The sequence below is a fragment of the Dendropsophus ebraccatus genome, chromosome 1 (genome assembly GCF_027789765.1).
Source record: "Dendropsophus ebraccatus isolate aDenEbr1 chromosome 1, aDenEbr1.pat, whole genome shotgun sequence".
Classification (NCBI taxonomy): Eukaryota; Metazoa; Chordata; class Amphibia; order Anura; family Hylidae; genus Dendropsophus; species Dendropsophus ebraccatus.
In genome coordinates, this window is record NC_091454.1 from 133,664,205 (window position 1) to 134,777,373 (window position 1,113,169).

Genomic DNA, 1,113,169 nt, shown 5'->3' on the forward strand with positions numbered 1-1,113,169 from the left:
GCCGGCTCAGAGATCCTGGTGGTGTGGTGCTTTTTTTTTTTTTTGAACACTGCCCAGTTCCTACTCTCTGCACCATCTTCTTCTTGCGCACAAGCCCGCACTATGCACTGGAGGTGGGCAAGGCGCTCCTATTGTAACGGGATATCATTACAATGGGGCCACTGGGGGGTCCTCCAGAGCAAAGAGTGAGTTGGTCCACAAGAAGAACTGAGCCAAGTATGGAACCCAGGCATGGTTTTGAAAAAAGGACCTGAAAAAAGTAGTGGGAAAAAAATTTTCACTACTCCCAATGGTTCATTTGCTTTAATCTGCACGGTGACCACAGAAAACGCAAAGTAAAAAAAAAAAAAAAAAAAGCTAAAAAGAAAATTGTATGGATAGCCGGCAAAATTTACCACTAACTTAAAGTACAATTTGTCACAGAATTGCTAGAAAAAGTATAGCTCTTGTTAGAACAAACTTTTCATACAGACATTTCATAGCCACATGTCCGAAGTTTGTATCAGTGGGGGTCCAGGTGCTGAGACCCTTAAAATGAAGGGGGCAGAGACGTTTAGCAAGGTATGCTCAGCCCCTTTATCCCCGCTCTCATTGCTAAAGTAGCAGTGGATGGAATTATAATGGACCTTATAAAATATTCGGCAATCACGTCTACTGGAAGGTCCACAGGCTCCATTTTAATTCCATCTTTTGCTACATTAGCAGTGAGAGCGCAGATGAAGGGGCAAGGCACACGTTCTTGCATTCAAGAGGGGTCTCATAACATGCATCGCCACTGATACAACCTTCTGACATGTGGCTGTTACATGTCAGAAGTTTGTTCTAATGGCAGGTACGCTTTAATGCCTCCCAGACCTATAACCACATAAAATGAGACTTGAAAAAAAATGTCCTTAAGGGTGAGTTAACACGTACAGGATCCACAACAGATTTGAATCTAATCTAATCAAATCTGCTGCAGATCCTGTACATGGGAACACAGCCTAAGGGATCTGCAGTAGATTTGATGACACAGATTTGAAGTTGCAGATTCAAAGCAAGACAAATCTGCGCCATAAAATCTGCTGTATATCTGCTGCAGATCCTGTACGTGTAAACACACCGTAAGGCTATTTTTGACCCAGTCCTGAAAGGGTTAAAGGGGATATTCAGATTAGAAAAACAATGTCTTTCCATCAAAAATAGTGTGCTACTGCAAGTTGCCTCAATTCAATAGAATTGGGCTCCAACACAAACATAGCACAACAGTTTACTCTATCTAGTACGTTCAGATTAGCCATAACATTAAAACCTTCTGCCTAGTATTGTGTAGATCAATTAAGTTATTGATCATAAACCTCTAAAAATGTCCTGTAATATCTGGCTAAGATATTACTAGCATATCTTTTAATTCCTGTGGGTTGTGAGGTGAAGCTTCGATGGATTGAACTTTATTTTACCAGCACATCCAACAGATGCTAAATCAGAATGATACCTGGAGAGTTTGAAGGTCAACAGCTTGAACTTGAACCTGTGCTCCCAGCATGCATCACTGAGCTTTGGGCAGCATGACTTGTTGCTAGCTCACCAATTGTCTTTCCTTGGACCACTTTCAGTAATTGCTAACCACAGCAAATTGGGACCACTTCACAAGAACTGATGTTTCGGAAATGCTCTGACCCAGTCTAGCTATCACAAGTTATCTCTTGTCACAATTGTTCAGATCCTCACATTCATTCTGCCCATGATGTGTGGATGACCACATAGAAAATAAACAGGTCCTTTTTCTGTAAGTGAATTAGGATCCTGATACACGGATAGAAAAAACTGAGGTGTGGATAAAGCCTTAAGGGTTTTAAATTTATGGCTAATTGGTACATATGTACACGGTGTGTATGTTAAAAAATATATTGCCCAATCATAAAAGAGAATCACAGACCATGTGCAACTTCAGTCGATTTAAACGCTGCAAAAGTGAATGTGGCAGATGCTTCTGCATTTCAGTTTTATGTGGCCACTGATGCAGTAGAAAGTGCAGATTTAATGCTGTACATAGAACTCACAGCAAATAACATTATATAGATAGAGAAAAAAAAACAGCTCAAAATATCATGTGGAAAATATATATTTTTATACTTTATTCGCAATCTGGACTTGAAAAAGAGGTGAGGACTTAAATGTTAATAGGTGCATGTCCACTACAACAAGTCATGATAACATAGCTGCAATTTATTAAATAAAGGAGGCAAGAGAAACACAATTTCAAGTTATAGGTGAATCAATATCAATTGAAGGATACATTTTATAAATGGCAACAGTAAAGGAAAAACTGCCTGGAACATTGGATGAGTATAGAAAACAAAGAAAGGCATAGTAGAGTCCCTTGGGCAGAGAATATCTACTGTTTTTAACAGTATAAAAGGATTTTTTTTTTTTTAAATAATAGCTGGTAGTTAGGACTCTTCTACTGTAGAGTTATTTCAAAATGGTCTTTCTCGGGATATTCAACACCGTTCTCATGCTCTTACAACACCAATTGCAGCTGGAGTAGTTTGACGTGTCGAAGCTCTACCCTCCTCTTCCAAGCATGCTCTGTGAAAGGGAAAAACTGAGTTAACAGAAGCAACCACATGTAGAACGTTTCTGAATCTTGTACAATTATCAGAATTATATCCAACCTGACATTCTACTAAAATTTTTACTGAATGTATTTTTATAAGGTAGGTTAAAGTAGCACTCCACTTTTTGAACTGTCATCAAATCCCTTATAACTGTGTCACAGAAGCTGTATTATCATGCATTATTATCATGACTCCATGCAGCTTGATCATATAGGAAGTTCTGACCCAACCGTAGAAAAGAATTCCAAGAAGAAAATAAAAAATAAAAATGATATATTATATATAAATATATACATATTTTTTCTTTAAACTCAATATTATTATTTATTTATTTATGGCAGACTAGTTGCATTGAGTAATAAAACAATTGTGGGAGTGCTTCTTTAAAAGGAGGTTTATGTTGACCCCAATTCCAGCATGGTGTCATTATATTTTGCAGTAGTTTTTCTACAAGCACAGTTTATTAACTGTGGCCTTAAAAGACCATAAATGCACAGTAGTCAGTGATATTCGTGTACTGCTCCAGCCAACAATTCACAGCTTTTTGCTTATACTAATACTTCAAAGTAATAGTTTTAATAGGTTTTTTCCTTTCTTTAAAGCAGATGTTACATTAAACAATGAATTTATACAGCTAGTATTCCGCTCAATGAAAGCTGCAAAGTCAATGTATGTACTCCTCCTAGTGGCAACATTTGCTGCAGAAATACATATACAGTATTTAACATGATTGTACACACACATGACATATCTCAAAGGAGAGAGACACCATTAAAAATATATAGTATTTCTATTTGTTCACATCAACCAAAGCATGTCTACCTCTGTTCTTTTACTTGATAGGTAATACTGTTCACACTTGTGTATAATAGATACTATTAAATTAAAATTAGGTCCATCGGATGTTCCTCATTTTTGCTAAAAAAAAAATAAAAAAAATGCACTGAATGCACTTCTAACAGTCTTTGATGACAGTTTAAAGGCCCTATTCCACTGAACGATTATAGGCCGGTACAGGCGATAATCATCCCGTGAAATAGAAGGCAACGATCAGCCGACATTGTTCATGTCAGCTGATCGTTGCGTCTTTTGTCTTTCAAACATGTTGAAAGACAAACGACTCATACAGCAACGATTAGCTGCGGTCGCTCCGTGGAATAGGAGCAGCAGCAGCAGACCGCTGCTGTATGCTATGGGCTGCCCGGACGATCTAGCGATCACCCGGGCAGCCCCCCTGCAGCCCCCCCCCCCGACTCACCCGCTAGCTGCTGCCGCGAGGAATAGAGGCAGCAGCAAGTGGGGAACGAGGAGCAAACGAGCGCTAATAGAGCTCGTTTGCTCCTCTCAGTCGGCCTGTGGAATAGGGGCTTAAGCTAAGGCCAACATACTTACCATTGGAGTCCATCCTAAGGCAGCAAACTAATAATGACTGCATAAACAAACAATCGGATCGAAAGACAAATGAGGGTTTTTCTGCTTATTGGCTGATCGCTGGACAATCATTGCTAATTCAGTTTAGTGAAATTAAAAATATACTTAAAAAAGTAAGAAACTTGATAGGGCAATTGTTTTTGGAGAATCATGCAATGTAGCTATATATGTGGTTAGTATATTCATCCTTGCAACAACACATCCAGGCAGCCCATCACGCTCACCTTAACGCTCACTTTCAGTACCATAACATCCATGCAACTTTCCCCTCCCTTGTAAAAACGCACATCCTATCATTACTACAGTGAGCTATCTAGCTGTACTGCAAAAAAATAAAAATACATAAAACAAAGCATCAACTGTGACTTTACAGTGTGATATGTATTGCCGCCTTTCTGAAAACATTATCACTTCAAACACATCAGTTAGGGGAAACACAGACACTGCTGTGTCACACAGAGCAAAACGGGATCCATGTCACTGCTGGTGCTGTGTACAGGGCATGAACTAGAAGCAGAACAGCAGGATAGCTTATTAATTGTATAATCTCTTCTTTGCCCATTTCTTTGACTGGCAATGAACAAAACAATGTACATGTTTATAATCTAGATCTGCGGTCAATAGGATTGCAGCCTATCTACTTTCTTAAAGGAATTCCTTAAGCAAGCATAAACAATATGTATATTAAGACATTAATCAGGAGAACAAACAAGTAAAACCAACAAACTAAACAGAGCTTTAAGACAGAAGTCCAAAAGATAAAAGAATATGAACAGGTCTAGTAGTGTATAACTTGATAAGCAAAAACAAACTTTTAAAGCACTCACTTTCAGCAGGTGAGTGCCAACACTGAAAAAAAATTATGTTTCACATACCAATAAAGACTTATCCTGTCTCACCTGTTTGGCGCTGTTGACGCACTGTAGATATTGGCCTGCCAGAACAGAGCAGCTTAACGTCTGTTGTGGGTTCTGCTGATAACATTGGAGAATTTGAGCCTGCAGGTCAGCACATACTGGATGTGACTCATATCTCCTGATGAAAGTAAAAACCAAATGTAGAGTTAATAAAGAGTTTTATATCACATTCCATTGACTGTAAACAATGTGACAAGTCAATGTCAACCATTAAAAGTAAGTTTGGGGACAAATGTATGTGCTGAGTGATTTCATAAAATATCTTTACAGGGGAGGTACTCATATGGTCAGTTCCTCATCACGCTGGAAAATGACACTTATTTTTGGGAATCTCTTTTTATTTTTTTAAGTGACTAACCACATTAAAAAAAAAATCCTATTTTGACGCTGGCCTCTAGATATAATAAGGTGAGCTTGTTAGGGTAGTATTACACGGTCCGATTGGGGCCCGATAATAACTGTAAACTTTGCATATCGTCAGCCACGCACCACTGTTACACATAGCGATGCGCAGTCGGCGCCTGACAATTATAGGTCCAAACCTATATCAATGATCATCCGATGATCGTTGTCATCCGCTGATCGTTGTGTTTATTATACCGAGCGATAATCAGCCAGATAGGGCCGATTCGGCAGATTATCGTTCCGTGTAATAGTACCCTTACTTGTTGACTCTGCCGTAAAGATTGGGACTAGAAATGAGCAAACCTAGAGTGTGCGGCTTTTGATTACGAGTGGTTGAAGAAGTTGGTTCACTTATCTCTAATTGGAAAATAATCATTAGATCATTAGAAGCATGGTAAGTCCACATTAAGTCTCCAGCAAATATTGGAGCTATATCTATTCCATCAAAGGAAGGATGCAACGTATCCTACATTATAAGCATACAATAGGATATGTCAGTAATAAGCTCCCCCCAAAAAGGTATACACAGCAGTATATGTTAATTTACTGTAGGGTTTTGTATAAAATACCCATTGAGGTGAGTGAAGTTTTATGAATATATGGCACATATGCCAAAAGTAGGCTCAAAACATGATGACAATATAGCCTTACTACTGTGGTCAAGATAAAACAGGACAGCACCACTATATATACAAATATGGCTTTGTGTGAGCTGTCACATATGTGATGATGATATCTCTTCCATTTGATTCATTTCTGCTACCATAAAGCATGCTCACATCCTGATGTACTGGCTATACAGTGTGTCACTTTCTTTTCCTATAGATGCTTATATCTAATTATATACATGGAATATCCCTAGGGCTGGGCGGTATACCGCAAAAATACCGATACAGTCACTGGCGTCGGTTAACCGACCTCAACCTAGCCAGGATGGTATCTAGTTTGGGTTGCTGCTCATTAAGTTACTGTACTTTTTTTAAACTTTATTGAAACAAACTATCCCCAGTTTGGCACGGCCAAGTGGGTGTGGCTTGTAAAAGGGTGTGACTTACAAAGGGGGCGTGTCATAGTTATCGTCCAATTATCGTTACCGCAGCTACATATGCGATAAACCGCGATATTAATTTAGGCCAATATCGCCCAGCCCTAAATATCCCCCTTAAATGAGGACACCCGTCAAAAAAACAAAAAAAACAAACAGACCCTGAAAAACAAAGTATACGTTATATGCAGTAACCACCTAGGTTCCCGCTAGTGGTTGTTGTAGCAAGACAGAAATATTCAATTTAATACAATACACAGCGGGGGGGGGGGGGGGGGGGGGGGGCGCTCTGTTTGACTATAGATCTATGTACATAGAAATATAAAAGTGGGCATTTATCCAAAGTGGAAAACAGTGTTGAATCCCATGCATAGAGATTGTGTAGTCACCCAGAAAAAGGGGGAAAAATTCACAGAGCGATTTACCACTATTGACTGGGACATCTCTACTGGGGTGGTAATCTGTTAAACTGACATGATGCAGAGGTAGCATCCCATAACAGAGCTACACTGAAGGTCAATGAGCTCTTCAGTACAAACCATTCTACTCACAGTATCTGTCTATGGAAATTACATGACTACTTAGTATTATACACCTTGAATAAACTGCTTAATTCTGCTCCATAAAGTGATACATGCAACACATCTAGCCCTACCTTATACAGCAGCTCATCAAATATTCTCATGTTTGTTCTAGATAGACAATTAACTCTGACACAGGCAAAATAGAAGTTATTATTTAATCCCTTGAGGTAACAAAGTTCTAGATGCCATGTAAGGCAAGGAGCAGAACAATATTATTATAAGAATGCCAGGGGTGATATTAGCCTAGATCCCAACGTATCAACACTCTTGACATGTAATAAATCAAATGAGCTTTCTCATTCCACAGTCAATACCCATTTCAGTCCCTTGACATTCTGTCTGCTTATGACTAGTGCTCATTGTATTTTCATATGCTCCATATCCATTTCCAATCTCTTTAGGCACTTGAATGTGATATTGATGAGCATCAACAAAAATGGCTCGAGCAACTTCAGTAGAGCCGAAGAATTTTCCGGAATTAGCATACAAGGGAAAGAGTGGTGGCCTTTTATTGATTCAAGGTATTTGTTATGCTGCTTAATGCACGGTTTACGCTTTTGGGAAAACCTTAAATGAGATTACTGTCAGACATCATACAGCCATAAAACATAGGGCAGGACACCACTCCATGCATACAGACATACTGCAAGCTTTCATAGCTCTGCGGATAAAGGGCTAGCTATTTACAGCTGTGATGCATAGTTTGCCTAGGAATTCCAATATCTTGAAGAAAATTTATTGGTGCTTACACAGACATCAGACTATAATATCTAAAAACAATAATAAAAAAAAAAAAAAAAAAAAAAACCAATGTAACTTTCTGTGTAGTGGGTTTGCCTTACTGTATGTACCAAAGGCAGCTTACAAATGTCTCTTAAGTTCACCTCTTCAATGAAGTGTGCACAGTTTCTTTTGAACCACTGGGCTAGAGAGCACAGGATTAAGACACAACAAATTTATTAAGGGGCACATCTTTCTTACTGTCCATTAGGGCTGGGCGATAATGGCCTAAATCAATATCGCGGTTTATCGTACATGTAGCCGCGGTAACGATAAATTGAACGATAATTATGACACGCCCCTTTTAAAAGCCACACCCCTTTTGAAAACCCCATTTTCCGATGGTAATACAAACGTGAATTTATTCCATATAACAATGTGCAGCAAACTTCATAAGTAATACACAACGTTTTGGCATCTCCTACGCCATTTCAAGTGCCAAACGTATATTACTTGTGAAGCTTGCTGCACATTGTTATAAGGAATAAATTCACGTTTTCACGTTTGTATTACCATCAGAGTATTTTTTACGTCTGCTGGCACCCACAGTTCGTTTAGTGTGCTGCCTATATTTTTTGCTCTATCTATATACAGCGTGTATATGTATATATACACACATATACAAACATATTTTATATATATATATATATATATATATATATATATATATATATACACACACACACACACACACACACACACACATACATACACACACACACAGACAGACAGATGATAGATAGATAAACAAAGACAAGACTGCAGCACTCTTGAACGATAAAGGCGGATGCCAGCTGTCACACCTCGGTCCACCGGAGTAAAATATATATTCAAAATAGAAATATGACTGCAGCACTCCGGAATAGTGAAGAAATGGTGATTTATTGGTTCATGGAAAACACAGCAACGTTTCAGATCCTTCAATAGGATCCTTTCTCAAGCACGTGCATTGAGATTTTGCATTCACGTGCTTGAGAAAGGATCCTATTGAAGGATCTGAAACGTTGCTGTGTTTTCCATGAACTAATAAATCACCATTTCTTCACTATTCCGGAGTGCTGCAGTCATATTGCTATTTTAGATAGATAGATAGATAGATAGATAGATAGATAGGAGACAGATAGATAGGAGATATAGATGTCTATCTATCTGTCTATCTCCTAACTATTATCTATCTATCTGCTATCTATCTATCTATCTATCTCCTAACTATTATCTATCTATCTATCTCCTATCTATCTATCTATCTATCATTATCTATCTGCTATCTATCTCCTATCTATCTATCTATCTATCATTATCTATCTGCTATCTATCTATCTATCTCCTATCTAATCTATCTATCATCTATCTATCTATCTATCATCTATCTCCTATCTGTCTGCCTATATCTATCTGATATGTATCCCCAGTCACTGTCACGTGCTGTTCTGACCCCCACCTCTCCCGCACATACTGTTGTTGCAGGGGTCAGGTATAGGTCGGCACCTCCATGCTCCACCGGGCACTGCTCTCTCTCTCTCCCCCGCACAGGAAGGAATCCTCTGCCCCCTGTCACTCAGATTTGTAGCACATATATCTGCCGGCAGCATCACTGGCAGATCGTCACATATGGCTGCTTCCAACACTGCCAAAAGATAACGGGACACCGAGGATTCCAGTGCGGGGACAGAGTGCGGTGCCTGGTGGGGGGAGGATGTGCCGACCCATACCTGACCCCAACTGTATGTGCGGGAGAGGTGGGGGCAGGGCACTGTGTAGCTTCCAGAGAAGCTAAGAGAAGTGAGTGAGCCGCCCGGCAGCAGCAGCGCTGAGCACACAGCACGCCTGTGCGCAGCCTGTCAGATCTCCAGCCTTCCTCCTCAGGAAGACTAAGGGGAGCAGAGCATGCGGACGCCGGTGAGGAGGAGGGGGGAAATACCGCAGATACCGTCTTGGCAGAGTTGAGGTCGGTTAACCGATGCCACAGACGGTATCGGTATTTTGACGGTATACCACCCAGCCCTACTGTCCATGCTCCAAAGTCTACACCAGCTATGACCAAAAGTGGATGTCTATCAATGATTATGTTAAATCAATTATCCTTAATCAATGAAATTTAGGAACACAGCTTTAAAGGGGGATCCTAACTGTATAATTGCTTAGCGCCCAATGACATCACTGTGGACGTCAGCAGTCTTTCAATCATAAAAGCTAAATTAGTCATGGCTCAGGGTGCAAGCTATTAAAGAAGGTGGGGGGAAGAAGGTGATGAACTGAGGACCAGAGATTAGAGGACCATTTTTCTTTCTCCACTGCCTCTGAGTCAAACTGCTTAAGGAATAAATTTTGCAAACACAGCAGTAGGATAAAATTCATTGTAGTCTCTGAAGGACCTTTCAGACAACCACAAATGAGCAGTTCATCAGCAGACAGGTGGAACAAACAGAAGTAATTCATGCTGAGAAGGCAAGATGGAGAGGAGGAGGGAATGCCTTGCAGTCCCTCTCGATCTCCAAGATTTGCACACGTGCATTGTAATTGCATACAAAGCAAGGGACAGGGCACTACTAGTTTAAATATATAAATTTAGTAATGGGGGTGCTCAACCCAATATGACATAAGGAAACCTAGAATATCACAATTGTGATTGTAACTGCACATGAGGACTCATAAACTCATGGATATTCTTATTTTGCACCTGAGTTAACCACTAACATGACACTTTCTAAACCAGATAGTGTATTTAATCATTTAATATGGAAAAAAAACAAAAACTTGAGTTTGAAGACAAAAGGACAATGGTTTCAACAAATGGCTTAAAATACAATTTACATTTCCCAAAGGGTAATATCTGACACCACTTACCAAGGTTTATAAAGCTCCATTACATGCTATGCCTGAAGAACTTTGACAAGATTACACGTTTGCATTGTTTATTTACTGCTGCACTATAAAGTTTCTTCTTGTGACTGGCAATAAGGAATAGGAACTGTTCCAACAATGCCATATTATTACAAGCTTCATTGGCAGGAAGCTCTAATTTCTCCTCCATTACAAGTCTGAACGTGGAATAAATGAGGTAACGCGGGATTAATGGTTTCTATGTTGTGACCCTGCATACAACTCATCCTACAAACTGTCAAACGAACCAACCACTAAAGCTATTAGCAACCATGGATAATTTCCAGGGCTGTCATATGAAGGATAATTATATTTGGAAGGTGGGAGAAGACTAGAAACTTAATTTATTGAGCTTAAAGAAGCTTAACACCAATTTCTTCATTAACAGAACATAAAACTTTAGGAATAAGGAATCTCTATATCATAAAAATGAAAGTCTGTCTTTCTGTCTGTCTGTCTGTCCTCTATAGACTTCCAAACGCCTGAACTGTTTGACCCCAAATTTGGCCCACAGATACATTGGGTGCCCGGGAGGTTAGAGCGAAGGTACCGTCCTTGCCAGATGTACAGGGGGAGAGGGGGAGGGGGAGGGGGAAGAGCGCCCCATAGAGATGAATGGCAGAATCTCCACACTGCACACACTGGTGATATTAGCTGCAGCTGCCCAGCAGAAACGGCAGTTGGAAGCCTTAACAACCAATAGGATTACTACTTTCATTTTCACAGGGAGCTGGAATCTGATTGGTTAATAGGGCCAGCTGCCTCACAACAAATCCACAGAAATAAATACAGTAACAGTGTATATACAGGCGGAGATTTATCAAACATAGTGTAAAGTGAAACTGACTCAGTTGCCCCTATCAACCAGATTCCACCTTTCATTCCTCACAGACTCTTTGGAAAATAAAAGGTGGAATCTGATTGGTTGCTGGGGGCAACTGAGCCAGTTTCACATTACACCATGGGTATACACCCATTTGTGTATACAGTAAGGGGTTTACCTGCCGGATGGTGATGTAGACAGTAAGGGGGTGTTAGGGAATGTATAGAGCATAGGGGCTACTTAAAGGGGGGAGTGTATACAGTATGGGGGCAACTTGCGAAGGTGAAGTGTACACAGTATGGGGGCTACCTGCGGGGGTGGAGTGTATACAGTATGGTGGCAACCTGCGGTTGAGACGTGTATACAGTATGGGGGCTGCCTGTGAGGGGGGGGGGGGAGTGTATACAGTATGAGGAAACCTGCGGGGGTGGGGGGGGGGGGGGGAGTTAATACAGTATGGGGAAACCTGCGGGGTTGAAGTATATACAGTATGGGGGTTACCTGCGGGGGTGGAGTGTATACAGTATGGGGGCTACCTGCAGGGGTGAAGTGTATAGAGTATGGGGGCTACCAGCAAGGAGGGGAGTGTATACAGTATGGGGAAACCTGCAGGGGTGAAGTGTATAGAGTATGGGGGCTATCTGCGGGGGTGGAGTGTATACAGTAAGGAAGCAACCTGCAGGGGTGAAGTGTATACAGTATGGGGGCTATCTGCAAGGGGGGGTGTATACAGTATTGGGAAACCTGCAGGGGTGAAGTGTATACAGTATGGGGGCTACCTGTGGGGGTGGAGTGTATACAGTATAGGGACTACCTGCAGGGGGGGTTTATAGAGTATGGGGGCTACCTGCAAGTGGAGGAAGTGTAGAGTATTGGGCTACCTGCAAGTAGGGGAAGTGTATAGAGTATGGGGGCTACCTGTGGGGTGGAGTGTATACAGTATGGGGCAACCTGCAAGAAGGGGGGGTGTATAGAGTATGGGGCTACCTGCGGGGGTGGAGTGTATGCAGTATAGGGACTACCTGCAAGGGGGGGGGGGTCTATAGAGTATGGGGGCTACCTGCAAGTGGGGTGAGTGTATAGAGTATGGGGGCTACCCGCAGGGGTGGGGGTGTATACAGTATGCTTAGGATGTTTAAAGTTTTTAATTTGTAATGTGCGTAAGCTACAATTTACATAAACAGTGCAGAACTGTGGTGGTATAAAGGGCTCCTGGCGATTTTCCCTTAAACAAAAAAAAAAAAACAACAAGGGCACGGATTGGCCTCTTGGGCGACCTTGGAACAAATCTAATTAACACACTTACACTTTATACCCGGGCAGCGCCGGCTGCATTTTCTAGTATAACATATAAAGTGGGAAAAATAGGTATTTGATACACTGCCAATTTTTTGCTATTTTTTTCACCTACAAAGAATAGATAGGTCTGTAATTTTTATCATAAGTACACTTCAACTTTGAGAGACATAATCTCTAAAAAAAAAAAATCCAGAAAATTGCTGTTTGATTTTTAAATAATTATTTAGCATCTTATTGCATGAAAAGAAGAAATATTTGGTACAGAAACCTTTCTTTACATGTGTCCTGTAGTTCTTGACCAAGGTTGTGACTCAGCAGGGCAGCAGGAATTTTGTCCTACTCCTCCTAACAGGGCTTCTCCAGATCTTTTAGGTTTCAGGGCTGTCACTGGGCAAGTTTCGGTTCATGTCTGAAGAGTGCATAGGCCACTCCAGGACCTTGAAATGCTTCTTACAAAGCCACCCCTTAGTTGCTCAGGCTGTGTGCTTTGGGTCATTGTCACTGAAAGACCCAGACACGACCATATCATAAATGGTCTTAGTGAGGAAAAGAGGTTGTTAGTCAAAATCCTGCGATACATGGCCCCATCCATCTGCCCTTTAATATGGTGCAATCATCCTGTTCCCTTTGCAATAAAACATGCCCAAATTATGATGTTTCCACAACAATGCTTCATGGTTATGATAGTGCTCTTAGGGTTGCACTCATCCTTCTTCCTCCAAACACAGGAAGTGGAGTTGACCAACTGACCACATGACCTTCTCCCATGCTTTCTCTGTATCATCCAGATGGTCACTGGCAACTTAAGACAGGCCTGGACATGTGCTAGCCTGAGCAGGAGGACCTGGTGTGCCTTGTAGGATTTTAATCCATGACAGCTTAGTGTGTTACTAACAATAATCTTTGAGACTGTGGTCCCAGCTTTCTTCAGGTCATTGACTAGGTCCTCCCATGTAGTTCTTGGTAATTTATGACCATACCGAGGAAGATGAAGGAATAATTGCGTATGCTTATGGTATTTTTATGACATGTGTGTAACCATTTAAGGGTAAAGAACATGTTTCAAACAGACACTGAATGAGTACAATTATGCAATTAAAAACTAGGACCCATTTACTCCATTCACTGCCAAAAGCAGGCTAGTCATTAAGGGGTTAATTTACTAGATGATGTTTGCATTGATAGGTAGTAAACGTGAAGTAACACTCCCTCACCAAAACACTTTCTCCAAAGGCAGAAACAGAACAGAAAACTCCTAGCAATGCCATTGATGTTTTAATGTAATGCTTTGAATGAAAGAAAGTGAAACGCAGGCTGTTTGATGCCATAAGAAGATGAGCGTGCTGATCACGGAAAATCCCTAAATGTAACAAATAATCCTCTCAAGTATGGGAATAACAAATATTAGCAATTTATGTGAGGTCAGCTTTTTCAATCCGGCACAACTACCATCACTAACAGTAAATATTTATGAAAGGGAACCATCAAGTATACAGAGATCTTTAAGACTTGTAATGAGAAGAAATGCGGTTTGCTATTCTTAAGGCTGTACACCATACAGCTAATGCCACCTTTGTCTACTGGATGTGATATCTTCTTTTATACTGCAACCTTTTCATAAATCAAAGGAAAAGCCAATACAAAGCAGTCTTCTGTTCCACCCTGTGTGACAACTAAAGTTAACGCTGAAGCCTGCCTACGATCAATCTTTCCAAATGTGTCCATGATATGGCATTCCTTCACCTCCATTACTGGGCTGGTAATGCATGCACATAAGAGCTCCCTTTCACAATGGCCTGAAGAAGGCGAAGCACATTAATTGCAGGAAGCCAGGAGACAATAAGTGCTTGGCCCTTTTATCATAAATAGAGTTCAATGAATATGGATCCTAAGACAAGGCTATATCATAAAATGACCTAGTTATAGAAAGTAACAGGCAGCTATTGAATACTGAAACTTAGATAATGTATGTGCCTTAGGCACGATATATGTATAAACAAGGATTTTAATACTTATTGAAGCGTGAGATACAAAAAGCATTACATTGTTTACTTCTGATTTAGGCAGTTTTATGCACATCTGATGTACAGAATGAGCAAATATACTGAAAACACAATGTCCATATAGGATAGGCAATCAATATTAGATTGGCAAGGGTCCAACAACTCCAGCAAAATCAGCTCCTTTATGGAGCCATGGTGTAAGGGCTAATGCACACATCTGCAGAAACACGTCTGCGCATGGATGGTGTCCTGCGGAGATCGGAGCTCCAGCCACTTCCTATGAATGTGGGACTCATCTCTTCTCATTTACATATTGAGCGCGCAGGTAATCAGGCGGTAGTTTAGTCGTGGTAGAAACTGATTTAGGAGCGGGTCCAGCAGGAGGGGGCAAGTTTTGGGGGCTTTACAAGGGATCGAGCGGACTCTACCCCGGTTGCCAGGTTACAGGTTGCCTGTAATTATGATCTCAGTGCTCCAATAGGGTTTGAAAATTTGCGCTACTGTACTGACACAGCCACGCAGCTTTGCAATACCCCTACTAAAAGTATAGGGATACAGGCACAAGCACTGGTAAACACTGAAGAGCCTTTCAAATTGAATATGGGCAGATGTACTAGGAATCAGACCCCTGACCATGTAATATTGATGGTCTGATGACTGCAGCTTTAACTGAGGTAATGGAAAACATTGATTGTTTTACATATTAGTCGATCAGCTTGGATAAAGTTGTCATACAGCAGGGACTGCACTGATAATGTAAGGTCTCTAGGTTCTGAGTTTGCAATGCAATGATGTCATGGTCACATGAGCTCATAGGTCCTTCCAGCAAGTGTGGAAACCTCTGGCAAGCGGCTGAGGAGCTACAGCAGAGGTTGGAGCGCCAGACACCCTCTCTATCTCCTACCACTAATATCTCCTGGGAGAGCTCCCGTCTCTCCTTATTTACTTCCAGCAGCTCCTGGGCTATGGGGTTAGTATACATCAATTTAAAAAATGTCCTCTTCCATGAGTACACAGCTGAGATTTGCCCTGCTGGGGCTTCTCATGCCTGTATAACAGATCTTAGGAGTAGGGAAAGTGGTGTGGGTGAGAGTACAGATGAGGAGGGGGTGAGGGGTGAAAACTGCCAGTTGGGTAAAGGGGAATAGCAACTAGACTGCTGCGCTATGGTGTTGGTTTGTAGCTGGTAGTGATGTACAGTGGTGTGAAAAAGTGTTTGCCCCCTTCCTCATTTCCTGTTTATAGGAAGAATGTTACACTGTAGTATTTGACACTGATTTCACTCTTTTAACCCTAAATTCTAAGATCAATGACAGCATTTAAAGGGGTTATCCAGCGCTACAAAAACATGGCCACTTTCCCCCTACTATTGTCTCCAATTTGGGTGGGGTTTTGAAACTCAGTTCCATTGAAGTAAATGGAGCTTAATTGCAAACCGCACCTGAACTGGAGACAACAGTAGGTGGGGAAAGTGGCCATGTTTTTGTAGCGCTGGATAACCCCTTTAAGTGCTTAAATGACAGGAGCTGCACCGGCAGCTTAATAACGTGACTGCAGCCTTCACTTGGTCTCCTTGCCTGCCAAAGCGACTCTGCTAACAGAATCTACTAGCAGAGCACCAAACTATGCAATGCCAAAGCATTGCATGGATCAGCACGAGCAATCTAACAATTGCCAATGAAGGATTCTGAGGGGTGTAAAAAATTAATACATACGTTTTTTAAAATCATAAAAACCCCTCCCCTAAGAATTAAAATCAGACCTTTTCTATTTTTCAAACAAAACAGCATAAATGAGAAAAAAAAGGCAAGTGTCAAAAAAGTCGATTATAGGACATCATGTATCATAAAATAATTAAAAACCACAACTACAAAACAGTGCACAAAATAAACCCTTTAACCGCTTCATACAATAGATGGAAAAGGTTTAGATTTTTAGCATTATATTTTTTATAAATTTTTTGAATTATATTTTTTTAAGAAAAAGTTCAAATAAAAAAAAATAGTAAAATGAAACAAAAGCGTTATAAATTGGGTATCACTGTAATTTTAACTGACCCATAGAATACAGACAACATGTCAGTTTTACCATAACTTATACGGTATAAAAAAAAATCCTGTGATTTTTTTTTTTTTTTAAATCTTAGGAAATTTAAGATTTTGGTCTAGGGAGACATTCCATTGTTTGCTGTGGTAAGGATTTTGGCAGAACATGTTATGAGACAGCTACAACAAAGAAAAATACTAAATGTCTGTGCATATGTTTTAGTATTCAGATGGGCAATTTAGTTACAATAAATAACATATTTATTGCAAATATAAGTAGTGAATCCAACAAAATCTATACCCAATACCAAATTTCTGAATGAATAGAACAGTAGCATTAAGAAAATTCTAGCAGGGGTTGTCATATGAAGACAAATATGTATGCAAAGGAATGTGACCAAGTAAAGAAAAAACAATATATGAAAAGGACACCAGGAAAGTAATGAGAATGCACTCATGAGCTGACATCCTGCTCTGATCACTTTGTGTTCCCGATTTCTGCAGAGAAAACGTGTTAGCTTTGCTGACCTTCCCTACTGCTGTTCACTAACAGCCTAATAAAGAATAGCAAAAAGGCAGAAACCAGCATCATCCTTTACACAGTTACTGACCGTAGCCTTCTTAGCCACAATACAGAGAACCAGATCAACATAAAATCTACAAAACTGATAAATGAGACTACGGTACTCTTGTTTCAATCATTCAACCTATAGAATTGTCATACATGTTAAAAATGACCCACACAAATGTAGTACCTATCTAGTTAAATATTTAATCCTACCTGCTGGTTAGCTATGACTCACAACTATTCTCCCATTTTGCCAGTATATGTAGATCATATACTGACCAACACTAGCCACTATGTGGTCCCCAAATATGTACTGCACAGGCTACATATAGAAATATATAACACTGCTATGCTCAGTAAGATGGAGCACTATCCAGCCTATAAACTGTCTGACAGCTGACATATTACAGACTGAAACACCAGCCCTCAGTAAAACTGGTATGCATTGCACAGCATAATACATCTTAGGACTAGATCTTATAGCAAATAAGCTACTAAAATCACGACATAATTCTCTAATGGTGTCATATAACACAGAAGCCAGTAGGTGGCCGTGGAGAGCTTTTTTCACATAATTAGAATACATAAACTTTTCATAATTGATTCAAAGTAAAATAAAATTGATTGATGATGATTAATGATAATTGATAGTAATTACAGCACCAGCACTGCAGTAACTGCCACTGAATTTAAACTACTGTTTGTCCTCCCATATTTCCCATACACCTACTTACCTTACATAATCTTAACACTACACAACATGCTTCTGGATGGTTACAACATCTTTTTATTAGCAAAACTATTACATTAAATCATCTGCCAAATACTGTCTAAGTCACCAAAACATTGTGGGTTGTACTGTACAAGACCTACTGACGTGTTCTATTGTATCTTGTATCTGCCAGAGTAAAAGACTATTAAAGTGCAAAGTGTGTCCTTTATCAAAGTCTGTTTCAGCACTTGCCACATTCAGCACTTGAAGAACACATCGAGAGAAGGCGGCCTTCTCATTACATAGACAGCCGCTAACACCAATCATAATCTTTACTAGCGGCCATGTATATTACAAGATGGCTGCCTTTCCCCACTATGTTTCTGAAGTAGGAACACAGCCTTAATAAGAATGTAATCTGGGCAATGTGGAGGACAAATTAACACTAATAACAGTATCACTCTTGTCTCCAGCTTGGGCGGGGTTTTGCTGCTCAGTTCCACTGAAGTGAATAGAGCTTAATTGCGAATCACACCTGAACTGGAGGCAAGAGTGGAGCTTGCTCTGGAAGAAAGTGGCCATATTTTTTTTACCACAGAATAACCTCTTTAATTCTAGAGCCTTCTCTATACACCTTGGCCAACACCAGGATGAGTATGTGCATCCTGTGCATGTGCCATCAACAGGTTAAAAGTACATATAGAGCACACAAAAGTCAATGCAATGCTTATTTACTTAAAATTCCCAAATAACTTCTTTGCATTTGAGCAATAATCGGCTCGTGTAAACACAGCTAACGATCAAGCGACGAGTGAGAAATCGCTCCTTTTGATCTTTCAATATATTCTCAAATTGGCGTTGGTTGTTCGCTAAAAATTCGCAGATCGCTTTGTGTAAACAGTCTTTCACAGATTCACCCTGTGTGTGAGATGGGCTTAAGCGATCTTAAAAAACGGTCGCAATAATGATTTATTCACTTCACCTGGTTTTTATGTTATGGTTGATCAGTGCAGATCAGCAATTGTCATTACTGAGAACTGCTGTAACTGATGGCAACATTAGGGTAAAAGCATGTTCTGCATTTACAGCAGTGTGATAGATCATCCCTTTAGAAATCAGACATATGGCACTGTCCTTTTAACCTAGCTAGAAATCTAGGCAGCCAAATCTGTCCTTATTACAAGTTTGCTATTATGCAGATTGCTAGCTCTGCAATGAAACCCAGCACGTTCATTTAACATTTACCACAAAGGTTTCTAGGTCATTAATGAAGCCAAGCTTGATATTTCTGTAAATTATTTCTAAAGTTACTATGATAATAACCATTTGAGAGATTTACAGATATGCAGATAACAAGCACAAAACTGGCGGCTCAACAAATATGGCAATACTAGATAATAGGAAGAAACCTGGAAGTTGGGAGAAGATGTCTTGCGACCTCTCACTAAGGCTTCTGAAAGCATGTCTAAAACATAAATCTCTTTGTTATGGATCTAGGCTTTAGAACATCACCAGTGGCTCTTCGATTGTGAAAGATGAATCTGCATTTATCTAGCTTAAATGCAGGCAATTAATATTTCATGCACCGTGTTTGTTACACTGAATTCTTAATGGGCTGTATTGATCAAAACACAACAGCTAAATGTCTGTACTGCTGTAGGGGAAATTGAAACTATTTTAGTTGGGAGAGAATTGTGTTGATATTGGCCTTTGCCTCTTGGGATTTTTTTTTCTTTTGCATATTTGAATAAAGCATAAACAAAACTGACAATTAAGCCCCTGGCGTCCAGAAGATGGATTTATTTCTTGGAGACTAGATTACAATGTGTTGTCTGTTCTCACATATGCACCACTGGAAACAATATCTACATACATTTAGCAGAACAAAGGAGATTTCCTTTTATAATTTACATGCATCTAAAACTCGGTCTCCAATTGAAACTGAGGCCATGGTGGCAGCACTGTATTCTTTCTGTACAAATGCATATGTATACCACAATCTCCTTAGTACATATAGAGGGCTCAAAAAATGCAGCAAAGTGGCACAGATATAGATGGAAGCATAAAGCAGGGTTGCACAACGCATCAATATTTCAATACAATACTGATACTGTGCGAGGGCAAAAGGTTCAGCACAAGGATTTCAATACTGTATGTTAATCTGTGCTGCCAAACAACTTTGCTGAAAGTCATGCTCACTAAAGAGAACATGGTGCGCAAAGTGCCCAGCACCTGCCATGCTCTTTACCTTCACTCTTCACTGCCACCTTCTTCTAACATCTCCTTTCCTCATTTATCCTTTATGGTATAACAAAGAAATACATGATAGTAGAAGAGTGGTACTAATATTTGGTGGTCGATAGTAGGGAATATAATAAATGCAATCACATAAATACAGCCAGCAAACATCTGAAGTGTTTCGGGCAGAATGGATTTTAAAAAACAAACAAACACTTTCTACACGCCAAAAAGTTTTGCTCAGTCTGGGCCTGATTGTTCAGATCCTTAACGATCAAAAGAAGTATGCGCTCAGTGCGGTCCTTTTCCGGATTTTGTGTCGCATGCTGAGTCAGACTCATAATGAATGTCTATAAGCCTGACTCTTCACTGACATGGCAAGGCAGCGCAGTCCTCTCCCCGCTCATTCTAAGGGTCTGAACAGAATATGAATAAGTAGTACAAGTTTTAAGAAGCTTTAGCAGGGCTGGATATTATTTCTACACTTGTTGAGCTGTTTGCATTGGCAACCTAAAAATATTTTACTTTCATTTGTGGAATACTCTGGAATGGCGAATAAAAAGGTAAACATGACATTATATATATAATCTCTTGTACACAGTGACTTTTAAGCAATAGGCATAGGAATAAAATGTAGACATGAAGGATCAGTTTATATATCATGTATGTATTCTAACCCACCAGCATTGTACAAGAAAATTAAGAACACTAGCTTTGACCCAAATTACACAGAAGTGTGGCGCCTTTACAAATACCAAAGCTTCTAATATCTTGTATTACAAATGGAGAACCACTGCAGTTCCATTAAATCAATTTAAAAATGAGCAAAACAATTTTACTAGAGAATTTACATTTTTATTAAAGCTAGACTAAATTCCTCACGTCCTGAAGACGCAGGCATTAAAGAGCTGAGATAGAAGATGTATTATTCATCAGGTAGAAGGCTTCATTGCTGTCACACGAAGGGACAAATATTTAAACATCTACAGGTGTTTGTCTTGGCAAGCGCTGAGCATATGGCACATTAGTTTAATCCGCAATCCAATACAGTTGCACATGAATTAAGAGCTCTTGAAATAGACTTGCCTCATTCTCTCTCACTCAAATTCTTTAACCATCATAATCAATAATAGGTTGAGCTTTGTCGTGGCTAAGAGGAGCAGATGAATGCATGTGCACAGCTGCCGGATAAGTCGCTCTGAAGGCTACATGAGAATTTCACTGCTGATATTTCAGCCAACACAGACACAAATGCACACATTTATACATTATATATTAGGTTGCCAAAAGGGAATGTGGAAAAGCTAAATCTTCCATTCCATCAAAAATAATAAGATTTCGTGAAAACGTAAAGAGAGGTTGGTCTAGGGCTGGGCGGTATACCGCAAAAATACCGATACCGTCACTGGCGTCGGTTAACCGACCTCAACTTAGCCAGGACGGTATCTGCGGTATTTTTGTACTTCCATCTTCCTTTCAGAGCGCCCTCTCCTGTCCCGTCAGAGTGCTCCCGCACACACTCGCGCTGCCCTGCATTAGCGCTGCACGTTATGTGCAGGGACGCCGGCATCAGAGCGGGAGGTGGGGGAGGAGGAGGAGGAGCAGCAGAAGCAGGGTCCAGGTGAGAATGCCCGCCCCCGGCACAAGTCCCGTCCGAGCGCCCGATCTCCCCACCCGTCTGGTCCCACCTCACCCGTCCGAGGCCCTCACCCCACTGGACCGGTCCCGTCCGAGGCCCTCACCCCACTGGACCGGTCCCGTCCGAGGCCTCCCCACCTTACCTCACCCGTCCGAGGCCCCCCACCGGTCCGGTCTCATCTGAGTGCCCCCCACATCCGGCCGGCAAGTGCTGCACATGTGTGTGTGCAGGGACGCCGGCATTTCAGAGCTGGAGCAGCAGCTGACCTGTAGTCCTCTCAGTAAACAGTACAAGGCTGTAAATTAGGAGGAATGGATGGGCTGCAGCAGGCAGGATGTCACACACAGCAATGTCTCCTACAGCTTATCCTGCCTGCTGCAGCCCATCCATTCCTCCTAATTTACAGCCTTGTCCGTTTACTGAGAGGACTACAGTCATACATACACGCCTATCCACCCCCTGTATAGTAGCACATCCCTGTCCCCCCGTACAGTCATAGACCCCTGTCCACCCTCCCCCTGTATAGTCATACACCCCTGTACAGTCATACACCCTGTCAGCCCTCCCTGTACAGTCATACACCCCTGCCGCCCCCCCCCCCCCCCCCCCCCTGTATAGTCATACACCCCTGTCGGCCCCCCCGTATAGTCATACACCCCTTTCCGCCCCCCCCTGTAAGTCATACACCCCTGTCCGCCCCCCCCTGTATAGTCATGCACATCCCTGTCCCCCCGTACAGTCATACACCCCTGCCGCCCCCCCCCTGTATAGTCATACACCCCTGTACAGTCATACACCCTGTCAGCCCTCCCCGTACAGTCATACACCCCTGTCGGCCCCCCCTGTGTAGTCATACACCCCCTAATAATGACAAATGATAATAATAATGATGATAATGATAGACTAACCACGGCTTGCTGCTCAGTGAGCTTTTTTACTTTTTTGATATCAAGTATGGCAAGTGGGTGTGGTTTGCATAGCAAGTGGGTGTGGTTTGCAAAAAGGGGAGTGTCATAATTATCGTTCAGTTATCGTTACCGCCGCTACATGTGCGATAAACCGCGATATTGATTTAGGCCCATATCGCCCAGCCCTAGGTTGGTCAAAGAAACATCAATTCTAATGTAAGTCAATGGTGGCCTTTAGAGGCATTCTTCAGTAATATATAAATGAGTCTAAAATGAATGAGTACTAGACGTGTTCAAAATGCTGACTCCTAGTGCTGATCTCAGGCTCCGTAGCTGCATTATGTGTTTATTAGCACCTGCACACTTCTCCTTCCATGCCCATACTTAAGAGGATAAACTCCCTCACTCTCAAGGAAGTTTACCTACTCACAATACAGTGCTCTGATGAACAGATCTATTATGCTGCCTATACTTCCTCCTGGGATCTGTCTTCCACAACATCATTCACCTCCTTCACCATATACTTTAGATTTGAATAAACTCACGGGCCACTAAAATTTGTTTCTCTCCAGTACAATTCTTGTTACATTTACAGTACTACCATACCATCACAGCTGCCCTAAAAAGTTACAGCAGCCGACGTCCCCTATTGTCACACCAAACACTGGTTGCCTCAAACATGCCTCTGCATGAGGCCATGTTCACACAATGTGTCAGATTAATCATGGCCGATTTGCATTCATTATTTCTTTTTTTTTAGTTAGCATAGAAAACATGGCACTTCCCAGGTCATCTGCGCTCACAGAGAAGGCAGTCATGTGACTGATGAACACATGGAGCCGTGACTCTCTGGACTGGCAGGGACTTCATGTGCTTAGTCTCTCTTTTTCAACTAGCACAAGTCAGAAAATCTGCCTTCAAAAGTTCAGCTTTGTTTCACAGTATGATAACAAAAAATAACAATGAAAGTAAATTGCAAACATGCTTTATATCACATCTACTGTTAATTTAGACTTTCAAAGTTACAATGACACTGACACTTTAATAGACCTGCTGCAAATATTTTGATGGCAGATACCACACACCTTTAGAGTTTTTATGGTGCACATGCACCATACATAATATTAGACAGAAGCTATATAATATTATGACTTATCAGCATATCTTATAAATGCAATTTCAAAAAAAAAAAGTCCACTGCATGTGTGTATGTGTTATACATTTCATCATGAATAGCACATGAATACCTAAATGTAAAACTACATATATGCATACTTGCTAAACATCTAATTTTAAAAACCATGTGCAGCAATATGACTCTCTTTACTGGGAAAGTTTAGCACAACCTTTTGGTACATGATTCTGGTGCATGATTCCATTCAGCCACAAGAGGGTGTATATTAGGATGGATAAAATGCTGACAGTATCACAGATTTCAATGGTGTTAAGCTGATGTTTTGTTTTTGTTTTTAACACAAACCTGGCTATTTTTGCATAGTTCTTACATGACAATTTTACTTCAATGCTTTAATAAAATGAAGCCAGTCTAAAAAAAATTCTACATTGCTATTTTGTCTATATTGCCTGAGCCACTGTGTGGAACATGGAGGCAAGGATGTATTACAGTTCTGCTCCACTCACATTAATATAACCGAACAGCAAAACCACACCCAAACTGAGGACAAGAGTGTTGCTGTTTCTGGAAGAGGCAGGCATTGTTTATCTACGCATGGAGAACCCCTTTAACCATGTGCAATCTGTTGCCAACTGGCTGCAAAAATCCTGAAGGAAGACTAACGGACTGGCTAAGTTTATCATCTGTATCTAGGAATAGCTAACTATCTAGGAATGTAACCTTTCCCCCCCACAAAGTAGTATGGAAAAAGCAAGTCTGTTCTTCCCCTCAGTATATATATTTCAAATGATTATGACTGACATCAGGACTTTTTGTGGATCTGCTAATTAAGAGCTGCATTAATTGTATTAACCCTTTCAAGCAAAAGTCAGTAAAATTTACTGACCTGCTTCAGATGCTCACTGTTTACACAAACAGAGACCAGGAGCTGCAACTAAACTTTCAGCTGATAGCTGACAGTTTAGTGTAACTGCCACTGGACCCTTAAAGGGGGTCCAGCATCGGCAATTGCCGGCATTGGTGGATCAGTAACGGTAAATGGTGTTGTAAAAAACACATAGGATTACATTGGAATCTGGAAAGAAAATGCTAATTTTAACTATTCACTCTTACTTTGCAGCTATTCCTGTGAAATACCCAAAGGGTTAAATAACTGAATTAATGTAAATTTAAATACTTGAAAGAGTGAATATTTCAAAATGGGTTGAATTGTGGGGGGGTTTTAGTATACAGGCCTCTAAAATATACTCCATTAGTATACAGGCCTCTAAAATATACTCCAAAACTGAACTGGTGCCGAAAGAATTTCTGACATTTTGAAAATTGCTACTAAACATTTACGGCCTCTAACATCCCAAATAAGTAAAAGCATGTTCACCAAATGCTTTTAAAATGAAGTAGACATGTTATAGATATGAATTAATAAATAATGAATGTAGTATTACTATTTTCCTTATTGGCAAAGACTTTCAAATGTAGAGAATGCGCTTTTTTTACATTTTTAACAACATTTTGGAGTTATTCACAAAAAAATTCTAAAGCTATCAACTCAAATTTACCACTAACATAAAGTAGAATATGTAACAAAAAAAACAATCTTGGCATCAGAAGGATTGGGAAAAGTATTCCTAAGTTATTGATGAAGTGACACAGGTCATATTCATAAAATTTGCCTTGGTCCTGAAAGGGTTAAGAATATTATCCCAGATATTTAAACATAACGACAAGCCTATCATTTCTATACAAGTAGAATTCCACTAAGCCAGTGTTTCACACATAAATTACTTCAATTTACTCCCAAGGCTACGATCATAAACTGTACTACGGTACGTGTGAAACTACCCTAAGGCTGGGTTCACACACAGTATATTTCAGGCAGTATTTGGTCCTCATTGCAACCAAAACCAGGAGTGAATTAAAAACACAGAAAGGATCTGTTCACACAATGTTGAAATTGAGTGGATGGCCGCCATATAACGGTAAATAACTGCCATTATTTCAATACAACAGCCGTTGTTTTAAAATAACAGCAAATATTTACTGTTACATGGCGGCCATCCACTCAATTACAAAATTATGTGAACAGATCCTTTCTGTGTTTTCAATCCATTTCTGGTTTTGGTTGCAATGAGGACCTGACATGAGGACCAAATACTGCCTGAAATATACTGTGTGTGAACCCAGCCTTAGGCTGCAGTATACTGCAGAACCAGACAGCCTATACTGCGGATAGGCTATTGATTTCTCCTGAATAACCTTTTTAAGCGGCACTAGGCCAGGTAGGAGATTAAGATTGCTATAATGGAGAACTATAAGAGTTCACCAACATAGTTTAGAAAAAACGTTGTCAAGACCCTGGATGGGGTCGAAAAATTGTATTTATGTAAGCTGATTTGCATAATATAGCATTGAAGATTTCCTGTGGATGTTGTTGGACGACTTCTACTCGACACTGCATATACTTACTGGAGGGATTGTGGGTTCACCAGGACGCATCCTGCATAAGAGGCACAACTGGGTCTATTGGTGCTGCTGTACCTACTTATCAGTACTTGATGTCATAGAGACATGTCAAAAGTTTTGATTGGTCTAGGTCTGAGTGTTCAGACCTGTACCGATCAGGAGAAAGAGCGGCGAGGGGTTTGCAGCTGCGGCACATCCTCTCCCCACTCTGTGTAAGAAAGAAAAAAAGAGCCGGGCTCCATTGACGGGACAGGTGCAGACCGCACTGCAGTGCATCCTGCGCATTCTCCCGATTGGTATGGGTCTGAACACTCAGACCTGGACCAAGCAAAACTTTTCATGTGTCTTTTACATGTCAAAAGTTCTCTCAAACAGTGACACTTTAAAGGTGTTGCTTGGTTAAAAAAGTTTTTTAAAAAAGCAAATATTTCACTGATCTATATTTTCTGGTCCCCATCTTGACACAAGGTAATGTCTGCTCAGCAAATTAAAGGCTGAGAGGTAAAGTTGTAGCTGGTGACAAGCTGAGCAGGTATTTCCTGTGTCTTGAAATGGGGACCAGGGTGCAGAGATCAACCTGGACCTAGGCATATTCAGAATGGCAGAGGACAATTATTTTTATTTTTTATACCCCACCATACAGATTGTTTAAACATACTCCTGTTTTAGGCTTTCTTCACAGCTTGGAGTTCAAATCAGATGTATAATTCAACAGACTGGCATGAAGACTGCCCCCTTTGTAATTCAATGGGAGCTAATACATAGATTTTTCCATCCAAAGTAAGTGACATGGCAAACATCTCTGCAGTGGATTTCTTTGTAGAAATGTTCAATTGCATGTTAATGGGGATCTAAAAATTCCATTGACATGCATTGGTCTGTCATATATGATGAGGAGTTTGTAACAAAATTTGCATCAAGTCTGATATTGCAAAAAGGTGAAAAAAAACTTTAAAGATCATGCCTGCTTCTCAATTACTGTGATTAAAGCAGAATAATAAAGCCGTTATACTTTGACTTAGATGGCCATGGGGAATACAATGTTACTGAGGCATCTGCTGTGTTTCCTGCTACCATCCCTTTAATTACAAAGGGGAGGAAAGCTAATACAAATGTAGAAATGTAATTACTTTGTAAAAGCCCAAATCCTAGCCCAAAGCCATGTTCTTCCTGTAATATCACATTCTTCTCTTCTTGTGTAAACTTTTCATTACAAAGAAGACATCTTCATAATCTAATAAAAATGGTTATAATGCAACTCCTGGAAATATTATTCTTGCATTAGAAACAGTAGCATGTTTTAGTAATGTTCTTTTAATACAATTTGTGCTGTGCAGGAGCCCATTGAACTTGATCATTTAGAATGTGATCAATGTGAATTAGTGCCTCACAGAGATAAAGCATTTGATCATTGGGAATTTGATCAATGTTTCTTGAGGCCAAGCACAGATAAGGCATTTATCAAGAGTGTGCATAATGGTAAGCTCATTTGCACTAAGAAAAAGAAGTAAAAGGCTTCTTTCAATGTGCTACGTGCACTCCATTCATTTATTGCATACTTAATGTCAGTCAGGTGGTTATCAATTCTTTCTTTTTTTTGTGTGTGGCACCACTGTTTTAACATCTTAATACCAATGACATACCATTCATACAGTTGTCATTAAGTGCATGTGACATTTTTACATACTATATTGGCATTTGGGCTACCTACGGACCAGTGCCTGGTGAACCCTGGAAAGTATGGGGGCCCCCTTAGCTCCAGAGCGCTGTTCTAATTGTGGCCCTCTGAGTGACAAGTCATTGGTTCCTCCCCTGACAATCTCTAGCTACAATATGGGAGCATAAAAAGGCCTAAAAATATATAGAGCACAGATGGATTCTTAAAACTGTGTGCCACAGTGGGGGCCTAGCTACCTCATGGAGCTACCTCATGGAGCTACCTCATGGGAGGCACAATTATTAAAGTCAGAACAGGTCAGTTTTAGAAATACTAATTAAAAGTACAGCGCTAGGGACCGTGAATATTAGTCAGCACAGCCCAATCGCTGCATTGGCCATTTAACCATGTAAATGCCTCTGTCAAAACTGAAAGCAGCATTTGAATGGCTTGTGGTAGGCCAAAATTACGCTGATCCTGGTTTGGCACTAAATTACTACGGGCTCCAGCAGCTTATAGTAATTGAGCACTGATCTGCATTTATCTCTATGAGAAATCCATGCAGTTATAAGTCCTGTAGTTACTGCAGGAAAAAAAATGTTTTGTAATAAATGAAAAATCCCATTCCATATAACCCCACATTTTTTTTATAAATAAAAATAAACAACTAAATAAACATATGTGCTATCTGTAATCCTTCGACCTATTAAATTATCCCTTATCCCTGATCTCGCACGGTAAACGGCACAAGCACAAAAATCTGCCAAAAGTGCCAATTTGCATATTTTTGATCACAGCAAATCTGAGAAAATTGTAATAAAAAGTGATAAAAAAAGGCATATACACAAACAAGCTACAGAAAATACAGATAATGGCACAAAAGTGATACCTCAAATAGCCCCTTAATCCAAAAAATAAAATAGTTATAAAGGATCAGAATAGAGCAATTTTAAACATTTTAAAGCAGTCAAACAAAATAAAAGTTATATAAGTTACCTATTGTTGTAATTGTATTGACTAAAAGAACGTCAATTTCCCCACAGAGTGAATGGCGTAAACAAACACAAAATGAAAATTGGCATGGTGAAAAAAGGGAAAGAAAAATACTAAGTAAGATGTGAAAAACATTAAATCAGTCATGTTCAGCCTAGTTTCCTTTAGATGCCTGTCTATAGTGAACTATAGAGGTAAAAAAAATCTACCTTAATCCAGAAACAATGGGCATAATGCCCCAATTCTGTCCATGTATATTATCACGTCCCAATGTAACACAGGTCTGTCAGCACACACATATAATGTTATTACACTACTGACAGATTCCAATGACTATTATGGATCATTTAAATGTGCATAAAGTTGGCATGGTACAGATAAAATTAGACAAATAAAATGACATGAAGAACTCTTTTGAAATGTCTCACTTTGTTTGAGACCGTGTCAATTTAATGAAATAATGCTCAGACCATGACACATCAGGAAAATGAACAAGGGGCCAAGCTTGGTGCATTTTCTCCTGACTCACGTGTCATGTGACCTGGACATACTCATAATAGAAGTTTATAGGGTCTAAATGATTGTAAAACTTTAGAGTAAAAATATAGCAAGTTAACACTATTAAATGCACATACAATTTTTTTTTAAATCACTTACACATAAAAATTTTTTAATTAAAAATAAATAAATAATAATTGTCCTTACTTGAATCTTGCTTCCACAGTGTTTGCAGCTGACTGGTATTGTTCAGTAGTAACTTTATAAAACTGAGCACTCTGAAAGCAAAAAAAACAGATAAAAGATTACTTCAAGTGTGATCATAGTCTAATAAGAAACACAAGCGGTTTTGTATTAGTATTTTCTGGAAGTTAGAAACATAGATGATTGTTAGCAGAAAAAGACCACCTGGTCCATCTAGTCTACCCTATTACTAGTTCCTTATTATAGATATATGCATTTCCCAGGCATGTCTAAATTCAGTCACTGTAGATTTACCAACCACAAATGCTAAGAGTTTCCAAGCATCTACTACTTTCAGTAAGGTAATAACTGTTTTACACTTATTTTTAGTCTTCCTAGGTAACATCTATGAGTAAAACCATTAACGCTCATAGAGATCAATGCAGTACATATGTACTGCATTGATCAATTTTATCTAGACTCGATTGCTAAAAGCTGCTGAAGGCAGCAATCCCTGAGCCAGGACAGCACTGGGACACAAAAGAGTATAACAGATCAGGCCCGATGACGTTTAGCAAGAGCTGCTCGGCCATTGTTAGTGATGTCTCTGCAGTCCTTACCCAAACAGTAAATACTTCACCTGCTCCCGGTCTTCTGCGTTCAGAATGCGTCACAGCACCGTGCAATGTGGCTTCAGAGCAGCCTCCCGAGCTGAAAGACTGCAGAGCGCAGGAGAAGACCAAGAGTGGGGACAGGTGAAGCATTTACTGTTTAGGTAATCATCAGCCGGTCGGCAGCCAATGATTTTAGGTCTGGGCCTAGAGAAACAATCAGCTGATGATCATTTCATTGGCTGATCGTTGTCTCTATTATATGAAGTGAGAATTGGCCGAATCTAGATCCATGTGATAGGGCCCTAAGCTGATACTTCTTGTTCTATCTGTAGTGATAAGAAAAGGCTGCTGTAAAGTGGTCGGTACAGCATTATAGCAACATGTAAAACCAGTAGATGAGACAACAGCTCAGGCAAGATGGCAGCTCCCATTTCAAAGTACAAAAAAATTAAAGAAAAAAAATTAGTCAGAAAAAAGAAAGTTGAATAAAAGACAATTTTTTAGTATTCGACTCGATTACGTAAAAGAAAATGTATGTGATATATTCCCTTTAAGGTCTCAGGCTGCCCCTGGAACCTACACTACCTCTAAGACATTTATGGTATATACTGTAGCTCTGACTTTATTCAAGACGAGAAGAATGTGGTTCACGCCAACAATATTTGTCAATTTATTGCTGTATACCAACAATAAAGTGATATTCTTACTAGATGCCAAAACATTTTCCAGTGTTTCCTGACATCCCCTATACTAAAAGGATGCTTGTGATAAAAGATATTTATAAGTGAGTAACTATTTAAAGGAAAAGAAAAGCTCATGAACACAAGAAAACCACGATATTGCAGATGGGAAGAAATGCTTCCATGTAATACTCTTGGCTGCAAATCATCTGGTCGCTTGTCAGGTGGAGATCTGACATCCTCAAATTGGCAGGAAATTTTCTAATCTCAGAAAGCAAAGACGGTAACCTCCTCATCAAAGTGTCAAGCTTAAAGAAGTGGAGAATCAAGCAAGGTATTTCTGTGTTTAGATATGTCGTCACACCGTAAACATTCTGGTGATGTCCACAGAGATACAATGGTTCACAATCAAGGTTACGATGACACAGCTAATACACATACTGGACATAATTCATCAACTACAAAAAAAAATTAATATGGTATTCATTTACTTAGACACTTTGCTGAGTGTGTTCTGGAAGAATGACAAATCCATGCACTACAACTTTGAATTACTCACAAGATTAAGTATCAAATAATGCAGGGTTCATAGTGTATCACACCAAATAATAATGACAATATATTATTTCTTCCTATAGCCAGAAAACTTGATTAGAGTAAACCAGTTTCTCATGCCAGTGTTCTCTTGGGACGTAAAGAGGCCTATTCTAGTACATTGTCAAGTACATGGGCAAATGACTGTGCACTGCTGCAACATGAACCTGCAACTTGCAGGCAAAAATGGAAAACTATATAAGGCTAGGTTCACATTAGCGTTTTTCTTATTTGCAAACAGATCCATCCATATTAATTGAACTGATGAGCCGACTGCAAACGGATTGCAAAATGTTTATTTCTGTAATGGTCCATTTAATTTTGGCTTTAAAAAACTGACTTTTGTACATCAGTTTGCTTCAGTCAGCATCCGTTTATTTTTCTTTTTTGGTTTCCCACATCTTCTGCGCATACTCAGTGAAAAAAAGTGATGAAAACGCAAACTTGCAAATGGATGTGAACGGAAATACCTTCTGTTTAGATCCGTCCTCATTGACTATAATGTAAAAAAAAATTTAAAAAAATGGAAGTGCACCTTCCATTTGTGTTCCATTCGGAATACATGCAAACAGAGCATAACTCAAAGAAACGGAGCACAATCGAGATACAAATGAATGGGGCATTGGACAGACACGTCAGAATCTATTTATGTAGTTTAAAAGTGGAACAGCAAAACTAAACTGTGGCGGAGAGAATGATGCCGGTGTGAACCTACGCTAATACAGCACCGTTTGGTATTTGCTGAAGGTGATGGAAAGTAGGAGTTCTCCCCTACTGCAACTATACTTTACTTTGTATAGATTTTACAGCCAAAAGTTGGCACTGATTTGTATTGCTAGTTGGATTATATGAATGTGAAACATATTTCAATATTTCATATTTTGAACTTCCCATGTGCCTTCACAACAGCTGACACAAATGTAGTGGATGATCAAGACCCCTGATGGGCCATAGTTAGGTACCAAAGAAGCATCGCCTTGATGAGATGAGAATTGCCTGGGACCTGCCTCTTTGGTACTTTATTTCAACATAAAATAATATGTTTAGCACTAGGGATGGTCCGAAACTGCCGAACGCTTGGCATCAGATTCCCGCTGTTTGCCCGCTCCGTGAGGCTATGGCTGTATCCCAGCTATGGCTATATCCCAGTTTTCCAGGCGGTCCTCCCGCTGTATCCACCCTCTCCACGGAACGGCCAGACAGCGGGAATCATTTCCGAGAATTCGGGTTCGTAAGAACCCGAACCGAACTAGGTTTGGACCATCCCTATTTAGCACTTTGCAGTCAGACAGCTCAAATAAAAAAAGGAACATGTGTATCATTTCTCCAAGAGCTATGTAAGACTGTCAGCACTTTAGTACTCAATTGCCAGATGACAGGTTCCGGTTAGTCAGGTTTTCCTAGCAAAAAATATTTCCTTTAGAAGTGTTGTGTGCTTGGTAGTTTAGCATGTTTATTCTGGAAAAAGTGCACTTTAGCTCTGCATATACAAGTCTGTTTCCAACTTCTCTTATTTTTCCTAAAAAACACATTATTGTAAACAAATTAAGCAACAAAAAAAAATTAAAAATTTTGCAAAAAAACCCACCAAACTATATATTTGATACATTTGGGACAAAAAAAATACCAAAATTGGTGGCAGGTGTGTAATAAATATGACTTGTGTCTGCTAGCTTTCTGGCTCCATAGCAACTGTCTGCTCACAGTCTGTATTAAAGAATCTCAAGTGCCAAAGGAGTTATCCTGGAGACACATGAGCTGCAGACACTAGTCCTGATACTATAATAAAGATTTCTTCACATTTATCATCGATAGTAAAAGGCTTTTTTATATAATATTTGCTGAATGCCCATACCTGTGTAACAGAGAAACATAAGACAACATTCCAGTTGTCTGGGCTGCACGATAGAAACACATGGCTAAATCTACATGTATTCTTCTATCCTTTCCAACCGAATAATAATCTGGATGACAAAGGGGTACTCCAGGGGGGAAAAAAAAAAAATCAAACCCACTGGTGTCAAAGTGCCAGAGATCTGTAATTTACATCTAATAAAAAATCTCCAGTCTTCCAGTACTTATAAGCTGCTGTATGTCCTACAAGAAGCAGTCTTTTCTTTCCAGTCTGACACAATGCTCTCTTGCTGCCACCTCTGTCCGTGACAGGAACTGTCAAGAGCAGTAGCAAATAATCATATAAAAACCTCACCTGCTCTCCGGACTGGAAAGAATACACCACTTCGCGCAGGACACACAGGAAGACAAGAAGTAGAAGTAAATTACAAATCTCTTTCACTTTCTGGTGATAATTGATTTGAAAGAATTTTATTTTTAATGGAGTACCCTTTCAAGCATAAACCCAAAACACAGTGAACCTTGCCTAGCGTGTGTGGTTGTTTGTGACTCTTTAAATGGAGATGATGGTGTGAGAATGATTGTGAATGGAGAAATCTTTCCAGATACAAGGTAGATGAATGCGTTTTGGTTACTCTTCTTATTATACCCACGCACCAAAATGAGTTCTTGTCCATAAAACTGAATTCTTTATTATATAGTCTGCTTTCTAGAGCCCACAGGCTATTACTGAAAAGCGCAGTGACACTTTGCTAAGCCCTGAATAGAGAGAAAGAAGAGATCATTACATTATCATTCTACTGCACAATTGCTACGAGTATATCCTACCAAACGGATTAGTGTGAAAGCAGAGTTACAGAATAAAGCTGCTGTGCTGTGGAGATGGACATTTAGTGTCTCATAAATTTCATTTTGCAGAAAATCCTGACACATCATAATGGTGAAATCCTATTTACTGCAGAAGGCAGGGCTGATAATACTATTTAATACCTGGTGTATGGGGTGGAATCGACTTCATATGTTTTGTTATTTTCATCTTAACACTTTCTTATAATTCCTGATAAGTTAGAGTAAATAAATGCCCTTTTCTTAAAGGGTTTTCTGGTTTATGCAAATAAACCTGTTCACAACATAATTAAATATTCTACAGCTTTCTAATATATGTTTGTGTTACCATTCACCAACATTTTCAAGATTGTGGTTTGCTGCCAGAGGATAGAAACATTAGCCTGCATTTATCAATGCACCGGTTTCTGGCATAAACTGCACCAAAACACCATTGTTAATTATCGTTTTGTGCCACAAATAACACAGAAAAATGGTTGTGGTCACATGAAGTAGCCACTTTCGCTATGTTTAATAAAGGGAATGTATCACCAAGATTAGATCCAGTTACTAAAACATGTTCTTTTTTTCTACTCTATTTCTGTTTATATTTTTTCAGTACATTAATATGGGGGCTGCCAGCTAACCTAACAGCATTTAAAGGGGTTGTCCGGCGATAAAAAATTATTCACAGAATAACACACATTACAAAGTTATACAACTTTGTAATGTATGTTATGTCTGTGAATGGCCCCCTTCCCCGTGTTTCCCCCCACCCACGCTAGACCCGGAAGTGTGGTGCATTATACTCACCGCATGTCGTGTCGTCCACGGTCTCCGATCGTCAGCAGTGACGTCTTCTTCGGGAGCTTGGCGGATCTTCCCGAGTGTCGGCCGCCCTCTGCAGCGTCATCCGAAGCTCAGCCGCGATTGGCTGAGCATAACTGTGCTCAGCCAATCGCGGCTGAGCGGCTGATGACACGGCCACGTCATCAGCTGCTCAGCCGCGATTGGCTGAGCACAGTTATGCTCAGCCAATCGCGGCTGAGCTTCGGATGACGCTGCAGAGGGCGGCCGGCACTCGGGAAGATCCGCCAAGCTCCCGAAGAAGACGTCACTGCTGACGATCGGAGACCGTGGTCGGCACGCGACAGGTAATGTATAGCGCACCACACTTCCGGGTACACGGGTGGGGGTGGTGGGACACGGGGAAGGGGGCCATTCACAGACATAACATACATTACAAAGTTGTATAACTTTGTAATGTGTGTTATTCTGTGAATAATTTTTTATCGCCGGACAACCCCTTTAATGACATGCGTTATGGCAAGCCTCATAGACATAAAAACAATTAAAGGTAAACTCCAGGGGAATTTAAAAATCACATGTCAGCAAGGGGTGGGGGAAACATAAGAAAGAAGCTATGCTTACCTGTTCTCGTGCAAGGACCCCCACTAGTCTCCTGCAGAACCCGGTCCTGCAATGTCATGTCCTGGCTCATGCCTGCCCAGCCCGTCAGTGATTGGGGAGTGACACAGCTGCAGTCACTGGCTGGCTGAGAGGGAATTTTACTGCCAGGACATGAAAATGCAGGAAGCCAGGAGAAATAGCTTCTATATTTTTTCCACCTGATCCCTTGCCCGCCAAGGATTTTTACATTTCTCTAATCACAGACAGAACAGAACGTCTCAACTTAGTTTTAAGCCTAGGCCAGAATGAATTCACTGGAATATTTAAGAATTATTTTTATAATATAGTCATGGCCCAAAGTTTTGAGAATGACACAAATATTATATTTTCACATGATTATATATATATATATATATATATATATATATATATATATACACATGAAATATAATTGCAAAAGCTTATATTGACAGAATGAGTTAATGCAGCAAGTCAATATTTGCAGTGTTGACCCTTCTTCTTCAGGAACTCTGCAATTCTGACATCACAGGAATAACGAGTCCAGCTCCCGGCCAGGTGAATGCAAATCGAGCTGTTTATTGACACCTTGACACCATGCACACACTGCGGCAACCCCCCCAAAAAGACGCCAACGCGTTTCAGTTGCCCACCGCAACCTTAATCATGGCCATGATTAAGGTTGCGGTGGGCAACTGAAACGCGTTGGTGTCTTTTTGGGGGGGTTGCCGCAGTGTGTGCACGGTGTCAAGGTGTCAATAAACAGCTCGATTTGCATTCACCTGGCCGGGAGCTGGACTCGTTTTTCCTGTGCTGTCTGTACCTACGTTGTTGGAGCGGGAGCCCGTGCTGGGAGGCCAAGGTTGAGGCAGTAAGCTGGCTTTTTTTCTTTTTTGCTCTGCAATTCTCCCTGGCATGCTCTCAATCAACTTCTGGACCAAATCCTGACTGATAGCAGTCCATTCTTGCACAATCAATGCTTGCATTTATTCAGAATTTGTTGGTTTTTGTTTTCCACCTGTCTCTTGATGATTGACCACAAGTTCTCAATGGGATTAAGATCTAGGGAGTTTCCAGGCCATGGACCCAAAATCTCTATATTTTGTTCCCTGAGCCATTTGTTATCACCTTTGCTTTATGGCAAGGTGCTCCATCATGCTGGAAAAGGCATTGTTGATCGCCAAACTGCTCTTGGACGGTTGGGAGAAGTTGCTCTTGGAGGACATTCTGGTACCATTCTTTATTCATGGCTGTGTTTTTAGGCAAGACTGTGAGAGAGCAGATTCTCTTGGCTGAGAAGCAACCCCACACATGAATGGTTTCAGGATGCTTTACAGTTGGCATGAGACAAGACTGGTGGTAGCGCTCACCTTGTCTTCTCCGAATAAGCCATTTTCCAGATATCCCAAACAATCGGAAAGGGGATTCATCAGAGAAAATCACTTTACCCCAGTCCTCAGCAGTCCACTCCCTGTACCTTTTGCAGAATATCAGTCTGTCCCTGATGTTTTTTCTGGAGAGAAGTGGCTTCTTTGCTGCCCTCCTTGAGACCAGGCCTTGCTCCAAGAGTCTCCGCCTCACAGTGCGTGCAGATGCACTCACACCTACCTGCTGCCATTCCTGAGCAAGCTCTACACTGCTGGTAGCCCGATCCCGCAGCTGGAACACTTTTAAGATACGGTCCTGGCACTTGCTGGTCTTTCTTGGGCGCCCTGGAGCCTTTTTGGCAACAATGGAACCTCTCTCCTTGAAGTTCTTGATGATGCGATAGATTGTTGACTGAGGCGCAATCTTTCTAACTGCAATACTATTCCCTGTTACGCCATTTTTGTGCAGTACAATGATGACTGCACCTGTTTCTTTTGAGATAACCATGGTTAACAGAAGAGAAACAATGATGCCAAGCACCAGCCTCCTTTTAAAGTGTCCAGTGGGGTCATTCTTACTTAATCATGACAGATTGATCTCCAGCGCTGTACTCATCAACACCCACACCTGTATTAATAGAGCAATCACTGAAACGATGTTAGCTGGTCCTTTTAAGGCAGGGCTGCAATGATGTTGAAATGTGTTTTGGGGAATAAAGTTCATTTTCTAGGCAAATATTGACTTTGCAAGTAATTGCTGTTAAGCTGATCACTCTTTATAACATTCTGGAGTATATTCAAATTGCCATTTTAAAAACTGAAGCAGTAGACTTTGTAAAATTAATATTTGTATCATTCTCAGAACTTTTGGCCATGACTGTAGATAGGTAAAATCATCACCAAAAATTCGTAAAATCATCACCAAAAATGTTTAAAAAATATTTTAACATAAAAACTTGATGTAAACAATGGGGAGGGAGAAAGTGGTATTAAACCACATTACAAAGTTATATAAGTTTGTAATTTGTGTTGAATAAGCAAAAAAAAAAATTTTGTGGGAGTTGTCCTTTAAAAGGGAACTATCAACAGGTTAGATGAATCTAACCTGCTGATAGCTCTTTACTCCTCACAGGGCATTGAGGATGAAGATATGTCTCTTTACCTTTAACCTCAACGCTGTTCTCATGCAGTTTTAAGCTATGTTCCCACACGGTATTTCTGTCTGTTTTTTTTTTACCTTCATCCTCAATGCCCCTTGCACATAGTGATATGTCAGACGTCTGTATAAGTGGGGATCCAAGAGCTGAGACCTCCACCGAACATTAGAACAAAGAGGTAGATCGGCTCACAGCACATGCTCTGCACCCTCATATCTGCTCTAAATAGCTACAGTGAGCAGTGTATAGTTATATTGGAGGTTTAAGGGACTTCGAATATGCAGAATTGCCAAAAGTTCCATAAACTTCCACTATAATTCCATTGACAATGGAGATTAAGGGGTAGAGCTTTGCCCCCGGACCCCGAACAATATAAACTTCTGACACATTGCTATGATAGTACAAAATTTTGTTAAAATGATTGTACACAGTCCTGTCAGAGAAAAAAAAACAGGTATTTTTCAGCAAAGCCAAGTAAAACAAAGAAACTGAAGTAGCAAAAATGTAAAACATTTATAATGTAACACAATCCACATTTAGAAATGGATTATCTGATTATTAACAGTCAATAAGAAGTGTGTCAAGGCCACTTATCCTTCAGTAAATGTCATGGAAATCTTCACATCATGAGCAAATTAAAAGGCACTTTCTAATACCTTGCCAACTATCTGGCAATGTGTTCCTGGTGATTGCATCACTAAGTGTCACAGCTCATCTATATGATTAATTGACTTTTTGATTACTTTGGTTTTTCCAATTAGATGCTTCCTATATTGTGCTAAGAGGAGAAAAAGCAGAAGCAATAATAATAAAGGGAGATGACAAGAGAACAGATTAGTGTCAGTTCAGCCAGCTCCTTATGAGGAGAAATTATTATACACGTTCACAGGCAGATGATGGCTGTCACATTTATAATATCAAGCAGTCTTCAGTGAAGGGATGTCAGCCTACCCTGGGAAGAAGAAACAAAAAAAAAAAAAAGAAAAGAAAAATAACGTAGGGGAGGGGTGAATAGCGGTCAAAGATCTGGAGGGGCTGTGATTACAAATTAAAACCGATCAGTTAGTGAGGTGAGGTTTACAGGGTACCATCCTGATTGCTAAAGAACTACCGACTGCATTAAGCAATAATAACGGTGTTTATGTGATCCAGAGGTGTCGTGTTCTGTTATTGTAAACCTAATTTATTTGGCATTAAAAGCTGTTCTTGTTGTTAAAGAAAATCTATCAGCAGGATAGCATCCTAACCAGCTAATCGATCCTTTTAGGGGACATAACCAAGAGGCACGTGGTGCTTTTAATGCCATTAATTACAGCACTTTGTTGATATGAAATAGTATTTTAGCCATATGTGAATAAGGCCATTTGGTGCATTCAGGGCTTTTTCATAAAAGCTTTAAAAATATTAAATGCCTTTTTGGACCCTCTGAATGTTTCTGATGCACTGCTCTCTCCTTTTATCTTGAAAGAGGAAGCTGTTGGCCTCTGTGTTGTTCACTAATTTAGGAGACGTCACAAAGAGTGCTTTGCATCAGCCACTCTTGCCTTTGGAGGTGGTGTTTGAGTGTGGGCCGGTGTGTGTTTAGTCAAAGCAGAACTGCCCTACACTGTGTGAATCATACAGTGACAAGCCCAAACTACTTGATTAACATTATTGATCCAGTGATTGTGCTTCTGCATGAACCACACAGGCCTAATTTCATCTTCATGGACAACAATGCTCCAGCTCATCAAGGTCGCACAATTAGGAAACGGCTGCTGGAAACTAAGGTACCTCAAATTTAGTGGCCTGCACTTTCTCCAGACCTGAATTCCATAGAAAACCTAATCCTATCAGCTAAGTCACTGTGTAGATGCTTGTAACTCCAAACCTCAATGACCTAAAGGGGCCACCCCCATGTCTCAGCAGACAATAAGTCGCCTTGTGAACAGCATGAGATATCAGTGTCTAGCTCTAATTAATGCTCAAGGGCACTTGAAAATTTATTGAGACACTCACATTTTTGTTGATATATTTTCCACTGTTGGCTTTTGTTTCAACAAATTGTTTGAGATAAGGTAATCACCATTGCACGTTTATACTTGCCCTACATTCATGATATAATATTACTTGAGTGTCAACTTTTTACACTTTCCATACATTGCACCCGCAAGTCAAATATCCCTAGCTTTTTGTGAGAAGTGCAGATCAGGGGTTCCTAACCTCCGGTGCCAGGTTTAGTGCCAATCTGCAGGGCCAGAGCATAATTTTTAGGGGCGCAAATGTAAAGTCAGTGGCAATGCCTAAAATGGATGCATCACCACTGTCTACCATACAGAAGCAAGAAGTCCGGAGATAAATGTATGATAGAGCGGCGCACGTCTTCTTCTGCAGGCCATGCATGCTGACATCATCTCATCTCGTCCCGCCTGTAGAAGAAGACCTATGCTGCTTTGGCACAGCACACCAGGACTAGGAAGAAGACCTGGACAGCGCTGTAGCAAGAAAAAGGTGAGTGACATGTTTATATTTTTTATTAGCGGCCAACTGTAATACCAAGGGCATCATGGGGGGTTTAACTACAATTTCAGGGGCTTTATGGATGGTTCACCACAATACTAAGGGTATTGGGGAATATGCACTTAACGCCAACCCCTCCATAACCCTACAGCTTAACGACAAAAGTTCTCAGCTTTGCAGCAACCTCTGCCAGCTGCACCCAGCCTAGACTTTTTCCCTTCCTTTAGTCATATTATTGGCAATTTACTAATTATTGTTTGCATTTTCTTTATGTTCACAGTGAACCTTGCAAATCCAATGCATTAATACCCCTCAACCTGCCATCTATAGTAGTATAATGTGTAAATTAATCACCTAGTACAAAGCGACAGGCCAGCGAAGGAAAGGAGGCCTAGGTGTGCATACTGCTGGCAAAGAGGCCAGCTTTGGTTTCACCCCCTGAAATGAAGGGGATAAAAAAGATCTGGAGGGAGCTCTAATCACTATCACCACTCTGAAGGGTTATGTGTAACAAAGTCATAAAGGATTTAAATGGGCAATGTCATGAAAATTTCATTAGACATGTCCAAAGTTATTGATTACAGCAGGTCTCACTGTTGACACCCACTTTCATCAAGAGATATAGCGGGGGAAAGATCATGGCAGTGTGATCCTATTCCATGCCAGGGGCTGAGAACGTGTAAAATTCCCACAGAATTCTATAGGGATGGCGCTGTTGGCCAGGGACTGAATCGTGCTGCCGATATCTTTGCCTGGCTATATCTTTTGATCAGAGTGGGTGTCAGGAAGACCCACTCTGATCAATAACTTTTTATATGTCTGATGACATGTCAAAAGTTAGTTTAAAAAAAAGAAAAGATCAATTTACATAGAAAACACTAAAACAAAAAAAAAAAAAAAAACACAGCCAACATGTTTGTAGAGATCTATACACCTTTATTCCTTTTCCTCACCCACACTTACTCTCTCTTCCAATCTGGCCAGCTGCTCCTTATAGTATTCATCCTGCCTTTTGAGCTCACGTTCCTTTTCTTCCAGCTTCTTAGCCTAGAATGAAAAGAGCAGGTAAATACAGAACTCCCAAAAAGAAAAAAAGGAACAAAAGAGACAGACAAGTCACAAATCAATCTATATAACAATAAAACAAACAAATAAATAAATGTACTTACTTGACCATTTAATTCCTTATACAGATGCATTAAAAAAGGAGGGGAAAAAAACTTGTCAAACTACATAGTGAGAACTTTACACTTTTTGTTTAATTTGTTTTAGTTTGACACCAAGGCTGTGTTTTTACATGTGTTCAGATTGCGTTCCAAACCATGCCCCCAGTTTTCTCATCAATAACCACACAATGTTACAAATAATCCCTGAAACATTGCATGGCTATTTAGTAGTGCTTTTGCACAGTTCAGTACTACATCTTTAACTAATGTTCTTCACCCATGCTAGGTTGAGCAACGACAATACTTTAACTCCTTCACATCTGCCATATGGCTATATACATTCCTACTTCTGAGGCTCCATGCAATAGGAATGTATATACTGTGTATATGTTCCTGCAACGAAAGGATTTTGACGTGTGCGGGGCTGCTTCAGTGAGTTAAAAGGTGCCAGGAGCCGGGAATAAGGACAGGCAGCGGTGACCATGGAATATATTGAGATTGCTACATCTAACAATGTGAGTGACAGGAGAAGTACCAGTCACTGACTGATCGGGACCCCCACAACATGAACCCAAGCAGTTTCCCTGACAGAGAGACCAAGAATACTTACAGGATTGTCAATCTTCCCATAGAGTCTGTCTCAGACAGACTCTATGAGAAGAGCACTGATAATGCTGATCAACATTTTGGAATAGCATAGCATTGATCAGTATAAGCAATCTTATGATTGCTTATATAAGTCTTAAAGGAGAAGTCCAGACAAAGCAATTTTTATAGGATATAAGATAAAAGAAATAACATGCTCTTACCTCCCCGCTCCAGCGCTGGTGACTGCGTACCGTCGCTTCCTCGTCAAAACCAGGACCCGCGTTGTGAGTTTTTAAAAATATTACAAAACCCCCTCCCCAATACTTGCTTGCTTTACTTTACATCCCCTGCTGATTTAGATTTTGAAAGTTATAACAGTGACACTTTAAAACTTAATGGAGACAGGCAATAGGCATACTGTAGCTCCTAAATGCAATGAAAAAGTGCCCCACTACATCCTGCTTTAGCAGGGCAAATTCAGCTCACCTGCTTCTAAGACCGCAGACTCGGCTTGAATCTACAAATTAATTGGCTCATCTCTAACTAGTATACTGTATAGGTAACGGTACAATTTTTTTTACCCTCAGACAACATGAGTACAAAAAAATAAAGCTACTTTGTGGAGTATGAGAAAAGGATTGCTGCTCACGGAAAAATGAAAAGATCTACCCCAAATATAAGCATTTAGCCCCTATTCCACGGGCCGACTCTGGGGAGCAAAGAGCGCTGTGAGTGCTTGTTTGCTCCTCGTTCCCTGCTCGCTGCTGCCGCTATTCCACGCAGCTTCAGCGGGTGGGTGAGTCCAGGGAGAGCTGTGGGGGGGCTGCCCAGGTGATCGCTGATCGTCCGTGCAGCCCATAGGCTACAGCGGCGATCTGCTGCCACCGCTCCTATTGCACGGGGCGGCGGCACCAGATCGCTGCTATATAAGTCGTTTGTCTTTCAACATGCTGAAAGAAAACGACTTCAATGATCAGCCGACAAGAACGATATCGGCTGATCGTTGCCTCCTATTCTACGGGACGATTATCAGCCGAATACGGCTGATAATCGTTCTGTGGAATAGGGCCTTTAGCACTTTCTTCAGAGAAAAAAAAAATATCTATCAATCTAGGTTAGTGGGATAGGGAAAAGTTACAACTTACGACTGGGCAATTTTTTATTTTAAAGGTGGTTGCTGATATAAAAATACTTGTCCCCTATCCACAGGATAGGGGACAAGTATGGGGACATGGGGGTCCAACTTTCGTCCCTCCCAGGGATCTCTCTATCGGCGACTTTCTCTTTAATCGAGGAATGTATATATACGTTGCTGGCATGAGCGGATTTTAATGTGTTCAGGGCTGCTTCAGTGTTCAACAAACTGAATGCGTCAAAAAGCTGTGCATCACAGGAAATGCTGCAAATCTCATTGCAGCAATTTCTAAGACCATTCTTGTCTTCTCTGATATGCTACATGACTACCAATCCTACATGACTACCAATCCCACTGGGAAAACCTGCCTTTGATCCAATATTGCAGCTTTCAAGTTGGCAGCTGTGTTCCGGACACAGCCTAAAAGATAGGCCACCTCACTCATTACTTGCTGGGGTTTTTAGATATTTGTCCTTTCAAATCTGAATTAAAATTAAGTTCTCAGACTTTTGACTGTGGCGTTGTAGAACTACAACCTTTAAAAGTGCCAGGCATTACGTAATAAGGGACAGAGCAAACAGCACACATGCTAGTTTTTACTATTTGTATAGGTTGCACTGTTTTCAAGTTTGTATTTCTATGCAGTCTATGCAACAGTAATAGATGTATTATTCTAAACGAATTCTTGCTCTTGCATATATATATTATATATGCACATACACATACACACACAGAATCTTTAGAATTGTGCCATTGCAATCCGGCTACTTGAAAAGAATGAAAAAGGTCACATAACATGAGAAACATATGAGTATTCTGACTGGTACACACAAAGGAAAAGGTCAAAAGCATGAAAGGTCAAAAGACGAACAGCTGCTACATTTCTGACCTTCAACATGAGTACTACAGAATACACTAATAAAGAAGGATACCCACAGGATAGCCAGTTAATACTAAAAACTATAAATCAAAATTAACAAGAAAATTAAATATGGTTGTTCACCATATTAAAAAAAATAAAATGGAATAGACTTCTCTGGCAGGGAACTGCGTATTACAAGGGCAGTTAGGAAAAGTATAGACTTCAAGTTCTACATACTGTATATAAAATTCAATTTAAATTCACAGTTGGCCAAGCAGGAGGTAAAAGAATATTTGATGGCCACAACCCACGGGATCATTTTGGCTGCTGTATCAAAGTTCAACAGGAGAGGTGCAATAGGTGGCGCTACATGCACAATTACATATTTTATACTTCAAATGCTTGGCTGTAAATGGGAGAGAGAGAAAAAAGGAAAAAAAACAAACCATCAGCCAATCAGTGATGCCTGATTGGCTGATAAGGAGCCGGGAGCGTCACACACAGCCGCGGCTCGGGGCCACAAAGTCGCAGCGTGAAATCCGCTGTGGATCCGGTACGAGTGAAGCTACCCTTATAGTTAGTGCCCCTCGGGTACTGTACTCTCCTCCAGCTGTGGATGCCAGCTCCTCCCCAATGCATCCTTCTCATCTCAAGAGTTTATTAGTGAACTCTGCTTGTCGACTAGATCTACAACCCCCTCCCTCATTGATTGCAGCCCCTCATGTACTGTCATCTGCCCCCAGTGATCAGAGTCTTCCATGTACTATTCCCCCCCCCCCCCCCCCCCCAATTCAAGACTGAATACACATTGCAGTTTTAGCCCAATTTTCTCACAAGTTTTCTAAAATCATGGGGAAATTTAGTGTTATTTTACCAAGGTTATGCAAATAGCTATAAAGATGCATAGTTTTACTGACATCTGCATAATCCTTGTAAAGTATCAGCATTTTTTGCTGCAATTTCGGAAAAACAATGGCAACAATGTGTGAAAGATGTACTAAGGCAAAAACACACCACAACTGCACAAAGCTGTCTGAAAGCGTTCAGATGGACCTACTGCTATCCTCCTGAAGACTATCAAAAAGAAAGCCTATGAAATCTTCCCTATTCAATGATCTTCCTCTAAAGTGCGTGCCCACTTGTGAGAGGAGGCAAACCCAGCCGTGCAGTTACAGACCAGTAGTAAGTGTGACAGAGGAGCTATAAGTGCTGGTCCCCTCTCACACTACAAAGTTCATCAATGTGCGCCTTGCTGAATCAAGATACATACACGCCATCCTGCTGAACACAATACATTAAAATAGTGCAAATACAAGTTTCAATTGTTTTTATTAACAATGCTGTAAACATTCCTAGTGTCTCCATTCATATTTAAACAGTGGTGGTCTTAAAAGACATTCGAGCTGCAGCAACACAATAAAGAGCATGTCGGCAAGAAGGCAACATTACACAGCAGATGGTAACATGTTACATTTTAGATCTGTAAATAAATGTAAACCCTCTAGCGACACTATTGCAGAGTGCAAAGAGCAGGTCCCCTGTAACTTTTCTGCTGCAATCTGATTTGCCACGTTCAGAGCCTTACATAAATCAGATTATAGCTTTTGATGTGGGAGGACTATCTATCAAGATGGCACTCATATAGACACAGAAAGAAATGTGTCGGCTTTAACATTTATCACATAAAAGGTGATGAAGTGATTTCTAAATTCAGAAACAGCAGCCCAGTTTTACTGAGGAAACGCTTTGAATTAACTATTAAATACCAAAATACCAAGGAGACACAAAACAAGGGAAGCAAAGATGTTTCTAAGTACACTAAAGACTGGGAAAATATAGGATACAAAAGGAAAATAGGCAAAAAAAATGTATACAATCATTTGATAAAGCGCAGCAAAGTAAATACTCCTCAGGGTAGCTTCACACGTACCAGATCCGTACAAAATCCGCTGCGAATCCTGGTACTATGATCTTCAACGGGGTTACATACCGGCAGCGGAATTTTCATTCTGCTGTGAGTATGTAACGCTGGCCCCACGGGCTGCAGCATATGTTACCTGCTTGGCGCTGCGGCTGCATCTGAGGCTCCTGGCTCCCATCAGTCCTGCTCAGCCAATCAGTGCAAGGCCCTGCCGCAGTCACTAATCGGCTGAGCGGGACCGTCTGGAGCCACTCAGCCCTCACCCTACACACACCTAACATTTGGCCTACTCTGCCGTCTTCTCTTCTTTCCCCACTCTGGCAGAGGGCACCACCCTAAAAGGGGTACCTGTGCCAACACATTTTAATGCAGTGGTGTCACCTCTAGTCTGCAAACTCCACCCAGTGCTGTTTCAGAGAAAGGTCTCATACGCACAAGACTTTTTTCAAAGTGTAAACTTCCTGGCCATGTTGCCTATTCCTTTATTTTCCTCTGTCCTCCAAAAAAGAAAATACCTTTGTTCAAGGGATTTAATATTTGGGAAGTAGATACAATAGGAAATTAGAGGTAGTAGGATACAAATATACAGAAGCATGCTGTCAATTTTTATTTTGGATATACATTACTTACTGACCAGCAGTATTCTAGCAATGCAATTTGTTATTTTCCGTTATTCTACATTTATACATTTGAAACTTTTTTTTATAATTGCAGCTGTATCCCTACCACTAAAGATCATGCACTGACAAGAGGTCTGTCTTCTGTGTGTGAAGCTGACAATAAACTACAGGATTAAATCAGCATCTATCAATTCCCTCCTGGTAGCTCTTAGGATGCCTTTACACAGATAGATTTATCTGACAGATTTTTGAAGCCAAAGCCAGGAATGGACTTAGAAAGAGGAGAAGTCTCAGTCTTTCCTTTATGACCTGTTCCCTGTTAATAGTCTGTTCCTGGCTTTGGCTTCAAAAATCCGTCAGATAAATCTCTCTGTGTAAAGGCACCCTTAGACACCTCCCCTCTTCAATAATCCGTTCCCTATTTGTTTCGCTATACACCCCCCTTCCCCTCAAACTGTACATAGATCAATGCTGAAGATACCAGTTCAATCTTAGACCAGGAGTGCTGTGATATAGCAGGTGTTTCTGTACAATAAGGAACTGGACAGCTATAAAGTCCCATCACTTACACTGTCTATAATATCTATATATGTAGTGTGCATAGCCTGGATGTATTCTATAAGGTGCAGCTTTACACTTATCTCCCCTGTCTCCTGCTTGCAAAAGCTGACATGGAGAAGCCTATCACAAGCAGATGGCCAGAGAGAAAGCTAAAGCTCATTCACATAAGAATACATTGAGACTTTACAGTGTGAGCTAGGGAACTGTGGTTCTGCGAGGTGAGATTCTGTCATTGATCTTCCCAATTGAGCAAGTGCAGTGTGATGGCCCTCTGTTCCCACTGGTCCCAGTAGGTCAAGGGTACCATGGGTAATGTTGGCTGCATTAGGGATAACCATATCAGAGAGGAAGTAGTAATTGAGATGGAAGACAACTCATAATTCTGTATCCACCAGAGCCCAACACAAATATATTATTCTCTAATAATAGCCCATTCTCCATTATAAAAGCCAAGACAGAATTACTAGAATGCTTCTGTAAACGGAGACTGGCATGAGCCTGAGACAGTTGGAAGTTATTAGTAGAAGTAAACAAGTGCAAAAAAAAGAGTAATGGTTAGGGTAAAGATTTGGGCAAATGTTACACAGCACTGGAAAAGGATCAGCTGCATTTCTTCACAAAAAAAAAAAAAAGTGCATCAGCTGTAGTGCAGATCACACCAATTTTCATAAAACAGGGCTGAGCTGCAATACCAAAAGCAACCCACAGACAGGAGCTGTCTGTTGCTGGAAAAGATCAGCCATATTTGTCTATTCCTGTAAAATCTGTTTATCAAATACTGTCTCTTTTTTCAACTAACCATAATCATTAAAGAAAGATTTGTTATTGTCAGAAACAGCCAGTAACAAGTAAAAGGGGGGAAAAAATCCCACAATGATGTGCTCGGTTTGTCGGAAAAATCCATGTTAAATGCACAAAATCATTACAGAAAAAGACAGTTAGCCTCTCCCACTGAGACTTAAAGGTCATGGGCCGAGTCCCTTCTGACCATTACTCTGATCTTACACAAATGGTTGGGGGCATGAAGTCAAACGTTCTAAATGGAGATCTATCATAACTAACAACATAAAGAAGCCAGATTTTCTCACAAGCAATTGCATCATCTCATCTGCGGGAGAAATGTGTACAAAAATGCTTATTAGACTATGGCATTGCATGCAAATGAACAAGCTGCATACAGTGTGATGCTAAGAACAGCTCGCCAAGAGCATGTTCAACTAGCAGCAAGTCACCAATAAATGACATTAATGTCCAAAAAAAAGCAGCTGGTAAATCTTATTACATGTGTGATGAAGAGGAAAGCACAGAGATGCATATGTACCATCCATATGTACAGACGTGTGAGATTAACAGCTATTTTACTATCTTAAAAAAAGGGTAAAAAAAAATTCATAATGAGGAGAACTTGTGGGTCCTAATAGTAAGAGATTTGTGTATTTATAAGAAAAAGGTGATTTTTTTTTTCCTTTGATTTGTTTCCTAAAAGCGAGTGTCTTTAATTTCAATATTGATACACCGTCTAGAGATGCCATCACTAGTTATGGCCACCATATCCGACTTATTCGCTGCATTACAATCTTAAGGGTGAATGAGTAGGATATTGTGGCCAGGCGGGAAGTAGACCATGAGATGAATAGTGATTTCCGCTGGTCTCAGGACTGAAGCCAAGTGCAATCTAAACTTTTGACATGTCTGGATAATATTCTTTTACTTTTTTGCTGTTGGCCATTTGGTAAAACTAATTTGTTATCTAAAATGCAGTACGGGAGCACAGCCTGAGGGGAAATGTGTGTGTGTCTGTGTGTATATATATATATCGGCACAAGTAGAAAGCATATAGTGGCACTCACCAGATCCTTAAAAATGATGCTTTATTACAGGGCAGATACAGAGCAACAAACAAGTGCATTCGACAGGAGAGGAGCGACGATCGTTTCGCGCTACTGCGCTTCGACTGGCTCACAATGATTAAGTCATCAGGCGCAGCCTATATAGCTCACTACAAGCTATGCGTAGTGAGCTATTTTCCATTCTATCATTTAGACCTGCCGGTCCCATGGCTCCCGTCCGTATAATCCAGGAGGTCTCGGTCCTGAGCAATGCCTTGTGCCGATCACCTCCGTTCTTATTGGGCGGTACCATTTCGAGACATATAAATTTAAGACAGGAGATGTCACCACCATGTAACTCTCTAATATGTGAAATTACTCTGGGGGAGCCGGAACCTGATCTTATGGAATGAACATGTTCCCTAAAACGTACATGTAGATTGCGAATGGTTTTGCCTATATAGAAGGCTCCACATGTACATAGAAGGGCATAAACCACATATTTGGATTTGCATGTCAGAAATTGTCTAATTTCCCATTCTACTCCTCCAACACGTACAAATTTAAGGCAAGCATTAGAGAAGCAGTGTGAACAGTGGCCACATTTAAAGTTACCAAAAAGGGGATTTCTATGGAGCCATGTCCTTTCCTTTTGTTGTCCACTATGTCGAAGTCTATCACCTATAGTGTGAGTTCGTCTGTAAGAGAAAAAAGAGGTAATCGTTTAGCTGTCTCTGCTAGGTCATGGTCATTTTTAATCAGGTGCCAATGGCGTCTGATTACTTGCTGTATAGTTTTATCCATTGGAGTATGGGTAAAGGTAAATACGAACCGGCTGGCGTTCTCTGTAGTCTCCTTGTTGCTAGTATATTGTGTCGTACTTTTTGCTCTCTCCCAGCCCTCTCTAACTATTGTTGGGGGATATTTCCTGGCTATAAAGCGTTTTGAAAGCTCCGCTGCCTGTTTCTCAAGACCATCCTCACTGCTATTCAGACGTCTTAGCCTTAAAAACTGGCTATATGGTATGGATCTCTTGATGTGAGGAAGATGGTAGCTATCATAATGAAGAAGAGCATTTGTAGCTGTGGCTTTACGGAAGCCTGAAGTAGTAATGCTACCATCTTTAATCTCTACCCTCACATCAAGAAAATCCAGATTATCACCCCCAAATACTTAGGTGAAGGCCATGTTCATTTTGTTTCCTGCATTTAAGTAATCTACAAATAAAAAGAACTGCTCTTTAGTACCGGACCAAATAATGAACACGTCGTCCATAAATCTAAGAAGTGTCACAATGTATTGGATGAAGGGGTTAGTCATAGAAAAAATGTAACGCTTTTCGAAAATTGCTAAGAATAAATTAGCTACTGAACAAGCCACTGGTGTCCCCATTGCCACCCCCGATATCTGTTTATACCATTTGTTGTTAAATTTGAAGGCATTATGACTCAGTACAAAATCCAATGATTCACTAATAAAGCTTATACAGGACTCCAGTTTCCCTAATCCTGCCAGGACCTCCTGGATCGCCTGTACACCCGAATCTTGAGGGATGCGGGTGTACAGGCTCTCCACATCAATGGAGGCCATGGCATAACCATCCTGCCATGTAACACTTCCTAGAGCCTTCAAGAAATCACCTGAGTCTTTCAAGTACGTGGGTATACTCAGTAAGGTGGGACGCAGAAGCCAATCCAAGTACTTGGACAAACTTTCTGTCACTGATCCTATCCCTGCCACAACGGGGCGTCCAGGAGGATGAGTGAGTGATTTATGGACTTTTGGGAGAAAGTACCAGGATGGCTCTTTTGGGAATTCAGGTAGCAATTTCTCTACAGTACGTTTAGAAATAACTCCTTTTTCTACCTGGGTACGTAGTAGTGTTTGCAGTTGACTGAGAAATTTTGTAGTTGGGGCTTCTTTGAGCTGCAAGTAGACAGAGGAGTCGCTAAGTAATCTATCGGCTTCATGGAGATAGTAGTCCATGTGCATAATAATGACATTGCCTTCTTTATCTGCCCTCTTGCAGATCAAATCAGTGCGGCTACGTAGCCAAGACAGTGCCTTAGATTCCCCCATAGTCAGGTTGGGATTATCTGTGGGATATATAAGAGATTTTACATCTTTAGACACCATAGTAGAAAATAAAACTAACGTACCCCCTGGTTGAATAGGAGGACAAAAGGTCGATTTCCGACCCCCTTTAAAATCGCTGTCAAGTTCTACTGGAGGCACGGCAATATCACCATCCACTAGGCTTGACAGCAAACATATCCCCTCTATAATATCAGCTGGTACGTCCATAAGAGAACTGAATCCCAACAGACCTACCTGGGCTGGTATTTCTCCAGGTAATTTAGGTATCGTGTTTGGAGGTTTATTAGCAAAGAATTTTTTAAGACTCATTTTGCGCACAGCTTTAAATAAATCTACCTCAAATTTAACCACATCAAATTTTTCCACCAAACAAAAATTCATATACCTGATTGATATATATATATATATATATCAATCAGGTATAATCAGGACGGCACTCTGAATGTCCAATGTTGGTAGGTGGGTGCCAGCAGCACACACAGGAGAACCACCTATGTACGGCTGTGTACAGAAGGTAAAACACTGCGGCACTCCGGATTTAATCCAAACAGTGATTTATTGATCCCACAAATGTGACGTTTCGCTCTGTCACTCAGAGCTTTTTCAAGCAGGGCCCTGCTTGAAAAAGCTCTGAGTGACAGAGCGAAACGTCGCATTTGTGGAATCACTATTTGGATTGAATCCGGAGTGCTGCGGTGTTTTACCTCTAGTATATTATATATATATAGCCTTATTTTCACATTCCGTGTTTCACGGACGACATGACGTGAAAGGCCTCTAGTGGATTCCCCCACCCCACATACACAGCAGTATCTTCAATATGATGCGGGAGGGGGGGTGGAATTTCACTACAGGCCTTCTCTGTCTGCATCATCTGTTAAACGCGGAACGTGGGAATAAGGCCTAAATTTTAATCTTGGGATAACACTTTAAAACCAGTTACGCTGAACTGCTAGAGGCCTCAAAAAGGGTGCTTTTACACAAAGATTTATCTGACAGATTTTTGAGCCCAAAGCCAGGAACAGAACAGGTGATAAAGGGAGGACTTAGATTTCTCCTCTTTTCAAATCCATTCCTGGCTTTGGCTTTAAAAATTTGTCAGATAAATCTCTCTGTGTAAAGGCAGACAAAGGCATGTGTGGTTCAACAATATAGAAAAAGAAGTTCCACTCACCCACAAGGTCTTCTTAAACTTTTATTTCTTCCCTTTAAAAAACAGACATAGTGCGGACATGAACTGAGCAGATGCTACGTCAACGGAGTGGTGACAGCCTGTTTCATGCTCTAAGGCACTTCTACGTATCTAAGGCATGTGTGAGGCCGCTCACAATGAAGTGGCTCTGCACACATTAGAACCTATTCACAGTCAGGAACATATATATATACATTCCTACTGCACGGGGCATCTGCAGTAGAAAAGTATATATACAGATTGTGGGCATGAAGGGGTTAAAATTGCATGTAAATCGCAAAAGAGTTCTGATGTGTCATGTGGACTAAGGAAGGAGGACAGTATAGCAGGTTGCTTTGAAATGGTTTTGCGCAATGATTCACAGGCTTTTCATTTATTTATTTTATTTCTCTGCTCAACTATTTCTCAATAGTGTTGCAGACACAATGTATTTAATAACTCATATTTCTTAGTACAGTTGTATTGCTATAACAGTCACATGAATTTTAGAAGTAATCAGCCTGTATAATAAATGTATTTATAATGCCATTTCTTCATTCTCACCATTGACAGAAATATGAGACTATACTGACAGCTGAAATATTGTGATTGAGGCTTGCAGAAAACCTGATGGTAATTAGATGCTTTGGTTAATGTAATCCAACATTTATAAATAGCAATCTAGCCAATATACAAAGCCGTTCCAGTAATTAATTTAACACTGTTATTGATTAAGCCTTAATATGGCGGATGACCGTGTTGAACTGTACTATACAATGAAAAGGAATGATCTTTAATTTGTCAAAGGACAATTCTTACATGGAGTACTTTCCTGACAACGCAGTTAGAATTTATTGTGGTATTAATATTCTAGAGTTATAGCAAGAAAAAAAAAAAATCACAAATTTAATATACCAATTGAATAGCTACTCAAGCATTCTCCCTGGAAAAGATGGTCTGTGTACCAGCTGCCTGTTTCTGCTATAGTAGCTAAAGAAGACTTTTTGTATAAGTATTGTATTGCTCCCCAAAAGTTATACAAATCCCCAATATACACTTATTACGGGAAATGCTTATAAATTGCGTTTTTCCCTACACTTACTACTGCATCAAGGCTTCACTTCCTGGATAAAATGGTGAAGTCACGACCCGACTCCCAGAGCTGAGCGGGCTGTGGCTGCTGGAGAGGATGATGGCAGGGGGACACTGAGGGACACAGGGCACTGGAGGGACACTGAGCGTCTCTCTGCCATCATCCTCTCCAGCATCCACAGTCCGCACAGCTCTGGGAGTCGGGCCGTGACATCACCATGTTATCCAGGAAGTGAAGCCTTGATGCAGTAGTAATTGCAGGAAAAAAGCACTTTATAAGCATTTCCCGTACTAAGTGTATATTGGTGACTTGTATAACTTTAGGGGGGCAATACAATACTTTAATGAAAAATTTCACCGGACTTCTCCTTTAAAGGGAACCTGTCACCCCCCGTGCCGGGGTGACAGGCTCCCGACCCCCCGTTAGAGCCCCCTATACTCACCTAATCCCGCCGGGTCCCTCTTCTGGAGGTGGTCAGGTGACGGAGATCTCAGCCGCTGCAGCCCGGCGCGCGTGCTGAGAGATGAGTCCAACACCCATAGAGAATGACAGGAGAGTCCAGCGCTCCGTCATTCTCTATGAGCGTTGGACTCATCTCTCAGCGCGCGCGCCGGGCTGGGACCTGGGACCCGGCGGGATCAGGTGAGTATAGGGGGCTGTAGCGGGGGGTCAGGAGCCTGTCACCCCGGCACGGGGGGGGTGACAGGTTCCCTTTAAATGGTGGTAAGAAAATAGTCTTTAGCATTTAAAGAAAAATTTTTTTTTATATATATGTAACCAGATGGGTTTATTAAAGAATATTAAAGTGTCTTATTGATGTGATAGAAAGCAATGTATCGTATATGTATAGATTAGCTGGCCTTGTATGGCTATGTGTGTGAAACTCATTATAGTTGTGTGTGTGGGAACCCATATGTATACTCATTCCCTTTTGTAATGGTCAATATGTTCGTGCCAATCAGCTGTAAACCTCCCCTGTAGTGTCAACATTGGTTGTCGTTGTTCAACTGTCAAAACCTTGTAGCTGTAGTTGTAAAACCATGTGCCCATTGTGCTTGATAAACATGTACAAGGCCTGGGAAACTTCCATTCATGGTCATCAGTGGTCTACATAGACATTTCTGGAAGCACATCACCCCCCACCCAAACTTGCTATTAAAGCTGGGGGTATGTAGCTTCTAGTCAGCCTCAGCTGGGACCATTGATGGAAGGTGCCCAGCACCCTGTCATCGAGCGAGGTGGGTGTATATTAGTCCATAATATACAATGGGGCTCCCCATTTCATTGTGGAAGGAACAACCTTGCATCTGTACCATCTGTAACTGCAGCCAGGGTGGATAAAAATCAATGATTTTTTTAAAAAAATCAAAAAAATCGGATTTTTTTTTTATTTAAATCGGATTTTTTTCAATAAACTGCTTTTTGAGGAAAATATTTTACCATCCAAAGGTTCTTCCATCATGAGATAAAGCTGAGTTGTTTAACTCAGTAGAATAAAGGCTGTATATGTTCTCAAATGTTACAACATGAACAGAGTTGAGAAAAAGACCTTAATCCTATTGTTCTACAAACCTATGAATACAGAATCATCCCCTTCAGTACCAAGTCCAAGAAGTTAGACAATATGTTTCTGATTGTTTGGAGTGGAATAGATCAGCACAACACAAGAAGAATGTGAATACAAGTGTGAGGAGGAGGAGGGGCAAGCAGACAAGAAAATGAGTGAAACTTTGAGCACAATACTGCAGCAGAGCTACAGACAGACAAGTCTGGATCTGTTTGTGTGTAAGATCTGAGGTTCTTTCCTTATAATGGCAGCAGGCCGTAAAAGAGACCCAGTTTGGGAATATTTTAATGAAGCTCCTTCGCCTATCGGTAAGGCAGGCATGCGTGCGTGCAAAATGCAAACGATGCAACAAAGAGATGCAAGGCCTGGTGGCGCGAATGAGGCAACATCATGAGAAGTGCGGTGATGAAGATGACCAAAGAAACACTTCTGAACAGGCAGGATCTTCAGGTTGGTAAACATTTTTATTGAATCCTATTTCTAAAGACTGAACTGTCATGTGTGAGAAAAATTATATTTCTTATTACTGCATGTTACTGTCATTTGGTACAGTTATGAAGAAAAACAAATATTCCTTTTGGGGCAGGGATGTGTTGTGTACAATAAGCAGAAATTGTATAAAAAATAAAATAACAGCATTGACTTTTTTTGTTTAGGGGAATTCATGGATTCTGGAAACTATCCACCTCCAAGATCACCATCATCCTGTTCTACAGTTTCAGAGTATTCCATCCAGGATAGTGCTTCATTAGCAGCAGCATCATCATCATCAGACACCCACAGCCACATATCATCATCACCCAAAAGGAAGAAAAAACCTTTAACTCCTGGAACCACCATAGATAGGTTTGTGATAAGAACTAGCAGATTAGAAAAAGAGTTGATTGATGAAAAAATTGCCCAGTTTATTTATGCAACAAACTCTTCTTTCCGTCTGACTGAGAACCCACATTTCATTAATATGGTTCAGTCACTGAGACCAGGATACAGTCCACCCAGCAGAGCTGATGTTGCAGGGAAACTGCTGGATCAAGTGTATGACAGAGAAATGGAGCAATGTGCAACAGCTCTGGAGGGTAAAATTGTTAACCTAAGTATTGATGGGTGGAGTAATGTCCACAATGATCCTATTGTATGTGCTTGTATAACAACAGAAGAAGGTAAAGTCTTCCTTGCACAGACAACTGATACGTCAGGAAATGCACACACAGCAGAATACTTAAAAGAAGTGGCAGTAAAAGCTATAACGACATGTGAACAAAAATTCAAATGTCTAGTACGCAGTTTGGTCACTGACAATGCTGCAAACGTATCCAAGATGAGAAGAGATTTAGAAGAGCAGGGAGGGAATACAAAGCTGATAATAACATATGGTTGCAGTGCTCATTTGCTGCACCTCTTAGCCAAAGACTTAAGTGTTCCAGAAATAAAAGCTAATGTTGTTGAAATTGCTAAATACTTCCTTCATAATCATTTTGCTGCAGCAGCTCTGAAAAGGATGGGTGGAACCAAGCTAACGCTCCCACAAGATGTTAGATGGAACTCTGTGGTGGACTGTTTGGCGCAGTAGATCAAAAACTGGCCTTTTCTGATGACACTTTGTGAAGAAAATAGAGATAAAATAGATGGCACTGTCACGGCCAAAATCCTCAACATTGGGCTTAAGAGAAATGTTGCACATATGCTGAGCTTCCTGAAACCAATCTCTCAAGCTTTAAACAAAATACAGAAAAATAGCTGTTTTATTGCGGATGCTGTCGAAATTTGGAAGGAACTGAGTGAACACTTAAAAACAGAACTACACATGGACAGAGTTCAATTACAAGCAGTAAACAAACGAATGGGACAAGCACTGACTCCAGCTCATTTTTTGGCAAACATTGTCAATATCCAATATCAGGGTCAAAACCTAAGTGCTGAGGAAGAGGAGTTAGCTATGACATGGGTATCCAGCAATCATCCATCTTTAATGCCAACTATAATAAACTTCAGAGCTAAGGGGGAACCATTCAAGAAATATATGTTTGCTGAAGATATTTTAAGGAAGGTCACACCAGTAAACTTGTGGAAGTCACTTAAGCGCTTGGATTTAGAGACTGTTCAAGTAATGATTTCACTTTTAACAGCAGTAGCTTCTTCTGCAGGCGTTGAAAGAATATTCTCTTCCTTTGGACTCATTCATTCTAAATTGAGAAATCAGTTGGGACCCAATAAAGCAGGAAAGCTTGTTTTTCTTTTCCAGATTATGAATAGGAACAAAGAAGAAGATGATGATGAAGATGACGACAAGTGAGCTACAGAGGACAGCAGGGACAGTAGTATTTAAGTTTTTCATGCGTTGGCTGGACTGACAGTTTCTTAAAGGGAACCAATCACGCCGAAATTGCCCCCATTGATAAGGAAGCGTGCTGGTACATCAGCCAGCACGCTTCCCAAACATCCCCCTGTCCCCTCTGTCCCCTCTTTTGTTAGCCCGTAATCTTACTTTTGCGATGTCCCGCGCCGTATGCTAATCAGCCCTAAGTAGTCCGGGTGGGCTGAACTAGTCAAGGTGGGCTGTACTAGTCACGGGCCTGGGCGCTGTAATCACGCCCAGAGGGGCGTGATTCAAAGACCTTCGCTCCACCGACGTCATCTCTGGCCCGCGTTCACGTCGGCGGCGCGCCGCGTCTTTCGCATGCCGCGCATGCGCAGTACGGCGGGAGAAGACGCTGACGTACTGCGCGTGCGCGGCGTGCGGAAGACGTTAGCGGCGCTTGCGTTCCAACGCCGACGTCTTCCGCACGCCGCGCACGCACAGTACGTCAGCGTCTTCTCCCGCCGTACTGCGCATGCGCGGCATGCGAAAGACGCGGCGCGCCGCCGACGTGAACGCGGGCCAGAGATGACGTCGGTGGAGCGAAGGTCTTTGAATCACGCCCCTCTGGGCGTGATTACAGCGCCCAGGCCCGTGACTAGTACAGCCCACCTTGACTAGTTCAGCCCACCCGGACTACTTAGGGCTGATTAGCATACGGCGCGGGACATCACAAAAGTAAGATTACGGGCTAACAAAAGAGGGGACGGAGGGGACAGGGGGATGTTTGGGAAGCGTGCTGGCTGATGTACCAGCACGCTTCCTTATCAATGGGGGCAATTTCGGCGTGATTGGTTCCCTTTAATATATATATATATATATATATATATATATATATATATATATATATATATAATATTTTTTTTTTTTTTTTGTTTTTTTTGTTTAGCCAAATTAGTTAACATGGATGTTTGTTTAAGCAAATAACTTATGCTGTAATGTTGTTATTGTTTCAGTTGAATAAATCCATTTAAATTGTTATTAAGTTCAGGATTATTTTTCTCCTTCCTAAGTACAACAGAACAGTGGTGTCCAAATATGAATGATTAACCCATTAAACTGGGGAGAAAAAAGTAATATAAAAAGTGATTCTAAAAATCTTCATCTACTTGCATGTTAAAGTAGCAAGAACTAGTTTAGGCAGAAACTTTGATTTAAATCACTGATTTAAATCAAGCCTTCCTGACTAGTGATTTAAATCGTGATTTAAATCGTGATTTAAATCAGTTTGATTTAAATCAAATCCACCCTGACTGCAGCTAAGTATTGTTTCCTGCAATAAATGTCTTCTTTTTTCTATAATTCTGTGTGGTTATAGCCTTCTCAGGCCCCCTTCACACGTCCGGAAAAACCGCCCGGATTTCCGATCAGGAAATCCGGACGGATTTCCGGACGCATAGACTTTCATTGGACACGGACACCCTTCCGGAATTTTCCGGAGGGCTGTCCGTTCCGGAAAATAGGACCGGATTTTTTAGAACCGGTCCTATTTTCGTCCGGAAATCCGGCCCGGACGCCCCCATAGGAGTCTATGGGAGCGCCCGGGCCCCGGACGCTTTCCTGATGCACATCAGGAAAGCGTCCGGAGTTCCACTCACCTTCCGCCTCTGCTGCCTCTTCATCCGCAGGTACCCCCGCACCCCCCCGCGGCCACCTGCGGCACCCCCCCCGCGGCCACTCGCGGCACCCCCGCACCCCCCCGCGGCCACTCGCAGCACCCCCGCACCCCCCCCGCACCCCCCCGCGGCCACTCGCGGCACCCCCGCACCCCCCCGCGGCCACCCCGCATCCCCCCGCGGCCACTCGCGGCACCCCCGCACCCCCCGGCGGCCAGGAGACCAGGACAGGTGAGATTAAAACTCCCATCATGCCCTGCTGACAGGCCATGATGGGAGTTGTACTTCTGCAGCCTGTGGCCATCCAGGTTGCAGAAGTACAACTCCCACCATGCCCCTGCTGACAGGCCATGATGGGAGTTGTAGTTCTGCAGCCTGTGGCCATCCAGGTTGCAGAAGTACAACTCCCACCATGCCCCTGCTGACAGGCCATGATGGGAGTTGTACTTCTGCAGCCTGTGGCCATCCAGGTGGCAGAAGTACAACTCCCACCATGCCCCTGCTGACAAGTCATGATGGGAGTTGTACTTCTGCAGCCTGTGGCCATCCAGGTTGCAGTACATGATGGGAGTTGTACTTCTGCAGCCTGTGGCCATCCAGGTTGCAGAAGTACAACTCCCACCATGCCCCTGCTGACAGGCCATGATGGGAGTTGTAGTTCTGCAGCCTGTGGCCATCCAGGTTGCAGAAGTACAACTCCCACCATGCCCCTGCTGGCAGGTCATGATGGGAGTTGTACTTCTGCAGCCTGTGGCCATCCAGGTAGCAGAAGTACAACTCCCACCATGCCTTGCTGACAGGTCATGATGGGAGTTGTACTTCTGCAACCTGGATGGCCACAGGCTGCAGAGGTACAACTCCCATCATGTACTGCAACCTGGGTGACCACAGACTGCAGAAGTACAACTTCCATCATGACCTGTCAGCCAAGCATGATGGGAGTTGTAATTCTGCAAGCTGTGACCATCCAGTTTGCAGAAATACATGTCCTATTTTTTTCTCATCAGGAAATCCTGAAGGTTTTTCCTGATGGTTTCCTGATGGTAAAAACGGATTACTGTCAGGAAATCCTGATACTATCCTGATGACATTTAAGGCCTCCTGATCAGGATTTCCTGACAGTAAAAACTGACACGGACGTGTGAATGGGGCCTTAGACTATTATCAAAAGCAACCGGTTACAATATATAATAAATATTGCTTCCTAGCCCATTTATTCCATCTCCAAGAACCTAGACTGCTCATGTTTTTGAAATTCTGCACTAAAGATTCCTTGCCTTACTGTTACTTCCTGGAATATGGCTAGCTTTTGGCCTTTCTATCCTCCAGAAATTTTTTTCAACCATGACACAGCAATAAAGATGGATTCCATGGTAAATACTCCGCCTACAAACCCCATCCTTTTTGTATTTAAAACTGGGTGCCACAACAGCAGATTCTTCAAACACTAAGGGCCCTATTACACGGGATGATTATCGTGCGAAAAATCGTTATATTTTTCGAATTTAAACGATAATCATTCTGTGTAACTGCAGGTAACGATCTAAAAATCGTTCGTATGTCGTTGATTAAGATCTGAACCTAAAATTATTGTTAATCGTTCGCTAATTGTTCGCTGTAATTCTGCATTTTTTCACTAATCGTTCAGTGTAATAGCACATTGCCCATTGTTTTCCTTAGATCAGAAGGAATAAACGATAGCATAGCGATAACGATTGCAATAACGATGGTCGTATCTAACGACCATCGTTCTGTGTAATATGGTGAACGATTTCAGGTTAACTGTAAACTATCTGTAAACAATCTCGTTTGCGATCATTTATCTTTAGTCGTTAAAAAATCACTCCATGTAATAGGACCCTAACATGATCAATAAATTGGCAGTTATATTTGATGATGAGAAAATTCTTACAGTATGGGCAAGTATACGCCGAGCAGTGCCAAGTGGGGGGGGGGGGGGGTGCAGTGTATTTCTGTTTTAATAAGTAACCTGCATTATACATTGTATTTGTCCTTGTTTACAACAGAATCTGTCCTGTTTATGGATATGCAATTTGCACTTATGTACCACTGTTGTATAAAACTTTAGTTTGAATAAAATATTCAATAAAAATATCTGAAAATAAACTAAGAAATAGTAATATATCATAACACTACTATTGTCGCTACTCCCTGTAAATAAATCAGGCACATTTCCTCCTACTTTTTTTTTATACCCCAGTGATAGCTGTTACCTTCCTCACATCCTCAATTGTTGACCCTATTAGTGTGTTGTTTACATGGTTCACACATGACGTTAATTTTGCATTATGACATGTTTTGGCCAGAATAGCGACAAAATTGTGCTATTTTACAAGGATTGTGCAATTTATTGCAAAATAGCATCAAAATTCTGGCAAACACGCATCCTTAACACAAAATAAATGCCATGTGTGAACACATCTTTAGGAGCTTCATAATTACACACCTCCAACATGGCTTAAACCCCTCAGCCTCCTAATCACGCTCTCCTGAGCAGAATATACACCCCCCTCTTTGCAATAAAATTCCCACCCAACTATTATGTGAAAGCTATGCAAACAGTCAATCAAACAAACAGTAAAACCCCTATATTTTTGGTACAGGGGACCAAAGACTATAAAATTGGCACATGACACCTAATGACGGGCTCTGGTTAAGATCAGCGGCCCCTTGGACTCCAGTCTTAGGAGCTATATTACAGCCGTGGCATGTCCTTCCAGACGCAGTTGTGCTCCCATACCTGGCCACACACCATCCTCTTCTTTTCCTACTGCCCCCAGTTCCCTGTCCTGAACAGTCCTGTCCCGTCTTTGACCTCCCCAGGCCAGTGTGCACGCTACAATCAAAAAAAGGCCAGTGCCCAGGTTATTGGTTCTTGCTTAATACTCCACACCAATATATTTCTGCCTCTTCCTGACCACGTTGGCAGATCTTTAGTACTCTTTGCCTACTGAGAAAACGTTCTTTGCCAGTCGTTTCTGTTACAGTGTACCAGCCCCTTGCTTTCGTCCTCAGAGTCCATTATTGCCTGCCTGTCCCCGACCACACCGGTCCCCACTAATAAAAAAGTTAATTACGACTTAGAATAGTTAAAGTAAGTATCTGCCTCATTTGCCATCCTCTACAAAAGTTGTCTTTGCTTATGCCTACACAGTCATCTCACACATCAATTTTCAATATATTTAGCCAGGAAGATTCAGCATCTGCAGTATCTGCCTGGGACAAAGTCTTAATTCAAAATGTAGAAGAAAAAAAACTTGCTTTACAGGTTGAAAAAATTGACACATTGCATACCATGGGAACTGTTCATACCTCTATTTTCTATGTGAGCAAATCAGCCTTTTTTAAAGGTTAAAAACAGTCCTAACTAGAGATGAGTGAATAGCGCGCATGCAAGTTAGTCCGGACCAGAGTGTTCATCATTTGATAAGTGGGGGCTGCTGAAGTTAGATAAAGCCCTAAGGCTATCTGAAAAACATGGATATAATCATAGGCTGTGTCCATGTTTTCCAGACAACCTTATGGCTTTATCTAAATTCAGCAGCCCCCGCTAATCAAATGCCAAACGCTCGGGTTCGGACTAATTCGAGCATGCTTGATATTCGCTCATCTCTAGTCCTAACCATACAGTGAATAGCAAGATTTTTAAAAAATACTGGGAGCTGTTTATGTGACAAACCTCCCATCATTACATTTACCACCTAATGAATCAAAATATAATGTAATTTCATCCTGCACAGTGATTATGATAACAGGAAAATAACACCAAGCCAGAATTGGTCAGATCGCATATTAGATTACAAAAAGTCCTATCTAACCAAAATTGGTAATGACAAAAACAAACAGATCATGGTGCAAAAAAAAAAAACTCTGTAGATTAACCCTTTGAGGACCAGGCCCAAAATGACCCAGTGGACCGCGCAAATTTTGATCATTGCGCTTTCGTTTTTTCCCTCCTCCCCTTCTAAGAGCTCCAGCACTTTCAGTTATCTATCTACAAGGCCATGTAATGGCTTGTTTTTTTACAGGAATAGTTGTCCTTTGTAATGGCGTCTTTCATTTTACCATAACATGTATGATGGAATTCCAAATATATTATTTATGAAGATATAAATAGGTGAAATCGTAAAAAAGAATGCAATATGGTAACGTTTGGGGGGTTCCTGTGTCTACGTAATGCACTATATGGTAAAAGCGACATGATACCATTATTCTATAGGTCAGTCCGAACACAACCATATGCAGGTTACACAGATTCTCTAATGTTATATATATATATATATATATATATATATATATTTTTTTTTTTTTTTTTTTTTTTTTTTTTTTTTTGGCAATTAGTTAATAATATAATGGCCCTATTGTGACGCTTATAACGGTTTTATTTTTTCACCTATGGGGCGTCATTTTTTCCGCCATGATCTCTAGTTTTTATTAATACCATATTTGTGAAGAACGGACGTTTTGATCACTTTTTATGAATTTTTTTATATATATAATGTAACATAAAATGGGTAATCGCCGCACTTTTTTCCCTCTTTTCGTCTACGCCGTTCACCGTTCGCAATGATGCTTGTTATACTTTAATAGATCGGACAATTACGCACGCTACGGTATATTATATGTTTATTTATTTATTTTTATATGTTTTATTTATATAATGGGAAAGGGGGGTGATTTCAACTTTTATTGGGGGAGGGGTTTTGGGGTAGTGTGTTGGTGATTTTAACTTTTTTTTTTTTTACACATTTGAAGTCCCTTTGGGGGACTTGTACATACACTAGTGTGATTTCTACACTGACCATTGCTATGCCATAGGCATAGCATTGATCAGTGTTATCGGCGATCTGCTCATTGAGCCTGCCTGTGCAGGCTCAGTGCAGCAGATCGCCGATCGGACCGCACGGAGGCAGGTGAGAGACCTCCGGCGGTCCGTTTTAATGATCGGGACCCCCGCAGTCACACTGTGGGGGTCCCGATCGGTAAGTGACAGGGGACTCCCCCTGTCACTCACACTTAAACGCCGCGGAACGATCGCGGCGTTTAAGGGGTTAATGACACGCGGCAGCGCGATCGCTGCAGCATGTCATTACCGGTGAGGTCCCGGCTGCTGATTGCAGCCGGCCCCCACCTGCTGTGAAGCGCGCTCCGCTCCGGAGCGCGCTTCATAGCGGGAGAAACACCCAGGAAGAAGAGTTCGTCCAGGGTCGTCTGGTGACAGACTTCCTTGACGTAACTCTACGTCCTGGGTCGTCTAGGGGTTAAACATTTAAATTTTAACTTTTTTTTTTTTCCTCAAGTTAAAACATAACAAAAATTATTCAAATTGGGTTGGATATCACTGTCACTGTTTTAGTACTGCAGAAGAAATATAACATCAGTTCTCTGCTGAATAGTGTAAAAACAAATACCTTCAAAAGTTACAGAACTGCAGGGTTTTTATTAGTTACAAAAAAAGAAAGGGTTAGAGAAAGAAAAACTACAATACAAAAGCAATTTAATCCCCTTGATCCCATGTTAAAGCTGACATGGACTTAGGGTCCTATTAGACAGGCCAATGACGGCCCAATTAATAATGTAAACGAGTGCCAATGTGGTAAATCTCGTGCTCGGTTACTGAGCCTATTAAACAGCTAAATGATCATTTAGCAAGAGCTGCACGGGCATCGTTACCGATGTCTGTGCAGCCCTTGCCCTAAACGGTTATACATTACCTCTCCACGCTCTCGGTCTTCTCCTCTCCTCTGCTTTCACTCCTGGCATTGCCACTGTAACTTTTAAGAGGTCTCTGAGCTGACATGCCGCCCAACCAATCACTGGCCAGGACCACCACAATACTGGGAGTGAAAGCAAAGGGCATGAGAAGACCAATCATTAGCTATCGGCCACGCATCACTATTGCACGTAGTGATGCACAGTCAGTGGCCAATGATTATGGTCATTGGCTGATCTTCGTCTCTATTACTCCTAAAGAAAGAGACAGCCTTCTAAATGGAGACTCCTTTAAATATCCTTATACATGTTATGATCATTTATAAAACTTCTAACATGTCAGAGAGACATGTCAAAAGTTTTGATTACTTTAGGTCTAAGTGTTCAGACCCTGATCGATTGTGAGAACCCCACTCTGTGTCACATGGTGAGTTGGATACTAAGTCTATGAGCCTGACTATTTTCACGAACACAGAGCGGGAAGCAGACTGCATGGTCCTCTCACTGCTCGTTCTCAAAATTGGTCAGGGTCTGAATACTCAGACCCGAACCAATCAAAACTTTTGACATGTCAATTTTTTTTTTTTTTTTAATAAGGACAGTGACACTGATCCAGGTCCTTCACATTAAATATAAAATTATATTTTTCTATTCATAAACTCAATGAGTGTCCAAAATTTAAAGGTCAAGCAAACAATCTTTGTTCATCAATAAGAGACATTGGAATAAAAAAATCTATTCCTTTGAAAATAATATGTTATGGACACCAGCATTCATCTATAGCCTTTCATTTATTTATTGATGTATTCCACATGTCATGGATGAAATTATTTTGAAAAGAAACGATTAAAGGTATGCTAATGACTATGAATTGCGACAGATGCCAAGGATACAGGCCTGTTGGCTCAGGCACAGCACATTAACTATCTATCATAAAATGCTCTGAACTTGCTCATTTATTATCACCATGTAGCCTACAGGGAAGGAACAGCAAGGGGTGTTCACTCTAAAGCAGTATCATATTGAACTCACTTATCCTAATGTTCAGATCCCCACTGTTTATCTGCATGATAATTATGAAAATGAAAATCACAGAAATATTGTTCCCGAACTGTGACTGAATCAAACAACATTTTTTAGAATATGTCATAATTAGAAAAAGCTTACATTCTATAAGTAATTGTTTTATGTGTAATAACTTGCATTTAAGGGGCTTTTCTTGCTTTATGCTAATACAAGGTTTAATGTACAACTGAAAAAGTTTTGCAACTTTCTAATATACTTTGTGTTCCTTTTCCAGAAGGATACACTAGGGTTCCCTTAATCCATCACGTACCTGTTTTGCCCTGAGATCATCTGGTTGGCCCACTGAAGCAGACCATCGCTGTCATCACTGAAGAGCAGACCATCGCTGTCATCACTGAAGAGCAGACCATCGCTGTCATGATCGGGTCATTTCAACATGTTGAAAGACTACTATCAGCCAACATTATGCATGTCGGCTGAGCTAGGTCTTTTAACCTGTTATTACACCAAACGATTATTGGATGGAAAGGCCGTTAAAGGGAACCATTCACCCCGTGGCCCCCGTTAGAAACAGACATACAGTAACATAAAGGTCAATATACTTACCACATCGCTCCCGGTCCCGTCCCGGATCCCGTTGTTGACACGGAGAAATCGCCGATTCTTCTTCTCCCGCCCATTATGGTAATGAGCTGAGATGAGTCCAACGTCCATAGGAAACGACGGACGAGTCCAACTTATTCATGAGGTCCTCTTCTCGTCGCCGCCCATCCACGCCTCCTGGAACTTGATTGACGTCTTCAGTCTTCAGTCTTCTGCCGAATTCCCGCGCAGGCGCCGTTGCGATGGTCTCGTCACCTCTTCTGCGCCTGCGCGGTAAACAGGATACGTGTTCGAGCCAATCGGCGCACGCGCAGTAAACAGTGAAGCTGCGGAGCGGCTTCAATTGTGAACTGCGCATGCGCCGAAAACGACTGTCACGGCGCCTGCGCGGGATCCGGCGAGAAGATAGAAGACGAGGAGGAAGAAGATCCGGCGTCAATCAAGTGTCGGAGGCGGGGAGAAGGCTGGACTTCGGGCCGGCGGCGCTCATTACCATAATGGGCGCGAGAAGAAGAATCGGCGATTTCTCCGTGTCAACAACGGGATCCGGGACGGGACCGGGAGCGATGTGGTAAGTATATTGACCTTTATGTTACTGTATGTCTGTTTCTAACGGGGGCCACGGGGTGAATGGTTCCCTTTAATCGGCCAAGTAGATAGTCATTTGGTGTAATAGGGCCTTCAGGAGGATCTCTCCAAATCCATTGCACAGAACAATGTAAGTGACACATCATTCTGTTCAGCTTCTCTGTCATTAGTTCATACTCCCCTTAGATAGGGCAACATAAACCTACTGATAGTCTCTTAAAGTTTGAAAGACATTAATGATAGACTTCAGAATACAGTATGCATATTCCCAGAGGATCTCATGCAGCCACAATAAGAGAACACCTATAAATTACTAAACCACAGCATGTAAACACATACTACAGTATACTTCTGGATAAACACAAGAAAAAAATGTTCAAATTTACCCACTCCTGCTGTGAAATACTAGAGGTCCCTTCTTGTGTTACATTAAGACGCTTGTCAAGGGAAACATCTTTGAAACCAGTGCATGCATCTGTCATATGTCATTTACAAGGACAAAACCTGACAACTTTGTGATTCCTCTTTTGTTGTTGCTTGTCATGCATGCTTTGCGTACTTCAAAAGACCAGAAGCAATCAAAAGAGGGAGTGAGTTGAATACAGTATACTTACCCGCTATTGAAAAGGAAAATTATTTCAAGCATTATTTCTAGTCTTTTATGGGCTTAAATATGAATACATTAACGCTATCTTATAAATTATTCAGACCACAGGGAAAGATTGTAAAAATAAGTGTATGACAAATCTGAACAGAATTTGTCAAATAATATAAAAAAATAAAATAAATAAAATAAAGAACATACATTTAGTGCTACCAAATAGATAGAATTTGAAGAAAAATATGCTTTAATTTGAAACATTGCGATATTAAATGCTGCGTACCAAAATACATACATAGTAATTTAAAAGGATACTCAGAGGAAAAAAAAAAAACTACTATTTAAAAAAAAAACCTAGTGGCATCAAAACTCACTTGTAAGCACCTTTTAAGCAAAATGTTATGTTTATTGTTCTCTCTACATTGTTAAAGGGGTAGTGAGACGTTTGGAAAATTATTCACTAAATAACACACATTACAAAGTTATACAACTTTGTAATGTGTGTTATGTAAGTGAATGGCCACCTTCCCAAGTGTCCCCCCAACCCCGGAAGTGTGGTGCAGTATACTCAACAGATTACTGTCGACCTGGGCCACCATCTTGGGTCGACCGACGTCATCTTCGGGAGGCCGGCCAGAACACTCCAGCTGTCGCTCATGCCTGCCCCCCTCTGACGCGTCATCAGCTGCTCAGCCGCGATTGGCTGAGCATAACTGTGCTCAGCCAATTGCGGCTGAGCAGCTGATGGCGGTCGACAGTAATCTGGTGAGTATACTGCACCACACTTCCGGGGGTGGGAAGACACGGGGAAGGGGGCCATTCAGTTAAATAACACACATTACAAAGTTGAATAACTTTGCAATGTGTGTTATTTAGTGAATAATTTTTAAAGGCTTGTCATTAGCTGAAATGTCACTTTGCTGTGTAAAATAAAAAACACTTATCGGTTGGAAGTGCTGTCTCTACTTGTATTTGGAACAGAAAATAATGGGTGACCTGAGGATAAAGGGAGGAGTTGGGGGCTACCGAGACAATACCACATTAAAAATTAAAGGACTAAAAAACTTTGTCAGGGATATTTCAATTAAAAACACTTTGAAGCCAGCACTATATTAGTAAGTTATACTGTATATCTTGGAGTGTTTATTATATTTAAATACAGTTTTCTGATAGTGGAACACCTCTTTAATAGGTGTATTTATGCTGACATGTAATATATGTTGCTCTGAAACACACAAACTCCATATGTTACCCAGCACCTGTATTTACAGCTTTGAAGGCTTGAGCACATAATGTTGTGTGATTATGGCACAACTCTCTCCAGGCTTCCCCGTTCTGATCACTAATCATCTTTTTGGTACTTATTAGTGCAGCAGGTTGGTAATTACATAATTGATAAATCATTTCAAACTGATAACCAGATTATAGAAATTTTCCCTCTGCAGATTTTCGGGAGAAAACTCTACAAAGTGCTGCTTGCACCTGCCACATTTCCCTGCCAGTTGGAACGGGCCCAGATATTTAAATTTCTACCTGGGAAATTGTTTCATAGCATTCAATCATGTTGATGTTTATCTAATAACATTTTAAATTGGGTTATTCACCTTTAACAACATGTGAAACATTAAATTGTGTAGAAAACAAATACAGTTTAATGCATCCACCAACCACCAAGAAAACCAAAGATAGTGGAGTGAGCCATTCTTAGGCTGCTGAAGGCCATCACCTACAAGGTAACTCTATAGAGCCATAAGGGAAACTGATCACCACTACATGCATAAATTATTTATATTGATAGAAAGGGTCGTCTTAAACCTGCCACACTGTAGACCAGACATTGTTCAATTTTTACATAAAATAATTCAATATGTTGGTGAAGGAACACCGTGTCAAACACAGGGTGGCAGCACTTCAATAAGTAAAGGGGAGGGAGAAGGATACTTTCCCACCCACATTTTTTAAGAAAAATAAGCTGTAGCCTGGTGAAAAAAAATACCAATTTCACCTATTGGTTGATCCCACAAAAGGTAAGAACATTTGCAACCTGCAATTATTATTATTATTTTTTTTTTTTTGCATCTCGCTGTTTATTCTGATATTTCTCTATAAAGTTTACTGTGGAACTAAAAAAGGGATGCCCGCACACACTACAGAAGACGCATTCCATTTAATGGACAGAAAGCAGTCATAGAGTGTCTACACTGGTTCCTTTTTTGACAATATAACTATGTACCCCACTAACAGTGTGACCCCAACCTAATTAGGTCTACATAACTAATTATGCAGATTCATTAAAGGGGAATTCCAGCAATCCCATAAAAAAATAAAATACACAAAAAGCATATAGGTGCACTCACCCACCCCCCATCGAACATTTGACAAATTTCCCACTGGTCTACGCTGCCCCTGGCCCCAGATTAAAACTTCTACAAATGTTACCAGTTTTACATCATGGCACCTGCCCAGGAAACTACATTTCCCAGCATGCATTGCACCTCAACTGCTGGATACCCGCCTCTGTACTGTAGTATCTGCCAACTGCTGACAACCAGCTTCTGCTTTGCACAGTAAACAATAATCTATCAATATAAATAGAGTAGAAAGAAAGAGAGAGATAAACAACTGTTTCCTTTTCATTATACTGCTCAGGATGCTGTCACTGTTCTGTTGTTTCACTGTCCACTGTGCTCACTGATTGGTGTGATGTCAGTGGTGGGCAGGGTTATGTCAGTGGTGGGCAGGGTTATGTCAGTGGTGGGCAGGGTTAAAGATGAAGTGTTACAGCTTGCCTGGACACAGAAGAGATAGAGATGGATCATATGACCTGAGTCTCAGAAGGGAGAGGGAGGACAGAGGAGTGGAGACAGAGTCAACCAGGAAGTGAGGATTTTCTGCAGCTTCAGGGTGTGAGTCAGGATGTGTTGCAGACAAATGGCCCAATACATGTAATGAAAATCTATTTCAAACAAGCTTAGAATATGGGTGGGGATTGACTAGGGTTAAATCTTCTTTAAGTGAAGTACCCCTTAAATAAGGTACTGGCACAACCCCTTAAATAAGGTACCAAGCACAACACTAATGCTGAATAACTTACAAAGGTTCTTGCTTTCAGCCGTTCCTCCTCAGTGGCAGTTTTCTCCCGCAGTACCGCCCTTGTAAGCTGTTCGGTAGAGGCGGTTCGTTCCCTCTCCAGAGCTTTTCCTATTTCATCTTGCATCAACAGTTTACTATGTTCTAATCTGAAAAAACATAAATTGCAAAGAGATTTTCAGGAATAATTTACATGTCCGAATGGTTTTCCTTAGCAAATAGTCTACATAAATAAAGTAGTTTAAAAAAAATAAATTAATAATAATAATAATAGCATTTATTCCAGCATATTAGTGGCATAGATGCCAAAAAATATCTACCACGGCTTGTGAGGATTACTTCACAAATATCCTTTGAAAACAATTTGGTGCACATTAAATGCCCTTTCAGGCTATGTTCCCACACAGTATTTTTGCTCAGTATTGTGCAATCAAAACCAGGAGTGGATTCAAAACACAGAAAGGCTATGCTTACACACTGTTGAAATTTATTGCAGTTATTTTAAAACAATGGCCATATGTATGTCTCTGCAAAAAAGGGGTCTGTGGAGCCTCAATTGTGAGTCTCAAAATATGGGAATAGCCAGATATCCCTCCAGGGAAGGAAAACCTGTTGCAGTCCCAGGTCCGCTGGGATCCCGCCTCCTTCACGTCTCGGGCCCGCGTCAGACACCCGGAAGCGGCCGGGAACCGGGCACCGGAGCGACGCAATGCGGGACCCGCCGCTGGAACCGGGGAGGTGAGTGGACATCTTTTCTTTCAGCCACCTCCTCCCCAGCCATATGAAAAAATAGCCCCCACGCTGGACAACCCCTTTAAGTCCCACTCAGTTGTGAGTATTGGAACATAAATAGGGAAACACCATGGTAGCCCCTTTTGCATCAAAGGCTAACTCAATTGTGAGTATTGCGACATGACAGGTTTTGAGACTCACAACTGAAGCTCCATGCACCCCTTTTTTGGCGCGATCGCCGCGTTTAAGTATAAGTGACAGGGACGGCCCCTGTCACTTACCAATTGGGGCGCCCACAGTCACATCAGGACCTCCGCAGTCCGACCTGCGCCCTGTTGCTTGAGTCTGCCACAGGCACAGAGCGCCTATTACACTGATCAACGCTATTGCATTGTACAGTGTATGCAATTTATTGATAGCATGTAAAAGTCCCCCAGGGAAACACAAAATGTGTAAAAAAAAAATTATAATTATATATATATATATATATATATATATATAATTTTTTTTTTTTTTATAAATGCCGCAAAGCCCCTCCCCCAATAAAAGTTAATATAAATATATAAGTAAAACATATAAAAATGTGTGAATAAATAAACATATAATATACCGTACTGTGCTTAATTGTCCAATCTATTTCTAAACGAAAAAGAGGGGGAAAGGTGCCAGGATTGGCGATTTTTTGTTACATTATATATATATTTTTTTTTTAATTAATAAATAAATAGTGATCAAAACGTCCAAGCTACACAAATATGGTATTAATAAAAACTAGAGATCATGGCGCAAAAAATTACACCCCATACAGCCCCATAGGTGAAAAATCAAAACAGTTATAAAAGAGTCACAATAGGGCCACTTTATTAATATTTAATTGCAAAAAAAAAAGGATTTCATTAAAAAATATATATATATATAATATTAGAGAATCTGTGTAAACCTGCATATGGTTGTGTTCGGGCTGACCTATAGAATTATTGTATCATATCGCTTTTACCATATAGTGCATTATGTAGACACAGGAACCCCCCAAAAGTTCCCATATTTTTTACAATTTCACCAATTTATATTTCATAAGTGATATTTTTGGGGTACTATCATACAGGTTATGGTAGAATGAAAGATGCCAGTACAAAGTACACCTATTCCTGAAAAAAACAAGCCCCCACAAAATGAAAGTGCTAGAGCTCTTAGAAGGGGAGGAGGAAAAAACGAAACCATAAAAATAAAAATTTGTGTGGTCCACTGGGTCATTTTGGGCTTGGTCTTTAAAGGGTTAAATTTTAAGGGGGCAATGTATCAATGGAGACTCTTGAGTGAGTACTTCATTGGATTTTTTTACTGATCTTCCTGAGCTCAGTGATTGCTGTGTTTTGTTGGTCTACTCTTCATTGCAAATGTACCAGCTTGATTAACATATTAAGCTTTTTATACGACCTTAATGGCACCACTGCGCGGATTACTCTGGTGTGGTTCTTTTTTTCAATAGGGCACCAGGTTCCCGATATCTTTGCAGTTTTATAAATATGTAAATTAGGTTGCTTAGTCCTTGGGCCAATGTCCCCAGTGCACAGATATCTACTCCCCTGACACGATTCTTTTCATGACCAGCGTGGCTCTTTACCTGTCTCACGCTCTGTCGTCTGGGTCTCATATCTTCCCATGGCACCACATATCGAGCAGCAGGGCTGCACAAACGATTCGTGTATTGTTTGTGCAACCATGGAAACTGACAGGAAAGATAAAAGACATCATCAGCCAAAGACCAGTCCTCAGCTGACTGCTGTCACTTTTACACAGGCCGCAGGAGTGTTTTTTGCAATGCTCCTGGCCAATAATCAGTCTGTGGGGCCTTTAACTTGCCGTTCAACCTCTTTTTCTCTGCATGGCCAGAGCCACTATAGGAAATGTAGGCTTCATTAGTGAACAATATCCTATGGGAAATAGGAATTAAGATAGCAGGCACTCCATGCATGTCACAGAAACTAAAGTATATACATTATTATTATTACTATTATTATTACTATTAATTATTATTATTATCACATTTTGCACTATATAGGCAAAAAAGAATTTCTCATTACTTAAAACAGGTGACATTCTGAAATGTCTATTTGTAAAGACTTTGAACAACCTAATATACTGCTTCCAGTATATTGACCCAAGAGCAAACTAAGACATCAGGGTGATATCTAAAAGGGGCCCCTTGTAGAATACTCAGCAACTACTAGTGTTAATTATGCTGTGCTGGGCAGAAGCATATACCAAGCCAGTGACTATCTGAAGCAGAAACCTTACGATAATAACATGAATAATTTAGCTACCCATCAGTTCAGCTTCATTATAGCGCCAGCTATTTACCTAAAGCAATCAGGCCGGGCACTAAGTGTAACTATATGAAAATGGCAATAATTGCAAAGAAGGTAAATCAGTCAATTTAGAAAAAAAAAAAGTGTAATGAAGCACGTTCCCACAGGATTCAATTACTTCTACAATCACAAAGAAAGTCAATATTGTAATTAAAAAGTTCAGTCTTCTTATTCTACACCACAGGAAATCAGGAAATTCACCAGCAGACATCAAGCTGACCATATGTACATGACTGCCATTACAGCTCCAGAGGCTGAAGATTAAGCATTGATTATACATACATTTTACAGTACATTTTCAGCATGGTTCAGTGCTTCTCTGCCCAGAGAACACAAAACAACAATAGCTTCTAGAAAACAAATTGTTTTTAATAATGATTCTAAAACAACCGAGGATTGGAGCTCAGTCACTGGAACAGAGGGGTGGGGGGCTAAAAATACAAAATTCTAAACGTCAGAGTCTAAACCTAGACTTTAAACCTGTTGGTCTGGTTTATGACAATAGAAAATCACCAAAGCCAAGGAAATATGTAGCCTACAGCTGAAAAGACTGATTAAAAAAGGGTTTTTGCAAACTTGTTAAAATCTCACGATTTTTATACATCAACAGCACAGCGTGCAATTTTTCATCATCAGTTACTCCATTCAGAGGAGGAGAGAGCAATATAATATAAAAGCATTTATTACAATAAAACAAAAAAACTCTGCATACTACTGTTTTGTTTTTTTTAAATTAAATGGGTCACGCAAAAATAGAAATAAAAGAAGGGTCCATGTTTTTTTTCCCCTTGTGTGTCAGATACATAATAATAATAATAATAATAATAATAATAATAATAATAAATCAATCAATCAATCATCTGTCAGTCACCAAGGGGTGTAAGGCAATGTTGTGTTGCAGGGGCACGGAGATGGGTAAGGCTAGGTTCCCATTGCATTTTTTATGCAAAGAAAAAGGATGCATTTGTGTGCATATGTTTTGAACCATTTTTCCATTGACTTTCAATATAAAAAAAAAAAAAAAAAACACGGATAAAAAAAACAAAAAACAAAATGCATCCTTTTTTAGCGGACACAAAATCAAGGTTGACCACATTCCTAATAATGAAGAAGGTGGAGAGAAGGGACGGAGAGCCGTTGCAGGCCTAGGGCACAGATACTCTAGGCCACACCAACTTGACACAGGGCTGCAAGTTTTAAAGTTAGTTTTATGACAATAATCGCATCACCTGCCGAACGAACCCCAGGACAGATCTTGGATTGAAAGCAGCTATCTGAAGGTACAAGCGGTTTGAGGGGGGGGGGGGTTCGATTGTGAGTACAGAGTAGCTTTAAATGCTAGGTAAAACTGCTATTTCCTTTAAAAAGGGGAATATTGGTACATTTTATTTTCAGCTTTAACCAAATACTATTAGCAGGTTAGACGAATTATAAGCCCTGTATTGCGCACGGATCGCTGAGGATAATCTTCATACTCGGTACGTTTTTTGTACAGTTTGTAGTTTAATCCTGCATCCTGCAGTCGGGCCAATCAGAGCATGTGGGTCGGATCTACCGCCCCTAGAGCACTGATCCACACCCAGCTGGCCAGCCTGCCCCTTCTAATGATGTGCTCTGGTGATGGTAGCCTGGTTCCCAGTGCTCTAAATCGCCTTTCTTGATGTTGATGATGAAGGTAAAAGAGAATTACCTTCATTCTCAGCCTCCTGTGTGCAACAGGGAGCTATCAGCAGGTTAGATTCATTTAACTTGATAGTTTCCCTTCAACCTTCTTCCTCTTTCTGTAGTTCTTCCCAATACTGTATATATGCCCTCTGCAGGTAGTCTCCATACTGTATGCCTCCCTCCCACCTCTGTAGTTGTCCCTTGTAACCCCATGGGTGGAGCATAACAAGTCTGGCACCGCTTGGCTGATGCGCAGCCACCTAGTGTCAAAGATCTGGTCAGCTTATTGTAACTAGGCTTTATTTTTGGAATAGGGCTTATATTTTAAGCTTACTCCAAAAGGGCCTGCAAAATTAAACTACCATATTTTTCTGCGTATAAGGCGACTGGGCGTATAAGACAACCCCTGACTTTTAAGCAGATTGTCAGGGGTTCGCCATATACGGCGGAAAATGTTAATTCCTGCCTGACTGCAGCCCTGCTGCGGTCAGGCAGGGGTTAACTGCAGCTAGATTTAAAAAAAAAAAAACATTTAAAGAAGTCCGTTGAAAATTTTTATTAAAGTATTGTACTGCCGCACAAACGTTATACAAATCCCCAATACACACTTATTGCGGGAAATGCTTATAAAGTGCTTTTTTTTCCCTGCACTTACTACTGCAGCAAGGCTTCACTTCCTGGATAACATGGTGATGTCACGACCCGACTCCCAGAGCTGTGCGGGCTGCGGCTTCTAGAGAGGATGATGGGAGGGAGGCTCAGTGTCCCTCCAGTGCCCTGTGTGCCTCAGTGTCCCCCTGCCATCATTCCTTTTCAACAGCCACAGCCGCACAGCTCTGGGAGTCAGGTCGTGACATCGCCATGTTATCCAGGAAGTGACATCACCATGTTATCCAGGAAGTGAAGCCTTGATGCAGTAGTAAGTGCAGGGAAAAAGCACTTTATAAGCATTTCCCGTAATAACTGTATATTAGTGATTTGTATAACTTTTGGGGGCAAATACAATACTTGGCCCCCAATACAGTACAATACATAAAAAATAAAAAAATAACTTCTCCTTTAACTCACCTAGGGCCCGTTCCCAGCCTCCGGTACCGTTCCCGGCGCAGGCAGTGTGACATACACTACCTGCGCCGGAGATCGCCGAACCTCTCCCTAGCAGCCGAGCGTCTCATCGGAGAGGCTCAGAGACACTCGGCTGCCGTGAGAGCTTTGGGAGAATGAGAGAGGCTTTGGCAACTTCCGGCGCCTCTCTCATTCTCCCGAAGCTCTTCCGGCTCTCCGACGAGACGCTCGGCTACTAGGGAGAGGTTCGTCGATCTCCGTCTCCGGTAGTGTACGTCACACTGTCTGCGCCGGGAACGGTACCGGAGGCGTGGGGAAGCCGGGAACGGGCCCTAGGTGAGTTAAATGTTTGTTTTTATTATAATGGTTGCCCCATACGGTGGGAATGGGGCCATTTTTGAGCCCCACCCCCCCAACATATGCGGCCACCATACTCTGCGTATAAGACGACCCCTGACTTTAACCCCGATTTTTTGGGGTTAAAAAGTCATCTTATACGCCGGAAAATACGGGTATGTCTTATTTTCAGAGAAGCACTATAGTTTATGCTGTCAGTTTTTACCTTGATTTTGCTGATCCAGTGGTCTGCTTAGTGCCTCATTGTGCAGCTCATGGTTCAGCATTTTACTCTGAGCCAGTAGGTGGACCTTGTTCAGCTCACTCAGCTGCAGTAGCACACAGGGGAGTGCATGGCTGCTGGACAGTCAGAATCCATCTTTACTGGGTCAGTCAGTGCAGCGCAGAGGCATAGCTAACATCACTTCTTGTAGTTAGTGTCCTTTTTTACTTTCTGTAGAATTTTCTGTATCCAATTACCAGAGCTGCCTCAGTGGCATTTAATAATAGCACTGTCTACTATGTTAGCAACCCCCCTTCAAACCCCTCTGGTCCATGTGTTGATTTAGGTGAACATAGTCTTTTTATCATTGGTGGACAGTGTCACGGTGGCAAAGCATATTAGCAGTGGTGCACTTTGTCCCTCCCCGGCCCATAAAATCAGGTATTATCAAGGAGAAAAGTGCTGGGCAGGATAAAAGAAATAACATGCTCTTACCTCCCCTGGTCCAGCGCTAGTAGCAGAGACTGCTGCTCCAATCTCCGGCCACTTCCTGGTCTAAGCAGGGACCCAGGTCATGTGAGGTCCGCTTAGCCAATCAGCCGTCATAATGGGGTCCCGCTTCGGCTGCTGACTGAGCGGACCTCACACGTCATGACTCTGATCAGGAACTACCCAATCAGCCTGTCAGTGACTGCAGCAGTGTCAAGTCTCAGTCACTGACTGGCTGAGCAGGCATTTCTGAGTGGAGCCATGACATCACAGAATCTTGAGCATTAGAAGCCCAGCTGGGGACCATGAGCGGTGACGCTGTGCTGTGGGGGCACGAGGATAGGTAATTATAGGTTCTTTATTACGCCCCCCTCCCCCTTGAATTTTTCAACTTTGCCCGGAGTACACCTTTAAGGCTATGTTCACACACATAAAAATAAAATACGACTTTAATGTAAAATAAAACTATGTATGAAAAAAAAAAAAAAAGACAGATGTATGGAAAAGCAGGTCATAAATAAAAAGCATGTTTATTATTCAGATGGCTGTTATTGTAATTAAAGTAACAGGGGTATGTAGACTTTTTATAACCATAGTAGGTAGGGCTGTGGAGTCGGAGCTAGTTTTGGCTGGAGTCGGAAAAAATGTACTGACTCCGACTCCAGCTTTAAAAAAAATCTTTAAAAAATGTAGAATTGAATTTTGAATTTTACAAGTTTTTCTCATGAATATATATTATGAGCAACATTCTAATAGGACACTGGCCCTATTAGATCAGGGTGGTCAGGGAAAAGTTGTTGGTCACTATTTGGCAGTTTGTTTCTGAGCTGGAAGAGTCCATTGTATGGGGGGAGATCTGTGCTGTTCTCTTCCTGGATGCTGGATGTCTGTATATGAGCAGCAGTGTAATATGGAGATATCCTGTGTAATATAGAGGAGAAGAAGACATAAGTAGTGTAGCAGTAACCACTGTCCTCAGTGTGGGGTTCTCTCTCTGGGAGAAGATTGTGTGTTTTTCTTCAGTGTTCTATGGCTGCAGCTGTGTGTGTGTATATGTGCTATGGCTGCAGCTGTGTGCGTGTGCGCGCTATAGCTGCAGTAGGTTGTGTGTGCGCGCTATGCCTGCAGCAGGCTGTGTGTATGTGTGCTATGGCTGCAGCAAGCTGTATGTGTGCTATGGCTGCAGCTAGCTGTGTGTGTGTGTGTGTGTGTGTGTGTGTGCGCGTGCTATGGCTGCAGCAGGCTGTGTGTATGTGTGCTATGGCCGCAGCAAGCAGAGTGTGTGCGTGTGTGTGTGGTGTGCACTATGGCTGCAGCAAGCTGTGTGTGTGTGCTATAGCTGCAGCAGGCTGTGTGGGTGTGTGTGTATGCCATGGCTGCAGCAGGCGGTGTGTGTGTGTGTGTGTGTGTGTGTGTGTGTGTGTGTGTGTGCGCTTGCTATTACGTGCCCCCACAGTGACTTTCTATATCACTGTGTGACCTCTATATCACTTTGTGTGACCCCCTGGAAATCACTATGGCTGACTTCTATATTACAGGTATCTGGCAGTGTTTCTGTGTGTATGCTGAATATTTAGTTAGAAACATAGAAGATAGTCAGCAGGAAAAGATCACCTGCTCCATCTAGTCTAGTGGTGAATAGTTCAGGACATAAAGGCTGGAGATGGCTGCATCCACTGCACACACAGGAGAATCTGCTTTATATACAGTATTCCTTTATTCACTCAGAAGTTGCCCCAGGACCATATAGGACATTAGGGAGAAGCTGCTGAGCCAGTGTCATAAATAACTCCCCTTGTATATGAGTGGCCATTTATGAAGGAAGCTGGGGGAGCTGAGGGAGCTGGGGCTTACCGACTCCACAGCCCTGATAGTAGGTAATAAAAGAGAAGAAAAAATAAAGAAAAAAGGGTCTGCAAAAAGTGAACATTAGTAATTGTCCATAATAACCTAAAGCATTAATTTAAAAGGGCCTGTAGCCAACCCAAAACAATAGAGGTTACTATTTTTAAATAGCTTAAGGTGCCTTTTTTAACAATTTGATACACCCTTCTGTTCCTAAGACATGTAGGTTTATAGTTTGTCTGAAAATTCATGTAATAGTCAGGTAGGGGAGTGACTAACGTGTGTGCTTATACAGTCAGGGGGTGTGAATGTATAAATAATACACTTTGGCATTGTTCCCAAGCTAACCCCTATGACCTCTGCAAAATATAAATAGTTCTTTTCTAAACAAATGGTACAAATTGGAAGCTATAAATAATAAAGAAAAGTTAATTTCTATAAGACTTTGCCGTCAATAACCACCCAACAGAGAGACAAACATAAACATGAGCTGCACCGGGAATACCATAGTCACACCCAGTCATTGTGATAATAAAGAATTTAATCTGCTGTGTTTACTCTCTCAAGGCCCAGCCAAGGAAACTAGAATAAACATGTTATTAAAACTGAGATCAATAAGGAAAAAAAGCCTTAGTGTGTACCAAACCACAAAAGGTTAGACCTCAAGTATTGATTTTAATATAACACTTTTCGCTCTGCTTCCCAAAGGGTTCTTTTCTGATATTACTCTTCGTTTTTCTTTCACTTTGTATCAAGACTGGGAAATGTGTTATTTTGTGTGGGAAATAGTAGACTACTGAAGAAAACCTGAAATACATTGATAAAGCTCAATGATATTATGGGAATGCACAGCCAGCTAAAGTCTAGGTTACTGCAAGCTACACAAAAAATCCTGTCCTAGAATGTGAACTGTAGACAAATAGTAATTATAAGAAATTATATTTGAAGAGCTATGCCCAAATTTTATGTGCGATAATTGTCTGATAGGTGCGAGTCCTAGGTGTAAGATATTGGGGGTGCCAATACAGACAGGAATGAATGGAGAAATGGATGCCTGTGAGTGCGATTTTCTAAAAACCTTACTTAAAAAAGGGAAGCATAAAAATGTTAAGGGTATGTTTACATGTTGTAGATTTTCCCAATTATTAAATATGGAAGTCGGATCCGCAGCAGATTTAATTTAAATAACTGAACACAGCATCAAATCTGCACCATCAAATATCCTGTAGGTGTGAATGCACCCTAACGGTGTAATAGGCTCTGTACATGAGTGCCCATCTAAGAGATTGGGGGTTCATTTACAATGTGGCTCAGGTTGTTCAATATGACCTTTAGGGTATGTTCATACATGACTAAAATGAACATGCAGCATGCTTGTGTGAACACACCATTAAGGTCCAGTTGCACATATCCCAGCAGATTTCAAGCAGGGTATGCTGCCTTATATACACTGCACATTTGCTACTCACTGTTTCAAATGGTTAGCAAAACTCGCAGGAAACCTGTGAGTTTTACATTTTATGAATGTAGTACAGAGCGTCTGTCCAACAAAGTTAAGTAGTGATGTAATAGCTTCACCACTTACCACTTCGGGCCTGTACTCCCGGACTCCCATCATAATGCCAGGAGTCCCTGCTCTGTAGGGGTTCTGAAGGATTTTGTCCCTCCAGAGGATCTTCAGCCAAGAGTAAGAGTAAGGACAGATTTAGTTCACTACTGAACTATTGTGCTAGTGCCCGGTGTTACTGGACGGAACACTGGACTAGCTGAAACTACTGAAAAGAACGGATATTAGCTAGGCTTTTTCTAGTATCTGCATTTAAGTGGTTGTAGACTGTTGGATACCTGCCACGATAATTACAAAATTAGACAGACATTGTCAGTACTACCTACTACTAGACTAGGCATAGTGCTGTGACAATAAGCATTAGTGTATTTGCATGCACAGCCTTCACCAATAGGCACATTTATAAGTGGAATATTATCTGAAGCTCTGGGTGTAGCACATATATATTTAGGTAATTGTGTACATACTTTACTTTGGTCTTAGTAAAGGATCTTACTGGTCTTAGTAAAGGATCTTACTGGCCTCAGTAAAGGATCTTACTGGTCTCAGTAAAGGATCTTACTGGTCTTAGTAAAGGATCTTACTGGCCTCAGTAAATTCCCCCTAAATTTCTATAATGGGAACAGAGAGATGAGAGAATGTGATACTTTAACTGGTGTTCTGCACTAGAAGCCTCACCTACAAAGATATTCATAAAACAAATAGCGACTCTAAAAGATGTGCTGCAGAAATGGTGGAATCAAGACAGTAGACAAATCATGTAAGCTACATCAACTAAACTAGGTATACACAAGAGTCTCTCCCTTATTCTTCAGACACAGCCTCTGCTTCAATATATAAACAAAACAAATCCCAGAGTGCTTCTTTAAAAAGGTGAGGAAGAGATTAAATGTAATCACATAGCTTTTATAGCATATTCCTTAACACCCCAAGTACTAAATCACATTACTGAAATCACTGAACACTTTTCTACACTCATTCACAATTACCTCATTACAGCATTTTTCTTACAAAAATAGGTTCTCATTCTATGGATGTGAACTTCATAGCTGGTTAATCTCTATTGCTGACACTTTCCAATGGGGTTAGAAGGATGTTGCACAGATTCTCGCGCAAAAGTTAATGGAGCAGCTGACCAGATGCACATTCCCATTCCAAAGGTTCATGATGCACAGCACCATCTGCCTCTGCCAAACCATTCAGTGCATCAACCTAGTCCATGTTGCCAATTCACATGCCTCTGAAGCCACTGAGTGTGAAACCTCTGGCACATCTGGACATCGCACAGCTGTACTATTCATAAAAATGATGGTTCTTTAAAGCTGTAACACCATTAAACCTGACATCTTATTAAACCTATTACATAGCCAAATCACAGAGGCAAAAGTAACCATTAGATTGATTTTAGATTTAAAAAAAAGGGTTGTGGCAGAAGGCCTATAAAGTTATATGGTGAAAACCGTTTAAAGGGGTATTCCCCCCCAAAATTATTTTTGCATTAATAGAATGCCCACCCCTAGCTTTCCATTTTTCCAATATAAAATTATTACTGATTCTGCACAGTTCTGCCGTTATCTAGATGCATCCACCCCCACGGAATGCATAGAATCATCAGCTCTCAGTCCAACCCGACACGCTCCCTGCTCCTGGCCCGCACCCTCCGAGACGTCATCACGTGTCCTCCATCTCTTCAGCAGCCCCCCCCCCCCAACCCCCCTGATCTAACCCCACTGTGTATCCCCCCTCACTCTGGCACTCAGCAGCAATGTGTATCCTCACCACCCGGCCAACCAGAGCATACCCACAGTCTTTGCCCTCTATCCCCCACCCCCCGCAGCTCACCCGATGGCCACCCGCGATGCTCCTTTCTTTCAGTGCAGACCGATCCCCCCCCCCCTTGCAGCTGACCCGGTGGCCGCCGCTTATAGTGCAGCATGTCTCCTGCCCCCCGCCACAGCTCACCCGGTGGGCGCCTGCGGCGCTCCTTTCAGTGCAGCATGTCTACCCCCCAACCCCCCGCAGCTCACCCAGTGGCCATTGCATTATACAGAGCAGGCCCGGAGCGGTGCTGCTGTCCTGGGAACCGCAGCGGTCCCGCAGCGGTCCCGCACCTTACTGCCCAGAGCCTGCAGCATCCTTCTCAGCCCGCAACTCCCGGCCGCCCCGTCTTATTCATATCAAGGTAGGGAACTGGATGAAGTGGCCGCTCCAGCAGACAGGTCCCTGACTCAGCCGCAGTGGAGTCAGTCAGGTCTAGCCTGCCCTCTCCGCCCGCAGCCCTCCCCTGTCACTTCCCGCTTATTTGTCCTCACCTGAAGCCGCTGGGGAGCGGAGTATGCGGCGCTGGTCGCGACCCGTGCTCACATGGTGTCCCCGACCAGTGCAGCCCGCAGCCCCAACTTTGTGCGCCCCAAACCCCCCCCCCCCCCCCCAAGTTGACCCGATGGCCGCCCGCAGCTCACGGCGCTCCTATGCGTGCGCCCCCCCCCGTCCCACCCCACCCCTGCGTACTCACCTGCGGCCCGCAAATACCGCCCCCCCCCCCCGCAGCCCCAACTCTGTGGGCCCCAACACCCCCCCCCCCCAAGTTCACCTGGTGGCCGCCCGCAGCTCACGGCACTCCTGTGCGTGCGCCCCCCCCCCCCCCAGCGAACTCACCTGCGCCCCCACCCAGCCCCTAGACGCCCACAGTGCAGCTCTGCTGTATACTCACCATCTCAGCTCTGCTGCATCTTCACCATCTCAGCTCTGCTGCATCTCAATCTCCATCTCAGCTCTACTACATCACCATCATCAATCATAAGCATTGCATGATGGGAAATGTAGTTTCCTATCTTGGATATAGACTATCTTTTAGAAAAACTTGTAACTCTGGAACGGCAGCAGCTAGAAAGATGGGAGACGGCTCAAAATACTCAGGGGGACTTGGTGAGTAATAACAGCTAGGTTTGGAGGCATATAATTTTTTTAGCTCTTGGGGGTGCAATACCCCTTTAAGCCTCATTCACAAAGTCACAAAATTTGTCCGCAATTGAGGTTCTGTAATTATGGACACATTTAGATCATATTGGTTTCTATGTTCCCAGTCACACATCCGCAAACAGGCTGTGATCTGTGTCGCTAAAAATATAACATTTTACACAGGAGATTATGCATTATATGCACAACAGCAATAAAATGAGTGAATTCTCTATTTTAGTTTGATGAGTTGTACTAATATTAAACAATAAGTGGGAAACACTGTAAAGAATAAGTATGCAGGCATGCATTGGGAAATAAATTCACTAAGGGTACAAACACACACACTGTATACAATGCGTATTTACTGCTGCGATACGCAGCAGATTAGATCTATATAACAGAACACAGCAACAAATCTGCTGCAGATCTGCTGCGTATACGGTGTGTGTGTTTGTACCCTAAAACTGCATAAAAAATAAAAGCCTACATGCATAAAAAAAAAAAAAAGTCTAATTTAAAGATAAACTATTAAAGGGCAAACTATCAGAACATCTTGTGCAGTAGCCCGGCGCCGTACATAGCCGTACATTACTGCGCATGCGTGAGATCTGGTGAGAACAGAGAGACATCACTACTTGACTATATGAATATGCAGAAGTAGGAGGCCGTACAAGCTGGTGGGTGGGCAAGACAGTGCACTGAGGTGCAGAGGAATGCCCCCAGTGCACCAAACAGGTTCATTTACATATTTTAAAAAAAATTACATACTGGAAAATGGCACGCAGGACAAAAATAAGAAGAGCAGGAATCACCAACTATTCAGCTACAGGTACCTATCAGCAGGTTTGAATGCAAGTTTCCCTTTAAACAACTAGAAGGTTTCATTTACATTACTACTAGAAGGCATGCCTCCTGTGAAGTATTTACAATATAGCTAGGTTCACACACACACACACACACACACAGTATGACAGCGGCCGTTCTGTGACACAGCCATGTCACAGAACGGACGCCGTCTGTGAAGTTCATCCCGGCCGGTACTGCATTCCTAGCCGGATGAACTTCGTTTTTAATTGGAATGCGGGCGCATTCAGGTGTGCCCGCATTCTAACTACCCATAGCAGACAATGTAAAATGCAGCCGGAGCAGCACTTTACATTGGCTGCACTGTCAGTTTTGTGCGGCTGCTATTCAATAAAATAGCAGCCACACAAAACTGACAGGTCAGTTTTTTGTACAGCCGTATGGAATCCCGGCCAGAGTGTATACAGTGTACATACACTCTGTCCGGAATTCCATAGCAATTAAAGAGATTGGTAAATTCATTAAATAATGGGCAAAACTGCAACTACGGCTGTTGTTTAATGAATTTATACGTTGTGTGAACTAAGCCTAAAACATTATAGCTGTTTTTTGTTTTAACTTGGATCTTTTTATTGTATTGCACAATAGGTCTCAAGGTGACAATACATCTTTAATAACTGTCAGAAGAACAGACGACATATCTTATCTCTTCTGTCCTCAACGAGCAGCGGATGCAGCTGACGTTGGTATAAAAAGTGTTTAGACATACAGGGGGAAAAAATGTCAACATTAACAGTTACAAAGTTCAGTCACACCTGACACAAGAATCGGAACATACATAAGTTTAAGCAAACCCAGGAAAAACCATCACAACCCAAACCCCTCTCCACCCTTTCACAGCTGACAGCAGGAATCCTCAACAAAGTAAGGCTATGTTCACACTTCACATGTTTGTACTTTATGCGCCTGTGAACACTGCCCTATCTGCTATGGGATCCCGGCCGGAGCATATACACATCGTATACGCCCCGGCCGGGATCCCATGCAGACCCGCAAATAACTGACATGTCAGTTTTCTGTGGCCGCAATTCAGTGAATTGCGGCCGCAGAAAGCTCTGTCAGTTCACACAATGAAGCGAGCGGCTCCGGACGCTTGCTTCATTGTGTGCTGTGGAGTTTCTGATGCAGGCGCGCGCTGATGCGCCCGCATCAGAACACTACAGCCATAAAGATCATCCGGCCGGTACTGCAGTACCGGCCGGGATGATCTGTGCAGAGCGGCCGGTCTCTTACAGAGTGTGAACATAGCCTAATAAAGGAAAAACACAGTATTAGGCTATGTTCCTACACAGTATTTTTGCTCAGTATTTTTCAACCAAATCAAGTGCGGGGCTTAGGACAGTTAGTATTTTGATATGCGTATAGTCTCTGTATAGTCTTTTTAATTTTGGCCCTCATGGGACACAGCCATATATTTCATATCTGACCTTAATTTATGTGGTAATAACTTTTTTTACACTTCGGGGTAGCTTCACACGTACCGGATTTGCAGCAAATTTCACGCTGCAAGTTTGCCTCGAAATCTGCTGCAAATCCTTGTACAGTGAAGTTCAATGGGGTTATATATCCGCAGCAGAATTTTCTTTTTTTTCCATTCATTTTTTGCCCATGCACTGATGAGGACCGACGGGTGCCTCACATGCATAAAGGGGCCGGGTTACATACTGGCAGCGGAATGGAAAGGTATGTAACCCCATTCAATTTCACACTACATGGATTCATAGCGGATTTAGCTGCGAATTCGGTACGTGTGAAGGTACCCTTAAAGTGTAACTGTCATTTAATTTATTTTCATAAGTACAGGAGATTTAAAAAAACTCTGTAGTAGGTTTTATTAGGCAAAAACGCCTCTTTCTGTACTCAAAAAGCTGTTTCCCAACCCCCCTGTTCATTATCAGGCAACGCCGTCTACACTAAAGAGAAGCCAAGTGAAGATAGGTTTGCTGAGTCCATTTTAACTTATGGAGGGGGAGAACAGAATATTGCAGAATGTTGTGCTGCACAGGGCTGCCTTTTCTCCTTTCCGTGCTTACTCACCCCCTTCCCCCTCAGCCTTACCCCTCTCTATAGAGCATAATGGACACAGAAATCCTGCTTCTTCTGAACTGCAAAAAAGCTTTTTGGAGGACAGAAGAAAACTATTTTGCTTAATAAAACCGATTACAAAAGTAATCGTTTGCCGGGCGTTTGAAGACACTTACATTACTTGCCCGTGTTCAGGACTGCTTCTCCAGCTCCCGGATCACCAGCACTCAGCAAATCAGTGTTCTGTGCCACCACAAGGCCCTGATTGGCTGACTGCTGTCAGCGACCCGGGAGCTGGAGAAGCAAACCAGAGCATGGGCAGGTACTGTGTAAGCTTCTTTAAACGCCTGGCATACAATAAGTTAATAAGGCAGTGGGGCTACATTCTTGCAGCAGATTGAAAATCCGCTGCGTGAATACAGAGGCCTAACTACCACATATTGCAGGTTTCGCTACGGAACTTACAGCATGAAATCTGCTGCCAATGTGGTACAAATGAACGCATCATAAAGGGGACTTGAGGCTGCAATCTCTGATAACTATTGCACTACCTCACAGACAGGCCCAGAGGTCATGATGTGACCTCTGGCTGCCATGGCAAGGCTCCTGCAGCATTGCCAATGTACTCATTAAAAATAGAATACTATAGAATAATATATTTGTATCACTTGGAGTTGATGGTACTTTTTGATTGTTTTTTATTCCATGTATTGTGGAATATGTTGTGACCAAAATCACAATTCTGATTTTTGTTTGTTTCATATATGGCATACATCATGTGTAATAAATTTCCACATTTAGCAGCAAAATTAGTTTTTTCTGTAGTTTACTATATTTTTTTTAACAATTATTCAATTATAAACTGATATCTGGATTAAAAATATGGCAAACCTTTGCCTTGAAACAAGAAGTCAAACTATTTCTCAGACACAGTAAGTTTGAGGATCCTACTTGAATAATGAATACTGATAAAGAGAGGATTGTAAGCTGGCAGTCGGCTAGAGGCATAAGTATATTAATATACTGTATAACTGATCAATTTGTGACATAGTGAAGTCTCATAGAGGGACAAACAAAGCCATTTTTAAAAATGGTTCACCTTGTTTTTAAATACGTTCCATTTTTTTAAGATTTAAAAGGGAACCAGCAATCAGCATGATTGCATTGATATTGTACCAGCTGCACAGTATAGATCTAATATGCAGCTCCCCGAGGTGACCAGTTGCTTCTGCAGCAGTAGCTTTACATCAAGGGAAAAAGCCTATTGCATACTACATTGAGTTGATCTGCCTGGCCCCTTGTGGCCTTCTGACCAGCCCAATTTCAGCCCCTACAGTATATCCTCATAGATTGTAAGCATTTGGCAAAAGGGCCTTCAACCTTCTTGTCTATGTCTGATTTTGTCTCTGAATGTGTGCTTAGAACTGTAAACTTTTGCCGAATACTACCACTCTATGAATAAATATTGTTATTATTATTATTTGTGAAGACCAACTCCCATCTAGCCCTTTTTTCCTCGAACTACAGTCTAAGGAAGCTGCCCCCTCTATAAGCAGACCGCCCATTTATCTGAAAAAGACCACTTTTTGAACAAGTTTTCCAGCTGGAACCCATCTGAAAAGACCACAAATTGGCATTAGATGCACTCTGAACCCTCCAGATTTAGACCCACAATGCTCTGCATAACTTAACTAGAGCAAGAGGCGAAGGATAATTGGAAGATACATCTATGGAGAGATGCTGTCAGCACTCCAGTGCCACAACAGTGGAGCTGGTAAAGAAGGAGGGACATTTCCAGCACCAGCACACATCACTAGAAAGGAGGCAGCAAGAGGGAGATTATCGGATATAGAGAATGCAGGCCACATCATTCTGCAAAGGGGATAGGAGCCACGCTGGGGGCCAGGAATGAGAAAGTGTGTCATGCCAGGGGTCTAAAACGAGAGAGATCCATGCTAAGGGTCAGGAATTAAATAGGGAGTAATGCTGGGAACTAGGAATGAAAGGTTAGCCATGTTGGGGACACAAAATAGGATGTGATGCCTTATATGAGACAGAAAGCCATGCGGGGGACCGTGAATAAACAAAATGTGCTGCCATCAATAATGGAAGTAAGTGACCACATTAAAGATCAAGTAATCATCCATACATCTGTTCACTCACAACAACTGGCTTGTAAAGACGTCTTTTAACTACTGACAATAGATTTGTATATAGTTAATCAGCACCATCAGGAAAAGATGGAAACATGAGCCAACAATCGCCAAAACACTATACAATAGCTTTAGCAAATGGGATATGGCCAAGGCTGCTGTTGTGTACGTGATTTGCAACATAGATCCTTATTGTTGTTGGTTGATGTCCACATCAGAATTAGGGTGGCTATAAGTGATGGAGATTTGACCATGAACTATTTTTGAGATGTTTTATAAGAGTCATAGAAATAAAAAGTTATGTTTTAGATTTAACCCTTTCAGAGACAGTGCTGTGACATACAAACCAAGTAACATTGAGTTCACTGATACAACTAAGTAGAGCCATTACTCAACAGGAAGCCAAACCTTTTCTGATTGTCAGCTTCTCTCCTTGCTTGTTCAAAAGCCAGTTCCTCTGCAATCTTTCTCCTGAGTTCTTCTTCATTAACTGATTAGGACAAGAGATTCCAGAATTAAACAAGAATTTCAATAGGAAATGCAAAATAAAACAATGTTAACAAATGTGGATAAAATACCTATCCATGTACGCATACAAACATGTACGCAACACAATATTAAAAAATTGATGTCCTACAGTTTTCTGAAGCTGACCATCCCTCTTGCTAATTCAAAATGTAATACATTACATTCATAATAGGAGCCTTACTCTAAAAGAGGGTCTAACGGTATAAACGTTAGTGTTGCATACTTCATATCTATATGTATTTTACTAGGATCAGTGTTGGAAATCTGAGGTCTACACTCATGTGTACATGTGCGGATTGCAATGCTGAAGGTTCACATAAAGGATAAAACACAGTTGGCAGCTCTAATCAGATGGAAAGAAGGCCACAAAGTGAACCAAGGATCACAGGTAGTACTAATACCGCAAAATTAGCTGAAAATACATTAGAGTGTCGAGTTAAATGCGTCATTGTGATCAGGTTAACCCTGGCTACATCTGTATAAGCAAATAACCACCACCAATACCTGCCATCTGCAGTAGGTTCACAAAGCTAAAAAAAAAAAACTTAATACAATAATAAAATGCAATACAACATTCATGCCCTGAAGGTTGATGGTATACAATCACAATAAAAGCTGCAGTAGCAATAGTGCTGGAAAAACTGGAGTCACTGGTCTCTCACAATATAAAAGTTTCATATCTATTCAGCCCAAAAAAACACGAAAACTAATATGTCTCTCCATATCACACGCCTCTCACCAGACTCCAAGCTTTCTAAGCAATGTTTCAGTAAGCAGTGTTATCTGACGGACAGTGGTATTTGAAGTGGAGATGGTCTCCTCAGTGTAGGCAAAAGATGGTTGTAAGCTTTCAGTGTGCTAATATAGCCAAACTTCTCACATGGTGAGAGAGGAACCTTCTCAAGCATTCAATGAGGAGACCATCTCCACTACATACAGCACTGACTGCCAGATAACACTGCTTGCTAGAACACTGATTAGAACTAGAGATGAGCGAACCTCGAGCAGGCTCGAGTCCATCCGAACCCGAACTTTCGGCATTTGATTAGCGGTGGCTGCTGAAGTTGGATAAAGCCCTAAGGCTATGTGGAAAACATGGATATAGTCATTGGCTGTATCCATGTTTTCCAGACAACCTTAGAGCTTTATCCAAGTTCAGCAGCCGCCACTAATCAAATGCCGAACGATCGGGTTCGGATGGACTCGAACCCGGTTCGCTCATCTCTAATTAGAACGCTTGGAGTCTGATGAGAGGCGTACGATATGCCAATACCACACATGTGAATGACTGCTATTGAAACTTTTTGGAGAGACATATTAGTTTATGAACTTAGCCCTGCAATGACTTTTTTTGGGCTGAACAGATATGAAACTTTATTACTATATCGCCTGAGACTAGTAATTTGGTCCAACTGAGTTTCTCCAGCCCAATTGCTAATGCAGCTTGGTGACTGCATACCATCAACCGCCAGGGCCCTGTGATATTGTATGGTAGAATCATTATGCATGAATGTTGTATTGCATTTTAATATTGTATTAAATTATTTTAGCTTTTTTTGTGAACCTAGAGGCCAGGTATTGGTGTTGTTTATTTGCCACATAAGGGGATAAGCCATATTTATAATCTTCCAGCTCTACCACACCACAATGCTTCTCATTCATGCTTCACGCAAAAGTTTTCCATGGCAAACTAACATCCTTGGGACTACATAGAAGCTGCACCAAAATTTGTGCAGAATATAATATGTAAATGAGGCCTAAATTGTTTTTATACAAATTACATAAAACAAATTAGGAGACATATAGATATAGGGTACTCTATTAAACCATGTAGAACAACTTTCTTGACACAATTTAGTTTATAAGATACTGCCATTAATATATATTTTATGAGTCAGCCTTGTATTTACTATGCTATTAAATAAAATGCATTTGCCTAATATACTATAGTTACTTGTAGTTCCCAGAGGGATTTCTATGAGGTCTACAAAACTGAATAATTTCAGGAGCTCCAGACCTTGGAGAAAATGATATGAAAAAAAGCTAAGCACATAATCCCATTAATTCTAGCTGCAGAAATGTAACGTTTTCTGTTTGCACAGTAAAATACGGGTAAGTTTAAAGGCATAAATCAAGAAAACTGATTTTTCTATCAGACATCCTACAAGTGGCCCACATGATAAAAGCACAAACACAAGATTGCATACTTTAAATAAACCGTGAAGGCCTAATAGAAAACCTTGAAAAAATATATATAGGGGTACACACCCCTACCAATCCATCAGATCCCTTCCCACCAACAGCTTACAAACACTTTAGATAGTAGCTATCATACTGACTACATATTAGGACAACTACTGCATATACTTACAGCAACGTCTAACTCCTGTTTTAATATATCTCTATCAAAATGGAGAGCAGAATTAATCCGAAAGGAAGGTAATACACTATTAGCTTTGAAGGTAAAAATAAAGGAAATGTGGTTGGGTGAGGGTCTACATACCGAATATCTAACACTTAGAAAAACACTGAACAAAACATACAAGAAGAAATTACAAAAAAGAAATACAAACTTTTTTTTTCTTTTTCAGCTCAAAAAGCCACAGGAAAATGTTTAATAAAAAAAATGCATAGAATAAAAGGGATATTCCGGTTAGGTAAAATATATGTTGAATCATTTCTCCTTCTGGAGACTAACAATTCGTTCCATACACGTCCTTATCTTTTCAGTCTCTTTCCCTCAGTTCTGCACTGCTGATTTCTGCTGAAGACATACAAAACTGTATGTGAGATGTTCCGTCCCACTCTGCCCTCAACCTCTTGCTCCCCCCCCCTCCCTTCAGATGTAAACAAGTCCCCATCTGCAACTTTGTAATCCCGGGAGGATTAATAATAGTGAGTTAATCAGCAACTTGAAACTAGATTAACCCTCCCAGCATTACAAAGAAGATACAATGTTGCAGATAAAACCTACCAGGGATTTGTTTACATCAGCCGTCTAGAAAGGGAGGGAGGAAGAGGAGACAGAGAAAAGCTCACACAAATTTTTTTGTGTCTTCAGCAGAAAGCAGCCGGCTCAGAACTGGGGGGAAAGAGACAAAAAAATCTAATGACATATATGGAAAGAACTGTTAGTCTCTGGGGAGGGGGGATAATTAAACATATACAAGTGGATTTAAATAAATAATATCAAAAGGTGTTTTTTTTTCCAGTAATTCGATTTAAAAAGTAAAACACCTATATTATATAGAGTCATTACAGACAGAGCAAAACATTTTTATTGTTTATTTCTGTTAATGTTGATGATTGTGGCTTACAGCCAAGGAAAATCCAAAATTTATTACCTCAGAATATTAGATTATAATATAAGACCAGCTAGAAAAAAAAATTAAAACACAGAAAGGTTTGCCAAATGAAATGTATGTACAGTAATTCACTCAATACCTTGTCGGGGCTCCATTCGCTTGAATGGCTGCATCAATGCAGCGTGACATGGAGGCGAACAGCCTGTGGCACTGCAGAGGTGCTATAGAAGCCCAGGTTGCTTTGATAGAAACCTTCAACTCGTCTAACATTGTTGGGTCTGGTGTCTTTCAACTTCCTCTTGACAATACCCCATAGATTCATAGGGAGTTAAGGTCAGGTGAGTTTGCTGGCCAATCAAGCACAGTGATACTGTGGTTATTAAACCAGGTTTTGGTACTTTTGGCAGTGTGGACAGGTGCCAAGTCCTGCTGGAAAATTAAAATCGCATTTCCAAAAAAGCTTGTTGGCAGAGGGAAAGCGTAATAAAGCATATTATTTCCTGGTAGATGGCTGCAGTGACTTTGACCTTGATAAAACCCCATGGACCTACCCCAGCAGATAACATTGCTCCCCAAACCACCACTAGTTGCGATGGTTTGGGAAGCCTTCAAATTAGACCTCAAGCAGCTTGGATTGTGTACCTCTCCACTCTTCCTCCAGACTCTAGGACTGTAAAAGGCTAAGGATCCGTTCACACTAGCATCATGTTTTTTCCATAAATGACGCCAACAAAACTCGATGGATCTTACTAATAATGCAGTGTCGGGTTTCCTTTAGCATCCTGCTAATTTCAAAACACAAATGTGAACAGATCTTAAAATATTCAGTGAATACTGAAATATACCAACCATTCACTTCAACTGGAAATGAACTCATATGTGACATCTGGATGTTGTTTTTATATGGGTAATGCACTAGACATTAGATTTTAATGCTAACCAAACAAAAAAAAATCTAATTATTTACAGCTCAAATTTTCTCTAAATTTACACATTCATGAACTCCCCAATAAGGGACAACAGTCCTAAAGCCTTTTTATGACAGCACCATCTGCTTGAATACAGTAGCTGGCAAGGATGCAACAGCTCCGCAGACATAAAAGTTAATGAAGATGTCAAAAAGAAAAAAAGTCTTAACAAAACACTCATAAATATTAAGTCAGAAACCAGAGAGTAACAAACAGTATGGTGACCTGCAGCATTACCAGCATCAAGGCGAGAGTTTATTATCTGCTTTTATTGCTCCTTCAGGATTAATCTGCTTCTTTACTTCATTCCAATTTGAAACACATAATATGCAAATAATCTTCATTTTATTGTTTGCCACCTAATAAGGACTGCAGGATGAGTCACGGTTGGATATTGCACGCCACATGAAGACAAAGCTCCTTTATGAATTTCACAATAGTGAAGAGAAATATATGAGCTTTAGGATCTTGATAAGAAATATCAATGACAGCTATGTCATCCGTCTATCGCAGGAAGACACAGCCAAAAGACATGGCAGAGAAATAAAAATAAAGTGTTTATTATTGAACTTTATTGCATTGCGCTAAACAATGGGATTTTTTGTTTTGTTTTTTGCTTTTAAAGAAGCATAATCCATTTTAACCTGAAGAAGTTGTCTGAAAAGTACCCTGCAGAGATGGCCTGAAATTCATGTGTTCAGCTGGATTTCACTCTCCAAAGCAAAGCTGCACACTTACAAGTATATAAAGGGTAGAGATAAAATGACATCTGCACTGTCTGTGTTTGCAGGCAGTATTTTGAGGGTTATTCTGAACTATAAAATGCAATATAATATTATGCATATATTAAATTACATTATTGGACATTAAGCCAGTTTCACAAGTACCACATTGTAGCAGTAGATTTCACGCTGCGAGTTTCACAGCAAAGCTCTGTAGTGTAATTTCATATGAACCTACATTCTCGCAGCGGATTTTGATTTTGCTGTAAGAATGTAGCCCCTACCCGCTTAACCCACTGGTAATACATTACCTGCCGCGCAGTCCTCACACAAGTCTGACGGACGGTATCTTTTTTAGTCCCGTAGTGTTTAAATAGAGTGACGGTGAACATACACGACTGCTGCATTAATCAAATCTGGGCATTCAGAACCACCATTTTTGTCATCAATGAAGTTCCAGCGGTCAGACCCATACTGGTCAACTATCCTGCATATGGGTTATAGGTTGTAGTCTTGGGATATTACCTTTAAGTGTTCTTATTGTGCAAAAATAGTCAAATAATACAAAGTACAAAATTATAGAAAACGATATAAACTTGGTATCTCCCCGATAAATTTCCAAAGGAGCGTACATTTATGGGGAATGGGGGCACATGCTGTGTGTATGTTGGCACAGCATTTGACACAATGAAACTGCATATTTATGGAAACATTTATATTTTCACTTTGCACCACGAAAGCCTGTAACCTACCGTTATGTTCCCATAGTGCACAGAATGCTGAGAACAAATGTAATTTTCTTACCTTCCTCTTCAGGCATGTTTTCAGTAAATCTTCACTTTATTCAATACTTATGTAAGTCAATTCGGTGCACAAGGGGTGGGACTAATACCCTGTGCACTGATCCGCAGTGCATTTTGCTTGTCATTCTGCCTATCCTATTGCTTCAATTGGATTTCTTGTGCGCCTCTGCTTAAAGCAAGAGAATCCACACTGAGGCAATAGGACAGGCAGAATGACAAGCAAAATCCGCTGCGCAGACTCCGCTCATAAATTCTGCCTCTTTTATTCAGTGTGCAAGAGCCCACAGAGAGTGCAGGAATGCCTTCAGGATTTCCTGATCAGAACTACAACTCCCATTATGTGATGTAGTCCTGCATATTACCACACAGACACCATAATAGGAGATGTAGTTCTACTGTGCCACTGCCTCCATCTCCTATGCTGTCATCTTTTAATCTGTTGCAGAACTACAACTCCCATTATGACATGATAGGAGTTGTAGCTCTGCAATCTGGATGGCCGCAGGTTGCAAAACTACTACTCCCATCGTGCCCTGATGAAAGTTCATGATTGGAGTTGTAGTTTTGCCACTTGCAGCTATCCAGGTGGAAGAACTAAAACTCCCATCATGCCTTGATGACAGTTCATGATGGGAGTAGTAGAAGAACTGTCATCAGGGCATGATGGGAGCAGTTCTTCCACCTGGAAGAACTAGGGGATAAGCTCACCTGTCCTGGTGGGCGGCGATTATGAGTTGTCGGCGTCGGGCTGAGGTTCGGGGGGACCGGGAATCAGGCGTCGGGCTGAGGTCTGGGGGAGGAATGAGGTATCTGGCGGCAGGGGGAGGGGAGGAATGGCACCGATGCCGAGGTCCTGAGGGGGAATTTAGGGGGGGCGTGCAGTCCAGGAGCACGCCGAGCCAGCGGGCAGATGATAGCCAATGGAAGTTTATCATATGCCTTACAAACATGGCGTTTTTTTGATGTGGCATTTTCCACTTCTTTCTGGTGTTTTTGAGGTTCTGTGGCAGTTTTTCCAAATTGCAGCATGCATTGAGTGTGCCTTTTTTTTTTTTTTTTGCAAACTGTGGTGTTTTTTGGGAATGTTGGGAACTTTAATAGGAATATTCTGATCATCTCAAAAAATGCCAGTGCTGTGTGTATGGCGTTTCTGTACCCTTTTGGCCCAGCAACTATGTCATGTGATGGCACAGGAAAAGGAAGTTTAGCCATCTTGGTGCACACAAAGACACCTAAACCACAAAAAAACTTTATTCACGCAAAGTCAAAAACGTCAGAAAACATAAATGCACAAAAAAAAAAAATCATACGCCATATTGGCTTTTTTTGAAGGCAAGAAAATCAGCATGAAAAGACTATGTGCAAGGGCACCCTATAGGGGTTATCGAGGTTTAGAAACACATGGCCATTTTGTTCCAGAAACAGCATTGCTCGTTTCCAGTTTGAGGTGAATGGCGCTAAACTGTGAATCCACACACAACCTGAGGACAGCTGTGGTGTTGTTTTTACAAAAAAAAATTAGCCATGCTTTTTCTAATCCTGAATAACCCCTTTAACCCACTGGTGACACATGCCATACAGATACAGCACGGCCACCTGGGCTTTAAAGTGGAACTCCAGGCAGAGGGGAGGGGGAATGAACCTACTGCAGAAGCAAATGGCATTCTCTACCTATCTATCCCAGTTTTGAAACTACCAAAAATCCATTTGTTTTGGGGAGTTTTGTTCTGTTTTGTGTTTCTGTATTTCCTGGTTGAGCAGTTGTACACAGTACTACAGGTTTCAGAATGCAACGCTTTCCCTCAGCTGTTCATCACAGTCCTCCACCCTGCCCATTCCCCACCCAAATCTGTTGCAGAACATCTAGGCTGTGTTCACACATTGTAGTTTCATTGTGTCACTGAATTATTTGCAGTACTTTATCATTTCATTATAGTCTCACCCACACAGCAAACAGTTACTACCTGTACAAGAGATTACAAACGTAGTAAAACTGAGTAAATTAATTATACTTCTGATACAAAATGAAGGGAAAAAAATTAAAAAAAGACCAAGAGAAAGCACGTCAAGAAGCCATAAACTTTGCCAAAACTGCAAAAGGTCACATTTTCATAAATGCTGTAAATAACGCTTTACAGAAGGAGATCAAACTAATTACACATTCAGCATGGAAAGTACAGATGCCTCTTGGATAATCTGAGTGGTTGCCTTCTGTGTGGTTACACAGAAGAACATATGGGGAATAAAAAGAAATAGAAAGCATTAAATTGTGTGCCTGATGTTTGAGATTGTAAAGAATGCAGCAGCTGCAGATACCAAATATTAAGGAAACACTTCTCTGTAACAATGAGTAGTTTGGCAAACAAGTCTTCACAAGAGCTCCCAGGTCCTCCAAATCCCAAGACTCTTCTCACTTATGGAGAGCGAGAGGCTTCTCTATTGCTCATGTGTATGGCATTTAATATACAAAGTAAGCTCTTCAGCAGCCTCTCAAATCAAAAAGCATTTCTTGTTTCATGGGCTCACTACTGACATTCACGCACATTTTACATATTCATGCAAACACTTTGTAGAACATGTGTAGATCAAACCTAACCAGGGCAGACATTAAACGGATGGTGCACTATTGAAAGGAAAACAGGAGCAGTTGTCTAAAACAATACACCATCACTGCATGTAGCTTCTTGGAAAAACTGAAGCTGCAATCTGATTCAGGCCACTTCTTCATTAACTCCACTTGCAGTATACCATATGTGGCTATCCTACATGTATACAGAAATACACCAGGCACTTTAGCCCTAGCACTCAAAACTTGCTCCAAGGGACCAAACATAGAAAATACTGTGAGAAAATATATACAGTCTTCTTACTGCATTAAACGGTTTCAGAAACTCTTGTGACCAGAAGTCACATGTCCTTATTTGCAGTAGAGAGGTGGTAACACATGCATGGTAACCATCCAGTATAGTAAACAGCTGAGACTGTGAATTCTTAGATGCACACAATAAAAAGGTCCTCAAACAGGATCTGCCATAACGTTGTTGGCTGACTACTGATTGCTCACTCACCAATCAAAATTTAAAGCAGTGTTTAGGGTAGAGCTTGCCAACCCTTTATACTATGCGAGCCACACTTAACTTTGAAGTAAACCTGTCATTTCAGGTAAGTATTCAGGATGAGCTGCAGCGTGTACATTTGGGCTATTTTATTTTGTATAGCTGTAATTTTGTACCAAATTTACCCTCTGAAGATCCCATCTGTAGTTTTTGGTCATTCCTGAACCAGTAGAGGACACCTAACCTCTATGACATCTGCTATACACTGCACACACACTAAACAGAGAATCCCTGCTCCCCTATGTCTCTGTAGCACAATCCCAGAAGCAGCAGCAGCATGGAGAATATTATACACCAGTACTGAGTAGTGCAAGCTCTGAATGAAGCAAAGGGGTAAGAGCTATTACTACATGCCTCTATCTGTTTCTCGCTCTATCCAGCTACACCTTCTCCTCTCCTTCTTAGGGCTCAATCACACTATCCGTGGCGCGATCCGGATGAGAATCACGGCACGGATCCCTTAGGCCAGTGATTTTCAACCAGTGTGCCGGTGTGCCGCGGGGAAAGTTCCCCAAACTATGGTGCCCCTGTGTTTTGTTCTCCGGCAATGCGCAGCGATCAGTGGCGGATTTTAATGTGGGCGGTTGCGTGGTGCGCTGTGGCGGGCCGTGATGCACGCATCCAATCAACGTGTGCGCTACGGCCTGCCGCAGCGCACCACTCTACCGATCTCCGCTGATTGGAGGAGCACGTCCGGGACCTGCGGGCGGCCAGTAGGTGAGGCGGACAGCAGCGGCGACCATCTCGAAGGAGGTGAGGAGGAAGGGGGGGGGGGAGAGAAACCTGGGGATGGGGGAGAGAAATAGCGGAGAAGTTTGGTGGAGAGAAGCAGGGGGGAGAGAAGTATGGTGGAGAGAAGCACAGGAGAGAAGCATGGGGGAGAGAAGCATAGGAAAGAAGCATGGGGGAGAGAAGCACAGGAGAGAAGCAGGGGGGAGAGAAGCACAGGAGAGAATCAGGGGGGAGAGAAGCACAGGAGAGAAGCAGGGGGGAGAGAAGCACAGGAGAGAAGCAGGGGGAGAAGTATGGTGGAGAGAAGCATGGGGGAGAGAAGCACAGGAGAGAAGCAGGGGGGAGAAGTATGGTGGAGAGAAGCATGGGGGAGAGAAGCACAGGAGAGAAGCAGGGGGGAGAGAAGCACAGGAGAGAAGCAGGGGGGAGAGAAGCACAGGAGAGAAGCAGGGGGGAGAAGTATGGCGGAGATAAGCACAGGAGAGAAGCATGGGGGAGATAAGCACAGGAGAGAAGCATGGGGGAGAGAAGCACAGGAGAGAAGCATGGGGGAGAGAAGCACAGGAGAGAAGCATGGGGGAGAGAAGCACAGGAGAGAAGTATGGTGGAGAGAAGCACAGGAGAGAAGTATGGTGGAGAGAAGCACAGGAGAGAAGCATGGTGGAGAGAAGCACAGGAGAGAAGCATGGGGGAGAGAAGCACAGGAGAGAAGCAAGGGGGAGAGAAGCAGGGGGGGAGAAGTATGGGGGAGAGAAGCACAGGAGAGAAGCATGGGGGAAAAGTATGGGGGAGAGAAGCACAGGAGAGAAGCATGGGGGAGAAGTATGGTGGAGAGAAGCACAGGGGGGAGAAGAAAACAGGCCCAGGTTTCACACTGAGTGAGTATAAATACATTTAGAATCTATATTATTAACTATATGTATAATATGTACTGTTTTAGTGTCATTTTGTGCCATTTTGGTTGGTGGTGTGCCCCGGGATTTTTTAAGTATAAAAAGTGTGCCGCGGCTCAAAAAAGGTTGAAAATCACTGCCCTAGGCAACCCCCCACACACACGGATCCCCCCTACCCAGTCACAGCGATGACAGGAGAGCATGATGTGCTCTCCTGTCATCTCATCTACTACTCACCTACTCCCCGCGCTGACCAGCTACATGTGCTCACTAGAAGTGGCCTGGAGTTTGCTGCCAGGAGAAGGTAGCGTAGTCCAGGCCACTTTGGTGAAGTTGAAGCTGGTCAGCGTGGGAAGTAGGTGAGTAATAGATGAGATAACAGGAGAGCACATCATGCTCTCCCATCATCTCTGCTGCCGGGCGGCACGCCGTGGGTGGGTGGGGGTGGTAGTGTTGTTTGGGTCCATGCCGCGATCCGCACTTGGAAATGTCCTATTTTTTTGCGGTACGGGTCGCAGCACGGATCATGTGAATGGACACATTCGCTTCAATGACCCAAAAATTGTCTGTGGTTGCGGTTCCGCGACCATGGACAATTTCACGGGACGTGTGGATAAGGCCTTACCCCTTACCCTTTTCAAACAAGGAGCTTAGGAGAGGGTCAGGAAATAAGCCTGATAAGGAAAGAAAATGTATTTTTCTCTGATAAGACATATTACAAAATTTCTTATATTTGCTTGTACTAGTGATTTATGCACATAGAATCGTCAATGAGCAATATTCTGGTGGAAACATGTTGGTTTAGAAAGCTGAGACTTTAGAGGAGAATTCTGGCCAAAAGCTGTTAGGAGCACTGCCTGACATAATTATCAATGGGGCAGGCCAGATTGGTGCTATGACCAGGATAGGATAACGCAAGTCTATGGAGCAGTCCTGCTCACGCAGAGTGGAAGGGGAGCGCATGGCAGTGTATTTCTCTCCCCGCAGATTCTCCTGATCAGTCATGGTCTGACACACAGACCCTCAACGATGAAAACCGTGACGTGTGAAGAGGTTTTTTTTATCTAATTATAGGAATGCTTTAATTTCCTTACTCAGAGCTCTCATGTTACACAACACAGTACAGAAATCCCAAGCCACATGTGGCTAAAATTAAAAAAAAAAAAATGTAAAATGGTCTAAAGGATTAAAAAGATTTAAGGGGCCTCCTGACTGTAAACCTCAGTACTAGAAGGAGTAGGCAAAGGCGCATTAAGGGCAAGTACACACTGAGTAAAAACGTTGGACGGCTCCACCGCAGAATCCCACCTGCCACCTGTGTCAATGGGAGGGCTCACGCGCCTTCGCTTCAGCCACTCTTCGCTCAAGTAATTGACATGTCAATTCTTTGAGCGGAGAGCCGCAGAGGCCCGTGAGCCCTCCCATTGACACAGACGGCAGGCGGGATTCCGCAGCAGAATTCTGACAATTTTACTCTGTGCGAACAGCCCCTTACAGAAACTAAATCATTTTATCATCAAGTTAAAAGAGCTGTATACATACCTGCATAACTACTGATGGGCTGTTCAGCAGGAAGCTTTGGCTGTGCAGGTGGTGGTTGTGGTCTAGGAGAAGGAGAAGTCGGTTCTCTCATACGGTTGATAACATTATCAGATAACTATTAACAAAAGAAGAAACAAAAATAAGTAAGAGCCCTTTTACACAGCATGACCTGAGGCCGCAAACGAGTGCTGATACCTTTACAAAACTCAATCACACAGCAAGGCCACGTGAATAACTGCTGGATGGTCCGTGCAGTTTATTCATTTAATCATAGTCAGCCAAATATTCCCGTTTACACAGAAGTTGTGTGGCCAAATAGCAATTATTTTATAGGCTGCACAAAAGATGTTATCCACCGACGAATTAGTGGCTTTCTGTTCACGGCTAATCTTTGTTTCTTTCACATGAGCCAATTATTGGCAATAAGTATTCCTACAAGCCTTAAAGGGGTTGTCCTGGATTTTCCAATAAACTAGCATTGCATTGACTAGTGTACATGTGTGGTGCGGTTTGTAGTCCTACAACAGCTTAAGGGTATATTCACACGAACGGGCTCGCAGCGAGATTCTCGCTGCGAGCCCGGCAGGTCCTGGCAGTTCCCACACACTACATACTTGCTGCGGTCTAAACGACCGCAGCGAGTATGTAATTCTGCCGCCCTTAACCCCTTCTGCTCCCGCCCGGCTCCCCCGCTGTAAGCATACTTTACCTGTCATTGCTGCACGGGGTCCCGGCGTCCTGCTCTCCCGTCCGGCCAATTAGTGTGTTGCCCAGCTGCAGCCACTGATTGGCCGGACGGGAGAGCAGGACGCCGGGACCCCGTGCAGCAAGGACAGGTAAAGTATGCTTACAGCGGGGGAGCCGGGCGGGAGCAGAAGGGGTTAAGGGCGGCAGAATTACATACTCGCTGCGGTCATTTAGACCGCAGCAAGTATGTAGTGTACGGGAACTGCCAGGACCTGCCGAGATTCTCGCTGCGAGCCCGTTCGTGTGAATATACCCTAAAGATCCAAAAACCCATTAAAATACAGTAGTCTATTTCAGTGATTTTCAACCTTTTTTGAGCCGCGGAACACTTTTTATACTTAAAAATTCCCGGGGCACACAACCAAGCAAAATGGTACAAAATGACACTAAAACAGTACATATTATACATATAGTTAATAATATAGATTCTAAATGTATTTATACTAACTCAGTGTGAAACCTGGGCCTGTTTTCTTCTCCCCCCTGTGCTTCTCTCCACCATACTTCTCCCCCCTGCTTCTCTCCTGTGCTTCTCTCCTGTGCTTCTCTCCTGTGCTTCTCTCCACCATACTTCTCCCCCTGCTTCTCTCCTGTGCTTCTTTCCACCAAACTTCTCTCTCCCCTGCTTCTCCCCCATCCCTAGGTTTCTCTCCCCCATTGTTTTCTCCTGTTTCACAGGGGCACCATAGTTTGGGGAACTTTCCCCGCGGCACACCCGACCATGCGTCGCGGCACACTAGTGTGCCACGGCACACTGGTTGAAAATCACTGGTCTATTTGATAATAGAAGTAATTGACAAGATACAGCAGTGGTTGCAGGTACCACCTGACGGAAAATGGTAGTCTCTCCAGCAGCCATAATTTGGCCCTGTCTACATGCATATGGCTTCTTCACCTACACAGTATTTTAGAGAGACAAAAATGCCAGCCCTAATTTTCATGAGTTTTGATCCCAGCACCTCAGTGCAGCAAGGTAATAGTGCTAACCACAACGCCACCATACTGATGAGATGCATTAGTACCAGCACAGGGTCCACTATAGTATTTGAAGTAAAAAAAAAAAAAAAAAAAAAAAACATCTATAGCTAGATTTGAAGAAAAAATCCCAGCATTGAAAAGGAACAGCAATAACAGACATTTCCCAGCCTATGGGTAGAGTGGGCGGGGCTAGATTTAGAAAGGAGGGGGTGGAGCTATAGGCGTGCAGAGCTGTGATGTCACTGCTGACCCCTGTGACCTGGAAGTTCTTTATGTAAATAAACACAAATCCAAAAAACAGCAACAGAAGAGGAGGATGAAACAGGGAGAGGGCCAGATTACAAATAATTCTCTATTCCTATAAAAGTCAGACAACCTCTTTAACACTGCAACACATCATGGCTGAGCACAGCTTCACATAGGATACTATGCGAATACCGCTTAACATCAGGCCCATAACAATAAAAGTCCATATGGAATGCAATGCAATGTTTCGCGGTGCACATCTTAACCTTGTGCGTAAATAATCCCACATCAATGGAAAGGAACAAGAGCACACCGATCAAGCAAAATGGATACTTTACCTGCAGCTCTGTCAGTAGCGTACCACAAAGATTTAAACAGTTTTGGAGCTACTGGCATCATAGAGATAAATGATGCCGTGATTTCTAATAATCCATTAAATTGCAAACCGCCCATATACAAGAACTATGCGTGGAACATAGGAATAAAGCACCACGTCTTGCTACCATGTGTTTACGCTCTTTAACTGAGGTTGAATTTGACTCTAAAAATATTTGTTTCAAAAAATAGGTCCAAAGAGGTTTTGGTTTTTTTTTACTCGAAAAAGGTTGTTTGCCGAAACGTGCGTCGGGGTAGGGGCAGCTGTCTGGCCAGCGTACTGTGTCCACTAGGGTAAAGTATAGCGTATTAAACATCTATTGATATTTCTATATTACTGCTGGTTTTGTGATAGAGTTCTTTAATCTATTTTGGTTTCCTCATGGTATTTCACCATTGATACGTGCATCTATTATATGTATTTATTTCTATCTTGCCTGACAGCAGCACCCCTCGCTTGTATGTTTTTTGTTGTTTTCTATATTTCTTTATTGTATGTTCCTTTTATGAAATAAAGATTTTTTGTATTTTCATACTTTAAGGAGGTTCAGTTGTTTCTGTATAGGTATATGGTCCATAACTAGAACCCATCTACATTGTTTGTATACAGCATCCTCCACTCATGGGATAGCAAATGATTGCTCCAGTGTGGGGCAGATCTGCTTAACTTGTTCTTTGTATACTTAAACCCTTGGCACACAGCTGAAATTATCAGAGAAAGTCAGCAAAGTGTCAACCATGCAATGGTAGGCACTCAGATAATTCTGCAACTCTCACTTCCAGCTCATGGGGGCATCTAAGCAGAGGTCCCCCTCTCTATGATATCCATATACCCTACTATAAAGACTTTTGAACTGGGGCTGCCCCTTTAAATGATAAATATCAGCAGGTTAGACAGATCTAACCTGCTGATGTCTCCCTACTGCACAGGAGATGCTGCGGAGGAAGGTGTGTCTCTTACCTTCCTCCTCCGCACGGTTGCGGTGCAGTTAATCGTGTACGCCATAGTCCGGTGAGATTGTTAGGAGCACAGTTTGCCCCTATCGCGCCAATCCACCCCGCCCTTTTCTAATGATAATGAATAGAGCAGGCCAGATTGGTGCTATAGGGGCAGGAGTGCTCCTAATGGGTGCCTGAGTGCTCCTAACGGTGTCACCGAACCATTGGGCACACGACTAACTACACTGTAGGAGCACAGAGGAGGAAGGTAAAACACATACCTTTCTCCTCTGTGAATCCTGTGCAATGGGGCCATATCCGCAGGTTTAATTCGTCTAACCTGCTGATAATTTCTCTTGAACTCCAGGCACAGCTATATTTTTGGCAGTCTATAGCTCATCTGTTGACTACTGTGTGGCATGGTGACACTTCACTGTCAGGCGCTGTGCTTGCTGTAACATGGAGCATTTTTTACAACTGACATATAGGGAACAGTGTCAGCAGAGGAAGATGTCCTGTGTTTCTCCCCTTAAAGGGGTAGTCCACCCAAAAAAAATTTCTTTCAAATCAACTGGTGCCATAAAGTGCCAGAGATTTGTAATTCACTTCTATTAAAAAATCTTAAGTCTTCCAGTACTTATTAGCTGCTGTATGTCCAGCAGGAAGTGGTGTTTTCTTTCCTGTCTGACCCAGTGCTCTCTGTTGCCTCCTCTGTCCATGTCAGGAACTGTCCAAAGCAGGAGCAAATCCCCATAGAAAACCCCTCCTGCTCTCCAGACTGGAAATAATACAACTTACTGTTGGGCATACAGCAGATGATAAGTACTGGAAGGCTTGAGATTTTTTAATAGAAGTAAATTACAAATCTCTGTCACTTCATGGCAGCAGTTGATTTGAAAGAAAACATTTTTGGGTGGACTACCCCTTTAAGTCCACACCAAAGTTACGCATTTTCAATCTTTTTTTTGCCGTTCCCAGTGAGGTCAAGATGCTATAAATATGACATCAAAATCGAGGTTTTGAAAATTTAAAACCAATACCTGTCAGGATTTCATGTGGATTTTACTTGTGTGAATAAGTACTTGTAAATATTACTCACTTTGCAGTTACAGTTAACGCAAAACTCAAAAATCACTGAGCTCAGAGAGCTCAGCACAAAAAAAACACAATGGAGTACTCATTTACCAGTTAGACACAATTTACACTGACGCAAAAGGGGCCACCCTGGTGTTTCCCTATTTGTGTACCAATACTGGCAGCAGAATGTGACCTAAGTGGTGAACTCACTGGGACCCCCTGTTTTGGGACTCACAGCTGATTCCCCTTTCTTGCATGTTACAAATATTCTATACAGGACATGCCTGATGTGTGCCCCTACCCATATGATAGATGTGTGATACAGGCAAATAGCTCAACATACCAACATAGTAAAACTACTTGCTGCCTGAAGACAACCTTGAGAAGGTCATCTGAGGGAAAGCAGAGAAGTTCCCTCACAGCTTTACCTTCCACCCCTGGACTGGAGATTTCCCTTAGAGCCTATTCTTTCCCTACCCGTGCACTTACACAGAGGGGCTCCCAGCACTGACACGCGCGCGCACAGACGGGCTCCCAGCACTGACACACACAGAGCAACAGGAAGTTTATTTAAATGACAGCTACACGTGCACCAAGGAGAAATACTGGGGCAGCCGTAAAGTGGCGTGCCGTCGCTCCAGTATGACACGGACACCCTGATGATAGCGGCGCGGAGGTAACTAAGGCCTCGGGTGACCAGGTCACAAATACAGTCTGCACAGCTCCATGACATGTGTGACGCCCTTGTCTAGTCCTCCGCCATCACTCACCCGGATTCCTTTCACCACCGTGATATTGTCGTTGTCGTCCGCCTCGAAGGAGACTCTCCTGGTGCTGCCGGTGCCTCCCATATCGCGCGGTTCGCCTGACAGCCGCTATCCAGGGACAGCAGCCGGGTCACACAGAGGAGGCCGAAACAAGGGGACACTAGCCGGCAGCCGCACATCAACTACAACGCTGCTGATTGGCAGATGGCAACGACGACACGCCCACAGGTGATCAAACTAGCTGTTTATTGGCGGCCGGATGACCGGACAACGTAGAAGCGGAAAGTTAGACTTGAAAGTTTAGTGTCATTTGTCCTTGTGTAACGGTAAGCGGTATACGCCTGAGTGTGCCGGCCCTGCCGCTCCTATCCGCCATCTGTCTATACAGAAGAGGGTCACTGACAGTGGCGGATTATAATACGGGCCCACGCCACGCCGCCCATATTATAATCCGCCACTGACTGTCTGATGCGCGGCTGCCGGGGGTGTCCCGTCCTGTCCCCGGCAGCGCGCGCATCAGAGAGCTCCCCGTGCGCCTGTGGCTGTGACTGCCGGCGCACGGGGAGCTCTCTGATGCGCGCGCTGCCGGGGTCAGGACGGGACACCCCCGGCAGCCGCACATCAGCCGGAGGCTGCAGAAGGAGAGAGGCTCAACGGGGGAACGGAGGGCAGGTGAGTTGTTTGTGTTTTTTGTTTTTTTTTGTGTGTGTGTTATCTGTACGGGGGGGCAGAGGGAAGAGGGGACCATCTATAAGGGGGGGGGGCAGAGGGAAGAGGGGGACCATCTATAGGGGGGGCAGAGGGAAGAGGGGGACCATCTATAGGGGGGGCAGAGGGGACCATCTATAGGGGAGGGAAGAGGGGGACCATCTATAGGGGGGGCAGAGGGGACCATCTATAAGGGAGGGAAGAGGGGGACCATCTATAAGGGGGGCAGAGGGAAGAGGGGGACAATTATAAGGGGGGGAAGAGGGGGACCATCTATAAGGGGGGGCAGAGGGATGAGGGGGACCATCTATAAGGGGGGGCACAGGGGGGCCATCTATGAGGGGGACCATGAATAAAGGGGGGCAGAGTGAAGAGGGGGACCATCTATAAGGGGGGCCAGAGGGAAGAGGGGGACCATCTATAAGGGGGGGGGCAGAGGGAAGAGGGGGACCATCTATAGGGGGGGGAAGAGGGGGACCATCTATAAGAGGGGGGCAGAGGGGGACCATCTATAAGGGGGGGGGGGTGGAGGGGGACCATCTATTCTCCTGACATCCTCTGTGCTGCTGGGACCCTGCAACCTCAGCCATAAGATCAGCGCCCTCCTCTCCTGACATCCTCTGTGCTGCTGTGACCTCCCCTATAAGATCAGCACCCTTCTCTCCTGACATCCTCTGTGCTGCTGTGACCTCCCCTATAGATCAGCAGCCTCCTGTCCTGACATCCTCTGTGTTGCTCGGACCTCTCCTATAGATCAGCACCCTCCTCTCCTGACATCCTCTGTGCTGCTGTGACCTCTCCTATAGATCAGCACCCTCCTCTCCTGGCATCCTCTGTGCTGCTGTGACCTCCCCTATAGATCAGCACCCTCCTCTCCTGACATCCTCTGTGCTGCTGTGACCTCCCCTATAGATCAGCACCCTCCTCTCCTGACATCCTCTGTGCTGCTGTGACCTCCCCTATAGATCAGCACCCTCCTCTCCTGACATTGTCTGTGCCGCTGGGACCGCTTCTATAGGATTAGCACCCTCCTCTCCTGACATCCTCTGTGCTGCTGTGACCTCCCCTATAGATCAGCACCCTCCTCTCCTGACATCGTCTGTGCCGCTGGGACCTCTCCTATAGGATTAGCACCCTCCTCTCCTGACATCCTCTGTGCTGCTGTGACCTCCCCTATAGATCAGCACCCTCCTCTCCTGACATCGTCTGTGCCGCTGGGACCTCTCCTATAGGATTAGCACCCTCCTCTCCTGGGGGGGGGCAACAGCAGGAAACCAAGTGGCAATATGTTTATTGGGGGCAGTGGAGGTGGGGTGGACAATGCTTACTGGGGGTCGCTGCATGGGACCAGCAGGGAGGGGAGGCAGGCAGTGTTTATTGGGGACAGTGTGGGGGGGGGGGGCAGTAGCGGATTATAATGTGGGCGGTTTGGGAGAATTGAGGGGGGGGGGGGGCAGGTTGGGTGGACAGAGGAGCGGTATACGCCTGCATGTGCTACCTGTCTATGGGTCACTGTACAGAGGAGCAGTATACGCTTGTGTGTGCTACCTGTCTATGGGCCACTGTATAAAGGAGCGGTATACGCCTGTGTGTGCTACCTGTCTATGGGTCACTGTACAGAGGAGCAGTATACGCCTGCGTGTGCTACCTGTCTATGGGTCACTGTACAGAGGAGCGGTATACGCCTGTGTGTGCTACCTGTCTATGGGTCACTGTACAGAGGAGCAGTATACGCCTGCGTGTGCTACCTGTCTATGGGTCACTGTACAGAGGAGCGGTATACGCCTGCGTGTGCTACCTGTCTATGGCTCACTGTACAAAGGAGCGGTATATGCCTGTGTGTGCTACCTGTCTATGTAGGAGAGGGTCACTGTACAGAGGAGCGGTATACGCCTGTGTGTGCTACCTGTCTATGGGTCACTGTACAGAGGATCGGTATACTCCCGCTTGTGCTACCTGTCTATGGAGGAGAGAGCCACTGTACAGAGGAGCGGTATACGCATGCGTATGCGAGTTCTACCTGTCTATGGATCACTGTACAGAGGAGCGGTATACGCCTGTGTGTGCTTCCTGTCTATGGGTCACTGTACAGAGGAGCGGTATACGCCTGTGTGTGCTACCTGTCTATGGGTCACTGTACAGAGGAGCAGTATACGCTTGTGTGTGCTACCTGTCTATGGGCCACTGTATAAAGGAGCGGTATATGCCTGTGTGTGCTACCTGTCTATGGGTCACTGTACAGAGGAGCAGTATACGCCTGCGTGTGCTACCTGTCTATGGGTCACTGTACAGAGGAGCAGTATACGCCTGCGTGTGCTACCTGTCTATGGGTCACTGTACAGAGGAGCGGTATACGCCTGCGTGTGCTACCTGTCTATGGCTCACTGTACAAAGGAGCGGTATATGCCTGTGTGTGCTACCTGTCTATGTAGGAGAGGGTCACTGTACAGAGGAGCGGTATACGCCTGTGTGTGCTACCTGTCTATGGGTCACTGTACAGAGGATCGGTATACTCCCGCTTGTGCTACCTGTCTATGGAGGAGAGAGCCACTGTACAGAGGAGCGGTATACGCATGCGTATGCGAGTTCTACCTGTCTATGGATCACTGTACAGAGGAGCGGTATACGCCTGTGTGTGCTTCCTGTCTATGGGTCACTGTACAGAGGAGCGGTATACGCCTGTGTGTGCTACCTGTCTATGGGTCACTGTACAGAGGAGCGGTATACGCCTGTGTGTGCTACCTGTCTATGGGTCACTGTACAGAGGAGCGGTATACGCCTGTGTGTGCTACCTGTCTATGGGTCACTGTACAGAGGAGCGGTATACGCCTGCGTGTGCTACCTGTCTATGGCTCACTGTACAAAGGAGCGGTATATGCCTGTGTGTGCTACCTGTCTATGGGTCACTGTACAGAGGAGCGGTATACGCCTGTGTGTGCTTCCTGTCTATGGGTCACTGTACAGAGGAGCGGTATACACCTGTGTGTGCTACCTGTCTATGGGTCACTGTACAGAGGAGCGGTATACGCCTGTGTGTGCTACCTGTCTATGGGCCACTGTATAAAGGAGCGGTATACGCCTGTGTGTGCTACCTGTCTATGGGTCACTGTACAGAGGAGCAGTATACGCCTGCGTGTGCTACCTGTCTATGGGTCACTGTACAGAGGAGCGGTATACGCCTGCGTGTGCTACCTGTCTATGGGTCACTGTACAGAGGAGCGGTATACGCCTGTGTGTGCTACCTGTCTATGTAGGAGAGGGTCACTTTACAGAGGAGCGGTATACGCCTGTGTGTGCTACCTGTCTATGGGTCACTGTACAGAGGATCGGTATACGCCCGCTTGTGCTACCTGTCTATGGGTCACTGTACAGAGGAGCGGTATACGCCTGTGTGTGCTACCTGTCTATGTAGGAGAGGGTCACTTTACAGAGGAGCGGTATACGCCTGTGTGTGCTACCTGTCTATGGGTCACTGTACAGAGGATCGGTATACGCCCGCTTGTGCTACCTGTCTATGGAGGAGAGAGCCACTGTACAGAGGAGCGGTATACGCATGCGTGTGCGAGTGCTACCTGTCTATGGGCCACTGTATAAAGGAGCGGTATACGCCTGTGTGTGCTACCTGTGTATGGGTCACTGTACAGAGGAGCGGTATACGCCTGTGTGTGCTTCCTGTCTATGGGTCACTTACAGAGGAGCGGTATACGCCTTTGTGTGCTACCTGTCTATGGGCCACTGTATAAAGGAGTGGTATACGCCTGTGTGTGCTACCTGTCTATGGGTCACTGTAAAGAGGAGCGGTATACGCCTGTGTGTGCTTCCTGTCTATGGGTCACTTACAGAGGAGCGGTATACGCCTTTGTGTGCTACCTGTCTATGGGCCACTGTATAAAGGAGCGGTATACGCCTGTGTGTGCTACCTGTCTATGGGTCACTGTACAGAGGAGCGGTATACGCCTGTGTGTGCTACCTGTCTATGGGCCACTGTATAAAGGAGTGGTATACGCCTGTGTGTGCTACCTGTCTATGGGTCACTGTAAAGAGGAGCGGTATACGCCTGCGTGTGCTACCTGTCTGTGGGTCACTGTACAGAGGAGCGGTATACGCCTGCGTGTGTTACCTGTCTATGGGTCACTGTACAGAGGAGCGGTATACGCCTGTGTGTGCTACCTGTCTATGGGTCACTGTACAGAGGAGCGGTATACGCCTGTGTTAGCTACCTGTCTATGGGTCACTGTACAGAGGAGCGGTATACGCCTGCGTGTGTTACCTGTCTATGGGTCACTGTACAGAGGAGCGGTATACGCCTGTGTGTGTTACCTGTCTATGGGTCACTGTACAGAGGAGTGGGGGCTGTTGTTGAATGAACCTGCACGGTTGTCTCCTCATCTGTTGTTAAAAAGGTCTGACTGGCTGCTCCACTGACAGGCACAATCTCCTCATATGTTGCATTTTTTAACAGGAGGAGATGGCCTAGTCTAGTTCCATAGTGGGACAATAAACTATAAGTAAAAAGAAATGTAAATAAAAAAGCGCAATCTGCCATTATAAACATTTAAAAAAAAATACAAAAACCTTTTTGGTATTGCTGCAATTGTAACAAACCAGGCGATTAAAACACCAATGCAAGAAGGGCAGCCTCTCTTCTCATCTATGAGAGAATTGATTAAAGGGGTACTCTGGACTGGGGGTGTCTTGTCATTTTCGCTGGGGAGGTGATGGACGTCCACCTGGCTCGAGCTTTGGTCTCCGCAGCTCACGCTTCAGATGGAATTTGAGACGTCACATTGACTGAGCAGCCGCTGAATGGCTGAGTGGGCCTGCCAATGTGAAGTCTCTGGTTTCCCCTGAGATGTAAGCAGCTGGGGACCGGAGTGGTGTCGCAAGCAGTGTATACTTAACATTCACCTGGAGGAGATGCAATTAACTTTTAGTCAGCTGACCAAGTCCATCCTCAACTGCAGGGCCCCTTTAGTAACTACTGCTACTACTAGGAAAACTTCTACCACTATGGTCCTTGACAGCTCAGACTTAAAGGGGAACTCTGGGTAGAAGTTAATAAAAATGTTACATCTTCATAGGCATATAGCATTACTTACCTATCAATCCCAGTTTTGAAACTACCAAAGGGGGGGCGTGGCTAGCCGCCGAGGAGAGAGGACGTGTTTGACCTGAGCTCCTGCTGCCTCGGCCTTCTAGCGACATTCAATCTACTTCTTGACCAACTATACTTATTGTCCGGGTAAGCCTGACTCCCGGTGTTGTCCCCGATGTCAAGACAGACATCAAGGAAGGCGTCCGCGGCCGCCCGGAGGCGGCAACAAGCTTCCCGACAAACTACGCCATCTATTCAACATGGCGCCGGCTCCCGCACGGACCCTTTCCTGGATTATTTACTGGCAGCTGCCGGGGATGGGTGGCAGACTCCTCCGGTAAGCAGTGATCCATCAGCGGGAGTCCGGGGGGGGACACCGGAGGTTCCTTCTCGGGGTCCGACACCTCAGCAGCCAGGAAGGGGAGATTTTAGAGGGGACGGCCCCACTCCTAGTCGGCACCGCACCAGACTATCCCCCACGGCCCCGGACTTTGTCCAGCGACAGGGACAACAGCTGCAGGCTCCACGATCTCCCGTGACGGCTGCAGCCCGAATCCCTGCACCATCTTCTCCGCTGCACCTTGCCAGGAACAACGTTGGTGACCCTGGAGGTACTAAGCAAACTTTATGTGCAGGCATGCCCAGTGGTGCTGATGCCCCTGACTTTGGCGACATAACTGGCCTGGATGATTTATTGGACTCCTCATCACCGTTAACCATCCCATCTCTGAAATCCATCTTGTTGAAAATGCAGCGTTTTATGCAGGATGGCTTTCAACACACCATTGCAGCCATTAAAGATTCTGTCTCTGTCATGGAAAAGAGAGTGCACAAGTTGGAAGGGGCAATGGCTGAATTTATCACCAATTACAATTCTCTGATTGAATCGCATTGGACTTTGCATGAGGAAGTGGATCATCTCCGTACTGCATTAGCAGCTGTTGATGATCGTTCTCGAGCACATAATGTGAAAATACGGGGCATCCCCGAAGCTATTCTAGCTCCAGATCTCTCACACTTTGTCCAAAGCCTCGTGGATGACTATACTCCGCATTATGCCTCCAAGGATTCCAGCATTGATTGGGTGCGACGGGTACCTCGGCCCAAAAATCTGCCTATTGAGGTTCCCCGGGATACCATTGTCCGCATTCAACATCTCCGCACAAAGATCGCTTTCCTTGCCGCGGCTAAACAGAGTAAGGAAATTATACATAGGAATGTGGCGATTTCTGTATACTCGGACCTCTCACCTACTACCCTGAACTTTCGCAGATCTCTAGTTCCGTTTACTTCTGAGCTGAGGAAACATGCTATTCTTTATAAGTGGAGCTCCCCGTCGACTCTGACTGTAATTAGAGGTGCTGAGACTTTCTTAGTTCAAGATTTGGACGAAGGGATGCAGCTTTTGAGAGACTGGAATACACCACCGGGCAATTGTGGAGCTACCCTCCCTCCTGATCCTGGAGGAGATGAGCCTGCTGCCTGAGAACTTTTTGCTCTGCTCCGTTGGTGTTTTGGCTTCGCAAGCCTAAGTTCTCAGCGTGCCATCCTGTCCTACTTAGCTCGGATATCCCTTCCGTAGCTTGGTCGATAGGCCCAGCAGTTATGGTTTAGAAAATTTGTTAGCCTACACGTCCTTCTTTCCTTGGCTGTTGCTGGACTCAGTGCCCCCCATACTCCCGTAGCTCTTTCCATCTTGAGCTACCTCACATAACCTAGTATGATCCTAGGTGACTGTGTACCTGTTTATTGTTTATTGGTTGTCGATGTCCCCTGTCTATCACTTGTAGATATTTTGACGCTTCTATACACATTTACATGCTCCCCATGTGTATCTACAACTTGTCACTGTATTATATTTGTTTGTTTGTCCTGTATGTCTTTCGTGCTGTCTCCCTTCTTCCCCCTTTTCCTTTCCCTTGGTTTGCGTTGCTTCCCCTGACTATATTCTTATCAGTGTTTTGTGTTGCATTTGATATACATTTCTGCTTTTCCACTCTTTATAATTTTCACTGATGATTTAAAGTGGTTATGCTTTTTCGAATATGCGCAGCAATAATCGCGACCTGAATACCCCTTTTTATAGCTGTTTTGCATATTATTGTTCAACATTACTACTGTTCAGCACTGTTCCTTTGCTTGTACTATTAACATGTGGGTTGTTCGCATTCCTTCCTTCCTTAAGCAACGTTACTTATGGTTTTTTCATTTACATTTCTTTGTTTCCCTTTCCTTCTCCCCCCCACCCTTAGCCCCCTGTTCCCGTCACATCCTTCCCCCCTCTCCCCCTTCCCCTCCCCCCTTCTGCATACCCTCCCTTGTCTCTGTGTTTTGCGTTCCTTTATGATTATAATTTTGCATTTCCACATGCTGTTTATTTTGCTCCGTATTTGCATTTACTATGCCTACTGTATTGCTTTGCGTTTGTTATGGCACCACTTTATTGCATTTCTGTTTTGTTTGAAAAAACTCTGAAAAATACCCTTCTTCAATAAAAATTTATTGAACCAGAAACTACCAAAAATCCATTTGTTTTGGGGGGTTTTGTTCTGTATTTTATTGTATTTCTGTACTTCCTGGTTGAGCAGTTCCCAGAATGCAGTACTTGTTCCAGAATGCAATGCTTTTCCTCAGCTGTCCATGACAGTCCTCCACCCTGCTTATTCCCCGCCCAAATCTATTGCAGAACATCTAGGCTGTGTTCACACATTGCAGTATCATTGTGTTAGGGTGGGTTCAGACTATAGAATTCTCGTGAATAAATTCTGCGAAATTCCGTCACCTCAATTTGTTACGTCAATTCTTTCGGCGGAATGCGGAATCAGTCTGCCCATAGAATGGTGTCTATGGAGCCGTCGGAAAGGCGCGTGGCCGTGGGCGAGTACAGGCGATGAAATTCCGCGGAATTTATCTGATAGAATTCCGTAGTCTGGACCCACTCTAACTGAATTTGCAGTACTTTCTCATTTTATTGTGGTCCCACCCACAAAGTTCTCTGTATTCTCTCCCTGTAACACCACACAGCACGCTGTATTCTCTACCTGTAACACCACACAGCACGCTGTATTCTCTACCTGTAACACCACACAGCACCCTGTATTCTCTACCTGTAACACCACACAGCACGCTGTATTCTCTACCTGTAACACCACACAGCACGCTGTATTCTCTACCTGTAACACCACACAGCATGCTGTATTCTCTACCTGTAGCACCACACAGCACGCTGTATTCTCTACCTGTAACACCACACAGCACGCTGTATTCTTTACCTGTAACACCACACAGCATGCTGTATTCTCTACCTGTAACACCACACAGCACGCTGTATTCTCTACCTGTATAAATGGGAAGAGGGACAGAAAGAAACTAGGGCAAAAAAAAAGGTCAAGTGCACACCAATGACATATGCAGTAGAAATAAACTTTATTGAACACTGGCAAAACAAAGAATGTTAAAAACATCTAATATCCCCAAAGGGGGAAAAAGAAGAGACTGCAGAACCTATGTTAAAGGTAAACTGCACTGCTACAATGTGACAGGTCGAATGGGCCCAAAAGAATGGGACTCAGAGAGGGATAAAAAAAAATAGAACACAGATAAAATAAATAAACATCTAATCCTATATATCATGTGTATCAAACCCACAAATAATGACACGTCCCCCTGTAGCAGAAGAAGTACCCCACGCGTATCGCCGCTACATTGCGGCTTCGTCAGGAGTCAAGTACAATGTGGCTATTTGCCGGTGTATATATACCTGCGATGAATCCTCATCCCTCATGGTTGACACGGCGCCAGAGTTGACGGCGGGCGGAAGTGGAATCTGCGGCTGCGCATACCGCATCACTAGAGAGACCAGTACGTGGCGTGATGACGCAATATACATATGGTCACATAGCCAAGTCAAGGGTAATCTCGTGTTGACATAAGTGCCGATCACATGAGCGGCTATACACACTGATACTGCTGAAACTGGCTCAAAGCAAATAGCGGACATAATACCAGTGATCAAAATCATATATCACTATGCTCCCAACATAAGAGCACCAGAAAAAATATGTAAGAGTAATTCGTATTCAATACTGCTCAGTCATGGTGGTCATGTGACCGCAACACTGTAGAATATAAAAATACACGTAAGAAAAAAAGGGAACGTGAACTGGGTGCATGTAAATGTGATATGATGTGCATGCGTGAGTATATTCTCTACCTGTAACACCACACAGTACGCTGTATTCTCTACCTGTAACACCACACAGTACGCTGTATTCTCTACCTGTAACACCACACAGCACGCTGTATTCTCTACCTGTAACACCACACAGTACGCTGTATTCTCTACCTGTAACACCACACAGCACGCTGTATTCTCTACCTGTAACACCACACAGCACGCTGTATTCTCTACCTGTAACACCACACAGCACACAGTTACTACCAGTAACACCACACAGCGCACTGTATTAGTGTATCTAGTTTTGAAACTACCAAAACTCCATTTGTTTTGGGGGGTTTTGTTCTGTATTGTGTTTGTGTACTTCCTGGTTGAGCAGTACTACAGTACACAATACTACAGGGTCCAGAATACAATGCTTTCCCTCAACTCTTCATCACAGTCCTCCCCCCTGCCCATTCCCCACCCAAATCTGTTGCAGAACATCTAGGCTGTGTTCACACATTGCAGTTTCACGGTGTTACTGGATTATTTGCAGAAATGTATCATTTAATTATAGTCTCACCCACACAGCAAACAGTTACTACCAGTGTCGGACTGGAGTACCTTGGGCCCACCAGGGAAACTGATTCTAGGGGCCAACCCTACATACAAAGACATAATCAGCACCAAACCTTTCACATTAGTACATCAACTTTACATAAAGCTGTGTATGTAACCATCGATGCTCGCACATTGCCAGTCACATATGCAATCGTTCTGTGGCACCATATGCAAACAGCATAGAAAGTTTAGAATGTTTTTTGTTTTTTAAAGGGGATCTCTCATTTGCAGATATTCAGTTCACTGCTGTGTGCTGGACGTTAGCAGGTGAGAATAACCCTTTAAGTGAAGCAGTAACTCATATCAACCTCACACACACAGTATAGTATGTTTGTGGTAATAGTTGTATGGCTGAGACAAAGTAAAGTATGTTGGGGGAAGTAGTAGTATGGCTGACACACAGTATAATATGTTGGGGGTAGTAGTATGGTTGACACATAGTATAGTATGTTGGGGTAGTAGTAGCATGGCTCACACACAGTATAGTATGTTGGGGGTACTAGTATGGCTGACACACAGTATAGTATATTGGGGATAGTAATAGTATGGCTGACACACAGTATAGTATGATGGGGGTAGTAGTATGGTTGACACACAGTATAGTATGTTGGGGGTAGTAGTAGTAGTATGGCTGACAGACAGTATAGTATATTGGGGGTAGCTGTAGTATGGCTGACACACAGTATAGTATGTTGGGGATAGTAGTTGTATAGCTGACACACAGTATAGTATGTTGGGGTAGTAGTAGTAGTATGGCTGACACACCGTATAGTATATTGGGGACAGTAGTTGCTGACACAGCACTAGTACAGTATATTGGGGATAGTAGTTGCTGACACAGCACTAGTACAGTATATTGGGGGATAGTAGTTGCTGACACATAGCACTAGTACAGTATATTGGGGGTAGTAGTTGCTGACACATAGCACTAGTACAGTATATTGGGGTAGTAGTTGCTGACACAGCACTAGTACAGTATATTGGGGGTAGTAGTTGCTGACACAGCACTAGTACAGTATATTTGGGGTAGTTGCTGACACATAGCACTAGTACAGTATATTTGGGCTAGTAGTTGCTGACAAATAGCACTAGTACAGTATATTGGGGGTAGTAGTTGCTGACACATAGCACTAGTACAGTATATTGGGGATAGTAGTTGCTGACACATAGCACTAGTACAGTATATTGGGGATAGTAGTTGCTGACACATAGCACTAGTACAGTATATTGGGGATAGTAGTTGCTGACACATAGCACTAGTACAGTATATTGGGGTAGTAGTTGCTGACACATAGCACTGGTACAGTATATTGGGGATAGTTGCTGACACAGCACTAGTACAGTATATTTGGGGTAGTAGTTGCTGACAAATAGCACTAGTACAGTATATTGGGGGTAGTAGTTGCTGACACAGCACTAGTACAGTATATTGGGGATAGTAGTTTCTGACACATAGCACTGGTACAGTATATTGGGGGTAGCAGTTGCTGACACATAGCACTGGTACAGTATATTGGGGGTAGTAGTTGCTGACACATAGCACTGGTACAGTATATTGGGGGTAGTAGTTGCTGACACATAGCATTAGTACAGTATATTGGGGATAGTAGTTGCTGACACATAGCACTGGTACAGTATATTGGGGGTAGCAGTTGCTGACACATAGCACTGGTACAGTATATTGGGGGTAGTAGTTGCTGACACATAGCACTGGTACAGTATATTGGGGGTAGTAGTTGCTGACACATAGCATTAGTACAGTGTATTGGGGGGTAGTAGTTGCTGACACAGCACTAGTACAGTATATTGGGGATAGTAGTTGCTGACACATAGCACTAGTACAGTATATTGGGGATAGTAGTTGCTGACACATAGCACTGGTACAGTATATTGGGGGTAGTGGTTGCTGACACATAGCACTGGTACAGTATATTGGGGGTAGTGGTTGCTGACACATAGCACTGGTACAGTATATTGGGGGTAGTAGTTGCTGACACAGCACTAGTACAGTATATTGGGGGTAGTAGTTGCTGATACACAGCACTAGTATATTATAGTATATTGGGGATAGTAATAGCTGTAGTGGAGCAGAACCTTCACCTCCCAGTTCAGCCCTTACACATATACATGTTCACATAACACACATATCTGCCCACTTACACTCATGACCACACTCACCCTTCATGAAGAGCAGGCTAGGTCTGTAGGAGATGTATGTGGCAGAGATCAGAGAGCTGCACAGGATCTGCAGACATTCCCTGCTGCCCTCCCCTTCTGTCCCGACCAGGAAGCTGGAGGCCTGTCTGCTCTGAGGGAGGGGAAGGAGATCTGAGGAAGGTCCACATACAGGCCGCAGACATCACACAAGCAGGAGGCCCTCTCAGGCCCCTGTCATAGCTGCTGAAGGGGGCCCTCTCCACTGAGTCCCGACTGAGCAGCCTGAGAGGAGGTGGTGGGGGAGGGGCCCGGAGAGGAGAGAGACACCGCGCTCCACATTACACTGCTGCCTGTCACCATGGTCACTCTCTGGCCCTATATACCTCTGTATAGAGAGACAGAGAGTGACCAAGTGACCGGACTGCATCGATTGTTCAGCCATGTACAGCATATGGAGCGTTGAGCAAGAAAACAGGAAGACTCCTTTTCAGGGGCCTACCAATGGGGATGAAGGGAGAGTTTCCCCGCCTCCCCGGTGGCCCAGTCCGACGCTAATTACTACCTTTAACACCACACAGCACGCTGTATTCTCTACCTGTAACACCACACAGCACGCTGTATTCTCTACCTGTAACACCACACAGCACACTGTATTCTCTACCTGTAACACCACACAGCACACTGTATTCTCTACCTGTAACACCACACAGCAAGCTGTATTCTCTACCTGTAACACCACACAGCACACTGTATTCTCTACCTGTAACACCACACAGCACACTGTATTCTCTACCTGTAACACCACACAGCACACTGTATTCTCTACCTGTAACACCACACAGCACACTGTATTCTCTACCTGTAACATCACACAACACGCTGTATTCTCTACCTGTAACACCACACAGCATGCTGTATTCTCTACCTGTAACACCACACAGCACACTGTATACTCTACCTGTAACACCACACAGCACGCTGTATTCTCTACCTGTAACACCACACAGCACACTGGATTCTCTACCTGTAATACCACACCGCACACTGGATTCTCTACCTGTAACACCACACAGCACGCTGTATTCTCTACCTGTAACACCACACAGCACGCTGTATTCTCTACCTGTAACACCACACAGCATGCTGTATTCTCTACCTGTAATACCACACAGCACGCTGTATTCTCTACCTGTAATACCACACAGCACGCTGTATTCTCTACCTGTAACACCACACAGCACGCTGTATTCTCTACCTGTAACACCACACAGCACGCTGTATTCTCTACCTGTAACACCAACACCACACAGCACGCTGTATTCTCTACCTGTAACACCACACAGCACGCTGTATTCTCTACCTGTAACACCACACAGCACACTGGATTCTCTACCTGTAATACCACACAGCACGCTGTATTCTCTACCTGTAATACCACACAGCACGCTGTATTCCCTACCTGTAACACCACACGCACATATTATGATCAAGCATCTTTTATCTTTAAAGTTGAGACCCACTATAAGGAGTTTATCCAATACTATCGTACATGGGATATACTGTTTATACATTGTTTTAGTCTCCAGTTGGGATTGGCAGTGCTGGCTCTGATCCTCTCTGCTGTTTAGCATCATTTACTTGTGTTACTGCATCATTTTTGTGAATACGCTGCAGTACTGCAATGAAACTCCAATATGTGTGAACATAGCCCTAATTTCACTGCACAATCAGTGCAACACCTGTTTCTGGCCGGTCAGAGATGGTGAATCACTCAGGGGATTGGGGATTCAGCCAAGCCTCCTGGGAGATCACGCCCTGCCCCCCTGTCTGCATCATCAGCCTGATCTCAGCAAACACACACAATGTGAGACCGAGGCATGGAAGATTTGTCTCCTAAGGGGGAGAGCAGAAGGAGCAGGAGACAATGTAGATTGGCACAGAGGCCATTTTTCTTCACTTCCTGGATTTCTATTAGCTACCAGTGTGGCAGAACCATACAGATACGGTAAAACATTATATAGACACATCTATATGTTTAATAGAAAACAAGTTTTCTTTATATGGAGTTCCCCTTTAAGGGCCTCTTACATGGGCCAATTATCGGCCAGGAGTGTCACTAGAAACGCTCCTGTGGCCGATAATAAGCTCATGTAAAAGTGACAGCGATGAGCTGAGAATGGGGAAAAACCTGATCCTTGGCTGATCATGTCTTTAGAGCATGCTTCAACATTTATCTTTGTCATTAATAGGCCATTAACAATAAAGGGAAATTGACAGCACAGATCTTTATATATCTGTGCTGTCAGTTTCCAAATCACAAGTAGTGCATACTTACCGTCCGCACTGCTTGTGATCTGGCATGTGTTAACCGTCCTCCAACCGCGGCTGTAACCTCAGGCCACCGCCTCCTCCAGAGTTATTGACAGCCAAAGAAGGCAGGGCCTAAAGATGAGCCCGGAGGACTGGAGAGCCTGATGCCGGATCACAAGCAGGGCAAATGGTAAGTATAGACTGCTAGTTATCTTGAAATTGACAGCATAGATACATAGGATGATTCATCCTCAAGGAATGATGGTGCTCGGAAGCCCCTTTTTGCAGCTAAGGGTACTGATGAATTTGCTAAAGCTGTGTTTACTCTGGATAGGGAAAATAATTTTCTATAAAAAAATACTGCATCAGAGGAATGGTACTACTGTAAAACCGTATTAGGACTGTCATGAGGGACTGTCATAGGTAAGAACTGTGCATTGTTTAAAAGTTTTTCATTTTGTTCAGTTTTTTTTTTTATAAACGAGGCTACCCATAGTTCCTCTTTAAGGTTGAGCATACTTAAAAGCCTAGATCCATGCAGGATGTACTTTTTTAGGGTGTGGAAAGTAGAAAAGGAGAGTGTTTCCTATTCATTATAAAAAATTTTCCCTTAGTAAGAAAGAATAGGAAAAAGCCAGATTAAAGAATATATGCCCCAAAAGTGTTAGGGTAGCTTCACACGTACCGGATCCGCAGCGCATTTCATGCTGCGAGTTTGCAGCGAAATCCGCTGCGGATCCTGTAGTGTGAAGCTGAATGCAGGCAGCGTATGGGACCCGGCCTCAAGCATACATTACCTGCTCAGCACCGCGGCTGAATGCGAGGCTCCCGGCTCCACTCGCTCCCCATCAGCCAATCAGTGCACGGCAGCACTGATTGGCTGATGGGGAGCGAGAGGAGGTGGGAGCCTCACACACAGCTGTGGCGCCGAGCAGGTAATGTATGCTCGGAGCTGCCGGTGGCGAGGAGGTTAAAGGGGACGGGGAGCGGAATGTATGGGACCCATTTAGCTTTACACTACAGGATCTGCAGCTGATTTCCCTGCAAACTCATAGCGTGAAATCCGCTGTGGATCCGGTACGTGTGAGGCTACCACTAGGTACATCATACATGAACAGAACGGTGCGGGGATGCCGTTGCCGTGGTCCTTTTTTTAGTCTGCCATCTGGCTCCCGTGCACGGCACCCATCTTTTCGAGAACACCAGGCCAGCATGAACCACTGGGAGCTGGCCCACCGGCCAACATACAATACTACAAACAGTCCAGATCTGTGACAAATGTGAACGGTTAGATGATCTGACCAATAGAAGTAGTGCCTCTCTAAAGTATAGTACAGTACAACATGTTCTTTACTGCTTTTTACTCTTGACAGGATGAGCTGCTTCTTTGAAGACCAGGTGAGGATGGCTCTATTTTATTTTTCTGGGACCTTGTGTGAATTATACAAGACCCCAGTCCTCTTCATAGAAAGCACTTTACAGCTTCTACTAGCCCTTTCTGACAGTTATATATAAAAACTCGCTTTATCTTTATTAGTTATCTTATTTTTATTTAATTTGTATTTTCTTTCTCAATTTGGAATGACAAATTGTTTTCTTCAGAAGCAATTACTAGCTTTCCATAGTGGTTGTGGTCTCAGAAAACAATTAATATTGTAACTTTACTGAATAGCATAACAAATATTGGAAGCATTTAGGAACCACAGCAGCTCAGCCACAAAGTGCAGACCACATAAGTTGGGGGTCTTCAAGTGCTGTGTCACATCACCACTAGCTGTCTCAGTAAATGGAGGAATCCAAACCTTATCTGCCATGGAAATCAACACAAAAACTGTGCCTGTGTTTAATGACATGAATGAATTTTCATGGCTGAGCAGCTGCATGCAAGTTTTCCATCTTCACGTACAATCCCAAGGGTCAGATGTAAAATGCTCCAATACAAGACTCTGGAGCAGCAGAAATGTGCTCTACAAAAGGGCAGGTCACTTTTCTTTTTTTACCTCTGATAGTCCGTTGGACAAATGTAAGTTTGTCATGTTTTAGGAAATGTAACCTATCTGACTGCATTGTGCCAATTATTAAAGTGATACTGTCACTTTAATAATACATGTCAAAAGTTTTGATTGATCCAGGTCTCAGTGTCCAGACCCATACTGATCGTGAGAACTGTCTGTGCCAGTGAAAGTTGTGCTCCATAGAATTACATTGAGCCTTATTTATCACATGACATAGAGCCAGGGGACAACTGTGCTGAGCGTGGACTTCTCCCGCCCATTCTCCCAATCGGTGCTGGTCTGAATGCCGATCAAAACTTTCAACATGTCTCTATGACATGTCAAAAGTTCTTTGAAACAACAGTGACACTTTAAGACATTGGGGGATATTTATCAAGCTGTCCTATATTAAGAGTCCCATTGTTGTTTATAGCAATCAGAGCTTTTATTTTAACAGAGCAATTAGAAAAATGAAAGATCAGCTGTGATTGGTTGCTATAGTCAACAAAATGAATCTTACTGTAAGGGTACAAACCCACACACCGTATACACAGCAGATACGCAGCAAAAACGCAGCAGATTTGATGCTGTGTTCAGTTATTTAGATCTAATCTGCTGCGTATTTGCTGCGTGTTTGCTGCGTATTTGCTGCGTATCGCAGCAGTAAATAAGCTGCGTATACGGTGTGTGGGTTTATACCCTAAAACAACTTGATAAATCTTCCCCATTGCATGCAACTGTATCCTTCCAACTTTGTGAAAAATAGTTTGAAATTGGACCTTCTTCTCGCATGACTCTTTCCCAGTGCAGAAAACAAGGCCCATAAAAGCATAGTTGGGCGAGTACTGCGTGGAAAAATTTCATTGGCCCACACAGAGCCCCGGCCTTAACCACATTAAACACCTTTGGGATGAAATACAATGGAACTAGGGAGGCAGGCCCAACATCAAGGTTTGACATCACAAATACTTTTCTACATGAATATGCAAAAATCCCCACAAACACACAGGATTGTCTTATACAAAAATTTCCCAGAGTAGAAGCAGCTGTTGTATTCCCCCAAGAGCTAAAAAATAAAATGGTCCAAAACCTAGCTGGTCTCTGTTCGGCCACTTAGACCCTTCGCCTCCCCCCTGCTCACAGCTCCAGGCTGCACAGTAAGCAGCGACAGTCAGGTGTCCTCAGTCACTTTAGTGGGCAGGGTTATAATCACTAATCCGGCCCATTGACGAGAGAAAGGACACATTATCCACCCAAAGAATTGACAGAAAGCAGATCAGTGGCAGAAAATTCTGCTGGGAAATTCTGCAGTGTGGACAACAGAGCAGAAATCCAATTGAACACAATGGGACATTACTCTGTACATATTTTATGGGAGGAATTTCAAGCCTAATTAAGAGCAAATTCCTCTTCAATTCCTCACCTATTCCTCAGTGTGAACCCAGCCTGAGTCTGCAGGTAAAGCACCAAAACCACTCAAAACACATAATCACTTGCTTTGACCAATATGTAAAGCTATGAGTGAGCTATTACATGGTGTGAAAAAGTTTTTTGGGGGAATATACCTTTAAAGACCTTTTAAGAAATACAAAGTTTAACATGCTTTTCAGCTTTGCAGAATGCCTTCATGGGTAATTTAGCTTTGTTTCCTCTAAGATTTTCTAATCACCCATACGAATGCAACACTGCATCATGACATTTACTGACAGACTGTCATGATGACCAATATACATAACAGTCACAATTTCCCATCATTGTCTTTCTGCCACTGATAACATTTAGTTTTTGATTGCTGTCAGCCAAGGGTTACACAGTGAGCATGTTATTAATGGCAAAAATGTCTGATGCACATCTAATAAGGAAAAGCAGTAAATCTTTGCTAAAGGGACATCACTGCCTAGAATATATCTATGTAACATTCAACACTATTAACAGTCACTTCATTGGAAGATTTTACCTGTGTGACTATATACCGTATTTTTCGGACTATAAGGCGCACTTAAAATACTATGATTTTCTAAGGAATTGTAAGTGCGCCTTATAGTCCAGTGCGCCTTATATATGGATCGGGACAGCTCCGGCCTCCATGGCGCAGATAGGCTGCTGAGCTCACATCTCCCCGCCACACAGCGCAGCGCTCCCTCACCTGGACTCCTGGCCCATGGCTCCGCAGGCCTGTCTCGCTCTCCCTGCTCTCCGCAGCCCGGATACAGGCTCAGGCATAGGCTTCAGGCATAGACTTTCATTCAATAGCGCCACCTAGTGGCCGGAGGTTATAGAGAAACACTGTACTGTACTGATGCTCCTAACTATGGTAGCCACAATGCTCCATGCAGAATTCTGCCAACGGGACTCGCTGGCAGAATTCTGCCTATCCTGCATGGTGCATTACGGCCACTATAGTTAGGAGCCTCAGTACTGTGACATAGTAAGGAGCTTCAGTAAATACAGTACTGTGATCAGCATGTGACATATCTTTCGTTCGTTCAAACTTATACACTATAATGCGGTGCGCCTTATAGTCTGGTGCGCCTTATATATGAACCTAGATGGCTTAGCAGGCTAAAATTGAAGGTGCGCCTTATAGTCCGAAAAATACGGTAGTGGTTTTTGACACTTATATTAGCAGAATATCATAATCTAAATGTGGAGAAAGTTAAAGGAGAAGTCTGGCAACATTTTTTATTAAAGTATTGTATTGCCCCCCCAAAAGTTATACAAATCCCCAATATACACTTATTACGGAAAATGCTTATAAAGTGCTTTTATTCCCTGCACTTACTACTGCATCAAGGCTTCACTTCCTGGATAACATGGTGATGTCACGACCGACTCCCAGAGTTGTGTGGGCTGTGGCTGCTGGAGAGGATAATGGCAGGGGGACACTGCATTCCTTCATTCTCCCAGTAGCCTAACATTCTAATAACGTGCGGCAGACCCACGCCAGGCCAGTATGTTGAGGGGGGCCCATGAATCCTAGTTAAAGCCCTGGCCGTTGGAGAAATATTTATTGCACTGTGGTGCTGGTTTGACGGAGAGTTGCAGCTGTTCACTAAGTAGGCCACTGACATGATACTCAGCAGTTGTCGTATAGTGGCCTTTAGTATGCTGACAGCGCCTAGGAGGGTATGTGTTGGGGGTGCAAGGTGCCAAACTGAACTTCTGACCCGCTGGAAGAAAAGGTAGCTACACCTCTGCCTGTCAACAACATCTAGTTTATCAGTGTAGGTTGGCTTTTATTGCATGAGAATATGGCCTAATACAAATCATATGTGGCAGGAAGTGGCAGGTAGGGAGCGAGACACAACAGTGAGCCCTGATGCTGAACCCACCAACTGTTCCTACCTACTTGCCTCAAATGGTCCTAGGTGGCCGTGGACAACCACAATGACGTTCCCTGCACAGAATATGTGCACACAGGATCTGGACCAAGAGCCCGATCCAGATCCTCATTGGACCGGCACTCTGATCCTCCAGGCTCCAGACAGGCAGAGAAACCAGTCAATCAAACAGACTACTGAGCTGTGAAAATCAAGTCCAGAAGCTTCTCAACTTAACTCCTGCATTGCCAGGAAGCTGAGAAGCAAGCGGGCTTGTCACACAAAAGCAAAATAGGCCCAGTTCACACCAGTCAGTATCCTCCTCCACTCCAAGGCGGGTAAAACAGGCGCAGGTCCAAGAGGTAATAGTATGTTTCCAGTTCACACCAGGTTACTGCACAATCCTGACAATATGTATGTTATTGTAATGGTTAAGTATGACACTGATGCAGCCATACCCAGTTTGGGTTTCAGTACTAGTTAAAAGCAAACACTTCTGCTATATATGTTCAGCCAAAGCCAGTTGCAATTTATAAACTGTTTAGTAATGAGACAAAAGTTTACAATAATTCTATCTGTAAGTTTTGTGGCCTTAGAAAACCTTTTCCCACTAAGTAGAAGCTTATATTCCAAAATAAAACAGCGGATTAACTGGCAGCTTGTCAACTGATCTATGGATTACATAGTGATATTTCAGAGTCAGCTTTATGTTTTACCTTCTGCTGTGTGCTGCTGACTTTATACTGTTGGCATGTTTAAAAAAAACGTTATACCCAGACTGGATTGCCTTATGATTCTATGTTTACATGTGTTATCATTGTTTAAAATGTCAATAGGGCAGTTGTGAAATGTGCTGCTTACTATAATGCCAGATGCACAATATCCAATCCGATGTTCTCACTGGGGTGCTCACACCGCCGCACTTTTGTTATGATGTTCATTACTTTTCATCTGCTCTATTTATAATATAATACATTGCTCCTGTACTGTTTTAGTAAGGTTTATGCACTGTGGCTTCTTTGCCATGGGAGTCCCTTAACATAATTAATTCTTATCCACAAGCATCCATAGCAATTTCCCCCTATACTTTTTATACATTGTGTACAGTTCTACTTGTACTGTCAGGGGGTTGAGTTCACCCCAAAAGAGACATAAAGCCTTCATTGACTATGATAAACACCACTGACATAATGGGCCTCATTTACTAACAATGTGCTAATTTTAAGCTGTCATGTCGTCATTGGTGTCTATTCTTTTTGTCAAATTCATGTGGCGCATGTCCTATGTAAATCAGGAAAGTTTTTCACAGGACAGAGCTAAAACCCAACCATCCCGACACACTAGAAGTGGCTGGTATTTAATATAGAAAACCCATAAAAAAAAATGACTGTTTGCTTATAAAATCTGTTGGTTGGTGATGAGTTTTAAAGGACACACCTACAACAGAGCCATTTGGTGGGTTCTCGGACAAAAATAACAGTTTTGTCAGGTTTTTGGAAAAATTGTGTTGCATACCTTTTTAGTAAATATGTAAAGGTGGACAAAAACTACCTATCAGTTTGCCAATAATCCAAATAAATGCTGGCGGCATATTTTCGCTCTAAATAAAACCCAACGCAATTTACTTAATAACTGGATCAAACGTATCTCATATGTCTAATGCCAACACTATCTTTGAGATGTTCTGTGATCACTACGCTTCCTATACTCTGAACCTACCCTACTAGATATAACATCCTTCCTACAGACCCTCCACTGTAGGATGAAGTGGCCATTTCACTGGGACGGGATATAACTAAAGAAGAGATAGCAGCCACTCTTCTTATACCCACCTCAAATTGGCTTATAACAACATATTGATCCACCTCCCTACCAAATATTTATTAAATTTTTTGACCTCCATCCTAGCCCGGATCCTTAATCTAATACTCCCCTTATTTAACACTTAAGCATCACAAAGGGTTTAGAGGCCTCTCAGTCCTCCACTTTGACAGGTATTATAAGACTGCCTGCATATCTCAGCTCTCAGTAATTTTAGCTCAACAAAATGCACTCTATTTAGTTCACCTTGAATCAGCCTTATTAGATCCCTACACCCTGAGCAGTTTACTGTGGTCCACCAGTCCCCTCCCTTTTGAAATGAATGGCACCCCCAGCCTTTCTCCCTCTGAATTTATTGGGTAGGTAGAAAATAGAGATGAGCGAACCGGGTTCGAGTCGATCCGAACCCGAACGTTCGGCATTTGATTAGCGGTGGCTGCTGAACTTGGATAAAGCTCTAAGGTTGTCTGGAAAACATGGATACAGCCAATGACTATATCCATGTTTTCCACATAGCCTTAGGGCTTTATCCAACTTCAGCAGCCACCGCTAATCAAATGCCGAAAGTTCGGGTTCGGATGGACTCGAGCATGCTCGATATTCGCTCATCTCTAATAGAAAACCTTCTGACCACTCTCAAAAAGTTCACACAATCCTCCACATTAATCCTTTTGGACAAGTTCTGTCAAGACCATCCTATACCTTATTCAGAAGTGTTAAGACTATGGGAAATTTACTATTTCCTCAAATCTCTCCCATGGCAGGGTAGCACTAGCATCTCCCTCTCATCATTTCAACAAGTCTGCTGTTTTGATCCAACTGAGAAATAATTTCAGGGCTTTACATTGCTCTATCGGCCACACATCCCTTTACAGCTGAGGGCCACAAAAACTAACTCGCAATTGTTTGTGTGGCCCTCCCAGCATGATTACCAAGCCATGTAATAAGCTCTTTAAATAAGCACCCATCTATAAGATCAGCACTTGTTTACACAGCAATTCCGGACATCTAAAAAGAGCACTTGGGTACTGTGTTCTGTAAAGCTCATGGACAAGCAAGGGTATGGACAATAGTGAGAACATGCACCTAGAAAAAGCATCTAACGCAAAACACGTGTCTGGGTTTGGCATGATTCGCACATGGACAGTATGGGTAAGCCATGATGTTTCTTACAATTGCTGCACATTTAGGTATTTGATTATTTTCGGACGTTCTCTTATCCAATGACTGCAGGGCTGACAATTGGCTTATGTCTGCTAAAATCATTGGGGAAGTGTTTGGTGTTTAATACCTATATAGGCAAGATGCAATAGTTGGTTATATTGGCAGATTAAATCCATATATCTATTAGATAGTGCTGTATCATTATAGGGGTTTGTCTTTGCACAGTTTTACCATCTTTGTAACTTTTTAAAGCATATGCAATAAAGTAATGTATTTTATGGAATTTCTGCCCATAGTTGCTTTCTTGATGTAATTGTATACAAAAGAAGTAAAGAAAGACGAGTTCCCTGTTTTATTGACACCTGAATTGACTGTAACAATATTTAATGGATTTAAAGGGAAACTATCAGCAGATTAGAAATATATAACCTGCTTATATCTCCCTATAGCCATATAGTACACAGATATCAGTAGGTTAGATTCTTCATTGCAATAGTTCCTATGGTGCTTCTACTGCAATGACAGAACTGGGTTCTATCATTACAGTAAGGGATTTGAAGAAGCAGCCAGCTCAGGGAAGCTTGTGACACTTTTAGGGGAGCGGGCAGCAAGAGCACGTCAGCTATGGGATCATTATGATCCCATGGACTGAAGTAAAAAATTTGACCATGGCATTGAGGCATCAATGACCCATGGTCATGAAAGGGTTAAATCTCCCTCCAGTATCAAGTCATGTGTAATATGTCTTGCTATGTATACATTAATTATATATGGACCATGCAAGAGTCAATACTACATATGAACACATAGCACAGCACAATGAATCATTTTAGCACTGCAAAAGTTTTCAAGTCACATGTTTCCACCTGTTGGTCAATGACAGAACTACAGCTCGGTTCCGAATTGTAGCTGATCTTCAAATTTGGTATTGCTTGCTGATTCATTTAATATCTGAAACATATATTTGTAAATGTTTTACAAATAATACTTATATATAATATTCATCTAACAGCATAGATCCAGTGTATAAATAAACTTAAGGTCCTGTCAGAACTGAATCTGAGGGTAACTAGGGCTGGACAGGAAATAAAATGAGCCCTGGCTGGTCTACACATTTATTTAACTATATGTATATACCAGCATGTACACGACTATACACCCACACATTTATAGTTTACATGTATACACAATCTACCTATGAGCACATATACATACTACATACTGTATAATTGACAATAGCAAATGTTATACATACAGTATATGGAAATGAAGTATTGTTTGTTTGGTTTTTAAATATATTTTTATTAGTTTTTTCATGAAACACACATGTAAACAACCCATAGCGTCAATACAGAGCATTGTAAAAAAGTGTGCAAAATGACACGACTATAGCTGTACCACCGTCCAGAAGATACAAGCAACTACTCAAAGATGTATAGCCAGCACAATACACAAAGGCGATATGAGTATCTTACAATCCCCCGATTCTCTCTCAGGTAAGTAGTACAGATAATCAATGCACTAAACCTATATAGTCTAATAAGAACAAATTTGAAAGAAAGTCCAGTCACCATTTCTAGTCCATGCTGCAAGGATAAGTGCTTGGTTCTACAAACTTCCTCTAATCCAAGGTTAGATAATCTTCTGTTCAAGAATTCCCTGGCATTTACTGTTCTCTTAGTGGTCCTCCAGTCGGAGACGGTGCTGATCAGCTTCCATATTGGTGATTGTGCTTCCGTATACATCCCTCTAGCTAACATGTGACATATCTGCAGAGTTCTTCAGTAAGTATCAATTGTATTCTGCAGCAGGACCTCAAGAAAACTCTTTACAATATTTGCTCCATAAATATATAACTTCTGAAGAGTCACTACATGATTTTTGATCTCCCAGTCAGGAAAAAAATAAGCCTTAGAACAAGCTGAGAGAGAATAATAAGGGAAATCATATAAGGGGTGCGTTCACACGTACAGGATCCACAGCAGATTTGATGCTGTGTTCAGTTATTTAGATCAAATCTGCTGCAGATCCGGACCATCAAATCCGCTGCGATACAGTACGTGTGAAGCTACCCAAGGGCAGATTAGATGGACAAGGTGGTCTTTTTCTGCTGACAATCTTCTATGCTTCTTCTATGCTTCTATGTTTTATCTATGGGTATCTGATGGCATTGTGGGACGGAGCCAATTTTCATTTTTGCATTTTCGTTTTTTCCTCCTTGTGTATAAAAGGCCATAGCACTTGCATTTTTCCACCTAGAGACCCGCATGAGCCCTTATTTTTTGCGTCACTAATTGTACTTTGCAATGACCGGCTGAGTTTTTGCATAAAGTACACTGGGAAACCAGGAAAAAATGGGGTGAAATAAAAAAAAAAACCACATTTTTTTTTATTTAGGGTTTTTTTGTTTTTACGCCATTTGCCCTGGTGTAAAACTGATTTGTTATGCATGTTCCTCAAGTCGTTACGATTACAACGATATATAACATGTATAACTTTTATTGGCCTGTAAAACAAATATATGTTCCTTAAAATCTCTCCATTCCCAGGCTTATAGTGCTTTTATCCTTTGGTCTATGGGGTGGTCTGAGGTGTCATTTTTTGCGCCATGATGTGTTCTTTCTATCGATACCTTGATTGTGCATATACGACTTTTTGATCGCTTTTTATTAAATTTTTTCTGGATTTGATGCAACCAAAAATGCGCAATTTTGCACTTTGGGATTTTTTTGCGCTTACGCCGTTTACCGTGCAAGATCAGGAATGTGATTAATTAATAGTTTGGGCGATTACGCATGTGGCAATACCAAACATGTTTGTTTGTTTATTTATTTACTTTTATTTAAAACATGGGAAAAGGGGGGTGATTCAGACTTTTATTAGCGGAGGGGGCTTTTTACTAATAACAACACTTTTTTTTTTTTTTTTTACACTTATACTAGAAGCCCCCCTGGGGGACTTCTAGTATAAGTATACAGATCTCTCATTGAGATCTTTGCTGTATACTTATACAGCAAAGATCAATGAGATCGGCCGGAGGAGCGATCCACCCCACTAGACACCAGGGAGATGCTGGATCCGGTAATCTGATGCAGCTGTCATCTTTGACAGCTGCATCTGATTACTGTATTAGCAGGCACAGCGATCAGACCGTGCCCGCTAATACCTGCGTTAGCGGCCTACAAGCGGCACCCAGAACTGCGGCGGTTCAGAGCGGGGTCGCCGCGCAGCCCCGCTCTGAACACCTCTTGGGGACAAAAGACGTACCGGTACGTCATATGTCCCTAAGAGGTTAAATCCAACAGCATGGTAACAGCATCTCACATAGGCGGTAGTATGGAAAAAAGGAAAAAAAATTTCCAGCATGGCACACATAGCGACATTTCAACCTTAATGTTGGACTTATATTACGTGGTCCCAATTGGACACTGGGATGGGTAACTATTGCATCTAATTTTTCTTTTTTGTATACTATCCTTAGACCAGAGGGTCTTTGTGGGGAAGTGCTATCGTTTTTTTTTTTTTTGTTTTTTTTACACATTGTGCAGGTTCTGTCACAGCCATCTGTCTCAAGCATCTGTTAAACATATTCAGCATAAGTAGTTAAATGTAAACAAAACACTTGATGTGAACAGGGCCTAACCATACAGACTGGGCAAATAAGATCGCTACCACTTTCTTCTGGCAGATTCAAAGTAGTTATCCAGCGTTAAATACGTATGGCCTTTTTTTTGTCCTGTTTCCAGGATTGACCTGATGAACACAGTAACGGTACAGCTTCCCATAATTTTCTACAATATGTCCTCTCGAAGATTAACCCTCTACTATACTCAATCACACATTTAGACTATATTCTCACACCACCTTTTTTTCATCCATTTTGTGGCTTCCTTTTAGGCTATGTTCACACGACTTATCAGACCGGCCGTTCCGTGACCCCGGCCGGGTCACGGAACGGTCGGTCTGTGCCCGGGTCATCGCGGCCGGTACTTAATTTTTAGGCCAAATACTGACCGTGATTTTACAGATAACGTCCATTATATACCATGAAAATTACAGCCATCCAAAAACATAGCTAGTGTGTGACTATACCAACCACATACCAAAATTAATTTAACAAAATATCAATCCTTTATTAGTATATGAATCCCAAACCTATCCCATAAAAACAACATATACACATAAGACACTTAAAAGACATGGTGCAGGGGATCATAAAAATCTATATCATTTTGAAATACACCAGCAATAAAGAAAAGGGACAAAAAAGGCTATGATAATTAAATAAATAATGGGATTTCAAATAGCTTAAATCAAGTATCTAAAGTGCTATGTGCAACCTATATCCATCACAGGCCGGTACTGAGCATAGACAAGGGAGTATATTAATACATCACATGGCTAACATTGCCATCCCTAGAGAAATAAGACCTCAGACCAGTGCCAAATAAAATGAATCCCAATCCCCTTCTGATGCGGCCCCTGCACCTCACCCTCCAACGCGTTTCGTAGACCTTTCTCAAGGAGTGGTGAAGTGTGCAACCTTGAGAAAGGTCTACGAAACGCGTTGGAGGGTGAGGTGCAGGGGCCGCATCAGAAGGGGATTGGGATTCATTTTATTTGGCACTGGTCTGAGGTCTTATTTCTCTAGGGATGGCAATGTTAGCCATGTGATGTATTAATATACTCCCTTGTCTATGCTCAGTACCGGCCTGTGATGGATATAGGTTGCACATAGCACTTTAGATACTTGATTTAAGCTATTTGAAATCCCATTATTTATTTAATTATCATAGCCTTTTTTGTCCCTTTTCTTTATTGCTGGTGTATTTCAAAATGATATAGATTTTTATGATCCCCTGCACCATGTCTTTTAAGTGTCTTATGTGTATATGTTGTTTTTATGGGATAGGTTTGGGATTCATATACTAATAAAGGATTGATATTTTGTTAAATTAATTTTGGTATGTGGTTGGTATTTATTTAGGGTTTTCCTTTGGTTTTGGATCTATAGAGTGAACCCTATTTTGCTTATTACTGGTCAGAGACCCTAATATAGGTTTTAGTGTGTGACTATAGCCTTAAAAGGGTAATCCTCCCCAAATCTTTTTGTACAGTGTATAATAGCCCACCCATAGCTCTATATATTGCTCAATGAAAGTAATTATCTGTCCTGAGCCATTTTGAAGTTATTACTGTTACAGTAATTACTACTGGAGTAATGAGGTAAATGCTGTCCACTCCGACATGCTCCTTCCTCCTAGCCCCCACCCTCGTAGTCAAGATCACATGTCCTCCCTTGACAGATAGATGAAAGCCCCCCCCCCCCCCCCCCCCCCCGCACAAACATCAGGTCGGACCTAGCTTAATGTGTGTGTGTGGGGGGATTGGGGGTCGAGGTGCACTGCAATCACCATAAGCACGGAAGGGAAACTGCTTACTGTGTGTGCCAGAGGGTCGGGTCAGGGGGTGAAATCAGCAGGGAATGCAGGGAGCATCAGCACAGAGGAGAGCTGGCTTACAGTGTGTGTGTGTGGGGGGGGGGGGTCTGGGGTGCTATCAGCAGGGAATGCAGGGGGCATCAGCAAATAAATGAGCTGGCTAACTGTGTGATGGAGCCGGCTCTGATGCATCATAAGAAGTGGGCTGGCTGCTGAGCACTGTGCTAGGAGTTGTAGTTCCTCAGCAGCATCAGTAATATGATGCAGAGAGAGCTTCTTATTACTGATAGCTGCTGAGGAACTACAACTCCCAGCATAGTGTTCATGTACTACACACCTCTGCTGCAGCTCCTTAGATCAGGGATTGCTGTTAGAGAACGACATCATCATCAGCTCTGCTACAACATAGACCAATCATGGAGAAGCAATGCATGATGGGTAATGTAGTTTCCTGGTGGACACCATCTTGGATATAGATCGGCTTTTAGAAAAACATGTATCTCAGGAACGGTGGCAGCTAGAAAGACGGGAGATGGGTCAAAATATTCAAGGAGACTTTGTGAGTAAGGCCAGCTAGGTTTGGGAGCACTTCATTTTTTAGCGCTTGGGGGAATACCCTTTTAAGCTAAATCAATTTATTTTATTAGCTGTGCAGATTTATATGACTTTTTTTAAAAAAAGGGAAAAAAAGGTTATCTGCACCTCCCCACAGTCATCTCTTAATACATCATTATATGCAGGAAGCTTATTGAAATAAGGGATGATACTATGCAATGATGTTACATTATTTGGGCTTCATTGGCGTCTTCTCATGTCCTGGCTATACAATATCATATGACTTTTCATCTAGAAATGCCATGTGTATTTAATGTATTTCACCATCTCATCTCAAGGAACTTCAATATTACTCTTGTAAATGATGCCTTCAATAAACTTGCTACGTTTGTTACTAAAAATTGATGGCCAATTCTATACTAAGCCCAACCTGGGAAAAGGATATGAGCTTTGAAAAATATTCTCCACAGGAAAAAAAAAACAAAGATGGCAAAAGGGACCTTTAAAAAACTGAAGGCAAGTGGCAGAATGGTAGAAACTCATATGTTATAAATAACTAGAAAACACCAAATATAGACAAAAAATGCAAATGTTTATGCACATAAAGGTTTAAAACAAAAATGAAAGAAAGGCATAAGGCATATATTAAATAAAATGTTCAGTAATAAACTGTGTACTTATGCACAATGTGAATGGAAATTCACTACTCTGTTGCACTGCGTATCTGTCTGCTGCCTCAATTTGGATGTAAAATTGCACAGCAGACAAATGTCACATATATCTCTATTCTAAACTGCTCCTAATGATTTTTTTTTATTATCTGTTATTTGTAAGACAGTTACCAGATGTCACACAGAAAAAAGTCTCAATATTTATCTCACATGATCTTTTGATTGGGCTTAGCTGGTAGAGAAATAGTTAAAGTGGCACTGTCACAACAATTAACTTCTAAATCAATCCAGTCCTGTATCCAGTATCTTTTCAATACAGATGTATTAAAAAAAAGTCTTAGTTTGCTACCTTAGTTACCTATAAAACTCAACACTAGGTGTCTAAATTTTAGTTGAGTCTCCTTTCTGCTTGAAAATGTGTCAAACTACGTGTGGGCGGTCTTAGTTATGTGGGTGGGCTTGCAAATATGGACAGAGGATGAAAAGTAAGGGTGGGATTTCCCTCAAGCAATGTATGAGAGTGTGTCATACCAGCAAAGGGAACGTCCATTTCATTTTTGAGAACTGCCAGAAGGGCTGCTCGGGAAAGGAGGCTATTATCGGGACACAAAAAAAGGTAGAACTTGAAAATAGGATGCAAATAGTAAGAACTACATGCCTGCATCTCCCCCCCCCCCCCCCATTACCTAGTGACAGGTACTGATGTCCCTGAACGTCATGCTGTCCCTGACCCCCCCCCCCCACTGTCCCTACACACCATCGGGTGGCAGGAAGAGGCTGCCGCACATTGCCTCCTCCTGCTGCCTTTGCCAGGAGAGGATCTGCGCTCCCCCCCGGCAGTTAACCCCATAGACGCTGCAGTTGGTGCAAAGCGTCTATGGGGAACCCCGAGGGAGATTCTCTCCTTCCGCCCCCCCCCCCCCCCGGAGGCGCAGGAGTGACCGCGTGGCTCTGAGGTTACCATAGCAACCCAGTCACTGTGTGCCTGGATTGCTGTGACTTCCCACGATCAGGCCCCTGCACTGAAGCAGGGGCTTGATCGTATGTAGTGTATGAGCTGTCAGTGTAACACTGACAACTCATACACTTCTGTATAATGCAATACAGCACAGATCGATCTGTGCTGTAATGTATTAGATATAATGTGAAAATGAGTAAAGAAAAACACATACACAATAAATAAATATAAATAAATATATACAGTACATTCCCCATTGTTAATGATCCCCTATAAATAAAATACACATATTTGGTATTGCCATGTCCATATTGACCCCATCTATCAAACTGTTACATTAATTACCCTGCCTGATGAACGGCGTAAAATAAATAAATAAAAGGCTAAAGAAAGTGACAATTTTTTGTTAGTTCCACCCCCTAAAAATACCCAAAAGGTGTACCACTAAAAACTCCATTGGCGAAAAATTTAAAGTGTTACAGATCTTACAATATGTTTTTTGTATGCATTAAGACCGTATATGTGGTAGCCTTATATAGGTGTGTAGATCTTACAATATGCAAGACACAAACAGTTTTTATAGTAGTAAACTATGACACAAGCTATATAAAAACGATATCACTGTAATTGCACCAACCTGACGAATAAAGATAGCATGTCATATGTAATGTATAGTAAACAGCGTACAAAAACTTATGAAAAACAGCTGCTTAATTGTGTTTTTTTTATTAGTACCACCTCATAAAAAACTAAATAAAAAACAATCAGGGTGTCACATGTCCCCCAGAATGGTACAGATGGAATCGTCAACTTGTCTTGTTAAAATATTGGCACCTCAAGCCCTCTCTGACTTAATATAATGGCTATAAAAAAAAAACCCGAAATAAAAAAAGGCCTCAAAATTCATCAGGCCTCTGTCATGTCTGAGTCATGTGACACACTGTGGCCACATATAAGATATTTCTGGAAACATTGGAATAAGCAGAATAAATAGTGAGTTGCATTTTTCAGTTAGTATTTGCTGTGTAAGGCTATGTTCACACAACATAAGTTGTTTATAAGTATTAATCACGGCCGTTGTTGCCGATTTGTAACACGGCCGTGATTAAAGCGACTCTGTACCCACAATCTGACCCCTTAAACCACTTGTACCTTCTGATAGCTGCTTTTAATCAAAGATCTGTCCTGGGGTCCATTCAGCAGGTGATGCAGTTATTGTCCTAAAAAAAGACATTTAAACTTAAAGCCCGTGCCAAACGGGAGTATCTGTGCCCTAACTTTGCACCACCCCTCCGTCCCTCCTCCCCACCCTCTTCATCATTAGGAAAGCCACTGAAACATTTTCTCCATGCTGAACATTGCACAGGTCCTTAACAATTCAGCCCATGTGCCAGGCTGCCACAGGTGGGGAATAGGAGACAATCTGCCTGGAGCATTCCTAATGATGAAGAGGGTGGGGAGGAGGGATGGAGGGGGGGTGCAAAGTTAGGGCACAGATTCTCCCGTTTGGCACAGGGCTTCAAGTTTCAAAGTATTTTTTTAGAACAATAACTGCATCACTTGCCGAATGGACCGCAGGACAGATCTTTGATTAAAAGCAGCTATCGGAAGGTACAAGTGGTTTGGGGGGGCAGTTCAGATTGTGGGTACAGAGTCGCTTTAATACTGTACACACATTGTGCTGCAGCTGAGGTAATCCCGGACGGAGTGTATACACATAGTATGTCAGTTTTCTGTGGCCGCTATTCATTGAATAGCGGCCACAGAGAACCTGTCAGTTCACACAATAGAGCGTGCGGCTCCGGCTGCACACTCCATTGTGTGCAGCAGCGAATTGGGATGCACACACTGATGCGCCCGCATCCCAATTCATCAGAAGTAAAGATCATCCGTCCGGTACTGCAGTACCGGCGGGGATGATCTTCTCTGACACCGGCCGTTCTGTGACCTGGCTGAGTCACAGAATGGGTGGTGTCTTACGCCATGTGAACATGGCCTAATAGAAAAAAATGGACTAAAATGGAATAGCTGCTAGAAAAAATTAAATTTGCTTTAATTTCTGCGAAACACCTAAAGGGTTAATAAACTCATGAAATGCTACTTTGAATACTTTGAGGGGTGCAGTTTTTACAGTGGAAGGATTTATGGGGGTAACTAACATATAGGCCCCATCGCAGATTAATGACTACATAAAGAGAGAGAGGTTAAATTTTAAAAGTAGGTACTGGGCTTTAAAGGACAACTCCGGCGAAAAAATTTTTGGGCTTATTTAACACACATTACAAAGTTATATAACTTTGTAATGTGGTTAAATACCCGGTCTGGCCCCGGTCTTTTTTTGGGGGGGGGTCCCGCCGGAGTTGTCCTTTAAGGCCAAAACAGGCTGTGGAGGCAAGGGGTTAATAAATTTATTCATTAAAGTGCTGTGTTTACAGTATGAAACATACTTGCCATCATATGATTGTTTGTCCTTTGCTATCAAATAAATAAGTTTATATATATATAGAACTATGTTTAGACATACTGAATGGCGCTTGGTGCGCAGAAGAACTACTTCCTCTTCATTACTGCTCAGAGGAAGGGGTAAAGGTCAACACTAATTAGAAGAACATAATTGTTTGCTCCTAATACCTTACACATCCTTAAATGAGGAGTTTGTTTCCACATAATGAAACTGGTAAATACTGTAATTATGCCTCAAGCTTGTTTATGACCAGACATATTTCTGCTTTAAGTGCATATGGTTTGGGAAGTTTTTTTTCTCAGTTTTTAAAAAAAATTTTTTTCTTCTTATATCTGTTTTACGGCCGGTCTCTGCAAAGATCATTCCGGCCCGTACTTAAGTACCATCCGGTTATCTTTTCGGCCGCAGAACTTATACACTGCATTTAAGGGGTTATTGCTGGGCTGCTACTTGCCTGCGGTGGCCCATCATTAATGGTGAGGGCCCGGCTGCTGATTGCAGGTAGTCCCCACCTGGTATGAAGCGAGCTCAGCTCCGGAGCTTGCTTCATAGCTAGGTATCCCGTCAGGGTGTACATGTACGCCCGTTTGCGCTAAGGCCCAACCTGCAGAGCGCCCGTAGTCGTTAAGGAGTTAAACGGCAGTTGTTTTGAAATACTGGCCGTTATTTGTCATCCACTCAATTTCAACATTGTGCGAACATAGGGGGACATTTATGAAGTCCGGCGTTTTTTACACCGGGCTTACAAATGTCCCCGCAGCTCCGAAGCTCCAAGGATTTGTGTAGAGGCGCATTGCCTCTACATAAATCCCGTACGCACTGAGCCAGTCTGTGCGAATAATCTAAAACCGACGCCAGCTCAGAGTATCGTTTTCCCCCCGGAAAAATAATAAATGCGGCGCATGCAGAGGCCACGCCCCATCTGCATGCTGCCGCACCCCCCGTAACCCTCCATCTCTCCGCCCCACTGGCAAAGGTGGTGCAGATCGCCCCAATGCGAAAAAGACCTTTTGCGCATATTTTTCCACCAATCGGGCCGATCTGCGCCGAAAAAAGGCATTTTCGCCTTTAACCCCTTAAGGACCGGGCCTAAAATGGCCTTAAAGACCGAAGCAAATTTTATTTATATGACCTGTGTCACTTTATTCATTAATAACTTGGGAATGCTTTTACCTATCCGGCTGATTCTGAGTTTGTTTTCTCGTGACATATGGTACTTTACATTTCTGGTAAATTGGAGTAGATACTTAAAATGAATCTTTATGAAAAAAAAAAAATAACATGAAAAACTTTGAAACTTTTCGTGCTTAAATGATGGAAAAGACATTTTCTGAGAGATACTGTCCTATAAAAATGTTAACATAACATCTTGTGTAAATAGTGACAATGGTTCTTTAAGTATCCTTAGTGATATATAGCTATACTGCTGAATACCTGGTAGTTTTGTGATGTGGTATAGTATCCTCGATTCTTCTGTATCTTTTCAGTAGTTGTAGGTGTTGAGGTGTCGGGTTGGGAGCGGGCCCCGGCCGGTGGCTCTACTACTACCAACTCTCGCCATGCGGTGAGTAATCCAAAGGTTTTCCACGGAGTAGCAGTGATGCCACTGTAGTAATTGCCGTAGTTTATGCAGGTCAAACATCTAACATGTTTTGGCGATCATCGGTCGCCCTCCTCAGAGATAATTTTGGCCAAAAGACAAAAAAAAAACACCCCTAAAAGGACACAATTTAGAAAACTCCACCCCTTAAGGAATGTAACAAAGAGTGAGGTGAGTATTTGGACCCCACAGGTGCTTCACAGATTTTCAGAACAATGTGGCGTGAAAAAAGAAAAATGTATTTTTTACACTAAAACGTTGTTCTAGCCTTCAATTTTTCATTTTCACAAAGGGATAAAAGGAATAACAATCCAAAAAACGTGTAGTGCAGTTTCTGCGGAGTCCGGAAATACCTCACATGTGGACATAAAAAGCCAAGGGGGTGCAGGACAAGCCTCCAAAGGGAAGGAGCGTCAATTGGCTTTTGGAAGCTGGATTTCACTGGAATGGATTTCAAGGGCCATGTCACATTTACAGAGCCCTCGTGCTTCCAAAACACTGGAAACCCCCACAAGGGACCCTATTCTGGAAACTACACCTCTTAAGGAATCTAACAAGGGGTGCAGTGAGCCACTGTAGTAGTTGCCGTAGTTCATGCAGGTCAAACATCTAACATGTTTCGGCGATCAGCGGTCGCCCTCCTCAGAGATAATTTTGGCCAAAAGACAAAAAAACACCCCTAAAAGGACACAATTTAGAAAACTCCACCCCTCAAGGAATGTAACAAGGGGTGCGGTGAGCATTTGGACCCCACAGGTGCTTCACAGATTTTCAGAACAACGTGGCGTGAAAAAAGAAAAATTAATTTTTTTACACTAAAGTGTTGTTCTAGCCTTCAATTTTTCATTTTCACAAAGGGATAAAAGGAATAACAACCTAAAAAACGTGTAGTGCAGTTTCTGCGGAGTACGGAAATACCTCACGTGGACATAAAAAGCCAAGGGGGTGCAGGACGAGCCTCCAAAGGGAAGGAGCGTCAATTGGCTTTTGGAAGCTGGATTTCACTGGAATGGATTTCAAGGGCCATGTCACATTTACAGAGCCCTCGTGCTTCCAAAACACTGGAAACCCCCACAAGGGACCCTATTCTGGAAACTACACCTCTTAAGGAATCTAACAAGGGGTGCAGTGAGCCACTGTAGTAGTTGCCGTAGTTCATGCAGGTCAAACATCTAACATGTTTCGGCGATCAGCGGTCGCCCTCCTCAGAGATAATTTTGGCCAAAAGACAAAAAAACACCCCTAAAAGGACACAATTTAGAAAACTCCACCCCTCAAGGAATGTAACAAGGGGTGCGGTGAGCATTTGGACCCCACAGGTGCTTCACAGATTTTCAGAACAACGTGGCGTGAAAAAAGAAAAATTAATTTTTTTACACTAAAGTGTTGTTCTAGCCTTCAATTTTTCATTTTCACAAAGGGATAAAAGGAATAACAACCTAAAAAACGTGTAGTGCAGTTTCTGCGGAGTACGGAAATACCTCACGTGGACATAAAAAGCCAAGGGGGTGCAGGACGAGCCTCCAAAGGGAAGGAGCGTCAATTGGCTTTTGGAAGCTGGATTTCACTGGAATGGATTTCAAGGGCCATGTCACATTTACAGAGCCCTCGTGCTTCCAAAACACTGGAAACCCCCACAAGGGACCCTATTCTGGAAACTACACCCCTCAAGGAATCTAACAAGGGGTGCAGTGAGCCAATGGACCCCACTGGTGACGGGCACAAATGTGAAACAATGTGACGTGAAAGGGAAATTTTTCATTTTTTCACCTTCATGGCACAAATGTGCCCGTCATCAAGGGGTCCATATCCTCACTGCACCCCTTGTTAGATTCCTTGAGGGGTGTAGTTTTCAGGATGGGGTCACTTGTGGGGGGTTTCCAGTGTTTAGGCAGCACAAGGGCTCTGTAAATGCGACATGGCGTTCATCAACCATTCTAGCCAAATCCAGCCTCCAAAATCCAAATGGCGCTCCTTCCCTTCGGAGGCTTGCCCTGCACCCACATGGCGCCTTATGTCCACATGTGGGGTATTTACGGACTCAGGGGGAATTTCTCTACACATTTTGTGTGTGTGTGTTTTTTTTTATCTTTTAACCCCTTGTGAAAATGAAAAAATCAAGGCTAGACCAACATTATAGTGTAAAAAATTGAATAATTAATTTTCACGCTACATTGTTCCACATTTGTGCCCATCACCAATGGTGTCACTTGTGGGGGGTTTCAACTGTCTTGGCAACACAGGGGCCTTTTAAATGCAACATGGCCCTCAAAATCCATTCCAGCCTCCAAAAGCCAAATGGCGCTCCTTCCCTTTGGAGGCTTACCCTGCACCCGCATGGCACTTTATGTCCACATTTCCATACTCAGGGGAAATTGCTCTACATGTTTTGTGTTTTTTTTATCATCTAACCCCTGGTTAAAATAAAAAAAATCAAGACAAGATCAATGATTTAGTGTAAAAATTTTAAAAAATTTTACACTAAATGTTGGTCTAGCCTTCATTTTTTCCATTTCCACAAGGGGTTAAAAAAGAAAATGAACACAAAACGTGTAGGGTAATTTCCCCTGAGTACGAAAATACCCCACATGTGGACATAATGTTCCATATGGGCACAGGGCAAGGCACCAAAGGGACAGAGCGCCATTTAGAGGCTGGAATGGAGGATGGAGGCCATGTCACATTTACAAAGCTCCTGTGCTGCCATGACAGTAGAAAGTGACCTCATTCTGGAAACTACACCCCTCAAAGAATCTAACAAGGGGTGCAGTGAGCATATGGACCCCGCTGGTGAATATGTAAAATATGTGGTGTGAAAATAAAAAATACAATTTTTTTCATTTTCACGGCCCAAATGTGCCCGTCACCAGGGGGCCACATCCCCGCTGCCCCCCTTGTTAGATTCCTTATGGGGTGTAGTTTCCAGAATGCGATCACTTGTGTGACTGTCCCGACCGCACAGAGGCTTTGTAATTGCATTATGGCAAGCTTGTAATGGGAACGGCGGCCATACCTATTTTGTTGGGGGAAAAGGGCAAATTTTAATTTATTTGGGGGCCAATTATTAGTTTATAAGGTTGAAAAGGACAGAAGTCCATCAAATTCAACCTGTGTTGATTCAGAGGAAGGCAAAAAAAACCTTGTGAGGCAGACGACAGTAGCCTTATCACAGGGAAAAAATTCCTTCCTGACTCCATAATGGCAATGAGAATAATCCCTGGATCAACGTGACCCCTGAAATAGGAATAAGGGACAGAATTTAGATAATGTAGATCTCCAATGACGTGTGGTATGCCTTGAAGCCATCCAGTATGCAGAGGCCAGGGTGATCAGGACAGGTGTCACACTGGAAAATGGCTTCCTTCCTGATCCCCCTGTTACACCACACTCTGCACTTCTTCTGGGGTCTCCTGTTTTCCAGTGTGCGGGATGTCACCTGGAAAATGTTGTCCTGGTGCGATACGGGGTCCTTCATATCCAGAAGCGCTGGGTCCGCTCCATGGCTGCTAAATATTAGGGCTTTATTACTGCTTCTGATATTTTCGGATTGTGCCACAAGCTACAGTAGCTCGGGCAGCGAGGGACCGGAAGAGGGGGTGCTGGTATAAAAGTTATCCCCGTACAGGTGGTAACCTTTATCCAGCAGTGGGAAAATCAGTTCCCGAACGATCTTCCCACTAACTCGGAGGATGGGGGGGGGGCATCTGGGGGCTGGATTCGGGTGTCCCTTCCTTCATACACTGTAGGGCTGGATTCACACGCTGTAACTGTGCGGCTGTATTTTTTATGCGGCTGTAAATGTGCGGGTGAAACTCCGGCCGTGGGAAAAAATAGACATGCGGCTCAAAACATACGGTCATTTACTTGGAAATCTGGTTCAACTAAAAATAACAAATAAAATGTTAAGAAAGTGATGCAAACACCTCTGGATGCATCTGGGAAAGCAGGGAACACAGTTTACATGAATCGCTATTACCGGGGTTTGCGATCCTCTGCACTATAGCCGATGTGTCTCATGGTTAATATATTGAATTAATAAAACACATTTTCTGTCTAATAAAGTCCCTTTTATTGTTCAATAATTAAATGTAAACGATTCCATCATTTTGCAATTAAATATACTGTTAAAATAAATATATATATAAATAAATGTATATTTATATATATATTTATTTTTTGACAGTATATTTAATTGCACAATGATGGATTCGTTAGAATTAAATTATTGACCAACGAAACTGAATTTATTTAAACGAAAATTTGTTTTCTTAATTAAATATTAATTAGTACAGGAAACTCCATAAGCCGGTAATTCATATGCCGGCAATAGAGCATTCTGTACTAATCATCACTTAACTTTAATGAAAACATCAAATGTTTCTTCTAATTATGTTATGACAATAGCATTATTAGAAGAAACATTTAGAATTATATGTGCGCTCAGCTGATTGGCTGTTCGGCTGAGCGCACATATAATGAGCCGGTCCGCAGTACAGTGACTTCATTGTGCTGCGGACCAGCGAAGAGGACACATCGGGGTGAGTATAGAGCTCTCCCCACCCCCTCCCCGGCACTGCACCCCTCCCAGCAAGGAAGGGGGGTCACTTAACCCCTTCCTTGCTGGGATGGGTGCAGTCTGACATCAGTCTGGCCCCCAGGGGGTTAAGGGGGATGCAATACATCCTCCCTTAACCCCTTGGGGGTCAGACTGTAAGCAGCGATCTGTAAAGATGCTGCATACTGTAAGGAGCACAACACCGCTCACAATGATGGGTGTTGTGCTCCTGTTTGTGTGTTTTTTGTGTGTTTCTCCCTTTTTGTTTTTCAGATATCGGTATCCTGGGGATAACGTCGGATTCCGTGGACTACGTCGATGACCAGCGTTTTTTTAATGTTTTTTTTAATAAAATGGTCAATGAGGGGTGTGGGGGTGTTTTTATTTGAATAAAAAAATTTGTAAACTTGTGTCTTCTCTTTATTTCTTTACTTTATAGACTTAGTAGTGGAAGCCGTCTAATAGACGGAATCCATTACTAAGTCGGGGCCTAGTGTTAGCCGGTATAAAATGGCTAACACTAACCCCCTATTATTACCCCAGTACCCAATGCCACCAGGGGTACTGGGAAGAGCCGGGTGCCAGTGGTCCCGGAGCGTCAAAATTGGCGCTCCTGGACCGGGCGGCAGCAGGCTGGTAAGATTTAGGCTGGGGAGGGCCTAAACCAATGGCTCTTCCCACCCTGGTGTTACCAGGCTGCTGTCGTTTGGTTTTTAACCCGGCTGGTTATAAAAATAGGGGGGACCCTATGCGTTTTTTTTTAATTATTTATTTATTTTAAAAAAACACATAGGGTCCCCCCTATTTTTAGAACCAGCCGGGTTAAAAACCAAACGACAGCAGCCTGGTAACACCAGGGTGGGAAGAGCCATTGGTTTAGGCCCTCCCCAGCCTAAATCTTACCAGCCTGCTGCCGCCCGGTCCAGGAGCGCCAATTTTGACGCTCCGGGACCACTGGCACCCGGCTCTTCCCAGTACCCCTGGTGGCATTGGGTACTGGGGTAATAATAGGGGGTTAGTGTTAGCCATTTTATACCGGCTAACACTAGGCCCCGACTTAGTAATGGATTCCGTCTATTAGACGGCTTCCACTACTAAGTCTATAAAGTAAAGAAATAAAGACAAGACACAAGTTTACAAATTTTTTTATTCAAATAAAACACCCCCACACCCCTCATTGACCATTTTATTAAAAAAAACATTAAAAAAACGCTGGTCATCGACGTAGTCCATGGAATCCAACGTAATCCCCAGGATACCGATATCTGAAAAACAAAAAGGGAGAAACACACAAAAACACACAAACAGGAGCACAACACCCATCATTGTGAGCGGTGTTGTGCTCCTTACAGTATGCAGCATCTTTACAGATCGCTGCTTACAGTCTGACCCCCAAGGGGTTAAGGGAGGATGTATTGCATCCCCCTTAACCCCCTGGGGGCCAGACTGATGTCAGACTGCACCCATCCCAGCAAGGAAGGGGTTAAGTGACCCCCCCTTCCTTGCTGGGAGGGGTGCAGTGCTGGGGAGGGGGTGGGGAGAGCTGTATACTCACCCCGATGTTGTCTCTTCGCTGGTCCGCAGCACAATGAAGTCACTGTACTGCGGACCGGCTCATTATATGTGCGCTCAGCCGAACAGCCAATCAGCTGAGCGCACATATAATTCTAAATGTTTCTTCTAATAATGCTATTGTCATAACATAATTAGAAGAAACATTTGATGTTTTAATTAAAGTAAAGTGATGATTAGTACAGAATGCTCTATTGCCGGCATATGAATTAACGGCTTATAGAGCTTCCTGTACTAATTAATATTTAATTAAAAAAACACATTTTCGTTGAAATAAATACAGTTTCGTTGGTCAATAATTTATTTCTAACGAATCCATCATTGTGCAATTCAATATACTGTCAAAAAATAAATATATAGATAAATATACATTTATTTATATATCTATTTTTTTTAACAGTATATTTAATTGCAAAATGATGGATTCATTAGAAAATAAATTATTGACCAACGAAAGTGTCTTGATTACAAAGAAAATGTGTTTGATTAATTTAATATATTAACTATTAGAGGCATCGGCATTCGGCATCATTGCCGGCTATTTTTGAAGTACTCCGTACGGACCGCCTATCAATCCACGGCCGCATATTCAGCCGCAAACAATGGTCTTGTTCATTTTTTACGGGTCCGTTTACGATAGGGCCGTAGATTCATACATAGTGTGCACTGTGCAGCCGTATATCCTATACTTCCAAGCATACACACGAACCACCAAAAATACCGCCGCACAATTACAGCCGCAAATACAGCCGCACTGTTACAACGTGTGAATCGAGCCCCCGGGTACGTGCACACTGCAGAATGGAGAAGGATAACCCTTTGTGCATTCCGCACCTGGCACCCACCGGCGGACTGATGCGGGCACACACATCTCCGCACATGTTATAGACTCCATTCTATGCACGGGCGGATTCCGCCCTCCGTCCAAAGAATGAACGTGTTCATTCTTTGGATGGACGATGAAATTCGCCTGACATACACCTACACATTCCAACCAGCTGAACTTTTAGGTCATCCCATTTTAAATCCATATTATTATGGATTATAGCGGGTGCTGGTGTATATCTGCAATCGATTGCATTAATATAGTGTAAATATTAGTGGGAGGGCCCCTTTTAAAACAACATGAGTAGGTCCTGACATGCATTTGTTTGGCATTATTTTTACGTTTTTTTGTTGTTTTTTTTTTAAATCAAACTATCATAGCAAATAAGTATTATACAGGTGATAATATAGATAAGTAGCTATAAGTAATGACAATTGGGGGAAATTTCAAACCATTTCCATATCCAGGGTAAGATGGTTGGCGCACACAATAAAACTTAGTGGCCATAAACCTTCAAAAACCGTTCGGCTGTCAGTTATGTCTCCCATCCACTGTCCTCATACACAGGAACATTCTGCATGGCCAAGCACTCCTGTGTTCTTTATAGGAAGGGAGAGCTCTCGCTGCGGCTTATCACTTTCTAAACTAAGGAGTCGCCTTGACTTTCCATTACGGCCAATCAGATTTTGTCAGGAGTCATTCTAGACAGCCCCATACACCTTAGATTGATGGCTGAACCCACCAACGGTAGTCTAAAGCAGGGTTTCTCAACCTGCGGTACGCATACCCCAAGGGTTTAGGGGGTACGCGGGAGGGGGAATTTGGGTGCCGGGACACTGCTAACACTGAGCAATGTCCCGGCACCTATCGCCGCCACTGCTCTAATCTCCCTCCCTCCAGCAGCAGCTCACCAGCGTGCTGCTAGGGGAAGGAAGGAGACAGCACAGGGTAGCAGCAGATCCCTCCTACCCCGGAACCTTCACCAACAGGGGGCACCGGCAGCTACCCCGGAACTCGCGCGGACCCCCATACTGTTAGCCACAGTCCCCTAACCCCCGGAACCCGCGCCAGCAGATACAACCCCTCCTCCCTCCCCCCAGCTCCCGGAACTCGCGTGGACCCGCAGCTCCCCCAGTTACAGCCCACCTCCCCCTCACCTGGCGAACCAGTGCTTACAGGGAGAGCCCGCAGCCACAGATGCACCCCTCCAGAACCCGTGCCAAAAATCCGCCACCCCGTCTCTCCCACTTAGACCTCACTGCAGGGCTGACTGGCTGAAGAAGACAGGTGAGTATAAAGTTGTTGTTTTTGTTTGTTTGTTTGGATTTGGCTTAGTCAGGGGGCATTACTAGAGGGGGGATTACTATGGGGGGCATTACTACGGGGGACATTACTAGAGGGGGCATTACTACAGGGCACATTACTAGAGGAGGAATTACTATAGGGGACATTACTACAGGGGACATTACTAGAGGAGGCATTACTACAGGGGGCATTACTAGAGGAAGCATTACTAGAGGGGACATTACTAGAGTAGGCATTACTAGACGGGATATTACTAGAGGGGACATTACTATGGGGACGTTACTTTGGGGGCACAGTAGGGACATTCTTAGTATATGGGGGCACAGCACAGGATCATACATACGGGACCCACATTTCTGCTCACTTTACTGCACTTGACACTAAGCAGCAGAATTCCTACTGTATAAGAGCCTGTAGGAGGGAATAAGGGAAGGATGATGCTGTAAAAGTGCAGAGCCTGAGATGTTTGTCTGGCAGGTTCTGAAGAGATGAATTTTAACTGGAAGAAATCATCCTGGTGGTCTGGGCCCAGTTGGAGAGGAAAAGGGAAAGTGACACCTCAGATCTAAGAAGACGTCACCAGTGAGTTACTGAATAATGTTTTTTTGTATTTTGTAGAAAGTTATTTGGTAGGGTGCCCTGCGGTAAATGGTAATAATGCTCCTGCTTTGCCCCCATATTAGGTATCTGACTACATAAGGGAGGTATGTGACTACATGGGGGAGGCATCTGGCTACATGGGGGAGGTATCTGACTATGATGGGGGAGCTATCTGACTACATCAGGGGAGGTATCTGGCTACATGGGGGAGGTATCTGACTACATGGGGGGTATCTGACTACATGGGGAGGTATCTGACTACATGGGGAGGTATCTGGCTATGATGGTATGATGGGGGCGGTATCTGACTACATGGGGAGGTATCTGGCTGCAGGGGGACATATCCAGCTCAATGGGACATACCTGGCTGCAAGAGACTAACCTAGCTAAAAGGGGTATATGTGGCTGCAAGTGGTGTATCTAGCTTCAATGGGCCAGAGGGGCATATCAGGTTACAGGAGGCATTGCATCAAGCTACAGGGTGGGCATTACTAGTGATCACAGGGGGCATTATTATATGACATTACTTGAGCATTATTACTGGGTCCTACAGGTCAGTCACATTGTTATGGGGGGATCTGATCTGTGAATCAATTGCTAACAGAGAATTTATCAAGAGCCTATGGCAGCAGTGTGATCTTCTCCTGATTAAGGGTAGATTCACATATACTGAGATCACAGCGAAATCCACTGCAATACTCTGTACTTATATGACCTGAGGCTCTACATTTTCACAGTGGATTTTGATTATGCTGCGAGAATAGGCAGTGGCTACATTCTCGCAAAGCAGAGCCTTAGGCCATAACAGTACAGAGTATGGCAGCGGATTTCGCTGTGAAACGTATGTGTGAATCTACCCTAAGGCAATGTTTATAACTAATAGCAACCTTGGGTGTACTCGGCTGGAGCATCATGTTGCGTGGGGGTACTTGGCTTGAAAAGGTTGAGAAACACTGGTCTAAAGTGTATAGGGCACTTTATGCCAACACAGTTGATTAGGTTAAAAACTGTCCAAAACTGATTTACAACATAGTGCAAAAATATACCCTAACTAAACATACACAGTGGCTCTTACTGTGAGACCCTGGACCAGAAATGCAGATAGTTACATAGCTGATAAGGTTAAAAAAGATAAAAGTACAGCCTATAACCATACTGTGTTGATCCAGAATAAGGCAAAAAAACTAAACAAAAAAAACCTTATGGGGCAAAGGCCAAATGTCCCATACCAAGGGGGGAATTCCTTCCAGACACTAAATAAGGCACTCAATAAATCGCTGGGTCAATGTCCTGTCACCAGAAATGCAGAAATGTAGTACCCATAGCTTGTATTATTATGGTTTGTTTTTTTTAAGAAAAGGATCCAGGCCTCCCTTTACACTCATGTAATGGGTCAGCTATTAGCTTTGGCTGTCCAGGCATACTGGGAATTGTAGTTTGGCAACAGGTGGAAGGCCGAAGGTTCCCCATCCCTGATCCAGCAGGATCTATTATGATACAGCAGTTCAAATAAGGCTTCAGCATGACCAATTTAGCATGACCAGATAATTTTCTATTCTAAATAAGTCATTGGCAAAACAGATTCACAAACTGTTACCATTTAAGTTCAGGGCAAAAAACATACAGAAAAACGTGAATGTGCCCCTGAGCACACTATTTATTAGTGCTAGTAACAGCTAAACAGAAGGGTCTGTGTCTGTCTCGAGACACCATGGGGAGTTATACTTCAAAAGATTTCACACTAGTTTTTAGAAATATTCTACTCTTTTCATTGTTTCTGTTCCACCCTCACTGAATAATGGTATTATATCAATATCTTAGTGTCACAATGATTTCTCCCTCAGGAGGTATTGGCTTTGTGAAGCAAGTTTGCTGGTAATTCAGAATGCAAGATATTCAACCAAAATGTTATTTTACCACTGGATAACTATTTGTGCTGAAAATGGAAAAATATAGCTTAGGATATTCTAGCAATGTCTCTATCATCAGCATAAATAAATACTAATGTGAACGTGTTTAAAGGGGATGTTCACAATTTTACATATAATATATAAAAATCTGCATTAAAAAGTAGAAAAATATTGCTTTACTTTCTATCAGCTTTTCAATGACCCTCCACGATTTCCTTTCTTGGGAGGTGGCACTGATTACCAGTACACAGCACCTGATTTACATTTTAAGCCCTTGTCACTTTAGACCATACCAAAAAATGCAAATAAACACGTACAATAGATAAGATGATGGGGTGTAGCTCACTATTTAAGAAAAAAAAAGTACAGGAACCAAGGTGACTTATATGCCCTACAGTTACTGATAAAAAAAAATGCTATTGAGGTCAACAAAAATAATTTCTCAAGGGTGTTGAGCAATAAATGATGTGATAGTATAGCCCCTATTCCACGGGCCGACTTGAGGAGCAAACAAGCACTCTAAGCGCTCATTTGCTCCTTGTTCCCTGCTCGCTGCCACCGCTATTCCATGCAGCAGCAGCGGGGGGGTGAGTCCAGGATGGGTCGGGGGAGCTGCACGGTGGGGGGCAGCCCAGGTGATCGCTAGATCGTCCAGGCAGCCCATAGCATACAGCAGCGTCTGCTGCCACCGCTCCTATTCCACAGAGCGACGGCAGCACTCGTTGCTGTATCAGTCTTTTGTTTTTCAACATGTTGAGAAACAAACGACTGCAATGATCAGCAGATATGAACAATGTCAGCTGATCGTTGCCTTCTATTTCACGGGATGATTATCGGCCGTAACGGGCTGTTAGATCTCCAAGATCCTAGTGTGCCTTGTGTCTGTTTTACACAGTGCACAGAAACAGGGACTTCTATAAGTAGTGGCTTGAACACCACAAAAGCAGCATTCAGGAGACCATACAGTGCATATGCCAATAGATCGAAGGGATAGGTGAGCAGCACTGAAGAGCCAACTGAATATAAACCTTATACTACAGATCCCTATACACTTTAGACTACTGACGGCCATCAATATACCATGTATTGGGCTTCAACCGGCCAACCACCAACATCATCTGCAACTTTTTGTTTTAGAAAATCATTGGCCAATGCCTTTGTTTTTGTTTCGGGAGAGATAAGCCGCAGTGGGTGGGGATTGTCAGTGGAGATAATTGATGGCCGCAATGAATGTTCAGCCAACAGTGATTGAAGGTGTATGGCCAGCTTAACTTTACTCTATCAGCAAGAGAGCTTTTTTATTTTAAGACAACAAAGCTAATTCATGAATTGAGCTCCAGCCAGTGGCTAAAATAGGCAGATAGAATATGATCATTTCACTATATGATCATAGGGTTATTGTGAAGAAAAGTATTTTCTTGGTATTGGTATTGGTATTATAGCTCAGTGCTGCTTCTAAAAATGTATGTGATCAGTATTTAGAAAGTCTTAATCTTTTACAAATGATTGTGTATAAACCAAATCACACATATGAGAGCATAGTTAAGATACAGGTAAGGGGTGTGATACATAGGATAAATGCTAGAAAGTGCTTTCAGCACGATGTAGAATTAAGTCTAATTATATCACATCATATTCATTTCGATTTGAATGTCTTCAAAAAGCCTCCAGTAATGACTATGCAGAAGTCTTCCTGCTAACAGTAAAGGCTTACACTGTGGCCAGATACAGAATTATGTGAGCAAAACAAGACATAACATTTAAATTCAGATTTGCCAGAAGGTTAATGTCATAGAAGATGGCAATATGACTATTTCTATAATGCATATGACTACATTCACGTTCCTGGGGCATAGAAAATTTCTCTGTTTCGTGTTTAACAAATCAATTTATAAATGAGTTAAATATTCATATTAGCCCATTAAGTAATTCATTAAGTCACACAGTGCTGTAAAGCTATTACCAGCATAAATGGTAAAATTATGTCTGCTAGTTTTCATGCATTATGTTTGGATATTAATTGTCAGACTGCAATCATCCAAGCATATATAGTATACATATGGGTAGACTAACTGGGGAAAGTGTAATCTGTAAAGTGCCAGAGAACTACAAGTACAGCATGTGTAAGCATCGAGTCATCTTTAAAGGGGTAGTCCGCCGCTAAACAATTATTCACTAAATAACACACATTACAAAGTTATACAACTTTGTAATGTATGTTATGTTAGTGAATGGCCCCCTTCCCTGTGTTTCCCCCCACCCACACCGGACACAAGTGTAGTGCTCTATACTCACCTGACGCGTGTCGACCCCTGTCCGCCATCTTCCGACAATGATGTAATCTTCAAGCGGCCGGCCGAACTGCTCCGACCGTCCCTCGTGCCAGCCACCCTCTGCCGCGTCATCAGCTGCTCAGCTGCGATTGGCTAAGCATAATTGTCTAGCATGGGTGGGGTGAAACACGGGGAAGGGGGCCATTCACTAACATAACATACATTACAAGGCTCGATTCACACGTAGTAATAGTGCGGCCGTATGTACGGATGTAATAGTGCGGCCGTATATTTGATGTTTCGTGTGTATGCTGGGAAGTATAGGATATGCGGCTGCACAGTGCACACTCCGTATGAGTTTCTGGCCTGATTGTATACGGGTCCGTAAAAAATGAGCAAGACCATTATTTCCGGCCCGAAATGGTCCAAGTCGACCGTAGGAAGTAACATTCGGGCCTGCCGGAACCTCTGATTACTGCCGGATCAATCTGGATTCTCATTAGAATAATTCATCAATGCGTAACGCCCCTTCAGTTTAAAAGGCCCAAGTGAATGGGCTTCAATAGGTGACCATCCTTTTAGGTGTCCCGATCTGGAGCGATGGCACGGCGAGCGGAGCATGGTGGTGCTGGTCGTGGGCGACGTGGTTCCTGGCAGCGGGACATTGATGTTCCACGCCTGATCGCAGAGGTAAGTTTGATCGAAGAATTACACTCATCTTTATAGAATGGTTTTACTTCGAAAATAGGATGTGTAGTCTCTTTCTGTGTATCTATTTATCCCTCTCTCTCTATCTATATATCTATGTAAATCTATGTCTAATAATATGTAATGTATGCGAACCCAAATACATATCTCTGTTTATATATTTATGTGATGTGTTAAAATGTTTTACTTGGACTTAGAAATGCACATGGTCGTCTCGGCCAACCAAAACGCACCTAAGCCACATGTAACACACATATGAATGTCAACACTGTTAGTGGTCTTAAATATAATCGTTTTAGTCATGCGACACGGGCGTGGGAATGTGGCCTGAAAAAAACCACAAAGTATCGTCATGTGTTTCCTTATCTGCTATAGTATTAATTTCTAGTGCAGTTCCCATATAAAACCACTACTTACATATGTCGAATTTAGTATCCCTATTGAGTGTAGGGTTGTTGTATTTCTTACATGTATCAATTGTATTTAATAACAGTGACATGTGTACAAATGTAGACAATTTTTCTGCACAAATCTGTATAGTGCGTTTTTGATGCGTTTTTTTGTGTGATATAGTGCATGTGAATCTGAGTAAGCGTGCGCACTACACAGTACACAGTATAGTCAAGTAATGTTTGTGGAATATTTTGCTAATCGAGTCGAGCAAGGTTGCGTTTTTGATGCGTTTTTTGTGTGATATAGTGCATGTGAATCTGAGTAAGCGTGCGCACTACACAGTACACAGTATAGTCAAGTAATGTTTGTGGAATATTTTGCTAATCGAGTCGAGCAAGGTTGCGTTTTTGATGCGTTTTTTGTGTGATATAGTGCATGTGAATCTGAGTAAGCGTGCGCACTACACAGTACACAGTATAGTCAAGTAATGTTTGTGGAATATTTTGCTAATCGAGTCGAGCAAGTTTGCGTTTTTGATGCGTTTTTTGTGTGATATAGTTTAATACATAAATGTTGACCATAGTTATTACAAAATGTCGAGATCTCTAACCATAGTCGTTGTGACATGTTTTATCCACACACTAAGATAACAAAACACCACACACACACCAGAACAAACACTGCAGCAGTGAAATAGTTAGCTTCACTCGTTTGCACATGTGTTCATGTATTTTCTAAACAATGTGGATTTTCTCTTTCATCAGGTGTGAATGCAAAGCTGGCATTGATCTGGTCTTGTGGCCTACTAATTAGTGCTAGTTAAGATACAAAGCCTTTCCTAAATTCAATCATTAGACACCAATCTTGGTATGTTTTCAGAAGTGTGTTCAAAGAGTTCTGGCATTCCTTGGTTTAGTGAGTCTTGGCTCAGTGGTTATTAGGTTGTGTTCCTTAGATTACACAGGTGGTCTGTTGGAATCCCAACACCACTCTATGTAATGTCATAATGGAAAACATGTTCTTATTCTAATCGATGTAGACACACAGAGAGGTGAAGTCAGATGGAGATGTCTAGTGATTTCTGTCTTTCTATATAATTTTTCAGGTGCGGTCCCGTCCCCATTTGTGGGACTTGACTGTGCGTGGCTACCACGACCGCGTCCTGCGTCGCGAGACGTGGGAGACGATAGCGGCTGTGGTAGTCCCACAGTGGGGCGATGTGACGGACAGCGAGCAGCTGCGGATGGGTATGTCGTGTTGTCAAATAATGTATGACATAAAATTGTGAGAACAATGTCCGATATTTCTACCAAGACCTCGAAATATATATCAATTATTAAAATCTATCTATTTATAATAAATCTTTGCTTTTGTCAGTCCGAGCAGTGGAGACACGCTGGTCTAGTGTCAGGGACCAGTACCAACGGGCGATACGCACGGAGGAGAGGGGTGGGGAGCCGATCTCCATGCGCTATGCGCCTTTGTTGGATTTTATCCCGAGCCGCAGTCAACGGCAGTAAGTATCTTTTTCTTATTCCATAATGTATATAGTATCATATAGTGTACAATATGTAATACATGAGATAAAATGTTATATGGGAGTAATGAATTTTAATTCTGCCTTTGGTTGTTCAGCAGAACCTGGTCCATACTCACTAGCAGATAATATCATACGATTTCACCAATCTTCCTCTTTATGTATATGTTTTATAGGAATGTGCAGACAATTATCTTTAATGTATCCCGATAATTTGACAACATACACTATTGCCATTCTTTATAAGGCCCTAGTTGTGTCATGTTTGTTAGCCTTCATGCTGGTGTATGTGACTGTCCAGAGAGGGTTAATGTATCCTGACCAATCACAATAGTCCCCTTTGCTCACACTCAAACAAATGCTTACACACCACTCTGACTCGTGCTTCAACATCCTGTCATTTCTCTAAAATATGTTATTTTCTGTCATGGCGCTAGACCAACATCTCGTGATTTTTGCAGATCACGGTCACTCCCTCAGTTGTTTAGCGTGTGCTGTATGTGGCAGAGCCAGTAAGCATGGTGAATGAAATGCCTGTTTCTATGCAGCGGATAATGTTTTTTGTGTCCTACAGTACTAAGCAGTCCGAGAGCTGTTCTCCGGCCCACACTATTCACTTCCTTTATACTCAATGCTGGGCGGCCTGCTGCTCTGTCACTGTCTCAGTGTGGCCTGCGGGGATCAATGACAGGTACACAGGCCTCTTACTGGACGCTTGTGTATCTGGTCACATGACTAACTCAGGCCCCTCTCCCTGCTGGGCCACATTAAAAAACACTTGTTGTTGTGTTGTCACCAGAATGGTTCCATGCCCACAACATGCCCTGAAGATGAGAGCATTGTTTCCACACTCAGAAAGGGGAACATTTTGGGCTAATGTTTTTTGGTTTAAGTTTATTAGAAAACACTAATGTGAATGAGTTAATATAGTTGTATGTCCTAACATAGGATGCTCATAGTACTACATAATGTCTTCGTGTTACCAAAACACACATTTCGACATACTGTATGTTATCAAAACTTAAACATTCGATATATGAAGTACCTTTATGAATGTGTCCATATTAGCTAACCTTTCTGTCTCTCCACAGAACCAGTGGCAATTTCTCAGACCCACCGGGAGGACAGGATGCTGCTGGTTCTGATGTTGCAGCATCACAGCAGGAGGGGGATAGTGCCACGCCACCGCCATCACAGGAGCCTGGCAGTCCTACTCTTTCTGAGGGCACGGAGCCGATGCCAGGACCTTCTGGCTCGACTTCCATGCACGAAGAGGAGGAGGCTGCAGCACCATCAACATCTGGTGCAGGTCCTAGTGGGGTGCCCCTGGCAGCTCGGCCACGTCAGCCACTCACGAGGCCCACTACTACCACCACCAGGAGGCGTCGGGATCAACAAGAAGCTCATTCAGCACTGAGTGAGTTGGATCAATCTGTCGTCAACTTTGTCAGGCGGTTTGATGGAGGAGATGATCAGAATGATTTCTTCTGCTACTATCTGGGAGTCCGTTTACGGAATCTCCCTACTAATCTGGCACGTAGTGCGCGGATGGTTACAGAAGTGCTGCTGTCGTGTCACGAGCAGATTGACCCCGATACTTTCCCCGACCCTTGCTATGTGGGCGTCCTCCTACAATCTGTGTATGGGTTACACTCACGGAGGCCACATATCCCGCCGGAGGGCTTTCTTTTCCCCGAGACCACTGCGCCCCCACCTGTGCCCCCACCTCTCTCCCCCCTTGTCCCCCCAGCATTGTCCCGAGAGCCACCTGGTGCCATGCCCCCTCCATCTGAGGGTACTAGGGCCGTTCCTAGGCGCCAGCCACGGCGTGGACGGCGCTCTCGGCCATCTCGTTCCTCACGACGTTTATGATTTCTACTATGTGATGTATGAGGCAATACATCATAATATAATTTTTGTTTTTTGTTTTAATTTTTCTATTTATATATTTTTTTTTTTTTTTTTTTATTTGGTTTATGGCAAGTGGTCTCCTTTTTCAGGCCCAGAGAGGTCATTTTGTGTTAGGGTAGAGTAGGGTCCATGTCCCTGAGGACACCTTACCGGGGTGACATGGTACACTCTGTTTGAAAAAACAGTTTGCTAAGATCCTCATTTAAAAGAATCTATAGAAAAAAGTAAAATCATAATGTCTTTCCTTTAGCTATCTCCAGGGCGAATGGTTCTTGTGTGTAGGGGCCCTTGTTAGCAGAACCAATATGTCACTACATTTAAACGTCAATAAGGAAAAAAAAGGACTGTCATACAAATAGATGAGTTCCTAAATGCAAGTGTCTGATGTGTCCTGTTTTTACATCCATTACTGACTTTTGTTGCCTATGTTTGACTCAGCATCTTGCACAGAAGGTTGATTTGTCAAATGTATCCTTTTTGTTAACCTTTATACACAATAATGTGTTTAATGTGATATTTCATACAGAACATGCTGAGTTTGCTGTAAAATTCTTTTCGATATAATATTTAATTCAACATTATAAGTATTTAATGATCAACAATAAAATCCAACTAGATTTGGACTGGAGAAAACAATGCTACATTGTGTGTGTGTAAGTCGAATAGTTGACATTCTTCCACACACATCTGCGTTGTTCTCTCTCGATTGGGAGGTGTAATGTAGTGATTTGGCTCAAGGTTACTAAAGTACCGCGCGCTTACACAATGTACTGTATCCTATAATAAACTCCACATTTTCACACATGGAGAGGCCTAAAGCCTTGCCAAGGATACATCAAGGATCTATTCACATGTTTTCAGTTTAAAAAGCTAAAAATTAACCATTATTATGTTTGTATTGGTTTGGCCTTTGCACATAGTGCAGTTAATGGATGTGTTCACGATATATATGTAACATTTCCCCCAAGTCTCAGGCTTTTATTAACATGTTGTGTCACTACGCTAATCATTGACTCAGTGTGTGCTGGATGAATATCTGATAGTCTGCTCCTAGACTGGCCCACGAGATCGGCCTTTGGGAGCCTGCAGCAGAATGCAATGATCTGTCTGCAGTAAGCTGCAGCTTCATGCGCCCTTCCCCCTCTGTCCTAATCTAACTTTGACTTTACTATTGTGACATCATATTGCTTGGCAAGTCTGACAATGTTTTTTAATACAATTCCTTGTGTATTTATATAATCTCTCATTTTTTCACCTCTCCCTGAAAAAGCTTAGCTGGTTGTGCACTTTGTTTCGCGTAATGATTTGCATTAATGCAACATGCCTATTTTAGCCATGTATACAGATGGCAACACTTTATCAGTCTGAATACAAAGCCTCTATTTCATATGGTAATTCACAATTTCTTAACCCTGTCAGTAACCAAAGTGAAAACTAACGTTGATTTCTAGTCAACAGTGGGCTTTGCCGCCAAGGGCTGGTTATTTGCATATGTAAATGAGTGTGTTCGCTCACATATGGACATAGTGGCTGGGCTGATCCAACGGTTCGGTAGCTTCAATATAGAACGGATCACAGAAATCGTGGGGCCCAAGCGGCAAGCAGCTACGACATGGTGCAAACAAAGGGGTGTAAGGAATGAATCTAGGAATAACAAACGTGTTTTTCTGTGGTCATTTCATGGATGCGCAACAGTTTTCTCCTTCTGGAGATTACACCTTAGTTTGCAGTTAACTGACGACCAGTGAGTGCCTGGCCTGAGGGCTGGGTATGAGGTATCGTTGGTACAGGTGTGCTCTCGGCCTTGTCAGAGAGTGGACATGTGTCCTGGCCCTTTGCAGGTGCCTTTTGGCCCGGAAGGGAAAGGAATGTTGTGTTTGTGGTCCATTTCTTGGAGAAGTGGGCAAATGTCAGATAGCATTGTTAATGCTGGTATCTGAGTGCCACCCTGCAATGTGGCTAGTTGCACCTGTGTGATGAGAGCAGGATTGCCATTTGGCCTTGACATAGGATGATAGAAGAAAGGAATTATTTATTTGAAGCTTAGCCATGAGAGAAATATTGTTTGCCACACATTTCTCACGGTCTTATTTTGTAATTGTCCTTGTATATTTTTAAATATAACTCAAAATACAGGGATGAATGTAACAACTGCTTGTGCCCAGGCTTCACCTAGGCCGTGTCCGTGACTGGATGGAGATAACAAATGTATCATTTTGAGTTCCTATGGGTAGAAGCCAAGGTTATTTAGGATGTGTCTGCATTGTAAGAATCGGCACTTTGAAAACCGTCGCTGGAAGAAGAAGTGATTTGGACAACAAAGCCGGAGTGATTCATGGAGCCCGAGATGTATCCTGATCGGTCTGTTATAGCCGTCGGCCAGCTGATCAGTGAAGTAAGTATTTTCTGGAGCTGTTGGGAGTGCTTTATACATAGATAAGATCATCGATAGACAGATTTCGATCGTCCTTTGGACTCGGAGAAGATAGTTGTGTGGCCGTGACTTAATGTATGACTGTCATTTGTTGTGTGAGTCACATTTACATACATGTAATTTACAAGTCTTGTCTTTTATATCGGTTTTTGTGATGTCCAAAAGTCACATCTGTTATTGCATCCTGTTTAAGTGATAAATAATTTTGTGAAAACAAATCGATTATGTAATGATCAATAGATGCTAGATAATATTTATTTTATGTGTACGATTGTCTATAGTCATTTAGTGGCACGATACATCGCTCCGAGTAGTTTATGTAAGTACGATTGTGTGTAATTCCTATGTGTTTGCCATCAGGGGGCGCTTGAAATCGAGCAATGACTGCATGAGTCTTTTCAGATGTGTGTGTCTCCTCCAAATCTGTGAATGTGTTAGCTCTTTCGGACCATGTAACGCACATCGTATTTTAGGCGAGATTTGTAAGTAATGGCTGGTCGAGGAATTGTCCTTGTAATAGCACATGTTGTTGGGCAAACAGGGCGTGACTTAGGATTGCTCTTAGCGAGATGGCCGTGCAGCGAACTCTCTCCCTTCTCCCTCCTCCCTCCTCCCTCCTCCCTCCTCCCTCCATGATGGTTGTTGGCGGCACATACATAGGAGAAATCCTCCCATATAATGTGCTGATAGTGTCATCATAAGGAGGTCGCTTAAATAGTACGCAAATCACGCACAAGATCCGGCGCAGGCTGATGATGCTATAGGCTAGCGACACAGCGTGGACACGCCCCCTCTCTGTAGTACATGCACGTCATCAGTGTGCGTAGCGGGGTTGTTGTTTAGCCGGAGTGTTTGGTGTGCTGTGCTAATTATGTTCACTGCTCGGCTAATGAGTATTTTGGCTTTTAGCGCTGCTCTGCTTTGTACTTTGTGAGGCGTTGTAACGTCGGAAGCACACACAATCCGCAGCAGCCACGTTCAAAGAGGCGTGGCCGACCATTATGGCACTTGTAGTGCAGCGGCTTACGACGTGACAATGCCGGACAGAAATGGGTAAGCTGAGCATCGTTACATGGTGTCACATAGCAATTCGCCGAGCACACGACACGCAATAGTTAACCCCCCCCCCACCCCCGCTACGCCCAGTGCTGAGGTGGCGAGACTACAGAGAGGAGGCGTGTCCCCCCCGTGTCGCTATCCGATCCCAGACCCCCGCGCCGGATTGTGGCCTTCCATTCCCTAGTAGTAAGCACATATATTTTGGGCAAATACTATGAGGACATGATGTGAGTAGTAGTGTACTGTGTATATGATATGTGGCGCCAGCAAACATCATGGAGGGAGGGAGTTGGCTGCAGGTGAAGCTGGAGACCCCACCCACATAAGTGACGTACTATTTACAATCAAACATGGCGTGTAGCATGTGAAATGGGTGTAGTAGCTATGACCTTATTGACTAATAATTTCTAAGACGTTACTGTAATTATTTTGGATTTTCAGGTCCATGCTCGGCCAGTGCTATGGGACGGCCCTGCGCCTGGGTACAGAAGCCGGCTAACACGGAGTGCCGCATGGAGGGAGGTTGCCCGGATTGTATACCCAGATTGGGACCAGCATACTAGATTACAGCAATGGATAATTGGTAAGTTGTTTAGCCACTGTGGCAAACCATTAACTCGAGTGTTATGGTCACCTGACGCTGATATATTCCTAATGTGTGGATGCTTTTGTTTTAAGCTAACTATGTGGAGACCAGGTGGTCCAGTGTGAGGGACCGATTCATCAGGCAGCGACGGCAGCTGATGAGGCGTGGGGCCTCCCAAGAAGAACTGGCCGCTTTGCGTTTTGCCCCAATGCTGCGTTTCATTTTGAATTCCCCCAGACGCCGCAGGTAAGTGTGTGTGTTAATTGCATGTGTCCATGGTAGGAGCAGATGATGACGGAAGTAGCTCAGTGTCTTATGTGTGCAGACATAGACATGTGTTAGATTTATATAGATTGTATACATCGAGGCTCCAGCAGGGGGAGCAGTATATTTAGTGAACACTTTAGAGTAATCTCGATTTCGGTAAGATGAGCCGCCCCCTGCTGGACACAAGATAACTAACAAATGCAGCCTGGCCTAACCGCTTTTCGAACAGCTTTTGCTCCCTCCAGGATCTAATCCAGAACATGAAATGCCATTTATGCCAATAGCGTGGACTGTCTTCATAATGTTTAAACAATGTACGCAATGTGTCCATAGAGTAAACTAATGTTCCACTCGGGTGGCCTTGTGAAGACCCACATTTTGGGTCAACAGTGTGTGAATATATTGTAAAAAGTTCTAGTGTGCCACCTCGTACATAGAAAATAGTGTGAAAGCAGGCAGAGTGTAATCCTGCATTGGATGCCTCCATTTTAGTTATCTGGCTAAATATGTCCTTAAACAAAAGTGCCATCTTAGATAGTGACCAGTGTTGTTTTCTCCTCAGACCACAAGTAGTTCAGCAACCAGCAGAGGCCTCATCGGATGAAGAGAATGAAGAACCTAATCTGGCAGAGGGGTTGGCCAGGACTCCACCACCAAGATGTCAAGGGGGTCCTGTGGAGCCTGGCGAGAGAGAGTGACATGTGCCTTGACCGTCCAACAACATTTGTGTTTGTTCCGCACTCCCTCTCCTCAGCTACACCAACACCACCCCTTGTCTGCTACACTGTAGGGCCTTAGTGCCAACCGCGCCTTACTAGCATTAATAATTTCCTAACATTTGTGCGCACCAGGACCACATCAATAACACACTGTTTACAAGGTCTGGCATCACATTAGCTAGGGATGACAATAACAGCTTGGGGGGATTGGGATGTCCCTTTTAGTTTTGTGGTGCCAGAATACAGTCAGGCTGGCTGTGGCCTTCACATATTGCCCACACTATTGCCTCTGCACACTATTCTAACTTCTGTCAACATGGTCCAAAGTAGTCTCCACACACCCTCGCCCACATCCACCCACACACACTATCATGTGAATTTTTTTTTTTTTTGACATGTAATAAATCCATTTCGACATATCTTGTTGTTTCCCGAATTCTTATTTTTGACTTGTTTATGTTTTAGTGTTTAAGGGTTAAAAAAACAAATGATTATTGACTGCCACTAAGGAACTACGAAATACGCTTAAAAATACTTAGTGGACTTTGTTTGCATAGAAAGCTGTATTGAATGTTGCTATTGTGTGTTATTAAATTTGGTTGTATGCTTTACGTTAGTATAAAATTAACACATGCTGGATGTCCTTCAGGAGGATATTTCTAATCATATGTGAGACATTGCTGTATGTGTTAAAATGAATGTGTCATGATAGGAAATATTAATGTAGTTAAGTATTTCATTTATCAGGCCAACACTCTCCTGCTGTGGCCACTTCCTGCCTTGGCCACAGATGGCAGCAGAGAGCACTGTCATACATGACAAACAAGGAATCGCAACATTCACTACATGTTCGTAGTAGGTTCACAATACGTGTATTTGAGTCAGTATATTTTGGTCAGTATTGTTAACAAAACCAGTAGTGGCTTAAAAACACAAAGGCTGTGTTCACACAATGTAGAAATAGAGTGGCTGTGCGCCATTTAAAGTTAAATATTCCTAAGTTTTTTTCAAAGAATGGATGTTATTTGGAAATGTCCTTATTTAGTGTTTTAATGGCGCACATCCACAACATTACAACATTGTGTCGAGATCCTTTGGGTGTTTAGAATCCACTGCTGTTTTTGTTAGCTATACTGAGTGAAATACACGTATTGTGAAGCCACTAGCGAAGATGTAGTGAATGCTGCGATTCCTTCTTTTTCAGGTCTGAGCCTGCTCTATGCTGACATCTGTGGGCAAGGCAGGAAGTGGCCAGAGCAGGAGAGGCTTGTGATGAGCACTAACAGATTTTGGGACATTAATGTTCTTATCATGACACTATCATTTCCACATAGAGCTCTATGTCCGATGGTAGTAGAAATCGCCTCCTGCAGGACATCCAGCATGTGGTCATTATGTACAAAGTGGAGGATATATAAACGTACACACAATAAACTACATAATGTAGCGTTTACACAGGCAGATTGATGTGATGGATTTTGGATAAGAAATCCAGGAGATGACTGTAGACAAGGAACAGGTGATCAAGTAAAGAGCGAGATTTCTCATCTTTTAATACACTCTTCTGTGTTTTACTTAAAAAAAATGGATGATAAAAGATTATTTTTGAACCGCAACCTAAGTAGACCACATCCAGCTGGCGCACCTGGGTGATGTGTGGAGGGATATATGTGGTGTGTTAATGGTGATTGTTAAGAAGTGAGATGGACTGTGGCACTAGAAGATATCAGATCCTGTTACATATCCCACACTAGAAAGTTAGACATATAGTGCGCACCCTGCTGGTCACTCCATCGGAAATGCACATGTTTTGATCACATCAATCTTTCAGCACACTAGGTTCAAAGGACTATACAATTAACATTAGCAGGATGTGACCATGCTCGATAATTACTGGCCAGTAGTATATCGAGTGAGGTTATGTGTATTTTCGAACACTACTATGTGGGAACACACAACATGTTTTACATACATTGAAAAGGCAGACACATTGTTTAGTCGAATAAGAAAATATATTTTTTGTTTTAGTAAAAAGAGAAGGAAAATTAAATATCAACCAATACATGGGGTTCAAACAACAAAAGAAAATAAAAAAACACACATCCCAGAGACAGGTGACATACATGCGGGAAAACATCAGTCCTGTGGCCGTGGCTCATAAGGGAGGCTGTGAAAGGGGCACGGGCACGGCGCCTTCAGGAGTCATGAAGTAGTCAGCAAAGAGGTTCCTGACCACTATCCCGCGGTTGAGTTGTCTCCCTTGGCCATAGTTGATAGGGGCACTAAAAGCTGGCAGTGTCTCCACGTTCACCTCCGGGGTGGGAGCATAGTCCCGAAGGTAGTTGTGGAGAACACAGGCAGCTTTAATGACCATGTCAACTGTGGCCAATTTCAACTGCAGGGCAGTGGTAAACACTCTCCACTGACTAGTCATGATCCCGAAGGCGCACTCCACGAAGTTACGTGCCCGGCTCAGCCTCCGGTTAAATACTCTCCCCCGTTCATCCAGCCCTCTCCGTGGGTAAGGGCGCAGCAGGTTGTTCAGTAAAGGGAAGGCTTGATCCCCTACCATGACGAATGGAGCGGGATGCGTGGTACCCGGAAGAGGAGTGGGAGGAGGTAGAGTCACGTGATCTAAGAGTATGCGCCGCCCAAACTCTGATCTCAGTAGCGCCCGGGAGTCCCCAGTACTGCCATAGGAGCCGACGTCGATGGCAAGGAAACGATACGTGGAATCAACAACCGCGATCAGGACCACAGAAAAAAATTTCTTATAATTGAAATACTGTGATCCTGATCGCGGTGGTTGCTTCACACGTATGTGCTTACCATCAACCGCCCCTATACAGTTGGGGAAATTGGCCACAGACTGAAAGCCTGCTGCTGACTGCAACCAAATCTCCCTGGTCGGACTGGCCATCACGATGGGCTGCAAATGCTCCCAGATCACGGCGCACGTGCACCTCACAATTCCAGAGATGGTGGACGTACCAACCCGGAATTGGAGGTGCAACGATACATAACTCTCCCCTGTCGCCAAGAATCTGTGAAAAAAAGAAAAAAACTATTTTATGAGTCTATTTCACATTCAGCTACATATTAAATTATTACATATTTTAACACTATATTAGATTTAACTACAATTACATGAACAAATAGTTCGCATTAAAATAAAGCATCTTCACCTTAACGTTATGAGCAGACGTCCCACAGGAGGGATGGATTTCCGCATGTAGGTGTCCTGTCTCTGGAGATGTGGGGTCAAAATGGAAAGTAAATTATCAAAGGCCTCCATAGGCAGGCGCACGAAGTCCTGGAACTTGTCAGGATGTCTGCAACAAATTAAGAAAAATATTGATCACTAATATTACACACAAACACACATCATAGGAAGATGTCATACGGTTTACAAATGTTGAAATTAACATCAAACGTTGTAAGGATAAACAAAAAACAAAAAAAAATTATGGACTTTGGGGTAAACATTTGGGGACAGTAACCTTTACATTTGCAATATTACATTCAAAGATTTGCCGACTTTGATGTATTCAAATCGACATACCGTCGCAAATCATCATACAGGCAACCAATGTGGCCCCGGGTCTCCCTCCGCACATTGATGGGGTGGACCCAATATCGCCGTCCCACCTCCTGCAGACGGCGCTGCTCTGCGTCTTTTTGCCTCTGAGAAGAATTTTTAAAAAATGACATTTATTATTTTTTAAGACATCTCAATTAGTCACAAAATTATTACACAGTTGCATTTAAGGACCTTTGGTCAACAGTACTTAAGGGAGCTTGCATAAACAATACATTTAAATCAATGTTTTACGGATTATAAGCCTAAACAGTTTGTAAGGCTAGTTTTAAATAAGTTACATAAAGCTTGGAAAAAAAAAAAAAAAAAAAAAAAAAATAATATAGACTTACACACAAACGCAGGTAATAATTACGCATCTTCCACAGGATCGAAAGCACCACGAGCTGGTGCTTGCGGCGCAGCCTCATACGCCGGGCTGGCCCATAGGGCGCATTATTAGCGCCATCAGACATCTTTTGTTTTTTTTTTTGGCATTCAAAACACTACAAGCATATGGGCGTACTTCGCGAGTGGGCGGAGATTTTATAGGGATGTGGGTGTGCTTATTTGGCCCGGGGGCAGATTCATGAATCAAATACATGCTTTTGAGCGGGGCCAAACAAGCCAAGACACATCATGACACTACGGCCGGACTCTTACGATAAGACCGTAAGTGCTTTTCAAATACAGCCGCCAGACCACCCGGAGATGTACGGGACAGAAATTTTAACGGCCGCACTGTTACTACGTGTGAAACCGGCCCAAAGTTGTATAACTTTGTAATGTGTGTTATTTAGTGAATAATTGTTTAGTGCCGTACTACCCCTTTAAAGTGACACTGTCACCTCCTTTTTGCATTCTGACATCTCTACACAGGTGTAAAGGGTAAATTTAGCGGTTTTCATACCTTATTTTATATCAAACGTCATGGTGCTTGGTCAAGTTGATCTTTTATCAACTGCAGATTGTGTTAAGCGGGCGGGGCCTTGCGGCATTAGTGCCACTTAACCCCACCCACAACACCACAGTTGGCCCCGCCCCATCACCGCCCATTGGAACAGGCTGGACGAAAAGGTCTAAACCCCAACCCTTAACATCGGCGAACCAATGGGCATCAAGGGGGCGGTGCCGACGGTGTGTGGGCGGGGCTAAGTGGCGCTAATGCCGCGAGGACACGCCCACTTAATACAATCTGCAGTTGATAAAAGGTCACTTTTTACTTAAACAAACACCATGACGTATGATATGAAATAAGGTATGAAAAACGCTAAATTTACCCTTTACACCTGTGTAGAGATGTCAGAATGCACAAAGGGGGTGACAGTGTCACTTTAAGCATATATCTCTTCTTTGAGGTCCGTATTTTCTTGTAACACACCAGAATACAGCTTCCAGCTCTGTTTGCTATAGCGTCCCACATATTATTGTATAATTGTATTATTATTATTATTTTTATTATTATTATAATAATACACAGAAGCAAAAGGTGCTGAGAGCTGTATTATGGGTGCACTAAATAAGTGCTAAAGTCTGCTCTTGTGAGTTCTTACTTGGCACCAGCTGCAGCGCCACTGAGTGCTTTCCCTTAAACCTCCATTTTGAATCCCCAAAATGTCATAATTTTCTGTCCTATTTAAGCACGCTATCCTAAAGTTATATACATACTATCTGTAATTGTAATGATCACTTCTTCTACAAGGTTCTAAAGAACCTTGATATATCTCCTGCTAAGTCAATGCCCTATGCCACTGAGAGACGGGTTAGCTGTTTTATAAATGTAATTATAAGAGCAGTTTGACGTCTGATGAATCTGGGATCAATAGAGTATAAGCAGCTTTGTAAGATGAATCTCTTGATTTTATCATTGTAATAAGTTACATACTTTATGAACTTGGGAATGATTACACTCAAAGTCAAAATGTTTAAAGTTCAGATCAGTGAACAAAATAGTACAACAATTGCAAAGTATAATATATATACAAAATGCTTTATCTTTCTGAAATGATTCGCCATTAACTTCATGAGAATTTGTTTAAAATGTGAGCACATTCGTTTTCATTTCATTTAACCCTAAGTAGAATTGTTGTTCCACATTTACCAATCCCATCTTACACAGCAGGATCCTCATAAATTAAGCCATACACTTGAAATAGTTTGGCTGACAGCTATAATATTTCCCTCTATTTCAACATAAACATGCGCGGTCAGCTTGCCCAAGTGTAAATGTTTACTTCAATGGGAAATTGGGAATAAGCTGCAGCCAAAACCCCTCTGGCAGCAGATTATCTCCCACACTTATAAAGAAACAGGTGTTGTAGAAGTTGATGGCTCTTTTTCGTGACATCTGCCATTCTGGTACGTTTGGGAGGCCCCCATACACATTACATTACTGGCTGAAATTTTACCAACTTTTATCTCATGAGTATGGATTGCTTTAGGGTGGCCATACATTTGATAATGTGACAGTTAAACAATCTAATGTGGATGTCGCATGTCTGTGTAGATTTCGACAAGCCCAGTGAACTATTGGAAGTGCTGGAAGCAAGACATGGAATAATAGAAACATCAAAGATTGTTGGCAAAGAGTACCTGGTCCATTTAGTCTGTTCTTATATTATTTCCTTTTTTATTATGTTATGATACATATATATTTATCCCAGGCATGTATAAATGTAGTTACTGTAAAAGTTGTGAGGAAGCAGTCCTTTTTTCTACAATTACACAGTCAACATTTGTGACCTGTTTGCTACTTCACCAATTACACAATGGATCTTAGGTGTGTGATGAGATAAACACAATTACTTATAAATACAAACAAGCGGATGGACGCTTAGCACTTAACATTCACAAATAATAATACTGCCGAAGCATATAGCATTGGCTACCCGTCTGCCCCAGTTTCCCAGTTGCTACCTGTCTGAAACCATTAAAAACCTACAGTATTTATTTTGTGTGTTTCTGGGTCTCTTCCTTTGTATGATACTCATTGTTCTTCTTTATTGAGCTGTTGCTCAGTGATAAAATTCACAGAATGTATTGCTTTTCCTCGGCGGTTTAACACAGCCCTTCCAGTCTGCTCACTCCCCAGTCGCAGTACTCATGACAGTTCTCTGCCCAGTTCTGCAGCAGAACATGCTACTCTGCACAGCAGACTATGGGGGAGATTTATCAAACATGGTGTAAAGTGAAACTGGCTCAGTTTCCCCTAGCAACCAATCAGATTCCACCTTTCATTCCTCACAGACTCTTTGGAAAATGAAAGGTGGAATCTGATTGGTTGCTAGGGGCAACTGAGCCAGTTTCTATTTTACACCATGTTTGATAAATCTCCCCCTATCTCTCTACACAGAAAGTATTCAAAAGATGCTGTTTTTCCTGTCTGCCTCTTTGCTTGTGGCATTTTTCAGCACAAGGCAACATAATATCAACACACATAATTCTTCACTAAATATCCCAATTAAGATTTATGTGTACCGTATTTTCCGGCGTATTAGACAACTTTTTGACCTGAAAAATCTTCTCAGAAGTCGGGTGTCGTCTTATACGTCTGGTATGGTCGCTGCATATGATGGGGGAGCTAAAAACGGCCGCATCCTCACCGTATGCGGCGACCACAATTAAAAAAAAAAAAAAATTCAACTCACCTGTGACCCATTCCCAGTAGCTGCACATCTGCGTCATGTTCCTGATACAGGCAGCGTGATGCAGAGACAGTGCCTGTGCCGGAGGTCCCCAAAGCTTTCTAGGCAGCCGAGCATCTCATCAGAGAAGCTCTGAAACACTCAGCTGCTGGGAGAGCTTTGGGAGAATGACAGAGGTGCCGGAAGTCCCCGAAGCCTCTTCCATTCTCCCCAAGCTCTCCTGGCAGCCGAGCACTTATAACATTATATTAGTATGTTATATATCTTGGGGTGATATATAACACACTAGGTGAATACCCTATATTTTCCTTGATGCCTTAACAGCATGACAAAATGACGAAAACTCAACTCATGTTAACAATATGGATGAAATATGGAGATCCAGTTTGCTGATCACAAAACGTGTAGGGTAGGCCTTTGAGCTTACCAGTGATCCTGCCAAATGAGAGAAGGCAGATGATTAGAGATGAGCAAACCGGGTTCAGGTTCGAGTCGATCTGAACCCGAACGTTCGGCATTTGATTAGCTGGGGCTGCTGAACTTGGATAAAGCTCTAAGGTTGTCTGGAAAACATGGATACAGCCAATGACTATATCCATGATTTCCACATAGCCTTAGGGCTTTATCCAAGTTCAGCAGCCACCGCTTATCAAATGCCGAAAGTTCGGGTTCGGATCGACTCAAGCATGCTCCAGGTTTGCTCATCTCTACAGATGATGCCTTTCTTCCACATTAGAATATGTGAGTTCTGTCTCCACAAATTTATCTCTTGCAGTAAAAGGATGGAAACATAAGTAGGACAAAAACTCTAACAGGCAAAGCCAGCCACCAGATGACGTGTCCATGTATGACTACACAATATACAGTACATTAAAGATGCTAGAGGAAGACATTGAAGCTGTTGTAGGAGATCGCCAGAATAAGAATACACTGCTGCGTCAGAATTGCTGATTTTTAGTCACTTCATATGAAACAAAAAAAATTCATATATGTTCCAAAAATTTAATTGGGTACTATAGTAATCATACTAACCCTCAGAATAATGTTAAAATATCAGTTTTAATGCATGATAAGCAGCATAAAAACACCCTACAAATACAGTCTTTTTATTTAGTAGTACATTGTTCAGAGTGATGGGTGCCCTTAAAAATCAAATTGGTTTCACACAAAAAAAGCCCTCATAGAACAACATTAATGGAAAAATAAGGTTATGGCTTTTAAAATAGGAAAAAACAACAATGCAACAAAAAAACTAAAAATTGACTGTGTCCTTAAGGAGTCAAAATGTGACATTTCTTGTTTTTAACAAACTTGACTCATCTATTTCATACAAAGGTGATGTTTCATATTTTCTCTATTTTGATTATCTTGCCACTGTCAGCGAGTATTGTATTTTCTCTTTTCATAACATTGTCAGTATGACCGCTTCTTTTCTTTTATAGATGTATACAAGTAGGCACTGTGGGCATAGTTTTTTAAGAATAGTACTATTTTATTAACATGATTAATCAATACACATGACAAAATACAATAAAACTGACTACAAGAATGTTAGAAAAATGACCACAAATAATAATCAAATCATAGCATCCGCGCACAAATGTAATAGTGTCAGACCAAACTCTAAAATAAAGTGCAATAAATACTGCCAGACAAAAATTAAATTACTCCGCTTTCCCCTTACTTGTTCAGCAATGTTTAACATGAAGGCCTTAAGCAGCAATTACATAGAGTTTTTCATCAAAGGATAAGCTTACCCATAATAGTGCATGGAGCCCACACGTCCCAATGCACGTTTCGCTCTAAACGCTTCCTTAGAGAACTCCTAAGGAAGCGTTTAGAGCAAAACGTACGTTATGACGTGTGGGCTCCGTGCACCCAATTTCCTACAAAAGAACTATAAGAACTAGAGATATACGTATATCTACAATAAGATTTCTGCTGCTAGTCAGATGTATTGATTTTAAAGTATATCAATTACTATTTTACAGTTTAAAAAAGTTGGAGGAAACTTCTTAACAAAACTGTTCAAATTAACATTTACATCAATATCAACATCCAGTTTGAATAGTTCTAGATATGTGTTCACATGACATATTACTGTATGAGCAGGTGTTATATACTTACTCCTACTTACTACGGTGAAAAGTAAAAATGAAATAAATTTGAAACACGTCCATTTACTCCCACCTCATCCACACTGGTTTCCGTTTAAATGAATGGGTTACATGCATTGATTCTCCCCAGGGCACGGATCAATAAGACTGCATAAGCAGTGAATATGGTAGATTGATTAAAGGTATGTGCTGCCTGGAAGTCAGACAGTAAAAGCAGCTTGTTTGAGCTTATGAGCTATTAGCTGAATACCAGCAAGATTAAAGGGTCCCAAAGCTTATATTATTATACATACTTGTGTCTCAAGGACATAATAGGGGACTTACAGAGAACACAAAGTCTTTGAACAAATTAGAGTTATTCTGTCTGCTACATGACCTTTCAATTTTTAAAGACCTGTTACTTGAATTGTAAATTATTCCCACTTCTTCCCTATCAAACAGTAACTGAATGGATATCTACCTTTCTTGAGATCTTCAGGGCGAGTCAAAAGTCTTGGGAGCCCTTATTATTTCAAAGACATGGAAAATGATATATTTAAATACACCAACAAGTAATGGGTGAGGTGACTTATGTTTTAGGTTATGTCTGAAACATGGCCATGACCTTGAAAGCTGAGATATTAGATCAAGGGCAAGTTTTTTCAATGGGAAGGTGGTCATGTTGCATATTAGAGAAGACCAGAATTGTCTCAGAAATCAATTGCTACAATCAGATTTGCGAAATCTCTTGTGCTTCAAAAGTGATCAACATAGAAAATTGCATAGAAATAGATAAAATAGAATAAAAACTTTGATTTGACTTTATTTTTTTCAGCATATATTTATTTCAGTTATTATTCTTTTTTCTGATTCAGAATTTCGGATTCTTGCATAGCCGTAGAATTAAGTGATACTGTTCCAAATACCTGCAATTACTTAGAGCTTAATGTATATGCATTGGGCCAGTTTCATTGTTTTAACTCATCCCTTGTGCCTTTTTACATTTTTTGTGAGCTTTTAAATGGTTGCTGTCATTTGAAACAACTTACCTCCATTTTATAACCTATATGAATTGTATTATTCAGTTTAACAAAAAACGACCCCTTACGCCAGAAAGCAAGCTCTAAATTCTTTGAACACCAGGTGCAACCATACTATGTCAGTAGATGTCATAACTATTTACGGGATCATTTTTCAAACAGTATGTAAATGTAAAACATTGTACATTTTTTAGGATCTATACTGTGAATATCATATTTATTAGGGGTACAACCCCTTTAACTCTATGGGCCACATGTATCATCCGGCGAACGGATGATTTTCGGCGGAAAGTGCCGATTTGCGTATTTTTTTATACACAAATGGTCGATCTGCGAATAAAATATTCGCAAATCGGCACTTTCCGCCGGGTACGCCAGGGGGGCGGAAAGGGGGCGTGTAGTGGGTGGAACGGAGGGTGCGGACTCAGAGTCCGCGCGATTTACCATCCGTTCCGCCCAAATGTACGCCGAAAACCTACTCCAGTCCTCAGCTGGCGTAGGTTTTCGGCGGTGCGCACCGGAGCGCACAGGATTTATGTAGAGGCAGTCCGCCTCTACATAAATCCCCGTAGCGCCGGAGCTGCGGGGGCATTTATAAGTCCGGCGTAAAAACGCCGGACTTAATAAATGCCCCCCTAAGTCTATGTTTTAAATTTGAAGCTCTGAGCTTCAACTGCTATAAAGATATGTTGAGAAATTAATCAACACAGACTGTCGAACCTACAAATGATATAAGGTAGAGATTCACTTTAATGTCAAAGAGAAAATAAATCTGTATAAAGAATTCTACACTTATTTTAATTATTAAACTAGTCATCTCTGTTACTGTGACACCTACAGTAAATCATCGGTGAAACAGCCGATTGGTTTCAGACGTCACATAATTAGAGACTACTAAACAATGTCATATGGCGCTGGTAATAATGAAGATGTATAACTTACAGAGTAACTCATTTGAACTTTCTATGAGTTAGTTGTTTAGTATATAAATCACTGAAGGTACTTTTACTCCAATGTATTTTAACCCCTTGAAGCACAGGACATTTTTTTTTATTGGTGTTCTATAATAACTAGAGAGGAGTGAATTTACAGTAATAATGGAGTGAAGTGCTTTGTTATCTCTGCAATCTGCTCACCAGCCGGCTGCCTTTTAACTGACTGCCGCTCTGTGCCGCTCTTCCTCGGGTGCTGAGAAAAGCTGGATCCAGTCCTGGGAAACTTCTCCCAGTTTCCGAGAAATGTATCCAGCATTTCCTAGCACCAGAGAGGAGCGGCAGGAAGCGGCAGTCAGTTAAATGGAAGCAGCCTGATAAGCCTTTCCTAATACACAGTTTCCATAACCCAAAATCCAAATGATTTCTAATTAAGCTAGGAGCAGAGCTAATTCGAGCCTTCTGTTGCATCTCCATGCCATAGGACCAGGGCCAGTTTTAGACTAAATGTGGCCCTGGGCAAAGTTGAAGGCGGGGCCCCAAATGCTGAAATATTGTAGCAAGAATTTAAGGTCCCCATACATTTTACACTTTTGTTGGTGGTACCTGCTGCTCGTGGTGGGTTTGGCCATCAGTGTAACGTTATGGGGCTCTCTGGACAGTCATGTGACAGATGATGTCAGTGGACATAGGGGGTCGGGCTTAATGGAAAATCAACACCCAACCTCTTTGTTCTCAGAGAGATAAGCCACCATAAGATCTGTCTGGCTATGGCTTACCCCTCCCATAGAGAACACAGGAACACTCAGCTGTTCCGAACATTTCTGTGTATTATTTCATGCACAGCTGAAGTTAGGAATGGGTTACTGTTACTGTTGTACCATGTGTTCTGTGCTAACCTATAGGAGGGGCTTTCTCCTCTTCTACCTGTCCCTGCTCTCCACACACACTAGACCCAGTAGGAGGAGTTAGTTAGCTCTGTGTGGGAGGAAGTTAGTTTAGTGAGTTGAGTCTAAGACATGAGTGTGTATGCTGATGCAGCTAGAGACAACCAGTTCTTCCAGTATTCCTACTATATCTACTATGCAGTGTTAAACACTAGAAAGGAAGAAGAGTCTAGTAACATTAACCCCCGCCGTGAACCAGTCTAAAAGATGCAGAGCAGTATCCTAAGTACAAGAGGAACCAGCTTGTACAGGCCAAAGCTACCAAAGGAAGGTCTATGTATCCTTTCTTGCAGTGCAGGTAACTGGGACACCCCCGGGGACTTAGCTTCACCCAGACTGGGGCTTGTGTCACCCTATTAGGACGGGTTACTCAACACTGTAGGGCACAAGGTGGTCTAAACAGGACAATAGGCTTAATATGAATATGTTTGAAGATGTAGGAGCAGCCTCAGACAGCATTGAGAGTGGGGTCCATAACTGCAGATGCAGGGCGGCTGGACAGAGGACATCATCTGCACCGTTCCTCTTCTGAAACTCACTGCCCTGGACTGCGCCTATTTAATCACAGAGCAGCAGCAAGTGCTTCCCTACTGCGCTGAGACATGCCCAATACACAGAAGGCCATTGTTGTGACATTCTGTGTAAGAGGCTGGACTTTTAAACTAGTAAACAAGTTGAGTACTAGGTCAGTGATGTTACTGCATCACATGACCGACCCGGAGAACCAAACCAAAAAACTCCACAGAATTTTCAATAGAAGCTAATTCGAGTTTAGAAGGGCTAGATAAAGCATGTGTAATACACAAATGAAAAATTATTTAGCCAACCCTTTTAAAGTCAATGTATCAGATTTTTGGTGGTGTGACAGAGCTACTTTGTATATCCTTTCTTACCTGTTATTTAAACATGCATGCCATGGTATATATTGGAATACCCTCTTGTATGTATTCTGACATTCCAGTGATGTGGATTAAAAGTAATGTAAATGGAATATAGACACACAATTTCTGCCTGTACTACATCTAAAATACTGTACATCCATAGCGGTAAAGGACTGTGGTTTCTGATATCTTTTGATACTATAGTATTTGATTCTGAACATTTTTTAAGTATTGTTTACAGTTTGCACACTGTCAATAGCTTTGTGACCCTTTAATTATTACTCACATCAGCAAATCCTTTGACAGCAAAATGCAGATTGACAATGCAGCCTACGACAATGAAATTAATCTGGTAAACACACAGGTCAGAGGCAGCAACAAAAGGGAATAACTAAACAAACAGCCAATCAATGTCTAACAGCAATTTCTAGGAAACAACACTGAGCACAAATCCCTATTCCATGTGGAGCATAGAAACACAATGCTGGCAATTTATCACTGAACACTGGACAGAATGTTCACATATCTATTACATTTCATAATATGCTATCAACCTGTCTGCCCTGTATGAAAGAATTGCAGAGCACAGGGTGGATGGAAGTTAACACAGTCCAAAATCAGTAACCAAAGCATTACCTGGTGATAATAAAGGTAAATGTTGGGCAGAAAGCACAGGAATGGCCCTTACATGTAATGTCTACATATACTGCGCCCCCTGCTGGACCCTGTAGGTATAGATGGGAGATTCGTGATATCACTTTTTTTAGATAAATTGAAGTCTGTCTGATCTAGCAAATTGAGGGAAATTTTAAAGAGGAAAATTTTAAGGACAGCAATTTATAAGGAAAAGATCTGAAAGCAAACATTGGAGAAGATAAAGCTACAGACTGGCAGAGGCCGCAAACAATTCTCTACTGACTGTGCTGATCACATCTAGTCTAAATCCCACTTAATAATGTAGGATGACATTGCAGCAAATCTGTGACCCCCTGATCTCTTACCAAGCTGGTGGCACCTCTGGATAGATGATTGTAAAAGCATTCAGAACATATTTTTGTTATTTGTATTTTTATTTTCAAAACTTTATTTTTTTAAGAGAAGTGTCCGTTAAGCGGAGCTTATTTACACTATGCTGTGATGTAAATATAAAGAGTACAAAAAAATGAAGGACTGTGCCTTGTGTGATATGGTAGATGCCAACATGTCCTGTAGAGATACTAGGAATTTCAACTTGCAGACCTTTGAGCTTTGTGCATATGATAATGTACCCAAATAAATGAGGTATAGTAGTCCAGAGAAGGCTGCCAGGTGTCAGGATCAGTGTCCGGGATGCTTTTACAGAATAACCCAGAGAAACAAATTGCTTAAAGGGTGGTTGCTTTTATTAAGAGAATTAAACAGAACAGGCTAAGTAAAATAGCTAACTCATTTCTGGAAACAAGTCCTCATATCCAGATTCATATACAATGATATCACAACTGCTATAAATATGAACACAAAAACTGAATTGGCAGCCATCCTACACCAAAAAGGACAACAAAGTAAAAAAAAGGGAGCAGAGTCAAAATATGTACTTTTGTTTTTTTTATAATGAAAATAAAAACACAGGCAACAAAGCTATATTGTGAATGCTTTCACTGATATGTATCGAGTGGTGCCCCCAACTCAGAAGGCAGTCAGGGGGTCACAGATTTGTTTTAAGTGACCTACAAAAATAATGGCAAGTGGGAGCTGGGTTGAAATACACAGCTAGGACGATTCAAAACTTTGGCGGATCCAGAAACTTTTTGAGTACAGAGAGAATCTTTTTTGCCTAATAATACCTATTACAGAGTTTCTTAAAATTGCTTGTATTATTGATTTCTGCAATTAAAATGTAACACTTTTAGTATGGCTTCACACGTATCGTATCCGCAGCGGAAATCCGGTGCGGATCCTGTACTGTGAAGCTGAATAGGTCGCATACACGCTGCGGATGCGCTGCGTTTATGGGACCCGGCTCCTTTAACCCCCCCGCCACCGCCCGCCCGCAGCCCCGATCATACATTACCTGCTCGGTGCCGCGGCTTTGTGTGACGCTCCCGGCTCCCCTCGTTCATCATTAGCCAATCAGTGCTATATATATGCTCGGGGCTGGGGCTGCAGGCTGGTGGCCGGCGACGGGGGGGTTTAAAGGGGCCGGGTCTCACACATGCAGCGGATCCACTGCGTGTTTGGGATCCATTCAGCTTCACAGTACAGGATCCGCAGCGGATTTCACTGCAAACTCGCAGAGTGAAATCCGCTGCGGATCGGGTACGTGTGAAGCTACCCTTGGTGTAGGCCTGCATTCTTCACCTCTCAGTCTATTCAATCTATCTAGTAGCTAAGCATGCACTACTAGAAGTGTTGTTTAAAGTACTGAGGTACCAGAGAAATAACTATGTGGACTCATACCACAGCTATACAGAATATCTGGATGTTACCCAAAACTGCATTGTGCATTCTTCTTTTAGTAATTTTTTCACGGTTAGTCATTTATTCACTAAAGAATGAGGTAGCCTCAACAGAAAATTAACCACTTTAATGTCAGATTTAAAAATGAGTGACTAATGGTTCATTTCTTGGCCTCTATGATCACACTGCAGCATGAGGTCACTGAAGGACCCACACTGTAGCTCCAATGCCCTTTAAATTATGATAATATTCCACTTATGCAATGCACATCTAAAAGAAAGTTTTCCAGCCCAAAAATAGAAATCTGTTATCCTGACTCTGCTTTATACTATCCGTATAGTACCTGTCATTACCAGTCGAAGCAGTTTCTGTAAAATGTGCTTTCAGCAGTTACTCCAGCCCTCACAAATCAAATTCATTAAAAACACATTTGTTTCCAGCAATGTGAGTTATTTACTGGCATGGCTTTCACTGCTGCCCTGCATTACCTGCTGGATGGCTGATTGATGAGCCCAATGCAGCCCGCTGCCTGCATTACTCTGCACGTGACAAGTGGCAATTACGTTCTTCTGGATAAACAACAAAAAGATACTGTACATAATTATTATGATAGCTGTAAAATCCACGGGGAAGCAGTGTAAGAGAAAATAGGAACTATCAAAAGGTATGTGATTAGTATGAACTTTTTAACTGTATTAATGTATGTTATTTCTGTAAGTATATATCATTTAAATTATTGATCTCATAGGCATAACACAACACATTGTACACAAGTTTAAATTTACAAATTGTAACATTCAAGGGACAATTTTGTCCCTGTTCTCAGTATTGGTGGGGGTCCTAACAATTAATGGAGTGCAAATCACATTCCAGGGATAATATTGCCCCCATTCCTTGGATCTGTTGGAGCCCCAGTGGTCAGGACCCCCCCCCCCACACACACACACACACGCACACAAGCACACCAATCAGCATGTTATCCTTTATCCTATGGATAGGGGATAACAAGATGAGATGAGAATATCCATTTACAAGGGCTTGTTTTTTTCATGAAATAATAGTTATGAAGCACCTTTTGTGTTGTACTATTCCTCTGTTATTCATTAACTTAGAAATAAACAGACAACTTAAAGCGAATGTACCGCCGGTACATTGCTTTTTTGTTTTTTACATAAATAGGCCAGTGCCGGAGCAGGGATGCCAGTGCTGCAGTCCTTTTTTTGAACTGGCACACGGTTTCCATGACGGTCTATTACAGAGCACCGTCCAGGCATGAAGCACTGGGGCTGGGGACGGGCCTGTTAGCATCCCTGCACCAGTGCTGGTCTATTCATGTAAAAAAAACAAAAAAAAACAAAAGCAATGTACTGGTGATACATTCGCTTTAAGGCTGTGTTTTCACATGCATACAATTGCATGCACTAGAAACTACACCTTCTTGCGTTCTACAATGGCCATGTAATGTCAGGACTTTGTGCATCATTGCGCAGCTACTGGTAACCACATGGGGGCGTTGTTTTGGCCACATGTGGGGAATGCAATGCAGAGATGCAGACTAAAGTTACCAGTTGTGATGTGTCCACAGTTTGACATTGTGCAATCACTGCTGACAATGGTTGACTGTGGAGTATTGCAACTATTTGGCAAAGAAATTGATAACACCCAATTGGGAGGAGACACAGCTGGCGATGGTGCAATTAAGTTGCCCACACTCCAGTTACCAAGAAAGACCCTCTCTCTCCCGTCCTCCTCATACATAAGTGGTGGCTTATCTTTCTAAGAGGGTCGAGCATTTTCCATCACACCCAACCACCTAACAGATGATTTTGATGGAGTGTTGGCAGAGCCTCATATGCCTTATACTGATGGCTGAAACTGCCCTGAGCAGTGGGTTTGGTCAACAGGAGTTAAAAATGTATAGGGACCTTTCGGGATCTAAATCTGTATAGTTTGGAGAAATGAAGGGGGGACATGTTTGAAACCTTTAAATATATAAAAGGCCTAAATAGAAGGTATTTTCAATAAGAAATTGACCACATGAACAAGGGAACATAATCTGAAGTTAGTTGGGGGGAAATTCAGAAGCAATGTGAGAAAATACTAATTTACTGAAGGAGTAGTCGATGCTTGGAAAAAACGTCTAGAAGATAAGGTTGGTTAATCTACAGTAACTGAATTTAAACATAGTGCAGCAGAGTGGCGCAGCGGAAGCGTGCTGGGCCCATAACCCAGAGGTCGATGGATCGATAGTTAGTTTGGTTGAAAAAAGATATATGTCCATCAAGTTCAACCAAGGAGGGGATGGATGCAGGGAAGGGGGATATACAAGGAGGGGATGGATTGAGGGAATGGGGAGGGATGATGGGTAGGTTCTGTACATATGCATTAATGTTATTTTGGTCTAAGAACTTGTCTTAGCCTGTTCTGAAGCACTCCCCTGTTTTTTCTGTGACCAGATCCTGGGTAGACTTTACCACAGATTGACTGTTTTCATGGTAAAGAAGGCTTGTCGCTTGATGTTTAATTAAATGAATTATGTCTCTTTTTAAGACTAAACAAATTTAATTAAAGTATTTTAATCTATCCTCACCACTAAGATGCTCTATTTCCCTTAGTTTAGTTGTCCGCCTTTGTACCATTTCCATCTCTAGAATATCCTTTCTATGAATCAGTGCCCAGAACTGGACAGCATACTCCAGATGAGGCCGCACCAAAGCTTTATAGAGCGGTAATATTATATCCCTGTCCCGAGAGTCCATGCCTGTTTTAATGCATGACAATATCCTGCTGGCTTTAGAAGCAGCTTACTGACATTATGTGCTGTTCTGTAGTCTATTATCTACAAGTACACCCAGATCGTTCTCCATCAGCGACTCTCCCAGAGTAACTCCCCCCAGGACATATGATGCATGCGGGTTATTAGTACCCAGATGCATAACTTTACATTTATCCACATTGAACCTCATTTGCAAAGTGGACACCCAAACATTCATTGTGTCTAAGGGTCCTATTCCACAGGCCGATGGGGGCCTGATCAATAATGTAAATGAACGCCGATCTACTGATTTCATCGATTATCGCTCAGTGGAATAGAGACAACGATCAACCGATGATCGTGTCATCAGCTGATCATTTATTTAGGTTCAAACCTAAAATCATCGGGCACCAACCGCACATCGCTGCATGGAATAGCGTTGCGAGACCGGAGCTAACAGACCACTCAGCCAATCAGTGGCCGCGGCGGTCTTGGCCAGTGATTGGCTGAGTGGTTTGTCAGCTAAGACAGGCAGCTCTGAAGCTGCTGCTGCTGAGCGCGGGACCGGAAAGAAGAAGGAGCGCAGGAGAAGCCATGCAACATGTTAGTTAAAGTACGGTGATTTTGAAATCATCGGGCACCGGTCGTGCAACGCTATTTCATGCAGCGATGCACGGTCGGTGCCCGATGATTTTAGGTTTGAACCTAAATAAACGATCAGCCGATGACACAATGACACAATCGGTTGTCTCTATTCCACGGAGCGATAATCGGCGGAATCAGGCCGATTCAGCGATTATCGCTCCGGGGAGTAGGCCCCTAAATTAGCCTGTAACATCTGCACATCTTCCATTGATAAACAAGTTAAACAGAAGGGGGGCCATTACTGACCCTTGGGGTATACCACTACTATACATGCCTGGGATAAACATATACCTGTACCTAAGATGATGATAAAGATGTAATAGGCAGCAGATAAGGACCAACTTTGCTACTGAACTGGCTTGGCTTTGGGCCACACCAGGGAGGGGAGTCTAAGTGTCCTCAAGGTCTTCCCACTTTATCGCACTCCAGAATGTAGAATCTGGACTTCTTCAGCTAGGGGACACCAGGAATCACCAGAAGTGCGGTCCCTGTGGGGTAGAAGTTGGCCCCAAGAACCAGACAGTGCTGGTGCTGGGCACCAGAAAACAGCCCAAAGGTGCATAGTCAGCAACAAGAGAATCAGCATGGAACCAGGGATGAGACAGCAGTGAAGTCAATCGGGCTGGTGGCTTTAGATGCAGCTCAGACAGTCTGGTTCGGTAACTTAAGAGGCAAACAGTACTGTAGGGGTAAGGCTGGCAAGTGTCATCCAAGAAGCAGGCACAGGTGAAAGAATAAATAAAATAGCAGACCCAGGAACACACTTCTGCTTGGAAACACATAGAAATAACAATGCTCAGGCAAGGAGGAATTGGCACAGAAAAACAAGCCCTTTAAATCTAATGGATAGTTCCCCCCCCCCCCCATCCCCACCCATCGGGCATACGTCAGGGGTGCAAGTTTAATAAATGTCTCCTCAAGTGCCCAAAATGCAACCTAAAACTCACTTATCTTTTGTAAAGTTCCAGCACAGCAATTTAACCTTAAGGGTATGTTGACACAAGTTTTTTTAGCTGTATTTTTGCTTTAAATTATGGCAGGCACTACTGTCATTATGTACGACCTTTCTCTTTAAAGGGCACCATCTGACGGAAGGACGCCATACTCCTTAAGTATAAGGTGTGTGGGCACTAGTGATAGTTAGATACAATATATTATAATTGTAATAATAACAATGACCATGTTCAAATTGGGTAATACTGGTCAATCTCACAACTAATGATTACTGATACAAATAATCAATACTGAATACATTGGTTAAATAACATACATTTTTATGAACAGTTAAGAACAGGGTTCTTACATGATGCCAATGATATTTAACTGATATTTAGCTGATAACACAGCAAGATTGTAGTCTGGGGAATGTGAAAACAAATGAAGTGTTTCTACAAAGATTATGCTGCTTATGGAGAGATCAGACCACACAACGTAATAAGCATGAAGATTCAGCCAGTGCCCTTTTGTTCTAGCAATTAAAAGGGCTTTGCTTAAAATGTAAATCACATCAACATCACAATTTTTCCGAGGCTTGTGTACAGGAAGTATGTAAAATGCCTTCATTTCATTTCCATTATTGTCTTTAGAAGATAAAACACTCCTTGTGCAACTTCTGCCTTAGGAAAAAGACCAAGTCTGATTGTTCTATAACAAAAGCGAGACAGATTATAAACAGAGCGGAATAAGAGGAAAACAAGATTATTACATTCAGAGAAGATGGCAGGGAAGATGCTGGCATTCTGTCACATATGGAGAAAAAAAAAACAATGATGCTGAGAATAAAGTGCTCAATGTAATGTGCAGGTTTTTTAGAGCATTGAGCTTATTTGTAATTTTTTCTTATTTACAGTCTACTGCATATGACTACCTAAAAAGAATATTTAATCAGGAAAATTACATTCCTTTTTTTTTCAACTCACAGGGCTGGTTTTAGTGCGACCTTGGGCAAAATTTACAGTGAGGCCCCAAATGCAGAAACATTGAATCAACTCTCAAGGCAGAAGACAGAACTGCAGCACAGGTCTTTACTGCCTCCAGAGGTGCTGCCAAGGACCGAAAATATAAGGGGCACAAACTCCAAGCATACACATAATATTTAAAATCATATATGGTAATGAAATAATACCAATAAACAAGGATTGCATATGTTAGGAACTTACCTTACCATGCACCTGGGCAGCTGTCACGACCTTGTCACGGCACCGGGAGTGGGGCAGGAGTTTCAGGCCCACCCAGTCTGTTGATGTCGTAAGTACGGGGGGGGGGGGGATGGATGGAGTTTGTCAGTGATACTGGGGCAGACTAGCCAATTTGTATGTCTGAAGTGACGGGCCAATCACACAGCCCTGTGCTTGAAGTTCTGTGGAACACTTGACATTTTGTTACTGCAGATGCCTGTAACAGTTCACCCCCAGGAGTGGCACTCAAAAAAACCCTCGGGAGAAGGCAAACACAAGTAGCAAATTTGTGCCAAGTAAACTAGAGGGGTTAATTGAAAAATTACCTTTTATTAAATCACTTAAAATATCCAAACACAAATCTTCACAGCCATCACCTTTGCACACTGTGCCACCAGATAACACATAGTCACGTTTCTCTCTTTTGGGCACTGTTCAGACTTACATGCGTTTTTGTTGTCTATACATGCGTTTTTTTTTAATTCTTTTATTGCATATTATCCATTTCAAGGACTTGCATAGTGTTTATAGTCCGTATTACATTTTTATTGCCTTATTCCTATATTGCACATATTATTTCTATATATTGCACATAGTTCTTTTTTAGGGGAATTACAGTCTCTTATATTAATGTAATACGGTTAAACTTTTTTTGTCCCAATATTCCACGATATGAAAAAATTATGCTTCTTTACTAAAGGCTTATTACTTCCCTTATTGTTATGAGTTTCCTCCAGACTTCTCCTATTCTTGGCCCAACGCGTTTCCGCAGCCTCTTATTAATGTTTCCAGCGCTGATGCACAGCTCACATAGCTGTACAAAAAAAATGCATGTACTGTATAGACAAAAAAAACGCAGTGAACAGTGCCTAAAGAGACTTAAGTGAAAAAAAGAGAGAAAAGTGATTATGTGTGTCACGGCCGCGGCGGCGTCCCGTGCTCCGGGCCGCCGCCGCAACCTCTCTCCGCCCCATGCAGCCGCCGGGGTCCATGTGCAGGGACCCGGCGCTGCTACCTGTTCGGCCCCGGGGGGCGCCTTACCTTGTCCCGCTCCTGTCTCCGTCTGTGCCGGCCCGGCGCGCACGTCCCCGCCTCCTAGGGCGCGCGCGTGCCGGCTGTCTCAGATTTAAAGGGCCAGTACGCCCCTAATTGGAAGTTGCACCAATCACTCCCTATAAATCCCAGAATGCCCTGTCCCTTGTGTTGGAGCCTCTACATGCTTCCCATAGCGTTTGGCCCAGCTCCCTGTTGTTCCTGACCTCAGTCCTTGTTCCTAGTCCCTGTCCGCTGCTTACCCATTGTTCCTGAGCACTGCCTGCCACCTGCGGTTACGCCTACAGACCTCTGCCTGCACTATCATCTGCCTACTGCTCCTGCCACGCCTCGCCTGCTGTCACTAGCAACCAAGCCAGGGGTAGCGACCTGGGGGTCACCTGCCGCAGCAAGTCCATCCCGCCTTGCGGTGGGCTCTGGTGAAAACCAGCGGCCCCTTACACTCCACTCCCTGGTGCGGTTACTACCACTGCTAGTGACGGTTCAGTGGATACAGGAAAATCTGCAGAGGTGAATTTTAAAATAAACAGGAGGTAAGCCCAAAGGCCATATTACACAGTCCAATATTTCACAGCAAGCTAGTTTTTCAGGTCAGCGCTCTCCTGCTCCTCGTTCTCTGCTCGTCGGTGCTATTACATGCAATGACATGAAGCGGGATGAAGCGAGGGGGGGCGAAGGGAGCAGCGGGAGGGGCTGTCCGGATGATCTTTAGATCTGGTGGCCCATAGATAAGAGAACGATGGATCTGCTGCAGCTGCTCCTATTGCACGGATCAACGGCCAGCAGACCATCGCTATCGTTATTGGGATTTTAGGTAATGCTATAAATCAACGATCAGCCAACATTGTGCATTTCGGATGAATGTTGTTTTAAAACATGACCTTTTACACAAAATGATTATCGGCCGGTAATAGTACCCTTAGACTAAAGGCTTTATTACGTGTCCCAACCCAAGAAGTCAGTGAGTGTTGATCTGCTAAATCAGTACTTGCTTTACAAGCCCATTACAAGGCTCGATAATCACATGGCCAGGGCTGCCACATTAGCCATGTTTGCAAAGCCTTTTTCTTTAATCAGCCGTCGGCCACACAATTCTTTAATTAGCTGCGGCCGGCTTATTTCTTTAAATGCTAAAAGACAACAATTAGCCATTGAGTCAGTGTTCATTTCTGTAACACCGGATATATCTGCTTGATTTGGCAGATAATCCCACTGTGTAATTGGTAGAGATGAGCGAACCGGCTGAGGTTCGGGTTCATATGAACCTGAACTATCGGCTTCTGATTTCCGCTGTCTGCCCGCTCCGTGGAGAGGGTGGATACAACCTTGAGGACGGCATGAAAAACTGGGATATAGCCATAGCCAAAGGCTGTATCCCAGTTTTCTAGGCATCCTCAGGCTGTATCCACCCTCTCCACGGAGCGGGCAGACAGCGGGAATCAGAAGCCGATAGTTCAGGTTCATTCGAACCCGAACCTCAGCCGGTTCGCTCATCTCTAGTGATTGGGCCTTTACTTTGACCCCATTTAGGCACTAACTTGCATATTTTTGAGCTCATGAATGGAGAGTTACTTTAGCTTTGGAGTCTATTTTGTTTTGTTAAAGACTATCTAGGGCTGTAATAATCTTTTGACATGCCAAGTGCTGAGAACCCCACTGATCATTAAAACAGACAGACAGCAGCACTGAGTGTGTGGACAGTCTACGGCACTATTCTATACATAAGTATATTGATTTTTCTGGCCTCCATCACATGAATGGGGCCCTATGGATCCAGGAGATTGCCCAGTGCACAGGGGCATGCAATGTGGACATACCCTAGGGCATGGAGATTTTGTAAAGTACATAGCAAGCAAATAGGAGGTGCTCTTCTGAATGTTCAGACATGACCCCTATTGTTCAAGAGATGAACTCTGACAAAGAAGAAATAAGACTGCCTGACACCAGCATCTGGATTATAGCAGTAAGATTTTGACAGGGAACCTCAGTGTCCAGATGAAGTACATGTTGACAGGCTGATAGAAAGATATCTTTTTGATTGAAGTGGTTCCTTAACCTCCCAGGGATGCTTGCTGCATTAAAGGCCCTGAAAAAAAACTGAATGTTCAAACAGTTTTATGCATTGAATGAAAAAAAAAGTTTCAACATTCAGGATTTCTAGAAAAAAGGTATATTTTTTAATATTGAAAGTGCATTTTTTTGGTCCTTTGTTTGTCAGAATGATCAGACTACTAGAGAGAAGAAGTGTAATTGTTATAGAGGTTTGACGAGGGAAAGAAAGTGAGTAATACCATGCCTGTCTGCACTGTAATTGAAAGAGCAAACAGCCTCATGTTCTTTAGTTCAAGAACAGATGCCTGTCCACAATGAAATCTTCATACACCTGTATTTATTCTGTTCCACTTGTCTCCAGCTGCCAGTCACTGCCAAGGGCCAATCAGAACTTGTCAGCTCAATGGCAGGATGAGAAAAAGAATCTCATCTTCAGAGAGAGAAAACTGACGTGCAATAATAATACTTGGTCACAAGGAAATTTAATTTAAACTTACTGTATACATTTTACCAAGTCATTTTCAGTCCAAAGTGCATGAATTGTGTTATTTCTAAAAGGCTGCTAATCATAAAAATGTATAATGAAAATTGTTATTGATGGTTAATTATAACATTTTACTGTAGCTTTATGCCATTGATTACACTTAATTCTGATAATTTACTTAACTCTGATAACCTATGTCCACATTCACTTTGGAAGCAATTTTTTTTTACAAACAAAACAATGAATACATTAGCTAATCCCCACAACCCTTTGTGCCAACAGAACAGTGCCGCTGTTACATGGGATGTATATAAAAGATAGTGAATTCATAATAATAATGACAGAATTTACTGCCGGTACATCATTTTTGGGATTTTTACATGGATAGACTGGCGCGGCCCATGTTCTATTACTGAGCACAGGTCAGGGGTGAAGCACTGGAGGCGGGCCTGCGGGCCCCCAGTGTGAAGAAACCCCCTCACAGAGGGGTAGGACGATTGTCACACTCGGGGGCAGCCAGCCCACCTCTAGTGCTTTACCCCTGGCCGATGCTCGGTAAAAGACTGGCATGTACATAGGAACTGGGCCGCAGGTCAAAAAAAGGACCACGGCACCAGCATTCCTGTGCTGGTCTATCCATGTACAAAACCACAAAAGCAATATACGGGTGGTGCATTCACTTTTACATTTGAATGAATATGCAATACTGCCTTGAATGCACAGATTTGCATACGTTTTTAGTGCACCATGTGATTTGCCATTGTTAAGGGAACAGAGTTCAGCTATTGAAATATAGCAGGTTATACCAGGTATAGATAAAGGGCTTTTCTGAGTTAGATCACAAATTTTTTTTAACGATAATTTTTAAACGATAATCGCTTTGTGTTAAAGGAGAAGGTATTGTATTGTCCCCCAAAAGTTATAAAAATCGCCAATATACACTTATTACGGGAAATGCTTATAAAGTGCTTTTTTTCCCTGCACTTACTACTGCATCAAGGCTTCACTTCCTGGATAACATGGTGATGTCACCACCCGACCCCCAGAGCTGTGCGGGCTGTGGCTGCTGGAGAGGATGATGGCAGGGGGATGCTCAGTGTCCCTCCAGTGCCCTTTGTCCCTCAGTGTCCCCCTGCCATCATCCTCTCCTGCAGCTACAGCCCACACAGCTCTGGGAGTCGGGTCGTGACATCACCATGTTATCCAGGAAGTGAAGCCTTGATGCAATAGTAAGTGCAGGGAAAAAAACACTTTATAAGCATTTCTCGTAATACATGTACAGTATATTGTATATTGGTGATTTGTATAACTTTTGGGGGACAATACAATACCTTCATAAAAACTTGTGTAAAAAAAAAGTGTCAAATTGTAGGGGGACTGATGCCACAATCTTGGGAACAGGGCCTGTAGTCTATGTTTTAAATGAAGCTGCAAATTGTGCATGCGAGCTGACACTCCATTCATTGTTTATGGAACTTCCAGAGAAAGTACAGTGCCTGACGGGGCCGCACGCGCATTACACTGGGTGATGTGGCCACGCACGTTCCGACATCCAGGTGAAGGCTGGGAGGGCCAAACAAGTAGGAGCGGCGGCCTGGAGAGATCATGTAGCCAAGGGGGCGGGGGTCAACGGTGGTGTAGTGGGCGGAGCGATGTGGCGCTTCAGAGGCTAAGCCCCGCCCAGTGGTGCAATAACGAGCTCATCAAAGTTCAGTTTTCTCATCAACCAGCACCATCATTAAACATGTGAAATAAGGTATGGATAGGTATATTCCCATGCTTATAGCACTTTTATCCTTTGGTCTATGGGGCTGATTGTGGTGTCATTTTTTGCGCCATTATGTGTTCTTTCTATCGGTACCTTGATTGCGTATATGCAACTTTTTGATTGCTTTTCATTACAATGTTTCTGGATTTGATGTGACCAAAAATGCACAATTTTTGCACTTTGGCAGGTCTTTGCGCTTGCGCCATTTACCGTGCGAGATCAGGAATGTGATAAATTAATAGTTCGCACGATACCAAACATGTTTGTTTAATTCTTTATTTCTTTATTTTTATTAATAAAATGGGAAAAGGGGGGTGATTCAAACTTTTATTAGGGGAGGTTTTTTTTTATTAATGGAAACACTTTTTTTCTTTCACTTTCACTTTAATTTGAAGTGCCTCTGGGGGACTTCTAATACAGCTACACTGATCTCTGATAGAGATCAGTGTAGCTGTAAGAAAAACAGCACCGATTCATGAGATCGGTGCTCTATTGCTTAGGCCTGCTGCAAGCCAATACAATAGAATACCGAGCCGGGATCAGCGTCATTACGTCGTGAGGCCCGGCCCGGTAAGATGAAGGGATCCCCCCTCCGCCATTGCATCGTGGGGCGGGGAATCCGCCACTAGACACCAGGGATGGACTGCATTTAACACTGTTAGATGCAGCTGTCATGTTTGACAGCTGCATCCAACGGTGTTAATTAGCGGAAACTGCGATTGGACCGCTCCCGCTAATAGCCGCGGTCCTGTGCTGCAGATAGCAGTCAGGATCACGGCAGTTCAGAGCGGGGTCGTGGCGTGGCTCCGCTCTGAACTCCTCTTGCGGGCATATGCCGTACGGGTCCGGCATATGTCCTTAAGAGGTTAAACCAGCATGTTGTGTATATCAGTAAGGGGACGCCATACGCGTGGTTGACACCATATGTGCAACCTGACCCTTCCGTTGTTCATATTAGTGGCACTGTAACATCTGCTAGAACCCTGATGATTCCCCTAACGGGAGATTAAATGCATTGGGACACAGCCACGTGTATTTAGTAGGGTTCAACTAGGGACCCTAGGAGTGAGAGTGGCTGAGTCGCCCTTTTTAGGGCGGGAGCTCTGTCTGGAGGGACAGAACGAATAGGGTGTAATAGGATAGTGTCAGGGACCAGCTGTCCTATCTCTCCTATACAGTGTACACCCTAGTGTGTCTTCTGCCTTCACACTCCACCAGAAGACCTCAACCGCCTACTGTGGAATCCATTTAGGATAAGGAATTACCCTCGGGTTTTGAATGGTCCACGAGGTGTTACAGCACTTCAGTATCAGTATAAAGGTGTCCTTTTTTTAAAGGGGTTATCCAGCACTACAAAAACATGGACACTTTCTTCCAGAGACAGCCCCACTCTTGTCCCCAGCTTTTTGCTGTTCAGTTCCATTTAAGTAAATGGAACTTAATTACAAATCGCACCTAAACTGGAGACAAGAGTCGTGTTGTCTTGGAAAGAAAGTGGCCATGTTTTTGTAGCACTGCATAACCCCTTTAAGGCATCATCATAAGCCACTTTGAGTGTATTATTGTCAGGACTGGCAGGCGTAGACAAAACAAGAGACAGTGGGCCCTAGATCTGAACCCACCCACTGTCACCTGCCTACTTGGCTCAGTCGACCCTAAACGGTCGTGGACAACCACGAAGTCGGTCCCTACACAGCGTAGGTGAATACACAAAACGTAGACAGACAAACAAAACACAATGGAGGATAGTCAACTAGCAGGGTCAAAACCAAACAGACAACGCAGTACAAAATCAGAAGGAGAGCGGATAGTCAAATGTAAAGCAAGAGGTCAGAACACGGGCAGAGCAATAGCAAGGTATAGGGACAGGGAACGCTGGGAAAGGAGCAGGGGAGCTGGGACTATTGTGAACTAATAGCCAGCGATTAGAGGCTGGCTCTGACTTACTATTATACTGGATCAGGAGCCCGGACCAAAGGCTGATTGGTCCAGCCTCCTGAGTCCAGACACAATTCAGCTGCAGCACTGTAGGCTGAGTGGCAGAGCGATCCGTCACTCAGCCTGCATTGAAGCTGCTCAGCTGAGTGCCGGCCGACAGTCACGTGACCACGGCATCCCTGGTTGTCATGAACGCCATCGGGTCTCCGTGACGTCACTCTGCTACGGCGGGCCGAGCAACGGCACGCTCCTGAGCTGGCCGCCGGAGCCGAGCTGGAGACAGACGTCGCTGGAGCCCGGAAAGGTAAGTTCCTGACAATTATACATATGGTGGCTAGTGAGTGGGCTTACTTCTCTGATAATGTACTGAGCCTTGATCTGCAGTTCTTCCTATTTAGAGTTTCTATTTGTAAAAAAGATGTCTTTTTTTTAAATCTCTGACCACCCTCCTACATTATGTGCCATCCTGAGAAGTTGTCACAATAGGATGAGCAAGCACTAAATTAACTTTTATTTTTAAACCTATAGGATGCATTTTTAGTATCATTACAGACCCATCTATAACATAACATAGGCATGTTTATTTTACCAACTATTTTCATTGCCAGCATGTTCTTCAATTAGATTGTTCAATTTGCTTGTTACTTTGGAGAAATACAATTCTTTGAAGGTGTTATTATTTATGTTGCTGTAGAACAATCTAACCCAAATACCAAGGCCATAACGGAAAAACAAGGGCAGCAAGTAACTGACCCAAAAAATTCTAAGATGATTTGTTGATCCCAAACTACATTGACTCAATACGAGTAATTACCAGAGTCAGTGGAGAACATAATTGACCCACACGTTTGAGCCTGTATTCATTGTCCATGGAAGCAGTTGTTAAAAAAGTCACAGTATTAAGAAAGAGATGAGGAAAAGAACAAGTGACCCAGATCAGATTGTGCAGCAAAGATGATGTGATGGATATTGGCTGAAGGCACTTTGTAATTAAATCCTCAGGACAGAAACAGGAAGCGATAGAATGAGCAACCCAAAGGATTTGAACTACAAAGAAAATAATAAAAACTGAAAAAACTTTCAATATACTTAGTCCCATACATGCTGAACTGAGAATGTTAAATCTATTAACATGACTCTCTTCTCTTTTCTTACAAAAGTAACATATATATATATTTATATATAAAAAAAGGGGTGTCAGGACAAAATTACCCTACGAGTAAAGTAGTCCAATTTGTAGATGCAATCATTATATATTATAATTAGAATATATTTTCATGTTAAATTATTTACAGAGCTGAAAATTACTTATTGAACTACAAAAATGAATCTCAATAGTTACAGCCTATAGGCAAAGCAAACCCTGTCATGTGTTAATTTTGGGAGGTTCACCATCCAAATCTAAGGGGCATATTACATTGGCGCTCGCTTATTGAGCCTATTACATGGCTCAAGAATCGTGTGGCATCATTAGCGATATCCATGCAGCCCTTGCTGTAATCATCCACTGTAGCTACACTAATACAACACTGTGCCGGTCAGCAACCGCCAACCCCGCCTAGCAAGCGCCAACAGGGAAGGGGGGCCACAGAATGGCCCTGCAACCCCACTGTTACAGGACCAAACCCCAAGGGCCCCTACACATCCCGCAGATGCCACCAGCAGAGAAGGCGGCTGCCAAGCAACACAAGAGTGTGAACAAGATGTTACTACTCACCAATGCACCAGCAGGTAGAATGGGAGAAAGAGGAGCTACTTACCATATGTACACAGGTACTTCCTGCTGATTGGGGTCTTACAAGGGAGGAGTGCTAGCTACTCAGAAAAGGGAGAACATTAAAATACAGACCTAGAGAAAGGAGTAGCTGCACCTCACGCCCATAGCTTGCATTAGTGCCAGAAGGTCTGCACACGGTACATGAGGCAATATGGTTTGATCAAATTGTATACCAACATTCTGGCGTTGGTTTTTAAATATAGCCGAGAGGCATTGGTGTCAGCCAGGGGTGTGAGGTGCAGCCGCTATGTTTTCTATTGGTTTGCATTTTACATGTTCTCTTTTCTCTATGTGGTTTGCACTCCTCTCTTGTAAGACCCATGTGACCCCAATTAGCAGGACGCACCTGTGCACATATGGTAAGTAACCCCTTTTTTCTCCCATTCTACCTGCTGGTGCATTGGTGAGTAGTTACACCTTGTTCATACTTGTGTTGCTTGGCGCTGGTGGCGTCTGCGGGTTGTGGGGGGGGGGCGTGAGGTTTGGTTCTGTGACAGTCGGGTTGCAGGGCCATTCTGTGGCCCCCCTCCCCTGTTGGCGTTTGCTTGGCGGGATTGCCGATTGCCGACCGACACAGTGTTGTTTTTAGTGTAGGGACTCATGTGGGCCAGAAGACCTGCACACGGTACATGAGGCAGTATGGTTTGAACAAATTATATACCAACATTCTGGCATTGGTTTTTAAATGTAGCCAGGATGCATTAGTGTCAGCCATAGGTGTGAGGTGCAGTCGCTTTTTTTCTCTTGGTTTGCGAATTAGCCGATTTGTTATTCAGTGAAGCTATTCTCATTTTTTTCCATGGAGAATCTGTGAAAATGACCCTTATTTCTGTGGTAAATTTTTTCTGCAGCCAAAGATCTATGTGGATTGTCATCTGATTTTATTTGGATGATTTTACACAGTACAAATTACACAGCACTGGGGCAGAATTGTAAACTGTCTTTGTTTATTTTCTATGAACAGAGCTGTATGAGGGCGCAATCAATTGTATTTTGTAAAGAGACCTTTCATTTCACCATAAACATATAGAGTGAAACAAAAATATTATTTGTTGGGTAAAACTGAAACAAATGCAATTCATTTTTGATCAGTGCACTTTACAGTAAATTTTTGCAAATAAAAAATGTTTAAAATTGTCCTATTCTAACCCCTATAACCTTTGTATTTTTCCATCCATAGGGTTGTTTGAGGGCTCTTTATATACGCTATGACCTGTAGTTTTAAATGGTATCTTTGGTGTAAATAGGACTTTTTGATAAATTTTTATAAATATTTTTCTAATACATGATGTGACAAAAAAAATCAGCATTTCAGGCATTGTTTTTAAATTATCCAGTTACTCCGTTCACCCTGCAGGATAAGTAATAGAGCGGATAATTGTGCATGCTGCAATACTGAATATGCTTACTTTTTTCTCTGACTTTTTTCTTTGTAAAAAAGGAAAAGGGAGGTGTTTTGAATTTTTATTAAGGGGTGAAAGGGTTTATACATTTTATTTAACTCTATTTTACACATTATAAGTCCCATTAGGGGACTATTACAAGCAATCATCAGATTGCCTATACTGCGCAATGCTATGGCAATGTATAGCATTGACCAGTGATAACAGAACTCTGCTACTAGAGCCTGTCTGAGACAAACTCTAGGAGCAGATCACTGATTGGACCACACAGTGTTAAGTATTTGACCCCTCGCTGTCAGGGAAAATGCTCAGAACCCCAACAGTGTTCTAATTCGTCAGTGACAGATGCTGCTCCTGTCACTGACATGCTGTGATCTAAAGCAGCGTTTAAGGGGTTAATGGTAGACAGCAGCAATGGGCTTGCTATATAGACCTGCTGCGCAATACAGCATACTAATATCTCATGATGCATTAATTTTAAGGCTGTCATGACATACCAGTTGGGAAGGGGTTAAACATATTTGCTGACATAATACATTAAGCAGGATAATGTTTTAAGGTCTAACCAAGGTTTCCATAAATGAGGGGGGGGGGGATTGTATGGGCTATGAACAAAGGCATAAAAACTCTCTCAACAGATACCTATCAGTTCCCCTGCCACCCATATAATATAAAACACATAGGTCCATGACTGTGACTAATGACCCTAATAGTGTTTGCTATGGCCCATTTATTGCATGCTTCTTGCTGAAGCATATAGGTTACATCTAGAGCTCAATTTTAGGAATGAAAGGGCATGGTATACATGTTTCTTAAATGAATAAAAAAAAGAAAAGAAGAAAAGAGTATGTGGTACAAAAGTACTTGTATTGTGAACCTCAAGGGACATAAAAGGGACATGCTGAACATGCTTTCCCTAATTATAAGAACATTGCTGTCTTTTTTGTTAAATCAAGGTTAGTCTGACTTTGTATTGTATTAGAAAGCTGAGCTTGAAGCTATTGAATGTTCCAGAGATACTTTTCTGTACAAAAGTTGGATTTTTTTTTGCTCTGTGATGATTGTCATATCCTGCCAAATGCATCTTTTTCTGTGTAGAACATTAGTACAACCCCCTCAATTATAAAACAATCATTTGAGAAATTACCAGGCAAGCAAAACATTATTTTGTTTTTTACATTGTAAAAGTGAATAAAACATTCAAAAGGAATAACCATCATGATTATAATTGTGCACTCAGATATACTCTGTGTCAAATACAAATCTGTCAATGTGAGCACACTTGCATTATAGTTATTAGACTATGTTCATAACTCATCAGAGCTTCTGTCAATAGCATCAGTAACGTGCAGATTCTGTCACACAGAAAAAAGACAATGCTGCGTGCTGAGACCCTGAGGGGAGGACTGGAACTACAATACTGGATGAGTTGGGGACCAAACTTATTTTTTTTGTAAGCTGGACAATTCCTTTACCAGCATAACAATCAGGCCTATTTTGGACTTAAAGGGGTAGTGCGCCAAAAAATTTTTTCTTTCAAATCAACTGCTGCCATGAAGTGTCAGAGATTTGTAATTTACTTCAATTAAAAAATCTCAAGCCTTCCAGTACTTATCAGCTGCTGTGTGTCCAGCAGGAAGTGGTGTTTTCTTTCCTGTCTGACACAGTGCTCTCTGTTGCCTCCTCTGTCCATGTCAGGGACTGTCCAGAGAAGGAGCAAATCCACATAGAAAACCTCTCCTGCTCTCCAGGCTGGAAATAATACCACTTCCTGCTGGGCATACAGCAGCTGATAAGTACTGGAAGGCTTGATATTTTTTAATAGAAGTAAATTACAATTCTCTGGCACTTCATGGCAGCAGTTGATTTGAAAGAATTTTTTTTGGGTGCACTACCCCTTTAAAGGTTTTGTCGGAGAGCGTTTTTTAATATCTTGCTTATATAGCCTTCTCCCACGCCACTGCCAGTTTCCCATCTCAAGGCTGCCTTCTTTATTTGTTCCAGTGATGTTTCATGAGACAAGAAATGCCCACTTACTGGCTGATATCATTCTCATCCGCTGTTCAACTAGACAGAACATCAGCGGAAACTAAAAGAACTGGCACTCGGAAACTTAGAGCGGCGGGGGAGCAGACTGGATACATATGTTTATTTCCTGCAGCTCCAGCAACATTTTAAAAATGCTCCTTGCTCACACAACCCCTTTAAAGGGGAACTCCAGGTATAGGTAAAAAAAAAATAAAACTGCTACAGAGGCATATAGCATCACTTACCTGTCTAAACCAGTTTTGAAACTACCAAAAATCCTTTTGCTTTGGGGGTTTTTGTTTTTTATTTTGTGGCTGTACTTCCTAGTTGAGTGGGTTCCAGAATGCAATGCTTTCCCTCAGCTATTCATAGTCCTCCACCCGGCCCATTCCCTGCCAAAAAGCTGTTAAAGAACATCTAGGCCAGGGGTGTCAAACTCAAATACACAGTGGGCCAAAATAAAAAAAAATTGGACAAAGTTACAGGCCAACCTTTTCTGTGGCCCCAGAGGCGCCCAGCGCAGGATGTGTGTGATGACATCACTGCGCTGCAGGCATTGGGACACCGCTCACATACTCCTCACCGCTCACATACATAATCTAATGCGATGGTGGGCCAGATGTAATTCAAACCCTGAATTGCGTGGCAGGCCAAAAATAATGGCACAATGGGCCAGATTTAGCCTTCCGGCCAGAGTTTGACATCACTGATCTAGGCTGTGTTCACACATTAATTGCAGTACTTTATCATTTTATTGTGGTCCCACTCACACAGCGCACTGTTACTACCTGTGACGCCAATATTGGGATAAAGTAAAGAACTTTTTTTTTTTTTTTTTTCTTTTCATCTCCACGCACGTATTATGATCAAGCATCTTTCATCTTTTACCCTGAGCCCCACAATAAGGCCTTTATCCGATATTATCTTACATGGGAGGTTATGCCTCTTTTTTTTGTCCAGGTGGGATTGGCAGTGCTGGCTCTGATCCTCTGTGCCGTTTAGCATCATGTAATTGTGTTTCTGAATCATTTTTGTAAAGACACTGCAGTACTGCAATGAAGCTCCAACATGTGTGAGCACAGCCCTAATTTAACTGCAGACTTTTGCACAACCAGTGAAGTTGCAGCAGCTGCTTCTGTCACTCTTTGCCTGCTCAGGAGTAGGCTAAAGGCTAAAGAGGATGGTCAGAGATGGTGAATCAGTCAGGGGATTGGGGGATCCAGCCAAGCCTCCTGTGACATCACGCCCTGCCCCATGTCTGCATCATCAGCCTGTGCTCAGCAAACACACACAATGTGAGACAGAGGCATGGAAGATTTGTCTCCTAAGGTGGGATAGCAGAAGGAGCAGGAGACAATGTGGATTGGCACAGAGGCCAGTTCTCTTTACTTTCTGGATGTCTATCAGCTACCAGTGTGGCAGAAGCACACATATATGGTAATACATTATATAGACACATCTATATAACTTTAAATGTACTTTTAATCGGAAAAAAAAAGTGATTTTTGGAAAATTTTTGCACATTAGAATTTAGCAGAATTACCAGAATAGATTTCTAAGCACCTATTCTCCCTGCTCCCCACAGCATCCAACTATACCTTACAAGATGGAGCTTTCACTGCATCTCCATAGCTCCTGTCTCCAGCACAAGTCACAGTGCCATAGACTTACATTACATTGAGTCTCACACTAGAGACTGGAGGTATGGAGGCACAGCGAGAAGCTCTGCCTGATAAAGGTATAGTTTGATGCGCTGGGGAGAACAGATACGCAGGAAACCTATTATGGTGCTGAATTCAAAACTGATGTAAATTAGAAAGATTATGATAACGCACAGTACTGCACAATAGTATTTTTTCACAAAACTGACCCCCACAGCTGGAGGTACACGTTTAGGACTAGCTGTATGAGTCCTTGTTTATTGTGGGATAAATTGTATTTTTCAAGAACATCATAAGGACACAACAAATGTTGCCATTATTTATTTTTGCATTTGACATTTTGCTTCATTTACTGTTCAGCAGAGATTAGCGAATTTACAATAGCAACGAAGTAAAGCGATTCATTACGCTCGGCAGTCAGCTTATAAGCCGGCCGCCTTCAAACTCTGTGCCCTTCCAGGTGCCTAGAAAAGCTGCATTCAGACCTAGGAAACTGGACTTCATTAAAGGGGTGGTCCAGCGAAAAAATTTTCCTTTCAAATCAACTGATGTCAGAAAGTTATAAAGATTTGTAATCTACTTCTATTTAAAAATCTCAGGTCCTCCCATACTTATAAGCTACTATATGTCCTGCAGGAAGTGTTGTTTTATTTACATTCAGAAACAGTGCTCTCTGCTGACATCTCTGTCCATGTCAGCAAATCCCCATAGAAAACCTCTCCTGCTCAGGACAGTTCCTATTCTCGGCCAGAGATGTCAGCAGAGAGCACTGTTTCTGAATGTAAATAAAACAACACTTCCTGCAGGACATATAGTAGCTTATAAGTATGGGAGGACCTGAGATTTTTAAATAGAAGTAAATTACAAATCTATATATTTTTCTGACACCAGTTGGTTTGAATTTTTTTTTCACTGTATTACCCCTTTAACCCTTTGAGGACCAAGCCCAAAATGACCCAGTGGACCGAGCCAATTTTCATTTTTGCGCTTTCCTTATTTTCCTCCGCTTCAAAGAGCTCTACCACTTTTATTTTTCTATAGGGCCATGTAGGGGCTTGTTTTTTTTCAGGAATAGGTGTACTTTGTAATGGCGTCTTTCATTCTACCATAACATGTATGATGGAACCCCAAAAATATTATTTATGAAAATATAAATTGGTAAAATTGGAAAAAAGAATGCAATATGGTAACTTTCCTGTGTATACTTTAATCACTATACCGTAAAAACAACATGATACCATTATTCTATAGGTCAGTCCGAACACAACCATATGCAGGTTTACACGGGATGGCGATTGTTACTTTTTAATAGATTGGACAATTACGCACGGTACGGTATAAAATATGTTTATTTAAAGTAGAAGTCTGGCAAATTTTTTTATTAAAGTATTGTATTGCCCCCCAAAAGCACATAAAGTGCTTTTTTCCCTGCACTTACTACTGCATCAAGGCTTCACTTCCTGGATAAAATGGTGATGTCACGACCCGACTCCCAGAGCTGTGCGGGCTGTGGCTGCTGGAGAGGATGATGGCAGAGGGATGCTCAGTGTCTCTCCAGTGCCCTGTGTCCCTCAGTGTCCCCCTGCCATCAACCTCTCCAGCAGCCACAGCACACACAGCTTTGGAAGTCGGGTCGTGACATCACCATTTTATCCAGGAAGTGAACCCTTTATGCAGTAGTAAGTGCAGGGAAAAAAAGCACTTTTGGGGGGCATTAAGATACTTTCATAAAATTTTTTGCTGGACTTCTCCTTTAATTATTTGTATATGTTTTATTTATATAATGGGAAAGGGGCGTGATTTTAATCTTTATTGGGGGAGGGGCTTTGGGGTATTTTTAAAAACCTTTTTCCTTTTTTTTTTTACACACTTTAAGTCCCCTTGGGGGACTGTTACATGCAATCTTTAGATTGCATACACTGATCATTGATCAGTGTAATTGGCGCTCTGCCCATTGAGCCTGCCTGTGGAAGACTCAATGAGCAGAGCGCCGATCGGACCGCACGGAGGAAGCTAAGAGACCTCCAGCGTTCCGTGAAAGTGATCAGCTCCGGAGTGCGCTTCATAGCCCCTTAGTGACCCATGACGTACAGTTAGGTCAAGGGTCGTCTGGTGATAGACATCCATGACGTAATTGTACGTCATGGGTCGTCTGGAGGTAAATACTGTAAATTCGCTCTTCTCTACTGTGCAGCATAAATAATGTACAATGTATAAAGGACAGCAACATCTAATTTGTAGAGGTATTATGGTTTTATTACTGTTGTACAGGAATAGATAAAAAAGGGTGTTGCATCTGTTTAGGAGGGGCTAGGAGTAATGTGAGTCACTGGGTGTAGCTACACCTATTCATGTTTTGTATACAGTAATAGTATTGCAGTATTATTCCGCAATTAGGGGGTGTTAAAGGAAATCTGTCAGCTCCTGGGCCCTACCTGAGGTGCTGACAGTGTCCTGTAGCTGGCAGCCCCCAGTGAGCATGGTGCCTTTTTGGTAATTTTCCGTGCAACGGATCACGTACAATCTTATGTCTCCTACTGTACTAAAGAGCCACGGAGCAATGGTTCGTGCCACACTCTGGCATCCTCCTCCCTCTTCATGAATAATCAATGCTGCCCGGCCTCCTGCTTGCTCAGCTGTCAGATTATGTCTGAAAGAACACTCAAGCATAATTGAATCTCTTCTCCCTAATGTGTTGGAGCTGTGGTCTAGGGGTACCGCACCTCTCTAGAGACCAGCCAGCAGATCATTCTCTGATTCAAATCCCCTGATGGAAATTAAATAGATGTCTTTTTTTTCTCTTTATTGTATCATTTTTAAGGCTATGGGCACACACAGTAATTTTGCTCAGTATTTTGCAACCAAAACCGGGAGTGGACTGAGAACACAGAAAGGCTATGTTCTCACACTGTTGAAATTGAGCCGTCATTTAATGGCAAATATTGGACGTTGTTTTAAAATAACATTAATTATTTGCTATTAAATGGCAGCCATCCACTCAATTTCAACAGTGTGTGAACATAGCCTTTCTGTGTTTTCAATCCACTTCTGGTTTTGGTTGTAAAATACTGTCCAAAATACTTGCACATAGCCTTAAAAATGATACAATAATGATAAAAAAGACATCTATTTAATTTCCATCAGGGAATTCAAACCAGAGAATGAACTGCTGGCAGGTCTCCAGACAGGTGAGTTACCCCTAGACCACAGCTCCAACACATTAGGGAGTCTTTCAGACATAAACTGACTACAGAGGACTCATCTGCAATCTGACAGATAAGCAAGCAGGAGGCTGGGATGCATTGATTATTGATGAACAGGGAGGAGGATGCATGCCAGAGTGTGGCACGAACAACTGCTCTGTGACTCTTTCGTACAGTAGGAGACATAAGATTGTACATAATCCGCTGCACGGAAAATTACTAAAAGTGCACCATGCTCGCTGGGTGCTGCCAGCTACAGCACACTGTCAGCACCTTAGTTAGTGCCCAGGAGCTGACAGATTGCCTTTAAAGGGATATTCCACTCAAAAGCTAAAAAATTAAATTCTTCCATACCTAGCTGGTCTTACCCTTCAAGTGCCACTGAGTTTTGTGAGCCATCAGTAGTGGATTATAATAGGTCCTTTTCAGGCAGTAGCCCGGGGCCCTGAGCTCCTGGGGGGGCCCATGGCCACCCAAAAAAAATTATACTTTTAGTAGTGTATTTTCCCTGCATACAGTTCTGCCATGATCTGCAATCGCTTTTTTACTGCAATTTTGCACAAATCAGGGCATCATGACAATAACTAACATGTACTATATACACCACGCTAGTGCTTTTTATTTTAGAACTACAATTTACTGCTTTTCAGAAAATGTTTAGAAGGTCTTGTCTGCATAAAAATAGGACATATACTTATATAGTCCATATATGCGAACCATATACTCCTTTTGGGCATGTGCACACTATGAATTTCGAGCGTAGATGTCATGATCCTGCCTGAAAAGGCATCAGTGCCGCCCTCTGCAGTGAGGATCCGACCTCTGCGCCAAAGACTGCGCTTTTGGCATTAATCCGTTCCTGGTTTTACTGTGTTCTCTGCTTATGTCATCTGTGTTCCGGTCCATGTTTTCTTAGTTCTCCCTGCACTTTCCTTGCTCTGGTCTGTTCACTGATTGTTGTCTGCTATGTTGTGATGGACAGGTCTCCTCACCTCTGGCTTTCTGTGTTTTCTTGTGTGTTTTTCCTGATCCACCTATCAGCTTGGAGTCCGGGACTTCTGATCCCTTATACATGTGCCTCTCCCTTCACTCAGGGCTCTTGATAGCGTTGTTCAGCTTGTCTGTCTGCTAGATCCTGCCTTTCTTCAGATTGTCTGTATTCCTGGTTTCCTGATCCCTTGCTTGTTTATTACCTTCTTTGTCTTTTGGTTCTGTGTTCTCCTTTAGTCCTCAGTGTGCTTTGCTTGTCCTCAGTGTTCCTTCCCTTGTCCTCTAGTTACCTGGTTATTGTCTCTGGTTTCTGTTTCACCGTGTACCTTGTTTACTGTCTGTTATTGCGTATAGTTCCTTGTACCTTTTCCTTGTATTCCGTGTGTATTAGTGTTTCTGACCTGGATTTCGTGACCTCGACTTTGCTTGTGGATTCTGACTCTGTACTACTGCTGCCCGTTTGTTGCCAACCTTGCCTGCCGACTATTCTTTATTGTTTTAGTTTGTCTCCTTTTCTTTTGTGTTTGCACTTACTGCAGCGTAGGGAATGCTGCCCAGTTGGGGCCGGTCATTTAGGACCTGCACTGCAAGTGGGTAGGGATAGTGTGGGGGGCTGTTAGCCATAGGGCTCATTTGTCCTGTGTCTTTATTCCCTGGAGCCCTGACAGTAGAACTTCAAGAGGATTGCACTGCGCGCCGCCACTTGAAGTTCCACCTGTTCAATAGGCTCAGTTCTGTGCTCAGGAAGATTCCCCCGTCCGCCCAAAGAATTGACATTTCAATTGTTTGGGCAGACAGCAGATTGTCAGTCCGTGGACTGACATAGTAAATTTTTGCATCAGTTGAAACTAACAGCACCGCCAGTCCTCCTGCCACTGAACAAACATTGTGGCAGTGGGCATACTGGTGGCAGTACAATCAGCACGGGGAGTAGCATCCCCAAAAAGGAATGTAATACAAAGACATCTTAGTGCAGTCATACAAACTAGTACAACTACTGTTAAGCACAAGCATGGTAACGTCAACCAAAGGGTCAATAAAGCAACTGAACAAATAGTAAGAATGTGTCTCTGGTTCACCTCCCTTTACTCAATAAAACTTTGCATATACCGTGCATAGAGATGCACATCCACTCTATCCACCAAATAGGTGTCAAGGCACTTAGTGCTGAAAGGAAGAAAAGGGCCTAGGTAGCCTCTAGCAGAAGAGGAAAAGATGAGCAATAACAGGAGGGGAAGAATAGGGGTATGGGAAGAAAGAGGGTAAGGGGAGAGGGATAGGATAGGAGGAACAGGGGACCATTCCAGAGTATGGCCTCAAAGCCAAGAGCCCATCAGGCCAACCATTGCGCAAACAGAGGGCCCACTTTAAAGGAAGTCCATGCGTGCCAAGCCCTCTCGACCTTTTCCACCTGTAAATGTTCCTCCACCGTCAGGGGCTTCATGTGATAAACAAAGTCCATTTCTCTAACCCCTTCAGCTATGGATGGGGGGGGGGGGGGGGGTCGGTAGATATTCAATGCCTGGGAATGGTGGTGCGAGCAGCAGTCAAAAATGATGCAGCAAGGTTTTCCTAGCAGCGGAGGGAGGGCCAGGAATCATGGACAGCAACGCCAGAGCCACGGTGGACGCTACAGTGTTACCAGTAATCTGGGTTTAAATGATAAAAATTGCCAGAAAGGATTCAGAACTGGGCAGCTCTACCAAACGTGGTGCATTGTGCCAACGTCTGTCCCGCAGCGCCAGCAGAGCTCTGTCACTGCAGGGTAGCATTGGTGAAGGAGCTGTGGGTAGCTGTTATTTGTATTCTGGTATTATTGGTAGTATCAGTCTCTGTATACTGAATTTGGTCAGTAACAGTTTGACGTAACATGGTATTGTGATATTTCCTTCTTGTATATTGGTGTTATTTGGTTAATGACTGTTATTTAGAAATAAACAGTATCATACATAAAAATAGGATCGATAGATAAGTAAATAAATAGGTAATAAGGAAGTAGATAAAGATATTCACTTTAAGGGTACAAACCCACTTGACGTATTTGCTGCGTGAATCAGTCTTAAAAATAAGCAGGCAAAACGCAGGTTGGCTTTATACGATTGTTCTGCGTTAAAATACGCAATTGCGTATTTTTGAAGTGTGAAGCTACATGCATTTTTCGCACAGGTTGTTAACAACTGATGCTTTGCTAACAACAAGCTTCACGCTTCAAAATACGCAATTGCGTATTTTAACGCAGAACAATCGTATAAAGCCAACCTGCGTTTTGCCTGCTTATTTTTAAGACCGATTCACGCAGCAAATACGTCAAGTGGGTTTGTACCCTAATGAAACTGAGCTGTAATAGCATACACATACTAAGGGCAGCTGTGAAGCCATTTATGAAATAAAGCAGCCATACTGTATATACACTACCGTTCAAAAGTTTGGGATCACCCAAACAATTTTGTGTTTTCCATGAAAAGTCTCACTTCTTCACCACCATACATTGTGAAATGAATAGAAATACAGTCAAGACATTGACAAGGTTAGAAATAATGATTTGTATTTGAAATAACATTGTTTTTACATCAAACTTTGCTTTCCTCAAAGAATCCTCCTTTTGCAGCAATTACAGCATTGCACACCTTTGTCATTCTAGCTATTAATCTGTTGAGGTAAGCTGGAGAAATTGCACCCCACGCTTCTAGAAGCAGCTCCCACAAGTTGGATTGGTTGGATGGGCACTTCTGGCGTACCATACGGTCAAGCTGCTCCCACAACAGCTCAATGGGGTTCAGATCTGGTGACTGCGCTGGCCACTCCATTACTGATAGAATACCAGCTGCCTGCTTCTGCTGTAAATAGTTCTTGCACAATTTGGAAGTGTGTTTAGGGTCATTGTCCTGTTGTAGGATGAAATTGGCTCCAATCAAGCGCTGTCCACTGGGTATGGCATGGCGTTGCAAAATTGAGTGATAGCCTTCCTTATTCAGAATCCCTTTTACCCTGTACAAATCTCCCACCTTACCAGCACCAAAGTAACCCCAGACCATCACATTACCTCCACCATGCTTAACAGATGGGGTCAGGCATTCTTCCAGCATCTTTTCATTTGTTCTGCGTCTCACAAACATTCTTCTTTGTGATCCAAACACCTCAAACTTGGATTCATCCGTCCACAACACTTTTTTCCAGTCTTCCTCTGTCCAATGTCTGTGTTCTTTTGCCCATCTTAATCTTTTTCTTTTATTGGCCAGTCCCAGATATGGCTTTTGATTTGCCACCCAAAATCCCGCAGCCACCTCTTCACTGTAGATGTTGACACTGGTGTTTTGCGGGTACTATTTAATGAAGATGCCCGTTGGGGACCTGTGAGGCGTCTGTTTCTCAAACTAGGGACTCTAATGTGCTTATCTTCTTGCTTAGTTGTGCAACGCGGCCTCCCACTTCTTTTTCTACTCTGGTTAGAGCCTGTTTGTGCTGTCCTCTGAAGGGAGGAGTACACACCGTTGTAGGAAATCTTCAATTTCTTAAAAATTTCTCACATGGAATAGCCTTCATTTCTAAGAACAAGAATAGACTGTCGAGTTTCAGATGAAAGTTATCTTTTTCTGGCCATTTTGAGCGTTTAATCGACCCCACAAATGTCATGCTCCAGAAACTCAATCTGCTCAAAGGAAGGTCAGTTTTGTAGCTTCTGTAACGAGCTAGACTGTTTTCAGATGTGTGAACATGATTGCACAAGGGTTTTCTAATCATCAATTAGCCTTCTGAGCCAATGAGCAAACACATTGTACCATTAGAACACTGGAGTGATAGTTGCTGGAAATGGGCCTCTATACACCTATGTAGATATTGCACCAAAAACCAGACATTTGCAGCTAGAATAGTCATTTACCACACTAGCAATGTATAGAGTGTATTTGTTTAAAGTTAGGACTAGTTTAAAGTTATCTTCATTGAAAAGTACAGTGCTTTTGTTAAGAACTCACCTGCCAGGGCTCCTGCGGCGTCATCTTCTCTCCCGGCTCCGTCGGTCGGCGCTAGGACTCAGCGCCGACGCGGCCGCGCCAGCCTGGTTACCAGGGACGCCGCGGCTCTGAGTCACTCGCGGCGGCCGCCCAGACGCTACAGCTGAACGGCATCATGCTCGGGCTGAGGGGCGGATCGCTTCCCCACTCAGTCCGTAGCATGACGGCTGCTGTGTGTTTGCGATCAGGGGGTCGGGCCAATGGTGTTCTGGTCCGGCCCCCTGACCCAGTATAAGTATGATTCACTTACCAGCTCACTTCGCTGGCTATTAGTTGTCTCTGATCCCAGCTCCCCAGTTCCCTGCATTCTGCCCTATCCTTTCTCTATTGTCTTGCCTGGATTCTGACCTTTTGCCTGTCCCCTGACTCTCCGTTTGGTTCTGATTTTGTACTGCGTTGCTCGTTCGGTTTCTGACTCGGCTAGTTTACTTCCCGCAATGTGTTTGTCTGTCTGTCTGCGTTTTATGTTGTGCACGTATACAATATAGGGATTGTCTTCGTGGTTGTCCGCGACCGCTTAGGGTCGACCGAGGCAAGTAGGCAGGTGACAGTGGGTGGGGTCAGATTCAAGGCCCACTGTCTAGTGTCTTGTCTTCACCTGCCATTCCTGACAGCTTTTCCTTCAAAAATAAGGACATTTCAATGTGACCCCAAACTTTTGAACGGTAGTGTATTTTTTTAAATTAATCCTGGATAACCCCTTTAAAGAATATCTGTCAGCTTCATAGCAGGTACAGAGCTGCAGATCCCATCAGACAGATGTTAGGGAGTCTCTTATATATTACCAGCACCTGTTTGCTGGGCTCTGCAGCTCTGTATCTGGTACGGTCCCCACAGATTCTCTCTAAGGGTGCGTTCACACGTACAGGATCTGCAGCAGATCTGCAGATTTGAGGCCCAAATTAGATTAAGGGTAGCTTCACACGTATCAGTTCTGGGTCCGGGTATAGTAAAGTTCTATGGGGTCCTATATCAGCAGCAGAATTTTCATTCCGCTGCAGATATGGAACCCGGCCCCTTTAACCCCCCGCCGCCTGCAGCCCCAGCCTGAAGCATACAGTGGTTTGCAATAAATTAGAATATCAACAAAAATTTTTTATTAAGCAATTCAATTCAAAAAGTGGCCTCATATATTTTTTAGAGTCATTACATACTGAGTGAACTTTTTCAAGCATTTATTTCAAGAAAAAAAGAATGTCAATATTTCATGCACTTTTGCATGAATGACGGCATCAATGTGGCGTGGCATGGAGGCGATCAGCTGATGGCACTACAGGTATTATTGAAGCCCATGTTGCTTTGATAGCGGCCTTCAGCAGGTCTGCATTGTTGGGTCTTGTGTCTTTCAGCTTTCTGTTGACAATACCCCATAAATTCTTTATGGGGTTTAGGTCTGGCGAGTTTGCTGGCCAATCAAGCACAGTGATGCTGTGGTTAGTAAACCAGGTATTGGTACTTTTGGCAGTGTGGACAGGTGCCAAATCCTGCCGGAGGATGAAAATTCCATCTCCAAAAATCTTTTCAGCACAGGGAAGCATGAAGTGCTCTAAAATTTCCTGGTAGACGGCAGCATTGTTTTTGGTGTTTTGCCCTCCGCCCGAAGAATGAACAGGTTGAATGGATGTTCCGCCCGTGTTCTGTAGTGTGCACATACCCTTAGATAGCCCTGCAGTTCTAAAGACAAACATTGCATTGCAGCAGAGAGACCGTGTTAGCAGCTGCTCGATGTAAGTGGCTATGTAAAGAAGAACCTATACAATTATTTTAATGAAGTTATACTACTAAGTAATTTAATCTTATTAAGGGTGCGTTCACACCTACAGGATCTGCAGCAGATCTGCAGCAGATTTGATGCTGTGTTCAGTTATTTAAATAAAATCTGCTGCAGAAAATCTGCTGCAGATCCTGTAGGTGTGAACACACCATAAAGCAACATATTAAGAAAACTATATACAGTGGTGCCTTGGATTACGAGTATAATCTGTTCCAGGACCGCGCTTGTAATCCAAAACACTCTTAAACCAAAGCAGATTTTCCCATAAGAAATCACTGATATACAGACACTTAGTTCCACACCCCAAAAATAATGATTTTTTTTTATTCTGAATAACACATAAAACAGATGTAACAAGCAATGAGAAACAGCTGAATATATGATATTATAGGTTACTGTACGGTATAGCAATCAGCATGTTGAGTATATCCCCATGATCTCCATAATGCAGTAGCGCAGTACAACAGGCTAGAATAGACAAGCAGGGTTGCTATCAGAGGTTTGTGTGGTCACATGACCGTAATGGAGAAGGGGTGTGTGTTCATCATGGACCAATCAGGACTAACAGAGACTCCAGGGAGAGAGGGGTAACAACTATGCAAAGATTACCTCCACAGTCTTGTCCCCTGATGCAAGCCCCAGCCTGAAGTGGATCTGCTATGATTTGGAAGGTGATGGAGACTTCCTGGGTCAGAGTACAGAGCTGTAGACCCCGCTATGCAGACCACGCCCCTCCTCCACTCACGCTCCCATCCAGTACAGGGAGCTCTTAAACCAAAGCAATGCTCTTAAACCAAGTCACAATTTTGAAAAACTGTGAGCTCTTAAACCAAAACGCTCTTAATCCAAGGTACCACTTGTGTGTGTATGTGTATATATATATATATATATATATATATATATAAATATATCATAAAAATGAAAGTCTGTCTGTCCTTCTGTCTGTCCCATATAGACTTCCAAACGCCTGAACCGTTTGAGCCCAAATTTGGCACACAGATACATTGGGTGCCCAGGAAGGTTTTAGCGAAGGTCCCGTCCCCCCAGATGTACAGGAGAGGAGGGGGAGGGGGAAGAGCTGCGCCCCATAGAGATGAATTGGAAAATCTCCACACTGCAAACACAGGTGATATAATTAGCTGCAGCTGCCCAGAGAAAACAGCAGTTGGAGCCTTAGCAACCAATAGGATTACTGCTCTCATTTTCACAGGGAGTTGTGGTTGCTAGGGCAGCTGCCTCACAACATCCACAGTAATAACTGGTAGACCCCCTACTCCATCTATACAGTACATGCATATACAGGACCCCCTACTCCATCTATACAGTACATGTATACAGGGCCCCCTACTCCATCTATACAGTACATGTATACAGGACCCCCTACTCCATCTATACAGTACATGTATACAGGACTCCCTACTCCATCTATACAGTACATGTATACAGGACCCCCTACTCCATCTATACAGTACATGTATACAGGACCCCCTACTCCATCTATACAGTACATGTATACAGGAGCCCCTACTCCATCTATAGAGTACATGTATACAGGACCCCCTACTCCATCTATAGAGTACATGTATACAGGACCCCCTACTCCATCTATACAGTACATGTATACAGGACCTCCTATTCCATCTATTCAGTACATGTATACAGGACCCCCTACTCCATCTATACAGTACATGTATACAGGACCCCCTACTCCATCTATACAGTACATGTATACAGGCCCCCCTACTCCATCTATACAGTACATGTATACAGGACCCCCTACTCCACCTATACAGTACATGTTTACAGGACCCCCTACTCCATCTATACAGTACATTTATACAGAACCCCCACTCCATCTATACAGTACATGTATACAGGACCCCCTACTCCATCTATACAGTACATGTATACAGGTCCCCCTACTCCAACTATACAGTACATGTATACAGGACCTCCTACTCCATCTATACAGGTATACAGGGCAGTATTACCAGCTGCTGCTGCCCTAAGCACTAAACCTGAAGGTGCCCCATCCTCACTCACCAATTAGCATCAGGACTGGTAGGTAATAGCTCCACACGTCACATTTAACACCGCCACACCAGACCTGACCAAAACCACCACACCAGACCTGACCAATACCGCCATACTGTGACTGGATAACAAGTCCATACCAGACCTGACCAATACCACCAAACTGTGACTGGATAACTGTGCCATACCAGACCTGACCAATACCGCCACACTGTGACTGGATAATACTGCCACAGCACCTCCACCAACTCTATACTACAGGTATACACAACCCCAAACTATACACTACAGGTATACAAGACCTCCACCAACTCTATACTACAGGTATACAGCACCTCTACCAACTCTATACTACAGGTATACAGGACCCTCTACACACGCTGACACTTTATACACGGGCAGCGCCGGGTACATTTTCTAGTATATATATATATATATGTATTCTGTGCCGCTGGAGAACCCCTTTGATGTATATTTTAGAAAATAGGCCAAACCTAGTCTCTAGCTGACTATATTATTCCAAAAAACTATGGGCCTGTCAGGAGTGCGCTGCGGTATATAGAGTGCAGCACTAGCTGTGTATAAAGCAGAGCTGTGTCTGTATGAAGCCTACAATGCAGCGGTACCGGTATATATACTCAGAGCACAGCTATGGGTATACACAGTGTACTATAGCCCTGTGTAGCGCAGGCAGCACAGCTCTACAGTCCCAGCACTACTAATCTCACACAACCAAGCCCGGCAGCTGAGGCTAGCTCCTCCCACACATGTGACTCCCCACATGATTATGACATCATCAAAGGTCCTTTACCACTAGGATGAAGCATCGCTGCTCTGATTACCGGGCTGTACAGAGAGATCTGATTGGCTGAGCTTGTTCCTGCGGCTGCGCAGTACTAAATTGCTTCTGTTTTGGTGAGAGGAGGAAGCGAGAACGTGAAGATGTCCGGATACAGGGGCCAAATGGGCAAAAGCAAAGACCCCTCGGGGTTACTGATCTCTGTCATTAGGTGGGTGAGGCGCGATGCCACTCGGGTACTGTGGGTTTGTCTGAGACAAGGTGTGCGCTACTCCTGGCGGCTGCTCCTATTGTCACCTTCGGGTCTGTGTGACAGGCTCCTTACTGGGTTACCCACGGTCACTGGTTCATATGTAGCACCAGTGCTGTGCCAGGTGGGCAGTGTGCAGGGCTCTCCCTGTGCCAGGTGGGCAGTGTGCGGGGCTCTCCCTGTGCCAGGTGGGCAGTGTGCAGGGCTCTCCCTGTGCCAGGTGGGCAGTGTGCAGGGCTCTCCCTGTGCCAGGTGGGCAGTGTGCAGGGCTCTCCCTGTGCCAGGTGGGCAGTGTGCAGGGCTCTTCCGATTCCAGGTGAGCAGTGTGCAGGCCTCTCCCTGTGCCAGGTGGGCAGTGTGCAGGGCTCTTCCGATTCCAGGTGAGCAATGTGCAGGTCTATTCCTGTGCCAGGTGGGCAGTGTGCAGGGCCTATTCCTGTGCCAGGTGGGCAGTGTGTGGGGCTCTCCCTGTGCCAGGTGGGCAGTGTGTGGGGCTCTCCCTGTGCCAGGTGGGCAGTGTGCAGGTCTCTCCCTGTGCCAGGTGGGCAGTGTGCAGGTCTCTCCCTGTGCCAGGTGGGCAGTGTGCAGGTCTCTCCCTGTGCCAGGTGGGCAGTGTGCAGGGCTCTCCCTGTGCCAGGTGGGCAGTGTGCAGGGCTCTCCCTGTGCCAGGTGGGCAGTGTGCAGGGCTCTCCCTGTGCCAGGTGGGCAGTGTGCAGGGCTCTCCCTGTGCCAGGTGGGCAGTGTGCAGGGCTCTCCCTGTGCCAGGTGGGCAGTGTGCAGGGCTCTCCCTGTGCCAGGTGGGCAGTGTGCAGGGCTCTCCCTGTGCCAGGTGGGCAGTGTGCAGGGCTCTCCCTGTGCCAGGTGGGCAGTGTGCAGGGCTCTCCCTGTGCCAGGTGGGCAGTGTGCAGGGCTCTCCCTGTGCCAGGTGGGCAGTGTGCAGGGCTCTCCCTGTGCCAGGTGGGCAGTGTGCAGGGCTCTCCCTGTGCCAGGTGGGCAGTGTGCAGGGCTCTCCCTGTGCCAGGTGGGCAGTGTGCAGGGCTCTCCCTGTGCCAGGTGGGCAGTGTGCAGGGCTCTCCCTGTGCCAGGTGGGCAGTGTGCAGGGCTCTCCCTGTGCCAGGTGGGCAGTGTGCAGGGCTCTCCCTGTGCCAGGTGGGCAGTGTGCAGGGCTCTCCCTGTGCCAGGTGGGCAGTGTGCAGGGCTCTCCCTGTGCCAGGTGGGCAGTGTGCAGGGCTCTCCCTGTGCCAGGTGGGCAGTGTGCAGGGCTCTCCCTGTGCCAGGTGGGCAGTGTGCAGGGCTCTCCCTGTGCCAGGTGGGCAGTGTGCAGGGCTCTCCCTGTGCCAGGTGGGCAGTGTGCAGGGCTCTCCCTGTGCCAGGTGGGCAGTGTGCAGGGCTCTCCCTGTGCCAGGTGGGCAGTGTGCAGGGCTCTCCCTGTGCCAGGTGGGCAGTGTGCAGGGCTCTCCCTGTGCCAGGTGGGCAGTGTGCAGGGCTCTCCCTGTGCCAGGTGGGCAGTGTGCAGGGCTCTCCCTGTGCCAGGTGGGCAGTGTGCAGGGCTCTCCCTGTGCCAGGTGGGCAGTGTGCAGGGCTCTCCCTGTGCCAGGTGGGCAGTGTGCAGGGCTCTCCCTGTGCCAGGTGGGCAGTGTGCAGGGCTCTCCCTGTGCCAGGTGGGCAGTGTGCAGGGCTCTCCCTGTGCCAGGTGGGCAGTGTGCAGGGCTCTTCCGATTCCAGGTGAGCAGTGTGCAGGGCTCTTCCGATTCCAGGTGAGCAGTGTGCAGGTCTATTCCTGTGCCAGGTGGGCAGTGTGCAGGGCCTATTCCTGTTCCAGGTGGGCAGTGTGCGGGGCTCTCCCTGTGCCAGGTGGGAAGTGTGCGGGGCTCTCCCTGTGCCAGGTGGGCAGTGTGCGGGGCTCTCCCTGTGCCAGGTGGGCAGTGTGCAGGGCTCTTCCGATTCCAGGTGAGCAGTGTGCAGGTCTATTCCTGTGCCAGGTGGGCAGTGTGCAGGGCCTATTCCTGTTCCAGGTGGGCAGTGTGCGGGGCTCTCCCTGTGCCAGGTGGGCAGTGTGCGGGGCTCTCCCTGTGCCAGGTGGGCAGTGTGCGGGGCTCTCCCTGTGCCAGGTGGGCAGTGTGCGGGGCTCTCCCTGTGCCAGGTGGGCAGTGTGCGGGGCTCTCCCTGTGCCAGGTGGGCAGTGTGCGGGGCTCTCCCTGTGCCAGGTGGGCAGTGTGCAGGGCTCTCCCTGTGCCAGGTGGGCAGTGTGCAGGGCTCTCCCTGTGCCAGGTGGGCAGTGTGCAGGGCTCTCCCTGTGCCAGGTGGGCAGTGTGCAGGGCTCTCCCTGTGCCAGGTGGGCAGTGTGCAGGGCTCTCCCTGTGCCAGGTGGGCAGTGTGCAGGGCTCTCCCTGTGCCAGGTGGCCAGTGTGCAGGGCTCTCCCTGTGCCAGGTGGGCAGCGCGCGGGGCTCTTCCTGTGCCAGTTTGGGCAGCGTGCGGGGCTCTTCCTGTGCCAGGTGGGCAGCGTGCGGGGCTCTTCCGGTGCCAGGTGGGCAGCGTGCAGAGCCTCCTGATGCTATGTGCTAGACTGGTCAGCTCTGCTGTGTATTGGGGCTGTGGACCTGTAAGATGACACAAAAAACTTTTTATCAAGTTGTGTAAATTTAATATCCCCAGGATGTCCTTGCAGCCCTTGCTAAACTGGTATACATTACCTATGCCGGGTCCAGTGCGCAAATGGCTCCAGCAGCCCATAGTAATCGAGCACTGATCTCAGAGGTAATACAGTACATATGTACTGCATTGATCTCTATGAGCAGTCCCCCCACAAGACTTCAACTTACAATGAAAAGCAAAAAAAAGTTATTTTATCTGACTGCTTTAAAAAGATAAGTTATATAAATTGCCTATCGTTGTAATTGTTCTGACTTGGGGATCATATATAATATGTCAGTTTTACCACAGGGTGAACAGAGTAAACATCAAACCCCTCAAAGTAAAAAAAGAAAATACCTTTTTTTAAATTTCACCCACAAACCTTTTTTTCCCGTTTTCACAGCATAGTTTATGGAAAAATTAGTTCTGTCATTGCAAAGTACAATTGGTGTTTCAAAAAATAAGGGATCATGTTGGTGAAAAGGTACAAGTGCAGCAACATAAATTAGCCTGGTCCTGAAGGGGTTAACAAATTCTAACCAGGATTATTGGCAACATTGCGCTGTATGTGGAAACACAGCCATAAATGTTAAGGGTGGGTTCATACATAATGTAATTGCAGCAGATTTCATGCTGGGAGTTTGCAGTGAAATCTGCTGCGATTCCCATACTGTCAGTTTGATTAGAATTACATACTTGCACTGAAATTTTCATCCTGCTTCAAGTATGTAAATGTGGCCCCCCCCCCCCCCCCTTAACCTGCCATGGCCCTGTAAATACAGTACTGGTCCACGCTCCGGCTTGTTCTGTGACTCCCGAGTCCCTGACGTCCCGCTCAGCCGATCAGTGGAAGCAGTGGGACAGCACAAAGATTGGCTGAGTGGGATGTCAGGGAGCCACAGAAGCAAGCTGGACAGGCCATGACAAGTCAAGGGGGGCAACATTTACATGCTTGCAGTGGGATGAAAATTCCGGAGCGAGTATACAAAACTTGTCTCCTTCTCCTGATATGCTTCTCTTTTCCCTCTACTTGTTGACAGCTCCGACTGGTAGAGACGCCTAGCTCTGTCTTTACAACGGTGTGATCATTCAAACAGTTTCCTGCTCCCGACTTCATATTAATACATCATGCTGTGTGTGGAAACTCTCCAGTACAGGGATTCCCAGTCTGTGCTTCATGGAGGGAACACAGGACGTGTGAATGTAGCCTTAGGCAACACCCAGATGTCAAACTGCGGCGCTTCAGCTGTTTCAGAACTACAATTCCCATCATGTCTGGACAGCTAAAACTTTGGCTGTCTGGGCATAATAGGAATTAAAGTTTTGCAACAGCTGGGAGGGCTGCAAGTTTGACACCCCTGTGCTGGAGCTACACTGGGATTTACAGTCACATGACCAAGCCACTGATGACCACCAGCTTCTGCTCCATCTCCATGCTGCCCGGTCAAGCAGGTCAGTGAGCCAGCGTGCCACAGCACATGTGTCACGGCCGGGGGTTAACCCCACACTACCCACTGCCCGACCCCTGTTCTGCAACCAGTGGGGGCCGTCCGGGTACGGCATGCCGTTGTCACTATGGAGCGGTATTTATACTGGGCTGTGCTCCGTTGTGACTCCTGACCCCCGCACACAGGCCGCAGTCTCCTCACTACGGGACAATCTCCAAAGCCATCAGCTGCGGCGTACGGAGCGGCTCGGATGCTACTGACACAGCAGCATCTACACAGTTACACCGGCTATTTAACTGTGTAGATGCCGCCGTGTCAGCAGCATTCGAGCCACTCCGTACACCGCAGCCGATTGCTTTGGAGATTGTCCCGTAGTGAGTAGGCTGCGGCCTGTGTGCGGGGGCCGGGAGTCACAGCGGAACGGGGAGGGGGGAGTGACGCCGGGACCGGGCAGCATGGAGCAGGAGGTGAAGGTTCTGCTCCACTACAACTTTTACTATCCCCAATGTACTGTACTAGTGCTGGGTCAGCGCTAGTATAGTATATTGGGGATAGTAGTTGTATGGCTAACACATAGCACTAGTATAGCATGTTGGGGGTAGTAGTTGTATAGCTGTGTGTCAGCCATACAACTACTATCCCCAATATACTATACTAATGTTATGTGTCAGCTATACTACTACTACCCCCAATATACTATACTTGTTTTATGTGTCAGCCATACTACTCACCCCAACCTACTATACTGTGCATCTGCCATACTACTACTCCCCCCAACCTACTATACTTTGCATCTGCCATACTACTACTACCAGTAACATACTATACTGTGAGTCAGCTATACTACTACTACCACCACTCCAACATACTATACTGTGAGTCAGCTATACTACTACAACCCCCAACATACTATACTATGAGTCAGCCATACAACTACTACCCCCAACATACTATACTGTGTCAGCCATACTACTACTACCCCAACATACTATACTGTGTCAGCCATACTACTACTACCAGTAACATACTATACTGTGAGTTAGCTATACTACTACTACCACCACTCCAACATACTATACTGTGAGTCAGCTATACTACTACTACCCCCAACATACTATACTGTGTCAGCCATATTACTACAACCCCCAACATACTATACTGTAAGTCAGCTATACTACTACTACCCCCAACATACTATACTGTGTGTCTGCCATACAACTACTAGCCCCAACATACTATACTGTGAGTCAGCTATACTACTGCTACCCCAACATACTATACTGTGTGTCTGCCATACTACTACTACTACCCCCAACATACTATACTGTGTGTCTGCCATACTACTACCCCCAACATACTATACTGTGTGTCAGCCATACTACCTTCCCAATCTCGCACAGCATACAGTGCTTGCACCAAAAAAAGTCATATATGCAAACACGGTACCAATCAAAGCTGCAAATCATTGCACACTAAAAAAAAGACTCTCAGACAGCCCTACCGGCTGAAAGATTTTAAAAGTTACGGGAATCAAAAAACAGCAATTTTAAGCGCATGTATTTAAAAAAAACAAACAAAAAAACACAAAAAACAAAATATGTAACTTTTGTACAGTGTAAGTTGTAAATTAAAATGAAAATATATTGTACCATTGTAATAGTAGTGACCTGAAGAATATAGATAACCTGTCACGTATATTACATTACATAGTGAACATTGGGGAGCGTTATATCTGCAGTTGGGGGGGGGGCATTATATTGAATCATTATCGGGGGGGGGGGGGGGGGGGTTATACGCCAAGTATCGAAATGGTATTGGGTATCGAAATAAAAAAGTTGGTATTGGTATTGAACTAAAAATTCTGGTATCGTGATATCCCTATACAGTACTGTACTGTATGTGAAGCATGACCAGTGCTAAACTCACCACGTACAACCCATGATCCACGCTCACAAAACATCCAAATACCGAGCAAAGTTCGAATACTGAATGTTACTTCTGGGTAAATTTTTGTTCAAATACCGAACAGTTCGAATTCAGAAGCATGAACTCCGGTATTACTGTACTTCAAGACTGGGTGCCGAAAAGTGTTTGAGAACTGAAGCAAACTTTCTTTGAAAATACAGTTTGAGAACTGAATTTGTCAGAGCAGTTTGGGACGGAGGTACCACTGTATTTGTAATACATAATGTATGTGTTGGGTCAGGAAGACGTCTGAATCCACAGGAAATGGTAGAAATGATCAGGAAGCTTAAAAATACCTTTTTTTCCCCAGTTTGTGCCAAGTCAGTCAGGAGAGGCACAGGAAGGAACTAGTATGTGTCTCCAATGTGTTTTCTCTGTGAGGGTACAAACCCACTTGACGTATTTGCTGCGTGAATCAGTCTTAAAAATAAGCAGGCAAAACGCAGGTTGGCTTTATACAATTGTTCTGCATTAAAATACGCAATTGCGTATTTTTGAAGCGTGAAGCTTGTTGTTAGCAAAGCATCAGCTGTTAACAACCTGTGCGAAAAACGCATGTAGCTTCACGCTTCAAAAATACGCGATTGCGTATTTTAACAACTGATGCTTTGCTAACAACAAGCTTCACGCTTCAAAAATACGCAATTGTGTATTTTAACGCAGAACAATTGTATAAAGCCAACCTGCGTTTTGCCTGCTTATTTTTAAGACTGAATCACGCAGCAAATACGTCAAGTGGGTTTGTACCCTAAGACTGATTCACGCAGCAAATACGTCAAGTGGGTTTGTACCCTTTCTGTGTTTTCAATCCACTCCTTGTTTTGCTCGCAAAATACTGAACAAATACTGACCAAAAATGAAACTGTTTCTGTGAATTTTTCAGTTTAACATTGGCGCTAGACACAGGAGGAGTAAAACTTCACTATGGGCATTTTACATGTATTCTAGTAGGCACATCATATACAGTGCATCAGTATAGAATCCTGGAATCCTGGTTGTCAGCCTGTACTTACACAGAAGCAAACCTTGCTTATACAGTGCTTACTCCCTTCTACTGCAAAAGATATTGAATGACGTTGCTGTAGATGTAAGACCTACACTGACCAGTGTGGCTGGTTACAACATAACATGCTGACTGTCTGCAGAAAGCACCCACACTCCCTCTGGTGGCAGCTGTACACTGTTATTCAGTGATATAACATCTATAACTGTATACAGCAAGCTCCTATACTCCATCTCTTGCTGGCTGCAGGTAGCTGGGACATAGAGGTAATTTTTTTCTGGTCAGTCCATAGTCTATTGTTAATGCTTTCTTTATTGCACATGATGACAGTGCTTGTGGAGTTTGAGGCGGTGCTTGGTAAAATTCAGGACTTGGGGTTGGAGCTGTGGCTTACTGACTCCACAGCTTCCCTCCATGCCTGTCTATACAGATCACTGGTAACAGTGATGTAAAGAGCTGTTACCAATAGATCACTGTTATCTGTATATGGAGTCAGTAGGAAACACATACAGAATATCTGTCCCTTGCTAACCTGTTACACCAAAAAATTGGCAAAATATTTACGGTAAAATAAAATGAAATGAATACATTTAGAGAAGTGGAAAAATGTAAAAAAAATTATAAGCCAATCTGAAGCAGGTTTATACCTCTTTAACCACACACACAGCACTTCAGACACCCTGCATGAGCTTACAATAGGTGTCAGGTCATTAACCCCTTCAGGACCAGGCTAATTTTCATTTTTGCACTTTAATTTTTTCCTCTTCATTTAAAAAGGCCATAGAGTTTGCGTTTCTTCACCTACACGCCCACATGAGCCCTTATTTTTTGCGACACCAATTGTACTTTCCAATGTTTTTTTCCATAAAGTATGCTGAAAGCGGGAAAATTTTTTTTTTCATTTTGGGGGGTTTTGTGTGTTGTCCTATAGTAAAACTTAAAATTGCTGTATTACCATCCTTATAACGCTTGGATCCTTTGGTCTATGAGGCTGTGTGAGGTGTCATTTTGTGCGGCAAGATCTGTCCTTTCTATCGGTACCTTGCTTGCCTGTATGCAATTTTTTTTATCACTTTTTATTACAATTTTGATGTGACAAAAAAATCTGTAATTTTGCATTTTGGCATTTTTTTGCGCTTACACTGTTTACCGTGCGAGATCAGGAATGGTATAATTTATTAGTTAAAGCGATTACGCACAAGACAGGGGTGATAATGATTCACATGTCACACCAGGTCTCTCTCCCGTCCTTGCACCGGAGCCGTCATAATCTGTATTGTATGGGCGGCCAATGGACCTAGATAGACAACTGGGGGGCTGCTCTAACCAGCTCTACTCTTTCATCAGACCCATCATTCTGTGCTCCGTCCCTGCTGCACCTGTAGCCAACCTGCCGCCCTGAGCTTCCATGTCGCTCTGCGCTTGGGGAGAGTCTTCAAATGAACCAGATTTATTCATGTGGTGTAGGCTGGTTGAGAAGTCTGTGGGCATCTGAAGGCTGTTTGCTGTAAAGTTTAGACTATTACTGTTCTTGAAATACATGATAAAATGGCACACAGTCGAGTGAATTAGGCCTGTGTGACACTTTTGCAGAATTTTGGTGCAGACAGATTAGTACAGTAGTACCTCTGTTCTCAAAGTGCTTGGAACTTAAACTGTATTTTCAAGGAAAGTTTGCTTTGGTTCTATAACTCTGCTCGGTTCTCAAACACTTTTGAAGTTTTGAAGTACTCTGTATATGAACGTTTTTGCGAGCATGGATGGTGGGTTGTACCTGGTGAGTTTAGCACTAGTGAGGCTTCACATACAGTACAGTACTGTATAAGATTGCTTGAGTGCATATACAGTACAGAAGTATTACAGTCAGTGCACCAGCATCTCTTATCCTGTACTGTATAAGATTGCTGGAGTGCATATACAGCACAGTAGTAGTACAGTCAGTGCACCACCATTTCCCATCCTGTATAAGATTGCTGGAGTGCATATACAGCACAGTAGTAGTAGTAGTACAGTCTGTGCACCACCATCTCCCATCCATTACAGTGCTGGGATATGGGGGGGGGGGTACTATACAGTAAAGGATGAGTGAGGAGTTATTGACTACTGTACTATAATTGCTGGTTTTGTTAAATGTTTTTATATAATGTACTATACAGTGTAGTGCTGTTCTGTACTATACAGATTAAACTGGGCACTGTACAATGTAATAAATGAGTACTGTAGGTAATTATTGGTGGGTGCTGGAACCAATTTAACACATTTACATTATTTCCTATGGGAAAACACTGCTTGGTTCTCAAACTGCCTTCCAGAACCAATTACGTTCGGGAACCGAGGTACCACTGTATATCTATACCATTGTTTGCTAAACTGCAAATACCAGAGACTACAGGGCCGCCTTTTAGGGGTGGTTACCCCTTTTGTGTATTTTGGGAAATGCATACAACATCATCTTTATATTTTGATGTAGAGTCACTGGGCAAGATTTCACCAAGTAGTCTCTTACTTATGATTATGTATTGAGCTCTGTCAATGATAACAATGTGATCACAATGTTGCAACAAGTAGTCACAGCGTAGTTAAGAGGTCATGGATAAATAAAGGGTAAATTTATTCCACTATCTACAGATACTATGTTTCAGTAGATATCACTGCCTTTATCAACCATGCTTGATAAAGGCGATGATATTCGCTGAAACGTGTTTTAGCAAATGGCTACTCTTGGCTACGCCGTGACTACTTGTGCTTCGGATTCATTTGTGGGGCGAGGTTCCCCACTTTTAATTTGTGAACAGAACAGGAGTGCCCAGTGCTGACTTCTCTTGAATCCTTATCTTGCCTCTTATTCAGAAGGTTTAAAGGGGTTGGCCACCTTTTATAGTTAAATAGTTAACTGTACAGTATTAGTAAGTGTCCTCACTGTATATACTGACAGCAGCTCCCTGTGTACCTCATAGAGCTAATATCAGACTCCCCTCCTCCAGGCTGTACTGCCCTGCCTTGTGGAGATTTCTCATTTTTTAATAATTCTATCTAATTTTACTAGGTAAACCCCTTCAACTCTTTAAGGACACATGACATACCAGTACGTCATGTGGTTCCTAACGTGATACAGAGGGAAGTCACGGTGCAACCCTGCTATGTACCGTGGCCCGGTTGCAGTGTTGGCTAACCATTTAGAACAGGATCCCCAGTAGCCTAGTGGTGGTATTAGACAATGCTATCTAATCTGTAGACATCATGTTGTAGAGCTGAAAGAACTTAGCAGATTGATATATCTTTCTGGGAAAAGATTCAGTATAACTTGTTGAATAAAATCCCTGGTTATTCTGTGTTAAAGGGAATCTGTCACTGGGTTTCTGCTTTTTTATGTTCAATAGTTTTTATTAGAGAGTTTTCATTTGGACAGATTGGTGTATTACTTACATCATTTTGTTCAGCCGTTCACCTAATATGCAGGAGAATAGAATTCTTGTCACACCCCTCCAGCTGCTGATTAACAGTTGACTGCCTATACACAGCATGGATAGATAACTGCCAATAAGCAGCTGGTGGGTGAAGTTTTCTTCTTCTCATGAATGTCCAGGACTACTGGGCTCATGCACATAACAAGGAGGACTACTTATTGTCTATGTTATTCAGGAGGATGTCTCTGAATCAGCTGCACAAAACAATGTAAGTGATTAGAGATGAGTGAACCTCGAGCATGCTCAAGTCCATCCGAACTCAATCGTTCGGCATTTGATTAGCGGGGGCTGCTGAAGTTGGATAAACCAACCTCTGAGGTTGTCTGGAAAACATGGATACAGCCAATGACTATATCCATGTTTTCCACATAGCCTTAGGGCTTCATCCAACTTCAGCAGCCGCCGCTAATCAAATGCCGAACGATCGGTTTCGGATGGACTTGAGCATGCTCCAGGTTCACTGTTCTCTATAAGTGATACATCATTCTGTTCAGCTTCTCTGTCACTAGTTTATGCTACCCTGGGATAGGACAGCATAATCCTTCTGACAGAGTCAGTACCAGCGGGAACCAACAACCTTTTGAGTACAGAAGGAAGCTCTTTTGCCTAATAAAACCTATTACAGAGTTTCTTAAAATGGCTTGTACTATTAATTTCTGCAAAGATGGTTGAAATGACGCTTACAGTTTAGGCCAGTTTCACACATAATGGGTCCGCAGCGGATTTCACGCTGCAAATTTGCAGCGAAATCCGCTGCGAATCCCTTGCCTGTCATTTTCAATCAGATTACTTACAGCACGATTGACATCCCACTGCGAATATGTAAGTAACAGCCACCTTAACCCTGCGCCGGCCGGAGCATACATTACCTGCTCCACAATCCGGCTTGTGGCGCCCGCAGGGGGGCTTTCCACTCGGAATTTATGCCTGTTGTGAATGGGCCATTTAAGTGGAAAAGGTTCAGAAAGTGTTGCCAGCTGTTCCCTAGCTATGCAATCATAATTGCAAAAACCCCCTCCAAAAACGTGCAGCATGTGGTACTCCGGAGAATTTATTTATTTATTTATTTTTTTAAATCAACTGGTGGAAGAAAGTTATACAGATAATTACTTATATTTAAAAGATCTCTAGACTTATCAACTTCTGTAAGCCCTACAGGAAGTGCTGATTTCTTTTAAGTCTGACAGTGCTCTCTGCTGCCACCTCTGTTTGTGACAGGAACTGTCCAGAGCAGTAGCAAGTCCCCATAGGAAACCTGTCCTGCTTTGGCCAGTTTTGTGCCATGGACAGACGTGGCAGCAGAGAGCACTGTATCAGACTTGACAGAAAATACCACCTCCTGCAGAACATACAGCAGCTCATAAGTACTGACAGAGTTGAGATTTTTATATAGAAGTAATTTATAAATCTGTATGTACTTCTGACACCTTTTGATTTGAAAATGACGAAATTGCAGAGTAGGCCTTTAAAGGACAAGTGCCATGAAAAACTTTTTTTCCCAGTAATTGAAGCACATTACAAAGTTATATAACTGTGTAATGTGCTTCAATCCCCTACCTGCCTCCCTTCCCTGTCTTTTCCCCCCTCCACCCCCCAGCAGGAAGTGTCCTGACTCACACAGACCTGATTACTGTCGTCACCGTCACTAGGCATCAGCAGGAGGGCTGCTCTAGGTCCTGTTACACCAGCCTCCCCCTCCCCCTCCTTGTCAGGTGACTCTGCTTGCTCAGCTTATCTTCTCTAGTGACATGACTCCTTTACTGAGTCCACCGCAGCAGGAGAGAGGGTATGAGGGGAGGGGGAGCTGCCTATGTGCCGGAGTCAGTCGGAGGGAAGATAAGCAAGTGAGATGTGACAAGTGATGGCTTGCAGTTGTTCAGCCAATGGGAGCTGAGCAAGCCTGTCACCTGACAAGGCAGGGGAGGGTGGAGGCTAGTGTAACAGGAGAAGGAGCTGAGAGAAGAGCTTGGTGAGGGTGACGACAGTAATCAGGTCTGTGTGAGTCAGGACACTTCCTGGTGGGGGGTGGAGGGGGGAAAAGACAGGGAAGGGAGGCAGATAGGTGATTGAAGCACATTACAGAGTTATATAACTTTGTAATGTGCTTCAATTACTGGGAAAAAGTTTTTCATGGCACTTGTCCTTTAAGTGCAGAGCAATTTGTTGGGAGCATTATGTTTGGCATAATATCCTCTGGTGTAAATGTTTTTCTTTATCCCCCGTGTGTTCTTAAAAATAAGTAGTTATGACCTAAAAAATCATCTGCATCTATTGCTTCTCTTGTAAACCGCAGCATAACTTTTGTTGTTGTTCCAGGACCCTCTCAACAAGTGATGATGTGGAGGACAGAGAGACTGAGAGAGGACGTTTGGAGGCAGCTTATGAGAGCTGTGATAAAGACCTGGATAAGAAGATTGAGCAACACTTTACAGAGCTTACTACTGCCATACGTACTTACCAAAACATAACCGAACGTATTACCAACTCCCGCAATAAGATCAAGCAGGTCAGTCACTACTGACATGTACATGCAGCTGTATTTCTTAAACTGTTGTGTCATCAAAAATTTGCAGCATGCCACAAGTTGTGCATAGATCATTTTTCACTCTGTGAATGGGGTTTTTAAAAACTTGCACATATGTATTACTATGTAATCTAAATTGTAACTGTAACATCAGAACATAGCCTAAGGGCAGGTGTCTTTCTTTTAATGGGTTTTCTTAATGAAAAGCAATGTTGACATTGTGGATCATGAAGCCTTGAGGCGGTTCCCATGTTTGTACATTCTGTTACCCTTGTGGTTCCCAAGAAAGCCTGCTACGTAACTGAAATGCTCACACATAGAAGCAAATATATTACTTTCACATTCAAAATCACAGTTTAGAACTGTACATGACCGTCCAGTTTGTTATTTAGAATCTATTACATAAGGACCTCGGAATCATATTGATATCTTATGTCAGAGACAGGAGAAATATATGAATGTTTTGGTTTTGTTTGATCTTCATTGGACTTTCCTTATTATTATAGACAGCAAGTCTATAAAAATAAGTGTCTGCCAGGTTCCAGCATTGTAACAGAGATTCAAACAATGTGCATGAGTTATACTGGTCATGTTTTAAAAGTCAGTAAGGTGTCTACAATAAAAGTCTTTGGGATATAACGTAAAAAGCTAAGATTGTCCATTTAAGCTATAAGGTAGATTAGTTGTGTTTCTGCTTACAGCAATTTTAATCTTTTCCTGGCAGGTTAAGGAGAACCTTTTGTCCTGTAAGATGCTTCTTCACTGCAAGCGTGATGAGCTGAGAAAACTGTGGATTGAGGGGATAGAACACAAACATGTTTTGAACCTGCTTGATGAAATTGAGAATATCAAGCAAGTGCCCCAGAAACTGGAGCAATGCATGGCTAGTAAACACTACCTGAATGCTACTGACATGCTGGTAAGAACCATGTTTCACTTATGCATTTTATCATGACATATTTTGAGGTTGTTCACTTAAAGCCATAATGACTCTGTATGTCTTTGGGAAATTGATAATGTAAACTTATGGGAGAGGAGAGAAATCATGAGGACTTATTCTTAAAGGGGTATTCCCCCCAAAATTATTTTTGCATTAATACGCTGCCCACCCGTAGCTTTCCATCTTTCCAATATAAAGTTATTACGGATTCTGCACAGTTTTGCTGTTATCCAGCTGCATTCACCTCCACGGATTGCAGAGAATCATCAGACCTCAGTCCACACCGACACGCTCCCTGCTCCTGGCCCCCAGCCTCTGTGTCGGCATTACGTGTCCTCAGTCCCAGCACAGTGAAGTGACTGAGAACACTGATGGGGCGGCTGCTGTTACAGAGGGAGACAGTGATCAGCACAGCTGTGACTGCATCCCTCTCTAACAGCAGCCACCCGGTCACCCCCAGCCCAGAGCTCACCCCCTGTGTCCAGCACTCACCCGCAGCACACAGCCCCCCGGCCCACAACCGACCGCCCCCCCCCATCACCCATGGCATCCCTCACTCACCCGCAGCATAGCCTCCGCACTCACCCGCGGCACCCACCCCCTGCGGCAAGCTCCGCCCCCGCGATCGCCCACGGCAAGCTCCGCCCCCCACAATCGCCCGCGAATAGCTCCGCCCCCGCAATCGCCCGCGATTAGCTCCACCCCCGCAAACGGCCGCGACTAGCTCCGCCCCCCGCAATCGCCCGTGACTAGCTCCGCCCCTGGCAATCGCCCGCGACTAGCTCCACCCCTGCGATAACCCGCGGCAAGCTCCGCCCCCGCGACAAGCTCCGCCCCTCACAATCGCCCGCATCATCGCCAACGCAGCTCTGCTACACCGGCGTCCCCGCCAACTCAGCTCTGCTACACCGGCGTCCCCGCCAACTCAGCTCTGCTACACCGGCGTCCCCGCCAACTCAGCTCTGCTACACCGGCGTCCCCGCCAACTCAGCTCTGCTACACCGGCGTCCCCGCCAACTCAGCTCTGCTACATCGGCGTCCCCGCCAACTCAGCTCTGCTACACTGGAATCCCCAACTCAGCTCTGCTACACCGGTGTCCCCGCCAACTCAGCTCTGCTACACCGTCACTTCCAACTCAGCTTTGCTACACCGACACAGCCATCTCGGCTCTGTTACACTGTCATCATCTCCTTCATTGTCTCAGCTCTGCTACTTCACCATCATCAGGCAGAAGCATTGCATGATGGGAAATGTAGTTTCCTATCTTGGATATAGACCATGTTTTAGAAAAAGTTGTAACTCAGGAACGGCAGCAGCTAGAAAGATGGGAGACGTCTCAAAATACTCAGGGGGACTTGGTGAGTAAGGCCAGCTAGGTTTGGGAGCATTTCATTTTTTTAGCTCTTGGGGGGAATACCCCTTTAACTTTAGTAATCCCTGGTAGGGTTAAGATGGGTGTTTCACAGAGATGAGCAAGCTAATAAACATGAAAAACTACTACTAGGGGACTATGGGGACATTACCTAGTGAGCATTCAGACACACACAGATAACTTTTATACATAAGACCTCTTTAAAGTGACACTGTCACCCCATTTTTGCATTATGGCTTTTCTAGAAAGGTGTATAGGGTAAATTTTGCAATTTTCATACCTTAATTTATATCATACATCATGATGCTTGTTCTTTTATCATCTGCATGCTGTCTTACCTGGGCGGGCCTTCATGGGTGCAGCACCACATCGCCACTGTAGGCCCCTCCGTGATGCCATTGCCGCATATGCCCCACCCCCTCAATGCCCATTGTAATGGGCCAGCCTATGCTGGTGATGTGGGCGGGGCTAGGTGGCACTGCGGCCATGAGGCCCTGCCCAGGTAGCACAACCCGCAGATGATAAAAGATTAGAGATGAGTGAATGTTCGAGTTTAGTGATTAGTGGCTGCTGAAGTTGGATAAAGCCTTTAGGTTGTCTAGAATACATGGATACAGCCAATGACTATATCCATGTTTTTCAGATAGCCTTAGGGCTTTATCTAACTTCAGCAGCCACCGCTAATCGAATGCCAAACGCTTGGGTTTGGACAAACTTGAGCATGCTCGATATTCGCTCATCTCTTCAAAAGATGACTTTTTACTTCAACAGGCACCATGAGGTATGATATAAAATAAGGTATAAAAACTGCTAAATTTACCCTCTACACCTGTGTAGAGAAATCATATTGCAAAAAGCGGTGATAGTGTCACTTTTAAGTCCTTTTTGCTTTTACTATGAGCACCCACTAGACAAGCCATAAATAATATTTATATCCTGTGACTGAACGTCTTGTTGTCAGAAAACAATATGCGCAGTGTCATCACAGTGGATGGCGGCACATGGTTGCACATATAGGTTAATGGTCAGTTTGTGCCGCAGATCTGACGTCTTATGATGTACACCTCTAGCAGCTGCCAGCACACTGTGGCTTAGCTACGGGTTCATTAATTGACACAACTCTAAAGTTTGCTGCATCACCTTTGGCGCAGTCATCTCTTTATATTCTGTTCACATTAATTGAAGTAATTTTGCCACTGAAGCGTGTTTCAGACCTCTGCATTTAAATTGAAATTTTAATTCCCTTATTGTCTGCGAGAGACGGCTGAAGATGGCTTGTTGCAGGTTTCATTATCACTCGGAACACTCCAGCTGCTGCTTCTAATGTACAATGACTGATTAATGCCAGGAAGAATTATTAAAGGAAGAATGGCAGCTTTTTCCCAGTAGGATGGGGTAAACATGAAGTAGTATTTTGACAGCTTTATGGAGCTGGTTTTACCCTCCGTCTGCTGTAGTTCAGGCGAATTATAGCAGACGTTCAGTTTTATGTGCAAACTATTACGAGAGACAGAAGCAAACAAAGCAAATGTTTTGTAATTCTGGCTATCGTGAGGATCTGCAAAAGATGGGAAATGCTGAGAAGTGATTTCAGAAAAGTTTAACACAATAGTTTACAACATTTTTTTTTATTGAAATATGTTGCATATCTGTGTAGATAATTGGTACGTTATCACAATTGTCTATAAGAAAAACTTTTAGCTGCTCATACTTTGTTTCTTGGAAAGTAAGATGGGTCTTATATAAAATAATATTCTTCAAAAAGAAAAAAAAAGGGCATATTTTCGAGGTAGGCCCCTACACTGTTTTCCCATTCTGTACAGTAGTTAGCTGCCATACTGTATATCTCACTGTTAGGCCTCCATACTGTATACCTCTCTCCCCCTCCGTAATTCTTCCAACATACTGTATATACCCCCTCCTGTAGTTCTTACCCCATTATGTATGTATCCCCTCCTGCAGTAAGACCTTCCATACTGTATACCTCCCTCCTCTGCAGTTAGGCCTCCTATATTGTATACCCCCCTCACCGCTCTGTAGTTGTTCCCCCATACTGTATATATCCCCCCCTCTGTAGCTGGCCCACATTCAATGTCCCCTACTGCACATTTTCTTACCACTCCTGCCTCCCCTGAAAGTTGTGCTAAGCAGGTGGGGGGAGAAGCATAACAAGTCTGTCTCTGATTGGCTGATGCTCTGTCACCCCTTGGCAGGGATCTGGTCAGCTGACTGTAACTAGTGCTTATTTTTGGAGTAGGGCTTAAATTTTAAGAAAATGTGTAAAACGAAATGTGGCCCCATATCCAAAGTGTGAGTTTGCAGGGGTAAGTCTGGGTCCCCTGGGCAGCTCTAAATCGGAGTCCCAGCTCCTTTTCTTTTTAACGGAGCTGTGGTTCGGAGAGGTCAGACCCCCTGCAATCTCATACTTTCCTTCTATCCTGCGAATAGGGGGACAAGTAATAAATGGGAAAAACCCTTAAAAAATAATTATTGGCCTCATATATTTCTGTGTAAACAGGGGATGTTTGGCAGTTAACAATGTGTGTTATAGGCTGCATGATTAATCATGCCATGTGAAGGCACTGCAGGCAAGTTTAATAGGAGTTCTTGGGACTATAATGAAACTAGAGCGTACAGGAGGCCTTCCAGCGGAGAATATTCCTGAAGAAAGAGGAGGAGGAAGGAGTGGTGAGGCGTGCCAGAGTGCGGCACGAGCGCCTCACCAAAACTTTTTGACACTTGATTATAGTATAAGATATGAAATGGTGCAGAATCCCCTCCCCCAGGAGCTAAGACAAAGGTACCCTTCTAACTAGCACACTGTGGGCATCTTGGATCGGCTCCAGGTGCTGACAGATTTCCTATAATGCTTTTTCATCTCATATGTTACTTTTTTATAAATGTTTCACTAAAGTGTTCCGATTGTTGACCCTTTGGACATAGGATGTGTAATGCTTGTGTCTTATATACTATATAAGGGTATGTGCACACTGAGGAATCCAGGTTGGTCACCTGCCCCAGATTCCGTAGCTCGTCCCTGCTCGCTGCTGCGCATCTATGTCTGTGCCGTAGACTCCATTCTATGCACAGGTAGATTCCTCCATCTGTCCGAAGAATGAACAGGTTAAAGAAGCAGTTCACTAAATTTTTTTTATTGGCCCCTTGCTAGGCGCTGGCACATGTACTCACCGTAGGTGATTGGTGTCGCGGCTCTGTTCCGGCCCTGGGTCGCCGTTCACGTCAGCCACTGCTGTGACTCCTCTTCTGTCTCCTGTGGTTGAATGACAGAAGTCACGCTCTTCAATGCATTCTCTGTGGAACAGGACACTGGGGGGGGGGCAATAAAACTTTTTTGTGGACTGCTTTTTTAATTCTTCGGGTGTATGGCGAAATCTGCCTGTGCTAATAAGACTTAATGACTAGTATGAATAGGAAGGGCTGCCATGGTATTGTTTGTTCTTCCTGAATCATTACATAGAAACTATTGGTGGGTTTCCTTTTCATGGCCTAATAAGTAATATGAAAACACTAGAAATGTCTCGGTTATTGCCATTATCTAATGCGGTCTATTTTTGCCATTATAGTCCTAAGTAATCATTTATGCATGAAATTCTAAAATCCCCTGAGAGAGAAACTTTGCTGAACTTGCTCCTAATTATGCATCTGAACGGGAGTTTAACACCATTGACAAAGTATTCTTGTCCCTATGTGTGTCTAATTCCAAGCCCCTACCCTATCTCTCTGTGTGCATCTTTCAGCTTCCATTATCATTACTGCTACCCATTACCACTATCTTCTCTTAGGTTGCCTTAATTTGCATTCATTCATTCTTGACCCCCAACTCATTCACCCTTTTGCTTAATTCAGCAACACGCACAGTGTTTCCCTAGAGCATGATCACCCAAGTGTTAGCTCATCTAATAAAGGATTTTTCATCTGAATGAATACAGATTAATTAAAAACGTGTAGTTTGCGATGTCTGATATCATGGTGGTTCTGGATGTCGTTTCTCTTATGACCCTTTCACCACCAGATGGGTTCTCTAGTAATTGTGGAAGGTTAATACGGTTTGATGCTGAAGTGGTGAGAGAGGAGATGCAGTTATTGCCTGGTTTAATGTGTGCTCTCCTGATTGCTCTCCAGTCCTTCTATGTAATTTAGGAGAGCGGGAGGTGATCACAAGTTTGACTTTCATGACTCATGCCGTAATCAGCAGGAACTTTCTGTCGAGTGCAAATTGCAGTTTTTCTGATTCACTTTTCTCTGTTTAGCTCAGTTCTGTTAACTTATCATATACAGCATTGTAAACACTGATCATGGGTAGGAAACCTAGATCATGTCATATAAAGGGTCTCAAAAATACACCCCCCCCCCCCTCTCATAGGTGAGGTCAGGGGTTACAAAACCCCCTTCACAAAAGAAACGCCCCTCTAACAATAAAATATAACTTTTAGTGGTATATTAAATAAAATCTAATTGGTGGATCCGATATTAAAAAATACAATTAATTAATTAGCTAAATTAATTAATTAGCTAAAGTGAGCGTTAGGGTGTGTGTATTTTTAATATCGGATCCACCACTTAGATATAACTTTTTAATGGTATGTTAAATAATATTTTATTGTTAGAGGGGGGGGGGGTTCTTTGTAAAGGGGGTTTTGTACCCCGGGCCTTGTGCCTGTGGGTTTGGTGTATAATACATATAAAGGGTCTGACACATACTCCTTATTGTAAAGAAGAAAAGAAAATCAGGAGCAGTACTGTTTTCAAGTTTTAAAGTTTTAAAGTGAACATATTTCAGACTAATACTGTTCCCTGAAAGCTTTGGTAGAAAAACTATTTTAAAGCTAAACCAACCTAACGAATAGAGAATAATGGTGCAAGTAAATGACCGTATCCAATAAATGCATCGACTGGAACATTTGTTTATAATTTTATGCCAAATGTTCTTTTTCCACTCTCTTTGTCCTGATTGCTTCACAACAATGCCAGAATGTTAATAAAAATAATTAGCCTTTTGTCTAAACAGTTTCCATATTGACTCAGAATATAAATTATCCTTTAACGCTTTTTTTTTTCTACTTTGAAGCAGAATATATTACTTGTCCATTCTGCTTTTCGATACTTATCTTTGTTGGTGTTAAAATGGCCATTAAAAATGGACACCGCTGTATTAACAGATATTCCTTGAAAATATATTTTTTTCCTGAGTTTATTTCCTCATCCATTACAGTAACATACAGTTAACCCTTTAAAGGCTCATTCCAGGCAGATCACAGTTTTGCCCACAGATTACCTTAGCATGCATTTCTCGCAGGTCAGACAATGTATTGAGCAGGGGGGACTGGGCGACATCTAACGGCTGGGGATTGGGGCGGGTGAGTATGCTTTGTTAGTCAAGTATGCACCTTGACTTATATACCTGCATCTGTAAACTTTTTGTTTAACAAATAAGAGGTTTAGCAGTTTGAGTAAACTTGTATAATATGTTTTTGTATCATATGTTTTTTTTTTTTTTAAGTGCGAATAGAATTTAAGCAAATGTCCGGTTACTTCTCAAGCTTGTTTTTAGTGGAAATCTTAAAAGATAAAAGGTGGAAGTGTTTTAAAGACTGTGGCTACATTGTCTATCAATTTGTTGTCATTGCCCCAATATATCATAGCTGAAAGAAGCTGCATTGCAGACGGGAGTAATGTTTTTTCCGTCCCTTTACAGATCTTTGTGTCTTAATGGCTACAAGACTACAGACAAACAATGTGCAGTTTGATTCTGCAGCCATACTCTCTTCCATCAGTTACCTTTTTTATATTTTTTTTCTGTACCTACTGAATGTATATAATAAAGAACTAGCACATGGATGGGAGTCTGCCTACATAGTTTGTTACAGTAGTGGCACATAGGGTTCTATACTTCCACAATGCTTCTCAAAAAATCTTTTGTTTCTGCAATAATGTGTCACTGTCATTAAAAATAACTTTTGATATGTCATCACGCATGTCAAAAGTTATTGATTATAGTGGAACAGATTGCTGAACTCAGGGAGACCAGCCAAACGACAACACTGCCAGCTGCTAGTGAAAGCGCTCAATGCAGTGAAGTCCTAGGAGCATTGCCCCCTGGGAAACATGAATATGCAAAAGTTACTTAGCCTTGGTTTATCCCTTGTCATTACATTGACTTATAGGGCCACTTAATATGGTGGATTTGGGGGTTTCCTAACAGGAGCTGCCCCTTGGCTGGGTCCTTCCCGGAGGGATATCTGGCTAGTCCTGTGTTTTGAGACTCTTCAGTGAGGCTCCACGGACTCCTCTTTTGCATATTCATGTTTCCCAGGGGGGCAATGCTCCTAGGACTTCACTGCATTGAGCGCTTTCACTAGCAGCTGGCAGTGTTGTCGTTTGGCTGGTCTCCCTGAGTTCAGCAATCTGTTTCTCTTATTGCTCTACTAGGCATTGCTCCCACCTAGCCAGAATCCTGCTCCACACTGATGAGGGGCAACACCCCGAAACAGCTGTATGTGGATGGTTACTTAGCCTTGGTTTATCCCTTGTCATTACATTGACTTATAGGGCCACTTAATATGGTGGATTTGGGGGTTTCCTAACAGGAGCTGCCCCTTGGCTGGGTCCTTCCCGGAGGAATATCTGGCTAGTCCTGTGTTTTGAGACTCTTCGGTGAGGCTCCACGGACTCCTCTTTTGCATATTGATTATAGTGGGTCTCGCTGCTGAGACCCGCTGAGATCAGGAGATATAGCTGGGAGGAGAGTGCGGCGGCTGGCCATCCACTCCCCGTCTGCCCACAAATTCTGTCTGTTTAGCCTCATCATTGTCTCTAAGGTTAAAGTGTCGGAAGGAGTGGATGGCACGGCTGCTGCCCTCTCTCCCCTCTTCTCGGCACCTCATCTGGTAACATGTCAAAAGTTCTTTTTAATGAGAGTGACTCTTTAAGTGATCCTGCCCGAAAGTGGGACCCAATTTCCACAATGTGCATGGAAAAACTTCAGGTTATATTATGACAAGATAAGATTATTATTATTATTATTATTGCATCTTGCACTGTTACCTAACTTGCAAATTTTTTTGTTTTGGTCTAGGTGTCTGCAGTGGGATCGCTGGATGGATCTTTACTCCAGGTGGAAGGTCTCAGTGACCTACGTCTTGAACTCCACAGTAAGAAGATGAACATGCACTCCGTTCTAATTGATGAACTACACCGTCATCTGTACATTAAATCCACCAGTCGTGTAGGCCACTGGAACCAGGAAAAGAATAGAAGCGGGTATGGTGCCATATTTCTATAATCTGTTCAAAGAGATAATTCCTTTTTTACCTGATGATTACTGCTGCATTGGATATTAGAGATGGGATGACATGATGTGCTTAAGAGGCTGATTTGCATCTTAGACTGTTTTTATCTCCCCAAATGTATTTAAAAATTTTATTTGCAGAATTTGCTATGAACCCACAATTTATTGGTGAAAATGCACCGTATACCCACCCTGCTTGAACCTTTAAGACCCTATTACACGGAAAGAATATCGTCCGTATTCGGCCGTTACGGCCGATAATCGTCCCGTGTAATTGAAGGCGAATGATGTCGGCTGATCGTTGCAATCGTTTGTCATTTGCTATATGCTATGGCACTGCTTCTCAACCTTTTCAACCTCGGGGCACCCCTTGGGAAAAAAAAATAGCTTGGGGCACCCCTACTAAATAATGTTCTACAAAATACGAAAACCGTCATACAGTAACTCACAGGTGACGTCTTCTTTGATTTGAGGTGTCACCTTCCCTTTTCCTCTCTATCTGGCCCAGGCCTCCATGATGATTTCTTCCAGCTATGTTTCATCTCTTCAGAACCTGCGAGACAAACATCTTAGGCTCCGCACATTTCTAGCAACTTCCTTTCCTTTCTCCCTTCTATAGGCTCCCATTCAGTGGTAACTATGCTGTTTGATGTTATATGTAGTAAAGCAAGTAGAAATGTGAGTTGCCCCCTGTATGTAGGATCCCCTGCTGTGCCCTCATATACTAATGAAGCCCCCTGATGTGCCCCCTTTTACTTATAATGCCTCCTGCTGTGTACCCTCATACAATAATAATGCCCCCGGCTGTGCCCCCACATAGTAGTTATGTCCCCTGCTGTGTACCTCCTTACAATAATATTGCCCCCTGCTTTGCCCTCATACAGTAATAATGCCCCCTGCAGTATACCCCCATACAATAATAATGCCCCCTGCAGTATACCCCCATACAATAATAATGCCCCCTGCAGTATACCCCCATACAATAATAATGCCTCCTGCAGTATACCCCCATACAATAATAATGCCCCCTGCAGTATACCCCCATACAATAATAATGCCCCCTGCAGTATACCCCCATACAATAATAATGCCCCCTGCAGTATACCCCCATACAATAATAATGCCCCCTGCAGTATACCCCCATACAATAATAATGCCCCCTGCAGTATGCCCCCATACAATAATAATGCCCCCTGCAGTATGCCCCCATCCAATAATAATGCCCCCCTGCTGTATACCAATATGCACCAATAACTTAAAAAACAAAACATCATACTCACCTAATCCGGGCTTTGTGGCTGCAGGGAGCAGCTCTCCTTTCTCTTCGGGCTCCATCTTGCAAGCCGCGGGGACAGAACCTCCAGCTGGCATGATGACGTCACATCATCACGCCTGAAGGAGAGGTCAAGTCCCAGAGTCCCATAGGCTGCTGGCATGAAGTGCCGACAGCCTGTGGGATTGAATGTAGGAGTAGGACGCTGACAGGTCCTGCTCCTACATTCTGTTTACTTTAATGTTCTGCCCGCTCACTGTGTGAACGGCCAGAACATCAAAGTGATCGGTATATCCCTAAAAGCTGCGCGGCCACAACTTCTAGGGATATTAAAGTGACTGTGGCACAATTCCCACCGGGATCCCGCGGCACCCCTGGCGGGTTCTCCCGGCGCCCGAGTGTGCCGCAGCACCCCAATTGGGTAACGCTGTGCTATGGGCTGCCCGGAAAATCTAGCAATCACTCGGGCAGCCCCCCTCTCAGCTCCCTGCGCCTCCCTACTCGCCGTCTTGTTGCCGCCACAAGTAGTAGCGGTGGCAGTGAGGGGGGGACGAGGAGCAAACGAGTGCGCTGACAGCGCTCGTTTGCTCCTCCAGTCGCCCCATGGAATTGGGGCTTTAATTTTGTTATTTCTGAGTTTTCAACCTTAGTAAACTGGACAGATGTTAAGATGATTATCCAACATTGGAAAGACACAACTTTAAAGGGGTCTTCCAGGCACAACTAAACACATCCATATTCCCTACTGGGGCACTTAAAGCAACTCTGCACACACAATCTAACCCCCCCAAACCACTTGTACCTTCGGATAGCTGCTTTTAATCCAAGATCTGTCCTGGGGTCCGTTTGGCAGGGGATGCAGTTATTGTGCTAAAAAACAACTTTTAAACTGGCAGCCCTGTGTCTTACAGGAGTATATGTGCCCTAACTTTGCACCACCCCTCCGTCCCTCCTCCCCACCCTCTTCATCATTAGGAATGCCACTGGAAGATTTTCTCCATGCTGAACATTGCACAGGTGTCTTAATGATCCAGCCCATGTGCCGTCCTCTCACAGCTGATGAATAGGAGACAATCTGCCTGGAGCATTCCTAATGATGAGGAGGGCGGGGAGGAGGGACAGAGAAGGTGTGCCAGCCTAATGTATACACAATGTAGGCCACTCCCCTAGGGCACGGGGCTGCCAGTTTAAAAGTTGTTTTTTAGCATAATAACTGGATCACCTGCCAAACGGAGCCCAGGACAGATCTTGGATTAAAAGCAGCTATCCAAAGGTACAAGCGGTTTGGGGGGTCAGATTGTGGGTACAGAATCGCTTTAAGAAATATTGGCATTCTCACCTCCCTGTGCTCCCCTGATATTGCAGTTCTCGAGTGGTGGTGTTCCCACTACACTTGTGTTGCTGCTTCTGATGTCACTTCGTTTGGGCAGGAACTGCCAGATATTGGTGGTACCTGTTTTCTTTTTGTGAAGTGATCTTTAGAGACTAGGCTGCGCCATTTGATAAATGCCCCCTTTGTGTTCACAACCTCTGTGCACAGACCTTTTTTACCCTATTGATTTCCACCTTGGTTACAGTTGTAGCATGACTTCTGTGTGTTTTTCTTAATATATTTATCCCATGATTATGAACTAAATACACAATAGTTGTGCTATTGTTTGAAGGGAGCATAGCTACATTGTAGTGTTTTCCTGTTGCTTTTTAATTTGCGGGCATTACCCTCAGGAGCTGTATTATCATACAGTATAAGGTCACCAGTCAGCACATATTGAAGCTGTAGAATCTCCTTCATTTTCCAAGGGAAATCAGTCAGCCAGGAAGTACAGAGAATGCTGATGTAGCCATTTCTTTAGTGTTTGCTGTACTGCAAATCTAATAGATGTTGGAGGACGCTTACTGAGTGCACAGGACGAATTACAAATGGATCCTTCGATTTGCAGATGGTTTGATATGAGGTTCACATCCGTATGTGTTAAGAAGATATAAAAATGAAATTTTGTGTCTGGTTCCCAACAGCGTGTGTGTTTATATTATAAGTGTATATTTTTACACAGATTTATAGTATTCTTTTAGTAATGACAGATTTGTACTGATATAAAATGCTAAAGAAAAATAAGAACTGGCTTGTATGAGAATTACATGACGTTGAAGGGTGAATATATAATATACTGTTTTCCCCGAAAATAAGACTTATATGTCTTATATTTTTTGCTCTCAAAAATTAGCTAGGTCTTGTTTTCAGGGGATGTCTTATTTTTCCCATGAAGAAGAGTTTGCATGCCACATGCACAGCAGAGACAGAGCGTACAGTATGGTGGCTTCCAGCCACCAGGGGGAGCTCACCACAGCACACTCGTACATGACAGCAGGGACAGAGTACGGTATGGCGGCAGGCAACGGGTTAACGGCAGCCTGTGCAGCTCTGCATCTGACGGTAGGGGTCAACGGGGATGGTGGCAGGCCTCTTGGTGCACCTTTACAAGTTAGAGCCGTGGAAGGAAACATTGTGGTTGACGGCAGGTAACAGTCTTCATGTCCTGCTTGTAACTGCTCTGCAATGGGTGGTGAAGGTAGGGGACAGCGGCGGTGGGCTGAAAAGAATCACAGCTACATGCCCTAGTGTTCTGTTCGTCAGGCATGCTTCCCAGCAAAAACTTCACTAGATTTTACTTTTGGGGAAGGCCTTATATTTAGCAAGTCAGCAAAACCTCTACTTGGTCTTATTTTCACGGGTATGTCTTATTTTTGGGGAAATAGGGTGTGTGTGTATACCAAGGTACACAGTGGTACCTTGGTTCAAGATTAACTTGGATTAAGAGCGTTTTGCAAGAAGAGCTCACACTTTTTCAAAATTGTAACTTGGTTTAAGAGCATTGCTTTGGTTTAAGAGCTCTCTATACTGGTGGGAGGGAAAGTTGGGGAGGGGCATGGTCTGCATTGTGTGGTCTAAAGCAATGTACTCCGACCCAGGAAGTCTCCCTCATCTTCCAAATCATAGCAGGTCCACTTCAGGCTGGGGCTTGTATCAGGGGACAGGACTGTGGAGGTAATCTCTTCATAGCTGTAACCCCTCTCTCCCCGGACAGAGATTTTAGATTTATGTGCCCACATATGCCCTGCTTATTCCTCCATGCTCCCTGCAGTCTCTTTCAGCTCTTGTGTTTCCCATCCTCTCCTTATCTGCTTTAATGTGCCTGCACTTAAACTCAGCTATACACACACACTGTTGCTATAATGTGCCTGCACTAACCCTCAGCCATTCACACTGCTGTATAGAAAAGTTTCTAAAGTCTCTATCCTCCTGCACAGCTCTGAGATTCTCACTTCCTGATTGGTCCATGCTGAACACACACCCCTTCCCCATTGTGATCATGTGACCACAAAGACCTTTGACAGCAGCCCTGCTTCTCTATTCTAGCCTATTGTACTATGTTCCTGAATTATGGAGATCTGCAGTTCCATCCTGTATCTACAAACTGCTGCTGTTTTATGCACTTACTTCACATTATACACCACATACTGCTTGACAATACTCTACAGTAACTGTACAGTTATTCATAATAACGTTATTTAGAGTAAAAAAATCAATATTTTTGAGGTGTGGAACCAATTGTCTGCATTCCAGTGATTCCTTATGGAAATATTTGCTATAATTTAAGAGTGATTTGGATTACAAGCACAGTCTTGGAGCGAATTATGCTCGTAATACAAGACACCACTGTGTGTGTGTGTGTGTGTGTGGGTATATATATATATATATATATATATATATATATATATATATATATATATATATATATAGCAGCATAAATCTAGAAGTACACAAAAACACAGAAAATGCAACAGCTCACCGCAATGGCAAGATACAGACCCACTACAGACATGAAAATAGTTAAAAGTGTCTCCCCCCCCCCCCCCCCCCAACTACTAACTGTGACCTCTTGACATTAGTCCTAGGCTGTCTACAGTGCTTTAATAGTAGTACATGATTGGCATATATGCTGTAAACTTCCTGACATTTTCTCCAAACATATCTGTAGTCCCCAATGCACCCAACAGGGAACAAAAAGGTATCCTTTTGTTCTTAGTCAGGCTAATTTTTATTTTGAAAGGCCTAGATATTATGTGAACAGGTCTGAATAGGCTTTAGTGCAAAACATTCTTTTCATGCAAAATAGCACCAATTCCCATTGTTAGTGCACTTAGTAGGCATGACGTTTTCACAATGGTAATAGCTGACCGCCAGCAGTTTGAGAAGCAGGGACAGTGACACCTTATGTACTATATAAATTACATAAAAAAAACTACATATATTGAAAGAAAAAGCTAATATTATCTTGTTATTAAGGGGTATTATTAGGCAGTGAATTGGCTATTCATTGATTGTATTTATCTTTTCTTATAATGCAGTTCTCTTGCAAAAGATTCTCCTCTTCCTCTCCTTGATGTCACAAATTTGTCTACCCCACGCAAGTTCCTTGATAATTCTCAGTTTGGCACCCCAGGCTGCTCCACTGGTATGTATCGTGGGATGTCTATAACTTTTTGTTATCTTGTATGTACTAGCTGTCTGTCATAATAAAAATGGGCAATTCCAATATATTTTCTATTGATTTCATTTATGTAGGAAGCCTCCAGATTGAGTTATGTCTCTGACTTTGTTTCCCTGCCAATTTTCTCCTTAAAGGGTGAACGTAGGCTGCTATCACTGTACTGAAATAACATTGCATGATCCTGTCAGGATAATTTGCACTTTTGTGTTTAGAAGGCCATAGTGCTTGAATTTCTTCACCTACATACCCACATGAGCGCAAATTTTTTGCAACATCATTTGTACTTTGAAATGACATACTTTATTCCCCCCCCCCAAAAAAAAATAATTATAATTATATATATATATATATATATATATATATATATATATATATATATATATATATATATATATATAATTTGTGCTGTGAAATTAAAAAAAGAAAAAAGCTATTTTTTTTTTCCATTAGCCCTGTGGTAAAGCTAACATATTGGGGGAGATTTATGAAAGGTTGTAAATTTACACCTGGTGTAAACTGCCCACAGCAACCAATTACAGCTCAGCTTTCAGCTCTGGTAAAATATAAGAGGAGCTGTGATTGGTTGCTGTGGGCAGTTTACACCAGGTGTATATTTACACCCTTTCATAAATCTCCCCCATTATGTTCTTCTGGACCATGACTAGTTGACATAGAGCCCTGACCTAAACCCTATTGAACTCTTTTGGGATTAACGGGAATGGACATCGCAAGCTGGGCGATTTTAAGAAACTTTGTAATTGGGTTTATTAGCCGAAAAATGAATTTTTATCATGAAAAAGCAGTTTGAAGCTCTCCCCCTGTCTTCATGGTTTTCCTATGGAGAGAGAAAGTAAAAGCAGCAAAACAGGACAACAAAGAGTTAATTTACATTCACATCACAGGCTCTCTCCTGTGACAGTCAGCCCCCACCTCTCTGACCACTAATTAGGGCTCTGAATACAGTAGCTTCCCTTACTGAGAAATCCTTTGTTCTTGGCTCTCAGCTCTTGCTCCTTCCCCTTTCCCCCCTCCCCTCTCCATAGACCAGACAGGATCCCACTGATGAAAGAGATGAAAAAACAGTTGAGATTTCCTGATTCTGAGGAGTGGACAGCAGAAAGGAGAGGAGGGGGGGGACCTGGGAAAAGGCTTTTTACATGCAGATAATGGCAGATTTGCCTAATAAACCCAATTACAAAGTTTCTTAAAATCGCCTGGACTATTGATTTCTGCAAAACAAATTAACGACAGTGACACTTTAAGATCCGCACTAGGGACCGATCAGTACAAAAAGTTACAGTTACTCATAAATCTTGATCATGTAACTAAGCACATAAATGTGTGTTTTCCTTTTATAAGACATCCCGTTGGAGTGTCATAGAAGCCATGCTGGTTCATAAAGCTTATCTTAGAAAAGTATGTGGTTAAGACTCTGCAATGTGCAATCTGTAATCTACTGCAGACAAAGTCATTATGGGAGTCTAGCTCACTCACAAGCCAAGCAGCTTCCTTCCAGCTACATAGTCCTCTTCTTTTCCTCACAGAATTGGAAGAGCAAGCAATCCATCACATGATGGGTTAGCAAAGCTCTGTTACTTATGAGTAATGGTGTTTTTCAGTAGTGTAGTGCCTCTGTGAGTATTTCTTCTAAAATTATAGACTTGCCCTAAATGTTCCCCTACTAAAAACTATGTGACCTACTAGCCTCTGCCAGTATTACGTGCTGCTTTCAGGTCTAGCAGCATGCGAACACGACAAATCATTTTAGGTTTTTATAGTATAAAACAAGGGCACATCCTGTTATGTGAAAAGCATTAGATCACATTTATGTGGGAACAGGTGAAATATAAAGTTTCTCCTAAACAATGTTGGACAGCCTGTGGGGCTGCAGGTGACTAACATATACTGGTACTCTTATAGCAATAACCTTTTACTGGCTTTGCTGGGGACAGATTAGCTGCATTCCTAAATGCATTATATTCTATCCTTTTTTAAGAAATAGACAGTGTACAGTTACTGTGTCTGCTTCATAGTTTCTCTTTACACCTACTTTAATCATTATTTTTACAGTAAAGGACCTTAGCCTTCAAGACATTAAAGAAGATCCTGATTCTGACCCTGAGGAGAACAGCATAGTATTTATGGGAGTTCTCATTAAAGGTCTAGCAAAGCTTAAGAAGATTCCTGAGACTGTGAAAGCAATAAAGGAGCGCCTAGAACTCGAGTTAAAACAGATTGTAAAACGTTCTACCACTCAGGTGGCAGACAACGGCTATCAGCGAGGGGAAACTGTGACCCAGGAAAATCAACCACGGTAAGATATGTATTGTTGTGGAACAAGCAGCTAAAGAGTGTTTTCATAGTGCTTTACACTATCTGCTCCTTGTTGATGGAAGGAAAAGATAATGGTAAAGATGTGTGAGAGTTAGGATTTTAGGGATCATTGACCAAAACCTCCTGTCTGTGTCACGTTTATAGTATTTTTGATGATCGTTATGCTCCTGGGTTGGAGAGTACCAGTCACTTCCAATGAGGCCATACATTTCAACAAGTGAAACAAGATGAGGAGCCTAAGGGAATCTGTCATTCAGGGACTATATAGTCTATCATAAAGTCACTGTGCACTTTAGCTGTTTGTTAGCAGTTACTTATTTATCGCTATTGACTGCTTTACGTTGCTGCACATCATATGAGTTCACTTTGAGCATGTTTTAACCCCTCAAGGACGGAGCCAATTTTCGTTTTTGCGTTTTAGTTTTTTCCTCCTTGTGTTTAAAAGGCCATACCACTTGCATTTTTCCACCTAGAGACCCACATGAGCCCTTATTTTTTGCGTCACTAATTGTACTTTGCAATGACAGCTGAAATTTTGCATAGAGTACTCTGCGAAACCAGGTAAAAATTCAATGTGTGGTGAAATTGAACAAAAAATGCATTTCTTTTATTTTGGAGGTATTTGTCATTACACCATTCGCCCTGGGGTAAAACTGACTTCATGTTCCTCAAGTCGTTACGATTAAAACGATATATAACATGTATAACTTTTCTTTTAGCTGATGGCCTGTAAAAAATTTAAACCATTGTTAACAAATATATGTTCCTTAAAATCGCTCCATTCCCAGGCTTATAACGCTTTTATCCTTTGGTCTATGGGGCTATGTGAGGTGTCCTTTTTTCCGCCATGATGTTTACTTTCTAACGGTACCTTGATTGCGCATATACGACTTTTTGATCGCTTTTTATTACATTTTTTCTGGATTTGATGCAACCAAAAATGCGCAATTTTGCACTTTGGGATTGTTTTTGGGCTTACGTAGTTTACCGTGCGAGATCAGGAATGTGATTAATTAATAGTTTGGGCAATTACGCACGCGGCGATACCAAACATGTTTATTTATTTATGTACTTTTATTAAAAACATGGGAAAAGGTTGGTGATTCTGACTTTTATTAGCGGAGGGGGCTTTTTACTAATAATAACACTTTTTTTTTTTTTAACACTTATACTAGAAGCCCCCCTGGGGGACTTGTAGTATAAGTATACTGATCTCTTATTGACATCTTTGCTGTATACTTATACAGCAAAGATCAATGAGATCAGCACTCGGATGCTTTCGGCTGCTGCAGCTGAAAGCATCAGAGTGCCGAGCCAGGATCAGCGCCATTTTGGAGAGGTCCCCGGCCGCCACCAGTCATGGAGATCGCTCCTCCGGGACAACGTCCCAGAGGAGCGATCTCTGCAACTAGACACCTGGGAAGTGCTGCGTCCGGTAATCGGATGCAGCTGTTATGTTTGACAGCTGCATCTGATTACTGTATGAGCGGGCACGGCAATCGGACTGTGCCCGCTAATACCCGCAGTCCCGGGCTACAAGCGGCACCCGGGGCCGCGGCGGTTCAGAGCGGGGTCGCCGCGCGGCCCCGCTCTGAACACCTCTTGTGGGCGCATGACGTACGAATACGTCATGCGTCCTTAAGAGGTTAAACAGTTAATTCTCCAAGGATAGGAGTATGTTTGTACCTTTCCTAAATGGTTTATTCATGTCCATGTGTTATAGTGACAGAAATATTGGGGGAGATTTATCAAGTACTCCTCCAAAGTTCACATACTTAGGTGTCACCACCTGACTTTTTAGTCTCATTATATGTAAGAATGAGCATAAGTATTAGTACACTTAGTGCTTTTCTTGTTCTTGTGTATTGGGATAATGTACATGCATTGGCTATTGCACTCGTGCGGCGGTGCCTGCTCAAATTCTAGTTGATTAACCAAAAGTATAATGCATGCAAAAAATAGGGTTTAGTTCATATTTATCCTCTGATTATATGATACAGTGAAGGATCCAGAAGACCCAGGGACCTCTTAACCCAGGAATATAGTGGGCGCAGGTAGAGTGAGGGGATCGTGTCAATGCAAGGCATTTACCGTGGGACAAATCCTACGGAGTAAAAATACATAATACAGTTTTATTGTTGCAATGCGTTATGGCCATCCAAATGAGAAGTGGTCTTTCTCAAACTGAAACGCATTGCAACAATAAAACTGTATTCTGTATTTTTGCTCTGTGGGATTTGTCCACATTTGTTTGTCCCACGGTAAATGCCTTGCATTGACACGATCCCCTCACTCTACCTGCGCCCGCTATATTCCTGGATTACGAGGTCCCTGGGTCTTCTGGATCCTTCACTGCATTACCTATACACCTCGCTTGATTCTTGGTGCTTTCCGGGAGGTGCTGCGGTAGAACTTTATTGGATGCATGATAAAGAGATGTGCTTATACGTTCGCACAACTCGATCAGGTGAGTTACTTCTTATTGCACTCACCCCATCTGAGCATCCATTTGTACATACTACACCAGGAGGCGCCCCATTCTCTTTCTTTTGGGCTGATTATATGATAACTTAGACAAGATCCTCATTAAAGGCCTTTTACATGTGCTTGCTCGTGCTTACAGGCACTGCAAAGGCACTGCAAACTAGCGTTGTAGTCTGTAGTCCCTGCACCCGTCAAATCTGTAGGTTTGAAAGGACTTTTACTGAGCCTCCTCCCTGTTTTTGAAATCAGTACAAACAAAAAAGGACAATTAAAATGACAATTAAAAACTACCAGTACAAACAAAACAGCACTATTAGAGGAAACCTGTTGCGCTGGGGACCAGGGCATAAAGTACCCTATACCGTAATTAGGCGTTTCATACTTACCCTTTTGGTCCTGGTAATGCTCTGGGGATGCTGGTGGTGTTGCTTAGAGACCCCCGCTACTTTTCCTCGCACTCGTTACACTAATGAGCAGAGATGCGTCCAACGCTCATAGGAAATTGCTCATCTATGATTTCCTATGGATGGCGGACTCATCTCTGCTCATTAGCATAATGAGTGTGAAGAAAAGTAGCGGGGGTCTCTCAGCAATGTCACTGAGACCGAGAGGGTAAGTAGGAAACCCTTTATTACATGGTAGGGTGCTTATTGTGACTGGTTCCCTTTCATTTTTGTTAAAATCCACCATTAAAAAAAGTATGACAATGTAAAGCATATAGAAAACACTAAAAGATACACCAATCCATCCAGATACCAACAGTATATAGGAATAGAATGCTGAACATACCTAAAAAGGGTAAGATTGTTTACAGGAACCTGAAAAGTGGCCTAATGCATTTCCCTAAAAACACCCCAACCTTCCAATGTGTTTTTGCCTCAATTAATGTGTTTATAAATATAAGATATGCACAACAGCCATACAGGCCACAGTCATTGTATATCAAAATCACTAAAAATATGAGTTTAGGCACATACACATTACACCTGATTATCATACAGTACTAATGGTAATAAAGTGATGTCTACATACAGAGAATATCTACAAAGGATTTATTTATTGTAGTGATCCTCCCGGGGGATGGTGTGTTTGGACACAGTTCACAGCAGACTTGGACTTATAAAACAACAGCTTGGCATTTATTTGCAGCATAAACAGTCCAGCAAATAGAAATACAGCAACACCGTGCTTTTAAGAATAAAACATACAAAACAGGTTTCTTCACCTATCTAACACTTGAAAACAGGACGTCTTTCACCTGGATACCGCAAGGTGTGTAATAGCTCAAGCAGAGGCTATGTTCACAGGTTGCTCCCAAACAGACACCCTGGCTGAGAGCAACCATCTTCACACTGTGTGAGCTTTTACCTTCTCAGGCTGATTAGGGTCAGAGCTCACCTGATCCCAACACCTGAACTGGATCGAGGGGAGGGAATGGCAAGTCCCACTACCAAACCTACCTGCCATTCCATGTAAATCCAGGCCCGGCAACAGTAAATAATAGCTCAGCAGCATAACACTGCTGAGCAACAGATCCCTCCTGGACTTACCATCTCACACTATGACGTAACCTAGGTGAGATGTACACCCCCTCGAACACTTCTCCCGTGACATGTCCACAATATATATATATATATATATATATATATATATATATATATATATATATATATAATGTCCTAGTGATATAAACTAAGTGCTACAGTATTTAATAGACAGTGACTAGTGATGCATAAATAGCAATCACTCTGTGGCTGTACGAATGCCTAGGGGTGCATAAGGTGCATGCATATAGTGGCATCTCTCTTGCAAATGGCAGGGTTGGCCTATTCCTCCATAAATTGTAGTAGTGCCCATTGGTAATCATTAAAGGAGAAGTCCGGCGAAAATTTCTGTTAAAGTATTGTATTGCCCCCCAAAAGTTATATAAATCACTAATATACACTTATTACGGGAAATGCTTATAAAGTGCTTTTTTTCCCCTGCACTTACTACTGCATCAAGGCTTCACTTCCTGGATAACATGGTGATGTCACGACCGACTCCCAGAGCTGTGCAGGCTGTGGCTGCTGGAGAGGATGATGGCAGGGGGACACTGTAACGCCTGAAGTCGTGGATCCACTGAACCGTCACTAGCGATGGCACAAACCTCACCAGGGAGCGGAGTGTAAGAGGCCACGTGTTTTCACCAGAGCCTGCCGCAAGGCGGGATGGGCTTGCTGCGGCAGGGGACCCCCAGGTCGTTACCCCTGGCTTGGTTGCTAGTGACGGCAGGCGAGGCGTGGCAGGAGCAGTAGTCAGGAGAATAGTTCTGGCAGAGGTCTGTAGGCGTAATCGCAGGTGGCAGACAGTACTCAGGAACAATAGGAAGGCAGCGGACAGGGACTAGGGACCGGGTAGCGAACAGGAACAAGGAACAAGGACTGAGGTCAGGAACAACAGGGAGCTGGGCCAAACGCTATGGGAAGCAAGAGGCTCCAACACGAGGGACAGGGCATGCTGGTATTTATAGGGAGTGATTGGTGCAAACCTCCAATTAGGGGCGGACTGGCCCTTTAAATCTGAGACAGCCGGCGCGTGTGCCCTAGGAGGCGGGGACGCACGCATCGGCCGGCACAGACGGAGACAGGAGTGGGGCGAGGTAAGGCGCCCCCCGAGGCCGAACTGATAGCAGCGCCGGGTCCCTGCACATGGACCCCGACAGCTGAATGGGGCATAGAGAGGTCGCGGTGGCGGCCCGGAGCACGGGACGCCGCCACAGCCGTGACAGACACTGAGGGACACTGAGCATCCCTCTGCCATCATCCTCTCCAGCAGCCACAGCCCGCACAGCTCTGGAAGTCGGGTCGTGACATCACCATTTTATCCAGGAAGTGAAGCCTTGATGCAGTAGTAAGTGCAGGGAAAAAAGCACTTTTTATAAGCATTTCCCGTAATAAGTGTATATTGGGGATTTGTATAACTTTTTGGGGGCAATACAATACTTTAATAAAAATTTTCGCCGGACTTCTCCTTTAACAGCTAGCCAAAGACTATTTGTAAATGCTGCTGTAGCATTAATATTAGTCTTCACTGGATATAAGTGGCTTTACCCAAACCATAAAAAACAGCCCTGTGCTATTATCCACCACATTTTAAAGTAGACATTGCGGTAGGTAGTGTTTAGTGTCTACAACCTATGTTCATCAGTCAGCCTTGAAGATAGTGGAAAGTGATTCATCATCACCTCAGAGTACAGGTTTCCTCTGCTTGAGGCAGCAAGTTGTACACCATTCCATCCAATTCTTTGCATTACACTTGGGGATCTTGGGCTTTTGTGTAGTTGCGTAGCCATGGAGGCCCATTTCACGAAGCTCCCAGTGTACAGTTTTTGTTATCTTCCTTTTTAGAAGCAGTTTGGCACTCTTTAGTGAATTTTGCAGCAGAAGTTAGGTGCCCAACAACTCTGTTCTGTTAGTTTGGGTGGGCTACTGCTTCATTGCATAGCTGTTGTCTGAACACACAGAGTAATTTGACCAGCTAAACCTACACCAACATGCTTGGCTCAGCGGAGTGTGCAGTTTATTTCAGTGAGAAAGTTAAAATAATAAACCACTGTCCAACACTTCTGTACTCTGCATATATTACAGGGGGCAAACCTTCTGACAAGCTGAAATGGTTTGACTCTTGCCGACACTTAAGGAAATAGGCCATTTATGGTAGTGTTTGTCTAAGACTGTTCACAGTAGAGAGATAGTAGATTTGGTTCTATAGTGCTTTCTGTTAACCTGTTGCATTTCTTTTCAGGCTTCTTCTTGAGCTTCTGGAGCTTCTGTTTGATAAGTTCAACGCAGTGGCTTCCGCTCATTCAGTAGTTCTGGGATACCTGCAGGACACAGTTGCTTCTCCTACAAGTCAAGATGGGGACATTAAACTTTATGACATGGCAGAAGTGTGGGTGAAGATTCAAAATGTTATCCAGGTAAGATTTCACATGTTAATCTAGTTTCAGGCTATTTTGGCAGCACTAGGTAACGGTGTTCATATCGCTTTTTTATAATGTAAACAGGTTATCATCTGTCTAGAAAAAGTAGGCAGGGCACGATGAAGTGAGGGTCATCCAACTGCTGGGATCCCTGCCAATCACAAGAGTGGAGCTTCCTTATTCCCTGAGTGAAGCAGCTGGGCCTCTAAAGATAGCTGAGTAAAGCACTTTTCTATCTTTAGAAGTCTGTACAGTCTGTCGCTCTAGTCACTCAGGGGGCAAAGGACCTCTGTTCTCATGATCATAGATGGTCTCCTCCTGTCAGCTAGTTATCACCTATCCTTTCTTAATATTTTAATTACCTGTTTAAAAATGTAAATAGCAGAATATGGATTAACTACTGAATATTCAGGTGCTATTTATACTTTGTTTTAAGGGGTTACTTTAACATCAAGTAAAACAGACATGCTGCAGTAGCATATAACATCCCTTCCCCCAGTTCTGAAACCACAAAAAAATCCATTTGTTATTTGGGTCTTCGTTCTCTATTTTCTGGTTAAGCAGTTTCTTAGTGCTACATTTCCCAGAATACATTGTTTTCCCTCAGTGATCCATCACAGTCCTCTCACCCTGCCTACTCCCCTCCTCAAGGACTCCTTCCTGATCCCTGCCCAAAGGTTTTGCAGAACATCTCATTTTACTGCAGATAATTGCACAGCACCTGCTGCATCACATCCCAATTTGCATCTGTTTTGGCAGCATGCTGTAAACACACCTCTTTCTCACTTAATGTTCCACCAAAGATATGTGTATATGACAGGGATGTAGACAGGAGGAGGTGGATAGAGATAGTGGCTCACTTAGGGGGGCAGGGATAGAGCTCGGACACAAAATCCAGCCAAGCCTCCTTTGACATCAGAGGATGATGTGTTGTCTACAGAGAGAGGGAGGAGTCAGGGAGGTGCACTGTAGACAATACATATTATGTAGTTCTTCTGTTTTGAACTTCCTGTCTGGGGTGAATCATGCAAAAGCACGCTGGTGCCAGTTCTACTTGTGACCACACTATATTAGTAAGTTATATATCTTGCGGTGATATTGTAATTTAAATACAATTTTCTGGTAGCAGAATACCCCTTTAGTAATTCAAATAATTACCTATACAGCCTTAGCCTTATTTTAAACATCTAGAAAATTTAACATAAAGGCAGAAGAAGAAAAATGATGTTTCTTATTCCAAATTGACATATATTCTGCTGCTTGTGCCAGCTAGTTGTCCGATTCCATTGATTTCAATAGAGCTGCATTTTTCAGTCATTTCGATCTGCTAGACTAAATTGCTCTGAGCAGCAATTGTGTTGTGTTATTAGCGTAAAATCACTTAGTGTAACACTTTGCTAAGTTGGAAAAATTATCTTCTAGCATGATTTCATTGGGAAACATGGTCAGTAATGTTAATGCGGCCTCAACTGCAGGAGAGTCCTTTTAATTTGGGCCAGGTTAATGCGTTACCCAGTTTTCTCACTAAGCGTGGCAGTAACTGTTTCTGTAAATGTTTTCCTTTTTTTTTTTTTAATTAAACCCTAATTTGCTTAGAACTGTGTTCCAATGTTCTTAATTAAAGTGATTACTTTTTTCCTCAAGTAATGCACAATGAATACAAATTGCAGGATGCTTTTCAGACAAGCCCAGGTTGTCATTTTTATTATATGCAGCCTCCTTATTCAATTTCTTTCTGAAGATAATTGGCTTTAATGTACTCACCACAGCACAAATCAAGCTTCCTGTGTTATTTATTGCTGCAGTATTGGAGCGTCTGCTTGCTTAGCTTCCATATTTAGAAAGAATGAGTATAAAAATATGCTGCGCCTTAGAAAAGTTATGATTCAAAACAGCAGGAACACCTAGGAAACAGATGTCAGATGCTCTTCATTCTCTTTAAATTCATCATTGTACTCATGTAATGAAATACAAGAGCCTTTCTACTTGTCTTTGGCTGGAATCTTCCCTTTTAAATTAATAGAAAAACCTGCTTTCATCTGGGCGCAGACATTTAACTGCTGTCAGAATGAAAGCTTTTTATCAACATGATGACTGATAATATTTAAATGTACCAAAAGGGCAAATGGCAAAATTATTCCTTCTAGTAGTTTTCAATCATGATTTATAATAAAGACAGATCTAAGTAAGTACACTAGTTGATGGCCATATGAGTATGCAAAGTAGCCCATAGACATCTGTTTTTGTTGGCAGATACTATAGTTCATGGAGAGTTTTGGCAAAAATCTATGAACACTTGGTGTACATGCGCCCAGACAAACACGATGGCTAACCTGTCTTGCCTCAGGAAGAATCTTTTTTGGACATATTTTACAGCTGTTATTTTCCATTTGTGACCTATATTTTGGGTTGTCTTTGGTCATGAAGGGTTTCCAAACCTTTTTTCAACTGACTAATAAATGAAATAAGATTTCTATATTTGGCTTCCTACTCTTGCTGGATCAGTGGTAAGACAGGACACTCTGCTTTTTGTTGCGTTTTTTTTTTTAACACTGGTGATCCTGACTGTGGAGTTTGGATGCTGTCTGTCTGTAATAAGCACTTGACAAGCACAGGAATTTGTAGATTATTTGTTCATGCTTCCAAGAGAAAAAGAGGTTTAAGGGGATGAAGTAGGTTATTGATCTCTATTATTAAGTTTTATATTTCATAGCTTTCGGCAACAGTTTGCACTTTAACACATTTCTGGTGGTTCCGCAAAGCAGTAACATTTAGACATAGAAGATTGTTGGCAGAAAAAGACTACCTGGTCCATCTAGTCTAGTATTTCCTTTCTTATTATCTAGATATAGATATTTGTTTATCCTAGGCATGTTTAAATTCTGTTGTTGTAGATTTACCAACCTTATCTGCTGGAAGTTCAAGTTCTTGTGTTCAGTTTTTTATTAAAAACCCTCCCTCTTGAGGCTTATTTCACCCTTTAACATATTTAAAGGTTACCTATCATTTAAACAAACTTCTGACATGTCATAGCCACCTGTCAGAGGTTTGTATCAGTCAGGGTCTGAGTGCTGAGACCCCCCCCCCCCCAAATCCTTAAAATGAAGGGGTAGACGTGCACAGCAATGCACACACTGTTTCTTTTTCTCTGTCTCAATGCTAAAACAGCAGTCAATGGAATTATAATTGAGCCCTATGGAAATTCTGGTAATCACTGTACCAGAAGTTCCATAGGGCTCCATTATAATCCCGTCCACAGCTACTTTACCAGTGAGACGCAAATACAGCGGCAGAGTATGCAACTCTTTCATTCTAATGATCGGCGGGGGTCTCAGCACCCGGACCCCAACTGATACCAACCTCTGACGTGTCACTATGTCATGTCAGAAGTTTGTTTAATTGATAGCTACCCTTTTGATCATGTCCTTTCTTTCCTCCAGACTAAGAAACTGGGGGAGGGGGGGTTTCCGGCCTCCGTCTACCCCCCCTCCCCCATCCCCCCCCCCCCCCCCCCCCCGCCGTTCTCTGTATTGTGCCCCCTTCGTCTTTTTTGAGTACAGCTACACTGATGCACAGCAACAAGTTATTTTTCCCTAAATATCAAGTCTTCCTTAATATTTTTTATGCTTTAGATGATGCACTATTTTTGTAGCCCAGCTCTGGACCCTTTCAATTTTATTGGATCCTTTTTTTTTTTTTTTTTTTTTCTTTTTTCTTTTCTTTTAAATAGGCAACAGATTCTGGTGGTCCGCATGTGCTCAGCAGTGTCCCGTGACTTTTTAAAAGATTTTAACCATCAAATTCAGCCACGGCAAATACAATTTTGACAATGGAAGTAGTCCAATTATTACTTAATAACACAAGAAAAAAACAGTACTAACTCTTTAGTTCTTTGTTATTTAGCCGCTACGTACTGAAATGTCCTTTTACTAGGGGATCCTGTTTGTAGAGATTAAATTCTGAAATTGCTTCAGTATCGTGATTTTTGCTGCAAGGTAGTGGACTTGCAAGCTGGCATTAACAGCAGAACACCTCCTGCCAGTTTCTTGCAGGCAGAGAGACACTTAATTGCTCAGTGCCTACAGTAACCCTCCTTCTGGATAAACATTGTGTTTCATATGTCTTACCTCCTCATCACTAAGGCTCTCTGTCATTTTGCTTGTGGCAGCCAGGCTGACAGATTGCAGGTCGGACATGCCCTCTTCTCTGCTTTACATGCATGGTGACAGAGCGTTTAATTGTTGCTTGGCTGCAATGAATATTCATGGTTCACAGACCAACACAATTAAGCGCTCAGTTGTCACAACAAAACTCACCGTGGCCTTTTGGTGAATGAGACCTGGTAGAACTATCAATGAGCCCGAGTAATTCAGTGCTTGGGATATATGGAAGGACATACTAGTAAAGCAGCTGGTGCTGGGAATTAAAATGAAAAATAAACTCCTATTAATAAAGTGTACACTGTATGCATAAAATTTGTGTCTGAACACGACATGGAGTCTTAGCTAGGCTGAAACTGTTTAATATAATTAATATAATAAACTTTTAGAACAATATAACATACGATTGATGTCAGAAGTTAGTATTCGTGAGGTTCTTGTTGCAAAAACTTGACCTTTCTTGGAATGTTGAGAGTGGCTACCTGTGTGTTCCTGTGCAGCTGACCTATTCTTTCCTCTATCTCACTGCTGAAGACAGCGAGTCCAGTCTTATCCAAAAACCCTTCAGTGGCACATTATTTCCCTTGGGAGAGACATGGGCAAGAATTTACTATTGTTTTGTATTTTCACACATGCAGATTATGTTGGCTTTTGTTTTTTTCCTTAGTAAATTTTTTAGAAAACATCTATTTCTAGCCTTGTCCCCTTTTTAGTGCCAAAAGCTACAGGCATGTACATATGTTAAGTGTTACCCAAGTAGTGTAGCATTTAGCGTATCTGTCGTTTGCCAAAAACGTACATTCATCTCTTTACAGATTAGCTGTCAACAGATCATAACCAAATAAAAAAAATGACTTCTTTTATATCTGTCATGTTTTCATGACTGTAATGACTGCATCCCATGCTTTCCCTCCCTTCTCTCTCCTCGTGATACTTTATATATGAATAACTATTTAAGTTTTAACCCCCTATTTTTTATTTGTGGACTTTTTCTTTTTTAACAGGTACATCAGCGATTTTTTTTTTTTTTTCTTTTAAATCAACTGGTCTCTGACTTGAGATTTTTTAAATAGAAGTAAATAACACACTTTCTGGCACCAGTTGTTTTGAACGTTTTTTTTTGTTGTTGTTCTTGTTGTTGTTGAAGTACCCCTTGAATGGGTTCATCAACTTTAACCAACAAAACACAACAATCATTGAGCTCAGGAAGGTCAGCAAAAAAAATCCAATGGAGTACTTTCCCCCCCTATAAAATTTGAATATGCAAGAAAGGGGTCAGTGGAGCCTTGGTTGCTCGTTTCAAAACATGGGAATAGTCAGATACCTCTTCAGGGAAGGAAACCTGTCACCAAGCGGTGCCTCCCAGTGGGGGGGACCATCACCCTGATACGTTTTGTTATATGCACTTTAGCAAGTATTGCTCAGGCATCCCTTAAAAACTTTGTTTTCAGCACCGTGCCATTCTACAAAAAAAATGGTGTCACACTAGAAACAAATGTATAAATGAATAAAGAAAAGCACACAGCTTAAGCATTTCAATGCCGTTTCAGTTCTGTAATTTAATTTACCAGTTTTACCCTATGACAGGCCACTTTTTTTACAATGGTTTTGTGAGGATCTGTAAGCCAATAGACAATATAATGTGCTATTATGTTGTTACTGCCTTCTAATATCCTAGATTGCTTTCATCATGTTCTTCAAAGGTATTAGTAAAAATCAGCTCGCTTGGGTCTCTGCTGTTTATTTCTTCAGAGAAACTGTTAGCACAGCTTGTAATGGCACACTGCCTGATCTCTCCTGTAAAGTATACGGCAGCTAGCCCGCCATTCTGGCATTAGACCACTTCAAGTATTGACACCTAACAAGATCCCTTTCAACCTCTAAAGGGGTCGTTCTCATCCCTTTTAGTATTATCTCCAGTGCTTTAGATACTCTTATGTTTGGTCACAGATATCCAGGTTTTGGTGCATAAAAGGCCCTATAATCGCATAAGCTGAGCAGCAGGCTCACCATGGGATTAAGCTTTGCTTCTAGACGCTGAAAAGTACATCTGATCTTTTCCTTGCAGACTTTAGTACAGCAAAGGATGAATATAATGTTTGATGCGCCTAGTGCAATCCCAGGTTACTTGCATCATCATTGTATTAGGTGTAAACGTTTTGGTGTTAAAAAGTCAATTAGTCATGGAGGTTTTGTGATTGATACAGTGGCCAGGCATATAGAAAGACATATATTTGCTTTAGCTGTTTACCATGCTACTTTATTGACGTGCCCTTTTATCTTTCAAGTTTTGGTATATTTATAAGAAAACTGCATTCTTTGTAATTGACTAGTACCATGCTGTCAGTGAGCTGGTACAATTTTTATATGGCTTTGCTCCTTGAACTTAAAACATTTTCTGGATTATTGATAATCAATATAGTGGAGCAAGGACATCCATACCATACAGCTGCTATAGAGCCATTGGGGTAAGGGCTTCAGATTTTCTTACATCTAGTAAAGTTTTATGTAACACGGAAAACAAACTGCTATTAATTTTGACTGCAGCTCAGATTTTACACAGGCTTGTCTATTTAGCCTAACCTCTATAGTATGGATAGGCCATTTAACAGAAATGTCCTGCGATTCCTTAAAGAGGAACTATTAGCAGGTTAGACGAATCTACCCTCCCTAGTGCGCACAGGGCACTGAGGATGAGGGTATGTTTGTTACCTTCATCCCCTGCACCTTTCCCATGCTGTTAGTTGTGAAATCCTCAGCTCAGAAAGCTGTTAAAAGCACTGGGGGTGGGCCTACTGCCTCCCCAAGCATCAATCTGGCTTACCAACTAACAGCACAGGAAAGAAAGGTGCAGGGGATGAAGGTAACAAACATACCCTCATCCTCAGTGCCCTGTGCGCACTAGGGAGCTATCAGCAGGTTAGATTCTTCTAAACTGTGGATAGTTCCTCCTTAGAGGTGCTGAAATGTTGGTCGCCCTGACAGGAAGACAAATAGTTGCTATGTAGCCTGTAGAAATTAAATGTAAAGGACTGCAAAATGAGAACTAAAAATATTTTATTTATAGTTGTCCCAAATATATATATTTTTTTAATTAAATAAATGTGTGTATTTTGTGAAGAGATTATAGCACAGGAGCCCAGTGTATAAATCTGTTCTTGGTAATTCTTAAGAAATGTGCTCAGCCAAATGTGTTTGAGAAGAAGATGTAATTCCTGAGCGTGGGAGGCTGTTCATGGAACATTTTACTTTTAGGTGCACAATGACTTTATGTTTGGACTTTGACCGTATCTTTCTTTAGACGTTTTTACACATGCTCTTATTAGGCTTCTGCTTTGGGGAATGGAATCATTAGGTTAAGGCAAACTTTTGCTCATTCCGTAAAAAAAATGCGTATTTGGGCAATTATAAATGGCTGGAAGCTGCTCTTATAGAGTGCCTGCAGCAGAACAGTCAGATATAATAGGTCCCTATATTTCTTATGACTTGAGGGAGGATCAGAGTGAAGCTAACTTCAGACTACACCAAAAGTGTAAGATACAGCATAGGTGAATGTGGGGAAGAATAAAGCTTTGCTTGTTATAGTGAAATCTGTCTGCCGCAGAAGCTCTCAAGGTCGTGTCTGCCAACAATGACCTTGGTTTTTTTTTCATCTTACAAAGTTGGGCATTTTTTTCCCCTCCTCCTTCTACCTCTTTGATGTACTGCTATTACAGTGAGCATAACTAGTCTGGAAGGACAGAGTGGGATTTTATTTTATTTTTAGTTTTAGGTTCTCTGCTTGGAGTAGAAACATAAGTGAGTTACATACTATCTTTCGTCATTTTGTATTATAACTTTATTGCCATCACCTTATTATAATACATGTATTCATGTCAATTTTCCATAAATGTGTATGCAATATCATAATTATTATATAATCATCACAATGATGAATAGTGCTGCATGTCAATGATTCGTCTGTAGAATGTTCCTTCTCCTTTACCGACCGTTGATTCATGTGTAGTTCTCCTTGTTTTTTAACCTTTTCATAACCAGCAGTATTTTGGACTTTAATTACAAGAGCATAACTTCACCTGTTTGGAATTCTGCATTCTGAAGTTGAGGGCAAATGTACACTGGGCGATTTATCTGTAACATGCATTCCTAGGAACACTTACCCAATAAACTGCCTGTGTAAAAGGGCCAGTCCTCAGCCGAGCAAGCAGACGTCTGCTCTTTGGCTGATTTTCATCTTTTGCAACCAGTAAAATTGTTGTCTTAACAGGAGATGTGCAGCTGATGACAATGAATTTAAATAGCCGCAAGATTAATAATGCTTTGTAAAGGCCCTGCAAGCGAGCATTGGTCAACTCGGCCAAATATTGGGTTATGTAAAAAGGCCCTTAGGGCACAGACATGTTCCGAATATACGGTCTGTAGGCAGCCTGTATGCCCAGACTATCGGCTGTGTCAGTATGGGAGCACTGAGCTTTTAACAGTTTCGAAGTTCCGACAGTCCAGTCCATGACAGTCTGCTTGTGGAATATATGTACGGAGCGTGTGAATCCAGGATAGAAGAGCTCCAATATAGCAACAGAATTGCAAATATAATAATACAGCTTATTCAGAGCTAGGAACCTCACAACGCAATCTATTTGCAGCATAGCCTGGCAACGGTGAAATGACCCTTAAGTACATCACCCATAATACCCATAGAATTCTATTCATGTTTCTGTGCCACAATTACGCTGATTATGAATCTGTAGATCTACTGACAGTGTGAACAGCCCGGGAGAAATTATTGTGCCCTAAATATGTCCATAATTGCATTTCTGAAATTATGGACCAATGGAATGTGTGAATGTAGCCGGAGGCTATGTTCACCTACTGTATAAACAACCACTACACCGCATGAACGGCCATTGTTTAACACTATGTACGGACAGAATGAATCATTATGATCTGTGTTTTTTGCCGTAGGTAGTGTTAAACAACGGCTGTTCACGCAGAACAAACGTTTACACAGCGTGTGAAAATAGCCTGAACTTGATACCTAACAGAAGCACTCCTCCAATTCAATGCTGACAAGGGTGATCAGAGTGCAGGTCACAAGAACAAAGTAGTTTTGCCATTTAAAGTGCAAAATTAATTTAAAACTAGAAAAATATATAGTAAAAACATGCTGTTGGGGCATTGTGTGTGTGTGTATATGTGTATGTATATATAATATATATATATATATTATATAGTCCTTGTGACCTGGTAGTAGTCTGTTTTGGATTCCCTGGAGGAATTGTACAGGAGGAGCTGTGGTTTGCTGTTGCTAAGTTGGGTACTCTTATGTGTTATGGAGTGTTGTGCTTCCTCTCATTGCACAATAGCGTGTTGTTAAGATTTGCCAAAATTTCCGCTACTTTGCTGCTCCTATTTGTGTGTTCTGGAACTACTCCTGATGATGGTTAAAAATACTGACCAAAAATTTTAAATAGCTGCACAAACGATAAAGAGTGCATCCTTGCTGCAAGATGAATTGTGCCTTCTACAGGCACTGCAAGCGAGCACCAATCTTGCTAGCCCCATATCCCCACGGGATGTGTAAAAAAAAACAAAAAAAACTTACTCCCCTCAGTCTGTTATCGCTTGGAACAGGTAAACAACTTTCTGGGCTCACTCTATCTTGTCCCGTATCAAGGTCTGAAGGAATGGCACTAGTGCAAAACTAGTTTCCATTCTTGTCCTTATTAAATTATGTTCAGAGTGCTTACTTTATACCAGTAGGCTCTCTTATTATTTTTTCTTTTTCTTTTTTTTTTTATACAGTTTTGTAAAGCGGCATATTTGTAATGTGCATTGTGCTTACTAATGTACCTGAAATCAAAGAAATAATTGTCTGTGTTTTGTTACCTCAGCCGAGTTTCTTATCATAACCTCTAGGCAAGAGTCAGAGCATTTCCTTTCTAGGGCAGCTCCGTGAAGCTAATGAGACAGGGTGCCAAAATAAGTCAATTTAACAAGCTCCCCTCAAGTAAATAAAGCGATAAACATTGGGATTTTTTTTCTATTTGCCTCTTTACTTCTGAAGCTAATGCAGCGGAATAACGTCCATTACACAAAACAAAGAAGATGCTCCATTAGAAGCAGTTTGTCAGCAGCACTTGTGACAGGAGCAATCTCCTACAAATAGTATCCTTACGAGTGTACATTCTTCTAATAAGACATAACTAGCAACATACAAACAGAAGGCAAGAACAGTAAAATGAATAATTTTTTCTAAAATAATTACAGCCAACAATAGCCTTAGCCTTGTTCATAGAGCAGAGATTCTGTTCTTCCTTTCACTCTTCCTGTTGAATTCAAGCCCGTATAGTACTGTCCAAATGTAAGGGTACTATTACACGTAGCAATTATTGTCTGTACTTGGCCTATTGCCAGTCATTTCAGACAATAATCTATTTGTGTATTAGTTCATGCTAAAAGGCAACGATTAGCAGACATGCACATTGTTGGCTGATCGCTGCCTTTCTGCATGAATCATTTAGCTGATAACGATAGCAATGATCTGCTGTCACACCGTGTAATAGAAGCGCCATCGCTGTCTTCTAAGGGCTACTTTAGATCATCCTGGCAGCCCCCTAGTAGCTCCCCGCAGCGTTTAATAGCGCCGACAGCAAGAGGGGAATTAGCGGGAAAGATCGTCAGTAAGGCTCTGTTCACATGGAGTAAAACTGGTGGAATCCCGCCAGCTTCAGTGTCATACTGGGATCCTGTGGGCCTCCTATAGCCTCCCATAGCCTCCTAGTATGAAACTGAAGCTGGCCGGATTCCACAGCGGATAATTCCGCCACAGAATTCTGCCAGTTTTACTCCAAACTGAGCCAATGTCTACAACCATATCCAGTGACAATTCCTTCATTATGGACATTTGACAAAAATTTATTTTGTATCTCTTTCTGTATTTGTAAGGCTGGGTTTACATGTGTCCGGTGTCCCGCTACCATCCTAGATGGGAATCGAGATGCCAGCCGCTCCTAGGCTAAAATGGGGGACAGCACCAGACCTATTGACCATCCAGCATATTCGTCCTCCATAGATTTGATGGGTCAAAAAATGTTGTAAGCAGAGTTTTTTAACAGACTCCTGCACACTGGATGGCAAATATACCAGATGATATGTGAACAAGGCTTTAAAGGGGTAGTGCGGCGGCTGCACAAAAACCAAACAGACACACGAAATAAATAAAATATACTTGCCATCCCACTGATGAGGATCACTGTTCAAATTTCCCGCCGTTCGCGCCCCCGCCATCTTTGGGCGCCGTCCTCGATTCCAGGTCTGGGTGCGAAAATGCACACCAGCAGCCTTTTCATTAGCTGGAGCGCATCACATGGCTTCCAGCAAGCTCAGCCAATGTGCACCAGCACATTCACTGCTGTGGAAGACAGCGGAAAAATGAAAACCCCGAACTACCCCTTTAATTTTATATATGTTTCCATGTACAAATCATGAATTCATGAATTCCCATTGTTGCTAATATATGAGAAAATATTTTGTTACTGAAAGAGTAGTAGATGCTTGGGGCAATCTTTTAGTGGCTTTTAGGTTGGTGAAAACTGCTCCCCTTCCCTATCTTTTCTGCCCTTAACCCCCCACCAGCAAGTGAAGTAAACTCATTCTTACCCAATGACTGTTGACTCCAGGCTGCTCTGTGGCAGCCATTTTATGACAATGACATCATCAAGAGGGACGCAGGTCTAAGCTCTGTTAAGCCAGCCTCTCTTTGTCAGACAACTCAGGTTGCTCAGCTCTGATTGGATGAGCAAGCTGGAAGCCATCTAACCGTTTTACAGAGTCAGTTAGACATCTTAGAAGACAAAGTGCAACATGGGAAAGCCTAAATCAGGAAGTGAAGAAAAAAATGAAGACACCAACTGGAGCTTCAGGGACCTGTTTTTTTTTTTTTTGTTTTTTTTTTTTTACAGCTCCGGGGTACCCCTTCAATTCAAACATGCATGGGATAAACCCATAGCTATTCTATATCTATCCTAACAGTTGCCTTTGCTTTTTTTATACAGTGCCACAATCAGTGTATAGTTTATTGTTTTGCTGCCTTCTGGTTTCCAGCAATTATTCCTAAGAGTGGACACCAGCACCAAATGAAAATGCAAATGAATGGCTAGCAAGCCATCGTGGCATGAATGCCAGTGATTCACTGCAAGTACGGTTAACTTGCAGCCAATCGCAGCTGAGCACAGTTATGACGCGGCAGAGGGGGGCCGGCATGAGGGATGGCAGGAGCGGGTCAGCCGGCCTCCCGAAGATTACATCACTGTCAGAAGAAATGCGGACGGGGGTCGACACGAATCGGGTACTGTATGTATAATGCACTACACTTCCGGGTCCACGGGCGGGGGTCGGGGAACACGGGGAAGGGGGCCATTCACATACATAACATACATTAAAAAGTTGTATAACTTTGTAATGTGTGTTATTTTGTGAATAATTTCTTAGTGCCGCACTACCCCTTTAAGGCTCTACTTTGTAGATGGTAGAAGTTAACTGCTGAAATGTTCTGGAATCCAGCAAGCACACAACCAAACAGCTGCTTATATGGTACCTGAACCTGCTGATATGGACCTTTTAGAGGAAGACAAGCAGATTCCAGCACAGCTCTTCTTACCTTAATCAGTGGTGCTGTTTTTGGTTATATGTTAATGAGCTGGTTTGGTGCCCTAGGAACATTCCCCAGCCCCTCAATGTACCGCCTCACCTGTCAGCGTGTCCTATGGCTCCTACTTATGCATATTTATATTTGTGTAAGTAGTGTTGTGTCCCTCTCCAGATCTTGTGCACTAACAGTGCCCGTACACTAGTGCTAGTGTTACTGCTCGAGCAAAAGATCTGGGCAAAGGAGGGAGACAATACCACGGATGAAGATAAGAAGAGCTGCGCTGGAATCTGCTTGTCTTCCTGTAAAGGTACATGCTTGTCTTCCTCTTAAAGTGTCACTGTCGTGAAATTTTTTTTTGCAGAAATCAATAGTCCAGGCGATTTTAAGAAACTTTGTAATTGGGTTTATTATCCGAAAAATGCATTTTTATCATGAAAAAGCAGTTTGAAGCTCTCCCCCCTGTCTTCATTGTTCTCCTATGGAGAGAGCTAAAGAAAAGACCAAAACAGGACAACAAAGAGTTAATCTACAAATATCTCACCCTTATCTTCTTGGACAGTCACCAGTGACCTGTCAGAGCTCGGATTACAGCTGTCACCCAGCTCCGTGCCTGTAATCCTCTGTTATCTGCTTTCTGCTGCCGGCTAACTCCCTCCTTCCTCCTCCCCCCTCCCCTCTCCCTAGAGCAGACAGGGGACGTCTCCTGCAACAAGTCACAATTTTCAGATTTTTTGGAGTGGATGAAAAAGAGGAAGGAGGGGGGGACCTGGGAAAAGGCTTTTTACATGCAGATAATGGCAGATTTGGCTAATAAACCCAATTACAAAGTTTCTTAAAATCGCCTGGACTATTGATTTCTGCAAAAAAAAAAATACGACAGTGACTCTTTAAGGTTAGTATATCCAAACCTGCTGATAGTTTACCTTTAAAAGTGTCAATGACTTGAAGGGGAAACTACCTGCAAAAGGTGGCATTAGAGTTCTGCTTTTCATATCTTAATCCAAAATTTCCAGGGGCTGTCTCTACACAGCTTAATGGCGCTTTCCTCAAGGAGAAACATTACCTGTTTTGTTCCATACCTGGCAGTTTTTACACAGACTACTACATTTACACATTAGCCGACCAACATTTACAGCTCAACAGAACAAAAACAGTTCAGCTCCAGTGACATCAGGCAGCTCTTAACATCACACTAAACTTTCTATACGAAAACAAGAAGAGGGTCATTGCTAACCCCAGCCGTGATCTCCAGTGTCCTTCCATTAACAACCCGTGCTTCTGAGCGTTTATTTTGTCCTCAATGTGCCTGGACTGAATTGTGTTGCTCAATGATACAGAATGAAATTTTGCTGAAAAATATTACTCTATCCCAGGTTCTTGTTAACACCAGAGGGCTTTTCCTTAATCTGAATTCCTTCACATGGGGTCTCACAGTTTTTCATTTTCCGCTTACTTTTTGGCAACTTTTTTTTGTTTAATTTTTTTTATACCACTCACTGAGCCAGATATAGTTTCATGTAGATTTTATGTTAGCTTGCTGATTACACACTGCGTATTTTACCTTCATACCAGCAGGCGTGAACACACGCCTCGTAAATACAATGGGGGCTGCATCATCAGCTTTTACCTTAAACTGTCAGAGGCCATTCTGACACATGATTTAATCATTGATCAGGTTGTCTTGGCGCAATGTCAGGACAACATGTAAAAAGTTATTACAGATTACATTAACACTTTTTTACACTTAAAGATTAATGTTGGCCAAACCTAATGCTTATCTTAACTTTTAGAAGTCTGGCAACCTTTTTTTATTAAAGTATTGTTTTGCCCCCTCCAAAAGTTATACAAATCACCAATATACAATTATTATGGGTAATGTACATAAAGTGCTTATTTTCCCTGCACTTCTGCATCAAGCCTTGACTTCCTGGATAAAATGGTGATGTCACGACCCGACTCCTAGAGCTGTGCGGGCTGTGGCTGCTGGAGAGGATGATGGCAGGGAGATGCTCTGTGTCCCTCAGTGTCCCCCTGCTATCATCCTCTCAAGCAGCCACAGCCCGCACAGCTCTAGGAGTCGGGTCGTGACATCACTATTTTATCCAGGAAGTGAAGCCTTGATGCAGTAGTTAGTGGCCAATGTGACACTGCAAGATGTCAGATAGGGATGTAGTAAATAAGGTAAATTAAAAAAAATTCTAAACATTGTGGATACAGGGTGTTTTCACCCTTGGTTTTACATGGGAAAAACATAATTTCTACCAAACTAATGGGAAATAAAGCCTAGCAAAATCTTCACACAGCTTATGTTTATTTCATGACTTCATTATTGTAGCGTCTCTAAACTTTTAAAAATTAGAATGCTGGACTATAGCTGTCACAACCAAATAACCATAACACAGAACGTGAAGCAATGAAGCAATGATGTGATTTAAAATGAATTTGTATATATGCCTCCTAAATTTCAGAATATCTAAATGGCTAGAAATTATGTCCGCATGCTAAATAAAATATAGCTCATCTACTCTTCTCCAATTTCTGTTAAATTGGAGACCGAAACGGCCAGATAAGATTAATTCACCTATGTCACTTGACATAACTGCATTACTTATTGACTGTATTGTCCTAGCAATATTTTATCTATTTGTGTTTTTCTTTAGTATGCTGAATGTTTACGCGTTTAGAATTTTACGTTTGTGAATAAAGAGCATAGCCATATTTTTGCATCAAAAATGTTGTGTGAACATAGCCCTAGAGTTTCTACATTACCCAAATTTTTTGTGCACTTTACATTGGTTTGTTAGGTGGCCTGTGTTTTTCGATAGTACAGTGCTTCATATTCACTGTAGTCAAGGTAGAATTCACGAGTGCCTGCACTGTCTGTGTAAGGGTTAATGATTGAAATAATCTTATTAAGTGAACATTGAAGACATCGCCTGAAGCATTTCAGTAGAGTTTATGGTGCTTAAGCAATTAAATGCCCTCTCCCAGAGTTTGCTAAAGTGCTTCTATCAAGCAAAAGGTTTTAATTTTTGTTTTCATTGAGTTAAGAAACATTAGCAAATCTACATTAATGGTGTTTCTAATTGTACAATTGGCATTGCTAATGGATTTAATTCTGCTGGCAGCTATTTCATTACCTAAATTACCCTTAAAGCTCTTCTGGTAATGTTTTGCCTTTTTTACAGTATCAAGGTAGCTTGTTTAGTTGTTAACTCTAATGTTGGGACTTTCACAGCTAAACTTTATTTCTTCTGCCCATCCATCTGTGATGAGCAGCCATTCAGTTTATAGCCAATCCTGATTTCTTGGATGTTTTCTGCTCAAATGGGGATACTTTAAGTGCAAGAAAAAATGTTCCAACAAGTCATAATATATCTGTGATATTCTATGGGATTTTGTAAAAGTGGATCATTAGTGATTGACTTAATCTATGGGTCAAGAGATTTCTACCTCCTATACCTTACAGGTTATTAGACCATTATGCTGTTACACTTTTGTCACCTCTAACCAGGGCTGTGGAGTCAGAACTCGTTTTGGACGGAGTTAATGTACCAACTCCGACTCCAGCTTTAAAAAAGAAAATCTTTCAGAATTTTTTAATAGAATTTTCATATGAATTTTTTAAATGTTCCTCAGCAATATATTTTATGTTATATCTATCTAAGGAGCTTATTTATGAAAAAACAAAAAAAAAAACACTTTCCTACATAAATTTAGTTAGAAATGGTAAAGCATTTCCCCATGTATCAGTAATAAAGCACTGGCCCTATTAGATGAAGGTGGTCGGGGAGGTGTTGTCGGTCACTATTTGGCAGTTTATTTCTGAGCTGGAAGAGTCCATTTTGTGTGTGTGTGTCCGGGGGGGGGGGGGGGGGGGGGCAGGGGGCGCTGTGCTGTTCTCTTCCTGGATGCTGAATGATGATGATGATATACATAAGCAGCAGTATAATATGAAGATATCCTGTGTAATATGGAGGAGGAGAAGCCATAAGTAGTGTAGCAGTAAACTCTGTCCTCAGTGCGGAAGAAGACTTTGTGTTTCTTTTAAGTGTGCTATGGCTGCAGCAGGCTGAGTGTTTGTTTGAGAGAGAGGCAGAAATTTAAAAAATTAAAGGGGTATTCTAAGAAACAGTGCATAGGGACAGGGAGTGGAGGGATCATAATAAAGAAGTCATGTTTACCTGCCTCTGTGTCCACGCAGTGCAGCGTCACCACTCATGGTCCTCCGGGGCTTCCAATCCTGTGATGTAACAACCCCATGTAGAAATGCCAACTCAGCCAATCAGTGAGTAATGCGGGACACAGCTGTAGTCACTGACTGGCTGAGCGGGTAGTTCCAGTGGAGCCGCAATGACTCAGGAGCGCAGAGGCTGACAGAGAGCTGATGAATCTGGGCCTATTGGCCCTATTCCACGGAACGATTATCGTTAGTTTTCGGACGATATCGACCGCTACGGACGATAATCGTTCCGTGGAATAGAGTGCAACGATCAGCCGACATCGTTCATGTCGGCTGATCGTTGCAGTCGCTTGTTTTTCAACATGTTGAAAAACAAGCGACTGATATAGCAGCGATCTGCTGCCTTCGCTCCGTTGAATAGGAGCATCGGCAGCAGACGCTGCTATATCCTATGGGCTGCCCGGACGATCAGCGATCCTCCGAGCAGCCCCCCCGCAGCTCCCCGCCGCCCCTCCCGCACTCACCCGCTCGCTGCAGCCGCGTTGAGTAGCGGCGGCAGCGAGCGGCGAACGAGGAGCAAACGAGCGCTAATAGCGCTCGTTTGCTCCTCTAAAACGACCCGTGGAATAGGGCCATAAGGCTGACCTGTATATCATTATGGCTGACCCCTGTATCACAGGTCTCTGGCACTGTTAGCAGTTTTTATTTGTGTATGGTGAATATTTAGTTTGAAACATAGAAGATTGTCAACAGAAAAAGACCATCTGCTCCATCTAGTCTAGTTCTAAGTTGTTCAGGACATGGAGGCTGAAGACCAGCTGCACCCACTGCACACACAGGACAATCTGCTTTATATATTTCAGGATCATGTAGGACATTACACAGAAGCTGTTGAGCCAGATCTTCTTTACACCAGTGTGATGCCCCCCCTTGTGTCTGATTTGCCATTTTATGCTGGAGTTGGAGTGTGAGTCGTGGCTTACCAACTCCACAGCCCCGCCTATACCATTCTCATGTTTTATCTCCACAAGTAACATTAAAGGGGTTTTCTTTGATTTTTATGTTAATAGCCTATTCTTACGGCATGCCATCAATATCAGTTCAGCTGGGTGCTGTAACACCAGGTACAGCCACTACCAAATGTATAGAGCCATGCCAGATTGCTAGCTCACTGCCAGTTGGAGGGGGTGTCAGGAGTTGGGTGCCAACTCACTGAAAAAAAAGAAACACTAAACATCTGAATTCTTAATTACTAAATAAATGTAAAATACCTCAAGTTCCATTACTTATTTATGTAGCAGTCTACTGGTAAAGGCAGCAGAAAAGTAAAGGAGAGACTTGTAACATATAGCTGTGCTCTTAAAAGATCACCAGCGCAAACCTTCGACCATAACATGGGCTTGATATCTGACTGTTAGTCCGAGCTTGGTACTCGTTTGAGTATTAGGGTACTCTATGGTACTCATTACTCGGACGAGCATCTCTCGATACTCGAGAAAATCTCATCATCCGTTTCCTGTAAGTTTGAGCGCTATTTCTCAGCCAATAAACATGCAGGAGACCCATACATGTCAATAGCAGCGATTGGTTGGCCAGATCAGATGACCCTGTATATAAAAATCGTGGCTGGAAGTGGTCGCTTCAGACGTATGCTGGAAGAGATTAGGGACAGAGCTGCTGCTGGTCAGGGAGAGTGTTAGGGAGGGAATTAGCATTCCAGTAGGCAGGGAATACTAGCAAAACAACCAAACAGCCCTTGTAAGGGCTTCAAATTGTTTTTAAATTGTATTACTCCAGACTGCTGGCTGGGACTTGCAGTGCAGCTACCACGATTTTAGCAGCACACTGTGGTGATCGGCTGCTGGCAGAAAGGGGACATTAGGTGTTGCACACAGAACCCTAATAAGTGCTCAGCACTATTTCATTGGGCCCTCTACTATATGTTCTGATTTGTAATAAAATATGTAATTTTATTAGTGTGTGGTTATTTTTAAAAAAATATATATATTTTTATGGAATATCTATTTTAAATCAAGTTGTGTAATGTATCATGATAAATAAAGATTTTGGTATTATTCAGACTCTATGCCCATAGGTGTTTTGTATCCATTCTGTTGGTGGGTTGTTCTGGTTGTATGGTGGAGTGACGCCCGGGGTTGCAGTACATTTCTGTGCCCTATATATTTATACAGGGTTATTGTGTTTTATCTACCAGTGAGCCTTTTTGTGTATATACAATGTTCTGATTTCTGTATTTCTTACGCAGGCCATATCTAAGTTCACTACTGCTTGCTCAGTGCAAAGGGGGTGTTACAGTGTGTATTGGTGTAGCCACCACCAGATTGTATCTCACAACCCCCCCCCAAAAAAAAACTGTTAGGACCACTAGTATATTTCCAGATTTCTGTCTTTCTTACTCAAGCCATATTTAAGTTCACTACTGCTTGGTTCTCTGTGTGCTCAATGCCATGCTGTGTCTGGCCTAATTTTTGGGAGGCTCACTTGCTTCCTTAATCACTTTTAATGGTTCTCTGTGTCCTGACTGCCATGCTCTGACGTCACTACGTCTGCGGAGGAGCGGGACTGGTTGCTGGGGGCCCGCCGATTGCGTCCCCGACAAACCAGCCAGCTGTGTTATCTTTTTTTTTTTTTTGTAGCCGTGGCCAGGGCCTCACCACCCCCGGTCAATCATCATCAGGTGTACCCTTGATGGTGACTGACAGCTGGCCTAGCCAGTTAGCTGTCAGCACCTAGGTTCGTGTCCACTATAAATCCCAGCCCCTGTCCTCACTCCAATTTTTTGGGAGGCTTTTAATGGTTCTCTGTGTGCTCACTGCCATGCTGTGTCTGGCCTAATTTTTGAAAGGCTCACTGACTACTGCTTCTACCTTGGTCACTCTGTCCTCACCCCCATGCTGTGTCAGGCTAAATTTTGGGGTGGTTTGTATGCTACCTCTGTTTTTAATGGTTCTCTGTGTATTCACAGCCATGCTGTGTCAGGAAAGGTTTTTGAGTGGTTCATCATATGCTACCTTTTGTTTTAAGGGTTCTCTGTGTTCTCATTGCCATGCTGTGGCCGGCTGAGTTTTTGGGTGGTCCATATGCTTATCTCTGTTTTATCCAGGCTGTTGCCCAGAATTTGGGATAATGGTGCGATAAGGCAGCCTCAGAGGCATGCATACATGCTGCCCCTGCTGTTTCCTGTGCCTTTCCGTTGTGTTTCCATCATTTTCTGAGGTTGACAGGTTTTCACATGACCTTCCCTCTACCGAATGGGGTTCGTTACTCGAAACGAGCACTCGTTACTTCTCAAATGGCCTTCTCAACCACCCTTGAAGCCTAATGTATCGCTGCTAGATATGCATCCCCCTGCTTCTGCACCTCTTCTTGTTACCAGATGCATGCATGAATTTTAGAAGTCCTGTTACAGTTTTGCTTTTGTAATGTTTCTTGTGTTATGGGTTACTGTGTAATTACTTGCACTTTTTTTTTCTTTTTTCTTTCTTTTTTTCAAATTAATTTTTTTTAACCCACAGTTGTCAGATTCTTGCTAAACTAGCACACTATTTTACTCTCTGTACTGCTGCTTGCTTCAGCATACCATACGTTTACTTTCAACATGTTAACCATGAAGCACTGCTATACCTAATAGGGTGGTTTTAGGAATGTTGTAATTTAATCTAAAACAGATTGATAGGTTTGATTTGTGTATTCCTTTATAGAGATTGCAATCCTTAGTTACTAGGACAGAGTTGGGGAAACATTAAATGTGTTATATTGATTCACGACAGCTAAAATCTATGAAAATAACTTGAATAAATGATTGTGTGTCTTTTTTTAGATGCTTTTAACAGAGTATCTGGATATGAAGAACACCAAGACTTCTTCTGAACCATCTGCCCAGCTAAGCTACGCTAGCAGTGGACGAGAATTTTCTGCTTTCTTTGCAAAGAAGAAGCCCCAAAGGCCTAAGCACTCTCTTTTTAAGTATGTAATAATGTTCTTATCAGCTTTGTTTTTGGTTGAAATATTGTAAAATGCATAAGAATTATTGTGTATTCAACATTTTGTATTCATCATTATTTAAAAGGGTTTACTCTGCTAGTGGTTACGAAGCAGGGAGAGGTGAAGAGGAGTCTTAGGGCACTGAGAATCTGATAAGTTGCTTGTAAAGTAGTCTATAAGGATAAAACTGAAATAAGTTCTGTTTAAGTAGCTCCATTGTGACAGGTGGATGTGCTTTGACTGATCAGCTTTTTAGCTTCCTCACACCCCCCAATCTCTCCCCTCCCAGCCCCTGCACTACTTCATAGCCTCTAGGTTAATAAGTAATAGCATGTATTATAGTATGAACCCTTCATATCATTCTCTAGTAAAAAAAATGTTGCACATATTATTGTAATGGTAAGATTATGGGTGGTTAAACATATTTGGATTTGACTGCTTTGAGAATTCTCAGCAATTGCTGAAAGTCCATTATTGCACCATGCAATAGCTGCTAAGACCCTAAATCGTGCCTTTGATGCTTTAATATTTACATTTACTGTATGTTAATGCTGCCTTGTTTAAGGACATTATTGACATTGTGTTATACAGCCATTCCTCTGATATTGAGGACACAGAGTGCAGTAAAGTAGTCCTTCACATTATGTGCACTCTCTGTAATTTTCTGCCTATATTGCATATAGGAAGACAGCTGCCGCCTAGCAGCTTAGCACTTGGTATTTTGGATATTAGAGCTGTTTTAGGGTATGTTCATATCGCGTTTTCGTCCACCCGTCGGGCTGCACGTCTGGAATCGGTGAGAAAAGGATGCTGCCATGCAGCCCGACGTGCAGCCGACGGCCACATTGACTTAAATGAGCAGGACTGAGTCATTATGTGACAACGTTCTGCTCATTTGCCGGACATACACGGTTTTTGTGCAGGACTCAAAGCGTAGTCGACTTCACTTTTGAGCCCTGCACAAAAGCCGTGTACATCCGGTAAATGAGCAGAACATTGTCACATAATGACTCCGTCCTGCTCATTTAAGTCAATGTGGCCCATGGCCACACGTCGGGCTGCACGTCTGGCTGCACGCAGCATCCTTTTCTCAGTGATTCCTGATGTGCAGCCCCACGTGTGGCCAAAAACGCGATATGAACATACACTTAGGGGGCAACTACACATGCCATAATTACGGTTTGTGCACAAAAGATGTTCTACTGTATAGTAAGTATACAGCCCAGGTGGCTATATTAGTACAGAAGCATGTACATTTAGGCTATGTTAACACTACGTATATTTGAGGCTGTATGTTTGAGGCTGTATAGCAACCAAAACAAGGAGTGGATTGAAAACACAGAAAGGCTCTGTTCACATAATGTTGTAATTGAGTGGATAGCCGTCATTTAATGGCAAATATTTGCTGTTATTTTAAAACAACGGCTGTTGTATTGAAATAATGGAAGTTATTTACCGTTATATGGCGGCCATCCACTCAATTACAACATTGTGTGAACAGAGCCTTTCTGTGTTTTCAATCCACTCCTGGTTTTGGTTGCTATGAGGACCTGACATGAGGACCAAATACAGCCTCAAATATACATAGTGTGAACCCAGCCTTAAACTGTTTCAATGCTCACAGCATCATAATGGTTCATGATGCTGGGAGTCCTGTTATTTTGATCCATAGAAGAACATCATCTGTGCACGGACTGTAATCACATAACGTGTGAATACCCCCTAACACTTATCCCCTTCGTGACCATTGATGCACAGATGTCCAAGTCGCATTGAAGCAATGCTCCTCCTCACCTTCTAAGAGCCATAACGCTTTTATTTTTCCACCTACATAGGTCTTTGTGGTGTAATTTTTTGTGCCATGATCAATAGTTATTGTTGTTATATCAAAAGATAGGGTACGATCTCACCCATACCTCAGATGATAGTTGTCTCTGTGTCTTCTCATGGGAGTCTCCTAAGAAAGGTGAGTATGATGATCCACGAGGTACTGGGATAAATACTCTCCCTAGAAACCCCTACCTGATGTGGACCTCTACCCCTACTCGCACAGTTCAGGGCACTTGCCCTAAAAAGATAGCATCGATGAGTAGCATCAATGAGTTTTATCGGTGATCTGCACTTAGAGTCTGCCAGAGGGCTGCCGGGGTCCCGATCAGTCATGTCCTTAAATGTGTCAGCGTAAGCCTAGTAACAAAATCCCTTTAGGCTTCAGCATGAATGGGCCCTTAAAGCGACTCTGTACCCACAATCTGACCCCTCCATACCACTTGTACCTTCGGATAGCTGCTTTTAATCCAAGATCTGTCCTGGGGTCCGTTTGGCAGGTGATGCAATTATTGTCCTAAAAAACAACTTTTAAACTTGCAGCCCCGTGCCCAACGGCCGGGGCTTAGAGTATCCATGCCCTAACTTTGCACCACCCCTCTGTCCCTTCTCCCCGCCCTCTTCATCACCTAGGAATGCCCCTAGAACATTTTCTCCTGTCTGAACATTGCACAGGTGCCTTAACGATCCACCCCATGTTCAGTATTCACACAGCTGCTGAATATAAAACGTGTTTTTTGTGGGTTTTTTTATGCTATTTTTTTTTTTGTTAATGGAGTGTTATAAACCCTGTTCCTTTTTAGTGTACTGTAAATTTCTGCATATTTGCAATAAGAAATCTGACTTGAAAATCTCAGTAGTTATGGAGGACTGGTTCAATGTGACTGCATATTAGCAATTTTTTTTTTTGTTTTGTTTAAGGTTTGAGTCCTCCTCACATGCCATAAGTATGAGTGCCTATTTACGAGAACAAAGAAGAGAACTGTACAGCAAAAGTGGGGAACTTCAAGGTAAGAACTCTGCAGTGTTATGTGTCACTATTTTGCATCTCCATGTTCAGCTGTACCTTGTCTTAGTTTTTGACATATAAAATTCACACTTCGCATTTCAGAAAGGTAGGCATCACTCTGTGATAGGCTATTGTTTTCTTAAAACAGTCTCTACATGAGGAGTTTCTTAAAAAATACTAGCAGAAATGGGGAAAATTTTATCTTGGAAGCATATGAAATGTTACCTGTCCAGATCTCCAAAATCAGCCCTAGGTTTATCCTCAAAACAATCCTGTCTGTTCACAGGATCTTGTCATCCAAATTATACCCTTTTTTAAGTAGTGGTGTTTAGGCCCTATTTACATGTCATTCAGCTTATAAGTTAAAGGAGAAGTCCGGCCAAAATTATTTTTTTTATATGTTATTACTTATGGAAAGTTATACAATTTTCTAATGTACATTAATTATGGGAAATGCTCATATACTGCTATTTCCCTTAATTTAGTGTATCAGGAAGTGTTAGAATTATCTAAGAAGCAGTGACGTCACGACGAAAGGTGTAATTCCTATGGAGTGTCCAGCAGGGGGCGCTCTCTATATAGAAGTCAATGAGTACCATTGACTTCTATATATAGTGCGCCCCTGCTGGACACTCCATAGGAATTACAGTGTATGTAATGTTATGCACTGTACTTTTGTGACTTCATGAATACATTTATGGAATACTTTGGGGAGCAAACACAGCTCACACAGTGGCTGCTTTTCATCCCCCCCGCCGCTCCCCCTCCTCCTCCCGGCTTCAAACTTACTATCGCGCCGCTGATTCCCCTCTGCCCGCGCCACTCCTCACTATCCGGCCGGCCGCTGACGCTCGCCCGTTCGCACGCCCCGTTCCTCACACTATCTGGCCGCCGCTCTCTGCTCTTGCATGCCGGCCGCGTCAGCCCGCCCCCACCCCGGCCGGGGACACCAAAAAAGGGCCGTGCTCCCGGCCGGGGTGGGGGCGGGCAGACGCGGCCAGCATGCAAGAGCAGAGAGCGGTGGCCAGATAGTGTGAGGAACGGGCGGGCGAACGAGCGGGCGGGCGGGAGTCAGCGGCCGGCCGGATAGTGAGGAGCGGCGCGGGCGGCGGGGAATCAGCGGCGCGATAGTAAGTTTGAAGCCGGGAGGAGGAGGGGGAGCGGCGGGGGGCATGAAAAGCAGCCCCTGTGTGAGCGGCGGCGGCGGAGCGGGCGGTGATAGGGATAGCAAAAGGTACTACTGTACTTTGTATATGTTCCCAGCACCGAGCAGGGAGGGGGGAGGTAGATGGCACCTCTCTCCCTCCCTGCTCGGTGCCCAGCAAATGTATTCATTGAATACATTTATGCGATACTTTGGGGAGCAAGGACACTTGCTCCCCAAAGTATTCCATAAATGTATTCATGAAGTCACAAAAGTACAGTGCATGACATTACATACACTGTAATTCCTATGGAGTGTCCAGCAGGGGCGCACTATATATAGAAGTCAATGGTACTCATTGACTTCTATATAGAGAGCACCCCCTGCTGGACACTCCATAGGAATTACACCCTTCGTTGTGACGTCACTGGTTCAGAGATAATTCACTTCCTGATACACTAAATTAAGGGAAATAGCAGTATATGAGCATTTCCCATAATTAATGTACATTAGAAAATTGTATAACTTTCCATAAGTAATAACATATAAAAAAAATAATTTTGGCCGGACTTCTCCTTTAACATATCGATAAAAACGTATGGCAAGATATACCACAGCATGCTCCTCGCGGGCCCATTATGTTTTTTGTTCGGGAACCTGTTCACAGGCAGAGAGCAGTGACTAGCTGCTGCCGTATCTCCGCCCTTATGCCTTTTTGAAGATAATAGGTATATGGCACATGGCTGGATAATACCGTGACGACTTGGAATTATGTTACTGGAATAGAAACACAGTAGATGGCAGAAAAAGACCTACTTGTCCACCCTTGTACCATTCCCCTTATTTTATTATTATAATGGATATATGCGTATTTCAGGCATGTTTAACCCCCTCCTGACTGCCCCACATTAAAGGGGTTTTCTCACCTGCAGAAATTCTGCTGAATCAGCTCTGCATCTCTCTTTATCTCTCTGTCTCCCACTGAGATCACAGACTGCTCCAGGGACAATACGCAGATCCTAGGGCTGTCTGTATTCTAAATTGGAGATGCAGGAGCTGTAGGTTATACTCACAGAGCAGAAAATGGTGGTCTGCGTAGTACACGTGACAGGTTCTTTTTAAGAGAGAAGCAGACTTCTTGGTCCTGAACATATACATTCCGGATAAAAATTGAATGTAGTAACTTAATAGACTCTGTTTGGCCCATTCAATGTAATTCTAGTGCTAGTGCAGAAAAATTGATATGAAGACAGTTTGGTATTTCATTCTAGCTCTTGGTCTTATAACAAGGCAATATCATTTTCTTTTGAGAAATTCATTAGGAAGTGCAACTTTTTTTTGCTTTTCTTTTTTTCAAAATCCTAATTTGTCTCTATCTGTCCTTCTCTAGAACAAAGTAGAGTCAGGATTGTGGCTTGCCTAGCTATTAATGCAATCACCTTCTCCAAGCTTTGTAAGGCCACTTCTTTCCTTTTCGTGTATTTTTTCCAGTGTGTTGGATTAGCGTCAGTCTCTCTACAAAGACCATCCAATCATGGAGGGGTTATTAGACGCGCAGAGCTTTATGACTGAGAATTAATTAGTAGTGTATTTTCATGCAAAACATCCAATTTTTTGATTAGCAACAGAGCAGGGCTGCAATTAACACTCTGGGAAGCTTAGATTTCCAGCTTTTTGATTCTCAGGAAATAAGATTATCAAACAGGGGTCAGGCACTTGACAGCAGAGGGTTTCAACATGTAAGAAAATAATTTGTTTCTTGATTTTGTTGGTTAGATTTCATTAAGACTACAGCCGGGGGGAGGGGGGCTGATTTAGATACAAACTGCTTTATAATCTGAAGAAGAACTGGTGATAAAAAATAAAGCCTGATGGATGATTGATGCTATCATTCCTTTTGCTTTCTGATACAGAGTATTATGAATAACTGACAATTCAGTTGTGATTTACTTTCTTATGAGAATATTTGTGTTTCATTGACAAGATTTTTTTCAGTGCCATTTTCACATTCATAAACATACCCTGTGCATACCTGGTTTGTATATTTTTGGAAAATCTTTTCAAAGGGTATTTGCTTATCCTTGAAGGATTTTTCTAAGACTTGATAACTGATAGCATATTCTTGAAGGGTTTTTTCTTACAGGCAAAATTCCTGACACCCAGTGCAGAAAGCAGATTGCTTCATACATTGTGCAGTGGCTGTCCTGGGTTACCTAAACTCATTGCTTAATTGCTTCATTGGGAGCTGAGCTGCAGTAACTCAGCTTAAAGGGGTTATCCAGTGCTACAAAAACATGGCCACAACATGAGACAACACGACTCTTGTCTCCAGTTTAGGTGCAGTTTGCAATTAAGCTCCATTAACTTCAATGGAACTGAGCAGCAAAACCCCACCCAAACTGGAAACAAGAGTGGGGCTGTCTCTGGAAGAAAGTGGCCATGTTTTTGTAGCGCTGGATAACCCCTTTAACCACTGCAGTGTATGGAGCTGTTTGGTTCCTGCTCTCTTTTACTCTGTATGCTCTCACCACAGCTCTGGCAAATAGCCTATTAGCTAGGTCCCAGGTTCTGGCATGCCACCAATCTGCTATTGTTTACCTAAGAAAAGGTCATCATACATCTTGCCTGGAAAAAAAACTTATAATAAGAGATGAGCGAATTTACAGTAATAACGAAGCGAAGCACTTTATTATCTGTGCAATCTCATCAGCCGGCTGCCTTTTAACTAACTGACTGACTGGGAAAAGCTGGATCCATTCCTGGTAAATCTCTCCCAGCATCCCTGCCGATCAGCTTTTTGTCCAAGCTGCGGTTTCAAATATACAGAGTATGCAGAGCCAATAGCCACAACTCCGTTTATTGTATAGTGTGTCATGCAAGTTATTACAGCTCAGCTCCCATTCTCTTCAATGAGAAATGAGCTGCAGAAACTGCACAGCCCCTGTCCCACGTATTGAGCCAGAGTTTGTATGCTGTATTCACTGTGTACATCTGGGTGCAAAGGGTGTGCTGTACAGCCACTCTGCTGGGGTGTCAGTCCATCAACCTCTAAGCCCTGGGAAACCTCTTTAAACTTTTATTGTAAATGCAGTAAATTAAGGAATGATAACACAATCCTATAAAGAAGCACAGGATCTTATTACATATTTATTATGTTTTTTCCCCCCTTCATCTTGATTTTGTACCTTGAACTGAAAATATTCAATATTTAGGACTTTCTAATTATATGTTCACATGTAAGACATATTTTCAGATTAATAGCTAGTTTTCTGTTAAGAAAAATGCATTCGTGATTATTTATTCTTCCTACTGATGCAAGCTGTCTCCTCTCTGAAGCTGTCAGTGGGGTAACCCCTTCCAGTAAGGTCCTGCCATAATACCAAATGTGTGCCAAGGTAGTAAAGTTAATTAGTTTACTTTGCTGTTAATTGTGATTTAACAATTCCTTCTGAGATCTAAAGGCTTTTCTCTGAATTCTACTACATAAGACTTTTCTATCAGTTACCTAATAAAATAATAACTTAGCTTCCCTGGTGGAGCTTCACCTTGTGGTTCCAGTCACAGACCTGCATAGTTTTTGCCTTAAAAAAATATCTGAAAAGTAAAACAATTACTTAAACATATGTATCCTCCTATAGAAGAACAATTGCGGTCGTGGTATTTTTTTGTTCTTGAGACAGTGTTCACCTTTCATATAGAATGAATCGAGTTAAGAAATATGTTTCTTTATTATGCTCTCATGTAATTTTTTTTTTTTTTTAGATTTGAGCTGTTTTTTTTAAAGAGATAGAATTATCCTTGTGAAAATGCTCTGTTTCAAATTCTTACATAACAGTTAAAGGCATTTGCTGTAACGGTATAAAGCAAGAAATGACTGTGTTACGATCATCATATGTTTTAACCACATGTTCGTTTTGGCAGTGCCACCTATCCAGAATGTTATTTCTGTCAAAGACACATGACATTTCCAGTGGGATCATTTTTGAGATGGATTGAGTGGCAAGCCCATATGTTACATACAATATAAAATGACCCATTTTTCTATAAAAAAAAATTAAGAAATGCTGAGCATCCAAGCCAAAAGTTTGCGTTTGTTTAAGCCACGTTTACACCATGCTGAAGGCTTTGTGTATGCTGGCATTGTTCACTCCTTTTTTTTTTTACACTGCCATCCGATTTAAAAGAAACTGTTGGTTAGAGTGTATTCTTCTATTACCTCCGCATTCTGCACACATTCTTTATGAAACATTTAGTAGTTTTTATTTTTAAAAAATATACAAAGACACTCCTAAGCTTTTTATTCTTATTTTTAGTTCTTAAATATCTTATATCACTAAAAGATCTTTGACCACTGTGCTTTATGCCAAGCTGTATTTTCCTTATTTTTGTTTGTAACAATCTAGCTTTGTTTGGTAAGGTTCTAAATGTGAAGCCAATCCAAATGGGATCCTGCTGCATAGAGTTGCAATTCTCATATACTTAAAACATTTAACAACCCAAAAATCGTGAGGAATCAACTACACTCCTCTTAGAACATCCTAAAATGTTAGGGAATGTATCAAACTAGACACATTTGGTTGGGGTTTGCATATGCCTGCCCATTATATTTGTTGTTATGATCACACACAGTCCTAGATGTGGCAAAAAATAAATATATATACCAGCCTGGGTGGCAAAAAATAAATATATATATCAGCATTCCAGGCTGGAAGTCAGGGTCTCCAATGCATCTCTAAGAGCGCTTACATAGAGATCCATTGGTTACACTTACTTCTGGCCTTCAATAACCCTAGAGACAGAAAAGAGTCAGAATAGCTGTGCATCACCGTCCTCAGGATTTGAATGGCCTGCTGCCGTGGAACAAATAGAAAAAATTAAAAAAGGTTGAATGCTTCTTTAAAGGGGTAGTGTGGCGGTAAAGAATTATTGACAGAATAACACACATTACAAAGTTATACAACTTTGTAATGTATGTTATGTCTGTGAATGGCCCCCTTCCCCGTGTCCCACCACCCCCACCCGTGTACCCGGAAGTGTGGTGCGCTATACATACCTGTCACGTGCCGCCTCGTCTCCGATCTTCAGTCTGCAATGCCGTCATCGGACGGCCCGGCCGAATCCCTCCGAGCGTCCTGTGTCCCGACCGCTCTCTTCAGCGTCATCGGCTGCTCAGCCGCGATTGGCTGGGCATAACTGTGCTCAGCCAATCGCGGCTGAGCATCTGATGACGCTAAAGAGGGCGGCCGGCACTCAGGACGCTCAGAGGGATTCGGCCGGGCCGCCCGAAGACGACATCGCAGACTGAAGATCGGAGACGAGTCGGCACGTGACAGGTATGTATAGCGCACCACACTTCCGGGTACACGGGTGGGGGGTGGGACACGGGGAAGGGGGCTATTCACAGACATAACATACATTACAAAGTTGTATAACTTTGTAATGTGTGTTATTCTGTCAATAATTCTTTACCGCAGCACTACCCCTTTAAAGGGAATCTGTCAGCACCCTGGCCCTACCTAAGGTGCTGACAGTGTGCTGTAGCTAGTGAGTATGGTACCATTTGGTAATTTTTTCATGTATTGAATTATGCACAATCTTACTGTAATGAAGTGTCAAAGTGTTGTTTTTGCCACAATCCAGCAAGCCTCACCACTCCTTCCTCCTCCCTCCTCTTCCTGATAATCAATGCTGCCCGGCCTCCTGCTTGCTCAGCTGTCAGCCAGTGTCTCTGATTGAAGATCAGTCTCTGCAGGCAGGTTATGTCTGAAAGAAACAACTAGATATAGTTGAATCTCTGACCCCAAATGTGTTGCAGCTGTGGTCTAGGAGTAACTTTTCTATCTAGAGACCTGCCAACAGATCATTCTTTGGTTCAAATCCCTGTTGAAATTTGTTAATGGCTACCACTTAATGGCAAATAATTGCCATTATTTTAAAACGGCCATGGTTTTGAAATAATGGCAGTTATTTGCCATAAAATGACGGCCATCGACAGTGTGTGAACATAGCCGTTTTGTGTTTTCCGTCCAATTCTGGTTTTGTTTGCAAAATACCCAACACATTTGGGTTCAGAGATTCAGCTATACCTGAAATGTTTCTTTCTGATATAACCTGCCTACAGAGGACTGATCTGCAATCAGAGACACTGACTGACTGACAGCTAAGCGAGCAGGAGGCTGGGCAGCATTGATTATTCATGAAGAGAAGGGAGGAGAAAGGAGTCATGAGGTGTGCCAGAGTGCGGCACAATAAAAAAGCAGAAAGACAGGGGCGTCTTCTGGTGTAGCATCTCTGAGACTAGGGGCCCTATTCCACAGTAACGATAATCGGCCGGATCGGCCCCATTTGGCCCGATTCGGCCGATTATCGTTCGGTGAAATACAGAGAACGATCAGCCGATGATCGTGTCATCGGCTGATCGTTCATTTAGGGCCAGACCTAAAATCATTGTTCCCCCACCGCACATCGCTATGGTTGAATAGCGGTGCGTGGTGGACGACCGACGATTTGAGAAGAAACAGCAGCAGCATCATACATTACCTGGCTGCAGGGCTTCTTCTCTGCGCTGTCTTCATCCCCGGGTCCCGCGCGCTCTATCGGCCGGTCAGCTGATGGGAGCGCTCAGCCAATCACAGGCCGGGACCACCGCGGCCTGTGATTGGCTGAGTGTGGCCTGTCAGCTGACCGGCCATTCAGAAGATAGAGCGCGGGGGACCCGGGGAGGAGACGGAGCGGAGGACAAGCCCTGCAGCCAGGTAATGTATGATGCTGCAAGGGCTGCAAGGACATCGGTAACGATGTCCTTGCAGCCCTCGCTCAACGATCATCGGGCCGTGGAATAGGCCCAGTAAACGAGCGGCGATCTAGCAGATCGCCGCTCGTTTACATCGTTGATCGGGCCCTCCTCGGCCCGTGGAATAGGACCCTAAGTCAGGGGAGGGTATGTGAATGTAACCACTCACCTGATTGTGTTGTGCGTATATATAGGCACAACTCTATATATAGTGCTCGTAGTACCAAAGACCACTGCAGCTCGTTCGGGGACACCACTCCAACGGCGTGGTGGGTAGACAGGATACCAGTGGAACCAAAATTTGGTTAGCCAGATAGTCTCCTTGTGTAATTTGGCACAGGTGGTTGCTGGTGTTTTCATGCGATGCATGTAACTGTTTGTGTCAGTAAATGCCACAGCACACCGCACAATAAAATAAATAGACCTTTATCTGGCTAACCAAATTTTGGTTCCTTGGGTATCCAGAGTGCAGCACAGACAACACTTTGACCCTTTATTACAGTAGGATTGTGCATAATCCACTGCACAGATAAATTACCAAAAGATAACATGCTCACTAGGGGCCTTCCATCTACAGCACAGTGTCAGCACCTTAGGTAGGGCCTGGGAGCTGACAGATTCCCTTTAAAGGGGTGCTCCAGCATGGGGGCACTTTCTGGGGGGTACCGGGGAGGAGGTGGCTGAAATAAGACGTCCACTCACCTCCCCGGTTCCAGCAGCGGGTCACTCATCGCAGCGCTCCGGTTCCCAGCCGCTTCCTGGTGTTTGACGCCGCCCGAGACGCTACGTCTCAGGTCCGCTCAGCCACTCAGTGAAGGAGGCGGGATCCGAGCAGACTTCCCCCCCCCCCCCAGAAAAAAAAAAGTGCCCCCACACTGGATAACCCTTTTAATGTCTATGGATTTAGAATGGGGTGTCCTAAAAGCTCCTGTTGGCGTAATGTGTAAGTACCCCAATATCTTTGTCTATAAGATATAAATGGCTGTATATTCTTATTTTGAAAGATATAAAGGGCACTTATAATATTTACCTCTATGTGAATTGAAGGAATATTTAAAATACATTTTTAAGTATTTTACAAATCGCTGCAGGGAGAATAGCAAAGAGATAGTTAAAATGATTTTTTTCCCCCTTACGGCTCAAGGAAGAGACACCATGCTGTGTCTGTTATTGATGTACTCATGCATCTTGTTAACTTGATGCAGCTACCGTTGAAGGGTTGAGATTTCAATTCATAGGGGAAATAGTAGGAAGAAACTCTCATATTAATCTTAAATTATTGGCCAGGGAGGGTTGTTAGAGGTTAGGAGAATGAATATGTAAATTCTTACTTCGAAATCTGCGTCTGAGTGTACAATACATACATTTACCACATACACTAAATAAATTGTAAATAGCCCTATCCTATCAACACCAATCTATTCAGAATATTAAAATTGACATTGCCCATAATCCTATAAATTATATTTTTGCTTAATTTCTTACAACTATACAACCACTTAAAGGGGTTATCCAGCGCTACAAAAACATGGCCACTTTCCCCCTATTGTTGTCTCCAGTTCAGGTGCGGTTTGCAATTAAGCTCCATTTACTTCAATGGAACGGAGTTTCAAAACCGCACCCAAACTGGAGACAACATTAGGGGGAAAGTGGCCGTGTTTTTGTAGCGCTGGATAAACCCTTTAATGGATATACTGTAGTTTCTATGATTTTTTTTTCTGCAGATCGTAGCAGCAAATCTTGCCCAGTTAGGTGTTTTTTGTTGTAAAATTGCAGTTTGTAAAAAAAATATAAATATTTACAAAAAAAATATTTCAGGGGATTTCTCTGCAGTGACAAGATTGTACATATTTTGATTACAGGGGTTGGCCATTTTATTGTAAACGTGTACTAGTGTACTGACAGCAGCTCCCTGTGTACCCCATAGAGCTAAATTCAGGCTCCCCTCCTCCAGACTGGGCTGTCCTGCTCTGTGGTGAGTCTGTCCATAAGATGGCCGAGCATGGAGGACCCTGTGACCATGCCCATCCAACGGTGTCCTCCATAGGCATACACAGGCTCATTGGAGGACACCTAGGGAGGGGTATGGTCACATGCTCCTCCATGCTTAGCCATCTTATGGACCGTATTGTCATTCATTATAGTGATCAGGATGGTACATCATGAAGAACTGAAAATAAAGACAAAAAGAGGCACAGGCGCCTCGTGTGATACCAGAGGCAAACGTGGAGAGTGTAGGGGTGGTATTGTGCTCACCTTAAAGCCACGCCGGGGTCTCTCGCTTCCTAGCTGGATTCACAGAACTGCAAAAGCTGGTGGTACCTCTGAACGGGATGCTCCCAGGGAGGGCCCGTGTGTAAACAAGAGTAAAAAGAAAAATAAAAAAAAATCCCCCCAAAAATGGTACCATTACCAGCGCTGTCACTGCCAGAAAATCCAATTCACCAGGCGGATGAAAAAAAACTTGTTTATTTAGTTGCACAACGTTAACATGTTTCGGGAGAGTATGCTCCCTTCCTCAGAACCAAAGTGCATCATGCTCAGGGGCTCTTTGAAGTGAGTTTAGGAGTAGGGATGGTCCGAACAGAGTTCGGGTTCGTACGAACCCGAACCCTCGGTAATGATTCATGGTGTCTGCCCGCTCCGTGGAGCGGGCGGATCCAGCGGGAGGACCGCCTGGAAAACTGGGATACAGCCATAGCCATAGGCTGTATCCCAGTTTTCCAGGCGTTACTCCCGCTGGATCCGCCCGCTCCACGGAGCGGGCAGACAGCATGAATCATTACCGAGGGTTCGGGTTCGTACGAACCCGAACCTCGGCAGGTTCGGACCATCCCTATTTAGGAGCTGAGCTCGCTTCACCATTAACCCCTTAACGTCTATGCGGTATTTAAATGTCATTGACAGATGCGGCTCCTGTTGGTTTTACCAAAAGTGCAGAAGTGAAGCATCAAGTCTGCCGATATGTCCTTATTGCCCATATGGCGCTATGGGTAAAGGAAAGTTTCTACTTTCATCCTCTGCTCTGTTTCTGGGGTATTAGCAGTTTATCTCTTATTCTAATTAGGTGTTTTGGTGCAGTGTGGGTGGGAATAGCAGAAGTTCCGCCCCAGTGCACCAAAACGGCTCTTTAGCATAGGAGATAAACTGCTGATATCACAGAAATGGTGCTGAGGATAAGGGTAAGAAACATACTTTCACCCTTAGCATCCTTTGTGCAATAGGGACATATTGGCAGGTTTGATGCTTCTAACCTTCTGATAGTTTCCCTTTAGGGTACAAACCCACTTGACGTATTTGCTGCGTGAATCAGTCTTAAAAATAAGCTGGCAAAACGCAGGTTGGCTTTATACAATTGTTCTGCGTTAAAATACGCAATTGCGTATTTTTGAAGCTTGTTGTTAGCAAAGCATCAGTTGTTAACAACCTGTGCGAAAAACGCATGTAGCTTCACGCTTCAAAAATACGCAATTGCGTATTTTAACGCAGAACAATTGTATAAAGCCAACCTGCGTTTTGCCTGCTTATTTTTAAGACTGATTCGCGCAGCAAATACGTCAAGTGGGTTTGTACCCTTAAAAGAAATCTGTCAGTTGCTATTCACATTCCAAACTGCTGAAACTGTAAGATAGCTGTTAGGTCAAGAAGACACAAGTTAACTTTCATACAGTCAACTGTGCTTCCAGAACATAGAAAATTGCTTATATTCTGAAGTAGGCTTTCCTGAGCTCCTGAAGTGCAGGAAGCTGGAATGCCTCCTTACCCCCCTCCCATACCTGATTCTGTTCGAGACTCAGCCTTCAGGTGTTAAGCAGGGAGGGGAGGTAGGAAGCATTTCATTTAGTCAGGAGCTTGTAAAAGCCTCCTTGACTCTTTGTACCGGAGAATAAAAATATTTTTCTACATCCTGGAAGCACAGCTGGATATATAAAAGGTACTATGCATTCCCTTGTCCTAACAGCTATCTAACAGTGTCTGCAATTTGGAACATGAATTGCAACTCACAGTTCACTGTGAATTTTCATAAAACACCTCCGTTGTGATTATCGGCCAAATAACTTTCTCTTCAAGGCAGTATTTCCTTAAATAATTCACTTTTAGGGTGCCTTCACACAGGATGGATTTGCAGCGAGATCCGCTGCAGATCCCTGCCCTGTAAAGTCTATGGGCAGACATACTCTCAGCGGGATGTACATCCCGCTGCGAGTATGTCAGGAGACCACCCCGTTAACCCCCAGCCAGCCAGAGCCTTTACATTACCTACTCTGCGATCCGGCTTGCTTCGAGGGTTCCAGGGGTGCACGTCCCGTTCAGCCAATCAGTGTGCTGCCCCAGCGCCATGCTGATTGGCTGAGCAAGCCGGATGGTGGAGCAGGTAATTTATAAGCTTCATCCGGCCGGGGGTTAATCGGGTAGTCTCCCGACATACTGGCAGCGGGGTGTCCATCCCGACTTTAAAAGGGCAGAGATCCGCAACAGATCTCGCTGCGAAGTCACAGCAAGAAATCTTAGGGTGCGTTCACACATACAGGATCTGCAGCAGATCCGCAGCAGATTTGATGGCCCAGAGCTACTTTGCATTGAATCTGCAACTTCAAATCTGCGCCATCAAATCTGCTGCAGATCCTGTATGTGTGAACGCACCCTTAGGGGGAGATTGATCAAAGGGTGTAACACATACACAGTTGTAAACTGTCCCTAACAACAAATCACAGCTCTAATATTCAGCTCTGGTAATATGAAAGAGGCTTGGGAATAGTTGCTGTGGGCAGTTTACAGTGTATATTTTACACTCTTTGCCAAGTCTGGGCCTTAGTGTCCATTCACACTGTATGAATGACTGATTTCTGGGGCATTGCAGGATATTTTAGGGAGAAAAGTAAAGGAACAAAAGTATCCTTTGTTCAAGAGAACAGTTTGTTAGGGGTTATCCAGGATTAGAAAAACAGAGCTGCTTTCTTCTAGAAACAGCACCACACCTGTCCTAAGTTTGTATGTGATTTTACATCTCTGGTCCATTGCCTTTAAAGGGGTACTCCAGGCCAGGGGTATTTTGGAGGATCGCCGGGGAGGGAGTGGAAATTGAAGCCAGAGGTCACTTACCTCCCCCGTTCCAGCATCGGTGCCCAGATTGCGCCGCCCGGTACTCCCGTCCCGCGGCTGCTTCTTGGTCAGAGCTGCCGCATGAGGCATGATATCTCAAGGCAGTTCTGCCAATCAGCGGCCGTAGCGGAGTCCCGCCTCGGCCGCTGAATGGCAGAGCTGGAAGCAGCCGTGGGATGGGAGTGCCAGGCGGCGCGATTCAGGCACTGGCTCTGGAGCAGGGGGAGGTAAGTGACCCTCTGCTTTAATTATTTTTGGGAATAATAAAGCAGCTGTGTTTTTCCAGTCCTCGGTAACCCTCAAGATCAAGTGAACCAGCATTTTCAGCCTCTCTATAATTTATACAAACAAACACTGGGTTTTAGTTTTTTTTTAAAAATATATATATGATTTTTATTATGTATACATTGGTACCAAATACAAAATATTTCTCATAAGAAAAAAGTTTAAAAATGACCACAATAAAAAAGTGCAATACCATAAAAAGCTGGTGTCAGCAGATATACATCATCGTGGAAGGTGCAGCTATGATAATCTCTTTTAATTCTAGTCCTCTGCCTCAATATGTCACACAGGGGTATATATGTATCTAGGGACTTAATGATCTCCTAGTCTCCCATATGCTTACATGCAATTGCAAGAGGTATACAATCAGCTATTATTCTCTTCTGATTCTATTGCACTCACCCATGCTGCCAGAACACCAAAGAGAGCCGTCCCTACGTACGTTTCGTTATCTTCCTCAGGGAACTCAATAGTATATAGTAAAGTAGTATAGTATAGTAAATAGCAAAGGTTGTTGATATCTGTCTTCTTTCTTTAGGACCTGGCACACACAGCGTTCCTTGTGCCAGGTGCCGCAGGACAGCAACGCAGCCAGTGATTGCCTGAGCGGGCTATCACTCTCCAAATAAGAGTGACAGCCTGCTCAGCCAATTTGCAGGCCACGATGCTGTCCCATCTAATGGGGCTTTTACACAGAAAGATTTATCTCACAGATTTTTGAAGCAAAAGCCAGGAATGGATTTGAAGAGGAGAAATCTCAATCTTTCCTTTATGATCTGTTCTCTGTTTATAGTCTGTTCCTGGCTTTGGCTTCTAAAATCTGTCAGTAAACACACCATAAGTCTGTCACTGATTGGCTGAGCAGCTGAACAATTGTTAAGCTGATTTAGTACAGTTCGTTAAGATTCAAACTTTTGATCGGATATTCAATCGAAAATGAATCAAATAGAGCAATACTTAGAATAGCTGCTCGATCGAGTAGTGCTCGCTCATCTCTAGCTACTGTGTACTTCTCTTGGCTCATAATCCTGATTTAGTGTTTTTTTTTTTTGTTTTTGTTTTTTGGTGCATTTAAACTTTCACTGTTGAATGGCAGTGGTCAGTAGAACATAAAACATTGTCAAACAATAGTGTATGCTCTCCATGCATCGTAAGAGCCTCTGTTATCCATTCAAAGCCTCTGTGAGTGGTTCTCATAGATTTGACAAGGAGAGGTACAGCATGATGCACTATTCTATTCATCAAAACAACAGGTAATACACAACAACTCAAGGTACCCCATTATAAGGCAAGGGGGTCAGTCAGGCACAGTTAGCGTCTATCGCTCAATGGGTCTCACACTGCTTTCATGGTCTTTTAACAGAAACCATGACAGTAATGTGATGAGAGCTTTAATTTATCCATTTTCTGTTTTGATTTCAGCACCTTACTATTATCTACAAGAATTGAAAGTTTACACTTAAAAGATTTTAATGAATTTTGATCTATTCAGGTGTATTTGTATTCTCTTCAGTAGCCACCATTATCATGTTTCACATCTTAGTCTAATAAAGCATTCATGGACCTATTGCAAAGTCTTGGTTGCTTTGAATGACACAAAAAAGACAGTTATTGTAATTGACAATGTTGTAATTGTTTGGTGTAATTATCCTTGCTTTGATGTGTCGGGAAGGCTACGTATGCCTCATAAATATTTCATACACCCAGGATCTCTCAGTGCCCCTCTACCTGTGGAAAAAAATCACTTAGAAACCATGTGGAGTTATTTATACATATAAAATTACATTGAAGCACTGTATTGTTTGCTTTAAAGTCCACTCATTTTCCAAGTTTTAAATAAATTATTTATGAATTCATTAATGAAAGAGTGGTGGAGGCTGGAGATTGCTTACGGTACATAGGCTAGGAGATTTCACTGCTAAATATTATTGTATGTATACTTGTAATTTGTTTCATTGGCAACTGCACTGCTTAGGCCACTCAGACCATAGAAATAGTATAGTACAGTATAATTTTTCAAAATCACATTTTTTTGCATTAAAAAAAAATGCGGACCCCCTTAGACTTCTATTGGTGTGTGGTCTGTACCGCAGTTATGGTCTGCACTAGGATATGTCCAATTTTTTGTGGATCTGCAAATACTGCAGCCCACCAAAATTTTCAGACGTTTAAACAGACACATGAAAAACAGTGAGATGTAAATTAGTTCTGCAGTTGTGGATCTGCAGTTACAGGCACATTTTGCAGCCGTGTGTATGAGGCCTAAGGAGATTTATCAAACCTTATGCAGAGGAACAGAGGAGAAGTTGCCCTTAGCTGCTAATCACATTGCTGTTTTCATTTTTTTAAAAAGGCCTCTGAAAAATGAAAGCTTGAATCTGAATTGTTGCTATAGGCAACTGCTCCAGGTTTGAAAAATCTCCACCAAAGTCCATATGTAAATTAATCAGTTTTTTAATAGCGAAGATACACCTCGGCACTCCCTTCGGTTAGCATTGAGACATAAGAGTGAATGGTACACTGCTAACAGTGGTGCTCTTCAAAAAATGCAAACACTGTCGTCCAATTGCACGATTCAAAGACTGATAGCAGAGGCACTCACCAAATGCGGCAAAATAGAGACACGCAAGTATTGGATGAGCCCTGAGGCTGTGAGAAAGCATGCTGTGACGTGCGAAATAGATGTAGCCTGTACCACATCTGCTACTCGTGTGTTGCCTGAAATGGAATAAGGTTACTCTATTTTGCCACATTTGGTGAGTGCCTCTGCTATCCTTATTTGAATTGTGCAGATTAGTTCCTTTAACCCACCATGACGTGCTGTTAAGCTATGGTGCCCTTAAAGTGCACTTATCATTTGATCGTGGTGGCAGGATAGGCTTTCAAAATCCTGCTGTCATGGTGCAGGCGCATGCTGGAGTTCTTCCAGAAGCGCCAATTACTGCATTGTATACAATGGCCCCTCCATCAGAATGCCATCTTTAAGGCTTTGTTCACACTATGTATTTTTTGACACTGCAAACAACGGCTGCTGTTTTACGCAGTGTAAACATAGCCTAAAGGTGTATGGAGTGTTTTTTTTTTTAGCTTTTTTTAAATAAAAGTATAAAGCTTTTCTTTCATGTTTATACTGGAGCGTTTTTGTGTGTTTTTTTTTACATTGAGTGGTGACACATTCTCTCTGCTGCCACCAAGTGATTTGATAAAGTAAGGCTACAGTCACACGTTCCATGCACAGTCCATATAAACGGACAATGTGCTACAGAAGGGACTTTTAACTGTTTAAATCTCTGTGTGCCTGTGTCAGAATGTGAATATTTAACTTTTTTCTGAGCTTACAACAACATAATGAATGAGTTCTGAAGTTCGTTTTGTAGCTTATCGTCCACAAATAAGGACATACATGAGTATGAGGCTTTGTAAGTGATCTTCATGCTATTGATCTCCTTAGAGCCCTGTAGATGATAATTGTTGTTTGCTTGTTGAATCCAATGTCCCTGACTAAATCTTGTGTATGTAGATGCCTAATTTCAAATAATAAAACATATTTGGTAATAACACTATTCTAAAATCGGTCAGGCTTGTGTATAAAAATGTTCCATACAAAACCTATGTGCATTCATTCCTGGCTGGTTCAGGTTTTAATGAATCATTATAACATTACTGTCACCTAGTGGTGATCTGACGTATCTGACCATTTTACACTGCTCCCTTTAGAGCTTTCCACAAAGTTGACCTTTCTCTCTTATGAGGCTCTCTGGTTTGCTGAAACATGATTCACATATTACATAACAATTCACAGAATTTTCAACCCTATAGGCTATCCTCTTATAACTTGACATCTCCCCTGAGATACTTTATAAATGTCACCTTTTATGTTTTTGCTAGCATTGACCACATCTGTTTTAGACTCTTGTCATTACAGGTCAATAAAAGTGTTAAAATAGACAAAAATAAATGAAATCTTTATCATGTCAGCTACAGGCAGTGCCTCATTTTGCCAACTGCCGTTCCCTTTTAATATGTTTTTAGGCTTTGCTGGATGTGCATTAATATCTATGACATAGAGACTACTACTTGTGCTGCTTCTTTCAAGATGGGAAACAAACAAACAAATCATATTAAATACTATTCAACAAAGTTTTATTTTAGAGTCTACGGCCCTGCACTCTCTTTTTACATTTGGTTATTGGCGATCTCATTCTTTTTTCCCCCCATTCTTTGTGTTGGTTAGGAAAATCTGTCTATAGGCTTTGTCAATACCTCCTTTTCTTTGTTTCCCAAGCAGCATAAGCCATGATCTCTACGTTTTCAGCGTTTGCTTTTGACGGCAGTTCTGAATCTTCGCTGCTGCACTTTGTTTTCCTCCCATTTTAGTGATATGATTAATGAACCTTGCAGCACAGATGTAAATGTTTATTAAACTTCAACACGGGAGTTCATTGTTGCCCACAGGCAGTATTAGCTGCTGTCCTCTGCCGGCTTTAGTTAATCCTTCCTTGTTGCGCATTTTAAAAACATTTCTTGTGAATGAATTAAGAACTGAATTATCCATGAAAATAGAAGGACATGTACATACATAACAGGCCATGACTTGAGTTTTGCAGCTGCCTTTTAATGGCTTCTGCTCCAGCAGTGAAGAGGTATATGCAATCTTGTCGCTCATAAGCTTTCTAGTAATTGCTCTTGTTTTCTTGGTATCATAGTCACCTCCGTTTTGCAGTGGATATTCAGTGCTCTCATTGGGCCACTAGTGACGATCTTCTCCCTGGTTTTAATCAGCCTGGAGCTGTCATTTCTCGACCGTCACCGCCGCATTAGCAGCTAATCGGCACTTGCTGATTAGTAAAGTGGATGGAAATCACCGCTCTGTGTGCGTCCAAATAAGATACTCATCAGCTGCATCTGTGATGGGCCCAGCTAGCTTGTGTAAACTTTAATCAAGGACAGGCGATGTCACCTCAAGAGGATTTGTTCCAAACTTTGTAGTCTTTGTTTTATATATAGTGCAGGGAATCAAAGCCTATTAATCAACATTGCAGCTGTTTGGTAGTAAGTTATTCAGTTTGTCACCCAGTGATGCGTCCATCATGGAACATCTTTCTTCTACTAAATGTACATTTTTTTTCCGCAATCCCCCCCCCCCCCCCCCCCACACTGTTAAATAGCTGTCAGGACAAGGTCTCTTTTATGTATTTAGCGGCGCTTCCATAATGTAGAAAAATACTGGTGAAAAGAGTCATAGGCTTTCCCAAGCTCCTGAGGTGCTGAGAGCCATAACACTAACTTGCTTCATTTCTGCTTGACTGACAGTCAGCTGCAAGTTGACTCCCCAACAGGGATAGAGCTGGTAAGAGGATTGAGGAAACAGTCTGCAGCACTTCAGGGGTTTGGGAAAGCCTCTTTGACACTTTGCACAGGAAAATAAATTCATTTTTCTATGTTATGGAGGCACAGACATATCCAACAGTGTCATCAATTTAGAATGTAAATTGCATCTGACTTATTCTCTTTAAAGTGACACTGTCACCCCCTTTGTGCATTCTGACATCTCTGCACAGGTGTAAAGGGTAAATTTAGCGTTTTTCATACCTTATTTCATATCATACGTCATGGTGCTTGTTCAAGTAAAAAGTGTCCTTTTATCAACTGCAGATTGTATTAAGTGGGCCTGGCACAGTTGACCCCACCCCTTTGACGCCCATTGGTTTGCCGACGTAAAGGGGGTGGGCTCTAGACCTTTCGGCCAGCCTGTTCCAATGGCCGGAGAGGGGGCGGCCCAACTGTGGTGTTGTGGGCGGGGCTAAGTGGCGCTAATGCTGCAAGGCCCCGCCCACTTAACACAATCTGCAGTTGATAAAAGATGACTTTTTACTTGAACAAGCACCATGACGTATGATATAAAATAAGGTATGAAAACCGCTAAATTTACCCTTTACACCTGTGTAGAGATGTCAGAATACACAAAGGGGTGACAGTGTCACTTTAAAGAGACTGTCAATAGGTGTAAACTGCAATATTTAAGGGTAGCATAAACTAGTGGCAGAGAGGCTTAACAGAATGATGTATGACTTTGTTTAGCTAGTTTGGAGATATCTTCATGAAAAGCATGTACAATAAGTAGTCCTCTCCATTATGTACACATGCTCAGTAGTCCAGGATATTCATGAGCTCCAGCAAACTTCACCTTTAGCTGTTCATTGGCAGTTATCTGTCAATAAGCATTTAATTGTCAGTCCACCACTGGAGGACATGGGGTGTGGTGCAGTGCGGAATGAATTCCATTGTTCTGCGTATTATGAGAATGACCAAACAGAATGATATAAGTAGCACATTGTTCTGTTCAGCATTTCTGTCACTAGTTTATGTTGCCCTCATTTAAAGCATACACCAAGTGACAGATTCCCTTTAACTTGATGGAATGCTTTCCTTTTTAAGTATAAATGCAGTCATAATCTGAATATCCCCACAATATGGAGGCACCATAAAGTGGCACTTTAAAGGGAACCTGTCTAAATTTAAACTGTCATCAGGAACAGTCAGTGGTGGCCAATGTGGCTATAGCCGTTAAATATTATACATTTAATTAAAATGTTTGTGTGCTTTGGCCCAGCAGTGTTTGTCTCCTTCTTATGCACATTCTGCCATCTGATTGCACCCTGAAGGCAATGCCTACTGTAGTTCTGTGTGGCTGCAGTCCTCAAGGGCTGAGAGTTATAGTCATGGTTCTCAGATTTACATAAGTAAAGTCCCAGTTGGTGTGGGGGAATTTACCCACTCAGCATAATACATTTTGTCATGTAACAGTGAGCTGTATTAAAAACACATTCTGGTTTTATAAAGGGCTCTCATAATTGAGCACTAAACAGTGTTGGGACAATTTGGGTACTAAAATTTAACTGTTTTATGTATATTTTCTCATGGACCAGATTTAGTAATACTGTCTTATACTTTAGGTAGTTTAAACTTTGACAATAAATTTAGTGCATTTTTGCGGTATGTTTACACAGGCAAGAACAGCTTGATGTGTGATGTGGAAACAATGACAATTTCTGTGTCAACATCCACAGAATGTCACTTTAAAGGAGAAATCTGGTGAAAATTTTTATTAAAATATTGTATTTTCCTCCAAAAGATATACGAATCACCAATATACACTTATTATGAGAAATGCCTATAAAGTGCTTTTTTTCCCTGCACTTACTACTGCATCAAGGCTTCATTTCCTGGATAAAATGGTGATGTCACAACCTGACTACCAGAGCTGTGCCAGCTGTGGCTGCTGGAGAGGATGATGGCAGAGGGATGCTCCGTGTCCCTCCAGTGCCCTGTGTCCCTCAGTGTCCCTCTGCCATCATCCTCTCCAGCAGCCACAGCCCGCACAGCTCTGGGCGTCGGGTCGTGACATCACCATTTTATCCAGGAAGTGAAGCCTTGATGCAATAGTAAGTGCAAGGAAAAAGCACTCTCCATTAATATCCCACATTAGTGACTTTAGTGGAAGATGGGGAAAAGTGCAAAAAAGACATAAGATTGTTATATAAATGGGAGCTTCAAGTGTCACTGTTGTTATAACTTTCAAAATCTAAATCAACAGAAGATGTGATATAAAGCAAGTTTGCAATATACATTCAATATTTTATTTTTAGTTATCATGGAAAACACGGCACTTCCTGTGTTCTGACCCTTTTTTTTTTTTTTTTTTTTTTCCTTCTTTTTTTTTCCTTCTCAAAGAGTCAGAAAACAGGAAGTCCTGTGTATCCCGGGCAATTTGAGTGCTCACAGAGAATGTAGTCATGTGATTGACAGACATATTGAGCCGTGACTCTTTGTAGTTGCCAGAATTCCTGTGTTTTTTTCATCCTGCACAAGTCTTAAAATCTGCCTTCAGGAGATTGGACAGCTTTGTTTTACAGCATGATAACAAAAAATAATGAATGTATATTGCAAAATTGCTTTATTTTACATCTTCTGTTGATTTAGACATTGATAGTTATAATGACAGTGACATTTTAAAGCGACTCTGTACCCACAATCTGACCCCCCAACCACTTGTACCTTCGGATAGCTGCTTTTAATCCAAGATCTGTCCTGCGGTCCGTTAGGCAGGTGATGCAGTTATTGTCCTAAAAAACAACTTATAAACTTGCAGCCCTTTGCCCAACGGCCGTGGCTTTGAGTTTCTGTGCCTTTGCACCACCCCTCCTCCCCGCCCTCTTCACCATTTTTCCTATTCCTCTGCAGTGAAAACTACACAGGTGCCTTAACGATCCAGCCCATGTTCTGTGCTGACACAGCTGATTAATAGGAGACAATCTGCCTGGAGCATTCCTAATGATGAGGAGGGCGGGGAGGAGGGACAGAGAGGTTGTGCCAGCCTAATGCATACACAATCTAGGCCACGGCTGTTGGGCACGGGGCTGCCAGTTTAAAAGTTTTTTTTAAGACAATAACTGCATCGCCTGCCGTACAGACCCCAGGACAGATCTTGGATTACAAGCGGCTATCTGAAGGTACAAGGGGTTTGGGGGGGGTCAAATTGTGGGTACAGAGTCACTTTAAGGGCTTGTTGAACATATGCATTTGGCAGAAGTTCCTTCTTTAGTTAAAACGGTGAATATCTTATAGAATGCCCATATTCTGTGGAAACACTATAATTTTTCTTGCATTATAAGTGTATTACAATTCAAGTCTATGATGTTTCCAGCAGTGCTATAGACCGTTCACTTTAGGAGTGGACTATGTACCCGTCATGCAAGCAGAATAATAGTAACTATTTAAATGTGTATTCGGCAACCAAGGCAGGATGATAGTTAGTATAAGTGAACGCCACTCGGCCATGCTCGAATTTGTTCAAAACATTAAAAAAAAAAAAAACATTTTTTTTTTTTTAATGGTTGCCTTAACACATTTTACTTATGTTCCTCTATCAAGTCGAATTGCAGAGCCTGCAGCCCGACAGCTTAATCATCATATTTTTAGAATTACATTGGCTCTTACTTTTATGAACTTGGGTGCCTCTAGAGTTGTGTTGCTGAAAAGACAGTTCTTCAGACATATGCACACTAATGCACAAGAATAAAATGAAAAGATTTTTTCATCTTTCAAACTGCACAGGGCACAATAGTTAAAATGTATGTTTCACCCATCACAAAAAATGCTGCATTGGTTGTCTGTCAGACTTATTCTACAAAACCTACAAGTTTAGTAATTAGACTTGAACGGTGTTCAACAACAAAAAAAACTTTTTTTCCCCCAATAGGATAATGTGGTTGATATGTGACATGGACAAGCTAGTGTTTAATATTGGGGATAAGTGATTTTACAGTAGAAATGAAGTGAAATGCATCTTTAGGATCGACCAGGAGGTTGTCAGGCTGCTAGTTTCGAAGTCATTGGCATTTATTTTTTTCTTTTTATAATACTGTTCACCATGTGGGAAGAATATAATTATATTTGAATAGTTTGAAAAGTTCTGCACGCACGATACCAAACATGTTTTGTTTTTTGTTTTTCCCTCCCCATATTTTTATTTGTAAAATGGGAAGGAGGGATGATTTCATTTTTTATTCGGGAGGGGTTTTGTAATATTATTTTAAGCATTTTATTAATTTTTGTTAACATTTTTAAGTCACCCTAGGAAACTTTTATAAACGATCATTAGACTGCTCATACTGGTCAATGCTGTGCTATTGCATATTGATCAGTGAGATCATTGCTCTGTCATTAGAGTCTGCAGACTTTAGGAGCAGATCGCTGGTTGGACAGGGTGGAGATAGGTAAGAGACCTCCGGCTGTCAGGGAAACTGAGAGACTCCAGAGACTCTTGTCTCAAGTTTTGGTGGGGTTTTGCAACTCTATTTCATTAAAGTAAATGGAGCCTAATTGCTAACTGGTCATATTGTCTCTGGAAGAAAGTGGCTATGTTTGTCTAACACTGGATAACCCATTTAAGGGATTAATGGTGGACAGCATCAATTTGGTATACACTAAACGTGGATACATCAGTATTTTGCAGACACAATAATATACATAAATACCAGATTTTGATTGTACTGTAGCTTATGTCTGCCATGCAGGTAGGCTCCAAATATCAGGAGATGCGTGGCACAAGCTGGCCAGGTTTAAAAAAGAAAGAATAAACAAATAAGCTGATTTTGCAGTACTGCCATCAGGAGATACTGATGCTATATGTGCCTTTATCCACCCTTCCAGTGGTTGGCATTTCTTGATAAAGAATTGACTTTGTATTCTGAGATATTTTGATCCCTAAGGATATTTGCAAAAGGGTAAGGGACGATACATCTGTATATGGGCTAAAAAGATTTTTTACAGATGAAAGCTGAAGTTAATATTTGATATAGTTGTTTAAGTTGATATACAATAATAGCAACATATACACTCACCGGCCACTTTATTAGGTACACCTGTCCAACTGCACGTTACCACTTAATTTCTAATCAGCCAATCACATGGCGGCAACTCAGTGCATTTAGGCATGTAGACATGGTCAAGACAATCTCCTGCAGTTCAAACCGAGCATCAGTATGGGGAAGAAAGGTGATTTGAGTGCCTTTGAACGTGGCATGGTTGTTGGTGCCAGAAGGGCTGGTCTGAGTATTTCAGAAACTGCTGATCTACTGGGATTTTCACCCACAACCATCTCTAGGGTTTACAGAGAATGGTCCAAAAAAGAAAAAACATCCAGTGAGCGGCAGTTCTGTGGGCGGAAATACCTTGTTGATGCCAGAGGTCAGAGGAGAATGGGCAGACTGGTTCGAGCTGATAGAAAGGCAACAATGACTCAAATAGCCAACCGTTACAACCAAGGTAGGCAGAAGAGCATCTCTGAACGCACAGTACGTCCAACTTTGAGGCAGATGGGCTACAGCAGCAGAAGACCACACTGGGTGCCACTCCTTTCAGCTAAGAACAGGAAACTGAGGCTACAATTTGCACAAGCTCATCGAAATTGGACAGTAGAAGATTGGAAAAACGTTGCCTGGTCTGATGAGTCTCGATTTCTGCTACGACCTTCGGATGGTAGGGTCAGAATTTGGCGTCAACAACATGAAAGCATGGATCCATCCTGCCTTGTATTAACGGTTCAGGCTGGTGGTGTGATGGTGTGGGGAATATTTTCTTGGCACTCTTTGGGCCCCTTGGAACCAATTGAGCATCGTTGCAACGCCACAGCCTACCTGAGTATTGTTGCTGACCATGTCCATCCCTTTATGACCACAATGTACCCAACATCTGATGGCTACTTTCAGCAGGATAATGCGCCATGTCATAAAGCTAGAATCATCTCAGACTGGTTTCTTGACAACAAGACAATGAGTTCACTGTACTCAAATGGCCTCCACAGTCACCAGATCTCAATCCAATAGAGCATCTTTGGGATGTGGTGGAACGGGAGATTCGCATCATGGATGTGCAGCCGACAAATCTGCGGCAACTGTGTGATGCCATCATGTCAATATGGACCAAAATCTCTGAGGAATGCTTCCAGCACCTTGTTGTATCTATGCCACGAAGAATTGAGGCAGTTCTGAAGGCAAAAGGGGGTCCAACCCGTTACTAGCATGGTGTACCTAATAAAGTGGCCGATGAGTGTATGGCTAGGTTCACACTGCGTTTTCAGCATCCGTTTAACGGATCCGTTTTTTTTAACGTCCAGAAAAATAGGGTCATCAACGTTTTTTTGTCCGTTTTGGTCCGTCAAAAAAAACGGATCCGTTTTTTTTTATAATGGAAGTCAATGGAAAAACGGATGCACACAAATGAATCCGTTTTTTGCAATCCGTTTTTCATGCGTTAAACGGATGCTGAAAACGCAGTGTGAACCTAGCCTATGTAGTCTTGTATAGACGCATAAATGTTTACAGGGTAGTGAGCTAGTGGATGGTACAGGCTGCATCTGAGGAAGCAGATAAATTGGCTACAATTAGGTTACTGTAATGTCACATTTAGGAAAATAAGATATAAATGTAACAATGCAACATTTCTGTTGTGTTTTATTGTATTATGTGTACATATAGTGGAACATTTTTATAGTACAGTATTTATTTTGCTCAATTCTTGTCAGAGCCTCAGTTCTGTCTTAAAAGGATGGCCATTATGTTGTTATATAAATTAAATCATGCTCTTTAGGTCCTGCTCACAAAAGTGTAAAATATTCAACCCTTCTGCTCAGATGAGATGTCAAATGGGTTTAAAGATTTTTAGTTTAAACCTAATTTTGTTTTTAAGCGTGTTATTCCATTTTATTCCCTTCCTTAAACTGAGCTTTTATTAAATTATCGAAGGCACTTAAATCATTGTCAGAAAAAATGGCCCCATCAGATGCACTTATTTTTGCTCACTGAGCTATAACATATAACAGTACTTTGGCGCTGTCTGTAAAGCAGGATTGTTTAATGCAGTTTGCTGTAAAATTTGACACTCTTAACTTAAAGGAGAAGTCCGGCCAAAATTAATTTTTGATATGTTGTTACTTATGAAAAGTTATACAAATTTCTAATGTACATTAATTATGGGAAATGCACATATACTGCTATTTCCCTTAATTTAGTAGATCAGGAAGTGTTAGAAATATCTCTGAAGAAGTGACGTCACGACCCAAGGTGTAATTCCTATGGAGTGTCCAGCAGGGGGCACTCTCTATATAGAAGTCTATGGGACTTTATTGTTTCTATGGGTTTCTATGTAATGTAATGTAATGTAATGTAGTGTACAGTGCTTTATTGAATGAATACATCTATGGAATACTTTGGGGAGCAAGTGTCCTTGCTCCCCAAAGTATTGCATAAATGTATTCATTCAATACATTCAATACACAGTAAGCCCGCCGATCCGCCGCATTTCCGCCGAATTTCCGCCGCATTCCCGCCGATCCGCCGCATTCCCGCCGATCCGGACCATATACATTGAACTACAGCTCCCATCATCTGCTTCTAGTATGAACAGGTGATGGGAGCTGTAGTTGGGTAATGGATATGACATGCCGCCGGGCGCAGGGGGGAGCCGCTCAGTACACAGAAGCTCTCCCCCTCCTCCTCCTCCTTCCGGGATAACTTCCGCCTATACCAATGCTGACTCCCTGCCTGGCCGCCGCTCTCCGCTCTCCCCCCCCATACATACCGGCTCCCGATGCATCCTGGTGTCCGCGCTGATGCCGGGAGCCGGTATATGTGAGCGGAGAGCGGCGGCCAGGCAGGGAGTCAGGATTGGTATAGGCGGAAGTTATCCCGGAAGGAGGAGGAGGAGGGGGGAGAGCTCCTGTGTACTGAGCGGCTCCCCCCTGCGCCCGGCGGCATGTCATATCCATTACCCAACTACAGCTCCCATCACCTGTTCATACTAGAAGCAGATGATGGGAGCTGTAGTTCAATGTATATGGTCCGGATCGGCGGGAATGCGGCGGATCAGCGTGTGGCGGATCGGCGGGAATGCGGCGGAAATTCGGCGGAAATGCGGCGGATCGGCGGGCTTACTGTGTATTGAATGAATACATTTATGCAATACTTTGGGGAGCAAGGACACTTGCTCCCCAAAGTATTCCATAGATGTATTCATTCAATAAAGCACTGTACACTACATTACATTACATTACATAGAAACCCATAGAAACAATAAAGTCCCATAGACTTCTATATAGAGAGCGCCCCCTGCTGGACACTCCATAGGAATTACACCCTGGGTCGTGACGTCACTTCTTCAGAGATATTTCTAACACTTCCTGATCTACTAAATTAAGGGAAATAGCTCTATATGTGCATTTCCCATAATTAATGTACATTAGAAATTTGTATAACTTTTCATAAGTAACAACATATCAAAAATTAATTTTGGCCGGACTTCTCCTTTAAAAAATGTTCAACACAACAGTAAAAGCGGCTGTTCTGTGCGGTTATAGGGACATCTTTCATGCTCCTTGTATGTTTCATTTTGGTTAGCTCCTAAACTGGAAACTGGAAATTTTATTAATGTAGAGATGTTTCTTTCTCACAAAGGTTTTTGTAAAAGTCACATTGTATTAAATATACAACAAAACATGAAGTAAATATTGTAATGTAAATGAGATAATGTATGGCTACTAGAGATGAGCGAACTGGGTTCAGGTTCGAGTCGATCTAAACCTGAACGTTCGGTATTTGATTAGTAGTGGTTGCTGAACTTGGATAAAGCTCTAAGGTTGTCTGGAAAACATGGATACAGCCAATGACTATATCCACATAGCCTTAGGGCTTTATCCAAGTTCAGCAGCCACCGCTAATCAAATGCCGAAAGTTCGGGTTCGGATCGACTCGAGCATGCTCGAGGTTCACTCCTCTCTATTGACTACTTTTCTCTTTTGTTATTTAGCACAAGTATGAATAAATCATATTAAATGCTATAAAATATTGGATAGATAAAGTAAATATTTTTTTATTTTGCACTGTAAAATAATTTACATTGGGTAATTGGTTAAAATGCCCATACACCAAGCAGAGAGACATATCAAAAGTTTTTATTGATGAAGTTCTGAGTGGTCAGGCCCTGACTTTTCAGTAGAAATAGCGGGGAGATGACCATGCGCATTAAATTTTCCCGACTCATTCTGATCAAATGTTGTCTGAACACTCAGACCCTGATCAATGAAAACTTTTGATATGTCTCTCTGACGTATCAAAAGTTTTTTAACGACCATTTAGTGCCCATTTAAATACATTTTTGTTATACCGGATAACTTTATCGCTGAAGGGTTATGTGATCATAGACATTAAAAAAAATAAAAAGTAAGCTAAACTGATTAATTGGATTGGTAATACCTTACTTCCCATGTTATGTTTACCCAATTCCTATGTTGTGTGGCACCTCCACATGTGGAATTGAAGCTGCTCCATATGGACTCCAATTCCTTTTTCAGCACACTGCTGATTTCTGCAATTACCAGCATGCCTTGCATCACTGGTCTGTACTACAGACACTCACTCTATTTCCCATCCACACAGCAGCGTCATGCCTGTGGCTGAAACATACACAGAGACATCGGGTACAGAATATAATATCGAATATATGTGGTTCTGTGGTACAGGGATTCTACCTGATGTGGGGATGGATATAATCTAGTGTAGAAATAATAAGGAAACTCTGAATGCACTGCTGGACTCCTGCACCCACAGGCCAATGGAGAAATATGTATGTAGAAAATAGCAGGTTCACAAGAGTTCTTTCTTGATGTAAATATGTATATATCTAATTAGAAACACAGATGACACTCTATAATTTGTAATCATTATATTGTATATTTTGTCTACAATCATAAACAAGAGAAAAATAGGACCATTAAACAACCCATAGAGCCGAAAAACTGTGTGTACAAGTCTGATGCCACGGGACAATTGCTAGAAGAGTAGTTGCTAAATTGCAGATGCAACCAGAGCTGCAGGGTCCTTGCACATTATGGTTATTGCAGGAAAAAAATAAATAAAGATAAAATAAAAATCTAATTGAATTGGTCTGCAAATGTATTTATATAAAATGAACCCTGCCACTTTCAGCTAATACTATTCTAACAATTGTCCTGTGGCATGAGACTTTTATACACAGTTTTCAGCTCTGTGGGTTGTTTTATTGTTTGTTTTTTTTTTGTTCTCGTTTTTAATTTTAAATCATTATAGTATATGTTTTTGTCCACAGTGTGTCATTTGTCTTTCTAATTACATCTTTAACTCCTTGAGACCCTACTATTTTCTACTTACAGAATATACTGTATCTGGACTGTTGGGCATTGTCAGATGCTTGAGGGGGTGATGTCAGTAGATAGACAGATCATTATGCCAGTGCTCAGCCAGACACAAGAAGATCACAAGGGGTCGGCTTATGCAAACAGGAAGGCTGGCTAAAATGGAACACCGCACAAGAGACTTCCCGCAGTCATGACGTGGCTCCCTGACATGATGTCACAAAATGACTGACTGAATACACTGAACGAGACATGACGTTAGCATTATTTAGGAACTACACAACTTTCAGGGACAATTACAGGGTCGGAGATGAATGTAAGAGTGCTGAATTCATTACTACACTATATTAGGAACTTGTATATTTATATCCAAACTGCATTCATCTACACCATACAATGTTTGCCTGGATTACCCCTTTAAGTACCTAAACACATTAGACTATCTAATATGTGTAGGGGCCCACTGATGGCAGATGTCGATAAAAAAGGAGGACTGAGAATGTTGAATCACACCATGCCCTATACTTCTGTTCTGTATGGTGCAGATGGGAAAATAGCAGTAGGCTAACACTGACTTCAGGTGTATGGCCACCCTTAGATCTGTCATTGATTTGTCCCTTGCCATGAGTGTGCGTCTTGGAATTATCTCTAATTTTTACATTCTAACATAGATAATACATGCACCTGAGAGCGGTTTACCGTTGAGGAGAACGGTGTGTATAATTAATGAGCAAGCCAGCTCTGCATTTGTTCCTTAGTGCTGAAAAGAAGGAGATGTCAATACATAGTGAAATCTGTATTCTGAAATTATTTAGCTAAGACACTTGGCTTTGCATAGTCAGTAATTGAATGTAAAATATTAATTTGCTTCCTTTTTCAGGGGGTGTGGTGGGTCTCCTAACACTCATTAGCAGCAGTTCTAGACCTGTCAGGTAGGAAAGTGATTGGGCTGGAATGAAAAATTGATTACGTATGTCTTGGATGTGTACAGGAAAAGAGCACAAGTCAAGAAGAAAGTTGACTCTTAACGCATGTTCAATCACCTTTTAATTGTGCCTTATACCCAATGGGTGCAATTAAAAGTATTAAAGCTTAATTACTTGTCAGTGTCAAAGGTTTGTCTTGACACCTACTTGCTCACTTCCCTGCATCTCTCTTCCCTTGTGGCTTTGCTATTATGCCTTTTAATATCATTTGCAGTGAATACTCGTTAATAAGATGCATATTTTTGTTTTTCAGCCTCATTCACATATTTAACTCCAATTTGTAAAGGAACATCTGGGAGAAATGTTATGCTGGAGAACGTTGATTGATCTGATGATGTTTTGTACCATGCAAACAAACAAGGGTTGGACTTTGTAAACTTGGTCAAAATGATCTGTTTTATCCTAGATCTGGAAAACGTCATTTTGTCCTGTTGATCAGTAGGGCTGCTTAGAGGGCTTTAACCGGTTTGATACTGGTCAGGACAAAAAGACTGTCTTGTTGAGACTATCATTAGACTTCTCTATGAAGACCCAAGTGTTGCTGGTATAATGTATATAAAATATGCCATATAGTCTGTTTAGATAAAAGTTTGGTTATATGAGCTACTGGACATCGGTGACATGTCATTACAGAAGGAAGGGAGAACAGTTCTTTGATAGTGGTAAGGCTGAGCAACTAAAGGCCCTTTTATGCGGACTGTGTATAAGGACCCTAATGCATGAAACTACACAGCTCTCGGCAGATAGTGTACTAAGATTTAGATGACCGTGAGTTAGTAAGTGCTTTCATTTTTTTTTAACCTAGGTCTATTAATGGATTTTTTTTTGGCCCTTTAACCAACTAAAATTCATATTTCAGTATGCCTCAAGTAAATCTAGTTGGTGCAAAACTCACATGTAGAATATGGGTATTCCCATTTGAAGGAATAATTTTCTATCCTGTGGATAGGGAATAAAAAGCTGATAGGTGGGGCCTGACAACTGGGAACCTTACTGATCCTAAAAACACTCCTTTCAATTTCTATGGTTTCTTGAACATTGCTGAGCGTCTAGCAGACATCTGATATTTGTTTCTATCAAATGATTGTACCAAAGCATAATTGTTGCTTGTCAGTGTTACACTACCAGCTAACACTTGGTATTACACTACTGAGTGTATTATCTGACGGGTTGTAATTTCTTTGCTTACTGTCATTCAATAAGAATTATCTTTTAATATTTTCATAAAAATCAGCATCTGGATGCGAGCTGTAAATTTTAATTTTTTAAGCCAGCCATAGATACACACAAGAATCTTAAATATCTAACTCTCCAAACCATTGTAGGTCCTAGATATTACAGAAGAGCTGCCTTTCATGCTTTATTACACAGTTGAAAACATATTTTATTCACAGCATGGAAAAATACACAATTTTACCGCCTGTGGCCATAAAAGAAATGTGGGAATGTCAAGGCTCCACTTGAGTATACATTACCAATAAATGGTTTGTGTGAAGAGTTAATTTAGGGAAAAGCATTGCAACCCTTAAATCTTAGCTGCCCTTTTACAAGTCTTGTATGGTCCAAAGCAGCATTTTAATGTTTCTTCGATAATATTTCTTTTATCCAAATATAAAAATGTTTTTCACCTCGTCACTGTTTGAATGTATTGTTTTAGGCAACACTACATCTCAGGATGCCATCAACTGCACTTAGTAGGAATTCATGAGACACCAGGTTAGCTCTTTATAGTCTGACCAATTTGGTCTCTCACCAGTGAAACCTAACCACAGCTAATTATTAAAGGGCATGTGTCATCAAAGATGATCTGATGTGTAAACAAGGTTTTGGGTTTAACGTTTTTTTTAAAGAATTTTACATTTTACTATCTAGATTATAAAATAATCCTGAAATTAAAACTAATCTGAGACTTCATGTTCTGTCTGTAATAGGTAGGGGGAGCTGGAAAGTCATCTGTACAGTACTACATAGAACACTGGAACAGCAGATGACAGTAGATAGCAAAGACATTAGATAATATTGACACCTCAGCCTCCCCATCTCTGCAGTATGACAGTATGCAGTATGTACAGGTCAGTGAGGTTACATACAGTAGCATGCTCACAAATGTGTCCCATACAAAGAATACGGTCTGGACATGCTCATTGCCCTTATAAAGTAAAAAAAACACAAAATAAACACTTTTTAGTGTCTTAATCTAAGTATTAAAAACAAGGCAATTTAGGCAAATATGTAGTTTAAAACATCCCCTTTTCTCTGCCGTCAGCCAATCTTGGCTTTATTTAATCATCGCAATGTCGAAATGTCATAATGTATTTTATTATTCAAAATATACTTTGTTACTTTGCCCACTAAAAACAATAAATGGCCATTGTTATCTGAAGTAACTTCCCTCCATTTTATAATCTTCCCTCCATTTAACTGCCTGTTGGGCTCAGTCTGTCCCTAGTAACAGACCAGGACAGAACACCAGAAGGCAGGGCTACTTGCCTAGTGATATGCACAGAAAAGAGAGGCAAGATTATGGGACTTTCTGCCTCCTTCAGAGGGTCAGTACTCTCCCAGAAACTGTCCTTATAACTTTCAAAATATAAATCAACAATAGATGTGATGTAAAGCATGTTTGCAATTTACATTTATTATTTTGTTTTTTGTTACCATGCTGTAAAACAAAGCTGTACTTGTATCCAGGTCCAGTCTCCTGAAGGCAGCTTTTTTGGGGGAGTAGTAGTCACTACAGAGCCGCAGAAATTCATACTGTTTCTGCGCTCCCAGAATGATATTGATACATCATGCCGGGCAGGGAAACATTCCATTATAGGGTTTTCTGATCCGTAGGGCCCATAATTTACAGGATGTAAGAATAAGCCCTTAGACCCCTATTACACAAGCCGATCAGCAGAAACAAATGAGCCAACCTGTCAGGCCAGCGCTCGCTTGCTTCTTGTTTCCTGCTCACTCTCAGTGCTATTACACGTGCTGACAGCAATTTGATAAGTGCAGGGAGCTGCGGAAGCTTATAGCAGATAGTGGAGGTCTGCTGCCAACATGTTGAAAGACATTGAAAGACAGCGAAAGACAGCGATCAGCTTACATAGCACCTTTTAAAGGCCCATGGATTTAATAGTAATGTAACTAATGTAAATCATATACCAGCACAGTGCCAGACTGTCTAAACCATGTTCACATTCACCAGTACTTTGTCATGATATATCAGAGAAAAGTAAGCACTGTCCTGTGATTGTACAGATTGTGTACCATGATATATAAACCCCCCCCCCCCAGCAATGTATGTATGCTGTCTGTTCATATTTTATTTTTTTAGCTCAAGTGGTTCCCTTAGTGCCCCATTGTGCTGCTTGTGCTTCTGCATTTCACTCTGAGCTGGTGAGAAGGTCTTTTTTATTTTTTTTTAAATAGATGACATTTGCCGTAGACCAGAAAAGCAGTTAGTTTACCCAGCTGCTGCAGTGCACAGGTGTGTGTACAGGGGCGTACATGTCTGCTGGCCAATCAGCATTCATTCTCACTGGGCCCGCCTGTGCAGAGCAGAGGGACAACTGACATCACTACCTGCATTAGGTCTCTTTTATTGCTGTTCCTAAGACCAAATCCAAATAGCTTTAAGTGCATTATTATTGTTCTTTTTGCATCATTTTTCTGGCATATTTTGCGGTTTTGCACAGGGTGTAAAATTTTATACATTATTTATGAAGCAGCTTGCGCTATTTGCAAGCAGTTTATGCCGACTGTGCCATTTTTTAAATTTTCCGTTTGAATGGAGGGTGGTTTAAGATTTATCGTGCAATTAAAAAAAAAATATATTTTTTTTTTTTGCAAAAAAAGTTGCACAGTAGTACTCTAGTCAGACCCTAACATAGCACACAAATTCATTGAGGCATGTGCGCCTAATGATACATTTTGAACAAGCATTTAAAAAGTGCGTAAGCGCAAAAATAAACGCGCAAATGATAAATAGGCTCCTTAATGTTGGAACATTAACTGCATTTTTACAGTAAGTGAGAAATCTGTGGCTGAATATACAACAGGCAAAATAGACAACAGGCAAAAAAAATGATTAAGTACCATATTCTTCACTTTAAAAGATGCACTTTTCCCCTCCAAGGCTGGGTTCACACTACGTGTATATTTCAGTCAGTATTGTGGTCCTCATATTGCAACCAAAACCAGGAGTGGATTAAAAACACAGAAAGGATCTGGTCACACACTGGTGAAATTGAGTGGATGGCCGCCATATAACAGTAAATAACGGCCATTGTTTTAATATAACAGCCATTGTTTTAAAATAACATTAAATATTTGCCATTAAATGGCAGCCATCCACTCAATTTCAACATTGTGTAAACAGAGCCTTTCTGTGTTTTTAATCCACTCCTGGTTTTGGTTGCAATACTGACTGAAATATACTGACTGAAATATACGTAGTGTGAACCCAGCCTTAAAGTGAATGTACCACCAGGCCCAGGCTGAAGCACTGGAGGCGGGCCGACCCACCCCCAGTGGGAAGAAACCCCAGCCCCTCCATGACGTGACTCCATTAGAATCAATGGAACCCTATCATGGAGGGGCGGGGGTTTCCTCCCACTAAGGGTGGGTCGGCCCGCCTCCAGTGCTTCAGCCTGGGCCTGGTGGTACAGTCACTTTAAGTGAGGGGTAAAAGTTAGTGCGTCTTACAAAGCGAAGATACAGAGATACTTGACACATCCAAAGCTGTGACCTTCTACCTGCGGGCTTCCAGCCCTGAGATCCACTCCACTTGTGATATTCCCGAGGCTGGCACGTGCGTGTTAGTGGTATAGTGCTGCCAAACCTCTTAGCCCTATAGCATCATAAAATGTAAAAGAACCTTTACCAAATAATGCTGACATTGGTTTAAAATATTTTTTCCCCTATTTTCTTTCTCTAAAACCTGGGTGCATCTTGTCATCAGGTGCATCTTGTAAAGCAAAGAATATGGTAAATTGCAAAGATGTAGTATCACCTTATTGTTAATGACAGTGCCCATTTAAAGGGGTTATCCAGTGCTACAAAAACATGGCCACTTTCTTCCAGAGAACGCACCACTCTTGTCTCAAGTTTAGGTGCAGTTTGCAATTAAGCTCTATTCACTTCAATTGAACCAAGTTGCAAAACCTACACCCAAACTGAAGAAAAGAGGGGTGCTGTCTATGAAAAAGTAGCCATGTTTTTGTAGCGCTTTATAACCCCTTTAAGGGAAAGGAAGTACTTTTGTGAGTACCTCTGGAAAGCTCTGGCCCCATCCCCAGATATGGAGAAAAAGAGAAATAGCTGTGTAGTATAGGGGGACTCAATAACAGCAGTGAAAGAAATAAAATTGCCTTGTCACCACTCTGAAGGATTAATTTAGCTACATTTTGCAGTTTTTTTTTTTAAAAATCTTTTGATACAATAGGTACAGTTTAAGTTGAAAAGGAGATAACCCATGTTCTTTTCTTGCCAGTTTTCTGTAAACCCAAGGAAAGTCCTGGAGCCTGTTTTTCTGTTTGCTTCTTTTACCGGTTTGGATGATATATTAGAATTTTATTTGATGGCGTTGTGATTTTACATGAAATCTCGGTCTACCAATTGTGTTTACTTATCTTTTATCAGTGCGACACAAGGCTGACCTTGCTGTGCTTGCAACCTTTGAATTTGCAGGTTATGTTGACCTCCACATAGGGTAATTTCTTTCTCAATTTCCTTATACACTAACAAGACCTCCAGTATGCAGCTGATGCCAGCATTTTAAAACTCTGCAAGGCAATGAAATAGATTTCAAGTGATTAGTGCATATAATGGGAAGTCCCTGATCAGATGAAATCATATAACACCCGTTTACTGTAGAGATTTTTTCAGTATTACCAGTAGTATTGTTGTGTTATTATCCATATTGCCCATAGATGCAAAGTGTTTTTTTTTTTGTGTGTATTTTTTTCCTTTCCCCAAAGAGGTATTTTTTAATCAGGTTCAGCATGATTTTGACATAGTGACTTTTGTGAAATTGGTTTTTATTAAAGCCTGCAGGATGCTCTCTCGCTGGCAACGACTTTGATTAAGCACTGTATTAGGGTCATCTCCTGGAATAACAGCAATTCCAAATCCCTGGCTGTGTTTGAAAAGAAATGTGATTAAAGTCTTGGCTGTTTTCCTGAAACTACTAATGTCTGTCGAGGGTTGAGTTACCATTTCAGTTGCAGGCATTTGTGTAGCTATCCTTCTCTTTTCCTCCATGCTGTCTTCATGGTAATATGATCAACGTTCCCATTTCGTGAGCAGTTACGTTTTAAAGGGGTTGTCCAACGAAAATCTTTTTCTTTCAAATCAACTGATATCAGAGAGTTATAAATATATGCAATTTACTTCTATTAAAAAATCTCAAGTCTTCCCATACTTATTAGCTGCTGTATGTCATGCAGGAAATGTTGTTTTATTTTCAATCTGACACAGTGCTCTCTGCTGACATCTCTGGCCGAGACAAGAACTCTGTCTTGGTTTTATATGAATCCCCATAGAAAGCCTCTTCTGCTCTGGACAGTTCCTGTCTCAGTTAGAGATGTCAGAAGAGAGCACTGTGTCTGACTGAAAATAAAACAACATCTCCTGCATGACATACAGCAGCTTATAAGTATGACTTGAGATTTTTTAATAAACGTAAATTACAAATCTAGTAAAAGTAAATCAAATCTTACTGACACCAGTTGATCAGAAAGAAAAAGATTTTCTCTGGACAACCCCTTTAATTATGCAAACTACTGCAAATTAGATTGTCGGCTCTTGTAAATAGCTATGGAGGTAGTTAATTTCCCTCTACTCTGTATAAAGTCTATTTTACTCAGACCGATTTTGAGTAACAAGCAATCTTAGAAATGCTCAGCAAACGCCCACTCGGTTGATTTGATCTTTTGTGTGGTGGTAAAATTTATCATTATTGACCGCACATCTCTGTGTAAACAGATGTGCAGCCAATAGCATTGAAAGTTAATGGCTGCACAAGCAATACAGTGATTGTTCGTGCAGGCCTGCCACATGATTTATCAAGACTTAAAAAGGTACTCCAGTGGAGTAACATAGTTAATAAGGTTGAAAAAAGACAAGAGTCCATGAATTTCAACCTGGAGAGTTCATAAACACACACAATAATTTACGCTCTTACCAAAATTGTTGCATATGGCGATACACATCTTTCTCCCCTGTGATAAAAGCTGATCACATAGGGTTTCTTTGTAAAGCTGGACTTGCAGCAATAAGTAGTTGTCTTTATAATACAAGCCCCTAAAGGATTACTGCTTAAAGCATGGGTCTCCAAACTGCGGCCCTCCAGCTGTTGCAAAACTACATTTCCCATCATGCCTGGACAGCCAAATCCAAAGCTTTAGCTGTCCAGGCATGATGGGAGTTGTAGTTTCACAACAGCTGGAGGGCCGCAGTTTGGAGACCCATGGTTTAAAGTATAAGGATGCATTAACACTACAATGGTGCCTCGCAAGGCACAGATGTACAACATATACATTCAAGAAAGGGCAAATCATAGTATGAACCCTCACTCACTCTAGCCTGTATTACAGTTTAAAGGGCACAGGCTGGAAAAACAAAAGCTTTACTCAACTGCCTGATCTGACTCTCTCATTTTGAGTATGACTGACTAGCTGTACCATAGGCAGTGTCTTTATCACCTATTCACTGCATAGATGTTAGGTTGGTAGAGGCCTGACTACTGGGTCCCAGCTAACTGCTAGAATTTTGCAGTGTTTTCTCCTTGCTGAAGCTAAGGGGCAGGAAACTGGGATAACTTAGTTTATTAATGGAACCCCAACTAATCTTAACATTTTCACCTATCTAGTTATCACTATCTTTTATGTTACAAGCCATTACAGTATTATCTTCTAAGTGTTGCAATGTTTAAAATTGTTTTCCACTAAGTTGATAAAGTTTTACTGAAGTTACACAACTTGCCCACACCTGTCCCCTACATCCACATCTCCTTCCCTGCCTTGGTTGATCTTAACGGGGTTCTCCAGCGAAAATCTTTTTCTTTCAAATCAACTGGTGTCAGAAAGTTATATAGATTTGTGGTTTACTTCTATTAAAAAATCTCAAGTCTTCCCATACTTATTAGCTGCTGTATGTCATGCAGGAAGTGTTGCTTTATTTTCAGTCTGACACAGTGCTCTCTGCTGTCATTTCTGGCCGAGACAGGAACTATCCAGAGCAGGAGAGGTTTTCTATGGAGATTCATCGAAAACCGAGACAGAGTTCTTGTCTCAGCCAAAGATGGCAGCAGAGAGCACTGTGTCAGACTGGAAATAAGATTTCCTGCAGGACATACAGCAGCTAATAAGTATGGGAAGACTTGAGATTTTTTAATAGAAGTAAATTACAAATCTATATAACTTTCTGATATCAGTTGTTTTGAAAGAAAAAGATTTTCGCTGGACAACGTCTTTAACCTCTTAGGGACATATGACGTACCCGTACGTCATATGTCCAGAAGAGGTGTTCAGAGCGGGGCCGCGCGGCGACCCCGCTCTGAACCGCCGCGATCCCAGGTGCCGCGTGTAGACCGTGCCCGCTAATTAGGTAATCGGAGGCAGCTGTCAAAGTTGACAGCTGCATCTGATTACCGTATGCAGCCGTTCCCTGGTGTCTAGTGGCGGAGATCGCTCCTCCGGGACGTTGACCTGGAGGAGCGATCTCCGTGTCTATTACCTGCCGGGGTCTCTGCCAAAATGGTGCTGACCCCGGCTCGGCACTTGGTTGTTTTCGGCTGCAGCAGCCGAAAGCAATCCACTGCCGATCTCATCGATCTATGCTGTATAACTATATACAGCATAGATCAATGAGAGATCAGAGTGCATATACTAGAAGTCCCCCATGTGTAAAAAAAAAGTGTTGTTGTTAATAAAAAGCCCCCTCCGCTAATAAAAGTTTGAATCACCCCCCCTTTCCCCATGTTATGAATAAAAATAAATAAACATGTTTGGTATCGCCGCGTGTGTAACCGCCCGAACTATTAATTAATCACATTACTGATCTCGCGCTGTAAACGGTGTAAGCGCCAAAAAATGCCAAAGTGAAAAATTGTGCATTTTTGGTTGCATCAAATCCAGAAAAAATGTAATAAAAAGCAATTAAAAAGTCGTATATGCGCAATCAAGGTACCGATAGAAAGAACACATCATGGCGCAAAAAATGACACCTGACACAGCCCCATAGACAAAGGGATAAAAGCGCTATAAGCCTGGGAATAGAGCGATTTTAAGGAACATATATTTGTTAACAATGGTTTGAATTTTTTACAGGCCATCATATACAATATAAGTTATACATGTTATATATCGTTGTAATCGTAACGACTTGAGGAACATGCTTAACAAGTCAGTTGTACCCCAGGGCGAATGGCATAATAACACATACCCCCCCAAATAAAAGAAATGCGTTTTTTTGTTCAATTTCACCACACATTGAATTTTTTCCTGGTTTCGCAGTATACTTTATGCAAAAATTCAGCATGTTATTGGAAAGTACAATTAGTAGCACAAAAAATAAAGGCTCATATGGGTCTCTAGGTGGAAAAATGCAAGTGCTATGGCCTTTTAAACACAAGGAGGAAAAACCAAAAACGCAAAAATGAAAATTGGCCCCGTCCTTAAGGGGTTAATGGGCAGCTGTCTTTTTAACTATATGTTAAAGGGTTAATTTTACCAGGGCAACTTTGTGAAGCAAAACCGGAGCTGTGATTGGTTGTAATGGACAAAGCAGATACATTTTTGCACAATTTTTCTGATAAAATGGCCCGCACCATAGACACCATTATTCTCACTAGGTTTCTGTTGATGTCTGCTATTTGACAAATCCAGCATTGCCATTATTTTTGTCTTTCTATGATGGAAATATGAAGACTGATGTGGACAGAGCCTGATAGCTACTTTGCCTCTTAGCTGAGAAGTGGATACAGTTGTATCGAGTGTATACGCTGTTCTGTGAGCCAAGCACATCGGTCACAGCTGCATGAGTCTCTCAGATAGTTTACTGCAGTATTTCATTCTCTGGTCCTGGCAGTTTAGCTCTGAGAACATTGCAGAGTCTGGATACACATATATCCACTTCTGAGCTGAGAGCAGAATTAGTATATAAGGTGTAAACAACAGGGTCCTCAGTCACTGTAAGCTATCCAATATCTTGGAATGGTGGGGAAACGATTCATGTTTATTAGAAGCTGTAGGCAGATAATGCGGTTAATGCGGGGGTAGTCACATGAAAACTAGGTCCATCCTTATAAATTATATAAGATGAAATGTACAAGCATTTCTTAAGATGTATTGTTTGAAAGATATAGAGTCACTAATCCACCCCCCCCCCCTCCCCCCAATGTGGTGTTTTGTTTTATCATCTGTTGCCCTCGGTTACGGCCCACAGGGCATCCATTTTCTTGTGTCGCACATGCTCAGTTCAATCGTCACATGATCTGTCCTATTAGTACTGGCAGCTAGTTTTCACTTCGCATGCAAGCAAGGGGGGTTTGTGGGAAAGTGTCTGCACTGTTGCATGGCAACCACAGGATCACAATTCATAGAGGAGACAAGGGAGTAGATACATGGGAAGGAAAACTGGCACAGTAAGGCTTGGTTCACACTACATTTTTGCAATCTGTTTTACTCATCCATTTTTGCAAAAAAAAAAACAAAAAACTTGATTAAAAACGGACAGAAAATTGTATGCATTTCTGTGCATCCATTTTTCGATTGACTTCCTTTGTTAAAAAAAAAAAAAAGGATCCATTTTGATCTGTTTTTTTAATAGAACAAAAATGAGGTTGACTTCGTTTTTGTGTACGTTAAAAGAACAGATCTGTTTTGACACACACACACATATATATATATATATATATATATATATATATATATATATATATAATGGAAGTCAATAAAAAAAGGATTTCAAATGGTTGCACACAAATGCATACTTTGTTCCATCGGTTGAAAAAAAAATAAAATGATTGCAGAATGTAGTGGGAACCCAGCCTAATGTAAGTTACTTTACTAAAAAGAGCACATTTGTTCTCCTGTGCATATATATATATATATATATATATATATATATATATATATATATGTATGTATGTATGTGTATATATATATATGTATGTGGTACACATCCAAATTTACCTTTGTTGCTTTGGGACACCACCAATTTAAGCATTGTTTATGTAAAACTAGAAAATAAAGTTGTTTTTTTAATTAAATATTAGGGCAAAGATGCTTTTAAATCAGGGTGTCAACATAATGCCTATCCTGATAACATTGATTTTTGTATGATGAGAAACAGAATCCATCTAGAGAATCATGTATATTGTACGTGTCCAGTGGCATCCTGTTTTTAAAGAAGCACTTCATTTTTTCCCAGTATAAAGTATACTCACCCCCAGTATTCCTTCAGTGCCATTTTTCCATCCCAGCTCATCTGCATCTGTACATTTTATTACTGTACCTGGATCATATCACTGCTTCTGTTTATCACGTTTTCTATGCTAACTATCCCTGCTAATAAATGAAATCCTATGCCCCCAAGGCTCACATCATATACTGTGTTGTACCATAAGGCAAAACTTGACAGTGCAAGTACCCTGTATACCTAGAGACAGTGAAAGTTGGATTTCAAAAGTACAACTCTCTAAATAATGCTGTCTACCGTTACTTTCTTTTTTTTTATATACAAATGTGAATGGGCTGAAAGATTTCTAGCTATTAATGTTTTATGACACATATAGTTAGATAAGATAAGTGTATTTATAAGATTACCAGTGGAAGGCGACATTTATCTCCTTAGCCAGATCTGTCTTCCGGATGAAGGAAGGGTCTACCCTTTACCTGCTGCAGAATATCAGGCAGTTAGATGATTGTGTTATTGTGACAAAGCTTGTTTGGAGACAGTCTGTTGTTAAATGTCAGTGTGAGGTAATGTAAGGTTAGCCAGTGCTGTTCTGCCCAGTCTTTTAGTTTTGATCTTTTGCACATGTCTGAGAGAACGCAGACTACTTTTTAAACTGAAGAGCATGCAGTTGTTCTCAGCAGCGCTGTATAGACACTCTAAAGCGCTTCATGCCTCAGTTCTCTGATCCTGAATTGTAATCAAAGCAGCAGCCATTATAAACCGTATTGCTTTGAGATGAAGATGATCTTCATGGAGGGTCATAGCACCAACCATGGTCGCATGTTCTGAGCCAGCTTCAAAGTAAAGCGACTTTGATGCTTCTGTGATAGCTTCTTGAGCTTGTACAAGTTTATCAACGTTCTTTCACAGAAAGTGATTTAATGAGGACATTTGTGTATTCCTCTGTAATTTCCCCTTGATGTATCCTGCATTGTCAGTGTTTCTGCAGGCTTTACAATCACATATTAGGCCTTCTCATACAGTATATCTCTATTTAAGGAGGCAGATAGCTTATGTTTGCTAAGTCATACCTGTATATCATGCTGTTGTGTCTCAAGGCATCACTGTACATGAAAGCCACCTTCAACAATAATTGGAATTATTCATTCTAAATTCTAAATCTGCAGTCTTTACTTTTTTATACTTAAATGCATACAGATACGTTGCATACATCTTTTTTCTATAATTGTGCAGCAAGGGCTGCACTGACATCGTTGACGATGTCCATGTAGCCCTTGCTTTAAAAGTGTGAAATAATAAAGTGGATGCACACCTGTTCACACTTTCAGTCTTCTCCTTGCTTCTTCCAGCTGCCTGCAACCGCCAATGGACTTCAGAGACCTGACACTCCGGTCAGCCAATCACGGACTATGGTGGTCCCGTCTCAGCCAGTGATTGGCTGAGTGGCTCGTCACTTCACAAAATTGCTCTGAAGTTACACTGGCAGCTGCAGACAGAAGCAAGGAGAAAACCAGAAAAGCATGGACAGGAAAGAAAATCTTTATTGTTGTTTTTACAGTCACTAGCCATTGGCTGTGCATCACTATTACATGTACATTTACTACACTATTACTAGTACATGTACATAGGTTGGAATAAATGACAACAATGAATGATTGTTTCATCGCCTGATCGTTGTCTTTATTACACATGTAATAGGCCCTTTACTTCGGCCCCATGTACAGTATAAAGCCATATGCTGCCCTGCTTCACAAAAAACTATGGAACCCTTACTGTACCACTGCATCCCCCAGTACAGCTGACAGCTCATTGCAGGTTCATCTGTGTCATCCACTGCTACTGCCCATACTAGGATAACCGCAGACAGGCAGAGTATACTAACTGCACTTTATGAATGGGTGGGGGCGCTGTTTCAACATGTATAATTACTCAGAAGGGACCAGATTATAGTAATATGATACGATATTGAAATCCTTGTATTTTCTGGCTACAAAAAATGTTAACCCTTCATGAGGTAGACAGTTTTTGTTTTTGCATTTAGTTTTATCCACTTCATATGGGTCTGTCCCACCTACAGACCCATATGAAGTCTTTTTATTTTATGATTCTTAACTTTTCCATAAAATATGCTGCAAAACAGAGAAAAAAAAGAAAATTTGTGAGGGGAAATTTGTTCAAATTTCAGGTGGGTTTCGTGTTTACGCTATTAACCATTTAAATGGTTAATCTATATTCCTCAACTTTTTTTTAGTTTATTCTACTACTAAAATTAAAGCATTATTTAAAAAAGTGTTTAAAAATGCTCTATTCTGAACCTTTATAGCATTTTTATTGAGGGCTATTATATTTTATTTGAGGGCTAATTGTTTGTGTCACGAGCTGTTGTTTTTTATCCTTACCACCCTTGCATATACAGTATGTGACTTTTTGATTCCCTTTTTATTCAAAAAAATTCTGTGATGTGATCAAAAATCAGCAATTCTTGGTCACAGGACCATTCCTGATATCAGTAATGGCATAATTTGATTCTGCATGTGGCAATACCCAATATGTTAATTTTTGTTTGTTTCCTATTTTTTTTATTTTGGAAAATAGGGAAAGTGGGGTAATTTAAAATTCAATAATGCCTCAAGACAAGGCAATGAGGCTAGGTAAGCAGTATGTGACCTCCACGTGCCTGTATGACCTCCCTACAATGCCTGGGCATGCTTCTAATGAGGTGGTGGATGTTCTCCTGAGAGATCTTCTCCTAGACCTGGATTAAAGAATCAGTCAACTCCTGGATAGTCTGTGATGCAGACTACCTTCATCCTCTGCCCCATTTCCGTGCAGTTTTTAGTTTAAGGCGCGCCTAGTAAGGCTATTTGGAGCACTTGAGGAGGGGCTGTTGCGGCGCCGAGGATGAAGTTAAGAGACTTGCCTTTATCCTTAGCACACTGTACACAAAAAAGGGAGCTATCAGCAGGTTAGATTTGTCTAACCTGCTATTAGTTTCCCTTTAAACAGTTAGAATAGTTGGTATTGGAGATCACTCTATCCCCAGCTACTGTGCACTTAAGTCATTTCTCTAATGCATATCTATTTTTAATTTAGCACCAGAATAGGCTTCCAAGCACCCGATCTCCTTGCTTCCTACAACTGTACCTTATGAGACAGTGTTTTCTGCTGCACCCACATCGCTTCTATCTTCAGCATGAGATCCAGCTTATATCACACTGGGTTTCTCACTGGAGATTGGCGCTACGAAGACGCAGCAAGAAGCTTCTTCTTATAACGTACAGCTGTATGTCACTGCACTCTTTACATGTCTCAGTCACTATCTGACCGCGGCATGTTAAGGGGTAATCTATCAGGAACTGAGAATCTCCATTCCTGGTAGATACAGCGGTGGCTCTGCTCTAATACTGGCAGCCGAGCTTCTGTGATTCCCACATGGGTGACCTTTAGTTCCTTATTCTATTCTAGGCTCGCCAAAGTTATTGAATACTGTGAAAAGGCGTAACAGTGGTCATTAAGATGTTAAGGGTCCTTTCACAGATACTGGATCTGCTTTTTTTGTTGCGGAGATCAATGTAAATAAATGATTACACTCAGCATATTATCTGCTTTCTTTTACAGGAAGTTGTAAGACCCCAAAGCGACACATGCCGGGATGTGCTGGGCAATGAATGTCAAATTTTTTGTCTAATTGTTTGTGCATTTTGTAACTGTAAATTCTTATTTCATCTCATTTGTTTCATGTAATTTTTATATAATACTGCCCTTATATAAAACATTATAAGCAAATTCTTTTTACATCCCTACACTCCCCTGGTGTTCTCTTGGCGTGTCTCCTGTCCCTTGCAGCCGATGCCACTTCTGAGGCAAACTTGTCTTGCCTGCTCAGCCAATCACTGACTGAGATGGTGCAGCACTTTGGGCTGTCACTGCCAAGACTAGTTCGTCTCGGAAGTGGCAGTGGTTGGCGGGGGGACCTGGAGACACGGCAGGAGGACACTGGGAGAGCATGGTGAGGTAAGAATAAGATGTTGTTTTATATAATAGCAGCAATGTATAAAAAGTTTTAATGTGCCAGAGTACCCCCTTTAAACCCCTCACTTGGATGTCAGAGCACAGAAAGTGTGCTGGGGGAGGGGGTTAATAAAATTGTATTACTGTGGTTTTCTGGATTGGAAAAGGAAAAAAACAGGTACATTTAAATCTTTCTTTAAATCTAGAGAATGGCATTTAGGGCTACTTAAACTACATTGTAATTGAAGAAACGGTATATTCTCAGCTATGTCCTTTATTATTGTTAAAAGCCTAGATCACAGTAGTAAAGGGATTTAGCGTGAAAATTAAGAGTTTCTAGGTACGATGCAATAAAAATAAGTTCTTGCTTTTAAATATGTACTTTATCTTTTTTTAAGAACACAACACCTCAGATATGTATGTTTCCAAAATATTAATTTTCCTTGATGCAGGAAGAAATATTGAAAATTGCCTTCACCTTGGGAGCAAAGTACAGATTTTGTTTGAGCATTTCACTTCTCATTTACATTTAAATTATCCAGTTGGAATGTGCGCAAAGTTTGAGAATTCCTAATAACTGTATGAGCCTTAGCAGCAATAATTACTTAGGGGCAATGGATTCCAGCAGACAAGCAGTCAATATACTAATATTTGGGCCGGAATCATTTTTTCTGTCTGTCGTATGCAATCAATTCTGTAAATTGTGTCTCATAACTTATCTCCTCTTGTTTCACTTGGGATTAGATAAAGTATGTGCCTAGCAGAGTTGATCATATAGAATGTTAGCTCCACAATAAGATCTTTACACGAGGCAAGCCTAAAAAAATAAAAACACAATGCTTTTAGATGATTTCTTTAGTTATTTTAGCAAATCAGTTGGCTTTGTAGGTATCTGTGTGATAGAAAGTTTATTTAAGTATCATATCTTAATAAACTATTCTTTCAATCCCTACTGTCTTTTTCCAAATCGAAATAGGTTTCATCACATCCTACACAAATAATTGAATTAAAGGGGCTGAAAGGCTGTGTTTCCCCTTTGTGTTTGCAATGCATTTTAAATGTGAATAAAACCACCCATTATTTCTTAGCTAGGACGAACGGCAATGTTGTAAACTAAGAAAGGTAATTTGTACTTATCTTATCAAGTCACCTGCCCGTCCATTTTTGACTCTTACTAGGTTTCCCTGGGTCTCTAAAGCCTGGTCCCTATTTATATGTTCATGTGATCATGGCAGCCAATTAAAGAAGTCCATTGAACATTTTTATTAATATTTTGTATTGCCCCCCCCCCAAAAGTAATACAAATTACCAATATACACTTATTATTGGAAATGCACATAAAGTGCTTTTTCCCTGCACTTATTACTACATCAAGGCTTCACTTCCTGGATAACATGGTGATGTCACAACCCGACTCCCAGAGCTGTGCGGGCTGTGGCTGCTGGAGAGGATGTTGGCAGAGGGATACTCAGTGTCCCTCCAGTGCCCTGTGTCCCAGTGCCCCTCTCCAGCAACCACCACACAACCAGCTCTGGGTGTTCCCGTGGGTCGTGACATCACCATTTTATCCAGGAGGTGTAGCTTAGATGCAGTAGTAAGTGCAGGGAAAAAACACTTTATAAACATTTCCCGTAATAAGTGCATATTGGTGATTTGTATAACTTTTGGAGGGCAATACAATACTTTATCTATCGCCGCATGTCTCCTCCTGCATTTGTCTTACAGCCACTGTGTTTGTAGCTGTAGGGGTTGACATGCTGGTCACTTGATGTGAGTGTCCCTGCCCTGCGAGTCCTTGAGGTGATTTACCCTGCTCTGTGTGCACTTGCTGATCATTTATGTTAATTAGAAAATGCTAATTGCCCAGCTTATAAGTAACGTTTAGCAAACCTATGTTAGGCACTGTGATATTTTTACACTATATGAAACCGTCCACCAGATTCCCTGTCACTCCAGATTTAGAGATGGAAAGAGGTAAAAAAAAAAAAAAAACATAGAGGAAAACTTCTCTAGTAATTTTTTTTAGTGGTGATTTACTGGTCTTTTTCTATAATTTTATCTTTTCCCCCTAAGCATAGTTTTTATCTTTGAGCCGGTCACCTTTTATAGCAGCTGAAACTTCAACATTTGTTTTAAAGTCACTTAACATCCACCTATGTGCAGTTACCTCACTGCATAGAAAGGATGTCTAGGATGATGGACGTTGTCTGCTTTATCTGTCTTTAGGGACTTTTGTTTTTTTCATCCAGCAGATTTTAACCCAGATTAAACATTCTCTGACAAATTTAACGAGATTGAAGAACTGTTTCCCTAGCAGCTGTCATGCAGATCTTTCAGGACAGGAACATGAGGAGTCTCTGATAACTTTTTGACTAAGTATAATTTGCTGAATAAATTATATACTGGTTCTTAAGCACTGACAATTATTAAAGGGGTATACTGGCAAAAATCTTTTTCTTTTAAATCAACTGGTGTCAGAAAGTTATATAGATTTGTAATTTTACTTCTGTTTAAAAATCTGCACTCTTCCAGTGCTTATCAGCTGCTGTATGTCCCACAGAAAGTGGTGTATTCTATCCAGTCTGACACAGTGCTCTCACTTCTTCATTACATACAGCATGTGAATGCATCTTTATCTAAGCTAATTACAGTAATGTCATATGCCCATTTGTATAAATCAATGTACATGAGAATCAAAACATTTTGGACGTACTATAAATTAAGTGATCTTTTTGTCCTGCTTGTTTGCAATTGTAGCAATTATAAATATGAAGAAATATACTGTACATTTTATTTACATTCTTCGAATGACAGTTAGTGGCATTAGGACTTCATTTTGGTGGAAAAAAGGTATTATTTTTACTATTATTTACTTTTTTACTATTTTTGTACATAGGTGGTCATGATGATCTTATTGGTGGAGGGTCAAGGTTCGTCTGCAAGCCTGGAGCCAGGAACATTACTATCATATTCCACCCTTTGCTCAAGTAAGCATGTTTTGAATTTAATTATTTGTTAGATTTTTATGTTTGTTGCTTAGAAAAGTAAAATAAATAAATAAGTGAAGAAGAATTTACGCGTTTATATTACACAAACTTCATTTTTTGTTTACGATTTTGTCATTCATAATTTGTCTCAAGGACTTTATTTGATACTTTGGTTGTTACATTACATTATTGTTTAGCTCATGTAAATGCCTTTTTATTGTCCGTGCTACACATTCAGCCACAAGAAAGAATCTGTTAGAATTTAAGGCCTTGACTCACAAAATAATAAACCACCACTATTCCAACACTATCAATGCAATGCAATGCTTTCTATAGCTCTTTGGCCCCTCTCACCTCCGTTCCAGGCAGTCCTTAGCAGGATCCTATCTCTGTATTACTACACAGTAGTTCCTTCTGCTGCATTGTTGGAGAATGACAGGGAACTCCCTCTGTAATTCTGTCTCTACATACCATGGCATGTAAAGTGTCAAACTGCTGGGAACAGACTGTCACTCTCTCTATACATAGACAGTGGCATATAAATGGTTAAACTGCCAGGAAATATGACTGCTTTTCCTTCCCGACACTTGCAGCAGGCTCCTGGCTGTGTGTCAGTTTTAGCTCCATATTTGCATCTGCCTTGTTGGGGACCCATTTATTACAGCATTTCTTATATTGATCTGAGCAACACATTTTCTGTGGACAATTTAGCTGAAGCGTGCAACTGGTGTTTTTGAGGTCAACACAGAGAGGGATAGAGAGACCAAAAGATATAGAGAAATGATTAAGCTTCTATTTTGATCTGATGGAGTTGGCTCACGGTCAGAGGTTGAGCTGGAAAGGTGAAATTAAATTTAATTTCTCCTGATTTTGAACAATGTGGCAGCCACAAAGTTGGCATGAGTTGTAGAAAGCTGCTGACAGTCAGGCATTACAAAGTTTAACGTTCCTGATAAGTATTGATGAACTCATCAAATTTGTTTTGACTTATTATACTTATTATTTGACTCATAAAAGTTTTGACTTATTATACAAATCAGAATTTATCTGTTAAATGAATTGTTTCTATCAGCGTGTAATTCAGTAGAGTAAATCACACACAGATGTTGTTGTCTAAAACTGTAATAGAAGTAGAATTAGTTTTACCTTTATATTGTCCTCTGAATTCCCATGTCTTGTATAACATTAATGGCTTTCAATCTAAAGAAAAGTGAAGTTTAAAAGGAACCTGACTCATGCCACGGGACCTACAAGCAGTGTCCAGATGCAGTATTAAAGCAAACAATACGATAGTTGGAACACAGTCCAATAAACTTGGCCAAGAAACTTTCCACTGCACTCCCTGTAGATAGTAAAAGGTGGTACTTACCAATAAATGTACTTTATTCCATCTAAACTGTTTTGGGATGGAGACTTAAAGGCAACGGCCTTCGTATGCACAAACACACACTTCCTCTCTGCCCGAGCTACCTAATGAAAGCTACCCAATGACAGGTACACTTTATAGAGGTATTCTCATCTCTAGTTGTTATACCCCTTTTCATGGGATAATGGATAACAAGTTCACCACTGATGGTCTGAGAGCTAAGAACAGAAACACAATTCTCCTGTATTTATTCATGCTCCATTCATTCCCTATGGGAACGCTGACCTCAAAAATGTTTGGCAGCCCCTTAGTGAATGAATGTAGGTTGTGGTGGCCATGCAGTCACATGGAGTGCTCATTTTAATCTGGAGATTATCCCCATTCTCAGTAAAGGTGAGAGGGGTCCTGGTAGTAGGACCTCCAAAGATCAGCTTATCGATAGGAGATACCAATATTCCTTCAAGTAAAGGGATTCCTCTCTGTGAACTTGATGTTCAAAATAATGATCAGATTTATCAATCTGTGTAAAAAAAACTGCATAATTTGCCTAAATCAATCAATCTGTGATGGGTTTCTGTGAGCAAGTGACACCAGTTTTTTTTCCCTTTAACTGATAAATCTGGGTCTTTTTGTGTAGTATTTGTGAATTGAATTTGGTTTATAGTGGTTGAAAAAACTGAAGTATCCTTTTATGATGATGTATTAAAGGGGAAGTGCGGCGCTAAACAATTATTTACTAAATAACACACATTACAAAGTTATACAACTTTGTAATGTATGTTATGTTAGTGAATGGCCCCCTTCCCCGTGTTTCCCCCCCACCCACACCACCCCTGGAAGTGTAGTGCTCTATACTCACCTGATCCGTGTCGACCCCCGTCCGCCATCTTGTGACAATGATGTAACAAACCGCTCCAACCGCCCCTCGTGCCGGCCGCCCTCGTGTTAGTTATGAGTTATGCTCAGCCGGCTGAGCAGCTGATGAGGCGGCAGAGGGCGGCTAGCACGAGGGACGGTCGGAGCGGTTCATTACATCATTGTCACAAGATGGCGGATGGGGGTTGATGCGGATCAGGGGATTATAGAGCACTACACTTCGGGGTCTAGCATGGGTGGGGGGAAACACGGGGAAGGGGGCCAGTCACATACATAACATACATTACAAAGTTGTATAACTTTGTAATGTGTGTTATTTAGTGAATAATTGTTTAGCGCCGCACTACCCCTTTAAGCTACATCTGTGTCACAAGTAAGAAACTAGGTGAAAATTTGTGTTTTTATGTTTTTACTAATTTTATGTACTGTTCTCCATATATTATCTTTATTTGGTTATATTGGTTATTTTCTCTCTGATAAACACCATCTATCTTGATATTTATTGGCTAGACCCAGTTATCCTAGGCCAGGGGTCCTCAACTGGCGGACCGCAGTCCGAACCCGGACCGCGGAGGCCAGCTGTCCGGACCCCTGGTCAGACCTCCTAACCGCCCCGGATCCGGTCCGTCCCGGGGCGGTTAGGAGGTCCCGCTCCCCACCGCACTGCCTCCCGCCCCATAGGCGTACTGTCCTTAGATGTCAGTACGCCTGTGGGGCTGGGGGCAGTGTCGGTCCGGCCCCCGGCTGATACGCGCTCTCTGGGGATGTCCCGGGGATTCCTCAGCAGAGCGCGCACCACAGACCTCAGCGTACGCTGCCGGCCTGTCCTTCCCGGAAGTGCAGGCCGGCGGCGTACGCTGAGGTCACTGATGCGTGCTCTGCTGGGGAATCCCCGGGACATCCCTACAGAGCGCGTATCAGCCGGGGGCCGGACCGACGGGAAGAGAAGAAGACAGCCGCAGCGGGGAACGAGGTGCTAGGTGAGTTGTTTTTGTTAATTTTTTTTCCTGTCTGGGGGGCAGCTACAAGGGGAGAGCGCACAGGTGGACTATATACTACAGGGGGGACCTCACAGGGGGCTATATACTACTGAGGGGGCTATATACTACTGGGGGGAGCGCACAGGGGGCTATATACTACAGGGGGGACCTCACAGGGGGCTATATACTACTGGGGGGAGCGCACAGGGGGTTATATACTACAGGGGGGACCTCACAGGGGCTATATACTACAGGGGGAAAGCACAAGGAGGGCTATACACTACTGGGGGGAGAGCACAGGGGCGCTATATACTACTGGGGGGAGCTCACAGGGGGCTATATACTACAGGGGGACAGCGCACGAGGGGCTATATACTACAGGGGGAGCTCACAGGGGGCTATATACTACAGGGGGGAGCTCACAGGGGGGCTATATACTACTTGGGGGGAGCTCACGGGGGCTATATACTACTGGGGGGAGCTCACAGGGGGCTATATACTACAGGGGGAGAGCACAGGGGGGCTATATACTACTGGGGGGAGCTCACAGGGGGGCGATATACTACTGGGGGACAGCGCACAGGGGGCTATATACTACAGGGGGAGAGCGCACAGGGGGGCTATATACTACTGGGGGGAGCTCACAGGGGGGCTATATACTACTGGGGGGAGCTCACAGGGGGCTATATTCTACAGGGGGAGAGCGCACGGGGAGGCTATATACTACTGGGGGGGAGCTCACAGGGGGCTATATACTACAGGGGGAGAGCGCACAGGGTGGCTATATACTACTGGGGGAGCAACAGGGGGCTATATACTACTGAAGGAGAGCACACAGGGGGGGCTATACACTACTGGGGGAGCAACAGGGGGGCTATATACTACCAGGGCAGTCACCCCCTTTGTACCTAATATCAAAGGCCTGGTGAGAGAGAAAAAAATGCCAGTTTTCCCGCTAATAAGCAGCAATTCTGTATATAAATAGTTGAACGTTTGTGACAAAGTAACAAAACACGTTTCCTACTGATGTTCAGCTCGGACCTTCACCTGACAATAGACCCCGGTAAGTGGACCTTCACTAAAAGTTGTTGAGTACCCTTGTCCTAGGCAATGGTCTCAAACATTCTACACTTTTAGTTCAAATATCTACCTGCATTTGTAATATTTTTGCCGTGCAGAAATTGCTGTCCTTCAGTACAAGTTCAGGTAATACTGGTATGACTTGCAGTTCTGTGTATTTTTACTATTCATGACCCAGAAGCATGTGGCTCTGGAGGCTGGTAATAATCAAACATATGTTTTCTAGAGTGTTCAGCTAGCGATGTCTGCAGGACTGCGCCAGGGGAGTGTTATGTGCCCGGCATTGGTTAAGACTGGCAGTTAGGCTAACAGTCTCTGAACACACACAGTTTAGCAATGGGAAGATGCCTGTACAAATACCAGCCACATCTTATTAGTATCAATTAATAATTAACAGAAAGAAAATGTAGCCTGAAGTATAAATAAGTTGTCTCTGGTAATCTAAAGTGATTGTACTGTTATAAGAATATGAACCGCCACCAGAAATGCCATTTGTAGGCGAAAGGGATATATATCTTTTTTTTTTTTTTTTTTTTTTTTTTACTATGACAATAGTAGGTACACTTTGTAATGTCTAACTGAAAATATTGCTGTCTCTTATGCGTTTTGGCATTGAGGGGACAGTGAATATACTGTTCTCACTTGATGTACATAGTTTAAATACACTGAACTATACATTGGCATTGCTTACATAGCACACTATTTTATGAACATAGACCCTTATATAACCAGTTCCAAAATAATAATAATAATACTTTTTTATTTATTATTATTATTATTATTATTATTATTATTATTATTATTAGTATTTTCCAGAGCACTATACAAGCAATAGGGTTAATAAACAGGGACATTACAAGATCCAAACACATTGAAGGCAAATGACTGACTGGTACATGGGGAAGAGGACCCTGCCTGCGAGAGCTTACAATCTACAGTACAGTACAAAAATAGAAAGTAAAAAAATACCCAAAATGGTAAATAAAACTATATATAAATCTAATTAAAGCTCAATAAAGTACTATTCCCAAAGCAATAATGCAAAGACCCAAATAATGTAATCAACACTACATTATTTACTAAGTGCATTATGCCAATGAAGACATGGCACTTTTAAAGAAAGGGTTCAGTATAACCATGGCGTGATAATGAGAAAAAAAAAGGGTTGTGGACAGATACAGAATAATCTTCCAGTCCAATCTTATCAAGTGCTGGATATTAGCAAAATCCCCACACATTCTGCCGATACCTCAGTTTCCTCCTGGGTCTGAGGTAAATTTGTGGTGTGAGTGACCTAAGTACCCCCTTGTGGTGCTTGTAAGAATTTTGCAGTTGTTCGAGGATGACCATTGTATATTGTAAATATTGTATCTTGAGACTATAGTGCAATAGAAAATGAGTAATTGGTTCTGAAGCCCCCAAAATAAAAAAAAGATGAAGATTTAAATAGAAATACAGTGGTGCCTTGGATTACGAGCATAATTCGTTTCGGAACCATGCTTGTAATCCAAATCCACTCTTAAACCAAAGCAAATTTTCCCATAGGAAATCATTGAAATGCAGACAATTGGTTCCACAACCCAAAAGTAATGATTTTATATTCTAAATAATATGTAAAACAAATGAAACAAACAACGAGAAACAGCTGAATATGTGATATTATAAGTTACTGTACAGTATAGCAATCAGCATGTGGTGTCTAATGTATAGTAAGGGCATAAACCTGAAAAAAACAGCCGCAGTTTGTAGATACAGGATGAAACTGCAGATCCCTATAATGCAGTAGCGTAGTACAATAGGCTAGAACAGAGAAGCAGGGCTGCTGTCAGAGGTCTGTGTGGTCACATGAAAGCAATGGGGAAGGGGTGTGTGTTCAGCATGTACCAATCAGGACTGACAGAGACTGCTGGGAGCATGAAGGAATGATCAGGACAGATGTGGGCACAGTATAGCAGCACTCTCTGTCCGTGAGAGAGGGGTTACAGCTATGGAGTGATTACACCCACAGTCCTGTCCCCTGATGCAAGCCCCAGCCTGAAGTGGATCTGCTATGATTTGGAAGGTGAAGGAGACTTCCTGGGTCAGAGAACAGTGCTGTAGACCCAGCTATGCAGGCCTTGCCCCTCTCCCACTCGCGCTCCCACCAAGTACAGGGAGCTCTTAAACCAAAGCAATGCTCTTAAACCAAGTCACAATTTTGAAAAAATGTGAGCTCTTAAACCAAAACGCTCTTAAACCAAGTTACTCTTAAACCAAGGTACCACTGTAATCAGAAAACTGATATTGATAAAGTAAGCCCTTACAAATAACAGTCAGAAGGAGATTCTGGAGACAGTAAATAACTTTCTGTGTAGAGGACCAGAACATTTTTAGGGTCCTGTACAGATCACACAGAGTTCCTGCAAAATAAAATGTTGCTCTAACCTGGTGCCCAAAGCAGCAGCTCATCCTGGCCCAGGTAAAGAGCAGCACAGGACATGTAGTATCGCTCTGTACTGTAGAGAAGAGATACTAGACACACCCAGCAGTACAGGACATGTAGTATCACACTGTACTGAATAGAGGAGATACTAGACACAGCAGTACAGGACATGTAGTATCACACCGTACTGTAAAGAGGAGATACCAGACACACAGCAGTACAGGACATGTAGTATCACACTGTACTGTTGAGAGGAGATACCAGACACACAGCAGTACAGGACATGTAGTATCACTCTGTACTGTTGATAGGAGATACTAGACACACACAGCAGTACAGGGAATGTAGTATCACACTGTACTGTAAAGAGGAGATACCAGACACACAGCAGTACAGGACATGTAGTATCACTCTGTAGAGAGGAGATACTAGACACACACACAGCAGTACAGGACAGGTAGTATCACACTGTACTGTATAGAGGAGATACTAGACACACAGCAGTACAGGACATGTATTATCACACTGTACTGTATAGAGGAGATACTAGACACACACAGCAGTACAGGACATGTAGTATCACACTGTACTGTTGAGAGGAGATACCAGACACACAGCAGTACAGGACATGTAGTATCACACTGTGTTGTATAGAGGAAATACTAGACACACACAGCAGTACAGGACATGTAGTATCACACTGTACTGTAGAGAGGCGATACTAGACACACACAGCAGTACAAGACATGTAGTATCACACTGTACTGTATAGAGAAGATACTAGAAACACACAGCAGTACAGGACAGGTAGTATCACACTGTACTGTATAGAGGAGATACTAGACACACAGCAGTACAGGACATGTATTATCACACTGTACTGTATAGAGGAGATACTAGACACACAGCAGTACAGGACATGTATTATCACACTGTACTGTATAGAGGAGATACTAGACACACACAGCAGTACAGGACATGTAGTATTACACTGTACTGTAGAGAAAGGACTCTTTCTGTTGAAAATACCTGAGGCCATTGTAAGGTGAGGTTTTTCCCTGTATGTCCTTTTCTTTATTAGATACTTGATAATTGTTTAGACCAAGTGTTTTTAGAATTTTGCTACATTAATGTTTTATTCAGAGTGACATTCCTGGACAATTGCAGTTTTACAAAGGCTGACAGCTTCTAAAAATGTTACGATAAGTCTGTTCATTCTTGATGACAGCACCTAAAATCTCTCTTCGTCCTTAAAAAGATGGGAACTAATATGCAATACATTAGTCTTAGACAGGATGTCAAAAAAGGTGCAACATTTGATTAGAGAAGATCAGGTTTGTAAATCGACTTTGTCCTTTTATGTCAAAAATCTGACAGCATGTTGAAATCAGCACAAAGCTATAGCAGTGCCCCAGGGAGCCAGCTGTGCCAACAGACCCTGGTACTAGAGCGATTTATGAGATAATACACTTAAGTGAAGCCGCCTGTGTCTTCTGTTACATTTGCAGTGATTTTCTGGATCCTGTGAAAAAAATGAAAAACACAGTCCAGTCTCCTTATCTTTTATTCCCAAAGTACAATCTCTTACAGGTCATTCTTTTGTGGACACTTCATTCAGCTATATTGTAGTTGAGGTATATTATTTTTGTCATGCAGAACTATCCAACAGGTGACTGTCTTTTAAGAGACAATTTCTTTTTTACATTTTTAAAACAAATCTTTTTATAACAGTAACATAATTTTTAGGCTAGATTCACATGTACTGTACCACAGCGGATCTCAAGCTGCAAGATTCGCAGATACTCTGTACCATTATAGCCTATGGCCCTTCATTCCCGCACTAGACTTTAATTATGCTTTGAGAATGTAGTGGCAGCCTTATTTAACTACTTGGCTAAAAATAATAAGCAACCCATGCTACCACTATATTCTCGTAATGGAATGAACATCCGCTGCAAGAATGGTGGGCCATAGGCTATAATGGTACTGAGTATCTCGGTGGATAACCCGTTGCAAACTCTGTAGATGTGAACGCACCCTAAAAGATTTTGGATTTTTAAGCCCCTATTACACAGGGCAACGTAAGGAGCAAAGGAGCAATGTCAGCTCTCGTTTGCTCCTCGTTTCCTACTCGCTGCTGCCGCTATTACACACGGCGGCAGCGAGCGGGTAGGTGCAGGAGGGGCCACGGGGGGGGGGGGGGGGGGTGGGTGGTTGGGCTGCCCGGGTGATCGCTAGATCGTCCGGGCAGCCCATAGAGGATAGCGGCGGTTTGCTGCCGCCACTCCTATTCCACAGAGCGACGGCAGCATATCGCTGCTATATGAGTCGTTTGTCTTTCAACATGTTGAAAGACGAACAACTGCAATGATCACCCGATTGTTCATGTCGGCTGATCGTTGCCTTCTGTTACACGGAATGATTATCAGCTGGAACGGCCGATAATTGTTCCTTGTAATAGGGCCTTTAGTTTTTATATTAAAGGGGTTATCCAGTGCTACAAAAACATGGCCACTTTTCCCCCTACTGTTGTCTCCAGTTCAGGTGCGGTTTGCAATTAAAGTGACTGTACCACCAGGCCCAGGCTGAAGCACTGGAGGCGGGCCGACCCACCCTTAGTGGGAGGAAACCCTAGCCACTCTATGATAGGGTTCCATTGATTCTAATGGAGTCACGTCATGGAGGGGGAAGACAACAGTAGGGGGAAAGTGGCCATGTTTTTGTAGCGCTGGATAACCCCTTTAAACATTTTCAAAGTTCCTCTCTTCCTCTTTGTGTGCAGTATTCAGCACAACAGAGAGTATTTTTGGTCTTTTGCCCTGAGTGGAGGAGGAGGCAAGGGCTCTCACAAAGCACAACTCCCCTCTTACTAACTTTTTTATACCTATGTCCTCCCAGCAGCATGACTGCTGGAGAGTGGGATGAATAAGCACCTTCAATTTCACTGAGGAGTTTTGGAGTGCTGCCCCTTCCTGCTTGAAGATGTTCCATTCTTCTATCCCATTGTTAGGTTCCTCATTAGCAAGCAATGTTTTCCTTTTCTGCTTGCTTCAGACACTCCATGGACAAATGATCATTGAATTAATCATGTGATTATATTCATTAAATCCATCCCAGTAATATCAAAGGGGACCATTATCCTTTATCTCCTTTCTCCTTTACCTCTGTAATTTCTATTACATTATCTACCTTATGTACTGTATGTATGTGTATGTGTGTGGCAGCAAGATGTTAGTAGCATCAGATCCTTTAAGTGCTGCAAGTGTTAAGTGTTAGAGTCTTCATAGATTGGATTTATAGGGTCAAATCAGTACCCTTGTCATATTCTTCAAACCACTACTAAGCAATTTTTACAGGTTGGCAGAGCATGTTTTCCTGCTGAAAGAGGCCCATTAGAGAATTAAGGTATGCACAGTGAGTGTTTTTACAAATATTGTAACTAAGTAAATGGGCAAAGTTTTTTTAATTTGAGCACCCTGTGCTTGCATCATGATGCTGTATGTACTGGAGTGGAGCGCGCTTTACAACAGGTGGGGGCCCAAACCGTTAATGACAGGCTGCACCGATCGCGCTGCAGCCTGTCATTAACCCCTTAAACACAGCCTTTAAGTGTAAGTGACGGGAGCAGCTCCTGTCACATACCGATCGGGACACCCGCAGTGTGACTGCAGGGGTCTCTGCTCATTAAGTCTGCCACATGTTTGTAAAAATACCCCAAAGCCCAATCCCTCAATAAAAGTTAAAATCACCCCCCATCCCATAATATTAATAGAACATGTAAAAATAATTAAATGAACATATTATATACCATAGCGTGCGTAATTGTCTATTAAAATATAACAATCGTCATCCTGTACGGCTAACAGTGTAAACGAAAAGAGGGGGAAAAGTGCCAGGATTACTGTTTGTTTATTTATTTATATATATATATATATATATATATATATATATATATATATATATATATATATAAATTTAAAAAGTGATCAAAATGTCCGAACTACACAAAGATAGTATTAATAAAACGTAGGGATCATGGCACAAAAAATGATGCCCCATACAGCCCCATAGGTGAAAAACTAAAACTGTTATAAGAGTCACAATAGGGCCAATTTATTAATAACTAATTGCAAAAAAAAAAGGTTTTAATAAAAAAAAAAAATAGAAAATCTGTGTAAACCTACATATGGTTGTGTTCAGACTGACCTATAGAATAATGGTATCATGTCACTTTTACCGTATAAGAGCACGATCCCCAAGAGGGGCCGGCCGCACGCTCTGGCAGGGCTCTGAGCCGAGCGCTATGGCTGGCTCCTGACACCTTTCTATAATCGGTAATTCTTTCAGTACTTTTGCTCTTCAGTAAGGTTGGATCAGGTAGGCATCCAAGATTCATTGCTACATGAGGACAGTGAAGGCTAGTCTATGATCCCATTACTGGTTGTTTCTTTCTCCTATTGCTAACCACTGTATTCTGGCTCTCTGTCATCTACCCTTCACAATTTGCACCTTGCCAGAGAAATTAAGCTCCTTAAAGGGAACCAATCTGCCCAATTGGGCTGAAATGGTTCCCAGGAGCGCTGTATAAATCTGTAGCAGCCGTGGCTTTATACCGGAGAAAAACGAGTTTTATTCCCTGAGTGTGTGACAGGCAGAGGTGGGGAGGTAGTCATCTGGTCGGCTCCCCGCCTGTCACTAGTCACCACTCTCTGCCTGTCAATTATCCCCTCCGAGCGCGCTGACAGGCAGAGAGTGGTGACTAGACATGGGCAGGGAACTGCCCAGATGACTACCTCCCCACCTTTGTCTGTCACACGCTCGGGAAAAAAAACTTGTTTTTCTCCCATATGAAGCTTCTGCAGCAGCCGCGGTCGATAGGTGCCGCGGCTGCTGGAGGAGCTTTATACAATGCTCCCAGGAACCATATCAGCCCAATTGGGCTGATTGGTTCCCTTTAAGTTTGCACAGTTTATTGACTTCAGGATCTGACTGTTGACTTTCTGTCAGATATTCAATTCCTTGACAGCAGCTATTTTAGAAAAATAATAATTTTATGTATGTTGCCTGGTTTTAATATTATGGCTGATTGATGTATGAAAAGCGTCTGTCCATTCCATAAACAGATTTATGTCTATAATGGAATGAAGCTCTTAGAGTTTCATTGTGATTAAATGATAATACAGTGCAATAAAGGTCACTTTCTCATAGTGGATGGCCAGATCAATAGAGAGTGGCTTGTGTTTGTCCATTTCTGAGACATTTACTAATCAGTCACGCTTTCCTATCACCTTTAAGGATTAAGTTATTAACCCTGGTAAAAGGAAACTTATTTGGCTGAGAAATATTATAGGTTTTCTAGTTACTCTTTACTAATCAGTCACCTGTGCCCTCTTTACAGTAAGGACATATATTGTCTTTGAAAATCTACTATTTATCATTCTAAAGGACATTTGGTACAGATTGGTTAATCTTTTTCTCATCATCATTTTTCTTCCTTAAAAATAAATTGTATTTTTGTCAACAAATCCATTTTCATTCCAATAATTACGCAGACTTGTATCACTCCTCCTATACTGAATTCTCACTTCTGTGGGACATCACCAGATGGAGTTGTAAGTAGACTCAGGAGCGGTTTATAAGGGTAAAGATTGGAATGAAAGTTTACAAGTATATTACATCATGAGTAAAATATTCCATAATATGGTGAAAACTGAGCAGACGCATATAGCAGTATGTCTGATGCAAAAGAAGAAGGTCTGATAAAAGCGTGTATAAATACATAATTATAAGGTATTTAACCCCTTAAGGTCAAAGCCAATTTTCGTTTTTGCGCTTTTGCTTATTCCATTTTAAGTTTAAAAGTCAACAGCGCTTGCATTTTTTCACCTAGAGACGTATATAAGAGCTTATTTTTTGCGAAACCAATTGTACTTTGCAATGACAGGCATTATTTTTCCATAACATATGCTGCGAAACCGTAAAAAAATCATTTGCGCTGTCAAATTGAAAAGAAAACTAATTTGTTTTGATTTCGGGGAGTTTTGCATTTACGCCGTTCGTCCTATGGTAAAACTGACTTGTTATGCATGTTCCTCAAGTCGTTACGATTACTATGATACAATAAAAGTTATACATGTTATATATCTGATGGCCTGTAAAAAATTCAAACCGTTGTTAACAAATATACGTTCCTTAAAATCGCTCCATTCTCAGGCTTATAGCGCTTTTATCCTTTGGTCTATGGGGCTGTGTGAGGTGTCATTTTTTGCGCCATGATGCGTTCTTTCTATCGGTACCTTGATTGCGCATATACGACTTTTTGATCGTTTTTTATTACATTTTTTCTGGATTTGATGCGACCAAAAATGCGCAATTTTGCACTTTGGAATTTTTTTGTGCGGACGCCGTTTACCGTGCGAGATCAAGAATGTGATTAATTAATAGTTCGGCCGATTACGCGAGCGGCGATACTAAATATGTTTATTTATTTATTAATTTATATTTATAAAATGGGAAAAGGGGGGTGATTTGGACTTTTATTAGGGGAGGGGATTTTTTATTAATAAAAACACTTTTTTACTTTTTTTTTTTACTTTAACTAGAAGCCCCCCTGGGGGACTTGTATATAAACAGCATTGATCTCTCACAGAGATCAATGCTGTGTATATACACAGCAAAGATCGATCAGATCGGTCATAGATTGCTATGGCCTGCTGCAGGCCATAGCAATCTATTGCCGAGCCGGGATCAGCGTCATTCCGACGCTGAGGCCCGGCATGGGCAGAAGAACGGATCTCCCCCCCCCCGCGATGCGATCGCGGGGGGAGATCCGTCCCACTAGACACCAGGAACACGGAGAGCACAGCATCTAAGTGCAGCTGTCAGGTTTGACAGCTGCACTTAGAGGCTTAATTAGCCGGCGCGGCAACGGGACCCGCGCCGGCTAATAGAGGCACTGCCCCGGCTGCACGTGTCAGCCGGGATCAGCGCCGTTCAGAGCGGGGTCCCGGCGGGACCCCTCTCTGAACACCCCGAGCGGCACCATGACGTATCAGATACGTCATGGGTCGCTAAGGGGTTAAAGTGTCACTGTTGTTATAACTTTTAAAATCTAAATCAACAGTAAATGTGATATAAAGCAAGTTTCCAATTTACATTAATGGTGCGTTCACACCTACAGGATCTGCAGCTGATTTTCTGCAGCAGATTTCATTTAAATAACTGAACACAGCATCAAATCTGCTGCAGATCTGCTGCAGATCCTGTAGGTGTGAACGCACCCTAACTATATATTTTTAGTTATCATGCTGTAAAACAAAGCTATTCTTAAAATCCAGGTGCCAGTCTCCTGAAGGTAGTGTTTTAGTCTTAGGGCCCTATTACACAGAATGGTTATCGTGTAGAAAATTGTTATATCGTCCAAATTTAAATGATAATCGTACTGTGTAATTGCAGGCAACGATCAAAAAACGTTTCTGATGTTGATCGTTGATTTAGATCTGACCCTAAAATCATTGTTAATTGTTTGCAGTAATTCTGCATTCGTTCACTAATCGTTCAGTGTAATTCCAAATCGTTCCTCCTTTTGCTGGGACCAGATGGAGTAAACGATCGTAGTAACTATTGTAACTAACGACTATCATTCTCTGTAATATGGTGGACAATTTCAGGTTAATGTGACCCGATTGTGTAATGAAACGGGACGTGGTCTACTTAAAGGGAACCTGTCACCCCCGTCCCGGGGCAGAACCCGGCCACCCCCCTGGTGGAGACCCTTATACTTACCCCGTGCACGAAGTCCCACTCCTGGACCCGCTCCCGTTGCTGAGATATCGCCGTCAGAAGCCCAGCGCACTCTCATCAGAGATGAGTCTGATGCTCATAAAGAATGACGGCTTCCCTCTATGAGCGTCAATTTCATCTCTGATGAGCGCATGTTGGGCTTCAGACTGCGATATCTCGGCAATAGGAGTGGGTCCAGGAGCAGGACTTCGTGTATGGGGTAAGTATAAGGGTCTCCACCGGGAGGTCGGCCGGGCTCTGACCCGGCACAGGGGGTGACAGGTTCCCTTTAAATTGGAGCGTGACATACATTAGTGCAGTCGGTAGGGATGAGGCTGAGGGTTCATTTACACTGAAAGATCTGACAGATTATCTGCCAAAGATTTGAAGCCAAAGCCAGAACCTGACTATAAAGAAAGTTCAAGTCATAAAGAAAAGCCTGAGATTTCTCCTCTTTTCAAATCCATTCCTGGCTTTGGCTTCAAATCTTTGGCAGATAATCTGTCAGATAATCTTTCTATGTAAATGGACCCTTACTGTAGTGATGACGGTATGGGTGGATCTTTAAAACCAGCACTTCAGAAAGTACAGACTTGAGAGAGACTGAGGTCACATTGTCATTGGACAAAGTGGATTGCCTCGGGGGATGTTTACTGCCCTTCCTGCTGGTAAGTGCATAGTGACAGTGAGGAATGTGTGCAGAATTGCTAATAATTGCTATAAATTTGCTATAATTTTTTGTAATATTTTTATGTAGTTTAGTATTTTTTTTCCTAGTGTTAATGGCCTGGAAATATAAGGATATAGAATGTATACATATTCTTTGGTCCTATTGTATGAACCCCATGCAGGGTTGGTCCCTGTCACAGCTCATCGATGATCTTCATTATAAAGCACAAAGGCAGCATTCAGCTCCTTTGTATGACCTGCTTGCTCTTTTCCTGGGGTGTGCTCTTATGTCCAAAGCACTGCTTGCTTCCCGAATTCTTTTTTCAAGTCTCCGAGCAGTCCCCCCCTACAGTGCTGAGAGGAGAAGCAAGATGTCAGATCACACTTGCCATGTCACTGTCATTTGTAACATCACTCAGAAGGATAGCGTTGTCTCTAACAGCCTTTAACAACCTTCCTAAAGCTTATCTTCTCAGAACTGCACAAACAGAATAGAATGTGACAGCTTGTGCTGGATCTCAGCAGAATGGGAATGTGGATGTAGGGTGTCCCAGGGCAAGCTTTTTTCCACAGCTGTGCTAGGCACCTTACTGGGTCATATATTGTATGACTGACAAGTCACCTGTAAAACTCATCACTGTTGTTTTCTATCTCTGCTTATATCACTGTGCACACGCAATTCGGATTTAGCAAATCCTCTTTGAAATGCAATTACAAAGGCTATTTTTAACCCATCAGTGCAATTGAAGGTTGGTTCTGCCAACCTTAATGAGAGATTCATAATCTCTGTTTCAGGCTGTTCAGTAATCCCTTGTTGATTGTCATTCAGGTCTATAGATATTACCTTGTAATCATAGATACCGTCTGAACTGTGCTCTGTTTACCACTGAGATTTTCATTATAGGAATGCTTTTTTTTTTTTTTTTTTTTTTTTTTTTTTTTTTTTTTTTCTTCCATGCATCTTTTCAATATATCTGCACACTTCTACCCTGAAACTGTGCTCTATATGTATGACTACGAAAATGTATTGATTCTTTTTATTATTAAAGTGGTTGTCTGTTTATTTTATTTGTTTTTAGAATAGACTCATCTATGTACTTTTCTACTGTTCATTTATTTAAAATCCAGCTTTCTTGCACTGCAGCGCTGGTGGAATGGGTGTATACTTGCACTCACTCTTCTTCCATTTCCTCTCAGTTTCAGGAAGTTGGGTATAAGGTGCTCTCTTGTTGGTACCACGTCCCCACTTGTAGTCATAAGATGTTCCCGAAGGCCTCGGCGATGTGCTGCACAAACTGTGGGGAAGAAGGCTTGCTCCTACATATCTTTTGGAGCTGCCTTAAATTAACACCATACTGGAGGGGGGTGAGGTGTATCGCTTCTACTTTCATAGACTTCCAGTTAACTTTTGCCCCTGCCGCCTTCCTTTTGCACATCTCCGATATCCACCTCAAAACATACCGCCGTTCTGTCCTGTGCCACTTGATCAACGCCACTAGAGCATGCATCCTGGCTTTGTGGAAAAACCCAAATCCTCCAAGTATATCTCTGTGGTTGAGGAAGACCTCATGGTGCAATTGTATGATCGCTCCTCATGCTTTTTCCAAACCTGGTTCTACTGCGACCAATTCACAAATACAGATGAGTATAAGACTCTTCTAACTCAGTGATGCGGTAGGCTGCTCCTATCTCCCTCCTTTTTTTATCTGATATTTTCTTTCCCACGGTTTCATGTTTCCTGCTGGTTCGGACGCTAGCCTGTTTTGTGATATTCCATCAGTACTCTGTGGATTTGTATGTTTTTGCTATATGTCACATGCTATCATTATTGTTTTGTGGTCCATGCCAATTAGGCACTTGTTATATACTTTCTTATTTGAAAAACCTAAATAAATTCAGTATTTTTATTTGAAAAACTTGAATAAATTTACAATTACTGGCCACACACTTCCTTAGTGGGGCCAGTAATTGTGGACCACGCTACAAATGTGCATCAGTAGTGCCCCTCAATTCAAGGACCACTACATAGAAGATGGTGATCTGTCCTGCAAATGCGGGTTCCCACTAGAACCTGTCCTTTTATTTTGTAGCATGGACAACGGCCCTATACACACTTGCAGATGTTTGAACGGCCTTTGAAATACATGGGTCCTATGTTCTGTCTGCAATTGCGGACAGACTACAGACATGTTAGGGCCTTAGTCTATCATCTGAATGTGCAAATGCCAGAGAAATTACCTTTATCTAAGTGCATGATACATGCTAATTAGCCCCAACTAGTCATTGAGGGGGCAAGAAGGCTTCACTAGAGGCATGCGTGACAAGCAACCAGGCTTCTGTGTCATGCTTTTTTGGCTCCTAATCTCGCACATACTGTGCGCACTGCCCTGGGCATGCTCAGTAAATCAAGTACTTATTGGGGGAGATTTATCAAAGGGTGTAAAATTTTGACTGGTGCAAACTGGCCACAGCAACCAATCACAGCTCAGCTTTCAGCTCTGGTGAAAGGAAAGAGGAGCTGTGATTGGTTGCTGTGACCAGTTTGCCCCAGTCTAAATTTTACACCCTTTGATAAATCTCCCCCATTGTCTTAGCCTACTTCACATGTGCTAAAGCATAACTTCAAAAAACTGAGAGAAGACTGAGAAAAGACAGAGGGGGGATTGTGCAAGATGTCTGTTGTTTGAGGCACTACATTTTCTGTGCATGCCCTGGTCACTTAGAGGCATGCACACAATTTCAGGCCAGGAAAGTATGATGTAAAAGCCTTGATAAAATCTTCAAGATGTGTATTTACAAGCAAGACACGACTAGTCGCTGCTCCCTTATCTCCATGATATAACACATGATTAATAGTGATGTAAACCATCTGTTCTAGCATTGAGCCCTTGTGTTCTGGTGCCCAAATGAAGGATCCAAAAAGCCTTTTTATCATTTATCATTTCTAGGTTTATTGACCTTCGCCAGAGGGGTTCATTTCAAAACAGAAACCGTGGCGGCACTACAAGTCGCATCCAGCATAAAGAAGGAAAATAGAGTTGCACTCACCAATTATGCTCATGTTTTTAAATAATGAAATAAAGACAAGGAACTTTTAATTGGTGAGTGCAACTCTATTTTCCTTCTTTATATGTTAGTGTTCTCCAGAGGGGTTACTTTTAGGCAATCCTTCCATCACAGGAATATAGCAGGGAAAGGCGGCCATATCATGATTATTATTAGCGGCCACCAATATTATGAGACTGACATCTTTCCCTACTTTCTTCCCGTAGTGGTAGTAATGGTAGCCTTAGAGTGTTAATCGAACCCCTGTGACATCTACTAAAATGATGTGATGTCTCTGAGATCTTGAAATTAAAAGTTTGAGTGTTCTGAGCTCCAGTAATATGCTCTCTCATCCTAAATTTCTTTATATTAATACTGCACCCTACGTTTTAAAGTTTGCAGGCAAGGCAGGAGGTGCAATAAATTTCTCTTACAATTCATGTATGACTTTGATAAAGATTTGTATATGTTGTGGGCTTTCTTCATCTTTATATCAGTTTTCCCACATCTAGTTTATTTTACATTGATTGTTTGCAGGTTTGGCGCAATTAATCATTTTTTGCTTAAAATGATCCATTGTTTCCACCTAAATGAGGAATTAAACACCCATCTTCTTAATGACACGTGACGTTGTAATTGTTCTCAATGTAGTGTCATTACGATTTAGGGCCTTAAACATATGAGTTTTGGAGGGATTCCTTTTTTAAACGTTGCCCTCAATGTACATGTTTGTGAACAGTGACTCAGCAGCGTCTTGCCTTGTATTTCAGAGCCCATTAGGCACATCTATTAAAAACAACAGGACAGCAGCCACAATAGTTTATTTTATTAGACTGCCCACAGCAGGGCTTCTGCTCGGAAGCAATAGGCGGTAGGATGCCTAATGTGCACAGTGGGCATAAAACAGACAGGGGTGATTCACAGACAGTATAGAAGTTCTTCATAATGTCAAACTGAGCTAACAGTGGGGGAAAGGGAAAGTACTTTCAGATTTGTAGTTTAAATGATTGTGTTTTTTCAGCTATTACAGTTATTACATGGAAATTAATAAAACAAAACAAGGTTCCTCTATGTAACAAAGATGCAGAGTATTCTTGAGATTCTTGCTTAGCGGAGTTCTAGAGTAACGGTGCAATTTAATATGCTGTAAATGTGTCTGCCATACCCTGGAATGGTAGCTACAGTATCATTTGGACTTCCACCTAATTCTGACATGTGTATCTTTGTTGGTATTAGTGTTATATGTTGATGTTTCTGGGCATCAATGCAAAATCTGTAACAGAGCTTCCCCCTTTTTATAAATAAATTCTAATAATGGTATGATTTTAGCCTGTAGCTACATTTTTGTTGTTTATTGGCAAGGTAAGTGGTTGCACAACCAATAATTGAATGAATGGCATAGCCTTCATGACTGCAGGAATCCATCTGGGTTGCAGTCACATTGTGGCCCCATTTACTTACTTACAACGTCAAAAATAAAGAAAAGGCGTCCGCTTTTGCAATTTAAAACAATGTCCGTCATTACCGAGATTTAACTAACTGCAATGCAATACATTGCATTCAATGGAAAGACTGACGTCCAATGCACACAATGTATCGAATAATAGACGTTTTTACAGTGGACATCAAAATAATAATCATGTTCATTATTTTCGGACATTTTTTATTATTAGTTCACACACAGTTGTTTTCTTTTCACCGTTCTTTCTAAGTTTTTACTATTAAATTCAATGGACTTTTCAATTAAGCCGCACCCAAAGTCCAATTAGTAACCCAAACTAGAAAAATGTACCAACAGCCGTCCCGGCACTAAGAGGAGGCCAGACAGCTAAATGACATCCGTTATTTTAGACTCAAAATGACGGACGTTATTTTAAATGAAGCTGAAAAAAAGTTTTGCAAACCTAGCCTTTAGCCGCATTGCAATACAGCACACACAGTATAATACTGTGATCATTGCATGCTCGATGGGGCCAAAATTGCAGTGTTGTCTCAATTTTATGTGGCAAACACATGCATTTCCAATACCTTTGCAGTCCACATACCTTTTCTCCTGTTTCGCATTAACATTGTGACTAGTGTAAGCGAGCACTGATCTGCGCCTATTACACTGAGCCTAATTTGCCTTAAAGTTGACCTGTCACCCCCCATGCCGGGTGACAGGCTCCTGACCCCCTGCTAGATCCACCTATACTCACCTAATTGCGCCTGGTCCCGCTTCCTGATGCGGTCGGGTCATGGAGATTTCAGCTCCTGAAGCCCAGCGCGCGCGCACACAGCAGAGTCAGACGCCCATGGAGAATGAATGGGGAGTCCGATGCTCCGTCATTCTCTATGGGCATCGGACTCTCCTGTGACCGCGCGCGCTGGGCTTCAGGAGCTGAAATCTCCGTGACCCGACCACATCAGGAAGCTGGACCCGGCGGGATTAGGTAAGTATAGGGCTCTTTAATGGGGGTCGGGAGCCTGTCACCCCGGCACGGGGGGTGACAGGTATCCTTTAACTGTAAAATAATATACTTTACCTTTCCACACTCCCCATGTCTTCTAGCCTTTGCCTGCTACCGGCACCCAACGCTAGCACTTCTGACCTGTTCTCTGAAGTGACAGTCTCAAGCGACATAATAAAGTTTATTATTTTCTTTTCACATTGGCTGGCATCGTTATTACAGGTTGGAGTCGGAGCTACTTTTGGCTGGAGTCGGAGTTGGAGTCGGAAAAAAAAGGAATCACTGACTGACTGACTGGCTGAGCTGGTAGTTTCTGTGGGGCTGAAATGATTCAGGAGCGGGGACACTGGCAGAGAGCTGATATGTCTGACCTCTGTATCATTGATATATGGCATTGTTAGCAGTGTTTCTTTGTGTATGGTGAATATTTATTGTCAGCAGGAAAAGACCATCTGGTCCATCTAGTCTAGTTCTGAGTTGTTCAGGGCATGGTGGCTAGAGACTAGCTGCATCCACTGCACACACTCAGTGGAGAATCTGCTTTGTATCTTTGCCTTATTCCCTTAGTCCCTAAGTCGCCCCAGGATCATGTAGGACGTTACACAGACACTGCTGAGCCAGATCTAATTTACACCAGTGTGATATATAACTCCCCTTGTGTCTGACTGGAGTTGGAGCTGCGGCCTACCGACTCCACAGCCTTGGTTGCTCATCACTAGTCAATGCTTTTAGTTTGCAGGCAGTATTTGAATCCAAATGCAATAATGGAATTAAAATTTCCATTGATCCACTGATGTCTCCATAATTTTTTTCTTTTTCCACATACAGGGCTGTTTAGGGGTGCTTTTTTTTTGCGCTATAGTTTTTATTGGTATCATATATTTGTGTAAATGCAAATTTTTGATCCCCTTTTACTTTTTGCTAATTGAAATCCTAGTGTTTTTTCCCCCCTCTTTTCATTTACACTGTGCAGGAATAATATTGTTGTTTTTCAATGGATCGGGCGATTCTGCACGCTACATTACCAAATATATTTATTTAAGTTTTTTTGCAAATTTTTATTGTAGAAGGGGGTGACGTAGTCTTTTATTGGGGGAGAGGTTTTGTAATATTTGTTACATCATTTTTTATTTTTTATTATTTTACACTCTATAAGCCCCTCTATGGGACTTATATAAGCAATCATTAGATTGTATATACTGGACTTGGGTAATTATTATACCTCTGTCAGTCAGGGAAATTGATCGGGCCCGTTGCAGTCACACTGCTGGTGTTTCAAGGGGTTATGGCAGACAGCAGCATGAACACTGTGGTTTGTCATTATGGGTGACTGCTGGCATATTAAAGGGGTTATCCAGCATCAGAAAAACATGGCCACTTTCTTCCAGAGACAGCAAGACTCTTGTCTCCACTCTCCAGTTAAGGTGTGGTTGGCAATTAAGCCCCTTTCCCTTCAATGGAACAGAGTTCGAAAACCGCACTGAAATTGAAGACAATAGTTCTGTGATTTATTTCTAACACTGGATAACCTCTTAAATGTGTGCCGGGGCTGTTCACACTTGAAGCAGCCCTAAAACCTCTTCACACCAGAAATGTTTATAGACGTTCCAACTGCATGGGGTTCCAACTGCATTGCTGACATGAAGGGGTTAATGTGCATTATCTATTATATATTTTATGGCCTTGGCCTAAAAAATAAAAAAAAAAAAAACCTGGACATGGAAACACCCTTATTAATTTTTCTGTCCTTTAGCCACCAATCTATGGTTTAGAGGCCTACAAAATGATGTAGTATATTTTGTGGAAATGCAAAAGTGGTTTCCAGCATATGACCTTAGTAGTTACCAGTGAAGACTTGGAATGGTAATGTTGTTCTCTTATGGGCATTCTGGATGGTAGAGGTTTTATACATTTTTCTCAATTGTTTTCACTGTTGTAACTCTAAACCTCTAATAACTTGTTACCTTCTTCCTATGTATTGCCTTAGGCTTAGAATAAATTGGCAAATGTAATGTTATAGTAAAGGTAAAACAAACAGTTTTTTTTTTTTGTTTTAATGTGTCTCTTGTGCTACCCAAGACCTCAATGGTAGCTCTCCGTAATAGACATTTCTTAAAGTACTAACCTGACCTTTTGTAGATTGTATTAACATTTACAAATTTGTTTTGGTCTGCAATGATAGAAGCATAGCTAGGTTTGCTACACTTCTGGCAGCCTCCACTTCCAAGTCCAAAATGTCTGTGTTAGATGTGTTCTATTTATTTCAAATCACTGTGTGAAAAAAGGTGATTTATATTGAAATGGCAATCTAAGTTTTTCGGTTCATCTTAGAAATTGAAATTGTGTTAAATGGCAAATCTTTTATTTACTCTATTGCGAAGGTTTTTTTTTTTTAAATGTCAGTTTGTATATGCTTTTAACAATTCTGAGCCATACCAAATACTATATGCATGTGCATGAGAAATAGCTCTAAGTCTATACAGTGGTGCCTTGGATTACGAGCATAATTCGTTCCAGGACCATGCTTGTAATCCAAATCCACTCAAAGCAATTCACCAAAGCAACATTTCCCATAAGAAGTCATTGAAATGCAGACAATTGGTTCCACACCACAAAAATAATGATTTTTTAAATTCTGAATAACATGTAAAACTAATGAAACAAACATTTAGAAACAGCTGAATGTGTCATATTATAGGTTACTGTGCAGTATAACAATCAGCATGTGGTGTGTAATGTATAGTAAGTGCATAAACCTGGGGGAAAAAACAGCAGCAGTTTGTATATACAGGATGGAACTGCAGATCCCCATAATACAGTAGCAAAGTACAACAGGCTAGAATAGAGAAGCAGGGCTGCTGTCAGAGGTCTGTGTGGTCACATGACAGTGGTGGGAAAGGGGCATGTTATCAGCATGGATCAATCGGGAAGTGAGAATCACAGAGCTGTGCAGAAGGACAGAGACAGAAACCTCTCTATACAGCAGTGTGAATGGCTGATTGTAAGTGCAGGCACATTATAGCAGGAATGGAAAGGGTAGCAAACACCAGGGCTGACAGAGACTGCAGGTACAGTGATTACAGTGAGTACAGTGATTTAGACCCCGCTAAGCAAACAATGCCCCTCCCCCACTCGCTCTCCCACCCAGTACAGGGAGCTCTTAAACCAAAGCAATGCTCTTAAACCAAGTCACAATTTGAAAAACTTTGAGCTCTTCTTGCAAAACCCTCTTAATCCAAATTACTCTTAAACCGAGGTACCACTGTACCATTTTTTTAGCAGAAGTTAAAGCTAATGTATTATCAGTACATTGCCTTTAAGTTTTGCACATGGCATACAGAAACCTGTAGTATGAACTAATTACTGGGAGGGTAGGTGTTCATAAAGTAGGAATCTACATTTGTATTTTCTGTTTGCCACCACCCTGCTGCAATTCTATACATAAAGGTAAAGAAAAAAGTCTGTGCCGTACAGAGTTCATGCCAGAAAATAAATTTGCTGTTATGTAGATACACATTGTTATTAACACTGTATTACCCAGTGGGGTGTTGAAACAGCAGCAGTACATAGTACTAACAAGTAATGCAGTCAGTCTATACTTCTAGGATTATTTACTTATTCTAGGCTTCTTTAGTAACATGTAATCCCTCATGGTTTTCCCAAACTCTCTTTCCATATTGTTTTTATATTTGATGGTCCGCAGTCAGGTGCCTAGAAACAGTTTTTTTTATTGTTAGTAAAATGTTAAGCTTGAACTGAATTTGATGTAGCAAATTTAAGAGTTATTGCAATCTCATTTTGCAAAATGAGGCTTTTCCTCTTGGGCTTGTGGTTGCATAAAAATAATTGGGCTGGGTTATGTCTCAGCAACTGCATCCGCCATAATCCTGTTCAACATGGACGAGCGTTCCAGTGTCCCCTATGGGGGGTTGGGGGGTAAGCTGCAGCCAGAGTGCTCAGGCATCAGCCCGACCCCTATGTTCACCTACATCATCTTTCTGGGTAGTGTACACAAAGAAGTATAAAGTGTATGAGGACCTTTATACTGGTTCTATTTATCTACTGGGATCACCTTTTACAGCAACCTCCTGCTTATCACCAGAAACAGAACACAAAGATACAGCTTATATTTAGACCAACTGGTGAGGATTTCAAGAGTATTTTATAATATGTATAGTGAAATGGAAAATAAGATAAAACATCACCAAAAATTCTTTAAAAATATGTTTAACCCCTTAGTGACCCATGACGTATCTAATACGTCATGGCGCCGCGGGGGGTGTTCAGAGCGGGGTCCCGCCGGGACCCCGCTCTGAACGGCGCTGATCCCGGCTGACACGTGCAGCCGGGCAGTGCCTCTGTTAGCCGGCGCGGGTCCCGTTGCCGCGCCGGCTAATTAAGCACTTCAATGCAGCTGTCAAACCTGACAGCTGCATTGAAGGGCTTCAGACATCACATCCCTGGTGTCTAGTGGGTCGGATCTCCCCCCCACGATGCAATCGCGGGGGGGAGATCCGTTCTTCTGGCCGTGCCGGGCCTCAGCGTCGGAATGACGCTGATCCCGGCTCGGCAATAGATTGCTATGGCCTGCAGCAGGCCATAGCAATCTATGACCGATCTCATGGATCTTTGCTGTGTATATACACAGCATTGATCTCTATGAGAGATCAGTGCTGTCTATATACAAGTCCCCCAGGGGGGCTTCTAGTCCATGTAAAAAAAAAAGTTAAAAAGTGTTTTTATTAATAAAAAATCCCCTCCCCTAATAAAAGTCCAAATCACCCCCCTTTTCCCATTTTATAAATATAAATTAATAAATAAATTAATAAATAAACATATTTAGTATCGCCGCGCGCGTAATCGCCCGAACTATTAATTAATCACATTCCTGATCTCGCACGGTAAACGGCGTAAGCGCAAAAAAATTCCAAAGTGCAAAATTGCGCATTTTTGGTCACATCAAATCCAGAAAAAATGTAATAAAAAGCGATCAAAAAGTCGTATATGCGCAATCAAGGTACCGGTAGAAAGAACGCATCATGGCGCAAAAACTGACACCTCACACAGCCCCATAGACCAAAGGATAAAAGCGCTATAAGCCTGGGAATGGAGCGATTTTAAGTGACATATTTGTTAACAATGGTTTGAATTTTTTACAGGCCATCCGATACAATATAAGTTATACATGTTATATATCATAGTAATCGTAACGACTTGAGGAACATGCATAACAAGTCAGTTTTACCATAGGGCGAACGGCGTAAATGCAAATCTCCCCGAAATCAAAACAGATTCGTTTTTTTTTCAATTTGACAGCGCAAATGATTTTTTTCCGGTTTCACAACATATTTTATGGAAAAATTATGCCTGTAATTGCAAAGTACAATTGGTTTTGCAAAAAATAAGCGCTCATATAAGTCTCTAGGTGAAAAAATGCAAGCGCTATGGACTTTTAAACATAAAATGGAAAAAGCAAAAGCGCAAAAACGAAAATTGGCTTGGACCTTAAGGGGTTAACATACAAACTTCTCTAAAACAGTAAGTCATTTTCTGAGCACACATTCCTCTTAAACAGAAAACATTTGGAAAAAAAACCCAGTACTCCTCCTAGAGCTTTGGTATATTTCACACCAAACTAACTAGTTGGGGAGGTGACCAGGAACTTAACTGGTACTCTGGAAAAACTCCCAGAGATACTTTAGGCAGATTGAAAAAACTTTCACAAGGTCGGCCATCACTACAAGCCCTTTTTCAGTTAAAGACACAATATCCCTCCTGGAGTTTGCAAAAAAGCACCTTAAAGACTTGCATACTGTAAGAAAAAAGAATCTCTGGTCTTGTGAAACTAAGATTAAACTTTATGGCCATTAATTCTAAGTGACATGTCTGGTGGAAATCAGATATTGATCTTCACCTGACTAGTACCATCTCTACAGTAAAGAATGGTAGTTGCAGCATCATCCAACAAAACAATTGTTTAGGGACACATTAGTAAATGTCTTTAAGTAGCCCTGACTTTAAAGGGAACCAATCACGCCGAAAATCCATCTTAAGATAAGGAAACGTGCTGGCACATCACCCAGCACGTTTCCTAAACATCCCCCTGTAACCTCCGTGCCCCCCTCCATCAGTCAGTAATCTTACTTTGAAGAAGTCCCGCGCTGTATGTAAATTTCTGGCTAGTAGTTACGGTGGGCGGATTTAGTCAAGGTGGGCAGAATCAGTCACAGGTCCTGGGCGTCTGTAATGGCTGTAATCACGCCCAGAGGGGCGTGCTTGAGGTCTGCCTTCCATCCACGTAACCTGGGGGCTTGCGTTTCACGTCGACGGCATGCTCACATCATCCGCACGCAGCGCCGTCATCTTCCGGAGTCCGCGCATGCGCAGTACGTCAGTGTCGTCTCCCGCCGTACTGCGCATGCGCGGACTACAAAAGACGTCTGCGATGCGTGCGGGTGATGTCAGCGCGCTGCCGACGTGAAACGCAAGCCGCCGGGTCACATGGATGGAAGGCAGACCTCAAGCACGCCCTTCTGGGCGTGATTACAGCCATTACAGACGCCCAGGACCTGTGACTGATCCTGCCCACCTTGACTACTACTACCAAATAAGCCACATAAAATAAATTACATGGGAGCAGAGACCCTGGTATAGACCCAACGCGTGTCGTCACATGTGTGACGACACGCGTTGGGTCTATACCAGGGTCTCTGCTCCCATGTAATTTATTTTATGTGGCTTATTTGGTTGGGCATTTTTTGTTATATCAGAGGTTCATATTGGTGTTTATAATAATCATGTAATTTAGTTACTCACTTACACTACAGCACTTTGGATCTTTTACATGGTATACTTAGTTGGATGTATATATATATTCATTTTCACTTCACATTGCCGGCCAGCTTTATGCACTTTATGAATTTCATATCTAACCATGTGGAGTATTACTAATATGTTTGTTTCCTTGGTAAAGTAAGAGAGTATATTGTCCTCTTGCTTAGTTTCTTCATATACCTTTGTGGTTTTTTAATTGATTTTATTGTTGCTTCTTGTGGTGTCTTTTTTGTGTTTGTTCCAATAAAAACTTTGTATATCTTTGGATCTAGTGGTGTGCGCTGTATCATAGTGTCCAGCTTTCTCTTCTTTTGTTTATTAGTGCATTATACATACCTGATCCGTGCCGACACGCATCCGCCATCTTGTGCCAAACGTCATCTTCGGCCGGCCGGCCCGAACACCCCCGATCTTCCCGAGTGCCGGCCGCATCATGAGCTGCTCAGCTGCGATTGACTGAGCATAACTGTGCTCGGCCAATCGCGGCCCAGCGGCTGATGACGCGGCAAATATTTGGGGTGGGGTGTGGTTTGTGTTTACACAGTTTGTCCAATGGTAAAACTGACATTTTATTTATGTTCCTCAAGTTGGTATGATTAAAATGATATGTAACTTGTATTACATGATCTGTACTTTTTATTGGTACTTTCATTGTGTATATGTGCCTTTTTGATCACTTTTTATTCCAATTTTCTGGATTTGATGTGTGCAGTTTTGTACTTAGTTTTCACTATTACGCACGCAGCAATACTAAATATGTTTATTTACTTATTTTTATTTATAAAATGGGAATTGTGATTTATTTATTTTTATTACGGGAGGGAATTTTTTATTAATTAACATTTATTCCATTAGATCAGTGCTGTATTACTCGGTCTGCTGCAGACCAGATCTGTTGATTACCGAGCCGGGATCAGCATCAATCCGCCTCTGAGGCCCGGCGGATCGCATAAAAGGGAGCGATCCCCCTTCTAGACCCTCACAGGTGGGTTCAGAACAGGGTCGCCGCGCGGCCCCTCTCTGAACTCCCCTACCCAACCCAGGGCATTCTGAGTCGTAAAGGGGTTAACATTAAATATGGAATTAATGGTTTTAATCATTGTGTAGACCTGATATGTGAGTGTTGTGTGTGTGTTTGTGTTTGTGATTGTGTGTGTGTGTTTGTGTCTCTCTCTCTCTCTCTCTCTCTAAAAAAAAAAAAAGCCCTCTCACCCGGAGTACCCCTTTAAGGATAACAGATGAATGGCACCACCCAGTACTATAAGGACAGATTTAGATCTGTTATTTAATTGGGAACTCTTGGTATTGAGCAAGAACTGGCAGGTCAAGAGAGGTCACAAGTCCTCTTTAAAAAGAAAAGCTGCCATTTTTCTATGCAGTTGCTCAATAATAGCACTTAATGTAGGTTCTGTAAACATAATTTTAGTTTGGCAAAGCTTATTACAGTGATTTGGATAGAAACTTAAGTAATGTCAGTAATCTCACTATGACTACACAGAAGTATCAGACATGTTTTTAGATGCTGGATTCATAAGATTTCTTTTGCAGCTAATGGAAAGTTGTGAATATGGTGTCCTTTCAATAGAAAATAACATGTATGCTCCTATGAAACAGTGGTTACACCTACGCTTTATAACCAAGTCTTTATTTTACTGAGAGACGTTCACAAGGAGTTGAAAGCCCTATTGTTGGATGGAAAAGGGATATAAATGCTAGTAGGTATTGTCTCTTACTGTGACACTGTGTAGTGACTGACACAAGATTAATGGCTAGGTCAAATGACATCACTTCTCAGAATGCTTCATGAATAATGGATTTAGAATGAAAAGATGTGCTTTGGAAGTTTTAATTTATACATTCATAAAATTAAGTTATAAAAAAAAATTTAAAAGCCATTTTCTTTTTTGCGAGTATTTTTATGTGAGGTGTATCCTTTATGATATGGTAGGTCATTTCTGTTGGTAAAAATGATATCTGATAAGTCTGCACAGTCCTGGCAATGTCAGTGTTGAGTACAAAGATATCATACACTATTCTGTAAGAACAACAGTTATGACTATTGTCTCCTCCATCTATTTCTATTACACACATAAACTATAATCCCTGGTAGCTTGAGATTTAGGGTGCCTTTACACAGGGAGATTTATCTGAAGATTTTTGAAGCCAAAACCAGGAATGGATTTGAAAAGAGGAGAAATCTTAATCTTTTCTTTGTGACCTGTTCCCCGTTAATAGTCTGTTCCTGACTTTGTCTTAAAATAATCTGTCAGATAAATATCTTTGTGTAAAGGCACCCTTAGTTATTGTGTAGACGGAACTTTGTGCCAGAGAACTGTCTGATACTTCTCTTATTATGTAAAAACAGATTAAGAGGGTAAATGTTCATTTGGAAAAGCCTGGGTCAGTCCAAATAAATAAAATTATCTTTAAAAAAAAAAAAAATCTATATTGCCTTGTAGCCTTGTGCTGTGATTCCAATTAAGTTTTTAGTTTCTTGCTATGCCCTCGATTTCCGTGATACAGGTATTTTAACATGATGTTGACTATCTGTTCTTTTCTGGTCTTAAAGCAACTCTCTACCCACAATCTGACCCCTCAAACCACTTTTACCTTCAGAAAGCTGCTTTTAATCCAAGATCTGTCCTGGGGTTCGTTCGACGGGTGACGCGGTTATTGTCCTAAAAAACTACTTTTAAACTTGCAGCCCCTTGCCCAACGGCCGGGGCTTAGAGTATCTGTGCCCTAACTTTGCACCAACCATCCATCCCTTCTCCCCACCCTCTTCATCATAAGAAATGCCACTGGAACATTTTCTCCTGTCTGAACATTGCACAGGTGCCTTAACGATCCAGCCAATGTTCAGTATTCACACAGCTCGCAGCTGATGAATAGGAGACAATCTGCCTGGAGCATTCCTAATGATGAGGAGTCAGTATCCTCCTCCACTCCAAAGCGGGTAAAACAGGTGCAGGTCCAAGAGGTAATAGTGATATAAAATATCATAAAATTTATTAAAAGAATTATGCCAGCGACACAACGCGTTTCGAGACCGGTCCAGTCTCTTTATCAAGTGTCTAATATTAGACACTATCAGCAGCTATCTGAAGGTACAAGCGGTTTGGGGGGGGGGGGGGGGTCAGATTGTGGTTACAGAGTTGCTTTAATGCTAGGCTCATGAGGTATGGGTTGAGGGTGGATGTCAGTTTGATGTTCCAGTTCAAACCCCCATGAACATAATTTTCACCCCCTTATGTAAAGAGCCCCCCTCCCAGCCTAGCATTAACTAACGTTTTTGAAAAAAGTTTCCAGCCATTTTTTCTTTTTAAATAAAATGTATCACCCCGATTTGTTTTTATGAATTAGTCAGATACTCGAACATGTTTTGTTTTTTCCCTAATCTATTTTCTGTTCCCCCCCCCCCCTCCATTTGTAGTACAGCCGTATTATGGGGATGCCATCTTGCCTAAGTTTTTTTTTTTTTTTTATACAGCTTTCAGGGACAAGCTTTATGGCAAGTCCCATAAACCCTATTCATTGTATAGGACACATTGGTGGCCATGTTTTGTGGGCCCTTTTCTCGAGCTTGCGCACTAACAGCAGTACTGGCACCATATAGGCACTGTTACTGTGTGATATCTGGTCTGAGGAGGGAGACATGACTACTTATGTATGATTATACTGTTTATGAATATGCATGTGTAGGAGACAGTGTACAAGCGACGGTTGGGGCAGTGCATTGAGGGTCCAGGACCCCCCCCCCCCTCCCCGTGCACCAAATGGCTCATTTACATATTTGCTTTGGGTAAAACTACTCACAGAACCACGGATGAAGGTAACTTTGCTTGTGTAATTGGCTTTCTGCCCAGATTTGGGGGCAGACCATTTACTGGCACTGTTTATGGGGCTGTTGGCTCGGTCTGTCTTAGGCCCCGTTCCCACTGAGGAAAGGTAGCGGAATTCCGCGACGGAATTGTCCGCCGCGGAATGCCGTTAGTCTCCCGCTCATAATGGGAGTCTATGGGAGGCGCGCGCTCCTGCCCTGTCCGCGCTGAAGAACATGTTCATTCTTCAGCGCGTACAGAGCAGGAGCGCGCGCCTCCCATAGACTCCCATTATGAGCGGGAGGCTAACGGCATTCCGCGGCGGACAATTCCGTCGCGGAATTCCGCTACCTTTCCTCAGTGGGAACAGGGCCTTAGGGAACACTCTTGGAGTTTTAAAAATGGGATGTGGTTTATATAGGGAATAAAATCTGTCTTGTGCTGTATTTCAAGTCTCCCTGAGGGTCTCTTAGTAGGCAAGTACTGTATGTTAATCCTACCTGATTAGCATAAGTCATGTCTCATCATGGAAACTTGCACTGAATTCTGTAGTGAAGATGGCCTCTGGTATCTAGTTGTCCTGTCAAGAATGATATGTTTTCTTCTGGTTTAAGAAATGGGTACAGGGCGGTACAGACTTATATCTCAAGGGGAATTTGGGGAATTGTAGTCTTTACACCAAACAATATAGTAAGAAAGACATCATAGGAGCTAAGCTGTTTGTTGACAAGACAGTTGATAGATTGTTGTAGTTACAAAAACTATGAATGCAGTGTACAGAAATTGTGTATTCAAATATCATTGACATTTTCATTTAGAGCTACAGTAGGTTAGGCATACCAGCAAAAAGGGATGATGACCATGACACAAACGTGGTGAACTCATTCATCTTAACGGACCAAACATAGTCTATTGTTTTCATTTTTTTTCTTTAACCCCCTCCCGCAGAAGGATGAACCAGCACGTCCTGCTGCCAGTGGGGAGAGTTCAGAAAGGGGTGGTGCCGCGACTCGCTGGGAACTGCCATGATCCCAGCTGTTTTCTGCAGCCTGGCACCGCGGCTATTAGGTGATTGTGATCGAAAAGGCGCATATACACAAGTAAGGTACCGATAGAAATTACAGATTATGGCGCTAAAAATGACACCTCACCTCACACAGCCCCATAGACCAAAAAATAAAAGCGTTATAATGATGGTAATAGAGCAGTTTTAGGGTGTGTTCACACGTACAGGATCTGCAGCACATTTAATGGCACACGTTTGAATCCGCAGAAGATTTGGTTTGCTTTGAATCTGCGCCATCAAATCTGCTGCAAATCCTGTACGTACAAATGCACCCTTAGGGTACAAACACACACGACTGATCCGAAGCAGATTTCTCTCTGCGAATTTTCAGCGAGGTCTGCTGCAGATCTCTGCTCTGTGTTGTCTATGGGCAGACATACTCGCAGCGGGATGAACAACAGTATGTTGGGTGACCATCCCGTTAACCCCCAGCCGGTCGGAGCCTATACATTACCTGCTATGTGATCCGGCTTGCTTCAGGGGTCCCATAGACAACACAGGGCAGAGATCCGCTGTGGATCATTCGTGTGTGTTTGTACCCTTTAGGGTATATTCACACGGGCGGGCTCGCAGCGAGAATCTCGCTGCGAGCCCGGCAGGTCCTGGCAGTTCCCATACACTACATACTTGCTGCGGTCTAAACGACCGCAGCGAGTATGTAATTATACCGCCCTTAACCCCTTCTGCTTCCCCGCTGTGTATATACTATACCTGTCCTCGCTGCACGGGTCCGGCGTCCTGCTCTCCTGTCCGGCCAATCAGTGTGTTGCCCAGCCCCAGCCACTGATTGGCCGGGCGGGAGAGCAGGACGCCGGACCCGTGCAGCGAGGACAGGTAAAGTATATACACAGCGGGGGAGCCGGCCGGGAGCAGAAGGGGTTAAGGGCGGTATAATTACATACTCGCTGCGGTCGTTTAGACCGCAGCAAGTATGTAGTGTATGGGAACTGACAGGACCTGCCGGGCTCGCAGCGAGAATCTCGCTGCGAGCCCGCCCGTGTGAATATACCCTTAAGGAGCATTTAGTTTTTTTTTTTTTTAAGTTTTAATTTTTTTATTTAAAGCCATCAAACAAAATAAAAGCTGCCTATCATTTTAATGGTACCAACTTGACGAACATAGATAAGTCTGTTTTACCATACGGTGAATGGCGTAAACACAAAACCACCCCAAATAAAAAAAATATTGTGTTTTATTTCATATTTCACTGCGCATATAAAAAATTTTCCGGTTTTGCAGCATATTTTATGCAAAAATTAAGTCTGTCATTTCAAAGTACAATTAGTGAGGCAAAAATAATGAAGTTATATCATTGTGAAGCTGGGATACATTGTATTTTCAAGCAGAAAATAATGGCTCATTTGGGTCTGTAGGTGAAAAAAATGCAAGTGCTATGGCCTTTTAAACACATGGAGGAAAAAACAAAAATGTAAAAACAAAATAAGCCCGGGTGGGCTTTAAATAGACATGCATGTGTTTTAAATATTAGAAGTGTAAAATAGATACAGGAATATTTGTAAACTCTTTCAGACCCGGCCTAAGATGTTCTTGCACAAAGCTTTATTTTATTTAGGGTAGTTGATCTAGCCCCACTTTGCATGGTAATTGTCACATGACTATCGTCTGCCAAATTGTACCGCAGTGCAGAAAATGGTGATAAAATATAAATGATAATAGGCACAATTCTTAATGTCCAACATCTGTTTCTGAAATCCTTGTAATTAAAGCAAGTATGACAGTAAGAATTTGCATGCAGATTCTTTTCATCAGAGCGCTTTAATAGTAGCCAGCTGAAGACTTTGTCACACACACACAAAAGATAAAACACACAATTGCAAGGTGCTCAGATAATGAACGCCTGGCTTTCATCACTTCCTCATTTTACTTGTCAGCTTTTGACAAAGCCTTTTGTCATTTCTTCGTGGTAATCATTCATTGCTAAGTTTTCATACTTTGACAAGGGACCGGTCTTTATCTTCCTATCCGTTCAAAGGATTTGATAATAAATTACACGCTGAAAGTGTCCCCAAGCTGTCCACCATTTTTCTTTACTTTTATTGAAAGACGTCTTCCAAAGAGGTCAGCACTTTAAATAGTGCTATAAAGCAGTTTTTCATTAGGATTCACTGCTGGGAATAGATTAAATTGTTCTTTAACCCAGAAAGCTTTTCTGACATGAGGAGTTTGTAAAATGCACATGAACCGAGTTATTTTAGAGATGAGCTAATTCCATGGAAATTACAAGACACTCTTGTCAATCATGGAAACATGCCAAGTACTCACTTGTTGGGTACCTGCTGTTCTCTAGGGACAGACATGGATGAGACGCTAAAGAACTATAGTTGTATGAAAGTTTAACAGAGGAGAGAGGATGGGGGATTATTTAGTAAGAAATTGGGAAGGTGCTGAAAGTTTTACATAGTGATGCCAGATGGTTAATGTGCAAGCTAAGGTGTATTGAAGAAAAGTATAAAACTCAACTCCGAGACTGTCTCCAGAGAGATCTGATCAGTGAGTCATACTCTGAATGTTCCATTACAAGTATGTCACTGCAGAGATCATTATTGGTCAAATTTCTTATAAATGATATGGGATAAGAAATTAGGAGATTAGGCAAAATTCTGAAATGTCGTACGGACGAGATGTTCAAAGGCCAATTTAGGGTCTATTTACACAGAAAGATTATATGACAGATTATCCGCCAAAGATTTAAAAAGAGGAGAAAGTTTAGGCTTTCCTTTATGACCTGATCTCTGTTTATAGTCTTTTTCTGGCTTTGGCTTCAAATTTTTGGCAGATAATCTGTCAGATAATCTTTCTGTGTAAATGGACCCCAAGACACTTATTTTGGGGAGGAAGGGGGCAAAGAACAGGCTGGTTCTCTGTGTATGGGAGCCATCCAACTTTGATACTACTATTCTGGATTCAACTGTGTTATAGTTCTATATTGTGGAAAGACTTGGATAAAAAATAAATAAAACACAGTTCCAGACATTTTGGTGGAATCTCAGTGGTCATGAAATTGACCCAAATTCAATGGGGTCTGTGGGGCATTGTTAGGGCCTCATTTAAATGTTCCAGCTGTGCCATTATTTTTTTTGTTCTACTCCTTTCAGAATGAATGACACAGGTGTGATCAGGGTTTACTGCTTTAGTATTTTGAAAGGGGAAACTTTTGAAATATTCCAAAGATGCTATAAAAACAAAAAATGGCCAGAACATTAATACCACTGTTCACACTATTTAGATGCATGCTGAACAGAAAAGTGCAACAGCAACCTGCAAGTGCTAGGACTCTATATATACTCCCCCTTTCGTACACACAATAAAAAACGGCTCTTAAGATTTTTAATACAAAATGAGGTTCTTAGTAAACCATTTAATCATATAGAGCAGCGCTTCACTGGTGAGGCCGGCGCGGGTCACAGGTTGGTGAGGCGCGGGACTGTAGCCAAACAGCAGGCTGTGAGCAGTGGGGCAGCGGCATACTTGCAAGCTCTGACTGATGCCCGCCCGACTCTGTCAGAGTCCGCATCACTGTTCCTCTGTGCATATTCATGTAAGCACACTCTCAGGCCGGTGGCTGCACTTCCTGACCCGCCTGAGTGTGCACACATGAATATGCACGGAGGAACGGAGGCTTGTCAGCTGGGAGCTTCCCGGAGCAGAGGGGAGGGGGGGATTTGTTAAGGTAGCCTGAACCTCGGCCAGCAGTAAAGGTTAATCTTCCTGGTGGCCGGGGTTCAGGCTGTCTGTTCCACCTTAAATAAGCCCTCAACAAATTCCTCCCTCCTCTCAGCTCTGACAAGCCTCAAGCTTCTCAAGTCCGGCGGTGAGAGCAGGGGATGTGTGCAGACACACACACCTCACACATCCCTGCCCCCTGCTGTCTGCTTCCACATCTCTGCCCTCTGCCCACATCTCTGCCCTCTGCCCACATCTCTGCCCTCTGCCCACATCTCTGCCCTCTGCTCCCTGCGCCCACATCTCTGCTCCCTGCCCCCACATCTGTGCCCTCTGCTCCCTGCCCCCACATCTCTGCCCTCTGCCCCCACATCTCTGCCCTCTGCTCCCTGCCTCCACATCTCTGCCCTCTGCTCCCTGCCCCCACATCTCTGCCCTCTGCTCCCTGCCCCCACATCTCTGCCCACTGCTCCCTGCCCCCACATCTCTGCCCTCTGCTCCCTGCCCTTATATCCCTGACCCTGATAATCTTTTAACTCTATTTCACTTCTGGCTTCGGCGTCCACCAATGGTGAGGCCCGAGCAACACTGTGGTTTGGTTGGTTAGGCCCGAACTGAAAAAGTTTGAGAAGCACTGATATAGAGTGTACCATCTTACCATGTTAACTTTTTTGATTTTGTCTGTATATTAGCCACAGCAGTGTGAACAGTGTTGTTGGAGTGCTGGCAATTTTTTATTGGGTTATATATGGGGGGGGGGGGGGGTTGGCTACCTCCTTCTGGTTTGCACTCCTGCCTTCTCCTGTGAGTATTTTAAACTGAAATTAGTTGAATCCTTTATGCCCAGTTTGTAGGCTTAAAGGGGTTATCCAGCACTACAAAAACATGGCCACTTTTACCAGAGACAGCACCACTCTTGTCTGTAGCTTGGCCGGGGTTTTGCTGCTCAATTCCATTGAAGTGAATAGAGCTTAATTTCAAACCACACCAGAACTGGTCGTGTTGTCTCTGAGAGAAAGTTGCCATGTTTTTGTAGCACTGGATAACCCCTTTAATGTGAGGCCAGTGTCAGTGTAGGTGCCTTCTCCCTGAGGTTCCCTTAATGTAGTGGGATGGGACACTTTATTTGTTTATGTCGGAGAGATTTGTCAAAAGTTTAAATCAGTCGAGGTGTGAGCGCGGAGACCCCCAATGATCACTAGATATGGGTGAATGAAACCCTCTGGTAGTTCACTCTTTGTCTCTCCACACAGTCCAGCTGAGTGCAATGTTCCTGAATGAATACAAATATGTTGGTAAATGTGAAGTATGTCAGGGCAAGTCACAGTAAACTTCAGCTCACAGCTTTGTACTTGCTGGACCTTTTAGAAAGCATGACAAATGATATAGCTTGCCTAAATTGCTTAGTAATTTTAGTGCCATGGTAACAGTCTTTGATATCAGTGCAAGCTACTCCTGGATCTACTGTCATGATATTGACAGCTGAAAAGAAAAGACCTAGTGATGAAAACAAGCACAGAACATTTATTAACAATATGTTAAATCACCCAACACTGTAATAATTGTAAAGGCAGCACAATAGGCATGCTTAAAGGAGTGTTTCTTAAGAAGCAGAATAATTACTTTGCAACATCTCGCCAGGGGAAACTGAACGTGTACCAGTAAATGAGTGGGAGAGACAGGGGAGGAGTAAACCATACGGCTTGTCTAAATTGCACACAAAACCGACAGAAAATGAACTGCATTATTGCTCACTGACTTGTTCTGCTGGTGATTGAGGCGTTAGGGAGAACAAGCAGAAAAATGATGGGTTGCTCTCACACTGCTAGAAGTTTAACAAATGCTCACCCATTCTCCCTCCATCATCCCTGTCATTGCTGAGAGGTTCACTGTATTATATTGATGCCTCGGTTCACACTTATTGCCGTATTCTTTTCAGATTCAATCTATCTGCAATGGACCACTAAACATTTCAATTTGCAACCTGTGGAGCTGGGTTAAGGCTTGCCAGTTGCAATGAGTGATACACTATGTTCTGTTTGTGTATTACTACATATAATTTTCTTTAAAAAGAAATGTATGTAAATCTTGAGATACAGTTTAATATTATTAAAAAGGAACTCTGAACGAGGCTCCTGTTCAAAACCTTCAACTTTTAGCCAGAGCCAAGTTTAGCTGCAAAGAGCAACTCTATATGAAGAGTTTCTATATGAAGACTGTACGTGTCCTAAATAGATGACACATTCATGTCAGTGGACACTGTAATGCTTAAAGCGACTCTATACCCACAATCTGACCCCCCCCCCCCCCCCCAAACCACTTGTACCTTCGGATAAGTGCTTTTAATCCAAGATCTGTCCTGGGGTCCGTTCGGCAGGTGATGCAGTTATTGTCCTAAAAAACAACTTTTAAACTTGCAGCCCATGCTAAACGGGGGTATCTGTGCCCTAACTTTGCACCACCCCTCCGTCCCTCCTCCCCATCCTCTTCATCATTAGGAATGCCACTGGAACATTTTCTCCATGCTGAATATTGCACAGGTCCTTAACGATCCAGCCCATGTGCCGGGCTGCCACAGGTGGGGAATAGGAGGCAGTCTGCCTGGAGCATTCCTAATGATGAAGAGGGTGGGGAGGAGGGACGGAGGGGCGGTGCAAAGTTAGGGCACAGATACTCCCGTTTGGCACGAGCTGTAAGTTTAAAAGTTGTTTTTATGACAATAACTGCATCACCTGCCAAAGGGACCCCAGGACAGATCTTTGATTAAAAGCAGCTATCCGAAGGTACAAGTGGTTTTGGGGGGTCAGATTGTGTGTACAGAGTCACTTTAAGGCCCTATTACACGGGCCGACAGTGAGGTCCTCATTCCCCACTCAATGCTGCTGCTACTCCACATGGCGGCAGCGAGCTGGTGAGTGCGGGAGGGGGGGGGGGTAATCTGCCCGGGTAATCGCTACATCGTCTGGGCAGCCCATAGAGGATAGCGGCTATCTGCTGATGCCGCTCTTATTCCACAGAGCAACGGCAGCAGATTGTTGCTATCCCAGTCGTTTGTTCTTCAACATGTTTGAAAGACAAACGACACAACGATCAGCCGACATGAACAATGTCGGCTGATCGTTACCTTTTATTCCACGGGTCGATTATCAGCCGATAATTGTTCCGTGGAATAGGGCCTTTAGTTTTCTCTGCAGTGTTGCTCCAAGGCAATTAAACATGTGATTCCACTGCAGATTAGGGAGTCCTATCTTTGCTACACCCATAATCTGGAGCTTATTGAAGGACCTAACAACCATTGTTATTCTTTAGGTTTCTTCCGTATTTGTCAACCACACATTGTACCTTTTTGAAATTTCACTCAAAGGCCTTTACATATGATTGTGTAATTACCATAGTTAGAAGTCTAAAGCCCCTATTACATAGGGTAACTAGAGGAGCAAACGAGCGCTGTCAGCTGCTGTTCCCCGCTCGCTGCTGCCGCTGTCGTACCTGACTGCAATGATCAGCTGACATCGTAGTTCATGTCGGCTGATCGTTGCCTTCTATTACATGGCACGATTATCGGCGTAACAGCCTTAATCGCTCCATGTAATAGGGCCTTAAGTGTGCTACTTGCCAGTCTGTCTAGCAAAGAATAATACATCAATTTCTGGGGAGTCTGGGCAGTCAAACTTCAAGGTAGACCTCAGACTTCCTACAATGTGATCCTGTTCCATCAGATGTCCAGAAAGTATAGGAAGCAGCAGGAGGGTTTATAGCAGCAGTGACAACAGCAAAACTTGTTGTTGTGCAGTGAGAACAAGCCCAGCAGCAATAAAACATTTGCCGCTGCATACATAGATTAGCAGATATTTTGTCCTGGAATATAACTGTCTGTGCCATTGTATAGATTGTATATTACCCTTACCAATCATCAGGGTGCGCTGACAGACAGAGAGCAGTGACTAGTTATGGCCCGACCTCCACCCAGATGACTAGTTACTGGCTCTCTCCCTGCCTTGAGCGCTGAAATAATAGGCTGATAACGTTAGTACAGAAGACAAGGTAGTGAAGGGTTTTAACACATATACTGGATGCTGCTGCTACCGTAAAAATAAGACCTAGCTTCATTTTGCAATCTCTAAGGTTATTTAAAAAAAAAAAAAAATGATATATATCTCCTTACCTATATGGCTTTTACCTCAACGCCCTATGACAGCACCCCTGGAGAGGACCTCCCACCGCAGGACAGGAAACCTGAGAATATAAAACCTTGACACGCCTCTCCAGCCTCAGTTCAGGTTTCCTGTCCGTGCGGATGGGAGGTCTGAGAAGACGCTCCCCCTCTGGGGGGCAAGAAAATGAAATTTTGACACCTGGCAGGCCGCAGACCCTCCATCTGCATTTGCAAGGGAGGTTACCTGCAGGCATAAGACTCTCGCTAGAGCAGCCTGGAAGTCTGGTGGGGGAGCTCGCCGGATGACCACCTCGCTCCGGGCCATGAGGACCGCACAAGCAATCCCCAGGGGTAGCGGGATCTCATGGTGGAACGCCGGCATCCGTGCGTGTCGGCTTCCGGTTTCCCTGGGCGTGACGTCAGGACGCAGGCGTGCGTGAGCACGCTGGCGTAGTGACGTCCGGCGCTCGTTGATGACGTTTTCCGGCCGGGACGCGTCACTTCCGGCGGAACGCCCAGGACGCAGTATTTGAGACCCGGGAGCGGGAGTTGGCGTCCGTAGCCTCGTGCGTCCAGTGGCTTGAGACCCCCATCAGCCGGCCCGTACTACAGCTACAGCTACAGACCTGTCTGGTACACCTCCTGCAGTGATGTCTGAACCTTCTGGAGGGGACAAAGGACGCCATGAAAAAAGAAAGACCTCTAGTCCGGTACCAATGGAGACCTGGGGTGGTGAGAGGTCATGTTTATTTTACTTATTTTTAATAAGGTGTTTCTTGCTGTTTATGTTGTAGAGGTCACCAGCAAGTGCTAAGTCCTCTAGTAAAGAGAGACATCGCCGCAAAGAATGTGGTGAATGCAGGAAGGAGCTTAAGGAAGATTATAATAGATCCGTTTGCCCTGCATGTATTGATAAACTAGTGGCTCAAGAATCCTCTGTACTGGCAAATAGCATTAAACAGATGGTGAGAGACGAGATAAAAGCTTCTTTGGGTCAGCTAAATTTGACCCCCCAGCAGGAGCAGCCGGGTCCCTCAGACTCTCAGGAGGCTACCCCTGTCCCTTCAGTCACCTGGGTGGATTTAGAGGAAGGGGAAATAGAACAACAGGCAGAAGAGGAGGAAGGTTCTTTGCCTAGTAATACCTTATGCCCTGCTGAAGATACAGATCAGCTTATTAAAGCAATAAGGCAGTCTATGAACATGGAGGAGGTCACACAGCCTAAGTCAGCAGAGGATGCCTTATATGAAGGTTTAGGACCTAAAAGGATCCGTACATTCTCTCTACATGCTAATATTAAGTCTCTAATAAAGAAGGAGTGGGAGAACCCTGATAGGAAGTTTTTCATTCCACGCTTCTTTAAGAGGAAATATCCTTTCGAAGAAGAGGATTGTAAAGCATGGGAGAAAGCTCCGGCAGTGGACGCCCCGGTGGCCAAAATAGCCAAGAAAAACAGCCTGCCCTTTGAGGACCTTGGGTCACTGCCAGACCCAATGGACCGCAAGGCGGACCATTACAACCGCAAAACATGGGAAGCCTCCACCAGTGCCCTGAGGACTAATGTGGCGGCTACATGTGTAGCCAGATCCTTAAGGTTATGGTTAGGAGATTTAAAAAGCCAGCTAATCAAAGAAAACGCTCCAGCTAGTATTTTGGAAGACTTACCAACTCTATCCAAGGCTGCAGATTTTCTAGCGGATGCGTCAGTGGATTCGCTAAAAATGACTGCTAGGGCGGCAGCCCTGTCAAATTCCGCTAGACGAGCAGTTTGGCTGAAGTCATGGAAAGGAGATATAGGGTCAAAAGGCAAATTATGTTCTATACCCTGTGACGGTGAATCACTATTTGGACCGGTGCTTGACTCCCTTCTAGAGAAAGCGTCAGAAAAGAAGAAACAGTTCCCAGGGCAACAAAGAGCCCAAGAGTCCACTCAGGGGAAAAAACCATTTAAAAGGCCCTTTCGTGCTAGACAAGACGCCAATAGGAAGTTTAGGGCCCCAGGGAAAGGGAAAGGTTTCCTTTTCTCAGGAAGGGACAAGCCCAAAGAGTCTCAATGATATTCATCAGGTGGGAGGTCGTCTGTCCCATTTTGTCCCAGCCTGGAAGGAGATTTCCTCCAGTCCCTGGGTACTAAACACCATAACTTGGGGTCTGTTGTTGGAATTCAACAACTTTCCCCCGGACAGATATCTTCCCACCAGATTAATTTCAGACCAAGAGAAGCAATCAGCTCTGGAAACAGAAGTCCTTTCTTTAATAAACAAAAATGTGATAATCCCAGTCCCTGTGAATCAACAGGGGAAGGGATTTTATTCCCCACTGTTCCTGGTGAAGAAACCGAACGGTACTTATCGAGTGATTATAAATTTAAAGGGACTCAATGCCCATCTGAAATACAAAAAATTTCGTATGGAAACTCTCAAATCAGCTATTCATCTTCTTTATCCAGGGTGTCTGATGGCGTCAATAGATTTAGAAGATGCGTACTATCACGTCCCTATCCATCCCTCACACCAAAAATATCTGAGGCTGGCAGTAAACATCAGGGGGCGGTGGTGCCACTTCCAATACAAAGCACTCCCGTTTGGGGTCTCTCAGGCCCCAAGAGTGTTCACGAAAGTAGTTGCGGATATGGCAGCCTTCATAAGGACCAAGAATATACTCCTTATTCCATACCTGGACGACTTCCTGCTGGTGGCAGACTCGTCACAGACCCTGACGCTCCAAATACATCAGGCTTCGGATATAATAAGACAGCTTGGCTGGAATATCAACCTGAAAAAGTCCAACTTGATTCCTTCTCCCAGTTGTGTTTTTCTAGGTTACCAGTTGGACTCAACATGTCAGATGACCTTTCTCCCGGAAGTCAAGCAGCAGGTAATCAGGAACAGAGTACAAACGCTGTTCTGGACATTCAGGCCATCCTTAAGAGAGGCAATGTCTGTCTTAGGACTTTTGACATCCTGTATACCGGCGGTAAAATGGGCTCAGTCCAGATCAAGAGATCTTCAACAGAACATCTTAACATCCTGGAAAGGAACCCAGGACACATTAGACCAGCCCCTTGTTCTATCCTCAAAAGCCAGACTATCTCTCCGCTGGTGGCTAAATCTGGACAATCTCTCCTCAGGGGTCCATTGGTCCCCTCATCCAATAGCAAGAATTACAACAGATGCCAGCCCATGGGGGTGGGGGGCTCACTTGGACAATCAGAACCACCAGGGGCGCTGGTCACCACAAACCAAGCACAGTTCTTCAAACTACAAGGAATTACTGGCAATACGGTTAGCCCTAGAGAGTTTCCAGACTCAAGTCAGACACAAACATGTGGTAGTCTACTCAGACAACACAACAGCAGTGTCTTACGTGAATCGACAAGGGGGCACCAGATCCCAGACACTTTTGAATCTGTCGTCTCAAATTTTTTCCTTTGCAGAAGTAAACTTGACTTCTCTCTCAGCAGTACACCTGAAAGGAAAGGAAAACAAGGTTGCGGATTTCCTCAGCAGGGTACAGATAAAACAGACAGAGTGGTCATTAAACGATCAAGTGTTCCAACTAATACTGAAGAGATTCGGCACACCTTCAATAGACCTGTTCTCAACAAGAGGAAACAAAAAACTAAACAGGTTTTGTTCCTTGAATCCCCTGGACAATCCAACGAAGGTGGACGCCTTCTCCCTCGACTGGGGAAGAGAAAGAGGTTATGCCTTCCCACCCTTTCGTCTGATCCCCAAAGTCATCAGGAAGATTCGGGAAGACAAAGCAATGACGTTGCTAGTAGCTCCATTCTGGCCCAGAAGGCCATGGATAACCTGCCTGAGGAAAATGTCAGTACAACAGCCATGGGTACTGCCAAACACCAAAGATCTGCTGTTGCAGGGCCCAGTACAGCACCCGGATACCCCGAATCTGCACTTGACGGTATGGATGCTGAGCGGGTCATCCTGAAAAGAAGAGGGTTCTCTGATGCAGTAGTTAATACACTGCTAGCAAGCAGGAAGGAGGTAACTACAAACATCTACTTTAGAGTCTGGCGTGCCTTTGTGAGGTTTTCCAAAGGGAAACAAGATCCGCTAGATCAGCCCAATATCCCTTTAGTGCTCAACTTCCTACAGGCTGGTATGGACATGAACTTAAGCCCAAATACCTTGAAGGTGCAGGTATCGGCCCTAAGCTCCTTTCTGAATGTTAAGCTGGCGGAAAATGCTCTAGTAAAAAGATTCTTAACTGCGGCTTCTCGTCTTAATCCCCCCAAGAAGACATTGGTACCTCAGTGGGACTTGAACCTAGTCCTGGAAGCCCTAACTGTGACTCCTTTTGAGCCCCTAGAAGATGTCTCAATCAGGCTACTCACATTAAAAATGGCATTTCTCCTGGCAATAACAACGGCCAGAAGGGTAGGTGAGATACAGGCTCTGTCGGCACACCCCCCTTACACCCAAATATTTGATGACAAGGTAGTTATGAAAACACTTCCTACCTTCCTCCCGAAGGTGGTATCTGAGTTTCATAAAAATCAAGAGATTATTTTACCATCTTTTTGTAACAACCCTAAAAACCAGAGAGAGGCGTCTTTCCATACTCTGGACGTTAGGAGATGCCTCCTTGAATATTTAGACAAGACAAAGGATTTTAGGTCAGCTGAGAACCTGTTAGTTCAGTTTTCAGGCCCTAATAAAGGGAAGGCAGCTTCAAAAGCTTCCGTGAGTAGATGGATTAAACAGTCAATCTCTCTAGCCTACTCTAGTAAAGGGAAAGATCCCCCTCTATTCTTCACAGCTCACTCCACAAGGTCAGTGGCAACATCCTGGGCAGAGAGGGCGGAAGCTACCTTGGATCAAATATGCAAAGCTGCCACCTGGGGCTCTGTTCACACCTTCTTTAGACACTACAGGGTACAGTTAAGACCAATCTCTGACCTAGCCTTTGGCAGAAAGGTTCTGTCGGCAGTAGTCCCCCCCTAATAATTTAGTTTCTATTCTAAATCTCCAGGGGTGCTGTCATAGGGCGTTGAGGTAAAAGCATGATTACTTACGGGTAATCTTGTTTTCAATAGCCCATGACAGCACCCCTCATGCATACCCTACCCTATATAGCGAATGTTGCTGGAATATTGTTTTAAAAATTATTGTGTGATGTTACCTATGTTGATTATTTCCTCCGCTGGAGTACTTTTGTTTGAACTGAGGCTGGAGAGGCGTGTCAAGGTTTTATATTCTCAGGTTTCCTGTCCTGCGGTGGGAGGTCCTCTCCAGGGGTGCTGTCATGGGCTATTGAAAACAAGATTACCCGTAAGTAATCATGCTTTTCTTTAAAGCTGCATAATACTGTACAAAGATGAATGAATTTGCATAGCACTGTACTGGTTTCTGTGGCATGTACTTTTGGCACTTCTTTGTGCCCTTGTTTCTTCCACCAGCTGAGATTCTGACTAACCGGTGAAAACGGTCTCAATTAACTTGATGAAACAGAGCAGCTTCTTGGTAATGTGTCACAAAATCTCCTGACAGCTATAATGAATTAGGTTAGTTATAGGAAATAGAATACAAGGAGAGAAACCAGATAATGAAACATGATGCTATTATCGTGGTATAACAGAGTGCATCCAGCCTTCATTCTTCTCATTGCTGATATTATACTATTAACTCATGGCTGCATATTCAGCTTCCCATCCACGTGGTTTATTTACAAGGGTGCACTGCAGAGATTTGGAAATGCTACCATCTACAGCCTGATAATGGCAGAGACCTAATGTGAGGCACAAGGTCTGTGCATATTGAGATGTTGGTTTGCTCTTTTATTAGTTTCTTTTTTTCTCTTCTTTTTAATTTGTGTTTTTACTGGGTATGCAACCATGCATGGACACATATTACTCTTTAAATTGTATGTGATTACAAAGTGAAACCCTGTGCCCATTGTGGTTCAGCTCCGCACAAAGCTGCAATATAGCACCCATACATGTAGCATAAAGGACAACTTTAGGCAAAATGTATTTTTTAATATGTTATTACATAAGGAAAGTTTGACAAATTCGTAATATTCACTAATTATGGGAAATGCACATAAAGTGATGTTTTCCTCAATTTAGTAGATCAGGCAGGCTTCAATTTCTCTAAAAAACTGTGATGTCACGAATCAGGGGTAATTCATATGAAGTGTCCAGCAGGGGGCGCAGTATTTGGAGAAATTCCATTGCAAGAATAACTAGGGATCACATGTGCCAGCAGACCCCAGACCAGTGAACCCCCCTAAAGACCCCCAAACTACCCCCATCAGAAGTGCCAGCAGCCCCATCCCTGTCCACTTGTAGTACAGCTGTGTTTGGGGGTGAGCTTTGGGGTCCTTGGGGGAGGGAGTTGGGTTCACTGGTCTGGGGTCTGCTGTCACAAGTGGGGGGCAGCCGCACCACAAGTGCCGCACTTGTGGTGCAGCTGACACCCCCCCCCCTGCGACAGCAGACCCCAGACCAGTGGAACCCCCCCCCCTAGACCCCCAAACTACCCCCATCAGAAGTGCCAGCAGCCCCGATCGTTGAAACGGACTGCCGGAGGTCTCTTACCTGCCTCCGTGCGGTCCGATCGGCGATCTGCTACACTGAGCCTGCACAGGCAGGCTCAATGAGCAGAGCGCCGATAACACTGATCAATGCTATGCCTATGGCATAGCATTCATTAGTGTATAAATCAAAGTACTGTATGTAGAAGTCCCCCAAAGGGACTTCAAATGTGTAAAAAAAAAAAAGTTCAAAACACTATTACACTACCCCAAAACCCCTCCCCCAATAAAAGTCTAAATCACCCCCCTTTCCCATTATATAAATAAAACATATAAAAATAAATAAATAGATAAACATATAATATACCGTAGCGTGCGTAATTGTCCGATCTATTAAAATATAACAAGCGTCATTGCGAACAGTGAACGGCGTACACGAAAAGAGGGGAAAAAGTGCGCAGATTACCGATTTTATGTTACATTATATATTAAAAAAATCAATAAAAAGTGATTAAAACGTCCGATCTTCACAAATATGGTATTAATAAAAACTAGAGATCATGGCGGAAAAAATGACACCCCATACAGCCCCGTAGGTAAAAAAATAAAACCGTTATAAGCGTCATAATAGGCCCATTTTATTAATATTTAATTGCCAAAAAAAAAGGATTTCATAAAAAAACACATATATAACATTAGAGAATCTGTGTAACCTGCATATGGTTGTGTTCGGGCTGACCTATAGAATAATAGTGTCATGTCGCTGTTACCATATAGTGCATTACGTAGACACAGGAACCCCCCAAACGTTACCATATTGCATTCTTATTTACGATTTCACCTATTTATATCTTCATAAATAATATATTTGGGATTCCATCATACATGTTATGGTAGAATGAAAGACGCCATTACAAAGTACAACTATTCCTGTAAAAAACAAGCACTTACATGGCCTGTAGATAGAAAACTGAGAGTGCTAGAGCTCTTAGAAGGGGAGGAGGGAAAAACGAAAACACTAAGATCAAAATTTGCGCGGTCCACTGGGTCATTTTGGGCCTGGTCCTCAAAGGGTTCAAGGGGTAGTGCGGCGGTAAACAATTATTCACAGAATAACACACATTACAAAGTTATACAATTTTGTAATGTATGTTATGTCTGTGAATCGCCCCCTTCCCGTGTCCCACCACCCCCGTACGTGTACCTGGAAGTGTGGTGCATTATACATACCTGATCCATGTCGTGTCCGTCCGCCATCTTGTGCCAAGACGTCATCTTCGGGAGGCCGGCCGAACCGCTCCGACCGTCCCTGATGCCAGCCCCCCTCAGCCGCGATTGGCTGAGCACAGTTATGCTCAGCCAATCGTGGCTGAGCATCTGATGACGCTGCAGAAGGCGGCCGGCACTAGGGACGGTCGGAGCGGTTCGGCCATCCGTCCGAAGATGACGTCTTGGCACAAGTTGGCGGACATGCGCGACACGGATCAGGTATGTATAATGCACCACACGTGGTGGTACACGGGAAGGGGGCGATTCACAGACATAACATACATTACAAAATTGTATAACTTTGTAATGTGTGTTGTTCTGTGAATAATTTCTTAGCGCCGCACTACCCCTTTAAAGCAAATGGTACCAAGCTTTGAGCAGAAAAGAGGCAAGGTATACTTGTACGTTATGCCTCAGCCTTGTGCAATTTCTTTCTTTATTATGAAAATTTTAAATAAATCTTAGCTATTAAAATTAATGTGAACTTTTCACTTTTTTTTTCAGGTTGTAGTACCCAATGTAGACATCTGATATTTCTTCTTTATGGTTGTTTACTTTAGTCTCTGTCCTTATAGTGCCCCCTTATAATCTGACATTCTTCTGTGTTGGCCATTGAACTGTGAATTATTTTTTCTTTTTTGCACATGTACATTAATTATGAAATAGGAATAAAGTGACCGTTGTGACAATTTGCTGATGAACAGTATTCACCAATATGCACACTGTATGACTCCCTGAGGATCCTAAAAGAGTTTGTAAGTACATGTATAGTGGCCAGGGAGAAGGTTAAGATTTGTTTAAATAATAAATGTTACAGTGAATATCTGACAGATCTGTAGTCAAATTCCCCTGATATTACACTGACATAGAAAGATATTTCACTCACAGAGCCAGGGTGAGGAAGGCTGTGTAGCTCTAGGCTATAGAAAACCTTCTTTCTGCTCTAGTGTGATGCATTTTGGCATTTTAGCTGAACGATTGAACAAATAAATTTATAATGCAAGCCACATTAAACCATGGATCTCATGAAGTGCTCATTTAGTCATCTTTTTAAAAAGATTTCTGCATTTTCCTATGTCACTGGAAGTTGCTGAGCAGCGTCCTAATGGCCCACAGCTTTTATTCTGTGCTACAAGGTAAAAGGACAGACAAAATCTCTAAACGTAGTGCAGCATTTGGTATCTCCTACACACTGCAGAAAATAAGTACCTCCAGATTTATTACCAATGCTATGAGACAAGGTCCAATCAGCAACCTAACATGGCCCCTCTGGGTAATAGATATCCAAAATATAGCATGCAAAGATGTACTAAATACACTCATATACAAGGAATTGTTGGAACTCTCCTTATTCAGGTCACTGTATATGATACAGTGCCCAGAGAAATGTGCTGTGAACTTAAATGCTCTCCAGCCAACATGAAAGTAGTGTTTATTACTGATCAGGTTGTATTAACTCTGGAAAGGCCTAAAATACTGTTCAAAGTATGTTAAAAGTTTAAGCATTTCCTCTTAACACATTCACAATTCCGTTTTTCGGTGTCATTGTTAGCAGAACCATGGAAAATACATTCATTGACAAACAATAATATTATGCTGACAGATATATAAATGTTTACAGGTGTGGTATGATAAGAGACTGGTTCTTGACCTGGTCTTCAGTCAATCACCGAAGAAAGTCAGGGATTTGTTAAAATTCCTGAACCGTTTAAAGAGGATCTCTAATATTGCAATATACATACCAATCTGTCAGTGCTGACATGTAGATTATGCTAGTGTGGAGCATTTTTCTTTTCCATGCCAGGTCACTGTTAATTTCCCTGCCAAACGGATATGCAAATGAGCCGGGGTGAAGCACAGGAGGCGAGCATGGCATGTGCTATTCCTCTTCCCCCCTACCCCCGCCTGTGATGCGCGCTGCTGACTCTCATCATCCACGCCTCAGTACCGCCTCTTATTTTTAGTGAATGACCTGCCGTATAAACATATCAGCATAACTACTGATTTCTTTAGTTAATTAGTTTTGAGTAAATAATTTGTGTTTCAATGACTTGTATTACCCAACAAAGTGGCCATTTTATCATTTCCTGCGATTTGATCAAATCCCTTATTTTATAATTTTCCTGCAACATAGGTATATATATAATATATAATATATAATATACCTATCGTGGCAGTCATGGAGGCATTAAGAAATCCCCTGGCTAGCGCAACAACCAATTGGCACCCAACAAATGTGTAGGAGACTAGTAAGCGTAATGTATCACAGAATATTAGGGAAAGTAGAAACACTGCTACTCTTGAGTTTTAATTCAATAACTCATGAAAATAAAGATTTTTCTTTTGTTCTTTAACACTAACTTTAAGAGAGATTACAGATTAAACTGTAATAACCTACTATTCTGTGCTGGGAAATGGTTAAATTTTTCTTGATATTGTTTTGATTGAAATTTCAACTGCCCCCCTTAGGCGACATGTTAATATTATATATATTTTTTAATAACATTGAGTTTTCGAGGTCTTTAGAACAATTATTACCGCAGGCTGACAGAACCAGCAGCTACTCCTTTATTAACAAACTTGGGAAGTTTATGAGATATCTTTCAGTGCACACAGAATGGTGGGGGTGGGGGGTTTAAAAAATATATATCGCCAGTTTCTCAAGACTCAATTTTAGTTGATGTGTTTCTTGTCCACATCTGTGAAAAGTAATTAAACTAGCTGGAGCACTGGGCTAGATGAGGAGTTCTGGGAAATTTAGTACAGGAGCTGGTGAGCGGTGGTCTGTTCTTGGCTACTGGCAGTTTGGAACAAGTTATTAGAACTTTCATCTAGCAAAATATCATAGCAAAATTATTTGCACTGGAGCGTGGGATTTGCCTCTGTGTATATGTATTTCATTTACTTCATTTAGCTTGTATAATTGAAAGACAAAGCCTATTTTGCCTTCCAGCCACACAGATATGTCCAAGATCATTGAAAAACTAGAAATTTATTGAGGGAGATTCACATTACACCAACTGTGGCAAGAAACAGTTTTATACGCCACAGAGAATTCTGTATTCTTTTTTTACTTTTGATCCCACCCCTTCTTCTACTTTTAGGATTAATATAATTTCTAAAATATACACTGATTCCTACACTAAAAATGTGGACATCTGACATTTGCACTGTTTGCTATTTTATAGACTAAGATCAGTATAGGACCAAACAGTATATATGCTCAGTATTTTTCAACCAAAACCAGGAGTGGATTGAAAACACAGAAAGACTATGTTCACATACTGTTGAAATTAAGTGGATGGCCACCATATAATGGCAAATACTGTGATTGCTGTTATTTTGAAATAAAGGCCATTGTTAACGGTCATTATTTGGCATTAAATGACAGCCATCCATTTAATGGCAAATAACGGCCATATTTTAAAACAACCATTGTTGTCTTGAAATAATGGCAATTATTTGCCATTAATTGACAGCCATCCACTCAAAGAATTGACATTTCAATTTTTTGAGTGGAGAGCAACGGAAGCGTAGGCGCTCGTTCCCTCCCATAGAAAAAGTGTCACGCTGAGGCAGGCTGGATTCCGCGGCGGAGAGTTCCACCGCGGTATTCCGCCAGTGTTGGCCCTACAATACTGGCAGCAGCACATTACACCCACTAAGACCTACTTGCACACTGGCTCAGATTTATCAAAGGGTAAAAAATAGACACTGGTGTAAACTGCTCACATCAACTAATAGCTCTGCTTTTAGTTGAAGTAAGATGTAATTGGTTCTTATTACATAGGTGTCTATTGTACAGCCTTTGATAAATTTAAGCCATTGAGTATATTGCATTACTTTTGTATTTACTATACAATTTACTTTCTTTTTGGTCAAATTTAGTGAGCACATCTCCTGCAAGAAGGCAATCTCTATTTTTAAACGCGTTCAAATTATGTATAATTACACGGCTATTTTAAGAGGGAACATGATTAGGCATGTTGTTGTCTATTGTAAGGATATGTTCACACTGAGGAATAGGCGAGGAACTAAAGAGGAAAGTTTTCTTAACATTTCCTCTTCTTCAGCTCTGGTGGAATAGGTGCAGAATTCGAGCAGAAAGCCGAAATTCAAAGCCCCAATAACTATGGGGTTTCTCTAGCGGAATCCGTCCAAAGAATTGATGTATCAATTCTTGGGCGGAAAGTGGATCTGTGGCAGAACATTCCACACATAAATTCTACCATGTGAACAACAGAGTGGAAATGCCATTGAACACAATGGGACATTGCTCTGTACATATTTTACAGGCAGAATTTTAAGTGTGGACATGCCCTAAGGCTATCCCTCCTTTACATTACATCATAGCCAAAACCAAATCTTTCCATAAACTGTTTAACAGTGTAGTTAAGTTACATAGTAATTTACATAGAAGTTTGGCATATTAACTTAACATAATAAAATAATACCAAAATACATCCGTAATTTTAATAGAAAATGCAGCTGTAATTTCGACGTAATAATGAACTCAAGTAAAGTCGATTGGATATTGTCCAATACTGCACACATTGGGCTCAACAGGGCTGCAGAGAAAGCTCCTTGTTAATAAATGATCTGATACACAACACTTTAAAAAAAAAATTGTGGCCATCCAAAGAATAAGACAATAGATATCATACAAGTAGCCAGACAACCTATGTCAGACATGAACTTCCCATCTCCTACTCTCCCACCTCCCTCTGTGGTCGCAAACACCTCCCCCCCCACCACCACCACCACCACCACCACCACCACCACCACCACCAAGATCCCTGTACTGCAACTGTGGCCGAAATAGTACAAAATCTGTTATTTTCAGTTTTCCTAACATTCCCATCATGTCCTTTTGAAGAGAATCCTTGAAAGGAGCATAAGTTGTCTAATCTCAGACTGGGAGAGAGAACAACAAATAAAGTTCTTCAATTTATAAAAAAAAAAAAAAAAAAACTTTAGTCAGATTCTCCTTTGTCCTTAGAACCTCCAACTGGTGAAACTGCATATAACACTTGACCTGGCTCACAACTTCATGGGTCGATGGCATAAGAGGGACTAGCCACTTAGAACAGATTTTTTCACCACCAATATAAATATGTGAACTAGCAGGGTAACCCAAGCCATGTACCAAGTCAGTGCCTCTACTATTGCAGTTTGGGCAGGCCTCAATATGCTTCGGCTTCTCGGAGGTCCATGGGAGCATAAAGTAATATGTAACCTGGTGTATTGTCCTGAATTTAGTTTCCCAATTTTCTCTAATTACTGCTTTACAAACTGTTAAGGCGTATTAAAATACTAAAATTAAAGTATTAAAATACACCTCCCAATTTTTAAAGAGTGAGAGTTTTAAGACCTGCCTCCTGAGTTCTTGGCCATTGCCATTGGATATGTTTATATTTCCTTGTTCCCTTACCATTCTTTTCTTATACTACTAAACGTTTGAAAACAATTCATCAACACGTTTTTCAATTAAAAAAAAAAAAAAGTGCAAGAAGTGCTAGAATATCAAAAGTGTCACTGCATCTCAATGTACAAACTAAAATGACATATTTATATCTGGCCTATAGAAAATGTTTCCAGATATCCCTGTGGTACATTTAGTTATACAGTGAAATTGTGCTGTAATTTCATTACAGGAAGCTCCTTGACGTAGGAAAAGGAAAAGCATCTATGCTTTAAAGGTATCCCCTGCAGCAGATGCATTGACGCAGAGTAAAATATAATTGGCAAATCTGATCTTATAACCTCCCCTGGAAGCTCTAATGTAATAATACTACAGATGCACTCTCTCCTCTCCATGAAAAGACGCCTGCACATCATGGTAGCCTGCTGGCTAATTATCCTAATGAGCATTGTTGAAGAAGCCATTAAATGTGACAATTAGCTGTAGTGAGAATGGCTCACGATTCTTTACTGGAAAGCACAAGACTATTCATAGCTTATGTGTATTATTAGAGAAACTTAGAGCCTATGTTTACAAAAAAATATAAAGATTTAAAGGGAAACTATCAGCAGGTTAAAAAAAAATCAAACCTGCTGATATTTCACATGGGGCACTGAGGACGTAGGCAAGTTCCCATAGCGGGTCAGCCTGGGGCAGGTCGGTGCATTGGGGGCAGTAGTCCCGCCCCCAGTGCACCAAAATGCCTAATTAGTAGAGGGATTAAAGTCCTAATAGCATGGAAATGGTGCAGAGGATGAAGACAAGAAATTTGGCTTCATTCTCGGCACCCCATGTGCTATAGATAGATATCAGCAGGTTACAGTATTTTTAGTTTAGTATTTTTTTTTTCTTTTTTAAAGAGAAGCTATCTGCTTTCTTGATGAATTCTTTTTCAAAAATTCACCCTAAGGGTAGCTTCACACGTACCGTATCGCTGCGTATTTAACGCTGCGTTTTTATCGCTGCGTTTTTATCGCTGCGTGTTTGGTGCGATTTTTACATGCAAGTTTTGATTTTTACATGATTTTCACATGATACGGTACGTGTGAAGCTACCCTAAAAAATATATTTTAAGGGTACAAACACACACACCGTATACGCAGCAGACCTGCAGCAGATTTGATGCTGTGTTCAGTTATATAGATCTAATCTGCTGCGTATCGCAGCAGTAAATACACAGCATATACGGTGTGTGTGTTTGTACCCTAAAGCATCTTTTTAGCTGCTTCTATATTCAACAGAGCTTCTGTCATGTCATGATGAGGCATATGTAGTGAAAAGTGAGCCTTGCTATAGGCTAAAACAGAGGATCTGCTTGGGGCTTCAGATTGCCAGATTAGTATTGACCACTATAGCTACGGCACTACCTTTGGGAATTCTGACAATGTTCCGAATTTCACTACTTTGAGGTTATGATCAGTATTTCTTTAGCTAGATCTTTGTGTAGACAGATAGCATGGAATCCTTGGAGAATTTGTACTGCGTACCAGTGCATGAGATTTAATTCAGTTTAGGTCTGCATTATGGACTTGTACTGCAATCTTTATGGCTCCTTATGTCTTGAGGAGAATATGCTCTAGCATGTGATGAAACCTATGATTATAGAGCTAGGGCTCATCGGATAATACGGCGGCTGATTCAAGATTTGTACAAAACCTATTGTATATTGTTTAGGCCAACATTATTGGTATAATGCATGTCAGTTACTGCAGCATAATCAGCCACTTTAATGAAGACTATATAGAAATAAATATTTCAATTTAACAAAAAATATAGTTGCCATTATGAAAAAAAAATACTGTAGGAATTCTGCAGGGAGCATATCCTGTTAATCTGTTCCTTATTTTTGGGTGATGATCAACTAAGGGGACGTAGTTTAGCAAATAAGGGCCATGGCTTACAATATTTATGTCCTACAGCAAACGATTGAGGTGGAGGCTCCGGCTTCAGCCAGTTTGTTTACAATCACAGGACAGTGTGAAGATGTTCTGTAACACAGAGAAGATTTCCTTATGTATTTCTCAGGGTTTTCTTTGTAATACAAAATCAAATAGGGGAGATTAAGGGTACCTCCAAATGTGGTATACAGACGACGGAAAATCTTTTTTTTTTTAATCTGCCTGTTTTGGGTAGTCACCCAAAAGTTTGCTTAATCCTGAATTAGCGCCCAATTTGTCATTTGGGATTTTCTAAAAAGTCGCACAAACTTGTGCAGACCTACATCTGGTCAGTACCAGGTGAATTTTTTTTTGCAACTTTTTTTTTCCGACTTTTTACTTAGATGCATTCACTATGGCTGTGCTAGATTTTAATAAAGCAGTAACAAGAAATTGGAATGAAATATAATAAATCCTCATTGGATTGGTGTATACGGTAAATCACCAACTACAGTCCTAGAATAGCAAAACATCAAGCACTTTCAAAAATACAGTTTTATATCTTACATTGTGTATCCAAATATTAATGTGCAATATACCTGTCAGATGTTTTTAGCACTGTTGACTTGTGTGGGGAGAATACAGCCATCTTTTAATTATATAAGGCAGAATAGTGAGATGTGTAGAAATAATGATGGTATTCACCTGTTCACCTAATATTTCACCTGTTCTATGTGAAAAAATATCTATCCTGGATTCTGCAGAAGAACAACAGTTATAATATCAGGCCTAGACTAAGGGCTCGTTTACACAGAGCAAAAGCAGCTGAATTTCTGCGCTGAATCAGCGCTGAAATTTCAGCCGTTAAAATAGGTGCATTTCCATTGTGTTGAATGGAAATTCTGCTCTGCAGTTCACACGGTGGAATTTCCGCACTGAACTAATCCGCTTTCCGCCAGAAGAATGAACATGTTCATTCTTCCGCTAGCGGAAGCCTATACAAACCAATGGGGCTCTGATTTTCTGTTTCAGCGCGGAATACAAGCGTATTCAGCGCGGAATACAAGCGGAATACAAGCGGAAATTACGCGCTGAATCAGCGTGGAAATGGGGAAAAAAGGGGGGGGGGAGGATTCTAGTATATATTCTGGTATAGTCTAGTTTACTTGCCAAATACTTGCTGAATTTCAGCGCTGAATGCATGCGGATTCAGCGCGGATTCCTCGAGTATTCCGCGCTGAATTTGTCAAGAGCTGATTACGAGCTGAACACTTTCCTAGCGGAATACGCAGGGATCCTGCTTACATTCTGCTTATATTCTGCTCGGAACTCAGCGTCAGTTGATTTCAGGCGGAAATATTTCCTCGCGTAATCCGCCCCTTTTGCTCTGTGTGAACGTAGCCTAATGCATGCAGTTGTTATGGTAGAAGAAATCCATTTATGTTTTTCTCCTTAATATAATATTTGAGATAAAGTGGGACCTCACATGTACAAATAAAATCATCACAATGTTTTGAAAGTGTGATCTGCTTCTTTGTGACTAGCAAACCCTCTTTAATTGCTTACATGTAGACATCTCCTGTCTTTTTCTATCAAACACAATAGCATTTATTAGCATTTCTATGCTTTGTTATTTCCAATTATGCCTCAGTTCTAAGTGCCCAAACCATATAATTAAATCTTTTCAGCTCGTAGTTCCAGTACAGCTGCATCAATTTAAAAGTCCAATGCTTATGCTTCTAATATACATTTGTTCACTGCATTGCTCTGCATCTTTATGTAGCAAATTGTTTCTAGAAAGGATGGATGAATTTAGCCGAGATATTTCTACAGTATGGAAATGTGACCCATTCCATGACTGCACAAATTTTCTAGATTTAAGGGGCATTAAAGGGACTCTAACCTGCTGTTATATTCGCATAAAGCATGGAAAGTCAGAATTAAAGTGCCAGTCATTATTTAAAAAAAACTTGCTTTGTCACAGAAACATGTCACATGTTTTGATTGGTCTTAAGGCCCTATTCCACGGAACGATTATCGTTCGTATTCGGCCGATATCGGCCGCTACGGACGATAATCGTCCGGTGGAATAGAGTGCAACGATCAGCCGACATCGTTCATGTCGGCTGATTGTTGCAGTCGCTTGTTTTTCAACATGTTGAAAAACAAGCAACTGATATAGCAGCGATCTGCTGCCGTCGCTCCGTTGAATAGGAGCATCGGCAGCAGACGCTGCTATATCCTATGGGCTGCCCGGACGATCAGCGATCCCCCGGGCAGCTCCCCGCCGCCCCCTCCCGCTCGATGCAGCCGCGTTGAATAGCGGCGGCAGCGAGCGGGGAACGAGGAGCAAACGAACGCTGAGAGCACTCGTTTGCTCCTCTAAACGACCTGTGGAATAGGGGTATTAGTGTTCAAACCACAACTAATAAGGAGAACAAGCCTGGAGAAGTTTGTGCTGCCATCCGTTCCTTTCCCTGCTCTGTGTCTGTCCAGCCTGGACAGCTCCATAGACTTGCATTATTGGGCTCACCCACCTGCCTGCCCCTCCTTTTAAATAGTCATCTGATGCTCTGCAAGGATCTGCACCCAGAGTGATGTGACTGCAGAGTGCCAAACACACTAAATCTCTCAGGTGGGTCAGGGAGGCAGAATGGTAGTACCGCCCTCGATGCACCAAACCACCTAATTTACACATTAATAAAACTAACAACAATGACACTGTCCCCAAGACAGCAGGTTAGAGTCACAAATATACTGTCCAAAAGCAGGTTGTGGGTTATACATCTAGTTAACCCTTTGAGGACCAAGCCCAAAATGACCCAGTGGATCGCGCAAAATTTAACTTTTGCGTTTTTGTTTTTTCCTCCTCCCCTTCTAAGAGCTTTAGCGCTTTTAATTTTTCTATCTACAGGGCCATGTACTTTGTAATGGCGTCTTTTATTCTACCATAACATAGATATAAGTGGGTGGTATGGTAAAAATAAAATGCAATGTGGTAACTTTTGGGGGGTTCCTGTTTCTACGTAAAGCACTATATGGTAAAAGTGACATGATACCATTATTCTATAAGTCAGCCCGAACACAACCATATGCAAGTTTACATAGATTCTCCAATGTTGTTGTTGTTTTTTTTTTAATTAAATCCTTTTTTTTTTTTTTTCCTTTTTTGCAATTAATTATTATTAAAATGGGACTATTGTGACGCTTATAACGGTTTTAGTTTTTCACATAAAGGGCTGTTTGGGGTGTCATTTTTTGCGCCATAATCGCTTGTTTTTATTAATACCATATTTGTGTAGCTCAGACGTTTTGATCACTTTTTATTAATTTTTTTTTATATATAATGTAACAAAAAATCGGTAATCCTGGCGCTTTTTCAACTCTTTACGTTTATGCTGTTCGAGAGGATGATTGTTATATTTTAATTGGACAATTACGCTCGCTACGGTATATATTATATGTTTATTTTTATATGTTTTATAATGGGAAAGGGGATGATTTTAAAGGACAACTCCCACGAAAATTTTTTTTAGCTTATTTAACACACATTACAAAGTTATATAACTTTGTTATGTGGTTAAATACCCAGTCTGCTAAAGTTAAAGAATGTATACATTACCTATTACTGTCGGCATGGTCCTCTTTTCCCGGGCGGTATCTGGTGACGACGACGTCAGAGACGTCAGGCGCGGTCCGGGTCTTCTTCTTCCTCGGTGTCTTCGTAGAAAGTGAATGGGATGGAAAAGGCTGCTGGTGCACATGCGCACCAGCAGCCTTTTCATTGGCTGGAGCGCATCACATGGCTTCCAGCTTGCTCAGCCCTCATTGGCTGAGCTTGCTGGAAGTCATGTGATGCGCTCCAGCCAATGAAAAGGCTGCCGGTGCGCAAGCGCACTGGCAGCCTTTTCCATCCCCAGGACCCGGAAGTCAGAGACATCGCTGGATGGCGGACGGCGGCGACGGAGAGGCGGGCGAATCGAGTGGGGATCGTCACCGGAGGGATGGTGAGTATGGTGTCTGTGTGTGTCTGTGTTTGTTTGTTTTTTTGGGGGGGGTCCCGCGGGAATTGTCCTTTAACTTTTATTGGGGGAGGGGCTTTGTGATATTTATAAAAACATTTTTACTTTTTTACTTGGGGGACTTTTACCTTCAATTATTAGATTGCATACACTGTACAATGCTATAGGCGCTCTGCTGAATGAGCCTACCTGTGGCAGACTGAATTCCGCAGAGCGTTGATTGGAGGAAGTTAAGAGACACACTGCGGCATTTAAGCGGTTAATGACACGCTACAGCACGATCGCTGCAGCCTGTCATTTACGATGAGGGCCCGGCTACTCACTGCAGCCGGCCCCCACCTGCTATGAAGCGTGCTCCGCTCCGGAGTGCGCTTCATAACACAGGACGTAGCGGACGTCTGGGGACAGGCAACCAAGGCGTACCGGTACATCCTATGTCGTCTAGGGGTTAAAGGAGTTATCCATCAAGGGAAAGTGTTTGTACTTGCAACAGTATACTGTATATTGAAAACAGTAAAGAAGCTATGCTTACCTCCCAACACTCTCCTGATGTCGTCCTACGGGTCTCCGGGTCTCTCGCTGAATGATCTCATCCCCACTTCTGAGACAGGCTCGCCTTGGCAGTGACAGCCCGCTGGACACTGCGCTGTTCTGTCTCAGTCAGTTATTGGCTGAGTGGGCTGTTACTGCTGAGACGAGCCTTTCTCAGAAGTAGTGGTGGGATCCTTCAGCTAGGAACCTTGAGACACAGAGGAGGACACCAGGGGGAGTGCTGAGAGGTTAGCATAGCTTCTTTATTGATTGCTATACACTTGCAACAGTATATATCCGACCCTTGGTGGATAACTCTTTCAAGTATAACAAAGAAGAATAGTAATACTGTGGACGATGTATTCTGTTTTATTAAAATGGAATATGTAAATTGGGCAGTTTTTCTCACTGAGGATGGGACTGTCACCCATAGTGCACTGATCCGCTTGCCCACTCCTCGACATGAATATTTACTGCAGAGCGCCACCTTAGTATTCATGAGGAGGCAGCCAACGGGCAGGTGCACGAAAACACCTAATTTATATACGGCAAAGAATCATGCCATAATTATGCCGTGTGTAATTATCTGCATTATATTTACATTACATATAGAGTCGTATTTTGTCACTATTAATTAATCTTTTTAATTACTTTGGAGCTAGAGCTATAGTTGTTGTGTTTATTCAATACATCCGTGTTGCTATGAAATTTTATGCTATTTTTCATTGCAGTGTTTTCTTTTATTTCTATTTTTGTTATCTGTTCTTTTAAACAGTGTTGAATTTCACATCAGTGAGTTTCATTTGACTATGTACTCTGGTTCTTTGCCAGGGGCAAAAAGTGTGTTTATTTAAACCTGTTGGCAATAAACCAGCTTCACACCCCTGATGAAGCGATCCACTGAAATGTGCGTTTGAGTGTGCAGGATGACTGGTGATGATCTAGTACTTCATTACATCTGTTATCATGTTGTGATCCACTGCTTTTGTGTGCTATTGTTATTGTACAATTTTATCCTGTTTTTGCACTATGCATTTTACCTTGAATTGCAAACAACCCCATGATGATGTAATGCATGGGCATTCTGAGTCCACCAAAGCAGAAGGTGTTCTTTGTGCTCTAGCCGAAAGATGAGCACGTTGTAGATACCATAGGACCTTTCCTGTTAGAAGGGTTGTCTAACAACTGGAAATGATACAGAATACAAAATATTAACTTGTTACATCCCCAAAGCTTTAGATCCAGTGGTCCCTGATGGTCTTTATTTTTTGTGAAGCAGTGACATACTATACTATCTACATGATTACTGTAACCTATCACTGGCCTTACTGGCGATGCTAGCATCTATGACACATGACCACTGAGGCTAGTGATTTATTGACTGCAGCAATAATGTAAATTTGCTTTATTTCATTGCTCCAGGAAAATATACAAAGGCTGCAGCTAGTTTAACTCTCAGACAAATCCTTTTACTAGGAATTAACTAACCTAGTATTAGTAAGTGGGTTTTCGAAATTGTATATCCTTTTTATACATCATGTGCATTTGTATATTGCTTAACCCTTTCCCACACGAGGACGTAACTGTAAATGCTAAATTCAGGTGTCAGAAGGGTCAGTGCTTATCTATGAACTTACTGAGAGAAGATTGCAGGGTGTTGTGCTGTGCAGGACTGCTCCGTGCTCAGTCACTCCTAACAGCCCCTCCCCTCTCCATAGCCACATAATGGACACAGAAATCCTGCTGTTTCTGCAGTGAGGGGGGAGGCTGGGAGATTGCTTTTTCAGTACAGAAGGAAACTCTTTTAGTACATAAAACCTATTACAGGGTTTCTTAAAATCGCTTGTACTGTTGATATTTAATGTTTTCAGAAAAATGACCCTGAAATGACAGTTACGCTTTAAGTCTTCAGATGCAGCTGTCAAAAATGACAGCTGCATCTAAAGACTTCAGAGCAGCTTTTCCCTGGTGTCTAGTGGGGAGATCGCTTCCCCGTGACGTTATCACGGAGGAGCGACCTCCGTGACTGGTGCCTGCCGGGGTCTGTGCCGTAATGGCGCTGATCCCGGCTCAGCATTCGGTTGCTTCCGGCTGCAGCAGCCGGAAGCAATCGAGTGCCTTTCTCATCGATCTATTCTGCATATCTATGCAGCATAGATCTGTATGAGAGATCAGAGTGCTTATACTAGAAGTCCCCCAGGGGGGCTTCTAGTATAAGTGTAAAAAAAAAAAAAAATAATTTGTTATTAATAAAAAGCCCCCTCCCCTAATAAAGGTCAGAAACACCCCCCTTTTCCCATGTTATAAATAAAAATAAATAAATAAACTTGTTTGGTATCGCCGCGTGCGTAATCACCCAAACTATAATTTTTATCACATTCCTGATCTTGCACAGTAAACTGCGTAAGCGCAAAAAAATCCCAAAGTGCAAAACTGCGCATTTTTGGTCGCATAAAATCCAGAAAAATTGTAATAAAAAGTGATCAAAAAGTCACATGCGCAATCAAGGTACCGATAGAAAGAACATATCATGGCGCAAAAAATGACACCTCACTCAGCCCCATAGACCAAAGGATAAAAGCGCTATAAGCCTGGGAATGGAGCGATTTTAAGGTACATATATTTGCTAACAATGGTTTGATTTTTTTTTTACAGGCCATCAGATACAATAAAAGTTATACATGTTACATATCGTTGTAATAGTAATGACTTGAGGAACATATGTAGTAAGTCAGTTTTTCCATAGGACACACTGCGTGAAAATGAAGCCCCCCCAAAGAAAAAGAATTGTGTTGTTTTTTGTTTTGTTTTTTCAATTTCACTGCGCATATAATTTTTTTTCTGGTTTTTCAGCATATTTTATGCAAAAATTCAGCCTTTCATTGCAAAGTACAATTAGTGACCAAAAAATAAGGGCTCATGTGGGTCTGTAGGTGTACAAATGCAACTGCTATGGCCTTTTAAAGAGAACCAATCACGGCCGATTGTTTTTTTTTGTTTTTTTTATTGCTCCATTTAATAAATGTACATTTTAAACTATTTTTGTAAATATAATAAATTTTTTGGCCGGGTCTTTAATATATTCACATTTTCTTTCACTGTCGATCCCGGCTCTTTTCAAAAGAGCCGGTGCGCGACAGGAAGCTCCCGGCATGCCGAGCGGACGGAAGGGCTCCCATGAGCCTTTGCCGCCGCTCTGTAAATACACAGTGATCTTGCGCTATACAGCGCGAGATCGCTGTGTATGTCTGTCCTAACTGGGCCTATTAGTTTATTTCTGAAGATACAGACTGCCTTTGCAGTCTGTATCTTATACTTTTACCTAATCCTGTATAGTGGAGCAGTAAGGTCGGGCTTGGCCATCTTGAGGACGTCACAGTGGTGCGTTCCAGCGCTGGAACGCAAGGGACAGAGGAGTGGGTAAAGTATAAGATACAGACTGCAAAAGCAGTCTGTATCTTCAGAAATAAACTTCTTTAAGACTTTAAGCACAAGAAGGAAAAAATGAAAACGCAAAAACGAAAATTAGCCTGGTCCCGAAGGGGTTAACAGTAGTTAATGTTCCAATTGGTTACGGTTATTAGCTTACCCAGAAAATTCCCTCCCTTTGAGTTTTGGGTCCATAGTGCATTATGGAATGGGTTTCATTGGGCCCAGAGAAAATGAATGTGAGGACCAAGACACTATTGATACAGCTCATGTGTAGGTCCACCTTTACTTTTATTGTTTGAGAGGCTACTGTATTTGTGGATTATTCTGTAGATCCTAGAGGCAAGTTGCCAGCTTTAAAGCCAGCACCAAATAAGGTTGTCTTTTGTTGGACCATTATTGTGTCTACATATTAAGGCCCTTAAGGCTGAATATTACCTATGAGCGTTCATGTGTAAAAGAGAAAGTGAATTTCCAACAAGGAGCAAATGCTAGCTTTTTGGCTGATTTGATCTTATGTCCGTCCAGTTAAATCTTTATTATTGGCTGAACATCTCTTTGTGTAAGCAATGTATTTAAATGGCCGCTCAAACGACACAGAAATCATCTGCACAGCCTGGTCACTTGATTAGTAGTGGTAGTGTTTGGGGGAAGGGGGCAGGTTCTGGATATTTGTCTTACACATTACACTGTACACAGCATAGGAAGTAGTTAGGTCAGTTTGTTCTGCACATATCCTATTGTTGTTTAACAGAGGTTCGGTAGTTTTTAATTAGTGTAAACTTTTCCATTATAGTTATACTTTAAAATCAACGTTTGCAAGAGTTATTGTGGCACATCTATTAAATGGCTTTAGAGAAAATGTGTTTGTTTTTATAACCTTCTGCAAATGTGTGCACCATTCCATAGTTTGTACACATCTAGCCGCAACTGCTGGATGCAAATCGACTAAAAACGCACTGCATCTGCTCCTCATAGTAGCTTTCCATTGACTATGATTTTCATTAGTATGCACAGTGTGTTTACTTGCTCTTTACGTATTGATGCTTAAAGTAGACTTGGTGTTAGAGTCTTCTAAGAATACAGTAGCATAAATGAATTGGAGCATTTTTCTCCCATTTCTTAACTTCCTGTTATCTCAGTTATGATATCTCCAGGAAGTGTTTTTAATAAGAAAAGGAAGACAAGAACAAGAGGGCACGATCTATATAAACAAAAAAAAAAAAAAAACAAAAAAAAAAACAATAATATAAGGGCAAACTAGATGGACCAGCTGCCACAAGAGATGTCTGGCAGCGTCTTTGAACATATACTGTATACATTTAGTCAAGTCTCTATTTGTATGGGATTATCAGAAAAGATTGCTGTTGCCTAAGCAAGCATTCAGCCAATAGCTATTTTAAAGGCCTTCTATTATCAGCAACGAGCATTATTAGAAACACTCATTCAGCCACTAATCGCCATGCAAAAGTCACTGTAATTAGGATGATTGCATCTTTTCTGTGGCACTAAGCATGAATTGCTATTGACCGAAAATCTCTGTGTAAACAGGATGTGTGGCCAAATGCAATATATTTAAAAGACATGGCTGTGCTATTAGGTGTCCATTGTAAAGGAAACTGCAAACGAGCGGCAATCTGTGGGACCTTAAGGTGTTAGAATTGAAGATTTTAAAGATAATGACCATTCTTTAGGTGACATTTAATGGTGAACAACTGTTTTATCCAACTACCATTCTTAAAAAATACACACTGTGTTGGAAATTTGGGCCCACCATTCAGAACGGTCCAATTTCGACTAAAACGTATAATGGCTTCCTTGGCAAAATGATCATTCACAATCATTTTTTTTTCCTGATAAGAAAACATACCATAGAAAAAAGTGTGATAAGACTTCTAAGTAGTAAAAAGTCTAACAGTGTTAATTGTAATGCTTTCAGGAGCTCTCTTCTGTTAGCCCATTCATGCATATCTACGATGGCAATTTCTCCAATCAAATTCTAATTTCCAGACATACATTACTTTCTAGGAATGGACATTTTATTTATTCTTTTATAAGAAAATGATGCAGTGTGGAAATGAGAAATGAGACCTGTTGTCAGTGTAAACCTGGTGTGTAATTGTAAAAAGAGAGGGGAGAGAATAAGAATGTATTCTGTCCATCATAGTACAAGATGTGTATGCAGCAAGTAGTCATTGCTTCAGACAGCATCTCATTAGAAAAAAAAAGTTGCTGCCCAGGCTGGCGTGGTGACTCCTCATTACAATCTGTATGCAGCACCATCAAACCCCCTTTTATTTTTCTCCTGTTCTTTTCTTCTTTTAGAATGGTAACCTTTGTTCTGTCAGTGCACAGTTTCTTTCCTTGGTATTTCATTTTGTTATGTTCCTATAATGTCTGTTATACTGTACAGTTATAGCATATTATAGCGTTTATGCATAATAAATTGTAGTAAGTTAATAATATGCAATTATCTGGATCGAGAAAACAGTATCTATATAGTTGTGTAAAAAATAAAGAAGCAATGCTTACCTCTCCCCGCTCTCCTGGTTTCCACCACTTCTGAGGTGTAGGTCTGGGTGGTGATGCTCTGCTTAGCCAATCACTGGCCACAGCGGGACAGCACTGTTCTACTGATTATGTTTATATGGCTATGAACTAACTTCATATTCTGCTGGGGCAGAGATCCTTAACTTTAATGTAAATTTTTATTTCTAACACACTGTTTGAGCTTTATCTACAGGGGTATATGCTTTGGTTGGATAGACAGTAATTTGGTATGGGGCACGTCAGTTGTTTTTTTTTTTTTTTATCAATGCATACTATTCGCAGCTGCTGTTGCTTCTCTATTTTGTGATTCAGTTTTGGGCTGCCCCCATTTTTGAAAGAGAAATTCTTGTGAAATAACATAGTGGTACTGCAGTTTAGGAAGAACTTATGGTTTACTTACTAAATGAAATATTCTCCTGAGTGTATAGTTGTTTGTGAATTCCGGTTAACATCTCCTCACTACTTCTTCAGGCTATAACATAATTGCACAGCGATAATTCCTTAACACAGTTCCTGATTAAGTCCTAATACTTTGACTGCTCTGTCAATTCCAAACGTAAATGAAAGGCTAAGGGTGTTCTGCTGCTCCTGTGGCCATTCCACTGTAAGCTGTTAATCACATTTCACGCATGACGCCTTATTTCATGTTTCTCTTTCCCCTCTTCTGATAAAATATGGTAACTTGTTAACTCTGGCATCCTTGTATCAGGAAAAGACCATTACTGTGTTAAGGAAAATGAAATGAACCGATTATCAAAGAAAAAGCAAATGAATCCTCCTATATAATTCCATTATACATCGTTTTCAAAACTAGGTGCTAGAAAAATCCATACGGTGTATGGTAAAACTACGTGATAAACAGAATGTGAGTCTTCACTTGGCAGCTGCAATGCACATTTATAAATGAATATCCTCTTTTATAAGGTTGAAATAGGCTGCTATAGAGTTGTGCTGTAGATGATAGATTGTTGCTGTACCTAAATTGTACAGTATCGTAAGGGTCAGTGTTTCAGTTCAATCCCTTAGGTAATAACGTGAAATGATGCCAGCATTGACTGATGGATATCTGCTGACGATAACATAATTATAAATTTATTGTGTTGGCCAAGTTATGTGTTTTTTCACATCACCCTTAACAGTATGTTCGCCTTTCTTCCCCAACGGTTACCAGTTTTGAATTCCCTATGTGTTTTGATCAATTGGAAAATACTGAATAAAAAGGACAGGATGACAAATATGCAAAAATTTCCTCTTAAATTGGGAAAGAAACTGGTGCATATGTCCTTCGGATAAGCTTTGATTCACCTTGGCCAAAGTTTTCCACACTAGCTTATATGAGCCATTGTACTATTAGTTGTTATCACCCAGCAGAGTGATGACATAATCACACATAAATAATTACGGGCTCATGTAAACCCACCAGTCTTGTTACTGTAAAATCGATTCTGCTGTTTCATGTTTTCCTGCTCATATTGGGTAATAACCACTTTGTCACAGTGTTATTCAAATACTCTGGATGGCATTTAAATTTAACCTTCAGCCTTCACCTTCCATAACATACCAGACTTGTTTTTTTATATTCTTATGAAAGCAATAGAACAAGCACAGGCTTTTGAGCCAGCTGTATTCATGTGCCCAGTGCTGCTCCATGAGTGACAGCCACCCCTATAAAAGCCATTGTAGAAAATGTGTATGGTTTATCTGGTCTGCCATTATCTAGCAAGGTGGGACAGGTTAAAAAAACAAACAAAATTTCAATCACCCGCCGCTCCCTTTCCAGTTCCGGATATGCCCATTCACCTATTCACTGGTAACATTAACCTGCCTTGGCTAATTGATGAGTATTTTTTTTTTTTTTTTTAAACATTCTCTACTTCATTTAAAACTTTAATCTGCTGACAACTCCATTACATTCATAGTCATTGTATTTCTTATTCTTCTCCTCACTATCGGACACAATTGCTTTGGCTCAAAATTGCATAAAGTTGCACCTCAGACTGCGTCAAAAGCTGCTGGTGTGTTTCCAGCCAAAATAATTAGGTGAAATGTGAACGAGTAAAAAGAAATGTAGTCCCATATAAGCTGAATACATTCATTTTAATTGGTGATTTAAGGTTGTTTGACTTGTACACACTGTAACCCTAATTGTGCAACTGCTAAATAAAGGGTCAGTCTTTCCTGAGATAGCTGTGATAGATTTTTGGGACACAGAGCGGAAGTGTTCTGTGGTGTGACCTGCTACATATTTCTGTACACAACGTGGTGTTTAGAGTATCTGTTATGGCTATGAACTTTTCTTTGTGATACAGTGTAACTATACTCTATAATATATAAATATGTGTACAATATCTACACATACACCAGCCAGACCACTACATTTAGAGCAGAGTAGTGTTCTGTAACCAAGGCACTGAACTGTCAACAATGGGAGGTATATATCTAAGATTACATGACATGTTCCAACACACTGGTTTCTTGAACATTTGCTTTCTACCAACCCCCTGAACTGTGTTGGTGCTCTTTTAATTCCATGACAAACCTTCCCCTAGTTTGAATGCTCACTGCTGATCACTTGGTTTTTCACCTGACTGACTCTAGTGGCTGCTATTGTTGATATGTTTTCATGTGTTTTTAGTTTTTTTTTTGTGACACGGAGATGCATCCACAAGGTCACCGGCTTTTTATACCATCTACTCAACAGCCTCCCCATGCTGTCCCATTTTAAATTATTCACCTTGGTAATTTAGAATTGTCCGCTTATTTTATATTTTCCATAGTATTTGTTTGACATTCTATGTAACTTATCCCTTTTCCTATGTATTTTTATCATAGCTTGCTATAATGTCCATCGCTTTTCACATACTCCCCCCCCCCCCCCCCCCAAAAAATGTTTGTTAGATAAATTTAATGGTAACAGGAGTGCTTTAGGATAAGTGCAAGTGAGGTGACACATTTTAAAGTATTGTATAATGCCACCCTATATAAATGATAATTGCCTATTTCTGTGCAATTATTTGAGTTCATAAAAGCTAAGATCAGCTATTGTTTCGTTTGAACAGGTGATGCCCAAAAACCTCATAATGGAAAACCTTATGTATATGAATTTGTAAATTCAGTGGCAAAAGGATATCAACATTGGCATCAATATCTTGATTTTTTATTTTTTTTTTCCAATTGTGAATGTTGAAGATTTGTTTTAGCAATCAGGCTTGTCGTTTAATTGTTGCTTGCGTCCCTGAATTACGCAGCAAAGACATTCTTTAATGATTAAATAATTTAAGATATATTTTCGATCACACATACAAATTTTAAGCCTTACAACCTCTGCAAAATGAAGAGGTTTAATGAGCATTGTTGTTTCCCCTGTGTCATTAGTTTTACTTCTTTGTTCCTTTTTTTTTTTTAACATTTTTTTTTTTATTTTTATTTTCTTTGCTGTACTAGGAGGTGGCAAACTTTGATTCCATTGATAAGCAGTCCCACCGTAGAAGCTAATTATACAATCGGTTGGTAATAATAAAGCCCGACATGTGTCTGTGGGTTTTAATAGAATGTCGGCACATACAAAGTAGGAAGTAATTGGATTGACAGACACAAAGCCAGTTATTATACCGTTATTATCTGATTGAAATAAGCCGGCAGAAGCGCAGGCAACTGTAGCATAACTAATCTGATAATAATGAAGTCCACGCTTCTAGAAGCGTGTGCTGCTTGCATGGGAATTGAAAACAGATAAGTAGCACTCGGCCCACCCAGATTTCGTGATCTACCAATGCAATGAACCGACATGTAGACCTCAACGTATAGACCTAAACTTCAGATAAATGTAATGTGCATCTACAGTATATATTTATTTCTGCTGCCTTAAATAACTACTGTAAGATTCATTGTGTTGGAAACAAACTGGTGTCTAGTAAATGTGGCAAAAAAGGTGAAAATACTTCTAAATAGTGTTGCATGAAGAGGCCAAACCATTCCGGTTCAGCATAGTTACCCAAGCACTCTGCATTAGATGTAGCCCTACTAACTAAGGCTGGGTTCACACTACGTATATTTCAGTCAGTATTGTGGTCCTCATATTGCAACCAAAACCAGGAGTGGATTGAATATACAGAAAGGTTCTGTTCACACAATGTTGAAATTGAGTGGATGGCCGTCATTTAATGGCAAATATTTGCTGGCATTTTAAAACAACGGCTGTTATATTGAAATAATGGCCATTATTTACTATTATATGGCGGCCATCCACTCAATTTCAACATTGTATGAACAGATCCTTTCTGTGTTTTCAATCCACTCCTGGTTTTTGTTGCATTATGAGGACCACAATACTGACTGAAATATACGTAGTGTGAACCCAGCCTAACAGTGAAATTGAGAGACGGCATCTCTTTGGTTGCATAAAGGGAATTTGTCAAAATGAAAATGCTGTCTAATCTATTATAGAACAGGATTTGCTTAGCAGATTGCTAAATGGCTTTGTGTGAAGAGGTTCAGTATAACTTTTTTGATTGAGGTTTCTGATCTTTCCATGCTGAATCCAGTGGGTGGTCCTATGATTAAAGTGTACCTGTTGTCACAGCTGCTGCCGGACGAGCGGGGAATTGCATTCTTCGTCTGGACTTTTAGGGATCCATGGCTACAAACGGCTGACGCTTAAAGGGGTTGTCCGGCGCTAAAAAATTATTCACAGAATAACACACATTACAAAGTTATACAACTTTGTAATGTGTGTTATGTCTGTGAATGGCCCCTTCCCCGTGTCCCACCACCCCCACCCGTGTACCCGGAAGTGTGGTGCGCTATACTCACATGTCACGTGCCGACCACGGTCTCCGATCCTCAGCAGTGACGTCTTCTTTGGGTGGACGGCGGATCTTCCCGAGTGCCGGCCGCCCTCTGCAGCGTCATCCGAAGCTCAGCCGCGATTGGCTGAGCATAACTGTGCTCAGCCAATCGCAGCTGATGACGTGGCCGCGTCATCAGCCGCTCAGCCGCAATTGGCTGAGCACAGTTATGCTCAGCCAATCGCGGCTGAGCTTCGGATGACGCTGCAGAGGGTGGTCGGCACGTGACAGGTATGTATAGCGCACCACACTTCCGGGTACACGGGTGGGGGTGGTGGGACACGGGGAAGGGGCCATTCACAGACATAACATACATTACAAAGTTGTATAACTTTGTAATGTGTGTTATTCTGTGAATAATTTTTTAGCGCCGGAAAACCCCTTTAAGTGCGTGACCCCCATTCTGATCCATTCTGCGTCATGCGCATTACAGCCTTGGCATGTTCGTAGCCATGGATACCTATACTTCCGAGTTAAGAACGAAATTCACTGCTCATCTTGCAGCTGCTGTGATGACAGGTACACATCTAAGTGGCACTGAACTGCCCAAGAATAGAACAAGAAGTTGAATTCAATCAAGAAGTTATAAGTTGTACAGAATCCTTTCCCTAAAAGATACATATCAATCTCCCTGCTCAATACCATTATGCCAATAGATCACATGGCATTTCAACAGGAATAGGTTCCCTGTAAGTAGATGCAAACCTAGTTATGTAATTTACTCGCACTGGTGTGTATTTACTTGTGCCTCTGGGTGGAGCTAAGATTAAAAAAAACAAAAACAAAACTCAGTGCTTCTCTGTGCTTTTCCCCCATCACTACCATCCCAGTGGGCACTATTCTTCTCTGCTTTTGCCAGCTTCTGATGATGCATCAACCCTGCAGGATCTGTATGTTAAGCCAGTCACTGCTCGAAGTGTTGACCCCCTTTACTAAGGATTGGCTAAGTGTACAGTTGCTACAGGGTCAACACATCATCAGAAGTGTTTGGCAGCACTCAGGTGCATTTAAATAAAATCCTTTCTTATGCTGGGTTTACACGGAGCGATAATTCGCCCAATCGTACGATTAATGATTTCTAAGTAACGATTTTTCTTTTATAACGATCAGCGTTTAGATGGAACGATATATTGTACAGAAAATTAGTTTTCCAATCGTTTTGCGATCGCTTAAGCCTATCTCGCACATAGGAAAAATCAGTGAACGACTGTTTACACGGAACGATCGGCAAATTTTTTGCGAATGACGAACGATGATTTAAGAACCTGTTAAAAGATCAAAATGAATGATTTCTCGCTCGTCGTTCGATCGTTCGCTGCATTTACACGTACTATTATTGTTCGAATTCGATCGTTATCGTGCAAATTTGCACGATAATCATTCTGTGTAAACCCAGTATTAGACATTCCCATTAATTATCTGGGGTTTTTAATCAATTTAGTTTATAAAAGCCATATGTAAGTAAAAGGGGTTGTACCAAGATTGTCAGGGTACGTTTACACAGAAAGATTATCTGCCAAAGATTTGAAGCCAAAGCCAGGAATGGATTTGAAAAGAGGAGAAATCTCAGCTTTTCTTTATGACTTGAACTTTGTTTATAGTCTGTTTCTGGCTTTGGCTTCAAATCTTTGGCAGATAATCTGTCAGATCTTTCAGTGTAAATGAACCCTCAGCCTCATCCCCACCGACTGCACTAATGTATGTGACGCTCCAATTTAAATGGAACCTGTCACCCCCTGTGCCGGGTCAGAGCCCGGCCGACCTCCCGGTGGAGACCCTTATACTTACCCCATACACGAAGTCCTGCTCCTGGACCCACTCCTATTGCCGAGATATCGCAGTCTGAAGCCCAGCATGCGCTCATCAGAGATTAAATTGATGCTCATAGAGTGGAGCTGTCATTCTTTATGAGCGTCAGACTCCTCTCTGATGAGAGTGCGCTGGGCTTCTGACGGCGATATCCTTTGTGACCTGATCTCTATTTAACGTCTGTTCCTGGCTTTGGCTTCAAATATTTGGCAGATAATCTTTCAGATAATCTTTCTGTGTAAATGGACCCTAATATATCATGTATCTAAAGAATCGGTGATAAGTATCATGAGAATGGGGGTCATCTGAATGATGCTCCATTCTTTCATTATGGAACTGCCAATGATAGCTGAGTACTGTGCACTGCTAGCTCCATAGTCAGTAAATAGAAAAGCGGCTCACATTCTTGACTACTACTTCATTCATTCAAGCTTTGCTTACTTAAATTCTTCTGTCAGACATACACTCCAGGGTGTTGCATATACCTGTATTTAACCAGTAAATATCTTTTCAAATTCCCTTCCACTTTTTTCCATTGTTTAGCAATCAGGTGGGAAATCTAAGGGCAGTAAAACCCACTTCATTTATTTCCTTTCCTTAAAAATACAGTTTTAACCACAACTGGCCTTTATCAATGCAATTCAAACCCCTGGCTAGATAAAGGGCAGTAGTGGCCAAAGCGTTGCTGCATTTTTAATGAAAAATAAAAGAAGTGGTTTTAATGGTTCTCTGGTGCCTTGGATTTCATATTTGATATCTGGTGGAAGTTTCAGCATGGAGAAATATAGGTGGTGTTAGGGAAGCCTTCACAAAGATCTTAGTTCACTCTGCCACAGGAATGACATGTTCATCATGACACATGTCTCTGCTAAGCAGCCACTGGCTACATTATTAATGTGCTGATCAGTGAACTCGTTCTCTTCTCCCCTTTATTTCTCTTGCGATCTCATATTTTGGTTTTATATTAACAAACTTTTGATAAAAATGTTTTTGAAAGCCAGTTAGGACATCTTTTAGTGGATTCTAGAACATCTTGTTACAAATTTTATCCTGTTCATGGTATGCAGTGTGCAAAACTTTCTCCTTTTAATGCAGGGAAAGACCGTAGGGAGATATAACTTGTAAATGAGGATAATAAAGGCAGCTGCTGAGAAGCAGAGCGCTGAGATAGCAAGACAAGAAGCTGTGTGTCTAGTGTAGAATTCTGCATTTATGCACAAACAGTGGGGATTTCACTCGAGCAGAGCTATTCCTTTCCCTAACCCAGCATGTGCCAACAAGCATTGAAATTGTAATTCATTCTAAATACCCTATACACCACCTCCCAGCTATCTTGCAACCGCTTGGAAATGAATACAATTGTCATGTGGCCATATAACCAAGCGTCACCTGTTTAACTGCTTTTATGCATTGCTGGTGATGATTTTCTAAATATTGGGGCTTAAATCCCCTGTTAATTTCAGACTATTTTTTATAGCTCACTGTACTGTTTTGCAATGACAGGTAGGGTTTTACACTGGATTTGAGGGTATGTTTTACTGAGCTACCTCTACTGTATCTGCGCTTTTTTTTTCACATGTTGTCTTGATTCATTGTGCAGGTCAGTGGTTATGGTGGCACTTGATTGGGAGGCCTTTATTATGCAATACTAGTTGTTTTTGTTTTCATCGCACAAAATTCTTGGCTACATAGGAAAACTAATACTCCTTATGATCCCTTGCAGTATACCAGGTTGTCATTAGTCATAATTATTATGAAAGCCACAACATACTGCAAGACTAAAACTTGTCATTTCCTCTAAGCTCATTTATGATGAGATCAACGGTAAACTATGAAGAACGTTCAGTAGAGGATGAATGGGGGCTGGAGACTGGGCTTCCAGACTGTTTCCTGGCAGACATCACTTTGAACTATATGTGAAAACATGCAGGCTTAGGTAGATAAAGCAACATTTCTAATGAAGACCTATGTTTTTTGTTTGTTTTTTTAACCATAATAAGTACAAAGCAAGAATTAAAGGTGTCCAGGTGTCAGTAGATTTAGGCTGTCCTATCTCAGGGTAGCATAAACTAGTGACAGAGAAGATGAACAGAATGATCACTTACACTGTTTTATGCAGCTGATACAGAGATAAAATAAGATAACATGGAAACTTAGTAGTCCTCTTCAGTATGTGCATGAGCCCAGTAGTCCTCAATATTAAAGGGGCACTCCAGAGTCTGTCTCCATTTGAATTCCCCACTGTTTGCAGGACCCTGAAGCTCCAGTTGGTGTATTGATTATTTTTTTCTTCACTTCCTGGTTTGAGCTTTCCCATGATGCACTTTGTCTCCTGTGATGTCTTACGGACTCTGTAAAACTGTTAGATAGCTTACATCTTGTTCAGCCAATCAGAGCTGAGCAACCTGAGACATCTGACAAAGGGAGGCTGGCTTTACAGGGCTTAGACCCGCCTCCCTCTTGATGATATCTTTGTCAGAAAATAGCTGCCACAGAGAAGCCTGGGGTCAACAGTCATTAGGTAAGAAGGATTTTACTTCACTTCCTGGTGGGGGTTAAGAGGAGGAAAGGGGGGGAGATAGGTGATTGAAGCATATTACAAGATTATATAACTTTTAATGTGTTTCAATTACTGGGAAAAAGCTTTTCGCTGGAGTACTGCTTTAGTGAAAAGCTTAAAACTCTGCCCACCAGCTGCTGATTTTACAGTTATCTATCCATGCTGTGTATAGGCAGTCACCTGTCAATCAGCAGCTGGGTGGAGGGGTGTGGCAAGAATCCTATTCTCCAGAGAATGGCTGAACACAGTGATGTAAGTAATACACCGATCTGCTCAGCATTTCTGTCACTAGTTTATGCGGCCCTCATTTAAAGGGGAAGTCCGGGCACAATAATTTTAAGATATGTTATTGTTCAACAAAAGTTATGAAAATTACTAATAGACACTTATTATGGGAGATGCACCTATACTGCATTTTTCCTGCACTTACTACAGCATGGTATGTTCAGGTCTCTGTAAAGTTGATTTCATGTCACATAAACTGCCGACACCTGCTGCAGCGGTGGGACAGACTGGAGCACCATATGTGTCTATTAGTAATAATAATAATGTCTATTAGTAATTTTCTTAACTTTTTTGGGGCAATAACATATCTTAAAATTATTTTGTCCAGACTTCCCCTTTAAAGCAGCATTAACCTAGTGACAGATTCCCTTTAACCCCTTGCCGCAAAATGACGTTTGGGAAACGTCATGTAAAGCAGGTAGTTCCCGCAACATGACGTTTCCCAAACGTCATGTGTTCCCTGCCTCCCCCCGCTGTCCCGAGGCGAGATCGGGCAGCGGGAGGAGGCTATGTCACATAGCCTCCTCCCGCTGCCTCTGCTCGGAGGGGAGCCGCGCTCCCCCCGGGCAGTTAACCCCATAGACGCCGCGGTCAATGCGACCGCAGCGTCTATGGGGATATGTTTGCATTGGGAGGCGATCGGGCGGCGGGAGGGGGCTGTTGCATGTTGCCTCCTCCCGCCGCCACTACAGATCCTCCCCCGGCAGTTCCCTGTCCCCTCCGGTACTGGCGGATCGCCGCTATTACCGTTATAGCGGCGGTCCGCCAGTACCGGCGCCGCCGCTGCATTTCATCTCCCCCCACCGTGAATCCACGGTGGGGGGAGATGAAATAAGTATTAATCAGACCTCAGATCAGCCCCCTTGTGGCCGATCACTACCCCCCCCCTCCCCGGGCGGCCATCAAATCCAAGATGGCCGCCCCCATCGCTGCGAATAAACGATGTTTGTTCGCAGCGATGGAAATAAAAAATGAATGAAAACCCCATGCTCTCCGCCACCGGAGGTAGCGGAGAGCATGGGGCAGTGATCGGGGACCCCCCTGTGGGGTCCCGGAACAGGCGATCGGCGGTATATACTATATACCGCCGATCGCCTGTTCCCAGTGCTGCCCGGCACTTTTTATCCCCTGTCACCATAAATCATTGGTGACAGGGGATAAAAAGTGTCACCGTGCCCCCCCCCAAGTCGCCCCCCACCCCCCCAGTCACCCCCGTCCCCCAGTCACCCCCCCTTCCCCACATACGTTACCGGATCCTGGAGCTCCGTCCTCCTCGACGTCCTGACTGCTTCTGATGTGCGCATGCGCGTCAGAAGCAGTTAGCTCTGAAAATTTAAAGTGACAGAGACCAATTTGGTCTCTGTCACTAAACTATGATTACTGTGATAGAAAATATCACAGTAATCATAGTAATACAGTGAAAATGAAAGTGAAAAAAGTACAAGTGAAAAAGTGTAAATGTGAAAAAGTGAAAAACATACAAACAAAATAAAACACACTTTTTATTATAGTAATAATTGCGTTTTACTCCCAGATTACCCGTAACCACCGCAGGTTGCCCATATCCGCCCCAGTTTGCCCGTAACCACCGCAGGTTGCCCGTATCCACCCCAGTTTGCCCGTAACCGCCGCAGGTTGCCCGTAAACACGCCAGATTACATGTAACCACCGCACTTTGCCCATAACCACCACATCTTGACCGTAACCACCCCAAATTGCCAGTGACCCCCTCCAGATTGCCCGTAACTATCGCACGCTGCCGCTGACCACCGCACGTTGCCTCTGACCACAGCACGTTGCCCCTGACCACCGCACGCTGCCTCTGACCACCGCACGTTGCCATTGACCACCGCACGCTGCCTCTGACCACCGCACGCTGCCGCTGACCACCGCACGTTGCCTCTGACCACAGCACGTTGCCCTTGACCACCGCACGCTGCCTCTGACCACCGCACGTTGCCATTGACCACCGCACGCTGCCTCTGACCACCGCACGTTGCCATTGACCACCGCACGCTGCCTCTGACCACCGCACGCTGCCTCTGACCACCACACGCTGCCTCTGACCACCGCACGTTGCCTCTAACCACCGCACGTTGCCTCTAACCACCGCACGTTGCCTCTAACCACCGCACGTTGCCTCTAACCACCGCACGTTGCCTCTGACCACCGCACGTTGCCTCTGACCACCGCACGTTGCCTCTGACCACCGCACGTTGCCTCTGACCACCGCACGTTGCCTCTGACCACCGCAGGTTGCCCCTGACCACCGCAGGTTGCCTCTAACCACCGCACGTTGCCTCTGACCACCGCACGTTGCCTCTAATCACCGCACGTTGCCTCTGACCACCGCACGTTGCCTCTGACCACCGCACGTTGCCTCTGACCACCGCACGTTGCCTCTGACCACCGCAGGTTGCCTCTAACCACCGCACGTTGCCTCTAACCACCGCACGTTGCCTCTAATCACCGCACGTTGCCCCTGACCACCGCAGGTTGCCCCTGACCACCGCACGTTGCCCCTGACCACCGCACGTTGCCCCTGACCACCGCACGTTGCCCCTGACCACCGCACGTTGCCTATAACCACCGCACGTTGCCTCTAACCACCCCAAATTGCCAGTGACCCTCTCCAGATTGCCCGTAACCACGCCAGATTACAGGTATCCATCCCAGATTACCTATAAGCACTTCAGTTTATCCGTAACCACCCCACGTTGCCCGTTACCACCCCACGTTGCCCGTAACCACCCCGCGTTGCCCGTAACCACCCCATGTTGCCCGTAACCACCCCAGATTCTCTGTAACCACCCCAGGTTGCCCGTGACCACCCCAGGTTGCCTGTGACCACCCCAGGTTGCCCGTAACCACCCCACATTACCTGTAATCTAATTTTTTATTGTATTTTAGTAACTGCGCTATTCTAATAACTATTACTAGCTGCGGTTTTGCTCCAGCAAATTGGCGCTCCCTTCCTTCTGAGCCCGGCTGTGTGCCCATACTGTGGTTTATGCCCACATATGGGGTACCGTTTTACTCAGAAGAAGCTGCGTTACAGATTTTGGGGTACGTTTTCTCTCCTGTTCCTCGTGAAATTAAGAAATTTTAAACTAAACGAACATATTATTGGAAAAATTCGAGTTTTTCATTTTTACTGTCTTATTTTGAATACTTTCCTCTAATACCTGTGGGGTCAAACCGCTCACTGCACCCCAAGATAAATTCTTTCAGGGGTGTACTTTCCTAAATTTGGTGACTTTTGCTGGGGTTCTATTCTTCTGACACTACAGGGGCTCTGCAAACGCACCTGGCACTCAGAAACTTCTTCGGAAAAATCTGCACTGAAAATGCTAATTGGCGCTCCTTCCCTTCTGAGCCCGGCTGTGTGCCCATACAGTGGTTTATGCCCACATATGGGGTACCGTTCTACTCAGGGGAACCTGCGTTACAGATTTGGGCATGCAGCCTCTCCCCTGTTCCTAGTGAAATTGAGAAATTTCAAACTAAACGAACATATTATTGGAAAAATTCTAGTTTTTCATTTTTACTGTCTTATTTTGAATACTTTCCTCTAATACCTGTGGGGTCAAACCGCTCACTGCACCCCAAGATGAATTCTTTCAGGGGTGTACTTTCCAAAATGGGGGGACTTTTGGGGGGGTTCTCTTCTGCGGACACTACAGGGGCGCTGCAAACGCACCTGGCGCTCAGAAATTTCTTCAGCAAAATCTGAACTGAAAATGCTAATTGGCGCTCCCTTCTTTCTGAGCCCTCCTGTGTGGCCATGCAGTGGTTTATGCCCACATATGGGGTACCGTTGTATTCAGGAGAACCTTCTTTACAAATTTGGGGGTACTTTTTTTCTCTTGTTCCTCGTGAAATTGAGAAATTTCAAACTAAACAAACATATTATAGGAAAAATTCAAGTTTTTCATTTTTACTATCTAATTTTAAATACTTTCCTCTAATACCTGTGGGGTCAAAATGGTCACCACACCCCAAGATGAATTCTTTGAGGGGTGTACTTTCCAAAATGGGGTGACTTTTGGGGGGTTTCTCTTCTGCGGACACTACAGGGGCGCTGCAAATGCACCTGGCGCTCAGAAACTTCTTCAGCAAAATCTGCATTGAAAAAGCTAATTGGCGCTCCTTTTCTTCTGAGCCCGGCTGTGTGCCCATAGAGTGGTTTACACCCACATATGGGGTACCGTTGTATTCAGGAGAACCTTCTTTACAAATTTTGGGGTACTTTTTTTCTCTTGTTCCTCGTGAAATTGAGAAATTTCAAACTAAACAAACATATTATTGGAAAAATTCGTGTTTTTCATTTTTACTGTCTAATTTTGAATACTTTCCTCTAATACCTGTGGGGTCAAAATGCTCATCCTACCCCAAGATGATTTCTTTGAGGGGTGTACTTTCGAAAATGGGGTGACTTTTGGGGGGATTCTATTCTGCGGACACTACAGGGGCTCTGCAAATGCACCTGGCGCTCAGAAACTTCTTCAGCAAAATCTGCATTAAAAAAGCTAATTGGCGCTCCTTTACTTCTGTGCCCGGCTGTGTGCCCATACAGTGGTTTACGCCCACATCTGGGGTACCGTTGTATTCAGGAGAACCTGCGTTACAAATTTTGGCATGCTTTTTTTCTCATGTTCCTTTTGAAAATGAGAAACTTTAATCTAAACGTATATATTATTTGAAAATTTAAATTTTCGATTTTTTTACGGCCTAATTGTAAATACTTTCCTCCAGCCCCTGTAGGGTTAAAATGCTCATTATACCCCTAGATTAATTCTTTAAGGTGTCTAGTTTCCAAAATGGGGTCACTTATGGGGGTTTTCAGTATACAAGCCTTCTAAATCCATTTAAAAAAAGAACTGGTCCCTAAAAAAAATCAGTTTTGGAAATTTTCACAAAATGTGATAATTTGCTCATAAATTTCTAAGCCCCGTAACACCCTAAAAAAGTAAAATATGTTTCCCAAATTATGCCAGAATAAAGAGGACACATTGGTAATGTGATTTAGTAACTAATTTATGTGCTATGACTTCCTTTTTTAGAAGCAGAGAATTTCAGAAGTTCATAAAATGCTAAATTTTAAAATTTTTCTTGATATTTTGATGTTTTTCACAAAAAATACACAAAGTAGTGACCAAATTTTGCTACTAATATAAAGTGCCATATGTGACGAAAAAACAATCTCAGAATCGCTAGCATACGTTAAAGCATCACTGAGCTATAAGCGCATAAAGTGAGACAGGTCAGATTTTGAAAAATGAGCCTGGTCATTAAGGCCAAAACAGGCTTTAGAGGCAAGGGGTTAAGCTTCTTTAAAGATTGCCCTTATTTAAATGTATTTGTTTAATAAATCTGTGAAAGGCACATTGAAACCACAGCTGCCAGCATCAGTTTCTGGGGACCCCAGGTACAGGTGCATTTATACATATGTAATGCCCTTGGGATATAAACACATCTATCACTGCTACATGAAGGCTGGAAATTATTATGCGATGGATGTAATGAATTTTAAGTGATTAGCATCAATTAATCCTAAATTATTTCCCATATGAACTGCAGAACGTATGGTTTGGATTTTAGTTTAAAGAATATACTGTTTAATCACTGCATAGGAACACCTACCCAATCCAGTAAACCAAGACTTATATTATTAATAATACCAAAATATAAGAAACAAATATTATCTCCACACTGTGGCCACCATTACCACTACGTAGTGACTAATTCCACTATGCCATTACTATTCTTACAAGGAATATATTGTTTTCCCATATTAGGCACCCCCCTGTTTGTTGCATCCCCCATGTAGTAGCCATCGTGACCCCCACCCGATAACATCTCCCATCACGGGCATCTTCTTCCCTGGTAGTTCACACTTCCCCCACCCTCTTTAAGTTAGTTTCCCACTCCTATGTAGGCATTCCTATACTTTTCCAGTCTTGATACACTTTTAATACCATGGTTTGGGAACCCCAACAAGTGCTCTGTTTCATCAATGTTGCCACCACACCTCCAGACAGATTTCTGTTGCTAAAGACAGTCAATTCAACACATTTACCCATTGCTGGCAAATTCGGTCTTCTGCTGTACAGAGAAGAGTGTATAGCCCCATTACACGGGCCGATAGCAGGCTAGTTCCGACCTATCAGATCAGCGCTTGTTTGCTCCTTGTTCCTAACTCGCTGACAGTGCTATTACTTGCACTGATTGTGGGAGGGTCAGAGTGAGGGCCACAGGAAGCTGCAGGAGGCCTCCTGTTACACGTTGCGGCGGCCAGCAGGTCACCATTATCATTCAAAAATCTTTTGTTGAAAGACAACGATCAGCTGACATAATGCATATTGGCTGATCATTGCCTTTTAAAGGGGTAGTGCGGCGTTTAACATTTATTCACTAAATAACACACATTACAAGGTTATACAACGTTGTAATGTGTGTTATTTAAGTGAATGACCCCCTTCCCCGTGTTCCCCTCACCCAGGAAGTGTGGTGCATTATACTTACTTTATTGCTGTTGACCCCGGCCGCCATCTGGGGTCGACGACGTCATCTTTGGGAGGCCGGCCAAACGTCGTCAACCCAAGATGGCGGCAGGGGTTGGTGAGTATAATGCACCACACTTCCGGGGGAACACTGAGAAGGGGGCCATTGACTTAAGTAACATACATTACAAAGTTGTATAACTTTGTAATGTGTGTTATTTAGTGAATAAATGTTAAACACCGCACTATCCCTTTTAATGCTAGCTATTACTTCAAGTGATTATCGTCCAAATACAGTTGATAATTGCTTGGTGTAATAGGGCCTTAACACATCACCTGAGGGGCAATCACGACGGGGCCACCATATGGTATTGTGTTTTTAGTCAAAAGATTCCAGACACCAGCTGATCCTAATGCAGTGATAATTCAGAGTGTATAAATTGTAAAGACCCTGATGGACATTTATTCAGTTCCTCTTTTTGGACTTTACATGTTAGTTCCATGAGTTTTCCAATAAAAGGCTGTGTTCACTCTTTCCATTTCGTTATGTTTAACAGCAAAAAAAACCCAAAAAGACAAAAAAAAACAAAAAGACAAAAAAAAAACCATGGGAAGCAGATTATTCTATCTGCTGTACAGCACAATGCATTTGTAACATCTGTTAACCTATAAGACTGGATTCACACTAGCTTTTTTTTTATTTGCTAATGGATCCATCCATTAAATGAACAGGTAAGCATAAACTAATGAGCCGACTGATGCAAACTGATTGCAAAATGTTGTTTTTTTATTTTAATGGTCCATTTGCATTTTGACTTTAATAAAACTGACTTTTGTACATCAATTTGCTTCAGTTAGCATCTGTTTGCATCAGTCATCATAAGTTTGCGTCAGTCAACATCCGTTTGCGTCAGTCGGCATCTGTTTGCACCAGTCGGCATCCTTTTGCATCAGTGAGCATCTGTTTATATATCAGTTTATTTTTCTTCTTTGGTTTCTCTCTTCTCAATGAAAATACTCAATGAAAATATTTTCATGTGGTCAATGAAAATACTGTGAAAACTGATAACTTGCAAATGGATGTTAACAGAAATACCTTTGTTTAGATCCGTCCTCATTGATTATAATGTAAAAAAAAAAAAAAAAAAAAAAAAAAAAAGGAAGTGCACTTTCCATTTATGCTCCGTTTTTTCGAATGGAGAAAATAAAGGTGCATGCAGGTTTTTTTATTTTTTTATTTTTGTTCAAAAAAACGGAACAGAATGCATGCAAATGGACCACAACTATGACAAATAGAACACAATAAAAATACATAGAAATGAATAGGGCGTTAGACAGATACGTCAGATTCCTTTTATATCTTTACAAACAGAAAAGCTGAATGGAACTGTGGTGGAGAGAATAATGCCAGTGTGAACCTAGCCTAACACGTATATGTTAAAAATATAAGCACAAATGCAGTGTAAACCTATCCTGAGATAACTAAAGAAACATCAGTGTGTACAAGATAGTATATTAGATGAGAAACATGACCTCTCTTTTTTCCCTTTTATCTTTTCAGGTTTATTCAAGAGATTGAGCATGCCATTGGGTTTGGACCAAACAAACAATGTCCCTTACGAGAGTTTCTTACTCTGTACATCAAGAACATTTTCTTGAATCAGGTGTTAGCAGAGATCAATAAAGAAATCGAAGGCGTCACTAAGGTGTCAGATCCTTTAAAGCTTCTGGCTAGTGCTGATACTATGAAAATTTTGGGTGTCCAGCGGCCACTGTTACAGGTGAGTGTAATGAGTAATTAGAATTGTCTTAGGGTTGTGCTAGGGTCCTATCAGACAAAGCTATTTTTAACAAGTAACATCGAAAGCTACCTGAAATTGTTCACCATATTACACAGAACGATAGTCATTATGGTCCTTTTACACGGAGCGATTATTGTAAAAATTTTCGCGATAATCGCATTTGAGCAATTTTCTGCTGGTGTAAACACAACGAACGATCAAGCGATGGTCGAGAAATCGTTCTTCTTGGTCTTTCAACATGTTGTCAAACCATCGTGGGTCGTTCGCTGAAAATTCGCAGATCGCTCCGTGTTAACAGGTTCACCCTATGTGTGAGGTGGGCTTAAGCAATGTTAAAACGATTGCAATAAAGATTTTTTTTCTAAGATTTATCTTTTTGTCTAAAGGTTGATCGTTGCAAAAACAAAATTATTGCCTCAAAATCGTTTAACTATTGATTGGGCGAATTATCACACGTGTAAAAGGACCATTAGTTGCAATCATTACTCCATCTAATCTCAGCAAATAAACATATTACACTGAACGATTAGCAAACGTATGTGGTATTACAGCGGGCCATTAGCGAAAAATTACAATTGATTTCAGGTTCCAATCAAAAGATGCAAACAATGACACATTCACAAAAAACTATTATTGTCTAAATTCGAATGATATAACTTTTTTCCCACTATAATCATCCCGTGTAATAGGGCTTTTTGTGTACATGTAAATAAGTTTTCTGTGCTTGCTGGCCAAATATTTTTGTATTCATCTTTGGTGAACCAGTTGTTTGTGCCCTATGTTATGCTTGGAGACATAGGAGAGATTAAAGTGAATGTACCATCAGGCCTGGGCTGAAGCACTGGAGGAGGGCTGACCCACCCATACTGGGAGGAAACCCCTGCCCCTATATGATACAGCTCAATTCACTCTAATGGAGCCATATCATAAAGGGGCAGGGGTTTCCTCCTTCTGGGGGTCAGTCGGCCCGCCTCCTGTGCTTCAGCCCAGGCCTGATGGTACATTCCCTTTAATACAAACACTCTATATAAATAAAAATTTATAGCAGTTACTAATGCTCTTTGAAAATCTGGTGCATCTAAACAGTCTAGTCTAAGGCCTTATTAAAGGGGTACTCCGGGCCGGGGGGTATTTTGGAGGATCGCCGGGGAGGGGTGGAAATTTGAAGCCGGAGGTCAGTTACCTCCCCTGTTCCGGTGCCCGGATCGAGCCGCCCCGTACTCCCGTCCCGCGGGCGCTTCCTGGTCAAAGCTGCCGCGTGAGACGTGACGTCTCAAGGCAGCTCTGCCAATCAGCGGCCGTAGCGGAGTCCCGCCTTGGCCACTTATTGCCCATTGACTTTTATTGTGCTAGTCACACATTACGCTTTTTTCAGTGAAAAAATAGGAGGTTTCCTAGTGCGGATTGTGATTGTGGTACAGATTAGCTAATAGAAGTCTAAAAAAAAGATAAGGAGAAACTGACAGCACAGATATGTATATATCCCTGCTGCAATTTTCCAGATCGCAAGCAGTAGTCTATACATACAAGCCACACTGCTTGTGATCCAACCGCATCTGGTTCTCCTTTCCTAACAGCACCTGCAATTGCTATAGCAGGGCAGAAAGATTGTCTGTTTTATTGGTTATTGATATGAAAGTGCCCACTGAACATCACTAAGCTTTTTGATATAATCAATTCTACTGGCTTTTATGTGCTTGATAGCTGCAGCATAAATGCTGTTAACAAGGTGTGTATCACTTATAACTAAACATGTCTTACTATGCGGTTGGCTGAACCTCTTCCTACCAAATGTGTCAGTGAAGGTAGCAGACATTAAAATCTTTTTAACACCTGACAGGCTTGATGCGGAACGCTACAAGGAAAAATATGCTAAGAAATTCTTGCACAAGAGGAGGACCTTTCTTCTCTTTCTTTTCTGCACAGCAGATCCATTCTTTTGTATGCCCATTCCAATATACAACATGGTATTCTATTTGAGATCTCAGTGGGTCTCTAGGAGGCCATACTTCTGCTCACTGCTCTCTTTTGCTGACTGTCGCTCTGTGCCGCTCCTCCCCAAGTGCTGGGAAAAGCTGGATCCAGTCCTGGGAAACAGGGAGTAGCAGTGAGTTAAAAGGTAGCAGGCTGATGAGTGGATTGCAAAGCTAATGAAGTGATTTGCTTTGTTATTACTGTGAATTCACTCATCTCCAATTATTGGTTTTAACATATCTCATTGTTGCTCCACTGGCCTGATCGTCCCCGCCCCTGTTATGTAGACTTATCTGCTTATACAGTGATTATTTATATTCCCCCAAAAGAACTAAAAAGTGTAAAATAAAAAAATGTTTAAAAATAAAATAAAAATATGCTTGTCTATCAGCTGTGACGCTATCGCGTACTGAAGCTACGCTGCGGGACACAGATCATCTTTGGTGAGTATACTTTACCGTTCAAAAGTTTGGGGTCACATTGAAATGTCCTTATTTTTGAAAGAAAAGCACTGTACTTTTCAATGAAGATAACTTTAAACTAGTCCTAACTTTAAACAAATACACTCCATACATTGCTTATGTGGTAAATGACTATTCTAGCTGCAAATGTCTAGTTTTTGGTGCAATATCTACATAGGTGTATAGAGGCCCATTTCCAGCAACTATCACTCCAGTGTTCTAATGGTACAATGTGTTTGCTCATTGGCTCAGAAGGCTAATTGATGATTAGAAAACCCTTGTGCAATCATGTTCACACATCTGAAAACAGTCTAGCTCGTTACAGAAGCTACAAAACTGACCTTCTTTGAGCAGATTGTGTTTCTGGAGCATCACATTTGTGGGGTCAATTACACGCTCAAAATAGCCAGAAAAAGAGAACTTTCATCTGAAACTCGACAGTGCGAGAAATTGAAGATTTCCTACAATGGTGTGTACTACTCCCTTCAGAGGACTGCACAAACAGGCTTTAATTAGAGTAGAAAAAGAAGTGTGAGGCCTTGTTGCACAACTAAGCAAGAAGATAAGCACATTAGAGTCTCTAGTTTGAGAAACAGATGCCTCACAGGTCCCTGGCATCTTCATTAAATAGTACCGGCAAAACACCAGTGTCAACATCTACAGTGAAGAGGCGACTGCGGGATTTTGGGCTTCAGGGCAGAGTGACAAAGAAAACGCCATATCTGAGACTTGCCAAGAAAAAGATTAAGATGGGCAAAAGAGCACAGACATTGGACAGAGGAAGACTGGAAAAAAGTGTTTGGACAGATGAATCCAAGTTTGAGGTGTTTGGATCACAAAGAAGAACGTTTGTGAGACGCAGAACAAATGAAAAGATGCTGGAAGAATGCCTGACGCCATCTGTTAAGCATTGTGGAGGTAATGTGATGGTCTGGGGTTGCTTTGGTGCTGGTAAGGTGGGAGATTTGTACAGGGAAAAAGGGATTCTGAATAAGGAAGGCTATCACTCAATTTTGCAATGCCATGCCATATCCAGTGGACAGCGCTTGATTGGAGCCAATTCCATCCTACAACAGGACAATTGTCCTCCAAATTGTGCAAGAACTATTTACAGCAGAAGCAGGCAGCTGGTATTCTATCGGTAATGGAGTGGCCAGCACAGTCACCAGATCTGAACCCCATTGAGCTCTTGTGGGAGCAGCTTGACCGTATGGTACGCCAGAAGTGCCCATCCAACCAATCCAACTTGTGGGAGCTGCTTCTAGAAGCGTGGGGTGCAATTTCTCCAGCTTACCTCAACAGATTAATAGCTTTACGAAAGCAAAGTTTGATGTAAAAACAATGTTATTTCAAATACAAATCGTTATTTCTAACCTTGTTAATGTCTTGACTCTATTTTCTTTTCATTTCACAACGTATGGTGGTTAATAAGTGTGACTTTTTGTGGAAAACACAAAATTGTTTGGGTGACCCCAAACTTCTGAATGGTAGTGTATGTGCTAGCATGGGATTTTAAAAGAAAATTGTGGAATGCTTATTTAAAGTATCACATTCTTAATTCTGTATGATCAGTGATGTAAATACCAAATACAAAACCCATAAAGCTTTTTTATTTGTTTTTTTGGTATATCAAAACAAAAATTATCAGAAGTTCATATAGTGAGAATTGTACTGACCCAGACAATAAATGCCTTACAAATGTATTTTTTCTGACTTTGTATCACGTTATATGGTAAAATAAAGGATTCCAGTAAAAGATGCAACTTGTCTTAGACAAAAAGGTCTTAGAAGGTAAGTAAGAAGAAAGGTACGCCATAATTTGAAATTCAGTCAGTCAGGAAAGGGCTAAAAGGGAACTCCGGATAGAGAAAATTATTAAATTATTTTCTGGTAAAAAAGTATAATAACAGATGTGTCTATATAATGTATTATTGTGTCTGCGCGGTTCTGCTCTACTGGTAGTTAATTGACATCCAGGAAATGAAGTAAACTGGTCTCGCGCTCATTCTGCGCCCCCCCCCCCCTCAGGAGACAGAGATCACGTGACCTCCTCACATTGTGTGTGTTTGCTGAGCACAAACTGATAACTAAGACATGAGAGGGGGCAGGGTGTGATGTCACAGGAGGCTTGGCTGATCTTGTCTCCCACCCCCCTGAGGGATTTACTATCCCTGACCCGCCCCTTTAGCACACATATGAGCAGACAAGGAGTAAAAGATTCAGGTTTTGCAACTTCACTTCAATAGCCTGCATTGAAATTAGGGCTGTGTTGACATACGTAGGAGTGTCATTGAATTGATGCAGTAATACAATGAAGTAATGCTAAATGGCACAGAGAATCAGAGCCTGCAGTGCCAATCCCACCTGCACAAAACAAAAAATTCTATGTTTTATTCCAATATTGGCATTACAGGTAGAGAATACAGTATGTTGTGTGGTATTACAGGAAGAGAATACAGTGTGGTGTGTGGTGTTACAGTTAGAGAATACAGCGTGCTGTGTTATGTTACAGGTAGAGAATACAGTGTGCTGTGTGGTGTTACAGGTAGAGAATACAGTATGTTGTGTGGTATTACAGGAAGAGAATACAGTGTGGTGTGTGGTGTTACAGTTAGAGAATACAGAGTGCTGTGTTATGTTACAGGTAGAGAATACAGTGTGCTGTTACAGGTAGAGAATACAGTGTGCTGTGTTACAGTTAGAGAATACAGTGCTGTGTTGTGTTACAGGTAGAGAATACAGTGTGCTGTGTGGTGTTACAGGTAGAGAATACAGTGTGCTGTGTGGTGTTATAGGTAGGGAATACAGTATGTTGTGTGGTATTACAGGAAGAGTATACACTGTGCTGTGTGGTGTTACAGGTAGAGAATACAGTGTGCTGTGTGGTGTTACAGGTAGAGAATACAGTGTGCTGTGTGGTGTTACAGGTAGAGAATACAGTGTGCTGTGTGGTGTTACAGGTAGACAATACACTGTGCTGTGTGGTGTTACAGGTAGAGAATACAGTGTGCTGTGTGGTGTTACAGGTAGAGAATACAGTATGTTGTGTGGTATTACAGGAAGAGAATACACTGTGCTGTGTGGTGTTACAGGTAGAGAATACAGCGTGCTGTGTGGTGTTACAGGTAGAGAATACAGTATTTTGTGTGGTATTACAGGAAGAGAATACAGTGTGGTGTTACAGTTAGAGAATACAGTGCTGTGTTGTGTTACAGGTAGAGAATACAGTGTGCTGTTATAGGTAGAGAATACAGTGTGCTGTGTTACAGGTAGAGAATACAGTCTGCAGTGTGGTGTTACAGGTAGAGAATACTGTGTGCTGTGTGGTGTTACAGGTAGAGAATACTGTGTGCTGTGTGGTGTTACAGGTAGAGAATACAGTGTGCTGTGTGGTGTTACAGGTGGAGAATACAGTGTGCGGTGTGGTGTTACAGGTAGAGTATACGGTGTGCTGTGTGGTAGTACAGGTAGAGAATGCAGTGTGCTGTGTGGTTTTACAGGAAGAGAATACAGTGTGCGGTGTGGTGTTACAGGTAGAGAATACAGCGTGCTGTGTGGTGTTACAGGTAGAGAATACAGTATGTTGTGTGGTATTACAGGAAGAGAATACAGTGTGGTGTTACAGTTAGAGAATACAGTGCTGTGTTGTGTTACAGGTAGAGAATACAGTGTGCTGTTACAGGTAGAGAATACAGTGTGCTGTGTTACAGGTAGAGAATACAGTCTGCAGTGTGGTGTTACAGGTAGAGAATACTGTGTGCTGTGTGGTGTTACAGGTAGAGAATACTGTGTGCTGGGTGGTGTTACAGGTAGAGAATACAGTGTGCTGTGTGGTGTTACAGGTGGAGAATACAGTGTGCGGTGTGGTGTTACAGGTAGAGTATACGGTGTGCTGTGTGGTAGTACAGGTAGAGAATGCAGTGTGCTGTGTGGTTTTACAGGAAGAGAATACAGTGTGCGGTGTGGTGTTACAGGTAGAGAATACAGCGTGCTGTGTGATGTTACAGGTAGAGAATACAGCGTGCTGTGCGGTGTTACAGGAAGAGAATACAGTGTGCTGTGTGGTGTTACAGGTAGAGAATACAGTGTGCTGTGTGGTGTTACAGGAAGAGAATACAGCTTGCTGTGTGGTTTTACAGGTAGAGAATACAGTCCAGCGACCGGCTGAAGAAGCAGGACTTCGGCAACGAGGTGAGTATAAGGGGCTTTAGCGGGGTGTCAGCCCAGCTTGGAGCCGGCACGGGGGGTGACAGGTCCTTTTTAAGACTGTGGCTTCTGTTAACCAAATATCATTTGTCGCACACTTTACTTGAATGGTTAACTGTACTGAATTTTTCATTTAATGCAGCCATATTGTGTTTGTTGTGATTGTTTTTTCCCAGTCAAGTGAAAAAGAAAGTGTTATCAAAGTTGTGCAGAGCTCAACAATACAAACGCAGAGTGATGTTCTGTTCTATATTTTGATGCCTTTTAAAGCATTGAATTACTACTTTATTTATTTTGTTACATATCCTCCCAGATTAATTTCAAACTCACTCTTTGTGAGGTTAAACGTATGCATGTACCCCTCTCCATTGTCCCATGAAGTGAGCAGCAGTCAGTGACAGCCTGGGCAGTACACTGAACATGGTGTTTCCACTGTAGAACATTTCCCTGGCAGTAACCCGTGTTCCCCTCTGATCGACAGATTATGCCCGCGTTTCTTCCTAGGCTGACACATCGATTTTCTTGTCTTGGTGTAGACCCGCATGAGTTCTCATTTCTGCACATTCAAGCACTAATGTTGGAGCAGATTGTCAGCTGGAGTAGTGATCAATAGTTCCCTTTTGAAAAGTTTAGGCTGTAAAAGATACTTGTTTTTAACCTTTGCTCCACTGATCTAATAGTGATATAAAAATGTATTTTTTCCTTCATACAATGTAGCTTACATAATTTATGAGACAAAGCTTTAAAAGGTTTTTGACACCTATTGTAGACCTGCACAAAGGATCTTTTACTTCATTTCAGCAGTAACAAAAATATTTAATATCTTCTCACATTCGCAGTTTCTTTTTGTTGTATTAAATGTAAGAAAATGTAAAAAAAGATAAAGATGTTTTTAATTGATAACCATTGCAGTGGGAAGCATTAATATTTTAGTTAGCAGCAATCATTTAAAGGGAAACTATCAGCAGGTTAGAAGAATCTAACCTGATGATGTGTCCCTATTGTGCATGGGGTGCTGAGGAGGAAGATAATTCTATTCATCATCAACGGCGTTCCCATGCAGATTGTAGTTTAAAAGTGATTACTACGAAAATTTAAGTTACCATTACCTACACATAGTATACACTCCTACCGGGATCTCTAGCGGCGCCGCAAACAACTGACATGTCAGTTTTCTGTGGCCGCTATTCATTGAAGAGCAGCCACAGAAAACCATTTCAGTGCACACTATGGAGCTAGCGGCTCTGGATGCACACTTCATAGTGTACAGTGGGGAAACCTGATGCGGGCGCGCACGGATACGCCCACATCAGAACTCAGCGGCGCTAAAGATCATGCAGTCCCGGCTGGGATGATCTTTAATGAGACCGGCCGTTCCGTGACCCGGCCGAGTAAAAGGCCAGTCTCTTACAACATGTGAACATAGCCCAATACTGTGTCTAGTAAGGCTACCGCCTCTAGAGCACTGATCCAGCCCGCTCCACTGATAATCATTATAAGGGGCGGGCTGGCCATGACGTATCAGCACTAACGTGGTGGTCTCTGGCTAAGAGGCTTAAGAAAGCCCACAGGACAAACATCTAGGACCTGCTGATCTACCGTGGCTTTAGACTTTATCACTGGTTTAGCTTATCACTTTCATCTATCAGATAAGTGCTATTCAGCATACGTGTTATCAATAGTAGCAATATGGTTCTTTTTTTTTTGTGATACCTCATGGCTGTGTTCACACATAGCATTTAATGTGCGTTTAACTAGAGTAATTAGCGCTATTTTGCTATGATATTTTTGCCGCAATTCCATTAAAGCCACGGCAATAATATCGCTATTTTACTGCAAAATTGCTAATTCTTGGTAAAAATGCACTAATTAATGCGCATCGAATGCAATGTGAGAACGTAGCCTATGTCTCACAGTATGTTCGTACACATTGGAGTTTTATTGCATTAACGCAATGTGGGACAGCTGGACAGCAATTAAATGATTAATTACTGCAATTAAATGATGCTTTCACATTGCATTTTCATTGTGTTACTGCATGTGAAAACTTAGCCTCATAGGGCTTTTTTGTAGTCTCCCGATCAACTGCAGTTCCTAAGTAGAAACCCATACAGACCTTTTGCCATATTTAACCTATTGAATCTTGGTTGTGTATTATGCGATTTCTGGTCACTTGTAAAGTTCCTGTTTTGGAACATTGTGCTATAGTTGCTTACACGTGGTGAATAATCATTTTGGCAGTCAGGGAAGGCTTTACTTATGGCTGTAATACACAGCATGATTATTTTGGGGGGAAGTTAGCACCAACATGTCAAGTTATTGCTTGCTCCCCATTCGCTGCTGGTTACACGCACAGACAGCGAGCAGGGAGGAGCAAGAGGGGCTGCGTGATCGATTTTTAGATCGACCAAGCTGCCCATCTGCTGCTGCCGCTCCTGTACTGCGATACAACAAGCAGCAGATCTTCGCTGGCATGATTGGCATCTTTCAGCCTATTGAAAGAACCCTATCAGCAGCATCGTGCATGTTGGCTGATCATTGCCTTTCAACTTGGGAGGGGTCGTGCGAGGGGCTGCCCGGGTGATCGCTAGATCATCCAGGCAGCCCATAGAGGATAGTGGCGGTCTGCTGACACCATTCCTATGCTATGGGGCGACGGTGGCAGATCGCTGCTATATTAGTCTTTTTTTTTTTTTCAAAATGGCTGAAAGACAAACAGCTGCAACGATCATTGATCGATTATTGTGCGAATTTGCACGATAACGATAGAATTCGAACGATAATCGTACGTGTAAACGCAGCAAACGATCAAGCAACGAGCGAGAAATCGTTCATTTTGATCTTTGAACATGTTCTCAAATCGTTGTTGCTGTCGTTGTTCGCAAAATATTCGCAGATCATTCCGTGTAAACAGTTGTTCACCAATTTACCCTTTGTGCAAGATAGTCTTAAGCCATCGCAAAACGATTTTTCCGTATGATATATCGTTCCGTCTAATCGCTGATCGTTATAACAAAAAAATTGTCGCTTTGAAACCGTTAATCGTACGATTGGGCGAATTATTGCTCCGTGTAAACGCAGCATATGATGTTTTGATCAGGTGGATTGGTGGTATTATTTAACCCTTTCACGTCAGTAACATGTATATATACGTTCCTATTGCACATACCCCGTGCAGTAGGAATGTATATATACGTTCCTGCTCTGACGGGGTTTTATGATGAGAACGGGATCGCTGCAGAGATAGCGATCTTGCTCTCATCTGACTGCAGCATCGGAGATAATGAGAATCAGCTGCGATCCCGCAGCTGACCCCCATTAACCCCTTAGTGACCGCCGCTGTATTTCATCTCCCCCCACCGTGAATCCACGGTGGGGGGCGATTAAAGGAGTAAAATCAGACACCAGATAAGCCCCCCTAGTGCCTCAGTCACTAACCCCCCCTCCCCGCGGCGGCCATCAGATCCAAGATGGCCACCGCCATAACTGTGAACAGACCTAAGTCTGTTCACAGTCTGTGAAAATGAATGTGCAAAGTACAAAAAGTGACAAAAATACAAAAAAATAAAACACACTTTTTATTATAGTAATAATTGCAGTTTACTCCCAAATTACCCCTAACCCCCCCAGATTACCCATAACCACCGCAGGTTGCCCGTAACCACCCCAGGTTGTCCGTAATCACGCCACATTGCACGTAACCCCCCAGATTACACGTAACCACCGCACGTTGACCACAACCACCGCACGTTGACCGCAACCACCGCACGTTGCCTCTAACCACCGCAAATTACATGTACCAACCCCAGATTACCTATAAGCACTTCAGTTTATCCGTAACAATCCTAGATTGTCTGTAACCCCCCCAGGTTACACGTAACCACCCCAGCTTGCCCGTAATCATGCCAGATTACATGTAACCCCCCAGATTGCACGCAACCACCGCAGGTTGCCTCTGACCACCGCACATCGCCTCTGACCACCGCACGTCGCCTCTGACCACCGCACGTCGCCTCTGACCACCGCACGTCGCCTCAACCACCGCACGTCGCCTAACCACCCCAAATTGCCAATGACCCCCTCCAGATTGCCCGTAACCACGCCAGATTACAGGTACCCACCGCAGATTACCTATAAGGACTTCAGTTTATTCGTAACCACCCCAGATTGTCCGTAACCACCCCAGATTGTCTGTAACCACAGCAGGTTGTCCGTATCCACCCCACGTTGCCCGTAACCAGCCCAGGTTGCCTCTAACCACCCCAGGTTGCCTGTAACTAACCCAAGTTTCTAGCAACCACCCCAGATTGTCCGTAACCACCCCAGATTGTCCGTAACCACCCCAGATTCTCCGTAACCACCCCACGTTGCCTGTAACCACCCCACGTTGCCTGTAACCACCCCACGTTGCCTGTAACCACCCCACGTTGCCTGTAACCACCCCACATTGCCTGTAACCACCCCATGTTTCCCGTAACCACAGCAGGTTGCCTGTAACCACCCTAAATTGTCTGTAACCACAGCAGGTTGTCCGTATCCACCCCACAATGCCCTTAACCAGCCCAGGTTGCCTCTAACCACCCCAGGTTGCCTGTAACTAACCCAAGTTTCTTGTAACCACCCCAGGTTGCCTGTAACCACCCCAGGTTGCCTGTAACCACCCCAGGTTGCCTGTAACTAACCCAAGTTTCTTGTAACCACCCCAGGTTGCCTCTAACCACCCCAGGTTGCCTCTAACCACCCCAGGTTGCCTGTAACTACCCCAGGTTGCCGTAACCACAGCAGGTTGCCCGTGACCACCCCATGTTGACCGTAACCACCTCCAGATTTCCCGTAACCACCCCACATTACCTGTAATCTCATTTTTTTAATTTTATTTTAGTAATTGCACTATTCTAATAACTATTACTAGCTGCTGAGGAGAGAACTTGCGTTACAAATTTTGGGGTACTTTTTTTCTCTTGTTCCTCGTGAAATTGAGAAATTTCAAACTAAACGAACATATTATTGGAAAAATTCAAGTTTTTCATTTTTACTGTCTAATTTTGAATACTTTCCTCTAACACCTGTGGGGTCAAAATGCACATCCTAACCCAAGATGAATTCTTTGAGGGGTGTACTTTCCAAAATGGAGTGACTTATGGTTTTTTTTCTCTCTGCTGACACTACAGGGGCTCTGCAAACGCACCTGGTGCTCGTAAACTTCTTCAGCAAAATCTGCAATGGAAAAGCTAATTGGCGCTCCCTTCCTTCTGAGCCCTGCTGTGTGCCCATACAGTGGTTTACGCCCACATATGGGGTACCGTAGTACTCAAGAGAACCTGCGTTACAAATTTTGGGGTGCTTTTTCTCTCATGTTCCTTTTGAAAATGAGAAACTTTAATCTAAACGTATATATTATTGGAAAAATTTAATTTTTCAATTTTTTACGGCCTTAGGCTATGTTCACACTATGTATGTGTGCGGCTGTACTTTTTATGTGGCTGGAAATGTGCGGCTGAAACTACGTCCGTGGGAAAAAATAGACATGCGGCTCAAAACATACGGTCATTTACTTGGAAATCTGGTTCAACTAAAAATAACAAATAAAATCTTAAGAAAGTGATGCAAACACCTCTGGATGCATCTGGGAAAGCAGGGAAACAGTTTGCATGAATTGCTATTACCGGGGTTTGCGATCCTCTGCAGTATGCCGATGCCTCTCATGGTTAATATATTGAATTAATAAAACACATTTTCGTTGTAATAAAGTCCCTTTCATTGTTCAATAATTAAATTTAAACGAATCCATCATTTTGCAATTAAATATACTGTTAAAATAAATATATATATATAAATAAATGTATATTTATATATATATTTATTTTTTGACAGTATATATAATTGCACAATAATGGATTCGTTTAAATTAAATTATTGAACAACGAAACTAATTTTATTACAACGAAAATGTGTTTTATTAATTAAATGTTAATTAGTACAGGAAGCTCCAGTAAGCCGTTAATTCATATTGCCGGCAATAGAGCATTCTGTACTAATCATCACTTTACTTTAATTAAAACATCAAATGTTTCTTTTAATTATGTTATCACAATAGCATTATTAGAAGAAACATTTAGAATTATATGTGCGCTCGGCTGATCGGCTGAGCGCACGTATAATTAGCGGGTCCGCAGCACAGTGACTTCATTGTGCTGCGGACCAGCAAAGAGACAACATCGGGGTGAGTATACAGCTCTCCCCAGCACTGCACCCCTCCCAGCAAGGAAGGGGGGTCACTTAACCCCTTCTTTGCTGGGATGGGTGCAGTCTGACATCCGTCTGGCCCCCAAGGGGTTAAGGGGGATACAATACATCCTCCCTTAACCCCTTGGGGGCCAGACTGTAAGCAGCGATCTGTAAAGATGCTGCATACTGTAAGGAGCACAACACCGCTCACAATGATGGGTGTTGTGCTCCTGTTTGTGTGTTTTTTGTGTGTTTCTCCCTTTTTGTTTTTCAGATATCGGTATCCTGGAGATTACGTCGGATTCCGTGGACTACGTCGATGACCAGCGGTTGTTTGTTGTTGTTTTTTATAAAATGGTCAATGAGGGGTGTGGGGGTGTTTTTATTTGAATAAAAAATTTTTTTTAAATTGTGTCTTGTCTTTATTTCTTTACTTTATAGACTTAGTAGTGGAAGCCGTCTAATAGATGGAATCCATTACTAAGTCGGGGCCTAGTGTTAGCCGGTATAAAATGGCTAACACTAACCCCCCATTATTACCCCAGTACCCAATGCCACCAGGGGTACTGGGAATAGCCGGGTGCCAGTGGTCCCGGAGCGTCAAAATTGGCGCTCCTGGACCGGGCGGCAGCAGGCTGGTAAGATTTAGGCTGGGGAGGGCCTAAACCAATGGCTCTTCCCACCCTGGTGTTACCAGGCTGCTGTCGTTTGGTTTTTAACCCAGCTGGTTATAAAAATAGGGGGCACCCTATGCGTTTTTTTAAAATTATTTATTTATTTAAAAAAAAACGCATAGGGTCCCCCCTATTTTTATAACCAGCCGGGTTAAAAAACAAGCGACAGCAGCCTGTTAATACCAGGGTGGGAAGAGACATTGTTTTAGGCCCTCCCCAACCTAAATCTTACCAGCCTGCTGCCGCTCGGTCCAGGAGCGCCAATTTTGACGCTCCGGGACCACTGGCACCCGGCTCTTCCCAGGACCCCTGGTAGCATTGGGTACTGGGGTAATAATGGGGGGTTAGTGTTAGCCATTTTATACCGGCTAACACTAGGCCCCGACTTAGTAATGGATTCCGTCTATTAGACTGCTTCCACTACTAAGTCTATAAAGTAAAGAAATAAAGAAAAGACACAAGTTAAAAAAAATTTTTATTCAAATAAAAACACCCTAACACCCCTCATTGACCATTTTATAAAAAAAACAACAACAAACAACCGCTGGTCATCGACGTAGTCCACGGAATCCGACGTAATCCACAGGATACCGATATCTGAAAAACAAAAAGGGAGAAACACACAAAAAACACACAAACAGGAGCACAACACCCATCATTGTGAGCGGTGTTGTGCACCTTACAGTATGCAGCATCTTTACAGATCGCTGCTTACAGTCTGGCCCCCAAGGGGTTAAGGGAGGATGTATTGCATCCCCCTTAACCCCTTGGGGGCCAGACTGATGTCAGACTGCACCCCTCCCAGCAAGGAAGGGGGGTCACTTAACCCCTTCCTTGCTGGGGTGGGTGCAGTCTAAGTGACCCCCCTTCCTTGCTGGGAGGGGTGCAGTGCTGGGGAGGGGGTGGGGAGAACTGTATACTCACCCCGATGTTGTCTCTTCGCTGGTCCGCAGCACAATGAAGTCACTGTGCTGCGGACCTGCTAATTATACGTGCGCTCAGTTGATCAGCCAATCAGCTGAGCGCACATATAATTCTAAATGTTTCTTCTAATAATGCTATTGTGATAACATAATTAGAAGAAACATTTGATGTTTTAATTAAAGTAAAGTGATGATTAGTACAGAAAGCTCTATTGCCGGCAATATGAATTAACGGCTTACTGGAGCTTCCTGTACTAATTAATATTTAATTAATAAAACACATTTTCGTTGAAATAAAATCAGTTTTGTTGTTCAATAATTTAATTTAAACGAATCCATCATTGTGCAATTAAATATACTGTCAAAAAATAAATATATATATATAAATATACATTTATTTATATATATATATTTATTTTAACAATATTTTTAATTGCACAATGATGGATTCGTTAGAATTAAATTATTGAACAACGAAAGGGACTTTATTACAAAGAAAAGGTGTTTTATTAATTTAATATATTAACTATTAGAGGCATCGGCATTCGGCATCATTGCCGGCTATTTTTGAAGTACTCCGTACGGACGGCCTGTCAATCCACGGCCGCATTTCCAGCCGCAAACAATGGTCTTGTTCATTTTTTACGGGTCCGTTTATGATAGGGCCGTAGATTCATACATAGTGTGCACTGTGCAGCCGTATATCCTATACTTTCTAGCGTACGCATGAACCGGAAAAATCCGGCCGATGATTTACCGCCCGCAATACAGCCGCACAGATACAGAGTGTGAACCTAGCCTAATGGTGAATACTTTCCTCCAGCCCCTTTAGGGTTAAAATGTTCATTATACCCCTAGATTAATTCTTTAAGGTGTGTAGTTTCCAAAATGGGGTCACTTATGGGGGTTTCCAGTATACAAACCTCCTAAATCAACTTAAAAAAAGAACTGGTCCCTAAAAAAATCAGTTTTGGAAACTTTCACGAAAATGTAGTAATTTGCTGATAAATTTCTATGTCCTGTAACACCCTAAAAAAGTAAAATATGTTTATGTAATGAAGCCAGAATAAAGAGGACATATTGGTAATGTGACTTAGTAACTAATTTATGTGATACGACTTTCTTTTTTTAGAAGCAGAGAATTTCAAAGTTCATAAAATGCTAATTTTTTTTTATTTTTCATGATATTTTGATGTTTTTCACAAAAAAACACACAAAGTAGTGACCAAATTTTGCCACTTATTTAAAGTGCCATATGTGACGAAAAAACAATCTCAGAATCGCTAGCATATGTTAAAGTATCACTGAGCTATAAGCGCATAAAGTGAGACAGGTCAGTTTTTGAAAAATTAGCCTGGTCTTTTAGGTGCAAATAGGCTTTGTCTTGAAGGGGTTAATTAATCTGTAGTAAAAAATTAAGTTTAGCTTGTTCTGTAGGCATACAGTTTAAAAAGAATTGCAGTGGACATATATCTGGTACTTTTTAAAACCTGATGGCAGTTTTGGCAAGATTTTAAATATTTTAAGGCACTTGATTGACAATTGTATACGTTGCTCAAGAGTGCCACACCGATTTAGGCTACAAATAGCTCCTTTAAAATGTCCCCTTTTCCCTTTGGTTAGATACATTTTCTAGGACCTTTGCACTCGTCTTCTGAGGGTGGGGTACCCTTCATATATTGATAACTGTTATTACAAGTGTATACTTCTTCTGGTGCCTGTCTTCCCCAAGTACTGTACCTGGTCAGTCAAAAATCAAGGGCTAGGAAAATTTGTGGACAGTAGCAGCCATATATCTGCACACATGACCAGTACTACTGTCTGTAAGCCTGCATACAGGATTGTAATAACTATGTAGGTGGGTGGACCTTGGGGACCAAGTGCTACAGCCCCACAGTTGTGTTTGGAAATTTTAAGTATATACCACTGTCCAGTTACCAATATTTTATTTTATATATTTTTTTGTTCTTGCTCCATCTTTTACAAAAAGCAAAGTGAAATTCCATAATCTTTAAGAACAAAGGAAGCGGCAATTGAATGATCAATGTTCATAAATACATACAATATGAAAATAAGTTAGTACCAGCTGTACCAAAACATAATCCAATATTTCTCAACAAACCTAACCCTCAGTTACCGCTCCCTACCCATTCCCCCCCCCCCCCCCCCCATACACACCCCTTCCAGAGAGAGAGAGCAAGAGACGGGGGAAAAAAAAAAAAAAAAGTTAAAGGAAAAACCGAATAAGTAGATAAATTTATAAAGATATATAAGGGATAAGGACGGGAGGAAACCCTCTCTCTCTCTCTCTCTCTCTCTCTCTCTCTCTCTATATATATATATATATATATATATAATCTGTAAGCAATTAGAAATCTTCAAGTCCACTTTCACCATCTCTTTTGGAATTTAAGTAAACCCTCTTTTTTTCCCCCAGAGTGCCAGGCTGCTTCATGAATTTTAACATGTTTAATCACATTCAACCACTCATATTTTGTTGGAGGTGTTGGGGAAAACCATTTGTTCAAGATCTTAAGCCTTGCATAAAAAAGAGCCTTTATTACTAAACTTTTATGATCTAACATCCCCATGGAGTCCCCAAGAACTGCAGCCAGGATATTTCTAGGGACTGTGCATTGGAGCTTATCATTGATTTCATCAAATACCTCCCCCCAAAAGTCCTGAATTTCTTTACATTATCACCATAGATGAATTGAATCTGCATTTTCTGTCCCACATCTGGGGCAACATGAGCTATCCCTGATACCAATTTTATGGAGCGGGGAGGGAGAATAATACGACAAATGAAAGATGCGGAATTGGGTAAGTTTATGACCCTCATTCAGTGAAACTTTATTTATATTAGACAATATGTTTTCCCTATGCAGTATCCCAATGGGTCCTATAAAACTCTCCCATCTGGACCAGCATGTATCTACCCTAGTTTTTGGTAAACTATCAGCCAGTCTTTTATATATAATGGAAATTCGTTTTTTCTTGATTGTTAAACCTAAAAGGGGCATAAGTAAAGAAGAGTCCGATACTTGAAACCTTATACTATTTGTGGATTTCTGCCATGCGTGCAAAACCTGACTATAAAGAAAAGAGTGATTAATAGGAAGATTGTATGTGTCACAGAGCTCCCGAAAGGGACAAATTCTACCATTCTCAAAAACCTGTGAGACTCTACTAATTCATTTTTTAACCCAAAGTGCACAATTACAAATTTTAATAAATTCTGGGAAGTGGTGATTATTCCATAAAGGCGTGCAAGATAAACTCCCCGTTACTCCACACCAAGACCTAACCGTAACCCATACTTTATCTATGTGGCTGGGTTCACACTACGTATATTTCAGTCAGTATTGTGGTCCTCATATTGCAACCAAAACCAGGGGTGGATTAAAAACACAGAAAGGATCTGTTCACACAATGTTGAAATTGAGTGGATGGCCGCCATATAACAGTAAATATCTGCCATTATTTCACTACAACAGCCGTTGTTTTAAAATACCAGCAAATATTTGCCATTAAATGGCGGCCATCCATTCAATTTCAACATTATGTAAACAGATCCTTTCTGTGTTTTTAATCCGCTCCTGGTTTTGGTTGCAATATGAGGACCACAATATTGACTGAAATATACGTAGTGTGAACCCAGACTTAAAGTGCATAGTGAAAGTGCTCTATTCCTTCCATATCTAAGATTTCCTGATTCCAAAAATTCATACCAAGTATTAAACTTGGATAAATTCATTAAGTGTTTATAGGTGATCAGCTCCTCAACTTTAATAATATTTGAAAAATGTGTTGCAAGAAAATATAAACATAAATTAGGGAGGGAGAAACACCCCCCCCCCCCCCCCTATTTTTTAGTGCAGAAAAAAAATAGTACTTTAATCCTACCCTTTTCCGTCCCCAAATTAAACCACCCAGCAGGGTTTCGATTTTCTTTAGCCATTTGTTACTGATCCAGATGGGAGAGGCGGCAAACAGAAAAAGAAGCTGTGGGAGAATAATCATTCTTACCACCAGGACTCTATCTGCCATTGAAATGGGAAGTGATTTCCATACTTTTATCCTGCTTCTAAGTTTATTAGTAAAGGGGGTCAGATTGGCACAAACAAACTGTTCGGGGTCTTTTGTTACTTTAACTCCCAAGTATTCCAGTTGATCAGAGGCGCTAAGGATTTTAAGTTTACCTATTGGCGATACCGTCTCTCCAATCGGGAGCAAACATGATTTTTCCCAGTTGATGGAGAGACCTGACATCGTACCAAACTGCTCCAAGGCTTCCATGATACCCGGGATTGCTTCCTCCGGGTGTCTAATAAACATTAGGATATCGTCCGCATGAAGCAGAATTTTAGACGACTCTCCATTTAACCCAAATCCGGCGAACCCCGGGTACCACCTCACCCAAGCTGCCAAAGGTTCCACATAGAGTGCGAATAGTAAGGGTGATAGGGGACAGCCTTGCCTGGTCCCCCTACTAAAAGCAAAAGATTCTGATGGATTCCCATTGATAATCAATCTCGCTACAGGGGAGTTGTAAAGGGTTTTGATCCATCATAAAAAATTGCCCCTCAGACCCATTTTCCTTAATGTAAACCATAAAAAGTCCCACTCCACCCTGTCAAACGCTTTAGAGGCGTCTAAAGACAGGATGGAGCGGGACTCAGGATCACTCAGCTGTATCCCGGCAAACAGTCTAGAGATGTTATCATAAAAAGTTTTACCGGGAATGAAACCACATTGCTCCTTTCCCACCAATTGGGTAACAACTTTCCCCAATCGTAATGCAAGGCTTCAGTTACCAATATTTAACTGAATTGCAGAGGATAATCGTGCTGGCTCCAAGGGAAATATTTTTCAAACGAAAGGGAGAATTCAGTGCTTATGTCCTTTTGTAGCAACAGCACCACCATATTGGTGTACTTTTTACAATTGACCTGGCGTTTTTTTGCCCCTGCTTAATATCAGAAAGGGCTCCCTGTTGCTTACTTCCTCTCTCTGCTCATCTCAGAGGTTTACTTTTCCAGACAAGATGGGGCCAGTTGTATGTTGCTAGCATCTTGTGCAGGGAAACCATGCCTGCACACTATATCCAATAGCTGCCTGATGTTGCATGCAGATGTGAGTACCCCCTCTGGTTATAATTGTGGCTTCCACCCCCCTGGGAAGGTATACTTCTTAAAGAAGCAGAGAGAGAAATTGCTACCAAACAATAGATATATGGTGGACAGAGACTAAGCACCATCAATGGTCTGCGCTATACACCCTATCTGTAGCTGGCACTCATCGCTAATGCCAGACATCAGTGATCACACTGATGTCAGTCATTTAACTATCATAAACAGCAAACACAGCATATAAATGCCTGTGATGGGACTGGTGGGCGTCCAGTGCCCAATCTACTAATATTTAAAAGTAGTAAAGAAAACAAAAGTTATATAAATTTTCTTTTTTTCTTTTATCTATTTTTTTCAGGTTCTGCTTTACATTTTATGGTAAAATAAAAAGTGTCACTACAAGGTATAATTGGCCCCCCAACTGAGTCTTAATATGGCTCTGTAGATGGAAAGAGTTATAGTTTTTATTGTGCGATGAGGAAACAACAAAACCTTAAAAAGTCTTTAAGGGGTTAACGCATGTTAACTTCTAAATGGGGTGACTTCTTAATTCATTCTGTCAGCCCCAATCCTTATAAAGCATTGAGAGATGGGCCTATAGGTCTTTCCTTTAAAGTGATGCCCTGAATGACAGCTAGGTCTCTACTAAACGTAACAGCAATAACAATATTGAGGTACATATACAGATCCTATAAATGACAAATTCATGAAAAACTTTTAAAAACATTTCAACTTTTCACATCTGCAGTACAGTTGCAAAAATCAAACCTGTATGTTCATGATACTTACTGGATCACTTTTTATTGGCCTTGAGAGCTTTAGTTTTTGAGGGGTCATTTTTGAGGGATCTTCCTGTTTAGACACACGAGTCTCTGCATACCAATTTATCTATCTACTTTATACATAATAACTATAGCACAATTTGTGGTATCAAACACTATAGAGTCATTCTCTGATGTAGGCACACATAGCAGATCTCTAAAATCTGACTTGGTTATTAAATACCAACAAGGTGGGATCACTAAAAACACAACTACTTTCTTTCTAAAACAGCGCTTCCCCTGTCCCCAGGTGTGTGGGGTATTTCAGGAGAGGTGCTGTTTCTGGAAGAAAGCATTCATGTTTTTCTAAGCCTGGAAAATCCCTTTAAGAGAAACCTGTCAGTAGAGTTTTGATCACTCATTTACCAGCAGTAGTGTTTGGAAATTCTTTTCTAGATGTGCCCCTGTTGAAATTGCTTGTTCTACTATTAGGGAAAAACCTCAGCTTGCCAAAGGTCATGTAGGAGCTGCTGCAGTAGTGAACAGTTATGGTGTCTTCGCTGATAGGATGCCCATTCTGCCTCAGTTCCCTTTAAGTAATTTTTTCTCAGTAATGAGGCACAAATGACAGGGGACCAAATGTTTTTGTCTATATTGAGCAGATTGGACTAAGGTAATTACATCTATATTACGGTATATGACCCATATTAATGTAATTATCAAGGTGCATAGCACAGTATTTTATACCCTTTCCTCCTTAGCACTCCTTAGAGTGTTGGTGGGCTAGTCATACGGAAAGGTCAACTCATTGACCTGCTGCCAGTCATTGCTCTGGGACTTGAGTTACTTTTGATCTTTCTTTATAATAAGATCTCTTGTGATAGAGATCCAGCTGTCATTCACATGCAGTGCAGATAGAGAGAGCACAGAATGTGTCGCTCACATCTTCCATCTTTATTCGCTCTCATCTTAGATATGCAGCTGAGAGAAAGGACTGTCTCCTTTAAATGAAGCCTGACATTGCAACTGACCAGAGTTGATGAAATGGGAAAGGAAAAAGGCAATCTAAGACCAGGAAAATTTGATTTATTTCACACCTGCATCCAGAGCAATATTTGTTGGAAAAAAATGAAGCTCATCTTGAACAATGTGTTGACCTAAGATGAGAAAATTGATTCGAGGAGTGTATGTAACTGTCTGTAGAGTGAGGCGGGTGCAAGTCATTCAGTGTTATTTTGGCCAATCAATCTTTTACCCATGGATATTAAATGCAAGCATGTACGTCCCATTATATGACATAAATGTGTGATGGGGCAGCCTATCTTTAATGTAAAATAGTTTACCAAAGACTAATACTAAATATATAATTTATTGCAGAGCTCCGTATCAGATATGAGATGCCCAATATAAGACATTCACCCTATTTTTGGTGTAAACTGGGACTATAAAGATGCAAATCATTGTTGATGTCATATTAGTGTAATTATCCCAAACATTTCTAGACACTATGACATCCTGACATTTTGAAGGGGTATTCCACTAACTTAGAGGATGTAGCTTGAAGCAAAGCTGGTAAAATCAGATGTGGACCCCATACCTGTATGTAAAGGAGTAGAATTGTAAAGTAACCTACATCCCTGTACTGTTACTTTTTTCTCTCTCCCATGCATCTTATCACTTCCTGGTTTCCTTTCTGAATCATGCCATGCAACAGTGCACATACTTTCTCTCGACCCCCCATGCTTGCAGACTTGGCGTCCATTTACACTGAATGATTATCTGATAGATTATCTGCCAAAGATTTGAAGCCAAAGCCAGGAATGGATTTGAACAGAGAGAAATTCTCAGGCTTTCCTTTGTGACCTGATCTCTGTTTATAGTCTGTTTCTGGCTTTGGTTTCAAATCTTCGGCAGATAATCTGTCAGATTAATCCTTCTGTGTTAATGGACCCTTAGTGGAGACCAAATGCCAGTACTTTCTGAGGATTGCAGTTAAACCTAGCATGCCTGGCCCATCTGAGTGGGTTGTAACCAAGGGCAGCATGTTATCAGAACAATGCAGTCACATGAGGGATTAATAAGTCTACATCTCTCAAAGTCGTTTTTCTGAAATATTTGTACATTTGAAATATGCTTAATTTCACATAATGCGTCCGTTTAGACCTAGTTTTTGTAATGGCACAGCCCCTTTAACTTACCAACCCTTTGTCCCCCGCAGCTGCTATTCTTTACCTGCCAGCCCCCCAGACTCCTCTCTTTGTACTTGATGAAAGCTTGGAGCAGGACCTCAGTTGGTCACTGGCTAGCATTGCTTTTTATTTTTTTACTTTTTCTTTTGTTCCACTGCCCAGCACTTAAAAAATAAAAAAAGACACAGGACTACTCCCTTTCACCCCCTAGATGCTACAGTCAGTATCGACCATAGCATCTATGGTATTTGACTGAGGGAGTTGGCCCCTTCTGTTAGGGCCCTATTCCACGGGACGATTATCGTTCAGATTATTGTTAAATCGTTTGAATCTAAACGATAGTCGTTCGTTTGAATAGCAGTTAACGATTAACGACCAAACGAGAAATCATTGATCGTTTAATACGACTTGGACCTATTTTTATCGTTGCTCGTTCGCAAATCGTTCGCATTGAATAAGACGTAGTTCGCAGTTGTGACGAACGCAATAGCGACGACAAGACGACCACAAGAACGATCATAAGTAACGATTATCGTTCGATGTAAATGGGTTAACAAATTCAGGTCTTTCGCAATAGCTGTCGTTTGGATCGCTATGGCAGCCTTTATTAGGCTCCTCTTTGTGTTATGTCTGTGTGCAAATCAAATTATGCTGTCCAGAGGCAAAGCCTAATGTGTAATGCTAATGTCAAAGATGCAAAAAGCTACCAGGCACTGCTTCTCCGTGCCGTAAATGCAATAATATGGCGTACGGTCTATATGGATCCTGTGTGAACCTTCTTTTGCAATATCAGTAATGTTCAGCTTTATAGCTATCCAAATGTAGAAACAAGAGTTAAGAGGGAGCAGCGGCAACTCACCGTTCAAGTGCATGGTTTATTCAACAGTACAGCAACATCAGTAGACAGGCAGATACAGCAAAGTGCCTCTCATTCACTTCAGTGGTAGCTGATCTGCAGTATGCAGAGCTGAGAAACAGACAGGTTCAAATGACTGCATTCACTGACCGCAAGCAGAAATAGAACTATAACTTTTCATATTACAGAAACCTAGGCTCTGGGACACATGTAAGTCTATGGAAGCAGAACAGGTGCATGGAGATGATGCAGATAATAGCTGTCTATTGACTTGGTAAGCTAACCCCCCAGGAGATAACCCTGCCCCCAGAGAGATCATCACATGTCCTCAGACCACAAAGAAAGGGGGGAAGAGGGCGCTGAGCCTGGTCAGAGTGGACAGAGAGTAGAGCATTTTACATTTCCACAGCAGATAAGAATGAGGGAAAAAAAACAGGAAAAGGGTGCAAAATAGAGGTTATATATGTATATTAGACATAGGTTAATATTTGGAAGGGGGATTATTTAGAGTATTGTTTTTGTTACCCGGATAACCCCTTTAACATTTGAATATGGTCTCTTTTACGAACATATACAGCTGAATTTTTTTAATGTGAAAACCCTGTTTAAAATGCCAGAGACTTGAAATTTACTTATATAAAAAAAATCTCAAGTCTTTCAGTTCTTATCAGCTGCTGTATGTCCTGCAGGAAGTGGTGTAATCGCTCCAGTCTGACACAGTGCTCTCTGCTGCCACCTATGTCCATGTCAGGAACTGTCCAGAGCAGTAGCAAATCCCCAATGAAAACCCCTCGTGCTCTCCAGACTGCAAAGAATACACTACACCATGCAGGACATACAGCAGCTGATAAGTACTGGAAAACTTGATATTTTTTAATAGAAGTAAATTGCAAATCTCTTGCACCAGTTGATTTAAAAGAGAAAAAAAACGGTGAACAACCCATTTAAACTAGTCTGGCATTTTTCTCGTTGTTCTTAATTATTCATCATTCTGATGTTTGATCTAACATCTTTACCAGTGTCCACATGTGGGTATACAGTGAGTTTCTAGCTCAATTTAGGCTGAAAATATTTGCATATAAAAGTAAGTTTACAAGTAGATTTCTGTATGTACAGTACATAGTTAAAACACCTTTCTTCTCTGAAGTATTCTTCCTGAAAATGCTCACTTTGCCATATAGCAACTTAGTGCCCTCTGTTGGTGAAATTGTGATTTGTATTTCAAGACGTTGATTCTTTAGAGCTGTGAAGTAACATTGGTAGCAAATCTTAGCAATAGCTTTTCTTTTTTATATAGAAAGATATGACTAGTGTTTTCATCAGAGAAATGTCTAATAGTATCTTAAGTGACATGAAAAGAGAATAGCTAGTGCAGAACAATGATATTTACTTGGAGAATCTCCTCGGACTCTTGGTCTCCTGGGGGCAGATAGAATGATTTCATTATTCAGTTCTAGCTACCTATAAAGTCAGAGATGTTGTATACTTTAATTAAATATGTAGAATCTGGAAGAAAATGTGCAGTGATTGATCTATTTGCTGGATGTGTTTGGTTTCAGACACAATAGTGGCTGACAGAGTCTAGAGTGTATTATTGAGCTGTGCAGAGAAGGCGTGAACAGCACCACTCTCTGCTGTCTGCCAGCCACACTGCAGAGATCTGCAGAGCCAACTACAACACTATCGCAATGCAGCTTTTTACAGCAGGCTCAGTAGCAGGGGGATGAGACACTATGAATGGCTGACTAGAACACGTTAATGATCAGCAAATCACCATTTAATGCAATTTGCCATAAATTATAACCTCAGCAATTGAAGTGAAGTGAGATTTCTGCAGTTTTCTACTAAAGGGTTAGGCTCCTCTACCAATACTGTTTTTTTTTTATCTTATGTAATATTCTTTTCTGCCATGTTGTCCATACTAAAATAAAGGGCTAATATACTGTGTAAGAAGATTTATCTCTGTTATGTTAATGCACAAAGCAAAGTTTTCTGCCATTAGTGATTGATTTGCATTTTATTAACTATTAAAATAGTAAGCTATAATATCTATCCAATTAATAGCATGTTTTGTTACATCTACATATTACAAATATCACAAAAGTACAATAGACACATTTGGTGATGCTCTGGAGAGAACAAACCCTCTGAAAGGGAAACTATTAGCAGGTTAGAAGCCCCTAACCTGCTTTTATGCCCCTATAGCGCATGGGTAGCTGAGGATGGAGGTAATTTTCCTACCTTGATCCTCAGCCTAATTTTTGGGATATTTGGAGGTTACCTCATATCCTAATGAGGCATTTCGGTGCGCTAAAGCAGGGCTACCGCCTTTAGTGCACCAATCTGCTGTTGCTGCCCCCCTCCCCCCCCCCCAAAAAAAAAAATGTTAGGGTCGCACTAAGCCCTGCTCTGCTAATATTTGTTTAGGATAGCGGGATGAGCAGAACTGCTCATTAGTATATAAAATACCTTACAAATATCCCAAAAACTCAATGTAAGAACCTGTGCACTATAGGGACATATTGGCAGGTTCGAAGCTTCGAACCTGCTCATACATTCCCTACAGGGGTAATCAAGTCTTAGAAAGACATGGCTACTTTCTTTCAGAGACAGCCCAACTCTGTTCTGGAGTTTGGGTGAAGGTTTTGCAACTCATTTATTTTCAAGTGAATAGAGCTTAAAAGGGTTGTCCAGCAAAAAAAATTTTCTTTCATATCAACTGGTGTCAGAAAGTTATAAAGATTTGTAATTTACTTTTATTAAAACATCTCAAGTCTTCTTATACTTATTAGCTGCTGTATGTTATGCAGGAAAGGTTTTATTTTCAGTCTGACACAGTGCTCTCTGCTGACATCTCTGTCCAAGACAGGAACTGTCCAGAGCAGGAGAGGTTTTCTATGGGGATTCCCATAGAAAGCATCTCCTACTCTCGACAGTTCCTGTCTCGGCCAGAGATGTCAGCAGAGAGCACTGTGTCAGACTGAAAATAAAACATTTCCTGCATAACATACAGCATGCTGAATTCTGATTCAGCATGATTCCTTACAAAACAGATCTTAACCATTCTGTCCTATCCTGACTCATGTAAAAACAGTAGCAATGACAGCAATGTGAATAATACCTTATAAATACATTCTTTCCACTAATTAAGCCTTTTCTAGCATAGTTTAAATTAATTGCTGGATAAACATAAAGTTTCTGTAAAAACGTTTTAATTTTGTTTTTAATTTCTTTTTGCACCCATCTAAATGGCATATGACATAGTCTTGATTTCTCTATTTTTATTCTGGTGTGCTCATGTCTTTTCAGTTATTGGAAAACGTCCCTGGCTAGTCAGATATAATAAGTCTCTAGCAATGTAGACTAGAAGTTATCAAGATTCTATCAGCTGAATCAGACATATCCCAGTGTGTGCTAGAGGGAGGACAGTGGGAGCTGAGTCAGCAAAAGGTGTCAGTGTATAATGGATGATTAGCTGCAGCCCTTCCCCAAAGACAGGTGAAGCTGCATGGAGCAGAACGTACCAGCTTTTCCAGGCTGCCACCAGCAGCAGGCTCTAGCAAAGCTGACATTTTGATTTATAGAAGAGCATCTCTTCCCTAATGAGAGCTGCCACCTCGGGTCACTGGAGCCCCCTGCCGAAGAGACCCCGTCAGTGACAACAGTGGGAATGAGTAATGTTCGAAAATTTCTCAGTGGGAATTTAAAGCTTCTCAGATACTATAAAGTAGCTATTTGCAACTAATGAATGAAAGAAGGATGAAACCAGTATCCTGAAAATAGTTTCTGGATGATTCACTTGTAATTGGATGCATGTTGTATGGTGACATCTTGCAGGTTGCATCATTCAGTTTTTTTTAGAATGACCTCTAATCCTGAACTTGTATTAAAGGGCTACTGCAGCGAAAAGCTTTTTCCCCTGTAATTGAAACACATTACAAAGTTATATAACATTGTAATATGCTTCAATCACCTATCTGTCCCCCTTTCCTATTTTTCCCCCCTCAATCCCCCACCAGGATGTGAAGTAAACTCATTCTTACCTAATGACTGTTGACTCCAGGCTGCTCTGTGGCAGACATTTTGTGACAATGACATCATCTGCATAGGAACAGCTTGCTTTTTTAGGGTTTCCCATGATGCACTTTGTCTCCTGTGATGTTTAACTGACTTTGTAAAACTGTTAGATGGCTTACATGTTGTTCAGCCAATCAGAGCTGAGCAACCTGTGTCATCTGACAAAGAGAGGCTGGCCTAACAGGGCTTAGACTCGCTACCCTCTTGATGATGTCATTGTCACAAAATGGCTGCCACAGAAAAGCCTGGGGTCAACAGTCATTAGGTACTAATGAGTTTACTTCACTTCCTGGTAGGGGATTGAAAGGGGGGCAGAAAGGTGATTGAAGCATATTACAAAGTTATATAACTTTGTAATGTGTTTCAATTACTGAGAAAAAGCTTTTAGCTGGAGTACCCCTTTAAACTTTTGTTGTAACGAATGTCCCCCGTATGCACTATGGCACAGGTTGTGTGGGATTCTAGTGTAATTATTGTGTGTGTGTTAATACTCTTAATACATTACTGATCTCTGAACTGATGCATGTGACAGGTGTCATTAATATGGTGAGTTTACTCAGATTTGGTTTAGAAATGTCTGCAATGTAAAATCATTCCATAAATAGAGTTTTTCCTGCCACATGTATATTTTTTTTTCTGTGAGAAAAATTTAGACAAAACCCAAAGGAAGAAAAAAAAAGACTGGATGTTGCATTCATCAGCTGGGATGCCTGACTAGACAATTGATAAACTTGGATATTTTTTTTGTTAAAGTATCCTTTGGCAAACGAAATATGCAGATTTACCAATAGCTTAGTCTGGGGTCCCTGGTGATAAGCACAACATCCAGTCATTTTATAATTTTCTCTTTTAATCTTGGCATCTCCCTTTTGGGGTTGCATCAGAAGATCCAAAAGCGATACCTTATACATTATTATGAAAGCTACTCTGGGTGTTGTGGCTCTCTTTCCACAACCCACATAGGTCAGCACTTTACCACCATATATTTTTACCATATATAGGGTTCTCAGTCATTGTGTTTGAGCATTTTTTCTAGTGCTGAGTCATGACTTCCAGAAAATAACATTTTAAAACAATTAATTTCCACCAGAAAATTAGGCTTAAAAAATTACACGGAGCGATAATAATCAGCTAAATGAGGCCAATTCGGCTAATTATCACTCTATTACACAGAGTCTGCAATCAGCTTATGACAATGATCATTGGCTGATTATGTCTTTTGGTCCTGGCCTAAAATAATCAGCCCCCAACCGCACATGACTGTGTAATAGTGATGCGTGACCGACAGCTGATGATTTTGTAAAAAATATATATATATACGTTATCTCTCCACATTACCTGGTGTTCTTCTGCCCTGTCCTCACTTGTCGGAGCCGTCACTGTAATTTCAGAGTGGGTTTCTTAATGGACAGGCCATTCAGCAAATCACTGGCAGCGGCGGTCCCGACCAGTGATTGGCTGAGAGGCCTGTCAGCTCAGAGACCCACTCCGGAGCTACAGCAGTGGCTCTGGTAAGCAAGCCGAGGGCAGAACAACAACGGGACCATGGACAGATAAAGAATGTTTACAGTTTAAGGGCAAGGACTGCACAGACATCGCCAACAATGTCTGTGTAGCCCTTGTGAACAGGAGCGGATTAACTTCACCATGGGTCCCGGGCTGTTCACCAAGCCTGCCCCCCAACCCACACTAGTGTGGTGTTCATAGTACAGGATAGATAATGTCATGATGCCCTGATTTGTGCAAAATTGAACTAAAAAAGCTGTGATTGTTTGCAAATCATTGTAGCCAGGAGACAATACACCACTGAAAGTTTAAGTCTGTTTGGGTGGCCTTGGGCCCCCCAGGAGCTCAGGGCCCCAGGCTACCGCCGGAAACTGACCTATTATAATCCGCTTGCAAGAAACAGTGGACCGGCACTAATCAGTTGCACCAATGGAGGTATTGGGCTATAGCTTTGGTTGATTGCCTAAATAGCGGGGTGCTCTCTCGTGGAAATGCAGTGACAGCAAAAGTATTAACATTCCAACAGTAGAGAAACAGGAGAAAGCACTCACCGTTAAAAAATCTTCTTTATTGTGAATTCCTTAAAACATCATGCAGAGTGTGTAGCAGTCGACGGGGGACGCCAAACAGAAGCTGACAGTGTAACAGCCGTTTCCCACGCGCATGCGCGCTTCCTCAGACATGCGCGTGCGAAATGGCTGTTACACTGTCAGCTTCTGTTTGGCGTCCCTCGCCGACTGCTACACACTCTGCATGATGTTTTAAAGAATTCACAATAAGGGTGCCTTCACACATACCGACTCGCAGCAAAAAACGCGCTGCGAATTTCTGCTACTGAAAGACCGCTGCGTGTATGTAATGCAGCCGCCCCCTTAACCCCTTCGGCTCCCGCACCGGTGTCTCCATACATTACCTGGCTCTGGCTGCACGGGGTCCCGCTCTGCCGCCCAGCCAATCAGTGGCTGCGGCTGGGCAACACACTGATTGGCTGGGCGGCAGAGCAAGACGCCGGGACCCCGTGCAGCCAGAGCCAGGTAATGTATGGAGACAGCGGTGCGGGACCTGTGCGGGAGCCGAAGGGGTTAAGGGGGCGGCTGCATTACATACACGCAGCGGTCTTTCAGACCACTGCTTGTATGTAGTGATAGGGGCCTTCCAGGACCTCGGCTCGTAGCAGAAACTCGCAGCGAGTTTTTTTGCTGCGAGTCGGTATGTGTGAAGGCACCCTTAAGAAGATTTTTAACGGTGAGTGCTTTCTCCTGTTTCTCTACTGTTGGAACTATTATAATCCGCTACTGCTTGTGAAACAAATATTGAGCCATGTAATAGAATAGCAGATCGACAGTCACTTACAGGACACATCAGGGTGTGTAATATGACCCTTGGTCTCATTATTTTTCCCTGTGATAAGCAGATACAATAGGGGGGATACATGGAGCGGGTGTGACTGTTTTGCGCAGGTCCTTCTTCTGGCACTGTAATACATTTTAAAACAAAAAAGCACAACAATCACTGAGCTTAGGGAGATCAGTGAAAAAAATCCAATGGAGTACTCATTTAAGAGTCTCCACTGATTGCCCTCTATAAAATTTCAATATGCAAAGTAAGGTTCTTTGGAGCAGGGTGGTTTGGTGTTCTACCCACTGGGAGGCACCCCTTGGCAACAGGCTTCCTTCTCTGGGGGGATATCTGGCAATTCCCCTGTTTTGAATCTCGCAACCAAGGTTCCACGGACCCTTTCTTTGCATATTGAAATTTTATAGGGGGCAATCAGTGGAGACCCTTAAATGAGTACTCTATTGGATTTTTTTCACTGATCTCCCTGAGCTCAGTTATTGTCCCTTGTCTTATGTTGCAGTACTCGCAACTGACTTAGACTTTGACTTAAAAGGGGCCACCCTGGTATTTCCCTATTTATGTCTCAATACTTGCAACAGAGTGGGATTTAAGGGGCTACCTATCAGGGTAGTTTGGTGTTTTTCCCCACTGGGAGGTACCCGTTAGCAACAGGCTTCCTTTTCTGGAGGAATGTCTGGCTATTCCCATGTTTTGAGACTCGCAACCAAGGCTCCATTGACCCTTTCTTTGCATGTTGACATGTTAAAAGAAGCATATTATTTTTGTAGTTTTATCTGAGACTGGACAAAAAATATAACTCTTGTTTCACATATGAAAAAAGCTAATGTACTGTATTGCTATTGTATTATCTTCCAGAGCACTGTCATTGTGGAGAAGAGTATTCAGGACCTGATGAATTTGATGCGTGACTTAAGTGCTTACTCAGATCAGTTTCTGAATATGGTGTGTGTGAAACTTCAGGAGTATAAGGACACTTGCAGTACAGCATTCAGGTAATATTTCTTGTTCATTTCTTGCCACTGATTTGCTAAAATTGGGGCATTTGGTAGACACAAAACTTCATAAAAATTGTGGGAGGCCTCCTCAGTGTAGCCTTCCGAAAATATAAAAAGCAATAAACTAAAATCACAATAAAGTGGATATTTTAAGGATGACGCTTAATGTCTTTGTCATTTTGGGGAAAAAATAATCTCTGATGAATAAAATTACATGTCTGGGTTAGCAAACTATGTAATGCCAGGTTAAAGGGGTTATCCAGTGCTACAAAAACATGGCCACTTTCATCTAAAGACAGCACCACTTTTGTCCCAGTTTGGGTGGGGTTATGCTACTTAGTTCCATTGAAGTGAATGAAACTTAATTGCAACCACACCTAATATATTCTAATATATTTCTAACCCCTGTAATATAAAGGAGAAAGAGGAAGAGTGTCTTCATTTCTGCTTATTTTAGCATGGTTGACATGCAGAGCTTAGCAGCTGTGTCCAGCAGAGACAGCAGTGAGCTAAGCTGTCACCAATGTCAGGTGAGATCACTAACTATTGAGGCATGGTCCATTTGGCATCTCTGCCTGCTGCACCTTATTAATCTTGTTTTTGAAATATTCCTCTGTTTTATAAGAACACAGGTTAGTTTTCTGTACAGTGAAATGTATATATTGTTTCATTTTTAAAACCTAATTTCCTCTTGTGCAGAATGTTTTTACAATCTGTGTAGACAGACGTATTCTGGTATATAATAGATGAATACATGGTCTTTAAAACTGTTTCTCCCGTAAGGGCTCGTTCACACTACCGAATCAGCGCGAACTTCCCACGGATTTCGACGCTCGCACCCGCTTGAATCTCCCGCCGTCCCATAGACTCCATTTTATGCTCAGGCACATTTTGCCATCTGCCCAAATAATTGACATGTCAATTCTTTGGGCGGGCGTCAGAATCCGCCTGAGCATAGAATGGAGTCTTTGAGACGGGCGGAGGCGAGCGGCGAAATTCACAGGAAGTTCTCCTTCCAGATTCTGTAGTGTGAACACACCCTAAAAAAAGTTAACAGACTTGTCTAGATTAGAAATGAAACAGATTGTCCCAGTCTTTTTTTTTAATTTTATTGTAACCCAGTATAGTTTTAGATTTAAAGCAAAATTTAAGATAAGTATTCGTCAGAGGGTTGCTGCAGTAACAGCTTTGATAGTCTCAGCTAACTTTGAGGCCGGAATTAATTTTCACTGATTTATCCTCAAAGATTTGCTCTAGGTTGTTCAGATTGGTTGGATGATATTTGTCAGCTGGCACTATTGCATAGTGCCACAGATCCTCAATTAGATAGAGAGCTGAAATATCCTTAAGGTCAATTTACACTGGTCAGCTATTATGATTTGCTTGTCTCTTGGCAATTATATTGGCATTGTATATGATGGAAAAGATCAATGACAAACAGTAACACTGCTGAGATTATGTCTTTCTTCAAATCAATATTGCCAGTAGTTCGATTTAGTAACCCCTTTCCAATTGCTGTATGTTATTTATCCGGCTAGGCAGGGGAAGGTGTGTATGGAGGGGCTTAGGAGCTATAGGATCCAGCTATATACTATGTTCACAAAACAATTTTCAATTGCTATTATTTGATACTATAAATAATGGTCCTTGCTTTGAGTATCAAAGAACAGTCGTTGTTTAACATATTTTGGCAGCCGTCATTACAGTGATGACTGCTGGTACATGATTTGAGTTTAAGTTTGACACCCTTTTGGGTATGTCTATTATAAAGTTCCATTCAATATTGTGTAAATTATGGTGAAAGGAGGGTGAAAAAAAATCTAAAAAAAGTTTTGTTGTCTTTATTATGAGGCATATAAAAAGTTACAAAAGATAAAAACGTAGGCCTACATGTTTCGGGGAAACACACCCCCTTGATCACGGCAGTACAGACTTTCACAGAATCACAGGTATATATGCCAAACATTTAGATGCAGTGGGGAAGGGAATGCCCCGTGGGTGGGTGTGGTTATGTATGTGATTAGACACAGTTGCTAAATGCTGGACATAACACATGACTACTAGTGTGCACAATGCATATCAGACAGATGAGAGAAACATGAAAAAAGGGGGTGTGTTTCCCCGAAACATGTAGGCCTACGTTTTTATCTTTTGTAACTTTTTATATGCCTCATAATAAAGACAACAAAACTTTTTTTGGACGCTGTGGATTTTCTCCTCCTTCTTACTATTATTACCGGGTGCGGCCCGCTACTACTCCACTTGCTCCTGCCTGAACGTCCACCATCACACAACAAACCACCTATGGTGAGCTGAGTTTTTTCTTTGTTCATGAAAAAAAATCTATATGTGAACAATGTAAAATAAAGTTTGCTGTTCACTAAATAACGCCCGCAAGCTAATGACACAAACGTTAATTTGACGGGGCTTCTAAAAGCACCCATTATTTTATACATTATGTGAACTAACGCCTGTTGTTTCCATAGACTTCAGTGGTAATCATTAACGACTGAAAACAACAGCTGTTATTTTACAAAAAAAAAGAGACAATGGGGGAGATTTATCAAAGGGTGTAAAATTTAGACTGGTGCAAACTGCCTCATACATACAGTGCAAAAACTAAAATTGATCAGCACCTTGAAGAGCAAGAACAGAAAGGGCAGTCTCATCAAATGGAACCCTAACATTATGGTAGCTTCACACGTAGTGGATCCACAGTGGATTTCATGCTGCGCGTTTGCAGCGAAATCCGTTGCGGATCCTGGTAGTGTGAAATGAATGGGTCGCATACCCGCAGCAAAATTTTCATTCTGCTGCCAGTAGAGCCAGTAGGACCCGGGCCCTTTAATTCCCTGCATCCCGCAGAGCCCGGCACGGAGCATACATTACCTGCTTGGTGCCGCGGCTGTGTTTGAGCAATCTGGCTCCCCTCACTATCTATCAAGCCAATCAGTGCACGGCAGCCTCACACAGCCACAGCACCGAGCAGGAAATGTATGCTCCGGGCCGGGGGCTGCAGGGGGGTTAAAGGGGCCGGCTTACATATTCTGCAGTGGAATGAAAATTCTGCTGCGGATATGTAACTCCATAGACCTTGACACTACATGGATCCGCAGCGGATTTTGCTGCAAACTCGCAGCGTGAAATCCGCTGCGGATCCAGTAAGTGTAAAGGCACCCTAATTGTACACATCTCTCGTAAATGGGTTTCATGAAGTATCGTTGATAAAAGCGGAAGTATACCATATACATAAATATAAAAAATATAAGTTCCCTCATTACTAGAGAAGAGCAAATCTCAGGCATGCTCGGCTCTGGTTGCTGCAGAAGTTTTGCAGGAGGTTTGCTCATCTACTCATCACTAATCGAAACACTCATATATATTGGTCTCTCCATTAGGGATAGTCCGAACCTGAACTCTCGGCAATGATTCCCGCGGTCTTCCACCTCTGTGGAATCATTGCCGAGAGTTCAGGTGCGTACGAACCCGACCATCCCTACTCTACATCCATTGTGGTGTACGAGCCCGGGGTTTAAATATAGCTTAAAGCAACTCTGTACTCACAATCTGACCCCCCCCCCCCCCCCCCAAACCACTTATACCTTCAGATAGCTGCTTTTAATCCAAGATCTGTCCTGGGGTCCGTTCGGCAGGTGATGCAGTTATTCTCCTAAAAAAAACTTTTAATCCTACAGCGCTATCGCTATGACTAGCGGCCGGGGCTTACATTTGTATATGCATTAGGCTGGCACCACCCTCCTCATCATTAGGAATGATCCAGGAACATTTAATGCTGTTTGAGCCTTGCACATGTGTATTAACGATCCAGCTCATGTTTATTATACACACAGGTGGGGAATAGGAAGCAATCTACCTGGAGCATTCCTAATGATGAGGAGGGTGGGGAGGAAGGACAGAGAGGTTGTGCCAGCCTAATGCATATACAAATGTAAGCCCCGGCCGTTAGACACAGCGCTGCAGGATTAAAAGTTAATTTTTAGCACAATGACTGCATCACCTGTCGAACGGACTTCAGGACAGATCTTGGATTAAAAGCAGCTACCTGAAGGTACATGTGGTTTGGGGGAGATCAGATTGTGGGTACAGAGTCGCTTTAATAACACATCAGTGACCATATTCCTAACGTCCTTGTTAAGGGCCAGCTTTTTATACCAGCCTCAATATAACTAAATCCAAAATCTTTAAACAGACTGTGTGTTTAGCGTGTCGCTGGGGAAGAAGAACTTAATTAGTTTTGCATGCTGGATACTAGGAGAAAGCAATTACACACATATGCCATGAACGATCTATACTTTATAGTCAATGTTTTAGATGAACACCAGTGTTGCTGTCCTGTAAAGTCAGGAAGGCTTTGTCTGTGATACCCTCTGGTTCTTCTAGGGCTCACAGTGAAATTGCATGTTAGTTACGTTAGTGCATTTGCAAATGGGAAATAAGAAATCAAATTATTGGTGATAGCTTTGATGATTGGATTAGCAGAGTACATTGCCAGGCACGGTGCTAATAGAAATCTAGAATGCTAACTTCCTGTAACACGACATGATGATCAGTCCACACGTGCTAATCCTCTCAAGTGGAAAATGGAATTGCTCAGTGTTATTATGACTGACATTGGTTAATACATGGTGCATGTCATGTGTTAATTTTTTACATTTTTCTACAAATCGACTAAATTTTGGGCATTTTTGTTATTTCTTTTTCCATTGCTTGTGAAGATAAATAAAAGAAAAGCATCAGAGGTGTAGCCAGTTGTTGTCTTGAGGCCGCATTTTCACATTTGTGTTTTTGTTAAAATCATTTAAAACCATAACACTCTGAGGAACCGATAACAATAAGAACATGTACCAGGACAAACCCGCATGCGAAGTGTGCAAGACCTACTCCTAGAAATGATGATGCTGTGTAAACCTCCCTGTATGTGTAAACACATACACCCACTAAGGGTATGTGCACACTGAGGAAAAGGCGAGGAATTCAGCTTGAAATTCAGCTTGAAATTCCTCCTGTAAAATATGTACAGAGCAAAGTCCCATTGTGTTCAATGGGTTTTCTGCTCTGTTGTTCACACTGCAGAATTTCCGAGCAGAATTTTCTGCTGGAGATCTGCTAGAGGAATCCTATAGAAGTCAATGGGGGGCTTAAATTCTGCTTAAATTCTGCCTGAAATCTTTCAGCTACAATTCCTCGAGAATTGCTCAGTGTGCAAGGGCCCTAAGGAAGTATCCATGTAAGACGGAACATGTGGGAATTAGTGGACCCTGACATTGACCTCTCCTAAGCTCAGGACTTTTGGTGATAAACTTCTTATTTATTGAATTTTGCTTTTGCCACGTATTTATTTGTTGCATATTCTGGTCTTGCACTATGTATAAGCACTTGCACATTAACATTGTTTACACATACCAGCAGGTTTGCACAACATCCTGATGTCTAGGACTAGAGGCCCTATTACACCAAACGATTATTAGCCATATTCTGCCGACTATCGGCCGTTTCGGCCGCTAATCGCTTGGTGTGATGGGTAGTGCTAAAAGGCAGCAATGCATTATGTCGGCTGATTGTTGTCTTTTAACATGTAATGATTAGAGATGAGCAAACCTGGAGCATGCTCGAGTCCATCTGAACCCGAACTTTCGGCATTTGATTAGTGGTGGCTGCTGAAGTTGGATAAAGCCCTAAGGGTATGTGGAAAACATGGATATAGTCATTGGCTGTATCCATGTTTTCCAGACAACCTTAGAGCTTTATCAAAGTTCAGCAGCCCCAGCTAATCAAATGCCGATCGTTCGGGTTCGGATGGACTCGAACCCGGTTCGCTCATCTCTAGTAACGATACAAAGATAGCGATTGTCAAGGCTGGCCGCCACTCTAAGAAGAGCGGTCGCAGTACACCACCGCTCTCTACTATGGGCAGCCTCCCTCCCACAGACCCCCAACAGCACCAACAGTGAGCGGGGAATGAAGAGCAAGCGCTGACCTTATAGGTCAGCACTTGCTTGCTCCTAAATTTTGGCCCATGCACACCTTGCATGTCAATTTGTCCTGGGACGTGTTCTTATTGTGTCACAGTCCCTCAGAGTGTTATGACACCTATAAAAATCATTTAAAACATATTACTTATTTCTTGGGAGATATACCCAATAAAGCATTTTTGTTGGTTACTATTTTTGGAGTGCTGGTTATTTATATTTTACATACTTTTTGCCTTTTTGGATGATGTTTACTTATATGTCAATGACTGTGCACCCTTGCCACTATAAGCAGTGGTACTTATGTTTGTCTTTAGTTGTTGGTTGCATTTTAATAAAGGACAATTATATATTTTTTGCAGCCTATTCATACTTGCTTGTTTTCTAGATCATTACATTGTATGTTTATGAGCATATGGTGCCCACCAGGTACTCTTTGGTGGACTGGGGGCGGGACTCCCAACCCCAGTGCACCAATCTGCCCCACAGCCAGTCTGCTCTGCTGATATTTATTAGAAGGGGTGGATCTGTGCATTGGGGTAGTTCCGCCCCCAGTGCACCAAATTGACCTATTAGCATACCGATTAAGCTCCTAATATCATGGAAATGGCACCGAAGAAACTTACCTTCATCCTTAGAGCCCTGTGTGCTTTAGGGAGATACTTCTAACATGCTGATAATTTCCCTTTAACCCCTAGACAACCCATGCCATACAGCTACAGCATGGGTGCCTGTGACCAAATGACCAATAAATAATATTTTTATGGTAGATTGACAGGCACTGTTACAAAGTACACGTCTTCCAGAAAAAAAAAAACAATCCCTTACATGGCTCTGTAGATGGAAAAATAAAAGCACTTTAGGTCTGAGAAGGTGAGAAGGAAAAAATGAAAATGCAAAAAAGGAAAATTAGCCTGGCATTTAGGCCTGTGTCATGAAGGGGTTAAGACAAATGTTTGAGAAATACTGCAACATTGAAACTGTAAAACATATGAAATAGTCCTGTAAACATTTTCCATTAATAATTTTTTTTTTTTTTTTAATAATCCCTGTTAAAACCTACACTAAATCCAAGTACAATTAATCAAAGTAGAAGATCTATGTGTGTAATTTATTTTTTATTCTATCCCACCATGCCATGCTTTCCTGTAAAAAGTTATGTATTTCCATTTCTTTTTTACCCCTCTTTGTGATTGTAATTCTCCTGTATGCTGCAGACCTCTGCAACATAAGAGGGGACAATAAAGGTGCCTTCATTACTGCTTATTGCAGCAAGGTTGACACTTGAGCTGTCCAGCAGAGACAGCATTGTGCTATGCTGTCACTGATGTCAGGTGAGATCAGGAACTTTGGGGATATCTGACATCTACTGACTCTCTATATGCCACACCTCATTAACTTTCTCTTCATGAATTTGCCTTTGTAGGAAAAGATGTTGTATTGTAAATGACATCACGTAAAACTTCTGTAGTTTTATTTACTCTGTAACAATATTACTAGATTGTATGGCATTAAAATATTTTTATTTTTTCATGTAGAAGAATAGTTAGTCCTCATTTTATTTCAAAGATCTAGTCACTGAAGTACCGTATCTCTAGTATTTCATTAGAGTTTGCTGTAACTCACACAGCTATGCTATAGCACTATGTAAATCCATAGGATATATACTGTGTGGGAACTGAATTACAGTAATGTCCAACCACTACCAGGAGATCCCTAGGTATGGAATCAGTGGTGGGTCATATTAACATATCTGCCATTTTCGTGGATCCATGAATAAACTTTGATCCATGCTGCAAGTTTGATCCAGAACCTGCAAATTGTGGGTCAGGGCACTGTCTTAAATGTATTGCTCCATGAATTTCGGACCACTGCAGAGGTATAAAGTGTCTCAAATGAGGCCTTTGGGGTGGTACTTGCCGATACAAGTTGTGTGAGTTATGCTTAAAGGGCAACTCCAGCAAAAAAAAATTCTTTCAAATCAACTGGTGTCGTGCTTCATCTCATGTCTTCCAGTACTTATCAACTGCTGTATGTCCTTCATATCTCTGTCTGTCTATGACATACAGCAACTGATAAGTACTAGGGGGGAGGGGGGCTGAACCAGGAGAGGGGGCAGTCTGTTTCCTTAGGCCGGGTTTACATTTGTCCAGCGATGCGGCGGCGTTTCCCTCCGGCGCATGAGAAAAGCGCCGGAGGGAAACGCATTATTGAACTGATCCCATTGTTTTCAATGGGATCGTTCAATATATGCGGCGTGTAAATAGTAACGCCGGACCGACCGCACGGGAGAACGCAGCATGCAGCGTTCTCCTGTGTGGCCCGCAAGGCTGTGCGGCGCCGCATCCACTAAAGTGAATGGAGCGCTGGATGCCTCGCCGGGTAGGACGCATGCCGTTCGGCTCTGGCATCCGGCGTTGAGGCAAATAGCAGCACAATGTAAAAAAATAAACATATATCTCCCCCTGTGTGCTCTCCCCCTCCCCTATAGCCCCCCGTTGCTCCCCCAGTAGTATATAGCCCTCCCTGTTGCTCTTCCAGTAGTATATAGCCCCCCTGTTGCCCCCCAGTAGTATTTAGCTTCCCTGTGCGCTCTCCCCCAGTAGTATATAGCCCCCCTGTTGCCCCCCCAGTAGTATTTAGCTTCCCTGTGCGCTCTCCCCCAGTAGTATATAGCCCCCCCTGTTGCCCACCCAGTAGTATTTAGCTTCCCTGTGCGCTCTCCCCCAGTAGTATATAGCCCCCCATGTGCGCTCTCCCCCTCCCAAATAGCCCCCCTGTGCGCTCTCCCCCTCCCATATAGCCCACTTGTGCGCTCTCCCCTTGTAGTATATAGCCCCCTGTGAGCTCCCCCAATTAGTATATAGCCCCCCTGTGCGCTCCCCCGCAAATCCCATTGAAAATTACAGGAAAACATACTGGGGAAAAGAAGGATAGAAAAACTGATGGCAACTGATGCATTTTTGGCATCAGTTGTGACATCATTTGTGGTCAGTTTTTAGACAAAAAACGCAACTGATGCAAACTTATATATGTAAACCCAGCCTTAGCCAAACCAAAAGGAGACTGACATACACAAAAGATAGCTCCCATAATATGAAAGTAGAATTATTGCACTGTCTTCCCAGAAAAGATGTATCATTAGATTGATAGCAGATTTGAAAGAGAGAGGATGCACTTATAGTGGGTTCATACTGAGGAATTCTCGCAGATAATTTCTGCGGAATTCCGTCGGCCGTCCGAAAGAGCCGGCAGAAAGGCGCGTGGCCATGTGCGCAGACAGCCAACAGAATTCCACGGAGTTTATCCGCGAGAATTCCGTAGTGTGAATCTACCCTAAAGGTGGTAGCTGGTCGGAGTTCATATGAAACAGAATAATCAAAGTTATAGATGCGGCATTGCTGGGATGAAACAGATGACATTGCAGGCTTAAGGCCCTATTCCACCAAAAGATCTGACGACAGATTATCTGCCAAAGATTTGAAGCTAAACCCAGGAACAGACTATAAACAGAGAACAGGTCATAAAGGAAAGACTGGATTTCTCCTCTTTTCAAATCCACTCCTGGGTTTGGCTTCAAATCTTTGGCAGATAATCTGTCGTCAGATCTGTTGGTGGAATAGGGCCTTTAGAGGTGTTGAGTGTTCTACATTATGTAGGCAAAAAAAATATATATGAGTGCTTCTTTAAAGTTTAGCCCTGGCATTCATATAGATCATTTGTATATTAACAATTTTGGTCATCACCATTGTGTGTGGACATTAAATCTTATTGGCTGTTAAGGTTTAAAGGGGTTATCCAGCGCTACAAAAAAATGGCCACTTTTCCCCCCTCTCTTGTCTCTCAGGTGTTGTTTGCAATTAAGCTCCATTTACTTCAATGGAACTGAGTTTTAAACCCCACCCAATCTGGAGACAAGAGAGGGGGAAAAGTGGCCATGTTTTCGTAGCGTAGGATAACCCCTTTAACCATTTGTTTTCTGTCTTGATAGTAACAGGTTACAGAAAGCTTTGTCTTTGTGGCAGAAATCTGTGAATTAATTAGCGGATAATAGCTTTTGGAGGAACAATTAACCTAATTATACTGGCTGAGCTCCATTCCACGAGCAGCTTTCGGTCAGATGGTCTGTGTAATTATATTGGATTTTAGTTATTATACAAGTTATAGAAGTAGATTTCCAAGTCTTTCTTGATGGCATTGCTTTTGTGAGAATCTTTGCATTTTATCATGCTTACTAGCATTCACCCGTTAATGATTATATATTAAGTCATAACTATATATTGCTGGTGTTGTTTACTGCTAATTGGACTATTCACTAACCTGTGAGGCCAAACACTGTTACTGATTGCTATTAGCTGTAGTTACTCTAATGATTGCAAATGGCCACTATACTCTCTTAGGTTGTTATGAACTTGTTTTTCACATGTGTCCAGTTACCAAACGTTTCTTAATTTAGACCATATATGCATTTGTTTCTGTGTCATTTTTTATTTCTTTTAATGGCTAAATGAGCTAGTGTATTGTCACCTTTTAGTACTATCTATATATTTTTATTTCTAGTGTCCCACAGACAGCAACAATTACACAATGGCTTACAAAAAAAAAAAAAAAAATTTCCTTCTTTTCAGTACTTTGTATTGTTGTATAAGTGTTATTACTAGAGATGAGGGCAACTCAAACATGCTCGAGTCCGATTGTTTGGCATTTGAATACTGTTCGCTAAAGAAGTTGGGTGGAGCCCTAATAGTGTGTTCACACATACTGATTTTTGGTTCATTTTGGTGAAAACAAAGGCAGGAATGAATATGAAAAGAGGAGAAATTTCAGTCTTTCTTTATGACTTTTTTTTTCTGTTTACCGTCTGTTCCTGGCTTTGGCTTCAATAATTGCAATGGCAAATCTGTCTGTGTAAACACACCCTCAGGCTATGTTCCCACACAGGATTTTTGGTCAGGAGTTTGCAACCAAAACCAGGCGTGGATTGAAAACACAAAAAGGCTATGTTAATACACTGTTGAAATGTAGTGGATGGCTATCATTTAATGGCAAAAAATTGTGGTTATTTCAAAGCAACAGCTATTGTTTTAAAATAACAGCAATTATTTGCCATTCGGTGACTGCCATCCACTAAGTTTCAACCATGTGTGAACATAGCCTTTCTGTGTTTTCAATACACTCCTGGTGTTGGTTGCCCAAAAATACTGTGTGGGAACATAGCCCCCTACTGTATCCACGGCATCCAAGAAGCCCCTCGTATTCAAATGTTAAATGATCAGACTCCAGCATGATTGAGTTGCAATCATCTCTAATTATTACCCTTATTCTTTTAATTTACAATACACTATAATTGGTATTAAAAAAAAAAATCTACAATTTTTCAAGCTCTGTTTGTTTTTGTTTTGTTTAAACAATGGTAATATTTTGCTTCATTTTTTTAAATTGTTTATAGTGTTTTTCATGTATAACAAAAGCAAAACATAAAATTTAACACATAAAATTGAGTAATCATATACCATGTTGGCCCCCACAACAGGAAAATTGTAAATAGTGAAAGCCAAACAAAGAAAAAACAAAGACAAATCAGTACAAAGAGAAACCTTAAATTGAAAAGCATTGGTATTGGTCTTAGTGGATAACCAGGAAATAGAATAGTATTGGGGTAGGAGATGGACAAGATAGTTCTCACAATAGCTTTGTGCACTGTCTGAGAACATGTTCTTTCAATGTTTTTGGTGCTGCTAGTGGTGCAGATGAAGGATGTTGGTTACTATAAGTGCCTTAACAAAACCATATTTTCAGTGGTTTATATTTCTTGCTAAAAACATACAAAAAGGAAACTGGAGAGACAGTTTGTGGCAACCAAGCTGACTGCTGTTTGTCAAAGTAGTCCAGTGAAGCTTATTATCATTGTTACCAGTATTGCCTATATAAAATGTGGCCCAGATGGATTATTTGTATTTATTCCATTTTTTTTCTCCTAGGAGTATTGTTCAGTCCGATGAAAAATTAGTGATCAGCGCTTCCTGGGCCAAGGATGATGACATTACACGGCTTTTAAAGTCACTTCCCAATTGGTTGAATATGACTCAGCCTAAGCAGTTAAGACCCAAAAGGGAAGATGATGAGGATTTTATACGGTAAGTTAAATGTTTCTTTTTGCACAGCACTTTTCTATACATTGACTTATTATAGTAGCAGAACATTAAAATTGTATCATAGTTGTGTAAAAAAAAAAAAAAAACTTTCATTTTTTTTTCTACAAGCAAAAGTTATACAGCAGTGATGGTGTTGAAATGTACATAAAAAAACATACAAATTATGTCTCGCAGAATGTGTTAATGAAAAACAAAAAAGGTTGGTAATTAGGCCTAAACGAAAACAGTCAATGGGGGAGATTTATCAAACTGGTGTAAAGTAGCATTGTCTTAGTGGCCCTAGCAACCAATTAGATTCCACTTTTAATTTCCCACAGATTCTTTAAAAATAAAAGGTGGAATCTGGTTGCTAGGGGCAACTATGACAATTCTACCTTACACCAGTTTGATAAATCTCCCACAATGTATTTCTGCAGTACTTTCAGTACTGTCCAGTGTGCTTTTACATTAGAAGAGCACCCTCTAAATTAGATGGATGCTCAGTGTGAAAAGGACTCTGTTGGATGAGACTTCAGTTCTCTTTTTGTAGTATGGTTCAATGAAGATAAGAGGAAATGTCACAATTACTATCCCTCCATTTCAAAGGAAGAAACATTTTTAGTCGTGTCTCTTGTGCCAGCGAACTAAATACTTCACCTGGTGTTTTGGCGACACATCATCTCAAATCATTTTCAGCCTTGTTTAGTTATTGAGAAGTGTGATTAAAGAAACAATGTGGCTTTCATCTTATAAATCAGCCATTCTTATGCAGGTCCCTGACTGTTTATAGGATTGTATATAGTTTGCTGATCTTGTGAGTATTTCTGCCTTCAAAAAATTCCAAGGATTTTTTTAAAGTATTTACATCTTTCTCATCAATGTTTTATTGTAAGAAAAATGTACAGACCTCATTGCAAATCTCTAGAACCCTATAAAGACAAATGTATTCTTATTTTATGAGCTTTATATATTGTTTTCTGAACTTAAGCCAGGAAATCCTGCTCTTTACTGACTTCTCCTGCAGTATATAGCACATTTTATGAACTAGTCCCTGAATTCGAGCAAACCATTAATCCTTTTGTGAATAATTCCTATTGCATATTGTTACATAATCATATACTGATTGCTTATTTTATGGTTTTATGATTGATCATGGCAACATGTATATTTAGGGATGATCATACTGGTCCCCCCCTCCTCAAATCTAGGTCAAAGCAAAATTTAGCGCAGCAATTTTTGTTTGATTGCAGACCTGTAGGTTTCTTGTAAATTGTAGTGTAAACAGAGAATAGTCCGCAGCTTTAATCTCTTGTGATAATCACCCTGGATTACAACACTTCACAATCAAGTTTTTACAAAAGTCGCAATCAAGCAACATGGCTACTGGAGAAACAATTCACCTTCTCCGCAAAATCTAATTGTATTCTGATTATAATGTGGAATCTTTGTTTTGGACCTTGTATGAAATTCTCCATTTATTAATATGTAACTCCTATATGCAGAACTATTTTTCAGTTCTATACATATTTATTGTAACAACCAATTGATGAAGTGTTTACTGTATCTTTTTTTTCTACTGGGAAATTGGGGAACATTTATATTTTAGGATTTGTGATTCCAAGCATGGAAAAATGGAGTTCTCCAAGCTTTTCTTAATAAGGACCACTGGACAGATTTAAACATCTAATAATTAAGTGAAGGGAAAAATCGAGAGTTGCAGTATCCTCAAAAAAGGATATGCGCTCTCATATCACCTCGAGAAGGTGGTTCACCCCAACAAGGAGACTTAGAACATTGCCCAGGGATATATGCAAAGCCAAATATCTCTCCAAAAGGTTAGACTACCCTTCTGCAGACAGCTGTACACGTATGGAGATGTGAAGACTATTCCAGGAAGAAATTCTTGGAAGAAAGGATCCTCAAATTACCTGAACCATATCCAAATTTTGCTGCCTTGAAGAGAGAGAGCCTCTTGAAGTAACTTAGTGACCTGTTTGTTCACCCCTCTTGTACTGTCCAAATCAGGTTAGCACTAGAGGTGGGTACTTTGTAGATATCTAAAGTAGACCTTCTGGTTAGGGATGACAAAGAAAGTGAGGACCAATCCAGTAAAGCCAGTATAGGAAGCTCAAAGGCAGAGAAGAACCAAGGCAGATCTGAGGGAGTGGAAGGTTGCTGACCTGCCCTCTTTACTTGCAGTATGCTGTAAGGGGAATCCCCATTCATATGGGATGTCTTTTTCCTTAAAGGGGTTATCCAATGCTACAAAAGCATGGCCACTTTCCTCCAGAGACAGCACCGCTCTTGTCTTGAGTTTGGGTTTGGTTTTTCAACTTAGTTCTATTGAAGTGAATGCAGCCTAATTGCAAACCACACCTGAACTGGAGAAGAGTCGTGTTGGCACTGGGCCTATCTGGCACTGCAGTAGTCCAGAGATTTCTGGCAATAAAGAGAAACCAGCCTGAACCAAGGGGATTTCTTTGGGGGAAAAGGGCCTCTTCAGAGCAGGAGCTCCTAAAGCAGGGGTAGGGAACCTCAGCTCTCCAGCTGTTGCAAAAACTACAACTCCCATCATTCCTGGGCAGCCAAAACTAAAGCTTTGGTTGTCCAGGCATGATGGAAAGCTAAAGCTTTGGCTGTCCAGGCATGATGGGAGTTGTAGTTTTTCAACAGCTGGAGAGCAAACGTTCCCTACTCCTGTCCAAAAGTGTGCCTCCTTCCTGCTCTGCTCTTAGAATAGATAAATGTTTATCCCAGGCACGCTTAACCCCTTAATGATGGCTGGCGTGCATGTTCTTCCCCGCCAAATGGGCCTTAACACTAATGCATATGGCTGCATTGCGAATGGCTGTATTCAGACTGACCTATAGAAAAAAGATAAACTGTCAGTTTTACTATAAAGTGCATGTAAACACGGACCCCCCCCCCCCCCCCCCCCCAAAAAAAAAAAAAAAATTCGTGAAATTGAATATTTTGTCCAAAATTTACCCCATTAATGATATTTTGGGGGCTCCGTCATTCATTTTATGGTAGATTGGATGGTGCCATTACAAAGTACACATCTCACATGGCCCTATAGATAGAAAAATAAGTTATAGCTCTTAGAAGACGAGGATGAAAAAAAAATGCAAAAATGAAAATTGGCGCGGTCCTTAAGGCCATTTTAGACTCTGTCCTTAAGGGGTTAAATTACGTTTCTGTGGATTTACCTACTACAATTGTGAAAGCTTGTTCTAAGCAACTACTACCCATTCAGTAAAATATTTCCTCACATTGCTTATTAGCATATATTGGCTAAAAAAAAAACACACAGAGTGCTTAGTTAACAATGTGAATTGTTTAGTTCTGGACCAGACTCATATCTCCACAATTTAGTTATAATAGTGGACAGCTTTAATAAAGAAAATGCTTGTTTTGAGCTGGTCATGTGCATTACCGTAAGACCTTGTACATTTTACTAAGCATTGCTGGCATGATTTCTAAGATGGAAAACAGAGAGAATGTACAGGAACTAATATCTTCACTGCAGTAAGCTATTGAGGTTAGTCTGTGTTACCTTTTAGGAATTTTATCCTTTTAACTGTTGGAGCCAACTAAAAAGAAAAAAAAAATCCATAACTTTTTTTGTAGTTCTCTTTCTGTAAGAAGTATTCCCTTTTATGTATTAAGTATCTCTTTAATTATTAATGTAGCATCTGTTGGGGTCAAAACAAAAATTAGTTGGAAAGAGTGTGAAATTGAAATCACCTGACCTGACCATTACCAACTAAGATCCACAGACCAGCATGGTACTTAAACTGAGAAAAATGTAATCCAAGGATCAGTATCTGCCTAATTTCTGTCTTTATTTTTAAGTCCATAAAAACCCCAGTTCTGGTAGCGGATTATCTCTTCGAGAACAAAGGGATTAGGCAGTGAAAATCTATCACACTCGACCACTATCTGCACCAACATCATCTGCCAGTGGAGACTCAGTAGGTCCCTATACACTTTAAACTGACAGCCAGCTGGAAGTTTGGCCAATTTTAGTATAACATGTACAGTATGTCATCCTTTAGTATGGTGGGAGTTTGTTTAGTAGCAGAAGTAGAATATGTGAAGTTGTTGTTGTTGTTGTTATTATATAAAGAAGATAAAGATACTCTTAATGGTAATAGGGCATCTTCATCAGAGTTCGGTTTCATTTGGTAATCTATAACTTTATATATATATATATTTTTTTTTTTTTTTTTTTTCTCATAGTTGGTATTGGTAGTCCTGTTTCTTTCTTCTCTGGTTGGGCAACATGATAAGCACATGTGTTTTTAGATTAGGATGCGTGTAGCTGCAGGAGATGTCAAAACTTGATGACAGAAACTGCTTTTTTACTTGCAAACAGATTGTAAAATAGCACCAGCCTAGGGATTAAAATTCTAGAATATAGTTAGCATGCAACTTTTTCTGCTTCATGGTCAGTATGTAAAATGATGGCATTGCTACCTAAGGCAAGGAATAATGCAGAACTGAATAAACTTGGCTTGTCCTCGATTCTAAGTGACAAGTAATACATTATTCAAAGCTGATTTAACTATGATTCTACCTAGAGATGAGCGAATTTACAGTAATAACGAAGAGAATTGCTCCATTATCACTGCAATCCGCTGGTCAGCCGGCTGCATTTTAACTCACTGCCTCTCCGTGCTGCTCCACCTTTGGTGCTAGGACAAGCTGGATCCAGTCCTGGGAAACTTCTCCCACTCTCCCAGGATTGGATCCAACTTTTCCCAGCACCTGGGGAGGAGCAGCACAGAGAGGCAGTGAGTTAAAAGGCAGCCGGCTGATGAGATTGCTGAGATAACCAAGCGATTTGCTTCGTTATTACTGTAAATTCGCTCATCTCTAATTCTACCATTAAGGTATTCGCTTACAGAGTGTCAAAACATGCACAAACATGGTATTATTGTCTAAAGAGGATGTGCCATCAGGCCCACGGATCAAACAACACCATCACGGGAAGCCGGTGCCGCGGTCCGTTTTTGGAACCGCGCCCCGGTTCCAGTGTATGGCGCCATTCTATCCACGGGTCCCGGGCCGGTGTCAAGCACAGCAGGCAGGACGGCCCGCCCTCAGTAGGAGGGAATTCCCTCCCCTCTATGACGCGGCTCCATTGATTCTAAAGGAGCTGCGTCATAGAGGGGAGGAAATTCCCTCCCAGTGGGGGCGGGCCGGCCCACCTCCTGTGCTTCACACCGGCCCGGGACCTGTGGTTAGAACGGTGCTGTACACGGGAACCGGGTCGCGGTTCTAAAAACGGACCGCGGCATCGGCTTCCCTGTGACGGCGCCATTCGATCCGTGGATCAGATTAAAGAGGATGTACCTGATGGTACATCCTCTTTAATAATAATTTTATAGGTGCTTTAAAAGATTAAAGACAGTATATTGGACAGTGCATTGGTGACAACTTTTAACTTAAAGGGAGGCTGTCATCATTTTCATGCTGCATAAACCATGAGTCATCAGAGCAGTTCCTGGTGGCTTCTGCCTGCCCCCACAGTCTTAATTGATACAGTTATGTATTAACTAGACACACCTGCCCACACTATAACACTACCACCACAGGCATCTATGCTGGACAAAGGACCAGTGGGTCTCAGTGCTGTTCACTGATGAGAGTCATTTCACACTGAGCAGAAAAGATAGCCACCAACAATGTTGGAGGTGTCAAGGAGAGCGCTATGCATCAGTCACTGTTGTCACCAGATGAGCCTTTGGTGGTGATGTTACAGTGTTAGCAGGTGTGTCTAATCAATACAAAACTGCCCTACACTTTGTGAAGGGTACATCACATCATTGCACATTGCATCATTGATCCAATCATGGTGCCACTGCATGAACAACACAGGCCTAATTTCATATTCATAGACGATAGTGCTCCATCTCATCGAGGTCACATCAAGTGGAGTGGCCTGCGTTTTTCTAGACCTGAATCCCATAGAAAACCTATGGAATCAGCTGAGTCGCCGTGTAGATACTTGTAACTCCGTACCCCAGAACCTCAATAACCTGAGGGCCTTCCCTTCAAGAAGAGTGGGGCACCATGTCTCAGCAGACAATAAGTCGACTTACAAACAGCATGAGACATCACTGTCAAGCTGTAATTGATGCTCACAGGCATGTGACACGTTAATACAGTAATATTTTTGTTGGGTTATACCCACCACAGTTGGTGGCTTTTCTTTCAAAAAGTTTTTTGAGACAAATCACCATAGCATGTTTCTGCTTAAATGCCCAACTTTCATGATATAATATCACTGTGGGGTGAACTATTAATGTTTTCCATAAATTTCATCTGCAAGCCAAATGTCCCTAACTTCACTAAGTAGTGTATATCCCTGACAAATAAAGTGCAACCCATCCATGTAGATTTTAGTGCAAAATCTTTAATCTAATCTGTGCAGTTTATAATATTAGCGTCTCCTTCTGGCTCATGAGTCTTTGAAGCCGCTCAGGAATAAGGGTATGGCTGCTATTGTTGCATCTTCCATGTGTACTTCCCTGGCACACTCTGGTCCTTGTGTTCTATGCATTAGCTGCAGTACTCTGCACCTAGCTGATCACTCCAGCATTGAAGAGTTTTGTGCTTGGAGTTTCTGGTTGCGGGATGCATGAGTCAACAGCCGTCACCCAGGCAAGGTAAGCAGTCACGGTTTCAGCATATTAAGCACATTCTGCTCACCAGGGCAAAGGAAGAAATAATGGACGGATTCTCCTTGTATAATTAGTTTTTAAAGCCCTGAGGACTGTTTGGCACTCGGTGTCCTTCAAGTCATATAAAGGTTACCTCTCATTTCATTAACAGAACAGAAATTTCAGCCCTAGAAGTACATTTATTATTAGCAGACTTGACTTTGATGTGCAAGAACAGAAGATGAGGAGACGTTGGAGGCATAACAAATCATTACAGCTGTCCCCTGCACAGCCATAGTCAAAAGGCATATTCAGACAGTCACCGCGCTATCAGTAAATGATGGCAAACTGGTTGTTATCTCTGCTAAAGCATGTTATGCCGATTAAACCCACCTACACCTAAATATTGCCTAGAATGGTAATGTAAATGGCAGAGCAAATATTGGCAGAGTAAAATGTGTTCCTAGAATTTATTCTATAGGATCCGATGCTGTTAACTGCTTAATCAGTACAGTCCAAACAGGGAGAATAATTGGCAGTGCTAAATGAGCTGCGCCTCCAAGGACAATCTGAATACTGCATATACCTTTATGCTGAACACAGTCCTTTTTCTTTTCTTCGATTTATTTGTAAATGCCCTATGCTTTTATTATATGCAGATAATCTATGGATAAAATAAAAAAAAATGTCTTTTAAATTGACCGTCAGTATGAGTGTGTGTAGTGGTGAAATATAGATGCAATTGTTCCTACAGACTCTCATGTTAAGATTTAATAATTTTAATAAAGATTTGGTTAGAGGCAGTCTTCCATTGCACTGCTAAATTCACTGCCTTAAGAGTACTTCCCATAGGATAACACATCACTATTCATCTGTAATACAATGATAGTGAACTTGGTCTTTAAAAAAAACAAAAAAACAAAAAAAAAACTGATCCAATAGCTATAGTAGGGTCTAATTTGGCAGCAGAGTATGAACCAGCCACAAGAGTGTGGTTTTTAACAAAGTGAGACAACTGATAAAGTCATTGATGTTGATCCTAATTATGGTATTCATACTAAGTACACTGGCAGATGACTTAAAAATAAGGATGCAGAGGTTGCCGATGCTCCATAGCTCCCTGTGGCCTTTCTGTCATGTAGGAAGATTTTAGTATTATAAGTCATACATGATAGGTCAGGGTACCATTTTCCACAACTTGCATTGGTTTCTGGAGCTTCATGCCCTTTATGCCCTTAAAGGCCTTTTACAAAGATCCTCGGGTGATCATGTCTTTAGAGCAGGCTTCAAAATTTATCATTATCGGCCGCACATCATCTGTGCAGGTGATAATGATAAAGGGAAACTAACAGCACATATCTGTAGATATTTGTGCTGTGAGTTTCCAGATCACAAGCAGTGCATTCTTACCTTCTGCACTGCTTGTGATTCGGCATCCAGATTTTTCGTCCAGCTAAGTCCGTTGCCTTTTCTAGAGTGATTGACAGCTGGAGGAGGTGTGGTGGGAAGGTACGGCTGATGGCTGAAGGGCTGGAGAGGTAATTGCTAAGTATACACTGTTTGTGATCTGGAAACTGACAGCACAGATATATTCATATCTGTGCTGTCAGTTTCCTTGGCTGCAAGAATGATACATGAATTGTTCACGCATCCCAGCCGCTCATTTTGTTGTGCCATGTAAAAGCACTGCAAACGAGCGATGAGCTTGCTTATCGACGCATGTTTGCGGCTCCCCGCGGACGACAAATCTGTTCATGTAAAAAGACAGAAACTGTTAGAAGCAAGTTATTCTAGGAAATGTAACCTAAAGGAGTTTCTCCACCAACAATACTTATGATCTGTCTATGCAATAGGAAATGATGACAGGTGTCTGATCAGTAAAGGTCACATTTCTGGGACACACATCAATTATAAAAACAGAAGTACCATGTAGCCCATTTAAGTAAAGCAGTGGTCATACATACAGTACAGAGATTGGCTATACCAGTGCTTCCCAACCTTTTCCACCTTGGGGCACCCCTTGGGAAAAGAAAATTTCCTCAGGGCACCCCAACCAAATAATGTTATACAATTTCTCAGTGTAATTTAGCTGCATATTTGTGTCCTTATTACAGCCACAAGCCCTGGTTCAGCCATGGGTTTAATGATCCAAACTTAAGAAACGTCCGTTCAGGTTATTAGAGATTTGTCGCCATTATACGTATTTGGAATGCGACCGTAATTTGCTCTGGGGACTTTATTAGCTTGTGTTTTTTTTCCTGGTGTCAGAAGAACCCTTTTGTAAGTTAACAGGCTGACTTATTATCTGGCATGTCAACCAATATACAATTTTAGGTGCTAAAGTTAAATGCAGATGTTTTCCGACAGATTACCACATTGCTCATTACCACCTAGGGTTTTTGAGCAACCTGATGATGGATGTTAGATGAGTGTGAGAAAACTCATTAATTTCTTCTACCATTTCATTTTTAGCTATTTAACCTGGGCCATAGTTGTTAAATTTATAGTTGAATAAAATATAGGCAGACCTAATGGATTGCCATTTAGTTTAAATCTAGTGATTTACATTGGTGCATTGGCCAAGCTCTGCTATAGGCAGGAGAAGTTTTTATGGTATATAGCATGGGTCTCCAAACTGTGGCCCTCCAGCTGTTGCAAAACCACAATTCCCATCAAGCCTGGACAGCTAAAGCTTTGGATTTGGCTGTCCAGGCATGATGGGAAATGTAGTGTTGCAACAGCTGGAGGGCCGCAGTTTGGAAACCCATGGTATATAGCCATAAAGCTATATATGATTTAAATGTGTTGCTCAGACTTATAAAAGATAATGGGATCAAAATTGCCTTATCATTTTTCACAATAACATACTGATATATTGTTTTTTTTTTCTTTAAATACTAGTTCTCAACAGAATGCAAATAAGACAGGGTTCACACAGGATGATGAAGGATTGCCAATACACACATTAGGGTGTCTTTGTAGGTATGAGGGCAAAAAAGACATAGCACTTGGAAGTATATTCGATTTCATGCATAAGGTTTTGTGATACACTGATTGAGTTTTTATATACTGCCTCTGTCCTGTCTGTACGTTTATGCACATAGCACTTTAGGTCCGTTTACAGCAGATCGGTGTGCAATATATGTACATTATGACTATTGTGAATTAACTCTATGTTGTCCCTGATCCTGGTTGTGGCTAAAAACACTGGCCAAAAAACTGTGTGTGAACCAAGCCTTACAATGTTATGTTATATGAAGGAGGTTGCAAAATACTGATTAACATCCACTTTCATGCCTGTCATGTGTGAAGGTGGAGATAGAATGCTGAGCGTATAACGCAAACTTGCCAACGTTTTGTAGTCGATTACATGGGCAACCATGGGTCCTCCAAAAAAGGTGAGCAGATGGGACAAACTGACAAGAGCCAAGAGGGATCAACAATGTACTGTAGTCGTAGAAATTGGACTGTCACCAAGTTAATATTGAGAGGTATACTTTTTATCAGTGTTGTTGGTAAAATAATACCTTTAAGATAAAGTTTTCAGAAAGACAAAAAAGGTCCTCTGAGAGTGTTCCTCAAGTATTGTTTTTGGAAATATCAGGAAACAAATGCAGACTGTTATTTTCATGATAGGGGTGCATAGTCATGACAAGTCTTGTACCAAAACACTTAGAAAACATGGATACAGGCTATGGCTATGGTCACACAACGTTTTTTGTATAAATCAAGACCATTGTTGCAATTTGCTTCTACAGCCGTGATTTATACAAAACATACGTTATATGTGAATGAATGAAATCCCGGCTGGAGCGTGTACACATAGTAGCTCCGGCGGGGATTTCATCCGGCTGCACAAAAAACTGACGTCAGTTTTTCTGAGGCCGCAATTCATTGAATAGCGGCCGCATAGGACGTCAGTTCACACAATGGAGCATGAAGCCCCGGCCGCACGCTCCATTGTGTGCAGTGGTGAATTCCCATGCGGGATGTGCCCCTCATCTGAATTAAGCAGAAATGAAGATCATCGGGACAGTATTTCAGTAACACCGGCCATCCTCTGGCTTTTTCCATGGAGCGGAGCATTGATGACAGGTGTACATTGAATTATTTATAATCCACATGTGTCCCTATGAAAAGTGTCAGAGGCTGAAACATGAGAAATGTTCACACATAGACCAGGACCACATGAATACCACAAAAGACAATCTCTGTGTTATGTTCACCCCTTTTTGTCGTAAAAATTGGCAGGTGCAAATAAGATATTTTATTTAGTTTGATGAATACATTTTTGCATCTAGCCATTTTGCGCTTTTTTCACAAGGGGCTCTAAAAAAAAATAAGCAAACATATGCCAGCTCTGAGCTGGTGTAGGTTTCCCTCTAGGCGCACACTGGTGCGCACAGGATTTATATAGAGGCAGTGCATTTCTACATAAATGTGCAAATCGTTAGCAATGCGGGGACATTTTTAAGTCCTGTGCAAAAAACGCTGGACTTAATAAATGTCCCTCTAATAGTCTATTTATTTTGTCTGAAATTTAAGGCTATTTCCCCAAACCGTTAACTTATATACAGTGGTTTGCAATAAATTAGAATATCAACAAAAAGTTATTTTTCTTTTCAGTAGAATGAAAATTCCATCTCCAAAAATCTTTTCAGCACAGGGAAGCATGAAGTGCTCTTAAATTTCGACGTTAACTTTGGTGTTGATGAAACGCAGTGAACCTACACCAGCAGATGACATGGCTCCCCAAACCATCACTGATTGTGGAAACTTCACACTAGACCTCAAGCAGCTTGGATTGTGTGCCTCTCCTCTCTTCCTCCAGACTCTGGGACCTTGATTTCCAAATGAAATGCAAAATTTACTTTCATCTGAAATCACCTTGGACCACTGATCAACAGTCCAGTTCTTCTTTTCCTTGGCCCAGATAAGACGCTTCTGGTGTTGTTTATTGGTCAGGAGTGGCTTGACACATGGAATGCAACACTTGTAGCCCATGTCCTGCAGACATCTGCATGTGGTGGCTTTTGAAGCAGTCCATTCTTTGTGAATCTCTCCCAAATTTTTGAATGGCATTTTTGTTACAATCCTGTTAAGACTGCGGTTATCCCGGTTGCTTGTGTACCTTTTTCTACCACACTTTTTCCTTCCACTCAACTTTCCATTAATATGCTTTGATACAGCACTCTGAGAACAGCCAGCTTCTTTAGCAATGAACTATTGTGGCCTACCCTCCTTATGGAGTGTGTGAATGCCTTCTGGACATCTGTCAAGTCAGCAGTCTTCCCTATGATTGTGTTGCATACTGAACCAGAATAAGGGACCTTTTATAACACGTAGGAAGCCACTGCAGGTGTTTTGGGTTAATTATTCAATTTTTTTTAAATACTGACTTTTGGGTTTTTCTTGGCTGTAATCCATAATCATCAACTTTAACGGAAATAAATGCTTGAAAAAGTTCACTCCGTATGTAATAACTCTATAGAATATATAAGGTCACTTTTTGAATTAAATTACTAAAAAAAAATACTTTATGTTGATATTCTAATTTATTGCAAACCACTGTAGCTATTTATGTTCACCTATGAAGAAAAAAAAAAAGACTTTTTGTTAATGTCATTTATTTTTTGTGTATTCTTATTATATTCCTTGGTTCATGTGGTGTCAGCATTCTCACAAACTCTCATATATGAAATTTTCTTGATTTGTACCTACAACAGTTTTGCTGATCACTCTCTTCTAAAAGCCTGCTGTCATTCTTTCTCAATTTTTAGGGCTGCATTTGCTAAAGAGTCTGAAGTCCTTATTGGAAACCTCGGAGATAAACTAATTCCACAGAATGAGATTATGACTGATGTCAGTGACTTGAAAGCCCTTGCCAATCTGCATGAGAGTCTGGAGTGGCTTGCAGGAAGACTGAAATTTGCCATTTCAAATCTTCCGAGTTCACAGAGTAAGTATTAAACAAAGTCCTTTTATGCAGTATTGCTTTATCACCTTTATAGCTTTTAAAGGGATACTCTAGTGAAAGGGGTAGTGCGGCGTTTCAAAGTTATTCACTAAATAACACACATTACAAAGTTATACAACAATACAATTTATGTTATGTTAGTGAATGGCCCCCTTCCCCGTGTTCCCCCCCACCCACGCTAGACCCGGAAGTGTGATGCACTATACTCACCTGATTCGTGTCGACCCCCGGACGCCATCTTGGGACAATGATGTCATCTTCGGGAGGCCTGCTGAACCGCTCCATCCCCCCTATGCCGCGTCATTAGCTGCTCAGCCGCGATTGGCTGAGCATAACTGTGCATGAGTAAAGTGCATCACGCTTCCGGGTCTAGCGTGAGTGGGGGTAAACACGGGGAAGGGGGCCATTCACTAACATAACATACATTACAAAGTTGTATAACTTTGTAATGTGTGTTATTTCGTGAATAATTTTGAAACGCCGCTCTACCCCTTGAATTTTCTTTTCTTTCAAATGAGTTGGTTTCAGAAAATTATATTAATTTGTATATGACTCCTATTTAAAAGTTTCAAGTCCAGTACTTATCAGCTGCTGTGTGTCCTGCAGGAAGTGGTGGATTATTTCCACTCTGACACAATGCTCTCTACTGCCACCTCTGTCTGAGACAGGAACTGTCCAGAGCAGTAGCAGATCCCCATAGAAAACCTTTCCTGCTCTGGACAGTTCTTTACATGGACAGAGATGGCAGCAGAGAGCATAGTGTCTGACCGGAAAGAATAAACCACTTCCTGCAGGGCATTTAGCAGATAAGTACTGGAAGATTTGAAATTTTTAAATAGAAGCCATATACAAATTAATACTTTCTAAAACCAATTGATAGGAATTTGAGATTTTTAAATAGAAGTAAATTACAAATCTGTATAACTTTCTGAAACCTATTGATTTGAATGAAAAAGATTTTTACCGTGGTTCCCCTTTAAAGCAAATGGATGTATTTATTGTAACAGTTTGGTGTCATTCCCATTGGGAGCACTACATCAGTAGTTTCATAGAATGCAGGAATTTACATTTAGAAAGTGATGTAAATTGCACCACTGTCACGCATGAAGTATTTGCCCTATGCTCCCTAATGCCTGCAGTGCATTTTCACTTACTGTACTTTTGTGCTAGCAAATATCTCTAACTTTAGTACTTTTGATCTCCAAAATGTAAAACATGCCTAAAGTATATACTCAATGGGGGAGATTTATCAAACATGATGTAAAGGGAAACTGGCTCAGTTGCCCCTAGCAACCAATCAGATTCCACCTTTCATTTTCCAAAGCATCTGTGAGGAATGAAAGGTGGAATCTGATTGGTTGCTAGGGAAACTGAGCCAGTTTCACTTTACACCATGTTTGATAAATCTCCCCCAATGTATTCCAAAGTTTGTAACAATCTGAAACATAGTGGTTAGTAAATCACCCCCACAATTTCTATAATAAAAGTTTTATGGAAAAAAATGTATTTCTTAAGATAAATGAAGCATCTGGAAACATACACCCTGTAGAAGGCCTCAGGGATGCTTGGCAACAATGACAGACAAGACATCCCTAACTGGTTTTTAATCTGCTCTTAAAGGAAATCTCATATCACTGTCATGCTGCCTGAACTACCAGTTATCAAGGCAGAGCTTCATACCCAAACAGGGAGAGCTCTTTCAGTCAAGCCTGGTGGGGCGGGAAGAAGTTGTCAGGGGCCACACTAATGATTTGTGATTCAGGCAGCATAAAAAAATGAAAGGTTCCCTTTAAAGATGTCTGTATTCAAGGAGTTATTTGCACTTTAAAAGCCATCTTCTTCGGTCTTATAACTACATGAATAATTTGTAAATGTTATTAAAAATCCTTTTTGTTATTAGATTCTTTAAATCACTTTTATCTGAATCTATATATTTTGAGGTTTGAGTATCAAAGTCTCTTAGTGTTATTTATTGTTAAGTCATTTATTCAAGAAATTATTCTAGTTTTATGCCATTGAAAAACTAACTTTGCTCAAGGGGTGTAGTTTTAGTCACATGCTTTCCTAGTTATTTTGGAACGCAACCTAAAAGTGCCTAGGGCAGCCTGAAGTCTAAATACGGACCTGCATTATTTATTTTGGCCTTCCTTTGCCATCATATCCTTATAACGATCAAGTCAAAAGAATATTTTACTTCACAACATTTTGACAAGGTAAAGTTTTTATTGCTTCCATGTTAGATTTCTTACAGGGGTTTTGGATGACAGATTTTTAGGGCAGTGGCTTGTTTTAACTTGTTCTATTACTGTACAGTTAAATTTTCTCCAGTCTTGTCACTGGGCACTGTGGCTCTAGTAGACTAATATGGCTTGCAGAAACTTCCTACACAGGTTGCTGCACCTGACACTGACTCTGCTGACCTCTAAGCTCTGCTGGAATTATTTACTTCTTTGTAGAAAGGAAAGGTTGTAATGCCTGAGCCCTGAGAAATATTTAAATCCTTAATCGCTCAATGAGGGTCAGGCAGTTGTAGATATAAATGGAATATGTGACGAGGTTCAATGTAGCATTGAAGACAGGGCCACATGCACACTGCAGCCCTATTCACCTGTGCAAGCGTAAGGAGATGAGAAAATTCTTACATGTCTTATTCCTATCACCGCAGAACTGTATCTAGACTTTCCCTTACCGGGGCAGAGATTAACTATTGTCCCCCATGCTACACACACAAGCTTTTTTTCCTAAGTGACTTTTGCAGTTAAAGGGAACCTGTCACCCCCCGTACCGGGGTGACAGGCTCCCGACCCCCATTAGAGACCCCTATACTTACCTCATCCCGCCGGGTCCCGCTTCTGGATTCGGTCGGGTCCCGGAGATCTCAGCCGCTGCAGCCCGGCGCGCGCGCTGAGAGATGAGTCCAACACCCATAGAGAATGACAGGAGAGTCCAGCGCTCCGTCATTCTCTATGAGCGTTGGACTCATCTGTCAGCGCGCGCGCCGAGCTGCAGCGGCTGAGATCTCCGGGACCCGACCGAATCCAGAAGCGGGACCCGGCGGGATGAGGTAAGTATAGGGGTCTCTAACGGGGGGTCGGGAGCCTGTCACCCCGGCACGGGGGGTGACAGGTTCCCTTTAATGCAGTATAACTACTACCACCCCACCCTTAGCATACCTATGTAGTTAGTAAACTTTATTTATTTTTTTTCTAGATTTTGATCAGTAAAAAAGTATTAAAATACAGTGGTACCTTGGTTTAAGAGTAACTTGGTTTAAGATCGTTTTGGTTTAAGAGCTCACAGTTTTTCAAAATTGTGACTTGGTTTAAGAGCATTGCTTTGGTTTAAGAGCTCCCTGTACTGGGTGGGAGGGGGAGATGGGGAGGGGCATGGTCTGCATAGCGGGGTCTACAGCCCTGTACTCTGACCCAGGAAGTCTTCCTCACCTTCCAAATCATAGCAGATCCACTTCAGGCTGGGGCTTACATCAGAGGACAGGACTGTGGAGGTAATACCTCTCTCACCGGACAGAGAATGCTGCATGTATGTGCCCACATCTGCCGTGCTCATTCCTTCATACTCCCTACATTCTCTGTCAGTCCCCACTGGTCCATGGTAACCCCCCCCCCCTTCTCCATTGCTGTCATGTGACCACACAGACCTCTGACAGCAACCCTGCTTCTCTATTCTAGCCTGTTGTACTACACTACTGCATTATGGAGATCTGCAGCTCCATCCTCTATCTACAAACTGCTGCTGTTTTTCAGCTTTATGCACATAGTATACATTATACTCCACATGGTGATTGTTATACTGTACAGTAACTTATAATATCAGATTAAGCTGTTTATAAATGTTTGTTTTATTTGTTTTACATGTTATTCACAATATAAAATCATTATTTTTGGGGTGTGGAACCAATTGTCTGCATTACTATCATTTCTTATGGGAAAATTTGCTTTGGTTTTAACCCCTTAAGGTCAAAGCCAATTTTCGTTTTTGCACTTTTGCTTTTTCCACTTTATGTTTAAAAGGCCATAGCACTTTCATTTTTTCACCTAGAGACCCATATGAGCCCTTATTTTTTGCGAAACTAATTGTACTTTGCAATGACAGGCATACTTTTTCCATAAAATATGCTGCGAAACCGGAAAAAAATAATTAGCTCTGTCAAATTGAAAAAAAAAATGAATTTGTTTTGCATTTACGCCGTTCGCCCTGGGGTAAAACTGACTTGTTATGCATGTTCCTCAAGTTGTTACGATTGCAACGATATGTAACATGTATAACTTTTATTGTATTTGATGGCCTGTAAAAAATTCTAACCATTGTTAAAAAATATATGTTCCTTTAAATCGCTCCATTCCCAGGCTTATAGCACTTTTATTCTTGGGTCTATGGGGTAGTGTGAGGTGTCATTTTTTGCGCCATGACATGTACTTTCTATCGGTACCTTGATTGCAGATATGCGACTTTTTGATCGCTTTTTATTACATTTTTTCTGGATTTGATGCGACCAAAAATACGCAATTTTGCACTTTGGTATTTTTTTGCGCTTACTCAGTTTATTGTGTGAGATCAGGAATGTGATTAATTAATAGTTCGGGTGATTACGCACGCGGCGATAGCAACCATGTTTATTTATTTACTTTTATTTAAAACCTGGGAAAAGGGGGGTGATTCAGACTTTTATTAGGAGAGGGGGCTTTTTACTAATACTTTTTTTTTTTTTAGCACTTATACTAGAAGCCCCCCTGGGGGACTTCTAGTATATACACTTTGATCTCTCATTGAGATCTTTGCTGTATACTTATACAGCAAAGATCAATGAGATCGGCACTCGTTTGTTTTCGGCTGCTGCAGCCGAAAACAAACGAGTGCCGAGCCGGGGTTGGCGCCATCTTGGAGAGGTCCCCGGCCGGCAGCAGTAACGGAGTTCGCCGCCACTAGACACCAGGGAAGTGCTGCAGCCGGTAATCGGATGCAGCTGTCATGTTTGACAGCTGCATCTGATTACTGTATTAGCGGGCACGGCGATTGGACCGTGCCAGCTAATACCCACGGTCCCGGGCTACAAGGGACAGTGACACTTTTAGGCTGGGTTCACACTACGTATATTTCAGTCAGTATTGTGGTCCTCATATTGCAACCAAAACCAGGAGTGGATTAAAAACACAGAAAGGATCTGGTCACACAATGGTGAAATTGAGTGGATGGCCGCCATATAACAGTAAATAACGGCCATTATTTCAATATAACAGCTGTTATATGTTTTAAAATACCAGCAAATATTTGCCATTAAATGGCGGCCATCCACTCAATTTCAACATTGTGTGAACAGATCCTTTCTGTGTATTCAATCCACTCCTGGTTTTGGTTGCAATATGAGGACCACAATACTGACTGAAATATACGTAGTGTGAACCCAGCCTAAGAGTGATTTGGATTACAAGCACAGTCCCAGAACGAATTCTGCTCAAAATCCAAGGCACCACTGTATTGTGTTTTGTGTGGTTTTGCTATTTAGTGACATGGGAAAAATGTTTCTGCAGCGATTTGTAGACCACCCAACTCTATGCAATTACTTAATTCTTTTCAAACTACTGTCACTGTTTGGTCATATAGTTTTCTAAAACACTATTTTCAGAGTAATCCTAGTTTTAAAAGCTGGCAGGAATGGAGGTAAATAGTGTTAACCCCACGGCATTGAGTGATAAGTGGTATCCCATTGCATAAAGTGAGTCAGGATGCATTAAAACTAAAAAAAAAAAAAAAACATACTCACCTGCCACTATTACCTCTTGTTGCCACTGATGTCAACTCTGCAGGAGATGCCTGCTTGACTTGTCACTTGTTGCAGAAGTGGATATATCCTGCAGGGCTGATATGCAAAAAAAAACAACAGGCAGTAGTGGAGACCAGGAGTGGCAGTGGATTGTGGCAGGTGATCTAAAGCACTTTGTAGAGCCCCCAGCATTCCTAATGGGAACCTAACAGCTGATTCTTGCTGCCCAAACCACAGTCAGTTTGAATCTGAGTTATGCCTCTTTCACACATCAGTGTTGTTATTTTTCTGTCTGGGTCCGCTGTCTAAAGTTTTTTGTCCACAATTCACATTGCATTTTTATTGTATACTTATTTTTTGGCTCCCCAAAAAGAGGGAAGTTTCCAGAAAGAGGGGAAAAGCAGCCAGAGTATCTGCAAATTGCAGATGCCTACGAACGTCATTCTGTAAGCAATACTGTCCACAATTAGGGGTCTGTATTTGTGGGCAGTGTTATAATGATTCTAGGTTCAGTCATACAGCAAACTGTGATTCTAAAAAACGTGTTCCCTTTAAATTTTACCTGAGACACTTCCTACAATATAGTGTCATTTAAATTGATTCTGAGTTTTAATTTTTTTTTTTTTTAAAGTATATTTTTTTAAAATTAAGGAAAGAATTCCTTTTAGTTTTCCTTGTTGATGTCTCAGTATTAACTGCCGTTGTCAGTTTTTAAAGATGAACAAAGCACATGACAAAAATACCAAGGAGGTAATGCAGTTTATGCTGTCACAGATTGCAGCATATGGCGCTCTAGGTTGCGCTGTTAATGTGTTAATTGGTGCAGTGTTTGTAGAACTGTTGCCAATAGTTGCAATAGGAAAGGACACACACTGTGTATAATGCTGTACACTGGGGAAAGCTCTGCCTCATGGTCAGCTTGTCAAGACGTCAGAAAAGAGATAAAAATTCAATCACCTTCCACTGCTATAGTGCCACAATTATCACTCATTTAAAACCAGCGCAGCTAATGGAGTGTTTTATCATGGCAGACAGTGGCAGCCCTGTTCATTACTTACTGTTTGCTGATGTGATGGCCCTTCCACTTCTTTCCTCTTATCTCCCCTCACTCACAATTGGATTTTGTATTACCGGAGCAGTCAGGTGCGACAAGTCATTTTCTTCCCTCTTGTGTTTTAGAGGAATACAAACTCACCTTCATTCTTTAACAGTTGCATTTAGGGATTATGGATATGGTCACACTGTTAAATTAGGAAATGTACTGTAACTGTTCCTGACACTGTTATATATTGTGAATGAACTAGAAGGGGAATTTGTTAGGCCACCTAAGAAGCCTTTTGCAAAACATGGGTTAAGGAATGTAAAAAAAAAAAAGGTAACCAGAAGTGTGTTATGCACACTGTAATTTATTGTAGCCTGTGGTCTTTCTAGAAATGAAAAGTACCATTTAATCAGGAAGTAATGAAACTCCATTTTTTTTTTAACATGGGAAAAAAAATTATACTTCCAACATTAAGGGTGCGTTCACACCTACAGGATCTGCAGCAGATTTGATGCTGTGTTCAGTTATTTAAATGAAATCTGCTGCGGATCCGCAGCATAAAATACGCTGCGGATCCGGTAAGTGTGACCGTACCCTAAGAGTATTCCAGTGCAGTTTTTTTTTTTTTAGTGAGTCAGGGTGCAGTCAGGGAGCTTCTGGTCCCTGCTACCCGCTTTCTCTCACATGCTGACTTTACAGGACTGCAGGAAACACCTGCTCTGTCACTCACTGGTTGCCTGCCATAGAATAAGTCTCCTTAATAGGTGAGGCCAACAAAATCAAACGTCCAGCAGAGAGGTGGAGGCAAATAGGAGGCTTGGCACTTAAACGGATTACCCCTACCCTGGTGGCACCTATATTTAAAGATTTATTTTGCTCTATTTTGCCCATGGTACATTCATACATTTTAACTGCACATATACATTGTAATAAACAATTAGGGCAGAGAAGAGAGAATAGGTGTACCTTACAAAAGATTGCCAGGGCTGAATATAAATGAAGAAAAAAATGTGGTCTTTTAACCTTCTTGATGTAAACGAGAAAACGCTGGATGGCTGGCTTGTTGATTCTGGATAAAGCCATTTAGTTATTCTTGGATATAGTATAACTATAGGTAGATAGCACATGGATTTATCTGTAAAGAAAAGAAATCAATTAGTATTTCCAAAATATAATGTAAGTTATTGCAAGGGTTAAATAAATGTAATGTGTAGTTTGACTGGAGATGATATGCTGCATACTAATTACTAAGATCCTCTATCCATAAACTGATCTGCTGTAAGTCACAGATCATTACACACTCAGTGCTATTATATTTCTTTGTTACAATTAACATTTGAAAACTACATAACACATTAATAATGGATGGACCATTGGTTACTTTTTTGCCTTTTTTTCAAAAGTTATTAACTTACATAGCACAAAAGAATACAGAGAAAGTCACATGAAATGTTTCATTCCATTTAATTAAGCTTGTGTAATAGATAGCATTTCTAAGATTTGGCCTTTTCCAGTTTGGTCAGCATATCACAAAAATTCTGCAGAGCTAGAATAAAAATTTTATTTTTAGGTTCTTTATCTCATCAATATTTTGATAACAGGTACTGTGTTTAAAAACTATCATGTTCCCTTAACCTCTTAAGGACCCATGACGTGCCGGTACGTCATGGATCACTGTCACTTAAGGACCCATGACGTACCGGTACGCGGGCCCTTTAAACGGGCGCCGCGCGAAATCGCGCGGCGCTCCGGTGAACATGACTGCTGATTCTATCAGCAGCCATGTTCCTGTGTCACGTAGGGGGCAGTTTCCCTGCCCCCCGTGACAAGGTTCGCTGTGATTGGCCGATGAAGTCTCATCGGCCAATCACAGCGATGTGCTGTGTTTGCGGGACCGGCCCCCCGGCATTGAGCACCAATCACAGCAGTGCAGGAGCATCACCTGCCCGTCGGTGCCGGCCCCCGATCGCCCGTGATTGGCTATATCTATGATCTATACCACTACTCCCATCATCACTTTCTCTGCTATCTGAGAATCAGCAGCAGGGAAGATGATGATGGGGGTGCTGAGTCCTGTGCCCGGCGCCCGGTGCCGTCCTGGAGTATGCCGGGCGCCGGGTGCCTCCTCCCCCCATGTGTCCTCCTTCTCCGGCCCCCCCTGGTGAGTCCTCCGTTGCAGGGAGGCAGCTAGCAGGTCCTTGCTGCTAGCTGCCTCCCTGTTCTGCAACCTCCTCCCCCCCAGTGCCGGATCGCGTTCTCTTCCTCCCCCTTCGGGTGCCGGTGTCGGGAGCCGCGTCCTCCGTCCTCCTCCCCACCCCCCATGTTGCGTCCTCCTCCCCACCCCCTCCTCTCCCTGGTGGTGCTGCTTCCTCCTCCTGCCTTCCTGCAGCCGCCGCCACCCGACCCCTGCCTCCTGCCTCTCACCCCCCTCTGTCCTGCCACCCATCCCCTGCCTCCTGCCTCTCACCCCCTCTGTCCTGCCACCCATCCCCTGCCTCCTGCCTCTCACCCCCTCGGTCCTGCCACCCATCCCCTGCCTCCTGCCTCTAACCCATTCTGTCCTGCCACCCATCCCCTGCGTCCTACCACTCACCCCCTCTGTCCTGCCACCCATCCCCTGCCTCCTGCCACTCACCCCATCTGTCCTGCCACCCATCCCCTGCGTCCTGCCACTCACCCCCCTCTGTCCTGCCACCCATCCTGCATCCTGCCACTCACCCCCTCTGTCCTGCCACTCACCCCCTCTGTCCTGCCACCCATCCCCTGCCTCCTGCCCCTCACCCCCTCTGTCCTGCCACCCATCCCCTGCGTCCTGCCACTCACCCCCTCTGTCCTGCCACCCATCCCCTGCCTCCTGCCACTCACCCCCTCTGTCCTGCCACCCATCCCCTGCGTCCTGCCTCTCACCCCCTCTGTCCTGCCACCCATCCCCTGCCTCCTGCCACTCACCCCCTCTGTCCTGCCACCCATCCCCTGCGTCCTGCCACTTACCCCCTCTGTCCTGCCACCCATCCCCTGCGTCCTGCCACTCACCCCCTCTGTCCTGCCACCCATCCTGCATCCTGCCACCCTCCCACCTCCCACCCCTCCTGCGTCCTGCCACCCTCTGTCCTGCCACTCACCTTCTCTGTCCTGCCACCCGACCCTCCTGTGTCCTGCCACCCATACCCTGCCTCCTGCCACTCACCCCCTCTGTCCTGCCACCCATCCTGCATCCTGCCACCCTTCCTCCGTCGTGCCACCCCTCCTGCGTCCTGCCACCCACCTCTCCTGCGTCCTGCCACCCTCTGTCCTGCCACTCACCTTCTCTGTCCTGCCACCCACCCCTCCTGCGTCCTGCCACCCTCTGTCCTGCCACTCACCTTCTCTGTCCTGCCACCCACCCCTCCTGCGTCCTGCCACCCTCTGTCCTGCCACTCACCTTCTCTGTCCTGCCACCCACCCTCCCTGCGTCCTGCCACCCACCCCTCCTGCGTCCTGCCACCCTCCCTCCATCCTGCCACCCACCGCTCCTGCGTCCTGCCACCCTCCCACCACCCATCCCTCCTGCGTCCTGCCACCCTCCCACCACCCACCCCTCCTGCGTCCTGCCACCCTCCCTCCGTCCTGCCACCCACGCCTCCTGCGTCCTTCCACCCGACCCTCCTGCGTCCTGCCACCCTCCCTCCTGCCACCCTCCCTCCGTCCTGCCACCCACCCCTCCTGCGTCCTGCCACCCTCCCTCCGTCCTGCCAGCCCACCCCCCTCCATCCTGCCAGCCCCTCTCTCCTCCCACCCTCTCCTCTTACCCTCTTCCCTCCCCTGCCACCCTCTCCTCTTACCCTCTCCCCTGCCACCCTCCCCTCTTAAAAAACACATGAATAAAATGTAAAGACAGTACATAAAACACTAACACTAACACTTACACGTGTAAAAGCATAACACTTACACACCCCTCTAAGGATGCCTTCACACACACCGCATCCGCAGGGGATTTCACGCTGCGGATTCGCAGCGAAATCCGCTGCGGATCCAGCGCCAGTGCATCCCTATGAGAATACATACACACAGCAGGAATGACATCCCGCTGCGTGTATGTAAGTTAACCCCCCCGAGGGCCGGAGCATATATCACCTCCTCCCCATTCTGGTTTGCTTCGGGGGTTCTCAGCAGGACATCCCGCTCAGCCAAATCAGTGGCTGCGGCGGGGCAGCTCACTGATTGGCTGCACGGGATGAGCAGACGCCGGAAGCCCCGAAGCAAGCCGGAGCGGGGAGGAGGCAAAGTATGCTCCGGCCAGCGGGCGTTAACTTATAGGCAGAGGGATGTCAATCATAGGGATGCACTGACGCTGGATTCCCAGTGTGCGGATCCGGTGTGTGTGAAGGCGCCCTAAAGAAAAAAAATAACAAAAAAATGGCCCATAGGTTGCTCTCGGCTGAAGAGGCATTTGCCTGGATTGCCTCCGATACTGAGACAACCAGTGAGGGAGAAGAGGAAGATCCCTCGTTCCCTCTTCCTTCCTCATCGTCATCACCATTTAGTGATGACAAGACCCCAAGGCGCTGCCCCAGGACTAGGCCCCAGGAAGCCCCCCAAGCCCCCCCAAGTGACCCCACCCCATACGAACCACAGATTCCTGAGTTCGTTGGGGTCACTTGTGGGGGGTTTCCTCTGTTTTGGCAGCACGGGGGCTCTGAGAGCCCTTCGTCCTCCATTCTGGCCAAATCCAGCTTCCAAAATCCAAACTGCGCTCCTTCCCTTTGGAGGCTTTCCGTGCAGTTACTTTGCACTTTGTGCCCCCATGTAAGGTACTCTTGTAATCGGGGGAAATTGCGTTAAGTAATTAGGCATTTATTTTTTCTTTTAACCCCTTGTGAACATGAAAAATTCAAAGTTACACCAATGTTTTAGTGTAAAAAAAATTATTTTTCATTTTCACAGCACATTGTTCCACATTTGTGCCTGTCACCAGTGGGGTCCATATGCTCACTACACCCCTTATTACATTCCTTGAGGGGTGTAGTTTCCATAATGGGGTCACTTGTGGGGGGTTTCCAATGTTTTGGCAGCATGGGCACTCTGCAAACCCGACATGGCCTTCGTCCTCCATTCCAGCCTCTAAATGGCGCTCCTTCCCTTTGGAGGCTTACCCTGCGCCCATATGGCACATTATGTCCACATGTGGGGTAACTTCGTACTCAGGGGAAATTACCCTACACGTTTTGTGTTTATTTTCTCTTTTAACCCCTTGTGGAAATGAAAAAATCAAGGCTAGACCAACATTTAGTGTAAGAAAAATAAAATTTTTTACACTAAATCATTGATCTAGTCTTTATATTTTCATTTTAACATGGGGTAAAAAAATAAAAAAAACACAAAATGTATAGAACAATTTCCCCTGAGTACAGAAATGTGGATATAAAGCGCCATGCGGGTGCAGGGTAAGCCTCCAAAGGGAAGGTGCGCCATTTGGCTAGAATGGATGATGAATGCCATATCGCATTTACAAAGGCCCTGTGTTGCCAAGACATTGAAAACCCCCCCAAAGTGACCCCATTCTGGAAACTACACCCCTCAAGGAATCTAATTAGGGGTGCAATGAGGATATGGACTCCTCGATGACGGGCACATTTGTGCTGTGAAAATGAAAAAACGAAATTTTTCACTTTCACGTCACATTGTTCCACATTTGTGCCTGTCACCAGTGGGGTCCATATCCTTACTGCACCCCTTGTTAGATTCCTTGAGGGGTCTAGTTTCCAGAATGGGGTCACTTGTGGGGGTTTACCACTGTCCTGGCAGCATAGGGTCTTTGTAAATGCGATATGGCCCTTGAAATCCATTCCAGCCAAATCCAGCCTCCAAAAGCCAAATGGCGCTCCTTCCCATTGGAGGCTCGTCTTGCGGCCGCATAGCGCTTTATGTGCACATGTGGGGTATTTCCGTACTCGGGACAAACTGCTCTACACATTTTATGTGTTTTTTTATCTTTTAACCCCTTGTGAATATGAAAAATTCACGGCTAGGCCAATGTTTAAGTGTAAAAAATGTAATTTTTACACAACATCATTGATCTAGTTTTGACGTTTCACATTTGCACAAGGGGTTAAAAGAGAAGAAACAAAACAAAACATGAAGAGAAATTTCCCCCGAGTACAGAAATACCCCACATGTGTACTTAAGAAGCTATGCAGCCGCAAGACGAGCCTCCAATGGGAAGGAGCGCCATTTAGATTTTTGGGGCTGGATTTGGGTAGAATGGATTTCGAGGGCCATGTTGTATTTAAAAACTTCCTGTGCTGCCAAGGCAGTAAAAGCCCCCACAAGTGACCCCATTCTGGAAACTACACCCCTCAGGGAGTGTAACAAGGGGTGTAGTGAGCATATGGACCCCACTGGTGATGGGCACAAATGTGGAACAATGTGGCGTGAAAATGAAATATTACATTTTTTACACTATAATGTTGGTTTAGCCTTGAATTTTTCATTTTCACAAGGGGTTAAAAGAAAAAAAACACACAAAATGTGTAGAGCTATTTCCCCTGAGTCCGTAAATACCCCACATGTGGACATAAAGCGCCATGTTGGCGCAGGGCAAGCCTCCGAAGGGAAGGAGCGCCAATTGGCTTTTGGAGGCTGGATTTGGCCAGAATGGATGATGAACGCCATGTCGCATTTACAGAGCCCTCGTGCTGCCAAAACACTGGAAACCCCCCACAAGTGACCCCATTCTGTAAACTACACCCCTCAAGGAATCTAACAAGGGGTGCAGTGAGGATATGGACCCCTTGATGACGGGCACATTTGTGCCTTGAAAGTGAAAAAATGAAATTTTTCACTTTCACGTCACATTGTTCCACATTTGTGCCAGTCACCAGTGGGGTCCATATGCTCACCGCACCCCTTGTTAGATTCCTTGAGGGGTGTAGTTTCCAGAATGGGGTCACTTGTGGGGGGTTTCCAGTGTTTTGGCAGCACAAGGGCTCTGTAAATGCGACATGGCCCTTGAAATCCATTCCAGTGAAATCCAGCTTCCAAAAGCCAATTGCCACTCCTTCCCTTTGGAGGCTCGTCCTGCGCCCGCTTGGCACTTTATGTCCACATGTGGGGTATTTCCATACTCGGGAGAAACTGCGCTACATGTTTTGTGTTTTTTTTTCCTTTTATCCCTTTGTGGAAATAAAAATTTGAAGGCTAGAACAACATTTCAGTATAAAAAATAAATTTTTATTTTTTTACGCCACATTGTTCTGAAAATCTGTGAAGCACCTGTGGGGTCCAAATGCTCACCGCACCCCTTGTTACATTCCTTGAGGGGTGTAGTTTTCAAAATGGTATCCCATTAGGGGTGTTTTTTATGTTTTGGCACCCCAGAGCCTCTGCCAACCTGAAGTGGTACAGTCAGAAATGACCAAATATAACGGAGGCGTTTAAATTCACTAGGCGCTCCCTTATATCTGAGGCTTGTGGTTGCGTCAAATAGCGCATTAGGGCCACATATGGGGTATTTCTATAAACTGCAGAAACGGAGCAATCAATATTGGGGTGCATCTCTCTGCTAATAGGTTTATCATTATGAAAGATATTGGATTACAAGAAAATCTCTGCACAGAAAATTAAAATTTTCAAATTTCTTACACACTTAGCTTTAAAGGGAACCATTCACCCCGTGGCCCCCGTTAGAAACAGACATACAGTGACATAAAGGTCAATATACTTACCATATCGCTCCCGGTCCCGTCCCGGATCCCGTTGTTGACACGGAGAAATCGCCGATTCTTCTTCTCGCGCCCATTATGGTAATGAGCGCCGCCGGCCCGAAGTCCTGCCTTCTCCCCGCCTCCGACACTTGATTGACGCCGGATCTTCTTCCTCCTCGTCTTCTATCTTCTCGCCGGATCCCGCGCAGGCGCCGTGACAGTCGTTTTCGGCGCATGCGCAGTTCACAATTGAAGCCGCTCCGCAGCTTCACTGTTTACTGCGCGTGCGCCGATTGGCTCGAACACGTATCCTGTTTACCGCGCAGGCGCAGAAGAGGTGACGAGACCATCGCAACGGCGCCTGCGCGGGAATTCGGCAGAAGACTGAAGACTGAAGACGTCAATCAAGTTCCAGGAGGCGTGGATGGGCGGCGACGAGAAGAGGACCTCATGAATAAGTTGGACTCGTCCGTCGTTTCCTATGGACGTTGGACTCATCTCAGCTCATTACCATAATGGGCGGGAGAAGAAGAATCGGCGATTTCTCCGTGTCAACAACGGGATCCGGGACGGGACCGGGAGCGATGTGGTAAGTATATTGACCTTTATGTCACTGTATGTCTGTTTCTAACGGGGGCCACGGGGTGAATGGTTCCCTTTAATTTCTGTGACTCTCCTAAAGGGTTAAAAAACTTTCTGGATGTGCTTTTGCAGAGTGTGGGGGGTGCAGTTTCTGAAATGGGGTGCTTTGTGGGGCTTTCTAACATACAGGCCCCTCAAATACACTTTAAACCTGAACAGGTCCCTAAAAATATCTGATTTTGAAATTTTACAGAAAATTTGGAAATTTGCTGCTAATGTTTTAAGCTTTCTATTGTCTAAAAAAAAATGAAAGGAAGTTTAATAAATGCCGCCAACATAAAGTAGACATGTTGCTAATGCTATTTAATATATAATTTATGTGTCATAACCACTTTCTGTATATGCAGAAAAGTTTCAAAGTTGGAAAAATGCATTTTTTCACAATTTTTCACGTTATTTTGGATTTTTTCATAAAGATTCGTTATGAGTATCGACTCCAATTTACCAGAAATGTGAAGTACAATATGTCACGAGAAAACAATCTCAGAATCAGCCGCATAGGTAAAAGCATCCCGAAGTTATTAATGAATAAAGTGACACAGGTCATATTCATAAAATTTGCCTCGGTCCTTAAGGCCATTTCAGGCCCGGTCCTTAAGGGGTTAAATATAACTTTTCACCATTTTTTTTATATATACTTCAGATACAAGTTATTTTTAAAGTTAAAGGAGAACTGGGACCCCCGCTGACCTCCGGGATCATCATCCCAGCCGATGTCATGACCCAGCTGAGTGACAGCCCAGTCACTGTCAAACTCCAGACACTGATTGGCTGAAAGGCCTATCCCTCAGATAGGTTGGGTATCACATCTCGTGATGTCTTCACATCTGGAGGGGAAAATGCCTTCTGGTGGGGGTTCCGGGGTCAGTCAGGTGGTGGACATGGGAGATGGCGATCTCAGAAAAAAGTAACCCCCAGTTTCCCACACACTGTATGTGGGACTATTGGATTTATGGAACATACAATATATGTGGTCGTTGTTTTATTGCAATGCAGTTTTGCTGCTGCTGTGACAATCAGTGGATTGCTGTCTGTATTAGCTTGCGCTTACTGAATATAAGCAAGAACTAAAGAACAAAGCTGATGTCTTTATGCACCAATAAACGTGGTTCTTGCTTCTAAAGCGACCTCCCATAGTTAGTGAGCACTGCCATTGTTATCAATGCTGGCTACAGTGTGCTGTGCAGAGTTTCAGCAATACCACAAATATCAAAGCAAAGAAGCAAATGATAGCAGAACAGAACAAAGGACAGGAGTAAAGAGACAGGATACAGTAGGACAGGAATATGTAGGAAGTATACAGGTGAACAGATGAATAGATGGAACATATAGGAATATTATCGATGTAGCTCTGGACTGCAGTAATGTTGTCTAGATAAACTCTATGTTTGCTGTATGTATATGTTTTATACATGCATAAAATGGATACACTTTAATTTTTAAGCCTTAACTTTTAAGAGTTTGTTCACAGTTTAGGGTGATACTTTGAGCCTCGGTTACAGAGCCCATCAGATTTAATCAGAAAAATAGCATTTTATCCAGCACTGTTACCTAATCACAACCATGCACAGTAAAACCCAATGAGACCACATAAATTTCCAGTAGGGTCCATTGGGCATTGGTGGTATCTGTTGGGGGATAATTCATGCAATAGTTGACGAATCCTAATGTAGCATGCTTTTAAACCCAAATGTCTTCACATTAGAGGTGATTAACTGTTATATGCTTTATTGCTGAAATTTTATGTTCCACAAACAAAAAAGTATAGAACTCCATCATGTTCCTAGTATTTAATGTCCTTTGTAGCCTATACGAGGTGTGGGCATTCGTCATCTAGAGCAGCTTGACATCTCCCTAGAACTTTGACATACAAAAGTGTTTATAATTTTGCAACCTATTCTATATCCAGAGAAATTGTAATCGAACTAGGCTAAAAACAAAATCTCTATGAAAAATTAAAGCAGAAACCTAATGGCCCTGATTTACAAAGATTTGGAAGTTTTCAACAACACTGCACAACAACTTTTTAGTTTCCCCCAACAGCAAGGTTTATCGGCGGATTTTCACATGACAAATGGCTGATTTCTAGAATGGAAAACTTATCAAAAAATTTGATTATGGTTGGTTTTAAATGGACATGCCCACTTTTTAGTTTTAAAGCACAAAATGGCGGGTGTGTTGGGTTTTATAGATTTTTTTGGGGGGGTTGAAGACTTTAGTAAATATGGTGAAACAAGAGACTGACTGGAAATATGTGGCAAAATCAGTGAATAAACCTTTGTTCATATATATTGAAACTGGTATCTGTTTTCACAATTTATATGTTACTATTATTAGATTTAGAGCTTGCATATTGTTAAATGTCAAAATACTTACCTTTAAATAATAAAAAAAAAAATTGTACAGTTTACGTCTACTGTGAGTAAGAAGCAAAAGAGAATGGACACTTTCTTAGGATAGGATTGATAAAGCCATATTGAAGCTGCACATTGTGCAAATGTACACCCAATAATGGCAAGCTTAGCTTCAGAAATCCCTCTGTTTGTTTTTTACTGATAATCTAGTTGTTTCCACAAATGTTGACGAACAAAACCCTTTTCCTGAGGAGTTATGTCCTCTTTACGATGCCTCATTTCTCGTCTGAATTTATGCCTTGGAGTACAGGCAGCCCAACAGCACCGCAGGCAGCTTTAACTAGACAATTCATTAAGCAGCCGCCGCACAAGGCCCGTAAAGAACATTAATTCAGCAAATGAAAAACTAATAGACTGTTTAGTGGACTCTTTATCATGGGTGACAGTGCGAACTCTCTCAATCATCACTGTTTACTGAAGTGATAGTGGGTGCTGCTTATCACAGCTCTTATTGAATAGGACTTCCCAGGCCACATTGCTTCCATATTTCTTCATGTTGTAGTCCTCCTGTAGCAGTATGTTAGTCATTAAAAAGTCCTTTAGTTATTACCAGGTGTTGTCTGGCTCTAGTCAATAACTTTAATTGTCTGCAATTAACTAGGTGTCCATTTTCTTTGTGTTGATCATTCTGGGACTGTTTAAGAGAGTAGGAACAAACTTCTATCCAAGTACAATGTCCATACCTGACCATGGGCATAGCAGCAATGACCAGTCTAGAATAAATGACCTTTTTCCCACCCACCAATTTCTGATTCAATCTATGCTTTCTGATACATGTACATGTTCTCTAAAAACTATATTACTACTGCCTTTTATGGTATACTTAACCTACACTGGTCCTTTAACAAATGCTCAGTGGTCACTTATTGTTGAGACACTAACGGTTCCTCAAACATGCTGAATGTATCATTTAAATATACATCATACATAGAGCTTTTTATTCATCAAACCATATTCATAAGCTCCAAGATACTACAGACTTGGGCCCTAACTGCTACTTTCCCCTAGGCACCACCTTCTACATACTATGGTCTTGTCCTGAAACACAAGGCTACCAGCAATAAGTTAACCCTTTAAGGACGGGGCCCATTTTCGTTTTTACGTTTTCGGTTTTTCCTCCTTGTGTTTAAAAGGTCATAGCACTTGCATTTTTCCACCTAGAAACCCACATGACCCCTTATTTTTTGCGTCACTAATTGTACTTTGCAATTACAGGCTGAATTTTTGCATAAAGTACACTGCGAAACCAGAGAAAAATTCAAAGTGTGGTGAAATTGAAAAAAAAAAAGCATTTCTTTTATTTGGGGGAAATGTGTTTTTATGCCATTCGCCCTGGGGTAAAACTGACTTGTTATGCATGTTCCTCAAGTTGTTACGATTAAAACGATATATAACATGTATAACTTATATTGTATCTGATGGCCTGTAAAAAATTCAAACCGTTGTTAACCAATATACGTTCCTTAAAATCGCTCCATTCCCAGGCTTATAGCGCTTTTATCCTTTGGTCTATGGGGCTGTGCGAGGTGTCATTTTTTTGCGCCATGATGTGATCTTTCTATCGGTACCTTGATTGCCCATATACGTCTTTTTGATCGCTTTTTATTAATTTTTTTCTGGATTTGATGCGACCAAAAATGCGTAATTTTGCACTTTGGGATTTTTTTGCGCTGACGCCGTTTACCGTACGAGATCAGGAATGTGATTAATTAATAGTTTGGGCGATTACGCACGCGGCGATAGCAAACATGTTTATTTATTTATTTATTTGTTTACTTTTATTTAAAACCTGGGAAAAGGGGGGTGATTCAGACTTTTATTAGGGGAGGGGGCTTTTTACTATAAACAACACTTTTTTTTTTTTTTTTTTACACATATACTAGAAGCCCCCCTGGGGGACTTCTAGTATATACACTGTGATCTCTCATTGAGATCTCTGCAGCATAGATATGCTGCAGAGATCCATGAGATCGGCACTCGTTTGCTTTCGGCTGCTGCAGCCGAAAACGAACGAGTGCCGAGCCGAGGACGGCGCCATCTTGGACGCGTCCCCGGCCGGCATCAGTAACTGAGATCGCTCCTCCGGGACAAGGTCCCGGAGGAGCGATCTCCCCCACTAGACCCCAGGGAAACGTTGCCTCCGGTAATCGGAGGCAGCTGTCAACTTTGACAGCTGCCTCAGATTAGCTAATTAGCGGGCACGGCGATCAGACCGTGCCCGCTAATAGCAGCGGTCCCGGGCTACTCGCGGCACCCGGGATCGCGGCACTTCAAAGTGGGGCCGCCGCGCGGCCCCGCTTTGAAGTGCAAGTGAGGACATATGACGTAGGGGTACGTCATATGTCCTTAAGAGGTTAAAGGACAAGTGCCATGAAAAACTTTTTACCAGTAATTGAAGCACATTACAAAGTTATATAACTGTGTAATATGCTTCAATCACCTATCTGCCCCCCTTCCCTGTCTTTTCCCCCCTCCACCCCCCACCAGGAAGTGTCCTGACTCACACAGACCTGATTACTGTCGTCACCATCACCAAGCTCTTCTCTCAGCTCCTTCTCCTGTTACACTAGCCTCCCCCCTCCCCTGTCTTGTCAGGTGACAGCTTGCTTAGCTCCCATTGGCTGAACAACTGCAAGCCACCACATGTCACATCTCACTTGCTTATCTTCCCTCAGACTGACTCCGGCACATAGGCAGCTCCCCCCTCCCCTCATCCCCTCTCTCCTGCTGCCCTGGACTCAGTGAAGGAGTCATGTCACTAGAGAAGATAAGCTGAGCAAGCAGAGTCACCTGACAAGGAGGGGAGGGGGAGGCTGGTGTAACAGGACCTAGAGCAGCCCCCCTGCTGATGACTCATCCTCACAAGAAGGAGCTGCCTGGTGACGGTGACGACAGTAATCAGGTCTGTGTGAGTCAGGACACTTCCTGGTGGGGGGTGGAGGGGGGAAAAAACAGGGAAGGGAGGCAGATAGGTGATTGAAGCACATTACAGAGTTATATAACTTTGTAATGTGCTTCAATTACTGGGAAAAAAAGTTTTTCATGGCACTTGTCCTTTAAATGCTTTATTAATAACAATGGCTGTCCTTTTGCAGATGACCTAAGATCCGTTTCTTGATCCAATAGAAGTTATAGCACGTAAATGTGTGGAAAGGTACTCGATATACCAGCTCTACGAGATTGGATTGCCTCAGTCAACACTAATCTAGTCTTTCATCATAGATAACTGCCCTGACAACTCATATGATCAACACATGCTATTGTGATTCGGTATATTATATATATTGTAGACATGTCACTGGAGAAGTGTTCGAGGGGAGGTACATCTCACCCAGGCTACTGCATATGGTGAGATGGTGAATCCAGGTGAGATCTGTCACTCAGCAGTGTTATGCTGCTGAGTGGTTCTTTCCATTTTCCGGGCCTGGATTTACTGGAATGGTGGGTAGGTTGGTAGTGGGACCTGCCATTCCCTTCCCCCCGATCCAGTTCGGGTGTTGCAGGCAGGTGTGCCCTGTTGAGCCTGCAACAGGGTAAAAGCTCCACAGAGCTGCAGGGGAACTAGCTCTCAGACAGGAGTAAACAGCCTGCGTGGTCGATTTGGTGAGAGCTGGGAAGACAGCCGCTGCTGGGGCCTGTTCACACCCCGCAATACTGCCGACTGAAGTGCCAGAGAGGTGTCCAGTGTATTAGTAAGCCCCCAGACGGGCAGGACTTTTTGTTTTGTTCTTAAAGCACAGTGTTGCTGTATTTATTTTGCTGGACTGTTTATGTTACAAATAAACACCAAAGCTGTTTTTTAAGTCCAAGTTTGCTGCCTGAACTGTGTCCAAACACACCATCCCCCGGGAAGATCCCTACAATATTCATTTATTATATGTGTGCAATTGCATAAACTGGAATTAAAAACCTCAAAAAGTAGACAATTCATGATAAGTACATGTCAATTCAATGCTTATTTGCCGCAGATTTTCAAGTCAGTCCAGTTTACATGTGGTTTTTAATTCCATGGTTGTTCCAATTTAAGGCCCTTATACCTTAGGTGCTAAATAGTGGATATATACTCTCAAATGGGCTGTCACCATTACACAGTTCTCAATGGAGAGAGCACCTAGGAGAGTGCACAATGGAGAGGTACTCTGCATTGGCTGATGACACAACAATAATTCATCTGATGTGAGATTTCTAATGTATGGCAAATCCTTTACACAGTAGATATGGATTTACATCAATTTTGCAATACAATATATAGATTATGTTTAGGAAAAAAATACTTTTCTTTTAAGAGTAATGTAACTTGAGTCCAATATCTTTTATTTTGTAATTTTATCCTTTTTGTCCTTTTGTCTATAATATGTGCAGCCCAAAAAAAAAAAAACCTCAAATCAAATAGTTGAGGTTGACTTTTCCAATCTAGAATTGTGAGAGCTGACACATGAAATGCCCGTGGCTTTTGTCTGTACTTGTTATTCATCTTTTCTAACAAACCTAATTATTATTAAAACATGATAAATGAATTATAAATCACATACCGCTGAAAATGGTTCTGGGTAAAGTTTGCCTCAAACACAGCTATAATTAAAAACAAACATTTGCTTCTTTCATGCATTTGACAATAGTTTACTCTTGATTCTTAGCCGAACTTTTTTCCTTTTTCTTTTCTGCAGTCTCATTTTGTTTCCCTACAATTTGTCTTTTCATGTACTACCAGCCAATTACAGAACACCTCTTCTGGTATAAATACTGATATCAGCCATCTTGTCAGGATTGATAGTCCACTCTAAACACCTCTATATTACTTTCTTCATTTGCCTCTGAAAAAAAACATATATGTCTTAAATTTGAGAGTGTTTTTGCCTTATTTTTATTATTTAAATAAAATCTAGCAGCAGGTTAAAGGCAACCACTCACCACAAAATTGGGCCAGAAACTAGTAACATCGCATAATACAGCCAGTAGCAGTGTCTTTCTGCCTTTGTACATAGCCTGTCATTTCCTCCCAATCTACAGCCTGTGCCTCCTCAATTTGTCCCTCCCATTCCATAGAAATTGCTTGTGACAGATGTTCCTAATCTTTCTTTAGCGGCAGCTAAATAGAAGGAAATTTTTAATGAGGAATATTTACAAAGTTTCTTAACTTCCATTTAGGAAACAAATAATTAATTAACCCCAAAAATGTTACATTTATGCTGTGGAAAGGTGACATATGTTAGATCAGTGGAGGCCCTACTGCTGGACCACCACCACTGACCTGTAGAATAGGGAACTCCAACTCCTGGTCCTCCCCTACCACAGCATGGAAGATTTTAAACAGCCAAATCGACAAAAGCAAAAACATGAAGTTTCTTCCACAGCATATGGATGAGATTTCTTCAACACCTGGCACACTGCTGCCATTGCAAACACTGCAGATGTTCCATGCAGGAAGCTGCAACATATCTGTAGCCTAAAGCTGGGTTCACACATCATATTTGGTCCACATATTGAAGCTCATTTTGGTGACTATTTTTAGCCAAAATTGTAAGTGCAACAAACACAGAGGAAAACTATAATAGATTTGCACATTTTTCTGTGTTTTGGGACCTGCTTTTTATTTGGGATAAAAATGCTGACTAAAATACTGTGTGTGAACCCAGTCTCGTTCTTTTAATAGTTGTTTTCAACAGTCTTATCCATTTAAAGAAGGAAAAGTAAAGCTGTAACATTATCCATCTATGTTTCTGTTTCTCTCTGCTCGATATTCCTGTGTTGATGAACCTAATATGCTTTAGAAGCTAATAAATTTTTCCATTTGTATTAGGCAACGGTATCCTATAATATCATTTAGTAGAGTTAGAACTAGATAATATGTTAATTTCACTTGAGGCACATACAAACTAATATGTTGTTTTTTTCTTTCCATTTTCTTACTTGTAGCAATGTCTCCTGGTTCCGACAGCCTCAGCAGTATGGACATTCCTGCTGTGTCCGAGATCATTTTGCAGACTCTCAGTGAGCTGGCTAATTCTTTCCAGGACATGTCAGACCGCTGTCTACTTGTTTTGCATTTGGAAGTCAGGTAGGATTCAGTCTTCAGTAGGTATTTAAAGGCCTCGAGTACATATGACACAAGTTTGTTTGCTGACATATTTAATAAGTTTTCAACAAGGGCATGGTGAAATAGGATTTTTTTTTTTTTTTTAAATATGGTTAAGCGTCAGTACAACATATAACCTGTGGACAGGCGTGGTGCCCTTTTTTTGAAGGAAAACTGACAAGTCTATATAATCCAATATAGCCCATTTAAGATTAATGGGTTACTATGATTTATCACTTACAAATGCATTCTTCGTAGTTGAAAGGCCTGTGTAAGTCACTCTCACATGCAGAGAGAGACATATTCATGCTCCTGCTGTTTATCTCCTAAATATGGGACGTGGCAATATTTTCTGCCTGCCTGAACTATGGGATGCCGCACATTCTGCCTACTTCTCTGCCTGCTATCTTTGCTTTTCCTTGGCGCTCCTCCTTCTCACGCCGGGGAGCTGTAAAGCAGACAACAGAATATTCAATATCTAAGGCTAGCCATGCAGATGAAAAGGCAGATATAGACCGTTTTTTGATAACCATTGATCTGTTTTCACCTTTATGTGACATGAACCATTGTGATGGATGCCAGCCAAAGGCAGATATCTCATGCAAAGGTTATCAACCGTGCTGGATTTTTTTTATTGTTGGACGGTATTGTTATAGAGTCATTAATGCCAAATAACAGATCTGCATCCCATAATGGAGGTACAGATCATGGTAGAGATCAATCGTTATTTTGTCTTTTAAACTTATCACTATGTTCAAAGCAACAGCCATCACATAACAGTGAGCATAAGTGTTTCATAAAACCACAGTCTCAATTCCTATTGAAAGGGCTAGTGTAAGCTGCAAAGCAATGTATCAGAAGCAGTACTGTCTATAAGGAGAGTATTTACAACACTTCATTACAACTTGTAAGAGGGAAGCTATAGATAGTCAGCAGATACGTTAAGATAAACAGCAGATACGTTCCTAAAATGGATTGAATATAGTCACAGACTGTTAAGCCCATTAAAGTCTGTAGGCAAGTAGAGTTCTGCCTATGCATCTCAGTTTGACAGGTTTCTGACGTTTATGTGACTTAAAGCGTAACTGTCATTTCAGGGTCATTTTTCTGAAAACATTAAATATCAGTAGTACAAGCGATTTTAAGAAACTTTGTAATAGGTTTTATAAACCAAAAGAGTTTCCTTCTGGACTGAAAAAGCAATCTCCCAGCCTCCCCCCTCCCTTCAAAAGAAGCAGGATTTCTGTCTCCATTATGTGGCTATGGAGAGGGGAGGGGCTGTTAGGAGTGACAGAGCACGGAGGATTTCTGCAGAGCACAACACCCTGCAATCTTCTCTCAGTAAGTTCATAGATAAGCACTGACCTTTCTGACACCTGAATTTAGCATTTTAGGTGCTCAGAGAGTCTACAAACAGCTGACCTTCATGTCACCTCTTCCTGCTCCCTCATCTACCTCAGCCCCTCCCCCCCCCCCTCATAGGCTTACAATGGAGGGAGCAGAACCCGTCTTCACTGGCTTCTCTGTAATGAAGACGTGTTTGCCTGATAATGCACAGATAAGAAGTCAGGGGGGGAGGCTGGGAGATTGCTTCTTGAGGACAGGGGGAGGGTTTTTTGGCTGATGAAACCTATTACAGAGTTTCTTAAAATCGCTTATACTACTGATTTCTGCAATAAAAAAAATACATGACAGTTACGCTTTAAGGTTCAGTGAAAGCCCAAAGACTTTGTCAGTGCAGCCCTACATTGCTGTAACTATAGTAATATCAGCATAAAATAGGATAGCAGCACAGATCTAATTGTTTTTTTTGCAATATACATACTATCTCACTCCATCACAGTGGACTGTCAGAACTTTTAAAACAGTAAGCTTCCCCTGCTTCTCACACCACTTTCCCTTTTTTAAAGTGTACCTGTCATTAGCAAAAACTTCTGACATGTCAAAAATTTTGGTCAGTCATGGTCTGAGTGTCCACACTACAAGCCGGGAGAAGTATGTGCTTTCCCTTTTCACTCATGGTTCTGTGTCATGTGACTTGGAAGGACTACCAATGGTCACCTAGCTCTCATAGACACAGAGCGGGAGAGGGGCGCATGGCAGTGCTGTTGTCTCCTTGCCCATTCTTTTATTCAGCCAGGATCTAAGTGTTCAGACCCTGGCTGTAAAAACATTTGACATGTCCCTAGGAAATGTCAAAAGTTTTTATTATTGACAGGCTTTAAAGGGTCTCTACTTATTTCTAAATTAAAGTCCGGCAAAATTTTTTATTAAAGTATTGTATTTGCCAAAAGTTATACAAATCACCAATATACACTTATTACGGGAAATGCTTATAAAGTGCTTATTTCCCTGCACTTACTGCTGCATCAAGGCTTCACTTCCTGGATAACATGGTGATGTCACGACCCGACTCCCAGAGCTGTGCGGGTTGTGACTGCTGGAGAGGATGATGGCAGGGGGACACTGAGGGACACAGGGCACTGGAGGGACACTGAGCATCCCTCTGCCATCATCCTCTCCAGCAGCCACAGCCAGCACAGCTCTGGGAGTCGGGTTGTGACATCACCATGTTATCCAGAAAGTGAAGCCTTGATACAGTAGTAAGTGCAGGGAAAAAAGCACTTTATAAGCATTTCCCATAATAAGTGTATTTTTGTGATTTGTATAACTTTTGGGAAATACAATACTTTAATAAAAAAAAATTTGCCAAACTTCTCCTTTAAATGCTTTACTTTTTCTAATTAAATATATTTGGGAAAGGTGTTTTTATGTTGTATTCTTTTGTTAATGGGATTTTCCAGGAGGCTATAGTTGCTTGCAGAAAGCCCCTTTTGGGTACACTTACAACTACAGGATCTAAAGCAGTTGTATGTAATGTGTTTAACTATTTAGTTACATTGATATCTGCAGCATCAAATCTTAACTAGTGAATGTACCCTTAAAGTTGCACAAGTCATCACAAAAACTTTTGGCATGTCAAAAATTTTTTATCGGTCAGGGTCTGAGTGTTCAGACCTTAAACCAGTGAATAGAATAAACGAAGAGAGGGCCACACTGCAGCGCGGTCCGCTCTCCACTTTGTGGGTGGGTTCAGACTATGGAATTCTCGCAGATAAATTCCGCGGAATTCCGTCGCCTGTACACGCACACTGCCGCGCCTTTCCACCGGCTCCATAGACACCATTCTATGGGCCGGCTGATTCCGCATTTCGCCAAAAGAATTGATTTGACAATTCTTTCGGCGGAATGCAGAATCAGCCGGCCTATAGAATGGTGTTTATGGAGCTGGCGGAAAGGCGCGTGTACAGGCGACGGAATTCCGTGGAATTTATCCACGAGAATTCCATAGTCTAAACCCACCCTGTGTCAGTGAAAGACGTGTCCCATTGACTTTTATTATGAGGCTATCTTATCACTTGACCAGGGCAGTGGAGTCGGTAAGCCGCAGCTCCGACTCCAACTCCGACTCCTGAATTTTATCAGGACCGACTCAGACTCCTGCTGCTTCATAAATGGCCGGTCATATACCAGGGGAGTTACTTATCACACTGGCTCAGCAGCTTCTCCCTAATGTCCTACATGATCCTGGGGCAACTTCTGAGTGAATAAAGAAATACTGTATATAAAGCAGATTCTCCTGTGTGTGCAGTGGATGCAGCCAGTCTTTAGCCTCCATGTCCTGAACTACTCACAACTAGACTAGATGGAGCAGGTAGTCTTTTTTAAATAGTCACCATACTTAAAGAAACACTGCTAACAATGCCAGATACCTGTAATATAGAGGTCAGCCATAGTGATATAGAGAGGGGTCACACACACTGATATAGAGAGGGGTCACACATAGTGATATAGAGAGAGGTCAAACAGTGATATAGAAGGCCACTGTGGGGGCACGCAATAGCACACACATACACACAGCCTGCTGCAGCCATAGCATAGCAAAACTTGTAAAATTCATATCAACATTCAATTCTACATTTTTTAAAGATTTTTTTAAAGTCGGAGTCGGTACATTTTTTTCCGACTCCAGCCAAAACTAGCTCCGACTCCAGCCAAAACTAGCTCCGACTCCACAGCCCTGCACTTAACACAGAGCCTGGAGAAGACCACGCTGAGCGTGGACTTCTCTTGCCTCAGTCTCATAATCTGTTAGGGTCTGAACACTCTGACATGTCAAAACTTTTTTTGTGATGACAGTGTTTCTTTAAGAGACGTTTGGTGTACAGAGCATACATTGGTTTCATACACTGTGGACAAGTATAGTTGTTTGTATTTAAAGGTCTATAGTTTTACATTTTTTGCAGTTATCCTTTAATCTAAACTGTTGTGGAATATATGGAAGCAGAACTCATTGTCTACAGCTTCATTTCAGCTTAAAGAGAACCTGTCGCCAAGACAATACTATCTAATCTGTTGCCATTATGTTATAGAGCAGGAAGAACTGAACAGATTGATATATATCTTTGTGGGGAAAATTTCAGTATAACTTGTAACATGTTGATTGAAATCCCTGCTCATTCTGTGTTAAAGAAGCAGTTCACAAAAAAATATTATTGGGCCCCCCCGTAGGCGCTGGAAGGTATACTCACCGCAGCTGATGGGTGACCCGCGGCGCAGCTTCGTTCCGGTCCTGCGGTGCCGTTCAAATCCGGCTCTTCTGTGACTCCTCTTCTCTGTCCTGTGATTATACGCCAGAACTCACGCGCTTCCATGCATTCTGTATGGAAGTGCATGACTTCCGGCATTCAATTACAAGGCAGAGAAGAGGAGTCACTGCAGAAGCTGAAGTGAGCGCGCGCCGGATTTCAGCGGCACTGCGGGACCGGAACGAAGCCGCACCACGGGACACCGATCAGCTGCCGTGAGTATACATTCCAGCGCCTAGTAGGGGAGCCAGTAATAATTTTTTGTGAACTTTAAGGAGTTCAGTGATCAGTGTCACTCAATGGACTGGACTCTTCAGCATGGAAACATCAGAGATTTCAGTCAATAAATTACAAGTTATACTGAATCTTTTCCTATAAAGATATATATATATATATATATATATATATATATATATATATATATATATATATATGAATCTGCATCTGCTCAGCTCCTGCTCTATCACATGATGCCAATAGCTTAGGTAGCATTTTTTATGGTGACGGGTTCCCTTTAATGTTTTAGTCCACATAGAAGAATTTTAGGTAAAGGTTGCAGTCAGAGTAAGTTAAGCTCCTATTTGCTGCAATCTTGCCCAAAACATTTTCGTTACAAGTTCTTTATTATAGGGAGGTCTCAGAAAAGTTCATGGAGGAAAGCATCTAGAAACCTACATGTAACGTGCCAGACTGAGAGGCGTTTGACATTTTATGTGCGACCCAGAGGGTCATCCTTTCATAAGAGAGTCTTAGTTCTCAGTGCTAGGAATTAACAAAGTGTACTATGAAGGCATCAATCACAAGCTCTATTTTCCAGGTGATATTTGAGAAACTCTATGCAGGTAAATTAAAATCTGTCGCAATGACATGGCTGAGGTTATAGAAAATGTGACCTGCGGCACAGTGTCCTTAAAAGCAGCAAGAAATGAAATTTCCCTTAAACTTGACAACATTATCTGACCCTAATACTTGGCTACAAAATGTGTTTTGGCGCTCATACAAGATATCTAACATTTATTCATAATGTTTTCCATGGAAAAAGAATGACATTTGACAGTAACTTAAGTTGAATATATAACATGTTACGAAACAAGTATATTTGTTTTTTGTTTTATTCTCAGAGTTCATTGCTTCCATTATCTTATCCCCTTGGCCAAGCAAGGAAACTATGCTATCGTAGCCAATGTGGAAAGCATGGATTACGACCCTCTTATTGTGCGACTGAACAAGGACATAAGTGGAATAGAAGAGGCGATGGGTGCCAGTCTCCAGCAGCACAAGTTCCAGTACATCTTTGAAGGTATACTAGTAGATATGTAGTGAAGTAGAATAAACCGCTGAGCACTCACCCAAAGCAGGTCTATGATAGGTCTTTAATTCAAATCTTCAAATCATTCTTTGGGCGGATGGCGGACATGCAGTGTGGGCATACCCTAACTTTGTGTCTTAACTTTATTATCACTCTAGGCATTTATACCAATTTTATGACTGTAGGAAGGTTACACAGTAAGTTAAACACCACTGTGGGCAAAAGAATAATCACAATACCTTTTCCTTGGACCTTTTACTGGCATTTAGGTTCAGAAGGTAGTTACTTCTCGTCCTTTTGGCTAAGATCAAGTGTAGTATCTGTTCTTATCAGTTTATTATCTGATACGTCCCCTATCTGGGGACCATATATTAAATGGATTTTTAGAACAGGGAGATAGAAAAAGAGGCATTGCAGGCATTGCAAAAGAGGAGCCCGAACAAAGAGTCTCAAAAAACAGGACTAGCCAGTTATCCCTCCAGGAAGGACCCAGCCAAGGGGTGGCTCCTGTAAGGAAACCACCAAAACCGCCATATTAAGTGGCCCTATAAGTCAATGTAATGACAAGGGAAAAACCAAGGTCAGGTATCCATCCACATACAGCTGTTTCGGGGTGTTGCCCCTCATCAGTGTGGAGCAGGATTTTGGCTAGGTGGGAGCAATACCTAGTAGAGCCATAAGAGAAACAGATTGCTGATCTCAGGGAGACCAGCCAAACGACAACACTGCCAGCTGCTAATGAAAGTGCTCAATGCAGCGCTCTCCAGGCATTGACCAGTTATTGCAGTGCTTTCAGGTTTAGGGCACAAAAAAGAAAAAAAAAAGAAGGTAGTTACCAGCCAGGCGTTGGCGAATTATCTCAACTGATGTACTGATCAGCTCCGTTCACTATTTAAATGTATAATAACAGGTGTCCTATATTGGCAGTATTCATTGAAAGGGATTATTCAGTTCTACAAAAACATGGCCACTTCCTTCCAGAGACATCACGACTCTTGTGCCCAGGTCAGGTCCTCCACTCCGGGTCCCCCGGCTGCTTCCTGGTCTGAGCAGAGACCTGGGACGTGACGTGTCAACCCCACGTATTCAGTCAGTAGCTCGAGCGGAGGACAGCCGACCCCTGAGCTGGAAATGGGGAGGTAAGAGCCTGTTCAGCCACCTCCTCCCTTTCGGTATTCAAAAGAAATGGTGCACCTGGACCTCCTTTTAGCTTTATTCTTTTCAATGGGACTAAGTTGCAAAGCACCACCTAAGCTGGAAACGAGAGTGGCGGTGTCTCTGGAAGAAATTTGCCATGTTAGATAACCCCTTTAATGTATGGTAATAGTGTTACATTTCTAAAGCTAAATAATCATCTTTGTTTTTCTACATGCATTGTCTTCATCAGGTCTAGGCCATTTAATTTCCTGCATCCTTATTAATGGCGCCCAATATTTCAAGCGAATTAGTGAATCAGGGATCAAGAAGATGTGCCGAAATATATTTGTTCTTCAGCAAAACCTTACCAATATCACTATGTCCCGTGAAGCCGATCTGGATTTTGCAAGGTAATGAAGCCTGGTTTCCTTTACCAAATACGAACTTCACCATTGTCAGACTATTGAGTGTACTACCCTGCTTCATTACTGCTGGTGCATTGTGCTCCAAATTTTTCTTAGTGTTGCATGACATTTATTAACTTTATTTCATGTATGATTGAATCTTTGTAGCAACCTAAAATACTTGGTGCTTATTCCCACGTTCCATAATCCTATGACGCGGACTCGCAGATTTCCAGGCGTCATATATCAATATGATGCGGGGAGAGCTGTAATTGTTTAAATCTTTGCAGAAATGTACAAATATAGCCACGTGGCTGTATCACTACATTCCCGCGAAGATTTAAATACTTAAAGCTCTCCCAGCATCATATTGATACATGACGCCTGGAGATCTGCGAGTCCACGTCAGAGGATTATGGAACGTGGTAATAAGCCCTTATACTCTTGAAGTTTTGTAGAAACAGACCTTTGCCACATTTCTCTAATCTACAGTTTATTTTCTGCTTCGCACTTCCCATAACATTTTCTAATATGCAAGGAGGTTATCTGTAGAATGTTGGAGGACTAGTCGAATAAATGACAGACGTTCTTTCGATGAAGCAGAAAGAACCTTTCTTTGAGAGGTTGCTGGTTCTTTGCTTCATACTTTTTGCTGACACTGCAGATAGACATAGCTTTGCTGACACTTTGTGAAAATGGGTTAACATTGCTCTGGAAGCTTGGATGTGATTATGTGTATACAGCAAAATTTGCAACAATAGCTTTCCCATGAATCAATGTTCAGAAGTTAAAGTGGTGGCCAGTTTCTTTTCACATTACAGCAAGGCATGGTTAACCCTTTGAGAGAAAAAGTTGCCTAGACTCCTACAGCACAGAGTTTATACATTCTTAAAGGGGTAGTGCAGCATTTAACATTTATTCACTAAATAACACACATTACAAAGTTATACAGCTTTGTAAAGTGTGTTATTTAAGTGAATAGCCCCCTTCCCTGTGTTTCCCCACCCCAGAAGTGTGGTGCATTTTACTTACTGAATTGCTGTCGACCCCGGCCGCCATCTTGGGTCGACGATGTCATCTTCGGGAGGCGCTCCAGCCGTCCCTCATGATGGCCCCCCTCTGCCGCGTCATCAGCTGCTCAGCCGCGATTGGCTGAGCACAGTTATGCTCAGCCAATTGCGGCTGAGCAACTGATGACGCAGCAGAGGGGGGCCGTCATGAGGGACAGCTGAAGCGGTTTGGCCGGCCTCCCAAAGATGACGTCGTCGACCCAAGAAGGCCGCCGGGGTCAGTGAGCATAATGCACCACACTTCCGGGGTGGAGGAAACACGGGGAAGGGGGCCATTCACTTAAATAACACACATTACAAAGTTCCTAGCTAGAAGTGAGTACCTGGAAATACTGTACTTTATTTCACACCCAAAGTAAGATTCCTGCTGGTTTATTTTCAGAATCTCTATGGTTAAACTGTCTTTTTTTTTTTTTTTTTTTTGTGGTGGGGACATAAGTATAATTCAAATACTTGAGCCTTATACTTGAATGTTATTGATGCCAAGTCCCCCCCCCCTTCTTTAAGTGCAGTTGTGCCATTTAACAGTCAGACAGTCAGGAGGCACTGCTATCACTTTCCATGATCTTGTCACTTAGCAATTTTTGGCCAGTTGTGTCAGTGCGGAATATGTGAAACCTGTCAGTGTGGTAGCGGTCATGCTCTTGCCCATGTACAGAATACATTAGGTTATTGTAAATTGGCTAGTGATGCACAGACATCTCTTTGTCAGGCATTTCATCTTTTGAAAAATGGAAATACAGTTGCTGTGCATTTTGTCATACAAGTCAAGCAGTAAAATTTTTCAATGAATATTCAAAGCTATGTGTGTTGCACTTGGATGCTTCTAACGTCTCTATTGTAATAACAGACAGTAGTCCCATGACCTTCTTATTTCATGTAGTGTGGTGGGAGCCAGAGCTGGGTGCAGCTGCCAAATCTTGTAAAGGGTGGGGGGGTGGGGGGAGACGCTAATTGCTGCAGTTTGTCTTGTTATCCGTCAGTGACAATGTGTCAGGAGTCATATGTACAACAGGAAATGAATTATCCATGGCACACAAGTCTCTGGAAGGGATCCCCTGCTGTTTGCGTTAATGAAAGTTGTCCCACACATGTTCTCTGCCTGTGTGTGTTCCAGCTTGCCTCATCCCGCTGAATGCCTCTGCCTTCCATCCATGAACTTCCCATCACATGTTAATGCTAAATAGCAGCTATAGATTGTCCTGAGAGTATAAATGTTATTGTGTACTTGATATGTGTAGACAGGAATGGCACATACCACTGAATAACATTATATTGGTTTAAAAAAATAACATCTGTATGAATTTTAAGTAAACTCCTGAGACTTTTGAAATGTGTCCCCTTAGATCCCTCTAATACACTGCTTCTGTGCGAACAGGAATCCTTGCACATTTTTATTTAGCATTCTATCTGCATGGAAAAGAAAACATAAAATAAAGAGTACCTTCCATTAAAAATAACACTTAACTAATCAGGCATGTCAAAGTTATAGATTGCAGCGGGTCTCACTGCTGAGACCCACTGTGATCACGAGATATGACGGATGACAGCAGCGCAATCCACTCCACAGCCGCTCGCTAATTCCAATAATGTAGCCTCATAGACTCACATTTTCAGAATTAGCCTTAATAGAGATGCTGCCACACCCTCTCACTGACTATATCTCCCGATCACAGCAGGTTTTAGGCCGTATTCATACGTCCCACAAAGTTGTCTGTGATTGTGGATCCGCAATCTCTTATCCATTTATTGCCCATTGATTTCTGTTGGGCTATTCACACAGTTTGTTCCTATTGTGGATCTGTAATCCGTACTGCAAAAAAGATGTGCTAGTGCGAATTGTGATTGTGGCATGGATTACCCATTGAACTCTATGGGATTACTTTTTTTTGTGGATCACATGGATGTCACATGCGCGACATTAATGAAAAACATGGATCAAATCTAAGCAAACTAGTTAAATTCTTTTTAGCAGTTCAACATTTTGCAGATACAGACACACTACAGGTGCAATTACAAATACCGGACCTGAAAAATCACTGAACGTGTGAATGAAGCCTTCGCAGTGAGACCCTCTACGATCAATATCTTTTGACACGCCTGATGACATGTCAGAAGTTATTTTTAATAACAGTGAAAGCAAAGTATGTTCAATTTTTCATCAAGATTTAAATGATAATGTTTTCTAAATATGCTGAGCCCAAGCATAGTTCTTCTTTAGGGTGCATTCACACGTACAGGATCTGCAGCAGATTTGGCGCAGATTTGAATCTTCAGCAGATCCACAGCAGATTTGATGGCCCAGATTAGATTCAAAGCAAATCTGCAACTTCAAATCTGCGCCATTAAATCTGCTGCAGATCCTGTACATGTGAACACACCTTTAGGCTGGGTTCACACTATGTATATTTTAGTCAGTATTGTGGTCCTCATATTGCAACCAAAACCAGGAGTGGATTAAAAACACAGAAAGGATCTGTTCACACAATGATGAAATTGAGTGGATGGCCGCCATATAACAGTAAATAACGGCCATTATTTCAATATAACAGCCGTTGTTTTAAAATAACAGCAAATATTTGCCATTAAATGGCGGTCATCCACTCAATTTCAACATTGTGTGAACAGAGCCTTTCTGTGTTTTCAATCCACTACTGGTTTTGGTTGCAATATGAGGACCACAATACTGACTGAAATATACGTAGTGTGAACCCAGCCTTAAACTGGAATGTATTATGATGTAGACTATTGACATATTCTGTCACGTCACTTTAAATGGCTCATCAATACACATTACAGGGTGTATGAATCTATGGCAACAATTAATTATAGTGCAACTTTTTCAGAGTAGCACACACACCATAATTGGCAGGTCCTGCTAGGCATGTTAGGTAATCACTAGCAGGGTCCAAGTGTCACCCAGTTTTTAATGATTTCATTAGGTTTTTTTTTTTCTTAGGCCAATGTTGTGTTGTTCTTTTGGAGAGACAATTCATTACTGATGACTATTCATAAGGTTCCTTTTAAAAACATCAATCTTTGGTTGTCAGTGGGCACAAACAAGCACTGATCAGTGAGATCGGTATTTGTTTTCTGTGCCTTTCCACAGTACAACTAATCGAGTTGCCGAGCTATTTAAATGTGTTGCTATTGGCCACACATCCCTTGTTTACACAGAAAGAGGGTACCAGGGGGTGCTGTTTGCAATCTTTTTTATGCACCGCTATACTGACTGAAATATCGACTCTTTCTTCATTAGAAAAAAAGAGTTGAGGCACAGGAAGTCCAGGCCCCATGCCTGCACCTGCACAAGGCAGATATTTGATTGAAAACCTTTCCTCAGTGTGCATCTGTTTCCCAGTCTGTAAACTGCAGGTGCCGGAGCAGATGCACAAACCAGAAGAAACAGGTTGGAGTGCGTGTGTGTTTGTGGGGGGGTTTACCAGCAGGTGGCAAGTTGCCCCGATGGGGGCGGGGCTTATTGTGGCCTTGGGGATGGGGGTGTACATTATTGAATCCCACACTGTATTGTCATCTTCGCTGCACTGAAAAAGCACCTGCACACAGAGGGGACGGCAATATAGGCTGGGATGCAACTCATTGGCCCTTGACATGTGTAGGGGCTAGTTAGAGATGCAGCCTGTTCAGCTTCTGCTGATGAGTACACCTCCCCCCTTTTTTTTTTAACATGAAACAACAGGTACACTTTAAGGGTAGCTTCACACTTACCGGATCCGCAGCGAGTTTGCAAGAAATCCTCTGCAGATCCTGGTAGTGTGAAACTGAATGGGACACATACATGCAGCAGAATTTTTATTCCGCTGCCTGTATGTGACCCGGGCCCCTTTAACCCCCCCGCATCCCGCAGCCCCGGCCCAAAGCATACATTACCTGCTTGGCACGGCGGCTGTGTGTGAGTCTCCCGTCTTCCCTCGCTTCCCATAAGCCAATCAGTGCACAGCAGCACTGATTGGCTGATGGCAAGTGAGGGGAGCCGGGAGCTTCACTGCAGCCACGGCGCCAAGCAGGTAATGTATGCGGCGGGGGGTTAAAGGGGCCTGCTTACATATTCGCAGTGGAATGAAATTCGCTGCAGAATCGCAGCGTGAAATCTCTGCGGATCCGGTACGTGTGAAGGCACCCTAAATCATCAGCCAACCATGTAGTATATGGATGGACTGGGTCTACATTGTAGTTGCTGGGTATAAGGCCCTTTTATGCAGGGAAAGTATTGGCCAAACTGGCTAGTTTATTGCTCCATGTATAAGACCCAACAAGACCCAGCAGCACAAATTCCCATGTAAACTGGATATGTGCTACCGACAATATTGATAGTGAACTGCTGCACGCACAATTTTGCCAAAATTTGTGCAGTCTGTCACTCCCATTAATGTCTCCACATAAAGAGTCACTTTACCGGGCCGCCATTCAACATATGTAGTCAATCCGTGCCTGTGTGGGGCTGTCATATGCTTGTGTTAAAGAAGCCTTAAGGACCTTTTACACGGGCCGATTACCATGCAATAAATCGTTAAAAAGTGATATTCTGATATTTGTGTAAATGCGGCAAAGATCAAATAACAAACAAAAACTACTTTGTATGTCATTGATCGCAATTTTTTGAGCTGACTTCAAAATCATTGTTGATCGGTAAGTCTTTTAGTATCAACACTCCATCGTTTGGTCATTTACAGTGATTAGTGATAATGATTATATAACTTTTCAGAGCGATTTATCTTTTTATCTAAATGCCTGTCATTTAAAAGAAAAACAATTATCGCTTGACTTTGCTAAACAAGTGCCTAGGCAATTTATCTGTATGTCTTCCTGCTCACAGAGGGCTGTCTTGGGGCCCTATTACACAGGGAGACTATTCACAGGGTGAACCGTCCAATAGCACCTTGTAATAAGACCCAAGATCAGCCAACGAACAAGCAAACAGGTCATTCAGGTTAAAAATCATCAGCCATCGGCTGCTCATTGCCTGTCAGTCATCTCCCCATATTGTAATATAGGATGAACAGCCAATGGCTCATGACAACTAACATTCACACAAACTATCCTGCAGTCATTCATGCAGTCCTCCAAGCCATCTTATAGGCTCTGCAAATAAGCTTAAGTTTAACTTGATCAGTGCTTTTGTATAATGGAGCTTGAGACAGCTAATACAGCCCTAAGCACAATCCTCATGGTGACATCTATTTGCCCCCTCAAAAAAAAAAAAAAAAAAAAGGAATAGTCCGCAGATTTACCGTTGCACTGCCACAGATCTATGATGTGCGTGATTCAAGTGCTTTTTTCCCCCCTTTAGTAATATTGCATTTATAGTGGTATTTCTGTATTTTTATAAAATGCTAATGATAATTGTTGAGGTTTGCCAGTCTGTATTGTGACACATTTTATTGCTTGAAGTCCTGCTTTGGAGCATTAAACTGTGTGCTGTGATATTGTCAAAATAATTTGGTCCAGCTCTGGTGTTGAATTCTTCTTTAGCCTAGAAAACAACAGATGGCTTCACAAACTGTAAAGTTATTTCTGTTTGTGCAAAGTTATTATAGATGGCCCATAACAGCTACAGGGCACTCTGCTTGTCCACTTCATGCTGAGGAGAATTCCTTGGGTAATAGTGCCATCTAGTGCCAGTTTCTGGTAACTGTAACGACAGCTGTGATTTTTTTTTTCATATCAATTATTGCACATAAAGATCTTTCTTTCTTTTCTTTTTCTTTTCCTTTCTTCTCTCTCATACCACTTATATTGATTTATTTTATTGTTTGATGTACAAAAATTGCAGACTTTTGACATTTGAAACAAAGATTAAAAAGTAAGGGTCCTTCTACACAACCCAATATGGGGCTGTGCAAAGGACGCAAGCGAGCACCAATCAATGGGATTGGCGCTTGATTACAGTGCCTTTTAAGAGGTACAACTAAGCGCACAGCCGGGCCACAAAAACTATCACTGTTTTGTTTATGTGGCCATTTAAACATTTGAAAGACAAACGACTTAGATAGCAGCGATATGCTGACGTTGCTCTGTAGAATAGGAGCGGTGGCAGCAGACCGCTGCTGTCTGCTATGGGCTGCCTGGACAATCTAGCGATCACCCGGGCAGCCCCCCCCCCCCCCCCCCGCAGTTTTCCTGCTCCCCCCTCTGCACTTACCTGCTCGCTGCCCCCATGTGTAATAGCAATGACAGCGAGCGGGGAATGAGGAGCTGACAGCGCTTGTTTGCTCCTCTCCATCACCCCGTGTAATAGGAGCTTTAGGCTGGGTTTAAGGTACCTTCACACACACCGTATCGCAGCAGATTTGTTCTAAATAACTGAACTGTGGATCTGTTGCGGATCGTGGAGATGTGAATGCACCCTTACACTACGTTTTTGCAATCCATTTTTCTCATCCATTTAAAAAAAAATGGGTGGAAAAACATTCAATTGGGTGCACCCCTTATGATCTGTTTTCCATTGACTTAGATTATTTAAAAAAAAGGATCAAAACTGACTTTTTTTTTTTAACATACACAAAAACGTAGGCGACCTCATTTTTGTTTCTGTGAAAAAAATGGATCTGTTTTGATCATTGTTTTTTATAATGGAAGTCAGTGGAAAAAAAACAGATAAAAACGGATTGCAAACATGTAGAGTGAACCCAGCCTAAAAAGGTGTCTGGACATTTCCAAAGACTGCGGGTTCTAAAAGGGGAACGTCCAACTGATGACACTTTCTCCTAATAAGATTTATTACATGTATTTGGTGGCCTAACTAGAGAGGAGAAAAGATTAGTCACATTTGGGCCATAAAAACAAAACTTGGCCATACACATAAATGTTGTCCAAACATGACAATTTCTGTGGGATAAGCTAACCATCTAATGTGTATGGGGTTCATCCAACTCCAACAGGCATGAGAAGGGTCAGGCATGCTTAAATCCAACAACAATACAACACTTTTGTTCTCTTGGAGATAAGCTGCTGCCCGAGGTGTCCCTACTTCAGAAAACATGCACTTTCAGCAAAGCATACATTTATCTGTGGGGATCGGGAGAGACTGCATTCATCCAACAGCTATCTAAGATGGATGGCCAGCTTATGAACCTCCAGTCTCAGTTATAAAGTTATACAGATGTTTATGCCCTTGTACTACGACACTACCTTGTGTAATAGCTTTCTCCTATGACCTTACAGTGTCGTCATTGTATTGTAGTGTAAGTATGATTACTGTACTGTGATATCACCCCTTTACTTCACTGTGTTTCTAGCCATGTAAAATGACCGCACTATCACTCATGGAACGGCCCTGCAACCCCCATGCCACAGGACCAGACCCAAAATTGCCACACCAAAACCCAGCGGGGTGGGAGGGGGTTTGGTGCTCGCTGACCGACACAGTGTGGACTTAGTGTAGGGACCCATGTGTATCAGATACCTGCACGCGGTACATGGGGCAGTGTGGCTTGATCAATTCACATACAGAATTCTGATGTTTTTTATGCAGCCGAGAGGTACTAGTATCAGCCATAGGTGTGAGGTGCAGCACTCTTTTACTTCCCTGAACCGTACTGTGGCTATTATTGCTGTGCTGTTTGTTCACTTTTGTCATTATGCACAAGCCAAAATGGCAGAAATGGCTGCACATCGCACCCATGGCTGACACGAAAGCTTATTCAGCTACATTTAAAACCAACATCAGAAGTTAGTATATAATTTGGCCAAACCATATTGCCTCATGTACCACGTGCAGGTCTTCTGATACACATGAGTCCCTAACCAAAAAACATCACCGTGCCGGTCAGCGACCACAATCCCTTCAAAACGTGTGCAAGCAGAGAGGGGGGGCACCGAATGGCCATGCAACCCCATTGTTACAGGACCAGACCCTAAAGGGCCCCCCCCGGACTCCGCAGGCGCCACCGGCGGAAAAAGTGGACGCCAAGCAACACAAGTGTGAACAAGCTCTTACCTCTCTCTCTATTCCTCTGCAGGTAGAATGGGAGAATACTAGGAGATCCTCCCCTTATGTACACAGGTGCTTCCTGCTAATTTGGATCACATGGGTCTTACAAAGCACGAGTGCTAGCCACAATGAAAAAAGGGACAGAATACATAAAATATGCACAAGCCAAAAAGACAGAAATGGCTGCACATCGCACCCATGGCTGACACGAAAGCTTATTCAGCTACATTTAAAACCGACATCAGAAGTTAGTATATAATTTTGCCAAACCATATTGCCTCATGTACCACGTGCAGGTCTTCTGATACACATGAGTCCCTAACCAAAAAACATCACTGTGCCGGTCAGCGACCACAATTACCTCAAAAGCGTGCGCAAGCAGAGAGGGGGGGGGCCACCGAATGGCCCTGCAACCCCATTGTCACAGGACCAGACCCTAAAGGGCCCCCCGGACTCCGCAGGCGCCACCGGCGGAAAAAATGGACGCCAAGAAACACAAGTGTGAACAAGCTCTTACCTCTCTCTCCATTCCTCTGCAGGTAGAATGGGAGAATACTAGGAGATCCTCCCCTTATGTACACAGGTGCTTCCTGCTAATTTGGATCACATGGGTCTTACAAAGCACGAGTGCTAGCCACAATGAAAAAAGGGACAGAATACATAAAATATGCACAAGCCAAAAAGACAGAAATGGCTGCACATCGCACCCATGGCTGACACGAAAGCTTATTCAGCTACATTTAAAACCAACATCAGCAGTTAGTATATAATTTGGCCAAACCATATTGCCTCATGTACCACGTGCAGGTCTTCTGATACACCTGAGTCCCTAAACAAAAAACATCACTGTGTCGGTCAGCGAACACAAACCCCTCAAAGCGTGCGCAAGCAGAGAGGGGGGGCACCGAATGGCCCTGCACGTGGTACATGAGGCAATGTGGTTTGGCCAAATTATATACTAACTTCTGATGTTGGTTTTAAAGAGTCACTGTCATATTTTTTTTTTTTTGCAGAAATCAATAGTCCAGGCGATTTTAAGAAACTTTGTAATTGGGTTTATTAGCCAAATCTGCCATTATCTGCATGTAAAAAGCCTTTTCCCAGGTCCCCCCCTCCTTCCTCTTTTTCATCCACTCTGAAAAATCTGAAAATTGTGACTTGTTGCAGGAGACGTACCCTGTCTGTTCTAGGGAGAGGGGAGGGGGGAGGAGGAAGGAGGGAGTTAGCCGGCAGCAGAAAGCAGATAACAGAGGATTACAGGCACGGAGCTGGGTGACAGCTGTAATCCGAGCTCAGACAGGTCACTGGTGACTGTCACAGGAGATATCCTGTGAGGGATTTGTAGATTAACTCTTTGTTGTCCTGTTTTGGTCTTTTCTTTAGCTCTCTCTATAGGAGAACAATGAAGACAGGGGGGAGAGCTTCAAACTGCTTTTTCATGATAAAAATGCATTTTTCGGATAATAAACCCAATTACAAAGTTTCTTAAAATCGCCTGGACTATTGATTTCTGCAAAAAAAAAAATTCACGACAGTGACACTTTAAATGTAGCTGAATAGGCTTTCGTGTCAGCCATGGGTGCGATGTGCAGCCATTTCTGTCTTTTTGGCTTGTCACTTTTGTCATTATGTCTGTGCTATGATATCACATATTTAAGCCCCTATTACACGGGGTGACTAGAGGAGCAAATGAGCACTTTCAGCGCTTGTTTGCTCCTCGTTCCCTACTCGCTGCCACCGCTATTACAGTACAGGGGGGTGCCACAGGGAGCTGCGGAGGGACCATAGAGCAGTGTTTCTCAACTCCAGTCCTCAAGGCCCATCAACAGGTCATGTTTTGCGGATATCCCATACAACAAACAGCTGTGGCAGTTACTGGTGCACTGACTATAATTTTATAGACTATATTCACCTATGAAATCCTCAAAACATGACCTGTTGGTGGGTCTCGAGGACTGGAGTTGAGAAACACTGCCATAGAGGAGAGCGGAGGTCTGCCGCCGCCGCTCCTATTCCATGGAGCGACGGCAGCAGATCGCTGCTATCACAGTCATTTGTCTTTCGAAGTGTTGAAAGACAAACGACTGCAAAGATCAGCCGACACCGTTCATGTCGGCTGATCGCTGCCTTCTATTACACGGGACAGAGTACAGAGTTTTATCACTTTTTACTATCTTTTGTTCTATTGTGATATTACTGCGCCAATGTTATCCCTGTTCTGAGATATCACTGCGCCTGTTATCCCTGTTCTGTGATATCACTGCGCCTCTTATCCCTGTTCTGTGATATCACTGCGCCTGTTATCCCTGTTCTGAGATATCACTGCGCCTGTTATCCCTGTTCTGTGATATCACTGCGCCTCTTATCCCTGTTCTGTGATATCACTGCGCCTGTTATTTCTGTTCTGTGATATCACTGCACCTATTATCCCTGTTCTGTGATATCACTGCGCCTGTTATCCCTGTTCTGTGATATCACTGCGCCTCTTATCCCTGTTCTGTGATATCACTGCGCCTCTTATCCCTGTTCTGTGATATCACTGCGCCTGTTATTCCTGTTCTGTGATATCACTGCGCCTGTTATCTTTGTTCTGTGATATCACTGCGCCTGTTATCTTTGTTCTGTGATATCACTGCGCCTCTTATCCCTGTTCTGTGATATCACTACGCCTGTTATCCCTGTTCTGTGATATCACTGCGCCTATTATCTTTGTTCTGTGATATCACTGCGCCTATTATCTTTGTTCTGTGATATCACTGCGCCTGTTATCCCTGTTCTGTGATATCACTGCGCCTGTTATCCCTGTTCTGTGATATCTCTGCGCCTGTTATCCCTGTTCTGTGATATCACTGCGCCTGTTATCCCTGTTCTGTGATATTACTGCACCTGTTATTTCTGTTCTGTGATATCACTGCACCTATTATCCCTGTTCTGTGATATCACTGCGCCTGTTACCTTTGCTCTGTGGTATCACTGCGCCTCTTATCCCTGTTCTGTGATATCACTGCGCCTGTTATCCCTGTTCTGTGATATCACTGCGCCTGTTATCTTTGTTCTGTGATATCACTGCACCTATTATCCCTGTTCTGTGATATCACTGCGCCTGTTACCTTTGTTCTGTGATATCACTGCGCCTCTTATCCCTGTTCTGTGATATCACTGCACCTATTATCCCTGTTCTGTGATATCACTGCGCCTGTTATTTCTGTTCTGTGATATCACTGCGCCTGTTATTTCTGTTCTGTGATATCACTACACCTATTATCCCTGTTCTGTGATATCACTGCGCCTGTTATCTTTGTTCTGTGGTATCACTGCGCCTCTTATCCCTGTTCTGTGACATCACTGCGCCTGTTATTTCTGTTCTGTGATATCACTGCACCTATTATCCCTGTTCTGTGATATCACTGTGCCTGTTACCTTTGTTCTGTGATATTACTGCGCCTGTTATCCCTGTTCTGTGATATCACTGCGCCTGTTATCCCTGTTCTGTGATATCACTGCGCCTATTATCCCTGTTCTGTGATATCACTGCGCCTGTTATTTCTGTTCTGTGATATCACTGCGCCTGTTATCCCTGTTCTGTGATATCACTGCGCCTTTTGTCCCTGTTCTGTGATATCACTGTGCCTGTTATCCCTGTTCTGTGATATCGCTGTGCCTATTATGCCTGTTCTGTGATATTACTATTTGTATGCATAGAAAATAGAATTTTTAATATCACAGGATCTTACTGCTGCATCTACAGTAATGGTGGGTACCTAATGCAACGCCCCTCTAACTAAATAAGATTAGGGAAATTGGAACACAAATAAAAATGCATTTTCATAGCTACATGATAGAAAATGTAATGGAAAGAAATATTTTAAACCTTTGGGGATATTTCATAACCTCTGTTGTCAACTTTATTGCCATAATCCTAAGGGGGACAACTAGTGAAGATGGTCACTTTTTTGGTAGTGCATATATAAAGTACGAAGACCACGCGTAAAACTGATTTTTTTTATACATATATAAAACAGACATGAAACTCTGCATACAACCCATCCTTCTTATAAAAAAACATATACTCCTCAAAAAACAGAAGGACAGGGGGTTTATATAACAATAGCAGCATTAATGCAGTGTATTCATACACCAGGTCTCATACTACCGGGCAACACCTATTCAATACAGCATAACATGCACATTTACCAGTTTTAAATTCTGTCCATATGTACCTGGTGTGGACATATTGAGACCTGACCCCAATGCATGTTTCAACACCTGGCAGAGGATCATTGACTTTTTTTGGAGTGGCTTACCTTACCATGTACAGTATGAGCATTCTCATCTCAGACACTTATTTTGTCAGCATGCTCACACTTCTTTCTACTTTTGCACTATTTTCTGTTACCACTCTATATCGCATTGTACAGTGCTACGGAAGAAGGCAGCACAGGAATAAGCCGAGCTACACTTCATTGGAATCTTTATGCTTTTATTACATTTATTACTAATGATCTCTTGTATCCATCTCAGCTCTTGGCAAGAATGTGGGTTAGTGTTAGTGTAGCTTTTTCAATGTGCAAGATAAACATGCCAAAATGAAAAAAAAGAATCGTTTTCAATTTAATTTTGTGATTTTTATTGACGTACACAAATCAGTTTTATGGGGCTAAATGATAAGTCTTTAAGCGAGTGTACTAGTTTAATCCACATATTAAGCTTTTTATATGACCTTATTGGAGCCGCCACACTGATTCTGCTTTTTCAAAAAGCTGCCTGGTTCATGTGATCCACGGTATTTTCTAAATATGCAAGGGAGCATGCGCTCTTGAAACGTCGTGATCTCTTTCATGGATATGTTGGATTCTTTCCCCCTGCCGTGAACAATGTCCGGATGGCTATAAGCTGAACTAGGACGCTTTGGAAAAAGACTTTGCCGCTACAATACACTGGGTGACTTATCCACAAAAACTGTATAATAAACATGTATATGTTTCTGTGCAAAAAAGAAAAAAGATAATGAAGTTTTGAGCAGTTTAAAAAGAAATTGGTGTGTGTGTTCCTTTCTTGAATGTGGACTAAATATGCAAAGCCAGGCCAGACTTGCACCAAGCAACCTCTTTTGCATATTTAGAAAACTGTACAGATCACAGGTGAGAGTAAAGGCGGAACTACCGCCGTAGCAGCCGCTACGGGGCCCGCTGCATCAGGGGGCCCGGGGGAGCCGGGCCCCCTGAGATCTCATCATTTGTAGCATCCGGCGGCCTCCCGGGCCTGCTGGGTGCTGCAAATGGTGTCCCGGACCTGTCACTTTAACTGTGTGCGCTCCAGGTGAACGCTCGCAGTTAAATGCCGGCTCGTGATTGACAAGGTCAGGAGTCATTGGCTCCTGACCCTGCCAATCACTCTTGTTTCCGGAGGCAGCATTCTGCCTCCGGTCACAAGAGGCCGCTCTTCCTCCCCAGCACTCCGGAGCCTGAGTGACGTCACTCATACTCTGAGAGCAGGACGAAGGAGACGCTGCTGCTGCAGTTAGGTGAGTAAACTTTTTTTTTTTTTTTTAACATGAGGATGCCGACATGGGGAAGGGGAGGAGGAATTGTCTACATGGGGGGGGGCGGGGGTGAAATTTACATGGGATTGCCTACATAGGAAGGGGGGGATTTACATGGGATTGCCTAAATAGGAAGGGGGGGGGGATTTACATGGGATTGCCTACATAGGAAGGGGGGATTTACATGGGATTGCCTACATAGGAAGGGGGGATTTACATGGGATTGTCTACATAAGAAGGGGGGGATTTACATGGGATTGCCTACATAGGAAGTGGGATTTACATGGGATTGTCTACATAGGAAGGGGGGATTTACATGGAATTGCTTACATGGAATTGCCTATATGGGAGGGGGGGGGGGTAATTTGGTAACTGACATGGGACTGCCTTCATTGGGGGGGGTAATTTACATGGAACTGCTTACATGGAGGAGGGGGGGTAATTTGGTAACTGAAATGGGACTGCCTACATGGGGGGGGGGGGGTAATTTACATGGAACTACCCAGATTGGGGGGGTAATTTACATGAGATTGCCTACATGGGGCGGGATTTACATGGGATTGCCTACATGGGGCGGTTAACTATCAGGATTGCCTACACGGGAGAGAGGGGGTTAACTTACATGGGATTGCTTGCATGGGGGGGTTAACTAACAGGATTGCCTACACAGGAGAGAGGGGGTTAACTTATATGGGATTGCTTGCATGGGGGGGGTTAACTAACGGGATTGCCTACACGGGAGAGAGGGGGTTAACTTACATGGGATTGCTTACATGGGTGGTTAACTAACAGGATTGCCTACATGGGAGAGCAGAGGTTAATTTACATGGGATTGCCTACATTGGAAGGGGGGGGGGGAATTAGCATGCATGGGTTTGCCCACATGGGGGGAGGGGGGTTACTTACACAGGATTGCTTACATTTGGGGGGGGGGGTTACTTACATGAAATTGCCCACATGAGGGGGTAACTTGCAGGTGGAAGCCTGTATGAGGGAACGGGTTAACCAAGTGAGATGACTACATGGGAAGGATGGAGCATAACTACCAGGGGAGATGCCTACAGGAGGGGGCTAACTATCCAAGATCCAAGGAAATGACTACATAGTGGGAGATTAACTTCCAGGGGGTTAAATTACAGGGGAATGCCTACCTACCAGTGGCACTAACGATGGAAGAAATAGCTACATGGGGATACTACCTACTAAGGGGGCTACCTGCACAGAGAGGCCTAACTACTATACAGATGCACAGCGGGGTATGACTACTATATAGGGGCACAGACGGGCCTAACTACTATATGGGGGGTAGAGAAGGGTCTAACTACTTAATGAGGGACACAGTGGTCTAACTACTATATGGATACAGAGAGGACTACTATATGAGGGAACAGATGGAGCAAATAAATGTGTAGGATGATGTTTGTCTGGCAGATCCTAAAGAGAGAAGGCCTCATGGTGGTCCAGGCTGGATGGAGAAGAAGGGAAAAAGTGAGCAACTCCAATTGGAGAAGACGACTCCTGTGATGCACTCAAAGAACACGTCCCCTGTGAGTTATTGGCTGTAACTGCACTGTAATCACTTATGTTGTGTAGAGCCTGTGTGGAACTAATACATGCCACTATATGGCCACTGGTGATATTGGACTGTGGATTTTATTCCATAGCAGTGGTAGCATTATTCAGTATGTAGTAATAATAGTGAGAGGTGGTTATATTTGTCCCATGTAAACTGGTACTGTTTGTATTATTCATCTTAAAGTGACTGTACCACCAGGCCCAGGCAGAAGCACTGGAGGCGGGCCGACCCACCCTTAGTGGGAGGAAACCCCCGCCCCTCCATGATAGGGTTCCATTGATTCTAATGGAGTCACGTCATGGAGGGGCTAGGGTTTCCTCCCACTAAGAGTGGGTCGGCCCGCCTCCAGTGCTTCAGCCTGGGCCTGGTGGTACAATCACTTTAACATACTGGATTTGGTTGGTAACAGTATAGTGGTAATGGCAGTGGTCATGGTGCTATAATGCTTTTCCTAATACTATATATACATATTGCTCTCTCTTCACGGCTTAGTGGTCAGTTGTTTGCTATGGGGCCCAGCCAGTTCTAGTTACGCCCCTGGGTGAGAGGATGGCTGCACATAAATATTTTGGGGTGATAGAAATCCTCAAAATTATGCTCAGGAGTCATTCACCCGTCCCTTCACTTTCCTGAATCTTTGGTCCACGTCTTTTGCCCAAATCCAGGACAAGGAAATTGGGGATATAAAACCAATAAGTGGGATCTCTAATTAACTTCTCTCTCCACATGAAATAAACATTCTGAAATACACATCTATCTCACACCAGGCGTGTAGGGATCACAGCTTAAATCACCTATACAAAACATGTCTGGCATTATATAACCAAGTAATATATGTTTTAATTCATATATTGGATGTTTATTCTCAGGGCATTTACAGGTACCAAAGCTAGAAACATCAAACAGCTCACAGCATGGGAACAGGGACCAATCCACTAAATCCAACCGTATTGCCATAATGCTCATTTTTAATATGTAAGTGTGTTGATTTTTGAGACTTATTAAATGAAGGAAGTAGGACGGTGCATAAAGAAAGACAGGTCAGATTTTAAAAAAAAATAGGCCCCGGGCATTAAGGCCAAAACAGGCTGCGGAGCCAGGGGGTTAATATTTCACAATCCAGTTTTCTGCATCTGCCATCAATATTTTTAGTATGTTCTGTCCATTTTCAGTCTAATACACTTTTTACACTTTTTGTTAGCAAATAATGGCAGGTCTTAAAAGGGTGTTTAAAGTGAATCTGTACCGGCATGTAGCCACTCCCAAACTGCCGGTACCAGGTTTGGGGTTTGGCCTTTCTCTCTGGGCCAGTATTTTGGAGTAAAAACCAGTTTTAATTCTGTGGTATGGGGAGTCAATGTGGCATAGCCTAAAGCATCCATGCTCTAGGTCTGCAACACCTATCAACGCCCCCCCCCCCAATCTCTCTTCATTTTCAGCATGCCTATGGGCTGGATGAAGGTGGAGAGAGAAGCGCTGCAGGCCTAGAGCATGGATGCTTTAGACCATGGCACATTAACTCTCTGCCTCACTGCATAGCAAAAATAAAACTTTTTTTTCTCCAAAATACTGGGAGAAGGGCCAACCCTTACACCAGACACTGCGTGAGGACCTGTACAACACGTTACCGGTGGTTTTGGGGTGGCTGCATGTACAAATTCACCTTAAAAGATTACTCCAGTATCAGAAGATTTTAAGTTTAACTATCAATGTTCTGCAGCAGCTTTGGTTGGAGAGCTGGCAGGAGTGCTTTGGAAGGAAAGTAGACACAGTGAGAGGGCTGTGATGGAGAGTTAAACGAAACAATTGCATTCTAGGAATTGTAATACTGACCAGCGGAAGAAAGAGGACCTGAGAAAAGAGGGTTAGAGACAGATAAAACATTGATTTCTGATGGTTTTAGAACTGAGGCAAACAGGTAAGAAATGCAGTATATTTCTGCAGCATTTACATTTTTTTTTACCTGATGTCGGATTACTACTTTAAAGGGAACCTGTCACCACTGGCAGCCCCCCGGAGCAGTGATTTCATTTCTGCTCATTTGCATTTTCAGCATGCAGATGAGTGTCCGGACCCACAAATTTAGGGGTAAAGTGGGGTTGGGGGGGTGAAGAGGCGTCCAGGGGTGATAGGTTCCCTTTAAGTGAAGATAGCTGTAAAATTCAAGAGAGAGCAGCACGGTGGCTCAGTGGTTAGCACTGTAGCCTCGCAGCGCTGGAGCCCTGGGTTCAAATATCACCAAGGGTAACATCTGCAAAGAGTTTGTATGTTCTCTCCGTGTTTGCGTGGGTTTCCTCCGGGTACTCCGGTTTCCTCCCACACCCAAAACATACAGATAGGTGGATTTAGATTGTGAGCCCTAATGGGGACAGGGAGCAATAATTGGCGAAACTATGTAAAGTGCTGCAGAATCTGTGTGTGCTATGCAAATAAAATCCTTAGCCTTATTAAATTGTATTTTTCTTGAGGTAGCATTTAATAGGCACTGTCAAGATTAAAAAAAAAAAAAAAAGTTTTCATATGTCATAAGTTCAAAAGTTCAGTAGACTTCAGAAATGAAGATCTAGCAGCATCCATAGGAGCATACATATAACATTTTGACCTCACAGGCTAGACAAAGACCCTATGTGGTCAAAACATGGGTATGCTCTTGGTTACCAAATAAAAAGTTGGAGTTTTACATCTATGGATGATGTCAAATCTTCATTTGATGTCATGAAGCTATGTCAAAAGTTTTTATTAACCTTGGTCTGAGTGTCGAGACTGTGACCAATGAGCAGAAGACGGCACTTGGTGCATACCCTCCCGGCGCTGTGTCAATAATGTAAGTCTATGAGGCCGTCTTACTCACACAGACACAGAGAAGGTACGCTTTAAGTTGTAGTTGTTTATGCTATTAGATGACTACTTAGGCTCAAAGTTTGTTGCTATCTTCTTTTCCAACTACAGCAGATTTTTGAAAGCTATAGCCCCCCTGAATAAGTTACATTGAAGAAAGTTTTGATTGTCATATGGGGGAGAGAGAAAGTGACAAGATCCGTGTTTGCATCAAGATTGCATATTCATGTGTAGCTGTAAAAATGTAACGTGTGACTCTGCCAGCCCCTTGGGATAATGTGATGGATTTATGCATGTGACAGAAACATCTCTAGACAGAAGCCTTTAAGCATTTACAAAAAGATGTTATAAGGATTAAATACCATTTTAGAGCAAACAGATATAAGTGAAAGAAATGGTGTGTTAGATCTGGTTTCATAGTATTGTCTAAAAGTTGAAGAAGAGTACATACCACTATATTTGTGGATATGTACAATAATATATGCTATAAAAGATCACTCAATTAAAAAGAAAAAAACTATATTTGTGGATATGTACAATAATATATGCTATAAGAGATCACTCAGTTAAAAAAAAAAAAAAAAACTTTTCACGAATATTAAAGACGTATGCATAGATTTAGAGCATCCTAAACATATATTGTATTGTAAACTTATAGAGGCTCCCTAGGTATGCTTGGTATAGGTATTTTAAGTATGGATGCATGGTTATATTGCATGTGTTGCAAATTCAGATTCTGTTAAAAATTATTGGTGCCATTTATCATATCACATTTTTGGGCACACCAGAATATGCCAAGTGTTATAAATAAAATTAGGACATCTCATTTTTAGGGTACTTTGCTTGCAGGGCATCCCATTTCAAACCCATAGGCATTAATATGGAGTTGCTTGCCCTCACCCTCAGTTTCCACTTTCCTGAGACACTGATGACACTGATATTGGATGGGGAGCCTGGCTCATTATTAGAGAATAAAGATTTTACAGTTAGTTCAGGTAAAAACATAACCGCTTTGCATTTGACTCCCAGTGGCTGGAGAAGATGGAGGCAGCCCTAGTTCTGCCTAGAGGACATGGATACAGCCTATGCCAGAAAGAACATCTAAACAAGCCTAATGCATTTTGGAAACAAGTCCTGTGGATTTATGAGGATGAAATAAAACTTTAGATATAAATATAGCAAATTCTTGAAGCAAACATAACACCAACTGTAAAAAGCTGAAGTTGGAAAAAGGGTGGCTTCTACAAATGGATAATGATCCTAAACACACCTCAAAATCCACAACAGACGACCACAAAAGGCGCAAGCTAAAGGTTTTACCACAGCCCTGACATTCCCTCTATCTGAACATCATTAAAAATCTGTGGATAGACCACAAAGGATGCAAGACAGCCCGGGAGTCAGTGGATTTTTGTTAGAAAGAATGGATGGAAATCCTTCAAACTGGAATTGAAAGACTCTTGGCTGGCTACAAAAAGTTCAATTACCGCAGGTACAAGATACAGGGTCTCCTGCCGACCAAAAATAGGGTAACCCTATAGTCAAAATAATCAAATTGTATACGGAGTGGTAATGACTATATAAGGTATAAAATATAACTTTTATTTACTCATTAAAATTGTAGCCCTAACAACAATCAAAAAGTAACTAATGTGACAAAAAACTGTGACAACTAAATCCCGTGATAGAAAGGTAGGTGATGGATTATGGGACCTGTAGCAATTTTATAAATTGGGGGAGGGAAAGGTGCACACTGCACTAGATAAAATTAATAAATAAATTCTCCCTGCCTTTTGGGGTGATCACCTCCTTAATAGGGTGGCCCCAACCACGATGACGGTCCCTACCCTCAAATAAGTGCACGGGAAAAAACAACAAAAACCTAGTGTCACCCTACGAATCCCAATCCAAACCAAGACAAATTATACCGTGTACACACTGTGAACTATATACATTACAGATTAACCAATGAATTAAAAAAAATGCACGTTCCTACGCGTTTCCCCCGTCTATTTATTACGGGTTCATCAGGGAACCAACGGACATTAATCATTTAAATATGGGATATAGATAAATATTTGTTTCTATTGCACCAAATATGGGATGTAAACAATTATTTATATTGCACCAAATATGGGATGTAAACAATTATCTATATTGCACTATATACGAATAGATAAGCTATAAAAGATAGATATACTACAATAAGGTGTCACTGTGTAAACACTCACAAATTATAAATGAAATTGCTGTGACTATGTTTCACATTGGCATGGAGGGTTTACAACAAAATTGTGTGCTTTGCAAAAAATCCGATAAAGACACCTAGGCCCCCCCGTTCTCTCACATTTAACAGTGTCCTAGATAGGGATACAAACAAACCTCTAGGATTAAAGATACATCCTAGGTATATCAATCACTAATACGCGGTATAGATATACTCATCTAGATGATGCTGTTCCACCTTCCATTCGCGGGGAGGTAACATGTCCGATATACATGGGGGTCTCGGCCGTGCATTCCAGAGGAGCACCCGAAATGGTGTACCGATAGGTCGGGTGTCGATGTGGCTACTGCCTCTCACTATAAGTCATACCTTAAGTAGTTTATTCCAGCAGTGGCGCTTCTCCACGTGTGTCCCAATGAGTAAACCTCCACTTCCGCTAGGTGGAACGCACGCGTGCGCTTCACCATGCCACTCCTCCCGGAAGTTCAGATTCTCAGTAGTTCCGCCCATTGGAACGCATTATGCGTCTCACAGAGCTGATCTCGCTAGTGTCACATGATCCGGTGACCACATTGGATTCTGCAGACCTCCGTCAGATCTATGTAATCTGACCAAGCTTAGCCCTACACAAGGACCATGTTAAACAGTACCGGCCTGCATAGTTTTGATGAAGTAATGAAAAAATATATTTAGAAATTATGGTAAAATGATAAAGAATCCGACGGAGTGAACATGTGAATAACCAGGATTGCGACACAGGGATCAGGATTGTAGATAATTAATGAAAGCACAGAATAAAAAATGGCCATCGGGTTATTCATGCAACAAACGAATATTCACATCCCTATACTGGTGCATATATTCTCACCTAGATATTGCCACAACTATGAGTATTATATCTGATAATTTTTGGTGACCAATAGACACCTATAGATGATGGCAGGTAGAAGGAGGTATGTACAACTATTTCTAGTTCATACTTACATCAGAGTTAGTATTTCTATTTTGTGTTATATAAATGAGGCAAACGATAATGCCTCGTTCAGGCCAGAGGGAGACACCGTTTTGAGACGGTATATCCATCTGGCCTCTTTTTGAAGCAAGACCCTGTCTGTATCTCCACCACACTGGGGGACTTTTACCACCTCAATGGCCTGGAATAAGATCGCGAAGGGTGTCAGAGGATGTTGTGAGCGCATATGGATGGCCACAGGCTTATCTCTGGAGTGAGTGATATCTCCAACGTGCTCCAAGATGCGCCGGCGAAACTCACGTTTGGTCTTCCCCACATAAGATAGGCCACACGGACATGTAGCCAAATAAATTACATGGGTACTACTACAATTTGCAAATTCCCTGTTACAGAAAACCCTATCGACATTTTTGGTCGAGAAGGTTTTTGAGACTTTTATGTGGTCACAGGCCTTACATCTGCCACATTTAAAGGTACCTGTAGGAACATTCTTGTTTAGCCATCCAGATGGTTGTGGGGGTGGTGTAAAATGTGAATGTACTAGACGATCCCCCAGATTTTTGCTCCTCCTATACGTGATACTAGGATTTTTATCTACCATTCTTGATACAATGGGATCAGAAGTAAGTATAGGCCAAAATCTGTTAATTACATCTCTAATCTCCTTATGGCATGAGTCAATAAAATTGCTACAGGTCCCATAATCCATCACCTACCTTTCTATCACGGGATTTAGTTGTCACAGTTTTTTGTCACATTAGTTACTTTTTGATTGTTGTTAGGGCTACAATTTTAATGAGTAAATAAAAGTTATATTGTATACCTTACATGGCTACAAAAAGTGTTTACAAGCTGTGATACTTGCCAAAGGGAGTGCTACTAGGTATTAACCATGTCCACACTATTACTTCAGGCACTTTTCCCTTTTTTTGCAAATGTAAAAGATAAAATAAAAAAAAAAGTTTAAACTACAAAGGGAGTGTATAATATTTAATGTTATTAATCTACTTATAATCTACTTATGTGAGTAGATTATTATTTTCACTGATCCTAAAAAAGACTACAAAAGCTAGTCACAGAAACATAATTCATCCATCTTCTTTCCCTGTGGGGCCATTGATTCTCTATCAACGCAAAGCACTTTAGCCCATCAGTTTTAGAGATGCCGCCTTTGACTGCCTTTTCATGGTTGTCCCGGAAAGAAGCCTATTACCAGTCATAATGAGTTATGTTATCTTATAATTAGCCTGTAGTAAAATTGTAATGGCGCACTAATTAATATGGAGATTTTATATGCAGTTTTTATTTAGGCTTTAATATAATTATCAAGACTGTGAGATGCCTGGAACAGACTATGACCATACGGGAGCAACGTAAAGAAAGGGCCACCTGGGAGCGTAATCACAGAGCAGCCATTTTGTGCACATTTTCATCATATTGCACTGTCTGACTCTGACTTTTCACTGGCTAAAGAGAATGGCAGGTTAATCTGAGCTCCCGTGGGATGGCTCAGACAATGTTTATATTATGCTGAGGAAAGCTACCTTTAAGAATGCCTTATGGCAAATTGCTGACTCCTCCTTAGTTTCTTCTACATACAACTACCCCCCTCCCTAATTTATGCAGAAGAAAAAGAAGGGCTGAGGAAATTGTAGCAAAGTGACATATGGTAGAGATAATTTCTGTTCTTTATGCAGTAAATATGCAAATGTCGCAGCTTATTTAGAAGGGGTGCCATTAATAACCCAGACTTGAGATGGACAGCTGGACCACTTAAAGCAGTCTTTTCAGGAAAGATTACCTGCTCAGTCTGTGATATCCATATTCCTAGCCTATTACCACACAACACGTAAATTGAATTAAAATTTAGTGATATAAAATTGCACTTATCAACCCAAACCGTTAAATTTATTATCAGGGCTAGGTTTTCCAGCTCAGTCGGTTATAATTTCCAGAGCTCTTTATCTATATAAATTTAATTAGCCTTGATATCATCACTATATTATAGAACTAATTAAAGATTTAGATAAGTGCTGAGAGAGCTTATTTAATACCCCATAAAGTTCAATGTGGAAAATTAAAAAGGCCGTACTTCAGACGGTTGTGAAGTTTATGAAACCCAGTGCCCGTATCAGTGGATTTAAAGAACAAAATCTGATTTAATTGCACTTAATTGGCTTCTTAATGTTTAAAATATCACTGAATTCTTGTTGCTGTTTCATCTTTTTGAACAGAAGCTTTTTGTAGTGAGTATATAATGAATGACAGAATGTTATGGAGTATGTTCAGTATGCCATATCTGTATATAACATCATAAATACATGACAATACAGTGAGCTGCGTATAATCATCTACAATCTAGTTGCCTGTATAATGTAATATAGAACATGACATGTCCTATAGTATTGGTAAAATCTATTTACGTTTGTTGTTGTTGATAGGTTGACTAAATTAGCAAAATGTTTTTTTTCTTAACCCTTTAAGGACAGAGGTCGAAATGACTTTAAAGGGGTTGGCCACTTTTTATAGTGAAATAGTGCAGTGTACAGTATTAGTAACTGTACTCACAGCACTTACTGACAGCAGCTCCCTGTGTACCTCATAGAGCTAAAATCAGACTCCTCTCCTCCAGGCTGTGCTGTCCTGTGGTGAGTCTGTCCATAACATGGCTGACATGGAGGAGCATGTCACCATGCCCCGTCCCCCAGTTTCAACCATAGGCATATACAGGCTCAGTGTTGGACACTTGGTGGCGGAGCATGGTCACATGCTCCTCCATGTTGGCGATCTTATGGACAGACTCACCACAGAGCAGGGCAGCCCGACCTGGAGGAAGGAGTCTGATTTTAGCTCTTTTAGGTACACAGGGAGCTGCTGTCAGTAAGTGCAGTGAGTACAGTTACTAATACTATACACTGAACTATTTAATTATAAAGTGGCCAACCCCTTTGAGGACCAGGCCAATTTTCAATTTTGTGCTCATGTTTTTTTTATCCTCTACTTCTAAGAGCTATAACGCTTTAATTTTTCTATCTACAGGGCCATGTAAGGGCTTGTATTTTTCATAAATAAGTGTACTTTGTAATAGGGCTTTTAATCTACCATAAAATTAATGATGAAACCCCCAAAATATTATTTATGGGGTGAAATGTGGAAAATAAAATTCAATTCCGCAAATTTTGGAGGGTTCCAAGTTTACGTAATGCACTTTATGGTAAAACTGACATGATATGTTTACTCTATAGGTCAGTCTGAATACAGCAATATTCATGTTTACATAGCTTTTCTAATAGTTTACTCTTTTTAACTTTTTAATGTAAATAAAATGGCCCTATTGTGACTCCTATAACACTTTTTTTTTTATTTTTTCACATATGGAGCTGTATGGCCACGATATCTAGTTTTTACTAGCACCTTATTTGTGTAAATTGGATGTATTGATCACTTTTTTTATGTATATAAAATATAATTAAAAACCATCAACCCTGGCGTTTTTTACAGCTTTTTGTTTACACCTTTCACCGTGCAGGAACAATATTGTTTTATTTTAACAGATCAGACAACTATGCACGCCACGGTATAGAATGTTTGTTTATTTTATTATTTTTATATGTTTTATTTATAGGCCGGAAAAAGGGTGTAATTTAAATTTTTATGGGGGGGCTATGTCATGTTTTCTAAAACTTTTTATAATTATTATTATTTTACACTTTTTAAGTCCCTGTAAGCATTGTTCAGTGTCATCTGTGATCATTGCATAGAGCCTTCCTGTTTCAGACTCTATGCATTGATTGCCCATCTGACTGCCGGGACGAAGGTAACAGACCTCCAGTAGTCAGTCAGAGCAATCGGACGATCGAATAGTGCACTGGCGGCACTGCTGGGGTTAATGGCTGATATCAGCCGGTCCCTACGTGCTATGAAGTGAGCTCAGCTCACCTTATAGCGTTGTCAGACTCACTGGCATACTGGTACGTCATGGGTCCTTAAGTGACAGGCTCCCATGACGTACCGTTCACTGGGTTAATTATATATTTATTTATTTGTTTATTTACTTAAATTATTTTTATGTGTAGAAACTTGTATCCCATGTCTGACACTGCAGCTGAGCTTTATTCAAGTGGTGCTTCTGGAAGCTTTGCAGACCATTTTTTTCTAATCCATACTTTCCATTTAAAGGGGCTGTCTGGGGAGCTGAAAACATCTCTTATTCTGCTTAAAGCTCATGGTGTTTTTACACAGAGAGATTTATCTGACAGATTTTTGAAGCCAAAGCCAGGAATGGATTTGAAAAGAGGAGAAATCTCAGTCTTTCCTTTATGACCTGTTCTGTCTATAGTATGTTCCTGTCTTTGGCTTCAAAAATCTGTCATATAAATCTCTCTGTCCAAATGCACCGTAACTTAAGATGCCTAGGAAGGTGTACTTCTGAGACTGGAGGGAACAGGTGTAAGCATTGTGGTCACAATGTGGGTGCGTGTGGTTTCCTGGTTTAGTATATCTCGGATATGTGAGATTTTCAGAATGGTATAGGGAAACGCTTAATACGTTCTTATAATTTCTCAAATCTTAAGATTAGTTTAATTGTATATCAGGCTACGTTTTTACAGTCCCTTTAACATATACGTTTTATGGGGAAAAAACAGATGCAATTGTGTGCCATCCGTTTCAATCTGTTTTTACATTTACTTTCATTATTTTGAAAAAAGAGGATCAAAACAGATGTGCTTTTTTTTAGCGTACGCAAAATGTGGTTGACCACATTTTTGTGTACATTAAAAGCATTTAAAATCGGATACATTAAAGGGACTGCAAAAATGCAGTATGAACCCAGCCTCAATAATAATTTTCTAATATTTTTTTTTGTTACTGCATATTAAATATCCAGATCTATTGGGGGTGTATTAAGGATGGATTACAATAAATAATAAATCCCTTTTACGTACACAATTCTTGCACTGCTTACATAGGTAATCCTAAGGCAATTGTAGTACAGATAACTTCCCCACCCCCCTTCCCCATCTCAGGTAAGTGTTTTATATTCAGATGTCATGTCTATATGTTTTAGAGCTTAAATGATTTAATTAAGTTTAGTGTTCTTTTTATTTTTATTCTGCTATGAATATTTTTTTGGGAAAAAAAAACAGGGCCCATGCACCGAAACTGTTAATATGCAATACAGATATTTACTGGTGCAATATTATTGTCCTAAGGAGGTTTCCTTACTTCTTTGTGTTTTTGTTGTGTATTTGTAAGACAGTACCCATGTGGAACGACTTTGGAAACTATGGTATATAGTACTCTTAGTACCAAATGCAGTCACCTGCATGGACTCTAAATTTACATGTATGCCTGGTATTGGAACACGCATTTGCCCAATAGGGGGTAGGTGCCTGGCATCAATATCAGGAAAACCATCACTCTACCATGTCTGCAATAGAGGGTTAATATCCACATTCAGTTATAATCTAATAACTAATAATTCTCCCAACTTGTAATTCATTCAGAGATTGTCAAGTGATACTTCAGATTTTAGAAGACTGACTCTTTGCATTGCGCCCACCAGTTGAATGGTAACCAGGGCCACCAACGTTTAATTCATTCTTGCAGCAGCAGAAGAAAATGATGTATCAGGACACGCCATAAATGCTCAGGTCATTCTGTAGAGCAGAGATTGAATATCTCTGAGAAATTAGGATTTCATTGTGAATTCTCTAGGTCTTTCTTAAAGGCTCTCCTCCCTCCGTGCTAGGTGAGAGGTGAGAATTAGCATTTAAATAGAGAGGTATTAATAGCACATGTGAGCTCCTGCAGCTCCGCAGATCATTCTACTACCTTTTCTATATCAGATGCATCTATTGTTTTTTTCTATTATGCATTTTCTCCAGTCTCCAGTCTCATTTTCTTACCTATTCACAGCTGTGATCTTTTAACAAAATACTCTATTTTCTTACTGTACTAAGCCTTGAAACAACATGCATATATTGGCAGAATTAAAAGGATATATTGACAGTTGAGGCTAAATAACTGTTAGGGTGCCTTCTCACTTACCGTATCGCAGTAGAAAATCCGCTGCAGATCCGCAGCAGATTTAACTAAATGAATGAACACAACATCAAATCCGCACTCACAAATCTGCTGCGGAGCCGCTGCGGATTTGACAGTGCGTATTTAATGCTGTGTTCATTCATTTAGTTAAATCTGCTGCGGATCTGCAGCGGATTTTCTACTGCGATACGGTAGGTGTGAAGGCACCCTTAGATGAATACGGTGACTAGACAATGGTAAACAATAAGCGTACCACCATCAATGTCCAATAATGTGGGTTTTTTTTTACACATATGGACATCATCATGTATGTATTATAATGTACTCAAAAAAACACAAAAATGCAGTAGCTCACCGCAGTGGCAAGATACAGACCCACTACAGACATGGAAAATAGTTACCCCCCCCCCCCCCCCCCCCCCCCCCAAAACTAGAAAAAAATTCCCACAAAAATTATCATTGTTTATCATGGTTATCATTTACAAAAAAGTGTAAACCACCCCACCAACTATAAGATGGCCTCATGCCAGAGTGGACCTGCACTGTACTCTGGCCTCTCCATGGCATGTAATACGCCTATGCTCTGGGCATGCATATGTATTATAATATCCTTAAATAGGTCCAATGACTTATCTATCAGTGCTGATTAATTTCGTTATATATTTTTATAAGGATGTGTGCCACATTTTCTGATACCGTTTTAAATACCCTAAAAAGAGACAGAATTCAATTCAGTTAAAATTTTGGCTACTTTCAAATACTACTAGTGAGCGCCCAGGATCTTATCATATACTGGTTATTAATTGAAAATCCTAGTAAATTAGTATGCTGTAAATGACCTGTATCGCTGACTGAAGGGGGTCTGACTTGTGGCGTTAAATGCAATGTCTGTTTTGAAAAGTTTTAACATTGTCTCAAGGCCTTATTACACAATACGATTATCGGCCATTGTCAACGTTGTTGTTGTCGGCTGATCGTTGCTGTTGTTTGTCTTAGGTATCAACGATCTGCTGCCGTCGCTCTGTAGAATAGGAGCGACGGCAGCAGACTGCTGCTATCTTCTATGGGCTACCCAGATGACCGCTCGTTTGCTCCTCTCCATCGCCCCGTGTAATAGGGGCTTCAGAAAAACAAAACTTTGACTATGATAAAAAAAAAAAAAAAACCCTCTTCGGTACACTCAATGTAAAATCTATACTGTTTTAAGAAAATACATATTTGGGTACATGAAGGTTGGGCCTTTAGGCCAATGTAACTCATACCATATAAAAAAATCGAAGATAAATATTAATTCATATGATGATTTCATAAGGCATGTATCAGAGTGGAGTCCCAATCTGTCCATCACATGACTAAGACAGAGTCTATCTTCTGAAAACAAAGTATCCCATTTAACGTCTACAATCTGATGTCTTGAAAACTGTGCAGGATTGATGCATAAGACATAGTAGAAAGTTACAAAATATTATTCTGTATCAATAAATGTATCAAAAATCTAGCTTTAAAGAGAACCTGTCATCTAAATTTAACTGTCCCTGTCATAAAAGTGTATCTCTCCCTAAGGCTTCACCTGATCCCCGCTCCGACTTGCTGACGTCACAGCAGCCGAAGGCAATAGAGCACATATCTTATGGATCTATGCAGTATATCTATACTTCATAGATCTCTATGAGAGATCAGTGTAGTATTACTAGAAGTCTACCGGGATGGGGGGGGGGGGGGGAGTCTGTTTATTAATACAAAATCCCCTCCCCTAATAAAAATCAGAATCCCCCCCCCCCTTTCCTCATTTTATAAATAAAAATTAATTATAAACATATTTGGTATGTAATCGTGTGTGTAATTGCCTGAACTATTAAATTATCACATTCTCGATCTCGCATGGTAAACTGCATAAGCGTAAAAAATTCCAAAGTGCAAAATTGCGCATTTTTGGTCGCATCAAATCTTGAAAAATTGTAATAAAAAGCTATCAAAAAGTCGCATATGTGCAATCAAGGTACCGATAGAAAGAACACATCATGGCACAAAAAAATGACACCTCACATAGCCCCATAGCCCAAAGGATAAAAGAGCTATAAGCATGGTCATAGAGCAATTTAAAGGAACAATTTTTTTTTTTTTAAACTGTTTTAATTTTTTAAAAGCCATCAAATAAAATAAAAGTTATACAGGTTACATATCGTTGTAATCATAACAACTTGAGGAACATTTATAATAAGTCAGTTTTACCCTAGGGCGAACGGCTTAAAAACAAAAGCCCCCCCAAATAAAAAGAATTGTGTTTTTTTTTTTTTCTCAATTTCATTACACATATAATTTTTTTCTGGTTTCACAGCATATTTTAGGCAAAAATTCAGCTTGTCATTGCAAAGTACAATTAGTGGCGCAAAAAAAATAAGGGCTCATCTGGGTCTCTAGGTGGAAAAATGCAAGTGCTATGGCCTTATATGCACAAGGAGGAAAAAATGAAATTGCAAAAATTAAAACTGGCTGTGTTCCTTAAGGGTTAACCTCTCCTTAGGTAACCTACATCCGGCATGTATGCAGAGGTAGTATTTTAAAACTTCCAGATGCAGGTTACCCCTACCTGCTAACAGTGCTCATGTTTGCAGTCTGCAAGTATATTGGCCATTTATACTTTTTAAGGTTTTACTATTATTTAAAAAACTTTTGACATATCAAAAGTATTAATAGGTGGGAATATTGGCACCTAAACACCAACAAATGAATAAAACGAGCTGAGAGAAGCGCTTGGCTCAGCTTTTCTCTTCTTGTGGTCTCCTTGCTGCAGACAACAAGCTCTGTATACTTTTTTTTTTATAGAATCCATCTTTTGCAGTCAGAAGACAGATGGGGAGATAAATGCTTAGCTGAACACTTCTCCCTACTCATGTCTGCATGTCCCAGCAGGTAGAGACATTTGACTTGTTTGCTTCATAGTCTATAATGTGTGTAAAGTGATCAAGTCGGAATTGATCGATAGCTGGGGAAAGAATTGTGCTTCTGCACACTCCCTAACTGTATCTCAGTACAATGAGTAACTTTGACATGTTGGCAAATTACACTTATGCTTTAAAGCATATACATACTACTTGTAGTAAATAAGTCATAAAATCAGGTATCGCTTAAAATTCTAAACTTACAACTTGATAAACTGAAACAATGGAAGACACAACTTAAATGTAGAGGAACAGGGATATGTCATAAAGTTGCTGATCTTGGACCCTCCCAGATCAGGAGAACAAGCAGGGAGCTGCACTCATCTCATTTAAAGAGGATGTACCACCAGGTACATCTTCTTTAACCTGAAGCCACGGATCGAACGGCGTCGGCACGGGGAAGCCGGTGCCGTGGTCCGTTTTCCGAACCGAGGCCCGGTTCCCGTGCACGGCGCCGTTCTATGTACCGGAACCGGCCGGTGCTCAAGCACTGGAGGTAGGCCGGGCCGCCCCCAGTGGGATGGAATTCCCTCCCCTCCATGATGCTGCTCCCTTAGAATGAATGAAGCCGCGTCATACAGGGGAGGGAATTCCCTCCCACTGGGGGTGGCCCGGCCTACCTCCAGTGCTTGAGCACCGGCGGTTTCGGTACATAGAACGGCGCCATGCACGTTCGATCCGTGGCTTCAGGTTAAGAGGATGTACCTAGTGGTACATCCTCTTTAAGAACTTTTTGTGAGCTGGTACAATCACAGATGATCACACATACTGTGATAATTGTTCCTAAATAGTACAGGAATTTACTAAGGGAATTGTCATTGACTTAAAAATAGTGTCTGTTTTATAGTAAAAAAAAAAAGGAGAAGTCCGGCTAAAATTTTTATTAAAGTAATTTCAGCCGGACTTCTCCTTTAAGGCTAGGTTTACACACAATAAAATAGTTTTAATAATGTGTTTAAGACAGTCTATGCTTGCATTGTAAAAATAAACTATCCTTTTTTTTTACAATTTGTAAAATAATCTGCTGATATATCACTATAGTGCATATTGTGCTAAGGATAAAGGTAAGTTTCTTACCTTCATCCTTGGTGCTGTTTTAAGGATATTAGCAGTTTATTCCTTATACATGACTGGCCAGGCTGCTCTGCTGACAATCATTAAAAGGGGCAGATCAGTGCACTTAGGACAGTAGTCCCACCCCCATTGTGCCAAAATCCTCAGCACCATGTGATCTATAGGGACATCTTAGCAGGCTAGATACTTCTAACCTACTGATAGTTTACCTTTAATGTAATACATTATTAGATAAGAAAAACAGCTGTATTTTATTTATTTTATTGTTTTACTTTCATTTTACTGTCTGTCAATCTAGCCTAAAGGGATATTCTCACTGCATAAAGCAATTGCAGCATATTGATAGCATATTCCATCAATTTATGAGTCGTGGGGATCCAACATCTGGGACCACAGGTCATGAGAATGAAGCAGTGATATTTTCCCTTTTCTGTTTTTGCCTTACCCTACACTGTTGCTGTAGTACCACTTACAGACTGGTAGTCAAGTGTAACACTTCAGGGGAAAGGGACACAGTGCCATAGCAGTGTTCTTTCTCCTTCTTTCTTGTGAAAGGATGGGTTGGGTGCAGGGGCGGTCTTGGCATTTCTGGGGCCCCAAGCAAAGTTATGTCTGCCCCCCCCCCCCTCGACACGCGTTCCAAAACAATAGACCGCTGTGTGTTGCCCCCAGTAGTACATACCCCTTGTGCACTACCGCCAGTAATATATACTTCTTGTGTGCTGCCCCCAATAGTATATACCCCTTGTGTCCTGCCCCCAGTAGTATATACCCCTTGTAGTAGTATATACCCCTCACTTGGATATAGACCTCCTGTGTGCTCTCCAAGTTGTTTATAGACCCCATTCTGCTGCCCCAGTAGTATATAGACCCCCCGTGTGCTGCCCCCAGTAGACTATAGACCCCTCTGTGAAGCCCCAGTAGTCTATAGCCCCCCCTGTGTGCTCCCCCCATTTATATAGACCCCTGATGTGCGCTCCCCCAGTTAAACAGACCCCTGTATGCTCCCCCTCCCATATAGTGTATAACACAATAAAACAAACACTTATACTCACCTGGGTCCGGGCGTCTCCTTTTCTCTTCACTCTTGTGGCCGCAGGAAGGGTTTTCCCTGCGATCACAAGAGGCTGCACTCCCCTTGTCCTGGCGCCGATGCTCCAGTGATGTCACTGGAGCGCCAGCACCACATGGACAAAGCTGCCACTTGTGACCGCAGGGAAAACCCTTCCTGCGGCCACAAGAGTGACTGACAGGAAGGGAGCCAATGTCTTCCGCCCTGTCAGTGCTGCTGCATGTAACTATGAGCGCTCGAGTGCTCATAGTTATAGTTCAAATGGCAGCAGCGAGTGGGGCAGCGGCCCTGTCCAGCAGTCTTGAGCACAAGAAAGGGGAGTGGGGGCCCCCCTGGATGTTGGGGGCCCCAAGCGATCGCTTGGGGTGCTTGGTGCCAAAGACCGCCACTGGTTGGGTGCCCTTTAGCGCGCCATAGTCATTTCTTCTTTAGTAAACTACATACATGGGTCTTATGTTTTGACCTGTTTTGTCTTTTCAATTTGCAGGCAGTACTATGAAATGATGTACAACACTGCTGATGAGCTGTTAAATTTAGTGGTGGATCAAGGAGTGAAATACACAGAACTGGAATACATCAATGCCCTCAGCCTCCTTCATCGCAGTCAGACAGGTGTAGGTGACCAGACTACCCAGAACATGAGACTTCAACGACTCAAGGAGATCATCTGTGAGCAGGCTGCAATCAAACAGGCCACCAAAGACAAGAAGATAACAACTGTGTAAACCTTAACAGAAGTAGCAAGGTTTTACCCGCATTCTATTATGTCACACAAGTCCATTTAATAGAAATTATTATAACTAGCCACAGCAAGGTATAATTGCCATTGTATTAACTATTGTTGTTTGCTTACGTTCCTGAATCTGCATGTTCTGTATTTTAATCTGATGATGTCTGCTTTTTAAATTCTTGGGTAACAGTGTACCGTGTTCCCATGTACAGAACCAATATACTCATTCTTTCACTATTACATACAGGTTGTCTGTTTATTTTTATGAGCATGATCTTCCCGATGTTTTCTTGAAGTGAGTTGTCAGTATTTATTCCAGTTCATTTATCAGAATGTCCCAAGTGGCACACATAAGTATGATGATGGTGTTGCTTAAATTTAATGGCGCTAAGTGTTCCTTTTAGGTAAGAAGATGAAGCGTTTATTTATCATCAAGGGAAAAAAAATTGCTTGTATGCATTTTTGGTTTGCATAAAATCTAGTAAGTAAAATTGCAGTGAAATAAATAAAGTTTATAATATTTTAATAAAGGAATAATACCCAAACATTGAAATTGGGTACATGGTTATGACATTTGCAGAAAATATGGGGAATGCCCTTTCATCTGGGAAAACAAAATGGATTTTTCCAAAAAGGTTTTTTTTTTCCAAAAAGGGTTTTTAGAAATCTGGCGCCATATAAAGTTTACATCTTGGTTTATGTTAGCAAAAACATAAGCTGGCATTATCAATGTCTTGTATTACTACACAACCCGTGATTAAAAAGTTAAAGGGGTAGTGCGGCGGTAAAAAATTATTCACAGAATAACACACATTACAAAGTTATACAACTTTGTAATGTATGTTATGTCTGTGAATGGCCCCCTTCCCCGTGTCCCCCCACCCGTGTACCCGGAAGTGTAGTGCATTATACATACCTGATCTGTGCCAACACGCGTCCGCCAAACGTCATCTTCGGCCGGCCGGCCCGAACACCTTCGATCTTCCCGAGTGCCGGCCGCGTTATCAGCTGCTCAGCCGCGATTGGCTGAGCATAACTGTGCTCGGCCAATCGCGGCTCAGCGGCTGATGACGTTTAGTTTTAAAACAATATCTGCTTAACTGCCTTGACTGAACCTCCCCATGATTTATCAGCAAAACCATATGAGGAGAGAGCAGCATAAAAACCTTTACCAAAAAGAAATAGTAAGGGAACACAAGCATAATGGAGATTTGAGAAGGAAGAAAGAGAGGGGAGGGGGAGCTAAATACCAGCCAATCAAACACATCTAGGAAGATGAGGGAGGGATATATATCAGTGTGTGTGTATATGTATATATATATATATATATATATATATCAGAAAAAAGGGAGGGATATATATCAGTGTGTGTATATATATATATATATATATATATATATATATATATATATCATATATAGTGTATATATAATATATATATCAGAAAAATAGGAAAATTGGCTGCACATCTATGACTGTTCACACTGCAGGTTGCACTGCTTGTGCCTAAAGTACAAACAAAAAAAAAAAAACAGAAGGGGCAACGGCACTCCTCCCAGAGTTCACACGGTAAACACCTGCTCTGTAGATATTAAAAAGTGAGGATCTTAGCAAACTATTTTTTTTTTTTTTAACAATTGTAATCTTTATTATTTTTCAAAAAAGAAAGACATAGAATTGTACAAACTGGGTGGAGCACATGTAAAGGCAGCAGAACATTGTTATAATGTATAACATAAATACCTTGACGGAGGTAACTTAACCCCTAAGCAGGAGCAGGTAGGAAGTCCAGAATAATAAACCGTAATAAAACAACAGTTACCAGGTCCCGGTCAGGGTTTGGAAAAAACAATGTCTGTTTGGGTAAGGTCCATAGACCATACTAAGCCAGTAACGAAACAACACAGAACAAGACACAGACGTAGGACGAGAAGGGAGCAGGGAATGATGAGGGGGGGGAGGGGGAGGGGGGAAGACAAGGACAGGGGAAGACAAAGACGGGAACAGACGGACAAGGACGGGAATCTAGGATGAACCAGAGGCAGGAGCCGCCGGGGAGGAATACAAGTCCCATGGAGCCCAAATAGAGTCAAAGGCCTCCAACCGGTTATTCAGGGATGCCGTAAGGCGCTCAAGAGAGCGTAACTCCCTGACTCTAGCCTTAAACTGCGGAATGGAAGGTGAAGTCGATTGCTTCCAGCATTTGGCAATTAGGGACTTGGCTGCAGTCAGAAGGACCAATAGCAATTTAGCTTGTTTTTTCCTGATAGTTTTGGGGAAAAGGTTGAGGAGGCAGAGGCCTGGGTCCCTATGGATTTTAACACCGAGGATAGCTGATGATATCTCGCACACCTCCCGCCAGAAGGGTCGGATAAGCCCACATTCCCAGAAGATATGGAACTGGGAGCCTAATACTCTAGCACATCTCCAACATAATGGGGATATTGAGGCATTGAACTTATGAAGTACCTCCGGCGTGCGGTACCAGAACATCAGGACTTTATAATGGGATTCCTTGTAGGTAGTGCATATGGAGGAGGTGGCAGCCCTGTCCCATATAGCGGCCCAGCACTCTGGAGGCAAAGTCCTCCCTAAAAGCGTTTCCCATTTAGTCATATAGGCGTGCTGTACCTGGGTACCCTCAACTGGGGAGCCCAGGATGCGATAGATGTCAGAGATAAGGCCCGAGGTTGAAGTCCCCATTCTGACTAGTTGCTCAAAAGCCGAAGGTTTAGAAACTGTGAGGGCTCCCAGACGCGACATCATAAAATGTCGGAGCTGGAGGTACATAAAGTGCGCTGAGGAAGGGAGAGCATATTTGTCAGCCAATTTATCATAAGGAAGGAGTGTACGAGATATGGGATCAACTATGTCGGCAAACTGAAAGAGTGTCTTCGATCCCCAGAGTTTGACAGTATGGGACTGAAGACCAGGAGGGAAATTTGGAAAGAGCAAGAAAGAGTTCAGGGGGGAAGCAGAAGAGGTGAGCCCAAACCTGGCAGAACATGAGGACCATATGTGGAGGGTAAAACGGATAGGTCCCAAGAGCGAGAGATGTGAGAAGCTAGGCGGTGAAGAGTGCCACAAGAAAGAGTTAGGATGGAAGGGAGCTAGCCATATTTTTTCAATTTCCGCCCATTTCTTGTACGCCAGATATTTGGACCATGCCGTGATTTGGCGTAGGTGTGCCGCCCAATAATAGTGGAGAAAGTTAGGGACCCCCAGCCCTCCTCGAGATCTGCTACTCATCATAACCGAATTGGGGATGCGGTGCCCCTTGGACGCCCAGATAAACTTGAATACTGCTCTTTGGACATAACGCAGCTCTGAGAGGGGGATACGGACCGGGAGCGTCTCAAAGTAGTATAGAAGTTTAGGTAAGATGGTCATTTTTACTGCCGCCACACGGCCTAGGAGCGAAATATAGTGGGGGGACCATTTAGTCAGGAGGTTCCGTATATCTCGGAAGAGGGCTGGGTAGTTAGCTGAGTATAGGGACGGGTAGGAGGGAGTAAGGCGGATACCTAAACTTAGCAAACTATTTTATCAAACAGAGTGTACCATGTCGCCAGTGGCCACAAAGAGGTATTGCTGCAGAGCGGTGTAGAGTTGTACAGTTGAAAGGAGTTCCGATATGCTTTTGTAGGGGGAGGGGGGTTGGCATAAGTAAAACAGGGATAATAAAGTTTCAGAATATAGCCCAGGGAAACCAAATCTTTGTGAATACCTGGTGGTGCCTTTGCTCTCAAGTTCTTCCATGCGACTCAGCTGGTTCACTTTTTGTTCTAGGGGTATGCATCTTGCTTCCATGAAGCTGTAAGATTCATGCTGTGGCCAAAAAGGGTTTTATAAGTGATTGAAATGTTTGGGGAAGAGTGGTAAATAGGACTTAGGTGCGCGTTAATATGTACGTGGGATCTTCTTTACCATTAGGGAAGGTGTATCTCCTAAAAAGCTATTTGTTTTGTTTTGTAATTGTATTCATGTAAGAGATCTTTTCCAAAAGTTTAATATTTCCCGACAGTGCCACCACATGTGCCTATAGGAGCCTGGTGATGCATTACATCTCTAGTAGACATCTGGGTGGTCTTGCTTCATTTTGTGGAATCTTAAAGAGGTCAGATACCACTTAGATAAGACCTTGTAGATATTTTCTTGCAGTCTGATACACCTAGAGGTAAGTTTGGGGCCTGACAAGGGATTAGATTTCTTGTCAAAGGTCCCTCTCCGAGGCTGAAATAAATGCAGACGTGGGTTTGGCCCTGGAGGACACTTCTTCTAGACGGTATTGATAGAAATGGAGAGGAGCTTCTTGGGTGGTTTTGTCTGTAAGAGTAATTTTTCAAACTAAGTGGTTGTGGAGTTGTTTTAAGATTGCGGCACAGGGGTTTCAAAGTCCTAAGGCCCTATTCCACGGAACGATTATCGTTCGTATTCGGCCGATATCGGCTGCTACGGACGATAATCGTCCCGTGGAATAGAGTGCAACGATCAGCCGACATCGTTCATGTCGGCTGATCGTTGCAGTCGCTTGTTTTTCAACATGTTGAAAAACAAGCGACTGATACAGCAACGATCTTCTGCCGTCGCTCCGTTGAATAGGAGCATCGGCAGCAGACACTGCTGTATCCTATGGGCTGCCTGGACGATCAGCGATCACCCGGGCAGCCCCCCCCCCCCCCCCGCAGCCCCTCCCGCACTCACCCACTCGCTGCAGCCGCGATCAATAGTGGCGGCAGCGAGCAGGGAACGAGGAGCAAACGAGCGCTAAGAGCGCTCGTTTGCTCCTCTAAGCGACCCGTGAAATAGGGCTTTTAATTAGCCTGTTGTGAGTAAGAATGTCTAGGTTTGGACAATTGGTAACTGACTCATTTCCTTATGTGTAGGCAAGGATTGGAAAGGATTAGACGTAGCGACAGGGGAAGAAGAGATTTGTGACCTGAATTGAGATGTTTTAGAGGTCTCTGATCGATAGTAAGGGTGTCAGCTGGTAGAAGTATTGGGAGGTCTGTTTAGTTTTGTGCCAGATAGAGATGAGCGAACCTCGAGCATGCTCGAGTCGATCCGAACTTTCGGCATTTGATTAGCGGTGGCTGCGGAAGTTGGATAAGCCCTAAGGCTATGTGGAAAACATGAATATAGTCATTGGCTGTATTCATGTTTTCCAGACAACCTTAGAGTTTTATCCAAGTTCTGCAGCCCCCGCTAATCAAATACCGAACGTTCGGGTTCGGATCGACTCAAACCCGAACTCGGTTCGCTCATCTCTAGTGCCAGATTTAAAAGATGACTTTGGTCAGTAGGGAGTGTAGGTAGTTATCCCATAGTATTAATTACCTTAGCGGGATTGGGTATAGGTAGTTCTTAACAATTTTAGGGGTGGCTTATGAAGCCACAACTACTCTATTGATGTTCCTGGAGCTGTGGGAGAGAGAGATCTTCCTAATTGACACTATTTCACAAAGTAATGTTGTGGTATCGATATATTGACAATATAATTTATATTTGGCAAGACTCAGAGGAGAACCTGCAGAAGTTCATCTGTCAGTTGAACAACGACCAGAATATCAAGTTGACACATCATCACAGTAAGGAGAACCTTGAGTTGTACAAATTAAAGGTCAACAAAATGGGGAAATTAGTACTAGTGTGTTTAGAAAATGTACAGAGGCAAATACGATGTTACTCACTAGATCCTCTCCCCCGAGACTTTTGATAAAAGAATTTGTACAATTGTACAAAATTTTGAATTTTGGAAAGGAGGTACAGCGAATGGATGGTAGATCAAACATACAGAAGGGCAAGGAGTAGTGATAAAAGGGTATAGTTGGAACTTAAAAAAAAAAAGGAATGACATTACCAGATTTCTACGTACCTATGATTCAAAGGCCCAAGATGTCTGCAGGATATAAAAAAAAATACTGGCTGATCTTATAAAAAAACAGTACAGACAGGCACCTAATTTGAGAGATGTTCTCGTCAAGGGCCACTATTCCGAGAAAAAAAAGCTTTGGACTAAAAGACCAAAATATGGGGCACATAAAAATGTGGTAGGTTTGTCACTTGCCCGAATATTAAAGTCACAGGCCTGGATTAAAGTATCAGTCAACTTCTGGACAGTCTAGGGTGCAATAAGTAGTAGGTAGTGTATTAAAATCTTAGTATATTTTATGTATCCTATGGTGTATAAATCGTGACATTAAAAAATACAACTTATGCCTAAAAAAAAAATCCCTGCCAAGCCATTAAACATAGTTATAATTTAAGGAATGCAAAAAAAAAAAAATATATAAAAGCTTCATCCTAAAGGCCGAAAATAGGCTGGTCCTAGGGAAGTTAAAAACCTTTTTGTAAATAAGAAATAATAAACACATAGAATTCCATATGGTTGTAGCTACTGTGAGCTTTGCAGAGGAACCAAGAGAAATATATGCATTCTGAAAGCCCGTTGGCAGTTTTCTGTTCCCATTTTCCTGTCCAATAGTCTGTGTTATAAGCTATCCGCTAATATACTGCATGTTAGCTGTAGTAATGGTTTAATGATCCCAGAAGGGACTGCAGCAGATAAACTTACTTTTGTTGAACACTATAAAACTCATATTCGCCATTCTGTATTGATGTCAGAAAAATAAACATTACATGCAAGAAGAAGAGCTAAGAAAATTGAGTTAACACATGTTGGATTTGCTGTAAATCTACAAGAATGTAAAAAATGGTAAGCAAATAAAATACTCAACTATTGCATCATTACTGTATATACATTTCACAGAATACAGGCACCTGTAAGGCTGGGTTCACACTACCTTTTTGCAATCCGTTTTGCACAAAAAAAAGGATGCCTTTGTGTGCATCTGTTTTGATCCGTTTTTCCATTGACTTCCATTATAAAAAAAAAAAACATCGGAGTCAACCTCATTTTTGTGTCCATTAAAAAAAACGGATACTTTTTTTTTTTTTATAATGGAAGTCGATAAATTTATTTAGTGCTTTGTAGGTTTTGGTGCAGAAATGTTTTTCACCTCATAGCCCAGCAGATTTGCTATATTTAATTTTTAAAAATTATAATTTTGACACGTTGTAGAGTCATGTCAAAGTTTTAATGGGTGGGGGTCTGAGTGCTGAAGATCTACTTCCATCAATGTACGCAGTGCTCAACTGAGTGCCTTCTCTCCATGCCATCTCTTTGTTGAAGGAGACAGGCTCTATACACTTTCTATATAATCAATCTCCTGCAGCAGATAGGTATTTTCCCTGTTTTCTAGAAATCTGGTGGTCTTAGCACCCAGATCCTGACTAACACTTATGACATGTTAAACAGTATGTAGTTTTATAGTTTATAACGGGGCAGATTATAATTTGGGCGGTAAGAGCAGTCACCCATGGCCCGAAGCTCCTGGGGGCTTATGGCCCTCCAAATTCTACGGTCAAGGCTAAAAAGGTAGCACCGCCATACAGGGGGCCATTTACTGTATGGGGGATGCACAGAAGGGGGCATTTGCTATATAGAAGCTTTACAGAGAGGCCACCTACTATATGGGAACCACACAAAGGGGGGCCATCCACTATATAGGCGATGCACACAGAGGGACCTTATACTACTATATTGAAGTTGCACAGAGAGGCCTGATATTATAAGGGAGTTGCACTAAGGGGCATACTATATGAGAGCTAGCGACATAAAGGGGCCTAATATGACATAGGGGCACATAGCTGGGCCTACCTAGTTTGTAAAGGGCCTAGTTTGTAGGGAGTCAAACCCATTTGGCAGATTCTGCATCGTTAATTCAAGGCTGGGAGAAGTCCTCCAGGCTGAGTGGTGAGATTTACTCAGAGAAGATGCTTGCAGTGAGTCACTGGATACAACTGCACTGCAATAACTTATATGGTGTGCAATAACTTATAAGGTAGCTGGGATCTACCTTTATGTGGTAACTGGATGAGGGTTCTTTTTAATACATAGGGATGAGTGCACCTTGAGCATGCTTGAGTCCATTTGTTGCCATTTGATTACCGTGGCTGAAGAAGTTGAGTGCAGCTCTAGGAAGTCTGGAAAACATGGATACAGAATATGGCCCTAAACATTCCTGAGATTTAGCTATTATACCCTGTGGCTCCAGATGCAGATGCATTAGATTGCCAACTGGGTAGTAACTAGAGAAGCCATTCGTTATCTCAGCAATCCGCTTATCAGCCTGCTGCCTTTTAACTCCCTGCCACTTTGTGCCGCTCCTCCCTAAGTGCTGGGAAAAGCTGGATCCAGTCCTGGGAAATTAGGAAGGCGGAACAAAACAGTATGCTTACCGGGCCCGCGCTCAGCCACATCACTGAGCTCTGGAACCCCACTGAATGTTGTTTCCCCCCCCCCCAGCTTCGGGGTACGTAACAACCTAGCTGGTACAGCCCCAGTCGCTGGCTGAGCGGAGCATCTGTCAGCCGGGTCGTGACTTAGCTGCAGGGGAGATCTGCAGACGGGCTCCAGGAGCTGGTTGCGGCGCTGCATGGCCACAGAGAGGGGTAAATTAAACTTCTTTATTATGTTCCCCTACCCCTAGATGAAAATGATTTTTTTTACTCCTGACTAACTTCTTTAATTAACACAGGCAGCAGTAAAAAGGGGGGAGGGGGTACTGTGGGTAACTTGTAAACACTGGGGAAACTGTAAGTATAGAGACACAGCACAGCACGCATCCTCCCCAAGCTTATCCGGCTCCTCCTGTCACTCCTCTGGTCAGGCGGCTCCTGACTCCTGGAACACCTAGGGAGAGCAGTAGATGACACGTGGGAAACACTGACCACGCACTGCTGAAGAAACACAAGTGATCCGGCTCCTCCTCCCTGCAGTCCGGTCCACCAAAGGCAGGCAAGGTCTTACAGATCACGCAGCTCCCTACTTGTAATCCAAAGAGTCAAGCGGGAGTGCGCGGGGGCAAGCGGAGGAATCCGTTGGATGTTATCTGCGCGGGTTCCGCAGTGTGCACATACCCTAAATGTATTACAATGCAGTCTACAGCAGTGCTATCAACCACCCACGTCAGAAGAGAACATCATACATACAGGAGTTTTTTGATTTTTCCTGTAGCGCCGGTAAAATGGTAGGTATGCTTTAACTATAAAACAATGTATGACACTGCTACGTACATATTATTATGCTACAGTCCTGGTGCTTCAGAGAATCTTGCAGTTGTTTAAGCACATCTTAATCACAAGGATGTTTTTCACTGCTATGAGAAAACAATGCAATATATACATGTTGAACAATGCCCTGATGTTATATAAACAATTCTCCTATTGTGCACAATAACTCTAAGATTGCTTCCTCAAAACTGAACCAGTTTACCATAGTCAGAAATTATGCTCAGTGCAAGTAAGCACATTTCAAAAAATAGCAAAGCTATTCCCAGAGGAAGCAAGAGCAGGACGTATCTAGCTGAACGCCTCGCTGTGCATGCACTGTGACTGAAATAGCCAATTAGTATTGCATAAACCTACATATATGTGCGGCTCTGCAGCCACCAGCATTAATCACTGTCAAGGAATTTCTGCACCCAAAATTCTAATTAATACCAGCATATCTTCACATTGATCCCGAACAGGAAAAACTTCTAATTAGCTGGGCCCAAACATAAATCAGGAGACAGCAACAAACGCAGAAATTATTTTTGGATTGATTTATGATAATCTAAGTGCATCATTTAGATGTAGATGGCTGCAATATCATTGCAGAATTAACCCATTTATTAATCCTGCTGGAAGGGTCAAAAGTCTGGCTGTATGACTGAGATCTGTAGACACATGTGGTTAGCCACATGTCATTGCTTATTTAGGTAATTGTGTTTAATTTTATAAGTATGAAATGTGATGGAAACCAAAGCAGAATACTATTATACTATCATATTGTTTTTTAAATCCTATTTATGTCCAATAAAGATATCCAGAGTTACATAGCAAAGTGCACTGGTTTGGGGCTTTTGTGGACAGATGTTATCTAAAAGGGGTACTCCAGAAAGAAAATAAATTGTTTTTATTTGTTAAATTACTTTGTAACATAAACTGAGATTTTTTTTTTTTTTTTTTTTTGGGGGGGGGGAGTTCCAGCTGTTCACATTTGAATAGTGGTGACTGAAGAAGTTAAAGGGGTACTCAGGCGGGGGGCTATTTTGGGATCTGGCCGGGGAGGAGGTGGCTGAGGGCAACGACGTCCACTCACCTCCCTGGTTCCAGCAGCGGGTCCTGTATCGCGGCGCTCTGGTCCGGCCGCTTCCTGGTGTCTGACACGGGCTCGAGACGTGACGTCTCAAGTCCGCTCAGCCTGTCAGTGTCACTGACTGGCTGAGCAGACTTGAGACGTCACGTCTTGAGCCCGTGTCAGACACCAGGAAGCAGCCAGGGACCGGAGTGCCGCGATACGAGACCCGCTGCTGGAACCTGGAAGGTGAGTGGACGTTGTTTCCCTCAGCCACCTCCTACCCAGCCAGATCCCAAAATAGCCCCCCCCCCCCGTCGGAGTACCCCTTTAAATGGAGCCCTAGGGAGTCCCACTGCAGGTAATGCAGCAGCTGATAAGTACTGGAAGGCTTGAGATTTTTAAAAAGAAATAATTTCCAAACCCGAATAACTTTTTGAGACCAGTTGAAAAAAAATTCTATTTTACATCCTTTTACAGGCGCTTTAAATAATGTGTTAAATAATATGTTCACACAACGTATAATTTCGTAAAAGTACGTCCGTTGTTGCCGTATATAACTTTTATATAACTTTACTAAAATAAATAATTTTTTCTTTATATAGCATCAGAAAGGGGTGACATGGGCCAGGCAGGATCCCACCGTCTCATCAGACAGCTGCGCCAAACAGTGTGGGTTTTCAAAATATCAAGACATCACCGTAGGCAAATAAACTAAGCCCAATAAGGAGTACTGGATCGGTGGCACTAGAAGTGTCGGGGGATTAACCTGATGAGTGTAGCCTCATTTGTCTTTATTTAATTACTTCAATGGTGCATTTACACAAACAGATTTATCTGACAGATTTGTGAAGCCAAAGCCAGGAACAGACTATAAACAGGGAACAGGTCATACAGGAATAATTGAGATTTCTCCTCTTTTCAAATTCATTCCTGGCTTTGGCTTCCAAAATCTGTTAGATCAATCTCTCTGTGTAAAGGCACCCCTAGTGTTGGGCACAATTTTTAGTAACTTGGAAAGCCCTTTATAATAGCTACAAGAAAAAAAAAACTGATCAGAATGAATTTAGTAAAAAAGTGAATACAAGTGACAGAAGTCATGAGATACAACCAACCCATTAATAATTTCTGCATATTAAGCTATTCAGTGCATTACAGGTTTAATATAAAAATTGACTGGTGTATAAATAATGAATGCGTCTGAGCAATCAGATTTGCAAGTCAATGCAGAAACGCATGTTGATTAACAATCTCACAGAAGCTATGAAGCACATTGCTTGTCTTAATCAGAGACCCAAAGTATTCCTGGGTACATTAAAAGTTTTTCTTTATCAGAGAATTTCACTAATAATAATGTTTAATATAATGATCTGACAAAATGACTAAATTAAACTGCAAAGTAGGTAATGCACGCCAACAGGATTAGACTGCCATATAAAGTGCCACAAAGTCATATAAAGTTTCCACAGGCTATTATCACATTACTTCCTCTCCCATTGGACAGAATTCTAATGTTATAATACAGTATGTACAGTCATTTCTAGTTATGCAGTCCTGTAATGTAATCAATAAAGGGGTACTCCGGAGAGGAAAAAAAATATGTTTTTAAATCAATTGGCATCAGACAGACAGTAAATCATTAATATTTAAAGAAAAATCTCAAGTCTTCATGTACTTCTCAGCTTCTATATGTCCTGCAGGAAGTGGTGTATTCTATCTGACAGTGCTCTCTGCTGCCACCTCTGTCCCTATAACAAACTGTCCAGAGCAGGAGAGGTTTTCTAGGATTTCAGCAAGGATTTGCTGCTGCTCTGGACAGTACCTGTCATGGAAAGAGGTGGCAGCAGTGAGCACTGTGTCAGACTGGAAAGAATACATCACTTCCTGCAGGACATACAGCAGCTCATAAGTAGTGGATTGTTAATCCAGAGTGCCACTTGAAATTTCCTGCACCAGGAAGTATAGTTGCACCATGGTGCTGGTAAGGGGGTATAGAGAGAAGTCACAACCAGGGGTCACTATACCAGGCAGCCCCTAGCTATCAGTAGCTTTGGTGGTGCCACCAATAGCCGCCATGGAGTGATCCTCTGTGACAGCTGCCTAACCATAATAATATAGACAAAAAAGAAAATGGAGACAGCGCTCCATGGCGAGGGTCAACCAGATAAAACGAAGAGGAGGAAAAAACAAGGTAACCCTCACCTGGTAAGGTAGTGCTAGCTAGGAGGTACAACACTCAGAAGCACATGTGAGACAGACCGCAGCCACTCCCGATATCCTCTAGGGATCAATAGAGCAACGATTCCTCCAACCACAAACACACGGGTGTGAGGGCGCAGGTCCAACAAAAAAATAATAAAATTAAAAAATATGTATAAAATATATGTATAAAATTTATTAAAAGACAACGCGTTTCGGAACCGCTCCGGTTCCTTTCTCAAGAGTCATGAGACTCTTGAGAAAGGAACCGGAGCGGTTCCGAAACGTGTTGAGTATTTTAATAAATGGTTCCCCTGCACCAGGTTAGATAAAGCCCCCCCCATGGACAAGGGCCATAAGGGCATTTATAAAACCATTCAAGGGCCATACAACAATATTGCAGCCCACATGGCACCCCTGTGGCATAGCCTAGGTTGGCAGCATCCAGTGCCCCCCTCTCAGATAACCCTCGTATTTTAGGTTTTTTTTTTTTTTTTTTTTTTTTTAATTCTGAATTTTATTAAAATTTTCACATTTTATGTAACAAAAAGCGCTACCAGCGTCTCGCAGGACGTAAAGGGACATATAGGAAACAATAAACAAAGAGCAACCAAACACGGCTCCCATAAAGTGTCAAAGTGATATACAACGAACCTCAATTGTGTGGTAGGGAGTGAGCTAGCGCTCAACCGAACAGCAAAGTGGGGGAAAGGGGGGAAAGAGAGAGGGTAAGGTAAGCGAGCAAGTAGACAGGACGGTCGGGAAGTGAACAGGGATGGCACGCGGTTCCTCACTGAGTCAGCAATGATCTGTATTCCGCGGACTCGGTAAACTGGTCCCAATAGTACCATGTTTTAAAGAACCGGGCATTTTTGTCGTGGATCTGCGCTGTCAGGTCTTCCATGTGTTTGATGTCCTCCACTTTCCGTATCCACATCGCCAGGCTAGGCGGGTCCTGTTGACGCCACAAGGCAGGTATACAAGCCCGGGCGGCGTTGACCAAGTGTCGAAGGACTGAGGAACGGTAACTCCTTTGAGGGATGTCGGACACATGTAAGAGGAAAAAGGCAGGAGAGAAAGGAAGAGGGTAATCCGTAAAGGTGGAGGCTATGCGTCACACCTCTCTCCAGAAATGCACTATTATGGGGCAGCTCCAGAATGTATGCAGAAGAGATCCCTCCTCTCCACAATTCCTCCAGCACAACGGGGACACTTCAGGGAAGATTCGATGAAGACGGGTGGGGACCCGGTACCAACGGGATAGGAGCTTATAGCCCGCCTCCTGGATGCGAGAGGAGATCGAGGAAGAGTGCGTACATGAGAGTATACGGTCCACCTGTGCGGCGGTGAGGGATGTGTCCAGATCCTCCTCCCACGCTGTGAGAAAGGGGGGTGGCGACTGGTCCGGGGGGGGAACCCAACATGGCGTACAAAAATGGAGAGAGAGTGTCGGTAAGGGCCGGATCCCAAGCAGAGGGATTCAAATTGGGTAAGTGAACGGGCAAAGCAGGAGGGCAGCGGGAGAGTAAGGAGGAAATGATGGAGTTGGAGAGCTCTCCAGAACCCAAGAGGAGAGGGGTCCGACAGGGCACTGAGGTCAGAGAGCGTGGGCCACGCCGAGCCCCTGAGAAAGAATTGGGCTCGAACGCATCCAGCCCGTGACCAGGTGCGGAAGCCAGCGTCTTCCATCTCGGGGCGGAAGGAGGGGTTACCCAGAATCGGAAACAGGGGCGAGGGGTGTGGGGCCAGGAAGCCAGAGGAGAGGTGTTTGTGACAGACTCGGAGCGTCGGGGCGATAGTGGGGTGAGTGCCTACCAGGCGTGCAGAATCTGGCCGCCAAGGCGCTGCAAGCAAGGATAGTGGGGCCATCGCCATTTCCAAGTCCACCCAAAGCTTGGAGGAGGAGTGGCGGTGCCAGTCTATTACTCTGGTCAGATGTGTGGCCACGTAATATTGGTAGAGATTAGGCAGCCCTAATCCCCCCCTTGATTTCGGGCGACACAGGACTGTCCTTGCTAGCCGCGGTGGCTTGTGCGCCCACACGAATTTGGTCAGGAGCGAGGTGAGTTGCCTGAAGTATGACAAGGGCACCGCGACCGGGAGGGCCTGGAATAGGTACAGGAGACGGGGTAGGACATTCATTTTGAAAATCGCGCATCGGCCGAACCAGGAGAAGGTGCCCCTGTGCCACCTCAGCAAGTCCCTCTCTATCGACTGAAGCATAGGCGGGAAGTTCGTCTTGTAGAGGTCGGATGGGGAGGGTGTGAGCTGGATCCCCAAATACTTAAGGGAGGAATGGGACCAACGGAAGGGGAAAGACGCCGCTAGGGAGGAGACCGCCGCCGCCGGAAGGGTAATATTGAGCGCCTCAGATTTCTGGAGGTTAATCTTGTAATTTGAGAGGGCTTGATAGCTAGATAACTCCGACAACAGGTTGGGGAGGGAGACATTGGGTTGGGAAAGGAAGAACAGGAGGTCGTCCGCGTAGGCGGCGACTCTGTGTTCCCTCGGCCCCACCTGCACCCCTGAAATATCCGGGTTACGCCTCACGTGTCTAAGGAAGGGCTCCAGAGTCAGGATAAAGATGAGCGGGGATAGGGGGCAGCCCTGCCTTGTTCCGTTGGAGATGGGGAAGGATGTGGATAGAAGGCCATTGACCGATACCTGAGCCGAGGGGTGTGAGTACAGGGAGCCTATCCACTCGAGCATGTGAGGGCCGAGGCCGATATGCCGGAGTGTGGCAAAGAGGAACGGCCAGCCTACGCGGTCAAAGGCCTTCTCCGCATCCGTGGACAAGAGCATGGCAGGGAGGGTAGAGGAGTGCATCCGGTGAATGATATTTATGGCCCTAATGGAGTTGTCGCGGGCCTCCCGCATGGGCATAAATCCCACCTGATCTGGGTGGATTATGGCTTGGAGGAGGGGAGTAAGGCGGGCCGCCAGGATCTTTGAAAAGAATTTAAGGTCCAGATTGAGGAGGGAGATGGGACGGTAATTTTGGCAGAGCGAGGGGTCTTTACCATCTTTCGGGATAACTGAAATGTGTGCGCAGAGGGCATCCAGGGGGAGGGGGGAGCCAGTGGACACGGAGTTAAAAGCGGACAGGAAGTGGTCCCGGAGGAGGGAGCCAAAGGTCTTATAGTAGGGCAAGGTAAAGCCGTCCGGCCCCGGGGCCTTACCCGACGGGGATGTCTTAAGGGCCCAATCCCATTCCGACACCGTGATGGGGGATTCGAGTGAGGTGGCATCCTCCTCAGTCAGCGTCGGTAACCCCGAGTCTGTCAAGTATGAGGCAATGGCCCCATGGAGAGACGGGGGGTCCGAGGGAGTCGTGGGGGTGGACAGGCCATATAGAGAGGTGTAGTATTCCCGGAAGGAGTCTGCTATTTGGGAGGACAGGGTTCGTTTCACGCCAGGGGGGGAAGTTACATGGGGAATGAAGGAGCGAGCTCGCTGTTGTCGCAGGGCCCGAGCTAATGTCTTGCCTGGCTTATTGCCGAACTCAAAATAGTGACGGCGACAATGCGCCAGAGAGGCCTTGGCATTCGCGAATGTGAGGTCTCTAAGCTTCCCTCGCAAGTCCGCTAGCTCCGAACCTGCGACAAGATCCAAGGTCGTTTTGTGTCGTTTATCTAGATCCGCGATTCGCGCGAGCAGTGACAGTATTTTGGCCGATCTTTCTTTTTTTAAGCGGGATGCAAGCTTAATAAACGTGCCCCTTATGAAGCATTTGTGAGCTTCCCACACTATCAGCGGGGAGGAATCCGGCGACGTATTGTTAGAGAAGTAAGAGGTGAGGTCAGCCTGGACCTCCGCCAAGACCCCCGAGTCCCTCAATAGGGTCTCATTCAGGCGCCACCGCCAGCTACGTGGTCGGGGGGGGGAGAAAGATAAAGAGAGAGTGATGAGCGCGTGATCCGAAAAGGAGATGGGATCTATGGAGGCTGCCGTCACACAGTCCAGACTGGCATGGGATACAAAGAGGTAGTCAATGCGGGAATACACGTTATGTGGGTGCGAGAAGAAGGTGTAGTCCTTGTCACGGGGGTGGAGCAGTCGCCAAGAGTCCATCAACTGGTGGGAGTGAAGAAGTTGCTTTGCCCGTCGTAAGGAAGAGAAAGAGAGGGCAGAGCGGCCCGAGGAACAATCTAGAAGAGGATCGAGAGCCATGTTGAGGTCCCCCCCGAAGACAATCATCCCCTCTAAAAAGTCCTCAACTTCAGAGAGGCATCGTTCCAGGAAGGCGGACTGACCTACATTCGGGAGATAAACTGTGCCAAAAGTGCACAGAACACCTGCCATTTTCCCCCTAACAAAGAGGGACCGACCCTCAGCATCCGACCTCTGGTCTATGAATTCCCATGGGGCCGAGCGAGCGAGCAAGATCGCCACGCCTTTCGTCTTGGAGTCCGGAGAGCAACTGTGATATACATCCGGAAAGTGGTGATCGGACAACCTCTGAATTTGATCCCCCCTGAAGTGGGTCTCCTGAATGAAGGCCACCGAGGCCTTCTTGGCCCAGAGAAGGCGTAGGAGAGAGGAACGCTTCTCTGAAATGTTCAGACCTTGAGCGTTGAGTGACAAACAGAGCACTGTTGACATGACTCAGTGAGGAGCAGACCTGCGTAGGCGAAGAGAGAGGGAGGGAGGGAGGGGCCCCCGAACCACGGGGGAGGAAGGGACAGGAATGAGAAGAGCAAAGCGGGAGGTGGGGGGGAAGGAGACGAAAGAGGGGGGGGGGGTTATGAGGCAAAAGCCTCTCAAGCAGTAGGGGGGCGGGGGTCTTAAGGACCGCCGTCCAGGAAACCTATGCAGAAAAAGGGGGGAACCACAGGGATACGCGGAAGAGCAGGCCAGGGGACCCAGTCCGGGCCCTCAGATCGGTAACAGTCTTTTGTGGGGCAATCCGTCACGGGAGACAGAGGTAAGTGGAGAGACGGAAGAGGAAGAAGAGAGATAGGCAAAGTTTGAGGTCGGTTGAACGCCATAGGCGGTAGCGCACGAGGGCTAGAGAGCACACCCGCCCACCTTCCTAGCGGAAAGACCCATACCCACCAGAGTCCCCAGAAAGAGACACAGGAGTACACATCGAAATGCAGACGTAGCCCTACAGGCTCAGGAACTAGAAAACATATACAAAAAATTAAGGAGGAGAGGGGGGGGGAAGGAGGGAGAGGGGAGGGGAGAGAAGGAGAGGGGGGGGGGAAGGAGGGGGGGAGGGGAAGGGAAGGGGGGGGAGGAGGGAGGAGGAGGGGGGGGAGAGGGGGGAGGGGGGAGGGGAGGAAAGAAGGGTGGGTGTATATCGGTGTAGGGGAAGAAAGAAAAGGGGAGGAGTGGGGGGGGGAATAAGGGGGGAGAGTAATCAGGGAGATGGGCATGGAGGCACTTGGTAAGGGAGGGGAGGCGAGGGAGGGAGGGAAGTGAGGGCAGATAGGGGGGGAGGGAGAGGGACTAGGAGTAGGCAGGGGCAGGCAAAGGTAACACAACAGTGGCAATAAAAATGACAGTAACGGTAACAATAACACTCACCCCCACAACCATTGGTGGAGTCCATTCTGTCCATCCAGCTAGGAAGTCTTATCCCTTCCCCAATCCCGAGGGATGGGTGGGTAGGTGAGGAAAGGGCGGAGGGCGGCGATAGGCTCCTTGAGGGGCTTCCAATCAGTGACTCCGTACCTCGGAGCTTCGGAGGGGAGGGGGGGGGGAGTGGGGACCTCTTGGGAGGGGAGAGGGAGGGGAGGGAGGAGAAGAAGGACTGGGAGGGACCGGGTAGGTCCTCGGCGGGGAGGGGGAGCGAACGCGGGGGGGGGGGGAGGGGCCGGGGGGGGAGAGGGGGTTGGCTCCACGGCCCATAGGGGAAACTACGTCATGACCGCGTAGGCCAAGAGTCACGAACAGTCCTACTTAGCTTGTGGAAGTATCAGGGTCCCCGAACTCCACCAATGCACTGCAACAGGCAGTGACCTCTTCCAACAGGGACACCGCGGCAGCGTCTCCAGACCCAGCCGGGGAGAAGGGCGCCTACGATGGCGGGATCGGGTCTCTGCGGGGGTCCAGTGGGCGGTCTGGCAGGAGGTGTTGATCCCGATGGCGAGGAGAGCGGGGGGGATCCCCGCGAAGAGGAGAGCGGGATCTGTGCGGACCAGGCCGCGGGGAGCGTGTGGCGACTCCAGCGGGTGGGGGTGGAAGTTCCGGGGCCGTCCAATCCGGCAGGTGCAATGAGGTCAGGCCAAGCAGCTCCAATGCGCCCGGCAGGTCTTTCGGTGTACGCAGTAGATAGGTGGTCCCGGCATGCCGTATGATTAGATGAAATGGGTACCCCCATCTATAGGAGGCCCCAGAGTCCTTGATGGCGTCCAGGAGGGGACGCAGCATACGGCGCATGGCTAAGGTGCGCCGGGAAAGATCCGGAAGGAGAGTGATCTCTGCCCCCTCAAATTCCATCGGGCCACGCTCCCATGCCCTCTGCATGATCGCCTCCTTCTGTTGGTAATAGTGCACCCGGCACAGCACATCACGGGGGCGGTTCCTATCAGGCGGACGCGACCCAGCTACTCTATGGGTACGGTCCAACTCAATGTGGGTATCTGTGGGGTCCCCTAGGTACCGGTTGAGGATAAATTTAACCGCTCGGGTAAGGCGGTCCGGTCCAATGTCCTCGGGCAGCCCGCGGATCTTCACGTTATTGCGGCGACCCCGATTCTCGAGGTCGTCCACGTGGGCAATCAGATCCCGCAACAGCAAATCATGAGAGTCTAGGCGGGGGGTTATGGAGGCCAGCGACTGGTCCGTGGCATCCTGCCTAGCTTCCAGCTCGGACACTGCCGCTGTGACCGAGGAGAGGGACGCCTTGAGCTCCGCCATATCACCGGCGCGGCGTTCCTCCATACGCGCCAGCTGCGAGGCAAGCTCATCTCTGGTGGGAAGGGCCTGAAGCAGGGACCTTACCTCAGCGAGCAGGGCAGCCGAGGCCGACGAGTCCAGCGGGTGGTGCTCGGTGGCTGCCGATGGTGATGGCGACATGTCGTCACTCTGCGGGGTGCGGAGGACAGCGGGCAGCGGCTGGCTTAACTCCGGGAACGCAGGAGGAGCAGTCTTCTGTGTGGCGCGGCGGGTGGCAGGCGCGGCGGCCATCTTGGAGTGCTGTGGAGAGGACGGGGACACGCTCGGTGCTGCCCGGACAAATCGGTCTATGGAGTGGCGGGGATTGACCGGCTTGGTAGCGGGTGTCTTCCTGCCCCCGGTGGGCATAACGCTGAGGCGATGGTGAGGGGTAAGTCCCGGTAATGTAGCGCGGGGCCCGGAGCTGCGGTCAGGCACGTCTTCACCCGGCCATGCTCAAGCCCCTCGTATTTTAGTTAACCCCATTATGCCCCCAGTATTGCGGTTAACCCCTCTCCCGGGTACTCCTTGTATAATATCCCCTCCTGGTGACATCACACTCAAGGGAGAGGATACACTCTAGCATCTACCATAATAGATGGCCCATCTCCCCCACAAACTACCCCTAATACTCGGAGTCCCTTCTGCCGTACGTACAATACGTACTACGCTACGGAATGTACGTACAGGAAAAGACGTGCGCCACTCCGTAGTACAGGAGCAAGGAGTCCTTGCTGCTGCCGTACGTACATTACGTACTACGCTACGGAATGTACGTACAGGAGAAGAGATTTTTCAGCGGACTCCCTGCACCTGTACACTAGTGAGTGGTGAAGCGTGCATTGTGCGCGTCACCCCACCGCGGGCTGCATTAGAACATCACGGGGCCGGCAGGACATTCCTCTTATCCCACAGGCATTCCTAATCCAAACCTCAATAATATAGACCCCCATCCGCTCCTCACTAGGGTGCCGAACAGAAAGCAAGAAGTGAGGGAAAGATACGTGACCGGAGGAGGCCAGCACCTATACTGTACTAGCCTGCACCCTGTGTATGCAGACACCACACGCTATCATTCCCATATTATCAGAGCGGAGCACTACATCCCGCACACACATAACACCAGCACTACAATTCCCACGGTGCATTGCGCGCAGACCCGCCCCAGCTTCTGGTCACCTAGTAACTAGTGTGTACACAACATGGCGGCCGATAGCGGCGCATCCCGTCTCCCAGCAGCAGCAGCACAGTGAAGAGCGAAGGAAAGGCTGTACCGGAGGGCCGGGGCTGCGGGCCAGTAACATGGCTGTGGTGGCGCTCAGTCCTCTGTTTCAGGAAGACTTCTCCCATCCCAGACCTCCAGATGTCGGGGCAGAGCAGCGAGCCTGGGGTGTCGGCAGCCGGGGGACTCCCAGTCCTGACTACTGTGCAGACCCCAGGGAGTCTGACAGTGACAGCAGTGAGCAGGAGGACAACATGGAGGTAAGAGGATATCTGTGCTGCCAGGCTGTGCCAGCTACTACCATCAGCCTGCCAGCGGCACGACAACTCCCAGCATGTGAGAATGCTGACCCTTGTAGTTTCCTAACAACTCCTCATTACTGTAGACTAGCAGACAGTAGGGGATCAGGAGACATACACGGGAAAGAATGTCACGCTCTGCAGGTATTCATAGGGTTACGTCTTCAGCACACCTGTGGCAAATCCGCACATGAAGGGCCAGATAGCTTATGGTACTTTTACACAGAGCGATAATTCACCCGATCACACGATTTAGAATGAACAATGTTTTTTTCATAACGATCAGCGTTTACACGGAACGATACATCGTACGGAAAAATCGTTTTGCGATCACTTAAGCCTATCTCATACATAGGTGAAATCGTTGAAAGACTGTTTACACGGAACGATCTGCAAATTTTTGGCGAACGATCAACGACGATTTGAGAAGTTGTTGAAAGATTTCGTGCTCGTCGCTTGATCGTTCGCTGCGTTTACACGTACGATTATCGTTCGAATTGGACCGTTATCGTGCAAATTCGAACGATAAATCGTTCCGTGTAAAACCACCATTAGACTGTCCAAGACACAAATCTGAGAATTCTCCCTGCCTTATAGATGCTGCAGTCTCACTAATCACAGCATCTATAGGGTTAACTGCTGCAATTTGGGCTTGACTGGGGCCTAAGTAGTCACAGCCGGTACCCAACTATCACTAACAGGTGTGACCTGCCGCGGATGGCACGTGTACAGCTTCTGCGCCTGCTTCATCCGAGGACGCAACTGTATGTCCATACATTAATGTGCTCAGGTCGTCAAGTATAGAATATGTGTACATAGGGGCTCATTTATTGCGGAGGGAGGGGGGGGGGTATCTTTTTTTTTTTTTTTTTTTGTGCAACTTTTTTTTTTTTTTTTCATAATTTGTGTCAAATTTGCTGAAACGGTAACCGTTAATGAGATAAAAAAAAAAAACAAGAGTCCATCAAGTTCAACCCATAACCCTACTGTGTTGATCCAGAGGAAGGCAAACACTTTAGATACCAATTTCCCCCATTACAGAGAGAAAAATTAGATGATGACTCCAATATAGAAACCAGCACAAATCCCTGGATAAACCTTCTATAACATGTAATCTAGAACCTATATCTTGTAATATTATATTTTTTTAAATGTGTCACAAAAATATGCCGCACACTCTGGAGTAATGTATAAGGGGAGATGGTTTTATTTGGCTGAGCCCTTAGTAAGCCCTTCCTCCTTCCAGAGTTGCAAACGTTTTTCTAATTTTTATAAATAACCAAGAACAATAATAAAGCACAAAACAGGTGCAAACGCTTAATAGTCGGCTGGACGATGGAAGTAGACCAAAAATAAAAATAATAAATAAAAAAAATGATACAATAAGATTGATAAATGGGACACAATGTGCCTGATCCTGAATGAGATTTCTCTCCCATTATGTTAAGGAACATTTTGATGGTGTGCTGACAGACCTAATGGTTTCTGAAGGACTCTCCATGTTCGGTCGTTCGGCACTTGGAAGTGAACAAGTTTATCTGCATTTGAACCTGTCAGTAAGTATCAGCAGTATTACTATCTGCCATAGGATATCTGATTGGGCTCCACTGACCTCTCCTCCCCCTCATTCTGCTGCATCCAGGAGGGAAACAATAGAGAACTATCAGCCTATGTCTATGCCTCTCCGTATTAAAGTCTTTGGGAGTTAGTGAATTGCCGAGGAAGTTTGGCCTGGTTGTTTCCAGAACTTCCATAGACTTGAATGTGGGGAACATCTTTATTGAAACTGGATGTAGCAGCGAGTCGCTTCTCACCCGATGGAGAAAGGGTCAGGGCAGCCCTGTTCTTTTAGTAGATGGGGCAGGGCTGTATCACCTAGATCCATCTAACCTGCTGCTAGATTCACATCATAAATGGTTTTGCGGATAGCACCTCCATGCAGCTGTCGGACAAAAGTAATAATATCACATCAGTTGCCAGATGAGGTTTATTTATTGAAACTATGATGTGGCATTCAGCATGCTGAGGTTACATTGTGCCCTGCCATAGTGTCCTCTGGTAACAGAAGTTCTGTTCAGTAGAGAAATGATGAACCTGATGAACATCCTCTAACCTACATTATTCTATGTAATATTTTATCAGCACTGTGAGAATACCTGTTGTTGTTGTTGTTTTTGCATTGACTGTTTTATTGCATTTTGAAAATGTAACCTGGTTTATAATGTAATCCAAAGAACACATACAGACCATGCCATTGTCTATGAATAGATGTATGGTAGAATTACTAAAGGATAATGTTCCAAGTTGTTTTATTTAATTTACATTTTTCTTTTTCAATATTTCATTCCTATTTCTTCAGGGTCGTAAATTAAGTAATATCCATATTCTCTGCGGTTACATTCACTTACAGAAGCTGGACGTGTCCTATAATGAAATCACTGGTATGTATCTAGGGCCACTTTAGGGGATAGAAACAGAGTTATAAACAGGGGTGTAGTAAAGTAAAAGTCATGGATATTACTGAATGATTGAAAGGGGAGACAGCAGGGAGGAGAGGGCATGGAAAGCTATTGTCCAACCTGACGCTTGGCACTTTGGAAACAAAATTGCATCCACTAATGGTCTGTTTACAGAGATTTATCTGACAGATCTTTAAAGCCAAAGCCAGGAACGGACTATAAACAGAGAACAGGTCATAAAGGAAAGACTGAGATTTCTCCTCTTTTCATATCCATTCCTGGCTTTGGCTTCAAAAATCTGCCAGATAAATCTCTCTGTGTAAATGCACCATTAGCGCCACTGAACTGGTTTCAATTGACTTTAATAACTTTTAACACCGGTAAAAGTTATACTAGTATCTTAGAAATATTCTCTATGAACCTCTCCTACTCTGTTCCTGTCTCGAACAGAGGTGGCAGCAGAGAGCATTGTGTAGGACTGAAAAAAAAACACCACTTCCTGCAGGACATACAGCAGCTGATAAGTATGGGAAGACTTGAGATTTTTAAATAACAGTAAATTACAAATCTATATAACTTTCTGAAAACAGTTGATTTGAAAGAAAGCGCGGCGACCCCGCTTTGAAGCGCCGCGGTCCCGGGTGCCGCGTATAGCCCGGGACCGCCGCTATTAGCGGGCACGGTCTGATCGCCGTGCCCGCTAATTACAGTGAGTCCAAGAAGTATTTGATCCCTTGCTGATTTTCTTTGTTTGCCCACTAATAAAGACACTATCCTTCAGCACTTTTAATGGTAGATATATTCTAACATGGAGAGACAGAATATCAAGAAAAAAATCCAGAATATAATTTTAAAGAATATATTTTAATTAATTTGTATTTCAATGAGGAAAATAAGTATTTGATCCCTCTTGCCAAACACACTCAATACTTAGTGGCAAAGCCTTTGTTTGCAAGCACAGTGGTGAGACGTTTGTTGTAGTTAACCACAAGTTTAGCGCACACACCAGGGGGAATTTTGGCCCACTCTTTGCAGATTCTCTCTAAATCATGAAGGTTGGTGGGCTGTCGCTTGGCAACTCTGACCTTCAGCTCCCTCCATAGATTTTCGATTGGATTGAGGTCTGGCGACTGGCTGGGCCACTCCATGACCTTAATGTGATTTTTCTTGAGCCATGTTTAGGGTCGTTATCATAGTAAATAAGGTTGAAAGAAGACAAGAGTCCATCAGGTCCAACCTAGGAAAATCCTACTGTGTTGATCCAGGAAGGCGAAAAACCCCTATGGGGCAGAAGACAAACGCCCCACCACAGGGAGAAACTCCCCCCCCCCCTCCCCCGACTGCAATGGCAACCAGAACAATCCCCGGATCAACGTATCACCAGAAATCTAATGCCCATAACTTGTAATATTATATTTTTCAAGAAAATCATCCAGGCCTCCCTTGAACTTATTTAATGAATCAGCCATGACAACATCATGTGGCAGAGAGTTCCACAGTCTTACCGCTCGTACAGTAAAGAACCCGCGTCGATGCTGATGATGAAATCTTCTTTCCTCTAGACGTAGAGGATGCCCCCTTGTCATTGTTACAGACCTAGGAGTAAAAAGACCACTACAAAAATCTCTGTACTGTCCATTCATATATTTGTACATTGTGATCAGATCGCCCCTAAGACGTCTTTTTTCTAGCGTAAATAACCCCAAGCGTGATAACCTGTCCTGGTACTGTAACCCACCCATTCCCTTAATGACCTTTGTTGCCCTCCTCTGCACCCGCTCTAGTTCAGCTGTGTCCTTCTTATATACCGGTGCCCAAAACTGTACACAGTATTCCATGTGTGGTCTGACCAGTGATTTATAAAGAGGCAAAACTATGTTCTCATCTTTAGCATCTATACCTCTTTTGATGCACCCCATTATTTTATTAGCCTTGGCAGCTGCTGCCTGGCACTGATCACTAAAGTTGAGTTTACTGTCCACCAATACCCCCAGGTCCTTTTCGGAAGTAGTTTTACCCAGTGTTTTATTATTTAGCACATAACTGTACTTATTATTTCTATGGCCCAAATGCATAACCTTACATTTATCCACATTAAACTTCATTTGCCATTTCTCCGCCCAAGCCTCTAGCTTCTCCAAATCCCTCTGTAATATGATATTATCCTCCTCTGTACTGATTACTTTACCCAGTTTAGTATCATCTGCAAAAATGGAGATTCTACTCTGTAGCCCCTCTACAAGATCATTAATAAAAATATTAAAAAGAAGTGGACCCAACACTGACCCCTGTGGTACCCCACTAGTAACTAAAACCCAATCTGAATATGTTCCATCAATGACCACCCTCTGTTTTCTATCACACAACCAGTTACTTACCCATTTGCATACGTTTTCCCCGAGTCCCAGTATCCTCATTTTGTAGACCAACCTTTCATGCGGCACAGTATCAAATGCCTTTGAAAAGTCCAGATACACAACATCCACAGCCTCCCCCAGGTCCAGTCTATAACTTACCTCTTCATAGAAGCCGATCAGATTAGTCTGACAGGACCGATCCCTCATAAATCCATGCTGGTGCTGCGTCATAAGATTATTTTCATTAAGATACTCCAGTATAGCATCTCTTACAATCCCCTCAAATACTTTACCTACTATAGATGTTAGACTTACAGGCCTGTAGTTTCCAGGATCACTCCTTGACCCCTTCTTGAATATTGGTACCACATTAGCTATGCGCCAGTCCTGTGGAAGAATCCCTGTCGTAATAGAATCTTTAAATAATAGGAATAACGGTCTGTCCAACACAGTATTTAATTCTTGCAAAACTCTAGGATGGATACCTTCTGGGCCCGGTGACTTATGGATTTTAATGTTTTTAAGGCGTGTTGGAAGACCCAACCACGGCCCATTTTCAGAACCCTGGCAGAGGGGAGGAGGTTGTCCCTCAGGATTGTGCGGTACATGGCTCCATCCATCTTCCCAGTGATGCGGTGAAGTAGCCCTGTACCCTTGGCAGAGAAACACCCCCAAAACATTATGCTTCCACCTCCATGCTTGACTGTGGGCACAGTGTTCTTGGGGCCATAGGCAGCATTTTTCTTCCTCCACACATGGCGGGTGGAGTTGAGGCCAAAAAGTTCAATTTTGGTCTCATCTGACCACAAAACCTTCTCCCAATAACTTGGTTCATCTTTCAAATGATCATTGGCATACTTGAGGCGCGCCTCCACATGTGCTCTCTTCAGCAGGGGTACCTTTCGGGCACTGCAGGATGTGAATCCATTGTTGCGCAAAGCCAATTGTTTCCTTGCAAACTGTGGTCCCAGCTGCCTTCAGGTCATTTGCTAACTCCTGCCAAGTGGTTGCAGGACGATTTCTGACTGTTCTTAGCATCATTGCCACCCCACGAGGCGAAATCTTCTTTGGAGCACCGGGCCGAGGTCTGTTGATTGTCATGTTATACTCTTTAAACTTTCTGATAATTGCACCAATAGTTGTTACTTTCACATCAAAAACCTTACTAATCTTTTTGTAGCCCATTCCAGCTTTGTGAAGGTCAACAATTCTGACTCTGAGGTCCTGTGACAGCTCATTGGTTTTACCCATGTTGGAGACTTGAAATATGTGTGATCTGTCTGATTCTATGGACAGTTGTTTTTCACACAAGTGATTAGTGAGAATAGGTGGCTTCAGGTCAGGTAACAAGTTGATTGGGAGTGTCTAACTGGTCTGTAAAAGCCAGAACTGCTAATGAATACTAAGGGATCAAATACTTATTTCACTCCATGAAATACAAATCAATTAATATATATTCCCTAGATTTATTTTCTGGATTTTCTTTTTAATATTCTGTCTCTCCATGTAAGAATACATCTACCATTAAAAGTATAGAATGATCATGTCTTTATTAGTGGGCAAACAAAGAAAATCAGCAAGGGATCAAATACTTCTTGGACTCACTGTAGCTAATCAGAGGCAGCTGTCAAAGTTGACAACTGCCTCCGATTACCGGAGGCAACCGTTCCCTGGTGTCTAGTGGGGGATAACTAAACAAACAAATAAATAAATAAACAAACATGTTTGGTATTGCCGCGTGCGTAATCGCCCGAACTATTAATTAATCACATTCCTGATCTTGCACGGTAAATGGCGTCAGCGCAAAAAAATCCCAAAGTGCAAAATTGCGCATTTTTGGTCGCATCAAATCCAGAAAAAATGTAATAAAAAGCGATCAAAAAGTCGTATATGCGCAATCAAGGTACCGATAGAAAGAACACATCATGGCGCAAAAAATGACACCTCCCACAGCCCCATAGACCAAAGGATAAAAGTGCTATAAGCCTGGGAATGGAGCGATTTTAAGGAACGTATATTTGTTAACAATGGTTTGAATTAGATACAATATAAGTTATACATGTTATATATCGTTTTAATCGTAACGACTTGAGGAACATGCATAACAAGTCAGTTTTACCCCAGGGTGAATGGCGTAAAAACACATACCCCCCAAATAAAAGAAATGCGTTTTTTTTTTTTTCAATTTCACCGCCTGTCATTGCAAAGTACAATTAGTGACGCAAAAAATAAGGGCTCATGTGGGTCTCTAGGTGGAAAAATGCAAGTGCTATGGCCTTTTAAACACAAGGAGGAAAAACCGAAAACGCAGAAACGAAAATGGGCCCTGTCTTTAAAGGGTTAATGCTGTGGGGTTTCATGGGTAAAAGGCTAAAGGAATGCCAGTTTTTGGCCCCTTCCAGCATAATAACAGTCAGCTACTACCACCACAGGCCTTAAGCATTATTTTAGGGCCTGGTTTGTTTGAAAAAATCCACACACAACACTGGTAAAGAAAAAAAAAGGTGGCACTCTGGAGGCTAAAAATGTATGTTTGATACACCTCTTTAATAAAGGGCGGGGGGCTGTCAGACACAATTGATGTGTCCTGCAGCCTCTGCAGGGGAATGGTCATTGATATCACTGCTCCTTCTGGCACTGTGCAGAGGCTACCAGACACAGCGATTGTATTGGGCAGTCTCCTCCCCAGGTATTGTATATAAGAATATGGGGGTGGGGGAGCCTTGCTCTTCACAGTGCTTCAGTACTTTGCAGCAGTGCTTGATCAGAGCAGGAAATTGGGAAATACCAGACCTAGATTGCTCTGCGTTTCCCAGCACAAATGTTGGTGGCAGCAAAGGGGGCTGTGTTGCCCCATGCTGGTACCAGTCAGCAGGGGAAGAAAAACATTTCTTCAGTCTCCGGAGTACCCCTTTAAGATGGTGTGCTGTGGCACTGACATTGATCACAGCTTCCACCAGCTTGCCTTCTATGCATAGTACTTCCTGGGTCATATTGTCTCTGAGTAAGTGATACCAGCTCACTCTGCTTTTTATTTTAAGACACATGATTCATCAAACCAGGCCACCTGCTTCATTGGCACCTTAGTTCACTTCTGATGCTCAATAGCCAATTATGGGTGCTTTCGGAAGGGGACAAGGGTCAGCAGGGGCTGTGTCTTCTGGCACTTTTATATCATAGCCAACATTAAAGAGACTCTGTCAGTAGAATTATGCTGTCCTATCTCAGGATAGCATAAACTAGTGACAGAGAAGCTGAACAGGATGATGTATCACTCACATTGTTCTCTGCTGCTGATTCAGAGAGATCCTCCTGAATAACATGGACAATAAGTAGTCCTCCTTGTTATGTGCATGAGCCCAGTAGTCCTGGATATCCATGAGAAGCATAAAACTTGTGCCCACTAGCTGCTTATTGGCGGTTATCTATCCATGCTGTGTATAGGCAGCAATAGCTGAACAGAATGATGTAAGTAATACAACGATCTGTTCAGCATTTCTGTCCCTAGTTTATGCTGCCCTCATTTAAGGTAGCATAAACCTAGTGATAGATTCCCTTTAACCCTTAGAGGACCGGGCCAATTTTAATTTTTGTGGGTTTTTTTTTTGTTTTTTCCTCCTTGTGTTTAAAAGGCCATAGCAGTTTAATTTTTTCATCGAGAAACCCACATGAGCCCTTATTTTTTGCGCCACTAATTGTACTTTGCAATGACAGGCAGAATTTTTTCATAAAGTACACTGCGAAACCAGAAAAAAATTCAATGTGTGGTGAAATTGAAAAAAAAAAAGCATTTCTTTTATTTGGAGGGTATTCTTTTTTACGCCGTTCGCCCTATGGTAAAACTGTCTTGTTATATATGTTCCTCAAGTCGTTACGATTACAACGATATGTAACATGTATAACTTTTCTTTTATCAAACCATTGTTAACAAATAAATGTTCCTTAAAACCACTCTATTCCCAGGCTTATAACGCTTTTATCCTTTTGGTCTATGGGGCTGTGTGAGGTGTCATTTTTTACGCCATGATGTGTTCTTTCTATCAATTTCTTGATTGCGCATATGTGACTTTTTAATCGCTTTTTATTACAATTTTTCTGGATTTGATGAGACCAAAAATGCGCAATTTGGCACTTTGGGATTTTTTTTACGCTTACACTGTTTACTGTAGGAGATTAGGAATGTCATAAATTAATAGTTCGGGCGATACCAAATATGTTTGTTTATTTATTTATAACATGGGGAAAAGGGGGGGTGGTTCAAACTTTTTTTTTTCTTTTTAATACTTATATTAGAAGCCCCCCTGGGGGACTTCTAGTATATGCACGCTGATCTCTCATTGCGATCTGTGCTGTATAGTTATACAGCATAGATCAATGAGATATTCACTCGATTGCTTCCGGCTGCTGCAGCTAGAAGCAGTCGAGTGCAGAGCCGGGATCAGCGCCATTACAGCGCAGACCCTGGCCCGAGCTGGACGTGTGGATCGCTCCTCTGGGACAGCATCCCGGGGGGGGGGGGGGGCGGGGGGCATCCACCCTACTAGACACCAGGGATGTGCTGCATAAGGTAATCGGATGCAGCTGTCAACTTTGACAGCTACATCCGATTACTTGATTAGCGGGCACGGCGATCGGATTTTTAGGGTAAATGCCTATCGTTTGCAAACAAAAATCGTCACTTGTCATTTGCTAAACGAGCGCCTAGGCAATTTATCTGTACCTGTAAAAGGACCCTTACATTGGTCCATTTTATCTGCTTCCAACGTATCAACTTCAAAAACTGAGTAATATATCTCACCTATTGATAGGTGCCAGTTTCATGAGATGATACATTTTACTCACTTTACCTGACAGTGGTTTTAATGTAATGGCTGATCAGTGTATACACAACTTTATATATCAGTCCATTTTTTATGCCTTAATTTTTTATGCTTTTCTCTAGATTTGTCTTGTATCAGTTACATGCCTTACTTGACCGAGCTTAATGCCTCAAAAAATAAGCTGGGCACATTCTTCGACTTCATTCCCCCTAAGAATCTGATGGTAAGCGTAATACTGTAATGAAATAATGGGTGGAGCCTGATGCAATATAAGTCTGCTATTACACCATATACAGCTCTGGTAAACTATCAGCAGGTTAGAAGAATGTAACTTGCTGATATTTAAGTTTCTTAAGTTTCTAATTAGGTGTTTGGTGCACTGGGGGCAGAGCCACTGCCGTTCTGCCCCGGCCAGCCGTTCTGCCCAGTCAAGCCATCCCTTCTAATGAATATCAGTGGGGCAGATTGGTGCACTAAAGGCGGTTGTCCTGCCCTCAGTGCACTAAAATGCCTTCTTAGCATTAAACTGCTAATATCACAAAAATGGCACAAAGGATGGAGGTAAGAAGGTTTGTTCATTCTTCGGATGGATGGCTGAATCTGGCAAAACATAGAATGAACCCAATGGGAGCAGCGGAGATGCGCGTGGCCTTCAGTGTCCACTAGCAGGAGCGAGCTGCAGAATCCGCGGTGGGTGATCCACCGGAATTCCATAGTGTGCACATATCCAAAAAGGTAGAAGTATAAGTGCAAAAATTAAAATTATCTCCGTCCTTAAAGGAGAAGTCCGGCAAGTTTTTTTTATTCAAGTATTGTATTGCGCGCGCCCCCCCCCCCCCCCCCCCCCCCCCCCAAAAAAGAAATTTTTTTTACAAATTACCAATATACACTTATAATGGGAAATGCTTATAAAGTGCTTTTTTCCCTGCACTTACTACTGCATCTTGGCTTCACTTCCTGGATAAAATGGTGATGTCACGACTCCCAGAGCTGTGTGGGCTGTGACTGCTGGAGAGGATGATGGCAGAAGGATGCTCAGTGTCCCTCCAGTGCCGTGTGTCTCTGTGTCTCCCTGCCATCATCCTTTCCAGCAACCACAGCCCGCACAACTGTGGGAGTCGGGTTGTGACATCACCATTTTATCCAGGAAGTGAAGCCTTGATGCAGTAGGAAGTGCAGGGAAAAAGCACTTTATAAGCATTTTTCGTAATAAATTTATATTTGTGATTTGTTTAACTTTTGGGGGGCAATACAATACTTTAATAAAATGTTTTGCTGGACTTCTCCTTTAAGGGGTTAAGGAATGGTCTCCTAATTTTTCCCAGAGCTGTATCTATGCCTGTTTACAGTTAGGCTTTTGAAGTAAATCTGATTTTTACTTTATATAGCTAAATGATGGATGAGGCTCTTTTCTGGTTTTATTTAGTGTGTACATTGTGTACACTATGATTATGTTTCCTTTCCCTTCTTTTCAGGTTGTGGATTTGTCATTCAATAGCATTACCAGTATGAAGGACTTATCTGCTCACAGAGCTCTGACAACACTCATATTAAATAGTATCCTTGTTGTAACTAATGTAAATCCAATAGGCTTTCTACAGATTAAGAAAATGAAATTAGGACCTTGATACTTTCTTTTCTCCATGTAATTTTTATTTGCAAATGTCATTTTACAAGTAATTTTATAGCATGATATTATAGTGTAATATTACCTAAATATAATTTTTCATATATTAAAATATAAAGTATTACTTCTCTACACCCAAATCTGATAAAATGCTGACCACTGTCCATTGGCATAAATAGCTATAGTGGGCACTTGAGAATCCATGGGCAGTGGATGTAGTTGTCTTGATCTAATGATTAGAATTTTCTTTAAATACTGTCGGTGTGTTATCTGGCAAAGATATGGCACAAGTCATTGCAATAGTTTGGGCAGTGTTCTGCTAGAAAATCTTGGGTCCTGGCATTAATGTGCATATTAGTTTTACATGTACCACCTACCTAAACCTACCTCTTCATTGATACAGTATTACCTAATGCCAGGGGCCTCTTTCCAAACCTGGAAGTGGGGACTGGAGCTGCATAATAATGATGGGGGTGGAACAAGGAAAGTAAGGGTATATGTTGTTTTTTTTTTTAAATCACTGCCTTCTGGGGCATACTGTAAATCTAAAAAGTGACTTGTCACACGTTTACGTGAACATGCAGTGGAATATTTTTGCGACAGATCATGGGAATTGTAACTGGATTTAAAGGATTTGGCCATTTTATAGTAAAATTGTTCAATGTACAGTATTAGTAAATGTACACACTGTAGTTACTGACAATAGCTTCCTGTGTGCATTGCAGCAATGATATTAGGCATCCCTCTTCCAGGCTGTGCCATTCTGGTCTGTATGCTGAATGGTAATACTGTCTATAAGATGGCTGAACACAGAGGGACATCTGACCATTCCCCTCCTTCTGTCCTCCATAGGCATATACAAGCTCAGAGGTGGTGGACACAGATGAAGAGGCACGGTCAAATGGTCCTCTATGCTTAGCCATCTTATGGACTGAATAGCCATTTAGCATACAGATCAGGTCAGCAAAGCCTGAAGAAGGGGTGATTGATATCAGCACTGTGAGGCATACAGGGAGCTATTGTGAGTAGGTGCAAGAAGTACATTTACTAAAGGGCACTTTACATGGGCTGATCATTGGCCAGGAGCATTGCAAGAAACTCCTTGCAGCTCTGTTTCTCTTGCAGTCTAAAGACACTGAGAATCGTTATATCATTCGAATTTGAACGATAATCGTTCTGTGTAATTGCAGTCAACGATCGAAAAATCATTTGTATGTCGTTGATCATTGATTTAGATCTGAACCTAAAATTATCATTAATCGTTCGCAGTAATTCCACGTTTGTTCGCTCAAGTTCCACATTTTTACTAATCGTTCAGTGTAATAGCACATTGCCCATTGTTTTCCTGAGATCAGAAGGAATAAACGATCGCAATAACAATCGTATCTAACGATTATCGTTCTGTGTAATATGGTCAACGATTTCAGTTTAACGATAAACAATCTCGTTTGCTATCGTTAGTCGTTAATCGTTAAGAATCACTCCGTGTAATAGGACCCTAATACTGAACTATTTTACTGCAAAGTGGCCAACCCTTTTAAGTGGAGATGAAAGCCTGTCTTCTTGCTGCTAAAGACAGATTTTCCTTAGTGATAAACAGATAAGAAGTAAGGGGGAACAGCCTTGTCAGTGCAGAAGAAAGTATATTTCTCTGATATCATATATTGCAGAGTTTCCTATATTTACAGTACTATTGTTTTATGCAACTTTGTTTGAAATAACAGTTTAAAAAAACTCTTAAAAAGTTTGGCCATTTTTTAGCTGTTTTTGCATGAAACAAATGACTTCTAAAGAAATCCCATAAGATACCATTTGCTATCTTTATTTTTAAGTGTTATTCCCTTAACATCTTCCCTTCTTTTAAGATAATAATATACAGGAAATAATAGGCCTGGAAAAATGTACCAGCTTGAAACACGTCAACTTGGCTCACAATAATATCCACACCATCAGTGGATTTGGCAACTTGCCCATCAGAACACTCAGCCTGGTAAGCTGTATACTGCTTATAGCTGATTTATAATAAACAGAGCCCCTGTGTTTTTAGTAAGCAGGATTACTAGGAAATTAGTTATAATAATTATCACTGAGTGTCTGAATCCTGTCAAAGAGTATTAGTAGTAGATTATGAATGTTAGAAATAGAGGCCAAAATGTAATTGGATTTATGGATGGAGAGAAAAAGTAGTAGGCATGTAAATTGTGTTGGACGCCATCGTGCACACTATTAGACAATAAATATGTGGGTTATCACCATAGAAGAATGAAAGGAAAGGAAATTTTTTGCCAGGCCAGACAATTCACTTAAAGTGGTTTAAGTGGTAAAGCCGATGCTGCCGCGCGGGACCGGGAGAAGAAGACCTGCGCCCGGACAGGTAATGTATGAAACAAGGGCTGCAAGGACATCGGTAACAATGTCCTTGCAGCTCTTGTTTCATGATCATCGGGGCCGTGGAATAGGCCCAGTAAACGAGCGACGATCTAGCAGATCGGCGCTCGTTTACATTGTTGCTCGGCCTGTGGAATAGGGCCCTAAGCTATACACAGTTTTACCACAGGTAACATTTCATTATAGTCTTGCTGTACTAATGATGGATCTGGAAGATATTTTGGGTAAATTTCTGTATCTTTAAAAAATGAGGAAGTAGTTCACAGAACATTGTACATACTATAAAATGAGAAATATATGTATATTTAAAAATAATATGAATTAAGATACTTTTCAGATCAATACAGGACTACAAGAAGCTATATGGATTGTTAACTAAATTTACTCTATATTTACTCTTAAAAGAAGGACTCAGGCCAGAGTAAATTCTTTGCATTGACATCCCATGAGCAAACTGTATTTGTCCAATAGGTGTTAGGTGAAGTGACAAGCCACAGAGCTGCAGGGGTGTCCATTCTAAATCTGTTACTTATGTCAAGATGACATAGGTACTCTATCTATTTCTATGGGTACCTTATGGTACACAGATGACAAAAATCAAATAGGATATGTTCTAGAAATCTCTTCAGCATCTATACCAGATCACACTCCAGCTGTATCACAATTTCTACTATTAGACACAGTGATGGGGTCCTGGTTTTCAATTCCACACCGATAGTCTCTGCTAACTACTATTGCCAGTTATATGCCACTCATGTGCAGACCACTGGGGAGTAAATTAAATTATTTTTTTGACTCCTTCACACTTCCCACATTGTCTGTGGATGATGTGAAATACTTACAGTTGTGCTCAGAAGTTTACTTACCCCGGCAGAATTTTTCCTTTCTTGTCCTTTTTTTCCCCAGAGAATATGAATGAGAGCACAAAAACACTTTTTTTTTACACTCATGGTTAGTGGTTGGGTGAAGCCATTTATTGTCAAACTATTGGTTTAAAAGTTAACATAGCCCAGTTCTTAATACCATGTATTTCCCTTCTAACATCAATGACAACTTGAAGTCTTTTGTGATAATTGTTTTTGGGGCTCTTTATTTATTTTTTTTAGATGGTAAAGCTGTCCATTCTTCTTGGCGAAAAGCGACCAGCTCCTGTAAATTCCTGGGCTGTCTTGCATGAACTGCATGCTTGAGATCTCCCCAGACTGGCTCCATGATATTGAGGTCAGGAGACTGAGATTGCCACTCCAGAACCTTCGCTTTGTTGATAATGTCAGCAGTGTTTTGTTGATAATGTCAGCAGTGTTTAAACTGTGATTGACAAATGGAAAATTAGGGGCTCTGTTAAAACCAATCCACAATCAGGTAGACCAACAGAAATTTTAGCCACTACTGCCGGGAAAATTGTTTGGGATGCAAAAGAAAAACCCACAAATAACATCAGCTGAAATACAAGACTCTCTGAAAACTAGGGGTGTGGCTGTTTCAAGATGCACAATAAGGGCTTGTTCACACTACAAAATCGGGGCTGAAATTCTGTGCGGAACCCCAGCTTGCGGACTCAGCACCAAATCCTGCCTGAATGGAAAGGCTTGTGCGCCTCTCCGCCCAATGATTAAAATGGGCCCTAAGGAGACACTTTAAGAAAAATGGGCTGCATGGTCACCAGTAGAAAGACATTACTGTACAAATGCCACATAGTATAGTATCTCGCCTACAATACACCAAACAGCACAGTGACAAGCCTCAAAACTTCTGGAACAAGGTTATTTGGAGTGATGAGACCAAAATCAAACTTCTTGGTCACAACAATAATCGTTACATTTGGGGAGATGTTAATAAGTCCTATGATGAAAGGAACACCATTCCTACTGTAAAGCACGGAGGTGGATCGCTGGTGTTTTAGCGATGTGTGAGCTACAAATGCTCAGGAAACCTGGTCAAAGTTGAAGGAAAGAGAAATGCAGCAGGTTATTGGCAAATACTGGAGGCAAATTTGCACTTATCATTCCGGAAGCTGTGCATGAGACGTACTTAGACGTTCCAAAATGACAATGTCCAAAACATAAGGCCAAGTTGACCTGTCATTGGCTACAGCAAAACAAAGTGAAGATTCTGGAGTGGCCATCTCAGTCTCCTGATCTCAATATCATTTTTTCTCAGAAAGAATGGCCAGCTTTACCATTGGAGAAAATAAAGAGCCTCATCCATATCAATCACAAAAGACTTCAAGCTGTCATTGATGTTACCCCAGTATTAAGAACTGGGGTATGTAATCTTTTGTTCAGGGTCATTTTTTGGTTGTCATTATCATTTAGAAAGAGAAAACACAGTAGTTTGACAATAAATGGCATCACCCAACCACTATCCATGAGTGGAAAATAAGTTTTTGTGTTATCATTCATATTCTCTGAAAAAGGCACAAGAAAGCAAAAATTCTGTGTATTTGAGAACAACTGTAAATGAACCGTTATAATGTTCGAAATCTGTATCAACAGAGGATGTGAAAAAAAGCATATTGGCAATTCAGACAGACATAGAGGCCTCTTTTCCTTTCAGTCACCATAACAGAGTGCACTGGCAGAGAGCCATGGATTGTCAGGGGCTGGCCTCCACTCTTATGCCTAGTTAGTATACCCCATGCGCTGGGAAAAAAGGCTGTTTTCCAGCACCTAATGTTGCTAAAGAGTCGATGAAGATATGGTAGGAAAGATTGTTGGCACAGCTATTGGCCACTGCAGGTGCCTTTATCTGTAATATTGGTTCTCTTTAAAGTGACTCTGTACCCACAATCTGTCCCCCCCAAACAACTTGTACCTTCGGTTAGCTGCTTTTAATCCAAGATTTGTCCTGGAGTCCGTTCGGCAGGTGATGCAGTAATTGTCATAAAAAACAACTTTTAAACTTGCAGCCCTGTGGCCTAGAGTATCTGTGTCCTAACTTTGCACCACCCCTCTGTCCCTCCTCTCCACCCTCCTCATCATTAGGAATGCCACTGGCAGGATTTTTCCTATTCCTCTGCAGTGAACATTGCACAGGTGCCTTAAAGAGGACCTGTCACCCCCCGTGTCGGGGTGACAGGCTCCCAACCCCCAGCTAGATCCCCTATACTCACCTCATCTGGCCGAGTCCCGCTCCGGGAGCCGGTCCCGGGACGGAGATATCCTGGTGAGAAGCTGTGGAGACAGGTCCGGCGTCCATAGAGAATGAATGGAGCCGTGCGCGCTGCAGAGACGAGTCCGGCTCCATTCATTCTCTATGGATGAAGGACCTATCTGCACAGTGCGCCGGCTTCTGACCAGGATATCTCCGTCCCGGGAGCGGGACTCTGCGAGATGAGGTTAGTAGGATCTAGCTGGAGGTTGGGAGCCTGTCACCCCGGCACGGGGGGTGACAGGTCTCCTTTAACGATCCAGCCCATGTGCCGTCCTCTCACAGCTGACGAATAGGAGAAAATCTGCCTTGGACATTCCTAATGATGAGGAGGGTGGGGAGGAGGGACAGAGAGGTTGTGCCAGCCTAATGCATACACAATCTAGGCCACGGCCGTTGGGCACTGACAATAACTGCATCGCCTGCCGAACGGACCCCAGGACAGATCTTGGATTAAAAGCAGCTATCCGAAGGTACAAGTGGTTTGGGGTGTTCAGATTGTGGGTACAGAGTTGCTTTAAGTTCCAAGAATAATATATTATAGAATTTTAGTTGTTTCCAGGCTAAATAAAATGTTTGACAATTATTACCATATGTAATGCAATGTTATTGGGACCTTTTATACAAATGACTAGGCATGCTCATTTATCCTTTATGCATGAGTATTTGTTATGAATCCTCTTGCTCGTCTGTCATTTGGTTGATATTGCCGGCGGCTGTGTTTTAGTCAGAATGCATTCAGTATCAGCAGGAGGGGAAGTCTCAGAACTGGATTATATAAATGTTTTCACTTTCGGCAAGCACACTTTATCCCCATGTCAGATGATTCTCTTCTGTCTGATTTTACATTATGCCAGTTTGTGGAACAATATATGAAATTGTATAAATGCTGGTAGAATCTCCAGCTGCCAAAGGCAAGAATGATCTAAAATAGCATCAGCAAGTAGTTTTGTTACAGGCCTCGTGTTTTAAATGCTTTCCTTTATAAGCTCAGCACCATCACTGACTTCATAGAGTAAACAGTATGCTTCTTTATGTAACATCGCTGCAACCATGTATCCAACTTTTATTAGTTTTCCTGTTTGTAGTGGGAAAAAGTTATGTAAACTTTAGTCTGCTTTGTGGTTTCAATTTAGTGCGGTCACAATGCATGCACATAACAACTAGCAAGGACAAAGTGGCCAGTACATGCTTAAGGGAAACCTGTCACTATTTCATGCTGCTCAAACCAAGGATTGCATGCATCACGGACAGGCTTGGCCTCCCTATCACAATGATCTATGGTTCACGCTGAATGACTTTGCCATTTTAAAGTAATCATAGTTTTAATTTTAGGTGATAATGGGGCCTCAAGTTATCAGGGCGGTCCTCTGGTCATAACTGACAGATTTCTTACTATACTCACATAGGGAGAGATCTGTCAATCAGGGCCTGATGACTTAGAGGCATGTTCATGGCCAAAATTATAACCATAATTCTTCTAAAACAACAGAACTGTTCACAATGGACACTTAAATGTGATAAGGGAGTCTATCAGTGTTAAATGCTGCCTGTACTTCAGGTATGAAACTAGTGGCTGGTTCCTTTTTAGGCTCACACAATGTAAATTTTCTATTAATCATGGCCATTGTTGCCGATTTGCAACAACGGCCTTGATTAGTAGAAAATTTATGTTGCACTGCAGTCTATGGGATCCTGGCCGGAGTGTATACATGTCCGGGACATGTCTGTTTTTTTGCGGCCGCAATTTATTGAATAGCGGGTGCACAACACTAACAGCTCACACAATGGAAAGTACGGCTTCGGTTGCGCTTTCCATTGTGTGCTATGGTGAATTGGGATGCGGACACACACAGATCCACCCGCATCCCAATTCAGCACAAATTAAGTTCATCTGGCCGATACTGCAGTGTCGGGTCACTGCAGTACCGGGTCACAGAACAGCCGGTGTCATACAGAATATGCACTTACTAGTCATTGCTCCCACTAGCCAGAAACCTACTCCACACTGATGAGGGGCAAAAACCCCGTAACAGCTGTCTGTGGATAGATACCTTGCTGAGGTGGTTTCCTTGACTGGAGAACGCCTTTGTCTTGGTTGTTCCTTCCCGGAGGGAAGGTCTGGCTAGTTCACTGAAGTCAAGACATGTGATGGTGTCTCTGCAGTGTTCTTTTTCATACAGAATGTGAACCTGGCCATAAAGTTATGCAGCCCCAGTCCATAGCATATTTATAACACCCCTCTATAAAGCAATGTGCTGATTATTTAAAAAAGGAATAATACTATGTTATTAAACTTTCCTTTTTATGTTATTGCCCAAAATTTATGTTCAAGGCTTCAAATCAGATTAAGAACATCACTGGCTTGGAAAATCTTAAATCTTTACAAACCCTGGACCTCTCTTCTAACCAGATTACTACACTCGAAGGCCTGGAGGATTCAGAATTTTTGCAGACTCTCAACCTTGAGGATAATGAGGTATTTAAAACTTCTGTTTGTGTTTTTATTTTTACATTTTTATTTAACATAAGTCCTATTCTGTGTGCCAGCACCATCTTGTGGTTTAACTCCTTAGTGATTGCCAGTACAGTTGATCACAAAGAGGCGTTAATTTCAAACCATTTAAGTTTTTATGGTGGGATCATAATAAGCCAACAGAAGCTGGAAACACTGGAGCTCCCACTCCATCTAGTAGAAGCAGAGAAGCCTTCACTCCTTGTTGTTTAACCCTTACACAATATAATCCTGTCCTCGACATCTAAGAAATCTCTGAAGCTCTGTTACCTTATTGGCAGCCTGGCGCTGATGGATTTCCATGGCAGCCAGGGGTCTTTTGAAGTAAAGGCCTCATGTCTGCCATGTATTTTGCCTTTATACAGCTGTGCCATAGGAATAGTTGTATAGATTGCCTGTCAGTTTTATGCCAAAAGGCATAATACTCTGCACTTTAACAATAATGCAGTGTACATTACAGTATATGACCAGATAAAAGTCCCCTAGTTAAAAAAACAAAACAAAACATATACATATATATTCTATTATAAATGAGAAGTCTGGCCTCACTCTTTTTTTTTTTTTTTTAATTGCAGGGGCACTGGGGGAAAATAACAAAGGGTCCTTACTCATCCCTCCCCAAACCTTTTCATGGCCCGATCGCTGCTCGAGGACCCCCTTCAGGCTCTGTGATCTCCAGAGCTGCCAACGTCCTGACCCAGTTGGTGGACTGGCTGTTCAGCCAGTCAGTGACTGGAAATAGTGAAGTCAGTGACTGGGGCAGAATGCTGCTCAAGTTACTGTTTGGCTGAGCGTGCTGTCCATTAGCTGGGACAGCATTTTCCCAAGTCGTGACATCATCACAACTTGGGGGGAAAATGCTTTCTGGCAGGGTCCTGGGGCCAGTCAGGCAGTGCATCGTAAGCACGGGAAGAGGAAGGAATGCTTCATTGTTACACTTTCCCCTGCTTCTGCCACCTGTCAAAAGTTATCTGAGGCCGGACTTCTCCTTTAAAACAATTCAATATAAAACATAAAAAAGCACAGATATTTTGTAGAGCCACTTCCATAACAATCTGAACTGTAAAATAGTTTCATTATTTATCCTGAATAGCAAATTATGTAAAAAAAAGTAATTAAAATGGTAACATCTGTATTACTGCATTTTAATCCACCTCTGGCAAAAAAATTGAAAAAATATCAAAAAGATATATGTACCTGAAAATAGTACTAATAAAAAAATAAAGAATTGATTATGGATCTTGGAATGTGGCAGCCAGTGTAATTTAATTACTTGTTTTTTTTCTTAAAGGGAACCTGTCACCCCCCGTGCCGGGGTGACAGGCTCCCGACCACCCGTTAGAGCCCCCTATACTCACCTGATCCCGCCGGGTCCCGCTTCTGGAGGTGGTCGGGTGATGAAGATCTCAGCCGCTGCAGCCCGGCGCGCGCGCTGAGAGATGAGTCCAACACCCATAGAGAATGACGGAGCGCTGGACTCTCCTGTCATTCTCTATGGGTGTTGGACTCATCTCTCAGCACGCGCGCCAGGCTGCAGCGGCTGAGATCTTCATCACCCGACCACCTCCAGAAGCGGGACCCGGCGGGATCAGGTGAGTATAGGGGGCTCTAACGGGTGGTCGGGAGCCTGTCACCCCGGCACGGGGGGGGGTGACAGGTTCCCTTTAAGAATAAGTGTGTTGATGAGAAAATAAAAACAGTTACAGCTCTTGGAAGGCAACAAAGGTGACACTAAAACAGCAGACTTGTGAGACAGTGCAGCCACTGACTGTAATGGACAGGTCAGGTGTGGGGTGCGGGAAGGGGGGGGGTTGTGCGAGATGGGGGAAGATGATAAATTCTGTTTTGTCCATGTTAAATTTTAGAAAGTGGGTGGAGAAGAAAGAAAATATAGCTGATAGACACTCTGGGATCTTGTACCAGAGAGGTAGATTTGAGTGTCGTTGGCATAGAAGTGCTACTAGTAGTCATAGTCATGGGATTCTATGGTTTTCCCCAGGCCAAACGTATAGATCAGGGGTAGGGAACCTTGGCTCTCCAGCTGTTGCAAAACTAAAAGCTAAAGCTTTGGCTGCCCAGGCATGATAGTATTTGTAGTTTTGCAACAGCTGGTGAGCCAGGATTCCCTACCCATGGTATAGATGGAGAAAAGAAGAGGCCCTAGGACAGAGCCTTGGGGGGGCACCAAGAGTGGGGGCGTGAGGTGAATGTGTGGTGTGAGAGGTATGGTCAACTGTGTTGAAAGCAGAAGGTAGGTCAATGATCACAAAGTATTGGTGTGAGGATTTGGCGCTTACCAGATCATCAGCCACTTAGGGCCTTTTCTGTGGAGTTGTGGGAGCAGCAGCCAGATTGCAGGTGGTTAATAAGTGAGTTGGATAAGAAGTGGGAGGACAGTGTAGACATGTTGTTCAAGGAGTTTCCAGGCAAAGGGGAGAGGTGAGATGGATAAAGAGGATAGATGAAGGGATAGCTTTTAAGGATGGTTGTGATGATTGCATGTTTATATGAAGAGGGAAATATTCCATTAGTTCATGATTGATTGAAGAGTTGAGTTAGAAGAGCTGGGGCAAACACTAAGGTCAGGTTGGGGATACGGTGGAATGGGATCGGGGCTATGTTTGGAGGTTTATGTCAGCAGATGTTACACAGGGTTTATCACTAAAATGTGGATTAAGCAACAGTAGTAGCAAAAGTTAAAAAAAATTGCAGAACTGGATCATGATAGAAATTATATATAAGGGCTGTCCTTCAATAAATCTGTGTTATCCTAGTGCACTCCCACAATATCCTCTCCCAATTTAAAGTGACACTATCACCACTTTGTGCATTCTGACATCTCTACACAGGTGTAAAGGGTAAATTTAGTGTTTTTCATACCTTATTTCATATCATACGTCCTGGTGCTTGTTCAAGTAAAAAGTGTCCTTTTATCAACTGCAGATTCTGTTGAGTGGGCGTGGCCTCGCGGTGCCGAGGCACCATTGGCCCCGCCCCCTTGACACCCATTGATTGGCTGACGTAAAGGGGGTGGGGTCTAGACCTTTCAGCCAGCCTGTTAACACAATCTGCAGTTGATAAAAGATGACTTTTTACTAGAACAAGCACCGTGACGTATGATATAAAATAAGGTATGAAAACCGCTAAATTTACCCTTTACACCTGTGTATAGATGTCAGAGTGCAAAAAGGAGGTGACAGTGTCACTTTAAAGATCAAATTCAGATCAGTTAGCTCTCGATTAAAGGCAGCCCTAGCCCACTCTCTTGTTATATGTGAATGCACTCTCTGTACAGTGCTATTAAAAGTAATTATGCCCTATCCACATTACCCACAGCATAGGGCATAACGCATAACTAAGAGAAGCAAGCCACTGAAGAGCCGATCCACAAGCTGCTGAAGAGAGCAGAAAGCTGCAATTGGCTGTCTTCAGTGGCTCCATTTAGCGGTGGGACCCTAGTGGTCAGATCTCTTAGTTATACCCTCTCTTGTGGATAGAGCATGACTACTCCAGATGGGAATACCCCATTAATGCTATGTAGGCATACTTTCAGATACATATAGTGAACACCGATTTGTTTGCTAGGTGGTGTCCCAGTGACTGTTTAAGACTTTTTCTCATTATAATCCAAACTAATAGGAGAAAATTGATTTGATCATTGAACTGATATATCAAGTATATGTTATGTTTGATGTGGGTATTAACATATGGTCAGTGGAAAAAATAAATTTATTCACTACGTGGAATATTTTTCAGTAGGTATTTGGTACGAATTATAGACTTTTGATCTAGTTTACATCTATTCTATTATTTTGAGAAAGAAAAAAGACTTTATCCTTATTAATCTTGGCTGTTGTCTTTCTAACAATGCTTTTATTTTAGATCTGTCAGATAAGTGAAATTGCTTTTATTGAAGAGTTACCATTGCTACATGTACTAAATCTCCTACAAAATCCAGTGCAAGTAAGTGGTGTTACATCTTTTTTTTTTTATTATTATTGTATATACATATTCGCAATTTTTCTAAAATGCTAATTATCATCTTAGACTAAATCTCTTTTAGGATACAATTATAAAAGGGCGGATCATGGAGCTGCACAGAACTATATTAATGCAGGTTTATGAAATGTATAAATAAATTTCTGTACTTATATTTGGTTTCCCTGCAGTACAATGATACCACCCTGTGTAACTGTACCTATACAGAAATGGCCACTTTATGGGGTCTACCTGTACACTTAAAGGGGGTGTCTGGCATTAGTTAACGTTAAATATATCTCAAAATAATATTGAGCCTATCCTTACCTCTCAGCGTTCCTCTGGTGTCCTGTAGCAGTGTTGCTGTTGTCCTCCAATGACTGCAGAGCCTCTACTTCAGAGATGAACTCGTCTTTGAAGTGACAGCTTGATTAGCCAATTACTGACCGTGGTGCTGTCCCTCCTCAGTGATTGGCTCAGAGGACTGTCACTCTTGAGACAAGTTTGTATTAGAAGTGAAGGCTCTGCAGTCAGCAGGGGACAACGGCGACACACATAAGGGCTCCAGGAGACAGGTGAGGATAAGCTCTTTATTGTTTATTATATACCAGCAGCAATATATTAAGTTACTTAACACCAGACAACCCCTCTAAGGGCCTCTTACACAGCAATTATCGTCCGAAGAGGCTGATTGTTGCCCCATGTAAAAGACCTGCTGATGAATGAGCAATTGCAAAAAAAACATTGTTGGTTGACCACACATCATCCTTTGTAAACAGGGGATGTGCAGCTGACAATAATGAAAGTAAAGGATCCAGTGATTGTTTATGGAGCCCTGGCCATACAGTCTTTGGGCCTTGTAAAAGGATCACTAATTGAGCTCCAATCTGATAAATTGGTGCATGGGCATGGGCATTCCTGTATAAAAAGCCACTTACTCATTTAGGGCTGAATCACGCTATTGTAGCTTTATATCATGGGTTTGGCCACAACATATCCCATGCAATGGGTGAAATCTGCAGCAAGTCAGTGGCAAATCTGCATCAATATCTACATATAACACTGGCAGATTTTGTGACATAATCACTGTAGCCAAATCTGTGATTGTGAATCCACCCAAATGTAAACTTTTTCTCAGCCAATCATGTGGTAGCAATTTAAAGAGTACCTGTCATTAAAAATAACTTTTGACAGGTACTGTGCAGCTGTGTGATTCACTCCCCACCATACCTATACTCAAAGTTTATCCTCATTACAGTTTATGAGGTTAAATTGTCGTAATTAGTGAGCAGCCAGGGAGTGGATCATGCAGTCAGGGCGCCCTATCCCCAGCTATATCTGGGGTCTCAGCAGCGATCAATAATTTTTGACACGTCTGATGACATGAAAAGTTATTTTTGAGGACAGGTACTCTTTTAAGCCTCGTTCACACTACAGAATCAGCTCAATTCTTTGAGCGGAGACGCGCTGAGAGCGGAGGTGCGCGCGCCCTCCCATTGTAAGTGATAGAAGGCAGGATTCTGTGCTAAGTCCACGCAGAGGAGTTCCACCCAGAGTTTCTGCGCCAATTCCGTTCAAGAAGCTCACTTGATATTAATTCATCTATATAGACAAACTGATTGTTGGACCCAATTATGTATACACCAATATATCATGCCATAAAGAAGATGTCATTTGTGAATGTAGTATATTCAAAAGACCTGCTCAGTTATCCAGTAACTATTAGAGAGTGCATTTAACATGAGCTTGTGTATTAAGATGACTTAGCTACAGTTGCATGATGCTGTCTTGTGCACATTGATCACAATACGTTATAATAAGTTGCAGCTCCTTGTTGACTTTGTACAAAAAAAAAAAAGTTTGACTAGAGGGCTTCTAAGCAGTATCAGCAAGTGCATGTGACCTAATCAGGGCTAATTCTTAGTTTTCTGCTGCTTAAGGCAAAACCTGAAATGGCATTATTCCCCATCACAGTACAGTAAGTAAGGGGCGCAGAAAGCCTGCAGCTTATAATAACAAGTGCATACACAATCCAGCTCTACCATATATCACCCTGTTCAAGCACTACCTTCTATCTGTGGTGAGGACAAGACAGAAAAGGTTTCAAAGTTTCCAATTCCACAAGTGTGTGAACAATTCTTCAATCTTTAATGCTTCTACAAGAATAAAAGCACCTGACATATGTACAAAAGTCAAAACATTCTGACTAGAGATGAGCGACTCGCAGATTTAAACGAAGGGAAGTGCTTCGTTTGATCTGTACTTCGCTCATCCAGTCGCTAGGCTGTCAACACAGCTCCTCTCCCTGCCACTCCACCCCGGGTGGCGGGGAAAAGCTGGATCCAATTCTGGGAAACTGGGAGAAGTTTCCCAGGATTGGATCCAGCTTTTCCCGGCATCCTGGGGGAGTGTCAGGGAGTAGAGCAGCGCTGACAGCTTGATGAGTGGAGCGCAGATCAAACTAAGCGCTCATCTGTGATTTGCTCATCTCTAATTGTGACTACTTATGGTGATCTTATTCCTGCTTATACTACTATTACACTTTGGGCTCTATTTACAGGGGTAGATACCACTTGTTGTAATACCAGAAGTGTATAATAATACCTGCAAAGTGTTTGCAGTCCCGACTTCCTTGCATTCTACATCTGTGTCCAGCTATTATCTGCAGGTCATGGGGTCAATGAAATCAGTGGTGTGTAACAGACAGTATAATTTATGGCCACTCCATGTAACATGCAGCCCCACGTGACTCTACAAATCTGCCCCCTGAGTAATAAACTCATTTGGCCTCATGGCAGCAACAGCCCTATACCTAATAGATATATTTTTAACATCCCAAATCCCAACTTGCGTTTTGAACCTTTTTCATTTATAGAACTTTATTATTATATATAGTATTATTATGGAACTACCTCTTCTGTAAAAACAGGTCTAATTTTTTTCTTTAAGATACATAATACCTAAGGTTGGGTTCATACTACGTAAAACACACGGCCCTATTTCATAACAATGGCCGTATGTGTGCAAACAATGGCTGTTGTTTGCACAAATACAGTCGTGTTTTTTACGTAGTGTGAACATAGCCTAATACATGATTCACTGCAGATACAAGGCTGTGCATCTGTTTGTTTTGTTCACATTCAGATGTTCATACACTGGCTGTACATTACACCCTCGTGTGTAAAACATTAACATAAGCAATCTCTGTTATTTCCTGGTAATTTAGAATGTGTTTCCTATGATGAATTATACTTGCATTGTACTGCTAAATATTTATGTGTATAATACAAAGTGTACTGTACATTGATTTTTTTCTTAGGTATGCCTTTTTTTTTTTCAGGAACAAGCAGAATATTGGCTGTCAGTGCTGTTTATGCTGCCGAGATTAACTGAACTGGATCAGAAGAAGATCAGAGTTGAAGAGAAGGTATTTATCTGCACACCTGCTTCCACCAATTAATAAACATCTTCCCCAAGCAATCAGTGTTGCCTAGTAATTACATTGGTGATGCAGGGAGGAAAATATAGTTCTTCCCAGAGGAATATCACGACCTGACAAAGACATCTCAGTACAGTGTGCATCTTCTCTATACGCATCCAGTCTGCCAAGTGTGCAGTGCTAACTACTTAAAGGGAGGGACTTTAGGTCTATTTTTAAAGCCCCTTCAGATGTAGTCATAGACACACCGATTTTAGCGGTCTGTCACTTATGTGTAACTATACAGTAGTTTTAGAGAATTTGCAGAAAAATAGTTGCAACATACTAACAGTGTGAGGCGAAGGTCTGATGTATCCACGAGACACAGTTGTTCCTGCAGTGAATGGAGTGCTCCCTGCGCCTGCACTCCATTTATACTCTATGGTGCCATTGAACATTTTTGATCACTGAACTCCAAAACATTTGGTGGCCCCGTAAAGAAAGAATGTTAACAAGTCACAGTGACCATACAGGTGTGATGAGTGTTCCATTCATTGCAAATAGGGGATAGTGGGCTGAACTGGGAATACCCAGGCCTAAAAATCACTCTAAGGGGCCTTTACGACATACAAAGCAGGTCCCAATAACTAGAGCCAATCTCGTTGATCTGTTTTCTTTAAGAAGCCTTTATGCAACTAGTTTACCTCAAATAGTTTATAATGTTTCATATAGGCTCTCATGGTCATCTACTGAGACTAATATCTCTGCTGTTTTACTTTCTGGACAATACTTAGGTGGCAGCAGTGAATAAGTATGCCCCTCCTCCAGAGGTAATTGCAGCCCGAGATCATATGGCCAATGTAATGTACAGCATGATCCAGCCACAGAAGATCTTTGACAGGTGATACCTACTTTTGATTACTATAGATGTTAATCTTGGATTTTTCAAAAAAACAGCAATCAGAAGATTAAGTGGCACTCTGTATTTTCACAAATTGCAATGTATGAATAAGAACATAATTACTTAATTACTCTTCCGATCTGATGCTACTGTAGTCTTCTGTGTCTGGTGGTAGAAGACACTCTCGGATTTTGCGAGCTGTTTTGAATAGTTGGTTCAGGGCCCTATCACCTAATAATTGGTTCAGTGCCCTGTCCTCTAATGGTTGGTTCAGGGCCCTATCACCTAATAGTTGGTTCAGTGCTCTGACCTCTAATGGTTGGTTTAGGGCCCTGTCCTCTAATGGTTGGTTTAGGGCCCGGTCCTCTAATGGTTGGTTTAGGGCCCGGTCCTCTAATGGTTGGTTTAGGGCCCGGTCCTCTAATAGTTGGTTCAGTGCCCTGCCCTCTAATAGTTGGTTTAGTGCCCTGTCCTTTAATGGTTGGTTCAGGGCCCTATCATCTAATAGTTGGTTCCGGGCCCTGTCCTCTAATAGTTGGTTCCGAAAGACACTTTTAGTGTTTACATCAGGAGATATCCCGACTTACACACTGAACATGTGACACACATGGTTGGTGATATGAAATAAGACCATCTAAGACGAAAAATAAAGCAAATGATACATTACTCTAGTCACTCAGTCTTATTGTTCAGTGTACATAAGCCTCAACAGTATTACTTACCATGTGGTTTCAGATAGCAGTAAATCCACAGCAGAAGGCATTGTCACAGTTTCATATGATAATGACAAAATAATACAATTCAGCTAAATTACACAAATAGAATCAAAATAGAGCCATAGCAAGTACTCAAATGGGAGTCAATGTAAAGTCCAAAAATAAAGCAGATTTTTTTTTTTATATCAGTTGCAGATGCATATTCTACAGGCTCTGTTCACATTACTTATGGGCTCTCAAAATGTGCCACAAAATATATTACCCAGATGCAGCTGTATCTTTTTACAGCTAATTCCACTATTGACTTGTACTGTAAAATAAAAGCTGTACAGTAATGCATAGCACTTGTGGTGATCAGCAACACCAGCTGTTTAGCATTCATCCCTTGTCTGTTATCTATATCCACATGATGCAACACACAAAAACCACCAGCTGATTCCAAGGAAAACTCAGGCCATACACAACACAAATAAAAGTTTTTACATCTGCTGTCAAAAAATCCATCCAAATATTATTTCATTCTCTTAAACATCAAAACCAACCTTTCAGATATATCATACATGCCATAAATAGGGATGCATGAGACATCCAAAACGTGTCAGTTTTGACTTTATAAAGAATGAAGTAAAGTTTGGGGAGATTTTACCTGTGGAGTTGGAAATGTTTTATTTGTGTTTATGCTTTGCAGTATATTAAAAGCTATGTACACAGACTGCCGTTGACATTCATCTGGCCTATTGAACTTTAAAAAGACATTAAATGCAGCCGTAATGACCCCTTTCGGATGTCCATCTTTCCTACGAGCGATGGTACAATACCTATTTTACCATATGTTGTGAATGGTCATACCTGGTAATGTCAGATTACATAAAATGACTGTCATGTTGATTTTTATTGTTTAGCACTTATTCTAATGCCCTGATTACACTGTTTGCCTGTTTCTTATAGAATTAAACGCAGACAAGTCTATTAGTTTATACATCTCTCCACAGAATGTCATCCTTCTTACCTCCATTTGTCAACATGCTTGGTTTGTGCTCATTTAAAGACCTATGACAGTCATTATTTACATGAATAAAACAAACATAGTCACATAGTTTGGTCTGTTGATATTCATTGTATATTTACTTTACAAAATCTGTCCCATCCATGTGATGGACACAAAACTATCTTGGTGCATTCCAGGTACCCATATGTTCATCACATGACAAATTTCAGATTGAGATATCATATACATTATTATTATTTATTATTATTATTATTATTATTATTATTATTATTATCAAAGGAATAACCTTTATTTGCCTTTGAAGAGCTGGTAAATGTTCATGCTGGCGCTAGAAGGGTTTGCTATGTGTTCCAATGTTTTCGAGTAACAATCCTACAAATTCCAAAATACGATTGTAACCAGTTTGCAGTTATATTATAGTTTCTTTAATGCTTATTTTAAAGAATCAAATAAAGCTTAGAATGCTCATCACGTTGAGGGCAAATCTTTTTTCCATGTAGTAATGTTTCATAAGACTCAGTACATAAGGTACAGTATGTAGTATGCTAGAAAAATGAGCACCAGATCTATACCAGATTGACACAGATCTACACCTCACAATGACAAGTTTTTCTTGTTTGTTACAGCACATTGCCCAATCTGGATACCCCCTACCCTATGCTAGTTCTGACAGGGCCCCAGTCTTGTGGGAAGCGGGAACTAGCTCACAGAATGTGCAGGGAGTTCAAGGAGTTCTTCCGCTATGGGTAAGACATTAATCTTTCAGTGTTCAATGTGCTTTAAATCAAAGAGGCTATATTTTAGAACTTAACTATCTAGTGTAAAATGAAGGAAGTCCTTGTGGTGGAGATGAAATGTTTCTTTGAAGTCATAATCCCAGATTTAAGGGTTGAGCCCATGCATCACTTACTGAATGTCTTACTTTTTCTACTTGGGCTACAATGCATAAGGAGATAAAAATGGTTTTCATCCTAGGTGAGAACATCCATTATTAAAAAATCAGAAGAATTTTTGTTATAAAAACCACATTTTCCTCAATTAAAAGTTGAAACAATAACATGTTATTCAAAGAAAACTATAAAACTATGGGCTTGCATAGTCCTTAGAAAGTAATGCAGCAAGTAGATAACTGTTATGGATTTGTAATGACAATTTTGTATTACTTAATCCGAGGAATAAGAATCCAAAGGGAACCTATAAGCCCTTTACTTTACAACAGCAGTGGGTAGAATAAGATGAATAATCATACCCTTATTTATGTGAACTGAGGTGTCTGTAAGGAGATACTAAACTTTTAGAAAATATGTAAGCAAGTACTCATTGAAGTGGCCTGAACATGCAAAGTGCCCACTCCCTTGTACACTGAGCCCATTCTAAGAAGGAGGTGTGGGGCTGGCACAGGGGCAGGGGGTTATGGGCACTTGCCAAGATTAGACCTGCCCATATTTTTTAAAAGTGGAGTATCTTTTTACGGTCCTCTTGCTTCATCAGTAAAGGTATGTTTTTCAACAAAAATCACTGAAGATGCCACCTGTATATTTGGTGGCCATGAATGTACTACATGTACAAGAAGACACACTATCACTAAAAACATGTAGATTAAAACTTAAACAATTTTATTAGATATGCATTAAAAATGTGGTCTAATAGATAATCTCAATGTAGGTCAATAAATAGATTAAGATACGGCACTATGCCAAAAGAAATTATAATGTGTTTCACCACTTGTGAAATGACACATAATACCCCTAGCAAAAACTTTATATATCTTGCATAATGTACGGTGGCACCTATCTGCCACCCCGGTCTCACCAACAGCAAGCAAGAAAAAAACGGGGTCACAAACTGCCACTAATCCAGAATGTCACTCAGGACAATGAAACATCAATAATGGAGAAGCACTGAAAAATTAATACTCAACCCGCTGGTGTCAAAACATACGCAGTTAAATCAGGTAAAGAGTGTCACAATGGACAAACAGTGCAATAATAAAACCGGGCTCAAACTGAGCCACTCACGATCCCCACGAACAGATGTCCGGTATCGTATAGTAGTGCTGAGGACCTACTATGCGATACCGGACATCTGCATATCTAATAAAATTGTTTAAGTTTTAATCTACATGTTTTCAGTAATAGTATGTTTTTCAACACGCTTATTAGTGATTAGAAAACATAGCTGATTGCTTCCAAAATCAGACAAGTCAGGAAGAGAACAAACTGTGTACAGGAGTGTTAGGTGCAGGTGGTGTCCAAAGGGTTTTTAGTCAGAGTAAGGCCACTTGTAGCCACTACAGTGTACCAGAAATTAGTTAGGTTTTTGCAATGTTTGTTTTTGGCCATGCCATATTCAGCAGGCAAAACAGCTTTGTTTTTGGCTGGGCTGGAGCCATACATAAGCTAAACTTTAGTCTTTACACATGGTCTTAGCTGTAGGATGTTAAGCAGGTAAATGCCACCTGAGGGTCTAGGACAGCTGCCTGAGAGACACTAAAGAAAAACTTAAAGTGATAATGTTTATATGATAAACCATCCGTGATAAAATAATCCTTATTCATCCATAACTTCTGCATTGTGAAAACTACTGTACATTGGAGACACATGCAAAAAAAACAGATGCTGAATAGCAGTATAATATGAAAACACATGAAGGTAGTTCTTGTAATAAAGCTGCACCCTCATAATTGGCCACTAGGTGTCACTTTAGTAATACAGTAAATCTAAACACATTTTGAAGGGAGGAAATAATTTTGCAAGGACCTGTAAGTATACAAATGTGTATACTTAAGTTTAGATAAGCTTTAAAGAAAGGTGCTGAATTAAAAAACGTGTCATAGCCTGTAATAATGTCTTTCTTGCATGGTGCTGTAAATAGTTGGGGAAAAAAAGCATGTTTGATGCTAACCCCAACATGTACATATTTCTTACAAAAATAACAGAACACCTAGCGTTATAGTCATTTTACAATTAACACAGAACACACATTCTGTGAATTCCACATATTTTAGATTGCTGGATTCACACATGTGTGACCATGCAGGATTCTGTAAAGAAATAATACTAAATCTTCATGCAAATCACTCTACATAATGAAGTCTAACATTGATTTAAGAGGAAAGGAGTATCTCTGCTAGGAGCTGGACTGTAACATGAACGTATGGAATGTACATTTATATAACAGATAGCATATGTTATTGATAAGTTTTGCCCATATATAATATTGAAGGGATATTCATTCCAGTTTCCTTTGATTCGCATTGAAAAATGACAGACTTCAACTCAATAAGTTTCTCATAAGGCAGGAAATTAATGCTGCAGAATCTATTGAGAAGAGAATTTATCAGGAGTAATTTTGCAATCATACGAAATGACAAAACGCTCATGTTTTTATACATGTCACTAAGGTTCACTGATGAACTTGTAGTCATTCATTCAATAGCCAAAGCTGATTCTGGGAATGGAACGTGCAGTATAGTGCCAGCTGTAGTGTTCCCCCTCCTGCTGGCCACACTGCAACCCTATTGGAAATACTTGCCCCAACAAGTTCCCTTTACACTGTGACCCTCCTCTTCTTACATTACATATGAGTAGCTGATCCTCTACTCTTTTCATGTAAACAATGGGATTGTGGTGTGTGTGTAACAAAGCTAATCTCTGCTTGTAAGAATCTTACATCAGGGTCACATACCGTACCCGCAGCTGTATTCATAAGCAGGGGGCGTGGGGTATGGAGATCAGACCCCCGCAATCTCTTTCTTGTTCCCTATCCTGTGTTGTTCTTGCCTTCTCACCAAGCTTCTTGCCTTATTGTCCTGTAGCCCATGCAATAAAGTGCTAATTCATTATTTAAAAATAATACCATGTGATTTTAGATTTCATACAATATAGATTTTGTCTCTCAAAGTTGAAGTGTACCTTTGGAAAAAAATACACACTTCTCCATTCATTGTATGTGGGAAAACTTGCAAAATAAGCAGTGTATGAAATACTTATTTTCCTCCCTGTATGCATAGTGTTACAGTACAGAACATTAAAGGGATTGTCCAGCGAAAATCTTTTTCTTTCAAATCAACTGGTGTCAGAAAGTTATATAGATTTGTAGTTTACTTCTATAAAAAAATCTCAAGTCTTCCCATACTTATTAGCTACTGTATGTCCTGCAGGAAACATTGTTTTATTTTCAGTCTGACACAGTGCTCTCTACTGACATCTCTGGCCGATACAGGAACTGTCCAGAGCAGGAGAGGTTTTCTATGGGGATTCATTGAAAACCGAGACAGAGTTCCTGTCTCGACCAGAGATGTCAGCAGAGAGCACTGTCTCAGACTGAAAATAAAACAACATTTCCTGCAGAACACACAGCAGCTAATAAGTATGGGAAGACTTGAGATTTTTTAATAGAAGTAAATTACAAATCTATATACCCCCAGTTGATTTGAAAGAAAAAGATTTTCGCTGGACAACCCCTTTAATGAGAGACACCTTGTTATTCAATGATGCTGGTAACAGAGCTATACATAGGCATCTTATATATGGTGGATCAAAATTCAAAATTGATACACAGATATGACAGGCATAAAGAGAAAAAGCTATCTGAGAGTCATGCACTTGGGTGGAGTAATTGAAAAGAAATTGTATTTTAGCCTAAGCAGTCAGTCTGCCATAACCACGCTTGCAGGTTGAAGACTGACCGATTTACCCTCCAAGTTATGAACAGTGTACGTAAGGATGTTTCATTGTTTAGATCACTAAAGAGCATGCTACTTTGATATAAGATGAGGTCCATATGTGGCACCTTGTTTTAATCTAGACCATAGTGTCACACTTTTGGCTAGAGCAATGTATAGCACATGGAGCTGAAACTACACCTGCTTACAATTATCACAGTTTTTATATGCTTGAAAGCAATTCATCAGTTTTTATTTAAAGCATACCTGTCGTTTCAAGATTAAAAAAAAAAAAGATCTGTCTGGTTTAGTTACATTAACTCTTCATAGTAGTGACTGGGTGATTTGAGTGCTCTCATTTATGTTACTGAGCCCCTAAGAACCCTCTCCATATTTCACAGCTATTTCTCATTCTCTTTAATTCAGTTAATGGGACCAGAGCTGAGCTTTTTATCAGTTGTACGCATGTAGTTACTCCCTCCCTTAGTGTCTAGCAAATGGCAGCACAATACTTAGTCCTTACTGCTATTCCATGACATATTGCTAGTGAAAGTGCACTGAACTGTGCACTGTGCTGGGGGATGATTTATACAGTTTACTATTATAGATGGCATATAGGGGAAGGAGGGGTTACTGATGCACTGGGTTTGCAACATGTGAGCTAAAATACAAGAAACAGCAGCAATGAAGTGGTTACACTGTGCGCTGTACTGAGGTGCTACTGATAAGCTTAGGGGAGATTACACTGCAGCACTGTAAACATACAGCAGAACAGACTTATGTTGTTCCAGACTTCTTCCATATAAGAATTATAGAGGCCATTGTGCTTTTCGGTTCTATCAGTGCAGCTGAACATTTTTGTCCCTATCTCCAGATCTGTTGCCTCCACACAATCCTGACTCAGCTATATGGGCATTCTTTCCTCTTCATGGTTTGTTTCCCCCCCCCCCTCTGATATGTGGTTATAAAATGGTCTACAGCAATCAATTACAGCTCAGCTTTCATTTTACCAGAGCTTAAAGCTGAGCGGTGATTGGTTGCTATGAACAGTTTACACTAGTTTGTATTTTATACACTTTGATAAATCTGGCCCATCTTTCCAACTCGTGTCCAATCAACTGAATTTACCATAGGTGGACGTCAATCTAGGTTCAGAAACATCTTAAGGCTATGTTCACACTGCGTATGTTTAAGGCCGTAGTGCGAACCACGAATATACGCGAATATACGATTGAAAGTATACGATATACGCCCGCACATTGCACACTACGTAGGAGCTTACGGACGGATCGTATACGGCGCCGTGAAAAATGAACAAGACCATTGTTTGAGGACGGAAATGTTGAAACTCACGGCCGTGGATTTCCATGCGGTCCCGTACGGAGTACTTATTTCAGCCAAATTGAACTTGCTTTTTCGATCCAAAAGGTTCTGTGTGGTTTACGGGGCTGGGCGAAGACTTCCAAGTAAATGACCTGCCTCAGATCGCTTCGAAACAAGTTAGGAAAGCATAACTCTACTACGGGCGTATGTTCGGGGTTCATACGCATCCGTCCGCATGTCTATTTTTTCCACGCCCGTAGTTTCAGCCGCACATGAAAATCTTCTCTAAAGTCAGGGGTTGTCTTATACGGAAGGTGTCGTCTTATGGGGCGGGTGCTGAAAAACTTCCCCACTGGCCGCATCCCCACCTTATGAGGTGACAGTATGGAGGGTAGAGCAAGCTGCAGTCATCCAGGGTATAGAAAAAAGAGATGCGGTAGAGTGGAGCTGTGCCCAGAAAAACACAACTCTTTCACCCATATGGCCTGGTCTTGTATTTTTATTTGGTGTGCGTTGGAAGAGGGGTAGTCTTATACGGCGAATATATTAGAAACTCTGTGTTTTAACTGAAAAACTTGGGGATCGTCTTATACGCCAGAAAATATGGTGTGTGTGTGTGTGTATGTATGTATGTATGTATATCATATATAATATATACAATATATATTTGCCAGAGATTCAGTGGAAACACTGAATACGCTTTTAGGGTCTGTTCACACGTACAGACTCGCTGCGTATTTATCGCTTTGAGTTTCTCGCACATAAATTCACAGCGATACTGATTGCTATCAAGTCAATGTATGTGTATTCTCTCTGTGTGTTTGGTGCGATTTTTACATGCGAGTTTTGATTTTCACATGATTTTCACAGGCAAGTTCAACACCACAAAAAACACAGCTACTTTCATGCGAGTTTTGTGCTAGTTTTACGCAGCGAGTCTGTACGTGTGAACAGACCCTTAAGGCCAGTTTTACACGTACGTTTCACAGCGAAATCCGCTGTGATACTCTGTACTGTTAGCATCTGCTGGGCTAATAAGTGATCGCATTACCGATCCTCGCTCAAGCTTGCTTCTCTGGCTCTCGGGTCACTGCCGTCCCGCTCAGCCAGTCAGTGGCTGTGGCAAGAAGCCAGGGAACCGGAGAAGCAAGCTGTAGTGTGGACTGGTAATTTATTAGCCCAGCAACAGTGGGTGAAGTGGTCAAGGACTACATTTTTAAAGCTGAATTCAAATCTGCAGCAAGAATGTATATTGTAGGAGATGACATGACAGAGCATGGCAGCAGATTTTGTTGCAGAACTTGCAGTGTGAAATCCACTGCAATGCGGTATGAGTGGAACTGGCCTAAAGGGGTATTCCACTCAAACTTTTCATATGTTGCTGCCCATGGTGAGACTAACAATTCATTCCATACTTTTTATGATCTATTCAGTCTCCTTCCCCCATTTCTGACCTGCTGCTTTCTGCTGAAGACACAAAAAACTGGGTGTGAGGCTTTCTCTCCATCTCTAACTCATCCCCCCCTCCTTTCTGAGACAGCTGATGTAAACAAGTCCCTGTCAAGTCCCTGCATTTTTGTAGCCTATTTGTAATGCTGGGAAGGTTAAAGAGAAAAGAGAGAAAAGCTCACACACAGATTTGTGTTTTTTTAGCAGAAAGCAACAGCTCAGAACTCGGAGAGGGAGACTGAATAGAAAGTAACAAGTATTGAAGGAATTGTTAGTTTCACCATGGGCAGCAACATATGAAAATATATATGGATTATGGAATATCCCTTTAAAGCTTTGTCATGTGTAGTAACTTTTGGAATTTCATTAGACAATGCATGAGACCCGTTACAATTCTGAGATAGGACCGGGGTGGGAGACACGCATTCAGCTGCACACTAGTCACCCACCTGCCCCTGTGGCGGGTTTTAGCAGTGAGACCCGGTACAAACAGTAGCTTTTGACATGTCTAATGACATGTCCAAAGGAACTACAAATGACAGTAATGATTTAACATTGTGTTATATATTAGAGCCTAGTGCAGATACTAGTTTATTTTACCCATGGGTAAGCTCTAGCCTTAACTCACACTGCTAAGTAGTATTTAAAAGATATATTCTATAGTGAAATTATCAGTCAGATTGACCATATTATTATCTTGTTTCAGGCCCTGTCATACAACTAGAAATCCATACTTCGGAGAGGAAAAGCGATTTGATTATCATTTTGTCACAACAGAGACGTTTGAGGAAATGACTTGCTCGGTAAGGAAAGGTTAAAATATTTATACTGGCTCTATAGCAGCTGCCATAGCTAGTAGAGAATATTATAAGATAGTTATCAGACTCTACTACAGGAGTCAGTTACTGTTGGTTATACTACTGTCATTTTACTAAGATAAAATATAGCAGGTATATAATACACAAAAAAAGACTTTGCCCATAGTCTGTGATCAGAAATACATTTTTTTTAAAATATGCAATTTACAGTATCTGCTATGTAAACTGATACAAAAGGTGCGCCACCTCCAACACCATTGACACAGTAGAAAACAATAAGAATAATACCAATGCAGGATCGCCCCTGGTATGTATGTGTATCAGTACAGTCCACCAGTACATTTTTTAATATAGCAAGTGATGCCAATGGATCTTCAAGGGAGCATGGATTTCTAATGTCACCCACTGGTTGTTGCTTCTGCTGCTAAACAAGGGCCCCGATTAGTAGTTTGTAGAATATATGTTGAATGTGAATGCTGAATGTGGCGTATGTTACTAGCCAACAGCCTAAGCATATTCAGTACATTACCTAACAACATCATGCGTATACATTTTTCCATTAGGGAGGATGACAGGCTCTCTTATAATAAACAATTGCACTAATTAAATGCCCCATAAATAGGAACAACCCACATAATTACTTATATATGCAAAAAAGAATTACAATAGTAAACTCCAGTTTTCATTCAATGACCTACTGTCAAAAAACAGCTATATATGCTATTAAAAAAGTGTAACATGACTGTTTGACAGACTGCAAGATTCTGATAATAGTGTTGTCATGCATTTGTCTAATTTAAGGGTCACTTTCTTCTAACTATGAGATATGGTGGTCACTACTATGGTCTGAGCAGAGAAGCTGTAGAATCTGTTGCAAGAGAAGGTCTTGCTTGCTGCACACATCTGGAAATAGAGGTATGTTTACAACAAAGTGCCTTTTTATTACACCGAACAGCCTGGCAATGATTCGTTATTCTCAGGGCTGTGGAGTCGGTAAGCCACAGCTCCAACTCAGACTCCTGAACTTTATCAGGGACGGACTCTGGCTTCTTCATAAATGGCCAGTCAGACACTAGGGGAGTTATTTATCAAACTAGTATAAAGTAGATCTGGCTCAGTAGCTTCTGTGTAATGCCCTACATGATCCTGGGGTGACTTCTGAGTGAATAAGGCACAGATATAAAGCAGATTCTCCTGTGTGAGTGTATGTAGCTCCAGCCATCATGTCCTGAAGAACTCAAAACTAGACTAGATGGAGCAGGTGATCTTTTCCTTCTGACAATCTTCTATGTTTCTAGCTAAATATTCACCATACACAAAGGAACACTGCTAACAATGCCAGATACCTGTAATATAGGGGTCAGACATAGGCCCAGATTTATCAGCTCTCTGTCAGCATCTGCGCTCCTGAATCATCGCAGCTCCATAAGAATCACCCGCTCAGCCAGTCAGTCACTGCAGCTGTATCCCGCCTCACTCACTGATTGGCTGAGCGGGCATTTCTGAGTGGGGCCATGACATCACAGGAGTCCGTTGGGGGACCATGAGCCATGACCCTGCACTGTAGTGACAGAGGGATGGGTAAATAGGACTTTTTTTTAATATAATCCCACCAGCACCTGCTCCCCTTAGATTTTTCACTGTTGCTCAGAATACCTAATTTCTACCTCTTTCTCATACTTACACACACATCCTGCTGCAGCCATAGCAAAACCACACACGCAGCCTGCTGCAGCTATAGTAAACACATATGCAGGCTTCTGCAGCCATAGCGTGCACACACACGCAACCTGCTGCAGCCATAGCATGCACACTCACACACACAGCTTGCTGCAGCCATAGCGCACACACACACACACACACACAGCTTGCTGCAGCCATAGCGCACACACACAGCCTGCTGCAGCCGTAGCGCGCGCACACACAGCCTGCTGCAGCCGTAGCACGCTGAAGAAAACACACACAATCTTCTCCCAGAGAGAAAACGCCACACTGAGGACAGAGGTTACTGCTACACTACTTATGTCTTCTCCTCCTCCTTCTCTATATTACACGGGGTGTTTTCATATTACACTGCTGCTTATATATCATCATCCAGCACTCAGACAGAGAACAGCACCAATCAACCCCCACACAATGGACTCTTCCAGCTCAGAAACAAACTACCAAATAGGGACCATCAACTTTTCCGACCTCCCTTATCTAATAGGGCCAGTGCTTTATTACTGATATATGGAGGAAATGCTTCACTCTGTGTAACTAACTGTATGTGAGAAAGCGTTTTTCTGTTTTTTTATAAATAAGGGCCTTAGATTCCTAGAACATAAAATATATTCATGATATAAAACTTTGAATTTTTTTTTTTTTTTTAAACCTAGTAAATGTTTTTCAAACTCCTGACTGCAGCCAAAAATAGTTCAGACTCCACAGACCTGGTTATTCTAAAAATTTTTTATATATATTTATTCCTTCTGTAGGGTGTAAGAAGCTTGAAGAATTCTTATTTTCAACCACGTTGCATATTGCTTTTGCCGATGAACAAGGAAAAGTATGAAGGGTGGCTGAGGAGAAAGGGCTTGTTCACTAGGCCGGAGATTGATATTGCAGTCTCCAGAGTGGACATGTACATGAAAATACATCAAGATCATCCTGGCTTCTTTGATGCCATTATTAACGTTGGTAATGAGTAATCTCACATTGTATTTATTTAAGGATCATGTGGCACTTTTTCACACTTTTTAGTTCTCCATTCTGTATTGTTTCTCTATATACAGTGGTATCACCGTTCTCAAACACCTCTGTGTTTGAACAATTCGGCATTTGAACCACAATGCCCCCAAAGTTTTGTTTGGTACTTGAAGTTTGCTCTGTATTCGAACAAACCTGGGTGAGATAACAGTTATTGAAAGCGTGGGCAATGGCTGTACTGTTGCTAAGCCGGGTCCTGCTCAGTTTGCCAGCTAGGCAGTGCTTAAGTGGGGGTGGTGGGCATAGCCTACACCCTTTCCTCCAGCGCACAGTGCGCTTAGGCCAGTGAGAAAAAGGTTAAATGGGGATGCACAACATTACTACTTACCGCCTGGCTGGCTGGCAAGCTGAGCAGGAGGCAGACAGAATATGACTCCGACTCAGCAGCAGTATTCACAGAAGCAGGGAATCCCCTTATAAAGAAGGGAATCCCTGCTCTAAATGGTGTTTCCAGCTCAAAAGCAGAAAGCTTCTGCTCCTAAGCAGGTCGTGTCTGTACTGATTCTAAGTCGGCTCCTGCTCAGGGGTTAAGTGGTGATGCGGTCAAAATGATGGGTATTCTGCTCCTCTTTGGAAAGATGTTGCTTACCACTCCCGGCTCCTGGCTGTGTATTCAAGTGTACTGCAAGCTCTAATGATGCTCATGTGAACGTCAAAGAGGCTGCAATATACATGAAGACAACTCCTGGTCATGTATTGAAGCCTCTAGTCACATTCTGTCTCTCATAGAACTGTACCTAAGGTAAAGATTACAGATCTCTCCATTCTTTGATGTGTGAAAACTTTCAAAATTAGCAGTGTATCAAATACTTATTTTCCCCACTGTATTTCTGATGTTCCTATTAGTTAAAGGGAACCAATCACTTAAAAAACACAATGGCAATGTGCTGTAGCAGAACCCAGCACACTTCCCAAACATGCTTCTACACCCCCTGTCCCTGGAATGTACAGCCCAAAAACTTACTTTAAAAACTTGGCGCCCTGTATGTAAATTGCCCCCAAGTAGTCACGGTGGGCGTTGAGCTGCGGCAAGTAGTCACGGTCTCCTGGGCGTTCCTGAGGGGTAATCACGCCCCTCTGGGCGTGATTAGCCTGCATAATTATGGCGACATCACCAAGAGGCGCGCTATCCCTAACGTCAGCACACCTACGTTCCTTCTGTGCCGCTCATGCACAGTACAGCGGGTCCGGTCCACGCCCTACTGCATAGGTGCAAAATAGCCGCAAACTCCTTGCCGGATCTCCAGCAATGAGTTTGAGGCTTTCTGCACCTGCGCAGTACGGCACAGACCGGACCCGCTGTACTGTGCATGAGCGGCACAGCAGGACATCGCGCCTCTCGGTGACGTCGCCACAATTATGCAGGCTAATCACGCCCAGAGGGGCGTGATTACCGCTCCGGAGCGCCCAGGGGACCGTGACTACTTTCCGCAGCTCACCGCCCACTGTGACTACTTGGGGGCAATTTACATACAGGGCGCCAAGTTTGTAAAGTAAGTTTTCAGGCTGTACATTCCAGGGACGGGGGGTGTAGAAGCATGTTTGGGAAGTGTGCTGGGTGCTGCTACAGCACATTCCTATAGTGTTACAGGTGTTTTTTAAGTGATTGGTTCCCTTTAAAATGTGCTCCAAAATTGAAAATTAAAAATCTCGACCTTGTTCGATGTATGCAATTCTTAAATATTCAGTGTCTGGATCTAAATGAGCAGCTTACAAAGTTGAGATTCATTGACAACTAGGAAAGGAATCTGCTGATCTTTGAACAAATGCTCACTGGAGCATAGGGTGGTAGTATAGAAGTTCAGGAAGGTGAGGCAGCCAGCTGGTTGACAAAAAACAACGTAGAGGGAACAGCCCCAGGGAAATTAGTCCTGATCTGCACACCCGAACATGTTTGCAAAGTAGGTGGATGTCAGTTTAGCGGTAGCATTGCTGCAGGAAGACACTGTCTCTGACAGCCAGGGGGTGTCTGCTCCACTGAGAAGGGGAGAAGAGGAGTCGAGGACACTATCTCACAATTTACATATATATATTGGCCCAGATTCATCAGTCAGTGTGAGGGCAGAAACATAGCAACCAATCAGAGCACAGGTTTCACTTTCCCAAACTCATTAAGATATGAAAGCTGAGCTGTGATTGGTTGCTGTTGGCTAATCAGGATTTATTTTTGTCCTCAGACACAATGATAATAATTCTAGGCCGGTAATGCTTTATTAAAAAGTTTTAAAAACTTCAATATGTTCTTTTACTTATCTTGCACTATGTTTGTAAGGGGGCTTCTCTCTTGAATGATACTGAACTGTGAAGTCGGAAACATTTTGTTCTCTTTGCGCAGATGATTTAGAGGAAGCCTACAGCAAGTTAAGAATGTTGGTTAAAGAATATCTTGGTCTAACAGAGCCGGCCCTGCCTAATGAGGGTTCTAGCAGAGCTAAATCTGGAACTGGTGAGTTTAGTGAAAGGTTGAAATAGACAAAACCTACTTCTAGAAGGGTTTCTTTACATTGAGCCAGTTATAAAATGTCCCCATGCTTATACCCCTAACAATCAGCCTTACCATCTCATAAAATAGCTGAGCTATGCCATCCCCTTATGTTGGGTGGGGTTTGACCTTTTTGACCTCCATTAATTGAGAAATAAGCAGTGGCTGTTACATCTTCACAAACATATTGATCCTGAACTAAGGACGTTCATTGTTACCTCTGAATTTCTTAATAGAATGTATAAAAATGGATTTTCTAAACTTGACAACTACTTTAAAATGTACCTGTCGTTTGTTAAAACATTTTACATGTCATAGAGACATGTCAAAAGTTTCGGTTGATCCAGGTCGGAGCGCCGTACCAATCGGGAGAATGCGATGCAGTGCGTCCTCTTCCAGCTCGTTCTCCCTCTCCCTCCCAGCTCGTTCTTGTTCTCTATGACATACAAAATTTTTTTACAAATGACAGTGACACTTTGAAGAGTATTTTCCATTAACCCTTTAACTCTAGTTTCTACATCATTCACCATGTAGTAAAACTGACATGTTATCTAGATTCCTCAGGTCAGTGCAATATACCGATATTCAACTTATGTAGTACCAAGGGAGACCAGAAATTGTTCAGCAAGGATCAAACCAATTGCATGGAGCAATACCAAATATGTTTTTTTTTTTTACATGAAATATGGCGAAAGGATATATGGGATATATTCGTTAAGAGTTAAAATATATACTATTTTTATACATGTTTGTAGTCCCCCTAGGAGATTTCTATGAATAACTTGATTGCTCATAGAAACAATACAGTACCCATGTACTGCATTGATCCATACTTGAAAGTAAGAAAGAGAATTTGGAACAAAAATGATTCACCATGAACCTCAGACAAAACCAAGTCACTAGCACATGAGTTAATCTGGGCCAGAGTCCCAACTTTAAATATTGTCTGTGTATTTATGATATATTGTTACATTCTTTTTTTGTAGACTATGGAAAGCAACCTACTGGACCATCACCAAATGGACCATATAAATCTTCACAAAACAATGAATTTCAGGATTCTGCTGCAAGAAACTATTCTGCTAAAGTCTTTGTAAAAGTATCATCACAGAAGACTCCTGCTGTAAGTATGCCTGTGCTTTTTTGTATTTACGAAAGTAGTGATATGTCTGGAAATGTTATGAAAACCATTTGTGATATTGGTATTCATGTTCCAAGCAGAACTGTCAAAGTGGGAGTCTTGACAAGATTCAATCTGCTCAGATTTTAGGGTGTGCTATTGAATGTTAAATCTGTTTTCTGGATTTGCTGTGGATTTTACTTATTGCAGTGTAAAATCTAATACATGCAAATTTGGGGCATCTCAGCAGCAGATTTTTTTTTCACCACTTGTGCACATTTAGGTAACACTTTATTTCCTATTATATAGTCTCTCCTGTTTTTGTAACTGTTCCTATCAGGAAGAGGCATCGGTACAAAGGCGTCAGCAAGCGGCACGACAGGCTTTGGCGGGAAAGACTTCAGGGACATACACGCAACTGTTTCAGAGGTGAGATTTAAAGGAGATGTGTAATCGGAAAATGCTTTATTGTTAAAATCAAGTTTTAAATTATGTTAAATATATTTTTGAGATTTGGTGCTTTGTTCAAATGTTTCCTTTTACTTTCTAAATGTTATAAAATAATCCTGAAATCCTGTTTTCATTCTGGCCACTTCCCTGTACTCTGGGGAAAAAAAGTTTTTAAATCAATTGGTGTCAGAGTTTAAAAAATTTGTAATTGACTTTATTTTAAAATCTCTAGTTTTCCATTACTTATCAGCTGCTGTATGTCCTGCAGGAAGTATGTATTCTTTTCAGTCTGACACAGTGCTCTCTGCTGCCACCTCTGTCTATGACAGGTACTGTCCAGAGCAGCAGACAATTCCTATAGAAAACTTCTGCTGTAGATAGTTCCCTCCCATTGCCTCTCCTCACGAAAACGTATAGTTCCGAAACAAGCACATGACAAAAGTGGAGTACCAGAATGCTCCCTGGACAGCCCCTTAAAAAAAGCTTGTTTTAGGGTGCCTTCACACCTACCGTCTCGCAGCGTTAATAACGCTGCAAGTTGGCTAGGTCCTGGCAGATCACTGTCAGTATATACACGCAGCGGTCTGAACGACCGCTGCGTGTATGTAAATCTGCCGGCCACTTAACCCCTTCTGATGCCGGCCGGCCGCCTCCCGCTCAGCTCTGTACATTACCTGTCCTCGCTCCACGGGGTCCCGGCGTCCTGCTCTCGCGCCTGGCCAATCAGTGTTTTGCCCTGCCGCAGCCACTGATTGGCCGGGCAGGAGAGCAGGACGCCGGGACCCCGTGGAGCGAGGAGGTAATGTATACAGAGCTGAGCGGGAGGCGGCCGGCCGGCATCAGAAGGGGTTAAGCAGCCGGCAGATTTACATACACGCAGCGGTCGTTTAGACCTCTGTGTGTATGTACTGACAGTGATCTGCCAGGACCTAGCCGACTTGCAGCGTTATTAACACTGCGAGTCGGCAGGTGTGAAGGCACCCTTATGCTGTTTTTTACAGTGATTTGGAGGACACCAATAGTGTTTGATTAAATGCAAAGATTTTGGGCACTTTTTTCAACACATAATTTTCCCCTGTAATTTCCAAAGCAGTTCATTTTACAAGAGAAAACAGCCCTTGCATTGTGACAGTTGAGTGTATTTGAACCCGTGATTAGAGCCGAGTGACCAGTCTTCCTCTCCTGATCACATGTGGTTTTCTGCTGCACTATTACCACTTTGAACGAACCTGAAAAAAAGTTAAAAGTATAAACTACTGGTGATGCCCCAAATTAGTGAGATACTGGCAGGATGTTGCCTCCACTATCCAGTGTACGCTCTCCAGTTAAAACAGTCTCCCTTGGCCTTGTTTTGGGCTACGTGGAGGATTTAGACCTGACTAGTTCAGAAAAGTTGGCAGTAGCCCGGATATTATATATGGCCAGGAAATTCATAGTGCAATCGTGGCTTGACCAGGATCCCCCAGTGATTTCCACTTTGATAGCTAAAGTTTATTGGCTTACAGCCAACGAAAAAATAAGAGGCTTTAAAGAAATATGAAAAGATTTGGCCCAATGGCCTGACACCTTTGTCTCTCACGAGAGGCAGGACCTCTTCCTCGCTAGCAACTTGAGCATTACAGTTGTGGGGAGCATGATAGGAGGTGAAGTTGAGTTGTTGGGTCAAAGTGTTTACGTAGATGTGTTATGACAGAAGACACCAAGACTTCTTTTTGAATGGACGGTTTATTGTAATTCCATTTATACATTTACATTGGACTTTTGCTGCAGAGTACGGGATGTTGCCAAAGTTTTATGTACTGCTTTTTGTTTTTCCTTTTTAGCAGGGATTGTATTTTCATGCAAATAAAAAAAAAAATCAATAAAAATTACTTTGATAAAATAAGTATAAAATACATTTGCATATTTAATATAAAATCTCTCCCGCTGGAGTCATGCTGAATCTTTTGCTGACTTTACAGAGGTCCTGTAACAGCTCCAGCGACCTTGGGGACCCACAGACGTCTTCTAGACCCTACATCATGTTCATCTATGCAGCCAAGTGGCAGTAATGTTACAGCAGAACGTAGTTTCCCACCAGCTAGTCCTGAAACCAGGTAAAAAAAAAAAAAAATTGGATGATGGGGTGTTCAGATCTATCATCCCTGCGCCTGACACACATCAGTAAAAAGTTACACAATTTTTGCCAGTTTAAGTCCTGATGGGTGGACAGGGGGCACAGCAAGGTGTGGAGGGGGCTTGGCCTACACCTGTGCCCACCTTACCATGATTTACCCCTGCTATCAGGTGTAAATCAAGGCAAAAATCTATCGCAGATTCCTAAAACTTATGCATGGCAGCCTTAGATTTCTGTCTGTATGTCATACATGGACATCATACAACCAGAACCGAGAATTGCTCCAGTTCTAACAGTCTCAAGCCATCCTTACAATACCATGACAGCAATTCTTCTGAATGCCTGTCTGGCCTCAGCTTCCCCAAAATCAGTTGTATGCTGGGAGCTGGATGTCAGCAATCAGCCTGTTTTCTGGGAAGCATTGGCTTTGATGACACGATACCTTTTATTGACTTGAATGAGACACCGTACTGGCACTGCTGCAATGGTCAGTCAAACATGCAAGGATATGCGAGACAGTCTCTATGTTTGGGTGCTTCCAAGAAAACATATGCACAAATTCCATAAGTGTATCCAAGAAAAGAGATAACTTGAGGCACTCACCATTCGTAGAAAATTTCTTCGATTCAGCATGCGAAAAAGCGGTCACGTGTTCTGTGAGGTGTATGACGTTCCTACCTGCGAGTGCATGCTAGTCCAAATAGATACTGCACAGAGTTTTATCCAATAAAGAAGTTTTCTACGAATGGTGAGTGCCTCCAAATATCTCTTTTCTTGAATACAATACCTGCTTATAAATGTCCATCTGATGTTTTTTTTTTTTTTTTTTTATACATTTTCTATTAAATTATACATTAAATGTGATCAATTTCAGTTCCAAAGATTCAAGGCCGAGTTCAGGGCTGTCCTTGCTGTCTTCAGCTGGTGCCTTCTCTACAAGAAGATCATCCTCTCAGTCAACTCCTGGCGTTCATATTCATTCACCTCCTGAAAACAACATAGAACCATTGGACTTGTCTGGTATTGGACGTGAACAAGATAGCTTGTCAGGTTGGTACAGTCTTAAGATTTAATGCAAGCGTACCTCACTCACATCCTGTTTACACAGGAAGATGTGCTGCTGGTAAACAATTATTAATTGGCCTGTTCAAAAGATGTGATCAGCCACAGGCGTGGTTTTCCTGCTTCTCAGCTGACAATTTTACATGGGCTGATTTTTGGCCGAATAAGCGCCTCTAGCAACGCTAGTTGCCGATAATCAGCCAGTGTAGGGGTCCATTTACACAGAGATTATCTGACAGATTATCTGGATTTGAAGCCAAAGCCAGGAATGGATTTGAAAAGAGAAGAAATCTCAGGCTTTCCTTTGACTAGAGATAAGCGAACCTTTGGCCGAACAGGCGCCTCTAGCAACGCTAGTTGCCGATAATTAGCCAGTGTAGGGGACCATTTACACAGAGATTATTTGACAATTATCTGCCAAAGATTTGAAGCCAAAGCCAGGAATGGATTTGAAAAGAGAAGAAATCTTAGGCTTTCCTTTATGACTAGAGATGAGCGAATCTCGAGCATGCTCGAGTTGATCCGAACCCGAACTTTCGGAATTTGATTAGCGGTGGCTGCTGAAGTTGAATAAAGCCCTAAGGCTATGTGGAAATCATGGATATAGTCATTGGCTGTATCCATGTTTTCCAGACAACCTTAGAGCTTTATCCAACTTCAGCAGCCGCAGCTAATCAAATACCGAACGTTCGGGTTCGGATTGACTCGAACCTGGTTCGCTCATCTCTATTTATGACCTGATCTCTGTTTATAGTCTGTTTCTGGCTTTGGCTTCAAATCTTTGGCAGATTATCTGTCAGATAATCTTTCTGTGTAAACGCACCATAAAGGGACCTTATTTGGATCCCCACTGGGAAGCTGTTTAATTACATAGAAAATGTCTGACCTGTTAATTGCAAATTATTTCTATATCTATTTCTCAGTTCATCTATTGTACAAAAAAGAGAGAGGAGGGCAGCAAACCTAACTTGTGTATCTTGCTTTTGTCCGTGAACTTGGCAGGTGACAAAAAATATGTGGGAAATACCCCAGAGACCCCACGGCTTCCATCTACAAATCGTTCGGATGTGAGTGCTTCCAAATCCAAATCCACATCATCTTCACCCCGAATCTATAGAAGACATTCGGGCTCCAATACCAAACCAATTCTACCACCTATTCCATCAGGACGCAAGAAGTCAACAACTTAGTTTTCGCTTTCAAACAACACTTAGTGGTTTACTGTTAATTTACACTGATCTGACCAGATTATTATTTATGATGATTTTATTTTGGATGTCTAGACTTGTTTGTAAGGAACATATTATTTTTATGCAGATCCATTTATAATATATTTACACTGTATATTGCATTTACTATATTTGTAGAACATTTTTAAAAATAGCTATTTTCCTCAACTTTTTCTGAAAAAAGATACAATTAAACAGGTTTCTCATTAGAATAAAACTCCACAGGTTCCTATTTTCTGACCAGGACAGGCATATGTATTATATATAGAGATGAGCGAACCTCGAGCATGCTCGAGTCGATCTGAACCCGAACTTTCTGCATTTGATTAGCGGTGGCCGCTGAACTTGGATAAAGCCCTAAGGCTATGTGGAAAACATGGATATAGTCATTGGCTGTATCCATGTTTTCCAGACAACCTTAGAGCTTTATCCAAGTTCAGCAGCGTCAGCTAATCAAATACCGAACGTTCGGGTTTGGATCGACTCGAACCCGGTTTGCTCATCTCTAATTATATCATGTCTTTACTAGAGATGATCGAGCCTTGTCGAACCTTCCCCATTTGATTCCCGATGCCTTCCCGGTCCGGACTGGGATATTCTCAGGTCGGGCACTCACCAGGTGAGCTGGATGAACTGTTGGCTGCTTTAGCCCCTTCCCCCAATATGACGTCCAGGGACGTCATGAAAAGCAGTGGCAGAACGCATCATGACGTCCCTGGACGTCATGCTTTCCCTGCCTCCCCACCTCTGTCCCTAGGTGAGATCGGGCAGCAGGAGGAGGCTGTGTCACACAGCATCCTCCTGCTGCCACTGCCCGGAGGAGAGCCGCGCTCCCCCCCCGGGCAGTTAACCCCATAAACGCCGTGGTCAATGCGACCGCAGCGTCTATGGCGAGATTCAGTGTCCCCCGCCGATCGGGCGGCGGGGGGAGGCTGCAGAACACTGCCTCCCCCCCACCGCCACTCAATATGTGTCCCCCGGCCCCCTCCCCTCGTCCCCCGATACCGGCGGATCGCCGCTACTACCGTTTTAGCGGCAATCCGCAGGTACCGGGCATTACCGGCGCCGCCGATAGCTTTCATCTCCCCCCACCGTGGATTCACGGTGGGGGGAGATGAAAAATGTCCCCTCAGATCCCAGATCAGCCCCCCGATCACCCTACCCGGGCGGCCATCAGATCCAAGATGGCCGCCCCCATCCCTGCGAACAAACGATGTTTGTTCGCAGGGATGGAAATGAATTCGTGATCAAAGCCCCATGCTCTCCGCCACCGGAGGTAGCGGAGAGCATGGTGCAGTGACCGGGGACCCCCCCCCGTGTGGTCCCGGAGCAGGTGATCGGCGGTATATACTATATACCGCAGATCGCCTGTTCCCAGTGCTGATCAGCACTTTTTATCCCCTGTCACCATAAATCATTGGTGACAGGGGATAAAAAGTGTCACCGTGCCCCCCCCCCCCCCCCAAGTCGCCCCCCCCCCCCCCCAGTCACCCCCCCTTCCCCACATACGTTACCTGATCCACGGAGCTCCGTCCTCCTCGACGTCCAGGCTGATTCTGAAGTGCGCATGCGCTCCAGAATCATTTATCTCAGAAAATTTAAAGTGACAGAGACCAATTTGGTCTCTGTCACTGAACTATGATTACTGTGATAGAAAATATCACAGTAATCATAGTAATACAGTGAAAATTAATGTATAAAGTACAAAAAGTGAAAAACATACAAAAAAAATAAAACACACACTTTTTATTATAGTAATAATTGCAGTTTACTCCCAGATTACCCCTAGCCCCCCCAAATTACCCGTAACCACCGCAGGTTGCCCATATCCGACCCAGATTGCCCGTAACCACCGCACGTTGCCCATAACCACCGCACGCTGCCCATAATCACCGCACGTTGTCACTAACCACCGCACGTTGCCCATAACCACCGCACGCTGCCCATAATCACCGCACGTTGTCACTAACCACCGCACGTTGCCCCCGACCACCGCACGTTGCCCCCGACCACCGCACGTTGCCCCCGACCACCGCACGTTGCCCCCGACCACCGCACGTTGCCCCCGACCACCGCACGTTGCCCCCGACCACCGCACGTTAAAGGTTCCCATCCCAGATTACCTATAAGCACTTCAGTTTATCCGTAACCACCCCACGTTGCCCGTAACCACCCCACGTTGCCCGTAACCACCCCACGTTGCCCATAACCACCCCACGTTGCCCGTAACCACCCCAGATTATCTGTAACCACCCCTCATTACCTGTAATCATTTTTTTATTGTATTTTAGTAACTGCGCTATTCTAATAACCATTACTAGCTGCGGTTTTGCTCCAGCAAATTGGCGCTCCTTCCCTTCTGAGCCCTGCTGTGTGCCCATACAGTGGTTTATGCCCACATATGGGGTACCGTTGTACTTAGGAGAACCTGCGTTACAGATTTTGGGGTACATTTTTTCTCCCATTCTTCGTGAAATTGAGAAATTTTAAACTAAACGAACATTTATTGGAAAAATTCGAGTTTTTCATTTTTACTGTCTTATTTTGAATACTTTCCTCTAATACCTGTGGGGTCAAACCGCTCACTGCACCCCAAGATGAATTCTTTGAATGGTGTACTTTCCTAAATGGGGTGACTTTTGGGGGGGTTCTCTTCTGCTGACACTACAGGGGCACTGCAAACGCACCTGGCGCTCAGAAACTTCTTCGGAAAAATCTGCACTGAAAATGCTAATTGGCGCTCCTTCCCTTCTGAGCCCGGCTGGGTGCCCATACAGTGGTTTATGCCCACATATGGGGTACCGTTCTACTCAGGGGAACCTGCGTTACAGATTTGGGCATGCAGCTTCTCTCCTGTTCCTCGTGAAATTGAGAAATTTCAAACTAAACAAACATATTATTGGAAAAATTCAAGTTTTTCAATTTTACTGTCTTATTTTGAATACTTTCCTCTAATACCTGTGGGGTCAAAATGGTCACCACACCCCAAGATGAATTCTTTGAGGGGTGCACTTTCCAAAATGGGGTGACTTTTGGGGGGGTTCTCTTCTGCGGACACTACAGGGGCGCTGCAAACACACCTGGGGCTCAGAAACTTCTTCAGCAAAATCTGAACTGAAAATGCTAATTGGCGCTCCCTTCCTTCTGAGCCCTCCTGTGTGCCCATACAGTGGTTTATGCCCCCATATCGGGTACTGTTGTACTTAGGAGAACCTGCGTTACAAATTTTGGGGTGCGGATTCTCTCATGTTCCTTGTGAAATTGAGAAATTTTAAACTAAACGAACATATTATTGGAAAAATTCGAGTTTTTCCTTTTTACTGTCTAATTTTAAATACTTTGCTCTAATACCTGTGGGGTCAAAATGGTCACCACACCCCAAGATGAATTCTTTGAGGGGTGTACTTTCCAAAATGGGGTGACTTTTGGGGGGGTTCTCTTCTACGGACACTACAGGGGCACTGCAAACGCACCTGGCGCTCAGAAACTTCTTCAGCAAAATCTGAACTGAAAATGCTAATTGGCGCTCCCTTCCTTCTGAGCCCCGCTGTGTGCCCATACAGTGGTTTATGCCCACATATGGGGTACCATTGTATTCAGGAGAACCTGCGTTACAATTTTTGGGGTACTTTTTTTTTTCTCTTTTTCCTTGTGAAATTGAGAAGTTTCAAACTAAACGAACATATTATTAGAAAAATTCGTGTTTTTCATTTTTACTGTCTAATTTTGAATACTTTCCTCTAATGCATGTGGGGTCAAAATGCTCATCCTACCCCAAGATGAATTCTTTGAGGGGTGTACTTTCGAAAATGGAGTGACTTTTGGGGGGATTCTATTCTGCTGACACTACAGGGGCACTGCAAACGCACCTGGCGCTCAAACTTTTTCAGAAAAATCTGCATTAAAAAAGCTAATTGGCGCTCCTTCCCTTCTGAGCCCGGCTGTGTGCCCATACAGTGGTTTACGCCCACATATGGGGTACCGTTGTACTCAAGAGAACCTGTGTTACAAATTTTGGGGTGCAGATTCTCTCATGTTCCTTTTGGAAAGGAGAAACTTTAATCTAAACATATATATTATTGGAAAATTAAAATTTTCTATTTTTTTAAGGCCTAATTGTAAATACTTTCCTCCAGCCCCTGTAGGGTTAAAATGCTCATTATACCCCTAGATTAATTCTTTAAGGTGTCTAGTTTCCAAAATGGGGTCACTTATGGGGGTTTCCAGTATACAAGCCTCCTAAATCAACTTAAAAAAAGAACTGGTCCCTAAAAAAAAATCAGTTTTGGAAACTTTCACAAAATGTGATAATTTGCTAATAAATTTCTAAGCCCTATAACAGCCTAAAAAAGTAAAATATGTTTCCCAAATTATGCCAGAATAAAGAGGACATATTGGTAATGTGATTTAGTAACTAATTTATGTGCTATGACTTCCTTTTTTAGAAGCAGAGAATTTCAGAAGTTCATAAAATGCAAAATTTTCAAATTTTTCATGATATTTTGATGTTTTTCACAAAAAACACACAAAGTAATGACCAAATTTTGCGACTAATATAAAGTGCCATATGTGACGAAAAAACAATCTCAGAATCGCTAGCATACGTTAAAGCATCACTGAGCTATAAGTGCATAAAGTGAGACAGGTCAGATTTTGAAAAATGAGCCTGGTCATTAAGGCCAAAACAGGCTGCGGAGGCAAGGGGTTAACTGTCGTGACACAGCCAAACAGCTCTGTCGCTACTGTACCCATTGAGATTCAGAGTTTTCCTGCTCCCAGCATGATATTAATACATCATGCTGGGCGGAGAAACAGTCTATTGCAGGCCTTCCCCGTCTGTAGGGCATGTAATTTACGGAACGCGTGGATAAGCCCTTAGTGTAACAGTGTTCCTTGTTATGCTGTTTCTTTCCATTCTGCTCACATACAGTAACATCATTCAGCTCTTGCATAGGTAACCCCTTCTCCACCACAAGCCATCTATAGTAGTGTACTGTAAATTCTCTTCCAACACAATGTAGCCTCTTCAGCCTGGCATAGCAGTGCTGTAATGAGATTGGCCTGAGAACTAAGAGAAAGTAACACTGTGTGTGTGTGTGTGTGTGTGTGTGTGTGTGTGTGTGTTTTCTAAGGGCAAACAGCCATTCGGAGAGAATGAGAAATAGTTGTGCATTATAGAGGGAACTCTTATGAGCTCAATTACAGCAGTCACAGTGCTAAAATCACATTGTTAACACTATGAAGGGTTAGTGTAAGAAAATTATGCATTTTTTAAAACTCACGGTACAGTTTAGGCACATGCAACGACTAGAAGATTCATGCTAGATCTTGGCATTTTATAAAATCATAAAAAGAAAACTCCCCCCCCCCCCCCCCCCAAGCATGGCCTTAAAGAGGATGTACCATCAGATACATCCTCTTTAATCTGATCCAGGGATAGAACAGCGCCGTCACGGGGAAGTCGGTGCCGCGGTCCGCTTTTTAAACCGCGGCCCGGGATCTTAGAGGGAGAGTTATGAAACTGGTGTAAAGTAGAATTGTCTTAGTTGCCACTAGCAACCAGATTTCACTTTTCACTCATAGAAACATAGAAGATTGTCGGCAGAAAAAGACCACTGGGTCCATCTAGTCTGCCCTTTTAGTATTTTCTTTCTTATTATCTTAGGATAGATATATGTCTATCCCAGGCGTGTTTAAATTCTGTTATTGTAGATTTACCAACCACCTCTGCTGGAAGTTTTTTCCAGGTATCTACTACTCTTTCAGTAAAATAATATTTTCTTACATTGCTTCTGATCTTTCCCCCAACTAACCTCTCACTGTGTCCTCTTGTTCTTGAGCTCAGTTTTTTACTAAAAACACTCCCCTCTTGAACCTTATTTAGTCCCTTAACATACTTAAAGGTTTCAATCATGTCCCCCCTTTCCTGTCTTTCCTCCAGACTATACAGATTCAAATCTTTAAGTCGTTCCTGATATGGTTTATGCCTCACACCCTCCACCATTTTTTTTGCCCGTCTTTGGACCCGTTCTATTTTATCAATGTCCTTTTGTAGGTGAGGTCTCCAGAACTGGACACAGTGTTCCAGAAGTGTTCTCACCAGAGCTCTATACAGCGGGATCACAATCTCCCTCTTCCTACTGGTTATACCTCTAGCTATACACCCCAGCATACGATTTGCTTTCCCCACCACCTGGTTGCACTGGTGACTCATTTTAAGGCTGTTAGATATCACTACCCCTAAATCCTTCTCTTCTGAAGTATTTTCCAACACAGTACAATAAAAAGAAGGAAGAAACTGAACTGCACTCACCGCTAAAAAATGTCTTTATCTTTATTTATCCATCTTTGTTAAAAAAACACACTGGACAGGGTGCTGGACAGAGTGCAGATAGTGCGGCGGCAGACGCCACAGAGGTAAGGTGACAGGCTGTTTCACGCCTCTTTTCCGGCGCTTCTACGGACCACCCTCCTTTCTACGTCATCACGTTATTTAAATATCATAGCTTACTGTGACGTCAGAATCATGTGATAGTGATTAGTGAAGACCAACAAATATACATAATATATATAATAAAACCAAGGATCCATTGTATATATTGCACATAGATACTAGAGGAGGTTCCGATCTACTCTTTCATTCAAGCCTCCAGGGCCTTCCGCCTCTGTACGTATAATCCACAGCAGTTCAGTTCTTAAGAGCATGCGTTGTCTATCTTGCCCTACCTTACCAGGGACTCTTTCTATACCAGCATATCTTAAGACTGAAAAATCATTATCATGGCTCTCTCTCATATGATTAATAAGTCTTGTAGCTCCTATACCCGTTTTTAGGGAGTAAATATGCTCCCTGAAGCGAGTACACATGGCTCTTCTAGTTTGGCCGATATAAGATCGGCCACACGGGCAGAGAGTACAATATACCACAAAGGTGGTTTTACAACAAATGAAATCTTTTATGGTAATATCAACCCCATTTAGGCAGAGGTGTTTGCCTTTTATCATAGCTGGACACCATTTACAGGAACCACACTTATAATTCCCTACTAGATCATTTCTTAACCATTTGTCCTTTTTAGAAACAAACTTACTGCGGACCAGGTTATCCTTTAAATTTGCACTTCTTCTAAAGGTGACATACGGTTTATTATTAACCCATTCTCCCAAAGTGGGATCCCCTTCCAACATACTCCAGTATTTGTTTATTACGCTGCGAATTTGGGGGGCCATGGGTGATAATTTGAAAGAGAACGCAAATCTGTCACTCTTCCCTTTCTTTTTTCTGTTAGTTGCTCCTTTTAGTAGTGTGAGTCTATTCTTCATTTTAGCTTTATTATAGGCTTCATCTAACAGCGATTTAGGATATCCTCTCTGGAGCAGGCGTAGAGTCAAATCGTCCGCCTGCCGCAAAAAGGACTCCATATCACTGTTGATGCGGCGCAATCTCAAGTACTGGCCGTAGGGGACTGCCTTCTTTGTAGACTCCGTATGATAGCTGTTATAGTGGAGTAGTGTATTAGAAGATGTGGGTTTTCGGTAGCCCTCTGTTTTTAGACCCTCGATATCTTTGACTCTACGCCTGCTCCAGAGAGGATATCCTAAATCGCTGTTAGATGAAGCCTATAATAAAGCTAAAATGAAGAATAGACTCACACTACTAAAAGGAGCAACTAACAGAAAAAAGAAAGGGAAGAGTGACAGATTTGCGTTCTCTTTCAAATTATCACCCATGGCCCCCCAAATTCGCAGCGTAATAAACAAATACTGGAGTATGTTGGAAGGGGATCCCACTTTGGGAGAATGGGTTAATAATAAACCGTATGTCACCTTTAGAAGAAGTGCAAATTTAAAGGATAACCTGGAGCTGGGGGCGGCGCGTCATGACGTAGGACGCACGCCGCTGGAGGCTCTGCTCTCCCTTCCCCTCCTCCTCCCCTCTCCTCCTCCGTTCAAGCGGCTCCAGCTAAGGCCCCCGAGATGAAGTGATGACGCCCCTGGGAAGTCCCTGGTATCCCGGACGGGCAGGTGGTCAAGGATATGCCAGGTGGAAATACTGACCGGAGGATGGACTGGGAGGCTGACTGCAGCCGGACTCTAACCACTTGGTGCAAGGAGAGGATGTTCCGGAGGTGGACAAAAGGTGTATTGCGTGGCGTGGAGTGGGGGGACGGGATATTTCCCCGAAGAGTTGCCGCAGGCGGCGGGTTGGAAGGCCCCGGTATGTCACGTGGGGCCGAGGACCAATAAGAATGCGCCCTGTCGGGGGCCTGATCTGTGAGGCGCTGCTTGGTCCTGGTTAGGCGGGCAGCCGGGGCGCAGATGAAGCATTGCCCTGACATCACCGTGGAAGTGTCTGCTGGTCCAGAGCATTGCAGGGGACTAAAAGCTGCTCTGTGGAAAGTGCTGATTTGCTTTTTCGGGACTGCAATTGGGGTCAAGGTACAGTGTAAAATATATGGATTCTGTTAGACGCCTTTCTGGATCTGACCCTGCAATATTAAGTATGTTCTATTATGATTTACATGAGTGAAGCTAATGCTGATGTCTCTTCTGTAGCTATTTCTGCCATTTGAGGGGGAGGAGTGGCCATTATGACCTCAAGAAACTCTAATAAGAAAGCTGGAACAGCGAAAGATAAGTCTGTCAAGCTTGATGAATATATGAAATCCCCTGTGAATTATGCTAAAGTAGTGGCTTCTCGCTCCCCTTCACCTATGGTGAATTCTGCTGGGTCTCGATATGCTGCGCTCCAGGAGGAGGGGGGGGAGACGGCCGCAGAGGAGGGCAATCTGGCGGCAGGTGGTAAACTGGATGCAATATTATCTGAAGTGAAAGGTTGCAGTAAATCTTTGGTGGACTTATCATTGCAAGTTGGCTCGCTCTCTACAGATGTCAATCTAATAAGGGATGATTTATCCAAAATCAGAGAAAGAGTCTTATCACTTGAGAAATCCGTACCAGGTTTGGAGGAGGAAATTGTGTGTTTAAAAAAGACTGTGTCTGATCATGGAAAACAGATTAAAACGTGTAATGATAAGATTACTGACCTAGAGGACCGCTCTCGTCGGTCTAATGTGAGGATTCTTGGACTTCCTGAGGGGTCGGAATCAGAGGATGTTGTCAAATTTTGTCATAAGTGGTTAATAGATCTTTTTGGAAGGGACTCTTTTTCGGAATTGTTTGGCATTGAAAGGGCTCATAGGATCCCAAGCAAACCCCTCCCGCCCGGCTCCTCTCCTAGAGCATTACTAATTAAAATGGTTTGTTCCAGCGATCGTGATGCTATACTGAAGCTGGCAAGGAAAAAGGACGATGTGCTGTTTAATGGGGGGAGAGTGGCATTCTTTCCGGACTTCTCCAAGGCTACTCAGGTCAAGAGAATATCGTTTAGAGATATAAAGAGGAGGTTACATCAAGCTGGCATATCTTTTTCATTACTTTTTCCGGCCAGATTACGAGTGACTTATAAGGATTCTGTCTGTTTTTTTTCTTCACCTGCAGATGCTTTGAAGTGGATGGAGGGGGCGGGAATAGATTAAAATGGATCGGGGAGGTTGGGGGGGGGGGGGGGGGTTGGGGGGGGTGGGGGAGCAGTGGCCAGCGGTGGTTGCCGGTTTTCGAAGAGGTGCCCTAGCATGAGTTGTCTGGGGTGCCAGTTGGGGGGGGGGGAGGGGGGAGGGGGGGGGGAGATATGGGGAGGGTATGGGGAGGAGGGAGGATTCCTGCGGGGGGTGGGGGATGTAGTAGAGGTAATTGATTTTGTTATATGCCGGGGTTTTTTTTTTTTTTTTTTTTATTTTTTTATTTTCCTCTTTCTCCCTTTTCTCTTTCTCTCTTTTCCCTCTCCTCTTCTAGATTATGAGCGGGAGTAAGTGTAAGTTTCTTTTTTGGAATGTAAGAGGCTTGGGAGATCGGGTTAAGAGATGTGCAATGTTTGACCGAATATCTAAATTTCTTCCCGCTATAGTCTGCTTGGCGGAGACACATTGTTCTTTAGATAACATCGGGAAGATTAAAAGAAGGTGGGCCTCGCATCAATTTCATACAGTGTATTCCAGCTTTTCGGCTGGGGTTTCTATATATGTACATAGGGGGGTCCCCTTTCAGGAGCTGGATTCGAGAATTGACTCCCTAGGTAGATATATTTTTTTACACTGTAGGATTTATGATGCTGTGGTTGTGTTGGCCGCAGTTTATGTTCCCCCTCCATATTCACATAAAGTGTTATTGAAATTGATCGAATTTCTGCAAGAGAAGGGGGATATCCCGTTGTTCGTGCTTGGTGATTTCAATTGCCCAATGGATAACCATAATGATAGAAGAGGTAGGATGAGGGAAGAACTCTCACGTCCTACCCCTTTAGCTAAGGTAGTAGAAGAACTAGATTGGTATGATGTATGGAGGAGCCTCTATGGTCTCACTCCGGTATTCTCGTGTTTTAGTGCCTCTCATGGTGCGGCCTCCCGTATAGACCTTGTATTCTGTAACAGTATCTCTATAAAGTGGGTGGGGTCACTTAGGTATGAGCCCAAATCACTCTCTGATCATTCTCTGTTGGTGCTGGGGATTGGGATTCCTGGATTTGCCGTAAGCCTTAGAAGGGAGTTTAGGTTTAACCCTTATTGGTTATCCCTATTGGATCAAAAACAGGTGATTAGGGAAGAAATTGAATTTTTTTGGAATACGAATAGAGATTCTACGCAGTTGCAGTTTGTCTGGGACGCACTTAAGACCTTCTTGAGGGGGGTACTTTATAGGGAAGTGAATCGTAAAAAAAGGCAATATCATAGTGAGGAGAGTTTGATTAGAACCAAGCTTAATACCGCAGAGGCGGAGTTCGTAGAGAATCCATCTCGGGAAAATGGGCAGGAACTAAAGCGGCTGCAAAATAACCTGAAAGAGTTTTTATTATTAAAGGCGCAACAAAAGATCTTTTTTCAGGGTCAGACCCGCTTCTTAGAGGGGGGAAAGGCGGGGAAGTTCCTTGCCAGACTGGTTCAGAATCAAGATCCGAAAAAATGCATTACTATGTTAGCAGATGAACAAGGGAGACAAATACGTGATCCTGATGCGATTCAGAATATTGTCTTGCGGCATTTCCAGGAAGTCTATAGTTCCTCTAGTTCAGTGGATGAGGGTGGGACGAACTCACTGTTGGGGGGTCTAGAGTTACCTGTTATGAATCCTGAACAAAAGATTATGCTGAATAGACCCATAACGGTGAAGGATCTTTTACAATCACTTAGTAGCTTTAGAGGTCAGTCCACACCAGGAACGGATGGGCTGCCCTTTGAAATTTATAAAGAATTCCAAGATATCCTTCTCCCTAAGCTGTTAGAGGTATTTAAGGAAAGCTGCAGGCTGGGATGTCTACCCCGGTCTATGCGGGAGGCTAGCATCGTGCTTATTGGAAAAAAAAATAAGGATCCGGTTAAAATAGACTCTTACCGTCCTATTTCGCTATTGAATACAGATTGTAAGATTCTGGCTAAAGTGCTCGCACAGAGATTAGCGGAAGTGGCTCCGGAGATGATAGGGGCAGAACAAACGGGGTTTGTACCCGGTAGATTTTTACAGGATAATATATCTAGAGTGTTTGCGAATTTGCAGATAGACTCCGGTGGTCCCCGCTCCATCCTGTCGATCGATGCTACTAAAGCTTTCGACAGGGTGGAGTGGGGATTTCTCTGGAAAGTTTTGGAGAGATTTGGAGTGGGAGGGAACTTTATTTTTTGGGTGAAGTTGCTTTACTCTCTCCCTATGGTTAGAGTTATGATTAATGGTAATCCCTCTGATTGGTTCTCTCCTTCACGTGGTACTAGACAGGGGTGTCCCCTTTCGCCTCTTCTTTTTGTTTTTTATATTGAACCCTTGGCTGCTCTAATAAGGTCCTCACAGCAGATATCGGGCTTTGGGTTAAGAGGTATAAATGAGAAGATTTTGTTATATGCTGACGATATTATATTATTTGTTAAGGGGGGAAGAGGAGATATTTTGACTGCTATGGACTTGGTAGACAGGTTTGGAGCTGTATCGGGTTTGGAAGTTAACTGGACAAAGTCGGCGTTGCTCCCTCTCGAACCAGATGAATCATTGAGAGATTTGAGGGTGTCGGTGGTACCGATTGGGGGGTCTATTGAATATCTGGGTGTCAGGATTTCGGGTAATGTTGGGGATTTCCTTGGTCTGAACCTTTCCCCTCTGCGGGGGAAGATTCAGAGTAAGCTGAATCTATGGGCCCAGTTAGTATCCGCTATGGCAGACAGACTAGCTTTAATCAAAATGGTTATTTTGCCCCAGGTATTGTTTTTCTTATATTCTGCCCCTATCTGGATCCCAAAATCATGGTTTGAAAAATTGTCTACAATGTTAAACTCCTTTATCTGGAAGGGCAGGCCCAGACTTAAGTATAAAAATTGGACTGGAAGATTGGATGAGGGGGGTCTTGGATTGCCGGATTTTTTTATTTATTACTTAGCAATTGGGGTGCAGGATTTACACAGGGGGGATTCTTTCTGTTATAAGTTATATTTTGGAAAATTCTAAGTGGGAATATGCAGATGCACTGGTGGGGGCTGATGCTGCCTTTGGTGGTGGCAGAAGTTTAACACAGGTTAAAAAATATTGTAACATTTGGAAACACTTGAAGAAAATATGTAAGTGCACTTTTTATTTTGATTTTTCGTCACTTTGGGGGAATGAGGAACTTGAGGAATTCCTTAAATTTCCAAATGCACGTTTCTGGGAAAATAGAGGGTTAAAACGTTTGAATCAGCTGATAGTGGATGGGAATTTTATTTCTTTTGAGGACTGTAAAAAACTTTTTATGTTGTCAGATTCGCACTATTTTTGGTATTTACAATTGTTGAACGTTTATAAAAGCTCTGTTAAAGAGGCTGGTTGGCACATAGAGTCACATCCGTTTTTTGAATATTTAAGGTCACTCCCGAAGGGGAAGAAAGTATTGTCGGGGGTTTATAAGTATCTGGTTCGTGAGAGGAGCAATCCATATCTGTCCAGGATGAGGGAAAAGTGGGCACTTAGAATAGGAAATGTTAGCGATTCCCAATGGGAGGTAATGAAGAAGAATTGTAGGATAAATTCGATTAGCGCCTCCCATCGCTTGATATCGGCTAAGATCTTATACAGAGTTTACCTCTCCCCGGAAAGGTTGCATATTATGCATTGTAGGACAGACTCTATCTGTCCGAAATGTCAGCAAGAACATGCAGATTTTTTTCACTTGGTGTGGGATTGTCCACTAGTTCAGACTTTCTGGGGTGAGGTAATAGGGTTTATGAAGAACTTAATGGGCATGGTGTTTGAGGAGGATACCTTTTCATTATTGATGGGGGCCTTCTCTTCTGAGGTGGGAGATGGTAGATGTATAAATAAACTTACTACTCTGGTGAAGGTGGTAATTTCCCGTTATTGGATGGGTCCTTCTTCTCCTCCTTTTGGGGAATGGGAGCAATTAGTGGAAAGAGTGTACAATTATGAAAAATCTCTGGTTAAAAAACAATCATGTAAAGCACTGACTAGGTTCTGTAAGATATGGGTGAAATGGGAAAATAGGAAAATGAATTGATGAGGTTTCCCCCCCTCCTTTTTTTTTTTTTTTTTTTTTTTTTCTCTCTCTCTTTCTCTTTCTTTTCTCTCTTATTTTCTACATCCTCTGTGGGCGGGTGGGTGGGTGGTGGGGAGGGGAAGGAAAAGGAAAAAAAGAAAGGGAAGGGAAGGGGAGGGGGAGGGGAGGGGAGGGAAGGAGAAAAAAAAAAAAAAAAGAAAAAAAGGGAAAAAGGTACTGTACACTGCATAAGGATGGTTAGAGCAAGAGTCGTGGGCCATTCTGGGTTGTTAAAACAGGCATGATTTCTTAGCGGCTTTTTTGTATTGGATGTTATTAGGCACAAAGAGGACTGGAATGGTGTTTTAATGTCTTTTATAATGTTTTATGCCACTGTGGAGAAATAAAAGTACTAAATGAAAAAAAAAAAAGGATAACCTGGTCCGCAGTAAGTTTGTTTCTAAAAAGGACAAATGGTTAAGAAATGATCTAGTAGGGAATTATAAGTGTGGTTCCTGTAAATGGTGTCCAGCTATGATAAAAGGCAAACACCTCTGCCTAAATGGGGTTGATATTACCATAAAAGATTTCATTTGTTGTAAAACCACCTTTGTGGTATATTGTACTCTCTGCCCGTGTGGCCGATTTTATATCGGCCAAACTAGAAGAGCCATGTGTACTCGCTTCAGGGAGCATATTTACTCCCTAAAAACGGGTATAGGAGCTACAAGACTTATTAATCATATGAGAGAGAGCCATGATAATGATTTTTCAGTCTTAAGATATGCTGGTATAGAAAGAGTCCCTGGTAAGGTAGGGCAAGATAGACAACGCATGCTCTTAAGAACTGAATTGCTGTGGATTATACGTACAGAGGCGGAAGGCCCTGGAGGCTTGAATGAAAGAGTAGATCGGAACCTCCTCTAGTATCTATGTGCAATATATACAATGGATCCTTGGTTTTATTATATATATTATGTATATTTGTTGGTCTTCACTAATCACTATCACATGATTCTGACGTCACAGTAAGCTATGATATTTAAATAACGTGATGACGTAGAAAGGAGGGTGGTCCGTAGAAGCGCCGGAAAAGAGGCGTGAAACAGCCTGTCACCTTACCTCCGTGGCGTCTGCCGCCGCACTATCTGCACTCTGTCCAGCACCCTGTCCAGTGTGTTTTTTAACAAAGATGGATAAATAAAGATAAAGACATTTTTTAGCGGTGAGTGCAGTTCAGTTTCTTCCTTTTTATTGTATTGTACTGCCTAACTTGTTTTGAACTGGCACCGCCGTGATTACTGCTGCTCCACACTTTGCAATTCTTGGGCTGGGATTAGTAGTGCCACCATGAACTTCTGTTTTACGATATGATTTTCCAACACAGTACTGCCAATGTGATACTCTGATAGAGGATTCCTCCTCCCCAAGTGCATTATTTTACATTTGGAAACGTTAAACTTCAATTTCCACTGTTTGGACCACTTATCTAGCAAAGCTAAATCATGTTCCATATTACTGACACCTCCAGGAATATCCACCCTATTGCACACTTTTGTGTCGTCAGCAAACAGACAAACTTTACCTACCAACCCTTCTCCTATGTCACTTACAAACATATTAAAAAGAATAGGACCCAGAACAGACCCTTGTGGCACACCACTTGTAACCAGTCTCTGCTCAGAATATACACCATTAACAACAACCCTCTGATCCTTCAGCCAACCACAAATCCACTGAACTATCCAGCGATTTAGTCCAATTTTCTCCAACTTCTCTATCAGCTCTTTATGGGGAACTGTATCAAAAGCTTTGCTGAAGTCCAGATAGGCGATATCCACAGCACCACCTTCATCCAGCACTTTTGTGGCATAATCAAAGAAATCAATGAGATTAGTCTGACATGATCGGCCCTCAGTAAAGCCATGCTGGTTTGGATTCATCAAATTGTTGATTTTTAGGTGATCCATTATCTTCTTTTTTAGAAGAGTTTCCATCATTTTCACTACTACAGATGTCAGGCTCACTGGCCTGTAGTTACTGGGCTCTTCTCTATTCCCCTTCTTGTGGATTGGTATAACATTGGCTGTTCTCCAATCATCGGGGACATCTCCTGTTAGCAGGGATTGGTTATACAGATCTGTCAGGGGGGCAGCAATCACAGATCTGAGTTCTTTAACCCTTAGACGACCCTGGACGTAGGGTTACGTCATGGAAGTCTGTCCCCAGACGACCCATGACGTAACCTTACGTCCTGGGTGTTTCTCCCGCTATGAAGCGTGCTCCGGAGCGGAGCGCGCTTCATAGCAGGTGGGGGCCGGCTGCAATCAGCAGCCGGGACCTCACCGGCAATGACACGCTGCAGCGATCGCGCTGCCGCGTGTCATTAACCCCTTAAACGCCGCGATCGTTTAAGTGTAAGTGACAGGGGGAGTCCCCTGTCACTTACCGATCGGGACCCCCGCAGTGTGACTGCGGGGGTCCTGATCGTTGAAACGGACTGCCGGAGGTCTCTCACCTGCCTCCGTGCGGTCCGATCGGCGATCTGCTACACTGAGCCTGCACAGGCAGGCTCAATGAGCAGATCGCCGATAACACTGATCAATGCTATGCCTATGGCATAGCATTCATCAGTGTAGAAATCTAAGTATTGTATGTACAAGTCCCCCAAAGGAACTTCAAAAGTGTAAAAAAAAAAAAAAAAAAAAAACACTAACACACTACCCCAAAGCCCCTCCCCCAATAAAAGTCTAAATCACCCCCCTTTCCCATTATATAAATAAAACATATAAAAATGAATAAATAGATAAACATATAATATACCGTAGCGTGCGGAATTGTCCGATCTATTAAAATATAACAAGCGTCATTGTGACCGGTAAACGGCGTACACGAAAAGAGGGGAAAAAGTGCGCAGATTACCGATTTTATGTTACATTATATATTAAAAAAAATCAATAAAAAGTGATCAAAACGTCCGATCTTCACAAATATGGTATTAATAAAAAAACTAGAGATCATGGCGGAAAAAATGACACCACATACAGCCCCGTAGGTGAAAAAATAAAACCGTTATAAGCGTCACAATAAGCCCATTTTATTAATATTTAATTGGCAAAAAAAAGGATTTCATAAAAAAAAATATATATAACATTAGAGAATCTGTGTAACCTGCATATGGTTGTGTTCGGACTGACCTATAGAATAATAGTATCATGTCGCTGTTACCATATAGTGCATTACGTAGACACAGGAACCCCCCAAACGTTACCATATTGCATTCTTTTTTACGATTTCACCTATTTATATCTTCATAAATAATATATTTGGAATTCCATCGTACATGTTATGGTAAAATGAATGACGCCATTACACAGTACAACTATTCCTGTAAAAAACAAGCACTTACATGGCTTGTAGATAGAAAACTGAGAGTGCTAGAGCTCTTAGAAGGGGAGGAGGGAAAAACGAAAACACTAAGATCAAAATTTGCGCGGTCCACTGGGTCATTTTGGGCCTGGTCCTCAAAGGGTTAAGAACCCTGGGATGGATCCCATCTGGACCCATCGCCTTATTCAGCTTTAAACGGGCAAGTTCCTCTGCAACTTCAGTCTCTGAAAATACTGGAGCCGAACCCATATAGCTGGAGGCAATGTTGTGTCCAACCATCCTGTGATTGTGAAGGCCGCCTTCTGAAAACACTGAACAGAAGTAACTATTCAAATAGTCAGCGACCGCCTTATCTCCATCAATAAACGTATTCTCCCCATTACTTATTTTAGTAATGCTGCAGCCATTCTTCTTCTACCAGAAGTCCCAGAATTACCAGAACTCCCCCCAGAAATTAAGAGAAGTGTTATCTTTAAAGACACCATTGCCACATGGAAGGCGATACGAAAATTATATGGTTTACCCTTTTGCCTATCGAAAAGATTTCCTCTGTGGCATTCACCACTTTACCCACCTGATCCAGACAAATTGGACTACTCGGAGTGGCAGAGAGCACATGTTGCTTCTGTTGGGGATCTGCTGGATACTAATTCCAACACTTTCTTATCGTGCGATATCGTCAGAACACGATTTAAATTGTCTTCATTTCATTTACCTCAATACGATTCTATAATTGAATTTCTTACTTCCAGAGTACGGGACATAGCAGAAGCAGAAAGTGATATGGAATTTGATAATCTATTCCCAACACCACCGGTTCATAATTCTTTATCACATACATATGGAGAACTTAGATCACGCTCTCAAAAGAATTTATCTAGACAAATTTTTTTTTTTAAAATGGTCCTCCGTAATTTTTTCAGAGGATCTGACCCAACAAATATTGAGAGGATCTCAACTAGTGCATTCTGCCACTCCTAATGTGGTTCTATGTGAAATACATTTCTGCTTTATACACAAGGCAATATATGCCTTTAATATTACTTTTTCCAACTCCCACACTTCTCACATAAACAGTTGCCCGAAATGTTCACTTCCTAAAGCAGACTTGTTTCATTGTGCCTGGGCCTGCACGCGAGTGCAGGAATTTTGGGACTCTGTGCGGCTCTTTTATCCACTTGGGGCCATGCCATACCACTTCTCCCTCTTAGTTATCTTTTTCATTTTATTGATATAGAGACTACTACTCCCTCTCCTAAATTACTTACTTCTAAAGGAATTCATTTAACTCTTAGTTTCCCTGAAATGTTTATTAAGACACTGGATACTGGATACTCTACCAGACATTTCTGAGGTAATCTCCGCTCTGAAGGAGATCTTTCATTGGGAACTTTTGGATGTATTGCGCACCAAAGAAAAATCAACAAAAACATTTATGTCCAAATGGACACAATTTCTAATTTATGATTTTACTATAGAAGAGAGAGACTCTGTCATTAATCAATTTAAGGACACTGATTGGTATTGCATGGCCACCCAAAAGGGAACTCTGGGAGCACTCTAAATTTCTTAAGCTTTTCCCTTTCTCTGTTAAGACGATTCTCTCCATTCTATTGGTAGCATATTTGAATATCTGACATCTATACCATGTTTTGAGGTGATATTATAAATTACTGTTTTTCTACTTATGTTTTTGGTAAGACTATGATGTATTGTATATGATAATATATCTTTTAAGGTTATTACAAAGGCTCATTGTATCTGTATGACATTAATCCTTTATCCTGTATCGGCTGCTGATCCCCCCGGCCCCCCCTCCCTGTGTCCCTGTCAGATCACTCACCCCCACCCCCGGAGCGTGCTGCTGGCCCCGATCTCTGCACTGGTCTGAAGCCCCTGTACTCAGCTGACAGGCGCTGTGTACAGAGCAAGAAATCTCCTGCCTCACTCACACAGCGCCTGTCAGCTGAGTACAGGTGCTTCAGACCAGTGCCGAGATCGGGGCCAGCAGCACGCTCCGGGGGTGGGGGTGAGCGATCTCTGACAGGGACACAGGGGGGGGGGGGATAAGTCCTGCAAAGTAATGTGTATCGGCTGCTGATCCCCCCCGGCCCCCCCTCCCTGTGTCCCTGTCAGAGATCGCTCACCCCCACCCCCGGAGCGTGCTGCTGGCCCCGATCTCGGCACTGGTCTGAAGCACCTGTACTCAGCTGACAGGCGCTGTGTGAGTGAGGCAGGAGAGATTTCTTGCTCTGTACACAGCGCCTGTCAGCTGAGTACAGGGGCTTCAGACCAGTGCAGAGATCGGGGCCAGCAGCACGCTCCGGGGGTGGGGGTGAGTGATCTGACAGGGACACAGGGAGGGGGGGCCAGGGGGATCAGCAGCCGATACACATTACTTCCCCACCGATGCCGACCCTGAGTCCCTGGGGGGAAGGGATGCGGCGGGCAGCCGGGTGTCTGGTAGCTATGAATGAAGTAATGCCGCCCGCCGCATCCCCTCCCGGGACTCGGTCGGCATCGCTGACAAGGTGGGGGGGGGGGGGGGTTGCGAAGTGATCACCTGCTGTAGTGCAGTGCCGGCCCATGTAACTGGTGACCGGCACTGAGCCCGACGACCCCTGATAACTTACTGCAGCCTCAGGGGACCCCCACTCTGAAGCGTGTGGGGATGCAGAGCACTGAACCCTGATTGGCTGCACGCTACCAAGCCAGTCAGGGTTCAGTGCTCTGCTGCTAATGAGACGGAGAGCGGCGCCGGCCGGGTGACGTCACCGAACCGGAAGGAGAAGAGGATCCGAGCCACAAGATCACGTGACCGGACCGGAGATCTCCTTGGGGGGCCAAAAAACAACAGGTAAGTATATTAGGAAAGTGTTAACCTTGGTTAACCCTTTCCTTTGCTAAATTATTGATTTTCCCTGGAATACCCCTTTAAGTTTAAGTATGGGTATTTCTCCCTCAAACTATTGTATCAAAGGAGCGTAAAGGGGGAACTTTGTATTGTTTTATAATTATAAAAGATCTCATAAACTAGTAAGCCTATTTCAATCCATTCTACTATATGAACTATAGATGAGTGAATTTACAGTAAGTAACAAAAGAAACTGCTTTGTTATCTCGGCAGTAAGCTTGTCAGCTGGCTCCTGTCTGGAAAAGCTAGATCCAGTCCTGGGAAACTTTCCAGCTTTCCCAGCACCCGGAGCAGAACGGAGTTAAAGTATTTTGATTGGTAATTACTTTAAATTTGCTCATCTCTAACAAACGTTAGGCTCCAGTCATTTGTACAATTTTTGTTCTGCAACATAAAATAAGTGACATTCAAGTAGTAAAACAAAGAAAAGGCTAGTGTATCAATCTGCAAATGGAGGCTGTGGCAATAATGTACATACTCATAAAAGTAATCATTTTAGTCAATATGCTTTTATGTCATTTCAGTAATTTTGATCCCATGATGGATGTTATGAGATTTCTGCAGCACCCAACATGTCAATTATAGCTTACAGATGTATACATGACCAAATATAACAAGAAACTGAATTTAACCATTTCTATTTATTACTATGTAATTATTTCCTTATTTACACAATGGAGTGCTATGGACATTATGTGAAAGGTAAGAAATATTAACAGGTTTCAGCTTGTCTTAAAGGAACTGTGGCTGAATATTACATTGCTGAGGTAATTTATAGTGTGCAAACAAATGTACACAGAATTTTACCTGTATGCACCCATCCTGACTTCCAACACAAGATGTATGCTTATACTCTCACCTCTCAAACTAGATAAATGACTGTATGCATAAATAAATAAATAGACAGAAGCATCAGAAAAAAGAGAAACTGTGCAATAGTGTGAATACTGCATAAAGCAAAATAAAGAGCACAACAGATGAGACAGAATTCTATTTCCTTCTACAGCTCCGCTGCCATGGTAGCAGCCTTAGGCCATGTTCACACACTGAGAGGAATAAAGACTGTCAAACAGCAAAACTATCTGTCTTTCCTATAGCAACCAATTACAGCTCTCATTTAGATATGAAATCAGAGCTCTGATTTGGTGTGGGAAAGCCAAACAGTTTTATAAAGACCCACCATATTTGTTTTAAAAGAAAAGTAAAAAATAAAAGATTTTTAAGGTTTTACCAATTTCTTTAATCATAAAAACACCATTTATGGCCTAACGGAATCTGTCAGCTGCAATTCCACTGCTTACACTGTTACCCTTCATATACTTATCTGTGCTTCTATACCATAACAAAATGATTTTATTCTATAACACAAATCTAAGAGGCTTCTCCTGGAGTGCAGCAGGCTGTAACACCTCCTTACTCCCCGTCCCCTTCCATGCCCCTTTATTGGAGGCCTCTTACTCAAAAGCCTCTTACTCTTTGTACAAGAATAGAAGCATGTCTATGTATCCTGGAAGCACAGCTCGATATATGAAAGGTAACACATGTCTCCTTGACATAGTTATACTGTAGCTATCTAAGTGTCAGCAGTTTCAGGCTATGTTAAACAGGATGGCCATATGTTAAGAAATAACGGTCGCAGATAATGTTCATGAACATTAGTTGTGGCAGTCATTATCAAAAAAGTCTGTTATTTTGCCTTAAATTTGTTGTGTGAACATAGCCTAAAGGGAATCTGTCAGCTGTAATTCATGTTTCAAAGGGCCAACAAATAATCTATTGTTTGTATGGCCCTGTCTGCACAACAACTGAGCCGTGTAAGGTACCTTAAATGAGCACTGAACTGTCAGATCAATGGACTAAAAGGGCCCATAGTCATAAAACATAGGGTGTTTTCAGATGTGTTAAAACTGTGCATATATTACCAGAAAATGCCACAATTATTGGCCACACAGCTATAGGCGACAATTCCCTTTACTTGTTGCAACTGTAGAAGCCATGCAGCCAAAAGCTGCCTCACAAAACAGCACCAACTTGTAGTAAAGTGTGCATGGTAGTTAGCTGCTGACCACAAAGTCATGTTGTTGAAGCACTTTTAAAGGGGTTGTCCAGCAAAAAGCCTTTTCTTTCAAATCAAATTGTTTCAGAAAGGTATATTGATTCCCATACTTATCAGCTTCTGTAGGTCCTGCAGGAAATGTTGTTTTCTTTTCAGTCTGACACAGTGATTTCTCCTAACATCTCTTTCCGAGACAGGAACTATCCAGAGTAGCAAATAATTCCCATATAAAACCTTTCCTGCTCTGAAAAGTTCCTGTCTTGGAGAGAGATGTCAGCAGAGAGCACATGTCTGACTAAAAAGAAAACATTTCCTGCAGGACGTACAGCAGCTGATAAGTCCTTGAAGTAAATTCCAAATCTATATAACTTTCTGACACCAGTTGATTTGAAAGAAAAAGATTTTCGCTGGACAATCCCTTTAGGCACTGTAGAAGCACATATTGTAATTCCACCCTAATATTTCTCCATTATTATACTTAACACCAGACAGCTTTTCATGTGTCCTACAAACTAATGTACTGTAAGTTAAAAAAACAAACATGAATTCTAAATGTGCACATATGGAAAACAAGGTCAAAGTCTGCAATGTTCCTAACCAGTTTTACACACCTTAAGCATGTCAATATTTAATGTAAATATTAAAGGGCAACTAAATGTAAAGTTTAAAGCTTCTGAGAAAATGTAGCTTATACACACACAACAGCAGATATGACAAGTGACATATATGCACTCAACCAGCCTTCCACAACAGATTGTACCACCATGTTAAAGAGACTCTGTACCCACAATCTGACCCCCCCCCCCCAAACCACTTGTACCTTCAGATAGCTGCTTTTAATCCAAAATCTGCCCTGCGGTCCGTTCGGCAGGTGATGCAGTTATTGTCCTAAAAAACAACTTTTAAACTGGCAGCCTTGTGCCCAATGGGTGTGGCCTAGATTGTGTATGCATTAGGGCCCTTTTACACAGAAAGATTATCTGACAGATTATCTGCCAAAGATTTGAAGTCAAAACCAGAAACAGACTATAAACAGAGATCAGGTCATAAAGGAAAGCCTGAGATTTCTCTTCTTTTCAAATCCACTCCTGGCTTTGGCTTCAGATCTTTGGCAGATAATCTGTCAGATAATCTTTCTGTGTAAAAGGGCCCTTAGGCTAGCACAACCTCTCCTTCCCTCCTCATCATTAGAAATGCTCCAGGCAGATTGCCTCCTATTCGTCAGCTGTGTGAATACTGAACATGGGGTGGATTGTTAAGCACCAGTGCAATGTTCAGCATGTAGAAAATGTTATAGTGGCATTCCTAATGATGAAGAGGGTGGGGAGGAGGGACGGAGGGGTGGTGCAAAGTAAGGGCACAGATACTCCTGTTTGGCACGGGCTGCAAGTTTAAAAGTTGTTTTTTAGGACAATAACTGCATTAAAAGCAGCTATCCGAAGGTACAAGTGGTTTGGGGGGGGGGGTCAGATTGTGGGTACAGAGTCGCTTTAACTCGCTAAAAAGGTGGACTGAAAATATGCATGTGATTAAAAAAATGCTGTTTCTCTTGTCAAGAGTTCTCTACCATTTATTCCGTGAGTTTAGAGGAATATTCCCATCTGGAAATGAAGGCTTCCCAACCAACTCCAGCAGCCAGAGTTTGGGACATTTAGGGCATAGTCTGCTGATTCGGTGGCATAAGTCTGGTGTGAGGTTAGCACTCCCTGTACTGGTGTTGAAGGTTTTTGAGTGCCAGTCTTTTGTAACATGCAGTAAATATAAGATAAAAACAGGATATAAATTGCAACACCAAGGCAGGAGGTAATTGCAAAAGTGAATTTTTATCGTAATAGGTTTTCACATTTTGTGTAAAATTTTACATCTATACAATGTTTTAGCCTGATGCCTTTCTGCAGAACAGAAAAATCATATGTGGGATGCAAGTCTATAGAGCACCAATCTGTGTTAGAACATAAAAAAAATACATAAAAGTAGGGAACAGACACGCAGTAATAGGGGGTGGTAAGGAATCAGTGCCAATATGTAGTTTCACTAAAGGACTGCAGTCACATGAACCCAGTTCTCAGCCCTGTTTTTATAAGCCTACATAACCACTTTAAGGGTAGCTTCACACGTACCGATTCGCAGCGTTAATAACCCTAAAAAGTACAGAATTATTTGACAGGAATCAGTATATATCTTCACATCTTCTGTTATACATCCATCTAAGATGGAATTACCCTTTTAACTCTTCATAACAAGTCCTTACCAAAATTTGTAATATACTAATATGTACACATTTACATACACACTTATTTGCTTAGGCTAGGTTCACACTTCGTTTTTAAAATCCGTTTTTATCATGTTTTTTGCAAAAAACAGATGAAAAAAAACGGATGCATTTGTGTACATCCGTTTTTCCATTGACTTCCATTGTAAAAAAAAAAAAAAAGGGGGATCAAAACTGATCAGTTTTTTTTTACGGACACAAAAACATAGCGGACACTAGTTTTGTGTCCGTCATAAAAACTGATCCGTTTTTTTTTACAATGGAAGTCAATGGAAAGATGGATCAACATGGATGCACACAAATGCATCTGTTTTTCATCCATTTTTTTGCAAAAAACTGATTGCAAGAACGCAGTGTGAACCTAGCCTTACTAAAATTAAGGACCAAAAGCAAAATATTGGCTAAACAAGACAAAACAACAGAGACCAAAAAGCCTTTGACTCATTTTTGGTCTGGTCATTTTCAGTCATTTCCTGGAGGTACAAAAAACTGCTATAGGCTGGTTTCACATGGCAGTACTTGGCTCAGTAAGCCAAAACTAGGAGTGCAACCTACAGATTTGTACCTCCTCAATAATGTGGACCCACTCCTGGTTTTGACTTACAAATACCGCCATGTTAAACCAGTCCAATGCTACAAATTTGTCGACGTCAAAATAAAACAATGTAGCAGAAATTGAAATAGACAAGAACGGACCGTGAACCCAGCATTCCTGTTATTACTTATAGGCAAATTGTGACCTAATAAGTATCCTACAGTTGAATGCCTGAATAAGGGTACAGCTTTGGGGTAAAGCATTTGAAACTGCCCCTCAAAGGCAAATTCAGGTGTATGGATTTAGAAAGTTAAGTTTGTAACTGCAAAGCGGTCTTAAAGGGGTACTCCGAAGAGGGGTTTTTTTTGTACATTACTATTAGTTATATAAATTTGTAATATATTTTCTTTAAAATAAATGTATACTTTTTGTATTTACACTTCATTTTACTTTGAGTGGCAGCAGTGGCTGCCACCAACATTCATGTCAGGAACTGTCCCCTGCTGTGATCCAGCACTGCAGCACAGTGGCTCTAGCAGAACAGGGACTAATAGTAATAACCGCTCACTGTGGGGCAAACAGCAATAGTGACAGGCACCCATACCCCCATACCTTTCATCTATATTCTCCCCTCCTTGATTGAGCTTGATAGATATGTCTTTTTTTTAACCCTACTATGTAGCTACAATAGTTTGGATTCTCTATTTATGTGATTTATATAAAAGTAATATAACAAACAAGGCACAAAGGGCTAGTGCCAGAATAAGGCAGTATACACTGTAGCTTCTGAGGTCTTATGCCTTGGTTAACTTCTGATGCTAGCTATCTAACCATACCATGTAAAAGGGCCACTAAACATAAAATTGATTATAGATCAACAGAACTGCATGTACAGTATATTACTTTCAAATGGCCCCTGTATCTGCAGTATGTATGTGTGTGTATATATATATATATATATATATATATATATATATATTATACACACACACACACACACACATATATTAGGTAGGATTGTGTTGTCTGTGTAAACGTGTTGTCTGAATGACAGTTTTACATTGTACATGTCCAGTATTATGTCATCTGTTCATATGTCATTCAATGGATTATTTGAGCTGTGTGCGTCAGCTGTGTGTCCTGCTGGCCGCCTGTCCTACTGACAGCATGGCTGAGCATTCCCTATGTGAAGAGGAGGGGTAAGCTTTTTTTCCCTATGTGAGTGTTCCCTATGTGAAGAGGAGGGGTAAGCTTTTTTTCTCCCTGAACAAAGGGGTTGGCTGTGATTTTCCATCAAACCCAGCCCCTAACACCACCAACATAGCCTGTTGGTTGTTCAGGATAGTCCCATACACCTCGGATGAGGTAGCAGGTACAGCCAACTAGAGGTGTATAGGAACCTTTAAAGGGGTACTTGCATCTCAACTAATATAGCTAAACTTTAAGGGCTCGTACAGTTAAATATTTTTGCAAATACATTCATTTAGCAAATCTGCCTCCTTCTGATACGCCTGCTCTTTCCTTCACATTGTTAACAGTTGGTTGTCTGGTTACAAGACTACCACTCTGCTCTAAAAGCAGTGGACTGGCTGGTATTTATATAGCTATTATGTAGATGTATAGAGATACAGTGTAAATAGATCTCTTTTTAGAGAAGAGGTTGTCTGTAACCTAGAAAATGAGCTGTCAACAATGTGAGGGAAAAAGTGGCGTATCAGAAGAAGTGAAGATTGCTAAATTAATGTATTTGCAAAAATATATAAAACGTGATGAGTCCTACAAGTATCAGTAACTATATTAGCTGAGATGGGAATACCCCTTTTAAGACAACTCTCTAAAACAATAGGGATCTGGGATCCCTGTATTGCATAACTTTATGGTAACTTATAAACTATGAAAACACAGAAAACCCCCTTACCATCTTTGCACAAGTCTGCAGGTAGTTTTGCAGCATTTTTCCTAATCCAGTACTCATGAATCATAAGTATAAACTACTCTAAAACAAGGCAGATGTGCCCTAAAACAATGTGGGGTCTATTAATCTAGTAAATACATAAACATAACAGGATTAATACTAAAAGTTTAAAGAAACTACACAATATTAAAATGAGGAATAAACATGAATCCATGTCTTACACCAAGCAGGACAGGAAGAACAGGTAGCAGTTTCCAGACTTCTGCTATTACTGACATATCTGAACTGCACAACGACTTCACCAGCTTATGTGTGCGCTACTGTAACAAATACAATACTGACTAGTGAAATGTGTCATAAAACATGAAAATGTCCAAGAAATACTGAGAACTGCTACTGAGTGCACGTTACCAGGTAAACATATAAAATTCTAATATACAAAGTAATATTTCATACAACTGACTCACTTGTCTCTTTTACTCACCCTTTCATTTCTTCACCTTATTTCTCACAATTTTGTTTGTGGCATCAAAGCGACTGGTTACATTATCTACTTACATTGTAAGTGTCATAAAACCCATCAATGACATTTACCGTTACCTACTGTCTTACCGCTCACATGGTATAAAATTGAAATAGGTCTAAAATTACAAAGTTCAATGGAAGGAATATAAATAAGGCTGCACCCTTCACTGAATTTAAGACAGCAACACGCTGCATAAAGACTACGCAGAACCTCTAGTCCTTCTTGGTTTCCTTTTTGTCCTTGCTAGGAGTGGTCTGGATGGTGTTCCACACTTCAGTATACAACAATGTACCCAGAAAAACTAGAAGGGTACCAAACCAGTGCCAGATTGTAAATGGATTTTTGAAGTACAGAATGGAGAAGATGAGACTTAAAAACTTTCGCAAAGTGACAACTAGGGTGACAGTAAGTGAAGGGCATTCTGTAGTGAGAACGAAGACTCCACGGATGCAGACATATCTTAATAAATAAGTTAAGGCAAACTCAGTAGCAAGTGGAGCAGTCATCATATACAGGACCTGCAGCACATTTGAAGCTATAGACATGATGCTTTGTTCAGTCATTTAGGGCCCTACTACATGGATGGATTATCTGCCGAATCAGGCTGATATTGCTCCTTGTAAAAAAGACAACACTTAGCTGACAAGCCGATCAACGTTGTTGATTATTGTCTTTCAACATGTCTAAAAGTCAGCGGCCGTGCACTGCTAAGTGTAGCAGTGATGCGCAGCAAACGGCTGATGACTGTGTAAAGTAAAATATTAAAGATTATACTTACCTGTCCACGCTCCCCAGTGTCCTCCTGGGTTTTTTTCCCACAGCTGGGGAAGCTTCTGAACCAGTCTCTGAAGAGACAGGGACCTCAGCCAATCACTGGCCACGGAGATGTCCTGTCACATTCAGTGATTGGCTCAGCGTCCCATCACTTCAGAAAAGGGTTCAGAAGCTGCAGTTAGCAGGAAACATGCCGGAAAACACTGCAAAGCCTAGATAGGTAAGGATATACTTCATTACTTTCTGTATACAGCAAGGGCTGCACGAAAATTGCTAACTATGCCTGCGCAGCCCTTGCTGCATGATCAACAAGCTGTTTGACAATCTACCAATTCGGACCATGTAATATGATACTTAGTTACACTGAAATCTGCAGCATCAAATGTGTCAAATCAAATCCACTGCAGATCCTGTGCGTGTGAATAGAACCTTAAGATAAGAACACCAGAACAGTGCAAAGCCAGGACAATCAATTTTGATTTTAGTTTTACACTGTGCTGCTGTGATGAAGACCCAGTGTCATACCTATTTAGGGATATATTCCACAGTAATATTTTGTAAGAGCGTTATTCAGCTGTACACCAGACCTTGTTCTTATCTCTGACATGAACTGCATAACAGCTGGAAACTCAATGCAAGGATACTGAGTGATCACATTCATGATAAGATAAAACCACATGATGGGCATCTGGATTCCCAGTAGAGGCAGCTGGAATGGTTCTGTAATACATTAACCATGGACAATGTCAATACATATATAGCCAAGTATTCTGTTGTGTAAAAAAAAAAAAAAAAAAAAAACTCAGATAATAAAGCAACATACTTGTTTTCTACAATATACTTAAAGTATCTTAGTTTGATTCAAACAAAAAAAAGTTGGAAATCTTTGCAAATGCTTTTCCTAACCTCACGTGACTCAATTTTAGACTAAACACTGCAAACCTTTTGTTTATCTTTACATTTCAAGAGCTACAATTTTTTTATTCTTTCAATAAGGTTTTTATTTGTTTTTCTTTTGCCGCATAAGTTGTACTTTTCAATGACACCCTTCTGGTTCACATATACAGTGGTCCCTCAACATACGATATTAATTGGTTTCAGGATGACCATTGTATGTTGAAAATATTGTAGGTTGAGACCAAAATTTTATAGAAAACTGGTAATTGGTTCTAAATCTCCTAGAATGTCATCCCAAAATGAGAGAAAAATAAGATTTAAAGGAATTGATAACTAATATGGATAAAGCAAGTCCTTACATACAACAGTCAGAAAAATATACTGGAGGCTGTAAGTGACTTTCCAAGTCGAAGATGGGAGTATCTTCAGGGTTTTGTACAGATCACGCAGGGTCCCAGAAAAATAAAATGAAGCCGCCCTCACCTGGTGCCCAATGGTGCAACTCATCCTGTCACAGGTAAAGAGCAGTACAGGACATGTAGTATCACACTGTACTCTAGAGAATCACTACTAGACAGCCAACCAAGTTACGATGGTCCAGAAAGGACCATTGTATTTTGAAAATATTGTATCTTGAGGCCATTGTAAGTTGAGGGATCACTGTATCTTCTTGATCGACCCCTTTAATTCTTTCTGAGGAGTGAGGGACCCGGAAACCGTAGGAGGACACTGGGCGAGTGTGGTGAGACACACATAGCTTTTATATTGTTTTCCGTCTACCTGCAACAATCTAAATATACGTATCCCTAAGCAGATAACCCTTTTAAGGAACTAGAGAAAACAAACCATGATAGGCTAAGCATACTCACCGCTCTGTGAGAACATCACTGCATGATTATATATGTTAGGGGCCAAAAGCAGGAACCCTGGCAAAGGTAATGCATGCTGAGGGGAAACACACAACAGGAAACAAGGTAATTAAACTCCAAGGATTGTAGCAATGTCACATGGGTTACAAACGTCACTATGACTTTTACACATCTCACACTTTTTTTTTCGTTTAGCTGTAAATGCAGATCTCACAAGCTTACATTTTTATGTAAATGTATCATGTAACCTATTGTATAATGCTGTGCAATTTAAAAATAAACATAATAATAATGATAAATATGTAGGCGCTATAATGGTACCATCATTTATAGGACATGAAAGGGTCCAGTTTAACCTCTTAAGGACAGAGCCAATTTTCGTTTTTGCGTTTTCATTTTTTCCTCCTTGTGCTTTTAAGCCATAGCACTTGCATTTTTCCACCTAGAAACCCACATGAGCCCTTATTTTTTGCGTCACTTATTGTACTTTATAATGACGGCTGAATTTTTTCATAGAGTACACTGCGAAACCAAAATTCAATGTGTGGTGAAATTGAACAAAAAAAAAAACAACCATTTATTTTATTTGGGGGGTATTTGTTTTTACGCCATTCGCCCTGGGGTAGAACGGACTTGTTAAGCATGTTCCTCAAGTCGTTACGATTACAACGATATATAATATGTATAACTTTTCTTTTATCTGATGGCCTGTAAAAAATTCAAACCATTGGTAAATATATGTTCCTTAAAATCGCTCTATTCCCAGGCTTATAACGCTTTTATCCTTTGGTCTATGGGGCTGTCTGAGGTGTCATTTTTTGTGCCATGATGTGTTCTTTCTATCGGTACCTTGTTTGCGCGTATGTGACTTTTTGATCGCTTTTTATTACGTTTTTTCTGGATTTGATGCGACCAAAAATGCGCAATTTTGCACTTTGGGATTTTTTTGCGCTTACGCCATTTACCGTGCGAGATCAGGAATGTGATAAATTAATAGTTTGGGCGATTAGGCATGTGGCGATACAAAACATGTTTATTTATTTATTTACTTTCATTTAAAACATGGGAAAAGGGGGGTGATTTAAACTTTTATTAGGGGAGGGGGCTTTTTATTGATAACACTTTTTTTTTTTTACACTTATACTAGAAGCTCCCCTGGGGGACTTCTAGTATATACTCACTGATCTCTCATTGAGATCTTTGCTGTATAGTTATACAGCAAAGATCAATGAGATCGGCACTCAGATGCTTTCGGCTGCTGCAGTCGAAAGCATCCGAGTTCCGAGCCGGGATCAGCGCCATTTTGGCGGAGACCCCGGATGGAGCTGGATGTGTGGATCGCTCTGTCCCGGAGGAGCGATCCACCCCACTAGACACCAGGGAAGTGCTGCATACAGTGATCGGATGCAGCTGTCATCTTTGACAGCTGCATCTGATTACTGTATTAGCGGGCACGGCGATCAAACCGTGCCTGCTAATAGCCGTGGTCTCGGGCTACACGGGTCACCCGGGATCGTGGCGGTTCAGAGCAGGGCCGTTGCGCGGCCCCGCTCTGAACACCTCTTGCGACGCATGACGTACTGGTACGTCATGCGTCCTTAAGAGGTTAATATGTTAAAAATAGGGACTGTTTAAGGCGAGTAGCTGTCAGCAAACAGGAAAATATACAGAGCTCAACTTTATATCATTATACAATTTTTTTTTTTTTTTTTTTAAGTACATAAAGAATAGAATTCTAGGATAATAGGCTGTACCCATGTTTCCCAGACTTCCTAGGGCTGGGGCCGGGGGGGTGAGAGCATGTTTTGTTCAGCCACCTCCTCCCCAGCTGTTTGGGGGGGTGAGTCTTTGCCCAGACTTCTCCTTTAACTTCTAATGATCCTTAAAGTTTTAAACTACTTAGATATGAGAATACACTTAAAACGCAAAACAAACTATCACAAAAGCCAGAGCCAATGAGATCTTTTCAATCTTTATGTCCAATCTTAGGGTCCCATTTACACGCAGTGTTTTTCAATGCTGCGTGTTTTGTCTTTTTTAACAAGTTTGAAGAACAAACACAAGCAGGAGTAATTGCAAAACATGCACGTGTGAATGTACCCTTAATAAGAGCCGGGGGAAGGGGGAATTCATGTAAAACCTGAAAATTTTCATTCGCAAACTTTGTTTTAAACATTAGCTCACATGTCACTAGCAAACAGTCTTACATTATAAAATAAGGCTTCTTTAGAATGTTTCCCATATTCCTTATAGAGTGTTTCTTGGAAAATTCCCATTCTGGCAGACAGTAAAAGAGCAAAGGTCAGAGCAGCAATACCTATGAAACACAGCAGATAGATATTCATTAGAAACACAACCCTAAGTCTCAAGTATGCCCCATTTCAGCCAAAGCTCACGTTATACACTGACATTCCTAATAAAATTCTGCTCTAAGAAACTTAACAGTGTGTTTAATGTGACACTGTAAACATCAATGGTTTTTTGCTTCAGCCCACTTTCCTCTCACTTTATTCTAATTTACACTGGCAATGAGACAATTCCAAGACACATGTAGCATGTTCTTAATGTAGAACATGTATGGCAATATAGTCACACTTCTGGGAATAGTGTAATGAAAACAGACCACAAAAGTATGCACTTAGCCAGAGGTTTAAGAGTCCCTGTCATTAAAAAGCTTTTAACATGTGAAGCTAGTCTTACACTTGTGTACTGTATGTTGGAAAACTGGCTGATCAGTATTCCAGTGACTACCACAGTGTACCCCTGCCAGCTTCATTGATTTCAGTGGATCAAACATATGCTAGAAGTGAATACATCTGGTACATTTAGGAGCACATACAGCATATCCTCCTAAATGTGCTGCTTTTCCAATGTATACTGCATGTGCAGGGTAGTGTTCTGACATGAAGATAGCCTAAAATTGGTAAACTTTTTAAAATATATGACTACGAAGAGCACACACCCAAAAGCCACCACAAAAAGGATGCAAGACCATCCTCCTCACTGGATGTAGAATGTGAAGCCTTAAAAAGAAAAGGAGAAACAAGGATTAATATCACACTGTATACTGTAGCTTATTAGTGAAAGCGTAGCTGTACTTTCAAGTAACTTTCCAGGATAAGATGTCATGCATGTACACTACATACAGGTTAGCACCATTTCTGGGCATTATATAACTTATATTGCATTTTTCATCAGAATTCTGTTTTTGAGAGCTTAATCTCTGTCAGTCTTCCCTGAACTAGTGGGTGAAGACTAATGTCTACCATACAATGTGCGAGCGCACACACAGAATGTGGGATTCTGCTCTACTGTGGCTCTGTAGCATGGAGGACCCAATACTCTAAGGGCCACATGTATCATCCGGCGGACGGATGATTTTTGGCGGAAAGTGCCGATTTGCGTATTATTTTATACGCAAATGGCCGATTTGCGAATAAAATAATCGCAAATCGGCACTTTCCGCCGAGTACGCCAGGGGGCGGAAAGGGGGCGGAAAGTAGGCGGGAAGTGGGCGGAACGGAGGGCGCGGACTCAGAGTCCGCGCGATTTATCATCCGTTCCGCCCAAATGTACGCCGAAAACCTACTCCAGTCCTCAGCTGGCGTAGGTTTTCGGCAGTGCGCACCGGCGCGCACAGGATTTATGTACAGGCAGTCCGCCTCTACATAAATCCCCGTACCGCTGGAGCTGCGGGGGCATTTTTAAGTCCGGCGTAAAAAACGCCGGACTTAATAAATGCCTCCCTAAGTCTATCCTAATACTATAAGCTCCTGCAGTCTCTCTATGCGTCTCTCTAGGCTACTCCCCTCTCCTCTCTTCAGAATATTACAAGCAACTATAATGTAATACCTTAGTGGTCTTAAGAAAGACTTTTCAGAATGAACAATAAGCTACAGGGCTGCAGGAAAGGAGCCTAATAAAAGCAGAAAGAAGCATTTTTCTCTTATAAAATATAGAAAATGCTGTAAAAAAGGTGTCAAGTTGATCTCTTCTACCATTGCCAGCTGCACTGCTATATACTTATACTATATCTATACAATGTGCGTTCAGCAATGAGGCGTTCAGTGTAAGGTTGCTCTAGCGGGGCTGCTCACAAAAGCTAGGGTCAATAAGCAGACAATAGTTTGGATATAAACAGATGGCATTTACCACTTGTTTTGCAGACATCAATGTGCAGATAAAGATTCCCATAGACACCAAAACGATGGACAAGTACTTGGAAGCACTGTAGCTGAAAAGTAACATTTGTAACATGATCAATATGGGAACAGAAACCTGACATGTACGTAGAGGGAAAAAAGGAGCACCTAGTGTGAGTGTTATGATCTACAGAAAAGACACCCCCCCAAAAAAAAAAAAAATAAAAAAAAAAAAATAAAATCATCTTATGGTCATTGCAGCAGGTGAGGCCACATATTCAGTCCACCAGTCGAGGCATTTTAAAGACCTGGTGTATGGTGAACCACTGCTATGTTTACATGCAAACAGGGACCTTCAGCAAGGCCCAACAACACAGAAAAGGAGAATTATATTTTTTTGACTGACAAATTCATGTGCCTTGTACTTCCTTAATATGCAGACATCAAGCGCTATGGGGGAGAGTTACCAAACTGGTATACAGTAGAATTGCCTTAGTTGCCCCTACCAACCAACCAGATTCCACCTCTTATTTTTTAAAGAATCTGTGAGAAATGAAAAATGGAATCTGATTGGTTGCTAGGGGCAACTGAGCCAATTCTACTTTGCACCATTTTGATAAATCTCCCCAATGTGTCTTCCCAGATTTTAATGAAAAATCTAATCTAGAAAAGCGTGACTTGCTTTGCTTAATACATGTAAGACTTAAGATTTTACCTCTTCTTCAGAATTATTATTCCTAAAATCATATTTGCGATTAACGATCCCTAGAAAAGAAACGGTATATTTTGTGAATAATACGTTATGATTCAATACATATGAAGATTCTAATACATAATAGTTTTATGATTTTATTTTGTAGAATCTACTAAACAATGTAACTGATGTAACAGATTGCAATGCACTCGGTTTACATATCTGGCTCTCAAGCACAGGTTTCTGATCCATTTACCAACTACAAGAACATATACTTCCTGTTCCCTCTCACAAGGATGATGTGACACAAGAGTGACCCACTGGAACCAGTGATTAAGTGAAGCCAGGGCAGCCACCAGGTCAATGAGTCTTAGGGCCCTATTCCACAAGACGATTATCGTTCGCATAAACGATAAACTATTTCAAACGACCGCTATTGCAAACGGCCTGAAATCGTTCACCCATTTACATGGAATGATAATCGATTATGATCTTTCTTGTGGTCGTCTTGTCGTCGCTATTGCTTTCGTTGCTACTGCGAACGACATCTTATTCAATGCAAACGAGCAACAATAAAAATAGGTCCAGGTCTTATTAAACGATCAACAATTTCTCATTCGTTGCTCATGGTGCGTTTACACAGGCAGATTTATCGGACCAATTTTGGAAGCCAAAGTCGGGAATGGACTTGAAAAGACAGGGAATCTCAGTCTTTCCTTTATGACCTGAACCCTGTTTATAGTCTGTTCCTGGCTTTGGCTTAAAAAATCTGTCAGATAAATCTCTTTGTGTAAACGCACCATTAATTGGTAACTGCTATTCAACCGAACGATTATCGTTTAGATCCGAACGATGTAACGATAATTTGAACGATAATCGTCCCGTGGAATAGGGCCCTTAGTGTCCCCTTTCAGTGCAACTCACGCTGGAGAAACTACTGACACCAAATAGAACACATTGTAAGGCAGCGGTTTACCCCATCTTATCGGCCGATGCTAGTAGCTTTAGAAGGAAATAGTGATTTGTTCCCTTTAAAATGGTTATCCGGCTTTAGAGAAACATGGCCACTTTTTTCCAAAAACACCACCGCTATTGCCTCCATTTTGGGTGGGGCTTTGCAGCTCAAGTCCATTGAAGTGAATGAAGCTCAACTGCAAACCACACCTGAACTGAGACAAGAGTGATGCTCCTGACAACTCTGACTACTTGACTACTCTGGTTGTCAATCTAGAGTATGATACATGATTCACTGCCTTTCTCCAAAACCATGTGCAGTGAATGAGGGGGTGGCCCCCGCCCCAGCTTGCTAATCATGATTCAATAGGTGGGATTACAGCTGTGGCTAGTTCACGGGAACTGCCTGTCCAGATGACTAGATACATAGAAACATAAAAGATTGTAGGCAGAAAAACACCACTGGGTTCATCTCATCCATCTTTCCTTTTTTATTATCTTAGGACAGATATATGTTTATCCCAGACATAGTTAAACCTACAGTAACTGAATTTGAACGTCACATTTGCAGGGAGTTTGTTCCAAGCATCTACTACTCTTTCAATAAAGTAATATTTTCTCATGTTATTCTGATCTTTCCCCTAACTAACCTCAGATTGCAGCCCCTTGTTCTTGAGTTCAACTCGTTTTATAATTAAAATGGGTCATTTGTATAACAGAGGGTTGTCTTACATAAAGAGGAACACATGCCATTTGTTTCATAGCATTCTAGACAATTATCATGTGCTGGTGTCATCGAACTACTCACCGATCTAAAGATCATGTGGAGTGGCATTGAGATATTGAGATTGAGTGCATAGTTATTCACCACGCTGACAGTAAAGAACATGATAACCATGACCACATAATACCTGAAAAACAGATATATTATATAGTAAATACATCTAACAAAAAGAAAGGAACATTCTACACATACTAAGCATAAGCAATGACAAGCGCAATGTACCTAAGAGGTATGATGGGTCGCTTCCTTCCAAAATTTGACTGGAAGATGAATCCTTCTATTGCTATGAACAAGAACTGAGCAAATGTCACTATGTTTCCACATCCTGGGAAATTTCTAAAAAGAAACAAATGTTATATTTAAAAGCAATGTTATAAAATAATATAAGCTAATAAACATAAGGTTTTCTCAACAAGGCAAGAAAAACTGCACCATGTGGATGAGATCTTAGACCATCTTAGCTCTCCATTCTTCTCTAAATCTGCCCACAGACAACTACATTATGGCAGCATCTCTGCTACTCTATTTGTTTAGTCGTTAGAGAAAAAGATGGGCCAAATATATAGTGACTTAGGTTTACTAAAACAGTCATTCTTGAATAGTGTAAATGTAGACTAGACAGTCTAAGAATGTGCCAGGTATTTTGTAGTGGCTCAGGTTGTTTAATCGATCTGTTGCATTCTGCTTTGTCTGATTTTAGACCAGCTAGGGTTTGATTAAAGTGGCATCCCGGTATCAGGAACATCTATTTAAATGAAATTATCACCCCAAGACATAGCTTTCTAATATTGTGTTATTATTAATAGGACTAACTTTAGCGTAGTTTTGTGTGCTTAACCTCTGAAAAGGTGCGTTCACACTGGGGATCATCTGCCGTGGATTCCGCATCTCTGGCCATGCCATAGACTCCCTTCTATGGCCGGGTGGATTCCACCGTCCAAAAATTTGACACGTCCATTCTTTGGACAGGCAGCGGAATCTGCCCGACCATAGAATGGGGTCTATGGCACGGGCGCAAGTAGCAGAATCTGTGGCGGGCTATCCACCCCGATTTCTCAGTGTGAACCCACTCAAACCGAAAAACTACACAAAGTGTATTGTCTACAGCTCCCGGCTCCTCCATCTCTCTGTAGACAACCATCATCTTCTGATGTCACAGGAGGGTTGGCTGGATCTGGTCTCTAAGCTCTAACCCCCCCCGAGTGATCTTACCATCTTTAATCAGCCCCTCCAGCCAACATCACCATCTCTCGGTTTCATACACAGATACATATATATTGGGACATTTATGTTGAATCTGATTTTATTAAGAATTTTGTGAAGAAACAGAATAAAGAAACAAATACAAAATACTGCGCAGTCACAACAAATGAAAGCATAATCTGTAATCCAATAGTATATCAGAACATAGAAAGACAACCAACCCCATGTCTCTGAATTTCTAGCTAAGTGCACCAACCTACATCTAGCTGTACATCAGGGGAAGCGACCACCTGCGTTGGAGTGTGAGAGCAGACAAGAAGACATAGGGAGAAGAAACACAAGGGAGACACTAAGGATGCAAAGACAACCATCATGCACCCACCAGTGTGGGCAATATATTGGGACATTTAAGTAGAAAGCGATGTAATTACAGAACGCTGCTTTGTGTGAAGGTAGAGAAACAGGAGTGAGTGCAGAAGGTGCTGCAACCTAACTTATAGTCTGCAGTGAAATTAGATGTTTTCCAACAGCTTGCTGGGGGAGGGGAGTGAGCAGGGTGGGAGAACTGTGATGAAAAACTGAGGGGAAGCAGTGCATTTTGGGAATAGTACTGAGCAACTGCTCAACCAGGAAGTTCAGAACTAAGACCCCAAAAACAAATGGATTTTGGTGTTTTCAGAAAACATATTTAGTGGTGGATTTTAATGTGGTGGTGCAGTTCAGGCAACTGCCTGGGACCCACAGCCTCCCAAACCACCCACATCTTCACATCACTCGTGAACCCCAGTGATTTTCAGCTGCAAGGCTGACTGCACTATTCAACTGTGCGTGCACTGAATGCTAACAGTCGCCCAGGACTTTGAGCGAAGGCAGAGTCTGTCACACACGCTGCCGGTGCCAGAAGAGGAAAACTAAGTTGGGACAGCAGCAGAAATGGGGGAATATGAGGGAAATTAGTGGTTTATTTATCTTTTATCATCATCATAGGGGCCATCTAATATAGGGAGACCTAGACGGGGGGCCATCTACTATAGGGAGACCTAGACGGGGGGCCATCTACTATAGGGAGACCTAGACGGGGGGCCATCTACTATAGGGAGACCTAGACGGGGGGGGGGGGCATCTACCATTAGGGGGATCTAAATGGGGGGCAATCTACTAAAGCATAAGGAGAAGGCTGATAAGTAAATGCAATGCGTTTTTTGTAAATGCCGCAGCCACCTTCCCCTGTGCCCTGGTTACAGCAGGCGCTCCATACACACTACACTACCAATGAATGAGCGGCAGCCTAGTCCTCACCTGGCCAAAAGTTCTAAAAACACCACATTACTGCAGCACCCAGAAAACACCAGACACACGGCAAGAGCAGGGTGCATGGTGACTAGTAACCGGAGCGACCGCCGCCGCCGCCGGTCTCCTCAGTGCTCACGGATCACCCGCTACCTTCTCCCGGCCGGCTTCCTGCAGAAAGCGTAAGAAGCAGCCACATCAGTGTTACACGTCTGCCAGCGGCGCGCTGCCTTGTGGGTGCTGTAGTTTATTTGTTACAAGAACGCCTTTCGGTAGTACACAAAGAGAAATACAAATCCCAACAAGCACTGCGCATGCGTCCCACCGTAGTTCGTTGGCCGCCTGAGCGGCTATTGGCTGTCGCTCAGTAAGACGGAAAGTGAAATTCAAAACCTCAGGGGTATGGCTTGTGGTCGTACGGGGGGCGGGGTCAGGCACAGCGAGTTCTCCTGCTTTATACAATGTGTGGAAGCCCAGTGTCAGCTTCAGTTACTAGAGAGCAGTACTCAGAGATGTGGATGGAGTCACGTGTAGGTGATGGCATCAGCAATAGTATGTGGTACTGACTGAGGCTGCCAGGTGCTAGTGATTATTGAATGTGGCACCTGGACTCTCAGATTTCTGGTCATGTGACTAAATATTGCCATGTAGCCTGGTGTGGCAGCTGGTATCTCAGTATATAAGATTGCCTTATATACAATGAGGGGCTCCTGCCCTTTCAGCATTGGAGCTTCTCTCTATAGAAATCAGAGCAACAAAGCATCATGGGAACAGATAATCTGTGTGACCAATTAGAGCTAGTTATATGGTGGGAGGCCTTCCTCTGTACGCTGCTCCCACAGGTTACTATGCAACCCTTTGGTGTCCTGGGCCTCAGCGCAGCTTCTTCAGGGTTGATCATGATCTTCATTCCCATGTTAGGCTGGGTTTACACTCTGTTTTTGCAATCCGTTTAACATATACGTTTTATGGACAAACAGATGCAATTGTGTGTCATCCTTTTGGATCCATTTTTCCATTGACTTCCATGACGCAGCACACATCATCAGCTGCTCAGCAGCGATTGGCTGAGCACAGTTATACTCAGCCAATTACAGCTGAGCAGCCGATGACGCGGCAGAGGGGGACCGGCATCAGGGACGACTGCAGCGATTCGGCTGGCCTCCCGAAGATTACGTCGTTGTCAGAAGATCGGGGACGGGGGACGACGCGCGTCAGGTATGTATACTGCACTACACTTTCGGGTCCACGTGCGGGGATGGGGGAACACGGGGAAGGGGGCCATTCACATACATTACAAAGTTGTATAACTTTGTAATGTGTGTTATTTAGTGAATAATTTCTTAGCGCCGCACTACCCCTTTAATAAAACAGATCGAAACGAATGCATTTTTTTTAACAGACGCAAAACTAGTGTTGACTATGTTATTCTGATATTAGGAAGAGCCCGGCACTCACCAAGTAGATTATGCTTCTTTATTGTAGTGTAGCAAACATATGGTACAAGGACGCGTTTCGGCCAAGCATGGCCTTCATCAGCTTAGGGGTGACTATGTTATTCTGTCCGTTAAAAGTAACCAATTAAAAACGGATACGTTGAATGGATTGCAAAAACGCAGTGTAATCCCATTGGATTAATGGTGCATAATTGTGACCAGGCATCTTGCAATGTATGTTATTCACGCCTACGGAGGGAAACATCTTGTAGTTTATTTTTGGATTGTGTTTTTTTCTTTTGTTACATTCTTTGTGAATATAAGGAGAATCATCACAAAATCAGGCCCAAACCTATTAGCATAGTGTAATATAGCCATTCATACTCTATGGAGCCACCAGAAAGAGCTGAGTGCTGTACTCAGCTCTATTCGGCAGCTCCATAAAGAATGAATGGAGCTGCGGGTCACGTTCTGTACCAGCGGCTGTATTCAAAACTAAGGAGCCAGGGTCGATCTGGCAATCGCTGGGGGGGACAGAGGTCGGAACTCCCACCCACCCCAATGGATAGGGGGCAAGTTAGTTTACAGTGGAAAACTTATTTAAAGGGAACCAATTAGCATGATTGTGCTAATATGGTTCCCATCTGCACAGTATACATCTATTGTGCAGCTCCCTGGGGTTACCAGCCGTCTCTGCAGCAGTAGCTTTACTTTAGGGAAGAAGTTTTATTCTGGTGCGAGTCAGGGAGAGGGGTGGCAACTAGTCACAGCTCTCTTCCTGTTAGTGTACTCTATGAGGATTATTGACAGGCAGAAAGACCCGTTAGTGCTCCTCTCCGCCTGTCAATCATACCCACAGAGCTCGCTGACAGGAAGAGAGCCGTGACTAGTCATAGATGGCTCCCTGCCCAGTTTTTAACTATATAATAACTAAGGGGATCACTACTACAGAGTTTACCATTGTTATCCTGATTCCCTTGACTTTTGGAACAAAGCTGGAACTGTTTTTCTACTGGTTCCGATACTCCCATGATACTTAGTGTGCAGAGGTTCCAGCAGAGAGGCTGGGGACTGGCCAGATCAGTGCTATGGGGGCAAGCAGTCCTCCTAATGGTCTCAGTAGACTTTGGAGCACACAACTAACTGCACCTGAACAACACCAAGGAGGAAGATAAGTGACATACATTCCTCCTCGGCGTCTCCTGTGCAATAGGGACATCAGCAGGTTAGATTTGTCTAACCTGCTGATCTTCCTCTTTAATAGGTGCATCTTGATGGAAAGATAAAAACATTACTACTAGAGATAAGTGAATCGCTGATCTACACAAAGCAAAGTGCTTCATTTGATCTGCGCTGCTCCGCTCCCTGCTGCTCCACCACCAGGTGCTGGGAAAAGCTGGATCCAATCCTGGGAAACTTCTACCAGTTTCCCAGAATTGGATCCAGCTTTTCCCGGCAGCCTGGTAGGAGTGGCAGGGAGCGGCGCTGAAAGGCTGGTGGCTTGATAAGCAGAGCGCAGATCAAATGAAGCACTTTGCTTTGTCTAGATCAGCGATTCACTCGTCTCTAATTACTACAGCTCTTGGGAGGCAAGAAATAAATATAGGGAAAAAACAAAACAAAATCACAGTGATGGGAGGGGTGAAAGCTTGAATAGAAGTAAATTAGTAGTATTAGTTCTACATATAGGAATGTCATTTATAACGTGTCATTATCAGCATGTTCTTATGTCAACAGCAACCATAATGAATAGATGGCCTGTATCAGCAGCTTGTGATGTGGACAGTTTCCAGAGGCAAGATCATTACCTTCTGAGCAAACAGGTCTCTTTCTTGCTGAGCACTTAAGCCTGTGAAGAAATGTAAGTCAACATTTAGCAGCTTAGTTATATCTTGCAGAACCCCTCCTTGTATTGCTTGTACCATGAAACCTAGCAACCCTACACTGTATAACTGTCCATTTATTGCAGCATTAAGGGCGCTCCACACTGAAGTAGTGGCACTACAGGTGAGTCAGGAGATCTGGGGGCTACAACATGAAAGTAAATAGAATTGCCTGGGTGGAAGGTTTTATTTCACTTTGTTCACCTGTTGCCAGCATATAGCATTTTTTGCCACAATTTTTGCAATGCTGCCTTACATTTTTATGGATTGTTGTTTATTGTAGTTTGTTAAATGTGATTTTTATTTTTGGTACACATTATTGTGTTAGTTATGACAGCAATAATTAGAGATGAGTGAACCTCCAGCATGCTCGAGTCCATCCGAACCCAAACTTTCGGCATTTGATTAGCGGCGGCTGCTGAAGTTGGATAAAGCCCTAAGGCTATGTGGTAATCATGGATATAGTCATTGGCTGTATCCATGTTTTCCAGACAACCTTACAGCTTTATCCAAGTTCAGCAGCCATCGCTAATCGAATGTCGAACGTTCGGGTTCGGAGGGACTCAAGCATGTTCGAGGTTCGCTTATCTCTATTCCCTTTATTTTTTGCGAGTAGTGTAGAATGTCATATTTTCTTTTGACAGTAAATGTTATTGTAGAAGAAGACTAAATTGCCTGTCTAGTAGGTTATAGGATGTTATTGCTTTTTCAGTAGTTATCTCCTATATAACTGTAAATGCATCTTATCAGCACTGGAACAAGCAACTTTCTTACATCTTTGAATGTAACTCGATTTTAAGGGACGACCTTTGAACTTTAACTGCATACCTGAGAATACTAGTTTGTGTGTTATTTTTAAAGCTTTTCTTTGCTTCAGATTTTTCAGGCATGACTATGTGTTATTGCCTCCCTGGCAGGGGTGTGTGGCTTCACTATAAAGGAGCATGGTTTGGATGAAAGGGGAATGGTTTGGGATGTGATATATCATGCACCATATTCTGCTACAAATGAGGAAAACTAATAGGTGGTGTAAAGCTGGACACAAATGTCCAAAGATTTACCAGATTTATTAAACTGCCTGAGCCACAGTGATAAATTTGGCACATTTTTAAACTGACTAACCTAACCTAACTAAGAATCAGACATTGTTAACACATTTGACCCAGTATTCTAACATGGTATATATCTCATCTTTTTTTATTATCTTTACATAGGGCCATTTCCATCCATGGATTGTGCAATTAAGCGTCAGTTTGTAGAGGACCGGGCCACCATATTAGAGGTGCTTCCTGTCACGTGGAGTGTAAAAACACCTGGTCCTTATTATTGTGTTACAATCAAAATGTCTCGGATAAAAGACCTAGTTTTCGATTTTGAGTTTGGATCCTCACCTTCTAGGTAGGTATGATTTTTTTATAACTTTAAATCATATAAATAAATTTAAAAATCATATTTATCATGGTATAAAATACCTTGCGGTGTACAGTACTTCCTCCAAAATTTTTGGGGTTTGCTGGCCACAACACCTCTTATTTGTGAATGCAGGTCCCCTTGTTTTCTCACTTGGCAGCACTGCTCTGCGACATAAGTAGCAATTGTAATTCTGGTGCTGAAGCCATGGCGTCTGTGCCGGCACTAACCATGTGTGCAGTGAATATAAAACTGTGCCAAGATGCTTGTGGTCCTGTCACTCAGCACACATGTTTAGTGTAGGCACTAAGCCCATGGCTTCAGAAGCTGCCTGTGCCGGAAGTTAACCTGCTGCTCATTTCATTGCAATGCATAAGCAATTAATAAAACAGGTTTTACTAATATGGATGCTGCAGTGCTACCAGTACAAAAATCAGGGGTGACAAACTTGTTACTCTTTAGTTAATCTCTTTTCGCATAAACACGATAATAGGGCCCCACTATTATACCCTTAGCAGAAGGTCGCTAACAAAGAGTGACCCAGTATGGTTATTAATTAGATGATCAACTATTTATTCTAATGACCGACATATAATACTACAATATATGGTTGTCTGCAGCTTCAGAAGGGGTTTAGAAGTTGGACCCACGGCAGTCAGCTGATGACTGGGCCTACTTCACTGTATAAGTTAGTTACATGAAAAGTTTTAATGAGGTAACCACTTTATCCTCTTGAGAATGTAGCCTAGTTTTGAATGGCCAAGTAATTTTTTCATCCATTTTTGCATTTCAGTATTTTGAAAGCCATTACTTTTTATTTTTATGTTCCTGTTTTACACAAGCACCAAGCCTTGTGCTTATAATTCTCACCCACATGCAGTATAATTGAAAATGAAAAGCAACCTTCCCATGTAGGCAATCCCCTTATAGGAACCTTTCTGTAGACAATCCCCCTGCATCATCCCTTTAGATAATGACCCCTGTAGGTAATCCTTCTATATGCAATTCCAGCCTCTGTAGAATATAAAAAACACTCTTATTCACCCAGATGCAGTGCAGTACACCAACGTCTTCTCTTCCTCCTCTCTGCAAGCGCTGAGGGAGAGAGCAGCCTCTTGTGACCACAGACATAATGCTGTCCTTTTCCACAACTGTTTAGCAGGATGGGAGCCAATGGTTCCCCTACTATTGTCTCTTCTATCTACTGGTGTCACATGTTGCTGCAATGCTGTAGAGATCACTTTACAGCAGCCTCCTCTTATCTCCACAGGCAGAAGTTTTAGCCTGGTGGGTGGTGAGAAAACTGTAAGATTTCAGGATTATTTTAAAATATAGATAGAAACAAAAATCCTTAAAAAGTATGTATGACATATTTAAACGATAGGTCATTCTCTGATGAAACATTCCCTTAAGCATTACAAAATCAACGATTCAGAATTCAGTGCCAGACCATGTAAATATTGTGTTTTTGTTTTTTTCAGAGATGAGTTTCCAGTTACAGGTTTTCCAGAGAGGTAAGCCCATTTTCTCTCTAAATTATACTGCAGCAAATTGGTTAAATTTGCTTATTACTCCCTTGTGTATTTAAAAATCGTATATATCTCCCCACTGGGCACCCCATGTTTCCATAATTTCCCTTAGGGTCTTTAGTGGCTGTTAATATTTCTGTAGGTAATTTGCTGCATAGTGTAGTTGCTGGCAGTAACAGACAGGCTTGTTATTGTGAAGCATACAGACAGTTTCCCTCTAGTGTGAATGGTCAGATGACCATATATACTACCTATATGTCACTTTGAGACCCTGCTAACAGAATGGCCAACAGCAGGGACAGAAAGACGTCACTATTTTTATACCTGTGTACTATGGTTTCTATTGGGTGTTCAAAAATTATTTTCCAGTGCCTCTTTTGACAAGCTTGTCATTCGTGCTTATGTATCTCTACTAAGTTCTTTTCTTGTACATGATTTATCCTTTCTGCAAAATTAATGAAAATAAGACTCTACATAAAATTATTTCCCTTCTGAAACTTAATAAACCCTTTAAATGGAAGTCTCTAACCTGTTATGTTGCATGGCGCTGAGAATGATTGATTGTAATTTTTTTATCCTCAGTGCAGTTTTTCATAAATCTTGACTTTATTCCGTATGCAAATGAGGCTTTCTTTGCTTAAAAAAATTGCATGTGTAAAAATGTGTTACTTTTCTGTTTAATTTTTTTGTAGCTTTTTTTTTCAAGTTATTTATTAAAAATACCTAAAAGAAGACCGTCAATTCCCAATACATTACCCATTCTAATGTATTTGGAATTGCCAGTCTTCTTTTATTGTATAGTTTTATCAATATGATCCACTTTTAATTATGATACATAATCAATTATGCTATAACCTATGATTTTTATTGAGGTTTTTTTTAATGCTTTTTTTTTATGAATGAATCGGTCCAATGAGAGTGTCTCCCGGGTATTTCAAACACTGAGTTCCTGGTCTTTTTACTGTATAAATATTCTGACTTTAGACTTTTAGATTGTTTTACTGATCTGACAAAGAGGCCACAGCCTTAAAGCGCGTAATCAATACTATAAAATTATAGATTATCACTATGACTCTCATCAGTTTAAGTAGTGTACATCCACTGTTGCTGTACAGCGCCAGAAAAAGTCCCGGACCCTAGGCACGGCTGTGCCTCCAGCCTGCATCATCTTCTTCTGAGACAGACATCTAAGACTTTCCTGACAAGATTTATGCTTTTAAAAGACTCTGTACCCACAATCTGACCCCCCCCCCCCCCCCCTCCCAAACAACTTGTACCTTCGGATAGCTGCTTTTAATCCAAGATTTGTCCTGTGGTCTGTTCGGCAGGTGATGCAGTTATTGTCATAAAAACAACTTTTAAACCGACAGCCCTGTGCCCTTTGCCCGTTGTATGCATTAGGCCAGGGCCGTTTCTAGGGGCGGGCGAGCCGGGCTACCGCACGGGGCGCCCACAGCTAGGGGGCGCCAGGCGGCGCCCGAGCCCCCGCATCATCAGGACTGGCCCGAGGATCTGGAATCTAAGTTCCAGATCCCCTGGCCAGAGAGACCTTTAGCTGTGCATACAGCACGCACAGCTAAAGGAAACAGTGCTGGGGCAGAGACAGAGAGGCTTCCTGTGCAGGCGGCTGTGTATGACAGGTGGCTGCCTGCACCGGAAGCCAGAAGAGGACGGGACTCACCAAGAAGAGGAGCTGGAGGCTGCAGGGTGACAGGTGAGTATATGGTGGGGGATCCTGTACAGAGGGAGCCCCGATATGTCCCGATAAGCCCGCCGCCCCCACCCCCCCTGCGATAAGCCCCGCCCCCGACGATAAGCCCGCCCACGGCGCCAGAGCTGACAAGTCACCCAGCTCTCCCCTAATCCTGAATGTCAGTGTAATGGAGGTCACCCAGCTCTCCCCTAATCCTGTATGTCAGTATAATGGAGGTCACCCAGCTCTCCCCTAATCCTGTATGTCAGTGTATAATGGAGGTCACCCAGCTCTCCCCTAATCCTGTATGTCAGTGTAACTGAGGTCACCCAGCTCTCCCCTAATCCTGTATATCAGTGTAATGGAGGTCACCCAGCTCTCCCCTAATCCTGAATGTCAGTATAATGGAGGTCACCCAGCTCTCCCTCTAATCCTGTATGTCAGTGTAATGGAGGTCACCCAGCTCTCCCCTAATCCTGTATGGCAGTATAATGGAGGTCACCCAGCTCTCCCCTAATCCTGTATGTCAGTATAATGGAGGTCACCCAGCTCTCCCCTAATCCTGTATGGCAGTGTATAATGGAGATCACCCAGCTCTCCCCTAATCCTGTATGTCAGTATAATGGAGGTCACCCAGCTCTCCCCTAATCCTGTATGGCAGTATAATGGAGGTCACCCAGCTCTCCCCTAATCCTGTATGTCAGTGTATAATGGAGGTCACCCAGCTCTCCCCTAATCCTGTATGGCAGTATAATGGAGGTCACCCAGCTCTCCCCTAATCCTGTATGTCAGTGTATAATGGAGGTCACCCAGCTCTCCCCTAATCCTGTTTGTCAGTATAATGGAGGTCACCCAGCTCTCCCCTAATCCTGAATGTCAGTGTAATGGAGGTCACCCAGCTCTCCCCTAATCCTGTATGGCAGTATAATGGAGGTCACCCAGCTGTCCCCTAATCCTGTATATCAGTGTAATGGAGGTCACCCAGCTCTCCCCTAATCCTGTATGGCAGTATAATGGAGGTCACCCAGCTGTCCCCTAATCCTGTATATCAGTGTAATGGAGGTCACCCAGCTCTCCCCTAATCCTGTATGTCAGTATAATGGAGGTCACCCAGCTCTCCCCTAATCCTGTATGTCAGTGTAATGGAGGTCACCCAGCTCTCCCCTAATCCTGAATGTCAGTGTAATGGAGGTCACCCAGCTCTCCCCTAATCCTGTATGGCAGTATAATGGAGGTCACCCAGCTGTCCCCTAATCCTGTATATCAGTGTAATGGAGGTCACCCAGCTCTCCCCTAATCCTGTATGTCAGTATAATGGAGGTCACCCAGCTCTCCCCTAATCCTGTATGTCAGTATAATGGAGGTCACCCAGCTCTCCCCTAATCCTGTATGTCAGTATAATGGAGGTCACCCAGCTCTCCCCTAATCCTGTATGTCAGTGTAATGGAGGTCACCCAGCTCTCCCCTAATCCTGTATGTCAGTATAATGGAGATCACCCAGCTCTCCCCTAATCCTGTATGTCAGTATAATGGAGGTCACCCAGCTCTCCCCTAATCCTGTATGTCAGTGTATAATGGAGGTCACCCAGCTCTCCCCTAATCCTGTATGTCAGTGTAATGGAGGTCACCCAGCTCTCCCCTAATCCTGTATGTCAGTATAATGGAGGTCACCCAGCTCTCCCCTAATCCTGTATGGCAGTATAATGGAGGTCACCCAGCTCTCCCCTAATCCTGTATGGCAGTGTATAATGGAGGTCACCCAGCTCTCCCCTAATCCTGTATGGCAGTATAATGGAGGTCACCCAGCTCTCCCCTAATCCTGTATGTCAGTGTAATAGAGGTCATCCAGCTCTCCCCTATTCTTGTATGTCACTATATCAGTGTATAATGGAGGTCACCCAGCTCTCCCAGCATCCTGTATGTCAGTGTAATGGAGGTCACCCAGCTTTCCCAGCATCCTGTATGTCAGTGTAATGGATGTCACCCAGCTCTCCCAGCATCCTGTATGTCAGTGTATAATGGAGGTCACCCAGCTTTCCCAGCATCCTGTATGTCAGTGTAATGGAGGTCATCCAGCTCTCCCAGCATACAGTTTGGGACCTTATAGGTGGGAAAGGGGAAGGAAGTTTCTGGAACTGCGGATGCGGAGATGTCTGTCTGGCAGGTACAGAAGAGATGAATTGTAGCTGCAAGAAACCGTCATGGTGGTCTGAGCCGGATGGAGAGAAAAAGTGAAAGTGACGCCTCAGATCAAAGAAGACGTCATCTGTGAGTCCCTGTATGATGAATTTGTATTAAGTAGAACATTATCTGTTAGGAGCGCTGCACTGCTCTATGCTGCAATACACACACTGCTTCTTCCTAGTATCCTGAATCTTGATAAAAGCCCCCCTTTCTTCCCCAGAGCGGAACTGAGTGAGGTGGGGGGGGGGGGCACTTTTATCAAAATTCGCCCTGTTGCCAAAATGACCTAGAAACTGCCCTGCATTAGGCTAGCGCAACCTCTCCATCCCTCCTCCCCACCCTCTTCACCATTTTTCCTATTCCTCTGCAGTGAAAACTACACAGGTGCCTTAACAATCCAGCCCATGTGTCGTGCTAAAACAGTTGATGAATAGTAGACAATCTGCCTGGAGCATTCCTAATGAAGAGCAGGGTGGGGAGGAGGGACAGAGAGGTTGTGCCAGCCTAATGCATACACAATGTAAGCCACAGCAGTTGGGCACAGGACTGCCAGTTTAAAAGTTGTTTTTTATGACATTAACTGTATCACCTTGGATTAAAAGCAGCTATCTGAAGGTACTAGCAGTTTGGGGGGGGGGGGGGTCAGATTGTGGGTACAGAGTCACTTTAACCCTTCTTTGTTTTATCATATGTATATCTTTTTGGAAGTGAGGTCACCAGACCTAAAGACACTATCCTACATTTAGTGCTATAAATGTGTAGAGAAGATTTTCCCCCTCTTGAGGAAGAGGCAAGATAGCTTTGAAGCAATTGCATATTGTATCATCATATTTGTTGGTCTATGGTTACTAATAGAGATGAGCGAACCTCGAGCATGCTCGAGTCGATCCGAACCCGAACTTTCGGCATTTGATTAGCGGTGGCTGCTGAAGTTGGATAAAGCCCTAAGGCTATGTGGAAATCATGGATATAGTCACTGGCTGTATCCATGTTTTCCAGACAACCTTAGAGCTTTATCCAAGTTCAGCAGCCACAGCTTATCAAATGCTGATCATTCGGGTTCGGATTGACTCGAACCTGAACCCGGTTCGCTCATCTCTAGTTACTAATAAATGTAATATTTTCCCCCATGTCTGCATAAGGTGAGTTGTCTACTCCTTTTGTTTGCGTAACGTGTGCTGCAGCACAGTGTTGTAGAAGAGTGTTTCGGATTCTTTTGTATCTCACACTGCAATTACCAAGCAACATCCATCAAGATTTGGAGAGTAAATAAGAGAGCAGTCACTACACCTGAAATTATATATTATTCACAATTCTTTTGCAATTCACATGCAACCTCCAGCCTAAACTCCAACCGGGTCTCTTGTGGCTTTTCTGGGGCCTCACAAGTGATTTGACCTATTAGTATAGATCTATTTTAGTAATAGAGAATATCTGATTATACAGCACCCAACAGGTTTCATTATTGTTAAGGGCATTTTAATGTGCAATTTTAGACATTTACCTCTTATATTTTTAGAATTCTCAAACTGGATTTATCTCTAAATGAATTAACCGAGTTCAAGTCTAAGAGCTTGCAAAACCTTCCCAACCTCCTGGAACTCAATGCCTCCTGTAATGTTCTCCACAGGTATGGCCTTGACCTGTACCTCAGTTGGGCTTAATGTTTCCTAAGGAACAGAGGATTAGTCAAAATTATTAGCATGGTAGGATGATAGACTGAGATGAGGGAGGAGTGGAGAGCCTTATGGGTGAGCTAGAGAAGTTCATATTGTGCTTTGTGCTGGAAGGGGAGCCAGTGTAGTGAATGGCACAAGGGGAGGCATCAGTGTAGCTGCTGGACAGGTAGATGAGCCTGGCTGCTATATTTAGGATGGACTGAAGAGAGGAGAGTAAAGAAGGGAAATCCCGATTAGTAAGAGATTACAATAGTAAAGAGGGAAATCATTATGTTAGAGGTGGCACACAGAAGGTCACTGGTAATTTGTAGGAGTGCAGTGGTGATCTCACAGGATGAGTAAATAGCTGAAGTCATCAGTATAGAGATGGTACTGAAAGCCAAAGAGGGCTAATTCCTGAGGAACCCAAATAGTGAGGGGAAGAGAAAAAGAGGTGAAATTATATTCTAAATGAGCAGTCAGAGAGGTGGGAGGAAAACCCGGAAAGGGCAGGATCCTTAAAGTGGAGCATATTGATGAGTGGCTGGGGGTTTAATGTGTCAGATACTGCAGAGAGATCCAAAATAATCAAAAGTGGTTGCCTTTAGATTTAGCAGTCAGGAGATCATTAAGAGATAAGGGTCAAGAAGAGAGATGGCGGATAAGGTGTGAATAGACTAGAACAGACCTTACTTTACTGTAGAACAGGAGTAAAATAGTAATGGTGAGGCTACAATATCACACTGTAATATTTGTTAGAGTCACTGTCGTTAAAATTTCTTTTGCACAAATCAATAGTCCAGGCGATTTTAAGAAACTTTGTAATTGGGTTTTTAGGCAAATATGCCATTATCTGCATTTAAAGCGACTCTGTACCCGTACCCACAATCTTTCCCCCCCAAACCACTTGTACCTTTGGATAGCTGCTTTTAATCCAATATCTGTCCTGCAGTCCGTTCGGCAGGGGATGCAGTTATTCTCCTAAAAACAACTTTTAATCCTGCAGCGCTGTGTCTAACGGCCGGGGCTTACATTTGTATATGTATTAGGCTGGCACCAGCCCTCCGTCCTTCCTCCCCACCCTCCTCATCATTAGGAATGATCCAAGAACATTTACTGCTGTTTGAGCTTTGCACAGGTGTATTAACGATCCATCCCATGTTCATTATGCACACAGCTGATGAATAGGAGGCAATCTGTCTGGAGCATTCCTAATGATGAGGAGGGTGGGGAGGAAGGACGGAGAGGTGGTGCCAGCCTAATGCATATACAAATGTAAGCCACGGCCGTTAGACACAGTGCTGCAGGATTAAAAGTTGTTTTTATGACAATAACTGCATCCCCTGCCGAACGGACCCCATGACAGAGCTTGGAAATAAAAGCAGCTATCCGAAGGTACAAGTGGTTTTGGGGGGGGGGGCGGGGGCAGATTGTGGGTACAGAGTCGCTTTAAAAAGACTTCCCAGGTCCCCCCCTCCTCTCCTTTCTGTCATCCACTGCTCAGAAACAGGAAATCTCAATCAGATGCATCCTGTCTGTGCTATGTAGAGGGGATGGGGTAGGAGAGACTGAGGATAAATGTGGGCAGCAGAGAGCAGAGAACAAAGTATTACACCCCGGGGGAGCTATTTAGAGTGCTATTCAGAGGTCAGATAGGTCAGTGGTGATATCAGAGCAGAGAGCCCGGTAATGTAGCTTTAAATTAACTTTTTGTTGTCCTGTTTTGGTGTCTCATTTCCCTCTCTCCATAGGAGAACAATGAAGACAGGGGGAGAGCTTCAAACTGCTTTTTCATGATAAAAATTCATTTTTCGGCTGATAAACCCAATTACAAAGTTTCTTAAAATTGCCTGTACTATTGATTTCTGCAAAAAGAATGTTAATGACAGGGACACTGTAAATATTTTACATTATTTAAAGTATATGTGTGTGTGTGTGTGTATTCCTATATAACTTAATTTTATTTCACCCCTTTGGCTCCAACAAAGAGTGATCTGATAATGAACTACAGAGCATATCTTACCAGTAGTCCTACCCAATAAATGTACCACAAAGTTGTGGCTTCCTTCTTGAATGGGTGCTAAAACAAACATATGTATGTTGTATGTATGTATGTATATATATGTGTGTATATGTGTACACTATGTAAAAATGATCGCTGTATTTCATTTTAACTGCTGCCATTGAGCAAATAATAAATTTGAAATAACGGCCGATATTTGCGCAATGACGGTCATCGTTTTTACATAGTGTGGCTTACATTGTGTGTTTGTATGTATGTGTATATATATACACTCACCGGCCACTTTATTAGGTACACCTGTCCAACTGCACGTTACCACTTAATTTGTAATCAGCCAATCACATGGCGGCAACTCAGTGCATTTAGGCATGTAGACATGGTCAAGACAATCTCCTGCAGTTCAAACCGAGCATCAGTATGGGGAAGAAAGGTGATTTGAGGGCCTTTGAACGTGGCATGGTTGTTGGTGCCAGAAGGGCTGGTCTGAGTATTCAGAAACTGCTGATCTACTGGGATTTTCACGCACAACCATCTCTAGGGTTTACAGAGAATGGTCCGAAAAAGAAAAAACATCCAGTGAGCTGCAGTTCTGTGGGCGGAAATGCCTTGTTGATGCCAGAGGTCAGAGGAGAATGGGCAGACTGGTTCGAGCTGATAGAAAGGCAACAGTGACTCAAATAGACAACCGTTACAACCAAGGTAGGCAGAAGAGCATCTCTGAACGAACAGTACGTCGAACTTTGAGGCAGATGGGCTACAGCAGCAGAAGACCACACTGGGTGCCACTCCTTTCAGCTAAGAACAGGAAACTGAGGCTACAATTTGCACAAGCTCATCGAAATTGGACAGTAGAAGATTGGAAAAACGTTGCCTGGTCTGATGAGTCTCGATTTCTGCTGCCACATTCGGATGGTAGGGTCAGAATTTGGCGTCAACAACATGAAAGCATGGATCCATCCTGCCTTGTATCAACGGTTCAGGCTGGTGATGGTGGTGTCATGGTTTGGGGAATATTTTCTTGGCACTCTTTGGGCCCCTTGGTACCTATTGAGCGTTGTTGCAACGCCACAGCCTACCTGAGTATTGTTGCTGACCATGTCCATCCCTTTATGACCACAATGTACCCAACATCTGATGGCTACTTTCAGCAGGATAATGCGCCATGTCATAAAGCTAGAATCATCTCAGACTGGTTTCTTGAACATGACAATGAGTTCACTGTACTCAAATGGCCTCCACAGTCACTAGATCTCAATCCAATAGAGCATCTTTGGGATGTGGTGGAACGGGAGATTTGCATCATGGATGTGCAGCCGACAAATCTGCGGCAACTGTGTGATGCCATCATGTCAATATGGACCAAAATCTCTGAGAAATGCTTCCAGCACCTTGTTGTATCTATGCCACGAGGAATTGAGGCAGTTCTGAAGGCAAAAGGGGGTCCAACCTGTTACTAGCATGGCGTACTTAATAAAGTGGTCAGTGAGTGTGTGTATATATATATATATATATTACAGTAAGCATTCATGGCTAAAATATAAAAATTTTTATTTTAACACTGGTCATTCACCATTCACATTACAATCTTACCATTACCTGTGTTGTTTCTTTTGTAGTCTTCCAGGACTTGCAGTGCTGCCTAACTTACTTGCTTTGGATCTAAGTTACAATGCAATTGCAGACATTCAGTCATTTAAAGATTGTACTTATCTTGTTTCTTTCAATATATCTCATAACAAAATTGGAAGTATTAAGGACCTGCCATCATTAGTAAACCTCACACGATTGCATTTGAACTCAAATAAGGTAAAAGTATTCATTATCAAAAAATTATATTAAGGGTAGCTTCACACGTACCGCATCGCAGCGGATTTTCTGCAGAGGGTCCCCAGCAGCCGCTTTTTACATTGTGTGCTATGGGCACGAATGCGCCTGCATCCCAATTCTAAAAAAGTAAAGGTCATGAAGTCAATGAATGTCCTGTGTGATACTGTGTGTGAACCCAGCTTCATTATGTACAAAAAGTTAAATAAAAGCATTTACTGTACAATCAGATAATAGAAACATTAGAAAAAACATGTTTCAGTATCTGTCTCCACTCAGTAAACAGCCATAGGCTGTATCCATGTTTTCCTGGCAGCCCTAAGGCGGCATTCAATTTCTCTATATATAGGAATTAAATGCTGAGTGTTTGAGTTCAGCCACATGGTCCAATCGGAACACTTTTCTGAAGTTCGCTCAACTTCAGATCTCTTCTATTTTTGTGACTTAGGGTGCCTTCACACCTACCGGATCCGCAGCTGATCTCACTTCTGCGGATTCGCAGCAAGATCAGCTGCGGATCCAGTATCATTCACCCCTATGATAGAACATATTCGCAGCGGGATTGACATCCCGCTGTGAATATGTGCTTTAACCCCCGCTGTCCGCAGCCTCGCCGCCGCGTCAGCCCGTCCCCTGCCGCTTCCAGCAGCCCGCATCCCCCATCCCTGGCCGCATCGTGCTGCCCGCCGCCGAGAGCATACAGTACCTGCTCAGCGGCGCGGCTGCAGTGAGGCTGGCGGCTCCGTTACCGCTCAGATCAGCTGAGCGGGACCGGAGCCGGGAGCCTCACTGCAGCCGCGCCGCCGAGCAGGTAATGCATGCTCTCGGCGGCAGGATGCAGGATGCAGCCAGGGATGGGGGGATGCGGGCTGCTGGATGTGGCCGGGGATGCGGGGGGCGGCAGGCTGCAGGATGTGGCCAGGGATGGGGTGATGCGGCCGGGGATGGGGGATGCGGCGGCGGGGCTGCGGACAGCGGGAGTTAAAGCACATATTTACAGCGGGATGTCAATCCCGCTGCAAGTATGAGCTATGGTACCGGATCTGCAGCGGTTCTCGCTACGAATCCGCAGAAGTGAGACCCGCTGCAGATCCGGTAGGTGTGAAGGCACCCTTAACCATTGGAAGTATGGACCAGATGTTAGCGTGGATAAATTCATAATAGTTTTGAAGCATGGAATTAAAAGAGATCAAAATGTCTGATCCCAAAATGATACTAATAAAACTACAGATCACAGCCCTCAGATAGTTCTGTAGATAAAAAAAATAAAAACATTAGGAGTCAGAATATGGCAATCAGTAAGTAACATTTTAAGGGGTTAAACACACGCAGACACGAGGCAACCCCTCAGTCTTATTTACTTCAAAATTACATTTGATAACAAATACACAAAAAGAAGATATGTACTTCTAGTTGTTCAGAAGTTAATACATATAGTTTGTGATATACAGTTCTAACACTGCTTTTAACATTGTGTGCACACATTTATATGATTGATGATGATATACTTGAAAAAGACCATTGCGGTTGAAATGTTGTATTGGTGCCATGCTGGAATAAACAACCACTTTTTTTACCTTATCCGCCTTGTGAGATGCTGTTACCTTTGCTGCACTTTGGAATACATGTGTGCACACATTTATATGATTGTTTATATTAGGTTTTTAATCTTAAGGCTGCGTTCACACTACATATATTTCAGTCAGTATATTTCAGTCAGTATTGCAACCAAAACCAGGAGTGGATTAAAAACACAGAAAGGATCTGTTCACGCAATGTTGAAATTGAGTGGATGGCCGCCATATAACAGTAAATAACTGCCATTATTTCAATATAACAGCCGTTGTTCTAAAATAACAGCAAATATTTGCCATTAAATGGCGGCCATCCACTCAATTTCAACATCCACTCCTGGTTTTGGTTGCAATACTGACTGAAATATACTGACTGAAATATACATATGCTGACTGAAATATAGGTAGTGTGAACGCAGCCGGGGGCTGCCTTCACACTACGTATATTTCAGTCAGTATATTTCAGTCAGTATTGCAACCAAAACAAGGAGTGGATTAAAAACACAGAAAGGATCTGTTCACACAATGTTGAAATTGAGTGGATGGCCGTCATATAACAGTAAATAACGGCCATTATTTCAATATAACAGCCGTTGTTCTAAAATAACAGCAAATATTTGCCATTATATGGCGGCCATCCACTCAATTACAACATTGTGTGAACAGATCCTTTCTGTGTTTTTAATCCACTCCTGGTTTTGGTTGCAATACTGACTGAAATATACTGACTGAAATATACATATACTGACTGAAATATACGTAGTGTGAACGCAGCCTAAATGTGTGTTCATTTTTATTAATGCTATTCTTATTACATGTAACATTTAACACCATAAATTATCCTGAGACGTTACTCTTTGGCAGACGTTAAATATCTTATTCTTATAAACCGATGTTAATGCACAAGACATGGAAATTTCACTCATATGAGGTAATGGCATTGGTATTTCCCAGATAGTTTTCCTTTCCCTATGGCTAGGAATTAGTTTAAACATGCATTTTGTTAACTGTATTAAAATAACATATTTTCAAGTATTGTCTACATACAATTTGCTGGCTGTGGTTTGTCTGGGACTTAAGAACTATACTTACAGGCCTTTCCTTACAGAGATTTCCCCATAATTACAATGTTTTTCTTTTAGATAAGTTTTTATTTATTCCTCACCTGCCCTTTGTATGCAGCTTATTCCCTGCCTGTGGATGGCAGAATCATTCATAGAATACTTAAGATGGAGAAAAAGCTCACTTAATAGTCTGAGTAAAGAGAAAAGTCAACCTAACCCAGTAATTTCAGCGAGACTGGTCAATAATCTAATTTGTACAGGGATGACCTGACCCCTGGATACTTTGCCAAGCTGAGTGTTCACATGTACATATGTAGTGAACCGGAGAGATAGCTGTCAGCCATCAGCTATTGAAGGTGCTAAAAGTGAGACCTTATGTCATCACACATCTAATAAAAAGTACACATGCCCCCAAGTGATATGCCAGCTAGGACAGGATAAGTAGGCATTGCATACCCCTGCACTTCTGTAAATCTCTTTAGGGTGTATATAGGAGTTTACAGGAAAAATGATGAGGATGGGAGAATATATTATTTGAGACTTTTCCCCCCTTACTGTTTGAGCTTGCACTTTCTCCTTTATGCTAGTTTTAATTCAGCAAAATGTATCATATTATTGTGAGATATGTGAAGAATTTGCACTTTTTTGGCATGTGGATTTTGCACCACCAAGTGAGTAGAGTTGGTTAAAAATGTTGTAGCTATTTAAAAATTTGTACATAAGAAATGTGTTTTAAAATCCACAATAATTTTTAGTCTAGAAAATGACAAGCAAAAGTCACCAAAAATGGCACAAATATTTCATAAATTGTCTAAAGAGTCAAAAATGGGGAAAAGTGGGCAAAATGTGTCCGAAAACCAAAATGTTAAGTATTCTTAGGTATAGGAAGGAAGTAGGGGACATAATTAATAAATTAGAAGAACATATATTACATTTGTTTTTATGGTATATACAGATGCGTCTTAATTTATATTTTTAACTACTGTGGTTAAATTGCAGTTTTTTTAAATAGCTGTTAAAAAAATTGTTTAACTAGGAGTTACGGGTGTTACGGAAAAAAAAAAAAAGACCTAGCATCCTGACAGGAGTAAGAAAAGCTCCAAACTCTGCTAACTGGACAATTATGCTTAGGTTTTTTTACTGGTTGAAATTAAGATCCCATACTATATTAGATGTTTATTTTTATTTAATAATTAAATTTCTTTTACAAAAAACATAACTAGACTGTTACGGGTGTTACATGAAATGTTACGGGCGTTACATAGTACAAATGTTTTTAGTCTCCCGTGATTTCTAAAAGTAATACTCTCAATTTTGAACACATTTAAGCCACTGATAGCCCTTTTATATGTTTTTAAAATATTTAGGAGTAGAAAAAAAAAAAAAAAATTTAACACATTTACTGAAAAAAAGTTTTTTTTTTTTTAAGTTTGTATCTTAGATGTTTATTATAACTTAAAATTGTTACTGTTAAGGCTATACAAATCCTATTTACTGGGCCAGAAGGATAAAAAAGTCATATTAGGATCTCTAAATTCTATGGGGCACTTATGACGCTTAACCCCTTAAGGACGGGGCCAATTTTCGTTTTTGCGTTTTCGTTTTTTCCTCCTTGTGTTTAAAAGGCCATAGCACTTGCATTTTTACACCTAGAAACCCACATGAGCCCTTATTTTTTGCGCCACTAATTGTACTTTGCAATGACAGGCTGAATTTTTGCATAAAGTACACTGCGAAACCAACACGATTAAAACGATATATAACACGTATAACTTTTCTTTTAGCTGATGGCCTGTAAAAAATTCAAACCATTGTTAACAAATGTTCCTTAAAATCGCTCCATTCCCAGGCTTATAACGCTTTTATCCTTTGGTCTATGGGGCTGTGTGAGCTGTCATTTTTTGCGCCGTGATGTTTACTTTCTATCGGTACCTTGATTGCGCATATATGACTTTTTGATCGCTTTTTATGAAATTTTTTCTGGATTTGATGCGACCAAAAATGCGCAATTTTGCACTTTGGGATTTTTTGGGCGCTTACGCCGTTTACAGTGCAAGATCAGGAATGTGATTAATAGTTTGGGCGATTACGCATGCGGCAATACCAAACATGTTTGTTTATTTATTTACATTTATTAAAAACATGGGAAAAGGGGGGTGATTCTGACTTTTATTAGGGGAGGGGGCTTTTTACTAATAATAACACTTTTTTTTTTTTTTTACACTTATACTAGAAGCTCCCATGGGGGGCACTTAGGGACCGCGGCGGTTCAGAGCGGGGTCGCCGCGCGGCCCTGCTATTAACACCTCTTGCGGGTACGTCATGCGTCCTTAAGAGGGTAATAACGAGAATAAACCATCTTACTGCAATAAATGGGAATTAGAATTACATCCCTCTTATACCGTCACTGAATGGGGAGAGGCATGTGGATGGACTAAACATTTGTCTAAAGGGATTAAACATTGGGAGATGTCTCAAACGATTGTTCTAAGATCCTATCTCACCCCTTCTCACATCTACTTACTGTCACATGTGGTGGTTCTGTTCAATAATACACTCCTTTTGGTTAGACATCTGACATTATATTAGCCATAGCCAAAAACAGTTTAGACCCTTACCTGGCTTTATCTGTGTGTTTGCTCAATCCCACAGGTATCCCGCGCCAGCAGGAAGAGTGGTCAGTCATATAATATTAGCAACTAGGTAACTACTGTATAGCGAAAACATGGAAACTTCCCTCCACTCCCAGAGTCTTAGATTAGTCAATGGGTTTTATCAAATGGAACTTTTTCATGTACGGAAAACTAAACGTTATCCCTCAGTTAAGTCTCACTGGGCACCGTGGTCTGAATATCTCACTCTTACTAATACCCAGTTCTCTTGGGTTGCTGTATGCAGGGTTATTCTTTATAAATTATATAACACAATATATGTAATACAGTTTTTCCACTTACTATTACATATGCTTAACAGCTCATCGAAATGTAAATAAACTGCTCTGACTGCTTCTGAAAATACCATTATATGATGTTTGTGGCTATATTACGTCATTAGGCAACTAGTTTGTTGTTTTTTTTTGTTTTTTTTTTACTTAGTAATAGCTCTTATGTATTTTTGTTTTCTCTTTTATAGTACATTTTTATTACTTTCATTTCTAACTATTTTATGGTCAATATAAAGTTTATTTACTGTTTATTACACTTTTAAAGGATTGTCCAGGGCTACAAAAACATGGCCACTTTCTTCCAGAGACAGCACCACTCTTGTCTCCAGCTTGGGTGGGGATTTGCTACTTACTTCTATTGAAGTGAATGGAGCTTTATTGCAAATCCCACCTGACCTGGAGACAAGAGTTGTGTTGTCTCTAGAATAAAATGGCCATGTTTTTGTAGTGCAGGATAACCCCTTTAAGGTCCTGTGTTACCTTATATTATTTGCATTTTGAAACCTAATCAAAACCAATTTAAAAAAAAAAAAAAGTTAAACTAGTTTTAAACAGTTAAGGTGCCAACTTCAGGGTGAAACCTAAAATTTAACCTTAGCATTTTAACAATTTTAACATATCGTTTTCCACAAGCGAAGCCTTCGGATTTTTTTTTTGTTTTGTTTTGCTAGGTTTGAATGAAAATGTTGTGGCACAAAGCCATCACATTTTGCTTTAAAAATTATAAATTACCACTGCTGAAAACAATGGTTATTGTGTTAAATAAAAATATCCAGCCAATAACTAGCCTAACAGTAGAAGAATGGCTTCAAACATATGCATGTATATGTTACGGGTGTTACGTGTGTGAATGGTAACACCTGTAACAGTAAGTGTGTAACACCTGTAACACTAAATTAAGGATTAAATAAATTTCAAAAACCTTAAACAATTTAACGTTAAAAATACCCCAAATTTCCCCTCCACCCCCCCCCCCGGCCTGGTCTGCCCCCCCCCCCCCCAAAAAAAAAAAAAGTTAAATATATATATATATATATATATATATATATATATATATATATATATAAAAAGCTCGCCTCGCCCCCTCCCCTCTAATTCCCTGCTCCCTCATACATTTCATAACCTCTTTCCCATTTTTCACAACTTGGGAGTCCCCGGAGACATCCATTGTTTAATTATAATAAATCTAGCATAGAAAAGCATTTTTTGTACAGTTTTCTTACTCCTTTTTCTCGCAATGATGTTAGTGGTGTCTCCCAACAAAGCAGTAACCGGGTTCAGCTCAAATTTCACCTTACTCTTCCCTTCAATTTTTCCGTGCACTCTCCCCGAATACTCTTGCAAGACGCTGCATGTCCAAAGCATATGTGCAAAATCCGCCTCCCCACAACCACATCTTGGACACTTTCCATCCTTTCGTTTCCCTATTCTACAAAGGAACATTGGGGTGTAATATAATTGATGTACTATATTAAATTGAATAATTCTATGATTACTCACACTTGAGACTTCCTTAATACTCTTCAGCACTTTCTCCCACCTACTCTCATCTAATTCCCCAATTACTCCCTCCCATTTTTCCTTGCTTTTTATCCCAATCTGTTTTTCCTTTATAAGGTGCGAGTATATTGTTGTAATCTCTTTCTTTTTGATTGTCCTGCCCCTTAGTTTTTCCACTAGTGGGCTGGGGCTACATACTTGCAGCTTACTATTATTCTGACTTACAACTAATGCTTTTCTACATCTAACATAAGAGAACCAATGTCTTTCCTCTATCCTATATTCTATTTTTAAAGTATCCCAACTTTTGATGTTATTTCCGTTTAACGTTATTAAATGGCATGTCCATAGCCTTACTTTCACCAAAGGGTTTTAAACAAAACAGTTCTGTTAGATCACAGCATAAACTTTTGTATCTTTTTTAATTTAGTAGAAGTATAATAATACAGAAAGTAATAAAATTTCCAGTTAGATAAAATATGTAGATGTTATATTAATGTTCAGTCTACTTCCCTTCTAAATTGCAGAACAATAAACTTAATTAGCTACAACAGTCAGCTGGAAATAACCCCAAAAAACATATGATTCATTATCACTGGAGTCATGCTCTTCAGACACCCTAAAAATAGGTTAATTTTTTTTTCTTCAGATAGCTGTCATTACCTATCAAAAATATGTAGATTTAACTTTTAATCAGTGAGGGTAAAGTTATAAAATAATAATTGTAAAAAATGGTGGTAAAGCTCAGTTTGGATGGAATAACCCATATGCAACTTCCTTCTTACAAAGAGGAGGGAAGGAAAAACCTCAATTCAAGCCTAACAGGCTAAAACTCTTTATTCTGTAAATCCACCTCCTTCCTCCTAGAGGAGTATACAATCTTGATCACCTTCCTTTATCAATAGGGCTGTGTGTGTGGCAGCACTGATCTCTCCTATATATCTACAGGACATCTATTAGGGTAACGTCACCACTGAAACCTCTAGAATTAATTTAGCCCTTTTTTTTATAAATAAATGTTTTTGAAACATTTTTATTTGGCTTTCATGTACTGTGCAATTGGAAACCTTTTTTTCCTCTTTTCAAATCCATTCCTGGTTTTGGCTTTAAGAATGTGTAAGATAAATCTTTGTGTATAATATGGACTTTAAGCTCTGTTTATTGTTTGTTATGGGATTACACACAGTAACATTACAATTCCCATTAAGATTTGGCTTTTCCATTTCCAAATATTGTCATTTTGGTTCTTGTACTCTTGGAGTGCAAGGGTTAATGAGATAAGTGCTTTGCTTAGTTCCTCTGTTTTATAGTTATTGTCTTTTATGCTTCTCCACAAAACAGACACTCCAGTCATCCGTTCCAGAAGTATGACAAATGTTTTAAAGCTCATATATTGAGCTGACAGGTTGGGGCAGTTCCTGAGATTATCGTTAATTTCCCTAAACCACATCACATTTACAATTGTAGTAAACCATTACTTATACCAAGAAAATAGTTTTTACTTTTTAATTTAACCTATGCAGTGATGTAAGATAAATGTATTGCACTTAAGCTTCTTATGATATATCTGTATGTCTTGCAGTATACGTGGGCTCCCTAAAGTCTTCAATTTTCCAGGAAAAGGGAGTAGGGAGCAACAGATCTAATATATTTATTATGTAATATTTGTCTCGTGACCTGGTGCATGATATACTTTATCAGCACACAGACATGCATACATATATATTTATCTCTATGTCATGTAGATATACCACTTTATGTATGAATGCATTTACTGTTGTTTTTGTTCTATTGCCAGTTAATTTCTCTTGATGGAATTCAAAATCTTCCTAAACTGCATGAACTATTTGTTCAACACAATAAGATCAATAGTCTTCTTCCTCTTGCATCTTCATTAACGCTCAATGTCCTTGATGCCTCCGATAACAATATCAGTTCCTTGCCGGAAACAGTGCATGTGTTGTGTGGACTCCAGTATCTCAGTGAAATAAAATTAAGAGTAAGTGTTCTTCAACCCTTTTCGTATCTACAAGCGCTGAACACCATAATACAATTTAATTTTTTTACTCTGTTGAAAATTCTGCTCCTATGTTTGGATTCCAGCCCCATAATATGTTATCCAAAATGACTTTAGGTCATGTGACCGTGGCAATAGTAGTTTGGTCACACCTGTGCCCACATATAAATAAAAAATAGAAATAAAAAAGACAGACATCTATACTAAGTGCTGGTTGCACTAAGCTAAGGTTGTCCATGACCATGTGATAAATCTTACAGGGATACTCCAGTGGAAAAAAAAATCAAATCAACTGGTGCACGAAAGTTATACAGATTTGTAAATGTATTTATTTAACAATCTCAGGCTTTCAATCACTTATCAGTTCCTGAATGTCCTGCAGGAAGTGATGTTTTCTTTCCAATCTGAGTACCCTTTTAAAGGTTAAAGGGGTATCCCCCCCCAAGAGCTAAAAAATGAAATGCTCCCAAACCTAGCTGGTCTTACTAACCAAGTCCCCCTGAGTATTTTGAGCCGTCTCCCGTCTTTCTAGCTGCTGCCATTCCATAGTTACTAGTTTTTTTAAAAAGCTGATCTATATCCAACATGGCAAAGGCCAGAAAACTACATCTCCCATCATGCAATGCTTATGCCTGATTGGTCCATGATGAAGCAGAGCTGAGTGAGTGACATAGCAGAATTGAATGACAGAGTTGAGTGAGCAAGATAGCGTAGCTGAGTGAGCGAGATAGCAGAGCTGAGCGACATAGCAGAGTTGAGTGAGCGAGATAGCAGAGCTGAGCGAGTGGTGGCCGCAAGTGATCTGCAGGGTGGCCGCGGGTGAGCGGGGCAGGGAGCCCAAAATTTCATCTACACGACCTACCCACAGCTCCCTCTTACACCCGATCATGAACAGGGGGTGGGGGAGGACGAGCGGGTGCCCCGCCGGTGAACAGGGGGCAGTGGATTAACTACAGTAGATAACAGCAAACTGTGCAGAATCCATAATAACTTTATATTGGAAAGATGGAAAGCTATGGGTGGGTAACATATTAATGCAAAAATAATTTTGGGGGGAAAAGTCCCCTGAAACTACAAAATCACAGACGGGGAGATGCGGTAGCATAATAAATCAAGTGTACTTACAGTATGCGTCCATGTGCTCCCATAGCACCTCCCTCACCTTTCTTTGGCAGCTGCGGTAAGTCATTTCAGAAGGCTTCTACGTACATCATGGCCCCAGCTCCTTCTGCTGCAATGTCACGGATCAGCTGGTGTACGTAGGCAAAAAAAAAAAAAGGATTGAATAAGAATGGACTGCAATAGTCAGAATAAAAAAAAACAACCAATTTTATTCACATAAATGCAAGGGACAAAAAAAAGTTAAAATTCAACAACTTCACTGGCCATAATACTGGCTAGTGAACCAAAGCCCACCAATACAATATCTCAAGTGTCCGTCATATCACATTGATAGTGACAAACACAAATAAAATAAATATACATAATAGTAGAGTAGTATCAAATGAATACAAAATGGATTGTGAAATACTAATCAATACGTCTATATCCCATTAATAAATACCATGTAACAGATACAAAGTCAAGTTAAAGTGCTAGTGCAAAGATTTTGTGCAAAAAGAATATAAGCTACAGACAATATGGCGATCACATGGTGGGCCAGGACAGAACCACCCACGCGTTCTGTCACTCAGACTTCATCAGGGATGAATGAATGGTCCCTTAATGCTCCTATATATAGAAAGATAATACATAATAAAAACCCGGTATGAGGCAGAGTAACAGTACTCACGTGGCATATGGAGGACACCGGATTCATGGACCGGCGTGAACTCTGTGCCATATTAGTGCGATCACGTGACCAAACCACATGACCATTAGGAGTAAGTACCGCGATATTAGACTGAGGTATGCAGATGAATGGGCAAAAGACCAACGCCATCTTGGTACACTCACATGATAGATTATCACGTGACCGTGACAAGTATCGCAAGAAAACTATAACAGTCTAATAGAGATACAGCTACCGGAACTACTACCACCATGCGGCTTGGATCCCGGACCAAATGTTAGGAGTATTACACTTGAATGGAGGATGCAGCAAAACAGTGGTGCTCACTGAAAACTTTAGTTACCTCTGCATTTATAAACAAGTATGATTTAACAATGGCACATGCATATGTATGGAAACAACTTCACATGTCCAAACCTATAGAATATCTAAAAAGCGGCGCATGCGTGACACCAAAACCTAAAGTAACATTACTATAATAGTCAATTATGGAAATGAATTATAGTTATAGTACAGGACCCTATATGTATATATGTTGCGCTTATTAAAACACAGACGCTCATGTTCAAATGCAAAATATTCATCCATGTATACAAATTCAAAATCGATGACATAAAGTATATATAATAGAGAATCCTTTATATATCATGCATGCACAGTTAGTAGTACGTGTCAAAAATAAAAACAATAATATAAAGTATGTGGTCAAAAAGCGCGCATGGCCGAGATATATACAAGGTTACTAATCAACAAACTAAACAAAGACAAACATGTCCACTAATATGAACATGTATGGAGGTGCAAGACCGGCAACATAATATACAATCAGCGACGCATATATCAAGAATCCCTATCCTATCCACATCACAGACGCCGAAATATATTTAGACATAGTCTAATATAAATATATGTAACTAAATAATAATAAATGAAATGAAGTCCATATCTGAAGGCGCGTGTATCAATAATACCAATAATGTCACCACGTCTAAGAATATATGAACATATGTATATCGCGCATATGCCATCACGGACGCTCATATCTGATATATACACTTATATGCAAAATGCAACATAAAATACATGATCAGCAATCTAGTGTATAATGAAAGATCCTGTGCGTGTATGTCAATTCGGGATACATCTGTCCCAAGCAACATATATATGTTTATTAGTTGTGCCATCACTGCACCTGAAAATGTCCAAAATATAACCAGTCAGATAAATAAAGATGCACAAGGCCATAATGGTTAAACTGTCACGAACCACACAAGATGGTGTCGAGTCACCAAGGGATTAATTCCCCACAGCAAAATATAATAATGAATAGAATAGGTTATGGGTATATTACCCACTCATGAGCACATAAAGGAGTATATCTACCTATAAACTTGGTTGGCTATTCACATATTTACAACAAGCAATAGAGATAACCCATTTAATTCTTTAACACAAGGTAAAGGGAAGGCGGGATGGACTTGCCCGCTCAGCTGCCGTGTCCTGCCCCAGTCACTGATTGGCTGAGCAGGCAGTCCATCAGCCAGCTACCTGACGTTACAGAAGCCACTGGAAGCTGGCGGCTGGCAAATATGGGAAATGCATCGCTGTAAGAATGGGAAGGCCACCAAGTACTTAGATAGTGGATGATCTAGCTGAAGTTAGCAGGTACAGCCAACACATATCTAATGGGTATGACGATCTTTACAATAGATAATTACGTTTATTTATATTACATATTAATAAATCTGTTTCTATGCAGATGGTCATGTGTAGTTATTTTCAGGAACACCTGGGCTTAAAGGGGTAGTGCGGCGCTACACAATTATTCACTAAATAACACACATTACAAAGTTATACAACTTTGTAATGTATGTTATGTTAGTGAATGGCCCCACTTACCCGTGTTTCCCCCCCACTCACGCCACCCCTGGAAGTGTAGTGCTCTATACTCACCTGATCCGTGTCGACCCCCGTCCGCCATCTTGCGACAATGATGTAATCTTCGGGCGGCTGGCCGAACCGCTCCGACCGCCCCTCGTGCCACGAATGACTGAGCACAGTTATGCTTAGCCAATCGCGGCTGAGCAGCTGATGACGCGGCAGAGGGCGGCCGGCACGAGGGACGGTCGGAGCGGTTCAACCGCCCGCCTGAAGATTACATCATTGTCACAAGATGGCGGACAGGGGTCCACACGGATCAGGAGAGTATAGAGCACTACACTTCTGGGTCTAGCGTGGGTGGGGGGGAAACACGGGTAAGGGGGCCATTCACATACATAACATACATTACAAAGTTGTATAACTTTGTAATGTGTGTTATTTAGTGAATAATTGTTTAGCGCCGCACTACCCCTTTTAATCTTGGATAATGTATGTAAAATAATGGTAAACAAGGAATAAGGTTAAAAACTACATTATTATGTTGGTGTGCCTGGGGCAAGAACTAAATGCAATTGACCTTTAACCCAAAGAAACAATAGCATATTTTTAAAATATTTTTACAATACACCTGGTCAATAAATGGTACTTGTATGGCCAAGAAATGCACTGTAAAGAAACAGTAAAATTTACTTCAGTTGTATTATTATGGGGTTGTAATTTTATTTCCACCAAGGCAAAACAGTGTACACAGTATTCATTCAACAATTTACTCTTTATCTGTTTTCTAACAGGGAAATCCTTTGGCTCTAAATAAAAGATATATCATGTCATTTAGACAACACACATCTGTACGCATCCTGGATGATTGTGTCTTGAAAGACCCCTCTGATATTGAACACTTACCAGCATACCGATCAATACTTACACAATCTCTTAATAGTCTCTATGGAGAAACTTACACAAGGGAAAGACTGAAGGATACAGTTCAGAAAACCCTACTGGAGAGACTGAAGAGGAAACAAGATACAGTAGAAAGTAGCATCCACCATTTCCACAGAAAGATAATGTGAGTATGCAATGCAGTTTTGAGTACTAACAATAGAGGGGAAGTACAAAAAAAGTTATTAACTAAATAACTCCCTAATAAATAATTGTTTTAGGAATCTTTCCAGCAATTTGGGTAGATACTCTGTCATGTATTACCAGCAACAGACACCGCTATGGTCCTGAAGCTTTGCTTTAAGAAAACATATGGGAGAAGACATGCAATGTGTCAACTACAACATTGTTAAATAGTTATTCCCACCATGAAAAGTGATAAACTGTATATGGTACATCACTAGGAAAAGCCATGACTTTCTGACTTGTGAAAGTTCATGGCTGTGACCCTAACCCACATTGAGGTTAAAAGGGCCTAGACACTGCAGTATTGCTGCTTCAGCTCCTGGCCACCTGCTATACTCTCAGCGGAGCACTTCTGCCTGTTTGATGGGAGTCCAGGTGCTTAGACAAGTCACTGTCATATGTTAGAAGCTGAATACTGGATACTTCTGCTATAAATGTTATTGCTGCTCCTTTAAAGCGACTCTCTCTAGGCAGATTTTCTACGATTCATCACCTGTGTCAGCACAGCACATGGGCTGGATCGTTAAGGCACCTGTGCAGTGTTCACTGCAGAGGAATAGGAAAAATCCTGCCAGTGGCATTCCTAATGATGAGGGGGGAAGGAGGGCTGGTGCAAAGTTAGGGCACAGATACTTTAGGCCATGCCAGTTTGGCAGAGGGCTGCAAGTTTAAAAGTAGTTTTTTAGGACAATAACTGCATCACCTGCCGATTGGACCCCAGGACAGATCTTGGATTAAAAGCAGCTATCCGAAGGTACAAGTGGTTTGGGGTGGGCAGATTGTGGGTACAGAGTCACTTTAAGAAGTATTATCTGATAATGTTGCACAACCCCAGCTTTTAAATGCTGTGTGCCTCAGAAATCTCATTTGTGACAAGCAAAGGATGAACTTAAGGTTCTGCAGTTCAGCCAAATCATTTACATTGCAGGGATCTACAAGAGGAGCTCATTGAATTTGAGGATACACTGAAAGCCGAGATGGAAAACTGTATCAGGTAAAATAAGCCAAAATAAATAGTGTCATAAAATGTGTAATGTCTTTTGTGTGAGAGAAACCATAATGGTAAGCTTGACTTCCAAAAAAAAATTGTGATCCAGTGTTATAAAATTAATATGCCCTCCTTTATTGGAGTTTCTTCATTAAAAACACCTTATTCAGAGTATGGGTTACAGATGGTTCAAACAATGTGACATGTTACCAACATATAACAATTCTAATTGTAGACGTAGACTCTACAGACCATGTTACAGGTGTCCGACTGCTTGGACCCTCTGTAACCCATAGTCTGAATAAGATGTTTTTAATTAAGAAATTTCAATAATGAATGTATATAGTTTATAACAACTGTTGCTAAAGCCCCAATTTCTGAAGTGGTCCGTGGTTTGATGTGTGTCTACTAGAGGAAGGTGAGCTCTGATATTTTTTCTATTTACCAATACTGACCTGATACCGGACACTCGGACACCAATTGGTCAAACATTTTTTTAATGACAGTACCAATTTAATTCTTTGTATAGAGGTTATTTCATGTTATTATCTGTAATTTAAGTGTAGGCCTTCTTTCCCTAATCCTACTTTTCATGTTTGCTAGTATGTTAGTTCCTTATTCACATAGGTGTGAGTATACGGAGACATTTATAAAGGTCTTCATCTATCACAGACCATTAAAAAGTCCTGATGTTTCCACAAAGGCCCACTTTGCACAAAGCTTTAGACACTTTTCACCAGTCTGCATCTCACTTGTCAATTGAGAAGGAAGGAGATGCGGCATTGCAAGATTTATTGCAATTTTCGCCTGGCCAGGATAGATTCCTGAGGCTGCCACATAGGCCTTTTAATAAATCCACTAGAGTTGCCCGGAGTGGGGGATGGGTGCTATTTACATATACAGTGGTGCCTTTGATTACCAGCATAATTCGTTCCGGGACCATGCTTGTTATACAAATCCACTCTTAAACCAAAGCAAATTGAGATCACTGATATACAGACAATTGGTTCCACACCCTAAAAATAATAATCTTTTATTCTGAATAACATGTAGAACAGATGAAACAGACAATGAGAAACAGCTGGATATGAGATATTATAAGTCACTGTACAGTATAACAATCAGCATGTGGAGTATAATGTATAGTAAGTGCATAAACCTGGATAAACAGGATGAAGCTGCAGATCCCCATAATGCAGTAGTGTAGTACAACAGGCTAGAATAGAGAAGCAGGGCTGCTTTCAGATGTTTGTGTGGTCACATGACAGATGTGTGTGTTCAGCATGGACCAATCAGGAAGTGAAAATCACAGCTGTGCAGGAGGACAAAGACAGAAACTTTATATACAGCAGTTGGAATGGCTGAGTGTAAGTGCAGGCACATTATAGCAGCAGTGTGTATAGCTGAGTGTAAGTGCGGCGCATTATAGCAGCATTGTTTATAGCTGAATATAAGTGCAGGCGCATTATAGCAGCAGTGTGCATAGCTGAGTGTAAGTGCAGGCACATTATTGCAGCAGTGTGTATAGCTGAGTGCGAGTGCAGGAACAGTATAGAAGCAGTGTATATAGCTGAGTGTGAGTGTAGGCCCATTATAGCAGCAATGTGTATAGCTGAGTGTGAGTGCAGGCACATTATAACAGGAATGAAGAGGATGGGAAACACAAGGGCTGACAGAGACTGCAGGAAGCATGAAGGAATGAGCAGGGCAGATGTGGGCACAGTACAGCAGCACTCTGTCCGGGGAGAGAGGGGTTACAGCTAAGTAGAGATTACCCCCACAGTCCTTTCCCCTAAAGTATGCCCCAGCCTGAAGTGGATCTGCTATGATTTGGATAGTGAGGGAGACTTCCTGGGTCAGAGTACAGTGCTGTAGACCACCCTGTGCAGGCCATGCCCCCCCCCCCACACACACACACACTCCTGCTCCCACCTAGTACAGGGAGCTCTTAAACCAAAGCGATGCTCTTAAACCAAGTTACAATTTTAAAAAACTGTGAGCTCTTCTTGCAAAACGCTCTTAATCCAAGTTACTCTTAAACCAAGGTACCACTGTACTTATATGAAGCTGGCCTTAGGATGAGTTTACACTGTTCAGACGTGGAATATATATATATTTCAAATAATAGTCTCACTGGACCTACTTTAGAGACCCTGTTCTGCAATTTTCTATAAATTGTATATATGAAGGATATTCGCTTCTTCAATTGTCTACAAGAATATGACCGTTATACATTTTCTTAAGGATCATACTTGCTCGTTCAAGAGTAAAATCAATTCTGTTTCCTTTCCATGTAGATATGTTGATGCCATTCCACAGGAAGATTTGCTCAATGTAGATCCGCACAAGCTGCAAAGGGCTACTGAGCAGCATTTATTTACCAAGTTCTGGAAGAGATGGGAAAATGGGAAGAGAAAACCTGTAAATACACCATATAAAGGCCTGACAAAACCTGAGGAGGTATGCATTTATAATGCCTATATCGCGGTTATTCTAAGATTGTTTTTTCATGACATATTCCACTTTGTTTGTGGAATACTTTGGTTGATAAACTCAGTAGTTTTTTGTAAAAAAAACAAAAACAAAACAACATTTGTGCAAAAATTTACATTTCTTTATATTCAAAATTCTCTTTTTCTGAGAAAATAGTCATGCCACATGAACTAATTGTTAATGAAACATCTACAACATGTCTGCTTTATGGTGACGTAATTTGGTGAAAGTCCTTTTACTTTTTAGCATGTAAGAGGGCTTCGAAATTTGGAAAGGAATTTTTCAAAGTTTCAGGAAAATTTGAAATTCAGATTTTTTTTTAATTTTTTTGTTAATTTTTTTCCTCTAACAAAGCAAATACTAAAATAAGAAATAGTAGGCTGTCAAGAAACTTCCTCTCTTGTATATAAAGAATGAATAATAAATAGGTATTAATCGATAAAAAATAAATACTTTTTTTTTTAGGTTTTTATAAATATAAAAACTTTTTAATAGATATATTATAGATTTTTATATTTATAGAAACCCAAAAAAAAATTATTTATTTTTTACCGATTAAAGAGGACCTGTCACCCCCGTGCCGGGGTGACAGGCTCCCGACCCCCAGCTAAATCCCCTTATACTAACCTTATCTGGCCGAGTCCTGCTCCCGGAGCCGGTCCTGGGACAGAGATATCCTGGTCAGAAGCCGGCGTGCTGCAGAGATGAGTCCGGCTCCATTCATTCTCTATGGACGCCGGACCTATCTCCACAGTGTGCGCGTCGGCTTCTGACCAGGATATCTCTGTCCCGGGACCTACTCTGGGAGCGGGACTTGGCGAGATGAGGTTAGTATAAGGGGATCTAGCTGGGGGTCGGGAGCCTGTCACCCCGGCACGGGGGGGTGACAGGTCTCCTTTATTACCTAATTATTATTCATTCTTTATATACAAAGGGGAAGTTTCTTAAGAGCCTACCATTTTTTTTTTTATTATTATTTATTTAATTGGTTTTCAGGTGCAAACCAGGTAGTGTACTCGTTATCTACTCAACTATTTTCCATATAGAACACGGTTGAGCACACACATTTTTTATACTGTTTCAAAGCAAATACTAAGTGAGAAACGCAACTTAATATATATTTCCCTTGTTTCAATGTTTCTAGAAATCCCCCATGTTTGGCCGCAGTGTGTCACCTGACTCAACCACAGGCCTCAGACATGACAGAGGCCTTGTGTATTTTTGGGGTCTTTTTTTATTAGTTTTTTTTTTTTAGCCATTCTTCAGTTCTCAGCTAGGGACAACGGGGGGAGGCAGATACAGCATGACGTCCAGGGACGTCATGAGGCAGACTGGCACTGCTTTTCATGACGTCTCTGGATGTCCTCTTGGGGGAAGGGGTTAAACATGGTTAACCTGTAATTTTAGGCTACGTTCACACATTGTATGACACTGGCCGTTCCGTGACGCGGCCGGGTCACGGAATGGCTGGTGTCAGATAAGAAAATCCCGTTGCTACTGCAGTACCGGTCAGATGATCTTTAACCCCGCTGAGTTCTGATGTGGGCGCATCAGTGTGCGCCCGCATCAAAACTCCCCACTGCACACAATGGAACGTGCTGCCAGAGCCGCGCTCTTCATTATGTGCACTGACAGGTTCTCTACAGCCGATGAATAGTGGCCTCAGAAAACTAACATGTCAGTTTTTCCATTGCTGCTAGAGATCCCGAACGGAGCTTATACAATGTGTATACACTCCAGCCGGGACTCCATAGACGGCAACGTAACGTATATTTTCGTATTAATCACGGCCGTTGTTGCAATCGACAATGGGTTAATACCTGACAAGGATTTTCAGCTGCTGACAATCTGAGCATTACAAAAATCATTCCAGGAACTGTTGGTAGCATCATATGTAGGTCTACAGCCATATGGAGGATCAAAGAGAAGGCAGAAGACAAATTCTTACAGGGAGCTATTACATTATGACAAATATGCATAGGAAGTATTTACAGACATGGGTAGATGGTGCCATCTCTTACCATAATACTTAGTTCAGGCTAGATTCACACACATTATATGTAGACACTGCAGAGAGATGTTACTTTAAGAATAAGTTCACACACAGTAAAATAAATGTGTAAATGTGATTTTGAGTGAAAGTAAAGCAATGTGTTAACAGATGAAAAGAAAAAATGTGTTTTGCAAAGCAGATCATTATATGGCCGGTCAGAATAAATTACGGCTGTTATTCTATGCTGTGTGCACTGCTGGCCAATTTCTACGGCCATTGTTGCCGATCGCAATAACGTCCGTAGTTAATATGAGAAAATACACTGGCCGGGTGTCTATGGGATCCCGGCCGGAGCGTATACATATAGTATCACTGTCAGTATACACATAGTGTCAGTTTTCTGCGGCCCCTATTCAGTAAATAACGGCCGTAGAAAACCATGTCAGTGCACACTGTGAAGCGAGTGGCTGCGGCTGCACGCTTCATAGTGTGCTGTGGGGAGTTCTAATGTGGGTGAGCACAGATGCGCCTGCATCAGAACTCTGTGGGTCGAAAGATCATCCGGTCAGTACTGCAGTACCGTCCGGAATGATCTTTTCAGAGACCTGACGCTCCATGACCCGGCAGGCCGGTGTCTTACACCATGTCAACATGGCCTTACTGTGTGTGAACATAGCCTGAAGTCTATGGTGGAATATCAAATGCAGTACACATGATACACTGTCATTTATGGCATTTTGTGGCATTTTAGTGATCTAGTGCCCCCCCCCCATATTACAGCATGCTCTTTGCAAATGCTAATGATTTTTCAAATGTGGTACTACAGCAAAGTCCAATACGAGGTGTGTGTACATTCTAGGTGCAGGTTAGTAGTGACAAAGATTTTGATTTGTCTCCAGAAGACAAGACTGGATACAGTGTAATACCACAGCTTGTGGGGGTTTATTATGTGTGGTAAAATATACACTCTGGGTTTGCAAATAGTAAAAGGGGTGTGGCATATTGGATTTTAGGATAATTAAAGGTGTATATGTGCTTCTGTGGGATATCTGTAATGCATGCCAGGTGGTGAAGTGCCCTGATTGCTAAATCTTAATAATGGGGTGTCATTCTATGGTGTTTTATTAAGCATTAAAAGCGCTGAATGTCTGGGATGAAGGGATAGTATTTGTCTGCTTTTGATCCAGGCTTTCCAGGCTGTGTACAGGAGGGGGTTAGCTGTAACCTCTGTGGACAGTTCTGTATGTGGCAGATACAGGAGGTTCATCAGTGACGTAACCGGCACAGATGTTCTTTTTATGAGACAACTATAATAATTTTAGTTTGGATATGATGAGTAGAAGATCCTAATATAGTACTTAAACACTTCACGTATGACATGAAGTTAGTAAATCAGAATTTGCACTACAAAGTTATGCAAAACATACCATCTGCAGATTCAGTGCAACATGTCCAAATTCAAGGAGGCCAGACTGTAAGATCATGTTGAACTGCCTCTTGTAAGCAGAACAACTGTGATGGTAGCTCAAATTGTTCCTCTAGCTAGAAACTGCTGTTAATATAGAGAGATTTGCAGATTTTCAATTGGATTGAGTCCAGGGCTTCGAAAAAAAACATTCTAAGACAAAGACAGTATATTTTACACGTTAACGCTCTACATCATACATATATGGCACATGAGGATTGGGGTGGCATGAAGTGATCTCAGAAGCTGAAATACCTATGGGCACTGTCTGCTATCAGCAGCCCACACTAACTGACTGACATTAGTGATCATGCTGAGGCCCATCATTTAACCACTTAAAGGAGAAGTCCGGCGAAAATTTTTATTAAAGTAATATATTGCCGCCCAAAAGTTATACAAATCCCCAATAAAGTGCTTTTCTCCCTGCACTTACTACTGCATCAAGGCTTCACTTCCTGGATAAAATGGTGATGTCACAACCGGCTCCCAGAGCTGTGCTGGCTGTGGCTGCTGGAGAGGATGATGGCAGGGGGACACTGAGGGACACAGGGCACTGGAGGGACACTAAGCATCCCTCTGCCATCATCCTCTCCAGCAGCCACAGCCCGCACAGCTCTGGGAGTCGGGTCGTGACATCACCATTTTATCCAGGAAGTGAAGCCTTGATGCAGTAGTAAGTGCGGGCAAAAAAACACTTTATGTGCATTTCCCGTAATACGTGTATATTGGTGATTTGTATAACTTTTTGGGGAGCAATACAATACTTTAATAAAAAATTTTGCTGGACTTTTCCTTTAAATGCTGTGATCAGTAGAGGTTTGACAGTTTTCCTGTCTCTGTTGATGAAAAGCCTCTCCATAGCATGATGACACCACAACATTACTTCCGTATAGGAATGGTGTTCTTGGGGTATGGGAAGTGCTAGCTTTGCGTCACACAGCTTTTCCCCTGATGGACTAAAAATGTTAAATGTTAATCTCATCTGACCAGTGAGCCTTCTATGTATTATGAAGTCTGAACCTTTGTCTGACGAACTGCAAGCATTAAATAGTAACACAGTTTGTAAGCCTGAAAAAAAGACATATAAACATCCAGTTCAGCCTATTTTGCAGTGTTGATCCAGTGAAAGGGGGATTATTAATATAACATAAATAGGGGCAGTTAATAGGTTTAGAAATCTGTCAGCATTTTTCAAATATATACCATTTATGGGACATATGATGTAAACATGATGTTAAATTTGAGGTTATGATAGGGTATGCCATACTGTGGCAAACAAACTACAAGACAAGAAATTGACATACTGTAAGCGCTTGTACAGTTACTGCTGCTACACTACCTCCTTGCTGGAGCCCCAGTACTGTTAGTACATATGCTACTGACTCTTAACCTCTTAAAAGACACTGTGTTCCAAAGAGCTTGTTCCTCTACTAAACACATATCGCCATATGCTACTTAAAGCTCATTTCCTGCCTAAGCAATATGATTCCTATGTTTCTGTGACATACTACATTGCTTATCTGCTCAGATCACTTAGATTCTGTCTCGGACAGTTTCTTGACCCAAGGATGAACACCCTTGAACTCTTTTCCTCACTTTAGCCCTAAGCAAAATCCATTGCAACAAAGATCTGTCCAGAAAGGCTTTGGGGGAGATTTATCAAAGGGTGTAAAATTTAGACTGTTGCAAACTGCCCACAGCAACCAATCACAGCTCAGCTTTAGGCAGTGCTGAAAGGAAAGCTGAGCTGTGATTGGTTGCTGTGGGCAGTTTGCACCAGTCTAAATTTTACACCCTTTGATAAATCTCCCCCTTTGTGTCTAAATGTGAAACCCAGAGGAAGGGGCATATAGAATATTTAGTCCAGCAAGAGAGAGTACGATTATATGTCATGTGTAGTAAAGCAGCTTATTGACATATTCAGTTAGAGGAACTATTATTAAGTGACCATAATAATGTAAAACATATATAACCGGTCTAAATACATGTAATAAAAAGTACAGTTAGTGTTCCCACATGTTGGTAAACTTGTATGGCTGAAACCAGGCCCCCAGTGCGTTCACCAATGGCTATTAGCGAGGGTATGGGGGCATGGTTGTGGCTGCATGTGTTTACTGGTGGGAACATGGCCTTATGTCAGTTACTAATAAATCTAATGTCACAAATAGGGGAGGTCAACTGTTTTTTATGTCACATATTGTAATATAAAATAAAAAAAAATGGTATGAATATTTTTATCAATGTGATTCCTAGTCATAGGTATTAGAAGTAAACAGCAAATTAGTTCTACTATATAAACTAGTTTGAAAGTCCTGCTTCAAAGTCTTTATGTTGACGTGGTCCCATGTGTTGTCCTTTTCACCCTCCATTAAGGTGTCCTGAGGTGAAAATACAACCCTCTATTTCTGTAGATGTCATCAAGTATTTCCTGTTTACAGCCCCTATTTATAATGGACATCAGTAAAACAATTTTGTTGCAGGTGTGCATGCCGTAAAACCGCCTCATGAGGTGAAAGATCAGGGACAGTCCATAGCCCTGTCACAGTTCTCTTGCCTGAAGCTTATTAAAAAAAATGTTAGGAATTTTGAAGAACTTTGAAACTCTTTTGTTTTTATTACATATTTACTTTCCCTCGTTGTATTACTTTTTGAGTGAATACCGGGAAATTCCTGTATACTGTACCATTTTTTAAATTATGTATTTGTATGAAATCATGTTTTTGACAAAAATATAAAAGAGAAAAAAAGACTGTATGGTAGACTTTTGAGTAAGTTAGGCCCCTCTCAGTTCATAACTATGTAATATATGAGGTGACAAAGTAGACTTAGAATGAGGAGCACCATTACTGCTGTTTTAAGGGACAAACTGGGTTCCTAGGAGATTTCAGACAATGGTATTAGTGCCAAAGCAGTGGTAAAACAATTAAAGATCAGAGAAGCCACTACAAATTATTATTATAACTACTTCTAATATTAGTAGTAGTAGTAGTAGTAGTATAAATAGTAAGCATAGGAGCATGTAAGGGAATGTGACCTCTGTAGAGATTTCTCTTTTTATCATACTTCATCTCATATGACCTCCTTCATCTTTGTCTACCACCCGGTCCATGCTGTTCATGCTAGTTGCATAGTTAGTTGCCACTACTACCCCCCGCCCCTTCCAGTTTTCATTCAGCATGCGCCCTCATGCTTTACCCACCTTCACTTGCACAACACTATTCATAAAAGATGGATGGACCATCTTTTGCCTTGACCCCTTTTCTTTAAGCCCTTGGTAGATAGGCCCTTACTCCTCGTTTAATTTTACTAATAATTATGTAACTCTGTTTGTCTTAGTATTTTCTGTGTATGCACCCTCACAATTGAGAGCTACCTGCACCCTGCACCCCGCAGATTCGTGGTGGGCTGTCCAGATTGTCAGTCCAAGGGCTTTCCAAAGGACTCATCAGTATTCGAGTAAAGGCTCTAATATACAGTCTGATTATCAGCCAAAAAACCCAATCTTGCCCTGTGTAATAGGGCCAGTGATCAGCCGACGAATGAGCAACACTTGTTCATCGGCTGATCTGGATAACCCCTTTAATAATCCTGTTCTTGTAATAATGTATGCTAAAATACCTAGTATCCCCAATATCAAAGAAACATCTATAATTTAAAGTGGACATGTCACCACTCCTGGCCTGTCTGCTGCAAAAAACGTGCAATTCCCATGAAATAACAATACTGAAGCACTTATTTTCATAGCTGTGTTGTGCCATTGTTGTGTTATTTTTGCTGGAAATGTATGAATCAATAACCAACTGGATGTTACCAGTTTGAGGCATCTCCTAACAATATCCAATCAGAGCTGTCAGTGCCAGACTTGGTAGGGACACCCTCCCAACTGGTAACACCCAGTTGGTTATTGATATACAGTATATTTAGTACCGTATGTATAGGGTATTATGCCATCCAGATTGGCACTGATCAGGGTTTAGAACACATCTGGAATATTACCAGGGTGAATCTTGTATTCAAGGGGGCTAGTCCTCTTCTTCCTTGACTGCCCATGAGGGTCTCTGAGCGGTCTGCTGGAATGACAGCCTCTCCCATTTCATAAACAGGCAGTTCCTGGCAAGCTCCAAAGCATCGTTTAAAGGGTATGTTCTAACATAGTATTTAGCTCAGTATTTTTGTAAGTATTTTGGTCAGGGAAAAACTATAATGGAAACATTTGCACAGTTTCTGAGTTTGAAACCCACTCCTGGTTTTGGTTGAACAAATAATGAACAAAATACTGTGTGTGAACATATCCCAATAGATAAAGGGGTTATCCAGCGCTACAAAAACATGGCCACCTTTCCCCCTACTCTTGTCTCCAGTTCAGGTGTGGTTTGCAATTCAGCTCCATTTACTTCAATGGAACGGAGTTTCAAAACCCCACCAAAACTGGAGAACAGTAGTGGGAAAGTGGCCATGTTTTTGTAGCCCTGGATAACCCCTTTAATAAAGCATCTGGCTTCCTCGATAACCCCAAATGTGTGATCTCAGAATAGTGCGTTATGGTCCTTTTACACGTACCGATAAATCGCTTAATCGACTGTTTTACGATTTTAAAGCAACTATTTGTTTGTTATGCAGATCAGCGTTTAGACAAAGTGATAAATCGTTCGAAAAAAAACACGTTTTTACGATTGCTTTAAGAATGCTTAAGGCCATCTCACACACTAGGGTGAATCTTCGAAAGCCTGTTTAGATGAAGCGATCTGCGAATTATCAGCAAGCGACCAGCAATGATTTGAGAACATGTTGAAAAAACACAATGTACAATTTCTCACTCAGCGATTGATCGTTCGCTGTGTTTACAGGAGCAGATAATCGCTCAAATGCAATCGTTATCGCAAAGATTTGAACAATACTTTTTCAGTCTAAACAGACCCTAAAGCCTAAATCCCCTATTACACTGTCAGCGCTCATTTTCTCCTTGTTCCCCGCTTGCTGGTGGTGCTATTTCACGCAGAGGCAGTGAGCGGGTAAGTGCCGGGTAGCCCGCGGGGAGCTGCGGGGGGGCTGCCCAGGTGATCACTAGATTGTCCCGGCAGTCCATAGAGGATAGCGGCGGTCTGCTGTTGCCGCTCCTACTTCACTGCTATCACAGTCGTTTGCCTTTCAACATTTTGAAAGACAAACGACAGCAACGATCAGCCGACATCGTTCATGTCAGCTGACCGTTGCCTTCTATTACACTGGACGATTATCGGCCGTATTCGGCCGATAATCGTTACGTGTAATAGGGCCTTAAGTCATGTGATATACTACTTCAGGGAGTCTCCTAGTTTCAGGGCATTCAAAAAAAGGTGCAGAGGTGTTTCTTTAACCAGTGGGCACCTTGTGCAGTACCTGATGGACAGTATGAAGATATGACTTAAAGTGTCACTGTCGTGAATTTTTTTTTTGCAGAAATCAATAGTCCATGCGATTTTAAGAAACTTTGTAATTGGGTTTATTATCCGAAAAATGCATTTTTATCATTAAAAAGCAGTTTGAAGCTCTCCCCCCTGTCTTCATTGTTCTCCTATGGAGAGAGCTAAAGAAAAGACCAAAACAGGACAACAAAGAGTTAATCTACAAATCCCTCACCCGTTATCTGTTCTGACCATCACCAGTGACCTGTCTGAGCTCGGATTACAGCTGTCACCCAGCTCTGTGCCTGTAATCCTCTGTTATCTGCTTTCTGCTGCCGGCTAACTCCCTCCTTCCTCCTCCCCCTCCCCTCTCCCTAGAACAGACAGGGGACGTCTCCTGCAACAAGTCACAATTTTCAGATTTTTTGGAGTGGATGAAAAAGAGGAAGGAGGGGGGGACCTGGGAAAAGGCTTTTTACATGCAGATAATGGCAGATTTGGCTAATAAACCCAATTACAAAGTTTCTTAAAATCGCCTGGACTATTGATTTCTGCAAAAAAAAAAAATACGACAGTGACTCTTTAATAATACTGCACTCATTATAGTTTATCTTTAAGAAGGCCCATACAGTAGTTAAAGCTAACATGTCAGATTGTAGTCTTCCTCTTTAACTTTCTGTTTTGTGTTTCTCTGCATGCAGATAGCTCTTACATACTACTTCAGCACAGGTATTTAAACAACTGCAGTAACCCATTTGGAAAATTTTTAATGACTTATATGTAATAATAGTACAATACATTTTAACATGTGTTTACCTTGTGTACATATGTTTTTGCCTGTGTTGCATCATTGTTGCATAATAAGTACCATTGCCCCTGTTTCTAACTAGGGTTGTAGCATGTGTCTATAATCCCCCTTTCTGTAATGTATTAAGTATAAAATGTAGTAATTACAGTGATGTAATTGTAATGTACATTAATTTTCAGTACAGTGCTAATGGAAAATATACTTAACTAAAATTATAGGTAACATTGAAAGTGCACCATAGCAGGAGCTTATTCACTTACCAATTAGGCTATATTCATACATCTTTTTGTTGGCTGTATTTTTAAATGGCCGTCATTTTGAGCCAAACATACATTCGTATTACGCAAAATAAGGCTATGTTCACACAACGTTGTCAGCTCTGTTTTGAAAGGATGTCTGCCATTTTGAGTCTAAAATAACGGACGTCATTTAGCAGCCTGACCTCCCCTTAGTGCACTGACGGGTGTTTGTACATTATTCTAGTTTGGGGTTACTAATTGGCCTTTGGATGCGGCTTCATTGAAAAGTCCAATGAATTTAATAGTAAAAACCGAGAAAGAACGGTGACAAAAGAAAAACTGTGTGTGAACAACTAATAAAAAAACGTCCGCTGTTTGCAAAAGACATCTGAAAATAATGAAAATAAACATTATTTTGACGACTGTGGCTATAACGTCCGTTATTCAATACATTGTGTGCATTTGACATCCATCTTTCCATTGACTTCAATGCATTGCCATTGCAGTCAATTACATCGCAGCAAAAACGGACCTTATTTTAAATTGTAAAAGTGTCCGCCTTTTCTCTATTTTTGACGTGTGAAGGCTGTAATTTGCATATGACTGCAGTGTTTTCGTGTCAAAAATACGTCCGTCATACGTCCATAAATCAGAATCCTGAGACTGTCTACTGTGAAACTAAACAATTGTTATACATCCAAAACTGTGTTTCGGATATAAGAGAACTTATTCGTACTTTGCTTTTTAATTCCAGTGTTGGGTTTAATTCATTTATTAAACATGGCAGAAGGGTGTCTTTCGGTTTCCTACACTGCAATATTTATTTGATGCTGTATTGTATGTTGCAGGGTCACCAAGCTTAGAGGGAACAATGACCAGATTCCTAAATGCCATTTACTAGTTATAGTGAGGAGGAGATGAGAGGATAAGAGGAGATGTTGGCCTGGATTATTAGGGGTCATTCACACGTCCTTAGAATTCAGTCCCTACACGGACAGTGTTCTGTGGACTAGACCTGAAATCTCCCAGCATCATGATCAATTATCATGTTGGGAGCTTCTAAACAGTTCAAAAGTTTGCTCACCATGTATGGATGGAATTCTAAAGACGTGTAAATGACCCCTTAGTTATGGGGAATAAAAATTCAGGTGGTAAGTGAACCCTTTGTTGTGCTTTTTTTCCTCAAAAAGTGTTCATATGGCTTACAGAGAATAAACTGTCTGTGAAATGACTGGCACCTGTTTAAATCAGAGCAATTCACCAATACTGCAGCTGCCAAATACCATTCATGGTTTCATTCATCACTTATAAATCAGAGGGGTTTGGGACTTGAATAAACAGGAGAATATGCATACATTTTGTTCTGGTACATATAGTACATTTAGCAGCAATGTTTGATGCAAAAAGGGACATCTGCTGACCTGACCTTTAACACCTCTTATTGAAGGATAGGTGAATTTATTGCTCAAGTCACAAAGGTGAATGTCAATGAGTTACACTCGTTTTAAGTACCTGCTCAGTGCTGCTATATTCCCACTATATAACTGTTTATTTTCAAAAACATAACAGAAATGGATTAACATTTTCTAGCAGTGGTTAATGCCCTATTACACAAAGTGATTATTGTCCGTATTCGGCTGATACCTATCGTTATGGCTGATAATCGCTTTGTGTAATAGAAGACAACGATTAGCCGACATGCACGATGTCGACTGATCGTTGTTTTTTAAAGGGGTTATCCAGGGCTACAAAAACATGGCCACTTTCCCCCTACTGTTGTCTCCAGTTTGGGTGGGGTTTTGAAACTCAGTTCCATTGAAGTAAATGGAGCTTAATTGCAAACTGCACCTGAACTGGAGACAACAGTAGGGGGAAAAGTGGCCATGTTTTTGTAGCGCTGGATAACCTCTTAACATGCTGAAACGCTAACGATCAACCTGTTAACAGCAGACCACCTCTATCTCCTATGGACTGCCCGGACGATCTGGTGATCACCTGGGTGGCCCCTCCAGCTCTTGCCTGCTCCTCCTTGCTCACTGTTGTTGCATGTTATAGTGCTGGCAGAAGGTGAGGGAACGAGGAGCAAGCGAGTGCTGACCTGATAGGTTGGTGTTCGCTTGCTCTCCACATCGCCCCATCTAATATGCATACTCAAATAAAATGGCTGCTTAATTATAAAGTGCAAATTCACGTAAACATGTCTGGCCATATAAGCTCAACAGCGTACTCTTCGGGGGTTAAGGGGTTAAACGTAAACTCTAGAGCTGTAAAATGAAATCAATGCTTTAGTGAATCGAATCTATCTCCAGTGTTTGTATTGGAAAGACTGGTTTCAGAGAGGGCTTGGATTTGAACATTGTGCTTTGTATGTGACACCTATGTGTTTTGACCCTATGTCTTAATCATGGACTGCCAGAACTTTCATGTCTTTCTCTATTTGTTGTTTAAAATTCAAGGCTTACTGGACATGGTGGCAGATTTCCTAAATGAGCTCTGTTGTAAACATATGAGCAGTTTCTGACAATTCCTGCTGGAGGAATAATCAGAAGTTGGCCAGGAGGTTGTCATCCCTCAGCAAATGATTTGTGAAGGTGAAAGGTGGTATGTGCCAAGTTTCACTGGAGCGCTGAAACATTTCATTGAGGGAGATGACTCCATGCTGTGCTGGGGGGAGAGGGCAAGGTACATTTTGAAAGGGATTCAGAGATCAGAGTTAGCGCGTGTCCTTTGATTGCTTATTCCTTTTGCCTTGGCTGGCGTGCAGGTGTATGGGACATGAAGGAGGAAGATTAAGATAAAAGGAGCCCATCAATCTTTCAGTAAATGACTGTCGTGAGTCAATCTTAGCTGTCTGCTTAAAAGCTTCCTCAGTTACCCTATATACATCTACAGTATATACATATCAAGTTCACACTATGTAAAAACAACGGCTTTTCTTTCATAACAACGTCCGTTGTGCAAACAATGGCCTTTGTTTCAAAATTAACAGCCATTACTTCCGGTTCCGGCGCCGCCATGTAAAGACGTGTGGAGAGGGAGCTCTGCATCTTCACCCCACAATCCGGCAGCATCTCCCCCTCCACCGCTCATCTTTGCAGGAGCTGACACTGGAACCCAGCCCTGGGACACAGGAGCAATCTCCTGGCTCCTAACTTGGCCGGGACAGAGTACAGAGGCGGCCAGCAGGACATTCACTGCGCCCCGCCGGGAACGAGGCGCCATCTTGACCCGCAGCACCGCCCGGACACTGCACGCTGCAGCGGCCGGCACAAGCTACACATACCTTCCTGCTGTGATCTGCGGTCCAGAGAGGGGTAAGTGCTCCTGACCAACGGGCTGTGAGGCGAAGAGACCCGCCAGAGGGACTTGCCAGATAGGACTCAGAGGGGGCCACCATCTTGGCTGCCTGCGGCCGGAAGCTAGGCCGCTCATGGTCACGGCGCCATCTTGCCGCTCAGCTCAGCAGGGCACTCCCACCGCCAGGCTCCACATCGGGACGCCCTTGTCCCGCAGCGCAGGTCCACCGGAGGGGCTGTAAGGGTGAGCTGCAGCCTGTCTAGGGGTGAACATCAGTGGTGATAGTGGACTGGGAGGCTACCACTTTTGCCATATATATGCCCGATGGCCACAATCGCCTGAACACTGAACACTGGCCTTCAGGCACTGTTGTGCGCCCCTGAAGAAAAGGTTATAGGGGCAGACCTGGCATATACTGAGCTCCATCTTCTGGACTGCTCTGCTTTGAGGGGAACGGAGGCTCCATAAAGTTCCTGCTGAACTAATCTATTGTGTGTGTGGCAGAGTTTCAGTCTATAACAGTCAGCATATTCTCCTCCACATTATATCCAGACACCAAACTGTACCCCAGCCTACAACAGATATAACTATAACTTTGACCTTGATGGACCAATACCTGGTCAAAATGGGCACTAAAACCAAAGGAAAAGTGACCAAGCTGTCCAAGCAGATAACCCCACTGCAAGACCCTGCCCGGGAAGACTCTGCTTCCAACTCTAGCCTCCCTGAGCCTTCGGGCTCTACCCATCCCGTGGAGCCCCCAGCTGAGGACGCTTCTTTAGATTACAAACGTTTGGCGGAGGAGGTAGCCAGGCGCCTTGCGCCTGATATACAAAAAACCTTAGCTAACACGGTTGGACGCTCATTCCAGCAATTACAGCACACAGTAGCCCAGCAGGGAGAGCGTATAGATGATCTGGATCAGAGACTTCTCTCTATGGAAAATGACTTGGACTCGTCCTTTGCGGGGCTTCAAGAGCTACAACATGAAAACAAAAAGCTATGGGGCAGGGTGGAGGACTTAGAGAATAGATCACGCAGGAATAATTTGCGTATAGTGGGAGTCCCGGGGACCGTGCCCCAAAAAGACCTACGTAACTTATGTGAATCAGAAATCCCGGAACTGTTGGGCATCTCAAGGGTGTGCAAAGTCGAAAGAGCTCATCGTATAGGTCCTGATCTACGCCCTGCTGGCGAAGCTTCTCCCTCCTGCGGCACCACTAATCTCCGCCCACGTCAGTGCGATACCTGGACTATACAGACAAGGCCGCTATCCTACGTGCCTTTAAGCAGCAGAACCAGCCAATGCAACACAAAGGTCATAAACTATTACTCTTTGCAGACTACTCAGCGGAAGTATCCAGGAAAAGGAAGGCGTTCTCTCCATTGTGCTCCATACTGCATAAAAAAACAGTTGAAATTTGCCCTGGTATACCCGGCGACGTTGAAGGTCTTCCACCCCGATGGTATCACCATGACCTTCCAAGACCCTCAGGTGGCTGCAACAACTTTAGTCTTTGGCCCTCCTTCTCCTGACCAAGCAGCTGCGACTTCCCCAATTCGTGCAGGTCAGCGCCGTAGAGGACCGTCTGAAGATCAACACGACTCGTCTCCCCATGCAGACCCTTCCTGTGTGACTGCCCCTACAGAGCAACGAAGGAGAGAGCCGAGGAGGGCAGTATCATCGTTTGACCTATCCACCGATGTGGGATAGTGAGACATCTAATTGCCCGTCGCCATTTGGGGACCTGGGTTTCTGTGTTTATTACAAGTGCTTATAGGGTGGGATTCCATAGATGCAGAACGTCACATGAACTAGAAATGTATTTTATTATATGCGAGTCACAACATGGAATGTTAAAGGGTTAAAATCCCCGCAGAAACGTTTAATGATGTTGAGACACCTGAAGCGCCTAAAAACTGACATTGCTCTATTGCAGGAAACTCATCTCGAGGAGGCAGACTTCATCCGCATGCAGCGTTTATGGGTAGGCAAGGTGGTGGGCTCCCCAGCAATTCGAGGTAAAGCTGGTACACTCATACTAATACATAGACGCCTGGCCACACAAATAACTAATGTTTCCCATGAAGAAGGGGGTAGATGGGCACATGTAACCCTGCAGGGTCACTCCTCTCCACTTAGCATTTACAGTATTTATGCTCCGAGTAGTGGACAAAAAGAGTTCCTAGACACAGTGAGAGATGGTATCTTGATGGATACCACCCCACTGAAAATAGTAGGAGGAGACTTCAATGTGGTAGGGAACCCGGTAGAAGACAGGAGATCCATGTTAGGAGCTCCTCCCTCCATAGGGGGGAAACCCTCACCCCTGCCTACTTTTCTGGCGGCTTTGGACCTTTCCAACCTGTGGAGGGAACGGAACCCGGAGGGTAGAGAATACACCCACTTTTCCTGGGCTCACCAGTCCTGGTCACGTATTGACTTTATGTTGGTGTCTAAACCTTTGCTATCTCGTATACATTCCGTTGACATTGGCGACTTGGTCATATCAGACCACTCACCAGTGACAATGGAGGTGAAGGAAAGGCAGCTGATGGGTACGGATTTTCTTTGGCGTTTCCCGACACAGCTAGCACTGGATTAAACCTTCCAGGAACTTGTGAGAGGTTGGTGGCTCGAATATAGGACCAACAACCATATGCACATGGACAGTGGGCAGCTGTTTTGGAGTACGGCAAAGGCGGTCCTGAGAGGGCAGATTATGTCATACATGGAGAAAAAGAAAAAGGAAATTAATTCCCAATTGGAGAAGAGGGGCAAGATCTTGAGAAGGGCTTATACTACCTTCCAAACAACGCCCTCCGAAATTCATAAGCAGGAATGGCGACCGGCCAAGACTGAATATGACTTTTGGGTAGAAAGCCGAGAAAAACTCTTTTTGTCTAGACAAGATGCGAGACTGTTCCGTTTCGGAAACAAGTCTGACAAATTATTAGCCAATTTAGCTAAGGGGATAAGACCTATAACTAACATAACCCATCTGCGTGACTCCACTGGGTCTCTGGCGTCCCATCCCGCCCAGATAAATAACATACTACGCGACTTCTATAACCAACTATACTGTAAAAGGGACAACGAAACGCCAGCTGAATTGTTCCCTTGGCATCTGATTAAACTCCCCCGCCTGTCCTCTGAAGATAGGGCCATGCTTAACTCCCCCTTTACAGAGCAGGAACTTACAGCAGCCATTAACAAATTGCCAAATGGGAAAGCGCCGGGCCCCGACGGCTACTCAAGGGAATTTTTTAAACTTCTCCGAGAGCAAATCACTCCCCATCTTACAATTTTGTTTAATAAGTATCTAACGGGGGAAGAGGTAATCCCATCAGAGGTTAACACAGCCCATATTAAGGTACTGCCCAAACAGGGAAGGGACCCAACCTCGCTGGCGGCGTACCGCCCGATCTCCCTAATCAATGTAGATCTGAAACTAGTATCTAAACTATTGCCACATAGGTTATCTTCCTTCCTGCCCAAACTTATAACCCCCCTTCAGGTTGGTTTTATACAAGGGAGATCGGCGGTGGCGAACCTGCGAAAGGCTGTGACGGTGTTAAGACGCTGTGAGGCGAGATTCTGGTTCCCATCCATCCCCAGCCCTCCTTTCGTTAGATACAGAGAAAGCTTTTGACAGTGTGGGCTGGGGATGGCTGGGAGCGGTCCTTGATAAAATGGAATTCAAGGGATCTTTTAGGTCTTTTCTTGCAGGGTTCTATGCTGAGCCCAGAGCGAGGATTCATACTACAGGGTTTTTATCGGCCCCCTTCACTCACCAGAGAGGCACCCGTCAGGGGTGCCCTATGTCGCCCCTGTTGTTTAATATTGCACTGAAGCCTTTCCTGAGATGGTTGATGGCTAGCGAGGTAAGGGGTATAAAGGTAGGCCATGGGGAAGTTAAGGTAACTGCATTTGCTGACGACATCATGCTGTTTTTGTCTTCACCAAATCAAGATCTGCCGATCATTTACCAGATGTTGGAGAGATTTGGTAATATCTCTGGGTTTAAAATAAACTTGTCTAAGAGTGAACTGTTAGACCTGTCCAGCTCACACTCACTGCGCTCCCAACTGCCTGACAACACCCCGATTAAAGTCACTTCTAAACCAATAAAATACCTAGGGATCTTCATAGGTCGTACTCCTGAGTCGCTTTATCACCTAAACTATCCCCCGCTGTTTACAAAAATCCTCACTGAACTTAAAACGTGGGAGAGACTTCCACTCTCCTTTCTTGGAAAATGCCACTTAATCAGAATGTCTAGTTTTTCTAAACTTTTATATCACCTTCAGACCATTCCCTTACTGCTGCGGCATCAGGATGTCATGAGGATCCAATCTGCCTTCTCGAGATACATTTGGTCGGGTAAGCGGCCCCGGATTGCACTGGCCAAGTTACAGCTTCCTAGACTTAGAGGGGGAATAAATTTTCCGGATCTGCGGAAATACAACCTTGCCTGCCTATTAAGGCACTGCATAGATTGGTTACAGAACACTAACTTTTATTCTAATGTGGCCTTGGAGCCGGAACTAGCTGCCCCCTGGTCTTTGGTGGCACTGTTGCACACTAAATACCCCACTCTCCCTCCAGAGATCAAACATTCTTTGCTCTTAAAAGACACTATAGCAACTTGGAAGATAGTGCGGAAATTGTATGGTTTACCGCAACTGCTGTCCAGACATCTTACGCTGTGGCAACATCCTGAGTTTGCCCAGGGTAGAGTGAACCCAATGTTTGGACACTGGAGGAGGGCGGGTATTGTTTTCTTACACCAGATGTTTCACCACCAAGATACTAGATTTCTCACCTTCCCTGAGTTATGTACCCGTTACTCGTTGCATTCATCTCATTTTCTGGCATATTCCCAAGTAATGGGGTTCTTAACCTCACGGCTCCGGGATTTACCCTCACTAACTAAACTTACTGAGATGGATGCAATGATTACCGAACCCCCCACTAACCCATCTCTATCATATCTCTATTATAAACTGGGATCCCGTTCTAATGACTCCACGAGTAATACAATGTTTTCTAAATGGGCTACCATTTTTGGGGACGAAGACCTACCTAAAAAAATGTTAGAGGGATGGGCGGTGGTGCGCAAGGTGGCTCCCAGTGAGCGATGGCGCGAAACACAATTCAAACTCATGCATAGAGCAATATATGGGTTTAATATACCTCCCCATCCGTTGGCGCCTGATAGGTTATTGGCGTGCCCGAAATGCCAGCAACCCTCCACTGACCTCACCCATGGCATTTGGTCTTGTCAATATACCCAACAATTTTGGGCTCAGGTCTTGGCGCTTATTCAAACCAGGTGGCGCACGCAACTACCTTTGTCACCGCAACTGCTCTTATTTCATTCTGCTCCAGAATCTATTCAGGTGTCTTTGGCATTGCATGCTTTTAGATTGATCGCCAAGAGGTGTATATTACAAAAATGGTTGCAACCTACCCTTCCTACTATGTTGGAAGTGGTGGCCCAGATGAAACACTTCCTGTTCCTTGACAGAATAGAATGTGAGAGAGTAAAAGAGGCGAATGCCAAAAGGTTTTTCAAAAAATGGAAAACTTTTAACGTGAGGTTTCTTTCTAACCAAGAAATCACGGAGTTAATGCAGCCGTTTGTTGGCACGAAATGGTACCTCACGTCTGAGCTGGCTGGGTCGTTGGGTCGCTTAAAGGTTACAGGCAATCGGGTGTAATTGATCTAGCAATAAACATTCCAGTGATTGATTTCTATTGCTGCATCTGTGGAATGGGAGGGGGGGGGGAGGGGAGTTGCTATGTTATGTTATGTTATGTTATGCTGTGGACTGTGTATCAAACGTCTGACAATGTCTATATCTATGGTTTGGGCACATGAACCATAAGTGTGTCCGAATGCTGTTGTATACCTCTTATTATGAAAAATATAAAAAAAAATGTTTAAAAAAAAATTAACAGCCATTCTTATGAAATACAGCTGTTGTTTTTACATAGTGTAAACGTAGTCTAAAGGTGGTATTACACGGGACGATTATCTTTCAAAAAATCGTTAGATTTGTGTTTAGTGTAATAGCAGACAACGATTAAACAACAAACGATTTCTCGATAGAATTGACAGAATTTTTACCTATTTTTAATTGTTGATCGTTTGCAAATCTTTTTAGCAACAACAGGACGACCGTAAGAATGATCATAAGTAACAATTATCGTTCTGTGTAATTGGGTAAACAATTTCAGGTTGATTTGTCATATCTGTCGTTTGACCCTGCAAAGGGTCCTTGTGCAAGAAATGTGTTTGGGCCCCCATAACCTATTCGTTTCTCCACCTTTCTGCCTTAAAGGCGCACACATATGTACGTCCAGATATCCGGTACATGTGTCCTGATTTCTTGGGAGGGCCCTACAGCGCAGCACAGATGCCAGGGCCCACTAAAGGACTGTAGTGTAGTCTGTGCAGGTTCCAGTGTGGGACTGGGGTACCTGTGGCCCACCAATAGAACTGATCATGGGGGGCATCCAAATAAAGAACCCGTCAGAAGCGACATGCAGACCTGGTCCCATCCTGCATTGATGTATCTGTGACCACAACTCCTGGAATAACAATAACTACAACTCTCAAAATGCCTTACACTTATGAAGCTCTAAGAGTATGCAGGGAGCTGTAGTTTCCGAGAGGACAACCCCTTGAGTTGTCTTCTCATTTGTACTTCAAATCCCAGCACATCCTGAGGGCTGCAGACTGCCGTAAATGCTGGGAGTTGTAGTGTTTGCAGCTGTTGTACTTGGAGGGTCCTGGATGCATTGTAGACTGGATGCTTTGTGGGGGATGAGAGTATATAGCTCAGAGTGTGGAAGTGACCCCATAACAGCACTAATAGGGGATAGAACACATGGGCCCTTAATCACTGTTGGGGCACAGGTGGGGTACATGTACTGTATGTGGCTGCTTGGGGGGGATATGAAACAATACAAAACCATGCTGCAGGGGGAGGGGGCACAGGTAGGAGACATGTACTGTATGTGGCTGTTTAGGGGGGAGATGAAAGAAAAAACAACCATGCTGCAGGGGGAGGGGGGGCACAGGTGGGATACATGTACTGTATGTGGCTGCTTAGGGGGGAGATTAAATATACAAAACCATGCTGCATGGGGGAGGGGGGCATAGTTATTGGCAAAAAAATGGCAAAAACTTACAGTCAAATATAAGCATCAGAGGTGGGGGTCTGTGTGCTTTCTCTTACACAGTCCACTCTCTATCTTACAACTTCCAGCAGCCTGACAGATACACTGACAATAATGACTTTCAGAGCTTCTCTTCACAGTCCCGTCCCTGGCAGCCATAACCCTGCAGGATTTCTCCAGCCCCTGTCACCACATGCTTTCTGTCTTCTCCTCCTCCTCACAGAAGGTAGGCTGGACAGTGGAGTACAGGAGGGGGAGGGGCTGACAGCAGCATGCAGTAGGAGACAGAAGAACCAGCCCCGGCCGGGCACAGCATCCAGTCACTAAGTGGGCCCCACAGGAGTAGGGGCCCGCACTTCCTGGGCGCTGATACCGCCTGGGGGGCCCACTACAGACATGTGAGTCTGAGCCTGGTGGGCCCCTCTATTGGCCTGGACCTCCTGTGCAGCTGAACACAGCCTCTGATTAATCGTCAAAAAATAACTTCTTGGAATAGTACCCTAAGTAAGTATGTCGCATAATACATGCTTACGGTTTATTATATTTTAATCAATGAGTTTTACAAAAATTGTTCTCTTATCTTTAAACGGGTACTCTGGTATTTAAACAAAACTGTCAGTCCTGGCAGGAAATAGATTTTTTCCACTTACAGGGCTGGTTGAGGTGTCATTTTTTTGCGCCATGATCTCTAGTTTTTATTAATATCATATTGGTGTAACAGAAAAGTTTTGATCGCTTTTTAATAATTTTTTTCTGATTATATAATTTAAAAAAAATCAGCAATCCTGGTGTTTTTCTTTGTTTGTTTACGTGGTTCACCTTGCGGGAACAATAATGTTAAATTTTAATAGATTGGACAATTCCGGACGCTTATAATTGGCAAGGAGGTATATTAAACTTTTATTGGGAGGGGGGTTTGTAAGGGTTTTTTTTTTTAAATACTTTTTTTTTTTACATTTTTTTTTAACACTTGTTTTAGCTTTCAATCAATAGATTGCGTATACTGATCTATACTATGCCATAGTAAAGCATAGATCAGTGTTATTGGCGATCTGTGCATAAAGCCTGCCTGAGAGCAGACTCTATACATAGATGGTCAATCTGACAGGACGGAGGTAAGTGACTTCCCCCCCCCCCCCCCCTGCCCATCAGTACAAGCCATCGGGACCCCCGCAGTTCTGATCACTCTGTGACAGAGGTTGTCCTGTCACTGAGTACCGTAAAACGCCGTAATCGCTATAAAACATGATATTTAAGGGGTTAATGACAGGCAGCTGCGGGATTGCAGCTGCCTGTCATCATGCTGGGCTCCCCGGACACTGATGTGTGCAGGACCGCTCTCACTGCAGCGGTCTCGAACACATCACACCCCTCTCACAGTCAGGAACATACATACACATTTCTGCTGCACGGGGTATGTGCAGCAGAAACGTATATCTGTGTATTGCTGATGTGAAGGGGTTAATGTCACAGGAAGCCTGGCTGGATCTTTTCTTTTAACTCTAGCCCCAAGTGATTTCATCATCTCTGACGCTTGAGAAAGGGGGCGGACGCCGAAACGTAGTGCGTCCAGACGTCACCATCTTGCTACCTGTTGAGAGTGAGAGTCTCACGGAATATGTGGAGTTTACCAGCGCTGTAGCATGAAGATGGGACTCTTCTGTTCCCGAGCACTGTGGTGAAATTCTTTTTGTATTTTTGCATATTCTCTTTTGTATTTGCATTGAAAAGAAGTAATAAAGAAGTATTTTGGTGAAGAAATCTATGTGTCATGATAATTTCTATATGCAATATTGTTCCAAACTTGGCGGCTTGGCTCAGGACTGGTTCACACAGTGCGATAGGCACTTGCTTTATATTTATTGTTTATAAATCATCTCTGACCAGCCCTTCTAGCCTACATAACCATACCCCTGACATATACACAGAGACATTATATATAGAGATGAGCGAACCTCGAGCATGCTCGAGTCGACCCGAACCCGAACGTTCGGCATTTGATTAGCGGTGGCTGCTGAACTTGGATAAAGCTCTAAGGCTATGTGAAAATCATGGATATAGTCATTGGCTGTATCCATGTTTTCCAGACAGCCTTAAAGCTTTATCCAAGTTTAGCAGCCCCAGCTAATCAAATACCGAACGTTCAGGTTCAGATGGACTCAAACCCGAACCCGGTTTGCTCATCTCTAATTATATATCTTTATTGTTACATTACAGTTTGTGGGTTTACATCATGCTACCTTGTGCAGAGCATTGCCAATACAGAAGAGTAGACAGGGAGTGAAAGAAGTAAGTACTGCAACTTCCACGATTGTGCCATAGTGTACAGTGAAAAGAGATGTTCTGCAACAGCTATGAATGGGGAACTGACAGGAGTGCTGGGGAAAGGGAATAAGCAGGGCTTTTGAAGCATGTTTTTTTTTACCTGATGTTGGAGTACCTTTAATGGCAGACTAGATGATGGATCTTTATGTGGTCTAGAAATACTTCATTTACACAAACATGTTCTGGTGGTGCATTTGTTTAGCTTAAAAAATACAATAAAACAGAAATATACCTAATTTTAGCAAATGTAATTACCAAAATGTAAGTAGCTTAAAATGACAAACCGATCGCTTTACTGTATAGTACTGATTTATCTGGTTCACAGTATACAGACAAATCAATGCCTTTGCAGTGGAAAAATGCAGAATCTTGGCTATAAAATTGACACTTGGGTTCCCTGTAATGCTTCTCTTAAAGGGGTACTCCAGCGGGGGAGCTATTTTTGGATCTGGCCAGGGAGGAGGTGGCTGAGAGAAAAGACATCCACTCACCTCCCCGGATCCAGCGGCGGATCCCGTATCGTGGCGCTCCGGTCCCGGTCAGAGGTGGGATCTGTTTCAAGTCCGCTCAGATCCCACCTCTGTCACTGACTGGCTGAGCGGACTTGAGACGTCACGTCTCGAGCCCGCATCAGACACCAGGAAGCAGCCGGGAACCAGGGACCGGAGCGCCGCGATACGGGACCCGCCGCTGGATCCGGGGAGGTGAGTGGATGTCTTTTCTCTCAGCCACCTCCTCCCCGGCCAGATCCAAAAATAGCCCCCCGTTGGAGTACCCCTTTAACATGTTGTTGGTTATGCTTACCTCTTTATCACTAGCATACTAATCGCCTGCACAGGGCCGCTTACGTCATGAGGCAAAATAAGCTTAACCCCTCAAGGACGGAGCCAGTTTTCATTTCTGCGCTTTCGTTTTTTCCTTCTCATGTTTAAAAGGCCACTGCGCTTGCATATTCCCCCCTAGTGATCCACATGAGCCCTAATTTTTTTTTGCGACACCAATTATACTTCACAAATACAGACTTAATTTTTCTGTGAAATATGCTGCAAAAGCAGGAAAAAAATTATATGTGTAGTGAAATTTGAAAAAAATTTGGTATTCCTTTTATTTTGAGGGGTTTTGTATTTACGCCGTTCGCCCTATGGTAAAACTAACATGTTATCTATGTTCCTCAGGTCAGTATGATTACAACGATATGTAACTTGTATAAGTTTCATATTTGATGGCTTTTAAAAAATTGAAACCTTTTAAAGAAAACTAAATGTGTTTGAAATCACTCTATTCTCATCCTTATAACGCTTTTATTGTTTGGTCTATGGGGCTGTGTGAGGTGTCATTGTTTGCACCGCAACCTGTTCTTTCTTTTGGTACCTTGTTTGCATATATGCAACTTTTTAATCACTTTTCATTACATTTCTTTTATTTAATGTAAACAAAAATGCACAATTTGGCACTTTGGCGGGTTTTTGCGCTTACGCCGTTTACCGTGCGAGATCAAGAATGTAATCTTTTAATAGAGTGATTCCGCACACGGCGATACCAAATATGTTTATTTTTTTATTTTTATTTATAAAATGGGAAAAGGGGATGATTCAAACTTTATTAAAGGAGGGGGGGTTTAATATTAAAAACACTTTATTTTATTTTCACTAACAGTAATTAGAAGCCCCCTGGGGGACTTCTATATACACAGCACTGATCTCCCATTGAGATCAATGCTGTGTATATAACAGAGCACCGATCCATCAGATCAGTGCTCTATTACGATGGTCTGCTGCAGAGCCGAGCCGGGATCAGCGTCATCAGCTGCATTTAAATAGTTAATTAGCTGGCTGCGGCGGCTAATACCCGGAGTCGCTGGCTACACATAGAAACCGGGGACCGCGGGCTGCAGAGAGGGCTCACCGGGAGCCCTCTCTGATCCCCCTTAACAGCCGGTATACCTGTCATGCCTCGTTAAGGGGTTAATGCTCAGGAGGCAGATTTTATAGAGTGGCCATAAATTATACTGTCTGTTACACGCCACTGACTACATTGACCCCATTACCTGTAGATAATAGCTGGACACAGACGTAGAATGCAAGGAGGTCAGGACTGCAAACGCTCTGCAGGTTATATGCTTCATACATCACTACTACACTACAAATGATCACAACCACTTTAAATGAAGGGTAGTGTGGGCATGAATAAGATCTCAATGGCCCAGATAAGGGTGTAAAATATCCATAGGCGTAAACTGACCACAGAAACCAATCACAGCTCCTCTTTCATTTTACCAGACCTGATAGCTAAGCTGTGATTGGTCGCTGGAGGCAGTTTACACCATTGTATCTTTCACAACTTTTGATAAATCTCCCCCAATGAGTAGTCAAAATGCATTGACTCTTGTATATGTCAGGTGCTTTTATTCTTGAAGAAGTAGTAAAGATCATAGAATTGTTTACAAACTTGTGGAATTGGAAATTTTAAAACCTTTTCTGTCTTGTCCTTACCAAGGATGGAGGGTAGTGCTGATGGGTTTGTGTGGCACTGTGTTGGGGGGGGGGGGGGGGCTGCCTCGGGCAGCAGAAAACCTAGAATCGACCCTGTGCCTGCAGTTAAATGATGATGGACAGCTGACAGGGCATATCTAAGGGTGCTAAGGAGTCCAATAAAAGCAAAGCCAGTACATGGTTTTTTGTAGCAGCTTGTAGCCATTTGAGAGCCCACTTTGCAATAGAAAATCCATTCATAATTTTTACAAGGCTCTGTTTACTGCATGCCACTGTCTGTCTCCCTCATTCCTACTGTCGCGATGCAACATTGAGGGTAGGGGGAAAAATTAGACATGGGTCCTTTTCCTATATGTTAAACAATAAATACCCTGGGAGCTATTATAGGCACAAAAAAACCTATTTGGGGGAAATACATTTTCTGTTCATTCAATTTCTTTACACTGTACACATTATAGACTTACACATATAACTATACTATATACTATACGCAGATAACACATTAGTTTCTTCAATTTAACTACTCCTGTTGGTGTCTACAGGGTATGGAGTGGACCTGGGACTTTAAGCCCACTCCATACATGGCATCATCTGGCTGCCGCTAGAAGCGTGCCGGGGGGGAAGGCAGCCTGACCCCCCCGCTAGAGCGCCAGATACTTACCCCATCTTGCCAAGTCCCGCTCCTGGAGCCGTTCCCTGGCCGGAGATATCCTTGTCGGAAGCCTGGCGCGCGCTGCAGAGGTGAGTCCGACGCCCATAGAGAATGACGGCTCCATTCATTCTCTACGGGCATCGGACTCGTCTATGCAGTGCGTGCCGGGCTTCTGACAGGGGATATCTCCATCTCTGGACCGGCTCCAGGAGTGGGACTTGGCGAGATGGGGTAAGTATCCGGGGCTCTAGCGAGTGTGTGGGGGGGGGGGGGTCGAGCGGCCTTCACCCCGGCACGGGTGACAGGTTCCCTTAAATAATTAGTATTAGTTTAGTGTAGTAAAATAGCTTTTCATCAAAGCTATGTATAAAAGTTAATATTTTGAGTTTAAAGAGTTGGAAGATTTTTATAGACTTTGGCACCACCCAAAACTGACCCCGAATGAGTGACTCTGACTTTACAACCTTATCAGTGATTGATAGGTGGCTGATATGTATGTGAATAAAAAGCATCATCTATCAACCCATCTATCACTTTAAAGAGGGCAGAGGTAGGGTCATGACTGCACCAGACCTATAAAGCCAGTTTTACTCTTGTTTAACATTTGCATCCATCACATCTAGTGTGAAACTGGCCTACCTGACAAATCTGCTTTAGGGGTTGTCCAGGAACTGAGCTGAAAAAACATCCAAACTGAGGACAAAATTGGTGTTGTTTCTGGAAGAAAGTGGCCATGATTTTCTAAGCCTGTATAACCCCCTTGGTCAATTAAGGCAGGCATTGACATTTGTTGACACACACACACACACACACGGGTAAAATGAAATTACCAGTAAGTTAGGACTACACATTTCATTTGGGCTATTTTTGATGCACTTTTCACACCTTAAAACCTTGAATGTCATGAAAGATAAAAGGGAAGCTGTAAGAAATGTGATGATGGACTGAAGTTTCCTCTGCTGGGCTAAGTGACAGATACCATGCAGTAGCTGCAGGCGTTCTTTTGTCTCCATTGTTGCTATCCTTATGCTTCAATATAACAATAACCAATCAGCTGCATTCTGTGATAGTACACTCCCTGCAGTAAGGCCAAATGCCTTGTAGCATCTTAGATTACATGTAACATGTACACAAGTCAAAAATATGAAACAGTAAGATATCAGCAAGCAGTTTAGCTATAGAAACGTCCTCAGCAGCACATAAGAATAACTGACTATATCACATGGCAAGTATAGACAGAGGGCTTGTCTTATCAGGTCCAAGCAGTCTATGCAGCCTAGGGCTCTAGTGAAAATAAAGGGAGGCCTGTATGATATATGGCTGTGCGTTGCTTATCCAGTAGCCCTTAGGTATTTGTTAAGTTGTTCAAGAACATTTCATTTACTTTTGGAGGCTTTAGGTAGCTCATAGTTGGCAATTTTATAACTGGATGCTTCATACAGAGAATCATACATGTAGTAGGTTTATTTTATTAAACATTGCATGAACCGTAGAACGCATTTGTCCCAGGTATCTTCGTATTCCCACTAAGCATATTATTGCATATTTAACTGCTCAGATACAATGCTACTGAATAGGCTGTGAGAAAAGTCTGCAGATTGTAGGGGATGCTGTGAAACCTCTACCTAATCTTTACATTAAGATTTGAATTTATACATGAATTTAAACAGTTGTGTAAGATCTGCAGACAATTTAGTGCCATGTTATGTACAATGCAACATAGGGGACAACTGTGCATTTTATTTACTCCATCTGTGCACACCAATGTAGCTGAAATAGGAGACATAGGGGCAGATGCATAATGTGCACAATTTGTTGGAGCAGGTGGTACCTTTTATGGGCTGCACAAAATTTTAGGGTCATTGTGCCAAAATTTTCATTAGGCGTAAGTGCCATGTTATTCTTGCACAATTTTTTTTCTTGGGCTAAAACAGCTTGGCTAAAAAAAACTAAGCCAGTGTAAGAGTGGAGTACTGCTGCAAAAGTTTATGCACAAAAAATATGCACATGATAAATTTTACTAACAAAGTACAGTAGCTAATATGAAACCATGCACTCTCCAAGTGTAAAAAATTAAAAAGGGAACAGCTGGCGCAAACTGCTCAAAAGTAGGGCAAACACCTCAATGAATGCACATGCTCAGTATTACCCAAGATAATAGCTCAAACACAATGGTGCATCTGCCCCATAATGTTGGAAATGACAACCTACAGATGAAGCTGTAATATAGAATGTAACAGATCAGTTACTAATAAAGTGACCATTCAGTGGAACATTATGTATTTACATTAGTGTTAATCGAACATCAGAAGAGGCCAAACGGGAGCTATGGGGGGCACAGGGGTAGATAAGGATAGCTTTTTTTTTTTATAGTCCTTTAATGTCTTACTACTCAGCAGTTTCAAGACAGTCACTAAAAAAAGAGGGGTTTCCCCTCATAAATTACTTGCATTCTTGCAGGTAATAACAAAGAATATTGTATTTCTGCTGCTCTCAATCTCTTTTTCACTGCTGTGAAGTTTGTCCTTAGTGTCACTGTTGTTATAACTTTCAAAGTCTAAATCAACAGTAGATGTGAAACAAAAGCAAGTTTGCCATATACATTCATTATTATTATTATTATTATTATTAATATTTTGTTATTATGCTGTAAAACAAAGCTATACTTGTATCCAGGACCAGCCTCCTGAAGGCAGTTTTTTAATCTTGCGCTGGTTGAAAAAAAGAGACTAAAACACAGGAAGTCCCAGCCAGTACAGAGAGTCACGGCTCCATGCGCCCATCAATAACATGACTGTATTCTCTGTGAGCGCCCAGATGACCTGGGAAACACTGGACTTCCTGTGTTTAGACGCTTTGAAAAAAAAATCAGAACACAGGAAGTGCTGTGTTTTCCATGACAACTAAAAAAGATAATGACTGTAAATTGCGAACTTGCTTTATATCATATCTACTGTTGATTTAGATTTTTAAAGTTATAACGACAGTGACACTTTAACTTATTGGTAGTCTGTGAGAAGTCAGGAAAAATGCTAATGCAATTATTATTGTATATTAAATCTTTCTTTTTTTCTTTATAATTCCAAGATAGTAACATAGATGGTAGCTCTATCTCTGTAAAAAGAAAAAAAAAAAAGTAACTTCACCAGGATTGGTCTGGGGTTTGCCTCAGGTAGATAGCTCCTTGTTGGGATTCTGTGGGCACATTCTACCCCAAAAAATTTAGACAAAGCATCTACTCCAAAAGTTGTCTGCACACGGCCAAGTCCATTACCCCCTACCTGCTCCTACTGCGTTGTGATCATGTCCCTTTTCTTTTAGCATGCTTATTCTGTATTTATAGCCCATCTCACTGGCTCTGGAAACGTCTGGCAAGTTCTCCTGAGGGTATATGTAGTCTCCACCTCCATCCCTCTTTGATCAGTAGTTGATGTTGATTCTCAGCAACCACAACTGTGCTCCCTGGCTTTCAGCCATTTCCAAGCAATTTCTTCAGTTATCTGGATCTCCATTCCTTCCCAGCTCCAACCCAGTTCTGTCTGAACTACCTTTTAACATCCTGAACTTCTACCAGAGGTAAAGCATATATTACCAGACTCCAGCATTCTTGCAGTACTTCAGTCGGTTGTCACCAAGGTCTTTGAGGTTAGCGACCTGGGAGTCTCCCACAGAGAAGTCCAACTTGCGGCAAGCACTGGTGAAAGCTGGGAGCTACTTAGTTTCCTCTCCTTGGAGAATGGACATCAGCAATCATCGGTGATCAGGGGCATCCATCATTTTGAGCTTGTGTGCTCATTACAGTGTCACAATCTAGTCATATATAAATTGGGCACAGTCTTTTCCCTCTACACCTTCTGGAAATCTCAATATTTTTATATTAGACCTACTTGCTCTTTAGAGATGAGCAAACCGGGTTCGGGTTCGAGTCGATCCTAACCTGAACGTTCGGTATTTGATTAGCTGGGGCTGCTGAACTTGGATAAAGCTCTAAGGTTGTCTGGAAAACATGGATACAGCCAATGACTATATCCATGATTTCCACATAGCCTTAGGGCTTTATCCAAGTTCAGCAGCCACCGCTAATCAACTGCCGAAAGTTCGGGTTTGGATTGACTCGAGCATGCTCGAGGTTTGCTCATCTCTATTGCTCTTTCCTTCATTTCCGTATTTTTCTTTTGGTTTTGATCTACATTTGATTTTATTAACTTAACTTCCTTGAGCAACCCTTCTTAGACATCTTCCACCTTTGAAACTTTGTCTTCCATTACTATCATCCTGTCTCTCATATCTTGTATCCAAATTTTTTTTGTCAATAACAGAGGGTTGTCCCCCACAGAAATGGCCATATTCACACTTCTGCAGGCATCAACCCTAACATCAAGTCTCCAGTTTCAGCTCAACAATCCTGGTATTGATGCAGGATCCACGCACCAATTTCCACTAATCCAAATTACTCTTATTGACACCCAGTCGCTGTCTTTACCCTACTATTTACTGGTGTCTGTGAGTCACACTGGTAAAGGTTCCAAATCAGTAGTCACAAGCCCCAAAGTTAAGGTAGGGTCACTAACGCCAAAAAGCACAAACACAGAATGGGTATCTTACTTAATATTATACACCAAAACTGTCCATAGCCCTCAAAATCATCACTACTAAAGCAAAATAATAATTATACAAGGTCACAAATGCTAGAGCAGGGACCCCAGATTAGTACTGTACTAAATCTCTATTCTTTAGACAGCGACACTTATTAATTTACAACTACTAAAACAGGAACATAAATTTTAACAAAATTACCGGGGGTCTACTATTCATACCAGGTCCCAAATGTTAGAGCAGAAACACTAAAATTGAAGCAAAAAGGCACTGTTAATAAAGTAGAAGCACAGAATAGGAAATTCTAAGTTAGTTCACAAGCATTAATCCCTAGTACCGGTATTGTTTCTGCAGGATTTCTAGTAGTAGTACACCAGTTGAAGCAGAAGAAATAATTGAAATTCACCACTCTAACCCATAAGATGAATGGTATAACATGGGAGGCTCCAGAATAATTGAATATGCAAGAACTAAGATCTGAACTATGAATGAGAAAGCATGCAATTTCTGTAATAAAAGACATAACAACAATAAAATAAAGAATGGAGAACTCAGAGAGATGAAGAAGCTACTATCAGCAGCTGGAGACCGCGGCTACTAGGGTATGTTCCTACTACGGAACACATGCCTCCGCTTGAAGTTCCACCTGTCCCATTGACTTAGTGATATTCTGAAGCTCAATCCGCCATCGGCCCAAAGAATTGACATGTCAATTCTTTGAGCAGAATACGCCCGCTAATTAGACACTTTAATGCAACTGTCAAAACTGACAGCTGCATTTTTTTTGCATTCAAAAGCACTCGCCTGGTTGTCTAGCGGATGGATTCCTCGCCCCCCCCCCCCCCATTCTGTTCTTTTGCCCGGGCTGGGCCTCATCGCTACAATGACGCTGATCCCTGCTCGGCACTTCATTACTCTGGGCTCCAGCAGCCCTGAGCAATACAGCACTGATGTCATGGATAAAAGCAGTATATATATATATATATATATATATATATATATATATATATATATAGTTGAATGTAGTATGTAGTTGAATTATTGTGTAAAAAAAAAAAAAAAGTTTTTTCATTAATAAAAAATCCCCTCCCCTAATAAAAGTTTAGATCACCCCCCTTTTTCTATTTTGGAAATAAAAATAAATAAATAAGAAATAAACTTATCTGGTATCCCTGATCTATTCAATTATCACATTCCTAAACTCGCATGGTAAAGCCGTAAGCACAATAAAATGCCAAACGTCAAAATTGCAGATTTTTTTTGTCACATCATTACAGGAAAATTGTAATAAATAGGGTCTCACTTGATGCGGCCAAGGCCTTCGATTCCGTGGAATAGCCATTCTTATTGGAGGTGCTCCGCAGATTCGAATTCGGCCCCACTTTCATATCATGGATCTCCATTCTATATCACCACCCTAAAGCAGCGATCTCCCTGAATGGCATGATATCTCCCGCATTTAGACTAGGCAGAGGAATGAGACAGGGTTGTCCCCTGTCTCCTCTTTATTCTCTCTATTGAATCCCTAGCAACCCTTTTGAGACGCGATGCGAATCTGACCGGGATCCCACACTCGCTGGGAGGAGAGAGGGTCATTCTGTATGTGGATGATCTCTTGCTCACCTTGTCATCCCCAGACCAGTCCCTGCCTAGAGCAATTACCCTTATAAACAATTTTGGACATTATTCAGGATTGGACTAAATCCGCTATTATGTATTTACACTCTGACAGAGCTTATCTACTGAATACTACTGTAGAAGGTCTGAGAGTGGTTGAGGCATTTAAGTACTTGGGCATACATGTCTGCAGAGAATCCGCACGCTCTATCCCGTTAAATATGGATGCTCTGTTGGTCCTCTTTTAAAGAGAAATTCCGAGTCTGGAGTGCTCTTCCTCTCTCTGTGGCTGGAAGGATAAATCTGCTTAAAATGGTGACGTTACCCAAATGTCTGTATGTGCTCCAACACATCTTTTTCACTCTCTCTCTGGCCTTTTTTTCAGCTTTAGATTCATTATTTCTTTTGTTTGGGGTTCTTCCCGTTCTAAGCTACAGCTGGCAAAACTCCAGAGACCCCAAACTCTAGCTGGTATAGCCTTACCCAATATATATTTTTATTATTTAGCTGGACAACTTAAATACCTAGAACAGTGGACGAGTGCAGATCCTCCTTCCTCCAGAAATAATGTTGTTAGATTCCTCCCCCCTTCCTTCCCTATGGTCCCTTCTCACAGCTAACGTCCTACCAAGACATACTTACCTTCCCATGCACAGAGCTATATGCAAGATATGGGCAGCAGCTGCTGCGATTTTGCACTATTCTGACATCCCTGCAGAGTCCAGACTTTGGTCCAACTCTAATTATACGCACCTCCTTTCCCTCCCTGACTTCCAGTTCTGGAATGGATTGGGTGTTTGTACCTTGGCCAATGTTTACACCGATAATGTCCTGGTTATATTTTACACATTAGGAACAAGGTATGATATCCCCCACAACCAATTCTTTAGATATCTCCAATTGCACCACATACTGAATACACAATTCCCTCCGTCGCACCTCCCCATCTCCTCCTACCCCTTAATTGGAGTTATAAGGTCCCAGGGTCCGGCTGAGTTAATCTCCATGATATATGACCATTTGATTATGGCTATGGCACTGCATAACCCGCTCCCCTCCACGACGATGTGGAAAACCCTCATCCCATCCCTTACTGAGGAACAATGTGAAGAACTGCTGGAGTCGCACCTGTGTGTCTCTCCACTGCCAATAATAAACTGACACAGTTATATATTAATGATCAGTGTTATCTAACCCCTGTAAGGCTATTCCGGATGGGTAGAATCCCTGAATCCTCCTGTCCTAAGTGCCAACATCAACCCACCAACTTTTGGCACATGCTGTGGGCCTGCCCCTGATTAGTATAGGAGAAAACCACGGCACTCGATGTTGCAGGAATAAGTGAGGGTTTTTTTATTTAGTAAATAGATACAAGGTATTTACTCCGACCGTACATAAGAAATGCAAGAGATGAGACCAAATAACATATGGTGCGACGTTTCGGTCCGCTATGGACCTTCCTCAGGCAATGGGGTCTCTCATGAGCTGTATGCAGGGAGAAGGGTCGGTGGACTCCACCGACCCTTTTCCCTGCATACAGCTCATGAGAGACCCCATTGACTGAGGAAGGTCCATAGCGGACCGAAACGTCGCACCATATGTTATTTGGTCTTATCTCTTGCATTTCTTATGTACGGTCGGAGTAAATACCTTGTATCTATTTACTAAATAAAAAAACCCTCACTTATTCCTGCAACATCGGGTGCCGTGGTTTTCTCCTATACAAGACTTATGGTTGAAGAACCCAGTTACCACTGAGCACCGGCTTTAAAATTTAAGGCAGAGGTGTGCAGCACTGATCCTATACAAATGCCCCTGATTAGTGACATTTTGGGAGGAGGTCATTAAATTTGTAGGTGAAAAAATGCAAGCACTATGGTCTTTTAAACACGAGGAGGAAAAAACAAAAGTGCAAAAGTGAAAAGTGGCTCTGTCCTTAAAGGGTCACCACACGAAAAGCCAGGGCATCCAAACACAAGGAAAGACCTTAAACCTCTAGGTAAAGAGTACAAAAGGATAGGATAGGTAACAGCATAAGTAGAGAAGAAGAAATGTACAAAGAGGGGGAGCCCTCAACAATAAATTTCCTTGTGTGTTGTCTTAGAAACATCCTGCCAAAAATGGCTTCTTCTCTCAGATCTGTGGTGGTATATGAATATGGATATAAGGGTCAGCCTACTGTGAGAGCAGCTCTGGCTAATAGAGGAGGACTCTAATAAAAGACCACCTATATGATGTCCATATGCTCTAACAATGGTTTCATCACTGTAACATCTGTGCAGCAAATAAATATCATGCAGATTGTGAATGTGCTATCAATATAATCTTACCTTGAAATGTATGTAAATATGTTACTTTTTTTCCCCAGATTGTGAAAGAGGCGGCCAAAATTTTGTCACAAGCTCCACTGGAGCTGTCAGAAGATGGTTCATGATTCATCTATAGTGGAAGAAATATGCCCTACCTGAAATATCATCTGACATTGGACTAAAGGGGGTCATTGGAGGGGAATTATTAATGAGGATTCTGCTGTTATAATGTGAATCCTCTGGAACAGATGTTATGGTACATTACATGGGGCCAGCCTATAATTAGTGACCATTTAGGAGATGTATGTATTAGTGCCTTTGTGGAGGGGAATTACAAGGCATTGCACTTGTCAAATGGTAATAATTCAAACCAAGTGTTCATTCATTTTCTTAGCTAACATGCAGTATTTCTTATTTACTGTCAATTTATGTGTAATTTACCATATATTTACCTAAATATGATGTAGTGTTATAGTGCAAAAAGCTAAAAAGTCTCTTTAGAGATATTTACAAGCTCTACAGTCCTATCAATGACTCCCTGTTTGTGGCTTCCTTAAACAATATACCATCAGGTACAACGTTCAAGTTTTTTACATGAATGGATTGTCGCTGGTGCCAGGATGTCAATGCAGTGGTCATTTTTTTGAACCAGTGCCTGCATCTCGGGCATGGCGCCAGTCTATTCCTGGGCACCATCCTGGCATGTAGCACTGGGGGCCATCATTGATTCTAATGGAGCCGTGTCACAGAGGGGAGGGGGATTGATCATAGCTATTTATTTTCTTCCTCCTTAGGGGGCATTCACTTGTTCCGTAATTACGGTCCGTGCATGAACGATGTGCTACAGGCTGGATTTCGGAACTGCCGGCATCATCATTCATTAGCGTGTCAGTACAATAATGCTACGATTTAAACAGTTTCGGAGCTCCTGGCACCGTAATGCCAAAGTTAGCTATTGTCTAATCTAATTTCTATGAATCACAATGCCCTGTATTTAAAAACTTTTACTCAGCCCCCCTCAACATGTTTTGGCATGCAGTGCCTTTGTCAAACGGTAGCTGGTAGGTAAAGCCCTCGACCTCTTACAAAGGCACTACTTGCCAAAACATATCAAGGGGGGGCCACCAGTGGGCTTCCATTATTGTGAAGTGCTGGCGCCAGGTTACAATAGCGCAGAAGTAACCAAGCCTGACTACTACACATTGAATGGAGACAACTACTTCTAGACCTGCAGAGCAGGCGTCAGGGCTTTGCCTAAAAGCTGCTCAACAGGTGGGCACCTGAGAAACCCCTTCACTCTCCTACATGTCCACCACAGACATCAGATTGTCAATAGATCCCACAAAATGTAGCTGGTTCTGCCAATTGTCTGTAGGTAATCTCTTATGTCTATGTCGACCAGTGGGCACCAACCACCCATCTCCAGTTGTGACCTGCATTATTCTGCCTTCTATGTTTTTATATCTAAACTTGGTGAACTGTGAGAGAACCCATGTTTACTGTATCAAAAAAAAAAATGTGTTTCTTATAAAAGCATAGCACAATAAATTCAGAGATAATATTACTATTCCATTGGACAGTTATATACAACAAGCATGAGTGTCTCTGATCATTTATTAGACTTTTTATGTAGTCTATGTAGTTAAATTCTAGCAACAACAAAGCACTGACAGTCACAGTTATATGTAGAATGTGGATATGATTTAAACCTCATATGCCCAGAGCTGCACAATTTCCTTACAGTTTCCCTGGGTGACTTGAGAGCGTTTATATTAGTTTTTGCTCTAGGTGAACTACTTTTCAAACTTTCTATCATAGACCTGGCTCAGAAATTCCTTCTAATTGCAAAGTTATTTTCCCCAGAAGGGATATTTTTTTCTTTCACATTCTTTGTAAGTGTGAGGTAGTGGTCCACATAGCAATGCATCTTTACTTTAGGCAGGGCTGTCTGAACATAAGGTATAGGGGTGGGATTCAACTCCACCTCTTTGCTCATAACTCTCCTCACTCAGTCTTTCATTTTTGCTCCACTTACATCTAACATCTCAACTAGGACACATCAAACACACTGGATTTATCCTGGAATTGGCACAAGTTGGCATAGTAGGAATTTTACACCACTCTTTTCATTGTCATGTTCATGTGAAAATAAAGGAACTTATCTGTTTTCAACTCGAATCATGCATTGTGCAGGTAAGACACTGTTACAAATGGTGCAAGATAAGAAGGCTGTAAAATTACCCTCGGTCTGTCTGTCTATCTATCTATCTATCTTGCCTATACTGTCTGAAAAAAAGATTTTTGACTATATGACAAGCTACATCAGGTTAGACCATGCTCAGTGCAAGCTCTGACACCATTACATTGAGGAATTCATGTTACTTGTGATCCTGCAATGGTAGCTAGTACGTTTTTACTAATGACTGTGAATAAAATCAATTATAAGGCAGTGAGTTTTAAGCAGATGTGACCCTATTGTAGCAGCACTTTTACATTTTAAGGACCAATTTAAAACAATATTATTTACAGTTATAGATCGCAGGTGTAGACTCTTGGTATTGAATTATTCATGTTAATATTTGTGACATTGAAATTGCTCATTCATTCATTCATTCATTCATGCTTTATTTATTCATGTGCAAATGATGTTATATATTAGTTTCCTGTTACCATAGTAAGTGTATGTCATCCCATGTTCTCATAGGTTTGCTCAAAGTACTGTTTTGACTGATATGAGTAATGACAATCTCTGTACAGCACCGTGTAGTATATTGGAGCTATTTAAACAACAGAAATAATGAATTACTCCAGGCTAAAAGAAAAAAATACAGTGCAGACAGGGGGTGGGGGATAGGTAATAGAGAACATATACTTATCGGTCCCTATGCCCCTGTAATGCTGAGTCAACAGGCCCCTGGACCCTCGCCGGATATCATTGTTCACCAGGCTTCCTGTAACGTCACAGCCCAGTAGAAAGTACCCGATGGATTGCCTGTTTAGCCAAGTATACATTCTATATTATATTCCCCCTACCCACACTGTATTTTTGTTTCTGCCTGGAGTACTCCTTTAATATATAACCTATTAGATAATTTCCTTTCTCCTAGTAATGTTATCTCTGATACGTATAATGTAAAGGTCCTCTTACACCTGTCAATCTTCGGACGACTGTGGCTGCAAACAAGCACCGATCAACAAGATTAGCACACACTTACAGTGCCTTTACATGGAAAAATTAATTGAGCTGTATCCCTTTATTGTTCATGCTGCTATTTAAATACATTCCTATCGGCTAAAAAATTATCTATAGGGCCGCTCAAAAGATACGATCAGTTGACAAGTGGGCATTTCCTCGCCCCTTAGCTGGTCACCTACACTTTTCGATTATCAGCTGAATGAGCGTTACCAGCAACGGTCCTTGCCTATTATTGGCCCGTATAAAAGGGCTTTAAAGTTGTTTATCCAGTGCTACAAAAACATGGCCACTTTCTTCCAGAGACAACACCACTCTTGTCTCCAGTTCAGATGTGGTTTGCAATTAAGCTCCATTCACGTCAATGGAACTGAACAGTAAAAAAAACATCCAAACTGGAGACAAGCGGTACTGTCTCTGGAAGAAAGTGGCCATGTTTTTGTACTGGATAACCCCTTTAAGCCACCAGAGACAGTTTTCAAAGACCTATTGCCTCATGCCATCAAAATAGCTCAGAGGTGTCCTATGGTATCTAGTGCTAAGATTTTAGAAGCCCATTTGTAAGATGGAATGAAGGGCCCTCAATGGAGTGAACTTATTTTTTCAGCACTTCCTAGGAAAGCTTAATTGGAAGCTGCAATGCACTTTTTTTTACAAATTTTTTTTTTTACAATAGCCATTGGTGATTTTTATTTTTTTAGCATTTTCTTTTTTTTTTTTTTACTACTTAAGCTTTTCTGTAGGATTGGACCAGCTAGCCTTTACTCTCTATGGCATCACTGTGCTTTCAGTGTCCATCAATCCAGTTCACTAGTTGTCCTTCTTTGGATCATTTGTAGCAGGTACAACCACTTCATAATTTATACACTCTATTAGACTTGTAACTTTGGAGATCCTCTGACCCAGGCATCTAGCCATCCGAATGTGTCCCTTGCCAAAGTCACTCAAAAGCACTTGCACAGCTGACTGTTCAATTGCCTCTGAAAATATCCCACCCTTTAACAGGTATCATTGTGACAAGATAACCAATGTTATTCATGTCACCTGTCAGTGGCTGTATTGTTATGGCTGATCACTGTGTATACTATACATTGAGATGATAATGAACAATAAGTAAAAGACTCATTATTAAATCTGTACTAAGTATACTATTAATGAGCTTTCTTTGACTTTGAAGTAATCAGGAATATTCCATTTAAGCTAATTACATTTGATGGGACTGTCTAATGCTGGGTTTACACGGAACGATTATCGTGCGAATTTGCACGATAACGATCGAATTCGAACGATAATCGTACGTGTAAACGCAGCTACCGATCAAACGACGAGCGACAAATCGTTCATTTTGATCTTTTATCTTGTTCTTAAATCGTCGTTCGCAAAAATTCGCACAGTCGTCGCGCGAAAGTCCAGCCGCCGGCCACTCGCTGCCCGGCCCCCCGCTCGCAGCCAGGCCCCCCGCTCGCAGCCCACCCCCCCCCCCCACTCATCCGCAGCCCCCTGTGCCGGGTCGATCGCCGCCCCGATCGCCACCGCCGCTCCTCCAATGGCCACCCCTGCCGCTGCTCTGATCGCCGCGCCGTGCATTGATTGGCTGAAGAGGGGAGCCAGGAATTTCAAACGGCTCCTCTTCAGCCAATCAGTGCTGCCGTGCATTGATTGGCTGAAGAGGGGAGCCGGGAATTTCAAACGGCTCCTCTTCAGTCAATCAGTGCTGAAGAGGAGCACTGATTGGCTGAAGAGGAGCCGCTTGAAATTCCCAAATCTCCTCTTCAGCCAATCAATGCACTGAAGAGGGGAGAGGGGATTTCGAAGACCTGCTACGTGGAGCAAGTAACGTATGCTCGTGGCGGGGGCGATCGGAGCGGCGGCGGGGGGGCGATCGGAGCCGTGGCGATCGGAGCGGCGGGGGTGGCAATCGGGGCGGCGCATGGGGCCCGGCTGCGAGCAGGAGGCCGGGCCGCGGGCGCGCGATCGCAAAACAATTTTTCCGTACAATATATCGTACCGTCTAAACGCTGATCGTTATAAAAAAAAAACGATACTCCAACATCGTTAATCGTAAGATCGGGCCAACACTGTCTGTTTTTCCACAGCAACCGATGGCAGCTTAGCTTTTATTTTACCAGAGCTCAATACGATATAAAACATGAGCTGTGATTGCTCGGTGTAGGAAAAAAAAGCATACAGGTTAGATATCAAGCAAATTGATAAATGTGGGTCACAGATTATGGCCCAGGACAAAAACTGTCTGGTGTGTCCACATCAGCCAATCATAGCTCTGCTTTTATTTCTAAAATTGTTGCAGTAAACTGAAAGCTGAGCTGTTCTTGCTATGGGCAGATAGGATAACCTAGGCCCCTAGAAACCATTCAGATTCTACCTTTCATTTTCCAAACAGTCTGTGATGAATGAAAGGTGGAATCTGATTGGTTGCTAGGGGCAACTGAGCCAGTTCTACTTTACACCATTTTTGAGAAATCTCCCACTAGACCTTAATAATCAAAAATTTGTCATTTCTCTGATGGATCAAGCACTTTGTTAAAGTCAAGGACGCTTTAAACCTACTGTTCCCAAACAATGTAAATAATAGGATGTGCATCAGATAGTATTGTGCAAGGCTCCAACAAATCTCATTTGATATAATTTAAAAGAGCTTGCATGACAGATCATAAAATATCCAAAAACATAATGTGGTTTCCTAGAAACCATAATTCTCTCGTAGGCCCTGCAGTTACACATTGGAGGCATTATCCTGAGGCACCTTGCTGTAACATAGAAAAAGAATGTGTATTACTGCACCAAACATCTTGTGCCTTAACTGTGCACAGATGCCGCTTGTAGAAATATATAGGTTTTGCTGTTAGCTTCCAGCTTAGATAGACTAGTAACAAAAAAGGTTTACCATAGGCAATTTACTTATTAAGCTATTTTTATCACACTGGGCTGGGTTAACACTTTGCGGTTTTCTGGTATTTTCCTGTATGTTGTGGTCTGTTATCACATCAGCCAGATGTGAGTGAGAGGGAGTTTAGGAGTGCCATTCACTAACAGCTTTAGTGACTGCTGAGATTTTGGCAGCTGACACAAATCATTAACTCCTTCAGCATACACTATTACTTTGTGTACTCCTTCCTGCAGTCTTATGTAAAAGCACTTTTTGGGTGGGTTCACACGTACCAGATCGCAGCGAATTTCACACTGCGTGTTCACCGGGCTGTCACAGGTTAAAAGGGATCAGGCTTTACATAGTTGCTGTGGACGGAAAATTCTGCTGCGTGTAAATTTATACAAAATGACAGTACCAGGAATCACAGAAGATTTAGCTGCGGAACTTACATTGTGAAATCCGCTGCAATCCAGTACGTGTGACCCCACCTTTTAGGTGCAATATACAGAAACACAGTAATGGAGTATGCCACCCTTTTGGGCCATATACATTGATATAACTAAAGGAATCATGGTCTGTCTCTGCCACTAGACAATAAGAAAAAGAACTTGTTAGACTGTACTGTACAGTACAATGCAGAGATAAGTTAGATTGCACATAGATGAATGATTCCACTTATTTACAGTACTCTATGAATACTGATGTGTAAGATTAACATGGACAACTGGTAACAACTCACATTTCTAATGCTTTACAAGGATGTACTGCCTTGGGCTATTAATCAGGACCATTTGTTTGAAAATTAAACACCTTCTCACATGCCATGCTTGTGCACTATTCTATTGGCTCATAAAGGCTACACCTGGCATAGCATTATTGGTCTTGTTTACAGGGTATGTGGACCTGTCCTTACATTAGACTTAGAAGTGCAGAGAACAGCATATAAATGTAGTTTGTGTTACTGCTTCATATAGCATGTCATAGTTATTTGGGATTGAAGGCACAAACCACAAACAGTTACAACACATGGCTTTTATGGTAATACAAGGCCACCTCCAGCATGCATATAGTCATGATACACTGATAGAAAAGAGATATTACGAAGATCTACTGTATTTATTCTGGGAGGTTGAATCATCATTGCACTGGTGCTGGTTTAAAAAATCTTAACAACCAGTTGTGGAGGGAAAGTTCAGATGTATTCAGTGAATGGAGAAAGCACAAGGGCTGTTGCAGTGTTTTTGAGCACGTTATGACAGTCCCTTACCACCTGTATACCGCCTTTCTGTATTCTACTGATGTGCTTTGTGAGCAGCCTGTGGAATTGATTGGTCTTGAGTCACTTTTGTGTTTACACTGCATTTTATGTTAAAGGACAAGTGCCATGAAAAACTTTTTCCCAGTAATTGAAGCACATTACAAAGTTATATAACACTGTAATATACTTCAATCACCTATCTGCCTCCCTTCCCTGCCTTTTCCCCCCTCCACCCCCCACCAGGAAGTGTCGTAACTCACACAGACCTAATTACTGTCGTCACCGTCACCAGGCAGCTCCTTCTTGTGAGGATGAGTCATCAGCAGGAGGGCTGCTCTAGGTCCTGTTACACCAGCCTCCCCTTCCCCAAGTCCAAGTGATGGCTTGCAGTTGTTCAGCCAATGGGAGCTGAGCAAGCCTGTCACCTGACAAGGCAGGGGAGGGGGGAGGCTAGTGTAACAGGAGAAGGAGCTGAGAGAAGAGCAGTAATTAGGTCTGTGTGAGGTGGGACGGTGTAGCAGAGCTGAGTTTGAAGTGATGGTGTAGCAGAGCTGAGTTGGTGGTAACGGTGTAGCAAAACTTAGTTGGAAGTTACGGTGTAGCGGGCGCGGGAGGGCGGAGCTTGTGGGCGATTGCGCGGGAGGGCGGAGCTTGTCGTGGGCGATCGCGCGGGAGGGCGGAGCTTGCCGCGGGCGATGGCGGGGGGGGGGGGGGGGCGCCGCGGGTGAGTGCACAGCCTATGCCGCGGGTGAGTGAGGGATGCCACAGGTGATGGGGGGGCGGTTGGTTTTGGGGCGGGGGCTGTGTGCTGCGGGTGAGTGCTGGACGCACCGGGAGGCTCTGGACACAGGGGGTGAGCTCTGGGCTGGGGGTGACCGGGTGGCTGCTGTTAGAGAGGGATGCAGTCACAGCTGCGCTGATCACTGTCTCCCTCTCTAACAGCAGCCGCCCCATCAGTGTTCTCAGTCACTTCACTCTGCTGGGACTGAGGACACGTGATGCCGTCTCGGAGGCTGCCTGCCAGGAGCAGTATTAATGCAAAAATAGTTTTGGGGGGAATACCCCTTTAATTGAATTACCTAGGTACTGACCAGACCGGGTATTTAACCACATTACAAAGTTATATAACTTTGTAATGTGTGTTAAATAAGCCAAAAAAAAATTTCGCCGGAGTTGTCCTTTAAGTGCTGTCTATCTTTAATGTTGCTTTATCTCGGTAGAATCTGGCTATGTCTTTCTTACAATGACAATACTAACATGGAGTGAGGCAGTTCTTAGACATGTTCTCCATGTACTCGATAAACCCCAGTAGAATTGTTATTCATTTAAAACTGAAAATCTCAAATGCAGAAATGAAAAAAACTATTCTTCAGTAATAATACAGCTATTCAGACAGGTAAGCCTTTATTAAGATAGTTTCTGTTAACACAGCAAATCTACATGTCATGGAGCAGCACAGCTGTTCCATTGATAGTTTTGTTTTTACCATCATTGTCAGTCAGTCAGCAAACATGCCATGTAATTTAGGCACATATCTTTTAAGCTTAGCTCTGGACTTAAATACAGTATAACACTCCATGAAAGTTCAAAGATGTGTTAAAGGATACATTCCATTAGAGTGAGAACAGAATTCTGGCAGCACTTGCAATAACCCCCTCTATAAATCCATACAGTAAAAGCCATACGTACAATGCACTCTTCCAATCAAGCCAATGGGGCAGGGTCACTGTAAGGTATTATTCCATCACCAGTGATTGGCATAACTGATGTAATATGTCCTATTACTTATGTTGTCTCTCCTGCATGAAGGATAGAGCTAAACATCAGAAGAAACATATGTTTTTGCTAGTATCAATTATGTTACCAAATACTGTTAAAATAAGCCAGGTACATGAACATACAGAGAGGGACCAAGCCCCCTCTCTGGTACTGACCCATGGATGAATGACTGTGTATCCATATGAAGGTAGATTTTATAATTAAGCACACATTGCTATATTCTAGTAAATCGCTTGGGATCAAGCAAGTTCAGCTCTTACTTTGTGGTTTACTTATTAAAATAAGAGCAATAAAAGTGAATTTCCTGCTTTATTTTTTCTGGTTTATTGAGGCAGATGCAATAGCCTTATTATTAATGTGCTGACCCTGGGGTAACTGTTCTGTATGCAGTAGTCCAGATTCGTGAATGACCTTGCTAGAGAACATATTTTTAGTTGAAAAGTAGGCAAACATTTAAAGTGTCACTGTTGTTTTTTTTGCAGAAATCAATAGACCAGGCAATTTTAAGAGACTTTGTAATTGGGTTTATTAGCCGAAAAATGCATTTTTATCATGAAAAAGCAGTTTGAAGCTCTCCCCCCTGTCTTCATTGTTTTCCTATGGAGAGAGCTAAATAAAAGACCAAACAGGACAACAAAGAGTTAATCTACAAATACATCACTGACTATCTCTTCTGACAGTCACCACTGACCTCTCTGAGCTCTGATTACAGCTGTCACCCAGCTCAGTGCCTGTAATCCTCTGTTATCTGCTTTCTGCTGTTGGCTGACTCCCTCCTCCCCTCTCCCTAGAGCAGACAGGGTACGTCTAAAGCAACAAGTCACAATTTACTGATTTTTTGCAGTGGATGGAAAAGAGGATGGAGGGGGGGACCTGGGAAAAGGCTTTTTAAATGCAGATAATCCAAATGACCTTGCAACAATGGTGGATTCCTTGGCGCTCAAACCTCCAGGCACAGTCACTCCACTTCAATCAAGATGCAGAGATTTCCAGTATTTTTGCCAACCAGATGTGTTCTTTATTGCTACGCGTTTCAAGGGTTAACCACCCTCTTCATGATGCCTGATGAAGAGGGTGGTTAACCCTTGAAACACGTAGCAATAAAGAACACATCTGGTTGGCAAAAATACTGGAAATCTCTGCATCTTGATTGAAGTGGAGTGATTGTGCCTGGAGGTTTGAGCGCCAAGGAATCCACCATTGTTGCAAGGTCATTTGGATTTCAGTCCTGATCCCACATCCAGGGATATCGGAAGGTGGAAGGCAGCAGCCCTCCTTATATACCTACAAGCCTACATTAGAGTCATGCCTAATACGTACTACCTAACCAGGTGAGTGTGCATTTGTGTGAATTTACACATACACATCTCACAGGGTTAATCCGCCTGCACATGCAGCGCCACTGTGTTTCCTTTTTTTCTTTTTATGTACAATAAATGCATATAATGGCATATTTGGCTAATAAACCCAATTACAAAGTTTCTTAACCCCTTAACGACATCGGGCGTAAACTTACGCCCTCGCGCCCTGGTACTTGGCGCATCAGGGCGTAAATTTACGCCCGATGTTTCCCCGATCGCTGCGTGTTCACACACAGCGGTCGGGGAAGATGGCCTGCTATAAATCATAGCAGGCCATCTTAGCTTCACGGCACGGGAGGTGGTTAACACCCCCCGTGCTTACGATCGCCGCTATAGGCTGATCAATTCAGATCAGCCAATAGCGGCGATCGGAACCTTTCCGGGTCATCGGCGACCCGATGACCCGGAAAAAAATGGCGGTCGGTGCTGTCCGAGGACGGCACCGACCGCCATTACTGTAAAAAGTAATGGTGATCGCCGTGCCACCGGCCCGATCGCCGTGAACGGCCGGCTGGCCGTTCACGGCGATCGGGCCGGTGGCACGGCGATAAGAGTCACACAAAATAGTAAATACCTGCCCTGGACCCCTCAGCTAGGTAGCCGAGGGGTCCAGAGCAGGTATTTGTACATTACTCACCTGTCCCGGGCTCCTGATCGGCGTCTTCCGGGTTCGCGGCATCCTCGTCTTCGTTCGGGTCTTCGGCTTCTTCCGTGACGTCACGTTCGGCTTCTCTCGGCTATTTTCGGCTCCAGCGTCGGCTCTTTCCGTATTTTGCGCTCTGCTGCCCTCTAGCGGCTGATATGTGTAATACACTTATCAGCAGCTACAGGGATGTTCAGAATGTAGAATTTTTTTTTTTTTTTCAAATTTTTTTTTTTCTATTTTCCGCACCCTATCGCCGCTGAGTGTTGATCAGCATCGCACGAAAGTGCGCTGCTAATCAGCAACTCCTCCTTTTTGGCGTAGGGTGTTTTTTTTCTATATTCTACTGCCACGGTCTGCTGATAAGTGCCGCACATAAGTGCGGCATTTATCAGCAACTCCTTTGTTGGCGTAGGTTTTTTTTTTATACTTACTGTAAAAAAACACGTAAAAAACACTACATTACACTACACTACATTGAATAAAGTTTTACACTACACCACTACATACCCTATATACCAATCCCCATATAAAGATGGCCCCCAGGGTGTTTTCGGCATCAGAGGCATACGTTATTATTGCCTCCGACACCGAAACAGCCAGTGAGGATGAATGGGGGGATCCTTCTTTCCTCCATTCATCCTCATCCTCATCATCCAGTGACGTGTCTGGGGGTAGCGTAGCGTACGCTGCCCCCCAGACACGTCTTTTCCGCCAGTACCGTCCCAATAAGAGATGACGGTATGGTGTGAAATTCTACAAACTGTGTGAGAGTACCTCAGGGTACACTTACAGATTTAGGGTATGTGCACACTGCGGAATGGCGAAGGATAATCCTTTGTGCATTCCACAGCTGGCACCCGCCGACGGACTGATGCGGGCGCATGTCTCCACCCGTGTCATAGACTCCATTCTATGCACGGGCGGAATCCGTCGTCCATCCAAAGAATGAACACGTTGGACAGAGGGCGGAATCCGCCCGTGCATAGAATGGAGTCTATGACACGTGTGGAGACGTGCGCCTGCATCAGTCAGCCGGCGGGTGCCAGCTGCGGAATGCACGAAGGGTTATCTGTCGCGATTCCGCAGTGTGCATGTACCCTTAGAGTGTATGTAGGAAGGGACACCCGAATCCAGCCCCCAGATGCCCCCTCCCCCCCCATCCTCGGAACTAGTGGGAAGATCGTCCGGGAACTGATCTTCCCACTGCTGGATAAAGGTCACCACCTGTACGGGGATAACTTTTATACCAGCACCCCCTCTTCCGGTCCCTCGCTGCCCGAGCTACTGTAGCTTGCAGCACGATCCGAACATATCAGAAGCAGTAATAGCGCCCTAATATTTAGCAGCCATGGAGCGGACCCAGCGCTTCTGGATATGAAGGACCCCGTATCGCACCAGGACAACATTTTCCAGGTGACGTCCCCCACACTGGAGAAAGGGAGACCCCAGAAGAAGTGCAGAGTGTGGCGTAACAGGGGGATCAGGAAGGACAACATTTTCCAGTGTGACGCCTGTCCTGATCACCCCGGCCTCTGCATACTGGATCGCTCCAAGGCGCACCACACGTCATTGGGGTTCTACATTATCTAAATTCTGTCCCTTATTCCTATTTCAGGGGTCAAGTGGATCCAGGGATTATTCTGATCGCCATTATGGAGTCGGGAAGGAATTTTTTCCCTGTGATGAGGCTACTGTCGTCTGCCTCACGAGGGTTTTTTGTCTTCCTCTAGATCAACACAGGTTGAATTTGATGGACACCTGTCATTTCCAACCTTATAAACTAATAATTGGCCTAATACCCCCAAATAAATTAGAATTGTCCCTTTTCCCCAGCTAAGTAGGTATGGCCACCATTCCCATTAGAGGATGTCATGATGCAATTACAAAGCCTCTGTGCGGCCAGGACAGTAGAAACCCCCCACAAGTGACCCCATTCTGGACACTACACCCCATAAGGAATCTAAGAAGGGGGGCAGCGGGGATATGGCCCCCTGGTGACGGCCACATTTGGGACGTGAAAATGAAAAAAATTGTATTTTTTATTTTCTCGGCACATGTTCTACGTAAGTGCCCGTCACCAGTGGGGTCCATATGCTCACTGCACCCCTTGTTAGATTCCTTATGGGGTGTAGTTTCCAGAATGGGGTCACTTGTCGGGGGTTTCTACTGTCCTGGCAGCACAGGAGCTTTGTAATTGCGACATGGCCTCCATCCTCCATTCCAGCCTCTAAATGGCGCTCTGTCCCTTTGGTGACTTGCCCTGTGCCCATATGGCACATTATGCCCACATGTGGGGTATTTTCGTACTCAGGGGACACTACCCTACATGTTTTGTGTTCATTTTCTTTTTTAACCCCTTGTGGAAATGGAAAAAAATCAAGGCTAGACCAGCATTTAGTGTAATTTTTGTAAAATTTTTACTCTAAATCATTAATCTTGTCATGTTTTTTCATTTTCACAAGGGGTTAAAAGATAAAAAAAAACATTTAATGTGTAGAGCAATTTCCCCTGAGTACGGAAATACCCCACATGTGGACATAAAGTGCCATGCGGGTGCAGGGTAAGCCTCCGAAGGGAAGAAGCGCCATTTGGTTTTTGAAGGCTGGATTTGGATGGAATGGATTTCGAGGGGCCATGTTGCATTCAAAAGGCCCCTGTGTTGCCAAGACAGTTGAAACCCCCCACAAGTGACCCCATTATGGAAACTGCACCCCTCAAGGAATGTAACAAGGGGTGTAGTGAGCATATGGACCCCACTGGTGACGGACACAAATGTGGAACAATGTGGCGTGAAAATGAAATATTACATTTTTTACACTATAATGTTGGTTTAGTCTTGAATATATCATTTTCACAAGGGGTTAAAAGAGGAGAAAAAAAACAAAATGTGTAGCGCAATTTCCCCCGAGTCCGTAAATACCCCACATGTGGACATAAAGCGCCATGTGGGTGCAGGGCAAGCCTCCGAAGGGAAGGAGCACCATTTCGTTTTTGAAGGCTGGATTTGGATGGAATGGATTTTGAGGGGCCATGTTGCATTCAAAAGGCCTCTGTGTTGCCAAGACAGTTGAAACCCCCCACAAGTGATCCCATTATGGAAACTACACCCCTCAAGGAATGTAACAAGGGGTGTAGTGAGCATATGGACCCCACTGGTGACGGTCACAAATGTGGAACAATGTGGCGTGAAAATGAAATATTACATTTTTTACACTATAATGTTGGTTTAGCCTTGAATTTATCATTTTCACAAGCGGTTAAAAGAGAAAAAAACACACAATATGTGTAGAGCAATTTCCCCCGAGTCCGTAAATACCCCACATGTGGACATAAAGCGCCATGTGGGCGCAGGGCAAGCCTCCGAAGGGAAGGAGCGCCATTTGGATTTTGGAGGTTGGATTTGGCTAGAATGGATGATGAACGCCATGTCGCATTTACAGAGCCCTCGTGCTGCCAAAACACTGGAAACCCCCCACAAGTGACCCCATTCTGGAAACTGCAGCCCTCAGGGAATCTAAAAAGGGGTGCAGTGAGGATATGGACCCCTTGATGACGGGCACATTTGTGCCATGAAAGTGAAAAAATGAAATTTTTCCCTTTCACGTCACATTGTTCCACATTTGTGCCCGTCACCAGTGGGGTCCATATGCTCACTGCACCCCTTGTTAGATTCCTTGAGGGGTGTAGTTTCCAGAATGGAATCACTTGTGGGGGGTTTCCAGTGTCTTGGCAGCACGAGGGCTCTGTAAATGCGACATGGCCCTTGAAATCCTTTCCAGTGAAATTCAGCTTCCAAAAGCCAATTGGCGCTCCTTCCCTTTGGAGGCTCGTCCTGCGCCCCCTTGGCACTCTATCGCCACATGTGGGGTATTTCTGTACTCGGGAGAAACTGCGCTACACATTTTTTGTCTTTTTTTGCCTCTTATCCCTTTAAGAAAATGAAAAATTGAAGGCTAGAACAACGTTTAGTGTAAAAAATAAATTTTTCTTTTTTCACGCCATAATGTTTGGAAAATCTGTGAAGCACCTGTGGGGTGCAGATGCTCACCGCACCCCTTGTTACATTCCTTGAGGGGTGTAGTTTTCTAAATGGTGTCCCTTTAGGGGTGTTTTTTAGGTTTTGACACCCCAGAGCCTCTGCCAACCTGAAGTGGTACAGTCAAAAATGACCAAATATAACAGAGGCGTTGAAATTCACTAGGCGCTCCCTTATATCTGAGGCTTGTGGTTGCGTCAAATAGCGCAATAGGGCCACATATGGGGTATTTCTATAAACTGCAGAAACGGGGCAATAATTATTGGGGTGCATTTCTCTGGTAATAGGTTTATAATTATGAAAAATATTGGATTACAATAAAATCTCTGCACAGAAAATTAAAATTTTCAAATTCCTTACACACTTAGCTTTTATTTCTGTGACTCCCCTAAAGGGTTAAAACACTTTCTGGATGTGCTTTTGCAGAGTTTGGGGGGTGCAGTTTCTGAAATGGGGTGCTTTGTGGGGCTTTCTAACATACAGGCCCCTCAAATACACTTTAAACCTGAACAGGTCCCTAAAAATATCTGATTTTGAAATTTTACTGAAAATTTGGAAATTTGCTGCTAATGTTTTAAGCTTCCTATTGTCTAAAAAAAATGAAAGATAGTTTAATAAATGCTGCCAACATAAAGTAGACATGTTGCTAATGCTATTTAATATATAATTTATGTGGTATAACCACTTTCTGTATACGCAAAAAAGTTTCAAAGTTGGAAAAATGCTTTTTTTCACATTTTTTCACATTATTTGGGTTTTTTTCATAAAGATTTGTTATGAGTATCGACTCCAATTTACCAGAAATGTAAAGTACAATATGTCACGAGAAAACAATCTCAGAATCAGCCGGATAGGTAAAAGCATCCCGAAGTTATTAATGACTAAAGTGACACTGGTCATATTCATAAAATTTGTCTCTGTCATTAAGGCCATTTCAGGCTCTGTCCTTAAGGGGTTAAAATCGCCTGGACTATTGATTTCTGCAAAAAAAAAAAAAACACTACAGTGACTCCAGCACCTCTGCATTTAAAACATCCTGCCAGGCAACTGAGCAAGCGCTGAGTTAGGCTAGGTTCACATTGCGTTTTCAGCATCCGTTTAACAGATCCGTTTTTTTAATGGTCAAAAAAGTAGAGTCAACATTAAAAAAAACGCATCCGTTTTGATCCGTTTTTTTTAAATAATGGAAGTCAATGGAAAAATGGATCAAAAACGGATGCACACAAATGCATCAGTTTTTTGCAATCCGTTTTTTACAAAAAACTGATCCATAAACGGATGCTGAAAACGCAGTGTGAACCTAGCCTTACTGCACTCCTGGATCTGCTCAGCTGAGCTTGGTGCTGGGATCAGAACTGGTCCAATCAGCTGCTGGACCTAGTCTCTGATCCTGTGTAAATAGCAGCAGGCTCCTCATTTCTCGGCTTACTATTAGAGTTTACTTGCCTGATCAGCTCCCTGTCCCCTCTCTCTGTGCTCTGTATTCCTGACCTTTATTGCCATCCTCGACTTTGCTTATTGTTGCCAGCTCAGACCTTTTGCTAGTGACCCGACTATTGGCCTGCTTACTGTTTTTTACTACGCTGCCTGACTGTTGCTGACCTGGTTTGTCTGACACCTCTTATTGTGTTTGTGTGTCAGTGTTCTGTGTTCCACGTATTGAGATTAGGGAACGCCTTTGTTTTCTGTGTCTTCAGCAGAAATCTGCAGCTCAGAACTGGGGGAAGGATACTGTAAAGGTAATGACACGTATTTAAGGAATTGTTAGTCTCCAGGAAGGGGGATGATTCGACAAATATTTTACCTGGAATACCTCTTTAACCCCTTCAATTCAGCAATCTGTATACATACGTTCCTACTGCACATACCCTGTGCAGTAGGAATGTATATATACGTTCCTGACTGTGAAGGGTTTTGATGTGTGCAGGACCGCTGCTGAGAGAGCGGCCCCGCACATCCGAGTCCAGGGAGACGAGGATAATGAGAGGCAGCTGCCTGTCATTAACACCTTAAACGCTGCGATCGCTATAGATAAGGTACACAGTGACAGGACAAGCTCCTGTCACTAAGTGATCAGCTGCGGAGGTCCCGATCGCTTGTATAGACAGGTGGGGGTAAGCCACTTACCTCCTTCCTGTCGGATCGGCCATCAATGCATAGCGTCTGCTCTCAGGCAGGCTCTATGCATAGATTGCCGATAACACTGATTTATGCTATGCTATGGATTAGAATAGTTCAGTATAAGCAATTTAATAATTGCGGTTCAGGGAAGAAACAGAGTGCTGCACCTCACACCTATGGCTGATACTAGTGCCGCTAGGCTAAATAAAAAACACATCAGAATTTTGTGTATGAATTGATCAAGCCATACTGCCCCATGTACCTCGTGCCGGTATCTGATACACATGGGTCCCTACACTAAGTCCACACCGTGCCAGTCAGTGGCCACCAACCCCGCAGGCGTGCACAGTCAGGGAACGGGGGCCATGGGACGGCCCTGCGACCCCCATGCCACAGGACCAGACCCAAAAACACCACACCAGAACCCGGCCAGCACCGCCGGCGGAGAAGGTCGCCCCCAAGCTGCACAAGTCTGGATAAGGAATTACACTCACCATAGCTGCAGCAAACAGAATGGGAAAAAACAGGAGGGATTAAAACCATGTGCACTCAGGTGTCTCCTGCTAATTGCGGTCATGTGGGTCTCACCAGGAGGAGTGCAAAACACGGAGAAAAGAGAGAAGCAAAATGCGGTTCAGGGAAGAAACCGAGTGCTGCACCTCACACCTATGGCTGATACTAGTGCCGCTAGGCTAAATAAAAAACACATCAGAATTTTGTGTATGAATTGATCAAGCCATACTGCCCCATGTACCTCGTGCCGGTATCTGATACACATGGGTCCCTACACTGTGGCATGGGGGTCGCAGGGCCGTCCCATGGCCCCCGTTCCCTGACTGTGCGCGCCTGCGGGGTTGGTGGCCACTGACTGGCACGGTGTGGACTTAGTGTAGGGACCCATGTGTATCAGATACCGGCACGAGGTACATGGGGCAGTATGGCTTGATCAATTCATACACTAAATTCTGATGTGTTTTTATTTAGCCTAGCGGCACTACTATCAGCCATAGGTGTGAGGTGCAGCACTCTGTTTCTTCCCTGAACCGAATTTAATAATTGCATGTTTTAAAGTGTGAAAAAAGTGTAAAAAAAAAGTTTTTAAAAGTATTAAAAAAAATATTATAACCCCCTCATTAAAAGTTTATTATACCCCCTTGTCCATTGTAAAAATAAAAATCTAAAAAATAAATACACATATTATATATTGTAGCGTGCAGAATTGTTCGATCTAAGAAAATATTACATTATTGTTCCAGCACGGTGAACGGCGTGAATGAAAAAAAAAAACCTACCAAGATTGCAATCAAAATTTTTTTGTTACACCAATATGATATTAATAAAAACTAGAGATCATGGCGCAAAAAATGACACCCCAACCAGCCCTGTAGGTGGAAAAATAAAAGCGTTATGGCTCTTAGAAGGCGAGGAGGAAAATTTAACTAATTTGACCCGGGCATCTGTGCATCACTGGGCTTGGTCTTGAAGGGGTTAATATGCAATCTCTATAATTTATTGTGCACTCATCCCTGTAAAAATATTTTTTATATCCCAACCTTTCAAAAACTATAGCTTTTTTCATTTTCCCATCAACGTAACCATATAGGCATGTTTTTGTAGGAAGTGGTTTTTGCTGACACTATTTACTATACCACAAAATGTATTGAAAAATGTTAAAATATTTTAGTTGGGTAGAATGTTTTAATGATTTTAGGTTTTATTTTTACAGTCTCCACTTTACATGTTGAGGCTGGGTTCACACTACGTATATTTCAGTCAGTATTGTGGTCCTCATATTGCAACCAAAACCAGGAGTGGATTAAAAACACAGAAAGGATCTGTTCACACAATGTTGAAATTGAGTGGATGGCCGCCATATAACAGTAAATAACTGCCATTATTTCAATATAACAGCCGTTGTTCTAAAATAATAGCAAATATTTGCCATTAAATGGCGGCCATCCACTCAATTTCAACATTGTGTGAGCATAGCCTTTCTGTGTTTTTAATCCACTCCTGGTTTTGGTTGCAATATGAGGACCACAATACTGACTGAAATATACGTAGTGTGAACCCAGCCTAAATGTATTGTGCAGGTCACTAAAGTTAGTGTGATACCAAATTTATATAGTTTTTGTTATGTTTTACTACTTTCACAAAATGAAAAGCTTTATGGATGGATTGTGAGACCCATAACTTTTCTATGTTTCCATCACTAGATCTGTGTAAGGGCTTGGGGAGGTGTATTATGTATTGGTAATAATTGGCATGTATTGGTAATACTTTTAAATAAAAGTTATAAAATGAAGTGGGAAAAGGGTGTGTGTTTTCAGTTCGACTTGGGGGCCTTACCATGTGATCACTTGACTGCTTACATGATACACTGCAATACTTATAGTTTATTGGCCCAGACTTATCCATTTGTCTAAAACAAAGGTACTGTATGTCTGATCTTTGTTTCGGACAGATAGCAATCAATAGCAGCTCATTTGAAGAAACAAAAGCTGAGCTGTGATTGGTTGCTGTCTCAGACACATGATATATCTTGGCCACTGTACCTAAGAGTGTTATTACATTGTGTCTCCTACCTCTATTGAGGTTTCATTGGAGTACTAAGATGGCAGACCAGTGAGCCCTCAATAGGCATTAAACCTGGCACTTTCTGTATTGTGAGTGATCAGGTGACAGAACACTCTAACCTCTCATATGCTACAGTCACTATTGATCTTGACATCTAAAAGGTTCAAAGGCCAGGATCACAGTTTTCTCCATCCATTGCAGCACAGTGTCAGCTGTAATATACAGTGACACCTTGCAGTATATGAAGCAGGCTTAGCTCTCAAGCCTACACCCATACACTCCCTTTTACCTTGTGCAGCTGTAAACGTATGGTGAATGGTGAAATAGTGTTGAACAGACTTGCCAAACTGTTCAGGTTTGGCAATATTCTCCAAACTTGAACGCTAGGGATTTGACCTCTGGCATCTGGAGAAGTTTGATGCTTCCCTAGGGCCACGTGGAAAATATAAATACAGCCTATGTATATGTTAACACGCTGTCATAATGATGGCTGTTTTTAGTGGACAGCCGTCATTTAACAGCAAAGAATGGCTGTTATTTAAAAAATATTATATCCACTGTATTTTGTATCTCCAACCAATTCTTTGTGTTCCACATAAAGCATGGAGCTAGATGACAATTTGAAGTTGAAAAATTTATCAATACGGACATTACATTTTTTGAGCAATTTAGAAAAACATCCTTTTGTCTACTATGATCAAAGTCAAACACAATTAAGAAGGTGGAGGTTACCTGACATTTCACCTGGTATTATTCAAAGAAAGCAGAAAAACCTTGTAAATGAGTAAAAAATCTATTACTGGTGACAGGATGAAAAAAAGCAGGGACATCACTTAACATCTCCAAAAGTAGTAGGGATAGTAAAAGGACAGTTTTACTAAAAAGGTGATGCCTAAAGCCATGTGTGATTTTCAGTTTTGCTTTGATAGTAAGCACAAAGTATCGTTATCTACCTTTAGATTTCTTTGAAGGTTCTAGATATAATCTTTTTACCTAATGTGGTAATGTATCAAAACAAGATAAGGTTTTGTTCCCTGTTAACCATTGTTTTATGGAAATGGTCTCTGCTACTGTCCCATCAATTTGAGGCTATGTTCCCACAAAGTGTTTTTAGGTAAAATAACGCCTGTTGTTTTCAAAATAATTAATGTTATTTTATAATGGTGTTGATAAATAATGATCTATATTAACAGGCGTCATTTTAAAACAAAGTCTGCTTTTTCACCTAAAAAGACGTTGTGGGTACATAGCCTCAATGGTTTTGTAAATGGTAAATACATTTATTTGGTCTCTGTTTCATAACATTTTAGTAATGCATATTTCCATGTACCCAGTGTTTGCTCTTGTTACTAAATGAGTTTATGGGAATGATCCAAGCCTATCTTAATAGTTATCTGCCTTGGAGAAAATCAGAATCTTGTAGATAACACATGTAGGTAGGTAATTTAGTCTCCATAACCTTTTAACACTGCCCTGAGGAGCTATACAGCAACCGGTGATCCTATTCTGTGAAGCTTTATCTTCAAACCATATAAGTAAAGTCCCTTCCCTTTACATGGCACATATTTTCAATCCACCAGCAAATTATTTATTTCCAGAGTTATGCAATGAGGATCTGATAGTCTTTTCTGGGAAAGAAGTATTAGTGGTGCCTAGTGACAGCTAGGCAGCAATACTTTTTTTTTAACAACATTTTTTATTGACAGCATGTTACACAGATAATGCCAAGTATACATATTTTAAGACACTTATTATCCACACAACAAGTTAAAGGAGAAGTCTGGCAATTTTTTTTATGTTTTGTATTGCCCCCCCAAAAGTTATACATATCACCAATATACACTACCGTTCAAAAGTTTGAGGTCAAATTGAAATGTCCTTATTTTTGAAGGAAAAGCACTGTACTTTCCAATGAAGATAACTTTAAACTAGTCCTAACTTTAAACAAATACACTCTATACATTGCTAGTGTGGTAAATGACTATTCTAGCTGCAAATGTCTGGTTTTTGGTGCAATATCTACATAGGTGTATAGAGGCCCATTTCCAGCAACTATCACTCCAGTGTTCTAATGGTACAATGTGTTTGCTCATTGGCTCAGAAGGCTAATTGATGATTAGAAAACCCTTGTGCAATCATGTTCACACATCTGAAAACAGTCTAGCTCGTTACAGAAGCTACAAAACTGACCTTCCTTTGAGCAGATTGTGTTGCTGGAGCATCACATTTGTGGGGTCAATTAAACGCTCAAAATGGCCAGAAAAAGAAAACTTTCATCTGAAACTTGACAGTCTATTCTTGTTCTTAGAAATGAAGGCTATTCCATGCGAGAAATTGCTAAGAAATTGAAGATTTCCTACAACGGTGTGTACTACTCCCTGCAGAGGACAGCACAAACAGGCTCTAACCAGAGTAGAAAAAGAGGTGGGAGGCCGTGTTGCACAACTAAGCAAGAAGATAAGCACATTAGAGTCTCTAGTTTGAGAAACAGGCGCCTCACAGGTCCCCAACTAGCATCTTCATTAAATAGCCGCAAAACACCAGTGTCAATATCTACAGTGAAGAGGTGGCTGCGGGATTTTAGGCTTCAGGGCAGAGTGGCAAATCAAAAGCCATATCTGAGACTGGCCAATAAAAGAAAAAGATTAAGATGGGCAAAAGAACACAGACATTGGACAGAGGAAGATTGGAAAAAAGTGTTGTGGACGGATGAATCCAAGTTTGAGGTGTTTGGATCACAAAGAAGAACGTTTGTGAGACGCAGAACAAAGAAAAGATGCTGGAAGAATGCCTGACGCCATCTGTTAAGCATGGTGGAGGTAATGTGATGGTCTGGGGTTGCTTTGGTGCTGGTAAGGTGGGAGATTTGTACAGGGTAAAAGGGATTCTGAATAAGGAAGGCTATCACTCAATTTTGCAACGCCATGCCATACCCAGTGGACAGCGCTTGATTGGAGCCAATTTCATCCTACAACAGGACAATGACCCTAAACACACCTCCAAATTGTGCAAGAACTATTTACAGCAGAAGCAGCAGCTGGTATTCTATCAGTAATGGAGTGGCCAGCGCAGTCACCAGATCTGAACCCCATTGAGCTGTTGTGGGAGCAGCTTGACCGTATGGTACGCCAGAAGTGCCCATCCAACCAATCCAACTTGTGGGAGCTGCTTCTAGAAGCGTGGGGTCCAATTTCTCCAGCTTACCTCAACAGATTAATAGCTAGAATGCCAAAGGTGTGCAAGGCTGTAATTGCTGCAAAAGGAGGATTCTTTGACGAAAGCAAAGTTTGATGTAAAAACAATGTTATTTCAAATACAAATCATTATTTCTAACCTTGTCAATGTCTTGACTCTATTTTCTATTTATTGCACAACGTATAGTGGTGAATAAGTGTGACTTTTCATGGAAAACACAAAATTGTTTGGGTGATCCCAAACTTTTGAACGGTAGTGTACACTTATTACGGGAAATGCTTATAAAGTGCTTTTTCCCCTGCACTTACTACTGCATCAAGGCTTCACTTCCTGGATAAAATGGTGATGTCACAACCCGACTCCCAGAGCTGTGCGGGCTGTGACTGCTGGAGAGGATGATGGCAGGGGGACACTGAGGGACACAGGGCACTGGAAGGACACTGAGCATCCCTCTGCCATCATCCTCTCCAGCAGCCACAGCCGGCACAGCTCTGGGAGTCGGGTCGTGACATCACCATTTTATCCAGGAAGTAAAGCATTGATGCTGTAGTAAGTGCAGGGAAAAAAAGCACTTTATAAGCATTTTCCGTAATAAGTGTATATTGGTAATTTGTATAACTTTTGGAGGGCATTACAATACTTTAATAAGAATTTTCGCCGGACTTCTCCTTTAAAGTTTCTGTCTTGTTGCAAAAAGATGGAGACACAAGAGCTTTTCAAGAAATATTCCTCTGGCCAATAATCTGGCCAGTGTAAAAATGACAGCAATCAGCCGAGGGCCAGGAAAATGCCCGGTCCTGATCGTCCCCATAGAACATGCTTTAAAATTGATTGTTATCAGCTGCACATCTTCCTGTGTAAACAGGGGATGTGAGGATGAAATCGATAAAAGCAAATTGACACTTTCCAAATCACATAGCAGTACATACTTACCTTGTGCGCTGCTGCTGTGATTTGGCATCCTCTTCTCTACTTGTTTGCAGCCTGTGGCAGACAAATCTTTCAGTGTAAAAGGACCTTAAAGTGTTTCAAAAAACTTAGAGACATTTGTCATAGAGACATATCAAAAGCTTTGATCGGTCTGGATGGGAGTGTTCAGACCTGTACCAGTCAGGAGAACAAGTCGGGAGAAGACACGCTGCAGCATGTCCACTCTCTGCTCTGTATTAAAAAAAAGAGTCAGGCTTATAATGGTGCTCTATGGAGCCTGACTCTTTTTTCTTAGACAGAGTGGGGAAAGGATGCGAGGAGAGGATGTGCTGCACCGCAGTCCTCTCCTTGCTCATTCTCCTGATCGGTACTCAGACCCGGACTGATCAAAACTTTTGACATGCCATGTCAACAGGTACACTTTAAGTTGAACATAAGATCTTCAAAGGATATGAGTTTGATGTGCATCAGGTTGTCAGCAGTACTTATTGGTGGAACAATCAGTGACTATTGCTCTTTGCAATATTACATTTAAAATAAGTTTCCCTAATTCACATTACCCAACTCTTGTTCTGGTTGCTTAAAAATGAGCTTAATCATACTAACAGCCTCTAAATGTTTATGGAAGCAAACTCTTACTCCTTTTGCAACAGAGCTTATTAACAGGATACAAGATATAAGGAGACTTGAGTACCTATCACCAGGGCCGTAGCTAGAGGGGGGGCAAAGGGGGCAGCTGCCCCTGGCGCCGAGACCAGGGGGGGGCGCCATCACAGGGAGCAGAGAGAGAGGATCACAGTGGATGAGGCAGCCTGGAAGCCTCCAGCCCTCTGTCAGTGTGAGGAGGCAGGGGACGATTTTTACTTCATCAAAAGAGGTATTTACCATACTGTATTGTCTCCTGGCTGCTGATTAGCTATAATTTGCGCAAAATTGCGGCATTTTTACCGCAATTTTGCGCAAACCAGGCCTAAACAGCAGCCAGGAGACAGTAGAGCAAAGAGATGGTGAAGGACCTTTACATGTGACTATGATGTCACCGCAGGTCCTGTATGTATACTGCACTATGGCGGAGGAAGAAAGAAGATACGGGTGTGTGGAAAGGGGAGGACAATCAGGGGTGCACAGTTTGGGGAGGGGGGGGTGAAGGGTGCCTATTGTGGAGTGAGGAGGGGGCAGGGGGTACAGGGTGACACCAGTCTGGGATGGGGGGAGACACAAAAGAGAGTTGGGGTCCAGTGTTTATTTAGGGGTCTGGCTGTACATTTTTCTATACTTAACCACTTAAAAACTGCCCTCTCCAAATATAAATCACATTGATATAAACCTCACCTACTGCAGTGGTAGGGAAGCTTGGCTCTCCAGCTGTTGCAGAACTACAACTCTCATCATGTCTGGACAGCCAAAGTTTTAGCTATGACTGTCCATGTATGATGAGAGTTGTAGTTTTGCAACAGCTGGTAAGGCAAGGTTCCCTATGCCAATCTATAAAGCACCTGTACCTGTATATACAGTGACCATTATATTTTTCTAAATTATTTCTATTTTGAATTTGGTGAGGTTATACCTTACTGGAGGTATTACTGCTGTTGTCTCTGCCGCTGAGTGGAGGTGATCGAACAATCCGTAAAATCCTAGGTTCTATAGAACTCGAACATTCACAAACCTGCCGCATTAGATTGCTGATGCCTGCCTGGTCCGTGGGGGAGGAGAAGAGTGCCCGAGTACTAGGGAATAGGCTGAATCCCGGAATTCCAGTCAGTACCTCGGCAGTCTCCTCCTTCCCCACGGACTGGGAAGGCATCAGCAATCTAATGCGGCAGGTTCGTGTGTGTTCGAGTTCAATCAGACCTAGGATTTCCCGTGGTTTGATCGATTCTACTGCTGAGCATACCTGTGCATTAAGAGACCGCACCACAGAATTACATTACACTGGAGGTCACACTGGAGATAGATCAGGAAACTTCGCCTCCTAATTCACAGGTACGGACAGCAAAGAGCGGAGACAACGGCGTCTCCTCAGGTACAGACGGCAGGGAGCGGAGACAACGGCGCCTCCTCAGGTACAGACAGCAGTGAGCGGAGACAACGGCGCCTCCACAGGTACAGATAGCAGGAAGCGGAGACAACGGCGCCTCCACAAGTACTGACAGCAGGGAGCGTAGACCACGGCGCCTCCTCAGGTACAGACAGCAGGGAGCGGAGACAGCGGCGCCTCCATAGGTACAGACAGCAGGGAGCGGAGACAACTGCGCCTCCTCAGGTACAGACAGCAGTGAGCAGAGACAACGGCGCCTCCACAGGTACAGATAGCAGGGAGCGGAGACAACGGCGCCTCCACAGGTACCAGGTACGGACAGCAGGGAGCGGAGACAACGGCGCCTCTTCAGGTACAGACAGCAGGGAGCGGAGACAACGGCGCCTCCATAGGTACAGACAGCAGGGAGCGGAGACAACGGTGCCTCCTCAGGTACAGACAGTAGTGAGCAGAGACAACGGCGCCTCCACAGGTACAGACAGCAGGGAGCGGAGACAACGGCGCCTCCTCAGGTACAGACAGCAAGAGTGAAGACAATGGCGCCTCCATTAAGGTATTCAGGGACCAAATTTTAAATGGGAAAAATGGAATTACTTTAAATAATGCTGATTGAGCCCAGAGCTGCCTGATAATCATTCTTCATAGAAACATTCCAGGTATACAGTACAGTAAATATGACATTATTTATCCTATATTGTGAACACTGCACGAATCGCTCATCTAAACTTCATTAAAAAAAAAACAACATATACTGTATATGTTATATACCAGCAGTGAAAGGACGACATGGGCCCCCCTGTGCTTACTGTGCCCACCGGGGGGGGGGGGGATCAAAAAATTGAATCTTTGCCCCGGGTGCAAGAGACCCTAGCTACACCTCTGCCTATCAACCTCTAATGACAACAGAGTTGAGAAATTTAAAAAGTATGGTCAATGTGGGATACTTATTACGAACTCTTCCAGGCTTCGGCATGTGATTCCACGAATACACTCAGTCTGGTCCCCTAGTGTGTCCATCTTGTCTTTGTCTTTTGTCTTAGTGTTCCCTGGTTTTGCTCTAATTTGTTTTAATTCTTAATACCTGAATACTGTTTAAGTAATTATAATTCATTGTAGCCATACCCACTATGATGACACATAACATTTTATTGTATAGGTTATATTTAATTTGTTTAACTTCACACCTTAGTGTATGTTTTGGATTTTGGCACCAAATAACGGTTCACAATGTTGATCTCGTAATCCTTTCTCAATTCAGTGTGATAGTTCCATGATGAACGTTTTCATTACGTTTTGTCTCTATTGTATCTGATATTTTCTAGATGACTAGCTAACTTTGTTTAAAATCTGTTACTGAAAAATGGAAAAAATAATCAATTTATTAAAAAAATGTATCTTAATCATAAAGGTAACTGACCAGTGTAAATTGCCTTAACATGGAATGTGCATAGTATAGATATAAAAGGTACATTAGTACATTAAAGTAGATTAACTTTGACTGTATAAATTCAATCTATTTCTGCATATTTGTACACTTATATACCTTGGGGGAAATGGGCTGTGTGTGTCACTTATAAGAAAAATGAAATTTATCTCAGCCAAATCAATTCTGAAATCTGAAGACTGTCTTCAAATTTTTTCAAGATCTGCAATACATGGAATATAAGTCATATACTTTGTTTCACTTTGAGCTATGTTGTCACTTGTTTTACAAGTCTGTTTGCTCAGGGAGGGTAAAGTGCATAGGATAATGGGTAGTTAATGCACTACACTATGCAAAAGTACCATATTTTCCGGCGTATAAGACAACTGGGTGTATAAGACGACCCCCAAAGCACCACTCTACTATATCTTTTTTCTATATCCCGGACACCTACAGTTTGCTCTGACATCATACAGTCGTCGCCTATGGCGGGGATGTGGCCGCTTTTAAGCTCCCCACCATATGCGGCGAGCGCAGGTTCTCCAGTCCAAAGTTTTTCACCACCCGTCCTATAAGACGACCCCTGTCATAGAAGATGACCCCTGACTTTTGAGAAGATTTTCCTGGGTTTAAAAGTAGTAGTATATGCAGGAAAATACTGCACTTTCACTTGCACATTATATACTTTAATATAGCCACTTAGTATGTATGTAAGTACATCTTACCCATTGTATTTAAATAGCACTATGAATCTATATTTTTTTTACAAAATGCGTATTTTGTCTTCTCAGTAATAATAAAACTGGATTTTCTAGCTGCTGTATTTTGTTTTTTAATATGTGCTACATGTTGTAACGCCCGGAGTAGTGGATCCACTGGACCGGCACCAGCGATGGCACTAACCTCACCAGGGAGCGGAGTCTAAGGGGCCGCTGGTTTTCACCAGAGCCCGCCGCAAGGCGGGATGGACTTGCTGCGGCAGGCGACCCCCAGGTCGCTACCCCTGGCTTGGTTGCTGGTGTCGGCAGGCGAGGCGTGGCAGGAGATGGCACAGGCAATAGTCTGCAGATGAGAGAGCACGCGACAGGCTGGACACGGGAACAGGTGGAGTGACAGGGGAGCAGGAACCAGGAACGGGGACTTGGGACCAGGTAACGGACAGGACTCAGGAACAGGGACTTGGGACCAGGTAACGGACAGGACACAGGAACAACAGGGAGCTGGGCCAAACGCTATGGGAAGCATGTAGAGGCTCCAACACAGGGGACAGGGCATGCTGGGATTTATAGGGGAGTGATTAGGTGCAACTACCAATTAGGAGCGCACTGCCCCTTTAAATCTGAGACAGCCGGCGCGCGCGCGCCCTAGGAGGCGGGGACGCGCGCGCCGGCCGGCACAGCGGGAGACAGGAGCGTGGAGAGGTGAGGCGCCCCCCGGGGCCGAGGTGATAGCAGCGCCGGGTCCCCGACTATGGACACCGGCTGCTGCATGGGGCAGGAAGCGGTCGCGGCGGCGGCCCGGAACGCGGGACGCCGCCGCGGCCGTGACAGTACCCCCCCCCTTTGGCCTCCCCCTCTTTCTTGCCTGCAGATGGCACAGGAAGCCACAAAGTCTTTGACATCTTGAAACAGACTAGGCCACCAGTAGTGGCGAGAGATCCGTTGGCCGGTCTTACGGACTCCAGGGTGCCCGGCCTCCAACGAGGAATGACCCCACTTCAAAATACCTCTTCGAAGCGCAGGGTGAACATGAGTCTTTCCGGGGGGTACTCTCTGAAGCGAGGAGGTGACGACTGGTGCTAGGCGATCAGGCGGTAAAACATGGCAAGGGACTGTGGGTCTGTGGACGAGGACCTTCTGTAAGTTCTCCCGGTGGTGAGAGGACACGACCTTAGTCTTGGGTACGGAGAGAGGGTACACCTCGGCAGAGAAGGCATCCGCCGAGTCTTGGTCTTCTGCCGGTAGGTCGGGTAGAGGCTTGGCTGGGACAGGAAACGACATAGTACACTTGGTCTGAGGTGACCTGAGACACTGGTTGGAACAGTCCTGACCCCAACTGAGAATCTCCCCGGTTCTCCAGTCCAGTTGAGGGGCATGTTCTTGCAGCCACGGGAGTCCCAGGAGGACCGCGGGGGAAGAATGGGGCAGGACGTAGAAGGATATCTCTTCTTGATGTAAAGGACCCACCTGGAGGACTAAAGGTGCGGTCTGGTAGTACACACGGTCGGTAAGAATTTCGCCTGTGACCGAGGAGATAGACAGGGGCCTGGCTAGTCGGGTCACGGGTAGCCGCCATCTTTGGACCAATGTTGCCGCAATAAAACTGCCTGCTGACCCAGAATCGAGGAAGGCAGTAGTCTGATGATTTCGTCCTGAGAGAGTCCGGATGGAAACTGGCATAGACAGACTTGGAATGGTGGCATTCACACCTAGGGACACCTGTCCCACCGGACCTAGGTGCGAGCATTTTCCGGATGTTTGGGGACGTAGGGGACATCCCAGCCGGAAGTGATCGGAACCACCGCAATAGAGACAGAGATTCTGCTCCAGGCGCCGGATTCTTTCATCAGGCGTCAGGTGAGCCCGTTCCACCTGCATAGGAATCTCAGGAGAGGGTTGGGACATCGAAAGGTCAGGATTCTGGAAAACCGGCGCCAGCTGGGGATGGCGACGGGAACGGGTTAGTAAATGTTCATGCCGAACCTCCTCCTCCCTCTCCGAAAAACGAGTATCAACTCGGGTGGCCAGTAGAATGAGTTCGTTCAGGGAGGTAGGCAGGTCTCGGGCAGCGAGCACGTCTCTCACACGACTAGACAGGCCCTTCTTGAAGGTGGCCAATAGGGCGGCCTCGTTCCAGTCCAATTCGGCTGCCAGGGTGCGGAACTGGATGGCGTAGTCACCAACAGAGGAGCTGCCTTGAGAGAGGTTGAGGAGAGCAGTCTCGGCTGAAGAAGCACGGGCAGGTTCCTCAAAGACGGAGCGAAACTCGAATAGGAAGGCCCGGAGATTGGCTGCAACTGGATCATCACGGTCCCACAGTGGCGTGGCCCAGGCCAGGGCTCTACCTTCTAATAGGCTGATGATGAAAGCCACTTTAGAGCGCTCGGTGGAAAACTGACTACTCAAAAGTTCAATGTGCATGGTGCACTGAGTCAAGAATCCTCTGCACAACTTAGAGTCCCCAGAGTACTTGCTTGGGAGGGCCAGTCGGAGTGAAGAAGAAGCGTCAGGAGGTGGTGTGCGCTGGGCAGTAGTCTGCTGCTGTAAGGCGGCAGTGAGTTGCTGGATCTGCTGTGACTGCTTCTGGATTTGTTGCGCCTGCTGAGTGACCACTCTGGCGACATCACGGAGATCAGGCACCTCGCCGGGATCCATGGTTGGAGCCTACTGTAACGCCCGGAGTAGTGGATCCACTGGACCGGCACCAGCGATGGCACTAACCTCACCAGGGAGCGGAGTCTAAGGGGCCGCTGGTTTTCACCAGAGCCCGCCGCAAGGCGGGATGGACTTGCTGCGGCAGGCGACCCCCAGGTCGCTACCCCTGGCTTGGTTGCTGGTGTCGGCAGGCGAGGCGTGGCAGGAGATGGCACAGGCAATAGTCTGCAGATGAGAGAGCACGCGACAGGCTGGACACGGGAACAGGTGGAGTGACAGGGGAGCAGGAACCAGGAACGGGGACTTGGGACCAGGTAACGGACAGGACTCAGGAACAGGGACTTGGGACCAGGTAACGGACAGGACACAGGAACAACAGGGAGCTGGGCCAAACGCTATGGGAAGCATGTAGAGGCTCCAACACAGGGGACAGGGCATGCTGGGATTTATAGGGGAGTGATTAGGTGCAACTACCAATTAGGAGCGCACTGCCCCTTTAAATCTGAGACAGCCGGCGCGCGCGCGCCCTAGGAGGCGGGGACGCGCGCGCCGGCCGGCACAGCGGGAGACAGGAGCGTGGAGAGGTGAGGCGCCCCCCGGGGCCGAGGTGATAGCAGCGCCGGGTCCCCGACTATGGACACCGGCTGCTGCATGGGGCAGGAAGCGGTCGCGGCGGCGGCCCGGAACGCGGGACGCCGCCGCGGCCGTGACACATGTATGTGGACTTGATAAGGATTATATTCAACGTCTAAGCTGTCTAGTCAACCTGATTCTCTCAATAGTCGCATACTGTATTTGTTTTCTTTGCTGCTGTGAATATACATCAATAAAGAGTAAAATCTTGATTGTTAGAACTTTTATAGTATGTTAGCATTGGTAAATATGTTGTATGTCATGTATAATAGTGACTTCTTTCCAAACAGTGATTGTGATGGAAATTTTTGAAAAAATATTGGAATGTTCAGGTTGAGGCAGTATGTAGAGGACGCTTATGATTGTATTATTGTGCATGAACATATAAGCGTTCTTCTCAGTATAATTTGAGAGAATCATAATTTACATGGCCCTGTGACAGAGTACATGAATGGTAGTACAGTTTATATAGCAAATAATACAGTGTTGTAATTGATAATCAATATAATATTTGGTCACAATAGAATGTGTTTAAGCAACTGCATAATGTTCTGTAACTACAAGATAACTCTGTGCTACTACACTATGTTTTTCTGTTAAAGGGCACTGTAATTACTATTATTGCTATGATAGTGTGGTTCCTATCGCTCCTTTTTGGCCACAGTTGATGATAATGTTACAATGGCACTTTGGCTTGCACAGTCATGAGAGCACTGGCTGTTAGAGAATTGCATTATATTCTTCTGTCATTTTAAACAGAACCATGCTTTAGTAGAAGTTGACTGTTAGTAGCATATATAAATCAAACACTGTACGTCAAGATTGAAGTTATACACTGGGTGCAAATGGTCTGGGCTATGTAGACAAATTATGAGCCACTTAAAATGTCTTCCATACTGGTACTTGAGGGAGTGATTCTTTTAAGACCCCTATACACCTTTCACCTTCGGTGAAAGAATATTAGACAATTACATAAAATATAATTCTGAAATATATGAGCTTTTGTATATGCAAGGCAGTGATCCACGTGAACATTGATTATATCACTGTGCAAGGCAAGGTACAAGACAATTATAATGTATATGTTTCGTTCCAGGACTTGTGTAAGAGGAAGTAAAGCCAAGATCACTAAAATAATTGGACCCTATGATGATATCATTACACTTAAAGATTTTCACCCTTATGGTTCTTCTGATAAAATGGACAGTGATGGCTCAGCTAGAAGGTATGGCAAGCAAGTACATTTGATAGATACAAACTCCTAAAGAGAATTAATGATGCAAAAATTGTTGTTACAGCTACGAATAAGCTCCTATTTACCCCACAGCACTATGTCCGGGCATAAAATTAAATGCTATTAGTGTTATTTATATCAGTGCTTCTCAAACTTTTTCTAGTGGAGCCTCACCCAACAGACCAAGGCAATGCCTGGGCCTCACCAGACTGACCAAGAGGGTGCCTGGGCCTCACTATCTGTGATAAAAGTCCATTTAAAAGCTGAAAATACTGCTAGGGCTACCTTTCACCCATCTCCCAAGCTCTATATACTAATAAATTAAGTACAAAATAAATTAATAATGTTGCTAAAATTGAGAATTCTGCAAACAGCAAAAGGACTGTGCAGATCATAGTTACTTTGTGAAAACTGCCTCCCCAGCTGGCCTTAACCAACAACTAGGGGGCGCCTCACTGGTGGGGCCCACCTCACACTTTGAGAAGCACTGACTTATATGACCCAAAAAACTTTACTTTTTAAAACTTACTCATCTAGTCATGTGGGTACTTCAGAGCTCCTAACTAGTAATGGCTGGCAGGAAATCTTGCCGGCAATCATGCCTTTCTGGGAGTGTAAGCATATTGGAGCTGGCAGCGTCACAGGGGCCGTCCCTGAGTATGGAGGAATGCAGCAGTGGCGGCTGTTACTTTTAGATGTCATGTAATAAAAAAAGCAAGTATCAGTAATTTTCCTAAGTAAAAGCAAATATATCATTAAAGGGGTAGTGCGGCGGTAAGCAATTATTTACAGAATAACCTCATGAACTACCTGGGATTAATATTTATGTGCTGGTTTTATGCCACAAAAGGGGATTGTGTCACACTGGGGGCCGGTTGGCCCACCTCCAGTGCTTTAGGTGGGCCCGGTGCCCAGTAATAGAATGGCACTGTGCACAGGAACCAGGCCGGGGTTTATAAAAAGGCCTGTGGCATCGCTGCACTGCTGCTGGTCTATTCATGTAATAAACTTAAAGCAATGTACCTGATGGTACATTCGCTTTAAAGTGTGTTAGACACAAATAACAGTATAAGAGTATATAACAAATGAATCTTTGACTATTTCCATCACTGTAGTGGCTAAATGGTAACAGTACTGTGCTCCTGTAATATTTTCATTATACATCATTTCCCTGTATACTTCTGTGTTTTACACTTCTGTGTTTTCATTAACATAGATTGTAGATCCGCAGAGGCCGCAGACATTGTGTTCCTTGTGGATGAGTCTTGGAGCGTAGGAGAAGACAACTTTCAGATTATCAAAGACTTTATTAGAAGTATGATAAGCTCTTTTCAGAACACAGACATACTTGGAAAGGAAGGAATACGATTTGGTGTCGCAGTTTATGGAGATTCTCCAAGGTAACATATTACATCAGAAATATACACTCAGTAGTTGCCATTATTCACGGCCATTTTTCCTTCTTTTAACTCACTCCATTGAATACATGTACATGAATAAGACACTGCTACACAGATGCACTGATGCCCTTATAGCCTCCATGCATAAAATTACTACTCTTAGGGGGGAATTTAACATCTACGCAGTTGTTTTATGCAGGTCTTGGTTCACAAAACGCATGTTTTTTTAATGTACACAAAAATTTGGTCGACCCTGTTTTTGTGTATGTTAAAAAAAGGAACGCGTTTTAATAGTTTTTTTTTTATATAATGGAAGTCAATGGAAAACTGATCAAAACAAGATTTTTTACAAAAACAGATGAAAAAAATGGATTGCAAAAACAGTGTGAACCCAGCCTTATTACTCACACTGTGCATATTCTTGCTTTCCTAGTGCAAAATTTATTATTAGACAAACATGCATTGATAATTTTTGGCAAAAAATTTTTGTCTAACATTTTGTCTAATAAAGTACACTAGTCTAGCAGTGAAGTGTCGCTGTGAAATATTATGCGCAAATTTAAAAAAAAACACACACATGATAAATTTAACATAAACTTCGATTAATCACACACCATGACCCCTCCTACGCTCCATTGTGTGCACTGACAGGTTTTCTGCATGTCAGTTTCTTGCAGCACCGATAGGGATCCCAGACGGAGTGTATACTATGTGTATACACTCCAGCAGGGATTCTATAAAGGGCAGCACTACGTAAGTTACGTATTAATCACGGCGGTTGTTGCAAATCGGCAACAACGGCTGTGATTATTACGTAACTTACCAAGTGTGATCATAGCCTAAACGTGTACTTTAGGTGAATATCTAAAAGAAAGTTTACACAAGATACTGTGTGTTACTTTTAACTGTTATAAGTTGCATTATATCCATTTATTCACACAATCCTAGGATGAGCATTGAATTATCAGATTATGAAACTATTCAAGAGGTTTTGTTGGCACTCCAAAACGTTGCATACAAAGGAGGGAACACAAAGACAGGAGAAGCCCTTGCCTTTTTGGCAGATCGGGTATTTAACCCATCCATTTCTAGAGAAGATGTACCAAAGGTAAGGAGATACAGCAGTATTTTCTAGATTGAATTAAACTGTGCTAAGTAGAAATGTATGTTGTAAAAGCCAAGCTTTTCACAATTACAGACGTATTTTGACCTCAAAATTTCATTGTGTGAACATAGACTTACATTGTGTGCATAGACTAACATTTTTCTGTAGACTTTAAAGGACAAGTGCCATGAAAAACTTTTTCCCAGTAATTGAAGCACATTACAAAGTTATATAACTGTGTAATATGCTTCAATCACCTATCTGCCTCCCTTCCCTGTCTTTTCCCCCCTCCACCCCCCCCACCAGGAAGTGTCCTGACTCACACAGACCTGATTACTGTCGTCACCGTCACCAGGCAGCTCCTTCTTGTGAGGATGAGTCATCAGCAGGAGGGCTGCTCTAGGTCCTGTCACACCAGCCTCCCCCTCCCCCTCCTTGTCAGGTGACTCTGCTTGCTCAGCTTATCTTCTCTAGTGACATGACTCCTTCACTGAGTCCACCGCAGCAGGAGAGAGGGTATGAGGGGAGGGGGGAGCTGCCTATGTGCCGGAGTCAGTCGGAGGGAAGATAAGCAAGTGAGATGTGACAAGTGATGGCTTGCAGTTGTTCAGCCAATGGAAGCTGAGCAAGCCTGTCACCTGACAAGGCAGGGGAGGGGGGAGGCTAGTGTAACAGGAGAAGGAGCTGAGAGAAGAGCTTGGTGACGGTGACGACAGTCATCAGGTCTGTGTGAGTCAGGACACTTCCTGGTGGAGGGGGGAAAAGACAGGGAAGGGAGGCAGATAGGTGATTGAAGCATATTACAGAGTAATATAACTTTGTAATGTGCTTCAATTACTGGGAAAAAGTTTTTCATGGCACTTGTCCTTTAATGTAGCACATTATTAGATTTAAAATATGGCTGCCTATTTTACTGTAGTATTTGTCTTTTACTTTACTGTGTGTGTGAACAAAGCCTTATACAGCTCCTGTTAAAATTAATAATAATAATAATAATAATCTGCATCTGTCTTGGGCTCTGTACACACACCGCCAGAATGATCACCGTTTTTATTGGATGAATGTCATTTAGCAGCAAATAACGTCTGTTACTTTATAACAGCCCTTATAATACAAATAAAGCCAGCATCATTTTGACAGTCAGGTAATGTATGATGCTGCAAGGGCTGCAAGGACATCGGTAACTATGTCCTTGCAGCCCTCGCTCAACGATCATCGGGCCGTGGAATAGGCCCAGTAAACGAGCTGCGATCTAGCAGATCGCCGCTCGTTTACATCGTTGATCGGGCCCTCCTCGACCCGTGGAATAGGACCCTTGGGTGTACAATTTAGACTGGTGCAAACTGCCCACAGCAACCAATCACAGCTCCTCTTTCCTTTCACCAGAGCTGGAAGCTGAGCTGTGATTAGATGCTGTGGGCAGTTTGCACCAGTCTAAATTTTACACCCTTTGATAAATCTCCCCCTTAGTACTTTAGGCTGTGTTCATGCATTTTCATTGCACTTTAATGGCTTTACTGCATCATTTAATTGCCATCCAGATGCTTTTTATTGCATAACTGCTATGAAACTCCAACATGTGCAAACATATCCTTAGTGACCAAACCAATTTGGGCCTTATTGCCTAAACAGGTTTTTTTTCATTGTCGTATTCTAAAAACTATTATTATGTTTTATTTTATAGCTTTTATGTTATTGTCTACTGTATACTGCAGACCAGACCTCAGAATGCCTGGCAACATCATTCCTAATGATGGCAGGAGCTCCAAAACTGTTTAAATCTTCACGCTACTGTACTGAAACAGTGTGTCAGTACAGTAGCTTAGATATTTAAACAGTTTCTGAGCTCCCGACAAGTTACTAAAATAATGCTTCAGGTATTTGAAGTCTTTGGGATCAAGTAGAAGTCAATGGTAACAGGATTCCACAGGATAGGCTTTGTGTTGCCTCCTTTTTGAAAGAAACCTTTCTAATAACCTTTCTGTAATCCTGAAAAACAGTACGTTTCAACAGGATGGCGAAATGTGGTGTGAAAAGGCTGCCCCCCCCCCCTCCAAGATGGAGAACGTGTATGGGGATAATGTCTTTTTATGCAAGAAAGTACATGACCACTGTAGGCTTGTTTACTGGATGCACGTGAACAAAGAATCACCACAGGGGTTTTGGAGAGGGAAAAAAATGGCCATGACTATCCTGCCAGAGGCAACAGGTCATTAATATTATGCGTTCAGCTGGATCCCGTCCTAGCTTTAGCCTAAGGTCAGGAAGCTATTGAGAGTTACAGGGCATAACTTCAGTAACCTTTAAGACATTGATCAAGATCAAACAAATTGAGTCATCCGTTCTAACTGATGGCATCTTTCTAACTTTTATTTAGTGTTTAACTAAACATTTAATAATTTTCCTACACAGATTGTTTTGCTGCTGACGGATGGTAAATCTGGAGATGTGGTAGAAGATAAAGCCCAACGATTGCAGGATAGAGGAGTTACATTATTTGCTATAGGTTTGTGGACTTGATTTACTATGCTGCAATATATTAATTTAGCATCTAATTTGCAGCTTCTAATTGTGCATGCTCCCAGTAGTTGCTGAATTGACTTGGTTTACTCTGTTCTTTTAAATGGGTTATTAGGGTTATTAGCTGCTATCTTCCTGAAACAGCGTCACTCCTGTCCTCAGTTTGTGTGTGGCATTGCATTTTGCTTCCATTGATTTGAGGGGAATTGAGCTGTAATACTACACACAACCTGAAGATGAATAGCGCTGTTTATGGAAGAAAGATGTTACGTGTTTTCTGATCCTGGATAACATAAGGGGCAGATTTCTCTTTTGTGTTACACATTTATCCATGAAGGGGCCTCAGGGTAGAAAACATTTTCTGTTACTACAGCAATACTTCATACTGGCTTTATGATAACTTAATTCTTGTACTTGAGCTTGTCATTTAGCAGTTACATCAGGCAAATACTACATTCCTGTGAGAATCAGTAATAGAGATCAGCAAGAAGTGCAGGGGTAAATTAACAGTACCTAAGGCCATAGGCTTTGTCAAAAGTGTGGACCCCTTTGTCCTTTATCTTAGGCTTTCATATGCACAGCAAAATTTCACCTTTTGAAATACTAAATCCTAGGGCTATGTTCACACACTGTCTGTCTTGGCTGCTTAATGGCCATCTTTTAGAACAGCCATGATTTTAAGGCGAAATAATATTGTCAAGTGGGCAAAAAAAAAGTTGATGTGTGAACATATCCCAAAGGTGTTTTGTTGTTTCTTAGGGCCCTATTACACCAACAGATATCTGAAAGGTTATTTTACAGATTTTTTAAGCCAAAGCCAGGAATTGATTTGAAAAGTGGAGAAATCTAAGTCTTATGTTTACGACCTTTTTTCTGTTTATAGTCCGTTCCTGGTTTCGGCTGAAAAAATCTTTCAGATAATCTGTCAGACATCTTTTGGTGTAATAGGGCCCTTAGTCTGGCTTAAAGTGTCACTGTCATTAATTTTTTTTTTTTTTTTTGCAGAAATCATTAGTAAAGGACATTTTAGAAAACTTTGTAATTGGGTTTATTATCCGGAAAATGTATTTTTATCATGAAAAAGCAGTTTGAAGCTCTCCCCCCTGTCTCCATTGTTCTCTATGGAGAGGGGAGAGATAAGGCACCAAAACAAGCCAACAAAGAGTTAATTTACAGCTACATCACTGGCTATCTCCTCTGACATCAGCACTGACCTCTCTGACCCCTGAATAGCTTTCAGCGGCTCCCTGTGGTGTAATCCTTTGTTCTCTGCTCTCTGCTGCCGACTAATACCCTCCTCCCCCCTCCCCTCTCCATATCACAGACAGGATCTGACTGATGTAAAACAGTTGAGATTTCCTGATTCTGAGCAGTGGATGACAGAAAGAAAGGAGTGGGGGACCTGTCAAAAGGCTTTTTAAATGCAGATAATGGCATATTTGACTAATAAACCCAATTACAAAGTTTCTTAAAATCGCCTTAACTATTGATTTGTGCAAAAAAAATTAACTTTCAAAATCCAGAAGTAGATGTGATATAAAACAAGTTTGCAATATAATTTCATTATTTTTTGTTGTTATCATGCTGAAAAACAGAACTATACTTACCAGAAATCCAGGTCCAGTGTCCTGAAGGCAGATTTTCTGACTTGCGCTGATTGAAAAAAAGAGACTAAACACAGGAATTCCAGCCAATACAGAGAGTCTTACATCTGAACATCATTGGTCGGCAATTACAGCAGTAGATCTTGATCATTTGTGTACCCAGCTCCATTCCCCTCATTCTTCCTGATAGCATGGCAAGCTTAAAGGGAACCAAAGTATAAAGCTCCTGTGCAGCTTGCAGCACATACCAGCCGTGGCAGCAGCAGCAGCTGTATACCCATAAAAATGAGGTTTACCCCCTGTGTGTGGGAATGGTTGATTGACAGGGAGAGGCACCAGTAATGGGCCTCTCTGCCTGTCACTCATTCCCACCGAGTGTGCTGACAGGGAGAGAGCTGTGACTAGACAAGGCAGGGAGGCTCGCAGGGGGATTAAACTTTTTTGGGGTATAAAGCGGCAGCCACAGCCGATATGTGTCACGATTTGCACAGGAGCTTTATAAAGTGCTCCAGGGAACCGAATAAGCCCAGTTGGGCTGATTGGTTCCCTTTAAGTTGGTGTATTTGTATGTGTGGTATTTATACCGATACGGATACTGAATAAATGATGATGTTTTTAATGTTTTGTTATTATTTTGTAATTATTTGCATATTATTAACATGTCTATTGATCCTGTGATTTCTATAATTCTGTGACTTTTTCTTCAAGGTATTACAATGTTTAATGTTGTGTGTACTGTATATTTATTACATTGTTAAAATCCTTTATATAATTATTGAGACACATAATTTTGTCAAAGCTCAATCAGAATATTAAAAGGGAAATAGCGCTGTTGAAAGTTTGGTTTTAGTCTGTCATCATTTTGATTCCACTATTCATTTAATATTCACAAAATGCTGATTTCAATGCAATAGCACTAAGAAGGAAACAGCAGCTCTATGTCTAACCTCTTGTTTGTATTTTCCCTAGGTATAAAGAATGCCGACCAAAGGGAGTTAATGAAAATTGCATCTGACCCTAGTGAGGAACATGTTATCATTGTCAGTGACTATTGGTCTCTATTTGATATGCTACCCCGGATTGCAAGAAGAGTCTGTTTCACTGCCTCAGAGCCTCCAAGGCCAATTAAACAAATCATAGAAAGTGAGTCTAAATATTATATGGACATATATTTCAAATATTATATAATATATTATATAACAAATATCATAGACACATTCACATTCTATTGTCATGGTGCATCACCAGTATGTCAGGTTACTAGCCTAAAAATATTCTGATGCATACCAATGGAGGACCCATTAATTTAAATAGATTGAACATAGTCTGCTATTGACTACATGTTTCTGATTGTATGTTCTTTTGTATAGGTCATATTTGCTATAGTAAAGCCATAGGACACACCATAGATATGTCATGGTATATATCAAAACACATTTTCCCTGGCCCAGCACTTACCCCAAAACACAGTGGGGGAGATTTATAAAAAAAAATGGTGTAAAGTAGAAATGTCTTAGGTTACTATTACACGGAACGATAATTGGCCGAATTGGCCGGATTCGGCCGATTATCGCTCCATGTAATAAATGCAACGATCAGCCGATGACAACGATCATCGGCTGATCGTTGATATAGGTTAGACCTTATTTTCGTCAGGCGCCGACCGCGCACCGCTGCGTGTAATAGCGGTGCGTGGCCGGCGACTAACGATATACATTACCCATCCACATTTCAGGGCTGCTCCTGCTGTCCGCTTATCCCGGGGTCCCATGCGCGCTCTAGCTTCACAGCGGCCTGTCAGCTGATAGGCCGCTCAGCCAATCACAGGCCGCGGCGGTCCCGGCCTGTGATTGGCTGAGCGGCCTACCAGCAGACAGGCCACTGTGAAGCTAGAGCGCGCGCGGGACCCCGGGAGAAGCGGACGGCAGGAGCAGCCCTGGAACGTGGATGGGTAATGTATGCCAGTTTAGCAAGGGCTGCAAGGACATCGGTAACGATGTCCTTGCAGCTCTTGTCAAACGATTATCGGGCCGTGTAATAGGCCCAGTAAACGAGCAACGATCTAGCAGATCGGCGCTCGTTTACAGGTATTATCGGGCCCTGCTCGGCCCGTGTAATACCACCCTTAGATGCCCCTGACAACCAATCAGCTTCCACTTTTCATTCCTCACAGTTTCTTGGAAAATGAAAGGTAGAATCTGATTGGTTGCTACTACTTTACACCAGTTTGATAGATCTCCCCCAATGTGTATATGCATTATATCATATATCAAACATATCATTAGAAAATTTCAAGACAGTAATTATGAAACATCAGGAATGAAAGGGTAATCACTGTTACATCTACCTTTTAGGCACTGAATTTCTTCCCCACACCAGTATCCATATAGTTAGTGTCATAATTTGAATACAAACAGTTCTTACACGGGGGGGGGGGGGCAATTCTGTGGCTGAAGTATGCAAGGGAAAGGCACAGATTTTTGCCCAAACTGCCTGCTTTTCCCCAACATACACCCTGCACACCCATCAGGTAAGCAGGGCGAGTGCGTCGCGTTTCTGCGGCACTGTCTGTACTTTTCTATACTGTGCTATTGCTAGTATTAATGTACATTAAATTGTGTAAACAACCAGGAACAGGAGCATAAATTGATAGATTTTTTACTATTTTATTTGTAAAATATTCTATGATTCTCCCAGGTGATAAAATAATTGGTCCCCGAGATTTAATAGTAAGTGAACAGAATTACAATTCAATGCGTGTTACATGGAGCCCAGCCACAGGTGATGTAACAGGCTACCAAGTTATTCTGAATTCTCTGACATCTTCTGGCCGTCTTAATACAAATGACCAAAGACAGGTAAGCAGTGAAAAAAAAAATGTTAACCTCTGCTTTCTGTACAAAAGAAATACGTTTTTGCATGAGCAATGTTACTGGCGTGAATTTAAAAGAAAATGTAGCTATACTATATTTTATAAAAAAAATTCTAAGCAACCCAGGCCAACAAATACTGTGGAGGGGGTAAATAAAAGTTTGCTAGAATTTTGGTGTAAAATCTGTTAAGTATCAGTATTTTTAAACAAACCAGACTAAAAATAATTATTTAGCACTGTGCCTGGCAGATGGGTGGAGCTTAGCAAACAGTGGGCGTGGTTTTGCATTATAAATGGGAATTTTGGAATGTTTGCACATCCTTAATTGAAATTGAGGAGGGGCTGAATGAACATATTTGTAGGTATGGATTGTGGCTTTAAGGGGAATTGCCATCTGCAAATATATGGCATACACAGGATATGTCATGGATATTTAAAAAATGTGGGTCCCATTTCAGGGAACCACACCTTTCTAAAAAAACTGATGCCCCTAGCCTTCCTGGCCTACTTGTGGCTGCTGGAAGTGGTTGGGACGGTAAAAGATTGCTTGGTTTGTGCGAACAGTGTAAGCTACACTGTCTACACAAATCCAGAGTTACGGAAACAGAGTAGCTAGCAGTGCCTCTGGTGTATTCTGCGAGCTCCATAGACAATGAATGGATTGTCTAGTCTGTTAAAGACAAAGAAGCTAGGGCCCATCATGGAGATTGTGTGTGTGTGTGTGTGGGGGGGGGGGGGGGTCAAGACCCCCTTGATCTGACACTGTGGTTAGCAGATACATTCTTTTACCTCAGAAAACCCTTTTAATTGTAGGCCCTGATTTATCAAAGTATGTAAAATAGAAACCGGTGTAAACTGCTCATAGCAACCAATCACAGCTCAGCTTTCAGCTCTGGTAAATATTGGTTTCTACCTTACACATTTTGATAAATCCAAGCCCTGATATTAATTGCCAGAAATATCCCCAAAACAACTACTGGTCCTTAATGGAATAATAGGTTTACAAGTCAATTTTTTTATTCTTTAGATATATTGGGGGAGATTTATCAAACATGGTGTAAAGTGAAACTGGCTCAGTTGCCCCTAGCAACCAATCAGATCCACTTTTTCTTCCTCACAGACTTTTTGGAAAATGAAAGGTGGAATCTGATTGGTTGCTAGGGGCAACTGAGCCAGCTTCACTTTACACCATGTTTGATAAATCTCCCCCAATCTCTATGTTATTGTTTGTGCATATGCTGGTGTGATTAAATGTTTCTTTACCTGTTTTTTTATTAGATTACATTGGACAGTAACAAGCACACAGTTCTTATAACTGATCTGAAGCCTACTACTGAATATTTATTTACAGTTCTGGCCACATATCCAAATGTCATTGGGGATTCAGCAACCATTAGAGGGAAGACAAGTATGTGTTTCGGTTCTGCTTTTGTGTACATATGATTCAACCACTGTAAGAAATATCAATATTTTAGATTGGTTTGACATCTGCCTTTGACTCACCTCCTTAGTTGGGTTGTGGCATCAGAGAAACTGAAATAAACTGATCAGTATGAGTCCCTGTTTACGTAAAAAGGGTTCTTATTCAGATCAGCTGTGCTCAGTTATCATTTAGTTTGTAGAGGGTGAGCGGAGCAGAGAGAGTCAAATACAGATGTAAAACCAGCCTTGGTTCAGTTTTTTCTTTCTTTATCATATTCCTTATTACAAATAAAGAAAGAATTTAGCAATATGTTATACTTACCTCACACAAACCGGATTCGCAGCGATTTCACGCTGCGAGTTTTTAGTGAAATCTGCTGCGGATCCTGGTAATGTGAAATTGAATGGGTCACATACCCACAGCGGAATTTTTATTCCGCTGCGAGTATGTGACCCAGCCCCTTTAACCCCTTGCAGCACAGGCAGCACTGATTGGCTGATGGGGACTGATGGGAGACAGGAGCTTCACATCCAGACAAGCAGATAGTGTATGCTCCGGGCAGCAGACTGCGGGGGTTAAAAGGGCTGCGTCACATACTAGCAGCGGAATGAAAATTCCGCTGCGGGTATGTGTCCCATTCAACTTCACAGTACATGGGTTCGCAGCGGAGAGTTCATCATAAAGACGTGTGGAGACTCAAAGGCTATTCCTGCTCCACTGGAAATTCTGGGAAGAAAAGATAGGCAAAATAGCTCTCACACCTCTTAGAGAGGTCCCTTCAAGTCAAGTCTAACTCCATCTAGCAGGCTTAGAACATTGGCTGGGTAGCTATGCCACGCCAAATAATCTCTTCAAAAGAAAACACTTCTCATTTGCACACAGCTATTTTGGGGTTGTTGCCCTTTTTAGTGGAGAGCAGGGTGCTGGCTGGCTATTGAGAGGCCTATTGACTTGGGTCAAAGGGACACTAATTGTCCTTAAAGGGGTAGTGCACTCAAAAAAATTTTCTTTCAAATCAACTGCTGCCATGAAGTGCCAGAGATTTGTAATTTACTTCTATTAAAAAATCTCAAGCCTTCCAGTACTTATCAGCTACTGTATGCCCAGCAGGAAGTGGTATTATTTCCAGTCTGGACAGCAGGAGAGGTTTTCTATGGGGATTTGCTCCTTCTCCGGACAGTTCCTGACATGGACAGAGGAGGCAACAGAGAGCACTGTGTCAGACAGGAAAGAAAACACCACTTCCTGCTGGACACACAGCAGCTGATAAGTACTGGAAGGCTTGAGATTTTTTAATAAAAGTAAATTACAAATCTCTGGCACTTCATGGCAGCAGTTGATTTGAAAGAATTTTTTTTTTGGTGCACTACCCCTTTAAGAAGAGACTGTCATAAAGACGTGTAGAAACTCAAAGAATTGACATAGTAAGTGCTAATCATTATTTTGATATAGACAAATCCTTAAGGCCCTTATACATGGGCAATTGAGCATGTTTAGGACATTAAAGCATGAACGATCCTGGCAGCAAGATTAATTGAGCCTTATAAAGGCTTTGCAAATGAGGGTCAATCTATTAGATCAGTCCTCATCATAGCCAGCCTGTCGCCCTTACTTAGTTTCTAAAGCTTCCCTTGGGTCAGCCACACTGAAGGCACAAACTAATGTGTAAGCTTTGTTTCAACTACAGTAAATGGAAGTTAACAGGTGTTAATTAACTTTTACAAAAAAATATATAGCACTGACCCTTCCCCAAAAATCAGACAGCAAAAGGAGAGGTAAACATCACATAACTGCATCTCAATCAATTACAATATCATCAAAAAATGTTTTGTTTGGTTTTTTTTGTTTCCACTGATTCAATTTAAAAAGTGAAACACCTATATTATATAGAGTCATTACCAAGAAAGTGAACTTTTTTCTAGTGTTTATTTCTGTTAATGTTGATGAAGAAAAACCCAAAAGCAATTTTCGTGTACAGAAATCTTAATATATTGAGGGAAATTTATACTGTCATTTTAGATGCCAGACTGAACTCAAACTACATGATATTATGATTCACCAAGTATACTATGCCACAAACTGAAATCTACAGCAGCTATGAGCTGGATTAATTTACATTACATTACACTTATTAATTTTAATACACATTAATTTATGGTATATAGTATATTAAATCTGTCACACTGAAAGAAAGAACTAACTATATTGCTAATTTCCAATCCACTTTTTCATATAATTTTTGAAAAGTGATGAGATTGACACAAAAATGGCGAAAAGTAATTCATTTTGCACAATTATTGTTTGGGAGAAAAGAGTGAAACTTTTGTTCTCTAGAAAACTGGTGCACATGACTTATTTAATCCCACCATAGTATATAGTGTTGTTTTCTCACCATATCTAGGTCTCCAACAGAATTGTCTGCTAAGGCAACATTGCCCATTAATGATAATGAGGTTACTGCTTCCCCTGTCCAAGTGTAGACAGCAAAGGTAAAGCGCGGACTGCAGAATAGAGAATTATCTATTCTTTGGCCAATGATGCATACCTATTGTTATTGAAGGTGTACAGGCACCACTGTTTACAGGAACAGGAAATTCCTTCTTAATAAAGGGAATCCCTGCTCTAAACATGGTTGCCCACTCAACAGCAGAAAGCTTCTTCACCTGAGTGGGCTGTTTCTGTTCTGCTTCTGATCCAGAGGCATACACTGTATGCCTCCTGCTCAGTTTGCCAGGCAGGGGTTAAGTGGTGATGTTGTGCACAGCATCATCACTTAAACCCCTAAAAGAGACAGAACCCCTTTCAAAATGATTAGTGTTCTCTCATTTTTAGGAAGATGTCCCTTACCACTCTCGGCTTCTGCCTTTGTCTTTATCTGTACTGGAGGCTCTTCTGATGGTCAGCAGTACAGACACAGCCTGCTCAGGAACAGAAGCTTTCAACTCTTGAATGGGAAACCCTGTTTAGAGCTGGGACTCCTTTCATTATTAGGGGATTCCCAGCTCCTTTAAAGTAAGGAGCATTGCACAATGTGAATTGGTAATGCTACTTTACTTATGACAGCAATGAGGAATATGTGTGCAGACAGATTATCATACACCTTATTTACCCACAGAGCTAGCCCATGACATGTGACTTCCTTCATGGTCTATGTGCTGTCATCGTTGAAAGTAGGAAGTGGTCATAATAATGTTACTTGGCAGTGTACATTGAACCATAATTCAAATAACAATTTGTACACCATTATTTTCTTTTTGAGTTGTTACTATAATGGGATATAATCATTAAACTATTAAACACAATGGCCCAGATTTTTAAAGCTGAACTGTAATTGGTTGCTACAAGCAGTTTACACCCGTTTGTATTTTACATACTTTGATACATCTGGGTCAATGAGAACAGTTTTAAAAAAATTTTTTTATAATAAATTTTTTTTAATTTATGCTTATCTCTCACTTAAAGCTCCTGTGCCTCCTGTAACTAATTTCCGTGTCATAGAAGAGAGACTTTTTGGCTTAAAGGTTGGCTGGACTCCCCCGCTGGGAAAACTCGATGGTTACAAAATATATATTCCAAGATGTAAGTAATATTACTGGAAAGTACCTTAATGTATATTCATGAAGACATAAATACTTCAGAGGTGCGTACACTTTATCTGTCATGGATTAGTGAACCCTTAAACAATAAGGCAAATCTATCACCAGCTGATATTAGTAAATAAGCCAGTAAAAATATTACATTGTATAGATAGCCTACAGGGCAAGTAAAATCAGTTTGCACCAGTGACAAAATCATAACAGTTGCTATAGAGTTGCTATAAGTCATACTTTCTTTTGGAGATTCCAGAATTGGTTTCCACACCCTTTCAGATACCTTTTATTTTTTTGGCAAAAAGTTACAACGGTTATAATAGAGAGATATTGCTACTTTAGATTTTGATGTCTGTAGGTAAAGGATGGAATGAGAATTGTGCTTGTCTGTAAAATGGTTACATATAAATTTGTAGATTATTGGAGGAATTTATCGTTTCCCACAGTGGCAAAATAATGTAAAATGAAAATTTATCAAGACCAGTGTTTTACATGTCTTTCATAATGGTAATATGCAGTGTAATAAGGTATAGGGGGAAATGTTCTGAAAATGAACACTAGAATAAGGGTAAGAACGAGGAGTGAGGTCCCTGCTCGCATTCATGAGCTTACAGACTATTTGGAGGGAAGGATACCATCTGCAGACATCTGTTTTGTTATTGAAAGGCTTTATTACAATCGGTCTTTGTCAAACATACATACATTGTGCTGTGACGCAGCGCAGGCTTTAAAGCGGCACAAGATAAATAAAAACATCCATACAGTACAACAAACAGCATAGGTTCTCAACATTATACATCGTACCACACGCTACACTAACATTCCGGCATACATTTTACTAAAACAAAACAATAAAGCATTACAGACAGTGATAAGAGAAAGGGGGTGGGAAAAAAGGGGTAGGGAGGGGAAATCTCAGGCCCGAAGCTTTATTTAACCCCTTAAGGTCAAAGCCTATTTTCGTTTTTGCGCTTTTGCTTATTCCATTTTAAGTTTAAAAGTCCATAGCACTTGCATTTTTTCACCTAGAGACGTATATGAGCGCTTATTTTTTGCGAAACCAATTGTACTTTGCAATGACAGGCATTATTTTTCCATAACATATGCTGCGAAACCGGAAAAAAATCATTTGCGCTGTCAAATTGAAAAAAAAAACGAATTTGTTTTGATTTCGGGGAGTTTTGCATTTACGCCGTCCGTCCTATGGTAAAACTGACTTGTTATGCATGTTCCTCAAGTCGTTACGATTACTATGATATATAACATGTATAACTTATATTGTATCGGATGGCCTGTAAAAAATTCAAACCATTGTTAACAAATATACGTTCCTTAAAATTGCTCCATTCCCAGGCTTATAGCGCTTTTATCCTTTGGTCTATGGGGCTGTGTGAGGTGTCAGTTTTTGCGCCATGATGTGTTCTTTCTATCGGTACCTTGATTGCGCATATACGACTTTTTGATCTTTTTTTATTACATTTTTTCTGGATTTGATGCGACCAAAAATGCGCAATTTTGCACTTTGGAATTTTTTTGCGCTGACGCCGTTTACCGTGCGAGATCAGGAATGTGATTAATTAATAGTTCGGGGCGATTACGCACGCGGCGATACTAAATATGTTTATTTATTTATTTATTAATTTATATTTATAAAATGGGAAAAGGGGGGTGATTTGGACTTTTATTAGGGGAGGGGATTTTTTATTAATAAAAACACTTTTTTACTTTTTTTTTTTACTGTAACTAGAAGCCCCCCTGGGGGACTTGTATATAGACAGCACTGATCTCTCATACACAATGCTGTGTATATACACAGCAAAGATTGATTAGATCAGTCATAGATTACTATGGCCTGCTGCAGGCCATAGCAATCTATTGCCGAGCCGGGATCCGCGTCATTCCGACGCTGAGGCCCGGCACAGGCAGAAGAACGGATCTCCCCCCCCAGATCGCATCGCGGGGGGGAGATCCGTCCCACTAGACACCAGGGACGTGAGGTCTGAAGCCTCTAAGTGCAGCTGTCCCGTTGCCGCGCCGGCTAATAGAGGCACTGCCCGGCTGCACGTGTCAGCCGGGATCAGCGCCGTTCAGAGCGGGGTCCCGCCGGGACCCCGCTCTGAACACCCCGAGCGGCACCATGACGTATCAGATACGTCATGGGTCGCTAAGGGGTTAAAGACAACAACACACAAGGGGAGGGGTAGGGGGAGAGGGGTATCAATCCTCTTCTTCTGCATCCAGTCTGTCCATAATGGAATAGTCTCTGAGCAGGCTGTGGACCAGCCTGCAGCAGTCCAAGATGGACATATGTTCCCTGTTGATGATGAGACGGTCTGTTTCAGGGTTGTTGCCCCTCTTTAGTGCAAAGCAGAGTGTTGGCTGGCTAGTGAGAGGTCTATCAACGTGGGTCATAGGGGTACTAATTCTCATTAAGGAGAACACACCATAAAGACATGTGGAGACTAAAGGCCCTATTCCACCAACAGATCTGACGACAGATTATCTGTCAAAGATTTGAAGCCAAACCCAGGAATGGATTTGAAAAGAGGAGAAATCTTTCCTTTATGACCTGTTCTCTGATTATAGTCTGTTCCTGGGTTTGGCTTCAAATCTTTGGCAGATAATATGTCATCAGATCTGTTGGTGGAATAGGGCCTTAAGGGCCCTATTACACCAACAGATTATCTGACAGATTTTATTAAGCCAAATCCAGGAATGGATGTGAGAAGAGGAGAAATCTCAGTCTTTCCTTTGTTACCTGTTCTCTGTTAATAGTCCATTCCTGGCTCAAAAAAAAATCTGTCAAATAATCTGTTGGTGTAATAGGGTCCTTTCAGACCACTAAGAATTCTGGGAAGAAAGGATATTCAAAATAGCTCTCACACCTCTTGAGCAATGAGATGTCCCTTCAGTCTTAGAACATTTACTGGGGATTTTGTTCTATGCTGTGTTTACTAGTTTAATAGTATTCAATCGAATAGCTATTCGATCGAATAGAACGCTATTCACGCTATTGGATTGCGTTTGAATATTCAAATGATGACGCAGTAAAAATTTGATTTGCCCTCCCAAACTACCAAAAATCCATTTGTTTTGAGGTTTTGTTCTGTTTTGTGTTTCTGCCCTTCCTGGTTTATCAGTTGTAGACAGTACTACAGGTTCCAGAATGCAATGCTTTCCCTCCACCCTGCCGATTCCCCGCCCAAAGCTGTTGCAGAACATCTAGGCTGAGTTCACACATTGCAGTTTCATTGTGTTACTGAATTATTTGCAGTAATTTATGATTTCATTGTGGTCCCACACAGCACGCTGTATTCTTTACCTGTAACACCACACAGCACGCTGTATTCTTTACCTGTAACACCACACAGCACACTGTATTCTCTACCTGTAACACCACACAGCACACTGTATTCTCTACCTGTAACACCACACAGCACGCTGTATTCTCTACCTGTAACATCACACAGCACGCGGTATTCTCTACTTGTAACACCACACAGCACGCTGTATTCTCTACCTTTAACACCACACAGCACACTGTATTCTCTACCTGTAACACCACACAGCATACTGTATTCTCTACCTACTCTACCTGTAACACCACACAGCACGCTGTATTCTCTACCTGTAACACCACACAGCATAATGTATTCTCTACCTACTCTACCTGTAACACCACACAGCACGCTGTATTCTTTACCTGTAATACCACACAGCACGCTGTATTCTCTACCTACTCTACCTGTAACACCACACAGCGCGCTGTATTCTGTACCTGTAACACCACACAGCACGCTGTATTCTCTACCTGTAACACCACACAGCGCTGTATTCTCTACCTGTAACACCACACAGCACGCTGTATTCTCTACCTGTAATACCACACCGCACACTGTATTCTCTACCTGTAACACCACACAGCACACTGTATTCTCTACCTGTAACACCTCACAGCACACAGTTACTACCAGTAACACCACACAGCACGCTGTATTCTCTACCTGTAACCCCACACAGCACACTGTATTCTATACCTGTAACACCACACAGCACACTGTATTCTCTACCTGTAACACCACACAATTTTTTGAATTTTTTTTTCTTTTCATTTTCATGCACATATTATGATCAAGCATCTGTTATCTTTGAAGTTGAGCCCTACAATAAGGCTCCAATCCTCTCTGCCGTTTAGCATCATTTACTTGTGTTACTGCATCATTTTTGTGAATACGCTGCAGTACTGCAATGACACTCCAACATGTGTGAACACAGCCCTAATTTCACTGCACACTTCTGCACAATTAGACAAATCAGTGCAACACCTGCTTCTGGCCGGTCAGAGATGGTAAATCATTCAGGGGATTGGGGGATCCAGCCAAGCCTCCTGGGAGATCACGCCCTGCCCCCTGTCTACATCATCAGCCTGATCTCAGCAAACACATACAATGTGAGACAGAGGCATGGAAGATTTGTCTCCTTAGGTGGGAGAGCAGAAGAAGCAGGAGACAATGTGGATTGGCACAGGGGCCATTTTTTTCACTTCCTGGATTTCTATCAGCTACCAGTATGGCAGAACCGTACAGATACGGTAATACATTATATAGACACATCTATATAACCTTTAATGTACTTTTAATAGAAACTCCGGAGTTCCCCTTAAATAGCTTTAAGAAATTGAGTACTTTAAGGTTATAAAATTCACATTTTTTTTTATCTTGTTAGCTAACAGACCAGGATTTACCTATGAACAAATTTTGAATGGAGATGTCTCCTCACACACTATTGACAACTTAGAGGAAGATAAAGAATACACTGTCAGCATCTATGCCGTTTATCCTGAAGGACCTAGCCAACCTGTGTCAGCAATGGGTCGTACATGTAAGCAAACCGCTTAGCTTTTCCTTTTGTTCTTTTAGTGGAAATGTTTTTACTTTACATCTGTGCATTTTACTAAGCAACTAGTCACATAGTGCTTATGGTTTACTTTTGGTTACAGTGAAATTGCTTGCTGTAAAAAGTTTGACACTACAGAATATCACAACTGGAACTATTCGAGCCCACTGGACTTCAGTTCAAGGAGCCACAGGCTATCGACTTACTTGGTCATCAATAGGTATTATCACTTTTTGTAGTTCAACTTCTTAGAAAAAATGGGATAGTGTTGTCAAAGATTTTCCATGAACAAGGTTTTATATGTGTGCACAGTATATGGCCACTGGCTAAAGCCCTATAATAAAACAATGTTATGTAGTACAGGCTATGAGTACAATTCTTCATTGACAGGCTCGGCCAACTTAAATGGATAATGCTGTGCAATACTATATTTCCACAGAAGACTAGTGTTATTAAGGCAACAGATATCTACAGTGAATGTATCGCCTAGATTTTTCTATGCTACATCTATACAATTTCTATTTTCTGATTGTATCTTTTTTATTTCACTTTTTATATTTATATGGTGCATGCATTCATATGGGAGCACCAATAACTATTTTTAATAGCACTTAGAGACATAGTTTACAGCAAGCCCCATGAACATAGGCACAATAGACTGGGCAAGACCCTACTCACATGAATGGGAAAGGTTTATGGGCTTGCTTTGTGATCTATGTAGAGGTCATTCAACAGTGAGGGGATGTTGATCTCTAAGTATTAGCTATTGTGAAAACCTTGTGTTATCTATGTACTGGTCTCAATTTTCACAGTACTCCTGTCTGTGATGATAGGGAAGACCCTGCTGGAATAAGATTTTTACAGAACAGGAAGTCTCAGCTTAATTTTAGGCCTAGGGACCTGACTGAAAATGGCAAGATTTTTGGATTTTTTTTTATAATACAGGTATTGAAATGGAAAAAATTTAATGTGAAAACTTGATTTAAACAATAGTCCATTTTCTGATGACACATTCCCTTTAAGCGAATGTCAACTTTTCTGAGTGAGTGTCCCTCCCCAATAAAGCATGTAACTAAATTGGCCCATTTAAAACCATGTAGACATATCTGTAACTAAAAAAGTATATAAGTAGTTTAGTCCTCACAAAAATCAAATGCAAACTGAAATGGTGATAGACTTACATAAAACTTCACTTTTATTAGTTTAAATATAAAATAAAAAACGTGCATCCAACTAAACATACTAACCGGCTGCCATCAGCAGCTATCCTATAGTGTGAACAACTATATGGTATTCAAGTAACAGCAATTAGGTGGCAGACAGTTATTATTTTCGACATATCTGTAACACCTTACTTATTACAATACTACAGATGGGATCACTTATAAGTCTATATATTTTATTTACTTACAGTCATACGTACCAAATCCAACATGTTTGTTTTATTATGGTCCAGCTGGGAGTTGAACGCACAATGAGAACCAATGTGATCAGCAACTTTTACAAGCTGCAAATGCCAGTTTCACGTTAAAATAAGTGAACAGTGATACCCAACCTTCTTACCATGGAAGAAACAAATTGCCATTCCTTAGGCATAATGTACTGGCTGGCACATTGACTGCATCGTTTAGCATTGTGAAAATAGTTTGCTTTTCCTATAGTAAAACTTAAATTTTTGCTGGGTTCTGGGAAATGCATGACCAGGAAAAATGAGCTGGAAACACCCACATGTCTGAATCCAACTACAACTTTAATATCAATGTATTTTTATCATGCAGAGGGATTTGATCAGAATGTCAACCTGGCAGACAGCTACTCTCAATACCTGATTCAAGGGCTGCACTCTGACACTGAGTATACAGTGACTATCAATGCAATCTTTGTAGACATAGAGGGCCCCGTAGTTTCTGCTAAAGCTACAACCTGTGAGTATAACTGTACTTTGAGTGTTACTGAACAACTTATGTTATAAGGCTTAATATTTTTAATAGTGAACTAGTTCATTCCAATTCTTCCTTTTAATTAATTTTACAAATGACATACATTTATTTCTTGAACATTTTTAGTGGCTTCAAGCTCTGTACAGAGTCTAAAAGCAAGTGCAGTGTCCATCAGTACAGCACTAATATCATGGAATACTGTACAGGGTGCTACAGGATATAGACTTGCATGGGGCCCAACTCCAGGTAAGTCTTAGAATGAGTTATATAAAAGGTATATAACTACCTATTAATATCAGAAATATACAGAGACTTAGAGTATCATAGTGTTTTTACATCTTCCTCTTTTATATAGAGAGATTTTTTTTTAACCCTGATTAGATGGATAGGCAACATAAAGGCATACAAGTCAATGGTCTTTTTTATATATTTACACTACTTGTGTATCAACTACTGAGGTCTCAGCTTCTATACCCCCACCAATATGACATGTCAGGAATTTTTCAAAATAATGTGTCCTTTAAAAAAAATCTAGCCACATCTGCACCATAAGTACCACACTGAATGGGAAGAAAGTGAAGAGGCTACATGGCTAAAAGTGGGCTGCAGCTTCTTTATTCTCACGACTGGTGGGGGGCACCAGAGGTTGGATCCCCATCGATCATAAAGTGATTGCACATCCTAGTGAAGGAAGGACACAGATAAGGTAATGACATGTATGGAATGAATTGTGAGGCTACATTCACACAAATCCGTAGTGCAGCCTGTGACTGTGGACTACGAATGTGCATCTGACGTGCTTCACCGAGCACTACATTGCTTCTTCATTAGCATAGCGCTCCATACCACATTACAACATATCCTTTTTTTTTTTGCGGCACTTATCGCGGCCCCGTACACACGGGATGCGTACGGACATTGAATACCATTGGTTCTATGTTCTGTCTGCAATTGCGTGCCCCCAATTGCAGACAGAACAACGGATGTGTGAATTTAGCCTTAGTCTCCAAGAGAGGACATGATTCATCATATATTTTACCTAACCAGATAACCCCTTTAACCCATAGCTGCACCAGGACGTTACTGAACGTCCTCGTGCCGCTATGGGAGTTCAGAGGGGGGTCGCACGGCGCGATCCCGGGTGCCGCATGTAGCCCGGGATCGCGGCTATTAGCGGGCACGGTCCGATCGCCGTGCCCGCTAATTAAGTACTTAGAAGCAGCTGTCAAAGTTGACAGCTGCTTCTAAATACTTGCTCATATCCATCCCTGGTGGTCTAGTGGGGGGATCGCCCCCCTGTGGCGCGATTGCGGGGGGGGGGCGATCCCCGCATCCATCCCGGGCCGGGGTCTGCGCCGTAATGGCGCTGATCCCGGCTCGGCATTCTATTGCTTTTGGCTGCAGCAGCCAAAAGCAATAGAACACCGATCTCATGGATTCATGCAGTATAACTATACTGCATGGATCTCTATGAGAGATCAGAGTGCATATACTAGAAGTCCCCCAGGGGGGCTTCTAGTATATGTGTAAAGTAAAAGAAAAATGTATTTTTAATAACACAAAATCCCCTCCCCTAATAAAAGTCTGAATCACCCCCCTTTCCCCATTTTATAAATAAAAATAAATAAATTAATTAATAAACAAACATGTTTGCTATCGCCGCATGCGTAATCGCCCGAACTATTAATTAATCACATTCCTGATCTCACACGGTAAACGGCGTCAGCGCAAAAAATCCCAAAGTGCAAAATTGCGCATTTTTGGTCGCATCAAATCCAGAATAATTGTAATAAAAAGCGATCAAAAGTCATATATGCGCAATCAAGGTACCGATAGAAAGATCACATCATGGCGCAAAAAATGACACCTCACACAGACCCATAGACCAAAGGATAAAGCGCTATAAGCCTGGGAATGGAGCGATTTTAAGGAACATATATTTTCTTTAAAAGGTTTTAATTTTTTACAAGCCATCAAATCAAATAAAAGTTATACGTTACATATCGTTGTAATCGTAACAACTTAAGGAACATATATAACGAGTCAGTTTTACCCCAGGGCGAACGGAGTAAAAACAACCCCCCCCCCCCCCCCAAATAAAAAAAAAAACATTTTTTTTTTCAATTTCACCACACATATAATTTTTTTCTGGTTTCCCGTCACATTTTAGGCAAAAATTACATCTGCCATAGCAAAGTACAATTAGTTGCGCAAAAAATAAGGGCTCATTTGGGTCTCTAGGTGGAAAAATGCAGGCGCTATGGCCTTATATACACGAGGAGGGAAAAACGAAAACGCAAAAATGAAAACTGGCTGTGTCCCCTAAGGGTTAAGTGTACACTCCTCTGGAAACTCCTTCACACATTTTTTTGTATACTGTTTTTGTAAATGTGTTACTAATAAATTCCATATTACTATGTTTATTCACTAGTTTTTTTCCTTTTACCTCAAAGAATTTATTGGTAGAGATCGCCCAAGACAACTTGCACTGAATAGCACACTTACTTCTTTTGAGCTAAAAAACCTGGTACACAACACAGAATACGTGATCTCTTTATATGTGCTCTTTGGTTCTGCTGTGGGACCAGGAATCTCTACAACTGTCCGAACCTGTAAGTATTATGAATATGGTATAGTAACCTGCAGTATATTACAGGGGTAGATACAGTATTTGTCTAATTATATTTTATGTTTGAGCAATGTACATAACTTGCATTACCAATATGCCCAAAAAGTCCAAGTCCATATTTTTTTTTAATGTATTCTCCCTATAGAGAATACACAAATGTTCGGCCAACAGTTATTGCGGGTTTATAGGCACCTTTAGTCTACACGTAAATATCATGAAGACTATTTATTGTAATTGTCAAATTTGCTTTATGGTGCTGTGAATAAAAGTAATATAACTACAAGTGTAACTTGTTGTATATTAATAGCATTAAATGTTGATATTGTACAGCACCTCTTGGATATGTGTCTAACTTCAAGGTGACTGGATACACTAGCACTTCCATTTCTCTGGCCTGGAGTTCCACCACTGGAGCCACGGAATATAAAGTGTCCTGGAACCCTACAACATCAGGTTACCTTGTTTTAATATATACAACTGAATATTACTATGCTTATCATTAATCTTTATGACTTGAAATTGCTTTTATATTCTATTGTTGTGATCCATAAACTAAATCTATTTATATTCAGGAAAAGCATGATATAAATGATGCTCCGTTTATACAAAACACCATTTATTTTTAAAAAAGAGATAGAAAAAATGCATTTTTTTAATAAGAAATCTTTTTATTATTATAACAGACACACCTAAAAGTCAGTATTTGGCTCCCAATATCCGGTCATACCATATTACAAATCTGCAGCCGAACACTAGGTACATTGTGAATGTTCAGGCGGTTTACAGCAACACTGAAGGTCCATCGGCCACTCTGGTTCAAAACACAGGTAAGTGTATTAAAAAGTTATTCTATGGTTTATGTTTAAGCCATGTTCCAACCATTATGTTCATTTCACACATAACGTTTTGTGGCAGCTTTTTATTCCGCTGTTTTAACCAAAGCCAGTTGTGGATTTAAAGGGAAAGAGAAATATAAAGGAAAGAATCATTCTTTATCCAGCTGGATCCACTTATAAGTTTGGATGATAAACCCGGCCGGGTCACGGAACGGCTGGTCTCTGCACGGATCATCCCGGCCACTACTGCAGAATCACTCCAGACCCTATTTCCAATATGGATGCAAGCTTTTCAGTTCCCTCTATTTAGTAATAATGGAGAATCTAATGTAAACCCTTTACAATAATCCAAATATTGGAGAACATTTTAGAGACAACCCATTTCTTGTTGGAGCCACCCGTTTCATCAGGGGAAACCATGGACAGCTAGGCATGCCCCCATTTGAGTGGGTTTTGCAGGGTAAATGTCATTCAGATGAATCGTCTATGCTCCTAGGGTACTGATACATTTTCAATAACAATTGTGTATGTGTTTTCTATGGAGGGGGAGTAACCCATAGCTAGACTGCTCTGATGCTGTGTAAGAAGAGCATAGGGACGGGGGATTTCCTGAAGAGAGGTTCCCCTTTAAAGAGGCAGAAGAGGGTAGTATTTATAACAAATTATTGCTACTTGCTGATGATTTGTTATCTATGTTGTCATATTATCTAAATGCTGGACATCCTTTCCTTTACCCTTTATACCTTTTTAAGCGTCCTTTTACATGGCCTGATATTGAGCTGCAAACGAGCGCAGATCAGCAAGATCAGTGCTTGCTTGCAGTGCTCTTACAAGGCATAATCAATCATGTGGCCTGGCTGCACGACCAATCCCTGTATAATTCATGCGGCCATTTAAATGCATTGTTATCAGAACACATCCCCCATTTAGACAGTGATGTGTGTGGTCAATAATGATGATCTTACTGGCCACACAAAAGATCCAGTCAGCCGGTGAGTGGGCATTTGGTCGCTGAGGGCTGATCCTGGCCCTTTAACATCGGACAATTATCGGGTAAATGAGCGCTCCTAGGAACACTTGTTAACAATAATCAGCCTGTATAAGAAAGCCTTTACACTTTCAGAAACTAATGGCTAAACTTAAATCAGAGAGTCGGTCTTCTCATTACTCCTTTATACTTGCTCTTTCAGACTCCAATCCTGTGCAGCTTCTTCCTGTTAAGGACTTGCAAATTATTGATACTGGTGTTACTACTCTCAAATTGTCCTGGAAGAAAACACTTGGAATAACTCACTACAAAATTTCATGGGTGCCGTATGATGGTAAGAACTTATAGTAGTACACAGGATAAGGAGTCTGGGATATTCATGAACGGCAGCTGACCCCACCCACCGGGCTGCTGGCCCCACCCACCCACTAATTATTGTCAGCTTTCTTCCTATTATTGTGTGTAGGGAGAAACCTGCCAATGATTACAGGGAATGCGGGGGTCAGCAGCACTGTGGGCGTGGCTAATTGCTGATCATGAAAATCCCCAGGGTCCATATCCAGCACTAGTCCTGTGCTCAGAAGATGAGCTCTCAAAAACTACAATATGTAGTTTTAACCTCTCCCCCCCCCCCCCACCGCCCACAGCCCACCACCCACAGCTCACCATCCCGGCCCGGAGCATATATTACCTGCTTGGCGCCGCGTCTGTGTGACGCTCCCATCACTACAGCCGCGGTGCCGAGCAGGTAATGTATGCTTTGGGCCGGGGGTGCGGGCGGCGGGGGGGTTAAAGGGGCTGATTTACATATCCGCAGTGTAATAAAAATTCAGTTAAAACGTAACTGTCATGTTTTTTTTTATTGCAGAAATCAGTAGTATAAGCGATTTTAAGAAACTCTGTAATAGGTTTCATCAGCCAAAAAAGCCTCCTTCTGTACTCAAGAAGCAATCTCCCAGCCTCCCCCCCTGACTTCTTATCTGTGCATTATCAGGCAAACACGTCTTCATTACAGAGAAGCCAGTGAAGACGGGCTCTGCTCTCTCCATTGTAAGCCTATGAAGGGGGGAGGGGCCGAGGGAGATGAGGGAGCAGGAAGAGGTGACATGAAGGTCAGCTGATTGTAGACTCTCTGGGCACCTAAAACGCTAAATTCAGGTGTCAGAAAGGTCAGTGCTTATCTATGAACTTACTGAGAGAAGATTGCAGGGTGTTGTGCTTTGCAGGACTGCTCCGTGCTCAGTCACTCCTAACAGCCCCTCCCCTCTCCATAGCCACATAATGGTGACAGAAATCCTGCTTCTTGTGATGTGAGGGGGGAGGCTGGGAGATCGCTTTTTCACTACAGAAGGAAACTCTTTTAGTACATAAAACCTATTACAGAGTTTCTTAAAATCGCTTGTACTGTTGATATTTAATGTTTTCAGAAAAATGACCCTGAAATGACAGTTACGCTTTAAATCCGCTGAAGATCCGGTACGTGTGAAGGCACCCTAAAGCTGATTATCACATAATTACTAACACTATAGTTGTTATAGGTAATTTATCACTGAGATTTTTTTTTACTACTTATAAGTAGATTCTGAAATGTTCTTTTTTTTAATCTTTTTCTATTTTCTGATTTTTTTTTAATTTAGTTTAAAAAAAAATAAAAATGCCTTTAACAGCATTAAGTGAAAAGCGTTACAGAAGCCACATAGATCATAGGTACAATAGACAGGACCTGTCCCATTCACATGAATAGGAAAGGCTTTTAAGCATGCTCAGTGACCAATGAGTTAGTGTGAGCAACAGCTATGATTTGCACCTATGTTGTCCATATACTGATTCCTGTCTGTGTTGTTAACAAGGACACAGTTGGGAAATAATCTGTACAGAACAGAAAGCTTCAGCTAAGGTTTAAAGTATACCTGTCATGAGGGACGCTGTCGGATCAGTGGTCAACACTGCGGGTGGAGATTTGGGTCTGTGGGGCTATGGACATGCATTATTGCGTAATGCGCACAACCCTCATTCTGATCCATTGGGAGTTGCCACATTACAGTTTCATGTGTGTTTTTAGCCATGGAGACCTGAATTTCCGTGTGTTCAACGCTGATCCACAGGTATTTTTTATATTATCTGCAACAGTGTTCCCCAACTTCTTTTGCCAAGGACCACCAACAAGTCCTGTTGTGAGAATTTCCTTAGTATTCCAATCATGACCTGTTGGTGGTTCTTGAGGACTGGAGTTGGGGAACACCATTTTCAACTATTTCAAAAGGTAATAATTCCCTAGGCTTTTCGGAGCAATGTAGTGTTATTTTATATAATAAAACTAATCTTTAAAAAAGAATGTAAATTATATATTACATACTGTGATGCAGTTTGAATGACCCAGTTCCTTGACCCAGCCGGTCTCTCAAAAGATTATCCGGCTGGTACTGAAGAGTTCTGATGTGGGTGCATCTGTGCTCACCCGCATCAGAACTCCCCACTGCACACTATGGAGCGTGCGGCCGGAGCCACTTGCTCCACAGTGTGCACTGACAGGATTTTCTGTGGCCGCTATTCACTGAATAGCGGCCGCAGAAAAGTGACATGTCAGTTGTTTGCAGCGCCACTAGGGATCCCGGCCGGAGCGTATATCATGTGTATACACTCCGGCTGGGATCCCATAGACGGCAAGGTAACGTATTTTTTCGTAATAATCAAAGCCGTTGTTGCAATGTGCAACAAAGGCTGTAGTTTTATGAAAAAATACGTAGTGTAAACATAGCCTAATACTGTATAAACATCTGTGTAAAAAACAACAGACAGCTTTAAAATGCTGAGTAATAGTCATGCTAGTATTTTAAGTGTTTTCAGGTTTAATAAGACATTGTTATGCTGCGTTTACACGGAACGATTAGCGTGCGAATTTGCGCGATAATGATTGAATTCGAACAATAATCGTAAGTGTAAACGCAGCGAACGATCAAACGACGAGCGAGAAATCATTCATTTTGATCTTACAACATGCTCTTAAATCGTTGTTCGTCGTTCGCAAAAAATTTGCAGATCGTTCTGTGTAAACAGTCGTTCACCGATTTAACCTATGTGCGAGATACAGTAGGCTTAAGCGATCGCAAAACGATCGCAAAAGATTTTTCGTGCGATATATCGTTCCGTCTAAATGCTGATCGTTATAAAAGAAAAATTGTTACTTTGAAGTCGTTAATCGTACGAATTATGGCTCCGTGTAAATGCAGCATTACTGACTTTCATTAATCATCAGAGATGGGCTTTTGTTTTATTAGGACCTAATGTTACCATTCTTTAAATCACCTACTATAATTTACTTGCGTTATTCAGGAGATATCTTAAAACATTTATTCTATGATCACTAGGTGGTGCTAGAAACTCAAAGATCGTTTCTGCAGATTCTTCCTTTTTTTCAATACCTGACTTGAAGGAGAGTTCTACCTACAATATTTATGTATCATCCATTGTTGGAAACCGAGAGGGAAGTCCTGTTCTTCTTACAGCAAAAACATGTGAGTATTCAAGAGGTGCTTGTCTTTCGGTTAGATGTACCAAACAGTAGGTACAGACACTTAAATCAAGTACTCACATACATAGACGTAATAATAAAACTTATGAGGTCATATAATGTTTGTATTTATTTATTGTTTATTTATTTTATAAAGCCATATTCATTGTATTCCTTGTATATATTTGTTTACAAAAGAAGGAATGGAGCTGAAGCTGGTATTGCCAAAATCTGCAATGTTATGACTTCATTCTGCTTGAATCTAGATAATACTTTAATTAAAACAAAGACACTAAAAATACTTATTTTGACTTTCTTACATTTATTAAGGACTGCCTATCTTCCTTTATGGGGCGCTATTTGGGGATTGGCTACTATATAGGGAACTATTGGGGGCCTAACTACTATATGGGGCACTGTTGGAGGGATGGGTTACTATATAGGGAACTATTGGGGGCCTAACTACTATATGGGGCACTTTTGGGGGGGGGGGGGGGGTTGGCTACTATATTGGGCACTATTATGGGGATTGGCTACTATATGGGCTAATTACTAAATTGGGGCACTATTGGGGGGAGTAACTAGTATATAGGACAGTACTGGGAGGAGCTAGCTACTATATTTGGTGCTAATGAGGCAACTAAAAACTATATGAGTTATGTGTCTGATCACTGCTGTATTTTCTATAGTCTTCTGGATTATAATACTCTTCAGCACCTGTGTACACTTGGTATCTGATTGTATCTGAAAATTTTTCTGCTTGGCACAGTTGGTGCAATGAGTGTGGGGAGATTTGTATGTGGGCTGGTGGGGTTTGTGTCAGGGGCATAACTAGAAATGGCTGGGCCTCATAGCAAACGTTTGATTCCCCCCCCCCAACCGACCACTACGCCATCAACACACCCAGCTCTACACAGGTTCTGTACTCCACATAAATTACAGTGCAGTTATATTAAGTGACTCACAGGGGACGTCTTCTCTCATTAGAGTTCTTTCCTTTTAATTTTTTTCTCCATCTCATTAGATGGTCCCTTGTTCGGTCTTCCATATAGATGGCCCCATGTGCATCTACTATAGTGTAGTTCCTTTATAGTAGATGACAACCTCTGTGCATCCCCTATATCAGGAGTAGGGATCCTCAGCTCTCCAGCTGTTGCAAAACTACAACTCCCATCATGTATGGACAGTCAAAGCTAAAGTTGTAGTTTTGCAACAGCTGGGGAGACGCCAAGGTTCCCTATCCTTGCCCTTTTGTATATGACCCCTTTTTGTATTATAGATGACCCCTCTGTGTAGTCCACTATAGTAGATACCCCCCTCTGTTTATGCCCTAGTGTGTACACCCCCCAGCCGTGTAGTTTACCTTATAGATGGCCCCCTTGTGTTATCCTTCCCCTATATAGATAGCCCCCTAATGTTGCCCATCCCCTATAAAGATAGCCCCAAGTGTTGTCCATCCCCCATATAGCTAGCTCCCCCAGTGATGTCCATTCCCCATATAGGTAGCCCTTTATGTTGCCCATTCCCCATATAGATAGCCCCTTATGTTGCCCATCCCCCATATAGATAGCCTCTTATGTTGTCCATCTTCTCATATAGATAGCCCCCAGTGTTGTCCATTCCCCATATAGATAGCCCAGAGTGTTGTTCATCCACCTAAAGGTAGCCCCCAGTGTTGTACATCACCTATATATGTAGCCCCCAGTTTTGTGCTGCTACGGCCGTAGTTCCGCCCCTGGTTTGTGTGCGAGGGCTGCTTTTCAGTACCATTCTGAGCAAGGAGACATACATGTTATGTATGGCATTTTGAGGCACAGTTGCCCACAGATGTTGCGGCTGGGCCTGTAGATCCCGCACATATGTAGGATGCCAAAGCTTGCTTCCCAGTTGGTCCCATGAATTTTCAGTTGGTGATAAATCTGGTGACTGGACAAGTCAAGGAAATGTTACAATCTGGTGGAAACATTCCTGGGAAATTCTTGTGTGTAGCATTGTCCTGCTGAAAAATGCCAGTTGGAAGAGCTGCCATGAAAAGCAACATATGGCTACATTGTATGGCTGAGATCTGTTAGTATCCCTCATATCGCTACTAGGGGTGGCTTCATAAGAAATAGATTGTAAGCCCTTGTGAGCAGGTTCCCTCATGTACCAGTCTGCCACTTGCCTTGATATAATGTGTTTTGATCTTTTAATGTCACTGATACTGCACTTTTACCTACTTTTCCAAATATATCTGATTTTAAATATTTCATTTTGTTATGTAGTGGACTTACCAAAAGTGGAGACCTTTGAAGATAGAGAAATAACGGGGGATAGTGTGTTACTGAGTTGGTCTGGAGTAAATGGGGCAACATCATATATTTTAACATGGAGGTTAACTTCAGGTAAGCCATAATGATGCTTGTACAGTATGTGCAGGTTGAGAAATGTGTGGTTTAAAGTTAATGTACTCAAAATACTACCTTGTCAGCGCAGACACGTATATCCGGAGGTGCAGTCCATTTTTTAGTTCACACTACGTAAAAGTATGGCCGTTGTTGCCGATGGCAAAACCCTATGCAAAAGGCCTTCTCCCAACATGCGGTGCTTCGCTACTATACTTCCCTCTTACAACAACCTATGCAGTTCTATACCTATATTGTCTGGAGCACCGAAGCCTGCTTGCAAAGTGTGCTAAACTGCCAGGGAGGGGATGGAGTTTGTATAGGTATACATTATTAAAAGTAACTGTAAGGGTAGCTTCACACGTACCGGATTCTCAGTGGATTTCACGCTGCGTGTTTGCAGTGAAATCCGCTGCGAATCCATGTAGTGTGAAGTTGAATGGGGTTTCATACCCGCAGGGGAATTTTTATTGTGCTGCGAGTATGTAACCCAGCCCCTTTAATCCCCTACAGCTCGCCGCCCGCAGCCCGCGCTCAGAGCTGATGGGGACTGACGGGAGCTAGGAGCCTCACACGCAGCCTTGGCGCTGAGCAGGTAATGTAAGCTCTAGGCGCCGGTGGCGAGCTGTGGGGGGTTAAAGGGGCCAGGTTACATACTTGCAGAAGAATAAAAATTCTGCTGCGGGTATGCAACCCCATTCAATTTCACACTACATGGATTCGTTGGATTCGCAGCGGATTTCGCTCCAAACTTGCAGCGTGAAATCCGCTGCAAATCCAGTACGTGTTAAGCTACTCTAAGAGAAAAAAAACAACAAATCACACATGGGAGACAGTAAGCAGAATGTAAAATCATCTTCTACAGAGACAAGATATGATGAGGAGCTACTAGAACTACTGTCCACATAACATATGTAGGGGTCCAAGAGATGTAATTTGAGCATATTTTTAAGAACATGTATATTAGAAAACTGTATGATTTCCAAGTGGTGACAGGTAACGAGAACCAACCAGCACTGATCACTACTCGCCTCGCCCAAGGATCACAGCAATTATTCCATAATTACAGAAGGTCCAATAACAGTTTGAAAGGAGAGGAGGGGTCGGCTTCTGACAGCTGACAGCTCTGACAGCTCTGAGCTCTTCTGTTGTGTGTGGGAAGAGTTTAGATTAAGGAGAGAAGAACAGCCCTGCCGTACACTACAGTATAACAAACTGCAAAAACCCAATTTAACCCCTTCCTACTCTGATTATTTCCCCTTATCCCCATTGCTGTATCTAATCAATGCCCTACTTCCCTTTTACTGTACGTAATTGTCTCCTTTGTCCCATGTTAGTGTACCTAAGTCTCCCATTTTTGTACCTAATAGTCTCCCCTGTGCATATGATTGTTGCTCCTGTTGTTGTACCTGATCTGCACTTTTTTTTAGTATATTGAATTGTCGCCGCTGCTACTCTATGAAAAATAAAAAAAAATTTGCTGCTAAACTTCCAAGCCCTATAACATTGTAAAAAGTAAAATGACTTTAACCAAATAATGCAGACATAGAGTAGGCATATAGCAAATGTGAAATATCATCTCATTTGTGTTGCATAAATTTTTTTGCAGTCGGTTTCACTCCTGATTTTTGCTTACAAATATCGATGCAGAATATTAACCCAAATACGGCTATACTGCTGCTCTTTTTAGGAGAAATAATGGTCATCATTATAAAATACCAGTTGTTTTTTGCCTAAAAAAGACGGTGTGTATTTGATCTGTATTTCATGCGTTTTTACATTTGTTTTGTCATCCAGTTTTTAAAATGTTGAAAAAATCTTGAAGAATCAGTTTTTATGATATAAGATGATGAAATATTAATGGTATTTCATATGAAGTTGGATGTCTTTTATAGATCCGTACTATAGACGTATTACTATAAACTCATTTGAAACTGGCCTGAAAATACACACTGTGGTGGCACCAATGCTTGAATGTAGAACTGGAGGATACACAGACTTTAAATTAATGTTTGCTGTATTTAGAATGTGTGACTATTTCTGAAGGTTTCAGACACACATGTAGCGACTAAGGGAAATAATGTAATGTTGTTATTTATCTTCACAGAGGCTGATGCCTCCATGGAACAGTTGGCAGCATCGTACAGGTCATTCAGGCTCACTGGACTACAGTATGGAAAAACCTATGTTTTTGCAATAAAGCCATTGTTTGGGGAGATGGAAGGACCAGAGAAAACTATAACCCGAATTATATGTGAGAATTTATTGATATATATGTAATATATATATATATTTTATGGGGGGAGGGGCTGTAAAAACAGCATATTGATTGTATCAGCTATACAACTTTGTAATTTACTTTCTGTATCAATTGGTGATAGTTCTTTTAGGCTCTTTTCACATTACATTTTTGTGGTGGCTGGTGAGGGTATACATTGGGGGATTCCCTGACATATCCACTGTATAGATATAATGTATGTCACCTTGTGGCATCCATTATACAGACTGTGTACTGTTTAGTATATGTTTTTTTTTCATACAGGATTCTGATCTATAGAATAGGCCAGAGGTGTGCACTGTTCCATCCAGCAAACAGATGGAAACCCATGCCAACATAGGCAAAATTATCGGGTGATTGGGGTCTATAGGTACATTTGATGAGTCAGGAGATTTCTGAAACATACAACAAATAGACACCACTTACGTGGTGTAAAGGACGTCCTGCTCACACCGGTTAAATGTATACAAGCTCTCTTATTCTGTTGTAATGAGCTTGCACCTGATTATGTACAACATTTTCTGTGCAGATGGACCAGTGAAAAGACCTGTCCCTACTGTTCACGGACCTCGGCAAACAGCGGCTCTTGAAAAGACAACCACATCAAGACCTGTTGAACATCGTCCACCAACAACATTAGCACAATTTTCCAAATCCACCAGTGCAGCTGTTAGAGGAACTACAGTAGTTTTTTCGGAGCCTGGTAATTATTTATTTATTTCTTGCTAATAATTCTAAATCAATAGTGTTTCTTACCAGACTGATCATTAACCACTTCACGACTCATTACCCCTCCACCTGTCCAACCACATTTTTTTAGCACATTAGAGATGAAAGCTAAAGTTTTTTTCTTCAGGTATTCAAATTATTTCTATGCTGTTTTTTCTCGTGATATATGGGACTTTATCTGTATGTCATTTTTATTTAGAAATGTACATTTACATTTACATTTTTTGTAATATCTGACCATGGCTACGGTCATCATATATTTAAAACATGCAGTAAGACGACGATCAGCTGATATTGTATATGTCGGATGATCGTTACCTTTCAATGCAAGCTATTACTCAAGAGAGTAGGAGATTTGTAGCTCTTCATTCTAAAAAAAACTGGTAGTAGTCTAATCTCATGAAATCCAGAGATAGAAAACAGGGCCTCATTTATAAGGCTATGTTCACATAATGTTTGTTTTCGGACATAACTTTGTGTGACCGTCATTTTGAAAATAACAGCCGAAATTAAAAGTTGTGTGAACATAGCCTTAGGGTGGATGTCAGATTCCCTAACAATTTATTTCTGATGTACACCTATGACGTATGTTAATCCTTGTTTTTAAGAGCCTAACATCTTCCATAATCAGAGCCTCTCACTCCCACCTCCAAGTCTTCGCTTGTGCTGCACCACTTCAATGGAATCCTTTACCCAAAGACATTAGACTAATTCCTAACACTCACAAGCATCTCAAGCGTGCCCTAAAGGCTCATCTCTTGAGGCACACTTGTGGACTGCCCATCTGGCAAATCGGGTAAATGCTTGATGGGCCGGTGTGCTAAGTGGGCCATTCCCTGAACAGCTTGACCGCTGGTTTTCCCCAGCCCAACACCCTCTCTACACTAGTAAGATGTAGGTCCTCTTTAACACATTATGAAAGCAGCCCTAAGGGATTAATAAAGTTGAAATCTATGAAGTATAAAATGAAGTGGCTGCCTCTAAGAAAACTTATTTTATTTTAACACCTCTACTATAACATTGGCTGCATTTAAATTTATAGCCTATTTACTGAAGTCATTTGTTTCCTTTCTTATCTAGTATGTGCAAAGTTAAAAGCTGATATAGTATTTCTTGTGGATGAGTCTTCCAGCATTGGACCCAGTAATTTCAACAAGGTCAAGGATTTTCTCTATAGAATAGTGTCATATTTTCCCAGAATTGGACCCCAGGGGACACAGGTAGGTACAATGCTATATCTAAGTGCTATAAACTTTGAGTGGTTTGTGATTTTAGAAAATAAAAAGCATTGCCCAAAAATCTGTTACCTGGATAGAAAGTGTAATTGCTTATTTAAAAAATGGAGATTTACACTTACAGTATATACTTATATTTATACTTGAAGTACATGATTGATTTTCTGGGTATAACAAACACCTACTTCTTAGCTATGTGTGTTTAGTTCATTTATTTAAGTACAACCTAATAACTTACCTGGAAAATAGAAATATATACAAGGATATATGGATTGAACTTTAATTCATAGTGCTGACAAGTACCTGTTGTTTATTAGATTGCTATTGTTCAATACAGTGGAGAACCTAGAACAGAATTTTTCTTGAACCAACATACAGAGAGGAATTCCGTATTGAAAGCCATTCGAAACATGCAATATTTTGGCGGCAACACCAATACAGGTAGTTATTGCGGAGAGCAATGTAGTAAGTCTTTTTATACTGAACAATGTTGTTAGGCTGTTCACACACCATCAAAATGGTCATTGTCAACAGCCATCATTTTCACCTTTTAAAGGGAAACTAACAGCACGTTAGAATAATTCGTTTTCACAACCCTTTGGGAACATGAAGTAATTTTCAGACCTTCATTTCAGCACTGTTTTAATTAGATCTTCAGTTAGGTTAATATGTAAATTAGGCACACTGGAGACAGGACTACCACCCTCAGTGCACCAATTAACCTGTTGTCTCCTGAATATTGAGGCAGTGTTCTTCAATGACGTCACTCCAGACACTCATGATTGCAGAAAGACAGATAAATATTCATTAAAAGGGATGAACTGGTGGGGCAGATCGGTTTACTGAGGGCTGTCTCATTTACATATTGATTAAACAGAAGTTTTAATGAAAAAAGTGCTGAGGATAATGGTAAGAAAACTAGTTTTTAACCTGCTGATATCTCCCTATAGAGCACAGGGCCCTGAGGATGAAGGTAAGTTTCTTACCCTCATCCTCAGTGCAGTTTCTATGCTATTAGGAGTTTAAGCTTTGGGGGGTGGGGTCTTCCAAAACACCTAATTAGCATTAGAGTTAAACTCCTAATAGCACAGAAACAGAGTCAAGGATGAAGGTAAGGGCCATTTACACATCCGCAAAGAACTGTCCTTGCACAGAAAGTATTCAGTGGACTGGACCTCGGAGCTCCCAGCATCAACATTCATTAAAAATATTGGCGCTACTGTACTGACACTATCATCCTCATTGCCACATGCACAATAGGGACATATCAGCAGGTTAGCTACTTCTAACCTGCTGATAGTTTCCCTTTAAATTGTGCTCCTTGGTTGTATGGCAATTTGTAAAATCTACACAAAGAATATTTTCACAAGTTCTAGATAAAAATGGTGGCGCATGGCAACCAAATGTTTATTTGGTTTGATTGCACTTTAAAAAAAAAATGCTGTTATATGGTTTCTTTTTATAAACTTGTCACTTTTATCATAGAAAACGTGACTGTCTATGACATGTCAAAAGTTTTCTATGATGACAGTGACACTTTAAGAATTAACTCTGCCACATTCATATTGGGTAGGCTGTTGTAAAACATGTTATATTCATAATCAAAAACTATTTTTATCCACATTTCTTGTAAAACAATGTAACTAATACGATTAGGCCATGTTCAACAATGTATGTTTTGCATAAATCATGGCTGTTGCTGCAACAACTTTGCAACAATGGCCGTAATTTATGCAAAACATACATTCTATGTGAATGAATGGAATATCAACCGGCCACAAGAAAAACTGACATGTCAGTTTTGTGCGGCTGCTATTCATTGAATAGCGGCCGCATGGACATGTCAGTTCACACAATGGAGCGCGGCTCCAGCCGCACTCTTTATTGTGTGCAAAGTGAATTAGGATGTGGGCGCACACGGGTGCACCCGCATCCGGATTCAACAGAAATGAAGATCATCTGGCCGGTACTGCAGTACTAGCAGGAATGATCTTCACTAACACCGGCTGTTCTGGACCCGGCTGAGTCACAGAACGGCCAGTGTTATATGCTGTGTGAACCCGGCCTTATGGTGAAAATTGGTGAAAATAATCAGAAGTAATATTATTAACTGAACGTTACTTACCTCACAACCCTTATTATTTATCTATCTGTCAATCTGCTTTAAGGTCGAGGCATTGGACATGTTCTAAAGGAGATGTTTCAAGTGTCTAAGGGAATGAGGCCTTCATCCCCTCATTTGATTTTGTTGGTGACTGATGGGCGATCTCAGGATAATGTCATGCAGCCTTCCAGAGTGGCTCATGCCTTAGGTAATGCTATTTTATGGTTTACTATCACTAAACATACATTTTGATTGAATTATCCCACAAGATTTTCACAACCCATTTGTTAGATATTGTTTAGATGTGTGTTTAAAGGGAACCTGTCATCATTTATCTGTCCTATTTTAGCCCATAGACGTTAATGCAGCTTATTATTACATAGAAAAAACAGCTGTATTTTAACCTCAAAATTGCGGCCATATTTTCGAATTATTTGTGTGTAATCACAGCCTAATAATGAGCTTCTTTGAAGTTGTAGGAAACTGGTCGGCATGGACACACAATATAGAATAATTCATTTTGACTATCAAAGTAATTAACAGGCTCATTATACACTAAAAACTGCATTTTTTTCACCTGTTCACCCATTGTTTTATTTTCACTTAAAATTACGGCTGTATTTTGCTTTTATTTTACCGGAAAATATTAATTAGTAACAGCTATTCAAAACAATGTACTGTGTGTACACCAAAATGTTCCCTATCCAAACTACAAATAAATAAATAGATAAAAAAAAAACAGATCTCAGCTTTTATATCTTAACAAGCTCTGGTTTTTATTTATTCCCTGCATAAATGTACAATCTGCAACAAAGAGTGACATTTTCAGGGAGGGTGATACCATTTTAATGCAACTTTTATGGAGTTAATCCAGAATTCCCTAATAAGGTGTATGTAAATGGGTTTTCTTAACTGGACAACCCCTATAATAACTATGAAATAAGGATAATGGTGCATTTTCTTATCCATTATTTCATCTTCACTGTTGAAGTATTTCACCTAATGCATTGTCCTTAGTGTACTTGTGATGGAAATACATTCATGGCACATGTGACTGGATGAGCTGTGTGACATGATAGCCATATTACAGGATATTTGGATTACATTTCTGTCAATCTCATGGAAGAATAAAAAGAATATAACACAATTGTGACACAAATGTATCCATTTTCTACTTTCCTAAAAGGGAATCATTAAAATATTTAGTAATTTGAAGATGGCATCAATCCATTTCAAAGTGTGAAATGTTCTGAAATATTTTTCTTTTAGTACACAAATAGGTGCATTAAAGGTACTTCTCTATTTGATCACATAATTATACCATCTTTATCTGTAAATTATACTTTATTCTCACTTCTCAAATGTATTCATAGCTTAAAACTGTACATCAGAAATGTCATTTTAAGTTTGCCTAGTTTTAGTTTTCATATGATGTCATTGGAAAATCTGTGAAGATAAAAGGCTTGTCTGGTGTATAAAACCAGCTGTTGTTTATACAGAATGTGAACATGACCTTAGGCTATGTTTCCACATAGTAAAATAAATTTTGTTGTAAAAATACAGCTGTATTTTCTATATATTAATTCGAGCCATTGAATTCAATGGAAATTTGGCGGCAGTGTACACACTCTATAGAGTAATTAATATCACTCTCAAATAATGAACATGCTCATTATTTAACACCTGTTTTAAAAAAAAAAAAAAAAAAAACCTGACTTTTTTGTTCTACCTGTTGTTTTTACACATTGTTTTCACTCAAAATTCCATGGCATGATATCGAGCCTCACAATGACGCAAGCAAGCGCCGATCAGCGTGATGCAGTGCCTTTGAAGGCATAATTGATCACCTGGCTGGGACTCACAAATCATTGCTGTATTATTGTTTGTGTGGCCATTTAAAAATATTGCTACAGCCACACATCCCCTGTTTACACAGAGAGATGTGCAGGTGGTAGCGATAAAAGTTACCACCTGCACAAAAGATGTGATCAGCTGATTAGCTGGCGTTTTCCTGTTCCTCCGCTGACAAGCCAATTATCAGCCAAAGGAGCGATTCTGCCAGCACTCCTTGCTGATCATCAGCCCATGTAAAAGAGCCTTAAGGCTGTGCATTTTGCGTTTTTGTTGTGCATTTTTTTAATGTAATCAGAAGCTAAATTGTTCTGTCTGGACTCTACAGTGTGATCAGTATCACGTGGTGGTCAGATTGTGTATAATATAGAATCATGTTTTACCAGCTGCTAGCTTTCTTTTCAATGAGTTTTCTTTGCATTTCCCAAACGCAGGTGTGGAAACAAAGCCTTGGGGAACTTCTATTTAGGATTTTTGTCTTAAGCCCCTAGAGAACTTGACACATAAATGCATTACCTTCATGACCTATTACTGTGAATGGTTTAATGTATTAAGTTGTACTCCCATCTGAAGAAGTTAACCCTATTCACTGGGGATAACAGGCTGATTAGTGAAGGGGTCCAATACCAATCCCGAGATTGAGGGCAAAACTGTACTGAACGAATGACATGCACCATGCATGTATGGCACGTGCTCAGTTCCTTCTGTATGGGGCCGCAAAAAACAAACAAAAAACAAAACAAAACAAGAACAGCACAATTTGAGCTTTAGGGCTAGCCCCCCCCCCCCCCTCCATTTCCCCTCTCTGCACATTGACCACTGCCCAGATCACATAGCATGCCTTCCCATAGAAGTGAATAGGGTTCATTCCCGCGTACTGTGACTATGTTCATGAGGCTTTCTGTAAAAAAATGTATGTATGTGACCCTACACGGATCCCAGTCTAGCTCAAAAGTGTGTACTACAGCAAACATCAACTCCAAACATCAAACACATCAGCCACAAAAATCATTTTCAAAAATTATGTAACAAAGTTTATTGAAAAACAATATTAATTCTACATAAATACATATATCAATAAAAGTATGTAAAATATGGAGGCAAGACAGAACACACAGCACGGGAAGAGAGGACTGCACGGCATCTAAGTAAAAAAGTCTATGCACACTTTGGCCAATGAGATTATTGTGAACAGATTGTAATGGCTTAGTGCAACAATAAAAAATACTCAGGGGCAAAGTGTGTAAAAAACCAAGCCCACATCTCTTAGCATAGATCCTAAAAAGAACAGAGTATAAAGTAGGTGCATGAGTAGCCAGAGTATCCCAATATAGACAGATATAAATTGCTCTAGGGAAAAGTTCTCCAAGTCTAGCCACTCATGCAACATAAAAGTAAACATCAAATCAGAGAGAGATGGAAGTAGATAAGTAGATAAGCCATCTTACCCACAGAACACCCCAACGCACGTTTCAGGTCACGCCCTTCGTCAGGAGGTCAAGCTGTGGCGGACATAGCACTTGTGCAGCCTGTTCAGCTGCACAGTGGCCCAGGCCAATAGAGGGGCCGGCCAGGCTCAGACTCTAAAGTGTCAGCTCAGCATGGCACATGTCTGTAGTGGGCCCCCCAGGCAGCATCAGCACCTGGGAAGTGCGGGCCCCCTGCTCCCGGGGGACCACTTAGTCACTGGATGCTGTGCCGGGACGGGACTGTTCTCCTCTCTCCTCCTTTCCTCCTGCATGCTGCTGCTGACAGCTCTCCCCCTCCTGCACTGTCTGGCATATCTTGTGTGAGGAGGAGAGAGCATGTGATGACAGGGGCTGGAGGGACCCTGCAGGGTTATGGCTGACAGGGAGAGGAGAGGAGAAACAGCAGCAGCAGCAGCTCTGACAATGAGTGATTATTGTCAGTGTGTCTATCAGGCTGCTGGAAGTTGTAAGATAGAGCGTGCACTGTGTAAGAGAAAGCATAGAGCCCCCACCCTCTGATGCTGATGTTTGATTATGAGTTTATGCCTTTTTTGCCAATTACTTTGCCCCCCTTCCCCCTGCAGCATGGTTGTTGTATTTTTCTTTCATCTCCCTCCTAAGCAGCCACATATAGTACATGTATCCCACCTGTGCAGCCACATACAGTAGATGTATCCCACCTGTGCAGCCACATATAGTACATGTATCCCACCTGTGCAGCCACATACAGTACATGTATCCCACCTGTGCAGCCACATACAGTACTTGTATCCCAACTGTGCAGCCACATACAGTGCATGTATGCCACCTGTGCAGCCACATACAGTACTTGTATCCCAACTGTGCAGCCACATACAGTGCATGTATCCCACCGATGCAGCCACATATAGTACATGTATCCCACCTGTGCAGCCACATACAGTAGATGTATCCCACCTGTGCAGCCACATATAGTACATGTATCCCACCTGTGCAGCCACATACAGTACATGTATCCCACCTGTGCAGCCACATACAGTACTTGTATCCCAACTGTGCAGCCACATACAGTGCATGTATGCCACCTGTGCAGCCACATACAGTACTTGTATCCCAACTGTGCAGCCACATACAGTGCATGTATCCCACCGATGCAGCCACATACAGTGCATGTATCCCACCTGTGCAGCCACATACAGTACATGTATCCCACCTGTGTAGCCACATACAGTACATTGTATCCCACCTGTGCAGCCACTTACAGTACATGTCTCCCACCTGTGCAGCCACATACAGTACATGTATCCCACCTGTGCAGCCACATACAGTACATGTCTCCCACCTGTGCAGCCACATACAGTACATGTATCCCACCTGTGCAGCCACATATAGTACATGTATCCCACCTGTGCAGCGACATACAGTACTTGTATCCCAACTGTGCAGCCACTTACAGTACATATCTCCCACCTGTGCAGCCACATACAGTACTTGTATCCCAACTGTGCAGCCACATACAGTGCATGTATCCCACCGATGCAGCCACATACAGTGCATGTATCCCACCTGTGCAGCCACATACAGTACATGTATCCCACCTGTGTAGCCACATACAGTACATTGTATCCCACCTGTGCAGCCACTTACAGTACATGTCTCCCACCTGTGCAGCCACATACAGTACATGTATCCCACCTGTGCAGCCACATACAGTACATGTATCCCACCTGTGCAGCCACATACAGTACATGTATCCCACCTGTGCAGCCACATACAGTACATGTATCCCCTCCGTGACCCAACAGTGATTAAGGGCCCATTGGTTCTATCCCCTATTAGTGCTGTTCTGGGGTCACTTCAACACTCTGAGTTTATATTCTAATCTCCCACAAAGCATCCAGTGTACAATGCACCTAGGACCCTCCAAGTACAACAGCTGTAAACACTACAACTCCCACCATTTACTGCAGCCCCCAGAATGTGCTGGGATTTGAAGTACAAATGACTCAAGGGGTTATCCCCTCTGAAACTACAACTCCCAGCATTCTCTGAGAGCTTCATAAGTGTAAGGCATTCTGAGAGTTGTAGTTATTGTTATTCCAGGAGTTGTGGTCACAGATACATCAGTGCAGGATGGGACCAGGTCAGCATGTTGCTTCTGATAAGTTCTTTATTTGGGTGCCCCCCATGATCAGTTCTATTGGTGGGACACAGGTCCCACACTAAGGCCACAAAGGTCTGCACAGACTGCAGTACAGTCCTCCAGTGGTCCCCTACATCTGTACTATAGGGCCCTCCCGAGAGACCAGGACACATGTACCGGATAACCAGGTGCATATATGTGTGTGCCTTTAAGGCAGAAAGGAGAAACGAATAGGTTATAGGGGCACAAACACATTTTTTGCACAGGGGCCCTCTGCAGTCTATGTCTGCCCCTGCTGTAAAGCATATACCTAAATGGTTTTAAAAGCAGCTCAGACCAGTTTTCTGCCCCTGTAAATGTATTAGAAAATGAAACATATTTCTGTATCCAGTTTGAATGAGTGAGAAAAAAAAATCTAGGAGGCACTTTTACCTTTGGCTCTGTTTTCCCTTTTTTTTCTCCACAGGAATCCGTATGCTTGCTATTGGGGTAGGAGCAGCTGATATGGATGAGCTTCGATCTATCATGATGAACCGTAACTTACAGGACATCTTTTTTGTCAGCTCCTTTGATGACTTCCCAACAATTGTGCAGGAGCTAATAGAGACAATATGCTATGAAAGTGAAGAACCAGTGAAAATTCAGCCCATAGAGGTATAATCTTAATTTATTAAAGATTTTTTTTAATTTTTAAACTTTTTTGTTGGTGGTGGTGGGGAGGGCTTTTGGTAAATAATAAGCTGGATAAACACTTGGTTTTACATTTAGACTATGCTCCCACACCATAAAAGAAAAATGCGGCTGTATTTTCAATTTGTTAATGTACTCCATTGAAGTCAATATGAAACTGTCCGACAGGACTTACATAGTATAGAATAACGTCGGTAATTGATTATGACCATCCATATAATGAACATGCTCATTACTTATTACCTGCTTTTGCAAAATACGGCCATTTTTTTCCCATCTGTTAACACATTGTTTTATTTTTTACTGAAAATGACAGTTGTATTTAACTTTTGTTTTACTGTGTGTGACCCTAGCCTAAAGGGTGTGAATATTGTAAATTGAGAAATAGTTCATAGAGGACATGTCTACAGAGGACATGTCTTTGCTTTGTATTATTGTAAATTTAGCAATCTAAATTTGTGAGTACACCCTTATGCTATATTCAAACAACATAAAAATAAGGGCCGTATTTGGATAAATGTGGCCAGAGATAAGGATCATTTTCTTTATTTCAGGCCGTATTTATCCAAATATGGCCGTATTTTGCCCTAATTTTTATGTTGTGTGAACCTGGCTATTCCCACACAGTATTTTGCGCAGTATTTTTAACCAAAACCAGAAGTGGATTGGAAACACAGAAAGACTATGTTCACATACTGTTGAAATTGAATGAATGGTGGTCATTTAATGGCCAATAAATACAACCGCCGTTGATTTGAAAAAAAAAAAAAAAACGATAGCTATTTGCTACTAAATGACGGCCATCCAATCAAAATATTGGCCAAAAAATGAGCAAAAAAAGTGTGTGTCGGAACATAGCCTTAAACAGGTTGGGATTATTAAGATTGGCTGGTTGATTGATTGCTGTTGGCTGTGTTCACACATTGCCATTTCATTGCATTACTGCATCATTATATTACTGCATTAAATATATTTCTTATGATTAAATATATTCCTTATGATCCAACAATTCAAACTGGTTCAGAGCTCCTGGTATCATCATGATTGATGATGCCAGAAGTTCCAAAGTCCATTCTGTAGCAAATTGTCCATATTTATGGACAGTGCACAGAACATGTAATGTTCCCTTATGTTGGCAGTCTTCACTGTTACTATACTGTGATCCTATTGAAATATTGCAGGTGTGTGATTGCCAGGGCATCATACTGCCTAGAGGCTTTTTGGCACTTTGGTCATGTGGTCCAGGCCTTGCATGCTTTATCTGTGCCCCAGTAGTGTCTTTTTGGGCCTGTAATTGACATGTATTTTTGCAGTGCATGCACAAATCAATTTACCCGTTCCCACTGCAATGGTTTTCATTTGGGGCTGGGTTCACACTACGTATATTTCAGTCAGTATTGTGGTCCTCATATTGCAACCAAAACCAGGAGTGGATTAAAAACACACAAAGGATCTGTTCACACAATGGTGAAATTGAGTGGATGGCCGCCATATAATGGCAAATATTTGCTGTTATTTTATAACAACGGCTGTTATATTGAAATAATGGCCGTTATTTACTGTTATATGGCGGCAATCCCCTCAATTTCAACATTGTGTGAACAGATCCTTTCACTGTTTTTAATCCACTCCTGGTTTTGGTTGCAATAAGAGGACCACAATACTGACTGAAATATACGTAGTGTGAACCCATATGGAAATATGATTAAAATATTAATTAATTATTTAAATATTAAAGTTTTTACTATAGCAGGGGTTTGAATATGCATACTGTTTTCAATCATGTCAAAATATGCTTCTTTTTTTATAAATTAAATGTTATTTTTATTACATTACTGACTTAAATCATTATCACATCTCAAGACAACTGAAAATGCTTTTTTTTTTTTGTAGTCCACCACAACAGAGACTGAAAATGAAGATACACCTCCTGAGCAGCCAGTGGGACCATGCACATCAACATGTCCAAAAGTAATTTTTTTTACCCCACTTTTAATATTTTCAGATTGCTATAATAAACGTAAAAACATATTTAGTTGTGTTAAAGCAGGGTATACATATTATGCAGCCATTAACTGCAAATAGCATTAATTAGCATTTTTGGCTTGGCTAAAAGTATAGTGTTTTACAAAATACAGAATTCTTAAATTTGGCATATTACCTGTTTCAAAATAAATAATAACAATAATAATACATAATAATAATGTATTTACTTATTTTGAAAATGTAAATGGAATGAATATATAAGGCTTGTATTAATAAAACTGACTTATTTACAAAGATCATGCAGGTGCATGAAACAATACAGAAACTATGAAGTAGCAGTAAATTAGTCCATGATGAAACAAAAAGGGGACATTTATTAAGACTTTGTAAGCTGGTCTTAAATTAAGCCTCGCCCCCATTCTTCCCTTTTAAATGCACTAAGACACGCGGGCCTCTTACTGAATCCGGCCAGCCGCACAAAATCTACACCTGTTTCCAGCGAGCAGGCGTAAAACATGACAAATGAGATGCAGGAGCAGGCCATGCCTCTTCCCCACCTTGCCCCCCTCCCCCCCATTGGGCAAGTGGGGATATGGCAGGCGTACGCCAGGGAGAAGGGGTGAATCCGTGCCTTCTTCCTGGTGTAAGCCCCGGCCATTACCTCCCCATAGTGTTTAATTCTCTATGAAAAAAAAAATACAAAATAGACAAGCATGTGTCACCTGAAAGCAGTCCTCACTCCGCCTCATAGCGGAAGCGGCCCTGCTCTCTTCACATCATATACATGCATACAGTAATAAATAATTTCTGTTTCGAAGACATGCAAAATGATTTCTTTTTAGCATACATCTAAAAGCTTTATATCTAAATACTAAAAAAGGCGCTAACAGTATCTCTTTTTTTGTGTAATTTTATAATTATAAGATAAATATACACATATATGTTTTTTGTTTTGCAGGGACAAAAGGGAGAAAAGGTAAGTTAACTCTGCTTGTACTGTGTATTTAAAATTTTGAGATTTTACAATAGATTTATACGCTTATTTACTGAACTTTTTTTACAGGGTGAAAAAGGGCCCCCTGGACAGAATGTAAGTATGTACTGTCTTTAAAAGTGTCCCTGATGGTATAGGTCTGGGTGCTTAGAGCCTTACAAATAGCTAGAACAAGTGGGGTGAAATCCTCGGCTAAATACTTCCCTGTCTCACTGCTTGTGACATAAGATGGGCTTCAAAGAGAATCCAACTTTAATACTAGTTCTCTGTTCCATTTAAAATGAAAAGATTGCTTTCACAATTTTATATTTCAAATCTACATAAAATATTGTGTTAGTTGTACATTTACAATACATTTACCATTTTACCATCTTCATGTATTTAATGTATGTTTTTTTTTTTTTTTTTAATCTAAAGACTTTCACAGGTCTACAGACTGGGGGATTGGACATTCTTAATATGAACTCAAAAGGAGAAAAGGGAGAACGGGTAACATTATATTGACATTGACTAAATCATCAAAATACAGTGGTACCTTGATTTGAGAGTAACTTGGTTTAAGAGTGTTTTGGTTTAAGAGCTCACAGTTTTTCAAAATTGTGACTTGGTTTAAGAGCATTGCTTTGGTTTAAGAGCTCCCTGTACTGGGTAGGAGCGCGAGTGGAGGAGGGGCATGGTCTGCATAGCGGGGTCTACAGCACTGTACTCTGACCCAGGAAGTCTCCCTCACCTTCCAAATCATAGCAGATCCACTTCAGGCTGGGGCTCACATCAGGGGACAGGACTGTGGAAGTAATCTCTTCATAGCTGTTACCCCTCTCTTCCCGGACACAGAGTTCTGCATGTATGTGCCCACATCTGCCCAGCTCATTCCTTCATGCTCCCTGCAGTCTCTGTCAGTCCTGATTGGTCCATGCTGAACACACATCCCTTCCCCATTGCTGTCATGTGACCACACTGACCTCTGACAGCAGCCCTGCTTCTCTATTCTAGCTTGTTGTACTACACTACTGCATTATGGGGATCTGCAGCTCCATTCTGTATCTACAAACAGCTGCTGTGTTATCAGGTTTATGCAGTTACTGTACATTATACTCCACATGCTGATTGTTATACTGTACAGTAACCTATAATATCACATATTCAGCTGTTTATAAAAGTTTGTTTCATTTGTTTCATTACATGTTATTCAGAATATAAAATTATTTTTGGGGTGTGGAACCAATTGTCTGCATTTCTGTAATTTCCTATGGGAAAATTTGCTTTGGTTTAAGAGTTGATTTGGATTACAAGTACGGTCCCGGAATGAATTAAGTTTGTAATCCAAGGCACCACTGTATTAATCATACTTATTAATGCACTATATGCCATTTGAAATATAATTCCTCATTAAAGCAAAACAGAATACTGCATGGATTTTTAAATGCTTTCAATAGTTTTGTCTAAATGAATTAGAACATGATTTTATGGGCTTACGTAGCATATCTACCATTACCCTACCTTTTTTTTTTACTTGCCACAAGAACACACTAGGTGGTTGTATATGTTTACCATTTATCAATAGAAAATATGAAAAATCTTCACGTCATATAATGCTCATAAACATCACTAGGTAAAGCATTGAGGCAGTATACACATATCCTTAGAGAGGTTATCCAGGTGTCTGGGACCAGGTGTCTGTTGTACCTTTGCCCTTCATGTCCATGGGTGGTTCACATGCACATTTCCATTGGAAACCTAAAATTGATGGTTTGGAGACCTTATGTGATACTGTATGTTTGCATAATTATGGTAGAGTGGTATAGAACTTTTTTTCTTGAGATTAGATGTGGGCTGCGAGCCAGGCACTGTGCAGCCACCCAAACTGTTCCCACATTATAATCTGCCTCTGGGCTGAGTTGGCCATCACTGCCAAGATGAGTCTGCTTCAAAAGTAGGAAGAAGAGCAATGCTTTGGAGCTGCCTTTGCACCCCCACTGATGTCTACACCTGCATGAGTGAATGCTTTGTCAACCATGCAGCATAACAAGTCCCCCTTTGTTTGCTTTCCAAGTCATGCTTCTGTTTTCCTTCCAAATTTTAACCCAATTATGATTGTTTGATTACAATTATAATTGTATAAGGATTTGAATGATAATATGATTTCTGTTATTGTGTATTAATCATTTATTACATTTTCTTATGTTGTTGTTCCTTTTTTTAACTAACAGTCCTAACAATTATCCATATTTCTAGGGTCTCCCTGGCCAAGATGGTGTTCCCGGGCTTCCAGGACGTCCTGGTCGGACAGGCCCTCCAGGTCCACCAGGTCTAATGGTGAGTACATAGTAATCTCAATGTATGCAGTGCACAGGGGTTGTGTTCATGGGATTACTCCTCTAAAGGAGTAATTCCACTGTGTAATGTTATGGTGTATTTCTAGCACGAGCCATAACATTTAAATCAGTGGAACCCTGGTTGTTTGGAGACCTGGTGATCTAAAGAATGAAAATACCAAGATTCTCTTGGCTTATTCCCATTGTGCTGGTCCTTTTGTTGTACAAGAGAACTGCAAAATAGTTCCTTAGAAATGGATTAAAATTGTGGCCTATGTATTATGAGGAAAGGGGGGGGGGGCTAATCAGAAAGTGATGGCAGTTTGTAGCGAATGAACTGCTTACTATCATGATGAATAAGCAATTGGAAAAATTACTGGCAGTAGTCTGTGTTAAAGAATTATGTATGATGTCCAATACTGTCTACTAAAGACTTATACATGATGCTGAAATCATATTGCTTATAAACATAAAATTATGAGATTTATTAATTGAACATTTATGAACAATGAAGATTAAACATTATGCTAATATAGTATTGTTTTCCTATTTAGGGCCATAAAGGTTTCCAAGGAGACACTGTAAGTATAGAAGTACCATTACAACTATAACACCCTCCTCAGAATATATTCCCTGACCCAACCTCTCTGTCAGATTACGGCCCCATCTCAATTCTTTCCTTTCCCTCAAAACTTTTTAAAGAACATACTGTATATACCTCAAACTATCCTCCCACCTCTCATCCAGCACACTATTTGACTTAAAAATAATGGAAATGGACTCTTGATCCAGCACTCCAAGACATGTAGAAATTTTCAATAATAAAATATAACTATTTGACTACCTACAATCTGGCTTCCATCCCACCACTCTACTAAAAGCACCCTAATCAAATTAGCTAGAGATCTGCTAACCACCAAAGCCTCAAGCCAATACTCTGCTCCTTCTTCTGCCTTGACACAGTTGATCATTCTCTTCTGCTACAAACTCTCTCAGCCCTTGGTTTCACAGACTTGGCCTATACCTAACCAGTCACACATTCGGTATCTCTAAATGACACACCACCTCCTCACCTTGCCCTATCATTATTGGTGTCCCAAAAGGTTCTGTCCTGGGAATCCACTTTTACATATATACTTTTGGCCCAAGACAGGTCATAGAACAAGGCCACTGCCTCAGGACAACCTTTGATTCTGCTTTCTCTTTCACACATCTATTTTTTATCACATATTCAAACAATTAGGGTGGTATTACACGAGTCGATGTAAACGAGAGCCGATCTGCTATCGGTGCGCCTTTACTGGGCCTATTACACGGCCCGATAATTCTTTAAGGGCTGCATTGACATTGCTACTGATGTCCTTGCAGCCCTTGTTTAAACTCTATACATTACCTATCCATGCTGCAGGGCTCCTCTTGCAGTCTTTTTCTAACCGGGTCCAGCGCACTGCAGCTCTTGAGAGGCCTGTCTGAGCTGACAGGACTCTCAGCCAATCACGGGCCACGGCAGTCCCGGCCAGTGATTGGCCGGTCTAAAGCTGCAGCGTGCGGACCCAGGAAGAAGAAGATGCAAGAGGAGCCCTGCAGCATGCATTGGTAATGTATAGAGCCTCCTGACAATTTATAGGTTCAAACCTATATCAACCATCAGCCAATGAATGTTGTCATCGGCTGATCGTTGTGTTTATTACACGGAGCCATAATTGGCCAGATAGGTGGATTATTTTTCCGTGTAATAGGGCCCTTACTATCTCCTGTAACGATTCTAAACAGGTCCTGTAACGACCTCCACAGTATGTAAGACATGGCAGCACATTCAGGACCAATTCTATAGAACTTGGTTCTACTGGACCCATTTGTTAACTGCTTAGTGGAAATTTCATCTACTCCTCCCCCCCCCCTGCCCCCCACCTCCTTCCTTTTCTTCCCATTCTTCTTTCCTCTCATGATCTTTTTGCCATCCTGCTTACAAAACAATTTCCATGCATGGATGACTTGTCAAAAAGATGAGCTTGCTGGGACAATTTTTTTGTATGTATTTTATATAAAGGGGTACTTCAGCAAAAAAAAAAAAAAAAAATTCTTTCAAATCAACTGTCATAAAATTATATAGATTTGTAATTTACTTCTATTTACATATTTCAAGCCTTTAAGTACTTATAAGCTGCTGTACATCCTGCAGGAAGTGATGTATTCTTTCCAGTCTGACACAGTGCTCTCTGCTGACATCTCTGTCCGTGACAGGAACTGTCCAAAACAGTTGCAAATCCCCATAGAAAACCTCTCCTGCTTTGGACAGTTCCTGTGATGGACAGAGAGTACTGTGTCAGACTGGAAAGAAAACACCATGTCCTGCATGGCATACAGCAGGTGATAAGTGATGGAAGACTAGAGATTATTTTTTTTTTTTATCAATTATTGAACTTTTTTACCATAGCACAAATTGTACATGTAAGCCGTAGTGTACATTTTTGTGAGATAAACAACCAGTATTTGCACAAAAGGAAAGAAAAAGGAACAAACTTGAAACCATGGAAAATTACAGATTTGTTGAGTCTCGAGCTTTAAGTCCATAGAACAGGTAGATATGTAAAGTCCTGATACCCAGAAGTAAATTACACATCTGTGTAACTTTCTGACACCAGTCAAATATGATCAACTTCTGTTTTGCTTTGTCAGCAAAATCATTTAATATGCTACATTTTTCGAATCATATTAATTTTAGGGACCTCAAGGATACCCGGGACCTCCTGGACCAAAAGGGGATAGAGTAAGTATTTTCTATGCATCCTGCAAATAGGATAATTAAATGGTTACTCTCATATTAGGCATTTATGCTACTTGCTTAGCTCTTTCTGTAATGCCTGTAAGTCTCTGGGGGGAGGACTGTATACAGGGCTGTACCTGCTATGAGGCCAAGTGGGTTTCTTGTTTCCTTTCATCCACAATCAAGACCTTCAAAAGCAACCTGAAAACACATCATTTTACACTAGAGACTCCAACCTATAATAATTCTGCATCACACTTTGACTGGCTCCCCTTTACCCCCTGTCTTCCTCCCGTTACCTTATAGATTGTAGCCCTCGCAGGCAGGATCCTCTATCCTTGTCTGTTAGCCTGCCCTTTATCTTATTCATTTAACGTGCTTTAATCTTAAAATGTTTGTCATTTGATGAGCGAATATATAGTATTAATAAAGCAGAGTGCTTCATTACCAGCGGCTGTCGACTTTTTTTTACTGGCAGAATCTGCAGATGTGAACACAACCATAGTAGACATAGTGTTCTGTTACCTAGTTGTTATTGTAAGCATTTTTAAAGGTGCTTTTTCTTATATATATGACTTGTTCTCATAGGGGGAACCTGGCTATGTGTTGGGAGCAGTTGATGGATTGGCTGGGCTTGGCGGCATCCCTGGATCCCCTGTAAGTATATGTGTTAGGGTGCTTTTAGATGGCCTGATCTTTGGCTGTGGTGGCGGTTAGCGAGATCAGCTCATATTTGCAGTGCTTTTAGACAGCACAACTAATTGAATGACTAGGCTGCACGAATGATCGCTGTATTGTTCATACAGACATTTAAATCTATTGCTATCAAGTGCTACAACCCACACAAAAGATGCGATCATCCGAGGATTGCGCATTTTTACACTCCTCAGCTGATTGCTGTCACTTTTACACTGGCCAATTATTGGCCAAAGGAGCATTTTAAGCAATGCTTCTGGCTGATAATCAGTCCATGTAAATGGTTTTTTACTGTCATGTTATCATGTAAGAGTTCCTATTCTGTTATTCATTGCACAGTACTCTCCCTCCTCCTGCCCAATTCTGATCTGTAAGATGAGTGCCAATTAAGCTGATCACTCTTTATTAGAGATGAGCGAACCGGGTTCGGGTTTGAGTCGATCCGAACCCGATCGTTCGGCATTTGATTAGCAGTGGCTGCTGAACTTGGATAAAACTCTAAGGTTGTCTGGAAAACAACCGCTAATCAAATGCCGAACGTTCGGGCTCGGATGGACTCGAACCCGAACCCGGTTCGCTCATTTCTACTCTTTATAACATTCTGGAGTATATGGAACTTGCCATTTTAAAAACTGAAGCAGTAAAAATTAATATTTGTATCATTCTTAAAACTTTTGGCCATGACTGTATATCAATGTTGGTAAGTATGTATGTAGCTGAGTTGTGTGTGTGTATGCTGATGCAGAAAAGCTGTGTGTGTGTTAAGCTGTATGTGTACTTACAGTATACTGATGTTGCAAACCTCTGTATGAATGTGGATCTATCAGAGCTGTGTGTATGCAGATAGAGCTGTATGTATGTATGTATGTGTAGCTATTACTTAGCTGTAGCTTTAACAATGACATTTTTTAGGGCTCAAAAGGTCACCCGGGTTCCCCAGGACTTCCAGGACCTCCTGGTGTTCCAGGATTCCCTGGGCCACAGGGTCCTCCAGGAATTTCCATCAAGGTATGGATTCAATACCTTCAGTGCAGTGTTATTAACATACAGATACATTACACATACTGAAACTGACCATGACTCTTTGGGTTAAAGATATGCGCAACATTTTTGAAACATTTCATATTCCAGGAAGAATAAGTCATGAATACATTTTCATTGATAAAATACCAATAGTTGGTTTCTGCTTTTGACTGATCATTGTGAGGCTATGTTTACACAACATTTAACAGCGTCCGTTGCAAAGCAACGGACGCTGTTAGACAGCCGGCCGTCGGGCTGCACTCATCCTGCAGCCGATACCTCCATATCGGCTGCAGGCACGTTCTTTTTTCACAATTGATTTGCGGGCACCGGCGTCTGTTCCCGCAAATCAATTAGCCATTCACTCCAATGCAATGTGTGGCCGCGCTGCACATTGCGTTGTGTGAACAGCTGATGTTTCCGGACGCTGTTCACTGAAATAATTGACAGGCACATTATTCTAACGCCCGTTCTAAAGATCGGGCGTGAGAATAACGATGTGAGAACACAGCGGGCTGCATTGCATTGACTTTAATGCAATGCCGCCCCTGCAGTAAAGAACGGACACAGAGGCCATTGCAATCTGCGTCCATTCTTTACTTAAAAAGAACATTGTGTGAACATAGCTTGACAGTGAGTTGGCAGATAATAATATGAAGATGATTGTTGGACAATCGAAACTTTGTGCATTCACATGTACCGGATCCGCAGGAGATTTGATGCTGTGTTCAGTCATTTAGTTACATTCATATCTGCAGCATCAAATCTGCTGGGGATCTGTGCCATCAAATCTTCTGTGGATCCTGTGTGTGAACGCACCCTTAGGCCATGTTTACATGGTGCTAGACACCGGCCATTCTGTGAGTTCACCAGCTGTACAGGAGTACCGGCCGGATGATCTTCATTTCTGATGAATTGGGATGCAGGTGTATCCATGTGCGCCCACATCTCAATTCGTCGCTGCACACAATAGAGCGTGCGGCCAGAGCCCCACTTTCCATTGTGTGAATCAACATGTCTGTGTGGCCGCTATTCAATGAATAGCGACCACAGAAAACTGACATGTCAGATTTTCGTGTGGCTGGATGGAATTCTGGCTGGAGCGTATACTATGTGTATACACTCTGATAGGGATTCCATTAATTCAAATACAACGTATGTTTTGCATTAATCATGGCCGTTGTTGCAAATTGCAACAACGGCCGTGGTTTATGTAAAACATACGTATGTTGTGTGAACATGGCCTTAGGGTGCCTTCAGACGTACAGGAATCCACAGCAGATCCACAGCAGATTTGATGGTGCAGATTTCATGCTGTGTTCAGCCATGTGCAGGCAGATCAAATCTACTGCAGATCCACAACATAAAATCCACTGCGATACGGTATGTGAGAAGCAACCCTTAAGGTAGATCTAGGAAACAATAATTATATAATTGGAACACCAATTGCAATTCCAATTTATCTTAACATCATTGTACTTTTCTGATACATCTTCTTACAGGGTGAACCAGGTGATCCAGGGAACCAGGTGAGCATATTTGTTTATGTTTTTATTATCTTTAGTTAAAACATTATATATACTGTATATCGCATATATAAAATCGCATCTGCACCTAAAATGTATGTTCCCCTATATCTGTTAGTAGGTTTATGGCACTTGTTGGTGTAAATTGGATGGTATATGTTTTTTGGATCTTTTTTTTTTTTTTATCATCAGTTTTCCTCTGTGGCAAAAGAGGAAATTACCAAGCTGATACATTCAAAATAAAGGCAATAAAAGTCACACAGAAATAAGAAAAAAGAAAAAAAACCCTGCTAATTGTATTGAACAATGGAGGCATGAGAATATGTCCAAACAAGCAAACACTTCAAAACGTGCCACCTTTATTTAGAGGCATGATACTTTTTAATATATTAGGCAGAATACTCTCCATCTTCAATGTCTTAATAAAATGGTATAAAATTTACCATTACAAAAAAAAATAATATATATATATATATATATATATATATATATATATATATATATACGGGCAGATTTTTTATATATTCAACTGGTAGTTAACTTTCCTTTTACATATCAGTGTGTATTCCTTATTTCATTCCTTTCTCTTCCATGTAACAGCATAAATACAGCAAAATATAAAATTTTTTTTACTTTAAGCCCTTTAATATATGCCTATAGAAAGATCAAGGTACAATACCAATGAAGTAATCCAAACTTTTATAGGGTCTTCGTGGAAAACCTGGATTAAAAGGCGACAAAGGAGATGTCGGAGAAATTGTAAGTTAACCAAAAGTTAATTTCTTTTAGTTCTTTATGTTTACCTTTATCAATCTTTTTACACTTTATGGATTTATATCATGTCATTTTGGCAACATATAACATATAACATATTGTTTTCATAGACTGTTATATATTGTATATATTTTTTTAAATTACCTTTTAACTTATTGACAATTTACCGTTAATTACTGTAATATAAGTAAAACTAAAATCTTTCTGGCCCTATTTCTCATTCTTATAATTTGTAATAGCTTTGTTTTACTGTTGTTTTCTGATAAATTTGATAGTACTTCTTATTATATCCTAGTACATTAGCGAGGTTTTTTTTTTGCCTACCTTGTGTCAAATGATACACTATATTGTGGTCTGTGTGTTCAGTTGGGGCATTTGCGCATTACAGTCATTTAGTTTTTATGACTACAGCTAGCTTGGGAAAATGGAAATCAGAATGATTTGAACAGATATCAACCCCATCAATCCTATACTGGGCTCTAATATAAAGGGTCTATATGCATTCACAATACTGAAACCAAACCCAAAAACAAGAAAACAAATGCAAGACCAAAAATATGAAAAATCATCTTTTATTAAATATATTCAAAAATCAAGTTATATTAAAATACATGTAATGGGAGCTGGAGCTATTACAAATCCCCAACAGAAAGGTGGAAAAGTAGGCTACACATCATAAAATGACAAATCATGTGATAGATTACAATTAGCAAGCAACCTACATACATATATACTGGGCACTGGGCATAGTGTAAACAAAGTTAAACCTCTTAGTGAGTAATCAAGGAAACAATACCATCCAACATCATTATGTATTACCCAAATCGTGTCCTAAGTGTATTTGTCCACCGCACCACACAAATACACTAAGGACACAATTTGGTTAATACATAATGATGTTGGATGGTATTGTTTCCTTGATTACTCACTATGAGGTTTCTTTGTTTACACTATGCCCAGTGCCCAGTATATATGTATGTAGGTTGCTTGCTAATTGTAATCTATCACATGATTTGTCATTTTATGATGTGTAGCCTACTTTTCCACCTTTCTGTTGGGGATTTGTAATAGCTCCAGCTCCCATTACATGTATTTTAATATAAGTTGATTTTTGAATATATTTAATAGAAGACGATTTTTCATATTTTTGGTCTTGCATTTGTTTTCTTGTTTTTGGGTTAGATATCACCCCATGTAATAAAGACAATGATCAGCCAAGGATCCGATCATCGGCTGATTGTTGGGTTTCAGCAGGATTAAAAATAATCGGCCACCGACTTTGCATTTCTGTGTTTAATAGAAGGTGCGTGGTTGGCGGCCAATGAGAGTGCAGAGAAAATAATAAAGCTATATTTTACCTCTCCACACTCCCCAGTGTCCTTCCAGCTTGTCTCGGCTTAACGCAGCCATCGCTGAAGCTTCTAAAGTTTTCTCAGTGACTCAGCCAATCACTAGCCGCAACTCTGTCTCATCTTAGCCACTGATGGGCTGAGCCGCTTGTCACTTCAGAGACGTTTTAGAGGTGCTAGTGACGGCTGTGGGGAAAGCAGAAAGAAACCGGAGAGCGTGGAGAAGTAAAGCCTTATTTTCTATGTCCGCAGCAAGGGCTTCCCTGACATCGCTAATGATGTCCATGCAGCTCTTGCTGCCTGATTGTCAAGACATGTAATAGGCTCTGTAAGCGAGCGCCAATCTAACAGATCATCGCTCCCTTACATAGCATATTGAGCTGTGTAATACGGCCCTAAATCTGTGAATGAGAACAGAGCAATGTTAGGCTGTTGCATTTTTTAAGTTAAAATGTTTCCAACTCTCAGTCTAGATATGTGGATAAGAACTTAGAGCATGCAAGCTAAGGAAAAGTTAGATGTTTTTGCAAATATGTTTGTTTAAGATATTTGACTGTTCTCTTCATGACAATGAAGTTGTCTTTTACATTTTGTTTTTTTGGAAAACAGGGTAGAGCTGGGTTGCCAGGCCCCATAGGTCTTGATGGTCTTCCAGGACCTCAAGGAGTAAAAGGCGAGAAGGTAATGTATAACTATGCATAACACCTGACTGGAAACCCAACCCAACACTAATGTGAACAGACTCAATAACTGTGTTTTATGGAATAAGCACCTGTAAGCTTATTTCTGTTTTTGTTGCTGTTGTTGTTTTTGTGTTCTCTATATATTTAGATTTAGCATTTTTTGTATAACTATAAAAATTAAATATGATATCAGTTCTGCTTTGTTTTTGTTTTTTCTTTTTCCTACAGGGAGAGGCAGGGGTTGGTTTTCCTGGAATACCTGGCTTAAAAGGAATGCCAGGAGAAAAAGTGAGTATATATATTTTTTTAAATCCGGAAATGGCATTTAAACATTATAAATGCCTGTGATTTGTGGCATAGTGGCCAGATCTGCTTTCTGTGATGCCACTTCTATGCCTTGGTTGCTGCTGTGGCTCACCGATAGCAATCAAATTTTTGTGTGTCAATAATTTTTATTGAAATTTTAACATTTTTATAAATTATAAACATTGCATAATAAGTATACAAGATTGATATATCCAAGGGTATAAGACAAAAAGAGGTCACCTTTGTTAGGTATATAGATAGAATTTCAGAGTGTCAAAGTATAGAGGTAGTACTTATCAGGCTATGCAGGATCATACTAAAGTATATACAAGTAAACCTAGTTGGTAGCCTGGGAAATCGTTACTGGAGGAAGGATAATATTGGTAGAGTTGTGTGAGCTTTGAAATCTCAAGTGTACATTTAAAGGGGGACACCAGCAAAAAATAAAATAATTTTATTTTCAAATCAACTCATGTCAGAAAGTGCCAGAAATTTGTAATTTACTTCTATTTAAAAAATCTTAAGGCTTCCAGTACTTTTCAGGTGCTGTATGCTCTCTGCTGCCACCCATGTTTGTGACAAGAACTGTCTAGAGCAGTAGGAATTCCCCATGGAAAACCTTTCGAACTTTGGACTTTTCCTGTCACAGACAGAGGTGGCTGCAGAAAGCAGAGTGTCAGACTGGAAAGAATACACCACTTCCTGCAGGACATACAGCAGCTAATAAGTACTGAAAGACTGGAGATTTTTTAAAGCGACTCTGTACCCAAAATCTGACCCCCCCAAGTCACTTGTACCTTCAGATAGCTGCTTTTAATCCAAGATCTGTCCTGGGGTCTGTTCGGCAGGGGATGCAGTTATTCTCCTAAAAACAACTTTTAATCCTGCAGCGCTGTGTCTAACGGCTGGGGCTTACATTTGTATATGCATTAGGCTGGCACACCCTCTCTGTCCCTCCTCCCCACCCTCCTCATCATTAGGAATGCTCCAGGCAGATTGCTTCCTATTCCCCACCTGTGTGTATAATGAAAATGGTCTGGATCGTTAATACACCTGTGCAAAGCTCAAACAGCAGTAAATGTTCCTGGATCATTCCTAATGATGACGAGGGTGGGGAGGAAGGACGGAGAGGGTTTGCCAGCCTAATGCATATACAAATGTAAGCCCCGGCCGTTAGACACAGCGCTGCAGGATTAAAAGTTGTTTTTAGGAGAATAACTGCATCCCCTGCCGAACGGACCCCAGGACAGATCTTGGATTAAAAGCAGCTATCCAAAGGTACAAGTGGTTTGGGGGGGGGGGAGGGGGAAGAATCAGATTGTCGGTACAAAGTCGCTTTAAATAGAAGGAAATTACAAATCTCTAGAACTTTATGGCACCAGTTGATCCCCCCCCCCCCCCCCCGCTGGGGTACCCATTTAATGGATTACTGCTAATTACTACTAATGCTTATAAAGTCCAAGTCGAATAGTAATCAGGCTTGGTATCATTGCATGTGGAATCGCCCAAGCTATTAAATTATCACATTCCTAATGTCACCCGAAAAAATTGTGAATTGCTGATTTTTGGTCACATTATATGAGAGAAAAAATAGAATTAAGGCTGTTGCCATCGGCAACAACGGTCATACTTTGCACGTGTATGCACATTGCCTCTTTCATGAGATCCCGGCCGGAGCGTATACACATCGTATACACTCCGTCCGGGATCCCATGCGGCACCGCAAAGAACTGACATGTCAGTTTTCTGCGGCCGCAATTCAGTGAATTGCGGCCGTAGAAAGCTCTGTCAGTTCACGCAATGAAGAGAGCAGCTCCGGCCGCATGCTTCATTGTGTGCTATGACAGTTGTGATGCGGGCACTTGTGACATGGCCGGTCTCTTACAGCGTGTGAACATAGCCTAAAAGTTATCAAAAAGTCACATATATGCAAGTGTGGTACCAATAAAAACCACAGATTATTGCACAAAAAGGAGGCCTCACACAGCCCCACAGACTGAAAGATAAAAAGTTTTAGGATCCAAAATAGAGAAACTATAAGTACATTTATTAATTTTTTAAAGTGCAGTATTTTACTGCTTATAAGACTACTTTTTAACCCAGGAAAATCTTCTCAAAAGTCAGCGGTCGTCTTATACGCTAGAAGGCATCTTATTGGGAGGGTGCTGAAAAACTTTGGAACTGGACTGGAGAATCTGCTGTCGCCACATATGGTGGGGGAGCACAAAAACAGCTTCATCCCCATGGTATGCGGTGACCGTATGAAGGGCAGAGCAAGCTGCAGGCGTCCAGTGTATAGAAAAAAAGAGATAAGGTAGAGTGCCCAGAAAAACACACCTGGAAAAGTTGGGGGTCGTCTTATATGCCCAGTCGTCTTATACCCCAGAAAATACGGTAGTTGAATAAAACAAAAGTTATATAAATCAGGTGTCTTTATCATCATATGACTTGAGGAATACAGAAAACATGTCACTTTAACACATAGTGAATAGCGTTAACATGAACCCAACCTGGAATTTGAAAAATATCTTTTTTTTTTTATTTTTAAGTAATAAAAATTTGTGATTGTAGTGACTTGGGGTGTTTTCATACGTGCAGGATCTGTGGCAGATTTGATGCTGTGTTCAGTTATTTAGTCAAATCTGCTGCAGATCTGCACCACCAAATCTGCTGCGGATCCTGTACGTGTGAAGCTACCCTTAAGGAATATAGATAACTTGCCAGTTTTGTTGGCAAATGGCATAAACATGAAACCCACCTGGATTTTGAAGAATACCTTTTTTTTAAACTGTCCCTCTCAAATATTTTTCTGTTTCGCAGCATATTTTATGGAAAAATAAGCAGTGTCATTTCACACAGTCCAGTAGGTGTCGCAAAAAAAAGGAAGACCTCATTGGGTTTTTAGATTAAAAATGAAAGCTATGGCTTTTTAAACATGAGGAGGAAAAAAAAACTAAAGATCTAAAATAAAAATTTGCTCAGGCATGATGGGGTTAAAATATAATTAAAGATCATGTGTACAATTGTAAGGTATGGCTACTTTGGACACATGTATGTGCAGCCGTTTTTTCGCATGGAGTTTCCACATTAAAATTTACTGAAAGATTTTTCAGTAAAAGCAATATGGTATTACCCAGGTATATATGGGGTTACCCAGGACTACAAAAACATGGAACTTTTCCCCCAATCTTGTCTCCAGTTTAGGTGTGGTTTGCAAATAAGCTCCATTTACTTCAATGGAACTGAGTTCTAAACCCCACCCAATCTGGAGACAAGAGAGGGGGAAAAGTGGCCATGTTTTGCGGCCATGTCATGTTGTAGCGCTGGATAACCCCTTTAAGCATCTACACAGTTGTAGATTTTACTGCAGCATAAATTTATTGTTGAGTATTTTGTTGGGAAAAAAGGTTGCAAAAGTTAAATCAGTCCACCGTGTACAGCCTCAATTTAAAAAGACTATATCAACTGTTTTTTAACAGGTTAGAGCCAGAAACTAAGACATAGGGGGAGATTTATTAACTGGTGTAAAGTGAAACTGCCTCAGTTGCCCCTAGCAACCAATCAGATTCCACTTTTCATTCCTCACATATTCTCTGAAAAATGAAAGGTGGAATCTGATTGTTTGCTAAGGGCAACTGAGACAGTTCTACTTTACACCAGTTTAATAAATCACTCCTATATTCTTTTTTTATTATTGTAATGTTTTTTTCATCTTTTGTACATTTAATGGGGCAAACATATTATCTGAGCTTCTGCTCTTTCTGTTAAAAGCATTTAAAAAGATTCTTTATAGCAGCCACATAGACCATAGGACATGAGCTGACTCAATTACTTCTATAGGAACATTTCCTAGGCATGCTTTGTGACCTGTGCAGAGGTCATTCTGCAGGGAATGGGAAGAGGTGTGCAGTCATGATGACCTACTGTCATATGGAAATTAAGGGAAAAAATTACCGAAAATCTTTACCCCTTTACAACCTAGAACATAACTCTACGTCCTCGGTCGGGTAGGGGAGTTCAGAGGGGGGCCGCAAAGTGACCCCGCTCCTAAACGCTGCAATCCCGGATGCTATTAGTAGCCCAGGAGAGCGTCAGTTAGCAGGCGCGGTCCGATTGCTGTGCTTGCTAATTAGCAGCTGTCAAAGCTGAAAGTGCAAAAGGCCAAAGTGCAAAATTGTTGATTTTTTTTGTCACATCAAGTCCAGAAAAATTATAATAAAAAGTGATCAAAAAGTCACATAAATGCAATCAAGGTACCTATGGAAAGTACAGATCATGGCGCAAAAAATAACACCTCATACAGCCCCATAGACCAACAAATAAAAGCTTTCACAAAGTGTTCACATTCTATAAAACACCGGCCGTTCTGTGACCTGGCCGGATCATAGAACGGCCGGTCTTTGAGAAGATCATACCGGCTGGTACTGCAGTGTCAGTTTTACCATAGGGTGAATGGTGGAAACACAAAACCTTCAAAAATAAAAACTATAATAAATAATTATTAAATTATTATAATAAATAAATATATAATTATTTTAAATTTTACCGCGCAAATCATTTTTTCTTGGGTTCGTAGCATGTTTTATGGAAAAATTAAGTCTGCCATTGCTATGTACAATTAGTGGCGCAAATAATAAGGGTTTATGTGGGTATTAAGGTGAAAAAACAAAGCGCAAACACGAAAATTTGCATGGTCCTGAAGGGATTAAACATATTTCTCACATAAAAGTTGATTTATAGGTAATTTTCTGATCATACATTCCTTTTAAAAACAAAAGATAAAAAGTGTCTCTTTTTTTTCTTGAGTTACTACCGTGGATTCATAATACAACGGGCATCTGCAACACACTTTTTATTGATTGTTCCTATTCTTTTTTTATCATTAGCTCTTGTTGAAAAAGTCACAGAATACATATGAATTTAGCTTGTCAGAATTATGAAAAAAGCAATGTTAATCTATTGTAAATTATGTGTTAATTTTTTTCATTAGGGATCTATGGGCCATGCAGGACCTCCTGGACCCAAGGTATGTTTATATACTTAAAAACAGGTTATATCAGTTATCCTAAGGCAATATCCCTGTTGTGTACACCTCCTCCCTGCCTTGCCATGCCCCCTGCCTGCCCATCTAACTAGACAAGCATGGAAAAGGCCAAAGTCTGTGTGTGCAGTTTTTTATATGTCCCCCTATATGTCTATACATCTACATTATAGATTATAGATTATAGAAAGATATGTAAATACACCAGCCAGAATTTGAAGCAGAGTTGTGACAATGAGCTAACAACAATGGGAGGGAAAGAGTGGGCATATCTTCAGCAGCCTGTAGCAATCAAGTGCTAAGATAATGAATGAATGCAGTACATATGTACTACATTGATCCCTATGAGCAATCAGTGTATTGTTCATAGAAGTCCGCTAGAGGGACTATAAAAATGTGTTTAAAAAAAATCCATAATAAAAGTTTAAATAAGCAAACAAAAATATTTGGTATTGCTGAATGCGAAATAGCCTGAACTATTCAATTATTATCAGATTCCTGGTGTATTTAGGCCCTTTTTTAAAGTAGTAAAATAAAATAAAGGTTATATAAATTGGGTATCGTTTTAATCGTACAGGCTTTAAGAAATAGATAATACCTCAGTTTTACCAAATGGCAAATGGCATAAAGACTGTTTTGCAGCATAGTATATGGAAAAATTAAGTGTGTCTTTCCATTGGTGTGAAAAAAAGGTGAAAAAAAACAGGGGAAAAAAGTGCAAAAATGAAAATTTACTTGGTCTATAAGGGGTTATGGACACTAAAAATTTTTACAACAATATTTGACTACAAATTGTTCCATTTTCCATGAGAATGAACGGGGTCTATTTAAGGATTCTATGTATTTTCTTTTAGTAATTTGCTGCTTCATGTAATTCAGGGACCTACTGTACAACAGAACACATTTGTTGTCTAGACTAGAAGAAGGTATCAATTCAATTAAATATATTGATTCTATGCTTTTTAATTTAGGGTGAGCAAGGTTTGCAAGGAATTGATGGAGTAGCTGGTTTAAGGGTAAGAAAAAAGTGAAGAATGTTATTTAAGAAGATACAGCTCCTTTGTAGAAAAAGAAGCTGCTTCATGGTGGCGTTCATATAATATTACATAATTTTTTATTTTCTTTAGGGAAAGAAGGGTCTTGATGGAGAGAAAGGTGAAAAGGTGAGTACAATGAGTGGAATCTATCACCTCTGTGTCTGGCGTAGTTTTGAAAAAAGTACATTTTTGCACAACACCCTTATTATTTAAAGGGGCCGGTAGGGGGCACAGCAAGGGGAAGAGAGGCATGGCCGCCTCCTGGGCCAATTTACACAGATCTTTGCCAGCTCACAACCGGTGTAGATTTCTAAAACTGCTGCAAGGCAGCTTAAGAGTCTTCAGATTTGAGAGATGTGCACCTCATAATAAATTCGGCATGAGACAAATCGGATCAGTAATTAGAATCTTGATAAATTCCAGGAAGGACTGATAGATTTAAATCAGTATAGTCTGGAAGAAAGAAGGGGGGACATAATCGAAACCTTTAAATAGGTTAATATAATAGGAAATATTAATAGGAAATAGGAAATAATAATAGGAAAATATTACTTAAAGGAGAAGTCCGGCGGAAATTATTATTAAAGTTTTGTATTGCCCCCCAAAAGTTATACAAGCAATATACACTTATTATGGAAAATGCTTATAAAGTGCGTTTTTCCTGCACTTACTACTGCATCAAGGCTTCACTTCCTGGATAACATGGTGATTCCCAGAGCTGGCTGTGGATGATGGAGAGGATGATGGCAGAGGGATGCTCAGTGTCCCTCCAGTGCCCTGTGTTCCTCAGTGTCCCTCTGCCATTATCCTCTCCAGCATCCACAGCCCGCACAGCTCTGGGAATCACCATGTTATCCAGGAAGTGAAGCCTTGATGCAGTAGTAAGTGCAGGGAAATAAGCACTTTATGTGCATTTCCCATAATAAGTGTATATCGCTAATTTGTATAACTTTTGGGGTGCAATACAATACTTTAATAAACATTTCCAGACTTCTCCTTTAACTGAAAGAGTAGTAGATGCTTGAAACAAACTTCAAGCAGATGTGGTTGGTAAATCTACAATAACATAATTTAAACATGCCTCGGATAAATATACATCTACCCTAAGATAATAAGAATACTAAAAGGGCAGACTAGATGGACCAAGTGGTATTTTTCTGCCAACAATCTTCTATGCTTCTACCCCCCCCCCCAATATGTCATCATTAGCAGCCTGACCCTGTGCACTCATAACATGCATGAGATAGATAGATAGATAGATAGATAGATAGATAGATAGATAGATAGATAGATAGATATTAGGGATTATTCAGTAATAGCAAGTTGTTATAATGAGCTACTATTTCCTTGCAGGGAGAGCGTGGTGATATTGGACCTATTGGACCTTCTGGAAGAGCTGTAAGCAAATGAAAAGTGGAGGAACTGCAAATTAAAAATTCGATATGATAGCTACAAGCCTTTAATATAGTATAATCTTACTTTGTATAACACAGTGATGTTTATTATATTTATAGATATATTGGACTTTAAGTTTAATTAAAAAGATATTTTTAAATTGAGAAATATGATACATAGTTCATTATATTTCTTATTAAAAAGAAGGCTAAGAGATACAGTATGTGCAGGTAGTGCACTGTAATGCATGCTAAGTCAGACCCCATGTGTACAGACATATTCTTCCCTAGAAGCAGTACTGTACAACCAACATGTACTATGTATGTTTTGTACAATGTCGTGTGTGCAAGATTTGAGGAGACATGTTTTTTTTTTATTATTATTTATAATAATAACTAGATTTGCATTTCCAGGGAAATACATAGTGCTTGAAAAGAGTGCCCCTTTACCAGTGACTTCCATTTAACTTTAATCCTGGGTGCCGTCCCTTTAAGAGCGACTTGGGTCCCATCCCTTTAAGAGCAACTTGGCTCCCGTCCCTTTAAGAGCGACATGGGTCCCTTTAGGAGCGACCTGGGTCACTTTAAGAGCGACGTGGGTCCCTTCGCTCTTGAAGGGACCCAGGTCGCTCTTAAAGGGACCCACGTCTCTCTTAAAGGTACCTAGGTCTCTCTTAAAGGTACCTAGGTCACTCTTAAAGGGTCCCAGGTCGCTCTTAAAGGTACCCAGGTCGCTCTTAAAGGGACCCAGGTCTCTCTTAATGGAACCCATTTCGCTCTTAAAGGGACCCAGATCACTCTTAAAGGGACCAATTTTACTCTAAAAGGGCCCCAGGTCGCTCTTAAAGGGCCCCCGTTGCACTTAAAGGGACCCAAATGGCTTTTAAAGGGACCCAGGTCGCTCTTAAAGGGACCCATTTCGCTCTTAAAGGGACCCATTTCGCTCTTAAAGGGACCCATTTCGCTCTTAAAGGGACCCAGATCGCTCTTAAAGGGACCAATTTCACGCTTAAAGGGACCCATTTCACTCTTAAAGGGACCCAGTTCGCTCTTAGAAGGACCCATTTTGCTCTTAAAGGGACATATTTCGCTCTGAAAGGGACATATTTCGCTCTTAAAGGGACCCAGGTCGCTCTTAAAGGGACATATTTCGCTCTTGAAGGGACATATTTCGCTCTTAAAGGGACCCAGGTCGCTCTTAAATGGACCAATTTCACTCTTAAAGGGACCAATTTCGCTCTTAAAGGGACCAATTTTGCTCTTAAAGGGACCCAGGTCGCTCTTAAAAGGACCCATTTCCCTCTTAAAGTGACCCATTTCACGCTTAAAGGGACCAATTTCGCTCTTAAAGGGACCCAAGTCGCTCTTAAAGGGACCCATTTTGCTCTTAAAGGGACATATTTCGCTCTTAAAGGGACATATTTCGCTCTTAAAGGGACATATTTTGCTCTTAAAGGGACATATTTCGCTCTTAAAGGGACCCAGGTCGCTCTTAAAGGGACCCATTTTGCTTTTAAAGGGACCCATTTCGCTCTTAAAGGGACCCAGATCGCTCTTAAAGGGACCCAGATTGCTCTTAAAGGGACCCAGGTCGCTCTTAAAGTGACCAATTTCACTCTTAAAGGGACCAATTTCACGCTTAAAGGGACCAATTTCGCGCTTAAAGGGACCAATTTCGTGCTTAAAGGGACCCAGGTCGCTCTTAAAGGGACCCAGGTCGCTCTTAAAGAGACCCAGGTCGCTCTTAAAAGGACCCATTTTGCTCTTAAAGCGACATATTTCGCTCTAAAAGGGACCCAGGTTGCTCTTAAAGGGACATATTTCGCTCTTAAAGGGACCCAGGTCGCTCTTAAATGGACCAATTTCACTCTTAAAGGGACCAATTTCGCTCTTAAAGGGACCAATTTCGCTCTTAAAGGGACCAATTTCGCTCTTAAAGGGACCCAGGTCGCTCTTAAAGGGACCAATTTCACGCTTAAAGGGACCCAGGTCGCTCTTAAAGGGACCCATTTCGCTCTTAAAGGGACCCATTTTGCTCTTAAAGGGACATATTTCGCTCTTAAAGGGACATATTTCGCTCTTAAAGGGACATATTTTGCTCTTAAAGGGACCCAGGTCGCTCTTAAAGGGACCCATTTTGCTCTTAAAGGGACCCATTTAGCTCTTAAAGGGACCCAGATCGATCTTAAAGGGACCCAGATCGCTCTTAAAGGGACCCAGGTTGCTCTTAAAGTGACCAATTTCACTCTTAAAGGGACCAATTTCACGCTTAAAGGGACCAATTTCGCGCTTAAAGGGACCAATTTCGCGCTTAAAGGGACCCAGGTCGCTCTTAAAGGGACCCATTTTGCTCTTAAAGGGACATATTTTGCTCTTAAAGGGACATATTTAGCTCTTAAAGGGACATATTTTGCTCTTAAAGGGACCCAGGTCGCTCTTAAAGGGACCCATTTCGCTCTTAAAGGGACATATTTCACTCTTAAAGGGACCCAGGTCGCTCTTAACCCTTTGAGGACCAGGCCCAAAATGACCCAGTGGACCGCGCAAATTTTGATCTTAGTGTTTTCGTTTTTCCCTCCCCCCTTTCTAAGAGCTCCAGCACTTTCAGTTTTCTATCTACAGGGCTATGTAAGTGTTTGTTTTTTACAGGAATAGTTGTACTGTGTAATGGCGTCTTTCATTTTACCATAACATGTATGATGAAACCCCAAATATATTATTTATGAAGATATAAATAGGTGAAATCGTAAAAAAGAATGCAATATGGTAACGTTTGGGGGGTTCCTGTGTCTACGTAATACACTATATAGTAACAGCGACATGATACTATTATTCTATAGGTCAGTCCGAACACAACCATATGCAGGTTACACAGATTCTCTAATGTTATATATGTATTTTTTTTAGGAAATCCTTTTTTTGGCAATTAAATATTAATAAAATGGGCTTATTGTGACGCTTATAACAGTTTTATTTTTTCACCTATGAGGCTGTATGAGATGTCATTTTTTCCGCCATGATCTCTAGTTTTTATTAATACCATATTTGTGAAGATCGGACGTTTTGATCACTTTTTATTGATTTTTTTAAATATATAATGTAACATAAAATCGGTAATCTGCGCACTTTTTTCCCTCTTTTCGTGTACGCCGTTCACCGATCACAATGACGCTTGTTATATTTTAATAGATCGGACAATTACGCATGCTACGGTATATTATATGTTTATCTATTTATTTATTTTTATATGTTTTATTTATATAATGGGATGAGGGGTTATTTCAACTTTTATTGGGGGAGGGGCTTTGGGGTAGTGTAATAGTGTTTTGAACTTTTTTTTTACACATTTGAAGTCCCTTTGGGGGACTTCTACATACAGTACTTGGATTTCTACACTGATGATTGCTATGCCATAGGCACAGCATTGATCAGTGTTATCGGCGATCTGCTCATTGAGCCTGCCTGTGCAGGCTCAGTGTAGCAGATCGCTGATCGGACCGCACGGAGGAAGGTGAGAGACCTCCAGCGGTCCGTTTCAACGATCAGGACCCTCGCAGTCACATTGCGGGTGTCCCGATCGGTAAGTGACAGGGGACTTCCCCTGTCACTTACATTTAAACGCTGCGGTCGTGCTGCGATCGCGGCGTTCAAGGGGTTAATGACACGCGGCAGCGCGATCGCTGCAGCGTGCCATTACCGGTGAGGTCCCGGCTGCTCACTGCAGCCGGCCCCCACCTCCTCTGAAGCGTGCTCCGCTCCGGAGCGCGCTTCATAGCGGGAGAAACACCGAGGACGTAGAGTTACGCCATGGGTCGTCTGGGGACAGACTTCCATGACGTAACCCTACGTCCTGGGTCGTCTAGGGGTTAAAGGGACATATTTTGCTCTTAAAGGGACATATTTCGCTCTTAAAGGGACATATTTTGCTCTTAAAGGGACCCAGGTCGCTCTTAAAGAGACCCATTTTGCTCTTAAAGGGACCCATTTCGCTCTTAAAGGGACCCATTTCACTCTTAAAGGGACCCATATCGCTCTTAAAGGAACCCAGATCGCTCTTAAAGGGACCCAGATCGCTCTTAAAGGGACCCATTTTGCTCTTAAAGGGACTCATTTTGCTCTTAAAGGGACCCATTTTGCTCTTAAAGGGACCCATTTCGCTCTTAAAGGGACGCAGGTCGCTCTTAAAGGGACATATTTCACTCTTGAAGGGACCAATTTCGCTCTTGAAGGGACCCAGGTCGCTCTTAAAGAGACCCATTTTGCTCTTAAAGGGACCCATTTCGCTCTTAAAGGGACCCATTTCACTCTTAAAGGGACCCATATCGCTCTTAAAGGGACCCAGATCGCTCTTAAAGGGACCCAGATCGCTCTTAAAGGGACCCATTTTGCTCTTAAAGGGACTCATTTTGCTCTTAAAGGGACCCATTTTGCTCTTAAAGGGACCCATTTCGCTCTTAAAGGGACGCAGGTCGCTCTTAAAGGGACATATTTCACTCTTGAAGGGACCAATTTCGCTCTTGAAGGGACCCAGGTCGCTCTTAAATGGACCAATTTCACTCGTGAAGGGACCAATTTCGCTCTTAAAGGGACCAATTTCGCTCTTAAAGGGACCCAGGTCGCTCTTAAAGGGACATATTTCGCTCTTAAAGGGACCCAGGTCGCTCTTAAAGGGACATATTTTGCTCTTAAAGGGACATATTTTTATCTTAAAGGGACCCAGGTCGCTCTTAAAGGGACCCATTTCGCTCTTAAAGGGACCCATTTCACTCTTAAAGGGACCGAGGTCGCTCTTAAAAGGACCCATTTTGCTCTTAAAGGGACATATTTCACTCTTAAAGGGACATATTTTGCTCTTAAAGGGACATATTTCGCTCTTAAAGGGACCCAGGTTGCTCTTAAAGGGACCAATTTCACACTTAAAGGGACCAATTTCGCTCTTAAAGGGACCCAGGTCGCTCTTAAAAGGACCCATTTTGCTCTTAAAGGGACATATTTCGCTCTTAAAGGGACATATTTTGCTCTTAAAGGGACATATTTCGCTCTTAAAGGGACATATTTTGCTCTTAAAGGGACCCAGGTCACTCTTAAAGGGACCCATTTTGCTCTTAAAGGGACCCATTTCGCTCTTAAAGGGACCCAGATCGCTCTTACAGGGACCCATTTTGCTCTTAAAGGGACCCAGATTGCTCCTAAAGGGACCCAGGTCGCTCTTAAAGGGACCCAGGTCGCTCTTAAAGGGACCCATTTTGCTCTTAAAGGGACCAATTTCACGCTTAAAGGGACCAATTTCGCTCTTAAAGGGACCCAGGTCGCTCTTAAAGGGACCCATTTTGCTCTTAAAGGGACATATTTTGCTCTTAAAGGGACATATTTTGCTCTTAAAGGGACCCACTTCGCTCTTAAAGGGACCCATTTCGCGCTTAAAGGGACCCATTTCACTCTTAAAGGGACCCAGGTCGCTCTTAAAAGGACCCATTTTGCTCTTAAAGGGACATATTTCACTCTTAAAGGGACATATTTTGCTCTTATAGGGACATATTTCGCTCTTAAAGGGACATATTTTGCTCTTAAAGGGACCCAGGTCGCTCTTAAAGGGACCCATTTTGCTCTTAAAGAGACCCATTTCGCTCTTAAAGGGACCCAGATCGCTCTTAAAGGGACCCATTTTGCTCTTAAAGGGACCCAGGTCGCTCTTAAAGGGACCCAGGTCGCTCTTAAAGGGACCCAGGTCGCTCTTAAAGCGACCCAGGTCGCTCTTAAAGGAACCCATTTTGCTCTTAAAGGGACCCAGGTCGCTCTTAAAGGGACCAATTTTGCTCTTAAAGGGACATATTTTGCTCTTAAAGGGACATATTTCGCTTTTAAAGGGACATATTTTGCTCTTAAAGGGACCCAGGTCGCTCTTGAAGGGACCCAGGTCGCTCTTGAAGGGACCCAGGTCGCTCTTGAAGGGACCCATTTCGTTCTTAAAGGGACCCATTTCGCTCTTAAAGGGACCCATTTTGCTCTTAAAGGGACCCAGATCGCTCTTAAAGGGACCCATTTTGCTCTTAAAGGGACCCATTTCACTCTTAAAGGGACCCAGGTTGCTCTTAAAAGGACCCATTTTGCTCTTAAAGCGACATATTTCGCTCTTAAAGGGACCCAGGTTGCTCTTAAAGGGACATATTTCGCTCTTAAAGGGACCCAGGTCGCTCTTAAAGGAACATATTTTGCTCTTAAAGGGACCCAGGTCGCTCTTAAAGATACATATTTTGTTCTAGAAGGGACCCAGGTTGCTCTTAAAGGGACCAATTTCGCTCTTAAAGGGACCTTGGTCGCTCTTGAAGGGACATATTTCGCTCTTAAAAGGACCCAGGTCGCTCTTAAAAGGGACCCGGGCCGCTCTTAAAGGGACCCAGGTCGCTCTAGCGACATGGGTCTCTTTAAGAGCGACATGGGTCCCATACCTTTTGGAGTGTCCCGTCCGTTTAAGAGCAACTTGGGTCCCGTCCCTTTAAGAGCGACTTGGATCCCTTTAAGAGCTACATGGGACCCTTTAAGAGCGACTTGGGTCCCGTCCCTTTAAGAGCGACTTGGGTCCCGCCACTTTAAGAGCGACTTGGGTACCTTTAAGAACGACTTGGGTCCCTTTAATAGCGACATGGCTCCCGTCCCTTTAAGAGCAACTTGGGTCCCTTTAAGAGCAACATGGCTCCCGTCCCTTTAAGAGAGACTTGGGTCCCTTTAAGAGCGACTTGCGTTCCTTTAAGGGTGACCTGGGTCCCTTTAAGAGCGATCTGAGTACTTATAATGGTAAAGATCATTGCTCGGTTACCATGACAATCTTACTCATGTCGGGGAGACAAAATCGTTAAGGACCTTCCATATATTACATCTTCTATTGGTCAATAGTGGACATGTGACTGTGGATGGTGTGATACATTGCATGATGAGACCTTAGAGTTCCTATTGGCTGCTATATTTCAGCTATTTGCATATGTGCTGTGATTGGCTGTCAGTGGTTAGAGTGTGGCCATTATTTGCAATGGGCCATTATTTTCTATGGGAAATTTGGGGTCGTTTAACGTAAATTTCTTAAAAACGACAAATCCGATCGAAACGAAAAATAGATAGCACACCACATACCGCCGAGGGCTTCGAAACGCAGTTTGAACGGAGTCTGTGCACAAAGCGGTTCGGGCTGTATTACGCGCAGAAAAATAGCTGGAAGAAGAAGAATACGGATTACAATATAGTGCTTTTCAAGCACTATAATAATATGTATGACATTTAAACTGTATAGAGGTACAGTAGATGCCTCGTAAACATCTGACAGCCCTTTTACATTATATAAAGCTGTTTGCATGGGTCTTTAGGATAACATAACAAAATCACCATGTTTGTATTTTTCTTGTGTGAATAATACTTTTCTATTTTTTTTATTTTTTTTTTTAACAGGGGCTTCCAGGGCCTACAGGAAATAAAGGAGACCAGGTAATAATAAACCTTTACATTAAAAAGGGTGGTTGCAGAGTGATCACTATGTTTTCGTTCTTACCTATAACTTTATATAGCTAGCATGGTCAACTGGTGCATGTGTATGCTTCCTGCCATCATAAGGTTCCTGCCAAAAAATACTTAGGTTCACTAGCTTCCTATAAATCTCCTGTAGATATTTATATTTGTGCTTTGGATGCAAGGAATATACACTACCGTTTAAAAGTTTGGGGTCACATTGAAATGTCCTTATTTTTGAAGGAAAAGCACTGTACTTTTCAATGAAGATAACTTTAAAATAGTCCTAACTTTAAACAAATACACTCTATACATTGCTAATGGGGTAAATGACTATTCTAGCTGCAAATGTCTGGTTTTTGGTGCAATATTTACATAGGTGTATAGAGGCCCATTTCCAGCAACTATCACTCCAGTGTTCTAATGGTACAATGTGTTTGCTCATTGGCTCAGAAGGCTAATTGATGATTATAAAACCCTTGTGCAATCATGTTCACACATCTGAAAACAGTCTAGCTCGTTACAGAAGCTACAAAACTGACCTTCCTTTGAGCAGATTGTGTTTCTGGAGCATCACATTTGTGGGGTCAATTAAACGCTCAAAATGGCCAGAAAAAGAAAACTTTTATCTGAAACCCGACAGTCTATTCTTGTTCTTAGAAATGAAGGCTATTCCATGCGAGAAATTGCTTAAAAATTGAAGATTTCCTACAACGGTGTGTACTACTCCCTTCAGAGGACAGCACAAACAGACTCTAACCAGAGTAGAAAAAGAAGTGGGAGGCCGCGTTGCACAACTAAGCAAGAAGATAAGCACATTAGAGTCTCTAGTTTGAGAAACAGACGCCTCACAGGTCCCCAACTGGAATCCTTATCAAATAGTACCTGCAAAACACCAGTGTCAACATCTACAGTGAAGAGGCGGCTGCGGGATTTTGGGCTTCAGGGCAGAGTGGCAAAGAAAAAGCCATATCTGAGACTGGCCAATAAAAGAAAAAGATTAAGATGGGCAAAAGAACACAGACATTGGACAGAGAAAGACTGGAAAAAAGTGTTGTGGACGGATGAATCCAAGTTTGAGGTGTTTGGATCACAAAGAAGAACGTTTGTGAGACGCAGAACAAATGAAAAGATGCTGGAAGAATGCCTGACGCCATCTGTTAAGCATGGTGGAGGTAATGTGATGGTCTGGGGTTGCTTTGGTGCTGGTAAGGTGGGAGATTTGTACAGGGTAAAAGGGATTCTGAATAAGGAAGGCTATCACTCAATTTTGCAACGCCATGCCATACCCAGTGGACAGCGCTTGATTGGAGCCAATTTCATCCTACAACAGGACAATGACCCTAAACACACCTCCAAATTGTGCAAGAACTATTTACAGCAGAAGCAGGCAGCTGGTATTCTATCGGTAATGGAGTGGCCAGCGCAGTCACCAGATCTGAACCCCATTGAGCTGTTGTGGGAGCAGCTTGACCGTATGGTACACCAGAAGTGCCCATCCAACCAATCCAACTTGTGGGAGCTGCTTCTAGAAGCGTGGGGTGCAATTTCTCCAGCTTACCTCAACAGATTAATAGCTAGAATGCCAAAGGTGTGCAATGCTGTAATTGCTGCAAAAGGTGGATTCTTTGACGAAAGCGAAGTGTGATGTAAAAACAATGTTATTTCAAATACAAATCATTATTTCTAATCTTGTCAATGTCTTGACTCTATTTTCTATTCATTTCACAACGTATGGTGGTGACTTTTCATGGAAAACACAAAATTGTTTGGGTGACCCCAAACTTTTGAACGGTAGTGTACATAGGTTTCATGATAAGCTAAGGAATCAGAATCTAAACTTTAGGGTCACCTGGTAAAAGATATTTAGTAAAAAAAATATATGTATAACGGTTTAAATACTAACTTTTCCTGCTGATAAATGTCATAAAATAATTGATTACCCATCTCTTAAAAACATAAATAATAGTTAATCAATAACTTTTGTGTACTACAAAATGGTAACAAAGAAGAACACACCCCATTGCGCTCTCCTTTCTCTTTAAAACTATCATGGCATTAATAAGAGTCGCGAGCCTGTCTTTTTCTTAGCCTGGCAACTTTACCAACTTACAAGTATTGCAAATGTTAACATGACACAAAACTCTCAATGTATAAATCAATACATTTGTAATGTATTAAACGGGTTATCCAGGATTATGGAAAAAAAACTGCTGCTTTCTTACAAAAACAGCTCCACCCTTGTATTAATACAATTAAATTTAATATTAGTATTAATACAATTTACTTTATGGAACCCATCCGTAAAACCTCACCCAAACTGAGGATGAGTAACACTGTTTCTGTATATTCCCTTTAAAGGGAAACAAATAACAGGCTGGAAGCATATAACCTGCTGATATGTCCCTATAGGCACAGGACGCTAAGGATGAAAGTAATTTTCTTACCTTGATCCTAAGTGCTATTTTTGAGAACTTTGTAGTTTAGGCAGTTTGGTGCACTGTGGGCAGGGCTACCACATTCAGTACACTGATCTGTCCTGGCTGTCTCCTTCTAATGAATATTCATCTGGCGCTCTGCAGTGATGAGCGCTAGAGTAATATCACTGCAGAGCACAGCTCCAATATTTATTAGAAGGTATGGGCCAGCCAGGCGGATCGGTGCACTAAGGGTGGTAGCCCTGCCCCAAGTGCACCAAACCGCCTCATTTACATATCTAATAAACTACAAAGTTCTCAAAAAACAGTGCTGAGGATCAAAGTAAGAAACTTATCTTCATCTTCAGCTCCCTGTGCGCTATAGGGACATATCAGCTGGTTAGATGCTTCAAACCTTTAAGTGTCAAGTTAAATCTGCATACCAATTTGTATGTATGGATAAATTGGAATTGCTCCAAATATATGAAGAAAGGAAAGCTGTGGCACTCACCATTTGTGGCAAAAATTCTTACAACTTTATTTGAAAAGTCATGCAGGTTATTTGGTGTAGACAAGGTCTAGGGCTATGGAAAAGCATGTTGTGTATGGGCAAAAGAGCTGTTGCCTTACTGCTTGTCTACACCAAATAATCTGCATGACTTTTGGAAAGTTGTTAGAAATTTTGGTACATTTGGTGTGTGCCATGGCTTTTTGCTTGGAGTGTATTTATGCCCTATACAGCAACACGTTGAGCACCACCTATAGCTGGGAAGTCTAAGGCTCACATAGCATTTTGCATGCGGTATTGAGTAGTGCCGAGGATGATGTCTGTTGGAGTCACAATAAAACGAAATTGTGTTGGGTGACTAAAGGTTAATCAGAATTCACACATTTGTGTAATGTTTTTTTGTTTTTGTTTTTTTTGTAGGGTGTCCAAGGTTTTCCAGGCGCTCCAGCAATGGGGGTAACAAACAATACAACTGACTGTATATTTTTTTTTGTCTTTACTTTTTTTAATTTCTGACTGGTTAATCACAAAATATGCAACAATTAAGATGGAAGTAATTATGCAATTATAAAATAATCATTATAATGGAATATTTTGACTGAAAAGCACAGCAGGCTAAAGTTAAATGCATTAGTCCATGGGTCTCCAAACTGCGACCCTCCAGCTGTTGCGAAACCACAACTCCCATCATGCCTGGACAGCTAAAGCTTTGGATTTAGCTGTCCAGGCATGATGGGAAATGTAGTTTTGCAACAGCTGGAGGGCCGCAGTTTGGAGACCCATGCATTAGTCTATGCACTTACATATGTCAAAGTTCAGATGCTGTTAAGTATTTGAATATATAGAATGTAAACATCCCTCATTTACCACATACAGAGAATGTACCAAATAATTGAAAGACATTACTACTTTTCACTTCTATACTTGGTAAAGCAATATAAAGAGTAATTCATCTAATACTTATCCAGAGTCTCCATCAAATCAAGACTAGTGCATGCGTAGAAAAGATTTAAAGGGGTTGTCCGGCGCTAAAAAATTATTCACAGAATAACACACATTACAAAGTTATACAACTTTGTAATGTATGTTATGTCTGTGAATGGCCCCCTTCCCCGTGTCCCACCACCCCCACCCGTGTACCCGGAAGTGTGGTGCGCTATACATACCTGTCACGTGCCGACCACGGTCTCCGATCCTCAGCAGTGACGTCTTCTTCGGGAGGCCAATCGCGGCTGAGCTTCGGATGACGCTGCGGAGGGCGGCCGGCACTCGGGAAGATCCGCCGGCCTCCCGAAGAAGAGGTCACTGCTGAGGATCGGAGACCGTGGTCGGCACGTGACAGGTATGTATAGCGCACCACACTTTCGGGTACACGGGTGGGGGTGGTGGGACACGGGGAAGGGGGCCATTCACAGACATAACATACATTACAAAGTTGTATAACTTTGTAATGTGTGTTATTCTGTGAATAATTTTTTAGCGACGCACTACCCCTTTAAAGCCTCTGTCCACAATAAAGCATTCCCTATGTGAATATCCTGCTTCACAGTATTATGGCACAAACACATTGGAGAACATTGCGAACAATACAGGAGGTAGAAAAATGAGGCTGCTCTAATGCAAACAAACAGGCTTAAATTTATAAAGGACTTTACATAACCTATAATGGAAAGGGGGGCTAAAATCTTTTGACAGGTAAAATATCTACAGATTTTTCTGTAAATCACAGAACAATAGATTTACACAAATGTTAAGCTATAGCAGATGGGGCACTTAAAATTGTTAGATTTTTGTGACTAAAATTGTGAACAACTGAAACAGAAAGTGAAATTAAGCAATAAATGTTTTTAAAAAGTCTGTTTTTTTCCCCTAATTAAATATGCAAATGTTATATTCTACAGGTTGTTGGACCTACTGGTAAGAAAGGTAACAGGGTACGTATAATCATGTTAATGCATAACATACACTAGCATTTACTATATGTTTACTAGTGTTTTAATTTTAAAGGACAACTCTGGCGCTAATAATAAAAAAAAAACCCACACACACACACTCAGAATCATGTTTTTACTACTTACTTTCTCCATTTGAAATCCCACCATTCATGGACCCTGCTGACCTCCGGCCACCGGCTTCAGATCTCCACCTTCTTGTCTGGCTTTCATGATGCTCCTATTCACTTCATACTCTGCCCACTTTTTCAAACACCTGCCCCTCCATTCATTTCCACTCCATTCCTTCACTAATGTCTAACAAGGGGATGGGGTATAGACCAGTTTTCTTCTTTGAATAAACTATGTGACATCATTGTCACAAAATAATGGTGGCAGAAGACCACGGGACAACAGTGATTAGGTATAAGGTATCAAGTATAAAGTAGAAGAAAGATAGAGAAGGAGAACAGAATGGTAATTAAAAAACATTACAATAACTTTGTAATGTCTTTTAATTGCCAGATCAAAGCTAAGCGCTGGAGTTGTCCTTTAAGGCTAAGATAGATAGATAGATAGATAGATTGATAGATAAACCAGCAAAATTACCGCAGCACTCCGTAGGTAAATTTTCAAACTGTGAAGTTTATTGCTTCCACAAGTGCATTTAGCAACGTTTCAGCTCAATCGGTATGAGCCTTTCTCAAGCTGTGCAACATACATGTGTATCAACAGGCTTTAAATAGTTACAAAGTGATTACAAAAGCACATCATGTGACCAATCAGTAAAAAAAGTGAATAGTAGCAAAATCGCATATCAAAAGTAATATACATGACAATCATAATAAATGTGAGAAGAGACAGCATACTCTGTCATAAAAGTAATGTGAAAAAAAGTGTCCATAAATATCAAAAATCGTCTTTGAAAATATACAATTGGAGACAGGTGGGATGATCGCTCACTGGATGACGTCAGTCGGCCCCAGGACAAGTGTAAACAAATGCACGAGGCATATGGAGATCTCTCTGCCTTGGCTTGTAATGAAGCAAATAGCGCATGCGCCAAAAAAGACCGACCGGATGGAAAAACGTAACCAGATCGGATAGGCACAAGTGAGTCATGTGCTATGTGACGTAACCCTCTACGTGATTCAGCAGGATGGCTTCGCGGATCTCCATGGAAACCAGACGCTCAAGCCGGACTGTGTGGGGGATTAACCTCTTACAGGTAGACGGCATTTGCACAATCACGCTATTGGAATCATAGTGGCCAAGGAACATAGTCCAAAAGAGGGCGAATTCCTGCATAGGGCTGCGCCCTCGGACCTATGTCACCCCCGGGCAGTCCAGGGATGTCCAGATTCCCATCGAGGCCTCATCCTAGCGATTGCAGTGCAGCCGAAAACCTTGTTCCGGCACGTCAAGTTCATGAACCAGGAAACCGCATCATTGCCAACGTCACAAACGCACCGTGTGATTGCGCATATAAAGATGATAGGTCCAAGAATCAGTACATATAGGCCAAGACGTCAACCAGGTAAGTGTCCCACTCTGTTCCACCAAAAAGCAGCTTGTTACTATGGAAAGAAAACGAATATTAGAAAATATAGAACATTATTTTGAATATCAGTTAATTTTAAACATAATACACATGTATATAACAATCCAGTCATATCGGATATGGAAAAGAAACCCGGGGTCTAGTTCACGAAGTACCCTAAAGTGCAAATCTATAATTATGATCATCTACAATAGCTAGGTAGAATTTTAAAGTCTACATTGAGACCATTCGGTCTCAGTGTGTTAAGAGTATCAATCCAAAAAAGTTCCCTTCTTTTTAATAATACATGTCTATTGCCACCACGAGGTGGTGTTGGTATATGTTCAAACACGATGGCCTTAAGATCATTCTCGCTATGTCCCTTCTCCAAAAAATGTTTTGAAACAGGCAGGTCGGTTCTCTGTTTACGGATACTATAACGATGTTGGACGAGTCGAGTTTTGAAATCAAGTGTGGTTTCCCCTATATATAATAGTTTACAGGGGCATGTCAAAATATAAACCACCCATTCACTCTCACAAGTTAAGTGATCTTTAATGTGAAAGATCTGTCCTGTTGTCGGATGTGCGAACTTGTCACACTTGACAATGTGCTTACAGTTCACACATCTACGACAGGGGTAACATCCATTTTTTAAAGGGCCCAAGAGTAGCTGGGGGGGGCGTTTCTTACAATTAGTCACTGCCCTTACAAGAGAATCTTTGATATTCCTTGGTCTCTTATATGACATAAGTGGACGGTTCCTAAATTCAGGGATGTCTGGAAAACTGTCCCCCAGAATTCTCCAATGCTTACAGAGAATTCTTTCTATGTGTTGACTCATGCCACTATATTGACTTACAAAGGGTATGCGTGTTGGTCTCACTTTGCTATCTTTTTTATTCAGGAGTTCCTTTCTGTCAATCTCCAAAGTCTCCCTTTTGTACCTAGAGGTAAGTGTGCGTGGATAACCTCTATGATGAAAGTCTTCTGCATACTCATCTATAGTTTTCTCCAATAGTGTCTGATCCCCAACAATACGTTTTACACGCAAAAACTGACTTTTAGGGAGAGATCTAATAGCACTCCTCGGATGATTAGATTTGTAATGTAGCAAAGTATTTTTGTCTGTATCTTTTTTATATAGTCGTGTACTAAAGTGTGTCCCGTCTCTGTACACCATTGTGTCCAGGAATTGTACTTGTGTAGTTGAATGATTCAATGTTAGTTTTATGTCTGTGTCCATAGAATTTAGGTATTGGAAGAAGTCAAGAAGCTCCTCCTCCGTACCACCCCATGCCAAGAAGATATCGTCGATGTATCTCCACCACCCCACAATGTAGTGGGCATGGTGGGACACACCGACGTATATCTCCTCCAGATGGGCCACAAAGAGGTTTGCGAATGCAGGCGCCATATTAGACCCCATTGCAGTACCCTTGCATTGCAAAAAAATCTTTTCATCAAACATGAAAAAATTCCCAGTGAGAATTAACTCCAAAAGTGAGAGTAAAAATTGTTGGCAACTGTCCGAATAGGTCGTCTTCTGCAAAGCTATGGCTATAGCTTCAATGCCCTTCCTATGTGAGATTGAAGTGTATAGGCTTGCTATGTCCATAGAAGCTATATACGTAACATCCCTGGAACGTAGATTTTGTACTTTTGTAAGAAAGTGTGTAGTGTCCTGTAAATACGAGGGAACTTCTTTAACCAGGGGTAATACCACAGATTGGTTCAGTGTACAGATGGATCTCTGGCAGTTCTTTCGTCGCATTAAGTTGCGTGTTTGGAGCGATACCATAGACCAGTCTGTACCTAGTTCCAACACTGGCAGTCATCATGTTGATATATTGTTAAAAGATCTGGATTTATTTGTAAAAAGTGATTTTGTCCCTATACAAACTGTGCATCCCATTGAAACTTACATAGAGGTTGTTAAGAGGGATATTAAAAACCTCAGGCTTAATACATCTTTAGACTTCATTGCTCACCCAAACATGAGTACAGATGAAATGCGAGCACTAGATGATTTGGCCCATAACCGCGACATCACCATCAAGTCGGCTGACAAGGGTGGTGGTGTTGTGGTTATGGACACTAAACAATACATGGCAGAGGCATACAAACAGCTGTCTGATATAAGTACATATAAACTTCTACAACAAGATCCTACCCCTATGGTAAAAACAAAATTAAATGAATTATTAGAACGTGCTGTATCTAATGGTGACATTGATAAGAAATGTAGGGAATTTATTTGGGTGGAGCATCCAATTATGCCCCTTTTCTATCTACTGCCCAAGATACATAAGTGCCTACACAATCCACCCGGGCGCCCCATAGTTTCGGGGATGGGCTCAGTACTGAATAAAGCTTCGGAATTCTTGGATCGGGTATTACAACCCCTGGTTAAAGAAGTTCCCTCGTATTTACAGGACACTACACACTTTCTTACAAAAGTACAAAATCTACGTTCCAGGGATGTTACGTATATAGCTTCTATGGACATAGCAAGCCTATACACTTCAATCTCACATAGGAAGGGCATTGAAGCTATAGCCATAGCTTTGCAGAAGACGACCTATTCGGACAGTTGCCAACAATTTTTACTCTCACTTTTGGAGTTAATTCTCACTGGGAATTTTTTCATGTTTGATGAAAAGATTTTTTTGCAATGCAAGGGTACTGCAATGGGGTCTAATATGGCGCCTGCATTCGCAAACCTCTTTGTGGCCCATCTGGAGGAGATATACGTCGGTGTGTCCCACCATGCCCACTACATTGTGGGGTGGTGGAGATACATCGACGATATCTTCTTGGCATGGGGTGGTACGGAGGAGGAGCTTCTTGACTTCTTCCAATACCTAAATTCTATGGACACAGACATAAAACTAACATTGAATCATTCAACTACACAAGTACAATTCCTGGACACAATGGTGTACAGAGACGGGACACACTTTAGTACACGACTATATAAAAAAGATACAGACAAAAATACTTTGCTACATTACAAATCTAATCATCCGAGGAGTGCTATTAGATCTCTCCCTAAAAGTCAGTTTTTGCGTGTAAAACGTATTGTTGGGGATCAGACACTATTGGAGAAAACTATAGATGAGTATGCAGAAGACTTTCATCATAGAGGTTATCCACGCACACTTACCTCTAGGTACAAAAGGGAGACTTTGGAGATTGACAGAAAGGAACTCCTGAATAAAAAAGATAGCAAAGTGAGACCAACACGCATACCCTTTGTAAGTCAATATAGTGGCATGAGTCAACACATAGAAAGAATTCTCTGTAAGCATTGGAGAATTCTGGGGGACAGTTTTCCAGACATCCCTGAATTTAGGAACCGTCCACTTATGTCATATAAGAGACCAAGGAATATCAAAGATTCTCTTGTAAGGGCAGTGACTAATTGTAAGAAACGCCCCCCCCCAGCTACTCTTGGGCCCTTTAAAAAATGGATGTTACCCCTGTCGTAGATGTGTGAACTGTAAGCACATTGTCAAGTGTGACAAGTTCGCACATCCGACAACAGGACAGATCTTTCACATTAAAGATCACTTAACTTGTGAGAGTGAATGGGTGGTTTATATTTTGACATGCCCCTGTAAACTATTATATATAGGGGAAACCACACTTGATTTCAAAACTCGACTCGTCCAACATCGTTATAGTATCCGTAAACAGAGAACCGACCTGCCTGTTTCAAAACATTTTTTGGAGAAGGGACATAGCGAGAATGATCTTAAGGCCATCGTGTTTGAACATATACCAACACCACCTCGTGGTGGCAATAGACATGTATTATTAAAAAGAAGGGAACTTTTTTGGATTGATACTCTTAACACACTGAGACCGAATGGTCTCAATGTAGACTTTAAAATTCTACCTAGCTATTGTAGATGATCATAATTATAGATTTGCACTTTAGGGTACTTCGTGAACTAGACCCCGGGTTTCTTTTCCATATCCGATATGACTGGATTGTTATATACATGTGTATTATGTTTAAAATTAACTGATATTCAAAATAATGTTCTATATTTTCTAATATTCGTTTTCTTTCCATAGTAACAAGCTGCTTTTTGGTGGAACAGAGTGGGACACTTACCTGGTTGACGTCTTGGCCTATATGTACTGATTCTTGGACCTATCATCTTTATATGCGCAATCACACGGTGCGTTTGTGACGTTGGCAATGATGCGGTTTCCTGGTTCATGAACTTGACGTGCCGGAACAAGGTTTTCGGCTGCACTGCAATCGCTAGGATGAGGCCTCGATGGGAATCTGGACATCCCTGGACTGCCCGGGGGTGACATAGGTCCGAGGGCGCAGCCCTATGCAGGAATTCGCCCTCTTTTGGACTATGTTCCTTGGCCACTATGATTCCAATAGCGTGATTGTGCAAATGCCGTCTACCTGTAAGAGGTTAATCCCCCACACAGTCCGGCTTGAGCGTCTGGTTTCCATGGAGATCCGCGAAGCCATCCTGCTGAATCACGTAGAGGGTTACGTCACATAGCACATGACTCACTTGTGCCTATCCGATCTGGTTACGTTTTTCCATCCGGTCGGTCTTTTTTGGCGCATGCGCTATTTGCTTCATTACAAGCCAAGGCAGAGAGATCTCCATATGCCTCGTGCATTTGTTTACACTTGTCCTGGGGCCGACTGACGTCATCCGGTGAGCGATCATCCCACCTGTCTCCAATTGTATATTTTCAAAGACGATTTTTGATATTTATGGACACTTTTTTTCACATTACTTTTATGACAGAGTATGCTGTCTCTTCTCACATTTATTATGATTGTCATGTATATTACTTTTGATATGCGATTTTGCTACTATTCACTTTTTTTACTGATTGGTCACATGATGTGCTTTTGTAATCACTTTGTAACTATTTAAAGCCTGTTGATACACATGTATGTTGCACAGCTTGAGAAAGGCTCATACCGATTGAGCTGAAACGTTGCTAAATGCACTTGTGGAAGCAATAAACTTCACAGTTTGAAAATTTACCTACGGAGTGCTGCGGTAATTTTGCTGGTTTATATACTTTATACCCGTGGTCCGCAAGGGTATTTACTGCAGGCACCAACCACATAAAGATTTCTGGAGTGCTGCGTCCACCTTATGCTATTTATTTAGATTGATAGATAGATAGATTATTGTTGTAGTGTAGAGCAAACAGCATTTTTGTTATAAGTTTGGTTATAAGTCTAAAGGGTCCTATTCCACGGGCCGAGGAGGGCCCGATCAACGATGTAAACGAGCGGCGATCTGCTAGATCGCCGCTCGTTTACTGGGCCTATTCCACGGCCCGATGATCGTTGAGCGAGGGCTGCAAGGACATCGTTACCGATGTCCTTGCAGCATCATACCTTACCTGTCCAGGCTTCTTCTCTGTGCTGTCTCCATCCCCGGGTCCCGCGCTCTCTATCTTCAGAATGGCCGGTCAGCTGACAGGCCACACCTAGCCAATCACAGGCCGCGGCGGTCCCAGCCTGTGATTAGCTGAGCGCTCCGTCAGCTGACCGGCCATTCTGAAGATAGAGCGTGCAGAACCCGGGGATGAAGACAACGCGGAGAAGAAGCCTGGACAGGTAATGTATGATGCTGCTGATTGTCAAATCGTCGGTCGCCCGCCGCGCATCGCTATTCAACCGTAGCGATGCGCGGTGGGGGAACGATGATTTTAGGTCTGGCCCTAAATGACACGGCTGATCGTTCTCTCTATTTCACCGAACGATAATCGGCCGAATCGGGCCAAATAGGACCGATCCGGCCTATTATCGTTACTGTGGAATAGGGCCCTAAGGCTGAGGTTCCCATGACATCTGTAGCATGCATGCTGTTAAAGGTCTTCACATACAACCTAAGGCTGGGTTCACACTACTTATATTTCAGTCAGTATTGTGGTCCTCATATTGCAAACAAAACCAGGAGTGGATTAAAAACACAGAAAGGATCTGTTCACACAATGTTGAAATTGAGTGGATGGCCGCCATTTAATGGCAAATATTTGCCGTTATTTTAAAACAACAGCTGTTATATTGGAATAAAGGCAGTTATTTACTGTTATATGGCGGCCATCCACTCAATTTCAACATTGTGTGGACAGATCCTTTCTGTGTTTTTAATCCACTCCTGTTTTTGGTTGCAATATGAGGACCACAATACTGACTGAAATATATGTAGTGTGAACCCAGCCTTAACATGTCTATAGAGTAACATTAGCCTTATGGGGTTCCAAAGAATGCCCTAGCCAGCATACAGTAGAATATATATATATATATATATATATATATATATATATATATATATATACATACACACAGTGGTACCTCGGTTCTCGAACTTAATTGGTTCCGGAAGACAGTTCGAGAACCAAGCAGTTTGAGAAGCAGTTAGGAAATAATGTAAATGTTTTTAATTGGTTCCAGCATCCACCAATAATTAAATAAAGTACCCATATATTACATTTTATAGTGCCCAGTATAATCACTAGAGTACATTACAGAACAGCACTATATTGTAAAGTACAGAACAGCAATATATACTGTACAGGACATTACAGAGCAGCACTATATACTGTCCAGTACATTACAGAACAGCACTATACTGTACAGCACATTATACACAAAAAACATTCAACAAAACCAGCAATTATAGTACAGTAGTCACTAACTCCTCACTCATCCATTACTGTATAGCACACCCCAATCCCAGCACTGTAACAGATGGGAGATGTTGGTGGACTGACTGTACTACTACTGTACTGTGCTGTATATGCACCCCAGCAATCTTATACAGTACAGGATGGGAGATGGCGGTGCACTGACTGTACTACCACTGTACTTTATATGCACTCCAGCAGTCTTATACAGTACTGTTCAGGATGAGAGGCCTTACCAGTGCTAAACTCACCACGTACAACCCATGATCCACGCTGATGTTCAGATACCGAGTACTTCAAGACTGGGGGCCTGAAAAGTGTTTGAGAACCAAAGCAAACTTTCCTTGAACATACAGTTTGAGTTTAAAACAGTTTGAGAACTGAGGTACCACTATATATATATATATACACTCACCGGCCACTTTATTAGGTACACCATGCTAGTAACGGGTTGGACCCCCTTTTGCCTTCAGAACTGCCTCAATTCTTCGTGGCATAGATTCAACAAGGTGCTGGAAGCATTCCTCAGAGATTTTGGTCCATATTGACATGATGGCATCACACAGTTGCCGCAGATTTGTCGGCTGCACATCCATGATGCGAATCTCCCGTTCCACCACATCCCAAAGATGCTCTATTGGATTGAGATCTGGTGACTGTGGAGGCCATTTGAGTACAGTGAACTCATTGTCATGTTCAAGAAACCAGTCTGAGATGATTCTAGCTTTATGACATGGCGCATTATCCTGCTGAAAGTAGCCATCAGATGTTGGGTACATTGTGGTCATAAAGGGATGGACATGGTCAGCAACAATACTCAGGTAGGCTGTGGCGTTGCAACGATGCTCAATTGGTACCAAGGGGCCCAAGGAGTGCCAAGAAAATATTCCCCACACCATGACACCACCACCACCAGCCTGAACCGTTGATACAAGGCAGGATGGATCCATGCTTTCATGTTGTTGACACCAAATTCTGACCCTACCATCCGAATGTCGCAGCAGAAATCGAGACTCATCAGACCAGGCAACGTTTTTCCAATCTTCTACTGTCCAATTTCGATGAGCTTGTGCAAATTGTAGCCTCAGTTTCCTGTTCTTAGCTGAAAGGAGTGGCACCCGGTGTGGTCTTCTGCTGCTGTAGCCCATCTGCCTCAAAGTTCGATGTACTGTGCGTTCAGGGATGGTCTTCTGCCTACCTTGGTTGTAACGGTTGGCTATTTGAGTCACTGTTGCCTTTTTTATCAGCTCGAACCAGTCTGTCCATTCTCCTCTGACCTCTGGCATCAACATGGCATTTCCGCCCACAGAACTGCTGCTCACTGGATGTTTTTTCTTTTTCGAACCATTCTCTGTAAACCCTAGAGATGGTTGTGCGTGAAAATCCCAGTAGATCAGCAGTTTCAGAAATACTCAGACCAGCCCTTCTGGCACCAACAACCATGCCACGTTCAAAGGCACTCAAATCACCTTTCTTCCCCAAACTGATGCTCGGTTTGAACTACAGGAGATTGTCTTGACCATGTCTACATGCCTAAATTTATACAAATAATAAATACTACTTTATTTCTTAGGGTGATACTGGAGCCACTGGTCCTCAAGGCCCTAAAGGAATCAAAGGAAATCAAGGAGACAAAGGAGTAAAGGTACAAACTTTATTAACCACTTGAGGTTCATAATTTTAAGAGTCACTATCGTTAACAAATAACTTTTAACATGTCCAGCAGTATCCAAATTAAATCAGCTTCAGTCCTTTATTGTGCAGTCAAGCATATAACACATTTAACTTGTCATCAGTCTTTGTCAAGCATATACGTCGTATATGCTTGACTGCACTATATAGAACTAAAACTTATTTAATGTGGATGCTGTTGGACTTGTGCTACTCCAGTTCTATACCACCATGCATAAATTAGACATGCTGAAGCACCAAACATTTCAAATTTCTTCAACTGTATTCATATTTTTCATTTTTCAAAAGTTCACAAGCTTTGCAAAAATAATAATCAAACCTTCAGTGCTAATAATAATCAAACCTTCAACAAGAAGTAAGCAACTCCTGGAGTAGACACTTCACACCCCCGGTGTATTTTATTATCGGTGTTCAGGACTTTGCAATACTCCAGTTCTAACCACTACTTGGGCTTGTGTTTTTTCCAGTGTGCATTCAGTCCTTCCTACCAAGGGATCCATCAGTGCTGTTGGAGCATATTTGTTTCCCGGAGATATAGCCAGGGAGAGAGAGAAACATTCCCTGGCTGGCCGCTAATTTCAGCAATGTACCTCATTGACTTACATTGTCGGAATTAGCCATTACAGAGATATGGCCAGAAAGTGGATTGCGCTGCTTCCTCACTCTCTCCCCAGCTATATCTACCAACCGCAATGGGACCTGCTGTGATCGATAACTTTTGACATGTCAAAAGTTATTTTTTATGACATGTACTCTATAAGAAATAGATCAGATTTATCATTCAACTCCTACACTATAGTCCCCTGCCCTCCAGTGCCAGAGTATGTTGTCATTTGTGCAAAAGAGAGGAATCTCTAAACTAAATGTCATAGAGATGTTTAGAAAAATACTGTCATTCAGTAAGCAGTGGCCTTTCTTAGCAGTTTGTGTTTTTCAATGCCATTGCTGTTGAAAGGGAAAATCTTATTAGGCGTGCCTCATTAGGAGCAGAGAATGAGATAGGCAACAGTACTGGCAATCCATGCATCTGCCATAGTTTAAGAGAGTTCAAGAAATAGTGCCTTGATCTGCCCACTGACACACTTTGAGTCTTTGTGTTGATCTACACATATTTGTGCATGTCTTATCCTACTTTTATGCTTTAGAGCTCAGGTTGAACATTTCATATGTTATATTTATTGATGACATCTTATTATATACTACAGATATGAAAAGGAAAATGATTGTCTTTATTTTAGGGGGAGCCGGGGTATGGAATTCCTGGCCAGCCAGGGTTAAAAGGAGATTCAGGAGAAAGGGTGAGCAAAATTATCATTCTCTTTCTGTATATATTCTGAAAAGGGAAACTAGCACGTGAGCCTGTTTGCTTGACAAAATGCTAGTCCTACTGTAGATCACAGATGTTAAAACACCATTAAAACACAAAAATATGCATAATATGTAGCCCTATTATCATATGAACTTTTAGAATAAATTTTGCATGGTTTTAAAATGCAGAAAAAAACTGAAAAAAAAGGGGTGAAGGGGGTCCAGAACATATGTCATTACACAACTGCTGCTTGGAGGGGAGCAATAACCCATAGCCTTCACTATATTTGTGTAACAACATTTGTGTCATGTTAAGTTTAGATCCTGGGGGACATGATCTTCACTTGATCCTCCGAGCCTTTTTATTAATGTGATTAAAATTATGTTAACAAAATAAAATTGTTAAGCTGATTGATCTTGGACTATAATTTTATTTTTAAGGGTAACATTGGGTTATCTGGAAAGCCTGGTCCAAAAGTAAGTATCCTTAGTATACGGTGTATGGGTACATTCGACCATTGTACTTTAAAAGGTTTGTGAACTGCTGTTACGGCATGTCATGTTTAGAACCTCCATTACACTAGTTTACTTCCCATAAATTCATTTATTGCTTTTAGTGTCAAATGTTTTATTGAGGAAAATTCAATGCATACAATAAACACCATCAAGGAAAAATCGCCCCACACATGGGGGATAAAGTACATTGAATACATCCTCCCGGTTTGGTATAGAAGATTCCATTTCTAGGAAGCTAGATGGAGCATTGATAGTAGGGATGGGGTGGTTACATAGTCTAGCCATGGTTGTCAAACCACAGTGTGTAGTTTGAGTGCGTCAGTACGGGTGGCTTCAATTTTTGATGATAACATTTACCCTGTCAACAACTGCTTGGACTGACAGTGTGGGAGATCTTCATTTGGCCGCTATGTGGATTCTGGCAGCCATAGGGACGTGTTGAAGAAGTTTATGTTGTTTAAAATTCAGCAGGTGATGCAGTTATTTTCCTAAAAAAAAACTTTTAAACTTGCAGCCCTGTGTCAAACTGGCGTGGCCTAGAGTGTCTGTGCATTAGGCTGGCACACCCTCTCTGTCCTTTCTCCCCGCCCTCTTCATCATTAGGAATGCCCCAGGCAGGTATTTTCCTATTCATCAGCTTCCTAATGATGAAGAGGGTGGGGAGGAGGGCCGGAGGGGTGGTGCAAGGTTAGGGCACAGATACTCTAGGCCACGGCAGTTTGACACACGGCTGCATGTTTAAAAGTAAATTTTTAGGACAATAACTGCATCACCTGCCGAACGGACCCCAGGACAGATCTTGGATTAAAAGCAGCTATCCGAAGGTACAAGTGGTTTGGGGTGAGCAGATTGTGGGTACAGAGTCACTTTAAGCCCAATGAACCAAATTTAGAATACTAGTACTGTAAGTATGCTCAGTCTATTTCTGAACCTATTCTGTGATTCTTCTGTACTCTACAGTGCCGTCACATGTAGACCACTTATGGTCTATTAAAATGAATGACTGAATTTTTGTGACCAGTGCAATTAACAGCACAACTAAAGACATAAGAACTAGATCAAGAGACGGCACATTCTAGATATCTGGGGACTATGATCCTGAAGAGATTGATGAGATTCCTGTTACTAATTGCCTTGTACTTTATGTATAGGGAGATGGAGGGGACAAAGGACAAAAGGGTGAACCAGGAACATCTTGGACTTTGCCTGGAATAAGAGGTAAAGATGTAAGTAGAAATGGTAGAGTTCTTACTGAACATTTTTAAATGCTTTATTATTTGAAATTTATTTGTGCAGGAGAATTAACGGTAATGCTGTATAACCGTTTCTGTGGTACAACCTAAAAAAATCTGGTTTTAAGGCGGAATTCAAGAGAATGAAATACCTTGTTATTTTTAGATAAGTAGGAGAAAAGCCTATGTTTCATTGTGTGAAAGAGTCACTTTTCAAAGGTGTATTCCAACTTATAATACTTATCCTCTATGCACAGCACACTTTGTCAGAGCCCGTGATTCTACTTAGGTTCCTCTTACTAAACATTTACTGCATTAGGCTATGTTTACACAACATATATTTTCGTAAAACCACAGCTGTTGTACAATGGCCGTGATTTATACGAAAATATACGTGCTGTTGCTGCCTATGGAATTCCGTCCGGAGCGTATACACATAGTATATGCTCCAGCAGGGATCCCTAGCGGCGCCGCAAACAACTGACATGTCAGTACACGCTATGGAGCAAGCGGCTCTGGCTGCTCGCACCATAGTGTGCTGTGGGGAGTTCTGTGGGGAGCGTCCGCATCAGAACTCTGCGGCTGCAAAGATCATCTCTTCAGAGACCTGCCATTCCATTACCCGGCCGGGTCACAGAACGGCCAGTCTCTTACTGTGTGTGCACGTAGCCCCAATATGTTGTGGATACTCTGAATTCTGACTCTAGAAGGCCTCTGATTAACCCCTTGCTTGCTGATTCCTGGGATAACTGTGCTCTCATGTTTTATCTTGGACTACCCTTTTGCCTGCCGTTTTTGTTTATTTGTACCCTCCTGGTCCTGACCCTGGCTAGTCCACCATTCTCTTGCTTGTCCTGGCATCTTTACTCTGTCACCTGGATTACTAGCAGCCATTTGCCTCACAGTGTGCACTGATAAAAGCTAAGGGGCAGATTTAGCCAACCAGAGTGGTGGACAATTTCTATTTTCGGTCACATTCGTCCGATGATTCGGTGTCATTACAGTATTTCTCTATACTTCAATAGCTGTTCATTTACACATTAAAGGAGAAGTCTGGCCAAAAGTATTTTTTAATATGTTATTATGGAAAGTTAGACAAATGTCTAATGTACATTAATTATGAGAAATGCACATATACTTCTATTTCCCTTAATTTATTAGATCATGGAGTGTTAGAATTCTCTCCGTGAAGAAACCGTGACGTCACAACGAAGGGTGTATTTCCTATGGAGTGTCCAGCAGGGGGCGCACTATATATAGAAGTCAATGAGTACCATTGACTTCTATATATAGTGCCCCCTGCTGGACACTCTATTGAATCAATGGATGTGTACGTAAAAATGTTATGTACAGTATGTTTTGATTGAATACATTTATGGAATACTTTGGGGAGCAAGTGTCCTTGCTCCCCAAAGTATCCCATAAATGTATTCAATGAATACATTTGGAGGGCACCGAGCAGGAAGGGAGAGAGGTGCCTGTGCATCTACCTCCCCCCTCCCTCCCTGCTCCGTGGTGGGCACATATACACAGTACTACTACTCCCATCATCTGCTCATAGTATGAGCAGATAATGGGGGGAGTAGTACCTGTGCTATCCCCATCAGATCGCCACCACAGCCGTCCGCGCCGCTTCTCACACAAGGGGTCACTCCATTATGCCCCCTCCTCCTCCCGGCTTCAAACGTGTAACTATCCCGCAGCTACTCACACTATCCCGCCGCTGACTCCCCTAGTTACATGTTTGAAGCCAGGAGGAGGAGGGGGCATGATGAAGCGACCCCTTGTGTGAGGAGCGGCGCGGGCGGCGATCTGATGCTGATAGCACAGGTACTACTCCTTCCATTATCTGCTCATACTATGAGCAGATGATGGGAGGAGTAGTACTATGTGCCCGCCACCGAGCAGGGAGTGGGGGGAGGTAGATGCACAGGCACATCTCTCCCTCCCTGCTCGGTGCCCTCCTAATGTATTCACTGAATACATTTGTGGGATACTTTGGGGAGCAAGTGTCCAAAGTATTCCATAAATGTATTCAATCAAAATGTACTGTACATAACATTTTTACATACACATCCATTGATTCAATAGAGTGTCCAGCAGGACACTCCATAGGAATTACACCCTTCGTCGTGACGTCACGTTTTCTAAAATAATTCTAACACTCCATAATCTAATAAATTATGGGAAATAGCAGTATATGTGCATTTCTCATAATTAATGTACATTAGAAATTTGTATAACTTTCCATAATTAATAACATATTAAAAAATACTTTTAGCCGGACTTCTCCTTTAACCTCTTAGGGACGTATGACGTATCGATACGTCATATGTCCCCAAGAGGTGTTCAGAGTGGGGCCGCGCGGCGACCCCGCTCTGAACCGCCGCAGTCCAATTGCAAAGTACAATTAGTGACGCAAAAAATAAGGGCTCATGTGGGTCTCTAGGTGGAAAAATGCAAGTGCTATGGCCTTTTAAACACAAGGAGGAAAAAACGAAAATGCAAAAATGAAAATTGGCTCCGTCCTTAAGGGGTTAACTACATTTTTAAATCCCACATTTCCTGAAATCATAAAATAATGTCTAATGTATGCACAATTAAGGGCCAGGTACAGAGTAATACAGTTAATGTGTTAATGCAAATATATTCATCAGTTAAAGGAGGGCATTTGATGGCCAGAGAAATGTGACCCAGAAGAAGGTGCTGTCCCTTTTTTTTGGTTTCAATGATTTTTGTTAACAATGTTAGAGAATAAAGCACACTACATGTGAAAAGGCACATGTCATTTCTCTTAGAATTGTGCAATGAGGAATAGAGAATTATGACTATAGCCAATTAGTAAAATCTCTAATTGCATCCAAATGCATTCACCACAATTCAAAAGATTGTAAGCAGAAAAATACCACTTGGTCTATCTAGTCTGCCCTTTTATTATATCCCTTCTTATTATCGTAGGATAGATATATGTTTATCCCAGGAAAGTTTATATTCAGTTATTTTAGCTTTACCAACATCTGCTGGAAGTTTGTTCCAAGCATCTACTACTCTTTCAGTAAAGCAATATTTTCTCACATTCCTTTTGATTTTCCCCTAACCTCTCAATGTGTCCTCTTGTTCTTGGGTTCATTTTATTTTAAACCACCCTTTGCAGTATGTTTTTTGTGAGTAATGTATGGGTCTATAAGATTTGCAAATTACGCAATTGTGTTTTTATTTACATTTTATCTTAATGTGTGGAATTGGGTTGTAAGATGACATGTAGAAATGAGTTCTATATATTTTGGTTTTATGTATTTGTGCTAACAACTTACATACCACCATACTAAAATACAAACTAATTTCTATACCCTAGGGGCAGATATACTAATCCTGTATAATATTTACATTGCATAAAGTTAGATCATGCAGTCTGAAAATGTGCCATAGTTTGCTACCCATATTTACTACAGTGGAAGTATTTGAGAAAATATGTTTTAATCAAACACATTTTAATAATTTTGTTCTTTTCTTTAGGGGGAACAAGGTTTAAAAGGTGATCCTGGAATGAAGGTAATAAATCTATATAATGAGATCTTACTTATTTGTAAGAAGGTTAACCATCAACCATTTCACAGCTTCATGCCTGTTTATGTTGTATTTCATCTATATGCTGCATTATCTATATATTTTGTGTCCCCTATATAAATTTATATATATATATATATATATATATATATCACATAAAACAGACCACAAATAGTTGCTAGTACACTAGATTTTTTCTATTGAATATTATTTGCAGTTTTTTCTGACTGTATTCTAACATATTCTAACAGCACCAAATTATGAATTGTCAATTTTAATTGGCATTGGAAGTTCCATTATTCAGTAGTGTGTATTCTGTTGGAACCATGTTGGTCAGAATTACTTTTTGCTTTCTTAACTGTTTAACCACTTTTTATCACAGAGAAACATACAGTATAACATTCAATTTTGTTCTCATCTGTGGCAGAAAACAGTAACTAGTATTTTATAACTACTAAGGAAAATTAATCTAATAACAAATACTTTGAGGAACATTTTACATTAAAGCTATATAAAGAAGATCTCTATATTAATTTACTGATATCTTGTTTTATTACCTAGGGAGAACCTGGGATAAAAGGTGAAGCTGGGGAGAAAGGACAGAGGGTAAGCTTTTTCTATTTCTATGTAGCTAGATACCTAATTATGGCTTGCTTGATGATAGGTTGTGTAGTGTCATCAGTATCCGAATAATATTTTAGTCTCAGATTTTACATTACGTAAGAAGGTTCTCATAGACCATTTTATCACTTACATTTAACCCTATAAATTACACCTTCAAAATAGTTATAGTAGTTTAGTTAATTTAGTATATAATACATTAGGCTTTCATAGGAGATATGTTCCCAATGTTTGTTGTATTAGTACTCTTTATATTTATCCAGGGCACCACAGGACTTCCTGGCCGTATTGGTGATTCTGGACAAAAAGGAGAGATGGGACCACCAGGAAAAGATGTAAGGATGATTTTATTATTTTAGTCACTAGTTATTTGTGTATGACAACAATAAAATCAACCAAAAAGAAACAAAAACTTAAAAATTTTACCAAAATTTCATCTTTATATTTTAATAGGGTATTGATGGCAAAAAAGGAAACAAAGGAGATCCTGTAAGTCAGTAAATACTGTATTTTATAATAATTGCTACCTTTCCCAAAGAAGTTATGGTAACATTGATGCACCCACGTTTGTGCTGCCTCCTTATAGAGTTAGGCCATGTTCCCGCTTTGTAAGAGACCGGCCGGTGTCAGAAAACGACCAGTGTCAGAAAAGATCATCCCTGCCGGAAGATCTTTACCGCCGCTGAATTGGGATGCGGGCGCATCCGTGCGCGCCCGCATCAGAATTCCACACTGCACACAATGGAGCGTGCGGCCGGAACTGACATGTCAATTTCATGCAGTGCCGCTAGGGATCACGGCCAGAGTGTATACTATGTGTATACACTTCAGCCGGGATTCCCTCAGGTGCAGCACTACGTAAGTACCGTAGTAATCACGGCTGTAATCAACAATGGCCATAATCACAATGGTACTTACACAGTGTGAACATAGCCTTATTATGTATATACACCTAGGATCCCTAAAAGATATTTCCCCACTGTGAATGTATTTGAGGTGGTAGCCTCGAGTAATACAGAATATTGCTATTTGGTAATTTTAAGACATGATTTATTCTTCATAGGGGCAGCCAGGACCACCCGGAACCACTGTGAGTAGTTAACATTTTTCTATGGTAGGATAACCAGTGTTGATTTGCCAATGAGTGTGTGACTAATATTTTTATGTGTAGGTTACCAAGGTGGATAACAGTTTACTTGTAAAAGGAGAAAAGGTAAGGTTTCTTAATTCTTTTGCATTATGTGGTTTTCTATGATTGTTCATTAAAAGTATAAATATTTAAACATTCTTTTTTAAATTGACTTTAGGGAGATCGGGGAGAACTAGGGACTCCAGGGATTTCGGGTTTGAAAGGAGAAAAAGGAGATTCTGGACCACCAGGCCAAAGAGTAAGAATGAAGTGATAGTGATCTTTACTTCTATCCTTCTCATTGTAGTCCTCAAACTCATATTAAAAAAAAAATCTACACAAATTGGGTATCTTGTAACCATACTGACCTGAAGAATTAAGATAATATGTAAGTTTGATCGATGAACAGTGATAAAATGGAGCCCATCCCCCTTGCAGAAAACAAGCCATAAGCTTTAAAAATATAATCAGGACAGCTGAATTATTATTAAATTACTGTAACTCTAATGGGAGTTTCTGTCTCCACCCCTTGTGGAGAACTTATTTGGAACAGTCATTGTAGCTTGATCATATGGGAAGTTCTGGCAGAGCTAATGACCCAGCTGAGAACACAGACACAGAGATAGCTCACATGCTAAATGCTAATTAAAAAAAAAAGTTTTATGAAATTTAGTTTTTCATGTAAAACTGCTGAATGTATTGATTAACATACATTTACCATTAACAATAGTACATAGACCGACTATGTTCACACAACGTTTTTTCAGCTCCGTTTAAAATGACGTCCGTTATTTTAAGGCTAAAATAACAGACGTTGTTTAGCAGCCTGGCCTCCCCTTAGTTCAATGACTGGTGTTGGTAAATTATTCTAGTTTAAGTTACTAATTGGCCTTTGGGTGTGGCTTAATTGAAAAGTCCATTGAATTTAATAGTAAAAACGGAGAAAGAACGGTGACAAAAGAAAAACTGTGTTAACTACTAACAATGAACGGCCGCTGTTTGCAAAAGACACCCGAAAATAATGATCATGTTCATTATTTTGACGTCCGCGGCAAAAACGTCTTCTCATTGACTTCAATGCATTGCCATTGCAGTCAGTTAAATCGCGGCAAAAACTGACGTTTTTTTTTAAATATGAAAATCAGATGCCTTTTCATTAATTTTGACATTGTGTGAACATAGCCTAATATTGTCAAGAAAAAAAAATCTCTGAATCCCTTGGATAAGTTAAAGCATTAAAATTATTACAATACAAAGAGACACCTTGTTAAGTTAAAAAAAACTTGTCTTGGTCCTTTAAAGGGTATTTCAGCTCTAGTTTAAAAATGAATATGCTCTGGGGTAGGGGTTGTAGACAAAAAACATACAATTCGCCAAACTTACCTGTCCCCAGTCCCTTCCTGTTCCCTCCCAGCTCCAGTTCACTTCAAACTGCTCCCCCGATCTTCTCTCTTCTTTCTGCCTCTGAGACAAGTACTTGAAAGTTAGCTCAGCTAATCAATGGCTGAGACGGGACACTATTTTAACCAGTGATTGGCTAAGCCAGCATGTCCTGCATCCAAGTGGTTGCTGAGAAGAATAGAGAAGATCTGTGGAACAGATGGAAGTGAACATGAGGCGCAACGGAGCAGTGGGGTGTCAGGGCTAAATATGTATGTTAGGATTTATATTAAATATAAGGTATGAGTAACTGGCTGCTTCATATTTAAGGGCCCAGAAGGACGTCCGGGACCTCCAGGCAATGCTTTGGTGAGTTCAACTGAATCGTACCCCAATTTAGTCTTGACATCATAGGCATATGGTAATTGTAGATAATATGCATTTTGTGAAATAGATTTATCACCTTCATAATATAATTTTTATTATGTATATGTCATCAAAATATCTTTTTACAACTGGGAAACTGCCAAACAAGTAAAATGACAAATTATTTAAATAAATAAATAAGACAAAAGGAGAGAAATTCCCGCACTTAAAGGGGTATTTTAGTTGGGTAAAATGCATGTTGAATCCTCCCCCTCATTGAGACAATTTGTTCTATACTTGTTATTATCTTTTCAGTCTCCTCCCTACAGTTTTGAACCTGCTGCTTTCTGCTGAAGGCACAGAAAACTGTGTGTGAACTGTTTACTCCATCCCCGCTCTGATCTCCTTCCTTCCCCCTCGCTTCCGGGACAGCTCATTTAAACAGTGGCACTGGCTGGCTGGCTGTCTCTGCACTCTGTGATGTTGGAAGGGTTAATCTGAGTCACTGTGATTAACCCCTCCAGCATTACAGAGTGCAGAGACAGCCGGCAAAGCATACTGTTTACATAAGCAATCTCTGAAAGGAGGGGGTATGAGGGAGTTCAAAGTGAATTGTTAGTCTCCAGGACGGGGGATGATTCAACATGTATTTTACCTGACCGGAATACCCCTTCTAGAGTTTACAATATATTAGGAAAAAAAACACATTTATCATACATTTCTCTCTAGCCACTCCCCATGAGACCAGTTTCACACAATAAATAAAATGTACTAACAGCATCATATTATGTTGTTAGTTTGGGTTTTTATTGGGGTTGTCCTACCATTAAGGCTTATCCCCTATCCTGTGGATAGAGAATTAGTGTACATTGACTGTGAGAGGTCTGACTGTTAGTGCCTTGTTGATCTTGAAGACAGGTGCCCCGAGTTCCTCTGTTAAAATAGAGCTGCAGTCAATTGCTCTACTGTTCCTTTGAGAAGTCTCCCATTATGTCTTAAAGCGTCTCTTTCTGTACTCAAAAAGCAATCTCCCAGCCTTCCCCCCTCACTTCTTATCTGTACATTATCAGGCAAACACGTCTTCATTACAGAGAAGCCAGTGAAGACGGGTTCTGCTGTCTCCATTATATCCCTATGAAGGGGGGAGGGGCCGAGGGAGATGAGGTAGCAGGAAGAGGAGACATGAAGGTCAGCTGTTTGTAGACTCTCTGGGCACCTAAAACGCTGGATTCAGGGGTCAGAAAGGTCAGTGCTTATCTAGAACCTTGCTGAGAGAAGATTTCAGGGTGTTGTGCTGTGCAGGACTGCTCCGTGCTCACTCACTCCTCTCAGCCCCTCCCCTCTACATAGACACATAATGGACACAGAAATCCTGCTTCTTCTGAAGTCAGGGGGGAGCTAGAAAAACAGCTTTTTTAGTACAGAAGGAAACTCTTTTGGTAAATAAAACCTATTACAGAGTTTCTTAAAATCGCTTGTACTATAGATATTTATTTTTATTCAGAAAAATTACACTGAAATGACAGTTACGCTTTAATCCTAGGCAATTCACTTAAATAAAGATGTGTTCTAATGCTTCTTTGTGTCTACAGGTAGAATCTGTTCCAGAAAAAGGAGAGAAAGGAGAAAAGGTAGCAATGATATAGCAATAAAAACCTAATATTTCATTTTATAAAATAATATATAAAATGTAATGTTATGTTATATAGTACAAAGCATATATAAGTACTCCTCATCTGAAACCTTAAAACTGGCATGCTAAATATTTGGCTTTCTAGAGCTGGGGAGGTATGTTGAGAATCACCACAGTAAAGTATGCTGGTGGCAATGTGTTTATAAGAGGATGTATGAGTGCTAAAGATATTGAAGAATTGTAGTTTATCAATGCCATTATGAGAGAGAGAGAGAATAAATAAGTACACATTTATTGTATGTACTGTTTTTTCCCATTGGATTTTATACCTGAATTGTTTTCCATATAGGGGAGTCTGGGGTCACCTGGGAAAGATGGCAAAGATGGAATCCATGGAACACTTGGACGAAAGGTTGTATATAGTTCATTTATTTTAATATAAAGGTGGGTCACATGAAGTACAAGGCATAGAATGTGTGACAGGAGTAAAAGTAGAATTTTAATATATTTAGTACAATATTTTTATATTTTTCTTCAGTTACTTTTTAAAATAAATGACATTATACAGTAATACCTCGGTTTCCAAACACCTTGGTAGTATCCAAACAAAATCAGAGGAGAAAACTGTCAGAGGAATTATTGTTCAGCTGACCGTTATTACTGTGTTCAGACACAAAGGCTCACAAGGATCACACCCAGGCACAAGGCTCACACCCAATACACTGGCATCCCCCAAGTGAACAGCAGTCCAGGAAAAGAATAATTTTTATACAAATTGTTGCAATTAATAAATGTAAACATGGATTGTGTCATTTTCAGGGAGAGCCTGGACAAAAAGGGGACCCAGGAGATGTAAGTATTTGTGGAACAAATAACTATGTAAATTAACAATATGACCAAGAATAATGACACTGTTCATACTTACAGTCATACAGTCATGGGTTTAATTTTTATAGGATTCATGACATGAGGTTTGTAGTGGATGTTATTTTTACCAGGAAGAATAGTGCAGCATGCTAGCTGTGCAATAAGCTAAGATTGTGTTAGGTTTCCTAGCTTTATAGTATGGCCACATTTACATCACATTTTGAGAAATATGCTGGATTATATTTTAGTAACCTGTCAAAAAGTAATGATGTTGGTCATTTAACCTGTTCAATGTCTCTATCCGTGATGGCAGCATTTAAAAGCCAAAATGGCAGCTCCCATGGGGACCCAGGTGACTTGTCGGAATTCCCACAATGCAGTTGTGGGGTGCTGACTTGTTATCATGGCAGGTGGCTGCCTTTGCTAGATATCCGTGACATAGCATTGAACAGTATAAGCAATCCTTTCCCTGTCTACACCAGTATGGTACCAATAAAAACAATAGAGCATGGTGCAAACAGTCCCCTAATTCTAAAAATATGGCCATATTTTTGCCTCAAAAAACGTGTGAACATAGCCTTAAAAGTAGTCAAATATTAGATGAAAACATGGAAATTGTTGTATTCAGACCAACCTACAGAATAACATGTCAGTTTTACCATAAAGTGCAGTGCGTAAAAATGGAACACCACAAAAATTGGCCCTGTAGATGGAAAAATAAAAGTTAGGACTCTTAGAAGGCGAGAAGGAAAAAGGGTGCAAAAATAAAAACTGGCTCTGTCCTTGATGCCAAAGTCCACTGTGTGCTTAAGGGGTTAAGTAACTTATTTGAGTGTAGGTGTTACTTTATAATAGACTTTGTCTTGTGCATAAGTTCGCAGGGAGCTGGGAAAAGAAGTGCACAACCATGCACCTCTCCCAGCTAGAGAAGGGTTTGAGTCTGAATACTCAGACCCTGATCGATCACGATATTTGATATGTCACTACACTATGTGAAAAGGTTTTTTTTATAATGACAGTGACACTTTAAATATTCTCTAGATTTAACAGAAATAAATTAAACAATAAAAATTGTGAGTAATATTTTATTATTACCTTCTATTATTTAATAGAATGCCTTGAATCAAATGATCAAAAACTCACATGATTTATAATTAGGGAAATGCCACTGGAAAACGTGACCAAAAAAAAAGTTTGAAAAAAGCCACAAAAACATGCATCATGAGTAACCAATACCATTGCCTTTTGTGACTTCTTTTTAGAAGGCAAAATAATCCTATGAGCTATAAAAAAAAAATACATATCTTCCGCGCTAGATTGTTATAGTATATATTTGTGTTTGCCAAAGAAATAATACCACCTCATGTATTTTTACAGAGTGCTGCTGGGGTAAAGGGGGATCGTGGTGATGTGGGACCAGTGGGCCCCCCTGGGCCACCGGGACCACAGGTAATAAAAGATACTTTGTATTTTTTATGTTTCAAGTTGTTTTAACAAGTAATATGTATTATTAGTATATCTAATATTTTGACATATTAAACCAACATGTTTTAGGCATTATGATATTCATTTATTGGTGCTTTGCCCACTAAATCTGCTAGAAGATAATAAGGCATGTTGTGTTCAACCAATACTGTTATGACAAGCATTGTGGAACTAAAGCTCTGTTCCCTTATTTCTTTTTTTGTTGAGTTTTTGTCCTGAATTTGCATAGATTTTCACAGAATTATTGCAAAAAATCCACTGTTTAGCTATGTTCACACAATGTCAAAAATAGAGAACAGGCAGCTTATTTTGATATTTAAAAATATATCCGTTATTGCTGTGTTTAACTGACTGCAATGGCAATGCATTAAAATCAATGGAAAGACGGACTTCCAATGCCCACAATGTATTGAATAATGGACGTTTTTACTGTAGACGTCAAAATAATGAACATGATCATTATATTCGAACGTCTTATGCAAACAGCGGATATTTTAATTAGTTGTTCACGCACAGTTTTTCTTTTGTCACCGTTCTTTTTCCGTTTTTACTATTAAATTTAACGGACTTTTCAATTAAGACACACCCAAAGGCCAATTAGTCCACCTAAACTAGAATAATGTACAAACACCAGTCGTTATACGGAAGTCCCTATTACACAAGGCAATATTGAGGAGCTCACAAGGGCTGTCAGAGCTCATTTGCTCCTCGTTCCCCGCTCGCTGCCGCAGCTATTACATGTGTCGGCAGTGAGTGGGTGAGAGCTGGGGGGGCAGTGGAGAGGTGCGAGAAGCTGCGGAGGGGGCCGCTCGGGCGATCACTAGATCGTCCAGGCAGCCTATAGAGGGTAGCGGCGGTCTGCTGCCGCCACTCCTAATCCACGGTGCAACAGCAGCAGATTGTTGCTATGTTGGTTGTTTGTCTTTCAACATGTTGAAAGACCAACAACAGCAATGATTGATTGCTGATCGTTGTCTTCAATTACATTAGACAATTATTGGCCGTGCCAATATCGGTCAAATACAGCTAATAATCGTTTAGTGTAATAGGGCCTTAAGGGGAAGCCAGGCTGCTAAATTATGTCCGTTATTTTAGACTCAAAATGACAAACGTCATGTAAAACGGAGCTTAAAAAACCTTGTGAAAAAAACAAAGCCACTTACAGCAATTGTGTAAATCTTAGTAAAATAGTGCCATTCTTGCTACTATTTATCCAAAATTACAGCAAAATCGCATTAAAATCTAAATGTGTGAACACAACCTAAGTCACCTTGATAAAATGCTCCTTCAGAAATATCAGAAAAGAATCTTCAGCACAATCCCATACAATTCAATCATTTATTTGGAAACAATACAAACAAAATAGAACCTCCAGCTGGTCACAGATCAGACTGATGCATTTTTAGCATACAATGCTCTTAGTTATTATCTAGCGTTATACAGTAGAAATGCATCAGTTGTCTCTGTGACCAGCTGGAGGTTCTATTTTGCTTGTATTTTCATGTTTCCAAATAAATAATTGAATTCTGTGGGATTGCGCTGAAGATGCTTCTCTAGTATTTCTCTAATAAGTCTGTGTTGGGAGCCTATGCATTCAAGCCCTCCCTACCCTAACCCACATTGGATTCAGTTAGAATGCTGTACACCTTCACAACTATTTTATTGTCTCAATGCATCGGAAATAGAAAATATATTTCAATAGGTTCTAATTTAAAATATCCTACCACTTTCTACGAACAACTATGTGGGTCTATGTGTCTCCATTGTAACAGGCAACAAGCAAACTATACACAGCCTAATCTTGTAGTTATACTATCTTACATCTGCCCTTTACTTCTTACTTATGTACAAAATGTATGTTGGTATAATGTAGGAACTAAATGGAAGGGGATTTGACTGTGGCATATGACACTAGAGCTTTCTGCCTGATACCATGGATATGTAATCTATTATGAAGTAAAGTTAGATGCAGAGATGCTGCTATGTATAAATAAGAATAAAGCTTCACATGTTTAATTTGAGCAGATTATTATCTTTCCTACTAATCACAATCAGATATGAAAATATAATGTAGCTTGTGAAATCTACATACATTTTATTTTGTCTTTTTGTATTAAGGGTGCTCCTGGAAAAAATGTAGAAATGAAGGTAAGAAAATAAACCTTACATCATTACAATAAAGAGGTAGCCAAGGAAAAAATTGCAGAGTAATGTTTTGTTCATTAGCTTTTGTATCAAAATTAGAAAATGTCAAGTTTGGACAGCAGTAGACATTGGTCGACTGGTTTGAGTGGATACAGCCTTCACAGCACCCACTGGGTTTGATTGGACACTGGTTTCACATCACCCACAGACTGGCTTGAGTGGGCACTGGCTTTACAGCACCCACAGACTGGTTTGAGTGGACACTGGTTTCACAGCACCCACAGACTGAATTGAGTGGACACTAGCTTAACAGCACCCACAGACTTGTTTGAGTGGACACTGCCTTAACAGCACCCACAGACTGGTTTGACTGGACACTGGCTTCACAGCACCCACAGCCACCCACAATGTACCCTTCTATCCTCTTCTTTCTGACCCTATCTGTCTCTACTTCTCTCCCTGCCTTGCACTAAATGCCTGCTGCGATCCTCCTGCACACACAGCCAACTGCCCACCCCCAGGAAGATGCTCACACTATATACAGGCTGAATTTTAAATTAGCACAATACTGTACTTTAGATACTGGGAGTGCGAACCCGAACCTCGGCAGGTTTGGACCATCCCTACAACTGATTATAGACAGATACTAAAATGTTTTTTTTTTTTGTATATGCTTTTAATTTCTTCTTGTAATGTTTTAAATTGTATTTGTTATTATTTTATCTTGCCTGACAAAGTAAACATCTCCAGACCCTTCTGTTTGAATGGGACATATTTGTTAGCATGCTCTGTAACCTTTGTTACCTAAAAAAATGTAATTCAATAGGGAGGGGAAGGCTGAGCTGTGAGCTTTTTCTGTTTTCTTTTTTATATTGGGGTACAGGTATTGTTGTAATAGGTTCATATTCGATATGTGATTTATAATTGTTTTTAATTTGAGATGAGCGAATATACTACTTACTTGAGTATTGGGGTGCTAAAGTACTTTACACTCTAACAAGTATCATATGGTATTCATTTAAAATAGCAAGTCTCCTCTCTGCATGTTTGGCATCTTAAATTAGCCAATAAACATGCAGGTAAGGGGCTGCCACATCCTGCTGCTGGTCTAGCAGTAATTGACTGGCCACGTCAAGTGACCTGGTTGGATATAGACCCAGGTCACCCAATGCTCCATTCACTTGTGTTTTGTTAGCTGACAGGGAGAGCTGTTGGAGCAGAGAAAGAGGTAGTGTAGGGCTAAGTTTTAATAGTTAGGTAGGCGGCTAGCTAACAAACACCCAAAAGTGCTAGTAATCTGACAGAGTGACACACACACACAGAATTGTATTACATACAAAATACCAGTATTAAACGGTATGCTGATAGTGGTTCAGTATACTGGTACTGGTATATAGCTAGTATACACAGTTGTATACTGTGCCACAGTTTATGTTATTGGAGTATGCACAAGGAGTACTAGCATTAATCCACACCTACCCAAAAGTGATTTTTAGGACTAGTGCTATCCTTGTGTGACCCAGAAAAAAAAGCATCTGACACACAGAATAGTATACCAGTATTAGATGGTCTACTCAGTCAGAAAGTATTACAGTATAAAACTAGGACAGCTAAAACAGCCTCCTTGTGTGCTCTCCCTGCTGTCATTGTTCTATTTCTGTGCTGTTTCCATCACTTTCTAAGGTTTTCAGGAGGACAGAAAATTATGAAGAATGTGGTGTAGTTACGGCCTAACTCTATATGGCCTGCATTACTATATAGTAGTTGGCTACAGTCTTTTGTTTTTAGTTTAGTTGCTGCACTCTAAAATGTTCTGGTATACAGTACCACATTTATTACTCCTATTACTGTTATTTTCAAGACAAGATAATAAATGTTTTCCATCAAATCATTTATTGTGTTCATAGATTTGCGAGGTGCAAAATGTACACCACAGCAAATATCCATCATTTAAATTTAAAATTTTTAAACTTCTTAGCTTTGCCTTATGTTTTTCTTATTAGGATTTGGAGTTGCTGTTAGAATCATATGGTATTAAGGTAAGTAGGTAGAGTAATCACATGATTCATAGCTGCCTGTTTCAGGGCATTAGCTCTATGATTCAAGGAAACAGTATGTTTGAGGTAAGGAGGGAATTTAAATGTCCACTCCAATACTACATTGTGGTACTAATTGAATGACATGAAGCTTTTGGCGGGGGCAGGAGAAGGTAGTGAAAAGAACAAAAGGCTGTAGTTTGAGAGTATGTGTTACATTTTTTTCAAAGTGGTACTGTCACCTCCCCCCCCCTTACTCTTACCCCTTAAAATTGCCTCCTTTAATCGGACAGTGTCACCTTGGCAGGGCTTTATGACAGATTGGGCCCAACTGCTGTGAAGCCCCACCTAGGTGACACTGGTAACTGAATAAATGAAGGGGGTTGACAGTATCACTTCTAGTATCATTTCTAAAGTGAATTTCAGACATTTCATAAAGCAGTTGGCTTAGATTGGATTCCCTCACCTATGTTAAAAAAACATTACTAAGGAATCCCCATGAACTTGTAGAAGAATATAATATCAATATCTAACATAATATATGGAAGTTTTTAATTACATGCTGTATAAAAAAAAAAAATTCTCCTTTAATACAGAGCCAAATGCTCTGATTGTTTAAAGAGCACCCATCACCGATTAATCAGAAGGAAACCAGGAAGCTCACCTAATTGCCACTGTCTCCTGTTTTTTCCAAGCTTGCCCCATGGTCGTAAACTGCAATCAATTGAACAAAATACTGGCTAACATTTTGTGTTGTAGACACCTTTTAGACGACATGCACTTTGCTCGATAATGGGATGTGGGCAAGATTTTATTGAAAAAATGTGGGGCTTAAATATGCTAAGAAAATTTGTATATCTCATATCTATAAAAGGTGTTGTGCGGCCTTTAAATAAAATAAATGTGAAACAAACAAAAAAAGCCTTATTTACCCTCCAATCTCCTGGCGATCCAATGCAAATCATTCACGGGTCCCCCTAAGTCTTTTAGATGGGACTGACAAGTGATTCTGCAGCCAATCAGTGACATTGGCAGTCAGGTGTTGTAATACGGCCATCACTATTTAGCAATGCAAACCATAATACCAGTAGTATGGCATCTAGACTATAGAGTATTGAGCTTGATTACTCGAGAACTGGAGAGGTGAATCAGATTTTTCATTTGTTTTTTTTACAAAGGTCGGATAACCTGATAAATTTAGTATATCATTTGATGCTGCTAATTTTGTGTATTTTTCTAGCAAATAGATGGTATCGAACTGCCAAAGATAGACAGGTACTGCACTCCTGCCATCTTTGGCAGTTCCATTGTGTGTGAATAGAGCTGCAGATGAAAATATGCACTGTAGCTTTATTGAAGCTTTAACTCTAGTGACAAGAGACACCCATTCTCATAATTAGTAGGTTTTCCATGAAACAAATACTTATCATTAATAGATGGTAGGTTTCCTATAGTCGATGCTATGTGTTTTAAATTGTCACTGCCATTAGAACCTTTAAAATCTAAATCAACAGGGGATGTGATATAAAGCACGTTTGCAATTTATATCTTTTATCATGCTTTAAAACAAAGCTATACTTGTATCCAGGTCCAGTCTCCCGAAGGCAGCTTTAGTCTTGTGCTGCTTTAAAAAAAGAGACTAAACACAGGAAGTCCTGGCCAGCCCATTGTGTTGTAGTTCATTGTGTCCGTCAATCAGATGATTGGATTGCCTTCTCTTTGAGCGCACAGATGACTGGGACTTCCTGCGTTTAGTCTCTTTTTTGAAAGTTAGAACAACAGAAACCTTTTAAGTGGTTTACAAGCTCAGGAATGACCTTGGCTTTTTAAGTTATATCATACAGAGTTCCTGAGGATTTCTTAATTTTTATATCTTTTATATCATAGTTGAATTTAGAGTAAACATTATTCGTTACTAGTCAGAACTTCATTTATTACAAGTACTAGCATTTATCCATTATATTTCATGCCATTTTTATAGCATTTTTCCAAACCAAATTAATGTATTATTCTGTTTTAGTTGAATCTCCTGAAGGAATTAACTGATCATCTCATACAAAATGGAGTGGCAGATTTTTTTCAGCATTTTTCTAAGAAGGATCGAACTGCAAAGAAGAAACAGAATTTAAAACATTCCACAGACAATATCGTAAGTTATATATATCCACAACATAGATCCAGGCACCAGACAAAAATAAGAATAAAGATAAAATTATCAAAATGCCAAAAGATGAATATGAACTATGAAAAATGTTGTAAACCACTGTTAAAAGCCTACAGAAGTACAATAAATAACAGTGAATATGATAAAGCCTTAAATTAAAGTGAAAATGATACAATATATTACAGGCGAGCACCATAAATATGAAGAATAACACATAGCATAACAAGAAGCAGTGCTAAAATATTGTCATTTACAAAATATTAATGTAATGTGCAAGTATTGTGCAAAGTACAAATCCAACTATCCTTACCAAGAGCAGAATCTATGGCCATCTCACATGTCTTGATTTTATTATATCACATTACAGGGTGCCACAAAACATGAAATTTCAAATGAAACAGAAGATGAGGATTTAAATTTGAGTACAATTCTGGAAAACACATTCACAGCTGGAGGTGCAGAAATACAAACACAGGTACAGCTTGAAGGAGCAAAGCACCTCTTCTGGCTAGTGACTAAAGAGGGTGGATACAGCGGGAGGACCGCCTGGAAAACTGGGATACAGCCATAGCCATAGGCTGTATCCCAGTTTTCCAGGCAGTCCTCCCGCTGTATCCACCCGCTGCACGGAGCGGCCAGACAGCGGGAATCTGATGCCGAGCGTTCGGGTTCATACGAACCCAAACCTCGGCAGGTTCGGACCATCCTTACTATATTGCTAATATTTAATATATTTATACTATAAACACATGACAGTGCGAGGATTTCATAGGCATGGACATCTTGAAATATTATAGTTTTTGTTATATGTATATGGGAAATAGAAATAGGTAAGTTTTGTTTAGTTGTATTGTCTCTGAGAGACCATACAGACCATTATAGTTCTTACAAAATCTGATGTAAATAAAATAAAAATTCTGACACATAATGAAATTGAAGCTATATAAAGTAACAGTAAAGGCCCATGAACTTCTTTAGGTGCCCTAGTAAAACTTATAACAAAATGGAGCTGTGTTATGTGCACACAAGGCTTTAAATCGAAAAAATGTAATCAAGAAAGCTAATACCTGTAAATTTAATGGTTTTACAGCTTTGCCATATTCCAGACAGAATCCAGTCTACATATTGCAGACTTTATAAGATGTATATTGATTTTCAGAAGAACATGGGTGATCAAACAGAACACATGTATGTACAGTAATTTATAATGTGTTTGAAATGAAACTACTATACATCACAGAATAGAACCCTCTTTAAGCACACTATAGCAATAAAGGAAATTATTCTGGTTCAACAATTTCCATATTCTCAGTTCCTAAAATTGTGCATTGCCTCCATTAGCATCAATGGCATCAGACTTTTGTAAGAATTGGGAATGAGGTCCTTTGTTTTCTCTTGGGGTAAAATTCACATTTCTCTTGGCAAACACCAAATCCTGTAAATCTGTTGGTTCTATAGCATAATCTGTATGGTCAGGAGGCTGTGATAGCCATAACAGAACCCCTCACTTTCTTCTACTGCAGCCACTGAAGCGGTGACTTGACCTTGTGTTTCAGATCATCATTTTGGAATGTTCACCCTGTCTTTCATAGACAATTACTGTAAATTCTCCTCTAATTTTTCTCTTATAAGATGCTGCACTCATAATGTCATAAATTCTCCCCATGTTCCTTGTACAGTGTAGCTGAGAGATCCCCAAAACATAAGAAATCCACTTACCTGCTTTTCAGTAGAGGAGAGGCAATGTTTGGCTCTCTTTAGAAACCTTGTTGACTCCTCTCCAAATAAAAAGTTTATGATTGGGACAATAACGTTCATTTGTCGTTATGGTCACAACGACAAATGTCAGGCAGTTGCTAAAATCCTGCAGCCAGCAGGGGGAGGGGGAAAATTGATTGCAAGTAGGCACTTACCTGTCCTTGTGCCCGTGGTGAGTGACGGGAGCAGCCACGGGACCCCCACCAGGCTCCGTGATCTCTGGAGTTTCCACGTCATAACCTGTCTGATGGAATGGCCGCTCAGCCAGTCAGTGACTGAGGCGAGATGCTGCTCCAGTCACTGATTGGCTCAGCGGCCATTTCAGCAGCCGAGAAAGGAATTTTGCCCCAAGTTGGGACCTTATAACAATTCAAGGAAAAATGACTTCCGGCAGGGGTCACTTCGGGCACTAGGATAGGTAAGTGCCTACTTGCAATTAATTTCCCCTCTCCTCCTGCCGGCTGCAGGATTTTAGCAATCGCCAGACTTCTACTTTAATGGGATTTTTGTGGGCAGATTTTTTATTTTAAATGTTCCTGATTGTTGTAAAAACAAAAATAAGCCACGCTTGATGGTGCCAGATCCCCAGTGCTCGCTGCTTTTTTGTGTTTTTTATGACACCCCAATCTTGCATCATCTCTTGGTGCTGGTTGGCTTATTGTAGGTGAGGGCCATTTTGTGGTGTTAATGCTGCAATGGCATTATCCTGACAGCTGTACCATGCAAGCTTTTATATCCTTTTTCTTATTTATTATATTGAACTACATTTGGTCACAGATCCATTGACAGTTCTTTTACATTTTCCATGATTCAACATCCAGCAAGGTCTGTGCAGCCGGAATCAAATACACAATCATTTCTAAGTTAGTGAAATTCGTGCAGAGGTACTGAAACTTTCTATCTGCAAACCTAAAGTAGACAAGACGATCTTCAAAAGCACCAGATTGATCAATGTGGTGCAAGCTGTATGATAAATCTGTTGCATCTGAAGAGTGTCTAAGTTTAGACTAACTTTTAGCTTGCTTAAAGTGCACAAGAATATCGAGCCAAATATTGGTGCATTCTTTGCCACACAGTGTTGGACCTTCGTCTGTACCTCTTATTTTTGCAAAGGTCATGCTTTGTTTTTGAACCCACTGAAAAGTGTCTAAAACACGTTAAAAAATGTGAAGAATAGCCCATCTGTGTCAGTTTGTGTACAGGATTCTGTCACAGGCACATTACAAATCTTGGCCATAAACTATTTATATATAGACACAAGTACAATCACAGAATTCCAAGGTAAAAATACATGCCTTTCATTTCCATCTCACTCCAACATTTAAGAGTATATAAACTTTTAAAATCAGAGCATCGGTGTGATTTCAGTTGATATCGTGAAAACCACAGGATTCATGTAATATTAGAATGCTGCTACCGGCTGTGTGTTTTCAGTAGCTCTATTGTGTCTACTTCAGTAAATGTGTTGAGGAGGACGCGTAGCTTAGCTCATTGTAAACATAAACTAGACAGTCTGAAAATGCACCAGAATTATAACAATAGCTCATTTGATAAATTTGGTGCATCTTTCGTTATGGATCATAATTTTGGGTGAGACTTAACTACTAAAAATACAATATTCTATAATATTTGAACTGTTTCTGCTATAGTCATCTTAGTCCCACACTTTATTATACTTGCTCTGAATTTAGGAAAAATTTGATGGCAAAAAAGAGCTTAAAAAGAAGAAAAAAACTGATTCTGAACCAGTTGGTGTTATTACAAATGTGGTCACTGAGGAGCAAGAGGAAAAAGAAGAGGAACATGGTCTTCAGCTAAATATAGAAGAAGGCAACCCATTGCCATTACCTACTCAGATAACTACTACTGTAGATGGAGAAAGGCTTTTCACTGTAACCCAAACTGCTGCACAATTGGAGCGACCAAATAAGAGGCAAGACAAGGTAAACTTTAAAAAAAAAAAAACAGGCTTGGGAACAATGTGACTTCATACATAAATGCTAATGATCATTTTTTGCATTTACAGTGGTACCTCAAATCTCGAACTTAATTGGTTCCGGAAGGCAGTCTGAGAACCAAGCAGTGTTTTTCCATAGGAAATCATATAAATGTGTTTAATTGGTTGACACCAACCAATAATTACCTACAGTATCCATATATTACATTGATAAGTGCCCAGTTTAATCACCACAGTGCAGTACGGAGCAGCACTATACTGTACAGAACATTCTATACAAGAAACATTCAACAAAACCAGCAATTATAGTACAGTAGTCACTAACTCCTCACTCATCCTTTACTGTAAAGAGTGGTTCACTGACTGTACTACTTCTCTACTGTATATGCACTCCAGCAATCTTATACTGAACAGAATGGAAGATGGTGGTGCACTTACTGTACTACTACTGTACTGTATATGCACTCCAGCAGTCTTATACAGTACAGGATGGGAGATGGTGGTGCACTGACTGTACTACTACTACTGTACTGTATATGCACTCCAGCAGTCTTATACAGTACTGTGCTATATGTGAAGTCTCACCAGTGGTAAACGGGATGAACCCGAACGCTCGGCATCGGATTCCCGCTGTCTGCCTGCTCCGTGCAGCGGGCGGATACAGTGGGAGGACCGCCTGGAAAACTGGGATACAGCCTATGGCTATGGCTGTATCCCAGTTTTCCAGGCGGACTTCCCGCTGGATCCGCCCACTGCACGGAGCGGGCAGACAGCGGGAATCATTATCGAGGGTTCGGGTTCTTACGAACCCGAACCGAACTCGGTTCGTACCATCCCTAGTTCCAAGCAGTTTGAGAACTGAGAAGTTTGGGAACCGAAGTACCACAGTATATATTTCTTTAAATATGATGAATTCTTTAAATATGATGAATTAAAAATGATGAAGGAAATGATACTCACTTACCTTGATCCCCTGCACCTCCCATTCCAGACCCTTTTTGTCTTCTGATCTTTACCATTTATTTTGTCCTTCCAACATGATACATCTTAGCAGGGCCTGCCCAATCAACCAATCACTCAACCAATCAACCAGTCACTGAGGCAGGATAAAAGATTTTTTGGTTTTCTGTCTCGGCCCTTGTATTTATTCCAGTGTGTTACAATAGTAAGGGCTAGCACTCCAACAAAAACCAATAAAAATTTACTTACTATATATAGGGAACATTGTGAAACCTCCAAATATCAGTGTTTTGTGATGTGTCAATGTAATTCCCACTGACGGAGGCCATAGATATGTATTAAAGCATAACTTTTAATTATGAAGCTAAAAAGTTAAAAAACGCCACAGACAAAGATACTCTGACATACCCACTAATCTAGGGTGCTGTCTAAATCATAAACCACCAGGACTACAAACATTCCAACAGATACAGTATAATGGCAGTACCTATGTGGATACACACTTAGGCTATGTTCACACTACGTATATTTGAGGCTGTATAGCAACCAAAACAAGGAGTGGATTGAAAACACAGAAAGGATCTGTTCACATAATGTTGTAATTGAGTGGATGGCCGTCATTTAATGGCAAATATTTGCTGTTATTTTAAAACAATGGCTGTTATATTGAAATAATGGAAGTTATTTACTGTTATATGGCGGCCATCCACTCAATTTCAACATTGTGTGAACAGATCCTTTCTGTGTTTTCAATCCACTCCTGGTTTTGGTTGCTATGAGGACCTGACATGAGGACCAAATACTGCCTGAAATATACATAGTGTGAACCCAGCTCCAAAAAGAAAACAAGAAAAAACAAACTCAGCATGTTTTCCTCTGAGTATAAAACATGGTTCATCATGGATTAATGAAGTTAGATTTGCATCAAGCAGTTTTGCTTATAGTGATGCATTCAGAAATCAAATGCTCTGTGTTGTCCAATCAGTTAAAGGTTGGTATAGCAGCACCTAAATGCCACTCATAGTGCCATACTGATAAGTAACCAACCTCACACAGAGTCACATGTTCTAGAAATCAGATGCTCCGTGTTGCCCAATCAGTAAAGGTTGGTGTAATTGCACCTACATTATCACTTTTAGTGCCATGCTCACACAGAGTCATATGTTCAATCACTAAGGAGGCAATGCATGGATAGAGCGATGGCTTACCCAAGCCTCTTACTGTGTCCCCTCAGATCATGGATTCAGGCCTCCAATAGAGCTGGAAGGATGTCCTGCTGAGTGCTGTAGATACTTGCCAGGACATAATTTGTGTGAACATAGCCAATATGTGTATAGTATTATAGAATATGTTGGTAATATACAGCAGGACATAAATAATAAATAAATATTCAGTAATAAAGCACTAATCAATTCAAGTAATCAAATATTACAATTGTTATACTTTTAGGAGTCTAGAAAAGAGAATAAGAAAAAAAGTCGTCCGGAAAAAACTATTACTGATGCAAAGCTACGAAGCACATTGTTTGAGGAGAGTAATGGAAATGATGGGGGAATGCCTAAGAGTACTGTGCAACCTAACAGAACATCAACATCTACTACAACAGAATTGCCCATACTAGATAATATAAGAGAGGAAGATATCAACCATGAGATTTCTTCTGACCAAACTACAGTAATAGAAACTCAGACAAAATTTCCTCTGAAGGTAAAATTTAAGAAGCAGAAATGCTAAGAAAAGAATATCTATATATTATGTATTTTGTTTAGCTGTATATCATTTCATAGATGTGATTTTTTATTGGTTGATCTTATACTAAGAGTGTCACAGTTTTGAGTGACTTAGGCTAGGTTCAAACTGCGTTTTTGCAATCTGTTTTTTTCATCCTTTTTTTGCAAAAACGGATGAAAAAAATGGATGCATTTGTGTGCATCTGTTTTGATCCGTTTTTTCATTGACTTCCATTGTAAAAAAAAGGGATCAAAATGGATCCTTTTTTTTTTGACAGACACAAAAACGTAGCTGACACTACTTTTGTGTCCGTCAATAAAAACGGCTTGCATGCCATCCTTAACTACCATCTGAACCCCAGTGGGCCACAGAAAATTATAAATTGCAGAATTGTAAATTATAGAACGAATTAAACTGATCCTGGGGGTCCACCAATGAAGAACTAGAAGAAAGGACATGTTCCATCCTGTATTCATCTGTATCTGTGTCCACAACTCAATAACAAATATGCAGTTCAGTTTGTGGAAGTGGTCTCAGAACAGCACGAATAGGGTATATAACAAAGCACACACACATATACACACATATAGTGAAAATGTTAACACCAGACATACCATCACGCTGTTACTGACCAAGACCAATATAACCAATGATCACCGTATATAAGAAATAAATATTATCGCTATACCTTGACCACTACCATTACCACCACGTAGTAATGGTTACCCCCACACCTTTATTAAATAAAATCCACTATATAAAGACCAGTATTTCCACTATACAATGACCCATATAGAGGAAGATACGAACTCTGCACAAACTTTCCATACCATATATGTAACCACAGTGCAGTTACATCCAGTGACTCACATGGGATGTCTTTTTTGATCAGAGTCATTCACTTTTTATTTTCTTCCCCATCTGGTCAAGCCATCATGAAGACTTCTCATGGAAACACCTTATCTCGACTAGACAAACACTTTTTAATGCTCCTTGCTCCAGCACTCTATACAAACACCTCAGATATATGGTTCCACACTTTATCGGTGCCCACTTTGTGCCCCCATGTATTATTTAGGCCCAATTTGGGTTTTCAAGTAGTACTAAAGCCCCTTTATGCCCTCACATAGTAGAAGGGCCCCCATCTGTACTCCCATATAGTAGACAAGTCCTCTCTGTGCCCCCATATAGTAGGTAGGCCCCTCTGTAAACCACCATACAGTAGTAAGCACTCTCTGTGTCTTCATATAGTATTTAGGCCCCTCTGTGCTCCTATATAGTACGGGTGTCCTCTTTGGGCCCATATAGTACTTACAGGAGTGATTCTAGCCTCTCTGCTGCCCGAGGCGAACTATAGGATGACGCCCCCCCCCCCCCCCCGGTCAATCCGCCCACATTATAATCCACTACTGCCCCCCCCCCCAACTGCTGTCCCCAATAAACATAATGTTTGGTCCCTTGCTGCACAGAGGATATCAGGAGAGGAGGGGGCTGATCTTATAGGGAGGTCACAGCAGCACAGAGGAGGTCAGGAGAGGAGGGTGCTAATCCTATAGGAGAGGTCCCAGCAGCACAGAGGATGTCAGGAGAGAAGGGTGCTAATCCTATAGGAGAAGTCCCAGCAGCACAGAGGATGTCAGGAGAGGAGGGTGCTGATCTTCTAGGAGATGGTCCCCCTCTTCCCCCCTTATAGATGGACCCCCTCTTCCCCCCCTTATAGATGGTCCCCTCTCCCTTATAGATGGTCCCCCTCTCCCCCCCCTTATAGATGGTCCCCCTCTCCCCCTCCCTTATAGATGGTCCCCCTCTCCCCCTCCCTTATAGATGGTCCCCCTCTTTCCCCTCCCTTATAGATGGTCCCCCTCTTCCCCCCCTCCCTTATAGATGGTCCCCTCTCCCCCCCCCCCCTTATAGATGGTCCCCCTCTTCCCCCCCCTCCCTTATAGATGGTCCCCTCTCCCCCCCCCCCTTATAGATGGTCCCCCTCTTCCCCCCCCCTCCCTTATAGATGGTCCCCCTCTTTCCCCCCCCCTTATAGATGGTGCCCCTCTCCCTTATATATGGTCCCCCCCCTGCACAGCAGATAAAACAAAAACAAAAAACAGCACACAACTCACCTGCCATCCGTTCCCCCGTCGAGACTCTCTGGTCTGGTCCCGGCTGATGTGCGGCTGCCCGGGGTGTCCCGTCCTGTCCCCGGCAGCGCGCGCATCAGAGAGCTCCCCGTGCGCCTGTGGCTGTGACTTCCAGTGCACAGGGAGCTCTCTGATGCGCGCGCTGCCGGAGACAGGATGGGACACCTCCGGCAGCCACACATCAGCCGGGGGACTAAAGGCTGCATTCCCACGTTCCGTGGAATGCCGGTACCGGAGGCCCCCGCAACCGGACAGCATCTGTAATTAGATGCTGGGAGCGGGGGAGACTGTATTCTTAAGCGCCGCGCTGTAGTAACAGCACCGCGTGGCTGATTCATTACACCGCGGCGCTTATGAATACAGTCTCCCCCGCTCCCAGCATCTAATTACAGATGCTGTCCGGGCGCGGGGGTCTCTGGTACATGGTACAATCAGTGGCGGATTATAATGTGGGCGGCCGCCCGAACCGCCCATATTATAATCTGCCACTGAATGCCGCCCCTAGGGGCGTAGCTAATGTCTCTTGGGCCCTGGTGCAAGAGGTCAACTTGGGCCCCCCCTTTCTCGATGCTATTGGTATATATATATATCTCAAGACTGATATTACCAATAATACCAGTATACAGGAAATATTATCACCGCCATACTGTTACTAAACAAATCCTGTTTACTGAGACCAATATTGCCAATATTACCAGTACACAAGGGGAAATATTACCGCCACACCACAACCATCACCACCATATTGTTACTGACCAAATCCAGTATACTAAATCCAATAAAACACAGTACCAGATAACAAGTAACAAATAATACCACCTCATAGTGACTAACACCACCGCTGCTACTGAATATAATCCTCTGTACATAGACCAATATCACTTCATACAGTCATATAGAGGTGGACGCACTGTACACAGGATCTATACACCATATACATTACAGTGCAGTTATATCAAGTGACTCACAGGGGACGTCTTCTCTGATCGGAGTTCTTCCCTTTTCATCTTCTCCATCTGTTGTGGGCGATTTTGAGAACTTCTCTGGGCCACGAATCCACAGAATCTGCCAGACAGACATATTAGGCTCCTCACACTGACACCATCATCTCTCTAAAAACTGCACATCTGTACTGTCCCCTTTACCCCCTCATTTAGTAGGTAGCCCTGACACTATGTGACCCCCTTAAAGTACATGCCCCCCTCTGTGCATGCCCTATTGTATACACCCCCCATGTAGTCCACCTTATAGATGGCCCCCAATGTTTCCCCCTTATAGATGGCCCCCTGTGTTGTCCCTCTTATAGATGCCCCCCATTTTATCCCCCTTACAGATGCCCCCCATGTTGTCCCCTCTTCCTGCCCCTTTATCACCATACTACTACCCCTTTCATCCTCCTGCCCCTCCATCATCATACTACTACCCCTTTCATCCTCCTGCCCTTTCATAATCATACTACAAACACCTCCATCATAATACTACCACCCCCTTCATCCTCCTGCCCTTTCATCATCATACCACTACACCCTTCATCATCCTCTTGTTCCTTAATCATCATACCACTACACCCTCATCATCCTCTTGTTCCTTAATCATCATACCACTACACCCTCATCATCCTCTTGTTCCATCATCATACCACTACACCCTCATCATCATACCACTACACCCCCCATCATCCTCTTGTTCCATCATCATACCACTACACCCTCATCATCATACCACTACACCCCCATCATCCTCTTGTTCCATCATCATACCACTACACCCTCATCATCATACCACTACACCCTCATCATCATACCACTACACCCCCATCATCCTCTTGTTCCATCATCATACCACTACACCCTCATCATCATACCACCACACCCCCATCATCCTCTTGTTCCATCATCATACCACTACACCCCCCATCATCCTCTTGTTCCATCATCATACCACTACACCCCTCATCATCATACCACTACACCCCATCATCCTCTTGTTCCTTCATCATACCACTACACCCCCCATCATCCTCTTGTTCCATCATACCACTACACCCCCATCATCCTCTTGTTCCATCATCATCATACCACTACACCCCTCATCATCCTCTTGTTCCATCATACCACTACACCCCCCATCATCCTCTTGTTCCATCATACCACTACACCCCCATCATCCTCTTGTTCCATCATCATCATCATACCACTACACCCCCCATCATCCTCTTGTTCCACCATCATCATACCACTACACCCCCATCATCCTCTTGTTCCACCATCATACCACTATACCCCCATCATCCTCTTGTTCCACCATCATACCACTACACCCCCATCATCCTCTTGTTCCACCATCATACCACTACACCCCCCATCATCCTCTTGTCCCATCATCATACCACTACACCCCCCATCATCCTCTTGTTCCACCATCATACCACTACACCCCCATCATCCTCTTGTTCCACCACCATACCACTACACCCCCCATCATCCTCTTGTTCCACCATCATACCACTACACCCCCCATCATCCTCTTGTTCCACCACCATACCACTACACCCCCATCATCCTCTTGTTCCACCATCATACCACTATACCCCCCATCATCCTCTTGTTCCACCATCATACCACTACACCCCCATCATCCTCTTGTTCCATCATCATACCACTACACCCCCCATCATCCTCTTGTTCCTTCATCATACCACTATACCCCCCATCATCCTCTTGTTCCACCACCATACCACTACACCCCCATCATCCTCTTGTTCCACCATCATACCACTACACCCCCATCATCCTCTTGTTCCACCATCATACCACTACACCCCCATCATCCTCTTGTTCCTTCATCATACCACTACACCCCCATCATCCTCTTGTTCCTTCATCATACCACTACACCCCCCATCATCCTCTTGTTCCATCATCATACCACTACACCCTCATCATCCTCTTGTTCCACCATCATCATACCACTATACCCCCCATCATCCTCTTGTTCCATCATCATCATACCACTACACCCCCATCATCCTCTTGTTCCTTCATCATACCACTATGCCCCCCATCATCCTCTTGTTCCACCACCATACCACTACGCCCCCCATCATCCTCTTGTTCCATCATCATACCACTACACCCCCATCATCCTCTTGTTCCATCATCATACCACTACACCCCCCATCATCCTCTTGTTCCATCATCATCATACCACTATACCCCCCATCATCCTCTTGTTCCATCATCATACCACTACACCCCCCAACATCCTCTTGTTCCACCATCATCATCATACCACTACACCCCCATCATCCTCTTGTTCCACCACCATACCACTACACCCCCCATCATCCTCTTGTTCCACCATCATCATCATACCATTACACCCCCATCATCCTCTTGTTCCACCACCATACCACTACACCCCCATCATCCTCTTGTTCCACCACCATACCACTACACCCCCCATCATCCTCTTGTTCCATCATACCACTACACCCCCCATCATCCTCTTGTTCCATCATCATACCACTACACCCCCCATCATCCTCTTGTTCCATCATCAAACCACTACACCCCCCATCATCCTCTTGTTCCATCATCATACCACTACACCCCCCATCATCCTCTTGTTCCATCATCATACCACTACACCCCCCATCATCCTCTTGTTCCATCATCATACCACTACACCCCCCATCATCCTCTTGTTCCATCACCATACCACTACACCCCCCATCATCCTCTTGTTCCATCATCATACCACTACACCCCCCATCATCCTCTTGTTCCATCATCATACCACTACACCCCCATCATCCTCTTGTTCCATCATCATACCACTATACCCCCCCATCATCCTCTTGTTCCACCATCATACCACTACACCCCCCATCATCCTCTTGTTCCATCATCATACCACTATACCCCCCATCATCCTCTTGTTCCACCACCATACCACTACACCCCCATCATGCCCTTTAAAACAAAAAATTCTTTACTCACCTGAATGGTTCCTCTAGTCTTCTTGTCACGCGCGCTGGCGGGCTTACCGCGGCTGGGGGCGGGGCTTCCAGCTGAGGGGGCGGAGCTTCGCGGGACCTGTTTTTTTGCCGTCAAGATGCTCCCAGCCCCGCAAGTCAGCCGGGGGCCGTCCCAGCCGCCTCTTGTGATCGCAGGCAAAACATTGCTTGCGGTCACAAGAAGGAGCGGGATGGGAGCAGTACAGTGGCAGTACAGTAGTGGCCCGGTCGCGGCGACCGCTGCGACCGTGGTAGCTACGCCACTGAATGCCGCCCCCATGATAACAGCTGGTGGCGCCGCCTGAGGCAGACGACTCAGGTCGCCTCATCATTGCGGCGCCACTGAGTACTTAGGCCCCCTCTATGCATCCACATAGTAGTTAGACCCCCCTGTTTCCTCATATAGTTGTTGGGCCTTCTTTGCCTCCATACAGGTATGCCTTTTAAGGACAGTACCAGAAGTAATACAGCAAATATATCTCTGATGCTTTTTAGGTAACAAAGCAAAGCAAGAAAGAAAAGAAGAAAATTAATCGAGCTGTAACTGTATCCACAGAACTTATTGATGTGCAAGAAGTGAGTAAAAATGATACATTGGACATTTCTTTAGAGCATGGAATCCATAGTGACACCAAACTGGTCAGTACACAGCAAAGCTTGGTAACTGAAGATTACAACCATCTACAACAATCTACAACCATGACCATGGTAAGAATGGCCTTTTATAAATGTCATTCTCATATTAAATTGTCTTGCCTCAAAATATGCATGATCATATGGCTTAAACTCATTATTGCATTACCTGTAGTATTACACTTATGTGCAAATGACAGGATTTTGTTCAGAATGTGTGAGGAAGGCAGGCATAATTCCATTAGTGTGATTTTATAACATTAAAACTACAGCAGTCAAATGATGTCCATAAGTGAAAAGGAAAATTCAGTGCCAAAATGCCCCACCAAACCCTAGTCTTAAAGTGTCACTGTCATAATAACTTCCAAAATCTAAATCAACAGTAGATGTGAAATAAAGCAAGTTTGCAATTTACATTGATTTTTTCTAATTATGCTTTAAAACAAAGCTATACTTCTATAGTCTAAACTCAGGAAGTGCTGTGTTTTCTATGCTCAAAAAATAATGAATGTAAATTGCAAACTTGCTTTATATTTACTGTTGATTTAGATTTTGAAAGTTATAACAACAGTGACACTATAACTGGTCCTTTAACTAATAAATGCCCTAAACTTTCTTTGTGACACTGGTCTGATGCTTAGCTTTTTGTGTACCTGTATGTCCTGTTCTATAATGCTATACCAAATAGTACAATGATACATTTGATGGCTAGAAAACAGGTAAAAAATATTATGTTATTTTTTCATTTGGGCATAGAAATCCACAATTCTTTCCAACATGGCAGGTCATATTGAAAAAATGTATAGCTGTGAACATTATGATATAAAAGGAGAACTCTGGTTAAAATGAAAAACCCATTGCTGGCAGGGGGTGGGTAAAGATAATAAAACAGCTATACTTACCTGTTCTGGAGCCCCCACATTGCTGCCTTACTGCTCACTGACCCCTGCCGGCCAGTTTCTCTTGCTCCTGTGACGTCACAACGTGGCTGAGGGATGTCTGCTTAGTCAGTGAGTGACTAAGACGGGACACCTCTGCAGTCACTGATTGGCTCAGCAGGGAGTTCCCGCCAGGTCATGATGGCACAGGAAGCCAGGAGAAACTGTAGGCCAGCAGGGGTCTGTAAATGGTAAGGTAGCGTTGCGGAGGCACCTGGTATAGTTACTATATTATGTTCAATTTTCGCCATAGTTCTCCTTGGAAAGTATCTCTGTAGTGAGGAATTTAGTTATAAAGTAATGAAAACAGGAAAATTTAAAATCTAATTTTCAATCTTTGTTTTTAACATGCAGGAGGGAAATGCTGAAAATACTTCAGAATTACCAGAGAATGAGGTAATGACATAACATTTTATAAAACGTGGCCTTTAACCCCTAGACGACCCAGGACGTAGAGTTACGTCATAGAAGTCTGTCACCAGACGACCCTGGACGTAACTGTGGTGGTTCTGTGGTGGTTCTCCCGCTATGAAGTGCGCTCCGGAGCGGAGCGCGCTTCATAGGAGGTGGGGGCCAGCTGCAGTGAGCAGCCGGGACCTCACCAGTAATGACACGCTGCAGCGATCGTGCTGCCGCGTGTCATTAACTCCTTAAACGCTGCGATCGCGGCGCGCCCGCGGCGCTTATGTGTAAATGACAGGGGTAGTCCCCTGTCACTTATCGATCTGGACCCCCGCAGTCTGACTGCGGGGCTCCCGATCGTTGAAACGGACAGCCGGAGGTCTCTCACCTGCCTCCGTGCGGTCCGATCGGCGATCTGCTACACTGAGCCTGCACAGGCAGGCTCAATGAGCAGATCGCCGATAACACTGATCAATGTTATGCCTATGGCATAGCATTGTACATTGTGAGCAATCAAACTAGTGTATGTAAAAGTCCCCCAAAGGGACTTCAAATGTGTAAAAAAAAAAAAAAGTTCAAAACACTATTAGACTAGCCCAAACCCCCCCCCCAATAAAAGTTGAAATTATTATATAATTATAAATAATAAATAAAACATATAAAAATAAATAAATAGATAAACATATAATATACCGTAGCGTGCGTAATTGTCCGATCTATTAAAGTATAACAAGCATCATTGCGAACGGCGTACACGAAAAGAGGGAAAAAAGTGCGCGGATTACCAATTTTATGTTACATTATATATTTAAAAAAAATCAATAAAAAGTGATCAAAACGTCCGCTCTTCACAAATATGGTATTAATAAAAACTAGAGATCATGGCGGAAAAAATGACACCCCATACAGCCCCGTAGGTGAAAAAATAAAACCGTTATAAGCGTCACAATAGGCCCATTTTATTAATAATTAATTGCCAAAAAAAAGGATTTCATAAAAAAATATATATAACATTAGAGAATCTGTGTAACCTGCATATGGTTGTGTTCGGACTGACCTATAGAGTAATAGTATCATGTCGCTTTTACCGTATACTGCATTACGTAGACACAGGAACCCCCCAAACGTTACCATATTGCATTCTTTTTTACGATTTCACCTATTTATATCTTCACAAATAATATATTTGGAATTCCATCATACATTACAAAGTACAACTATTCCTGTAAAAAACAAGCACTTACATGGCCTTGTAGATAGAAAACTGAAAGTGCTAGAGCTCTTAGAAGGGGAGGAGGGAAAAACGAAAACACTAAGATCAAAATTTGCGCGGTCCACTGGGTCATTTTGGGCCTGGTCCTCAAAGGGTTAATATGTAGTAACAACATTGCAAATAAATCATAACATTAGCAGAATCTTTTAAGGTGACTCATTGTGGACTATGAAAGCAGGCCTGTAAAATGGCATAAAAGAATAGTGCTAAATCTACCGAGCTTGTAGCCTGATTGGTAGCTATATGAGCAGTGGTGTACATAGAGAACAGAGAGTCATAGCAGAAATGAAACATGAGGCCTTTTTGGCCATGTTCACACAACCTAATTTTGCATTAAAGTATGGATGCAGATTGCTGTGGAATCAGTGTCCGTTCTTTACTACAGGGGCGGCTTTGCATTGAAGTCAATGCAATGCCACCCACTGTGTCTTTAGAACGGGCTTTAAAATAATGTACCTGCCAATTATTTCTGGACGCTGTTTAGTGAACAGCATCTGGAAATAATAACTGTTCACATAAACGAATGTGCGGCAGCGGCCGCACATTACATTGAAGTGAATGGCTAATTGATTTGTGGGCACACCCAACGGTGCCCACAAATCAATAGTAAAAAGAGAACATTGTTGCAGCCGATACAGAGGTATCTGCTGCAGGAATGGACTAAATGCAATCTGGCGGCCAGCTGTTTAGAGGGAACCAATCAGCCCAATCGGGCTGATATGGTTCCCTGAACTGCTGTATACAGCTCCTGCAGTAGCCCCAGCATGTACTGGCTGTAGCTGCAGCAGTAGTAGTAGCTGTATACCTGAAAAGGCTTTAATCCCCCGCGCGTGTGACAGGCAGCGGCAGGGAAGTAGTCATCTGGGCAGCTCCCCGCCCATATCTAGTCATGGCTCTCGGCCTGTCAGTGCGCTCGAAGGGGATGACTGACAGGCAGAAAGGTTTGTTACTGGCCTCTCTGCCTGTCAATCATCCCTCCGAGCGCGCTGACAAGCAGAGAGCAGTGACTAGATACGGGCAGGAAGCTGCCCAGATGACTACTTCCCCGCCGTGTCTGTCATGCGCTCGGGGGAATTAAAGTGCTTTTTTTTTCGGGTATACAGCACCAGCACATCCCTAATCATCAGTGATTAACATGAAGTACTGCTGCTTCTATCCCTTTATCATGAATTATATATACTTTGCTAATAGTGCAGTACTTGTGGTGCTCACATCCCTGTGTTGGTTCTCTCCACCCATTAAAGCGAATAAGCCCCTTCTCTACAGGGGCTCAATAACAGACACATAGGGGGAGATTTATCAAACATGGTGTAAAGTGAAACTGTCTCAGTTGCCCCTAGAAACCAATCAGATTCCACCTTTCATTTTCCAAAGAGTCTGTGAGGAATGAATGGTGGAATCTGATTGGTTGCTAGGGGCAACTGAGCCAGTTTCACTTTACACCAGTTTGATACATCTCCCCCATAGACTGCCTTTGTTGTAGCTATGCTCTTGTATACTAGATGTTACAACACAGGCTAATAAAAGTTTTTAGGCATTTGCACTGATGTTTGGTGTGGCATCTCCAGCACCTGAGTAAAAAAATCCAGGCCAATAACATAATATAATGGCACAGGTTTATTATTCAGAGAGAAAAACTGTCTGGGTTTGCCCAAAGCAACCAATCACAGGTCAGCTTTTATTTTACCAAATCTATCTAATCTAAGCTATGATTGGTTGCTATGGACAAAACCAGACAGTTTTTCCTCTCAGACAGATTGATGAATCAGGGCAAATGTTTTTTTTTTCTGGACAGCTCACATGCTATAACCAGCAAAACAGTAATATAAAAAATATAGCGTGAGCTACGTATTACAGTTACATAATTCACAAGGCTGAAAAAAAGACACAAGTCCTCATCAAGTCCAACCAAGTACCCTTCTATGTTGATTCAGAGGAGAACAAAAAAAACTAACTATACTCCCCATACTAGAGGAAAAATTCCCTTTCTGTCTTTAAATATCGCAATAAGAATAAATTGATGCCTCATTGTCCTGGTAACCAAAGCTTGTAATATTATATATTTTTTTTAAAAAAGGCATCCAGATCCACCTCTTAAACTTCAATGAATCAACCATCACAACAATGTTGGGTAGAGAGTGCCTTAGGGCAGTGTTACACAGCTCTGTGCTTGTTTACTGAGCCTATTACACAGCTCTATTATTATGCAGCAAGGCATTGCATTGTATGTGCATTGCTATTATACGTACAGATATGCAGTCGGCGGGCGGTGATTTTAGGTCAGGACCAAAAGACACAATCAGCCAATGATCTGTGTCATCGGCTGATCGTTGTCTTTATGACACTATAGTGCAATAATCTGTTTTAGCAGATTATCGCTCTGTGTGATAGGACCCATAGTCTGCTGCAAAGAATCTCCATCTGTGATGATGATAAAAGATTTTTTCCTCTTAACATAGAGGGTGCCCCCTTGACATGGTCAGAGGCATTTATGTTCTACAAAAGATAGACAATTACATTTGTTACATTATTTTATGTATTTTTCATTGCTTACTTCTCACCCTGTTCATCCATTATTATGGACGAGAAGATTGTTTATCCTTAAATACTCATTGTTAAACATTAGATGACATAGATTACATTAGTTTGACTGTATTACTTTGCAAGCATACATGCTGTTATGTGTCTCATGATTTTGCATTTTGTCATGCATGTAATACTTAGCTTTACACGTGTGTGTAACCTTCTCGGCATAATTCCATGGGTATAACTGGCTCTGTGCTCTTTCTTTTAAACGCTTAACTGTGCTTATTAACAATCAGCTTCAGCTACTCCGTGAGGAAAACATGCATGTGTATGGTGGAAATGTTTCACATATATAGAAGGTGAAAAAACTGGTGCTTCCTGGATATCTTGGAGATATCAGTCTCATATCTCCATCATATCTCAGGGTTCAATAATAACATTGGAACAGAAGACCTGTGGATCTCTGCTCAGTTCTTTCTTAGTGAAACCAATAGAACACAAGCAAGTGATTCTAACAGCTAAATAACCTGTAATACAAATGTATATTTGTGATAGCTTTTGTGAAAGATGAAAAAAGACCCATTTTTGTTTCTACCTAAAGGGACTGTATTGCCTACATTATTTTCCTTTAAAAATTAAAGGTGCATCAACTTCCAGATCAGGAGCAACGCCAGCATATTCCCTGATCAGCCACTGCATGCTGATAGGCTGGTAGGAGGTGTGAGGCCCTCATGCTGCCGGGCTAGATCCAACCACCTCCATCTGCCAGCCCATTAGCATGCAGTGGCAGTGCTTGTCCGGCAGTGTGAGGGCCTACTCTTTACTTTGCAGGGTTAGGCTATGTTCACACAACGTACACTTTCATAAAATCACGGCCGGTGTCCAACGGCCGTGATTATTACGGAAATATATGTCACCTCTCTGTCTATGGGATCCCGGCCGGAGCGTATACAAATGGTATATGCTCCGGCCGGGATCCCTAGCAGTGCCGCAAACAACTGGCATGTCAGTTTTCTGCGGCCACTATTCATTGAATAGCGGCCGCAGAAAACCCTGTCAGTGCACACAATGTAACGAGCCGCTCTGGCCACTCGCTCCATAGTGTGCTGTGGGGAGTTCTGATGTGGGCGCGCACGGATGCGCCCGCATTAGAACCCTGTGGCCGAAAAGATCATCCAGCCAGTACTGCAGTACCGGTCGGGATGATCTTTTCAGAGACCGGCCGTTCCTTGACCCGGCCGGGTCACGGAACGGCCGGTCTCTTACATAGTTTACACATAGCCTTAGAGTTGAAAGACTTCACTGCTAGTAGGCGAAGGTGTGACGTGCACGGATTGCACTGTGAAGGCCTCCTGTTCACCTCCTGTCACTGTCAGAACCCTGCGGCCGAAAAGATCATCCAGCCGGTACTGCAGTACCAGTCAGGATGATCTTTTCAGAGACTGGCCGCTCCTTGACCCGCCCGGGTCACTGAATGGCCGGTCTCTTACATAGTTTGCACATAGTCTTAGAGTGGAAAGACTTTACTGCTAGGAGGCAGAGGTGGGACGTGCATGACTGGCACTGTGAAGGCCTCCTGTTCACCTCCTGTCACTATAGTGTGCATGCTTGACAAGCTGAGAGAAGACATAGGGTGATGGGGGTGAGGCAAACCCAACCCCTCCCACAAGTTTTATAAAAGGTTTATATTTGTGGCCCTCTCCACTCCTTGTGTGTGTCTCCAGTGTATTGCCACAAGCCCAGCATATATCAGCAGAAAATAGTACATTTTTGTGCAAACCAGTTAGTCTATTCTGCTCGCCTGATGGGTGAGCAGGGAGTATGACAAAGATGTGGAGGGGACAATTGCCTCCTCTTATGCCTGATTTACCACGGGGAAAATCTACACAGCTCATAGCTATGTAGATTTCTGAGGTGAGCCATGGGGGCCGCCTTTCTATAGTTCGCCACGGGCAGCAGAGTGCCTTCATTCACACCTATATTTAGAGATATCCTTTACAGCAGCCACAGATGTCATAATAATCTGCAGTCTGGAGCTAAGGCCGCATTCACACGTTCCGTGTTCAGCATGAAACATGGACATGGAATGGCTGTAACGGAGTACCCCCCGGGCAGCATCTGTGATAAGATGCTGGGAGTGAGGGAACTGTATTCCTATGCGCCACGGTGTCATTACAGCATGGCGCATATGCATACAGTTCCCTCGCTCACAACATTTTATCACAGATGCTGCTCAGCCTGGGGGGGGGGGCGGTAGGGCACTCTGTTACAGGCATTCCATGTCTGTGTTTGTACGCAAAGTGTGAATGCGGCAGCCTATATAATGCATGGATGTGAAGGGTTGGTGAAGAAAATATCCACTGTCTGTAGCTGTTTTCTTTCCTGCTATTTGATGAAGGGTGGTAATGAGGTGTTCCTCCTCTAATAATGTCCTATGAGGGTATTAAAACCGGGCTTTCTAAACCCGACATTTTTTAACTACTTTGGAGAAGCCTTTTCCGCTTACTGATATACAGTGTTTACAACCATGCGTCTTGTCCAACCTAATACATTCATCTTCATATCTCTTTGGTATGACAGGCCAGCCAGCAATCCATAAATGCAGATTCTAACAGAGCATTAATGCTTCTACTTGCTGCAAGCAATCGCTATTAACCGACTGCACCAGTCATGGATTCTCCAACTTTTTAACATTACATGTTTGTTTAAATCACACAGGACCAATCTTAAAACTATTCAGCTACCCAAAAATACAAGAAGAAACCATTTCCCTTTAACATGAACAGCCCGTGGCCTCTCTACAAGCTATACAGCCTTGAGACTGATGCTAGCTTTGTGTGAACTAGGATACCTCTGTCATCTACTTGATTCATATCAATTGGCGTACATTTGGGGAGGCCTCCGCAGACACAGCGGGACTGTTCTTTGACATTTGTCTTTGGATTCCAAGTTCAATGACAGAAGAAAAGATCTTGCACCTAAGCTATTGACCAAATGTATCTATTATTTTATACCTTAAATGGTGTGAATAAGCTTCAATTTTTGGATTATCGATAAACTGTGAACATGAAAACACATTATATTTAATATTTACATGCCACTTATTCACTCATTTCTGAGTGTACTTCTTGGGCTGTAAGACTTTTGTTGTTGCATTTGTGAAATGGGGGCTTCAACAGACTGCGGCCTATGGATAAAATATTCCTCCACTTACTCCAGATTCAGATTCATGTTAACACACTACTTTGGATTGCACATTGGATTGTCTATAAAACTAATGTTGAAATTACTCGTAGCAAGCTTTATTGTGTTCTCTGGTGTGAGAAACTGTCAAAGCAATCGTTTTATGCCCATGAAATGCAAAGTGTAAAGAGGCATTATTATTACCGTTTAGCACTAGTAAAGGTAACTTTTACTTATTTTCAAAGTTTATCCAGTTTAAAAAACAAGATTGTTATATGAAGTAGTATTTTTTTTTTTTTTTTTTTTTTAGCAAGCATACACTACATGACGAAACATGGAGTTCCTTGCAGCTCTGTACTATGGAGCCATAGGCCTTCTGTGTGTTCCCCAATGGTGCACTATACATCATCCAATGGCGCATATTACAATATCATATTACAACATCTTTTTTATTTGAGGCATATGGAGGTACAGTGGGGTGTATAGAACTCTATATGTACTATTGCTTTATCTAACGTGAATGTTGTACAGAGTTGTAATACGGCCAAGGTCTTATTAATAAAAAACTTTATGCAAATCCAAAAATTAATAAATAAAATATTATATTACTAATCATTATATATTAATTTTACAGCAAAGGTCTTTACATTTCTATTATAAATAATAGCATCACTAGAAAGTACATGTACTTGCTAGTTCTTCATTGACGCTATATAAATATTGGCTGTAATTTCTATTTCATCTGGCCTATAACTTGCCCATTTATTAGTACTTTCTAAGCAATGGGATTTCTTAGTCCGATAACATTTATAGGGGCACGGGGTAACAATAAAATTGAAATTGTACTATTGCAATAATGTTAAATATGAGCAGACACCAATATATAAGCATGTAACAGTTTCCCAAGGACTTTCCATCCTTGCTGAATGGTAAATGTTAAGACATTTGGGGATTGTAATGTAATGCTAATGGCAGGTTGGTGATTTCAATCTTCTAGGGTTATTGTGTATTGTGAAGTTGTTTACCTTCTAAACTCGACAGTAGGATGAGACAGCAATGGTATATTGCAGATGGTGCATATACAGTGACATCAAGGCTGAGGAAATCATGCTTTGGTGCACCTTCCCGGATGGGAAATCAATTAACAAGTGTGTCATCCCCCATAAAGATGACTATTCTGAAGCATATAAAGTAATGGATTAACCTTCATAGAATTGCAGCTCATAAAGATTTTACAGTTGAACTCATTATTGTTAATACAAGCTCATTATCTTGTGGATTGTGGTGTGAACAGAAGAAAGCAGCTCATGAATATGACCTTATTTTGGAGTCTGGATAGACGATCATCAATGATTTTCAAATATATATTAGTAGAAAATGTACCTGGCGCTGCCATAGCTTCCAGGGGTGCCCAGGAAGCCAATGTTTGCCCTTGTTTTTTTTCTTCTGGGGAAATTGCCCGGAAGCCCTATATACCCCGATATTTCTGGGCTGTTTATATAAATTGAAACCTATACCCATTAGAAATAAACTGAAAACTTTTAAAATCCTAAATACCTAATAGCCAAATAGTGCATAGTGCAGGTTGCTTTGTGAGGTAAAATCTGATCTCCAGAACATTCTACCATTTATCTCTATGGGTGTTTTTCCCCAACCCTTTTCCTTGTGAGCTCCCAGCAGGCCCGGCTGTCATATCTGTGACTGTGATTCTTTGGATCTGCACATTCATGTCTCTATAGCTCTGGCTGAGGCTAATTCCCCCAACTGTGCATTGCAGGGGAGACACGCAGCTCTAATGATATCACCTGTATGTGCAGTGTGGAGATTCTCCCATTCATTTCTATGGGAAGATCTTACCCATCCTCCTCTCCTGTAAACATGGCAAGGACTGGACCTTTGTTCTAACCTTAAAGGACACTCAATGTATCTGTGTGTCAAATTTCGGGTCAAATGGTTCGGACATTCAGAAGTCTGTAGAGGACAAACGGACGGACAGACATTCATTTTTATCATATAGATAGTTAAGACCAGTCCAGACAAAAATTTTACTCAAGGATTATTCCAAGCATGTATTTAAAAAAAACCTTCAGGGAAATATCTTAAGTTTCACTAATCTGCTCTTAGGGCTCAACTGACAAGCATTTTCTGAGAAATAGCTTCCATCATATTCCATCACTGGTATTTATCTACATACATACATACATACATACATACATATAGTTGTTCCCACTAGTTGTACCTGGTCAAACCTTAAGATAGATAGATAGATAGATATTTTAGACAGAAGTAATTCACAAATACTTCTTCACAACACCTTCTGGTACCAGTTAATTTGAAAAAATATATATTTTTTTACCAGAATACCCATACCCTTTGTCATAGTTAGTACTCTACTGTCCCACAACCTCTTCCTGGCTTCCTTTTGACTCATTAACTCAGCATGTACTTGGCTGTATTAACACATTTTCCCACAACAATAGCTTGTTCCTCTCAGGGCTGGCCTTTGGGGTGTGCGACCTGTGCAATTGCACAGGGCGCATCACTCCTGGCTAGCTGGGGGGCACTCTGGCAGACAACTTAGACATAGGAATCTCTAGGTTAGATGTGCTGTATGTCTGCCGAAGCGCCCCCTAGCTGGCCACCTCCCCTCCTCCCATGCTGGTTGCTTTGGGGCGCTCCTTTAGACAGGGAGCACATCTAGCTTAGAAATTCCTATGTCTGTTAGATGTGCAGCCAGTAGGGAGGCGCTCCCGCTCACCGAGCTTACTGGGGACCCGGTAAATTACTGTTCCGAGTATGTCCTGGTAAGCTCCGCCCCCTGTATACAAGCCCGCCCCCGGAGCCGACCGCGAGTGGGACACTGAGTTCAGAGTCTTCATTATCCTGCTAAGAAGCAGCAGGTTAGGAGAGGTAGATAAAGGAGAGAGTGGGTCTAAAGTGAGAATAACATAGGGACATAGCATGGACAATGATCTGTCCCAGCACACAGGGATGTGGCTGCTGCTATGAACCAGAGCCAGCAGCAGCCTGTGCTCAGCACTGATACTACTGCCATATGCTGCTGGCTGGAAGGAGTCTTTCCTGGGCTAGTAAAATTATATGGCCTTTGTGATTGGCAATGATTTATCGTAGTCAGTATTATGGGGGTCACCCAGCTTTCCCAGCATCCTGTATGTCAGTGTAATGAAGGTCACCCAGCTTTCCCAGCATCCTGTATGTCAGTATAATGGCGGTCACCCAGCTTTCCCAGCATCTTCTAGTCAGTATAATGGAGGTCACCCAGCTTTCCTAGCATCTTGTATAGTAGTCAGTATGATGGAGGTCACCCAGCTTTCCAGCACCTTGTACAGTAGTCAGTATGATGGTGGTCACCCAGCTTTCCCAGCATCCTGTATAGTAGTCAGTATGATTGGGTTACCCAGCTTTCCCAGCATCTTGTATAGTAGTCAGTATAATGGCGGTCACCCAGCTTTCCAGCATCTTGTATAGTAGTCAGTATATGGAGGTCACCCAGCTTTTCTAGCATCTTGTAGTCAGTATAATGGAGGTCACCCAGCTTTCCTAGCATCTTGTATAGTAGTCGGTATATGGAGGTCACCCAGCTTTCCAGCGTCTTGTATAGTAGTCAGTATAATGGCAGTCACCCAGCTTTCCAGCATCTTGTATAGTAGTCAGTATGATGGTGGTCACCTAGCTTTCCCAGCATCTTGTACTCAGTATACTGGAGGTCACCCAGATTTCACAGCATCTTCTAGTCAGTATGACGGAGGTCACCCAACTAGATAGATAGGCATGGTAACCTGCTTATGTTCCCTATGGGTAACATAATTGGTTGGGGGCCCACTCAGACTCGCTCACCCCTCCCTAAACTGAACAACTAGCTACACCCCTGTGTACAATTGTCTGCAGGGGCGCCAATCTGGAAAGCTAAGGACGGCCGCGGAGGCACCTGTCCTCCTGTGCGCGGGTAAGTACCTTTATCGGGGTCGGGTGGTTTAGAAGGCTTGGCTTTAGAGGTGGGGCTCATTGTAGTAGGATTTAGTCTATCATATTTAAATCCTTCAGCCTCCCACTACATTTGTGGTTTGATTGTGGGGGTTGTCTGGAGGGGTGGGAGGCTGTGGGATTTAGTCTATGTCACTATTATGGGGTATCAATGGGGGTGGGGGGTGCCGAAAGAAAGTTTCGCACAGGGCGCCATCTACCCTAAGGCCAGCCCTGGTTCCTCTTCATGTCCATGACCCTGTAACTTTAGTGACAATCTGCTTCTTCTCTATCTTCAGGGCCAAAAGCTTTTGCCACAGTAATGCCAAGCTCTGTTGTATCTGCACCTGCAGGTTTGACTCTTTCTGTAATATTGGCTTCTACAGCCCTCAACATAATAGCAGTTAAGGATCTCTGCTAACCAGCGTGTTGTCATAGCCTTGTTTTATTGTCCAAATGTGTCTGTTCTTTTCTGATTTACTCACCCATCAGTAGAAATCATCACCCACCACAGGCTTTTATCCTTCGCTCCTTTTTTGTTAATCCAATACTTCCTGGCCTTTTTCTATGAGGTTAATGCATACTCAATGTGGTTTGATTTTTTTAAACATCTGCCCAGTGTTCTCTTTCAAAGGGGTAGTTATACAACTTTGTAATGTATGTTATGTTAGTGAATGGTCCCTTTCCCCGTGTCTCCCCGCCCCCCCCCTCCACGCTAGACCCGGAAGTGTGATGCACTTTACTCACCTGATTCATGTCCACCATCCGTCCACCATGTTGGGACAATGATGTCATCTTCCGGAGGCCGTCCGAACCGTTCCAGCCGTCCCTCATGCCGCCCCCCCTCTGCCACATCATCAGCTGCTCAGCCGTGATTGGCTGAGCAGCTAATGACGTGGCGTAGGGGGGCCGGCATGAGGGACGGCTGGAGCAGTTCGGCCGGCCTCCTGAAGATGACATCATTGTCCCAACATGGTCGACACGAATTAGGTGAGTATAGTGCATCACACTTCCGGGTCTAGTGTGGGTGGGGGGAAACATGGGGAAGGGGGCCCTTCACTAACATAACATACATTGTATTGTTGTATAACTTTGTAATGTGTGTTATTTAGTAAATCATTTTGAAACGCAGCACTACCCCTTTAAGTTTCAACCAGAAGAAAAACATTATCCTATTGGATACTGAAAAACATTCTTCCCTTAATGTTTATTTATTTGTCCTCATCATGTGGTTTGACTTTGGCTTGTTCATGATTTGGCTATTATACCTATGAATTACACCCATCGGCTTTGTTCCCACTACGTTTTTAAAAAGAAAAAAATTATGTCCATCATTTTGAGTTTAAAATGATGTCCGTCATTTCACTGTCTGGCAGCCTGTCAGTTGTTGGTACATTATTGTAGTTTAGGTGGACTAATTGGTTTTTGGGCGTGTTTTCAATTGAAAAGTCCATTGATATTAATAGTAAAAACGGTCAAAGGACGGTGAAAAAAGAAAAACTGTGTGTAAACAAAGAAAAAATAACATCTAGTGTTTGCAAAAGACGTCCGAAAATAATTGTCATGACAACGCGCAGACAACGTATGTTGTTTAATACACTGTGTGCATTGAGTGTCCATCATTCCATTGACTTCAATGCACTGCATTGAAGTAAATTAAAACGCAGCAAAATTGAACTGTTTCTTCCAAAATTCCATTTCTAAACCAATACTGTACGTGGTTTGCTCTGAACTTCACCAGTATGCATTAGGCTAATGTTCCCTGCCTATTCCTGTTTAGTTCTTAATGCTTGTATGCATTTCATGCATGAACTTGCATTTCGACAGTGTCTAGTTAGCATGATAGGTGACAGGAAACAAATTCTTTGGTCCAATAAAGTGCTGGAAACTTTGATGAAGAAACAGATCCTGGTATCCCCTGTGTGCTGGTTACTGCCAGCACCAGTCTCTAACAACTCAATCAACCTTCCAGCTGTTAAAATGCTGCATCTCCATGTGATTCTCTTGTGATAACAGTGTTGTTTTGTTGAAATAGTAAAAGTATTACATTTTGAATTGAGAAATAGGCGTGACACCATTAGTTTCTATTTTAGAGACTAGTTTTAGCAGTAACTGGCTGCTAGACTCCTAAATAAACAACGTATTGTGTTTATGATACTTTATTATCATTCTAGCCTTATTTTTTTTTAATAGTAATGATTATTATCAGAAATGTTATTTATTGTCATACCAAGATAAAAATATACCAGAGCTCTGGGATTTAGTGTAGGCAATATAATTAAATGTCACTAGCCCTTCTGAAAGTTGAGCTACAGTATACAGCATGGCATTGTGATACTATCACGCAGGTATGTATTTTTGCATTCAGGTTATATCAATAACAGCACGTACTTGATATAATACCTATGTATTTATATAGTATGTGGTTAGCAATAACATTTATCAGTAAAAGCCTCATGTTTAGACAAATTTTAAGTCTGGAAATAATTATCTTGAAGCAGAATGCTAGAGCCAGTGGAACAGAAGACCTTGGGAAAAATCGAACCAGAAGGATGGTGCCTGAAGAGCAAGAGAGAATTGTAAGATATGCAGTATCTTTATCTACATTGTTTGTTATAAATGTTTTACAGTACATGAGTATTTAATTACATCAAAACTAACATGTGCAATGGTCTTATATTTTTCTGGCAATGGGATTTCAATATATTTCACAAGTGGTAACATTTTCTTCTGTGTTTTTAAAGTCATATTCAGGTCCCCAGGGATGGAGAAAGAAAAAGGTATTTAATAGTCTGACTAATAAACAATAAACAAATCAGGGAACTAAACAACAATTAATGTTTAATGTTTCCATTAGAGTGAAGGTTCAGAGGAAAATGACCAGATGCCAGCACCACCGTCCAAGAAAGAAAAGGTTTGTCAAAGTCTACTGTGTTGTTGTCTTTTTTTTTTTTTTTTTGCTTTACAAACTAATCTGTAATGTATGAAGTAGAGCAATGAGATGGTAATCTTGAAAACATGTAAAAGGTGAAAAATTTGAAATCCATTCCACAAGTTTGGCCGTATTTTCCGTATTGGCCATAATTTATTCTGACCATTCAAATAAGGAACATGCTCATTATTTAACACCTACTTTTGCAAAATAGAGCCTTTTTTGCTTTGTTTGTTTTATTTTCACTCAAAAGTATGACCAGATTTGATGTTTTTTTTACTGTGTTTGAACATAACCTTAAAGTGCAGGTGAATAAATCATTTACAGAATAGTTTGTGTTTAAATCTAATTTGTTAAAAAAAGAACGGCCAGCACATCCAATACCACTATTCATACTATTTGGCTGTTCTCTGTACACTGTTCTGTGGCCTCTCCTATGCTGATATTAAAGGGGTTGTGCAGCGAAAATCTTTTTCTTTCAAATCAAGTTATATAGATTTGTAATTTACTTTAATTAAAAAGTCTTCCCATATGTATCAGCTGCTGTATGTCATGCAGGAAATGTTGTCTGACACAGTGCTCTCTGCTGAAATCTCTGGCCAAGACAGGAACTGTCCAGAGCAGGAGAGGTTTTCAATGGGGATTCATAGAAAACCGAGACAGAGTTCCTGTCTCGGCCAGAGATGTCAGCAGAGAACAGTGTCAGGCTGAAAATAAAACATTTCCTGCAAAAGAAATGTGATTTTTTTAATGGTTTTTAATTTCCATTGATATTTAAGTATTGCTCTCCGTTTTTTCTTTCAGTCACCATTCACATGACACATACACAGTTACACATTTTTCACCTTTGGTTATGACACCTTTTTTACTAGGTTGTGTATTTACTGTATTTTATTAGTGAGGGTGAGTTGAGCTGCACTTCAGGACCGTGTGTTTACCCGGGGGTCCCCTACATTGTGTGGCTCCCACCGTGTGTTTTCCCTCTTTGGGAATTTTAATTGTTTTTAATGTGTAGGGATTTCTATTCCTTTGCCAATCTTTATGTTGTTATATGTAATTTTCTTTGGTAGTAATTAATAAACATATTTTTGTATTATTTCTTACCCTGGAGTGCTCCTTTACATAACATACCCCTGTTTCTTTTGTGGTGCTGTGTATCCTTTCCTGGTATGTTTAGAAAGCACCCTTCCATTTCAGTATTGGGTAGTGCAAGCCCCAATTTTGTGTAGAGTATATGCAAATTGCCGTTTTAAAAACTGAAGCAGTAAATTTGTAAAAATTAATATTTCTATCATTCTCAAAACTTTTGGCCATGACTGTACGCTTTTAACTTTTCTCCTTATACTTCACCTGCCCATTACCTGAAAATTTGCCCAAAATGTGCACTTCCTAAGGCGGATTTGTATCACTGTGCTTGGTCCTGTGTCCGGTTTCATTTCATTAAAGGGGTTGGCCGAAGATGGGGAGATAAGAAAATATAGGGGCCTCATTAATACTCTCCTATTTCAAGCAAGGTTGGTGGTGCTGAGGAACTGGTTGAGTGACTCTGGACCATCAAAACAGGAATGGTTAAATCAGGTGGACAGGATTAAAAAACTGGAGGGAGCCAGTCGAAAGAAATGGCATGTCTGGTAGAGGGGAAGGAGTATTGGGTAAGGTCTGTAGAGAGGGAAGATGGGGGGGGTGACTTCCTTTTTTTTTTTTTTTTCTCCTCCGAGCGGTCTGGGGTGGGTTATATAGGGGTTTTGTAGGAATAATGAATGCCATAAAGAAACGGACGTGTCGCCTGTGTAACTATGTGCCATATGGAAATGTTGGTTTTATTGTAATATTTGTACAAATAATGAATGTTGTAACTAGAAGTTTGTTTATACTATGTATATGATAGGTAATGGTTTATGGCATTTATTGTTTGTTTTTTGAAAAAAGAAATAAAGAATTAAAAAAAAAAAAAAAGGGGTTGGCCACTTTATAGTAAAATTGCTCAGTGTACAGTATTATTAACTGTACTCACTGTATATGCTGACAGCAGCTCCCTGTGTACCTCATAGAGCTAATATCAGACTCCCCTCCTCCAGGCTGGGCTGCCCTGCTCTGTGGTGTTTTGGTCCATAAGATTGCTTACATGGATGAGCATGTGACCAGGCCCCGCCCCCCAGTGTCCACCACTGAGCCTGTATATGTCTATGGAGGACACAGGGGACAGGGCATGGTCACATGCTCCTCCATGTCAGCCATTTTATGGACTGAAACAAAACAGAGCAGGGCAGCCCAGCCTGGTGAAGGGGAGCCTGATGTTAGCTCTATGAGGTAAACAGGGAGCTTTTGTCAGTATATACAGTGAGTACACTTACTAATACTTTGTACTGACCTATTTTACTATAAAGTGGCCAACCCCTTTAACCCCTTAAGGTCAAAGCCAATTTTCGTTTTTGCGCTTTTGCTTTTCCCATTTTATGTTTAAAAGTCCATAGCGCTTGCATTTTTTCACCGAGAGACTTATATGAGCGCTTATTTTTTGCGAAACCAATTGTACTTTGCAATGACCGGCATTATTTTTCCATAAAATATGCTGCGAAACCGGAAAAAAATAATTTGCGCTGTCAAATTGAAAACAAAAACGAATTTGTTTTGATTTCGGGGAGTTTTGCATTTACGCCGTTCGCCCTATGGTAAAACTGACTTGTTATGCATGTTCCTCAAGTCGTTACGATTACAACGATATATAACATGTATAACTTATATTGTATCTGATGGCTTTTAAAAAAATCAAAACATTGTTAACAAATACACGTTCCTTAAAACCGCTCCATTCCCAGGCTTATAACGCTTTTATCCTTTGGTCTATGGGGCTGTGTCAGGTGTCATTTTTTGCGCCATGATGTGTTCTTTCTATCGGTACCTTGATTGCGCATATACGACTTTTTGATCACTTTTTATTACATTTTTTTCTGGATTTGATGCGATCAAAAATGCGCAATTTTGCACTTTGGAATTTTTTTGCGCTGACGCCGTTTACCGTGCGAGATCAGGAATGTGATTAATTAATAGTTCGGGCGATTACGTGTGCGGCGATACTAAATATGTTTATTTATTTGTTTATTTATTAGTTTATATTTATAAAATGGGAAAAGGGGGGTGATTTGGACTTTTATTAGGGGAGGGGATTTTTTATTAACCCCTTAGCGACCCATGACGTATCTGATACGTCATGGTGCCGCAGGGGGTGTTCAGAGCGGGGTCCCGCCGGGACCCCGCTCTGAATGGCACCGATCCCGGCTGCAATCTGCAGCCGGGCAGTGCCTCTATTAGCCGGCGCGGGTCCCGTTGCCGCGCCGGCTAATTAAGCCCTTCAATGCAGCTGTCAAACCTGACAGCTGCATTGAAGTGCTTTATGCACACTATCCCTGGTGTCTAGTGGCACGTATCCCCCCCCCGCGATGCGATCGCGGGGGGGAGATCCGTTCTTCTGCCCGTGCCGGGCCTCAGCGTCGGAATGACGCTGATCCCGGCTCGGCAATAGATTGCTGTGGCCTGCAGCAGGCCATAGCAATCTATGACCGATCTAATGGATCTTTGCTGTGTATATACACAGCATTGATCTCTATGAGAGATCAGTGCTATGTATATACAAGCCCCCCAGGGGGGCTTCTAGTGTATGTAAAAAAAAAAGTAAAAAAGTGTTTTCATTAATAAAAAATCCCCTCCCCTAATAAAAGTCCAAATCACCCCCCTTTTCCCATTTTATAAATATAAATTAATAAATAAATAAATTAATAAACATATTTAGTATCGCAAAGTGCAAAATTGCGCATTTTTGGTCGCATCAAATCCAGAAAAAATGTAATAAAAAGCGATCAAAAAGTCGTATATGCGCAATCAAGGTACCGGTAGAAAGAACGCATCATGGTGCAAAAACTGACACCTCACACAGCCCCATAGACCAAAGGATAAAAGCGCTATAAGCCTGGGAATGGAGCGGTTTTAAGTGACATATATTTGTTAACAATGGTTTGAATTTTTTACAGGCCATCCGATACAATATAAGTTATACATGTTATATATCATAGTAATCGTAACGACTTGAGGAACATGCATAACAAGTCAGTTTTACCATAGGGCGAACGGCGTAAATGCAAAACTCCCCGAAATCAAAACAAATTCGTTTTTTTTTCAATTTGACAGCGCAAATGATTTTTTTCCGGTTTCACAACATATTTTATGGAAAAATTATGCCTGTAATTGCAAAGTACAATTGGTTTCGCAAAAAATAAGCGCTCATATAAGTCTCTAGGTGAAAAAATGCAAGCGCTATGGACTTTTAAACATAAAATGGAAAAAGCAAAAGCGCAAAAACGAAAATTGGCTTTGACCTTAAGGGGTTAATAAAAACACTTTTTTACTTTTTTTTTTACATGGACTAGAAGCCCCCCTGGGGGGCTTGTATATACATAGCACTGATCTCTCATAGAGATCAATGCTGTGTATATACACAGCAAAGATCGATTAGATTGGTCATAGATTGCTATGGCCTGCTGCAGGCCATAGCAATCTATTGCCGAGCCGGGATCAGCGACAATCCGATGCTGAGGCCCGGCACGGGCAGAAGAACGGATCTCCCCCCCGCGATCGCATCGCGGGGGGGAGATCCGACCCACTAGACACCAGTGATAGTGTGCATAAAGCACTTCAATGCAGCTGTCAGGTTTGACAGCTGCATTGAAGTGCTTAATTAGCCGGCGCGGCAACGGGACCCGCGCCGGCTAACAGAGGCACTGCCCGGCTGCACATGTCAGCCTGGATCAGCGCCGTTCAGAGCGGGGTCCCGGCGGGACCCCGCTCTGAACACCCCCCGCGGCACCATGACGTATCAGATACGTCATGGGTCGCTAAGGGGTTAAAGACGATTCTGCTACTTCTATGAATCATTTAATCTCTTCAAAAGGGGTTCACCTAGCATTATTGGTTTCCCTAAAATGTTTACTAAGACACTGGTTGCTAGACACTATACCTTCTATATCCGAAATAATATCTACCTTAAAGGAAATATTTCATTGGGAACTCTAAGATATACTAGGTACTAAAAAAAAATCGACAAAAATGTTTATGACTAAATGGAAACAATTCCTAATTCATGACTTCACTACTGAAGAGAGAGAGAACCTATTGTGAATCAGTTTAAAGACACTAATTGGTATTGCATGGCCGCTCAAAGAGGTACCCTTTCTTCTATTGCAAGGTACTTTGTTATGCTTTATTGATAGTCTTAGTCATGGGTCTCCAAACTGCGGCCCTCCAGCTGTTGTGAAACTACAACTCCCATCATGCTGATGCCTCCCATCAGCTTTGGATTTGGCTGTCCAGGCATGATGGGAAATGTAGTTTGCAACAGCTGGAGGGCCGCAGTTTCGAGACCCATGGTCTTAGTATATATCTGCCACATATACTATGTTTGAGGTGATACTGTTTGTTAGAACTGTTTTTCTAAGGTTTTCTAATGATTCTTTATTGTATTCTATGTAATATATAACTTTACATATTGTGAAATGGCTTCTATTATTGTAATGAAATGCAAACATACTGCTTTTGTCGCCTGCGTGCGACTTTTTTGTCATCTTTTTATTGATGAATATCACTATGTATGTTCCATACTTTAAAAATGCCACTAATAAAACATTTTGGAAAAAAAAAATCCTGCATGACATACAGCAGATAATAAGTATGGGAAGACTTGAGATTTTTTAATAGAAGTAAATTACAAATCTATATAACTTTCTGATATCAGTTGATTTAAAAGAAAAAGATTTTCGCTGGATAACTCCTTTAAGCCTACACATAGGGCATGCAGGATCCAACTCTCTGGTTAAATAGGATGGGTGGAGTGCACAAGCCAAATGGATCTAGTTGATCAATCTAATTTGTTGACTTATTTATTCATCACAATAGGAAGGAAAGAGACGTTCAGGACCACAACGAGACAGAACACAGAAGGTATTCTTTTAATTCTCTAAAGCACTATTCTGTTTATTTAAAAATGTTTTATTTGGTTATATGAGCTTACCTTATACATCTACACAAATATACATTATGTAATAGAACCTGTGGAGCTATAGGAGGTGCAAAGATTACAGGAGTTTTCAAAATAAACTATAAATCTAGGCTGCTGATGATGCTGCATACTTACCTGTTCCGTTCTGCCACAGCTGCCGGTTCCTGGCACGCCCGCTCTCCTCTGCTGTCAGCGTTTGACAACATACGCTGATGTAATGTTCCCACCAGACATGGACGCTCAGCAAAGACACTTTGCAGTCTATGCTGAGCAGCCATATCTGGTGGGATCAGCATGTCAGCAGATGTTGTCAAAATACTGACAGGGACAGAGAGCGAGCGGTACAGGAGCCAGCAGCTGTGGTGGAGCAGGACAGGTAGGTATGTGGCAGAATAACAGTAGAATACAAGCCCCGTTCCCTGATGGGGGCATATTATTAACCATTCTGAAACATTAGAGAACATGAGTGGACCTCAGAGCTCCCAGTATCATGATTAATTATGTTGTTGGGAGTTCTGAAAAGTTTACGCTATTGTAGGTGCGGCTGTATCAAAACATTAGCGCAAACTAAACAGTTTAAAACCGTAATTCTGGGAGCTCTTAGGTCCAGTCCACAGAACACCATCCATGCACGGACATATTTCTGTGCATTTGTGAATGACCCCTTATGGTCTCTATAGTTGGGATTGTATTTATTGCCTTTCTTTATTGAACAGTGCTAATTGCACCATTAAGAATGTGGCTGTCTGTGAATTAAAAGATTTGTTCTGTGCCAGCTGCATGTAACCCATAGGTTGCCTAAAATAAAGCCTGGTCATGTATGTGTATGAACTGTGCCTGTGTGTTCAACAGTTTAGCTGTGATAAACTTGTGAATTGTTGGCCATGATGTCTACTAAGCTAAGCAAAAAGTAAAGGCTAATAGATTGGCTGTTTATTGCACCTGTTTATTAAAGGGAATCTGTCAGCTGCAATTCACATTCTAATCCACTGACACTGCTAGATATCTTTTAGATCAGAAAGACACATGATACCCTTCATATATCAGTCTGTGATCTCGGAACGTAGAGAAATGATTTTACTCTATGTATAAAGAGTCAAAAAGGCTTTCCCAAGCTCCTGAATTGAAGCAAGCTGTAACAGCGCCTTACTCTCCCTCCCATACCTGATCCTGCTTGGGACTCAATCATGCAGGGAGGGGGGGAGGCGAGGCATTCTAGTTTACAGCAGATCAGGAGCTCGGAAATTCCTCTTTGACTTTGTACTAGAGAATAAAGGCATTTCTTTACATCCTGGAAGTACAGCTGGATATATGAAAGATACCATGTGTTTCATTGACCTATCCCAGGCTATCCAACACTGTCAGCGGTTTAGGACATGAATTACAGATGACAGATTCCCCTTAATCTTCAAGTTTAATGTTACAGCATTATGCCAGTAGGAGCCTGATATGTTCATAAAATGCTGGCTTCCCCACCCCTCTACTCATTGCATGGTAATAAAACTCTAAGGCCCCGTTCCCACTGAGGAAAGGTAGGTGAATTCCGCGACGGAATTGTCCGCCGCGGAATGCCGTTAGCCTCCCGCTCAAAATGGGAGTCTATGGGAGGCGCGCGCTCCTGCCCTGTCCGCGCTGAAGAATGAACATGTTCATTCTTCAGCGCGTACAGAGCAGGAGCGCGCGCCTCCCATAGACTCCCATTATGAGTGGGAGGCTAACGGCATTCCGCGGCAGACAATTCCGTCGCGGAATTCCGCTACCTTTCCTCAGTGGGAACGGGGCCTAAGGGTCCTATTCCACGGGCTGAGGAGGGCCCGATCAACGATGTAAACGAGCGGAGATCTGCTAGATCGCCGCTCGTTTACTGGGCCTATTCCACGGCACAATGATCGTTGAGCAAGGGCTGCAGGGACATCGTTACCGATGTCCTTGCAGCCCTTGCAGCAGCATACATTACCTGTCCAGGCTGTCTTCATCCCTGGGTCCCACGCTCTCTATCTTCAGAATGGCCGGTCAGCTGACAGGCCACACTCGGTCCCGGCCTGTGATTGGCTGAGCGCTCCGTCAGCTGACCGGCCATTCTGAAGATAGAGCGTGCGGGACCCGGGGATGAAGACAGCGCGGAGAAGAAGCCTGGACAGGTAATGTATGCTGCTGCTGCTGCTTGTCAAATCGTCGGTCGCCCGCCACGCACCGCTATTCAACCGTAGCGATGCGCGGTGGGGGAACGATGATTTTAGGTCTGGCCCTAAATGAACGATCAGCCGATGACACGATCATCGGAAGATGGTTTTCTCTGTATTTCACCGAACGATAATCGGCCGAATCGAGCCAAATGGGGCCGATACGGCCGATTATCGTTACTGTGGAATAGGGCTCTAAATCAGCAGAGGGTAGTTATGTGGAGCCTGCTTTACAGGAGATGTACACTGGATATATCTCATCAGGTTAAGCGCATTTAGATAATAAAATATCTAAAATCCCTTGTTCTGAGAGTAAATTGTAATGTATTACATTATTTTTGAAAACCAGGGAGAACATGGGGAACCTGGCAATCCCGGTGTTCCTGGGCAGAAGGTATCTTTTCACAGTTTCTACACAGTAGTTATAATTGATTAGCTATGTCAAAGTGTGATTGCAATATCCCCCTATGTTACTAATAACGTAATACTAGATATAAATAAAACATTTTGGGCCTTATGTATAAAATCTAACATACTGAAAAGATAGAGAGGGGATTTGTTCTCAATCCCAATGCTTACCTCCTTTTAAAAGAAAAGGTGCAGACCATCATAATCCAAGCAAAAATGTTACTGAACTTTTTCACATACAATGGTACAGCAATCTTGATGGTTGCAATACTCAATAGAGGTACATAAACTTAATAGTTACTTTAATACTAGGTGGGGAACTGCTCAATAGGTTAGTAGCATCTAACCTGCTGATATTTCCTTATAGTGCACAAGGCGCTGAGCATGAAGGCAAGTTTTGTACCTTTATCCTTGGTGCTGTTTTGGGGATATTAGCAGTTTATTTAATATCTAAGGGTAAATTCACACGGGCGTCTCACATAAAAAAACCGCAGCTAATCCGCAGCTAATCCGCAATATACGTATTAATAATAATAAGAATAATAAATGTATTGCGGATTAACTGCGGATTAGCTGCGTTTTTTTTATGCGAGACGCCCGTGTGAATTTACCCTTAATGAGGCATTTCAGTGCACTGGGAGCGAGACTCCTGCCCTTAGTGCACTGATCCGCCCTGGCCATCTTGCCCCTCCTTATGAATATTGGGTTGGTACTCTGTGCTGCTCTGCTAATATTAGTTAGAAGCGACGAGCCAGCTAGTTTGAATCTATAATTCAGCATTATTAGGATTAGTTGCAGGTTTCTCTTCTCTACTGGTCTGTGTTATGTCATGTGAGACAACACCCTCTTATCTGTTCCAATCTTTTATCCGGTTATTGTGTATTCTACTGGACCCTAACCTCAAGGGCTCTGAGATATAATAATTCTTATGAAAAGCTTGAACTCGAATATTCATAAAGTGCTGTTTTATAAACTATGGAAAAAATGTATTAAAGTGTCACTGTCGTTATAACTTTTAAAATCAAAATTGGCAAGTTTGCAATTTGCATTCATTATTTTTTTTTTTTTTTAGTTATCATGCTGTAAAACAAAGCTGAACTTACCAGAAATGCAGGTCCAGTCTCCCCAAGGCAGATTTTATGACTTGTGCTGGTTGAAAAAAAAAAGAAAAAGACTAAACACATGAAGTCTGACCAGTACAGAGAGTCACGGCTCAGCGTGTCCATCAATAACATGACTGCCTTCTCTGTGAGCACAGATGACCTGGAAGCACTGGACTTCCTGTGTTTATACTCTTTGGAAAAAAAAAGAAGAGAGATTAAACAGAGGAAGTGGCGTGTTTTCCATTATAACAAATAAAAAAAATGAATAATAATAATAATGAATGTAAATTACGAACTTTCTTTATATCACATCTACTGTTAATTTAGGCTTTAAAAGTTATAACAACAGTGACACTTTAAAACTTGCATGCCAGTATTCTGGTGTAAAGAGGTGACTATTTTTTGTGCAAGCCTTATTTTATACATAAATTGTGATTTTTTCTGTGTAAACTATTTTTCTATTGTAAACAGTAATAATTTCCCACCTATTTAGTTAAATGTCATGTTATAGCTATAATAGGGGTGCCTTCCACATCTGTATAATGACATAGATAACATCTACAGGTGTTTGTGTAGCCACGTCTCATGAACTTTTATTTTCAGGGAGAAAAAGGAGATATTGGTGAAAAGGGCCAAAAGGTAAGAAAATATCTGTTTTATGACTTTTTTTGCATTGTTTTAAAATCCATAAGAACATGGTCAGGTCTGACAATGTGCTATCAATGAAAAACTGGTTTAAGATGGTCATTAACCCCTTCAAAACAGAGACCTTTGATGCACAAAAGTCCAGGTCAAATTAATACAATGTTCCTCCCCACCTTCTAAGAGCCATAGCGCTTTTATTTTTCCACCTACAGGGCTGGTTGGGGTGTCATTATTTTGCGCCATGATCTCTAGTTTTTATTAATATCATATTGGTGTAGCAGAAAAATTTTGATTGCTCTTTATGAATTTTTTTGTGATATATAATTTAATAAAATCAGCAATCCTGGCTCAGTTGCCCCTAGAAACCAATCAGATTCCACCTTTTATTTTCCAAAGAGTCTGTGAGGAATGAATGGTGGAATCTGATTGGTTGCTAGGGGCAACTGAGCCAGTTTCACTTTACACCATGTCTGATAAATCTCCCCCATGGTGTCCACCAGAATATTATGTGTTCATGCTTTATACATCTTACTCAACAGTCCTAAAAAATGCCTAGATGAAGGGTTGTGAGTAGGAGAAGATATAAAATGTGCCATATTTATTAAGGCTGGGTTCACACTTGCAAAACGAGTCCTTATCATAATGTTTAAAAACAGGAAGTCACAGCTTCATTTTAGGCTTAAAGGCGAGACTTAAAATGACGAGGTTTCAGGATTATTTTAAAATACAGATGGTAAACTGAAAAATTAGAAAACAAAAACCCTTACAATCTTTAAGGCTGTTTTTTTACAATGAGCTTTATGTAGGTTTCTGGATTTAATTATTACTGTATTTTGTATTTTAGGGAGAACCAGGTGTTGGTCATAGAGGCCCAGTGGGTCAGGCTGGACCTCCTGGTACTAAGGTAAAGCTGCACTTTGACTCAATTAGAGAAACCATGACTGGGAGTTTAACCTTGTAGCTGTGAATATTAGTGCAAGTGACAGTGTAAAGACATACTGTACTAACATCACACCTTTGTTTCTGTATGAGGGAAAACACAGGTAAATCAAACATATCTAATGTCAATTGTAATAGATTACAGTACAGTATATAACACACTTATATACAAATATGCCTAAGTCATAATCAAGACTTTGCATAGTTAGAATAGTCATAATTTCATCTTTTATTGCACTCTCCAATGACTACAAATCATTCTCTATCACAGGGTGAGCCAGGAGAACAGGGACTGCCAGGTGTACAAGGAATCCAAGGCATTCAAGGAAACCCAGGTATTTCTGGATCTGTAGGTGAAAGAGGAGAAACAGGATTGCGTGGCCCCCCAGGTCCCCCAGTAAGTATTCATGATATCATGTAATCATTCTTTTGTTTAAAACAAGTTATAAAGAATGTAGAACTCTGTAGACTGATGCAGAAAGTGACTTAGAAGTCTGACATTTGTATGCAATTTGTTTGCAATTTTTGTGCACAAAACAGACACAAATTTTTAAGCAAAATGAGGTTTGCACGGTGATGTAACTTGTATTTTATTCATTGAAATTGGTTCTTATTCTGTGCTTTGGAGCCCAGTATGTGGTCTCACTAGTGAACTGACAGTCCTTACTGTATCAAGCCTTATGTTCACACAACGTATATTCTCGTAAAACCACGGCCGTTATACAACGGCCGTGATTTATACGAAAATATACGTGCCATCGCTATCCCGGCCAGAGCTGGGATCTGTAGCGGTGCCGCAAACAACTGACACGTCAGTTTTCTGCGGCCGCTTTTCATTGAATAGCGCCCGTAGAAGCCCTGTCAGTGCACACTGTGGAGCGAGTGGCTCCGGCCGCTCGCTCTATAGTGTGCTGTGGGGAGTTCTGATGCGGGCGTGCACGGATGCGCCCGCATCAGAACTCTGCGGCCCGAAAGATCATCCGGCCAGTACTGCAGTACTGATCTATACCATATGGCTTATATAATGCATACAAGGGATTTAAAAGTATGTTAGGAATCACACAAGATGGAGGGAAACCTATTATAATACAACAGAACTCTTTTATTGATTTCTTTTCTTATCTGTCCCACATCTACTCTACAACACCAGAATATGTTACAATCTCTGTAGGTTCCGTAGGATTCATAGTTATAAAGGTATGAACTGTATTTTTATACAGGGAGAACGAGGAAAAAAAGGCAAGAATGGTAGCCTGGGACTACCGGGTGTTCCTGGACCAGTTGGAAAAGAGGTATAAAGGACAACATTGTGCTGAGTTCCCTGTATAAACTGCACTGAATCCTATTTTTAAGTGCAGCTTATACACATAGACTACTGATCAACCATAACATTAAAAGGGTTATCCAGCGCTACAAAACATGGCCACTTTCCCCCTACTGTTGTCTACAGTTTGGCTGGGGATCTAAAACTCCGTTCCATTGAAGTAAATGGAGCTTAATTGCAAACTGCACCTGAACTGGAGACAACAGTAGGGGGAAAAGTGGCCATGTTTTTGTAGCGCTGGATAACGCCTTTAACACTGGGTATCATTAATATTATCAGAACTTTACTTCTGAGGCATGGAATCTTCAGGCTTCCTTTGGCATCTGGTACCAAAATGTTAGCAGACCTGTAAATTATAAATAAAAGAAATAATTTATTAAAACATGTTACAACATCGGGATCATTGGATCAGACTTCTTTTTTTCAACACATTCCACAGATGATTGATCAGATTGAGATCTGGAGAACTAAATGGAAAGGCCAATGAAAATAAAACCAGGCAGGCCGGCAGGGTGTGTGGAAAATAAATGAATAATGGATACTTACCAGTCCTCAAGCCTCCATAGCACCGCACCTAGGTCTCGCTGATGGCTGTCGGCTGATTGATTAGTGTTTTCCAGCCCCAGTTACTGATTGGCTAAGCGTGCAATCACTCAGCCAGCTATGTGACATTGCAGCTGGTAGAAGATAGCTAAGTTTACTTTGTTTATTATGTTCCTGCAACTCCTCCCCCCACCTTTCAGCTTTTGTTTTATGTCATGGGAATTCTCATTTAAAGTGTACCTGTCACGACGGGCCACTTAGGAATCCACAGCAAGATGCTGGGTTTCCATGTATACAGACACGCAATGAGATAATGCGCGTTACCTCCATTGGATCCAATAAGTGTTGCACGCATTATGGTCTTATTGCATATCCGTATGCATGTGCATGATGACTCGAAATTCCTGACTAAAAGAGGAACTTGCCGATGATCGGGAAGTGGGCCGACTGGACTCAACACAGGCAGCAAAACACTCGCTAAACCCCAAGGGCTTCTTTACCCAAAAATAAACTACACATATAAACATAAAGACATACAGAGAGCTAATAGCAACAAACTACCAATATAACCAGCAGTGAAAATCAGTAGATAGATCAATTATATTATGTCATCTAAAGCCAAACACAACAAAAACCCAGCATAATATGGCCAACCAGGAACTAACAATATGCCACCATTTTGCATATGTCCACATCATAATTTCTGAACAACAAAACACAGCAATCACTGAGCTCAAGGAGATCAGTGAAACAATTCCAAAGAAGTACTCACTCAAGAGTCTCCACTGATGCCCCCAAAAATTTTAATATGCAAAACAAGAAACCGTGGAGCCTCGGTTGCGAGTATCAAAACACGGGATAGCCAGATATCCCTAGCCTGTTGGCACGGGGTGCCTCTAGATGGGGAGAACACCACACCACCCTGATAGGTAGCTCCTAGGGGCCAACCTTTTGTTTCCCTATTTATGTTTCAATACTCGCAACCGAGTGGAACTTAAGGGGCTACCTATCAGGGTGGTGTTGTGCTCTCCCCATCTGGAGGCACCCCATGGCAACAGGCTAGGGATATCTGGCTAGTCCTGTGTTTTGAGACTCGCAGGCTCCACGGACTCCTGTTGTGCAGGCTCCACAGACTCCTTTTGTGCATACTCAAATTTTGGAGGGCATCAGTGGAAACTCTTGATTAAGTACTTCATTGGAATTTTTTCACAGATCTCCTTGAGCTCAGTGATTGCTGTGTTTTGTTGGTGGATTTGTCATTGTCCCAACTAGCTATCCTGCTCCACACTGATGAGGGGCAAATACCCCGAAACAGCTGTCTGTGGATGGATGCCTGCCTTGGCAAGCCCTTGTCATGATCACAATACTCGCACCTTGAGTTAGGCATTGACAAAAAGGGGCCACCCTGCTGTTTCCCTATTTATGTTCCAATACTCGCAATCGAGTGGGACTTATCAGGGTGGTGTGGTGCTCTCCCCATCTGGAGGCACCCCGTGGCAACTGGCTAGGGATATCTGGCTATCCCTGTGTTTTGAGACTCGCAACTGAGGCTCCACAGACTCCTTTTTTGCATACTCACATTATAATTTCTGGAAAATTATAGTAACTGCCATATATTTCTCTTTCAGGGAAAGCAAGGAGCACCTGGCATTAAGGGTGAGAAGGTCAGTATGTCCCTCTATATAATAAAATGTTAAAAGGTTAGCCACTTTATAGTAAAATAGTTCAGTGTACAGTATTAGTAATTTTGCTTGCTGTATATACTGACAGCAGCTCCCTGTGTACCTCACAGAGCTAAAATCAGACTCCTCTCCTCCAGGCTGTGGTGAGTTTGTCAATTAAATGGCCAAAATGGAAGAGCATGTGACCATGCCCCACCCCCCCAGTGTCCAACACTGAACCTGTATATGCTTATGGTGGACACTAGGGGGAGGGGCATGGTCACATGCTGCTCCATGTCCGCCATCTTATGGAAAGACTCACCACAGAGCGGGGCAGCACAGCTTGGAGGAGGGGAGTCTGATTTTAGCTCTTTGAGGTACACAGGGAGCAGCTGCCAGTAAGAGCTGTACACTTACTACTACTGTACACTGAATTATTTCACTATAATTCACTATTTGAAATTGAACTTGTAAACAGCACATGCATTTGGTTATGATTGAATTGAGACACAATTAATACTGTATTAAAACTATTATGAACTAAACAACAAGTAAGATCTCATGTGCATTGCTATATTATGAGTCTACTGTATATCTTATGTATGGGGCCTCTGTTGTGCTTCTGTATGCCTCATATTCCAAACAAATCAAATTAAAAAAAATGTGTCATGCATCTTTTTTTGTTGTATATGCAGAGACAGGGTCAGAATCAGTTACTGTAAACATAAAAATATAGAAACAAGTTATAATTTTTTATTACACTTACATTTTCTATAATTATAGTAAAACAACTGAAGGTATGGAGTCTCACTAATACTAATACATATTTAATGATATTCAGTAGTTTATTAGTCATATTTTGTATTTTTTAAAGGGTGAAGGAGTTGTTGGTGAGCCTGGTCCTAGAGGTCCCCGTGGCTTTCCTGGTCTAAGGGTAAGAGATTATTTTTGTAAGGTATTAATGTGCAGACAGAAGTAATTTATTTATTCAGTGTTACATAAAATTAGTATAATGTTTAGGGGTAATAATTTATCTTTGCACTTTCATACTCAGTAGAAATGACTATAAAACTCTCCCAAAGTTTTACCAAATACATCATTAGTTAGTCGTGTAAATCTTTTGGGGCCCATTTGTGTAAAAACAAGCATATCATTAGTTATACTTGGTCCCAAAGTTTATGCAGGTACCATTTGTGAGCAGCATGTGTTTTACCACTAGATGGAGCCAGATGTGCACCTTTCATAGGCACAGTATTACACATACAGAGTAATCCAGTAACTGCAAGTGTAGACCAGCATAACACTTAAAATTTACGAACCAAAAATTGACAAATGTATGTTCTTTATGCTGTACTAGTCGATAAATGTACCAATACTGTTGATAAAGTAAGCCATACAGGGAAAGTTCATAAGACTATCTTTGTGTCAGTGAAATATTAAGACAATAGACTTTACTAAGGAGTCTAATGTGTGCAACTATTCTAATGGGGATTGGTGTGTATTTTGTTCCAATATCTTGTGACTGATTTATTAACCTGTAGCACAGCCATAGTAAATGTATCTAAGTAAAAAGTCGCAAAAAAAGTAGCAAAAATGCAAAAATTGCACAAGCATTTTCACCTGGTGCTGAACAGACGTAAGCTTGCACATGTTTGTGCGACTTTTAAAAAAGTTGCAAATGATAAATTGGGCGCTAATCCCGGACTATGCGAACTTTTGCGTGAATACTCAAAACAGGCAGATTTTAAAAAAAGGTGCATCTAAAAAATATTCGCCTGTCGAATACTGGTTCATAAACAGAATTTAGACCAAAACTGGGCGAAAAATCCAATTATTCACCTAAAAATAAGCACAAAACCCTTGATAAATTTCCCTCTTAGTGTTCAATATTTCCATTTCATCTGTATGATTTACCAATGATAAGACTTTCATGTTTATTTATTGAAATCTAAGGAGCCACAATGATACCCCATCTTGGCATGTGGAGTAGTGCACCGCTCTTAATAAATATGCCACAGCCATAGAAACACTGAACATTGTGCACATGTGCTAAACTATTAAGCCCACAGATACTTAATATGTCAATGTTTTGTTTGCAGGGAGATAATGGAATTCCAGGAATACCTGGGACTGGTGGAGTAATGGTAACATATTATTTCTTGAGCATTTAAAAAAAACAACAGCAATAAAGTAAAATAATTGAAAAAAATGATCCAGTGATTTTTAGGGACCATGATTTGAGTCCACTAGCTATCTCTGTGATCACGGATGTAGGCATCACCTCACCCTAGTATGTATTCCACTATGGTTAGGCATCCCAACCCCCATTATGTATTCCACCATGTGTAGGCAAACCATCTCTCCCAGTATGTTGTTCACATGTATATACCCCATGTGGCATCTCCCCATTAGATTTTACCCTCAAATTAGGCCCTATCAGTTAGCCAGCACAGCACACCCCTCCTCTCCTCATCCTCTCTGGTAGTGTGCCCAACCTCCCTAAATTCCTGTAGCCACTTTCCTGTCTCCTGGCTCTGCCTATGTATGAGTGATGTCACTGGTACACCACAGTCCAGGGGGAGGGGGCAGCCTCTTGTGTCACTCAGAACATTTCTGCCTCCGGCCACAAGAATGATTGGCATGGCCCGCACCTTTGGTTAGCTGACCCCTAAGCAGGCTATCAGTGCGGCAACAAGGAACGCAGCCGGGAACCCTATGAGGTGAGGCAGGCAGGGGTGAGGGGGGGAGAGGGAGCCATGGATAGTCTGTGTGGGCTCGGGAGTCAATGTCTGTGTGGGCTCGGGAGCGGCCACCCCTCCCTGCACCAACCAAATTTCACTACTGGTGACATCACATCAGTGTGGCATCCGTGTAATCCATGATCACAGACAACTTCACGGCCCTTATTTTTATAATCCTGCATTTAATGAACATGAGGGAGGTTCTGCCATTTATTGTTTTACATTGAATTTAATGGAAGTATGAATAGGAAAATAGATGACAATTTGTAGCATAAATTGTAATTTTGCTATCCTTTCTCTTAAAGCGAATGTACCACTATCTGTGCCGCGGTCCTTTTCTCAAAAGTCTGCCCGGTTCTGTCACGGCCGCGGCGGCGTCCCGTGTTCCGGGCCGCCGCGACCTCCTCCTGCCCCATGCAGCCACCCGGGTCCTTGTGCAGGGACCCGGCGCTGCTGCTTGTTCGGCCCCGGGGGGCGCCTTACCTGGTCCCGCTCCTGTCTCCGTCTGTGCCGGCCGGCGCGCGCGTCCCCGCCTCCTCGGGCGCGCGCGCCGGCTGTCTCATATTTAAAGGGCCAGTCCGCCCCTAATTGGTTAGTTGCACCTATCACTCCCTATATATTCCAGCCCTGCCCCACTACAGGGGTTGGAGCCTCTATATGCTTCCCATAGCGTTTGGCCCAGCTCCCTGTTGTTCCTGACCTTAGTCCTTGTCCCTTGTTCCTGTCTACAGTCCTTGTCCCTAGTCCTTGCCCGCTGCCTTCCCATAGTTCCTGAGTCCTGTCCGCCACCTGCGAGCTCGTCTACTATCCTCTGCCTGCACTATCTCCTGCCTACTGCTCCTGCCACGCCTCGCCTGCCGTCACTAGCAACCAAGCCAGGGGTAGCGACCTGGGGGTCGCCTGCCGCAGCAAGTCCATCCCGCCTTGCGGCGGGCTCTGGTGGAAACCAGCGGCCCCTTAGACTCCGCTCCCTGGTGAGGTTAGTATCATCGCTGGTGACGGTCCAGTGGATCCACTACTCCAGGCGTTACAGGTTCCCATACATGGCTCCGGTCTATTCCCGAGCACCGGCCTAGCATAAAGTACTGGGGGTGGGCCCGCCGACCCCCAGTGTGATGAAACCCTCTCCCCTCTGTGACGTGGCTCCATTACAGTCAATGGAGCCTCGTCCATAGTCAATTCTGTACTTAAGGAATACATCCAAAACATGGAGCCATCCTCACTCTGTTGAGTCTCTAGTTTTTAATGGACGGAAGTGACACAACATTCTCTAATAGATCTTATTAAGCAATTCTGGAAGGCAAGTCCAGTGGAGATTGGTTTGAGATCAAGGATGCTTTATTGTAATTATCTTCTATTATTTTTATGGTGTCATTCTGTAAATAGCGCATATTTCTGCCATTCTGGTCAGCATGAGGCCACAAATGATGTGTGGCGTTCTTGATTGTTTTACCTTACCCACACGTTGGACATTTCCAATCTGTGACTGTGAACCTTAATCTCATTTGCAGATATTTTTTTATTAATGCCCAGTCTCATTAGAATAACATGTCACAATGTTAGAACAATTACAGATCCTACCCCTCCCGCTTGTCCATATCGTGCTCGGAATGTTTGCAGTTTCCATAACAACTCATTTCCTGCTTCAGAGAAACTCTTTTTGTCCAATTCATGTTTAGATATTTGTCATCTAATTAACCCTTTGACACCTGAGTTTTTCCAGATGCAAGCACACTGAACACTAATATAAATTAATGATCGTATAACCCCTGCTATCACACGCTGCTTGAAAGACATCTGCCAGCAAGTATATGTTATTTGCCTGCATGAATATTGCAGTTACATATTTACATTTGGTTTGCACTTTAAAGAGAAGTCTAAAAATGAAATTTGGTGCTGAGATCGTATAGAAAAGGCATATAGTCGAAGGGAAACAGAGTGTCCTCAGGTACACTGAAAAGTTAGATAGCTTGCAATATAAAGTAGTACTCTACAACATAGAATGCTATGGGCAATGACACCTTCTGTAGCTAACCTCTGCTTTGGCTTCTACACAAAGGTTCTAAATGGGGAGATCTAATTCTACACTAAAACTGAGAATCATTGGTCCATTTCTTATCTTATATTATGAAGTTATGGCCATTAGGAGTCAATGCTTAAAATTAAATTGTTTCCAATTCTTTCAGTTTATGTAAGAAAGAAATTTGACTTTATAGTTCAAAGCCAAACGGCAAGATGTGTAGAATGTCCTAACAAAGTGTGGATAATTTGGTTATGCATGATGGAATAGTAAGTCTTTGGGTGACGTGTGTTTTTTTTTTTTTACAGGGTCCAAAGGGACTTCCAGGCGTGAAAGGTGAAAGAGTAAGTATACTTTCATGCTCAAAGCCCACTTAGTTTAGCATGGGATTCCAGAAATCATGGACATAAGCACTTGATAGAATCTCTGAACAGCAAGGGACTAGTGTTTAGGGGATCTGTCAAAATGTTCAGGTTTGGCAATGTTATCCAAACCCGAACGCTTGATGTTTGATTCCCTGCGGCTGCAAAAGATGGAAGGTGCCCTAGGGCTGCCAGGAAAACGTGGATACAGACTGGTTTCCAGGACTTCCTAGAACAGCATTCTACTTCTGTAGCCGCAGGGAATCCAACGCTAAGTGGATAACATTACATAACGCTAAACATTTTGCCAGACCGCCTTAACACTACCAGTTTCACAAATAGGATAAAACCTCTGTAAGAAAACCATTCAAAATTACATGGAAATATGGTCTTCTTCCCCAAAAAAACAGCCACTATGCATAATGTGAACTAGAAATCAGTGAACACAAAATCTTATCTTATCTGGATAAGTGGGTGGTCTTCTTAAAGAGGTGGTCATTGGAGAGTTTTTACTGTATAATACCAAGCACCCGAGCATTTTAGTACTCGCTCATCACTACTGTATATGTGTTATTTTATTGGGTTGAAAACAAATGTTAGTGTTTATAAAAAGTATACATTGTTCAAACAATGCATTGAATCAAAGCTATAATAAGCTATAATAATAAGCTATAATAAGAATTATCTTCAAATAATACTATATTATGAACTAAGGTATCTACAATTACAGTCAATTATACCACCACAAATCGTCCTATTTACTAGCATGAATAAAAATGTGTGTTTGTCTTCCTGCCTCAGCCAGAATGCTGCCAAAAGACCTTTACAGTCCCTGTGAATGTGGGATGTCCTTCAGGGTTGCATGGGATTGGTTGGCTCATGTTGGTTATTTGCTTGTCTCTATAAGGCTGGAGCTCACAACAACTTTGGTAGTGTGACAGCAAATCTTATTCAAGTTATGCAACCAAAATATTTTGTTGAATTTTACTGTAGTTTTTACTTGTCTGTTTACGAAATAGCGAAGTCGCAGAGAAGTCACAAGCAAATTGCAGCCACACATGACTTCCATTGAGTTCTGTGGAAGCAAAGGCACGTGTGACCTGTGGCCAAGGTTTGATTTTTTTTAACTGTCACGTCACAGTTACCATATGTCGCAGTAGCAATGCAACATCATTTACGAACATTAGGTGCGACCTATGTCGGCGTGTAGTCTAAAATAATGCTTTTGTCATGGGAGCCATGGAAGAGTATCTTTCCCTATCATAGGACCCTTTCTCCCAAGTGACTTTTTCTGTTGTTTTTAAAGTTATAATTTTTTATTCTACTGATCCGCAGCACTTGATTTCAGAACCTTTTCAGTGTGACAATCGCCTTGTTTCTGCATTCTGGTCTTTCTTATAGTTTATAACCGTCCTCTTTGTGGTGTAATAGATTTAGTACACCATGAACTGACTTTTCTACACAGACAGAGTTGTATCAAAGAGCAAAAAAAGCAGCGGACACCTTAGTTTGCTGTTGACTGAATAAGAGCTAGCTATTTCCTACAAATCTCCCTCTCCCATACTTGTTCACACTAAGAGATCTGCATGCTTTTCAATAGAAATAGTAGAATAAGTGGCTACCAGACAATATTATATAGCTACCCGATCTAATTTCCCTAAAATATGTCATTGTAAAAGTCAACTCAATACATATTAGATAGTCGGGCATTTCTGCCAAAATCATTGGATATGGAGACCTTAACGGGTTTCCAGGAAAAATCCACTGATGGCTCATCCACAGGATAAGCCATCTGCACAGCCACAGTTCCTAGATATAAACAATGTACAAAGCCAGAAGCCTACACCCTGCATATTGAATAGTGGTGGAGGGAGGTTGCTATACACTTCAATGGGAGCTGCACTGTGGTAACCTGACTCCACCAGGTGTCAGACACTGCAGCTGTGCAGAGGTGGGGAGCTTTCAATGCAGCAGATTTTATTTGTACTAAATCAGGTCCAATCAATTGAATTAATCACAGATGACTCCAATGAAGGCGTAGAAACATCCCAGAGATGATCAAGAAAGAAGGGAGACCCCAGAGCTAAATTTAAATTATGAAGGAAAGGGTCTAAATGTGTATGCCAATGCAAATTTTACACTTTTCAGGCTTGTGAATTAACAAAAGGGTGTTGTTAAACTTATGGTCCTTTTACACAGAGCGATAATTCGCCCAGTTGAACGATTTCAAAGTAATGGTGGGTTTACACAGACAGATTTGTCTGACAGATATCTGACAGATTACAAAGGCTAAAGCCAAAAATGGATTTGCAAAGAGGAGTAATCTCAGTCTTTCCTTTATGACCCGTTCCCTGTTTATAGTTTGTTACTGACTTTGGGTTTAATAATCTGTCAGAAATCTTTCAGATAAGTCTGTCTGTGTAAACACACCCTAACAATGTGTTTTTTATAACGATCAGCGTTTGGACGGAACGATATATTGTTTGAAAAAATTGTTATTGTGATAGTTTTAAGATCGTTTAAGCCTATCTCACACATAGGGTGAATCGTTGAAAGACTGTTTAGATGAAGCGATCTGCTTATTTTCAGTGAACAACCAACATTGTTTTGAGAATGTTGAAAGATCATATGAATAATTCATCGCTCATCGCTTGATCGTATGCAGGGTTTACACAAGACAATTATCGCTCACATGCGATCATTATTGCTAAAATTTTAATGATAATAGCTCCATGTAAAAGGACCATAAGACATTCCTAATTGAAACTGATATTGTAAGTCCCTTTTAAACCTTTAGGGGGACATTTATCAAGCCAAAAAGGGGGAAAATGCCCAAATGCGAATAAATTTATTTGCAAATGGCCGTTTTGGGAATAAATATTCGCATCTGGCCTGGTACGCCAGTGGCCGGGGAGGGGGTGTGGAGGGGCAGAACGGGGGGGGGGGGGGGGGGCGCAGACCCAGGGTCCGCTTAATTCATCATTTTTGCAGAAAAATTATCACGCACTGGTGCGCTCAGGATTTATGTAGAGGCAGTGCACCTCTACATAAATCTCCGTACTGTCGGAGCTGCGGGGACACTTTTAAGTCCAACGCAAAAAACGCCAGACTTAATAAATGTCCCCTTAGAGTTTATCGCAATGAAATCCGCTGCGATAATGATTACTATGTAACTCAATGGCTATGTATTTCCGCAGCAGCGTATAATGTGCATTTATTTGTACCATGCGGATTTTGTGCGGTAAATCTTCTGCAATACGGTACGTGTGAATGCACTCTTAAAGGGGTTATCCAGCGCTACAAAAACATGGCCACTTTCCCCCTACTGTTGTCTCCAGTTTGGGTGGGGTTTTGAAACTCAGTTCCATTGAAGTAAATGGAGCTTAATTGCAAACCGCTCCTGAACTGGAGACAACAGTAGGGGGAAAAGTGGCCATGTTTTTGTAGCGCTGGATAACCCCTTTAAACTTGTTTCTTCCTGTTCATCTCAGCACAGAATTCCATCGGACTTGATTAAAAGTAACATTTTATGTTTCTGACTTTCTGACAAAGCCAGACATTTGCAAATTAAAAGGGAAAGAAAAAACACTACTTAAGCCTTATCAAATATTTGCAACATTTATTTTAGACATTTGGGTGAAAGAAATGTCCACAAATCCCACAATCTTCAGTATGACTAGATGACAGGCATTGATATTCCTTAATGAGCATACTGTATGTCCCCAAGTTATAAACATTGTTACATCTAATATATTCACACAGTAGTTTTGCATTAAATAATTTCTCCAAGGTTTTGTTCACATTTTGTTTTTAGCCAGTGTTAGATTTATATGTCAGGAGTCTGTCCAGATGTATAGCTCAAATGGAAGGCTGCCTGCCATGTATCCTACTGCTTAGACATAAAATCGGATAAGACACCTATAGTTTTTCTCCAGTGACACTTGGGATATGCAGATAGATTGGGGCGTGGCTTATTGGGGGTGTGGATTAGCGGTGTGGCTTCTCAGCGGAGTGTCCAACCAAAGGTGTGTGATATAAAATGATATCACAGAAGATATCTCTGCTTGCTTACAGCGATATAGAAAAGGATAAGGGGGAAGAGAGGAGGATAATCAGTTATGTGGAGAGAGAAGATAACTTTTCTTAGATATACAATTTTTCCAGGCATGTTTAAATTCTGTTATTGTAGATTTACCAACCACCTCTGTTGGTTTGTTCCAAGCATCTACTACTCTTTCAGCAAACTAATATTTTCTCCCATTGCTTCTGATTTCCCCCCAAGTAATCTCTCACTATGTCCTTTTGTTCTTGAGTTCATTTTTTTTCTAAAACCAATTCCCTCCTAAACTTTATTTAGTCCTTTAACATAGTTAAAGGTTTTCAGACTATACAGATTAAAATCCTTAATTCTTTCCTGACATGTTTTATGCCTGACACCCGCCACCATTTTTGTAGCCCATCTTTGAACCTGTTCTATTGTCTTTGGACCCATTCTATTACTGGAAGACTTGAGTGTTAAAATAAAGTGGTACCTCCATTCTAAAACACCTCAGTGTTAGAAAAATTTGGTTTTTGAATCACAATTTTCCCCAAAGTTTTGTTTGGTACTCGAATGAGGAATCCCCTCATTATAAACTTCTGTACTGTTGCTGCTGAGCCTACTTAGTTTGCCTGTCAGGCAGTGGTTAAATTGTGAAGCCTTGCACAGAATCCCCTCTTAACCCCCTAGGAGGAGCAGGACATCAAAAAGATGGGTGTTGTGCTCCTCTGTAGAAAGGATTCTCTTAGGGCCCTATTCCACGGGCCCGATCAACAGTGTAAATTAGCGCCGATCTGCTAGATTGGTGCTCGTTTACTGGGCCTATTCCACGGCCCGATGATCGTTTAGCGTGGGCTGCAGGGACATCGTTACTGATGTCCTTGCAGCCCTTGCAGCATACATTACTTAGCAGGACTTCTCCTCCGCTCCGTCTTCCTCCCCGGGTCCCGCTATGCAGCATCAACTCTGGAGGGGCCTGACTGAGCTGTCAGACCGCTCAGCCAATCACTGGCCGCGATGGTCCCGGCCTGTGATTGGCTGAGAGGTCTGACAGCTCAGTCAGGCCGCTCCGGAGCTGCTGCTGCACGTGGGACCCGGGGAGGAAGACGGAGCGGAGGAGAAGCCCTGCTAGGTAATGTATGGTGCTTGAATCGTCGGTCGCTCGCCGCGCATCACTAGTCCACGATGATGCGCGGTGGGTGACCAATGATTTTAGGTTTGGGCCTAAATAAACGATCGGCTGATCGTTTTCTCTATTCCGCTGAGCGATAATCAGCCGACTCGGGCCGATTCTGCAGATTATTGCTCCGTGGAATAAGCCCTTTATTCTGACTGGGTCCAGTCTGTGTATTCATGTGCACAGCAGCCTCTAGTGATGGTCACATCATCTTGTAGTCAGATTCATTGCATACATTTTACATGACATTTTGTGTAAAATTTACTGGTGATATATTTGTGTTGCTTCTTTGTTTAACTAATATTTAAAAAAAAACAAAAAAACAATGATTTTTCTTTATTTAGGGAGACAAAGGACTGTCTGGTCTCAAAGGAGAAAAGGTAAAAATAAAGCTGAATGAAAGTATAGTGAGTAGAGAACTTATATTAGTGAATCCTATGTCCTGTGTATCTACCAAGGTGACTCTGAATAATAGCACAATGAGCAGAAGAACAGTGGTGTAACAGCACCATATAATGCAGTGCTTCTTAAACTGTGAAGCGGGCCTCACCAGTGAGGCGCCCCCTAGTTGTTGGTGAGGCCCAGCAGGGGAGTTAGTTTTCACAAAGTAACTATGATCTGCACAGTCCTTTTGCTATTTGCAAAAATCTTCATTTTAGTAACATTATTCATTTATTTTGTACTCACTTTATTAGTATATAGAGCTTAGGAGACAGTGAAAGGTAGCCCTATAATTATTTTCAGCTTTTAAATGGACTTTCACCACAGATAGTGAGGCCCAGGCACCCTCTTGGTCAGTCTGGTGAGGCCCAGGCATTGCCTTGGTCTGTTGGGTGAGGCTCCAGTAGAAAAAGTTTGAGAAGCGCTGATATAATGTACACTGTTTCCTTTTTTTTTTTTTTTTTAGCAAACAGTTGACTAGCGGCAGAATACATCACTGCATTAGTCTTTATATAATAGATTTTATTTCTCTTATGCAGGGTGACCCTATGAGCTTATATGGAACTCCAGGGCTTAAAGGAAGCAAAGGAGAATCGGTAAATATTTTGTGTCCTTTAATTGATTACCCATAGTCGTATGCAGGCAGACACAGAGGTGGTGGTTGATAGGAGGAGATAGTTTGGCAAACCCTGGGCTTTTTAGAAAGTTATATAGATTTATTATTTATTTCTATTTAAAAATTGCAAGTTTTTCCATACTTATCAGCTGCTGTATGGAAATGCTGTTTTCTTTTCAGTCTGTCACAGTGCTGACATCTCTGTCCAAGACAGGAACTGTCCAGAGCAGCAAATCTCCATAGAAAACCTCTCCTGCTCTGGACAATTCCTGTCTCGGACAGAAGTGTCAGCAGAGAGCACTGTGTCAGTGCTGAAAATAAAAAATTTCCTGCAGGACATACATCAGCTGATAAGTACTGGAAAACTTGAGATTTTCAAATAGAAGCATATTACAAATCTATATAACTTTTTGAAACCAGTTTAATTGAAAGAAAAATAATTTTGCTGGACAACCCCTTCATGTCATGTGACTGGTTCTTGTTTACATGGCCAAGTCACACGAACAATTGTTGCGTTCATGCGGCCATTAACATTAATTGTTATCGGCCACACATCTCCTGTTTACACAAATAATTTTACTGCCACACAAAAGATTCGATCAGCCGACGAGAAAGCAATTTTCCACTCATTGGCTAATTACTGTCACTTTTCCAAAGGCCAATTATTGGCTAATCGAGGAATGCTTCTTGCCAATATAAAAGGGCCTTAAGTTGCTTCATTTTTTGTTTTAGCAACTTTGGACATTAAAAAATATGGTTGTGAAGGTAAAAATATAATGAATAAATGTAAAAATAAGTTTTGTATTTTTTTAACAATATTTATATAAAATAGGCTTGTTTCAGTACTACATTAGCTAAGGTACTAATCGAGTTACTTGTGTAATATTTATATCAAAGAAAGAACACTTAAAATATAAATGCACACTTTTTGTAGGGTGCTAGGGGACATCCAGGTTTTGATGGAGATAAAGGCGAGAAAGGAGAAGACGGACCACCAGGAGAAAAGGTATATGTGCTTTATTTACTATTCTGCACTATAATGTGATATTGTTTTCCTGGCCAGGGTCTGATCAGCCTTACAATGGTATCTTAGGTGTAAGTAAGGCTAGGTTCATGCTTTGTATTTACATACATTCAAGGCTATGTTCACACAACCTATATTTTCTTAAAACTACGGGCGTTGTACAACGGGCGTGATTTTTACGGAAATATACGTGTCATTGCTGCCTAGCAATCCCGGCCGGAGTGTATACACATAGTATATGCTCCGCTTGGATCTCTCGCGGCTCCGCAAACAACTGACATGTCAGTTTTCTGCGGCTACTATTCATTGAATAGCGGCCGCAGAAAACCATGTCAGTGCACATTATGGAGCGAGCGGATGCGGCCGCTCACTCCATTGTGTGCAGTGGAGAGTTCTGATGCGGGTGCACAGGAACACTGCAGCCGGAAAGATCATCCGACCGGTACTGCATTACCAGCTGGGATGTTCATTTCAGAGAACGGCAGTTCCGTGACCCTTCCGTTTAGTGATCACGGAATGGCCGGTCTTTTACGTTGTGTAAACATAGCCTAGGAATGTTTAATTTTATCATACAGAAAAACATGGTCAACCACATCTTTGTGTACAATAGAAATGTTTTTTAACCTCTTAATGACCACTGATACACCTTTTCACACTGGTCATTAAGGATCCTTATTCTAGCTTGCCACCTTTTTACGGTGGGCCTAAAATAAGGGATAGCGGGGGCCCCCCATGCTGCGATGCTCTATCTGTCAGGAACAGAGAAACCTCAGTTCCTGATAGATTAACTCTACATGCGGCGGTCACAATCATATAAAGAGACTGGAGCAGTGCACTCACCAGTCGGCCGGGATCTCTGCTGGATGGTTCTCCATGGCAGCTGGTGGGCCTTGTGAAGGCCTCCAGGGCTGTTATAGATGCCTGTGTAGCCCTCTTGGCTCATTGCTTGTCGGCACATTGCTGAATATACAATTTAATACACTGCACTAAATGACTAGTGCAGTGTATTACAGCAGTGATCTAATGATCATTGTAATATTCCCCTTGTGGGACATGAAAAAAAGTAAAACAAAAAATATATAAAGTACATAAAAATAAAAGTAATAAAACCCCCACATTCAATAGAAATTACTTTTTCCCTTTCCCTTCCCCTATTCTATATAAAACATAAAAAAGCAATATATACATATTAGATATCCTTAAGTCTGTAACAACCTGAACAAAAACATTATTTTATTATTAATCCTGAACCGTGAACAATAAAAAAAGATTTAAAAAAAGCTGAGATTCTTGTATTTTGTTAGCATGCCCTCCAAAAAATAAAAAAGTCAAACATATTTCAAAATGGTGCCGATAAAAAGTACATTATTATAAAAAGTACATTATAAGGCTATGCTCACACTACGGAAACTTACGGTCGTAATTTTTCACGGCCGAGGATTTGCGTTCGCACATACGGTCGTATGTCCGATCGCACTTCTGACCGTAAGTGCTAGCCATGAACATACGGACGTTGTTTAATGTGGATTCCTAGCATGATTTCAAGCGGGCTGACACAGGTCGTTTACTTTAAATATAGCGCCCAGTATAAAATCCGACCGTAAGTTTGTACGTAGTGTGTACTTTCCGGCCGTAGTTCCGTTGCATTACATTCATATCAGTGAACCTCAAACTTACGTTTGTATTTTTGCGGTCGTAAATACGACCGTAAGTTTACGCAGTGTGAACATCGCCTTATAATATAAGTCAATGGAAAACAGATTTTGCAGTATGGCATTCAACAGCATCCGTTTTTGCTTTATTTTTTCCCTTTAAAGTGTGAACCTAGCCTTAGGCTAACTGTACTCTTCATTCTCAATACACATTTCAACAATGTAGCTGAATTTAATACAATACCATATTATGGTCGAGAAAAAACATAAATAGTTTTCCTGCCATATTGACTTTCATTGAGACAGAAGGCAATTTTCCTAATATTAGGTGAAAAAAAGTTACATGGCTTCTACTCCTGACTCATCTCCAGTAATCTAATGCTCAGAACATGTTCCAGACCTATGTAGTTGTAAGCCTCCAGTATAAAGGTACATTGTCATATAGCTCACTTGTAACTTTGACGGTAATACATGTAATGAATTTGTGGAAAACATCTTCCAACAATGGTCATTTATATGTTTTATAGAAATATATTTGGGTAAATGCTGAAATTTGTGGCATTGTTGTGAGACCCAGCTTTACATTGTAATAGTTAGGATATTTATTACTCACAAAATACTTTTAATATTATTCCTTATTATGATATAACATATGATTTCTAATGTTATTAAATGTATCATTGATTCTTCACAGGGTGCAAAGGGTGATGCTGGCTCTAAAGGATCTATGGGACTATTTGGTGCAAGGGGACCAGTGGGACAGAAGGTATAAAGAATGATTAATAATGATGATATAACATTGAACATAGCAAATAGGAAAAATAAGCCAACTTTTTTTAAATTATATTTTCATTTAAAGGGAATTTGTTGGTGCAATCTTCATTCTAATAAATTATCTAAATAGCACAAACTCCATACCCATCCCTTCACAAACTGTCTTAAAAAAACTACCAATGGTTTTAGAATCTTTGTTATAACTGTTCCTTCGATATGAAGCTATAGTCCTTGAAATTGCTTTTACAGGAACTCCCTAACATGCTTTCATTACCAAAAATGTCCTATATTCATCTCTCTGGTGCAACCTTTCCTTCAAGAATTATTCAGTGTGCTTCAAAAGTATGTCAACACCTGGATACAAGGAAAACTGGACGAGTTGCATGTATAATTTGTACTTAAATGAGAATTTAATGAGGAATCTAAATGTGGTCATATGAACCAGAAATCCGGTGGGTTCGCTCATCTCTAATACTCACCTAAGTTATTATTGCCACATAAAGGATGCCATTCCTGACCACTGCTTTCCAGTTATTAAAGGAGAAGACCCACAAACACTAAAATCGGCAGGCAGGCGAGGGGGGATGAATGGGGTAGTGGAGAAAATAATAAACAAGTAAACTCGCCCCTCCTCATGCCCTGTAGGACGTTGACATGACGTTGCTGCTGAACGTACCCATTTTCCAACTGAAGATGACAGCCAGTGGCGGTAAACAAGGCCTGGGATGGCACAAAGGAGCCATAGGGACAGGGGAGATCACTAGTTTGTTCACTTGTATTTTCTTACTCACCCCCACCTGCCTGCCGATTTTAGTGTTTCTGGGACTTCCTCTTTCAAAGGCAACTCCAGTGATTCCCCCCCCCCCCCCAGCAATTAAATCCCATTACAAAGTTATATAACTTTGTAATGTGCTTAAGTGGGCTGTCCGGGATTTGTCAATATACTAGCATTGCACTGACCTCTGTGGGTGTAGCATATTCTACATACACTTCTATTTTTTATTTAGAGCGCTTACTGTGTTCTCAGGCTCAGTCACATGACCGCTCTGCCTCTGTTTTCTTTACTTCCTGTGTTGTCACGTTCCCTTTCTTTTTCCTGTTCCTACCAGTGAAGGACCAGTGAATCATCAGGTGGGCGGGGTTATGCATCCACATTTTTTTAGCCACACCCCTAACATCTAACTAACATCTGAGCCCAGAAGACACTGTAGCAGTAAGGACAGTATGACAGACTACAATCTCTGTACAGCACTGCAGCATAGGTTTGCAGCTATAAACAGTAAATAAAGGAACTATGGAAGTGATCTATTAAAACTTGTGCAGAGGAACAGGGAAGCAATTGCCCATAGCAACCAGTCAGATTCTAGGTTTCATTTTTAAGGCCTTTTTTTTTTAAAATGAAAGAAGCAATCTGATTGGTCGCTATGGGTAACTGCTCCCCTGCACAGGCTTTGCTAAATATTGTTATTATTGCACTGTAAAGATGTGAGTGTTAGGTCAGTGCTGCTGCTGCTGTGTGTAATTTGGAGAGGAGAGAGGCTGATGCTGTATGTAATATGGAGAGGAGAGAGGCTGCTGCTGTGTGTAATATGGAGAGGAGAGAGGCTGCTGCTGCGTGTAATAGGGAGAGAAGAGAGGCTGCTGCTGCTGTGTAGTATGGAGAGGAGAGAGGCTGCTGCTGTGTGTAATATGGAGAGGAGAGAGGCTGCTGCTGTGTGTAATATGGAGAGGAGAGAGGCTGCTGCTGTGTGTAATATGGAGAGGAGAGAGGCTGCTGCTGTGTGTAATAGGGAGAGGAAAGAGGCTGCTGCTGTGTGTAATATGGAGAGGAGAGAGGCTGCTGTGTGTAATATGGAGAGGAGAGAGGCTGCTGCTGTGTGTGATATGGAAAGGAGAGAGGCTGCTGCTGTGTGTAATATGGAGAGGAGAGAGGCTGCTGCTGTGTGTAATATGGAGAGGAGAGGCTGCTGCTGTGTGTAATATGGAGAGGAGAGAGGCTGCTGCTATGTGTAATATGGTGAGGAGAGAGGCTGCTGCTCTGTGTAATATGGAGAGGAGAGAGGCTGCTGCTGTGTGTAATATGGAGAGGAGAGAGGCTGCTGCTGTGTGTAATATGGAGAGGAGAGAGGCTGCTGCTGTGTGTAATATGGAGAGGAGACAGGCTGCTGCTGTGTGTAATATGGAGAGGAGAGAGGCGACTGCTGCTGTGTGTAATATGGAGAGGAGAGAGGCTGTTGCTGTGTGTAATATGGAGAGGAGAGAGGCTGCTGCTATGTGTAATACGGAGAGGAGAGAGGCTGCTGTGTGATATGGAGAGGAGAGATGCTGCTGCTGTGTGTAATATGGAGAGGAGAGAGGCTGCTGCTGTGTGTAATATGGAGAGGAGAGAGGCTGCTGCTATGTGTAATATGGAGAGGAGAGAGGCTGCTGCTGTGTGTAATATGGAGAGGAGAGAGGCTGCTGCTATGTGTAATATGGAGAGGAGAGAGGCTGCTGCTGTGTGTGATATGGAGAGGAGAGAGGCTGCTGCTGCTGCTGTGTGTAATATGGAGAGGAGAGAGGCTGCTGCTGTGTGTAATATGGAGAGGAGAGAGGCTGCTGCTGTGTGTAATATGGAGAGGAGAGGCTGCTGCTGTGTTTAATATGGAGAGGAGAGAGGCTGCTGCTATGTGTAATATGGAGAGGAGAGAGGCTGCTGCTATGTGTAATATGGAGAGGAGAGAGGCTGCTGCTATGTGTAATATGGAGAGGAGAGAGGCTGCTGCTGTGTGTAATATGGAGAGGAGAGAGGCTGCTGCTGTGTGTAATATGGAGAGGAGAGAGGCTGCTGCTATGTGTAATATGGAGAGGAGAGAGCCTGCTGCTGTGTGTAATATGGAGAGGAGAGAGGCTGCTGCTGTGTGTAATATGGAGAGGAGAGAGGCTGCTGCTGTGTGTAATATGAAGAGGAGAGAGGCTGCTGCTGTGTGTGATATGGAGAGGAGGCTGCTGCTGTGTGTAATATGGAGAGGAGAGAGGCGGCTGCTGCTGTGTGTAATATGGAGAGGAGAGAGGCTGTTGCTGTGTGTAATATGGAGAGGAAAGAGGCTGCTGCTATGTGTAATATGGAGAGGAGAGAGGCTGCTGCTGTGTAATATGGAGAGGAGAGAGGCTGCTGTGTGATATGGAGAGGAGAGAGGCTGCTGCTGTGTGTAATGTAATATGGAGAGGAGAGAGGCTGCTGCTGTGTGTAATATGGAGAGGAGAGAGTCTGCTGCTGTGTGAAATATGGAGAGGAGAGAGGCTGCTGCTATGTGTAATATGGAGAGGAGAGAGGCTGCTGCTGTGTAATATGGAGAGGAGAGAGGCTGCTGTGTGATATGGAGAGGAGAGAGGCTGCTGCTGTGTAATATGGAGAGGAGAGAGGCTGCTGCTGTGTGTAATATGGCGAGGAGAGAGGCTGCTGCTGTGTGTAATATAGAGAGGATAGAGGCTGTTGCTGTGTGTAATATGGAGAGGAGAGAGGCTGCTGCTGTGTGTAATATGGTGAGGAGAGAGGCTGCTGCTGTGTAATATGGAGAGGAGAGAGGCTGCTGCTGTGTGTAATATGGCGAGGAGAGAGGCTGCTGCTGTGTGTAATATAGAGAGGATAGAGGCTGCTGCTGTGTGTAATATGGAGAGGAGAGAGGCTGCTGCTGTGTGTAATATGCAGAGGAGAGAGGCTGCTGCTGTGTGTAATATGGAGAGGAGAGAGGCTGCTGCTGTGTGTAATATGGAGAGGAGAGAGGCTGCTGCTATATGTAATATGGAGAGGAGAGAGGCTGCTGCTGCTGTGTGTAATATGGAGAGGAGAGAGGCTGCTGCTGTGTGTAATATGGAGAGGAGAGAGGCTGATGCTGTATGTAATATGGAGAGGAGAGCGGCTGCTGCTATGTGTAATAGGGAGAGGAGAGAGGCTGCTGCTGTGTGTAATATGGAGAGGAGAGAGGCTGCTGCTGTGTGTAATATGGTGTGGAGAGAGGCTGCCGTGTGTAATATGGTGAGGAGAGAGGCTGCTGCTGTGTGTAATATGGAGAGAGGCTGCTGCTGTGTGTAATATGGAGAGGAGAGAGGCTGCTGCTGTGTGTAATAGGGAGAGGAGAGAGGCTGCTGCTGTGTGTAATAGGGAGAGGAGAGAGGCTGCTGCTGTGTGTAATATGGTGAGGAGAGAGGCTGCTGCTGTGTGTAATATGGTGAGGAGAGAGGCTGCTGCTGTGTGTAATATGGTGAGGAGAGAGGCTGCTGCTGTGTGTAATATGGTGAGGAGAGAGGCTGCTGCTGTGTGTGATATGGTGAGGAGAGAGGCTGCTGCTGTGTGTAATATGGTGAGGAGAGAGGCTGCTGCTGTGTGTAATATGGTGAGGAGAGAGGCTGCTGCTGTGTGTAATATGGTGAGGAGAGAGGCTGCTGCTTTGTGTAAAGTGGAGAGGAGAGAGGCTGCTGCTGTGTGTAATATGGAGAGGAGAGAGGCTGATGCTGTGTGTAATAGGGAGAGGAGAGAGGCTGCTGCTGTGTGTAATAGGGAGAGGAGAGAGGCTGCTGCTGTGTGTAATAGGGAGAGGAGAGAGGCTGCTGCTGTGTGTAATAGGGAGAGGAGAGAGGCTGCTGCTGTGTGTAATATGGAGAGGAGAGAGGCTGCTGCTGTGTGAAATAGGGTGAGGAGAGAGGCTGCTGCTGTGTGTAATATGGTGAGGAGAGAGGCTGCTGCTGTGTGTAATATAGAGAGGAGAGAGGCTGCTGCTGTGTGTAATATGGAGAGGAGAGAGGCTGCTGCTGTGTGTAATAGGGAGAGGAGAGAGGCTGCTGCTGTGTGTAATAGGGAGAGGAGAGAGGCTGCTGCTGTGTGTAATAGGGAGAGGAGAGAGGCTGCTGCTGTGTGTAATATGAAGAGGAGAGAGGCTACTGCTGTGTGTAATATGGAGAGGAGAGAGGCTGCTGCTGCTGTGTGTAATATGGAGAGGAGAGAGGCTGCTGCTGCTGTGTGTAATATGGAGAGGAGAGAGGCTGCTGCTGTGTGTAATATGGAGAGGAGAGAGGCTGCTGCTGTGTGTAATATGGAGAGGAGAGAGGCTGCTGCTGTGTGTAATATGGAGAGGAGAGAGGCTGCTGCTGTGTGTAATATGGAGAGGAGAGAGGCTGCTGCTGCTGTGTGTAATATGGAGAGAGAGGCTGCTGCTGTGTGTAATAGGGAGAGGAGAGAGGCTGCTGCTGTGTGTAATATGGAGAGGAGAGAGGCTGCTGTGTAATAGGGAGAGGAGAGAGGCTGCTGCTGTGTGTAATATGGAGAGGAGAGAGGCTGCTGCTGTGTGTGATATGGAGAGGAGAGAGGCTGCTGCTGTGTGTGATATGGAGAGGAGAGAGGCTGTTGCTATGTGTAATATGGAGAGGAGAGAGGCTGCTGCTGTGTGTAATATGGAGAGGAGAGAGGCTACTGCTGTGTGTAATATGGAGAGGAGAGAGGCTGCTGCTGTGTGTAATATGGAGAGGAGAGAGGCTGCTGCTGTGTGTAATATAGAGAGAAGAGAGGCTGCTGTTGTGTGTAATATGGAGAGGAGAGAGGCTGCTGCTGTGTGTAATATGGAGAGGAGAGAGGCTGCTGCTGTGTGTAATTATGGAGAGAAGAGAGGCTGCTGCTGTGTGTAATATGGAGAGGAGAGAGGCTGCTGCTGTGTGTAATATGGAGAGGAGAGAGGCTGCTGCTGCTATGTGTAATATGGAGAGGAGAGAGGCTGCTGCTGTGTGTAATATGGAGAGGAGAGAGGCTGCTGTGTGTAATATGGAGAGGAGAGAGGCTGCTGCTGTGTGTAATATGGAGAGGAGAGAGGCTGCTGCTGTGTGTAATATGGAGAGGAGAGAGGCTGCTGCTGTGTGTAATATGGAGAGGAGAGAGGCTGCTGCTGCTATGTGTAATATGGAGAGGAGAGAGGCTGCTGCTGTGTGTAATATGGAGAGGAGAGAGGCTGCTGTGTGTAATATGGAGAGGAGAGAGGCTGCTGCTGTGTAATAGGGAGAGGAGAGAGGCTGCTGCTGTGTGTAATATGGAGAGGAGAGAGGCTGCTGCTGTGTGTAATATGGAGAGGAGAGAGGCTGCTGCTGTGTAATATGGAGAGGAGAGAGGCTGCTGCTGTGTGTAATATGGAGAGGAGAGAGGCTGCTGCTGTGTGTAATATGGAGAGGAGAGAGGCTACTGCTGTGTGTAATATGGAGAGGAGAGATGCTAATTCCCCTCATGGCAGTCACCATTCTATTTCTTGCTGAAATAACAGAATCCTGGCTCATTAAAACCACATCCACCTGTAGGATGGCTACTGTAGTGTATATGTAATCCAGGACTACACCTCCTATCATGTACAGGTGGGCTGGGGTTTGTAGTACTACAGCAGATAAAAGAGTGAAAAAAAATAGTTGATAACATAAGTAATTGGCAGATACTGAACCACCATGCTGCTCAAAAGACACTTGTAGTAATACAGAAATTTTCTGCCTGTGGGTGGAGCTATATTCAGAGGGGAGGGGGTGGAGCTATAGGCTTGCAGAGCTTTGATGTCACTGCTGACCCCTGTGACCTGGAATTTCTTTATGTAAACAAACACCAGTCCAAAAAGCAGCAACAGAGGAGGATGGAGGCCCAGGGCCACAGAGGCGAAAAAAGGTTAGAGAAAACCACTAAGGAAAAGGGACAGATTACTAATTATTCACATTTCCAATAAGAAAAAAATGTTGAACAACCTCTTTAAATTACCCTTCTGCCCCCCTTCCCTATTAACCCCCATCTCTACACCCCCCCTTTCCCAGAAGTATTAAAACACATACGTACTTGATCCCTGACAAAAGCTCCAGAGACCCGCGAACGGAGATTTAAATGGAGACAGACGCAGGAGTTAGGGGAGTGTAATAAATGTATTTGTGTCTGTTTTATTTCTTTTGTGCTGAGTGCCGGAGTTGTCCTTTAAGCTATCTCCATACATTTAGACCACACTGTATTTCAATCTTGTTTTTTCAATAATCTTGAATTTGTAGTGTTCAGCCTCTTATAATATTTTGATGTGTTATTTGGATGGCAAATGTTTTGAAACAACTGAATTACTTGCTTGCTAGATTTAATCAATTGTATTTTATACAAGCAAATTTTGTAGCCATTTATACAGTGTATTTCTGTTTTCTCATGAAAGGGTGAACCTGGAGAACCTGGGCTTCCTGGAATCGCAGTAAGCAGTCATACTGATTTGTTTCTGTTTAGTTCAGTTGATACAAGTAGGAGCATTTGGTTTGTCCTGTTCCAGCATAGTAAGTAATATAGTAGTAGTAATATAAAAATAATTATTAACGTATCCCCTCTCCTAAAGCCAGGAATGGATTTGAATTTTTAAAAAAAAAGAAATCTCAGTCTTTCCTTTTTTACCTGTTCTGTGTTTATAGTCAAAAATCTATCAGATAATCTGTCAGTGTAATAGGGCCCTTATATCAGAACTTGTTTATTGAATGATGACAAGCAGTATATATATCTTCAGGGTGTGCATTCTTCCACTGAGGCTTGTGTCATTCTTTCGTTGGCTGAGTTCCAAAAAGAGTTACTTGCATAAGCACTAGTGCTTACTTGTGTAAGCTTTAAAGGGGTTATCCACCTAAGAGCGAAAAAATGAAATGGTAGCTGTTCTTACTCACCAAGTCCCCCTGAGTATTTTGAGCCATTTCCTGTCAGATAACCCCCTGTGTAATAAAGAGAACGATTAGCCAAGGGGCCAGGCATCGGCTGATCGTTATCTTTAAAAAACTAATGACAGTGTCATCAGTAAAAACTGATGACAGAGTAAAGCAAATAATAAACATTATACTTACCTCTCAAAATAGCCCAATCAGCCAGTTAGTGACTGCAGGGAAGAAGGGAAAAGTGTAGAATCCTGGCAGGGGTCCCGAATCAGGATAGGGTACTGTAAGGGCACGGGGACCAGTAGGTATAGGTCCTTTATTATGTTCCCCCCACCCCGCCAGACTTCTTTAACCCCTAGGCGACCTAGGACGTACCGGTACATCCTGGAAGTCTGTCCCCAGACGACCCTGGACGTACCGGTACGTCCTGAGCTATGAAGCGCGCTCCGGAGCAGAGCGCGCTTCATAGCAGGTGGTGGCCGGCTGCAGTCAGCAGCCGGGACCTCACCGGTAATGACACGCTGCAGCGTGGCCGCAGCGTTTAAGTGTAAGTGACAGGGGGACCCCCGGAGGTCTCTCACCTGCCTCTGTGCAGTCCGATCGGCGCTCTTGTCACTGAGCCTGCGCAGGCAGGCTCAATGAGCAGATTGCCGATAACACTGATCAATGCTATGCCTGTGGCATAGCAATCATCAGTGTCTAAAATAAAAGTACTGTATGTACAAGTCCCCCAAAGGGACTTAAAATGTATTAAAAAAAAAGTTAAAAACACCAACACACTGCCCCAAAACCCCTCCCCCAATAAAAGTTTAAATCACCCCCCATTTCCCATTATATAAATAAAACATATAAAAATAAATAAATAAACATATAATATACCTTAGCGTGCGTAATTGTCCGATCTATTAAACTATAACAAGCGTCATTGCGAACGGTGAACGGTGTAAACGAAAAGAGGGGAAAAAAGTGCGCGGATTACCGATTTTGTTACATTATATATATAAAAAAAAATTAATAAAAAGTGATCAAAATGCCCGATCTTCACAAATATGGTATTATTAAAAACTAGAGCTCATGGCGTAAAAAATGACACCCCATACAGCCCCATAGGTAAAAAACTAAAACCGTTAAAAGCGTCACAATAGGCCCATTTTATTAATATTTAATTGCCAAAAAAAAGGATTTCATAAAAAAAAAATATATATATAACATTAGAGAATCTGTGTAAACCTGCATATGGTTGTGTTCGGACTGACCTATAGAATAATTGTATCATGTCGCTTTTACCGTATAGTGCATTACGTAGACACAGGAACCCCCCAAATGTTACCATATTGCATTCTTTTTTACGATTTCACCTATTTATTTCTTTATAAATAATATATTTGGGGTTCCATCATACATTTTATGGTAAAATGAAAGACGCCATTACACAGTATAACTATTCCTGTAACAAATAAGCCCTTACATGGCCTTGTAGATAGAAAACTGAAAGTGCTAGAGCTCTTAGAAGGGGAGGAGGGAAAAACAAAAGCGCAAAGATCAAAATTTGCGTGGTCCACTGGGTCATTTTGGGCCTGGTCCTCAAAGGGTTAAAGAGGTTGTCAGCGAAAAAAATTTCTTTCAAATCAACTGGTGTCAGAAAGTTATATAGATTTGTAATTTGCTTCTATTTAAAAATATCCAGTCTTCCCATACTTCCCATAAACTGTTGTATGTCCTGCAGGAAGTGTTGTTTATTTACATTCAGAAACAGTGCTCTCTGCTGACATCTATGGCCCGAGTCAGGGACTGTCCAGAGCAGCAGCAAATCCCCATGGAAAACCTCTCCTGCTCAGAACAGTTCCTGTCTCGGCCAGAGATGTCAGCAGAGAGCACTGTTTCTGAATGTAAATAAACAACACTTCCTGCAGGATATATAGTAGCTTATAAGTATGGGAAGATTTGAGATTTTTAAGTAGAAGTAAATTACAAATCTATATAACTTTTTGACACCACTTGATTTGAAAGGAAAAAAATTTTTGCTAGACAACCCAAAATTCATAAAAACGTGCTTTTGCTGCATACTTGTGACAGCTTTGCATGAAAAATTCTGATGCACGTGGAATCACCCTAATGGGCTATATTCTGCCTGAGTGCCTAGGGCAACAGGATCTAAATATGGCCCTGGCTAGGACAAGCAGTTGCCAAGGCTACTTACGGCAGATGATTTCTACAACGAAGAAGACATACATAGCATGAATGCTTTATAAAGAACCAGTTAGAAGTTACATGGTAAAAAGTAAAAGCGCTTTGTAATAGCGTAGGCTAAGTTAAAGGCTTACTCATCTGTTCTGAGAACGAGTACAAAAAAATCCCTTCTAATTCTAGTACTGTATAACAAGGGAATTACAACTATGATTTTTCCATTATTTCGAAGATATGTTTTTTTTTACGTCAATGCTTATGTTATTTCAATCTGTAATTGCCTTTCTGTAACGCTTTTAGCTGCTTTTATTGTCCTGTACTTTGCTTCTTTAAATCTCAGTGGAGATACTCATTCAAAATGCATTACAATAGCACCCTCATTCTACAAATGGCTGGAGCTATTTATGATTACCTGCATGGAACACACATTTTTTAATACATGAGGAAAGAAGAGAACATAACAGAAGACATGTTGTTATAAATTTACTTCATAAAGTATAACTTTTATTATTCTTAGTTCCATCACATGATACTCAAAGAAGGCTAAACTATTTACCACTACGCTAGTGCAGACTACAAAAGGCAAAAGAGGGACAAACTGACCCCCTGGAAATAGTGGCAGGCATGTGTAAGGGCCTTATTACACGTGACGATTATCGTGTGAAAAATCATTATATCATTGGAATTTAAACGATAATCGTCCCGTGTAATTGCAGGCAAAGATTGAAAAAATCTTTGTATGTCGTTGATCGTTGATTTAGATCTGAACCTAAAATTAATGCTAATCGTTACTGTAATTCCACATTCATTCGCTCAAGTTCTGCATTTTTTCACTAATCGTTTAGTGTTATTGCACATTGTCCATTGTTTTGCTGGGATCAAAAGGACTAAACGATCATAGTAACAATAGTAGTAACGATCGTAACTAACGACTATTATTCTGTGTAATATGGTGAATGATTTCAAGTTAACAATAAACCATCTCGTTTGCGATCGTTTATCGTTAGTCGTTAATAGTTAAAAATCGTTCTGTGTAATAGAACCCTAAAGGAAAGACATGTAAAAAAAAGGAGCAGGCTCATCCGTATACTCACCCATGACCATCGATTTTCCGCAGCGTAGCATTTTTTTGATGTTCCAACGCCATTCCGATCCTACTGGCACCTACGTCACATCCTTTCTGACCGCTTCAATTTCCCAGGGCTTTTGAACACCAGAAATCAGTGTCCTTAATACATTTCTATGAAAGCACTCTCATAGAGATTCAGTCTTTCCTTTATGACCTGTTCTCTGTTTATAGTCTGTTCCTGGCTTTGGCTTCAATAATCTGCCATCTCTCTGTGTAAACACAACCTAACAATGTCAGCAGTTTGGAACATGAATTCCAGCTGACAGAGACATTCTACCCCCTAAGCTCTGCCCTCCTTGTTCCTCAGTATGTCCCCCAATGCATATGAGTGGTGATTATATAATTTCTGCCTTGTCTAAGGGATAAAGAGAGCAGCAATGTAAATAGTTATAATCCCTCCAGCTTTCACTGTCTCTGATATTTGCTGTGTGCAGATTCTTTAGTGTAGCCCATGAGATGCAGCCTGACACTACTTTCCTGCATATAAGAGCTGACAAGAAAGACAGGCTGAGGCTGCCATTCAAACACTGGGCGTCTGCAATGTGAGGCCAGGAACTGAAGCTCCATGTTGCCGAAGTATTAATTGCTGGCTTTAGATAGCACTGAGGACAAGTGCATTGATGAGACCCCATTCCCTCTACCTCTGAAAATCCAGAGGCATCATGGGAAATGTAATATTCAGTAGGGGAGCCGCATCAGATAACACATAGCACATAGAACACATAAATGGTACATCAACAAACAAAGCATACACATTATTCTCTGTTTGCTTGCTTTCCCGACAGCAAAGAGTCTGCCAGAACTTGTCTACGTCAATATGCTATAAAATATGTTGGAGTACAGTTGATTTTATTCTTTCAAAACATATCATACATTCTCTGAAGACTTACAATTATTAATCAGAAGTTGCAGTACTTCTGAACAAGAAAGATCAGAGGGTTATTTTGAAGTATTGAAGAAATGACAGTATTGATCTTTAGTGACATCAGATATAAGTCTTTTCACTCCCGGACTTTTCATAATGTAATTTTATATAATTTTTTGCTCACGATGGCTATAATCAAATTTTATATACCCCGTTTTAGGTACATTTTGGCTGACATGGGGTTAACTGTGTCTTATTCCATTTGTTGATTTCTAGGCCCAGTGGGAGGTAAATTCTTGATTTTCTGAATGCTTGTAAATTTGAGCCGTTTCTTACCTTAGATATTTTTGTAAATAATGCAGCAATTTAGTTAGAAAGTGCTCGCAAAGTGGTAATGGATTATCAATATGGAAATCTTCTTTCTTCCCTTTTCTATAATCACATATTCATTGTCCTCTGAGAATCCATTTACAACAGCTGAAAGAAGTGCCTCTTATTCATCATCTTACAGAAACATGAACCACCTCCCCCATATTTATGTAATAGGTGTCTTGTCATAATATGCTAAGTTACCTCCATTACACATTGTACGTCCATCCAGAAGAAAAAGTTAACTTTCTCAACTGCATTTTGTTGTTTGATATAAAAAACCATTATGGCATTGCTAATGTGTAAATACATAGCTAATATGTGTTGAGAAATAGATAAGTCATTTTAAAGCTTGCAATTGAGGCTTGGAAAAGCTAGAACAAACAGGAATATTCTTAACTGAATGCATTAAGAAAAGATGGAAAGACAATTTCAATTGAGTAATGATGCTGGTACAATGGTAGAACAGCTGCCCCTTTTGGCTCATAAAGTCCTCTGCACAAAGGAAAACAGGCACTGTGTTTGATCTGATGAAGACACTAGCTCTGTGCCAAAATGCGTAGACTTGGAAGTCTGTCATAAGCATCTCCCTTATCCTGATATCTTCTGGTTTATGGGATATCCATACATCTTGCTTCAGCTTTTCTTCTAGTTCTATTTTTAAATTATCTTTATTAGGTATATAACAATAAACACACTAGCTCAATAAGAAATTACAAAGGTTCATTCACCAGGTACTTTTCTCTTGTGTGCACTATGCTTATTTCTGAAAGGAATGCTGAAACAACAAAAGAAAAGCTAAATGTAACGATATAGTATCTTAAAAAAAAAATTGAACTTGTTACCTGTATACTAAATACACCTGTCCACACATTTATGTCAATCACTCTCCAACCTTTCCACCATGGCCAAGAACAAAGAGCTGTCTAAGGACATCAGGGGAAAAACTGTGGACCTGCATAAGGCTGGGATGGGCTACAGGACAATAGGCAAGCAGCTTGGTAAAAAGGCAGCAAGTGTTGGAGCCATTATGACAAAATGAAAGAAATACAAAATGACTGTCAATCTTCCTCAGTCTTGGGCTCCATGTAAGATTTCACCTTGTAGGGTAAAGATGATTCTAAAAAAGGAATCAGCCAGTCAATTACCTAAAGAGAGCTCAGACCACACTCTCAAAGATTACCCTTAGTAACACACTACGTTGTCATTGACTAAAATCCTGCATGGTATGCAAGGTCCTGCTGCTCATGCTAGCACATGCCCAGGCCTGTTCGAAGTTGACCAATGATCAACTGGATGATCCTGATGAGGCATTGGAGAAGGTCATGTGGTCAGATGAGACCAAAATAAAACTTTTTGGTATCAACTCCACTTGCCATGTTTGGAGGGAGAAGAAGAATGAGTACAACCTCAGAGCATAGTTCTAACTGTGCAGCATGGGGTGGAAGCATCATACTTTGGGGATGCCTTTCTGCAAAGGGGACCAGACTTCTGCATCATATTGAAGGGAGGATGGATGGAGCCATGTATCTCAAGATTTTGACCAACAACCTCCTTCCCTCAGTAAGAGCATTAAAGATGGGTCACTGGGTCTTCCAGTATGACAATCACCTGAAACACTTAGCCAGGGCAAATACGAATTAGCTCTATAAGAAGCATTTCAAAGTCCTGGAGTCTCCTAGCCAATCTCCAGACCTGAACCCAATACAAAATCTTTGGAGGGATCTGATGTTGCCCAGCGACAGCCCCAAAACATGAAAGATCTGGAGAAGATCTGTATAAAGGAGTGGGACAAAATCCCACTACACTTTGTGCAAACCTGATCATGGACTACAGGAAACGCCTGACCACTGTAATTGCAAACAGAGGTTTCTGTAGGTGGGGAAACTTGCAAAATGTGCAGTGTATCAAATACTTATTTTCCACCCTGCATCTATATACTGGTGTATATGTGTATATATATAATTATTCCACAAACTAGGCTGGTGAAAAGTCAAGATTAAACATAACACATCTGTGCATATAAAGAAAATGTTTTTTGTTTTGTTTTTAAACTGCCTACCTATAGAGAACATACAGTACCACAATCTACAACAATGTGCTCTGGCTTCTGGCAAGCAACCTGATTGGCTGAGCAACCTGGCACTTCAGAGGTCGGCTATGCAGTACTGGTCAGGTATGTATGAACTTTTATTATTTTATGTGGTCAGGTATGTATGAGCTTTTATTATTTTACATTAGGCAGGGGCTGCACGGACATCGCTAATAATATCCTTGCATATCCTTGCAGGTCAAGCCATGTAATAGGATCAGTAAACGAGCACTGGTCTAGCAGATTAGCACTTGATAACATTATTGATGGGGCCATATGGAGAGATGGGGATTTTCTACTGCTGTGGACTGTTCCTGTCACGGACAGAGGTGGCAGCAGAAGGCACTGTGTCAGACTGGAAAGAATACATCACTTCCTGTAGGACATACAACAGAAGACTTGAGTTTTTTAAAAGAAGTAAATTACAAATCTCTGGCACTTTTTGACACCAGCTGATTTGAAATCTGCAAGGGGGGGACATGCCTGTCTACAAGGGGCATATGTCTGCATTGGGGGCATACCTGGCAACAAGGGTAATATCTGGCTGCAGGGGGCATATGCCCACTGCAGGAAGATACCAGGCTGCAGGCGACATATCTGACTACAGTGGACATACCTGGCTATTGGCTATAAGGGTCATATCTGGCTGCAGTGGGCATAACTTACTACAGTGACATACCTGGCTACAGGGTCCATTGTATCCGACTACAGGAGGCATTCTTGGCTGCATGGGACATTTCTGTCTAAAGAGGGCATATCTGACTACAAGAAGCGTTGCCTGGTTACAAAGGGCATTATTACTGTGCAGGGGGCACTATTTAAGTCTACAGAGGATACTATATCTGGCTACAGGTGGCATTATAACTGACTACACAGGGCATTGTTACTGAGAAAATAGGCATTATTATTTGATATTACTTTATCGTTATTACTTGGACTAATGCTGCGTTTACACGGAACGATAATTCGCTTGATCGTACGATTAACAATGTCGGAGTAACTTTTTTTTTTCATAACGATCAGCGTTTAGACGGTACGATATATCGTATGGAAATTCGTTAAATCGTCAAACGACTGTTCACACGGAACGATCTGCGAATTTTTTACGAACGATCAATGACGATTTGAGAATTTGTTGAAAGCTCAAAATTCGCTCGTCGTTTGATCGTTCGCTGCGTTTACACGTATGATTACGTGTATTTGAACGATAATCGTTCTGCGTAAACGCAGCCTTACAGGGCAGTCACATTTTTATGAGGGGCATTTGATCTGCAAATAATCTGCTAACAGAGACTTTAGCCTGAGTCTACGACTGCAGTCTGATCTTGGCCTCATTTTGTCAGATTGCAACCTTAGGGCTACTCGACTGGAACATCTCATCATATGGGGGTACTTGGCTTGAAAAGGTTGGCAATTTTAATTTGGATTTTTTTTTTGTCTTTTACTCCTCACCTTTTCAAAAATATATTTTTTCATTTTGCATCTACAGAGCCATGTAATGGTTTGTTTCTTGTGCTACCAAGTGTACTTTTAGATATTGTGAATCTGAGGTGAAATGGGGAAAAAAGCTTTTGTACATCGTTCCTCATGTGGTCAAACTTACATGTTATTTTGAATCTAATTAATTAACAATGAAAACTTTTCATTTTTTAACCTAAAATTTTTTTTTTTGTAAGAACATTATGGTGTGTTTACACAAGCAGATTTATCTGACGGATTTTTGAAGCCAAAGCCAGGAACAGACTATAAACAGGGAACAGGTCATAAAGGAAAGACTAAGATTTCTCCTCTTTTCAAATCTATTCCTGGCTTTGGCTTCCAGAATTTGTCAGATAAATCTGCCTGTGTAAACGCACCATTAGCCTTATATTGGGGGACCAAAATAACATAATTTTGGCATTTGGTAGTTTTTACATATATGCTGTTTACTGTACGGTATCAATAATGTTATATTTTAAAGCATCTCTGTACCCACAATCTGACCCCCCCAAACTGCTTGAACCTTCAGATAGCTGCTTTCAATCCAAGATTTGTCCTGGGGTCCGTTTGGCAGGTGATGCAGTTATTGTCCTAAAAAACAACTTTTAAGCTGGCAACCCGTGCCCAATGGGCATGGCCTAGATTGTGTATGCATTAGGCTGGCACAACCTCTCTGTCCCTCCTTCCCACCTACCTCATTATTAGGAATGCTTCAGGCAGATTGCCTCCTACTCATGAGCTGTGTGAATACTGAACATGGGCTGGATCGTTAAGGCACCTGTGCAATGTGCAGACAGGAGAAAATCTTTCAGTGGCATTCCTAATGATGAAGAGGGCGGGGAGGAGGGGTGGTGCAAAGTTAGGGCACAGATACTAGAAAAAAAATTTTTTTGGTACGTTAACTTTAAAAAAAAAAAAAATAATTATATATATATTATTTTATTTATATTTTTAAAAAAATCAACTTTTTTTTAACACTTTCTTTAGTCCCCATAGGGGACTTTTATGAGCAACTGTTTCATTGCTCATAGGGATCAATGTAAGGCTAGGTTCACACCGATCACTTTTTGCTTTTGCAGTCCATTGAACGTATGCGCGTTATGAAAAAAAATGGATTAAAAGTTGGATGCAAAAATGGATGCAATTGTGTGCAGTCCGTTTGGATCCGTTTTTCCACTGACTTTCATTAAAAAAATAGATCAAAACGGATGCTTTTTTTTCTTTTTTGAGCTTACACTAAAGGCTCTATTACATGAAGCGATTATCAGCCATATTTGTCCAATACCGACCGTTATGGCGGATAATCGCTATGTGTAATAGAAGACAACAATCAGCCGAATGTCGGTTGATTGTTGTCTTTTAACAGTATGAAACGCCAACGATCAGTCTGTTAACGAACTGTAGCAATTCTCTATCAGAGTGCCAATCTGATAAATCTTAAGCGATTTTGTACCCACAATCTGCCCCCCCCCCTTCCCCAACCGCTTGTACCTTTAGATAGCTGCTTTTAATCCTAGATCTGTCCTGCGGTTTGTTCGGCAGGTGATGCAGTTATTGTCCTAAAAAACAACTTTTAAACTTGCAGCCCCGTGTCAAATTGGCGTGGCCTAGAATGTCTATGCACTAGGCTTGCACCGCCTCAGCTATCTGACAGTACAAGCAGTTTTGGGGGGGCAGATTGTGGGTACAGAGTTGCTTTAAATTGATCTATCAGATTGGCACTCTGATAGAGAATTGCTACAGCTTGCCTAAGCAAGAGAGTAGTCTCCGCAGGAACAGAGCCTTAGTGGATGCCTGACACTGCCATGTCAATCCTTATTGTGGGGAGCTGATTCGTCCCACTGATGTCCCAAGGACGCGCATTTAGGCCATGTTCACACAACAAATATTTTTGTAAAATTGCGGCCATTGTTGCTGATTGCAACAACGGCCGTGAATAATACGAAAATAAACGTTACCTTGGCGTCTATGGAATCCCGTCCGGAGCGTATACACATAGGGGGACATTTCTGAAGTCAGGCGTTTTTTTATGCCGGGCTTACAAATGTCCCCTCAGCTCCGGAGCTCAGGGGATTTATGTAGAGGCACATTGCCTCTACATAAATCCCGATTGCACGGAGGCCGTTGGTGCTAACATTTCAAGCTGGCATAGGTTTCCTTATCATTTTTCATAGCTTAAAATGATAAATGAAGCGGACCCAAAGTCCGCGTCCCCCATTCCGCCCCTCCACACCTCCTCCCCGCCTCACTGGCGAAGGTGGCATAAAATGGCCAGATGCAAATATTTTATTTGCAAAACAGCCATTTGCGAATAGATTAACTGGCCATCTGGCCATTTTACACCAAAAAATACAACTTTTTAGTTTGATATGCTTTGCCCCAAGTATACGCTCCGGCCGGGATCTCTAGCAGCGCTGTAGAAAACTGACATGTCCCTGTCAGTGCACACAGTGGAGCAAGTGGCTTCGGCCGCACGCTCCATTGTGTGCAGTGGGGAGCTTCGATGCGGGCGTGCACAGATGCGCCCACATCAGAACTTAGCGGCTCTAAAGATCATCCGGCCAGTACTGTAGTACCGTCCGGGATGATCTTGAATGAGACTGGCCATTCCGTGACCCGTGGTCACGGAACAGCCGGTCTCATACCAAATGTAAACATAGCCTTAATGTGTTCAAATGCAGCTCTTAGTTTTGCCAGTGGCATTTAAATGGCTAATAGCCCCCACAAAGTGTGGGCTTTCTGCGTTGGAGAGCCAAGCATGCTCCATATACATATTGGTACATGGTGAGCTAAGGGGTTAAACTACATTTATGCTAACTTTTAAGGATACCTTTTTATGTAGACTTAAACTGTCAAAAATGAGTTCCTGAAAGCATAGGGAGACATATTTTCAGTACAAATATAAAATCGTTAATATTAGTAAATTTATATATTTTAAGATCTACATAGATTTATCAAAGTTTGTAAAATAGAAACTGGTATAAACTGTCCACACCAACGAATAACAGATCAGCTTTCTGCTCCGTTAAAATGAAAACTGATCTGTGATATGTTTTTGTGTATTGAAGTGGATTATCTATTATCTAACTTTACATTAAAGGGCTTGTCTGGCAACTTTTCAGATTTTACTGCTGTGTAAACAATAAAGAGCCTATACTTACCTGTCTGCGCTCCCCTGGTTCCCTCCTGATGGTGTCTTTTGTGTCCCCCACTGACTACAGAGCCTCCACTTCCAAGAAGAACTCGACTCGGGAGTGACAGCCTTCTCAGCCAATCACTGACTGAAACAGGACAGTGCCGCAGCCAGTGATTGGCTGACCGGGCTGTCACTCCCAAGACAGGTTTTTCTTGGAAATGGAGACACTGCAGTCAGCAAGGAAAACCAGTGACACCAGAGGAAGACACCGGGAGAGCATGGAGAGATAAGCGTAGACGCTATTGTTTTCTACAAAACTGTAGCAAGATATTAAAAGTTGTTAACACTGGCAACTATTATTATCAGTTTAAAATAAAAACACAGCTGTGAACTGCACCAAGACTTTAACTACCACTCTGTTTTGAAGAATTACATTAAAATCAATAATTCACATGCCATGTTGCTATTAACCTTTTTTCCACTTTCAGGGCACAGCGGGTCTTGATGGGATGAACGGGCTTAAAGGATCCAAGGGGGACAGAGGTCTACAGGGACAGAAAGGAGAACCGGTAAAACTGACCACACATTTTAAGCACCATATTTAAAATGTATAGACTAGAGATGAGCGAACTGGGTTCAGGTTCGAGTCCATCCGAACCCGAACGTTCGGTATTTGATTAGCTGGGGCTGCTGAACTTTGATAAAGCTCTAAGGTTGTCTGGAAAACATGGATACAGCCAATGACTATATCCATGATTTCCACATAGCCTTATTGCTTTATCCAAGTTCAGCAGCCACCACTAATCAAATGCCGAACGATGGGGTTCAGATGGACTCGAGCATGCTGGAGGTTCGCTCATGTCTATTAGACATACATTTATACTTATATGGCACAAACCCATTTGCAGGAAACCAGCAGCTGGAGTCATTGCTAAAAATACATTTTCTTTTTTAATTCAGCTAGCATTTTTTTGAAATGCCAGTAGCTGACTTCTGATGTACTTAAATACAGTTTTTATGGTATCAGCCAAATTGCTCATTAAATGTTTTGATGGTGCATTCTGGTTAGCAGTAGAAATGGATGTTAATACTTTATTAGAACCTACATATATGAGGGTCAGAAGGTGACTATGTTCTTTTATATGTATTGTTGTTGATTTATAGACCATAATGGGTTAATATCTAATTTACACAAATGTATGGGTTAATTTAGAAAAGACATTACATGAATATCCAGAGAGTTTTAACTTAAGGATTTTTGGTTCACTTCTCCGGCTAATTATCTCTCTAGATGTTTCTTTTCCAGATCTGATATATTCTGTCAGGCATCTTGTTCGCTTATTACACATCCTCTTTGCTTTACAGTAAACATTTTTGCGGATTTCAAATAAGTAATGTTGGATTGTTTGTTCAGAAAATGTCAATTTTAGTTTGATTTTATCTTTAGAGTTTTAATCTTTGAAATGGGACAAAATCAGTATGTGATAATTATTTTGCTAAGCAGACTGTTCACACTATATTGATGTTTAGGCAATATTCACATGCTGTATGAACAACGGCCATTGTTCTGAGTGTCAACGGCCATTGTTTAGCGTTTTGGCTGACATTGCAATATCAGTTGCAGGAACATTATTTTAGCAATGAGAGACAGGACATTCTACTTTGTCTCCAGTCTCCTATCCCCATAGTAGTGGTTATGCCCTATGCACAGTATCCATAAGATAGGGCAAAACAGAGATTGTGGGCAGTTGAGCTGATAGTACCCTGAGGACCCTAAGGACCATGATGACCCTGAAACCCTGGCTAAAAGGACCAGCTGGCCACACATGTAATCACAGCTGTGATTGACTGCCAATCATGCCTTCTGACCGTCATTACAGGCTGAGCAGAAAAATTTTCAAAATAAAATATTACTTTTATTGTAAAATGTAAATAACAAATAGGATGCAAAATAACCAAACTTGACCCTAGGGCCTAAAAACCCAAACTGACCTGAGTCCTAATGCCCACTTCTACCAAATGGGAGGGGTGGTAGCCTGGGGTCTAGAGAAGACTGACCCTGTTATGATATTCACTCTAGCTAATCCTAGGCAGAGTTTTTGCCCTCATAAGGATGGCCAATTATGTAAATCCCTGTTAATTTCTAATTTGGTCCAAAATGATCTGATGGATGTCTATGGCGGCTTCCATATTATGGGTCACTACCAGCACCCAGTGTTCCCCTGTCTATGAAAGTCACACTGTCCCCTGAGGAGACCACTCAGAGGGTTGGAAAGCATAGGGATGGCTTAGTATTACCTTTATCCCTTTATTGGCTTTTATATGCTTATCTGAAGATTAATGCTGGGTTTACACGGAGCGATAATTCGCCCGATCATAGGATTAAAGACTTCGAAGTAACGATTTTTCTTTTATAACTATCAGCGTTTAGACGGAACGATATATCGTACGGAAAATTTGTTTTGCGATCGTTTTGAGATCGCTTAAGCCTATCTTGCACATAGGTAAAATAGGTGAATGATCTGTGATTTTTTTGCGAACGACGATTCAAGAACATGTTCAAAGATCAAAATGAACGATTTCTCGCTTGTCGTTCGATCGTTTGTTGCGTTTACACGTACGATTATCGTTCTAATTCGATCGTTATCGTGCAAATTCGTTCTGTGTAAACGCAGCATTAGATTGACCTGTATGACTATATTATTAGTTTTTTTCTGCATCATTGGGGCATCTCTGGGTTGTCAATATACTGTAGGAGGCCAATTGACCATAGTGAGTTGTGGATTGCAGAGTATGTGACTATCCCAGCTCCATATCAAGCACCCACTTATAATGACTACTAGGATATCGGCTAAGCTATATACTATATGAAATTTATATACCTATCCTGGCACCTCCTGCCATTTTATACATTTGTGCATGTCTGAGCAAGATTGTTGGAATCATCCTGATACATATTACCACCCACACCATGCATTATGCAGATAACGCCCTAACCCAGTTTTTACTAGGCACATAACAAAAAAAAAAACATAGAAGATTGTCGGCAGAAAAAGACCCCTGGGTCCATCTTATCTGCCCTTTTAGTATTTCCCTTCTTATTATCTTAGGATAGATATATGTTTATCCCAGGCAGGTTTACATTCTGTTATTGTAGATTTACCAACCACATCTACTAGAAGTTTGTTCTAAGCTTCAACTACTTTTTCAGTAAAATAATATTTTCTCACTTTGCTTCCGATCCTACCCGCAACTAATCTCTGTCTGTGTCCACCCAGTGGTGGTGCCCTATTGGAAATTAGGGAGTAATAGGCAGGGGTAGGATTCTGTGTGGGGCCGCCTTATAAAGGCGACAACGCTGCCTAGGATTAGGTAGATTCAATATCATACAGAGCCAGTATTCCCTAGGCCCCAGTCTACCATCCCTACTATTTGGTAGAGCAGGACATTGGGACTTAAGTCAGTTTTGTAACGCCTGGACTAGTGGATCCACTGGACCGTCACCAGCGATGGCACTAACCTCCCCAGGGAGCGGAGTCTAAGGGGCCGCTGGTTTTCACCAGAGCCCGCCGCAAGGCGGGATGGACTTGCTGCGGCAGGCGACCCCCAGGTCGCTACCCCTGGCTTGGTTGCTGGTGACGGCAGGCGAGGCGTGGCAGGAGCAGTAGGCAGGAGAAGGTGCTGCAGAGGCCAGTGGACGTAACCGCAGGTGACAGGCTAAACACAGGAGCAATGGTGATGCAGGGGACCAGGAACCAGGAACAAGGACTAGGGACAAGGTGGCGGATAGGAATCAGGAACAGGGACTAGGAACCAGGTAACGGACGGGAATCAGGAACAACAGGGAGCTGGGCCAAACGCTATGGGAAGCATGTAGAGGCTCCAACACCTGTAGTGGGGCAGGGCTGGAATAAATAGGGAGTGATTGGTGCAACTGGCCAATTAGGTGCGGACTGGCCCTTTAAACCTGAGACAGCCGGCGCGCGCGCGCCCTAGGAGGCGGGGACGCGCGCGCCGGCCGGCACAGACGGAGGCAGGAGCGGGACCAGGTAAGGCGCCCCCCGGGGCCGAACATGTAGCAGCGCCGGGTCCCTGCACCGGGACCCCGGCAGCTGCATGAGATGGAGGGAGGTCGCGGCGGCGGCCCGGAGCACGGGACGCCGCCGCGGCCGTGACAAGTTTTTTTTTTTTTAGGCCATAGGGCCAAGTTAGGTAATTATGCATTCTATTTATTATTTTTATTTTAATGGTAACAATAAAAGTTATATTTTAGTTTGCTAATTATTCTGTGAACTGTCCCTAATTGATACCATTTGGAATGTTTTTTTTTTAATGCTCATAAGCTGGTGTGAACTTATGCTCATTTTAACTGGCTGGTTCTCTTTAGGGTAGCTTCCCATGTACCGGATCCGCAGCGGATTTCACGCTGCAAGTTTGCAGCGAAATCCACTGCGGATCCTGTACTGTGAAGGTGAATGGGTCACATACACGCAATGCATCCGCTGCGTGTATAGGACTCAGCCCCTTAAACCCCGCCGCCCATCCGCAGTCCCGGCCCCGAGCATTACCTGCTCGGCGCCGCGGCTGTGTGTGACGCTCCCGGCTCCCCTCGCTCTCCATCGGCCATTTGGGGAGTGAGGGGAGCCGGGCGCCGAGCAGGTAATGTATGCTCGGGGCTGGGGCTGCAGGCGGCTGGCCCTACCCTTACTCAGGATGAAGTACGGTTTGCTTAAACTTCTTTGATGCTCAATATTTTGCCATGGTTCCTAGGCATTTGTAGTTATACCATTGTGAATGGTGAGAGTTTTTAGTACACTGACATCTTTGTGTGAAGCATTTTTATTTAGTATTTATTAGCAAGTTCAATAACTTAACATATCAGCAAATGTACACACTATGTATATGCTGTACTAATATGTATTACCTGGGTAGAAACCAACTTAATAAAAATAATGTATATGTATATGTTCTATCTTTTTCTTTTTTATACAGGGTGAAAAGGGTGATTCTGGATTACCAGGAGACATTGGGAAAAAAGGCGACAAGGTATCTTCTGTGACAGTAATAAAAATTCACTATTGCTTTGTCTATGCTTCCACAGAACACATAAGATATGAGAAACAGCAATAGCATGGTTATTTACTTTATTTAGTATTTACCAACAACATACAGATAGGAGAACCCCTCAAGCGGTAGGAGAGATACTGTGCAGTATCCCATTTTTTTCTCACAAAAAGGGGGGTTGAAAGTAGGCTATAAAATAAATGCATAATTCGGAAATACATTTATGCATATTTAGGCTTTGTTCCCACTAAGGGAAACAAGGGAAAGAACAGAAGTGTCAGAGTCAGTAGCAGTAGTGTAGCTACAGTGGTCTCAGATGCGACCTGGCCCGCCAGCCAGGGGAGCCTCGTGGGGCTGTTCCTGTCTCCTTATCTGTAACTCTTTATTTATTACCCAAGAAGATGTAGGAGACCGCACTTCCAAAAAGAATATCCACTTTATTCACACCAATGCAACGTTTCGGCTCTATGTGTGTAGCCTTTCTCAAGCCTTTCTTTATTTATTACAGCAGGTCAGGTTTAACCCTTCTACTGCTCTTCTGCAGAAGAAGTATCTGGAGGAAAGCAGTCAAAGGGTTAAACCTGACTTGTAATAAGAGCCATAGATAAGTAGACAGGAGCAGCCAGGGAAGAGAGAGAAGTGTACATTATGTGTCCCTAATAGAGATGAGCAAACCTCGAGCATGCTCGAGTCCATCCGAACCCGAACTTTCGGCATTTGATTAGCGGTGGCTGCTGAAGTTGGATAAAGCCCTAAGGCTATGTGGAAAACATGGATATAGTCATTGGCTGTATCCATGTTTTCCAGACAACCTTAGAGCTTTATCCAACTTTAGCAGCCCCCGCTAATCAAATACCAAAAGTTCGGATTCGGATGGGCTTGAACCCGAACCCGGTTCGCTCATCTCTAGTCCCTAATACACAATACACATGAGAGAGCAGCACATCCACATCATAGCTGTACATTAAGTATACCTTTTGTAACTTTTGACATGTCTCTATGACAAAGTCTCTATGATGTGCCTATGACATGTCAAATGTTTTTTTTTAATAATGACAGGTACACTTTCAGCATCCCATCACCAAAGAGATGCTGACTTATAGTGTGGTATAGTGTAGCAGGCCCCATTCACTTCACTTGGCATACTGTAGTCAGGCAGAGATTGTTTGGCACACTCTCCATTGATATATACTAATTTAATATGTGGGGCACAGCAGGAGACATTATTTCTATATAAGTGGGTACAGCAGGAGACATTATTACTATATGGGGGCACAACAGGAGACAATATTACTATATGGTGGTACAGCAGGGGGCATTTTTACTATATGGGGGAACAGCAGGGGACATTATTAGTATATGGGGCACATGAGGGGGATTTTTACTATATGGAGAGCACAGCAGGGGCATTATTACTATATGTGGGGGCACAGCAGGAGACATTATTACTAAATGGATGGCACAGCAGGGGACATTATTACTATATGGAGGGCACAGCAGGGGACATTATTACTATATAAGGGGGTACAGTAGGAGACATTATTGCTATATGGATGGGCACAGCAGGATGCATTATTACTACATAGATGGCACAGTAGGGGACATTATTACTATATGTGGGGGCACAGCAGGAGACATTACTATATAGGGGCACAGAAGGGGCATTATTACTATATGGGGCACAGCAGGGGACATTATTACTATATGTGGGGGCACAGCAGGAGACATTATTGCTATATGTAGGGGCACTGCAGGAGACATTATTACTGTATGTAGGGGCACAGCAGGAGACATTATTACTATATGGATCGCACAGCAGAGGACATTATTACTATATGTGGGGGCACAACAGGAGACATTATTACTATATAGGGGCACAACAGGGGACATTATTAGTATATGGGGCACATCAGGGGGATTATTATTATATGGAGGGCACAGGAGGGGGCATTATTACTATATTGAGGGCACAGCAGGGGGCATTATCACTATATGGAGGGCACAGCAGGGGGCATTATTACTATATGGAGGGCACAGCAGGGGGCATTATTACTATATGGGGGTACAGCCGGGCAGGGGGCATTACTACTATATGGGAGCACAGCAGGGATCCTTTATATAGGGGGAACTAACATAACTACTCACTTTACTGCACATAACACAAAACGCCTCAGATCAAAAAAGACGTCACCTGTGAGTCACTAAATGATGTTTTTTTGATTTTGTAGAACATTGGAAAGGGGTGCCCTGGGGAGGACGAACGTTTTATGATGCCATGCCATGATGCCAAACTGGGATCATTAGTAAAAATTTGAATCTGGGGACAGAAACAGCATAGACAAGTGGGAAATGTGTCAAAAAATGAATGAGGGATCAGTGAGTGCACCTAAATGCTTTTTGTGCCTTTTATTTTTTATGGTATTGCTGAAGTTTGCCTTTAAATCTAAGAGCCTTATTACATGGCCCGATATTAAGGAACAAGCAAGCACCGACCTGTCAGGTCAGTGTGCTCTCTTGCTCCTCACTCCCCGCACAGACATCGAACGGGGGGGAGGGGTTAAGGGAAGCTGCCATAGAAGATAGCAGTGGTCTGCCAGCAGACCGTCACTATAATTGTCCTTTCACTAAAACAAGTTTTAAGACGATTGGCTGATAATCATTTGGTGTAATAGGAGTAGACATCCTTCCTGAGAAAGGTGGTCCAAGAGTCTGTCTGATTGCCAGATAGGTTCAGAAATGAAAGATGATTTTTGGACTTCCTTTCAATCTAAGGTGGAACTTAACAGATTGTTTCAAAACCCTAACTATCCAGCTATGTATTGTTAACATAGTACTTTTTGGATGGTGTATTAACAACTGTCCCAACATATATTTTCCAACAGTTTAACTGATAAATTTATTTGTGTATATTTAAACTATTCATCAAACACATGAAATCATATGCTTACCTTTGCACAAGCTGTTCATTCGTGTACCTAGTTCATCTCATACTAACGCTGCTGAATGTATTTGACCTAACAAAGTTGTATTTCAATTAATCACGAGTGAGTAATGCTGATGTGCCTAATGATCCTATGCAGAATAACTGTGAATGTTTTTGTAGAAATGTCAGTAGAGTAAGTGATGTATTTTTTTTATGAATAAAAGCACGTAGTGTTTCTAACATGAAAAAGCTGTTTATGTATGTGAGGTGTAATAAAAATGTCACAGGATGTTAATATTCTTCTATTCTGGGCTGTTTTTGTATTTTTTTCTCTGTAATTTGCTAGGGTTAGCTAGTGGCATGCAGTTGTGGCAATTCTGTGGGCATTATAGGTATAGAACTAATCTACACAAAATAATGAAGTATAAACAAGGGAATCTGAGGACACAGAGAGAATTCTTGTTCACAGATCCTAGGCAGTTCCTTTTCATTCTGGCATTGCCAAATATTTATGTTGCCTTCAAGCTTATTTTACCATACTGTTGGGAGCTAAGTATGTGGTTTTAGAAGCTGATCCCACTCCTTACATGCCAGGTGCTGGCTATATATAGCTGCTAACATCCAACCTGCCATCACATCTAGACAGTTAGACAATGGAGGGAGGTCTCCTCTGTCTTTCAATAGACCCCCTCAGGATGCGATTGCAGGGTACTAAGTAATTGTCTGGGGCCCCAGAGAAAGCCCCTTGGCTTGTTATCTATCTTTTTTCATTTATCATGCAAAAAAAGACATAATTAGTATTGCCACATTTTGGAAATGTCCAAACTATTAAAATATAATGGTATTTATTCAGAATGTTTAAAGTCAGAGAAAAAAATCCAAAATGCCAAGATTGTTGATTTTTTGTCACCTTACCTTTCCAAAAAAAAAGATTAGAGTGTGATCAAAAATCTTGCCCAAAATGGTAACACTTAAAACTACAGCTGTCTATTATTTTTATCCAGGGAATGTTGGGCTATCCAGGCAGAACAGGAGAACCTGGAATAGCGGGAGTTAAAGTAAGTGTGTCATATTTGTTTCTATTAATGTTAGACAAACAAGTTGTCTACTAGGGTAAATTTAGCATTATGCACAGTAGTGTGAATATAACTACCGGTATAACAGAGATGTTGAGAAGTGTTTTTTTCTTCTTCACTTTTTGCAAGTAATGATGATAATAAATTAAATCTAGGTCTAATGAAGTGTTTAGAGTAGAGTAGGAGCATTATATAATACTCTATATGACAACTGCAACAACTTCATTTTGTATAACTACTAAAAATGTCAGAGTAAAACATAATTGCACACTATTCAGGTTAAGGCAATGTAACTACTATCCTGATGATTTACATTTTCCATCATAATAATAAAGTACTTTATGGGAAAATTATACAATAACAGCCATCGTTTGGCCTCAACATAATGGTCGTCCTAAAAGAAGGCCATCAAACGGCCAAGAAAAGATAGTCTGTGAACATAGCCTAAGTCTGCTTGCTGCCTTTCTATGGATTAAAAATGTTACATTTAAACAAGTGTCCCTGACACTTTAACAGACTAAAAAACTTTTGAGCTATCCTAGAGACATATCAAAAGTTTTGCTAGGTAGGTGTCAAGGTGTTCAGTCCTCCCCACACCAATCGTTATTCGGAAGAACTCCTTTGCTTGCTATGATCCTCACAGACTCTACTGCAGCAAGATGGGGATTACAGCAAATTGGGGGGAGGGGGTGACATTCCTTGGCTTGCTATGTCTCTAATGATTGGTGGTGAGTGTTCAGATCCCACCTTATCATGTTTTATAAAGTGATGGCATATGGCATAGCACTGGCTTCATTTCCCTGTTCATTTGGATGACGGGGAGTGCTGAATTGCAGGGAAAATGTATAAGCAGACAGCGCTGATCCCAGAGGGCAGACTCCCATCGATAATATATCTTAGAAATATGCCATCACTTTAGTCACTGTTTCACATGTGCTAGTTGTGAGGGTAATTTCTAATAAAAGTACATGCTACTATTGAATGATGCTTTATACATGTGATGGTTTGATTTTATGTGATAATGCTGATATCTTAATGTCTACAAGATATAAAAACTTGTTTTAAAAAAAAAAGTGTAGTGGGATTAGCAGGAACATTCTGACAGGCTTTCTTTCAGAAGGCGGAGGTCAAGAAAAAATGAACCAAATTTCAGATTTATGTCTGCATATATGAAGAAATGAGGGAATGTTTCAAAAAAGGCTTTAGCAGAAACCAAGAATTACTGGTGCGTGACTGTAACAGTACCAATTAAAGTCATACACCAGCACATCCAAGAGACATTTCAAATTTATGTTTCTTCTACAATAAACTTCACCACTGTTACATTTTTATTCCTTGAATTTTATTTCCTGACCTAAGGAACTTTTAAGTTACTAGTGAGTTCTGACCGAACAAATAAATAAATATTTTTTATGTATTTGATTATGTATTGCTAGTTTAGTTTTTTCTGTTCAGCATTCCATATTTCTATGGAATGTCTATGGGACATTCACGGTTTCCATTCCATAATTACGGTCTGCGCATGGACAACGTTCTACGGACCGGTATTCATAACTCCCGGCATCTTTATTCATCATGATGCTGGGAGCTCCAAAATTGTTTGAATCTTCTCCTTACTGTACTCACATCTAATACATGATGATGCCAGGAGCTTGAAACTCAGTTTCATAGCACACTGTCCGTATTTACAGACCATGCATGAACATGTGAATGCCCCCTTAGACTATCTTATCCTTTTATTTATCAGTTTGTGTATATATAATTTATTCTATATACAAGGGTGAACCTGGAGTACAAGGAAACATCGGTTTATCAGGCTCTCCAGGACCTTCAGGACCAAAGGTTAGTAACCCTTTTACACTGAACGTTAACAGTTTACCTCCGCTTATGTCTGGACATCTTATAACAATAAATATTACCCAAATATCTAAACGTGTCTATTTGTTGCAGCTAATCAGTTTGCCTGTCAAGGGAATAAAACAAATATTGTACTTATTGTTTGACAAATGACAGGTAATTTAACAACCATAGCATACATACAGTATAATCGTACACTACGCATGTCACGCACGGTCATTAAAAAAAATTCAAGCGGCATTTATGTTATGCAGGCAGATTTTATAACACCACAATGTATACATACACAGTTCATTTTCTCTAAAATAAGTAATTATTGAAAACAAACATTTTACTAAAATTGCTAGATTCAACTACTGCTTATATAAACTGCAATATGACTAAAATTATTTTTTAATTATTATTTAAGTCTGGAATTCTGGGATTCCTATTTAGTAATCAACATTGCATACAAACTGGCCTATGAAATGAAATGAAAGTAACAATTCAAAATTAAAGTCAAAGCACTACAGAATGGAGGCCAACTCGTTTGCTTCTTATGACATGGCAAACTGAAAGAGGTTATCCAAGATTTTCACAGCATAGCCAATTTCTTCCAAAAACAGCAACACATAGGTTGCAGCCATGTTTTTTTTTCTAATTTTAGATAACCCATTTAACCTTTCAACTGTTTCAATCTTTTTCCAAAAACAGCACCACATTGGTTGTGCTTGGTATTAAAACTTAGAATATATATATAGGGGCCTAGTCCCAAAATGCCACGTTTTTCCCAGTGGCTAAAACTTAAGGCCCTAATACACAAAAAAATGATTGGCCGTAATCGTTTGGTGTAATAGCTCATGCTGAAAGCCAGTGATCAGCTGACATGCATGATATATGCTGTTTGTTGTCTTTCAGCGTGTTGAATTAAAATGACAATTACAGTGACGGTCTGCTGGCTGTCACTCCTTGTAATTGCAGTAGCAGCAGCAGACCACCGCTATCTTCTGTAGTGTAGTGACTGCAGGAAACAGTTAAGATCATCCTATTAACACACAATTTTGTTTTTTTAATCTAATGATCAATAGAAGCTAAATTTTAGCCACTGGGGAAAATGTGGCATTTTGAGGCTAGCCACCTATGTGCAATGAGCAACATGTAAACAAAGCCCCAAGGTAACACTGCCCGCTTTATTTTAAGCTGAGATTAAGGCAAATATTGCAACTATGTGGTTCTACAGTAAATTACTGAAATTGAGTGATACATTCTTGGGAAATATAGTTTTTAATTGAATCTCAAGTGCGTATCAGTCAAAACATGTGGCCTCACTCCTTTTTTGTAGGGGAATATGGGAGAGAAGGGAACTGATGGACCACCTGGAGCTGTTGGAGATAAGGGAGATAAGGTAAGAATCATTTCTGCATTTTACTTTAAATAACTGAATATATACTGAATATTATCTAGTATATAGTTACTGTTACTAAGGAGGACATAACCGTGCAACTCCTACACCTTTATATCAGTTTTTTCCCTTCTCTCCAACTTGTGAATATATATGTTTTCTATTGGTAGATAGAGTAACTTGGTGGCTGTGTTTGGTAGCACACAGGCTACATCTCTTAATTAAAGGGGTTCTCCAACATAAGTTTATAAACATAGTAAACAAAAAATATCTTGGACATATTTGCAAACAGTTTGGCTGCATACTATTCCTATATCCATAGTCATTTGCCCAACCATTGAATGTCAAATTCCAAGAAAAGTGTGTGCCTTAACAGTATTTCAAATGAAAATTTAGCAAAAAAAGTTTGCTAAAATCACTTAAAAGTGCCCTTTGAAATTTTTTTTTTTTTTTTTTTTTGTATTAATTCCCTACATTGTATTTTTTTTATTGTGTTACAGTATTACCTGCATGATGATTAAAGGGATATTCCAACTTAAACTAACCAGACTGCATGCCAAACAAGGGGTTCAGGGCCCTGTTCTGAGAATTGCAGAGGGACCAGCGGTCACAACCCCTCTGATCTTACGCCTATCAACTATCCTGTGGATAGAGGATAGGTAGGTTAGTCTAAGTCAGAATACCTCTTTAAGAATTGTGATTCATTCATTATTTGGTGTATATATATAGTCATTGCACTACAAGAGACATTCGTGTTTACTTTTTTTGTCTTAGTTGCTTAAAGTGGATGTCAAGAATTATATAAACATAGTTCCTTTCTGCCAGAAACAGTGCCTTATATGTTTACAGGTTGTCTGGCCTTCCATATCCTAATTATAAGCCATGACTATAACCTTAAAGCGAGCGAATCACCCAGATTTTCTGGGTAATGCTACTAGCAGCGCCCAGAAGAGCTGGTAAAATGCTCCATTACCATGTGTCTTGTGTCTTCTGGAGAATATTTAGCTGCTCAAATGAAGTCTTTTATTCCAGCGTGAAGAACCAAGAACTAGCCATCTGGGCCGTGACTAGCCACGGCTCTCTGCCTATCAGCACGCTCCCCAGGATAATTGACAGGAAAAGAGGCCAGTTAGAAGTCTCTTTTCCTGTAAGTCATCAAGCAGAGCGCGCCAACAGGCAGGGAGGCGTGACTAGTCACGGCCCAGATGGCTAGTTCTTGGTTCTGCACGCTGGAATAAAAGACTTTGTTTGATCAGCTAAAGCTTCTCCAGAAGAGACAGGACACGTGGTTTGGGAGCATTTTAGCAGATCTTCCGGGTGCTGCTAGTAGCGTTACCCAGACAATCTGGGTGATTCATTCACTTTAAGCTTAAACAGAGAGAAAGCAAATGTGTAAATCACAGTTTAATATTAACTTACACAAAATACCATCATGTTTCTGTAGGGTAGTAAAGGATCTCCTGGGTTAAGTGGCTTCAGGGGACCAATTGGACACCCAGGGCAGATTGGGCCTCCTGGGCCACAAGGACTTACAGGACCAAGAGGAGACACAGGAATAAAGGTAACATATTTCCTAATATGAATTACATCCCATCTAGTCAGATGTTAAACAAGAGATACAGCCCCACTAAATCTTGATATTCAATTCGAATGTACAATAATAACAACTTTTAAAATTAAAATAGGGGGAGCATGAAATATAATGTTAATTACAAGTCTGCTAGATCATTTCACTTCAATCACTAAAGCTTAAATGTCACAAACTTACCTGCCTCTGCTTCCACTGCGAGTCCATCTTGAGTATGGCACCATGGGATCCCCAAACCTTTGGCCCATGACCAACCGAGGTGACGTCAGGGCTAGGTATTGGGGCCCGTATTTACTCTGGTGCTCTATTTTAACAGGCAGCTGCTGCCCAAAGCTGCCTGTCATTGGTCCTTTTACAGTGTTCATTACCTTGACCAAGTATTCTGTTTTTCCTGGATCCTGACTGTTTGCCTTGTTCCCTGACTCTGCCTTCATCTGTTGTTTGGACTCAATGTTACTCTCTAGGTTTGACCATCGCTTGTTGTGTGGTTTTTGTCTCCAACTCTGTTCTAGTACCTCTGACTTGAACCTTGACTCTTCCCTGGTTTCTGATTTAGTCCCTGCTGTGCCTGGCTGGTTTTTCATGGTCTGTCTTAGGGCCCTATTCCACCGGACGATTATCGTTTGCATAATCGTTAACGATTAACGATCTCAAACGACCGCTATTGCAAAAGACCTGAAAACGTTTCCATGGAATAATAATCGTTACTTATGATCCTAATTGCGATCGTTTTTTCTTCGCTATTTATTCGCTATTGCGTTCGTATCTATTGCGAACAACCGAACGACGTCTTATTCAATGCGAACGATTTGCGAACGTTTTGCGAACGAGCAACGATAAAAATAGGTCCAGGTCTTATAAAGCGATCAACGATTTCTCGTTCGGTCGTTAATCGTTAACTGCATTTCAACCGAACGATTATCGTTTAGATTCTAACGATTTAACGATAATCTGAACAATAATCGTCCGGTGGAATAGGGCCCTTACTTTTCTTGTTTAGTTTAAGCCCGGCGCGCGCGCTGAGAGATGAGTCCAACGCTCATAGAGAATGACGGAGCGCTGGACTCTCCTGTCATTCTCTATGGGTGTTGGACTCATCTCTCCGTCATCCGACCACCTCCAGAAGCGGGACCCGGCGGGATTAGGTAAGTATATGGGGCTCTAACGGGGGCCGGGAGCCTGTCACCCCGGCACGGGGGGTGACAGGTTCCCTTTAATTGCAAAGAATTGTAAGGAAATTAGCTTTACAACTTGGTACCTACCAACTTGACAAAGGGGAAAGTTTAGCCTTAAAACGAATCGTTTCTTTGCATCTGATGTTACCCAGAAAAATAAAGCATTTTGTTCTATGTAATTAAGATGTGTAAATTATTAAAAGAGAAGTCAGTTCCAATGTTGGATCCCTGGGACAATGCAAAGTGAAGGATACAGACAGCTTACGGTTTTTAGAGTGACAGTCTCTGATAAGACAGGTGGAATTCAGACTACTGCACCTCACATTTGCAAATAACAATGTAGCTAATCTGGAATTATCTAAACTCTGTCCTAATGTAACATTGATAAAAATCTAAAGGCCCTTTTACATGGGCTGATCATCAGCAAAGAGTGTGTCTAGAAACGCTCATTTGGCTGACAATCGGCCCACGTAGAAGTGACAGCAATCAGTGGGAAAATGCCTGCTCATTGGCTGATTGCATTTTTTGGGGGCGGCACTAAAAATGTATCACATCCCCCTGTGCATCTCTAGTGTTCCACAATTCATGGACCTCTGCATAGGTCCATCGATCCGTGCCACAACTGTTTTTTTTTTTGTTTTTTTTTTGCGGCATAGATCATGCTCCCATACACTCATATGGATGTGTAAATGAGGCCATTGAGATGTATCAATCCTAAGTGCTATACATTTTTTGTCTATATATATATATATATATATGTATATATATATATATATATATATATATATATATATATATATATATAAAAACCTTACATAGACTTTATAAGGCCTTATACGGCTTCACATTTAGGCTATGTTCCCACAACATCTTTTTTAGGGTAATAAACAGCCATTGTTTAATAATGACGACAGTTGATAATGATAATTATTTATGTCTGCCATTATAAAGCAACTACTGTTATATTACCTAAAAAGACACTGTGGGAACATAGCCTCAAATTGAGTTTAATTTTAACATTTTAATTTACATTAAAGTTTTGATTTTAAAGTGTCAGATAACTGAAACACTTTTTTTTTTTTCTTTAACAAGGGTGACAAAGGGAAAAGAGGAAAAACCTTGCAATGTCCTAGAGGAGATCCAGGAATACCAGGGCTAAAGGGTGTAATGGTGAGGCATATGGAAGTAATTTCTACATTTCCAAAATGTTTGCAATCTAACTGACTTTTGGGTGACATCCCATACCTAAAGTTATCTTGCAGAGATACCTCAGGTTCAGGAGCTGTGCTCATACGGTCCACTGCTGAGGTCAGTTTTGATGTATATCTGACACTCTATTGAAGCAGCCAGAATCAAAGTTGTTTAACTCTTTGTTTAACTCCTGAGTTGCTGCAGTTAGTAGTGACCGCAGCATTAAAGGTGTTTAACAGAGATCATATCTTAAGATCCCATAATATCCAAATTGCTGATGGGTTGTCATGGCAGCCAAGGGCCTGTTAAGGATATCTACCATGTGTTTTTACCAAACAGGTTATGTTATCTATTAGTAAATGAAATATTTTAAGTGTAAGTATAAATTAAAAAAACAAAGTTAGCCCAGACATAGTCCCACGCTATCCACTGCACTTGGGAGGTCTGGGAAAGTCAATGGCTGATGTAGGATGCATCCTAGATACATATCTATCCTAACATAACAATAATAAAGGAAATAATATAAAGGCAGGCTAGTTGGAGCAGATGGTCTTCTATATCTCTATGATGCTCTCTGGCTTGTCAGTCACACCTTAATAGGCATGATTACTGCCATGACACTGTGACTAATTGCCTGGAACTGCCCTCCCAAATGACTATTTAGGGTGCGTTCACACCTACAGGATCCGCAGCAGATTTGATGGTGCAGATTGGATGCTGTGTTCAGTTATTTAAATGAAATCTGCTGTGGATCTGCTGCAGATCCGGTAAGTGTGAATGTACCCTTACAGGTCACGGAAATACAATGCTTATTTGTAAGTTAATTTACTATGTATATGCCCTCTCCAGTACACATTAAGGCACATTATTAGAAGGTGTATTGTACGTATTGCTGGTGGGTTTATAACGCCTTTCCAGTTGTCAGGTTCCCTTTAAAGCATAGTATCCATAACAAAGCAATGCTTAGCAACTAGCTAACTAGTTTTCTGGATGAATAGTTGCTCTAGGGATCAAGAGGACAAAAGCACCAGAATGGATTTATTATTTTTTTTTCTGATATGAATACAATTAAAGCTGACCATGTGTACTGTCTGTCTGTTTGGATTTTTCCCAAATATAAGGAATCGGGAAAGATAAAACCAAATATATGAACCTAAATCTCATCCCATATATCACCCCAACCCCAGGAGGAAAGAGGAGGATAGAGATAGATAGAAAAGAAAATGTAAATAAAATAACATTTAATAAAAAGACCCCCCCCCCCCAAAAAAAAAAAAAAACCTATGCATTCCCTCTTGCTTTATAAAACATTAATTTAAAAAATGTTAATTTGCCTTTCAAAAGATGGTGAAGAAAACAAAGAAAAGGTTGCATGACTATAAATATCTCCAAAAGACATGTTCTTTTCCCTGTTGGTCTTAATCCCTCCTTAGATTATGATTTATCTAAATAGTTATGCTGTTAAAAAAAACATTAAAGTGAATCTGTCATCCCCTGACCACCTACTAAGCTGGCAGCATTGCTGCATAGATATTACTAAAAGCATTTCAACCAAACCTTTGTTTCCTGTGCCTGTGTTTTTATGTCCTTAAAAATGTCTTTATTCGGACCATGAGTAGTGACAGGGAGGCTGGGCCTATCATTCCCTGGGCCCTAGCACCACTGTATTTCATTGTGCTATTAAAAGCTGATTATTAAAGGGGATTGGCACACAGCACAGTGAGTTGTAGTAGTGCTAGGGTCCAGAAATGATATGCCCCACTTCCTTGACACTATTCACAGCCTGAAAAAGGCATTTTTTTTTGTCAGGGGAGTGACAGATTAAGCAAAATAAAGGTAATTTCTTATTGTTGTGCCATTCAATTAAAGTTAATTTCATATTGCTGTACCACTGAAAATGTATCCTGATAATTCTAATGAGAGACTGAACTAAATAAGCAATTTTTAGGCCTGCAAAGAAGTGTAGTCTATCCCATAAATGCATCTTTCTCCATTTGTACTAGCCGTTAGAGGCTTCCAAAAAGTTTCTATGCCAATGGTATTTATTCCCCTCCAAGATGTGTGACTTTACAGGGGATTCTAATAATAATATTTTTTAATTATATAGCACCAACAGATTCCCCAGCACTTTTCAATTCTGGGGGTACATACATAGACACAAATCAGACATTACAGAAATCTACATATAATTATCCATACATGAGGAGTGAGGGCCCTGCTCGCATGCATGAGCTTAAAGGGGTTGTCCAGCGAAAGTCTTTTTCTTTCAAATCCACTGGTGTCAGAAAGTTATATAGATTTGTAATTTACTTCTATTAAAAAATCTCCAGTCTTACCATACTTATTAGCTGCTGTATGTCATGAAGGAAATGTTGTTTTATTTTCAATCTGACACAATGCTCTCTGCTGACATCTCTGGCCAAGACAGGAACTGTCCAGAGCAGGAGAGGTTTTCTACGAGGAGATGTCAGCAGAGAGCACTGTGTCACACTGAAAATAAAACATTTCCTATATGACATATACTAGGTAATAAGTACTAGAAGACTTGAGATTTTTTAATAGAAGTAAATTACAAATCTATATAACTTTCTGACACTAGTTGACTTTAAAGAAAAAGATTTTTGCTGGACAACCCCTTTAACCCCTTAACCCATAGCTGCACCAGGACGTTATTGAACGTCCTCGTGCCGCTATGGGAGTTCAGAGGGGGGTCGCGCGGCGACCCCCCTCTGAACTGGCACGGTCCGATCGCCGTGCCCGCTAATTAAGTACTTAGAAGCAGCTGTCAAAGTTGACAGCTGCTTCTAAATACTTGCTGTTATACATCCCTGGTGGTCTAGTGGGGGGATCGCCCCCCCGCAATCGCGCCGCAGGGGGGCGATCCCCCCACTAGACCACCAGGGATGTATAACAGCAAGTATTTAGAAGCAGCTGTCAACTTTGACAGCTGCTTCTAAGTACTTAATTAGCGGGCACGGCGATCCATACCGGGCCGGGGTCTGCTCCATAATGGCGCTGATCCCGGCTCGGCATTCTATTGCTTTTGGCTGCAGCAGCCAAAAGTAATAGAACACCGATCTCATGGATTCATGCAGTATAACTATACTGCATGGATCTCTATGAGAGATCAGAGTGCATATACTAGAAGTCCCCCAGAGGGGCTTCTAGTATATGTGTAAAGTAAAAGAAAAATGTATTTTTAATAACACAAAATCCCCTCCCCTAATAAAAGTCTGAATCACCCCCCTTTCCCCATTTTATAAATAAAAATAAATAAATAAATTAATAAACAAACATGTTTGCTATCGCCGCGTGCGTAATCGCCCAAACTATTAATTAATCACATTCCTGATCTCACACGGTAAACGGCGTCAGCGCAAAAAAATCCCAAAGTGCAAAATTGCGCATTTTTGGTCGCATCAAATCCAGAATAATTGTAATAAAAAGCGATCAAAAAGTCAGATATGGGCAATCAAGGTACCGATAGAAAGATCACATCATGGCGCAAAAAATGACACCTCACACAGACCCATAGACCAAAGGATAAAGCGCTATAAGCCTGGGAATGGAGCGATTTTAAGGAACATATATTTTCTTTAAAAGGTTTTAATTTTTTACAAGCCATCAAATCAAATAAAAGTTATACATGTAACATATCGTTGTAATCGTAACAACTTAAGGAACATATATAACGAGTCAGTTTTACCCCAGGGCGAACATAGTAAAAACAACCCCCCCCCCCCCCCAAATAAAAAAAAAACATTTATTTTTTCAATTTCACCACACATATAATTTTTTTCTGGTTTCCCGGCACATTTTAGGCAAAAATTACATCTGCCATAGCAAAGTACAATTAGTTGCGCAAAAAATAAGGGCTCATTTGGGTCTCTAGGTGGAAAAATGCAGGCGCTATGGCCTTATATACACGAGGAGGGAAAAACGAAAATGCAAAAAATGAAAACTGGCTTTGTCCCCTAAGGGTTAAGGTCAAAGCCAATTTTCGCTTTTGCGCTTTAGCTTTTTCCATTTTATGTTTAAAAGTCCATAGCGCTTGCATTTTTTCACCTAGAGACTTATATGAGCGCTTATTTTTTGCGAAACCAATTGTACGTTGCAATGACAGGCATTATTTTTCCATAACATATGCTGCGAAACCGGAAAAAAATCATTTGCGCCTTCAAATTGAAAAAAAAACGAATTTGTTTTGATTTTGGGGAGTTTTGCATTTACGCCGTTCGCCCTTTGGTAAAACTGACTGGTTATGCATGTTCCTCAAGTCGTTACGATTACAACGATATGTAACATGTATAACTTTTATATTATCTGATGGCCTGTAAAAAATTCAAACCATTGTTAACAAATAAATGTTCCTTAAAATCGCTCTATTCCCAAGCTTATAGCGCTTTTATCCTTTGGTCTATGGGGCTGTGTGAGGTGTCATTTTTTGCGCCATGATGTGTTCTTTCTAACGGTACCTCTATTGCGCATATACGACTTTTTGATCGCTTTTTATTACATTTTTTCTGGATTTAATGCGACCAAAAGTGCGCAATTTTGCACTTTGAAATTTTTTGGCGCTGACACCGTTTACCGTGCGAGATCAGGAATGTGATTAATTAATAGTTCGGGCGATTACGTGCGCGGCGATACCAAATATGTATGTTTATTTGTTTATTTATTAATTTATATTTATAAAATGGGAAAAGGGGGGTGATTTGGACTTTTATTAGGGGAGGGGATTTTTTATTAATAAAAACACTTTTTTACTTTTTTTTTTACATCAACTAGAAGTTCCCCTGGGGGGCTTGTATATCCACAGCAATGATCTCTCATAGAGATCAATGCTGTGTATATACACAGCCACGATCGATGAGATCGGTCATAGATTGCTATGGCCTGCTGCAGGCCATAGCAATCTATTGCCGAGCCGGGATCAGCGTCATTGCGATGCTGAGTGCCGGCCCGGCCAGAAGAACGGATCTCCCCCCCGCGATTGCATTGCGGGGGGGAGATCCGACCCACTAGACACCAGGGATGTTGTGCATGAAGCACTTCAATGCAGCTGTCAGGTTTGACAGCTGCATTGAAGTGCTTAATTAGCTGGCGCGGCAACGGGACCCGTGCCGGCTAATAGAGGCACTGCCCGGCTGCACATGTCAGCCGGGATCAGCGCCGCTCTGAACACCCCCCGCGGTGTTAAGGGGTTAAAGACCATTGGGGGGGGGGTTGAGACAAAATGGCAGAGGGGCAAAGTCCTTCCTTTTTACCATGGTCCGGCCATCTTTATAAATAAGGCAGTGCAGGTAAAGGTGGGTAAACCAGTCATCAACCAATGCCTGCCTGCTACAGGTCTAAGTGCTTAAATGCCTGGCATATATATTGGGGGATGGGGATTCTGAAAAAGGTTGGAGGTGCTCTGAAGTTAGAGCATATATATATATATATATATATATATATATATATATATATATATATATATATATATATATATATAGTGACCCTGCCCTAATAACTTACTAAACTGTTTCCAGTTTGATGAATAGCTAAGAAATTGTATTTAAATTACATAAGAATGATAATTTATGTACTGTATGTTAACTGGCTATTGCTACTTTTCAAGAGCCCAATACATTTATAATATTAAATAAAAATTCATGTGTATTTCAAAATTGTACCAATAAAAACTACATAGTTTCCCATAAAAATTGACCACTTAAATAACCTTGCCAGAGGAAAAATTTAAAAATACTAGATAAATTTGTGTTCACTGTAATCATACTGGTCCAGGGGGAAAGCTATAATGTTGTTTTTACTGTTAATTGGCATAAATGTGAAGTGCAAAAAAGGAATAACAAAATCATAGTTTTATCATTTCCCCTTTAAAAATAAATTGATGAAAATTCACCAATAATATATATGAACACAAAAAGGGTGATGAGGACAAAATAAAAAAGAAATTGCTTGGGCAATAAGGCCCAAACTGTATGCCCATGAATATGGTTCATGACAATAGTTTAATGCTATTTATCACACTATCCCAGCCAGGGCTGTATTTGGCATAAGGCACTTGTGGGCAACATTATAGTTATTTACTACTTTCTGTGTTCACGGGGGAGTCTGCAACAAAGTCTGCATGTCACACGTGTGGTGTTTGCTGCCTATTGTGTCAAATCTGCAAATTCTGATGCTTGTGGAATCACCCTAATGGTGTGTATTAAGTCCAAGTGCCAAGGGCAGCATCAGCTGTAAATATGGTCCTGCAAATAAAGGTAAGTTTCTTTGAGTTTGTGTGTGTGTGTGTGTGTCAATGAACTTTCCCTGGACAAACATGGTAATAGGAAGAGGGCAAAAGATGCACAGCTCTTAGCCATAAGGTTTATGTTAAGTTAAGAATTTATGAAAACGCCAGTAAAGGTAAATGGTCACTACTTGTCTGGCAGCATTCTCTGTTTACATTAATATAAGTGAGATTATTCTGCACATTTCAACACTATTTACATTTACTAAAATTTACTTTCAGGGAGAAAACGGACCTGAGGGTTTTAAGGGTGACAAGGGAGATCCCGGGCTGTCTGTAAGTGATATAATTCAAGGTTTACAAGTCAATTAATTTACATTACTGTACAACAAGAAATGAAGATCACAGCCCTCTTCATCCTTAGACTGGCATTGTTTTCATATATACCCTGGGACTGGAAATGACCTGAGTCTCTTTCCCACTTTTTGTAAACTCTCTACACTACAGACCCATACATACGAATGGCTCATTCACATATCTATACACATTGGAGGACCGCGATCCATGCTGCAAAAAAAACACCTGTCAGCTCAGTGCTTGCTTCCTCCTCATTCCCCTGCAGGAGGAGCTGTCCGGACAATCCTTAGATCATCCGGGAGGCCCATTGAAGAGAGTGGTGGTCCTGCACCACTGCTGCTATTACACAGAGCGATGTGCAGCAGACTGTGGCTGTCATGATTGGGATTTTTAAACCCGATGAAAGACTACTATCAGCCATCGTTGTCCATGTCAGCTGACCATGTTTTTTTTTTACCAGAAGCTATTACACCAAAGGATTATCAGCAGAACGGCCAATAATCGTTTGGTGTAACGTGGCACTTAGTTATACATTTACATGTACATCTTCTTGGTTAAGCCATGACCTGTATTTTTTGTTTTTAACCATTCATGGTTAATGAGTCGAGGTAAAATGAAAGGTTGTTAGCTTTCATACTTTTCCTGTTGGGACTCCGTCTTGTATACACTTATGTATAGAGGAAAGCAGGAAGGAGCATTGTAGGTCACTATTCTAGCTTTTAGGGAATTAACCTGCATTCAAGACATCAGTGTTGATTGATTGCTTGATTGATTGCTTGATTGATTGCTTGATTGATTGATTGATTGATTGATTGATTCATTCATTCATTCATTCATTCATTCATTCATTCATTCATTCACAGTGCATACCATCTAATTATTTATATTCTGCAGTATGAATTCCAAGTATTGAATGGTCACTTTAAATGGGTGAGAATCACAGATGTCAATATACATCTCATTTGAACTGCAGAATGCTCTTGGAATGTAATACGGCTTAAAATACAATTACAGAGACCAATACTTTGCTATGATCTTTTTCCGAAATTCACATGCTATAGCCCATTCATGTGCATATCTTTAGTGTATGGATACAGGCAGTACTGACAAATCTAAGTGAAACATATCAGCTTAAAGCCTAGATAACTGCAAATATTAAGCATGAAAATGAAGCAGAGTGTAAATAAATTAGAACATAATTCTATATTAAATACAGCACTTAACATATTACTGCACTAACAATGTCATTATTGCCATTACACATGGGACTACAACAATGTATAGTGCAGCACTAATTTATAGCATAACCACCTCAAACACACACCTCCGAACTAGCCAATGTATGTATATCAAAGTATGCTTCCTGTACTGTACTCCCCTGAGATATTCTGGCTATATCTACCTTGTACTATGTATCACAGACAGTAGAGAAGGTTATTTCTTTAAGTTGTTAAATGTTTGTTGACTAGAATCCTTACAATAAAATACGGCTCATTAAGAGGTAATACTGTTTACTGTGACTGCTGTTCTGCTGTTTGTGCAGGAAGAAGATGTGAAGGATTTAGTCAGGAAGGAATTGATTGGAAAGTGTGGTAAGTTGCAGTAGAAGTTCATTTTATTTAGTTTTCAGTTCTAGCTGTTGGTTGACTATTTGTATCTCCCATTAGAAATATAGGATTTCCCCTAACATCTACTATTGGGTGAGTTGGGAGATCCCTATACACATAAGGAGGAGCGTGAAGAAGTGCTCAGTTGAGTGATTGTTCACCTCTGTCCCCTTGCTGCAGGAGCTGGGCTCTTCAGACTCTTTATAGAATCCACTTTGTAGTACTTCCCTTTGGTCTAACATTATTCAGAACAAGAACGCTATAAACATCCACCCCACTCTCCATTGTTACTATACACTAACACAACCATGATCAAAGCCTACCCTTCATTTTGTGTCCTTAAGTCACAGATGGAATTTTCATTTTGGTAATGGAATCTAAACATTAAACCTACTGTATGCCCTTCTTTTTGGAATGTGCTGTGATATACTCTTAGGACCCTGGCACACATCCATAGAAAATGGTCCACATACTCTTTGCAGTTGTGGGTCTGGTCAGTATAGGACCCTGTTCTATGGGCCAATGCACATGACGGTGAATTCCACGGTTTGTGTATTTACCTAGGCTCCTATACTTGGGTTGACATCAAAGTATATGATCCGTGGTTTTGTGGAGCACTAAAACAATACAGATGTGTGCGGGAGGCCTTATACTATTGTTTAAGTATGTACCCTATACACAAGCACCTGGATGATAAGTAATAATAAAGCATGGAGGTGCTCTGCTACCAACATAGTTACAATAGCAATATACTTTCAACCCAACGAGTAAAATTATTGTGGCACTCACCATTCTGCTTTAAAAACATCTTTTTGTGTGCTTTGAATGAAATGGCCATTGCCTGGGTGTGCTCTTTCGTTTGTATTCCCTCCATAGCATGAAGAAGTTGCAATAAAGCAGAATGGTGAGTGCTGTTCACTCATCTCTATGATGTAAGGTATCATTCCTCAATCTAATCAGCAATCCGAATGACAAAAGACACAAAGGAATTGCCGCTAACCCATTTTATAACAAATCTATTTAACTGCAGCTGTTTTCATACCCAACAAATGTCCAATCCACATTCGTAAATCTACTTCCACTGAATCACCTCTAGCTCCGTTTTATCACATGAACATTGCACATCTATCAGCTGTAGCTTCATGTAGTTGTAAGTTTGACTTTATTTCCCTGTGTTCTAAAACTGATTAACATTGAAATCGTCTTTTATCATCTCTTCTGCGTATATGCACAATGCACTAAGATTAATTACAAAAGTACGTTCATCTGTTTTTCTATTTGCTAATGGCTGGTATGGCTATAACTACAGCCATCAAACTGTTTAGAATTGTTTTATGAGACAATGCATCAAAATATAGCCATCTCCATGGATACCTCAGGTGCTACTTCCATTACGCATTATAACAATACCTTGAAATATGACCACTTTCAGTTATTTAGTCTTTCTACTGTATCTTTCATAAAATATGAACTAGAATAAGCAATTAAAGGACAAGTGCCATGAAAAACTTTTTCCCAGTAATTGAAGCACATTACAAAGTTATATAACTCTGTAATGTGCTTCAATCACCTATCTGCCTCCCTTCCCTGTCTTTTCCCCCCTCCACCCCCCACCAGGAAGTGTCCTGACTCACACAGACCTAATGACTGTCGTCACCGTCACCAGGCAGCTCCTTCTTGTGAGGATGAGTCATCAGCAGGAGGGCTGCTCTAGGTCCTGTTACAGCAGCCTCCCCCTCCCCTCCTTGTCAGGTGACTCTGCTTGCTCAGCTTATCTTCTCTAGTGACATGACTCCCTCACTGAGTCCATGGCAGCAGGAGAGAGGGTATGAGGGGAGGGGGGAGGGGGGAGCTGCCTATGTGGGGAGTCAGTCTGAGAGAAGATAAGCAAGTGAGATGTGACAAGTGATGGCTTGAAGTTGTTCAGCCAATGGGAGCTGAGCAAGCCTGTCACCTGACAAGGCAGGGGAGGGGGGAGGCTAGTGTAACAGGAGAAGGAGCTGAGAGAAGAGCTTGGTGACGGTGACGACAGTAATCAGGTCTGTGTGAGTCAGGACACTTCCTGGTGGGGGGTGGAGGGGGGAAAAGACAGGGAAGGGAGGCAGGTAGGGGATTGAAGCACATTACAGAGTTATATAACTTTGTAATGTGCTTCAATTACTGGGAAAAAGTTTTTCATGACACTTGTCCTTTAATATCCTATCATCAACAATACCACATAGCATACTATAATCAGATTTCTAATGACTAATAGGTCACATAGAAACCAATTTACAGGTAATCAGTAATGATACATATAGTAAATGTTTAATATGATCACATTGTTTTTTTTTCACATCATATTATTAAATTATGTAGAAGAAATAGCAAAAGGAAATATGCCCATTGACCCTTAGATGGAATACTCCAACCGAATCCGAGCTACTGTATAATACTGAAAAAGTCAATCATCACTGTAATCTATAAAGTAAAGGGCTTTCTGGTACACAGTATAACTATTCCTCATTCAATATTCTTTACCACTTACATGTTTCAACATGTAAGGACATAGAGGGAGATTTATCAAACTGGTGTAAAGTAGAATTGTCTCAGTCGCTCCTAGCAACCAATCAGATTCCACTTTTCATTCTTCACAATAGTGAATAGTGATTCAGGTTATATCGAAATTACTGCTTGTCCGTAGTGTTGAGCAGACTTGCCAAACTGTTCGAGTTTGGCAATGTTCTCCAGACCCAAACTTTTGACATTTGACTCCTGGTGGCTATAGAAGGTGGATGCTAATTGGACTTTCGGTGTGTCTTAATCGACTTCCCATTGACTTCAATGCATTGCCATTGTAGACAGTTAATTCGCTGCAAAAACAGACGTTATTTTAAATATGAAAATCGGACGCCTTTTCAATATTTTTGAAGTTATGTGAACATAGCCACATACATATAGTTATCCATACATAAGGAGTGAGGGCCCTGCTCGCATGCATGCCTGAACATCACATACTGTATAATAAACTGATTTTCATTGACAGAAATGTTTGCAACAAATAATCTGCTCTGCATGAACAATTCCTAAGAGTAGCTTTATTAGTGGCAGCATTTTACACTATGGATTTGTGTGCAGTGAAATGTGAATCTGCTTCTAACACATGCAGATTTTACACTTGATTCACTGTGGAATTGCACATAATGATGCCACATACTGTAGTAATCTTTCCAGCCATATATTTTCCAAGCAGTTATCACTGGGGGTGTGCTGTTTTATATTCAGGCTAGTAACATGAATGATGACCTTGTAATACACAGATGGACCAGATCTGCCATAGAGGCTAGCAGCTGGTCCTTGTGGCTGGAAGAGGGGGGCTCCCAAGCAGGGTTTTCAATGTTTAACACCAATTGCCCTACAACTGGTTAACATGGAAATATATAAAGGCACTGTTGTGGGTGCAAATCCTTTAAGTGTTTACGTTATGTATAGGAATTACAGTAGCTTGCTAACATATGCCAATATATCCTTATTAGAGATGAGCAAACCTGGAGCATGCTCGAGTCCATCCGAACCGAAATTTCGGCATTTGATTACCGGTGGCTGCTGAAGTTGGATAAAGCCCTAAGGCTATGTGGAAAACATGGATATAGTCATTGGCTGTATCCATGTTTTCCAGACAACCTTAGAGCTTTATCCAAGTTCAGCAGCCACTGCTAATCAAATGCCGATCGTTCGGGTTCGGATGGACTTGAACCCGAACCCGGTTCGCTCATCTCTAATCCTTATGTTTTCATGTTTATGTAGCTACTGTTTTTATGTAGTTCATGTTTCATATGTGTAGAAAGTATTCACCTGTCTTAACCAAGTTTCAATTTCCCTTTTTACAGCATGCACAGGTGAGTAAGGATGTACACCCACCAGGTAAACCCAGAAATGTTACCCATAAGGAAAGACTTTTCAATATGTCCTGAAGTGAAAACAGACATTGCAGACCCATTGTTCTGTATAAAATAGTATACATGGGCCCAGCTGTAGCCACTGCACAGCCATTCCTCCTTCTGTGTGGCTCAGCTACTACTAATAGAAGGCAGACTTCTCAAGGACATGTCAAGAGCCTGTTCAGTCCTGAAATAGTTATGCCTAAAGAAGCCGGAGGTTTCTCAGTCACTTCCTGCCTCCAGCATTCAAAATGTAAGCACCAGCATTAGATTTCTCGCTACCATAGCAACCACAATTTCCTAATGGAAATCAAAATTGTTTGTTTTGTGTTGGGGTTTTTTTTGTGATTTTTAAAGTGAATGAAATATTTTGCTTATAATAACCTTTGTTGGAAATTCCTGGATGCAAGATGAAGGAATGGACCCACTGGTTATGTTCTTGACATAGTTTAGAATTACATTTAGTAGATAAAGGGCTGCAATACTTATATATTGTCGTTGCCATTTATTGCCAGTTTAGTGTAGTTAAAAAACATTCCTATATCCTTAGTCAGGCACTATGATAATTCTTTATACATTTACATGTATACATCTGCATGATGAAGCTACTATAGTGTGCTTTTTACCAGGACAGTTATACTTTAGCATGCAGTCTGCCGGGACAAGAATTGGACCTGCTCCATTCTCTCACCCAAAAAGGAGCTGGCAAAAGTTCTCGCCTCAGATACAGATGTAAAAAGCAATGGGAACCATGGAAGTAGAATTAATGGGAAATGGGTCATAATTGACAATATTTTATATGCAATAGTATGAGAATACTCATCATTGTGCAGGAGCATGAAACTAGTACAGTGATTCATTCAGATGAATGGTAAAGAAATCCTGATGGTTATCCAACAAGAAATTTACGTGGATCCTGTGACGTGGGCAAACAAGTGTGCACTCATGGATGGATGCCAAAACTTGCATTTGAAAGAAAAAGAAAGATGTTAGCAATGAGTTGTATCAAACACTAAAGTAACCAGGTATGGCCACTGCACAGTAACAAGAGCCGACTGATTGCCACAGACCAGATGGAAAGAAGGGGGGGGGGAGGGTGCTGAATCGGTGACTAAGGGGGCATTCACACACTCCACATATGGTCCGTATGTACTGAAATCACTAAATTTATATCTAGATTTATAATCTATTTATCAATGTTGTATTTATTTATTTAATCTCATTTATAATACAATATTCATAATATAAGTATGATCTTTATGTGTGTACATAGAGTAATTGTAGACTGCACCAGATTGGCTGGGGTAGTGTAGCAGTTATTGTCCTGGTAGAGTGCACATTATAGTGGCATACTGTGTATGCTTCATGATAGCCATTACCCACTAATAACTGCTTATTATTCTCATGTATTGCTGTGTGATTTATATTACTGTTTATTAATATTTGGATGCATATAGTTCCTTTTTTCCCCTTTCTCTCATTTGTTTGACCCTATGCTGTTGCTTTACCAATTCCTCCTGTCTTGCTTGCTCGCTTGTCTGTATTGGCACTTTCCATAACTCCTACAGCCATCAATGCAGAGGCCAACACATAAATGGCCCTGGTTGCAATGTCAAACGGGTCCACTAAACCAAATCAGTGCATGAGCCTCTCCAGGCCTTCTTTTTTCTAATAAGGTAAAAGCCCCTGAGGTATAATGTTCACCTGTTAGGCATTTATTACATATCCCGTAGATAAGCCATAAATGCTTAAAATGAGAATCCATCTAATTTCTAGAAAAGTTAGTAAAGTGATAACAAAGCTTGGCAGCATCCATCCTTATGGCAATCATAATCCCAGTTAAGTGGAGATCCTCTAAAAATCAACTGTTAGGCCCTGTTCCCACTGAGCAAAAGTAAAAAGTAAACATGTTCATTCTTCAGCACATACAGAGCAGGAGCGCGCGCCTCCCATAGACTTCCATTATGAGCGGGAGGCTAACGGCATTTCGCGGCAGACAATTCCATTGCGGAATTCCGCTACTTTTGCTCAGTGGGAACGGGGCCTTACCACATTTCCCTTTCTTAGATTTACTACTGATCTAGGTTCACAAACAGTAATATAAAAGCAAAATACAGCTGAAAAATATAATGTATTTAATAAAACTATGACCTCAACATATATGACTTACTAATATAGTGTTAGCACAGTACTGGCTTTAGCGTGATTTTGCATGCTTTACAACTGACAGGAAATAGAAAATAGAAGAACTACTAAATGTGTGTTGTCTACAGCTCCCAGCTCCTCTCTCCCTCCATAAATAGCCTGTCATCCTCTGATGTCATAGACAGTGTGGCTGGATTTTGTTTCTCAGGTCTAGCCCCATGCCCCTGAGTGATGCCACCATCTCAGACCAGCCCCTCCAGCCTTTATTGGGACATTAGGGAAAGTGATATGTGATTACAACATGCTGCCTTTTGCTTATTGATGCATGGACCATTGTACTTATATGGACTTTAATGTACCACATTATTAGATAAGTAAAACAGCTGCATTTTTCTTATTTTATGGCCATATTTTTCTTTCAGTTTACTGTGTATGAACCTAAGCCTAAGGCTATGTTTACTATAGTATTTTGGTTAGTATTTTGATCACCATTTTTAACCAAAACCAGGAGTGCTTTGAAAATACAGAAAAGGTGCAAATCTCTTATAGTTTGTCTCTGTCAGTTTCGCTCCTGGTTTTGGCTGAAAATACTGACCAAAATACCATAGTTACCAATTACCAAATATTTTCCAGGGACGCTTTAGTGTTAAAAAGGGGTGTGGCTTATTGTGGGTGTGGGCTTGTAGGTGTGTGGCCTATCATGGGTGTGGGTTCAAAATTTTCCAGTTAGAATTTACAGTCAGAACAACACAAAAGGAGCATTATACACCCCAGTATTAGGTCACCAGTATATTACACCCCCCAGTTTCAGGTCCCTGGCATATTACACACCCCAGTTACAGGTCCCCATTATATTACACACGCCACTCAGAGCAGGCTGAAACTCAGAGATAGCATTCTACTGACTGACTGTATATACTGGTAGTTTGTACCCATATGATGCAGCTGCACCCCATATCATCATACTACTACCCCTTCATCCTCCTGCCCCTCCATCATCATATTACTACCCCTTCATCATCCTCTTTGCCCCTCCATCATCATACTATCCCCTCCACCCTCCTGCCCTTCCATCATCATAGTACTACCCCCTCCATCCTCCTGCCCTTCCATCATTATACTACTACCCCCTTCATCCTCCTGTCCTTCCATCATTATAGTACTACCCCTCTCATCCTCCTGCTCCATCATCATACTACTTCCCCCTTCATCATCATACCAGTACCCTCTTCAGCATACTCTTATCCCTTCATCTGTATTTGAAACAAAAAAAGCTATACTTACCTCACCAGTATGGTTCCTCTAGTCCCCAAGGGACTCCTCTACCTGCTCTGCATGAGTGACCTCACTCACGCTGCAAGGGGGCGTGGCTTACCATGGCAGGGGCGGGGCTTCCCTGGACATACCCGGAACATGGTTTTGCCAGGGCTGTCTCCTCAGAATCAGGACAGTTCCGGCAAAACCGGGACTGTTGGCAACTATGAAATACTGTATGTAAACATAACCTTAATCTTCTGCTACATTTACAGTTTAGTAGTTTGTATGAGTTGCTCTTAACAATAGTAATCTATGACAATGTATATTCTCTGTAATACTAAATTTACTACTATACCTACAACTTCAACATCTATTTTGATGGAAAGTAGTACTACCTATCCTATATTTGAATTTTGTACAGCAATGTGGCAGGTCTATTTCATTTACAAATGTTTACAGATAGATGAGCTGCTTCCCTGCAAAAGACAGCACTAACATTAGCACTAAACGTCACAACTGATCTTTGCCGTTCTATTCTATTTATGAGCATAAACCATGTAACCCTTACCTCCCTGCATAACTAATATCCGGAATCTGCCAGTGTTGTTTAACTCCAGCTCTAGGTAGAAAGGATTAACTATTGCAGCATTTAAATACATAAACAATTTTTCTTTTTACTATATTTTGTCTTATTTTTACAATTTTATTCAAATCATATCACCTGCAGCACAAAACAGAATAAGTGATCAAGTTGAAATCGGTGAGTTCGGATTATTACATATCATCTTGTTAATCCATAGAATTTGCATGCCTTGTGTCTTAACCCACCACTTACTGGAGTGCCAGGGCGTAATACAAATAAATTTATGACAAATTTATAACATTCTATTAAAATCAATGGAAAAATTCTCACAAGAGTAAAGACTGAATTTACCCACATGGGTCTGCATACCCACCAATGGGGCACCTGGGGGAACACACTTTAAAATACACATAGTAGGCAAAAGGGCCCGGGAAAGTCTGGAAGCAACTACAAAAAGGTGGGGCTTTAAGTAGAAGTGAGGCTCCTGGGCATTTGGTAGTAGTCCTAGGGCAGGCTTTAAGTGCCTGGAATTATTTTGCCATCTATAAATGTGGCCACATTTTTGCAAATATTCTTTATGAAATACATTATACAGTTTTGTGCCAACAGCACCTGTGAAACGATAGATAGATAGATAGATAGATAGATAGATAGATAGATAGATAGATAGATAGATATCACACGAAAATCCAAAGCACTCCAGCACAAAGTGAAAAAAGGTGGTGGTCCACTACAAAAATGTGCAAAAACACAGGATGCAACGCTTCAGTTCTCTCACAGAACTGTTTTCAAGCATGATGCTTAAAAAAGATTCTGTGAGAGAACTGAAGCGTTGCATCCTGTGTTTTTGCATATTTTTGTAGTGGACCACCACCTTTTTTCACTTTGTGCTGGAGTGCTTTGGATTTTCGTGTGATGCTTGGGGATCCCCCTTGCCAAGGGATTTGTATCCAACTGCACCAGCCAGGGGTGGATTAACTTTACCATAGGCCCGGGGCTGTTCACCAAGCCTGGGCCCCCCCACCCCACTGTAACTATGGCAGCACTAGCCTGGCGTTCATAGTACAGTATAGATAATGTCATGATGTCCTGATTTGTGCAAAATTGCCATTGAAAAAACTGTGATTTTTTGCAAATCATGGCGGAAGTGTAGCCAGGAGACAATACACCACTGAAAGTATACGTTTTTTGGGTGGTCATGGGCCCCCCAGGAGCTCAGGGCCCCGGGCTGCCGCCCGAAACACCCCTATTATAATCCACTACTGGCACCCGCTACACCTGTGGGGAGGTGCGGCTCCTCTCTCCTCCCTAGATAGATAGATAGACAGACAGACAGACAGACACAGATAGATTGATAGATAGATAGATAGATAGATAGATAGATAGATAGATAGATAGATAGATAGATAGATAGATAGATAGATAGATCCCGAGTTACAAACAATCCTTTGTGGTCAGATTGTCCAGATATGTTTCCTTCCACCTGTATCCTAGTTCTTGCAAACACTGCAAATAGATGTAATAGTGACAGCTGAATCTAAATGGATAACATTGCCAAACCTGAACATTTTGCCAGGTTTGCTCAACACTACTTGTGAGCAGTAATTGTACAACTACAATCAGTGCCACTAATACAGGTTAGGGCTATGTTCACACAAGGTTTTTATGTGAAAATATGGTTGTATTTTAATAATTACAGCCCTAAATGATGATTATTATTTGTCATAAGTATTAAAATAAGACCTTATTTCCTGCTCAAAATAACGTCCCTTACAAAAGTGCGGCCAAAAACAAAAGTTGTGTGAACATGGCTTAAAACCTGAAAGAAAATATTATGTGCGAACAGGCAAATACAACTAAATATATGTAACATAAACAGCAGGTATTCACAACCATTGTATTTAGTCAGGAATACCTAACAGCTTACATTATAAATGGACATGTCTGTATTTTTTTGACAGTATAAGATTTTAAATGATAATTTTAACCTCTGGAAATAGCTGTGGTCCTCTACAGTTCCTGGAGAAAATTATACTTCCTCCTGCCTTAATCAATGTGGAAATGAGGTTCATTTGCTTGAGTATCAACAGTGAATGTCTTACCTCTTACCACTAAGCTATCAGCATATTACCATCCATCATATCATTCAGAACAAAGAATAGCTATGATAAAAGCATGAATAAATACTAGTTACTTATTGGTTAAAGAAAACATTTTATAAGGTTATTATTGTAGTACTACCGTGCATTTTATACACAAGTCTGCTTTTTTTTATTTATTTTTCTGCACCAAAAGTGCCTATAATACAGGGTCACAGCCCCCATGCACATGGCATTGCTGCCGTATGCATGAAACAAGAGAAATAAATGTTTCTGTTAATAGATATCCACCCATTAAAAGGATGTCTTTTTTGCTTTTATTCAGTCAACTACAGAGTAGTGATGGTATTATTATTTTTATTATTAGAATCACAAAGAATTCCCTTGACTATTTTACCTTTGCTTTTCTTTCCACTCTTTTTCACTTTGCTATACATATATGTGTGAATTTGCATACATATATATGTTTCTTTTTTCATCTTCATCTTTTTTTCCCCCTAGACTACCTGTGCATGTATATAATAAATATCTAATACTGAGCATTTGATACATCCACAGGCAAGGAATTCCAGCTGATCATTAAGTCCTCACACCCAGATGAAGGATATGAAGACCATGATACCTTAGGTGAAGAGGTGACTGAGTCTCCTGAGGATACTGTGGCAAGAAATGAAATAGAAGCTACCCAATGGAATGAAACACTGAACACAACACAGTCTCCAAGCACCACATCACAGCAGAGCCATGAAGGTATTGTAAAGCTGCCCCATTAACATGTGGTTTTCTGGAAATTTACAAATTGGGCTATGTTCCCATATCTTTTTGGGCGGCCATCATTTTGTGTGAAAAAGTGTGGGAACATAGCCTTACTGAGCTATTAAAATTTGTCCATTTTAATTCATATATAATGCCAGTCTTTCTTATGTCACTTGGACAACCAGCAATAAGAGCTGCTTATTATAGGTACAGACCAAGCCATAATCAAACATAATGCTTTATCTGTTTGTAACCTAGCCTTTGTTGAGCAGAACATTTTTGATTCATTCAATCTTGTCATGGCCGCTTGTGCCTCTTGTGCCGCCCAACCCGATCCCTTACTTCTGGCAGAAGGTCTCCTGCGTCCCCTCGGGCCTCTGGTCCCTCCTTCCTCCCCGGCTCCCGTATGCCGCTCTGTACGCCGTGGGGTCTCTGTCTCTGAGTCGGCACGCGCCAACTCTGCTATGTCTTAAAGGGGCAGTGTCCCCACTATTGGTCTGGCCATTCCCTGCCCTTAATAAAAACTGTCCCTTCCTGTTCCCTAGTGCCGGATCTATAGTGCTCATTGCCTATCAGAAAAGGGGTTCCTCAGCTACTGTGATTTCTAGTGTGCCAGTCCTTTTGTTATCGTTCCCTGACTCCACTTCTGTTTGCTGCCAGCCCTGACCTATCTGCCTGTTCCTGATCACATCCCTGCCTAACGTCTTTGTACTTCGCCTCTCCTCGCAACCAACACAAGCAAAAACGCGCCAGGGGTAGCGACCTGGGTGTCGCCTGCCGCAGCAAGCCCGTCCTGCCTTACAGCGGGCTCTGCTGGAGACCAGCGGCCCCTTAGACTCTGCTCCCTGGTGCAGCTTAATACCATCGCTTGTGTAGGTTATGCGGATCCACTGCATCCAGCCGTTACAAAATTTTTATGGTACTGTATGCTTATAAATCACTCAAATGACAGAAACTTTATTGGTACGCTTATAAATCACTTAAATCACAGAAACTACACTGGTACACTAAAAAATCACAGCAACTTTATTGGTACACTTACAAATCACTGAAATCCCAGGAACGTACAAATAATGATGAATATTAAACAGTGATTTAATTTACTGATCTCTTCCGGTTTATTTATCTGCAGTGGGAATTAATGGAGAGCTAAGAAGGAAACGTCAGTCTGAAACAATGTCTGAAGGTAATCTTTTATCGACCAAATATTCCTGAGGAATGTTAGGGTTTGTGCTCTTTGAGGCAGATAAAATGAATCATTTTTATAACATATATATCATTAAACATTATAGCAACAAATTATTCATACTCTTTATCTTAGGTGTTTTTTAAAAGGGCGGAGGAGGTAACTGCTTGATTTAGAAGACTTTTCATACTTGAAGGAAGTGCTAGGTAACAGCATCCTGATGTAGCTGCTAGGTAACAATGCAGCAGTAATGATAAGTGACTGATACAGAACGGGAATAGAATATGACAGTAAAAATATAGTATAGGAAGCAAACAACAACAAAATTGAAAGAAGGTGAAAACATAAAAGCACGTCCATTCGGTTATTGTTAGTATTATTATTCTTTATTACAGTATGACAATCTGATGTATAATTTCTTAATTACTTTTAGGCTATGTGCACATATAGTATTTTCGTCTGCACATATAGTATTTTCGTCAGTCTTTTTTCAACCAAAACCAGGAGTGGGTTGAAAACACGGAAACTGTGCAAATCTATTAGAATCATTATAGTTTTCCCCTCTCAATTTCATTCTTGGTTTTGGTTGAAAAAAGACTGACCAAAAGACTGACGGAAATACTATACTACTATAGCCATAGAATCCTTTCTAGCTTTTTTTTTTTTATACATTTAGTGAGATTATAACACACTAAACTGGAGGGGGACTGCACTGCCCAGAGGGGTGCTACCTAGGGCATACTAAAACAACAACTAGATTATTTATTCACAATGCACTTTTTACATAGCACCTTATAGCAACTGGTAATTTGGTTTGTATAGGTATTTATTGGTCAGGGAGGGTTGAATATGCATTTATAATTGGGTTGTAGGCCCGGGAGTTTCTTTGTATTGTATAAGTCTTCCATGTTGTTTTGTGGGTGGTTTTTTAATTGTCTTTAATTGTCTTATCATGTCTTTAATTGTCTTATCATGTATGAGGATTCTAGTCTGTTATTTTGTGATGCCAATTATGTATGTTATATAAAGATTTATTATTTGCATTTTTGGGTGTGCTCCTTTTCCAGTTTGGCATAGTTTTCCAGTTTTTTTTTGTATTTAGTGAGATTATGATTTCATTTATCATGCATATATTAATGGACAAATGCTCAGATCTGATAAAAGTATTTTAATTTTTGCACTTTCGTTTTTTCCTCCATGTGTTAAAAAAAAAATAAAAAAAAAATAGAAAAAGGAGGGGGGATTTAAACTTTAATTATGGAATGAATTTATTTATATATTTAAAAATGTGGTTTTTTTCCACGCAAACTTTTGTTGTCTCTCTAGAGGACTTTTATGATCAATACAACAATACATACTGTATGCACTGCATTAATCCATTATCACAGCACTTAAATGCTACAGGCTGCTGAAGCCTGTAGCAGGTGCCGATTACCGACAGCCACAGAGGCTTAGAAAAGGCCCCAGGCTGCCTGTTGAATCGATCGGTTTCCTGCACCATTGCACCACCAATGATGTGCAGCCGGGCCATTTAAATGCAGCTCTCAGTTTTGACAGCGGCATTTAAATAGTTAAAGGGATCAGTCTGGGTTGGCTATTAGGCCAATTAGGCTATGATGTTCACACAACGTAAAAAAAAAATACACCCGTTATTGACGCAATTTATTTGACTTCAATGCAGTGCATTTAAGTCAATGGGATGACAGACGTCCTATGCACACAATGTATAAAATTATGGATGTTGTCTGCATGAACATCAAAATAACAATCATGTCAATTATTTTCGAATTCTATTGCAAACAGCGGACTTTATTTTGTTGTTCACACACAATTTTTCTTTTTTAACCATCCTTAATATTAAAGGGAATCTGTCAGCTCCCGGGCCCTTTCTAAGGTGCTGATAGTGTGCAGTAGTTGGCAGTTTCCTAGTGAGTATGGTGCTTTTTGGTAATTTTCTGTGCAGCGGATTATGCACAATTTCATCTCTCCTACTGTACTAAAGAGGCGTTGTTCGTGCCACACTCTGGCACACCTCTCCACTCCTTCCCCTCCCTCCTCTTCATGAATAATCAATGCTGCCCGGCCTCCTGCTCGCTCAGCTGTCAGCCAGTGTCTTGATTGCAGATAGATCAGTTCTCTGTAATAAGTTTATGTCTAAAAGAAACACTCAGCTATAGTTGAAGCTGTGGTTTAGGGGTAACTCACCTGTCTAGAGACCTGCCAGCAGTTCATTCTCTGGTTCAAATCCCCTGAGGGAAATGAAATATAGGTCTTTATTTATGTTTTAATAATTATTGTATCGTTTTTAAGGCTATGTTCACACACAGTATTTTTGCTCAATATTTTGGTCAGTATTTTGCAACCAAAACCAGAAGTGGATTGAAAACACAGAAAGGCTATGTTAACACTATGTTCACGCTATGCTCCAGTAGTCTACATGACTGGTGAAAGCAGATACAGTGAAGGGAGGCAGGCTGTGCAGGGGAATCGAAGCAAGGAGTCCGGAAGCGGTTCCATGAAGTCAAGTGACATAAACTTATTGTAGAGGCGCGCTGTATGGGAGGAAAAAATAAAATGTTTCATAATCTGTGTTGTTTCATTATCTCAACACTGTGCAGTATGGGAGTCAGTGACATGAGCGAAAAACACGGGCATAATTTCTAGAACCTAGATAACCCCTTTAAGGGATGTATGAGTAAACAATGTCACCATATACTGTATGTGCCATCTGTAAACATTATGTGCCATCTGTAAACAACAGAAACGGATGGATGCATTTGTTATAAATAGTTTTTTCTGGACATTTTTATTACAATAAAGACTAGAATATTTTATCCAATGCCCAAAACAAAGAAAAATACATTAAAGGATACCTTTGTTTTAAGCATGATACAACATGTCAGAGGCTTGTATTGGTCGGGGTCCAAGTGCTGAGACCCCACAGATCGTTACAATGAAAGGGCAGTCGTGTGCAGCAGTGCACACTCTAAATCTTCATCGCCGGCTCACTGCTTAAGTAGCAGTCAACAAAATTATAATGGAGCCCTATGGAACCTCTAGAACAGCGATTAGCGGAAGTTCTATAGGGCTCCATTATAATTCTGTCGACTGCTACTTTAGCAGTGACAGCAGAGACGAGCGCGTCCGCCCCTTCATTCTAATGATCGGCAGGGGTCTCACCACTCGGACCCCGACTGATACAAACCTCTGACATGTTGCTATGACGGAAGTTTGTTTAAAGGATAGATACCCTTTAGGGTATAAACCCACACACCGTATACACAGCAAATACGCAGCAGATGTGTTGGTGAAGATTTGATTCTGTGTTCAGCTATTTAGATCTAATTGCTGCGTATTTGCTGCGTATTTGCTGCGTATCGCAGTAGTAAATACGCTGCATATACGGTGTGTGGGTTTATACCCTTAAGCTTTTTCAGTATTTGTGTGAAAAGTAGGCTATGATATAATAGAGTCTCAGAAATCATTGTAGGTGTTAGAAAGTTTTAACTAAATTTAGTAACTCCTAAAGTAAATGTTCTCTAATTTCAGGTCATTGTTTGCAACCTATGGATGAAGGATTTTGTTCGAATTATACCTTGCTTTGGTATTACCATTTGAAGGCTGATGAGTGCCGTCCATTTGTTTATGGTGGTTGTGGAGGAAACCATAATCGTTTCCAAAGTAAAGAGAAGTGTGAACAGAGGTGTAAATCAAAAGCAGGTTAGAACTGTTTAAAACTCTTAAATTATAAATTAATATATTGCTATAGTAAAAGAAACATTGGACTGCAGAAATATTTGTGTGTGATAGCACATATCCTCATAGCATTTAAAGAGTATTCCTGTTTCCACAAAATTGTAATAAAATGCTGGGAGAAAAAAGTAAAAAAAGACATACTTGCCTACCCTTAATCACCCGCAGCTACCGCTGTAGCTCCTGATCTTCTCTCTCTGGCCCCCTAATGCCTTTCTCTCTGTCTGCTTCTTGTATAAGTATCCCGTATTGGCCATTCATAGGTCTTGCGCTGACCTCTTATCTTGGAAGTAGGCAGAGCAGACAAGTACCAGAGGGCAGGAATAAGCCAGAGGCTATAGCAAGGATCGTCAGGAGACATGGGGTGGGTAAGTATGGCTTTTCTTTTCTTCTTTTTTTTTTCTACAGCCCCAGCTTCATATATGATTTTTAATGGCAGCAGAATACTTCCTTAAAAGCTATTGCAATGTTTGCAATCATTTAATATTGTTCTGATAAATATAGAACAAAAGTTTGAATAAATTGCAATAAGTAATGTTTTTTGTTTTTACAGCTGCCATGCATACATAGTGGCCCAGATTTGCTAAAAATGTCTAATTTTTACACAGTGCAAACTTTCATTGCATAGTTTAAGAATGCACCATATTATGTTGGCTTATGCTGTTTGATAAGTCTGTAACATTCTTAGACACTCTAGACTCAGTTTAGAGCAATTATTAGTTGGCTTCATGCTTTTTTGACACACTGGCCCAGATCTTCTGTCAGATTTATCAGTATCGTCTTCTATTAGTTTGTTTAAAATGCGCCAGAATTTTGAGCCATATTTTGGCACATTTTTCACACAAAATAAAAAAAACAATGTTCCTGCTTAATTTCTTCCATTAAACCAGTATTTTTTAATCCAAGTTACTTATAAAATGCATACAGGGTAGCATTTTGCAGTACTCTATAAGTAGAGAAATAATTATTATTTTACAAAAAAATAATTGTGCACATGGTAAGTATTCTCATCTGGTACACAGGACCTAGATCTTCAGATCATGGGCTCCCTGGCCCCCTCTGAAGGTAGTCGTAAAGTCAAAAACAGCTGAAGCCAGAAGTTAAGCACTCTGCGTAACTCCGATTGACTTGAATGAGGATTACGCAAATGGGGTGACCTGCAAGCTACACTTTTTTCATAACTCTGGCAGTTACTCAAACAGCATGGCACAAAGGGTTACCAGCTCAGGTTTTTTGATTCTCAACCACATCTAGCAGCTGTGAAGAGCCCATAGGGGGTCAGAGAGGCCTCGATCTAAAGATGGATGTGACCCACATCTAGGGAACACTTCTAGCCTATCCTGTTGATATGCCATAAGTGTGCCAGAAAGGTATACACCTTGTTCACACAACATATGTTTTGTATAAATCACGTCCGTTGTTGTAATTTGCAACAACGGCCATGATTTATACAAAACATATGTTGTATGTGAATTAATGGAATCCTGGGCGGAGCGGATGCGCCCGCATCCGAATTCACTAGAAAAGAAGATCATCTGGATGATACTGCAGTACCGTCCGGGATGATTTTCAGTAACACCAGACATTATTTGTCCTGTCCGGGTCACAGAACGGCCGGTCTCATACCATGTGTGAACAAGGCCTTAAAGTGTACTTGCCATGAGGGCCACTGTGGTTGGAAACCATGGTAGCCAAATAGCCATGGATACCAAAACTTCCACCCGAAGCCTGGAATTCACTGCTGATCCAGCAGCAGTCCTCATGACAGGTACACTTTAATAACATAGGAATATTAAATGTACTGATACTATGTGATAGCATATACACCTAGACGTAAATTACAGTGGGGAAAAAAAGTATTTAGTCAGTCACCAATAGTGCAAGTTCCACCACTTAAAAAGATGAGAGGCGTCTGTAATTGACACCATATGTAGACCTCAACTATGGGAGACAAAATGAGAAAACAAATCCAGAAAATCACATTGTCTGATTTTGTAAGAATTTATTAGCAAATTATGGTGGAAAATAAGTATTTGGTCAGTAACAAAATTTCATCTCAATACTTTGTTACATATCCTTTGTTGGCAATGACAGAGGTCAAACGTTTTCTGTAAGTTTTCACAAGGATGGCACACACTGTTGTTGGTATGTTGGCCCATTCCTCCATGCAGATCTCCTCTAGAGCAGTGATGTTTTGGGGCTGTCGCTTGTCAACACAGACTTTCAACTCCCTCCAAAGGTTTTCTATAGGGTTGAGATCTGGAGACTCGCTAGGCCACTCCAGGACCTTGAAATGCTTCTTACAAAGCCACTCCTTCGTTGCCCTGGCGGTGTGCTTTGGATCATTGTCATGTTGAAAGACCCAGCCACGTTTCATATTCAATGCCCTTGCTGATGGAAGGAGGTTTGCACACAAAATCTCACGATACATGGCCCCATTCATTCTTTCATGTACCCGGATCAGTCTTCCTGGCCCCTTTGCAGAGAAACAAACCAAAAATAAAGTGCCCTAAAGGTAGGTAATCTGGATGGTTCAAATACCAAAACAAATTTATAAGGGCCAAAAGCCCAGATCACATCCAGTAAACCTACCACTAAGTAAAACGTAACTTTTAATAACTTTCAAATAGAAATAATAAGTATAAAGTTGTGCTCATTAAAATCACAGAGCTTCCATAACCTTCTACAGTGAATCAACCTATATCTGTATAGTCATAGTAGCTGCAGACTACTGACTACCTCGTAGTATATTACTATCTAACTGGGCTATGAAAGCAATGAATTTAAAATCAACCGCACAGCCCCTCAACTAGTTTCACCCACACATGGGCTTCATCAGGAGGAGGGCTTACATAGACTGGTTGCCTATTGCAGATTCAGTCTTCACCACCTGGTGCAGAGCTACAATTTTGTTTCTGGTGTCCTTTGACAGCTCTTTGGTCTTCACTATAGTGGAGTTTGGAGTCTGACTGTTTGAGGGTGTGCACAGGTGTTTTTTTATACTGATAACAAGTTTAAACAGGTGCCATTACTACAGGTAATTAGTGGAGGAAAGAGGAGACTCTTAAAGAAGAAATTACAGGTCTGTGAGAGCCAGAAATCTTGATTGTTTGTAGGTGACCAAATACTTATTTTCCACCATAATTTGCAAATAAATTCTTACAAAATCAGACAATGCGATTTTCGGGATTTGTTTTCTCATTTTGTCTCTCATAGTTGAGGTCTACCTATGATGTAAATTACAGACGCCTCTCATCTTTTGGGGAGAACTTGCACTATTGGTGACTGACTAAATACTTTTTTTCCCCACTGTATGTCCTACATGAATATTATTACATGGTATTTTAAAGATAATGTAGATACATTAAGCCACTTCCAGACATGGTTGATTTGTTGCAAAGCTGACAGGTTCTCTTTCCATGTACATCCACTTGCTGTACTTCCTGCTGTTTCCTTATCCTGCATTAAAGATATTGTTGGATGTAAATCCACTGGAGCAAGAAGATAAAAGAGTGTCTTTAATGTTGTTCCAATATTTAGAATTATCCAAACATCCTACTTTAATTACTGGCAAAAGCAGCCAGAGAGCATACATCCTCTTATGTGCCTTGTGCCATGGCAGTGTAATCCTGTGTACAGACCATCTGCACTATAGATTACATTGATAAGACTATTCCATGAAATGGATCCAAAGGTTTCTAGTTACATCTGCTTTCAAGATATGTATCTCTGTTCATACACTAACATTCAAGATTCTGCATAAAAAGTATATAGTAGAAATGTGAAGTTAGCCTTTCTAACAGCTTGAATGTCAAGTGTTAAACTGACAACGTGAGCAGTAATCTAAGGTATAATATATCTTTTTGTCTTTCAGAACCATCCCTGGGGAGGTGATAATGTTCCTGGTTGATCATACAGTATACGTGTTAGCAGATGATGCATTTTTCATGCATTTGAAGACTTTATCCTGACTAAACCTAATCAGTGCAGGCTGTATGTGTAGGAAGGGATTTGAAGCCGAAAAAATCCAAAATTTCTTAAGCATCATAGTGTAGCTGCATTAGAAACATCCATTGGATGGTATAATAAGGTCATAGGATAAAGGAGCGGTTTATCACGGGTTACTGCTTTGTACGTAACAGAAACGTTTATTGTTTGTTTCATTGTGATATGTTTTTTTTTACTTTCATTTACCTTGTTTATTACAAAATAGTAATATTAATCTAAATTATATTTTTTACAGAGAAAAAGTAATGCATTGATTAAAGGAGGCAAATAGCATAGTGAATCTTTATGTGAAAAACCTAAGATAGAAAAAGTTTTTAGTGTAAGTTGGTAATTCTTCTCCTTCATTGAGTAAAATGTTTAAAAGTGTTAATGACGCAGCATGTAACTAGGTGAAGTAATGTTTTGAATCTGACATGTGACTCCTTAGTAATATTTATGCACCTCAGTCACTGCCAGACACTGCTGCTTCTTTACATCATCTCACATGGTCCTTACATGCTTACCTTTGCACAATATAAAATTAAATGTAATTAATTCTTAATTATAACGTCTAAAGATGTGTTATATCACTTGTCTATGAGATCCCTGTGCATATCAGTATCTTGCATGTAGCATAATATTATTTGCTTGTGGTATGGATTAACATGATAATCATACTAGCTTATATGTCCTGTTTTGTAATGTAAATTGAGTTACCACACTGGAAACTTTTTGCTGGCCCTCAGTTTTAAAGGAAGTCTCAGTAGTGAACGGTCAAAACTTTTTAAATGTCTTTGACATTTCAAAAGTTTTTTTTGTGTTTTTTTTTTTAACAGGGTTATCCAACAGAATAAAAAATAAACTTCTGGAGTAATACACACTGCTATTCTAATACCATGAATGCAAAGACAGACACTCCCCAGTATAATTTTCAACTTTAGCCCCTCTCCTCACTCCTCTGAAGCCCCTTTCTTTTCATTTTTTTAGAACAAGTACACTGCAGTCTGTCTCTTTGTCTTCCTCTACTGACTGCATAACAAGTAGTCCCTTACGGACAGCTCCAAAGATAAACAGATTAATACCACTGCAATGGAATCTAATGTCTCCTGAATTTTCTTCTCCACTTCTGTCAAAAATTATTATTTATGCTTCATATACTTAGTTTATGCACATCTCTGATGCTGCGTTTACACGAAACGATAATTGGCCCGATCGTACGATTAACGATGTCGGAGTAACGATTTATTTTTCATAACGGTCAGCGTTTAGACGGTACGATATATCGTACGGAAATTCATTTTGCGATCGTTTTGCGATTGCTTAAGCCTATCTCACACATTGGTTAAATTGGCGAACGACTGTTTACACGGAACGATCTGCGAATTTTTTACGAACGGCGAACAACGATTTTGGAACATGTTGAAAGATCAAAATGAACGATTTCTCGTTCGTCGTTTGATCGTTCGCAGCGTTTACATGTACGATTATCGTTCGAATTCGATTGTTATCATGCAAATTCGCACGATAATCGTTTCGTGTAAACGCAGCATAAGTCTATATATTTAAATGGAGGGAAAATGCACACAAGGGGGTATTTATCAATACACTAGTTTAACATAAAACCTTGCATGCCTCTCAGTTAATCCGGTGAATCTGACACAGGGCAGTAACAGAAACCTACACCAGTCCACTAGCAGGCGTAAATCATAAAAAAACAGGTACAGGATGAGGCCATGCCTTCTCACACCTTGTCGTGCCTTCCTGCTCACCTTTCAGGTAAACCCGCATATGTCTCCTTTTCCTCAACGTATAGACATTTTTGAGAAATTCCACTCAGGTTTTTTTTTTTTATTAAAGAAAACCTCTGCTATAGCAATGAAATTTAGGTATGAGTATACAACTAAGGACATGAATGTCTGAAATACCTTGGATGAACTAGCTTGTATCACATATAGAATGCTGAGCTGACAAAAGGATTTTTAATAAAAGCAGTTACTATTTAAACATCAAATTTACTTGTGGAGCTTGCATGAGGCTAGCATGGTTGGATGGTGGATCCATGTGGAGTAGTTAGGAATGTTCTAAAAAATGGTGAAATAGTTTTTTGCATTACCCTGCATGTGTGTCCATAATCCCTTTATCTTTATCTCTGCTCCTACGCAAGCAGTTGCGAAGAAAAAAACATATAAGCAGCTGTACGCAGAGTGGTAACAATGGAGAGCTGCTTTAAGTGTCATCAAGGGAATATGTACTATAAAGGCAATCAGTATCATCCAATTTGCATTCAGTGATGCAGATCTCTGACTTCAGTGTGATGCTGAATTGTCCATCTGAATATATAATCTATGAGCAAACAAGGGAGTGTGGAATCAGCATGAAGTTCACAGAAAAAAAGATAGGGCAAACAAGCCCTAGGCACCTTAATTTATTGGGTTATAACAGGCACTTTCAGGAGGGGACACATCTTGAACTTTGCTATGCTTCTCTCTCTCCACTAGGTGTATTCATGGTTGTCATTTGTGCTTTCAGATCTGATACGGTGTTAAAAGGGCACTCTGGCCTGGGGGTATTTATGAGCTATGGCCGGGGAGGGGGGTTTATAGACGTCGGCGGTTACTTACCTCCCCGGATCGCACCGCCCCGTACACCGGTCCTGCGGCCGCTTCCTGGTTCCGGTTCCGCTGAATGGCTGAGCTGCCTTGAGACGTCATGGGGGGGGGGTGGACACGGGTGTACAGGGCGGTGCGATCCGGACACGGCGCTGGAACCAGAGAGGTAAGTGACCGCCGCAGTCTATAACCACCCCCTCCCTGGCCATAGCTCAATAATACCCCCGGGCTGGAGTACCCATTTAAGAGTGGACTAGTGATGAGTAGGCTTCATAGAATATCCCCTCCCCCAGCCACCCCGCACCTGTCCGTCCTGCCGGGCTCGAGCTGCACAGTCATTGACTGCAGCAGGAGAGAGAGCAGGGAAGGCGGCCAGTGGGATGGATGGGTGCTGGGGGGCTAGGGGAGGGCGGCCTGTGGGCATGATGGACAGATGAGGGGGGCCTAGGGAAGGGCTAGGGGAGGGCGGCCGGCAGGATGGATGGGTGTAGGGGGTTCTTGGGGGGCTAGGGAAGCTTTCTTTTATGCATCATGAAAAGAAATTGCCTAAAGGAGCCAACCCCAAGATCAACATTTGAAGGCACAATTGGAACACAAAGTTTAAAGAATGAGTCTGTTGGGGCAATGCCTGATGGTCTGTAATGGAATTACAGGAGACATTTATTACTATATAGTCTTTTCTGTTATTACTATTATAGTTTTGACTTTGTTGCCCTGGCCTATATGTACCCAGTTCTGTTTCTGTTTTCTTTTTATTTTAAATTCTACTTTGTTCTACTTTAAATTAAACAAAACAAACCATTATTAAACCTTTGACCCTCCACATTTAGTTAACGGTTGTGCAGAAATTGATATGTGAATTATCTGAGAAAAGGGATGTATGTTATATTATTAAACTTATATACTGTATGAATTGCCCTTTTTACGTTTTTTCACACTTCTTTTCAGTTAGTAACTTGCTTTGTTTATCAGACAAAGCATCTGGTTTGCTATTTTAGTAGGCTAGCAACATAACAATTCGTTGTACTATTATTATAATTACCTTCCTTGCATGTACCCTTGTGATCTGGGGTTATACCACTAACAGCAGAATATCTTCTCTTCTGATCTACAATATAATGTATATGCAGTCATACCTGGCAATGATTTAAAACGCTTGCAAAGGTGCCATTACTTCCGCAGAGCTAAGATCTACATTGTATCCTCAGATTTTATATTGTGTTTGCTTAAAGTGCTTTTCTCTGAAGAAATAAGCAGATTAATTGCATACCTCAGGGTCACACTACTAGACCTGGGCACCTAATCTGCCAGAGATCTAACATCAGAAGAAACTGCTGAAGAAGGAGACCAAGAAAAGAATTCCTTTAAGATTTACCCACTCTTGACTTGTTGATGGCCTTCTGAATATGGCTAGCAAAGAGCATTTTACTAGTTTAGCTTCCCTCAGAAATCCTTGACATATTGCCCTTTGCAAGTGCATGAATAACCAATGACTTCATTTAAAATATTGTCATGGAGTTCTAATTAAAAGGAGGAGGAATCGAGGGTCTACGACCTTTCTGAGTTGTGGGCAAGTTCATTTTCACTCATACCCAAGCAATTAGTCAACAGAGAAGCAAGGTGGTGTAGTTAAATACTTGCCAGAACATTATTTAGTTGTTACAAACATCCTAAGGTCCATTTACACGTACAGGATAAAGAGCAGATTTGATGTTTCAGATCTGAAGGATACACAGCATAAAATCTGCAGCACCAATCTGCTGCAGATCCTGTACGTGTGAATAAGCCCTAAAGGGATTTTCACACACAGATTTGTTGCACAAAGTTCTGCAGCTGAACACATCGGTTTCATTTATGTGAATGAGGTTGTTTTGGCAACAAGCACAAGGATTTCTGAAAGCCTGTTCAGATTAATGAAATAGCTGGAGAAATTTTCTATGTGTCAAATTACCCAAAACAGGAACATTAAGTTAACCACGCTTAAAATATAAGAAATATTTCCTACTGCGTTTGATGTTGTTAACACTGTAAATCTTTTTTGCTCGTCTTAAAAAAACTAATTATATTGATGAAATATTTGGTGATCATTTAGAACAGTCATGTCAAACTCTGGCCCGCGGGCCAAATTTGCCATTATTTTTGGCCCACCAGGCAATTCAAAGTTTGAATTACATCTGGCCCACTATCACATTAGGTTATAATATGGGTGGTCCGGACAGCTGCTCGGACTGCTCATATTATAATGTTGTAGGCCACAGGCAGTTTTTAGCCTATGGTGTAAGAGGTATGTGAGAGGTGTCCTGATGCCGGCAGTACAGTGACATCATCACACACATCCTGCATTGGGCACCTCCTGTGGCCTCTGGGGCCGCAGAAAAGGGTAAGTCCAAGCTAATGGGACAACCTGTCCCCCCTGGATGGGCCTACCCCTGGATATAGTAGCCCCCATACATGAGAAGATGAGTGGGCCGCTGTATCTTCACACTGGGACCGGCATCAGGAGCAGAACCAGCAGGATGGGGTAAGTATGGGATATAGCCCTATGGCTATAGGGATATAGCCCTAAGTGTTGGATATAGCCCTATGGCTGCCTGGAAACATGAATACAGCCATAGGATATGTGAATGTTTTCCAGGACTCCCTAGGGGTGCATCCAATGTCTCCAGCTGCCAGTTATCAAATGCTGAATGCTCAGGTTCGGACATCTGTAGTAAACATATGGGGTGTGGTTTTGGACACATGCATTCACTGACATGAGGAAAAAAGCCTAAGGAAACATACTGCAACAAGGAAAGGCGGACGTCTCCTAATATAGATGGCTGCCATTTTTCCTGCTATGTTCTTGTAGTGGGAACATAGCCTAGGAGTATAAGTGCATTTTTTAATGTTTTATCTTTGGAAATATGTGAAATCATTGATAAATAAGTTCTGATAAAAATAAAATAATTCTAAGGTTTAATTCAGTTTTCGTGTTTTCTAGTACTTTGCCACAAATATACATAGAGATTGTGGAAAATAAACCTATTTTTATGTACAGCAGGTTTGTAGGAATGGCCAAATAAACAGCTTGGAAAAAAAACCATTTTATTTGGGAGAGAAAGCTTCTTAACAGTTTACATAGCCTAAAGTTTCATGAGGGCTGCATATTGTAATTGTATTACAAAGTACAAGCCAGAGACCTGCAACAGCCATTGGGAAGTTTCAGCAAGCTCTGAAACTAAAGCGACTCTGTAGCCACAGTCTGCCCCCCCCCCCCCAAACTGCTTGTACCTTCAGATAGCTACTTTTAATCCAAGATCTGTCCTCAGGTCTGTTCAGCAGGTGATTCAGTTATTGTCCTATAAAACAACTTTTAAACTTGCAGCACTGTGCCAAATTGGCGTTGCTTTGGGTGTTTGTGCCCTAGGCCTGCAATGCCTTGGGAGGTTGATTGTGTATCAAAACAGATATTATGTATTAAACATTTCGACCCTCACATGAGATCTTTGTCAAGCATATGTGTCCTGTCCCTACAGAGTCACAATAGTATTATAGTAGAATAATATTTACACCTTGACATCCACCTATGCAGGGGCGGTCTTGGCATTTCTGGGGCCCCAAGCGAAGTTATGTCTGGGTCCCCCCCTCGACACGCACTCCACAACAATAGACCGCTGTGTGCTGCCCCCAGTAGTATATACCCCTTGTGTGCATTTTCCAGTAGTATATACCCCTTGTGTGATTCCCCTCAGTAGTACTGTATATACCCCTTGTGTGCTTCCCCCAGTACTGTATAGACGCCTGTGTGTTCCCCTAGTTATATATAGCCCCCGTGTGCTCCCCCAAAAGTATATAGACCCCCTGTGTGCTGTCCCAGTTGTATATAAACACCCTGTGTGCTGCCCCCAGTCGTATATACCCTGTGTGCTGCCCCCAGTTACATATACCCCCTGTGTGCTCCCCCACTAGTATATAGACCCCCTGTGTGCTTCCCCACATGTATATACCTCCCCTGTGTGCTCCCTCAGTGGTATATAGCCCCCCTGTGTGCTCCCTCACTTGGATATAGACCTCCTGTGTGCTCCCCCACTTGGATATAGACCCCTGTGTGCTCCTCCAGTAGTATATAAACCCCCTGTGTGGTTCCCCCAGTAGTATATAGACCCCCTGTGTGCTCCACCAGTATTATATAGATCCCTGTGTGTTTCCCCAGTAGTATATAGACCACTGTGTGCTCCTCCAGCAGTATATAGACCCCTTGTGTGCTGCCCCCAGTTATATATAGACCCCCTGTGTGCTCCCCCAGTTATATTTAGACCCCCTGTGTGCTCCCCGTTATATATAGACCCCCTGTGTGCTGCCCCCAGTAGTATATAGACCCCCTGTCTGTCTCCTCTTCTCTTCACTCTTGTGGCCGCAAGAGTTACTGACAGGAAGGGAGCCAATGGCTCCCGCCCTGTCAGTGCTGCTGCTGCTGCATGTAACTGTGAGCGCTCATTATGAGTGCTCATAGTTACAGTTCAGATCACAGCAGTGAGCGGGGCAGCGGCCCTGTCTAGCGGTCTTAAGCACAAGAGAAGAGTGGGGCGTGGGAGCCCCCCTGGATGTTGGGGGCCCCAAGCGATTGCTTGGGGTGCTTGGTGCCAAAGACCGCTACTGCACCTATGTTACCTCCAGCACCTAAAGTATAATATGATGGCACCACCAGTGCATCATAGGTGAGGACACTCAAATAGAAGATCCCCATCCTTGTGCACAGGATGTTGGAAAAAGCCAGCCCCTGTATTCAAGCAGCCCATTCTCCCAATACTGATTGATCCCAGGAACTATAATATTGAGGGACATAATAATGTAAGCAACAAATTTGGATGAAAATATTCAAGGATAAGTCCCATTAAAATAAGGAAAAAATTACAGGCAGGGTTACGGGAACATAATAAAGAAAGTATACTTCTCTATCCCTGTGTATCCCCTGTAGCTCTGCCTTAACGATAGCTGACAATCGACAGCCTCCAGCAGCTCTTGCTGCAACATCTTGCACCCATTTGATGGACTGTCTACTCAGCCAATCAGTTACTGGGGCAGGATACCTCTGCAGTCACTGACCAGCTGAGCGGGCAATCCATCATCGAACCGTGATCTACCAAGAAGCTGGCCAAAAATGACTTTCGGCTGTCAGAGAGTGAGATGAGAGTGATGCTACGGAAGTATACTTTCTTTGTTATGTTCACGCACCCCCTGCCTGCAGTGTATTTTTTATTTTTATGTGACTTCCTCTTTAAAGGGAAAAATCCTGGATGTTTGGATGCATGGGTGTACAACTTTTCCTGAGGTTCTGCCCAGAAAACCTGCTGATATGCCGCAGAAGCTAAGTACCTTATGAGTAGATCACTGTTACAAATATTCTTCTTCCCCCAGCAATGTATTTATAAGGTACTTAGCTTCTGCAGCATATCAGCAGGTTCTCTGGGCAGACTTTAACTAATATAGTTATACTTGTAGGGCTTATCAAGTTAAATATTTTTGCAAATACATTCATTTAGCAAACTTACATCCTTCTCCTATGTTGCTGTTTCCCTTCTATTATTGACAGCTTGTTTTATATAAATACAGTATCTCTCTTGACATCTACATTATAGCTAAATATCTACAAGCCACACTGGAACATCCCTTTAAATTTACTTTATGTAATATTCTCTTACAATGCTGCTGTAACCAGAGATAATTTGCACAGTGCAAGCTCCAGATTTGAAAAGGATGCCTAAAGTATTTTCAGACAATATTATCTTGGGCTTCACACATATAAGGTTAGGATTCAAGGGTAATAGGATATTGTTGGTTACACAATTATGAGACTTTAACTATATTTAATACATTTTTGGCTGTTCTCAAACATTGAATTAGAACTGATCTGTAAGCAGGAATAATAGAACACTTATGTTTTATAGGACGTCTAAACATGACTATATAGCTGTTGTGTAAATTCTTTTAAGGTTAAAGTCCACAAGATGTCAGTAAAGAACAAGAGACCCTGTTGTATTGTACCAGGATTCTCTTAATTTAAATCATACACAGTGCTGCATTGCTTAATGTATTCTTATATACAGTATTTTATAATAACCTTTTAAAAAAACTAAAAAAACTTTTTTTTCACTTAAAGTGAATGTATTACATATTATATTACTGATTAGAGATATATACAATAAATCTGTTTTTCAATCTGTTTCTATTGTCTGAATGTAATATTTTAATTATTTTACAATTAGAAAAATTTTATGAAAACGGACCTATTGTATCAGCTGTTTTAGCAGCATTTAGAGTTTTGCTTTACAGCAAGTCATATGGGCATATGTATAATAGACCAGATCTGACCTAATTCACTTGTACAGAAGAGTTTTCTAGATGGCCCAATATGGGGCTATGCAAGGACACAAGCGAGTGCCAATCAATGAGATCAGCGCTCGCTTGCAATGCCTTTACAAGGCACTATGAATTGCTCAGCCAGGCCACATGTACGGTCACTGTATCAATTGTGCAGCTATTAATATTCATTGTTGGTGTGGACAATAACATTTACTGTCTGTCCAGCTGCATGCCTCCTGTTTAAACAGAAAGATGTGCAACCAATAACGATAGATTTTACAGCCAGTCAAAAGATCAGGTGAAAAGCTGCATTTTCCCACTCGTTGGCTGATCGCTGGCACTTTTACATAGGACGAATATTGGCTAAATGAGCGTTTCTAGGAACAAGATTTTAGAACAATTTTATAATATAGATAGTAGAAATAATATAGTGACAGAGCATCGGAAGAGGTGGTAGATGGGGTGTATATTTGCAACCAGTAATATAGTGACCAGGGATCTGTAATCTATGTAGTTCAGATTTGGGCTGGGTTCACACACAGTATATTTCAGTCAGTATTGTGGTCCTCATATTGCAGGCTCAACCAGGAGTGGATTGAAAACACAGAAAGGATCTGTTCACACAATGTTGAAATTGAGTGGATGGCCGCCATTTAACAGTAAATAACTGCCATTATTTCAATACAACAGCAGTTGTTTTAAAATAACAGCAAATATTTGCCATTAAATGGTGGCCATCCACTCAATTTCAACAGTGTGTGAACAGAGTCTTTCTATGTTTTCAATCCACTCCTGGTTGAGGTTGCAATATGAGGACCACAATACTGACTTAAATATACTGTGTGTGAACCCAGCCTTGGGTTGGAAAAAAAAAAAGTTATCAGGGCCTGTGTTGCTGGAGTGGGGAGAGAAGAGTGAGCCCCACTCCATCCGGACAGTCTGGGTTTTGGGCTGTCCAATTAATTAGTTATCAGCTGTGTACGCCTTATAACAGGCTGGGATTGCGGACACAACTTAGCTTGATGACCTGTTCCCAGGCTGAGAGCCAAGTTGTGTCCGCAATCCCAGCCTGTTATAAGGTTTACACAGCTGATAACTAATTAATTGGACAGCCCAAAACCCAGACTGTCCGGATGCAGTGGGGCTCACCCTTCTCTCCCCACTCCAGCAACACAGGCGCTGAGTGTAGAGGCCCTTGTCTAATTAGTACAGTACACTACCGGGATAGCAGTTTAAATACTTGAAATAAGAAATTCTCATACTCATGTATATACTATATGAACTTTGCAGACCGCCTTCTGTCTGACCAGCTCGGAGGGTAGTACGAGTCCTAGGTCTCTGTCTCTAGGTCAGGCTCCCACTAAAGATTCCACCAAGTGGACAAGCTTTGTCAGTAAGATTCTTCGGCCTTTAGCAGCTTTGTCTTACTAGGGATCAGCCCCTCTTCCTTTCCTATAGGGAGTGACTGTCCTGACTTAGAAGATCCATGGCGTAGACAAGCGTTGTCCCAGTTCATGGTTACCCCACCTTTAAAGGGAACCTGTCACCCCCCGTGCCGGGGTGACAGGCTCCCAAACCCCCGCTACAGCCCCTATACTCACCTGATCCCGCCGGGTCCTGCTTCTGGATCCGGTCAAGCCACGGAGATATCAGCCGCTGCAGCCCGGTGCGCACGCTGAGAGATGAGTCCAACGCTCATAGAGAATGACTGAGAGTCCAGCGCTCCGTCATTCTCTATGAGCGTTGGACTCATCTCTCAGCGCGCGCGCCGGGCTGCAGCGGCTGATATCTCTGTGACCCGACCGGATCCAGAAGCGGGACCCGGCGGGATCAGGTGAGTATAGGGGGCTGTAGCGGGGGGGTCGGGAGCCTGTCACCCCGGAACGGGGGGTGACAGGTTCCCTTTAAGGTCTTAGCACTGCATACTGGATGTCTCAGTCTTTACTGAAGAAAGTCAGTCTCAGTCCCTGTCAAGGGCCCTGTCAAGGTCAGGCCCACTTAGTCACTGCAGGAGGAACCTGTCTCTTCTGCCTGTCTCTCATACACACTAACTAAAAGAACTCTTAACCAGGAAGTTACCTTAACCTATACAGGGTCAGGTGACAGAAAGGGAGTAGAGTAGAGAAAGAGAGAATGTAGAGTGTCTAGCACCTGTGATTGGCTTAACACACACACACATACTGCTAAACCTTGACATACTGCAGCTGTGCACAGAGGAGAGTGAGACACCTAGTGGCTATAAAGGAAAACCACAGCTCCCAGTTCTTGGTGAGACACCTGACAGAGTTACTTTCTGACAGGCGGTAATCAAGTTTGTGACTCCTGTACTAGGACACTAGAAGCATTCAGGCATTTTTGGTAATTTAGGCTAGATTCACACGTAAGGTATTCGCAGTGGATTTGACACTGAGTTCACAGCTAAATCCGCTGTGGCTACCTCTCTTGACAGTGTCAATGTCATCCCGCTGCGAGTATGTAAGTGCGGCCCCCATTAAACCCCCGCCACCGGGAAGATACTTTATCTGCTCTGTGATCCGGTCCCACACAGCCAATCAATGACTGCAGCGGGGCCGGAGCGTGAAGCAGGTAAGGTATCTACACGGTGGCGGAGGGTTAATGGGGGCAGCACTTACATACTCGCAGCGGGATGACACTGTGAACACGCAGCATGAAATTAGCTGCAGACAGGGCCGCTTTAACCAGAGGGCACATGGTGCTCGTGCACCGGGCCCACTGGTTTAAGGGGCCCCCCCCGAGCAAGCCAGCCGTTGCTAAGTGCGACCAGTGCGGTCGCACAGGGCTCCGGCCACCAGCCTGTCAGGGGGGAGCGCCATGGATGGGTAATCTACTTACCCATCCATGGCGCCCCCTGCAGGGATGCACGGACGCCCCACACCCCCCTGCCCTGCTGTACATTGTAGCTATAAGCGCTCGTAACGAGCACTCATAGCTACCTTCAGCAGTACTGACACAGAGAGAGCCATTGGCCTCCTCCCTGTCAGTCACTCTTGTGGCCGCACTTCCTGCGGTCACAAGAGGCTGCACTGTGCCTCTGGTGTCTGCGCCGAGTGACGTCACTGGGCGCCGGCACCAGGGTAATGGCAGTGTGGCCACAAGAGGAAGAGAAGAGGAACGCGTGGACCCAGGTGAGTATAACTGTTTGTTTTTTATGTTAAATTGGAGGGGGAGAACACAGGGGGGTGCTATATACTTGGGAGAGCGCATGGGGGGTGCACAGGGGGGCTATATACTATTGGGGAGCACAGGGGGTCTATATACTTATGGGGGAACACACAGGGGGGCTATATACTATTGAAGGAACACACAGGAGGGGCTATATACTATTGAGGGAGCACAGGGGGTCTATATACTATTGGGGGAGCGCACAGGGGGGCTATATACTATTGGGGGAGTGCACAGGGGGGCTATATACTACTGGGGAGTGCACAGGGTAGCTATATACTTCTGGGGGAGCACACAGGGGGCTATATATTATTGGGGAGTGCACAGGGTAGCTATATACTTCTGGGGGCGCACAGGGGGGCTACATACTATTGGGGGAGCACAGGGGGGCTATATACTACTGGGGAGAGCACAGAGGGGCTATATACTACTGGGGGAGCGCACAGGGGGGCTATATATTATTGGGGAGTGCACAGGGTAGCTATATACTTCTGGGGGAGCGCACAGGGGGGCTATATATTATTGGGGAGTGCACAGGGTAGCTATATACTTCTGGGGGAGCGCACAGGGGGGCTATATATTATTGGGGAGTGCACAGGGTAGCTATATACTTCTGGGGGAGCACACTGGGAGCTATATACTATTGGGGGAGCATAGAGGGGCTATATACTACTGGGGGAGTGCACAGAGGGGCTATGTATTATTAGGGAGTGCACAGGGGGCTATATATTATTGGGAAGTGCACAGGGGGGCTATTTATTATTGGGGAGTGCACAGGGGGCTATATACTAATGGGGGAGCGCACAGAGGGGCTATATATTATTGGGAAGTGCACGGGGGGTATACATTATTGGGGACTGCACAGGGGGGGGCTATATACTACTGGGGGAGTGCACAGAGGGGCTATATACTACTGGGGAGTGCACAGGGGGGCTATATACTACTGGAGAGAGCACAGAGGGGCTATATACTACTGGGGGAGCGCACAGGGGGGCTATATATTATTGGGGAGTGCACAGGGTAGCTATATACTTCTGGGGGAGCGCACAGGGGGGCTATATATTATTGGGGAGTGCACAGGGTAGCTATATACTTCTGGGGGAGCGCACAGGGGGGCTATATATTATTGGGGAGTGCACAGGGTAGCTATATACTTCTGGGGGAGCACACTGGGAGCTATATACTATTGGGGGAGCATAGAGGGGCTATATACTACTGGGGGAGTGCACAGAGGGGCTATGTATTATTAGGGAGTGCACAGGGGGCTATATATTATTGGGAAGTGCACAGGGGGGCTATTTATTATTGGGGAGTGCACAGGGGGCTATATACTAATGGGGGAGCGCACAGAGGGGCTATATATTATTGGGAAGTGCACGGGGGGTATACATTATTGGGGACTGCACAGGGGGGGGCTATATACTACTGGGGGAGTGCACAGAGGGGCTATATACTACTGGGGAGTGCACAGGGGGGCTATATACTACTGGAGAGAGCACAGAGGGGCTATATACTACTGGGGGAGCGCACAGGGGGGCTATATATTATTGGGGAGTGCACAGGGTAGCTATATACTTCTGGGGGAGCGCACAGGGGGGCTATATATTATTGGGGAGTGCACAGGGTAGCTATATACTTCTGGGGGAGCGCACAGGGGGGCTATATATTATTGGGGAGTGCACAGGGTAGCTATATACTTCTGGGGGAGCACACTGGGAGCTATATACTATTGGGGGAGCATAGAGGGGCTATATACTACTGGGGGAGTGCACAGAGGGGCTATGTATTATTAGGGAGTGCACAGGGGGCTATATATTATTGGGAAGTGCACAGGGGGGCTATTTATTATTGGGGAGTGCACAGGGGGCTATATACTAATGGGGGAGCGCACAGAGGGGCTATATATTATTGGGAAGTGCACGGGGGGGTATACATTATTGGGGACTGCACAGGGGGGGGCTATATACTACTGGGGGAGTGCACAGAGGGGCTATATACTACTGGGGAGTGCACAGGGGGGCTATATACTACTGGAGAGAGTGCACAGGGGGGCAATATACTACTGGAGGGGCACACAGGAGGGCTATATACTACTGGGGGAGAGCAAGACATGCCTTAGTATACTGTGGTCCGGTACACATACAGCTGTAATAGCAATCAGTTTGCACTATTTGCACTTTTTTCTTTGAATACTGTTTACAGCACATAGCCTTACTTTAAAAAGGAAAAAACACTCTTTCTTGTTTCCCTAATCACTTGGTCTGGAACTTTTTTCATGTTTGGAATTGCCTCTTGGTTATTTTATTGTATGTTTATTGTCTAAAATAAAGATGTTTGATTTTTATACGGGTGTTGATCCAATTTCTGTAGATATGTATATTATGGGGGATCTCCGTGATTACTAGATGGGATGAGTATTAATTGTAGAACATCATCACTTGGTGATGTGCATTCATCATCCACTGGAGTACCTGTATATATATACTGGGGGAGAGCGCACAGGGGGCTATATACTACTGGGGGAGGGCACAGGAGAGCTGTGTATAACTAGGGGAGCACACGGGGGTCTATATACGTCAGGGACACTTTAAAACTATGGTGGCACATAGGGGTGTAGCTACTTTATAGGGGTACAGAGGGGTGTAACTACTTTATAGGGGTACAGGGGACCTAAGTACTTTATGTGTTGGAGCCTAAAATGTTTCTCTGGCAGATTCTGGAGAGAGGATTCACAGCTGGGGGAGACTTCAAGGTGGCCCAGGCTGGATGGAGAGAAAGAAAAGGTGACAGACTGTGATCGGAGGAGACGCCACCTGTGAGTAAATGGATGTAACTGCACTCTGTTATAGGATCGTAGTGATAACGTGTGGGTGGGGGGGGGTTGTTGACGGGGGGAGCCCACTCTTGAGGGCTGTGCACCCGACCCACCGATGTATTAAAACGGCCCTGGCTGCGGATACGGATATGTTACATGTGAATCTAGCCCTAATGTATTTAAAAAATATTTATCTTGATGAGCCCTACAAGTTTAACTATACTAGTTTAAAAATTATTATTATTATTATCATTATTGTTATTATTATTATACTAGATTTAAAAAAACTTTAATCTTTCTATCTGGCCACTGCACAAAATGTTTTAGCCAGACCCCAAACATATTTAAAAACTTATGTTTATCCCAATCTCTTTATAAACATGCCATTTAATCAGGGCAAAAATAGGTTATCTGAGCAGGGTCCTGCCTGTACAACACTTTGGAGATTGCATTTTACCAGGTGCGCTGGTGTCTTTGCCAACTTTGTATAATCAGGGCAGAGATCCTTAAAGTAGACCTTGTATTGTATGTAAAGATTGCATATACTACAGCTTAATACACTTAAATGATACATTACTTACTACGTAATGTATACAAATAATTTGCTTTAAAGTGTCACTGTCGTTATAACTTTCAAACTCTAAATCAACAGTAGATGTTACATAAAGCAAGTTTGCGATTTACATTTATTATTATTTTTTATTTATCATGGAAAACACAGCCTTTCCTGTTTTCTGACTCTCCTGTTCTTTCAGGAACTTTTGTTTCCCAGGCCATCTTAGCGCTCACAGAGCAGGCAGTCATGTGATTGATGGGGTCCATTTACAGGAAGACCCGGTACACAGCCATGGGGACGCGTTTCACGCCCAGTTAAGCCAATCACGAAAACGAAGCCACTATGTCCGATCCTAGTAACATCCCACTCGTTGTAAAAACAAGTCTAACTTTTGCTAATTCTATTCTCTAAATCTCATTCCCGTTCTTTTTATTATAACTTCCTTTGTTCATACTAATAAAGTTACCATCGCTTTTAAAAAAAAAAAAGTTCATCCTAATAAAGTTACCACCGATCTCAAGTTAAAAAAAAAGAAAAAAAAGAAAAAGAAGTATCACATGACTCAAACAGGTCACCTGACATCTAGTGTAATTTGCTATTTTTATGTTTACATTTTTACTATTGTATACATTTTTTGTATTTTAATGCTTTCCTCCTTCTAATCGTATATACCTAATCAATAAGGTTCTTATAATATGTGTTTTTACCCTGTTATGTGTATTATGGGCTGGGGGCAGGGCTAAGTCCCAATTTCTTGCCAGCATCTGGCATTTAAACAGCCTGCCTCCTACTGTTTACTGCATGTCTCCCTGACTTGAGAAAGGGGTCCCCTGTACCCCGAAACACGTTGTCCATTGTGACAAATAAATGCATTTTTAGTAATACCTGCTTTGGACTTAGTCCTATATCTACTGTTGGCCAGCGCCTGTCAAGACATATCACCACTCATGTGATTGATGGACATATTGAGCCGTGACTCTCTGTATTGGCCGGAAATCCTGTGTTTAGTCTGTTTTTTTAACAAGCACAACGAGTCAGAAAATCTGCCTTCAGGTGACTGGACCTGGATTTCTGGTATGTTCAGCTTTGTTTTACAGCATGATAACAACAACAAAAAATAATGAATGTATATTGCAAACTTGCTTTATATCACATCTACTGTTCATTTAGATTCTGAAAGTTATAATGACAGGTACACTTTAACCCCTTACCCCAATATGACGTTCAGAGACGTCATGAAAAGCAATGCCAGACTGCCTCATGACATCCTTGGATGTCATACTCTCCCTGCCTCCCCCCTCTGTCCCTAGGTGAGATCAGGCGGCGGCAGTTAACCCCATAGATACGTGCGACCACAGCGTCTTTGGCTCCGTGTGAGTCTCTGTGGGTAACCATAGCAACCCAGACGCTGCCCAGTGTGTCTGGGTTGCTATGTTGTCTGATGATCAGGCCCCTGCAGTGAGACAGGGACCAGATCACAGATCGATCTGTGCTGTAATGCATTGTGTGTGTGTGTGTGTGTGTGTGTGTGTGTGTGTGTGTGTGTGAAAAAGTAAAAAAAAAAAAAAACACACAATAAATAAAATAATTAATCAATCAATCAATCAATATAAATAAATATACACATTCCCCATCCCCCCATTATAAACAATCCCCTTTTATTAAAATACACGTTTGGTATCGTCGCGTCCGTAATGGCCTCATCTATAAACCCCTTACATTAATAATCCAGCTTGTTTAACACCGTGAGGCCTGTGATTAAGTCAGGTGACGCACTGCGGCCACATATGGGGGATTTCTGGAAACATTGGAATAAGGGGAATAAATAGTGAGTTCCATTTCTCAGTTAGTATTTGCTGTGTTAGAGGGAAAAATAGATTAAAACGGAAAAGCTGCCAGAAGAATGTAATTTTTAAATTTCCCCTCCACTTGCTTAAATTTCTGGGAAAAACCTAAAGGGTTAATAAACTTATGAAATGTTACTTTGAATACTTTAAGGGGTGCAGTTTTTACAGTGAAGGGATTTATGGGGGTAACTAACATACAGGCCCCACAAATACACTTCAGAACTGAACTGGTCCCTAATAAAGTCAGAATTTGAAATTCTCCAGAAAATTTAAAAAATTTGCTGCAAAATTTCGAAGCCCTCTAACATCCTAAAAAAATAAAAGGGCGTTCAACAAATGACGTCACCATAAAGAAGACATGTTGTAGAAGTTGCAGTAATAATTAGTTTTTGTGACATGACTATCTTTCTTAGTAGGGATGGTCCGATCCAAGTTCGGTTCGGGTTCGTACGAACCCGAACCCTCGGTAATGATTCCCGCTGTCTGCCCGCTCCGTGGAGAGGGTGGATACAGCGGGAGGACCGCCTGGAAAACTGGGATACAGCCATAGCCATAGGCTGTATCCCAGTTTTCCAGGCGTTCCTCCCGCTGTATCCGCCTGCTCCACGGAGCGGGCAGACAGCGGGAATCTGCTGCCGAGCATTCGGGTTCATACGGTTCGGACCATCCTACAATATAGTACTGATTCATACTATTTAAATAGTATAAGAATAAAGGTATGGCTTATGGTAATAATTCTTTTCCTATCACTTTTTGTTGCCAGAAAGTTCAAAGTAGGTATTTTAGTCACTAGCCAGAAGAGGTGCTTTGCTCCTTCAAGCTGTACCTGTGTTTGTATTTCTGCACCTCCAGCTGTGAATGTGTTTTCCAGAATTGTACTCAAATTTAAATCCTCATCTTCTGTTTCATTTGAAATTTCATTTTTTGTGGCACCCTGTAATGTGATATAATAAAATCAAGACATGTGAGATGGCCATAGATTCTGCTCTTGGTAAGGATAGTTGGATTTGTACTTTGCACAATACTTGCACATTACATTAATATTTTGTAAATGACAATATTTTAGCACTGCTTCTTGTTATGCTATGTGTTATTCTTCATATTTATGGTGCACACCTGTAATATATTGTATCATTTTCACCTTAATTTAAGGCTTTACAATATTCACTGTTATTTATTGTACTTCTGTAGGCTTTTAACAGTGGTTTACAACATTTTGGCCCAGGATTTTTATATAAGGCCAGAGTTTAAAAATGACCACACAAAGTTGATTAAAAAATATTACATAAAAAATATTACATAAAAAACTGGTGTCAGCAGATATAAATCATCATGGAAGGTGCAGCTATGATAATATCTTTTGTTTTAGCACTCTACCTCAATATGCTGCACAGGGGTATATATGTATCTGGGAGCTAAAAAGTCTCCTAATATCCCATATGCTTACATATAATTTGCAAGGGGTCTAAAATCAACTACCATTATCCTCTAGTTCTATTGCACTCACCCATGCTGCCTGAACACCAGAAAGAGCCGTCCCTACGTACGTTTCGTTGTCTTCCTCAGTTCCCTGATTTATATCTGCTGACACCAGTTTTTTATGTAATATTTTTTATGTAATATTTTTTAATCAACTTTGTGTGGTCATTTTTAAATTTTACTGGAATGAGATATAATATGTATTTGGTACCAATGTATACATAATAAAAATTATATATATTTTTTTATGAACTAAGCCCAGTGTTCGTTTGTATAAATCATACTATTACTGACCAAACCCTGTATACTAATATAACCAATAATACTACTATAAAAGGGACCAATAATACCCCCACACCATGACCACATACTATAATCACACAGTAACTACATTATAAATGGTACCCGTACCCGTACCTCGGCAGGTTCGGACCATCCCTATTTCTTAGAAAAAGAGAATTTTGAATATAAATATTGTGTTTTTTACAAAAAAGTACTAAGTGTATCAACCAAGTATAACCAAAGTATACCACAAACATAAAGAGTAATAAAGAGTAATATAACCACGATAGCATCGCAGAGTTATATATATATATATATATATATATATATATATATATATATATATATATACATAAAGAAAGACAGGTCAGATTAGAAAAATAGGCCCTGGGCATTAGGCCAGAACAGGCTGCGGAGGCAAGGGGTTAAGCTCTTACAAAAAAAGTGTTGGTGTTGTGAGGGTTAACATGCATTGTAAATTAATTAATTACTAGATATAAAGAAGGGAAGCAATTAAAACGCAATCTGAAAGGCATGACGCTGTCAGAAATGTGATGGTATTTAGAGAGCAAGGAGTTTTCAGAAGACCTCCACTTCTCTGAGGAATTCAATGCAATCTGGCCAGACAGCTTTCTTTACACTCTAGTTGCTTTTTATTAATTAGCATTATTTGTATTGCTATCAAAACAAGTTCTAAAAAAGTAGACACATGTTTGGGAATACATGTCTTGACTTCATGGTGCTCTTTGTCACTCAGATTTTTCACAGTGTCTGGCATTTAGAACTGTGGTTTTGTCAATGTAGACTTTAGGGGTTGAAGAAGAGATATATAATATATAATAATGCCACATATGTCTCATCTCAAAGATTGGATCTTCATCTTTCTGGAGAATGGGTTTACCCAGACCTTTGTTTGGCACTACAAGGTAGCCTATGACAGCTGCATGTTGTAGGGAATGTGGATGAATTAATTCACTAACTACTATAGACTTCAATGGAGACAGCCCCGCTCATGCACAGCTTACCCTGTCTTCTACTGTATGTGGCCACTTCTATACTCTTAATGTGTGGGTTCCAGACGTGGATATGCCATAAATATTTTTTTTAATGTTCCTTTATAATCCCAGATAAGCAATTAAAATCTGTTTTTACAAAATGAATAAGGTTTTTACATTTGTACTCTATGCTTTTCAATCCTTTTTTTTTTTTTTTTTTTTTTTTTTTACAGAAGAGTAAAAACGATAGTAAAGCCATCTTACAGCTTTACATGCCCCTAGAATCGCACTTTAACTTTAGTGCAAACCAACATGGAAGAAAGGCAACTGAATCCAACGTTTCAGTAAAGTTGATAAATCCTTTAATGATTAAAGCGACTCTGTACCCATAATCTGACCCCCCAAAACTGCTTGTACCTTAAGATAGTTGCTTTTAATCTGTCCTGGGGTCTGTTCGTCAGGTGATGCAGTTTATATCCTAAAAAACAACTTTTAAACTTTCAGCCCTGTGTCAAATTGCGTGTCCTAGAGTAACTGTGCCCTAGGCCTGCAACACCTCCCTGTTCCTCTTCCCCACCCTCTTCACCATTAGGAATGCCCCTGGGCAGGATTTCTCCTAATCACCACTTGTCTAAACACTGCACATGAGCCTTAACGATCCAGCACATCTGCACTGTTCAGACAAGTGATGAATAAGAGAAATTCTGCCCAGGGGCATTCCTAATGGAGAAGAGGGCTGGTAGAAGGGACGGAAAGGCGGTACAGGCCTAGGGCACACACTCTAGGCCACGCCAATTTGACACAGGGCTGCAAGTTTAAAAGTTGTTTTTTAGGACAATAACTGCATCACCTGCCAAAGGGACCGCAGGACAGATCAGCTAGCCAGAGGTACAAGCAGTTTTGGGAAGGGGGCAGATTGTGGGTACAGAGTCGCTTTAAAGGGAAACTATCAGCACAGCAGGTTAGAAGAACCTAACCTGCTGATATCACCCTATTATGCACAGGGTGCTGAGGATTAAGGTAGGTAGGTAAGGTAGGAGTTGAATCTTTATGCTAATTAGGCCTTTGGTGCACTGGGGGGCAGGACTACTGCCCCTAATATACCGATTCGACCTATCCCTGGCCGGCCTGCTATGCTTATATTTATTAGAAGGGGTTGGCTGGCCAGGGGCAGATCAGGAGGGGGCACAGCTCTAAAATCTCTATAGTGTGTCAACTGATATTTTAATTGGTAAATTTGGTTATCCGAGTACAAATAATTGATCTAATTTGATCTGATTATGTTACATTATTATTATTAATGTTGAAGCATTATTTGAATGGTGGGCTGCTGGGGGTGTGTGCAATTTTTTTTATTTGCCCTGTTGACCAAATTACCTAAAAAACTGCCTTGAGTAGTACAGTAGTATAAATAATTAGGATGAGGCTGAACTGGCAAATCTGATAAAACACTCTCTTGAAAGTAGTGTGGAACCGTAGCTGATAAGAAATAGGTTTTAAATTTACAGTATATACAGTACCTTGATATGAAATGTGTGTGTTCAGATGTCAGAAGGAGAGAAATAATGGTTAGATTGGCCATCTAATCTAGGTTTTGATTATTTTGGCAGCTATCCACTAGGTTCAGACCGGAAAACTCCACCAACACCACAAAAAGTAAGATAAGATAGCTAACGTAAGTACTATAAAGGGTAATTGTCAACTCAATGAAGCATAATTCAGATCATAAAACCTTCTAGTCACTTTGACAATGTAATTTCCTGGTATCACCATCATTCATGTTGCTAGCCCAAATTATTGAAAATAAAGGGGATTTTCAGTGAAGAACATTATACATTAAAGGCCTAAGTAGTTCATAAATTGAAATAAACAATTAAAGCCAAGCTCATATGAACACAAAGACAACCAGTCACAATAGGGGGTACACACTTGAATAAACAGCAATAGAAAAAAATGTTTGCCACAGACTTTTACATCCAATGCTGATTTAAAAAAATATATGTAGGAGCTTGCAGCCAGCTCAGCAGGATCAGGAGTCAGTCGACCAGTGCAGTGCTCTGCTCTAATGAGACGTCAAATGCAGCAAGAAGGTAGATGAAACAAGCAGCACTCACCTATTCATGCAATTGGTCGTTTATTGTAGTGACAATCACCGACAAACATAGTGGGAGACAGACGAAATACAACAGGGGCAATGTGCTGGAGACAAAATACAGCAGGGGTGTTCCACAGACAACGTCCTGTTTTGCACGACTTGCGCTTCTACTGGCCTGATGTTACATCAGGCTAGTAGAAGCACAAGTTGCACGAAACGGGCCGCTGCCTGTGGAACACCCCTGCTGTATTTCCTCTGTCTCACACTATGTCTGTACCATTTATTTATATACTCTACCACATTGGAAGACCCCTACCACATTGAAAGTATCCTAGAGAGACAAATTGTATTCACAATGGGTGGTTATTGATCACCAAGGATTGATTTGTCAACTGAGGGCATCACAGTCCTGTTTAAAATGGCCTGGTATTTGTGGGAATCAATGATGACAGGTACACAATTAAGACTGCCAGTTCCTGCCTCATAATAACAACCCCACATCAATGACCCACCTCCATGTTTGACTGTGGGGATGGTTCATCTGGTCTACACCATGTGGTTTCCCCTGTATGCAATTTTTCCTTTTGGATGTTTAAACTTTGGATTTTGATGTTTCTACAATAAAAAGACGTTTTCATTGGAAGTGCTGATTTAACTAGTTTTTTCTACATCTGGGTATAAGCTGGCCTTTTACATGCAAGACATACCGCTGTAGTCGTAAGAGTGGAGTGCATACTTGAGTCCAGCCAATGCACATCTTATAGTTGCCAATGAAGCACTTGTACCAGCCTTCATGATGTCATCCTGTAGGTGTCTTAGTTGTCCTAAATTGATAAGTGTCCTTCATGAAATTTAAGGCATTTGTGCTGAAATAATCTCCTACCTCAGCTTTTGTGGAAGCTCCTTTGTCTTTCCCTGATTGCACCTTCAATACCTTCAATGGTAGGGTGTATATATGCACCAAGTTACAAAGCAAATGAAGGATCATTACAGAGTTCCCAAAGGTGTTTAAAGGGAACCAATCACCAGAAAATCATGCCTGTACCAAAAATACAATGCAATATAGCCCCCAGCCCCCAACCATATAAGTAATCGCAATGAGCTTTACTGATATGACCATAAAACGCACTTTGTAAATCTATCGCGCCATATGTAAATCATAACTATGTAGGCAATGGGGCAGTCCTCAGCCTGCTAGTAGTCAGGGCTGGCGGAAAACGTCCTGTGTAATCACACCTCTTCCTAGCATAGGAGCCTGCAGTATCACAGAGGGGCTGTCCCTGAGCACTATCGCTCCCAGTGAGGTGTAATTACACTGGGGGCTCTAATTGTTTCCCTTAAAGTCATCCAAAGCAGACTATTGCTCTTTGCAAAAACTTCAAAGGAGAAGTCCTGTAAAACCAAAAATGACAGACAGGCAGGAGGTGCGGAAACATAATAAAGACAGTATACTTACTCATTCCCGTACCCCCATAGCACTGCCTTAACAATATCTGACAGCCGCCTGTCTTCTGCAGCTCCTCCAGCTGCATCGTCACGCAACTGGCTGATGGATTGCCTGTTCATCCAATCAGTGACTGGAATGGGACACCTCTGCAGTCACTTACTGGCTGAGTGGGCAATCTATCAGCAGGGCCATGATATTGCAGCTGGAGTACCTGGGTACTCGGATGCCGAATGATAATGACATCTGGCAGCTCTCAGAGAGACCAGAGTACGGCGCTATGGGGGCACGGGGACATAAGTATACTTTCTTTGTTATCTTCCCACACCCCCTACCTGTGATTTTTATAGTTTTACTAGACTTCTTTAATTGAAAAATATTTTGGGGAGGTTGAATATTTCTAATCCCAACTGTAGTTAGGAAGGCGTACTGATGTTCCCCGATTGTTGAGTGCCTCGATAGACAATAACTAACCATACTGAGTATTTAGATACAGTGCTAGGGCAGCAAATTGAATATTTGCTTCAGGTGTAAGAAAGCTTAGCTATGGCCAAATTATAATATAAGGAATCAAATACAAAGCACGGTGCATTTTAAATTTCTATCAATTCTTTTTTATCAAAATTGTTGTAGAGATTTTAAGCAAATCTTGTTTTTCACGAGTGGTACAAATAACTTTGTAACTATAAAACTAACAAGCAGTGAGTGGGTGTATAAGAGGGCAGCTCTAGGTAACATGAGTGATCATGTACACAGGAAGCCTACTCTACATAAGGAATATTAGATATTCTATTAATCTCTCACAGTACTTTAGGTGATGTTTGGACAAGATACAGAAATGCTATAAATGGCCACATATGACATTTATCAAAACTAAACAATTGTGATTCTCGGAATGCAAAAAATACACAACAAATCAATATAGTAACTAACCAAACAGAAGGATGTGATTACATGTGGCTGCAGTTTTCCTGCCAGAGCATTGAAAACAAATCTAACCATATTTTAAAGCAGAATAATTAGAATAAAGATGATAAAGTACAAGTGTAATTGAAGAGAATGCATGACCTCCTAACAAAAAAAAAAAGTGCATTGTCAACCATGTAAAGCTGCTGCTCCTACAGTTTTTTGGCACATTTTATAGGTACCCATTCACTAGACATCAATGTTACTATCAAGTATTAATCAATGACATTGAATAATCAGAACTGTATGGTGATGAACCAATAGCTAGCGAACATGGACCTTGGGGGAAACAAAGAACCAAATCTGCAGCAGCTCCACATGGATGAAGACAGCATACAGTTTTTCAAGACACTACAAGTGACATTTTTTAAGACAGGCCTACCTTGTACGGCAGTCTTAAATTTGGCCCTGCTCCAATTCTCCCTGCCAGATTTACTAAGATTGATTAGCTTCCTGAACGTCTTCAATGAGAAATGTCACATGTAAGTCATGTAAGTCAGGAGAGGGTTTGTTGCCTATCCCAACGAATAGGTAACGGTGCTCTGCTCTTACATGCTGTTAAAGGGGTAGTGCAGTGTAAAGCATTATTTGACTAAAAAACACACATTACAAAGTTATACAAAATTGTAATGTTTGTTATATAAGTGAATGGCCCCCTTCCCAATGTTTCCCTCCCCCCCCCCCACACTAGACACAGAAGTGTGATACTGTATACTTACGGTATCACTGTCAACCCCGCCCACCATCTTGGGATGATCACGTCATCTTCAGGAGGCTGGCCGGACTGCTCCAGCCCTCCCTCATGCCGGCCCCCCTCCAGCGCATCATCAGCTGCTCGGCCGCGATTGGTTGAGCATAACTATATCTTATGTAAACAGCATCACACTTCCGAGTCTAGCTTGGGGGGGGGGCATGTGGAAGGGCGCCATTCACTTAAATAACACACATTACAAAGTTGTATAACTTTATAAAGTGTGTTATTTATTGACATAATGCTTCACAACACACTACCCCTTTAAAGTTAGCTACTGATAATTACAGGCAGTGTCTGGACTTGCCCCTTTAAGTAGTGGTAGGTCTAGGTGTAGCCCACAATTATAAGAGAATGCCTTGGCCATTTACATGTGTGACTTACCAAAAATTGCAGGCCACTGTTTAGAACAGTAAGTCCACGTGTGGTGTCCCACCACCGGTGTTGCTATTGGTTACACCGAAAAGCCTGTACTTTTGTATAAGCCAGTGGTGATGTAGTAGTGATATCGTTTCACCTTAAGATGTCGCTATTGTAAGTATATGGACTTAGCTGCTGCACAGCTGAAGGATGGAAAGGGCTATTGTTTGTTTATATGTCACATGGATCTGAGAACCAATGAGAGTATGTTCTTCTTCTGTCCTATCATGTCTTTCTTTACTTCTTCTGTATGCACTCTGCACCCATTCACAACACACCTTACAGGGGCTGTTGATAGAAAGTCACGTGGGTAGAGGAAGTGTAGTGGTCTTTTGATGTTGGATTTTGTAGAGGAAGGACGCAGGCTAGAGCGTTCCCTACAGTGGTTCATTTGGGCCCTGGCCCTCCGCCAGGTCCCCAGTCTTAGCAAGAGGTCTTTTGTCACTAGACTCCGTAGAGACAAGATGCAGTTCACCTTTTCTCCTCAGGTCTCTCCACTAGACGATATATAGTGTTAAACCTTTCCTTAGAGAGGACAAGTCAGAGATCCTTTCAACCCACGCCGTGGACTAGGAGAGTCACAGTGCAGGACAGTATCCACAAAAGCAGAAAGCTAGGAACTTATCCGGATAGAGCAAAGTTGCTAGAAGCCTATGAACTCTATCTCGCAGCGCGGGTGTCAACAAGGAACCCTCAGCATTCCGCTCATCCCAGGTAATAAGGTCTGGGGCTTGTGTTACCCCCTATGACGGGTCCCCCGACACTGGTAGGGCAATAGGTGGTTCACTCTGACAAGAGTCGGTGCACGGGCATAAGTATTATCTCTCAAGTCTTCTCCTATTTCTACCTCATCCTCCAACATTCCGGCAGAGCACAGTACTACTTGGGTTGGGACTCTGCTCCTCTGATTCTTCTTTATACCTCTCAACAGGCAACCCAGTCGGCATGACTGTACCACTCTCTACGCTCTCATCACAGATCTGGATTCTGAACTATTAAGTGTCTTATCAAGTATAAGGTATCCTGTCAATGCAAAGCTGTATGTTCTGCTGCACACAAGTATCTTCAGAGTAAACAAGATCTTATTTATGATAAAGAGACTCTGTAATTCTTCATCCCGCACCAACACAGTACACGAACACTCCTTGGGACATTTCCCCTTTCTGTGGATGGCAGTACCAATAGTCCGGGTGGGTAACTACTCCATTGCGGACCACTGTGACAATAGCCCAAGGGACCCAGCAACAACCCGCCAGGTCACTGTCCACAGGGCAACAAGGTTTAACCGGCCCTTTAAAATAAAAACAGGTGTGCCCCCATACCTGTTTGCCCAATGGGCACTGGCGTCACAACACAACACCCTAGGGTCTGGCTACATCTTGGCCAACCACCATAAAATTGGCGTCACACTTCACCACCTAGCAAGTGACCGGCCGCACCTCCACCAAACCACCGCAGGGGCACACCACACAGTTTCTATCTGCAAATTTTTAGCCATGGCCAATAGTGCGGCACCTTTATAGTAATCCTTGCATTACCTATGAGATAATTCTCTAGCATCTATAGTGATGGTATCTTAAATACAAGATCACTTCTATTTTCCTTCTGGTGGTAATGGTGTGTTTTTATTTATTTAAGAAATTGTCAATGGGTTGTGGCCATATAAACTTTGTTTCACCTTTTGGGAAAAACTACAATTCCCATCATGCCTGGCCTAGTGGGTGGTGAAGTACAAAAGTTGAAACAAAGTTTATATGGCCACAACCCATTGGCCCTTCCTAGATCCTCCCCTGTTTAGAGATGGAGCCTGTAAACTGGAAAACCGATGTTGATGCAGAATAGTCATATAATAGAAATACAACCGTATTGTCTCTCATGTACACACACAACAAGGCCTTACTACAGTACCTGATAATGTTTCAAAATATGCTTGTGCAATAAATTTTCTTTAAACAGAGAAGGTTTCAGGCAGCCTACTTTTTGGGCCCACCCCTTTATTGGTGCAATCGCCAATAATAGCAACAGAAAAACTTGGCTGACAGTATAACTTTTAAGTAATATTGTCAACCTATTACTCTATGTGCAGTATAGTCTCCCACCTCCTGTTCAGAGGTGCCAGTAAATCTGGTGTCTTTTCGAGGGGGGGATTATGGTAGTCCCTAGTAACCATGTGCTATTACCAGAATTAGTGGCCATACGCCTATTGGTTACCGCATAAGGGTCTGGTTTTAGCTGCATGTGATGTCGTACAGTAAATGTGGGAACGTGGCCTAAGACTGATCAGATATCAATATGATGTTCAGACACTAGAAAATCATTATGCTAATTGGTAAGTAAAGATGGGGCGTCTGCAGGTTTAGTGCCTAGGGCAGCAGCAGCTGTTACTAAGATCCTGCCCACAAGTAGTCAAAAAGCCAAAAACAGCTGAGCTGGCAATTTTCAGCATTTTTGGTAATCACCCTAAACTACAATGGGATTTGTTCCAACCATTTAGCATGCAGTGAGCTATGCTGTTCATGTACTACTATAACCCCTAGAGAGCAAGCCCGCTATCTTGGGGTTATATTTAGCCTTGATCTTTCTTTCACTATCTACATACACTCTCTTTTACGCTCTTGCTAGACTATTGCAATTCCTTACTCATCAGTCTTCCCTTAATCTCTTCCCACTCCCGTCCATTTTACTGTAAACGCAGCAGCCAGGCTCATATCTTTGTCCAGCCTCTAGACCAATGACCAATGACACCCCCCCCCCCCCCCCATGCCAGTGACTACACTGGCTGCCCATTCAGCACAGAGTACAATATAAACTCCTCCTGCTCACCCACAAAGCTCTCCACAGTGCTGCACCTCCCTACATCTCCTCTCTCATTTCTCTCAATTCTTTCAGTGGAGAGCTGCAGAGAGCGAAGGCGTCCTATACTTAAAACTGAGACTCTGAGGCAGGCGGATTTCCATGCGGAGTCTGCAGCAGGGATTCTGCTCGCCATTTCCGCCTATTTTTCTCAGTGTACCTGCACCCTAACTTGGCAACCCACTTGATAACCACAGCTAAAGCTCACATTTCCTTAAAATGGAAACAGACTTCTCCATTCATCCTCTCTGAATGACTTGGCAAAGTATACCACTTTGAAGATTTAACAAGCTAGTCTAATAAATCCCATGATTTCTGTGTCAAAATCTGACACCCATGGCAGCAATCCAAATACTTCCCCATGAAGCACCCATGAACACACTCCTCACAGTTCGCAGCGAAATCTGCTTTGGATACCTGCCCATTCACTTTAATGAGATGACATACTTGCCGGGGGACTGTCATTCCGCTGTGAGTATGTCAAAGTCAGCGCCCTCAACCCCTGCGGCCTGGGTACATACTTTACCAGGTCCCTTCTCTTGTTTGCTTTGGGGGCTCAGCCAATAAGTACGCTGCCCTGCCACAGCACACTGATTGGCTGAGCAACGGGAAGTGCCGAAGCAAGTTGGAGCGGGGACCCGGTAAAGTATGTACCCGGGCCACAGGGGGGTTAAGAGCGCAGACTCTGACATACTCGCAGCAGGATGATAATCCTGCTGTGAGTTTGTCATCCTATTGAAATGAATGGTCAGGTATCCGCAGTGGATTTCGCTGTGAACTCACGTGTACGTGTGAACCCGGCCTCACCAAACAAATCATTTAGGGGAACATTTACTATTGAGTCTAAAACGTGTGATTTTTCTACAGAGTATTCATCTGTTTTTTACCCAGGACTGAATACGACTGATTTAACAAACTTTGCATAAATTTGTGAATAGAATATTTGCCCTAACAAATTCACCTGGTACTGACCAGACGTAGCAATTCACCACTTTGTGCGACTTTTCAAAAAGTCTCAAATGATAAATTAGGCACGAATCCTGGATTATCCAAATTTTTGGGTGAATACTTAAAAGAGGCAGATTTTAAAAAGTGACTTCTAAAAATTATTCGCACTTCAAATAGTGGTTCATAAACAGAGCTTAGACTAACTTGACTTATTTCCCTAAAAATAGTCACAAAGCCCTCAATCTCAGGCCTAGATAAAAACCCATTATATGCTCCCTTACCAGTCTCCCGCTTCTCCACAAGAGAAACCTGTATAGTAGACCTGACTCCCCCATTCCTCATCTATCCAACCCCTACTACCTTTCCCACCTTCACTACTCCCCTCCTCCTCAATATGTCTATTGAAATGTATCTGTATCAAATGTTATTGAGAATTGTTTTGTGTTGTTACCATTTAAAAAAAAAATTAAATAAAATAAAAAGTCAGACATTCCTGATACCCAGGCTTATTGTGTTTTCTAATTTTTTAACCCCCTACAATCACCTTTTCCCTAAGGATCATCTAATCTAAGGATCATCTAGGCAGGCCCTCCCACCCCTCCCATTTGCTGTCTGTGGGTGTAATAGCACACACAGCAACAGGGAAACGAGGAGGAAGCAGACGCTAATCTGACAGGTTGGCACTCACTTCCTCCTCTTAATCGTGCCATGTATTATGGCTTTTACCACTTAGACCTGTTTCACTTGCCCTAGTCTATTTATAAAACATACGAAGACAAAAGAAAAAGAAAGCGCTAGAGACCAGCACACCTTGTAATTAAAAATATAAACTTTTATTATAGCTCAGAAAAATATATAAAAATAATTAAAACCAAAAACAAACACCTAGCATCACCACAATGAGGTGTGCTGACATCTCTGTCCCAGCAGCTGAGCCCAGCTAACTACATCCCTGATAAGGGGAAAAAGGGTTGTTGTGTGTAAGACCAGGTTGGTACAGAGAGACGCAGTATTATGGTAACAATACGAATATGACTCCTAACTGCAACCCAACCTGTAAAAAACACACTAAACCAGGTGATAAATAGTACTCAATATATACAACCTTCACCACGGAGTAGCAAAGTCAGACAGAGATGGAGGATTGTGAGCATATACACTAGACTATGGAGTTGAGTCTTTTTAGGTCAGCAGGCGGATTGCACCCAAAGGCTGTGTTCCTACTTTGGGAACATGTCGTCCTATTGGAGGGTGACAGTCTACTGATAATAATGGCTACTAATAATGATCATGATCATTATCAATAGACGGCCGCCTTTCCTGTAGTTGGAACATAGTCATATAATGTATACATAGAAAATCATCTGCCTTAGTTTTACAACCTCAAGTAGAAATCTCATAAATGACCAGGATCCATTTCTATTCTGCTGCCAAAGTCTTAAGGTTAGGTGCAACAAATTATTGACTGACCGGTTTCTTTTATGAAGCTCATGTTTAAATAGCCATTGAACCATGGAGTTATTCATCTTTGCTTAACTGACTGGAAACAACCTTTTGGAATAACTGAAAACTGTTTTCCTGTGATTAAATCCATATCTTTGTCCTACAAGGTACCATTTTACCATTTTATAACAGGATTTTTCTGTAAAACCAAACTGATTACAGATCCAATCCTATATTACATGGAAGTGAAACAAGAAATAAAGTTAATATACCCACATACTAGTGATTAAGACAACTGCACAGTGTCCATATTAGAACATTCTAATATGAGTCAAACATTATATTAAAGGGTATGTGTCATGTATCATGTTTAGAGCTAGTGTATCTTTCCCTATCCTTCCCTGGTTGGCTTCCAGCTCTGAGCCCTGTACATAAATCATGCGATTGTGGGGGAGGGGCGGAGTATGCATACTGCAGCTTAGCATCACCTCTTTGACAATTGAGCTCTGAGCAAGATATACGGCTAACTGATTCTAATTTAAATAAGTTGAAACAAATTACTTACCATGACATTTGAATCTTATGCCTGACATTGACCAGTGGAAATAGTCAGACATATCTACAGTGTATCTATAGTTTTTGATTATGTTTAGCATGCACACCTGGAAGGCTCCCAGTGTACCTGGCTTAATGTGCCAAATTAATATGTTTAGCTTGGAAGGATGAACCTCACAGGTATCCATAATGTTAAGAGATTGTTATTTTTATAGGAAAACCATTACTATAACTGTTTTCCAAGCATTAGCAAACTAAGCACCCTATGCAAAGCAATATATCACCAATGATACCACTGCATGATGCCTAAGTAATACTAACATACCTTGACAGCTATCACTACCGCTACAGACTGTATAGACCCCATAAGAAATTACAGTGCAGTTACATCCAGTCACTCACAGCTGACGTCTTCTCTGATCACATTAATCACTTTCCCTTTTCTTCTCCATTGCCTCAAACCACCATGATTTCTTTCCAGCCACAACCTCCACAAGACATGTCAAACATGTATTTGAGCATAGATAATCTTACCTGCGATCAACGACATGCCCTATGGGAGCTATATAATAATTCTAATATTGTGGTAAGGGTCCATATAAACAGAGATCAGATCATAAAGGCAAGTCTGAGATTTTTTATCTTTTGAAATCAATTCCTGGCTTTGGCTTTAAATCTTTGGCAGATAATCTTTCTGTGTAAACAGACCCTATGACAGGCTGATAAACGGGCTGTTGTGAACCTGGATAGGATTCTCTATCATAGTCCTTTTCAAGGATTACTGGCTATCTACCATAGTATCCCTGGTAGGTAGGCTTTCCAGTGGATAGTATCCCATATGTACCCAGCATGAGGAAGTCCTCCCAGTAGTTAGCCCTGCAGTATCAAGTCTGACCCATAATAAAAAGGCTGAAGTCTGTGGAGAAGTATAAGTGAGGATGACATGGAGGCTGTGGACCAGGAGGATAGAGGAATACGTGGAGGCGAGAGAGGAGTTTAAGGGTGCGTTCACACCTACCGCATCCGCAGCTTATTTTTCCGCGGAAATCCGCAGGTCTGGTAGTGCAGATTTCAACCTGCGAGAAATCCGCATATGTGTGCGTTTTGCGGTTTTTCTGCAGCAAGTTTATCGCAACTGAAATGTCCGTTTAGAATGAGAGACATTTTAAACTGACATTTCAGTTGTGATAAACTTGCTGCAGAAAAAAAACGCAAAACGCACACATATACGGATTTCTCGCAGGTTGAAATCTGCACTACCAGACCTGCGGATTTCCGCGGAAAAATAAGCTGCGGATGCGGTAGGTGTGAACGCACCCTAAAGGGGAGAAACATGATGGCTGCAAAAGAGGATGAAGAAGACATGGAAGCTGTGATGGAGGGTTAAGGAGGAGGACATAGACACTGTGGTTGAGGGGGGGGGGGGATAGAGGCAGAGAAAGAGAAGTTCATAGAGGCAAAGAAGGAGGATGAAGAAGGGCATGGTGGCTGAGAATGAGGATGAAGGAGGCACCTCAGAAAGAGACAGAGGATGGAGGGGAGAAAAGAGGCTAAGGAGTATGATATAGAAGGATTTTTGAGACTGAGGAGGATGATGGAGACACAGCAGGGGGCATTATTACTATATGAAGAGTACAGCAGGAGGCATTAGTATTGTATGGAGAACACAGCAGGGGGCATTATTACTATATGAAGAGTACAACAGGAGGCATTAGTATTGTATGGAGAACACAGCAGGGGGCATTATTACTATATGAGGGCACATCAGGGGGCATAACCTTTGACCAGAGACTCTTTGGGTGGCAAATTCAGTGACATCTTTATTCAATTCTTCTTTGAACATGCATTGAATATTAGAAAACATAGCTGTATTGGTGAGCAGTATTGGAAAGTCTTTACCACTGAACGTCCGCTCTGAGTGTGAGAGATCGTTGTCATGTTAGCTAGGGCACTTACATGGAAGATCTCCATAATCAATTGAGAAAGGGACTGGGTAGGTTTGAGAATTTTTTTTAATCAATTTGGCTATATTCAGCAAGCTGATGTAGAATTTTTTTTATTTCAGATAAACTTTAGCCATTGTGCTGTAAGTGCCTCTCAGCATCTTCATGAGTTCAAGGTGCACCTGTGGTTGAGCCGGCTATTAAGGTAATTTGTAACCAGAGGAGGTTTTATCAGTGTGACTAAAATGATATGGGTTAGGTAAAGTAAGGAAATACATGTCTAAAGGCAGCCATAGAGAGTAGAATATTGCTGTCAACTTCGGTGGGACTGGTTCACCATCTAATGTGTATGGTAGCCCACCCCACCCCATTCCCATAACATTTTATACAAGGATTGGACAGTTGCAATTAAACTGCCCAATCTTTTTGTTGTAAGGAGATAAAAGCCAATGCTAACTACCAGCTTCCTTTTTTTTCCTACTGGAAACAACTGCATGCTCAGCCCAGTGTACTGTACATGTGTATGCAGCTTAAGATTCCATGATTATGTACTAATGACTGGCAGCTTGTTGTAACTCTTAAGGCCCTATTGCACGAAACGATTAACGGTCGTATTCGGCCGTTACGGCCGATAATCGTCCCGTGTAATAGAAGGCAATGATCAGCCGACATCGTTCATGTCGGCTGATCGTTGCGTCGCTTGTTTTTCAAACATGATGAAAAACAAGTGACTGGGATAGCAACGATCTGCTGCAGTCGCTCTGTGGACCGCCACTATCCTCTAGGACTGCCTGGATGATCTAGCAATCACCCGGGCAGCCCCCCTGCAACTCCCCGTGGCCCCTCCTGCACTCACCTGCTCGCTGCCGATATGTAGAATAGCGCTCGTTTGGTCCTCTGCATCGCCCCGTGGAATAGGGCCTTTAAAAAAAGGTTACAAGACCCTGTGTTGTATAGATGGGGTGAATTTATCTAAAGCAGTGCTTTACTTGTTGCCCTAATCTAAAATTCCCCTATGTAAAATCCTATTCAACTGAGGCCGTCATTCGGCATTCTCAAAAACTGAGCTGGCATACATTTGTAGCTGTAATTTACGTCATAGGCAGTGAGCTATGAATGAGGGGAAAGTGAACGCTGACCTGAAAGGACAGCGCTCGATTCCCTCTCATTATTGGGCTGTGTAATACAACCTTTAGAATGCCAAGTCTGAGAAACCTAGCTGTAAGGCATACTTACTAAATATTACAAATTGTCTGGAACATCTGAAAAAGTTGAGTTTTCCTAGAAACAATGAAGCATCATCAGTATACTAGCTAGGAACTGTGTGTGAATGACTAAAAAAAATGTGACAGTAGGAGGCAGTATATTGCACATACAACTTAATAGATACAGAGGCTGGAGCTGCTGTGTGTAGCTCACAGTTAATTGCCTAGACTAATGCTGGGTTTACACGGAACGATTATCGTTCGAATTTGCACGATAACGATCAAATTCGAACGATACTCGTACATGTAAACGCAGCGAACGATCGAATGACGAGCGAGAAATCTTTTATCTTGTTCTTAAATCGTCGTTCGCTAAAAACTCGCCGATCGTTCCGTGTAAACAGTCATCGCGCAAAAGTCCGGCCGCCGGCCGCTCGCAGCCCGGTCCCCCGCACGCAACCCGGCCCCCCGCTCATCCGCAGCCCCCTGCGCCCAGTCGATCGCCGCCCCTGCCGCCCCAATCGCTACCCCCGCCGCCCCGATCACCACCCCCGCCGCCGCTCCGATCGCCCCCGCCGCCCCGGCCACGAGCATACGTTACCTGCTCCGTGTAGCAGGTCTTCGAAATCCCCGGCTCCCCTCTTCAGCGCATTGATTGGCTGAAGAGATGAGCCGGGAATTTCAAACGGCTCCTCTTCAGCCAATCAGTGCTCCTCTTCAGCACTGATTGGCTGAAGAGGAGCCGTTTGAAATCCCCAGCTCCCCTCTTCAGCCAATCAGTGCTGCCGTGCATTGATTGGCTGAAGAGGAGCACTGATTGGCTGAAGAGGAGCCGTTTGAAATTCCAGGCTCATCTCTTCAGCCAATCAATGCGCTGAAGAGGGGAGCCGGAATTTCGAAGACCTGCTACGCGTAGCAGGTAACGTATGCTCGTGGCCGGGGCAGGGGGGCGATCGGAGCGGCAGCGGCGATCGGAGCTGCGCAGGAGGCTGCGGTTTAGCGGGGGGTCGGGCTGCGAGACCGCGATCGCAAAACGATTTTTCCGGACGATATATCGTACCATCTAAACGCTGATCGTTATGAAAAAAAAAATCATTACTCCGACATCATTAATTGTACGATCAGGCCAATTATCATTTTGTGTAAACCCAGCATAAGGGTCTATTTACACAGAAAGATTATCTGACAGATTATTTGCCAAATATTTGAAGCCAAAGCCAGGAACAGACTATAAACAGAGATCAGGTCATAAAGGAAAGCCTGAGATTTTTCCTCTTTTCAAATCCATTCCTGGCTTTGGCTTCAAATCTTTGGCAGATAATCTGTCAGATAATCTTTCTGTGTAAATGGACCCTAACTTAGGCTGGGTTCACACTACGTATATTTGAGGCTGTATTTGGTCCTCATGTCAGGTCCTCATAGCAACCAAAACCAGGAGTGGATTGAAAACACAGAAAGGCTCTGTTCACACAATGGTGAAATTGAGTGGATGGCCGTCATATAACGGTAAATAACTGCCATTAAATGACGGCCATCCACTCAATTACAACATTACATGAACAGAGCCTTTCTGTGTTTTCAATCCACTCCTGGTTTTGGTTGCTATGAGGACAAGACAGGAGGACCAAATACAGCCTCAAATATACGTAGTGTGAACATAGCCTAATTATGGTGCGTTTACACAGACAGATTTATCTGACAGATCTTTGTAGCCAAAGCCAGGAACAGACTATAAGCAGGGAATGGGTCATAAAGGAAAGACTAGAATCTCTCCTCTTTTCAAATCCATTCCTGGCTTTGACTTCAATAATCTGTCAGATAAATCTCTTTGTGTAAACGCACCATGATGCACTTCTACAAACCCACTAGTTCAATATCAGATCAAAGGGAAGACAATTTACTGGAAAGTTCTACGGCAATTAAGTATTATTGACTTGACATGATATATATAAAATATACCTGTCAGAACCTGAAACATTTCACATGTTGTAGTTTTGATCAGTGTGGGGCTAAGTGTTCAGACTGCTGATGATCATTAGAGATCAACAGGGAGAAAAGAACATGATGAAACACTTCTCTCCCCACTTTGCGCATGCAAACGAGACGGTCCCATAGATGTATATTGTCAGTCTGTCTTGGTCATTTGGCGCACAGCTGAGACAGAATGCACTTAACGTGCCCTTCTCCTGACTGATCAAAGCCTTTGATATGTCCTTTACATGCCTGTTTAAGTTCATATTAAACCATTTGGATGGGGAATTATCCCTTTATCAATATTTGTTGGCTGAAGAAGTAACAATTCTTTGACATTGTCACCCTAAGGGTATGTTCACACTGAGTAATACAGGCGGAATTCCGTGGCTGAGCTCTCCGCCATGGAATCCAACCTGCCTCAGTGTCTCTATAGGATGGTTTGCACATCTCCGCTAACGCCAGTCTTTGCTCGAAGAATTGACATGTCAATTCTTTGAGCAGAAAGCGACGGAAGCGGAGGCGTGCGAGCCATCCAATAGAGACACTGAGGCAGTTTGGATTTCATGGCGGAGAGCTCAGCCATGGAATTCCGCCTGTATTACTCAGTGTGAACAGGGCTGGCCTTTGGGGTGTGCGACCTGCTGAAAGGCCTTCAGGTAGAGAGACAGCTGAGACAGCCTCCTGTGGCTGTTCCTCCCAGGCTCCCCCCTGCCTCCTCTCCCCATGAGCGCCGCATACTGTACTATCAATCTTCTGTCCGCAAGCAAAACAGTCCTTGTACTTCTGGCACAGGGAGGAAGTACCAGCCCCGGAGCACCCTGAGCTTATTGCTGTGTGCGGTGCCAGGGACATGCCCAGGGAGCGCGCATCGGCCGGGGGTGACACTGCAGAAGAAGAGAGACGCAGCGGGGGAGCGAGGTGTTAGGTGAGTTGTGTGTTTTGTTTTAATCTGCATAAAGGGGAGCCAATCTATAAAGGGGGTAGACAATATAAGGGGGCAGACGATATAAGAGGGGCAATCTTTAAGGTGGGCAGACAATAGAAGGGGGGCAATCTATAAAGGGGGCAGACAATATAAGAGGGCAGATAACATAAGGGGGGACAACATAAAGGGAACAATCTATCACGGGGGACAACATAAGGGGTGCAATCTATAAGGCTGGAGACAACATAAGGGGGCAATCTATAAGAGGGGGCAATCTATAGGGGGGACAACATAAGTGGACAATCTATAAGGGGGGACAACATAAGGGGGCTATCTATAAGGGGGGACAACATAAGGGGGCCATCTGTAAGGGGGATGGACAACACAGGGGGGCATCTATAAGGGTGACAATATGGGGGCATCTATAAGGGAATGGACAACATGGAGGTCATTTATAAGGGGGACAACACAGGGGGGGCCATTTGTAAGAGAGGCAGAGGGGACAACTGTAAGGGGGACTACAAAGAGGGGGCCATCTATACGAGAGGGCTACAGATAGGGGGGCCATATAATATAGGGGGACTACACAGGGGGGTGCTCAAGGAGTTGCACATGGGGCCATATATAGGGAAGAATGAACAAGGGGCCATCTATAAGGTGGCTACACAGAGGGGGGCATATACTATAAAGTGGGGTCACATACAGTCAGCCTACTCACTAAATGAGTGTGTAAAGGGGCCAATACAGATGTGCAGTTTGTAGAGAGATGAGGATGGTGCTAGAGTGAGGAGTCTAATGTTTGTCTGGCGCACAGGGCGCCATCTACCTTAAGGCCGGCCCTGAGTGTGAACATACCCTTAGGGTGACAATGTCTAAGAATTGTTACTACTTCAGCTAACAAAGCAGTTTTCTAGTAAATTGCAGAAAGTTACCTAGACCTGAAGGAATATAAAGGCTAAAGGATTAGAACAATAAAGCATTCACATAATGCAACAGTCAATTAAATTTTTTTTATCATGTCTATTTTTTATCTATAAGTACATAAGTAAAAATAAATTCTCAAAAATAGTGAAATAAAATCATCAGATATAATAAAGTGACTGTTTCTACTTTACTACCACTATGCCTCTCTACAGCCTCATTACGGATTTCTAGAGGTCGTTATTTTTGCATATTTCCATTGTTACATGGAATATTTACATGAAGCCAAGTGCTATCTACTGTACAGTCCCTCAAGATGCAAGTCCTCAGATTAAAGCTCTTTGTTCATAGATGTTCCAAGTGTTATGTCCATTGTGACAAATCTTACAACTACCTGAATAAATGTCTGATGCTATCACTATTTCCACTCTAAGAACTTGTCTTTGTCTACAAATTATGACGAGACGCTGTGATCATTCCATTGCTTTCCGCACAGGAGAGGGGAGCGTTTCCATAGAGAAAATATCCGAGCCCCTTCCATAAGAGTGAGGAGGGGGAATGTGAGAGAGTGGTGGAGCAGACTTTCAAGTCCAAGGCAAGCTTCCTGATGATTTCTTTATCCTGAGAGGCAGAGAGAAGGGAGCGTCACTCATCAGCACTGCCACATTCAGGTGAGTCCACACTGTTACTGACACTTTAACTACAAGTCATCTCTAAGCTTGGGGAGGTTCTCTTTGCAGACTACATTCATCTCTTAGAGACCTATTGTGGTTTTGCAAATGACTTGTTCCTCTCCTTGGAAAGTAGAATAATGTTTCTAACAACTTCTTTGTTATGTTGTCACTTGAGCATAAAAGAAGATGAAGCGCCCAACTGCTAGAACTCTGAAGTTACCCTCTTAGATGTCTGCTTAGAATGTTTAGTCATTTTTTGTGCATTTTGTGGAGATGTTAAAGCAGAGACATGTTATACCTGAGTGCAAAAGTTATACATCCTGTTCGCACAATTCTATCTATCCATCTATCTACACAATTTACATTTACGAAAAAATGTTTGAATACAGAGTAAGCCAATATTAATAAACAAGGACAATCCACTGTTATGCAGACAGCTAATGGATGACCATTAAGACACATTAAAAAAAAACTGAGGAGAGTTGTGCGCTTAGGAAAGCCATAATCCTTCTCCCCCCAAAAAGCAAGAAGTTAGAGCAACCTGAGCTTCTGTATTCTTCTGTTCTTCAATTACTTTACAATCATCTGTCATCATCTGCAGGTCTAGAGATTGATCTATTAGTAGAAATATTATTGAATTCATATGCTAGTGAATACTGGAATCCTGGAATTACCTCATATATCCCAGATAACTATATTTGTAGGTTAAAATATATGTTTAAACTATACTTATACCAGATATACTGTATATCTACAATAAAACAACAAATAAAAGAATCCTGAAAACAGATATGAACTAAATGAGATATATAGATAGACTAACTTGCAAAAGGTCCCCGAGAGGGGATTGAAACATCTGAAATAACCCCCTTTATAAGGCTAATTTGAGCAGGAATACTGCTGTCTTCTTTGGATATATGAATTCTGGACTTTTGATCAGGGTCTGTGGTTCTGGGTGCATTTAGTACACCATTGCATTTTGAAGTGGTGCTTTTCTTAAAGGATAAATGGAAAATGGATAGATGAATGGATGAATAGTATTCGACAGATAGATGATCAATAGATAGGTAATGACTTTATGATTGAAACACATTTTTACAGCACCTGTACATTATAGAATGTGCACCATGTAAGATAAAACAGTGTATAACCACAAAAAATTGTTGTACAGGTATAAATGAGAAATTCTGTCCAATCGTCTAGCAAAATAGCAAGCTAAAACCCTTTATACTAAAGTCTTTAAACATTTAAACAGCACTATTGACGTGATGATCCAGTCTATAACAGCTACTGTATGTATGCCAGTGCATATAAATGTATCAAGGCTAATACTCAATCCTGGCTATTAGAAGGCAATCTAATGACTATTCTATTCCAGACTATAAGTCTATTAATAACCAAACATGCCCACCTCCCTCTAAAGTGTAAGCTCCTAGGTTGTGTTCACACATTCAGGTTTTTAATTGCAATTATTGAACAAAAAAGTCAGGAATTATTATTTTATTTTTTTTAAAGGGGAAGTCTCAGTCTTTGCTTTATACAAGTCCTCTATTTATGATCTGTCCTTCTTTATGTGTTCAATAATTGCAATTAAAAACCTGAATGTGTGAACACACCCTCAGTGTCAGATAGACTTGCATCATCTTTGTCCATCCTCATTTACAACAGAAATATCCATTACCGACCTATAGAGAACCAAGACAAATATTTCTGTAAATTATTATAATAGCTGCTTAGAGTTTTCATCACTCGCAGTGAACCCTTTTATGTCTGCTGAGGGGACAGCATCATTATCACAGCGACGTGTAAAATGTTTTCTGTCTTGTCAGAGAAAAGTGCTGAATTCAAGGAAAGCTGGCATCAAAGTGTGATTTATAGATTGCCACTAAAGTTGGGTACAACTGAACTTTGCAATTACATTATGCATAGGAATATATCACAGACTTGTAGTGCTCATCTATTTCCAGCATGTTGCAATGTTGTCTTTAAAGTCTGGTTATCTCTATAAACAAGTTTTCCTTACACAACATTATAATAATTACGGAGCGCAGTTACCACAGTAAACACATTCACTTCATTGATCTGACATGTATTAGTATTATTAAAGCCTAATTGCTGATTGCTATAGTAGTTGTCACATCAACTGCTTCCTATTTACGCTTTGAAAGTTTTTCCCTAGAGTCCGCTAACTAAACTAGAAAAATATAACCAGTTCATTTTAGAGGGGGAAAGTCGTGTTGAACACTCTCGGATCTACCAACAGTAAGCTATAGAATGGGAGGAGCTGGGGAGATTGATTTATAGTTCTGTGGGTGGTCCAACTCTGTAACTGACAGCTAAGTTGAATAAAAGACAAGGCTATCAATTTGTTCAGCACCTCCTGCTCTATAAGGATATGTTCACACTGAGTAAAACAGGTGGAATTTTGTGGCGGAACCCCCGCTGTGGAATCCTGCCTGTGTCAATGGGATGCCTTGCTTGCCTCCGCTCTCCACTCAAAGACTTGACAACCTGTGCACAGATAACATAGCACATTCGACAAGGCACATCCCTGTTAAGAGAAACCTGTTGCTGGGTAAGTTTATTGGTGGCTTCCTACTCACTAACCTATTCAGTAATAGCACACAGCCAATGGATCCACTCAAGTGTGATCAGGCTTGCAAGAAGCAGACAACTGCATTTCTTGTGCATTACTTCTGACTAGCAATTAGCACCATAGGCTGTCTCCATGTTTTCCAGAACTCCTTAGTGGTGCATCTAACTTTGTCAGCTATTGGTATCCAAATGCAGAGCAATCCAACTTGGATATGCTCCAGTTGCGCTCATCTCTACTTCTGACCAATCCAGAGAAATTTTGTTGCAGCCAGTGCAAATTGAAAGACATATGTTGGCCCTGATAGCACAACCTACTCTTGCTAAATTGTCAGTGAGGATACCAGGATTGGCATATGTGCATCATCTGAAGAAAGATTTGGACAGATCAAGAAGATTTCTTGTGAAGTACTGAAATGAAACTAATAAATCTAGTTCTACAGTTAGGGTGGGTTCACACTACGGAATCCACGTGGAGAATTTCCGGCTGATTCCGTCCCTTGTACCCATTCGCGCCCGTGCCATAGACATCATTCTATGGCTGGGTCGATTACGATGTCCGCCAAAAGAATTGACATTAACTTCTCTGCACGGATTGGGTAGTGTGAACCCACCCTTAGGGTATGTGCACACTGAGCAATTCTCGAGGAATTGTAGCTGAAAGTTTTCAGGCAGAATTCAAGCAGAATTTAAGCCCCCCATTGACTTCTATAGGATTCCTCTAGCAGATCTACAGCAGAAAATTCTGCTCGGAAATTCTGCAGTGTGAACAACAGAGCAGAAAACCCATTGAACACAATGGGACTTTGCTCTGTACATATTTTACGGGAGGAATTTCAAGCTGAATTTCAAGCTGAATTCCTCGCCTTTTCCTCAGTGTGCACATACCCTTAGGGCTCATGCACACTGAGCAAAAGGCGAGGAATTGAAGAGGAATCTGCTCCTAAATTCTGCTTGAAATTCCTCCCGTAAAATATGAACAGAGCAATGTCCCATTGTGTTTATTGGGATTTCTGCTCTGCTGTTCACACTGCAGAATTTCTGAGCAGAATTTTCTGCCGCAGATCAGCTTTCTGTCCAAGGGTATGTGCACACGGAGCAATTCTCACGGAATTCCGCCCGAATTCCGCCATAAAAAGCGGGCGGAATCCGCGTGGAATTCCGCCCGTGTAAATGCAACATTGCTCTTTCCATAGAGAACAATGGGATTTCCGACTGCCCGTGCACACAGAGTAAATTTCCGTCCGGAATTCCGCGCAGAATCCGCATTCCGCCCGAAGAATGTACATGTCAATTCTTTGGGCGGATTCCGCTAGAGGAATCTTATAGAAGTGAATGGGGTTTGAATTCTGCTGGTAATTCCGCTTGCATTCCGCTTGATTTCCGCGCGGATTCCGCTCGAATTCCGCTCAAATTCCGCTCGAATTCCGCTCGAATTCCGCCAGAGCAGAATAGGCGAGGAATTTCAAGCAGAAATTTTTCAGCTACAATTCCTCGAGAATTGCTCAGTGTGCAAGGGCCCCAAAGAAGTAACATGTCACTTCTTTTGGCACAATCTGCTAGAGGAATCCTATAGAAAGTCAATGGGGCTTGAATTCTTCTTAAAATTCTGCTTGCATTCTGCTTGAATTCCACTCGAATTCAGTTCAAATTCAGCTCCTATTCTGCTCCTTTTCTGCCGGAGCAGAATAGGGGTATGTGCACACTGAGTACATAGGACGGAAATCCGTCACGATATCCGGCGCTCGCAGCCACTTGCGGACAGTGGCGGGCGCGCTCGTCTCCGCCCGCGCCATAGACTTCATTCTATGCACGGCCAGATTCCTTCCTCTGCCCAAAGAATGAACTCGATCATTCTTTGGGTGGAGGAAGGAATCCGCCCGTGCATAGAATGGGGACTACGGCACAGGCGGAGACACGCGCACCCGACACTGTCCGCGAGCAGGTGCGAGCGTCTAATTACGCGATGGACTTTCCGTCCTATTTACTCAGTGTGCACATACCCTAGAAGAGGAATTTCAAGCAGAAATCTTCAAGCAGAAATTCCTTGTCAATTGCTCAGTGTGCATGAGCCCTTAAATAGAAGAATCTAGGTTGTATTTCCTCTGCTTTGATCATTAGTTGTCAATTTTCTTATAACACTTAATGAAGACTCTCTATGTACATATTGACAAACAAATAATCTTATTCCTCGTGACAGCTGCTGTATTACACATTGTTTTGGTTCATTGGGTATTAAATACAATCAAAGGTTTATTATCAAAATCTTAGTAAATACAATGTGACCAAGGCACAGGGATAGTGGAAAATAAACTTAAGTGTGTTCTGGAGTTGGTAACCACCATAGGCCAGGCATGTTGGGGGGGGGGGGGGGGGGGCATACAGGATCCATGGGCCCTGTACAGTTTTTTTGCTATAGGGACCCATGAATCCTAGCTATGTCCCTGTCCAAGAGCATATTGTCTATTGAACTCTTCTGTTGCTTGAGAAAACCACAAACCACTAGAATGTGTTTTTTTCTACTTTCTCTGCAAATAAACAGGGGACACCACCCTCCAGTGGTGAATGTATCAAAAGACTTGTTCTTTTCTGCACAAGGATTAATAATAATTATTAAATATCAAGCATAAAAGAGCATATAAAAAGAAGTGATTTTGTCACCCAAACACAGGTGACTTTACAAGCAGCCATTAGACAATTTTAAAGGTATTACCTTTCCTTGATCCCTGATGCCCCACTTTTGGCTCTGTCTCGCCTCGAAAGTATAACTTCCCAGACAAGAGAGGCGAGTGCCATATCACAATCATCTGCATATAATAAAAATCATGCAGCTATTGGCCATCGCATGAAACTGTCCCTCTCTTCTAATCAGTTATGCTTCCAAGACAAGACCAAGTGAGAAGTGGAACACTAAGGAACAAGTCTGTGGTTTGTGGTTTCATTAGCTGTGAAAATAGTTTTAACCATTGGTGGACAGGGTCACCAACACAGGGCTTCTCTACCATTAAAGCTACTCTGTACCCACAATCTGACCCCCCAAACCACTTGTACCTTCAGATAGCTGCTTTTAATCCAAGATCTGTCCTGTGGTCTGTTCAGCAGGGGATGCAGTTATTGTCATAAAAACAACTTTTAATCCGGCAGCGTTGTTTTTAATCCGGCCGGGGCTTACATTTGTAAATGTATTAGGCTGGCACACCCTCTCTGTCCTTCCTCCCCACCCTCCTCATCATTAGGAATGCTCCAGGCAGATTGCTTCCTATTCCCCACCTGTGAGAGGACAGCACATGGGCTGTATCGTTAAGACACCTGTGCAAAGCTCAAACAGCAGTAAATGTTCCTGGATCATTCCTAATGATGAGGAGAGTGGGCAGGAAGGACGGAGAGGGTGTGCCAGCCTAATGCATATACAAATGTAAGCCCCGGCCATTAGACACAGCGCTGCCGGATTAAAAGTTGTTTTTATGACAATAACTGCATCCCCTGCCAAATGGACCCCAGGACAGATCTTGGATTAAAAGCAGCTATCTGAAGGTACAAGTGGTTTGGGGGAGACAGATTGTGGGTACAGAGTCGCTTTAAATCCCCCTCTCCTCATCTGGGTCTGATGCTGTAATCCAAGCCCCTTGTGATGTCACATAGAGTGGCCTGGGGGACTGTGGGGCATGGTGATCTGGCATCCTGATCCCAGTAAAGGAAGTGCCAGACCGAGCCAGGGAGAAGGGGGCTCCCCAGTGCCCCTCTTCTGACTCACCTTGGAAGCATACCTTACAAGAAGAGAGAGGCAGATGCATGCAATGGCCAATAGCCGCATGATGTTACCACACGCACATGTGGTTTAGCCCACAAGCATTGATTATGATATTGGACCCGGCATACATTCGAGACGAGACAGAGCCAAAAGTGGGGCACCAGGGACTAAGGAAAGGTTATTTAAGATTGTCTAATAAAGTGAAAATATTGTTTTACTAACATAAATCACACAGAACTGCATGTGGGAAAATGAGAATTCAAGTCCAGGGCAAAACCAGAAAAGAGTATAGTAAAATGGTTACTGCCAGATCTGAAGCAGGGAAGACCAATTCAATTATGGCTGTCGTCACATATGGCATTTTTCCAGATGTTAATCTACTCAGGACAGGGGCAAAAATGGTCTTTATAGTAAAATTGTTCAGTGTACACTATGTAAATGTACTCACTGTATATACTGACAGCAGTTCCCCGTGTACTTCATAGAGCTACAATCAGAATTCCCTCCCCCAGGCTGTGCTGCCCTGCTCTGTGGTGAGTCTTTCCATACGTTGGCTGAGAATGGAGGAGCATGTGACCATGTCCCGCCCCCAGTGTCCACCACTGAGCCTGTATATGCCTATGGAGGACACAGGGGGAGGGGCATGGCCACATGCTTCTCTATGTCGGCAATATTATGGACAGAACCACCACGGAGCATGGAGATACAGCCTGGAGGAAGGGCATTTGAATTTAGCTCTATGGGGCACACAGGGAGCGGCTGTCAGCAAGTGCTGTGAGTACAGTTACTAATACTGTAATACTGTACTCAGGGGCGTAGCTAATGTCCCTTGTGCCCTGGTGCAAGAGGTCAACTTGCCCCCCCCCCCCGTTCCTCGACTAAGCGATGCGATACATAGATAATAGCTAGAGCCGATATTACCAATAATACAAGTATATAGGAAATATTATCACCATACATATTACCGCCATACTGTTACTAACCAAATCCTGTATACTGAGACCAATATTGCCAATAATACCAGTATACAAGGGGGAAATATTACCACCACACCACTACCATCACCACCATATTGTTACTGACCAAATCTAGTATACTAAGACCAATAAAACACTGTACCAAATTACAAGTAACAAATAATACCACCACATACTGACTAACACCACCACATATTGACTAACACCACCACTGCTACTGACTAACATCCATTGTGCACAGATCACTATCACCTCATCCAGTCATATAGAGGCTGACCCAGCCCTACACAGGTCCTGTACACCATATACATTGCAGTGCAGTTATATCAAGTGACTCAAAGGGGACGTCTTCTCTGATCGGAGTTGTTTCCTTTTCATCTTCTCCATCTCTCCTGGGCCATTATGTGAACTTCTCTGAGCCACGAATCCACAGAATCTGCCAGACAAACATATTAGGTACCTCACAGTGACACCATCCTCATCTCTCTACAAACTGCACATCTGTAATGGCCCCTTTACACCCTCATTAAAGTGACTGTACCACCAGGCCCAGGCTGAAGCACTGGAGGCAGGCCGACCCACCCTTAGTGGGAGGAAACCCCCGCCTCTCTATGATAGGGTTCCATTGATTCTAATGGAGTCACATCATGGAGGGGCTGGGGGTTTTTCCCACTGGGGGTGGGTCGGCCCGCCTCCAGTGACTCAGACTCAGCCTGCCCTATAGTATACGCCCCCCCCCCCCCTGTGTAGTCCCCCTTATAGATGCCCCCCTCTGTGTGGTGTCCCATACAGATTGCGCATTTCTGTGTTTCCCCCTTACAGATGCCCCAAGTTGTCCCCCTCTGCCCCGCTTTTAGATGGCCCTCTGTGTTGTCCCCCTTATAGATGGCCTCCCTTATAGATGCCCCCCTTACAAGGCCTTACAAGGTTTTTTTTAAAACATGATACAGGGGTTACATTACAGGATTAAATAATTAAAATAAAGCGCTTACAGACTAGGAGGACTGGGGGTGACACAAGGCAGTAAGTGCTTTATTTGCATATGGTCCAGCCATTGTGCATAGAATCTGAAAAAGCTAATAAGTGTTGGGTGAGCCAGTCACCCGCTAATGTCTGAGTACAGGTACAAAGTGCATGGAACCATCTGAGGTATAGAGTAGAAGGCGAAGGGATAGCAGAGGAGGAGACAAATTTAAGGAATATTATAAGTGTGCCTAAAAAGATTAATTTTTAGGACACACTTGAAACTGAGTGTTGGGAATGAGTCTGAGGTCTTTGGGTAGAGCATTCCAGAGAACTGGTGCAGCACGAGACATTTCTTGGAGGCGGGAGTGTGAGGTTCTATTTATGGAAGAAGTTAGTGTAAAATCATTAGGAGAATGCAGAGCACGGGAAGGATGATAGGTGGACATGAGGGAGGAGATGTATGGAGGGGCAGAGTTGTGGAGAGCTTTATGTGTGAGGGTGAGGAGTTTAAATTGAATTCTGGATTTAACGGGCGACCAGTGCAGTGACTAGCATAGGGGGAATACATCAGTGTAACCGCTGGAGAGGAAGATGAGTCTGGATGATAGATTCAGGATAGATTGAAGAGAAAAGAGTGTAGAAAAAGGAAGACAGATTAGTAAGGGTTACAATTGTCAAGACGAGAATGGATCAGGGCAACAGCAAGAGTCCAAACTGTATCAATGATAAGAATGATGGTGGATTCAGGAGTGCGCAAGAGCTAGCGTAACTCCCAGACATCTAAATTGATGCACAGGAGTGATGCTAGTACCACAGACTGAGGGTGAGATGTCGGGTTTGGTTTGGTTAGAGGGAGGAAATACAAGAAGTTCGAAGTTCAGTCTTAGAAGGATTGAGTATAAGAAATAAAAGGTCATCATTTTAAAGAGAGCAGATAGACAGTAACTGGTGTTTTGCAGTAATGCAGGGGTGATGTCACAGGAAGAGACGTATAGCTGGGTGTCATCAGTGTAGAAATGGTATTAAAAGTCAGACCTGCTGATGGCCTTTCGAATGGGGACTGTAAATTGGGAGAAGGGGTGTAGACCCAGGGCTGCTCCCTAGGGAATCCAAACATTAAGAGGTAAAGGACTCCAGTGGTGAATTTGTAGTTTTCATGGGTATAGGCATGTGCAATTCTTTTTTATGAATAAGCATTTTATCCCCTTTCATTACCTAATTGTGGTCAGGAGACTTTGCTCCTTTGACAAGTGAATTAGTCCGTGTTCTTAGGGGGTAATTTTATCCATGTGGTTTCAGCTACAATTACGGCAGACTATGCCTTTTCATAATTTATGAATCCCTTATCAACCATTGGCTTTTTAATCCCATGTGATTGAATCTGAGTTTTTCAAACATCACAAATAAGGCAGGCAATATGGTGGTGTCCCTATGTGGGTCTCATCTAGTATGACCACCTTGCACAAAAGGAATAGCGGACCTGATGCACACATTTGTGCTAAATGACAGTATAAAAATCTTGATTGAAATAGACAAAATATCTTCCTTCAACTCTTACATAAAAACAACTAACATACCCATCAGATATACATGTATGCCGTAGCAATACAAACTGCACCCTGGGAAACAGGCTACATAAACAGTAGGTACATACACCTAATATTATTCCTGTAATTTATGGATCATTGGATGATTTTTACTAACATAATTATTTATTAGATTTTACTTAGTTGATTATTTCCTTTGCAATTTTTTATTAGACCAAAAATAAGGTGCAGCAGGCTTTAAGGTGACTCTGTACCCATTGCATTTATTGTCCTAAAAAACTACTTTTAAATTTGCACCCCTGTGCCAAATGGCCGTGGCCTACAGTATCTGTTCCCTAACTTTGCACCACCTCTACATCCCACCTCCCATCATTAGGAATGCCACTGGCAGGATATTTCCTATTCCTCTGCAGTGAACACTGCACAGGTGCCTTAACGATCCAGCCCGTGTGCAGTGTTCACAAAGGTGATGAATAGGAAATTACCTGCCTGGGGCATTCCTAATGATGAGGAGGGCGGGGAGGAGGGACAGAGAGGTTGTGCCAGCCTAATGCATAGTCATTCTAGGCCACGCCAGTTTGGCACAGGGCTGCAAGTTTAAAAGTTGTTTTTTAGGACAATAACTGCATCACCTGCTGAACGGACCGAAGGACAGATCTTAAATTAAAAGCAGCTATCTGAAGGTACAAGCGGTTTGGGGGTCAGATTGTGGGTACAGAGTCGCTTTAAATTGTTTCTATTTGCAAGAAGATGACCTGAACACATTATAGACATTCATTATCCAAGCTCTGGAAGGAAAACTCGGACAAGGAAAGACAGAGTTGGTGACTCTTATTAATGCTTGTGATATGCCTTTTTATGCTTGACATTTTGTAGGTTTAAAAACTAATGCACAGAAGAGGGATTCTTGTGGTACTTTAACTACCGTTAGGCCGGTGTCCCCTGTGTTTCCTATTTGCAGAGACTTTAGAAATAAAGTGTTTCGGTGGTGTGTGTTTTTCACTAATAACAAAAATCTTAGATCGGTCCTGTGCTCTTGGACTATAGATCACTGTTGGCACAACTACTGCAAGTACTACATGTGTTACAACTTTTCCATCTCTGAAATTGAAATTGTTCCCTTCAAAATTATTTTTAAGCCAACCTAGTGACAGAAATTTGTACAGATCTGTAAAAACAATGTAAAAGAATGTAAAAACTCCACACATCCGATACTTAGCTGCTGTAAGTCCTGCAGGAAGTGGTGTAGCCTTTTAGTCTGACATGATGCTCTTGCTGCTACCTCTGTCCATGTCAGGAACTGTCCAGAGCAGAAGAGGATTTCTATGGTATACTACCACTCTGCATAGTTCCTGTCACAGACAGAGGTGTCAGTAGTGAGCACTGTGTCAGACTGGAAAGACTACACCGCCAGGGTATACAGCAGCTTATTAGTACTGGAAAGCTTCAGGTTTTTTTCAGAGAAGCCATAAACCAATCTGTAGAACCTTCTGGTACCAGCTAATATAAAAGAAATCTTTTTTTTTTCTCTGGAGCGTTAAATGACTGTTGATCCGCAGTCGATTAAGGGCAGCCTTGGGTCCCTTACAGGAGATCAGGTCTTGTTTGTTATTATTTCTTCTAACAGCTGGGACATACAGTACAGACCAAAAGTTTGGACACACCTTCTCATTCAAAGAGTTTTCTGTATTTTCATGACTATGAAAATTGTAGATTCACACTGAAGGCATCAACACTATGAATTAACACATGTTGACTTAGATACTTAACAAAAAGTGTGAAACAACTGAAAATATGTCTTATATTCTAGGTTCTTCAAAGTAGCCACCTTTTGCCTTGATTACTGCTTTGCACACTCTTAGCATTCTCTTGCTTCAAGCAGTAGTCACCTGAAATAGTTGTCACTTCACAGGTATGCCCTGTCAGGTTTTATAAGTAGGATTTCTTGCCTTATAAATGGGGTTGGGACCATCAGTTGTGTTGTGCAGGTGGATATAAAGCGGATAGTCCTACTGAATAGACTGTTAGAATTTGTATTACGGCAAGAAAAAAGCAACTAAGTAAAGAAAACGAGTGGCCTTCATTACTTTAAGAAATGATGGTCAGTCAGTCCGAAAAAATTGGGAAAACTGTGAAAGTGTCCCCAAGTGCAGTTGCAAAAACCATCAAGCGCCACAGAGAAACTGGCTGACATGAGGACCGCCCCAGGAAAGGAAGACCAAGAGTTACCTCTGCTGCGGAGGAGAAGTTCATCCGAGTCACCAGCCTCAGATATCGCAGGTTACCAGCAGCTCAGATTAGAGACCAGGTCAATGCCACATAGACTTCTAGCAGCAGACACATCTCTACCACAACTGGTGAGAGGAGACTTTGTGCAGCAGGCCTTCCTGGTAAAATAGCTGCTAGGAAACCACTGCTAAGGTCAGGCAACAAGCAGAAGAGACTTGTTTGGGCTATGAATGGACATTAGACCAGCGGAAATCTGTATTTTGGTCTGATGAGTCCAAATTTGAGATCTTTGGTTCCAACCACTGTGTCTTTGTGCGACACAGAAAAGGTGAACGGATGGACTCTACATGTCTGGTTGCCATCGTGAAGCATGGAGGAGGAGGTGTGATGGTGTGGGGGGGCTTTGCTGGTGACACTGTTGGGGATTTATTCAAAATTGAAGGCATACTGAATCAGCATGGCTGCTACAGCATCTTGCAGCGGCATGCTATTCCATCTGGTTTGCGTTTAGTTGGACCATCATTTATTTTTCAACAGGACAATGACCCCTAACACCTCCAGGCTGTGTAAGGGCTTTTTGACCAAGAAGGAGAGTGATGGGGTGCTATGAGATGGTTTGGGGTGACCTGGACCGCAGAGTGAAGGCAAAAGGGCCAACAAGTGCTAAGTATCTGTCAGGAATCGAGCCGCACGCTCTGCCCCTGCCTCTGCCGAGGCGCGCGGTTCAGCTGGGAGGGACGCTGATGGCGTACGTGGTTATGGGCAGGGCCGGTTGCTGAGGGCGCGCCTACGGCTTCCTTAGCAGCCGGTCTGCTGTTTGTGCGCCGCGGCGCTTTTAACCTTTTAGTCCGTTTCTGGTTTTGTTACATTCTTTGGTTACGTCTTCTGTGATCCACTCCATGTTTTTCAGTTCTCTCTGCACTTTCTTGCTGTGGCTCATTCACTTATTTGTTTCTGCTGTGTTCTGACTGACACCTGACACCTAGCCAGTTAGCTGTCAGCACCTAGCTTCCTGCTCACTATAAATCCCAGCCCCTTCCCTCACTCCAATGCCTGTGATAGCGCCTTGAGCCTAGACCTAGCAATCCTCTGACCCAGTACTTCCCAACCTTTTCCACCTCGGGGCACCCCTACTAAATAATGTTCTACAAAATAAGAAAACCGTCATACAGTGACTCACAGGTGACGTCTTCTTTGATCTGAGGAGTCACTTTCCCTTTTCCTCACCATCCGCCATGATGATTCCTTCCAGATACGTTTCATCTCTTCAGAACCTGCGAGACAAACAATTTAGGCTCCGCACATTTCTAGCAACTTCCTTTTCTTTCTCCCTCCTGTCGGCTCCCAAAGTAACTGCGCTGTTTGGTGTTATGTGCAGTAAAGCGAGTAGGAATGTGGGATGCCCCCTGTATGCAGGATCCCCTGCTGTTCTTCTATGAACTAATAATGCCCCAGAGGTGCCCCCATGAACTAATAATGCCCCCAGAGGTGCCCCCATGAGCTAATAATGCCCCCAGAGGTGCCCCCATGAACTAATAATGCCCCCATGAGCTAATAATGCCCCCAGAGGTGCCCCCATGTACTAATAATGCCCCCAGAGGTGCCCCCATGAACTAATGCCCCCAGAGGTGCCCCCATATACTAATAATACCACCAGAGAAGGCCCCATGAACTAAAAATGCCCCCAGAGGTGCCCCCTATGAACTAATAATGCCCCCAGAGGTGCCCCATTAACTAATAATGCCCCCAGAGGTGCCCCCATGAACTAATAATGCCTCCAGAGGTGCCCCCATGAACTAATAATGCCCCCATGAACTAATAATGCCCCCAGAGGTGCCTCCATATACTAATAATGCCCCAGGGGTGGCCTCCATATACTAATAATGCCCCCAGAGGTGCCCCCATGAGCTAATAATGCCCCCAGAGGTTCCCCTATATACTAATAATGCCCCCAGAGGTGCCCCCATGAACTAATAATGCCCCAGGGGTGGCCTTCATATACTAATAATGCCCCCAGAGGTGCCCCCATGAGCTAATAATGCCCCCAGAGGTGCCCCCATATACTAATAATGCCCCCAGAGGTGCCCCCATGAACTAATAATGCCCCAGGGGTGGCCTCCATATACTAATAATGCCCCCAGAGGTGCCCCCATGAGCTAATAATGCCCCCAGAGGTGCCCCCATATACTAATAATGCTCCCAGGGGTGCCCCCATGAACTAATAATTCCCCCAGAGGTGCTTCCATATACTAATAATGCCCCCAGAGGTGCCCCCATGAGCTAATAATTCCCCCAGAGGTGCCCCCATGAACTAATAATGCCCCCAGAGGTGCCCCCATATACTAATAATGCCCCCAGAGGTGCCCCCATATACTAATAATGCCCCCAGAGGTGCCCCCATGAACTAATAATGCCCCCAGAGGTGCCCCCATATACTAATAATGCCCCCAGAGGTGCCCCCATATACTAATAATGCCCCCAGAGGTTCCCCCATATACTAATAATGCCCCCAGAGGTGCCCCCATAAGATAATAATGCCCCCAGAGGTGCCCCCATATACTAATAATGCCCCCTGCTCTGCCCCTTAAAAAAAACAAACATCCTACTCACCTAATCCGCGCTGTATGGCTGCAGGAAGCAGCTCTCCTCCTCTTCGGGCTCCATCTTGTGAGCCGCGGGGACGGGACTTCCGACAGGCGTGATGATGTCACATCATCACGCCTGCCGGAGTGGTCACGTCCCGGCCTCCCATAGGCTGCTGGCATGAAGTGCCAGCAGCCTATGGGAATGAATATAGGAGCAGGACGCTGACACTTCCTGCTCCTATATTCTGCTTACTTTAATGTTCCACCAGCTCATAGTGCGGGCGGAACATGAAAGTGATCCGTGCATCCCGAGAAGCTGCGCGGCCGCAGCTTCTCGGGATGCTTAAAGAGACAGCGCACATTTCCCACCGGGATTCCGCTGCACCCCTGGCGGGTTCTCCCGGTACACCAGTGTGCCGCGGCACCACGGTTGGGAAACGCTGCTCTGACCATTTGTTATAGTGACTCTGACCTTTTGGATCTTGTGACCTCGATTTTGCTTTTTTGGATTTTAATTTTGTACCTCTGTTACCGGTTGTTGCCGACTCTGCTTCCTGACCATTCCTTATTGTGTTGTGTTCTTCTGTCTTTGTTCTGTGTACCACTGCATACAGCATAGGGATTGCCTTCCAGTTGTCCCTAGCTGTTAGAGCTTTAAGGCAAGTAGGTAGGGGCAGCGGGGCAGGTGCCAGCTCAGGGCTCACCTGTCCTTGTCTTCTGTTCTGCCTCACAGTATCTCTGGTAACTCCTTCAAGACTGTTGGAAGACCATTTCCGGTCACTACCGCTTAAAGCTCATTAAGAGAATGCCAAGAGTGCAAAGCAGTAATCAAAGCAAAAGGCGGCTACTTTGAAAAACCTAGAATATAATTTTTAGTTGTTTCACACTTTTTTGTTAAGTATCTAATTCCACATAGTTTTGATGCCTTCAGTGTGAATCTACAATTTTCATAGTCATGAAAATAGAGAAAACTCTTTGAATGAGAAGGTGTGTCCAAACTTTTGGTCTGTACTGTACATTGTATTACATTTGACTAACAAGACATGACCTCTTGACCATGTACAACATTGCTACATATACTGGATCTACACAGTCGGTTACTTCAGGGGCGTAACTAGAAATGGCTGGGCCCCATAGCAAACTTTTGATTGCCCCCCCCCCCCCCCCCGACTGACCACTAAACGGTCAAGTGAAGTCATAACTACATAACTGCTAGCTCTGGTCAGGAGTGCTTGCAGTTAAAGGGACATTTGCAAAACCCAGGAGACCAGCAGGGCCACCCAGTGCTGCAAATGATGACGGCTCAGGGGGCCCAGTGTATTGCAAGAGCAGGCGAGCCCCATAGCAGCCGCTATGGCTGCTATAGTGGTAGTTACGCCCCTGGGTTACTTTAAACGGTGCACTCCATGCACTGTGGAACATTTATTAAAGCGACTCTGTATCCAAAATCTGATCCCCCCAAACCACTTGTACCTTCGGATAGCTGCTTTTAATCCAAGATCTGTCCTGTGAACCGTTTAGCAGGTGATGCAGTTATTGTGCTAAAAAATGACTTTTAAACTGGCAGCCCTATGCCCTACGGGAGTATCTGTGCCCTAACTTTGCACCACCCCTCTGTCCCTCCTCCCCACCCTCTTCATCATTAGAAATGCCGCTGGAACATTTTCTACATACTGAACATTTGCGCAGGTGTCTTAACGATCCAGCCCATGTGCCGGCCTAAAAAGGTGGGGAATAGGAGGCAATCTGCCTGGAGCATTCCTAATGATGAGAAGGGCGGGAGAAGGGACGGAGAGGTTGTGCTAGCCTAATGCATACCCGATCTAGGCCACTCCAGTAGGGCACGGGGCTGCAAGTTTAAAAGTTGTTTTTAAGCACAATAACTGCATCACCTGCCGAACAGACAGCAGGACAGGTCTGGGATTAAAAGCAGCTATCTGAAGGTACAAGCGGTTTGGGGGGGGGGGGCAAATTGTGGGTACAGAGTCACTTTAAGTACTTGTCATCATAAAAGATTAAAAATCTGCATGGTTTTGTTAGATTAACCCTTCAGAGTGGTAACAATGCGTTTTAGTGCTCTCACTGCAGTTACTGAGCCTCTGAGAGTCCCCTCCATGGTGTACAGCTATTTTCATTCTCTTTAATTTAAGGAAACAGGTCCAGAGCTGGGCTGTTTGCCAATAGTATAAATTCATGGACTTCCTGTCCCTTACTTCCCTGGCCAATTACAGTACAGCACACCCTCCTTTCTGCTATGCCCTGACAGAGTGTTGGAGAGCACTGTACTGAACAGGATAGCACTGTGCTGGGGATGATTTACACCGCACTGTACATGATGTCACATGGGAGAAAAGGGGTTACTGACATTCTATTATTAGGCTATGTGCACACTACGTGAGAGACAGGCCGTTCCGTGACCCGGCTGGGTCATGGAACAGCCGGTCTCTGCAAAGATCATTCCGGCCGTAGCGTTCTGATGCGGGTTCACACAGCACACAATGAAGCAAGTGGCCGAAGCCGCTCGCTTCATTGTGTGAACTGACAGGGCTTTCTGCGGCCGCAATTCACTGAATTGCGGCCACAGAAAAATGACATGTCAGTTTTTTGCGTCGCCATATGGGATCCCTGCCGGAGCGTATACTATGTGCATGCGCTCCGGCTGGGATCCCATAGCAGATAAGGCAATGCTCCACGCCATCGGAAACAACGGCCGTACTTTTACGTAGTGCGACAAACGTCTTGTTTGTGGAGGTAGCCGAGGTGTAGTGCAGTATAGAAGGATGAGACAGGCACGTAGTCAAGGACAGGCAAGACAGTAAGGGCAGGGCCCAGGCAATATGGAGTCAAGTAACGTTAGCGAGGAAACTGGTACACTGTAATGGTAATCAGACAAAGGGAACATTTTTAATAGGCAAAGAGCACTAAGGATCCGGTGGGGAGAGACTGGAGAAGGCAGGGAAATATAGATATGTGCAAGAAAAGACTATTCTCCTAATTGGAGTGACTGGCCCTTAAAATCAAAGTAGAGCTGGCTAGTAGGCGGGGACGCGCGAGGCCCGAGAGAGAGCATGAGGAGGTAGGGCCGTGCAGGAGACATGGCCAGGAGCCGGAGACAGGAAGAGGAGGAGAGATATGCAAGCGGTTGGGGACACACATGCGGCTGCAGCCAGGACACAAGTGTGGATGTAGCTAGGGATACCTGGGGGCATGACAGCTATCACATAATCGTATAATTGAAGGTTATATGATTCAAGAGGCAGCAAAAATTAGAGCTGATCAGTTGCTATGGTCAGATACTCCAACTTTTCTTTGCACCACTTTTTATAAATATCCCCATAGTTGAATCATGTCGCTTCCTGCTGGAAGCTTGTGGGCTTTTATAAAGCAAACTTTTACATGTAAAAAATATGTGTACAACATAGGCATCACGTGTGATCTGAAATATCAAAACAGCAATATCACTTCCAGCTAATTAGAGCTTAATAAAGACCTGTGGATTTACTGCTGCAAAAGAAAAACACATACTGTATTGTCAAACATATGTCCATTGTGTGTGCCTGAGTACAACATACACAGCAAGCTATGCATAAATTTACACTAGAACTGCTATACTAATAAGAAATTGTTATGTTTAACACATTGTTATATTCTTTGTTTACATTACTGTTAATGATTAACCCATTCCCGCACTACGACATACAGTTGTGTTGTGGTGCTGTTAAGGGGATATAGAGAGGGCTCACAATGTGACTCTTGTATATAGCAGGCAACTCCCAGCAGTTCCCTATCAGTAGCTGGGGTCCGCCGCTAATAGCCGTGCTTAACCATTTAGATGCTGCTGTCAAAACTGAAAAACCCAAACCAAACCGCAAAATTGCTAATTTTTGGTCCCATCACATCCCAGAAAAAAATGTCATAAAAGGTAATCAAAAAGTCTCTTACATGCAAGTGTCGTACCAAATAAATATACAGATCATAGCGCAAAACTTGAGCCATCACAGAGCCATATAGACTAAAATATAAAAATGTTTTAAAAGTCAGAATAGAGAAATTTTAAAAACATATATTGGATATCATTGTAATTGTAGTGACATGAGGACTATAGATAACATGTCAATTTTACCACAAACCAAACAGTGTAAAACCATGTTCACACAACATATTTTTGCAAAAAACAACAGCCGTTGGTGCAAATTGCAACAAAGCCAGGAACAGACTATAAACAGGGAACAGGTTATAAAGAAAAGACTGAGATTTCTCCTATTTTTTTTAATCCATTCCTGGCTTTGGCTTCAAACATCTGTCAGATAAATCCCTCTGTGTAAACACACTACTAGTTGTCTTAATCCAGCCACACATACAACATAATTGTCAATCGATACTATATTTAGTGGAAGGCTGATAGAATATTTTGATATTTTTTAATCAAAAGGAGAATTGGGTCCAAAACACAGAAAAACTGCACATTTTTTCCATTACAGTTTTTCTCCATGTTGGCTCCATTTCTAGATTTTATACTTACTAAAATGAGGACCAAATACTGACCAAAATACTAAGTGGAACCCTAAAATAGACTTAGGTTTCTTCCGACACCTTTGGCAGATTATTTATCACTTAAACCTGCAAAGGGGCATACTTTTATTCCCTAAATATCTAACACTGGTGGACAGCCAGGAAGCTACAAATACAAATTAGATTATTGGGCAATCCTGCTTAAACCCTGATCGTGGCACGGATCCCACATAGAAATCAATTAAATCTATGTTTCTCGTGGATTCCACGGATCTGGCATCCATGAAAAACACGGATGTGATGTCAGTGATGTGATAACTTTATTATACTAGCACTGTACAATTTTAACAGATCCGCGGAAAAAACAAACATGGATTGCAAAACAAATGCAATCACGGACATTAAGGAGAAATAAGTATTTGGGGAGGTGGGTCTAGGCTTTGGCAATACACGGACACGGACATCAAGGAGAAATAAGTATTTGGGGAGGCTTGTCTAGGCTTTGGCAATACAGCAGGATGTTTTTTAAACTATGTCATTAATCTTGGAAAACTCCTTTATGTTACACTGCTGAGAGCCCTTGCTATAGGTGTAAAAGATATACAACCTCCATATAAAAGGACTTAAAGGGAACCTATCACGCCGAAATTGCCCCCATTGATAAGGAAACATGCTGGTACATCACCCAGCACGCTTCCCAAACATCCCCCTGTCTCCTCCGTCCCCTCCTTTATTACCCCGCAATCTTACATTTGTGAAGTCCTGTGCCGTATGCTAATCAGCCCCAAGTAGTCATGGTAGGCCGAACTAGTCATGGACCTGGGCATAGTTATCCGGGTCCTGGGCGGCTTCCAGCGCTGTAATCACGCCCAGAGGGGCATGATTCAAAGACCTGCGCTCCGCCAACGTCATCTCTGGCTTGCGTTCCACATCGGCGGTGCTTGCATTCCACGACGACGGCGCTCCGACGTCTTCCGCACGCCACGCACGCGCAGTACGTCAGCGTCTTCTCCCGCCGTACTGCGCATGCACGGTGTGCGAGAGATGCAACGCGCCGCCATCGTGGAACGCAAGCGCCGCCGACTTGGAACGCAAAACAGAGATTACGTTGGCGGAGCGCAGGTCTTTGAATCACACCCCTCTGGTTACACGCCCCGCTGATTACAGCGCTGGAAGCCGCCCAGGACCCGGATAACTACGCCCAGGACCATGACTAGTTCAGCCTACCATGACTACTTGGGGCTGATTAGCATACGGCGCTGGACTTCACAAATGTAAGATTGCGGGGTAATAAAGGAGGGGACGGAGGGTACAGGGGGATGTTTGGGAAGCGTGCTGGGTGATGTACCAGCACGTTTCCTTATCAATGGGGGCAATTTCGGCGTGATTGGTTCCCTTTAATATGTACCTCTGGCCAGCAGACCATGACACAATACAATGGATAGGGCAAGTGGGCTACAGCAGATGGCTTTTTAAATATGGCAAAATAAAAAGTATTTTAAACATGTTAGACAAAAAAGTCTGCTGTGGTAGTATAAATAATTTATTTCTAGTTATCTTTTTTATTTATAGTTTTTTTTTCCAGCACCTATAAGGGCAGCTTCACACACACACACCGTATTGCAGCGGATTTTATGCTGAGGATCCACCGCAGATTTCATGTAAATAACTGAACACAGCATTAAATCTGCACCATCAAATCTGCTGCAGATCCGGTATGTGTGAACGCACCCTTAGTGTACCTTGTGCAATTAAAAATATAAACTGCAGATTTATGGACAAAAAAGTGACCATGACAGATGTGCTTTCAGGAAGATTTACATGATCACAGGGGCAAATAGACCCCAAAATCTGTGGTAATGCTTTCCATTTTTACATATCATTTATAATACTGGGGTCAGATCTGTAATCAAAATGTATTGGTTTGCTTTCTACTTATCATCTAGGCATTTAAATCAAGAAACTCTAAAAGGATGTAGACATGTGCATTTGCCATTGTAAATTTCTTATGCAGGCATTGCCAAAGTGATATCCTTGGCCCTCGCTCCTTCAATGGCTTTATGAGGAAACAAGTTCTTCTAGCAATACTGCTTCTTTAGAAGGCTGTTTTTAATAATATTTGAAAACACAAAACAGATAGCAAACAATCACAGATAACATGTTTGTCTATGGGCCTGTATGATATATTATTACAAAGCAACACATGGTATAAATGTTTTATTTATTTTTTTATTTTTACAAATACAGAGCAGTATGTCACCTATTGGCTTCGTACACCTACTTTATAAACATAGAATGTTAAAGATTGTTGGCAGAAAGAGACCACCTAGTCCATCTAGTCTGCCCTTATATTATTTCCTTTATTCTGAAATTCAATCACTGTAGATTTACCAACTACATCTGCTGGAAGTTTGTTCCAAGCATCATCAATAAAGTAATCATTTCTCATGTTGTTTCTTGTTTTTACGTGATCTGTTATGTTCTTTTTTAGAAGAGCTTCCATCATTTTTACTACTTCACATGTCAAGCTAACTGGCCTGTAGTTACTGGGCTCTTCTCTGCTACCCTTTTATTAGATGCGTATGAAATTGTACTTCCTCCAATCATCAGGAACCTCTCCTGTTAGGAGGGATTGGTTATACAAGCTATCTAGGGGGACAGCAATTACAGATTGGAGTTCTTTATGAAATCTGGGGCCACCATCTGGACCCCATCGCCATATACAACTTTAATTCAAGTTCCTCTGATACATTGGCATCTGAAAACACTGGAGCTGAACCCATACAACTGTAGGCAAAGCTATGTCCAACCATTTTGGAATTCTAAAACCTGCCTTTGAAGGGAAGAAAAAAAAAACGGAGCAAAATTAGCTATTTAAGTTGTCAGCGACTGCTTTATCTCTATCAGTGTAACTTTTTAAGGAAAAGCAATACCTAGCAAACATAGGCAGTTACATCACTTTAATTAATCTATACCTGTTAAATTTATTTTCTGCATAAATGTTAATTTAAACTTTCTTTTTTTACTAAGGATTAAATATTACTAACGAGCTAATTAATAGACGGAGACATCTGCTAAAGATTTCGTTGCCTGAACCCTTTTCCGAGGGCTACTAGGTAATTTCATAAATTAGAAATGGCTAAATATAACTTGGATAAAATGTTTTCAATATTTTACGTCATAATTGTATAAGAACAGTAAATCCCCATTGCCAGTATTACCGTATTCCCGTAAACCCAGGTTAATCAGGGAACCAAAGCCAAATCAAAATACAAAACAAAGATAAAATTATCCAAATAATCACATTGTTCACACTGCGTAAACTTACGGTCGTAGTTTTTCACGGCCGTGGATTTGCGTTCGCACATACGGTCGTATGTCCGATCGCACTTCCGACCGTAAGTGCTAGCCGTGAACATACGGACATTGTTTAATGTGGCTTCCTAGCATGATTTCAAGCGGGCTGACACAGGTCGTTTACTTTAAATATAGCGCCCAGCCCGAGAAACCACTCAGAATATATTTTATATCAAAATCAAGTTTACTTTGGCAGATATCAGATTTACGTTCGCGCCGCATTGAAACTCACGGCCGTAGGTGCAGCATTTCCGTCCGCAAATAATGGACTTGTTCATTTTTCACGGGGCCGTATAAAATCCAACCGTAAGTTCGTACATAGTGTGCACTTCCCGGCCGTAGTTCCATTGCATTACATTCATATCAGTGAACCTCAAACTTACGTTCGTATTTTTGCGGTCGTAAATACGACCATACGTTTACGCAGTGTGAACATAGCCTAAAGGATAATTGGCAACAGTTCCTAACAGGTTATCAAAGTCACCAGAAGCAATTAACCATACACCAAATCATCAATAGATCATCAATTGTCTCTGCACTCTGCGATCCCGGCTGCCTACCTCTGGGGTCAAGTTTATGGCAACCTCACTGTGAATAACCCTCCTGCTGGCCAGCATCACAAAGTGTAGAGACAGCAAACCAGGGACAAAGGGAGGGGGGAAAAGAGAGTTAAGTGGCAGGACAGAGATGAATGCTTAGAAAAAGTTTTCTGTGTCAGCACAGTCAGAACTCATTGAAGGAATTGAACAGATTGTTAGCCTATAGGACGGGGGATTATTGAACATCTATTTTACTTAACCAGATAACACCTTAAAGTAAGAAATAACTGACTATTTAAAAAGCTACTTCTGCTCAGTGTTTTCAGAAGGAGGACACAGCATTGTCTGCAGTTGTATGGGTTCAGCTCCAGTGTTTTCAGAGGCTGAAGTTGCAGAGGAACTTGCCCGTTTAAAGTTGAATAAGGCGATGGATCCAGAAGGTGCTCACCCCAGGATTCTTAAAGCGACTCTGTACCCACAATCTGCCCTCCCCAAACCACTTGTACCTTCAGATAGCTGCTTTTAATCCAAGATCTGTCCTGAGGTCCGTTCGGCAGGTGATGCAGTTATTGTCCTAAAAAACAACTTTTAAACTTGCAGCCCTGTGTCAAATTGGCTTGGCCGAGAGTGTCTATGCCCTAACTTTGGCACCGCCTCTCAATCCCTCCTCCCTACCCTCTTCACCATTAGGAATGGCCCTGACAGAATTTTTCTACTCCTCAATTGTCTGAACACTGCACAGGTCCCTTAAAGGGGTAGTGTGGCGCTAAGAAATTATTCACAGAATAACACACATTACAAAGTTATACAACTTTGCAATGTATGTTATGCCTGTGAATCACCCCCTTCCCTGTGTCCCCCCACCACCACCTGTGTACCCGGAAGTGTGGTGCATTATACATACCTGATCCGTGTCGCGCCCGTCCGCCATCTTGTGCCACGACGTCATCTTCGGACGGCCAGCCGAAGCTCTCCGATCCTCCCGAGTGCCGGCCGCCCTCTGCAGCGTCATCATATGCTCAGCCGCGATTGGCTGAGCATAACTGTGCTCAGCCAATCGTGGCTGAGCGGCTGATGATTATTCTGTGAATAATTTCTTAGCGCCGCACTACCCCTTTAAGGATCCAGCACAAGTGAATAGGAGAAAACCAGCCTGGAGCATTCCTAATGATGAAGAGGACGGGGAGGAGGACAGAGAGGTGGTGCAAGCCTAATGCACAGACACTGTAGGCCATGCAAATTTGACACAGGGCTGCAAGTTTAAAAGTAGTTTTTTAGGACAATAACTGCATCACCTGCTGAACAGGACAGATCTTGGAATAAAAGCAGCTATTCAAAGAGGTACATGCGGTTTGTAGAGGGCAGATTGTGGGTACAGAGTGGCTTTAAAGAACTTGGATCTATGATTACTTCCCCCTGATGGATCTGTATAACCAATCCTTCCTAACAGGAGATGTTCCTGATGATTGAAAAACGGCCAGTGTTATACCCATCCACAAGAAAGGTAGTACAGAAGAGCCCAGTAACTACAGGCCAGTCAGCTTAACATCTGTAGTCATAAAAAAAGATAGTGGATCACCTAAGAATCAACAATTTGATGAATCCAAACCAGCATGGCTTTACTGTGGGCAGATCTTGTCAGACTAATTTCATTAATTTCTTTGATTATGCCACAAAAGTGCTGGATGAAGGTGGTGCTGTGGATATCGCCTATCTGGACTTCACCAAAGCCTTTGATACAGTTCCCTATAAAGAGCTGATAGAGAAGTTGGAGAAAATTGGACTTAATCCCAGGATAGTTCAGTGGATTTGTGGTTGGCTGAAGGAGAGATATCAGAGGGTTGTTGTTAATGGTGTATATTCCGAGCAGGGACTAGTTACAAGTGGTCTGCCACAAGGGTCTGTTCTGGTTCCTATTCTTTTTAATATGTGTGTAAGTGACATAGGAGAAGGGTTGGAAGGTAAGGTTTGTCTGTTTGCGGACGACACAAAAGTGTGCAATAGGGTGGATATTCCTAGAGGTGTCAGTAATATGGAAAATGATTTAGCTTTACTAGAAAAGTGCTCCAAAAGATGTAAACTACAGTTCAATGTAAAATAATGCATTTGGGGAGCAGGAATCCTCTATCTGAATATCATATCTGTGGTTCTGTGTTGCCAAAGACTTCAGAAGAGAAGGATTTAGCGGTACTGATTTCTGCCTTAAAATGAGTCACCAGTGCAACCAGGCGGTAGGGAAAGCAAATAATATGCTGGGCTGTATAGCTAGAGGTATAACCAGTAGGAAAATGGAGATTGTGATTGTGTAAGAGTAGTAGATGCTTGGAACAAACTTCCAGCAGATGTGGTAGGTAAATCTACAATGACAGAATTTAAACCTCCCTGGGATAAACATATATCTATCCCAAGATAATAAGAAAGGAAATACTTAAAGGGAAGACTAGATGGACCCAGTGGTCTTTTTCTTTCGACAATCTGATATGTTTCTATGTAACAGTGAACTATATCTAGTATACGACGTTAGTATTACCCAAATAAAAGAACAGAGTATTAATAATAGACTGCCTGAAAAACACAAATAAAACATTCCCAAGGTCGTGTCTTCCATAGGTGATTAGAACTAACAAAATCCCAAACATAAGGATCTGAGTCAATAGAACAGCATTCAAGATATAGGCTAAACACTGTATACCAGCAATACAGGGACACCTAAGCCACAAAGCAGTTTAGTGATAATGAATGCTGAAAGTGCAAAAGGTATGCACCAACTCATATCCCTCCTGCTGATGCAGGAAAAGGAACATGTGATTAGATATTGGCTATGTGCTTCCAGCATTTTGTTCATCACATGCAAAGATTTGTCCACCAGGCCCTACGGTATGTCCTGAACTGAAATCATGTTGCATAGTATTCTCCCCGTCTAGTATTTATTCAGCCCACACAAACTGTAATCCTTTGGTTGTTAAAGGGAACCAATCAGCACGATTGTGCCGATATTGTTCCTTGCTGCACAGCATAGCTCTGCTGTGCAGCTCCTCAAAGCTACCACGCCTAGCTGCCTATCAGCCACCACTAGTCGCTGCTGTCTGCCTATCAGTGTGTTTTGCAAGAATGATTGACAGGCAGAGAGACCACTAACCGGTCTCTCTGTCTGTCCAACATCCCCGCAGAGCGCCCTGAGAGGTCATGGACTCTTTTCTTACTCCAGCCTCCAGTTCACAGTCATTCTTATGATAACCAACTCCAGCATCAAGCCCACAGACCCACCTACAATAAACAAGTCACTCCAACCTCCAGCTCACTGAGACGTCAAGACAAACCCAGTCCTAAGTCCCATCTCAATGCAGCCCTTTGGCACCAACCACTCCTTTTGTAACTCTTACCCATCTGTACAGTGTTTCCAATAGAGAATGAATGGTGTGGCAGTGCACATGTTCTTATGGGAGACTGAGATCCCCATTCTTGAGATTGCAGGGGTCTTATTGGTCTGACCCCCACGATAAGCACAGGATAGGGGATAACTTTCTCAGATAGGCATACCTCTAAGGAGAAGGAAGCATGACATTTACCTCTACAAGCTACTAATATTTCTAGTTTATATATGATGTTAGGTTTCCCATTTATTACTACCCTCAGGTTTCTTGCTTAACCCTTTCATGACCAAGCCCAAAATGACCTTAATGTCTGTGCCGATTTTCATTTTTGCTTTTTCATTTTTGTCTTCCTCGCCTTCTAATAGCTATAGCACTATAGCATTATTTCTCCCTGTTGCTCTATCCACAGGGCCATGTAAGGGCTTGTTTTCTGTCAAGAACAGGTGTACTTTGTAATGGCACCTTTCAATCTTCCATAAAATGTATGGCAGAACCCTAAAAATATCATTTATTAGGTGAAATTGGAAAAAAATGTAATGTAACTTTTGGGGAGTTTGTGGCTACATAATGCTTTTGACAGTAAAACTAACATGATATCTTTATTCTATCGGTCCATATGAAAACAAAGATATGTATCTATAACTATATATCTATTTACCAGCTCCTGATGAAGAGAGCAAAACGTGGTCACATATGAACTGTATTTGTACATAGCGGTTTACTCTCAGCACTCTCCTCATCAATTGGTGGCCAACTGAGGAATTACATACCTGTTTTCCTCCATAAATAATACAGTACTGTTTTAGCTGGTCATTGCATGTAAGGGTGCTTTAGTTTAACATTACTGCTATTAGTTTATTCTCAGTGACCACCAGATGGCAGCGTTGCAATTGGCACACATTACATTATAGTACTTCAAGATATTGTTATTGTCCCACCACACTGAGGTCTTTCTCTCCCTCTGGCCTTTATCTTATGTGTCATTCCCCATGAGATCTTTAAAGGGAACCAATCACGCAGAAAATCACCCTAATGATAAGGAAACATGCTGGCACATCACCTAGCATGCTTCCCAAACATCCCCCTGTACCCTCCGTGCCCCCCCCCCCCCCTCTATTGGATCATATTCTTACTTTTATGATGTCCCGCGGTGTATGTAAATGACGGGCAAGTAGTCACGGTGGGCGGTCCTGGGCTGAACTAGTCACGGTCCTGGGCGGTGGAATAGCTGTTAAAAGACCTGCCTTCCGCCAACGTCACCTGGGGCCTGCGTTACATGTCGGCGGCACAGCAACGCCTTTAGCACGCTGCGCATGCGCTGTACGGTGGGAGAAGGTCTTTCAATATTGCCCCTCTGGGTGTGATTACAGCTATTCCACCACCCAGGATCGTGACTAGATCAGCCCAGGACCCCCCACCGTGACTACTTGTTCGGCATTTACATACAGCGCGGGACATCACAAAAGTAAAAATACTATCTAATAGAGGGGGGCACGGAGGGTACAGGGGGATGTTTGGGAAGCATGCTGGGGGATGTACCAGCACATTTTCTTATCATTAAGGCGATTTTCTGCGTGATTGGTTCCCTTTAAGTTTTTTTTAACATTTTGTATATGATGTATATGAAAATAAAGGATTTGTTATATTTCTAGATTATTTGTGCAATTTCTTTGGTTATGTGTATAAGTTTGGTTGCACTATAGATTGATTTAGGCAGGGCTTTGTTTCGGGTTGTCTGTCCTATTGTTATACTTAATAGATTGGACCATTACACACGCTATAATATATTATATGTTTATTTTACATGTTTTATTTGTGTAATGGGAAAGGGGAATGATTTTAACTTATTGGGGGAGGGGCTTTGGAGTATTTTTTACAAATATTTTTACTTTTTGTTTTTTTATTTTTTTAAGTCCCTGGGGACTTTTACATGCAATCATTAAATTGCATACACTGATTATTGCTATGCCGCAGCGTTTAAGGGGTTAATGACAGGTCATTAACGTTGAGGGATCGTGTAAAGGTGTGAATGCGCCTCAGACTGCAATGAGGGGAAAAAGGGCAGCATGAGGACACATCTGGTTCACATCACACTGCATAGCTCCTATATCACACTAAACAAAGATGCATTTACAGCTACTGGTAGAGAGAAGGAAACACCCCAAATATTATGACTCCCCACAATATAATTTGGCTGCTTTGTGTTTATTACACATCCATTGCTGAAGAAAAAGGGATTGTGATTTTTATGTAATGTAACTTTAAAATAATGCATTAGGCAGACCAAAGAGATAACTATGTCATTAATGCCATTAATATGTCTAATGGCTCCAGACTGTTTCTGTTTCTGTTTTTCTCTTTCAATCTGAATGGCCTGTTACCTAACATACAGTGAACATGATGTATTTTGTATATGGATATTTATTTATACTTTGCATAAGCCATGGAAATTTAAAAAAAAGAAATGTTTCTGTTTCCATAGGTGCATGGTGGAAGTATGCCACACACCAGGCTACTCCTGCTTCTGCTCACACTGTGCATGGCCCGGTCAAGTCTTCACTATAACTTCTACAAAACAGAGTCAATTTTCAGCTGCCTCAAAGAAGCCCTCGAGGAGGCCAAAAGGAGAAGTCTAGAAGACAATTCGGTTCTTAGCAAGAGAGGCTATGACTTTGGACCAAGTGATAATCTATTATCCCAAGAGGAAGAAGAAGAGGATGAGAAAGAGAAAAGGACATTTCCAGCTGCACGGTACAGATATCTGTCACAGGCCCAGGTGAAGGGCAAGGTATACCAAAACAAGGCAAAAAGTGACCGTCGGACCAAATTCACTCTTTCATTGGACGTACCCACTAATTTAATGAACATTCTATTTGACATTGCCAAGGCTAAAAACATGAGGGCGAAGGCTGCAGCAAATGCCCAACTGATGGCCCAGATTGGTAGGCGAAAGTAAGGCTGGCTAGGCCGTGCGTGGCTTAACAAGGGAGGTAGATAAATTAGCACAGGACTTGTGTCATGAAATCTCCTGTCCCACACATGGCCGAATCTTGGAACTTTTCTTTGTATAGTACACTGCTATATTATGAGTCCTTCAAAGCTGCATTTACTTCCTACATGTCTATGCCCAAGGGGTGATATGTCACCCTCCTTGCCCTCTTTTATAATTCATTAAGAAAATTATTTTGTTCTATTTTGTTACATTATCTCTATCTTTATCTGTCCCTATCTCTCTGATTAAATTTCTGTATTTTGGCTTTACCAGTGATCTACGGATTTTATTATAACTTATTTTTTTCTCTCTGTTTAATATTTTCTTTGTAGTTTCTGGTCCTTCACATGGAGATTTTAATGCACAAAGAGAAAATTATTAAAAAAAAATATTTGCATCTCCCACTGTGATGTTTTTGTCATTAAAACAAGTAATTTCTGAGATTTTTCAAGTTTTCTGTTTATGTGCCTGGTCTTTTCAAGCCATAATAATAAAGGAGAAAAAAACTTAAGAAATGTATACGTAATGTATACGTAAATACATGCTGCTGTACATACTTGAAGACCATGGACACCTTTGACATGGAGAATTATTTTTACATTTGTTGGCGGTAAGCATAAGTTAAAACAGGTGTATCTGTCACCACAAAAAAAAATTGTAAAAGTTTTTTCGGTGTATGTTTCAGTAATTAGATGCTGACCAATCAGTAGAAGGAGCGAGGAGAGGACCGCAATACCGTGTTATCCTCTCTCTGCTCGGTGTCACTGTTAAGGGACGTGCCCCATAGACAACATGAGAGGAATGTGCTAAACGTGACTTCTTCTGTCTTGTTGTTGCCATTTGACGTCTTTTTCTGACATTGCTTCTTTAAATTTGCAATCTCCATTTCTTCATTCATGTTAAGACCCCCTGATATGCAGTTTGCTGCTTGCTTCTAGATTCATATTTTTCTCATGGAGTGTCTACCCTGTAATAAATGCTGGATGTGAGGTATGCGTATTCAGAAGTCTAGAGTGTTCTGCAGGTGTCCTTTCTCTCTGTACACTTATACACATTTTTATTGTGTTACTGCATCATTTCATTGCGGTAAGTAATTATTTATGTGATATTGTCACCTCCCAACTCTCGCTTTATTTAAAGAGGATGTACCATCAGGTACATCCTCTTTAATATGACCCACGGATAGAACAGCGCCGTCATGGAGAGCCGGTGCCGCGGTCTGTTTTTTGAACCGCGGGCCGGTTCCCATGTACGGCACCATTCTATCCACGAGTACCGGCCCGGAGCTGAAACACAGGAGGCGGGCCGCCCCCAGTGGGAGGGAATTCCCTACCCTCGCGGCCAGCCCACCTCCAGTGCTTCAGTGACAGTATCACATTCACTGTCATGCAGCCGTCCTTTATTGTGTCCTGGCAATAAAACTCAGGGGTGCCAACATACCTATAGGCCCTAGGGAGGGAGTTTATTAATGTTTCAATAGTTTTTATTGAAGGATTTTCATATTTTACAGCAAACATAGATTGAAAAAAAAGAATAATATCCTCTGTCGCTATAGAGTCAAACAGCATATCTGTCCCCCCAAATGAGGGATCTGGCAAGGCATAGCTCAGCGCGGTGGGGAGGGCAAGAGGAGGAGTGCAAGAGGGTGCATGTGCCGTCTTTTTGCTATAAAATATCGGTGCTGTTAGAGAAAGAGAACTGTGAGGGCAGCAGGAGTCAGTCAGTTCAACCACAGGCTGTATAATGGGGCATTCAGTATCACAGCAGATGGCGCCCTGGTAGTAGTAGCAAAGGGACAGTTATGCAGGGAAGATGAAAGAGATTCCTGTGTATCACATTGCGGTGGTATATGAGAGACCTCATCTATACTTAGAGGCACCGTGGAATCACACGTAGCTGCCAAGGAGGCCGCGTCCGGACCTCTCCCCCCAGTAACCGCCTTGTAGCACAGTCCCGGCGACTTACATTTGTTACTGGGTAGTAAGGCAGAAGCAGAGTCCGGTATTCTCCGGGGGTCAGGGGAGCCGAGATGTGAGGAGGGTCTGTGTGGTGCTCAAGTCCATTTAACTCTGAGGGTCGCGGTGTTGTGTTGCTCACCTCGTTGAGTCTCCTGCCATGTTGTGCGGGAGCCGGCGCCATCTTGGATCCTGGAGAACGGCACATACGGACTTTAAGGGGTTTGTGGGTTAGGAATTGTGAATCCCACATGCTGAGGCAGTCCCCAAGTATCTCCGTGATATGCTGAGTAAAATACGGCACGAGATGAAGGGTATTCCAGAAGAAATCGCTGGTTATTGCTGGTTTCAGTCAGGAGCGCAGCGGCTGCACGTCCTCTCCCTCCGACCGCAGGCTCCGCCCCCCAGGAGGGAATTAAGAGGCGTCTAAACTGCCTCTGTAATCTGAAATCACCCCCACCCCCCAGGGAGAGAGGGTAATGGTGCGTTTACACAGAGAGATTTATCTGACAGATTTTTTAAGCCAAAGCTAGGAACAGACTTGAGACAGTGAACAAGTCATAAAGGAAAGACTGAGAGTCCTCCTCTTCTCAAATCCATTCCTGGATTTGGCTTAAAAAAATCTGTCAAATAAATGTCTTTTTGTAAAGCACTGTAAGACAAACAAATGTGGTTCTAGGAGGTAGACTTATACTTGGAATATTATAGATGTTACATGCAGTTACATGCAAGATGTTCCTGCTGCAAGGGATATGTGCTGCAGGAACTTATATAGCCCTATGGCTGACGTAAAGGGGTTAAAATCTAAGTGTATTCTTTTAAAGGGAAACTAATAGCAGGTCAGATGAATCTAACCTACTGATAACTTCTGCACAGGGCACTGAGGGTGAAGGTAAGTCTCTTACCTCCATCCTTGGTGCCATTTTCGTATACTTTGTAGTTTAATCCAGCATCCAGTAAGACCGTCTGGAGCACTGTGAGCAGGGCTACCTTCCCCAGAGCACAATACTGGCCTGCCCCTGGCCAGCCCGCTCCACTAGTAATCGAAAGAGGATTGGTGTTCTGGGGGCTGTAGCCCCACCCCCAGTGCTCCAAATGGCCTAACTAGACACTGAATTAAACTACAAACTGCATTGAAATGACACAGAGAATTAAAGGTAAGAGACCTCAGTATCCTGTGCAGCTACCAACATGTTAGATGTGTCCAACCGCAGATTCATCCTAGTGTGTGAGATGGCCTTTAGTGATCTTAAAATGATCATAATAACGAATTTTTGAACAATTTATCTCTTAGTTTAAACACTGATCGTCATGAAAAACGAATCATTATTTTGAAATCGTTAAATGATCGATTGGGTGAATTATCACTCCATGTAAAAGGACCATTAAAGGGAGTGGGGCATTAAAAAAGTTTAACATAAAAATTAGATTTAAACAGTAGGTCATTTTTTAAGAATTTTGGTGTGTTTTTTTTTTTATAATCTTACTATCTGTATTTTACTGTAAAATAATCTTGTGGTTCCAATCCAGTCACTAGGCCTATAACTAAGCTATGATTAACCATTTTGATACAGATTTACTAGAAGTGCCCTTATTATCTACACAGAAGAGCATTTCCTCTATAAAGGTCAATAAGCATGCCCAGAAGCCTTTATCAATCATGTAAATTGGACTGATCCAGTTGATTGTGTTATGTGGTCCACGGGTCTTGCTGTAAAGCATGTCTCTAAGTGCTGTTAAAATAGCTCAGACATGATATCAAACCTATTAAAGTACATAAAAAAGGTATAAAAAAAAAAATCAGAAAATAGAAACAGATTAGAAAAAATGTAGGTAATACATTCCCTTTAAATTATGTTTCCAGGAAAAATTGTGTTTGCCCTAGAATTTGCTTGTGATGTCCTACCTTATTACCACTTCAGGGTAATGCCTGAACCCTTGAATATTTTTTTCACCCCTGGGGAAACCCTGCGTTCAAAAAGGCTTGGTGCAAAGACAAGAAAAGTAATGTATAATTCAGGTGTAGCTCCTTATTCTATACCGGTGTAAGGATATGTCTATATTACAAATGTCTATGGAAATTTGGATTGTCTTCTTTCTATTAAAGCAAATCTGTACCCACAATCTGTCCCCCCCCCCCCCCCCCCCAAACTACTTGTACCTTCGGATAGCTGCTTTCAAGCCAAGATCTGACCTGGGGTCCGTTTGGCAGGTGATGCAGTTATAGTCCTAAAAAACAACTTTTAAACTTGCAGCCCTGTGCCCAATGGCCGTGGCCTAGAGTATCTGTGCCCTAACCTTGCACCATCCTTCTGTCACTCCTCCCCACCCTCTTCAATATTTTTCCTATTCCTCTGCAGTGAAAACTGCACAGGTGCCTAAACAATCCAGCCCATGTGCCGTGCTGACACAGGTGATGAATAGTAGAAAATCTGCCTGGAGCATTCCTAATGATGAGGAGGGCGGGGAGGAGGGACAGAGAGTTTGTGCCAGCCTAATGCATACACAATCTAGGCCACACCAGTTTGACACAGGGCTGCAAGTTTAAAAGTAGTTTTTAGGACAATAACTGCATCACCTGCCGAACGGGTCCCAGGACAAATCTTGGATTAAAAGCAGCTTTTTGAAGGTACAAGTGGTTTGGGGGTCAGATTGTGGGTACAGAGTCACCTTAACTTTGGTCAAGTCTATATATTGTATTTGTAAGATGTATGATAGGTAGGGCACAGTGGCGTAGCTATAGGGGTCGCAGGGGTCGCCATGGCGACCGGGCCCCTACGCTAGGGGCCTTGCCACTCCCTCCTGTGCTCCCCTAATCCGGGGGGGCAGCGGCAGGGGCGGGCTGGGCCGGGAGGCATATGCCCCCGGCTCGGTTCCCCCCGCGCAGTTAAATGGCCGCGGCCGCCGGACCTCTTTAAGTTCAGTGAGCTTCCGGGATGCCGGCCCTGATGCAGGACCGTGGCGCACAGACTTCTCCTCGCTCCTCCTCGGCAGCTGACATGTGACGTCATCACGTTACATGTCAGCCGCCGTGCAGTAGAGAGGAGAAATCCAGGAGCCGCGGTCCTGCATCAGTGAGCTTCCGCCCAGGGCCGGCATCCCGGAAGCTCACTGAACTGAAGAGAAGCTGCCAGGCCTGAGGGAGATCAAGGATCCAGGTGAGGTGAGTTTATTTTGTTTTTTTATTTTTCATTTTTTACATAAATGTTGCGATGTGGGGGGCTGCACAAGGGGTTTATACGGGGGGGGGGGAGCAGCACAAGGGGTTTTTACTATGAGGGGGGGCTGCACAGGGGGTCTATACAATGGGGGGGGTGTCTGCACAGGGGGTCTATACAATGGGGGGGTGTCTGCACAGGGGGTCTATACTATGAGGGGGGCTGCACAGGGGGTCTATACTATGAGGGGGGCTGCACAGGGGGTCTATACTATGAGGGGGGCTGCACAGGGGGTCTATACTGAAAGGGGGGGCTGCACAGGGGGTCTATACTATTGGAGGCGGCTGCACAGGAGGTCTATACTATGAGGGGGGCTGCGCAGGGGGTCTATACTATGAGGGGGGCTGCACAGGGTGTCTATACTATGAGGGGGGCTGCACAGGGTGTCTTTACTATGAGGGGAGCTGCACAGGGGGTCTATACTATGAGGGGGGCTGCACAAGGGGTCTATGCTATGGGAGGGGGGCTACACAGGGGGTCTGTACTGTGGGGGATCTACACAGGGGGTCTATACTGTGGGGTGCTACACAGGGGGTCTATACTGTGGGGGGCTACACAGGGGGTCTATACTGTGGGGGGGCTGCACAGGGTGTCTATACTATGAGGGGGGCTGCACAGGGTGTCTATACTATGAGGGGGGCTGCACAGGGTGTCTTTACTATGAGGGGGCTGCACAGGGGGTCTATACTATGAGGGGGCTGCACAAGGGGTCTATACTATGGGAGGGGGACTACACAGGGGGTCTATACTATGAGAGGGTTACACAGGGGGTCTATACTGTGGGGGGCTACACAGGGGGTCTATACTGTGGGGGGCTACACAGGGGGTCTATACTGTGGGGGGGCTAGACAGGGGGTATATACTGTAGGGGAGGTAAACAGGGGGACTATACTATGGGGGGGCTACACAGGGGTCTATATCTACATTATCTGTACTCAGAGATATCACTGTGTTGTCTGTGGCGTTACATAGGACTGCAGGTGATTACTACATTATCTGTACTTAGAGATATCACTGTGTTATCTGTGGTGTTACATAGGACTGCAGGTGACATCTACTACATTATCTGTACTCAGAGATATCACTGTGTTATCTGTGGTGTTACATAGGACTGCAGGTGGCATCTACTGCATTATCTGTACTCAGAGATATCACTGTGTTATCTGTGGTGTTACATAGGACTGCAGGTGACTACTACATTATCTGTACTCAACACAGTGTACAGATAATGTAGTAGTCACCTGCAGTCCTATGTAACACCACAGATAACAGTGATATCCCTCTGAGTACAGATAATGTAGTAGATGTCACCTGCAGTCCTATGTAACACCACAGATAACACAGTGATATCTCTGAGTACAGATAATGTAGTAGATGTCACCTGCAGCCCTATGTAACACCACAGATAACACAGTGATATCTCTATCTGTGGTGTTACATAGGACTGCAGGTGACATCTACTGCATTATTTGTACTCATATATCACTGTGTTATCTGTGGTGTTACATAGGACTGCAGGTGACTACTACATTATCTGTACTCAGAGGGATATCACTGTGTTATCTGTGGTGTTACATAGGACTGCAGGTGACTTCAGGTAACTTCTCCAGGTTGCAGAAGTTCAAACTTCATCGTGCCTGCTGATAGTTTATTATGGGAGTTTTGCAGCATGTGGCTCTTCAGGTTGCAGCACTACAACCCCCATCATATCCAACTGACAGTTCATGATGAAAGTTGTAGTTTTTCAGCTGGAGAGTCAAAGATTGGAATACAATGATTAGACAATGACACAGTACAGTCCATTAATTATAGGGGGCAGTAGTGCAGTACATGAGGTGGAGGCAGTGACAGTGCATTAGAACATAGTGGCACATTAGAGTAATTGGATATAACGTTAGATATGACTTTGCCTGATCGGGTGAGATGGGGGGCCCCAAGCTAAAATTTTGCACCAGGGCCCATCAGCCTTTAGCTACGCCCCTGGTAGGGCACGCTGTGTAAAATTCAAAGCATGTCTTCAAATTTGACCAGAATTATTCCTCGGGATGGGAATGGGATCCACATGCATTGTGGCAACTGTAGTGGGTGTCTCTAGTGTAAGATAGGATAATTTTTTACTCACCGTAAATTTTCTTTCCTGTAGTCCGAAGCAGCATCACAAATGGGGAAGATCCTATCTTCCTGCAATGGTAGGACAGATGGTACCAATAAAAGAAGACTGATTAGGAGCCCTATAAGAAGGCCATACAGACCCCTCCTCCTTGTGTCAATTCTAACGACCAAAAAATTAAAAACTCATAATAAAATCTTAGTTAATTAGGCATTGAAACAATCAAGTTATGCTGCATAAATAATAGTTTGTTTAAATCAGGGCGGGAAGTCTGTGCTGCTGCTTTGGACTACAGGAAAGAAAATTTACGGTGAGTAAAAAATTATCCTTTCCTGTCATGAATGTGCCTGTGCCGAACTCCGTGCGCCCCTTGGCTCGTGCTGCGCGCCTGAGATGGCGCTGATATTCATTGTTTTTGTATGTTTGTGCAGTGTCCTGAACCCTGTCTGAACACTGGCCTATTTCCTTCTGTGTTTCTTCAGCCACACCCGCTTTGCATGAGATACTCCTGGCCACTCCGGAGTTAACTATGATGCTGGTTAGCTAGTCTGATAGACTGTTCTCCCTGCCAGTCAGGTTGCTCTTGCCCCAGGTGTTCTGAGGAGATTAGGGGTCTGGTCCAATCAGCTCCTGCACTGGACCTCTGGTCTCCTATATAGTGTCTGCCAGCCTGCCTCTCACTGCCGGATATTGAGCTTGTCTCAGCCTGCTTCTGCCTCTGTTTAGCTCTGTTTATTCTGACTACTTTGCCTTGTATTCTGACTATCCCTGCTAGCTGCCTGCCCCTGACCATACTGCCTGTTTATTGACCTTGCTTTTTGGATTGTGTTTTTGTACTGCGCTCCCCGATTGTTGTGACCCGGACTGTCGACCATTCTTTATTGTGTTTTGTCTGTCTCTCTTGTCTTTGTGTCCCACCTAGCCAGTGAAGGGACCGCCGCCCAGTTGCTCGCCGCCATCTTAGGGCGGATTGTGGCAAATAGGTAGAGGACAGTGGGCGGGGCTAAGCTTAGGGCTCACTGTCTTGTATTGTCCTGCTGTCCGGTTCCTGACAGAATATCCGGCCCCTCTGGTGCCATGGCTACTGTGGAAGATCTTGCTACCCGGGTGGAGGGGGTGTCAGGCCTGGTGGTCAAACTGGCCAACCAGATAACCCAGTTAATGGATTTAAACCTGGTGGCTAAGATGGAGGCGTTGTCTTGCCTGGTTGATGATCTTGCTAAACAGGTTCAAATTTTGTCTGCCAACCAGAAAAATGCTGTGGTAGCGCCCCCAGTGGTGGAAAATCCTAGAAAACCAGTCATGTTGCTCCCTGATAGATTTTCTGGTGATATAGAAAAGCTTGAGTCCTTTAGGGGTGCTTGCATGTTGTTTTTTCGGATCAATCACTTTCCTTCTGAGCAGGAGAAGGTTGGTATTGTGGTCTCACTGCTTCAGGGAGATCCTCAGGCTTGGGCTCTCAAAATCCCTTCTGAGGCGGAGGAATGGAGAAGCCTGGAGAAATTCTTTTTGTCCCTGGGTACTATATATGCTCAACCAGATCATAAGGCATTGGCAGAGAATAAGCTACTCTCTCTGCGTCAGGGTAAGCGACCAGCAGAGGAATATTGTTCTGAATTTAGAAAATTTTGTGTGGTGACTACTTGGTGTGAACCTGCTTTAACCCCTTAGCGACCCATGACGTATCTGATACGTCATGGTGCCGCTCGGGGTGTTCAGAGCGGGGTCCCGCCGGGACCGCGCTCTGAACGGCGCTGATCCCGGCTGACACGTGCAGCCGGGCAGTGCCTCTATTAGCCGGCGCGGGTCCCGTTGCCGCGCCGGCTAATTAAGCCTCTAAGTGCAGCTGTCAAACCTGACAGCTGCACTTAGAGGCACTGCGCCGCACGTCCCTGATGTCTAGTGGGTCGGATCTCCCCCCCGCGATGCGATCGCGGGGGGGAGATCCGTTCTTCTGCCCGTGCCGGGCCTCAGCGTCGGAATGACGCTGATCCCGGCTCGGCAATAGATTGCTATGGCCTGCAGCAGGCCATAGTAATCTATGAACGATCTAATCGATCTTTGCTGTGTATATACACAGCATTGATCTCTATGAGAGATCAGTGCTGTCTATATACAAGTCCCCCAGGGTGGCTTCTAGTTACAGTAAAAAAAAAAGTAAAAAAGTGTTTTTATTAATAAAAAATCCCCTCCCCTAATAAAAGTCCAAATCACCCCCCTTTTCCCATTTTATAAATATAAATTAATAAATAAATAAATAAACATATTTAGTATCGCCGCGCGCGTAATCGCCCGAACTATTAATCACATTCCTGATCTCGCACGGTAAACGGCGTCAGTGCAAAAAAATTCCAAAGTGCAAAATTGCGCATTTTTGGTCGCATCAAAACCAGAAAAAATGTAATAAAAAACGATCAAAAAGTCGTATATGCGCAATCAAGGTACCAATAGAAAGAACGCATCATGGCGCAAAAACTGACACCTCACACAGCCCCATAGACCAAAGAATAAAAGCGCTATAAGCCTGGGAATGGAGCGATTTTAAGGAACGTATATTTGTTAACAATGGTTTGAATTTTTTACAGGCCATCAGATACAATATAAGTTATACATGTTATATATCATAGTAATCGTAACGACTTGAGGAACATGCATAACAAGTCAGTTTTACCATAGGACGGACAGCGTAAATGCAAAACTCCCCGAAATCAAAACAAATTTGTTTTTTTTTTTCAATTTGACAGCGCAAATGATTTTTTTCCGGTTTTGCAGCATATGTTATGGAAAAATAATGCCTGTCATTGCAAAGTACAATTGGTTTCGCAAAAAATAAGCGCTCATATACGTCTCTAGGTGAAAAAATGCAAGCGCTATGGACTTTTAAACTTAAAATGGAATAAGCAAAAGCGCAAAAACGAAAATAGGCTTTGACCTTAAGGGGTTAAAGGCTTTCTTTAAGCAAGGATTGGCAGAGGGCATTAAGGATGCCTGGGTAGGTCACCCAGATCCACCAACCCTTAAAGAGACCATGGCTTTGGCCATTTCTATTGACCGCAGACTACGCGACAGAAAGAGGGCGAAAGCTAACTCTGACCTCTTCCAATCTTCCACTTCTCCTGTTCAAAAACCTTTCCTCCCCCCTGTTGTCTCAGAGGAGGAACCTATGCAGCTGGGAGCATTGAATGTCAGGACCAGACAAGAATTCCGGAGACATAATGGCCTGTGCTTTTACTGCGGGAACGGTGGTCACTACATCAGCTATTGCCCCATCCGTCCCCAGCGATCAGAACATCATCAGCGTCCAGGTGACTCCCTGGAAGGTCATCTGGGCGCACAGGTAACCATTGGTGAAATTGGCATAAATTGTTCCTCTGATATACCTGCCATACCTGTGCCTGATGTGAATGAAAATTGTGGTGATGATAACTCTGTCTGTAACTCATCAGTCTGTAACTCAGAGTCCTCCGCTGACGAGTGGGAGACGGATAGCGATATTGCTAGTGACATTCAAACCTGTGTGGTGAGAGGTAACTTTCCGCCTAAACCTGATTTATCTAGTGAGGGTCCGGAGGCCCCTCATAAAAGGGGGGGTACTCTCATGAATGTGCCTGTGCCGAACTCCGTGCGCCCCTTGGCTCGTGCTGCGCGCCTGAGATGGCGCTGATATTCAATGTTTTTGTATGTTTGTGCAGTGTCCTGAACCCTGTCTGAACACTGGCCTATTTCCTTCTGTGTTTCTTCAGCCACACCCGCTTTGCATGAGATACTCCTGGCCACTCCGGAGTTAACTATGATGCTGGTTAGCTAGTCTGATACTGTTCTCCCTGCCAGTCAGGTTGCTCTTGCCCCAGGTGTTCTGAGGAGATTAGGGGTGTGGTCCAATCAGCTCCTGCACTGGACCTCTGGTCTCCTATATAGTGTCTGCCAGCCTGCCTCTCACTGCCGGATATTGAGCTTGTCTCAGCCTGCTTTTGCCTCTGTTTAGCTCTGTTTATTCTGACTACTTTGCCTTGTATTCTGACTATCCCTGCTAGCTGCCTGCCCCTGACCATACTGCCTGTTTATTAACCTTGCTTTTTGGATTGTGTTTTTGTACTGCGCTCCCCGATTGTTGTGACCCGGACTGTCGACCATTCTTTATTGTGTTTTGTCTGTCTGTCTTGTCTTTGTGTCCCACCTAGCCAGTGAAGGGACCGCCGCCCAGTTGCTCGCCGCCATCTTAGGGCGGATTGTGGCAAATAGGTAGAGGACAGTGGGCGGGGCTAAGCTTAGGGCTCACTGTCTTGTATTGTCCTGCTGTCCGGTTCCTGACATTTCCCTTACGTCCTCAGCAGCAGCACAAATGGGGATATAGCAAGCTATGAAAACAGACTAGGGAGGGCCATTACATTACAGAAAACAGAATGGGTGAGCCAAAAACTGGTTGATCAGACTCGTGAATATCTAGTCTATAGTGCTTGACAAAGGTAATGACGGACGACCATGAAGCAGTCCTGCATATTTGTTCCAAGGGTACAGATCTTTTTTCAGCCCATGTGGATGATATTGCCCTCATTGAATGTGATTGCATCAGGTACTTGTAATCCAGCTTCTTGGTAGCATATGGAGATGACTTCCCTTATCCATCTGGACAGAGAAGCTTTGGATGACTTGCATCCTTTGTTTTTCCCTGCAAAGGATAAAAACAAGTGGTTAGATTACCTAAAGGAGTTTGTCCGTTCAATATACATGCTCCAAGCCCTTCCCACATCTAAGGGATGAAGCTCCTTCTCTCCCGTATTGGCAGGAGTAATGGATTGTAACAATGTAAATGTGGAAGAGACTTTCACCCACCAGGCTTCAACTTCTTTACCTTCAGGTAGGTTCTGTAGACGGCTGCGGCTCTGGACTGCAGAAGAGTGGTCACCACTTTGACAGCATATCAATTTCCATCTTGTTGATGGCAGTCAAGCTTCGAACAGGCCTACCCTCTTAAGTTATTAACTGAGGGTATACAGAAGCCTCCAGATTATTCCTACGGAATTAGCATCAGGAGAGAACGCCATGCTTTTAGATAATAAAAGGTCATCATGAAACCAGAGACTTGCTACTTGCAAGATTTTTAGACTCTGCCCACACCTGGCAGGGATGCTGGGAGTAATCTCTGCTACTGTGAGTCAGTAGCTGGGGAGACTGGGAGACTTCCCAGAAGATTCTTAGGCAGGAGGCTCGCCATTGTGAACATGCCCTCTTGGGTCAATAGGGGCAAATGAGGCTGACCAAGGGCCAATCTTGTCTCAGATTCTGCAAGACTCTGGGCTTTATAGGAGTGAGAAAAAAGGGTTCCCAATTTGAACCTTCAATAGGAATAGGTCTATGCTCCATGCGATTTACCAGAAAGCTTCTGGTCCAGAGACTGTTCCTCCGACAGGGTTACATCGCAGCATAGATTGCCAGCAGTCAAAATGCCCCTGCCTCCAGTAGTAATGCTACTGATTTAGTGCCTCTATAAAGATGGATATGCGCCATCCTAGATGCGGTTTTGATCTTATACTGATAGCTTTCCATAGATTGGTGTGCTGGAGTGGACTAGTATTCCCTTTATATGTTGGATGCCAGCAACATCTCTAATGGGGATTAAGGCTCCTTTGCTTGTTGCTCCTGCATACACGTGCCCCACTGTGTGCTTGATACATCAATGGTTCTCTCTACCCACTTCATTGGGAGACTGCTGCCATTGAGCAGGAAAAGCTATCCTTGTCTCTGGGTGTAATTTCCAGAGCAGACCTAAGACCCAAAGGTATCAGAAGAAGTGACAGCAACTGGGGAGTACTGAGAACCCCGACTTGTGTCAACTTCTGTAATCTCTCTGGAGGAAGAGAGTCACAGACTGGGGATCTATTCTCTTCTCTAGGAATTGTCCCATGCCAGAAACAATGATGAGGTTAAATTTTCTCAAACAGTCAAAAGTACAATAGACATCAGCTTGGTGACTGTAGATGGAGCCGAGATGATACCAAACAGAAGGGCTGTAAATTGAAAAGAATGCCAATTGCCTTGTACAAAAGGTCTTGATGTAAAGGAATATGCAGCTTTTGTCTGTAGACAGGTACATGCGGGTATACCTGGTAAGATAACGTCCCTCTAGGAGGGAACTACAGAGCATAAATCCTCCATACAACCGCCTTCTCAGAGGAGGCTGTATACAGGTACATGCAGGTATACCTGGTCACATAACATCCCTCTCTAGGAGGGACCCACAGGTCATAGATCCCACATACAGCACCCTACTCAGAGGAGACCGTATACAGGTATACACGGTCAGATAATATCCCTCTAGGAGGGACCCACAGATCATAGATCCCACATACAGCACCTTCCTCAGATTGTGAAATTCAATATGGTAGCCTTTCCTATCATATAACACAGGTACAGACCTCTCTCATTATGGAAATAGTCAGAAAAGACGTAGTCACAAGTTCTTGTCCTTATCCCCAAGGCCTCCGAGACGTCTGGTCCTTCTTGTGCGGGATTCTTTCCTTTACCTTCCGTACTAGAATTCCTACGGAATGGGGAACAAAAGTAGAAGTTCCTTCTCCTCTTATTAGACTGGGGCAGATAATGGACCTGATCATAAGAAAAAAACGACTTTCATGAGAATGTCCAATACAGATCCAACTATCTTTATATTGGAGTGAACATCTGCCCCCTTACAACGAAGGACCAGTCTCCAAACTGTGGGGATCGGGCAGCCAATTATACTGCTCAACTGTAGTAAGAGACAATTATTTATTTATTTATTTTTGAAAATTACTAAGAAAATCTTTTTATTTTATTTTTTTTAACAAGGTCTTTGTTCATCTGAAGGAGCCATGACCTCTGACTCCATCCAGTTCAGCCTGTAGATTATCATTCAGATGTAAAATCTTAAACAGTCATTGTCTCTTCTGAGAACAAGTTGCAATCCACAAATGAATTCTCTGCCACCTGAAAGTGGAATCTTGCGGGATCTGTACGCCAAGAAAGCTTTTTCCCCTCCAGAAGTTCTGTCACCAGAATCCTGCTACATCCAAGGATGGAAATTGTGCCAGACTGACCGGCCGACTAACAGACTAGTGCAGAGTGCCTGGAATCAGACACACAGGTGCACTGAATATGCAACCAGCAATCCTAAGGCGGTGTTCACACATAGCAGCTTCATAGTTTTACTGCATCCTTCAGTACACAGAAGCTCCATAGGGTCACTGCATCATCTGATATCAGTATTACAGAGAGTAACTAGACAGCAGGTGTACACAGTATTACAGAGTAATTATACTGCAGGTATACACAGTACACATCCAGCATCTCTAAGGATGTAGCTTCATAGGTCACTGCATTATCTGATAACAGTACTAAAGTAATCAGATAGGATTGTAGATGTGTACATATGTGTACTAAGGCCATGTCCACACACAGTAGCTTTACTGCATTCTTAAATAGCAGCACTGGAACAGTGCAAAAAGCTCCATAGAATCACTGCATCATCTGATAGCAGTACTATAGAAAGTAATCAGGCTGCAGGTATTCACAATTCACAAATAGCAGCTCTAGGGTTGTGTGCACACACAAACACACACAGTTTTATAGCTTCACTGCATCATCCAATGGTAGTACTATAGAAAGAAATGAGGCAACAGGTGTACACAATTAGCAGCTCTAGGGCTGTGTTCACATACAGTTTCAGAGCTTCACTGCATCATCTGATAGCAGTACTATAGAAAGTAATCAGGCAGCAGGAGTAATGAGGCAACAGGTGTACACAATTAGCAGCTCTAGGGCTGTGTTCACACACACACAGTTTCATAGCTTCATTGTAGCAGTACTGGAGAAAATAATGAGACAGCAGGTGTACTAAATACACAACTAGTAGCTCTAAAGCTGTGTTCATGTACACACATTATAGTTACATAGGTCACTCATATAGTGAAGCAGTCTAACAGGACTTGCACAACAAATGTTAAAAAAGTGAAAGATATTGAAACGAAACATTTGAGGCGTAAAAAGCCTCATACAACATGTATATATCCAATTATCCTCCTGACACACAGGCCAGGCTTTAAGCTCAAAAAGAAAAAGCAGCATATCTTAACCCCCCCCCCCCCTCTCCACACGACCATGTGGAAAGGAAGAATCATTAGAAAGGAAAGGCAGACACAAACATAGGCCTGAGCCTGCTTCCCTCTCCTACCACCTGTCCCACAGGAGGACAGAAAAAAACACAAGGAGGAGGGGTCTGTATGGCCTTCTTATAGGGCTCCTAATCAGTCTTCTTTTATTGGTACCATCTGTCCTACCATTGCAGGAAGATAGGATGTTCCCCATTTGTGCTGCTGCTGAGGACGTAAGGGAAGTTTATTTACAACTTAGATCAACGTTCTAAATAATTATTTGGATTATTTTTTTTCTAACTTCAAATAATAAAAGGTTGTTACAGTAATTTTTCCAAAAATAAACAGAAAATTGAGACAAGCAAATAAATATTTCATAACATTATTACCAATGCTGCATAAAATATGAGAACAGTATAGAGAGATACAACATAGAGGTCAGTGTTAACCGAGGGAGGGGGACTATATTTGCTATGTGGGGGCCAGGGGGACAAAGGGGAGCTGTTACATTCGCTTTAATATCTCCTATGACGCAACAATTTGATGTACCAAAAGTATGTTTAATATTGGTCTTGGGCAGGGTTAGACACCAAATCCAAGTGACTATGGGTCATATTTAGTTTATTAGGTACAATTCATTCAAAAAGTCTGCAGATTCTCACTTTTTTCACAAATTTTCAACCACTCATTCTGCACCCAGGAAACCCATAAGGACAAAGTCAAAACAAAATGTTAAAAAACTATACACAGGTGGCACCCTCATTATAAACCCCTGTCCCTGCCCTAACTATTTCCAGGAATGTAACATAGGAAAATTTGGTGTCACTGTGCAAATACATGTCTTGCTATTGACAGACAACTACCGATGCCTTACCTTGCCATGCAAGAAGAAACCTGGACTGCTACGGGCTCAAACCGTATCATCTCTAGCGATGAATACAGCTTCTTTTTGGCATCCAATAATAACAATTTTTGAAGTTGATGCATTAGAAGCAGGAAAAATGGGCAACCATAAGAATCAGAGATGAGCGCAACTCAAGCACGCTCGAGTCCGATATATCAGCATTTGAAGCAGAAAATAGGCAGCCATAGACTGTATCCATATTTTCTTGGACTCCCTTGGGCTGCGTTAAACTTATTTTGCTACCGGTATTGCCGGACGATCGGACTTGAGCATGCTCTCATCATGGGCCGGACTGGGACTGAAAATCAACCCTGGCATTTCAGAGCACACAGGCCTACTTGCTGTGCGATGAAAAGTTATGTGACAATGTTGTGAGTGCAGCACGGCTACATGTTGTATCATCATGGCTATGACTGGAATTACAGATAATAACACAGTAAATGAGGTCAGAAGCTTCTGTCTCTGTACTGTGTAGCATATTAGCCAATATGTGGTGGTATTAGTCAGTATGTGGTGGCATTAGTCAGAATGTGGTGGTATAAATGTCACCACATACTGACTAATACCACCACATACTGACTAATGTCACCACATACTGACTAATGTCACCACATACTGACTAATGCCACCACATACTGACTAATGTCACCACATTCTGACTAATACCACCACATACTGACTAATACCACCACATACTGACTAACACCACCACATACTAATACCACCACATACTGACTAACATGTGACCGCTGCTACTGAATAACATCCACTGTACACTATCATGTCCTATACGTGACGCCAAGAAAAATTAAAATGTCCCTTTGGTGGTATTATGGTAGTATGCTGAGGATATTGTGTTGCTGGGTGGTGTAGTGCAACCTTAGGGCTCACCTTCTGAAACCTTCCTGTCACGGTGGGGTCCGAGGGTGCTGGGGCCCTTGTCTTCTTCAGCATACACGCAGGGACATATAATTTTTAATAAAAGTCTTCACACAATAGCGGTGAAAGTATATCAAGACTTTACTTGAAGGATAACTATATACAATGCAATACAGGGCCATCTAATGATGGCAAACTGTTGGCTTGATCAGAGTCCTTTGCTTCAGGGGGAGGGTTACCTTGGTTACTATAGCTTAGACTTGGTGGATAAATAGGATTTCAAAGAGACAGACCTGTTCCAGAGACTTTATAGCTTTCCGCCTTTATAAGGTACGTGTGAATAGGTACTTGAAGTTACTGAAGAGACTTTGAAGAGACTGTCGACGCTCACTATCATGTAGGAGGAAGACGCATGGACACACTGACTTGGAAACCAGGAAGATGTGAATGGTGAATGGGAGACCCTCTATCACTTCACCAATCCGACAGCAGGCACTAATAAATACAGAGGATGTCCTGCTGAGACTTAGAAAACACGTATTAGTCCTTATGGCTGGCTGGAAACAGGATAGGGGGTTGAAGATGGAGTCTGACAGGATTACTGAGGTGACGTAGGGAGGTTAGATGTGACTGTGGCAATGCCAGACTACCAACTGTCACTGAGGAGACCGCACAGCCCTTCTGGGTAAAAGGTGGGCGGAGCTAGCTTTCCCCTGGCCAATCACTAGAGTGTGATAGGTTGCAGCGGAGGAGCACTGATCAAGCTCAACACTTGTATTATTAGCGATTAATACACAACAACATATTGAATAAATACATAGCAGAAAACAATACCACTACAAGAGAGCTAAGGAAGAGCGGCAAATACATAGGTTCCAATACAGACTGTCTAAGGTTGCCAATAGCAACAATACATTTCCAGACGCCTGACAATAAATACCGTTCTGGGTGGTGGACGCAGCTCTACACAGGTTCTGTACACCATATACATTACAGTGCAGTTACATCAGGTGACTCACAGGGAACATCTTCTCTGATCGGAGTTCTTCCCTATTAATTTTCTTCTTCTTCTGCCCAGGGCCATTATAAGAACTTCTCTGAGCCACGAATCCACAGAATCTGCCAGACACACATATTAGGCTCCTCACTCTGGCACCATCCTCATCTCTCTACAAACTGCACATCTGTATTGGCCCCTTTACACCCTTGTTTAGTGGGTATCCCTGACACTGTGATCCCCCTTATAGTATATACCCCCTCTATGTAGCCTCCTTATAGATGGTCCCCCTCTGTGTATACCCTATAGTATATGGCCCGACTATGTAGCCACCTTATAGGTGGCCCTTGTTCAGTTTTCCATATAGATGGCCCGATGTGCATCTACTTGAGAGCCCCCCGTGTAGTCCCCCTATAGTAGATGACACCCTCTGTGCATCCACTATAGTATATGGCCCTCCTCTCTGTAGCCCCACCTTATAGATGTCCCCTTATGTTGTCCCCCTTATAGATGGCTCCCTTGTGTTGTCCCCCTTATAGATGCCCCCCCATGTTGTCCCCTTATAGATTCCCCCATGATGTCCTCTCATAGATGCCCCCCATGTTGTCCCCCCTTATAGTCCCCCCCATTTTGTCCCCTTATACATGTCCTTTTCCCCCCCTATGTTGTCCCCTTATAGATGGCCCCCTCTCCCCTTATGTTGTCCCCTGTGCATCCACTATAGTATATGGCCCTCCTCTCTGTAGCCCCTCCTTATAGATGGCCCCTTATGTTGTCCCCCTTATAGATGGCTCCCTTGTGTTGTCCCCCTTATAGATGCCCCCCCATGTTGTCCCCTTATAGATGCCCCCCATGATGTCCTCTCATAGATGCCCCCCCATGTTGCCCCCCCTTATAGTCCCCCCCATTTTGTCCCCTTATACATGTCCTTTTCCCCCCCGAAGTTGTCCCCTTATAGATGGCCCCCTCTCCTCTTATGTTGTCCCCTTATAGATGGCCCCCTCTCCCCCTATGTTGTCCCCCCCCCCTTATAGATGGCCCCCTCTCTAACGTGCGCTCCCTGTGCCGGAAGTCACAGCCACAGGTGCACAGGGAGTTCCCTGATGCGTGCGCTGCCCGGGGATAGGATGGGACACCCCCAGCAGCCGCGCATCATCCGGGGGCTGACTGGAGCGTTGTGAGCCAGCCGATCCCATCTTCCTCCTGGGCCAGTGACTCCTTTTGCCTATGGTAGGGGAAAGGAGTCGCCGGTTCAGGAGGAGCACGGGACAGGCCCCCGGCCCTTCTGGCATTTGCCAGAAGTGCCCTATGGCCAGTCCAGCCCTGCTCTCATTTAATCTGTCATCTATCTAATAAGAATCTAGGCAACTTTGACAAGGACCATATTGCAATGCCTAGACCTGTGGGTCAGAACATCTCCAAATTGGCAGGTCTTGTGGAGGGTCCCTGTATGCAGTGGGTAGTACCAAAGATGGTGCAAAAAATAAAAAAAGTTGAACAAGCAATATGAGTCATGGAGACCAAGAATCATAAATGTTCATGAGAAGCCAAGACTTGTCCATCTGGCCCAGTGCTACTGAACAGGGCCGTCTTTCCCATTGGGCAGGGTAGGCGGCTGCCCGGGGGCCTATGACTCATGGGGGGCCCCAGTGGCTGTCGCCTACCCTGCAGAAACGGAAAGACCAGAGGCATGCTGGGCCAGGGGACGTGTGTCCCCCGGGCCGGTCTTCCTCACCATTAAGTGGGCCGCGACCCATGGCCGACCCTCTGCAGTAGTTGAGACTGAGAGAATAGCTCGTCCGGCTGCCGCGCTATTCCCTCAGTCTTTTCCGGGCCTCAGTGATCCCACAGGAGCCGCGCGCAGGCACGTCTGCAGGCACCTACATCAGGTCTCGAGCGGTGACGTCACTTCCCTGACGCGCCGCTGAGGACCTGAGAGTGGAGAGAGGAGCCGCCGTGCTGCAGCAGCAGGGAGAAGCTGCTGCAGACTGAAGATCTATATGGGGGATGTACAGGGGGGTTATTCTATATGGGGGGATGCACAGGGGGGCTATTCTATATGGGGGGATGTACAAGGGGGCTATTCTATATGGGGAGATGCACAGGGGGGCTATTCTATATGGGGGGATGCAGGGGGCTATTCTATATGGGGGGATGCACAGGGGGGCTTTTCTATATGGGGGATGCAGGGGGATATTCTATATGGGGGATGCATGGGGGCTATTCTATATGGGGGGATGCAGAGGGGGCTATTCTGTATGTGGGGATGCAGGGAGGGCTATTCTATATGGGGGATGCAGGAGGGTATTCTATTTCTTTTTCCCCACATGGGTCTGCACAGCACAAGGTTAGGGAGGAGGGGGATGCGGGGACTTGATCTTGGGTGGGGGGGCCCAGCTGAGCCCAGGGGCCCATAGTTTTGTTAAGACGGCCCTGCTACTGAATCAGAGTGTCCGTGCTGATCCCTATCTACCACTGAAATCGCCTACAGTTACAACATGAACATAAGAACTGTATCATGGAGCAATGGAAGAAGGTAACTAGGTATGAAGAATTACATTATAATACATCATCTGGATGGCCAGGTGCATGAACATCATTTACCTGTGTAAGAGAAGTCACCAAGATGAACCATGGAAAGAAGGCAAGCTTTCAGAGACAAAAATGTGCAAAAATGTAATGACAAATTAAAACTCAAACAATGAACAAAGTAAAATTACAATCTATTAGTGAGTGTGCTGTAGAAATGAAAACAGAATGAATGTCAGTGATACAAATAAAAGAGGATAAATGACTTGAAGCAGACTAAGTGTTCAATGTCTTGATGTCGTCACTTGGGTTGAAGCACCGCAAGGGAAGACAGTGTAATTATCCTAACCACCTGTCTAGCAAGAATAACCCCACATTTGCTCTTTCCCCCCACTGTCAAAGGCGACAGATTTGTGAATTAAACTTTAGCAAGGGGCTTAATAGAGGGCCTGAATTTTAATGAAGGAATTGAGCTGGAGGCGAGACTTCGGTGCTTAATTGTGTAAACACCTGTTGTCATTTATAAGAAGCCTTGGCATTACAAATGGCATCTGAGTAATTCTGACAGCTGCAATATAGCTGTCATTGCTATTGTGATATAGTACAGCCACTTGTTTGCCTGAAGTTATTTTATTCGTTGTAAGAAAATAAAATTTTTACAAGGCCTGTTTGTACATATTCATTATAGAGCTTGAAAAAGCACTATATTGTAATCCCTTTTCTTTCTTCTTCATTTTCCAGTTTCTCCAGATTCCAGGTTACGGAACGGCCGGTCTCTGACCGGATGATCTTTTGGCCACAGGGTTCTGATGCAGGCGCATCAGCGTGCGCCCGCATCAGAACCTCCCACAGCACACAATGAAGCAAGCGGCCGGAGCCGCTCGCTTCATTGTGTGAACTGACAGGGTTTCCTACGGCCGCAATTCATTGAATAGCGGCCGCAGAAAACTGACATGTCAGTTATTTGCGGCCCTGTACGGGATCCTGGCCTGAGCGTATACGATGTGTATACACTCCGGCCGGGATCCCACAGAAGATAAGGCTATGTCCACACCGCACAAAGTACAGCCGTTGTTGCCAATGGCAACAATGGCCGTACTTTTACGTAGTGTGAACATAGCCTCAAAGAGGTTATCCAGCGCTACAAAAACATGGCCACTTTCTTCCAGAGACAGCACCACTCTTGTCTCCAGCTTGGGCAGGGTTTTGCTGTTCAGTTTTATTGAAGTGAATCGAGCTTAATTGCAAACCGCACCTGAACTGGAGACAAGAGTTGTGTTGTCTCTAAAAAAAAGTGGCCATGTTTTTGTAGCACTGGATAACCCCTTTAAAGGGCATGTAGCACATTCACTCTTAAAGGGCCAGTACTGATTTTGCTCTTAAAGGGCTGGTACTGAATTCTCTTTCAAAGGGATTATCCGGGTCAAAAAAACAATATTCTAAAGAATCCCGCTTCCCAGCATCTCTAAGGGGGATAACATAGGTGGGGCATGTATAAGAGGGACTACATGGAAGGTGTATACAATAGGACATGTACTATAATGGACTACCCAGAGGGGGGTATATAATATAAGGGGGATCACATAGCGCCAGCCTACCCACCTAATGAGGGCACAAAGGGGACAATACAGATGTGCAGTTTGTAGAGAGATGAGGATGGGGGGAGTGAGAAGCCTAATATGTCTGTCTGGTAGATTCTGTGTATTCGTGGCTCGGAAAAATTCTTATAACGGCCCAGGGCAGAAAGAGAAGAAGATGAAAAGGTATGTATGGTGATAATATTTCCTATATACTGGTATTATTGCTAATATTGGTCTTGAGAGATATATATATATATATATATATATATATATACACTCACCTGCCACTTTATTAGGTACACCTGTCCAACTGCACGTTACCACTTAATTTCTAATCAGCCAATCACATGGCGGCAACTCAGTGCATTTAGGCATGTAGACATGGTCAAGACAATCTTCTGCAGTTCAAACCGAGCATCAGTATGGGGAAGAAAGATGATTTGAGGGCCTTTGAATGTGGCATGGTTGTTGGTGCCAGAAGGGCTGGTCTGAGTATTTCAGAAACTGCTGATCTACTGGGATTTTCACGCAAAACCATCTCTAGGGTTTACAGAGAATGGTCCGAAAAAGAAAAAACATACAGTGAGCCGCAGTTCTGTGGGCGGAAATGTCTTGTTGATGCTAGAGGTCAGAGGAGAATGGGCAGACTGGTTCGAGCTGATAGAAAGGCAACAGTGACTCAAATAGCCAACCGTTACAACCAAGGTAGGCAGAAGAGCATCTCTGAACGCAAAGTACATCGAACTTTGAGGCAGATGGGCTACAGCAGCAGATGACCACACCGGGTGCCACTCCTTTCAGCTAAGAACAGGAAACTGAGGCTACAATTTGCACAAGCTCATCGAAATTGGACAGTAGAAGATTGGAAAAACGTTGCCTGGTCTGATGAGTCTCGATTTCTGCTGCGACATTCGGATGGTAGGGTCAGAATTTGGCGTCAACAACATGAAAGCATGGATCTATCCTGCCTTGTATCAACGTTTCAGGCTGGTGGTGGTGGTGTCATGGTGTGTGGAATATTTTCTTGGCACTCTTTGGGCCCCTTGGTACCAATTGAGCGTCGTTGCAACGCCACAGCCTACCTGAGTATTGTTGCTGACCATGTCCATCCCTTTATGACCACAATGTACCCAACATCTGATGGCTACTTTCAGCAGGATAATGCGCCATGTCATAAAGCTAGAATCATCTCAGACTGGTTTCTTGAACATGACAATGAGTTCACTGTACTCAAATGGCCTCCACAGTCACCAGATCTCAATCCAATAGAGCATCTTTGGGATGTGGTGGAATGGGAGATTCGCATTATGGATGTGCAGCCGACAAATCTGCGGCAACTGTGTGATGCCATCATGTCAATATGGACCAAAATCTCTGAGAAATGCTTCCAGCACCTTGTTGTATCTATGCCACGAAGAATTGAGGCAGTTCTGAAGGCAAAAGGGGGTCCAACCCGTTACTAGCATGGTGTACCTAATAAAGTGGCCGGTGAGTGTGTATATATATATATATATATATATATATATATATATATATATATACCAATAGAATCACTTGGTGGAGGAAGGGGGGGGGGCAAAATGCACTCTTGCACCAGGACCCAAGAGACATTAGCTACGCCCCTGGCTTTTCTCCTGTCCGTGTCACTCGTCCCCCTCAACCCCTCCCCTCTCCATAGCCACATAATGGACACAGAAATCCTGCTTCTGAAGTGAGTGGGGAGGTAGGAAAACAGCTTTTTCAGTACATAAGGAAACTCCTTTGCTTAATAAAACCTATTACAGAGTTTCCTAAAATCACTTGTACTATTTTTTGATTTCTGAAAAGTGACATTTAAATTACAGTTACGCTTTTATAAACATAGTTATCCCCTTTGCTGACATGTCATCACAGCCAATTTTACCTCTTTGTCTATTGTTGCTGTAGTACTAATGTTTTTCTTCAATGCAGACTACTGTTGCGATTGGAAGCAGTTTGTCGGCAGAAGGGCACTATTTATTTTTTTATTTCCATAATAAATGCATACAAAATACAATTTAACTCCTATATGGAATAGAACAACCTTACAAATTAAAGAAAAAAAACAGAATTCCCTTTCCAGGTCCCATAGAAATTTTCCTTTCTGTTCTCAAATACAAAACCTAATAAATTTAAATTAACCCCTTAATGACGTAGCAAATTTTCGCTTTATCCTCCTTGTGTTTAAAAGGCCGTAGCACTTGTACTTTTTCCCCTACAGACCCACGAGTCCTTATTTCTTGCATCACTAATTTTACTTTGCAATGCCATAATTAATTTTTGCATAAAATATGCTGTGAAATCAGAAAAAAATTATATGCGCGGTGAAAAAAAACAACGCAATTCTTTTTATTTACCTTTTTATTTACAGAAAATAAACATTCCTTAAAATTGTTCTATTCCCAGGCTTATTACGCTTTTGACCCTAGGTCTATGGGGTTGTGTGAGGTGTAATTTTTTGCGCCATGATCTGTACTTTCTATTGGTATCTTGATTGCATATATGCGACTTTTTTATCGCTTTTTATTAGAATTTTTCTGGATTTGATGCGACCAAAAATGCGCAATTTTGCACTTTGGCGGGTTTTGCGCTTACACAGTTTACCATGCAAGATCACAAATGGGATATTTTAATAGTTTAGGAGATTACGCATATTTTAAAAGATGTTCACTGAATGTGTAAACATGGTATAATGTCATAGGTATAAGACAAATTGCTATGAAACCGGGTGCTATGTGTAAAATATATGTAAAGCTTATCCTATCCCATCAGTTCAAGATTTCCACAAAACCTGTTTCCTAAAGAAAATTCCTATTGATAAGAATTAGCTCCGCATTTCAAAAGCGATATCAATTAAATAAATAGAGAGTTAAATGTCATTGAAATCTTCCCAACTAGATTTAAAAAATAGTGTTATTTCTACCATACTACTGACCATTAACAAGTGTGCTTGTTGATTCATCCATTGATGATTCACTGAAGGGGGCTCAGCAGGAAGATGCATATACACTCGGTAATGTGACTACATGCAGGTTATAGGGATTAAAATTAATATGTGTTACGTGATTTATGAGTGGGAAGACAGATTCCACAGGTGTAAAAGGGGAACTGCTTACCTATTTTTTGCCACATGTTTCCATGACACTATTATATTTGTATCTATGGCTCTACAAAGTAATTGCTGAATTACTATATACTTTTATATCAAGTCTTGGATGTGCTGCTCTCTTGGAACATAAAGATATATATTCTCCAAGACACTAAATAATTTTTTTTAAGTGACAGAACCTGTTTTTGGTTTGTGTATGCACAACAAATATATAAAAATATTGTATGTTCTCGCAACTACCTATATACATCTAAACAAGAAAACAAACATGACAGTATGAGTCTGTTCGAGGCTGGAGTCAACTTCCACAAAAATCTGTGCCTTTTTTTGGAAAAAAAAGAAAGAGAAAAAAGTCACGCATAAATGCTAAACTATCAAGAGCAGTAGCAATACCCATAGAAAACCTCTCCTGCTATGGTTCGAACAGATGTGTCAGCAGAGAGCACTGTGTCAGACTGAAAAATACAACATATCCTGCAGGACATACAGCAGCTGATAAGTACTGGAAAACTTTTATTTTTAAACAGAAGTAAATTACAAATCTATATAACTTTTTGAAACCAGTTGGTTCAAAAGAAAAAGATTTTCAATGGAGTACTCCTTTAGGCTATGTTCACACTACGTAAAAGTACAGCCGTTGTGTGAACATAGCCTTAAAGAGCATTCCTGTGGTCAAAGTATCAATGACAGTCAAACTTTTTGGGCAATTGAGAGACCTTTGCAAAACATTCCACATTTGACCTTGACCATACAGCTTTCATATATTTACCTCTTTGTAATTACATTTAGAAAGAGTTACCTTGATTATAAATTTCACAATGACATAACAATCAGAACCGTCTTTCCCGTTGGGCAGGGTAGGCAGCTGCCCGGGGGCCCATAACTCATAGGGGGCCCCTTTGCACTCTGAACGGACAGTAAAACACTGCCTTTGACAGAAAAAGGAGCATTGAGCAATTCATACCTTTGTCAATGGCATCTTCTATTATAAAAAAAGGCCCACAGACCACACCTGAGGAAGCTGTCTCCCCCCCGCTGCATATACTTCATATATGTCTATACATTGTTCTGGATTGCAAGCAAAGATAAATCAATTCAATGGGTTTGCGATCTATGTCGCCCGTGCAGGACACAGTGTAATCTTAGTGGGAGTAAGATCGGCAGTGTTGTATACAGACTTTAAAATTCTTTGACTTTGAATTTTAAGATCCTCACTAGATGGTACGCTGCCCCCTGACACTCCATCAGATCTACCCAGGAGTCCCAGACTCCTGTTGGCGATGTGAGGCGGCAGAAGGATCCATGCTGCGTATCTGGTGGGACTGTCCTGTCCTACGACCCTTCTGGGACGCTGTCTTTGAAATTCACTCTACAGTCACTGATAGGGATGTAACCCCATCCCCTGGCCTGGCCCTATTATCCCTTGTTCCTGACCTTTCCTCCGCTGCCAAGAAAGGACTGCTTTGCCATTTCCTTACAGCAGCCCAAACTGTCATTCCAGGCATTGGAGGTCCACGGCTGCCCCCTCCATAGCTGAGTGGGTTGCCGAGATGGATTTCATCTTCCGTATGGAAACTCTGACGGTGGAGGAAAATGGTCGCAGCAAGAAGGTCGATCGTGCCTGGCTACCTTGGACCACATTCAAGTTGGGCTCCGCTCTTGCGCACTGGCTAACCTAGCCTGACGCTGGAGATGACCGTAAGTCACCCTCTGACACTGTGTTGAGAATGCTCACTTCCTGGTGCTTCCCCTTCCCTCCATGTACTGACTTCCCTCCCCTCCCCCTTTTTTTTTTCTTCTCTCCCCCCCTCGCCCCCTCCCTCTTCCTTCTCTCACTTTCATCTTCTTTCTTTTTTCTCTCTCTAACAACTTTTTTTCGACTCTTGTTCATGTTTGCCTTTGTTGAATAATGAGGTTTCTTTCAGATAATGCACGTTTTTTTTAATGAGATGCTCACAGGTGCCTCACTTTTGTTACTCGCCGCCCACGATGGGAACAGTCCTTAGGAACTCTCTTATCAGGGAATATGGAGACTCCCCCGCATCCACGGACTCTCTTCCTCTCTACACTATAACGGCTGTTGCAATCTGACAGACATTACCCTTCAGCACTCCTATGTACCCATCTGCATAGTGTTATTGCTTATGATTGTACCTTTTTTCTTCCTCTGTTCTTTATAAAAATTGTAATCTCCAATAAAACTCAGATTTACAAAAAAAAAAATAATAATTCTTTGACTTTGTTCAGCATCTGTATTCCTTTTTCTCTGCCGCTACATATCAATGGAATGTCTTTAGGAAAAAAATGTTGTGGTCAAGTGTCAGTCAAACACAAGGTGGTCATTACATTATAAGGCCATATTCACAAGTTAAAAATACACAAAAAGATGGCCGATTTTGAAATTTAAAATAAAGTCCATTATTGCCGTGATTTAACTGACTGCTATGGCAAAGCATTGAAGTCAATGAGAAGATGGACATCCAATGCACACAATGTGTTGAATAACTGACATTTTTACCGCGGCCGGCAAAATAATGAACATGATTATTATTTTTGGACATCTTTTGCAATCAGCGGACATTCTTTGTTGTTCACACACAGTTTTTCTCTGTTCTTTCTCCGTTTTTACTATTAAATTCAATGGACTTTTAGTAACCCCAAACTAGAATAATGTACTAACACCAGTCATTGCACTAAGGGAAGGCCAGGCTGCTAAATGATGTCCATTATTTTAGACTCAAAATGATGGACGTCATTTTAAACGGAGCTGAAAAAAATGTTGTGTGAACATAGCCTAATGCTGTTTATGTTTTATATGGCAGTTTTGAAAAAAATTAAAGATGCTGACACTCAACAAGAAATTAATACAAAGCAAGAAACAAAAGGATTGAGTGAGAAGATGGAGGACCTTGAAACCATCTTCCTCACAATTATTTGGAATGGCATTCTTGAGAGAGTGGCCAAAACAAGTAAAGATCTGTAGTCAGAGGATGTAAACATACTTGTCACCACGAATCTTCTTAAGTCTTTAATATGCTATCTTCTGGAAATTAGAGAAAAATTTACAGAATAGGAAGAGAAAGCGAGAAGTAGGTGTCCACATTTTGAATTTACAGAGGTAAAAAAATGGGACCAAAAACAAAGTGTCATTTTACTAGATGTAATGAATTAGAAGTAGTAGTACTTCTTAAAAGTTCAAAACATTGGAAACATTGCTTTCTTTTATGGACTCGCTAATTCCTGAATTGACGAAAAATGTCCACATCTTGCAAATGTAGTCAGCTCAAGCAATACATTGCTCTTGATGAAAATTGTAAAACTCTTTCTGCATTGTACAGAAAAATAATTTCAGAAAACTTGACAGCTGTGTTTCCCAATGTTGAAATCAGGGCTGTGGAGTCTGAATCAGAGTTTGAGCTAGTTTTGGTTGGAAGTGGGGAAAAAAGGAACCAATTCCAGCTTTAAAAAAAAAAAAAAAATCTTTCAAAATTTTCTTATGAATTTTAGATATGGTACTCACCAATATATTTTATGTAATGTTCTATCAATCTAAGGCCTTACATACATTTAGAAAGGGTGAAGCATTCACCCCTATATATCAGTAATAAAGCACTGGCCCTATCAGATAAGGGTGGTCGGGGAAAAGTTGGCAGTCACTATTTGGCAGTTTGTTTCTGAGCTGGAAAAGTCGATTTTGTGTGGGGGGAGATCTGTGCTGTTCTCTTCCTGAATGCTGGATGACTGTATATGAGCAGCCGAAAGCAATAGAACATAGATCTAATTGTTATATGCAGTATATGCATAGATCTCAATGAGAGATCAGAGCAGTCATCCTAGGGGAACTTCTAGTATGTGTGAGAAAAAAAAAATGTTTTTTTATTAATACAAAACCCCCTCCCCTAATAAAAATCAGAATCACCCCTCGTTCCCCATTTTATAAATAAAAATAAATAAATAAACATGTTTGGTATCGCCACGTGCGTAATCGTCTGAACTAAAATATTATTACATTCACAATCTCACCTGGTAAACGGCGTAAGCATAAAAAAAATCCAAAATGTAAAATTGTGCATTTTTGGTCGCATCAAATCTAGAAAAATTGTAATAAAACGTGATCAAAAAGTCGCATATGTAATCAAAGTACCGATAGAAAGTAAAGATCATGGCACAAAAAATGACACCTCACACAGCCCCATAGACCAAAGGATAAAAGCGTTATAAGCCTGGGAATGGAGCGATTTTAAGGAACAAAAGTTTTAATTTTTTAAAAGCCCTTAAATAAAATAAAAATGAAGTTACATATTGTTGTAATCGTACTAACTTGAGGAATATGTATAACAAGTCAGTTTTACCTGGGGCGAACAGCGTAAAAACCAACCCCCCCCCAAATTTTTTTTTTTTTTCATTTCACGACACATATAATTTTTTTCTGGTTTCACGGCATATTTTAGGCAAAAATTACGTCTGCCATTGCAAAGTACAATTAGTGGAAAAATGCACGCGCTATGACCTTATATACACAAGGAGGAAAAAACGAAAGCGCAAAAATGAAAACTGGCTGTGTCCCCTAAAAGTTAATGTAAAGGGATTAAACAGCTCATATAAAAGATCTTCCTCCTGGAGAGAGGCAGTGTCCTTAAAGTGTGATATTATTGAAGCCCAAGAGACTGAATTACTACAAATGGACGCATATTGTATGCATCATCATAGGTTCCCATATATGTAAAAATCAACCATCCAGTGCAGCAATACATTTGGAAGGACACAAAAATACTTTTCCATAGCACTGTATATTCATAAATAATTTAAAAAGAAAGATAAGCTTCCAAACCACTATAAATTTAATTACATCTTAGGGCAACAACAAAATATACAACAAGGTCAAATGCATAGGACGGCACATTATATGTAAAGACCATCCATCACAACCTCGCATTTGAAAAGGTCACTACAATGTAATGTTATTGAATTGTCCACCACATACACGTACATAGCTGACTTAAACTTTACCTAGTCATACATTTAATAATGATCTATTCATTTTCTATCTCTAAAATAAGCTTCAGGTATTACGATTTGCTATTATAAATTTATAAGAATTTTCTGTTGAAAAGTTCTCCTAAAATAAGTTTAGTGTCTTAAATATTCACAGGTTGCAGTACAAAAGGGAAACAGAAAGATAAGTTAAGGAATCAGAGTGCCACCTGGTGGGCTTCTGTTGGGTAACATGGTTATTTAGTAGTAATATGGCAGTATATTGGCAGTAATACCTACAACCTCTTTTAATTAAACAGTTTTAGGTTAGCTTCACACGTACCGTATTGCAGCGGATTTGATGGTGCAGATCTGCAGTAGATTTGATATAAATAACTGAACACAGGATCGAATATGCTGCGGATCCTGTACGTGTAAACGCACCCTTACACATCAGGACATAATAAACAAATAAGTTGTGGTCCTTTTTGTAGGTTTTAAGATGAGGTAACTACAACCAGACAATTTGCTAATGTGCTTGGGATCACTGTCCTATTGCACAATCTAGTTTTAGCTGTTGCATGTCACTATACTTAGAATGGTATACATAGAATGGTCAACTGACCGCATGGTGCCCAGGTTATGGAGCTGCAAAGCAAGTCTAATGGTGCAATTACATGTACCGTATAGCAGTGGACTTCACTCTGCAAGTTTCTTGCACTGAAACCTGTTGTGGTCATGATAACCATTAAGCTCCATTTACTTCAATGGAACTGAGTTACAAACCCCACCAATTTTGAGACAAGAGTGGGGCAAAAGTAGCCATGTTTTTTTAGTGCTGGATAACCCCTTTGATGTCAGTGGCTTTACAACAACAAAGAGTGTTCATGGGCATTTACAACCTTGCTCCTCTCCCTCCTGACATGGTGATATTTCTTGATGTCTTGGCTGTATTACCTCTTCATTAGGTTGCACTATTTCACTTTGTTAAACACGCATTGCTTTTGTATCATCATTTTTTTTTTTGCACATAGCACTTTATATAGAGTCATCACCATGTAATTTGTTTACATGCTTTTGTTTCTGTGTGTGGATGTAGTAGGAGGATATCATAGTGGGAGGGTGTCAGTGGGAGGTCAGTGTCTCCCTCTCTATGGCCATATACCTGTAGGTCTGTGTCTCCCTCTCTATGGCCATACACCTGTAGGTCTGTGTTTCCCTCTCTATGGCTGTACACCTGTAGGTCAGTGTCCTCCTCGTTGTGGCTGTACACCTGTAGGTCAGTGTTCTCCTCGCTATGGCTGTACACCTGTAGGTCTGTGTTTCCCTCTCTATGGCCATACACCTGTAGGTCTGTGTTTCCCTCTCTATGGCCATACACCTGTAGGTCTGTGTTTCCCTCGCTATGGCCATACACCTGTAGGTCAGTGTTTCACTCTCTATGGCTGTACACCTGTAGGTCAGTGTCCTCCTCGTTGTGGCTGTACACCTGTAGGTCAGTGTCCTCCTCGCTATGGCTGTACACCTGTAGGTCTGTGTTTCCCTCTCTATGGCCATACACCTGTAGGTCTGTGTTTCCCTCGCTATGGCCATACACCTGTAGGTCAGTGTTTCACTCTCTATGGCTGTACACCTGTAGGTCAGTGTCCTCCTCGTTGTGGCTGTACACCTGTAGGTCAGTGTCTCCCTCCCTATGGCCGTACACCTGTAGGTCAGCGTCCTACTCGCTATGGCCGTACACCTGTAGGTCAGTGTTTCCTTCGCTATGGCTGGTCACCTGTAGGTAAGTGCTTCCCACGCTATGGCTGTACACCTGTAGGTCAGTGTTTCCCTCGCTATGGCCGTACACCTGTAGGTTAGTGTTTCCCTCACTATAACCATACACCTGTAGATCAGTGTCTCCCTCGCTATGGCCGTACACCTGTAGGTCAGTGTTTCCCTCGCTATGGCCGTACACCTGTAGGTCTGTGTTTCCCTCGCTATGGCTGTACACCTGTAGGTCAGTGTTTCACTCTTTATGGCCGTACACCTGTAGGTCAGTGTCCTCCTCACTATGGCTGTACACCTGTAGGTCAGTGTCCTCCTCACTATGGCTGTACACCTGTAGGTCAGTGTCCTCCTCGCTATGGCTGTACACCTGTAGGTCAGTGTCCTCCTCGCTATGACTGTACACCTGTAGGTCAGCGTTCTCCTCGCTATGGCTGTACACCTGTAGGTCAGTGTCTCCCTCGCTATGGCTGTACACCTGTAGATCAGCGTCCTCCACGCTATGGCCGTACACCTGTAGGTCAGCGTCCTCCTCGCTATGGCCTTACACCCGTAGGTCAGCGTCCCCCTCGCTATGGCCTTACACCTGTAGGTCAGTGTCCTCCTCGTTGTGGCTGTACACCTGTAGGTCAGTGTTCTCCTCGCTATGGCTGTACACCTGTAGGTCTGTGTTTCCCTCTCTATGGCCATACACCTGTAGGTCTGTGTTTCCCTCTCTATGGCCATACACCTGTAGGTCTGTGTTTCCCTCGCTATGGCCATACACCTGTAGGTCAGTGTTTCACTCTCTATGGCTGTACACCTGTAGGTCAGTGTCCTCCTCGTTGTGGCTGTACACCTGTAGGTCAGTGTCTCCCTCCCTATGGCCGTACACCTGTAGGTCAGCGTCCTACTCGCTATGGCCGTACACCTGTAGGTCAGTGTTTCCTTCGCTATGGCTGGTCACCTGTAGGTAAGTGCTTCCCACGCTATGGCTGTACACCTGTAGGTCAGTGTTTCCCTCGCTATGGCCGTACACCTGTAGGTTAGTGTTTCCCTCACTATAACCATACACCTGTAGATCAGTGTCTCCCTCGCTATGGCCGTACACCTGTAGGTCAGTGTTTCCCTCGCTATGGCCGTACACCTGTAGGTCTGTGTTTCCCTCGCTATGGCTGTACACCTGTAGGTCAGTGTTTCACTCTTTATGGCCGTACACCTGTAGGTCAGTGTCCTCCTCACTATGGCTGTACACCTGTAGGTCAGTGTCCTCCTCACTATGGCTGTACACCTGTAGGTCAGTGTCCTCCTCGCTATGGCTGTACACCTGTAGGTCAGTGTCCTCCTCGCTATGACTGTACACCTGTAGGTCAGCGTTCTCCTCGCTATGGCTGTACACCTGTAGGTCAGTGTCTCCCTCGCTATGGCTGTACACCTGTAGATCAGCGTCCTCCACGCTATGGCCGTACACCTGTAGGTCAGCGTCCTCCTCGCTATGGCCTTACACCCGTAGGTCAGCGTCCCCCTCGCTATGGCCTTACACCTGTAGGTCAGTGTTTCCCGCGCTATGGCCGTACATCTGTAGGTCAGTGTCTCACTTGCTATGGCCGTACACCTGTAGGTCAGAGTCCTCCTCACTATAGCTGTACACCTGTAGTTCAGCGTCCTCCTCGCTATTGCCATACACCTGTAGGATTACTGTCCTCCTTGCTACGGCTGTGCAGCTAGAGGTCAGTGTCGTCCTTGCTATAGCTGTACACCTGTAGGTTAGTATTTCCCTCGCTATGGCCGTACACCTGTAGGTCTGTGTTTCCCTCGCTATGGCTGTACACCTGTAGGTCAGTGTCCTCCTCGCTATGGCTGTACACCTGTAGGTCTGTGTTTCCCTCGCTATGGCTGTACACCAGTAGGTCAGTGTCTCCCTTGCTATGGCTGTACACCTGTAGGTCAGTGTCCTCCTCGCTATGGCTGTACATCTGTAGGTCAGTCTTTCCCTTGCTATGGCTGTACACCTGTAGGTCAGCATCCTCCTTGCTATGGCCATACACCTGTAGGTCAGTGTTTCCCTCGCTATGGCTGTACACCTGTAGGTTAGTATTTCCCTCGCTATGGCTGTACACCTGTAGGTCTGTGTTTCCCTCGCTATGGCTGTACACCTGTAGGTCTGTGTTTCCCTCGCTATGGCTGTACACCGGTAGGTCAGTGTCTCCCTTGCTATGGCTGTACACCTGTAGGTCAGTGTCCTCCTCGCTATGGCTGTACATCTGTAGGTCAGTCTTTCCCTTGCTATGGCTGTACACCTGTAGGTCAGCATCCTCCTTGCTATGGCCATACACCTGTAGGTCAGTGTTTCCCTCGCTATGGCCGTACACCTGTAGGTCAGTGTCTCAATTGCTATGGCCGTACACCTGTAGGTCAGAGTCCTCCTCACTATAGCCATACACCTGTAGGTCACTGTCCACCTTGCTATGGCTGTGCAGCTGTAGGTCAGTGTCGTCCTTGCTATAGCTGTACACCTGTAGGTTAGTATTTCCCTCGCTATGGCCGTACACCTGTAGGTCTGTGTTTTCCGCGCTATGGCTGTACACCTGTAGGTCAGTGTCCTCCTCGCTATGGCTGTACACCGGTAGGTCAGTGTCTCCCTCGCTATGGCTGTACACCTGTAGGTCAGTGTCCTCTTTGCTATGGCTGTACACCTGTAGGTCAGTCTTTCCCTTGCTATGGCTGTACACCTGTAGGTCAGCGTCCTCCTCGCTATGGCCGTACACCTGTAGGTCAGTGTTTCCCTCGCTATGGCCGTACACCTGTAGGTCAGTGTCTCAATTGCTATGGCCGTACACCTGTAGGTCAGAGTCCTCCTCACTATGGCCGTACACCTGTAGGTCACTGTCCACCTTGCTATGGCTGTGCAGCTGTAGGTCAGTGTCGTCCTTGCTATGGCTGTAAACCTGTAGGTCAGTGTCCTCCTCGCTATGGCTGTAAACCTGTAGGTCAGTCTTTCCCTTGCTATGGCTGTACACCTGTAGGTCAGTGTCCTCCTCGCTATGGCTGTAAACCTGTAGGTCAGTCTTTCCCTTGCTATGGCTGTACACCTGTAGATAAGTGTCCACCTCGCTATGGCCGTACACCTGCAAGTCAGTGTCTAGGTCAGCTTCCTCCTCGCTATGGCTGTACACCTGTAGGTCAGTGCTTCCCTTGCTATGGCCGTACACCTGTAGGTCAGCGTCCTCCTCGCTATGGCCATACACCTGTAAATCAGAGTCCTCCTCACTATGGCTGTACACCTGTAGGTCGGTGTCCTCCTCCCTATGGCTGCGCAGCTGTAGGTCAGTGTCTAGGTCAGTTTCCTCCTCGCTATGGCCGTACACCTGTAGGTCAGTGCTTTCCTCGCTATGGCTATACACCTGTAGGTCAGTGTCTCCCCCGCTATGGCCGTACACCTGTAGCTTAGTGTTTCCCTCGCTATGGCTGCGCAGCTGTAGGTCAGTGTCCTCCTTGCTATGGCCGCGCAGCTGTAGGTCAGTGTCCTCCTCGCTATGGCTGTGCAGCTGTAGGTCAGTGTCCTCCTCACTATGGCTGTACACCTGTAGGTCAGTGTCCTCCTCGCTATGGCTGTACACCTGTAGGTCAGTGTCCTCCTCGCTATGGCTGTACACCTGTAGGTCAGTGTCCTCCTCGCTATGGCTGTAAACCTGTAGGTCAGTGTCTCCCTCGCTATGGCTGTACACCTGTAGGTCAGTGTCCTCCTCGCTATGGCTGTACACCTGTAGATCATTGTCTCCCTCGCTATGGCCATACACCTGTAGGTCAGTGTCCTCCTCGCTATGGCTGTGCAGCTGTAGGTCAGTGTCCTTCTCACTATGGCTGTAAACCTGTAGGTCAGTCTTTCACTTCCTATGGCTGTACACCTGTAGTTTAGTGTCCTCCTCGCTATGGCTGTACACCTGTAGGTCAGTGCTTCCCTTGCTATGGCAGTACACCTGTAGGTCAGTGTTTCCTTCGCTATGGCTGTACACCTGTAGGTCAGCGTCCTCCTCACTAAGGCTGTGCAGCTGTAGGTCGGCATCCTGCTCGCTATGGCCGTACACCTCTAGGTCAGTGTTTTCCTCGCTATGGCCGTACACCTGTAGGTGAGTGTCCTCCTCTCTATGGCTGTACACCTGTAGGTCAATGTTTCCCTCGCTATGGCCGTACACCTGTAGGTCAGTGTCCTACTCTCTATGGCCATGCACCTGTAGGTCAGTGTCCTCCTCTCTATGGCTGTACACCTGTAGGTCAATGTTTCCCTCGCTATGGCCGTACACCTGTAGGTCAGTGTCCTCCTCGCTATGGCCATGCACCTGTAGGTCAGTGTCCTCCTCTCTATGGCTGTACACCTGTAGGTCAATGTTTCCCTCGCTATGGCCGTACACCTGTAGGTCAGTGTCTCCCTCGCTATGGCTGTGCAGCTGTAGGTCAGTGTCTCCCTCGCTATGGCTGTATACCTGTAGATCAGTGTCTATGTCAGTGTCCTCCCCGCTATGGCTGTGCGGCTGTAGGTCAGTGTCTCCCCTGCTATGGCTGTGCGGCTGTAGGTCAGTGTCCTCCTTGCTATGGCCGTACACCTGTAGGTCAGTGTCCTCCTTGCTATGGCCGAACACCTGTAGGTCAGTGTCTCCCCCACTATGGCCATGCGGCTGTAGGTCAGTGTCCTCCTCGCTATGGCCATACACCTGTAGGTCAGTGTCCTCCTCGCTATGGCTGTACACCTGTAGGTCAGTGTCCTCCTCGCTATGGCCGTACACCTGTAGGCAGTGGTGTAGCTGCTGCGACCGGGCCGCTACCAAGGGGGGGCCCACGACACCCCCCTTGCCACTGCACTGCCCCCCTCCCATTCCCTTTTGTGACCGCAAGCGGCGTGCGGCTCGTGGCTCCATGTCTGTCCCATCCCCGGCCGCACACGCACCATAGAGCTCTGTGTACGCCGGGGATGGTACTTCTGGCACAGTGACCTCTGTGCCGGAAGTAACATTCCTGGCGCGCACAGAGCTCTATGGTGCGTGTGCGGCCGGGGACGGGACAGACATGGAGCCGGGAGACAGCCGACAGACGGACCGAGGAGGACAGAGACACGGCGGGGGAGCGAGTTGTCAGGTGAGTTGTGTGTTTGTTTGTTTTTTTGCACAGACTGGGGGCCATTATAATGGGCATCATAAAGGGGAATTACAATGGGGGCCATCTATAAAGGGGGATTACAATGGGGGCCATCTATAAAGGGGGATTACCATGGGGGCCATCTATAAAGGGGGATTACAATGGGGGCCATCTATAAAGAGGGATTACAATGGGGGCCATCTATAAGGGGGATTACAATGGGGGCCATCTATAAGGGGGATTACAATGGGGGCCATTATAAGGGGGTTACATGGGGGACATTTATATGGAGGCCATTATAAGGGGCATCTATAAGGGGGAAACATTGGGGGGCCATCTATAAGGGGGACTACATGGGGAGTGTATACAATAGGGCATGTACTATATTGGCCCACAGAGGGGGCATATACTATAAGGGGGTCACATAGAGTGAGCCTACCCACTAAATGAGGTTGTAAAGGGGCCAGTACAGATGTGCAGTTTGTAGAGAGATAAGGATGGTGACAAAAGTGAGGAGTCTAACATGTCTGTCTGGCAGATTCTGTGGATCCGTGGCTCGGAGAAGTTCTCATAACGGCCCAGGACAGAAGAAGATGAAAAGGGAAGAACTCTGATCAGAGAAGACGTCCCATGTGAGTCACCTGATGTAACTGCACTATAATGTATATGGTGTACAGAACCTGTGTAGGGCTGGGTCAGCCTCTAAATGACTGCATGAGTTCATAGTGATCTGTGTACAGTGGATGTTATTCAGTAGCAGCGGGGTGTTAGTCATTATGTGTTGGTGTTAGTCAGTAGCAGCGGTGGTGTTAGTCAGTATGTGGTGGTTTTATTCAGTAGTGGTGGTGTTGGTCAGTAGCAACAGTGGTATTAGTCAGTAGCAGCGGTGGTGTTAGTCAGTATGTGGTGGTGTTAGTATGTGGTGGTATTAGTCAGTAGCAATGGTGGTATTAGTCAGTAACAGCGGTGGTGTTAGTCAGTATGTGGTGGTATTATGCAGTATGTAGTGGTGTTATTTGTTATTTGGTACTGTGTTTTATTGGATTTAGTGTTCAGGATCTGGTCAGTAACAATATGGTGGTAGTGGTGTGGCGGTAATATTTCCTTCCTATATACTGGTATTATTGGCAATATTGGTCTCAGTATACAGGATTTGGTTAGTAACAGTATGGCGGTAATATGTATGGTGATATTTCCTATATACTGGTATTATTGGTAATATCAGTCTTGAGATATCTTTTTTTATAAAAATGAAAGTCAGTCTGTCTTTCTGTCCCATATAGACTTCCAAACGCCAGAACCATTTGACCCCAAATTTGGCACACAGATACATTAGGTGCCCGGGAAGGTTAGAGCGAAGGTCCCGTCCCCACCAGATGTACAGGAGGGGAGGGGGAAGGCGAAGAGAGGCGCCCCATAATGATGACTGGAAAAATCTCCACACTGCACACAGGTGATATAATTAGCTGCAGCAGCTTGCCAGCAGAAACGGCAGTTAGGAGTCTTAGCAACCAATAGGATTACTGATTTCATTTTCACAGGGAGCTGTGGTTGCTAGGGCAGCTGCCTCACAACATCCACAGTAATAACTGGTAGACCCCCTTTTAACACCACCATATCAGACCTGACCAATACCGCCATATCAGACCTGACCAATACCGCCACACTGTGACTGGATAACACCGCCACACCAGATGTGACCAATACCGCCACACTGTGACTGGATAACACCGCCATACCACACCTGACCAATACCGTCATACTGAGACTGGATAACACCACTATACCAGACCTGACCAATACCTCCATACTGTGACTGGATAACACTGCCATACCAGACCTGACCAATACCGCCATACTGTGACTGGATAACACTGCCATACCAGACCTGACCAATACCGCCATACTGTGACTGGATAACACTGCCATACCAGACCTGACCAATACCGCCATACTGTGACTGGATAACACTGCCATATCAGACCTGACCAATACTGCCATACTGTGACTGGATAACACTGCCATACCAGACCTGACCAATACCGCCACACTATGACTGGATAACACCGCCATACCACACCTGACCAATACCTCCATACTGTGACTGGATAACACTGCCATACCAGACCTGACCAATACCGCCATACTGTGACTGGATAACACTGCCATACCAGACCTGACCAATACCGCCACACTGTGACTGGATAACACCACCATACCACACCTGACCAATACCGCCACACTGTGACTGGTTAACACTGCCATATCAGACCTGACCAATACTGGAATACTGTGACTGGATAACACTGCCATACCAGACCTGACCAATACCGCCACACTTTGACTGGATAACACCGCCATACCACACCTGACCAATACCTCCATACTGTGACTGGATAACACTGCCATACCAGACCTGACCAATACCACCATACTGTGACTGGATAACACTGCCATACCATAACACACCTGACCAATACCACCATACTGTGACTGGATAACACCGCCATACCACACCTGACCAATACCACCATACTGTGACTGGATAACACTGCCACACCAGACCTGACCAATACCCCCATACTGTGACTGGATAACACCGTCACACCAGACCTGAGCAATACCGCCATACTGTGACTGGATAACACTGCCATATTAGACCTGACTAATACTACCATACCCCCCTTCGAAAAGACACTAGATTATCTGGCAAGTCTGAACAGGAGGTGGAAGACTAGAAAAATAAATGGTGCTGCCCACATGCAAGGTGCTGCTTTAGGCATACCATGAGTGCTTAATGGTAAATACGACCCTGCAGGTATACAGGACCCCAAAACTACACACTACAGGTGCACGGGACCTCCACCACCTATATACTACAAGTATACAGGACCCCAAACTATACACTACAGGTATACAGGACCTCCACCGACTATATACTACAGGTATACAGGACCCCAAACTATACACTACAGGTATACAGGAACTCCACCAAGTATATACTACAGGTATACAGCACCCCCACCAACTCTATACTACAGGTATGCAGGACCCAAAACTATACACTACAGGTATACAGGAACTCCACCAACTATATACTACAGGTATACATGACCCCAAAACTATACACTACAGGTATACAGGACCTCCACCAACTATATACTACAGGGATACAGGACCCTCAAACTATACACTACAGGTATACAGAACCCCCAAACTATACACTACAGGTATACAAGATCTCCACCAACTCTATACTACAGGTATACAGCATCTCCACCAACTCTATACTACAAATATACAGGACCCCAAACTATACACGAGTATACAGGACCTCAACCAACTATATACTACAGGTATACAGCACCTCCACCAACTTTATACTAAAGCTATACAGGACCCCCAAACTTTACATTACAAGTATACAAGACCTCTACCAACTATAAACAACAGGTACACAGGACCCCCAAACTATATACTACAGGTATACAGGACCCCAGAACTATATGCTACAGGTATACAAGACCTCCACCAACTATACACTACAGGTATCCAGGACCCTCAAACTATAAACTACAGGTATAGAAGTCCTCCACCAACTATACATTACAGGTATACAGCACCTTCACCAACTATATATTACAGGTATACAGGACCCCCAACTATACAGTACAGGTATACAGGACCTCTACCAGCTATACACTGCAGATATACAGTACTTCCCAAACTATACAGTACAGGTATACAGTCCCCCCCCCCCCCCCCCAATTATACACTACTGGTATACAGGACCTCCCTCAACTATACACTACAGGTATACAACCCCCCCCCCCCCAACTAAACACTACAGGTATACAGGACCCCCTCAACTATACACTACAGGTATACAGCCCCCTCAACTACACACTACAGGTATACAGGACCCCCTCAACTATACACTACAGGTATACAGTCCCCCACCCCAACTATACACTACAGGTACTGTATACAGGACGGATGTTTGAAGTTTTTAGTTTATTTCTAATGTGCATAAGCTACAATTTACATAACCAGTGCAGAACTGCCGGGTATATAGGGGCATATAGGGCTACTGGCGATTTTCCCTTAAAAAAAAACAAGGACATAGACATAGATTAGAATAAATCTAATTAACACACTGACACTTTATACCCGGGCAGCGCCGGGTACATTTTCTAGTATATATATATATATATATATATATATATATATATACCAATAGCATCGCTTGCTTGAGGAAGGGGGGGCCCAAGTTGACCTCTTGCACCAGGGCCCAAGAGACATTAGCTACGCCCCTGCCTGTAGGTAAGTGTCCCTCGCTATGGCTGTGCGGTTGTAGGTCAGTGTCTCCCCCGCAATGGCTGTGTGGCTGTAGGTCAGTGTCTCCCCCGCTATGGCTGTGTGGCTGTAGGTCAGTGTCTCCCCCGCTATGGCTGTGCGGCTGTAGGTCAGTGTCTCCCCCGCTATGGCTGAGCGGCTGTAAGTCAGTGTCTCCCCCGCTATAGCTGTGTGGCTGTAAGTCAGTGTCTCCCCCGCTATGGCTGTAGGTCAGTGTCTCCCCCGCTATGGCTGTGCGGCTGTAGGTCAGTGTCTCCCCCGCTATGGCTGTGCGGCTGTAGGTCAGTGTCTCCCCCGCTATGGCTGTGCGGCTGTAGGTCAGTGCCTCCCCCGCTATGGCTGTGCGGCTGTAGGTCAGTGCCTCCCCCGCTATGGCTGTGCGGCTGTAGGCCAGTGTCTCCCCCGCTATGGCTATGCGGCTGTAAGTCAGTGTATCCCCCGCTATGGCTGTGCGGCTGTAGGTCAGTGTCTCCCCCGCTATGGCTGTGCGGCTGTAGGTCAATGTCTCCCCCGCTATGGCTGTGCGGCTGTAGGTCAGTGTCTCCCTCGCTATGGCTGTGCGGCTGTAGGTCAGTGTCTCCCCCGCTATGGCTGTGCGGCTGTAGGTCAGTGTCTCCCCCGCTATGGCTGTGCGGCTGTAGGCCAGTGTCTCCCCCGCTATGGCTGTGCGGCTGTAGGTCAGTGTCTCCCCCGCTATGGCTGTGCGGCTGTAGGTCAGTGTCTCCCCCGCTATGGCTGTGCGGCTGTAGGTCAGTGTCTCCCCCGCTATAGCTGTGTGGCTGTAGGTCAGTGTCTCCCCCGCTATGGCTGTGAGGCTGTAGGTCAGTGTCTTCCCCGCTATGGCTGTGCGGCTGTAGGCCAGTGTCTTCCCCGCTATGGCTGTGCGGCTGTAGGCCAGTGTCTCCCCCGCTATGGCTGTGCGGCTGTAAGCCAGTGTCTCCCCCGCTATGGCTGTGCGGCTGTAAGCCAGTGTCTCCCCCGCTATGGCTGTGCGGCTGTAGGCCAGTGTCTCCCCCGCTATGGCTGTGCGGCTGTTCCCTCAGGGAACGCTGGTGCTGTCGTTTATCAGCTCCCTTCTCCACACGGTTCACATTCACAGAACAGCTAAGCGGAGCTCACTACACAGAAAGGAACCGGAGGAGATAAAGTCACATGACCGCTCAGAGGGCACGTGACCCTCCCGGTAACCAATCACCACGGCCGGTAGCTGGTGTGGCTGCCGGGGCGTGGTTTCCATGTGAGGGGCAGGCGCAGGCTCAGTGTAGTGTGCTGCGGGGGAGACTTATCACCGGTACCGGGAACCAGTGGATCAGCACCGGAAATGATTAAGAAATTTGATAAGAAGGACGAGGAGGCGGGTAAGGCCTTTGTGCTTGTGTGGGACACCTGCAGTATGGCGGCTCCGCTCTTTGCAGGCCTCAAGGCTGCGGACTTTCCTGAAACCGGAATCCGCAGGAAGTGATGTTACAGAGGTGGACGTGTCATCCATGTATGTGATGTGCTCCCTAAGACATCTGACCCTCCTCCCTCAGACATCTGACCCTCCTCCCAGCTTGGGAGGACGGTGGAGAAGTAATAGTATTGTAGATGTATGACATATGGCACAGCTGCCTGCAGCTCTCGCCCCGGCTTACACGGAGTATCGGCTCTCGCCCCGGCTTACATGGCGTATCGGCACTCGCCCCGGCTTACGCTGCGTATCAGTCGGCTCTCGCCCCGACTTACGCTACGTATCGGCTCTCGCCCCGGCTTACGCTGCATATCAGTCGGCTCTCGCCCCGGCTTACACGGAGTATCGGCTCTCGCCCCGGCTTCCATGGCGTATCGGCGCTCGCCCCGGCTTACATGGCGTATCGGCGCTCGCCCCGGCTTACATGGTGTATCAGCTCTCGCCCCGGCTTACATGGTGTATCGGCTCTCGCCCCGGCTTACATGGTGTATCAGCTCTCGCCCCGGCTTACATGGTGTATCGGCTCTCGCCCCGGCTTACATGGTGTATCGGCTCTCTCCCCGGCTTACATGGTGTATCGGCGCTCGCCCCGGCTTACATGGTGTATCGGCGCTCGCCCCGGCTTACATGGTGTATCGGCTCTCGCCCCGGCTTACATGGTGTATCGGCTCTCGCCCCGGCTTACATGGTGTATCGGCTCTCGCCCCGGCTTACATGGCGTATCGGCGCTCGCCCCGGCTTACGCTGCATATCAGTCGGCGCTCGCCCCGGCTTACGCTGCATATCAGTCGGCGCTCGCCCCGGCTTACGCTGCATATCAGTCGGCTCTCGCCCCGGCTTACGCTGCATATCAGTCGGCTCTCGCCCCGGCTTACGCTGCGTATCGGCTCTCGCCCCGGCTTACGCTGCGTATCGGCTCTCGCCCCGGCTTACATGGTGTATCGGCTCTCGCCCCGGCTTACATGGTGTATCGGCTCTCGCCCCGGCTTACATGGTGTATCGGCTCTCGCCCCGGCTTACATGGTGTATCGGCTCTCGCCCCGGCTTACATGGTGTATCGGCTCTCGCCCCGGCTTACATGGTGTATCGGCGCTCGCCCCGGCTTACATGGTGTATCGGCTCTCGCCCCGGCTTACATGGTGTATCGGCTCTCGCCCCGGCTTACATGGTGTATCGGCTCTCGCCCCGGCTTACATGGTGTATCGGCTCTCGCCCCGGCTTACATGGCGTATCGGCGCTCGCCCCGGCTTACGCTGCATATCAGTCGGCGCTCGCCCCGGCTTACGCTGCATATCAGTCGGCTCTCGCCCCGGCTTATGCTGCATATCAGTCGGCTCTCGCCCCGGCTTACGCTGCGTATCGGCTCTCGCCCCGGCTTACGCTGCGTATCGGCTCTCGCCCCGGCTTACGCTGCGTATCTGCTCTAGCCCCGGCTTACGCTGCGTATCGGCTCTCGCCCCGGCTTACGCTGCGTATCGGCTCTCGCCCCGGCTTACGCTGCGTATCGGCTCTCGCCCCGGCTTACGCTGCGTATCGGCTCTCGCCCCGGCTTACGCTGCGTATCGGCTCTCGCCCCGGCTTACGCTGCGTATCGGCTCTCGCCCCGGCTTACGCTGTGTATCGGTCGGCTCTCGCCCCGGCTTCGGCTTACGCTGTGCAGCCATAGAGCACATCATTACACACTGTACACAGCCAGGGCTGTTCTACTAATGCTTAGTGATGAAGTATAGCTGAGATGTATCAGCCCTTTAAAGGGAACCTGTCACCCCCCGTGACGGAGTGAAGTCCACCCGACCCTCCGCTAGAGCCCGGATACTTACCCCATCTCTCCAAGTCCTGCTCCTGGAGCCGGTCCTGGGACGGAGATATCCCTGTCTGAAGCCCAGGGCGGGCACTGCGGAGATGAGTCCGACGCCCATAGAGAATAACGGCTCCATTCATTCTCTATGGGCGTCAGACTCATCTCAGCAGCACGCGCACCGGGCTTCAGACGGGGATATCTCTGTCCCAGGACCGGCTCCAGGAACGGGACTTGGAGAGATGGGGTAAGTATCCGGGGCTCTAGCGGGGGGTCGGGTGGCCTTCACTCTGGCACGGGGGGTGACAGGTTCCCTTTAAGGGAATCTGTCAGCACTTGGACCTCTTAGTGTTATGTAGGTGACGGCACCCTGTCAGTCATGGTACCTGTGCACTGTGCAGTCCTTGTCATAGGCTCCATTCATACGTACAGGATCTGCAGCAGATTTGGTGCTGTGCCATGTAAGGGCCTTTTACACAGGGTGATTATCGACCAGGAGCGTTGCAAGAAGCCCTCCTTCAGCCGATAATCTGCATGTGTAAAAGGGACAGCGATCAGTGATCCTCGGATGATCATCTGTTTAAAGCTATTTTCCTTGGCCACACATCTTCCTGTGTAAACAGGGCATGTGAGGCCAATGACCATAGAGGAAAGCTGACAGCACAGATATCGATATAACCGTGCTGTTTCCATACACCAGGCGTGTCCAAAGTCCTTTTACGGCCCCCCCCAGGTATCCAGCAGCAGCAGATACCTTGCGGCTTTGCCGCTGCCGCTCTCGTCGCCACGCCACTCTAGTGCACGGAAAAGGAAAGCCGAAATCTCGCGATGTCCGAGATTTCGGCTTTCCTTTTTTGTGCACTAGAGTACTGAGTACTGACATCTCGGACATCGCGAGATTTCGGCTTTCCGAGATTTCAGTACTGAGTACTGACGGTGATTCGGCCAGCTGGAGATCTCGCACGTCATGAGTTCTAGGGCTGGAGATTCTTACAACTCCTCAGAGGTCAAGGAGGCTGATGACCTCAGCTTAGTTATATATAACTTATATAAATAATATATATTAAAAGTTCCAACGCCACCCTACTCTTCCAGAAGGGTTAGACCAGCAGGGTCCTCGAACAAAAAATTTCTGCAGCCATACATAGGTAGTGGTAGTCTCTGAAGAGGAGTTGGTTACTGTAGGCAAGGAAAAGCAGGGCTATACACTCACGATACATAAAGGGAGCATATAGGAATCTGTGGTAGCAAGCTGTCATACCCTTCATTAACCCCTGACTGCCTTTCACTGTGCTATAATTCCATTATCTGATGTGCGACTATTTCACAGCTTGCTATTATCTGCCTGTGTTATAAAGCATGTAGCATGTAAAATGGTCGGCCCTCGCACATGTTCACTTCATCAAATTTGGCACTCTTTGAAAAAAAAGTTTGGACATGCCTGCCATACACAGAGCAGTATATACTTACCGCTGCTGTGATCCGGCATCCTAGTCTCCGGCTCTCCTGTCCAGCTGGTGTGTCTTTAGGCCCTGCCTCCTGCAGAATGATTGACAGTTGGAGGAGGCGGGGCCTGAAGACAGCAGCTGGACAGGAGAGTCTGAGCAAGAGCAAAAACTAAAAAGAGAAAGAAGATACAGCTCACCAGTCCTTCAGAGACAACAGCAACAGATTGAGTGCAGAGACGGGTGCTCGAACTCCTGGGCGTTGGCCAGACGCCGTGAGCTAGACTTCAGCAAGAAGAGAGGGGGGATTTGGAAGTCGGCACTCCAGGACGTAGTAGATTAAAATATAACTTTTATTCGTGCATTTAAAATCCCATGGAGGGCACAACAGGACCTACGCGTTTCGCTCTACTGCGCTTAATCATGGACCAGGATGTCAACAGCGTTAAGTATACACTGCTCTGCCATATGGAAACTGACTGGACAGTTATATGTATATCTGTGCTGTCAGTTTCCATGGCTGCACGAATGATACATAGATCAGTAAGTGTATATTGGTGATTTGTATAATTTTTGAGGGGCAATACAATACTGTAATAAAAATTTTCATCGGACTTCTCACTTAATGTAATGAAGAGTCAAAGAAGAGTTGTGGCCACTTTAGGTCTCATCGCTGGTTCCTCCTCCCTCTTCTAGTTGAATAATAATTCCGGTTTGGCCTCCAGCATGCACTGGATTTGAGCATGCGCCGCTGATGTAAAGGGCCACACACATCCTGCATCCTAAATATGCAGGCGCTGTACCCGGGAAGAGTGGCTCACTGTGCCAAGCAGTTGGAAATTAATTCCTTTAGTTGGGGAATGCAGGCGTGCCACTCTTTCCAGGTACGGCAAATGCACAGATTTTGAAAATGGCACAAATGCTGGAGGTCAAACTGGAATTATTACTTATATACAAGAGGGAGGAGGAACCAGCAATGAGATGTGCCAGAGCACGGTTCAGTCACAGAGCCGCAAATCCTCTGACACTTTTTTACAGTTAAAAAAAAAAGGATTGTGCAGTTTCTGCTCCATAGCCATTGAAACACGGGTATCATGTCTCCTAAGATGCTGTCACCTGCATAACAATGTCAGCAACTTGAGTCGGGGTTGAGTGCTGGCAAAGTCCCTTAAAGGGCTTAAAAAGGTTGTCCACCCAGAACAACCTATCCACAGACAGACACTATGCAGACAGATCATGCGAGGTTATTCCATGTGGTAGATTTAAGTTTATTTTGTTTATTTTTTTTTCAGGAAGTGGCTCCAATCCCTTCCAGCATTTAGAGAAGAGTGCTGTTCTTCAAGAGGTAAGTCTGTTAAAATTGCTTGCTCTAGCCTTATCACACTGGTATGGCAGAAATAGATCTATATATCTATCCCTGTGCCCTATCAGTACCCTACCCTATTAGCCAGGACTGCAGGCCTCTGCCAAGAGCTCCTGCTGTGTAGAGAACTGCCATGACTGTGACGTACATACGTAACATTGATCTAGTGGGCACCGTGTAACCCTGCAACCATGTTTACATGCATGCAGCTTCCCCTAGTGTAATAGCTGCTCAGTGACGTCTCAGCAACCAGTCCCCTGCAATAGATTTGCTGTTGTAGAACTGCCGCAGAAATGAATCCCCCCAAATTTCCTGGACCACAACAGTAGGATCTTGGCTGTACAGTGACCTCTTAAGTGTTGTCATTTTCACAGAAAATGTTTGTGTGTCTGCAGGCCCGTTTATTCAACGAAACGCCGATCAACCCAAGACGATGTCTCCATATTTTAACCAAGATTTTGTACCTATTAAACCAGGTAAGCTGAAATGAGTGAGTATGTACCGAAGCAAACCAGTGAGGCCAGCGAAGCAAGCGCACCTCGGTGAGGCAGTGATCTCACCTTGGGGTTCCTGGATCTACCTGCTGGATTTGTGGTGACAATTGGGTCCCAGTTGCAGCAGCTTATGTCACATCGTTCCCCACAGGTGATGCACCAATCTTTGTCGTGTTGCCACTAAAAAAGTGAATCCTAAAGTGTCACTGTCGTTTAAATTTTTTTTTTCCAGACATCAATAGTCCAGGCGAGAAACTTTGTAATTGGGTTTATTATGCAAATATGGCATTATCTACATTCAAAAATACTTTTCCCAGGTTCCCGCCTCTCTCCTCTCTCTCATTCACTGCTCATTATCAGGAAATCTGGACTCTTTTACATCAGTCGGGCCCTGTCTGTTCTATGGAAGGGGGGAGGAAGGAGGGAGATAAGTCGGCAGCAGAGAACAAAAGATTACACAGTGGGACCTGTATGAAAGCGGTATTCAGAGGTCAGAGAGGTCAGTGCTGACTTCAGAAGAGATAGTCCGTTGATGTAGCTGTAAATTAACTTTGTTGTCCTGTTTTGGTGCCTCATCTCCCTCACCCCTCTCCATAGAGAACAATGAAGACGGCGGAGAGCTTCAAACTGCTTTTTCATGATAAAAATGCATTTTTCGCCTAATAAACCCATTACAAAGTTTCTTAAAATCACCCACACTATTGATTTCTGCAAAAAAAATTTAAACAACAGTGACAGTTTAAGGATTTTTAGTATGAAATGATTTATAGGATAACCTTTTTCATTAAAAGATCCTATCCGTGGATTTGGAAAAGATTTCTTGCTTTTTTTCTGACTGACCCAGTAGAGGGTTTGTCTTAAAGCGACTCTGTACCCACAATCTGTCCCCCCCAAACCACTTGTACCTTCGGATAGCTGCTTTTAATCCAAGATCTGTCCTGGGGTCCGTTCGGCAGGGGATGCAGTTATTGTCATAAATAATTAATTTTAAAATTGCAGCCCCGTGCCCTACGGGCGTATCTGTCCCCTATCTTTGCACCACCCCTCCGTCCCTCCTCCCCACCCTCTTCATCGTTAGGAATGCCACTGAAACATTTACTTCTGTTTGAACATTGCACAGGTGTCTTAATGAACCTGCCCATGTGCTGTAGTAACACAGGTGGGGAATAAGAAGCAATCTGCCTGCGGCATTCCTAATAATGAGGAGGGTGGGGAGGAGGGACGGAGGGGTGGTGCAAAGTTAGGGCACAGATACGCCCGTAGGGCACGGAGCTGCAATTTTAAAAGTAATGTTTTATGACAATAGCTGCATCACCTGCCGAACGGACCGCAGGACAGATCTTGGATTAAAAGCAGCTATCTGAAGGTACAAGTGGTTTGGGGGGGTCAGATTGTGGGTACAGAGTCACTTTAAAATAAAAGACTTTCTCAGTCTGTCACTTGACTGTGTGTAAGAAACATAATTTCCTTCCTAACTAGTTACAAATCTTCCCTATATGGACACCAGGGAGCTCAGAATGTCTAAACTCTGTGCCCTCATGTTGTCAGCACTGTACAGATGCATGTTTCAGCTCCTCTTAAATAATTCAAGGTCTTTGTCAAATGCTTTATTTTGTGTTTTTCCTAGGGTGAACATTTTGGAACAATGGAAGCCACTGAAGCATTTTTCGCTATGACCAGATTGTTTCAGTCTAATGATGTAAGTGGGTCAGAAGCTTTCTGGGAGACGATAGTTTGGGCGTCATATTAAACTGTATTCTCCTCAGGGATAGGATTGCACTATTTATGTCTTTGTTGTATCTGCACCAGTTTCTGGTTGAAGTGTCACTGGCTCTTTAAAAAACTTTAGACATGTCACTCACATATGTCAGGAGTTTGAGTCTGGCTGTCCAGACTCCTACTGATAGAGTCAGGAGAAGCATGTGGCTAAGCGCTTCTCTCCCTGGCTTGCTGTAGGGCCTATTACACCAACAGATATCTGACAGATTTTTGCAGTCAAAGCCAGGAACGGTCTCTAAACAGAGAACAGGTCGTAAAGGAAAGACTGGATTTCTCCTTTTTATTCAAATCCATTCCTGGCTTTGGCTGTAAAAATCTGTCAGATAATCTGTTGTTGTAATAGGGCCCTTATTCTCATGCTCCGTAGATCAAAGATGCTGCGGGCCATTATCGGGAACTCCTGGCATCATGTATCAATATGACACCAGGAAAGCTGAACGTTCTTAAATCTCCGTGGCATCGACTTCACTGATACAGCCGCGTGGCGGAGTGACAGACCACACCTTACTTACTGCCTTACTATTTCTGTGCTGCTAAGGGAGAACACAGCTCCTGTGCAGGATTTTTTTAACACAGGCCATGTGACGTACCAGGCAAATACGTCACAACGGGAGCAAGATTGTAAACCATGGACTGAGGCAGGACAGGGGAGAAGGGCATAAAGTCTACAAAGCCCAAATAAAGACACTGAGGCCACTTTACTAGCAAGTCGATCCTGCATAAAGCGGGGCTTGTCAGTATCGCCTAAAACTACCAGTAAGCAATGTTATGAAAGTGTGAACTGAGTCCAGTTAGCAGATTTGTGGGGAGTTTCTCGCGAGTAAGTTCCATAAAAAGCTATGTAGTTTGGGCCAATATAAGCATATTATACCACTCTGGTTATGACTTTGGTATGTCACTGTTGAGCATTTTCCTTGAATATAACTGATGTTTCTGGATTTTATTTCTTTTTGTAATACTATAGCAAACATTGAGGCGAATGTGTTACCTCACTATCAAGGAAATGGCCAATATATCTGAAGATGTCATTATTGTCACAAGCAGGTAAACAGGAGGTGTATTCTGTTTTTTTTCCTATAAATGTATAGCTTTTGAATTTCTGTGAAGTACTGGCAGAATTGTTGCGTATAGTTACCTACTAGTTTATCATATAATATGTTGTTGTATGTGAATATTCTTGACTCCCATGATGGCTCCAAATCAGTTTAAATCTTTACACTACAGTACTGACACAGCCGTGAGAAGATATAATATGATTAAGAGCTCACGGCTTCATAATGAATGATGATGCTGGGAGCTCTGCATTCTTTTCCGCAGCACAACATCCATATATATGGACCATGCACAGAACGTGTGAATGAGGCATTCACAGGTTCTGTGCATGGCCCCCTCAGAAAGTTAGAGAAATGTATGTACTAAAACTTACTGTTTGGGAAAAGAAAAAAAATAAAGAGCTTATAAAAAGCTTTATAGACTGCTCTTTATTGTGTCTTTAGTGTTTTCTTTTTCCAATTAGTAAGTTTTAGTACATACATTTCTCTTTTGACTTTCAAACTTTTCATTAGAAAAAGGTGTTTAGAAGAGCTAAGGCTGGTTTCACACACACACATGCACTTGTGTGTGCAGTTTTTGTTCTTTGGAAATCTATGGGCATGAGAACAAAATACACAACACAGTAGATATAAATTGTTTCAGTGTTCTTAAAAACAGAACATTCCCTTGGTACAGCTTTTTCACAGTTTTTTTTTCCATTAGACCTACTATAGGGCTATGCCACAAAACATAGTGAAATCCCATTCTAAATAGCCTGCAAGTTTTTTAAAAAAACGAGTTTGTGTTTTTTTTTTTTCAATGGTAGAAAATAACAGTGAGGGAACTCTAAAAGACAGTGTAGTATTTTATATGAAACATATTTGTTCTTCAGGTCAGGTCAGCAATGACATTTTATTTAACATTCTATTTATATGTCTAACGTCCTGAATAGATCAGAAACCTGTCATGTGTGTTTGAAATATCTAGGAATAAAATACACCGCAAAAATATGTATGGTAGATGGTATTGAATTAACCTTTACGTAATTAAATCTTAATAGCTTGACCAAGGATATGACTGGAAAAGAAGATGTTTACCGAGGACCTGCTATCCGAGCCCTCTGCCGGATTACTGACGTAAGTAGCCAGTAGGGCTAAGGTTGCTGCCATTGCCTTCTGAATAATTTAGTTCTTACAGAATTAGCTGTAGCTAAAACAAATGTGTTAAATGTGGATTCCAAAATTAGCTTTGCAGTGCGTGTGGTTTGAAATATATAAACCATGCTATCGATTTTTCTATTTTGCTATGGAATTTCATTGTATACTGCATATGTTGCTAGCGTATAATAACTGCATTGTTTAGGGCTGTCGTGTAGTTTATCAAATTTGTTTTATGATTCTATTATAATGACTATAATAAAGAGACAGTTATCTATCTAAAATGAGGGGGGGGAAAGATCACAGTTGCGCTACTGTGTTCTCCTAATATCAAATCAGTAGTCTGGATGGTAACTTGGTGTTTTGCTAATATCCCCATATCGGGCCATTTCATACACGGATCAGTTGTCTGATTAAAGACTTGGGCCTTGTGTAAACTGCCTAGAGCAACCAATCACAGCTCAGCTTACAGCTCTGATAAAATGAAAGCTGAGCAATGACTGGTTGCTGTGGGTAGTTTGCACCAGTGTATATTTTACACCAGCTTGATAAATCTCCCTCTTGATGATCTGCTCAGATAACATTAGTCCTACTAAGAAATATGACTCCTTTGTTTTTACAGGCTACCATGTTGCAAGCAATTGAAAGATACATGAAACAAGCAATTGTGGATAAAGTTCCTAGCGTTTCCAGTTCGGCATTGGTGTCCTCCTTGGTAAGTAAATGCAGCTTCTACTGTTTCTAAACCAATCTAAGTGTTTAAAAGATATAGGAGATTCGTAAAATGATTGGGTGTGAATCCTCAAGAAGTATTTAAGTTTATATTATCGGTTACTACATTTGGTCTAGTGAAAGCTTAGGGCCATGCCTTGGATTAGAATACATTTTAAAAGTACCCCAATGTATATACAGTAATGGAGCCCTGAAATGTGATGTAAACTGAACCTAAATGATCCTGCTCAGTAATAGCAATTTAGTGTAGTCCTGGTGTTCCTGATGTGTAACTTTTTCTTTTTTTCAGCATATGATGAAAATAAGTTATGATGTGGTGAAACGCTGGATTAATGAGGCTCAGGAGGCCGCTTCTAGTGACAACATCATGGTCCAGGTAATTTTTTTGTATGTTGCATATTTTCTCCCTACCAGGTATTTTAAGTAAATGTGGGAACATTACTGTATTTTACTTCTATAACTGTAGCATTAATCCATTGCATTGGTCCAGTGTATTTCATTACTTTTGATTGTTGATAAATAATGCATCTTTGTTTCTGACAGTATCACGCGCTAGGACTGCTCTATTACCTGAGAAAGAACGACCGTCTTGCTGTTGCCAAAATGATTAATAAGTTCACTAAATCTGGCCTGAAGTCTCCTTTTGCATACTGCATGTTGATAAGAATTGCCAGCCGTTTGCTGGAAGAGTCTGAAGAAGGGTGAGAGTAACAAAAAAAATTATTTCTTTATGTAGTGCAGTCTACACAGCAAATATATTTATCATTTACATTAATGGATTAGAGGAGCACACAGTATAGAAGTTCCCAATACTAGAAATCCACACCTGGGAACACCTTAATTTTTGTTTTTAAAGTATCAGCAGAAACTATACAAGCATATGGGAACATTATGGAAGTGTTACATGAAAGGTCTTGTCTCATCCCTGCAATGGGATGTACTTGGACCATCGGTATTTTCATTGTCATTAAAAGAATCACTTGTCAGAGACATGTCAAAGGTTTTGTTTTTTTTTTCTCATTGAAGTTTTTATTAAGGAATTTACATAATACAAAAGAACAAACAGTAGAGTAGAAAAGCATAGTCAAAACACTAAGGGCCACATGTATCATCCGGCGAACGGATGATTTTCGTCGGAAAGTGCCGATTTGCGTATTTTTTTATACGCAAATGGCCGATCTGCGAATAAAATATTTGCAAATCGGCACTTTCCGCCGAGTACGCCTGGGGGGCAGAAAGGGGGCGTGTAGTGGGCGTAATGGAGGGCGCGGACTCAGAGTCCGCGCGATTTACCATCCGTTCCACCCAAATGTACGCCGAAAACCTACTCCAGTCCTCAGCTGGCGTAGGTTTTCGGCGGTGCGCACCGGCGCGCACGGGATTTATGTAGAGGCAGTCCGCCTCTACATAAATCGCCGTAGCTGCGGGGGCATTTATAAGTCCGGGGTAAAAAACGCCGGACTTAATAAATGCCCCCCTAAGTCCGAAGAATAAGAGCAACAGGCAAATCGGATGCCTGGTAAGTGTGCAACTTGGAGAGTAAAAACAGATAAAGGTGCAGACAACTGCGACGGCATATGGTAATAACAATTGCAGTAAGCCGTCGGTCAACTAGCGAATAGGCTATATGCAGACAAGCAATCAATCATAAACTAACATTCGGCTAAATAAAGAAGAAGAAAAACCAATAAACAAATTCTGTTATCTTAGGCGGACAAGAGGGGAAGACATAGGGAAAAGCAGGGGGGGAGACGAAGGGAAAACAAATGAAAGTGATAAAAGAATAGTTACTTACATGCAATCCATATCTGGGTGGTGAATGATGAGCGGCACATAGGAAGCCCGGACGCCTCGGAACCACATCAATCACGGGTGGATCTCACCAGGAGGAGGGGGGGGGGGGAAGGAGAGGAGAAGGCTACCGATTACGGCTGTATCAGGCTGACTGTCCTGTAGCGAGGCGAGGCAAGGAAATCCAGCCAGGATTACCAGGTGGAAGTGTAGGATGAGGTCGCCGTGAGCGAGAGGAGGACCTCCATATGTTGAGTATGGGTAATCTCCTTAAACCATTGTTCCAGAGACGGGGCGTCTGCTGAATGCCAGTGTCTGGGGATTACGGTTTTGGCTGCTTGCAGCAGGTGGCGGGCGAGTGAACGTTTGTATTTCTGCTGGGCCATGGGAAACATAAACAGCAAAACAGACTCCGGGGTATTGGGAATGACAACACCCGTGATCTCAGAAATGAGGGACAAAACCGCCCTCCAAAATGGTTGAAGGTTGGGGCACCCCCACCAAATATGTACCATGGTTCCCGGCGCGCCGCTGCATCTCCAACACACATCTGGAACCGAAGGGAACCAGCTATGCAAGAGCACAGGGACCCTGTACCATCTCGATAAAATTTTGTAGCATGTCTCCTGCGCCTTCGTCGTGATAGACGTCTTGTGTTTGAGGAAGAAGCAGCGGGACCATTGTTCCGTGGTAAATTGCTTTCCGATTTCTCTTTCCCATTTCCCACAGAAAGGGGGGAGGTCCTCAGATCTGACAGAGAGTAGAATCCCATAGATAGTTGAGATGGCGTGTGTTGGAGGGGAGGAGGCCAGGCATAGGCGTTCAAAGTCCGTGAGGGGACGGGAGAGATGTTTACCCCTTGCGATGGTAGAATAGAAGTGGGTGAGTTGCATATAAGCAAACGGGGCTCTCGCGACTGTGGTATCAGCGGGGAGGATGGCAGAAAGAGGTTTGAGGGTGCCCTTGTCTAATACCTGAGTGAATCTCAAAGGATTACGCTTGGAAAATCCAAGGAAGAGGTCAGGGGAGGCCCCAGGAGGAAACTCCGGGTGGTCAGTTAAGGGCAGTAAAGGGCCTAGGGGGTCAATCAGGGAAGAGGTGGATCTACTCATATGGAGGGACGCGAGCGTGTGACGGGTGGAGTAGGACATAGTGCAAGTATCAGATAGTGAGGGGGACCACGTCCAGGGGAGCGTGGCTAAAGATTTAGAGGAAATCGCTTGGGCCAGGCGGACCCACAATTTTGAACTTTCATTGTGGATCATGTCTAGGATTCTAGCATGGACGCACGCCAGATAATATAGACGGCAGTCCGGGAGGCCAGCACCCCCTCCAAGTTTGGGTCTGGTAAGAGTCAGCCTGCCAAGACGAGGGTGCCGGGAGGCCCAGACAAAAGTCCCAAAACATCTTTGAATCTGGTGAAAAAATGAAGAAGGGATGGAGATCGGAATGGTTTGCAGCAGATACAAAAGCCGGGGCAGCAAATTCATCTTGACTATGCTGACTCTTCCAAACCAAGAAAACTCAGGGCGATCCCAGTGTTCTAAGTCCTTACGGAACTGTGAGAGAAGAGGGCTAAAGTTGGCTGAGAAAAGGAAAAAGAGGTCGGGGGGGGAGTTTAATACCAAGGTATGTAATACCCGCAGGAGGCCAAAGAAAAGGAAAACGTTTGCAGAGACAAAACTAGTTGAGGGGCTAAGGAAACATTGAGGGCTTCCGATTTGGCTAGGTTTAATTTGAAATTGGACCACGCGCCAAATTCCGACCATCGGGCCATCAAAGAGGGCAGGGAGATTAGGGGGTCGGTGACGTAGACCAGAAGGTCATCAGCGAAAGCCGAACATTTGTAGTCTTTACTACCCACAGTGACGCTGTGGATGTTCGGAGGCCAATAAATATTCCATAACCAGGGCGTAGAGGAGAAGGGACAGGGGACACCCCTGGCGAGTGCCATTATGTGTGGTAAACGGGTCAGAAAGCAGTCCATTAATTTTTAATTGGGCCGTCGGGGCGTGGTAGAGGGCCATTATTTTAGAGAAAAAACACTGGACCTAAGCCAACATCATGGAGGGTTTGTGCCAGGGAGGACCAGGAGATTCTATCAAAAGCCTTCTCGGCATCTAAGGATAAAATCATTAGAGGGATCTTTTGCGAGCGAGCATAATGCATGATGTCTATAGTCTTGATGGTATTGTCCCTGGCTTCCCTCCCTGGCACAAATCCAACCTGGTCCGAGTGAATTAAGGTTGGTAGTATGGCATTGAGGCGATTGGCCAGGAGTTTGGAATAGATTTTCAGGTCGACATTCAGGAGAGAAATGGGACGGTAGCTGTTGCATAGTTGGGGGTCCTTGCCAGGCTTGGGTATGACTACAATATGGCCCAATGTGGAGTGCATGGGGAAGGCGGTGTCGGGAGAAATAGAGTTAAATGCAGGCAAAAGAAGAGGGGCTAAGTGGGACTGGAGATCTTTGTAGAATTTGGCCGTAAAGCCGTCTGGGCCCGGACTCTTGGCACCCGGTAGGTCTTGGATTACCGCGGCTAGCTCAATATCGGAGAATGGCTCCTCTAGCGAGGCAATGCTTTCCGCCGCAAGGGTAGGAAACGGCGAGGGAGGGGGATTAGAAGAAGATGGCGGCGGGAGGTGATATAATTCCGAATAGTACGAGCGAAATTGGTCTACTATGTCACGCGTGGTGTGAGCAATGGAGTTAGTTCCAGTTTTAATAGAGGGTATATGGGACTGGGCTATACGTGCCCTCAGTGACCTAGCTAACATCCGTCCACTCTTGTTGCCATATTCATAGAAACGACTTCTGCATACCTGGAGTGCCCTCCCTCATGAGGCTTCTAGCAAGCGCTTGACTTGAAGCCTAGCTGCCTGCAGTTCCCTGAGAATTGGCATAGAGAGTGCCCGTTTGTGAGCTAGTTCAAGCTGAGAAACTGTCTGGAGCGCTTGGGAAAGTTTGAGCGCTTTGTCCCTTTTCAGCTGCGCCCCTTTTTTTCATGAGCACTCCCCGAAGAACGCATTTAAGCGCCTCCCATTTGACATAGGGGGCAGTGTTGTCCTCGGCATGGTCTTGGAGGAAATCCGTTATGGATTTCTTAAGGTCTGAAAGACAGGCTAGATCAGTGAGAAGTAATTCGTTTAGTCTCCAAGACCAGGCCGATCTGGTTAGGTTGGGCAGCTGCAGGGAGCATATAACCGGGGCGTGGTCCGACCAGAGGATGTTACCTATTGTAGAAGAGGTCAACCAAGACAGGGCGCTGTGTTGGATCAATACATAGTCCAGGCGACTATATGTGTCATGCGGGGTCGAGTAAAAACTGTAATCGCGATCCGTGGGGTGCAACGTCCGCCATGTATCACATAGCAGGAGTTGCAAGAACGCTTTCTTGGCCCTCTTGATAGAGGAGTAGTAGAGTCCGGACCGGCCCGTGGAGTTATCTAAAGTGGGGTCCAGAGTCATGTTCAGATCCCCGCATAACACAACAGTCCCCCGGATCAGGGGTAATGCCAGATCGACCAGCTCTACTAAAAAGCCTGTCTGGCCCTGGTTAGGGGCGTACGCATTGATAATAGTAAATTCATGTCCTGCTTTAGAAAGGGATACTATTATATATCGCACGTCCGGGTCAATGGTGACCTGTAGGACCGAGCACGCAAGCAAACGATGTATAGCGATGGCCACACCTTTGGACCGCGACTCGGGGTTATTGGCGAAGTGCCATTGTGTATAGTGCTTGTGTTTAATGTTTGGGGCGTGACCAGACTTGGCTTGCTTCCAAGTGACCCATTTTATGTGTACGTTCTTTTTGTGCAGATGGTGCAATATTTGGGCACGTTTTTCTGGGGTATTTAATCCTTTAGCATTAAAGTAGGCTATGTGTAGTTCTGCCATTACTTACAAATCAAAGGGATGTTCCGAGGCGTACGGGACGGGCAACGCGCACCCCCACCACAGTCGTATGGATTGCCTGGGAGAAATAAAAGAGGTAAACCGATCAGAGAGAGCTACAAAAATGACACAGAAGGAGAGGGTAGGGGAAGAAGGAAAAGAGAAATAACAAAGGTAGAGTGAAACACAGTATAAGCAGTAGGAAAGCAACTGCTGCGTCAACTAAAGAAAACTAAATAACAGAGACAACACGTCTGGGTCAGGCAGAGAGCTGTCTCCCTCCTATTTGGGGGAAAGAGGTAGGTAAGCAGGCGAGTACAAAGAATAGATTGAGGACCGGTCCTAGGTCCTTTGAAGAAAGGCTAATGCGAGCACAAATAACAGGCCAAAATAACCAATACAGAAAAGGTAAAATAACTAGCTGTAGAAGAGCTGCATAGAGACTATTAGGGGAAAACATGAAGGAAAGTAGACATGAGCGCATGAGGAGAGACAGAGGGTTACCCTATGACTAAAAATCAGGTTAACCAGTTAGGTAAGCAACACAGACAACTGCGAAGTAGGGGCTCAGGCATGTGAGGTGGAAGAGTGGGCCCTTTCTTCCTCCACCACACAGTCAGGTGATTTGGCGGGCCGGCGTATTGAAGTTCTCGGGGGGAGGCCTCCTGGAGGGTCTTTACGTGGGCCTGACAGCTGTCGTAACGGTGGTCGCTTCAGGGGGGTCGAGGAAAGCTTCGGCCATTCCGGCAAAGCCACATCAGGCAAGTCCAGTTCCTGTAGAAAGCTAGGCAGGTCATCGGGGAACGTAGAGTGACTGATCTGTTTCCTCTGCGAACTGATAGGGCAAATGGGAATCCCCAGCGGTAGGGGATGTTTCTGTCCTGGAGTGCTGACAGGAGCGGTTTCAGGGCAGCTCTCTGTGCCAGCGTGTGGCGGGATAGATCAGAGAACAGGAAAATTTGACTGTCCTTATAAAACTGTTTACGTCTCCTTCTGGCATTCTGTAATATCTCTTCTTTGGTAGAAAAAAAGTGTACCCGGCATATGACATCCCATGGGCGTTGATCATCAGGGTTAATGGGTCTCAATTCCCTGTGCGCCCGATCAGGTTCAATGTGATTATCCGGGGGGCGGTCCAAGAGGTCGTTGAAAATTGACGTCAGTACAGCAAACAAGTCACCTGGCGGGACCGTCTCCGGGAGTCCTCTGGTACGGAGATTATTCCTCCGATTTCTATTCTCGATATCATCAAGATGTTGCTGCAGGGTAAAAAGCTGGTCCGAGTGTTGTCGGACTTGGGCTTGCAATACTTGGACAGTGGAGGAGGTAGAGTCGTTAGAGGCCTCCAGGGAGGTCACCTTAGTAGAAAGAGAGGATAAGTCCTTCCGGAATTGAGCGAATTCCTGTCTACACTCCGCGACAATCTGCTTGGTCAGGGCGGTAAAGTCCTCTTTTGTGGGCAGGGACGAGACAAAGGAGTGCAGATCTGCCAGTACGGTACGGGCCACCTGTTGTGGTGTCGCCAGTAGCTGAGCAGCTTGCAGCATAGGAAGGGACTGGGTGCCAGATAGCGTCTGGGGAGAGGTGCAAGTGCGCAGGATTGCCGGCGTAGCATCCAGACTATTAGGAAGCATGTCATGCGGTGGGGAACTATTGGCAACGTCCTGGATGTGCTGGGGGCGCAGTTGTGAGGCAGAGGTCAGTATAGTCCCGTTGAGCACTGCAGCCATGTGTGGCGGGGAGGTGTTCCACGATGAACCTGTGGACCAGGAGGGCGAAGTGGCACTGCTCATCTGGAGTGCGGGCTGGCAGGGGGACAGCAGATGGAGGGGCAGACCAATCAGCATATGGTGGGGAAGGATGAGAGCTGGGGGACACCACGTGGCGGGCAGGAGAAGAGGTCACAGTCTGTGGTGCCAGCAATGTCCCCAAAGCGTTGCCACCATCCCCTGCAGGGAGGTCCAGTAGGGAGAAGGTAGATTGAGGGGCCGCTTCTGTGACAGGGGAGCTCCGCAGATGGTGCTGGGAGTCCTCAGTGACCAGGGTGGCAGGTAAAATGGCGGCCTCCAGGGGTGGGGGAGGGGGCCCAGGGTGGAGGGTCAGAGCGTGCAGCAATATGGTGGCTGCAGGCTGCGCCAGGCTGTCTGGTGGGAAAGGGAGGCTTGCGGGACCCGCTGGTGATGGTAGGCGCATGGGGGATCTTACCTGCAGCGATTGGTGCTGAGCGGTCACACTTGCGCTCCTGTTGCAGCGGACATCTTGGGAGCCATGAGGAGAGTCTGTGTCGGCGGCGCCATCTTGCCGGGCGGCAGGCTGTGAGGACTGAGCTTGCGGGGGGGGGGGGGGAGAACGAGTCCCCCACGCGTCCTTAGAGAGTGTTGCCGGCATCGGAGAGCCAGGCTGCAGCCCTGAGGGTGAGTGGAGCTCCGGAGGAAGGGCAGCCAGGGATACAGCGGCTGCGGCGGGGACTGTGGCGGCGGGTGCCGGCGTCTGCAGGGCGGCATTCAGGGGTCTGGAGCGGGTGAAGTACGCCTCGATGTCCGCCTGGGGTGAGGGGGGATGAGGTCTGAGTGATTAGATCCCCATGTTTGGTAGTTTGAGCAGGAAAATCCTCTGGCTATGTGCTTCTCTAGCCATCTCTCTTGACTGCAGGATATTGGCTCCATAGACTTTCTATAGAATTGGTTTTGTGGAAGGAGGAGTTAAGCGCATCTTTCCACATTGTTGAGGGTCCCAGCAACTAGTCCCTGACCGATCAAAAGCTTTGACTCTTATTTAATTGGAGTGAGTAAGTAGCTTCTTTATCCATTTGTCTTTATGACGCTCTCCTTAAGGAGAATTAGTATCCTTTTGATCCTACGACAAAAGCCTGTCACTAGCCAGCCAACACCCTGCTCTGTACTGACAAGGGGCAAGAACCCCAGAACACCTGTCTGTAGATGCAGTATTTTTTCCTTTTGGAGAGATCCCTAGTCAATGTTCTAAGACTCTTAGATGGAGTGAAACACTTACTTGAAGGATGACCAACTTTCCAAGGTGGTTTGGGAGCTATTTTGCATAACCTCTTATCTTATAAAAGAAGACGCTTGCTTTTTCCCTTAGGCATACCAGTCCTTTGTTTGACTTCATTGAAAGCTGCCTTAGAAATAAACATGAAATGGTGATCTATGAAGCGGCGTCAGCCATTATACACCTGCCCAATTGCACAGCAAGGGAGCTGGCGCCAGCTGTCTCAGGTGTGTATTTAAGTCATCGCCTTATAATTCTTGACTACAGTGTTTTTCTTTTCGTCTCTCTTGCCACTGTTGCACATTTATGTAGCATACACTAACCATTTACCCATCTTATAATACCTTGGTACCGTGTTTCTTAGATGTTTAGTCGTTTTCTTTATTTGTTGATTCCTATATAATAAGTATACACAAGTGCTGTGATCGAAAGCATACAATTTACTAGAGATGCCAAACTCATTTCTCAATTGCAGTTACAGATGTTGAGTACAATAATGACTAGACATTTTAATACACAACAGTATTCACAGTTTCAGACAAGAATGTTTTTTGCATCCACATTACTGCTGCAAATTTGAGTTGTATTTCCTTTGTGTGAAATCTCAGATCCTATGCTTTATTTTCAGTTCTGCAACTATTCTGTAGCTCTCCCAAACCTGCATTGAGGTATGCTGCAGTAAGGACCCTTAACAAGGTAGGTTTCCCATTTTAGTATATTTTGAGACTAAAGGTCAGATATAAGCATTTATGGAAGTGCTGTCACAGGGTTACTGAGAAAAGGTGTATGGAGATATTTAACCTTTACTTATTAATAATCAACATGAGCCGATAACTTTTTTCCATTTGACATAGGAACAGAGTGTAAACAGCTGAACAAAATTATGTTATGTAAGGACAAGTAGGAACTGCTTGAGTGTACTGGGACAAAAGTCCCAATCCGCTTTAACAACCAGTATGTTATAGCTTTAATTGAAGATGTACTGAAATATGGTATAGTAACAGCTGGAACCTAAACACTCAACAAATGATTGCACTTGGACTACAGTATTTTATTTTTCCTTCAGGTGGCAATGAAGCACCCCTCTGCAGTCACTGCATGTAACCTGGACCTGGAGAACCTCATTACTGATTCTAACCGCAGCATCGCTACCCTCGCTATTACCACATTGCTGAAAACTGGCAGTGAGAGCAGTGTTGACAGGCTAATGAAACAGATCTCAACCTTTGTGTCTGAGATTTCTGATGAATTTAAAGTAAGCAAACAGTTAACTATTGTAACCTTTACTTTTTGGGGCTTTAATGTGCTTATAACACAACTGTGGTTAGGGTGAAATAAGACTTGTGGATCAGCTTTTAATAACTTCTTCTTCTGTAATGTAACAAAAAACAGGGAACACAAAACTATGAATGTCAGAAATAATTCACTTACCCCTTTGAAGGGTTATGTTGGTGGCAGCCAGTTAATGGTAATTGGGCTTTGTAAGTTTTATAGTTTGTGCACTGACAATGAAGGTGGGTTTATTTTAGGTTGTTGACGATCTAAATGAGATGAAAATATTGTGAAACGTATATATTCTCTCTCTTGCAGGTAGTGGTTGTTCAAGCCATTAGTGCCTTATGCCAGAAGTATCCACGTAAACACACAGTGATGATGACTTTCCTGTCAAACATGCTTAGAGATGATGTAAGTACCAAAATACTTTTATAGGTCCCTGATAAACAGAAGAGAAATTAGTATTGATGGTATCCCCACTAGAGTTCATGCTACAATGAGCAATTGAATGAAAAACCTTACCTCCTATATCTTATATAGAACTTACATTGTATAATTATACAGCTATAATGTGTGGTGTCAATGTGGTAGGTAGCCCGATTCCTCTTTAATGACATGCTAAAGGACTGTTTGTTCTTCTTCCAGGGTGGATTTGAATACAAGCGGGCTATTGTGGACTGCATTATCAGCATTATAGAGGAGAACCCAGATAGTAAAGAATCTGGGCTAGCTCATCTCTGCGAGTTCATTGAAGACTGTGAACATACTGTGCTTGCCACCAAGATATTACACTTACTGGGCAGAGAAGGTCCTCGAACACCTAACCCTTCCAAATATATCCGCTTTGTTTTTAATAGGGTTGTCCTGGAAAATGAGGCTGTAAGAGCAGGTAAAAACAGTGCACAGATGTACCACATGCTTAGCCATTGTAATGTGCAGTTTAATTCTATTATAATTTTTTTTTTTTTTTTTTTTTTTTTTTTTTACAAAACCTAAAAATCTGGCTATCCATTTGCATGCTTCCGGTAGGAAACGTAAGAATTTGATTATTTGTAATAAATCATCATATTTGTTTTTTTGCAGCTGCTGTTAGTGCATTGGCAAAGTTTGGTGCCCTGAATGAATGTCTTCTTCCTAGTGTTCTAGTTCTTCTACAAAGGTAAAGAACATGCTTAAATGCGTTTCCAGTGAAATTAAATTGATAGTCTGTCCTCGGTATGAGCCATCATTAGCTGAGTTACTGCAGCTATGATACTGTTTGCTTCAGTGGGATGTTAGCTGCTGCATCAGGGCACAGCTACTACACAATGTATATGGCTTTACTGCTTTTGGCTATATTTACTATGTCATGTGCTGCTGCACAGCTGATCAGCAGGGGTGCCATGTGTCAGCTCCCCTGAAAACAGATAATGATAGACTATCGTGAGGATAGGCCATCAGTATGTTTTCACTAAAAAACCCTTTTAATAATAAAGGAATGATAATCAATCCTGCTAATCATAATGTGGGGTGAATAGGCCTTCCCTTATGTAGCTTATGTTTCCACAGCACAGTTTGTTTTTTAAGATGCTTTTAATATTTTTTTTCTATATATTTTACAGGTGCATGATGGACAGTGACGACGAAGTCCGGGACAGGGCAACATTTTACTTCAATGTCCTTAAGCAGAAACAATTAAACCTCAATGCAGCCTATATTCTGAATGGTTTGTATTGCTTTTTTTTTTTACTTTATATGCAGGGATTCCAATTTACAGTGCAGTATTAGGCAAGTGGGATCTAGGGAGAATTTTCTTCCTCATAGCCCATCTTTCTTTTTCTGCAGACTCGTAAGACTTGCTGTCCTTTTTTGTATGTGTAGCCTCTTTGGATGCTGACATTCAGAATATGTTATGTTTTATCAGTTTCCTGCTTTCCTTTCATACCAAAAATATAATTTATTTTATGTTTTTCCTAAATTTCAGCTTTTTAACTGTTGGTATTTCTACAGGTCTGACTGTGTCTGTTTTTGGAATGGAGAAAGCTTTACACCAGTACACTCTAGAGCCAACAGAAAAACCATTTGATTTGAAGTCTGTTCCATTATCCACAGTTCCTCTTGTTGAACAGAAAGCAGGTAAATGCCAGAGTGGGTGTGTAGACCACAGGAAATTGGTATCAGTAGTGCCCTACAGATACATAATGCTAATACAACTAGCACTTAACATGGTAAACCATGTTTCCCCATTTTACTGTTGCTTTGGTTTTATTTCCTGCTAGATCTGACCCCAGTGGCTGGCAAGCAGCTTGGTAAAACAGTACCTGCTCGCCAAGACATATATCAAGGTAAAGGTGATCTTTAGTTTATGTATTATTATAATTTATCTTTTACTGATTTTGCATTTTTGAAACATAGATTAGTGAAAGAGGTGCATTGTCCCACTGGGATCTTTGTGAAGCCTGTGGTTGTGTGTCTTGTTAAATTCCACATTCCATATGTACTTGTGATGCTTAAAATGTACTGTTATCCCACTGTAACTGTGATGTACCAGGCACACACAAGACATGTACACAAGAACCTCTTCAATGTTAGTTAATCTTAAAGAGGAGAGTGGTGGCAACACTGTATGTGGAGTAGAAAAATGTAATTGAGTTATGTTCAGCATTCCGTTGTACCTGCCTCTGGTGGCATCTGGTTATGCCCAGCACCAATGCAACAATCTTCAGTGGTGTAGAGTTATGCGCATCACTCCATTGCATCAGGTAGTTCCAGATGCGGAAAGACACTGTATGCATCAAGAACTTCTCAGCCTTTTTTATAGCAAGTGTATGTCTTTATGATATACCATCTTAGTTCTTTAGTGAAATTACAAAAGGCAATATAGTGTAAATAATTTGCTGTGGCTTAGGCATGGTCTTAGATTGATCACAATAGATTTGATTCACACCCATGTTCATTTCTGTTTGCAGAACAACTGGCAGCTGTACCAGAATTCAAAAACTTGGGGCCACTGTTTAAGTCCTCTGAACCTGTTCAACTCACAGAAGCAGAAACCGAATACTTTGTACGCTGTATTAAGCATGTTTTCACGGATCATATTGTATTTCAGGTTTGTTTGCCTTGCCCTGTAGTACATTTTGATGATTTTAACATTTAAATTCTCCTGTGAAAATGGTCTTTTCTTCTTTTTCCTATGATAATCTAGTTTGACTGTACCAATACCCTGAACGATCAGCTCTTAGAAAAGGTTATTGTTCAGGTGGAGCCTTCAGAAGGGTATGAAGTGGTCTACTATGTTCCAGCACCAAATCTCCAATACAATCAACCTGGAATATGCTACACTCTGGTCAGACTTCCTGAGGATGAGGCCACAGCAGGTATGTATGCTCTGTGTACACAGATTTGCTAATAGACTACATCTATAGATATGCTTGTGTTTCTACCCCTGCACATTCATGCAACACTGTGTTTGGACATGCTGTGTCCACTGAAATCAGTGTAAGGCAGCATATCCACCATTAAATAACCCCACATCTCAAACTATTAACCCCAAGAGTATTTTAATTGATCCTTCAGAATCAGTTAAGTGTGGCTTAAGTGTTAGTTTGTTTCTTGTGGTGTCTTTTCAACCTCCATTTTTTGCAATCTAAACCTTGATTTCAACAATTTAAGCCATATGTTTTCTAAAATTGTATGCATTTTTCAGTTTATGAATTTTTGTACCAGTGTCTCCCTTTTGCAGTTGATTGTTAGCCCATAAGGGTGGAGCTCTATTATATCTGTGTGTATTGTATATTATATAGTTCCATTTTGGTTGGATCCGTATAATTTTGCAAATTGTTTGTAAATCCCATCCAGGTCTATGGAGCAATTGGCATACCTACAGCATGCTTGTTTGTGTTTTGGTTTTATTTAATGGATCTGTTTTCTCCTCTAGTGTCTTGCACCTTTAACTGCACAATGAAGTTTGTGGTCAAAGACTGTGATCCTCACACAGGTGTCCCTGATGATGAAGGTTACAGTGATGAATATGTGGTAAGTAGAGATGAGCAAATCTACAGTAATAATAAAGGGAATCACTTTATCTCTGCACTCTGCTCATAAGCCGGCTGCCGTTTAACTGTCTGCTGCTCCGCTCCTTCCTGGGAATTTTCCCAGGATTGGATCCAGCTTTTCCCAGCACCTGGAGCGACGCGGAGCATCAGTCAGTTAAAAGGCAGCAGGCTGATGAGCGGATTGCAGAGATAAGCAAAGTGATTCGCTTTGTTATTACTGTAAATTCGGTAACATAGTTCAGTGCTTAGCAGCAGCATAGTCTCCATATGCCACATGAACTTTAGACTTATTTACCAGAAAACACAATTGGCTACATAGGGTGATATGGTATTGCCACCATATAATTCTGTAGTACAGCTTTGTGCAAAAAGCCTAAGAGCTGAACTGGAATGTTTTTGTAAAAGTGTAACAATACAAACAAATGGATAACAGTGACTTCAATTATTTATGTTAATTTAGCTTGAAGACTTAGAGGTCACTATCGAAGACCACATTCAAAAGGTGTTGAAGCCAAATTTTGGTGCCGCATGGGATGAAGTTGGAGATGCATATGAGAAGGAGGAGACATTTGCGCTCAGTACTACTAAAACCCTGGAAGGTAAATAACTGTCTCTTCGGTATACAGGTATTTAGCTTGGGTTTATTAGAGGTGTTCATATTACTACTACTAAAATGTTTTGCAACTGGGCCTTGTTTACAGTGATGCCTATAACAGAAATGTAATGACATGCATCACTTCACTTTATATTCTTTTTATTTTTTTTTTATAACTGATGCATGCACTGAATGAAGTGTCTGATACAATATTTGAGGACTTTATATTCCTAACATATTGTTCCCTACGTTACTGCTGCCACAGATGCTGTTACAAACATCATTAAGTTTCTGGGAATGCAGCCATGTGAGCGATCTGACAAGGTGCCAGAAAACAAGAACTCCCATGTGCTTTATCTCTCAGGTGAGCAGAAACTAAGTACATTGGTGGTACTGAGGCACTAATTGTTACATTAATTCAGTACTTGACTGAATTGTAATCTGTGAAAGTGGGACCACTAAGACCTGCACCAAGAACAGGGCTCCCAAGTGTCCCTGTTTTATTGGAGCAGTGTTTGAGTATGTGCACTGCCACTTCAAGCTCCTCCAGACCTTTATTTTCTTTCTTCCACACTGTAGTGAATAGTTATGATTCCTAGTATGCATTTTCTGGCAACAATAAACATCACATCTAAGACAATACATAACATAGAATCCATACTGTAATGCTTTTTTCATTTTCATCTCCAGGGGTATATAGGGGCGGCCATGATGTTTTGGTTAGATCCAGACTCGCACTGGCTGATGGAGTCACCATGCAGGTCACGGTTAGAAGCACTGATGAGACCCCAGCTGATGTTATCCTGGCCTCTGTTGGTTAAGCCAAGCAAGGAGAACATACATTTCATCCGCTAACATTTCCAGAATTCCTTCTACACTATAATCACCTATTTTGTAATTGAAGTCTTACATTTGCAGCAGAATGGAAATGTTCAGGGCTCTGCTGTCACTTTGGCCATTCCAGTTCTCTGTCCTGGAGAACAAGTTAAAGACGTTCTTCCCCTTACCAGACCTGTTTTATACTTTCTCAGATCTTACTCATTCATGTGGACTGATTAGCACCTTTATGCTTAAATACAAATGTAAGTGGTCGAGTCTGTACTGTTATTTACAATAAAAGTACAAAGCAAATTTTACTTCCATTTCTATTTTCATCATAGCAAATGTCTATTTATTTTAAACCTACACTGGACTCATTGATGTTTCTTCTAGTACAGTGCACATAGCCATTAAGAATAAGTTATTTTGGCCAACAATACATTCTTGAAATCTTAATGCAGCTGCAGGTTTAGAGCCTTAAATTTTTCCCCTGCAACAACTGATATTGTGGTAAAAACTGGAAGCTGGCAAACAAGTCGGTTGCATTCACTTTTTGCTGTTCTGGTCACTTGCATGTCATCTTTATGTTTACTGAAAAAAAATATCCATTGCACATGCAGAACAGAAGTCTTTTTCATGAATTAAGCCTTTGGTTGAAATTAAAATACCAGAGGGAAGACAACATATGTTTATTTAAGTTTTTTAAGTTTATAATCTGGTTCAGTATAGCTTATGTCACTCTTAGTAGACAGTAAGTCATTTCATACATTGAAAACCTTGGTTTAGCCTGTATACATAAAGTCCATGGCTTTATTGTCAAAATAAAAGTGAATGTTACCTGTAACTGTGTCTTGTACATTCTGTAAATGTGTGAGAATATATTCAAACCCATGTCCAGCTACTGCCTGTGTATATGTATATATATCACCTCAAATCCTATACACTAGATTTGCTCCATTCTTAACATTACAGCTAATAAGAATTCTATGTTAGAAGACTAGAAAACACTGTTAAGGCTAATTTGTGTTGGCAGCCCTCTTAGGGTGTGTCCCCAGGTTGTGGCTGCCACATATGGTGTAGATTTGGCCACATGTGGGAGCTGTAAAATTGGCACACAGGCTGAAGCCACTTCGGCATCAGCAAGGATCTCCGGCAATGAATTTGAGGCTATTCTGCACCTGCCCGATAGAGCATGGACCAAACCTGCTGTACTGCACATGTGCGCCTCAGTAAGAACGCCAGAACGCCTACATGAAGGACACCACGCCCCTCAATATTGTCACAGCAATTATGCAGTCTAATCACGCCCAGAGGGGCGTGATTACCGTGCCAGAACGCCCAGCGCACACTACTTGCTGGCGGATCACCGCCCAGATGACTACTTGGGGACAATTTACATAGAGCGCACCCAAGTTTATAAAGTAAGTTTGTGGGTTGTACATTGCTGGGAGGGGTGGTGTAAAGGCATGTCTGGGAAGTGTGCTGGGTGCTGCTACAGCACATCTCCATAGCGTAACAGATGTTTTTTTTTTTTTTGGGGGGGGGGGTTCCCCTTTTAAAGTCCATTTTTTATTTATACATTAAATTTACATTATACATTGTGTGGCAGCAGGAAGGGGCGACATGGGCGCCTCTGCTGCCACCAACGTTTGTGTTGGGAACTGTAAGGCTGTGAAAGCTATGATCTACCGGTGTCACGCAGCATTGATACAAAACAGAGTTCTCCCTGCGTAGTGTATATTCTTATTAGAATATACAATACACGAGGGAGAAGACGCCTGTCAGTATCGCTCTGTGCGCAGCAGCGTCTGCACAACCAGCAGTATTCAACAATACTACTTGTGCTGCTAGAGCCACTAACTGAGTAAGCGAACAAAACTTCCAGCACATAAATGCTAAGTTTTTACCAGTAAAATATCACTTTCCTGACAAAGTTTGGAGTTTCATAAAAGCAATTCATCCATACTCCATACAATTTACACTGTTTATGAAGTTATCAGATGCTTATACTTAAAGCATGCTTCAAAAATCTTCCTCCCAATCATTTTGCTTATTCAGGCTCACCTCAAATCCATGTGCATGGACAATAAAGATATGGCACACACTGGTCCAGATTAACAAAAACTGTCCTAGACTGCGCAAACTTAGCTGCACCTGTCTAATCTAAGTGTTCTATTAGACAAAACAATTTTTAACAAATGCAGAAAAACGATCGCAAAACAAAATTGTTTACTGTTAATCTTAAATGGTTCACCATATTACACAGAATGATAGTCGTGAGTTCTGATTGTTACTACGATCATTTACTCCATCTGATCCCAGCAAAAGAATAAATTATGAGGAATTATACTGAATGATTAGTGAGCGAATGCAGAATTACAGCGAACAATTAAAAGGATTTTAGGTTTAGATCTAAATCAACGACACAAGCTATTGTTTGATCGATGCCTGCAATTACACAGGATGATTACTGTTTAAAGTCAAACAATATAACTATTTCTCGGGCGTCTTATTGGGGGACACAGACACCATGGCTGTGTCCCCCAATGAAGACTACGAGAAAGAGAGTTTACGGTGAGTAAAAACTCCTCCTTTCTCGGGCGTCTTATTGGGGGACACAGACACCATGGGTATAGGCTGCTGTCACTAGGAGGCTGACACTAAGAAAAAATAAAACAAGTCGGCCCCTCCCAGCAGGCTATACCCGCCCACTGGCACTGAGCTAATCCAGTTTAGCTTAGTGTCAGTAGGAGGCAGATGCAGGTCTGGTTGCTCCAGATCATCTCTGCTACCTTTTCTATTACTAACAACCCCTTTTTTCCTTACAGGTTGGGCACGGTGAGTAATCTAGACTCACCCTGATCCCACTCCCCAAGTGACCAGGGAACAGACCCTAAATATAGAGGGACTGTCTACCCTAGGTCACCTACGGCCGGACTCAGCGCCCAGGACACAGACCTGCTCAGCTGTCTGTCTCCTCATTGCGGACCTCGCTCCGCCAGCCCCTGCACACTCAGCCTCCCAGAGTTGAGCGTTCAGCGTGGCACAGTGCCGGCAGAAGACCAGAAGACATCGGATGGTGAGTTTCTGGTCTCGGCGGGCGTTCTGCGCGTCCCCTTCGTGCTTGCTGCTACCCGGACCCCGGCGCGCACCCGACTCTCCCGCCAGCTGTAGCGCGCAGGTCCTGGCCGCTCCTCCACCTGGGCCCGGTGTCGGAGGATACTGGGTCCTCTGGTCCCGAGCGGCAGCTTGCTAGCTTTCCACCGGCGGCGTACGCCGCATTCCGGTCCCGGCGCCATTTTGGTTCAGGCGCCTATTTGAATTTCCCGCGCGCGCGCGGTCCGGCGCGGTGACGTCACTGCGCTGAGGACGTCGCGCCGGTACATGCGCGCGGGCAGGCGCGGTGACGTCACTGCGCTGAGGACGCCGCGCCAGTACATGCGGGCAGGCGCGGTGACGTCACTGCGCTGAGGACGCCGCGCTAGCACATTCCCGCGCGTCGGCTCCAGGATACAGGCTTCCGGTCCACACGCCGTCACTGTGCCCTGCTCTGCAGCCGTTTCTGCCGGTCTTCGCCGTGTCCCTGCTCCTGCTTCATCTTCAGGACGCTTTGAATCTCCCGGGTAAGCTCCCTGGGATTCTTTACTTTATGTTACTGTCTGTTTGCTGCCAGCTCACTGGATTTCTATTCTCCCTCTGCAGGCTGTCCCCAGTCTCCGGGTATTCTGCTGAAATCCTTCCACCACGACACCTTTTTTTCTTAAGCTGTCTGCCTAGGAGATTACACTTGTGTTTTTTTCTCTTTTTATTACATTATGTCTGAGTCAAGGTCTGACTCCTCTCGCCGTCAGCAACCTCCTTCTTCTGTTACTTACTATTTCTGTTCATCCTGTAACACTAAATCTTCTTCTGGCCATTCTCAGCCACTCTGCACTGCTTGCTCCATGCAGTCCTGCTCTTCTCAGTCCCTTGCACAGGATCCCCCTCCTTCCCAGGAGTCGGATGAGCCAGCTCCAGCTTGGGCGCGTTCCCTCTGTCATTCTGTCTCTCAGATGGCTGAGCTTTCCCAGTCGGTCGCGGCTGCCCTCGACCGTCTATCCACTTCCGCGGCAGCTCAGGCTCGCCCTCTCCCTTCCACCAGTCGCTCCGGTCGGAGTCGTTCCCGTAAACGCCTTCGGGCGGCCTCTTCCCGGTCGTCTTCAGGCTCCCCTAGGTCAAGTTTGGCCCCTGCCCACATCTCCCCAGCTAGACGGTCTCATTCTCCTGGAGACCAGTCAGACTCCGAGGGGGCTTCCGCCTCTGACCCAGAGGATTCTCACATGGCTGCCACGGTGGATAACCTCGTGGCCGCCATCCGTGATACCTTCCAGTTGAAGGATTCAGCGGATCCACCTCCATCCGGGGAGGTCTGTTTCAACAGGAGCGCCCTCCGTGTCCGTAGCTCCTTTCCAAGCCACAAGGAATTTGACGCTTTACTCACCAAGAACTGGAAGTCCCCGGATAAAAAGTTTGCCAAGCCCAAACGCTTGGACTCCTTGTATCCGTTTTCGCAGGACCTTGTGTCTCTCTGGTCTTCCCCCCCCTTCTGTGGATCCTCCAGTTTCCCGTTTGACTAGGGCCACTACGCTTCCTCTTGACAATGTGGCTTCCTTCAAGGATTCCACCGATAGACGGGTGGAAGCCTTGGCTAGGTCGGCTTTCGAGGCCTCCGGATCCTCCCTTTTGCCCACCTTTGCCTCCACGTGGGTTTCCAAGGCGATATCGGTGTGGGCTAAACAACTGAGGGACGGTCTTCTTTCTGGGGCGCCCCCTGATGACCTGGCTGACCTTACTCAGCAAATACAAGATGCGGCCCAGTATATCTGTCTAGCTTCCCTGGACTCCGCAGCCAGCTCAGCCTTCGCTTCAGCTAATATCGTGGCCATACGTCGTTCACTATGGCTCCGTGAGTGGCGGGCTGACCCGGCCTCTAAGAGGTCTCTTACCAGTCTTCCTTTTGCAGGTTCCCGTCTTTTTGGGAAACGCTTGGACGAAATTATTTCTGACGCTACCGGAGGTAAGAGTACCAGTCTTCCCCAGCAGCGCCCGAAGCGTCAGGATACCCGACGCAAGCCGGGTTCCTTTCGCTCCTTTCGGTCGCTCCCGCCTGCTCCCTCCACTAAAAACGCGGGCTCTCAAAACAAGAGGACTGGTTTCTCCAGGAACCGTCCTTCCTGGCAATCCAGGACGAACTCCTCCCGGCCCCCCTTCAAGTCAGGCGCTCCCAAGACCGCCTCCTCCTGAAGGTTTCCCCCCGTGCGACTCCCCGCTGGTGGGCGGCCGTCTCCTGCATTTCCAGGAGGCATGGCTCTCCCATGTCGAGGACGCCTGGGTGCGGGACGTGGTTTCTCGGGGCTACAAGATAGAGTTTTCCTCCATTCCTCGCGACCGTTTCTTCCCTTCTCGCCTGCCTCGGTCTCCCTCTCTGGCGGCCGGGTTCTCTCAGGCCCTCCAGTCTCTCCTCAACAAGAGAGTTGTCGTTCCCGTTCCTTCCTCCCAACGGTTCCGCGGTTTCTATTCAAACCTTTTTGTAGTTCCGAAGAAGGACGGCTCGGTGCGTCCAATCTTGGACCTCAAGCGACTGAACCGCCATGTCCGGCTATCTCATTTTCGGATGGAGTCTCTGCGTTCTGTCATCGCGTCCCTGGAGCCGGGAGAGTTCCTCTCCTCGGTGGACATCCAGGACGCGTATCTCCATATTCCGATTTTTCCCCCCCACCAGCGTTTTCTTCGCTTCGCCATCGGATCGGACCACTTTCAGTTCGTGGCCCTACCTTTCGGCCTGGCCACGGCCCCTCGTGTTTTTACGAAGACCATGGCGGCTGTCATGGCTCTTTTACGGTCTCGAGGGATTTCAGTAACACCCTACTTGGACGACATTCTGGTCAAAGCCCCGTCCCGGGACCAGAATTTGGAAAGCCTCCGGATAACGTTGGACACTCTCTCTCGTTTCGGGTGGCTCCTCAACCGACCCAAGTCTTCCTTGACCCCCTCCCAGTCCATTGTGTTTCTGGGGATGAGGTTGGACTCGCTTCAGGCTCGGGTCTTTCTCCCGGAGGACAAGCTAGCGTCCCTTCGCTCCGGGGTTCGAGCCCTTTGCAGTCATCGCCCGGTGTACATTCGATTCTGCATGAGGGTGCTGGGGAGGATGGTGGCCGCAATAGAGGCGGTGCCTTTTGCACAGTTCCACTCTCGTCCCCTTCAGCTATTCCTTCTGGCGCAGTGGGACAGGTCTCTTCCTTCCCTGGATCGCCGGGTCAGTCCCCCTGCTCGTCTTCGGAGGGATCTCCAATGGTGGCTCCAGTCTCAGAGCCTCTCCATCGGTCGCTCATTCCTTCCCATCCACTGGCAGATAGTAACCACCGACGCCAGCCTGCAGGGCTGGGGAGGAGTGTGGCACACTCTCACCGCGCAGGGGACTTGGTCGCCGCAGGAGTCTCGGCTTCCTATAAACATACTCGAACTACGGGCCATCAGGCTCTCTCTCCTGCACTGGCAGGCGCAGCTCCGAGGTCTCCCCGTCCGTGTACAGACAGACAATGCCACTGCGGTGGCGTACGTGAATCATCAGGGCGGCACCCGCAGCAGGGCCGCCATGACGGAAGTGGCGCTGATCCTCTCCTGGGCAGAGGTAAACGTGTCGGCCCTGTCGGCTGTCCACATTCCGGGGGTGGACAATTGGATGGCCGACTACCTGAGCCGCGCGCGTGTGGATCCAGGGGAATGGTCCCTGCACCCCGAGGTGTTCTCCCAGATCTGTCTCAGATGGGGAACGCCCGACGTGGATCTGATGGCATCCCGGATCAACCGACGTCTGCCGAAGTTTGTCTGTCGGACGCGGGACCCTCAGGCTCTGGCGTCAGACGCTCTGGTGATTCCTTGGCGGCAGTTTCGCATGCCTTACATTTTTCCTCCCCTCCCGCTCCTTCCACGGGTCCTGAGAAAAATCAAGGCGGAAGGGGTTCCAATCATCTTGGTGGCTCCGGACTGGCCTCGCCGCGCCTGGTACGCGGATCTAGTGAACCTCGCCGTCGACGCCCCCTGGCGTCTGCCCGACCGTCCGGATCTTCTAAGTCAAGGCCCGATCTGCCACCCTCATTTCGCGTCGCTTCGTTTGACGGCGTGGCTGTTGAAACCTGGGTCCTAAAGTCCCGGGGTTTCTCGGACGCGGTCGTCAGGACAATGATCAGGGCGCGGAAGTCGTCTTCTGCCAGGATTTACTATCGCTGTTGGAAGGCTTACCTCCGTCATTGTGAGGCCTGCGCGGCGCACCCGCTTTCCTTTTCGGTGGCCCGGCTCCTCGCCTTCCTCCAGGCAGGACTGGAGTCAGGCTTATCCCTTAGTTCCCTTAAGGGTCAGGTTTCCGCGCTTTCTGTTTTTTTCCAGAGACCCTTGGCTTCGATCTCTCAGGTGAAGACCTTCCTTCAGGGGGTGGCACATCTTGCCCCCCCTTATCGTCGTCCAATTCCCTCCTGGGACCTAAACCTGGTTTTGGATGCTTTGCAGTCTTCTCCATTTGAACCCCTCAGGGACGTGCCCCTGTCTATTCTCTCCTTCAAGGTGGTCTTCCTGGTGGCCATCACGTCGATTCGACGAGTATCGGAGTTGGCCGCTCTTTCTTGCCGCCCTCCCTTCCTGGTTTTTCATCAGGACAAGGTGGTGATGCGGCCTGTGGCCTCATTCCAGCCCAAGGTCGTGTCGCCTTTTCACCTCAATGAGGATATTATCCTCCCCTCCTTCTGTCCCGCCCCCTCTCATCCGAGGGAGCGGGCGCTTCACCACTTAGACGTGGTTCGCGCCTTGCGTGTCTACCTTGCGCGGACAAAATCATTTCGCACTTCTGACTCCCTTTTCATCATCCCTGAGGGTCCTCGCAAGGGATCGGCAGCGTCCAAGGCGACTCTTGCCCGCTGGATTCGTTCTGCTATCTCTCGAACTTACAGTGGTAAGGGGAAGGCTCCTCCTTTTGGAGTCTCGGCTCACTCCACTCGGTCGGTTGGGGCTTCCTGGGCTATCCGGCATGGGGCTTCGGCCCTTCAAGTGTGTAAGGCCGCCACCTGGAAGTCTCTGCATACCTTCTCGAAATTTTACCGGGTGGACACCTTTGCATCGGCTGATGCGAGTTTGGGCCGCTTGGTCTTGCAGGCAGCGGTGGCTTCTTCCCCTTGAGTTCTTCTCTGCTCTTTCCCTCCCAAGGGACTGCTTTGGGACGTCCCATGGTGTCTGTGTCCCCCAATAAGACGCCCGAGAAAGGAGGAGTTTTTACTCACCGTAAACTCTTTCTCGTAGTCTTCATTGGGGGACACAGCACCCACCCCTTGTTGTCTGTGTTGTTGTTGCCGTTTGGCCTGTGTTTTCAGACCTTGAGTGTGGACTTTGGTTTTTCCTTTTTCCTTCGGCTCCTCCTACTGCTTTTCACTACTGGATTAGCTCAGTGCCAGTGGGCGGGTATAGCCTGCTGGGAGGGGCCGACTTGTTTTATTTTTTCTTAGTGTCAGCCTCCTAGTGACAGCAGCCTATACCCATGGTGTCTGTGTCCCCCAATAAGACGCCCGAGAAAGGAGGAGTTTTTACTCACCGTAAACTCTCTTTCTCGTAGTCTTCATTGGGGGACACAGCCATGGTGTCTGTGTCCCCCAATGAAGACTACGAGAAAGAGAGTTTACGGTGAGTAAAAACTCCTCCTTTTCCACACAATAATCGTCCCGTGTAATGGGGCCTTAACTTTTGATCCCCTCTCAGTTGACTTAGTTCAAACTAGACTAGTGACAGAATTTTGTCAGACCTAGTGAAAGTGTGTCTAAAACTCATTGCAATAGTAAATCTGGGCCAGTCTTCTACATGGAATCCACTTGAAGTCTTGAATTTGACATGCATATTTATATAAAATTTTGTTCTTGCATGTTTACATTAGAGTGAAAAAAAAAATACCCGAGTGTAATACCTGAGGACCACAGCCACCGACACTTCCGCAGACAAACCTGTCTTTGCAGGGACCGTTCGTTCGGCCAATCACTGACCGAGATGTGACAGCCCTGTGGCCAGTGATTGGCCGAGTGGGTTGTCACTGCATAGGTTCGTTTGCAGATGTGTTGGCTGCAGGAATACAGAGACAAGGCAGGAGGACAACGGGGGAGCGTGGAAAGGTAAGTATAACTACTCCATTATTTTTTATATACCTGCAGCACTACATGAAAACTAATGCCGGAGTACCCCTTTAAAGCAAGGGCTGCACAGACATTACTAACCATGTGCGTGCAGCCCCGCTTGAACATTTTTTTGAAGCGTGTTATAGGTTCTGTAAGCGGGCACCGATCTAGCAGATTGTCGCTTGCTTACTCTGTGGGTCAAGCCATCTAATACAGCCTTCACAGTAAAGCACCTTTTAAAACCATGAAAAAACCACCCACCAGGGTCTTGCACCATCTTCAATTACACAGTAATATAGTCAGTTTTATTTCAAGAATAGGCTTTACAGTATTATGCCACAATGGTTAAGCGATACTGTATCCACCAAACCACTGGTACTGAGAGTAAGAGCCCTATTCCACCGGACGATTATCGTTCAGATTATCGTTAAATCGTTCGAATCTAAACGATAATCGTTCGGTTGAAATGCAGTTAACGATTAACGACCAAACAAGAAATCGTTGATCGCTTTATAAGACCTGGACCTATTTTTATCGTTGCTCGTTCGCATTGAATATGACGTCGTTCGGAATAGATACGAACGCAATAGCGAGTAAATAGCGAAGAAAAAACTATCGCAATTACGATCATAAGTAACGATTATCGTTCCATGGAAATGAGTGAACGTTTTCAGGTCTTTCGCAATAGCGGTTGTTTCAGATCGTTAACGATTATGCAAACGATAATCGTCCGGTGGAATAGGGCCCTAAGAGTGTATTTACACAGATTTATCTGACAGATATCTGACTGATTATTGAAGCCGAAGCCAGGAACAGACTATAAACAGAGAACAGGTATTCCTGTTTTAATTCCCAGTTACAGTACTGGCTGTTTTATAACAATGTGTTCCTTGTTGGTGTAAAAAAAAAAAAGTTTAAAGGCTATTTAACCCCTTAAC

The 1,113,169-nt window shown here is 42.4% G+C and overlaps 8 protein-coding genes and 1 pseudogene across 17 annotated transcripts; 7 read left to right on the top strand and 2 right to left on the bottom strand.

Moving 5' to 3' along the window:
- Window positions 1-2,088: 2,088 nt before the first annotated feature.
- Window positions 2,089-107,260, bottom strand: CHCHD3 (coiled-coil-helix-coiled-coil-helix domain containing 3). The gene is made up of 8 exons (XM_069956214.1): window positions 107,086-107,260; window positions 101,954-102,068; window positions 89,753-89,834; window positions 71,055-71,199; window positions 41,791-41,874; window positions 29,834-29,904; window positions 4,931-5,066; window positions 2,089-2,571 (listed from the first exon to the last, which is right to left on the bottom strand). The coding sequence occupies exons 1-8, from the start codon at window positions 107,164-107,166 to the stop codon at window positions 2,548-2,550; spliced, it is 738 nt and encodes a 245-aa protein (XP_069812315.1). The 5' UTR covers window positions 107,167-107,260; the 3' UTR covers window positions 2,089-2,547.
- Window positions 107,261-212,971: 105,711 nt separating this feature from the next.
- EXOC4 (exocyst complex component 4) lies at window positions 212,972-527,898 on the top strand. The gene is made up of 18 exons (XM_069979105.1): window positions 212,972-213,093; window positions 225,967-226,156; window positions 226,899-227,093; window positions 235,584-235,768; window positions 241,480-241,586; window positions 243,693-243,936; window positions 250,227-250,401; window positions 271,239-271,384; window positions 274,151-274,239; window positions 322,599-322,689; window positions 406,123-406,342; window positions 437,565-437,701; window positions 449,676-449,831; window positions 462,277-462,455; window positions 485,952-486,093; window positions 491,882-492,060; window positions 493,457-493,616; window positions 527,414-527,898. The coding sequence occupies exons 1-18, from the start codon at window positions 213,026-213,028 to the stop codon at window positions 527,649-527,651; spliced, it is 2,901 nt and encodes a 966-aa protein (XP_069835206.1). The 5' UTR covers window positions 212,972-213,025; the 3' UTR covers window positions 527,652-527,898.
- Window positions 492,351-492,482, top strand: LOC138781880 (U2 spliceosomal RNA; annotated as a pseudogene).
- A 19,832-nt stretch (window positions 527,899-547,730) lies between the features above and the next one.
- Window positions 547,731-597,421, top strand: LRGUK (leucine rich repeats and guanylate kinase domain containing). Its single transcript, XM_069956216.1, has 20 exons — window positions 547,731-548,402; window positions 549,890-549,997; window positions 550,801-550,882; window positions 558,200-558,300; window positions 559,553-559,634; window positions 561,570-561,694; window positions 567,578-567,721; window positions 571,640-571,720; window positions 575,076-575,162; window positions 575,948-576,054; window positions 578,406-578,525; window positions 585,924-586,020; window positions 586,837-586,950; window positions 588,513-588,714; window positions 591,119-591,229; window positions 592,252-592,388; window positions 592,726-592,814; window positions 594,797-594,931; window positions 595,826-596,001; window positions 597,016-597,421. Exons 1-20 carry the CDS (start codon window positions 547,974-547,976, stop codon window positions 597,201-597,203), a joined length of 2,715 nt encoding a protein of 904 aa, XP_069812317.1. The 5' UTR covers window positions 547,731-547,973; the 3' UTR covers window positions 597,204-597,421.
- Window positions 597,422-620,973: 23,552 nt separating this feature from the next.
- Window positions 620,974-636,549, bottom strand: SLC35B4 (solute carrier family 35 member B4). 2 transcript variants are annotated; one of them, XM_069979172.1, is made up of 11 exons: window positions 636,350-636,549; window positions 636,034-636,195; window positions 633,754-633,867; window positions 633,556-633,658; window positions 631,815-631,864; window positions 631,110-631,191; window positions 629,920-629,980; window positions 629,165-629,274; window positions 626,958-627,033; window positions 625,836-625,911; window positions 620,974-624,876 (listed from the first exon to the last, which is right to left on the bottom strand). In XM_069979172.1, the coding sequence occupies exons 2-11, from the start codon at window positions 636,108-636,110 to the stop codon at window positions 624,630-624,632; spliced, it is 996 nt and encodes a 331-aa protein (XP_069835273.1). In that variant the 5' UTR covers window positions 636,111-636,195; window positions 636,350-636,549; the 3' UTR covers window positions 620,974-624,629. The 2 variants fall into 2 exon arrangements, with proteins under 2 accessions (XP_069835273.1, XP_069835267.1); XM_069979166.1 differs by lacking the exon at window positions 636,350-636,549 and having other exon boundaries at window positions 636,034-636,289.
- Window positions 636,361-705,038, top strand: LOC138798596 (protein phosphatase 1 regulatory subunit SDS22 homolog). 6 transcript variants are annotated; one of them, XM_069979117.1, is made up of 11 exons: window positions 636,361-636,424; window positions 639,198-639,321; window positions 640,558-640,741; window positions 642,235-642,267; window positions 647,679-647,789; window positions 651,457-651,646; window positions 660,545-660,745; window positions 665,228-665,502; window positions 666,490-666,555; window positions 668,847-669,009; window positions 703,468-705,038. In XM_069979117.1, exons 3-11 carry the CDS (start codon window positions 640,572-640,574, stop codon window positions 703,531-703,533), a joined length of 1,275 nt encoding a protein of 424 aa, XP_069835218.1. In that variant the 5' UTR covers window positions 636,361-636,424; window positions 639,198-639,321; window positions 640,558-640,571; the 3' UTR covers window positions 703,534-705,038. The 6 variants fall into 6 exon arrangements, with proteins under 6 accessions (XP_069835218.1, XP_069835256.1, XP_069835250.1 ...); XM_069979155.1 differs by lacking the exon at window positions 703,468-705,038 and adding an exon at window positions 699,837-699,911; XM_069979134.1 differs by lacking the exon at window positions 636,361-636,424 and adding an exon at window positions 636,432-636,558.
- A 24,930-nt stretch (window positions 705,039-729,968) lies between these two features.
- LOC138783311 (collagen alpha-1(VII) chain-like) lies at window positions 729,969-966,615 on the top strand. Its single transcript, XM_069957875.1, has 101 exons — window positions 729,969-729,985; window positions 735,959-736,087; window positions 736,634-736,710; window positions 737,313-737,496; window positions 738,445-738,604; window positions 741,014-741,107; window positions 743,695-743,868; window positions 745,423-745,583; window positions 746,876-747,005; window positions 750,483-750,599; window positions 755,336-755,491; window positions 755,610-755,726; window positions 757,285-757,431; window positions 757,573-757,692; window positions 759,900-760,058; window positions 760,406-760,528; window positions 760,759-760,902; window positions 762,102-762,233; window positions 765,268-765,414; window positions 767,675-767,794; window positions 769,902-770,048; window positions 770,602-770,775; window positions 771,882-772,021; window positions 772,354-772,477; window positions 774,205-774,348; window positions 780,049-780,236; window positions 782,166-782,243; window positions 783,217-783,234; window positions 783,322-783,348; window positions 783,670-783,741; window positions 785,488-785,568; window positions 786,122-786,148; window positions 788,293-788,337; window positions 788,923-788,991; window positions 789,943-790,038; window positions 791,556-791,582; window positions 792,285-792,338; window positions 794,312-794,383; window positions 794,614-794,673; window positions 799,682-799,717; window positions 800,704-800,748; window positions 800,860-800,895; window positions 802,123-802,167; window positions 809,604-809,639; window positions 813,006-813,041; window positions 814,487-814,519; window positions 824,323-824,394; window positions 825,680-825,739; window positions 826,191-826,226; window positions 827,417-827,491; window positions 831,014-831,049; window positions 831,626-831,670; window positions 831,949-832,020; window positions 832,139-832,174; window positions 832,749-832,775; window positions 832,857-832,898; window positions 832,993-833,073; window positions 834,525-834,563; window positions 836,153-836,191; window positions 836,543-836,605; window positions 837,013-837,045; window positions 838,438-838,509; window positions 840,664-840,693; window positions 842,694-842,729; window positions 844,747-844,875; window positions 845,258-845,365; window positions 848,340-848,591; window positions 851,015-851,272; window positions 857,945-858,157; window positions 859,375-859,416; window positions 872,887-872,967; window positions 873,133-873,168; window positions 873,246-873,302; window positions 879,267-879,311; window positions 881,902-881,946; window positions 883,667-883,702; window positions 884,553-884,612; window positions 884,919-885,044; window positions 885,868-885,939; window positions 888,143-888,178; window positions 889,050-889,109; window positions 890,275-890,319; window positions 893,245-893,280; window positions 898,859-898,894; window positions 899,495-899,551; window positions 900,506-900,577; window positions 902,942-903,013; window positions 910,212-910,247; window positions 922,435-922,515; window positions 926,939-926,992; window positions 930,938-930,991; window positions 932,789-932,851; window positions 934,188-934,250; window positions 935,692-935,808; window positions 938,103-938,180; window positions 944,722-944,775; window positions 946,340-946,388; window positions 956,948-957,157; window positions 958,296-958,349; window positions 961,899-962,069; window positions 965,977-966,615. The coding sequence occupies exons 1-101, from the start codon at window positions 729,969-729,971 to the stop codon at window positions 965,994-965,996; spliced, it is 8,490 nt and encodes a 2,829-aa protein (XP_069813976.1). The 3' UTR covers window positions 965,997-966,615.
- Window positions 966,616-982,199: 15,584 nt separating this feature from the next.
- Window positions 982,200-1,035,092, top strand: UCN3 (urocortin 3). Of its 4 annotated transcripts, XM_069956217.1 has the most exons (5): window positions 982,200-982,668; window positions 999,738-999,820; window positions 1,005,137-1,005,311; window positions 1,027,504-1,027,589; window positions 1,034,226-1,035,092. In XM_069956217.1, the coding sequence occupies exon 5, from the start codon at window positions 1,034,241-1,034,243 to the stop codon at window positions 1,034,697-1,034,699; it is 459 nt and encodes a 152-aa protein (XP_069812318.1). In that variant the 5' UTR covers window positions 982,200-982,668; window positions 999,738-999,820; window positions 1,005,137-1,005,311; window positions 1,027,504-1,027,589; window positions 1,034,226-1,034,240; the 3' UTR covers window positions 1,034,700-1,035,092. The 4 variants fall into 4 exon arrangements, with proteins under 4 accessions (XP_069812318.1, XP_069812320.1, XP_069812319.1 ...); XM_069956219.1 differs by lacking the exon at window positions 1,027,504-1,027,589; XM_069956218.1 differs by lacking the exon at window positions 982,200-982,668 and having other exon boundaries at window positions 999,737-999,820.
- Window positions 1,035,093-1,077,567: 42,475 nt separating this feature from the next.
- Window positions 1,077,568-1,103,264, top strand: COPG2 (COPI coat complex subunit gamma 2). Its single transcript, XM_069979185.1, has 24 exons — window positions 1,077,568-1,077,730; window positions 1,082,358-1,082,410; window positions 1,082,824-1,082,904; window positions 1,084,550-1,084,621; window positions 1,085,666-1,085,745; window positions 1,086,794-1,086,869; window positions 1,087,513-1,087,605; window positions 1,087,912-1,087,998; window positions 1,088,166-1,088,323; window positions 1,096,414-1,096,547; window positions 1,096,949-1,097,016; window positions 1,097,387-1,097,575; window positions 1,097,911-1,098,006; window positions 1,098,241-1,098,484; window positions 1,098,679-1,098,754; window positions 1,099,197-1,099,300; window positions 1,099,585-1,099,710; window positions 1,099,854-1,099,919; window positions 1,100,544-1,100,683; window positions 1,100,780-1,100,951; window positions 1,101,512-1,101,609; window positions 1,102,090-1,102,228; window positions 1,102,490-1,102,588; window positions 1,102,915-1,103,264. Exons 1-24 carry the CDS (start codon window positions 1,077,694-1,077,696, stop codon window positions 1,103,043-1,103,045), a joined length of 2,619 nt encoding a protein of 872 aa, XP_069835286.1. The 5' UTR covers window positions 1,077,568-1,077,693; the 3' UTR covers window positions 1,103,046-1,103,264.
- Window positions 1,103,265-1,113,169: the final 9,905 nt, after the last annotated feature.

Bases quoted from the DNA above. Each gene is read 5' to 3' on its own strand.
- CHCHD3 (XM_069956214.1), bottom strand. From the start codon at position 107,166: ATGGGAGGCACCGGCAGCACCAGGAGAGTCTCCTTCGAGGCGGACGAC. The intron at 5,067-29,833 runs GTAAGGACAATT...TACTTTCATCAG, and splicing joins ACTGTGGAAGCAAGATTCAA to GAGATATGAGTCACATCCAG. The intron at 2,572-4,930 runs GTGAGACAGGAT...TCCCTTTCACAG, and splicing joins GCGTCAACAGCGCCAAACAG to AGCATGCTTGGAAGAGGAGG.
- SLC35B4 (XM_069979172.1), bottom strand. From the start codon at position 636,110: ATGCACCCTGCTCTTGCCGTGTGTCTGGTGTTTTCTGGGTGCTGCAGT. The intron at 631,865-633,555 runs GTGAGTAGTTCG...TTTCTTTTCTAG, and splicing joins TCCACATGATCTTTAGATCG to GGATCGTTAATCGCAAATAT. The intron at 631,192-631,814 runs GTAAAATCTTAA...GTTACTTTTCAG, and splicing joins ATAATAATTCTGAAGAAGAG to CTACAGTGCTTCCAAGTACT.
- UCN3 (XM_069956217.1), top strand. From the start codon at position 1,034,241: ATGCCACACACCAGGCTACTCCTGCTTCTGCTCACACTGTGCATGGCC.
- LRGUK (XM_069956216.1), top strand. From the start codon at position 547,974: ATGCAGACACCACACGCTATCATTCCCATATTATCAGAGCGGAGCACT. The intron at 548,403-549,889 runs GTAAGAGGATAT...CATTATGTTAAG, and splicing joins AGCAGGAGGACAACATGGAG to GAACATTTTGATGGTGTGCT. The intron at 596,002-597,015 runs GTTGGTACAGTC...TGAACTTGGCAG, and splicing joins TGAACAAGATAGCTTGTCAG to GTGACAAAAAATATGTGGGA.
- LOC138798596 (XM_069979117.1), top strand. From the start codon at position 640,572: ATGGATTGTGCAATTAAGCGTCAGTTTGTAGAGGACCGGGCCACCATA. The intron at 665,503-666,489 runs GTGAGTATGCAA...TTTACATTGCAG, and splicing joins CATTTCCACAGAAAGATAAT to GGATCTACAAGAGGAGCTCA. The intron at 669,010-703,467 runs GTATGCATTTAT...TTTTTTCCCCAG, and splicing joins GCCTGACAAAACCTGAGGAG to ATTGTGAAAGAGGCGGCCAA.
- EXOC4 (XM_069979105.1), top strand. From the start codon at position 213,026: ATGTCCGGATACAGGGGCCAAATGGGCAAAAGCAAAGACCCCTCGGGG. The intron at 226,157-226,898 runs GTCAGTCACTAC...TTTTCCTGGCAG, and splicing joins CCCGCAATAAGATCAAGCAG to GTTAAGGAGAACCTTTTGTC. The intron at 250,402-271,238 runs GTAAGATTTCAC...GTCTTTTTTTAG, and splicing joins AGATTCAAAATGTTATCCAG to ATGCTTTTAACAGAGTATCT.
- LOC138783311 (XM_069957875.1), top strand. The intron at 802,168-809,603 runs GTAAGCAAATGA...TTTTTTTAACAG, and splicing joins TTGGACCTTCTGGAAGAGCT to GGGCTTCCAGGGCCTACAGG. The intron at 826,227-827,416 runs GTAAGTATCCTT...CTTTATGTATAG, and splicing joins CTGGAAAGCCTGGTCCAAAA to GGAGATGGAGGGGACAAAGG.
- COPG2 (XM_069979185.1), top strand. From the start codon at position 1,077,694: ATGATTAAGAAATTTGATAAGAAGGACGAGGAGGCGG. The intron at 1,082,411-1,082,823 runs GTAAGTCTGTTA...GTGTGTCTGCAG, and splicing joins AGAGTGCTGTTCTTCAAGAG to GCCCGTTTATTCAACGAAAC. The intron at 1,098,755-1,099,196 runs GTAAAGAACATG...TATATTTTACAG, and splicing joins GTTCTAGTTCTTCTACAAAG to GTGCATGATGGACAGTGACG.